The 1,153,433-nt window shown below is 40.3% G+C and overlaps 8 protein-coding genes and 1 pseudogene across 12 annotated transcripts; 5 read left to right on the forward strand and 4 right to left on the reverse strand.

Annotated features, from left to right (window-relative positions):
• The first annotated feature begins 27,836 nt into the window (after positions 1–27,836).
• LOC135363787 (phospholipid-transporting ATPase IB-like) lies at positions 27,837–232,619 on the forward strand. Its single transcript, XM_064585806.1, has 37 exons — positions 27,837–27,966; positions 46,236–46,380; positions 55,081–55,180; positions 59,249–59,347; positions 60,719–60,764; positions 61,400–61,440; positions 64,588–64,661; positions 74,292–74,361; positions 83,360–83,487; positions 84,361–84,472; positions 87,879–88,044; positions 92,618–92,745; positions 93,855–93,932; positions 99,741–99,829; positions 101,271–101,385; positions 102,394–102,499; positions 103,064–103,146; positions 104,337–104,386; positions 106,777–106,846; positions 111,422–111,506; positions 113,008–113,147; positions 124,859–124,997; positions 132,283–132,347; positions 137,536–137,708; positions 145,722–145,905; positions 160,993–161,103; positions 163,669–163,743; positions 169,254–169,376; positions 175,247–175,325; positions 189,481–189,542; positions 192,843–192,899; positions 195,676–195,783; positions 203,727–203,815; positions 219,948–220,046; positions 220,346–220,594; positions 222,974–223,056; positions 232,498–232,619. The coding sequence occupies exons 1-37, from the start codon at positions 27,837–27,839 to the stop codon at positions 232,617–232,619; spliced, it is 3,873 nt and encodes a 1,290-aa protein (XP_064441876.1).
• On the reverse strand, positions 147,955–149,826 carry LOC123839593 (ATP synthase subunit alpha, mitochondrial-like). Its single transcript, XM_045869214.3, is given in 3 exon segments — positions 147,955–149,306; positions 149,308–149,391; positions 149,393–149,826. Coding segments are annotated over 3 exon segments (1,659 nt in total). The 5' UTR covers positions 149,774–149,826; the 3' UTR covers positions 147,955–148,112.
• Positions 232,620–285,938: 53,319 nt separating the features above from the next.
• On the forward strand, positions 285,939–292,360 carry SHISA2 (shisa family member 2). Its single transcript, XM_045869213.3, has 2 exons — positions 285,939–287,278; positions 290,778–292,360. The coding sequence occupies exons 1-2, from the start codon at positions 286,945–286,947 to the stop codon at positions 291,329–291,331; spliced, it is 888 nt and encodes a 295-aa protein (XP_045725169.1). The 5' UTR covers positions 285,939–286,944; the 3' UTR covers positions 291,332–292,360.
• Positions 292,361–302,280: 9,920 nt separating this feature from the next.
• On the reverse strand, positions 302,281–906,277 carry ATP8A2 (ATPase phospholipid transporting 8A2). Its single transcript, XM_045869211.2, has 37 exons — positions 906,188–906,277; positions 823,233–823,377; positions 777,604–777,703; positions 777,035–777,133; positions 775,950–775,995; positions 775,265–775,305; positions 770,554–770,627; positions 768,424–768,493; positions 767,277–767,404; positions 765,932–766,043; positions 759,790–759,955; positions 754,865–754,992; positions 753,716–753,793; positions 750,904–750,992; positions 745,621–745,665; positions 743,885–743,960; positions 736,400–736,505; positions 735,579–735,661; positions 732,696–732,745; positions 730,403–730,472; positions 729,454–729,538; positions 728,324–728,463; positions 726,635–726,773; positions 718,372–718,436; positions 625,980–626,152; positions 549,790–549,973; positions 545,749–545,859; positions 489,799–489,873; positions 482,182–482,304; positions 479,943–480,021; positions 465,702–465,763; positions 465,217–465,273; positions 463,737–463,844; positions 355,676–355,764; positions 349,427–349,531; positions 314,264–314,355; positions 302,281–308,107 (listed from the first exon to the last, which is right to left on the reverse strand). Exons 1-37 carry the CDS (start codon positions 906,261–906,263, stop codon positions 308,010–308,012), a joined length of 3,567 nt encoding a protein of 1,188 aa, XP_045725167.1. The 5' UTR covers positions 906,264–906,277; the 3' UTR covers positions 302,281–308,009.
• LOC123839591 (guanine nucleotide-binding protein G(I)/G(S)/G(O) subunit gamma-5-like) lies at positions 369,753–370,142 on the forward strand. The gene has a single exon (XM_045869212.2). It carries the CDS (start codon positions 369,833–369,835, stop codon positions 370,037–370,039), a length of 207 nt encoding a protein of 68 aa, XP_045725168.1. The 5' UTR covers positions 369,753–369,832; the 3' UTR covers positions 370,040–370,142.
• LOC123840013 (U6 spliceosomal RNA) lies at positions 562,753–562,866 on the reverse strand (annotated as a pseudogene).
• Positions 906,278–973,979: 67,702 nt separating the features above from the next.
• On the reverse strand, positions 973,980–1,012,056 carry NUP58 (nucleoporin 58). Of its 2 annotated transcripts, XM_045869209.3 has the most exons (16): positions 1,011,810–1,012,056; positions 1,006,833–1,006,975; positions 1,005,477–1,005,512; positions 1,002,856–1,003,005; positions 1,002,078–1,002,215; positions 999,357–999,467; positions 994,540–994,564; positions 993,390–993,455; positions 992,899–993,073; positions 989,042–989,121; positions 986,908–987,026; positions 986,390–986,472; positions 983,094–983,295; positions 977,577–977,675; positions 975,868–975,963; positions 973,980–974,539 (listed from the first exon to the last, which is right to left on the reverse strand). In XM_045869209.3, the coding sequence occupies exons 1-16, from the start codon at positions 1,011,914–1,011,916 to the stop codon at positions 974,370–974,372; spliced, it is 1,800 nt and encodes a 599-aa protein (XP_045725165.1). In that variant the 5' UTR covers positions 1,011,917–1,012,056; the 3' UTR covers positions 973,980–974,369. The 2 variants fall into 2 exon arrangements, with proteins under 2 accessions (XP_045725165.1, XP_045725166.1); XM_045869210.3 differs by lacking the exon at positions 1,005,477–1,005,512.
• Positions 1,012,057–1,032,178: 20,122 nt separating this feature from the next.
• On the forward strand, positions 1,032,179–1,066,321 carry MTMR6 (myotubularin related protein 6). Of its 3 annotated transcripts, XM_045869208.3 has the most exons (15): positions 1,032,179–1,032,346; positions 1,042,066–1,042,182; positions 1,046,123–1,046,285; positions 1,047,511–1,047,668; positions 1,048,158–1,048,286; positions 1,051,116–1,051,250; positions 1,052,596–1,052,709; positions 1,054,106–1,054,238; positions 1,054,967–1,055,076; positions 1,055,485–1,055,610; positions 1,058,295–1,058,344; positions 1,058,769–1,058,969; positions 1,060,714–1,060,845; positions 1,060,931–1,061,057; positions 1,064,102–1,066,321. In XM_045869208.3, exons 1-15 carry the CDS (start codon positions 1,032,323–1,032,325, stop codon positions 1,064,360–1,064,362), a joined length of 1,980 nt encoding a protein of 659 aa, XP_045725164.1. In that variant the 5' UTR covers positions 1,032,179–1,032,322; the 3' UTR covers positions 1,064,363–1,066,321. The 3 variants fall into 3 exon arrangements, with proteins under 3 accessions (XP_045725164.1, XP_064442355.1, XP_045725163.1); XM_045869207.3 differs by lacking the exon at positions 1,052,596–1,052,709 and having other exon boundaries at positions 1,032,180–1,032,346; XM_064586285.1 differs by lacking the exons at positions 1,052,596–1,052,709; positions 1,060,931–1,061,057.
• A 72,482-nt stretch (positions 1,066,322–1,138,803) lies between these two features.
• On the forward strand, positions 1,138,804–1,148,452 carry AMER2 (APC membrane recruitment protein 2). 2 transcript variants are annotated; one of them, XM_045867516.3, is made up of 2 exons: positions 1,138,804–1,139,632; positions 1,140,011–1,148,452. In XM_045867516.3, the coding sequence occupies exons 1-2, from the start codon at positions 1,138,804–1,138,806 to the stop codon at positions 1,140,877–1,140,879; spliced, it is 1,698 nt and encodes a 565-aa protein (XP_045723472.2). In that variant the 3' UTR covers positions 1,140,880–1,148,452. The 2 variants fall into 2 exon arrangements, with proteins under 2 accessions (XP_045723472.2, XP_045723471.2); XM_045867515.3 differs by having other exon boundaries at positions 1,138,804–1,148,452.
• Positions 1,148,453–1,153,433: the final 4,981 nt, after the last annotated feature.

The raw sequence follows: 1,153,433 nt of genomic DNA on the forward strand, positions 1-1,153,433 counted from the left end.
TCTGTGTTTGTTTATGAATATCTGACACAGTTTTCCTGTGGTGTTAACTGCTTGGGCAAAATCACAAGAACAAATACCTCAAGACCAGATTCTGTGAGATTTACATGTATCTCAAGAGTTAGTTTTACTTTCTGATTAGTAACTGTATTCAATTCATCATGTAAGATGCATACACAGGACTTTTTAGGGAGTGCATTTAACACCTGGAGTGAAAAATTTTAGTAAGAGTCATGACTTTGTCTGGAGTAGGTGGTTTATATAGTTCATTTATGGGGCATGTGACTGGGCTGTTTGAAGGCTTTAAATACCAGACTAAGGAATTTTACTTTATTTACCTTACAGACTTTAGATGTCTCTTGATGAATTTTAGTGGTGAATGGTAAGCGTCTTTCATGTTTCAGGAAAATTGGTGTGGTGTAGTGTTCAGAACACAATGGAATGGGGGAGGGGAGCAAAAAAAATAATAAAGGAATTGTGGTCATTTTTATTATCAGTTATCATCATCCTCAGTTGTTCTCTAACCTAGGGTGATGGCAATGAAACTGGAAAGAAAGAGAAGGGAGTAAAAATGTTGGGGAAAAGGACATTATTTGGTTTTTTGTTCATTATGAAAAAGTGGGAGAGTGATATATTCACAGATGGAAAATCACCTGAATAGAAGAGGGAGAGGTGTTACAAGCTATGCCAGTTTAGACATTTATCTCGAATATAGCCTTATTTGTGTATCTCACTCATTTCAGTGTTACCATTTGTTCCCAGTATGACAAGAGACTAAATCCAGTATTTATTGCTCATATGGAATATTCTTCAGGAAGTTCTACCTACCCTGGGAAATGAAAAAAAAAAAAAAAGGAGGGATAAAGAAGAAAAAGTAAAAGCACATTGATTCTTTGTTTGACTTACTCCTTTGCAAGACATGGTAGGACCAGCATGCAAAGGCATCCCAAATAAGCATTTGAAATAGAACCAAATCCTACACTATATGGAAAATTCCCTGAAAGCAGCAGGAAAGCTTAATGTATTTTGTAAATTGGTATCCTAGTTGGGAACAAAGAAGTGTATTCTTTAATATTTTCATTCGTTTCCCAGTAAACGAGGCTGATGACAAATACAAAGGCTTTTTATTTATAGCCTCTATTTAGCAATGATTGTACCCCTTATGGTTCCAATATAGAAAGGAACAAATAGTTTGAAACTCTTCATTTGAATATTATGTTCCATGTCATGTCCTTAGAGCTTGTTTTTTTATAGTATGGCTGTCTTGCAAACTTCTATTTCAAAACTGTCAGCTTCCCAGCTGCTTTACATCTTGCGTCCCAGATTTGTATCATTTCAACTAGCATTGACCCGTACTTGACTATCTTCTATTCATTCTGTGGTTATTTTTCTTTCAGTATTTAAATGAATTTATCATTTAAGCCTCCCAAGATCTCCTTGAAGTATTACTGACACTTAACATAGTGGCAGAGTTTAGAGTCAATCACAGGACCATTTGCCTCCAAAGCTTCTGCTCTTCCCACTCAATTCCATTTTGGAAAAGCAGAAATGTTTTGAGAAGTTTTCAGTCTAATTTACTCCTTCCTAAAGATATTTTTCTAATTTTGTGACTTTGTGATAGCATGTCTTTGTGATTACTCTAATTTCCATGTGCAAATATATCCTTTCTGTCTCATAAATGATGAGAGGACTGCTCCTGAAAGTTATAAAGCAGAATCTGTGTTGTAAGGATGGATCCAGAAAAGAGGTGAATGAGGCATCTGTGTTAAGGAGCATAGGTAATAAAGCTGAGTTTGAGGCTTTTTCATGAATATTACTCATAGACAAGAACTTCTAATGAATTTCCAATCTTCTTGCACCTCTCCATTTGAATAATGTTTGGCCAGAGGAGCAAGAAATTGTGTAGAAATAGTGCTCCACATGAAGGGGGTAATTATTCCCTTTGCAGTGGCAGTAGGCTAATTTGGGGTCTCTTCCTCAATCCTGTGTCAAATTGGAAGTCAGAGAGCTGGTCTATCTGTTAATACAGAAGATGGTTTCCCAGCAAGCCAGAGCCATCCATCATTGAGAAGGCCAAATGTTTGATGTTCCAGAGGACATGATAGCAAGTGTCAGTGGTGACTGTTTCCTCACTCTCTACAGGCAGGTTGTGGGTTCTTTTCAGTTACTATGGAGGTATTAGAACCTGAACATATCTGCCCTTACGATAATCAGGGATCAATTACAATAATTACTCTCAGCGAGTTTTTTATTTTGAGCATTAAATCTCTGAAGACTGAGTTGGCCCATACACTTTTCTTTTTCTTTCCTCCTTTTTTTTCTTTTAAAATAACATAATCCTATATCTTCTGCAAAGTAAAAAACACTTTCAGGTGTATTTTTTCTCTATTGTATTAATGTCTCATTTGAAGACCGAGAAAGCTCTTGGTTGCCCAGTATATATGTACCCTTCCTTCTCATACATTTAACCGAAAAAAATGCCCCTACTTAACCATAATCAAACTGTCTTCTATGCAATTGCAAAACATTTTCACATTCTCCCCAGTGGGAAGTAATCCAAATTCATATATAGTTTCTGTATTGTGAAGTGGCACAATTTAGCCACTCTTATGTGTTCAGCTTCCCTGCATGGTGTCCATTCTTCCATTAGCTTGGATTTGATCAGGTTTAATTGTGATCCCTTACCATCCAGCTTATGGGATAAATGATAAATGTAGCTTCTATCTACCTGATAGAGTGAAGTGGAATAAAGATCACCCTAAAAAGCTGGGAAGACAGTGTCCTTGATTATATTGATTACTGGTAGAGAATGTACACACATCTTGCTGAACAAGCTTAGTAAGATGAGTGATAGAAATACTGAGTCTTGTAAGCATCTCTTTGTTGACTCCCTTATCAGAATGTAGAGTAGGTTGTTTGGTCAGCCAATTTGGCTGGCCCTGATGCTGAATTAGGGCCACTTTCAGAAAGACATCCAGAGAGAATTTCCCTATTGGTGCTGGGGTGAGTGTGGGTGGTGGCTCAGAGGTTTGAGGAGACACTAGTGACCAGCTTTGATCTTAGCACTTTGATGTGAGTACTTGGTTCAGGGACTGCTGTAATGTTGAACAGTCCTAAGTCTTTGTATAACAGGTTAGGGGCTTTTTAGACAACTTCCTTAGAACTTTAATCAGCTCCTTAACAATTTCATTTGGGGTCTTGTATCACATGCCAGAAATCTTGTATCTTTGATTTACTAGAGGGAATAGCCGTGGCCCTTACAGCACTTTTAGGGAATCTTACTGCTCTAATTCTTAGCAAAATAGATGTTGCTTCTGGCGTATTTGGGAGCTTTTTGTTTTCTTTTTTTTTTTAATTTTATTTTACGTTATGTTAATCTCCATACATTACATCATTAGTTTTTGATGTAGTGTTCCATGATTCATTGTTTGCATATAACACCCAGTGCTCCATTCAATACGTGCCCTCTTTAATACCCATCACCAGGCTAACCCATCTTCCCCACACCCCTCCCCTCTAGAACCCTCAGTTTGTTTCTCAGAGTCCATGGTCTCTCATGGTTCGTCTCCCCCTTCAATTTCCCCCCCTTCATTTTTCCCTTCCTACTATTTTTTTTTCAACATATAATGTATTATTTGTTTCAGAGGTACAGGTCTTTGATTCATCAGTCCTACACAATTCACAGTGCTCACCATAGCACATACCCTCCCCAATGTCTATCACCCAGCCACCCCATCCCTCCCACCTCCCATCCCCCACCAACCCAGCTACCCTCAGTTTGTTTCCTAATTTTCCCTTGAGTGTTACCTTGTCCCTTTGCTGCATTTCAGACAGTGTGCTTTACAATAGGAAGGAGACATGTTCATTTTTGTCTGTAGGATGAGGCAGAGTGACCATTCCACTCTTACCAGCTGGGGTCAGGTCACATGGCCAGTCCACTGCAAGCATGTAGCTTGGGAGGGGTTTAATTCTTTTTTGAGTCCCAGCATTGAAGTACCCAATGTTCCTGATAACTCTGTGTTGGAAGATCCCAAGACCATCCCCAGGTTAGTGGTTGGCTAGGACTCAAGGGACTCCACATATATAGTTGTGCTCACAGCTAAGATTTATGATAAGGGAAGGAGACAAATAAAAGGGAAAAGGCACATGGGATGAAGTCTGGAGGAAACCAGGCAAGCTTCCAAGAGTCCTACCCCAGTGGAATCACTCAAGACACACTTACATTCCTCCAGCACCAAATGGGACATGGGAGAAGTGTTGTCTGTGAGGGAAGCTCATTACAGACTCAGTGCCCAAGGTTTTTTGGGGGGGTTGGTCACATAGGCACTTCAGCCTGGAATGTTCCAAAATTCCAGACTCCCAGAAGGAAATGTTAAGCATAAAACATATTATTTACACAGTTTCGGCACATTGAGACACTTTTATCAGTAAGGGAATGGTAGAAACACTCCCCAAATCAAGTGCCTAGATGCCAGCCAAGAGTTAATCTTGCCTGCAGGCCTTTCTGAGGATAGCCTAAGGCTATCTTTTCTGCACACACCCACATCTCCATCCATAGCTCAGAACATTCTCCTGGATTCTAGGATCACGTTTGTGTGTTTTAATTTCTTTTAAAATCAGAAAAAAATACCCAAACTGTATTATATTTATCTTTAATAATAGTAATAGAATATAATTTTAATATTTTTTTATGGAGGAAGGGGCCCACCAAGGCAAAAGTGCTAAGAACCCATGAAGGTAATGATGTGGCCCTGCTCATCTCCCCATTATGCACTTCAGCTACACTATGTCTTCTGCAAAGAACTGTGAATTCCTTGAAGTTATCCTCAGCACCTAACATGATGCCTGGTACATACAGTAGGTCACTCAGTATATTTAATAAGTAAATGAATAAAAGTTCCATATATAGGTAAGCTCTGGCTTACAAATAGCTCTTACATTAAAAGCTGTTTGTAAGATTTTTTTTTTTTTGAAACTCAGAACACATTTACCGTAGATACAATATCGTATGTTTGTGGTTTGATGCAAGAGGGGAAAGGCTCCCAGGCAAGCCCACAAAAATCTACATTACCCAGAGTGTTTCTGAAATATGATTTAAGTGTAGCCAAAGGCAGAAAAAAACAATATTCCTGCAAGTTAACAACGAGAACAAGAATGAAATTAAAGAAATATTTTAAAAATTTATCTTGAATGGTGGTGCTTGAGACTCCATAAAGGATGCCTTTCTCTTTTTTGTCTTTTACTTTTTCTTTTTTTCTTTTTTTTTTTTTTTTATGAAAGCTCTACATCCCAAGTAGGGCTTGAACTCATGACCCCAAGATCAAGAGTCACAAGCTGTACAGACTGTGCCAGCTGAGTGTCCCAAGGATGACTTTCTCTAATTTCAAGTTGCCCTTTCCTCATTGGCCTGTTGCAGACACTCTGTTTACTTACCGCAGGGGCTAAACCAGGCCCCAATTTCTGCCTCGGGCCACCCTGCTCTGTAAATGGTGGCTTTAGTTTTGTGTGCTCTGCTTTTCTTGTCTCTCACTGCTTCCATCTTCTCTCTCTTCTGACTCCCATCCCCCAAAACCAGAAGGGGGCAAAGGGCCCTCCAGCCAAAGAGCAGGCAGACAGGCTGGGCATTTGGACTGTGGGGAGAACCACACAGCCAAGTGGAAGAGGGGCTTGGTGGTTGCCAGTGCCTTAGTAGAACAGGTTGGCCCTTTTACAGCTTAATTCTGAATGTGTCTTGCTATTTCCTGTATTCAGATTTTTTTTCCTTGCAAAGAAAAAGGTTTTAGGTTTAATCTTAAAGAGTGTTTATTCTGTGTGACTGTTTGATAGTAGAGTTGTTTGTATCTTGGGAACTGATGATAGCAAACACCTTCTTATTCAATATAACATTATCATGAAGCTCTTTAAACAGTTTGTTCAGGTAAGAACAGAGGTTTAACCTTCTCAACTCAGTATACAGAGAGGGATAATTACCACATCCTCCTAAGGGAAGTGTACTATATCCCTATGAAAAGGCATTTTCTGAAATGGCCAGTCCTCATGAGAAACAAAGAATAACCTCAACCTCTTAATAGGGGGTGAGGATTACTACTTCAGTGATTTTATAATGTTGGATCCCCAACATGCAGAATCTCTGTGTGTGTGTGTGTGAGAGAGAGAGAGAGAGAAAGAGAGAGATCTGGACAGATGAAATAATTTATCCAGGGTCACACAGGTTGTTAGAAGCAAGACATAGTAGCCTTGTAACTTTTTAAAAATGTCTTACTTAAGGGGCGCCTGGGTGGCTCAGTCGTTGGGGGTCTGCCTTCGGCTTGGGTCGTGATCCCGGGGTCCTGGGATCAAGCCCCGCACCGGGCTCCCTGCTCAGCGGGAAGCCTGCTTCTCCCTCTTCCCCTCCCCCTGCTTGTGTTCCCTCTCTCGCTGCGTCTCTCTCTGTCAAATGAATAAATAAAATCTTAAAAAAAAAAAATTAAAAAAAGAAAAGTAGGGATAGGGATGGGGTGCCTGGGTGGCTCAGTCATTAAGCGTCTGTGTTCGGCTCGGGTCATGATCCCAGGGTCCTGGGATCAAGCCCCGCATTGGGCTCCCTGCTTGGCGGGAAGCCTGCTTCTCCCTCTCCCACTCCCCCTGCTTGTGTTCCCTCTCTCGCTGTGTCTCTCTCTGTCAAATAAATAAATAAAATTTGGGGCGCCTGGGTGGCTCAGTCGTTAAGCGTCTGCCTTCGGCTCAAGTCATGATCCCAGGGTCCTGGGATCGAGCCCCGCATCGGGCTCCCTGCTCGGCGGGAAGCCTGCTTCTCCCTCTTCCCCTCCCCCTGCTTGTGTTCCCTCTCTCGCTGCGTCTCTCTCTGTCAAATGAATAAATAAAATCTTAAAAAAAAAAAATTAAAAAAAGAAAAGTAGGGATAGGGATGGGGTGCCTGGGTGGCTCAGTCATTAAGCGTCTGTGTTCGGCTCGGGTCATGATCCCAGGGTCCTGGGATCAAGCCCCGCATTGGGCTCCCTGCTTGGCGGGAAGCCTGCTTCTCCCTCTCCCACTCCCCCTGCTTGTGTTCCCTCTCTCGCTGTGTCTCTCTCTGTCAAATAAATAAATAAAATTTGGGGCGCCTGGGTGGCTCAGTCGTTAAGCGTCTGCCTTCGGCTCAAGTCATGATCCCAGGGTCCTGGGATCGAGCCCCGCATCGGGCTCCCTGCTCGGCGGGAAGCCTGCTTCTCCCTCTTCCCCTCCCCCTGCTTGTGTTCCCTCTCTCGCTGCGTCTCTCTCTGTCAAATGAATAAATAAAATCTTAAAAAAAAAAAATTAAAAAAAGAAAAGTAGGGATAGGGATGGGGTGCCTGGGTGGCTCAGTCATTAAGCGTCTGTGTTCGGCTCGGGTCATGATCCCAGGGTCCTGGGATCAAGCCCCGCATTGGGCTCCCTGCTTGGCGGGAAGCCTGCTTCTCCCTCTCCCACTCCCCCTGCTTGTGTTCCCTCTCTCGCTGTGTCTCTCTCTGTCAAATAAATAAATAAAATTTGGGGCGCCTGGGTGGCTCAGTCGTTAAGCGTCTGCCTTCGGCTCAAGTCATGATCCCAGGGTCCTGGGATCGAGCCCCGCATCGGGCTCCCTGCTCGGCGGGAAGCCTGCTTCCCCCTCTCCCACTCCCCCTGCTTGTGTTCCCTCTCTCGCTGTGTCTCTCTCTGTCAAATGAATAAATAAAATCTTAAAAAAAAACCCTCTTACTTTGTTAATCACGAAGAATTATTCAAAGCTCTAACCCCATATATTCACTGCCAAAATATGTCTAACTATGAGTCTTATAAGGCTAATGACTCAATATAGGGAATGACCTCTTCTAAGCTGGTCAGGACAAATGCTGAGCCATGGGCTATCCGACTCTCTGGGACTTGGGGGAAGTTTGAGCTGAGTCATGGTGCTCCAGGGATTCAGCCGAGTTCCAAAGCTGGTTTTTGAGGGCTCAAGCCTCAGATCTGCAGCCGTCTGTTACTAATGAGTATTGGTTTTGATTAATTTGATTAATTTTATTAATTTTAATAGCATCTGCTTGAGCAGTGCAGATTTCAGATCACAGATGGTGACAGGTGCAATGAAATGGCATTTCAGGCATTTCCCATAATCATTCAGATAATACCTTAAGGTCATAATCCTTACTTTCACAATGCAGTGAATTTTTTTTTTTTAAATAAAGCTGAGAACATTCAGCCTGTTCTATTTATGCCCCAAATACAGACTCACAGAATTTCAGGCCTAGGAGAAGATGGACCATCTTCTAAGCACATCCTCTTTGGGCCCTGGGAGACTGTACTTAAAATTTCTCAGTCACTAGTTGCCACGCTTGCTTTTAAAGACAAAGGTATTATTTCCCTTTCACTACACACTCAATATTGTATCAGTTTGGGTCTCTGAGTAGTGAACACCAACACAGGAGTATATGCAAGGGATTTACTGGGGAAACACCTGTTCAGGAGCAAGGGGAGGGAACAGGAGTAGGTGAGGAGAACCTCCAGGCTGGGATATAGGTATGCTACCTAACAAAGGAGGGGGTAGAAGGAGGCTTAGGTAGGAGAAGCTTCAGACTGCAGTGGAGTTCTGAGACTCTCAGGTGGGAAGTCCAGGCTGATAGGGGAGGAATGAGCCAGCTCTTGTACCTCTTCGGGCTCAGTCATTGGCTAGGGGCAGCCTGGGGGAAGCATGGCATGGGCCTGAATGCCAGGGCAGACCCAAAAGTGTGACACCTGGAGGCTGTCAGTCACTTATGCTCCCCACACAAGCTTCTATTGAGTGGTGCAACTTCATGACTGCCACAAATACTTAATACTCTTCACTTCTAGAAACAGTCACGATTTAATCCTGGTTTACTCTGACTCCTTCTTTGCTCTCCAAAACCACCCATACCGGTTTTCCATTCCTTGATCCCAATTGCCATCAGATAAGTTAACATTGCCCTGGATCATATCTTAGCTTTCTTTTCTCCAGATTAAATAATCTTATTCCTCTCACTGCTATCCTTTGAATCCTCATAAGGTTCGCCAAGCGCCTTTGCCAAAGCCCAGAACTGCCACCCATGTTCTAGTGTTCTGTGTGAGCAGGGTGCTCTTTGGGAGTCGATTTACAGTACTGGGATTAGGAACACAGATTTTGGTGACAGATATCAGCTCAAGGCTCAGATTTGCCACATAAGGGCTAGGAAAACTTGTGGAAATACTTTAACTTTCTGGTCATCATTTTCCTCATTCGTGAGATTGAATAACAGTCACACCTACTCAGTGGGATTAAATGCATGTATACACTAAGAGTCCCTGGCACATAAGTGCTTCATAAACATTAGGATAAAATATTAGCATTGTGTCTTGAGCTTTACTAATAAAAGGACTTGGGTTGCTGACTCATATCCAATTTGTGATCCATTTGGCTAAGCCCTGATGTACTTTTGTTCATTATTTATTCTCAGTATCTGCCAGTGTGATAATGAGGTCTCTATTTTTCCTTTCCAAATGTACCATACTATTTTTATTCTTGCTCGCTGACCCTCTCTCTCCTCCAGCTTTTCTGCAAAGTCTGTGCATCTGGGAATCAGTTAAAGGTTTTCTTTCTTTCTTTTTTTTTTTTAAGATTTTATTTATTTTTTTGACAGAGAGAGATAGCGAGAGCAGGAACACAAGCAGGGGGAGTGGGAGAGGGAGAAACAGGCTTTCCGCGGAGCAGGGAGCCCAATGTGGGGTTCGATCCCAGGACCCTGGGATTATGACCTGAGCCGAAGGCAGACGCTTAACGACTGAGCTACACAGGCGCCCCAGTTAAAGTTTTTCATTTCTGTTTTTGTTTCTGTTTTAGTGATGCTGTGAAGTAAGAAGCTGCCTTGTATCATTGTTAAAATATTCCATCTCTGAGTTTTAACAACTAATGCTTCTTCTGGATTCATAGCAGTTCCTGGGTTTTCAGGAAGCTGGCATAGCCACAGAACTCTTTGATCCTTGTTTCATGAATAGCAGCATATTGAAAGGTCATTCTCTAAATCCAAACATGATCCTTATTTGATCCTCTCCCATTGTCAATAATCAAGGGGACGATGCCAGCCCCACGCTCTAGTGCTACTAATAATAAGTAGCACATCATCTTAATTTTCTATGACATTTCATTTTCCCAAAGAGATTTCATGCTTATTATCTCATTTTGTATATGAACCAACTGGAGAATAGTTTGGGTAAGAATAACTTATGCTTCTTTGGGAAGAAACTGAAGTATTGAGAAGTGAATAATTTGCCCAAGTCAACCAAAAGGCCAGTGGCAGTGCCAAAAACAGACCTTGGTTCTCCAAACTTAAAATGGAGACCCTTCAGGGCGCCTGGGTGGCTCAGTTGGTTAAGCGACTGCCTTCGGCTCAGGTCATGATCCTGGAGTCCCGGGATCGAGTCCGACATCGGGCTCCCTGCTCCACGGAGAGTCTGCTTCTCCCTCTGACCCTCCTCCCTCTCATGCTCTCTGTCTCTCATTCTCTCTCTCTCTCAAATAAATAAATAAAATCTTTAAAAAAATAAATAAATAAAATAAAATAAACACATGGAGGCGCGCCTGGGTGGCTCAGTCGGTTAAGCGTCTGCCTTCGGCTCAGGTCATGATCCTGGAGTCCCTGGATCGAGTCCCGCATCAGGCTCCCTGCTCGACAGGGAGTCTGCTTCTCCCTCTGACCCTCCCCCATCTCATGTGCTCTCTCTCATTCTCTCTCTCTCAAATAAATAAATAAATTAAAAAAAAAAAATGGAGACCCTTCAGTTTGGGCCGGACTGCTACGCATGGCAGGATAGAGCTACACCCTCAGAATAAGGGCAGAAGGACACTCTTTCTTCCACCATGCGGGGGTCTAGTACCACACACCTCCATAGGCAGCTTGTCTTTGTCCTCCCAGTAGGGAATAAGTAGTCAGTCCCCAAAGCTTCTAGACAGGTCCCAGAGTTGGGTCACTGGTTATCAGTCAACTGGCTTTCAAGGTATGAAACCAAACTTCTGGGTAGCAACATAAAATCTCAGACACTTAATGGGCCTCATATGAATTATGAATTGCTATTTTAGGAATCTGAGCCCAAGCCTGCCTCTTAGTTACACTACTTTTAGGCACAGTCATTAATAACTCTATACTCCTAGGGACCAGTGGCCCATATGTGTTTGAATATGTTTGATCCATGTTTGGTTGCCTCAGGTGTAATTTACAAGCAATTCTTTGCAGAAACCAGTCATTTTTCTAGATAGTGTCTTAATATAGGCTTAAATCAAAGAAGGGATTGAATCAAAGCAGGAACCTGAAATTTGAGCCCTGCCATCTGTAATAGAATATTCTCGCTTCTCTCTTTATTCATTTTCTGCCTCCATTATTTTTGCTTGCTCAGCATCCCTTTCTCCATTCTTCTAGGGGAATTACTCTCCCTCCATTCTATGTGTTACTGGTAGGGCTGCCAATCATAAGATCTCACTCACTTTCTTCAGAAGGGTGCAAATGTCTTCAACTTAGCTCAGCCACTTTCTCTGTCCAGGTCATGTGGTAAATGCATGGCTGACTTTACAAAAAGTCATCAAACTGTTTTCCAAAATGGTCATACCATCTATATTTCTATCAGAAATGTATAAGCCAGAGCCAGCTGCATAATTTGCTGGATCCAGTGCAAATCAAAATATGTGGTTCACTGTTCAAGAAGCAGGAAATATAAAGCTCTTTTCTTCTGCAATCTCTCTCTTGACTTGTCATGGTGGTTTTTATTTTTTGCTCATGTTATTATTTATTAGCATAAAGTTTACTGCTATTTCATCTTTATATTATGCAGTGTCAAGGGATTTAATATATATATGGAAAATTTTCTTTGTATTAAGATGTTTGGACATCTCAAAAGCCTTTCTGGCTGGGGAAAGACTGCTCCCTCCTAGGCTAGCCAATTTATACTCTTCTGGGACCCATTAACCATAGACTATCCTCTGGGCTAGGCACCTGCCATCTGACATGGGACCCATAGGACCCTAAACTTCCACAAAAACAAAAACAAAACACAAAACCCTGTTAAGTCTTGATCTTATTATTCCTGGTCTGGGTGCTTTCACTCATTTACACTCTAGTAAACATTTGTTTCAACCAAATGTGCCAAATGCTGAGACCCACATCAACTCCAGTAAGTACCCACTTGAGAAGAATGCCCCAGTCCCACATCCCTGACCCAGGAGCTCACTGCTGGAGATGACATCACCTCAGATGACATCGTCTCTACCCAAGACTCGCCACTGGAGACGACTTCGGCCACTGTGTGTGAGAGATACTTCGCCCTGGATACTAAGATCGCCACCCAAACAATGCCCCTGGACTACCTCTCCTTAGACACAAATTGGACACAAGGCATGTTTGCTTTTCTTCCTTTGATAGTAGGAATTCTATTATGTTTCTGAGCTCACTGTCTGCTTAGCCCATGATCCTGATATATTCCTTGCTCTCTTCTCAAATGTGCATCCCTACGGGCTCCTGGGTGGCTCAGTTGGTTAAGCGACTACCTTCGGCTCAGGTCATGATCCTGGAGTCCCGGGATCAAGTCCCACATCAGGCTCCCTGCTCAGCAGGGAGTCTGCTTCTCCCTCTGACCCTCCTCCCTCTCATGCTCTCTGTCTCTCATTCTCTCTCTTGCAAATAAATAAAATCTTAAAAAAAAAAAAATGTGCATCCCTATGTTCCCATGCCTAATGCGGAATCTGGTAGAAGTTATTGCTATCTGTGCCGTCCTAAAAATTAATGGAGATTATTGTTTTCCCCAGGAGGCACTTGCCTCCTATTAGTCAACACTTTGACCCTCCCACTGCCTTCTCCTACTATCCACCTCCAGCTTCCCACCACGATCTCCTACCTTGCATCTCAGACCCTGACCACCAAACCACTGTTTTCCCTTGGTTAGAACCACAAGTCTTAATATATACCAACTTATCATTTCGTACCCTTTGACAACATTAACTGCCAGACCTGCCACCTTGACCTGAACATATTTCTAACAAACTTTATAACTCCTCCAAGATATTATTTAAAACCTTCAAAATTTCAGATCTATTTTTCTTGGCTAATGTGTTGATGGGAAATGTAGTTATGGACCAGCCTGTGGAGACTCCTTGTACTTCTACTTCTGTTCCTCCTCTCTACTCTCATAATAAAATGTTTTCTATGCTGTTTAGGGCAACTTATGCCCCTAGTCTAAAAATCTCCATTACTATCACCCCAGGCTTTCCTTAATATGATGTTAAAACATCAGAAGACCAATTGCATTGTGTGTGTGTATGTGTGTGTGTGTGTATTTTCCCCCTGTACATTATCACATTTTGACATCTTAAAAATACTTTCTGACTAGGGAGAGCATGGCCTCCTGGGCTAGCCAATTCTTCAAGGTAGCAAGGAATTCAGCCTAATAGGCATGCCGTTGATACACAAGCTGCCCAATCCAGAGCCATAGCTCCTCTTTCTGGCCCATGCACCCCCAGTAGGCTCTATTTCTCTGACTTTATCATTCCAGGTATTTGGGTAACTAGGGACCACCCCTATAGTCTAAAGCCCATAGAAATTTTTCAGATTAGTCTATCCTATGTTGTTTTCTTGCCCTGTTTTGACTTCTCCAAGGAAACACCAATAAAGACCATGGTCTAAGTGCACGGTTCCTGGCCCCACCCCTGCCAGCACATATAACCGCTCCTACTCCTGTTTTCTGCCTCTTGACCACTCTGGTGTCTTTCCCATATGGCCTTGTGTGCCTCCTGTCTCTAGGACCCGTAAGTATAATTACCATTGTTTTGTCTTGAGCCTCTCCTCTGGCTCTTCTTGTGTCTGCACCTGACTGATGGTCCCATAAAAGAATCCAAAACAGCCAGTTTTAGGTGCAAATATAAGAGCTTTTAGCTTGTATGTGGAATCACTGAAATTACACAGTTCATAGCTCATATATTTATTTAGCTCTTAGGAAAACAATAGAAATACTGCACAAAACTAACTCAACTGTGTCTATTTCTCTTCTCGACACATGTACTTTGTAGCAACGCTACCTTAGGCTTACTGATGACTAAGGAAGAGCTGAAAGGAACAGGAACTCTAGGTTGCCTGATCTTTTTTGTTCCTTTTATGTCTTAGGTCTTTATTCTCAGTGTAAGTAGTTGGCTAACACAGGGGTAACACAAGTGAAAAAGGAAATAATGGCATTCTTTGGTGTTTCTTGGAATGCTATTGCCTGCCACTTTCTTCATTCAAAGCAAGTTCTGGTTCAAATGGCAAGTGTGGCCTCTTAAGTAGGATTGCCAGTGTTAGCAAATAAAACTCTGACATGAACAGTTAAATCTAGGTCTCAGACAAACAGCAAATCATTTCTATAGTACAAGTACATCCCAAATCCTGCATGGGACATACTGGATTTTACCTGGCAACTCTGTATCTTAGGGCTATCAGTGCCCCCTGCTTCCTCGGTCATACATGTAACATAATTACTTTTTAAAAACTGGTAAAATCCATGGAACCATTAAGCATTTTCAAGTGTCCATTCAGTGACATTAAGTACACTTAAATTGTTGTGCAACTATCACCCATGGAACCCTTTTCATCTTGCAAAATGGAAACTCTGTACCATTAAACACAAACTCTGGGGCGCCTGGGTGGCTCAGTCGTTAAGCGTCTGCCTTCGGCTCAGGTCATGATCCCAGGGTCCTGGGATCGAGCCCTGCATCAGGCTCCCAGCTCCGCGGGAAGCCTGCTTCTCCCTCTCCCACTCCCCCTGCTTGTGTTCCTGCTCTCGCTGTCTCTTCTACTCCCCCTGCTTGTGTTCCCTCTCTCACTGTGTCTCTCTCTGTCAAATAAATAAATAAAATCTTTAAAACACACACACACACACACACACACACACTCTTCATTTCCCTCTTGCCGCACCCCCCCCCCCAGCCCCTTGGCACCCGCCATTCTACTTTCTGTCTCTATGAACTTAGCTGCATTAAGTACTTCAAATGAGTGGGATCATCCATGTTGTACCATGTATCAGAATTTCCTTCCTTTTTAAGGCTGAATAATATTCCATTGTACATACATGCCACATTTTGTTTATCCAGTCATCCATTGATTGATATTTGTGTTTTTTCTACATTTTAGGTATTGCAAATAATGCTGCTATGAACATGGGTGTACAAAGTCTCTGCTTTCATTTCTTTTGGGGTATATACCCAGAATGGGATTGTTAGATCATATGATAATCCTATTTTTAATTTTCTGAAGAACAACATGATTAGTTTTTATCTGCTTTGTATCTTGCTGAACACCCATGCATTGTGTTCAGCAGAATTCTGTGCTCATGGGACACTGCAAACACCATATCTATATAAGGTGGCAAGGAACAAACAGGCATATTATGAGCATCTCCTCTGCTCGCATGCATTTTCCATTGTTTCATTGGACTTCACTTAGAAAACACTAGTTCAAAGGTAAAATTGTTATCAAGAATGTCAGGACAGTGACAGCAGAGCATTAATTCAAGTGTGGAGCCCTTCTGAGCATGGTGCCCAGGAAACCAGTCTTGTATGAGAGTTCCAGTTGCTCCATATTCTCCCTCACATCACTATTGTCAGGCTCTTTGATTTTAGCCATTGTACAGTTGTGAAATGGTATCTCATTGTAGTTTTAATTTGAATTTCCATGATGATTAATGATGTTGACAATCTTTTTCTGTACTTGTTGGCTCTTTATACATCTTTTAGTTCTGTCTTTATGTAATTATATATGTTTGCCCATTCCCCCCCCCATTGGTTTATCTTGTTATTATTGAGTGGTAAGAGTCCTTTATGTATTATGAGTATCAGTCATTTGTGATCCATATCTATGTATGTGATACTAGATACATAGATACTACATGTGTATCTATGTAGTTATCTATACTATATATGTATTGACATACATACATACTATATATAGATATATACACATTATAGATGTTTTTCCTCCCACTGTCTGACTTGCCTTTTCATTTTCTTTTTTTTTTTTTTTAAAGATTTTATTTATTTATTTGAGAGAGAGAATGAGATAGAGAGAGAGCATGAGAGGGGGGAGGGTCAGAAGGAGAAGCAGACTACCTGCCGAGCAGGAAGCCCGATGCGGGACTCGATCCCGGGACTCCAGGATCATGACCTGAGCCAAAGGCAGTCGCTTAACCAACTGAGCCACCCAGGCGCCCGCCTTTTCATTTTCTTAATGGCATCTTTGAAGGAGAATGTTTTTAATTTTGATGAAGTCCAATTTATCAATGTTTGTCTTTTATCATTTATGCTTTTTTTTTTTTTTAAGATTTTATTTATTTATTTGACAGAGAGAGACACAGCGAGAGGGAACATAAGCAGGGGGAGTGGGAGAGGGAGAAGCAGGCTTCCCGCGGAGCAGGGAGCCCGATGTGGGACTCGATCCCAGGACCCTGGGATCATGACCTGAGCCGAGGGCAGACCCTTAACGACTGAGCCACCCAGGCGCCCCTATCATTTATGCTTTTTATGTCTTACCTAAGAATCTTTGCCTAATCCAAAATCACAGAGATTTCTTTCCTCCTCCTTCTCCTCTTGTAATTTGTCTTCCTCCCCCAACCCCCTTCTCTTTCTTTTGTCTTCTTTAGCTGTTATATTTATTTATTTATTTATTTATTTATTTAAAGATTTTATTTATTTATTTGAGACAGAGAGCACATGAGAGGGGGAAGGGTCAGAGGGAGAAGCAGTCTCCCCGCCGAGCAGGGAGCCCGATGCGGGGCTCGATCCGGGGACTCCAGGATCATGACCTGAGCCGAAGGCAGTCGCTTAACCAACTGAGCCACCCAGGCGCCCTAGCTGTTATATTTAAATATGATACATTTTGAGCTTATTTTTTAGTGTGGTGGAAGGTAAGAATCCAGGTTAATCTTTTGGTTTGTTTTTGAATATGGATACTCTCTTGTTTCAACACCATATGCTGAAAAGACTATCCTTCCCATTGAACTCTTTGGTGAAAATTAGTTGAATGTGTATGTGTGAGTCTACTGCAAGGTTTTCTATTCTATCGTGTTGTTCTGTATATCTATTCTTCTGCCATTATACAGTCTTTGGCTATTTTAGATCCTTTGTGATGTCATATAAATTTTATAATCAGCTTGTTAATTTCTATGTAAAAGAATGTTGTGGGATGGAGGGGCACCTGGCTGGCTCAGTCAGAAGAGTATCTGACTCTTGATCTCGGGGTCATGAATTCAAGCCCCAAGTTGGGCATAAAGATTCCTTAAATAAAAAACTTTTAAGTCCCTCTTCCCCAAGGATGTTGGCATTTTGGGAATGCATTGGGAATGCATTGACTCTATAGATTAATTTGGGGAGAAATAACATCTTAAAAAATATTGTATCTTTCAATCTATCAAATTTGTATATATCTCCATTTATTTAGTTTTTTTTTTAATATCGACAATGATTTGTATTTTTTGAGTGTATTTTGTATATTTTGTTAAATTTATGCCTAAGTATTTCAGGTTATTTGAAGTAATTGTAAATGTTATTTTTGTACAATTTTAATTTCTAGTTCCTCATTACCTGCATATAGAAATGCAATTGGTTTTGTGTATTTTGAGCTTATATTCTCTGATTTTGTTAACCTCACTTATTCTAGTAGCTTTTTAAAGATTCTTTATTCTGTGTACCAATCATTTCATATGCAAATAAATTTTTTTTTCCCTTTTCGATATGTATGCCTTTTTTTTCCCTTGCCTTGTAACACTGTCTGGGACCCCCATTACTTTTAGTTATCTGAAAATATTTTATTTCTCCCCTGTTTCTGAAAGATCCTTTCTCTGGACATAACATTCTGGATTGATAAAGTTTCCCTTTCAGCACTTTGGAGATTTTGTATCTTTGACTTCTGGCCCTACCTATATTGTTTCTCATCAGAAACAATGTATGTTTGTGCTATCTTCTTTATCTTGCTGCTTTCAAGACATTTTCTTTATCTTTGGTTCTCAGCAGTGTGACTACAATGTACCTAGGTAGTTTTATTTGAATTTATTTTATTTGGTGTTCAGTGAACTTTTTGAGTCTGTGAGCTTCAATCAAATTTTGGAAAATTTTGTTCACTACATCTTTAAATATTTTTTTATGTCTCATTCTAATTCTCTTCTTCTGGGTCTCCTAGTATATATATGTTAATCTGTTTGGTATTTTCCCCCACAGGATCCTGGGTTTATCTCATCAGGATTTGACTGAAAAGAATAACTCATACAACATGACCGAGGGAAATTAAGTTCAAATAAATAAGGTCATCTTTAGAGAAATTACAAAAGATGGTCCTGTATAGGAGTTTGTGTGTGTGTGTGTGTGTGTGTGTGTTTAACAGGGGAGATGATGGGGGTTTGCATATCACCTCACAATGGTACAGTGGTTTGGACTATTAGCTCTAGAGATAGACACACTGGTTTCAAATTCTGGTTTTGCAACTGAATAATTGTGTGACCTTGAGCAAGTTACTTAGCCTCTTGAAGCCTCAGTTTCTTCATCTATAAAATGGGGATAGTATTAATATAGGCATACCTCAGAGGGAGATATTGTGGGTTCAGTTCCAGACCACTGCAATAAAGCTAATATTGCTATAAGTATAATATTGTAATGAGTCAAATGAATTCTTTGGTTTCACAGTGCACATAAAAATTATGTTTACACTATGCTGCAGTCTATTAAGTGTGTAATAGCATTATGTCTAAAAAAACAATGTACATATCTTAATTAAAAATACTTCATTGCTAAAAAATGCTAACCATCATCTTTCAGTGAGTCATGATCACTGATCACAGATTACCATAACAAATATAATAATGAAGAAGTTTGAAATATTGCAAGAATTACCAAAATGTGACAGAGACACAAAATGAGCAAATGCTGTTGAAAAAATGATACTGCCATACTTACTTGATGCAGGATTGCCACAAACCTTCAATTTATAAAAATTGCAATATCTACAAAGTGTAATAAAATGAGATATGCATGTACCTACTTTATGGAGTTATAAGAAGGAAAAGCGGCATTTTGTTGTTTCAATTAGCATTTTTTTTAAATCAGTGAGACTAAGCATCTTTTAATGTATTTATAGGTCATATTTTTCCCTGTGAATTGCTTGCTTGTATTGTTGTGCATTTACATATTCCATTGAGTTAATATTCATTGGGTTATGAGTTTTTTCTTATTACTTTAGATATATTATGAAGTTAAAATATTAGGATGTATTATTGCAGTTATTATCTTACTCATATTACTATTTTGTTGATTATGTGTTACAAATTCTAATTCCTAGTTGAATTTTTAAAAACTTTATTAATTTTTTTCTAAAGAAATTTACAATTATTATAAAATAAAACATGACAATATTTCTCTTTATAGCTGTTGGATTGAGGGCCTCCATTCCCAGCTAGCAATTGGCCAGAGGCCACCCTCGGTGCCTTGCCACATGGGCCTCTCCAACATGGCGGCTTAGTTCATCAAAGCTTGCAAGCTAAGAAGGTAATAGAGAGTCCGCTAATAAGAAAGAAGTTACAATATTATGTAATCTCATCAGGGAAGTAACATCCCATCATCTTTGTTATCTTCTATTGATTAGAAGCAGGCCACTGGGTCCAGCCCACTCTCAAGAGGAGGGGATTACAAAAGGGCATGATTACCAGGAGGCAGGGGTACTTTTTCTTTTGCCAGCAGATCCAACCCATCCCCACAAATCCTATTAGCTCTGCCTTCCTTATATTCAGAAACAACCACTTCTCACCGCTTTTACATTTCACTGCTACCACCCTGGTCTGAGCTATTGTTCTCTTTCAGCTAGAGTATTGCAATAGCCTTCTAACAGGTCTCCCTGCCCCTGACCTTGCCTTCATTAACTCTATTTTCAAAACAAAAATTAGAGAGATTCCATTAAAATTAGATCATGCTACTTCCTATCTGACTTGAAAAAGCCAAAGTTCTTATAATGGCCATCAACCTTTAATCCCTGGCTACCTCTCTGGCCTCATTTCCTATTATTCTCCCCTGCACTCACTGCACATCAGCCATTCCTTGCTATTTCTGAAACAAGTATGCTCCCATTTTAGGGCTTTGTATTAAATGCTACCTCTGCCTGAATGTCCCCCCTCCATAACTGCATGGCAACCTTCCCACCTTATTTAAGTCTTTACCCAAATGTCATCTTTGTAGTGTTGCCTTCCCTAAACATCCTATTTGAAATTGCAAACTCCTATTCCTTATTCCCATTGCTTGCTTTGTTTTTTTGATAACACATATTCCTACTAATATGCTTACTGTCTGTCACTCCACACTAGAATGTAGCCTCCATGAGAACCAAGTTTTTTTTTTAAGATTTACTTATTTTAGAGAGAGAAAGCATGTGCATGCACACAAGTGAGGGAGGGACAGAGGGAGAGGGAAAGGGAGAATCTCAAGCAGGCTCCATGCCCAGTGCGGAGCCCATGCAGGGCTTGATCCCATGACCACGAGATCATGACCTGAGCCAAAACCAAGAGTTGGATGCTCAATTGACTGAGCCACCCAGGCACCCCAAGAACCAAGATTTTTGTCTGGTTTACTGCTGTATCTATAGCAACTTGAACATGGTAATGTCTTAATACATATTTGTTTAGTGAGGGAGTATATTTACATATTTAATCCATCTGGAATTTTTATGAATGGTTGGAGTTAAGAATGTACCTTAATCACTTACCCCCCCCCCCCCGCCAAACAGGGCCAATTATTCCGACATCTTGTATTTAATAATCTATCCCACACACCACCCCTTCCCCCTGACTTGAAATAGTCTAAATAGAGCATAATGTTCCATAGAACGTTATCTATTTCTCTACCAGCTTTTTAATATTCTAGCTTTATAGCATCCTTTAATGAGGCTTGGCCTCATGAACACTGGAGCTGGATAATGATTCTGTATTCTCAGAAAGAATTTGTAGATTTTCACTCTAGTTCTCTGACATTTTGAATGACTCAATCCCCCTTTGGATTTCTGGATTTTTCTGTTTCATGTTAAATGAACAATGAATCAAAATGTTGGTGATGATGGTGATGGTGATAATGAAGAAGAACCCATGAATCTACCAGCCATGACATCTTTTGGGTAAGAGAAGTGGTGAACAATGACAAATCAGATAAAATTGACAGTAGTAAACCATTTTATACAGCCCTTACTTTCACCAGCTAGTGCAAGATCTCCAGCTCCTCTCAAAGTCTTCCTGCTTCATTCTGTGAGACTCCTCAGAGTGTCTCACACGTGCTCACAAACAAATTCTCTCAGCTCCCACCCACTGTCTAAGGCTACAGTGTCAGTAAGGATCTGATATTGCAGGGTCATATCTTAGAGCTGTCAACCCTGGAGCTGTCCCCAAGAATCAACTTCCTGTATAAGAGTAGACTTTGAGGTTTGGAATATTTTCCATGGTATTTGTAGACATTAAGTAAGCAGAGCTTGGTTTGCTCAAATTGTCTCAAACGTGTACATCTTTAAACAGCTAAACCTCTGTACAAATAAGGAAAGAAACAGTCATAGTTGGCTGCCCCAGAGAGATTACACTTTGCCTCACAGGAATGGGAACTACTGATCTTTGCTACTAGTTGTGCCCAAGTTCCCTGGGGTGATACAGGCAGTAACAGAAGGGAGTGATCAGAGTTTTCCAGAACCTTGTCGAGAACCAAGAAAGGATAAGATGCCAGAGTCATACCACTATTCACTCAGACACTGAGTAAGGTAGCCAGCACTGTACTACCCTTTCTTATTTTTGACCCTGCCCACTTATAGTGGAATTTTTAGTTTCAAGTGAGCATACCCCCTTAGGGACCGAACAACATTTAAAAATAAGAAACACTGAGAACAAGATTATCATCACAGGATACAAATTTGGTCCCAACAAAAACAATGCCAGAAACACTTCCAGCGATCATTAAGAAGGTCTTCAGAACTATGACTGATGTCATTCGGTAGCCAAACAAAAGTCAGAATTCTTCTGAGTCTTAAAGGCAGACATGCCAAAATGAATACATGAACTTAAACAATCATTTAGCAACAAAGCATTCTAATAAGAAAGCTAAATTGAAGGAGAGACCTCAAATGTTAATTACAAAAGGCATCACTTTCCCAACAATGGAGAAGTTGTGTCATCATATAACTCAGTCCAGTGAACTTTCAATATTATCGAGTCAACAGCAGAGCCTCTGGGAAAGCCAAATTGAAAATAAAGAGATTTGGGCGCCTGGGTGGCTCAGTCGTTAAGCGTCTGCCTTCGGCTCAGGTCATGATCCCAGGGTCCTGGGATCGAGTCCCGCATCGGGCTCCCTGCTCAGCGGGGAGCCTGCTCCTCCCTCTCCCACTCCCCCTGCTTGTGTTCCTGCTCTCGCTATCTCTCTCTCTGTCAAATAAATAAATAAAATCTTTAAAAAAAAAAAAAAAGAAAAGAAAGATATATTTTTTTTCATTTTCTATGTCAGGAAATTTGAATGCAAATTGGTTAGGTTTATTTTCATTATTTCAGTTACGTCTAGAAACAGCAGCCCAGCATATGAGTAGAAATGCCGTGTTCCTATTACCAGCTCCAAGAATGCATGTGGAGAGGCTGAATTTAGACGAAGAGAGAAGAGCCAAATTTAAGTTAAATGAATAAGAACAAATGCCTTGATGACCTCACCCATTGGAGCATCCTCTAGCTTTTACTTTACAGGTTGTCACAGCCTGGAGTTCTGGCTGGAGGGAGAATCTCAAGCAGGTAAACTCAACCACTGCAAGCTAAAGGTACTTAGATCTGGATTTTGTAGCCTGTAGAGAGGGACTCAGCATGAAGTGGCTCTTGTGCTCCAAACACCTTCACATTATTTCTGAAGAGCCCATTGATAGGCCAAGTGACCGTCCTTTTGAGCACTACAGAGTCAGACTTCCCCATTCTGATGTGTTGCCGATCACGTGAGAAAATATCCTTTGACTGGGGAGTCCAACCTCCCAAGTGCCTTGCTTATCCTCCATGTCTGACTTTTGGTTCTTTCTTGCTTTACAGGATCTTTACAGATAGTACGGGGAGATGCCAGAACAGTGCTATCCCATTGCCACTGAATTCCTAGTCTTCTCTGGAAAACATCCAGATTATGCCCTATCCTCAGCCATATGCTCAAACTAAAAGGCTTATCTGCCCTGATTCTCCCTCTCATCTGGCTGCCATGGTGTCAGTACAAATCTATAGAATGTTTCCCTGCTAGTCTTTGCTTATTGAAATCTTGGAAGGTCATCTTGGAAGGCTCTACTTTTTCCAGGAAGCCATCTTTGCTAATTCTAATAGAAACTGTTCTGCCTCATTTACAATTGTTTCTCTCTCAAGGCTAGAGTAAGATCTTCAGAGGACCATGGCTCTGAAAAGGTTTTGGTATTCTTCCATTATTCAAAATGTAAACAATTCTAAAATATAAAATATGTGTACAAAGGTCTAACCAGTTCTACCCACCCCCTCCATAATTGCTTGACAGGAGATTTTTTGGGGGGGAGAGGAGCAGAAGGAGAGAGAGAGAGAATCTTAAGCAGGCTCCATGCCCAGCACAGAGCCTGATGTGGGGCTCAGTCTCACGACCCTGAGTTCATGACCTGAGCTGAAATCAAGAGTTGGACACTTAACTGACTGAGCCACCCAGGTGCCCCAACAGGTGATTTTTAAAACATATATAAAGTTCTTTCAAAAATTATTTTGGTCCCCCTGATTTGGTGGTATTCAAGGTGATGCTAAGGCTGTCTATTGGATTATCCACCTGTTTCCTTCACTAGAAGAAATGCATTATGAGACTGGGGACTTTGGCTGATTAACCACTGTATCTCTGAAGCCTAGAATAGCATCCACATACAATTGGTGTTCAATTTGTTCAACTAATGAATAAAAGGGAAATCTTCTGGCTGTCTTCAAATATATTAAGAACTTCATGTGGGGGATGTGTAGGTGGGGATACCAGTTTAGGTTTTCTCCTGTGCTTAAGACAAGGACCTATGCATGGGCACTACTGGGACTGAACATTAGAATTCTGTGACATTTAGAGTTGGTCAACATTACCCTTTTGTGGCCTTGTGAAGTAATAACCTCCCCATCAGAGGAAGTACTCAGATTAAAGGAGCATCTATCAGGGAATTCCTTCTTCTAGAAAGGAGTTGGAAGAGATGCCTGTAGAATGATGACCCCCCAGTGACGTCTATGTCCTAATCCCTAGAACCTTTGAGTGTTATCTTACAGGGTAGAAGGCATTTTATACATGTGATGAAAGTAAGGACCTTAAAATGGGGAGATTATTCTGGATTACGGGGGTGGGGGGGAACAATCTATGTGTCCTTAAAATCAGACGTTTCCTGGCTGACATCGCAGTCAAAGGATGATATGAAGAACAGTCAGAGAGGTGCAACGTTCCTGGCTTTGAAGAAGGAGGAAGTGGGCCACAAACCAAGGAATACGTTTAGCCTCTAAAAGGTAGAAAAGGCAAGAAAAGAGTCCCCTGCCCCCACCACACAGAGCCTCCAAAAAGGAACACAGCCTGGCTATCACTTTGATTTTTATGACTTGTGTTGAGCTTTTTTTTTTTTTTTTTTAAGATTTTATTTATTTGAGACAGAGAGAATGAGAGACAGAGAGCATGAGAGGGAGGAGGGTCAGAGGGAGAAGCAGACTCCCTGCCGAGCAGGGAGCCCGATGCGGGACTCGATCCAGGGACTCCAGGATCATGACCTGAGCCGAAGGCAGTCGCTTAACCAACTGAGCCACCCAGGCGCCCTTGTGTTGAGTTTTTGACTTCTGTTGGAACTCTAATGTACAGAACTGTAAAATAATAAATTTGTGTTTTAATCCATCAAGTCTGTTGGAAAACTAATACAATAACCTTTAAGGTTGTTTTCCAGATCTAAGTTTCCATAACGCTGAGTTGTTGGAGGAGGGCCTGGATTAGAACCAGGAAAACAATTCCAAAGGTGAGGGTTTTTAAGCACAGTGGTGCTTTATCAGTAGATTGTGAAATCCCTATTTCCCATGAGCTTAAAGATCAGAATGGGTGAATGTGATCTGTCTGGAGCTCCATCTAAAGTTCTATTACCCAAGAGTTCTGGGGATAAGCTAGATGAATTCCTACTCCCCGGAGTCTATAAAAGGGCTCAGAAGTGAAAAAGTAGGCTTTCTATAAGATTGGGGCAAACTGCATTCATTCATTCGCCCATTCATTCATTCATTTATTCAAATGGCCTTTAAATGGAATTTCCCTTCTGAATGCTTTGGGTTTTAGGTGAAAATGTCCGAACTGAAGCATTAAAATCTCTATTTCCTATTTGGAATGAGATATAAAATTTCACATGAACATATATACACATAAGTAACACAGCCATTGATATTATGTTCAAATGAGCCTATCATTTGATTTTGAGTGATTGAGCAAGCCTGCTTATTTCCATACAAAGGTCTGTTACAATAGGAATCATTTTGATTATATCTTAAATTTAAGAAAACTCCCTTTGGCCTCAGGGGAGTGCAAGCCTTTGAGCCTGCAAATCAATTTTCACACAACCAGAACCCTCTCCAGGAATCTGTTCTGACTTGCCAACTAAGGTCCCCACACAGAGGGAGAGAATAGCTGCAGATTCCACTTCAAACTCCCCCAGTCTGTGCTTTTCATGTGACACTGGCCTCTGGCTTCAAGGAAGTCAGCAAGCATGCCTTAAGCAGTTCCTGCTCTTTTTTGAACGGTTACATTTGTTTTGGAAAGTGCAATGTAAATTGATCTGGACTGTTGATAATTCCAGGAGGTACTCAGCCATATGTGATGTGAGGGATCTCTCTGAAACTTGTAAGTGGCATTTGGACTACAGAGTCTCCAGAGTCAGCCTCCCTTCCCCATGTGGCACAGTTAAGTTCTTGTCCATGTCTGTTTGAAGGGAGGTGGAGAGGGAGCGGATGTAGGTGGCAGCTAGTGTCATAATCACCTCCTTTGCACCCTCAACATTTCTCATCGGTCCTTGTGCACCAACCAGTTTAGTGGTACATAATCTAGTTTTGCATCAGCGATGATGAGGCCACTTCACCTAGGAGCTGCTGCATCTGGGCTTGAAAATCTGTCAGCCAGGAGACATCATTATGATGGGCTGGATGTGGCTTTCAAATGACCAGTTACACTCCCTGGAATTCCTAGACCTTGGACATAAACCCCATTTCATCCAGAGGAAACTGAAGACCAGAGAACTACAGAGTCTTGTTTCAGGCCATCTTCTGACTTCTAGTCCTAGTCCAGTGTGCTTTATGCTTCATAGCACTGTGACCCAAACTGGTTTCAAATAGGGGTGAGGCTAAACATTTCATAAAGAGATCTAGCATCTTGGTTGAGAGTACAGCCTCTGGAGACCAGGATATCTGGGTGTAAATCCTGCCACTTACTGGCAGTGTGATCTTGGGTAAGTTACTAAACGGTGAATTTATCTAGCAAGTCAGAATTTGGCCTAACCCCTGGTAAGGGGACTCTGAGAAGGACTGGGGTAATTTTTAATTTCTTTTTTTTTTTTTTAAAGGTTTTTTTTTTTTTTTTTTGAAAGAGAGAGAGTGAGAGACAGAGAGCATGAGGGTCAGAGGGAGAAGCAGACTCCCTGCCGAGCAGGGAGCCCGATGCGGGACTCGATCCCGGGACTCCAGGATCATGACCTGAGCCGAAGGCAGTCGCTTAACCAACTGAGCCACCCAGGCGCCCCGTAATTTTTAATTTCTTAACCAGCCCATCCGAGGGGAGTAGGGAAGGGTGGGTGGATGTGGTTCAGAGGAGCCAGAAATTGACTGAGACCCAGAAAAGCAAGAGGCGTGTTATTTCTTGCTCACCAGAGTTCGCGGGCTGACATTCTTACCCGCTACACCACAAAACCACAAGAATTCTCATTTCTCCGCTATCCCAAAGGTTATTAGCCCCGTCTGACCATCAAACAATCATCCTTCTTGAGCCGGCTTAAGTTTCCAGGCCTTTTCCGTCCTGTTGTCTCCTGCCAGCTTTCCAGTCCGAAGGCTGGATCTGCCACGTTGCCTGGGCCAGAAGAGCCCACGGTGGCCGGACAAGCCTTGGCTCCGCGGGCTGCAGAGACGGAAGGCACGGAGACCGCGCCGGCCCCGAACTTCACCCCAGGCGAGGCTCTGCAGCCCAAGGGCGGGCGAAAAAGGAGGGCTCAGGGGACAGAAACCCGACGCTTCCGCCTCCTCCCCGCGGTGGGCAAGCCGCGATCCTGGGATGGATCGTCAGCACACCCAGCGCGCTGCGCACGTTTGGGAGCGAGGCGCCACGACACCAGCGACAGCCGGGACCGCAGAGCGGGCGACGGCGGCCGAGGAGGCCCAAACCCAAGGCTTCGGCAGATCAGGGTCCGCACTGACGGGTGTGCGCGTGCGCGCCTCCGTGTTGTCCGGGATCCAAAGCAGCGGAGCTGTGGGCGCGTCTGTGGCATGCAGGGCGCGGCCCCGAGCCCGATGGGGGTGGCGCTGGGCGCAGTCCCTGAGCCTGCGTGCGGTGCGAAGCCAGGCTGCGGGGCCCGGGTAGCCCGCGACGGCCGTGGGCGCGCGCGGCTCTCCAGCTCTGCATCCCAACTAGCCCACTAGTTCCAACTGCGAGCGCTCTGCGGACAAACGCGGGCGCGCGAGGTAGTGGCTGGGCACTCTGGGGACCGAGCAGAGCTGGCCAGACCGCCTCAAGCCCTGTGACTGGCCAAGGCCCTTCTGGCACGCGCTTCTTCTATTAGCGGGGCATAGTGATAGCACTCCCCTCACGGGAGTGTGGCGAGGGCTGCATGAAGAGCGAGAAGCAAAGAGGATGTCTTTCTACATCACCTGCAACTGGGAAGAGCAACCCCTGCATTCTTGTGGCAGCTCGTGTTGTTGGCGCTTCATCTCCCTCTTTGGAGGGTCAGCTTCTGGAAGGTTGTGTTGGGGACAGCTTTACTTTCCCAGAGGCCATTTACGAGATGTGCTCTGTTCTTTTAAGCTACACGTTTCAAAAACATTTCTTCCTAAGGCTGTATATTCCTTATAATGTATTATTTTCACTAATTACTGTGCTAGAGGAAAGGAAGGTAATCAAAGGTATATATATATATATATATATATATATATATATATATATATGAAGACTCTTCAGGAAAGTGTCGGCCAGAAGACAACTCACCAGCCAGCCAGCATTGTTGCATGAAGAACCATGGGAGCAAACATGAGACTCTTTTAGGGATCATGGTTGGATTTTCAGGCATTTCCTGTTAAATCATGGTAAAGAATATATATTTGTGAATAGAGGGGCCCATTTTATGTCTTAAAAACAAGCCCGATGGAGTACCTGGATATCATGTTTTAGGAAGTATGAGCCCATTGTGGTAGGCTGAAAATGCACCCACCCCCAAGATACCCACATGCCTGGAACCTGTGAATGTTACCTCATTTGGAAAAAAGTTTGCAGCTGTGATTAAATAAGGCTCTCCAAATGGAGAGGTTATCTTGGATTAGCTGAGTGGGCCCTAAATGCAATCACAGGTGTCCTTAATTAGAGAGAGGCAAAGAGAGATTGGACACAGGAAAAAGAGAAGGAGGTCATGGTTAGATGAAAGCAGAGATTGGAGTTTTATGGCCACAAGCCAAGGAATGTTGGCAGCTGTCAGAAACTGGATGGGATAAGGATGGGATTCTTCCTTCGAGCCTCCAGAAGGAGCAAGGTGCTTTGTGGACACCTTGATTTTTTTCTTTTTTAAAGATTTATGCATTTATTTTAGAGAGAGTGAGAGTGAGCAAGTGGGGGCAGGGGGAGGAGCAGAGGGAGAGAGAGAATCTCAAGCAGACTCCCCGTTGAACGCAAAGCCCATGGTGAGGTGGGACTGGATCCCAGAACCCTGGGATCATGACCTGAGCCAAAATCAAGATTCGGTTGCTTAACCGACTGAGCCATTCGATTCACTAGAACTAATTTTGGATTTCTGACCTCAAGAGCTGTGGTAGACTACATTTCCAGTGTTTTAAGCCACCAAGTTTGTGATAATTTGTTACTGTAGCCACAGGAAACTAATACTCATTATTGATTCAGAGAACTAATAGATCCCCAAGTCCATATAACATATGGACTGATACTACTAACATATATCATTGATACTAGCTTTGTCCTATTTTCCCTCCGTGGAATATCTTGACTTTGTGGTTGATATAGAGAATGACTGGGTGACCTTGAGTAGGGTGGCTTTAGCCCACCTATCCAGGTGTTTTCATTTGGTGTTGGTTGCCAGGGATAGCAATATAAACCATAATGTACCTATCAAGGCCATGAGGTCAACATTAGCCTGTCAATGTCCATGTTGGCTTCAGAATGTTGAAGTTAATTGCTCACCGTGGCTCTCCATGCACTCTGAGAATTGGATAAGCCTCACAATCTCTGTGTGGTTATAAGGTGAGCCAAGTGAAAAGAAACAAAAAGGAAAAAAAAAAAAGAGAAAAACACTTGGCTGTTTATATTTAGCATTGTGAGCAAATTTATGTTGTACTAGGTTTATAAATCATAACCCATAAACAAATCCATGAAGTCAAAATTGATTCAGGAGCCCAGGCTCCAGTTCTAGCTCCCCTTTAGGCAATTTACTTACCCTTTCAAGTGAGATGAAATGGCATGAGGCACAATAACAATACATATTATTTAACAAGCACATGTATCAGAAGCTGGACTAAATGATATGCATATACAATCTTATTTCATCTTTGTAACAACCCATTGCAATAACTTATCTTCATTATATAGATGAAGAAATTGAGTTTCAGAAAAAATTAAGAAAACTTGCCCAAAGCTGCAAAATCAGTGGCTGAGCTGGGATTTGGACACAGAGATGTGTTATTCCCAAGTACATACGGTTAATCACCATTGAGTAGTTCATAAGTGTAGAGACAGTGCAAAGGTGCATCATTATGCATTATAAGTTAGAGTCTTTATTGATGTCATTATGATTTTAATTTCAGAGCATCAAATGTCCACACAAACTCTAGATTCTGTTCCTCCTAGACTCAGTGTTGGATGTCCTTACTCTTAGTGGCCCCAGTAAACCAGTGAGGAGGATTTCTGGGAGTCAGGGCCTTGATAGTATATGTATTTTGGGAAAACAATCTCAAATCCCACTTATCAGTGACGGTTTCTCTCCTCACTACTTAATGCAATGAACTCTCATGACCTGAAGATTGCTATAACCACAGCCCACAGGTTTGGAAACTAAGGAAGTTTCATTCACTATGATTATCCTAAATAGGTTATAATTTCTTATTTAATTCTTCATTTAATGCAAGTTACCCAGGAATACATTTTAAAGTTTCTGAACATTTGAATTTATTTTAAGCTGCAAATCTTAACAGAGCTCTAAATGTGGATTTCCCTCCCAAAGTTTTACAGATCCAACTGCTAAAACCATTGGGTAACAGCTCTGAAAACATGAGTGAGGGGCAGGGATGATGTGACCATGACAGTGAGGAAGAGCCAGTATAACAATGTGGTCTGAAAATCACTACTGTGGCCAGTGGGAGCTCAATTCCACTGGGAATGTTCCAGATGTTTTCTAGAACTACTTGTTTGGAGGATGGGAACCTGCTTTGTGCCAGCGGTAAAGGTTTGCCCTTAGCAGGGGTGTGGGGAGCAGAGGAAACAGCAATCATTCTCCCATATTTCTGGGCAGAACTTGAACAGGCCAGTGACCTTCCACTGCTTCAGCTTCTGAGAAGGCTCTGAGGCAGGACACCTACAGACGAAAGGATGCTCATTCCTGTATTTCACAAGTGTTGAATACCTGCAAATTTCAGGCATTGGAGATAGAATGTTGAATTAGACATGGTTCTTGTCCTTATGGGAATTAGAGTCTAGTGAGGTATCATGTGCCAGAGTTTATAGGCAAGGAAGTGAGTTGAGTGTGTAGGGACCAAAAAGTTGTTCAATATTCAATCTAACTGGAACATAGAGGGTGAGGGGCAAGACTAAATAACTAGGGGTCAGGTAACAGAACACTTGTTAAGAAGCTTGGGCTCCATTTTGAGGGCAGTCGTGTTTTTAAGCAGAGAGTGACATCATCATATTTGTATTTTGAAAAGAAACAAGCATTTTGGAGTAGGACATAACTAGAGGTAGGAGGATCTTGCAACAGTGCAGTGAGAAACAGGGGGCTCACAGTAGCCTTTTGGCAATAGTGGTGGTGGATGGGGAAGGTATTTAAGAGGAAATTGTTTATCAGTTGGATGTGGAGAGTAAGAGAGTAAGCTAAAGGGTTTTAGTTTGGTTTCTGGCAGCAGGGTAGATTGTAAAACTATTGCTCAAGTTATAGAAAATGTAAGGTGGAATAGGTTTGGGGTGATTTGAATTTGGGCCTCTCTCATGGCTATGATTATCACCTGGGTGTTGAAAAATGGATGGACTCTCACACTGAGAGGACTTAAAACAAGAAAAGAAAGGAACCCGGACAGAGTTCTGCTGCCCACTGATGTTTAGGACGTGGGCAGAGGAAGAGAATGCTGCCAGGAAGTGACACGGGGGTCTAAGAGTCTGTTGGAGCAGTTGACAAGCAGGACATTGGTGATCTTTGCGAGCAGTTTCCGTGGAGTGGTAGTAGCCAGATTTCATCAAGTTGAATGGTTAATGGGTGTTGATAAAGTAGCGTCTGCTGGTGTGGACATTGCTTCCAGGAGGTTTGTCTTTATATCAATTCCTTAGAGCTGCTCTATCCAGAAGTTTTCTGTCAGTTTCTTAGAGCAAAACAAACCAGGTGGCTTAAAACAACAGAAATATATTCTCACAGTTCTGGAGGATACAGGTCTGAGATCAAGGTATCTGTAGAGCTGGGCTCCATCTGAGGTTTTGAGTAGAATCCTTTCTTGCTTCTTCCTAGTTTTTGGCAGTGGCTGTCAATTCTTGGTGTTCCCTTGCCGGTAGACACATCACTCCAATCTCTTTGTCCATCATCATATGGCATTCTCTTGGTGTGTTTCTTTCTTTTCTTTTCTTTTCTTTTTTTAAGATTTTATTTATTTATTTGATAGAGAGAGAGAGCACAAGCAGGGGGAGCAGCAGAGGGAGAGGGAGAAGCAGGCTCTCTGCTGAGCAGGAGCTCGATTCCAGGACCTTGGGATCATGACCTAAGCCAAAGGCAGACGCTTAACTGACTGAGCCACCCAGGCGCCCCCTCTTGGTGTGTTTCTGTCTTTACATGGCACTTTCTTCTTATAAGGACACCAGTCCTATTGGATTAAGATCCACCTAGTGACATCTTCTCAACTTGGCTACATTTACAAAGACCCTATTTCAAATAAGGGCACATTCTCAGATACCAGGGATTAGGACATCAACATATCTTTTTGGGGGACACAGTCCAATCCATAGCAGTCTTTCAAGGGGAGGCTGGGAAGAGCATCCTTAAAGTAAAAGTATAGACTAGAGAATACCAGGAAATGAACTGAAGACAAATTTCCCTACATAACAATGCCAGTCTTTTTTTTTTAATTTTTAATTTTTTAAAATTTATTTTGAGAGAAGAAGAGAGAGAGGGTTGGGGGGCAGAGGGAGAGGGAGAGAGAGAATTCCAAGCAGGCTCCACACCCAGTGCATAGCCCGATGTGGGGTTCGATCTCATGACCCTGAGATCATGACCTGAGCCTAAATCAAGAGTCAGTCGTTTTACTGACTGAGCCACCCAGGCGCCCCAACAATGGCCAGTCTTGAACAGAAAGGTGGAATTTCAGTTCAGAGTTTACTAGCCAACCCTTCTTTCTGTGTCACATCAGGCCTCCCAACCCAGACAGCCATCATTGCTGGTCAGATCTTTGTTTCACTTCTAAAGAGTTGACAGACAATTTTGTGTTCTAAGACTGACAGGTTTGTCCAGAGCAAGTCCATTGCTGGCTTTCCCTAGAATATGAGAATACTGTGTTCCTACCTTTTCCTGGTCAAACACATAGACACTATGCCTTGAGAAGCATAAGTTTTAAAAAAGTGTGAGAGAACTATAAGAAATATAGCATTTTTGTTGTTTCCCATGCACATTTTCAAATTGGAAATTGCCTTGCATCTTGCTATAACTTGGAAGTGCACACTTCCATACAGGGAGGTCACTGCAAAAGTGAAGGGGTGGCGGATTAGTTTCTGGCCCACCCTCTCTGGCACCTTCTTCTGATTCTCCCACCCTCCCCAGTGTTCCTCACTTTCAGGCTGCTCATGGCCTGCAAACAAGGTACATCTGTACATACTTTATTAGGACGCCAGGAGCTGTGATGGTAATCAGGGCACCAAAGATGAATAAGCCAAGTTTTATCTTAGGGAGGGCAATGTGATAAGCCCTAAGGATATCCCACAGTTACCCACTAGGTTATCTTGGAGAAGAGGAGATGATGAGTATGCCTGGGGCCCCGGGGACTGGAGAAGGAAGCTCCTTATTCTCTGGGTCAGGGTATTCTCTTAAAATACACTTGATTCAGAAAATGAGCACCTTGGTTGGTACTGAACCCCTTAGCTGCTAAAACATCGAGAGGTACCTGATTGTGAGCAAGACCTTTTGGAAATTGTCATGGATGGAATTATGTCTCCTCAAAAATTCGTATATTGAAATCCTAATCTCTAGTGCCTCAGAATGTGACTGTATTTGGAAACAGGGCCTTTGGAGAGATAATTAAGTTTAAATGAGGCCTTTAGAGTGGGCCTTAATCCGATATGACTGGTATCCTTTTAGAAGAGATTAGAATCCACAGAGAGCCTCCAGGGATGTGTGTCTACAGAGGAAAGACCACGTGAGAACACAGCAAGAAGGTGGCCATCTGCAAGGCAAGGAGAGAGGTCTCAGAAGAAACCTAACCTGCCGACACCTTGATCTTCTAAACTCCAGAACTGTGAGAAAATATATTTATATCATGTAGTCATGTAGTTTGTGGCATTTTGTTAGGGCAGTTCTACCAAACTAATATGAGAATGGGCACTATTAAATCTCCTGGTTTCTCTATACTGTGACCCATCATCTGGTCGTAGCATCCTATGGAGAGCTGATAAGGGGCTCTAAGCTGGGTGTGGTAGGGAAAAGCAAGTAAGGTTGAGCAGACTTACCTCTTCTTCCCCAGTGTGTTTAAGGAGTTGCTTTCTGCCACCTGGGCTTATGTTACACTTCATCCAGTTAACATCTTTGCCACTTTAAAAATACAGGGTTAGGGGAGGGAGGCTAACTCCGTTTTAAGTGCTGATTTCCAAGTACAATGAACTCATGAGATGTTCCCTTTTCAGATTCATCCAGGGAAGCAAATCTTCTACATTTGAGATGATAATAGTGAATCAGAAGCAAGCTGTTTCATGGCACATGAAGCACGGACATCACTCCACCAACTGATATTCTTATCTATTTATTTATTTATTTGAGAGAGAGAGAGAGAGAACAAGCAGGGGGAGTGACAGGCAGAGGGAGAGGGAGAAGCAGACTCCCCACTGAGCAGGGAGCCCAATACAGGGCTCCATCCCAGGACCCTGAGATCATGACCTGAGCTGAAGGCAGACGTTTAACTGACTGAACCACCCAGGTGCCCCACCAACTGAAATTCTAATAACTTAAATGTGGTGGTAGGAAGAAATTAAAAGTGTATATGCACATGTGTGGAATTTACCTGGGAATGATGAGGCACAGGAAGAGAAGGATGAAAAATAAATCACCTATTTGTTTTTGTTTTATTTTGTTTCATTTTTTTTAGAAGGGGCGTAAAAATTCTCCTGTCCATCTGTGGCAGACAACCTTACGGAGTAATCCATCCTTGGATTTCTCCCTCATGAGCAGTCTTTCTTCATCTCCTGTCTGCATTTCCATACTTCTCACTCGCTCATATAGTTAATGTTTGTCCCCCACCCAAGCCTATTTTGAATATATTTCCTTGAAAAACTATATAATATTTATTTTGTATACATTTTAAAATTTTATGTAAAGGATATTGTGCTATAAATCTCATTCTGCTTTCATAAAATGTTAGGTCTTCAGGACCCATTCATGTTACTTTATATGACATGCTTCTGATCGGCGCATGTTACTCTATCGCATTCCCATACCATAGCTCATCTTTTCCTGTACTCATACTTACTTAGGTTATTCCCAACTGTTCCTGCTTCTATGAACTTTTACGTGGTTTCTTATGAATCTGCCCTGTAGTGGTGTTTTTTTGGTTTTTTGGCGGGAGGTGGTTTGGTATATATGTCCTAGAGTAGATGTCAGAGGTTTCGGGCTTATTTATTTCATTTCAGTAAGTAATGCTGGATTGTTCTCAGGAATGGTTGTACAAGTGTAATTTCTAATATGGTAAATATTAGTAGTAGATATAAGCTACATAAACGAAGTTCCTTAGGTTCTTTGATACTTTTTAAGAGTCTGAAGCGTTCCTGAGACCCTACATTTTGAGAGCCAATGATTTAGTCTACAAAAGTATTGGTAAAAATCATCAATTATCAAATCTATATTAGGTTCATGTTTCCAGGGGTGCCTGGGTGGCTCAGTTGGCTAAGCATCTGGCTTCAGCTCATGTTGTGATCTTGGGGTCCTGAGATAGAGCCCCTGCACCGGGCTTCCCTGCTCAGTGGGGAGCATGCTTCTCCCTCTGCCTCTGCGACATTCCTCCTGTTTGTGCTCTCTCTCAAATAAATAAATAAATAAATAAAATAAAATCTTAAAAAAAAAAAGTTCATGTTTCCAGTGAGGTATTGTCTTATCTTCAAGTGTTCACCTATTAGTAGGCACGTTACCTACTTTTTTTCACCATTTGGAAGAAAAGCAAATTAGCTTCCAAGTGTGAAAGGTCTCTTTTATCCTTCTAGGCTGAGTTGAAAGGAGGGAGGTACTTCAGAGGACAAGGAAAGCAGGCTCGGTGAGTGTGGAAGAACAGGAAGTGCGGCAAGCCCCATCCCAGGAGCACAGTGTGAGGGCGGTGCTGAGGCCTCAACTGTCAGAACTTCCAGAGGCAAGCTGGGGAGGTTTCTGCTCATTCCGGGCCAGGACCAGGGGCCACCGTCGGGACTAGGGCTTTTGGTGCTGAGTGAAGACATTCAGGATATTAACCATAACAGGTCGTTTTCTAGTCAAAGGTGGTGTCCCCAGCCTGACTGGTGAGTAACTAGGAAGCCCTCTGTTTCAGTGTGTGGTCCCTTTAAGCAGCTGCTGTGTAACTGTTCCAGTAACTGAACTGGGGTCCATTTTCAGATGTCCCAGGCTCACCCAGGGAACCTGTCCTTCCCTAAATGGCCAGAGAAATAATAAACCAAAACGATAGATCCATATGCAGTCACTCTGTGTGATGTGTGTCAGTGCATGTGTCTAAAATTCAACAAACACACATATGTTCACCATACAGAATAAACAACCTTTATATATATGTATATATATGTATATATATATTTTGTTATATTTGTTTTTATGGGTTTTTTTTTTAAAGATTTTATTTATTTATTTGAGAGAGAGTGAGAGAGAGCATGAGAGAGGAGAGGGTCAGAGGGAGAAGCAGACTCCCCACTGAGCGGGGACCCCGATGGGGGACTCGATCCTGGGACTCCAGGATCACGACCTGAGCTGAAGGCAGTTGCTTAACCAACTGAGCCACCCAGGCGCCCTGTTTTTATGTTTTTAAACATTTTATGTTTTTAAGTTTTTATTTAATTTTAATTTTTTTCTTTTTTTCTTTCTTTCTTTCTTTCTTTTTTTTTTTTTTAGAAATCATTGGAGATAAGGCAAAGCAAAAATCACCTTTAATATTACCTCCAGGCTCAATCCCCCTGTCTCCCTCCCTTGGGCCCTGCTCCAGGCAATTACTATTCTGAGTGTGTTGTGTATGATTTCAGTCGTTTAGTCTAGTTAACATCTGTCAGCACATAGTTACAAATTTTTTTCTTGTGATGGGAACTTTTAAGATTTACTCTTAGCAACTTTCAAGTATGCAATACAGTATTATTAACTATAGTCACCATGCTATATGTTATATTCCCAGGATTATTTATTTTGTAACCAGAAGTTTGTACATTTTGACCTTCTTTAAAATTTTGCCCACTTCCCATCCGTACCTCTGGCCATCACCAATCTGTTCTCTGGATCTATGAACTTGTTTTTTTGTTGTTGTTTGTTTATTGTGATTCCCACATTTAAGTGAGATCATAAGGTATTTGTCTTTCTCTGCATTGTTTTCTTGTTTTCTTTATTATTCATTTCTTTATTATTTCTTTATTATTTCATGTTTTCTTTATTATTCATTCACCGGTGGACACTTAGGTTGTTTCCATATATTGACTATTGTAAATAATGCTGCAGTGAAATGGCCGTATATCTTTTAAAGTTAGTGTTTTCATTTCCTGATTGGTACATAGGCCCTCATGTGGCAGTTTTTAATGTATACAAATATGTATAGTCTTTCAGGACCCTGAAGGTAAGCCCCACTGGCTACCAGAGCCAGGCAATCTAGAGGTGTCCCCTGGGCAACAGTCACAAAAATTGGGGTGCCTAGATGAGGGTGCCAGCTCCTGTCTGGGAATACCGGCAACCCAGAATGAGGTAGAGGGAGAGCACACAGCTAGCATCCACTGGCATCCAACCCTAGAGAATACTCCAGCAGCCCTTAGTGTGCCAAACCAGTAGCCTGCCCCTCAGGCTGAAGCTCCAGGACCAGCTAATAGGCCTCTTCCACAGAAAGACTGGGGGGTGTTTCAGTCTGCTGTCTGTGACATGCCCTGTGGGTGGTGCTGGCCAAGAACCAGCTCTCTGATTGTTGCAGTCCCATCCCACGAGACCCAGGAAAGTGAACCCCACTGGCCCCCAGAGCCAGGCAAGCAAGTAGCGTCCCCTGAGTGGCAGCCATAAAAACTGGGGCATCGGCCGAGTGTAAAAGCTCCCCTCTGGGAGATCCTGGTGCTCTGGTGGCAGAGTACAAAGACAGTGCCCACCTTCCAAGGTCTCTGGGGAGGATGACTGAGGGCCTTCAGATGTGTGTTTGACTAGAAGCCTGCTCCTCAAGTCACGCCTGTAAAGATAAGTTAATGGCCTTCTTCACAGAGAGCCTGGGCTCCTCAGTCTGTTGCGTCCCTGCTCTGCCCCATAGAGGGGGGTGCAAGCTGGATGAAAACTCTTTCTCCGTTGGTTAGATTCCAGTGGGACTCAGGAGCATAAGCCCTGTCAGCTGCAAAATCAGGTCACCAGATGGGGGTACAAGCTCCACTCCAGGAGTTACCAGAGGGCTGGAGGGAGGCAAAGGGGAGTGCAAAGATGGCACCCACAGGCCCTCTGTGTTTGGAGAGAATTTCCGCAGATCCCTAGATGTGCGTTAATGTAGATGCCAGGCCCTCAGGCCAGTGCTTTAACGTGAGAAAATAAGTCTCTTTCACAGAAAATCTGGGTAGATACTTTTCAGTTGGCTGCCTCTGTGCTCAGTCCTGGGGTAGGTGCATTTGCATGTGAATCCTTTAAGAACAACTTCTCAGTTCACCAGAGTCTTGTGAGTCTTGTGGCTGCAAGCCCCATTAGATATTTTGGGGGCTCATTTCTAAGATGCAGGTAAAAGGGTGCCTGCCACATGTGGGGTCAAAACCCTGCACTCCTCGGAGAGAAGCTCAGGGTTTTGAGTTTCCTCCTGATTGTGGGTTGCCACACCTCTGGTGGGGTTCACAGTGAGACAGTGTCCGCCTCTCCTACCACTCTGATGTGGGTTTTTTTCATTCACTTTATGTGGAGGAGTTGCTCAGCTAGTTTTTAGCCTCCCCTTTCCCGCCCCTGGAAATTGTTCCATATGCAGCTGTAGATTCAGTGTGTATTTGGTTTCCCTAGAGACTCCTTCTTAAATAGGTTTTTAGCCAGTTCTTTCAGCTGTACTTAATTCCCTCTTACTGTGCAGGAACCGTGTTCATGTTGTGGTAAGTGCAGGAGAGGGCAAGTGTTCTATAATCCTATGATTTGCTTTTTTTCTTCACAAGGACTTTTTAGGTTGTTTTTGTTTTTGTTTTCCTCTTAAGTGAGCCAGGAAGACTAAGACTAGAATGAGCTAAAGTTAGGCATTTCCTTTCTTCCATGTTGATGAGGCTCTGGTAAAATACTTTTCCTTCAGAGCAGGCCTTTGTTGAGGGGAACAGAATGTGATGAGCATATTTTATAATGGTCCTTTTCCCCATCTCTTGCTGGAAGCATGAGCGGCCTTTTCTCTGATCTTCACCCTGAGAAGCTGGTGGTGTTCCTTAAGGTCCCCCTCTTGGGCCATGTCCCATGGAGATTTTATCTCAAAGCTAGTGCATGGTTCAGCCTTCTGCAATTAGTCAATTACTCTCTACATGTTTCTACCAGTTGCTGGCTCCAGAGATAAATTGTGATTCTCTGTATTCACCCAACTCTTCCGTTTTTGGGGAGACAATTGGCCTTGTGACCTGAATTCTCTGATAGATCTAAGAAGAGTTGTAGATTTTCAGTTTAATCAGTTTTTTTTTCTCTTTATGAGGATGGGAGTCTTAATCTCCAATTATTTTTACGTGTTACACCAGAGCAGTTTTTAAAATAGATTCTTTGAGAGAATTTTACATAGGCCATCATGTAGTTTGTGAATAGAGTTCTATTTCTTTCTTTTCTCTTTGCTTTTTGTTTGTCTTGCCTATTGCAAGACAAAACCTCCAGTACAATATTGTATACACGTGGTGAGTAAGGACAGCCTGCATTGTTGCCAATCTTAGGAAGAAAGCATTTGGTCTTTTGCACTTAAGTCTGATATTTGCTGCAGGTTTTTCATAGATATCCTTCATCAGGTGGAAGAACTTACCCTATTTTCTTGGCTTGCTAAGAGTTTTTATCAATTGATGTTGAAATTTGTTAAATGCATCTGTATCTATTGAGATTATCATAGGGCTTTTTTTTTCCTTTAATCTTTTGAGATGACAAATTACATCATTTTATTTCCAAATGATGAATCAAACTTCCTTTCTTGGAATAAACCCACTAGATTATTATCAGTTTCCTGGGGTTATCATAGGAAAGTACCACAAACTGGGTGACTTAGAACAACAGAAATCTACTGTCTCAGAACTCTCAAGGATAGAAGTCTGAAATCAAGGTGTCAGCAGGGCCATGCTTTATTTGCAATCTGTGGGTGAAGGATCATTCTTTGCCTCCTCCAGCTTCTGGGAGCTCCAGATGTTCCTTGGTTTGTAGCAGCCATGATTCCATTCTGTACCTCCATCTTCAGGCATTTTCCCTGTCTCTTCACACTGTCTTCCCTCTATATGTGTATCTGTCTCTGTGACCGAATTTCCCTTTTTCATAAGGACTGCAGTCATATTGGATTAGGGCCCACCCTTTGACATTATCTTAATTTAGTTAACTCTGCAGGGAACTTAAGCTATGGTCTGAACGTTTGTGTCCCTCTCCCCCCAATCCATGTGTTGAAATCCTAACCACCAAAGGTGAGGGTATTAGTAGGTGGAGCCTTTGGGAGGTGCTTAAGCATGCAGGTGGAGCCCTCACAAATGGGATCAGTGCTGTATAAAAGAGAGCCCAGAGAGATCCTTAGCCCCTTCCACTATGTGAGGACATGATGAGAATGGACCACCTGTGAACCAGGAAGATGACCCTCACCAAAACCACCATGCTGGTGCCTTGATCTTGGACTTCCCAGCCTTCAAAACTGTGAGAAATAAATTTGTTGTTTATGGGCTACCTAGTCTGTGGTATTTTATTAGAGCAGCCTGAACAGACTAAGACCGCTTATTTTGAAATAAGGTCACATTCTGTGGTACTAGGGGTTAGGACATCAATGTATCTTCTTTTGTGTGAAGATGCAATTCAACCCATAAAAGTCATGATGTGTAATCATTTTAAATATTGGTAGATTTGAGTTTGAGTATTTTGCTAAGGATTTTTGTATTCATGTTTATAAAGGATTTTAATTTGTACTGTTTTTTTTTTTTCTTGTAATGACTTTGGTTTTGGTGTCATAATGTGGTTTCATAAAATATTTTGGGAAGAGTTCCTCTTTTTTTTTTCTGACTGCTTTTACGATTTCCTCTTTGTCTTTTGTTTTCTGCATATTCATTATAAATCTAAGTGTGGTTTTTTTATTTACCTTGTTTGAGATTTATTGGTTTTCTTGCCTTTGTGAAAAATTCATAGCCATCGTCTTTTCACATGTTGCTTTTGTCCTATTTCTCCCTCTCTCCCTCTCCCTCCCTCCTTCCCTCTCTCTCTCCTTCTCGCTCTCTATCTCTCTCTTGTTCTCTCTCTCGTTCTCTCTCTCCCCCTCCCTCCCTCTTTCTGTCTCTCTCCTTCTCATTCTCTCATCCTTCCTCTCCCTCTCTCCCCCTCTCCCATCAGGACTCAATTGAAATTTTGCCAGATCTTCTCACTTTGTTTACTTGATCTCTTAAGCTCTTTTATGGATATTCTGTTTTCCTGCTTCCCCATGCTGTATTTTGGGTAATTTCTATTACTATTATTTTCCCTCTCAGCAGCGTCCTATCTGCTGCCAAATTTGTCCATTGAATTTTTTTTAAAGATTTTATTTGTCAGAAAGAGAGAGTGAGCACAAGCAGGGGGAGCAGCAGGCAGAGAGAGAAGCAACAGAATGAGAAGCAGTCTTCCCACCAAACAAGGAGCCCGATGTGGGACTGGATCCTAGCACCCTGGGATCATGACGGGAGCCGAAGGCAGATGCTTAACCGACTGAGCCACCCAGGCATCCCTGCCCATTGAATTTTTGTTTCATTAGGACTTCCCCCACTTTAGAGATTTTATTTGGTTCTATTTCAAATTTCTGTGTCACTTCCCATAGTTTCTCTCCATATAGTTATTTTATTTTATTTTTTTTAAAGATTTTATTTATTTGACAGAGAAAGACACAGCGAGAGAGGGAACACAAACAGGGGGAGTGGGAAAGGGAGAAGCAGGCTCCCCGCTGAGCAGGGAGCCCGATGCGGGTCTCAATCCCAGGACCCTGGGATCATGACCTGAGCCAAAGGCAGACGCTTAACGACTGAGCCACCCAGGCGCCCTTCCATATAGTTATTTTAAAGCATGTTTTTCTTCATACATAATAAACATGTTTATTTTCTTTTAAAGAAATCTATAGTGGGTATTTTCGGTAGTCTTTTATTTGTAATGGTTCTTATAATTTTTGTTTCTTTTGTATAGTACTTCTTTCCTTTGATAAATAATTTTTGGGGGTTCCTTGAGGCCTAGGATGAAGGAATTTTTCTTTGGAGAGGATTCATATTTGCTTTTACCTGTAGCACTACCAATTCTGAACCATTTTGAACTGACAATGCTTGAGATTTCTTGGACAACTCTGGTGATGCCAATTTGGGTCATTCTGCTAGAAACCGCCCTCCTTCCCGTCATTCTGTCTCTCATTCTGTCTCTCATTCTGTCTCTCATTCTGTCTCTCATTCTGTCTCTCATTCTGTCTCTCAGTCTGTCTCTCAGTCTGTCTCTCAGTCTGTCTCTCAGTCTGTCTCTCAGTCTGTCTCCCAGTCTGTCTGTCTCCCAGTCTGTCTGTCTCCCAGTCTGTCTGTCTCTCTGTCTGTCTGTCTGTCTCTCTGTCTGTCTGTCTCTCTGTCTGTCTGTCTCTCTGTCTGTCTGTCTCTCTGTCTGTCTGTCTGTCTGTCTGTCTCTCTGTCTCTCTGTCTGTCTGTCTCTCTGTCTGTCTGTCTCTCTGTCTGTCTCTCTGTCTGTCTCTCTGTCTGTCTCTCAGTCTGTCTGTCTCTCTGTCTGTCTCTCAGTCTGTCTGTCTGTCTGTCTGTCATTCTGTCTGTCATTCTCTCTCCTCCTCTCCTTCCTCAGAATGATACCAAGGCAACTTTCTCCAAAGCCCTGTGGGAGTGGTTGAAGGATAATGGAGCAGCATTCTTTCTACTTCATTCTGGCCCTGAGATGAATCTGTTTGACTATGGGGTTTCTCAGAGTCTCCATCTTGGGCGCAACCTGAGCCTTGACTTAAATACCCCCTGTTTCCCCACAGCTAACTTTAGTATTAATTGGCAAATTTCTCCAGGAGAAAAGTGCTTTTTGAATTTTTTGCCTACTTCTCTTGATCTTTGTTTTTGATTAAAATTTGACTTGATAATAGCTACTATCTTGCCTAATGAATTTAAAAAGCTTTTTTTCCCTTAAAAGTCAGCACTTGAAGCTATTTCAACAGAGAGTTTGGTCACAATAAGATGGCCTACCATTATCTAGATCCTTATTTTTATATCCAGAGAAATCACTGCTTTCTACATCTCGTTTATCAGCTTTTCATTCATTTCTTGATAGGATATCTGGGTCTCCTGCTTCTAGCTTGAATACTTCAATGGTGGCGTCTGAGTGTGGCCCCAGTATTCCCTCTCTTCAACCTTCCAAAGTGATTTGATTTGTCTAATAATGATTTTTTTCATTATTCTTAAAGTCCAGTAAACTTTGTCAAGAAGTGTCTTGGCATTTATTTTGTGTCAGATCTTTCTTAGTTATGTTCTCATTAAAGAAAGATCTATTTTACCAATATTTTTATTTATTTTTTATTTTTTCCTCAAGGATAACAAATATACATATATTGGATATCCTTTGTCCCACATCTATACTTTTTCTCCAGTTCTTTATCTTCTGTGCTCTTTTTCATTTCATTTTCCTTAGTTTTTTTTTTTTTTTAAAGCTTTTATTTATTTGAGAGGCCTGGGTGGCTCAGTTGTTAGGCGTCTGCCTTCGGCTCAGGTCGTGATCCCAGGGTCCTGGGATCGAGACCCGCATCGGGCTCCCTGCTCCGTGGGAAGCCTGTTTCTCCCTCTCTCTCTCCCCCTGCTTGTATTCCCTCTCTCGTTGTGTCTCTGTCAAAAATAAATAAATAAAATCTTAAAAAAAAACAAAGATTTTATTTATTTGAGAGAGCGTGAGCACACAAGCAGGGGGAGCGGCAGGCAGAGGGAGTGGCAGGCAGAGGGAGAGGGAGAGGGAGAAGCAAGCTTCCTGCTGAGCAGGGATCCCGAAATGGGGAGGTGAGGGGGTGGGGTTCAATCCCAGGACCCTGGGATCCGAAGGCAGCTGCTTAACCAACTGAACCACCCAAGTGCCCCTCATTTTGCTTAGTTTTCTATAGTCTGTGCAGGACATGCCTCTTTTCAGCTGTCTGTTGTGTAGTTGCTTCTAATGTGGCTTTCCTTTCTTTTTTTTTTTTTAAAGATTTTATTTATTTTGAGAGAGAGAGAATGAGAACACATGAGAGGGGATAGGGTCAGAGGGCAAAGCAGACTCCCTACTGAGCAGGGAGCCCGATGCGGGACTCGACCCAGGGACTCCAGGATCATGACCTGAGCCGAAGGCAGTCGCTTAACCAACTGAGCCACCCAGGCGCCCGTGGCTTTCCTTTTTCTTAAGATATTTCTCTTTCATTTCTTTTCTGAGCTCTTTCAGGTCACATTAAAAATTCTTCTGCAGTTTTATTATCATGTTAAAAAATATTTTTGTATTTCTTTTTTTTGACCTCTTGTTTCATAATGGCCATATTTAATTTCTTTTACAGGAAGTGCATTTTCTCTGTGTTTTGTAACAATTCTTTTGATGTGCAAATAAGAATTTCCTTTGTCTTTTGTTCCTTATACTGTGTCATTTTTTTGGGCAGATGGCTGCATACTTTTTCATAGATTCTGTGCCGGCTCATTTTTTACTATTACTCAATTTTAGGGACCCACTCTAACAGACCAGTTATTTGCTGAAGAGACATGTTGGTGTAGTGGGAGGCACCTAGTGTGTGAGCTGGGACATTAGCTTAGGCTTTAAAACTAGGATTCTTGGTCACCAGCACTCTTCTCTCAGGTAGCTGGTTAGCAGGTAGCCTTGAAGATCACAGGTGTCTAGTCAGGCGATTTGAGCTTTATTTTCATCAGCAGCTCCTTAGTTAACTATCACTCACCTTTTGTTTCTTCACCCTCACACATGGATGGGTTGTTAGGGAAATGCTTGAAGAGAAATAGCTAAACTAAACATCAATGATGGTGGGAAAGTTCCTTTACTCCAGGATCTGAATATCCATGTCAATCCTGTGCTACAGAACTTTCGGCAAGTCTGAGGAAATCTGAGCACATGGACTGGCACAAAGATGCTGTTACTGTTGAGAGCATACTAGCCTCTGTTTCTCATCAGAAACAAATGGGACTTTCCTTGGCCCCTTGGTCAAAAACCTCATTCATTTTGGGGTTAGGAGATATCAAAGCAAACATTGCCTGGGCAAAGTTAACCATCAAGGAATACTTGATTAAAGACTATTGCAATAGGGGAGAGAAAGTGAACTCACCTCAGCTGAAATGAAAGATGGGAGAGTTTATAAGAGCTGGGGTGGGGAACATGGGGATTGTCATTGGCCACTTGTGTCTGCCAACTGGCCTTACCCAAAGAATAAGTACATTTTCTCTTATCTTCATGACAGGAGGGAGTTTTATCCTTGGAGCAAGGCACCCCCTGAAGTTAGGCTCCTACCTTACCATGGAGATCTTCTCTGATGATTACATTTCGGAGACATCCCAGATCCTTGAGAAAGGCATTCCCTGGATCTTAAAGCTGGCAAGGGGCTTTTAAGGATGTTTATATACATTTCAAAGGGAGTAGAGTAAGAATTTACAGTTAGGTATTCTAAAGTAAATGTTTTATGTTAGCAAAAAGGAAAGGGAGTTCAGGGGTTTATGGATAAGACATCTGTTTAAAATTAAGTCAAACTGAGGGGAGTGTTAAGACCATCATGGTCAGGGGCTGCTCTCTGGTCAGGGAACTATTGCTCTTCAGCCAAGACACTCTCCCCTCCCTGTCCCCCAGCCCTCTTCACCTTCTCCCCTCCCCTCTCCTCTTTCTGACCCAGCTGCTGGGTCCTATATCAATGCTTGGTTCCCAGTCTCCTCCCTGGGCAGAGTGTCAGTGCCCACCCAGAGCCTCTGGGACTGGGGAGGGGAGGGGAGGGGGCTGTGGGAGCTGTGAGAGAAGTAGAGCTGCCTCCCCCAATGCAGGGTGGCAGGGGAGGTCTAGGGGGCCCAATCCCTGGAGAAGTGGATTGGGTAGATGAGGAGCTGGGGGCTAAGAAAGCAGTCTGTCTCCAGGGGACTCACAGGCTGAAGTGCCCAACCAGAAGATGCACTGCACTTCCTACTGTCCCTGGAGCCTGACTTCATTTGCATTTCTGTGTAACATCCCTGTGCCTTCTTGATGCAGGACCTGTCGATTTCTCTTTGGGCTGTCAGAAGGTGGAGGAAAAGATGGGCTGGCAACAATCTCTGCAAGAATCAGATGTGTCCAAAGTCCGCACCATTTACCTCAATGAACCCTTTAGGAACAGTTTCTGCAAAAACTCAATCAGGTGAGAAGTGTGTGTAGCTGGGAGGAGAGGAAGGAGGAAGAAGATGTGGTCCTCACCTGCAAGAAACACTTGGTATGGATGCTTCAGGCTATAACAGTTGTCTCAGGCCTTGAGAAACTTTGAATTCTCAAGTTCACCACCAAGAATAGGCTGTGTTTTCGTCTCATCTTCAAGGTTTCTTTGAGTTGGCCTCTCCTCTCACTTGTGCCTGTTCATGGCAATACCAAGCAGCACACTGTCATTTGGGAGCTCTCTTTCGTATACCTACCTATGAGGTAAAGTGCTTTCCAGTGAAATCTCATAGATCTGCTGAGTTGTCCACCAATATCCTATATTAGGGAATTGAGCGTTTGTCTTCTTTTTTTTATTGAAGTTTAGTTAACATACAGATTTATATTAATTTCAGGACTACAATATAGTGGTTCAACAGTTCTATACATTACTCAGTGCTCATCAAGATAACTGTACTCTTAATCCCCTTTACCTATTTCACCCCCCCCACTCACCTCCCTCTGACAACCACCAGTTCATTCTCTCATTTGAGTCTGTCTCTTTTTTGTTTCTTTTTTAAATTCCCATATGACTGCAATCATATAGTATTTGTCCTTCTCTGACTGACTTATTTCACTTAGCATTATACCCTCTAGGTCCATCCATGCTGTTGGAAATGGCGAGATTTCATTCTCTTTTATGACTGAGTAATATTCTGTTGTATATATGTGTTACACCATTACCCATTGAACTATGGATGGACACTTGGGTTGCTTCTATATCTTGTAAATAATGCTGCAGTAAATATGGGTGTGCATGATCTTTGTGAATCTGGGTTTTTGTTTTCTTTGGATAAATATCCAAAGTGTATTATTAGATCATATGGTAATTATATTTTTAATTTTTCAAGGAACCTCCATAGTGTTTTCCACAGGGGCTGCACCAATTTGCATTCCTACCAACAGTGTGCAAGCGTTCCTTTTTCTCTATACCCTTGTTATTTCTTGTTTATTTTATTTTATTTTAGCCATTCTGACAGGTGTAAGGTGATATTTCATTGTGATTTTAATTTGCATTTCCCTGATGATTAGTGATGTTGAGCATCTTTTTGTGTTATCTGTTGGCCATCTGTATGTCTTCTTTGGAAAAATGTCTATTTAGGTCCTCTGCCCATTTTTAATCAGATTAATTGTGGGGAGGTCTTAAGTTGAATAAGTTTATGTATTTTGGATGTTAACCTCTAATTGGATATATCATTTGCAAATATCTTCTCCCACTCAGTAGGGTGCCTGTTTGTTTTGTTTATGGTTTCCTTCACTATGCAAAAGCTTTTTATTTTAGTGTAGTCCTGATAGTTTAATTTTGCTTTTGTTTCTCTTGCCAGAGAAGACATATCTAGAAAAATATTTCTACGTTCAATGCCAAAGAAATAACTGCTTAGGAGTTTTATTATTTCAGGTCTCACATTTAGATATTTAATCCATTTTGAGGGTTTTTGTGTGTGTGTGTGTATGTGTGTGTGTGTAGTGTAAGAAAGTGGTCCAGTTTCATTCTTTTGCATTTAGCTGTCCAGTTTTCCCAGTACCACTTCTTTTTTTTTTTTTTAAGATTTTATTTATTTGACAGAGAGAGAGAGAGATAGCGAGAGCAGGAACACAAGCAGGGGGAGTGGGAGAGGGAGAAGCAGGCTTCCCGCGGAGCAGGGAGCCCGATGTGGGACTCGATCCCAGGACCCTGGGATCATGACCTGAGCCGAAGGCAGATGCTTAACAACTGAGCCACTCAGGCGCCCTTCCCAGTACCATTTCTTAAAGAAACTCTTTTCCCCATTGTATATTCTTGCCTCCTATGTCGTAGATTAAGTGATGGTATATGTGGGTTTATTTCTAGGTTCTCTATTCTGTTCTATTAACCTATGTGTCTATTTTTGTGCCAGTACCATACTGTTTTGATTACTATAGGTTTATTGTAAATCTTGAAATCTGGGACTGTGATATGTCTAGCTTTGTTCTTCTTTCTCAAGATTGCTTTGGCTATTTGGGGTCTTTTGCAGCTTCATACAAATTTGAAGACTATTCTAGTTCTGTGAAAAATGTTGGTATTTTGATAAGTATTGCTTTGGGTAGTATGGACATTTAAAGAATATTGATTCTTCCAATCCATGAGCACAAAATATCTTGCTATTTGTTTGTGTCATCTTCAGTTTCTTTCATCACTGTTTTATAGTTTTCAGAGTACAGGTCTTTCACCTCCTTGATTAAGTTTGTTCCTAGGTATTTTACTATTTTTGGTGCAATTGTGAATGGGATTTTTTTTTCTTGATTTCTCTTTCTCTAACTTCGTAATTAGTGTATAGAAACACAGTAGATTTCTGTACATTAACTTTGAATTCTGCAACTTTACTAAATTCATTTCTCAGTCCTAATAGTCTTTTGGTGGAGCTTTAAGGGTTTTTCATATATGGTACGTCATCTGCAACTAGTGATAGCTTTTCTTCTTCCTTATCAATTTGGATCCCCCCCCCCCTTTTTTTTCCTGTTTGCTGTGGCTAGGACTTGGCGGTACTATTTTGAATAAAACTGGTGAGAGTCGACACCCTTTTCTTGTTTTTGATCTTCGAGGAAAAGCTCAGTTTTTCACTGTTGAGTGTAGTGTTAGCTGTGGGTTTTTCATATAAAACCTTTAGTATGTTGAGGTACGTTTCCTCCAAGCCTATTTTGTTGAGAGTTTTTATTAAGAATGGATGTTATATTTTGTCAACTGCTTTTTCTGCACCTATTAGGATGATCATATGTTTTTATCCTTTTTCTTGTTGATATGATATATCACACTAATTGATTTGCAAATATTGAACCACATTTGCATCTCTGGAATAAATCTTACTTGATCCTGATTCTTTTAATGTATTGTTGGATTCAGTTTGGTACTATTTTGTTGAGGATTTTTGAATCTATTCTCATCAGGGATATTGGCCTGTCATTTTCTTTTTTGCAGTGTCTTTATTTGGTTTCAGTATTAGGGTAATGCTGGCCTTGTAGAATGAATTTGGAAGTTTTCCTTCCTCCTCCTCCTCTTCTTTTTTTTTAAATAGTTTGAGAAGACTATATGGTAACTCTTTTTCAAAAGTTTGGCAGAATTCACCCGTGGAGCTATCTGGTCCTGGACTTTTGTTTGTTTGGAGTTTCTAGGTTACCAATTCAATTTCAATATTAGCAATCTGTGTGTTCAAATTTTCTATTTCTTCCTGCTTCAGTTTTGGAATATTGTATGTTTTTAGGAATTTATCCATTTCTTCTAGGTTGTCCAATTTTTGGCACATAATTTTTTCATAATATTCTCTTATAATCCTTTGTATTTCTGTGGTTTTGGTTATTTCTCCTCCTTCATTTCTGATTTTATTTGAGTCGTTTTTTCCTTGATGACTCTGGTTAGAATTTATCGATTTTTATCTTTTTTAAAGAACCATTCTTGGTTTCATTTATTTTTTCCAATGTTTTAGTCTTGTTTTATTTATTTCTACTCTAATCTTTATTGTCTCCTTCCTTCTACTAGCTTTGGACTTTATTCATTCTTTTTCTAGCTCCTTTAGGTGTAAGGTTAGGTTGTTTGAGATTTTTAAAAAATTTCTTGAAGTAGGCCCATATCACTATAAACTTCCTTCCTTAGGTTTTACTGTGTCCCAAATATTTTGGAACACTGTGTTTTCAATTTCATTTGTCTCCATGTATTTTTTTATTTCTTCATTGATTAGGTGCGTGTTATTTAGTCTCATGTGCTTGTGTTTGGGTTTTTTTTTTTTTTTAAGATTTTATTTATTTGACAGAGAGCGAGCACGAGTGGGGAGGAGGAGGAGAGGGAGAAGCAGGCTCCCTGCTGAGCAGGGAGTCAGACGAGGAGCTCAATCCCAGGACCCTGGGATCATGACCTGAGCCGAAGGCAGAAGAGTAACCAACTGAGCCACCCAGACACCCCATGTTTGTGTTTTTTAGTTTTTTTTTTTGTAATTGATTTCTAGCTTCATATCATTTTGGTCAGAAAAGATGCTTGATATTATTTTTTGTGTGTGCAAATATTAGCATTTTGCCACATTTGTCTTATTATTCCTTCTCTCTCATATATAATTTTTTTCTCTATGTAGTCTCTTTCTCATACACACACACACATACATATATATCACACATTTTTTTTCTGAACAATTTGAGATTGGATTGCAAATATGATGCCTATTTATATCAGTGTGTGTTTCCTGAAAATAAGACCATTTTCCCTTATAGACATAGTATAATTATAAAAATCAAGACAGTAACATCAATTTGATATTATCTAATTATAGACCTTATTCAAATTTTACTAATTACTAATGTCTTTTTTTATGTTATGTTAATCACCATACATTACATCATTAGTTTTTGATGTAGTGTCCCATGATTCATTGTTTGTGTATAACACCCAGTGCTCCATTCAGTATGTGCCCTCTTTAATACCCATCACCAGGCTAGCCCATCCCCCCACCCCCTCCCCTCTAGAACCCTCAGTTTGTTTCTCAGAGTCCATAGTCTCTCATGGTTTGTCTCCCCCTCCGATTTCCCCAATCTTCTAAATTACGAAGACTTGTTTTGTGGCCTAACATATGATTTACTCTAGAGAATGTTCTATGTGCACTTGAAAAGAATGTGTATTCTGCTGTTTTGGATGGAATATCCTGTTTATATCTATTATGTTGTTCTGGTCTAATCTGGTTCACAGCTACTGTTTCCTTGTTGATTTTCTCTCTGGATCATCTATCCATTGATGTAAGTGGAGTGTTGAAGTCCTTTACTATTAGCTGTATCACTGTCAGTTTCTTCCTTTATTACTGTTAATGTTCGCTTTTTGTGTTTAGGTGCTCCTAGGTTGAGTGCATAGATATTTACAATTGTTATATCTTCTTGTTGGATTAATCCTTTTATCATTAGGTAGTGTATTGTCTCTTGCTATAGTCTTTGTTTTAAGGTCTATTTAGTCTGATACTAGTATTGCTACCCCAGCTTTTTTTTTTTTTTTAAGCTCCCATTTGCTTGGTATGTTTTTTCATCTCTTCACTTTCAGGTCTTTAGGTCTGGAGTGAGTAACTTATAAGCAGCTTATGGATTATGTTTGTTTATTATTGTTTGTTTTTATCTATTCAGTACCCTATGTATTTTGATTTGAGCATTTAGTCCATTTACATTTAATTATTGATAGGTATTTACTTACTGTCATTTTGTCAATTGTTTCTGGTTGTTTTGTAGTTCTTCTCTGTTCCTTTCTTTTCTTGCTCTTTTTCTTTGTGGTTTGATGGCTTTCTTTAGTGCTATGCTTGGATTTCTTTATTTTTTGTGTAACTATTATAGGTTTTTGATCTATGGTTACCATCAGGATCATTTATATGAAATCTTATGTATTTAGCACTCTATGCTAAGTTGATAGGCACTTAAGTTCAAACACATTCTAAAAGCACTAAATTTTTACTTCCCCCTCTGTTTTATGTATATGATGTCATATTTTACATCTTTTTATTTTGACCAGTTTTTTTGGAAGGTAATTTTACTACTTTTGTCTCTTTTTAATAAATCTTTTATTTATTTGAGAGATAGAGAGGAAGCACAAGCAGGGGAAGGGGCAGAGGGAGAGAGAGAGAGAGGGAGAAGCAGACTCCCCAGAGCCTGACGTGGGGCTGAATACCAGGACCCTGAGATCATGACCTAAGTCGAAGTCCAATGCTTAACCAACTGAGCCACCCAGGCACCCCACTACTTTTGTCTTTTAACCTTCATAGTCACTTTTTAAGTGATTCATCTACTACCTTTACTATGTTTGCTTTTACCTGTGAAATTTTTTCCTTTCATACTTTTCTTTTAATTATGGCCTTTTCTTTCCACTTAAGGAATTTCCTTACACATTTCTTGTAAGACTGCCTTAGTGGAGATGAACTCCTTTAACTTTTGTCTGGGAAACTCCTTACCCTTTTCTATTCTGAATGGTAACCTTGCTGGATAGAATATTCTTAGTTGTAGGGTTTTTTTTTTTTCTTTTAGTATTCTGAACTTTTGGTCTGCAGTTTCTGCTGAAAAATCACCTTATAGCTCTTTAAGGGGTTTTCCTTGTATGTAACTCTGCTTGTCTTTTGCTTTTTAAAAAATTCTCTCTTTATCATTACTCTTTGGCATTTTAATTATTATATGTCTTGGTGTACGTATCTTTGGGTTCATCTTGTTAGGGACTCTCTCTGCTTCCTATATCTTGATGTCCCCAGATTAGAGTCATTTTCAGCTATTATTTCTTCACATAAATTTTTTGCCCCCTTCTTCCTCTTCTTTTTCTAGGATCCCTATAATGCGGATGTTATTACACTTGATGATGCCACAGAGTTCCCTTAACCTATTTTCATTTTTTTATTATTGATTTTTCTTTTTTTTTTTTAAAAAGATTTTATTTATTTAACAGAGAGAGATACAGTGAGAGAGGGAACACAAGCAGGGGGAGTGGGAGAGGGAGAAGCAAGCTTCCCACGGAGCAGGGAGCCTGATGCGGGGCTTGATCCCAGGACCCTGGGACCATGGCCTGAGCCAAAGGCAGACGCTTAACCACTGAGCCACCCAGGCGCCCCATTATTGATTTTTCTTTTTGCTGTTCAGCTTGGGTGCTTTCCATTACCCTGTCTTTGAGATTGCTAATCTGTTCTGCATCTTCTAATATGCTTGTGGTTCCCTCTAGTGTATTTTTTATTTCTGTTATTGAATTCTTCAGCTCTCACTGGTTTTTTAATTTTTTCTGTCTCTTTGTTGAAGTTCTCACTGAGTTCATCCACTCTTTTCTCAAGTCCCATGGGTATCTTTATGATCAGTACTTTGAATTTTTTTTATCAGGCATATTATTTTTGTTTCATTTTGGTCTTTTCCTGTGATTTTTGTCTTGGTCTTTCATTTGTGACATATTCTTCTGTCTCCTCATTTTGTCTAATTCTCTGTGTCTATATCTATGTATTAGGTAGGTTGCCTACATCTCCTGGACTTGAATATACTGGCCTTCTGTAGAATAGTGGTGCCCTATAGTGCAATCTCCCTTGGTCACCAGAGCCACATCCTCCAGGGGTGTCCCCTCTGTGGGCTGCTTGTACCCTCCTCTTATGGTCGGGCCTCAATTACCCTTAGTTCAGCCAGCTGCAATGACTCACCTTTCCTTCTGTTTGTGCACAGGGCAGGGTTTGCTCCCTGCACTGTGGAGAGATCTGTCTGTGGCTACTGTGGGCTTGTTGGTGGGCAGGGCCAGAAGTCAGCCTAGCTGTCTGCAAATAGCCTCTCTGACACAGCTGCAGATGCACAGTAAGGCAGGGCTTGCTTTCTGCATAGCCAGCTAAGAGGCCTGGCTGCAGAAACTGTGGGCATGTTGGTATGTGGGGTTATTTCTCTCTCTTTCCAGAGCAGGAGTCACTTTGAAGTGGTTCTGGTCCCTGTGGGAGTTGCTTGCAGGGTGTGGTGGGGCAGGAGCTGTTTTGGTAGGATGCCTGCTGAGGAATCAAGCAGGTTGGATGGGGTGGGTCCACAGGGGAATGCTGGGGTGGGGCACCCTAATGCTAGCAAGGTAGATGAAAAGTATTTCTAGCTCCCACAAACATCTGGCTATCTAGGCTGAGGAAGGGAAAGAGAAATGGCCTCTGCCAGCACTCTTGTTCCTAGAAGAATCTCATGCAGATTCCTGCTCCTCCAGCACATGTTTTAACATTAGTAAATAAATCTCCTTCCTGTATACCCCATGTGCTTTTCAAACTGCTGCTTCTGTGTCAGGTCTTGGGCTGAGTTTAGTATACTGGCTCTTTAAGGGCAGGGACTCAGCTTTCTCTCTGTCTCTGGCTCTCCCACAGTTATGCCTGCTGAGTTTTACAGCTCTTGGATTGAAGCCCTGCTGGTTTTCAAAGCCAGATTTTTGGGGATTCATCAGTGTGGGTCCCCAAGTCTGGGGGCGCCCTGTGTGGGATCAGATCCTCCTGCTTCTTGGGACTTGGCTGTCCTCCCCCCCCCCCCCCCACAACCCGCCCCGCCATTTGTTGTTAGTTGTGCCGGGAATTTGGTTCCCAACTGCAACTCTGCCCCTCCTGCCCTTTTTGGTGTGGCTTCTCTGTGATGGAGCTGTTATCTCGGTGCGTTTGTGGGACAAGTTGAACTCTGGATCCTCCTATTCTGTTGTCTTCCCAAAACTCCTGGTCTTTCTGATTTTAAAATATAGTATATTCATTAGAAAACAAGAAACACACCTGTGATGACTTTCTTTGTCCATGACCTGGCGTAGGCATTGGGGGTGGGGGGGGAGGTTGATGGATTTAAGATAACTTTTAGTGATAAAGAACCTGTGAGGGAGAGAAGGGAGAAAAATTGGTGACTCTTATTATCCTTGAACTATAAGATGAATGTTTAGAAATTTTGTTACAAGAATTACAGGGTATTAGAAAATGTGGAATACATCTTGCTTATCTACTGTATTCATAGTACTTAGTTCCTGAAATGGGGAAAATTCTTTCTTTATCCTGACATTGTTTTCAGATAATAATGAATGTTTTTAAAAATGGCAAAAAAAATCTTTAGGAAAGAGTCAGTGTTTTATAACAATATTTTATCTACTTCTGGGTTTTCCTTTGGTGTTTTTAGAGTTCACAGTGTTAACTGATAATGATATTTTTCTTTTTACCTACAGCACAGCCAAGTACAGCATGTGGTCATTCCTCCCTCGATATTTGTATCTGCAGTTTAGCAAAGCTGCTAATGCTTTCTTCCTGTTCATTACTATATTGCAGGTAATATTTCTGAACACATTATTAGTTTAAGCTTTTTAGAAAAGAAAATATAAAAAGCTCATTTAGCTGAAATAAGAATTTGATGTAGAGAATAAATTCAAACACTGTTAAGAAAATTCTCTTCTTACAATATTTAAGTTACTCAGTAAGACCCATTTTTGGGCTGAAAAACATGTTTATGCCCAATATATGATTTGGTCCACAGTTCTTCCTAATTTAGATCACTAATGAGATATTATTGGACCAACTTCTATAATTTATGCCACCTCCATGATAGGATAATTTTAATATATTTAAAGGAATAGTTTAAAGAAAGCCCAAATGCTAGTTTAAAATAGCTAATTTTCTTTTCTTTTCTTTTCTTTTTTTGTATTTCAGTAAGAACACTTAATGTGAGGTCTACCTCCTTAACAATTTTAAGTATACAATATAGCAGTGTTAACCATAGATATTTGTTGTACAGCAGATCTCTAGGACTTATTAATTTTGCATAACTGAAACTTTATGCTCATTGAATAACAACTCTTCATCTCTCCCTCTCTCTAGCTCCTGACACCATTTCACTCTGATTCCATGAATCTGACCATGTTAGATGTCTCATATAAGTGGACTTATGCAGGATTTGTCGTTCTGTGGGTAGCTCATTTCACTTAGCATAATGTCCTCAAAGTTCATCCATGTTGTTATATATGGCAGGATTTCCATCTTTTTAAAGTCTGAATAATATCCCATTGTATATATGCCACACTTTCTTTATCCAGTCATCCATCGACAGACATTGAGGTTATTCCCATATCTTGGCTATGGTGAAAAATTCTGCTATGAACATGGGAGTGCTGCTATGTCTCCAAGATCCTGATTTCAACTGGATAAATGGATTTGGATAAATACCCAGAAGTGGGATTGCTGAACCATATGGTAGTTCTATTTTTAATTTTTTGTAAAAGCTTCATATTACTTTCTATAACAGCAGCACCATTTTCTATTCCCACCAGAAGTGTACAAGGGTTCCAATCTTTTCACATCCTCACCAACACTTGTTATTTTTTTGTTTTGCTAATAGCCATCCTAACATGTGTGCGGTGATATCTCACTGTGATTTGGAATTTCATTTGCGTGATGATTAGTGTGATGTTGAGCACCTTTTCATGTCCCTCTTGGCCATTTGCATGTTGTCTTTAGAGAAATGTCTATTCAGGTCATTTGCCCATTTTGATTGGATTATTATTTTTTTTTTCCCTATTGAGTTGGAGTTCCTTATACATCCTTATCAGATCGGGGGGGATTCAAATATTTTCTCCTATTCTGTAGGTTGCTTTTTCATTTTATTGATGGTTCCCCTTGCTGTGCAGAAGCTTTTCAGTTTGTAGTCCCACTTGTCTCTTTTTGCTTTTGTTGTCTGTGCTTTTGGCGTCCTATCCAAGAAATCATTGCCAAGACCAATGTCTAGAAGCTTTCCCTCTGTTTTCTTTTAGGAATAACGTCTTCTCAAAACAGTTAAATTCAAGACTTTCCGTATTTTGGTTTATTCCTGTTTATTCAACCTTATTTTCATCATGAACCCTACAATCCAGCACAACCCAAGAGGCAAGCCTCCTCACAATTCCCCAGTTTTCTTCCTATCTCTAGACCTTGGTTCATTCTATTACCTAACCCGGAAGACACTCATCTGGCTATAATCTATCCATTCTCTTAAAGGCTCAGCTCAAATTCACCTTCCTTCAAACTTCACGAAATGCCATAGTCCATCTTCATCTTCTGTAGCAATGATCTGTGCTATATGTTATAACTGATTTTATTTTTTCTGGAAAACTGTAAATTCCTTGAATAGAAATAGTGCCTTCAAAATGGCCAAGCTTTGGGATAAGAATTTAGTGAATTTGTTGAACTGAACTTAAACAGAAGACAGGCATTAGTGAACATTTATAGAGGTCACCATAAGTGTGTACCAAAATTTGTGCATGGAATTAAGAATTCAAGGATGAATTATTAGAGCTAGCTCCTACCTTTGGAGAGCTGGTAGTCTTAACATACAAATACTTTATAAATATTTCTTAAAGTATTAGGGGAACACAGCGTCCTTTGGGCTTGAGGGTGAGTGGTTCAGGAAAATCTAGTGAAAAAGATGACCTTTGAGCCAAAGATTAGAGGAGGAGGAGTCTAACAGTAAGCAGAGGGGCAGCGGAAGAAGAGAAGGCCTTTCAGGCACAGGAGACTGTGAGCAAAGGCCCAGAAACGGAAGCACTGGTTGCCTTTTATAGGAAACAGGGACAAACGGGGGAGGGAAAGAGGTAGAATTTTCTCTGAGAACATTTTATGTATTTTGAATTGTGAAAAATTTAAAGTATTTTTTTTCTAGTGTATGAAATGTTCTAGGGAACAGCAAAAATTTTGTTTGGAGCATAAGGTGTAAAAGAAGCTAAAGATGTTAGCTGAGATCAGGTTATAAGAAGCTTAGTGTGCTACATTCAGAAGCTTGGACTGTATTCTAGGGATAAGAAAAAGGCAGTGACAGTCAGGAGCTAGAGTGAAGCGACCAGCTCTGGTTAGGCTTCACCGAGGGAGAGACAAGAGAGGCCTGCGAATGACAAGACTGGCTTGGAGGTGCCCTGCAGAGAGAGATGGAGAGGATGGGCAGATAGGAGTTATAGGAAAGACAGATTTAATCGATAGCCTAAGCAATCCTAAAATTTCTCCCCTTCCTCTTCTGGTTCTCAAATTGTATTGTATTATATTGTATGTATCTTACTTATTTTGTTTATTTTGTTTATTTTATTTATTTAATTTAATTTTCAATTTAATTTTTATTTTTTATGTATTTATTTTTTGTATTTATGTAGTTTTATCTTTTAATGTATTTGTTTATGTAATTTTTAATGTATTTATGTAATTTTATTTCTTATGTATTTATATAATTTTATTATGTATTTATGTAATTTTATTTTTTATGTATTGATGTAATTTTATTTAATTTTAATTTAATTTAATTTTTTAAAGATTGTATTTATTTACTTGAGAGAGTGAGAGAGAGAGAGAGAGAGAGAAAGAGCATGAGCAGGGGGAGGGAGAGGGAAAAACAGGCTCCCCGCTGAGCAGGGAGCCCCACTCTGGACTCATCCCAGGACCTGAGATCATGACCTGAGCCAAAGGCAGATGATTAACCAACTGAGCAGCCCAAGTCCCCCTCAGATTGCTTTTAAAGTAACTAAGAATCATCAAGAGTTTCAAAATAAACACTATTTTGCTACACAAAGAAATAATAAGCAAGCAGGAAATAAGGCAGCATAGAGAGTACACACAGGCCCAAGTCTGGAAATACAGGGCTAAGAACTGGTCTAAATCTGGAAAACTAAAGGGTCCAATCTAGGACCTCACCTACCCTTCCATCCATCAGGAAACTGCCACAGCCTGTTTATCACTTTATTTATCATTTATTTATTTATTTAGAGAGTGTGAGCAGGGGCAAGGGGGGCAAGGAGGGGCAGAGGAAGAGAGAATCTAAAGGCAGGCTCCACGCTCAGTGAGGAGCCCCAAGCAGGGCTCAATCTCACAACACTGAGATCATGGCCCGAGCTGAAATCAAGAGTCAGACACTTAACTGAGCCACCCAGGCGCCCCACTTTATTTCTCATATTTTAAACAGTGGGGGGTAGACCCAGAGTGCCTTCCACCGGAAATTATAAGAAATGTTATTCACCTGTGCCTCCAAAGAAAATTTCTCTTCTGCCTCAAAAAGAAGATTCAGTTAACTGACCTTCTGGATTTAACTATTTTGAAAGGATGCTGTTTTAGACATTTAAGTTTTGAACTATTCTTTTCAAAATGTGACAAAAGTATTGGAAAGGTGACATAATGACCGAAGTGTTAAGAAGTTGCACTTTGCCATAATGTAATGTTTAGTGTCCTACTTCAGGGAGGGTTTTGATATGCTAAGAGTCTCCCTCCTCTTTTTATTTGACACTGTGGGTTGTTCTTATGTCCCGGGTATGCCACTAATAGCCTGACTTTTAGTGTTAAGCAAAATATGAGTCATCATAAGATTCTTGGTCACTCTGATTGTTTTTGCAGCAAATTCCAGATGTATCTCCAACGGGAAAATATACAACTCTTTTGCCTTTGATGATTATTCTTATGGTTTCTGGCATCAAAGAGATTGTAGAAGATTATGTAAGTTTACTGTTAGTGAAATGTTCTCAGAACTACTCCCTTGAGTAGAAGAGGCATGGTTGTTGTTGTTGTTGTTTTCAAGCTTCTTGTTGGAACTGGTATAATTTTTTAAATCTGTAGTTGATGTGAAGAAACAAATTAAAGTTTTAAGATTTCAAATCTTAAATTATGTGTGTGTGTGTGTGTGTGTGTTTATTTAAGAAACCAGTGGGACTTAATTGTGGTCATCAGATATATTTTTGAGGCTATAATGCAACCAGAAAATCCTAACGGGCTAAAAAGTTCAGGAATTGTGCAGTGACTTCATTTCTCCTTTAACCTTATCACAGATACAATTTCTTTTTTTTTTTTTCAAGATTTTATTTATTTGTTAGAGTGAGAGCACAAGTAGGGGGAGGGGCAGAGCAGGCAGAGGGAGAAGCAGACTCCCGGCTGAGCAAGGAGCCCAACGCGGGATTCGATCCCAGGACCCTGAGATCATGATCTGAGCTGAAGGCAGACGCTTAACGGACTGAGCCACCCAGGTGACCCCACAGATACAATTTCACATGAGCCTACAGATTTTAGCAGTGAAGGAAAAGAAGAGAGATATTTAATATTGTTTTCTGTTTGTTCTGACCCTACCTACTACAGCTGAGGTCACTGTAGTAGAGATCCCTTCCTCCTCACTCACAATCCTAATGCTCATTTTCCAAAATTGCTAGCTATTGTTATTCCTATGTTTCTGCCTCGTTCCTTCATATCTTGAAAAGATAGGTCATCAGTAAAATCTATTTGGTTTCTGGTCTTTTGATTGCTTTATAATATGAAAGAATTTTTCAAACTTAATCAAAAGCCTTGAGCTAAATTGGGGCATAATTCAAGATTGCTAATTATGTGTTTAACTAGAAAGATAGTCATTGAAAGCAACGTATAATATGCTGACATTTTAAGTAGCACTTCACTATGTAGGAGGCCCTGTATTGTATGTATTTATGTGTGTGTGCGCGCGTGCGTGTGTGTATTCATTTACACTGAGGCACATACTGGTTCGTGACCTGACATGACTACATTCATAAGAGGCGGAGCTGGAATGTTAACCAAGGTAAGCTGTCTCTAGGGGCCGCACACTTAACCACTTTGCTTTACTCCCTCCCTTAGATCACATCTTAATTTAGAGAGTCGGATAAGAGCAAAACAAAATTGAAATTAGTTATAGCCAAAAAAAAAAAAAAAACACACAAAAAACAAACCCCCCAAAACAAAAAAAACCCCAAATCCTTTACAATCAGGTTTGCTGCCTCTATTCTTTCCTAAACCTACTATGACTTGTATTATGATGTGAATTATTCACTTTGAACTTTTAACATAATGGGTTTTTTTCTATAACAGAAACGACATATGGCAGACAAATTAGTTAACACAAAGACCACGATAGGTAAGATATTAGATTAAGCTTTTATTCGCTTTCACTATAAAAAATATCTAAATTGACCAAATAGATACACGTACTATGTTTCATAACGTTTCATTATTTAAAGAAATATAGAAAACAAAGAACAACCATTAGGAAACTGCTTCCTATATGTGAGAATCATCAATTATGTTAATTAGAATAAAATAAACAAAATTGGAATATTTGGGATATGAGCAATTCTTATGTCAATAAAGAAGATCTGGGTGTTACATAGTCTCTCTCAGTCATAGTTTTGATATGTGCTATCTTTGTAATTGATTAGAAATATATAATGTTGCTTTCGGGCTATCAGCCAGTATTTTAGCATGTAACAGCAAACTGTTTTCTCTTTAGGACTGGAAGTAACTTAACATAGCTTTACCTAACAGTCATCTATCTATCCTTATGTTAAGTTACATTATATTATACATACTGCTCTGTTTTGGTGCAGTGCATGTAAACACAGTTTACATATTTTTCCAGTTTATATCAAGGTTAAATTAATAAGGACAGTACTTTATAAAGAAACACATTTAGTTTTTTAGAAAAATATCTTTTATTATTTTGGACTTTACCTGATGCAATTGTTACAGTTAATATAGTTCTATGTTTTCCAGTGTTAAGAGAGAATGCATGGAAAATGATCATGTGGAAAGAGGTAAGAATGTATTTTAAGTTAGTAATAAGCACCTACCATATTTAGAGTTACAGATTTTTATGTCTGAAACATGTCTTCAAGAACTGTCAAATTATCCTATTTTGTAGATGAGGAAGGAAGTAGAGGATCAAAGGGAATAATTATTTTGCTCAAGGTCACACAGCCTGAAAGTGGTGAAAATAGGCTTTGAATTTAAGTCTGTTTGGTTGGAAGTCTACATGCTTTCTAATGTGCCTCAGTGTTAACTTTTGTGTCATTGACTGGAATATTTAAAGATGATGCTTAACAAACTGTTACTCAGGGTACAAGGCAACCTTTTTTTTTTTTTTAATTTTATTATGTTATGTTAGTCACCATACATTATATCATTAGTTTTTGATGTAGTGATCCACGATCCATTGTTTTTGTATAACACCCAGTGCTCCATGCAGTACGTGCCCTCCTTAATACCCATCACCAGGCTAACCAATCCCCCTTCCCCCCTCCCCTCTGAAACCCTGTTTGTTTCTCAGGTCCATAGTCTCTCATGGTTCATCTCTCCCTCCAATTCCCCCCCCCCCATTTTTCCCTTCCTTCTCCTAATGTCCTCCATGTTATTCCTTATGTTCCACAAATAAGTGAAACCATATGATAATTGACTTTCTCTGCTTGACTTATTTCACTTAGCATAATCTCCTCCAGTCCCATCCATGTTGATGTAAAAGTTGGGTATTCATCTTTTCTGATGGCTGAGTAATATTCCATTGTATATAGATCACATCTTCTTTATCCATTCATCTGTTGAAGGGCATCTCGGCTCTTTCCACAGTTTGGCTATTGCGAACATTGCTGCTATGAACATTGGGGTGCATATGGCCCTTCTTTTCACTACATCTGTGTCTTTGGGGTAAATACCCAGCAGTGCAATTGCTGGGTCATAGGGTAGCTCTATTTTTAAATTTTTGAGGCACCTCCACACTGTTTTCCAAAGTGGTTGTACCAACTTGCATTCCCACCAACAGTGTAAGAGGGTTCCCCTTTCTCCACAACCTCTCCATTTGTTGTTTCTTTCCCTGTCCATTTTTGCCATTCTAACTGGTGTAAGGTGGTATCTCAGTGTGGTTTTGATTTGGATTTCCCTGATGGCTAATGATGATGAACATTTTTTCATGTGTCTGTTAGCCATTTGTATGTCTTCTTCAGAGAAGTGTCTGTTCATATCTTCTGCCCACTTTTTGATTTGATTATTTGTTTTTTGGGTGTTGAGTTTGAGAAGTTCTTTTTAGATCTTGGATACCAGCACAAGGCAACCTTTATATGGAGACTACCTCAGGGCATATTTTCATGAGTATTTGCCCTTGGGATAGAGGTTAAAGGCATAGTGGGGCTAGATACTTTGTCCTCATCAATAATTCATTACTGACCAGTGTAAAATTCCTTTGAACACTAATTGTAAGAGTGTTTTGATTTCTAAGTATCATCAGTATGTCTTTCCCTGAGAGAGCTAGAGCGGGTGAGTCAACCATGATTACATTTTGCTCCTCTCATTGGGACTAAGAGAAAAAAGTCCCTGAGAGGTCTACTCCATTCCTGGTTGGCAGAGTCTCAGGGGAGAGGGTTGGTGAGAGACAAGAGGAGAGGAGTGAGGCTGCAGTGGGGGGAGGGGGGCTTTCTGTGCAGAGGTGATTGCGTGATCTGAGTTTTAATTTACCCCCAGTGTCTTCCACTGGAAGAATGAGTCAAACAGAGCCAAGGACCAGGAATTATTCCTCTGACTCATTTTACCACCTGTACAAGCAAACAGAGCACTTTACACATCAGGTGCTTACAAAAGGAAAAGGGAGTTGATTTGGGGATCCTTTGGGCAAAAGAGAAAAAGAGTTTGTAAGAGATGTGCTGGTCATAAGCACCCTTAGGGTAATGACTGCCTGCTATCACTTCCCTGGGTGCATAATCTTCTGCATCAATATTGTTTCTTGTGGGGAAATCTAGTTTTAATTACAAAGTCTCAAGCTTATCTCATTCTAGTCATTGTTAGATCTTGCTGTGAGTTAGTTGTTTATATAAGTTACAAATGCTTTATTGTTCACTGCATTGTGACCTTGATGTAAGTTGTGAATGTTTGTCAATCCTTTTTTCTCCCCTACTGTTGCACGTGTTCTCAGCATTTATAGACACTTAGAGCATTTAAGGTTCTCTCCTCACTTTTATCCAGAAGTATTTAATTAAGCTTTGTTCAATTAATGAAGATAGAAATGATTTTTATAATCATTATATATAAAAAAATAGTCTCCTTGTTCTCTTCCTCCTCAGAAATAAATTATTTTTTTCAATATAGGTCCAGAAATTGGTTTAGGAAAGAATTTTACCCACAACCTCCCCCCCACCCTGCTTTTCTAGCTGCCCAAGAAGGGCCTGCCAATTTTAAGTGTTGTGTCCTCAATACCTAGCACAGTGTAAATGCTCAAGGGGTTTGTTAAAGAAAAAGTACACAGGAAGAAAGCATCAGAAACTCATATTGCTTTCTTCAGGTATTGTTCCTAGTATTTACATATCTCTTAGTTACAAGTTAGAATTCATTCATACATTCAGTCAACAAATATTGATTGATTGATTGATTGATGGAGGGAGATGGGCATTTTTTCTGTTCTACATGGACCTCACAGAGCAGCAGAGGAATGCCCACCATTAGGCAAGTGATTACAGCGTGATAGTGTATGAACAGCACACAATTGCAAAAATAGTACTATCAATAGGTCTGTTTGGATTTCTCAGCCTTGGCACTATTTACATTTGGGGCCAGAAAATTATTTGTTGTGGGGGGCTGTCCTGTGCATTGTGGACTGTTTAGCAGCATCCCTGGCCTCCATCCACTTGATGCCAGTAGCATCATCCCCTAAAACCCCAAAGGTGTGACAACCAAAAATGTTTCCGGACATTGCCAAATGTCCCTGGTGGGAGGGGAGGGCAAAATAGCCCCCAGTTAAGATAACCATTTTAGAGGAATGACTCCCTCCAAAAATAAAATTGTTCTAATGTAGCTGAAGTTTCTTAGCATGGTTCCAGGATTTTCACATCATAATTTTTCTTAAGAATATTTGACACATTTTGACTCTATTTTTGCTTTTTAATATTGATGCTTCTGTGATTTCTCTCCTGGTTTTATAGGTAAATGTGGGCGACATTGTGAAGGCCTCAAATGGACAGTTCCTTCCTGCAGACATGGTTCTGATTTCTTCTAGGTTGGTTATGATAGTGGGCATTTAAGGAACTTTTTTTTTTTTAGATTTATTTATTTTAGAGTGTGTGGGGGAGGGTAGCAGACTGGGAGGGAGAGTCTCAAGCAGACTCTGCATGGAGCCCCACTCAGGGCTTGATCTCACGACCCTGACATCACAAGCTGAGCTGAAACCGCAAGTCAGGTGTTTAACAGACTGTGCCACCCAAGCTCGCCCACTTAAGGAACTTCTATTCTGAATTAGAAATTTTAAGAAAACCAAAGGCCTACCCATCTCACCGCTTTCTGCATCCCTCTCTATTATAGATCAGCAAAGTTTTACTGCAAAGTAAAGTTACAAAACCTGCAAAGGTTTACTGTGAAAGGACTGATAGTAAATATTTTCAGCTTTGCAGGCCATGCAGTCTCTGTTGTAGCATCAGAAGCAGCCATAGGCAACATGTAAACAAATAGGTGTGGCCGTGTTCCAATGAAACTTTAGTAAAAAGTGGATTTAGCCTGGATTTAGCCTGTGGGCCATAGTTTGCTGACTGTTATTCTATACTTTTATTATCTTTAATTTCCCTGGACATATTTTCTTCTAGCCTAATTGTTAGATTAATTCTATCCCTCCTGTAATTTCTATAGACATTCAGCAAAATTTAAAATTATGCTTATTATCATATATTAATCTCATGGCAATTCTGAGATGTTCCCATTCTATAAATAAAGTGACTCACACAGAGAGTAAGTGATCTTTTCAATACCATTAAGTGGGCTCATGTGAGGCCCAAGTTTAAAAACACAGCCTTTGTTCTTTTTGTAGAACTATATTGCTTTATTCATTGGCCATTTTAGAGGAAACTTACACAGAGACTCCCTACAATGGGTATTTCCTTTCCATTAGGTCATGTCTGACCACCTCTCCATATGCTTCTATGTTGGGCCCCCTGGGGAGCTCAGCTGTCCCCTCCTTCATGTTCTCTGTAAGGAGAACATAGTCTCGGGCGTCTGTGGGTAAGGGTGGCTATAGTCATGAACACAGCTGCATGAACACAATGACATGTTGGGTAAACTGTTTCCCTAGATCAAGTCATAATCATCTCCAAGTGATAAAAATATTCCTAGCCTTCTAGACACACATCATCTTGGAGCATGGAGAGATTTATTGGAAAGAGAGATTTGTTCTAGAGCCATTGTCTAAGCTTCTGGAAAAGCAGTAATGCCAACACTAGCTCTTATTCCTACCAGATGCACTTTGTTCTTTTGCCATCAGTGTATTAACCCACTGGGCAAAAGAACTTACTGTTGCTGATAGGTTTCTCTCTTAGGTTTGGTTAAGAGTATGGGGTTGACCACAGGAGCCGGAGATGTACCATAAAGGGCTTTGTTTTTATAACCTCTACATCATTTGTATGTGCGACTTTCTTTGCCTCTTTCTCTCAAAAAAGTACTACTTATATGGAAACCAGTCTTTTTTTTTGGGAGTAGGAGAGAAGTGTGGGGGAGGGGGAGATAAAAAAAAATCATTGTTCTTGGACTTTTTTCTGGCAGTTTTACAGATGATATTTTTCTAAGTTTTCACCCTGCCCCCACTAAACAGCTTAGATACACACACACACACACACACACATCCCAATGCTTATTTGATTGGGCATAAAAGTAAGAAAACCAAATTGAGTCCCAGGATGAAGTGAGACCCTAAGAACACTGAAAGGTAATCCTGTGTCAATATAGGCTTTTTCCCTGAGTGTTTCTGCCAAACCCCGAAGACCATAAGCTTCCATTTCATTGAGCATAGGAAGTAGGCAATTCTTGCATAAAGCTGAGAACTACACCCTTAATTAAGGGAGAATGAAGACTAAAAACCACCATGCTGTAGGGGGCAATAGAGAAATGTGCTTGTCTTGAGTTTGGCTTAGGGTGGAGGGAAAATTGTGAGATTCAAGTTGGCTCATGAAGATGTGATCTCTGAATTCACCTTGCCTGTGTGCTGAAAAAATTTTAAGCGGAGAGTTTAATGTGATCATGGAAAATAAAGAAGAAACCTCTAATTAGGAGATAAAACAGAGAATGGAAAAGGTAACAGTCCAAAAGATAATCGCTGACAGTTTCTCAGAATTTTTGAAAGTCTGTCCCTTGGATTCATTGGGTTTCCTGGATCTGAAACTAGAACTAAATAATAGGGAACATCAGAGTAATTTTGAGTGTGATAATCAGAACTATACCAAAGGTGTTCATATTGTTCAGAATGAGAGTGAAGATATCGATTGGCTAGAAACCTTAAACTCTGGATATTTGTCTAAAAATTTACTTTAATATCTAAATGATTAGGCATAGAATATATAGCTTTCAGCCATATCAAGGGGGAAAATTATTTGAGAAAAAGGAAAAGCCCTCACAAGTAACTAAAAGAATAGAAAAAAGGCAAAAAGAGGGAGAAATAGAATGCACTTAATCAGGTAGTAGAATAAATAAAAATACATCATCAATAACAAAGCAAATAGATTTCAGAAGTTAGAAGATTTATAAAATTGACCAACTATATGTTGTTTACAAGAATTTCACAAAACACAAGTGCTCAGGGAGATTGAAATGAAAAAATACATACAGAAATAGTAAAGTCCAGAAGAGATGGTATCACCATTAGATAAAATAGACTTTGAGGCAAAAAGCATTCTTTGAGATAAAGTGTCACTGGAGAAAAAGAAAAAAAGCCATTTCATAATAACAGTTTTAATTCACGGAGAAATGATATAGGTTAAACATAAAGAAAAAACTTAAACATCTATAAGAAATTTACAAACCCAACATCATACTGGGATGTTTCAGTATTTGCTTTCAGGAATTGATCAAATGGAGAAAAAAGTCAGTATGGAGGTAGAAGATTTGAAAAGCGAATGACAACCTTGAAATGGCATGTATAGAAATTCTTGGTGTATTGTACCCAAAAGCAATATATAGATACGCTTCAAGCACAATTAGGAACATTTGTCAAAATTGTTAGGACATAAGAAAGAAACAAAAGATTCTAAGGGACTGGTAGTCCACAGGCCACTTGCTCTGACCATAATGCTATTAAGTTTGAAATCAATAATAAAAAGATAACTAGGAACTTTATATGTTGGAAATAAATCATGTCTCTAAACAATTCGTGGGTCAAGGAGGCAATCATAATGGAAGTTGGAAAATACTTAGATTTTAGTGGTTATGAGAATACATCAAATCTCCTATGATACAGCTAAGTTGATAGACATTTTTAGCTTAAAATGCTTTCATTAAAAAAGAAATGCCAAAAAAATGAGCTAAGAATCTAGTCTAAGAAGTTAGCTACAGTACAAAAGAATAAACTCAAATCAGGCATAAAGAAATAATAGAGAAGTAGAAATTAATGAAAAAACAATGAAGAAGATCAAAATGGGGAAAACTTGCTTCTTAGAAAATGACTAATAAATTAAAGTTCTGGTAAGATTAATCAGGGAAGAAAAGGAAAGGCACCAGTACACAATACTACAAAATTGAAAAGTTGGTATAATTATAAGTGCATCAGAGATTAAATGAGAGGATCTTATGAAAGTTTTATAATCACATTTTAGCATTTAAATGAAGTGCATAAATCCATAATATACTTACCAGAACTTATTCTAGAAGAAATATAGAACCTGAATGGTCCTATAATCATTAAAGATACTATGTAGGTAGTAAAAAAAAATCCCACTAAGAGACTATCAGGACCAGGCATTGTAACTGTCAAATTCTATCACACACTCAATGTAGAGAAAATACCAGTCTTCCAATAAATTGCTCAAAGTAACAGAAAGAATACCCTCTGATTAATTTTCTGAGGCTGGTGTAATCTTGACACAAAAATTTAAAGACAGAATGATAAAGGAGATTTACAAGTCCATTTTGTGGTTAATTTTAGTATAAAAATGTTAAAACCTGACAATATAAAAGATGGTAATATGATCAAATGGGGTTCATCACAGGAATGTAATTTGTTTTTATAATAAGGAGTCGGACTCCATTTTTGGATGTTTGCTGACAAAATTTAAACCTCCCCTCCTCTTCCCCTCCTGCCACACATCTGGGCTGGTTGACAGGAAAGCCTCGGTGTTCCCTCCTTTGGCACCTTGTAAATAATAAACCTTCCCACTCTTTTGGTGTGTTTGTAGCATCAGTTTTGACACTCAAACCAAATCTTGGGTGGGGGGCGCTTGATCCTGCTTCTGAAGGGTGACCACAACAGTTTCATTATTAGGAAATGAAAGAATTGCACTTTAGTGCATTTTCACTTTGGTAGATTAAAAGCTAAAAAACATGATCATATCAATAGAAGCATTTCAAAATATACAACATTTGTGATAAAAGCCCCTAGAAAATGGGGCACCTGGGTGGCTCACTCGTTAAGCGTCTGCCTTCGGCTCAGGTCATGATCCCAGGGTTCTGGGATTGAGCCCCGCATCGGGCTCCCTGCTCGGCGGGAAGCCTGCTTCTCCCTCTGCCCCTACCCCTGCTTGTTTTCCCTCTCTTGCTGTGTCTTTCTCTGTCAAATAAATAAAATCTTTAAAAAAAAAAAACCTCCTAGAAAACTACCAATAAAAGGGAACTATCTTAACCCAATCAAAGGAAAAAACTGTTATCTATGGAATAAAAAAAATAAAATAAAATTCTCATTATTTGTAGATGACATTATTGTATACAACCCCCCCAATTTTTATGGATTATAAGTGACCAATATATTGCTTAGTGATACACATAAATGTAGTAATGAAATTACAAAGAGAAGGGAATGATTATCACAAATATTAATATAGTAGTTATCTCTGGGAGGAAGAGAAGAAAATGCAATTGGGGGACCTTTCAGGTACTATAGTTTCTTCTCTTGTAATATATATAGCAATAAAACAGCATTTTGTTCTCAAAATATAACATTCATTCTATAAACTCTTTTGGATATATATTTCACACAAAAAATAAAATTTTATTTTTGTTATCTTTCAAATCTGTAAGAGATACATATAAAATTTATTAAAATTCACCTTGTTTGAAAAATTAGTCTTCTATATTAAAAATAAAAGTAGGAACCACCTTTATGGCATGAATATCTCATGATCAAATTTAGAGACAAAATTTTTTTAAATAGGGGCTATTGATCTAATGGAAAAGCTTTATCATTTGGAACAGATCTTTTCTATTTGTTCTTGGTTCACACTTCTCTCAGGGAAAAAAAAAAGCTTATGATTCCCACATGGTAGTTGTAAAAATAGAAAGATAAGAAGGGTGAAAATATGCTTTGAAAGTAGAAACACCAATATAAAGTTCTAAGCCAGTCGGGGCTTGAACAAAATCATGGTAATATGATTGCTAGACTGAGTACATTTGAGTATTTCAAATTTGGGAGAGGAGTTTCACAGGCTTTTTAAAAAATTTAATTTTTTAGAATAGCTAATTCACACATGCGTTTCAAGTTTTAAAATGTGAAAAAAGACATCCAGTGACATCTCCTTCCCTCCTGTTGCCCTGCCATCAGACACTCAGTGCTATAATGTTCCCGTGTATATTTCCAGGGATTTTTTTAGGTTTATAGACAAATACATCTACCTATGCTCCCCCCTTGTATTCTGAAAACTTTAAGTTTTCATTTATAAATGTATCAAAATATCTTTTTCTAGTTTTTTTAAGGTGTAAAGTTAAGGTTATTAATTTGAGATTTTTCTTCTTAATTTTTTTAAAATATAGACATTTACAGCTATAAACTAGACCCTAAGCACTGTTTTAGTTGCATCCCATAGGTCTTGGTATGTGGTATCTTAACTCTCATCCACCTCAGAGTATTTTTTTTTTTAATATTTATTTGACAAAGAGAGACACAGCGAGAGAGGGAACACAAGCAGGGGAAGTGGGAGAGGGAGAAGCAGGCTTCCCGCCGAGCAGGGAAACCGATGCGGGGCTCCATCCCAGGGCCCTGGGATCATGACCCGAGCCGAAGGCAGACGCCCAACGACTCAGCCACTCAGGTGCCCCCACCTCAGAGTATTTTTTAACTTCCCTTTTTATTTCTTTTTGATCCATTGGTTATTGAGTAGTGTGTTCTTTAAATTCCACTTACTTGGGAGTTCCCCAAATTTATTTCCCTATTAATTTCTAACTTCATCCTATTGTGATCAAAGAACATACTTTGTATGATTTCAGTCCCTTAAATTTATTGAGGCTTGTTGTATGGTTAACATATGATCAATCCTAGAGAATGTTCAATAGGCACTTGAAAAGAATGTATTTTTTTGGGCACCTGGGTGGCTCAGTCGTTAAGCATCTGCCTTCAGCTCAGGTCATGATCCCAGGGTCCTGGGATCGAGTCCCGCCTCGGGCTCCCTGCTCAGCGGGGAGCCTGCTTCTCCCTCTCCCACTCCCCCTGCTTGTGTTCCCTCTCCCGCTGTATCTCTGTCAAATAAATAAATAAAATCTTAAAAAAAAAAAAAAGAATGTGTATTTTTCCAGTGCTTTGAATAGATCATCCTCATGCCTTCTTTCCTACGAGGTTTCTTTTTTTTTTTTTTTTAAGATTTATTTATTTGAGAGAGAGAAAAAGAGCAGGGGGAGGCAGAGAGAATATCAAGCAGACTCTGCGCTGAGCACAAAACCCAATGTGGAGCTCGATTTCATGACCCTGAGATCGTGATCTGAGCTGAAACCAAGAGGTGGACGCTTAACTGACTGCGCCAACCAGGCACCCTGATCCTCCAAGGTTTCTGCTGAGGAATGATACATAGTCTTATTTAGCATCTCTTGAAAGTGGTGAATAACTTTTTCCTCTTGCTTTCCAGGTTTTCTCTTTGGCTTTAACTTTTAACAGTTTGATTATTTGTCTAGGTGTGGTTTCTTTGAGAATATTTTACTTGAAGGCTTATTTGTTGAGCTTCTTGGATGTGTAGATTAATGCTCTTCATCAGATTTGGGAAGTTTTGGGGAATCATTTCTTTAAATATTTTTTCTGCCCCTTTCTCAATTCTCCTTTTGGGACTCCCATTATATGTATGTTGGTATGTTTGTTCATGTCCCACAGGTCTCTGAGGCTCTGTTTATTTTTCTTTATTCTTTTAAATTTTTGTTTCTCAGACTGAGTTATCCCAATTGACCTATCTTCAAGTTTGAGTCTTTCTTCTGCCTGCTCAAATTTGAGCAATGAATTTTTCATTTCAGTTATTGTACTTTTCTTTTCTTTTTTTTTTTTTTAAAGATTTTATTTATTTATTTGACAGAGAGAGCACAAATAGGGGAGCAGCAGCAGAGGGAGAGGGAGAAGCAGGCTCCCTGCTAAGCAGGGAGCCTGATGCGGGGCTCGATCCCAGGACCCTGGGATCATGACCTGAGCCGAAGGCAGATGCTTAACAACTGAGCTACCCAGGCGCCCCTCAGTTATTGTACTTTTCAACCCAGAATTTCTATTTGGCTTCTTTATCATTTCTATTTTTTCCTTGATATTCTCTATTTGATGGGACATGTTCAAATATGTTATTTCTTTCAACATAGTTTCCTTTAGCTATTTGCATATAGTTAGCACATCTGATTTACAACTTTGTCTAGTAAAGTCAATGTCTGGATTTGCTCAGGGACACTTTCTATTGAGTGCTTTTTAATCTGTGTATGGGTCATACTTGCTTCTCATGGTTTTCATGTCTCATGGTTTTTTGTTGAAAATTGAACATCTTAAGTAATATAATGTGGCATCTCTGGCAATCAGACTCTCTCCTCCTCAGGATTTATTTAAAAAAAATTTTTTTAAAGTAGGTTCCCTGCCCAGCATGGAGCCCAATGCAGGGCTTGAACTCATGACCCCGAAATGAAGACCTGAACCGAGGTCAAGATTTGGAGGCTTAGGGCACCTGGGTGGCTCAGTCGTTAGGCGACTGCCTTCGGCTCAGGTCATGATCCTGGAGTCCCGGGATTGAGTCCCGCATCGGGCTCCCTGCTCGGCAGGGAGTCTGCTTCTCCCTCTGACCCTCCTCCCTCTCATGCTCTCTGTATCTCATTCTCTCTGTCTCAAATAAATAAATAAAATCTTAAAAAAAAAAAAAAAAGATTTGGAGGCTTAACCAACTGAGCCACCCAGGCACCCCACCCAGGATTTATGTTTGTTGCTTTTCATTACAAGTTTTTCTTTTAGGCCTTTTGGTTAGTCTATTGTTTCCCCTAACTATTATACATCACCTCAGACAACTGCAATGTTAAAACACTTTCCTGTAAATGTTCTCAACAAATCCCCACCACTGTTTACCCAGGATTTTAGCACTGGGTAAGCTCTGGGTCAGGTCAAATAAAAACAAATCCTTCAAGTGGGGCCTTCCAGAGAACCATCAGGTGAAATAATGACTATGGGAACAGGCTTTGAATGAGGTCTTGTTCTTTTATGCTCCCTCCAGTATTGGGATTGTGGACTATTATTTTTTAAAGCTGTCACTGAGCCAAAAGCAGGAAGTGGGAGTAGGGCAAGTTAAAATATTACAAAGCTCATTTTTTTAAAAACCAATATTCAGCTTTTTTTTTTCTTGAATAAAATCTCCTTGGGTTGATTTAAGTATTTAGTTAATTTTCAGAGTTCTGAAAAAGTTGATTCTCATAATTTTTGCCAGTTATCTCATTGTTTTATAGAAGAGAAAGTTTTTGGAAGTTCTTACTTTGTTATATCACTGGCATCTTTAATGAAGATATATTTTTATTTTGGGGGTATATGGTCTTGGCTGGCAAGATTGATACAGATTGTTTTACTTTAAACTTGATATTCAGTAAATGAGATACAGTCAAAAGAGTAAGACAGAAATCAAGACTAAGTAAACTTTAATGACATTTTTTGTTATTCTTTGTGGCATTTCCCCCCAAACAATTAATTTTCATGAGTAAATTGCATTTGATATGGAGTAAAATCTGGCAAGGCAAATGTTCGTTAATTCAGTGTCTTGATTTCTTAATGGGTGAAGTTAGATAGAAATAGAGAAGCCCAAATGTAGTGTTTGTCTGAGAGACTCTGCTCTGTCCAGAGTTATCCTGAAGATTTGATTCTCATTATAAAGGCCATAGAGGGGTACCCGGGTGGCTCAGTTAGTTAAGCATCTGCCTTTGACTCAGGTCATGGCCCCAGGGTCCTGGGATCGAGTCCCATATTGGGCTCCCTGCTCAGTGGAGAGTCTGCTTCTCCCTCTCCCGCTGCCCCCCCACCCCCAGCTCATGCTTTCTCTCTTAAATAAATAAATAGATAAATAAAATCTTAAAAAAAAAAAAATAAAGGCCATAGAGCCTGAGCCATTGGGAACTACAATGGACCCATTTTAGAAAATAACAGAATTTTAGGTTTGACTTTAGTTGTGACACTGGTTTGTTCTGAGCTATGTAACATCTTCTATTCACCCTCAGCCATTTCTCTTTTTGGGATTAAAGAGCAAACACACAGCTTTGTGAGGGTAGTTTTCCACTACAAGATGAATTTTAGGCTGGTAGTATCAGACTGCTAATTTCTCCTGAAAAAGTATTTGTAGTTCTTTCAGTTTTGAACAGTCCTTTCAGCTGTTGATGTAGATCCCATTTCATTGTTTACATTATTGGGAAATTAATTTTTGAAGAGATATTAATTCAGTGTTATTTGCTTTATCTTCCTTAGTGAACCTCAAGTAACCTGTTACGTTGCAACCTCTAATCTGGATGGGGAGACAAATCTAAAAATACGGCAGGTAAAGACACATTTTTAAATCCTAATTTTGTGCCTAAGCTCACAATGTCAAGTTTTGTCAGGTACCAGTTATTATTTTTTTTTTCATGAAGAAAAGTATGTCACTACTGTTGTATAGATGTAATTCATCCTCACCAGTTATTTAGAGGATGCTTTAAAAAAATAAGTAGGAACTAGGTGATACGGTACTAGTGTAAGAAAAAAAATGTCCTATAAAATTCAGGTCATATAAAGGATAACATGCCTTTGTGCAATTTTTTGAGGATATTTTTGTTAGTGCTTTGGTGGTAAAACTACTGTCATGATAAATACCATAACTAGATTAAAGGGGTATAAAGGAGCTCTGAGTATATACCACTGCTTTTTATTTATTTAAAAAAAATTTTTTTTATACCACTGCTTTTTAAACATTTGAATTTCAGAGTAACTTGTGATTACGAATGGAAGGAGATAGTTTTCTAGTTAACTTCCTATTAATGGAAAAAAGATAATCTTTAAGATAATTGAGTCTTTGCTTTATCACTTTGCTTCAGTAAGGAAGTCCCTGAATTTACACTTGACTATTTACATGTCTGCTAATCTTTTTTTGCAAACTTTAATTTGATTGAAATGAAAAAAAAAACATATTTAGAATTTACTAAAGTAATATATTATCTTCATAAAAATAATATAAGTAATACAGAAACTTAATCTATTAAACCTTATCTCCACCTTCCAAATCCCACCTTTATTCCCAGTACTAATTGTTGTAATAGTTTGGTGGTACCTTCTTATTTTTAAAAATGCAATTGTAGACTTCTGCTTCAGGGGAAATGAAGTAGACATACTTTCTTCTATTTTTCCTGCTAAGTACAAGTAAAAACTTTGGTCATTATATAGGAAAACAAATATGAGAAGACACTGAAAGAGTGATAGAAGAAGGTAGATTGTGGGACCTTGGAACCCAGGGAACAACATGGTGGTGAGCTCCCTGGGTTTTCCTTTTGTCATATATACTAGGCTTGGAACTGAAGAAACCAAAAACCCAGAAAAACCAATGGACACAGATCAAAAAATGCCCCAATAAAAGCCTCCTTTCTCTAGTCAAAGGACCAGGAAAGGGGCAGCCAGCAACACAGAAAGTTTGAGACAATGGCCACTCCATCCCAGCCAAACACCAGAGTAAAAATTTGGCCCCACTCCTACCAATGCCAGCAAAGGTTGAGTGTGGAGCCTAGAATTCCACCCTTACCCAGCTGTAATGAGGCACCCAACTCCCCAACAAGGATGGTGTCAGAGAAACCAAGTAAGAAGCCAAGACTTTGATTTTTTTTTTTAAAGATTTTATTTATTTATTTGAGAGAGCGAGAATGAGAGCGAGAGCATGAGGGGGGGAGGGTCAGAGGTAGAAGCAGACTCCCTGCCGAGCAGGGAGCCCGATGCAGGACTCGATCCTGGGACTCCAGGATCATGACCTGAGCCGAAGGCAGTCGCTTAACCAACTGAGCCACCCAGGCGCCCCAAGACTTTGATTTTGTAATAAGGATGGTAATAAGGCCCTCCTCTCTTTTCACGGTGTCAGTGAAGACTACATGGACAGCAGTAATAAGGCACTCCAACCCCTTCAGTCCAGGGAGGTAATGATGGAGGCCTACAGGGGAGCCAGAACTCCCACTCCTGCCCAGCTATAACAAGGAGCTCCTCCATTTGGTTGTCAACAGAGGCCAAGTGTGCAACTTGCCTCTCTGTCCCCCATCTTGCAGTAATGAGGCCACACCTGCTTCCCTTGTCAGCGTAGTGTCAGAGGAAGCCACCTAACACAGAAAGCTTGGTGATAGCCAGATCTTATATTACCCCAAATATCCAGATTTCAATAAAAAGTCATTCATTATGCCAAAAACCAGGAGGATCTCAAACTCAGTGAAAAAAGACAATCAACTAATGCTAAGACAAAGATAATGAGGTGTTAGAATTATCTGACAGAGATTTTAAAGGCTCCATCAGGGAAAGAGTTTCACTGAGCAACTACAAACATGCTTGAAACAAATGAAAATACAAAAGTTCTCAACAAAGAAACAGAATCTCAGCAAAGCAATAGAAGACTTAAAGATGACCCAAATGGAAACTTTAGAACTTAAAAGTACAGTAAGTACTTAAGGCATCAAAAACTCTCAAGGGATGAGCTCAACAGTGGAACAGAAGGGACAGAGGAAAGAATCCATGAACTGAAAGATAAAACAATAGGAATTTCCCAACTTGAATAGCAGAGATAATAGGCTGAAAAGGAAATGGACAGAGCTTCAGAGACCTGTGGGAATATAACCAAAGATCTAACATTCATGACATGAGATGCTGGAAGGAGAAGGGAGGAGCTGAAAAACTACTAGAAGAAACGGTTGCTAAAACTTCACAAATTTGCCAGAAGACATAAACTACAAATTTAAGAAGCTGAACAAGCCAAAAAAGGTTGACCCAAAGAATCCATACCAAGACACATCATAGTAAAACTTCTGAAAACAAAGAAAAAAATATTTTAAAGCAGTGTGAGAAAAAGGACCCTACCTCTAGGGGAAAGACCCTTTGTGTAACAGCAGATCTCTCGTTAAAACCCATGGAGGTCAGAAAGAAATGGCATAACATTTTTAAAACGCTGATAGGGAAGAACTGTCAGTCCAGAATCATGTATCCAGCAAACATCTTTTTCAAGAATGGAGAGAGAATTAAAACATTCTCAATTGAAGGAAAAATAACAGAAGTTGTTGTCACAAGGCCCACTGTCAAAGAATGGCTAAAGGAAGGTCTTGAAACATAAAGGAAACCATAAAAAAGGAACGAACATAAGGAAGAAGAAAGAAGGAACATGATAAGCAAAAATAAGGTTAAATACAGTAAGCTTTTTTTCCTTTTGAGTTTCCTAAATTATGTTTGATGGTTGAAGCAAAAATCATAAGATGATCTAATATGGTTCTAAATGTGTGAGTGAAAATATTTAAGATATATAACAGGGAAGGGTAAAGAGACATAAGAGGAAGCAAGGCTTCTATATTTAAATTTGTAAAATGATGATACAAATAAACTGTGAGAAGTTGCTTATAAATAATGTAATGCCTGGAGCAACCACTACAATAGTTATACAAAGGAAGATACTAAAAACACTATCAATAAACCAAAACGGAATCCTAAAAAATGTCCAAGTAACCCAAAGGAAAGCAGGAAAAAGCAAAAAGCAAAACCAGAGAGGACAAACAAAAAAAATCAATAATTCTATTAAATGTAAATGGTATTAATACGCCATTAAGTTTTGAATTAAAGTAATATCTAATGGATTAAAAACATGATCCAACTATATGCTGTCTATTCAAAACTCATTTTAATTATATAGGCAGGTTAAAAGTAAAAAGATGGCACGTGGGTGGCTCAGTCGGTTAAGCGTCTGCCTTCTACTCAGGTCATGATCGCAGGGTCTAGGATCCAGCCCCATGTGGGGCTCCCTGCTCAGCTAGGAGCTTGCTTCTCCCTCTCCCTCTGCCTCTCTCCCCTACTCATGCTCTCTCTCTCTCTCTCTCTCAAACTCTCTCAAATAAATAAAATCTTTAAAAAAAAGTAAAAAGATGGAAAAAGATATATCATGTAAAGATTAATTAAAAGAAATCAGGAGTGGCTATATTAATATCAGATCAAGTAGACATCAGAGCAAATGAAATAGCTAGAGACAGGAACATTTTTTTCTTATCGTTATACAATGATAAGAGAGTCAATCCACCAATAAGACATAGCAATGCTAATGTGTGTATACATCAAAAAACAGAACTGCAAATATGTGAAGCTAAAAGTGATAGAACTTAGAAGATAGACAAATCCACATTTATAGTTGGAGACTTCAGCAACCCCCTCTCATTAATTGACAGAACAATTAGATCGAAAATTCTTCAAGATACAGAACTATATGCCATTAATCAATAGGATCTGTTTGATATTTATACAACATTCAACAATACCCAACAAAAGAAAAACACACATTCTTTTCAGTGTGCAAGGAACACACACCCTGTGTCATAAAACAAGCCTCATAAAATTAGAAGAATTGAAACCATGGAGAATGTGTTCTCCAACCACGGTGGAATAAAGCTAGAAATCAGTGACAAAGATAACAGAAAACCTACAAACACCTGAAAAAGGTAAACTGAATAGCTCAGTACCTACTAAGGAAGTTGAATTTATAATTTAAAAGCTCCCCCAAAAGAAATCTCAAATCTCAGGCCCAGGTGGTTTCACTGGAGATTTTTTTTTTAAAGGTTTATTTATTTATTTATTTGAGAGAGAGAGAATGAGAGAGAGCAAGCACATGAGAGGGGGGAGGGTCAGAGGGAGAAGCAGACTCCCCGCCGAGCAGGGAGCCCGATGTGGGACTCGATCCAGGGACTCCAGGATCATGACCTGAGCCGAAGGCAGTCGCTTAACCAACTGAGCCACCCAGGTACCCTCACTGGAGATTTCTAACAAACACACAAAGAAAAATTAACATCAATTATACACAGTCTCCTCCAGAAAACAGAAGAGAGGGACTGCTTCCCGACAAAGCTGTTATTACCCTGATATCCAAACCAGACAGAGACAGTGGAAAAAAACAAAACCCAACAGTCCAATATTCCTCATGGGTATAGCCACCTGAATTCTTCAAAAGTATTAGTGAGTGGAATTCAGCAATATATGAAAAGAGTTATAAAGGTTTATTCCATGTACTCAAGGCTTGTTTAATAATTGAAAATCTATCCATGTAATCCACTATTTTAGGCTAAAGAAGAAAAATCACATGATAGTATTAATAAATGCAGGAAAACATCTGACAAAATTCAGGGTCGATTCATGATAAAAACTTAGAGAAATGTAGAAATAGAGGGGAACATTCTCAACTTGGTAAAGAACATCTACAAAAAAACTTAGAGCTAATATTAAAATACATGTGGTGAAATATAAGTGGTAAAGACTAAATTCATTCCCCCTGAGACAGGAAACAGGCAAGGATATCTGCTCTCACTATTCTTGTTCACATAGCACTGGAAGAGTTAAAAAGTCCACTAAGAGGAAAACAAGACATACAGATTGGAAGGGAAGTAATAAGACTGTCTCTATTTGATTTTGACATGGTTGTATACATAGAAAAGTTGTCTACCTAGATTCCCAAGGAATCTAAAATAAACTGAAATAATGTATTTTTGGCAAGGATATAGGATACCAGATAAATATACAAAACCACTTGTTTTTTTAAAAAAGATTTTATTTATTTGATAGAAAGAGAAAGCAAGAGAGGGAACACAAGCAGGGGGAGTGGGAGAGGGAGAATCAGGCTTCCTGCTGAGCAGGAAGCCCGATGCGGGGCTTGATCCCAGGACCCTGGGATCACGACCTGAGCCGAAGGCAGACGCTTAATGACTGAGCTACCCAGGTGCCCCTACAAAACCACTTTTATCTCTGTATAGTAGCAATAAATGTGTGGACCCTGAAATTAAAAATACAGTATCGGGGCACCTGGGTGGCTCAGTCGGTTAAGTATCTGCTTTCAGCTCAGGTCATGATCCTGGGATTGAGCCCTACATTGGGCTTCCTGCTCAGCAGGGATTCTGCTTCTCCCTCTCCCTCTGCTCCTCCCCCAACTCCTGCTCCTGCACATAAAATCTTTAAAAAAAAATATGGTATAAGTACTCAAAATGTGAATTAGGGGGCACCTGGGTGGCGCCATTGATTAAGCATCTGACTCTTGGTTTCGACTCAGGTCATGATCTCAGGGTTTTCAGATCAAACCCCGCGTAGGGTTCTGCACTTGGTGCAGAGTCTGCTTGAGACTCTGTCTCCCTCTGCCCCTACACTTTCTCTCTCTCTCTCTCTCAAATAAATAAATCTTTAAAAAATATGAATTAAGTGTAAATCTAACAAGATAGACAGGATCTGTATGCTGAAAATTTCATTACAATGTTGATGAAAGAAATTAAAGAAGATCTAGATAGATGGAGAGATAAACAGTGTTCATGGATTGGAAGACTCAATACAGTAAGGATGTTAATTCTCCCCAAATTGACATACAGATTTAATGCAACTCCTATGAAAATACCAGCAAGGTCTTTTGTAGAGATAGATGAGCTTATCCTAAAATATGTACAGAATGGCAAAGAAACTGTAATAGCTAAAACAATTTTGAAAAAGCAGCATAAAATGGAAGGAATAAATCTACCTGATTTCAAGTCATTTTTTAACTACAGTAATCAAGAGTGTGTAGTTTTGGTAAGGGATAGACACACAGCTCAATGCAGCAGAATAGAAAAGCCAGAAATAGATCTACACAGATATGCCCAAATGACTTCGTCAAAGGAACAAAAGCAATTCATTGGAGAAAAGATAAACTTTTCAACAAATGGTGCTAGAGCAATTGTATGTGCATAGGCAAAAAACAAATTAAAAAACACTTGACCTAAGTCTCATACTTTATACAAAAGTTAACTAATAATTTATCATAACTTAAATGTAAAATGTAAAACTAAAAAACTTTTAGGAAAAAAAATTGGAAAAAAATCTTCAGAATTTAGAGTAGGCCAAGATTTTCAGAATCAATACTAAAAATGTGATCCCGAAAAGGAAAAATTGATAAATTGGACCTCATCAAAATGAAAAGCTTTTGCTTTTGAAGAAGATGAGAAGACAAGCTGAAAACTGGGAGAAAATATTCGCAAACCACATATCTGACAAAGGATTGGTATTTCAAATATATAAAGAACTCTCAGAACTCTACAGAAAAAAAAATAGCCAAACCAAACAATTCAATTAGAACATGGGCAAAAAAAGACATTTCATGGAACAGGATATAAAAATGGCAAATAAGCACATGCAGATATTTTCTACATCATTAACCATTAGGGAAATGCAAATTAAAATCAAAGTGAAATGTTACTACATACCTATCAGAATGGCCAAAATTAAAAATAGTTCCAACACCAAATTCAGGTAAGGATGTGGAGAAACTGGATCATTCAAACACAATGGGAATATAAAATGATACAGCCACTTGGGAAAACATTTTGGCGGTTTTGTATAAAATTAAACATGCAAATATTATATGACCCAGTAATTGTACTATCCCAGAGAGATGAAAAGCTATGTTCACAGAACAGACAACCTTTATGCAAATGTTTATAGTGGCTTTATTAGCAATAGCCAGCTATCCTCTAGCGGGTGAATGTTTAACTGTGATACAGCTATACTTATTTTTGTTTATTTATCTTAAATCCAGACACTTTACTAAACCCTCTTACACATTTTTATGATTTTTAAGTCAAGCAGATAGCATTTTTGGGGTAACAAATTCTTTCTATAAAAGTTGGTTCATTTCTGGTGTTTATTTTTCAGTAATCATACTTAATTTCTTTTTTCCCCAGTCATATGGTATTACCCAGAAACTCCTGAGCAGTTGCAAATAAATTTGGTGATAGAACCTAGTCTCTTCTTGATCCTGACTAACATGGAAATGCTTTAACATTTTATAGTTAAGTGTGGATAGTTGCTTTTTGTTTGCTTTTATCAAATTTGTGAAGTTTTGCTAAGATTTTTTTTTCTAGAATGCATGTTAAGCTTTTTACTATTTTTTCTGCCTCTATTGATAGGATAATGCTTTTTCTTTTTTAATTCATTAATATATCACTCTTGAGCATCTGTTTTTGAGTGTACTGGTAATACATATTTTCTTTTTCGGGGAAATATTTGTTCATGTTGTTTGTTCATTTTTCTATTGGGATATTTATATTTTTATTGGTTTATAGGATTTCTTTACATATTTTTCTTACTAATTATTTGTCAGTTATATGTATTATAAATGTCTAGAAGACATTTACCCAGTTGGTAACTTGGTCTTATACTTTATTTAAGGCATCTTTTGATTAACAGAAGTTCATCCCAAACTGTTTCAATGTAGGTTTCTGAGTGTCAAAACTTCCAAGATATTGTTTGCATGCCTGAAAATATTTGCATTAAACTTTCACATTCGTTTGATATTTGGGAAATTTAAAGGTCTAAATTTAAAGGTCTTTTATTTAGATAACTAAAAGTAAAAATTCACTGTCTTCTTATATCTTGTATTGTTGTTAAAAAGACTGATGACAATTTGATTCTTTTTTCTTTTTTAAAGATTTTATTTATTTATTTGAGAGAGAGAGAGAGAATGAGAGAGAGAGAGAGAGCCCGAGATGGGGGAAGATCAGAGGGAGAAGCAGACTCCCTGCTGAGCAGGGAGCCTGATGTGGGACTGGATCCTGGGACTCCAGGATCATGACCTGAGCTGAAGGCAGTTGCTTAACCAACTGAGCCACCCAGGTGCCCTGACAATTTGATTCTTGTTCTCCTGAAGATGATCCGCTTTTTCTCTCTGGAAAGTTGAGATCATCTTATTGCAATGAGACATTCTCTAGATCAGTGTTTCTCCAAGTGTGATCCCTGGACCAGCACCATCACCATTCTTTTGGAAATACAAATTCTAGCAACCCACCCCAGACAAAACAAAAAACAACAACAAAAAAACCCTCGGGGTACATCTCAGCAGTCTGTATTTAAAGACTTCCAGGTGAATCTGATGCATGCAAATCAGGTGATGCATGGAATCACTATTCTAGATCCTTGCTACTCTAAGCATGGTCCAGAGTTCAGCATCATTAGCTACATTCATAAATGTATCAAACATGACATGATGTTTGGTTATAGTGCCTGTGCTTTCAAAAATGTTATTTTCATATAGAGATGATGAAAACTTAACTTTCCTACATCTTTCAACCTTATTAAAATTATTTGCAAAATGCTGGCATGGCAAAGTTTTCTAACAAAGTTTATGTTAAAGTTTCATGTGCATAATTTGTTACCTGATAAGTGCAGTACATTTTAAACCCTGATTTTCATAATTTTCTTTTATTAACTACTCGAGACATTGAACTTTGCTATTAAAATTTAATTTTCATGTTTTTAACTTTGACTTTATTTTACAGGCTTTGTTAGAAACAGCTGAAATGCAAACAGAAAAACAATTGTCAAGTCTATCAGGAAAAATAGAATGTGAAGGACCTAATCGTCATTTCAATACGTTCATTGGAACCTTGTATCTAAATGGTAAAAGGTATCATCTTTCACTTCTCAAACCTTTTTTTTTTTTAATGGAACATTAAAAATGGCAGTTTTTATTTTCTTGGTTGGTAACATTTTAAACCTTTATACTTTTTCATTTTTTACTTGACTTTGAAATACCTGAGGCATCAATATATTGTTTTTTAAAAAAGGAATTCTTAAGTATAAGAGGAAAGTGTATGACATTTTCTTAATCAGCTTACCTGCAAATGGAAGGACTAGAGAAGTTAGGTCCAAGTTCCCATTGCAGACAAGCACTTAGCACATCCCTTGGGGTAAATTAGTGGAAAGAACAAGGTTTTGAAAGTCATCCAAGGAGAGAAGCCACTAAGGATTTAGTTTGATAACGATGAAGGATTTTTCCTAATTTCTACTCCATTTCTACTTAGCTTCTACTTTAGACTTTCACAAAAACATCTTTTATATAGTGAGTTGGGCTGTGCTGGAGGGGAGGAGGACAAGTAAATATGGCAGACTGAACTTGCTTTGTGTGCTCTGAATGACCACATATAATCTTTTCTATAGATTACCAAATTGGCACACAGGTACTTATTCCTCCACCTAATCTTCCTTGACAATAAGATTTATAGTCACCATAGGTATCAGAGGTATTTTCTCTCCAAAATTTTAGTCAACATACTTTTTTGGGTTAGTGAGAAATGGATGATAAAACATTGTTTTTCCATGCTCTTTTAGAAGGAGGTACTTTCTATGAAGACACATTTGTTTTTATTGCTATTTCCCCCCAGTGTTGAACTTGACAAAAGAAAATATATATAAGGTGAAAGCTTAGGCTTGCTTTACATTGTGAAAAGAAAAGAAAAAACTTTTCGGTTAATTTATAAATGCTCTTCTTTATTTTTAGCCCTGTTCCAATTGGGCCTGATCAGATCTTGCTAAGAGGTACACAACTTAAAAATACTCAGTGGATCCTTGGTATAGTTGTTTACACTGGATTTGAAACCAAATTCATGCAGGTAAAATAATTTCTGATGACAGATAGTATTGCCTCTAGATTTTTTCTTCTTTTAGGAGGTGAGGGATTTAGTGTTTATCTCTTAAATTTAGGAAGCTTATTTCTGGGGGCAGCTGGGTGGCTCAGTTGGTTAAGTGTCTGCCTTTGGCTCAGGTCATGATCCCAGAGTCCTGGGATCAAGTCCCACATTGGGCTCCCTGCTCAGCGGGAAGTCTGCTTCTCCTTCTGCCCCTCCTCCTGCTCATGCTCTCTCTCTTAAATAAATAAATAAAATGTTTTTTTTAAAAAGAAGCTTATTTCTGTTTATTAGCCTGAAGTTTGAAGGGAGGTCCATATTTCATTTTAGTCTATATGGCTCCCATTTATGGTAAGATTATTTTGGTCAAATGACATTAGAAGTTCTATGTAAATTCTTACCCTCATGTACCATTCCTCTCAATCATCTTGCTTTCTTTTTTTAAATTCTATAATGAACAAATATTTAATAATACGTGTACAGACACACACATAAACGTGCAGAAAACACTTTGTGTTGGCAAAAATGGTATCAATCTGTACAGACTATTATATGAATTGCTATTTAAGACTTAAAATTACATTCTATATTAACATATGGAGGGGTGCCCGGGTGGCTCAGTTGGTTGAGCATTGGACTCTTGATTTTGGCTCAGGTTATGATCTCAGGGACGTGGTGGGATTGAGCCCTATATCAGGCTCCACGCTTAGAACAGAGTCTGCTTGAGATTCTCTCTCCCTCTCCCTCCACCCTTCCTCCCACTTGTGTGCTTGCTCTGTCTTAAATAAATAAATAAATAAATAAATAAATAAATAAATAAATAAATAAATCTTTAACATGTGGAAGTAACATAGTTACATTAGAGAGTCTAGGGGAGAGAAACTATTATAAATATTGCTGCAGTGAACATGGATAGTTGCTTATTTTTTTTCACAGAAGATAGATCTCTAGCATTGAAATTGTTGAAACAAAAGGCAGCATATTTTTTTAAAGTTTTTATTTAAATTCCAGTTGGGGAGAGCTGGTTGGGGGGATGGGTTGAATAGGTGATAGGGATTAAGTGTTGTGATGAGCACCAGCTGTTGTGTAGAAGTGTTGAATCACTAAATTGTATGCCTGAAAATCAATCACGGTCTTTGTTTTGGAGTAGGAATTTTTGCATGTTTATTATTCACGAGAAGTAACTTAACAGTAAGTCTACCCATTATACCATCTGCTAAAATACAACATTTGGCTTTGACTATTCCTTCTACAAATATCTCTTTAGTACTTTTGTAATGCCAGACACTGTGCTAAGACCTTGGGGTGTAGTAGGCCTGTTGCCTGTCCTTGAGTTACTTGCAGTGTGTGAAGGAAGACAGTCAAGGTAACATAATAGCAAGAGGTCACTCAGGAGGGGTAAGTATAGGATGCTCCGTGTCTGCACAGGCACTCCATCCAACCTGATGCTGAGGCTGTTGTGGGGAAGTAGCATGTAAAGCAAGACCTGAAGGCTGAGTAGAATACATGGGAGTGTCAAGGGCATGGGGAGGTTCAGAAAGAAAGGGAGGCAGGTTGGGACAGCACTAGGCCAAGAATTGGCATGTGCCTTATTGAGCAGTGCAACACAGTGTGACTGATGGCAGAGAAAGAAGGCATGGAATGGGGACAGACTAGTCTGAGGAAAGTTGGAGGCTGTACGACTGAAGACCTGGGTACATTTTCTTGCAAAGCTATGGCTGGTCTGTGACATTCCCCTGTGTTTGCTTCCCAATTTCTTGTCTCACTTTTCTTTTTCCTCTCATTCTTCCTGCCCTGGGATTGTACCCTGCAGTAACGCATTAATGGGTAAGATTTCCTTATACTCTGTATACTAGAAACCCCAGACTAAGACAGTGATATAAACACAGTCTATCCCCAAAAAGAAGTTTGTATTTGGACAGGGAACCAAGGGCAACGTAGAACACACATAATCATGACCCGTGATTCAGTTGTAAACTGCTCCACCCTCAAACAGTACACTTCAAATGACCGCGCTGGCTTACTTAATTGTCCACCTGGTAATACAACACTGCATCTCAGATTTCACTGTCTACTGTTAATGGAAGAAGCCCACTCCATTATCCCCCCAGTATGGCTTGTCTGTGCTGCAGCTCATTGGAAAGTGCATCCTTCTCTATGATATTTTGTGGATGTAAATCATTGCAGAAGTTTATTATACATGTTGATTGTGTCATTTAAGAATAACAGAAATCTCAAAGAGGGCTTTTTCATGACTTCAGAAAAGAAAACTAGTAAATGTCAGTATTTCCTTATTGAAAGATTTTAAGTACAACACCCTTAGCTGAAAACTGTTCTGTATTGTATAACATTTGAAGACATTACTTATACAGGTTAACAAAAGAGAAGGAATGACATGATTGCTTTGGAGATATTATACATAAGTATATATACTTATATATATGTATACATATATTTATATATAGTATATAAATTATGTGCACACACACACGGACGTTCTCTAATACTAGGCTTAATGCAGTTAAACCTAGGATTTTAAAAAATCTTATTCATATGCTTTGTAAAAAAGTTGAGTAATTTAGAGTACCAACTCATATTTTCATAACTTGTAGACTTTGAGGATTTATGCTTCTACATTTAAAAAAAATGTAGAAATGGTAAACTTAATCTGGCAAAGTGTGATTGAAAAGTTAAATATTTATATCTATCTATATCTGTATATATCTATATGCTTGCCAATTATATATGTTATATATTAAAAAATTAAATACACATATATTTGCCAATATTTCAGTAGACCTCAGCAGACAATTATCAGAAATTTATGGGCAAATCTGAAATGCTAATAGAAAATTATTATTTGAAACTCTCACTGTATCCTTAACCCAGAGCTTTGGTTTCCCTAAAATATGCATGTGTCAGAGCAATTATTGTACTGGTAAAATCTTGAATATTTTCCCAACAGACTCAGATGAAAGGTATCTTTCTACGGTTTTTAAACCAGAAATAATTCAATAAGTATAAGTAGTAAAACCAACAAATTAGTATGGTCTTTTTTTGGGGGGTTCTGTACAGATCACCTAGACTGATTTACCACATTTGATTTTTTTTTTTAAACCCTAGAACTCTGGGGTGATAGATCATCTGTGTGAATATGTTCTTTGTGAATTAGTAAAAAATGCTTCAAGGACCGAAGTGGAAAAGCCATGTCATTCAACAATATGGCACGCTTTTAGTCTTGGTAGTTATTTGGCAAAAAAAAAAAAAAAGTGTGCTATTTTTCAGCTGTTAGGATTTTTGACCTCTTCTTGTCATCAGAGTATTCATGAATTATAAATTCCTTTGATTGTTTTTCATTCTTTTTGGTGTGTGTGCATGTGCTATTATGCAGAATTCTATCAGATTGCCTCTCAAGAGATCAAATGTTGAGAAGGTGACCAGTGTGCAGATCCTGGTGTTGTTCCTGCTGCTCCTGGCCATGTCCTTGGTGAGCTGTTTGGGAGCCATACTCTGGAATGACTGGTACGGAGAAGGCATTTGGTACATCAGGACGAAGGGTAAATGTCCAAGGGTGGTAAGAAGCTACCATTTTGGGAGTTGTAATGCTGTAACCCTGAGGATTAACCTGAGTTTAGAAACAATGTTTCCTTCTTAAAATTGTTCTGCCAGTTCCGCATAATCTTGGCATTCCAGAATAAAGGAGAGGGAGGAGTCAAGGCAGAGGAATGAGACTGAGCCAGACAGACAAGGCCTACATCGCTGCCTCTACCACCTAGCCACCAGAAGTTGGACAAGGCTTTTTACTTCTCTGGGCTTCTCTTTTTACTTCTTCTTCCCTCATTTGAAAATGGCAATAATACCCACCTCACTGGGTTAGTACAGTGCTCTGTGGACAATGAATGATGCCAAGAAAATGACTACAAGGGGCCCCCCCGAAGGGGATTCAGTGGTTAAATTGACCAGAAGGTCAGTAAAAGATTTAAAGGTAAACTATCCTTGGCATTAAAAGTTCAGTCTTTTTTTTTTTTTGCTTATGTCTTTCCATGTTTTCAGAATTAGCTGTCATACATCTTTCTGCCTTTTCTCATCTATCAGCTGAGGATTTTAAATTTTTCTAACTTCCTTTGAGAGGATCTGTCTGGGAGCATCTTAAAGAAGCTAAGATAAAGACTTTGTAGATTGGATTAAAAAAAAATCAAAGATTCATTCTTATGCAATCTGGATTTCTAGATGGTACCTATCCAGTTTTTATCTCAAGCTTTTAGATTTTCAATGATTTCAAAAAAGTAATCTCAATTTAAATGTGCTTGTTTAATTTGTCCGAGCCCAGAGCCGTGAATATTATCTCATTTTGAAACAGACGCAAATTCTTACAGAAGTCACTGATATTTTGTTGCAGATAAAATGTGTCAAGTTCTGCATAGCCTACAAATGACCTGTTCTTTCCTTCTTGATCAGACTTCTTGAAAGAAGAGACAACCCTCATTGTTTCTATTTTCTTGCATCCTGGTCACTCTTGGGTCCATTTCCATCTGTTGTCCACTTCAACCAGTCTACTGGAATTGTGGCTCAAGGGTAGGAATCAGTTCCCAGTTGCCAAACCCAGTGGTCATTTTTTTAAGTGGGATCTAATTGGACCCCTGCCACCCTCTTCTGATATTTTTTTTAAACCATCTCTTCCCTATTTGATTCATAGAAACTTTCATCCGCCTTTTAAATGCTGGTATTTTTCAGGATCCTAGGTTCACCAGGAATGTCTCAACTTGGGTCCATAAATCCTAAAAATTTTGTGAGAACTTCATTCATATATGTATATGTGCATGTTGTTTTCCTGCAGAAGAGCCTTCACTGGCTTCTTAGGGATTATCCTGTCCAAGAAAATCCTTCTAAGAGAGCTTACTTGCTCTAATAATTTCATCTGTCATCTATCAGTTGATGTCTTCTACCTGTTTGCCTCCAGCTCAGATCACTCTCTGAATTATTAACTCATTGTTGTCTGGACATTACTTTCCAGGTATCATGTAGAATTTTTTTTTTTAATTAATTTAATTTTATTATGTTATGTTAGTCACCATGCAGTATATCATTAGTTTTTGATGTGGTGTTCCATGATTCATTGTTTGTGTATAACACCCAGTTCTCCATGCAATATGTGCCCTCCTTAATACCCATCACTGGGCTAACCCATCCCCCCACCTCCCCTCCCCTCTAAAACCCTCAATTTGTTTCTTGGAGTCCATAATCTCTCATGGTTCGTCTCCCCCTCTGATTTCCCCCCCTTCATTTTTCCCTTCCTTCTTCTGATGTCCTCCATGCTACTCCTTATGTTCCACAAATAAGTGAAACCATATAAAAATTGACTTTCTCTGCTTGACTTCTTAATTCAGCACGTACAAAACTAAATGGATCTTCTTTCCCCAAACCATTGTCTTTTTTCAGTATTCTCCATGTAAATTGTAGGTACTCCATCCAATCATCATCCAAGCTAGAAACATAAAGGTCACTCTTACTCCTCTTTCTCAGCTTCCTCCTCTTTTCCCCACTCCTACCCCTATGGCCTTCATCATCCAATCAGTCCCAAAGTCTTGTTCATTCCACCTTTTCAATATTTTCTCTGTGTGTACTCTCTTTTTCATCCCTGGACAACTGTCACAGTTTTCCAACTGGTTGCCCAGCCCTCAGTCAAGTTCTACTCCAGTTCATTCTTCATACAGTTTCCAGAAAGATGCAGATAAAAAATAGTTATGAATACATGCAGTAGCTTCAGTGTATCCTGTTGTTTACGCTGGTATGGTAGACTACTACCTGATGGCCCACTGCTTGTTTTTGTAAATAAAATTTTATCGGAGCACTGCCATTCTTATTTATTTATGTATTATCTGTGATTATTTCAGTGCTACAATAGCAGAGTTGAGTAATTGAAACAGAGACTGTATGTCCTGCAAAACCTAACCTAAAATATTTCCCCTCTGGCTGTAGACTCCTGGCCTACAGGGTCAAGATAAATCTCCTTTAGCATGGCATATCAGGACTTTTATAATCTGGTCCTATCTTCATCACCTGATACCTCACCATTTCTTCCTGAGCACTTGGTCCCTATTCACAGAAGATTGACTTTTGATCTATTTCATGATCCTTCCATCCAGCAGTTGCTTCAGCATCCCTAGGCCTTTCATCTTGTGCTCCTTCCTTCTGCCTCAAATGCATCTCTGGTCCCTTCTTGACTGGATACCTGTCACTTCTCATTTCAGTCCAAGATGAGGTATTACCTTCTCCAGTAGCATTTCCTATATCTTATCTTCCTCTTTTAATTTAATTAGGAGCCCTCTTGGCTTCTATAATGATATCCTTAATAGATATCATTCCATTTCCATGTTTTATAATTATTGTTTGTCCCTCCCCCCCAGCTAGATTGTGAATTTTTGAAAATTGTGAATTTTTGGGAATCATTGTATCTTTAACTCCAAGAACAGTGCCATTTCATAATAGGAACTCAGTAATTTTTTGGCTAAAAGAAATAATTTTATATTTAGAAACATAACTGTATAGTTTTCTAGTCCAGCCCCTTGTTTTATGAAAGTGAAACAGATTCTGTATATTTACCAAAAAGCACAGAGGAACTTAGTGGCTTATTTGGAATGAGAATCCATAATTGGCTCTAGACTACTACACCACTCTACCGGGATATTCTAGTCCAAAAGAAGAAAAAGGTATTGGGTAATTAAAGTATAACTATATTTTTAGTAATTAATAAATATATCAAAGCACTTGATCTTGTCTCCACTTCTCTGTCCATCAAATGGCCATAATAATATCTGCCTCTAGTATTCCTAAAAGAATAATTTATGACCCCCACAAAGTAATACAGTAAGTATAAAAGTATAAATATAGCAAATAAGGGAAAGTTCGTAAACTCAGTGGTGATAAGAGTTTGAATAGATATGATAGCAAATTAAACTTGACTTTTGCTTTTATTTTTTATTTTTTTTAAAGGCTTTGTTTATTTGACAGAGAGATAGAAAGAGAACACAGGTAGGCAGAGAGGCAGGCAGAGGGAGAGGGAGAAGCAGGCTTCCCACTGAGCAGGGAGCCCGATGCAGGGCTCGATCCCAGGACCCCGGGACCACGACCTGAGCCGAAGGCAGCCGCTTAACCGACTGAGCCACCAGGCGCCCCAAACTTGACTTTTAAATTGATGGAATTTAGAAATCTAGATTTAACTACTGTTCTAAATTACAAGTGTGCGCCTTTCTTAGGAAAAATGAATATAAAATTTTAATTTAAAATTATTATTTAATTTTGTCTTTATATATACATATTTATGTTTAATTACACTTTACAAATCAATTTGTGTTTAGTTCTTTTCAGTTATAACCCCACCTCCCATAACTCAACATATAAATTTAATATTTAAGGTTGAGATGTAAGTTTTCAGAAAGACATGTATAAAGCAGCATGTATATATCCCCTGAATACCTTCTAGATATTTTTCAGTACATTTCTGTGAAATTAGATTGAATTTTTATTGCAAAATTACTCTCTCAAATGTACCTATCTCTTTAAAAAGGAGGATATCACTAGGTTTTACAAGTATCATATTCATTTTTTTTCTTTTCCTTTTGGCTTCACTTTCCTTCTTTCCCTGAGTTTTAAGAAATCATTTGTTATTTCTTTGTCTTCAAGCCATGTAGTTCCTGCTAAATAAGATGTCCTCATTCTCTTCCCCTCATCTTCTCCATTTAACAAACTCCCTTCTTCAAACTTTGCTGCACCCTCTTCCTGGGCCCTCCACTTTGTGCTGTTGTTGTTACTCTCCGTGTTCAGTGCTAGCATGGAATTCATCACGCCGTACTTCCTGACTCATCTTCCCTTCTCAAGCCACATCCAAAGCTCCCTGAGGGCGGGGTCTATCTCTTGCTAGATCTTGTACTTTGATACCTGCCATCCGCCCTATTACATGGTTGGTGCTTCACTGATCCTTTAAAAACCATTTTGATGTGTCCATTTCATTATACTTTAGAGAAGTTTCATGCAGAAGTGTTCACAATTTTAAAAAGTAATAATGCAAACAAAGATGAAGAAAGCTATTGCCTGAAGCTGTGACACGATTCCTCCGCTCTTCTTCTGCAGATTACAGCTCCCACAGCTTAGGGTTTGACTTATTGGTGTTCATCATCCTGTACCACAATCTCATCCCCATAAGCCTGCTGGTCACTCTGGAAATTGTGAAATATGTTCAGGCCATGTTTATAAACTGGGTGAGTATTGAAATCAGAAAGTTTAAAAAACAGTTCTCTCTTGATCTGTGGCTTTGGTTTTGAAAATTAGCATAGCAGTTCTCACCATGGGGCTAGTACATGGGCCAGTTGTGTTTTTGACAGGGAAGCCAAACATTGGTGTCAGCCTGACTCCAATGTGCCTGGGCCTTTCTGTGTCACTATTGAGGACACCATTGTTTCATATGTTTATTCTAAGTGAAAGGAAAGATTTAAGAGTTAGTGGCTTAGTAGCAACTGTGAAGAGATAGCCCATTAAGAGATAGCCCATTCAGTGGGAAGCCTGCTGCTTTCTCTCTCTCCCACTCCCCCTGCTTGTGTTCCCTCTCTCGCTGTGTCTCTCTCTGTCAAATAAATAAATAAAGTCTTAAGAAAAAAATGTAAGATCCTCGAGAGGAGAAGAGTCCAGTAGACTTATAATAGATTTACATACCTTGGCAAGAGTGACAGAAACAGCTATTTCAGAATCATTTCACATCAAGGAAAAGATATCTTAAGTGAAAACCATGCATTCACTTAAGTAAATACTTAATAACCTGTGACTGAATGAATTTTCCAATTTGAAAGTATGGTTGCAATTTTCAGTTCTATTTTAAAAGATTTTTCCTGGAAGTAAGATTTTTGCTAGATATCTCATTAAAATGATCTCCCTATGCCAATAAATTACCACCAGTTGAAGCATACAAAATGAGACAGAGTGCTTTTAAATGTATTCTCATTTAATTTTCATAGGAATGCTGGGCAATCCATGTTATTGCTCCCATTTTATAGATGTAGTAGCTGCAAAGCACCCTCAGGATCCCACAGAGTGAGAGCCTGAGGCAGAGCCGGGATTTGGAAGCCAGGTCTTCCAATACCAAACCAACGATACACTGACATTTGTTTCTACATAGCATTGCCTCTCCTGAATCAGCTCCGCCAACGTACGTGAGATGCTAACACCCGAGACTCTCCAAGTATTCTACACTCGCCATTTTGAATTCTTTCTCATGTTAGCCACGTCAGAAGACCAGTGGCGGTACAGTCGACCTGAAGAAATTTTGAGCCTAGTTCTGACTGTGTGTCTTGGCTATTTTGTTCATATCTTGCAGGATGAAGATATGCATTATAAAGGAAATAATGTCTATGCCATGGCCAGAACATCCAATCTTAATGAAGAGCTTGGGCAGGTGAGGGCCCCTTCAGGGACTGGGTCCATGACAGGAACTTTGAAGAAGGTGGATCTAGGGAGAGGGTGAGCAAAGTTGAAGTGCTGAATTCAGCCACAGGCTGTAGTTAATATGATACCCATATGGAACTTCAAAAGTAGGATTTGTTAAAAATATTGATAATGCATCCTGGGTTGCAACCTAATACAGGTTATTAATGTGCTTAGGAAAGAGTAGAAGAGCTGGAGAGGCAGGTAGGGAAAGCTTCAGTTAGCTCTCAAGTTTTCACTTAGCTTTCAGGGAGTCACAGGTGGCCATGCTCCTGCTTCCCTAGGGCAGATGACTCTTGGGAAAGCTTCAGGAGCTGCTGCAAAATTTTCCACCTGCCTAACCCATGTACCCTCAGGCCTTTAGTCCCTGCAATACACTACAAAGGGGCAGAAATGATGCCAGGTTACCAACAGACAGTTGGTGACCTTCTAAATGACAGCGGTGCGGTTACAAGTAGAAATTGTTTTTCAAAACTCCCACAGTTATTTGTCAGTTATATCACAGGACAGCTGGAAGAACCCAACGAACTCCCACAGTTGTGTGGTACCTGACAGGAGGAAGGCTTCTGATTGTTATTTTTCTGTAATTACTTTTTGTTCTTAATATATTTTTTCACAAGATTATAATTTCCCATCTTTCAATTAATTGGAGGCAATATGTAAATTATGGTAAAAGCAGAATTTTGGAGTTAAGCTTCCTGGGAGTGAACCCTGATTTCACCCACTTATAAGCAATGTCACCATGGGTTTCTTAGGTAACTTGCTGGCCTTCATTCCTCATCTGTAAATCAGGAGAGATGATAGCATCTACTTCAGAAAGTTGTTCGGAGGATTGAATAAGATAATGTATTTGTGGGGCGCCTGGGTGGCTCAGTCATTAAGCATCTGCCTTCCACTCGGGTCATGATCCCAGGGTCCTGGGATCGAGCCCCACATCGGGCTCCCTCCTCAGCGGGAAGTCTGCTTCTCCCTCTCCCTCTGTCTGCCGCTCTGCCTACTTGTGCTCTCTATCTCTCTGGCAAATAAATAAATAAAATCTTAAAAAAAAAAAAAAGATAATGTATTTGTGATATACTGAGCATAGTACCTAGTATGAAGAGGGGATTTAATTAATGCTAATAATTATAACCAGTAATTTGCATATATGCTTTCTAATTTAGGGTCACCTTGTATAGTATCATTTGAATAGAGAGTTCCCAGTAAATATTTATTTTAGAAGGTTTCTGGTGCCTGGAAATGCTTGATCTGAGAACATGAACAGCATTTTTACTTTGGACAAGTAAAGATGAAGGAGGATGGAATCTAGCAACTTTTCTGCTTAGGAAAATCTGATTACTTGCTAATCCTCTAAACATGTTTTCTGTTGACAGTTGGGAAACTGACAAGTTGCCTTGTCAGTTGACTCTAGCCTCTTTAGAGTGGTAATTAAATAGAATAAAACTGGCTGTGGAACTCAAGCTTTAAAAATTAATTATATTGTTTATGTAGGTAATACCTAAAGATAAGGGCAGAAATCAATGAAATTGAAAACAGAAGACAATAGAGGATTTAATATTCAGAATATATCAAAAAACTACAACTCAATCTCAAAACCACAAATAACCCAATTCAAGAATTGGCAAGGGATTTTAATAGGCATTTCTCCAAAGAATATACATAAATGGACAATAAGCACATGAAAAGTGGTCAACATTACTAATCTTTAGGGAAATGCAAATTAAGGCCTCATTGAGACACCATTTCACACCCACTAGAATGGCTACTATAAAACAATAATACCAACAGAGAACAACAAGTGTTCGTGAGGACGTGGAGAGAGTTGAACCCTTGTGCTCTACTGGTGAAAATATAAAATAATGCGGCCACTGTGGAAAACAGTATGGTGGAACCTCAAAAAATTAAACTGAGGATTACTATATATTCCAACAATCCAACTTTTGGATATTTTCATGAAATAATTGAGAGTAGGGACTCAACCAGGTATTATATGCAGATGTTTTTAGCAGCAGCATTCACAATAGCCAAATGGTGGATACAACTGAAATTTCCATCAATAGATAAATGGTTAAACAAAATGTGGTATATACATGCAATGGAATATTATTCAGCCCCGAAAATGATCGAAATTCAGAAACATGCTACAACATGGGTGGACCTTGGATCTCATACTAAATGAAACATGCCAGACACAAAAGGACAAGTAGTATATGATTCCACTTATATGAGGTACCTGGAATAGTCAGACTCATAGAGACAGAAAGCAGCATAGTGGTTACCTGGGACTATGGGAGAGGAAAGAATGGGGAGTTACTATATTGTTGATAAGAGGTTTCAGTTTGGGATGATGAAAAAGTTCTGGAGATGGATGGTGAGGATGGTTGCACAATTATGTGAATGTGCTCAATAACACTTAAAAATGGTTAAAATGGTAAATTTTATCTAAGTACATTTTACCATAATAAAAAATGCTTTAACACTGCCTCTTTCCCTTTTTTACTGAGCTATAATTGACACATATGATTATATTAGTTTCAGGAGTACAACATAATGGTTTGATATTTGTAAATATTGCAAAATGACCATCACAATACATCTAGTTAACATCTGTCACCATATATAGTTAGAGTTCTGGTGATGAGAACTTTTGGATTTGCAATACAGTATTTTTTTTTTGAAAATGCAATATAGTATTATTGACTATAATCACCATGCTCAGGATTTATTTTATAACTGGAAGTTTGTACCTTTTGACCCCCTTCGCCCATTTTGCTCACCCAACACTCCCTGCCTCTGGCAACCACCAATTTGTTCTCTGTAGCTATGAGTTTAGTTATTTTTGTTTTTCAGATCGCACATGTGAGATCATGTGGTATTTGTCTTTCTTTGTCTGACTTATTTCAGACAGCGTAATGCCCTCAAAGTCTTTTAACGTTATACAAAGGGCAAGATCTTCTTTCTTATGGCTGAATTGTGTGTGTGTGCACACGTGTGTGCATAATTATGTATCATTATATATACACCACATTTTCTTTATCCATTCATCCATTGACAGACACTCAGGTTGTTTCATCTTGGCTATTGTAGATAATGCTGCCATGAACATGGGGGTACTTATATTTTTTCAAATTAGTTTTTTCATTTTCTTCAGATAAATACCCAGAAATGGAATTGCTGGTAGTTCTATTTTTAATTTTTTGAGGAGCTTCCATGCTATTTTCCTTAGTGGTTGTCTCAATTTACTTTCCCACCAACAGTGCACCAAGGGTTCCCTTTTCTCCACATCCTCACCAACACTTGTTATTTTTTATCTTTTGGTAATCACCATTCTAACAGGTGTGAAAGTGATATCTCATTATGGTTCTGGTTTGTAGTTCCCTGATGATTAGTGATGCTGAGCATCTTTTCATGTGTCTGGTGGCCATTTGTATGTCTTCTTTGGAAAAATGTCTATTGAGATCCTCTCCTCATTTTTTTAAATTGGATTGCTATTTTGCTGTTGCATCATATAAGTTCTTTATATATTCTGGATATTAACCCCCCTCATCAAATATATGATTTGCAAACATTTTCTCCCATTCATTGTGTTACCTTTTTATTTTGTTGATGGTTTGCTTTGCTTTACAAAAACTTTTTAATTCGATGTAGTCCCACTTGTTTATTTTTGCTTTTGTTGTCTTAGTTTTTAGTGTCAAATCCAAAAAATCCTCACCAAGATTGATATCAAAGATCTTACTACCTATGTTTTCTTCTAGAGGTTTTATGGTTTCAGGTTCTTCTGTTCAAGTCTTTAGTCCATTTTGAGTTGATTTTGTAGATGGTGTAAGAAAGTGGTCCAGTTTCATTTTTTTGCACGTAGTTATCCAGTTTATTGAAGAGACTGTCATTTATTTATTGAATACCATTTTTTGAAGAGACTATCCTTTCCTTAATGTATATTTTTGGCTCCTTTGTTGTAAATTAATTGATGATAGGTGTGTTCGTTATTTCTGAGCTCTCTATTCTGTTCCATTGATCTATGTGTCTGTTCTTATGCCAATACCATACATTTGGATTGCTATAGTTTTGTAACGTAGTTTGAAATCAGGAAGCATAATGCCTCCAGCTTTGTTCTTTTTCAAGATTGCCTTGGTTATTTGGGGTCTTTTGTGGTTCCAGACACATTTTAGGATTGTTTGTTCTAAATCTGTGAAAAATGCCATGAGAATCTTGATAGGGGTTACTTTGAATCTGTAGTTTGCTTTGGGTAGCATGGACATTTTAACAATGTTAATTCCTCCAGTGCATGAATGTGGAATATCTTTCCATTTGTTTGTGTCTTTTTCACTTTTTTTTTTTTTTTAACAGTGTATAGGTCTTTCCCTTCCTTGCTTAAATTTATTCCTAGGTATTTTATTCTTTTTAATGCAATTGTAAATGAAATTGTTAATTTCTCTTTTTCTGGTAATTCATTATTAATGTATAGAAATGCAATATTACACTATATATTAACTAACTAGAATTTAAATAAAAATTTTTAAAAAATTAAAATTGAAAAGAGTGAACCATAATGTAAACTATGGACTTCAGTAATAATGATAAGGCAGTGTAGGGTTTTTGACTGTGACAGATGTACCACTCTGGGGCAGGATGGCAGGAGTGGGACAGGCTATGCATGTGTTGGAGCAGAAGATATATGAGAACTCTATACTTTCCACTCAATTTTGCTGTTAAAACTGCTCTAAAAAATAAAGTCTATTTTTAAAAAACCCAAAAATAAAAAAATAAAATTGAAAAGAAAACAAAATGCAATAGATATTTGTATGTTGACTTTATATCCTGTAACTTTACTGAATCCATTGATTCTAGCAGCTTTTTGGTGCAGTCTTTAGGGTTTTCTATATATGAAATGTCATCTGCAAATAGTGACAGTTTTACATCTTCCTTTTTAATTTGGATGCCTCTCACTTTTCTTGCCTAATTGTTCTGGCCAGGATTTCCAATGCTATGTTGAATAAAGTGGTGAGAGGAAGCACCCCTTCTTGTTTCTGATCTTAGAGGAGAAGTTTTCAGCTTTTCACCATTGACCACTGGTGTTACCAGCAGGCTTGTCACATTGACTTTATTATGGTGAGGTTTCTTCCTTTAACCCCACTTCATTGAGAGTTTTTATCATAAATGGATATTGAATTTTGTAAAATGCTTTTTCAGCCTCTATTGAGATGGTCATATGTTTTGTCCTTTATTTTGTTAATGTGGTAAATCACATTGATTTAACTATTCTTATATCCTTAGAATAAATTCCACTTGATTATGTTGTGTGATCCTTTCAATGTACTGTTGAATTCGATTTGCTAATATGTTGTTGAGTATTTTTGCATCTATGTTCATCAGGGATATTGGCCTGTAATTTTTTTTCTTGTGGTGTCTTTGGTTTTGGGGTGTGTGTGTATGTGTGTGTGTGTGTGTGTGTGTATCTATATATCTACTTAATGTTTTCTAGAGACTTTTGATGAGATTTCTTGTGGCAAAAAAATGAACTTGGACTTCTGATTTTCTTAGGTTTGATGGCTTGAAATTTACTTTGCTTATTAACCTAGAAATTTCCCTGCAGTGTAAAACAAAGAAAAGAGAATCTCTGAAAGAAGTATAAATATTAAAGGTAGAATTTTTATAGACTGAACTTCTTGTTTCCTAAAAGTTCAAAGATTTTGAGGATTTGAAGAGAAAGAACTTGATTTTGTCTTTGTTCTGTAAATATAGCTTATATTTATGTTATCATGTTTGTTTTTTCTTTGTTTAGGTAAAATACTTATTTTCTGATAAAACAGGAACCCTCACTTGCAATATTATGACATTTAAGAAGTGTACCATTGCAGGTATAATTTATGGGTAAGTGTTCTTATTGCCATACTCTGTTGAAAATTCTCATTTTTGTCTTAAATTAATTAGCCTTTATTTACTTCAAAACTTATATGAATTTCTAATAACATAGCTATATCTGAATGAAATGGCTGGGTGATAGTCATTGGGGAGGGTATGTGCTATGGTGAGTGCTGTGAATTGTGTAAGCCTGTTGAATCACAGACCTGTACCTCTGAAACAAATAATACATTATATGTTTAAAAAAAAAAAGAAGAAGATAGCAGGAAGGGAAAAATGAAGGGGGGGAAATCAGAGGGGGAGATGAACCATGAGAGACTACGGACTCTGAGAAACAAACTGACGGTTCTAGAGGGGAGGGGGGTGGGGGGATGGGTTAGCCTGGTGATGGGTATTAAAGAGGGCACGTATTGAATGGAGCACTGGGTGTTATAAGCAAACAATGAATCATGGAACACTACATCAAAAACTAATGATGTAATGTATGGTGATTAACATAACATAATAAAAAAATAAATAAAACTTAATATAACCTAAATGAAAATTGGCAGTTGTTAAAAAAATAAGGTTTATATTTGCTTTTATATGTGCTTAGAATTCCTAAAGCATTTTATATCTATAGTCTTAAAACCATTATATTTCCTCCCTCATTTTCCCTCAGAAATCAGTCAGACAGAAGTGATATCGATTTGGAAAAATTAAGGTAACTAGACAACATTCTTTTCTACTTTGCCCATGTTCCTCCCTTCCCACCCCCCTCCCATGGACTTTTTACCAGTGCTGGAGTTCTGATATATGATAACACAACTGTCCCTTGTCAAGCCCTACAAGGCAGCTCCCAGAAATCTCCCCTGGATAGATCTTTCCCATGTGATATTCAAAGAACCCAGAACCCAGAATCCAGGCTTTGATTTAATGCTTTTATAGTTACTCTGTCTTAGATTCTGTATAACTATATGGGATTCCACACAAATTTAGGCATTTTCTAATGCCATTTTGCAACTTGAGGACTGATAGGATTATAATTCGACAGAGCTTTAAATATTTACTATATAGTTTACCCTTGAACAACACAGAGGCTAGGGGTGCTGACCACCCCCCATGCAGCTGAAAATCCGTGTATAGCTTTTACTTCCCCAATTAACTACTAAGAGCCTACTGTTGGACCAGAAACCTTACAGATAATATAAACAGTTGATTAACACACATTTTGTATATGTATTATAGAGGGTGCTATAACAATAAAGCTAGAGAAAAGAAAATGATACTAAGAAAATTACAAGGAAGACAAAATACATTGACTGTATGATAAAAATCTGTGTATAAGGGGATTTGCACAGTTGATACCCATGTTACTCAAGGGTCGGTGGTAGCTCTACAGACTCGATACTGTAACTTACTGAAAACGTGTTCACTTGAGGTCCACTTGATTGCTGACTGGCCCCATCAGGAATTTTAATTACAACAAATCTTCTCTATTCTTCCTCAGTCTGTCACCCTCTGTCATCACAGAGTCCTGCGAATTTAATGACCCAAAATTACTGCAGAACTTTGAAAATGGCCACGTAAGTCTGCTATTTTCACTCAAAGCCAACAGGGGTAATGCTACCTAACTTTAAAAAATATTTATGGTTTATTAAAAGGTATAATTTTCTCAGCCAGCAAAGAGTCTTGAATTTTTTTTGATGTTAATAAACAGTGGACTTCATACTGATATTAGGAAGGTTGTGCTAAACTTGGTGTCAATGAATCCAAACATTAAGAAGGAATATTTTACTATGTAGCAATCTATGTAAGAAAATCTCTAAATGCTTCTAAGCTATTTGGTTCTATTGTATGTTACCAATATCTTCATTTACCAGTTTTAAGATACTGATCTACTTGATTTGAAATCTTGATCTTCTCAAAAATAAAAGTGATCTTTTAAAACATAAAGCTGTACATGCCCTTCCTTTGCTTAAAAACCTTCAGCGAACTAGCACCCCTTCTTAAGATAAAATCCTAATTCATTACTGTGGCTTTCTCTCCATCCTCATTCTGTGTCACTGTTCCCCTTGTTCAAGATGCTGGAGTCACACTTATCTTGACGTTCACAAACCTATGAATCTGTTTCCTGACTCAGGGCCTTTGAAAGTGCTATTCCCTTTGCCTAGTATGTACCACAGTCACATGTCAGTGAACACAGCTAACTAACCTTTCCATTTAGGTCTTAATTTAAATATTATCTCCTCGATGTATCCCCCCACCCCTGATCACCTCCCTAAAATAGGCCCCTCTATTCTCTGTAACAACCCCTATTTTTTCCTCCAGCTTTGAGAAAACCTCTTTCCCTAGTGAGACTAGAAGCTCCAGGAGAGCAGCGTCACCTTCACTGAGGTCTCCCCAGCCCTGCACTGTCTCCACCTCGGTGGCCACTCTACCAACACATTTTGAATGTGTGATATGGTTTTTAGTCAGTGCCTGGCTCTGTGTACCTGAAGTGAAACCACAGTTGATACAAATTGCAGACTATATATTAAGTCTTATGTCACTGGTCTTGGAAGAGACTCATTAGCTCTGTGCCTTTTTTATAGCCCACGAAAGATTATATAAAGGAATTTCTTACCCTGTTATGTGTGTGCCACACTGTTGTTCCTGAGAGAGATGGAAAGGATATAATCTACCAGGCTTCCTCCCCAGGTAGGTGCTGTGTGCCCCTAGAGCTCCTGGTAGGTGATGAGCCCTGAGAAGAGGCGAGATACTCCTGCTGATCCCTGGATTGCTCCTGTGTTGCTCCTTGCCTGGACTTCTCACGGGTCAGGGGTATTCATGGTACTGGGTATTTACTGGGGCTCCTCCCTACACCCCCAAAGACTGCCATAAGGAGGCTGGTCAGGAGGGCCCTCTGGGCTGGGGTTCAATAGAACATTTACTTATAACCAGTAACAAGGCAGGAGTAAGGTTAAGGCACCACACCATGTTGTGGAGATTCTATTAATGGCTTTAGAACAAAACCATAATGAGTACTAAGAAAGAACTATATCTTAACCCCACTGAAAAAGGCCTATTTAACCAAATTTCCTCTTTTATGAATGCCTTCTGCTACCTAGGTAAGTACATTTGGATCCAAAAAAAAAAAAAAAAAAGCCAAGTTTAAAAAAAAATTCATGGTGTTTTAGTACTGGAGAATGGAAATCTGTTTTAATTAAATTCGGTATTCACGTATTTGCTCCATCTCCATTAATACAGACTTTTTATTGACAGATGAAGCAGCGTTAGTGAAAGGAGTGAAGAAGCTTGGCTTTGTTTTTACTACAAGAACGCCAACCTCTGTCACTGTAGAAGCTGTGAGTAACGTCTTACATGCTTTCTCATGGTTTACACTCCCCTTCCAGAGAGACACAAGTAGAGTAGTTGAGTGGAGAAGCTCTGGAATCTCAGTGCCAGGGATTCCCACCTGGACCCACACTTTCCCAGCCATATTCTCAGGCATGTTCCTTAACTTCTGTTTTTGCCCCAATCTTCTTATGCATGTCATAGGGTTTTTGGTGAGGATTAAATGAGTTAATATATGTACAGTAATTGGAATTAGTGCTTGGAGCAGAGAGAGTGCTCAATAAAAGTGAGCTATTTAAAAAAGAATCATCAGATCTTCAAGAAATATACTATTTTTTAATGAAAAATTAAAAATTTTCAAACTTTTTTGGTGAGTTTTCTTTTTGTGTTGATTTGTTCATTATATGTAATATATATTATGTATATATTTTTCTTGTTTTGTCTTGATGACCACTTACCACAAGCCTTTGATATTATGGGGAAGAATTGAAGCAATGTGAACATGGTGCCCAACACACTCATTTTTTTCCCCACTAATAATGCAGTAGTTAGGGATGTCTACTAGACATTCAGTCCTTAGCAGAATGGACTGACTGATTCATCTTTATATCTGTGGTATGTGTCACATGGACAACTCTCAAATTATTTGAAATTCTGAATTGCCTTATTGGTGAATTGATCATGGCTACAGGAAATCAAGAGGCTGTAACTGGAAAAATTTAGAAAAGAATGCAGGTTTTATTGATATAGAATTTTATAGCATGCCATCTCTTTCCCTGGTTACCTCTTCAAATTATCTAAGGATTAAGGATTTTGTTTGATCTGTGCAATTTTATGAAAAGACTTGTTTTTCCATTTCTGCTGTTGATTGTCTCACTTACTCCGTATAACCTTGCAACATGAGAGTATCCATAAAATGTTTCTAGTAGTGCTGATTTTATATTTAAAGAGGTGTTTTAGTCTTAAATCTGCCCTATGAGAAGCATTTTTGCCAATAGTCCCCAGTTTGCAAACAATGTTCTTGCCAGAAGAGGGCACCATTATTTCATCAGGTTTGCAAGGAAATGTGTTATTTTGAAAAAGATGTGTAGTTGTAGGGTAGGTAAAACTTTTTTCTGATTGGGAGAATGAGCTCTTTTGCAGGATGAGTACTTTTTTTTTTCCCCCTCGGATAAGAAGATGTTGTCTTATCTTCCTGTAGATGGGAGAAAACTTCACATTTGAAATTCTTAATGTCCTGGAGTTTTCTAGGTAAGATATCTTTTCATTCTGTTCATGTATCCCCCGGGGCTCCTTCTGTGACTCTTCAGTTGAGATTTGGTAATGCAAATCAAAACTTTGATATAGAATCACAAAATTCTAGTTAGCTTCCATCCACTTTTTAATCTGAGCCTGGTGCTCACTTCTTTGGGCATCATTAGGCCAAATCCCTTTTTGTAGCTGAGAGGAGGTCCCACACCTCTCCTTTCTAGCACTGGTCAGAGTCAGACTTGAGGTTTACATCTGGGTTACTACTTACTGACTGTGTTGCCAACTCGACTCTCAGTTCCAGGAGGGCGGGAGTCACTTTCTGTGGAAGTAAGTGCTCAATAAATATTTGATGAATGGATGAATATTGGATATTATTTTTTCCAAGACTATTTCTTTAAAACTATTTCCTTAAAACTATTTCTTTAAAAAGAGATAGGGAATTAATTCCTTTTTGTCTCCCCCAAAGGAAACAATGTGCGTCCAAATCCTTCTCTCCCATAGACTTCAGAGGGCCTCCTGGTCCAGCCACTGTGGCCTGATCCCCAAAGCCTAGTGGGGGAATATTGGTGATGATTTTATTTTCATTGCCCTGTTTTGAAGACTCACAAAGTCTCATCTCTTAGACCATCTGAGCATTTCTAATGTGGAATCTGAAAAGTTAGAAAAGGAAATGCTAGAAATTTAGAAAAGGAATAATTCATTCTTTTTAAAGCCAGATGATTTTTTAAATCATATTTTTTTAATGCCTTGTTGGCCAATGACACACACACACAAAAAAAGCTTTGAACCTCGTAAAGTTGTTGTCAGCTTCTCTTTTCTCTAGGAAAGCTTTTTCTAAAAACTTTTTTTTATAAGAAAATGTATCTTAATGTTCATTCTAGCTTTCCCTACTACTGGAACACTCATTTCCTGTCCTTAAAATATGAGCTCTTAGCTAGGTGACACTTAAATAACTCAATTGCCTTTAGTAGTGTTCTAACAGCTAAGTAGGTAAAGCAATTGCTAGTCTCTGTCCCTTTTGACAAGTACTTTCTAGCTCAAGTGCTCGGGTGTAGGATTACTCACTGGGACCCTCCTTGGATCGTACAACACATAGGGTTGTGGGATATGACGATTATCTGAGAAGGTGCTGAGTGACAGTTTGATTTGGGTCTCTTAAAAAGTGGTTATAGGCCATGGAGAGCCATCCAAGTGTTATGGTCGGGGAATGGCAAGATGTGGAAGAAGGAAAAAAAAAAAAAGAAACCAAACCTATTTTGTCCAGTTTGCTTTGGCAATGTGTGGGATAAGGCGGAGAGGGGAGCTCTTCAAGCCTATTTGGGCTGCTAAATCAGGAATAAAAGCAATGAGTTTAAGTTCTATCTACCATCATAAAAAACAAGAGCAAAACTAAAAATCCAGAGGGCACTGAGACAGAACTATGCATAAAAATAACTATACGTAAAAATAACAAACCAGCAGTTTAACAACTCTGTGCTGCAGAATGGGACAGGAAGATCTAATTCATAGAGATGTTGTGAGGACTGAAAAATACACGACCAGGGCTGCTTTCCTCTTTCCTCATCGGTTCTTAAGAGATTACATTATATATGCTACATGTATATATAATTTATGTCTTATATGTGTAATACATGATAAATGTATGTTATGTATGTATTATATAATATATGAATGAATATAGTAATATTAATGTAAAACATATCAATATATAATATATGTGATATAATATATAAGTAATGTATATTATATATATTTTTATTCCAGTAAATTTCCATGGAAGAAAAGAAGAGTAACTGAGAAATAGTAGTAGTAGAAGGTGAACATTTGTATTAGAATCTCAGTTTAAGGGGCACCTGGGTGGCTCAGTCGGTTAAGCGTCGTCTGCCTTCAGCTCAGGTCATGATCCTGGGGTCCTGGGATCGAGCCCCGCATCGGGGGCTCCCCCTGCTTGTGCTCTCTCTCTGTCAAATAAATAAATAAAATCTTTTTAAATTTAATTTAATTTTTTTAAAGATTTTATTTATTTATTTGACGGAGAGACAGAGACAGCGAGAGAGGGGACACAAGCAGGGGGAGTGGGAGAGGGAGAAGCAGGCTTCCCGCTGAGCAGGGAGCCCGATGTGGGGCTCGATCCCAGGACCCTGGGATCATGACCTTTGCCGAAGGCAGACGCTTAATGACTGAACCACCCAGGCACCCCTCTTTTTTTTTTTTTTTTAAAGAATCTCATTTTAAGAAAGTAGGTAAATCAGAAAAGGAGACTGGCAAGAAACACATTGGCCTTTTCACTAACGGTCAGCTGAGGACTTGTAAATTTGGTTTCGTGTGTGTGCCTTAGCACCATGTACTGAGGAACATAGAAGCTAATAATAATTTTCATATTATTTTAGTAATAGAAAAAGGATGTCTGTAATTGTCCGAACTCCTACAGGAAATCTCCGGCTCTACTGCAAAGGGGCTGTGAGTATAGGGATTCATTATTCATATTAACTCCTTCCCTCTGTTTCAACAACTTGTAGGAAGCCTTTTACAACTTCACAAGATTTTAAAATGGTGTTACTTTGTGTCTGCTGTTGGGCTGGTTGTTGAGAACATTATCCAAGACTGAAACAGAGTAGCCCCAAAGCTTCCCCAACAGTCAAGCCCATTGAAATTTATGGTGGTTCACACCAGAGTGTTTATTAAGCTTTAATGTCAGTGACAAATTTGTTGTCACTCAATTGTTCTGCAGAGAACTAATGATTAGATTGTTGAGGCTAAGGGTTTGTAGCAGGAATTTTGATCCCAGTTTCCAGCCCAAAGTGTTTGGATTTGGTAAATCTCAGGAAATGGCTTAACCTCTGTACAAACCCTTTTTTTTTTAAGCACTTATATATTTGTTCACAGCCATAGGCAATTAAAAGAAAAACAGCTTTATTCAGGTAAAAGTGACATAAAATAAACTGCACATATTTAAAGTGTACATTTTGATAAGTTTTGACACCAATCTGCTTTTTGTCACTATAGATTCATTTGCATTTACTAAATTTTATATAAAGTCAGATAGGATATATGGCTTTTTGTCTGGCTTCTTTTACTCATAATTATTTTAAAATTCATTCATGTTGTAGCTCATATTAATAGTTCATTTCTTCATACTGCTGAATGGTATTCCATTGTATGGATATATCAGTTTGTTCATCCATCACCTGTTAATGGACTTTTTGTTTGCAGTTTTGTCTACTACAAACAATGCTCCTATAAACATTTGTGTACAAGTCCTTGTATGGGCACATAGTTTCATTTCTCTTTGGTAAATATCTAGCAGTAAAATGGCTAGATCAATGTAGGTGTATTTTAACTTTTTAAGAAACCACCAAACTGTGGTCACATTCCTACCAGCAATTGTCACCAGCACTTGGCATGGTTAGTCTCTTTAATTTTAGCCATTCTCATAGGTGTGTATCTCATTGTGATTTTAATTTACATTTCCATGCCATGACTGATGATAGTGAGCATCTTTTCATGTGCTTATTTGCCATCTGTGTTGGGGGTTCTCAAGATTACCCATATGTTTTTAGTGGATCTCTAAAAGGATTCATGATTATATGCATGGCTAAGATGTATTATAGTAATGTAGCAAGGATACACAACCAGATTATAAGGGAAAAAGACAGGCAGAGTCTGGAGGAATCCATGTGCAGGCTTCCCATGGGTGTTATACAGGGAAAGTTTATATCAGCTCAAAGAATTGAATACCAGCCAAGTCCCTTAGACGCCAGCCAAGAACCAACCTTGTAAGGAGGTCTTTCTAAGGATAACATTCTCTGACTTGTTATGGTAACTCTTTTCTGTGCACCATCCACTTATTTTCTTTGGTGAAATGTCTGTTTAAATATTTGTCCCTGTTTTTATAACTGTTTGTGTTTCTTTGTATTGAGTTTTGAGAGTTCTTTTTTAATTTTTGGATATAAGTCCCTTATCAGATACATGATCTGCAAATATCTGTGGCTTTTTTCATTCTCTTAACAGGTCTCTGAAGAACAGGAATTTGTAATTTTGATGAAGTCCAATTTAACAATATGTTCCTTTATGGGTCATGCTTTTAGTGTCTTAGCTAACAAATTTTTGCCTAATTCAAGGTCACAAAGATTTCCTCCTGTTTTCTCCTCCTTTTATAGTTTTAGGTTGTATACTTGCTTCTGGGATCCATCTTGAGTGATTTTGGGATATGGTATGAGACATGAGTAGGAGTTCATTTTTTACAGATGAGTATCTAATTTCACAGCACCATTTATTAAACTGTTTATTCATTCTTCACTGAATTGCCTTTGCACTTTTGTAAAAAATGAACTGTTTATATATATGTGGGTCTATTTCTGGACTTTCTGTTTTCTCTCATCGTTCTGTTGGTTATCTTTACACCAATACCACAGTGTCTTGATTATATCACTTTATAATAAGTCTTAAAATCAGATATCATGAATTCTCCAATTTTGTTCTTTTTCAAAGTTGTTTTGAATGTTCTGGAACCTTTGCATTTCCATATGAGTTTTATACTTTTTTTGAAGATGCTTTTTATCATACTAAGGAAATTTCCCCCAATTCCTAGTTGGTTGAGATTTTAAAAAATCGGTAATGGATGTTAAATTTTGTCAAATACTTTTCTTGACTTGATTGAGATACTAATATGATTTTTTCTTTTGTGCCTGTTAATATGGTAAATTACATTGAATTGATTTTTTAACGTTAAACCTATCTTGTATTCCTGAGATAAGCCCCATTTGTTCTGATATATTATCCTTTTTATGTATAGTTGGATTCACTTTCTTAAAGTTTTATTTAGAATTTTGCATCTACTTTTAAAAGGGATAGCGATCTTTAATTTTCTTTTCTTGTAATGTCTTTGTTTGATTTTTAATGCTGACCCTATAAAATTAATGGGGAGGACTCTTTCCTTTTCAGTTTTCTGGAAAAGTGTGCATGGAATTGAGATTATTTGTTCTTTAAATGTTTGTTAGAATTTACCAGAAAGCCATCTGGACCTCAGGGTAGGCTAGCTAGACAGTTATTGGTTTTATTTATTTTTTCATTTATAGGTTTTATTGATCTTCCTAAAGAAATTGCTTTCAGATTTGACTTTTCTTGAATGTTTCTCTGTTTTCTGTTTCATTAATTTCTCTTTATTATTCCCATTCTTTTGCCTACTTGTGGTTTGATTTGCTCCTCTTTTTCTAGCTTCTTAAGGCAGAACTTGATTTGAGACCTTTCTTTTTAATACAAATGTTTAGTGCTATAAATATCCTCCAAATCTTTGCTTTAGCAGCATGTCACAAATTTTGATGTGTTGCATTTTCATCTTCATTCAGTTCAAAATATTCTATATTCTAAGTTTTCTTTTGATTTCTTCTTTGACTCATGGGTTATTTTGAAGTGGGTTAGTTTTCAAATATTTAGGAATTTTCTGGAAATATTCCTTTAATTGATTTATAACATAATTCCATTTTATTAGAGAACAGACTTTATATGACGTGAGTCCTTTTAATTTAATTGGGACTTGTTTTATGGCTCACATTGTGACTTATCTAATGTTAAATGTTTTGCATGCACCTAAAAAGCCTGAATATTCTGCTGTTTTGGGGTGAAGTAGTTTATAACTATCTGTTAAGTCAAGTTGATTGATAGTGTTGTTCAAATCTTCTATATCCTTAATGATGCTTCATTTACTTGTTCTATCAATTATTGATAGATAATTGATAGGGGGATATTGAAATCCCCAACTGTCATTGTGGATTTGTGATGTTCATCTTGAAGTTCTGTTAGTTTTTACATCATTGCATTTACTTCTATTAGTTTTAGCTTCATTTTGAAACTAATTTATTAGATGCATAAGCATTCGGAATTACTAGTTCCTCTTGATGAATTGACCCTTCTGTCATTCCAAAATGATTTTCCTTATCCCTGGCAATTCTCTTTACTCTGAAATCTCTATTGTCTGGTTATAATATTGCCATTCCTGGCTACTTTTGATTAGTGTTGGGTAGGATATATCTTTTTCTTCCTCTTTAACCCATTTGTGTCTTTATATGTAAAGTCTGGTTCTTCCAGGGAGCATGTAGTTGGTTTGTGTTTTGGAAATCTCTGCCTTTTAACTGGGTGTTTAGACCATTTACATGTGTGCTTACTGATACAGCTGGGTTTACATACATCATCCTGCAATTTATTTTCTATTTGTCCCAGTTCTTTTTTCCTTTATTCCAAGAATTACTTGAGTATTATATAATTCCAATTTCTTTCCTTTAAAAAAAATTTTAGTGGTTGTTAGTAGGCACCTTCAATCTATTACTTTCTATTTTCAAGTGATAATATACTATTTCATGTGTAGTATAAGAATTACAATTCTGAACTTCCATCTCTCTCCTCCCAATCTTTGTGCTCTTGTCAGACATTTTAATTTTACAAATGTTATAAATTTCACACTACATTAAGTTTGTTCAAGCAATTATCCTTTTTTAATAAAATATATAACAAGAAAAATATTGTATATATATCCATATCCATATATATGTGTATATATACACACGCACACATACAGACTCATGTCATTACCATTTTCAATGCTCTTCAGACTCATATTTCCATTTGCTATAATTTCCTTCTGTCTGATGGATTCCCTTTACCATATCTTATAGCATGGATCTGTTGGTGATAAGTTTTTTCAGACTGTTTATGTCTGAAAAGATTTTTATTTCATCTTTATTTTCTCTGGTGTTCATTTTGAAATTTTTGCTGAATATAGGATTCTAGGTTGACAATTTTTTTTCTTTCAGTTTTTTAAAGCATGTGCTTCACTTGCATTCTCAATGAGCAATCTGTTATCTCTGTTCCTCTGTATGTAATGTATCCCTTTTGGAATTGTGCCTTCCCTGGGGCTTTTTGGGTTCCTTCACATCTATTAGATATAACAATAAAATTATAATGCAGTATTTAGAATTTGGATTGTTAGGCTTAGGTAAGATATTGGTCACAAGAACTTTTTTTTTTTTTTCCGGATAGGATACAGTGATTTATGAGAGACTTTCAGAAGATTCTCGCTTTATGAAGGAGACATTAACCCACCTGGAATATTTTGCCAAAGAAGGTAAGTGAAAATTGTTTAGAATCTTGTTTCTTTTTGAAATGCTATTCTTAAATATTAAAATTGTAACCTGAATGCATGTCACTGATGCTTGGCCCATAGGTAGGCAAGGGGAGCTCATTCCTATATGTGACTTTGTAATGCCTTCTGTTTGCTTAAAAAGTAAATGGTTCCTCAAACACACCCTGTTGAGATATTATTTTTCCTTTCTTCCTTTCCCCACCAGCAAATGTTGAAAAGTATGTTTTTACTGTGTAGTTCTTCCTTTATTCCAAAAACAGTGTCTTCAAAGACATCTATTATCTGTTTCTATTTGTTGTAGTAGGAACTTGGCCCCTAATGGAAAAAGAGAGGTTTTTCCAGTATGTGTTGTATATTTCAAAGTTAATTACTTTGTGCATATAACTCAGAAACCTGACATAGTTGATGTTTTCCTGCCATTCTCTTCTTATCCTTCTGATTTTGACTTGTTACCCACCTCGAGAAATAAAATTCCATGAGTGAGTTTTGAATAAGAACAACACTCACTAAAAAGTTTATAGAAGTTTTGAAAAATCGAGGTGTAATATCACATAAAAGTAAAGCTAATAATCCCTGGAAGCAGTATCCCACTTTGTCCTTTTAGTTTCTAAGCTGCTGGATATTTTGCAAGGTTGCACTTTGGGCCTTTTGCTGCCATCTTAAAATATAAGTGAGCTGTAGGCAGGTTACAACAGGTATAAGCATATAGGAACCGTATTGTAATGGAGCTCAAAACAGAATAACAACTTCTATAGCTTATCTGTAGAACTTTAATTTCTAGGGGATCCTCAACTATTTGAATATTTTGCAGGAGTTAGCCTATAATATTAGGATACAATATAATTTCTAAAATTTTTTCTTTGCAAAAACGGGACTTAAATTAATTTTCTGTTATTTTAATGATTATTTGGATTACTTTGAAATTGAAAAACTAAAGCCTTATTCATTCTTTCCTTCCTCCAACAAATAGTTATTGAGTATTTATTGAGTGCTGTGCACTGTTCTAAGCTTCTGGGACAGAAGTGAACAAAACATAGCTCATACCTTGAAGAAATTAGCCAATAATAGATAATGTCAGGGGGTGATAAGTGCTATGGAGAAAAATTAAACAGGATAAGGGGAACAGAGTATGATGGGGTGCTATCTCTATAGGGTGAGTTAGACAGAGACTGAAGGAAGAGAAGGAGAATACCAGCAGAAAGTATTCCAGGTCAAGGGCAGAACAAGTTCAAGTGTCCAGAAGTAAGAGGATCAGCAGGGACAGGACTGTAAGCAATGACCGGGGGGGGGGGGGGGCGGGGGGGGAGGCGGGGGGGGCAAGGGGAAATAAGGTCAGCAAGGTAGCCAGGGACAGATCAGGTAAGACCATGTGAAGGACTTCACATTCCCATGACCTCTACACTTTTGGATTTTGCTTTCAAATTCTGTACTCCTCCCTGATTGCTGATGGCTTGATCAGTTTACATTCCATTCTTTCTTACAGGGCTGAGAACTCTCTGTGTTGCCTATGCAGATTTAACTGAGGAAGAATATCAGCAGTGGTTGATGCAGTATAAAAAAGCAAGTACAATTATCCAAGACAGAATGCGGAGTTTGGAAAAATGTTATGATAATATTGAAAAGGTAACATACCCGATATGTACTCTACATGCCAAGTTAAATATGTGAAAACATACACTTACCAATGTTTTCATATCTTGATATCATTTTAAAAACTCAGTTAAAATGGGGCGCCTGGGTGGCTCTGTTGGTTAAGTGTCTGCCTTCAGCTCAGGTGATGATCCCAGGTTCCTGGGATCGAGCCCTGTTGCCCAATCGGGCTCCCAACTCAATGAGGAGTCTCCTCTCTCTCTCGCTCTCTTGCTTGCTCACTCTCAAATAAATCAAGTCTTAACAAAAAAAATCTCAGTTAAATTGTTTTTTTTTCCTTCAGAAATATAAAGCTGTCTTATACTGAAAATTCATAAAATAGATCTTAAAATATTCAAAATATTTCTTTCATTTCTGAATTATATCCTAATCACTTCAATTTTGTTACCCCTTTTTATAACTTTTCCCATCCAAAAGCAATACATGTTTATCACACAAAACTAAGCCAGAATAGTAAATAATAATCATCTGTAATGTTGGGCTAATGACTAAATTCTGGTGTATAATCCTCCAACCTCTTTTTTCATATATGTGTATTGTCTATGTAGTATTCCATTGTAGGTTTTTAATACACATACATACACTTTTTCCCATAAAAATTTAAAGTAAAAAATCCCCCCTCACCCAAAATCTCCGTCAAATTTTCCCCATAAAAATACTGCTCAAATCATGAAATTTTTCACTCTGCAATAAATTGGGAATTTTTTCCATATCACTGAATATTTTTCTGTTATTTTTTTAGATTAGTCATGGTATTTCATTACTTTTATTGTGCTATTCTCTGGTGGTTACTGTCCCAGGGGATCTCATGCACCCTGGACTATTGTCACTGGAGGATCATTGTGAATTTGTTTGTGGTGGCCTCAGGGATCTTGTGGCTCCTGGGCCAATTCTTATCTTAGTTTCTTGGCTTGTGTTCTTTTGTCATTTGCTTCCATGAGCTCTGCATTTCATTTCTGCAGGAACATGGCCAGAACAGAGTTAGACTGGAGGATTTTCTTTTCTTTTCTTTTCTTTTTTAAAGATTTTATTTATTTATTTGAGCGAGAGAGAGAGCATGAGGTAGGGAGAGAGGGAGAAGCAGACTCCTTGCTGAGCAGGGAGCCCAATGCAGGGCTCGATCCCAGGACCCTGGGACCTGAACCAAAGGCAGATGCTTAACTGAGTGAGCCACAGGTGCCCCGATAGACTGGGGGATTTTCTTGATATTAGGTTCATCTTTTTTTTCAAGGTCATTTTGTTGAGAAATTAGGAACCTAACCTAGCTTCACACCAAGTGCAGGAAGATGCTGCAGGAGCCCTCGTGGGTGATTATTCGACATCTGTTGACACAGCACAGCGAAGGGACGAACTGATTTATGTAACCCTCCTCTTCCTCATTTTCCCAGCAGGTTGTTTGTTGCTCCCACACAGGGAAAAAATCTGGGCAATTGAAAATTGGCCCCTGGGGGCACCTGGGTGGCTCATTGGGTTAAGCTTCTGACTCTTGGTTTTGGCTCAGGTCATGATCTCAGGACTCTGAGGCTGACCTCACATCAGGCTCCATACTCAGCGCGGAGCCTGATTGCGCCCTCTCCCTCTGCTCCGCCCCTCCTCCCCCACCCGACACACCTCTCTCTCTCAGAAATAAAATCTTAAAAAAAGAAAAAGAAAAGAAAAAAGCAAGAAAGAGGAACTGGCCTCTGGAACTTGAAAGATTGTATAGTTCCTTTTTAATCAAACTGATATATTTTATATTTTAGTTTTAAGTTTTAATCTGGAAGTCATAGGTGGTAAGGAAGTCAAAGAGTAAGTTTGCCTTTGCCAGGTCATGTGGGTGGGTGGCAAGGGCAGGGCGTGGCATGGCCTTAAGCTGACTGGTTCACTCATCTGCTGAATGCTAGTCTCCAGCATGTACACAGTGCCTGGCACACAGTCGGTGTTCAGCAAGTATTAATTGAATAGATGAATGAAATATTGGGGTTGAATGTTTTAAGCTCCTCTGCTTTCCAAGGAAGGTAGATAACTGTATAATTGGCAGGGCTTGATGTTGATTCTTTTTCTTCAACTTCAAAGGGCAGTAATAAATGGTAGAAGGGCTGTCATGGGCCAGTTTTTCCTATCTGGTCTTGGAGGTTTTTGACCTAGGTGAGTGCCACATTACAGATTGTCTGTATAGTCAGAGTGAGTAATGAGCAGCATACAGTGCTTGGAAGGTCTGAATGGAAATCTAATCAGTTTTAGATACTTTAACAAAGTACTATTGTACTATTTAACAAACTACTGCATTTTCTCTCCATGACTATGAGGTTAAAATTACAGGCATCAAAGTACTCAATGTCTGTGTTTAGTGTGACTAGGATATCTCTTTAGCCTGAGTCACTTATGCAAATGACAGGCTCTGTGACGTTAAAATCACACTGAAAATTGTCAAATATATTCATTTGTGTCCCTTTCCCCCACAGGATGTTTTCCAGTTCACCCAGGAGCGATGAGCTCCTGGGTATTGAATCATGTGGGCCAAACTTCTGGGGGGCTGGGGACTAGACCTTGCTATTCATTACATCTCTGTCAGGGGAGACCTATCTTGAGAACTAGTACCCCACTGAAGGGTACTTCATGAAAAATGGACACATTTAGGGGGGCAAATGATACATGAGAGGATTGTTGTACATAGGTTTTGATCAGAGGGAATTGGATTTTTTTTTAAAGCTGTATCTTTCAAGCTGTAATGGCCTAAAAGAATTTTGATTCTTCACTTTTTTTCTTTTCTTTTCCTTAAGTCTATGTCTTCAATTCTAGTTTTCTGGGCTTGGAACAACTGTATGCCACCTAGAAAAACTTGTCCTTCCAGTTGTCCTTTGACTGTTATTTTTCTTACTTTATATTAGCCACCAGAGCATCTAATCTTCTGCCTCATGACTTGTGTTGTAATTTCCACTGTTCTAGCTGATGTTGTATTAGTTATAACTGTTGTTGCAGTTAAATGGCTATTCTCTGCAGACTTTGAGGTAAGTATTGGAATCTGACACCAAAGACGTGTCAGAGTCAACTAGTTCTGTGAAATGATTCTTACTGATAATTCCATGTACGTTGTTATGATCCTACTTGTTTTCAGTTCTAGGGAGGTATTTTCTGATCATCTTCTTAGATCTTGAGGCCAGGAGTACTTCTTCACCTCTTGAATATATTTCCTTTGGACACTCATAAGATCTAAGTTTCTTTCCTGTTGGGTAAGAGTAAGAAAGACAATGTCTACATTTGTATCAATAGTTATTAAGTACATCATAACTTAGAGCATAACTGCTAAAGTAATTAACTTTCATGTTGCCAGGGTCACTCTATTGGTAAAACATAAATTTGACATATTGGCAGATTGAATTAGACTTTGAAGCATTCCTTGTTTGTTTGTTTTTTCTTAATACAATAGCTTTATTGAGATATAATTCACATACCCTACAATTCTTCCATTTAAAGTATATAAACTACAGTTTTTAGAGAATTGTGAGACCGTCACCACAATTAACACAGAATATTCTCAACATACCCTCCCCCAAATTCCATATCCATTAGTATTCACTCTTTGTTACCGTCCTATTCTCTCCCCCAGCCCTATGCAGCCACTAATTTACTTCTAGTCTCTATAGATTCACCTTCTCTGCATATTTCATATAAATAAATCATAAAATAGGTGGTCTTTAGTGACTTGCTTCTTTCACTTAGCTTAATGTTTTCAGGATTCACCCATATTGTAGTATGTACCAGTATTTCATTACTTTTCAATGCCAAATAGTATTCCATTGCGTAGATACCTGATTGTTTATCCATTCTTCTGTTGAAGGTCATTTGGATTGTTTCCACTTGGTTATTGCGAATAATGCTTCCGTAAGTAATCATACAAGTTTTCATGTGGACACATTCTTTAATTTATCTTATGAATATACCTGGGAGTGAAATTGCTGGGTCATATGGCAACTCTGTGTAACCATTTGAGAAGCTGCCAGACTATTTTCCCAAAGTGGCTGCACCATTCTACATTCCTACCACCAGTGTTTGAGGGTTCCAATTTTTTCACATCCTTGCCAACACTTGTTACTACCTGTAACTTATTATAACCATCCTAGTGGGTATGAAGCAGTATCTCATTGTGATTTTAATTTGCATTTCTTTAATGATTAATGATGTTGAACATTTTTTCATGTGTTTTTTTGATTATTTGTATATCTTCTTTTGGAGAAGTGTCTATTCAAATCCTTTGGCCATTTTTCAATTAATATATTATTTTTTTAGAGTTTTAGAGTAGTTTTAGGTTTTCAGAAAAAAAATGAGCCAAAAAAGTATAGATAGTTATATATACTTCCTCTCTTTCCCTCCCACAGTTTCTTCTATGATTAACATTTTGCCTTAGTGTGGTACATTTGTTACAATTGATGAACCAATATCGATACACTATGATTAACTAAACTCCATGGCTTACATTAAGATTCACTCTTGTTGTATAGTTCTATGGGTCTTGACAAATGCATGTCACCATCCACTACTGCAGTATCATACAGAATAGTTTCACTGCCCTAAAAATCTCCTCTGTTCACCTATTCATTCTTCCCTCTTTCCTTCTGAACCCCTGGCAACCACTGATCTTCTTTTTACTGTCTCTATAGTTTTGCCTTTATCAGCATGTCATATAGCTGTAATCATAAGTATGTAGCCTTTTCAGATTGGCTGCTTTTGCTTAGGAATATGCATTTAAATTCCTTCATGTCTTTTAATGATAACGTGATGGCTCATTTTAAAAAAGTTTGTTGTTTGTTTGTTTGTTTATTTATTTATTTTTTAACTTATTTGAGAGAGAAAGCAGAGCGAGTGAGAGGACACAAGTGGGGAGAGAGGGGCAGAAGAAGAGGGAGAAGCGGACTCCCTGTTGAGTAGGGAGCCCAACACGGGGCTTGATCCCAGGACCCTGAGATCATGACCTGAGCTGAAGGCAGACACTTAAACCAACTGAGGCACCCAGGCACCCTGATGGCTCATTTCTTTTTAAATATTTTTTAAATAATAATCTGTTGTCTGGATGTACCACAGACATTATCCATTCACCTATTGAAAGGCATCTTGGTTGCTTCTAAGTTCTGGTAATTATGAATAAAGCTGCTATAAATACTCAAGACTATATTTTTTTGTGGATAGGTCTTCAACTCATTAGGGTGAATACCAAGAAGCATGATTGCCCAATCATGTGCTAAGTCAATGTTTAGCTTTATAAGAAACTGCCACACTGTCTTCCAAAATGGCTGTACATTCCCACAAGCAATGAATAAGAGTTCTTGTTCCACCACATCCCTTGCGAGCATTTGGTGCTGTCAGTGTTTTGGATTTTGGACAATCTAATAGGTATGTAGTGGTATCTCACTGTTGTTTTCATGTGCATTTCTCTGATGACATATAATGTTTTCATATGCTTAGTGACACCTGTATATCTTCTTTGGTGAGGTGTCTGCTTAGACCTTTTGCCCCTTTTTTAATCAGATTGTTTATTTTCTTACTGTTGGGTTTTAAGTGTTCCTTGCATATTTGGTTATGTCTTTATCGGATATGTGTTTTGAAAATATTTTCTCCTTGTTTGTAGCTTGTCTTCTTGTTAGCTTCACAGTATTTTCCACAGAACATGTTTTTAATTTTAATGAAGTCTAAATACCAATTTTTTCTTTCATGGATCATGCTTTTGGTATCTAAAAAGTAATCAGTAAACCTAAGGTTACCTAGATTTTCTCCTCTTATCTTCTGGTAGTTTTATAGTTTTGCATTTTACATTTAGGTCTATGATCCATTTGGACTTAATTTTTATGAAAAGTCAAAGGTCAGTGTCTGCATTCATTTTATTTTTTAAATGTGCACGTCCAGTTGTTCCAACACTATTTGTTGAAAAAGACTATCTTTTCTCCATTGAATCGCCTTTGCTCCTTTGTCAAAGATTGGTTGACTGTATTTGTGTAGGTCTATTTCTGGGTTTTCTATTTTGTTCTAATGACCTATTTGTCTATACTTTCACCAATACTATACTATCTTGATTACTCTAGCTTTATAGTAACTCTTGAAGTTGGGTAGTGTCCGTCCCCTGATTTTGTTCTTATTCACTATTGTCTTGGCTAATCTCAATCTTTTGCCTTTCAATAAAAATTTTAGAATCAATTTGTTGATATCCACAAAATAACTTTCCATGATTAAGACTGACATCTTAGCAATACTGAGTATTCCTATCCATGAACATGATATTTCTTTCATCAGAGTTTTGTAGTTTTCCACATACATATCTTGTAAATATTTTGTTAGATTTATACTTATATATGCCTTTTTGATATTAAAGTAAATGGTATTATGTTTTTAATTTCAAATTCCAATTGTTCATTGACTTTTGTGTATTAACCTCATATCCTATAACATTGCTATAGTCACTTGTTAGTTCCATTTGTTGATTCCTTAGAATTTTCTACATAAACAGTCATGACATCTGCAAAGGCATTTTTCTTCCTTCCCAATCCTTTTAGTTTTTTTATTTCCTTATTTTATCATACTAACCAGAACTTCCAGTATGATGTTGAATAAGAGTGGGAAGAGGGACATCCTTACCTTGTTCCCTGTCTTAAGGAGGGAAAGTATCTAGGTTCTCACCATTAAGTATATTAGCTATAGGTTTTTTAGTAGATGTTCTTTATCAAGTTGGAGAAGTCTCCCCCTGTTCTAGGTTTGCTGAGGGTTTTTAAAAGACTTTGAAACTTTATGAGTGTTAGATTCTCACAAATTTTGGTTAAGTTGCATTATCATTTTATTTTAGTTCATATTTTTAAATTTCTCTTGAGTTATGTGATTTTTAGAAGTGTTTTTGCTTAATCTCCAGGTATTTGGGGACTTTTCAGGTATCTTTCTATTATTGATTTCTAGTTTAATTCCACTGTGGACTGATAGCATACTTTGATAATTTCTATTTTTCAAAAAACTTGCTAAGGTGGGCTTTATGGCCTAGAACATGGTCTATTTTTTTTTTAAAGATTTTATTTATTTATTTGACAGAGAGAGACAGCCAGAGAGAGAACACAAGCAGGACAAGTGGGAGAGAGAGAAGCAGGCTTCCCACTGAGCAGGGAGCCCAATGTGGGGCTCGATCCCAGGACCCTGGGATCATGACCTGAGCCAAAGGCAGACACTTAACGACTGAGCCACCCAGGCGCCCCGAATGTGGTCTATCTTAATGAGTGTTTCGTTGAGCTTGAGAAGAAAGTGTATTCTGCTGTTAAACGAACATTCTCTCAATGTCAGTTAGATGCAATGAATTGGTGGCTCTGTTCTGTTCAATTATATCCTTACTGATTTTCTCTCTGTTGGATCTGTTGATTACTGACAGAGAAGTATTAGAGTCTACATTCATCTATTTCTCTTTGCTGTTCCATGAGTTCTTGTCTAATATATTTTGATGCTCTGTTGTTAGGTGCACTGAAGATTGCTACGTCTTCTTAGACAATTGACTCCTTTATTATTATGCAATGCCTCTTTTTATTCCTAGTAATTTTCCTTATTCTGAAGTCAGTTTTGTCTGAAATTAATATAGCTACTCCAGTTTCTTTTATTAGTGTTAGTATGTGTATCTTTCTTCATCCTTCTATTTTTTAAATTTTTATTTATTTAAATTCAATTAGCCAACTCCATCCCCTTATTTTAATCTATTTGTGTCTTCATATTTAATATGTGTTTCTTATGACAACATAGAGTTGTCTTTTTTTTTTAAAATCCACTCGTACAGTGTCTGTCTTTTAATTGGTATATTTAGACCATACACTTTTACAGTTATTACTAGTTTAATATCTTTCATATTTGTAACTATTTTCTATTTGTACCCTTTCTTATGTTTTTTCTTTGTCTTCCACTTTTTTTCCCTGCCTTGTCTGGTTTTTAACTGATCTATTTTCTCTCCTTTCTTAGCATTTCAATTATACCTCTTTTAAAAATGTTTTTAGTGGTTGTCTTAGAGTTTGCAATTTACCTTTACAATTAAATTGTCCACTTTCATATAATACTATACCATGTCATGGGTAGGACAGGTACCTTACAACAGTATTTCCAATTCCTCTCTCCAATCTCTTATATTGCTGCCATACATTGCATTTGTCCGTAGCCCATAATCACCTAATGTATCGTTGTTATTATATTTTGAGAAAACTGTATCTGTTAAACCAATAAGAAAAATAAAAGATATCATTTTATCTTTATTTATTCCTTCTTTAATGTTATTCCTTTCTTTATGTATATCTGAGTTATTAATCTACATTATTTTACTTCTCTCTGAAGAACTTTTTTTTTTAATTTATTTTTTTTATTCTTATGTTAATCCCCATACATTACATCATTAGTTTTAGATGAAGTGTTCCATGATTCATTGTTTGTGCATAACACCCAGTGCTCCATGCAGAATGTGCCCTCCTCAATACCTACCACCAGGCTAACCCATCCTCCCACCCTCTCCCCTCTAGAACCCTGTTTGTTTTTCAGAGTCCATCGTCTCTCATGGTTCATCTACCCCTTCGATTTCCCCTGCTTCATTCTTCCCCTCCCGCTATCTTCTTCTTCTTCTTTTAATTTTTCTTAACATATATTGCATTATTTGTTTCTCTCTGAAGAACTTTTAACATTTCTTGCAAGGAAGGTGTGTGAGCAATGAATTTCCTCAATTTTCATTTGTCTGAGAAAGCATTTATTTCTCCTTTACACTTGTAGAATAATTTCACTGGATACAAAATTCTAGCTTGGTGTTTTTTCCTTTTAACACTTTATTTCACTCCACTCTGTTCTTGCTTTCATAGATTTGAAAGAGAAGTCCAATGTAGTTACTATCCTTGTTCCTGTATAGGTAAGGCTGTTCTTGTTTTTGTTTTTGTTTTTTTTATCCTCTCAGGTTTCTTTCAAGATTTTCTTTTGAAAACAGTTTGCATAGGAAATGCCTAGGTGTAGATTTTTGGGATTTATCATGATTGGTGTTTTCTGAGGTCTGGGTCTAAGTTAGATGTCTGTGATTAATATTGGAAAATTCTCACCAATAATTATTTCAAGAATTTTCTGTTCCTTCCTCTCTTCTATTTCTGGTATTCCCAATCCATGTATGTTATACCTTTTATAATTGCCCCACAGTTCTTGGTATTTTATTTTATTTTTTTCATTCTTTTATCTCTTTGTTTTTCAGTTTGGGAAGTTTTTATTGACATATCTTCATGTTCACTAGTTATTTCCTTGGGGATGTTTAGACAACTGATGAGCCCATCAGAGGCATTCCTTATTTATGTTACAGTGTTTTTTTATTGCTAACATTTCCTTTTGATTTTTTCTTAGAGTTTCTATCTCTCTGCTTCCATTATCCATCTGTAAAAAGTAAACATGTCATTTACTTTTACCACTAGAGTCTTTAGCATATTAATCATAGTTATTTCAAATTTCTAGTCTGGTAATTCCCAAATTTCTGTCATATCTGAGTCTGAGTCTAATTCTGATGCTTGCTCTGTCTGTTGAGAATGTGATTTTTGTCTTGAGCTGCCCTATAACTTTTTGTTGAAAGCCACACATGAGGTATTGGATAAAAGGAATGAGGCAAATAGGCCTTTTGGGTGAGGTTTCATGTTTCTCTGACTAGAAGTTAGGCTGTGTTTACTGTTTGCTATAGCTGTGGTATGAGAGGCTAAAATTGCATCTAGTGTCCTTGTTTTCATCCTCCTGCTATCTTCAGGTTTCCCTAGAAACTCCTTCTTAAACAGGGTCTGAACCTTACACTTCCTCCTTCGGCAATCCCTCACATTCATGTGAGAGACAGACTGATGTGGTAAGGTGAGGAAGAGGAGATCTGTGGTTTAGCCCTTGATTAGATCTCAATCTTCTGTGAGTCTGAGTTCTGTGTCTTCCCCCATGTCAAAAACTGGAAGGTGCTGGAGATGAGTATTTCCCTTCCCTCAGATTGACAGGCTCTGATAAGCCCAAGTTGATAAGCCTCTGATAAGATAGTTTCCTTTGAGTACAGGCCTTTGTGAGGAGAGCAGAATAATCTGGGAGTATTTCAGAATGTTTACTTTCCCCCTCCTCTTGCCATAATCAGGAAGGGATCCCTTTGATTCCTAGTTAGCTGTGTGTTTTCATCATGAAAATGTTTAAAGCATTCTTTTAAAAATCCATGTTTCATACCCAGAAACATAAATCATTACTGAAAATACTTTTTGCTAGCTATGGGAAATTTTACATTAAAATCCAAAGTTTTAATACAGAAATATCTTGAAAGTATTATAGTAGAAATAGCCCAAAAATAGAATCATGAAGATAAAGAATGTCTAATAGGATTGATATACTTGAATATTTAGCACTTAAAAATTCACCTGGTCATTGAGAAGGCTAAAAATTTTATGGTTATTTTAAAGTTTAATTTATAGTTTATATATGATAGTATCTCAAATTATTTCAGTTCTAATTATCAGCACAGAATCAGCTTGCTTTATATCTTAATTTCATTTTAACAACTAATAGCAATGTGAAAAACCCTGAATGTTTGGGTTGTGCTGGCTTCTGGGAAACAACTTATGCTTTATAGAAACCTTTTTATCTACCATAGAGCTTCTGCTCAGATCTCCACAGTGATAGGGAAATAATTCACAGTAGGAACAAAAACTATAAACTATCTGGTGCTATGAAATTTATGGAGAAAATATGAAATTTCTTGTAAGGACTTATATAAGTGGATAGGTGTATAGAATATATAGAAAACCCCAGTATAATAAATGTGGCAATTCTCCTCAAAGTCATTTATAAATTCAGTGTAATACAGGAAATAATAAAGGAAATGCATATAATTCCCAATAGGATTTTTATAGAACTTAAGCAGTTTGTTCTAAATTCACACAGAAGTAGGAGGAGGCTGAGAATTATCATGATACTTTTTGAAGAATAATAAAGGAAGGGGGCTTACCTCTCTAGGTTTAATTGCCTAATTATAATCTGCTAGATATTCTTTTTTTTTTTTTTAAAGATTTTATTTATTTATTAGAGAGCATGAGCAGGGTGGGGAGGGGTAGAGGGAGGGGGACAAGCAGACTCCTCGCGGAGCAGGGAGCCTGATGCAGGGCTGGATCCCAGGACCCCGGAATCATGACCTGAGCAGAAGGCAGATGCTTAACCAACTGAACCACCCAGGTGCCCCCATGAGCCTATATAACTATCATGCTACACTGCCTCATGCTGTAGCAAAATAGGGACAAATAGACGAGTGGAAGAGACTAGGAAGAAAGTGTGTGTGTGTGTGTGTGTGTGTGTGTGTGTGTGTGTGTGTGTGTGTGTGACATGTATGGGACTTCACATAATAGGTAGACTGCATAACATTTGTCAAAATTTGCCCTATTTATTCCATATTAAAATGTTTTTTTACCTTTTTTTTTTTAAGATTTTATTTATTTATTTGACAGAGAGACACAGCCAGAGAGGGAACACAAGCATGGGGAGCGGGAGAGGGAGAAGCAGGCTTCCCGCCAATCAGGGAGCCTTATGCGGGGCTCAATCCCAGGACCCTGGGATCATGACCTGAGCCGAAGGCAGACGCCTAACGACTGAGCCACCCAGGCGCCCCATATTTTTTTTTTTTTATCTTAACTAGTAATAAAAAATATCTCTTTCAAAAAAATATCTAGAAATTTCTGCTTCTCGGAGCCACAGCCATTGAAGATCGCCTTCAAGCACGTGTTCCAGAAACGATAACAACTTTACTGAAAGCAAACATAAGAATATGGGTTTTGACAGGAGATAAACAAGAAACTGCAATTAACATAGGTAACAGATATGAAGTTTTAGAAAATCTGTTTGGACAGGTATTCTAAATATATACTGGTATCAAGAATGAATGATTGAACTTACTTCAAGTAATTGTTTTATATGCCTTTGGGTAAATGGAGTGCAATGGAATCTTGCCATCACATGGCAGAAAATTTCAGCGAACTAAGCAAGGCAAAGAGTCTGTCTCCTCCACGTTGTCAAAATATAGACTGCAGAATGCTTACATGAGTAATATGTATGTTTCTTGTTCCTTTTCTTTGAAATTTGAAGTTATGGCATATTTTCCCTATAATGTATATACCTATCTTTGTATTATGTATGTTTATTCAGAAACATTTTGATTATTAGTGAGAATGTTCAATTGGTTTTTTTCTTTTTAAATTTAAATTCAGTTAGCCAACTTGTAGTACATCATTAGTTTCAGGTGTAGTGTTCAATAATTTATCAGTTGCATATAACACCCAGTGCTCATCACATCACGTGCCTTCCTTAATGCCCATCAACAAATTACCTCTTCCCTCCACCCCCTTCTCCCTCCAGCAACCCTCAGTTTGTTCCCTACAGTTAAGAGTCTCTCATGGTGGGTTGCTGGAGTGGTGGGGGGTGGGAGGGATGGGGTGGCTGGGTGATAGACATTGGGGAGGGCATGTGCTATGGTGAGCGCTGTGAATTGTGCAAGACTGTTGAATCACAGACCTGTACCTCTGAAACAAATAATACATTATATGTTAAAAAAAAAAAAAGAAGAAGATAGCAGGAGGGGAAGAATGAAGGGAGGGAAATCGGAGGGGGAGATGAACCATGAGAGACGATGGACCCTGTAAAACAAACTGAGGGTTCTAGAGGGGAGGGGGGTGGGAGGATGGGTTAGCCTGGTGATGGGTATTAAAGAGGGCGCATTCTGCATGGAGCACTGGGTGTTACACGCAAACAATGAATCATGGAATACTACATCAAAAACTAATGATGTAATATATGGTGATTAACATTACATAATTAAAAAATATATATATATATGAAGAGTCTCTCATGGAGGAAAAACTGAATGGGAAGTCATCAGACAGGGAGAAAAACAATTGTTTTTTTTTTCCAATGTCACTTTTTTTTTTTTTTTGCCTTTTTTCCCCCTTTACTGTATGATTGTATCTTAGAGTTGAGATGTGCAGAATAGGAGTTGAAAAGTCAATTGTTAGCTGGGAATATTCACATTTTGATGGTGAGAAGGAATTGAAATTATGTTTTTCATAATCATCATGGTAGTCAGCTCCAGTTAGATTAACATATATGATAAAACGAGTCTGTATGCACCAGACACCACCTTTAAATATTGTCTCCAGTCATTTGTTTATTCTACATTCATTCATTTAGTGAATATTGATCACTTGCTAGGTACCAGGAAAATCTAGAAGCTGGGAATGAAAACCTGAGTAATAGTCTCTGTCCTTATGAAACTTATATCCATGTAGAAAAGATAAAAATAATAAATCACTGTATTTTGTAATATTGCAATCAGTGCTAAGAATAAAAACACAGCAAGGCATAGCAAGAGGTAGACAAGCTAATCAAACAGAACACCTGTAAAGAAGGTGACTTTTGAAGCAGAGACCCAAATGGAAAGAGGGAGCAAGCATTGAGAGGATCTCTGGGACGAGTGTTCCAGGCAAAGATTATAATGAGCACATTGGCCCTGGTGTGGGGATGTGCATATTTGAGGAACAAATGAAAGGCCAGAGTGGTTGGAATATGGGGAGCAAAGCAGAGAAGATAGGAAATGAAAGCTTGTCAGGCCACAATAAGAAATGTGTATGGTTTTAAGCAAGAGAGTAATATGATCTAGTTTATATTTTAAAAACAATCTGTTGGCTCTTGTATGGAGACTGGGCTGAATGGAAGTTAGGAGATCAGGTAGGAAGCCTTCATAAAAGTCTAGACGAGATGCTGATGACTTGTACTAGGATGTGATGGGGCGTGTGAGAGAGGGACTAAATTTGGGGTCCATTTGGTAGGTTGATCTGTCAGCCCTCACTGATGATGGTGTAGTGAGTGCAGATGAGTCTTTCAGAATTTTGCTGTGAAGGGGAGCAGAGAAATAGGGTGTAGCTGGAAGAAAACACAGTCAGTGAAGGGTTGGCTATTTTTGAAGGATCTGCTTAACCTCTCTAAACATCAATTTTCTTGTCTGTAAAATGGGGATAATAATAGTTTTAGCCTCATAGCATTGTTGTGAGGACACCTTGAGGTAATCCCTGTGAAGAGCTTAGCTTGGTGTGAAGCACTTACAGTCCTTCATGAATGCTAGATATTAACATAATTATTAAGGACTCACCAAAGGAGTCCAACCGTGATGTAGTCACTCATTTATCCCCCTGGCAAATTTTGAGAGCATACCATGCTACTTTTGCCAGCTCTCCCCTATTTCGGCTTTAGTGTGACTTGCTATGCTTCTTGGTAATCATGAACTCAGCAACCACGGTAACTTGGTGTATATCCTGTGAAGGGGCTCAGTGGACAGAGCACCACAGAGGAGGACGATTGCTCTCTCATCACCTTCCTAAATTGCTCCCAATCCCTTTTTCCAGACCCACAAGCAGAGGATTGTTTGTTTTTCCTGAGCCTTTGTCTCCTCAGCTCAGGACTGAAACCCAACCTAGATGAGACATAGCCATTGTTGTTGGTAGGGGAATTTTTATCCTTATTGGATGAGACCTATTTTTGTTAGTAGAAGTCTATAATTCACTTGAAGGATTCTTTGCTGAGAATAACTGGATTTTTAGATAACTGCTATATCTAATTGCACTCATTTAAAAAAAATTGTTTAGTGGTGACTTGAAGGAAGAAAGGAAACAATCTCTCCAGTTTCTTAAAGCAGGGCTTGCAAACATCTGGGAGAACCAGGCAGGACAAGAGTGAAGGGCAATGTCCACAAGGGGGTGCTGGCCCCCGAAGGGGCAGCCAGTGCATCCTTGCCTTTTGGAAATGTCTGCAATTGGCACAGGGTTTTTTTTTTTTTTTTAATTTTAAAAAAATTTTTAGGAGGTGGAGGGGCAGAGAGAGAGAGGGAGAGAGAGAATCCTAAACAGGCTCCACACTGGGCATGGGCCCTGAGGCGGGGCTCAAACTCACAACCCTGAGATCATTATCTGAATGGAAATCGAAAGATGGACACTTGACTGATTGAGACCCAGGGGTCCTAGGTTTTTAGTTTTTAAGAGATAATTGGGAATTCTGTCTCCCATATGAAATATCCTGATGCACAGATGTTGACTTAAATGTATAAAACTTTGTAAGGGCAAAGCAAAACATGTCTGTTGGCTGAAAGCAGCCCACAGTCCCCTGACCTCTTTTGAGTACTGGGTCCCAGCTTAAATTTTATTATCATCCCTTAGAGGCTACGCCTGCAGAGACCAGCTAAAAGATGGAGTCCATGAACTTAGTATAAACTGAAGACCGTGCTGACATAATTTGTTTTCTTAGAAGCTCTCTGAGCTCTAGCATTTTCCAGGAAAAGCAATAGCCTTTGGTTAGAGAGCTCTTGTGTTACTGTCATGGTTCAAATGTCTAGGGAATGGATTCAGAAATAAAAAGATGGAGCTTGTCTGAGAGCCGACATCTTTATATCTTTGGAAGAGAATGTAGAGCATAGTGGTTGAAAATCAGACTTTAGAGTTACCAAGGACACAGTTGTGAGCCTGAATCTCCTGCCTCTATATTTATGAGCTTGTGCTTTTGTGGGGTTTTCTAACCCTCAATTTTCTCATTAATGAAATGGAGATAGCCATGATAACTCTGGTGGTTGTGATGATTAAGTGAGATGTGTATGTGAAGTTCTCTCTAAAGTACTGGACACAGTAAGGGCTTTGAAAATGTTGGCTGCTGCCTTATGAATGTGGTGACAGTTCTAATTACCATCAGCTCTCCTGGAGCTCAAGTTGGCTAATGTTTTTGTGGTTAAAAGACTAAACATAGTCTTGATTCTGAGTACAAACAAAATTTGACTAAGGATTTGGCAGGAGGGTGACTTTTAGCAATCAGTATGTCAAGACTGGTTTTTGACAATGGTCACAAGTGACTATATAAGGACCACTGTCACATTTTTGCCTATTTTCTTTTTTAAAAATTTTTTTGAAGATTATTTATTTATTTATTTGACAGAGAGAGACACCATGAGAGAGGGAGCACAAGCCGGGGGAGTGAGAGAGGGAGAAGCAGGCTCCCTGTGGAGCAGGGTGGCCAATGAGGGGCTCGATCCCAGCACCCTAGGATCATGACCTGAGCCGAAGGCAGATGCTTAACGACTGAGCCACCCAGGCACCCCACATTTTTGCCTATTTTCTAAGACTACCAGTTCTATTAACTTCTGAAAACTTTCTGACAGCATGATTCAACATGATCTGCTGCTTCTTGACCTCAGCAGCATTTATACCATTATATTTCGCTTACCAATATGCTGGGGTTTTTTTCTCTTTTGCATTAGCTTTGATTCCTTAGGTTTTAGAGGCTTATCATATATCTGTTGTAAATCTTCATTTGCACCCAACATAATGCTGGGTACAAGCAAGCACTCAGTGCTTGCATAGTGATTGGATTTTCATCATAATATATGGAGACCTTTGGCTTTGTCTATAGAGAGCCAGCAGCAGCAACAACAGCTTCAGGAGAAAGGAAGGTTCCTCATGGGGGCAGCACAAGAACCCACAGTGGGCTGGCTTGTCTGCATCTAGCACAAATATGTACTCTCCAATCTGGGGGCTGGTACAGAAACTGCCAGCCTTAGACAGTTAACTTTGTCATAACTTACCACAAAATGAAAGTGGACACATGAACATTGCAATAAAACATATCAGGAAATCTTTAGAATTCTTTGAAAAGTTTAGAATCTCTGGTTTTGAAAAACCACTGCAATAGGGCAAAAAAATATCCACAGGCTTTGAAATAGAAATTAAATTTAAAGACCGTTACATTCTGGTGGGGGGGGGGGATGACACTGTTTACATAGGAAGCATCAGATGAACCAATAATTGATTAAGAAGACCATTTAAAAGTGATTGTCTCGGGGTGCCTGGGTGGCTCAGTCATTAAGCGTCTGCCTTCGGCTCAGGTCATGATTCCAGGTCCTGGGATCGAGCCCTGCATCGGGCTCCCTGCTCGGCAGGAAGCCTGCTTCTCCCTCTCCCACTCCCCCTGCTTGTATTCCCTCTCTCGCTGTGTCTCTCTCTGTCAAATAAATAAATAAAATCTTAAAAAAAAAATAAAAGTGATTGTCTCCTGTAATTGGATAGGCTGCAATAGAATACATAAATAGGCATTTTGAATTATATAAAAATCATGAAGCTACTTTTGCTTTTCTGTATGATGTCCACAAGTTTCAGGAAATTTCAAAGGAAATATTAAAATGATATTGTATAAATTTACATTTAAATTAAATTCCAATTTACATGAAACTGATTTATATGAACAGTTAGTTTTAGAAAATTTGTTCCATAAGAATCATCAGTTACAAATATACAAAAATTTAATTTTCAAAATATGTCAGAAATTCATCACAAAGTCCTCACAGCCTATAAAAAAATCTTAAAAGCTCTAGTAATAGTTACATCAGAAAGATCATGCTCAAAATTAAAAATGGTCAAAAATTACTGACAATCTTACATTTTCCAAGAGTGACAAACATTGCTTTCAACTACATATATTGTTTGAAAATAAAGTTGCTAAAAGTATAAGTTTTAATGATCGAATAAATGAATTTGCAGAAGTGTAAGAGAAAAATCTTATGATCAAACAAGATATCACATTAATAAAGTTTTATTTTTATCACATTATATAAGATTATGGCACCAAAACTATATATTTTTTGCAATTTGTAAGTTTATGTTGTTTTTTGTCTATCACCATTACCCCTGTTACATTTTATAAATATAAAATATTTTTAGAGAAAACCTTTCTATTTTAGAATCTATAATGGCATTCTGTCCTCCCCTCCCCCCACCCCGTGGTTTTTGAACAAGGGACCCCATACTTCCATTTTGCTGAGAGGACAGCTGGGGTGGGAGAGGAGAAGATGAACTAGCACTCTGGAGAGCGGGAGGTCTCTTGGATTTGGACAGATGCCGAGTTAAACACCCACGCGCTATCTTCTTAGTTCAACAATTAGTTCTCAGGGACAAAAACTGAACCTATAAGAAGGAAGAAAAATACTGTCCTAACTCGCTCAACATTTGCAGGGCTCTCTTCTTACACTCAAATCACTACTTCCTATTATTTTCACAGCGGGGTTAATTCCTTTCATTTATCCAGCAGCCTTCCTACTGTGCCCCTTTGAGCCTATAGGAGGAAAAGAAAGTGACTATTTTTCGACTATTTGTTAGTGGATGTTTCCTCAGCTTCATAGAACTTTAAAATGACTGCTTTTACAAAGACTCAAACTTTTTTGATAAGGGTTCATCTATCTCAGAGATAGTTTCATTCCTGTAGATACAGATGTGATTTTGTATTTGGGCCCTCGTAGGCTAGTCCCGTATTTACAAAAATATTCTCAGTCTAAGTTCTAAAGTGAGAATGACTTAGTTTTCAAATTGGAAAATGCTCTCTGAGGTGTCTAACTTGATCATCACATTGAACGTTATTATGAGCATTGGGTGAGTTTATTTCCTTCAATCCTACCTAGGATTTTATTAGCACGTAGACATAATACTGTTGATATAGCAGCTTGATACAACAGAACTTAATACACAGGCTTCCTCAAGACTTGGAATTGTTACAAAGCATGAACTGAATCTCATATCATATAAAGATGATAAAAATAAAAATCCACAGACATTTAAAAGTACAGATTAAGCATTAGTTATATGCACCTTCCCAACTATTTCTATTTCGGTTGCCAATTAAGATTAGATGAAGCAATGTTTCAACTTTTTCAGTCTACAACCTTTTGCTCATTATTTGTGATGAGCTACTAGGCTTTGACCTAATCATAAAGCAGAGAGTATTATGAAGAAAGTATATAAATAGATTTTTTTTTAAGATTTTATTTATTTATTTGACAGAAAGAGACATAGAGAGAGAGGGAACACCAAGCAGGGGGAGTAGGAGAGGGAGATGCAGACTTCCCCGTGGAGCAGGGAGCCTGATGTGGGGCTCGATTCCAGGACGCTGGGATCACGATCTGAGCCAAAGGCAGACGCTCAATGACTGAGCCCCTAAATAGATTTCTTATTCTAAAAAATGAACTCATGGAAGGCATTGAGTCTTGAAATATGTGACATCTTTATTTCTCTCTTGGTAGCATATTCCTGTAAACTGATATCAGCTCACATGCCTCATATTCGATTGAATTCAAACTCATTTGAGGTAAGTGATTTTTAAAAATTTGATTTAATATGAGTGTAACCAATTTGTTACTTCAGTGTTCCCCCATACCTTAAAATCTACGTAAGTTGCCTTGAACTCTCACTCAAGTCCATTAGAACATTACCTCTGGTCCTCATTTCTTGCCTCATTCTTAGGCTAGTCCTTTATCACCCAAACCGACATCATACCAAATCCAACACTCAGATCTTTGATTTTAAAAATGCAAAAAAAGAAAGAAAGAAAGAAAGAGAAAATATGTGTAAATAGCAGTCTTTATCAAAAGTTTGAGTAGATAGGTGCCATATACATTGAAGGAATGAAAGGATTTTGTAATCTAATATTGAACCTCCTTGCCCTTAAAAATTAAATGGCTACAGCCATTTATTTTCTGTTAAATATTTTTTACTGTGTAATTTTCTTATCATTTAAAAAAATTTACATAAATTTCATCTATTCCTTTTCAGTCTTCTTTTTTAAAAGTAGATCTCAGTTTCTGACACATATCATAATTATTCTCCATGAAAAACTTTAAAAATATTTCTTATGGGGCAGATTAGCTGGCATTGAATTTCCTCAGTTTTTGTCTGGGAAAAATCTTTATTTCTCTTTCACATTTGAAGGATAATTACACTGGATATAGAATTCTAGGTTGGTGTCTCTTGTTCCTTCAACACTTTCTTCTCAACTGTATGGTTTCTGATGAGAAGCTTGCTATTTCTTACTTTATTTTTCCCTTTAGCTTCTTTCAACATTTCTTCTTTGCCTTTGATTTTGTGGTTTGAATATGATATGCGTAGGTGTAAATTTTTTGGTATTTATACCTTGCTTGGTGTTTTCTTTTCTTTTTTTTTTTTTAAAGATTTTTATTTATTTATTTGAGAGAGAGAGTGAGAGAGAGAAAGAGCACAAGAGGGGGGAGCGGGAGAGGGAGAAGCAGATTCCCTGCTGAGCAGGGAGCCCGATGCGGGACTCGATCCCGGGACTCCAGGATCATGACCTGAGCCAAAGGCAGTTGCTTAACCAACTGAGCCACCCAGGCGCCCCTGCTTGGTGTTTTCTAAGTTTCCTGGGTCTGTAGTTATGTGTTTGCCATTAGTTTGGGAACATTCTTAGTCATTTGTACTTAAAATTTTCTTTCTGTTCTGTTCTCTTTCTCTTCTCCTTCTGATATTCCAATTAGCTGTACGTTAGACCTTTTAAATTGTCCCACAGTTCTTGAATATTCCATTCTGTTTTTTTTTTTTTTCTAATTCTTTTTTTTCCTTTCTATTTCAGTTTGGGAAATTTCTGTTGATATATCTTTAAGCTCATTAATTTTTAGACTTTGTGCAGTTTATTGTTGGGCCCAATAAGGGCATTCTTCATTTCTGGGTTGTTTTTTTTTTCTAGCATTTTATTTTTATTCTTTCTTAAGTGTTTCTCTCTGCTTATCTTCCCCATTTGTTCTTTTATGTTATCTATTTTTCCATTAGAGTCCTTAACATGTTAATCATAGCTTATTTTAAATTCACTGATACTTCAAAAATCTGTGTTATTTTTGAATCTGGTTCAGATGCTTGCTTTAGCTCTTCAGACAGTGCTTTTTCTTGCCTTTTAGCATGTCTTGTAATTTTTGTTGAAAGCTGGACATGATGAATATGGTAAGAGAAATTGTGGTAAAGGCCTTTAATGTGAAGTTTTATGGTAATCTGGCTGTATTTAATGTTTGCTCTAGCTATACACATGAGAAGCTCCAAATTCCTCTAGTGTCCTTGTTTAGTCCCCCTTGTTGTCTTTGGGTTTCCCTAAGAACTCTTCCTTAAATAGATCCACACCTCACAGTTCTTTCATGTGTAATGCACTATTACTATACCAGGGCCCCGTTGGTGTGTGGTAAGGTGTGTGGGAAGAGAAGTGTTCTTATGATTAAATCTGTCTTTTAGTGAGCCTGTGCCCCTGTGTCTTTATAGGTGTTTCTTAGTATTTTTCTCCCCTTGGGTGAGACAGGGAGATTAGAGGGGGCTAGAATTGGGTAAACACCCTTCCCTTTAGGTGGGATAAGACTCTGGGAAAGTCTTTAACTTTGGAGACTAGGCTTTCATTATGGAGAATGCTCTGAGCATATATCAAAATGTTCACTTTCACCCTCCTCCTGCCTGAACCACAAGGGGAATTTTTCTTGGCTTTTCACCATGAGAACCTGGTGAGGTTTCTAGAAGTAAATCCACAAAAATGTGAGTCTTCACCCATCAAGATTGCAACCCAAGGAGTGTCTCATTTTCGTGGTAACCCATACTCAGCCTACGTCAATTCCTCAAAATTACCAGTTAAATGTTCCTACCAGTTTGTGACTTTAGTAGTACCTTCTGCTCCACTTAAACAGAGCTCAGCTGTGATTCTCTGTATTCCCTTGTCTCTTCAGATTTCTGGTGGAAGTTTGTCATGTGATCTCACCTATCTCTGATAGGTCCAAAGAAGGTTGGTTTTCACTTTGTTCAGCTTTTTTCTATAAGGATGACAGTGGTGAATCCAAGCTCTTTATGTGTCATTGTTGAAATTTCAGTGCCTTTGACTAACTTTTGACCTTTAATTTAAGTTTGTACAATGGACAGCACTCAAGTTTTTGAGAGGAATGAAGTTGCATATGTAATTAGATGAATGAGTTAGAATTTTCCAGAAGCTAGTCTTGTTAGTGAAGCTTACTATGGAAAACTCTGTCACTTACATATTATGATTTACATAGTGATCCTGGTACTTTGTTTCTCTAAGATTTTCTCTTATGTTTTAAATTCCTGTAAACTTTAGAGTTATGTCATTTTCAAAACTCATTCTTAAATAACCATTACTTAGTTACTGATAGACTTGTTTTACATATGAAGCATATAATGCAATTTTCCCATATAATGTGCTACAGGTTGTGCTGCAGGATTTTACATAATTAATGTTGGCAAATGACTAAGGTACTCATGTTCTAGAGTGAACCATGTTGGAAGAATTACCTTTAGCTTCTGTTAACATCGGCAGCAAAAGGACTGGTAAAGAGAACCAATTTAGGAGTAGAAGAAAAAAATAAGACATTAAACTAATAGCTTTAGTTCCAAGCATTTACTTGTTCTAAGAAGCTGTAAAATTGAAAACAATATATAACTAGAAAAGCACGAAGTTTTGTGTTCACTAACCAAATGAAATGTGAGAAGAATATTAAAGTGAGGAAAACTTCAATTTTGCCAGATTATTTTGGGGCAACAAAACAATTACAGTCACTTGAGATCATTGATGAGATATGCAGCCCACTGTGTAGAAAAAGCAGAAGTAGAAATGTTTAATACGATATATATATATCATATATTTTATACACACACACACACACACATAATACCTCATAGTGCCTACACAGCATGAATGCAAATTTAAAGTGTTTGAATTCCATCTGTTATTAGACCTTCAGGTTTATAAAGCCCTCAGTAATTCAAGGATTATTAAAATAACTTTATTTTTGGGAAAAACAGTTATTTCATTTGAGTAATGAGTATTGAGTAATGAAGATCTTCTGAGAAAAATAGGGAGGAGGATTTTTTTCATTAAAGCTTTTGGTGCTTGATGCCTGTTATGCTTTAAAATTTTTCCCCAGGTGGCACATTTTCTTAAAATTTCATTTATTAATATGTTTAGGGGAGATCATAAAAAAATCTCTGATTTCTGTAGATCATTGAATATAACTGAAAATTATAGTTAAATAAAATAATAAGCTTTAAAATATGATTTAGTATTTTATGGCATTCATTTCACATAGTCATAGAAGTAAAACAGAGTTGGTAAGAATCAAGAAATATTTTGGCAAGCTTATTATTTCACTAATGTTTCAATAGAAAGTGGTAACTGATATTTTTTTTATTTTACTTGTATTTGATGAAGGAATTTTCTTTAGCATTAATCTATATAACTTAAAATTTTATTACATATTTTCCTTAAAATTCCTGAATTTTCCACTCTGCAACTGGCATGAGGAGTCATTTCTCTAAAATTTTGAGCTTCCAACAGTTTATGTGAATTATGAAGGAAGGAAAGGTTGGGTGAGGAAAATAAGCTAAGGGAGGTGATGCTCACACATCTTAAATTGAGTGATGAGTCTCTACAGCTTCTTTATTTCTCCCTTAGAAGCCTGAGACTCAGTTTTGTAGAGTTCGCTCCATTATTTTGTTCCCACCTTTGATATTTTTCTCCAAAATTTTCTGAACTTTCTGATATGCTATTAACATCCATCTGTATTTTCCAACTGATATGAATTCACTCTTCTATACCTTTTAAAAAACAGCTTGAGATATAATCCACATCACATAAAAGTTATGTTTAATGTGTACAATTCAATCTGTTTTAATATTTTCACTTATATATGCAACTGTCACCACAGTCAACTTTTAGAACACTTTCATCACCTCTAAAAGAATCTCCCTACTCTTTAGTTATCATCTCTCTCATCCTCCTTCCCCCACCCTGAACAACCACTAATCTACTTTCTATCTCTATGGGTTTGTTTATTCTTGACTTTCATGTGAATTGAATCATAATAGCATACAGTATTTTGTGACTGGCTTCTTTTAGTTACCACATTTTCAAGGTTCGTTCATGTCGTAGCATGCATTAATACCTCATAACCTTTTTATAGCTAAAGAATATTCCATTATATGGATATACCATATTTTGTTTATCCATTTATTAGGTTGTTATAACTTTTAGGCATTTGTGAATAGTGCTGCTATAAACATACAAGTTTTGTGTAGACAATTTTCATTTGTCTTGGGTATATATACATGAATTGCTGGGTCATGGGTAAACTCCATGTTTACCCATCTGTGGAACTGTCAGACTTTTTCCAAAGTGGCTACACCATTTTACATCCCCAACAGCAGTGTATGGGAGTTTTGCATTTCTCTATATCCTGATCAACACTTATTATCTGACTTTTTGATTCTAGTCATGCTAATGGATATGAAGTATTATCTCATTGTGGTTTCAATTGGCATTTCACTGATGACCAATGATGTCAAACTTCTTCTCATGTTATTTACTTTTTAATTTCAGTGAGCTATTTGAAGGAAAGAATGAGGTAAAAATATGCCTCAGACTACCATCTTGATTCAGGAAGTCTTTTCATTTATATTTAAAATGAGAAAAATAAAGTGATTCCCTCCCCCCACCTTTGTTTTAGGCAACACAACAAGCAGTTACTCAGAACTGTGAAGCTCTCGGAACCCGGATAGGTAAAGAAAATGACCTGGCCCTTATCATTGATGGTGAAACACTGAAGTATGCCCTCCATTCTGAAATTAAGAGGAGCTTCCTCAATTTGGCCCTCTCATGTAGAGCAGTATTATGCTGTAGGTAAGGATATATTCACTGTTCTTTTTCCTTCCCTGCTTTATATAAAGAAAATGTGGACATGGAAATACAATTTTGTAGAAGCAAAGTTATTTCTTAGTAAAATATATGCTCAAATTGAAGAGAGATATATGAATTTAATTTTAATTGTCAGGCTTAAGATGTTCCTAGAAAGCAGATTATAATTTTTCAGTGATAAATTGTTTAGTGATGTATTGACCAGATGAAAGACATCTTTAGTAAGAACAAAAGCCCTGTATTTATATTGAGGGGCAAATCTGAAAAAAAAATCACCAATGTCTAGAGGAAAATGAAATTATCAGTATTAGTGCAAGTCAAAACATCAATTTAAAAAGGCAAAACACGTACCACAAAGATGGCTAGAACTAAGAAAATAACAAAACTAGGTACAGAATAGTTGTTCCTTGCTCCTGAATGAAAATATTAAATGGACCAATTATTAAAACATCTTGATGCTTTGAACTTCTAAGTATTAAAACAGATTTGCTCCTCAATCAGTTGAGCTCCTTATATGCTTCAAATGTTTCCCTTAGATGTCCTTCTGTGTTCACATTCATTCAGCATCTGCTACAAAAATTCAGCACCTTCTGTTCTTCACTCCACTTTCACTTGTCATGACTGTAGTTTAGCCTTTAGGATTCTTTGTGATTTAGTCTTCCATCAGTTAGAACTGAAAAAACCAATGGAAAACTGAATTCAAGTCCAGCTTGGGCAAAAAGGGAATTTATTAGCTCGCATAACTGAAAATTCTATAGGCAAAGCTGACTTCAGGGGAAGCAAGAAAATTCATCAATAGTCAGTTCACCAAATTTTTTGTTTCTTTTAACTATTTAGATTTAATTGACCAGTTTTTATTTTGCATCATACCAATATTTTAAGGAATGCTCACTTTTTCTCTACTCAAACTTCCTACTCATGCTGGAGGAAGCAATGAGAGGACCTAGTGAAGAAGCAGGGAGAAGGGGAGAACATTTTGCCACCAAGGATGGATATTCCAGAAGTTGGCTTGCAGTGAACTATTAGTGGTTTGTCCTAAATCTGGCTTTACTTGTGGTTTGATGTAGAGTTCAAATGGTGTCTCCCTTTTGATTCATCTGGTGCAGGCTTTATCCCCAGGCCAGATACCCTTTTGGCAGCAAGTTGGGGATTGAGAGACCCAAGCTTCACAACCTCATATGATTGCATGCAGAAGAAGATCCACATATGCTTTTTCCCAGAAATCTCAGCAAATGGGACATCATATTTGGCTCTGAAAGATACTTGCTTTCAGGAGCCCAAGATGAAAACAAAGGGATTATATACATGCTGGTAACAGTGGAAAGAGCCAATATACCCCTAGGTCCAAAGGGATCAGAGGAGGGAGGTAGTCACTGTACCTGCAAAGAGAGAGCCGTGCAGAGGGGACTGCTTCTAGAGGAGCCTTGAGCTGTGGTCTATAGACATAGCCACCTGGAGAAGACATGGCAGGGAGGAGCAGGGAAATGTCCAATTTGACCTCACTCTCCTCCCTGTCCAGCTTCTGCAGGGGTCACTCATTGGCCAACCATGACAGCAACTCTTGATGATCCAGGTTTAAGTGGTTCATTGTCTTAGTTTCTCCACTTAGTCACTTCGTCCCTTTAAGAGTGCCATTAGATGAACAGTAAACATAAATAAATACAAAACTGAAGTCTGTTGACTGAGCTATATCCTGAACTGATGAAAGCAATTTGGTATGGAACTGGCTGAAACTGTAACTTACAAAGGGAGTGGTGGTAGGGGAGGAGAGTAGAGTCTGTCTCTAACATTCTTCAGGCTTCAAAATTTTATGACTGAATTTTATTTTTATTTCTTTTTTTTTTAAGATTTTATTTATTTATTTGAGAGACGGAGAAAGAGAGAGAGAAAGGGCAAGCACGAGCTGGGAGATGGGCAGAGGGAGAGGGAGAGGGAGAAGCAGGGTCAATCCCAGGCTCAATCCCAGGATCCTGAGAACGTGACCTGAGCCAAAGGGCAGACGCTTAAACTACAGAGCCACCCAGGGGCCTATTGTTTTTATATATTCTACTAAAATTTCATTAAGAATTTTTAGTCTATACTCATGAAGGGTATTTGTGGTTTTATTTCAAGTTTTTGAATGGCTTTGGTTTCAGGATAATTCCGGCCTGATAAACTAATTTGGGAGGTGTTTCTTTGTCCTCTGTTTTCTACACTTTCTGTGGTATTGGCATTAGTTCTTCCTAAAATGTTTGATAGATTCACTGTTGATGCCATCTGGATCTGACTTTGTGGGAAGGTCTTAATGAATAATTCAATTTATTTAGCAAATATTTTCTACTACTACTTCAGTTAGGTTTGTGATTCATGTCTTTCAAGGAATTTATCCATTTGATCTAGTTGTCAAATGTGTTGGCATTAAGTTTTTCACAATATTCCTTTATTTGTTACTTTTGTGTGATATATGGTGATGTTCCTTCTTTCCTTCCTCATATGAATAATTTACTCTTCTTTCCCTTGATCAGTCTAGTTAGGCTTTACCAGTTTTGCTGCTATTTTCAAGAGGCCAATTCCATGGTTTGTTTTTATGTTCTGATATATATCATATTTATAATGTATATGTACTATTATGCATGTTATAATATATAGTAATATAATATTCTCACATATAATACATATTTATCTGTATTATTTTCTACTTTTACCTTACTTTGGGTTGAATTTATTTTTCTTTTTCACATAACTTAAGGTAGAGAATTTTATCATTGATTTAAAATTTTTTTTCTACTATAAGCATTTCAAGCCATAAATTTTCAAGCACTGATTTAACTACATTTCCCAAATTTTGATATGCTGTGTTTTCATTATCATTCAGTTCAAAGTACAGCATTTTCTCATTCCTCTTGATTTTTTTTTTTATCTCATGGGCTATTTAAAAGTGTGTTATTTAATTCTCACACATTTGGGTCTTTCCTATATCCCTTTCTCTTACCGATTTCTAAGTTAAAGCTATTTTCAAATAAAATACTAGGTTTATTTTTTTTTCCCCCTTGGTACTTTGTCATTCTGTTGTCTTCTGGCTCCCTTGTTTCTGATGAGAAGTTTGCACTGTTGTTACCCTGTATGTGATGAATCATTTTCCTCTTCCTACTTTCCAGATTCTTTCTTTGTTACTTGCTTCAGTTGTTTGGCTATGTTGGCTCTATACATGGTTCTTATTATATTTGTTCTCCTTTGGATTCAGGGGATTCCTAAATTAATGTTTTGTTTTTACTAGATTGGAAAATTTCAGTCATTATTTTTTCAAGGTGTTTTTGTTTTTTCTACTTTTGATTTCCCTTTTTTTTTTTTTAAAGATTTTATTTATTTATTTGACAGAGACACAGTGAGAGAGGGAACACAGCAGGGGGAGTGAGGGAGAGGGAGAAGCAGGCTTTCCACTGAGCAGAGAGCCCGATGCGGGGCTCGATCCCAGGACCCTGGGATCATGACCTGAGCCGAAGGCAGACGCTTAACGACTGAGCCACCCAGGTGCCCTACTTTTGATTTCCTTTACTTTTGGGACTCCGATCACATACGTGAGTGAATGCTTGATGTTGACTTGTGGCCCTGCCATTGCATTTTTCTTTAATTTCCCCTCTTCTCTTTTTGTATTGCATATTTTCTATTGATGTGACTTCAAATTCACTGATTCCTTCCACTATCTCAGATCTGATGTTAAGTTCATGAAGTACATTTTTCATTTCATCCCTAGAATTTCTATTTTTTAATATAGTTTCCATTCTTCTGTTGGGATATGCTGTTTGTTGACTCATAATTGTTACAATTTTCTTTGATTCTTCAGACATATTTTATTTCAATTCTATGAACATATTTATTTATTTATTATTTATTTATTTATTTATTTTTTAAAGATTTTTATTTATTTATTTGAGAGAGAGAATGAGAGACAGAGAGCATGAGAGGGAGAAGCAGACTCCCTGCCGAGCAGAGAGCCCGATGCGGGACTCGATCCCGGGACTCCAGGATCATGACCTGAGCCGAAGGCAGTCGCTCAACCAACTGAGCCACCCAGGCGTCCCTCTATGAACATATTTATAATGCTGCTTTGAAGTCTTTGTCTGCAGGGTTGAGTCTTCACCCAATTACTTAGACAAGTTTGTGCCTCAACAATTCAAACCCTAAACCTTAATTTAGTGGTCCTTCTGGAATATGTAGAAAGTTTATTATCTCAATGCTCCCATGATTCTTTTGTTGCAAAAATCTCCCTGTTAAATTTCTAGCTGATTTTCTGCCCTCCCTGAAATAAGAGAGCCACCCCAGTTGATAAAGATGTGGGTGATCATTATCTGCTCCAAACCATATCCACCATGTCCAGATAGTAAATCTGCAGATTCTTGCCCCACTCCCAGGTCAGGGGAATATGAACACCTCCAGGAAAGGAGGTCACAGACTTGCTGCACTTACCTGATACAGTAACATCTTTTCATGAATAAGCATGTCTCAAGTTCTTTTCCACCTTTGGTCATTTTCTGGTGAGATGAAATACTTGGCTTTTAATCATTTTTTCCAGTTCTACACTTGTTTTCTTATTGAAGGAAATTGCCCAATGTCCTTATATGCCATTAACAGGTATAGAAAGTTTTCTTAAAATTTTAACCAACAATTTGCTTACTGAATGTCATTTAGAAATAAAAAAAGTTGAGATAGTTGGAGGGTGTCATACAGTATTTGTTATAATTGCTTAATCAGTGGCACTCAGGTGAACATAATTAAAAGAGAAAAATTAATTTTTAAAAGTCAATTTATGAAGCTGTAGACTTATTTTCCCCACAATTCTTATCACTATATGCCATAATTTTTGTTTTACTTACTTGGTTTATTGTCTGTCTCCTCTCCACTGCAATGTAAACTTCATGAAGGCAGGGATATTTATATATTTTATTTTCTGCTCTATCTTCTCTATCAAGGATTGTGCCTAGCTCATAGTAGGGACATAAATATTTGTTGAATAAATAATAATTACTGAATATGAGGTTACCTTTAAGTAGCTTACTCAGCAAGCACAAATATAGCAAAAACACTTGTTTATATATCTAAGAAAACATCTGTGCCGTACAATATGTTGAACCTATTTTACAATTTTTTAAAAAGCTTTTATTTAAATTCTGGTTAGTTAACATATAGTGTAATACAGTTTCAGATGTACAATAGAGTGATTCAACACTCCCATACATCACCTGGTGCTCATCACAAGTGCACTCCTTAATCTTCATCACCTATTTAACCCAAATTTTGAGTGGAAACCATTTTATTTTTTATTCCTCACACTGATTATATTGATAAGTCAATTGTATGTGCCCATGGAAAAACCATGACATTATTCCAGCCAATTGGTTTATTTATCTCTGTATATTTTTAATCCATGAAAATAGATGATAAAAGTACTGTAATTTTTGAATTAAGTCAAATGAGACTCGAGTATTAGTTTTATAGGTTGGAATCTATTATGTGTTCTTTATAAATTATTGTTGAATTTGTTATTTGGTTCCATGTTATAGATTAAATATCAAAATGAGAGTTGACATGTAAAATACTATTTTTGGAAAATAAAGATGTCTATTCGGATGAGAAGAGTAGAAATGAACTGTTTAATGTCTGTTTTGAATTCCTAAAACTATTTTTTAGGGCTGTGTTTTCTTATCACTCTTGTGCTCTGAAACAGCATATTGACTTTTTTCCTATCCTGAGTAGATTTCTCCCCTTTCAATTTTTGTGACTAGATGGCTATGGGACTTCTATGTTGTTTCAGTCAATAGAATGACAAGATGAACTTGGCCAGACATGAATGTAAATACCATCAATTGGAAAGAACCCTAAAATTTGAGGATTAGGGGGCACCTGGGTGGCTCAGTTGTTGGGCATCTGCCTTCGGCTCCGGTCATGATCCCAGGGTCCTGGGATCGAGCCCCGCATCGGGCTCCCTGCTCGGCGGGGGGCCTGCTTCTCCCTCTCCCACTCCCCCTGCTTGTGTTCCCTCTCTTGCTGTGTCTCTTTCTGTCAAATAAATAAAATCTTTAAAAAAAAAATTTTCAGGATTAGGGAAATTTGGCTTAACGCCCATATATGGACACATGACCTAAAGTGTTTTATTAATTGGAGCTCAATTAACAGATGGTTATTTAAAGACTAATATTATTTTAGGATTTATTTTCATATATGGTTGGGGAGGACCCAAAATCAGAATAGTGATGATCCAGTTCTATTCTTAACTGGTCAGAACTGACTTGGAGCTTTGGTGAAAGGCCTAGAACCACATTACCAAAGGACTGAAGGACTCAGTGATGTTTAGCAAGGGGAGGAGAAGGTTTAGTGGGTCCCTGACAGTTCTCTTCTTATATTTTGGAGAGCTTGGTTGGCTCAGAGGTTAGAATTAAGATTTGAAAGTTTAAAGCGTGAAATTTGGGATTAATATGAGGTAGTTTTTCTTTTTTCCACAAATATCGTAGTCTGAATATAAAAGTAGTTGCCAGACTAAATGGTGAAATTATTATCATTGTCGGCATTCCGGCAAAACAACCAGGGAAACAAAACTTACAAATGGTTTCTGGAACATCCTCTACTTCGGTAACTTTTCATACTGTGCCGACAAAGTAATGTTAACTCATTATATTTTCTTCATTATGAAGCAAAAGTTTTTCCATCTGTGCTTCTGTCTTAAAATTTGGAGTGTGCACTAACCAAGGAAGCCTATCTCCTCAGTTTTTAATAATCTCACTTAAAATTTGAAAGGTTTAAATTTAGTTTTTAGGAGCTGTTTTGTGGGAAGAGGATAATCATTCAATTACTAGAAAATAAAACCTTTGTATGTCTCTTATTTTTTGGATAGAGGTGTGTATCCAATTCATTTAGTGGATGAATACATAAGTGATGAATAAGAGATAAAAATTTTGCTTCTCTTTCCTTGATATATCTGTAAGTATTTTGTGTAGACAGGGTCTGCTAGCCTGAAATATTTTAGGAATACTAAATTTGCTTTTGTAAGCTTATCTGAGGGGAGGAAAAGGATCAACAGTATTCTCATTTATTGGACACATACCATGGAAAGAACAAACATTTGCTATGTTAGGTTACTTTGCTTTTGTTTGTTGTTGTTACCACAGACTCACTTGACTGACACCTTCATGTTTTTACATCTCCTTGTATTTTTCAAGTTCACTTGCAGGTACTTTGATTTTCGTAGGCTAGTCTACAGGCTATCCTTTGGGAAAATGCCTTCAAATAGTTTCAGAAATCTTCACTTCTTACTCTCGTTTAGGTAGATGATATAAATTAGTAGAGCAGGCCAGTGTTAGGCAACAGGGAGTGATGGGGAGAAAGGCAAATTGAAGAGTTTATCTCCATGTAACCTGGGCAACTGATATTGTGTATTTCTTTTGGATGTTAAAGAAGTTACTGTGTGGTTTCTTTGCTTTCCTTTTTATTTTGGGTGAGGGTGGGAGGGAACTTTTTTAAAAAAATGAGTATAGTTGACACACAATGTTACATTAGTTTCAGGAGTAGGACATAGTGACTGGACATCTCTATATGCTCACCACAAGGAGAGCTCCTGACTGTCACCATACAACACTATTACAGTACCACTGACTATATTCCCTGTGCTGTACTTTTTATCCCCATGACTTACTTATTCCATAACTGGAAGCCTGTATCTCTAAGTCCTTTTCACCCATTTTACGCATCCCTCCATCCCCTCCCCCTCCAGCAGCCATCAGTTTGTTCTTTGTATTTATAGTTCTGATTCTGCTTTTTGTTTGTTTATTCATTTGTTTTCTGGATTGGTGGGTGGAACATATTTATATATATAAAAAGCTTAATTAATGAATTGGGAAATTTACCAGTAACTGATATTTAAAGGTGGTTCTGTGTAGATCATTGTTGACTCCTTGTTAAAGCCTTTTAGAACAAGGTGAACAAAAACAAAGCAGTAAAATTGGTGGTTTCTGTCTTCTTTTTCAGGTTATCTCCCCTCCAGAAGGCAGAAATAGTCTACTTGGTTAAGAAGCATGTAGGGGCCATCACTCTTGCCATTGGGGATGGTGCCAATGATGTTGGGATGATCCAGATGGCCCACGTGGGTGTGGGAATCAGTGGGAATGAGGGCACGCTGGCCACCAACAGCTCAGATTATTCCATTGCACAGGTCAGTAGTGTGGGCATGAGAGTATTGGAATATCTTGAGTCTATCCCCAAGGCCTACGCCACTCTTTAAGTTGCTTTTCATAGCACATTTGGGGTTTTCTTTAGTTTCGTCCTTACGCACTTTGCAGCAAAAAGAGTTTTCCTTGAGCAGTTATGGAGTTGGTCATACTGATACCACCAAGAATCTATAGCTCTGCTAATACAATCTCTAAATCCCCAGTCTCTTCAGTCTGCAATGTGTGCTTTGCTTTGTGGTGTCTCTCAGTGAAGATTTCTTAAAGACTTATAATCTCCCCATTTCTGCTTTTTTAAAAGCAGGCATTGCCTCTTGGCAGGCATTTAAAAAAATAGACTGTATTTTAGAGCAATTATAGCTTCACAACAAAATTGAGCAGAAAATATAGAGTTGCTGTATATTCCCTGCCTTCCCCTACAAACTCCCCCATCATCAACATCCCCTACCAAAGCAGTATATTTGTTATAACTGATGAACCTACACTGACACATCATTATCATTACCCAAAGTCCACAGTTTACATTAGGGCTCACTCTTGGTGTTGTATATTCTATGGGTTTGGAGAAATGTATAATGACGAGTATCCACCATCACAGTATTATACAGAGCAGTTTTACTGCCCTAAAAATCCTCTGCACTCTGCTTATTCATCATTCCCTCCATTCACGAACCCTTGGCAACCACTGATTTTTGTACTCTCTCCATGGTTTGTCTTTTCCAGAATGTCATATTCATACAGTATGGCTTCTTTCACTTAGTAATATGCATTGAAGTGTCCTCCACGTCTTTTATGGCTTGATAGCTCATTTCTATTTAGTGATGAATAACATTCCACTTTCTGGATGTACAATCCTTTATCCATTCATCTACTGAAAAATATCTTATTTCCAAGTTTGGGCAATTATTAATAAAGCTGTTACAAATATCCATGGGCAAGTTTTTTTGTGTGGACATAAGTTTTCAACTCCTTTGGATTTATACCCAGGAATGTAATTGCTAGATCATATAGTAAAAGTATAAAAGTATGTCTAGTTTTGTAAGAAACTGCCAAACTGCCTTCCACAGTAGCTGTACCATTTACTGGAAGGCATTTAAGTAGTGTGTGTGGTCTGTGATTTACAACCTCTGTATATTTATGTAAGATCCTAGGCTGTTTAACAAGAATACCTCCTCCTTCTACATATTAATATTTTGACTTTTGAAGAATATTTTAATCAATAATTTAAGATTAGCTTTTAATGGATCTAGTATTTTATCACAGTTGAGCAACTAACAATAACACTTTTCTATTTTGCTGAATTCAGGAGGCACCTGTAATTCTTGAACATTCCTTGGGAATAATCCCATACACTGAGTAGGTCATCCCTGCTGGGGCTATTCTTATGGTGGCTGTCTCTGAGGGGCTAGATGATTTAGTACCCTGTCCACAGGTAAACAGATGCCTGAAACTGGAGTGGTAACAAAATGGATTCCTAGGATTTTACAGCATAGATGAAAAGCATATTACCCCAGTGTTTGAATCAGATCCATTCTGAGACCCTTCTTACAGATTAAGTGTTCTGGTTTTATAGCAGGGAAAACTAAGGCTCCTCTGTGCTAGAATATTTGTGTTGGGGGGGAGAGTGTCAGTAAACCGTGATCAGAGCACCTGTGTCTGTAAATAAGCAAATGGCCACACCAAAGTCACCTAATCCTGTCCTAAACTGCTACATGCTATTGGGATACATACTTCCAGTGATCTCAGCAATTATATATGACATAAGCCTTGAACTACTAAACACTGAAGACACACCAAGCTGGCCAGTATCAGGAGTCCTGGGGATCCAGGGAAACATTTCTGGCTTTTTTGTTTTTTTTAGATTCCACATTATAAGTGAAATCAAATGGTATTAATCTTTTCCTGTTGGACTTATTTTACTGAGCACAATATCTGCTAGGTCCATTCATATTGTCATAAAAGGCAAGATTTCATTCTTTTTTATGGCTAATATTCCATTACACACACACACACATGCACACACACACCATATCTTCTTTTTTTTTTTTTAACCACCAACCAATATGGAACCTTTATTTTTAAGGTAATTTCTGTACATCTGGAGTATGAGAGCAATCCTTTTACAAATGGAACTGATTACTAGAATAAACGACGACAAAACCATAACTGGTATTTCATGTGAATCCACAGGAGTTTAAGCTTCAAATCCAGCCAAGAAGTTTGTCACAATCTCTTTCAGCTTAGCATCTGACTGCTCTGAGATCTTTCCATCAGTCCTTATATTGCCCAGCAGGGCCTGGTGCTGGCTGATAACATGAGCCAGGAAAGCATGCTCAAACTTTGTGATCTTGCTGGGCTCCAATTTATCAAGATACCCTCTTACACCAGCATAAATAACAGCCACTTGTTCTTCAATGGCCATGGGAGAATACTGTCCTTGCTTCAGCAGCTCAGTCAGTCGCACGCCACGACTCAAGAGTTGCTGAGTGGCAGCATCAAGGTCAGATCCGAACTGGGCAAAAGCAGCAACCTCGCGATACTGAGCCAATTCCAGCTTCATGGTCCCTGCCGCCTGCTTCATGGCCCTGGTTTGGGCAGCAGATCCAACACGAGACACAGACAAACCAATGTTAATGGCAGAGCAGATACCTTTGTAGAACAATTCTGTTTCCAAGAAGATCTGTCCATCAGTGATGGAAATGACATTTGTTGGAATGTAAGCAGACACATCACCAGCTTGTGTTTCCATGACTGGTAAAGCAGTCAAGGAGCCACCACCAAAAGAATCGTTCATTTTGGCTGCTCTCTCCAGCAGACGGGAGTGTAGGTAGAACACATCATCAGGATAGGCCTCACGACCAGGGGGCCGGCGGAGCAGCAGACACATCTGACAATAAGCAACAGCCTGTTTGGATAAGTCATCGTAGATGATCAAAGCATGTTTGCCATTATAGCTAAAATATTTTCCCATAGAACAGCCAGAGTAAGGAGCCAGGTACTGAAGGGGAGCAGCATCAGAAGCAGTAGCTGAAACCACAATGGTGTACTTCATGGTATCTGCATCTGTAAGTCTCTTCACCAACTGGGCAACAGTGGATCTCTTCTGACCAATAGCAACGTAGATACAGTATAGCTTCTTTTCATCAGTTCCATCATTGAAACGTTTCTGGTTAATGATTGTGTCAATAGCAATTGATGTTTTGCCAGTCTGTCAGTCACCAATAATCAGCTCACGCTGACCACAACCAATTGGCACCAAGCTATCCACGGCCTTAATACCAGTCTGCATTGGTTCACTCACAGAGATTCGAGGAATGATCCCAGGGGCTTTCAGGCCAACTCGCCTACGGATCTTGGAACCAATTGGACCCTTTCCATCAATGGCATTAACCAAGGGCATCTACAACACGGCCCAATAGCTTCTCGCCAACTGGAACATCCACAATGGCTCCTGTTCTCTTCACAATATCTCCCTTCCTTAATTAGTTTATCATTTCCAAACATGACAACACCAACATTGTCAGGTTCCAAATTCAAAGACATACCCTTTAAACCTGAAGAAAACTCTACCATTTCTTCTGCCTGAACATTTCTCAGCCCATGTACACGGGCAATACCATCACCAATGCTTAGGACATGCCCAGTCTCTTCAAGGTCAACAGAGGTATCAGCTCCAAGAATACGCTCTTCAAGGATAGAGGACACTTTGGCAATGCCAATCTTCTGAAGACGAGTGTTAGAGGCATGGAGGTTCCTTGCAGCAATGAAGGAGGATCCCAAAGCATTTTTGGAGACCAGCCTGGCCCGCTGAAGGAGGGCGCGGGCCACGGACGCGGCGACGCGCACGGACAGCATCTTTGCAGGTTCTCCTTGGGTGGTTTCTCTGCAGCCGCAGCCTCTGGACTGACTGGGACCCACACCATATCTTCTTTATCCATTCATCTATTGATGGACACTGAGGTTGCTTCCATATCTTGGCTATTGTCAGTAATACTTCAGTAAACATAAAGGTGCAATAATACCTTTTCAAGTTAGAGTTTTTGTTTTCTTTGGGTAAATACACAGTAGTGGAATTACAAGATTATTTGGTATTTTTAATATTTCGAGGAACCTGAATACTGTTTTCCTCAGTGGCTGTACCAGTTTGTATTCCCACCAAAAAGCATGAGGATTCCTTTTTCCCCACAGCCTCACCAACACCTGGTATTTCTTGTCTTTTTGATTCTAGCCATTCTGACAGGTGTGAGGTGATACTTCATTTTGGTTTTGATTAGCATTTCCCTGCAAATTAGGTGGTGTTTGGTGCAAATTAGGTGATTGGTGATGTTGAGAATATTTTCATGTGTTTGCCATCTGTGTATCTTCTTTGGAAAAATATCTATTCATGTCCTCTCCCCATTTTTTAAAGTTTTTATATGAATTCTGGTTAGTTAACGTACAGTGTAGTATTAGTCTCAGGTGTACAATGTAGTGATTCAACACTTCCATACAATACCCAGTGTTCATCACAAGTGCACTCCCTAATCCCCATCACCTATTAAACCCACCTCCCCCAAACCTCTGCCTTTTTAAATTGGGTTATTTACAGTTTTGGGGTGCTCAATTGAATAGCTTCATTATATATTTTTAATATTATTCCTTATCAAATATATAATTTTTTTTTAAAGATTTTATTTATTTGACAGAGAGAGACAGCAAGAGAGGGAACACAAGCAGGGGGAGTGGGAGAGGGAGAAGTCCCGATGTGGGACTCAATCCCAGGACCCTGAGATCATGACCTGAGCTGAAGGCAGACGCCCAATGACTGAGCCACCCAGTTGCCCCATCAAATATATAATTTTCAAACATCTTCTTCCACTCAGTAGGTTGCCTTTTCATTTTGTTGATGGTTTCCTTAGCTGTGTAAAAGATTTTTGTTTTGGGGCGCCTGGGTGGCTCAGTTGGTTAAGCAACTGCCTTCGGCTCAGGTCATGATCCTGGAGTCCCGGGATCGAGTCCCGCATCGGGCTCCCTGCTCGGCAGGGAGTCTGCTTCTCCCTCTGACCCTCCTCCCTCTCATGCTGTCTTTCATTCTCTCTCTCTCAAATAAATAAATAAAATCTTAAAAAAAAAAAAGATTTTTGTTTTGATGTAGTCCCCATAATTTTTTTTGCTTTTGTTTTCCTTGCCTGAGGACATATATATAGAAAAGTGTTGCTAAGGTCAATGTCCAGGGGATTGCTGCTTTTTTTTTTTTCAAGTTTTTATTTAAATACAATTAGTTGGGGTGCCTGGGTGGCTCAGTCGGTTAAGCGTCTGCCTTTGGCTCAGGTCATGATCCCAGGGTCCTGGGATCGAGCCCCGCATCGGGCTCCCTGCTCGGCGGGGAGCCTGCTTCTCCCTCTCTCTCTGCTGCTCCCCCTGCTTGTACTCTATCCCTCTCTCTCTCAAATAAATAATAAAATCTTAAAAAAATTTTTTTTAAATACAGTTAACATACAGTGTAATATTAGTTTCAGGTGTAGAATTTAGTGATTCATCACCTACAACACCCAGTGCTCATCACAAGTGCCCTGGGATTCAGGTCTCACATTTAGGTCATTAATTCATTTTGAGTTTACTTTTCTGTATTATGCATGAAAGTAGTCCAGTTTCATTCTTTTGCAAGTGGCTTTCCAATTTTCCCAACATCTTTTTGAAGAGACTGTCTTTTTCCCCATTGTATATTCTTGCCTCCTTTGCTGTAGATTAATTGGCCATATAAGTGTGGGATATTTCTCAGCTCTCTATTCTTTTTTTTTTTTTTATTATTAACATACAATGTATTATTTGTTTCAGGGGTACAGGTCTGTGATTCATCAGTCTTTTTTTTTTAATTATGTTATGTTAATCACCATACATTACATCATTAGTTTTTGATGTAGTGTTCCATGATTCATTGTCTGCGTATAACACCCAGTGCTCCATTCAATACATGCCCTCCTTAATACCCATCACCAGGCTAACCCATCCCCCCAGCCCCCTCCCCTCTAGAATCCTCAATTTGTTTCTCAGAGTCCATAGTCTCTCATGGTTCGTCTCCCCCTCCGATTTCCCCCCCTTCATTTTTCCCTTCCTGTTAGCTGCTTTTTTTTTTTTTTTTAACATATAATGTATTATTTGTTTCAGAGGTACAGGTCTGTGATTCAACAGTCTTACACAATTCACAGTGCTAACCATAGCACATCCCCTCTCCAATGTCCATCACCAGCCACCCCATCCTCCCACACCCCTTCCCCTCCAGCAACCCTCAGTTTGTTTCCTGAGATTAAGAGTTTCTTATGGTTTGTGTCCATCTCTGGTTTTGTCTTGTTTCATTTTTTTCTCTCTTCCTCTATAATCCTCTGCCTTGTTTCTTAAATTCTGCATATCAGTAAGATCATATTAAAATTGTCTTTCTCTGATTGACTTATTTCCCTTAGCATACCCTTTAGATTCATCCACATCATTGCAAATGGCAAGATTTCATTTTTTGATGGCTGCACAATATTCCATTGTGTGTGTATACATATACCCCACATCTTCTTTATCCATTCATCTGTTGATGGACATCTAGGCTCTTTCCATAGTTTGGCTATTGTGGACATTGCTGCTATAAACATTGGGGTGCATGTGCCCCTTTGGATCACTACATTTGTATCTTTGGGGTAAATACCCAGTAGTGCAATTGCTGGGTCATAGGGTAGCTCTATTTTTAACTTTTTGAGGAACCTCCATACTGTTTTCCAGAGAGGCTGCACCAGCTTGCATTCCCACCAACAGTGTAGGAGGGTTCCCCCTTCTCTGCATCCTCGCCAACATCTGTTGTTTCCTGACTTGTTAATTTTAGCCATTCTGACTGGTGTGAGGTGGTATCTCATTGAGGTTTTGATTTGGATTTCCCTGATGCCAAGTGATGTTGAGCATCTTTTCATGTGTCTGTTGGTCATTTGTGTGTCTTCTTTGGAGAAATGTCTGTTCATGTCTTCTGCCCATTTCTTGATTGGATTAGTTGTTCTTTGGGTGTTGAGTTTGATAAGTTCTTTATAGATTGTGGATACTAGCCCTTTATCTGATATGTCATTTGCAAATACCTTCTCCCATTCTGTCAGTTGTCTTTTGGTTTTGTTGATTGTTTCCTTTGCTGTGCAGAAGCTTTTTATTTAATGGATTCCCAATAGTTCATTTTTGCCCTTGCTTCCCTTGCCTTTGGAGATGTGTCTAACAAGAAGTTGCTGCAGCTGAGGTCAAAGAGGTTGCTCCCTGTGTTCTCCTCAAGGATTTTGATGGATTCCTGTCTCACATGTAGGTCTTTCATCCATTTTGAGTCTATTTTTGTGTGTGGTGTAAGGAAACGGTCCAGTTTCATTCTTCTGCATGTGGCTGTCCAATTTTCCCAATACCATTTGTTGAAGAGACTTTTTTCCATTGGACATTCTTTCCTGCTTTGTTGAAGATTAGTTGACCATAGAGTTGAGGGTCCATTTCTGAGTGTCTCTATTCTGTTCCATTGATCTGTGTGTCTGTTTTTATGCCAGTACCATACTGTCTTGATGATGACAGCTTTGTAATAGAGCTTGAAGTCCGGAATTGTGATGCCACCAGCTTTACTTTTCTTTTTTTTATTTATTCATGAGAGACAGAGAGAGAGGGAGAAGCAGGCTCCCCGCTGATCAGGGAGCCCGATGCGAGACTCGATCCCAGGTACCTGGGATCATGACCTGAGCCGAAGGCAGACGCTTACTGACTGAGCCACTCAGGTACCCCTTTGCTTTTCTTTTTCAACATTCCTTTGGCTATTAGGGGTCTTTTCTGGTTCCATACAAATTTTAGAATTATTTGTTCCAGTTCTGTGAAAAAAAGTTGATCATATTTTGACAGCTCTCTATTCTGTTCCATTGATCTATGTGTCTGTTTTTGTGCCAGTACCCACTGTTTTGATTATTATAGCTTTGTAGTATATCTTGAAATCTGGGATTGTGATACCTCTGGCATTTTTCTTCTTTCTCAAGATTGCTTTGGTTACTTGGGATCTTTCGTGGATCCATACTAATTTTAGGATTATTCTATTTCTATGAAAAATATTGATATTTTGACAGGGATTGCATTGAGCTTATAGATTACTTGGGGTAGTATGGACATTTTAACAATATTAATTTTTCCAATCCATGAGTATGGAACTTTTTCCATTTCTTTGTGTCTTCCTCAATTTCTTTCATGACTGTTCTATAGTTCTATAGTTTCCTTTGCCTCTTTGGTTAGGTTTATTCCTAGGTATCTTATGGTTTTTGGTGCAATTGTAAATGGGATCAACTCCTTAATTTCTCTTTCTTCTGTTTCATTGTTAGTGTATAAAAATGCAACTGATTTCTGTGCATTGATTTTATATCCTGCCACTTTGCTGAATTCCTATATGAGTTCTAGCAAGTTTGGGGTGGAATCTTTTCCACACAGAGTATCATATCATCTGTGAAGAATTAGAGTTTGACTTCTTCTTTGCCGATTTGGATGTCTTATTTCTTTTCATTGTCTGATTGCTGAGGCTAAGATTTCTTTCTTTTTCTTTTTTTTTTAAAAAGATTTTATTTATTTATTTGACAAAGAGAGACACAGCGAGAGAGGGAACACAAGCAGGGGGAGTGGGAGAGGGAGAAGCAGGCTCCCCGCAGAGCAGGGAGCCTGATGCAGGACTCGATCCCAGGACCCTGGGATCATGACCTGAGCTGAAGGCAGTCACTTAACCAACTGAGCCACCCAGGCGCCCCAGCTGAGGCTAAGATTTCTAATACTATGTTGAACAACAGTTGTGTTCCTGACCTTAGGGGAAAAGCTCAGTTTTTCCCCATTGAGAATGATATTCACTGTGGGCTTTTTGTGTATGGCTTTTGTGATATTGAGGTATGTTCCCTCTATCCCTATACTGTGAAGTTTTAATCAAGAAAGGATGCTGTACTTTGTCAAATGCTTTATCTCTACTGAGAGGATCATATGGTTCTTGTCCTTTCTTTTATTAATGTAGTGCATCACATTGATTGATTTGCCGATACTGAGCCATCCTTGCAGCCCAGAAATAAATCCCATTTGGTCATGGTGAATAATCCTTTTAATGTACTGTCGGATCCTATTGGCTAGTATCTTGGTGAGAATTTTTGCATCCATGTTCATCAGGGATATCGATGTGTAGTTCTCCTTTATGGTGGGGTCTTTGGTTTTGGGATCAAGGTAATGTTGGCCTCATAGAGTTTGGAAGTTTTCCTTCCATTTCTATTTTTTGAAAGAGCTTCAGAAGAATAGGTATTAATTCTTCTTTAAATGTTTGGTAGAATTCCCCTGGCAAGCCATCTGGCCCTGGACTCTTGTTTATTGGGAGATTTTTGATTACTGTTTCAATTTCCTTGCTGGTTATGGTTCTGTTCAGGTTTTATATTTTTTCCTGTTTCAGTTTTGGTAGTTTATATGTTTCTAGGAATGCATCCATTTCTTCCAGAGTGCCTAATTTGTTGGCATATAGTTGCTGATAATATGTTATAATTATTTGTATTTCTTTGGTGTTGGTTGTGATCTCTCCTCTTTTATTCATGATTTTATTTATTTGTGTCCTTTCTCTTTTCTTTTGGATAAGCCTGGCCAGGGGTTTATCAATCTTATTAAATCTTTCAAAGAACCAGCTCCTAGTTTCGTTGATCTGTTCTACTGTTCTTTTGGTTTATTTGATTGATTTCTGCTCTAATCTTCTGATTATCTGATTATCTTCTATCTGATTACTATCTATCAATCTAATTATCTTCTGATAATCTGCTCCAATATGTCTTCTATTATTTCTCTTCTCCCACTGGATTTAGGATTTATTTGCTGTTCTTTTTCTAGCTCCTTTAGGTGTAAGGTTAGGTTGTGTATTTAAGATGTTTCTTGTTTCTTGAGAAAGGCCTGTATATACTTCCCTCTTAGGACCGCCTTTGCTGCAGTCCAATGGTTTTGAACAGTTGTGTTTTCATTTTCCTTTGTTTCCATAAATTTTCTAAATTCTTCTTTAATGTCCTGGTTAACCCATTCATTCTTTAGTAGGATATTGTTTAGCCTCCACGTATTTGAGTTCTTTCCAAATTTCCTCTTGTGATTGAGTTCAAGTTTCAAAGCATTGTGGTCTGAAAATATGTAGGGAATGATCCCAATCTTTTTGTACCAGTTGAGACCTGATTTGTGGCCCAGTATGTGATCTATTCTGGAGAATGTTCCATGTGCACTTGAGAAGAATGTGTAGTCTGTTGCTTTAGGATGGAATGCTCTGAATATATCTGTGAATTCCATCTGGTCCAGTGTGTCATTCAAAGCCCTATTTTCCTTGTTGATCTAATGCTTAGGTGATCTGTCCATTGCAGTGAGTGGGGTGTTGAAGTCCCTATTATTTTATTATTATTAATGTGTTTCTTTCATTTTGTTATTGATTAGTTTATATAATTGCCTGCTCCCATGTTGGGGGCATAAACATTTGCAATTGTTATATCTTCTTGTTGTATAGACCCGTTAATTATGATATAGTGTCCTTCCTCATCTTTTATTATAATCTTTGGTTTAAAATCTAATTTGTCTGCTATAAGAATTGCTACCTCAGATTTCTTTTGATGGCCATTAGCATGATAAATGGTTTTACACCCCCTCACTTTCAATCTGGAGGTGTCTTTGGGTCTAAAATGAGTCTTCTAGACAGCATATGGACTTATTTTGTTATTGTTTTTAGGGTTTTTTTTTTTTTTTATCCAATCTGATTCCCCCTTTTGATTGGAGCATTTAATCCATTTACATTCAGAGTAATTATTGAAGATATGAATTTGGTGCCATTGTATTACCTGTGAAGTCACTGTTTCTGTATATTGTCTCTTCCTTTCTGGTCTATGTTACTTTTGGGCTTTCTCTTTGCTTAAAGGATCCCCTTTAATATTTCTTGCAGGGCTGGTTTAGTGATCACAAATTCTTTTAGTTTCTGTTTGTCCTGGAAGCTTTTTATCTCTCCTATTTTGAATGACATCCTTGCTGGATAAAGTATTCTTGGCTGCGTATTTTTCTCAATTAGTACCCTGAATATATCATGCCAGTCCTTTCTGGCCTGGCAGATCTCTGTGGATAGGTCTGCTGCCAGTCTGATGTTTCTACCCTTGTAGGTTATGGACCTCTTGTTCCAAGCTGCTTTCAGGATTTTCTCTTTGTCTCTGAGATTTGCCATTTTCACTATTATATGTCGAGGTGTTGAGCTATTTTTATTGATTTTGAAGGGGATTCTCTGTGCCTCCTGGATTTTGATGCCTGTTTCCTTTCCCAGATTAGGAAGTTCTCCACTATAATTTGCTCCAATATACCTTCTGCCCCCCTCCTTTCCTCTTCTTCTTGGATCCTAATTATTCTAACATTGTTTCTCTTTATGGTATCACTTATCTCTCAAATTCTCCCCTCATGATCCAGTAGTTATCTCTTTTTCTCAGCTTCTTTATTCTTCATTTTGTCTTCTATATCACTAATTCTTTCTTCTGCCTCATTTAGCCTAGCAGTTAGAGCCTCCATTTTTTATTGCATCTCATTAATAGCTTTTTTGATTTTGACTTGATTAGATTTTAGTTCTTTTATTTCTCCAGAAAGGGATTCTCTAGTGTCTACTATGCTTTTTTTTCAAGCCCAGCTAGTATCTTTGTAACCATTATTCTGAACTCTAGTTCTGATATCTTATTTACATCCATACTGATTAGGTCTCTGGCAGTCAGTACTGCCTCTTGTTCTCTCTTTTTTTTCCGTTCTCTTTTTTGAGGTGAGTTTTTCTGTCTTGTCATTCTTGCAGAATGTGGTAGCTTTTCTATTTGTAGAGTTTCAGCTAATCTTTTCTTATATCTCTGATTGAATTCACAGGTGTTCAGAATGATTTGATAGCTATCTATCTGAATTCCTGGGACCAGACAAAACTAAGATCTCCTACTCCTCTGTTATCTTGGACTATCTCCTTCATGTATTTTTTAATTTCTTATTTGATTTCTTCATTGACCCAGTGGCTGTTTAGTACCATATTGTTTAGCCTCCACATGTTTGTGCTTTTTCTGTTTGTTTTTTTTCCTTGTAATTGATGTCTAGCTTCATTCATACCAGTTGTAGTCAAAAAAGATGCTTGGTATGATTTTAATCTTCTTAAATTTATTTAGGCTTCTTTTGTGGCCTAACATGATATATCCTGGAGAATGTTCCATGTGCAGTTGAAAAGAATGTGTATTCTGTTGTTTTTGGATGGTATTTTCTGTATATGTCAAGTCCATCTGGTCTAATGTGTTGTTCAAAGACACTGTTTCCTTACTCATTTATTACCTGGGTGATCTATTCATTGATATGAGTGGGGTGTTACAGTTCCCTACTATTTATCATATTGCTGTCAAGTTTTCCCCTTGTGTCTATTAATATTTGCTTTATTTAGGTGCTCCAATATTGGGTACATAGATAACTACAATTATTATATCCTCTTGTTTATTGATCCCTTTATCATTATGTAGTGCCCTCTTTGTCACTTGCTACAGTCTTTAATTTCGAGTCTATTTTGTCTGATATAAGTATTGCCCCCTGGCTTTTTTTTTTTTTTTACTTCCATTTTCATGGCATATCTTTTTCCATCCCTTCACTTTCAGTCTGTATGTGCCTTTAGGTCTGAAGTGAGTCTCTTGCAGGCAGCATATAAATGAGTCTTATTTGTTTTATTCATTTTGTCACCTTATGTCTTTTTTTCAAGCATTTAGACTATTTACATTTAAAGTAATTATTGATAGATATTTACTTATTGCCATTTTATTGTTTTCTGGTTGTTCTTGTAGTTCTTCTCTATTTCCTTCATCTTCTCTTACTCTTTTTCCTTATGAGTTGTAATTTTCTTTAGTGTTTTGCTTGTCTTTATTTCTCTTTATTTTCTGTGTATCTATTATAAATTTTTGGTTTATTATGAGGTTTTATATAACATCCTAAGTATATTGCAGACTATATTAAGTTGATGGTCTCTTAAGTTTGAACTCATTTTAAAAGTACTTCATTTTTTTCTCCTCCCTTCACAATTTATGTATAAGTTTTATTTTATTTACATCTTTTTATTTTGTGAATCCCCTTAACTAATTTTTTAGAATTGATTTTACTACTTTCATCTTTTAACCTTCATAATAGTTTACAAGTGATTGCTCTATGACCTTTTTGTATGTTTGCTTTTACTTGGAACAGTTTTCCTTTCATATTTTACTTTTTTTAATTCTAGTTACCCTTTTAGACTGTGGCTTTTTTTCTGCACCCCAGGGCAGATGAATCTACTCATGGTCCTTAAGTACTGCTGTTGCTCCCCACTTCAGTTTGCAGTGTCGGGGTGGGGATTCTTTTTCTTACTGTGTCTCCAGTGATATTTTGTGGTGCAGAAGCTATTCAGTCAGCCCTCAGGAGGAATTCCTATGTAAATAGGTGTAAATTTGGTGTGTCTGTGAAGGAGGTGTGAGTTGAGAGTCTTCTTGTGTCACCGTCTTGGAATAGACCTTCCAAGTTTTCTCTTCTTCCTTCCACCCCTAAAGTGCCACACCAAGACAGCCACTAATGCAGAAGATTGATCTGATTCGTGCTTAGGCCCCCATTAAAAGGCTATTTCATGTCAATAATACTTTAAGCCACAGTTTGTTTTTTTTTTCCCCTCCCTCTTACTTCGACCCAAGAGCAGCTTTGACTGCAGAGGGGGAGAAGGTATTCTGCCAGTGATGTGTGCCATCTTATACTTTTGCAGAATGAATCTTATTCCCAGAACTGTAAGTGGAAATTTTCCCATTTCTGCCCCATCTGCCTCCAGCCTTTCATATGTATTCTGCAGCAGTGGTCAAACAAATGTCTTTTACTCTGCTCCTTCTGGGTAATGAAGAAATTTCCCTTCTCAGAGTATATCAGTATAACATTCTACTCATAACCTGGATCATTTTATTCTCTGAAAAGTGTAAATTATTCACTTCCTTCTTTCCAAATTTCTTAATATTTTTAAGTCATCCCAAGAAATGAAACTCTGACTTTAAACCACTGCAAAGCTAAACACTGAGGCAATAGGAATGTTTTCTATAGTGACTCAAGTTTAATATCAAGTTCTGGATATAAACGAACAAAAACATTTCTTTAATTCACTGAGCATCTTCTTCCCCATCCTGCTCTCTCATGATCCAAAATCGTAAGTGCTCTTTTTTTGAAAGTTTAAAATTTTTCATATGTACCACCTGGTGCTACTTTGAAGTGAGTATTTAATTCCAGGAGTCATTAAATTACTGAATTACTTCATTTTGTGGAATAACTCTCCTGTATAGTCATTCAAAAAAATGTTCACTGAGCAAATACCATATTTTGGGCATGTTTCTGGGTGTTTAGGATTCATCAGTGAAGTCAACGAGACCTACTCTCACAGAGCTTCCATTGTAGGAAACAAAAATATACAGTAGTGCCTGTCATTTGTTAGAAGGTAATAACTGCTATGAAAGTATGTATGTAGATGAGGGTAAGGAGCCTCACAACACTGCAGAGGCTGCATGTAACCTTCATTTTTAATTTTAACTTTTTATTTATTATACGAAGTGGGGAACTGATTCCTGTAAGACTTTGTTACTTATACCTGATCACACATTAAAAAAAAAAAAAAAAAGATGAGTGATTTAGCCTGAGTTCTTGTTTCTAATAGGATGTTGCTTTCATTAAATAAGTCTGTCCCATTACTATGATTAAAGTCTTAGATGTGTATCAGGTTAAAAGCCTTGCACATTCCAAGTGAAAATCCAAGCAGCATTTACTGGGCAAAAAAATATGATGTTAAGATTTGTTTTAGTGATAAAAGAGGTGAATTTTATAAAGCTTTAAAAAATTTTTCTTTATAGAGAAATGCCATGTCAGGTTGTCTGCAAAATTGGTTTCACTCTGCTTACTTCTGTGTTACATTTTCTAGAGTGGAAACTCTGAAATGTGAAATGCTGAGAAAATGATGTTTTGTGGGTTTTGTCACTAATTGGTAGGTCCCTTTGAACTTGCAAATGACTGTTGTTTCCTTCTTTTAGTTTAGCTACTTGGAGAAGCTTCTGTTGGTTCATGGAGCTTGGAATCATTTTCGAGTGACGAAATGCATATTGTATTGTTTCTACAAAAATGTAGTGTTATACATTATTGAGGTAAGAAGAGAGATACACTTTCTTTCATGGAAAAGTTAGGTCTTTGACATCAGTCTTGGTAGTTTAGGTTTTTTTTTTTCCATATTTGTATCACTTAAATTACCATTACATAATTCTGTTTTAGGTTTTCACTCTAAGTTATTCAGTAAATTTGAATCTTCTAACCACCATCCTGACTTTAAAAATACCTGTTCAACCTTTAATTTGGCTATGGAAATATATTTTGAAATATTTTGTTTTGCAATAATTATAGATTCACAGGAAGTTACAAAAATATTTTTAGGAGGTCCTGTGAAACATTCACCCAATTCTCCCTAAAGAATACCTTGAATAACTCCAGGACAATATCAAAACCAGGATATAACCAACAGAGTTTTTTCATATTTCACCAGCTTTACACACACTTGTGTGTGTGATTCTGTGTACTTTTATCCACATGCAGATTGATGTAAACACCATAGAAATAAAGGCAGAGGCCTCTTTCCCTCCCCAACCCTCCCCCAATGATATAGACCTGTTCCCTCACCACAAGGATGCCCCCATGCTATCCCTTTATAGCCACCTCCATCCCTAACCCCTGACAGTGACTAATCTGTTCCCTATCCTAATAAGTTTGTTCTTTCAAGAATGTTATAAAAGTGGAAACATGTAGTATACAACCTTTTGAGATCGGATTTTTTCAGTCTGTATAATTCCCTTGAGATTGATACAAGTTATTCCCTGTATCGTTTGTTCCCTTACCATAACATTTATCATCCACCTGTTGAAGAGCATTTGTGTGTAGGTTTTGTGCAAACACAAGTTTTCACTTATTTTTTTTTTAAAGATTTTATTTATTTATTTGAGAGAGAGAGAATCAGAGAGAGCACATGAGAGGGGGGAGGGTCAGAGGGAGAAGCAGACTCCCTGCTGAGCAGAGAGCCCGATGCGGGACTCGATCCAGGGACTCCAGGATCATGACCTGAGCCGAAGGCAGTCGCTTAACCAACTGAGCCACCCAGGCGCCCAAGTTTTCACTTATTTAGGACAAATGTCCAAGAGTACAATTGCTGGATCATATGGGAAGTGCATGTTTAGTTTTAAAAGAAACTCCCAACTAATTTCCAGAGTGACTTTACCATTTTCAGTTCCCACCAGCAAAGCATCTGTTATCTTGTTTCTCTGGATCTTTACCAGCACTTGATGTTATCACTATTTTTTTAGCCTTTCTGATAGATGGGTAGTGATATGTCATTGTGGTTTTAAATTGCATTTCTGTAGAGGCTAATGATGTTGAACATCTTCTCATGTACTTATTTGCTATCTTCATATCTTCTTCAGTGAAATGTATCTTCATATTTTTTTGTCCATTTTCTAATTGAATTGTTTTTTCACTCTTAAGTTTTGAGAGTTCACATATTTTAGATGTTAGTCCTCTGGCAGGTAAGTAGTTTGCAAATATTTTCTTCCAGTCTGTATCATGTTGTTTTGTCATCTTAATAGTCTTTCGGAGTACAAAAGTTTTTAATTTTGATGTGGTCTGATTTATATATTTTCCTTCTATGGATAATGCTTTTTGTTCTATATCAAAAAGCTCTTTGCCTAGCTCTAGATTGTAAGATTTTCCTCTATGTAGTTTTTAAAAGTGTTTTACACTTAATGTCATGATTCATTTTCAGTTAATTTTTGTGTACAGTGGAGGGTTTAGATTGTCTAGTTATTTTGCCCATGGAGATCTGATTACTTCAGTACTATTTGATGAAAAGGTTATCCTTCCATTAAATTGATTTTCCACCTTTGTCAAAAATCAGCTGGGCAAATAATGAAGAAATAGAAAATATGAACAGACTATAGTAAGGAGATGAGATCAGTAATCAAACACCTCCCTGGAAAATTATACCAATCATTCAAAGAAAAATTAACACCAATCTTCCTCAAACTCTTCCAAAAAGTAACAGAGAAAGTAACACTTAGAAACTCATGTCAAAGAGGGATATCCTCTAAATCCATCCATGCTGTTGCAAATGGTGGGATCTCATACTTTTTTTTATGGTTGAGCAATATTTCATTGGATATAAACATATACATATATATATATGTGAGTGTATATAGCCTCCTCTTTATCCATTCTTCTATTGATGAACACCTAGGTTGCTTCCACATTTATTGCTTTTGTAAATAATGCTGCAATAAACATAGAGGGGCATAGATCTTTTTGAATTAGGAGTTCTCCTTTCTTTGGCTGGGCCAGTTACAAATGTTATTAGTTGCAGATGCTACAATTTGCTGAAGCCATAGACAAAATCATTCTGAACTTTTACAACTCAATATCATTCTTTACTGAAGCAATGCATTATTGGACAATGAGATCTAAATATTTCATTGAAATTATTTTTTGATAGAGAATGAAATAAAAATTCTAAAATAAATGGACTGGCTTTCTGTTAGGCTCAAATACTCAAGTTTGATTTTATTTACATTTTGGTAAAATCCCATTTGATGACATGGAAAAAAAATGATAAAGTACTTCAGTGAATGGAAACACTTAGGTCAATATAAAACTTCTTGAACTTTCTTCTCTTTCAGCTTTGGTTTGCCTTTGTTAATGGATTTTCTGGGCAGATTATATTTGAGCATTGGTGCATAAGCTTGTACAATGTGGTAAGCATTCTCCATCTCTATCTGATAGCATGCTGTTTATGTCTGGGAACTGTATCTAAGCCAATCATCTGCACATAGCAGGCAGCACAAATACATCTTTAGAGCCTTTGTTGCTGCAACACATCTTGCAGAAGCCCATACTCTCCACACATGGTTTCAATCATAGGAGATCATTCTATAGCAACTACATTAAATTTCTATGCAATGCATTTTGATAATACATCCAAAACCTCCTTACTATATGCCTGTACAATGTTTTTAGGCTTTTAAGCCAAGTAATTATTATCAAACTTTACTTCTTTCCATTCTATTTAATACATATAATACATTTAATTAATATTTATTTATATCTGTGTATGTGGGTGTGTTTTTATAGTGTAGTTCCCCAGCCTTTTAAACCTCCTGGTAGAAAATTTGTCCTTTTGTAAATATTTTAACCCTGTGTTTGTAGGAAATGATGAATTTTGATGTGAAGTCCTATAATAAATAAACGGAATCTTCTGAAACTAACAATCCCATACCATTACTTAACTCATTTTAAATTAAGAAACTAGAAATAAACAGTATGGTTAAATGGTCTTTTAATTCACCTTTAAATTTTTGTTTTATTTTTCTTGTTTATTATTCCAGTTTAAAGATTAGAGGCCAGGGAAACCTAGCATAAAAATTAGGCTCCCAGTGAGTATATCATGACCTTTCTTTTGTACTGCATCATCATAACATATTAGAATCTGGATACTCTGTGCCTCAATCCCATTCTGTTTTCTGGGAGCTTGAATTCTGAAACAGCACAGACAAAAGTCATTGAGTGTCCAATAATACAAAAATGTCTAGTGCTATGAATAGTTAGTTGTGTACATGTCAATTCTAGACATATTTGACAAGAGCACTATATCAGTGAACCTGAGGTCATACACATATTTGTCTCTACCAAGCTTTTGGTCACAGATGACAATACTCAATTTTTTTTTTTTTAAGTTTCATTACAGACTGGGCTGGAAGAATCTTTGTGTGAGAAAATTCACTATGAATGCATAGGCCACAGATATTGGTCAATGGAATCTTTTTTTTTTTAAATAAAGGAAAGCACAGAGACTGGCTTTTTTATATATATAAATGATGGCTTTAATTGGGAAACTTAAAATTGTGGACATTTTAGGATAATATATGATGACTTATTAATATCCATTGACTTATTAAATCTTATCTCATTACATATATATTTTACAGATGGGAGAAAGATGAAGCCTAGGACATCAAATAGTGGCCATAAGAGAGTTAGATTGCTTATTTAATAACTACATTTAAAAAGGTAGTCATACTGTTTCTGGAGGTCCTATATTATTTCTGTTTCTGCCCATGCATGACTAACTGCTATAGGAATTACCCTCCTACCAGAAATAACCTACAGTGTCAGCCAAAATATATAAAACAATGGTTTTCAAACATTAAACAAAAGGCTGCTCATGGCTGTGATCATTGAGAGAAGGACTATTTCCAAGCCACAGTGCAGGACAATGGACCCAAAAGAAGGCCAGGTATCTTAATGAGTTGAAGACACAGAGGTTGGAGCTCAGTGGGCCCAGGTAGCTAGAATATCAAAGAGGGAACTGTACTGAGAGAGACAGAAAGAATGACTGAAGATCTGTAGAGAGCTCCCTTGAGTCTTTGGTTCTGGTCTGTGTATGCATGAGAAAAATCTACCCAAAGCTAGGAAAAGAACTACCAGAAAGCAGTAGGATGAATTCTTGGAGTTAATTCAGGGCTAGGAATAACTAGTTACACATGATATTGGGAAAACTTAATCAAGTTACACTTTTAAAAATAAGGATAAATTAGACCTATAATAAACACTTTTCTGGGCCCATCATAACAAAACTTAAAAGCAACCTTAAAAAAACCATCAAACTAATTTGCAAGTCACTTACCTGCAAATCAGACACAGGCAAACAATATTTAAAGAGCCGAGATGTCCTTCAACAGATGATGGATAAAGAAGATGTGGTTCATATATACAATGGAATATTACTCAGCCATCAGAAAGGATGAAAACCCATTTGCATCGACATGGATAGAACTGGAGGGGATTATGCTAAGTGAAATAAGTCAAACAGAGAAAGACAATTATCATATGGTTTCACTCATATGTGGAACATAAGGAATAGCATGGAGGACCACAGGGGAAGGGAGGGAAAACTGAATGGGAAGAAATCAGAGAGAGAGAAAAACCATGAGAGACTCTGGACTCTGGGAACCAAACTGAAGGTTACAGAAGGGAGGAGAGTGGGGGGATGGGGTAACCAGGTGATGGGTATTAAGGAGGGCACATGTGGTGATGAGCAGTGGGTGTTATATGCAACTAATGAATCATTGAACACTACATCAAAAACTAATGATGTACTATATGTTGGCTAATTGAACATAATAAAAAATAAAAATAAACTTAAAAAAGAAAAAAAAAGAAATAGAGGCTAAGGGGGCTCCAAAGCCACAGAAAATATCTAATATATACAAATAAACTAAAAATAATGAATTGAAAAAATAAAGAACTAAGTACTCAAGAACACAAAATTCATAGTTGTGCATCCAATAAAAGATATCAGTCATGCAAAGAAATAGGAAAATAAGATCCATAATGTGAAAAATAAGTCAATGAGAGCAGATATAAAAATTATAAAGTTGTTAGAAAGAGTAGATAAGAACTTAAAACAGGTATTTAAATCTTATAAACATGTGCAAGAATATAAAGGAAGAAATGAACGTAATGAGGAGAACAACAGAAGATATAGAAAAGAACCAAATAGAACCTTATGATGAAAAATACAAATAGAAAATGGACATTTTTCTGGATGGGATTAAGAGCAAATTAGAAACTTCAGAAATAGGATCAGTAAATATGAAGACATAGCAATTATAGACGCACAGAGAGAAAAATCAGAAAAACACACAAATGTTCTTCTTAACCTAATTGTTGAAAATCAGTGACCAAGAGAATAATCTTTAAATCAACCAGATAAATATTATGTATAGAAAATAAATGTAGGAGTAAAAGCAGATTTCTCACTGAAAACCATGCAGGGCAGAAGACAATGGAATATCTTTAAAGGTCTTAAAGAAAGAAAAAAAATCCATTAACCCAAAATTCTATATGCAGCAAAAATGTCTTTTGAAAATAAACCAAGAAAATAGAAAATTTATCACCAGAAGACCTATAATACTTGAAATGTTAAAGGAAGCTCTTCAAACAAAAGAAAAAGTATACCAGGATGAAATTTGGATCTATCCAAAGAAATAAAGAGGAACAGAAATGTTAATTATGTCGGAATTAATAAAAGGCTTACCCTTTTCCCCTCATTTTCAATCATGATGACAGATAACTGTTAAAGCAAAATTAATAACGTATTCTGGGATTTGTCATTAATTTAGAATAAAAATGTCTGATAACTATAGCACAAAGAATGGGGGGAGGGATTTGAGAGTGTACTATTATCTGAATTTTGTGATACATTGCATATGTATACTGTAAACCTTAAAGAACAACTAAAACCCCCAAAAGTTATGGCTAATGAACCAATAATGGAGATAAAAATCTTAATATTTCAATTACTTCAAAAGAAGTCAGTAAATAAGGTAGAGAGGAAGACTAAATGCAACAAATAGAAAAAATAGGAAGATGGGAGATTTAAATCCAACCACATTTATAATTACACTGAAATGCAAGTGGTCTAAATATTCTAATTAAAAGGCAGATATTGTCAGATTGGATTAACAAAATCAAAACCTACTTCAAATATAAAGGCACAGATAGGTAAAAAGGAAAAGGATGGGAAAAGATTTACCTTGTAAACAATAATTAAAAAAAAAAAGCCAAAGTGGCTATATTAATAACAGAAATAATAGCCTTCAGAAAAATAAATATGACTAGTGATGAAGATGAATATGTCTTAATTATAAAGTGTTAACTTATTAATAACACAGAATCCTATGTAAGAATAACATAGCTTATTAGAAACTAATTAGAAATGAAGCAGATATTGATATAATTAAATGGCAATTTAAGTAAATCAACTCTTACATTCAGAGACTTAAACTCTCTTGAATGAACAGGGTCTGGGTGTCCTAGCCAACCTATCACCTCCACGAGCCCTGGGACACCAATCTACACCAGCACCAGCCATTTGTTTCTGATGAGCACTAAATGCTTCTATGAAAAACCTACAGCTAACATCATACCTAATGGCAAAGCCTGTTCCCTTAAGATGAAGAACAGGAGAAGAATGTATGTTCTTACCACTTCTATTCAACATCATCCGTAGGTCCTAGCCAGTGTAATAAGACCAAAAAAAAAAAAAAAAAAAGGATGATTGACAAAGAATAATGCTTGCTTTAGTTGCTGTCAACATTCTGTACAAAATTCTAGAAAATATACTTAGGTCATATGTTGTGTTAGATTGTTATAATAAAGGTCCCCAAATTTGCCCATGCCCTTCTGTATCCACATCTTTTGGTGTACCCACTCACACTGACTCTGAGTTTGGTCATGTGATTGATTTAGCCAATGAGACAACAGCAGATACAAGAAGCCCAAAGATGTGAAAAATGCTTGCTCATTGAAGCTTGCACCATCTTGTTGCTCTTTGTGAAGAATCCCTGGTTAAACTGCCATAGAAACAGAAACAATATGGAGCAGAAATATGTCACTTCTATCTTCCTGCTATTTTCCTCTCATTTTCTTTCCCCTCTCCTCCTTTCCCCTTCTTTCTCCTTTTTTAACTTCTCCCTTACTTCACCATTTTTTTTCTCATATTATTATACCTGCTATTACAAGATTCCCTCCTTGACAAGGTCCAGAACTTTTTAAAGGATCATGTATTTTTCATTTAATATGGTTGCTAGCATAATGATTCTTAGTAAAATATTTGAAGAGTAAATGAGTAGGAAACATCCCTTTGTTTCTGATCATAACTATCAAGATAAAGAATTTTTGTGTATTTTTTTAAATCAAACATTCACAACACTATTTACTGAGTAATTACTACCTACCAAGACCTGGCAAGTGAACTAGCTTATAAAACCAACTGGTTCTTATGAGGGATATAGATATCATTATTGGTAGACATATTGTTCAGTATCATGCCTATTATTTAAATATCTAGATATTCAATTTATTTTTATGCTCATTAAACAGAAGAAATTTATTCATTTTATGCTCATAAAGCAACATTTACAGTTTCAAATCAATCAGAAAAATTAAGTCATGATTTGTTAAATATGTTTGAATCTATGTGACTCATTAATATCGTCTTTGTAAATAATTTTTGTTTTTAAATAGCGTATAAGACTTACCAGGAGATGCAAAAACAGTTCTGTGTACCCTTCAATCAATTTCCCCCATAATGATATCTTAATAGTTGTAATACATTATCAAAGTCAGGAAATTGACATTGCTACAATATTAACTCCATTACAGACTAAAAGTTCTTTTTACTAAATCCTTGTTTTCTATGTAGATTTTCACTTCATTACCACCTTTTACTCTGGGGATCTTTGAACAGTGTTGCAGTCAGAAGAGCCTGCTTACATATCCACAGCTCTACAGGATTTCTCAGGCAGGGAATACTTTCAACACAAAGGTAAACAGAAGATTTATTGCAGGCCTTTCATCTCAACTTAACGCCAAAGTTACCTTTGGTCTTTTCCTTTTCTGATGCTTAAAAAAATAATTCACAAACCAAGGGATGCAGCCCTGTGCAATCATTTACCTTGTAGTTTAGTTTATCCAGGAAATTGAGGTTTAAATAATAATATGTGGGGAAGAGAAGCCTTAAAGAAAAAGAAGCAAGGCACCATGTATGGTCCCACAAATTGTGCACTGAGCAGCTTCAGGAGGCATGTTGCGCAATGGGGCAGTCCTGGAAAATACTTTTCTTCGTCTTTTTAGATGAGACAAGTGATTCTTTTGGAATGATTTCTTCCTGGGATCATGGAGTTGAGATTTAACAGGGGAATTAAAGGCATTTTATAGGCCATCAAAGTAAACCTAATTGCATCTCAATCATTAGTGAAGCTTTAAAAAAATATAGACACCTGCAAGTATCTTTTCAAACTAGTGTTTTTGTTTTCTTTGGGTAAATACCCAGTAGTGCCATACTAGATCACATGATAATTATATTTTTAACTTTTTGAGGAACTTCCATACTGTTTTCCATAGTGGGTGTAGCAATTTGCATTCCTACCAGCAGTACACAAGGGTTCCTTTTTCTCTACATTCTTACCAACACTTGTTATTTCTTGTATTTTTTATTTCAGCCATTTTGACAGGTGTAAATTGATATCTCATTGCGGTTTTAATTTACATTTCCATGATGATTAGTGATGTTGAGCATCTTTTGATGTGTCAGTTAATCATCTGTTAGGTCTTCTTTGGAAAAATGTCTATTCAGGTCCTCTGCCCATTTTAAATCACATTATTTGGGGTTTTTTTTTTTGGTATTATGTATTTTGTTCTTTATATATTTTGCATATTAATCCCTATGCACTCCTATATTTATTGCATCATTATCTGCAATAGCCAAAATATGGAAGTAACCCAAGTGTCCATCAATAGATGAATGGATAAAGAAGATGTGGTATATATATATACAATGGAATATTACTCAGCCATAAAAAGAATGAAACCTTGCCATTTGCAATAACATGGATGGACCTAGAGGGTATAATGCTAAGTGAAATAAGTTAGAGAAAGACAAGTGCCATATGATTTCACTCATATGTGGAATTTAAGAAACAAACAAGTGAACAACAACAACAACAAGTAAAAAAGTAGACTCTTAAATACAGAGAACAAATTGGTGGTTGCCAGATGAGAGCTGGGTAGGAGGATGGGTGAAATAAAGAGAATCAAGAGTACGCTTATCATGATGAGCACTGAGTAATGTTTAGAATTATTAAATCATTATATTGTATACCTGAAACTAATATAACACTGAATGTTAATTTTACTTCAATAAAAAAATATAGACACCTGGAAAAAACATGGTCCTTTTAAATATATTGCTTCATGGCTCAGAATATGGTCTATCTTATAAATATTTCATCTTACCTTGTACAGAATGAATAAATTAGGTCAAATTCATAGTGTTCAAACTTCTACATTCTTATTTTCTGTCCAATTATTCTATCAATTATGGAAAGGAACTAAAATCTCCCAACTGAAAGTATAGATTCCTCTCTATCTCTTTGAAGTTCTATAAGTTTTGCTTCATGTATTTTGAAGTACTGTTATTAGGTGTATAAATGTTTAGGATTGTTACATTGTCTTGATTGATCTCTTTTTCATTAAGAAATTACCTTTTTATTTTCTTCTTTGATCTAAAATCTATTTTGTCTGATACTAGCATGACCACTTCAGCTTTTTTTACTGTTTCTGTATGTTTTTCCATCCTTATAACCTATTTGTGTCTTCATATTTAAAGTGTGTTTCTTGTAGGCAGTTTGTAGTCTTGCTTTTTTATCCAATCTGATAATATCTGCCTTTATACTGAATGTTTAAAGCATTTATATTTAATGTGTTTATTGATGTGTTTTGGTGTAAACTTACCATCTTTCTATATATTTTCCATTTTTCCTAATAAACTTTGTTTCCTTGTTTTCTGTTGTTCTGACTTCTTTTGGATTAATTTTTGTGAATTCCATTTCATCTCCTTGTTGTCTTCTTAGCTTTAATTCTTTTTTTTTTTTTTTTAAGAATTTGTTTAGGTTTTATACCATACATCTTCAGGTTAGTATAGTCTGCCTTCAAGTGATATACTAATTCACACACAGTATAAAAAACTTAATAGTATACTTCCATTTCTCTCCTTCTGACTTTTGGACTATTGTCATACATGTTACTTTTACATATGTTAAAAACCCCATACCATATTCATATTTGTGTTTGAACATTTTTAAAAGTGATTTAAATAGCAAAAGAAATACTTTTTGGGTTTGGTTTTTTTTTTTTTTTTAAAGATTTTTGTTTATTTATTTGTCAGAGAGAGACTGAGCAAGCAGGTGGAGCAGCAGGCAGAGAAAGAAGCAGGTTCCCTGATGCGGGACTCAATCCCAGAACCCTGGGATCATGACCTGAGCCAAAGGCAGACGCTTAACCAACTGAGGCACCCAGGTGTCCCAGCAAGAGAAACACTTCAATCTTTACCCATATATTTATTATTTCCAGTGATCTTCTATCCTTTGTGTAGATTCACATTATTATTTGTTGTAATTTCCTTTCTGCCTGAAGGACTTCCTTTAAAACTTCTTGTAGTGCTAATCTGCTGGTGATGAACTCTTTCAGCTTTTATATATCTCAAAAAATCTTCATTTTACCTTTACTTTTGAAAGTTATTTTTGCTTGGCATAAAATTTTAGGTTGATAGTTTATTTCTTTGAGCAATTTCCATTGTCTTCTTACTTGCATTGTTTTAATGTGGAATTACTGTTATCTTCATCTTTATGACTTTAATGTGTCTTTTTTCATCTGTCTGCTTTGAAGATCTTTTTCTTTATTACCAAGTTAGAGCAATTTGATTGTGATGTCTCATTTCTTCATGGTTCTTGTGCTTGGGGTATTTTGAGCTTCTTGGATCTGTAGGTTGATAGTAAGAAGATCAGCAAACTATGGTCTATAGGCCAAATCTAGTCCTCTGCCTGCTTTTATAAAGTTTTATTGGGAAGTAGCCATGCCCATTCACTTAAAAATTCCCTGTGATTCTTTAAAGTTATAAGAGCAGAATTGAATAGTTGCAATGGAGATCAATGTGGACCCCAAAGAATATAAAATATTTTCCATTTTGTCCTTTATAAGTTTCCTGGTTTATAGTCTATCAAATATAGAAAATTTTTAGCTATTGTTTTTTCAAATATTTTTTTCCGGACGACCTCCTCGCCTTCTGTTGCTTCCAATTATACATATATTAGATCACTTGAAGTTATCCAAAACCTCATTGAATCCATATTTTTGTTCCATACATTTTCCTCTCTGTTAAATTTTGGGTATTTTTAGAAATTATTTTGTCTTCAATTTACTACTGCAATATCTATGTCATTAATTTTTCCTTCTGCAGTGTTGAATCTGCATTACTGCGATCTAGTAAATTTATTATCTCAAAAATTGTAGCTTTTAATCCATAGAATTTCTATTTAGAAATTTTTTATATCTTCTATTTACCTACTTACCATTTGAACATAAAGAACAGAGTTATACTTTTTCAACATCCTTATCTGCAAATTCTAACATTTATGTTGGTTGGGGGTTGGATTTAATTGATTTGTTTACTTCCTTATTTTGGGTAGTATTTTTCTGCTTTTTTTGCATGCCTGGTAATTCTGGATTTGATGTCTGATATCATGAAATTTACCTAGGTGATGGATATTTTTATATATATTCATATATATTATATATATTCATATATATATGAATATTTTTTCTTTACATGTTTTTAATTTAAAAAAAATTAGTGAAGTAGTTGACACACAATGCTACATTGTTTCAAGTGTAAAACATAGTGATTCAACAAATCTATACATTATGCTATGCTCACAAGTGTAGCTACCATTAGTCACCATACAATACTATTACAGTACCATTGACTATATTCCCTATGCCTGTACCTTTTATCCCCATGATTTATTCATTCCACAAGTGGAAGCCTGTATCTCTCACACCGCTTCACCCACTTTGCCCATCCCCCTACCCCCACCCCTCTGGCAACCTTCAGTGTGTTCTCCGTATTGATGGGTCTGTTTCTGCTTTTTGTTTGTTCATCTATTTTTTAGATTCCACATATAAGTGAAATCATATGGTATTTGTCATTCTCTGCCTGACCTACATCACTTAGCATAATACCCTCTAGGTCCATCCATATTGTTGTCAATGGTTGATGACATACTTTTGTTTATAGCTGAGTAATATTTCATTGTGTGTGTGTGTATATATACACACACACACACACACACATCTTCTTTATCCATTCTTCTATGGATGGACAGTTGGGTTGCTTCCATGTCTTGGCTATTGTAAATAATGCTGCAGTAAACATAGGGGTGAATATATCTGTTTGAATTAGTGTTTTTGTTTTCTTTGGGTAAATACCCAGTAGTGGAATTACTAGATTATATGGTATTTCTATGTTTAATTTTTTGAGAAACCTCCATACTGTTTTCTACAGTGGCTGCACCACTTTGCATTGCCACCAACAGTGCACAGGGTTCCTTTTTCTTCATATCCTCTTCAACACTTGTTTGTGTGTGTGTGTTTATGACTTTAGACATTCTGATAGATATAAAATGATATTGTGATTTTGATTTGCATTTCCATGATGATTAGTGATATTGAGCATCTTTTCATGTGTTAGTTGGCCATTTGTATGTCATCCTTAGAAAAATGTCTTCCCATTTTTAATCAGATTATTTGGTTTTTTGGTGTTGAGTCGTAGAAGTTTTTAAACGTATTTTGGATATTTACTCCTTATTGGATGTATCATTTGCAAATATCTTCTCCATTCAGTAGGTTGCTTTTTTGTTTTGTTGATGGCTTCCTTTGCTGTGCATAAAAGCTTTTTATTTTGTATTACCATGTTCTTGAGTTTTGTTCTGGAACACAAGTAAGTTAACTAGAAACAATTTAATCCTTGTGGATCTGCATCTTAATATTTATTAGGAAGGACAGGAGTTGTGCTAAGTCCAAAGATAATTTTTCTCCAGTACCAAGACAAAAACTTCTATGTATTCTACCCAATATTCCATGAGTCTTGATGTTTTCCAATTTGGCATTAGCTGTGTTTTTAAACCAGTTTCTTACATTCTTTCCTAAAAACAGCTTTACTCCAGGAAATTTAGGTCACAGGACAAAATATGTTTTTTCCACATTTTTTTCTTCTCTAGTCCTTTATCTGTAAGTCTTCCTGGCAAGCATAAAAATAACTGATATATTTAGAACCAAAAGAACAAAGATTTGTTTTTGTTGTTCAACCATCTCCTAACCCCAAGGTGTACCTTTGTTTGACCCTAGGGATTTTATATTATTAAGATTTCCTCTAAGAAAATTGTATGTGGTTTATTAAAATTTATTTTGACCAGAGTCTGGGTGGAGATGTAAAGATGCAGAGTTTATCATATGAAATTATATTTAAAATACTACAACCTAAGTACTGAAAATATTTTTATTTCTTTTAAAAATTGCTTCTGGTTCTTTTTCATTGGACAATTTTGGTTTTGTAATTTTTTATAACAAATATTCTATATTTGAGTTCTACACATTTTTATTTAATGAGTTTTCTTTTCAAATAATATCCCATACTTACACAGTCATTTCTTTTAGAAGTAGAAGAAATAGAATTTTTCCATCTCCAGGAAAACATTTTGGCTTTATAACTGTTTCAAACTACAAGCATATTTCATTATGTCACATTTTTAGATTTGGAACAATGTACTATCATAACTTTCTTGCTTTGCTTTCTTTTAGGTGTTTTGGTTTCAGTGTTTAAATGCTTTGATCCATTCCTTCATTCTTTTCTGGATGCCCATGAAAATGCTGGAGCATGGTAATGGCTTCATTGTTTCATATATTCAACAAAGAGCATGTTTTTCTCACTGGGGCCAATATTTCTGTGTTTGTGTGTGTGTGTGTGTGTGTGTGTTTGTCTCCATGGAAAGAACTGAAGGCAAAAAAAAAAAAAGGAATTTAAAAATATTTACCTATATGTAATATTACAATTTGGTTGAGATTTAACAGTTGATCTTTAGAACACATTTTGTCTTGGACATATATAAATTGAAAATTAGTGCTTTTATTGTTAATTTGTAATAAATATTTGAGTCAGAAGGTCTGATAGAAAACACAACAGTTCTAATGAATTATAAATACCTTCTGTAAGTTTGAAATTTATGTCTATTTCTTGTTTCACTTCCCAAACTCCACACTTCAATTTAGATTATAACACAAGTTCAGTATACTTTATTATTAGACCAAGTCTCCTTTTCCTGATGTACAATTAAAAAAAAAACACAAACATTATGTGTGAAGTTTTTCTACAGACTGACCTGAGTCTAAAACATCTAAATGTAGGAGACATACTTATGAAGTATGCTATTGCTGTATAATGGGTTCACAGCCACAAATTAAGGTATAAAGTATAATTATTTTTCTTTAATCAGATTTAATTTTCATTGGGTATTACTAGCAATATGTCTTTTATTGTGGACATATTTTTTTAAACATTGAGTTTGAGTTGCATGTGTTTGTGTTTGTTGGTATTTAAAAGAATGGATCTGCCATTAATATAGCTAAAGCCCTTCCTTGTAAAGAAAATGGGCAAAACTTTCAAATGATGACAAATACAGCAAAATCACAAGCTTACAAAAAGTTCCTTTTGGGATCGAAGTGTGAGGGGCTCTTTGGATCTGCTCTCCAACCAAATAAGCCAAACTGGTCAAAACTATAAAAACACAACTCTGGATATTATCCTAAAGACAAATGAAGAAACATTTATAACTCAGTAAGAATGTCAAAAGTCTGTGACATTGTAGCCATGACCTACTCCTTCACTCTCTTATTCACAACCTGCCTGATGGAAGCTCCATTGCAGGCAGATGTGGTAAGGGTGTAGGACTACTAGTCTTCTCAATTATTAATCAGGGTTACCATATCTCACAGGAGGGGCAGGTTACTAGCATTTCTCATCCCCCCCCCCAACTCTGAGGTAAAGAGGCAAAATTCCTGATGAGTGTGGCCAAGAGGTTAGAGCCCCCCTTTTCCAGTCAACTTATATCCATCAGACAGAGTCTCTACCACAGGCATTACAGGCTAAGAATATTGGGTTCCTGATCACTTTCACCACAGCTTGCTTGTAAGGCAGAGAATCTCTAAGAGATTGTTGGGAAGGCAAGCCAAGAAGACCAGTGACTACAATTTCACTATCACCAAGAGTAGTGGCAGTAAGATTTTGCCTATGGTGAGAGGTACTACATAAGAAGAGATAGCTCCAAAACTCTTCCCAAAGGAAGTGACTATTTGAAACAGACTAGGGGGAGAGTTCAAGTCTAGGGATGTTCTCAAAAATAATAACTCTTCCTCATTGAGACCAATAAGCTAAATCATAGGCCTACTAATTTATCAGAATGAACCAGAGACAGAGACATAAAAATAGCTCTCCTGAGGTGAGAACAAACCTCAAAGACTTGTCTCAAAATTATCCAAGCCTGAATTTAATTGGCTCAGCCTGCTGTACAATTTATGCCCCAGAACATTGTCAAAAACCATAGACTAACCCCTGGGTAATTAGTGGACCTTAACAACTGGTATAATGCCAAATGCCAAATGAGTCAGATAGCTTAATGGAGAAATCAGCGAAAAACATAGGACAGACCAGATAACACCAAGGGGGCTTTGCTTGCCCAGCGCTGCACCTTCCAAGGTGCAGTACCAAGGTTTAACCCTGGGGAAAGAGACTTCACCAAAATAGCCAGCTGAATCACAAAACAAATAAACAAGCATCAAAGCAAATATATGCCTTAAAGGGAGGGGGGGATTAGTATCCAGAGTAGCTACAATATATTATGTAAAATTTCCAGTTTTCAACAACAACCAAAAAGTACAAGACACACAAAGAGACAGGACTGCATGAGCCACACAGCAAGAAGTAGGTAACAGAAACTACCTGTGAGAGGCCCTACATGTCAGATTTAACAAAGAGTTCAAATTAGCCAATGTAAACATGTTCAAAGTGCCAAAAGAAATGCATAAAGGTATGAAGGCATAAAGACACATCAAAGATTGCCAATTAAGAGGGAGAAATTCTAATAAAGAACCAAATGAAAATTCTGGGGTTGAAAATTTTACTAATAATAAAAAAAAGAACAATTCATTAGAGTGACTCAATGGTAGATTTGAACTGGAAGAAGAAATTATGAAACCTGATCTTACATTAATAGAAAGTATGCAATTTGAAGACCAGAGAGAAAGTAGAATGAAGAAACATGAACACAGACTCCAAAAATGTGAGAAGCCTTTAAACACACCAATCTAGGCAATATGGGAGTATAAGAACAAGAGCAGAAAAAGAATGAAGTAGAAAAATATTCAGGGAAATGGTAGCTCAAGAGCTTCAAATTAGCTTAACAACATTAATGTGTACATCCAAGGGGGCTCAGTGAACTTTAAATGAGATAATTGCAAAGAGATCTATATCCAGACACATTGTAGCAAAAATGTTGAAAGCCAGAAACAATGGGATAATATGGAAAGCAGCAAAAGCAAAATGACTCAGGTACAAAGGAGCTCCAATAAGATTTTCAGACGACTTCTCATTACACACAAAAAAACGGAGGCCAGAAGGCAGTGGGATGACAAATTCAAAGTGCTGAGAGAAAAAAATACCTGTCAACCAAGAAATTTATGCCCAACAAAATCATCTTTCAAAAATGAAGGCAAAATAAAGACATTTCCATATAAACAGAAAAATGAGAGGATTTGTTACTATAATACAAACTTCTCAAGAAATATTAAAGGAAGTTCTTCAGATTAAAAATAAGTAAACCCAGTCCACAAAGAGTCTTGGCAAAGGTTATTATATAATTATGTAAGATAGTGTAAATGCATATTTCTTCTGTCTTTTCATAACTGATTTAAAACAAATTTCATAAAATAGTATAGATGCAAAATCTTCATCAAAATATCAACATACCAAAACTAGAAATATATATAAGGTTATATATAAACACCAAATGGCATTATGCCAAGAATGCAAAATTGGTTTAACATCCAAAAATAATGTAATACATCATAACAGTAAAGGATAAAAACTACATGATCGTCTCAATAAATTCGAAGAAAGTATTTGACAAAAGCCAATACATCTTCAGGATAAAAGCAGTCAACACCGTAGGAATAGAATGGATCTTCCTCAACTGATAAAAAAAATCTACAAAAAACACAGTTAACATTTTGCTTAGTGGTGAAAGCCTGAATGCTTTCCCCTAAAATCAAGAACAGGACAAAAATATCATTTCCAACATTCGTATTCACTATTGTACTGGAAATTTTAGGCAGTGCAGTTGGGCATAAAAATGCAATAAAAATCATCCAGATTAGAAAAGTAAAAGTAAAATGATCTCTATTTGCATATGACATGATATATATAAAATGCTGAAACTATATGTTATAAAAATAAAATGCTAAAATTAAAATACTATTAGAATAAAGTTTCAGGGTACAAGATTAATATACAAAAATCCATTTTATTTCTATACAACAGAAATAAGACAGAAAATGACATTAAGAAAACAATTATACTAACTACTGAAGAAAAATGAAGAAAATACTTATAAATTTAACAAAAGTGCAAAATTTATATTTTGAAAATTGCAAAACATTGTTGGAAGACATTAAGAAGGCTTAAATGAATGTAAAGATAGCCCATGTTTGTGGATTGGATGATGTGATAATGATAAGCTGGCAATACTTCTCAAATCAATCTAGAGGCCCAATTAAATCCTTTTCAAAGTTCCAGCTGAATTTTTAGAAAGGGACAAGCTGATTCTAAAATTTGTATGAAAACATAAGTGAATAGCTAAAACAATCTTTGAAAAGAAAAAGTTGGAGAACTCACACTTTTTGATTTCAAAACTTACTCCAAACCTGCAATTAATCAAGACAATGCAATATTGTTGTGTGTGTGTGTGTGTGTATCCCAATGAATAAAATTGAGAAATAAACCCTCGTATTTATTATTAAGTGATATTTAGCAAGTACACCAGTGCAATTCAATGGAGGGTGGGAAGGAATAGTCTTTTTGAAAAACAGTTCTGAGATAAGTGGATGTTCATTTACAAAAGAATAAATCTGGATGTGTACCAGACACAAAACACAGAGTAAACTCAAAACAGATTATAGAACTAAATGTAAGAGCTAAAAGTATAAATATATCTTAGAAGAACATAAAGGGATAAATATTTTTGACTTTGGTTAGATGAAGATGCTTAGATGTATGACACCACAACATAAACAACACAAAAATAAGTAAATGGAACTTAAAACAAACAAACGAAAAAAGCTTGTGCATCAGAAGACATCATTAAGAAAGTAAAAATATAGACAAGATCAATGAAATCAAGAGCTGGTTCTTTGAAAAGATAAACAAAATGGATAAACCTTTAGCCACTCTTTAAGAAAAAAAGAAAAGAGAGCACTCAAAGTCCAAAATGAAGGAGGAGAAATACCACCACCACCACATAAATACAAAAATGTGAGAATATTATGAAATATTATATACAACAAATTGGATAACCTAGAATAAATGGATAAATTCCTAGAAATATACAATCTTCCAAAATGAATCTAGAAGAAATAGAAAATTTAAACAGACTGATTACTAGTAAAGAAATTAAATCAATAATCAAAAATCTCTCAACAAAAATAAAGTCCAGGACCAGACAGCTTCACAAGTGAATTGTACCCAATATTTAAAGAAGAGTTAATACCTATTTTTTTTTAAGATTTTATTTCTTTATTTGACAGAGAGAGAGAGCACAAGCAGGGGGAGTGGCAGGCAGAGGCAGAGAGAGAAGCAGGCTCCCCGCTGAGCAGGGAGTCCGATGTGGGGCTCGATCCCAGGACCCCAGGATCATGACCTGAGCCAAAGGCAGTCGCTTAACCAACTGAGCCACCCAGGCGCTCTAACACCTATTTTTGTACCCAATATTTAAAGAAGAGTTAATACCTATTTCTCAAAATAGCCCCCAAAAAATAGAGGAATAAAACTTCCAAATTCATTCTATGAAGCCAGTATTGCTCTGATACCAAAACCAGAAAAATACACTACAAAAAACGAAAACTACGTAACAATAGTAACCATCAACAAAAGGCAACCTAGTGAATGGGAGAAGATATTTGCAAATGATGTATCTGAAAAGTAGTTAATATCCAAAAAATATAAAGAATTTATGCAACTTAACATAAAATAAAAAGCAATCTGATTAAAAACGGGCAGAGGACCTAAATAGACATTTTTCCAAAGAAGACATACAAATGGCTGAATGACACATTAAAAGATGCTCAACATCACTAATCATCAGGGAAATGTAAATCAAAACCATAATGAGATATCACTTCATACCAATCAGAATGGCTAATTCCCCAAAGTCAAAAAATAAGTGTTGGTGAGGATATGGTGAACAGGGTGCCCTATGCACTGTTGATGGGAATGTAAATTGGTGCAGCCACTGTGGAAAGCAGTATGGAGGTTCCTCAAAAACTAAACATATAGATACGATATGACACAGTTATTCCACTACTGGGTATTTACCCAAAGAAAACAAAAACACTAATTTGAAAAGATACATGCCCCTTTATGATTATTGCAGCATTACTTATAATAGCCAAGATGTAGAAGCAACCCAAGTGTCCATTCATAGGTGACTAAAGAAGCTGTGGTACACTTACGTACACACAATGGAATATTACTCAACCATAAAAAAGAATGAGATCTTGCCATTTGTGACATCTGGATGGACATAGAGGGTGTTATGCTAAGTGAAATAAGTCAGACAGAGAAAGACAAATACTAGATGATTTCACTTACATTTGGAATCTAAAAACAAAACAACTGAACAAAGAAACAAAAAAGCAGACAAATACAGAGAATAAATTCGTGGTTGCCAGATGGAAGGAAGATGGGGGATGGGTGAAATAGATAAAGGGGATTAAAAGGTTCAAACTTCCATTTATAAAATAAGTCATAAAGGTGAAATATATAGCATAGAGAATATAGTCAATAATACTGTAATAATCTTGTATTGTGACAGATGGTGACTAACCCTTATCATAGTGAGCAGTGAATAATGGATAGAATTGTCTAATGTTTTATACCTGAAACTAATAAAACATTGTATGTTAATTATACTTCAATAAAAAAATGAAAATACAACCCACGGAATGGAACAAAGCATTTGCCCATTATATTTATAACAAAGATTTCTATCTGGGATATGTAAATAATGTTTACAACTTAACAGTAAAAAGACAAAAAGACCCAATTTTTTAAAACATACAAAAGATTTGAATAGACATTTCCCCCCAAAGGATATACAAATAACTAATAAATACATGAAAAGATGCTCAACATCATTAATCATTAAACAAATGCAAATTAAAACCACAGTGGGGTACTACTTCATGTCCATTAGGTTGGCTATAATCAAAATGACACATAGCAATAAGTACTGGCAAGGATGTGGGGACCAGAACCCTCATACACAGCTGGCAGGAACGTAACATGGTGTAGCTGCTTTGGGAAACAGTCTGGCACTTCCTGTAATGGGTAAGCATTGAGTTACCATATTATCCAGCAATTACACTGCTAGGTATATGCTCAAGAGAAATTAAAATCTACGCCCACAGAAAAATTTGTAAACATAGCAGCATTATTCATAACAGCCCAGATATTCATTAATCAATGAATGGATATACAATGGATGTGTGCTACATCCATACAATGGAATAGTGTTAATAAAAAGGAATGAAGTACTGATCATGCTACAACAGTGATGAATCTTGAAAACATTATACTGAATGAAAGAAGCCAGTCACAAGGACCACATAGTGTGTGAGTCTATTTACAGGAAATGTCCAGAATAGGCAAATACATAGAGACAGAAAATAGATTAGTGTCACCTAAGGCTGGGGGGATGGAGGGATGGCAGTGACAGCTGAGGGGTCTGGGGTTTCTTTTTTGGGGGGGGGAATGAAAGTGTTCCAAAATTGATTATGCTGATAGTTACAAGACTCTGTTAATATACTAAAAGCCATTGAACTGTACATTTTAAGTGTGTGGATTTATGGTATGTAAATTATATCTCAATAAATCTGGTAAAAAAAAAAAGTTAGTGAAGACTTAACTTCATAATATATCAAATAGTCCAGAGGAAAGAGTGCTCACTATACAATAAATAGAATATATTTGGGGGATCATAGATCATCCTCAAAATATAGAATGGGATCTGAACCACTGTAGTAATAACGAATGCAAATCCAGAACCAGAAATACCATGGTTTTACTAAATTAGTATTTTACAGAAATTGTTGTTACTGTCAAGTATTAAATGAGCTAATTCTTTTTAAAACATTCATTTTTTGGCATTTTTCTCTGAGATTCATGAAAATTTTCAATCCCATGACACTTAACATGTTCCCCAGTGCACACACACATACTCGCAACACCCCCATATTCTCTATAAGGAATAAACAATTACTAATTATTTGTGCTTTCTGGGACAGAGAACTAATTAAATAATCTTTGCCAATTTCCTTAAAAGTTAATGGGACTGAATTATTTAACTGCTCACAACAAACACCTGGTGCAGTTTTTTTGGCACTAATAGGTTTAACACATGTTCAAGTTTAAAGGTATTTTCTACACAACAGGCAAGCAAACTACATAATCACAAACTCTCACTCACCATTGTGAAGTTATGTGAAGTGACAACCAGTGTTTCCAGGTTCCTACTTTGTAAATTCAGCCTAAATGTGTCATACTAAATGTAACTGACCAGGTGTACATTATCTACATAGTGTTCTTTATGTTATAACTTGTATCACATGAAATCTGTTAATACAAGACATTAATAACGAGAGAGAGAGAGAGAGAGAGAGAAAGAGAGAGGATCCATCTTCTACTAATCCATTTTCTACTAATTACAGCAGTTCCCAAACTTGTCTGTATGTATGTTAGAATCGGTGGAAGATTTTTTTTTTTTTTTTTTTTTTAATTCCAAAGCCCAGACCATTCCCAAACCAACTGAATCACAATCTCCATGGTTAGGCCACAGGCATCAGTAGCTTATGAAGCTCACCAGAATATTCCAAAGTACAGACAAGTTTGGGAATTACTGCTCCAGTACAAGTACAAACAGGCAAGGAATGATGATTTTCCATATTTTAAAAATGTTCACATTTTTTAATGCTTTCCTATGCTTTGTATTCTATATATTAATTATATTTCTGGTGATTTGCAGCTAATGAAAATTTTGTTCTAAAAGGTCACTATAATTATTTAAAATTTAGGATGTATTTTCCATTTTTAATTTACTTATAACACTGTCACTGACCTGTTCAATATCACATTTTTTTTTTTTTTTACCCTCTGAGTTCTCAGAGATTGGGGTGGTCTTATGCAAGTTGCAGCTGGGTATCTCCAGCAGCTGTGGTAGTTTAGGCTCTTAGGGCAGGAAAGTAGGAGTGGTGATGGGGGCAGGGATCAAGACCCAGGCATGAGATCCTCACAGAAAGGTCTTGGAAAAAGGTTCTGTTGCCATAGAAGCCCATTGTATGGGGAGGCCATTTGCACCTTGGGTATATATAAATCAGGGACTGTAATTTTACTTGTATGATGGTTTCTTATCAAATAATCTTAAATTAGAAATTCAGTGTGAATAATTTTACCCCATTTTATCCTGTATCACTGATTGTTTACATCACTAAAATATTTATACACTAGCTCTTTGTGATTTTATTTTGCATTTTTCTGATGACTAATGATATAGACCCTCTCTCATGTGATTGTCATTTGTATACCTTCTCTGAAGGAGCTTTTTTTTAAAGTCCTTTGCCCCTTTTTTAATTGAATTATTTTCTTAGGGAGTTGCAAGAGTTCTTTCTAGATAAGAATCCTTTTTCATGTGTACACTGTAAGTTTTTCCCTTAATCTATGCCTTGGCTAATTAATATTATTAAAATCAGAAGTATTAAATTTTAAGCACAATTTATCGAAACATTTTTATGGTCTGTGCTTTTCTTTTTGTCCTAAGAAATCTTTGCCCAACCAAGGTTACAAAGACTTAATGCTGTTTTCTTTTAGAAGTTTTCTCTTTTTAGGTTTTATGTTTAGTTTTCTGATCTATTTTAATTCTTGTTTATGGTTTGATGTCAAAGTTGAGATTTATTTTTTGCATATTGATGTCCAATTGTTACAGTACCTTTTATTGAAAAGATTATGTTTTTCCCATGAAATTATGTTGGCATCTTTGAAACTGTATGTATGGATCTATATCTGAAATCTGTTTCACTGATTTGATGATTTCACTGATGAAATATGTCTATTTCATTGATCTACATGTCTATTCTTGGACCATATTGTCTTGATAACTACTTTATATTTAAATCCTGAACTAGGTAGTATAACTTCTCTGAAAAAAAATTGGCTATTCTAGGTCCTTTGAATTTCAATATAAATTATTAAAAATCAGCTTTTCAAATTCTAATTAAAAATATTGGGATTTAGATTGCAATTGCATTTAATCTATAGATTAACATCAGGAGAATTGGAAAATTGACATTTTAACATTACCGAGTCTTCCAGTTCATAAATATAGTATATCTCTCCAATGATTTAAGTTGTCTTTCATTTCTCTCAGGAATGTTTTGGAGTTTTTAAATGTACAGTCTTGGCACATCTTTTGTTAAGCTTATCCATCAGCATTCAAGTTTTGAATGCTACTATAAATGACATTTTTAGATCTTATTTTCCAATTTTTCAATGTTCCTATATAGAAATACCTTTTATTTCTTACAATAACTTGCATCCTGTGTCCTTGCTAAATTTGCTATTTGTTCTAGTACCTATTTTTTTGCTTTATTAGGATTTTCTATATATACAACCATGTTGTCTGTGAATAAAGAGAGGTTTACTTCCTTTCATTTATTTTTCTTGCACTGATGCAGAATCTACGACCTCCAGAAAAATGTTAAATAAAAGTAGTGAGTGTGGACATGTTTGCTTTTTTCCTCTTAGGAGGAAAAAAATTTTTTTTTACCATTAATCATGATGTTAGCTTTTTCACAGATGTCTTTTTCCTCTTCTCCTGGGACTCCAACTACACATCTGTTGGAACTCTTGGTATTTTCCCACCTCTCTGTTCATTTATACCATCTTTGTTTTCTCTTTTGGTTCATTTTTAGTTTCTTTTGCCATGTCTTTAAGTTCACTGATCTTTTATTTAACAGTCTCTCTGAAGTTAATATCAAACCAGTGACATTTTCCTTCCATATGTTAATACTCTTCATCTCTAGAAACTTCTTTACCTCTTTCCTTTCTCTCATTTTTTTTCAAATGCCTGAGTGTAATTGTGATACTTATAATAGCTATCTTAGAGATTTTTCTGCTAATTCCCACATGTCTGTTATTTCTGTGTTGGTTCTATTACGAATTTTCCCCTGCTATGGGTCAAAATTTTGCTTCTTCATATATATAATTTTATAATGGATACTGGGCATTGTGAATTTTATGCTGCTGAATGTTTTTTGTGGTATACATTTAAATATTGACTTTGTTTTGGCCGGCAGTTACATTCCCTATAAATAGTTTGATCCTTCTAAGATCTGTTTTTCTTCGAGTCTCTTAGAGTATCTTTTACTATAGAAGTAATTTAGTTCCTGTACAAAGGTTGTCTCTTCTTGGGTGTCTACTGAACGCTTCATATATTGAATGATGTGTCTTTATTTTGGCTCATGGAAATTTGAGTAAATCCTAGCTTTATATTAGATCTGGCAATTTTCAACTTGCAGTTCTGTGGTAATTTGGTTTTCCACAGTAATTGCTTGTTGGTGACCTTGTGAAGTTTCTCAGTACACATATGCAGATTGGCATTCAACCAAAGACTTATGAAGACCCCATGTGACTTTCTGGAGCTAATTCTCAGCATTGTTCTCTCATTTCCAGTGTTCACTTCTGCAAATTCCAGCCATCTTGGCCTCTCTAAAATCCAATCTCTGTCTCATCACCAGAAATTGCCTCCAAGTATGAACCAAGGGCAGTGGTAGGTCTCACCTAATTGTTTACCTTTCTCTCAGGGATCACAACCCTGTGCTGCTTTTTAGCCAGTATCTGAAAGAATTATTTCATATGTTTTGTTCAACTTTCTAATTGATTATAGAAAGAGGGAAATTACTGTTGCTTCTTCATAGGTAGAAGGAAAAGTCCTGGTCCTTCTAATTTTTTTTTTCTTTTGTCACTAGTCTGTCATGTACTGAGAAAGGTAAGGTAAAGTCTGCTACTACTACTAACATATTTGTTTCCCTTTTAATTTCTCATAATTTATAGTTTAGAAATGTATTTTATTTGTTGCACCAGTATTTCTAGTTGTTTCATATTCGTTGCAACCTATAGCATTTGGCATTACAAAGTTCTCTTCTTTGTCTTGTTTCATTCTTTTCAGCCTCAGTTTCTTCTTAATATCATTTTTGTGCTTTGAATTTGTATTTTCCATGCCTGTAATTTACTTTTCAAACTTCATGAATTACTTTTTTTAGGTCTGTTGCTTGTATACAGCATAGAATTGGGTTTTGTTTTTGAGACGCAATTAGAGAGTCATTTTTTAAAAAACGGGTTTTTGTTTGCAATATCTCATTTGACTGCATTTTCTGTTTTAATATACTTTTCTAATCTTTATGTGCCTGGCTTTCTTTGTGGGTTTTTTGTGTGTTGTCTTATGGTATCCAGGAAGGTTTGAATTTTTTTCTTATGCTTATTTTTATTATAAGTTTATATAGACAGTGCTCTGTTTCTTTGGACAAATCCATTGGTTTCCAAGTATGATAAAATTATGTTTCCAATCCTTCCATCTCCCTTCCCTTTCCTCTAGCAACCCATTATCTTGAACATGGCATACTTGTATACTTTATATAAACTTGTAATTCCATTACTTGATTGTTAGCTTTGAATATTCTTTATTGACTCCCAATTACAGATGAGAAAATCTGCAAACTTACTCTACTTCCCATCTAATTAACCTGTATCCCCGGATCTTATATAAATTGCATCATACCCACAGTGTCTGGGCACTGAATAATTATAATCAGATTGATCGTTTTAGCACCATATTTTTTGGTTTTGCTTTATTTTAATTCTATAGTTAAATATATAAAATGCGCACAATAAGTCTTTTTGCTCTGGCTTCTCCAATCATTTCTTTGTTGGCTGGTTGTAATAGGTTTTTTTTTTTTTTAATTCCTTGGTAAGTATACTTTAATAAGTTTTGGTGCTCTTCTGTTAATTTGCTTTCAAACAATTTTTCTTTTTTCAATTTAAAGATTTATTTATTTATTTATTTTTAGCATGGATGGGGGGAGGGGCAGAGGGAGAGGGAGAGAGAGAATCTCAAGCAGACTCTGTGCTGAGGGCAAAGCCCAATGTGGGGCTCCATCTCACGACCCTGAGATCATAACCTGAGCTGAAATCAAGAGTGGGATGCTAAACCGACTGGGCCACCCAGAAGCCCCTGATTTCAAACCAATTTCAAACACATACATTAGACAAATTTATAGTGTAGTGAATAGTAACCACTCAAATCACATAGAATACCCTGCCTTTTTTCCTATAGTCTGTTTTTATGGATGCTGTGCCTACTTCTTTATATTATTCCTCAAGAAATTCGATTTTTATTTCCCAGCTACTGGAGGAAGGTTCTTTCAAGGAGAGTATTTTTGCTGATATTTCTGAGGTCTGTTACCCTCGGCCAGCTTGGTATTTACTTTGCCCTGGTGCTTTTATCATCACCAAGCATAGTTTCTGCTCACCTTAGCTGCTTGGAAGCCCTCATTAGCTTTCTGAGATTGTGGATTTTTTGTCTCATAGTTTCCCTGACATAGATCCTGTGGAGGTTTTCTCTGTTTGCATCATTGATTTTGTACAATATCCGGAAGGAAAAGAATTTGTTTCACATTACCATGCGCAAACTGGAAGTTTCCCTTTTGTCCCAACAAAGCTTACAATTTCTCTCTTCCCTTTGTGAATATGCATCTGGACAACATAACTCAGTATGGCCTTTCTATGCAGTTTTCTCCCTGTTTCTAGTCAATTGCAAGATTGTTCTCATCTCTACTATCACCCTATTCCCATTAAAACTCACCAAGTTAAATCTGTACACAATCCAGACTCTTGATTGTCACTTCCCTAGCTGGTCTAACCTGGCCCACATATTTACCTCTAGTTTCTGTCAATGAGATGCCTTAATACTCCACTGCAGATAATTTTAAGAGTATGAGCCTTGTTCATTTTAGTGGGTTCTAAATCAAGAGAAAATGAAATATGTGAGCTTCTGAATTGGTATTAGGATCAGGAATTTGCACCCCCAAATTTCCATATCAACCAGGACCAGAAGCACAAGTATATATTTGAGAATTTTAAAAAGTGAAAATAAGTGAAAAAATCATCCTAATCTTTATACAGAATGAAATTCATAAGTTATAGCAGACTTAGCAATAAGAGAATATGAAATTCCATTGTAAATTTAAATTATCTGTTAGGTTGATTATTTTAGTAATCCTGGAAAAGAAAAAGAGTAAAAAGTATGATTTTAAAATGTTTAGATCCTAACCTTGTTTCCTAGCATCACTCATGAGATTGTTTGGGCTTTCAACTTGCCAGATGGTTTATATGCATGTAAAACTAGGTTTCATAATCACATTCATGCATTCCTTGTAATTTATTTACTCATTTTTTGCTTAATATGTCTTTGGAGAGAATAAGAAATAGAAAAATGTCACAATTGTGACAGGCCAAGCAAGCATTGTTGTCACTTTAGAAATTTGACCAATTATTGAGAAACATTTTTGGTGGCCAGTATGGGTTCCTTTGATAAAAATAAATTCAAGTCTATGTTTCAGACTCTATAAAGATTAAAAAAAATGACTTTTTCATTTTTCAGATATGGTCTTACAAGGGGGTCACACTACAGACTATTTGTTTCTTGGAAATTTCATTTATACGGTAAGATCACCCATATGATTCAATCACTTTTCCTAGTTTTTAATTGAAAAATTCAAGCATTATAAGAATTTCATAAATTTTAATTCTCCCTCATGCTCCAATACCTTCTCCAAGAAGGAACTATTACAATGGTTGCATATGCATGTGTGTATATGTGTGGGAGTATATATATAATTTCTAGAAATATGAAATACATTTAACAAATGTATATGTCCTCCCTTTGTACAGATAGGGAGGTGCCTTCTATATCTTGTTTTTTCACTATACAATATGCCTTGGTGATGGCTTCAAGCCAGTCCATAAATATCTACTTCATTCTTTCAGGGCTGCTTATATGCCTAACTCACCACTATTTATTTAGCCAGTCTCCTATTAGTGGACCTTAAGACTGTTTGGGGTCCTTTGCCATTGCCAACAATGCTGCAAAGATTATCCTTTATGCCCATGAGTAAGTATATCTGTAGGATAAATTTTTTTTTTTTTGAGAGAGAGAGAGAGAATGAGAGAGAGAGCACATGAGAGTGGGGAGGGTCAGAGGGAGAAGCAGACTCCCTGCCGAGCAGGGAGCCTGATGCAGGACTCGATCCCGGGCCTCCAGAATCATGACCCGAGCCGAAGGCAGTCGCTTAACCAACTGAGCCACCTAGGCGCCCTTGTAGGATAAATTTCTAGAAGTGTAATTGCTGGATCAGAGAGTACTGTGAATTTTGAAAATCATTACTAAATTATCCCCTAAAAAGGTTCTTCTTATAACATCTAGGTATAAGAATATCAGTTTCCCTAAGCCCCTATGGGTGGTAGTCTTCTCACACTTTTTGATCTAATAGGTAAGATGGTATCCTATCAGTTTTTGCCTTGAAAAAAAGCATATTTTCATGAAAAACCACTTTCATTTCTTCTTTTGTGAAGGCTTGTTGAATTACTTTAGCAGTCCTATTATTTTGTTGGTCTTTTTATTATTAGTAGTAGATATTTATATGTTAAGGATTTTTTTTCTCACATTTGTTACAAAAATATATTCTCAGTTTTACATTTTCACTTTTCATGGCATTTTTGTCACGCATATATTCTTCCGATTAGTTTTCTGTAGTTAAATTTATCGGTATTTTGCTTTATAGCTTCTGAGTTTTGTGTCTGCCACTAATTTCTTAACTCATAATCCTAAAAATTATAGATGTGTATTTAACTTTATGTTATCCCTTTTGTATGCAAGTAGAAACATATTCCTCTGCATGTTATTCCTTTTCATTTAACGACATATGTTGGAACAAGAAACTACAAACCATTTTTCCTCATGTTTTCTTCTATGTAAGAAGCAATTTATTGGCATATTGCCTCTTTTCACTTTAGCTGGTTGTCTCTATTATTTCATGATATTGGGTGTGGCTTTTAACTCTATATTATATAGTCCTAAACATCAAATGTGGTTAGATAGTAGTTTCTTATTTATTTGGACATATGCATACAGCAAATTTCCTTCTTTTCAGACCTCCTCACATACAGACATGCATGCATATATACAAATGTACAAGATAGTCCTTAAGATGCCAGAGTAAATTGATCTCATGGAATCTCTATCTCCCAAGGCAAAAAAAAAAAAAGTATAGATAATAAAACCACCACCAACAAATTATAGCAAAATAAATTTAGCATAGCAATTAAAGAAGGAAAGGGGACCTGACCAATGCTAAATATGAGATGCCAAAGGAGAGATGGTAGAGTTGGCAGGGTCAGCATGGTGAGATCATTAACTCAGCTTTCCTGATACACTGTTCCCAGTGCCAGTGGGTTTGAGGAAGTACTAGGCCCAAAGATAGTGCCTGGAGGAATACAGCAAACCTCCAGGGAGGTAGAGTCCACCCTAATGCTTTCAGAGAATTAAAGAAGGCCAATGGAACTAGAGCGCAGTGTGAACATGTGTTGGGCAAGGGAAGTTCAGGATAATGGCAAAGATGAACTTGGAGCAGTAGGTAGAGGCCAGTGCCTGGGCACCTTTAAGGTTTTGGAATAGTTTAGATGAGATGATGGAGGCTAGCTGGGATGCTGAATCTAGAGCTAGGGAGTGGACATAAAGTCTGCTTCAAAAGTAGGACTTCAAACACTCAGTGTATATCACACATCTGTGGCACAGGAACACACACTGTGACAAAATCATACTTAATGAAACACTTAGAGCTTTTTTTTTTTTTTGAGATTAAGAATAAGAAAGTTGTCAGTATTGCTGCCTCTCTCCAACACTGTGGAGGAGTTACTAACCAACACAATAAGAAGATGAGAAAAGGAGCACAAGCCTTAGAAAGGGGAAAAATTGGTTTTAAATCAGAGGTGATACAAGTGTACACAAAAAATTCTACAAATAAAATATTACAATTAATAAAAGAGGTTGGCAGTTTGCTGGATATCGGCCAATGTTTTAAAAACCAATTATATTTCAACATACCAGCAGCAAATATTTAGAAAATAAAAAAATTTATATACTATTTTACCATAGTATCCAACAAAGGAAAAACATGAACAAATTTAACAAATGATGTCCAAGACCTCTGAGGAAAATTAGAAGACTTTATTGGAGACATTAAGAACATCTAAATGGAGAAATATACCATGCTCATTAGTTGGAATACTCAATACTATGAGGAAGTCAGCTCTCCTCAAGCTGATTTATAGATTCATTATAATCCCAATCAAAAACCCAGATGCCTGATGGGCTATTTCTAAAATATGTATATATGAAATGCAAAAGGCCAAGAATAGCCAAAATGGTCTTTATGATTTCAATCTACCCTGTTCAACTGCACTTTTTATCAATAGCACTTGGATTTCTAATGAGAAAGAAATCTTCCATGCTATTTATAAAAAATGTCTATATATGATATAAACATGATTTTTGTCATATGGGTTTTTTTTTAGATTTTATTTATTTATTCATGAGAGACAGAGAGAGAGAGAGAGAGAGGCAGAGGGAGAAGCAGGCTCCCAAGGAGCAGGGAGCCCGATGCGGGACTCGATCCCAGGACCCTGGGATCATGACCTGAGCCGAAGGCAGATGCTTAACCATCTGAGCCACCCAGGCGCCCATTTTTGTCATATGTTAAAGGGCTTCTAAATACAAAACATTTATTGAAAAACTACATTCTGTCCTCAATTAAAACCTAGCAAATCCTATGACACCAGAATTCACTGGACATGGAGAACAGGGATGGGTGGGAGGAATCAGGGAGGGAGTGAGGTAACATGGATTCTAATGGAAATTTTAATACCTTTTTCCAATCTATTTCCCCTTCTCATCTCCGTGCACAGTATGTAATTGTTACTGTCTGTCTGAAAGCTGGTTTGGAGACACTATCTTGGAATAAAGTGAGTATTCTTGAGGGTATTTCCTTAATCCAGTATAGTTGTTTGCATGTTGATTTACTTTTAAGGTTTAGAAAAGTAGTAAGCATTTTTTTCCTGGTCTTCATATTTTACCTTCTTTTGTTTTGCATATTCAAGTGATGATTTAAACTGGATGGTGGCATATTAGCAATCTAATGTCTTTAAAATATTCATTTCCCTGCCTTACATCTTAGAAATAGATTCAATTTATCATGACATTAGAGATTCCTACATTATCACTACATGAGATCCTTAATTCATTATTATTATCAAGGAACAGAATTATAATGGAAAATTTAGCAAATACAGAAAAAGAAAGAAATACAAATTACCCGTACCTTTCAGTACCAGTGACATGGACATTTTGGTTTTTGTTCTATTCTTTCAGTCTTTGTTTTACATGTGCTTGGTTTGGTTTTGTTTTCTTTTCATAAAAATAGAATTTTAAGGTACCTAATATTTTGTAATTTGCTTTTTTCACTTAATACTAGATCTTTAACATTTTTCTATATCTTTAATATTTATATCTCACTTAATGACTATATAATATTTTATCACCTGGATGCTTATTTATTTTTAGAATAATTGTTTTAACTTCTTTTTTAATTGTTTTAACTTCTGTTACTATAAATAATATATAATCAGTACTGTTAATGAACACAGATATGCGTGTACTTACAGACATGAGTAATAATTTCCTTAGGATACTATTAAAAGTAGAACTTCTGATAAGTAGAATGTTTTTATGAACTGATGAATAATTTAAGTGAATCTGTATGTAAGTACATATACACACATATACCCATAAATAAGTTGTTTTCCAAGTTGTACTCAAAAGTTTATGAGACAAAATGAATTTTTATCAGCCTGTCACCTTTGGAGAGCTTAGATTACGTAGCATATCGTGTATTTCTTCTCCAATGTATAGAGTTCTCACTGTCCCTGTACCTGACGGAACATCAACACAATGTTGGGACTGAAGTGTTCTGAACAAAAATATTTTATTAGCAATACATAAGACACACCAATTGTGTGTATTATACTGCCTTAAGGTAACATAAATGATGGTTTTCTATTCCTCCTTTTAATTATTGTTAAATTCTCTTCGGCAAAAGTGTTTCTTTGGTCCAGGATCACCTACACTACCGGCATATGGTGAATCTCCTTTATGAATAAGGTAGTATTTTTAAAGCCAAAGCAGACTTAACAAAACTCTTCTGGACTATGAGCTACCAGGCTCCTGCCCTCCAGCTCACACGCTGGTTAGGAAGGAGCCTGGGAACTGGGGCAGGAAAGAAAAGGGACTGGTTTTCAATTTTGGTCATAGGCTACTCCACCCCATGGGGAAGGTCCAGGAGGGAGCCCCTGCTTCTTTACTGGGGAAGAGGATGCTGGTAGCCACTGTTTAGTTCAGAGAATGAGCCAGGGCAGAGAGAGAGAACAAAATATATCTCAGAGCAGCAATGGTGGCTTGCTACTGCCCCCACGGTGATGGTCCCGAGGGAAACCCACCTGAAAATACTATTTAAGCCGGAAAAAATGCCTTGCACTGCAGCCCATGTGTTAATGCCAACAATAAGGGAATGGTTACATGAAAACACACTGAAGTGTTTGAAAAGTTTGAAGCCCACAGTCTTGAGCCGATTCTCTTCTCCATCTTCTCCTGCATGACCACAAGAGAGCCCTCAGGAGGCCTATTTAATGAGGGTTCTATTTAATGAGAGAGAAATCCTTTGAGTAAGAGATTCTTTTTTTTTTTTTATGTTATGTTAATCACCAGACATTACATCATTAGTTTTTGATGTAGTGTTCCATGATTAAGAGATTTCTGAAGAGTGTGAAAAACTGCCTTTGAAAATGACTCATAAAGAAGTAACAATAAATACTCTGAGAAAATAGCAGATTGGGTTTTTTTCCTCCATATTTTTGTTTTTCAGATAGGATTAAGTAATGGGCAGTACCTAATAGGATGAGAGCACTTGAGCCCTTAAGAAATCATCTTGTCTCTCAAATCACTGATTTATACACAGATGGTAACTCTGAGGTGCCCAGCACAGCCGCCAGGTTTAGAACAGAGGTCTCCTATTCATTTTCCTTATGATTCCTCTGCTAACACAAATCACACAAGGCAACAGATCAGATCAACGGAAGGACCTACCTCCTGAGCATTTACCATTAAGAATTCGTCACAGTCCCCAGCCCCAGGCACAGACAGTGATCCTTCAGCCAACATCCTCAATCTGAATGACATACATACTTGATATGCACAGAAAACCTTCCAGTTTCAGTCAATCTAAGAGTCACAACTTCTGCCATTGTCCCAGAATTATTCATGCAGAACAGATATGATAGGGTCAAATTTTTAGCCCTCTTAATGATTTCTGTTCAAACTTTTTTTCCTGAAGAGATCTTTGTTTTAATAAGTAGGCAGAAGCAGAAGTCTCACTGAATAACTTATCCTTGTACCAATTCTGATTGAGAGTTGACAGTTTCACTGAAGACACTGAATATCACTTGGCTTAGGTGACAAGGTACAGTTATTTTAGATACTTTAAACAATGGCTCCTTGAATCCACAGCAAAATAATCTGAGAAGGATGTTAGAAAGGAAGTCTCAAGTATCAAGAATTCAAAAGATTATAATTTTCTTCATCTGAGAACATATGGCCTAGACAAATGATTCTGTCAGTTGATAGTGTTATTTTTTTCTTTTAAACGGAAAAGGTTGAAGTGTTTCTGTAATATTTTTCTTTCTGCAGTTTAGTCACTTGGCCATTTGGGGAAGCATACTTATATGGCTGGTGTTTTTTGCAATTTACTCTTTCGTATGGCCCACAATTCCTATTGCTCCTGAAATGAGAGGACAGGTTAGTTTTATTAATTGTCAGTGGTGAGTATACTTTACATCCCTCTTGAAAACTTATGTTTGTTAATAGTAAAAGCTTATGTTATCTACTCTCAAAGTGATTTGGAAAGAGAAGAAAAAAATCAATGCAATTAGAAATAGTTGGTGATCCAGCTAAATTCTGGTGATGTTTTAAGTATTATTTTATCTAAAATCTCATTACCTCAAACTATATATGTTTACCATGGTTTCCAAACTTTTTATCTTTTGTGCATAACTGATAAAAGCTATAATCAATTCAGGATCATCCAAAATAGCTAATATTGTAATTATATTTTTTATGTAATGTGCTATGTGCTATTTGGTACTTGGAAAGGACGCATGACAAATAAGAAAACATTTTTTTTAAGATTTTATTTATTTGTTGCCAGAGAGATAGAGAGCACAAGTAGGCAGAGCGGCAGGCAGAGGGAGAGAGAGTAGCAGGCCCCCTACTGAGCAGGGAGCCCGATGCAGGACTCAATCCCAGGACCCTGTGATAACCTGAGCCAAAGGCAGATGCTTAACTGACTGAGCCACCCAGGCACCCAAGAAAACATTTTTATTTGAAATTTTAAACCAGAATTGACATTCCTTGGAGCTCCAGAAGCTCCAGCTTCTAAATATTTTAAAGTTTCATGAAACTGTTATTTTGCTTATGTTAAACCTCAGGGGTGATATAGTTTTTAGAATTTTACAATTAGTTACATATTTCTAAATTCTACTTTGTCTATACTTATAATGGAGGATTAGGCCTATGATGCTTACAAAATGATTCACAGAATCACATGATTGTAGGACTAGAAATAGCCCTGGTCCAAGTCAGTCAGTTACTAAATAGAGAAACATAGGTCCAGAGTTGCCCAGTTCAATCCCTGTCTGTCTACCTAGCTGTCATACTGTCTTTCTCCGTGGAAATAAGAGATGATCCTTGTACCCCTGGCCTGTGTCAGCCCAATTCTCAGGAAATAAGAATTTTAAGGATTTCCTGTTTCAGCCACGACTAAGTGTCCAATATTGGAAAAGCCTGACAAAAACAACTCTAAAAACTAGAATATTTCTTCAAATAAGAAGTATTTGAAGACATTGGCTAGAAACCAACAGAGGTAATACTTGAGGACGTGATTCTTGAATGAAGGGAAGCCTTTCCCTTCCTTATCTTGGCATCTTCCCTATGAGTATTTCTCAGCTTGCAGTAGAAGAAAAGGAGCCCAAAGTTAATGCAGTGATCTTACTAGGAGGAGGAGGTAGAATTCAGACTCCCAGGCTGCTGAAACACCTGTACTTGAGGGATAAAACCCTCAAGAAGACGTAGCCACAGAGAAGTGAGAGGCATAGGCACAGAACCAGGGAAAGATTTTGATAGGGCCAAGGGTAGTTTGAAGCTTGGTTTTGCCCTTAACTATCACGGCCTTATTCCCAGGCTGTAGTACTCTCTTCTAATTTGAGGCATTTACTTCTAGGGCATGGCTTTTCTGGGATCTCAAGAAGACTCTGGATGTTTACCAAGGGCATTTCCACTTGGCAAGACTTAAACTACAATCTCTATCTCCCCAACATTGGTGGGCACCAAGTCTTGCTTGGTTTTTCAACCTGCTGTTTTCTGCTAAGTCTCTGAAAGTCTCGACATACACATGCACTGCTTAAAAGTCAGTCCAGGGGTGGCTGGGTGGTTCAGTTGGTTAAGCATCTACCTTCAGCTCAGGTTATGATCCCAGGGTCCTGGGATCGAGCCCCATGTTGGGCTCCCTGCTCAGCAGGGAGCCTGCTTCTCCCTCTTCCTCTGCCTGTTGCTCCCCCTGCTTCTGTGCTCTCTCTCTCTTTCAAATAAATAAAATCCTTTAAAAAATTTAAAAGTCAGTCCAGGAGTTAAGGGCAATTGACATACTTCATTTATGTGTCAAAGAGGAAATTGGACATTATGAACTAAATGAAAATGAAAACATGATGTGTCAAAATTTATAAGAGGCAGTTGATGTAGTACTTAGAGGGAAATTTTTAGCACTGTAGCTATAAAAAAGAATGTTTTCAAATAAACAGCTCTAGCTTCCACATTAAGAAGCTAGAAAAAAGACAAATGAAACCCAGCTGAGAAGAAGAAAGTAAATAATAAAGATAAAATGACCAAATTATACAATGGGCAAAATATTCAAATAGATACTTCACCAAAGAATATATGTGAATAACAAAGCCAATGAAAAGATGCTCAACATCATTAGTTATGAGGTAAATACAAATTAAAACCAAAATGAGATAGCAACACACAACTATTAGCATGGCTAAAATTATAAAAATGTCAACACCAAGTGTTGCTGACGATGTGGAGCAATTGCAACTCTCATATGCTGCTCATAAGAATGTAAAATGGTACAACTGCTTTGGAAAGCAGTTTGGCAGTTTCATAAAGGTGTAATGTACATATACATAAGACCCTGTCATTCCACTCCCTGTGAAAGCCTATGTGCACACAAAGACTTGAGCATGAATATTCATAGCAACTTTGTTTGCAATGGCCAAAACTAGAAACAACCCAAAAGTGCACTGACAGGTGAATGAAAAGACAAATCACCATACAATAGACTATTATTCAGCAATAAAAAGGAAACAAAAAACTATTGACCCATACAACAACATGGATGGCTCTCAAAATAATTATGTTAAGAGAAATAAACCAGGCCAAAAAGTTTGCAAACTGTATGGATCTGTTTATAAAAATTCCCAACAAAGGGGCACCTGGGTGGCTCAGTTGGTTAAGCGACTGCCTTCGGTTCAGGTCATGATCCTGGAGTCCCGGGATCGAGTCCTGCATCGGGCTCCCTACTCGGCAGGGAGCCTGCTTCTCCCTCTGGCCCTCCTCCATCTCATGCTCTATCTTTCAAATAAATAAATAAATAATCTTAAAAAAAAAAATTCCCAACAAATTTATAGTGGCAAAAAGCAGATCAATGGTTAGCTGGAGACAGGGTGGTGGGTGGGATGTGGCAGGGAAGGGCAGGAAGGAGTGTTCACATTGCAGGATAAGGAGACTCCTAGGGTGCTAGATATATTCTTGATTGTGGTAATGATCTTATTAGCATAATGTATGTCAAACGTCAAATTGTTCACTTTAAATATGTTCAGTATATTGTAAGCCAATTATGTCTTGATTAGCTTCTTTAAATAATATTTAAATGAGCCCTAATTCATAAATGTGGTGAAATAAGTACTGTAGTAAGGGAATGGTGATAAGCTCATTTTGTTCCCATTTTAGGAGAGAATATTTATATTGTCATAAGTTCTGCATTAAAATTGAGAATTTTAGTGAAAAACAGAGCTTTTTCCCTAAGATCAGGAACAAGACAAGCATATCCACTCTCACCACTTCTATTCAACATAGTACTGGAAGCCCTAGCCACAGCAATCAGACAAGAAAAAGAAATAAAAGACACACAAATTGGTAAGGAAGAAGTAAATCTGACACTATTTGCAAATGACATGATACTATATATAGAAAACCCTGAGGCCTCCACCAAAAAAACTACTAGAACAGATAAATGAATTCAGTAAGGTCACAGGATACAAAATTAATATACAGAAATCAGTTGCATTTCTATATGCTAATAATGAAGTAGCAGAAAGAGAAATTAAGAAAACAATCCATTTACAATTGCACCAAAAATAATATAATACCTAGGAATAAACTTAACCAAGGAGTGACAGGTCTGTACTCTGAAAACTATATAACATTGATGAAAGAAATTGAGGATGACAAACAAATGGGAAGATATTCCATGCTCATGGATTGGGATCACAAATACTGTTAAAATGTATTACCCAAATCAGCACATTTAATGCAATCCCTAACAAATACCAACAGTATTTTTCACAGAACTAGAACAAATAATCCTAAAATTTGTATGGAACCAGAAAATACTCTGAATAGCGAAAGCAATATTGAAAAAGAAGAACAGGGCTACCTGGGTGGCTCAGTTCGTTAAGCGTCTGACTCTTGATTTCTGCTCAGGTCATGATCTCACAGTTGTGAAATTGAGCCCCACGTCAGGCTCCACGCTTGGTCGTGGAACCTGCTTAAGATTCTCTCATTCCATCTCCCTCCCCCACCCCACGCCCAGCTCTCTCTCCCTCTCTCTCTCAAGAAAAAGAAGAACAAACCCAGAAGTATCACAATCCCAGTTTTCAAGATACTGCAAATCTATAGTAATCAAAGCAGCATGGTACTGGCACAAAAATAGACACATATATCAATGGAGCAGAATAGAGAACCCAGAAATAAACTCATGATTACATGGTCAATTAATCTTCAACAAAGGAGGCAAGAATATGCAACGGGAAAAAAGACACTCACTTCAACAAATGTTGTTGGGAAAATTGGATGGCTACATGCAAAAGAATGAAATTGGACCACTTTTTACACCACACACAAAAATAAACTAAAATTGACTTATTTATTTATTTATTTTTAAAGGTTATTTTTTCCTTTGAATGGGCCACACTTTCCTATTTCTTTGTATGTCTTATGAATTTTTTGTTGAACACTGGAAATTTAAATCTAATAATGTGGTAACTCTGGAAATAAAATTTTCCCTTCTCCCCAAGTTTTGCTGGTTTTTGTTATTTTTATTTGTTTATTGTAGGCTGCCTCTGTGCTGAGGATCAACTTGAGGCATACATTTACTGTCCTCTTAGGTCTTTTCTAGACTTCTTCCTGGGCACAAGTGGTCACTTTTTAATTTTACTTGTATATGTAGCTATTTTTGAATGCCCTAGTTTTAAATATGTCTGGCTCCTAAAAGGGGAAAAATGAAAAAAAATGGAGTGGAAAAAGAGTTCTGGTGTTTTAAGGCCCTCTGAAGTCACTTCAGCCAGAGGGGAGGGGCTTGGAACAATGCAAGGATGTACAACAACACTTGCTGTCTGCCCCTTTGCACCTCTGTGATCAGAAGCAGCAGTCAGTGATCAAAGACCTCCAATATTTGGATAACAGGTTTCTTTCCCCCAGCCAGCATCCCCTAACCTGTATGCAAGATGCTCCAGAAATATGTGACTGGGAGTGTATGATGGGTAGCTGCTACTACTGGGTAGTGCTAAGAGCTGAAATTGACCAAAGCTAAACACAATTTACCATTCAAGTCACCCCCTGGAATATGCAAGCCTTCAACCGATTTCAGAGTTCAAGAACAGACACATTCTATGAGTGCAGTTTTGTTGTCTAGGGGGAAGACAGATCCCCATTGCTGCTTATTCTGCCATCATCCTAGAATACTGTTACATTTATTTCTGCTCTGATCTTTATTATTTCCTTCTTTTTGGCTGTGGGCTTAGTTGTTCTTGTTTTTCTAGTTCATTAAGTTGTTAAGTTAGATTAAGATCTTTTTTTTCTTGATATAAACACTTATTGCTATAAACTTGTTCTTAAAATTGCTTTTATCATACCCCAGTTTTTGGTACGTTGTGTTCTCGTTTTTGTTTGTCTAAAGATACTTTCCAATTTCCTTTTCTGTGTCTCAACTATTTTTGTTGAACTTTGTTTTTTAATTAAGGTATAATTAATCTACAGTGTTATATTAATTTCAAGTATATAACATAGTGATTCAACAACTCTATATGTTATGCTATGCTCACTTCCAAGTGTAACTACCATCCATCACCATACAATGCTATTATGGTACCCTTGACTATATTCACTGTGCTATACCTTTAATACCATGACTTATTCATTCCATTAGTGGAATTACTGGATCATATAGTGTTTATTTTTAATTTTTGAAGGACCTCCATAGTGTTTTCCACAGTGGCTTGCACCAATTTACATTCCTGACAGTGCATGAGGACTCCTTTTCTCCACATCCTCACCAACATTTGTTATTTTTTGTTTTAATTCTAGCCATTCTGACAGGTATGAGGTGTGGTTTTGACTTGCATTTCTCTGACGATTAGGGATGTTGGGCATCCTTTCATGTGTCTATTGACTATCTGCAAATCTTCCTTAGAAAAATATCTATTTGGATCCTCTGCCAATTTTTAGTTGAAATATTTCTTTCTTTCTTTCTTTCTTTTTTTTTGGTGTTGACTTCTGTAAGTTCTTTATATATTTTGGATTTTAATTTCTGATTGGATATATGATTTGCAAATATCTCCCATTCAGTATGTTGTCTTTTTGCTTTGTGGCCCAAGATGTGATCTATCCTGTATAGTATTCCATGTGCACTGGAGAGGAATGTGTATTCTTGTGCTGTTGGATCAAATGTTCTGTATGTGTCTATAAGGTCCATTTTGTCTATTGTGTTATACAGGTAAGCTGTTTCCTTATTGATTTTTCCATCCAAATGATCTATCCATTGTTGAAAGTGAAGTATTGAATTCCTACTATTATTATATTGCTCTGACTTTGCCCCTTCAGTTTTGTTAGTACCTGGTTTAAATATTTAGGTGCACCAATGTTGGGTGCAAATAAATTTACATTTCTTATATCCTCTTAATGAATTGACTCTCATACTATACAGTGACCTTCTTTGTCTCTTATGACCAATTTGGCCTGAATGTCATTTTATCTAATATAAGTATAGCCACTCCTGCTCTCTTTTGGTTACCATTTACTTGTAATATATTTTTCAATACCTTTACTTTGTGCCTATGTGTCCTTAAAGCTGAAGTGAGTCTCTTAGCGCAGCATACTGTTAGATCTATTTTTGTTTTTAGATTTTATTTATTTTAGAGAGAGAGAGAGAGCATGCATAAGCTGGGGGGGCGGAGGGGCAGAGGGAGAAACAGATTCCCCACTGAGCAGGGAGCCCAATGCAGGGCTTGATCCCAGGACCCTGGATCATGACTTGAGCTGGAGGCAGATGCTTAACTGACTGAGCCACCCAGGCACACCTGGATCTTATTTTTTTATCCATTCACTCTGTGTCTTTTGATTGGAGAATTTAATCCATTTACATTTGAAGTAATTACAGATAGGTAAGGACTTACTATTGCCATTTTAACAAAATTTATTATTCTCACAGTTCCTAAAGATAAAGCACAGAATGCCACATAGGACCACAAGGAAAAGATACCAGGGTGGTCAGAAGGCAGAACACAGGAGTTGGGGAGCACTTAGGCCTTGCCTTTTTTGGGGTTTCCATAAGAAAACAAGGCAGAGCAGGGTAAACAACCCAGGAATGGCTAGTTTGAGTGATAGTTTGATTTTTGCAGGCTTTGGGCTAGAGGTGGTTTCTAGTTGCCTGGTCCCTGGTTCTGGGATGATTACAACAGAGGAATATTGCCTCCTGGGGTGTATGGGTCAGTTAGAGGAGATAGGGCTGTGGATTTAGCCCTTGAGTTTGCAGATCAAAAGCATCCTCCCAGTTGAGATCTTACTATCTCTAAGAACAGACTAGCCCTGGGAGGGGCAGTCTCCAGATAGAAAGGTTTTTTAAGATGTTGAAATATTAGAATATACAGAAAATTAAAAATATATAAACAATACAGAGCCTTACCCGGTCTCAAGTCAGTACAGTCCTTATTGAATTAAAGTGATTTGTCAGTTACCAATTTGTCAGGCAGAGAGAAGAGTGAATTTTTTCAGGGGACTATAATGGCATAATTGCCTTACACACAATGTCTGGAAGTTAAACAAAGTTGTATTGCTAGGTAATATTGCTAGGTAATACTCTTGCATTCCTGAGATACGACTTATTTGATCAAAATATTTTTTTAGTTGGTTGTTTATAGAATATACTATTAAATTAAGCTAGCTAATACTATAGTTAGGCTTTATTTACTCACATTGATTTAGTAGTTCTAGACTCTTATGACTGCATCCATACATGCATCTCCAGGTTTTTGTGGAGGAGAAGGGAAACTGAAAGTTGCACTTTCTACCCAATACTGACAAACTAAAAGATTCCTATTTAAATATTCTTTATTTGTGTTTATTTGCAGGTCAATATGGTCCTGGCTTGTCCACACTTCTGGCTGGGTTTTTTCATAGTCCCCACTGTGTGCCTGATTCTAAATTTAATATGGAAATCGTAAGTTGAAAAATGAAGTAGTAACCAAAAGATACGTTGTCATAGTTAATTGTCCTTTTCCAATTATATGGTTTTCAAGTTAAATTTAAAAATCTGCCATTTTATGAATATTAAAAGTCATGGAACTTTTAGAGGAAGTAAATGCCCTGTGCCTTTGCCACTGATTTACCAGCAATCGATTCAGGGGGAGAAAAAAAGATGGAATCAAAATTCACAAGAGGTAGAATTTGTAGTGATATTACCTAGTTTGTGATTTTTTTTCTGAACGGTCATCGATTTACTCTTTAGAAGTGGGACTTATATAACTTCTATCCACTTTAGAGGAACCAAAACCTGATATCAGAGGGTCACAGATTAAAAGCTAATAAGAAATAGGGAGATATTCACATTAGAAAGACATTCTTCACTTTTTAAAAACATTTGGAATAAGAATCTGTCAAATATAGTTCTCCCAGAATACGTAACTATTAGATTACAGAATCCTCCCACTTTTTTTTTTTTTATCCAACAGGGAAAAAAGCTTTAAACTAAGGTGCTAGAAATCCCTGAAATCCCTAATGTGGGACAAAAAATCCATGAAATTACAAGATTTTAAATCAGAAATAACTTACATATGATCATTGTACATAATCTGCAACATAAACAGAGATCTGAAACATTACAAATTTCAAACTAAGAAACAGAGAAAGGAATATTCTAGAAGGGATAATATTAATTTTGCTTTTTAATGTCCAATTCTTCCCCAATCCTTCTATGTATCAGGGCAAACACAATTATTTGAGAAAATGTGCCCTTAGATCCAAAGAGATGTACAAATGAGTATTTGGAATATAATTTGTTTAGAAATTGGGTACCACCTACATGCATTTAAATGGATTCCTCTGGAAGTGAGGGCTGAGATGCATCTGCCACTACTGTTTTCCAGGAAACTTTGCCTAGTAAATTCCATAGTTATGTAAGGATACCAAATTTTTGCTTGATAATGTGTAACTGTGAGATGGCTAAAATTTAACACTAATATCCCTGAAAATTTTTGGAAAGTGATCCATGGTATTGAAAGAAGGTCTTAACTTGGATCTTTTAAAACCTATGATCTCACTCATATGTGGAACATAAGGAATAGCACAGAAGACCATAGGGGAAGGGAGGGGAAACTGAAGGGGGAAATCAGAGAGGGAAACAAACTATGAGAGACTCTGGACTCTAGGGAAACAAACTGAGGATTTTAGAGGGGAAGGGGGGTGAAGGGATGGGATCGCCTGGTTATGAGTATTAAGGAGGGCACTTGTGGTGATGAGCACTGGGTGTTATAAGCAACTAATGAATCATTGAGCACTACATCAAAAACTAATGATGTTATTATAGCCACCACTAACTGAAGATAATAAAAATAAATAAATAAAAATAAAATCTGTGGGGGAGGAACAAGATGGTAGAGGAGTAGGAGACCTAAATTTTTTCTGGTCCCAGGAATTCAGCTAGATAGGGATCAAACCATTCTGAACACTTACGAACTCAACAGGAGATTGAAGAAAAGAATGGCAACAACTCTCTGAACAGAAAAGCGACCACTTTCTGGAAGGTAGGACGTGCGGAGAAGTGAATCTGAGGCGATATTTGGGAAGATAGCGGGGGTGGGGGCCTCCGTCAGCTGCTACCAGCAAGTGATAGAGCAGCGGAGCACAAAATCAGAACTTTTAGAAGTTGGTTCTGCTGAGGGACATTGCTCCAGTGGCTAAGTGGGGGGTGGAACCCTCCCCGGGACAGTGTAGTCTCAGGACCCTCGGGGTCACAGAAAGACCAGGGGTGCCTGAGTGCAGCAGAGCTCCCAGATACTGGAGCGGGAAAGCCGGCTGCAGAGATGGAGCCAAGGCACAGGCTCTCAGCTTGGGGTTGCCATAAACCGTGATCTGCAGCACAGTCGGGCCACTGCTCCTCCAGCAGGGACCCAACAAGTGGCAGATCTGGGGACACTCCCCTTCCTCCCCCAGGAGGAGCGGCATGGGAGTGCACTGCACGGATCTGCTGGGTTTGGAGACTCCACACGGGGTCATGTACCAGAGATAGAAACGCTCGGTCACAGGCCGGGTGAGCATGGAGTGCGGCCAGAGACCAGGGAGACGGGAGTGACTGACTGCTTTTCTCTGGGGGCTCACTGAGGAGTGGGGCCCTGAGTTCTCAGCTCCTCTGGCTCCTCCGGGGTGGAGATTGGGAGGCCGCCATTTTCACTCTTGGCCTCCAAAGCTGTACGGAAAGCTTGCAGGGAACAAAAGCTCCCGAGAGCAAACTCGAGTAGATTACTTAGCCCAGACCGGCAAGGGTGGGGCAATTCCACCTCCGGCAAAGACATTTGGAAACCACGGCAACAGGCTCCTCCCCCAGAAGATCAGCAAGAACAGCCAGCCAAGACCAAGTTTACCGATCAATGAGAACGGCAGAACTCCAGCGCTAGGGGAATACTGCATATAGAATTTATGGCTTTTTTCTCATGATTTAGTCTTTCAAAGTTAATTTTTAAATTTTTTTTTTTAATTTTTCTTTTTCCCCTTTTCTACCAACATCTTATCAATCCCTTTTTAAAAAATCTTTTTTATTTTTCATTTTTAGGGACATATTCTAGCCCTTCATCATAGTTAACCTTATTTTCGGTATATATATAAGTTGTTCTCTCTTTAAAATTTTGGGATATGGGAACAGGAGGGGGTAAAGATGGTGGAGGAGTAGGGGACCCTATTTAAACTGGTCCCCAGAATTGAGCTGGATATCTACCAGACCACTCTGAGCACCCATGAAACCAGCCTGAGATGTAAGAAGATCTAGATCTCTACAAACAGAATATTGCAGGCAGTTGGTTTCGAGATATGAAGCAGGGAGCCGTGATTCCGCAGGCAGATATTGGAGGATAAACAGCAGTGGGAGGGTGCCTGGCCACGGAGATCCTACACCTCCAGTGAGTGACAGCCTCACGCACTGGGGACCAGGAACAGACTCGCAGACTGGTAGCAGCGGGGAAAGGACTTTAGGGCAGCCCCCAGGGTGGAAACCCAGAGCTGCGGGACCATGCCTGCGAACTGCAACCCCTGGGGTGGAATCCTGGAGCGGCGGGGTCGTGCATGTGCAAACTGAGAGCAGCTGGCGGTTTTAGAAGCACAAAGGGCAGAGATGGCCCAACCTGGAGGCAGGACTAGGGGTGCTGTGGAGGGGCGCACAACCCAGGATGCTACAGTTTATAGCAGCATGGACAGGAACAGAGATGGTGTGGCCTGGAGAGCTCACTGAAGAACAGACTGTGATCTCTCTGCTCTGAGGCAGAGGGCTGGAAACCGTCTCTTCCGCTCTGACTCGCGGAAGAGACGCAGAAAGCCGCCAGAGAACAAAACCCCAAAAACTGATTCCCGCTGAGCCCATCCCCCACCAGAGGGGGGCAGGGCAACTCCGCCCAAATGGGGTTGCCTGAGTAACAGCACGGCAGGCCCCTCCCACAGGAGAGAGGCTGGGAAAACAAGAGGCCAGCAACCCTAAGGTCCCAAGAAAACAGATGCATCTTGCTTGGGTTCTGGTCAATAATTTGGACTCTATACATTCCCTCAAACACCCATCAACAGAATGACTAGGAGGAGGAGCCCCCAAAATAGAAAAGACTCAGAGATTATGACTTATGCTGCAGATTTACAAATGGATGCAGATATAACCAAGATGTCGGAGATGGAATTCAGGCTAGCAATTGTGAAGACAATGGCTAGAATGGAGAAATCAATTAATGGCAACATAGAGTCTCTAAGGGCAGAAATGAAAGCTGAATTGGGAGAACTTAAAAATGCTATCCATGAGATCCAATCCAATCTAGATAATCTAACAGCTAGGGTAAGTGAGGCAGAAGAGCGAATAAGTGACCTGGAAGACAATATAATAGATAAAAAGGGAAAAGAGGAGACCAGGGCAAAACAACTCAGAATCCATGAAAATAGAATCAGAGAAATAAGTGACACCATGAAGCGTTCCAATGTCAGAATAATTGGAATCCTGGAGGGAGTGGAGAGAGAGAGACGACTAGAAGATGTATTTGAGCAAATCGTAGCTGAGAACTTCCCTAATCTGGGGAATGAAACAAACATTCGTGTCCTAGAGGCAGAGAGGACCCCTCCCAAGATCAAGGAAAACAGGTCAACACCCCGGCATGTAATAGTAAAACTTGCAAATCTTAGAACCAAGGAAACCATCTTAAGGGCAGTTAGGGGGAAGAGATTCCTTACGTACAGAGGGAGGAACATCAGAATAATGTCAGACCTATCCACAGAGACCTGGCAAGCCAGAAAGGCCTGGCAAGACATATTCAGGGTACTAAATGAGAAGAAAATGCAGCCAAGAATACTTTATCCGGCAAAGCTTTCATTTAGAATGGATGGAGAGATGCAGAGCTTCCACGACCGGCAGAAACTGAAAGAACAGGTGACCACTAAGCCGGCCCTGCAAGAAATATTAAGGGGGGTTCTATAAAAGGAGAAAGACCTCCAAGAGTGATATACAACAGAAATTTACAGGGACAATCTATAAAAACAACGTCTTCACAGGCAACATGATGACAATTAATTCATATCTTTCAATAATCACTCTCAATGTGAATGGCCTAAATGCTCCCATAAAATGGCACAGGGTTGCAGATTGGATAAAAAGACAGGACCCATCCATATGCTGTCTACAAGAGACTCATCTTGAACCTAAAGATACATCCAGACTGAAAGTGAAGGGATGGAGATCCATCTTCCATGCCAGCGGACCTCAAAAGAAAGCTGGGGTAGCAATTCTTATATCAGACAAATTAGATTTTAAACTAGAGTCTGTAATTAGAGACACAGAACGACACTATATCATTCTTAAAGGGTCTATCCAACAAGAAGATCTAACAATTGTAAATATCTATGCCCCCAACATGGGAGCAGCCATCTACGTAAGCCAACTGTTAATCAAAATAAAGAGTCATATTGATAACAATATGTTAATTGTAGGAGACCTCAATACTCCACTCTCAGCAATGGACAGATCATCTAAGCAGAAAATCAACAAGGAAACAAGAGCTTTGAATGATACATTGGACCAGATGGACCTCATAGCTATTTACAGAACATTCCACCCTAAAACAACAATACTCGAGCGCACATGGAACTTTCTCCAGAATAGACCACATACTGGGTCACAAATCAGGTCTCAACCGGTACCAAAAGATTGGGATCATTCCTTGCATATTTTCAGACCACAATGCTTTGAAACTAAAACTCAGTCACAAGAGGAAAGTCGGAAAGAATTCAAATACATGGAGGCTAAAGAGCATCCTACTAAATGAATGGGTCAACCAGGAAATTAAAGAAGAATTTAAAAAAAATTCATGGAAACCAATGAAAATGAAAACACAACTGCTCAAAATCTTTGGCATGCAGCAAAGGCAGTCCTAAGAGGAAAGTATATAGCAATACAAGCCTTTCTCAAGAAACAAGAAAGGTCTCAAGTACACAACCTAACCCTACACCTAAAGGAGCTGGAGAAAGAACAGCAAGTAAAGCCTAAACCCAGCAGGAGAAGAGAAATCATAAAGATCAGAGCAGAAATCAATGAAATAGAAACCGAAAGACCAGTAGAACAGATGAATGAAACTAGGAGCTGGTTCTTTGAAAGAATTAATAAGATTGATAAACCCCTGCCCAGACTTATCCAAAAGAAAAGAGAAATGACCCAAATAAATAAAATCATGAATGAAAGAGGAGAGATCACAACCAAAACCAAAGAAATACAAACAATTATAAGAACATATTATGAGCAATTCTATGCCAGCAAATTAGATAATCTGGAAGAAATGGATGCATCCCTAGAGATGTATCAACTACCAAAACTGAACCAGGAAGAAATAGAAAACCTGAACAGACCTATAACCACTAAGGATATTGAAGCAGTCATCAAAAATCTCCCAAAAAACAAAAGCCCAGGGCCAGATGGCTTCCCAGGGGAATTCTACCAAACATTTAAAGAAGAATTAATACCTATTCTTCTAAAACTGTTCCAAAAACTAGAAATGGAAGGAAAACTTCCAAACTCTTCTTATGAAGCCACCATTACCTTAATCCCAAAACCAGACAAAGACCCCATCAAAAAGGAGAATTACAGACCAATATCCTTGATGAACATGGATGCAAAAATTCTCACCAAAATACTAGCCAATAGGATCCAACAGTACATTCAAAGGATTGACCAGGTGGGATTTATCCCTGGGCTGCAAGTTTGGTTCAACATCTGCAAATCAATCAATGTGATACAATCCATTAATAAAAGAAAGAACAAGAACCACATGATCCTCTCAATAGATACAGAAAAAGCATTTGACAAAGTACAGCATCCTTTCTTGATCAAAACTCTTCAGAGTATAGGGATAGAGGGTACATACCTCAATATCATAAAAGCCATCTATGAAAAACACACAGCAAATATCATTCTCAATGCGGAAAAACTGAGAGCTTTCCCCCCAAGGTCAGGAACACAGCAGGGATGTCCACTATCACCACTGCTATTCAACATAGTATTAGAAGTCCTAGCCACAGCAATCAGACAACAAAAAGAAATAAAAGGCATCCAAATCAGCAAAGAAGAAGTCAAACTCTCACTCTTTGCAGATGATATGATACTTTATGTGGAAAACCCCAAAGACTCCACCCCAAAACTGCTAGAACTCATACAGGAATTCAGTAAAGGGGCAGGATATAAAATCAATGCATAGAAATCAGTGGCATTCCTATATACCAACAACAAGACAGAAGAAAGAGAAATTAAGGAGTCAATCCCTTTTACAATTGCACCCCAAACCATAAGATACCTAGGAATAAATCTAACCAAAGAGACAAAGGATCTGTACTCAGAAAACTATAAAATACTCATGAAAGAAATTGAGGAAGACACAAAGAAATGGAAAAACGTTTCATGCTCATGGATTGGAAGAACAAATATTGTGAAGATGTCAATGCTACCTAGAGCAATCTACACATTCAATGCAATCCCCATCAAAATACCATCCACTTTTTTCAAAGAAATGGAACAAATAACCCTAAAATTTGTATGGAACCAGAAAAGACCCTGAATAGCCAGAGGAATGTAGAAAAAGAAAAGCAAAGCTGGTGGCATCACAATTCCGGACGTCAGGCTCTATTACAAAGCTGTCATCATCAAGACAGTATGTACTGGCACAAAAACAGACACATAGATCAGTGGAACTGAGTAGAGAGCCCAGAAATGGACCCTCAACTCTATGGTCAACTAATCTTTGACAAAGCAGGAAAGAATGTCCAGTGGAAAAAAGAGTCTCTTCAACAAATGGTGTTGGGAAAATTGGACAGCCACATGCAGAAGAATGAAACTGGACCGTTTCCTTACACCACACACAAAAATAGACTCCAAATGGTTGAAAGACCTCAATGTGAGACAGGAGTCCATCAAAACCCTAAAGGAGAACACAGATAGTAACTTCTCCGACCTCAGCTGCTGCAGTTTCTTCCTAGAAACATCGCCAAAGGCAAGGGAAGCAAGGGCAAAAATGAACTATTGGGATTTCATCAGGATAAAAAGCTTTTGCACAGCAAAATAAACAGTCAACAAAACCAAAAGACAACCAACAGAATGGGAGAAGATATTTTCAAATGACATGTCAGATAAAGGGCTAGTATCCAAAATCTATGAAGAACTTACCAAACTCAACACCCAAAGAACAAATGATCCAATCAAGAAATGGGCAGAAGACATGAACAGATATTTTTCCAAAGAAGACATCCAAATGGCCAACAGACACATAAAAAAGTGCTCAACATCGCTCGGCAGCAGGAAAATCCAAATCAAAACCTCAATGAGATACCACTTCACACCAGTCCGAATGGCTAAAATTAACAAGTCAGGAAACAACAGATTTTGGTGGGGATGCGGAGAAAGGGGAACCCTCCTACACTTGGTGGGAATACAAGCTGGTGCAGCCTCTCTGGAAAACAGTTCCTCAAAAAGTTGAAAATAGAGCTACCCTATGACCCAGCAATTGCACTGCTGGGTATTTACCCCAAAGATACAAACGTAGGGATCCAGAGGGGTACATGCACCCCGATGTTTATAGCAGCAAAGTCCAGAATAGCCAAACTGTGGAAAGATCCAAGATGTCCATCGACAGATGAATGGATAAAGAAGATGTGGTATATATATATATATATATATATATATATATATATATATATATATATATATATATATATATATATACAATGGAATATTATGCAGCCATCAAAAGGAATGAAATCTTGCCATTTGCAACAACGTGGATGGAACTGGAGGGTATTATGCTGAGCAAAATAAGTCAATCAGAGAAAGACATGTATCATATGACCTCACTGATATGAGGAATTCTTAATCTCAGGAAACAAACTGAGGATTGCTGGAGTGGTGGGGGTGGGAGGGATGGGGTGGCTGGGTGATAGACATTGGGGAGGGTATGTGCTATGGTGAGCGCTGTGAATTGTGTAAGACTGTTGAATCACAGACCTGTACCTCTGAAACAAATCATACATTATATGTTAAAAAAAGAAGATAGTAGGAAGGGAAAAATCAAGGGGGGGAAATCGGGGGGGAGGGGAGATGAACCATGAGAGACTATGGACTCTGAGAAACAAACTGAGGGTTCTAGAGGGGAGGGGGGTGGGGGAATTGGTTAGCCTTGTGATGAGTATTAAATAGGGCATGTATTGAATGGAGGAATCATGGAACACTACATCAAAACTAACGATGTAATGTATGGTGATTGACATAATAAAAAAAAAAAATCTGTGGCTTCTGTGAGTTGATTCCTCAGTTATCTTCATCTAGGTGTAGAGTCCAGATTTCCAAAAAGAGATAAGGGTGCACTGGGCATTGAGTGGCCTATGTTAGAATCATCCTATCAGTATGTTAGCATCTTCTATGTAACAGTATAGCCAAGGTTGTCTGCAAGTTCCCAACTGCATTTTCAAGGCAAGTAATAGTAATCTTGAATTTTTCATTGTCTTTGTAATTACTTGAGGCCTTTTTCCTGTGAGTAAAGATAATTTAGTACACCACTTTTTTTGTTTTTGTTTTGTTTTATAATATGGTAAATAGAGGTGTGAAATATCTATGTCAAGGGGGACTGTGAAATCTTTGAAATTTATACTTTAGTGTAAGTGCTATGTAGCTCAAAAGAAGTATTTCAGTAGTATGTACAGTCTTTTAAAATCCAAGTCACATGTACATTTGAATTATTTCATATTTTTTATTAAGTTCAATTAGACAACATATAGTACATCTTTAGTTTTTGATGTAGTGTTCAATGATTCATTAGTTGCGTATAACACCCAGCGCTCATTACATCACATGCCCTACTTAATACTCATCACCCAGTTATCCCATCCCCCAACCACCTCCCCTCCAGCAACCCTCAGTTTGTTTCCTATAGTTAAGAGTCTCATGGTTTTTCTCTCTGATGACTTCCCATTCAGTTTTCCCTCCCTTCCCCTATTATCCTCTGCACTAATCCTTATATTCCACATATGAGTGAAACCATTTGATTGTCTTTCTCTGACATATTTCACTGAATTATTTCACATTTTTACTTAATTTTCACTTAAGTATCTTCCTGGGATTGTACCAAGATTTTTAAATCATTCTGGATCAGAATATTTTATAAGCAGGAAGTAGATTAGTAAAGGAAACATACATTGAGGCTAAAAACAAAATAGAGTTGAAAGAACTGCCCCTAAAAGCCCAGTGGCTTTCGAGGTAGCATTTTACAGCAACTTTAACAAATGAACTTGGTTGTGCTGTGAGTATATAGCAGTTCATTCAAAAATGCCACCTCAGATAAATAATTCAACATTACTTTGGCTGTGTGGGGTCTTTTCCAGTAGTATACAAATTTTAAGATTGTTTGTTCTAGACCTGTGAAAAAATGGTGATATTTTGATAGGGATTCCATTTAATGTGTAAATTGCTTTGTAGTATAGACATTTGAACAATATTTGTTTTCCAATCCATGAGCATAGAATGTTTTTTCCGTTTCTTTGTGTCATTTTCAAGTTCTTTCATAAGTGTTCTATAGTTTTCAGAGTACAGATCTTTTTACCACTTTGGTTAGCTTTATCCTGGGTATCTTATGGTTTTTGGTGCAATTGTAAATGGGATCGATTCCTTGATTTCTCTTTCTGCTGTTTCGTTATTGGTGTATAGAAATGCAACAGATTTCTGTACATTGATTTTATATTCTATGACTTTCCTGAATTCATGTATCAGTTCCAGCAATTTGTCGGTGGAGTCTTTCAGGTTTTCCACATAGAGTATAACGTTGTTTGCAAATAGTGAACGTTTGACTTCTTCCTTGCCAATTTTAATGCCTTTTATTTATTTCTGTTATATGATTGCTGAGGCTAGGACTCCCAGTACTAGGTTAAATAACAATGGTGAGAGTGGACATCCATGTCTTGTTCCTGACTGTTGAGGAAAAGCTCTCAGTTTTTCCCCATTGAGGATGATATCTGCTGTGGTTCTTTCATACATGGCCTTTATGATGTTAAAGTATGTTCCATCTATCCCTACTTTGTTGAGGGTTTTTATCAAGAATGGCTGCTGTATTTTGTCAAATGCTTTTTCTGAATCTTTTGAGAGGATCATATAATCCTTATCCTTTCTTTTATTAATGTGGTGTATCATATTGATTGATTTGTGAATATTGAACCAGCCCTGAAGCCCAGGAATAAATCCCACTTGATTCTGGCAAATAATTCCTTTAATACACTGTTGAATTCAATGTGCTAGTATCTTGTTGAGAATTATTGTATCCATGTTCATTAGGGATATTGGCCTGTAATTCTCCTTTTTAGTGGAGTCTTTATCTGGTTTTTAAATCAAGGTAACACTCGTCTCATAAAATGAGTTTGGAAATTTTCCTTCCATTTCTATTTTTTGGAACAGTTTCAGAAGAATAGGTATTAACTCTTCTTTAGATGTCTGGAAGAATTCCCCTGGAAAGCCATCTGGCCCTGGACTCTTGTTTGTTGGGAGATTTTTGATTACTGATTCAATTTCTTTGCTGGTTATAGGTCTCTTCAAATTTTCTATTTCCTCCTGTTTCTGTTTTGGTAGTTTATATGTTTCTAGGAATTTATCTATTTCTTCCAGATTGCCTAATTTGTTGGCATATAATTATTCATAATATTCTTTTATAATTGTTTGTATTTCTCTGGTGTTGGTTGTGATCTCTCCTCTTTCATTTGTGATTTTATTTATTTGGGTCCTTTCTCTTCTCTTTTTGATAAGTCTGGGTAGGAGTTTATCAATTTTATTAATTCTTTCAAAGAACCAGCTCTTAGATTCATTGATCTGTTTTCCTGTTTTTTTTTTTTTGTTGTTGTTGTTGTTGTTGTTTTGTTTTGTTTCTATTATCATTTATTTCGGCTCTAATATTTATTATTTTCCTTCTTTTGTTGGCTTTAGGCTTTATTTGCTGTTCCTTTTCTAGTTCCTTTAGGTGTAAGGTTAGGTTGTATATTTGAGATTTTTCTTGCTTCTTGTGGTAGGCCTGTATTGCTAAGTACTTCCCTCTTATGGTCACCTTTGCTGCATCCCAAAGGTGCTGGACTATGTTTTCATTTTCATTTGCCTCCATGTATTTTTTTTTTATTTCTTCTTTACTGTCTTAGTTAACCCATTCATTATTTAGTAGGATGTTCTTTAATCTCCATGTATTAGTGGTCTTTCTAATTTTTTTCTTGTGGTTGACTTCAAGTTTCATAGTGTTGTGGTGTGAAAATATACATGGTATGATCTCAATCTTTTTGTACTTGTTGAGGCCTGATTTGTGACCCAGTATGTGATCTATTCTGGGGAATATTCCATGTGCACTCAAAAAGAATGTGTATTTGGCTGCTTTGGGATAAAATGTTCTGAACATATCTTTTAAGTCCATCTGGTCTAGTGTGTCATTCAAAGCCATTGTTTCCTTCTTGATTTTCTGCTTAGATGATCTGTCCATTGCTGTAAGTGGGGTGTTAAAGTCCCCTACTATTACTGTATTATTATCAATGAGTTTCTTTATGTTTGTTATTGATTTTATATTTGGATGTTCCCAAGTTGGGGGCATAGATATTTACAATTGTTAGATCTTCTTTTTGGATACACCCCTTTATTATGATTTATTATGATATAGTGCCCTTCTTCATCTCTTATTACAGTCTTTGGTTTAAAATCTAGTTTGCTTGATATAAGTATGGCTACATTGGCTTTCTTTTGATATCCATTAACATGATAGATGTTTCTCCATCCCCTCACTTTCTATCTGGAGGTGTCTCTAGGTCTAAAATGATTCTTTTGGGCCTCCTGGGTGGCTCAGTTGGTTAAATGTCTGCCTTCGGCTTGGGTCATGATCCCAGGGTCCTGGGATCAAGCCCTGTGTTGGGCTCCCTGCTCAGTGGGAGCCTGCTTCTCCCCCTCTCTTTCTCCCTCCCCCACCCCCCAGCTCATGCTCTCTCTCACTCACTCTGCACTCTCAAATAAATAAATAGAATCTTTTAAAAAGTAAAATAAAATGATTCTCTTGCTGGCAGCATATAGAGGGGTCTTGGTTTTTTTTATTTCTTTTGACATGATGACCTTATGTCTTTTGATTGGAGCATTTAGTCCATTTACATTTAGAGTAATTATTGATAGATAGGAATTTAGTGCCATTATATTACCTATAAAGTAATTGTTTCTGGAGATTTTCTCTGTTCCTTTCTAGTCTTTGTTGCTTTTGGTCTTTCTTTCCCACTCAAAGAGTCCCCTTTAATATTTCTTGCAGGGCTGGTTTAGTGGTCACAAACTCTTAGTTTTTGTTTGTCCAGGAAACTCTCTCCTTCTATTGTGAATGACAGCCTTGCTGGATGAAGTATTCTTGGCTGCATATTTTTCCCCTTCAGCACATTGAATAGATCATGTCACTCTCTTCTGGCCTGCCAGATTTCTATGGAGAGATCTGCTGTTAACCTGATTTGTCTTCCCTTGTAGTTTAGAGATCTCTTTTCCCTTGCTGCTTTCAGGATTCTTTCCTTATCTCTGTGTTTTGCAAATTTTACTATGATATGTCTTGGTGTTGGCTGGCTTTTGTTGATTTTGATGGGAATTTTCTGTCTCTCCTCGGCTTGGATGTCTGCTTCTTTCCCCAGATTAGGGAAGTTTTTAGCTATAATTTACTCAAATAAACCTTCTGCCCCTTTTCACTCTCTTCTTCTGAGACTCCTATGGCATGATTATTATTACACACTATGGAGTCACTGACTTCCTTAAGTCTACATTCATGATCAAATATTTTTCTTTCCATCTTCTTTTCAGCTTCATTATCTTCCATAATTTTATCTTCTCTATCACTTATTCTATCCTCTGCTTCTTGTCATCATTACATCTAGTTGGTTTTGCATCTTGGTTATAGCATTTTTCATTTCGGCCTGATTAGTTTTTAGGTGTTTTACCTCTGCAGTAAGGATCTCTCTGGTTTCTTCTATGCTTCTCTCAAGCCCAGCTAGTATCCTTATGATTGTTGTTTTAAATTCTGGTTCAGGCATATTACTTATATCTATTTTGATTAGCTCCCTGTCTGTAACTTCTTCTTGTTCTTTCTTTTGGGATTAATTCCTCCATCTTGGCATTTTTGTCTATGTCTCTTTCTTTGTGTGTTAGGAAAGCCTGTGCTTGGCTTTATTTCCCCTAGAGTTAAAGCTTTGCAGCATTCTCTGATCAGTTGACCTGGTGCATGGGGGTGGGGGTGTGGGGGTGGGGTTGCTGGCTGATCCCTGCCTTCACCTCATCTGTGTCCAAGCCATCTGCCTGCCTGGTGTTGCAGTGCTCCTGTGTTTTATCTCAGGCATGCAAATGGGTTTCAAAACTCCAAATTTTGGGGACCAGGCACAGTGTGGACCTCACTGATCCTCTGGGGGAGGCTCTTGCCAGGCTGTGGTTGGTGCTGGTAAAGCAGCCCCACTACCAAGTAGGGGCTTGGGTTTTATGATGAAGCATAGCAAAAAGCCAGCATCCAGTTAGCTGCCCTCAGCAGGTGTCTCTACTCATATGCTAATGAATAGGACAGCTCAATGATGCCTGCTGGCTCTTTTGTCCCTGAGAAGCAGTGTTACCTCTCCCAAATGCACTCCAAGAAGGGGAACTGTCTCTCCCAGCATGATCCAGGGGATCCTCAGAGCACAATATATGCTCCTGGGCCTCTGCCCTCCTTCTCCACAATAACACTGCTATGCCCACCAGGCTCAAACCTGGCGATGGCACAGACTTCTAAAACTTCAGATTTTCAGCTCTACTGCTTATAAAAACTTGTGATAATTAGCCCAATTTTCCCCATCAATGGTTTTGGGGAAGTGTTTTTCTTGTGTAATCCCCGGTGCACTGCTCTCTCTCTGTGATAGGGCTCCCTCCCCTCTACAGCACCTATGATTCTTTTCTCCCCCAAGTCACATCACCACACCTCCTACCTTCCACAATGTGGCCACTTTTCTCCCTCTAGTTGTGCAGATCGACTTTCTGGGTGTTCAGAATGATTTGATAATTATCTAGCTGTATTCAAGGGACAAGGCAAACATAAGGTCCTCCTACTACTCCACCATCTTAACTCCTCCCTGATAGCTTCCTGTTTTTAGGGAGCAATTTAGAAAATTCCTAAATTGAAGCATACCACTTAGATAAATGTGTTTTTCTTCAGGTGCATGTTAGAATTTAGGCTTATTAATTCTTTTATAATGCAATTTTGAAGTGTGTGGTATCACATTTTTTTGTACTTTTTTTGTTCTAAAATTTGACTACTGACTTCTCTAATAATTTCTGCCAATCACCCAATCTTCTTTCTTCTCATAATTTTCTGTCTCAGCCAGCCTAAAATTTATAAACCAAGTCTTACTATCATCTTAAACTCTTTTGCACTTTTTTATTGTACTTACCTGGGGGTAAAAGCAGTCATGATTAACCATAAGTCCATGAGCTGTCGTCTGTGCCACTTCTTAGCACCTGACAAATCCCTACCAAGGCCATCGATGGTATGCTCCAGTCCATCTCCCTCACCTCTCTCAGACCATGCTCACTATGCCTCCCCTCACTATAGGGCTCTCCCATAGGGGCTTTCTTCTGTCCAGAATGTTCTCCAACACCTCCCTTTACTTACTTCCTTCTCCTTTACCCCAGCTCAAACTCCACTTTCCTAGAGGAGCTTTCACTAAGACCCTTAACAAGCTCCTACCTCTGCCTCATACTGTAACGGTGCCATGTAGGGACCCTTCCTTCATACCTATTTCCTTCTCACATGGCTCATTCATTTACTTGTCTGTTGTCTGTCTCTCTATATATGTTGGAAGTTTTATGAAAGTAGAGATAATGTCTGTGTCTTTGACACCTAATTGTGTCTCAAAAAAATTTAAGGAATACATGAGTGGATGAATGATGAGTGTCTGAATATAGATAGTGATAGAGACCCCAATGAAAATAAGTTGCCACAGAAATGGAGAGCATCTGTCTGGGTTGTTTTGCATGTTTCAAGTCAAATATGCACACCTGATATATGAAGCTCTGACACATCCCCTCTGCCATTATAACTGCTATAAATGGCACAGTTAGTCCTAGATCTCTCTGACTAAAGTGAGGATTGGAGGTAGCACACAGCTGAATATTTAAGAATCAAGATTGTGGAACAGTGACCATCGTAGAAAAAGTCATAGAGAATCATGTCAGTCCTATGAATCTTTAACTGTCTAGCTGCACTCATGCAGATTGACTCTTTCAGGGTCAGGGCCCTCTGTGGCTTAGACACTCAGATCTACAGACTTGCATGGAAGTCTGTGTTTGGGGTGGATGGCTACTAATGGGCACTACCCAGCTCTGTACAGTATCCCCTCTGGTAATGCTTCATAGCTACTAGGAAAATAGAGTCTGGTTTCACACGGAGACTGGGCCTGCTGCACTGCATCCCATCATATGGCCTATAGGTAAGGGATGTCCAGAGTTATCCAAGAGGGGAGAAATTGTTGCTTAGAGTGTGTAATGCTCATGTGTTATGCTCTATCTTTCCCACATAATACAGGATTATAAATACCTACAACAGAACATTACTAGAGGAGATTCGGGAGATGGAAAGTAGCAGAACTCAAGGACTTTATCCTCCTACAATGTTTAAAAGGAGGTGAGGCTGTTCCCTTTATCCTGACTTTTGTTAAAAAGCTGTTCTCATTCTTTTTTTTTTTAAGATTTATTTATTTATTCCAGAGAAAGAGAGAGCGAGCAAGTGGGGGAGGGGCAGAGGGACAGACTCCCCAAGCACACTCCCTCCACCCACTGCCTCTGAGTGTAGAGCCTGATGCTGGGCTCCATCCCATGACCCATGAGATCATGACCTGAGCTGAAACCAAGAGTCAGATGCTTAACCGACTGAGCCCCCCAGGTGCTCCTCTTCTCCTTGTTCTTTCCACCTTTCCCTCCCAGGTACTTCCATACTTTCCATGATTTCCCCAAGCTTATTAAGCACCTGTCAAACAGGCGTCTTGAACTTCATATCCCCAGCAGCACAGGCCCCTATTCTGCCACACCAGCTTCCCCTAAGGTCCTCCTTGCAGTGGATGGCAACTTCATTCTTCCAGTTTCTCAGGCCAAAAATCTTGAGGTCACTCTCACATCCTCTTTCTGCTATCCCACACCCATCGTGTCAGAAAATCCTATTGTTCCTACCTCAAAGTAAAACTGAGAATTAGATCATTACTAACAATCTGTACCCTCTTGCCCTGGTCCAGCCCCTATCATCTTTCTTCTGGATTATTTCAGTAGCCTCTTAACAGGTATCTCTGCTTCTGGCCCTTCCCATAGCAATCAGAGGGAGGACCCTTTGGCAGTGTAAATCAGACCACATCACTCCCTGCTCTCCACCTTCCCTTTACCTCCCCTTTCACTCAGAGAAAGATAAGACCCTTTCAGTGGCTTATAGTGCCCTACACACTGTCCCTTCATACACACACACACACACACACACACAACCAGTTTGAGATATCTCCTTATTGTTTTCTTTACCAAATTTTTTCTAAATGACTCATTTTGGAAAATCATGTTTCCACTCCACCTCACATGTTTTTAAAGAAAGCTTTGTCCTTTTCACAACCTTCCTTGCTATTATTTTAACAGATGGTGCATCAAGTTTGTATATCCTAACTTTATATTAACTTCTGGTGGTTGGTGGACAGACACCCAGATATCTGTGTTGGGCCAGAGAATTTGCTAATTTCTGCCACTTTCCCCTGCAGATTCTTGCAAAAAGGTTTAGATATGCAGGGTCTGTGTCCTCCCCACTAAATGAAGCTATGGCTACTGGAGGTCAGGGGAGTGCACTGCAGGAGAAAAGGACCAGGGCTTCTTCTAGAATTGCTCCCTTTCTCCCACTGCCTTGGAAGAAGACAACAAATTACATTGTTTACTTTCACAGTTGCTGCCTTGTTCCTACTGGTCCTGATCTGATGGCCTTGAGAGAAGAACAGGCCAAATGCTAGAAATTAATGTGTGTTAATATTTTTAATCTCTATACCCAAACTATCTCCAGGGAGAGGTCAGCTCCAATTGTCTGCCATAAGCTGGGTATTCTTCTGAGTGAAAGAGCCATACTCCTTCTCAGTAACAACAGACTTCTATTTCAGACACTTATATGAAGCCTGGTATGTCCTGAAGTTTTAAGTGGGCTTTCTCTGGATCTGGACTATTTGTACAGGAATTATAAGGCAAAGAATCAGTCTTTAACTATATTGAATGCCTGCTCTATTTGGAGTACTTTGTTAACTATGAAGGAAAGGGTCAAAAGCAACTGATGGTGTGAGCTGGGTAAAGAGGCCGAAAGGTGCTTTTTTTAAATTTAAATTGGAAGCATGGGCAAATCTAAAGTAAATGAATGGAGTGATTAATTATCACCTCCATATTTGGCACCTACTGAGTACTCAGCACTGACAGTATGAAGTGTTGGTAAAGATGAAGAGAAACTATAACTCTCGAACAATCAGTCTGGGCAATTGGCCATTTCTAATCAGTTTAAAGAAATGCTTATCCTCATGACCCAACAATTCCATTTCTAGGCATTTACCCAAGAGACTTTAAAATATGTGTCCGCACATCCAGGTACATAATGCTAAAAGATTCCCAAGTCAGGTACAACCCAAAGAAGACTTCAACAAGATACATTATAATGTAACTGTCAAAAATCAAAGACAAAGAATCTTGAAAGCAAAAAAAGAAAAGCTAATCACACACAAGAGAACTCTATGAACAGATTTCTCAGAACAAACCCTGTAGGCCAAGAACGGGTAGGATGCTATATTAAAAATGCTAAAGGAAAAAACAACCACCAGCCAAGAACACTGCATCCAGCAAAGCTGGAATTGAAAGTTTTCCAGACAAACAAAAGCTAAAGAAGTTCATCACCACTGACCTGCCCTTACAAGAAATGTTAAAGGGACTTCTTTAAACTGAAATGAAAGGACGCTAATCAGTAATAGAAAAACATGAAAGTATAAATTTCATTGGTAAAGGTAAATATATAGTAAAATTCAGAATAATCTAATATTGTAAAGGTGATGGATAAATCACTTATAAAGCTAATATGAAGCTTAAAAGACAAAAGTAGTAAAAATAACTATAGTTGCAATCATTTGTTAATAGATACACAGGATAAAAAATATAAATTGTGACATCAAAAACAGAGTTGTGAGGAGGGTAAAAATTCCGACCTTTAGAATGCATTTGAACTTTAGTTGTTATCAACTTAAAATAGACTTAAAATATAAATAATTTTATGTAAGTTTCATGGTAACCACAGAGCAAAAACCTATAGTAAATACACACAAAAAATAATAAATAAGGAGAAAGGAATCTAAACATACCACTACGGAAAATCATCAAATCAAAAAGAGAACAAGAAATGAAGGAACAAAGCAATTAATTACTAAACAGCCAGGAAACAACGAACAAAATGGCAATAAGTATACACAGGCATATCTTGTTTTATTGTGCTTTTCCTTATGGTACTTCACAGATACTTCTTTCGTTTTTTCCCTTTTCTTTTCTTTCCACAAATTGAAGGTTTGTGGCATACCTTGTCCACAAATCTGTTGGTGCCATTTTTCCAACAGCATTTGCTCACTTCATGTCTCTGTCACATTTTGGTAATTTGCACAATATTGCAAACTTTTTCATTATTATTTTTTATGGTGATCTGTGAACAGTGATTGTGACATGCTGAAAGTTCAGGTGATGGCAGGCATACATTAACAATAAATTATTTTTAATTAAGGTATGTACATTGTTCTTTTTAGGCATAATGCAATAGTACACTTAAGAGACTACAGTATAGTGGAAACATAACTTTTATATGCACTGGGAAGGCAAAAAAATCCACTTGACTCAATTTATTGCAATATTAGCTATATTGTGATAGTCTGAAACCAAGCCTGCAGTATTACTGAGGTATGCCTATGCTGATGAGTAATTTCTTTAAATGTGAATAGACTAAATTATCCAATTGAAAGACACAGAGTGGCTAAATGGATTAAAAAACAAAACCCATCTATATGTTGCCTACGGGAGACTCACTTCAGATGTAAGGACATGCAGATAATGAAGGTGAAGGAATGGAAAATGATATTCCATGCAAATGGAAACCAAAAGAAATCTAGGGTAGCTATACTTATATCAGACAAAGTAGACTTTAAAATAAAAACGAGAGAAAGAAAGGCATTACATAATGATAAAGGGGTCAGTCCAATAAGAGGATATGACATTTGTAAATATTTATGCAACCAACATAAGAGCACTACATGTATAAAGCAAATACTAACAGACCCAAAAAGAGAAATAAACAGCAATATAATAACAGTAAGGGACTTTAATACCCTACTTTCATCAATGGATAGATCTTCTAGACAGAAAATCAATAAGGAATATTAAGCCTCATTAGACAATTGGCTTAACAGATACACGCAGAACATTCCATCCCAAAGCAAGAGAATATACATTCTTCTCAAGAGCACATGGAACAATCTCCAAGACAGATCATACATTAAGCCCCAAAACGAGTCTTCGTAAATTTAAGAAGATTGAAATCATATCAAGCATCTTTTCTAACCACAATGGTATGAAACTGGAAATAAATTACCAGAAGAAAACTGGAAAATTCACAATATGTGGAGATTAAACAACACACTACCGAACAACCAGTGGATCAAAAAAGAAACTGAAAAAGAAATAAAAATACATCTGGAGACAATGAAAATGGAAGGGCAACATAGGGTGCAGCAAAAGCAGCTCTATGGAGGGTCGTTCATTACAATAAATAGCAACATTAAGATACAAAAGACATCTCAAATAAAAAACCTAATGTTACACTTTAAGGAACTATGAAAAGAAGAACTAAGCCTCAAGTTAGCAGAAGGAAGGAAATAACTAAGATCAGAGCAGAAATAAATGAAATAGAGACGAAAACACATAGAAAATGTCAATTAACAGCTGTGTTTTTCAAAAAATAGACAAAGTAGACAAACTTTTGGTTAGACTCATGAAGAAGAAAAGAGGACTCAAATCAGAAACGAAAGAGGAGACATTAGAGCTGATACCACAGACATACAAAGGATCATAAAGCCTACTACAGAACCACAGCAATCCTGAAGAAGAAAGCTGGAGGCATCACACTTTCTGATTTCAAACTCTACTACAAAGCTCTTCTATTACATTTTACTATAAAGCTAATATATATTGCTGTAGCAATCAAAACTGTATGGTACTGGTATAAAAAACAGATCTGGGAGATTGATACATAGGTCAATAGCTTTGTTAAAATTCATCACACTGTACTTTTAAGATCTATGCATTTTATCACATGCAAAATGAACCTCGATAATAAGAAACCAAACCAAAAATAAACACAATATCAATTGTACAAAAAGAAAGTTCACATAACAAAGGGCTAGCCTCCCAAAAAGATAAATTGTTTCCAGAAATCAGCAAGACCAAACACCCAAGCAATAGAAAAATAGGCAAAGTATAAACACACAGTTCATAGAAAAGGAAATACTAAAGATTCTTAAACATATGAAAATACTCTCAACTTTACTCATAGTAAGAAATGAAAATGCTAAGTACACAGGTGGGATATTTTTAATCTATCATTGTTGGCCACCCTTGGTTGGTGAAAATATGGGAAAGGAAACAATTATGGTAGTTAATTCGGCAATATCTATCAGAAATACAACTGCCTATGGCCTTTGACTCAGTAATTCCATTTCTGGGAATGTACCACCCCCTCTCATCCCCCAAATACTCACATATGTCCCAGTGTTAGGGACTGCAGCAGTATTTGGAACAGCCAACGTTTAGGAACAACCTTACCTGTGTGGTACATTCACATACTACAGTACTCTCTAGCTGTGAAAAGCAGTCGGGAAGCTCTCTGTGTACTGAGTTGCAAATGATTCCAGGATGTATTAACAGAAAAAATCAGATGTTGAACCCTTTGTACAATATGCAACCTTTAGTGCAAAAGGGCAGGAATAATAATATGTGAGCACTTTTTCTTATAAAGCACCTCTGCAAAATTAGCTAAGAAACCACTATGAGTGATTACCGGTAAAGAAGAGAGGTGAGGAACAAGGAAGATGGGAAAAGAAGTAGAATGTTTATTCTCCACCTTTACATATTTTCTCTTTAAAATTTTAACCATATAAATGCTTTATCTGTGAAAAATTTAACAGAGACAGACAGAAAGAGAGGAAGAGGGAGAGAGGGAGAAAAAAGGAGGGAATGCAAATGAGTAAATGGATTCTGGAAAGCCCAGAGCCAAATGTTCTTCAGCTCCTGCATATACAAGCAAAAGTAAAATCCTAATCTGAGTCTTTCAACCACTTTGGAAATTTTCAATTTTTTTTTATGATTAACTTTTTTAAATTCTGGTTCAGAACATTATCAATGGGTCACTTTCATTCTAGAGAGCAATTGAGGAGAGGGAAGTCAGTAGTCAGTTATTCCCAAGGCCACGCCCATTGTGTAATAACCTTTGAGCCGCACCAACTCAGGAACGGCTCCTTCAGGCAGTCCTTAGAAAACTTCCTCTGAGCCACCAAAAGGGAAGCCTTCCCACAGGAGGGCATGGTATAGGGGTACAGTTGTGGTTGTTGAAAGCAACTGCAGTTTGTCACACCAGTTGTGAGCCCCTCAGATCTCTGGAAATACCAGGATACATGGCAAATCCCAAAACAGCAAAAGGCTCCTATAGCCTGGTGACATCTTAGAAGTGAGAAAACAGAGGTTAGGCTGCATGGGTTTTTGTTTTGTTTTAACCCTATTTTTCATGCTTATAGAGAGAAAAAAAGAAGAAACAACCATGGACTTCCCTAATTATGCTGCTATGTTTACCCACAATGGCCCCACACTCTTTGAAATTTAGAAAGTATTGAACTTGGGGCGTCCAGTGTGGTCCCCTTGGGGTTTAGAGAAGGTGTCTCTTGTGCTTAGAGCTGACCCTTCCTGATACACACTATTCAGGGTCTTGAACCAGGAAATTGAGACAAAGATTTTTAAAATACACACCATAAAATCTCTAAGGTGCTCTGGGAGGCCAGAGGACTGACAGGACATGCATTGTTCCATTCAACTACTGGGGAGGGACAGTTAGGAGAGCTGTATATAAGAAATGTTCACAAGCAAAACCCCTATTTTAGAAGAAGCACCTTGTTGAGTGTCTGGATAATATCAATTTTATTTTAAATATATGAACAGTCCCTAAAACATGAAGAAGACTTTTTTCTTTTACCTTGCAACTTTTTTTCCCCCCAATAAATTTCTTTGAAATCTGTTCCAATGAACTAAAGTGAGGCTATGATTGATTTATTCACAGGGTGGAGGCAACAAAACTCAGAATGTCCGTAGCCAGCACACTGCACAAGATTGTCTTCCCAAATGAATCTTTTGATCAAAGCATCCCACGTAAGTAACATGCTATAAAGTAGGCCACAAGCTGAGACTCCACCTAATGACATAAAGGATGAGTAATTGAATGTTAGGTGCTTCTTGAGGAGATTAGGCCAAGTGAGATGAGCCAGACACAAAAAGACAAGGACTCTATGATTCCACTGATATGAGGTACTTAGAGTAGTCAAATTCATAGCAACAGAAAGGAGAATGGGGGGTTCCAGGGGATGGGGGTAGGGGGTGGTGGGAGAATGGGGACTTGGTGTTTAATGGGTATGGAGTTTCAGTTTGGGAAGATGGAAAGAGGTCTGCAGATGGATGCTGGTGATGGTTCCACAGCACTGTGAATGTACTTAATGTCCCTGAATTGTACACTTAAAACACCATTAAGTGGTAAATTTTATGTTACATGTATTTTACCACAATTTTTTTAAAAGGAAACTACCTGTGGTATTTTATATATTTTTTTAAAAGGTGAGGTAGTTCTCATAGGGCAGGAAGGTTCACCTGGATCCATCAAATTAATGTTCTTGACCTAAAGCAAGTGCAGTTTCAAAGAACGCAATTCCTGGTCAACCATTCCTGAATGATAACCTCCTTAAATCTAACATCCTCACGTTTTCAAGATCCTCTTACAGACTCCCAACATGCCATTTAAGATGGAAAAATGTTATTTGGCTCCAAATAATTTTTACCCTTAGAAAACTTATGTACCCTTTTTGGGGGTATGATGTTAACATAGCCCACGTTGGACATGAAAACCTTTAAAAGTTATTTCATTTTCCTGTCCTTTAATAAGAAGTGCATCCGAGAAGTGCCTAGATAAAAGATTTAGATCCTATGTGACTCATGTCTGATAATGTGAGTGATTACTATCCTGAGAAAGGAAACGAGTCAAACATAAAGGTAGTACAAACAAAGGAACGTGGGATATTTGCATGGAATGAGAGCTAACTGTCCCTCTTTTCTGACCAAGGTGCTCACCGAAAGTTGTAGGATTTTAAAATTCTAGATTCTTTTATTGTCCTTTTTCATATCTCTGAGATTTACATGTCTCTTTCTCCTTTGCACACACACACAGTTACTTCTTCCTGTCCTGTGCCCAGCACTTTGCTTTTCCCCCTCTCCCTAGATATATTTAAGCAGAAGCAGCAGAAAGGTTACCAAAGGTAAAAAATGAACCAGGACAAGAAAATAAAAAGTACAACAGATGTCTTAAGGATTTGGGTTAACATCTCTCCGATTTTCTTTCCCAAATGATGACCTTGATTTCTACATCTCAGAGAAAAATGGGCCAAAAATGAACTTCCAGGCGCTCTCTTCACCACCTCACCTGTCAGCTACTTCCACCCACACACTCTGTCTTCCCACTTGTTTCCACAGACTGGCTTTCATGCCAGTGCGTGGCCACTGACTCCTTTTGCTCTTGTGCACCCGAGAATCTCATTCCCGTCAGTCTTTCCTTTGTCTCCTAGGTCACCACTTTTTCACTCTCCTCTACTAGATCATTCTCACCAGCACACAAAAGTAGAACTTTCTCTGGACCGCACGTTACCCATTAGAATGTGCTTCATGTCATTGAACTCCTTTGCAGCAACAGTTCTTGGTCAAATGGTCTGTATCCATTTTCTCCAAATCCCCTTCTCGCATTCTCCCTTAAACTCACTCCATCAAGCCATCACCCCTACCACCTAACTGGCATTTCTCCAGTCAAGGCCACCAATGATGTCCAAAACTGAGCCCCTGGTCTCCTCTCCCACCAAGCCTGCTCCACCTGCAGCCTTCACTTGAAGACAACTGCATGCTTTCAATTGCTCAAGCCAAAATTCTTGTAGTCCTTCTAATTCCTCTAACATATTAGATGGCTCTGCCACCATATTATATTCAAAGACTGACCACTTCTCACTCATACCCCTTTTGGCACCCTGCTTTGGACCACCACCACCACCACCTGTCTGAATTTCTGTAACAATCTCTTAACAAGTCTCCTGCTTCTACCCTTGACTCTTGTACAGCAGCCAAAGTGATGCATTTAAGATCATGTCAGCACAAGCATATCAATTTTCTGCTCAAAATCCTTCAACGGCTATCTATCACATTCAAAATAAAAGCCTTACAGTGGCCAAAAAGGACTTATCCGGACCCTGTTACTTTCCTGATGTCATCTAATCTGCTTCCTCCTTCATTCCACTCCAACCTCTGTGCTCTTCTTATATCAGGAATGCTCCTGCCCCAGGGCCTTTGCACTGGCTGACACTTCAGCCTAGAAAGCAAATCTTTCATATATCTGTGCTGCTCACTCTCTCATTTCCTTCAAGTCTTTGCCCAAAAATTACCTTCTCAATGAACCCTACCTTGACCACTCTATAGCTACACAACCCCACCCCTGATTTCATTTTTTTGTTGTTGTTGTTCATAGCTCTTTAGTATACTCTTGGGTACTATGATTAACTCTGTTATGTGCTTATTATCTTCATATGCTTACATAATTCATCTTTATTGCTAGAATGTAAGCTCTGTGAGAACAAGGATTTTTGCTTTGCTAATTTATTCCAAGAACACATGTACATAGTGGACACTCAGTACAAACCTTAAGGAATAAACTAATTGACTAATGAAGTGTCCAAGCAGAATTATGTATATTAACTAATAGCCATTTCTTCTTCCATCTGTCCAATGTCAACTATTGGAAATGGACAAAATGGAACCAATATTTATTGAGCACATACTGTGATCTTGGCCACTGTTAAACACTGGGTCTTTATTGCACTAAATATCTGAAGCCACCATGTGGAGACAGTTATTAAATACTTGTTGAACAACAAGTTAATTGAATGAATCCTCATTTTGCAGGGAAGGAAACGGTTCAGCAAATTTCGTCACTTGTCTTAGATTATATAATTAGAAACAGGTGGAAGACAGACTGAAACTTCAGTCTGTCACATTCCTAAGTGCCACATAGTACAGCTCCATGGGAATTTAGTTGACACACGGAAATCTGATGGGCAACTGCATCCCAGCTTTGCCTCTTGACTTGCTATGCGACCCTAGGCATGTCACTTACCATCTCTGAGCTGCACTCTACCTACCTTTTTGGTACTTCATGCTATTGGGGTCACTGTAGATAATACGGAGTGTTAAAGGACATATGTATCTGGATTCAAATAGAGGGATAAGTGCTTTATGCAGGGATCACATGTTCCTGAAACCACTACCAAACACTTCACAATATATGAGGATATGAATGACTTTAAAATATCACTGAATATATGAGAAATAGAAAAGTATATTTCAGTTACTTTAAAAATATTTTTTAAATATTGTATAGGAAGAAATTATTTTCATGACTCACTTTTTAAAACGTTAAAATAGAGAATACTATTGGAGGGTTAGAAATCGTATAGGATTACAAGAGATTCGAAGGTGTGTTCTCTATGACATTATCTTTTGTTGCTGGAGGTGAAGTGCCTCAGCCAGTTTGGAGGTTTTGGGGTCCTGTAGGTTTTTCTGCATTTCACCACAATATTAACTTGAATTTGTAAAGTGCTCTGAGCTCCTCAAATAAGAAATAGACAGGGAGGTTCTCTGTTAATTGCAACTAATAACTCTTTCTTGAGCCAGAAAATTCTGACTTTAAGATGTTATCAGACTCCCAAATTTATAATGAAGTGAACTAAATGAGACAATTATGCCAAAATAATGAGAAATGACATGGCTGATTCTGAAATCTGCTAAACGTTTTACCAGGTTGAAGAAAAAAAATGACTTGGAAATTCCTTCATCCTTCACCTCTACCCTCCTCCCCCTTACCTCCCTTGCCTCTGTCCCCCATCCTCCCGGATTCTGGCTGCAGCTGAGCATTTAGTAAGCAGATGCACTGGGAAACCAGCCCGGGGAAGTTCAGGAGTTGGGTCCATGGACAGCTTTCCCCAGGCCCCGTCATTACTTTGTGGCTGTCAGGACTTCCTGAAAGATGAATGAAAGTGGGAAAGGCTAAGAACTGGAAGCTTCCTCTGAGCTCCCCATTTGGATGCAAATGGCAGCTAAATGTTCATCAGGCAGAAACTGGTGACCTGATGGTGTATCTTTGTCAGGCTGAGGGGTGTAGGCTGGACGGGTGGAGGGTCATGGTCCCGGGTTGTCCCTCTTCAGCTCTCACTCCTCCCTGAGAACACTGCAGATAGGAAAACCAGCCTAGATTTCCAAAAGATACCATTTATCTCTGAGTAGCAGCAGATCCTGGTTTCCTGTGGCCAAATCTTTATACAATTTGGGGGACCTTTTTAGGAAAATTAGGTTTAAATGCAAATATTTAGATGAGTAAAAAAAAAATCACAACAAATTACTAATATACAAAAGAGAATTCTAAAACATTACCCACCCTTGAATGGGGGTAATGTGGCTGAAACTTCATCAGCTCACAAAAGAACTTCTCTGTGTACATGTCTTGTAAGAAATAAGGAGAAATATTTTTTCAGGCCATATCTGAAATATTGTTTTCAGACCTGCCTGCTCCCTGGAAGTTAAGGCAAGAATTAAAAACGGGGGGGGGGGGGGGAAGGTTTTATGTCTCCATTTGAGTGGGGAAAAGACAATTTAAAATGCTAACACATCTTCCATTTAAAAAGGTGGGGGGGCAGTAAATAAAGAGGGCAGGGATAGGTTTTATTTGTTCACTTACAGCCCTCCTTGTTTTTAGGATTAGAACATTTAATATAAAAATGAAGGGACAGCTGTTTTTCCACCTTTGGTTGGTTGTGTGGCTGACAGGAAGTGGGCCCACTCTCTAAAAGAGGCGGTCTCTGAATGCTCAGAAATCCTGCCTCTGGGTTTTCCTGCCACACCTGCAGGCCCTGTCCTGCAGTATTATGTTCTTCATAGCCACTCAGAGCATCCATGGATACACATGGGAAACACTTGGGTGGCTCTAAAAAATGCCAAAGTTTCACCTTGAGATTGTGATCAAGTTCCTCTGAGTGGGAAGGAAAGAGATTGAAGGACATCCCGAGGGGTTGGAAGTTATTGATACCAGCATCTACCCACATGTTGTGGTTCAATTGGCCTAAACAGTGGTTCTTTATGCCTTGTATTTAGGCCAACAGCAGGCGCATCAGCTGAGAAGTTATTAGAAATGTCAGTTCTTGATCCCCTATGGCAGACTTACTAAGCCAGAAATTCTGGAGGTGGGGCCAGTGGTCGCCAAGTGAATTCTGGTGCACACTGAAGTGAGAGAACCACTGGTCCAGGGTTGATACCGGATCCTGGGATTTTACCAGCTTTCAGGTGATGCTACTGAGAAGTCTGAGACCACCTGTCTTTCCTTCCACACAGAAGCATTGCAGTAAATCCAATATAATCAGTATATACCACATAGATAGAAGTTACTTTTCTTCTTTCAGTTGTGGCCCCAGAAATGGGTATGTTTAAAGGGCTCCCCTAAGTGGTTCTTTAATACAGCCAAACCTGCAAGGTGCTCCATTACCATTCTCTCAACATACCTCTCCACTTTCCCTACCTCTGTCACTGGCCTGGCTGATGTGGCCAATGCGTCTCAGTTGGGTAGGAATCTAGCTTTCAGTCAGCAGAATGCTCCCTGTACATTAGTGCTCCTAACAGATTCCCCTGTGCTTTATTTACTCTTTCAGATGGGTACGCATTTTCTCAAGTAGAACAAGCTGTGATTACTCAGGAAGAACTAGTCCGTTCTTATAACACTACTAAAAGCAAAAGCAATAAGATAAGTATGGACTCTTCTGACTCCAGATAGGAGTGAGGTTTGGACCACGACATCCTGTGTTCTCATGTCCTTCCCCAAGACTGCAGAACATACCAACACCCCCGAACACTCATTTTCTTGTGGCTCTGGGCAGACAGTTTGTTATTTATGTATCAATTGAGTCACAATCTTTGGATATAAATAATGGGGGAAGCCTATTTTCTTTTTCTTAATTGGTCTTTAATGTTTTACCTAACCTGTTTACTTTTCTGTTGTTTTGAGATAATTTATCAGTTCAGTCTAAAGTATAAAATTAACATTTTGTTTCACCAAAATTTAAGCTTTGGTACAAGTTGTTTTGGGAGAAAAGGTAAAGAAGGTCATGATGCCTAACAAGCCTGTCTTAGTTGAAAAAGAGTCACACAGAAACTTTGTATTTTGAAAACTCACATATTAAGGCAGGCATATAAAGGCAGCATATAAAATATTTTTCTAAGTAGGCTCTCCTGTCACTTTGAATCATACCTTATTTGTAGGATATTTGCACAGTATTCTTGATTTTTTAATGAATTCACATAATAGGTGTAATATACTATAATCTCAGGTTTCAAAATCAGCGTGCAAAAATCAACATATCTTATTTTCTGTACATTGATCTAATCTCCATTCTGACTCCCCCATGCATTAGAACTTAGTGGGAAATTCAGCCACAGTCATTCTTGGGACTGTGCTTCAGGCTTGTACTAACTTCCCTGGGTTTCACACAGTGCATAGCATTGGGGCACCCTCTGTTCTTCTGTCATCTTCCCACACAGGTCACCACTAAAACAAATGGTTTATTTTGGTCACTTTATGACGCTTCTGTACCAGGTAGGGGAAACTGGAACCTCTAGGGAGGTTGGAAATCCCCATGCCTATTAATGATTCTAGGTCACTAATTCTGATGTGTGGGAGGGTTTTTCCCCATACATCCAAAGAATTCTCAGACACCAGTTGGGTGCCCTACAATTCAACTCAATTCTGACACTATCTACCTGAACATCAGACCCCACAGGTTAAGGACTCGGTCCCACAAGACTGCCTCCCATCCCCACATACACACTTCAGATGCCAATCCTAGGCCCAGATTATCACCTGTGCTTCTGACCAACTGGTTATAAGTCAAAGGTTCCCATGACACCCTCCTTGGATTCAATTAATTAGCTCGAGCAGCTCACAGAACTCCGGAAACCCATTTACTCATTAAATTACCAATTTATTACAAAGGATATTAAATAATATGAAAGAATATGATTCAACAACCAGATGAAGAGATACACAGGACAAGGTCCCAAACAAAGCAGCTTCTGTCCCAGTGGAGTTTGGGCCCAGCATGGTAACACATGGAAACATTCTGGTTCACCAACACAGCTTTCTAAAACCCTTCCTTTTGGTTGTTTATGGAGGCTTCATTACATAGGCATGACTGACGAAATCTTTGGCCGTTGGTGATTGATTCAACTCCACTCCTTCACCCTCCCCAGAAAGGGGTGGGTGGGACTCAAAGTGCCAACCCTCTATTTATTGGTGGTTCCCTTGGTAACCAGGTCCCATCTTAAGTTTTTTTTTCCAAAAGTTACCTCATTAACATAAATCCAGTTGGGGTAGAAAGGGACTTAATAGGAATCAAAATATAGCATTTCACCTTTATGTGTCTGAAGCATTTTCAGGAATTGAAGACAAGAAACCAAATATTATAACAAAAGATGTTCTCATTGCTCTTATCACCCAGGGAATTCCAAGGGTTTTTGTTGCTGTAAGCCTGGAACCATGGACAAAAACCAAATATAAATGAGAAGTATTTTGGTCATTCAGATGACCTTCTTGACCAAATATTTATTATAAATCACAATATTGTACCTGTGGTCTAACATTGCCAGGAAAGCCATTCCTCTCCTGGAACACATCATCATCCCAGTGCACCCTGAGGGGATGAGGAGATAGTTTTTGAATTCTTTCTGTAGTCTGAAGTCCCCTTTCTTAGACCCATTCTACTTAGTTTTTAAAAGCAAAAGTAAGAATTCTTGAAGATGGAATCCTCTATTTTCTGTCCTTCTTTAAAAAAAGAGATTTTATTTATTTATTTGACAGAGAGAGACACAGCGAGAGAGGGAACATAAGCAGGGGGAGTGGGAGAGGGAGAGGGAGAAGCAGGCTTCCCATGAAGCAGGGAGCCTGGTGCAGGGCTTGATCCCAGGGCCCTGGGATCATGACCTGAGCCGAAGGCAGATGCTTAATGACTGAGCCACCCAGGCACCCCTATTTTCTGTCCTATCCAAATGACTCCTGAGGAAATAACCCCAAAAGCCTGATAACTATTGGAATGGAGATAAAGCAACAAGAAAAACATGGGGGAAGAAAAACCTAATCAATTAAGATACAAATGTAATGATCCAAAGGGGCACATGCACCCCAAAGTTTATAGCAGCAATGTCCACAATGGCCAAATTATGGAAAGAGTTGAAATCTCCATCGACAGATGAATGGATAAAGAAGATACGGTGTATATATATATATATAATGGAATATTACTCAGCCATCAGAAAGGATGAATACTTATCATTTATATCAATGTGGATAGAACTGGAGGGTATTATGCTGAGCAAAATAAGTCAAGCATGGGCGCCTGGGTGGCTCAGTTGGTTAAGCGACTGCCTTTGGCTCAGGTCATGATCCTGGAGTCCCGGGATCGAGTCCCGCATCGGGCTCCCTGCTCGGCAGGGAGTCTGCTTCTCCCTCTGACCCTCCTCTCTCATGTTCTCTCTCATTCTCTCTCTCTCAAATAAATAAATAAAATCTTAAAAAAAAAAAAAGTCAAGCAGAGAAAGACAATTATCATATGGTTTCATTAATAGGTGGAATGTAAGAAACAGTGCAGAGGATCATAGGGGAAGGGAGGGAAAACTGAATGGGAAGTCATCAGAGAGGGATACAAGCCATGAGAGACTCTTAGCTATAGGATACAAACTGAGGGCTGCTGGAGGGGAAGTGGGGGGAGGGTGGGGTGGGCATTAGGAGGGCACGTGATGTTATGAGCACTGGGTGTTATATGCAACTGATCAATTATTGAATACTACATCTGAAACTAATGATGTACTATGTTGGTTAATTTAATTTAAATAATTAAAAAAAAAGAATGTAAGCCTAAAAAAAAAATCCCAAAAATGTATCCATGAATGGAAAAACAAAATGTGGTATGTCCACACAATGGATTATCTGACCATAACAAGTAATTAAATACTGATACATGCACAACATGGATGAACCTTAAAAACTATGCTAAGTAAAAAAAAAAAAAAAAAAAAAAAAAAAGCCAGTCATTAAAGGCCACATATGATATGATTTCATTGGGGAAATTCATAAGCAAAACTATAGATATATAAAGGAGATTAGTAGTTGCTTAGGGTTGGTGGGAAGATGATGGGGAAAGGGTTAATATGTAAAGGGTACAGGGCTTCTTTTTGAGGTGATGAACATACTCTAAATTTGACTGTAGTAATAGTTGCACATATTTGTGAATATATTTTAAAAAAACATTGAGTCATGTACTTTAAATGCATGAATTAGTGACTTAAATCTCAATAAAGCTATTTTCAAAAATTATCCAGGTGAATTCTACCTCTAATCATAATGTATTAGTCTTGCCCTCCTGCTTAAAACTATTAGAAAACTGGAAATATATATGAAAAAAATATTTTCAGATATTGGACAAAGGGCAGCATAGAAATATAATCCCCAAGAGAAAAGAATTAAAGTAAGTCATACTATTTCCCAGGCTTTCTTCCTAGAGGCACTTTCCAGGCCATGGTGCAGAAAAGTAGTACCCAAGCAAAGCAGTCTTCTCAGTGAACTGGGGAGACTAAGCTAAAAGTTTGGGGAGGCGGAGGCAGCTGATATTTGCTGGGTATAGTACTATTGAGAAAGGAGCTGTACAAAGAGTTCTAGACATTTATTTAGGGATATTCTAGAGTAAATAGCTAGATGCTAACCTACATATATGTGGAATGAAACTCAATGAAGTTGGGCAAAGACAACTACCAGAGACATGTAAGCTGGACAATTCACAGAACTTTCACAGGATACAATATTTAACCAAATAGGGTGGAAAGGGTTTGATGAATACTTGAGATATTCCACAGAGACCCCAAAAGACCCATACCTTAATAGTGTGGCTAAGCTAGCACTGTAGCAAGAACTACCCTAGACTCATGATCTTATTTTAACAAAGCTTATTTTAGCAAAGCTTGAAAAGAAGCATCCAAAGCATCAAAGGGATCCATAGTTAATTTAGCTGCCTGTAAGAAAAAAACAAGCCCTCTAACAGAAGAAAACAAATCCAGGCACTTCAGTGTAGTAATAACAATGTCCAACATCTAGTAAAAAAATAAATAGATATTCAAAGCAGCAAAACTGAATCCATAAGCAAAATAAAAGTCAATGGAACAACCCAGAACTGACAGAGATGATGGAATTAACAGACAAGAACTTTAAAAACTTTAAAACAACTATTACAAATATGTTTAATGAGTTAAGGACAACATGAACACATTGAAGAAAAAAATGAAAACCATAAAGAAAGAAATGAAACTTCTAGACCTGAAAAAACCATGCTAAATGAAAATTTTATTGAATAAGTTTAGCATATTGGACACTGCAGAATAAAAAATAAAAACTTGAACATAGCAGTAGAAACAATCCAAACTGAAACACAAAGAAAAAGGCTGAACAAAAACTGAAAAGAGCATCAATTACCTGTGAGACAATATCAAGCAGTTTTATATGCATTCTTTCGAGTTGCAGATAGAGTAATAGAAAAAAAATCACTGAAGAAACAAAGGCAGAATATTTTCCAAGAATGGTCTGAGAAGCATAGCCAACCCATAGCAGGCTAACCACACACACACACACACACACACACACACACACACACACAGCATAATCAATTTGCTGAAAATCAAGGATCAGGAAACAAATCTTAAAATTAGCCAGAAGGTAAACACATACACACACACAAACACAATAAAGTTAAGAAAAAGCAAATTGAAAATGACCACTAATTTCTCAGAAAAGCCAAAAGGAAATTTGTTGAAAAAAATATATATATTGCCAACCTGAAGTCTATAGCTAATGAAAATATCCTCCAAGATGAAAGGGGAAGATAAGGCATTTTTCAGACAAATATTGCAACAGTTTACCACTAACAATCCTGAACTAAAAGAAGATATTTAAAGGAAGTTGTTTAGGCAGAAAGAACATGAGGAGGTGGAAAATCTGGTCTACAAAAATTTCAAAAATGGTAATTCTTGGAGAAATATAAAAGAACTTTATTTTCTAATTTAAAAATGTTTCTGGGGGCATCTGGGTGGCTCAGTTAAGTGTCTGCCTTCAGCTCAGGTCATAATCCCAGGGTCCTGGTATCGAGCCCCACATCGGGCTCCCTGCTCAGCAGAGAGCCTGCTTTCTCCTCTCCCTCTGCTGCTCCTCCTGCTTGTGCGCTCTCTGTCAAATAAATAAATAAAATCTTAAAAATAAATAAATAAAAATTAAAATGTTTCTATTAATGCAAAATTAGTAACAATGTATTGCAGGGTTTATAATATATGTAGAATAAAATATATGTCCACAGTAGCACAAAGGAAAGGAGGGAAGGAAAGAATTATACAGTTTTTACATTATATATGACTTACTATTATTTAAATGTAGTCTGTGATACATTAAAGAGGTATACTATAAATTGTACACAACCGCTAAAAACTTAAATAAAATGGTATCTCTAATAAACCAGTTTATGGGATAAAAATGGAATACCAAAAATAATTAACAGAGAGGGAGGCAAACCAAAAGAGACTCTTAAATACAGAGAATAAACTGAAGGTTGCTGAAGGGGAGGTGGGTGGATGATGGGCTGGGTGGGGGATGGGCATTAAGGAGGGCACTTGTTAGGATGAGCACTGGTGTTATATATTATAAATGATGAATCACTAAATTTTACTCCTGAAACCAATACTTCACTATATGTTAACTAATTTGAATTAAAAAAAAAAAGGCGCAAGAAAAGTGGGAAGAAATAGAAAATAAAAAGAATAAAAAATAAATAGAAAGCTGGTAGATTTAAACCCAACTATATTTATAATTACATTAAATATAAATGGTTTAAATACTCCAAATAAAAGTCAGAGATTGTCAGACTCAACCAAGAAGCAAGATCCAACAATATGGTGTTGGCAAGAAATGCACTTTGAATATAAATACATAAGATGAAAAACTTCTAGAGATTTGTTGCACAATGTGAATACACTTAACACTTCTGAACTGTACACTTAAAAATGGTAAATTTGGGGTGGCTGGGTGTTCAGTTGATTGAGTGTCTGACTCCTAATTTTTGCCTCAGGTCATGATCTCGGAGTCATGACATCGAGTTCTGCATTGGGCTCCATGCTGAACATGAAGTCTGCTTGGGATTCTCTCTCTCCCTCTCTCTCTGCACCCCCTCTCCCCCCGTTCCACTTGTACTCTTTCTCTCTCTCTCAAAAAAAAGGTAAATTTAATGTTATGTGGGATTTTTTACCACAAGAAATATGTATATTAGTAGTTTAAAAGGATAGAAACACAGCTAAACCATGGAAACACTAATAATAGAAAAGGTAGGCTGCCTACATTAACATCAGAAAATTTAGAGTTAAGGTTGATTAACAGTAATAGAGATAAGGTACATGTCATAAGGATAAAAGGGTCAATTTATCAAGAAAATTAGCAATTCTAAGTGTATATGCACATAATTACAAGTCTCCAAATACATAAAGCAAAAATTGATAAAACTGAAAGGAGAAATAGACAAATGCACAGTTATAACTGGAGACTTCAGCACTCTTCTTATTATAAAATAAGTAGAAAGTAAAGATATAGAGGATTTGAACAACACTACCAGTTAAAGTTGATCTAATTGAAATTTATAGAATACTAGTCACACCAACAAAATACAGATTCTTTTCAAGTGCGCATGGAATATTCACCAATATAAAATATACACTGAGTTGTAAAATAAGCCTCAATAAATTTAAAAGCTTGAAATTATATAGAATATCTTCTCTGGTATTAAATTACCAATCTCATTGACAGACAGATAAGCTAGCTGTAATCCCCTAGATATTTGGAGGTTAAATACACATTCATATTACTAACTCATGAGTTAAATAAGAAAAAAAAAATTTAATAGCATGATTGTGAAAAGACAACATATCAAAATTTTGTGGGATGCAGCTAAGTGGTGCTTAGAAGGAAATTTATAGCTGTAAATATAAATGATACATGAGATAAGAAGCCTAAAATCATGAATGAAGCTTCCCAGGAAAAAAAAAAAGAGCAAATTAAAGTTGATTAGAAGTTCGTTAAAATAGAAAATGGAAAAATGTAATATAAGTACCTAACACATTAAGCTTTAGATTGACAAGGCATCCATTTCAAAAGATGTTCATCTTGAGTAAACATATTGTCAGCTACTAGCAAAACAACCAGATAAAGAATTAGGTTTTCCTCATGCATGAAATTCCCTTTTTCAGAAAGCCCAGATAATCTATACAACTAACTACTTGAGTGACTCCACTTCTCACTTCCTGTGCTCTAATTCCCACTTTTATGTTTTAAATTAGCCAATAAAGATTGAACCCTCAAAACCTAGACATGCCACCCTCAACCCTAATAAAGGCAGAACCTCAGATCCTTTCTCTCTCTCTCTCTTTACACGTGACCTCAGTGTGTGGCCCTTGGTCATACTGTGTACCCTCCAGGACTTGTGAGTAATAAATCTTGTTCCTCAAAGTTCCCTGATGGTTTTTGCTGCTTTGCATCCCACAATCACAAAGAACCACAAGGGCTGATCCAACCACAACATTTGCCTGGGTTGGGGAAATGTCTGTGGGGGTTCACTGTGGGTAATACAGGCAAGTGCCTCAGCATTCCTAGCGGATAGCATCACTATCAACAGGCTGGAACTGGCACAACACAGCAATAGAAAAAATAAACAAAAAACCTAGATCATTGAAAACATCAATGAAATTAATAAATGTCTAGTTTGACTAAGAAAAAAAAGTGAAGACACTGATTATCAATATCAGAAATGAAAGAGGGGACATCAGTACAGATCCTACAAACTTTATAATGATAATAAAGAAATATTAACAATGTTAAGCTGGTAAATCCAAAAACCTAGGTAAAATTGATAAATTCCTTGAATAAAACATTACCAAAATTTGCACAAAAGAAATAAAAATCTTAATCTAAAAAATCTTTTATCTGTTAAATAACTTGAAATTGAATTTATAGTTTGAAACCTTCCCCTAGAGAGAATTCTAGGTTCAAGTAGTTTTATTGATGAAATATATAAAATATTTACGGAATAAATATCAATTCTACACAAACCCTTTCTAAAACTAAAAGAGTGGGGGTACCTGGGTGGCTCAGTTGGTTAAGCATCTGCCTTTGGCTCAGGTCATGATCTCAGGATCCTGGGATGGATCCCCATGTCAGGCTCCTTGCTCAGGGAGGAGTCTGCTTGTCCCTCTCCCTCTCTCTGCCCCTCCCCACTGCTCATGCTCTTTCTCCCTCAAACTCTCTCTCTCTCTTAAATAAATAAATAGAATCTTGTAAAAATAAAAGAGAAAGGAACACTTCCCAACTTATTTTATGAAAACAGTATTTTCCTGATGCTCAAACCAAAGACATTATAATAAAACTATAGGCTAATATCCTTCAGAATTATAAATACAAAAGTCCAGGGCACCTGGGTGGCTCAGTTGGTTAAGCCACTGCCTTCAGCTCAGGTCATGATCCTGGAGTCCCAGGATCGAGTCCCGTATTGGGCTCCCTGCTTGGCGGGGAGTCTGCTTCTCCCTCTGACCCTCCTCCTTCTCATGCTCTATCTCATTCTCTCTCTCAAATAAATAAATAAAATCTTAAAAAATAAATAAATAAATACAAAAGTCCCTGACAAAATATTAAATTCAGCAAAATATAGAAAGTAAAATACATCATGAGCAACTGAAATTTAATTCAGGAAGGCAAAGTTGAAAATCATCACTCTAGTTCATCATTTTAACAGACTCAAGGAGAAAAAGCATATGAACATCTCTAAAAATGCAGAAAAGTCTTTTCACAAAATTCAACAACATTCATGACTCCCCAAAACTTTAAAGAAACAAAGAAAAGAAAAAACTTCTCAAACTGATTTAAAAAATCTATAAAAACCCCACAGCTAACATTGAATAGAAAAAGGCTGAACTCTTTTCCCCTAGGATCAGCTACAAAACAGAAATGTCTGATCTCACAACTTCTAAGCAACATTGTTCTGGATGTTCTAGCCAGTGCAATAGGAGGGGGAAGAAAAATACAGATTGAAAGAAAAAAGTGCAATTGTCTTTATTTTCAGATAATGGTGTATTTACAAATCCCAAGAAGTATGGCAAAAAGCTACTAGACCATAAAAAGAAATGAAATACTGACAGATGTTACAAAATGGATTAACTTTTAAAACACCAGGGTAAGTGAAAGAAGCCAAACAGAAAAGGCCACACCTGTGACTTGTGATCCCACTTATATAAAATAACCAGAATAGGTGAATCTGTAAACAAACTAAAACAGTTGTTGCCTAAGGCTGGGGGAGGGGAGGTTGAAGTGTAATGAATAATAACTGCTAATGAACCGTGTTTCTTTTGAGAATGATAAAAATGTTCTAAATTTAGATAGTAGTGATGGTTGAACAACTCTGACTATAGTAAAAACCACTGATTTGCACACCTTAAAAGGGTGAATTTTATGGTATGTGAATTGTATCATCTCAATAAACCTAAGTTTTAAAAAAATCACTTAAGATATTAATAAGTGAATTCAGAAAATTTGAAGCAACACAGTCCATATACAAAAATCAATTGTATTTTTATATGCTAGCAATAAACAATTAGAAAATGAAATTTCTTTTAAGATAACATTTACAATAGCACCAAATGACAGAAAATAAGTAGAAATCTAAAAGATGTGTAAGATCTGTATGCTGAAAAATTAAACACTCATGGGAAAAAATTAGGAAGACAATAAATGAAGGGATATCATGTTCATGGATTGGAAAACTCATTATTGTTAAGATATCAGTCTCCCTCCCCCCCAACTGATCAACAGGTTCAACACAATCCTAATCAAAATCATAAATAACAATACCATTTACAATAGGGATTTACCTTTAGGAATAAATTAAAGTGCTACTGAATACTGCACATTATAAAATATTGCTGAGAGAAATTAGAGATGATCTAAATAGAGAGATATACCATGTTCATGAACTGGGTAATTCTTAAAAATCATTAAGATGTCAATTCTTTCCAAATTTATCTATAGGTTCACCATAATTCTAAATAACACTCCATCCAGTTTTTTGTGTTTTTTTGTTTTTTAGGAAAAGTTGATGGCTAATTTTAAAATTTTTATGGAATATCAAAGACCTAGAACAGTGAAAACAATTTGGGGAAAAAAGAATAAATCTGAAGAACATACATTACCTAATTTCAAGACTTACTCTAAAGCCACATACAGTAATCAAATATAGTGTATGTACTTAGACATATAGATCAATGGAACAGAAGAGTCCAAATATAGACCCACATAAAATATATATAAGGTCAATTGGTATTTGACAAATATTTTGAGGTAACCCCATACAAAAAATTAGTAACCCATTAAGGATTACCTTTAAATGCTTTCAGTAAATCTTGCTGAAACAACTGAATACCCATATATAAAAAATCTGAATTTCAAATGTGAAATTAATTTGAAAAGTAGACAGACATAAAGGCAAAAGCTAATCTATAAAATTTCTAGAAAACATTGTAAGAAGGAAGGAAGGACCCATGATTTATAATAATATTTGCAATTAACAAGGAAAATAAACCTTAAACTCATCAGGAAAATTAGATTTGAAGAGACTAGAGGAAAGCAGGGTAATGAATGAGTAAGGCTGAAGAAACTTTCCCTCCTTTTCACCCTATCCTAGAAAAGAGCAAGTTTGATCTGTTGGTTGGTTTTAATGCTAAGTAATTAATAGCCGTTGGGTCAAGCAATTTGCTGATCGTTTAGAAACATCTGTTAACACTTTTGTAGAGAAATTATAATATATTCACGGTCAACAATAAATCAACATGTGTATTTGTATGCATGTTCGAGAGCTGTATTAAACATATTTACGTGAGAAAACAAATTGTAACAAAGATCTTAAAAGTCTACTTTTGGAGATATTTTTAGCACTATATATATAAATATTTTATTTCACTTGTGGATCCAATCATTTGAAAAGTGAGCCAAAATTCAATTCTTTTTCAAACACTCAGCTATTTTCAGAACTTGATTCTGACCAAGATAAATCCATAAATCAAACTTTTTATACTCTTTACTGCAGTTCTTTTTTTCCTTCCTTATTTTTCAGGGGTTGTGCCTACCTGTTAGAGTGAGTTCCAGTACTCGCTGTGATGAAATTCCATAGTCATTGGGCCAATAAAAAGCTAAAGGCTGATTTTGTGTCGATTTTTCCTTGAAAACATTTGATTGATGTAATTTTCTTTTCTGACAAAGTCCTGTTTCCTATTAATGCAAAATGAAAACAAATTTGTGGGAGACCATAAATTAAATTAAAAGGCAAATTAAAGTTGGGTAAAAGATAAGTTATGATAAACAATTAGAAAAGCAATACCTCACTAGATAAAAGGGGGAACAAAGAACATAATTTACAGATGCAGGAAAACACAAATGACCCTTAAAAATGAAAAATTAAGAAGTTAACTTCACTTGTAATCAATGGGAAAACAAGTGAGAATGACAGTGAGCCACGACTTTTCACGTAACTGGAAATGGCTGACAAAGGAAAGCCAGTGTTTGAGTGTGATAAACCAAACAATTTTATTCACTACTCATGAAACAGTCAGCAGAGCAAAATGTCTAAGTATGTCAGAAGTTTCAAAAATGTACTTTCCCTTTTAACTAACAATTTACTGTTACATGTTTACTCTGAGCATATCATCAAATTTGCAGGTAAAAATCCAAGTACAAGGATGTTCAGTTGAAAATCGTGTAAAGAAACAGAAATTGGAGAAAGATCTAAATGTCCTGCAGTAGATCACTGATTAAATAAGTTATATAATATATAATCTTATGTTCAATACCCAGAAATCATTTAAAATCATGTTATAAAAGAATATTTACCCACATGGGAAAATGTTCCTATTTTATAAAGTAGGGGAAGAAAATGAGCTTCAAAATAGCATGTTTACTATGATCCTGTTTATGTGTATGTGAATACCTATACATCTATAGGTACATCAGACAAGACTGGAATAACATTCCCCTTACGTTAACATTGAAAGGTTAACAATATTTATCTTGGGATGGTGAAAATACAAGCAAATTTTTGTATTGTCCATATTTTCTACATGTTCAATATGATTCACATTAGTAAGACACTCGAGTATGAGCATTTCAGTATTGGTGTATAATTCTTTTATAAGTTCAAGTTCAAATTTTTGCCAACCATCAAAAGATCTTATAATGTTGGACTTTTATATTTTCTATTATCAAAGACTATTCTCAGAGGCATAATGATGCTTCCCTTGTAGTACCTCAGGGTGAACTGTCACAGGTTTATCTAAAGAATTGCCAAGATAACAGGGACATACTCTTACCCTGGCCCTAACCCTAACCCTAGATCTGAAGGGGAAAAAAGAAAAAAAAGTGCTGTGTGTGTGTGTGTGTGTAATGGAATATTAGTCAGCCATAAAAAAGAATGAGTCTTGCCATTTGCAATGTCATAGATGGAACTAGAGAGTATTAAGTGAAATAAGTCAGAGAAAGACAAATACCACATGATTTCACTCATATGTGCAATTTAAGAAACAAAATAAATGAGCAAAGGAAAGAGAGAAAGAGACAAACCAAGAAAGAGACTCTTAACTATAGAGAACAAACTGATGGTTACCAGAAGGGAAGGTGGGGGAGGAATGGGTGAAATGGGGGAGGAATGGGGGAGGAAGTTGGGAGAGGTGATGGGGATAAAGGAGTGCACTTGCTGTGATAAGCACCAAGTGTTGTATGGAAGTGTTGAATCACTATAGTGTACACCTGAAGCTAATATTACACTGCATATTAACTAACTGGAATTTAAATAAAAACTTAGGAAAAAAAAACTTATGTCTCCAGTTATTTGAACAAAATAATGGTGATCATTCTGCACTATGTATAAATATTGAGTCATTATGTTGTATACTTGAAACTAATATGTTAGGCCAATTATATCTCAGCTTGGAAAAAGGAACAGGATTAAGATGTCTCCAGTTATTTGAACATACTCTAAGAAAGAGTATAATGTGCCCAGCTGGGTTACTTTTAACTGCCAAAGAAATAATGTTTTTCAGAGTAGAGTAAATGCACCCACCCATTATAAATTATATGACATTTTGTCAAATAATACTTTTAGTGATCATTCTTAGAAAGGCAAAACTACTTGTTTGCCATCTTGAATGGCATTTTTATATAAATGGCTGCTTTATCAGTCCCTTTTATATTTCTACAACTCACTTTTGGAAAATAACATTAGTCAAAGCTTACTGAATTTTTTTAAGTGATTAAAAAAAAAGGCCAATCACATTATATAAATAAGTCCTGGGGATATAATGTACAACATGATATAGTTAATACTGTATATTTGAAAGTTGCTAAGAGAGCAGATCTTAAGAGATCTTATCAGGGGCACCTGGGTGGCTCAGTCAGTTAAGTGTTCGCCTTCAGCTCAGGTCATGATTCCAGGGTCCTGGGATGGAGCCCTCAGCGGGGAGCCTGCTTCTCTCCCTCCCTCTGCCCTCCCCACCCCATCCTCCACCCCTGCTCATGCTCCCTCTCTCTCAAATAAATAAAACCTTAAAAAAAATTCTTATCACACAAAAAATTGTAGCCATGTGTGGTGATGGATATTAACTAGACTAATAAGTCAAAATAATGGTGATCATTCTGCACTATGTATAAATATTGAGTCATTATGTTGTATACTTGAAACTAATATGTTAGGTCAATTATATCTCAGCTTGGAAAAAGGAACAGGATTAAGATGTCTCCAGTTATTTGAACATCTATAATTTTATTTTCCCATTACAGGAATGTTTATTGGACTTCCAAATTGGAATAAATAAGAGCAATCTTACTCCAACCAGTTTATGCCTCTAAAACAGAATAAAAAAACTTAAACCCAGAAAGGACATTGATAAGCCAACTTAGTCACTATTTTGTTTGTTTGCCTTAAGGTGAAACAACACCAAATCCTTCTTAGAAAAATTAATCCTTGTCCTTTTGTATGTGTCATTTGTATTTAGAAAGTTGTAATTTTCCTTGTTAAGGAGAACAAGTGGAGTGTAAACCCCCATGCTGAGCCAGGCAGGGAAGCTGTTCAAATGCTGGTCCACCTGACCTTGCCTTTCCAAATCTGTTCTGGACACGAGCAACAGGGACTCCATAAAGCCCATGCATCTGCAGTGCTTCCAGGAGGAGACCACCCCCTCAGGTATATCCGTCTTTTCTGCTGACCAGAGGTCCACATCTGTGGCCATGGCCATAGGAGGCCCCTACTCATGGACCCTGGATGATAGAAGGAGGGAGGGAGTGCCACTGTGTTTTCCATCTCACTGCTCAAGGCTATAGTCCTGGGTGCTCTCACCTCCTCCAGCTGCTCAAATCCTCCTTCCTCTGATATTCACATAAAAGTGGCAGAACTCACAGCCAACTATGGAAATCCAGCATTCCTCAATTCATCCAAGGATTCTCAGATCTTATGTTTCTCCTATTCATCTCAGCTCCAATTTCCTACCTCAAGTAGATCCTTGATTTCTTTTTCTTCCCCTTGAAGCTGTTTCCTTCTCTCTACCTTTCCTCAACTTAAACTTGGAACACAGCCTTTTTGCTTTGATTTGCTTAAACACTCCGAATACAAAACAATTATGGCTTTTTTTTTTTAACTGAGTATTTGAAATGAGTGAAGATGGGTAAAGGGGAATTATATTTGCACAAATGGTAGGATGACCAACTATCCCAGTTTACCTGGGACTGAGGGTTTTTCCTAGGATGTGGGACTTCAGGAGAGTTCTGGGTAAAGTGGGATGAAATGATCATCCTAACCAAGTTTGACTGCTAAAGAGACAGCACTCAACATGACAAAGCTTTCGCATTTACAGTTTATTGCAGGAAAAGGATGTACTCTAAAAACAGCACTAAAGTAAGGTGATGTATCACAGTCAGATGTTACCCCACAGCAACAGGGCCACAGAGGCCAGGCATCAGCTCCCAGAGTCCTCCTGCTGTGAGGGCTGGTGCAGACACCCTTTCTCTGTCTCAGCTCAGGAACCACTGACCTGTGCACGAAATACCTCAGAACCAGAGTCCAAAAAATCTCAGCTGTTTCTTATACCCTCTAGGCATTTTCTTGTTATATAACTAATCTAAATGGCAAGGCACCCTAGGGTCAAGAGGGTCTCATTGAGACAAAGTGCAGATCATCATTCTTACTGTTATCCATCAACAATGCTGATAAGCTGGTACAAACTCAGCAGACCTACAGTTACAAAGAAACACTATCACTCAGTACATTCCCCCATACATTGACCAGGGGTTAATGCCTTGCATGGATTTAGTAAAATAGTTCAGGTCAATTCCAGGTCTGCTGGAGTAAACCCTCACAGTTCATATCAAATCAGCAAAAGAAGAGACTTAAAATAGAAGGGTAGGTGCTTTTATCACTATAAGTCTTTTGGCTTTTCCTGCCAAAGGAAGCTTCCATTTGGCCTCTTCTTGGGCTCCTGCTTCCTTACTGCAAACTCAGCCCAGTTTCTGTCTTTACTTCTCATTTCCAACCCAGCCTTCCTGTTTTCCTAGCCTTTTTACTCTACTACTCAGGATGCTGCACAAACTAAAAATTCTTCATATTTTACTTTGCGAAGCAATTTGCTTCACTTTGCTGTACTCCAAGTTCTCACAAGCAGTGTCCCACCTCTTCATCCTCCTCATCATCATGATTATAATTACTACAACATCAACAGGAGTGGCAGTAGCAATGCTTAATATAGGACTTACTCTGTCCCAGGCCCTAAGCATCTTACACATACTATCATATTTAATCATCACAACAGTGTTGCTAAGTAAGGAGTATTAATACCCCCATTTTACAAATGAAGAAAGTGAAAAAAGAAGTTCAGTAATTTTCCCAAGGTCACTCAAATTGTAAATGAAGTCAGAATTCTAAGCCAGGCACTCGGGCTGCCACATCTGTGCTTTACTTCACTGTACTCTCCAGAATGGCCCATCAGGCAATTTCACAGGCATTTCTCTCCAGTAGTATCCTGCCACTTGTAATTAGTATTTTGGAAAATCAACAGCATAGAATACAAAGACAAAGTTTTTAATAAAATCACTTCTAAAAATACACCAATAACTAGCAAAAGAAAACCTTTTTTTTTTAGCAAACTGGTAATTACATATTCAGATATTTTTGAGAATACATCCATAAAACAAGGAAAGAGTGGTATGAAAAGGACAAATCAAAGAACATGAAAGAGTTCTTAACAATTAAAAATATTTCTAACATAAAATAAAATACACTCTCCAAAAGGGATTTAGAAAATAAAGTTTGGACAATGTCTTAGAATGTAGAGAAAAAGGAAGAATCAAATTATGAAAGAAGAGATAGAAGATACAGAGAATCAATCTAGAATGTCCAACATCCAACTAAGAGGAGTACAAGAAGGAAGAGACAGGACAATGAAGATGGGGAATCTAGGAAAAGCATTTGGAAGAATATCAAAGCTGGAAGAAAAGCACAATCTTCACTGAAAACAACTTACTAATAGAGATCAAGATGAAAAAGAAAAGACAGTTGTATACACTACTTCACAAATCAAAGAATAAAGAAAAGATGCTGAAAGCATCCAGAGAGGAAAAAGAGGTCATCAAGAAATAACTGTTAGAGTGGCACCACCATGTGACCTAACTAGTTAACTTAATCTCTCTGTGCCTCAGTTTCCTGATCTGTAAAAGGAGGATAAAATAGTATTTTCCTCAAAAAAGTGTTGTGAATATTAGCAAGAATTTTGGGAAGATGACAAAGTAGAAGGATCCTTACCTCATCCCACGAACATACCAAAATAACAGCTACATGTAGGTGACCACTCTGAAGACAACCTGAAGACTATCCAAACAGACCTTCCTTAGCTAATCATGGAGAGGAGGCCACATCCCAAAAGGGTGGTGGGGCAGAAACATGGTTGAGAACTAAACCACCCAGTGAGACTAACCACAAATGGGAGGGACATTACAAGCATGAAGAGGTGACAGTGCGTCTTAGCACTAGAGACCTGCGCTGGGAAGAAAAATCCCCATAATGTCTGGCTTTGAAAACCAGAAAGACTTAACTTAGGGAGTTTTTAAAATCAGCAAGGCTTAACTCTGGGTATTTTAATATCAATGGGCTTAACTCTGGGAAAGCCAGAAGGCAACAGGAAATGGAGTCCCAACCCTGAAAGAGCCAGGATACAAAATAACAGCCTGAGACATAGCACAGAAGCACTAGTTTCAAAATGCCTGGAGTATACATGAAAGAGATTTATTGAGTAATCTGAGAACATGCTCTGGAGGGGCAAGTAATCTTAGAACATCTATGGGAAATTTCTCCAGAAACAAAAGTGCTGGTGAGTGCCATTTCTCTTCCCCTCCTCCCAGCCTAGGTAGCTCGGTGTTGTGGGAGACAGCCTAGGTAGTATGGTGTTGTGGGAGACAACACCATACTCTGCATCTACCCTGCTAGGACTACATGCCTGCCAAACATTCCCCTGTGGACCTGCCCCACCAACCCCACCTGACTCTGGAGGTTTCCTTCCAAAGCAACTTCTGCCCTGCCATACCCAGCAGGAGCCACAGCCAGAACCAGTGCCACTCTAAAATGACTCCCACCTTAGGGAGGGGGAGGGATACAGCCCCACAGCTAGGCCTCTTGGCTGGCTATGCAGAGAGTGAGTTTTGCCTTTCAGTGTCACCTGTAGCTGTGGCAGAGAGGCTAATTGTAGACAGCTAGGCTGACTGCCCACTCGCCCACCAAAGAGGTGACAGTGGCTGCAGACAGGCCTCTCAACAGCATAGGAAGGAAACCCTGCCTAGTACACCCACAGCAGGAAAAATGGGACATAGCAGTCAGCTGTGCTGTAGGCAATCACAGCCCAGTCATAACAGGAGGGTGTGTGCAGCCCATACAGGGGGCACCCTGGAGCACCTGGCTCTGGTGATAGGATTGTGTTATAGGGCATCACATGACCTCTTCTACACAAGGACACTACTTTTAATACCAGGAGCTGTAGCTGACCTACCTAATACATAGAAACACAGAGTTAGACAAATTAAAAACATAGAAGAATGTGTCCCAAATAAAAGAAAATCACAGTAAAAGAGCTAAATAAAATGAAGATAGGTAATATGCCTGATAAAGAATTCAAAAGTAGCAGCCATAAAGATATTCATGGGACTTAAGAAGAGTGGATAGGGCACCTGGGTGGCTCAGTTGGTTGAGCGACTTGCCTTTGGCTCAGGTCATGATCCTGGAGTCCCGGGATCGAGTCCCGCATCGGGCTCCCTGCTCAGTGAGGAGCCTGCTTCTCCCTCTGACCCTCCCCCCTCTCATGTACTCTCTCTCATTCTCGCTCTCTCAAATGAATAAATAAATCTATAAAAAAAAAAAAGAAGAGTGGATAAATTCAGTGAAAATTTCAAGGGAAAAAAATATTAAAAAGAACCAGGCAGAGCTGAAGAATTCAAACACTGAAAAAAAACAAACACACTAGAGGAAATCAACAGCAGATTAGAGGATGCAGAAGAACATATCAGTGACCTGGAAGACAGGGTAATGGAAAGCAACCCAGCTGAACATCAAAAAGAAAAAACAATAAAAATGAGAATAGGTTAAGGGAACTCTGACATCATCAAGCATACTAATATTCATAGTTCAGGGATGCCAGAAGGAGAAAAAAAGAGAAGGGGGCAGAAGACTTATTTGAAGAAATAATAGCTGAAAACTTCCCTAATCTGGGAAAGGAAATGGACATTCAGGTCCAGGAAGCAAAGAGGGGGCCTTAACAAAATAAAACCAAGGAGGATCCACACTGAAACATATAATAAAAATGGCAAGAAGTAATGATAAAGAGAGAATTTTTTTTAAAGATTTATTTATTTGAGAGAGAGAGAGAGAGAAAGCACGCATGCATGCATACGAGCAGGGAGAGTGGTAGTGGGGAAGGAGAAGTAGAGGTAAAGTATCTCAAGTAGACTCCCTGCTGAATGTGGAGCTGATGCAGGGCTCAATCCCAGGACCCTGAGATCATGACCTAAGTTGAAATCAAGAGTCATTCAAATGACTGAGCCACCCAGGCACTCCAATAAAGAGAGAATGTTAAAAGCAGCAAAAAACAGTTATGTACAAGGAAAACCCCGTAAGGCTACCAGCTGATTTTTCAGCAAAAATTTTGCAGGCCAAAGGGGAGTGACATGATATATTCAAAATGCTGAAAGGAAAAAAAAAAAAACCCTACACCAAGAATACACTACATAAGGTTATCATTTGGAATAGAAGGAGAGATAAAGAGTTTCCCAAAGTTAAAAGAATTCAGCAAAACTAAACCAGCCTTACAAGAAATGTTAAAGAAATTCTTTAAGTGGAAATAAAAGGCCATAATTAGAAGTAAGAAAGTTATGAAAGAAAAAATTTCACAGGTAAAAGCAAACATATAGTAAAGGTACTAATCACTTATAAAGCCAGTATGGAGGTTAAAACACAAAAGTAGTAAAATCAGTTTTATCTACAAAAATCAATCAAGGGATACACAAAATATAAAGATGTAAAATATGACATCATATATATAAAATGTGGAGGGGGGAGTAAAAATTGAGTGCTTTTAGAATGTATTCAAACTTCAGTGACCATCAACTTGATATAGACTGCTATGCACATAAGATGTTATATATGAACCTCATGGTAACTACAAATCAAAAACCAATAATAGATATACACACAAAAAGAGAAAGGAATCCAAGCATAACACTAAAGGGAGCCATTAAACCACAAGGGATGAGAGCAAGAGAAGAAGAAAGGAAGAGAGAAGACCTATAAAAACAATCATAAAACAACAAAATGGAATAAGTATACACCTTTTAACAATTACTTTAAATGTAAATTGTCTAAATGCTCCACTCAAAAGACATAGTATGACAGAATGGATAAAAAACAAGACTCCTCTATATGCTGCCTAAAAGAGACTCACTTGAGACTTAAAGACACATACAGACGGAAAGAGAAAGGATGGAAAAACATATGCTATGCAAATGGAAGCAAAAAAAAAAAAAAGAGTGGGGTAGCAATACTTAGATAAAATAGACTTTAAAACAAAGACTGTAGCAAGAGACAAAGAAAGTCACTATATAATAAAGTGATTAATCCAACAAGACTGTAGCAAGAGACAAAGAAGGTCACTACATAATAATAAAGTGATTAATCCAACAAGAGGATAGAACAGTTTAGATGCCTATGCACCCAACACAGGATCACCTAAACACATAAGCAAATATTAACAGACATAATGGTAGAAATTGACAGTAATACAATAATAGTAGGGGACTTCAACATTCCATTTACATCAATGGATAGGTCATCCAGACAGAATGTCAGCAACTGTGTAGTGACTATGAATGACACATTAGACCAGAGGGATTTAACCAATATACATTCCATCCAAAAGCAGAATACACATTCTTTTCAAGTGCACATGAAACATTCTCCAGAATAGATCACATTTTGGACCATGAAACAAGTCTCAATAAATTTAAGAGGACTGAAATCATATCAAGTACTTTTCCCAACCATGATGGTATGAAACTAGAAATCAAACACAAGAACAAAACTGGAAGAAACAAACACATGCAGACTAAACAACATGCCTACTGAACTACCAGTGGCTCAATGAAGAAATCAAAGAGGAAATAAGACTCATAACTATAGAGAACAAACTGATGGTCACCAAAGAGGAGTTGGGGTGGGAGGGATGAGTAAAGTAGGTGATGGGGATTAAGGAGTGCACTGCTGTGATGAGCAGCAGGTGTTGTATGGAAGGGTTGAATCACTATGTTGTACAGCTGAAATTAATATTACACTGTATGTTAACTGAAATTTAAACAAAAACTTAAAATTAAAAAAAGATGAAATCAAAAAATACAGGGAGACACATGAAAATGAAAACAATGGTTTAAAATCTTTGGGATTCATCAAAAGCAGTTCTAAGAGGAAATTTTATAGCAATATGGGCCTACCTCAAGAGAAAAGAAAAATCTCAAATAAACAACCTTATATCTGAAGGAAATAAAAGAAATAAAGCCCAAAGCTAGTAGAAGAAATAAAAAGTATTAGAGTGGAAATAAAGGAAATAGAGACTAAAAAAAAAAAATGATAGGAAAATCAATAAAACCAGGAGGTGGGTCTTTGAAAAGGTAAACAAAATTGATAAACCTTTAGCTAGACTCATCAAGAAAAAGAGGATTCAAATAAATAAAGTCAGAAGTAAAGACAAATACCAATACCACAGAAATACAAAGGGCATACTCCTTTTGTTATTTCAATACTATTTATTTGAATCCTTATTTGAAAAATTATATGCCAGCAAACTGGACAACCTAGATGAAATTGATAATTTTCTAGAAACATACAATTTTTCAAAACTGAATCAAAGATATAGAAAATTTGACCATATTGATGACTAGTAATGAAATTAAGTCAGTAATCAAAAACCTCCCAACAAACAAAAGTCCGGGACCAGATAGCTTCACAGATGAATTCTACTAAGCATATAAAGAAAAGTTAATACCTAGTCTTCTCAAACTATTCCAAACAATAGAAGAGGAAGAAAACTTCCAAATTCATTCTACAAGGCCAGCATTACTCTGATACCAAAATGAGATAAAGATCCTACAAAAAAAGAGACAGGCCAATATCTCTGATGAACATGGATGCAAAAATCCTCAACATAATATTAGCAAACTGAATTCAACAATTCATCAAAAAAAATCATTCACCATTATCAAGTGGATTTATTCCAGGGATGCAAAGGTGGTTTAATATTTGCAAATCAATGTCGTACCTCACATTAAGAAGAGGAAGGATAAAAACTGATCATCTCAATAGATGCAGATAAAACACTGAAAAATTTAATACCCATTCATGATAAAAGCTCTCAAGAAAGTGAGGTTAAAGAGACTATATCTCAGCATAATAAAGGCCATATAGGAAAAACCCACGATTAACATCATACTCAGTGGAGAAAAACTGGAAGCTTTTCCTCTAAGATCAGGGACAAGACAAGGATGTCCACTCCTACCACTTTTATTCAACATAGTACTGGAAGTCCTAACCACAGCAACCAGACAAGGAAAAGAAATAAAAGGCATCCAAAGCAATAAGGAAAAAGTAAAGCTTTCACTAATATGCAGATAACATGATAGTACATAGAGAAAACTCCAAAGACTGCACCAAAACATGACTAGAACTGATAAATGAATTCAGTAAAGTCACAGGATACAAATTTAATATAGAGAAATCTGTTACATTTCTATACATTAAAAATGAAGTAGCAGAAAGAGAAAGTAAGAAAACAATCACATTTACAATCACACCAAAAAGAATACCTAGGACTAAATTTAACCAAGGAGGTGAAAGAACTGTACTCTGTAAACTATAAGACACTGATGAAAGTAATTGAATACAACACAAACAAAATGGAAAGCTATTTCATGCTTATGGACTGGAAGAATAAATATTGTTAAATGTCCATATTACCCAAAGCAATGTACAGATTTAATGTAATCCCTATCAAAATGCCAACAACTTTTTTACAGAACTAGAACAAATAATCCTAACATTTGTATGGAACCACAAAAGACCCTGAACAGCCAAAACAATCTTGAGAAAGAAGAACAAAGCTAGAGGTAATGTAATCCCAGATTTTGAGACATACTACAAAGCTATAGTAATCAAAACAGTATGGTAATAGCACATAGATAGGTACATAGATCAACAGAACAGAATAGACTCCCAGAAATAAATCCAAGCTTATATGGTCAATTAACCTACAACAAAGGAGGCAAGAATATACAATGGTGAAAGTAAAGTCTCTTTAACAAATGGTGCTTGGACAACTGAACAGAAACATGCAAAAGAATGAAATTAGACCACTTTCTTAAACCATACACTCAAAGTGGATTAAAGACCTAAGTGTGAGACCTGAAACCATAAAACTCTTAGAAAACATAAGCCGTAATTTCTTTAAGCAACATTTTTCTAGATATGTCTCCTAAGGCAAGGGAAACATGCAAAAATAAACTGTTGGGACTACACTAAAATAAAAGGCTTTTGCACAACAAAGGAGACCATTAACAAAACAAAAAACCTAGCGAATGGGAGATGATATTCACAAATAATATATCTAATAAGGGGTTAATATCCAAAACATATAAACATATAAACAAGAACTTATACAGCCCTATAATAATAATAATAATAATAATAATAATAATCCTATTAATAGGATAATAATAATCCTATTAAAAATGGCAGAGGTCCTGAATATACATTTTTACAAAGACAATATATAGATGGCCAGCAGACACATTAAAATATATTCAACATCACTATTCATCAGCAAAAATGCAAACCAATACCACCTGTCAGAATGAGTAAAATCAAAAACAAGAAATAACAAGTGTTGGCGATAATGTGGACAAAAAGGAACACTTGTGCACTGTTAGTGGGACTGCAAACTGGTGCAGCCACTGTGGAAAACAGTATAGAGGTTCCTCAAAAAATTAATAACATTACCATATAATCCAGTAATTCTACTACTGTGTATTTACCCAAAGAAAATAAAAACACTATTCAAAAAGACATATGCATCACTACATTTATTGCAGCATTATTTACAAAAGCCAAGATATGGAAGCAACCCAACTCTCCACTGATAGATGAACTGATAAAGAAGATGCAGTATATATGTACAGTGGGATATTACCCAGCCATAAAAAAGAATGAGATTTTGCCATTTGCGACGACATAAATGCATGTAGAGGGTATAATGTTAAGAGAAATAGAGAAAAATACATATGATTTCATTCATATGTAGAATTTAAAAAACAAAACAAAGAGAAAAAAAAATAGACTCTTAAATATAGAGAAGAAACTGTTGTTTGCCAGAGAGAAGGTGGATGGGGAATGGGTGAAATAGATAAAGAGAATTAAGAGTACACTTATCTTATTTAATAGTGTTGTATGGTGACATGTGGTGGCTACACTTGTGGGGAGCATAACATAATGTATAAACTTTGTCAAATCACTATGTTGTACACCTGAAACTAATGTAATATTGTGAATCAACAGTGCTCAAGTAAAAAATTCAATTAAAGGTAAAAAAAAGAATATACTTATCTTCATGAATACTGAATAATGTATAGAATTATTGAATCATATTGTACACCTGAAACTAATATAATGTATTTTAATTTACTTCATTGAAAAAGAAAAAGACAAAAACTAGTTAACTATATCTAAAGCAGAACAAAAATGTGAATGACAGCAAATTTGATAAATCTGAAACCATGGAGTCCTAACTGAGGCAGCACAATATTTTTCAAGGGCTGGAAGAACTCTACAATCAGTGAAAATATCCTTCAGGGATAAAGGTGAAATAAATTCCAATGTGCATGCTCTAGTCAGAGCTCTTATAGGTGGATTTTCTCTAAGCAGGGATCCAAAGATCCAGGATCCTTCCATCTTACGAGACATCTTCAACATGTGTGATCTAGTCCTGGGTATATATTCTTACTATTCAAAATATGTGGTTCATAGACAAGGAGCATTAGCCTACCTGGCAGCCTCTTAGAAATGCCTATTAGAAATCTGAGGCCCTACCCACACTTACTGAGTCCAAATTTGATTATTAACAAGATCTCCAGATCATTTTATGCACACATCATTTAGAAGCACTACTGTGTATCAGTTTATCACCTCTGCCACCATTCAATTTTGGCCAGACTGGTTATTTGGTACTACCTAAATGGTCTATGTAGGCTCTTGAAACGTAGTCCATGTCTATGGCTAGGAGGAAAACAAAACAGTTTTGTGAACACATAATACTGAACCATTTTGTTCTTTTCCCTACACAGAGAATACACTTGCTTCTCCTCAGAGGAGAGGACTCAACATTTCTTCCAATCACTGCATCCACTGATACTAGTTTTCTCCAAGTTACTACAATATGGTCACCTGTGGCCTAAGAGACCAGTTATCTACCCTCCCCACCACACACACAGAATGCAATGGTGCAGCATGGACAGGGAAACTGCAATAAAATCTCTCATTTGAAAAAAAGGAAAACTGGAAGACACACAGCTGTCACTGGTCCACATGAAGGAATCCCACAAAGTAGGTATGGTGAAAATTCCCTTACCTGGAATTGGGGAACATCCCTAACGAGGCTGTGGATTAGCTTTTAGAAGGAATCTCTTGTCCGTTTCCTTTGCTGCATCTACCTGATTTCTGAGAGGTTCTTTATGTGTTATTCTCCCTCAATGACATCTGGAGAGGGGTTGGGGAATATGCCCTTCTTAGGGGCTACACAACTTTCACAGCCTGCTTCCTGTAGGAACAAGCTTGTTTTAGATCTCCGCCAATAATCTGTGTACAAGTCTGCTTCAATGTTTCTCTGACAATATAATTCAATCAAAATTTTAGGAAGCTCCTGATATACTCGCTTCAATCAGTGTCATGTGTCATTAACCCCAATTTTTTCCTAGATACAGTCCTCAAATCTTTTTTCCCCCCCATTCTTGCCCACATGTCTCTCTTACCTTAATACTAGGGAACTTGAATTTATTAGTTTAAGTGGGAAAACCATACTATTAATTGGATCTTTGCCACAAGGCTCAGTCACTCTGTACAGCCGAAAAATCTCACTAAGTTCATGACAACTGAAGACTTTTAAATCCCATGTCTCACCACTTAAAGTTAGCTTTCCAGTCCTTTAAGATCCTTATAATCTTTGCATTCTCACTTCTCTTTCCTATCTGCTTGCAAAATGGCCAATTTACTCTGAACTCCTTGCCAAATGCATCAATGACAATATTATTCTTTCCAGTCACATCCTCTAGAGCCATTGGCTTACCAAGCCCATGACCTGCTTGCAAAGTTATTACAGGTGACACCTCTGTCAGACATGCACAACATGAGCCTCCATCTTCTCACAGCCTGGTATCTGTTTTCTTGCAGCCCACAAGTTGACCATTGAGCCACTGATGCATATGTTAGCCTGCAGTACTTCTGCAGCACCAATCTCTGAACTAGTCAGGATTGGCAGATGCTGTATCCAACAACTTCCAAAAACCATAACACTCATTTCTCAGTCACACAAAGTTCATGGTCCCAGGGTCATGAACCCAGGTAGCTTTTGTACAACTTGCTTCTCAAAGCTCAAAGATCTAGACCTCTTACATCTTGTGACACCACCTTCAACACAGGGCTCCCAAGGCTGTCATGGAAGGAGATGATCATGTGTAGGAATTCCATTTGGACTACAGGAGGAAATGGTGTATATCACATCTGCCCACGTTTACCAAAACTAGTCACACTGGTCAAAACTAGATGCAAAGAAGCTAGGTGTAAAAACAGCTTCAGGAAGTCTGGGAAATTAAAAAGCAACAGCAGCTTGGAAAATATCATCTTCCCTTGTAACAAAGATAAAACTCACACAGTTTGATGGACAAACTCACACAGTCTGTATTAGCTTTCCCAAAGCAGATACAGATTGGAACAGGAGGTCATAATGTTCTGAAAATCAAGACTTAAAGAATTAAGAGGATTTCATATAGTAGATACTATGATTGAGAAGTGGGATTACATTGAAGACATGAAAAAGGCATGCATTTCTTCTATTAAGAAAAAAGGAAAGGCAATTAGAAGCCTCCAGAAAACCCAAAAGCTATAGAAGAAAATTATGCTCTGAATGTGAAGGAAAATTAAAAGTTGTATGACCTTGAACAGTTGATGGCATATAAAAAGAGATGGAAAGAAGAATAGAGAGAATATGTTTGTCCTCAAAGCCTGTCAGTCTTGTCAAGGAAGACACAGGCCAGTGAAATTGAACACAGAGAACTGTAGAGAAGGAAAGTTAATCCTAGAATACGACTTGGTTCGGTAGGGAACAGGGAACATATAGAATAAAAAGAATTTAACTATTGTTCATTGGCTTTCAATGTATAGACTCAACTTGCAATGAAGCACACAATGCTTAGAATACAAATATTAACAGCTATGAAAATGCAAAACAAAGGTGTAGTTAATAGAAGAGGAGATAGGTACAGTGAGGTACAGGTAAAGATATAGCTAATAGAAGGAGGAAAATGCAGAAGCATTCATTTATACAGTAGAGTTGCTATGGACTGAATCGTTTCCCTAATATTCATATGTTGAAACCCTAACCCCTGGTGTGACTGTATCTGGCTAGGGTTTTTAGGGAGATAATGTTAAAGGAGTTCAGAAGGGTGGGGCCTTAATCTGATAGGGCTGGTGTCCTCATAAGAGGAAGAGACCCCACAGATCTCTGTGCACAGAGAAGAGGGCATGGGAAGACACAGTGAGGAGGTGGCCGTCTATAAGCCAGAAGAAAAAACTTCACCAGAAACCAAACCTGACAGAACCTTGATTATGGACTTCCAGGCTCTGCAACTGTGAGAAAATTAATTTCTGTTGTTTGAGCTTCCTAGTCTGTAGTATTTGGTTACAGCAGCTCGAGCAGACTAACATAGGAGTCAAGAGACTAAAGTTGATGGAAAAAGAGTAGAGGTTTAAAAAAGTTATGATGAATCCACTAAATTATACTTCTGAAACAAATATTACACTATATATTAACTAACTAGAATTTAAATAAAAATTTGGGAAAATAATAAAGTTATGAAGGTAAGTAACCAAGAGAAAAATTTTAAATAATTATAAAAAATGAGACAAAAAAGAGGGATAAGTGTCAAAATGCATGCTTATCTCAAGTAGGCAGAAGAAAATGCCTTAGGAGGGAGAAGAATAATTGGTCCTGCTCTTAGGCAAATTCCTCAGAGCTCTGCAAGGAAATGGGATCTATGCATCCTTGCCCAAGACAGACATGGTGATTGGCAGCTTCTAAGGTGTTATGCAGTTGTCCCTGCTTCCTGGTATTCATGTACTTGTGTAAATTTACCCCCTTGAGTATAGGCTGCAGCTAGCACCTTGCTTCTAATATATAGAATATGGTCAAAGGTACATGGGATGTCATGAGGTTAAGTGACAAAGACTTCAAATTTCATTTGGCCATCTTTCTGGTTCTCTTACTTGCTCTGATGAATGCCAGCTACCACGTTGTGAGCTACCCTATGGGAACAGTCAGTCAGAAGGTTGCTAAGGGGGGCCTCTAGCCAACTGCCAGCAAGGACTTGTGGCTTTAAATCTGATGGTGTATGAGGAATTGAATCCAGACAACAAGCACATGAGTGACACATCCTTCTCCGATTGAGCCTTCAGATGGGATGCAACCCTAAATGATGCTCATCTTGATTGCAACCTCATGAGAGACCTTAATCAAGCTAAAGCACACCTGAATTCTTGCCCCACAGATTCTGGTTTACATTCTTTTTATTCTATACGTTCCCTGTTCCCTGTTCCCTACCGAACCAAGTCGTATTCTAGGATTAACTTTCCTTCTCTACAGTTCTCTGTGTTCAATTTCACTGGCCTGTGTCTTCCTTGACAAGACTGACAGGCTTTGAGGACAAACATATTCTCTCTATTCTTCTTTCCATCTCTTTTTATATGCCATCAACTGTTCAAGGTCATACAACTTTTAATTTTCCTTCATATTCAGAGCATAATTTTCTTCTATAGCTTTTGGGTTTTCTGGAGGCTTCTAATTGCCTTTCTTTTTTTCTTAATAGAAGAAATGCATGCCTTTTTCATGTCTTCAATGAAATAATAATAAATGTTTGTTGGTTTTAAGTCTCTAATATTTGGAGTAAATTGTTATATGGCAATAGGTAACCAATAAAAATTTCTTTATCATTTGTAAACTTAAAATTTGATATACTTTTCTTATCCAGAGTTGTGGCCAAAGTCACTGCACCATCCTCTCACATCTGTGGCAGAGACTACCACTTGTCTACCAACAATCACTTTCCTCATGTTCCCTATTAACAGTCTGATTATATTTACATTTCCTAGCTTCCTTTGAAGATGTCTTCACAGGCTAAACAATCTAAAAGCATATTAGGGGAGGGGGCAATCCAGGAAAGACCCTTAAGAGAGGACCATACCCAACTGGCACATGTGTTTTACTGCTCGCCCTTTCTTGCTTCATTCCCACAAGGGCCTGATGTTGGAGTCACAGCAGCCATGATGTACCATGAGGCAACAAGCACATCCTATAAATGAATGAGCAGAAAGACAGGAATCCAATCTGCAATGGCATCCTGGAAATATATACCAGCCCTGATCTGAATACTATAAAGCCACTAACTTGGTTAAGCCACTGTTTGCCAGCTTTGAATTACTTGCAGACAAACTTAGCTCCTAACTCATACACAGGTTCTTGTCATGACTGCTGCTGAGATATACATAGTGCAGCCTGAGCTCACCATTTAAAAGCATTCCCTACGCCATACATAACAAATCCATGGTTATCTACTGATATCCCCTATGAAAGAGGATTTGTCTCAGAATAAACTTATTTTCTATTTTTCCCAAATTTCTGTTTACAATAAAAAACATGATTATTCTAGAGCATTCAGTATAGGGGAAAATAATAGACTCGTGGACCATCAGCATACTGTAGCACAATATAACACTCATTATGGTCCTTAGCCAATAATTAATAAAGGATTAAATTATTTCATATATATATATATATATAACCTTCGGCACAGCAACTCCACTTGCACTTTTAACCTAAGGAAATAATTTGGTAAGCGGAAAACACAGGTGCTGTCAGGGAAGTTTTCAGATAAGTCATGGGAATTCCTTTTAAACTTCTATTTGACTTAGAATAGCCTTATTCTGCTTAAAATCTTTGACGACTTCCTATTGCATTTAGGATTAAATACAAATCCCTACACTAGTTTCCAATTACAGTCATGGGGTCCAGCCCCTCCTTCTTTTCTCCCCACTTCCTTTGGTCTTTTTTCTACTCTTCCCCACTCAAAAGTTCCTATTCATTTTTTTATACACAGCAGAACCATCTCCTTGTTTATGGTCTCTTCCCACCTAAACCATCAAATCTTCACCTTCCACCACCAAGTTATTATTTACCTCTTTTTATGGGTGCCAGCTATTCATTTTTTGTCCTGTTGCATTTCCTAAGGTAACCCCGTTGGTAGATGTATCATGCCATTCTTTCTTATTCATAAATACTAAGTCCAAGCTCTTCAGGATGGCATTCAAGTTCTTTCACCAACTGACCCAACTCACCTTTCTAGGTAGGCTCATGGCTGTTGTTAAATTAACCTTAATGTAAGCAGTTTGAAGTGTTGATCTCTATGTGCTTTTTCTAGTTATAAGGAAGAAAACCACGAATATGTGGGTGTGTTGGGAAATGTGATCGCTGACTGACCCATGAGCTGGACTGGTGCACTCAGAGGCACCTCATGCCTTCCCCTGTCTTGGGAATGTGGGTTCCACTTGTCTTTCCCACTGCCAGAGGCTGCTGCAAGGACAGAGCCTTGAGATGGTGATGTGATGTTGAGAACACCTGCATGGTATACGTGGCCGAGCCCAGTTAGGGCCTGTTTATAAGCTCTCAAAATTTGGAGGGCAGGTGCAGGGATCCATTCATCTTGCTGCCGTCAGAGACAAGCCTCGTATGTTCCCTGTGCTATTATTAAAACTGCCACCGGCCAAACTGGAGTGGCCCGCCTCTTTGGTCTCTCCTGCCCTCTGTGTATGGGAGGTTTCAGATTACCCCAGGAAAGCTCCCAAGAGGGCTGTGAAGCCACAGACGCAGAACCGTCATGGGCCCACCATGCCAATGTGCCTGAGCACACAAATCATCCTCAAGTTAAGAAGAGCAAGAGTCATTCTTGCTAACTCTTCAGAGTTGTATTCACTACTAACATAGATAACAACAAATCTAACCAATATTGATCACCCCCCTCTCTATATACATATTCCTGGAAAATGCTGTAAAAAGATGTGTATGAAATGAGCCAACCAGAAACCAAGAAATGGCAGAACATATTGAAAAGGGATTCATTCACCTTTTGTCACAACCTCCTGAACTCCCTCAGTTGTTGCCATGGTTGCAACCCCACAAGCTAGAGGCTGCAAGGGTCCGGGCACATTCCAGCAATAACTATTTCAGGTTTTGCCAAAGATACACTAAGTACGAGGAGACTTTTACAACAGTCAAAAGGAGGTTTAAGGGAAGCAGCTGAGCACACAGGAGCGCTGAGAAAGGGGCTTCAGGTGGAGATCGAATCTGGTCCATGGTCTCCATGGAGATAGATGATCTTGCTTAGGGGACAGCGGAGTGAAAAGAGAAGGAAGCTGAGCCCTGCATCTCCAGGGGGATAACTTACTGTCTCAACCCCCCAAAACACACTACTACCTTACTAGTGTTTGGGGAGTCAGGTGCAAATGCCTGGGTTCTGTCTTGGGGTCAGCACACACAGAGTGACTTTAAGTGGAAAGGAAACTTGTTCAAGATCAGCAAGAACACCTCACTGAAATCTCTGAAAGGGGGTCATGCTCCAGTAGAGGGGGGGGGGGGGGGGCGGGAGGATGGGAGATGATTGAGTCATTGTGAACTAAATGCCAGCAAGTACGGAAGGTGCCCCCAACTGCCATGGGGGTTCCACGGGTCATTTTCAGGAATGCTGGACTCAATGCTTTTACATGCCTTTGTAGTAAATATTTATTATGCAGCCCCAACCGGACACCCATTTTCCTTGGCCCTAGGGTGACAGCAGGCCACCTGAAAAGCCAGTTAGCTGACATCATACAGGTCACTATCTGGTTAGGAAAAAAATATTAAATACATGATTAACTTTGACAGAGTCTTGCCTAGTCCCTAAAAACTATCTTTTCCCAGCCGCTGAGGCTCATTGAGAAAAGATTTCCCGACATACAAATTAGCCCAGCTGTGGACCACCCTATGTAAATCATTTGGGAACATTTCGTGTCCCAAAGCTCCCTGTTAAAATCTCATTTCCACTCATTACATCTTTTTTGGAGGCTTTCTCGTGGAAAGGAACTTACGAGAGACATCTGCGGTCTCTTGCCAGACTGCATCTCTCAAGGCTGATTGCTCAGACAGATAGGCGGGGGCTCTGGAGAGACACGGGACCACTGAACCTGGGGACATAGAGCCACAACCAAGAGCCCGCGCAGCACCTACCAGGGTGTGTGTGTGAGCTGGGCCGAGGGAGAAGGGAAGCTGGCCTGAGGAGGAAGGTGGTCCTCTGCGGATATAGAATCAAGGATCTTTTACTTCGTGCTGAAGCGTCCTTCAAGCTTACGCGATTTCCTCCACTTGGGCTACCTGTCAAACAGCCCGAGAAACTGAATACCACACCCAAGGGGAAGGAGCAAGCCTCCTGAAGCGCCCCCAAAGCGCAGGGCAGGTTGAGCCCACGTAAGCACTTCCTACCCCAGCTGCTGCCAGGCCACCAGAGTGCGTGGTTCCCACTCCTCCTTTTAAAGATCCTGGGTTCCTCCCCGCCCCTCAGGCCTGTGCGGGTCTGAGTGCAGGCGGGGCCGCACCAAGGGCGCTCAGAGGGGAGGGGCAGGGCAGCGCTGAGGCTGGGCTCGGGCGGAGGCGGCTGGGCGCAGGTGGGGAGGGGAGGATGGGGCGGGGCTTGGACGGGGCGCAGGCGTGGAGGGGAGGGGCAGAGCAGGGCCTGGGCGGGGCTCGGCGGGGCGCGCGTCCAGAGGGAAGGGCGGGGCTTGGGCGGGACGCAGGTGGAGAGGGGAGGGGCAGAGCAGGGCCTGGGCGGGGCTCGGCGGGGCGCGCGTCCAGAGGGAAGGGCGGGGCTTGGGCGGGACGCAGGTGGAGAGGGGAGGGGCAGAGCAGGGCCTGGGCGGGGCTCGGCGGGGCGCGCGTCCAGAGGGAAGGGCGGGGCTTGGGCGGGACGCAGGCGTGGAGGGGAGGGGCAGAGCAGGGCCTGGGCGGGGCTCGGCGGGGCGCGCGTCCGGAGGGAAGGGCGGGGCTTGGGCGGGACGCAGGTGGAGAGGGGCAGGGCGGGGGTGCCAGGTGCCGGGAGGCGCCTTCGCTCCACGCGCTCCTTGCATCTCTAGTGGGAAGGTCCACAGTGGGGCGCTGGGGGTGAGCGGAGGAGTCTGGCGCCTGCGTGGGCTTGGGTGTTTGTGCCGCGCCTGCCGGTCAATCCGCTAAAGAGAGGAAAGTGCCCGAGAACCCCGCTGCGCACCGTTTGCTCCTGGCAGCCTGGGGATGGGTCAGCTCTGTGCAGAGGGTTGCCTCGGACCTCAAAGGGAGATGAAGCGTCACGGGGAATGTTCTAGACACATCCAATCTTCTCCTTCCTCACCCATCCAACCAGCTCCTCAAGAACTGCCCCACGCAGCCGTTCTCAGGGCGGGCTCCAGCGTGGCCAGGGAACTTACTGGAAACGCAAGTTCTGGGCACCTGGGTGGCTCAGACGGTTAAGCGTCTGCCTTCGGCTCAGGTCATGATCCCAGGGTCCTGGGATGGAGCCCCGCATCGGGCTCCCTGCTCCTTGGGAGCCTGCTTCTCCCTCTGCTTCTCTCTCTCTGTCTCTCATGAATAAATAAATAAAATCTTTAAAGAAAAAAAAAAAAAAGAAACGCAAGTTCTTAGCCCCACCGCAGATCTACAGAATCGGACTCTGACGGTTGACTCTCCCACCCGATCTGTGTTTATTCAAGGTCTCCAGGTGATTCTTAGGCATGCTAGGAGTGCAAATCGGCGTCCATAGGGACCCACCTTGAGGTTTCATCGCTACATGCAGAGAGCACACGCAGGGACTTCAAACACAGACCCACAAACTGGTCACACCTTTATGTATTTCGCATTTTACCAGTTTAACCAGCTATTTAGATAGAAGTCCAGAACTTGCTGAGCTGTGAGTGTAAAGAGCCATGCCCTAGAAACCCCTTTTCCCAGAAACTTGGATAATGAAAACTCGAAAAGAGAATTCTTATGTCTCCAATCACTGTACAGGAGATTTGGCTTTCAAGGCAACAGGTAAACCAATAGAGTCACCAAGCCAAGTGTTCTATTTCCTCCTCCCGCCAAAAATCACATGCCTGAAAAATATTTTTCCAAAGCCTGTTGTCTGGTCTTTAATTTGTTCATGTTCTTTAGATATTTAAAATTTTTAAACAAATGTCTGAAGCTTCTAGTACAACTGGTAGGAGCAAATGTATATAAACCACTTTCTTCACTTGTTTGATCACATTATTTTGATTATTTCTCTGAAATGGGATTTCTTCTCCCCCCACCTCTTTTTGTTTTGATAGATGTTTATTTGATTCTCTATCTTTGATCCAAATTAGATTGGAGCAACATTCAAAATTCCAATCCGTTCATGTTTTTCTTCCTCCCATGGTCTAGTCTATGTTTGTACTTTCCACAAAATTCCTAACTCGGGTTCTTCTCCTGTAGTCTTGATTTTCTTCCTTGGCTATGGTCCCTTTGCTTACCAAACTCTACTGCTTTTTATAGCCACTCAGTCCTTGTCCCTGTCCCCTGCTAGTAATTACTTAAGACATGTGTTCAGTGTTGGCAGCCATCTGGAGGACCTCATGCTCTCAGAATTCTTATTTAGCCCCATTTTATAGCTGGAGTAAACTCAGTAACAGTCATCAGCAAACACGGGGCCCTCCTGTCTTTCATATTTAGATAGATATTTGAATTACTTTTATAGATAATAAAGTCTCACATAAATAAAAACAGGGAATCAGAATTCATTCACTGTGATGTGAATTTTTCTGTGTTAGGAGAAAATCTACAGGAAATCTTTTCTCCTGAAAATACTCAATCAAGAACTGTGGAATGCTGCAAGTCCCAGCAGAAGACACCAGGGGGCGTGAGAGACTTTTTGTTCCCCTCTGGTCAGCTCAGTCACCTAGTTTATGAAGAAAGATCACACTTCCCTCCAGAGCCATGTTTGTAGCTTTTCCACCTAGGAGACCTGTATTTGTGTTTTTTTCATAGTTTATATATTTTCCTATTATGAATCTTGCTTTCCCCCCCACACACTCTGCACTGTGTAAAAATCTATCTGGCTACATATTAACTGAAAATAAAATATCTGGGCCAATAGATTAGTATTTGTTTCACATAACTTATTCCCAAAGCAGTAGCTGAGGCCCAAGCATACATTCTCTCCTGTATCAAGCAACATCCTTCTACTTCAGAATATTAGGATGTTCAAAAGGTGCTTTAGGGGGGAAAAAAAAAGAAGGTAGTCTTACTCATGGAGTAGGAGGATTTTCCTAGAAAATACTTAATGGGAAAATAATCCCACCAGCAACTAAAACAAAATGTAAATGACAGGCATTATTTGGTTTTCAATAAATATTAGTTACTGGATGCATTTATAAGAGGTGCTTTAGGATCAATAGTATTCAACATTTTGAACCACATATACCTTAGGATTAAAAATAATTTTTCTGTTCTTTCTTGAATGATATTGGAAAATTTCAAAAGTGATGTGTTTGTTTCATTTTCCAAATTGTCAATGCTCTTATAACAATGAGTTTTTGGGGTTTTTTTAAAGATTTTATTTACTTATTTGACAGAGAGAGACAGCGAAAGAGGGAACACAAGCAGGGGGAGTGGGAGAGGGAGAAGTAGGCTTCCCGCGGAGCAGGGAGCCCAATGCGGGGCTCCATCCCAGGACCCTGGGATCATGACCTGAGCCGAAGGCAGACACTTAATGACTGAGCCACCCAGGCGCCCCAACAATGAGTTTTATACCTGCCCCCTCCAGAGACTCTGAAGTTCTGCCTGCTTTGGTTGGGGAAGTATCAGCTTAGGTAGTGAGAGCAGCTAGGATGTATCTTGTAACGAATAAGAGACAAATGACAAATGTTCCGTTCGTTTCTGTTTTCATCTCAGATCAAACTCTCTGCCCTCTTTATCCACCTGCCCAGGCAGTCTTCAGACTTCTGGTAGAGTTATCGATCATCTAACTAACCTTGGCAAACTATGGGGGTGACAGTTGAATTCCCTTGCCCCACCTGCAGAATCCATCCCACCTGAATTCTCCTCCTTGCCCCAGTCCCCAGCACCCCTCCCCATGCTCTTCCAGGCACAAGGCCTTCTCATAGGCTGTTTTCAGACAGGTTTGCCTTCTGAGTCTTGTCTTCCCGCCTGAAATATCCACTGCCTCTTCTTCGCTCGGCTGAGAAGCCTTCTCTCCAGTGTCCTCATTGGCTCTCTCTTCTGAGATCCGTTAAGCCAGATTTGTTTCAGCATTCATCACATCTTATCTGCATCCTCTAGACTGACTTTTACTCTTCTATTCCCAGTGCTTCATGCATGCCTTCCACATGGTAGAGCCTCAATAAACACTTGCTAGGTAAATGAAATGATGGCTATATTAATGGAATCGTCCATGGCTGAACTTCCCCACAGGTTTAGTATCCTTACATCCCATGAATGGTTCACAGCATTTAACTGGACCTTTACAACTCGTTCTTATGGAGAGCCATGAAATGAAAGGGAAGAATTCCAGATCTGAGTAATCACTTGAATCCGTCATGTCTATTATATAAGGTGCTTTTGATTTCTGTCCCATACTTTAGACAGTGTTCCTGAATACACGTACACACATCACTCCAGCCAAGCATTCAGCAAGGAGCACACCTTCCTAGAATCTGCACCGGCTGATTTTTCATCTTCTAATTCCACAAGCTCTCAAGTACATACAAGCTAAATTTCTTGAGACTGATTTCAGAAGTAGCTTTGCAACAATTAACTAAAAATTATTCCAACAAAAAAACTCCAATGCAGACATTAAAATTATGTTGCATTTCTTCTACTGGATGTGTCATTCCTGACCTTCAAGAGAAAAGGATATCTTAAAACTTCTTTCCTGTCCATAATACATAATCTTGTCCTCCCTCACAAACTCTTTTCTTCTGCAGTTTCAAAATAGCAACTACAGCTGCTAATAGAGATTCTTCCCTTGGGATTTTGCGGCCACTACTCAATTTCACAGCTGGAGGCAAAGCACTTGACTGGGAAATGTTTTTTGCATGACATACTAAGTGCTCTGACCTTGTGGGGCAGCCAGAGGGTTAAGCTAAAGGAGTAAGGGAAGCTGGAGCAGAGTGAGGAGGCCACAGGTGGGCTGGGCTCCTCTGTTAGTTGCCTTTCCCCTGCCTCCGTTCATTGTTCACCAACTGAGCTAGCGAGCAAGGAGACTCCAGTGCCTCCAGCAGCCTCAGGGAGCAGAGAACCGGGAGGGTCAGAGCTGCCCGGTTCCACCTCTCTGAACGATGTGCAAGACCCAAGCTTAAAGTGTGTAAGGAAGAAAAACCCTCCTTTTGAATGGCACCTTCCTCTTCCCTGGTGGTTCTTCACCTTCAGTGGGCATCAGAAGCACCTAAATGGTTTGTTGAAACCAAAGACCCGAGAATGGGCAGTTCTAACACATTCTCCAAGGATGCCGAGGCTGCTGAGCCTGGAGCCACCTTGCTCTTCTCTGTCCAAGTGATATACTGTCTTTCCCTCAAATATTTACTCACAAGAGAGTTTGCTGCTCTGTGTTTCTCCTACAAACACACTGCTTCACTCCCAACACCTTTCTTCAAATGTCAGTTTCATCCAATCAGAGGAGGGCAGTAGACTAACCAGGCATATGGTCAAATAATTGCTCTTGCCTAATTTCGGAGTAAATGTGTCAGTAGAATAACAGAAAGGACTGTAATATAAAATCATAATTTTAACAGATTTCCTTTCTTTAGGCTGCAAAGCATATTTCATTGATAAGGAAGTTTCATGAACTCAGTACACTTTTACTGAGCATCTGTGCTGGTCTGTGGTGGGTTTACGGCATTTCCTTCCATCCAGAGTCTCTTTTCCCAGAAAATCAAGTTTGTTTTCATGCACAGATATCAGTTCCCAAATGGAAGGGGACTTCTTCATTTCCTACCCAGGATAAATCGTCCATCGGGCCATAGGTTGACTTCTTGTAAGTGAACACTCCATTCTTGCTGAGCTCATCCCAGGCACTGTGTAACTCAGTGGTTAAGAACACCGTTCTGGAGGCAGATAGATCTGACTTGGACCTGAGAAATCTTCCCAACCCTCGGTTGTGTGCGTGGGGGGCTTTTAAGTTACACATTGGAGATGATAATTCTTAACTCATGGAGAAACATCAAATCCATGCTTTGGTTGAATATTCTTTATGGTCAGGTCACTGAAGCCAAATCCAAGTATTACCATCATAACATGGATTTCTAGAATAAAAGAATAAGCCTGAATCGTTCTAAAAAAGTAACACTAAGTGTGTCAGTTATGCATTCTCAGGATACTGCTGTGCAACCACAAACTTCAGCGGCAAACAATACTGAACATTCATCTTTCACCAGCATTCTGTCAGTCAGCCGGGTGGTTGTGCTGCTCTGGGTCACACCCAGGGGATCTCAGCCGGGTTCTGCTGAGTGTGAGTCTGAGTGTGAGTCTGCTCACTCACACGGCTGCAGTCGCCTGGCAGGCCAGCTGGGGGCTGACGGGTCCAGGCTGCCATCCCCTCTGACAACCAGTCTCTGTTCTAAGTGGTCTCCCCTATTCCCAGTAGACAACTGAGCCAGTTCTCAGGGCACAGCAGGGTTCAAAGAGTGAGAGCAGAAGCATGCAAACCAGTGAGGTCTCTAGAGATTAAGCTTCGGACTGGCATTATCAGTCACTTCTGCTGCGTTCTGTTGGCTAGCGTAAATCACAGAGCTGCTCAGATTCAGAGTGGGGAAATAGACTCCCCCTCTTCAAGGGAGGGTCCTCAAAGTTACATTGCAAAGGCTATGAATAAATGTTGGGGTAGAGAATTAATCTTTTTTTTTTCAGTCAAATACTACATTAACAAGTTTTATTATTTAAGATTTTATCGGTCAAATGTTATACTTTTTAAAAAAAAAAAAAGACTTTATTTATCTAGAGAAAGAGAACACACTTGACAGGGGATGGGCCAGAAGGAGAGGGAGAGAGAATCTCAAGCAGATTCTGCGCTGAGCACAGGGCCCAATGCAGAGTTTGATCTCATGACCCTAAGATCGTTATCTGAGCTGAAACCAAGAGTCAGACGCTTAAGCCACCCAGGTGCCCAAATGTTATAAATTTAACATTATGGGAAACAAATAATAATTTCTTCACTGTCAACTATTAGATTTCTGGTAGCTTCCTACATTTTTTAAAAAAGATTTTATTTATTTATCTGAGAGGAGAGAGAGAAAGCACGTACAAGCAGGGGGGAGGGGCAGGGGAGAAGGAGAAGCAGACTCCCTGCTGAGCAGGGAGCCTGACGCAGGGCTTGATCCCAGGACACTGGGATCATGACCCAAGCTGAAGGCAGACGTTTAACCGACTGAGCCACCCAGGTGCCCCTAACTACCTACATTTTTCAATACTAGATAGAACCCATTTTCACCTTTGACTGGTAGAGAAGCAAAGTATTTGAGCAGTTCATTTTTTTTGAAAAAGATTTATTTATTTATTCGAGAGAGAGAGAGAGAAAGAATGAGAGAGAGAGAGAGAGCACATGAGTGGGGGGAGGGTCAGAGAGAGAAGCAGATTCTCCACTGAGCAGGAAGCCCGATGCGGGGCTCGATGCCGGGACTCCAGGATCATGACCTGAGCCAAAGGCAGACGCTTAACCAACTGAACCACTCAGGCACCCCCGAGCAGCTCATTTTTAAGCAAATATTCTGTTCTTCTTCCTTTAGTTTTTACTACATCTAGATCAGAGATGATTTATCCTGGATGTTGCTGTAGAGTGATTTAGGAGTTTTTCCTGTGAAATTTTTAGTGGTAAGGTTAACATGCTGATTTTAAAGCATCCATAAAAAGGTTGAATTTCTAAATAGTATTTTTCCTTAAAAGGATCATGGCTTACATAGAATTTAAAAAAATGAAAAAAGAAATACAGTTCTTACTTGTCACTTTATTTAATTTTAAGAATGCTAGTACACAAAAACAATTCTACAAAATCTACAATTATGATATAATTGATAATCCTTATTATTCTGCCTCATATTATCATTTCAATTTGCGCGAACATTTGTTGATTCAAAAAAGGATGTATCTAGAAGCTAACATACTTTCTTTTACATAATCTTTATGATTTCCATACTCAGCATAGTCTTACTATAATAAACATAATTTTATACTTCGACTGACTGATAGAATTCCAAACTCTAAATGCACAAAAGTGATTTTCGGTCAAGTTTCATGTAGAAACAGTTACCTATATTTGAAAGTAAGTGCTGTATTTCAATATTAACAACTCATCCGAATGTCACACCATGTTTGCTTTTCTTTTCTTTTTTTTTTAATTTTATTTATTCATTTGAGACAAAGAGATACAGAGAGAGAGAGAGAGAGAGCATGAGCAGTGGGAGAGGCAGAGGGAGAGGGAGAAGCAGGCTCCCCGCTGAGCCAGGAGCCCGATGTGGGGCTCAATCCCAGGACGCTGGGATCATGACCTGAGCCGAAGGCAGACGCTTAACCATCTGAGCCACCCAGGCGCCCCCATGTTTGCTTTTCTACAAACATGTTATAATGATTAGATATGATGGTAGCCTATGCAAGAAGATGACCACTGATCATACAAGTTCAGGGATGCTGGAGAGACTGTCAAAGCAAGCTTCCGAAGCTGACCGCAGAGGCAAATGGTAGATTTCAGCTGGACAAGGAGGCCAAAGCTGAGCTCTGTGTGTAACTATGCTCCCAAATGGGTTTTGGGAGATTACATGAGACAACATATACAAACAATCTACGGCACACAGTAGGTCTTCAGTAAATGACAGATATTATTTTCCACTCTTTGTGTCTTTCGTTGGAACTATACTATTGTACTGTATTTTGACCCCGAGGGAAACTTGCCGGCAAGACTTCTTAAATCAAAAGCAGACACGAAGTTAAGAATGGGGGATGTTTGTGCAAAAAAGATCTGGTCCCTTGGAGATTTTGATTTAATGTTGTATAAAAGGCTGTCTCCATGTTGCCTTAGTTAACCAGCACCTCCATGTTTCACTCTGGTGTGACTGTCAGTACTATGGAATTATGACAATTATTTTGCCTGTTTTAAGGATATGTTGCAAATATGATTAAACCCAGAACAGGCTTTCAAAGGGTATGGGATCTGTAGATGGGATCTGTAGAATTATTTATGATAGTGTTTCAAACCCTAACGGATATTGATTTTGGATGTAAAGTATATACCTTTTATAGCCCATTCCAAGTCGAGAATATTAGGATTCTAAGTAGAAAATTAGTTTCTGCATATAGGTTGGATTGAAATTGAAAAAATGACTAAATAGGTGTATATAACTTTGGCTACAGAAAAGCTATTAGTTCCTAGATATTTTGCTATTGTGTACTATTCAGGTAATAATCTATTACTTGAATATTTGTATTTCAGATTAAAACTTTAACAGCATGCCTGCATGTGTTAAACAAAAGCAAAGAAATTAGTTTACCATTCTTCACTCATCTGACAAGAAAATCTACAGTCTATGGATGACACAAATGTAAATTGGACTCAGTTCTTGCCTTCAAAGGGTTTAGATTTCAGAGCAGTGACTTGGAGAAAAGTTACCTAAAATTTAAAGTAAAATCATGATGATCAGCTGATTGTTCCCCATGCCTGGTGTCCCAAACTTCATCTGAACTTCATTCTCCCCTACCTTCATCACCCACTGGGTCATCAAACCCTGGAGTGGGTTTCTGGGATTGACATTCCAGGTAAGCAGGGGTGCCATTTCAGCCAGTAGTCATCTTCTTTCTTATGTATTGCTCTTTTTCCTGTGGATTCAGTACATTTTTGCTGGCACAATATCAGTGTTTCTCTTTTGTTTTAATCTTGTGCCACAGAGGCTCTGGGTTAGGCAATTGATTGTAACGGTGTCCTCAACTCAACTGTCTCACAGGCAACTTTTAGCCAGCAGATGGAGTGCAAGAGCCAAAGACAGGAAATCCTGGACATTATGGCTGTCCTAGATTTTCCTCTGTATTGAAAGGCTTGAAATGATATTGTTCGCTGTGACACTTAGAGCCCAAAATTTAGCATCGTGATACGTGTAAAGTTAGGCAAGCTGTTAGGGGCGGGCTACCCAAATAAGTGCGTTTTAACAAGCATATCATTTAGATTTAATAATTTGTTAACAAGGGGGGAAATGGATAAATCAAAGACCAGCATCAGAGAATGCTTTTGGTTTTGTTCTAACGAGCAAGGTACAATTAGTACTGTTGGTGTTTTTGTCTACATGTCTGTAGGACAGAGAGTCCCAAATCAGAAGGAGCAGGGTTAAGCCATTTTTATGAGTCATTGTTTGGACATTAAACAGATTTCCCAAATGTTAACAATTGACAAATATTGTGAAGGGGTACCCCGGAATTCTCTATAGGAGTCTTACCCTTGCGACCCTTTCTCCAAGTTTGAAATTACTTGCAAGTCAAAAGTAAAAACGAAAACCTCCCAGATTTCATAGTTTATTCAGTCAACCAGACATGGCATGATTTTATCAGCTGGTTAAAAACAACAACTCTTACATTGCCTGATCCTACCTCTTAGGGAAAAAATAGTCAAATACTGGAGTTTGCCAACATCTACAGCCAATTGTGAAATTAAACACAATGAACATTAATTAAGGGAGTTGGAAGATTTGATGGGTCAATTATCAGAATACCAAGTTTTCATTATCCTAGGAATCTTGGAATCTCCAGTGAGCTGGAGACATCGCAAATAATGTCAAAATACCTCCATAGAGAGGGAGTGTTCACTTTCTGTGACACGTGGGAGGGGTGAGGAGACTGCTCTTGGACTTCTCTGCTTGTGTTTTAGAAAGAATCTTCGGTTTAGTGAGCTTGCTCTGTATTCATGACTCAGCCCCTGTAATTTTGGCGTGTGTCAGACAACCCTGCTCCTCGCACCGGAACTGAACAAGTGGGGGGCTGTGCTTCTTATATTTGGGAGGCTCAATCTATTCCAACACTCAGCCTTTAAAGTAAACCCAGCCCTGGTCTTCAGCATCTCCTCCAACACTACCAAAACAGGACCCACCATGATGAAGAAAACAGCAGTGAGTGCTGTTTCTTGGAACCAGTTACCCATTTTTTTTTTTTTTTTTTTTTTTTACTTGGAGGCTGGCTTAATCCTTCTCTTCCTATCAAGCAACATGTGGATTATATTTTCCCCCAAATTAGGCAGAGTTTGGCAGCCTCATAAAGATTCTGGAAATGTATGAATGAGTTTAAAAGGAAGTGTTTTTTGTTTTTTTGTTTTGTTTTTTGCTTGTTTGTTTGGTTGCATTTTTTGTTTTGTTTTGTCTTGTGTCTCAGCACTTATTATTCATTCTCCACCAAGAGGATATTGAATAGTCAAGTGCATCTGAAATAGTACTACAGAAGTTGAAAGTTCGATTTAAAGAGCTGCGTTCACCTCTCCTGTGGTTTTAACACTCAATATCATGACCACGCATTCAATCCGGTTGGCAGGATTTCTCCAAGTGGAGTGAGAGATATGGGTTTTACTGCACTCTATAAATATAACCATTTATTGGCCCCAACGTATTTATGTTCCCATTCATTCAGTGCTCACTTAAACTGTCGAATTTGCTTGACCCAGTCTATAAATGTAAATTGCCTACATCTGAAACTCACCCCGGATGGCTTTTGAGTGTGCAGGGGTTGGAACCATGTGACTTCCACAGACCAGACCAGGTCTCAAGGTAACCTCAGGCAGCAAGTCACCCCCCCCACCCCAGCCGCGGCTCTCCCTTTCCTTCTGCTCAGAAGCACTAAAATGCATATTATTCCAGAACCTTAAAATATTCTTGGAAGGGCATACCAGATACATTAATAGAGGCAATAATCTTGTCTTGTTTTAAAATATTTTATTTGCTTGAGGAAGTCAGGAAGTTTGATCAATGTCAAAAAGAGCAAATGTGAACCTTGTTTGCTGTTTCCTTTACTATAAGCCTAAAAGTTTTATGTGGCATGGTAAGATTCAAGGAAGACTAGTAAGGGATCTCAAGAACTTAACTAGTCCTGGCTGTGTCCATTGGCACAGTTATCCTGAGACACCCCTCCTCCTTCCAAGGCTCCAGTTTATTGAACAGGTTGCTAGGGAAATGGGGGTTGGGAGTTTCCATTACTTCCTTCATCATCCACATTACAGCTTCTTCATCCACACTGGTTAGAGCGTGCTCTTTAAAAATCACTTTCTGAAATGTGACTCCACCCCCCTGGTCTGTCTTCTCTGTACTGGAGGGCTAAGCGCCCTCCTGAAATAATCATTCACATTGAAGGATCTTTGAAACAACCTCCTTCACCTTATTTTCTTTAGGCATAATATCCTCATCATCTTGGACTTTCCTGTACTTTTCTACTTTCTATTTTTCTTATATTTTCTTCTCGGCCTCGTATCTCCAAAGTAAACTGACCTACTTCCAGAAATAAAATAACTAAAAATATGCGCACCTTATAAAATCAAACCATCATGCGCCAAAAAGGAAATTGGTAACAAATTAAGAATACCAGTGATTTGTGTATTTTTTCTAAGACATTTCATCTCATTTGTGTAACATTAGAAGCGGGTTCATTAAAAATAAAAGCTGGGAAAGGAATACTAACAGTGCTTGTATTAAAATTAATTGGATGACATTCTGCATAGGCTTTCTTTTTTTAACTCATTAGGAAATTTAGAAAAGTGGATGAATTTAAACCTTTTTAGCTTATTAATAACATATTCATTAGAAGAGACACTATAATGGTATCAAAGAATTCAGCACAATACCTGTGGAACATATCAGACACTCAATAAACAGTAGTTATTAACTGATTGGGCTTCAGTCTTAGAGCTATTCAAGCATATTTCCTAACATGAAAACATTTGAAAAAAACAAAAAACAAAAACCTTTCCTTTTAATTAAGTAATGAAGACTAGTAAACTGGAGACCCTCCGGAAAACTGTTATATTGTATAAGAACTTATAATTTTAAGCAAGAAGTATCTGAATGTCGTAAAGCTCTGAAGTGGCCTGAAATACTTAAACAAGTCTTAAGGTGTTATCAGGACGCTAACATTTCTAGGAGATGGAACTCATGACACATTTTTCTGCTCATTTGAATACTACACAATGCAGAACGTTCTTTCTTCTTTCAGTGGAGACGTCTTGAGGAAATGCAGATGTGAAGCACTACCCAAGGACTTTTAAACAAATATTAAGTTTAATTCAATTGTTTCCTGAGAGATTGACTTCTCGCAAAAGCCAAAGAAAATCTATTACTAATCCAAAAGGTACAAAAAGAAGGTTGAAACCATAAAAACGGGGGAGGGCTTGGTTTAGAAAAGTTAAAGGTTTTGGACGGGGATAATTACCGGGAGGCTGCGCTGTGAATTCCATCATTCCACTTCTGCTAAAATAAGCAGCACAATGGTCCTTTTATCTTTTTATGTTTTTACCAGGACACTGGTGAGGCAGCTTTGATGAAGGAAATTCCTATTTACATCAAATCTAAACACCCAGGATAAATGAGCTTCCCCCCCCCCATGACCGGGTCATAAAAACGATGATCTTAAATAATATGAAATCCCAAAGAACCTGTGATCTAAAGTGTCTTCTGAATTATTTTCATAAATAATATGAAACTAGATTCAAGGAATCTAGTTTCTTAGCCTGGATGTGAAACAATATAATTCCTCACTACGTAACAAGATTAGACATCTCTCCACCCTCTCTTGCTCTGCGGGGAGGAGCCCCACTCCACCCAGAAATTCCTCATAGTTGTGAGAATCCCCCCAGAGTGTCCTCTTCTCAGCCTCATTCTTCTGGTGCCCACGAGGCTGGTGCAATTGACTTGCGGCTCCTCTAGCTCTCAGCCGTGCTGCCTCATATGCTGGGGACAGAAGTGATACCCTCAGTGCCTGCAGAAGGTGCTGGCAATGACATTGTCCCGACCAAACCAGGCACTGAGGCAAAGTCAAGACCACCGATGGAGGCACAATGGAGCTTCTCCTGCCACTCACGGACCAAAGCTGCCGCCACAATTCTGTGCATGGCTTACGTGTTGATTTTCACATGGTGACATCCAGAAACAGCCTGTTCCTTTCTTGCATCTTCTCTCATTGCAAAACATCTCTCACCTTAAGTCTCAAATGAAGGTCTGTGCAGGTGGGGCCGGGGGAGGCTCTGACTAGGAATTCCCTCCCTCTGAACTCACTCACTGTCCAAGGATTTCTTCCTAAGCACCACGTTTTTTTTTTTTTAGCCTAATCTTACCAGATATTTTATATCCAGGCTTTGATACTCAGAATGGCTTTAATATTTAGGTAAGTTTTATAGGTTTTATTTTATTTTTAAAGATTTTATTTATTTGAGAGAGAGAGCGACTGAGAGAGCACAAGCAAGGAGAGAAGCAGAGGGAGAAGCTGAGCAGGGAGCCTGATGCGGGGCTTGATCCCAGGACCCTGGGATCATGACCTGAGCCGAAGGCAGATGCTTCATCAACTGAGGCACCCAGGTGCCCCAAGTTTTATTGGTTTTAAACTCCTTACAATTAACACTTCAATTCAATACTGAGTATTTTTGTGCCTGGCACATACACATGCTCAATAAATGTTTATTGACTGGGTAGCCTGAGCCCACTCTACGTCCCACACTGTGGGGACTCAAAGATGAGTAAGATTTGATTTCTGCCCTTAAGGATTTATTTCTAGAAAAGAAGATGGAAGGAATCATAATTCCAGTTAGATCCATAGAGAATGAATAAAATATTTGGGGGGTAAATTGAACATGGATCTGTGGGATAGGCCACTCTCAGCAATCAGTTAGCTAGTACTCCACCTTCCAATCATTTTGAATCAGCACACATTTACCATATCTTATTCTAGATGGACATGCAATTTTCTCAAACTGTTTTTAGCACGTATCCCTGTCACCTCGAGCCATCCCTCTCTGGTCCAGAGATAGAGCTCTCACCCAAGCTGCCTCGCATTTTAAGGAAGACCTCACAGTTGTCTTAGGGCATTCCTGATGTTAGTCAGTTGGAGGGAGGTGGGGGGAGCAGGGTATATTAGTATGCTCCGGCTACCACAACAACATACCACAGACTGGGAGGCTTAAACAACAGGAGTGTATTTCTCACAGTTCTGGCGGCTGGAGGCTTGAGGTCAAGTGCGGCTGGATTGAAGCCTCTCTCCCTGGCTTGCAGATAGCCGCCTTCTTGCTGTGTCTTCACATGGTCATGCCTCTGTGCACACCTGTCCCTTCCTCTTTTTACAAGGACACCAGTCCTATTGGATTAGGGCCCCCCTCTTGTGAACTTAATTATCTCCCTAAAAGCCCTATCTCTAACTACAGTCACATTGGGATTAGGGCTTCAGCCTATGAACTTGAAGGAGCGAGGATGCGTTCAGTCAGTAACAGAGGATTTGCAACATTAATTTAAGGGCTTGGAATTATACTCAGAAGTACCTGGCCGTGTCACAGGACTTCTTAACTGATAATCTTTCGGTACTGTTCATTTCTAAGAGAATAGAGACTTGACACTGATGTACCTGCTTCAGGATCTTCGTGTGACATCACGGGCAGATGACTAGTTTCACAGATGGAGGCTTTTTCTTTTAGTTCTAGATTCTTTCTTACTGTGGTAAAATACACATAACATAAATTTTACCACTAGTGACATTTGGTGCATACACAGTGTTGTGCAACTATCACTAACATCGAGTTCCAGAACGTCTTCAACCCTGGAGGAGAACTCGTACCCATTAAGCAGTCACTCTCTTCCTTCCCCGGCCCCACCCAGCCCCGGCAATCATGAATCTACTTTCCGTCTCTATGGATTTCCGTATTCTGGACATTTCCTAGATATGCAATCATACAATATGTGCCTTTTGTGTTTGGCTTCTTTGACTTAGCATAATACTTTCAAGATTCATTCAGGTTGTAGCAAGTATCAGTTTTTCATTCCTTTTTGTGGCTGAATAACATTCCAATTGCACGGATACACCACATGTTTATCTGTTCATCAGTTGATGGACATTGGATTGTTTCCACTTTTTGGCTATTATGAGTAGTGCTGACATGAGCATTTGTGTACAGATATATACAGGGACATAGGTTTTCTTTTTCTTTTTCTTTTTTAAGATTTTCTGTATTTATCTGAGAGAGAGAGAGAGAGCATGCTAGTGGGGGTAAGGGAAGAAGGAGAGGGAGAGGGAGAATCTCAAGCCAACTCCCTGCTGAGTGCAGAGGCCAACATGGGGCTCTATCCCACGACTCTGAGATCATGACCTGAGCTGAAATCAGGCGCCCCCAGGGACATATGTTTTCAATTCTTCTGGGTATATTATTTTGAGAAACTGTCAAGCTGTTTTGTACAGTGGTTGCACCATTTTATATTCCCACTAGCAATGTGCAAGGGCTCCCATATCTCCATATCCTCTCCAATCCTTATTTTCTGATTATTATTATTTTTACTATTGCCATCCTAGCAGGTGTGACATGGTAACTCATGTTGAGTATCTCTTCATGTGTTTGTTGGTTGTTGGAGAAATATTTATTCAAGCCCTTTGCCTGTTTTTTAATTGGGGGGGTTGTCTTTTTGTTGTTGATTTGTATATATACTCTGGATACTAAACTCTTATCAGTTATGTGATTTGCAGATATTTGCTGTAGGATTTTGGTGCCCAGTTGATTTTGTTTATGCCACCCTTTTAGATATTCCAGACTTACTGGAAGAAGTCCTGGCTGGCTTGTAACTCTATATTTTCAAAAAGAAAATATAACAATAGTAAACATCAAAATCAACATAAAAAATGGTTCACTAAAACTCTGAAATGAGGGGTGAGGATGGGGGAGGGAGAGAAGTATGTCAAATGTTTAAACTCAATGGTAGATGAGAAAAAAAATATTTTTAAAAGATTTATTTATTTATGTGAGAGAGAGGGAGAGCATGAGCCCGGGTGGGGCGGGCAGAGAGAGAAGGAGAAGGAGAGAAGCAGACTCCCTGCTGAGTGTAGAGCCCCATACGATGCAGGGCTGGCGGCAAGTCTCAATCTCACAACCTTGAGATCATGACCTGAGCCAAAATCAAGAGTCTGTCACTTAACCGACTGAGCCACCCAGGTGCCCCGAGAAAAAAAGAATTTAAAATACGGAAATTACTTGGCTGAAAGTCAGTATATTAGTTACAAGGAAGAAAACCAGGAGGATGAAAGATGAGAAATTTAAAAGCAACAAGAAAGATTTTTTTTTCAAAATTTTATGACCATTTTTATTTTCAGATGAGGTTAGGTAACCACGAGGCAAAATTAAAAGAAATGTAAATTAGCATCTTTGTTTGGGTTTGAGGTCTCATTTGTTAACACAAACACTTTAACTTAAAAGAACTTCTGGTAAACCAAATGTGAATTTTCAGTACTACTCTTATTTATAAAAGAGGAAGGAAAAAAATGAATGAACCCAGAGAAAGCCATTCTTCCTAAACAGACTGCTGACTGGTGTACAGATGGTAAGAACCTTCTGCTCTTGCTGAAGCTTGCAGAACAACACTGTAGATCTTGCATCGTTTAGAACTGCCAGCCAAATGAAATATGATTACCTCCATATGATTTGTGTCAACTCCAGTTAGCAAAGGTATAAGTAATCGTTTCTTTAGTTATAGGACTTTCTACTTGTACTTTTGAAGATATGTCAGCAATTTGCATTTAAATCAATTGCATTTTATTCATACACACAGGCACAGACTGAAAGACAAAATTACCTGAAGTGTACTTCTGTGGTGAATGTATATAGAATTAAGATTTTTGAAAGGGAAGAGGGCATTCTTTCATATGTGTTTAAATATGTTTTGGCAGACTGCCTGACATTTAGTTTTGATTATAATAAATTATTATTACTACTACCTATATGTTATGATTTCTAGTTACAGTTTCTCAGAAGAGACTAGTAAAATTAGTTTAGGCTGTCTGTTAAAGAGAGTGAGGGAATTTCTTTTTATTTCTTATGGGAGGAACAAGACCAATTTAATCTCTCTCAGTAGCACCTCCCATAGAGAAGCTCAATAAGTATTTGGCAACTTACTTTATAAAATTTAATACAACATACTAGAGACACAAGTTAAAAGTAAAAACAAGCCAGAAAAGAACAGAGTGATTTAAAGGATCTGAACCTTGATGACAATCAACCACCACATAAAGTAACTATGAAACTTCCTTAAATTTTTTAAAAAGATTTCACTTATTTATTTATTAGAGAGAGAACACGAGAGAGCACGAATGGGGACGGGGAGGAGCAAGGTGGAAGGGAGAGGGAAGGGGAGAAAGAATCTCAAGCAGACTCCTGGCTGAGCGCAGAGCCCAACACGGGGCTCGATCTCATGACAAGGAGATCAGGACCCAGAAGTCAGGACCTGAGCCGAAACCAGGGGTCAGAAGCTCAACCGACTGAGCCACTCAGGTGCCCCAGGCCTCTCCTTAATTTTCAAGGAATAAAGGAACACAGCAATAAAAAAGACAATGAATTTGTGATGAACTCTACACTTCTAAGTTTACTAACAGTGACTAAATTGTGAACTGTTTGGGAAGAACGGATCGTGTTGAAACTGTGGCACTACTGGGTCCACCCAGTCAATTCTAATGTGAAAACGCTCAGCTCTGCTTTCTCTTAAAGAAACGCTGGCAAATTGCCGGTGTTTTGGAGAAGAGGATAAATGGATGATGGAAAGAGTATGGTACAGGTACTGTTTGGAGGAATGTACAATTGTTTTGCATTCGTTTTTTTCCCTTTTGTATTAGCCCTCTAGACACCACCCTAATCAATTTATGGTGCCATAGAAAAATAATGATACCTAAGCATCTGGTGATTGGCATAGAGTTCACAGTTAATCCTGGGCTTCTGCAGTGGAGATTGTGGGGACTGGCAGTGTGCTGGAGTGGGCCAGAACTTGGTGCAGTCCAGGCAAATTGACAATTTCTATCTACATGAATTGGGCAAGTTATCCTCACTAGTAAAATGGAATAGTGACTATGTCTTCTTCATAGGATTGTTGAGAGGATTCCATGAGGCTGTGCATGTAAACCTCAGCACAGGGCATGATACAGAATAAGCCCTCAGTAAACTTAGCTAATAGGATTTTTGAAGAAAATGACTCAACCTGAGGGACACCTGGGTGGCTCAGTCGTTAAGCATCTGCCTTGGGCTCAGGTCATGGTCCCAGGGTCCTGGGATCGAGCCCCACATCGGGCTCCCAGCTCTGCGGGAAGCCTGCTTCTCCCTCTCCCTCTCCCACTCCCCCTGCTTGTGTTCCCTCTCTTGCTGTGTCTCTCTCTGTCTTAAATAAAATCTTAAAAAAAAGAAAGAAAAGAAAATGACCCAACCTGAAATAAATGGGTCTTCCCTCACTTTCTTCTGGTCTAATTTGATGCCATTCCTCTGATGATATTTCTGACCTCCCCACCCTCCTCACCCCCAGGTTATGTCCTTAAATTGACCCAGTACACCACCAGTCACAGCTTTTATCAGACTTAGATCATCTTTGTTTATTCAGCTCTTTGTCTCTCTGTCCAATTTGTTTTACCCCAGAGACCTTGAGCTCTGTTTGAAGGGAATGTCCATGATGTTTGGATTCTCGATGAATCCCCAGTACCCAACACAGAGTACAGTATACTTACTGTAAGACTTCAACATGTGTTTGTTGAATGAATAATTTGACATTGAAATTTTGTTAACATATTGGGTTAAGAAAAGTTGGTGGCTGGTGCATTTAAAATACATAATTTTACAAAGCTGAAAATAACCCTCCAAAAGCAATGAAATTAAGTGCAATCCTTGGAGAGAGGCTTACTGAAGAATGAGGTGTTCATTGGGGGTGGAGAAGAAGATAGATTTTTTCTTTTGATTTGATTTTGTTGGGCTGAGCAGAAGACTATCAACCACGTCTGAGTCTATGCATTTAACAGGCATACACAAGTGCCCAGTGGTTGTTTGAACAGCAGTGTCTTTGCTGGGAACGCAACTGCCTTGTGTTCTACAGTTCTACAGTCAAGGACTTGGAAGGGACCTTAGTGGTCACCACATCCCAGACTCCACTTTAAAGAGGAAGAAGAAACTGAGGCCAACAAAATGCAGTGCTTCTTTCCTGGTAGGGCTGGGCCGAGGTATCGGGTCCGCTGACTTCCAGACCGTGTCGGAAGGGTCACTAGTTCTTTTAAAAATAATCACCGATGCTTTAATAGCATCAGCACCTGTTGTTTTAGCTTCCGCAAGGGAGAAGCTATTAATTTCTCCTTCATCAAAGCCGCATTTCGGGTCTGTCTGAACCTTGTTTTCTTCCTCACTGCAGCTGTCTGCACCCGTAAGGCCAAATGTTGAACGGAGGCACCTTTCTGCTTAAACCCAGTAAATCGCCACGGCCAAATATGGAAAGAAAAAATTCGACACAGATCATTTAGACAGTGGCCAAATTTATAAGGTTTTTCCTGAAGTCTCTCCATTCATTCCACCTGGCAGAAGCCCGGAGCCCACCAGACGCAGCCCCGGGCGCGCGAACCCTTCCACAAACATCCTCATTTGTGGTCTGTGACCAGCCGTGGCCAGGGCACGAGCTGGTGGAAGCTGAAAAAGGCAGTTAATCTGAGTGGCAATTTCACTGTCTGGAAAATGGGAAGTAATTACAATCCTTCCTTGGGGAAGTTTTGAGAATCACATCGAAGGCCGAGGATCTTCCATAAGCCAGCTCAGTTTGCTTTTATTACCATTACCGCCGTTCTTGCGTTAGCAAGGCCCAGATCGTTTGAGCTCTGTTTTCTCCCGCGCCTATTCCGGCCGGCAGCTCGCTGCCCCACGGGCGTCGGAAAGTGAAGGGCTCCGGGCGTCTCCGGGCGTCCCCGGGCGTCCCGGGGAGGAGGGAAAGCCCGCGCAGCGCGCATGCGCATTCTAGGAGCCGCCGGCCCCTAATAAGAGCGCCGCGCAGCGCCCGGGCCAGCCCAGTCGGAGCTGGCTTGGTGCCGGGCACCGTGAGTGTGCGGGCGGCTGCCGCGCTCGGCTTCTTCCGCAGCCCCGAGGACTGAAACTTACGTGGGAGGCTCCCACCGGTGCGCCCCTCCCGGGGGAAAGGGCGGCCAAGGCGAGAGGGAGAGCCGGACGGAGGCTGCCCGGCGCCCGTGGGAGCGAGCTGCAGCCGGAGAGGCGGAGCAGGGGAGCCCGGGGCGAGCAGCCCGCCTGGACCCGCGCCCAGCAGCAGCCGCGGCCGCCGCCAGCCAGGCAGGCTCCCGGAGCTGCGGCGGGGGCGCGCCGGACCGTCGCTCGCGTCCCGGACGCCGGCGTGCGCTGGGAGGATTGGCTGTCAGCCCCGCGGAGGGCAGCGCTGCCCGGGCGGCGCGGCCGGAGCCATGCGGACCGAGTTCGGAGCTGGGGAGGCTGAGCACAGCCGGCCGCTGCCCTTGCTGCCCGGAGCCCTGCGCGCGCTGCCCGCCTTCGTGGCCCCTTCTCGCCGCCCGAGAGGGGAATAAAGGAGGGGAGACCCCCCCCCCCGACTCGTGCGCGGGACTCCGCGGCAGCGACCTGGCTTCAGGTCGGCAGCGGGAGTGAGCGTCCCCTCGGGGATGCGCGGGGAGGCTCCTGTCGCGGGTGAAGCCTCCAGGGGCTGCGGGCCGGCAGCTCCGGCGCCCCTCTGACTGCGCCCCGAGAGTTCCATCAGCGAGTGCCCGCTCTCCAGGCAGCCCCACCAGGGACCGGGCCGCCCGGCCGAGGGAGGGATGGCTTAGGACCCCTGCCCCGGCAGCCCGGCGTCGTCAGCTCCTGGACGTCGCGGCACAGGGCAGAGGCCGGCTCGGAGAGCGCCGCGGAAGGGACACTCGGGCGTCCGAGTTCCGGCCCCCGCACCACCGGGAGCCGGGTCGCCGGGACCCCGGCTTCCCGGAGACCGTTCTGCGCCCCCTGGAGCCGCGCCGCCCGCGCCCAGGGTGGTGCCATGTGGGGCGGACGCCGCTCGCCCGCCGCCTCCCCTCGGAACGCCGCTTCGCTCCTGCAGCTGCTGCTGGCCGCGCTGCTGGCGGCGGGGGCGCGGGCCAGCGGCGAGTACTGCCACGGCTGGCTGGACGCGCAGGGCGTCTGGCGCATCGGCTTCCAGTGCCCCGAGCGCTTCGACGGCGGCGACGCCACCATCTGCTGCGGCAGCTGCGCGCTGCGCTACTGCTGCTCCAGCGCCGAGGCGCGCCTGGACCAGGGCGGCTGCGACAACGACCGCCAGCAGGGCGCCGGCGAGCCTGGCCGGGCGGACAAAGACGGCCCCGACGGCTCGGCAGGTAGGGCAGGCGGGTCCGGGCGCGACGGGGCAGGAGGGTTGGCTTTGCCGGGGAGCCTGGAGACGGGAGAGGAATCAGGGGCACTGGAATTTCAGAAAAGGGCTTGGACCAGGAGGTGGTGTCTGCATCCTGGCCCAGCTGTTAACTTGTGCTAAGTGGAGCGCCACTTCACTGCCCCGAGCCTCAGTTCCCCCATCTGTCACCTAAAGCGTGGGTGGATTTGGATTTTCCGAAGAAAACCACATACGTAAGGCAGTGTGGGGTGCAGACAGCACAGCATTCCTCCTGGCCAGGGAACCTCTGTTTCCCCTCCCATACCTCCTGTCTCCGCGGGTCTAACTTCTAGTAAGGGTGAGTGTCTTGATGGTACCCCAGGAAGCCATGAGGCGCGACCCCAGCAAGAGGGTTGGCGGGGGGCCCTTCGGTCCATAAAGGCTCCGCAGAAGGCGGGCAGCTCCTCGGGGCCTTCCGGTGGGTGATGCACTCTTCCAGACCCCGGGGCATTCTCATCGTCTGCAACATTTGGCTGCACGGCCTCTCTGGTTTCTGGACAGTTCTCCTGACCACGTCAGAGTTAGGAGGTGTGACATTAGCGATGCCAAGCTTGCTCTTTGTGGCTTTTTTTTTTTTTTTTTTTTTTCTAAGTTGCCAAAGCCAGAGCTGGGAACATAACCAAATCCAGGAACGAATTTGATAGGTTCCACTTCCTCCATTCTTCAGAAACCTCACAGACCGCCTCCCTTGAGGGTCTGCACCAATGTGTGTATGGGAGGGAGGATGTATAAACCGGCTAGGAGTAGAGGTCAAATGGCAAACATGTCACAGAATGGATGTCTCCTCCTTCTGCAGCTGGTTGTGTTAAGGAGAGGGCTGTTTACCAGCACCCTGAGCCAGGGCTTAAGCTACCTGAGCTTTGGTACTGAGTGTTTACAGAACTGTCTCCCGGGCCTGGTAAGAGGCAGCTCTCTTCAGTGCTGTTCCCTGTGCCGGCAGGCATTTTATGAGTAAGCTACTCCTGTTGTTTCGCTGCCTGGAATCTTGAAGAATGGACAAGTGAGGGTAATAATTCCAGAAGAGGTGCCATCTTAAAGCTCGAGCTCGTGGCTGCAGGGGTGTGTGGTGGTGGACTAAAGCCTTGAGAAATGAGCCAAAGATGGAACTGCTTCCTTGATGTATCTGCTAAGTTGGGCTCATTAGTGATCTCTAAAAAGTTGGGTTGACTTTGGACAAATCAGCAGGCCGCCGACTCCTCATGAGGCCGTGTGATGTACGTGGGGGCCTTCTTCACTCTACCTTTAAATCTTTTTTCCTAAAAATTCTGTTCCCTCTCACTTCTCTTCTGCAGTCAAGAAGGACCACGTGCCTAATCAGGCAGTGCGGAGAGTTTACGGGAGCACAACATTCTTTACTTCTGTATGGTTATTTACCTTCCCAATTAAAAATCCTGGAAGGAGAACAGTTCTTTCTCCCAAAAACTCCTTCTGTGGACTTACATTGCTTTCAGCTAGTTTCTGCTATAATGCTTGGAGTATTCTTTTTTTTTTTTTTACACTTGTTTACATCCTAATAACATATTTAGGGCTTGTATCTTAATTTAGAGAATGAAGTATTTATCACCTGCATCCACTGTTCCAGTACGTTATTGCTCCCCCATTATTAGAACAGTCCCATCATCTGAAGACCCGCTGCGCTCACTGCAGGCTCTGGAACAAGTGTTCCTACCCGCTAACAGGCACCATGTAAATATAGTATTTATTCTTCAGCAGTGAAGCTTTAGGAAATCTTCAAATGTCAGCCTTTGGTGAAATGCCTATAAAGTATGTTTTACTTCACAAGGCCTGATTCTTCCAGGTCTCCACGTGGCACTGTAGTCTAACACCCCTGCCATCAGGAATATCAGAGCCATGGACAGGAGCATAATTAGAAAGGCCACTGCTCTAGCAGGTAGTCCAAGGGTTTTTCACAAATTTGACCTCAGAGGTGCGGGAGAACTGGGCTTTTCCCCCAAGTGCTGCCCTGTGCCACTGCGTTGGCCCTGGGCTTGGCCAGGACTGAGGAGCCCTAGTTCCTGTCCTTATGTATTTTCCAATCAGATAGTCAGGGCAACAGGCAGGAGCACATAAAAGAACCGGTTCTTGGTAACATGGGGTGGAAGTCCCCAGAAGTGGCTCTGAGGCATTCTGCAGCCTCCTCTCTCCCCATTCTTTGCCCCCATCAGCCAGTGTGTCTAGCTTCTGAAAGCCCTAGAGTGCCAGCCCCATGGCTTCCAGAAGCTTAAGTAACATCATGTAAAAATGGAACTCACTACCAGCTAGAGGAAAGTCGTTCTTTTCATCTTTCACGTTATTTTTCAGAATACACCTCACTTGTTGAAGATGATGCCCACTGCTTTATGGTCTGCAGGCTTTCCCTGTAGTTCTGCACACAGAACCCAGTGTTGTTAAGTCCAGGTGCAACTGCCACACCCCAGCCACCCTGGGCCCACCTGGGCGCCTTCTTGAACACTGGAGGCTGCTCTTCTTCCTGGAGCAAATGTCTGGTTGCTCCCAACATTTGTTCTTCTTGGTACCTTGCTTCATGCTGACCTGTGGCCTGGTATAGCTTCCCTCTTCATAAGTCACTTCACCTTTCCACCATCCAGTGTGTGGGGTGGGCCCGAGGTCCAGCCCTCAGCTAGGCAAGTGAGTGTAGAGGTGTTTTTTTTATTTTTTTTTCACCCTTTTTTGACCTTTGTGTCTTCTATTACAGATTTGAAAATGGTCATGGCTAGATCTAAATTTTTTTTTTCTCAAAGATTTTATCTATTTAAGAGCGAGAGAGAGAGCACACGCCAGGGGCGGGAGGGGCAGAGGGAGAGGGAGAAGCAGACTCCCAACTGAGCAGAGAGCCCGATGCGGGGCTCAGTCCCAGGACCCTGAGATCATTACCTGAGCCGAAGGCAGACGCTTAACCAACTGAGCCACCCAGGTGCCCCTCAATTTTTGATTTCTTTGCCTGTGGAAAAAAGAACAGTTCAAAAGTGGCAAAAGAGGTTGCAAAGAATATCATTTTTTGGGGAAAAAAAGACTCTTAAATCATGTAATTCACTTCTATGCAGATCCTGCAACTATCCATTAGGGCAGTCTTAAGTTCAGGCAGTTGAGTTATTATAGGAATCTTAGAAGTCTCAAAACATTAAATTCATATTTTTGCTAAATTGGACATTTGTCCCAGCCAGCATTGCAGTTGGCAAGCCTAGCTGTGAATGTTAACCGTTTTGCTTTGGGGGTGCTGATCTGCCCTGCCTATAGGGCCCGAGCACCCTTCCTAAGTGCCTGATAAAAGACAGTGCATGCTGTGGGCTGCTAATAAGCGCACAAACCTGTCCAGCAATGGGAGGCCCGAAATTGGTCCTTCAGTCTGGCCGTGGGCAGTGCTCATTTATGGATCTCCACTGCCAAGCACCGATTTTTCACTGCATTCTGAGAGTAAATCCTAATGATGTGTTTTCATCCTTTAGTCCCCATCTACGTGCCATTCCTCATCGTTGGGTCCGTCTTTGTTGCCTTCATCATTTTGGGGTCGCTCGTGGCCGCTTGTTGCTGCAGATGTCTCCGGCCCAAGCAGGAGCCCCAGCAGAGCCGCGCCCCGGGAGGGAACCGCTTGATGGAGACCATCCCCATGATCCCCAGTGCCAGCACGTCGCGAGGGTCATCCTCCCGCCAGTCCAGCACAGCGGCCAGCTCCAGCTCCAGCGCCAACTCAGGGGCCCGGGCGCCCCCCACAAGGTCCCAGACCAACTGTTGCTTGCCCGAGGGGACCATGAACAACGTGTATGTCAACATGCCCACAAATTTCTCCGTGCTGAACTGCCAGCAGGCCACCCAGATTGTGCCCCATCAGGGACAGTACCTGCACCCCCCATATGTGGGGTACACGGTGCAGCACGACTCCGTGCCTATGACTCCCGTGCCCCCTTTCCTGGACAGCCTGCAGACGGGCTACCGGCAGATCCAGGCCCCCTACCCTCACACTAACAGCGAGCAGAAGATGTACCCAGCTGTGACTGTGTAACTTGGGGCGCTGTCCGGGTCCCTTTACGAGACCCAGGAGCCCAGGGAAGCTCTGGACTTGGAAAGGATTCTCTAAGAGGAAGTCTGCCCGCCTTGCTGGTGCAGACAGCCCCGTTGTTTTGGATGGCTTCCTTTGGCCCCCAAGTATATGAAAACGTTTCTTCCCGAATTAGCCTTTCTGGGTACGTTTCATCCCAGTGCATGATTGATTTATGATTGGGAGGAAAGCATCATCTGGAGATGACTGTCTTGTTGCCCCTGGTTGTGTGACAAATGCTTGAGGCCTTAAGTGCTCTTGAGGTATGGCTGTCAGGGGGAATTTTGTAACCGGGTAGACTAAAGGTTTTTATTATATCCTTATTAAAGTGTTTCTTTTTTGTTTGTTACTGTGCAAGATCAGAATACCTATTCCCTCCCTTGGACCTGGAAGATTTTTGTAAGCATCCAAGGTTCAGGGGAAGACGTAAAGAAACAGAACTATGATGAAAGGAAATCCAGTTGGAACTCCCTGAGATTAGTCCTTGATCTCATTGTTTCCCAGGCACATCTTAATTTCATTGTAAAAAAGTATATATATTTTGTCTATTTTTGTGTTTTTTTGGTCTATTTCGTGCTTTTTTACCTTGTGTAGAGATCTTATTACAAAGTGATTTTCTACATTAAAAAGAGACTGAAAGAAATTGTATAGTTACTTAACTAATGGTATTTCAGAACTCTGGGATTATTTTAAGCTTGGAAGTAGCAGGTGGTGTAGTAATACAACCATTCATCTCATTCTCGATCATATCATCTAATTTGCTGACTTTACAGTGACATCTGAGAAGAAGCAATTAGAATGTTTTTATATTGAAATCATAAACTGTCACCTGCTACTTCTCCAGGTTACTTTGAATTTTACCGTGTGGTGTGGCTTGGCATTCGTTCTGTTCGGCTTTCGGATCCCCATGTCTATGTAGTACCGTGTGCAGGTAATTACTGTTATAAATGAAGATCAGCATTTCTACCTAGATCTGATAAAACATTTTCTTGTTTTCCTATAAAAATTCAAAAAATGCTTTACAAAGATACTTCATCTAGCTTCTCAGCCATAATCTGAGACTTGGGATGAAATTTAAACCACAAATAGAGTTTACTTCGCAAATCATAAGGCTTTTTATACTCCTGTTATCAAAATGGCTTATTTTTCAGGCAGTGGGGACTGTTGAGTCAAGAGAAAAGCTTTTCAAAGAGATATTGCCTTTCTTCCCCCACAAAGTTAGTTTTTGTTTTCCTCTTTTAGTCCTCAACAAGCACTGTATTCATTACTAATGTTCTGAATTATGAAATGCAAGTGAGCCTGTATTGTTTACTTAAAAGAAGTAAGCCTAAGTATGTGCAAGCAAATTTGCAACTGCTGACAACACCGAGGTTTGCAATTAAACATTGTAAGGTGCAGTCTTTCACACGTTTATATCTATAGTTTATTTATTCATCCATCCATTCATCATCTATCTACCCTAGTGTCCTCGCCTCTCTCTACATCTACCTGTCATCTCCCTCTCTCTCATGACTGAATGATGTAAAAGCGTTGTTGGCAAGTGATATCAACGAAGATGCTCAATCAAATTTTTAAATAGCAAAGGCAGGGGAAATTTTACTTATTAATAAATATTTTATGGTATGAATTCCAAGGGAGTTGCATCTTTTTCATTTTTGTTTTACTTGATAACTTTGCAGATGGTCTATTAAGCCTGTTAGTGTCATAAAATTGCGAAAAATGATAAATATTGCTTTCTAGAACCAAAAGCCTACCTTTAAAAGTAATCAATACCTGGGAAGCTTATATGTATATTCTAGGAGTGCGTATTATTTTACATATTCCATGGGAAGTGTTGACAACACGAAAGAGACAGTCTTTTGGGATTATTGTATTATGTGGCTAATGCATGTTCCATGCCGTCTCTTTGAGGGAGGATCCTGGGTTATCTAAAGAAGTAAAATTCCTAGAAATGTGGAGGTGAAAAGGACCTCAGAGATCACTCAGCCTAGAGATTGGCAAACTTTTTTTTGTTTTTTTTCCCCCTGGGAAGGAGCCAGAGAGTTAATAAGGTCTTGCAGGCCAGATGGTCTCCACCAGCTATGCAACCCTGCCCTTGTCACACACAAGCCGCCAGGGGGGCCCAGGTAACAAATGAGTACAGCCATATTCCAATAACACCTTACTGGTGGACACTGATGCTTGAATTTCACACGATTTTCACATGTCACAAAGTACTTGATTTTTTTTTCTCAATTTCAAAATGTAAAAACTATTCTGAACTCTTGGGCCATAAAAACCAGGCAGTGGGCCAGATTTGCCCATTGGTCTTAGCTCACCCATCCCTAATCTAGTCCATCCTTACCTGATGCAGGCGTCCCTGTGTGACATTTTTCACAGCCTTTTCTTAAACATGGAGGGATGGGGAGTGCTTGCTTCTCTACGACTAACTTTTCCTTCTTTTCCATGTGGTATTAAATAGCACGATTAAAGCAAAAGTGCACTTTAATAAATGAGTTCTTCACTTAGTGCTACCTGGTCTTTCCAAAAGTATATATAACATGACTGGAAGTACCCTCAGACCTTTTCAGTTTTGGTAAAAACTCGAGAAGTTGAGCTGTCAAAGTAAAAGGTCAGACAGCTGGTTTAAGGATACCTTCCTTACTATCACGAAATCAGAATCTGTAAGGTGTAGTTTGCACCCAGTAGGAATATTTTAAAGTCTGCTAGGAAAAAAAAAAAAAAAGCAGTTACAGATAGGAAAATAGTTTGCTGCTGTACATTTTCTTCTGTATCTAAACCTTTGGTTCATCATGGTTCTGGGGATTTCTGTATCCCTCTGTGTGGGACAGAAAGACCCTCTGATTGTAAGGAAGAAGAAATTAACCAGCTCTTTCTGTCCATTTAAGTGCCCCGGGGAAACAAAGCATCTTTCATTTCTGCTGTGGCTGGAAAAGTTACAATTACACAATAATACCAACATCCAAAGTGGCAAGAAGACCATTAAGACAAACGCACGTGGGTCTGGCCTATTTACTCTGCAATACTCCCGGTTTCAGGCTAGCATTCCACTTCTGATTATGTTCCTAGATGCTTGACTAATATTTCCTATATTAAATTTACCTCGAGCTCGTTTTTCTCAAGACCGCACAGTTTTATTTCATGAATTTTATGGCTGATCTTTTCTCCTTGTTTGGATACATATTCGGATTTCAGTTGCCTTCAGAAGTATTTTCTGAAGAAACCATGACCATCAGAACTAAGTTGGCGAGGAAAGTTAGGGCAGATGTCCGCAAATGGACTGGACACAGAGGAGAAAAGTTTCAGTGGTGCTCACAGTTGGGACAGGGAAAGGTTTGGCTCCTGTCTGGTAACAGCACTCACACTACTCTCTGTCTGCATCAGAAGCTCTGTTTCCTGCAAATTCACATTCTGTCTCACTACCACGCAAACCCTCAGTGACTCATTTAAAAGCCATTTAAATGAATGAGCTGCATGCTGGCTTTCCATTGCTTCAGCTTTTCAAATGCCTAAAAGGAATATGTTTGTTTCTGTTTAAGGGATTTCGGCAGACTTCTCACTAACTTAGCCTGGGCTCCCTCAGTCAGAACTGCCCCATTAAAATGTGTAATGTGTATTTTCCTACACTGTCCACTGCAGACCTATGTGCTTGGAGGAGCTTGGCGGAATTTGGGGAGAAGGGTTATTATGATGAGCAGACAGAGAAATCTGACTAACCCTGTCAGTCATTAGGATGGACAAGGAGTGGCCCAGGAAACTGCCCGCCCTCCTTGACCTGCTGATTTCCTGCTAAGTAAATAATGGATCAGCGGTAAGGGCTAAGGGAACTTTCTAGGATTTTAAAACCTGTGATCCCTTCCCCTTCCCGCTTCTTTCCCTTGCTTCTTGAGCAGGAGACAAATCAAAGCATCCAAGCAGGCTGTTCGATCTTGAATGGCGAAAGCTCAAGGCAGGGAGGAGGACAGTGGCTTTAACAACCCTGGTGTGCGGGCTCCCCGGGGCCTGCCCAGGAAGGGCCCGGGAGCCCGGCAGTGAGTCTGGACCTGGCCACTGGGGAAGGCACACCCTTTGTGTTCAACTTTCAGAGCCCCTTTCATTTTTAAAAGGAGCAGCCTAAATATTGCAAGGAAGAATAAATCATGCATACAAATGAGAACACCATTCCTCATCACTCAACCTTAATCCTCCTTTTCTTTTCCTTCTTAGATGCTAGAGCCTTGAGGACATTTCCACCCTGTTACCCCTCGCCCTTTCTCTCTGTTTTTTTAAGAGCCGGAGATCAGCTATTTGCATTCAGCCTATTCATTCCAAAATACTTATATAGGAAATTTCTTTGCCTTCTGAAATTTTTCTCTTAATTGAAAACATGAATGTTACTGGGCTTCAAGTGCCTAAAGGGTTGAGTGGAGAGAGATGACAAAGAGCTAGAAATTGTTAACTCTTGCCCTGAAAATGAAAGATAACGTTAGGTAAACATTGTTTAGCGCACGATTTGCATTTGCTTTTCCTTGCCCTCTGTTCTTCCGGATAGAATCCTTTATCAGTGAGAAATGGGAGGATAAACTCCTAGAGAAACAGTGACTCCTGTCCAAGAAGTTCAGTATTTTTGACTAACTATGACGCCACAGCACCATGACAGCGTGACTTTGAGATAACATGACAGTTTTACAGAGGGAGTTGGCGGTGAGCATCGTTGTGCTTTTCACAGTTACATCTTCAGAATGCCTTCAACATTTATGCCCCAAATTGAAGGAACTAGACTCAAATCAAGAATAAGAAATTTAAAATTAATGTTTTAAAAAAAAAGCTTTTAAATGAGGGATGATAAAAGGGGTAAAAAGTGTATGGTGGCAGCCTTAAGATGGATTTTATTTTATTTTTTAAAGATTTTATTTATTTATTTGACAGAAAGATACACAACGAGAGAGGGAACACAAGCAGGGGGAATGGGAGAGAGAGAAGCAGGCCTCCCGCCGAGCAGAGAGCCCAATGTGGGGCTCAATCCCAGGACCCTGGGACCACGACCCGAGCCGAAGGCAGACGCTTAACGACTGAGCCACCCAGGCGCCCCCTTAAGATGGATTTTAAACAGAAAACTTGCATCTCAGTTTCAACCATCTTGAGGTGCAGGTCTTTTCATTTAGAAAAATCATAGGTTACACAAGGCATTATTTACTCAGTAGACATAATAGCTGTAGAAGACTGATTGCCATCTTAACATGTATATAAAATTACCACGTGTGTACACATACGTGTGCCGAATGATCACAGGAAAATTTGAAACAGAAATAACTTATTACATGAGGCTATCTCATCCAAGACTCTGTTCTCAATTCTTGGCTGATTTTTTAAAACTGGAGCTGGTTTGCAGCCCTCAGCTCTCCTCGTCTCAGCTGTAACTGGTTCTAGCGAACTTCCTCTGGAGTTGGATGGGCCCAAGTGAGAAACCATCTCTACCACTGATGGTGTGGCCTTCAATGTGAACTTTCATGTCTGAACCTCAGTGTGCCCTCTGGGAAAGGACATCGTTTACACCTACCTCCTCCGGTTGGTGTGGAGATAAAAAACCTACCACAGTGCTAGTGGCATCTGATAGGTTTTTATAATACACATATAATTTCATTTCTTTTCAGATATTTTTAACCTGCCCGATACAAAGAAATACATAATTTATATTGATAAAATATGTCAAATATAGATAGATAGACCCTTAGAACTACATTAGGAGGTTCTCTTTATTGTTTCAATAACCAGTTTTACCTGGGCTTAGTCTACATTTCTAGTGTTTTTAGGTTGCCTAAGAGACTTACACAGAATTGGCTTTCTCTGACCCTCAAATCGATACCACTCTTGGTGATGCCCTAAGTGGCCTGATTTCTCTGTGCTGTTACTTTGAAAAGTCACAGGATTTCTCTCCTCCCTCTGTTGCCACTAGGTTTGGCTATCCCTACCGAGCCTTTCTAGTCTGCCAGTTGGCATCTCTCTGAACCAAGTGGGCTTCAGTCAGGAACACACACTGAATCATCTTACACACACAGGAAAGCACACAAATATTAAATGTACAGCTCAATAAACCATCATCAAGGTCAAGAGACAGAAACAATCCTGTTGATAGTTCCCTTCAAAGAGAGGGGCTCTGCTGATCTCTCTCACCATAGATTAGCTTTGCCTGGTTTTGAACTTCACACAAATGGGATTACACAACATGGACTCTTTTGTGTCCGGCTTCTCTCACTCCGTGTTGTGACTGCTATTGAAGGGAGCTGCAGGCCCTTTTCACCACTGTGTAGTATTCCATCATAGAAAAGTACCATAAATATACCGTATTTATCCACTCTACTGTTGACAGACATTTGGGTTACTCTCAGGTTGGGGCTGTTAGAACGATTCTAAACATGTGTTTTGGTGAACACAGGCACTCACTCTCTTGGGTGGAATTCCAGGAGAGGAACTGTCGTATCCGAGGATATATGGATGTTTGCCTTAGTAGATTATGGCCATTGTAACAGAGAATTTGTGAAAAGAATTGGTTGGACGGGTGTTAGGGAACTGAAACAGCAAAAGGGGAAACAGGCAATGCAGAGCTAGTGATTACCTGAGGCAGTTACTACCCCTAGGGCCAAAGGAACAAAGGTGGGTGTTAGAATCCAGATGCTTGAAGGAAAGGCCCTGTCCTGCTCAGAGAGGAGGCACCTGCTGGCCGGGACCCCAGGGGGACACAATGTGGTTGGTTCTGGGAATGCCAATTTTTTTTCAAAGCTGGAAACTGGTGCCAACTGTCACCAGGGTGAAGGCTGTGTCTGTGGACACAGGTCAGGGGGATAGCCAGACAGGACCTTGCCCTTCTACTCCCTCAGCCTCTCAGGCTCCCTCTAGCGCCCCCTGTTGGCAGAACCAGCAGGCAAAGGGTAAGGGGCTTGGCTGCCCCACCACAGCATCAGAGTGCAGGGTTGGAAGGGTGGGGTTGGAAGTCAATAACTGGCATCTTTCAAGCCGACACTGTGATTTGTGACCCGAATGGCTCTTAGGATTTTCCTCATCTTTCTGACGTGTATCTTGCAAACGTATTGATCTACTTAGGATAGCCGTGTATCAAGTCGGTGACTGAACTTGGAGTATTTCGTATGTCTCATTTCAAGGCAAAAATAAAAACTAAATGTTCCATCAGAGTTGGGTTTAAGAGCATTCCCTGGGCAGCTGCATTGGTGAGGCCTTTGCAGGCGTCTTTTGGAGACCCACTTTAGCACAGGCTTTGAGGTAAATAAAGCATGGCCTTGGGAGGAGGTGGGAGGAGTTGGATTTGAGGTCCTCTTCCAGCCCTAACAAGTGTGTGACAAGTCAAGACACCTCTCGGAGCTTCGATTGGTCAAAATGGGATTCACCATCACTTCCGCTCCCGGGGCAGTTGTGCGGCTTAAGTGACATACTATGGCAGTGATGGCTACCTCAGCTTTCTCCCAACATGGCACTGCTTTCCAGTGGCTCTGGTTTTAGGGAAGTGAGCGTTTTTTGGCTAAATGGCAAACTATCTTTAAAACCTCACCTAGCCACACTCTTTGTTGATCCTTTGTTGTTCCTCTGTTTTCATGTTATCCAATAATCCTGAGATTGGCCTAAGGGAACCAAGAGCGGTAGAGACCGGGGAAGGGGGCAGTGCTGCTCTCTGCTCCTTTCACACACACTGGGTGTGATACCTCTTTGTTCTCCACAGCACTCGCTGGCACCCTTGGTGTGCTGCTTGGTGCCATGTTGAATCGTGTACATGTCCCCTTAGACGCCGAGTTTCTCAAGGATGGAATCCAAGACTTCAGCTCTAAATGACGCCTCGGCACCTAGCACAATGCTTGCGTACAGTGCGCATGTGTGTGCGGTTGACCTTTGCGGAGGTAGAAAATGTATTTGGACAGAAAGATTTTAAGTATTTCAAAAGGAATTTAATAAGAGACTTCCTTAGGCCAAGGCAATGCCACATTTCCTGAAAAGTGGCATCCAATAAACTTTACATTATGTGGACTAGCACACAGATTTTTCTTCGCTTACAAAAATTTTCAAATAGCCATTCAGTTAACGATGCCCGAGACAGAACAGAACTTTGATCCTGTTTGCTTTGTTCTTGGACCCTTCTCCTGGTGATCTCTGTAAGAATGACATTTGCTGCTTCTGTCTAGATTTTTGTTACAGGTTGACTCCAAATATTTGGCCCAACAGAACTATGTGAGGATGGCAAAAGTCTGAAATCACTAGAGCATCTTAAAACAATTTCTCCTGATAACTAACTGGAAGACTAAGAGCGATCTGAAGTGATCACTCTTATGAAGTTTTCATTTTCTCCCTTTTTTAACCAGTCCAGTATTTCTGTATTAGTTTTAATTTTAAGAAACTTTATATCTAATGAAAGGTGTCTTGGAACAGAAAGACTCCTTTGTTGAATAGCTAAGGATCAATATTCATTCAGGAGTCCTTTATTGAGAAGTATCAGGAACTCATGCGATTCAGTGACTTCTCTTCTTCACAATGTGAAGGTAGCGTTCAATGTCAACAACTCTAATAGCAACTGCTGGGACAGACCCTGCCAATTCACGGCTCGGGCCAAGGCTGTGGCTCTCAGGGCCCCTGTGCAGCTTTCTCGAAACTTCCATCGCTCTGCAGTCTAAAGTCAAGGAGAGTGCAGTTGCCAGAAGCGGCAAATCGCTGAAGGTGGAGCTTTGGGACCCACCCTCAGGAAACGTAAGTCATTTTACTTATGTGTATGGCCTATTTCAAGTAAATGAAAACAATGTTTGTGAGCTGCACTGTGTGAGTTTGGTGCTTCTAGCCTTCATGGGTGAAGGGATTTTATTTTGTCCTCTTTCGGAAAATATAAAGTCCAGACCTCATCTGTAGTCCCAGTTACAGCAATGGCTGGCCTTTTCAACAATTGCTGGAAAGTTCCTTTGAAAGATTCATACATGGAATGGAATGTAGGCAGAAGATTAGAGGCTAGAGTGGGCTCCTGTCGTGTGCCTTGTTGCTTTGATATACATTTCAATTCTTCACATTCTATATGTCTCTTACACAAACATGTTGAAAATAAATAGTGGAATCTGAAAGATTTTTCAAAGTAGCCAGAGTCTTTGTGACAGGGAGAACTTTGCTATAGGCAGAAATGTAGGGTCTGCAAACTGTCTTCAGCTGCTAATGGCCTCTCAATGATTCAAGTTTATTCTGGTGAGCACAAGTGAAGGATGACATTTCAAAAAAATCACTGTAGCAGCAAAGGCAGAGTTGTAGACATGACCAAGGAATGGCACAGGTTTGGAATAGAACACCTTGCTCTTGACTGTATTAAATCATTTTCAGTTTTGCATGATTTAAGAAAAATAAGGCCGGGCCTATGGAGAGCAGAAGAAAGTCCTTCCCCGTTCTGCCCTAAGCTGCGGAGCTCTGCCTGGAATGAGGCCCGGCCTCCTGTCCCTGCCCGTGCCTGGGGAGGTAGCCACCAAGGTCATGACTGCGCTCTCCGGGCCAAATTCAGCTGTGGTATGACTATCTGGGAGGAATCAGAGTCGGCTCCGGGAATCCGCAGTAAATCTGAAGTGGGCCGTTAAGAGGTTCTGGGGTTCCAGACAGAGGCCTCTGCAGGGAACGATCTCTCGCAGGCTTTCTTTCCTTCCTGTCCTCCACCCCCAGAGTCAGTCCTCACTGCGCACTGCTGAAGTGTAGAGCCGCCCACACAAAGCCAGGCAAGCAGGGGATACCCCGAGCCTGAGGCTGGTTTCCAGTGAGGAGGGCCCCTGCCTCCATGCTTCCCAGGCCAACGTCTGGGCCCTGCAGCTCCCGCTTTACCCCAGGCTCAACGTGGCCTCTGCCATGTGACTCGTGCCTCCCAGGGAACCTCGAGGCAGTGGATGCTTACCTAATGTGACTTAGGGTGCCTAAAGGGAATGGGAGGGTGATTCTTACTCTCTTTAAAATAACGTAAGGGAGAAGAAACTTCCTTCTACCCTCTGAGGTTCTGTGGCTAGCCTAAGAGTTTAACTGACACAAGACAAACAGGAGAAAAGCACACAAGTTTATTTAATATTTTTACATGTATGTGGGAATCTTCAGAAGGAAGATGAAGACCCCAGGAAGCCATTAGATCCAGAAGCTTATACACCTTTTTACACAAAGAGAGATAAATTGGGAATGGTACAGGACAAAGGGGCTTGGGCTGGGGCAGTAAACTGTGGGGCAGTCCTTGGGAAAGATACAGGGGAAACGAATGGAAGGTCAGGGTTATTTCAGTAGGTTTGTTTGTACCGGTCCATTCCAGCGCCCACCCCCAGTCTCCAATGATAAGAACATTCTCTTCCTGGTACGGGGAAGGTACCTTTCTCGGTGGCAATGTTATGACCTGCTTTTAGGTAGAAGGGGGAGGTCGGAGAGCCTTCCCTGCATCTGCTGTTTCTCAATGGCCTTCAGTTCACAACAATCAATATGTCAGAGTGGCATCCTTTGGGGTGGAGTGTTCGGCACCCCTTCAATGACGGTCCTGTCATTTCATGCTTGACAATAGAATTTGAACTCAGGGAAACTGAGATAAACCAAGGGCAATACAGTAATCGACGGGGAAAGCTCTTCGATGCACAGTTCTTTCCACTGCGTGATCAATCCAAACTCAGTGTGGCCTCCTGGACTCTGCTCTCATGAAGGGGCCCTGGACTGGCGGAGCTCATGTTAATCTACAGTTCAGGTTCTCCTGTGCTCCTGCCACTGAGCAGCGTTTCCTTGGCCATCAGCTCTTGGGGCAGAGTGTATACACAGCCTGCTGACACAACCTCTGTATTACTGTCCCAAGTCCCTGTGGCAGCAACTGCTTATTAGTGCAAGAGAAAATTCCAAAATAAAACACGGTCCAATCATTTACTTTAACAAAAGATTTATTTGAAACAGGTATGTGTAGACATATACCAGTCCACAGGATTGATCAAAGCCACAAATCACTACATTTTCCAAAACCTCTAAAAATACAAGTAAATGCCCTTCATTTGTATTCACTCCAGGAGGGAACCCAGCTCCGCTATAATATGCGGCTGTAATTTAACAACCAGAGGACATTAATAGGACATGAAAATGGTAACACTTCTAGAGGGAGGGAACAAAAACCCCACACTCCATAGACGCGCTCACTACTCTGCTGGGAGCCAATTAAACGTGCCCCCACAGCCCCGCTTCCCTCTGCATAACCAGATTAAAACCTCCCTTTTGCAAACAATATTTAAGCAATCGGAGCACAGATGTGACAGCAGAAAGGAGGGCACATGGCTTTGCTGGCATGAGAAAGACACCGCAAAGACGGTGCATTCAAACAGCAATTCAGTGACCTGCAGGAAAGAGGACGCATGCAGGCTGCAGACCTAGCTGCTCCTGGCGGAGGCCCCCAGGGCCCCACCCCTGCAGCAGCGGGGCTGCAGCTGGTAGCAGGGCCCTTCAGAGGGAGGCTTCCTAGGGAAGCAGCGGGCACACTTCTGAACTCAGCAATCACCGGCAACATGGGAGAAGGAAGGCGGAGGAATGCACGTGTCAGCACACACACTGACTTTATTAATGAAAAGCCCGCCAAGTATCCACCTGTGCAGGGATCCTGTGGGGAAGGACAGAAGCCCTAGGACAGGGCAGATTTTCTTTTTCCACTTTTTAATTGGTGTTTACTGATCCACCTGTAGTTGCGTGGCGGTCTTTGGGGGTGACTGAATCCAACGCCATCGGAAGTGGGTTCACATCCTCACCTTCAGGCTGTCCCCCTCCTTCTGGCCCCTTCTCTGCCTTACGGAAGAGCTTGCCTATAAAAGGCTCTTGATAAGCTCTCTTGACCCCTCAGTTTCCTGGGCAGGGTTATTTGGATAGCGCTATTACCTCAACTTTCTTCTTCCTATTTCTGTCATAAATCAAAGCCACCTGACACTTTGTTCCTGACTTTTAAAAGGAACAGGTCTCCTTTCTTTCTTTAGCCAGGTCAGAAGAAATGCCGATGGGCTAATCTTGGGAGCATGTTTTTCTTGGTCTGGAGCCTGAGAGAAAGAGCAGAGTGGATGTCTCTAAGGCAACCAGGGCAAGAGATTGTCATTGACAATGAGCCAGCCCGGTATAAAAGAATCACTCTTTTGTCTCCCCTCAGCGAGGGGAGCAGAGGTGTTGGTCAGAGTTAACAGCTATGGATTATGCTTGGGGTGGGTTAGCAGGGTGAGTTCACCCCTCTTTTCTGCCCCCTTTTGCTTCACAGCTTCTGAACACTATGTTGGCTCAGTAGCCTTTTCTTCCCGTTAAAGACTGCATGCTGGTTGGCCACACTCAGACCCAACAAGCTAAGAGAGAACTTTCCACACAATGCTAGTGGAACCTTGGCATTCAATGAAGCTCTTGTAATGTCAAAGGAAATGTGTACTGTGGGACAATACGGGATGTTGAGAAAAACAATAAGTGAGAAGTAGAGTATTTCAGGTCTATTCCTTTCAGGGATACTTATTAATATATTCTGGGGACCTTGGACTCTCACCTCTACGACCCACTGGAAACCCTTCTCATCATCCTCATTGCCTTGAGGATGGGGAAGTGTCCAGGATGAGGCTAAACAATCTCCCCCAAGGCTACACTGAGACCAACAACGGTCTTGAGTCAGTGGAGAACCAGCAACAAAGCCAGCTGATGTAGGCTTTCCCTTTGAAGGGGAGTGGCTGTCTTTTCACTATCTCCATCATTACTAAATTCCCTAATACAAGCATTGGCATGATGAAAGTGTTTAACGAATATGATGGGGATGCCATCTTTTACCTTGACCTGATAAACTCATTTCTTTGCCAGGTTATTATTTCGGGCTCTGCTTAACCACAGTTTCCCTGTTCCCATTTTTTACGGATCCCTGGAGATGAAGTCTGCATTTCAAATGCCGAGACTGAATTGCTCCTTGAATTACCTTGGGACAACGACCCCTGGTAGTAAGCCAAACGCCAGCCGAAATGTGTGCACTTCCTTCCCATGTTCAAGACGAAAGACTACCTCATCCTCTTGCAGAATTTTGCAAACATTCTATTCAACTTATGGTCTAAGACATAAACCCCTAGGAACAGAAATAGGATTAAAAATTCTCTTCAAAAAATGAAATAAAGGGTCATTGTTACAACAAATGGAGATTACAGACTATAGCTTTCTTTAAAAAAAATTCAGTCGTAAAGCCTGTAATATATACATCTATATGCATTTTCAGACATTAGTTACTCATACCCACTTTTTTTTTTCATTATTCACTGCTTCTTGACAAGTTATCACTGATTTTCACTGCCAGCTCCCTACAGCAAGACCCGAAGCCTTGTCAAGGAAAAGAAAATGTCAACAGAGTTCCCAGCCATGCTCTGCCAAAACTCAGGTTCATGTTTTAGGATATTACTCCACGGATGTTAAAGCAACAGCATCTCCTTTCTCCAAAGGAAGGTTTTGTATGCTCTACTGATCCCCCCCAAATGATCACATATGTACTGGGAGATGGGAGAACATAACACTGGTCAAGAAGTCCTGAATATTCCGCAGAGAGGCAGGATGGACACATCGGCCACACCCCAAAATTGTTACCAAGCCCATTCTGATCAGCAATGAAGTGCTAATCTGGACAACCAGGCAGAAATGGTTGGTTTATTCTGTTCTCCTATCCCGCCTTTTTAATGGGCACTTTCCCCAGCCCCCTTGCTGGTCCGTGCTGGTGTGTAGTGGAACTCAGAGCTAATGCATGGAAGGGCTGCTCTTTGCCTTCTGCAGACTCAGCCAGAACGGAACACACACTCGTAAGTAAGAGTCGGCAGTCTGTGTACGACAGCAGACCAAGGCCGGCCCTCAGTGGATTCTGCTACTTTAGCCCAATCCAGAGGCCGGTCCTATAGCGCTGAGCAAGTATGACCTGTCAGCCTGTATGTCACTTACCATGTGGCCGAGTGACAAGTCCCATGTGGCATTTCCACTGAGCTGACAGCCAGAGTACGCAACTTACTCCAGCCCACCCTGCTCCCTGGGGAGGGGCCTGTGTGACACTCTGACCTCAATTTGAAGATAGGACAAATGACACAGCGCCTGAGTTGGCCACGGCTAAATATCATACATCACTCATAGTGACAGCTTCTCCTTCTCAAAGCCCAATTTAGTCATTTGGCCACCAGATAGCTTGATCGCATACAACAATTAATAGACTAGAAACGTTTCCTATCTAATGTTTTCTTCTGTGTGCACATTTCATTATTGCAAATACTGTTTAGTTCAGTTGTCAAAAGGATCAGAAAATATACTTAAATCTCAGAAAAATGTGAACTGTACTTTAACCTAAAACATAAAAAAAAAAAAACCTGAAAAGCCCAAAACAAAACATACACACACTGTAATTCACAAATCTAATTCGGAAGGCCTCAAGTTTAAGAAAGAGCTAAGTGTCTGACAAGGAATGAGCTTGAGTTCCCCTTTCCAGAGGCTTAGTTCCAAATGAAACCAAGGAATCAGGATGCCTAACACACATTCGATTCAAATTTTCATTTCTCCTCTATACTTAGGACATCATCTCTCTGGGTGTCCAATAAAGACCTATACCTCAGTCTGGTATGTTAATTCCAGGCACATTTGTGTGTGTTGGGGGGGTGTTGTAATTCCTGCATGACAGTCCTTTAGGGATTCACCTCGCTGGGTGCTCTAGTATTTAAAAATGGTTTTCCACCTCGGGGAGCTAGGAACAGCAATTTTCTAAGCCTCACCTGTTCACTGCATTGTTCTGCTTCCCCTTAAGCCCTCCCTGGATCCTGGTCACGTCATAAGCAAAGGATTAGTTTTCTTCGTCAATGCAAATCATACTTTAAGTTATTACAATGCCCAATTAAATGTGGATGCTCCAAAAATAAAGGATAAGGAAGCAAAGTGCACTATTGTTTTATTTCCCAATTTAGCGCAGCCAACCCCCAGAAGAACGGTGCCATTTTAAGCAGTAACAGCTGCCCAGAAGTATTTATGTTAAGCCATCCAAAAATCTGGTTTGGCAACAAAAGCCGAGAGGAGAGAACGTGCCTCCAGGCTGGCCATTTATTAAGGGCTCCAGGTGCTCATATTCATGCCCGAGGGCACGCAAGTTCCGTCCAAATTTAGAAGGTGGGACTCCGCAGTTTGGGAAGGCAGTGACGAAGCACTTCTTAGAGTCAGGACACTTCCTTTTCAGAGGTGCCTGTGTCTACCACTGACTGGATTAGGACGGAAACCTCACCCATATAGAAAAGGGCATTTCCTTAAATGTTTGGAATTCTTGCTGATAAAAACTGCATGTCAATGTCTTGTTTAGCCTCCCGCATGCATCACCACAACTGTCTGGGCTTCCAGGCTTGATTTCCGTGTCTACTGAGCAGATCTGGCTAACATGTCCTCTCTGTCCTCCTCCCCGGGTCTCTGTGTTCCTTGCCTCTCGCTATCCCCTTTGATGGTGATCTTTCTCCACTAGCCTCAGGGCCCCCCTACTCTTCCACTGGGTTCACTCATCCTGCCTGATTTTAGAGTTACAGAGTGACAGGCGTGTCCCTCCGTGGGGCGACATGCTATACATTCACTTGTTTCCCAGCAGTGAAAGTCCAAAATGGGCTCTGAACTCCTGAGAAAATACATGAGGGTCTCATTGAAGTGAATGCCCAAGGTCCCATACTCATTGGGGAATGAGCATTGAGAACCTGACCAGAGCAGGAGTGCCACAGCGTTCTACCTGGAAGCAGGCTTCCCTGTCGTCGGAAAGAGGCAGAGAAACATTTAGAAAATACGCGAACAGCTATGCTCCTTTTTTTTAGTTACAGGAGGTGAAGGGTGGTGGCAGAGGGGATTTCTTGAATCCATATCTGAATCTGTGCTAGGACAAGAAATAGTGCACGTTTGGGTTGGTTGCCCACCAGCTGCCATGTGCTGAGCACAGCGGTCAGCCATGCAGAAGGTCTGAGATGAGAGAAGCCCGGACAGCCCAGAAGGCACCTGGGAAGAGTGCAGGAGAATGCTAGAAGACCGACCCACCTGCCCTGCTGGGAGTGTGGCTAAGAGGTTAAGAGAAGCGTTCTCAGGGTCACCACCCTGATAGACATTTTTGTGATTTCACTGTAATCAAGAAGTTTATGCCCACTTCATACAAACAAGATAGGAATCAAAACAAGACATCAACCTGCCGACAATGAAGTTTACATGCTGCCTGGTGGACCTCATCTGTGAGTGAACAAAAGAGGAAGGAAGCGTGCCCCCGCTCCAATTCCACAAGATGAGTTTCTCACGCAACATAAAACTCTCTTAGCTTTCTCCCAGAACAACTAGTACTGATGTTTAAATATTGGTGAAATGTAACGTTTTTAATTTCACACCTCACAGAGCACAGTTGAATGCTTCAGAACAAGGTAAACAGAAGTTAGGCCAAGCACTGTGGATGAACTGAAAGGGAACAAAATGGCTTCCCCCGCGGCATCTACTCCAGGTTTGCGAGGGAATGTGGAACTAACAAACTGGTTGGCTAAGGCCACAGAAATGGGTTTTATGGTTTGGGCTGCTGACACCAGTCTCTTCTTACAGAGATGTGTTAACACTGGGTGCAACAAGCCGCATCTCTTTCCTGGGACCAATCAAGACGACTCACGTCTTATTTCTTCCTCGATTTCCTTTTGGTGGTGTCATAAGCACGGACGATTTCTTCCTGAGTAACAGCTCCATGCTCTTCTTGAGAGAAGGCATACCCATCTGCAAGAGGAGTACACACAGGGATTGGTGAGGAGGAGAATCGGGGGAGCACGCTGGGTTTAGAAGAAAAGGCCTTTGTGGGAGACGGCAGCTGACCTTTGCCACACTGGGCTTGCCAGCCTCGGGCAGGCAGGGCCCCCGGACGGACAGACCTGTGGCTTGGAAGGGAAACGTGGACAGAGTGTGGGGTGGGGCAGGACAGGGCCTGACTGGTCCTGGCTGCTGATGCCGAGGGTGGGATGCAAGGCACTGGGAGGGGTGGGGGGAGGGCAGCCTCCCTGCAGCTGAGCTCAGCCTGGGAAGCATAAACAGTGGGTCACTGGTCCATGTCTGCACTTTCCCAGCGCCAATCAAGAGGAAAGGCAACTTGCTCGGCTCCAGAAGTGTGCCAGACTGCCCAACGCAGCAGGCTGGCTGGGTAATTTATGAAGCTGTAAACAGGCCGGGGAACACACACACAACGCTAGTAGGCAAAACTGGCCATGTGCACATGATGCTTGCGGCATTCCTGCTCTTACAGGGGACTGATGTGGACTGGTAATCAGAAATTACAGTGGGTTCATTTTTGTGGAAATAAAGGAAAAGATCACAAGATAAAGTCAAGAGGCCACAGGAACACTGGGTCTTATCATCAGTTCCAACAACAAGAATAATGCTAGCAGCAGGCGCAACAACGATCAGATGCTATGTGTATCGGGCCTGTTCTATATACTACACACAAACAGCTCATTCATTCCTCCCAGCAGCCCCAAAGGCAGGTGATAGTATTCTTCTCGTTTCACAGATGGGGAAACTGAGGCACAGGGTGAATTTTTTTCCCCCCCATGACTTGCCCAAGGTCACAGACCTAGTGAGTAGTGTAGCTGGGAGCCCAACCCAGGCAGTGCTTCTGCAGGACCAACACTCTCCCTGCATCTCGAGTTCTAGAGAGAGCTTCAGCATTCAAAAGCCCACAGTAGGGCCCTCCTTCCTAACTGGTCCTTCCGCCGAAGGAGCATTTGTAAGACTTTCTCTCTCTCTGTTGGCTTACCTTTCTGGGTCAGGGGTATGGAAAAGTCTCACAGCTGGATTAGACATTCTGACCCAAAGACAACAACAGTGAAATGTCTGACAAGGGTGACTCCCATCCATGTGTATACGTGACTTGTCAACAGACATGTTCGTTCACTGTCACGTTCTTTAAAGGGGAAAAAGAAATCAGAAATTGTGCCCATGTACCACCTCCTGGAGTGCTAATTATTTTACTCAGACCCTTGGCTTACAAAGGAAAGTTTCTGAACTATAGAGACATAGAACAGCAACGTATCTGGTGGGGATGGTGAGGAAGGTGCTCCGCTAGAGGATGCTCAGGGTGACTTCGTACTCTGCATGTGCTCATAAACCAGAGTCTCTGCCCCTGGGCTGGCGTCCCGGCTCTCCTGGCCACTGCCTGAGGAAACTCCAGGGCTCAAGAGGGCCACCCTGGGAGGCGAGGCCTTGTCTGCACAGGTGGCCTGGGAGGCAATGAAGGCCCCGGGCTAGGTAGCAGGGGCAGGTGGGAGCTAAGGAAGGACTAGTGAAGGATGAGGACAGAAAGGAGTCTTCCCCAGGGAGCTGTCCATCTATTGGCTCACCTCCATCTCTAACAAAACCAAATCCAGCGACCAAAAAGCCCGCTGTGTGTCAGCCAGCAGCCGGGGCACAGCAGCCCCCGGGCCGGCGCGGGCCCCACCTGGCTGCCTCAGGGAGCGGGCAGTGTCCCTGGGCTGCCCTGCAGGAACAGGCCCAGGGAGGGAGGCCCTGGGGGTGCCGGGTCAGGTCACTTGAACTTCCTCGTCATGGCTTTCCACACAAGGAGCCTTCAGAGGCCTCACGGGACCTGAGGAGGAAATGCCTCTTCTCTCCTCTATGCCTCTGAGAGCTTTTAGACTTTCCCCGGATGAGCTGCTTGATCAGTGAGGCCCCCGGGATGAGGAGCCATCCTCTGTCCGGCTTCGGAGGGGCGGCTCCCTCCCTGGCTTGTGCTGTGGTGGCCCCTCTAGGACAAGGTGCTCTTTGTGCAGCTTACTGACTGCCGTCCGAGACCAGCCGCCTTTCCCTGGGATGTTTCCAAGCAGGATCTAGCAAACAACACGGTCTCCTCCAGTCACAAGGCTGTGTTCTGTGGTCGACGTGGATAATCTCTATTCTCCGGTCTTTAAAGGTAACATTTCTAGTAAACATCTGATGTTTTCCTGTGGGAGCCACACAGTGGTCGTCTGTGGCCTGCCGTGCCACCCCAGGTGGACGCTCCTCAGCCCGGCAGAGTGTGGCTCTGATCCCAAGCAGCGGGGGGCCCTTCTAAGTGCTCTCCATGAGCCGTTCTGGTGGCAGGCTGATGACTAGGGAGCTCTCCACCCTGAAGGTAGCTTTCTTCGCCTGCTCTGCTTTCATCTTGGATCTGGGGCTCAGGGCCTGAGGCAAGAAGGATGCTTCTAATCCTTGCCTGGCAGTAACTTGGCCACAGGACCATGAGTTCTTTAAGTTCTCTGGGTCTTCTTCGTTTACTGTTCCGTGAAATAAAGGGCCTGGACCAGGTGAGGTCCAAGTTCTGGCAGAGCTCCCACCCTCCCAATGGGTGCCAGGCTTTTCTGTGGCTAACCATACCCAGGCCACAGGACCTTCTCCTTCATTCAGGGCCAATTCACACTCAACACCAATGGAGGAAGCCTCCACCTCCATACCAGAGAAGAAAGGAACCTGTCGCAACAACCCATCCAAATAGAACAGGTGCTACTTGTCTTTTTTGGTGGGCTTTGTGGAGGGGGTTCTTGGGGGAGAGGAAGAAATGAAGGGGACTCATTGAGACAAAAAAAGCAAACATTGTTTGGGAGCGTCCTCTTAGGAAAGGTAGCTTAGCATCTGGAATTGTCTACTCCTTGGTCAAGTGGGAGGAACAAAAGCCTTGTCTTCCTTATTCTGTTTTTCATTCACGTCCTGCCTATGCCTACTGAGACAGAGCCAGAGCTGAGAGCTGTAAGGCATCCGTGGCTTGTATTTGACTCACTGGCATGAGGGCCTTCCGCTGGGATAACTCAGCCACTCCAGACTGGGAAGGGCTTCCGGGTGTCCACTTGAGAGGACCTTCCCAAGCAAATCTCTTCTCTCAGGGTAAGTTGAGACCCAGAGGTCATGACCAAAGGGCTTATCCAGCAGTCCCCATCATGTTTCCAGAATGTTATGCACTAAGATTTTCCTCACTAGACTTTCTTAGCGTCCGCAGAGACTTGAACTCTGCAACTCAAGAAGGAAAGGAGGATGGCTTGGTAGGGTTATCCTGGGGCAGGGGTGTCTCCCTGGTTCAGATATAATATTTTCCTCTCAGAAACCAGGCCTGGTGGGAGATAGGGCTGTAATGGGAAAAGTTTTAGTGGGGCAAAAGAGGCTATAACCACCCAACTAGCCTCTGCCTGTCCAGCTTACATCCCTCAGCCTGACAAAGATGCACCATCAGGGCACCAGCTTCTGCCTGATGAACATTTAGCCGCCATTTGCATCCAAATGCGGAGCTCAGAGGAAGGCTCCAGCTCTTAGCCCTTCCCACTTTCATTCATCTTTCAGGAAGTCCTGACAGCCACAAAGTAATGATGGGGGCCTAGGGAAAGCCATCCATGGACCCAACTCCTGAACTTCCCTGGGTTGGCTCCCGGGGAAGCATCTGCTTCCTAAATGCTCAGCTGCAGCCAGAAACTGGGGGCAGAATAGGGTAGGTGAAAAGAGATGGAAGGGGAGAGGAGTGTCGAAGCTGTTTTGTATTCTCCTGATAGAACATTTGGTGAAGTCCATAAAATCATGTCATTTTTTTTTTTTCATTATTTTGGAATAAAACTCCCCTTAAATAGCTCTGATAACATGTTCATGAGAGTAGAAGTTTCCTGTCTGGAAAAAGATTCCTAAAAGCAACAGAAGTGGGGACAACCATGAGGACGACAAGGAATTGAGACTGTAGGAAATGCTGATCTCAGTTATATATACTGTGTGTTGGTGTCCTGGTGTCCTGGTGTCCTGCAAGGGATTAAAAATGCTGCCAAGATGAGAGCTGTTCTTCTAGTTTTCTGGGAAGACAGGCCCAGGACAGTGTAAGGGCAGACCCAGGAGGGATAGCTAGGCTGGAGGTTGAGAGGAGAATGCAGAACTTCTCACAGGCCAGGACCACTTCTGGTCTCTCCATGGCCTTCTCTAGTTACTGACAGAACGTTTGGTTATCGATCGGTTTCTTACTATTAGTTGCTGGGTGTTTTTAAAATGTGGTGTGATTTTAGAGGCTTTTTTATTTCTTGTATTTGTTCATTCTAATTTTCTTTTGTTCTTCAAAATCCCAAGTCAAGAAAATTTTTTTAGTAGTTGTTTTAAGACATTTTATGACTGTCCTGTAAAAGTTCTTACTCAGTCTTTGATCTCAATATATGTATCTTATATATTCTTCCTAGGGTTATTGTGAAATATTTATTAGAGAAGCAGCAGGGCTCCATGGCATGAACCCCACTGTTTACAGAATCAGTACTCATTTTCTCCATGTCTGCTAGAAAGAAGGTGCTTTATATAAATCATCCTAAAGCCTCACAAAGACTGTGTAAGATGTGTATTATTTTTTTTCCCTTTTAGATGTATATTATTAGATTTCTTTTTTCCCTTCAGTGGAGGAAACAGAAGTTTAGAGAAATATGTACATTGCCCAAAGTTACTCAACTAGTGGCAGAAAAAACCTGGTAATACCTCACATTTTTTGGACTCCATATTGTCAGGTACTATTCCAGGCTCTTCGTATAAATGATCAAATTTAATTCTCCCCCAAAACCCAGTTCTTACATCATCTCCATTTTACAGATAAAGAAACGGAGAGGTTAACTTACCTAAGTGCACAAAAAAGTGACAGAGCTGGAACAGGACCCCCAGGCAGCCCAGCTCCAGAAGCGGGGCCCCACAGACCTCACTCCCTGGACTGCACCATCAAGCCTCCTGACTGGACCTCTCTCCTGGCTCAGAGAGACCATGGCTGACCCAGATCGTTGGGCCTTGCTGGGCCAGTTACTATACTGGCCTGAGCCTCTGCCACGTGCTCCTGGGGCTGACACCACCTACTACTCCCTGGGACAGGACATGAAGCATGTGAGGCGCCACATGGACTTGGTCTCTGCCATGTTGGTATCCCATGTGGGAAAGTGAGGAGAGGGAGTCCATCCTTTCCTTCTCTCTGTAGAAAATCTGTGAAGATCTGTTGATGGGTGGAGCTCAACCGAGCCTGACACAGACACCTCAATACCTGTATTATGGATACAAGGATTCTTCACTTCTAAACCATTCTTGTTTCCTTCTGAACACCTCAGGGAGAGAAAGGGAAGCAGGAAGCAATGTTGTTGAAGAGATGCGAAGTGCACATGCAAGAGAGGGGGTTCTGGAAAAAGAGATGGGATTTGGAGGGGCAGAAGCAGGTGACAGACGACGACATGCCAACAGGCCTCACCCTGGGGAAGGCAGAGATAACCCCCTCCTGAAGGAAACCAGTGCTAACAATGCCCCTCAGCGGGAGTCTAGTGGTTTAACTGCTGAAATAGCCCCACAACCCCCATGAGCTCTGCTACCCATCTCTCTTTCATGGCCTCCTGCCCCCTTCCCTGGGGTCTGGCACATCCTCACTGACCCTGGCTTAGGTTTGGTCCCTTCAACAGAAACCAGGCCTGGCCTCTGGTGTTGAGTGGGGCAACAGTGCTAGATGCGGGGCAGCCTTCCTGGGAAAAGTACAGAGACTTTTTCCCCAGTGAGTGTCGTTGTTTTAATTAATAAGCTAATATTAACGAAAACAGTGTATATTGCTATCTTTGTGGGCAATAAGCCAAAAGTAAGATCATTTCAGCCTTAGAACAAAATCCTATTGGGAGGGTGACAGAAGGATCTCGACCACACCAGGATTTTAAGTTTTAGGATTTTGTCATTCAGGCATTTGATTGGGTCCCAGGGAATTACCTGCACTCAAGCTACGCTCGCCTCGGGCCAAATACACAAACTCCACTTCCAAATGTGGGGCTCCGGCTTGGCAGTGGTCTCCAGACATATCAGCACCAGCATGCTTTAACAAAGCCACCGCCTTCCCCGTGCGGCTGGGGTTGGTCTGACCGGAATGTGGCCGGGGCTACTTACGGGGGACACACTGCTGGATGGAGCCTCCCCGGAAGAGAGTGGGGGGCGTCTTCCTGCTGAGCCTCTTCAGTAGGCGGTCACGTTCATTCATCCTGCAGGTAGATCAAACGCAGTCAGTCCTGGTTCATAGGAACACCTCTCAAAGGGCCTCACCCAGTGACTTGAGGTTGCAAAAATAAAACAGGGGAAAAAGGCTTCCTCACGTCAGGAAAAACGTCCAGGTTGGCAAGCAGCTCTATTATTTACAGTAGATGCTATCCCGACACCTTGAGTGCACTGCTCCCTCTTCTAAAAGGCACTCTGTTTCCAGTCTGTCCTGTACGTAACGCCTCTCAGCGCTGCCTTCCTCTTAACCGAAGCGCACTACAAGTGCCCTTTCATACCAGGCTCACCCTTGACTTTCCAGATCGCTTCTGCAGGCAGCGGTCTGTTTCTAGGGAAATGTCTTAAAGCCTCCGTTCCACCTGCAGCCGCCTCTCCCCAAGCCAATAAACTCCACCAAGGGCAAGAGCCTCCCCAGGGGCCTTGGGTCCCCAGCAAGAGACTGATTTCTTTCTGCACAACCTGATTGTTATTTTGAAACAGTGAAAATCAAGGTGAGTTTTCTTGGAAAACACAAGGATTAGGAGCTCTTCTTGCCTTCCCTGAAATGATTCCCTCCAAGTTTGGCACCTCTGTAAGGAAATATGGAGCACAGCTGTTGTTTATTCCTATAAAGCAAAAGCAGGATGCTTTAAAATTGCCCAGGTAGGCAAGAGGGCTTTGATTTCTTATCATTACAATGTCACTTTGCTTGCCCCAGGAGATTCCTGGTGTGTGGGAGTTTGCCAATGCCCTCCGATACGGGCTGAACTCTGTTCCCCGCAAACGCATATGGTGAAGTCCTAACCCCCCAGTTACCTCGGAATGGGACTGTATTTGGAGACGGGGTCTTTAAAGAGGTCATTAGGGTGGCCCTTAATCCAAGATGACTGGTGTCCTCTTGAGGAGAGGAGATTAGGACACAGACACCCACAGAAGAAAGTCCGTATGAAGACAAAGAAGACAGCCATCTACCAGGCTCAGAAGGAACCAGCACTGCCAGCACCTTGATCTTGGGCTGCCAGCCTCCAGAAGTGTGAGGAAACAAACCCTGCTAAGTCACTCAGTCTGTGGTACTTTGCGATGGCAGCGGCACAGACACATCCAGCCCGGATCTGCCGTTTGTGGGAACGTGAGGCACAGAAGCTGGGCTGCCTGCCGTCCCGAGCACCTCCCCCGCCATGTCGTGGGCCTGGAGCCCGAGGAGGATGGTCTCCTGACCGGAGTCCACTTCACAGCAACCTCAAGGGCCTCGAAAGAAGAATGGGGCCGCAGGTATTCTCAATAGTTCTCTGAGCCGAAGTTCATTTTGCCCTTGAGTTTCCAGAAGAGAATATTTTCTGATTATGTCGGTTGAAAGGACAATGTTTAATTCATCACCAATTAAAGGTGAGCCTCAGCTAGCTAAGCTTGGCAAAATGTCTGATGGCTGATCAGGAAAAACACTTTTTCTATCCCTTCACACTGGCTTTCCCTTCTCTCTCATGTCTTTTTCTTCCCGGGGCCAAATTAGTCTCACTGGGCCCTGCTGAGTGACTGCCCGGGCCAGCAGCCGACAGGAGCAGACGACCGAGGAGGAGCCCGTGGATGTGCCGGGTGCCGTCCGGCTGGGAGCTCGCTGCCCCCCTACAGTCTGCGGTTCCCTGTGCTGGCTGCTTTCAGGACAGCGGAGGGTAATGAAGGGCTGTCCTCCCCGTGTGAGCCAGCTCCGGCCAGGATGCCTCCATGGAAGGCACTGCCAGCCTCTGCTCAGGGCGTGTGTGAAGACGGGGCACCTGAGGGCTGGGCCACAGCTCCCTAGGGCAGGCTTTCCAGCCAGGTTGTGGTAAGGAAAAGGCACTCCCTCCCCAGGAACCCAGTGGACGGACTCAGCCTAGGCTCCGCGAGCACACCCGACCTCTGCCCTGGCCACCCCCGTGTCTCCACGCTCAGGTCCAGAAGCTCTGACGGCGGTGGGGCGAGTGAGAACTTCACAGGACCACACAAGCGGGAAATCCCGCCTCTTGGTCTCTCACAGGGCAGGTGAGGAGACTCGGCTGTACCAAACACAAAGGTCGCAGGATGCGTTGCTGGCGCTGTTCCTGCCCCTGCCTTTGCACCGGGCAGATGTCCCTAATTCCCTCGTGAAATGGTGTATGCTTCTCTCTTTTTTATAACGGAAACACTCCAAACGCATAGAAACTAGTACGGCGAATGTCCCCCAACCTGCTCAGCTTTAGCAAATGGTAGCTCCGCCGCTTGACCCCTTGTTTCAGAGGGACCCACTCCGTCCTGCAGCCCTTCCTTCCAGGTGGCAAGGAGACACGTCCACCCAGAGCCCACGCCTGTCCCCCAGCCCAGGTATTTGGGACGCCAGAAGTCCCTGTTGAGTGACACCTCTCCAAGCTGGCATCCAAGGCCAACCTGAGCTCCTCACTCTCTTCCTAAGAGCAGACCCTATAGCCAGTGTGCACTCTCCTAGGCCTGTGGGTGGCCAATAGGTGGTTTTTTGCAAGGGATATGTATGTGGGTATGGGGATGTCCAAAGACATGTGTGCGAACTCCCTCACAGTGTAAGACAGAGAGATGGGGTCTGCTAACTCTTCTCCATGCCACCACTTTCTGGCTCCAACCCCCAAAGAATCTTTGTGAAGGTATATTAATCAAGGTATATGGCTATTTGTTAGCTTGACTGATAACGTTCACATACCCAGACATGGTACTTGATCTCCATTTGTACTCTCACACCAAGTCCTGTCCTGGTTGTGAGAACTACTTCAAAAAAAATTTTTTTAGGGCGCCTGGGTGGCTCAGTTGGTTAAGTGACTGCCTTCGGCTCGGGTCATGATCCTGGAGTCCCGGGATCGAGTCCCACGTCGGGCTCCCTGCTCGGCGGGGAGTCTGCTTCTCCCTCTAACCCTCCCCTCTCTCATGCTCTCTATCTCATTCTCTCTCTCAAATAAATAAATAAAATCTTTAAAAAAATTTTTTAAGTGTATTTATTATTATTATTATTATTATAATCTCTACACCCAACATGTGGCTTGAACTCACAACCTTGAGATCAAGAGTCACGTGTTCCTCCGACTGAACCAACCAGCTCCCCCACTTCAATTTTAACAAAACAATAAAATCTCAAATATAAAGTCCCTTATATTCCTCCCAGATCCCATTCTTTTTCCTTCTAGTATAATAAGTTTAGAAATAATCTTCCATCTATATGTCATACTTTTGTTTTACATATATATGCAACACAATACTTAGTCATGTTCTAAAATACGTCTAAATAGTGTCATTTATTTTATCCTTCTCTTGTACCACATTTGTCTTTGCTCTTTTTCTTCTTATATTCTTTTTAATTATCTACTCATTTACAGGACTAGTTCTTCGCAGGTAATCTGTCTTTTTCCTTCTAGATACTTTTATAATTACTCTGTCTTTGGTGCTGCAGTTTTGTTACAACACTTAGTATGACTAGGTGTAGATTTGGTTTTATATCCTGCTCAGTTACTCAGGCCTGGAAAGCCACTATAACTCGAAAGTTTATCTTCGTGTATGGAAAACACTTTGAATACTGCCTGTCCCCAGTTCTCTGTTTTTTCTTATTCAGGGGCTTCTTACATATATAATTCTATCTTCCACATCCCTACATCTCCTCTACATTTTCCATTTCCTTTCTTTCTTTGGCTTTATCTACACTATTATTCAGCTGACTGGCATGCTTTAATTTCAATTAGTACCCTTTTCACGTTTATCTTCCAGACCCACCTGTTTTTACATACTGTCTTACTCTTGCTTTTTGATTTCTGTATCTTCTTTCTTCAGTACTTTATAGATTCTTTCAGATATTCTTTGCATCTCCCGTTCTTAGGGGGTTGGGGAGGCTAATAAATGTCTGCAGTATTCCATGACTCTCCTTCACTGTGGTTCATTTACTGTGTGTGCTCTAGTTATGAAATCATTCTTCAGAATGATTTTCTTTTGCCTCTGCCAGGATCCTATGGGTTACATCAATTTTTATATTAGCTTAGTTCCTATAGCATTGGGAATAGTCTAAAATTGGACCTCATACATAAGCATGGGCTTCCAGTTTCTAGTGGGCAATTCTTTCCTCTGCATTGCTGCTTTGTCAATCTAGTGAGTAAAATGTTTCTAGTTTCTGTTTCATTAAAATAGCAGCCCTACCAAATTTGCAGCCTTATGCATAGGGTTCTCTTCTATCTCACATGGGACTGAGGTTTTATCTTCTCTCCCTACATTAATCTCTGAACCAACAGTCCCTGAGCCTATTATGTGGTTTAATGTCCCTTCTTCAGCTTCATCTCCTTCTTAGCCTACTGGCTTTTGTGTCTCTCCATTTTTGGCACCTAGGTTTCTGTGTGCTTCTTTTGACTCAATTACATATTAAATCCTTTTTTTGTTCATATTTCACTGAACATATCTGTGCATCTGGAAAAGTTCTGAGTCAGCTCAGTCTACCATATTGACTTTATCTGGTTTCTGTGAATAATTTATGTTCTCCTGACCCAATTACTGGAAAACATTATGGCTACAAAACAAAGTCATAGAACTGTTCTTTCTCAAGTCTTGCCATCCTCAGAAACAACCTTTTCTGGAGACCCTTAAAATAGCAACATGTTGACAAAGCTTTGGGTAATGAAAAGGGTCCTAGAGCTTATAAAGCATTCTAGTGGAGATGTTTGAGCCACTGACTTCTCTATGTGCTCCAATGTCGAAAATGTAAAGGAATATTATATTCCCAATTTCCCTTTTTCTTCTCTGTGGAAGAAAAAAAGCGTTATGAATGAATATTATTAAAATATTTCATGAACGATAATATTGAAAAAGCTCAAGATAGAAAGTGGTGATAATAACATTTGCCCTTCATAGTATTCTGTCATCTACGTATGTCTTGGAAGCTATCTACTCACAAAGACATAGGAAAAAAAGTGAAGGAAACACAACCAAATATTTGGTTAATTTTGAAGAATGGGAAGAAGAGAAAAAAGGAGTACAAATTAGCGTAGAGGACAATTTAATCTATGAGATTTTGGTTTAAAAAAGGAGAGAGAATCCTCAAGAAAATACTGGCAAACTGAATTCAGCAGTATAATAAAAGGATTACACACCATGACCAAATGGGATTTATCCCAGCAATGCAAGGATGGTTCAACATACAGAAATCAATCAATGTAATATACCACACATTAACAGAATGAAGGAAAACATCACATGATCATCTCAATTGATGCAGAAAAAGCATTTGACAAAATCCAACACTCTTTCATGATAAAAATACTCAGCAAACAAAGGATAGAAGGGAAATTCCTCAACATAGCACAGGTCATTTATGAAAGATCCATAGCTAACATCTTACTCAGTGGTGAAAGACTGAAAGTTACATCTCTATAATCAGGAACAAGACAAAGGAAGCCTGCTTTCACCACTTCTATTCAATGAATTTGTTGGAAGTTTTAATCAAAGCAGTTAGACAAAATTCCAATAGTCTTTTTTTATAAAAATGGAAAAACTTATCCTAAGATTCATAGGGAACTTCAAGAGACCCCCAAATTGCCAAAATAATCTTGAAAAAAGAACAAAGTTATAGGACTCACATTTCCTGATTTCAAAACTTAATACAAAGCTATGGTAATAAGAACAGTGTGGCACTGGCATAAAGATAGACATATAAATCAATGTAATGTAATTAAGAGCCTAGAAATAAACTCATAAATATCTATGGTCAATTGATTTTTGGTTAGGTTACCAAAATCATACAAAAATTAACCAAATTTGGATAAAAGACTTAAATATAAGAGTTGAAACTATAGGGTGCCTGGGTGGCTCAGTTGGTTAAGCGACTGCCTTCGGCTCAGGTCATGATCCTGGAGTCCCGGGATCGAGTCCCGCATCGGGCTCCCTGCTCGGCAGGGAGTCTGCTTCTCCCTCCGACCCTCCCCCCTCTCATGTGCTCTCTCTCTCAAATAAATAAATAAAATCTTAAAAAAAAGAGTTGAAACTATATAAATCTTAGAAGAAAACAAAGGAGTTGTTTAATGTTTATAAACAACTATACATCTTTATAACCTTGGATTTGGCAGTGGTTTCAAAAATATGAAACCCAAAGCACAGGCAACAGAAGAAAAAATAAACTGGATTTCATCAAAATTAAAAACTTTCTATCATCAAAGGACATAATAAAGAAAGTAGAAAGGCAACCATGAAATGAGAGAAAGTATTTGCAAATCACATATCTGATAAGGGTCTAGTATCCAGAATATATCAATAATCCCCAAAACTTAACAAAAAAGACAAACAACCCAGTTCAAAAATGGACAAAGGACTTAAATAGACATTTATCCAAAGAATAAATATGATGGCCAACAAGTACATGAAAAGATATTCAACATCATTAGTCATTAGGGAAATACAAATAAAAACCACAAAGCGACAGCACTTAACATCTACTAGGATGGCTATAATTAAAAAACAAACAGAAAACAGAAAATAACAAGTATTAGAGAGGATGTAGAGAACTTGGAAGCCCAGCACATTACTGGTGGGATTATAAAATGGTGCAGCCACTGCTCTTCAATAAATTCCACACAGAATACTGCATCACCCAGCCATTCCACTCCAAGGTAAACTTCCAAAAACAAAAACAAAAACAAAAAAGGAAAATGGTCTCAAATAGATACTTGTACACCAGTATCTACAGCAGCATTATTCACAACAGCCAAAAGATGAAAACAATCTGGATGCCTATCAACCGATGAATGGAAATAAAATGTGTATATTCTATACAGTGGACTATTACTCAGCCATGAAAAGGAACCAAGTACTGAGATATGCTACAACATGGATAAGCCTTGAAAACATTATGGTAAGTGAAAGAAGCCAAACCCCAGAGGCCATTTATTGCATGATTATATGAAATGTCCAGAATCGACAAATATGTAAATAGAAAAAAGAGTAGTGGTTACCAGGAATATAGGGTGGGTAGATGGAGGAGAGAAATGGGAAATGACTGCTTAAAGCATATGAGGTTTCCTTTGGGGAAGTGAAAATGTTCTGGAAGTAGACAGTGGCAATGGTGGTACAATATTGTAAATGTACTAAATGCCACTGAATTGTACACTTTAAAATGGTAAGTGTGGGGTGCCTAGCTGGCTCAGTTGGTGGGGATGCAACTCTTGATACTGGGGTTGTAAGTTCGAGCCCCACATTGGGTATAGAGATTATGTAAAATAGTAAGTTTCACCCTATGTGAATTTTACCACAATTTAAATGAAAGAAAACTCAAACAGAAAGGAGAGGGAATGGGTCCTGAAGTGAAGTAAATTCCCTCCCATAGCCTGAACTGTTGCTAATGATGCCATCTTCACATTTTACTTCTCAAATGGTGGGAGATGCTGGAGCTAATGTGTTTTCTTTGATTGTGTCCTATCCTAGATGAAGTATACACGCCGACCGTGACTTACCGATACAAAAGTTGTATATAACATACATTCACCAAATGTACGTGCACTCTCAGTGCCTACCCAGTAATGACGGTGAAACCCAATGTCATGCAAGTCCATACAAGCAGGCTCTATTTAGAAGCTGACATATCTTAGAGGTGGTGGTATGCTCCTATCTCAAAAAATGAGCAGTTTAGGAAGGAGTAGTGAGCTGAGAAGCATTATGTTGGGGAATAACAAACTCATGTCCACATTTCTGTCAGGCTATTCCTGCAAAAATCACAAGAGCATAACTGCCAAAGAACAGGAACATGGAGAATATAGCAAATAATTGCAAGTCTGTTTTTAGATCTTGTCAGTAGTTACAGCTGCTAGGAATCATAGCCGACATACAAAGCCAAAAACAAATAGGTATTTTTAGAAACTTATTTTTCAATTAGTGCTGGACCATATTCAAAACATAAATCTGACAGGTTCCTCAAAAAAAAAGCTAGTCCAAAGTTCTTTTTCCTTCAGGTAAGGCTAAACATCTACCAATCTATCAGACTACTGAAATTCTAACCTATTTTTAAGGATCCCTAGAGAATGAGATTTCATAGCCTCAATTGGTAACTTATTCTACGCCTTATAATCTGAACATCAGAAACTGAGAATCTTGTAGGCTCAAGTGCATTCCAGACCTACCTAGGCCTTTGTAGGATCAAAAACCTGCCTTAGTTAAACAGACTAATGAAATGAGGGAAAATAACAAGAATAAAAACAAAATAGGTTTTCTAGACTAAGATTCCAATAAGATAGGAGTTATGACTCTGGAGCTAGGAGCCCTTCATAAATTCTATTCCATTAGATGGAGGTAAATTATTCTCCTGTTTCCTTCCTGCCAATCCATACACATCCTGCTTTTAAAACATGACTTCCTTTCATTCAGCAATTATGCTGCACCTGTTATACGTGAGATCCAGTGCTGTTCCTGCCCTTATGAAGCTCACAGTCTCTGAGGTGATCTCGCTGTGCAGACACCTATCATGGCAAAGGTGGTAAGTGCCATAATGGAGATTACATGGGCCTCCAAAGTGGTAAAACTGAGGAGTGAAAACTCGGAGAAAGCTCAGGAAGGCTTCAAGAAGAATCGCCACTGAAGCTGCATCTTGAACAACGGATAACTCCTTGTTGATCATCCAGATGTAAACACAGAAGAATAGGGTTACTGGGAAAGACAATGAGTCCAGTTTTGGATGTGAGGCTTCGTGTTGCTTCTGAGACATTCAGAAGGCCATGGGATATTGGGGTCTAGAGAGGTCCAAGCCAGAGATGCCACTTTGGATTCCTCCGCCTGTGGAAACCCACAGAGACCAGGCAGAGTGAGCAGGTACCACGAGGCGTGATTCCTCAAAGCACCAACATGTTGTCTGAGGGTTCAACCAGAGTGTCTATTCTCTCAGGGACCAAGTCATACTATCTCTGCATTCTTCATAGTACTCACCCTGGGCTGAGAACGGAGGACGTGGTTACATACATAAAATTGCATTTGTGCTCTGTATTTACTGATTTGGGATGTCTTATTCTATCTTATTCTCATGTGTCTCCACAGCCTGATTCTGCCATCATTTGTCTCTGTATCTGTCCCAATGCCTAACACTGGGCTAGGACACAGTGGGCTTTTTAATAGCAACCAAGATGAATTCCTTTGTATTATTCTTTACAGATGACAGAATAGGGACATCATCCCAATTCTCTTCCAGAGGAGGAAAACCCCCTCCAAACTCTAGAAGAGACTGTGAGAAACAAGACCTAACAAAACAACTCTGTGGCCTTTACAGAGATAGGACATTGTATTTTGTTAAGAATTCAGATTACATGGAACAGTTAAAAGACAGTCTGGCTGAGGACTCAAGGTTAACTAACTTAATACAAATTCCATTAAAAAATAAAAGGATAGATCCCTCCTGTCCTCCCTGGTCTCAAGTCTCCTCTGACCTCACAACTGGGAACTGGAGGGAAGAAAGGCTTATACTAGCAAGGTGCTTATGTTCTGTCCAAAGTTTTGGAAAGCGGACTGTTCTGGGTATTGGAAGAAATGCCATTGTCTTACAATGTGGATTAGTTGATTTCCTATCAAAAAGACAGCTTTGTCCTCCGAGGAGTTGTGATACCAAATTAAGCAGTGAATTTGCAAGAGGAAACAGCAGATTTGCTGCCTCAAGATAGATGGGATCTGTTGACAACCACCCTGGGTCAGAACACAGGTGATGCACAAAGCCAACCCTGCTGATGGGCAGAATTGCAAGCCTTTAACAAAAAGAGGGGCAGCTGACATTGAAAAGATTTAAAAGCAGAAACAGATAACATGTGATCCTTTTCTAACCTGTCTGCATGTAGGAGTGAGAACTTAAATAAACCAATGCAGTTGGAAGGAAAGTTCAAGAAGAAATAGAAACTAGCAGCTGGCAACCATATTGTCCTTTCACTTGAAAAAGCAACTTGGATGAAATTGGTAAAAATGGCTTCTCCTGAAAATTAGTACTGCATTACCATATCCCACTGACTTTTAAAAAGTAAAAAAACAAAACCCATTTAAAAGACATTTCTGTCCAGAGACTTCTGCTTTTAGAAAGATGAAATAGATGTATTTTCCCTGTTCCTTTTGCTAAGCACAGCTGACAACCCGTTATATATGAAATTAGATATATAAAACAACAATTATACATATAAAACAAATTATATATATAATTATGTATATATAATATACATGTTATACATATAAAACATTATATATAAAACAAATAGAAGAAGACACTAAAAAGTGGAGAGAAGAAGGAACCTCAGAGCATGAGAAACCTCAGTTTTCTTTTGGCCTCACAGATCCCAGACTTGGAACTGAAAAGCCTAGCAACCCAGAAATGCCACTGGGTGTGACCAAAAAGCCCAGAAAAAAGCCTGTTTTCTCTAGCCAAAGGAACAGGAAAGGGGCAGCCTAGCAAGACAGAAAACTTTTAGACCATAATCACACAACCCCACCCTGACACCACAGGAAGAAAAAAACAAGTGTGGCTCCACCCCCACTCATGCCAGTAAAGACCAAGTGGTGAGCCTAGATTTCCACCTTATGAGACTGCAAAAAGCACCTTATGGCCCTACTGAGGCGGTGACAGAGGAGGCCAAGTAGGGGCCTGGGATTTGCATCCTTGCCAGCTGATAATGAAGTCTCTGGCCCCCTGTGGTGTCCTCAGAGACAACATGGGAAGAATGATCTTCTACCCCCTACCCAGCAAAAGGAGGCATTCCTTCTCCTCCTCCTTTGCGTGATGTCAGAAGAGGCCTAATAGAGAATCAGGACTTTCATCACTGCCCAGTAGTAACAAGGGCATACCCTTGCCTCCTCCCCTGTGCCACACCTGCCTACCCTTAGCAGTGTCAGTGGAGATTGTGTGGACAGCAGGCATTCCCATCCCCACCTAGCAGGCTTCATTGGAGATCAAGTAGGGGCTCTGGATGACTTCTACTTGGCAGGATCCAGAGTCAGATAACATAACACCTAAGATGTCCACATTTCATTTGAAAGTGACTTGTCATATGAAGAACCAGGAAGATGTCCAAATGAATGAAAAAAAATCAACTGATGCCAACACCAAGATGACAGAGATGGTGGTATCATCTGACAAAGATATTAAAGCAGCCATGATTAAAAATGCTTCTATGTGCAGTTAGGAATATGTTTAAAACAAATGAAAACAAAAGAAGCAAGCCTCAAAAAAGAAATGGAAGATATAAAGAAGAACCAGTTATAAATTTTAGAACTCAAAAATACAGTAACAAATAAAAAGCTTGGTGGATGGGCTCAATAGCAGGATGGAGAGGATAGAAGAAACAATTAGTAAACAGGAAGACAGAATAGTGGCAATGACTGAATCTGAACAACAGACAAAATAGACTGAGGAAAAAACTAACAGGGTCTCAGGGACCTGTGGGAGTAAAAGAAGATATAACACTCATGTCTTCAAAGTTGCAGGAGAGAAGAAAAAGCACTCAAAGAAATAAAGGCTGAAAACTTCCCAAATTGGTGAGAAACATAAACCTATAGATTCAAGAAGCTGCACAAATTCTAAATATGCTAAGCCCAAAGAAATCCAGACCAAGATAGATTATAATTAAATTTCTGGAAACTAAAGACAAAGAAAAGATCTCAAAAGCAGCCAACGATAAATGATACTTTACCTATAGGGAAAACCAATTGGAATGACAGTGGATTTCTCATCAGAAACTACGGAGGCCAGAAGTGGCATAATATTTTTCAAGTGTTGAAAGAAAAGAACTGTCCACTTGGTGGAAATATCTTTCTGGAATGAAGAAATCAAGAGGTTTTCAAATGGAAGGAACTAAGAATTTGTCACCATCAGAAGTACCCTACAAGAATAGCTAACAGAAGTTTTAGAAACAAAAAGGAAATGATAAAAGAAAGAATCTTGGGACATCAGGAAGAAAGAACGAACATGGTAAGCAAAAATATGGGTACATACAATGGGCTTTTCTTTCCCTCTTGAAGTCCCCAAATTATGGTTGACTAAGTTGAAGCAAAAATTATACACTGTCTGATGTGGTTCTAAATGTATATAGAGAAAATATTTAAGAAAAGTATATTATAAGTGGGGGTGGGTAAAGAAATGTAAAAGGAGGTAAGTTTTCTGTACTTCACTCAGACTGGTAAAATAACAAAAGCACTATACTATGATTACTTATGTATATATAATATATAGAACAACAGTAAAGAAAGCTATACTGTGAGGCACATTCAAAAATACAATAGATAAATCAAAATGGAACTCTAAAAAATGTTCACATAACCCACAAGAAGGAAGGAAAAACAAAACAGAAATGAAAACCAGAACAAACAGAAAACAAAAGATAAAATGGAGAATTCTACTGGATTGTATTCTCACTGGAGAATTCTATCAAATATATTTAAAGAAGACTTAACACCAATTCTACACAATCTTTTCCAGAAAATCGAAGAAGAAAGGACATTTTCCAATTCATTTATGAAACTAGTATTTCTGTGACAGCAAAACCATTTAAAGACATTTAAAAAAAGAAGAAAGAAAACCATAGCCAATACTCCTTATGAATATAGATGCAGAATTTCTGAACAAAATATTAGTAAATGCAATTCAGCAATAGATAATGATAGCAACACCACACGAACAAGTGGGCTTTATTCCAGGGATGCAACACTGGTTCAATATACAAAAACCAATCAATGTAATCCACTGTATTAACAGGCTAAAGAGGGCGGAAAAAAGCACATGATCATATCAGTTGCTACAGTAAAACACTTTACAAGATTCAACACCCATTCATGATTTAAAAAACAAAGTAAAACCTAGTAAATTAGGAATAAAGGGGAACTTCCTCAACCTGACAAAGAACATCTATGAAAACCCCACAGCTAACACCATACTTTGTTATGAAAGACTGATACTTTCCCCCTAAGATAGGGAACAAGGCAAGGTTGTCGATTCCCACCACTCTTATCCAGCATAGTGGTGAAAGTTATAGCCAGTGCAATATGGCAAGAAAGGGAAATAAAAGAAATATGGATCAGAAAGGAAGTAATAAAAATGTTTCCATTTGTAGATGATGTGATGATCTAGAAAATCCCAATAACTATAAATATAAATAAGAAAGTACTAACATGGGGCGCCTGGGTAGCTCAGTCGTTAAAGTGTCTGCCTTCAGCTCGGGTCATGATCCCAGGATCCTGGGATTGAGCCCCGCGTCTGGCTCCCTGCTCAGCGGGAAGCCTGTTTCTCCCTCTCCCACTTCCCCTGCTTGTGTTCCCTCTCTTGCTGTGTCTCTCTCTGTCAAATAAATAAATAAAATTAAAAAAAAAAGGACCAACACACATATATAAATGCATATAAAATTCCCAGAACTAAGAAGTGAGCTCAGCAAGACTGCATGCTATGCATGCTATAAGACCAACATACAAAAGTCAGTTGTATTTCTATGTACTAGCAATGAACACATGAATCCTGAAATGAAAAATATGCAATTTATGATTGCTCAAAAATACGAAATAGGTGTAAATCTAGCAAAATATATACAGGACTTATACACTGAAAAGTACACAATGTTGACAAAAGAAAGATCTAAATAAATGGAGAGACATATCATTTCCATGGATTGGAAGACTCAACATAATAAAAATATTAATTCTTCCCAAATTGATATATAAGTTTAAAGCAATTCCTATCAAAATCCCAACAAGATATTTTGTAGGTATAGACAAGATTACCTAAAAAATATAGAGAGAAGCAAAGGAGCTAGAGTAGCTAAAAACAATTTTGAAAAAGAAGAATAAAATGGAACAGATCAGTCTACCTAATTTCAAGACCTAGGATATGGTAATCAAGACAATATGCCATTGGTTGAGGGAAAAGACACATAGATTAATAGACTAGATTAGAATAGAGAACCCAGGAAAAAGACCACAAAAACCTACCTAATTTTGGACGAAGGTGTAAAAGCAATTCAGTAAAAGATACTCTTTTCCACAAATGATGCAGGAGCAACTATTCATATATAGGGAAAAAGTAAACTCTCTCTATAGGTCTCCCACCTTATATAAAAATCAACTCAATATGAATCACAGACTTAAGAGCAAAATATACAACTTGTAGGAAAAAAATCAGGCAACATATTTGAGATCTAGGACTATGCAAAAAGTTCTTGGACTTAACACCAAAAGCAAAAATCCATAAAGAAAAATTCATTTGGGCTTAAAAACTTTTTTTTCCTGAGAAAGATTCTCTTCCAGAAGCTGAAAGGACATGCTACAGAGTGGGAGAAAATATTTGCCAACTATATATCTGACAAAGGACTAACAGTCTAGAGTATATAAAGAACTCTCAAAACTCAGCAGGAAAAAACCCCAAGGAATCCAATTAGAAAATGGGCAAAAGACATGAAGAGACATTTCATCAGTAAGGATATATGGATGGTAAATGAGCACATGAAAAGATGTTTAGCATCATTAGCAATTAGGGAAATGCAAATTAAAACCACAATGAGCTATGACTACACACTTACCACAATGGCCAACATAAAAAAATAGTGACAACAAATGCTGGCGAGGATGTGGAAAAATTGAATCACTCTTACGTTACTGGTGGAAATATAAAATGGTATGGCCACTCTAAAAAACAGTTTGGCATTTCCTTAAAAAACCAAACACATCACAACCTTGTGAATGCACTAAAAACCACTGAACTATATGCTTTAAAAAGGTGAAGTTTCTGTATTCGAATTATATGTAAAAAGAAAAAAAAAAAGATCAGATAAACCTGAGCTAATGTGCAGCCCAAATTATCACCCCACAGAATGGAAGCTAAAAAATGGTTCTTATTTTAAAAAACAAACAAACAAAAAACCTACCTAAATATGCAATGACCACAAACCCAGCAGTTGTACTCCTGGACATTTATAGCAGAGAAATAAGGATTTATGTTCACAGAAAAACCTGTAAACACGTGTTTACAGGAGCTTTACTCATAATAGCCCCAAGCTGAAAACCCAGATATCCTTCAACAGGTGAATGCTTTAACAAAGTGTGGTATAGCCATGCCATGAAATATTACTCAGCAAGAAAGAGAAAGAAACCATTGATGCTATGCAAGAACCTGGATGAGTCCCCAGAGAATTATGCCAAGTGAGAAAAGGTCACTACACATTGTATGACTCATGTATATGACATTCTTGAAATGACAAAATTATGGACATAGAGAACAGATTAACAGCAGCCCAGAGCTAAGGAGAGGGCAGAAGGTAGATGTGGCTATAGAAAGATATGAAGATCCTGTGGTGACAAAATGTTTCCTATCTTGACTGCATCAGTGTCGATTCCCGGGCCGTGATACTGTTCTTATAGTTTTGCAAGATGTCCCCAGAGGGGGAAACTGAGTAAAGGCTACAACGGGATCTCTCTGTATTATCTCTTACAATCACATGTGAAGCTGCCAATGATCTCAAAATAAAAAGTTTAAACAAGCCCCCCAAAATGTATGCATTTCCTTCTATTTTGTGCTCCTCTGCAGGGTGAGGAAATGCTCCCTCGCTGAGCTCCTTGCAAGGGGGTGGGAGACTCTCATCCATCTCCTGCAGCCGCCTACCCCAGGGAGAGCCGTCCAGCCTCATTAGCAGAGCAGGCGAAGTGCAATTTGAGTGACAGCCCCGGCACATATGGAAACCATTACCTCATTTCGCGACTTGTAACGAGGTAGTGAGGCTCCCCTTCTACAAGGCTGAGTTCTGTGGTCCCATCAGAAAGCCTATGTAAAGGTCAGGTCGGAGTCACGGGGCCATTAGGAACAGATAAATTAGCAGGGCACCTGGCTGACCCCGCGCGGCCTTGGTGAAATGCCATGCGGGGGGCTGAAAAGCCCCCGGCGTGCGGCAGTGAGCGAGGAGTAGTTTAGGCTCCGTGCGTTTCCTGATGGGGCATCTGGGAAAGGACAAGGCAAAAGAACTCGGGGGTGATGCACCACGCTGGCCAGGAAGAGGCAGCTTTCCGGGCATCGAGTTCTGCGAAAGTTCTATTTCTACCCACTGGCCCGTGCCATCTCTCTGCTCAAAAGCATATACTAAATGCAAGACCCTGGCTTCCTCTCAAGCCCAATCCCCTGCTCTGCTTCCCCCTGCCGCCGCCACGTGGCCTTTCTTGTTTCTTGCCATTGCTGGAACACTACCAATTTCCCACATCAGGGTCTTTGCTCTTGGCAGTCTCTCTGTCTGGGATGTTCTTCCCACGGTAGCTCTCTCCTTCAGAGCAGCCTCCCTCAGAGCAGCTTGCTGTAAAACCTCCCTGCCTCCTCACTCCCTACCCCTAAACCTTGCTTTATTTTTCTTCATCTCCCTTTTCACTCCAGAGTTTGTGTTTACTTTCAGTGCCCCCCAGAAGGTATGTTCTCGGAGGGTCGGTTCTATCCATGTCTTTCGTTCACAGAAACCAGTGCCCAGCACAAGGAAGATGCTCAAGGATTGTTTTTGGAAGGATTGGAGCGATGAAGAGATGAAGAATAAATGCAGGTGGGCCAAAGTACAAAAGCGAAGGCAAAGATGAAAAGGGCCAGGCCCCAAGGCTCTCTGGTCTTTCTCCTTCCAAAGGCCGTGCAGGCACGTCACCGTCCTGGGGGAGGGGAGGAGCTGATGTGACCAGCCAGGAGCTCGTCACAAGGAGCTTCTCTGTAAAGAAGAGCGTTTCCAGGGCCACAGGACTACCAAGTCGACATTCTCATTCTGCCAAAGAAGGGTCAACACCTCTCAGACAGACACAGACTGGCTAAGAGTTACTTGCTTGTACAATGGAAACGGTGCATTTCAGTGCAGGTCCAAAGTTCACCCTCCCGTGAAGTCTGAAAACAATGGCCTCATTTAAGGGTGTTAAATTAGTGAAACAAGGAGGCCCTTAGACTAATGTGGTTTTAATGCCATGGTGGCCTACATAGGCAAACCAAAGTCTGAGCTTGTAAATACCTCACGGTTATGAAATTGAAACCTAAGGACAACCAATCACAAACCCAACTAGGCTTTAGGTGATAGCCCATCCAGAATTTCCTTCATTTGCAGCGCCTTTTCTCTATGAAACTCTCTCCCTGAGCTCCTTCCTGTTGGTGGAGCGCTCCTAAAACCACGTCTGGTCTGTTGCTTCTAATTCAAATTGATTTTTGCTCAAATAGACTCAATTTTTAATATGCCTGAGTTTATCTTTTAACAAGGGCCAAGTGGCGAAGGAGGGAAGACACGCACTTGGGAGGGTGGAAAGAATAAATAAAGAATAAAAAGGCAATGACGATTTTTAAAGGGCTTGATGCTTATAGATAATAGCTGGAAATAGCACAGGGAGCTGGGAAGAAGCAGAGAAAAATTTAGGGCAGGTATTGAGGACAGTTTTTGAACAATGAAGCCCTACTGGGTGAGAGTATAGTTAGCAGCTTTATCACATAAAAGACTGAAAATCGGCTGTGACTTGACAGAGCATCTAATATATGAAGGGAGAGACATGGGGGTGATGACTTAACAGTATTTTAATCAATTAAATTCCTTGAATGTGAACTTGCGTTTATATGTAAAATGACACAAGTTTGCCTATTTGAGCTGAAGAAGATTTGGGTCAAGTTTGAAACCATTGAGACTGTTCATGAATGTTAGTTTCCTTTTAAAATAGCAAACTTTCTAGTAAGCCCATTAAGCTGCAAATTAATGACAGTAAAAGTAACTGTCCCCATACTTTGCTCCTCCTCTCCTAGGCCCCTTCCTAGGACACAGTGTCTGGGACTGGGCAATAAACATCTGACTTTACAAATTCAGGTAAGAATCCAAACAAACAATTCTAAGTTGGCCCCAGGATCCCCCTGACTCAATTGTCAAAGTAAGGAAAGGTAAGCTTCACTACCGATTAACCTCCTAAACACTAATTAAAGATAATGAGGGATCAAGGTACCTGGCACAGTCTGACCTCTGTGTCCTCCCAGAATTCACAAGAGTCTGATGGTCCGTGTGAGACTCGCAGAGAGGAAAAGGATAAAGTGGAAGCAGGTGCCTGCATCATACGGTCTCCTTGGGAAAAACGCACGGCCCCATCGATGGGGAATACAATAAACTCTCTTTATGAGAATTACATAGAGCAGAATGTGCAGATCTTAGCTGAGGGTATTTGTTGATAGGACTTCAGATCATGAGTGAGTCACTAAGTTTGGACCAGCCCTTGGAGAGAGCTAGAGGCCTTCAACAAATTATCTTTTAAACGAGAACACTTGATTCATGTTTTTGAGGGGCTTAAAGCCCATTCTGGAACAAGGTGGGGTGTGTGTAAGTAACACTTTATATAAAGAGGTGAATGAACTCACGATCGTGCATACTCTGGAGTCCAGCCATGCCACCACCAATATTTGGAAGTATTCTCCTCTGCCTTCTTCTACCTCATCCCACGTGGAGCAGTGTAATATTATCAATTAAGTCCTAAGTAGAGCCAGACAAAGCCATTGGAAAAAGTAATCTGTGTGTATCTGAGCTTCCTTCTCTTTTCCAGTGAACCTCTTATAACTAGGATGTAACACAGGGCCTAGCCCTTCCTACCTGTGTGTGGCTGCCATTCTCATCACTTGTGAGTCAACGCCTTTTCCCAGCTCTGCATGCAGGTGCTGGGGTCCAGTGTCTTCATTCTCATGGCAGAGATGGCAAATGAGGGACTGGCGGCCAACACAGCGCCCTGAGGCTGACACGCACGCTGAGTTAGCCAGGGCTGGACACACAGGAGGTTCAGCTGAGCTCTCCTCAGTCACTAACCTGAGTCAGGTCCCCATTAACTAGCTGGGTTGCTTTGGAGTGGGAGCTAAAATCTCATTTTCCAGAATCTTGTATGTATACTTACAATTCTGTTTCCTGGGGCCAAGTAGCTGGGCTAAGTACCTGAAAGTGTCTCTTGAAAAATGTCTGCTTCATCAAAAAAAAAAAAAAAAAAAATTAACCCACATTCTTCAGCAGAAAGTGACTGTAAACAGTGGGTTTTCAAATCAGCAATTTCAAGAGAACAAGTGTGCAATAATTGTTCAAGGGAGGCCACACCTGCTGGATAATTCTATGTGCAACAAGCAGGAACCATACCACAGCTGCCTTTTAAAATTTGTGTGTTGATTGTTAAGGTAAACAGAAAAGGAAAATTAACATTCAGTTATCTGGTGTCCTTTGAAGGCTGTCCAGATTGAGAACCTGACCTGGGCTACAGAGGGCTGGCAAATGTGACCCCCAACTCTACTTGGCTGGTGGCCACGGATGGTCTTGGCAACTCATCGAGTCCTCTCTGGGTCTCCTCTTTAAAGAAGCATCTTCAGGGTGAACATGGGGAGGGAGACAACATGACACAGACTTTGCCAAGGTCTTCTTTCATTACTTCTAAAGCAGGATTTACTGAAAACTGATAAGCACATGGATAGACAAGGCTTCAGGGGCTCTTCAGGGGGCTCTCCAGGGGTCAGGTCCTTGCCTTCTTCCAAGTAGAATAGCTGCTAAAGCTGCCTGGTATTTCTGGCAAACCATTTCTTTTCAAATTTCAAAATAAGGCAATTGTCCACATCATTGCCTCCTCATGTTTTCCAGGTTAGAGAAGAGCTCTTGTTGAAAAGGTTCACCCAGATCCCACATTGTGTGGCTGCTCTGACGGGTCTGGCCAGATTACCTTACTCTTGGTTCCTAGCAGTCTGTGGAAAGATTCATGGCAACGGATGTGGGGATAGCGTTAGAAAAGATGTGGTAGAAAATAAAACTACCTGGGGCACAGGACAGGGAAAACACGTTTTCCTTCTCTTTCCCAGTGGGAAAAAACCTTTGGATTATAAATTTCTTAAAGAATGAATTGGATGTTTGCAATGAATTATTCATATGTTATTACTTGGCCTCTCTCTGGGTCATCCATGAAAATTGTGAAATAGTGAATTAAAACCACAATTTATCTCCAGTGTTAGATGGTATACTTTCAGAATGGAGAAAGCATACAGGACAATGCTAACATCTAAGAGAACGATGCATCTCTGCTCTGGAAGCGATGCAATTTTTCTGAGATGAAGAACAACAGTCTTCAGGAGGTTAGTGAATCTCCTAAAAATCGAACGCAAAATGGACACGGGGAGGGACGGAGCATAGCTTTCATCAGATGATCAGAGGCCTGATGTGGACATGTTACCATTTCCACCAACATCCACCATGTGTTTCCTCCCCTGCTGAGGAGACACCTTGACAGAGTGACACCCTGCTACCCCGACATTCCTACCTGGACGGATTCTGCTAATCCAAACCTAAACCAAGCCTCCATGGCATTTCTCCGACTGCCAGGACTTGCACAGGATGGCCCCTTCCCCTTCCAGAAAAATAGAAACTTGTGAACTGCTGGTCATGGGCAAACTCTCCTTCCAACGGTTGTGAACATGGTTCATGTAGGGGTGACCTCCCTGGGATCATGATGGGGGGCCTGGAACAGACTTCATATCAGGTGTTGGAGCAAAGTGAAAAGGCGGAAAGACTCTGGGTCCTGGTGACATTCCTGGCCAGGGATCCATCAACCATGACTGCTCTCCAGCAGGAGGTTCAAATTATTGGATAAGCTGGGACCTCTCATGACCTGAAGCGTGGTTTGAATTGGAGCCTGTCTTATTTGCAACAGGAAGCAGCCTCTACGGATACAAGACTTCTTGTTCCAAAACAATTACGAGCCATTGGCCCAAGGACAGACTTTAAGGAACCAAGAGTGTATGCCCAGGAGAGCAACAGGGAGAGTAACCTGAGAGGGTATAGAGAGGACGACATGGGACTTGGCTATTTGTTCTTGGCCTTGTGGCCTCGAGGTATACCTTGCAGTTATTTGTTGAAGAACAGTTTTGGGATATAATTCATAACAGTAATCTAGGTTTTATCATCTTTTTCATTCTTATAACCAGCATATGTTACTTATAGCTGGTATGTTATAGGACAAATAAATCTATGTTATAGAAACAGCTGCCCATTAGGTCTTGTGTGAGAAACTGCATTCCCCACATCAGCAGTGCCAGGAAGTCCCCGGGGCTGGAGGTCAGCCCAAGGGGACATTACCCTAAATTTGCATATTTGGTTGCTTGCTGCTTATCTGCCAGGCAGTTAGTAACCTACAATTTCCTTTTCTCCTCAAAAAGGATGTGAAACCACTATAAGAATGCTTTCTTATAATGTAAATCATTCTAGAGCAGGGTATCAAATATGCACGTCCTGACACAGCCCTGGATGACAGAGGAATTCTGGGGACAGCTATGCCTTGTTTTCACCTGGACAACTGTAGAGACCTTGGTGAAGAAAGGCCAAGTGGTTCTTTTTAATATTCTCTACTTGTGAGATCTCATTCGATAGCTATTTATAATTAGTGAGGCTTTTAATGGCTCCCTGTGGCTCACAGAATAAATCCCCAGCCTCATCACGGGTCATATGATTTGGTCCTTATCTATTTGTCCAACCTAACATTTCACCACCATGCTGGACTCCCAGCCCGTCATACTGAACTTCTCATTGTGCTGGGAGAACTCTGCAGTTATTCCTACAGCCAGAATGCCCTTCCCCTGCTTCACTCCCTGTGAACAGATTCTACTTTGCACTGGGCTACCCCCCCCCATCATTCTCTTAAAGCACTTTGCACACTGTATTCCCATTCTCTATCTGCTCATCTGAAATCATCACTTTACTCTTTTCCTATTCATCACCTAGCATGATCTCTGGCAAAATGCAAGGCTCAATACATGCTCTTGCCTGGATTAGCATCACCACAAAGGATGACAGCACTGGCATCTCTGAGTGAGTGAATACGTATGAGCAACCATGTGTGGAAAATTCTCAGAAACTCCACTTTCATCCAGGCTGACCCCTGAAGCTTAGGAAGAGAATGCACCAGGGATCTGTCAGAGAAATCTACTTTTATAACGTGACCTTCAACAATAGGATATGCGGACTCACAGACATTTAAAAAAGTCATGATACTACTTGTCAGCAGGAGTTTTATACAAAATGTAAGAGTTTGGATATAAATGGGTAATGATTTATAGAAAAAAAAGAGGGGCGCTTGGGTGGCTCAGTCAGTTAAGCATCTGACTCTCGGTTTCAGCTCAGGTCATGATCTCCTGGGTCCTGGGATCAAGCCCTGTGTCAGGCTCCGTGCTCAGCGGGAGTCTGCTTGAAGATTCTCTCTCTCTCCCTCTCTGCTCCTCACCCCACTTGCTAGCACGCATGTGCGCACTCTCTCTAAGTCAAAATAAGTCTCTCTCACTAAAATAAACAAATCTTTAAAAAAACAAAACAAAAAGAAGAAAAAAAAAGAAAGTAGCATCATGTCCTGTGCTGCTCACAGACGGGTGGACACAGTTTTGGGAGAACAAATGATAAACTTCACTATAAATTCAATGATCAGGTTTTTCTTTTGCTGTTCTTGTAAATGGCAGGTGTTTCTTTGTTGTTGTAAGTGGTGGAAGCGGATGAGAAATGTGTGTGCGCGCACACACACACACACAAACACATTATATACACACATCTCAGTTGTTAGAAAGGTGAAAATATTTGCTGCAGACACTAACATGAATAGCGGCACAGAAAATCAAGATGGATAAACAGAGGTGCATCTCAGAGCCTGTACATTTCTAATGATGTCATAAGTTGGACGTGCTCCAACAGAGCTATAAAAGAACAAAAGTCAGAAAACACGAAATCTATGCATGGTTTAAGTATAAGCTGCTGTGTTCAGGAAAGAAATTAATGCAAGGAATCCAGCAGTGACAGAACAATGAAGTAAACTTGATGGAATGATGTGGTTATGTCCTTTGAGAATACTACATAAAAAGAAAGAAGAAGAAAAAGTCGCCTAAAGGGACAATAAGAACAGAGCATCTAAAGTACATAAATGAGGATGTCTGCTGGGCCTAATGGAAGAAATCCCCTGAAGATCCTCAAGAAAACTCTTTATCTGGAATCAGAAGGTGCATTTTTCCCAGAGACATTCCTCACAAAACAGCACAAATACAAATCAATTGTTTTTGAGGCTGCAAGTGTATTTTCATTTCCCGATACTGAAGAAACTAAAGGGAAAACTTTGAGGGAGAGCAGCAATGGGGTCCGCAGCCAGTTGACCTAGGACTGCACAGTTTGTGGGTATAAAGAAACAGAGGCCAGAATGGAATAGAAACACGTGGCTGCAGCATTTCTCTGGGTGATCCAACAAGAAGCTCCCTGGGCTTCTACTCTGAAAAGTCACCGTGTCTCCAGTGCTCCAGCACCCAGAGTATCTGTAGATGGCTGGCCAAAGAATACAACCAATTTGTCCAGCAACATGGTGGCAACCAGGCTTGCTCGCGATCCAGCCCCATGCCTCTTTGCTCTCCCTGAGTACCTCAGTGTCTTCGATCTTCTGCAGCCGGTGAAAGACCCTGCCTGAATGGAGAGCATGCACAAGGCTTTGTCTCCAGTCTGTGGCAACTTGGATATTTCTTCAGTTTTCAATAGATGTGTGAGTGTGGCAGAAAGATGACAGCATGGACAATGATCCCGAAGTTGCACGTGACAAAAGTGCTGTCAGCAAGTTCCTGTCCTTAGCTCTTTTCAGAAAAGCAAATGCTTTCTGAACAGGTAGGATAGAGTCAGGATGACAAAAGGTCTGGGTGACATACCAACGACATACCAACGCTTTAATAAACAAAACAACTATCATTCTAGAAATACATGGAATATCTAAAATTTTTCCCATCTGAAATCTTGACTGTTTGTGATGAACTGGAAAAAAGAAATCTATGGCAGAGTTGGAAATTTTTTATTCCATCATTGATGGAAAGTTCTATTTACCCATAAATTTAAAGAGTGAATGTAAAACTCCTAAGTTATACTTTCAAATTTAAATGCCAAAAATTATTTATTTTATATTCCTTAAATTAGATGGTAAGTGATATTAAAATAACTATATGTGGGGCGCCTGGGTGGCTCAGTCGTTAAGCGTCTGCCTTCGGCTCAGGTCATGATCCCAGGGTCCTGGGATCAAGTCCCACATCGGGCTCCCTGCTCGGCAGGAAGCCTGCTTCTCCCTCTTCCACTCCCCCTGCTTGTGTTCCTGCTCTCGCTATGTCTCTCTCTGTCAAATAAATAAATAAAGTCTTTAAAAAAAAATAACTATACGTGTTTTACTTTCTCTGAAGTGTATATTCTTACCAAAGTCTTCAAATTTTTTGATGAATGTATGCATCTGGATATTGTGACTAAATTGAAATACAGGGATAATGCATGCTTTTAAGGTTACAGCACTGTTTACTAGTTTTCAACTACAAGTTTTTAAAGATTTTACTTATTTATTTATTTGAGAGACAGCAAGTGAGTGAGTGAGGGGAGGAGCAGAGGGAGAGGGACAAGCAGATTCCCCGCTGAGAGCAGAGCCCAACATGTGGCAAGATCTCAGGACCCTGAGATCATGACCTGAGCTGAAATCAAGAGTCAGACACTTAATGACTGAGCCACCCAGGCATCCCCATGAAACACTATTAATATGGCAACTGATCTTTGTAAATCAGGGCTTTTCTCAATACAGCAAAAAGAAAACAGAAAAAATTTGGATAAGACATCTGTCCTCCATAACACTTATTTCAAATTTCTGTCATTTTAAAAATCATCTCACTGTTACTACTAATTGGCTTCAAAACAAGTGTGTTAATTTTAACTGTTATAATAAATTCATACTAAAAAATACTTTCTTTTTTACTCTTTTTTGTACTTTCACTTTTATATATATATATATATTTTTACTTAACTTTTGAAGAATGGGATTCTATGGCTTTCAATTGGCATGGCAATCACATATTTTACAATATTGGGTCATGCATTTCTCTTGCTTAAGCCCTTTCCATGGCTCCTGGTGACTGAAATCCTGACCCCCATCCTTACTGCAAATTTTCACGTGAGCTGGCCCCTCGGGTGACTTTGCCCTGTACTTCGTAGACACCAGCCAGACCACCAGCTCTTCCGGCCATCTGTGATGCATCTTCCCCAGATCTTGGTTGGGTTGGCTATGTGTTTTATTTAGGTCTCTAAGTGACATTTTGAGAGGCTTTCCTGACATGCAAACCCATTCATTCCCCCATGACAAACCTCTGTTCCATGTTCCTCACAGTGGTCATCACTGATTCTCTTGTTTATTCGCTGTTTGTTCGCTGTCTGTTACCCTCACTGGAATGTGAGCTCGAACACGGTGGGGACCTGTCTGTTTCATCCTACACCACACCCTGGCCTGGCACGTCCTCGGTTTTCAATGAATATCTGTTGCATGATGAGTAAATGACTTGTCCCGTATTAAGCCAAACACTGATTCTATTTGCTATGAAGCCAACATGTTTACTCATTAGCAAGTGTGAATTCCCAATTACCACCACCTAAGGTGCCTTGAGCCAATCCTAATTGCTAGGGCAAGAGAATAAACACTGAATAAGCATATTATCACTGCCTTGTTAGAAAGGGAAGACGTAATTGCGACTCACTGAATGGCTAAACCACCAACGCTCTAAGTAGTCCTGGCCTACAGAGGGATTTACTCTTTTGTGCACTAGAGAGACACATTCGTTTTCTTCTGCTCTTATTAGTACAGAAATCCCTCCAAAAGTTCAATAAATCTATTACTAAACGCAGCAGTTCCCATTACAATGATCATCTCTGAGCAATAACTTTTACAAAGTCTCCGAGTTCTCGACTACAAGGTCAATGATGTCATATTCACCTGTGGCCAAATGGCCCTTAACTGGCTTTCCAGGTGCCAGGTACAGAGATGGCACCCACTGCGCCTTACCACAAAGACCACACCTGGCACCTGGGTGTGTGTATGTTCAGAGTAGCGCTGGGTACAAAAACACACCAAAAATAAACAAAAAATGTCCAACACTGCCTCTCAAGTTTTTTTCCTCTAAAGTCTAACACATCCAGGGGATTCAGTAATTCTCTTAAATGCACTACAGAAGCAACTTTGCAGCTGTACTTTTGGGGTGCTAGAAGGTCTACACTGCTTTCCTCAGCCTCCCTAAGGATTTAGGAATGGCCCATTGAGAAATGAGCAGAGGAACCTGGCGGTTCCTGGATTATGTTTAATTTGTAACTCGATTTCAGAATGGATGTTCCTGGTCATCTGTTTTCTGCTCGCTGGAATGCTTTACCATCACAGTTGGAGGGAGGGAGGAAAAGGGAGTCACTGTGAAAAGCAGACACTCACTGATAATGAAGTAGAAAAGCGATTAGCCAAGATCTTCTCAAAACCTCCTGTTGGAATGTGAAATATTGCTATTTAAATGCTAAGACCTACACTGTGAAAAAAATTATTTAAAAATTTACCTCTGCATGTTTCTATTGCTGGTCAAATGGGTTAAATAAAACTGACTTTCAAAAAAAAAGGGATTAGAATATTTCATACGGCTTAACAAGGCATACGATGAGCCATCAGCACCAGTTACTGACATTAACCTCTCAAGTAAAAATGATTTTTGAAAAGGGGCCTTGTTGGCAAACAGAGAAAGCTGACATTGAACTAACCTAAGCTCTGATGGGAAAAAATAAATTTACTCAAGTCATCCCGGAAACAGAGGCTAAGGACGCGTTACCAGCACACCGAGGCCTGACACTAACCTGCCTCCATGCCCATTGGCTCACCTCCCCGCAACACAGGTCAGACCACTGTTTCTTCATCCTCTTCCAGAGATTGCATAAAGATTCTGCAATCCTTTCATTACAGCAACGGCCAGTGGCTCGGCTCCTGGAAAGTCTAGCACAGCTAAGGAGCCACTTAAAGGGGAACAAGAAGTCCTTTGCTTGCTCCGTCCGTAACAAATGACAAAAGGTATTTAAGTTTTCTTCAATTATTAAACACCCATCCATAACAACAACAACAACAATCCCAAAGGCACTCAGGATTTACCATCCGTAAAATAACAGAGAACCAATTATTTTCCGTTGACACAGGAGGCTTAGGCATTAGGTAAATGCTAATTAGGTGTTTTACTTCCTTAGGAGTTGATTTTCCTCATCCTCTCTCTTTCCTTTGCCCAGGATGCAAACAGTCACCAGAAATCCCCATTTGGGTAATCCAGTGAGCCTTTCTGTAATTTCCTGCACCGTTTACTCCCTTTGTTCTACTAATGCATTTCCTCACCTGTTCTGAGTATTTGTCAGCAAGGTGACTGACACCCTGGGCTTGCGTGGGGGTGCGGTGGACTCTCCCACGGTTCTACGAACCTCTCCCTGTGGTCTCAACCGCCACGGGTGCCGTCTTAGGTCTTGCCCTGGGTTCTTCCCTACACAGGATTAAATCCACTCAATTAGTTTCTTTCATAGACCATCCTAGTCTCCATTAAGGTGATTCTGGCTGGAAATCATCTTCCTCAATAAGGCTTTTCTTTTCTGAATCCTATCAAAGCAGCTGAGCGCCTTTGTGAACTCCTTTGTTTGTATTTGCTCTGAAGTTGACAGACTGACTGTTTGGTTTCCGTATTCCTGTAGGGGAAGGCAGAGTCTCTATGTTCTCTTTACATTTAGGGATGCATAAGGCACGAACGTGCAGCTATTATTTTCCGGTTTCCTTGGAGTTCTGCAAAGGGAAGTTATCAGACTGGCAGATTTTGACCTTTTCCCGAAGCTTCCAGTCAGATTCCTGCTCTCAGGAAGCCAGCTCTCCTGGTCTCTCTGGGGGCTCCACTGCTTTCCACGCAAGCCAACTGAGACACAATTGGAAATGGAAGCACTTGGGTAGCTCTCAATACCCTGGCTTTGTGGAAGGAAGCCTGGAGTCAAAGAGGAGGGTCTGGCCTCTGACTTTGCTTGGGTGATGCTGGGGGGAGGGGGTGACCCCACCTCCTTGAGGCTGAGCCCCCTTTTCTGCATAGGAGCACACTCATTCACAGCATGTGGTGATAATCATTTCGAGACAAAGAAAATGGGGCATAACTCCTGTTAAGCCCATGGCATTAAAAACAAGGAAGAGAGGGGGTGGAGGGTGGGGGGCACTTCTCGGGATTAAAAGAAACATAAAAACACAGCAACCAAAGGTTACACGTGGCTCTTGCCTCGATCCTCATGCAAATCTAATAAATCCCTAAAAAGAGAGGGTTGGTAGGACTCAGAAAATCTGTTTATGGACCGGGTATCAACTAATACCAAGGAATTATTAATTTTTTTTATGTGATAACAGGCATTGCAGTTACGCTGTTTATATGTAATAGCACAAACCAGTGTAACATGTATTAACAGATAATACATGTTAAAATGTACGATGCGATATTTAGAGCTACATCCTTAAGTGTGTGAGGGTGAAAAGTGAGGTCAGGGATTTGCTTTATATGCTTCAGCGAAACCCAAACGTGGCCAAAAAGGAGCTAGATGAAGCGGTTGCGGCAAAATCTTGGTAAGCGTTAAAAAATTTGGGCGGGGAGGATACGGGAGTTCTTTGTACTAAGTTGCCCTACTGTTGTGTCTGCTGAATATCTGAATAACGGACAAAAGTTTCAAAATGAATACATTAAAGGCAGCCCAGGCTGACAGTGTCCTAGTGGCGAGAAGTCAGACAACTTAGTCACGTCAGAGAGTGTGTCCTCAGGACTGCAGGTCCCTCCAGGACAAGGTCTCAACTGTCCCCGAGGACCCAGACCTCGACCCAGTACCGACACTGTTGTCTAAAAAGAGCCAAGAGCCAAGGGCCAAGGGGCAGCACCAGCCGCAGAAAAGCATGACCCAACCCAGAAAAGCCTGGGAGGGCAAAGGGAGGTGGAAGGCCAAAAGAGGGAGAGGAGGCGGAAATCACTGTGTGGCCTGAGTCTGCACTTGGCTGGACAGCTGATGGGAAAGGTTCTAGACCAGGGAGCCGCGGGAGGAGGGCTGTGTGGAGGGTGGAGCGAGGCAGGAAGGCACCACCGCAGGGAGACCAGTCAGGGGGACTGCGCAGCAGAGAAGCCACTGACCCCGGGAACGGTGCTGGCCCCGGGGGCTGCAAAGGTGGCCAATTTCGGAGTCCTGGCGCCCTGCTGCGTGCGGCAGCAAACGGGGGACAGGATGATGCTGAGAGAGCGTGAGGTACTGCAGCACTTTGTCACTGATGGGGGCGGGGTCCTCAGGGGGAGACGGCCAGCTCGGGCAGAGACGTGCTGCGCACAGTCTGGATGTGGGACGCAGCCTGGCTGGGAACACGCTCTTCTTTGCAGCATAGAGTCAGTGGAAGCAGAAATCCAAGGCTGACTTGGGCAGCTGACAGGATTGTGAACTCTCCCCCACACCCCTGACCCCAGACTCACTGTGGCTTCCTCCCGCTGCTCTGGTGTGTCTAGGGCTTGGCAGGGTCCGTGCCCTTCACCCCAGTCAGGGGCGCCTACCCTGATGACGCAAACCGGAGAGTGTGCTGGACTCACGCTCTGAGAGCTCTGGGAAAACCCACGTGCGTTAAAACGGCCAGTGAAACTTGCTATTCAGCTTCTATGTTAGGGAACAACATGCTGTCAACACTTGCCCAACGTCTCCATATGCTATAGATTTAACATGTGTTATTTCCCTTAAACCTCCAAGTCACGTGATGGTGAGAAAGCTGAAGGTCAGAGACGTAAATAACCCAGCCAAGGTCACACAGCTCAGTGAGTGGCAGGGCTTAGAGCCCCACTCAGGTCCGTCTGTCTCTACACTCAGTGCGCCTTCCTCTGCTTCATGACACAGTGATGGAAAAAATGCAGCTGGAAGTGAAATAAATCCTAACCAGGTGTTGGGAGCAGACATTTGCCACCTGGCCTGGAGAGGTCTGCTAAAATGATGCCATAATTTCCTAGCCTTTTAGCTAATAAAAAACTAATAGACACTTTAGGGAGGAAAAGTGTGGGGAGGGGAAACAAAGGGAAGACAGAGAGACGTGCTGCCAATAACCAAAACTAGGAGGAAAAACTATTCCTCCTGAAATGATTTAAAGTCTATATTGGGGAAATAATATACAATCAAGCCGGTGTATCTCCTATTTTGAGGCTTGCTTGCACTCATCTTTGACTCAGCAGTTACACAATTTTGACTTGGGAGGTGTGACACCACCAAAGAGCTTTTAAACATTATTTTAAAGACCAAAGGATCTCTCCTTAAAGCTCGAAGCATAGTGGCTATTTTTTGAGTTGAGTACTCACCTCAAAATGTATTGGGGAGTTTTTGGTTTTTAATATGATTGGTTTTTAAAAGAGCACCCAGGTGAGTGTCGCCTGGAGTGGACGAATAATCTTTGGTGTGTCTGAAAATGGTGCTGATGCGTTTCAGGCTCTGGCCTCTATGTTCCGCTGATAACACTCCATTAGGATTCCCAGATGGCTGGCTTGGAGCCGTGCCCCGCCTATCTGCACAAGGGAGCCTTGATGACATGGGCGCCGTGTGAGCCCAGGCTGTGGCACCCGGACACAGACCAAACCACATTTCCCTCCGGAATCCCCAGGAGGCGGACAGGCCGTCTAGATTACTCCGTGTGTGCCGGCTCGGCCCCGGGGTCACAGAGCCCATGTATCAGCATTCACGAGGACATAAAACCAAATAAGAGATTCGGTGATCGCTCACCATAAGGCAAAGACCAGTCAGCCGGCTACCTTTACCAAGGGCACAGAGTAAATTATACTGCAGGGAAGCACTTAAGTGAAAGAGAATCCCACCGCCTTGCTGGGGAAAGCCAAGGGTAGCAACCAGAACTCCTTGACCTTGAAACTGGAGAAAATCAGCCCAGAGCCTACCCTACCTGCCTGCCCCCGGCAACTGTGATGAACAGAAAGAAGTTCTAAAACAAAACAAGGGTCTCCTTGTGGTTTATTCAGATTAAGTATAACTGGAAAACTAGATGTTTTCATCAAATATATTCACCTTGCTTCTTGACTGCTGTAACACCCAGAACATCCGAACACCCTCTTACCTTGAACCAAGGAAGAAAAAACAATTTAAGGGGAAAAAATTTAGTTTGCTACCCATCCATGACATCTTAGGCATTTTTAAAAATTATATTTGTAAAGGTAAATGACCACCGGTAGGTTTTCTTCCACCAGAGGAAAAAAAAAATTGCATGAGTTACATTTTAGGAATAAAGAGGGAGAGGAAGAAAATATTACCAAAACATTGAAAGAAAGAATTCTTCCCTTTAGCTCATTTTTTCAGACACCCGCAAAGTACTGAGATGCGTGACAGATTCTATTCCACACACAGAAAGGTAGGGATATCTCTTGGTCAAGATTTTGGGGAAGATGGTTTGGGGAAAGGTATTCTGAACAATACAAATACTAACAAGTGTCTAGTGTTTGTGAGGTACACAACCAACCTATCAAGAAAAAATGTGTCATCAGGAAGAGACAAAATAAAAGACAAAATAAAAACATTTCTGTTAGCCACCTGAAGCATTTTATTTCCCTGTACTTTCTAGATATCTCATTTGCAGATCTCGTCTTTTTTCTTTATCAGCTTGTTTTCTCTAAGTCATGAGCACAGGCTTAATTATGCATAAATGACACACGTTCATTTTGGAAGACAAGTTTTACTAACACAAAAGTGCAGGAGCATGCTAATGAAATTTTCATGTTTACCAAAATAATGTAAGAGTTTGGGGCTTCGACAAGATCAATAAAATGGTAAGTTGAAGTGTTTTATTGAATGGATAAAGGGCGTAGAGGGACACTTAGAATTTCTAGCTACCGTTTCAAAATTGTAATTGTAAATTTGGCACGAAAGGGCTTTTTTTTAGATTAATGCATAAAATTTTTGTTCTTTTTCTTAGGAGTACATTCCTGAGAAAAACTGCCTGAACATTTGCCAGTGACTTGGACCCAGGTTTTATGACTTGGCAGAGTGTCCTGAAGGGGCCTTTAGGAAGGCTTTCAGCATTGAGCCGCGTAGCTGTCCTGTGGTTAGGGATGTTGAGGACACCTGGCGAACAGAGGCCCTGGAAGGCAGGATGGGTGGGAGGACCAGCTCCCAGCCTACTCATCTTTGCATGGGTAGGCGATGCTGACATCCCACACGTCTGTCCATCTGTGACTCTGTTAGCTCTATTCCGAAGCCATGACTTAAAAGACCCCCTCATGACAGGGCCGCCTGCATCTCTCTGAGCATCTCTCTGTGGCTACTCCCTGTGTGAGCTGACGCAACGGGCACGGATAATGCAGGTTCACCCTCCCTTCCTCACCACCAACTCACTGAGCTTTTGCAGTTCCAGTCGGTCAACAAATATTTACAGAGCTTTCACTGTGTGCCAGCCTAACAGCTAAAGAGAGATGCACAAGCCCACGGAAATATTCGGTGGGGGTGGGGAATAAGGAGCAGGGAGGTGTGAGAAGAGAGAAGTACTCAGGCTCCCTCAACGAGGGTGTCTCTAAATCCTTACAAGGAAGAACGCAGCTCAAGAAACCTCCGTCCCTCTCCCCCACCCCATCCCTGGGCTTACCCTCCCCCACCCCTCACCAGCACCAGGGGTGCACAGGAATCCAGGCAGGTGTGAAAGAAGCAAACAAAGGTGATAAACGAACAGTTGTGAGGCCAAGCAGGACAAAATCAGAGCAGCCAGTTGCCACTATCTAGTTTGCAAAGGGACCACCCAGAAAATCTGGAGCAATTAGAGGAGCGAGAAAAAAAACAAATGGTGGTGGTGGTGGCTGGGCGCTTGAGGACGAGGGGAGGAGGGGATCACACAAGTGGGGCAGGACACTGGGACTGGAGGAGACCGAGTCACGGGGTGGGGGGGGCACACACACATTCATGTGCCACAGTACAACTATGAAGTTGCAACATTTACAAAGCGATCAGAAAACAGATTTTAAAATGCAGAGGGAAGGAAACCACATTTAAATTCTAATTATCTTCTGATACTCACTGGAACATTGAAAAGTGAATTTTGAACAGGATATGTGAGTTTTAAAAATTCCATTCTTTTTATCAACATTAAGGAGGGCTCATACCCCCCTCCAGCCAAACTGAAGACCAGCAGCTGACACTCTGCATTCCGGCCACGGGTCAGGCAATACGCCGTGCTGTGCGCATTGTTTCATGAGCCCCAGCCCCCCTCCCCCCACATGTTAGTCTTCTCACTGTATGAAATAGCTTGTCCAAGGTCACATGGCTAAGCAGTAGCTGAGCCAGAATTCAAACACAGGCTCCAGATTCCTTTCGGGGATTGCACTACGGCACACAATCCCACCAGTGCCTCTCTACAGGCTGCTCCCTCTGCTGGAAACACACACTCATCATTTCCATCTACTCACCTCCTCCAAGCCCTCTTTTCCATCCTCTCTCCCACGTGAAGCCCTTCATCTCTCAAGCCAGATGGCCTCCTGGCTTGCTGCCTCCTCTGAATGCCTCCACGCTACCCACCCCATGTCCAGCCCCGTTTTAACCTCCGGGGCCAGAACCAGACCCTGACCCACATCAGATCAAACACGGTAAAGCACATTCTTATACCATGCGAGGGGCAAGGTTTTCCTGTCCAATGTTGGAGAAGAGTTTTAGAATTTGGCTTTGAAATTCTCATTTTACTTAGAAGTTACCCATGATCTCTCAGCGGTTACTGTGTGTATGTAAGCATTCTTGAGATCTAAGAGGCCTTGGGAGTTGTTTTCAAAGATGCTAAAACTCGGTGTGCTTAATAAGCCTAGCAGTTACTAAGACTGATCTGCATTTTGTAGAGTTTTAAGCCTTTATGAATTTCAATTTGCAGAGGCTTCTCCCTATTTTTAGAGCCTATGAACACTTTTTTTCCTCAGGTCTCAGAATTTTGTAAGTCCTTGAAAATCTAGTAGGTGCTAAGCACTGTGCCTAAAGAATCTAACGGATAGCGCAGGCCTTAGCCAAGAGCTGCCCTGTGTAATGGTTATATATAGCTCTTGCTTCAAGCCTCGCCGCTGTCCCCACACACTTGTGGCTTTCAGCTTATTGAAGACAGTGATTTTTGTCCTGTTGACAGATTATTCTTTAGAGCGACGAGCACAGCTGCCACGTAATGGATGCTAATGGACTCACTTGTTAAAAAATGTCATAAACAAACACAAAAACCACAGCTTCAACTATGTACTCTACCACCCCTTTCCTAAAACATCTGCAGTTATTTAAAGTTATATTCCTAATGCTTCTCAAAATTTGGATTCTCTTTCCTTAAGAAAAATGCTTTGTCTTCATTGCTTTGGACGATGGTATGAATAAACATAATACAAACAAGACACATAGTAGGAATCTCTAAAAGTATTCAACTTGTAGATTTCTGTTTCCCTGGTAGTTAGCTACATATTTCCTTCGAAGCATTTATGGGAGAGTTGTACTCATAATTTTCCAGACATGCCATGTGTCTAAGACAGAAATGCTAAACTGTTCTTGGGTCCAGGTAGACTTTCTTTGGTAGTATATGGGCTTCAACTAAATGCAATCTAATAACATTATAACAAAAATGATTAATCAAAAGCTTTTCACATGCCCAACTTTTAGGGACGGGGAAGAGGTGGCTGAGGTTCTACCACAAATAAGGGGAGGGAACGACAGCATTTGTTTCTGTGAACTAGCCCGTACGTCACATGATCGTTTTCACAACACCAGCAGAAAATCATGACTCATGAAAAGGAAAACAAAAAGGCCCAGGTATACTTGCTGTGAACCGTAACAAGATTTACATGAATAACAGGCGTTATTTGGCGCGCAAATCTTCATGGTAGATACTCATCCTTTAGTATAATAATTGGCCCTGATATCAAAAGGCCTAGCTTTTAAATACTCTTTGGTAAAATAACCAAAACAGAACTTTTCCACATCAGGATAGTGTTGCTACTATTTCCTACATGGAAATAGTATGGGTTGTTTTACCCGGATCCAATAAAAACCCCAGCTTTACCCGGGGACAGGCCAGATTTCACGCGGCCACTGAGAAACTGTAATTTAAATCTCTCTATGACAGTATTCTTAGAGAATAACCAAAATGCTTAGAACTGAGCAGTTTATGCTCGCATAGAAAACCGAGAAGAGAAAAAGAAAGCCAGGAAGGAAAGGTAGGGAGAAGGGCTGGGAGGACTGGTGCTCCCCACACACTCGGCTGGAGCTGGCCCACCTCTTTCCATTACTGTCCCGAAGCATCGCCTTCCCCATCACTCTGGACTTCATCTCCAGCTCCTGCACCTCCTCCAGCAACGTTTTTTTGCAGGTATGCTTGGCCCTGTGTCACAAGGAAAAGACAAAAAACACATGACACATGAACCTTACACAGCTATAGAGACCAGTCGCTCCCTTTGGGGCCATATCTCGATGCCCTTTGAGGCCGAGGCTGTGGGCTTTGGACATCACGGAACATTCACTGTCCCTGTGTATGGCCAGGGTTCCACTTTCATAACTTGGGAAGCATCCCAAGTCTTGTAGAACACACTTGAACCATGAACCTCCAAAGTTACCCCACATCCCCCAAAGAACACCACTTGTTGCTGAAAGCCTGGGGATCTGGCTGAGGACCCACGCCATTCAGACCAAAGACCGGGGTTCACGGATATTCATGGGTCTATCTCTAAAGCTTCTCACCGCAGGACCTAAGAACCCAGAAGACGCTTTAAATCCTTACCTAGTGGATGTATGCTGGTCCCCAGGCCCTGGCCCCTACTGTGATCCCAGAGCCCCGAGTGAGCAGTTTGTTCTCTTTTTTAGCGTGGAAAGAGCCACTATCAGAGCAGGAATGGGAATTATAATGCTGGAGTTCATGCTCTTCAAGCCAAACCCTGCACCTAAAATTTAGGGTCAACACAAATATCCAGGCACAGCTTCTCCACCCTTCTCTTGCAGAGACTTACCATTAGGGCCCATATTCATGGGCCCGCACGGAGTAAAACAACTGAGGGAGTAACAAGAACAAGCTGGCCTCTCCACCACAGCCAAAACCTCAGCCTGGTCCTGTCACTCCCCTTGAACTGTAGGAAGAGCTGCCTGCACCCTTTTTCTGGTTAACGAAAAATACCTTACAACGTTCAAATAAGCGGCTGAGCCAGGATCTTCCTAAAATTGAGGCTACACACAGAGCTACTGGTTGGAAAGGATCCAGTTGAAGAAAGGCAGTTGGCTAGACATGGGTATGAAATGGGAAAAGAAAAACTCAAGAAGAAAAAAAGGCTCCGAACTTAGCAATACAGGGCCGTTTTCCTTATTATGAAAAGCTTTTCATTTCTTTCAGTGTAAACAGACGTGAAGATCCTGCTAAGGACCAGGACTCCAAGACAGAATACGAACAAACGCGGAGCATCTCTGCAAGGAAGTGAGAACAGTGTAGCAGGAACATTCGTGAGCGGTTTCAGGGGAATCACGTACTCCCGCCCACCCTCCACCTTCAAGGGAAGAAAGTCTGTTAAGATAAAACCCAGTCATCCCCTAACACTCCAAGTTAATCTATAATGGAGTATTAGTCCTAAGACACTGTATATGTGGCTGCCATTCCTTTCCCCCAAAGTAAACACGAGAACTTAGCCGCACAGGTTTTAACACATAATACCTTAATTACATCAAGCCGAGTCCGGGGGCTCAGTAGTGATAACATACCGCAGTTCAAAGCAGAGGCCGTGGAATTTTAATTTAAACAAGAAATGAGAAAACATTTAACGTTTTGCTGGAGACAGTCAGAAAGAATGTTAAAATTTACACTGTTGTGTATTATTGAATATGTTGGGCCCCCAACTTTCATTTTCATCTCATGGGCTCATGGGGCTGGAATGGTAACAAGACAACCGAGGGGCAAGCCCCACTCCAGCAGGATTCACCCTGGATATACAGGCCCCAGGAGAACACGCGTGCCTGCCCTGAGGATGAGTGTGTGCTCTGTTTCAGACCCTCCTCCCTCTACCACTGTCCTCCCCTCCTTCCTCTCTCTTCCTCCCCACACAGAGCAAGCAGAGCTCACTAACCTCTGGAACAGCCCTCGGACTTCTCTTCTGGGCTGGGTGACAGGGGCATCATCAAGAAGCAGACGAGGAACAGGAAGGCCGGCCAGTGGGTGCAGGGCACTGGAAAGCTATACCTTAGCCCAGGGGAGAAAGAATCTGGCCCACTGCATTGAAACTGCTGGTTTGGGCTCATACATAAAATCACCTCAGAAGGAAAGGATCTGAGGATGCTGATGCCCCCAGGCACTGTGCATGTTCTCAGTGGACGAAATTCATCTGTATTCAAGAGTTACTCAGCAATTTCTTAGTATTTCCACTAGGCTAGCTCCCGTGAGCTAGCCTGGGGACTTGACCACTATTTGAGAATGCCGGGTAGCAACGCTGGGGATGATTCTGTGAGTCTTTCTGCTTGTGGCACTGAGGTAGAAGCAATGTTAGCAATGCAAAACTGCTTTCTCAACAGCCTTTACCTAATAAAGCCTTAATTAGATAAATGATTCCCCCTGCCCATCAAAGTCCACCTGTGAAAAGCCAGTCTTTAAGCATTAGCCACCGGCATGCAATTTAGGTCTCACCAGGAGCTGGGGTTTGGCTTGCTCTCAGTCACAGCTGTGACAGAGTGAACCCCATGATCCATGAGTGGCTTATCCCCAGTGGTCCGGGGCTGCTCCATCTAACCCCGCATCAAGAAACCAGATGATTGCAGAAGAGGCAACGTGGGGTTGCTTAGCCACTGTCAAGAGCGCGAGAGTCATCTGTGAGCCCCCAGGGATAGCTGTGGGTAACTCCAGGTTATGAGGAACTTCTAAAATAAATAGATTGGCTTAGATTTTCTTTTGTTTTTTTTCTGGAAACTTTTTTCCTCCACTCTTTCTTTTGCATGGAAAAGTAGCAAGTCAGAAGGATACATTAAATTCTAAATGTGAATGAAAATGTAAATACAATGTGCTTCACGTGAGTTTAGTTCAGGTAGAAAGTTTTTTTTTTTAAAAAATCAAGACTCATTTGTATACAGAAATTTCTTATTACCTTTTATTTCCATTTAACTGCCTATCTGGGATTATAATAAGGAAATGAAGTCCTCCTGGAATTGCTGAACGTATTGTGTGCTGACTGGTAAAGTATAAGAGATACAGTTAGATAAAAGGAGACTGGTTCCTGTGTTCAGTGGCCTTGAGCTTTATATTATTTTTATAAAGCAACTAATGGATTTCTCCTAAATGAGAATAAGTACATAGCAGCTTACCTAAGAATGCTGTCATGGGCAAACATTTTGGAAGTGTGTACGCTAAAGGATATTAAAATAGTTCTGGGCAATTTAAATTTCATGCTCCTAATAAAAATACTCATTAGCCAGGTATCACATATAATCAATCAATTATTTTAGTAAAAGATGTGTTAGTTTGGTCCCTCATGAAAATTATGGTTAACAGGATAACAGAGTAGGTACTTTATGGCATCCAAATCTGACTTAAGATAGTCTAGTAATGGATCTTCAAGCAGAAAGCTAACAGACTTCATGGAAAAAATGACTAAACTTATGCTGAGTTTCTTTTTTCTTGAGTTTTCTTTTTTCTTTTTTTTTTTTTTCCTGACTCTGAACAGTCAAGGTCCTAAAATGGCAGAGAGGGACTGGGCAAAGTAAGGGGTGGGGGGAAATGCAGAAAGAGAGCAGTTCACTTTGCTAAGCGCTCCTAGAAACACACATGGAAAGGTGGGCCTGCATTCTGCTGGGATTTAAAGCTCTTTCAAAATAGAGTCAACCACTAAAATTCAAAACAAAACAAGAGATCTGTAAGATTGGCCCAAGGCAAGATGAGAGAACGCAACTGCCCTGCAAACATTGCCCCACGTCCCTGTCATGGCACAGGCTCCTCGGGGACCCGGGATTCCGGTTCACTTCACTCAAAACTCTCCTTGGAAGTCCAAGGAGAGCCATAGCACATCATGTTTCAATAAAGAGTTGACAGCTGGAACCAAATGAAGGGTGGCTGTGGACAATCAGGGCTCATGTTTTTGTCCAGTGTGCAGGAAGGGAAAACAGAACACATTCTGGGAGGTAGAAGCTCAGAAGGAGAAATCACAGTCCCGTGCGGTGGCCTCACTGGAGGTGAGCAACGCATAGTCTGCTTCCACTTCCCGGAGAAACCTCTAATTTACTGGATCCAACAACATCTATTTCAGGCAGGGAGTATAACGTAAGATAAAACCCGAGCCCCGTGATCTCAGGGAAAATTCCCAAATAAGCTTGCCAAATGCTTGTCTTTGAGGAGAGAGGTGACTGTAGTTTAGACATTAAATGTGTATTACAAATTGAGCATGTACTTTGGGCAAATACTGCTGGGGGAGGGGCGGGCAGAGCCAATATACACCATTCTCCCTGGCTTCCCCGAATAAAACCAGACAAAAGTACATTTCTGTAAGTGCCTCTGGACTTCAGTAGGAGCCTTTCCGGCTCAGCCCAAAGCTGAGGTGCTGTCTGCTCCTGGGAAGGGCTGTTTTCTGGGCCTGTCCCGGGCAGGAGGCGGCGGGCACGACCATGCCCAGGGTCTGCCTGTGCTGGTCCCCCGACCAGTGCCTCCTTCGTAGTGCATGGGCCCTCCTCCTACCTGGCTGGCAAGCTTCTCGGAAACAAGGGACTTTTACTTTTTCCATATGGTGGAGCTGGAGGCAGTGCCCTTTGATTTATCCTTGCTAAAATGTAAATGGTGCTAATTTTATAGTGCCGGGGGAGAACAAACACAAGTCCTGTTTGAAGGAGTAATTTGCTTCATTGGTGACGGGTAACTTTTACTTGGAATGGATTGGAAAAGGTCCAGAAGACTGATGAGGAGGTAGAGACACTGTAATCGGCAGCCACTTTTTGAAATAGTAGAAAGATACTTCTGCTAAGGTCTCACTCGGCAAACACAGACTCGGCAAACTTTTTTTTTTTTCCATGACGTTAATCAAGATAGTTGAATTAAAATAGGCTGAGATTAATTTATAATCACATTCCTATTCTCAATCACTATAAATTGTAAAGTGATCTGATGTAGCCAGTATCATGTTGTATTTACCCAAAACTAACCTGTCATGTAAAATTGAAGAGATTTAGCAAGGTAATAGAGCGTGCCACAACTGGGCTATGTGCTGTAAGAACAAATAATAGAACTAGCATTTTGTTTCAGCGCATTTATTAGATTAAGAAAACATCTTTCCTGGCTATAATAATTTCATTTCCAAGGATTCTAATTCAGCTATTTATAGAATACAGGTTTAGCAGATAAAAGGGAAGTAGTGGAAATCAAGGCATTTAATAGAGTTATTTAATTTTTAGTAATAGTTGCAAAACTTAGTGAAGAGAAAAAAAACACCCAAAATATGTGCTATACAATTCTCTCTCTTCCTCTCTCTCTGCATTAGGCATCACCGGTTGTCAAGATAATGCCAAAATGAAGACTTCTTCAAAAGACATCCTTAACTGTCAGGCAAGAACAATTCACCTTGAATGTGGGAGGAAGGAGAGATAAAAATGAAATCTGATGTCTTCTCCTGGAAGGTATGGATTAAAGTCTCAATTCTCTACCTCAGGGCCCCAAAATAATTATGCTTTGCCCAAAGTAAAACCAATCCAGGAGTCTCAATTTTCAGGGAAGTTGGCAACTATTTGTAGGAGGAATCAACCTACCCCAAACAAAAATCAATATTATCTCTTTTGGAGTCTTCCATCTCTTTCTCATGGGTGAAATTAAAATTAACATTATCTTGGAACTTAGTTGCTTAGTTTACCTTGTGCACAAGATATTTCAGAAACAATATATTTTGAAACATGTAAGCAAAACTGCGCATGAATTATTTCCTACTTAACCTACATTATAATTTCATCTTTGTGATTAATCTTCTCATAGATTTGTACACTGACACTCTAAATAAATTACTTTTGAAGGACTCCTCCTGTGAATTATTGGAAAAATGAAGACTACTTCATTCCAGGTTATTTTCTAACTTGAAATGGCTTACATATACACAATTTTTATTTAAGTCTGGGATTTAAAGCCAGGTTATATTTGTGATCACTTAGGCATTGATTTTTTAGATATAAGGAGAAATGAGTTTTGGGTTATGCTTCCTAAACCTGATGGAATGAATCTGTACTTAGAAACCCTCCCTTAAAATAATGTAAAAGCACCATACCTACTGACCTTTACATAGCCTGTCTTGGGACTCCTTTTTGTCTATATTCTCCTATCAAGGTGAAGCACAGGTTAAAAGAAAGAAAGAAAACCACAAGAAACCAAAACCCCCAACACCCTTTATAAACATCTGTTGCTGGCAGGTAGCAGAAGACCTGTTCCTTCTGAAGTCTCATAGCATGAAATACCCTATGGCCAGCATTCATGACAGGTGACTGCAAGGACAGAAGAGCAAGACTTAGGGTGACTACATCACTTTTCACTTACGCTCTCCATGCTACATCTTCCATCAAACATGCTGTGGGCACCAGAAATAATCCCAGCCAGAAGTGTGCGGAGCTCAGGACCATTGTTGCCTGCAAGGAACAGAAGTGACAAGTGTGTTAATACTTGTTCTTTCAAAAGCAGATGTAATTGAACCAACATGAAACATTCCATGACACAAAAACAACAGAAAGCATTAAATTCAACCACAGTGAAAACATTCACCTAGGAAGGATGTCCAGGGGACCTGATGTGGTGAGCGCCTCTCTGTTGATCTCCATCAGCTCTTGCCTCCTTTTATTTTAACAAGTGTTGTTGTCTCCTTCTGTCTATAAAGTGCTTTTAAGCCCCCTTCTAGTCAGAATGTTGACCCTAAAGCCCTCCTTTAGAGAAAGCTGGAGCCAGACTCCTACCAAATAAACTTTTCTCTACTAGGCTCCTCACATCCTCTTCCCCTATCCATGAGCTCATGTTCCTTCACTGCTCATTCATTCACAGAACCAGTACCTTGGCGCAAGGCCGGGTGATTCTCAACACCCAGAAGAGGAAAAGGAATGGTTATAGACTTTGCCTTCAAGGAACCTATAATTGTAAGTACGCACGTGCACACGCACACACACACACACACACACACCATTGTGCGGTATAATCTACAGATTTTCCTTGACTTATGATGGGGTCACATCCTAATAAACCCAACATAAGTTGAAAATATCCTAAGTCAAAAATGCATTTAATAACCTAACCTACTGAACATCATACAGTTGGGCAATACCACCTATTATATCTATTATAAAATAGATATTATTATAAAAATGGAAGTTCCTCAGAAAATTAAAAAGAGGGGGGCGGAGCAAAATGGCGGAGGAGTAGGAGACCTGGATTTCATCTCCTCTCAGGAATTCAGCTGGATAGGGATCAAACCATTCTGAACACCTACAAACTCAACAGGAGATCGAAGAAAAGAAGAGCAACAACTCTCTCATCAGAAAAGCGACCACTTTCTGGAATGTAGGACATGTGGAGAAGTGAATCCGAGGCGATATTCGGGAGGATAGATGGCGGGGGAGGGGCCTCCGTTGGCCGCTTCTGGCAAGTGATAGAGCTGCGGAGCACAAAATCGGAACTTTTAGAAGTCCGCTCCGCTGAGGGATGTCACTCCGGTGGATAAGCGGGGGGTGGAACCCTCGCGGGACAGTGTGGTCTCAGGACCCTCGGGGTCACAGAAAGACCAGGGGTGCCCTGAGTGTGGCAGAACTCCCAGGTAATGGAGCAGGGAAGCTGGCTGCAGAGGCAGAGCCCAGGCACAGGCTCTCAGCTCGGGGTTGACATAAACCGTGATCCGCGGCACAGTCGGGCCCCTGCTCCTCCAGCAGGGACCCAACAAGCGGCAGACCCGGGGAGACTCACCTTCCTCCCCCAGGAGGAGTGGCGCAAGAGCGCACCGCAGGGATCTCCTGGGTTTGGAGACTCCACCCGGGGTCGGGTGCCAGAGATAGAAACGCATGGTCACAGGCCGGGTGAGCACGGAGTGCGGCCGGAGACCGGGGAGACGGGAGTGACTGACTGCTTTTCTCTGGGGGCTCACTGAGGAGCGGGGCCCGAGTTCTCGGCTCCTCCGAGGCGGAGATTAGGAGGCCGCCATTTTCACTCTCCGCCTCCAAAGCTGTATGGAAAGCTCACAGGGAACAAAAGCTCTGGAGAGCAACCCAATCAGATTACTTAGCCCGGACTGGGCAAGGGCGGGGCAATTCCGCCTCTGGCAAAGACATTTGGAAACCACGGCAACAGGCCCAGCCCCCAGAAGATCAGCGAGAACAACTAGCCAAGACCAAGTTTACCGATCAATGAGAACAGCAGAACTCCAGCGCTAGGGGAATACTACACATAGAATTCATGGCCTTTTTACCATGATTCTTTAGTCTTTCAAAGTTAAATTTTTTTTTAACTGTCTTTTTTTCTTTTTTTTTAATTTTTCTTTTTCCCTTTTTCAACCAAAATCTTATCAATCCCTTTTTTAAAAAAACATTTTTATTTTTCATTTTTAGAGTCATATTCTATCCCTTCATAGTAGTTACCCATATATTTGGCATATATATATAAGTTGTTCTCTCTTTAAAATTTTGAGATAGTTTCTTCTAACAGATCAAAATATACCCTAAATCTCTAGTATATGTTTTTTTTCTACTCCCCTGCCTGATCACATTCTCTCCCTTTTTTTTCTTTTTTCAAATCCTCTTCTTTCTTTTTTCAAACAACTTCTTATCAATTCCTTTTATAAAATTTTTTATAATTTCCATCTTTACAGTCATATTCCATCTCTTCATCATATCAACCCTTATTTTTGTACATATATAAGTTTTTCTTTCTTTAAAATTTTGGGAAGCACATTCTTCTAACAGACCAAAATACACCCCAAATCTAGTGTGTGGCACTGATCTATATACCAGCCTGATCATATTTGATCACATTCTGGTTTTTTGTTGTTGTTGTTTTGTTTTGTTCTGTTTTTGTTTGTTTTTATCTTTATCTTTATCTTTTTCTTTTTCCTTTTTCTCTCTTTCCCTTTCTTTTCCCACTGTTTCAGGTCTTTTCTAATTTGTTTAGAGTATATTTTCTGGGGATGTGGTTACTCTGCTAGCATTTTGTTCTCTCATTAATCTATTCTCCTCTGCACAAAATGACAAGACGGAAAAAATCACCTCAACAAAAAGAACAAGAGGTAGTACCGACTGCCAGGTACCTACTCGATACGGACATTAGTACGATGTCCGATCTAGAGATCAGAATCATCACTTTAAAGATACTAGCTGGGCTTGAGAAAAGCATGGAAGTTATTAGAGAAACTCTTTCTGGAGAAGTAAAAGAACTAAAATCTAACCAAGTTGAAATCAAAAAGGCTATTCATGAGGTGCAATCAAATACGGGGGCACTAACTGCTAGGATAAATGAGGCAGAAGAGAGAATCAGTGATATAGAAGACCAAATGATGGAAAATAAAGAAGCTGAGAAAAAGAGAGATAAACAACTACTGGATCACGAGGGCAGAATTCGAGAGATAAGCGATACCATAAGATGAAACAACATTAGAATAATTGGGATCCCAGAGGAAGAAGAAAGAGAGAGGGGGGCAGAAGGTATAATGGAGCAAATTATAACAGAGAACTTCCCTAATTTGGGGAAGGAAACAGGCATCAAAATCCAGGAAGCACAGAGAACCCCTCTCAAAATCAATAAAAATAGGTCAACACCCCGACATCTAATAGTAAAACTTATGAGTCTCATAGGCAAAGAGAAAATCCTGAAAGCAGCTCAGGAGAAGAGATATGTAACCTACAATGGTAGAAACATTAGATTGGGAACAGACCTATCCACAGAGACCTGGCAGGCCAGAAAGGACTGGCAGGATATATTCAGAGCACTAAATGAGAAAAATATGCAGCCAAGAATACTCTATCCAGCTAGGCTGTCATTGAAAATTAAAGGAGAGATAAAAAGCTTCCAGGACAAACAAAAACTAAAGGAATTTGCAAACACAAAACCAGCCCTACAGGAAATCTTGAAAGGGGTCCTCTAAGCAAAGAGAGAGCCTAAAAGCAACATAGACCAGAAAGGACACAGACAATATACAGTAACAGTCACCTTACAGGCAATACAATGGCACTAAATTCCTATCTTTCAATAGTTACCCTGAATGTAAATGGGCTAAATGCCCCAATCAAAAGACACTGGCTATCAGATTAGATTAAAAAACAAGACCCATCGATATGCTGTCTGCAAGAGACTCATTTTAGAGCCAAAGACACCCCCAGATTGAAAGTGAGGGGGTGGAAAACCATTTACCATGCTAATGGATACCAAAAGAAAGCTGGGGTGGCAATCCTTATATCAGAAAAATTAGATTTTAAACCAAAGACTGTAATAAGAGATGAGGAAGGACATTATATCCTACTTAAAGGGTCTATCCAACAAGAAGATCTAACAATTGTAAATATCTATGCTGCTAACATGGGAGCAGCCAATTATATAAGGCAATTAATTACAAAAGCAAAGAAACACATTGACAACAATACAATAATAGTGAGGGACTTTAACACCCCCCTCACTGAAATGGACAGATCGTCTAAGCAAAAGATCAACAAGGAAATAAAGACTTTAAATGACACACTGGACCAAATGGACTGCACCGACGTATTCAGAACATTCCATCCCAAAGCAACGGAATACACATTCTTCTCTAGTGCCCATGGAACATTCTCCAGAATAGATCACATCCTAGGTCATAAATCAGGTCTCAACCGGTACCAAAAGATTGGGATCATTCCCTGCCTATTTGCAGACCACAATGCTTTGAAACTAGAACTCAATCACGGGAGGAAAGTCGGAAAGAACTCAAATACATGGAGGCTAAAGAGCATCCTACTGAAGAATGAATGGGTCAACCAGAAAATTAAAGAAGAATTTAAAAAATTCATGGAAACCAATGAAAACGAAAACACAACTATTCAAAATCTTTGGGATGCAGCAAAGGCAGTCCTAAGAGGAAAGTAAATAGCAATACAAGCCTTTCTCAAGAAACAAGAAAGGTCTCAAGTACACAACCTAACCCTACACCTAAAGGAGCTGGAGAAAGAACAGCAAATAAAGCCTAAACCCAGCGGGAGAAGAGAAATCATAAAGATCAGAGCAGAAATCAATGAAATAGAAACTAAAAGAAGAGTAGAACAGATCAACAAAACTAGGAGCTGGTTCTTTGAAAGAATTAACAAGACTGATAAACCCCTGGCCAGACTTATCAAAAAGAAAAGAGAAATGACCCAAATCAACAAAATCATAAATGAAAGAGGAGAGATCACAACCAACACCAAAGAAATACAAACAATTATAAGAACATATTATGAACAACTCTATGCCAGCAAATTAGATAACCTGGAAGAAATGGAGGCATTCCTAGAGATGTATCAACTACCAAAACTGAACCAGGAAGAAATAGAAAACCTGAACAAACCTATAACCACTAAGGAAATTGAAGCAGTCATCAAAAATCTCCCAAAAAACAAAAGCCCAGGGCCAGATGGCTTCCCAGGGGAATTCTACCAAACATTTCAAGAAGAATTAATACCTATCCTTCTGAAACTGTTCCAAAAAATACAAATGGAAGGAAAACTTCCAAACTCATTTTATGAGGCCAGCATTACCTTGATCCCAAAACCAAACAAAGACCTCATCAAAAAGGAGAATTACAGACCAATATCCCTGATGACATGGATGCAAAAATTCTCACCAAAATACTAGCCAATAGGATCCAACAGTACATTAAAAGGATTATTCACCACGACCAAGTGGGATTTATCCCTGGGCTGCAAGGTTGGTTCAACATCCGCAAATCAATCAACGTGATACAATACATTAACAAAAGAAAGAACAAGAATCATATGATCCTCTCAATAGATGCAGAAAAAGCTTTTGACAAAGTACAGCATCCTTTCTTGATCAAAACTCTTCAGAGTATAGGCATAGAGGGTACATACCTCAGTATCATAAAAGCCATCTATGAAAAACCTACAGCGAATATCATTCTCAATGGCGAAAAACTGAGAGTTTTCCCCCTAAGGTCAGGAACACGGCAGGGATGTCCACTATCACCACTGCTATTCAACATATATTGGAAGTCCTAGCCACAGCAATCAGACAACAAAAAGAAATAAAAGGCATCCAAATCAGCAAAGAAGTCAAACTCTCACTCTTTGCAGATGATATGATACTTTATGTGGAAAACCCAAAAGACTCCACTCCAAAACTGCTAGAACTCATACAGGAATTCAGTCAAGTGGCAGGATATAAAATCAATGCACAGAAGTCAGTGGCATTCCTATACACCAACAACAAGACAGAAGAAAGAGAAATTAAGGAGTCGATCCCATTTACAATTGCACCCAAAACCATAAGATACCTAGGAATAAATCTAACCAAAGAGGCAAAGGATCTGTACTCAGAAAACTATAAAATACTCATGAAAGAAATTGAGGAAGACACAAAGAAATGGAAAAACGTTCCATGCTCATGGATTGGAAGAACAAATATTGTGAAGATGTCAATGCTACCTAGAGCAATCTACACATTCAATGCAATCCCCATCAAAATACCATCCACTTTTTTCAAAGAAATGGAACAAATAACCCTAAAATTTGTATGGAACCAGAAAAGACCCTGAATAGCCAGAGGAATGTTGAAAAAGAAAAGCAAAGCTGGTGGCATCACAATTCCGGACTTCAGGCTCTATTACAAAGCTGTCATCATCAAGACAGTATGGTACTGGCACAAAAACAGACACATAGATCAATGGAACAGAATAGAGAGCCCAGAAATGGACCCTCAACTCTATGGTCAACTCATCTTTGACAAAGCAGGAAAGAATGTCCAGTGGAAAAAAGACAGTCTCTTCAACAAATGGTGTTGGGAAAATTGGATAGCTACATGCAGAAGAATGAAACTGGACCATTTCCTTGCACCACACACAAAAATAGACTCCAAATGGTTGAAAGACCTCAATGTGAGACAGGAGTCCATCCAAATCCTAAAGGAGAACACAGGCAGCAACCTCTTTGACCTCAGCCAAAGCAACTTCTTCCTAGAAACATCGCCAAAGGCAAGGGAAGCAAGGGCAAAAATGAACTATTGGGACTTCATCAAGATAAAAAGCTTTTGCAAAGCAAAGGAAACAGTCAACAAAACCAAGACAACCGACAGAATGGGAGAAGATATTTGCAAATGACATATCAGATAAAGGGCTAGTATCCAAAATCTATAAAGAACTCATCAAACTCAACACCCAAAGAACAAAGAATCCAATCAAGAAAAGGGCAGAAGACATGAGCAGACATTTTCCAAAGAAGACATCCAAATGGCCAACAGACACATGAAAAAGTGCTCAATATCGCTTGGCATCAGGGAAATCCAAATCAAAACCTCAGTGAGATACCACCTCACACCAGTCAGAATGGCTAAAATTAACAAGTCAGGAAATGACAGATGTTGGCGGGGATGGGGAGAAAGGGGAACCCTCCTACACTGTTGGTGGGAATGCAAGCTGGTGCAGCCACTCTGGAAAACAGTATGGAGGTTCCTCAAAAAGTTGAAAATAGAGCTACCACATGATCCAGCAATTGCACTACTGGGTATTTACCCCAAAGATACAAAAGTAGGGATCCGAAAGTGTACATGCACCCCGATGTTTATAACAGCAATGTCCACAATAGCCAACTGTGGAAAGAGCCAAGATGTCCATCAACAGATGAATGGATAAAGAGGATGTGGTAATATATATACAATGGAATATTATGCAGCCACCAAAAGGAATGAGATCTTGCCATTTGCAACGACGTGGATGGAACTGGAGGGTATTATGTTGAGCGAAATAAGTCAAACAGAGAAAGACATGTATCATATGATCTCACTGATATGAGGAATTCTTAATCGCAGGAAACAAACTGAGGGTTGCTGGAGTGGGTGGTGGGGTGGGAGGGAGGGGGTGACTGGGTGATAGACACTGGGGAGGGTATGTGCTCTGGTAAGTGCTGTGAATTGTGCAAGACTGTTGAATCTCAGATCTGTACCTCTGAAACAAATAATGCAATATATGTTAAGAAAAAAAAAAAAAAGAAGAGGTAGCAGGAGGGGAAGAATGAAGGGGGGGAAATCGGAGGGGTAGACGAACCATGAGAGACGATGGACTCTGAAAAAACAAACTGAGGGTTCTAGAGGGGAGGGGGGTGGGAGGATGGGTTAGCCTGGTGGTGGGTATTGAGGAGGGCACATTCTGCGTGGAGCACTGGTTGTTATGCACAAACAATGAATCATGGAACACTACATCTAAAACTAGTGATGTAATGTATGGGGATTAACATAAGAATAAAAAAATTAAAAAAAAAAGAAAATTAAAAATAGAAATACCATATGATCCAGTAATTTCACTACTGGGTATTTACCCAAAGAAAACAAAACACTAATTTGAAAGGTATATATGCACCTTTATGTTTACTGTAACATTATTTACAACAGTCAAGAAATGGAAACAACCTAAGTGTCCATCCACAGATGAATGGACAAGGAAGATATTGTGTGTACATACACACACAATCACTCACACATAATGAAATACTGAAATATTACTTGGCCATAAAAAAGAATGAGATCTTGCCATTTCTGACAACATGGATGGACCTAGAAGATGGGCTAAGTGAAATAAGCCAGACAGAGAAAGACAAGTATCATAAGTGAAGACTAACATGTGGAATCTAAAAAAACAAATGAACAAACAAAAAAAAGCAAAAAAAAAAAAGACCCATAAATACAGAGAACAAACTGGTAGTTGCCAGAGGGGCGGGGGGGTGGGGGGATGGGCACAACAGGTAAAGGGAAGAGGGAGATACAGGCTTCCAGTGATGGAATGACTAAGTCATGGAGATGAAACGTACACCATAGGGAATACAGTCAACGGTACAATAACAGTGTTGTACACGTACATGTACACATGGTAGGTACACTATGAATAGACTTGTCAAATCACTATGTTGTACACCTGAAAACAACGTAACGGGTGTCACCCACATTTCAATTAAAAAAACAGAAAACAAGATTGAAAATATAATCAGGTGTCGAGTGTCTCATGTAATGTATCGAATACTGCCCTAGAAGACAAACGCATGGCTGTCTGGGCGCAGAATGGTTGTCAGTGTGTGGGTTATTTACCCACGTGGTGATGTGGCTGGCTGGGAGTGGCCAGTGCCCAGCATCATGAGAGAGGATTGTGCCACAAACTGCTAGCCCAGGAAGAGATCCAAATCCCAAATCCCAAATATGGTTTCTACCGAATGCGTATCACTCTCACGCCATCATAAAGTTGAAAAATCCTAAGTTGAAAGTCCATCTGACGTCAGGGACCATCTGTCCACTAGACACAGTGGAATATAATATGGATCATGATCACATTCTACGGGGGTTTCAGAAGGCTAGAAGGCTGGTAAGGCTTCTTAAAGAAGATAGAAGGTGAGATGTGTCCAGAAAGATAAACAGGATTTCCAGAGCTAAAGAGGGGCAGAGAGAGAGCAATTCCAAGGGGCAGGCTGGATGACAGGGACAGGCAGTGAGGAGTGCAGCCTTTGATGAGATTTACTTGTTCCTGGCATGCTGAGTCACAGACAGTTTTGGGCAGAGGGTTTTAAGGAATAGAGTTGCAGGGCCGAGTTAAATGTCAGGCGAGGAGCTGAAAAGAAAATTTAGGCAAAGGCAGAGGGAGGGATAAGTTCGCTCTGAACGGAAACAGGGGCTGGGGAGTCCAGGGTCCTTGGAGTTTGGTTTCCAGGGAGCATGGCTGGGAGCACGGAGCTGGCTGGCCTAGGAGGGTGGGCTACTTAGAAAAGGGACCAAAGTGACAGAACGCTTTTACATTCATCGGTTTGCTTTTTCTGGAGGCCTCACCATGCAGTTCTACCAGAATAGACAGGTTTTGCCACAACTCATTACAAAGTGGCACGAGGCTTTCCAAGGGCGGGCGGGCAGTGGGGTGGCTGAGGCACGTGTAGGGTGAGGGACACTTTGAGAATCAAGGGGGGCTCAGGGCAGCTCTCTTCAAGTGCTAGAGGGTGGGGTTCACCCTGACCCCAGTGTGGCACACAAGCCTCAACTCATTCTGTTCTGGGGGGCCGGCCACTCCCACTGAGGCCCTTCTTGCTCCATCTGACTGCTCCTGAGAAGGGCTTCTGTCTCTGTGCCTGTCCTCCCAGCTTCTCCGTCTGCACCCCGAATCTCTGGCAGCCCTGGCAAAGCCCATGCCTCACTACACCTGTCTTGCCTCTGAACTCTGGCACATCGCTCTGTGTGGTGCTAGGAACTCGACTACAATGAATCTGAGAAGCAGTGAGGTCTGGGGTAGAGCCGAACTCCACCCTGGCATTGGAGGACCTGCTTTCATTTTCTAGAACAAGAGTGCCAGCTTTCTGAAAGAATAGTTTTGAACCTCAAAACTGTGTGAGTGCATTGTGCCCCATCAAACGTATCTCTCCAAGTTCACCCTAAGGAAGTAAGAAAACATCAGAAGTAGCAAGTACAAGAATATCCACGTAGTGCTGCTACCAGAGAAAGAAAGAAATGTCCAAGAACAGGACTTGGCTCTACGGTGGGACGTACGCACAATGGGCCTCTGTACAGCAGTGAAAGTGATCGAGAATTATATTTGTTGACAAAGAGAAAGATCATGTTATCCTGCTAAGGAAAGCTCTAGGTCCTGACCCCTCTTACAACAGACCTACCATGGCAAGGGGGGTGGGGTGGGGGGTGGGAGAAACAGCACAATTAGGCCAAATCTCGAAATTGAACTTGAGATGCCATATCCTGATGCAGTCCACTGCAAGTTACCGTGTCTTTTTTTTTTTTTTTTTTTTTTTTTAAGATTTTATTTATTTATTTGACAGAGAGAGACACAGCGAGAGCAGGAACACAAGCAGGGGGAGTGGGAGAGGGAGAAGCAGGCTTCCTGCCGAGCAGGGAGCCCGATGTGGGGCTCAATCCCAGGACCCCGGGACTATGACCTGAGCCGAAGGCAGACGCTTAACGACTGAGCCACCCAGGCGCCCCTACCGTGTCTTTAAGTGTTAAGCATTATACACATATCTATATATATATCAATATAGACTCTAATTTTTGTAAGTCCTGCTTTAGGATTTCCTCACCTTTCACAGACACATTCTGGGACTTCAAAAACAGTGAGTGAGTGGTCCCAGCCTCGCTGGACTTCAGACTACCATCACCTTTCATATGTGCGTGCTTACATGTTCAGGAATAATGCATGGAATAGCAAGCAGAAGGAGTATGACTGCTGATTATTGTTTGCATATCTCTTTGGCTATCTTGATTTCCTCTTTTTTCCTACAGAAAACACGTCTTCCTCATATGAAAGAAACACTTAACTCAAGCCCACCCTCCATCCCCCGAGCGCACTTCAGGAAGGAGCAGATTAGCCAGCTCCCTCGGCAAGTCCAGCCTCCCCGCGACAGCCCTCTTGCCTCTGGGCCCGACTGTGTGGCCAGTCCAGTCCCAGTGCTGAGCTGGCTCGTTGGGGTTTGCTCTCCACTCTGCATGCTTAGGGTGGGGCATGGCCCCGGAAGGTGGACTCCTTCAAGCTATACTTACAGGGTTACGTCCTGGATCACCTGCCAGGTATATTTATCAAAGCGTAGGGTCATTTAAAACTAACATTTTACAACAAGGTACTATTTAAAACAGATTATGAAACTAAGAATTTTAGTTGCTGAGGGAAGTCAGGACAATGAACTTTGCACTGCCCTGTTGGAAATAGGAAGCCCCCTCTCAAATGAACAAAAGTTAGATAGAAATTTGCAACTATTGTTTTGTTGTTGGTTTTTAAAACTAGGAGCTGGGAAGATTTCATGTATATAACCTAAAGGTGTGTCTCCAGAAGGGTTTCTACATATTTTTACAGAATGACTGAGATCCAAAGTCCTAAAAGCTTCTCTAAGGCCACAGCTTTCGTTATTTAAATTTAATTACATTTTTCTTGTTCTCTTAGCATAGCAAAAAAAAAAAAAATGTTTATTGAGCTGGGCTGGGTGACTTAAATTACCCTCTGCCCTCACCCCTCCTAAATACTGTTGATGAGGTTTTAAAAGCATCCTTTTGATGTGCTGTCTATTGGGAAGAATGCACCCCTCAGTTAACATATCTTTACTAGCACTGACCTGAACCACTCAGGTGCCAAATACATAGGAACCCACTGCAGGTAAACTGAGGCGTAGGTGGGTGAAATGAGTTGACTCCAGTTGACTGGAGGCTTGACTGATTGTAATGAGCTGCCCAGCACAGCTGTGGAGTTAGACCAAGAGTATTAACCAGGGACACCCATGATGGGAGTGATCAGGGATTAGTACATTCATTTGCTACAGCGTGCTACTCATCACACCCCCTCCCCGCAATGAGCTCAGGTCTAGCCACCCAAGAAAGTGGTGATAGATGAGAAGTTTTTGTGTGTTGTTTTTTTTTTTTTAAGATTTTATTTATTTATTTTTGAGAGAGAGAGAGCACAGAGGGAGAGGGAGAAGCAGACTCCCCGCTAAGCAGGGAGCCCGATGCGGGACTCAATCCAAGGACTCTGAGATCATGACCTGAGCCCAAGGCAGACGCTTCACCGACTGAGCCACACAGGTGCCCAGGAAGTTTTAAAAGGGAAGCAGGAGTAACCAGAGCCAGGTAAGGGCAGTTTGTGCTCCCAGTGTGGGGCGCAGGGGAAACAATGCTGACAGTGGAGAAGGGGACAGCTTAGCTGCCCCGGAGAAGGAACTAGGATTTCTCTGTGCATCGCTAAGTGCCAGGCCTTCCCATTTAATCCTTCACAGTTCCCATTTCACAGAAGAAAATTTAAGTCTGCAACTCTCCCCCCACCTAGGACTTGCTGCCAGATTCAAACACAAGTTCCTTGGCCCCAAACCCTCCTCCCTCTCCCCAGCATGAGCAATGAGGAGCTTCCTTCTTCCCCTGCCAGCCTGTCCCAGGGCAGGAGAGAGCATTTTCACGTGTAGACAGGGTACCATGCTCCAGGCACGAGTCTGACTTTGACTTAACACCAGAAATCCAGGGCACCAAATTCAAAATGGAAGTAAAAGAAAATCTGAACAGCTTGCAATGTCACAAAAACAGAACCAAAGAAAAGCCACTCCAATCCCTGCACCCCCACCGGGCCACAACAACAACAAAATTTATCCAAACCTTAAGTCCCGTAAGCCTGGTAGAACAGTTGTCCTTGCAATCCCTAGCTCCTTTTTTGACTCTTGCTTCATTTTTTTTTCTTCCATTCAAAGGCCAAGGGAGCCCCAGTTCTGCTTGTGAGCTCTGACTTTTTGAAAACCTTGTTTTCCATGATGGCGCAGAAGTTCAATCTGCTTTTCTCCCTTCAGGAGCCCTTTTCAGAAGGGCGGCAGTGTATGGTTGAATGCTATTTGCTCTGGGCGACCGTACAACAGTGGACATGTTTGGGAGCTGCACGCCCCTCCCAAGCCTGGGCTGGGAGGCAGGTGTGCTGCACAAATCCATCCTCCACAGGGAATTCTCGGAGCATGCGGAACCCAGACAGGTGTGGACTCCGCAGCGCAGCGGGAAAGAATTTCCCGTGGCCCCATAAAGGACTGAGTGGGACCGCATTCACTTGCCACAGGAGGGAGGATGCGAATTCTGAAATAGGGTTCCTTTCCTGAAATGGTGCATGCCCACTCGTCCCCTGTATCAGATGCCAACGACCTGGTGTGAATTTTAAGCTTAGATGTACTGAAAAGGGGAAGACATCTCTCAGTTGTCTTCCATGGAACATCCCCTGAAGATTACCCTACCAAGCACTCTGTAATTGCAAATGCATTTTTAGAAAAACCACCAAGTGATCCCAGAAGTACCTCCATACCTGTGCTAACACAAACTTCCCCACATGCCTGGTGATCCTGATATTTAACCGCCAATCCAGTGGTATTTCCAGGTCCACCTGCACAAAAGGGGATTTGAAACCATAACCTCCAGCCCCAAAATCTGCTGCCTCAGCCTCCCCCTGATCTGCTCCTGATGGCAGGAGAGCATAAGCAACCACCTAAAAATATCATTCCTACAAATGTAGGGTCATTCAAAACAGAACACATAACTACCACTCTCTTTTTGACAGTGGGCTTCATTATTATTATTATAATTATTACTTTGTCACCGAAGCATAAGATTGCCTTATCAAAGGACACTACTATTTTGAAACTCTGAAAAGTTAGTGGTGGATGATTAACATAGTCATGATACGGGTTTTTCAAAAGCATCCCCTTATGCTCTTCAGAAAGTATATTCACCCTCCAGGAAGATAAAGGAATGCTTTCAGGGGGGTTATAACTTAAATACACTCAAATGCACAAATCTTAAGGATTTAGTTCAAAGAGTTTTGACAATTGTCCACATCTGTATAACTACATCTGTATGCATAAATGGACTATGCAATGCCTGCCCAGATTTGGCACTAAGTTTTGCCTGTTTTAGAATTTCATCTAGCCCACCATCTGGCCCCGTGGACCCACGAACTGACTGATCCACACACGGACAAATCTGCCCGCTCTTGAGAGCGCCATGTCCGGTTCCTCCAGCGTGGCCGCTATGAAGAAAGTGGTTCAACAGCTCAGGCTGGAAGCCGGGCTCAACCGCGTGAGGGTTTCCCAGGCAGCTGCAGATTTGAAACAATTCTGTCTGCAGAATGCCCAACACGACCCCCTGTTAACTGGTGTATCTTCAAGTACGAATCCCTTCAGACCCCAAAAAGTCTGTTCCTTTTTATAGCAAAATGAATCTTTGGATGGTTTTCTAAACCACTTTTCATGAACCAGTGAATATTCAAAGGAGAACTAAATTTGAAGCCTGTACAAAAGTTTATTGTCCCGGAGCGCCTGGGTGGCTCAGTCGTTAAGCGTCTGCCTTCGGCTCAGGTCATGATCCCAGGGTCCTGGGATCGAGCCCCGCATCAGGCTCCCTGCTCCGCGGGAAGCCTGCTTCTCCCTCTCCCATTCCCCCTGCTTGTGTTACTGCTCTCGCTATCTCTCTCTCTGTCAAATAAATAAATAAAATCTTTAAAAAAAAAAAAAGTTTATTGTCCCTATAACACATGCCATACTACATAACCTTCTACTTTTGTCAGTCCTTAACACCTACCTCTCTGAATTTTCATAAATTTCTATTTCACAAAGGTAATTATTTTATATACACTGGCAGCAGCATACAATAAAATACTTAGTGTAAAAAAAAAAAAAGAATTTCGGGGTGCCTGGGTGGCTCAGTTGTTAAGTGTCTGCCTTCGGCTCAGGTCATGATCCCAGGGTCCTGGGATCAAGCCCCGCGTCGGGCTCCCTGCTCCACGGGAAGCCTGCTTCTCCCTCTCCCACTCCCCCTGCTTGTGTTCCCTCTCTTGCTGTGTCTCTCTCTGTCAAATAAATAAATAAAATCTTTAAAAAAAAAAAAAAAAGAATTTCATCTAAATGGGAAAGTATTCATATTTTTGAATCTGGCTTCTTTCACCCAACATGATGCCTTGAGATTCATCCATGTTCTTGCATGTGCCTATAACTCGCTTTTTAAAAATTTTTTTGAGTAGTATTCTGTCATGTGAATATATTACAATTTGTTTAACCAGTCTCCTATGAATGGACATTTGGGTTCTTTCTAGTTTGGGGCTATTATTAAGAATAAGGCTGCTCCCCACATGTTTGTACAAGTCATTTTGTGTACATGTTTCTGTTTCTGTGGGGTACACACTTGGGAGTGGGGTTGCTCTGTCATATGGAAAGTGAAGGCAGACCTCAGAGATATTGTGGGTTCGGTTCCAGACCACTTCCATAAAGCAGGTATCGCAATAAAGCAAGTTAAATGAAACTGGTTTCCCAGTGTATATAAAAGTTATGTATACACTTATTGTAGTCCGTTAAGTGTACAATAGCATTATGTCTTAAAAAACAATGCACATACCTTAATTTAAAAATACTTTATTGCTAAGGGCGCCTGGGTGGCTCAGTTGGTTGAGCGACTGCCTTCGGCTCAGGTCATGATCCTGGAGTCCCTGGATCGAGTCCCACATCGGGCTCCCTGCTCGGCGAGGAGCCTGCTTCTCCCTCTAACCCTCCCCCCTCTCATGTACTTTCTTGCTCTCTCAAATAAATAAATAAATCTTTAAAAAAAAATACTTTATTGCTAAGAAATGATAACTGATCTGAGCTTCCAGCAAGTTGTAATCTTTTTGCTGGCGGAGGGGCTCGCCTCCGAGTAGGCGGCTGCTGACCGACCAGGGTGGTGGCTGCTGAAGGCTGGGGCAGCTGGAAGAGTTTCTTAGACGGCAACAGGGAAGTTTGCTGCATTGAGTGACTCTTCCTTTCCTGAGCGATTTCTCTGTAGCGTGTGATGGTGTTTGATAGCATTTCACTCACAGTGGAACTTCTTCCAAAACTGAAGTCAATCCTCTCAAACCCTGCTGCTGATTTATCAGCTAAGTTGATGTAAGATTCTAAATCCTTTGTTGTCATTTCAACAGTCTTCATGGCATCTCCACCAGGAGTAGATTCCATCGCAAGAAACCACTTTCTTTGCTCATCCACGAGAAGCAGCTCCTTAACCATTCAAGTTTGATTATGAGATTGCAGCAATGTGGTCCCATCTTCAGGTTCCACTTCTAATTCCAGTTCTCTTGCTGTTTCTACCACCTCTGCAGTGACAGCCCCCACTGATGTCCTGAACCCCTCCAAGTCCTCTGTGAGTGTGGGAACCAACCTCTCCCAAACTCCTGTGAATGCGGAGATTTTGACCTCTTCCCATGAATCATGAATGTTCTTAAAGGCATCTAAAATGGTGAATCCTTTCCAGAAGGTTTTCAATTGACTTTGCCCAGACCCATCAGAGGAATCACTTTCTATGGCAGTGAGAGCCTTTCAAAATGTATTTCTTCAATAATAAGACTTGAGAGTTGAAATTATTCTCTGATCTGTGAGCTGCCATATCAATACTGTGTCAACGGGCATGAAAACAACATTCATCTCATTGCACATCTCTATCAGAGCTCTTGGATGACCGGGTGCACTGTCAATGAGCAGCAAAATTTTGATAAGAATCTTTTTTTCTGAGCACTAGGTCTCAACAGTGGTTTTAAAATATTCAGTAAACCACGTTGTCAACAGATGCACTATCAGACGTGCTGTCCGACGGGCTTTCTTTTTCCATTTATAAAGCATGGGCACAGTGGATTGAGCATCATTCTGAAGGGCCCTAAGATTTTCAGAATGGCCAGTGAGCACTTCGCTGACTTCAAGTCACCAGCTACATTAGTCCCTAACAGGAGAGTCAGCCTGTCCTTTGGAGCTTAGAAGCCGGGCACTGACTTCTCTGTAGCTCTGAAAGTCCTCGATGGCATCTTCTTCCAGTAGAAGGCCTTCTTGTCTACACTGAAAACCTGTCATGGAGTGTAGCCACCTGCATTGCTATCACAGCTGGCCCTTCTGGAGAACTTGCTGCAGCTTCTCCACCAGCCCTCGCTGCTTTACTTTGTGCTTTCTGTTGTGGAGCTGACTTCTTTCCTTCGACCTCATGAACCAACCTCTGTTAGCTTCAAATTTGTCTTCTGCAGCTTCCTCACCTCTCTCAGCCTTCCTAAATTGAAGAGAATTAGGGGCTTGCTCTGGATCAGCCTCTGCCTTGAGAATGTTGTGGCTGGTTTCATCTTCTGCCCAGACCACTCAAAACTACTCCATATCTGCAATAAGGCCGTTTCACTTTCTTATCATTTGTGTTTTCACTGGAGTTGCACTTTTACCTCCCTTCCAGAACATTTTCTTTGCATTCATAGCTTGGCTGTTTGGTGCAAAAGGGCTACTTTTTGGCCTGGCTCAGCTTTTGGCATGCCTTCCTCACTAAGCTTAATCATAGTCTAGGTTTTGATTTAAAGGGAGAGACATGTGCCAATCTTCCTTTCACCTGAACACTTAGAGGCCATTGTAGGGTTATTCATTTGCCTAATTTCAATATTGTGTCTCGGGGAACAGGGAGACCCCCAAGGAGAGGGAGAGAGTCAGGGGAACATTTGGTTGAGAGAGCAGTCAGATTTATGGATTAAGTTCCTGGTCTTACATGGGTGTGGGTTGTGGTGCCCCCCAAAATTACAAGAGTAACAGCAAAGATCATGGACCACAGATCCCCATAACAAATGTAATCACGATGAAAAAGTTTGGAATATTGTGAGAATTACGAAAATGTGACACAAACAGACGCCAAATAAGCAAATGTTGTTGGAAAAATGGCGCCCATGGGCTTGCTCCACGCAGGGTCGCCACAGACCTTCAGTTTGTAAAAGGTGCAGTACCTGTGAAGCATCACAGAAGGTGGGCTTGTATATGATTATCCTTTAAGAGATGGCCCAAGTGTCCACTGAGGCAGTTGTATGAGTGAAGGGAATGGATGAGCATTCCTACTGTTCCATGTGTTCACCACATTTGGTATTGTCAGTAATTTCTATTTGAGCCGTTCAAGTGGCTTAGAGGCTCATTGTGGTAATGACATTGTGCCTGTGGGGTCTACTCTGACAAACATTATCATCATCACGTGAACTACTTATGACAGAAGCCACTGACTGGAGGGGCAGCTGTGACAAAGTTAAAAGCTCCAGAAAGAAAACTCGGAAGCCAACACAGACTCCCCTGACCGCACTCCACCCCCACCCAAGGGAGAGCATGCTTATTTCAGGGCATGTAGAGTGGGGTGATTTTTAAAAAACTTGTGGCAACATTTAAACTCTTATTTATTCCCCACCTGGTGAGGAAACACCATCTCCCAATTTTCCCAAACAGGCTGTTTGGGAAAGAGAGAAAGGTGAGGCTTGACATTCCTTGGATTATTAACTTATCCTTTTCCAGGTCATTTTGATTTCCTCTTTTGCTCTTTAGCACCCCATTTTATTTTATTTTTTTTAAAAAATATTTATTTATTTGTCAGAGAGAAAGACAGCAAGAGAGAGAGAGGCGCAGGCAGAGGAAGAGGCGGGGAGCTTGATGCGGGACTCGATCCCAGGACCCTGGGACCATGACCCGAGCCGAAGGCAGATGCTTAACCAACTGAGCCACCCAGGTGTCCCAGCACCCCATTTTAGAGACCATTGATTTCCTGAGTTGGTTTTTTGGATGAGAAGACAATTCTTACCACTCTTCACAGGGCCTGGTACATGAAATTAAGGCAAGGAAATCAGCTATTGCTGCTCAGAAATGTGGGACTCACATCCAAGGTAAGAAGAGGTCAGGTTTAAAACTGGTTGTGTATAATTTTTTTTTTAAAGATTTTATTTATTTTTTTTGACAGAGAGAGAGACACAGCGAGAGAGAGAACACAAGCAGGGGGAGTGGGGGAGGGAGAAGCAGGCTCCCCATGGAGCAGGGAGCCCGATGGGGGTTTCGATCCCAGGACCCAAGCCGAAGGCAGACACTTAATGACTGAGCCACCCAGGCGCCCCTGGTTGTGTATAATTTTAAAAATATGCAGTCTGTACTCTCTTCTACCTTCACGAACAAAAGAAGTGACATTCACTGAAGACATACATGTAGCCTCTGTCTTCGGTGTCTTGGGGCAGTTGTCCTGCAGGGGGTTGGGGAGGGCTGCGGGGACACCATGGTCCCAGCTCTGACTCTCCTCCCATAGAGGTGGGCCTGCTGGCTTCCAGAAATTATGCTGTGGGCCTGAGTGTCTGCGGCATGGTGTTTATTTTATGCGTGTATAAACAATTTCAAAAATTACTATTTCTAGATTGCGATTCTCGTGTGGTTGCACAGAAAGCCAAAAGGGTCACAGAAAGTTATCCATTTTCCTGAGAGAAATATTAGCCTCACAGTTGCAACAACTATGGTAATTTAGAACATTAGATTCAACGTTAAAGCGCAGTGTTTAGGACAGATACCAATAAAGATGGCCCATCTCACCAATTCACCATCTGAGGTATGAGCCCCTAGAAGAGAGATGATTATGACTAGCTGGCCCCTGACTCTAGAAGGTTCAGAGACACAGGGACTGGCTCCAGGTACAGCTAAAGCTGCCCTCCTGCCCCCACAGAGCCCAGGGCTCTGGAACAGAGAAGTGCTTCTTTCACTTCATTCATTCCTTGTCTGCTATGGTGTCAGAATACACACCCTTGTGGTGCAGCCTATTCTTCCTACGGTAGAATAAGGAGGTGTTTCACTCACTGCTCCTCCCACAGAGGTGGATGAAATCAAGGTCTTGAATCAAGAGCCTGGCAGAGGCACTGCTGAAAAAGGGCATCTGAAAGACCAAAAAGAGCGAGCAGCAGGTGTTTCTTGAAAAGCTGAAGGGCTGTGAGGGCTCCTGTGGGGGGCTGGACTGCATAGTCTTCAAGAGCACTGTCTGTCAGCTTGAGCCGCCATAACAGCATGCCAGCGACTGTGGGCCCAGACCACAGAGGTGCGTCCTCATAGTTCCGGAGGCTGGACATCTGAGACATGGGTGCCAGTGTGGCTGGTTTCTTGTGAAAGCTCTCTTCCTGGCCCATAGAAGGCTGCCTACTCGCTGTGCTCACATGACGTGTGTGTGTGTGTATGTGTGTGTGTGTACATACACACGCATGCAAGGAGGGAGGGGGAGAGAGAGGGAGCAAGCTCTCTGACGCCTCCTCTTACAAGGGCCCTGCTCCCATCACAAGAGCCCCCACCCCTGCACATGACCTCACCTAAACCTAATCACCTCTCAAAGGCCCCATCTCCAAATATCATTACATTAACGATGAGGGCTTCAATATATGTATTTTGGGGGTACACAAACATTCAGTCCATAACAAGCACAGACAGCCTGCCAAAACGCCAATCCTACCTCTGACACTTACTCTTACTTACCTACCATGCCTCAGTTTCTTCCTCTGTAAGATGGTTAAAAATAGAATACTTACCTCATTAGGGATACCCTGAGGCCTAAATGAATTCATAAATGTAAAGCACTATAAAAAGTGCCTGGCACGTGGTAAGTACTATACACATTCCTATAACTACCTAATTTTTCTGTGCTATTGATAGAAGCCCAAATCTTACTTGGATATCCCAAGAGTGGCCAGTAGTGATGCAGAGTGATTCCTGAGTCAGCTTTGAAGGAGAGCTGGGTGATGAGATTCTGCTCCAGCTATCAGGAGGTTTACCCACCACTGCTCTCTGGTGGGTGGACAGGTTGAGCTGCATAATGCAGAATTCCCAAATTCTATTGCAAATAGGTTGCTTATTGGTGACGGGTGGCAAGTGTTCACAGTGAAAACAGCTAAAGAGTGAAATAGCCAAATTCTATTCTTTCTGCTCAGCTATAAGCACTGCTCACTTGTGCTTACTGCCGATAGGGTGCCTTCTATTTTTAACTGATCAAGGTGAACTTCCCATCATTATGCCAGGCCAAGCACTGCTCTTATCTCTACAGAACACCACTCAGAGCACAGACTCAGCTGTCGCTCTATAATGATGAAAGATGTCCACTCATAACTTTGTGCCTGAGTAGAAAAAAGAATAGCTGCTAATTGTTCATGAAAAATGTTCTCCAGGTGGGTGCATGTCAGAAGGCTAACTATGGTGCCTGCCTGAGTCCTGGCCCAGGAAGCTGGGGGAAAATTCTCAACCCAGACTCTGTCAAAGAGCCTAAGCCACTTCCACAGGGCTAAGGAGTGAGTGAGGTCTCCCCACTCACACAGAATTGAACTGCTATAGAATAAGCAGCCCACAAACATCTTTATCCTTAGTGCAAATGGCAAGGAATTCAGAGCTGGAAGATCCTGGAGATCCTATTGGCCTTTAGGTTTTTCTGTAGGCTCCTTGGTGGCAGGAACCACAAACTAAAAACATAAAATCATTGTTTTGGGTGATGATAAAAACTTCTACCCTAGAAGATGGCCTTACGGGTACATAAGGCTGGCAGCCACTCACGTGACCTGACAGGAGTGACCCTAGGAAGGACTGTCTCCCCAGCTTTTGTACTTGAAATTAATGAAGAGGCAGACAATGGGAACTGCGTAATTAATAGAATGTATACACTCTCACACACATATCCTAAATATGAGACATTTTATCTCACTGAAAAGTCCTCATTAATCACTCCTTTGTGCATTTAGAATACCTTTAAAAATGCTAGTATGACCTGGAAGATTTGTGTAGTCTAAATTAGAGTAAACACCACAGGGAAAACAAGATACATCATCCTAGATCTTCAATCTCACCTAAAGATTTGAAAAATAGATCATTTCACGTTAAAACCAAGAAAAGAGGATAAGGGGAAGATGGTGGCAGAGTAGGAGGACCCTAGGTTTGTCTCATCCCACAAATACAACTAGATAACTATGAAATCATCTTAAATACCCCAGAAATTGACCTGAAGACTGGCAGGACAAACTCCACAACTAAAGGTAGAGAAGAGGCCACATTGAAGAAGCTAGGAAGTGCAGAGACGTGGCTTGGGAGAGAAACAGCTTGTGGCCAATGTGGTGGGGAGGGAAGCACAGTTGCAGAGAAGGGCAAGAGACAGACTAGCCCACAGGGGAATGAGCACATGGGGTAAAAGAATCCCCATAGCAACTGGCTTGGAAAGCTAGAGGGCTGGAATTTCATGAGTTCCTGTAACCAACAGGGCTTAAAGCTTGGGGTTTTAAAGATCAGTAGGCTTGGTTCTGGGAGAGCTCAGAGGGCATTGTGCTGCTCTTGGAGAGAAGGCAGGGCAACAGCCCACAGACATACTGGAAACAGGGATCTGAAGAGCCCCTGGGGCACACAGTGGGGAGATTATTTGCTCATCTTGGAGCACATCCCAGAGAGACAAGCATTCATGGAGAGACTGCTCAGAGAACAAAGGAACTGGCCAATGCCATTTCCTTCCCCCACCCCTCAGCATAAGCCCTGGGCCACGTGCAGGAACCAGCAGAGTGCTGACTCTCACTATACTCTGGTGGAATACCCCCTCCCAGTCATGCTTGCCTCAGTCCCAGCATGGTGGGGGGCCCTCCCCCAGAGGACTAGCCTAAAACCCAGCCAATACCACATCTCTCGACCAGGGAGTTTTGCAAGGCCTCAGTTCCAGGGACAGTGAAGACAGGTCTCATTTCCCAAGCAGACCAGAATACACCTAGTCAAAACATACCACATCAGGGCAGGGACCAAATACTGCCCACAACAGGCAAAGAGAGCCTCTGGAGATGACTAGCTTGAAGAATAAAGTGACCAGGTCGCAACAGCAGAGTGCACGCAGCACACACTGGAGACACTCCCAGAAGCACCAGGCCCTGGGGAACAAGGGACGCTACATAGCAGGGCACTACAGGACCTCTTCTTCATAAAGCCGCTACCCTCAAAAACAGGAGACTTAGCCGACTTTCCTAACACACAGAAATAGGCAGAGACTTAGACAAAATGAAAAGAGAAAGGGATTTGTCTCAAACGAAAGAACAGGAAAAGGCCATGGGTGGAGACCTAAGTGCAACAGATATAAATAACATGCCTGATGGAGAATTTAAAGCATTGGACTTGAGAAAAGAGTGGAGGACATCAGTGAGACAATTAACACAGAGATAAGGAATAACATAGCAGAGAGGATAAAGGGCTCAGTAGTGAAACGAGAAACACACTTGATGGAAGGAACAGCAGGCTGGAGGAAGCAGAACAATTAATGACCTAGAAGATGAAGTAGTGGAAAGTAAGCAAGCTGAACAAAAGAGAAAAAAAGAATTATGCAAATGAGAATAGACTTAGGGAAGTCAGTGACTCCACCAAATGTATGAACATTCATATTATAGGAGTCCCAGAAGAAGAAGAGATAAAGGGGCCAGAGAATTTATTTGAAGAAATAATAACTGAAAACTTTCCTAACCAGTGGAAAGAAACAGATATCCAGACCCAGGAGGCACAGAGAATTCCCAACAGAATCAATAAAAGCAGATCCACACCAAGACACAGTGTAATTAAAATGGCAAAATATAGTGATAAAAAATATTAAACACAGCAAAAAGACAGTTACGTACAAAGGAAACCCCATAAGGCTATCAGCAGATTTTTCAACAGAAACTTTGCAAGACAGAAGTGGCATGATCTATTCAGAGTGCTGAATAGGAAAAACTTGCAGCAAGAATACTCTATCCAGCCAGGTGATCATTCAGAATAGAAGGAGAAATAGTTTCCCAGACAAACAGAAACTAAAGGAGTTCATGACCATTAAACCAGCCCTGTGTGAAATATTAGAAGCGGTCTCTTTGAATGGAGGGAAAGGCCAAAAATGACTGTATGAAGGTAGGAAACACAAAAGCAGTACAAATGAGTATTTCTGGGTATGCCTGGGTGGCTCAGTCAGTTATGTGTCTGCCTTTGGCTTAGGTCATGATCCCAGGGTCCTGGGATCCAGTTCCACATTGGGCTCCTTGCTCGGCGGGGAGCTTGCTTCTCCCTCTGCCTGTCACTTCCCCTGCTTGTGCTCTCTCTCTGACAAATTAAGTAATAAAGGAAGGAAGGAAGAAATAAATAAATCTTTAAAAAATTAGTATTTTTGGGGCGCCTGGGTGGCTCAGTTGGTTGAGCGACTGCCTTCAGCTCAGGTCATGATCCTGGAGTCCCTGGATCGAGTCCCGCATCGGGCTTCCTGCTCGGCAGTGAGTCTGCTTCGTCCTCTGACCCTATCCCCTCTCAGGTGTTCTCTCTCTCTCTCAAATAAATAAATAAAATCTTAAAAATAAATAAATAAATAAATAAAATAAAAAATTAGTATTTTTGTAAAAAATCAGTCAAGGAATTCACAAAATAAAAGGATACAAAATATGACACAATATACCTAAAATGTAGGGAGTACAAGAGTAGAGAATGGGTTCAAACTCAAATGACCATCAACTTAATATAGACTGCTATATGCAGAAGATGCTATATACAAACCTAATGGTAACCACAAATAAAAAACCACTAATAAATATGCAAAGAATAAAGAGAAAGAAATCCAAATATATCGCTAAAGAATTTCAGCAAACCATGAAAGAGAGAAAGAAAGGATCAGAGAAAATATTCAGAAATACCTACAAAGCAAATAATAAAATGGCAATAAGTACATATCTATCAATAATTACTCTGGATGTAAATGGACTAAATACTCCAATCAAAAGACATAGGATGTCAGAATGGATATAAAAACAAGACCCATCTATATGCTGCCTCCAAGAGACTCATTTCAGACCTAAAGACACCTGCATACTGAAAGTGAGGGAATGGAGAAACATCTATCATGCAAATGAATTATCAAAAGAAATCAGCACAGCAATACTTACAGTGGACAAAATAGACTTTAGAACAAAGACTGTAACAAAAGTCAAAGAATGACACTATATAATAATAAAGGGAACAATCCAACAAGAAGATATAACAATTGTAAATATTTATGCTCCTAACATAGAAGCACCCAAATCTATAAAGCAATTAAAAACAAACATAAAAGAACTAATTGATAATCATACAATAGTAGTAGGGGACTTTAACCTCCACTTACATCAATGGACAGATCATCTAAACAGAAAATCAACAAGAAAACCGTGGCTTTGAATGACACACTGGACCAGATGGATTTAACAGATATATTCAGAACGTTCCACCCCAAAACAGCAGATTACACATTCTTTTCAAATACACATGGAACATTCTCTAGAACAGATCACATATTAGCCCACAAAACAAGTCTCAGCGAGTTTAGGAAAATCGAAGTCATACCATGCACCTTTTCTGACCACAATACTATGAAACTAGAAGTCAACAAGAAAAACTCTGGAAAGATCACAAATACATTGAGGTTAAATAACATGCTACTAAACAGTGAATGGGTCAACCAGGAAATAAAAGAAGAAATTTAAAAGTACATGGAAGCAAATAAAAATGGAAGTGAAAACATATGGTCCAAAACCTTTGGGATGCTGCAAAAGCAGTTCTAAGAGGGATGTTTATCGCAATACAGGCCTATCTCAAGAAGCAAGAAAAATCTCATATAACCTAAGTTTATGTTTAAAGGAGCTAGCGAAAGAACAACAAATGAAGACTTAAACCAGCAGAAAAAAGGAAATAATAAAGATTAGAGCAGAATTAAATGATATAGAAAATAAAACCAAGAACATTTTTACAATAAATTTGAATGACTTTTTCCCTAAAACTAGAGCCTTCAAATCAATATCATTTTTGAGATGCAATGCCACAGGATATATCCCCAGGCTTTCCTGGGGAATGCTTGCCTTCTCCTTCCTCCACTGTCAGGGGTGTCCCCTGAACAAGTTTAAGGAAAGTGTAGTGAACAGTCACAAAAACATATCTAGGTTTGCAAAGAATTTGTACATTAGATGGCCAATCAGTAGGCACAGGACATTCCCAGGAGCTGTAAGCAGGAGCTTACTGGGGGTGGGAGCAGAGGTGGGGGCGGACACAGAAAGCCCTTGAATCACCAAGATTTAACTATATCACACTTTTTTTGCTCAGATCCAGGCTTCGAGTGGCTCTTGATCTCTGCTGTGGATCGAGGTCTCTCTGCTTCCTACCCTGTTGGGGTAGTCCTTGAGCTGCTTCTCAATCTATTTCCCAGAATGGACATCCACAACCAGAAGGATTCTCAGGAGGAGAGTGACATTCCCCTGGGGATACAGACACTCTGCTCCATTGCCTCACAAAGTCACAGTGAACATTTACTGAGGCAGTGGAGTTCTAGAACCCAGTGTAGCAGCCTTGGGCTAACTCCTTACTGCTCCTGCAGGGATCTTCCCGGCCACTGAATACGGTAGTGAAGAATGAGGACTTTGGATTCAGAGGGACCTGGGATAGAACTGTGCCTCTAAGCTTCAGACCATGACACTTACACAGGGTTAGTTAACCTCTCCGTGCCTCAGTTTCCTCTGCTGTAGAACCAAGAGGGCTGCAGCACATCCCTCCCAGGGCTGTTGTGCCCAGCACCCAGTTAGCTGGGTTCATCCACAGTTCATTTCACCTAAATCCCCAAGAAGCCCTGGGCTCAGCCTTCAAAACTAACTATGGACTTCTTCCTTCCTTCCACTCTGCCTTGTTTCGCCCACCCCCAAACATGAGCACAGTGTCTTGTGCTGATCCTGAAGCAGCCCTGACTGTAAAAGTTACCCGAGGTGGAGCAAATGAGCTCAGTGGCTGGTGCGTGGCACCCGGTCGTCAGAGCCCCTGCCAGGTGGCTTCAGTCCCCGCCCCTCCCCCAGCTGGCCTTCTTACAGCACAACAATCCGGGGACCCCTCCATGAGACATTTTCTCCAGTGTTTTCTTTAACTCTGACAACTGCAACTGAAATTTAGCAGCAGCATGTAGTCCCCCAGGGACGCCTTCTGCATATTTCTCTCTTTCTCGTTCACTCTTGCTGTTACTTTTTACTGCTCCTCTACACCAAAGTTCAGATTTCCTTTTTTTTTTTAATAGAAAAAAATGTTCTTGCAGGGGAGAAAGGCCTTGATTTAATCAAGTTTCATGGTAAGCAAATGAGTATTGCAAAATACCCATCCCAAGTACCAAATGAAGAAATTAAAATAATGCTGCCTACTCTTCAAGTGGGTTTCTTTCTTTCACGAAACTACGAGCTTCACAGCAACACCCAACCTGCCTTCCTCCCTCCAGCAGTTTTTGAGCACTCATTCCATGTCAACCTCTCCGCTACCCACTAGAGATACAGAGATGAAGGGAGCGTGCTCCTCCAGGGCTACACCCACTGGCATCTACACACATGGACAGAATGCAGTGCATTTGGTTAACCTCTGTATGCATCTCTATGCATGCACTGCTGGATACCCTTACAGGCCCACAAGCACAACCTGCAATACCTCCAAACGCCCAGAGAGGGCATCCCAAACACCATCTCTAAAACCAACCCTCACTTCTTCCCAACTCTTCCCTAGCATTTTCTGTCTGCCTTAAAGACACCACTGGCCTCAGGCCCAAGTGGGAGGTGGATCTTTATTTGAGCTTTTCCTCTCTTCCATGGAACATCTCTTCCTGGGTACTCCCAAGTATATTATTTCTAAGGCCCCCAAAAACACCTGCAAGAGAGAAACTAATTGTTCCCATTTTACAGATGACACAACTAAGACTCAGTGGTAAAGCGACCAATTCCAGGTCACATGGTAAGCGTCTGAGTCGGAATTTGAACCCACGTCTCTCTGACTCTAGAGCCAGGGCCTGCCTGTCTCATGGAATGAGAGCCATATTCTTAACAGACAGTGGCTGTGCTGTTTATTCATACTTGACTAATATTTTACTATGATTTGTTCGCATTTCAATAACTTTCCTTTTAATAAATTACAAGGCTTTATGTTTGTATAATCCAGCTTCGTTTTTAGCTTAGAAATCCTAGCCTGACTTTACATAAATTCTTTCATTACATTTCTGACCCTTCCCTTTTTCTATTCTGCTTGAAATGTAACATTTTAAAATGATAAGTTTAAATAAGTAGATAATTGAATTATTTCATGGGAATGTTTTCATTTCCCGGGCACAAGGCAGTCGTGCTGAGCAAGCAGTCACGTGTCTTCACTCAATAAAGCAAAAGCTGCCATGTCTTGGTGCTCAGTAACAAACAACATGGTGCACGTCTGTTAATGGATGGCCCACAATCTACATAGGCTGCAGGAGCCTGGCTGGCTCAGTCAGCAGAGGGTGCGACTCTTGATCTCAGGGTTGTGAGTTCGAGGCCCATATTGGGTGTAGGGATTACTTAAAACAAACAAACAAGCAATAAATAGGCTGAAGGATCTGTTGGGATTCCACGGTTCCTCACTATTTCTCAGTAGGACAAGTCTTATAACATTGATACCTATGAAACAAAAATAATATCTTGGCCTTCAAAGCATCTCAGAGGGCATCAAAAGATTAGAAAATAATCATTTTTATAAAACGGAAGTAATATGAGTGAGGAGAGGAGGCCTCCAGTTGACAACCCAGCAGTTCTCCAGAGATTTCCGGCTTAACTATACCGGAGGTCTTATTACTCTGAGGCTCTCCACAGAGACAGAGTCTCCGGTGCAGGGATCGTGGAGCATCTCAGATGCTCTCTATGTTCAAACCCATTTGCACATGCTCATGTTCCTCTAAGTGTGGCTAGCAGGGTATCCCCAGACCCACTCTGTTCAGACCCTGCCCCTGAGATGAAACATGAGAGGGGCTGGACATGAAGAATCCCACATGACAGTACTAGAGACCTAGCGGTCGAGTATCCTGTGCATCAGCATGTGGGGGAGGGCTCACCAGGGTGGGGCCCTGCTTATCAAGTTGCAAAACATCCAATTGTCCCTGCTTCCCACCACAGGCACATGTCACTCCCAAGGTGACAAGCAAAACTTTAAAACTTATAGAAAATGTGGAAGAATACCCTTATGACCTTGAGTAGCCTTTAGAAAATGATACAAAACAGCAGAAACCATGAAGGAAGGAGATGAGTTTGACTGCATTACAATGGAAAACTTCGCATTAAAAGACACAAGTTTCAAGAAAAGCCAAAGGTTGAGAGATTCCCAATGTACGTTCCATTCCTGATTATATACTCCAGGGAAACTCATATGTGTCCACAAATATGGACAGGAGAAGTTTGCTATGGTATTTTCGGTAATGGCAGAAAAAAAAAGTAACTTAAATGTTTATCAATAGGAGAATAAATAAATGTTGGCATATTTATGTAACTGTAAACAGCATTAAAATGAATGAACTACAATTATATCACTATGGATAAACATCAAAAGCAGTTTTGAAAGAAACCCCAAAGCAACCCAGTGTTGAAGAGAAGGGTATATATGATAGAATCTATATAAAGTTTCAAAACCCTGCACAACCCAACACCGCATATTATTTATATTTTCTATAGGTTTATATGTACATAATACATGCATGCATGAAAATAGTAAACATTAAAGTCACGAGAGTATTTCTACCTGAAGGTGAACGAGATGGCGAGGGCCACCGGGGCACTTGACAATATGGCTAACATTTTGTTTCTTTTCAAAAAGGGATGAAGCAAGTGGTATGTCAATACTTAAGTAGGCTGGGTATTTGATTCCATGATTTGTCCCTACACAGGAAAGTTGTCACAATGTTGAGAAATTCCATTTTTAGGCCACAGTGGCAGCAGCGTAAGGCGCAGCTGTGTGTTAGATTTAAGTGCTAGAGTTAAAGGCGGGTGGGGGCGGGGTTGTCCAGGTATGAATTCACAAAGTTCATTTCCGTGTGTGATGCTGCTAGGCCCACATGGGGAGCGAGAGGGATGGGCCTGTCCTCTAGCAGGTTCTGGTTGGCAGAGGAGGAGAAGATAAGATATGTCTCAGGCAAAGTAGTCTACAAGAGGCATGCTTGTGTGGGGTTCACTGGGATTCTATTTAGTTACAAGGAGTGAGAAACCCTCCAGCCACAAGAAGAGCTGGAACAAAGACCCAAGTTGGGAGTGATGAGAGCATATTCTGCAAGAAAAAAATGTGCCTGGGTTTGGGCCATGTGTAGGGAGCCCGGCCTGAATGTTGGCCTGAGGGGTTTAGATTTAATTCCGGAGACCAGAAAAAGCCACAGAAGGTGTTTGGAAGAGGGAACATTAATCAAGGCACTAGTTTATAGGAGCCATCGAAGTGAGGGCAGAATGTGCAAGGCCAAAACGGGGCCTCTGAAGTAAACCAAGAGACAAAGGAGAGCCTCCAGCGGTAGGAGGCACAACAGAGGAGGTAGAAGCTTCTGGAGCGAGGGGAAGCCGCAGGAACCAGCAAGGAAGGGGAAGGTGGGACCCAAGGTTCTGAGGCTGACTGGCTCTCACTGGTTTTGGAGGGAGGCTGAGGAAACGAGGCTGTGCGGCTTACAGTAAGATTAACACATGGACACTGATGCAGATGACCATGACATGAGAGAAAACCTACAATTATTCTATGCTTGCCGTGTGCCCGGCAATGGCCTCAGCCCTCTCCACAAAGTGGCGCATTCCATCCTCCAGCAACCCTGCTGGGGAGGCACTATTGTCATTCCTGTCTTACAGGTGAGGTAACTCAGGCGAGAAAGGTCACGTGCCCCAGCCAGGGTCATGCAGCTGCCACGTGGTGAGCCAGGGTTTGAACCCAGCCGTCTGACCCCAGAGCCCAGGCTCTGTCGCAAGAGGGGTGGCCAAGCCTTATGTATTGAGGTGTCCCTTGTACCCCCATGATGGGCAAATGCCGTGATTTCTGGGTAGTAAGAAGACTGAAGAAACTGACAGGAAATGACCTCAATCTCTGTAAGCAGAAGGTGGAGTCGTATGTATAGAACAAAGCAGTCTGGGGCTACAGAGCAAGAAACATTAGAAAATGCTGCTTGGAGAATGGGAATTCAGATAAACAGATCTTACAATACCAATGAGAGTCAACTATTAGCATAAACAGATGAATTTGATGAGGATACAAACCATCTGACTGAGAACGCTAAGAGCACAGAAATTAAGGACAGGAATGTACAGATCACTTAAATACTTGATTTTGGAGCCCAGCTGGGAAAAAGAAAGACAAAGTCTGGGGGAATCGGTAAAAGAACATTCATGGAGTTTTCAGCTACAAGGTTGAAAGACTGATAATGAGAGTGAAGGTGGACAGCAGGGTCAGTGGGAATGAGGGCCCGGAGGCAGCAGAAAAACAAGGGCTCACTGTGAGCCCAGGAGAAGCAGATGTTAAGATCTTGGAGAAGACACAGATTTCAGGGACCAGGTCATGGAGGTGTAGCAAGGCCAAGGAAAGGGAACGTGGCCATGGAGAAGCTCCAGGCATTGAGGAGGTCAGAAGATTATGAAGACCTGATAAATAGAAGAATCACCTACGTAAGTAGAAAACTTCCCAATGATGGAGCCAAAGTCAGGAGTGAAAAATCAGGGTGTGGCTATGATGACGGTAGAAGATGCTAAAAGGAGACACACGAAGTGGAAGAGAAATGGCCTGTACAATGCTTCAGGAAAAAGTATGTAGACCCCTCCATCCTAATCCTATGTCTGAAGGGAGAGATGTATTGGAATATACAGCATATGAGTTGACTGGAACTTTTTAAAAAAGCAAACAACTAAAAAAAAAAAAAAAAAAGCAAAAGCAAACAACAACTAGATCGGTAGGTTGGATGCTTTAAAAGGAAAACACTGTATTTTAGCTCCTGTAATGAGCCCAGTAAGAGACGAGGTTTATAGAGAGGGAAAATGGATGGTAATCGGGCAAAAAAATAGGGGCACAAGGAGTATATTAGAGAGATATGGAGTAGTGTACATGAGGCAAGCAAAAGGAAAGGAGAAATCAGAGTAGAGTCGCATTAAATCCAATGTGTCATCTTGGGAATGTACTATAGACTTCCTTCCACGTACCCAGGACACTCATGACTTCTTTACAACTGTTAAGAAATGCGTGTATCTTCCCAGTGCCTTTGCTGAACAACTGGACTTTGAATCAAAGCCTGACTCCTCCTCCGCTCTACTCCAAGGCACATGACCGGCCCGGGCTTCAGTGCTCCTGGGTGACTTGTGAAAGGAGCAGGCAATCCATTACGTGTTCTGTTTGCACCTTTGTTCCCATTACAACCGTAATTCAGACGAAACACACACACGCCTGCATGCTTAGGCGTGAAAGTTAACACCATATACAGTAATATGAAATACTACATATGTGCACTGGGGTTAATTTACAGTTACTGCGGGATCCATAACTTTGTAATTTCCTGGCTTTGGTCTGTATAGTTTTTCAGACTCGACATTTTATTAACTTTTTCTTTAAACCAGCTATCTGTCTTTTGGCTGGTATTCCCCAGGGTATTAGCTTGCATATTTCCAAGCTGAATATCATGTTGTAAAAGTCTGTCTATTTCCCCTCATCTCTCTCAGTCCATCTGTATTTTTTTACATCTAACCTCCTGGGTCTTTGCCTTTTTTGGCTCTGTGAATTTAATTAATGTACTTTTGACTTTCTTTACCAGGTCACTGTTGAAAATTTACATAAAACAGATCCAATTTTTTTTTTTTATCATACCCTAATAGAAGCACTTCAGCTACATTTTCCTTTTCCATATATCTCAATTTATCTTTCCAATACAGCTTCCCTCACTTAAGAATTCTTAGATGCAATCAAACATGAACACTTTTGACTGTTCTTTCTACAGAGAGCCTGGTACATTTGTAGCATTCTCCCAAGTTAAAATCAGTTGATATGTAAAAAGCATTTGATATAATGCTCTTCATAAAATCATCCAGCCCTTCTTTTCGTCTTTGTTCTTCTTGATATTGAAGTGTCTGAGGGATTTCTTCGCTTTTATAGAATTGTTTTCTTATATTTCTCTTGATTTGGGAGAAATGAAGATGTTTTCAGAGAAACAAAATATAGGTATTAGCCTTCTTCCCCATTTTCTCAAAAACAAAACCAACAACGTTACTTTGAGTTGCTAATAAAAAACAAACAAACAAAAAGCCCTCCTATCTGACTGAATGAACAAATTCTAATGCATTTGAGATTTTGAATCTTAGAATGTTAATTGCAAGGATCCATTATGTTTTTCCTCATATTTTTGCTTGCTTGTTCACTATGGCATTTAATGCCAATGATCTACAAATTTATGTCTCTTTTTATCTCTTTTTTTCTTTAAAAACATTCACTGGTAAGCTATGATCAGTTTCTTTGTTCTCCATATTAACAATGTGCTTTCTTGCTAACAGAAACATTTTTATGTCTACACCATAGAAATCAACATTTATGCTACATTTTTGGAAAAGACAACTCAAATCAACTCTAAGGCAGTAACATCTGAGCTTCCATTTTGCCTGTAATTCTTAAAAAAAAATTTTTTTTTTTAAGATTTTATTTATTTGGCAGAGAGAGACACAGCGAGAGAGGGAACACAAGCAGGGGGAGTGGGAGAGGGAAAAGTAGGCTTCCTGGCGAGCAGGGAGCCCGATGTGGGGCCCGATCCCAGGACCCTGGGATGATGATCTGAGCTGAAGGCAGACGCTTAAACACTGACCCACCCAGGTGCCCCTAAAATTTTTTTTATTAACATATAATGTATTATTTGTTTCAGGGGTACAGGTCTGTGATTCATCAGTCTTACACAATTCACAGCGCTCAACATAGTACATACCCTCCCCAATGTCCATCACCCAGCCACCCATCCTTCCCATCCCCCCTCCACTCCAGCAACCCTCAGTTTGTTTTCTAATTCTTACTGCTGATATTCTTAACAGGTTATAAATAAGTTGGCAATGAAACCAATAAAAGTGAACATGCTGAATTCTATTCTTCTTAGAAACCCTATTTAAATACTTCACCTGATTTCCAAATTTTTCTTTGATGACCCTTACTAGTTGAAACAATTTTAATTGTATCATCACTTTCTTTTTGGCTCTTTAAACCATCTAATATTTTAACCAATAGCACACAGACTAAAATGTACCAACGAATACAGCTGGATTGCCATGAGAATGATCAAACTGAATTAAATCTATGAAATGCTGTATGGAAAGACTTAAGAAAAAAGGAGTTACCTTCTGGTTAGCTTTCTACAGAGCACTGCTCCAGTCAGAGCTGAGGATCACAGTGCTCCTGTCATAACCTACAGCCTTCTATGGTTTGGACCTCTGACTCAGAGGGTCTTGGACAGTGAGCTGAGCGTTGGACATCAGGGGGGCCAGCTAGACGAAGAAATTCCGGGACAGCCAGAAATGGCCAGGAAGAAATAGCCTTGTGTTATATGGGGGTAAATTGAGCCCAGCCTTGAAGGAATGTTCCTGGGAGGTGGGGTGGGATGGGGTTGGGAGGGCCGTCAACCTTCCAGCACTCTGCAAATGGTCTTCCAATGCTTTACTGTGGGATCCATTAGAGGATTCTACTCTGATGCTTCAGTGTCATGATCCCACTAAGTAATTCATAGATGAGAACGTAAATGAAAATTTGTGGGATTAGGTTGCCCCCCTTCTCCATTTAAAGATGATTTATTATTTTTCTTTTAATTAAAGGACCCCAGGAAAACACTTGTTTTGAGTCCTGATACTCAGGCCCACCGAGACTTATTTCATAGAACTTTTCACTGAAGGTTCAGCAGGTCCTGTCTGCGTCTCTACAATGTATTACTTCCATGGACACTCGGGCCCACAGCCTCCCCGAATCCTTCCTCATAATCCCCAACATCTGTTCTATGTCCAGTGCTGACCAATGTGGGAATCGGCAAGTATTGGCTGTCAGCGTCGACACAGATGAGCAAACATGCTCACAGAGCGTCAGCTGGCCCTGTGATTTCAGCTGAACATGCCGGACATAAGCAAGGCTCTAGTTTAAACCATTTGTGACACAGAGGAAACACCTGTTTAGAAGTCATCCAAAATAAACGGTGTTGAGTAATTTGAGGGGTTGAGGTTGATAGAGCAGTTCAGATTGCAGAGCTCTGGGTACTTGGGTGCATTATATACCCCAAATCCCTAGGGTTGAGGCTAACATGTACTTCTCCAGTGTTTGGAGTGAGGATGGTCTATTTAAAGTTGGGGTGAATCTTATTCCTTTTTGGGTGACACACAGAATTTTATGAAATCCATAGCTTCAACCTCAACCAAACGTCTTATCTTCCCTTATTTTGGACTCAAGCCTAATACCTTTCATAAAAAAAAATTAAAACATAATGTGCTGCTTTTAATAGAACGCTTGATTTATTTGGGGAGAATAATATGACCCAAAGGAAAAGCTGGATCTTTGTACAGTAGTGAATTACACTGGACTGTGAGCCATGTCTCCCTTTCTACCTAATCAATTGCCCAGCTGGGGAAAGTGACTAAATTCACTCAAGTGTGATGATCAGTAGAGGCATTCTAGAGGCATTGTGGTGTTGCGTTGTTCCAAAGGTATCCAGGGTGGAATGACAAAGAATATGAAACAAAAAGAAAAATAAGGCAACACAATTTAACATGAAATACCAAATGAGACATGTCCTTCAGATATGCAACCTGCCTCTCACTGTAAGCTAATATGGTGAGTTTAATGATTAAGTAACAATCTCCTTGAGTCCAAGTTTGCCCATCTACAAAATGGGGCTATCTTACCCTTGCAGAGTGGTTGCTGGGCATCCAATAAAAAATAAATGACCTAGGATGGTACTTGGCACTGGAATTTTTAGTACACTGCAAACTTTGGCAAAATCTAACTCTCTGGCATGGAATGTGAGGCTGTTGATGGTCCGGCTCCTGTCTATCATCAAGATCCTGCTCTTGGCCTTTCATCACCAGAACCCTGCACTCCAGCCATGCTGAACTGTCTGCATGTCTCCCAATCCTCAATATTCTTTTTTTTTTTCTTTTTCTTGGTCTTTGCCCATCTCATTCTTTGCCCAGCTGACAATGCCCCATTCTGCCATTGCTCTGACTTTTAGAATTCTTCCTCCCTCAAGATTCAGTTCAAATATCACTTCCTCAGTTTCTCCAGGCAGGATTATATACTTCCATTTTTTTTTTTTTTTTGCATGGCTACCATCTGTCAGGCACTGGACTAGCAACTTGCCTCCCTCTCATTTAGTACACACGCATGGCCCTATAAAAATCTCATCATCTTCCATCTTACAGATGCAAAAGTTTGGTTCAGAGAGGTCACATGATCTTCCTAAGGTCATGCTGCTGGCCAGAGGTCAGAACCACTGTTTGCTCCAGGTCCATCAACCCCAGAGTGCCTGCTCTTTCCACTGTACCCTGCAATCCTGCATTATGTGCAATGTTCTGCTTCTTTGTTTACCCATCTTCATTAGACTGAAAGCTTCCTAATGATAGGGATGTGTTCTATCCAACTGAGCAGCTGGTTTGTCCCAGGCAGCCACTTATTAACAGATTCACTAGAGACAACAAAGGGGAACCTATTTTCTGCACAGGCTATCCATATATACTACATATTTGATACTGCCTTCTTTGTCGGGTCTAAACATCTGGAAAGGAAGCGAAAGCCTCGCACATGAGTACCATCCAGGGAACACCTGTTTGTAAATCTTTAGCGATGGACACTAAATGTTTTTGTCTGGATTCTTAAGGGTTCTTGGATCAACATCAGGTAAACCTTCCCTCTTGGGTGGCTTTCCAGCAGTTAGATACTAGGGTTGGCTCTCAGCACATGGGTCTATTTTAAGCCAATTAGCTAGAAGCATCCACTCTATGAAGTGCAGTGTGCCCACAGTCAGGCCAGCCCGCCTCAGCCCTAGGAGATATGGCTGCCTACCTTTATTGCCACAGCCATGATCCTGGCAACAAATTCCCCTGGAGACCTGACTCTGAATGATATCTTCAGAGCAAGAGTCCCATAGTGTAATGACAAAGTGGCTCCGGTTTAACTTACTGTAGTAGTCCCTGTCACTTCCATGACTGCTGGGAAAGCTGGTCACACGACAGACACTCCACTGACCTTAGCTGTGTGTGCAGTCTCTCATGTGACCTCTGAGGCCTCTCAGACCAGGCCTGCTCATAGCATAGCGCAGGTCTAGCTACTCCCCGCCTGTGGGAGGGGTCTACGTGCACAGCGCTTCCGTCTTCCCTTGCCCACTGGCCGCAGCTAATGGAGACGTGTCTGTCTATGTCCCGGGATAGTCGTGATAATTGTTGCCATTTACTGAACACTCATCCTGAGCCAGGCATGGTGTGAAGTGCATTAACGTGAATTATTTTATCGAATTAACACAGTAAACAGTAAACACAGTGCAGTTTTTCCCACCTGGATCTCCCTTTTGTAGATGATATAAAAATGCAGGAAGGGATCAGGTGACTTGTCCAAGGCCACATGGGCAGGAAGTGGTCTAGCTGGGAGATCCTGTGCTCCGAACTGCCTCTCAGGCAACCCTGGGTCTTATTAAAGGGATCCAAGAACACGACTGCCAACCCAGGCAGGAAACTGGGCTGGCCCTGCCGTGTAATCTGGTATCAGGGGAAGAAGCTGAGTAAACAGAAGTCAGAGTGGGAGTTCATGTACAGCTCACAATAACGCACTGGTAATGGGAAACCTAAATAAGGAGATAAAAAGTGAAATTTGGGGGGCATTAAATATGGTTCTTTTCAGGTCTAAACTCCATGACTGACTTCCCCAGCAGGCTTTGAGCAATCAAAACACCCAAGACAAATCCCATAAGCATACCTAATTGAATAATCCAGATTCTGTTTGCTTGGGTTTTGAAGCATCAAAACAGTCCCTTTATATGCTGACTTTGGCTCCCCTGCAGTTTTAATTAAGCCTCCCAAAGCTCCCAAGGCTCCCAAGCATATTAAAATGAGGCAGAAAGAAAGCCTGCGGCCTTTGATGCCAATGACCACAAGGTGCAAGAATTCTGGTTTGATCTGTGCTAGAGCAGCTACGGCTGATCCTCAGAGCCAACCCAAAGGAAGAATTCTCTATTTATTTTCCTTTGTGGGGAGGGGGTGGTGATTACTCAAGTGATGAAAAGGTTTCTTTCTTGTGGGAAGCTGCAACAAAACAGGCACCAGGGAATCCCCAGGCAGACCGGCAGTTCTGTTCTGGCCAATCCCAAGAGACTGGAGATGAGCGCTCATCCGTCAAGGACCACACTAGGGCTTTTCCCTTGCTGGGCCTCTCTGAGATCCATGTTCAGCACCCCATCTGCTCAGCCAATAGATTTTAGTGCTTTTTTCCTGCTTTAGGGGAATGAAGTCATGTCATGCCCACCCCTTCTGGCTAAGTTTATTACAAAACCCTAAGCTCTCTGGCTCTACCCTATCTTGGATGCCACTCAGGACTTCTTACCAAGTATCTTCTCTGGGGCTGGCTAAGAACTTCAAGATGATTCCCCGGTTCTCCCTGAGTTAGGTTCCCGTGTTTCCAACAGATAACTCAGCTTGCTCTCCCTGCCTCGATGGTACGTGTGGCACCACTGCCCCAGCCCACCTGTTTATCCAGCAGGCCGGGCAACCAGGCCCTGTGCTCAGAAGTGTGCTGGGTGCTGAGGCCAACGGGACACATTCTTCTCTAGCATCTTACATGCTAGTTCAAGAGAGAAAAAAACACAGACCATTTCTGTCTAGCACAGATAAGCTCAGAAATGATGATATAGCAGTGTACTCTGGGAAAGCAAGGGTGGCAGAGACCACTTCTGGTTGGGGACAAATACAAAATGCATCATAAAGTGACACGTACTGAACGAGTAAAGAATGGGTAGGGATGGGTGCCTGGGTGGCTCAGTTGGTTAAGTGACTGCCTTCGGCTCAGGTCATGATCCTGGAGTCCCGGGATCGAGTCCCACATCGGGCTCCCTGCTTGGCAGGGAGTCTGCTTCTCCCTCTGACCCTCCTCCCTCTCATGCTCTCTGTCTCTCATTCTCTCTCTCTCAAATACATAAATAAAATCTTTAAAAAAAAAAAAAAAGAATGGGTAGGGTTACTATATAAAAGGTGGCAATGGGAGGGACATTCAGGTGGAGGACAAGGAGCAACAAAGAGATGCAGGCGGCAGTGAAGGGTTCAATTTGCTCAATCACACATCACGTACATGGGCGTTGTGAGGGAAGAGGTGGGAAAGGCTGGTGGAAGTCAGACTCTAGAGGCCCTAGAGCAAGAGGCTGAGGAACTGAGACTTTATTTGATAGACAGTGAGACAACCTTCATTTGTCATTCACACAAAGAGTACTTTTGAGCCCATGTTATGAGTAAGACACTAAGCTAGTTGCTGGGCACACAATGAAGAAAAAAAAAAGGATATTTCCTCAACTCAAGGTGCTGACATTCTAGGGGTGGGAGGAATAGATCATTAAACAAATAACACAACTGACGTTCCTGTCATTCACGTCAATGAAGGAAAATATTTCGATGTAATTATAAAGAATAATGAGGGGTCCTAGGGTTTCTCTTAAGAAGTACCATTTGAGCTGAGCCCAAAAGAAGGGTTAGATATTTCCAGGAGAGTTTGGGCAAGGAGTTTGGAGTACTGAACATGGAAAGAACAGCACCTGCAAAGGCCATGAGCAGGAAAGACCTTAGTCAATGTGAAGAACTGAAAGATGAGCTGTACCACTGGACGGACGGTGTTTCAGGAGGAAGCTGGCAAGACTCACAGGGCTAGCTCAGGCTGGGCCTTGTCTGCCACGTAAAAGATTTTGGCTCTACACAGAATTCTAAATCATTAAAGGGTTTGAAAGGGGGAAGAGCATAATTTCACACTGTTAAGAGAACATTCCAGTTGTGGTGCAGAAAATAGGGAGGAACAAGATGAGAAGCAAAGAGCCAAGCCAAAGGTAGTGGCCTGTGCCAGGGTGAGGGCATGAAAATGAGGGTAAAGGGACAGAATGGGAAGATATTTGGGAGGAAGAATGGACAGGACTCAGTGACGGATTAAGTGTGAGTTAGGGTGAGGGAGGTGCCAAGGAGGTGATCGGGTAAGTAGGATAGACTCACACAGAAAAACCAATGAAGATATTCCTACACTTACAGGCCGCCATCAGGAGGGCAGCACTAGAAATATAAACTGCAGGAAAGGTGTGAGAAATTTTTGCTGAGGGAAAATGGGTAAGATTTGAATAGAGTTTGTGGGAAGAGGATGAGGAAGATTCTAGGGTGACTTGGATTAAAGATCTATAATCTAGCAGTTGGAAACAGAGACTACTTCCAACACTGGGCCAAAGTGGGACAGATTTGAGACACAGTCACAGAAATAGTATACGAAGCTGGGTTTAGAGTAGAAGAGACTGGCAGGGGAGAAAGGGGAGGGAGAAGAGAAATGCAATGGAATGTTGAGGGACCTCTACATCTCAGGGAACAAAGAAAGACAGGAAACAGAGGAAGACCAGAGGGTCAGAGGAGAGCTTCAACAAGGCGGGAGAAGACAACAGTGTCAAACGTTGCAGAAAGGCTGAGGAACAGCAAGACTAAGACCCATAGTTCCAGGGACTAGAAAGACATTCATGACCTGAAGGTTAAGTGAGTGCCAGGAGTAAAGGAATGTGAGGGACACAGGAGGACACGTATAGGTTACTCTTTCACCAAGCTTGGGAGGGAAATAGTGCGCAGAGTACTTTAAGGGGGGAAAACCAAGGACAAGGAAGGTGTTTGGGGAGCTCATGTTAGGGAAATAGCCAGTGAACATAGAGAAATTAAAAATGTACAAGAAGTCCAGGATTAGGCAAAGTTTTTATATTTGCTTTGTTCTGGGGGAGAAGGAGTACCCACTAGGTTGTACTTGTCCACGGGTAACTAAAAATTCAACAAACTGCTCAATCAACAAACAGTTGCTGACCATTCTCCCAAAATAATTCCGGATATAGGTCCTTGCTCCTCCGTGCTATCAAGTCCCCAGGCTTTTCCTGTCCTGCAGCAGCACCACCCACAGTGTAGGCTTTCTGTCCCCTTGCTTCTGGCCTCACAGTCCCCGAATGGCTGTGGAGGCAAGGCATCCTATCTGTCTTCCAAGAAGGAAGAGAATGTAGCCCCATCCAGCTCCACTCTCACGAAGGTAGCCCATGGCCAAGTTTCCCTAATGCTTGCCGGCCATTTCCTGCTCATGTGGCAATGTGTCACTACAAGGGAGGCTGGGGACCCAAATGTTTGTCTTTTCAGCACCCTTCATAGGCAGTGGTAGGAAGAAAAGATTTGTTAATGGCATCTGAGTTAGCCATAGAGATGCAGACAATGATCTGGGGAAGAGGTAGTTAGGCTTAACACATGGAGAAAGTACAGTTCCTGAGAAGGGAAGAGAAGACAGGGGATACAGAGGTGTCTTGAGAAAGCAAACCGTGAAACTGGAGGTGGGTGAGATGGGTGGGTTATCAGTGTGGGATGTGGGACTGTCCTCTCAGCGAGCATGAGGGAGGGAGGAAGAGTAGGGTTACACAGTCCAGAGAGAATTGCAGGACACGGGAATCTCACCTGGGGCAACACGACAGTGAGTCAGCAGAACGGGGAACCCCCAGGGGCTGGCTGGCTCTAGCGTGGGAAGCCTAGAACAATGTTCTGTCACTGAAACACCCCTGCCAGATATCAGTTTTCTTTGCATAATTGAGAACAACCATTTTATTTTTCTTAAAAGGTTGGCTCTTAAGGTTGGTTCTAGAAGGTTGGCTATATTCCTGAAAATATTTAAGGGACTGGTTGAGCCACTTCTAGAGAAGGAAATACCAATCACTACAGGCCTAACGTAAAGTAGGGAGAGAAAACGGAGGAAAATGGGTCAATGATTTTCATTTGAACACAGAGAAATAAATGGAATAAATAATTCTTCACATTCTTCAATGACAGAAATGATGTAATTTTGAATCAATTGAAAGGATTCTAATATCTCTTATTCCGAAGGGAGTCTTTAAACATGCACATCTGCCGACTCTTTGCCTCTTCTTTAAAGCAGGTTCCCCGGCCATCTGCTCTGGGAGCCCGGAAGTGTTGGGCAGGTTGTTACTTCTGCCAAGCGGGATCTACTTTCTAACTGAGAGAAAATGTGGGCTTGTAGAACTTACCGATTGTTTTCTCTGGGGTTTGAAACCATAACATTTCCATTCAGAGGAAATAGTCTAGGATGTTTATTTTTTCAGACTTCATGAATATTAAAAGCCCCATAATTGAAGCCAAAACATAAGGAAAATGAGTGCAGTGATATCAAATGTGGGTGTTCTGCCTTCAAAGTAGTCTTCATCCATGTAAAATGTTTGAAGCAAAAGAAGATAAATGGTATACATATACAGCTACATTAAATATAGTTCTGGAGGGGTGCCTGGGTGGCTCAGTCGTTAAGCAGCTGCCTTCGGCGAATTCTCGGGGGTGGAGCAAGATGGCGGAGGAGTAGGAGACCTGGATTTCATCTCCTCTCAGGAATTCAGCTGGATAGGGATCAAACCATTCTGAACACCTACAAACTCAACAGGAGATCGAAGAAAAGAAGAGCAACAACTCTCTCATCGGAAAAGCGACCACTCTCTGGAAGGTAGGACGTGCGGAGAAGTGAATCCGAGGCCATATTCGGGAGGATAGATGGCGGGGGAGGGGCCTCCGTCGGCCACTTCTGGCAAGTGATAGAGCCACGGAGCACAAAATCGGAAATTTTAAAAGTCTGCTCCGCTGAGGGATGTCACTCTGGTGGCTAAGCAGGGGGTGGAACCCTCGCGGGACAGTGTGGTCTCAGGACCCTCGGGGTCACAGAAAGACCAGGGGTGCCTGAGTGTGGCAGAGCTCCCAGGTATCGGAGCAGGGAAGCCGGCTGCAGAGGCGGAGCCCAGGCACAGGCTCTTAGCTCGGGGTGGCCATAAACCGTGATCCGCGGCACAGTCGGGCCCCTGCTCCTCCAGCAGGGACCCAACAAGCAGCAGATCCAGGGAGACTCACCTTCCTCCCCGGGGAGGAGCCGGGCGGGAGCGCACCGCAGGGATCTGCTGGGTTTGAAGACTCTACCCGGGGTTGGGTGCCAGAGATAGAAACGCGTGGTCACAGGCCGGGTGAGCATGGAGTGCGGCCAGAGACCAGGGAGACGGGAGTGACTGACGGCTTTTCTCTGGGGGCTCATTGAGGAGCGGGGCCCCAAGTTCTCGGCTCCTCCAGGGCAGGGATTGGGAGGCCGCCATTTTCACTCTCCGCCTCCAAAGCTGTATGGAAAGCTCGCAGGGAACAAAAGCCCCGGAGAGCAAACCCGAGCAGATTACTTAGCCGGGAGGGGGCAAGGGCGGGGCACTTCCGCCTCCGGCAAAGACATTTGGAAACCACAGCAACAGGCCCCTCCCCAGAAGACCAGCGAGAACAGCCAGCCAAGACCAAGTGTACCGATCAATGAGAACGGCAGAACTCCAGGGCTAGGGGACTACTGCACATAGAATTCATGGCTTTTTTACCATGATTCTTTAGTCTTTCAAAGTTAATTTTTTTTTAGCTGTCTTTTTTTCTTTTTTTTTTCTTTTTGAATTTTTCTTTTTCCCTTTTTCAACCAACATCTTATCAATCCCTTTTTTTGAAAAACATTTTTATTTTTCATTTTTAGAGTCATATTCTCTCCCTTCATAGTAGTTACCCATATTTTTGGCATATATATATAAGTTGTTCTCTCTTTAAAATTTTGAGATAGTTTCTTCTGACAGATTAAAATATACCCTAAATCTCTACTATATGGTGTTTTCTACTCCCCTGCCTGATCACATTCTCTCCCTTTTTTTTTCTTTTTTCTTTTTTAAATCCTCTTCTTTCTTTTTTCAAACAACTTCTTATCAATTCCTTTTATAAAATTTTTTGTAATTTCCATCTTTACAGTCATATTCCATCCCTTCATCATATCAACCCTTATTTTTGTACATATATAAGTTTTTCTTTCTTTAAAATTTTGGGAGGCACTTTCTTCTAACAGAACAAAATACACCCCAAATCTAGTGTGTGGCACTGATCTATATACCAGCCTGATCATATTTGATCACATTATGTTTTTTTGTTGTTGTTGTTTTGTTTTGTTTGTTTTTATCTTTATCTTTTTCTTTTTTCTCTCTTTCCGTTTCTTTTTCCACTGCTTTAGGTCTTTTCTGATTTGTTTAGAGTATATTTTCTGGGGACGTTGTTACTCTGCTAGCATTTTGTGCTCTCATTAATCTATTTTCCTCTGCACAAAATGACAAGACGGAAAAAATCACCTCAACAAAAAGAACAAGAGGTAGTACCAACTGCCAGGGACCTACTCAATACAGACATTAGTACGATGTCAGATCTAGAGTTCAGAATCATCACTTTAAAGATACTAGCAGGGCTTGAAAAAAATATGGAAGTTATTAGAGAAACCTTTTCTGGAGAAGTAAAAACTAAAATCTAACCAAGTAGAAATCAAAAAGGCTATTAATGAGGTGCAATCAAAAATGGGGGCGCTAACTGCTAGGATAAATGAGGCAGAAGAGAGAATCAGTAATATAGAAGACCAAATGATGGAAAATAAAGAAGCTGAGAAAAAGAGAGATAAACAACTACTGGATCACGAGGGCAGAATTCAAGAGATAAGCAATACCATAAGATGAAACAACATTAGAGTAATTGGGATCCCAGAAGAAGAAGAAAGAGAGAGGGGCAGAAGGTATAATGGAGCAAATTATAGCAGAGAACTTCCCTAATTTGGGGAAGGAAACAGGCATCAAAATCCAGGAAGCACAGAGAACCCCTCTCAAAATCAATAAAAATAGGTCAACACCCCGACATCTAATAGTAAAACTTACGAGTCTCATAGACAAAGAGAAAATCCTGAAAGCAGCTCGGGAGAAGAGATCTGTAACCTACAATGGTAGAAACATTAGATTGGCAACAGACCTATCCACAGAGACCTGGCAGGCCAGAAAGGACTGGCAGGATATATTCAGGGCACTAAATGAGAAAAATATGCAGCCAAGAATACTCTATCCAGCTAGGCTGTCATTGAAAATTGAAGGAGAGATAAAAAGCTTCCAGGACAAACAAAAACTAAAGGAATTTGCAAACACGAAACCAGCCCTACAAGAAATCTTGAAAGGGGTCCTCTAAGCAAAGAGAGGGCCTAAAAGCAACATAGACCAGAAAGGAACACAATATACAGGACAATATACAGTAACAGTCACCTTACAGGCAATACAATGGCACTAAATTCCTATCTTTCAATAGTTACCCTGAATGTAAATGGGCTAAATGCCCCAATCAAAAGACACAGGCTATCAGACTGGATTAAAAAACAAGAGCCATCAATATGCTGTCTGCAAGAGACTCATTTTAGAACCAAAGACACCCCCAGATTGAAAGTGAGGGGGTGGAAAACCATTTACCATGCTAATGGATACCAAAAGAAAGCTGGGGTGGCAATCCTTATATCAGACAAATTAGATTTTAAACCAAAGACTGTAATAAGAGATGAGGAAGGACATTATATCCTACTTAAAGGGTCTATCCAACAAGAAGATCTAACAATTGTAAATATCTATGGCCCTAACATGGGAGCAGCCAATTACATAAGGCAATTAATAACAAAAGCAAAGAAACACATCGACAACAATACAATAATAGTGGGGGACTTTAACACCCCCCTCACTGAAATGGACAGATCATCTAAGCAAAAGATCAACAAGGAAATAAAGACTTTAAATGACACACTGGACCAAATGGACTTCACAGACATATTCAGAACATTCCATCCCAAAGCAATGGAATACACATTCTTCTCTAGTTCCCATGGAACATTCTCCAGAATAGATCACATCCTAGGTCATAAATCAGGTCTCAACCAGTACCAAAAGATTGGGATCATTCCCTGCCTATTTTCAGACCACAATGCTTTGAAACTAGAACTCCATCACAAGAGGAAAGTCGGAAAGAACTCAAATATGTGGAGGCTAAAGAGCATCCTACTGAAGAATGAATGGGTCAACCAGGAAATTAAAGAAGAATTAAAAAAATACATGGAAACCAATGAAAATGAAAACACAACTATTCAAAATCTTTGGGATGCAGCAAAGGCAGTCCTAAGAGGAAAGTAAATAGCAATACAAGTCTTTCTCAAGAAACAAGAAAGGTCTCAAGTACACAACCTAACCCTACACCTAAAGGAGAAAGAGAAAGAACAGCAAATAAAGCCTAAACCCAGCAGGAGAAGAGAAATCATAAAGATCAGAGCAGAAATCAATGAAATAGAAACTAAAAGAACAGTAGAACAGATCAACAAAACTAGGAGCTGGTTCTTTGAAAGAATTAACAAGATTGATAAACCCCTGGCCAGACTTATCAAAAAGAAAAGAGAAATGACCCAAATCATCAAAATCATGAATGAAAGAGGAGAGATCACAACCAACACCAAAGAAATACAAACAATTATAAGAACATATTATGAACAACTCTATGCCAGCAAATTAGATAACCTGGAAGAAATGGATGCATTCCTAGAGATGTATCAACTACCAAAACTGAACCAGGAAGAAATAGAAAACCTGAACAGACCTATAAGCACTAAGGAAATTGAAGCAGTCATCAAAGATCTCCCAAAAAACAAAAGCCCAGGGCCAGATGGCTTCCCAGGGGAATTCTACCAAACATTTCAAGAAGAATTAATACCTATCCTTCTGAAACTGTTCCAAAAAATAGAAATGGAAGGAAAACTTCCAAACTCATTTTATGAGGCCAGCATTACCTTGATCCCAAAACCAAACAAAGACCTCATCAAAAAGGAGAATTACAGACCAATATCCCTGATGAACATGGATGCAAAAATTCTCACCAAAATACTAGCCAATAGGATCCAACAGTCCATTAAAAGGATTATTCACCACGACCAAGTGGGATTTATCCCTGGGCTGCAAGGTTGGTTCAACATCCGCAAATCAATCAATGTGATACAATACATTAACAAAAGAAAGAACAAGAATCATATGATCCTCTCAATAGATGCAGAAAAAGCTTTTGACAAAGTACAGCATCCTTTCTTGATCAAAACTCTTCAGAGTATAGGCATAGAGGGTACATACCTCAATATCATAAAAGCCATCTATGAAAAACCTACAGCGAATATCATTCTCAATGGGGAAAAACTGAGAGCTTTCCCCCTAAGGTCAGGAACGCGGCAGGGATGTCCACTATCACCACTGCTATCCAACATAATATTGGAAGTCCTAGCCACAGCAATCAGACAACAAAAAGAAATCAAAGGCATCCAAATTGGCAAAGAAGAAGTCAAACTCTCACTCTTTGCAGATGATATGATACTTTATGTGGAAAACCCAAAAGACTCCACCCCAAAACTGCTAGAACTCATACAGGAATTCAGTCAAGTGGCAGGATATAAAATCAATGCACAGAAGTCAGTGGCATTCCTATACACCAACAACAAGACAGAAGAAAGAGAAATTAAGGAGTCGATCCCATTTACAATTGCACCCAAAACCATAAGATACCTAGGAATAAATCTAACCAAAGAGACAAGGATCTGTACTCAGAAAACTATAAAATACTCATGAAAGAAATTGAGGAAGACACAAAGAAATGGAAAAATGTTCCATGCTCATGGATTGGAAGAACAAATATTGTGAAGATGTCAATGCTACCTAGAGCAATGTACACATTCAATGCAATCCCCATCAAAATACCATCCACGTTTTTCAAAGAAATGGAGCAAATAACCCTAAAATTTGTATGGAACCAGAAAAGACCCCGCATAGCCAGAGGAATGTTGAAAAAGAAAAGCAAAGCCGGCAGCATCACAATTCCGGACTTCCAGCTCTATTACAAAGTTGTCATCATCAAGACAGTATGGTACTGGCACAAAAACAGACACATAGATCAATGGAACAGAATAGTGAGCCCAGAAATGGACCCTCAACTCTATGGTCAACTCATCTTTGACAAAGCAGGAAAGAATGTCCAGTGGAAAAAAGACAGTCTCTTCAACAAATGGTGTTGGGAAAATTGGACAGCTACATGCAGAAGAATGAAACTGGACCATTTCCTTACACCACACACAAAAATAGACTCCAAATGGTTGAAAGACCTCAATGTGAGACAGGAGTCCATCCAAATCCTAAAGGAGAACACAGGCAGCAACCTCTTTGACCTCAGCCAAAGCAACTTCTTCCTAGAAACATCGCCAAAGGCAAGGGAAGCAAGAGCAAAAATGAACTATTGGGACTTCATCAAGATAAAAAGCTTTTGCAAAGCAAAGGAAACAGTCAACAAAACCAAAAGACAACCGACAGAATGGGAGAAGATATTTGCAAATGACATATCAGATAAAGGGCTAGTATCCAAAATCTATAAAGAACTCATCAAACTCAACACCCAAAGAACAAAGAATCCAATCAAGAAATGGGCAGAAGACATGAACAGACATTTTTCCAAAGAAGACATCCAAATGGCCAACAGACACATGAAAAAGTGCTCAATATCGCTCGGCATCAGGGAAATCCAAATCAAAACCTCAATGAGATACCACCTCACACCAGTCAGAATGGCTAACATTAACAAGTCCGGAAACGACAGATGTTGGTGGGGATGCAGAGAAAGGAGAACCCTCCTACACTGTTGGTGGGAATGCAAGCTGGTGCAGCCACTCTGGAAAACAGTACGGAGGTTCCTCAAAAAGTTGAAAATAGAGCTACCGTATGATCTAGCAATTGCACTACTGGGTATTTACCCCAAAGATACAAAAGTAGGGATCCGAAAGGGTACGTGCACCCCGATGTTTATAGCAGCAATGTCCACAATAGCTAAACTGTGGAAAGAGCCAAGATGTCCATCGACAGATGAATGGATAAAGAAGATGTGGTATATATATACAATGGAATATTATGCAGCCAGCAAAAGGAATGAGATCTTGCCATTTGCAATGACGTGGATGGAACTGGAGGGTATTATGTTGAGTGAAATAAGTCAAAAAGAGAAAGACATGTATCATATGATTTCACTGATATGAGAAATTCTTAATTGCAGGAAACAAACTGAGGGTTGCTGGAGTGGGCGGTGGGGTGGGAGGGATGGGGTGACTGGGTGATAGACACTGGGGAGGGTATGTGCTCTGGTAAGTGCTGTGAATTGTGCAAGACTGTTGAATCTCAGATCTGTACCTCTGAAACAAATAATGCAATATATGTTAAGAAAAAAAAAAGAAGAAGGTAGCAGGAGGGTAAGAATGAAGCAGGGGAAATTGGGAGGGGTAGATGAACCATGAAAGACGATGGACTCTGAAAAACAAACTGAGGGTTCTAGAGGGGAGGGGGGTGGGAGGATGGGTTAGCCTGGTGGTGGGTATTGAGGAGGGCACATTCTGTATGGAGCACTTGGTGTTATGCACAAACAATGAATCATGGAACACTACATCTAAAACTAATGATGTAATGTAGGGGATTAACATAAGAATAAAAAAAAAAAAGTATCTGCCTTAGGCTCAGGTCATGGTCCCAGGGTCCTGGGATTGAGGTCTGCATCTGGCTCCCTGCTCCACGGGGAGCCTGCTTCTCCCTCTCCCACTCCCCCTGCTTGTGTTCCCTCTCTCGCTGTGTCCCTCTCTGTCAAATAAATAAAATCTTTAAAAAAAAAATATATATAGCTCTGGAGACGAAGTGATCACAATTTTATCTGGGCTTTTGACATACCCCATGATGGAAGGCAGCATGAGTATGAAACGCGCTGTTAATGTGAGTGCACCACAGAGAAGGAGCAGACCCCTCCTGGAAATTCAGTGTGCCATTTCTTTCTCAAAGGTTCAGATTTATTCAGCCCAGATATACCGTGAACCTCTGAGGATTTACATATCTTCAATTTAATGTGAAGAACTAATAACCAGTGAGGGGCTTAGATAAGAGACCTTATGAATATTCAAGCCTTTTGAGTATCCCAGTGCCAAGACACACATTTCTCAACATGAACCCGTGTACCACCGAATGCATCATATTATTTCTTGCCCGATGCTGCTGGTGCAAGAGCAGAGACCCACGGTTGGAGAAACACTCTGGTATTGTGACAAACACAGTTCAGGATGCTGACTTAGACAGCTACCAGCCTACTTGGGGATTGAGAATGATTCAGGTTCCGCAAAAAAAGTCAATTTTTTTTTTTTTAAGAGAAAAACCAAACACTAAATCACTTCTGAAGTGAAGGAGCCATTAAAATTCATTCAATAAAGGTGATAAAATGCAGAATTCTAACTTCTTTTTTTTTTAATTAAATGCTTTCCCCAGTGTGTTGAGTAGTACGGGAAGGCTGTAGGATTCCCCATGCAAAGACCAGCCATGCGGTTGGGGTGGAGGGAACAATACTGACCTAGGGTTTATGCACTTGCGTGAGAACCAACTGTGTGGCTGACACCCAGGAAAGGGAAGAGGGAGTGGGCAGGAGGAAAAGAAAATACCAAAGAAGCACACAGAGGAGAGACGAGGAGAAGGAAGCCCAGGAGAATATAGGGAGTGCATGTCTCCTGCTGTTCCCATGGTCCTCCATGGTTTTCTGGCCTCAAGGCAGGTGCTGACCACCTCGTTTTTCCATTCATTGGTTCATTCCTTCAAACATTTCTGAGAGTTAACTAAATACAAACTGTATTAGTTTTGCAAGAATTTAAAATTTAACTTTTCTTGTGTGACTGGTCATGAATACTTGATTTTTTATTTTCTAAATTTATGCTTATTTTTGAGACATGATCCATCAATTCCGTGTTTCTCATTCATTCATTTGGCAAAACATCCATGGAACACCTGCCGTATGCCAGATATAGCACTGTATGCTGGAGACATGGTGGACTGTAAGGGAGACACAGTTTATGCCCTCCAGGGCCTCCTGTCTACTGGAAAAGAAAGATATTCAGGGAATAAATGTCATGGAAGTAACAACGGGGACGACAGCATGCTCTGGGAGGTGACGGCAGCTGAGGCAGGAGTAGGGAGCCATCAGGAACCCCCCCCCACCCCCCGCAATAAGTCACTTTTCGGCAGAAGCTTGAAGGAGGAGGAGTAGTGGATCAGGTATCAGGGGAAGGCGTGCCGCTGGAAGGAGCAGAGGGCCCTGTTCCAGGCCTGGGCAGAGCCCCAGATGCTGGAGAGAGCTGGAACATTCCAGGGGCTAATAGAGAGGAGCAGAGAAAGTAAGGGAGAGCTGATGCAAAGAGAAATTAGATTGTGGAGGGTCTTTAAATCTTGTTAAGTATCCTGGACTACATCAAAATGTCAAGATGAAGCTATTTGGGGTTTTAAGCAGCAAAATGACACACTCCAATTTACATTTAAGAAAGATGATTTAGCCATGGAAATTCCCTGTAAAAATTGAGCACTTTAGCTTGAAATCTTCAACTCTAAATCTTTTTTATACTATTAAATGTACCTACAATCACACCCTTATTAACTATTTTCAGTTTAATCTTAGACACAAGGTGTTTCTCTTCTTGTCCAAAGCCACTGTTTTGTCCTGAACTCTTGATTCCACTTTTCTCTCTTGAGTCCATTCATTACTCTTGCCATGAGCCCCTCCCTCCTCTCCTTTATCTTCCATCCCTCTGGTCCTAGAACAGTTTGTTCCCACGGAAATGATTTCCCACTTCTTAAATGCTAGGGGGGTGGGGGTGGGGGTGGTGAATCTCTATTTTCCTTCAGGAACTTGCTGAGGGGAGTCATGATTATCCTTAAGAGTCCCCATAGTTCTTTAACCGCACCTCAATGTTGACCTTGTCCTTGTGTAGCTTGAGTTCATTACTTCCATGTACACACTTCATTCATTACACAGAACATATTGTACTATTTGTTTTCTTCACTCACTCTTTGAGGACAATAACTACACATTTTTATATTCTCAGCACCAAGTTCACAGCCTGACAGAAAGAAGACCTGCTATTTTTTTCACCTGAATACAGCAAGCATTTGAAAGTCCTTGTGACTCCCCAGACCTAGATGAGAGATGATTCTTCTGTGAAAAAGAAGGGCTACACAATTTATAAAACAAGCACAATCCCATCTTTACTTGCTTAGTTCTCAGTGAGAATTAATATATATAGGAGGAACCCGAAATACTTCAATGAAAAATCAATTTATGATAGTTTATAGGTTGAATTATCTCCCTCCCAAATTCTTAAGTTAAAGTCCTAAAACCTGGTACTTCAGAATGTGGCTTTATTTAGAAATAGGTCATTGCAGATATAATTAGTTAAGATGAGATCATTAGGGTGGGCCCTTAATCCTGTGACTGATTATAAAAAGGAGAAATGTGGACACAGACATGAACACAGGGAGGAAAGCAGGGACCAGGGTGATGCTTGGGTAGGCCAAGGAAGGTCAAAGATTGCCAGATACTGTTAGGAGACAGACACATGGAAAGATTCTCCTTCACAGCTCTCTGGACACCTTGACTGACACGCAGCCGACACCTTGACTTCAGACTCCCAGCTTCCAGCTCTGAGAGACAAATTCTGTTAAGCCACCCAGTTTGTGGTACTTTCTTACAGCAGCCCTAGGAAATGAGTGCAGACATTAGTAGGTGGTCAACTGTTCATAGCGGAATGGCCCTTGCCAAGCCTTCAGTCACTGTGCTCTGAATGGGAGAGGCCCAGCAGAGAACAGTGAAAGGGAGGGTAGAAACTGTGTTATGGGATGTACCCTTGGGACATTATCAATCCAACATCAACATTATCACCTGAGTCTTGCAAAGACAAGGGAAAGTAAGTTGAAGGGCACCTTATTGGCTAGTATTTACTTCCCCTGTCCACATCAGCTATTTGGAAAAGAATCATCCTTTGACGATGACACAAATCCACCAATTAAAAAGCCAGACACTGAAACTATACCAACAATTTCTGTAGTGTTATGCAGCCAGAGAACAACTTCATGGTAAAAGCTAAAATTACATATTTGTATCTAGATGATATTCTCAGAAAAATAAAGCTGTTGTTCAACCCTCCGTGTACAGAAAGAAATACTCCATCATGGATGCGGTTGATGCCATTAATGAGAATACAGCCCAGGACCGCCATCTCCATTAGTATGGTAACTTCCAGGGACAAGGGGACCAAGGGTCATCCCGTGAAGGAAAGTCCAGACCAGAGTTTGTGTTATTCCACCCAGGCTACCATGTCGGTAGATGGTAGGACAGGCTCTGGACCCGATCACTGGGACTTCAGTCTGAATCATTTTCCTAAAATAAATGTTATCTGGATGGACATCAACATGGAGAGTCATTTTTCTTAACGTAAAAATGGTAATGGTAAAAAGCAGAGAAGATTTCATGTGTTGTGCATTTCGTGCTCTTTAGCACTTGGACGGGCCCCCGGTGGCCGCAGACCACGGCTTATGCTCGCTGTCTGCAGGGCCCAGTGACGCGCTGGCTTGTTGTAGGCAAAGAGAATAAACGTTCACCGCGAGTGCAATCAAAGACTTTAATAAAATACCCTTTTAGAAGACTCCAGGGGCTGGCGAGAGCGCTGTTGCCTGCTCTTGGCGGGACTGTGCTGGTGGGTCTGGTTATGGGAAAAGTTACTATGCTGTTCAGCCAAATATGATAACTGCCCAACCTTTTCTGATGTGAGGAGGGCACTACTTTTCACTCTGTGTTCCTACCCAGACATGTGTTTCTAGGTTGCTCCCTTGCTTTCTAAAGTAAACAGGGTAGCTGAGTCTGGATCTGTTTAACCCCACCTGTCCTTTCCCTTCAAGTTGATAATAAAAAGAAGAGATCCCAGTTCAGATCTAGCCCAACACAGCACAGAGCCCAAGACTGGTTCCCTATAAAAGAAGGCGTTCCCCGGGCTCTGTGTACAATTATGGGAACGAGGTTACAAGGATTAGAATTAGTGCATGTCACAGTTTGAAAGTGTGGCTCGCTGGCAGTTGGCTGAGATGCGAACAGATGAGCAGCAAATGTGTGTAGCAAACCGAACCTCCCCCTTTTTGGGAAGCCACACCCCAGCGAGGGTTATTTGGACACATGCAGGCATATTAGATGTGGCGTACTAATTCTAATAGCAGACCAAAAAAAGAGTATGAGGACTTGCTAACCCTTCTGCTTAATGCTTTCTGAAGGGGCTCCAATAATTGCTTATTTATAACCTCTGAGCACTTGGTGGCCTTCCATGGATGCGGCAAGCAGCTGCCTATAGGAAACCAACTGCCCTGCCCACTGACTGGAAACATACTCTCCTGTTTGTCATCTTGGGGAATAGTTGCAATTCCATAATGTGATGGCTGTCAACTTATTTCCTTCTATTGGTGGTTCACTGAAACTTCAGGATCTAAAGGTCTCATCATCCTGTCACCAGTCCCTATGAATGCCTGAAACAATGTTGCAATAATAAGCCCAAGCAGACTTACTCTTGTAAAATCATCCCTTTATTCTAATCTCCTACAAATTCACATGGGGCCCCTGCTCAGGCTCACTCAAGATACCCAGACTCTGGGTGCTAGAATAAAATTCTGGACATTTAGAATAAAAACTCTTAATGAGCACATGAACTGACCACAGAGATTTTTTCTTTAATTGCATGTCACTGATTAGGATGATGGACCCATTAGAATTTTAGAGTGGAGGAACCTTTATTGATCATGTGGCACACTTCTACTTTCTTATTTTATATATCTGATACAGGCAATCACTGTGTCAGGATTTTCCTATTCTAGTCTACAACTCTGAAAACGCAGCTAACTCTTACTCTTCACACTTTGGAGAGCAAGTTAATTCTTACTCTCTAAAATTGACAAGACAAACTTGACAAACGCTTCTTAGATTTCAAGAGTCTTAAGAAATTAAATTGTAGAAGGAAAGATATTCTCTACCTCAATAAATTATTTAACTTATTGGGGCACCTGGGTGGCAATTCGGTTGGGTGTCCGACTCTTGGTTTTGACTCAGGTCATGATCTCAGCGTCCTGGGACCGAGCCCAGCATCAGGCTTTGTGCTCAGCGAGGAGTCGGCTTGGGGATTCTCTCCCTCCACCCCCTCCCTCCACTCATGCGCACATACTCTCTAATAAATAAATAAACCTTAAAAAAAAAACTATTTAACTTATTAACTTATTCCTAGCTTAGAAATACTGTGATATACTTTTCACTTTTACACACATTTGATCAAATAAACACCAAAAACTATACTTCAAATATAAATATTGTATTGTTTTATAATATGTAATTAATCGAAACAGCATATCTTGGCTTTTAGGCTTAAATCTTTCATGCCAGCACAAGATTTTATAGGTAAATAAATTATATGGAACACATAAATATGAATTTGCCTTCAGTTTTTCAAATATCTGATAATCTTTCACACATTTTAAAGGGGGAAAAGGCTCAAAGCATGTTTTCCTTGATACTCACACTAGCTTATTCTGTTGGAGGTGAAGTCTTTTAGCCTTGCTGTTGAAATTTTTTAGATCTTCTTCATTAGACATTGCTTTTATGGGTATGTGGAGAGGGAAAAGAGGATAGAGTTATTTCTTGGGATACAAGGGAGGGGGACAGAATTTCTGTCCTCTGGATCCTTACAGTTTTGTTCTGAGCACAAATAAGTAAAAGTAAAATAAGAAAATGTTGGGAATATTCAGGAAAAGGAGTCTGTTAAAAGGCAGAGAGAGGAAGGGCATGGCAAATCGAGAAGGTGGGGCCAATGGCCAAGCTGTAGGACAGGGCCCCCTGTGGCCACCACATTGGCCAGAGACAATGAGATGCCAATGAGGCCATGCAGAGTAGAATGCAGGGAGACTTGGCAAAGTTTCAGAGGTGGAATTACCAGACGTGGTGATTGATGAGCCTGGCAAGAGGGAGGATTCTAGCTCCTGGCTATGTGAGCTGGTAGATGGTGGTGCCATTTACAGAGGCAGAAACAGACAGCTGAAGGGGTGTTCAGGGGAACGTGAAGATGTCTTATACATGCTCAGCTCAGGATGTGTGCGTGTGTGTGCGTGTGTGCGCGCGCGTGCGCCATCCAAGTTGGGAAGTGAGGAAGGCTCTGGGTCACTGAGTCTGGCACTTAGACCAGTGATTTAACCTTTCAGAGATTTAGTCTTGGAGCTCCTAAGTACATAGGTATTAGTGGAAGTCCGATGAGTAGATGAGACCATTCAAGAAGAATGAGCCAGTGGCTAAGGACAGAACTTTGGGGAACTGCAGCATGTCAGTTACCAAGGAAGAAAGGGTGTTTAGAATGGAGAAGCAAAAGGCTGGCTGGAGTACAGACAGAGTCCCAGAGAAGACGGCTTCAAAGAAAAAAAAATAGAAGCGAGTTTTATTTTGTATCTTTTATTTTTACTTTTTTTTTTGAGAGAGAGAGAGTGCATGCACACACACATAAGCGTGGGGTGGGAGAGGGGGGTAGGCGCAGAGGTGAGGGAGAGAGAGAATCTTAAGCAGGCTCCATGCTCGGTACAAGCCTGACACCAGGGCTCAATCTCATGACCCTGGGATCATGCCCTGAGATGACATCAAGAGTCAGACACTTAACTGACTGAGCCACCCAGGCACTCCCAAAGAAGTGAGTTTTAAAAAGAAAACCCAGGGGTGCCTGGGTGGCTCAGTTGGTTAAGCATCTGCCTTTGGCTCAGGTCATGATCCCAGGACCCTGGGATTGAGCCCCACATCGGGCTCCCTGCTTGGTGGGGAGCCTGCTTCTCCCTCTGCCTGCAGCTCCCCCTGCTTGTGCTCTCTCTCTGTGTCAAATAAATAAATAAAAATCTTAATAAAATGAAAACCCAATAAACACAGAAAGGTGTGTAAGAAAGAGATACAAAATATTCTTTGGAATTGTAATTAAGAACTGGTTACAAACTGGTGAGAATAGTTTCACAGGAATGATAAGGGGAGTAGCCCGTTCTGACAGGTTAAGGGCTGAATTCAAAGTGAGAAAATGGGTTGAATAAGGACGAATTTCCTCTAACAGCATGGAGTCTCTTAGGACTGGGTGGGGGGAGAGAATCCAGAGGGCTATCCCACCTCACCACACGTCCTAACTTAGAGCTTAGAGAATGCACCTCTCTACTGGACCATTTTCCTCAGCATAGAAATATATTAATTTTTTTATATCCTAAAATAAACATAAAACCCAAATACCTCAAATCTCTGGGGCATAGTGATCAGAATATAGTTAAAAAGGAGGTGGTACACCTCAGCTAAGAATCACGCCAACCCTAAATGTTAAAAGTTGTTATTCCTGGCCAATGGTTTTACTGTAATGTGTATTATAATTATATATATTATAATGTGTATCTATAATGTGTAATATACATTTTATAACAAGTATACTTAAGTATTTGAAAGAAAAATATTTTAAAACTGAAATTCAAAATATAGTAAAAAGTCTACAATCAAATAGCAATCATAATAATAACCAAATAAAGTTTCACATTTAAAAATTAACCCCTAGTCAATTAAACTATAAGCACAGAGCTTTGCAAATAGCAGATATGCAATAAATGTTTACTGAAGTGCATTCTAGGACACCATTGTAATTGTGGGCAAAGCTCTGAGTCCTCAAGCTATTTCTAGTATCATACCAATAGGCTAGGGAGCAAGACTTCCTGGGGGGTACAGGAAGCCGATCTCACAGGGATGACTACCTTTTATGAATACCTATAAAGGCATTAATACTCCCAGGAAACAGACTAGCTCTAGCTTTCCTGTACCTTACTCAAGGGTGTGTGTATCTAATAATATGTGTGTATGTATATGTGTGTGTGTGTACAGTATTCATCAGATATAACTTTTAGAATATCTAGCAAGAGTTCGATATCATGATGTGCCTATAGTCTCCAGTCCTATAGTTTACACTTGAAAAGCATTCACAAGCTCTTTTTTCTACCTCTTAGCTCAAGGATCAAATACAGGGAATCAAAAAAAGGACGATGAGTCATTTGCCATAATGCCGAATGCCTTAGCCAAGACTTCTTGTGTGTTTTTTGCCTACATCTAAGTCCTAACCATGAGATCACCTGAACATTTCCAGTAAAAAGGACAATGTATAATTTTGGAAGAGAATACTTTAAAACACGAATGGCTTCATATCTGGAAAAAATATGCATTTCTTTAAATGTGAATTTCATTTACTTTCCAAGGAGCATTTAGTCCAGTTTTAAAAAGCAAAGTCATTATTTCTGATCTTAGCCAGCTCTGTCCTCTAATTCAGTCACTGTATAAGGTCTCAAGCAACACAGATGCCCATACTGACTTTCAGGACTCACATGTATTAATATCCCTGCCTAAGAGGAATAGTATTTTAAACCTCTTCTTCCTGCTGCTTAGCCTCCATTCCAGTGCCAAACCCTAGATAGTAATTTGCTTTCTTAAATAATTCTTTTAAGAAGAAAACAAGGGAAGTCAATTTAAAATGATCACAGTAACAAATACAGTACCCCCTAACATCAGCTTACAAGTGGGGTCCAAAATGAAATGAAATGTTTGGGGACAGGCTGCTGGGATGGATGGGAGTCAAATGCCGATCACGATACTAGAGTTCATGCTATTCTTGCTTTCACTGTGCCCAAATCTTCCGTGTACCGATTCATTAATTTTTTTGGGGGGGTACTCAAACTTTCACAAATTAGAACAAATCTTTAAAATAAGCCATTGTAATATTTTATCATGTAAACTTCTCATCCCCTTCTGATTTGAGAGTGGACTCTCCTTTCTAGGTTTCCCTTTGATGCCACAGACAACAGACATAGTTTTCACACTGTTGAACGCACTGCACCACACTGGTCTTTTCCTCCTGTGGATCTGGCTCCTTGTGCAACTATGTAGTCACCAGCAAAAAGTAACTTTATAATTGGAACATCACATAGTTGGAAGGATACATAGTCCAATCAACAAATATAACATTTTGGCTTCCTCATTTCCTGTTAACAAATTTCCCTCTCTCCTATTTTAGTGATTGATGTTCTTCCCAAGAAAACCTCCTTTCACTCATGTACCTCTAGCATCTTGAAGTATTTTGTTTTTATCAGAATGTATTGGGAAACCTATCCTTCAGGCTCTACCAGTGCCTTTTCATTTCTAGAACGTTCCTTATCTGGCAGTCAGTTCAAGTCCATTTATGTGGTTTGGTCAGGATTTCCACTTCATAAAAGATGAATTCGCTGAATCTAAAAACATATGTCCTTCTACAGATAATTATTCTCTTTAAACATCCGCCTTCTCTTACTTTCCCTCATCTTCTTTCTTCATGGTCAACAATTTTTGGAGAGGCCCCTAATACTCAAAGACTAAAAATGTATTCTGTGATATTTAAGAAATTTTAGAATTAAATAAGTTATCTTGTTCTAGTATAGCCCATTGCTATGAAATATCAACTAACATTTTACAATAATATACCCCACTGTGAAGAAATTATTTTTATACTTCCTGCGGGGAAAGGATATGTGTTTCTTTAGATATTTACCAGCAGAGTAGAAGCCATGCTATTTTTAAGCTTTGCCAAGACAAAATTTTCTAGCAAATAATTTATGTCAACATTAATTAGTGATTGTTTCTGAAATTATAGTGATTTATATGAATTCTGATTGGTATAGCCACCACTTAATCACATGTATCATAATACTATATAGTGATAACATAGTTAGTCATGAGCAGGTCTGAAATCAGTCAGACCTGGGACTGAACCACAGCTGTGCATTTAACATCTCTGTGATACTGGGTAGGTTACTTAATCTCTCTCTCTCAATTTCTTCACAAAGTACAGAAACTAAAACTGGTGCTGCAGGGTTACTGTGAGGAACAGATATAATCAATGTAAAACAACTAGTATAGTATTTGGCTTGAATTTGACATCTACTAATCTAACCTGCAGAATTAGAGTTCAAATCAGTTCTCTGCAGGGGCGCCTGGGTGGCTCAGTCGTTAAGTGTCTGCCTTTGGCTCAGGTCATGATCCCAGGGTCCTGGGATCGAGCCCCGCATCTGGCTCCCTGCTCGGCGGGAAGCCTGCTTCTCCCTCTCCCACTCGCCCTGCTTGTGTTCCTTCTCTCACTATGTCTCTCTCTGTCAAATAAATAAATAAAATCTTTAAAAAATAAATCAGTTCTCTGCAGGTATAGAAAGTCTTTCAATGGGGAGAAAGGAAAGGAAGGGAAGAAACAGGAAGGAAGTAAATGAGGGCACCATAATGTCATCATTCTAAACATGTGGGGTCAGCTCTGACGAACTGCATCCATCCCGCTGTCTGGGACAGAGGAGACCACTGCTCTGGCCAAGAGCTGAATCGGATGACGATCTCAAAGACACAGAAATTCTACCTACCCATAGAGTTGGTACCAGGTGTGGGTGGCTAGATACAACCTCTGAGCTGAGTACAATCTGTTCGTGCAGTAAGGAGTCAGAGTGAGTGTGGGACTTAAGGAGTTGGAGGTGACAGCAAATGGACTGAGGGAAGGACACAGGTGCTGGAAAAAAACAGGAAATGAGGACCCAGGACATTGTCTAGAGCCCAGCAAGTGTTCCATATATGGTCTCGGAGTCCAAAACTAAAATAAGCTAATAAAAGGGGGATACAGAAAAAACGAGTACATCTTAATTAGAAATAAGGGGAGACACAGAGAAAGTGCAAACGCAAATTAATTCACTAACATGGACAATGACAACACTGCAACATTCTGTCCAAGGGTAGGGTTTCAAACAACTCTGGAGCTTGTATGGCAAAAGAAAAACAACTATGGGCGAGGGACGGCATGAGGCACCTTCTAGGCCTCATAAGCTGCCATCAAGTTACGGGCTGTGTGCAACTGTCAAACTTTGAGCTTCAGTGTCCTCATGTGGAAACAAAGGGCTTGGGGTGTTCTCTAAGATCTCCTCTGACCCTGATGGGCCACATGCCTTGAATATTAGATCCCATGACACGTTCGAAGTCGCAAACCTGTGTCCAGCCCATCTGATCTATAGGATTTTGCAGCAGGCAGGCGTCACCAGAAGAGTAAGGCTAGAAGCTGCTTCCTAAGCAAGAGCGTGACCTCTGAAAGTGCATGCATCTGAATGCCATGACCACGGGTGCTGCTGTGGGGATGGCCTTTCTTCTTTGGAACGGCTCCTCTGAGGGAAAGCAAGACAACTTAAGAAGGGAGGCTGAGACTGGCTACCCAGCCTTCCACCTCAGACCTGCTATGCTCTGCCCATGGTGAGCGCTCTTCACTCCTGGAGCTCTGTTCTGAGGGGCGCAGGGGAGCCTAGCCACAGACCAGGGGAGGAGCCTATTCAAAGGCATATTTAGGATGAGTTATGTGAAAATTGCCCACAACAACATTTTTTTTCTTTTTTGCTCACATTGTTAGGGTTTATTAAGTCAATGTCTCCATTTCCCTTCCTGTATTTTAATCTGACTCATAGTCAGTGGAAAAGGTTTTAAAACCAACCCAGAGCTGATAAATAGCACTGGCTTCATGTTAATAAAGGAAGGGGTTGAGATTGAACTAAGGCATGGGTTTAAGTAAATAATTACACAAAATCTATGATTTTATAAAGAAAAATTTCACGGAAATGTTTCATGTTTTTGTTTCAACATTGTGATAAATGGAGGTAATGCACTGGTAGTGAAAGCATAATTTTAGTCTTGGAAGGAAACTTCAGAGTTCATTTCAATTCACTAAATACTTATTAAACCTTTCTTGGTGCTAGGCACTCTGGTTACAAAAGCAAGTCAGAAGAAGTGTCTGTTTTTAAGCAACTCTGTATATATTAAGGAGACAAGATACAACCTGTGCCCATGCTTGGTCTCTCCTGCACTCAAATCCCTTCTGCATGGCCCTGCTCTGCTCTGTGTCACAGGCCTGACCCCTGCAGCCTGCAAGTTCTGGTAGCTCCAACTGGGTTCTGCCATGGGAGCTTCTGGCAAGAGATTAGAGGGTGGGAAGAAGGGATAAGCCAGGATTCTCCCCTCTGCCTGAAGGTCTCCAGAAGTGGCCATGTTTCCCTCTGGGACTTTGCTCCAGCTAGACGGACCCATCAGGATTCCCACTCTGCAGGGTCCCCTGGCTCCTAGGCTGATACCACTGCCCCTTTCCTTTGGCCTTCCAGCCTAGGGTGGTGGGGACCTCCTGTTGTGGGTCACCTCTGGGCTCTCTCTCAGATCCTATATTACTTCTACAACCAAGTCTTTGAATTAGAATATACTATTTTTTATTTTTTAAAAAGATTTTATTTATTTGACAGAGAGAGAGAGCACAAGCATGGGGAGCAGGAGAGGGAGAAGCAGGCTCCCCGCTGAGCAGGGAGCCCTATGAGGGGTCCATCACAGACCCTGGGATCATGACCTGAGCAGAAGGCAGATGCTCAACTGACTGAACTACCCAGGTGCTCCAAAATATGCTACTTTAATTAGGCCGGCTTCTATATTCCTGGTTAGACCCTGATATACAACCCCTTAATGACAACAAAGCATAACAGACTTTCTTCCAACAGAAACACTTTAGAGCTATGAGTAGGCATGGAGAAAAAGATGAATTCTGCTGGGAGGTCTGGAAAACTCCATCCACGTAGAAATTCCTGTCATGGTGAAACACTGACAAATGATAAGGGTTTGGTCCTTGAAAGGTGAGCCAAATCTTAACAGTTGAGGGAGGAGGAAGAAGGGCATTCCATAGGGAAAATAGCATAACCCGAATTTTGGAAATGCATAGCATATTTCTACACTGGGTATAGTGAAAAAAGAGGTAGGAAACAGGGTACAGAAAGGCTCCATTATGAGGCTCCTGAAAGCCCTTCTAAGGAGTCTTAAGTCAACCCATAGGTAACTATGACCCTTAACAAGTTTCTAAGCAGTGACAAGTTTGTATTCCAGGGTAAAGCATGGAGGGAAGGAGGTTATGACATAGGGATCATGTAACATCTAGAGTTGAACAGAAGGTGAGGAGGACCACAATCATCATGATAGCAGTTGAGATTTGCAAGACATATTGGTGAAGAGAAGGATGGGATTGGGAAAAGATGGATGTGTAGGTCAGGGAGTAGCAAGAGTATAAGAAAAATCCCATGTTCCATGTTTAAGCACAGAGATGAATAATGATGTGTTAAGCACACAGGTTGTAGGCAATGAGTTTGATTTTTGAGTATGTTGAATCTTAGGTGACCATATGAACACAGAGAGGGCAATGTGAGAGGTCCTTATAAATCCAAGTCTGGTACTTATGAAGAGGTGAGGGTTAGGGATTTATATTTGCAATGTAAATATTTATATTTGGTTGGAGCACGGCAATGGAAGAGATGGCCACAGGAAGTGATAAGAAGTCATGAAGGATGCAACTAAACTCTAAGGAACACCCCACATAATGGCCAGAAAGGCAAAGAAGGCCCAGCAAATGAGGTGGAAAGACATGGATAGGACATTAGGCAAGAGAGATAATTTGAGTGTCAAGAGAGAAGAGTTTTAAGAAGTAGAAGGTGGCCATGAATATATAATAGCATAAATGTCAAGTGAGATGAGGACTGGAACGTCTTTTGGTCTGGTGCTGTGATAGTTATCTTACGGGTCAACTTGAGTTTTAGGAGGTCATCTTGTTCTATCCCTTCATTTTACAGTTGAGGGAACAGACCCTGGGGTGACTGGCTAAACTGCCCAAGGACTCAGAACTGCGGAACAGTAAAGCTGGACCAGAACTTTGGCTTTTGCTGACCAGTCAGAATGTTCCCCACCCAAGAGTCCACTCTCCATGAGAAAAACCAAGGTTTCTCATGGAGAATCTCAGAAAGAGTTGGTACTCTACATCATCTCCCTAACTCAAGTCACTTGAAGAAATTCTGGTGCTTTTGGTATTGTTGTTTTATTTGTTGGTCATTTTTTATATTTATCTCCAGAACCTAAGAGAATTTAATTCTTAAAGACTGAACCTATTCACCAGATCAAACATCCAAACAAATACAAAATCAACCTCTAATTGAGGCATTTGAAATTAAAAGATCCTTTCTATCACATTCAGGCATTAGCATGCGCTCATGCAGTCTGTTTAGAAATTGTACAGTTATCTTGAGAACCAGCAATTAATACTCTGCTTAAATGTTTTCCTTTCCCTGATAGAAACTTGTTAAATGAATTTCTAGTTCTATGAAAGGAAAAGAGTTTCCTGACCAAGATGAGAATGTACTTACAAATTTTTGGTTATATTTGACATTTTTCTCTCTTCTCCTGTTTTTAAAGATGAGAGCAAGCATTTCTATTTTATTTTTCACCATTTTCAAAGCAGTATAGTCACATTTTCTCTTAAACTCTAGGGATGGATTAACAATGGGGCATCCTGGAAAAGCAGAGGCTTTACGAGTCAGTCTGTATGGTCTGTATCTCCATCGTTCCCTGGCTTCGCAATCTTGGGGCGATAATTCTAACAGATGGCGCAGTGGTGCTACTGCTTACCTGGAGCCATATTGAATAAAATAACAGATGCGCTCATTTACTCTACCTCTGCAATTACTTTACAAGGTATGCCTTTTACTCCCTTTTTAAGGCCGAAACTTAAGTTTGGACATTTTAGGAACTTGTTTAAAGGTCGCACTGGTTGACTGTAGCTCAGTTAAGATTAGGACCCAGTTCTGACTAACCTCAAAGGTGACAGGACCCAGCTATGGCATTTCCGGGGTCTCACAAACACTCCTGCTTAGACTGAGCTGTTACAGTCACTACGCAAAAGCTCCATGTGAAGTGCCAAGCACAAGGCAGTGTCCGGAGGGTATTATAATGGGGATAAGGGGGTGCTAATTTAAAATCTAACCTTGATTAGAATTAGGACACAAACTGCAAAGTAGGATTTTCTTAGGTAGTGTATACCATGTCATGCCATCCCATCCTGATAGTTAATTTTTTAAAAAACAAATTCTCCAACGACCTCAGTGCAAAATTACTTGTAAGATAGCTAACAATTTATAGTAATAGAGAATGAGGTGACACCAAGTTTTGGGACTCATTTGACCCAACATTTGAAATCAACATGTCCCTTTCTATAAAGGGGGAGGGGGGCTGAAGTATGGGCTGGAAATGAACCTTCATGTGTAGAAGCTTTGGAATGTTTCCACCTGCACTGGGGCCCTTTGCCCCACATCTTCTCACTGACCACATGAGTCCTCAACTGCCAAGCTACTAACTAATTTCTTTCAAACTGCTAACTCATTCCTTTATGCACTCCTTTATGATTCCCAAGATAAATTCGAATGGCGCTCAGCACATGTCCTCCTGAGTAAACCCAAATTAGTCCCCTCTCTCAGACTCCCACTGGGCTCTCTTTGGTCCTTCACAGAATGCTGGCTGAGGAAATCTCTTTTCAGTCCCTGCAAATCACCCTAGTACCCGCTACTCTGACTAGGCCTGTGCCATTATTTATTACAGAATAAGCGCTGGCTGTTGAGGGTCAATTATTCCACTGACCAGGCATTACAGTAATTCCTGGTAATTAGAAGAGGTACTTAATGTGAGTCTGGGTGCATATTGAAAGAAACATTAGTCCTTTTGTCATCTTGGCAAGTCTATTGTTCTGAGCCAGGCCCAACCAATTAACATCTTTTGCCAATCCCTGTCAGCTGGAGCTTAAAAAAAGGGGGGGGGGGGTCAGTCAGATGCTAATTTAGATACAATTGTGTCAGGGCTGTTTGGAGGGGACCGGCTCTAAAGAAGCCATCAGGGTTTAATGAAGCAAACAGCTTGGGTCTCAGTGACCCTGCAGGGGTAATTTTAAAAAGACCCCTCTGTGTTCCTGTGCCAAATAACAGAGGGGCATCACAAGAAGTCCTTCCTTTAAAAAAAATGAAGAGAGGGATAATCATCCGTTTAATCTGCTCATTAAACAAATCTCTCAGGCGGACTTAACATGAATTAGCACTTCTCTAAAAAGGTAAAATGTGACATACAGCAGACAGTTCAGATAATTTGAAAGGTCACAATTTTTAATTATAAGCTCAGTTGTTGTTAATGTATTAATATTCGATGATACTGAGCAAAAGACTGCCACCTCCATTCAACCTTGGGAGCAAAATAGTTATGTTTTCCTGACTGGAAGACAACAACAAAAAACACATTCATCAGGCCCCAGTACAGATCTAAGCATAAGCTATGTACAGAAGACACTTTTGGTTCCATGTTTTTCAAACACAGGAATTAAGAGGAAAAGAAATGGGAGTCTGTTGACTCCCTCCACTAACTTTCCACCTCACTCGGGCTAGACTCACATATGTGTGCTGGAAGGTGATAGTTGGGCTTCAACGAGACACAGAACCTCAGAAGCCTATGGCACACGTTTCAGGGGCCACCTGGTCTAGAACATCCCAGCCTGGACACGGTGATTCAAGGGGCCGGGGCCCCCAGGGAGATTCATGACTGACAGTGCCTGGGAGGCAAACTTCCTGGAAAACAGGGGAATCTTTTGTCCACAAGCAAGACACCACACTGACATAAACAGCTTCTCACAAATCTCCCAGCGTTATCTGAGGGGGATAATTAGTCTTCTCTTCATATTTACTTAATCATGCCTGGGTGCCGTGAATGGCCCTGTGATCAAGTTAAGATGGTGTTTACAATGAGGCATGAAGACTCACACAGTTCTCTAGCTAGTCAACCTAAACCTTCACACAGGAAGCTTAGGCCCGCTGAATTGTTATTTCATTCGAAAAGAACAAAAAGGTCAATCCTGGACCACTTTTGGAAGAAATATTCAGTATGTCCTATCATAAGGAAAGGGTAAGGCACATTTCAAAATAAACTGACCCTAAAACAGAAACTTGCACACCAGTGTTCACAGCAGTATTATTCCCAAAGGCCAAAAAGTAGAAACAACACAAATGTTCATCAATGGATGAATTAATAAATAAAATGTGATATACAGTCACGGGGTTCAAGACATGCTGCCCGGAAAATATGGCATCGAAGCATATTAAATATTTGAAGCTGAAGGAGTTTGAGAATATGGGAGAAGAGAGGTTCTTTCTGACTTCCTCCCACCCTTCTCCCCTGAAGCAGATCATAAGACTCTCAGGTAAGAGGTGTTCTCCCTGTACTCAGAGTAAAGAATCACGGACACACTGAGAATAATCCAAACACACATGCCTTGCTAAATATCCCCCAGTTTATTCCACTTAGCTCACACTCTGTGCCCCATCATATCTTTCCGACCTTCCACTCTTCATCAAACCTAGCATAAAAACATTCAGGTTTAACCATTTCTTTGGGTCTTTATGTCCTTATGCCAGCTTCCATGTGACATCAAATTCACATAAATAAATTTGTATGCTTCTCTCCTGTTAATCTGTCCGTTTAGTTTTCAGACCCAGCCAAGGACCCTAAGAGGATCAAGGAAAACTTGTTTCCTCTTCTACAAAACAGTGGAGTAATGTTATTCAGTCTTAAAAAGGAAAGTGATTCTTGACACGTGCTACAACATGGATGAGCCTTGGAAACATCATTCCAAGTGAAATCAGCAAGACACAAAAAACCGCTATTGTAGAATTGGACTTTATATATGAGGTACCTAGTCTCAGCAAATTCTGAGGGGCACAAAGTATAATGGGATCCGGGGACAAGCGGGAATAAGGAATTATTGTTTCATACATACAGATTTTCTGATTGGGATGATGAAAAAATTCTGGAGATAGTGGTGACAGTTGTACGTTATAAATATACTTAATGTCAATGAATTGTATACTTAAGAAATGGTTAAAATGATTAGAATATAAAATAAAATATGACATGGATAGTCAGTCATAATTGTATTTTTTGTTAGCTACATTATTCTGGGAACTCACGTCATTAAGCTTCCTGGAGTGATTATTATTATCATAACATCAACATGTATTCAGAGTTTTCTTTTAAATAAACTAAGTAAACTATAAAATAAGTCAACAACTCCAATGTATATTTGCAATGCTTTCATACTCAGCTAACATGTATCTGATTTAAATAAAGATTTAATATATAGATATTACTGGTAAAAAAATATCCTCACAGCTCAAGGCAAGCCATGAATAAGATATTTAGTTTTTAAAACACTCCTTAACACCGTTTGCTCCTCTTCTCATCCAAATAATATTTTCTTCTTTATTGACTTGTTATTTAAAAGTTAACCATCACACACAAAAAATCAAAATCATTGAGTCAAATGTCCCCACTACGAAATGGCCAAGAACCTAAAATGCTGTCTAAGTAAATGGAACCAGGATCATGACTGCCTGGAAGAGCTGTTCCTCTAAAGTCAATTTCCTTGGAAGAAAGCAGCAGTCAGTTGGCATTTGAAATGTTTTCTCTCTTTGGAAATTGTTGCCTGAACAGTAAGTCATGTCAGCTTTGACTCCGTCCTCTTGAGGCCTGAACCAAGTGAAGCCTGAAGTCACCATTAAGCAACTGCCGCAGCCATGGGGCGTCTGGAATTTGTTGAGTGCACTGAGCCTTAAAACAGAACAGCTGTTGTGGAATGCTGTTACAAGACACCTATGGGGACTTGAGGCCTCGGGGACACCCTTGTCTATTCTGAATAGGGAGGCCAATCACTGCTTCATTACTTCCTAGTGAGACAAGAAGTTGCAGAGATGAAAGTGCCCAAGCACAGGCCTGGACAAGACAACTTGATGAGTGAAACTATGTTCAACAGACCTAACTCACTGTTACCACAACCCAACATGCTCAGAATAGAGTTGCACATGCTGCAAGCCCACAGCAGTTGTTGACTTTCAGAAATCATCGAAACCATGACATGAAAAGATCTGCTGTAATAGACATAGGAGCAAATATGGTGTATCTCAGTAGGAAGTCATCAGGCATGGAAGGATTACCTCTAAACGAGATTTCTAAGGTTGATCTCAAGTCATGGTATTTATATAAATTATTTCAATTATGAGAGTCTGATAGGGGACATACTAGACCATAGAGTTGATTTCTTATCACAGAACCTTAATCTGAAAAAAATCTGCCAAGGATATAGAAATAAGTCAAAGTCTTAGAACAAAAAAGCAATGCAATAGGACAGTTTAACTCCTGGAAAGAACTGGTAAGATCCTACTTCTCCATTAAGAGCTGGCTCTATCATTTCATGCTTTGGTCAATCACAGAACTCAGACAAAATCTCTGCCTCTATATTCTACTGTGCTTGTTTAAAAGCGTAGTGTGATGTATGATGGCTGAAAGCACAGGGGTCTAGCCTTGGGTTAGACATAAAGTTAGGATTTAAAAAAAGGGGGGGTGGGTGAGGTATAAAGAAAGACTGTAATGGCAAAAAGAAAATTGGAAAAAAAAATCTCTGAGGGGCCTGCTAATCAAGTGAGGTCTTTGTATTCAGAAAATGTCATTGCTATTGTACAGCTGAAAGGGCCCTTAGAAATCAACACATCCCCATCGTAGGGATTCATGAAATGATTGCTGATTGGCTGAGTCAATAAACTCTTATACTGTACAAATAAAAAAAAAAAGCAAGAGGGGCGCCTGGGTGGCTCAGTCATTAAGCGTCTGCCTTCGGCTCAGGTCATGATCCCAGGGTCCTGGGATCGAGCCCCGCGTCGGGCTCCCTGCTCCGTGGGAAGCCTGCTTCTCCCTCTCCCACTCCCCCTGCTTGTGTTCCCTCTCTCACTGTGTCTCTCTCTGTCAAATAAATAAATAAAATCTTTAAAAAAAAAAAAAAAAGCAAGAAATAGAAATCTAAGACCTCTGTCATGGAGAAACCCACTGAGGTGGCCAAGATTTCAAATGATTATTAGTAAATGGTTATCAAACTGGCAGTCTGATTGTAATTTACCTCCTTTCCAAAGTTACCATTTGTTGGAATGCAATAATACACCAGTTCCTTGAATGTTTTCTACCTGTTTAGACTGCTTGTCAATAAAACATATTTATTAAGGACCCTGGGAGAGAAATAGAGAAAGATCTGAGGCGGGGTGAGGGAAGCGCACAGGACCCCCAGGTCACAGAAGAGAGCCTATCCTAGGGCTCTCATTCTGAAATCTCGATAATGAAGCAGAAAAAGCACCAGGAAAGCAAAAACCTGCAGAGGAAGTACTCACAAAGGAACAAGAAGGACAAGAAAAGGGCAGCTAAAGGGAGGTGGGGAGAAGGAGGGAGAGGATTTTATACGGGAAGAACAAAAGCATTCATAAGGCAGAGAAGAACCCAGAGGAAGGAGACCCCACTGCTGGGGCAGCAGGGTACTGGGGAATCTCTAACATGGGACAGGCAGTGGAGAGTCTAGAACTGGGTAGAGTTACTAGAAGAAAAATAAGGGAATCACTGCAACTGAGTGACAACAGGATCTTAGAAAAGGCGGCTGTCTTTGTGTGCACCACCAAAGGAGAGAATGAAGACAGGAAGACGGAAGCAATAAAGGATATGAAGGTTACAGTGGGGGGAGGGGAGGAAAGTCAATGAGGTGTGGAGACTGATCAACTGTGAAGGGCAAATAGGGGAGGGGGCCATCGAGATGATCAAAGACTTGGGACACCAGTCAGAAGAGGAAGGACAAGAGCAGAGACATGAGGAAGGATCTATTTGGAAGGGGGCGAGGGAGAGAGAAGATATGGTTTAGACATGCAAAGCTGAAGGTTAGAACACATCAGGCATGTGGTTGGAAAGTAGAGAGAGAGAGCTGGGATAACTGTCACCTTTTGAGAGAGAGGTTTTCCTGAGGAGTGGCAACAAAGAATAAAGAGGAAAGGACTGAGCCTTGGGAACAAGACACAGGAGTGTGCTGAATACTGAGGTGGCCGCAGGCTTTCTTGCCAGGGCTGTCATCCATCGTCCAGCAGCCTGGCAGGGGTGGGAGGACTGGCAGAGGGAACGTGGTGGGAGAGGTGGGAAGGGGCCCCAGGGCAGCACAGCCTCACAGGAGCCTCTCTGGTGCCCTTCAGCAAAGCAGAAGGCAAGAGGCTGAGGCTGTGTGCCAGGGGGTGGGGAAGGACCAGGACGGCCATGGGTGCCGAGTCTGAGGCTTTGATGGCAGCTGGTGACTTCCGCATTGAGAGTTGTGAGGAAGCAGAGGCAACAAGCAGAAGCTCGGTGCTCACAGCTGATGAGGGCCAAGTGGCAGAGGGAAGAAAGAGCAGGCAGGGCTCAGCAGAGGGGATTAGGCAGGCTTTTTTTTTTTTTTTTAACTGTTCTTATTTTTTAAATGGTAGGAGAGACCAAAATATTAAAAGACAAAAGGAGAGACAGAGACAGACCCTGAGAGTGACAGAGAGATGAGAGAGAGAGAGAGAACATGAATGGGGATTAAAACAGAATCAAGGTCCACCAAGAAGTGACAGAAGACAGAATCAGAGAACAGGAAGAAAAGTTAAGTCTAGAGAGGAAGAGAAAATCTTATCTGTTTAGAAATAAGTACAGAAGAGATAACACTTAGAAAGTCTTTGTTTAAAAATTTTTTTAAGTGGGGTACCTGGGTGGCCCAGTCGGTTAAGTGTCCAACTCTTCATCTCAGCTCAGGTCTCAATCTCAGGGTCATAAGTTCAAGCCCCACATTGCGCTCCATGCTGGGTATGGAGCCTTACTTAAAAAAACTGAATGGGGCACCTGGGTGGCTCAGTTGGTTAAGCGACTGCCTTCGGCTCAGGTCATGATCCTGGAGTCCTGGGATCGAGTCCCACATTGGGCTCCCTGCTTGGCGGGGAGTCTGTTTCTCCCTCTGACCCTACCCCCTCTTGTGCTCTCTCTCTAATTAAAAAAAAAAACAAACCTGAATGAATGAATGAATGAATGAATGAACATTTTAAGTGCCTAAGGATGTCATCTGCTGAAAGAGAGTAGTTAGAGATTAAATTGGGGGCAAGAGAAGGTGGTAAACTGGCAGTAACAGAACAGGGCCAAGGGACCAGAACTGGACACACACACATCTGCTTAGATGTGTCTGTGTGTATCCGTGCAGGTATCTAGCTACTGAATACTCAAGAAAACCCAAAAAAGATATCTCAAAACATTAAGATAATTTTTGTTTAGGTACATGAAGGAATTGTATCTAATAATTTGCTAGATGTTGAGGATAAAGCAAAGGATGTCCCTGTAATCTTTTAGGAGTTTAGAGTCTCCCGAGGAGCAGTCCAGGTTTTTTCTTAAGTTTTATTCATTTAAGTAATCTCTACATCTGACATGGGACTCGAACTCATGACCCTGAGATCAAGAGTTGTGCATTCCTCCAACTGAGACAGCCAGGTGCCCCAAGAAGCAGTCCAATTCTAACAGAGTATGATATGGTAAGATAGACAATGTGCTATAAAAGTGACCTATAATTATTGGGACAGTTGTGGAGAAGTGAGGGTATAAGGGAAAATTATACTTAACCACTGACATTTGAATCAAAACATAACCATGAGCAATTCACCCAACAGAGAGTGTGAAAAAAGTACTTCAGCAGAGAAAAGATACATGAAGCATGTGAAGTAAGGTGACACGCTAGGGAAGACACAAAGGTCTCCATTTGAAAAGTCCCCCAGGGGTTGGATTGGCACAGGGTCTTGAACAGCACCTCAAGGAGTCTGGGCATGCCTCCAAAGGAAAATGGAGAGCTGTGGAGGACTTGAAGCTGGGGCCATTGGTGGTTTAAGAAATCTCTCTGGCAGCAATGGCTCCCAACCTGGGTTGGGCACTGGATCGCCTGAGGACCCTGTACAAATATTAACTTCTGGACTGCACACCCTGAGGTTCTGATTCAATAGGTCTGAAGTAGAATTTGCACAACAGTGTTTTTAAATGCTTCCTCGATGATTCTCATTCGTTTACTTTGAAACTGTCTATTTAATTTCTATTATTTTAAGCTGATAACCCAACAAGGAATAAAATAGACAAAAATTGCAGAGTCATAGGACTTGTATGTGTGGGAAGTCAAATCAAAGACATGTGTACATTGTAAGGTATACCAGAAGGTGAGCAGAGCTATGAATAAGCATGGGAAGAAGGATAGGTGGGTGTGTTGCACAACATGCCTACTGTGTTGTTGAGAAAGGCATTGGTGAGAATTCGAGTAACGACGGAAGTGGTGACAGTGCGAGGACATTCATTTCTGAGAAAGAGGGCTGTTGGCAAAGGAACCAGAAAGTTCACAAGCCTGAGGCTGGAAGATTCCTCAGATAGTTGAATGATGAGACCAGTGTGGTAGAGGAGAATGCATGAGGAGGGCAGTAGCAAAGGATGGTCATGAATGGCCTTATAGACCATGACGAGGATTTACCATGAATGAGGTGAGAAGCCACCAGAGGCTTCTGAAGAGGGGAATGGCATGAGTGATTCAGGTTCTTAAAGGACCAATTGGGTTGCTGTGTTGAGAACAGATGTAGAGGGGCCAGGATGGAAGCAGGGAGATGGAGTGGGTAGCGGCAGAGTTGGCGAGAAGCGATGGAAACTGGATACGTATGCAGGGAGGGCTGAGATGAAGGGAAGGAAGAGAGAAGCAGCCAGACCAGTCGTGAGGTCAGTTCTATGGTTGAGGAGGACACTGACAAGGGTGGTAGGAAGGGAAGACTCGTCAGAAAGCAACATCAGGGTTAACACTGCCATGCTTGATGACCACTTGCACAGAGGGTGACGGGTCAAGAATGAGTGTCGGGTTCCTAGTTTGAGTTACTTGAAACCAAGACAGGATTTACAGCAGGAGAAACAAGTTTCAGTTCTGCTGTGACACCCACCCCCACCCCAACTCTGGTGCACATGTGCATGTGTGAATGTGTGAATGCATGTTTGGGAGGTGCACAAAGTTAGTGCATAATTTGGTATGTTGATTTTTGAGAGGCCTAGAGACCAGGAGATATTTAGGAGGAAATGGCCAGTTGAAAAAGCTGAAAATTCATTCCACAAGCATGGGCCTGCAGCTTGAGAGGTCTGAGCTGGACACGGGATTGGGGTCACTATCTAAGAGCACTGGTTGACTGCATGGGAATAAGCAGAGGGACAGAAGAAATTGAAGACCAGCACCCTGGGGACATCAATATTCGAGGGAAAATGGAGGAAGAGGACCTTTTGTTAGCATGATGCAAAATGCCTATAGAAACACACACACACTTTGGAAAATCTTTTTTTTTTTTTTAATGGATACTCTATAGCTATGATGTGATAAAGCCTTTCAAACAAATGGTTATGAGTGATTATTTCAAATACTCATGATCCAAAATATAAGTATCCAGATGCATAGTATTTATTCTTTGCCCACCAGATATGGGGATTCCTATGGATAGAAGCTGGATTTCCTATTTCAAAAATGCTGGTCATTCGAACGAATAACCCAATCTGCTTGTACAGACTAATGTCCAATATCCTCCAAAGCTTTGGGGAAGGGAGTAAAGATATTATTGAAGCTTCACTGCAAGTAAAAAAAGACCAGATAGACCATTAGTATCTCACTCCACAGTCAGATGATGTCTTCTGGCTGGAATTGTGTTTGACTTTGAAATGTAGAGATGATGGTGGGAAAAATGGTTTCCTGCAGATCTGTTGAGCAATCTTTTCTTCCAGCTCAGTGAAATTTTCATCGTCCTTTTTTTAAACCCCATGCTCTTGTTTCATTTGACTGCCAAGAATTTTTTATTTTGTTATCCTTTTCCATAAATAATAGTCTAGTTACTGAATAGATCCCTAATCTACATGATTATAACTAAATTATTGTGAATTATCTTTACTTAGGAATCTTCCAATTTGGTAGATCAGCTAGTATTTATAGGCTTGTAAATATGATATTTTCATTCAAATTGTCTTTATATGCATGTTTAAAAGGAGCTGGTCCCCTGAGCACCCAGTGACGAGCTATTGTCAGCAGAGCAATGATCATTTACAAATAATCACTATATCCTGTTTGGAGATAGTTTCCCAGCTAACAGGCTACGGAGTGACTGTTGCTTAGCTAATAAGCTCAGGAGTGAAATCTAATCTAATTTTGAAACCTCAGCCCTCCGTGGCAGTTTCTTTAGCATCATGGCAATTTAAAGCACGCCTATTTACACCTCCCAGAAACTGACTTCTAAAACTACTCTGTTCCTGCTTCTAAGATTTGTATATGAAATTAATGGAAAAATAATTAAACTTTCAAATTTGTCCTTTCTAGTTGATTTAGTTTCTTCTAAAAATCACATTTTAATTTGTGTATATATCATTGAGTTTGTATTCATAGTTACGATAAATTTTTACATTAAAATATGCATCTACTGAATATGAAATTTAACTCCTTTAAAGGCATATACATGCATATAACACTTCTCAACCTCAAGTACTATGGGATTTTCTTTTTTCTTTTGCAGGTACACATATGCTGCTGGAGCTCCTTACTTAAGAAAAATTCTCTAATCCTGTGAAACTCCCAAGGCCCTTTCAGTTTGGGCCATTTTCCCTTTTCCTCCTCTTCAAACTAACTCAGCCTCCCTTACCCCAATTCTACTTACAAAATCCTTGGCCCAGTGCCATTCTTCAGCACCACCCAGGCTGGCAGAATCATGCATAAGAGTTTCTTCTCCCAGGTCTGGTGTTTTCAGTAAAGCTTAGCCTCAGTGAGTTGCCCACCTCGGATAGTTCTGTGCAATCCCAGCATTGTCTCCTCTACCATATCTCCCTTTGCTCCTCTGCTTCTCCTTCTTCGCTGCACTTGGGGCCACCTCCAAACACAATACTAACTAAACTACCCATTTGACTCTACGATGGGTCATGTCTTAGACACAGTCTTATGTCAAATGGATAGTTAGCCCTTTCTCCCACCCAGATTCAAACTCCATGAAGACTCACTGATTCTCTTGTTTCTTCTGTATACCTCCTACATTAGCAGCTAACATGGCCAGAATAGAGGAGTTGATTTCCCCCACAAACCCCCTCTTCTTGCAGTGTTTCCTGTTTTGCTAAACAGTACTGCACTGTCTCCCCCTTGCTCAGATGAAATATCTAGAGGGTATCTTGGATTCTTCCCTTTCTCTAAGCCTCTCATCCAATCCCTGTGCAAGCTCTATGTGCCTGGAATACATTTCTCTCACCACCACCCGCCACTCTACTCCAAGTTCTCACTATCGAAACTGAACTGTCTCAGAGGCCTCCCTGCCTCTTCTCTTTCCACTGAACCACCTACTTCCTACGTAGCAGCAAGCTGACCTTTTAAAATGTATGTCAGATCGTGCAATTTTCCTGCTTAAAACTCTTCAGAGACTTTCCATCCCATTTACAGTAAGATCCAAGTTTCTTATTTTGTCCTTTACAAAGGCCCCCATGGTCTGGCCACTGCTCACCCCATGCTCTCCTTTCCTGCCACCCTCCCCTATTCCCAGTCCAACCAAACTGACCACTGCTCTGTACTTAGAGCACACCACTCTCTGCACATTCTAATTGGCGCCTCTCTCCTGCCTTGGGCACCATGGGCTCCTGCTTCCTGGTCAGATCCCAACAAAGATGGCGGCCCCCCGAGACGCCTCCATTACCACCCTATCTGAAGGAAGTACACAGTCACTTGTTGTAATTCTCTGCATAACTATGATACAGTTTTTTTTCCCGTTTATACATTATCCATTAGTTTCTGCCTGACATCTCCAGAATGGAAGCTCCATGAGAACAGGGGCCCTTAGTCTTCATCCTGGTTGTATCTCCAGGACCTACAACAGTATCTGGTATATCATAGGCATAAATGAATTTGTGCTGAATGGCTACATAGTTTTTGACAAAAAAAAAAAAAATGCTCCAAAAATATTTCTGACAGGTTGATACTAGAAAGTGAGAAGAATCCCATAATAAGTGTCATTTACCAAGCAACTGTCACAGGGACTTTACCAGATACCTTCATGTGTTATCTCACAAAATCCTTAATAAATTGAGTTCTGAATCCTCCATTTGTCAGACATGCTCAGGAGGTTAAGTAAGTTGTGGAATGTCCCACAGCAAGGGGCAGCTTCCTGAGCAGGGCTGAAATGGTGGCCCCTCCTTACACAGGCTTCCAGTGGCACATCGGTGGGCCAACCCAGAGACATCTTGGCTCTATGGAGCTCCAACATTCAGATGAGGAACTGAGGAAAGTGAGCATCATGCTTACCAGTAATAAGCTTCCCCAGATCTATACGAAGGCAATATCTGATTAAGATGTCCAACATGTTTGATGGAAATAGTCCCAAACCAGGGCCTACCTAATCTTAATTACCACTTAATATTTAGTGCTTAATACTCAATGCTTTCAGCCCTGGGTAGTGTTTGAAGAATACTTTCAATTAGGAGTCACTTAATGATCTAGCCCTCATTTTTATGCCAAATACAACCAGCACACAAAACAATATCTCTGTGCTTCACACAGAAGCAACCTAGCCTGTGACCCTGTACAAGTCACCCGTGGCATTGAATGTGCCATTGCAGAGGACAGGGGAGCTTCCAGCCCTCAAGGAGAGAGGGGCAATAGCAAAGGATGCACCAAGCATGCACAGAACTTGCCTGAGTATCTCAGTAACGCAGGTGGAAGAAAGAAGAAGAGTCACTAAGGGGTGCATGTATGAAAACAAAGTTTTCAGTCGTTGTTTCCATTGCCTTTAACTTATTTTCCACAGGCATCAAGAAAATTCCATCCCTAAAGCCAAAATGAGTATCACATAACCAAGGAGATGCCACACCATGCCAAGATAGGCTCTGCATGGTAGGCCACCCAAAGCAACACAGCCTACTTATAAAAATAAGAGAAAATTTTTAAAAGGCCACACACCTGTTTTTCAAAAGGATGTGAAGCCTCACAATTGAGCAAACAACAACAAAATGCCAGATCAAAATCAATGTTAGGTTACCTTGGGATTTCTTTTTTTTTTTTTTTAATGTCTTTTTGCTTTTTTGTCCTTTTCCCCAGCATGGTACATGTTGGCTCTACCTGGAGAAATGCTCATACACTTCAATACAGAGCCAGAGACTGCAGTGTGTCCCCTCCAGTTAGAACCCACCAGAGAGAGCCCTGAATGTAAATTATGTGTATATATACGTATATATATAGTTTTTAACTCCTAGAGGTAACAGTGGGTAGTAGCAGGGATCAAATGGTTCAGATCTAAGCGGCAACCCAATTTCACTCAGTTCTGAATTCTGTAGGCTTTAACACGACCGTTCTTGAGTGACATAACTTGGCCTTAAAGAAACGTCAAATACACTTTGAAGAAAAACCACAGGTTTTCCTGAGTGAGAGCAATGTACAGGATCTATTAAGACACATTTTTCATTAAATAAAAGTAAATCTCAAAGACAACATAGCTTGCATTTTCGGCTTCACTCTTTGGCTTTACTCAGTCGACTCAGGAAGAGAAGCAGGCTACTTCTCAAGCAATGGGAGTCCATTTCCCCTTCCCCAGCCTGTTGCATAATGCGTATCGCTGCAGACCCTCAATCGGGGAGCTCTGCCTGCTGAGTTGTCAAAATGTGTTCCAGGTTGTAACTTGGCAAACATGACTTAACCTGAGAGAAATGCTTTAAAACAAATTTTCATAACATCTGCCATGTCATTTTTAAGCAATACCTTCTGTTTCCACAGAACTTAAACACAGTTTTGTTTTTAAAAGCTAAATTTCATAGGACTTTCTTCAGCTCTATGGGATATTCACTTCTGGCAATAAAAGGCTCCCACTAGGAAAAAAAAAAAGGTTCTCAAATGTTTTAGCATTTCTGCTCAATGGACTTATGTTCAAAATCAGTCTGTCCCACAAGAATGAGGGAAAAAGAAATTCTGCAAAGTGTCATCTCAATCCCCAAAATGCACTTCCACAAGAAGTTTGAAGTCTGATATGCATGTTTAACTAAAAATGCACCAGTTGTGAGGGGGGCCTGCTGATCATCACAATAGAAGCATCAGGGAGAGGAAATAACTATATTCGTTCTTCCGGTACACACCCTTGTTTGAGGGTTATTTCATTAGAATGAAATCACAAAACTGAACACAGAAATTTAGAAACTTTATGGTTGTGAGCATCCTTCTCATCCATCTAATATGTATTATGTACCAGGTGGTCCATTACGTATTTAAAGAGATACAGAAAATATAAAGATCTGTCTCCATTTTCCAAGTAAATTGAGTTGTAGACAACTATAAAGTGTTGGCCTAAAGATATATAGTTGGAAGTTGATTATTTTTAGCTGGAAATGAACCCTTTGGTGTATATGATGTAACACAGGGAGAAAGTTAAAAAAAAAAAAAAAAGGTTAGCAAAGAATCCTTGAAACCAATTACATTTAAGGGATAGGACACGGAGTAAGACAGACCAAGGAAATAGAGTAAAGTCACAGTCAGGAGAGATAGGAAAGCATTATGTTTCAGAAGCCAAAAGGGAGAATTTCTAGAAGCAATGAGTGTTGAGTGTTGCCAGGAGATCAACTACTATGAAGGTGAAGAAGAGGTTACTGAATTAGGGAGGAAGGATTTGAAGTGGTATTGATAATATCCAACAGGAAAAGAGCTAAGGTTTGCATAAAAACCCATGCTGAGCCTAAAATAATAGTTCTTCTTAAAGAATATTTTATTAATCTGCCATTGAGCTTTGAGCAAGTGTGAAGAGAGTTATGATCAGACCACATCTCAAAGACTTTTTATAAGAGAAGTGAAGTCATTTCTTAAAAGAGTCCTGTAGCCAAGACCAGGGGGTGGGGGCGGTGCGGGCTTGGTGATTTAAACAAAACTTATTCATACAATGCTTTCCCCCAGGGCATTTTCAACTTTCTGAAATCTAGAGACCTTTTATTATTTTTTAAAAAATCATTCAAGGGGCGCCTGGGTGGCTCAGATGGTTAAGCGTCTGCCTTCGGCTCAGGTCATGATCCCAGGGTCCTGGGATCGAGCCCCACATCGGGCTCCCGGCTCAGCAGGAAGCCTGCTTCTCCCTCTCCCACTGCCTCTCCCCCTGCTCATGCTCCCTCTCTCTCTGTATCTCTGTGTCTCAGATGAATAAAAAAAAATCATTCAAATTATATGTATGACGAATGATGATAAAACAAATTTAACAGCAATGAATAGACAGACACTGGTCTTGGCTGGGAAATGGGGAAGAAGATCAGAATTGAAGCAACAATAAAGCAACAACAACAACAAAACAATAAAACCATTATTGTCTGAAGATGGTATACAAATAGCACTTAATTATTTATAAAAAGGAAGTCTCTCTTATGTGGTCAACTTGAATTGTTTGCTTGCTGGCAATAGTGCTCGATAGGTCATAGAAAAAGTGCCATGTTAAAGTGGAGAAAAAGAAAGCTTCGGAAGTAGTATTTTCACATAAAATTAAACATGTGGAAAGAAATGCACCTATGACAGTAAACTTTCCATCTATAAGAAAGACCCCATGAGTCTGCACATTTTATATACCCCCTGGATGACCAGCCTGGCACCAACACTTGAATGCACTTTAGACTCCATCCTGCACACTGTGCCCATATACGGTTGCTTTCCCTTTTGTTTTTAGCTTTTTCTGAGCTCGGTAAAGAAAAAATAAAGATATTTTCCTTGTAAGTTTCAGAAAGTGCATACAAAATATCTATGGGCACATTGTAAAAATTCTTTAGTGAGGAAAACTGCAGTGGTGCTAACTTGTTAGTTTGGGTACTGGTTTGGTCCTGACCGAAAATTTCAGGACAAGGAATTTTATAGCAGCCCCAAGATATTTCACTTTTAAAAAATATATATTTTATTTATTTATTTGAAAGAGAGAGAGCGTGTGCGCGCATGAGCAGGGGGTGGGGGGGGGCAGAGGGAGAGAGAGCAGACTCCCCACTGAGCAGGGAGCCCAACCCTGGGCTTGATCCCAGGACCCTGCGATCATGACCTGAGCCAAAGTCAGATGCTTCACTGACTGAGCCCCCCAGACACCCTATTTAAAGAGAAAACGAGATTGAATCCTTCAGGCAGTCTTTATAGAGTGATCACTGTACTCCGTATAGTTCACTTATGCTACCTTTGGTGAGCAGAAAGCTGTTTACCTGCCCTGTAGATGCCAATATTCCCTGGGGGCTTGGGGCTCAGTTCCTTTTTTTTTTTTAAACTCTTTGCCCACCTACTCTGGGCAGTACCATCTACTCCCATGACTCTAACTACCATCCAAATAGTGGTAATTTCCAAGTCAGTATAGTAAATAAATGTTTTACATTTTGTACATTTTACATGTTTTACATTATACATTACTCAATGCATAAGCAGCAATAGAAATATTTATTCAAAAGCGTTTTACTGAGATTCAAAACATATTGATATAGTTACCATTATTCTGTTAAAAAAATCAAACTAAAAAAGCAAACTGGGAACCCCCAGTAGACAAATCAAAACTTTTTTAAAAAAGATTTTATATATTTATTTATTCATGAGAGACAGAGAGAGAAGAGAAGCAGGCTCCCAAGGAGCAGGGAGCCCGATGTGGGACTCGATCCCAGGACCCTGGGATCATGACCTGAGCCGAAGGCAGACGCTTAACCGTCTGAGCCACCCAGGCACCTGACAAATCAAAACTTAAGGAGAAGAGTTATTAAAAGCAAAGCCCTGCTTGGCTGACTCAGTTGGTTGGGCGTGTAACTCTTGATCTTGGGGTTGTGAATTCGAATCCCACGTTGGGTGTAAAGATTACTTAAAAATAAGATCTTAAAAAAAAAGTGAAGTCTTCACAGGGCAGATGGGAAGCAAGTTCCTATCTCAGGGGGCTGCCCATGGAAACACCCACTTTGACTTGTGGCCACCTTCTCGTTTCTTTTGACTGAATTTATTAATAATGAATGCTGGATTGAGGAAAGTTTTTCTTTATGTACTTGTCATATTTTTAAATGTAAACTTTTTATCGAAGTAAAATATATACACAACAGCAAGGTGCACACCTCATAGGTGTACATCTCAAATGACTTTTAATTTTCACACAACGAATACCTGGACAGAGCACTCAGATGAAAACCCAAACCCAAACCCAAATCAAACCACCCAGAAGATTAGCAGAAACCTCCTCACACCCTTTCCACTTCATACTCATCTTCCCTGGACTCAAGGGGAACTACTATCCTGACCTCTAATCACCATAAATTATTTTGCAAGTTTTTGAACCTCCTATAGATGCGCTCACACAATGTGGATGTTTCTAGCGACCTCTTAGACATTATGGAGAGTTGATGAGCATATGGAAAAATGTTCTGTGTCTGCTAGTTGACTAGATGTTCTCAATGTGTGTGTAAGTTGACTCTCCTTTTCTTTGTAAACTTGATTCTAGAATGAACCACCAGCAATACCACATACACAAAGTCTAGGGAACACTAAGGGGTTAGACACTGGAAGCCTCATCATATTTTTCTCATAATTTTCCACTCCCATGGCAGTAACTCTGACAGTCCCTCTGGAGAAGGTCCTGAGTCTCAGAATGTTTGTCCTACATGCCACTCAACAGCTACCAGATGGCACACAGGCTCTGGGCTGCCGCTTGGCATGGTGCTCCCTGGAGTAGTCCAAGGGGGCACTCTGCCCTCAGGGCCTTCCCCCTCTTGCTGCTGGCATTCAGCGCAGGTGGAGCGTGTAAGGCCATGTGTGGCATCAGCTGCATGTCACGCCACTGGTCTGGAGTTAGTGACCTGTTTACAAAAGGCAGACCGCACTTGCAGATGTGACAAAAAATAGGGAGGCCAAAAGGGTGGGCAACATATGACAGGCACTGTATATAAAGCAGAGGCACAGAATCCCCTTCTAATTATAAAAACACACAAAACATGTGCAGCCAAATCCAGCTCGAGCCAAATGCCACCATTTCCACACTAAGAATCTTCCAGAAAAAGAGCTGATTTAGACTTATGACCTAATCCCAGCGACAAATGCTTTACTCCACCATCACCACCCCCCACATTCCAACTTCTGTTGTGGGGGAGCGGGTCCCACACTAGGTAATTTGGAAATCTCAATGTCATTACTGATTAGTTACAGGTACATAAAAACATATCCTTTACCTAGGAGATGATATAACATCGCCAGCTAATTTCAGAACTAGCTACTATAATATTCTCAGAGGAAAAAACTTCCTTCAGACCAAGTGTGGCTTTCAAACAATGGTGAATGAGCAGAGAAGACTGCCTCTTAATTCAGTTCTTTTCCCACATCCTCTTTGGCAGGGTTTTAATTCAGAGTTTCTCTCAGGAATTTTCAACCTGCGATTCCCTTTGCTTTTCTTTGAAACAACCCTTCCTTCAACAGGCATCCTGGTTATTATAAGTTAATATTGGATTATTAGAGGGCAAGAGGGAATTGTGTGGGTTGAGGTAAATAAACATATCATTAAGGAGTAATGCATGGAAACAATCCCTGTGACTCAGTAAAAGGCCAATTTTAAAAGAGAAAAAAAAAAAATGCCTTGACTCGACAAATTGCCTGCTCCGATCGAATTCCCCTCCTATCAGGTCATGACTGCTTTACTGTAAGAGAAACCAGACTAACAGAACGAACTGGAAGAAAATGGCACCATGAGAAACAGCGGGCCACTAAGATTGTTCTGGGTCAGGACTGGTGACTCTACCACCAGCCCCCACTGTCTGTTCTGTTAATGAGCTGGAAAGGGCAAGCGATATTCCTCAGACAATTGCCCCAGACCCAGTATTGGCCTTTACATCCCCCTCCTGAAGGAGCATGGCTCTCACACGGGGTGGAAGGGTAGAAGGATGGTAGGGCAGGGTCCGGAAAAGAAATGCAGGAGAAAAGATGCAAATGAAAGGAGGCCCCGCTGTAGGTTGGGGTGAGGAAGGGAGCCCTGGGCGAAGCGAGAGCGGGAGAGCATAGCCTGCTCCAATGTCCTTGCTGCAAAGACCAGGGCCCGGGAGAGACAGAAAGGCAAAGGCCCCAGTGCCAAATCCCTTTCCTCTCCTCAGAAAGTTCTCTTGGTCTCGAGGAGTAGACAGTCAGCAGGGCAGGGAGAGGGGTATAAGCAGACATAAGAGGAGATGAAGAAGGGGCCTGGGGACTTGAGAAGGCTCAAGGGCGGAGGTCAACAGGGAAGAGAGAAGCAGGGGCATCAGGGCAATCGAGTTCTGTTCACCCAGCTGCTCTGACTTGGGCCCTGTTCCTCAAACATTGGGCTTCTCAACGCATGCTCAGGACTTCCTCAGGCCCAGGGGAGGAGCAAGAAGTTGGAAGTGAAAGTAGCCATATCACCTGAGGAAACACCCACAGAGAAGGGGCGTACCATGGTCCCAGCTCAGGTGAGCAGCGCACAAGATCCCGCTCCCTTCCCAAGGAAGCCGACTTGAAGCATGAGCCAAAGCAGACACTGGTTTAGAATCATCTTCCTGCTTCTTTCCATCGCCTGCTTTCTGAGAGCCTGCTAACGAGCAGAAAAGGCTGGAAGAGACAGGCAGGCAAAGAGAGAGTGGGCGCAGAAACAGGGGAATAGCACTTCTCCACAAATACATCAGTCCCCGAATACTGGGAAGCTGGGCGTGTGGGTGATGAGCGACAGAGAGTGAAATCCCGAGATGATATTTTTTTCCTCCATCACTGTTCAGTTGCCATCTTCAAGCCCCAAGGACGGTGTGATTCGTGGAGCTCCTTTGCAACACTGCTGTGATGGCCAAGGGAGCAGAGACCAGCCCGACTTCAACTCGGACTGTCTGCTGAAGGCCGCCCACCCTCCCAGAGGTGGCTACTCACATCAGGCAGGGGCAAGACGCCCACGGCCCTCTTCTTAACCAGTCTCCCACGATGCTGTGCAAGTTAGAATACTGAGGGTGGGCTAGACAGACTGGCCTGAAGAACTTGATTTCTCATCTTTTCTGCCTCCGCCCTCTCCCCCTCCCAAGGGAAAGGCCCGTCATGTGTACAAACCTGAGGAAATAACCAGAAATGAAAACTCCTTGCTTTGCTTCCTGTCACTCTCAGCCAGAGTTTAAATCCATCCTAAGCTAAAAGCAGTATGTCTGCCAAGACTGTCAATCAAGGCCTCAAGGACTTGGTGATATTTTTGTGTGCGTCCCCTTGACTTACACGTGCAGGCTGCGTCCATGTTAATGGGACTTCCATGTGGGTACGGCAGACCACGAGGTGGGCTCCGGTTTTACCCGCAGTGGCCTACAGGGGAGGACTTTTCTCTAGCCTTTTAAAGAAGGGATATAAAGCCAAGAGACAAGGGCTCGCCACTCTTACCCAGAACGTCATTCAGTGTTGGTAAAGCCCAGTGACCTATTAAGTCCCCTTACAGGACCAGAGCAAGGTGCAGGACTGGAGACACTGGCCTGTCAGCATTCGGGAGGAGTTAATTTCTGTTCGATGAGGGCCTAGTCTATGCCAGTCCCTTCTCTAAGGTTCCCAACAATCCAGCGGGTGAGACACTTGTGTACACATTAGTTTATAATAATAATAAAAAATGTTTTTTCATAACAAATTATGCAGAAGGCTCTAAGAGCACAGAGAAGACATGTAGCACTCAGGGGACGGCGTGCTGGGGGCAATTCAAAGAGACGGTACTGCTGCGGACTGAGGGGTGAATGGCTGCTGTGAGGAGCCCCCACGGCAGCCTGAGGTCAAATCCCGGGTCCCCTCCTGCACCCGTGACCATGGGTCGCGGTTCCTCGACTTCGCCAGGACTTGGTTTCACATCTACAAAATAGGAATTGTACTGAAGAGTAAACATACAAAGCATTCGGTAAAGCGCCCAGCACTTGGTTAGCGATTCTTATCATCAGCATCAACCTAAGCACAGAGGCATTAAGGAAAACATTTCTAGATAAAATTAAAGAATATGACTCCTCTCAGTATAGCCATTCCTTCAGTGAATAGGGACGAGGGACTCGTGGCTGATTTTTAAGCTGTAAAGCAGATGTTTCTTCGGCATAAATAACATTCAATGAGCTCCTAAAAATGACAGTACGCAAACCATCTTTTAATGGCTAGGCAAGCATCTTCACCCAGCACGCCACATGGGGTTTAGTAAATATTAACCAGAGATGATTGCTCAGTCCCCCGAAACAGTTAATGAACACGAAGTGCCAAAAATCAAACCTATGAACATTTTACAGGTTTGGGGTACACAGGATTGCTCCTACCCTAGAGAACTCGATTTTCCCTTCCCTGTTTCTCAGGGACTCAGTTTTGAAGGGGAAAGGTGGCCGTGAACAGGTTATTTATTTGGAAAGGCGGACAGGCTGTGTAGGACTGTGGCACTGTCCTTCTCATTTAACCCCTTTGGAAATCTGATCCAGACGGATTTAAAGAAAGGAGGAGGGAATAGTCAGGCATGCTTAATCTTTTCAAATAATTAAGATTTTTATCTATGCTTTGCACAGCCTCTCCTGTTCCACTAGGTTTGGCACTTAACTCCGCATTTAAAACCTCCCTAATACGATAACGATAATGCCTTCTTTTCCGTCATTATCTCGCGGCTGCAGGGCTATCTGACCGATCCCAAGTCAGGTTTTCGAAGCCACTGGCCCCTGCATTCCTGCCTGAGCCCCGCAGGAAACAGAGCCTCTGCAGCTGCCAACGTTTATTTACACACATTCCTGCCTCAAATTGAATTAATGAGCATAATTTAACTCAGGCGATGTCCTCCCCAGCTCTCCTTCCTCTTTGCCCCACTGCCCGGCCTGTTTTCTCCCTCGAACCCTCCCGTGGAGATCTTACTGGAATGGACTCAGGCAGTCTGCTGGCAAGGACAGAACTCCCGACTTCTCCCCCTTCAATGGCCTCTGAGCCACGTGAGGCTCAGGTTAAAATGCAGATTCTCGTCCAGCAGCTCCACTTTGGGGCCTGAGACTAAGCATTCGAACAAGGCCTCTCTCTGGTGATAATGAGGCTGCCTGTCTGGGGGCCACACCGGGAGTAGCCGCCTTATCCAAGGACTCACCTGCACTGAATAGAACAAGCCAGGTCCTTAATGAGTAATTGAAAGGCAAATGCTAACTTCTGATCTTCCCTAGATCCGTCTGATGGCCCAGAGGTTTACCGAAAGCATCCCCACAAGGGATGTTTACCTTCTTTCCCCTTCCCGTGTGTGCACAAAGAAAACAAAGTCAAACCACAAGTCCCATTAACTCCTAAACCCAGCCCTACACAAATTCCAAACCTAGGAGCTAAAGAAAGTGTAGAATTGGAATCTTGGGACCCTTAACTTCTAAAAAAGTTAAAAACAAAAAGCAAAAGTAACCCCACCTAAGAAACTGCAGCGTGGATGTGGTTAGATGCAGGAGGTCTGTTTATTGCATTGGGGAGACCAACGAGGAATTTCCTGCACGCTATGCCAAAGTCGGAGTGCAAGCAACTTTCTCTGAAGTCTGTGCAATGAAACCAGCAGATCTCCTGTGTATTCACACATTGTATACCTTCGCTAGTTACCCCGGGCAAAAATCCTTCTAAATTCTACCAAGTGTGGAAAAGGATTAAAAAGGGAAGGAGAAAAACATTCCCTCTACAACAAAAGAAAGTAAATGAATATATTTGAAAACTACTGTCGATGGGTTGGATTTTGTTCTTCCTGGATACGAATATATGTAATACCTCCAGCAATAAATATCCTTAACCTTGGACCCAAAACTGTTTGCCCAGGTCCACACAACTCCGTATTTGGCTGCTTCGATAGAGAAAGGCCTTCATGTCAAATTTTGCACAGAAAAGTAGATTTGGGGAATTTTTTTTTTTTTGAGGAAAAATTGAATTTATCATGAAACATTTTTCACTGGGAAACCAGTAAAATGAACCACTTTTTACCCAAACCACAAAGACTGCAAATTCCTTTGCTAGAAAACTTGGCTGCTTCTGTTGAAAAGATTAACTTATGCTGAATAGCTTCTGGGGGCATGCAGGGATAGATAAGGTTGTATTTTCCGTTTAGGGGGACATAACTTGTAATGACAAATAGTAGCTCCCGCGAGAGGAAAAATGGTAGCTTATCAATACTACTGCCTTACTGTAAACGTTCTTCCAGCAGATGTACAGATATTAATCTGAATGTATTCCAGGAATATCTTCACAATGCCTAAATTCTGCAAAAAGAAAGCTCATCTGAAACTTTTCATTACCACTTACAGCCTCACTGTCGGGATTATAAATGGGATAGCAACTTCCCTTGGTTTCAGCAACTATGTTGCTCAAGCCAAAACTGCCACAGTGTTTTAATTAATACGATGAAATAATGCTAATCACATTTTTTCTCTTGTCTCTCTCTCTTTTTTTTTTTTTTTTTTGGTTGCTCCTGACTTGACAGTAACCTGAGAAAGAAATTACACTTTTTAATCTGATGGAATGTTTAGCTATTTCACACAAAGCCAGTGTACCAAGAGGCAACCCTCTACAGATCAGCTACTGGATTTCCTTGATGCCCAAGGAAAAGGAAAATTGTTATCTGAATTGCCATAGACAATGGCAAGTTACAGGTAATTATCTGTCTGTATATCATTAACTTCTGATTTTAGGATTATCTAAGATCTGATTACCCAGCACAGCCCCTCTGCCCCAAATAGGCCACGCCATGGACTGTCCCTTGCCCCTGCAGCTTCTGTCCCGGATGCCACCTCCTCTTTACCATCTACATTTTTTTTAAAGATTTTTTTATTTATTTACTTGAGAGAGAGCTCACATGAGAGAGCACAGTGGGAGTGGGAAAAGCAGACTCCCCGCCGAGCAGGGATGCGGGACTCAATCCCAGGACCCCAGGATCATGACCTGAGCCGAAGGCAGACGCTTAACCGACTGAGCCACCCAGGTGCTCCCACCATCTACATTTTTAAGCACACGTAGCTCAGGTCTGCCTTTCCCCAAACTCTAGTCTTCTTTAAGTTTTCTTACAGGGGAGACTCTTGCTTTGTCTCTGCTCATTACTGAGTATGATATAGTGTGACTGTACTTCTCAAACGTATTCCAATTACCTGTTAAATTAGGCAAATTTATCTCTTCACTGAGAGAAGCTGTTCCAGAAAAGGTCTAGGATTCTCCTCACTCCTTCCCCATATGGAAACCTAATGGAAAAGATGTTTCTCCCTCCTGTTATCTTCAGGAGAATGTGGGCACTGCCAGGATCGTTATAAAACACATTTGGGTCAGTTGATAATGAATCTGCTAAAGAAACCATCCACAGAAAAGAAATGGCTGGTGCAAAGCAGGAGACTGGGGGCTGGTCCATCACATGCTCCTGCCCGTACTTTGGGGACCTCAAGGATTATTTACAGAAATGGAGTCCAAAGTCCATCACTAGCAGAAGCACACAGCTAATGGTCATGGTGCTGGGTTGTGTCCCGACCACACGGTCCCAGGGTAGCCTCCAGGGGTTCTACCAGCTTTCTGAGCCTGGTTCTTAAGCCTTCCCATACATCTTGTGGGCTGCATCATTTCCTTCCATATATTCCTTTTCTGTTTATCAAGTCAAAGCCAGTTTTCTTTTCCTTTGTTCACTGCAACCAATGACCCTGACTGGTATAATTAATAAAAAAAAGTTAAGCATGTTTGGGTTATAGCCCCAAACAGGCAAGGTCAAGGCTAATGGCTGACAGAACAGCCTGCTCTCCATCAGAAGACTTCATGTAGTACCACCACTGGAGATATTTTCCCGGGTGTTCAGTGAAGAATTTCTAAAAAACAGATGCCAGTAAGGAATAAGAGTTTAGGTTTTAAGATTTTTTTCCCCATGGAAATAAGCCACAACAAAAGACAATATCCAGAGTCCTGATTCTTTGAGTTTACTTAAAATCTTGTCTTCAATGCCAAATCTTCTCTCTTCTTCTGCCACTTCAACATATCCTATAGACCAAGTACGTGTACAGACTATCTGTGCTCTATTGGCGCAAATCACACAAAATATCTGCCCTGAGACTGGTGGGACAAGATCCTATAACACAAGCCCACCGGCACAAGCGAAAATTAGTGATGGGACTGAAGGGAAGGGAGCTTAAAGACTGCAGCCTGTGTGACCGTGGTGGGTGGTGAAAGCCCCAGAGAGGGGGAGCACGAGGGAACCCGTGAGAACCAGAGGAAGTCAGTGAGGACTTCAGAGGCCAAGTGTGGGAGATGACACAGAACTAAGCAAAATTGTTTAGATTCACCATTTGGTTAGTACCATCCTACTATTCGTTAGTTTTGATACAAATTGTACAACAAATAACAAGTAACCCAGCACATCTGAGGGAGCCTGATTGGCGATGACTGGGGAGGGGGCAGCTCATCTGGCTTATATTCTAGCCATCCCCTCCCACCTCAGTCATCCGTCCCCTCAACACTTGCTGAATTGTCTTCTACAGGCCAATGAGTATGCTGTCCTCAAGAAGTTTTCCATCCCAAGGGAAGAACTGAAAACCCAGTTTTCTCCATGCTGAGTGGAAGTGAGTGGTTCAACTATCAACCTTTTGCTTATAATCTATTTACCAAATTATTTTCTCAGGTGACCTTCTAAGACTGACACATATTTCAGTTCTCGAGGGCTGTCTTTCTGTGTACAGTATGGGCTCTGTTAGGAATCCATCAGAAAAGGAGCATTTCCCCTTTGATAGCAATTGCACATAATGAATAGTGTCCTCATGAGCTCTTAATGAACAAAACTACTTTCCAAGCTACAACTGAAGGGTTGAGGGACTTGTAAAAAAGCCTTCAGAATTCACGGAGATAGTGATTTGAGTAGTAAACAGCCTGAGAAGGGCTTTCTTGGCAAAACTGTGATCAATAAATGACAATGTAAACTTAAGCCATTATAGCAGCGGACAAAAACTTAGAAAAACCCTTGCTCGAGCAGGCACAGGAGAAAAGATATCCTGGAGGAAACTCATACTGAAAGGGAACTTGAGTTAAGAGACAGGGAAGAGCAGGAGGTGGAAATGACAAGAGAACATCAGAAGAAAAACAGTCAAGAACTAGCTTTAAAGAAGGCAAAATATATATAAAACTAACAAAGATAAGCAACTCTCTATGAAACTGAAAGCAAAATGACATGGAGAATTCCAAAATAATACAGCTTCAAGCACATCACTTTATTAGATGTTCAACATTTAGAGTTCTGAGTTTTGGAAGCTCATTTCACCCCACCCAGTTCAGAGGATGAAGAGGTGGGCTCTGGAGACCACCTGAACACAAACTGCAATCTTCTAGAATGACAACCACCCAGTGTTGGCAGGGACATAAACAACATGAGGAATAAAGGAGTAATTCTATTTCTTTAAAAGAAAAAAATGTTGTTCTTTGGGAGAAAGTGTCCCTAAAATGGCATCTATCACTAGTAGGTGGTGATTGATCACTAAGACTGGTGTCAGAGGACTTCAAAAAGGCTTGAACAGGATTCACGTTCGTGCCGTATAGGAGAATACTATCTTCATCAGGTTATTCCACTACATTGGAACCATCAAAAACACTGGAGAAGAGAAGGATTAGTTTTTCTTTTAACAAAATGAACAAATCCCCAAGTAGACAATTTCACTAGTTACTTAAAATTGCTTCTTGATTTTATATTTCCTGTTCAAAACAAACTATTCTGACATAATAAACTGTTTTCTAAAATCATGGCCATCTCAGATTTTAAGTCTCATTTAGAATCAACAAGTGTATATTACAGAAAACTACTATAATGCCCTAATGCAATTCTCTTTGAGTGATGGAAGAATTCAGAGTGTGTGTGTGTGTGTGTGTGTGTGTGTGTTTTACCACCCAGACAAGGGCTTTTTTTTTTTAAGTTCATTTTAAATGATTTTAGTAGTCAGATAGGTTAACACAAAATAACACTCATATGTCCTCTATTTTCTTTTGTATCTAAGAATTACTTTTCCCACATTAATCATAAAAAGGTAAGATTCTGACTTACTGTCTTACAGGACCTTTATTCATGGTCAATTTTTCTCTTTCTTGAGAAAGGAAACTTTCTCAACAACCTTACAGTTTCCTTCAGTGAAATATGAAAACCCTCTTCCTCCAGGCTCCCTTGCCCCACCTGGCCTTCTCCATCACATTAAGACTTCTGGTGCTCCCTGTTATCAATCACATTTCCCTCCCTCATTCTCTTCCTCCCCTCTGCTTCTTCTGGTTTTACTGGGTGTAGAATCACTTTACTTACTGCCTTTGTTTCCTTTAATTATGATGTTGTGCTGGAGACAGAAGAGTTTCAAATCATATGCTTTTCCTTTTCGTGTAATATCACCTTACTTGACACTAGAACTTTATGCCCCAACTTGGCTCTTGATGCCAGATCCACTCATGCTTTAAATCTCTCTTCTAAGGCAATCCAGGAGCCTGGAATGTTCCACCATCTGGCTGAGGAGCAGTCCCCCCAGAGAAGGTCTATTTCTTCCATGAAATCATCCCAGATTTATCAGAGGCCAGCTGCCACCTAAACTCTCCCTAACCTTGACTTTTTTTTTTTTTTTACCAAAATCTCCTCTTCAAATATGCATTTATATTTATTACTCCAAACACATCAGTCCCTTCAATGTAATAATGAAAATGCCATCCAATGATGCAGTGGGTTAGAGAACTTACATTTCTGCCAGATGCACTGTCTTCATCAGCTTTATCTCCCATAATAAGACCACTGGATAATGATTAGCTTAGCACTTCCTTAAATTAGGTACTCAAGAATCTATCTTTATTCCATTTTTGCCTTTCCTTTACTAGCAGTTCCAAAACAAACACCTGTCATGAAGCAATTTGACCTTACTACTAACCCTTTACAAATACCAGTATCAACAAATACTATAAACCAGATATCACCCATGTAGCTAAAGTAGCTTGACTACAATTTTAACTGGAAATGTTCTAAAAATCTTTTATCTGGAAATCATTCTTTGGGTGGGAAAAATGCATGGTTTGTGCTACTGGTTTTTAGCACACTTAAGAAAAAATCCTGAATTCATTAATCTACCCATCACTTATTATGTGCGGATCCTTGCTGGGTGATTCCCAAATGTTTGAGTATGTGGCACCTGCTTTCGTTATCAATTCAGCAAACAGATATTATGAACCTATTGCACAAAGCCAAATCTGTTCCCCAGTTCTACATGAGAGGTGCTTCTTTTAATTTTATTAATTCACTCATTTAAATATTTACCGAATGCTAGGGAAGAGGAGAGATAGGTATCAAGGATATATTGAAGATATTCACTTCCCTTTCATGGCTTCCAGTTTAGAGGAAGAAACTGATATAAATTATGAAATCACATAAATGTATTTAAAATACATTTTTAAAAACTGTGATAAAAAAACACATAACAAAATGTATCATCTTAACCATTTTTCAGTATGTAGTTGAACAGCATTAACTGTGTTCACATTGTTGGGCAATACATCCCAAACTTTGTCATCTTGCAAAACTATATAATTGCTTTATTTATTTATTTATTTTTTAAAGATTTTATTTATCTGAGACAGAGAGAATGAGAGAGACAGAGAGCACATGAGAGGGGGGAGGGTCAGAGGGAGAAGCAGGCTCCCTGCCGAGCAGGGAGCCTGATGCGGGACTCGATCCAGGGACTCCAGGATCATGACCTGAGCCGAAGGCAGTCACTTAACCAACTGAGCCACCCAGGCACCCTATAATTGCTTTATTTAAGCAATTTCTACACCCTATACCCATTAAGCACTCCTTCCTCATTTCCCCTTGCCATCCAGACTCTGGCAACCACCATTCCACCTTCTGTCTCTATAAACTTGACTTCTCTAGGTATCCCATGTAAGTGGCAGCATACTGTATTGGCCTTTTTGTATCTGGCTTATTTCACTTAGCATGATGTCAAGCCTCACCTGTATTACAGGACATGACAGGACTTCTTTCTTTTGAAAGGCTGCATAATATTCCTTCGTATGTATAGATCTCCTTTTGGTTATCCATTCACCTATCAGCGGACATTTGGGTTCTTCCTCGTTCTTGGCTGTTGTGAATACTGCTGCTATGGAACAAGGGTGTGCAAATATCTCTTCAAGAGCCTGCTTCACATTTTTGTGGGTATATGCCCAGAAGTGGAATTGCTGAGTCATACGGTAATTCTGTGTTTATTTTTTTTTAAGTTTATTTATTTAAGCAATTTCTACACCCTATGTGGGGCTCAAACTCACAATCCTGAGATCAAGAGCTGCATGGTCTACTGACGAAGCCACCCAGGCGCCGCACTGTGTTTAATTTTTTGAGGAACCTCCATACCACTTTCCACAGTGATATACCATTTTCTATTCCCACCAACAAGGATTTCATTTTTCTACATTTTCATAACATGTGTCCTTTTTGTTTTTTAAATAGTGGTCATCCTAATGGGTGTAAGGTGTTACCTTGTATTCACATGTAAATTTTTAACTGCGGAAAATGCAACAAAGGTGAGGTAAGTCATGTTAAGGGCACATGTGCTAGGAGGATTTAACCTGGTCAGGAATGCAAGGAAAGGCGCCCTCAGAAAGTAACGACTCATGTGAGGTCTGAAAACTATGTACACATTAGCTAGGTGGAAGGCGGAGACCAGGCCATTTAGGAAGTGAGGGGAGTAGGTGCAAATGCATTGTGAGAGTACAAGTGGGCATGCCAGGAAGCAAGATAAGATGAGTGTGGGTGGGGTGAGGAGTGAGGAGTGAGGAAGAGTACTACAGGAGAAGAGGTCAGGGCTTGGCAGGGCCTCAGGGACCAGGAAAGTAACCTGGAACTTTCTCCTGAGGGCAACAGGAAGCCAGGGGGACAACTACATCAGATTTGTGTTCTGAAAGACTGCTTTGACTACAGTACAGCAGTGGATCCAGACAGACTGGATGCTGAGTAGCTAGTCAAGAGGCTATTGCAACAGTCCAGGCAAAAAAAAAAATGCTATAGCACCAACTAACCAGACAGGATCAGAACTGGAGAAAGGAAGATATACGTAGGAGGTAAAAATGACAAAGGGCTTATATTAAGCATCATGATGGAGAGAAGGGGCCTGGAACTCTAGAAGGAAAAAAGGACAAAGGGTTCACATGATCTTAGAAATGACATAATAATCCTACTTAGAAATTGCCACTTACTGAACACATTAACCATTTGTTAGGAACAGATCTAATTTATTTTTGGTGCCACAGGTTATTATTGCTCAGCTGGTTGCAGCATGACATAAATGTGACCAAAGTCCTGGATCCTGACCTCTTCCCTCCCACATTCAGGAGGAAATGTCTGGGGTATTAGCCAACACTTTGGAAAAACTACTTAAAATCAGACCCACACTTTATAAATCATGGTTTATAAACTCTGCTTAAAGCAATTAATAAGCATAGATTAACAGCTCAGTTGTCCGCGATTTTATTTTTTAGGGAAAGCCTTGTGTAAGAGCCAAGACCCTTTGAAGTACGGGCGACTGAAATGAAAGTCAGGGAGGCCCCACCCTGGATGCAGGGAAGGGACCTGGAGGACCAAGCTTCTCCCAGGTCCCAATCCGATCTGAGGCTGGGCTTCCTTACCTCTTAATCTTGCTTGCACTAAATTTAGCTTTGGAGAATGAGTCCGGGTTTCCAAATCTCTGTTGGTCAGGAGCTGTGCCGTCCAGTAAAGGGGCTGCTGCCCAGAGATGGCTACTGAGCTCTTGCAGCAGGTCTGGTCTGACTTGAGATGTACCATAAATCTAACACACACACTGGATTTCAAAGATTTAGTACAAAAACACCATAAATTATCTCACTAATAATTTCTTTTTTTTTTAAAGATTTTATTTATTCATTTGAGACACAGAGATACAGAGAGAGAGAGAGAGAGAGAGAGAGCATGAGCAGGGAGAGAGGCAGAGGGAGAGGGAGAAGCAGGCTCCCTGCTGAGCCAGGAGCCCGATGTGGGGCTCGATCCCAGGACCGCGGGATCATGACCTGAGCCGAAGGCAGACGCTTAACCATCTGAGCCACCCAGGCGCCCCTCACTAATAATTTCTTTTAATGTTGATCACAAGTTGGGCTAAATAGATTAATAAAACTAATTTTTTAAACTTTCTTTAATGGAGCCACTAGAAAATTGAACGTTATCCATGTGTCTCCCATTATATTTCTATTAGACGGCACTGCTCAGGACCATTCGACGCTGACATTTTGAATTGTTGGCTGCCAAGGGAAAGAGGCCTCTCTCAGAAAAGCTTCCATTTCTTAACATCCTTGTTTCAAACAATTAGTTCTACCCAAGCCTATCTTCTTGTTCTTGGGCAGGGGGCAGGGGGGAGAAGGAGGGGAGGAAGGCTACGAAAAGTAGGCAAAGTCCCTTGGCACTCAACTTGGAGACACAGTAGGAAAAGTTCACCAGCTGCTTTTCTACAACATAACAATGACTGCCGATTTTCTAGAAGGATAGGAGAGTTCTATCTTCACTTGACCCAGTCAGTTTTACCTCTTGTGTCTGTGACTTAGCAATTTCTTCATTTTTAGAAGTAACAGAAATCCAACTTGAACGGTCTTAAGCAAAAATGGGAATATATCGATTTATGTGTATCTAAACGTTGAGAGAGCCCTAGCTTCAGGCAGAGATGGATCTAGCAGTGCACTCAATGCTTCCCGCCAACCACCCCCCCCGCCCCGCCCTGGCTCTGTTCATCCTCAGCCGGGCTCTCTCTCTCTGTGGTGGACACTGGCAGCTCCAGGCTGACACCATCCCTATATAACAGCAAGAGTGCTTCCCCCTTCCCCTATTAGTTTCTACTAAAAAAAAAAAAAAAAATCCCTGAGGGGCGCCTGGGTGGCTCAGTCGGTTAAGCGTCTGCCTTCGGCGCAGGTCATGACCCTGGGGTCCTGGGATGGAGCCTCACATCGGGCTCCCTGCTCAGTGGGGAGTCTGCTTCTCCCTCTGACTGCCGTTCCCCTGCTTGTGCTCTCTGACAAATAAATAAAATCTTTAAAAAAATCCTTGAACTGTCCCTAAGTGGCCTGACGTTGGTCACCATGCCTGTTTCTGAATCAGTCACCATGGACCACAATATGAGCATCCTGGTTGACTAGTCCTGGGAGGCAGGTCCAGACCCAGAGGTGGAGCTGAGGCAGAACCAGCACCATCTAATTATGTGTTCTGGAAGAGGGGAAGGGATTTAGGGGCTGCGACCAGAAAAATGGGAAATGGATGTAGGGCAGGTGGTTGGTGACAAGATGCTCTTGCACCCAGGATGCAAAAGGGGTGTTCACTGCTGCTGAGCCAAGTACTTCACGGCACGCCCAGAAGTCTACACATCTAAACCTGTCCGTCTTTCAGTTTCTATCCCTTGTTACAATCAGGTTGCAGTAATTAAAAGACAAAATAAAACTCATGAATCAATGTGCACTACAGGAACCGATGCAGGTAACCTACATTTCTCTTTTCCTGTCTTTAGCTGAAGGAATGCCAAACGCTTACAACAGCTGGTTAATCGTGGTTCAAAAAGCATACGATCTCCTGGATGGATTCTGATATTTTATGATGCCAATGGCCACAAGAGTCACTGAAGAAAGAGCTAACCTACTTTAAATCCTTTCACTATTTTGCTCTTCTTGGATTCTGGCAACAGCAGGTTTGCATCACTGTTTATACAAAATAGGAAAGGCCTGGCATGGGCTTAATAGCATGCTGTGATTCTGTTTAGTCTAACCTACCCTTTCTTGCCAGTTTATCTTTCCTTGCACAAATCCTTATCTGTTGGCCTTTCTCGGGCAGCTCTCCACCTCCTAAATCGAACATACCTAAAGAAAGATGTCTCTGGGCAGGAGAACAATGGTCTCCCACTGAGGTCACCAGACAAAGCCATTTTCCTCTGCAGATGTCGGGGAAAGTAAACCCCTGCATAGAATCTCTCAACCCCAGGGCCGCACATACACATTTCCACATGTTTGGAGAAAGGAAAAGTTCAAAACCACATCAAACATACTCTGTGACCACGGAGTATAAATATTACAAACAAACAAAATCAGCATGTAATGTGTACTTTAATTTGCTGACAGATATTTTAAAAAATTAACATCTGAATGAATGGCAAATGCCAACACCACAACAAAACCTTTCACTGAAGAGAAAAATAACTCACAATCAAAGCTGCCTGGCCTCTAATTAGCACACAGCATCCTTGAAATGAGAGGCCAAAATAAAATAAACTGCCAAAAGAAAGAGAACGGTGGTGGGTGGGTGGGTGGGTGTTTGGTGGTGGGGCACAGGAACTAAAAAATTAGGGCTTTCCACGATGTACTTAAAAAAAAAAAAAGACATTGTCTGAAACCTACTTTCCTGGGGTTCAAGGCCAGAAGATTGCAGCTCAAACACGAAGTACGTGTATGCTTCTGACTCTATAGTTATGTTTTAAAAATTCTTTTTTTTAAGATTTTATTTATTTATTTGACAGAGCGAGCACAGCAGGGGGGAGAGGCAAAGGGAGAGGGAGACTCCCAGCTGAGCAAGGAGCCCGATGCAGGACAGGATCCCAGGACCTTGAGATCATGACTTGAGCCAAAGGCGGAAGCTTAACCAACTGAGCCACCCAGGTGCCCTGTTTTAAAAATTCTACTACACTTCAGGGGAGGTGTCTTCAGATGAAATTTAATAAAAGCAAAATTTTAAGAAGGAGATTCGACTGACACTGACTCGACAGCTGGCTTGTACCAATCATCACCTTGGGGGCTTTTCATGGTGACCAAGTGTGGGCATCCATACCCTGGAGTCTGGCCAACTTGGAAAGTCCCAGCTACTCCACTCCGGAGCCTGACCAATGTGTTGCTTCTTTCTTCCCAAGCCTCTGTACCCTCCTATGGCTGGCAGATTATCGGGTGAGCTAATGCTTGATCCACTGTGTAACTGCAAATGTGCAGCATATTTATATGAAGGTACATTTGTCTGAGACACAGTATAAGTGCTCAATAAACAGTACTTACTATTATTTACATGCCTTCTTTTCTTCAATCTCCCTATTAACTCCAAAGATAGATACTATCTTCCCCATATACCTGACGAAACTGTCGCTCAGAATAACAGTCACAGATATGACATACGATGGACTCAACTTTATGTATTTCTTTTCTTTTTTTTTTTTTAAGATTTTATTTATTTACTTGACAGAGAGAGAGAGCACAAGCAGGGGAGCAGCAGGGAGAGGGAGAAGCAGGCTTCCCGCCGAGCAGGGAGACCAATGTGGGGCTCGATCCCAGGACCCCGGGATCATGACCTGAGCCGAAGGCAGTTGCTTAATGACTGAGCCACGCAGGCGCCCCTCAACTTTATGTATTTCTTAGGTGTTAGGTTAACTGAGTTCAAATCCCACTTTCAGCGTCAGGATTTGCACTGAAGAGGAGAGAGGTTTGATTCCGGTCACTTGAACCCAGACCGCTTCTGTGGATCCCACCAGGCCTGGCACAGAAGCAAGCAGGAGGAAGGGGTGCTGGCCCCATTCCTGCCTGTCGAAAGAATCTGAAATTGCTTTAAGGAACTCACACATTTTTAAAAATATACTTTCCCCCTTGTTTGGAAATCAGGGAAAGGCAAACAAAAACAACTTGGCATGACATGTAACAACTATGAAGGCCATATTCTGAGGGAGCTGTTATCTGATGCCTGAATTTTATGATTTTAGAGCCCAGATATTTATAGGCCTGGGAGAACTCACCTTGATATCCCTAATCAAGCAAAGGTTTGTTTTTTCTTTTCATTATCAATAAAGAATTTTTGGTTGTAATTTTAAAGCTTTTCAGTTCTAGTGATTAACTCTGACAAGGATTAGTGTGGGGTGCCTTTAAGGATGGCAAATACACACGAAGGGGGGAAACCCTGGATGTGGGTGACAAGACTTAGAAATACAGGAGAAACCAGGGAGTCCTTCTTAATGTTGCTCATACTGTTATTTATTCAGATAATAATGTCATCCAGAAACACAGCAAGTCAATCTTACTATTACACAAAACGTACAAGTTTAAAGGCCAAAATGAAAATCGGACTTCAGCAAATAATTTGGCCAAATTCAATAGACAAGAAAATTATACAAAGAAGATGCCAGAAAGTTATTTCAAGCCAAGAAGCAAGTCTCTATTGACGGGGCTTTCTACCTTATCAGGCTGACCACTTCTACCATAAGCTAGGCCACAGACTTGTGAAGTACATTTGAGGAAAATAGTACCTACTCCACTCAATATTGCTGTATTAAAGATAACTCCAATAAGCTTACAGTATTCATGTTAGGTGTTTCTGGGATGTTATTACCTAAAACACTAATAATTGTGACATTAAAGTAATTCTTTACCAAATTATTTATTTATTTATTTATTTATTTATTTATTTATTTATTTATTATTTAAATTTTACTTAGTTGACATTCAGTGCAATATTGGTTTCTGGAGAATTCAGTGATTCATCACTTACATACAACACCCAGTGCCCATCACAACAAGTGCCCTCCTTAATACCCATTGCCCATCTAGCTCATCCTCCACCCACCTCCCTCCATCAACCCTCAGTTTATATTATTAAGAGTCTCTTATGGTTTATTTCCTCTCTCCCTTCCCCCCTTCCCATTTGTTCATCTGTTTTCTTTCTTAAATTCTGCATATGAGTAAGAACATAGGGTATTTGTCTTCCTATGACTGACTTATTTCACTTAATATAATACACTCTAGCTCCATCCATGTCCCCGCAAATGGCAAGATTTCATTCTTTTTGATGGCTGAGTAATAGTTCATTGTGCACATGCGTGCATGCGTCTGTGTGTGTGTGTGTGTGTGTGTGTGTGTGTAGATATACCACCTCTTCTTTATCCATCAGTCGATGGACATTTGGGCTCTCTCCATAGTTTGGTTATTGTGGACACTGCTGCTATAAACATCGGGGTGCATGTACCCCTTTGAATCTCTATTTCTGTATCCTTTGGGTAAATATCTAGTAGTGCAATTGCTGGGTCATAGGGTAGTACTATTTTTAACTTTTGGGGGAACCTCCATACTGTTCTCCAGAGTGGCTGCACCAGTTTGCATTCCCACCAATAGTGCAAGAGGGTTCCCCTTTCTCTGCATCCTCGCCAACACCTGTTGTTTCCTGTGTTCTTAATTTTAGCCATTCTGACAGGTTTGAGGTAGTATCTCATTGTGGTTTTGATTTGTATTTCCCTAATGCTGATTGATGCTAAGCATCTTCTCATGTGTCTGTTAGCCATCTGGATGTCTTCTTTTGAAAAGTCTCTATTCATGTCTTCTGCCCATTTTTTAACTGGATTATTTGTTTTTTGGGTGTTGAGTTTGATAAGTTCTTTATAGATTTTGGATAATAATTCTCAATAGGTTGTTTGCAAAAATCTCCCATTCCACAGGCTGCCTTTTAGTTTTGTTGATTGTTTCTTTCACTGAAGCTTTTTATGTTGAGGAAGTCCCAATAGTTCATTTTTGCTTTTGATTCCCTTGCCTCCAGCAATGTGTCCGGTAAGAAATTGCTACAGCCAAGGCCGAAGAGGTTGCTGCCTGTGTTCTCCTCTAGGATTTTGATGGTTTCCTGTCTCACATTTAGGTCTTTCATCCATTTTGAATTTATTTTTGTGTATAGTGGAAGAAAGTGGTCCAGTTTCATTCTTCTGCATGTGTCTGTCCAATTTTCCCAACACCATTTGTTGAAGAGACTGTCTTTTTTCCATTAGACATTCTTTCCTGCCTTGTCGAAGATTAGTTGACCACAGAGTTGTGGGTCCATTTCTGGGTTCTCTATTCTGTTCCACTCATCTATGTGTCTGTTTTTGTGCCAGTACCATTCTGTCTTGATGATTACAGCTTTGTAATAGAGCTTGAGGTCTGGAATTGCGATGCCTCCAGTTCTGTTTCTCTTTTTCAGGATTGCTTTGGCTACTCAGGGTCTTTTGTGGTTCCATACACACTTTAGGATTGTTTGTTCTAGTTTTGTGAAGAATGCTGGTGGTATTTTGATAGGGTTTGCATTAAATGTGTAGATTGCTTTGGGTAGTATAGACATTTTAACGATGTTTGTTCTTTCAATCCATGAGCATGGAACGTTTTCCACTTCTTTGTGTCTTCTTTAATTTCTTTCATAAGTGTTCTAAAGTTTTTGGAGTACAGATCTTTTACCTCTTTAATTAGGTTTATTGCTAGATATTTTTTTTTTTTTACCAAATCTTTAAATAAATCCATAAGCACCCAACTTCGAATATAGTATAATATGCAATGTTAAGCCTTAAGCCTGTTTTTTAAAAGCACCTATTTCCTTGATTGACTATATGCTGATGACTGTAAAAGAAACATCCTAACATCTACACGTGGGTGGGTGCCTTTAGAGGACAGGCAGCACACGCATGGGGTGCTCCTTGGAAAGCTAGCATGGGTGCGGGGTGGAGGGGACTTTGAGGCTGGCTTCATTTGGTGGCTCAACAATCACACAAGAGACTCTGGTTGTTTTTGTCTTTAGATCACACCGTTCGTGGCAGCAGCAGGGTTCTCTGGCGGCCCCCCTCCCGCTGGTTGGACAGCTCTGTAGCTCAGTAGCAGTTACCTCACACACAAGAGAAGGCCATCTCTTCGATGGATTTCTTTCCGGAGCAAACATGCGTCCATCTCAGAAGCCCCCAGCAAACGTCTCCTGTGTCTCCTGCAGGGTTTCTGAATCACTTACTACAGCAGGGGCTGGGATCAAGCGCTCCCCTGGAGTCCGGGGTGGAAGTGGCTCTCCGAAGGTGCTGGGCATCTTACATGAGGTCTGGTATTTGCCTACGAAACTGGGCCCCTTCGGAAGGGGTGGTGGAGGATGGATGCTGGGGGTCAAACAACCATGTCCTACACCGGGAAAGTTAACCCGGGCACACGTCCGCTCCTGGCCCTTGGGCCAGTCTCTATCCTACAGCGATGTTCTGGAACCCCAGCTGAGTAAAGACGGCGGCCGATGGGGCCGTGACCCTCCTGCCTCGCTTATCTCCCAGAGCACATGCCACTTGGAAACAAAACCCCCTCTTTTCACATTTAGTGTGGAAAATACCTGGGCCTGAGATCTTACCGGGCTGTGAAGTCCAGGAGAAAGCAGTCACTTAGGGAAGAGGAGTAGTGGATCGCTTTGACCAAGCGGCAACCACTCCTCCTTCTGTGTACTTTTCGTCCATTGGGATCTGCACTGTGTATACACAAGTGTGGGTATAAAACTCTAATGTAAACCCATTCCTGTCTTTAGGATTAAAAAAAAAAAGCCTGTCATATGCCAGAAACTGGCTGGAGCCTGGAGCTTGGCGCTGCAGACAGAGTTAACAGTTTGTAGGCTTTGAAGTGAAAGTTTTTTCCCCCTCTTTTACTAGCAATGAAAAGAACGTTAAAAGAAAAGCACCAGAGTTGACGAGGACTATTTTTCCACGGCGAACGATGGAATGTCTTTCGGTAGAGTTGTCTACATAGAAAGCGAGTTACCTTAAAGCAGCTATACTCGCAGTACCTGCCGTGTCTTACGTAACCGCTGCCTGGGAGACATACAGCATCTGTGGATATTTTAAATACACCATCTTCTCCTGGAACACCCGGCGGGACTCAAACACTGTGAGGTCTCCCTCACAGTTTTAGGGGTTTTGGAGCAGTGGTTCTCAAACGTTTAGGGAGGAATAGCTTGGAGGTTTATTAAAATTCAGAGGCTGGGATTATGCACCCAGGGACTGTGGTTCTGTGTGTGTGTGTATGTGTGTATGTGTTGCAAGAATATATTTTCTGGGCGGGGAGGAGGTTGTTTTTTAACAAGTAACCCAGATGATTCAGATGCAGGTGGTCCCTGGGCCTTACTGAGAAATATCACATCTAGAACCTATAAAATGTTAAAATTCTTTGGCCTAAAAGAATTAGGAGTTGAAGCCACACTATTTCTATTTGTAAAAGTTCAAAAATAATTGGTTACTCCAGGAAAAAAGAGCAGGCGTGTTTTCCATTTCCCTCGGGTTTTTTTTTTTTTAATTTTTTAAATTATTTTTATTATTTATTTATTTATTTATTTGAGAGAGAGAGAATGAGAGAGAGAGAGCACATGAGAGGGAGGAGGGTCAGAGGGAGAAGCAGACTCCCTGCCAAGCAGGGAGCCCGATGTGGGACTCGATCCAGGGACTCCAGGACCATGACCTGAGCCGAAGGCAGTCGCTTAACCAACTGAGCCACCCAGGCGCCCCAACCCTCGGGTTTTCTTATTATATCTGTACCGCATTCCTCTGAGATAATGAGGGTGGGTAATATTATTCTGACTTTGCTGATAAGGAAATTAACACAGGCTAAGTGATTCACCAAAGGTGACAGAGCTAGTTGGGGCAGGTCTCTTTGGCCTTTTACACAGACATCAAATGATATGGCATCCCCTCAGATACTCCCCAAATCAAGAAGCCTTGAGAAACACGTGAAGAAAATGAAAGTACATTTCCTGATCCGGTTTTAGATAAAGTTTTCCTCATCTCTCTAATCGAAAGCTCTCCTTCAGCAGGCAACTCTGAGCTAATGAAGTTTGTAGTTTTCCACCTTCAAGCACTGGCTTTGGGGACCCATTATGGAGACTCTTGTAACCCATGGTTATGCTACTGGGAGAAAGAAAAACAGATGGTCCCCTATGGAAAAACATCAGCACATATTTTCCCTGGTAGGGGACTTCGGCTTTAACCAGGCTAGACACAACTTGAGTTTTTAATTCGCTTTAGATCTAGCTTGGTCCTAGAAAAATGGAAAAACAAGGTGTCCCTTAAAATCCCACAAATGTTGAGTATTTTCAGGAGGGAGTCCACAGATGACTTCTTTGATTTCAGAAACTTCCACTGGGACTTCCTGGCTCACTGTCTGGTTGGGTTTTGTGTATCATATCATGAAGTGCTGGAGGGAAGCTAAAGACCCTTTGACAGTGGAAAATCACTCTCATCTAGAGCCTTCTCCTCCTTTGCCCTCGAGGATAAACCTGCCTTCTCCCTCATGAGAAAAACTCCAGATATAAAGGACGAGACAAAGAAAGAAATATTTAACCAAATCCATTAGGAAACCCCAGCAGAAACAACTGCATCTTTTCAACAGTTTAAGATGTTATGCATAGACAGAATGTTTTGTGTGGGGCATCTGTCTCGGGCTCCCGAGTAAGAAATGCCATTTGCCATTAGACACTAGTTTAATTCCAAAGCTCAAAAGAACCGTGTTCATTTGCCAAAATCCTACTGCTCTGTGAACTACAAAAAATGGTTTATACAAATCACTAGAAACATCTAATAATAATAATAATAAGAGTCTTTCCCCAGAGTACCCCTCACTCCTAAGCATTCACCAACTGTCTTAGCTCAGGGTGCTATAACAAAATACCATAGACTGAGTGGCTTATCAGCCAGAGACATTTATTTCTCACGGTGCTGGAGGCTGGACGTCTGAGATCAGGGTGCCGACATGGTGGTGAGGACCCTCTTTCGGGTGCAGACATCTAACTTTTCATTGTATCGTCAACAAGGCAGAAAACGAGTGAGCTAGCTCTCCGGCCCCTTCTTATAAGGGCACCAATCCTCTTGATGACCTAATTACTTCCCAAATGCCCTACTTCCAAATACCATCACACTGGGGGCTAGGGCCTCAAAACGAGAATCTGAGGTAGGGATACAAACCCTGAGTCCGTAAGACCAACCTAGAACCAAAGGGATGACCATGGCTTGGGCATATTCTCAGTAGTAGCCCCGAGGAGACCTGTTCCTGCCTGTACCTGAGCCCAGCTCCCGTCTTTCTTCACGATAGCCTGTAATTCCTTCTGAGGCAGCAAGAAGTCTTTGGGAGACCTCCGGCTAGTTTTGGCCACTCTCCACGTAAGGGCTTCTTCAAAAGTGTTCAAAGAATGAACAAACCGCTGGGCAGCAGACACCAGGTGAAAGAGTGTTAGGTTGGCTCTGACATTGTTTTCTGACACTCTGTCCCCACTAAGAGGTCTCCCCTGGAGGAAGAAGACTAGTGATCACAAACAGCTCTTCACACACAGACAGCAGAATACCCACTCGGAAGTCCTGTGCATGAAAACTACATATTAACCATCTCATTCAATGTCTAATGAGAACCTCAGCCTCAGCCAGCTATGTTCGATTTCAAAACAACATCATTTGCCTCATGCAAACCAACCAACCAACAAAAAAGCGAGAACAACAGGGAATACATAAAAAATTTAAAAAAAAATTTATACCAGTGATTTGTGATTTGATATTACAATTTCTTTGCTTTGGGATGGTAGGACTACCTCGTTAAATGTGTTCGAAAGGTCCCCAACGACAGAAGTTTCACCATTAGGCCGAGCCCTCACACCACACAGACCAGCATGCAGCTTGGATAGTGACTATGTGGCATGTTAGTAGTGTCTGCCTGGCAGATGTGGTCTCTCTGCCCTTGGAAAGTAACTTGCTGCTTGGAGTGAGTCAGAAACCAGCCCCGCTCGTGCATCTCTGACCTGGAGTTGCTGCTGCAAATGCACACAGAGGGGGCGCACCAGAGCATCTGGTGGGGGGCTTCCAAAAGAATGGGTTTTGTTGGCTGGTCACACATGGACTGATTCCATTCTGCCAGCTTTCTCTCCTCTCACCTAAGAAACTCTCTGCATTGATCGGCTACTGTCCTGCACTGTAAAATCCCCTGAAAGAAACAGTCATGAGGCCACACCTGCTCTTGCCCAGAAGGAAGAGAACACGAAGCAGATATTCTAGGCACCACCACCTTACCAACTCATCATCGTTGTTGTGATGTCTTGGTTTGTTTTGGGGGGATGATTCACATTGCTTTAAAATATAACTGATTTCTTTAAATGCTCCACAATCTTCTTGATTCATTCAATGCGCTGTGATTTCTGCCATCACTTGTGTTTTGAAAAGAACTGCTAAGTGTGTTATGGGTTTGTCCTCAATCCTTACGGACAGTGTAGATGCATTAGGGGACATACACGCCTACTTCTGTAGCACATGTCTGTCCTGCTTAGCACCCACACTCAAGAAGGTCTGGGACACCCTGGGGTTTATGTCGGCTACTGATTCGCCAAGGGAACAAGGCACGCAGTGCCACCCCTGGGTTATCTCCCATGACACAACTGCTGCCCGTGTATTTAGAGTTGGGTAGACCCAGGAGTTTGGGCTTATTTCTGCAGAGGAAGTGAGGCTAAGATAGTAGCCAGATGTGGCATGCACAGGCCTGGCCCTAAAATATGCATTCCTGGGCAGGAACACCAGTGGAAGCCCCTGACCCATAGGCCTTCTCTTCTCATCCTTGGTTCTATTCCATAACATGAGCGTCCTCATGCAAATCGGGGTGGCTAACATTGAATGCTAACATTCAATTGGCCCAAAGCATGTGTCTTGCACTAGCTGCCTCTTGGGCCAAGGGTATTCACAAAAGCTTGGATCTGGGGAGAGGACCAGGCAGGCCTGGGAAATGGGCTTTTGTGGCTATTGGGGAAGGAAACTAAAGATCCTAGGAACCTAGGGAATGGACTAGAAGTAGGATTCTGGCTCTGTGTACCATGGGCTTCTCACCCTATGAAGAGGAACAGATCCAGACAAGGCCAGCCAGCTCAGAGGCTTCCAAAGCACAGAGCCTGGGGCAGCCACTTGCCGGGATCTTAGGGCAGTGCTGGATATGGGCAGACCCCAAAATGGGGGTCTATGGGGTGAGCCTGGAGTGTCTGGGCCTGTGCAGCTTCATCTGTAAACTGAGGTGGTTCAGAACCTGGAATTGTCAAACTCCTCTCCAGACCCAATATTATAGGGTTCAAGATCCAGCTTGTCACTGTTGATGGCTCAGTCTCAAACACTGGATAAAGATAATACAAAAGAAAAGAAAATACTAAACAAATTTAAATGAATATATAGGTCTTCAATCTCAGCCTCTCTAGTTCAAGAGATGAACAATGAGATATTCTGGTTAATCAATGATCTGGCTAATGGAGTTGTTAGATTTATCTTTCACAGGTAACTAATAATCAGAGCATAGTAGTACACTTAACCTCACGATGACCATCCACATCATCACTGGATGGTGAACGACTCAGAACATCTCCAGTTTTCCAAGGGCCATGAACTACCTGGACACATCAGGACTGTGTGTAATTAACACACAATTCATTATGGAAACGTGGACATGCTGGGTAGGCCAGCAGATTTAAGTTGACAATCTCCAATACGTAATAAAATAAAATTAAAAAAAAAATTTCAAATGCCATTTCTGTGGACAAGGCAACCTCTTCCAGGTTCTCTGATTTGGTCTGTTTCCCTCCTGATGAATGCTGATGGAAGCAGGTCGCACCAACCTCTCCTGAAGTTCATCAGTGTCATGAGACAGAGAGAGCCCACACATGGAAAGCATCATTGTCATGAGAAAGGGAAAGCCCACTCACAGTTAGGAGCACTGACCTGTCCTTTCATATCTGGAGCAATGGGAATGGTGGGCCAGATGGTTGAGTAGATGCCAAAAAACACCAGCCAGATCAGCATGCTTCCCCAGACAGCCAGATGACTGAACTGCAAAGGAAACACAGACTCAGGTGGGGCTTCTCTGCTGGCAGAGGAGAGCCACCTGAACCCCACCTGCAGCAGAACCCCTGTGTCCAGGCCAGCTTTCTTCATGGAAACGTTTCGACTAGTCATCCATCATTGGAAAGTGCCATCTTGTAATTATCTTGTCTCAGAATGTTACACAGTGAATTCAAGGAACTGGTGGCCCCAAACTACCCTGAAGATCAAGGTGCTTTCCCTGCTTCAGTGGATTTTCTCCTAGACCCATTGCACAGTTTTAGCTGGCTCCTGGCTGGTCCTCACCAGTGTTTGCTCCAACTTGGAGCTACATAGGCCAGTTCATCTTAATCCAGTAAGAAAGCACCAGATGGACAAAAAGAACAAGATGTTCTTACTTATTGTTTTGAGACTTTGATTATTCTTTACATTTTCCAAAGAATTCTTTACAAATCTGGGCTGGATATTACATCTTAACAATCCTTTAAGCATCTGCTGAGTTGTTAGCCTTTTCTCCTTTGTCTTCTTAATATGATGACCCCTGACTTCTTCCTTACTTCCACACTCCACGATATAATCCATCATCAAGGTCTGTTAGCTTTTCAAAAATAATACTTCTGGAATCTGACCATTGCTCACTACCTCCCCCTGTAAGAGCCCAGGCCAAGCCTCTTGTCTGGATTAATTACTATTGTCACTTGATGGATTCCCTACTTCCACAAGCATCTCCAATCTCCTCCCTCATTTTCCCAGCGCAGAATTAGGAGCCGATTTATATAGCAGTGATAAATAAACACGAAACATGGGTTATGTTCCTGAAATGTGGTACATCACCAAAATGTCTAAAATTGGGGAATGATTAAATGATGGGATATTGATCAAACTTAATACTCTTTAATCATGAACAAAGATTTTGTAGAAGTACACTTTAAGGTGTGGAAAATGTTCACGATCTATTTTTAACTGAAAAAAGGATCACAAAACTATATGCTCTATAATGCATTATCTTATTAAAAATATACACGTGGAACAACGTCTGTAATGTTATCCAGAAAAATGTTAACAGTAACTGTCTCCTGTTCATAAAGTTATGGAAATTAGAAATTCTCCTTTTTGTTCTTCTGTATTTTCTGTGTGCATATACATTTGAAACGAGAGGACTGTTAATAGCTTAGAGCTGTTAGTAAGTGCCAAGCAAATGAATCATCAGAAAACTTTGGATTTGCAAATTTGCCCTGATAAAGATCAAATGACAATTTTTACATGCAAAATTTAAATAAGATAGCTAGATCCTGCTGATTGGTTTCCCAAGGCTTAAAAAAAGATCCATGCCATCAAAATATCTGTAGTGGATAGTGAAACAGTTCCAGAGAGAACTTACTTTAGTCCACGCTGTGGTCTCCAAACCAGCTTTCAGACACACAGTGACAACAACATACTGTGAAAACAAACAAGAATTGAGGAAAATGTATTATCCTCGGTGACTTATTATTACTTTCCAGGAGAAATCCCAGGTCTCCCCTCGAGAGGCGGTGGGAGTCACTTTTGTGCTTTTCTTAGCTTGGAGAGATTTGGGGAAAATCACCTTCTTTGGTGCTGCCTTTTTCACAGCTGGATGTGAAACTGTCATTTGAAGAACAGGGTGACCTGGTAATACCTGTCTAGAAATCTTGACTCTGCAAAATTTCCGTTAGGAAATGAGGTAAGCCTTTCACAACCATTTTGAGCTTTAAGGAATCTACACTACAGAGTTGAAAGATTTAAAACAAATCATATGAAGAAAGGCCTTATATAAAGGGCTTCCAGAGGCAGCACCCACACGTACGCCACTTAAGAACAGTTCTGTAAACAGAGAGATAAACTTACCGTGTAAACAATATTTCCAACAAATAAATAGTCTGTGGCCTGGCCACTGGCCAGTGCAGTATCTGAAAAACAAAGAAGTTATTACTAACTTCTGGGGAAGAGCACTGCAATCTGTTTTGTTCAGAACATAAAAACAGAACTTTAGAAACATTTATCAAATTGTAGGGGAATTTCAAAAATTGCATCATCTGTGATTCTAATGCCTCCTCTTTCTGTGAATATTTTTCATCTTATATTTTCTCCAAATGAAGCAAACAAACAAAATCAGGTTTCTAATAAACTGAACCAAATACTTGATCTGTATTGAAATTTACATTTTTATAAAGATTAAAATCTGCCTTTGTGGGGTTAAACAAAGGGAAGAGTAAGAACATAATTATCTTTATTAATAGCAGCATTAGACTTTTTATGAGTGCTCTTTTACTATTTATTTTTAATTTTTGCAAATTGGAACTATGGACCAATAAAGGAAGATAACTACGTGAATACAAATCAATTCATAATTACTGAACTCAGAGAATCTTGGGGGATATTCACTACTCATGTTCTCATACACAATTGCATGAACTTCTGAAGTCTATAAATTGGGGGAATGCAAGCAATCCAGTGAGACATCTAGACAATACAACTAGAATTTTGAAGCTTTAATTTTCTTATCTTTTCCACTTTTTTCCTTTTTATGGATGGCTCTTACAATGTATAAAACAATCACTAAGGCTGAAAACTCTAATAGAATTGTCTAACTTCCATCGGCTAGCCTGCTGTGAAAAGCCTGGTTATTATCCTGAGGGGTCAAAGCCTGTTTCAACATCAGGAATGGTTTCTTTGGATGGCACTGCTAATCTCCTTTTATTCCCTTTTATACTCAAATTCAGATCTGTGGCTGACAGACCAAGTATTATAGGGATTTTTGTGTTCAAATTTCCAACCCAGTAGCTGCCATACACACATATTTGGGTTGGCTGATTTACCCATCTGCTTGTTGAGGAATCTGACTCTTATTAAATATTCAAGATCTGTTTAGTTTTCTACAACACCAAAATGACCAAGTAGCATCATAGGCAGAATCTGGTCACTGTGGGGCCATAGATCAAGCTCCAGGGCATGGCCTTTCTCCTGATTCTAGATAAGTATATTTGTGGATAGAAGGAAAGAAGAACTGCAAAGTGACATTATGGGCTGTATTAACTATACACCTAAACTAAGAGACTGCTGCTGGGGAACATAAGAATTATCCAATGAGAACAGAGAGAGATGGCCACCGACTTACAAAGGAATGATCTGGAAATTTAGAGGAGACACTTGAAACTTAGGCAGAATTTCATTAAAAGGAAAGGAAGGAAAAAGTTCAAAACACCTATTCTTCCATTATTGAGCAATAAATAGGAATGAAACACTGAAACATGCTTAACATGGGTGAACTTTGAAAATCTTGTGCTAAGTGAAAGAAGCCAGTCACAAAAGGCCATCTATTGTAGGATTCTACTTCTTGAACTGTTCAGAAGAGGCAAATCTACAGAGACAGAAAGTAGACTAGCGATTGTCAGGAGGTGGGAGTTTTTTGGGGGTGGGGCCAGAATGGGAAATAACTGCTCATGGTTATGGGGTTTCTTTTTTTTTTTTTTAATTTTTTTTTTTTAAAGATTTTATTTATTTATTTGAGAGAGAGAGAATGAGAGAGAGAAAGCACATGAAAGGGGGGAGGGTCAGAGGGAGAAGCAGACTTCCCGCCGAGCAGGGAGCCCGATGTGGGACTCGATCCCGGGACTCCAGGATCATGACCTGAGCCGAAGGCAGTGGCTTAACCAACTGAGCCACCCAGGCGCCCCGGTTATGGGGTTTCTTTTGGGGGCAATGAAAATGCTCAAACACTGATTAAGATGACAGTTGCATAATTACATGATATATACCATAGAACTGTACCCTTTAAATGAGTGGATTTTAGGGTATGTAAATTATGTATTGATAAAGTTGATATAAAAAAAATTCAGTTCCTCAGTCACAGTCACATTTCAAACACTCAATGGCCACAGGCGGCTAGTGACTACTATATAGGACAGCACGGATACAGAACATCTCCATTGTCACAGAAAGTTCTACTGGACATTGCAGGCCAGAGCAGCTATGCTGAAGGTGGAAAGAAGTATAGGAACTGGCACATATTTTGAAGATGTTAGGATTTAGGATTTGGATGTGGGGTGGAAAAGAATGTGAGGAATCAAGGGTGATTTAAGGTTTTTGCCTGAGTACCTAGGTAAACAGTGATATCATTTACCGGATTCTGGTCATACTAATACAGGAATATTGATTAAAAGAGTGACACATTAAAACCTGGTACTGAGTGGTCAGTATTTTACATTCACAACAGGAAGAACAGGTAACAAAGAAGCATGATGCTATTAAGAGAGAAACAAAAGCATACAGAGGAAAATGAGGTGCTGAGGAGTCAGGTTAGTGGGGAAAAAAAATCCCAGCAATGAGCATTAGAAGACCATATTCCAGCCCTGCTCTCTTGTTCCAGCTCTACCATTATTTAGTTCCTTAAAATGTTCAGTTCTAAGTCTCATTCCACATCTCTAAGATGGGGATTTTATACTAGATACAGACGATGATTGATGACTGAATTATCACTAAGGTTCCTCTAAGAAAATTCTAAGACGATAAGGTCTGTGTTCTTCGCTGCTACATCAGCTTCTACCAGTAATGGTAGAAACTGGAGTGTTTCAGATCTTCCTGTTCAATTTAGCTCAGGGGGGTTTTCCTAGTCTCAGCCCATGTTCCTGAAAGGAGAACAATGACATGAGTACCCTGAAGTACCCACACTAAGCCCTAATGGAGTCCAGAGTCAATGCTGACCAGATGTAAGAGTTAGAAGGGTATGAGACCAAACTGAAAGTCAAAGTTCACAGTCACGGTTTGACAACTTTTTGAATTTCCTTTTAGTACTAATAATTCAAATGTTGGCTGATGCATGTACTAAAAGAAATGAACTATACAAGGCATTTGTCTAATATGAAGGGCTTAGAATGTGTTTCAGATTTTATGGACATAAACAGAAAATTGCTAAGCCTCGTAAGAAATTCTACATTCAAAAGAGAGAGCAGGATGCCTGGGTGGCTCAGTTGGTTAAGCGACTGCCTTCAGCTCAGGTCATGATCCTGGAGTCCCTGGATCGAGTCCTGCATCAGGCTCCCTGCTCAGCAGGGAGTCTGCTTCTCCCTCTGACTCTCCTCTCTCTCATGTGTGCTCTCTCTCACTCATTCTCTCTCTCTCAAATAAATAAATAAAATCTTAAAAAAAAAATTAAAAAAAAGAGAGCATGTGATTCTATGAGCACTTTACATATATTTGTATGCTTATTCACAGATGTAATACTAGTGTATTATTTGAGTTACTAATATGTAATAATAGTATACGTAATGCTCCTTTGCTATACTAACTATATGAAACAGTATTATTATCTGCATAATCCAGATGAGAAAACTAGGGCAGCAAAGAGAAGTCAAATGACATGAGAAAGGTCATGCACTTAGTAACGAACTGTAAATAAGGGTTTGTTTTCATTACTGAGCTAGAAAAATGGATCCCAGAGAAAAAAAGAAAACTCCAAGAAGAAAAAAAAAATATATTAAAATGTACTCCTTTGAAATACCAACATCTAATGGGAAAGAACTTCCAGGAGAGAATTAAGGAGGACAGGTAATTAGGTTCCTGTGACAGAGATTCTGGGCCACATAGGAAGTAAATGCAATGCACAGACCTGGGGAGCAGCAGATACCCCCTGGAACCTGAGTTAGGTGGGCACAGCAGCAGTCCCAAGTTTCTCAACCTTGGCACTGCTGACATTTTTCCAGATAATCCTTTGTTGTGCGCGACTGTCCTGTGCATTGTCGGATGTTTGGCAGCACCCCTGCCTCCACCTGGCGGATGCCAGGAGTCCCCACTCACTAGCTGCGACAATGAAAACTTTCTCCAGACGTCGCCAAATGTGTCCTGGGGGTCAAACTGCCCCGTCTGAGAACCATAGCATTGGAGGTAAGACAAAAGAGGAACTGGAATATACAGAAGCATACGGAATATACTGACGTGAGAGTGTCTACTGTAGGAAGGGAACCCTCTTCACTCCCGTCAGACTAGGAGAGAACGCAGTGACCCCCAGTTGTCCCACGATCGATCGACAGGAGACTTTATATAAAGTGATGCAACTCACAACGCCAGATGGCCTTTAGAAGGGGGCAAACTCCGGGATTACCTGTGGGATTAAGAACTCACTTATGAGGCCAGGACCTCTATGAAGACCCTTAAGACTACTGAACGCTCTGTGGACAACTTGGTGTGGAGAGAAAATAAAATAGGGAAGACTAAAAGACGTTTTCCAACCGTAGCTTCTAGAATCTTATAATGCATTAATTTCTACCTTATCAAAAGAGTAAAATGCTCACTGGCATTAAATACAATGTTTACACTTGAGGTAATCTGAACATGCTTAAAATAACTTTTAGAGAAGACAGGATAAACCTTTTATTTCTGTTCATCATTTTGGAAGGATAACTCAGCACTGCATCTTAGTTTTCTGCTGAGGAAAGAGTATCTCCTGCCCCACTACAAACTCATACATCTGGAAAGAATTTATTCCTTGAAGGAGAAACTCCTAAACCTACTTGAGATTCTGGGACACGCCAAAAGTCTCAAAAAGATAGCATCCTTTAGACAAGTCACAAGTCATCACTCTGTACACCACGTTGGGGAAATTCCCACAGAATGGATTGTTCTCTTACGGTTATATTTCAACTGCTTTAGAAGCAAATACCTGTGGGCATCATCTTTGTTAAATCCTGCCAATAACATACTACTGAAGGAAAGATCAGAAGTCCTAAGAAATCATTTGTGAATGAATGCAGCAATATGCTACAGCTTGCTGATAATTCAAGTGTAGAAAAGCCCATTTAGACTGTCCAGTGTATTCCTGAAGCACGCTGCTGACAAATTCTTTCTTCCCACTTTACTTAAATTTAATATCACTGTTATGATTCCAGTGATCCACTCAGGAAAACATCTTTCCTGTAGTTTAGCTGTTTTTATTTTAGTCAGATATTTAAAATCACAAGTGATTTTTTTTTTTTGAAAGGGAAAAAGTAACCCCCAAACCCAGGTGAGTGGTTCGAGTTCCGCAAGCCAGCCTTCAGAACATTATTTAACCACCATCTATATAAATGAGAGTGAGAACATTACTTCACACAAAGCAGCAAGGGGCGGTAGAGATGGCTATTTGGGTGGAAGGGGGCAGTGAGAAGGGAAGGGACAATTCGGGCAAAAAGGAAATCAGCCTGCACAGAGGTATGGAGGAGAGCGCCCCTCCCCCGCTGGGTCGAGGGTTGAGCTGTGGGACCCTGGTGGTGTGTGGGTGGGGGCCAAACCGTGCAAGGCTCTCAAGAGGTCCCTCATAAGAGAAACCCATCAAAAGGGCATGTGGAGAGATGTTGATCTCATCAAACCTTTGTTGTCCTATCTTAACCAGCAGGACGCTGAGCACTTCCTAACAGAAGCCCATCATTAGCACACAAAGGCTTGACTGAGCAGGAGAGAGGTCAGGAGGATTAAGCTGCCTATTGCACCAAACAGCTGCTGTTTACCCCACTGGGACCGGTCGGCCTTTTGCAAATCAAGGATCAAATTCACCCAGATGAGAGTTGAAATGAGAGAGGAGGGCACTGCCTCTCCCAAAAGTCCATAGGAAGATTTCCATAGAGTGAAGAACTTTAAGAGTAGGAAAAATTCCCCAACTACTTCAATAAGACAGAGTCACATTTAGAATAATACTGTGGCTCCATGTGATGTAAAACCCAATATAAGGATGGTGTTTCCTACGTACATCAAAAGTGTTAAACAAAGTGACAGAGTTGGGGACATTCTCCTGGGTAGTCCGCTCATTCTCTTAGAGGCCAATATCATGCTGGGGCTTTAGGATCCACTGACCCACAGCAGTGGGTGCCACTGTTCTTCGAGACTTATATTGTTTGCAAAATCTGCTTGGATCCAGGGGCCAAAATAAAGTAGGATTAGCCAAATGTGGTTTAGAAATAGTCACTCAAACAGACTATTGTGAACAACTGGGACAAAACCACATGGACCCTCCACATTAGTAGTGACAGCCCAAAATGGTTGCATGCAAAAACCTCTCTGAAAATATTTGTGGGAAAACCCACGATTTGTAAGGAAAGTATGTCTCATTTTCTAAGCAGACAGAATGATCAAGGAACTTACTTCAGAATATTCCAAAGGGCTAGGCTGGTGACATTTTATAAAGATGCCATTTCAATTAAATGCTCATTAAAAGCATTACATCATTACCCAACTAAACCACAAGAATGCATCCAGAAAAGGCTCTGACAAAAAGCAAAATCTGAAGACAAAGTTATAGCATGGTCCTGTACGGTCAGAGAAGACAGGATTTAATAATCAAGAAAACAGATGGGGTGAATTTATATGTGCATTTTTAATGAAGTAAGAATCCACGGAACACCTGAATTACAAATCACAGGCACCTCACTCACATATGACTCAGGAGGGAGAACTGAGGTGGAGGGGCACTGTTCTCTTGACATCCAGGCACCTGCCAAGAATTCTGGCTGCAGAGCAGATGCCAAGTTTCTCCTGCTTTCCCGTTCCCACCCTTTGGCTTCAGAGCTCTCAGCAGCTCTGGTTGAGAGCAGCCCTTATTCCAGAATTGCACAGGGTGTCTCTTCCCCATCTTAAACTCCTAGCCTCTCAAGACTGCAGACGTTTGAAGGAGGTATTATGCCAACCAGGTACTACTGGATTAATATCAGGAGTGAAGAGGTATTCTAAGTTCCAAGTAACTCATTTACAAACTTTTAACAACCCACCCTGCTCAAACGCCTGGACTGCCTGGACTATAACTGAAACTATTCTTTCTGCTTCCAATGCTATGTATTCACCAAGAGAAAACTTATTTTTTCCTTTCTCTGTAAAGAGTGGTATAAAATACTGGAAAGAGTTTATAGGAGGTAGAGTTTATACAAGTGTTAGTGATTATAATTACATTCATAACCAGTGCTGGGTTAAGTTCCTGGTTATATAAGCCTTTTTTCCTGGATTTTCTCCTCTCTACTGCCATTATTGATGGATAAAGTGAAGGATACAAAACTCAAATTTCAATCTGTTTCTTTTTTCCCCCACTTTTGTTTACTAAAAATGGATTTTAAAAAGGTAGTTTTAAAAAAGGGTGGTAACAATGATGAAAAGTGAACTTGATGGCCAATGTCCCACAGCCACCTGTGTAGCCGTAGACTCATCTCTTGTTCTTGGGTGCATAGCTAAGTAACGTTCCCTAGCTCCTTGTACCCCGGTGGGGCCCTGTGACCAGTCCTTGCCAATCAGACATGAGCAGAAGTGATGGATCATTTCCCAGAGATGGTCAAGAGCAACCACTCCTTCTCCTGGTTCTGTCCCCTACTAATGTGAAGGCTGAGAGTGCACTCAGGGGTCATGCATGTATTGAAATGGACCCAGAATTCATTTTAACGAGGTATGGTAAGATACACAGACATGGAAATGATTGTCGTGAAGGACGAACTTTGTATGTAGAGATCCCTAGAAACAGGAGGCATGGATGCCATGCCAGGCCACAAGGGAAAGCACTGGGGTCAGAGGAAAAAGGAGAACATGGTCCAGAGCCTTTACTGGGGTTTTCAGGGGATGGAATGGACAAAGCAGGTAGGTATGTAGTTTAGGATTGGATGGTGTGAATAATTTCAGCAGGCTCTGGATTATAGGAGTGATCTCTAGTTGTCTGGTATCTGGCCCCAGGGTAATTTAGGGCAGGGGGAATATTACGTTGGTGCGTGACAATTCATAGAGGAGATGGTTGGGGTTGTGGCCTCCGGACTGGTTGATATGAGTATCAGAGACATTCTTGCAGGGGAGTCCTTCGCTCTCTCTAGGAATGAAGTAGCCCTGGGAGGGGCAGTCTCTCCAGGATCAAGGCCCCAATTATCAGAGCATCAAAAATGTGGGTAAAAAAATATGGAACATAAGAAAATATGCTCAATGCACTCTTCCAATTGACAGTGACATGAGTAAGAAATAAGCTTTTATTGGGATACGTTCCAAGATTTGGGGGTTGTTTGTTACAGTTTAGTCCCTCCCGGCTAATGCACCTCAATTCAACTTCCTGATAAAGTTATAAGGGTTAGTGAAATCGGGGAACTCTGGCTCACGCCTCTTAGAGCATTACACCAAACCCGACTGTTTCAAATATGGGTAACACAGGGCTTATTAAAAGAGACACTGAAACCTAAGAGATATTTAACTGAATGAAAACAATGGGCCTCCAGCCCAATTCTGTTTCCAAACACCCGCGCTATGGATTTGCCAGGCAGAACACAATGTCCGAGCTTTCTCTCAAGAGGTCATTGTGTTTATTTATTTATTTTTATTTTTATTTATTTATTTGACAGAGAGAGACACAGAGAGAGAAGGAACACAAGCGGGGGAGTGGGAGAGGGAGAAGCAGGCTTCCTGCGGAGCAAGGAGCCCAATGCGGGGCTCGATCCCAGGACCCTGGGATCAGGACCTGAGCCGAAGGCAGTCACTTAATGACTGAGCCACCCAGGTGCCCCAAGAGGTCATTGTGTTTAAAACAAGCCCAAATAAAACAAAAAATGTTCTGAATTTGGAAACTTGGGTTTATTTTAAGTATACTACAATGGGGTTAGTAATGAGGTATTTAGATTTATAAGCTGTAGTTTCATTTGTACAAAAATCTAAAAAACTTCCAAAGTATTCCATCTTTTTAGTTTTTAGTGAACAAGCCCCGTTCACTTCACCTACATGCTTTGGGGTCTTGGGAAGACCCTGCACTACCCTCTGTCTTCTCAGCAGGGGTTCCAGATGGCGGAGGCCACATGGAGTAATCACCCCCCCTTTCTGTCCCATTTACCTTTTAATGTTCATCCCTAGATTGTTTCCATGGATTTCAGGTCTTTTCAAATCTGGGCGCAGTAGGGTAGTGACTTGTAAGGGGAACGAAATGTTGGCTTACTTGAAAATACAGCATTTTGTTGGGAAACTCTGTGGCTGCAATCGCACATTCTCCTGGCAGGCCCAGGTGCTACAGCCATCAGGTAGGTTCGGGCCATATTCACTCGCGCAATATGGGCTCCCTACGGAAGGCTCAGAAGCCGATGGCGGCCCGGCACAGAGAACAGGCTCGTTTAGCTTTTCCTTTTCAATGAATAAATAACTGAGTTTAAGAAGTTGCAGTCTCAGAGAACAACGGCAGTCTTGCCCAAACTTAGCTGAATGTGAAGCAAGGCAAGTCATTAGGATTTACATGATATAAAATAGCTAAATTTTCAGTACCAGGTACAGATCAGAAGTAGTTCAAGCTCAGATGACCCAGTAATGCCACAAGCAGAGACAAGCAGGCTACGTTTCATCTTATACATGTGCACAGTTTATAAAACTGATCTTCTAGCAGCACATTTATTAAAAAGTATAAAACAGCCTTTGCCAGAAACCTCAAAAGACCTTGCTGCTTAATTAGTGCCAATAGAATAAGTATCCATATGGTAATTTTCCTTCTGAAAAGGGGTGGGAATGATTTCCAGGGTGTGGACTGTGAAGAATCCAGAAACAAATGTTTTGAGGAATTTTTCTCTGCTGCTAAGTATATTCTCTTTCTTCTCACCCCCCTCTTAAATTTCATCAAGAAAAATCTGAAAATTTCCTTTTTTTAAGTCAAAACTGATTCTACTTTCCTTTGCCAATAACCACATTCCACTTCAAGGAGGATTACTCAAATATGCAGACTTGATTCCACCAATGGAAAACCTGAGCGGCCTGATACCAAGGGTCTTGATGAATTTCGGTCCCCGCAAAGGTGACATCTCTGGTTTTAACCTAGACTCACTTTCAGATCAAAGGGTGGGAGCTGCAGACAGGCTACAGGACTGAGTGTAATGTTGTGATGGTTGGAAGAAATCTGATTTGCTGAATTGCTTGAGTGGAAAAATTTATTTTGAAACTTAAAATGAATCATCACAAACTCCATCAGCAAAGGAGTGCTTTGAAAGGTCTATCCAAAACCACGCAAAAATAAGCAAAGCAAAATTCTTGGAACCTTTCTAAGGAATGAATGACGGGCTCACACCTTCTCAAAAATACTTCTTCCCGACAATTATGCGCCCAAAGTGAACAACACTGGTATGTAAGCCTCTAAGCCTCTCTTCACAGATAGTGGAGAGAGAAGCCCCTAGTAAAATTCACCATCTTTGTGACATAATCCACAAAGTGTGGAACAATGAAATGAAGGACTCTAGGGACCTTAGCCCATTAGGCAAAACTCCTTTAGGGCCCTGGGTGTGGGGCAGAGTCTGGAGGACACCTTCAGGGGGGACTTGGGGTGGACAGAGATACTCCTCTGTTAGATCAGGGTCCCCCAGGCCTTGAAAGTGTCTTAGTTCCTCTCAAATCAGTGCCATGTTCCTGCATTTCTTTGGGGGTGGGGTGATACATCATTCTAAATGGTAAGTCAAAGTGTAGCAGGAACTCATCTATAGTTAAGACAGTAAATCAGCACATATAAACAAGTAATCCAATCAGCTGCCATATCCCTGTCTTCTCAAACTTGAAATCTTTCTTGATTTCCACCACTGACTTTCTTTCTCCCTCCCACCCCCCCAAAAAAATTCATGCTCTTCCCAAACATTATGTGTTTTTCTACACAGCAGTCTTCCTACCTCCAACCTCTCACTGAGAAAAGTCTGCTCCCGGGTTTTCCTGATATGACCCTCACCTAACCCTAACCTCCCACCCTCCTTTCCAGCCACTCCCGACTGCAGGTGCCGTTGCTGACCCAGAGGGGATATTGGGAATATGTGAAGACATGTTTTGATCTATTATAGTTGCACAGGGATGGGGAAAGAAGGAGGGAAGGTTACCAACATTTGCTGTCCAGCGTCCTGAAATGCTCATCAGGGCGCCCTACCAAGCCTGGAATCCAGGTACCCCCCAGTCCCACTTTGGGAAGTACTGCCCATGGTGTCTTCAGGTTTGTGTGCTTGCCTGGTTGGTCCAGGAATGCTCTCTCTCCCCAACTTTCCTCACATCTGTCCTGCCCCACTTGATCAGCCCCTCCTCATCTTTCAAGAACATAAATGTCACTTCCTCGGAGAAGCCTCTTCCTTGACCCACTGGACTGGGCTGTGTCCCCGCGACACACAGCACACTGGCCATGAAGCAGTGATAGACACACCTCCTGATCATCAGCTCTGACCTTCCAGAAGCTGCCAGGGGGTGGGGGGAGAGGCAGAATTTTGATGTGTGCACTCTCAGGGTCTGGCACATCGCAGATATGCTGTGATTCTGCTAAATCAAGAGGTTCTAAAAACATGCTCCCTCCTCTTCAAGCACATTCCCATTTCCTGGGTGTAACTCTCCTTACATGCTCCCTGCAATACCCGGAGACACAACTAGTGTTCTTGCCTCTAGTTCTCCTTCTACCATTCACCTTATCAGACATGATACATTCATTCCCCCAAAAGCCTCTGATCATGGTAGTCTCCTTGATCTAAAATCTAGGCTGGGGGCACCTGGGTGGCTCCGATAGTTAAGCATCTGCCTTCCGCTCAGGTCATGATCTCCAGGTCCCGGGATCAAGCCCCGCATCGGGCTCCCTGCTTGGCGGGGAGCCTGCTTCTCCCTCTCCCTCTACTGTTCTCTTCACCTAACTCTTCACCTAACATCTTAAGTCCTGACCTCTTAACCTCACATTCAAAACCCTGTGCTGTCCAGCTTTCACCCACCTTCTCAAAACTCTTCCTGTCTTCCACCCTTGCAGGGATCAACTCCTCGCAGCTTTCCACATCTGCCCTGATATTCCCCACTTTGTTTGGCTCTTCCTTCCATTCTTACACATCTCGATCCTACTTGGACTTCCAGGCTAAGCCTGGATATTACCTCTTCTATTAAGTTATTAATAATCCCAGATGAAAAGCAGTTTTCTCTCAGCTCTCTGAAATCCCACAGCACATTATCTGTATTTTACTTGAGGCAATTATTTTCTACTTTGTACTAGAAGTTTCCATGCATGAATCTAGTTTCCCTACCAGACCACAAACTCTTTGACGGTAAGACCCACATTGATTCATTCACTTTTCACCCTTAGAATCCACAGTCCCTTAGACATAAATATTACATGAATAAGGTTAATGAGCAATGATGCAATCATCTTTGCTATGCATTAATAGAATTTAGAAATTAATTCTAAAATATTCATTTGCTGGAGGAAGCCAACTAATGAACAAGCACACCAATGGCTTTCTATAATTCTCTGCCAAATATAATTAATATTTGCAATTTATTTCATCTTACACATTTTTACTCAATGGGTTAATGTTTACAACATAATTAAAAGAAAATCTCTATGCCAAAGGCTTAATACATACAATGAAATAATGGCATTGATGATGATAGTGATGATAATACAAACTGGAAAAACTCATCCTATGGGCTGGCTACTAGGCAAATTGCCAAATTTGAGGGACATGGATAACGGTGGCAGAAATGGACTTGAAATTCACTTGGTGTTATCTCTCAGGTAAATTAGTAACTTTTGGGAGTCTTTCTGCTTTTAAACGCAGGATATTTCAGGTGAATGAACAGATTTACATAGTGGCATCTAGGGAGACTGTAGCAATTCCACCATAAACAGCAAGCTGCAATTTCAAAGCGCATAATCCTAACTCAAGGATTGGAAAACCATTTCCTCTACTGCAGAATGGACCACATTAGTAGCAATTCAATGACCATCTTATAAATCTTCTGAGAGTCCAAAGGCAAGCACTTTGGATTTAGGACCAGAGTGCAATGTCTAGATAAGAAGGGTAAGGGGCCTGGAGATGGTACTTGTGGTCCAGTCCATGCTGGTCCCTGTGTCTTCCTAAGTATGGGCTCAGGGATAAGAGGACAGCTGTCCAAATTGTTCTTAAGCTCATCAGACAAATTGCTTCCCATCCCCAGTCCATCCTGCTACAGTGATGGCAGCTTATATCACCAAACTGGCGGAGCTTCTAAAACAAACCACATTCAACACTCTTCTATTTGTAGCCCCTACTCACTCGAAATAAATAAAAATCTACATTGAGCAAAGATGAATCACAGGAAAGCTTTAGAGTTCAAAGGACATGATTTTGCTAGAATGGCCCATGTTGTGGCGGGGGGGGGGGGCGCGCGGTTAGAAGCAGAACATTTTATTTCTTGATCTAGAGACTTAGGGACCCTTGAAGGAAAAGGAGGTCGGATGAAACTCAAAGAACAGGTCATAGGGTGTAATAAATTGGCTGTGCATGCATTTTCTCTGTCGGTATTTAATAGGTTAAAGAATATCAGTGAGGATGAACCATTTCTGTTTGAAGCACAAAACAGATTGACACAGAAACAAAGAGGCTTGGAAGCTTTATATTCTCTGGTTCTCTGAACAATAAAAGGCCTTGTCTAGTCAACATTTGGAGTAATTTTTCCCTAGGGGATTATTACTATTTGAGAGGGATGAAAGAGGAGCGTTCTCATGATCCATTTCCCTTTTCTGAGACGAAAAGATGCGTCTCTTTAGGAGGCAACCTTTTGGGTGTATTCAGGAGTGTGAGCAAATACGGGCAGCCATGTTTCTCACACGTCCTCTTCCAGCTGGAGGAAAGACTAAAACCAGCGGGGAGAATCAGGCCTCAAAATTTAAAAGGTTGCTTGAAAAGTGTATGTCAAGGAAAGGAGACTTTTTCAAGAAACTAGGTGTAAGGTTAGACTCTCACAAGATTTGAGTGCTTCTGCATAGAGGTATGTGAGGTTGGAAAATGAAAGCCCAAGAAATTTACAGAAAATGTCAAACTCGTGGACGAGAGGCATCGATGTTTCATTATAGTACAGTGCTTTGCTTCAAGATCCTCGACTCAAACAGTTATTAAAAATACAGTTTAGAATTTCTAGCATTTAAACTCTCCAGGCAACTGGAAAGAAAATGGGCTCTCAGAGCCAGAATGGATGAAACCTATAAGCTATAAACTGAGCCCGAGCTCTCATTAGATTTTAGGTATGTTTTTCTTCTAAAATGTGTTCTTGTGATCTCTCGGTCTGCAGAACTGGGAAAAAAAAATTGTGAACAACTGGCACCAGAGGGACTGCAGAGCTACTTGCTGGAAGTTGAGATCATGAAGCCGTTACCATGCTCCAGCGCTTTCATGGGAAACCAGAAGAGGATGAGGGAGTGGACCAAGGCGTTGATGCAGTGACCCCAGAAAACCTAAGGGAAAACAAACCAAGGGAGTCAGGAGCTGCCCACAACTCTTGACCTCTGTGCAACTCAACAAACGCCTCATTGTGAAGGATACTGGCAGTGGGCTGCGTCGCTCCAGAAGTAGCGTATTATTCTTGAAGTTAAAAAAATACCGATTTCCTCATTTTTACATACAAATGACTGGACTGTCTCCAGATAATATTACCTTGCTGCAAAGACCTAAATATATATGCACATATACATGGACCAATATACAATCTGTCCACATCCAAAAAATGAATTATAATCCTTTTTTTTTTTTTTTTTAGGATCACAAAAAGACAACAGACTTTTACAATCATCTAGAAAGAGAAAGGTATTAGGTCAAAATTGTTAACAAGAGACAGGAACTGGGGACTTTTTGAAAGCATTAAAAACACTTTAAATATAGATTCCTACGCTCTTTTGTTTTGCTTTTTAAAATCCCTCCCGAGCAACTTGTTAATTTCTAGGAATTTGGTTAATATCATGCACATTTAAAAATTCTCTTTAACACTTCAAAGGTCAAACAAAAGAACACAAAGTTTAGTTTCTTCTAAATTAAGGTTTCACAAATGCATTTCAATGATCTTTTTAACTACTGAGATGACAGAACTATTATACTAAAGCCAGCTTGAATTTATTTTAAAAATCTAGATTGTTCTGGGGATTGTCATATAGTTTGATCCTAAGTAGTGGTGGGGAAACAGAAAAATGAAAAAAATTGTAAGACAATGGGATTTTCCCATTTTTAAATGTTCATTTTTTTCTTCCTTCTCCCTAACCTCTTCACCTGTGCCTTCAAAAAACAAACAAACAAACAAACAAAAACTCCAAGGTGTCTGCAAATAAGTCTCAGAGCATTCTCAGCTCTTTTAAGTAGCTCCATTCCCAACTTACTTCCCATCTTACAGGGCCTTTGAACTCAAGCTCTATAAAAAACAGATTTATAAAAAGAATGCAGAACCAAAAGGCCCTGCTTCCCATTGATAAAATCATAGTAAACAGGGACTGATACAATTATTCATCCGAGTCTTCCTGTGTATGGAAGACACTAGGACCAATAGGATTCATTTTATTTTTTCCAGGCTTGGATGTGCCTGTTATGCTTTCCTCAAAATAAGGCAGCTCTGAAAGAAGACTATCAGTAATACCTGGCTCAAAACAAAAGCTTCAGAGATTGTTCTCTTATGGAGGACTCCCCTTGGCACCCTTACCGAGGTCCCGGGGGTACCCAAGCAAATCATGCACACAACCGGTGCCCAGTAATTTCACTGACCTCTGTTAAAAGGTTTCAATGAACCTCTGTTTCAACTTCCTAATCTCCCCTCCTGCACAAACATCTAAGACAGAAACATGGTAATACAGGCGACCTGCTCCAAGCCAGGCACATGTCTTCCCTCCTGACTGGTGGCCCTCAACCACTCTGCCAGTTAGCTATGACTGGCAGACCCCAGGATGTCCCCTTTGCCCATCCTGACTGCAGAATCCTGGCAACACCTAACCCAGCTTCTGCTTGGCCCTTCGCAGGATTATTTATACCTTTCAGGTCTAGGGGCTTTCTCTCTTCTGATTCTCCAGTCTGAAAAAAAAGATACCTATGACTGACTTGATTCCTGTGTTGACATCTGGCCAATACCTTTCAGGTCTAGGGGCTTTCTCTCTTCTGATTCTCCAGTCTGAAAAAAAAGATACCTATGACTGACTTGATTCCTGTGTTGACATCTGGCCAATTTTTCTCACTAGCTAAAGAAACATTTTCTTTTAAAGGAAAAACCAAGCCACAGTGGCAAGAAGGCTCTGTTAGGCAAGCTCCCAGCCCACCTCAATGCAGGGTTTTATGAAGGGTAAGGGGAGCCTCTGTAGCTGATCCTAAAGGCCCCGGGGCCATGGGTGCTGCTGGCCACACGTGGAAAAGAAGAAAGGAGTCAACAAACAGGAACTGAACTTGCAGCACGGAAGCTTCGTTTCCGAGCTGGCATCTTGAATTCACTGGCTTGCTACACTGGCAGAGGGCGGGGGTCTCACCTCTTCTCGAATGTTCTCTCTAATGCATTAGCTCTCTCACAGGCAGATAACTAGAGCTGGAAGACATACAGCAGTGCTTATGCCCTTCTGAGGTGACAATTCTGCAATAATACTGTGTACCTTTGTGTTGAAGCCTTCCGCATTCTGGGTGATTTTGTAGAGCTGTGGGAACCTGAGCATGCTCTCCTGGGTGCAAGACCTCTCGAAGATTCCCAGAGTGAAGGGTGGTAGTGCGGTGAAAATCTGTATGGAGAACAATGAGCCATTAAAAGAGGACATTCCGATTCACCTGGCTTAGGTGTTTCCATTCTGTGGAATGATGACTTAATTTTAAGTCAAGTCCAAACCTGAGATTCAATGATTCACAACTCCCCAGACACCCTCCAAAGAAAGTGCATGAAAGACCGTTTTTAATTGTTAATCAGCATAAAATGAATCCACTGGACATTAAAAACAACACCATAAATATCTGATTAGCTAAGAAATCATGTTAAATTAACAACTACCTTCCTTTGCCAAATGAGCAGTGATTTAGGTGGCTTTGTGAAGTGTCGTGCTTCCCGTGAGCATTGGCTGAGGCACAACTTTACAACTTCCCATCCTGATCTTATACTCAGGTTTCAGGAAGCACGATGTGCTTCATCCATTTATTCATCTGACAGACATTTATTGGGAATGAATTATGGGCCAGACACTGTGATAAGCACCAGGAATAGGTATGGAGATTTAAAGACAGAAGAAGAAGGAAAAGAAGCAGGTCCCTGACCTCCAGGAACTCTGTCTACTGCAGAGGTGGAGACGGACAGCCAGCAGCAGGCATATAAATAAACACAGAAAATACAGCACTCTGCAAAACTCATGGAGGAGAGGATGGAGAAGGAGAAGGGAGAGTCAAGAAAGGACTCTGGGACCAGAGTGCCTGACCTGTAAGGTACTGGACCTAGGGGATTTGGCAGGAGGAAACGGGATGTCGGGGAGAGGGGCACAGAAGGAACGACTCCCCTGAAACAGGCACCCATCATAAAGTTTCAGGTCTGAACACATGTGGTACGTTTGGGGGTGGGGGTTGGACTTCTAAGACATCCAGAGTGCTGGCTGGCTGAGGACAGGGCACAAGACAGGGCTGGGAAGGAGACCGCAAGCTCCCATGACAATGAGTTTCTTGGGCAGAAGGTGCCTTCTGAGACTTTTAACTTTACCTGTAATCTACAGGAGGCGGACACACTCATATTTGTGTTTTGGAAAAAGAAAGCCAGATCCTGAAGAAGAGGTTTGGAATAAAGACATCATTCCAGCCCAGAGGGCACAGCCGTCCTGCAGGCCATTCTCTTACTTGGTTCTGGGAATGGCTCACAGACTGGGTCACTCACTGCTAAGCATCAGCATTGAGCAAATCCATACCCGCAGACCCAGGAAGCCCTCAAGCCCGTGGGAACTGGACGTGTGCCTCTGAGAACACTGTGTACACCAGTTACTGGGAGCCTGAGTCCAGATAAATAAGCCTTTTCTAAATCTCTTACGATAAAGCAATCAGAGATACGGTGGAGGAAGGCCAATAAAACTTGCAGGCTCCTCTTTCACCCTGGAGCAGAAAGGAAAACAGCCCTGGGATGTCAGTGTTCTCCAGATTTCAAGGATAAAAGGCAAGAGTGGTCATACTCGTCTCTTTCACAGGAATACAAGTTGTCTGTTTAAGGGAGGCGCTCCTAACAGACATCTCAGAAGCTTTGCACACTCAGTACATCAACTCACCCTTGTGGTTTTGCTTAAATGTGCTATCATGCCACTTGATACCGCCATCTTGTTTTTTTTGTTTTTTTGTTTTTTGTTTTAACATATCAATACTTTAATTTTTTTTATTCTTATGTTAATCCCCATACATTACATCATTAGTTTTAGATGAAGTGTTCCATGATTCATTGTTTGTGCACAACACCCAGTGCTCCATGCAGAATGTGCCCTCCTCAATACCCACCACCAGGCCAACCCATCCTCCCACCCCCCTCCCCTCTAGAACCCTGTTTGTTTTTCAGAGTCCATCGTCTCTCATGGTTCGTCTACCCCTCCGATTTCCCGCTGCCATCTTTTTTTTTTTTTTCTTTTTTACTTGACTTTCTACCCACTTCAAAGCGTACTACCCTTCACCAATGGCCAACTACCCGGTAGGGCCTACGATATTTTCACCCTGCTTACAACATACCACGTACACATACATATACTGTTTGGGGATCATTCTTTGTTGTTACAGAAACCAGACATTATTACACATTTTCCTTCATCATATTTCTCTCACAAAACAACACACTATGGGATGCCCTTCAAGTCCCCTGGGCTTGACACTAATGCAATCTTTCTCATGCCTACATAGTAATTCATAGTACGAAGGCACCGTATTTTTTAAGCTATTCACCTACAGATAGGCATTCATTTCTTTCCACTTCTTTGTTCCACAAACATTATATAAAAAACATCTACAATATATTATAATATATATACTTTATCTTTTATTTCTATGGGAAAGTTTCTCAGAAACAGGGTGGTGGGGTAAAAAGATACATTTATTGTAAATTTTCTAAGATGCTGCTTGGTTGCTTTCACAAGAGGTTTACCTTTCCCTTCACAAAGGACAACAGTAATCTTGTCCCTGCTTCCCTATCAGCAATGGGTGTTATATTTAATATTCTCCAGACTAAAAATTTGGAGATATTAACTCTTACTTTAAAAAATTTACATTTCTGGGGCACCTGGGTGGTGCAGTTGGTTGATCGTCCAACTCTTGGTTTTAGTCAGTTTGTGATCTCAGGGTCCTGGGATTGAGCCCCGAGTCGGGCTCTGTGCTCAGCGTGGAGTTTGCTTAGAGTTTCTCTATTTCTCTCTCCCTCTGCCTCCCCACCCCCTGTACTTGCTTGTCCTCTCTCTCCCTCCCTCTAAAATAAATAAATAAATCTTTAAAAAATTTACATTTCCCTGACAATCGGTGCGTTTGAGTATGTTTTTATTTGTTGGACATTTGGACTTGCAACTTTGTGAATGGTCTAGTCAGGTCCTTTGTCTGTTTTCTATTTGTGGTTTATCCACTTTTCTAAAGGTTCTTGGAGTATAACAGATAACCATTCTGTCTTCATATTATAAAGTTTCATCCAAATGCACTCTGTCTCCTGACTTTATGGTTTCTCCTGCCGTATAAAAGCATTTAATTTTTATATGGTCAAGAATAGCTTTGAGAGTCCAATTATGGTTATGAAAGTTTTCAGGAGTTTCTTGCAGGAAGCTTACAGTTTCCATTTTTCACATGTAAGCCTTAACATATCTGAATTTATTTATCTATGTGGTGTAAGATAGAAGTCTAATTTTATTTTTTTCCAAATAAAGAGCCAGTTGTTAGAACACAATTAATCCAAACATTTCCCATTAACCTAAAATAGCACCTTTGACATTTATTAAATTCTTACATACTACAGATCTGGAATCCAAAACTGGAATTTACTTCTGGATTCCCTAACTTATTACTCCAGTTTCATGTCAGCATCACATTGACTTGGTTACAACAGGTTTGTAGTATAGATTGATGTTTAGTAGAGAGAAGTTGACCCTTACAATTGTTCTTTTTTGTACTTTACATCTTTATTCTCAGGTATGTGTTAATTCCATTTATACTTCAATATTATTTCATGCAACTCCCCCCCCCCACCAAACAATCACTGGGATTCTATTTGGAATACATAAATTTATATATCAATTTAGAGGAGTTTTTTTTATGATACCATCTTCTCACACAAAAGAAAGCCTTTCTATTTGTTCAACTCTATTTTGTATACTTCAATAAGATTGTGGATTTTTTTTTTCTATTTGGTACTGTAAAAATTATTCCTATGCAATGTATATGAAAGTAATTATTATACCTTTGCATTTCTAAGTGCTCATTGCTAGAGTTAAAAAAAAAAAGCTATTGATGGGTGCCTGGGTGGCTCAGTTGGTTAAGCGACTGCCTTTGGCTCAGGTCATGATCCTGGACTCCCGGGATCGAGTCCCACATCGGGCTCCCTGCTCAGCTGGGGGTCTGCTTCTCCCTCTGACCCTCTTCCCTCTCATGCTCTCTGTCTCTTACTCTCTCTCTCTCAAATAAATAAATAAAATCTTTAATTAAAAAAAAAGCTATTGATTGCTAGGATAGAAAAAAGCTATTGGTCCTTATATATTTATTATGGATCTAGTCGCCTTACAAATTCTCTTATAATTCTAGTATTTCTTTACTGGTATCTTTTGGGTTTTCTGATATACAGCCATTTATGAACACATTTAAAAGGCCACTTTTTGTGTGCATATTTGTATATGCACAGAAATCATTTTTTTCTAGTGTTTGAAATAGTTAATTTTCTTGGCAGGTGCTGAAAATTCTAAAAACAATGCTGAATTATATAGTGATTTCAGGCATCCCTGACTAATTTCTTATTTAAAATGAAATCATTTAAGAATTTTGCCATTTATGGCAATATGCTACTGTTTTTGGTTTTTTGTTTTTTTGTTTTTTTTATAAATAGTCTAGATTATAGTTAATTAGCTTCTTTCTTTCCTATTTTACTTACAGTTCTTATTTTGGGAATGGCAGCTGACTTGCCTCAAATACTTTCTCAGCAACCACTGATGAGATCAGGTTTTTCTTTTTTCCTTCATTGATATAATGATATTTAGAAATATTTAAAAAGTGTGAACATCCTATATTCCTGAAATAAGCCCTACTTGGTCAAATATTTTACTCTTTTGATACACTGTTGAACTCTATTTGCTGCTATTTTATTTAGAGTTTTTATAATACTGTTTACAAGTGAGGCTGGCTCACATTTCCTTCAAATTATTCTGACTTGATAAGATTAAAAGGGATAAATTTTTGAAACAGTTTAAAACACATTAAGAGTTATCCCTTAATAAAATGAGGATGAAATCTAACTGAAATCCATCTGATCATGGTGGTTCTAGTAACCATAAAATAAAATGATGGAGAAATTTGAATATGGATATAATGAGAATCCAATGGGATGACACTCATTCATTATTCTGAGGGATTTAAGAGTTTCAAGTCAGTTTTAATGCTATTTAATCTGCTATGAGAAATGATGACTCGCTACTTTAGCTGGCCTGGGGAATCAAATATAAATATAAAGAGTAAATACAGAAGAGGAAAAAGCGAGACAAGCAAGACAGAAATGCTGTTTGGAGAAAATGGTAAGAGGAAATCCAGCCCAGAAGAGGGGTCCCTAGTGAACATCTTAGATGTCCCAAACTGCCTCTTATACCATACTGTACTCTGTGCAGTGCGGCTGGAGTGGGAAAAACCTACTAAATAGGCATTATTGGAACAGCAATGGCAAAACTGGAATATGGACTGATATGGATCAGATAATAGTATTGTATCCATGCTTAATTTTAGACTTCAGTCATTACACTGCCGTTATATAAGTCTGTGGCCTTAGCATCTGTGCACCGAAGTAAGGGGGCCTGATGTCTTCAGTTATTTTCAAGTGGTTCAGAAATGAGTGTGTGGGTGTGTGTGTACCACGAGTGCCCGTGGGGGGTGTGCACACACATCATGTGTGCAGACAGTGCAAATGAGGACAGAATGCTAATAACTGAGGAGTCTAATACAGGAGTGCTTCGTACACTTTTTGCAGTGTTTCTCAGAGTTTCAATTTATTTCAAACAAAATTTACCAAAATAATTTCTACAGAGACAGACTTCCATGTTCTCAAAAGGTTTGGCCCTTCCAGCATGACTGACTTCTGGAGGCCAACACCTTTCTGAGACCACTTCACAGATCCTTGATTGTCCCAACGCTGCCACCACTGGTTGGTGACCCACTCTAATACCTGTATTGTGGACCTGTAGTGACATGGGCCACTTCACCTGGAAATTCACTTCTCTCCTGCAGTACTCTCTTTTCTATAGTCTGGGGGACACAAAGAGCACACCACACATTCCCAACTCTAGGGATCAAAGGTCATCATGGGTCCGAAACTTTCATATGCACAACCATTCCTAAAAAAAAATGTGTTTAACATTTTGTTTTGTTTCTCAGTATCTCTGAGAAACTCTGATGGGGCTTAGGAATCTGCATCTTCAAACGAATCCTGGTTACTCTAATGCAAGTGGCGTGTGGACCCTATTTTGACCAATGCTGTCCTGTAGCCTATCAGCATCTTACACATAGCAGGCCCTCAATACAAGTTTGTTGGATTAATTTCAATTGCCCAAGGCTGCAGAGAGCTAAGAAAAGAATCCGGCTGTCATGCCTGAGCACAAAAGTAGGGCTCACTTCCATGCCTCGTGTGACCAGGTGACTTGCATTCCAGTCCTTAGCTCTAAAGCACAGTCTCACAGGTCTCAGCTTCCTATTTATAAATACGTGTATGGGTATGGCTTTGGCCCTTTCTGGCACTAAATCATTATGGAGCAGTCAGCATAATTTTAATCTACTCAAAGCAGTTTTAAGTTCTGCAAAGGTAACAATCTGTCTGAGGGGAGGTCCTTGAGCCTCTATCCATGTGGTAAGTGAGTTAGAGTAGTTGTTAGGGTACAGGTGATGAACAGGCATTGATTCAGCCCTGCTCTCACTACGGTCACCTTTGTCTTTCGAGCCTAAGTATTAGTAACAAATGTGCTAGTGTACAGTTCCTAACTGACCAATGCTGTTTAAACTCAAGATCTGAACTCAGGCTCAGCAGTAGCTTAGTCTATCTATTTGAGCCTCTTCACTTGTCAAGCTACATAGGGCTGGGGCAACCTGTCGTATGCAGCATTCTATACCCAGCACCTAGCATGGTAGCTACTAAAAAAGAAAAAGACTGAGTGGACAGATGACTTGAACATCCAGCCACAAATGTATACACAAACTGTAAATATTTATAGCACCACGATGTATACCGTATGTCTGGTAACTGCCATCTATAACTACCTGTGATGGCTGCTTCTGACTATAAACTCCCACAGGGCAGGCGATGTCAGAGTTAGTGTCCAAAGGACATGAGAAAGTGCAACTCAAAATGTTGCATGCTGGGGTCTCTAAAGCACCAGGCTATGAGCCCCTTAGTTCTCACTGCCAAACAAAAAGCTAAGTAGCTACACTTTGTCATTTTTGGCTTGTAGTTCACATTTATTTCTAGCTTTTGAATCCACGATAGTGAAGTAACGAAAAAAGAACTCTAAAATCATGCAAAATGCAAAACAAGCTGATTACCATTCACCATGGGAGCTGGAAGTCAGCATTCATTATTTTAGCACTAGCAGTGGAAGAAAACATTCTTCTGCAAGGACAGATACTCTTTTAAGAAGGACAAAAAGGACACTAGATTACGTGCTATATATGCGTGTCTATGTTTAGGAATTCAGATATAAAATTATGAAGTGGAATAGGTTGAGATGTAGCTCAGAAATTTTTACTTGAGCTAAAAACATGGAAATGTTGTGCAGGCATTTAGTAAGGAGGTAACAAGGGTCTATTATCAAGATATATGGGTTAATAATTTCATGGGGTTATTCAAGAATGATCTGCTATGATTGAAACCATGTGTGGAGAGCTTGGGCTTCTGCAGGATGTGTCCCAGCAACAAAGGCTCTAAAGATGTATTTGTGCTGCCTGCTATGTATACAGATGATTGACTTAGATACACTTCCCAGACATAAACAGTAAAGGAATGTCACTGAAGTTCTGCATGCTATCTGATAGAGATGGAGAATGCTTACCACATTGTACAAGCCGATGCACCAACGTTCAAATAAAATCTGCCCAGAAAATCCATTAACAAAGGCGAACCAAAGCTGAAAGAGAAGAAAGTTCAAGAAGTTTTATATCAATATTGACCTAAATGTTTCCATTCACTGAAGAAGTAGCGGGGGAATGCGGACCACCAGCTGGACACAGCTGCTGAGGGAGAAAGAGCCACAGGACGTGGCAGTCATTCTTTCATAAAATATAAGGTCCCAACATCACATGTACTGATATTTTAAGGGAAATTTATACTGAACACATACATCAATTTGGTAATGTGCACATATTTACAGAAAAGCACCTTATGTTTAATTTATATCAAATATGTTTTGTGGCAATGCTTTCTCACTGACTGGAAGAGTCTCAAATTCATGCTCTTTTTCCCTATAAAGTTGATTTGGTAAATATGCTTGATCCTTGTAGGACTTTCAAACAGATAAAAACCATAAATAAAAAACAATAGAAACTCCTTTATTGGTCATTTGTGTGCTTAGCTCATAAAATATCAACCCCCCCCCCTTTAATCGGATGTCCACTTCAGCCAAGGTCAAAACACAGTAATATGGAAGGAACATGCTCAAGTCATCTGCAGGAGTAACATGGGATGTATAAATAAATAAAATGTAGATGATTATTTATGTCTTCAAGTGGACTATAATTCTAATTGATTAAGCAAGACTGACATAAAAAACAACTGTGGAGCAAAATGTCAGGGAATAAAAATATTTTAGAGAAGGAGCCATCAGGCAGGCATAATTAGAAGAAGATATGGGGCAGTAAGAGTGCATTAGAAGAGGGGCGAGCCATCACGAGGCTGGCCAAAAACCTGGTTTAGAAGGACGCGAATATGGATAAATGAAATACAAAATGCCGCTGCTTAAAAGTCATCTAAATTTATGGGACACAACAGGATTCCAGTGATTTGGAGGTAGATTTTAAAGCATCCCGTGTTAATCATAGAATCCACCTACGTGGTAAAAACCATGACAGACTGAATCTGTTACTAGAGTAGAACTACAATGGCAACACAGAACAGCTACCCCGTGATAATAAGAGTTGAGGTCAACTCTGCTATTGAAATTTTACTGAGTCAGATTTTTCCAAATCAGTTTCTTAAATCCACCAGACTAAGCTTCTTGCAAAAGGAACCGTTCCCTACACTGCACAACTGTACTGAGCACGATACCTAGTACAAAGGACTCACCGAGCCCCAGTGGGATCAAATGAAATACACCTCAATTCAATTGCCAGATGAAGTTTCCTTAAGCACAGCTTTATCTCATCCCCTGGTTCAAAAAACTACTACGGATCTCTCCTAAACCTAAGATAAGCTTGCTGACCTTCAAAAATCCTTCTACACGCCAACTCACTCTTAAATCCAACTGTCTCCTGAGAGGTCTCCATGAGGCGTGGCTGTTCACTCAGCCAAGAAATATTGATGGGGGACTAAGAATCAGAAGTTTGTGCTGTGTTCTGCACTCCAAATATTTTTTACAACACCTGTTCAAATATTAGCTGTCCCTAAAACAACATTTCCAATTGCACTGCTTTCTAACCACTGGAGGCCTTGACAATCAATACTTCAACCAAGCTTTTAGTGCAATGAGAGCCTGGATCCACATCTGACTCAAGCATATTTGTAAATTGTTTCAAGAGTTGTAACTTTATTTCCCCAAGATTGTGTTATACTTCTATATTCTCCTATTCAAACAAGTGAGCGAACACTGATAAATATCTAGTGAACACTTAACTATTTTATTGCTTAATTCAGTTAACTCATCGTCTTTTGTTGAAGGTAGAGTAGTGATATTTCTATAGCTATTCCCCCTTCCCTACTATCAAGTGAAAAAAGCAAAAATAATTGAAAATATAGAAAATAGCTATTTTCAATGAAAGTATGGGATAGCCTTTATTAAAATACAGATGACACAGAATGGAAATAATAAATACAACAAGATTAGCTCAAACAAGGGGGACTGCTGATAGCAGACAAAACCTACAGAATATAAAGTTTTCCAGGAAACAGGGGAAACAATCCAAGAAACAGCTGAACCACCTCTTATTTAAAGGGTGAAATCTAGAAGCAGGGCAAGTCATGACTGAGGTCCCTTGTCCCATTCAGCATAGCAAGCAAACTGAGGTTGAGGGGCAATGTAAATACATACACTGTTTCCCCCCAAGAAGCAATGAGGAGGATGGCAGGGTAAAGTAGTGAGCATAAATGGCCATCAACTGGGCAGACACTGATCGAGGAACCTGAAAAGAAATTAATGCAAACTCATTTAACAGAAAACCCATAACATACAGACATTCAGTGTGAGACACATGGCCCTCCAACTCCCCGAAGGAGAAGAAATGGCGGTGAGGGAGGTGCGTATTACTGCAAAGAGACAGGTGACCAGTGTGGAAGAAGCAGAACATTTGATGAGAAAGTGTTCTGAGACAATTTTGCAGCCCCTCTTCCCTAGACATCATCAGAAAATAATAAGGAAAACATAAATAAATAAATAAATAAATAAATATGTATATGAAATAATATGATAGATAAATAAATGACAATAACATGAAATAATCTCTACAGAAAGAACCAGGTCACAGAGCAGAATATCTTGAATGCTCTTAACAAGCACAGAAGAGCTCAAGAAAATGTGGCTTTTCACTGAAACAAGAGCTAAAGTAAGATGTCTAAGATATCAAAGAAGGAAACAAATAAGAAAGAGTCAATGTTGCACATAAAAGGCATATAAAGGGGGATACGGAGGGAGGGCTTGGGAAAACAAATGTCGAACAAAGCATAAAAGGTTAACATTCATTTTAAGAGAAACTGACAGCCTCTCAAAGATAACCAAAAAATTCCAAAAAGGTGTACCTTAAAATAAAAAAAAAAAAAGAACAAGTAGAATAGAGAAAAATAATGTCCAAAGATATAATAAAAGAAAAATTCTGAAATATTCTTAATACCTTACTCAGGCAATAGGGAGAGCACCATTTGTCTCCAGGAAGCAAAACCACAGAAAAAGAGAGATTAACATCTACCCGTATCCTGATATGTGAATTAATGAGTTAAAATTTTATAAGATCGCTTCTTTAATATATTCTGGCAGAAAAAGCAGCTAACCTACAACGGGAAAGATCAATCGGCTTCACATTTCTCCCCAGCAGTATACAATACTAGAGGCCAGTGGGAATGTTTACAAGTCCTTAGGGAAGTAACGCAGGACAAGAATTTCAACAAAAGATAGAAACCAAGGAAACATTAAGAGCTAAAAACATGACAGAAATAATAATGTGTCTGTTGTATTAATAATACAGAAAATTTAAAATGTTCAATGGATTAAAAAAATCAAAATATATGCTATATATAGAGAAACATGTGAAACCAACATGAAAAAGAAACACTACTTGAATAAGATCAAATTCACAACCCTGACTTACAAAGCCCTACAGAGCAGTTCCTCGCCTGCTGTCCAGACAGCACTGTGTCTCCTTCACTGAGTTATAATAGCCCTCTCTTGGTTCTTTGCAAGCACCAACTATGGATCTAGCTTTATTATTTTGCACTCAAATATGAGGCAATTTTGTCAACAGCATGATATGACATTTAGAAAAAATTGTATGGTATTTTAGTCTCACCCCATATACTCAAGTGAATTTTAGATGGCTTGAATAGTTAAACATAAAAAACCAAACTCAAAGCAATAGGAGAAAACGGGGGGAAGAAAGCATTTTTGTATGTAAAACTCTGTAGACGTCAAATTCAGAAATTGTACCGAAAGAGAGCTAAATTTGAAATAATTCATTTCATGGGGCGCCTGGGTGGCTCAGTTGGTTAAGCGACTGCCTTCGGCTCAGGTCATGAAATAATTCATTTCAACAGAGAAAAATATTAATAAAATTGAAATAAAATAAGTAGTACAAACATATTTGTAACATCTAAGATGACAGAGGACTAATCTCCTTAAAATATAAAGAGTTCCTATATACATCTAAAACTAATGATGTAATGTATGGGGATTAACATAAGAATAAAAAAAATAAAGAGTTCCTACAAATGAGAAAGAAAATGCCCAATAAGCTGTTAGGGAAATAGGCAAAGAATATACACAGTGCTATGGTGAGCGCTGTGAATTGTGCAAGACTGCTGAATCACAGATTTGTACCTCTGAAACAAATAATACATTCTATGTTAAAAAAAAAAAGAAGAAGAAGAAGATAGCAGGAGGGGAAGAATGAAGGGGGGGAAATCAGAGGGGGAGACGAACCATGAGAGACGATGGACCCTGTAAAACAAACTGAGGGTTTTAGAAGGGACAGGGTGGGGGATGGGTTAGCCTGGTGATGGGTATTAAAGAGGGCACATTCTGCATGGAGCACTGGGTGTTATGCCCAAACAATGAATCATGGAACACTACATCAAAAAGTAATGATGTAATGTATGGTGATTAACATAACATAATAACAAAAAAAGATAAAACAAATATACACAGTGTGGTCACAGGGGAAAAAAACAACTTATAAATACAGGAAATCTCACTTTTTATGAAATACACTCACACAGGGCTATCATGAGCAAAGGCTTAAAGTTTGATAACCTGGGGAAATGGCTACCCTCACACGCAGATGCTAGTGTAACACTGTCCACAAATATGTTTAATGTACTTTTCCTTTGGTCTAGTGATTCCATTTTTAGGGAATACTCTAAATGATATAGTTGTAATCACATAGTATTCAACATGAAAATACAAGGATGTTTACCATGGTATTCAGAAGGATAAAAAAAATTAGGACCCACATGTACACTGACTAGCTAAATGAATTACTAGTTCATCCATAACAATGCAACACTGTGCAGACATTAAAAAGAGTAATATGAAACTGTAAGCACCATAATACAAAAGTCTCACAGATCTATTAAAATGAGAAATATCAAAAAATTTTAAAAAAGAAGAAGAAAAAAATGAAATTATATCAAGGTATATGTTGAATGGTCATGACTGTGCAGAATAGATACCATTTTACATGGTAACTTCCTGAAGACATATAAGAAACTTAATATTCATTATCCTTAGGCAGCAGAAGTGTTCTTCAGGAGGCAATATGGAGTCTCACACCTCTTGTTCATGTTTTATTTACATAACTACTTCAAGCAGTAATTCTCCACTCGGGTTGGTTTTTCCTCTGAGGACACTGACAATGTCTGGAGACCTTTGCGAGGTTGCTATTGCGATCTCGCGCATAGAGGCCAAAGATTTGGCTACGTATCCTACAACGCCCAGGACAGCTCCCTACAACAGGGAATTATCTGGTCCAAAATATCAATCAATACTGCTACTATTGGGTGCAAAATAAATTTATTAGGTCAACCTGAAAAAACTTAGAAATCTCGGCATAACAGATGGTTATTATAAGCAAAAGAATGATATGTGACCAATTGCATGAAGGCATGCTTCTCTTTGTGTTTACAGGCTGTGGGTTAGGAAAGCCTCACTTCTTTTTGAGTACATATCCCCTGGCCCAACCTCATACATAGAACCACAGGCTCTAGTCTTTAGAGGCCATGGTGGCACCAGATATGAACCCAGAACTTCACAAATTTAGATCCTTAAACCAGAAACATAGCTTTATAAATTGTTAATGAGAAATTATTCTAAAGACTGAGTGAATTCCATGTAACTAAGACACTCACATTGTGGAAAAAAATCCTAAGAAATCAACCATTTCTTTCCCAGCATTAGCCTTTGCTCCAAGCAATCCTGAACCATGTAAAATATTTTAATCTTTACTTCAGATTAACATCCTTGATTAGCTGAATGTTGGGATATTTCCTCCAAGCAGCCAGTGCTCTGATTCTGTCCAAGTTGGCACTGGCTTGGCTACATGTCTCTTTAAAGATTTTTGGTATGTTTGTACTAATTTTTATCAATTGCAGGTGGTGCTGCAGCTTTTTGGAAAGTATAAACAAGCTCGTTCTCAACATTTCCAATTCAATTTCAATCTTCATTCAAATGATCCATCATTAGACAATCAGACCTGTTTATTTCATTGGAAATATTTGTAGAGGAGAAAAAATGAAAACCCAAATAAATGAAACAAACAAACAAACAAACAAAAAATCCATCTCCTAATTTCAAAATCCACAAGTTGGTTTTCTCTTCCATTGTAAACACTCAAACTTGATTTCATTTTGGCAAGAGTTCCATAGGTGAAATGGAAAAAGTATGAGAACACACTGTATTTTTAAAAAAATTTATACAAACGTACTTAGTTTTGTTTTATGTATTCATGAGACAGGTACACAATGGCTCCCTGACACACTATAAAATCAGACTTTTCACACTGGGTAGCCATATACAAATGTGAATTCATATACAAAAAAGAAAGCACTGCCTAATTCCGAAACACGAATGTCATTTTCGGTGGACCACAAGCTCCAAGCTGCATACACCCAACACACAGCCCTCAATGCAAACAGACGCCCTGTTCCCCACCAATGGAGTTACTTGGACCATGGCTTGCTTAGAGCCACCACATTTTACTCTTCTGGATTAATGGGGAGAAAGATTCCTCAGCCTTCACTTTCTTGTTAACTAGGAATGCTCTTAAATGAGTACAGTCAAAGCAGAGGGAGCCAAGTTCTGCCTGGCTGGCCTCAGACTTGGTGAGTTGGTGGGAAGACCTGCCAAGCACTGATGACTTGCCAAGCTCCTGGGGTTTTTGGTCCTCAAATGTAGTGCTGTTATGAGCAAACGGACTCAAACTTATTAAATGGCTTTTCCTTCTTGGAAAAAGATCCTTCTTTGCTTTAACTGCTGCTTCCCTGCCAAAAACGCAGTAACCGTCTTGGCTAATTGCACAGACTCCCGTCTAGAGGTCCTGGCCGCACTGCACAATCTCAGCGGGCTGTACCTGCTGCCACTCAGGTTCTCAACTAACAGCCAACATACTTAGATGATTGCCTCATTTGGGAAGGGGAGGATCTGTTCCTCGATCGACTCTGTGCTTCCAAGACCCAGGGTAGAGGACTGAGGTGGGAAAGTACCCCATAGGGAATAATTAAATAAATTAGCCATCTGGTTTCTTACTGAAGTGGCAATAACATCATGATCTACTGATCTGTACGTTAGGTCTGAGCTGATTAACTGGCATTACGGATACCTGTTTAAAAGTCAAAGTGCTACAGTCTTTTTGGAATTTGATCTGGCAATGTGTATTAGGATAAAAAATGAGCGTATACTGCATCTAAAAGTCCTATTTTTAGAAATACATTCTCATAAATAAAAGCACTTGTATCTAAAAAATCTACCTTGTTTTTCAATATGGGTAATAGTGGGAAAAAAAATAAAACAAAGCAAAAAGCACAGGGAAAGAAGCCCCTAAAGTTCTTTATCAAGGGGTGAAGGTAGCCAAGTCTGTAAAATAGTAAGCACTCATCTTTTGAAATGTTAAATCTATAGGCATGTAAACAAAGAAATGTATGCCAAAGAAATAGTGCTAGACTGACAGAAGACAGGCAAAATAGGTAAATCAGTAGATAGGTAGGTAGGTAGACAGGAAATCAAGGGGAAAAAAATCAGGGACACTATTCTAGAGCAAGGGTTGTCAGAAATAATAATGGTAATAATAATAATAACGGTAATAACAGCAAGGTGCTCTAAAAACTTCCCCCTCAAGTGCCTTCAGTCCAATAAATTATGGAATCAAGTCAGCATTAAATAGTAACTATTGTAATAAATGGGCAGGGCTTCAGCTCTAAAATCTTTGGAGAGTTTTCTCTGAGTTGGTCCTGGACAGGTACGATGCTCGCAGCAAACACCACATACTTATAAAACTGGTAAGGACTTTTTAAGGCAAACAAACAAAAAGAAAGTTAGGGAGTAATGTGTTTAGGATCCATTTTTAAAAATTATTTTTTTAAGTAAGCTCCACACCCAAAGTGGGGCTTAAACTCACACTGTGAGATCAAGAGTAGCATGCTCTACCAACATAAAATCCATTTTTTTGTAAAACCACAAGAAAAATGCCATACATTTATTTTATATGTATTTGTATGAGTGCAAACAGCTAGCCTGTTCCTATTGACTACCTGGACAGGAATGGAGGCAGATGAGGAGAAATTCTTTTTCTATCTCTATTATTATTATTACAATAAATCAGCATTACATTAAAGAATTACATAGAAGAAAAGGCCTTGTTGTTCTCTATCACTGCAGCAGGCTCATTTCTCTGTTAGCTTATCATATTTATAATTTTTGTTGCACTGCTTACTGCCTGTCTACCCCACTGTGTGTTAAGATGTACGTGGCCTGAGATTATAAAGATTTTGCTCACTATTACATACTCAGAATCTAGTGCAGTCCATCCTCAATAAATGAATACATACAGAATATTAGCATTTAACATTAAAAAGGAAAGGTCACTCAAATAGAGCACAGGACAGATCATGGAACTTGCCCAACACATTTCATCCTCGTCTGAGCACTTAATTGCCACATGAGCACAGGCACACTTCCTTAACCCCCTAGCTTCATTTTTTTTTTTTTTTTTTAATGAAAAAATGGAAGAGAGCCACATACTGCAGAATGGTCACCTTGGTATTTTTGATGAAGATAAAAGCTAACATACGTCCTGTGCCAAGAATCTTTACAACATTCCAAATGAGTATCTCATTTAAATCTCATAGCAATCTTAACAAGTAGGCATCGTCCGCATTACACAAATGAGGAAGTCAGGGCACAAGGAAGATCACAGATATTATGGCTGGTACCAAATAGGTAGTTGTTAACACCAGACCCTATATAACACGTGATATTTTTAAAAAATCGAAGTTCAGGCGATTCAGAATAGAATCAACATTAATGGCTACTAATTTACAACACTGATGTTTTAAGATTGTAATGTGAACAAAATATTTTACAACTATGAGCACATAAGCAGATCAAAAAACTTAAGAAAATGACCCAAATCTTAAGCCTCTAATGCCATGTAAGGAAGCTAAAGGATCCTTTTTACATTAGGGTATAAAGTATTTTTGAAAAACAGTCTGCAAAATCTTCCCCATTTTGCATAATAAAATGCAGTCACTCTGGTTTGAAGCAGTTTCCTGTAATTTTGTGAACTAAAATATTACGATCTTTTGCTAATAGAGCTGAAACCGGGCTACTAGACAATCAAAAGCAAACCTCTTGTTTTCATTATCCAAATTCTTTGAATAAAAAGACAACACAAATACTAATGTGACAATCTAAGTCTTGTTTAATGGAACTAGAATTTCAAAAATATAAGATAGAATTGTTCATGAAAATAAATGTAGCAAATGATGTGCACAAACACATTTCTTACTTTTTTTTCCATTAAAATCCTAAATGATACAAAATATTAAATCTTATAGCTCAAAAGTCACAAGAGTTTAAATAAAGGAAAGTCTAGTAAACACTTTTACAATTTTAATTATTAATTTATCAGTGCTACAAAATTCTCCCCCTTTTTATGAAATGACATGTTTATCCAATAGAACATCAGGTAAGTACAAAATCGTGTTTCCCTCCCATAAAAGACCATAATACCGACCAGATGGTCTATGCACAATTAAATTGATTTTTAATAAGGAACGCTTGGCACAATAGAATGTAATCACTCCAAATTATGTCAAGGACTACTTACATTTTTTTATAGTTCAAGGCTTAAACTCTTCAGTCTAAATTCTGTGCTACAGTGTTAGGGAACAAAACAGCTCTGGAGACCAGTAATGAAATAATGAGCCTTTCATCTGGAGGTCATTGGTTAGGATCTGGTATCGTTCATTAATGACACAGTTGTTTCCAAACTGTGGGGTTGGAACAGCGGCGGGGGGTTTATTATGGAAGGAGTAGCAGAAATATGTATTGGATCATTCATTTATAGACAAAACCTATGGCAAATATTCAAAAACATGTGTTTTATAACCAATAAAGTAATGCTCTTAACATATTGACGATAAGATTTAGTGCCTGGCTCCACAGGCCTGGGCTGTAAGAAGGCAGATTTTCGAGCTGTTTCTCCACCCCCATCAGCCACTTGATGCCTGTAGCCTGGGCAAGGTGTGACATTTTCTTATTTTCTTATTCTGGAAAGTGGGGTGAAGGCCTGCCTTCTCTCTCAGAGGAGAATTATGAGGAAATAACCATACGTATTCTTAAAAATTCAGTTATTCAACTATTTACTAAGATTCTGCTTCAAATTATGCTCTGTGCTACTATGCATTGGAGTCACAGAGATGAGGCATATACCATTCTTGCCCTTAAAGAATTCAGTCTAGTTGAGGACAGGTTTGGAATGCATCAGAGGTATGAAAGAGTTCTTTGGGAACACAATAGAGGGAGAAATGGGTTCTTTCTATAGGAGTCACACAGCTTTTCCAAAGGTGGTAGGTACTTGGAGTATCAGATTCCATTAATCAATTTGGTGGGGGGGGGGGGGAGAATGAGCATTACAGATAGAGGAACAACTTGTACATAATTATAGCAGATGTGGACTTCCAGGTGGCTAAAACAAAGAAAATGAAGTGAGGGAGAGGGCTGGGTCCAGACTGTGAAGGACACCAGACAGGTGTTCAAATACGTGAACAGCTACGCATGTATTGCCTAAATGTACCTCCAAATCTGAACAACTCTCTCAATAGATTATTTATTTTATTGTGGCAAAATATACATAACTTAAAATTTACCACTTTTACCATTTTTAAGTGTAAAATTCAGTGGTATTAAGCACATTCACCCTGCTGTAAAACCATCACCACTATCTCTAGAATTTTTTCATCATCCCAAACTAAAACTCTTCCCATAAACAGCTCTCCATTTTCCCTACCTCTTGCCTCTGGTAACCACTCTTCTACTTCTGTTTCTGTGCATGTAACTATTCTAGTCATTTTGGGTAAATGGAATCCTGCAGTATTTGTCCTTTTATGTCTGCCTTGTATCTCTCAACATAATGTTTTCAAGACTCATTCACCTTGTAGCATTCCTTTTTAAGGCCACATAATATTGCATTGCACATATAGATCACATTTTGCTTAGCTATTCATCCGTTGATGGCTACTTGGGTTGCTTCCATCTTTTGGCTACTGTAAATGATATACCTACGAACCCTGGTGTTAAAGTATTTGTTTGAGTCCTTGTTGTCAATTCTTTTGGGTATATATCCAGAGGTAGAATTGCTGGACTATAAGGCAGTTCTATGCTTAACTTTTTGAGGACCTCCATACTGTCTTCCACAGTGGCTGCACCCTTTTACTTTCCCACGCAAGGCACAAATATTCAATTTCTCTACATCCTCACCAACACTCGTTATTTTCTGTTTCTTTTTTTTTTTTCTTTAATAGTAGTGGGTATGGATTGGCATGTCATTGTGGTTCTGATTTGCATTTCCTTAATAGATAGAAATGTTGAGCATTTTTTCATGTGCTTCTTGGCCATTTGTATACCTTCTTTGGAAAAATGCCTATTCGAGTCCTTTACTGATTTTTGAATTGGGTATTCTTGTTGCTGAGTTATCAGAGTTCTTTATATATACTGGCTATTAATTCCTTATCAGATACATGATTTACAAATATTTTCTCCCGTTCTGTGGGCTGCCTTTTCACTCTATTGGTAGTATTTTTCGATGCACAAAAATTTTAATTTTAAAGAAGTCCAATTTATCTGTATTTTCTTTTGTTGCCTGTGCTTTTGGTGCTGCATTCAAGAAATCATTGCCAAATGCAACGTCATGCTTCCCCTCTATGTATTCTTTTAAGAGTTTTATAGTTTTAACTCTCATATTTAGGTTTTTGATCCACTTTGAGTTAATCTTCCTATATGGTATAAGGTAAGGGTCCAATTTTCTTTTGCATGTGGAATATCCAGCACCATTTGTTGAACAGACAATACCTTCCTCATTGAAAGGTTTTGGCAACCTTGTCAAAAATCATTTGGCCATATATGTAGGGGTTTATTTCTAGGCTCTCTATTCCATTGCTCTGTATGTCTATCTTTATGTCAGTACTACACTATTTTGATTACTGTAGCTTTGTAGCAAGGTATGAAATCAGGAAGTGTGACTCCTCCAACTTTATCCTTCCTTTTCAAGATTGTTTTGGCTATCTGAGGTCCCCTTAGATTCCATAAGAATTTTAGAATGGGTTTTTCTACTTCTGCAAAAACTGTCATTAGGATTTTTTTTTAAAGATTTTATTTTTATTTATTTGACAGAGAGAGAGAGCACAAGCAGGGAGAGTGGCAGGCAGAGGGAGAGGGAGAAGAAGACTCCCCACTGAGCAAGGAGCCTGACACGGGGCTCGATCCCAGGACCCCAGGATCATGACCTGAGCTGAAGGCAGTTGCTTAACCAACTGAGCCACCCAGGTAACCCTGTCTCTAGGATTTTGATAGAGATTGCATTGACTGCAGAGTGCTTTGGTCTCAATATATTTTTAAGGTAATGTAATTTTTTTAATGATAAGGACAAGTAGTTGCAAAGGATATAATTTCTGGCATAATGTAAATATTGACATCTTAAAATAAATTTCATCATTCTGTTAATGTATCCAATGGATTCTAAATACTACAAGTGGATGTCCATTATAACCCACTTTAAGAAAGCCATGAACAAATACCTAACAGTCAGAAAGTTTATATCAGTCTTTTTGTCTTGAACTTGTTTTCCATTACACTTGACTCAGATGTAATTTAACCCTAATTTAATGTGTTTTTGTTTGAAAGTCTTATATTGATCACCCTATCATACTGCACAAGAATAGAAATTAAAATTAATTTTCTTTTAATTTCTTATGGTTGTATAGCTCTAAGTGCTAAAAAGTTCTTCTGGATTCAGTGTTCATTACAGTTATTAGTAGTATACAATTGATTATAAATACACATTTTGGTAATCATTAAATAATAAATAAAATTTTTGTTGGAAATACATCTTTTAATGAGATAGATGGAGCTAAGTATTCCTTCTGCCCATGAGTTTATATAACTGTGGAAGAATATTACCTATTGCTAGACTGAGACAGGGTTCAGCATCATTTCTATTCTATAGATTTAAGTCCTGAGAAATCTAATTCACATAATAAATGAGAATATAAAGTTTATTAGAGCAATATCCTTCAATACTTGGGATCTCTGAGCCATTTGCCAAAAAAAAAAAATAATAATAATAATAATACAATGTTCTAATACTAAAGTTACTGGAAATAATCTACCTGCTGACATTTTGATTAGGTCCTTTTTAAAGTTTTCTGAGAGCAAAGAAACAAAGCACATTGACTTACAAAAGATTCTGTTAACTATTCACCAGAATAATTTACTTTCTTAACTTCTAGGAAGTATACCAAGAATTTTCAAGTAACTTTTAATATTCCTGCTATGTTTTCATTTAGATACACCTTTTTCACCTAATACAATCAGAAAATTGGGGGGAAAGTAAAAACATTTTTCATTTTTAATATACTATTGCTATTATATTATTGCTTCCTAACAGTTTCCTCTTATCACACAAGGCTACCTTATATTGCATTCTCTGCAATGAGGTCCTCTGAGTGTATGACACCATCACCCTTTATCACATGCTTTAAATATTCTTCCAAACCTTAGAGTTGGAGATTTAGCTGATTCAACCTTTGGAAGATTTCTGCCATAAAACCTAATTGGCAACACCTAACTTCACTCTTTAACTAATTGGTTAAATCAGAAAAAATTCTGGCTTCAATTTTCAATTAAAATATACATGTTAATATTCATATCTCCATGATGACCATGTCATTCCTGAGCTTCCATGCATAGACACAGATCAATGGGATGAATAAAGCCTTGCCGTGAATATGGTATCTACATGAAATATGGGACAGCTGCCTTCTATGTTTCTCACTGAGATTCTCTCTGGACAGTTCCTCAGGAGCCATGTGTCACCGACCATTGTGTGGGGTAGAAAAGGTAGGGTTTTATTTTTTCAATAAATGCTGTCTCCTTGGTTTGTTTCTGACATCTTTTTATACCATGGGGCATGCCCCATACTGAGATTCAGAAGAGGTGAGATGTATGCTTTTCTTTCATAAAGTAGGAAATGTTGACTATGGAGAGGGAGATGGGGAAAGAGAGTGTCCTGGAAGTGACCTCTGGGAATGGACTCCCATGGCAAGTCTTCATATGCTCCCAGGAGTACTTTCTGCTCTAAAATGTGCTTTCTCAGGGCAACTAGGAGGCTGGGCAACTGCATTTAGGCAGGAATGTGGCACAAGCCATTCACCTTTCTGGAAGTTTACCTAATAGAAAAGTATAGGAGGCAGACTTGAGAGTCATGAAGGGAAGGAATCACCACTGGGCACAGTCTTAGAGAGAGATCTTGAGAGGTCCTGTTTGTTGGAATTAATATGGAAGTGGCAGCCACAGAGGATTCTGAGAGTCCCCTGAAGGAGACTGGAGCCACAGTCATGATCATGAGTAGAGGTGAAGCTTGGTGATGAGAGGGCATGTGAAATGGGCAGTACCTGTGGGCTCTCCAGGAAGAAATTCAAAGTGCAAGGCTGATGCTCAGGGAAGTGTTTTAGATAAGAAAAATGTATTGCAACATTAGTAAACACAATAATCACATCAACGGGAATGAAGTTATCCAGTGAGTGAACTCGTGCAAGCAAGACCGAAGAAAGCAACATTTTTAGGTCAGGGGCCAAAGAAAAGGCACTTTGCATTACATTTTAAATAGTTCATTTACTTTAACCCTAAGTAAATATTTATTCATGGGCCAGGCATGTCTGGAAGTCCCACCCAGAGACTTCTACTTACACATTATGACCAGAACAAGGTCACACAGCCAACTCTGGAACGATCACCGAGAGTGGCTACAGGAAAGGTTACAGAAAATGTCAAGCTAGTCCAACAACCCTGTCTGTCCCATCAGAGCAAAACGACATGACACAATAAAAGTTAAAACCATGCCATACTTTTGTAAAAGCACTCACTCACTCGGCCCTTTTTCCTAGGAGTTACATGCAATGTTTCTGGCCATGAACTCTGGCCCTTAGAAATGGCAGATTCTTCGAAGGCCCCAGATTGAGAGCTGCTTCAGTAGGCTTAGCTGTATAATCCCTGAATGAATTAAAATGGGAGACAACGTCAGGAGCAACACTTCTTCTCCATTAGCACCACCAATCTGTCCCAGGCCTTACAAAGTTGCCAATATAAGGCAGAATGATGTTAGTCAATTAAACTTAGGGGTTCATGTGGAAAACCATCCTTGAACACTTTTTCCTTTCCCTTCCCCCTTTTATTTGCTCTCAGCTTTTATTTTCAGAATGAACAAGTAATATTTCATTAATAAATGCATAGCAATCAAGCTACTACAGTGGTCATTTTATTGCCCTATGCCCAATTATGGCATTATTAATATTTAGAATAGAACATTATTTATTTAATTTTAAGGTACTGATACAGCTAACTTGTCCATTTTAAGTGTATGTATTTATGATTTCAGAATATTAACTACCAACAGAAATATATTTTCAATCTTGCCAAAAAGCCTAGAATACTAATATAGACAGAGTACCAGCAGTTGCTGTAGGCACTAACTACTGCATGGTACATATTTTACGAGGAGTTAAATTCTCAAAATATCCTTTCTTGCAGCAGAAACTTGTCAATCTTAGACTTCCACTAAATAAGCTAATACATAATTTAACCTGAACATTATATACAACACAATTAATTATTAACATCTGGGAAAAATTCCAGAATTCATTCCAGAGAAGGTTCTCTTAGTTATCCTAGTCAGTATGAACATATATAGTATTAATGATGTGTTCTTTATACTTGGATGGTGTAAAACTCTTTTCCACAATAGAATCTGAAGCAGCAGGCACAGCGCCTGCCATTGTCTAGATGTGCTAAAAAGTTTGCTATTATTTTCATGACTTTTTTTGGAAATTCTTCCAGGAGAGGAAAAGTAAATGTGATAAACATTGGGAAAGTTGTCACTTGGCCAAATTACTATAAGCACACATTAATTTTATTAAAATCTGAAATGTATGAACTATTCAGTATTTCAATGTTTGCATTATCAGTTGAATGTTAAAACATGTAAATAAGAAATAAAAGAGCTAAATGCAGAAAGACTAAAAGTACACATTGGAGTATCTAAGAAGAACTCTCAAAAAAAGAAACCCAGATAAAATGGAGATAAATATGGGGAAAAATGAGGACTTCAAATCAATTTTATTTTATATTCTCATAGAGATCTAATAAGATATTACATCCACAGACTAAGATTAGAATGTTACCATAAAAGTAGGGAGAAAAAATAAAATAAAGGACTTGTAAATTAAAAAGAAAAGAAAACCAAAAAAACACCCCCCAAAGCCTCAATAGTGAGTGGTTAGAGATAAGTCAAGGAATCTCTCAGAGGGCATAAGAGTTAAATTACAGAAAATATAAGGAGACTGGGTGATAAATCCAGAAGGTTCAATACATGACTTAGCTGTAGAAAGACACAATGCAGAAAATAAAAAGGAGGATATTACAAAACTATAAGAAAATTTCCCAGACTAAAGAAAACCAGACTCTAGGCTGAAAAGGCACATAAAGAAAAGCACATACACACACACACACACACCCATATCTTTGCAAATTTTGGAACACTAAACAAAGACAAAAATATTCTGAAGTGTAAATACAAAGGATTAAGGATCAGAATTGCATTGAGTTTCTCTTCAGACAGTCAGAAGGAGGCTAAAGGACAGAGAGCATTCAGAGAGAAAAAAAAAAAGAATGTCAGCCTAGAATTTTATACCCAACCAATCTACGAACCAAATATAATCATAGGATAAAGATATCCAATGTCTCAAATATACTGCTCATGTAACACTTCAAGGATCCACTGATGTATAAGCTTCAGGAGCATAAGTGAAGAAGTCAAGAATAATGACAAGGAATCCAGGAGGCAAATTTCAGCATCAGGAAGAAAGCCTAGAGAAGAGGCAGTCCAGATGGGGCTGGAGGGAGAGGGGGCTTAGTAGGGGAGGGGGAGGGAAAGAGGAGGTTCAAGAAAATAATACATAACATAATAGAACTTCTGGAGAATATTAAAAGTATGTGGAATTCAGTTAGGGCAAGAGACAAAAAGGAGGCTTTCTTGAAACTACAGGAAAAATTGAAACCTATGTAAGAAAGGAAAAATAATCATACCTTTGGCTCTTCAGTGAACATTATTTACATTTTGTTAAAGAGGTTAACATAGGTCCCTGAATTAATTAAAATGATAGCTGTAACTATATTGGAAGGGAGTAGGAAAGAGGTCAGACAGTAATGTATGGGAGGGAAATCCTTACCCACCAAAACAGGAAGTTGAAAGATAATGTCTGAAATAGAGAAATCAACACATAGCACAAGGCACATTACTTAGAGATAAGCAGATAGCTTCCAGAAGAAACATCTAAAAAGGGTTTTCTTTTGGGATTATGACTAGAGATACAAGTAGGTGTAAGGATTACTATTTTTAATGGTATGAAAATATATACATACACATGAGGTATAAACATATGTGTGTGCGCACAGACACACACACACACAGACACACACACACACAATGCCTCCAGGTCCTAGGACTTTTAAATAAGCTACATATTTTGTTTTGATTAAAAAATTTAATGTAATTGGGGCGCCTGGGTGGCTCAGTTGGTTAAGCGACTGCCTTCGGCTCAGGTCATGATCCTGGAGTCCCGGGATCGAGTCCCGCATCGGGCTCCCTGCTCGGCGGGGAGCCTGCTTCTCCCTCTGACCCTCCCCCCCTCTCATGTGCTCTCTGTCTCTCTCATTCTCTCTGTCTCAAATAAATAAATAAAATCTTTAAAAAAAAATTTAATGTAATTGAATGTGTTTCCTAAAATATTTTATCAAATTATTGACTATCTGGTCCTGGTTTTATTTCTGCACTGACATTTAGATTATATTTATATTTTTCTATTGCCAAGGTTATGCCACTGATATTGCTCTATATTTCACTGCCAAATGCCTTCCACACACTAATTATCAATTTAAACTCATGTTATTACATCCCACTCAGCATAGCTTATATAATTAAGAGGGAAAAAAAAAACAGGAAAAGAGCTGCCTCTTAATTAAGATGACAGAGTCTTTTAATATAGTACGGACATTTTTTCTTTTAGGGGAGGCAAATAGCAAAAATTTTGTATAACTCTCTATTAAATTCATCCCTTAAGATCCTTAATTATAACATTGTATACAAAATTTATAAGACAAGCTGAAAACAAAATGATGAAATAAAATGTAAACATGAGCATCATTCTATCCCTTAATATTTACTTTCCAAAGATTCGGCAAAATTCATCAACAATTTAATGGTATTAATATATCATAATCACTTCAATAATTGTCTTCAAAAAATCAAATGGTCAACACCCAGGAAGCAAATGACCTGTTTGCAATTCTGCAATTGAAAGTTAAACCTGGCTTCTCCGGCAAGTGTGCATTACCCTGTTCCTCTCATTGAGCCTTTCATTCATGTCCCTGTATTTGAGGTTTCTGGAAATTTACTTAATACTAAAAAGTCACATATTATGGCTGCTGGAAAATGGATTCATGAATCAGAGATATCAGTATTTTAAAGCTGGTTAATTGATTCAACTTATTTTACTGAATGCTTCCTGGAGATACAGGTGTTTAAAAAAAAGACCATCATGTTCTCTGGCTTCCAAGAATTTTTTAGACTGGGACTGGGTCCAACTAATTTTGTTACCACTAATTTTGTTATCTGGAATGTGATAAATGCTGTTAAGGACAGTAAGGGCTGCTAAGACCCAAAACAAAGCTTCCTTGAGGAAAGACCACGTGAGCTGAGGTTTGAGAGGTAGGTGGTAGTCAGCTGTAAGAATCAATAGGGAGGGTCAGTGCTCTCCATTCAAATTGCAATTTTTAACTTGCTATCTAAAATAGAATCTTGTGTAAGTTAATTAGTAATAAGATCAAAACGGGCATAAATTCAGAAACGAGGAAGCCTCATTCAGAGAAGGTGCTTTTCCCATAATAGTCCATACTGAATGAAGGTCACAGCCTATAGGAGTGGAACGGAAGTGGTTACAATTACTTTTCTGGGGTTCAAAGCCCAGTGAAAAAACACAACCAAAGAAAACAAAAACAACTTTTTCCTTTACTGCATTCAAATGGTTGAAGATGCCATTAAGTAGACTCCCCCTTGGAAGTGAGTTTAGATAGCCCACTCTGTGGCAATATACTAATTATGGTTCTACACATATGCACATCCTCTCAGAGTCTCCAGGGTTTTGATTCTGGACACATATTTATGGGGCACCAACTGGGTACTAGGCTCTACTCCAGGTACTGGAGATTTAGGGGGAAAGATAAAAAGATCTTTGCCTCTAAAGCGATTATGGACCAGTGGGGGACACAGGTAATGCAGAAGCAAACCTACAAATTAGAACATCAGGGCTATGAAGAAAATAAGCAGGGTGATGTGAGCTGGAGGTGAGAACAACCAGCCTTTCAAAGGGGGATGGAATGGCTCAGAGAGAAAGGAAAGTTTGGTTTATTCACATAACAGTAAAGAGGGCACATGGGCTGAAGCTCAATAAGTAACCAGGAGAATGGCACAAACAGGTTGAAACATTTGTAAGGTCAGATCACAAGGGAACGGGAGAGGGGGGACAAGAATAGGTTCTGAGGAGAAAGAATCAACAGCTGTCTTTTGGACATGTCAGATTTGAGAAGGCAAAGCAATGTAGATTTTAAATAGGTGATGGGGATTAAGGAGGGCACTTGTGATGAGCACCGGGTGTTGTATGAAGTATTGGATCAACATATTGTACACCTGAAACTAATATTACACTGTATGTTAGCTAACTGGAATTTAAATAAAAACTTAAAGAAGAAAAAAAAGTATTTTTAAATAAGAAACTTCATTTTAAAAGACAGTATTCCATTGCTTAATAATTTTAAAAATTTTAATTTCAGTATAGTTAATATACAGTGTTATATTACTTTCAGGTGTACAATATAGTGATTCAACAATTCTATACATTATTCAGTGCTCATCATGATATGTGTACACTTAATCCCCTTCACCTATTTCAACCACCCCTCCTCTGGTGACCATCAGTTTGTTCTCTATAGTTAAGAGTCTGTTTTTTTTGTCTCTTTCACTGTCTAATACTTTTAAAGCTAATATAATTTCATATACAAGCCAAGTCATTGTCAAAATCTGGTAATTTAAAATGTAGCATGTGAATATTCATGGGAACCATAAATTTTTGAAATATTACATGTTTTTCATGCCTCGCTCTTACCTAGGACACAATCCTTCCTTCTGAGATTTCAATGCCTTAGATCTCTTTCAACTTTCTGGAAAATCTCTGGGCTCTCTGAAAATATGGATTCCCAGTTTGGTTCTCAAAAGATCTCTTTGTTTATAAGGTCAGAGAGGTTTCTAAAAGTTAAATCATGGGAATTAAAGTATAGATATCTGAAGAATTTTTTTAAAAAAATTTCAAGTAGAAATACGCTTCAAATAGATATTTCAGATATAAAAAAAGTCTTTGGGGAGCAAAGAAACCAGTCTGAACTTGGGTTCAAAAAAGGTTTATGTTTTGTTCAGAATGTTCTTTCCTTGCCCTTAAATTAAGGTAACTTGTGATTCAAAGTTCTCATGGAAGTATTTATAAAAGTGCACTCATATGCACAGCTGCTGTTGAGCCTCAGGACTGCACTCAGTAAATCAGTGGCTTAGAGTAGAAACAGGGACAACAAAATACAAAATATTAAAAGGAAATTTAACCTTTACCCCTTCCTCTATGCATGTGTGTAAAGTGATTTTAGGGGTCCTGCTGCTTTGCCCATTCCCTGTCTTCTGTCGTCTGCAGTATATGGGAAAAGAAATGAGCAGTGTGAGGAGAGTTTTTTTTTTTAAAGGAAAGAATAACAACTGTAAAGGAATTAAATGGTCTAAGTCTCGCTCAAGGGAAATATGGCAAAACATTTACAGTGAGAGGTAATAGATAACTTTTCCATTCTCTGTTTTCCACATGGATTTATTAATGTGACTAAGTTAATTGTCTCACTATTTGTTTTTAAAGATTTTTAGTTGAAACATATAGATCAATAGAATAGAGTCCAGAAATAAACCACCTTACGTTCAATTGGTTTTCAACAAGGGTACTAAGACATTCAATGACGGAGAGAACAGTCTTTTCAATAAATACTGCTGATGCAACTTGATATCTATATGCAAAAAAATGAAGTTGGACACCTACCTTACACCATATCCAAAAACTAATTCAAAATGGACAATAGTCCTAAATTTAAGAGCTAAACCTACAGAACACCTAGAAGAAAACATAGGAATACATTTTTGTGACCTCGGGTTAGGTAACAGTTTTTAGATAGGACACCAAAAACATAAAAGACAAAAGAAGAAAAAGCTGGACTACATGAAAATTAGAAACTAAGTTTCAAAGGATACCATCAAGAAGATGAAAAGACAACTCACAGATAGGAAGAAATATTTTAAAATAAGGGATTTGTATTCAGAATACATAAAGAATTCTTACAACTCAAGAATAAAAAAAACAAAAACAAAAACCTAAGTAATCCAATTGGCAAAGAAAAAAGGCAAAGGATCTAAATAGACATTGCTCCAAAGAAGACATACAGGTGGGCAACAAGCACATGCTCAACATTAGTCATTAGAAAAATGCACACCCAGACCACAGTGAGGTACCCCTTCACACCCACTAGGATGGCCATACAACCGAAAAGAAGGATAGTAAAGTGTTGGTGAGAGTGTGGAGAAATTGGAACCCTTGTCCATTGCTGGTAGGAATGTAAAACAGTACAGCTAATTTGGAAAACAATTTGGCAGTTCCTCAAAAAGTTAAACAGAGAGTTACTTCATATATGATTCAGCAATTCCATTCCCACATATATACCAAGAGAACTGAACACATAGCTCTACACAAAAACTTGTATATGAGTGTTCATAGCAGTATTACTCATAATATACAAAACATGGAAACATTCCAAATGGCTCTCAATGGACAAATGGATTAAAAAATGTGGTAGATCCATACAATGGAGTATTATTTTGCCATAAAAAGAAATGAAGTACTAATACATGCTACAACATGGATGAACTCTTGAAAACCTTATGCTAAGTGAAAGAAGCCAGACACAAATGCAAGATACTACATGATTCCATGTATATGAAATGTCTGGAATAGACGAGTCCATAGAGACAGAAAGTAGAGTAGAGATTGCCAGAGGCATTTGGTGGCAGTGCTGGTGGGGTTGAGGGGTGATTAGTGACTGTTAATAGGTGTGGGGTTTCTTTCTGGAGCGATAAAAGTGTTCTGGAATTATATAGTGATGATAGTTGCACAACTCTGTGGATATACTAAAACCCCTCAATTGTATACTTCTAAGGGGCAAATTTTATGATATGTCATTATATTTCAATCTACAGTTGTCTACCAGACATCTCATTGGAGCAGCTCAAATTCTGCATAGCTGCAGTGATGTAGAAGGAGAAATACAAGATTTGCCTGAGAGAAGACTCCTGATTCTGAACAGCCATGTGACTTCAGGCAATCTACAGAACCATTCTCTATGCCACTCTCCTTTGAAACAGGAATGGGTTGGGCCTGATAATTTCTATGGGGTCTTTTGAATTAAAAATGATGTCTCTATGCAGTATATTCAGATCACTTTACTGTGGGGGACTTCAAATGTAAATGCTTCAAAACTTCATCTTAACCATGCTCCATTTGGCCCAACATCTCAAACACCAAATAGTTGTTAGGTGGGTTGAACTGTTACTTTATTAAAGACATAGAGATGATATAACTTTAATCTCCCCATCTAGTTTCTTTGTAACCCCAAGTCTCTGATGGCAGGCACACTAAACCACCTTACATATTTTTCTGTTTCATCCATTTTCCAATTTCTTCCAGTTTTTGGGCTACTACTTGATAATCAAGTTCTTGGGTCCATTTCCATCTTTTTCTACCATTTCAAATGTCCAGCCCCTACCAGAATTTTGGCTCTTTAGCCTCTTCCTGTAAATACAACTTCTTCCAGAGATTGTTAATTAATCAATTAGGGTTTTTAATGACATTTATCCCTTAAACATCTTTAAAAAAATATCTAGGTAGGTTTTCCTTCTTTCTTAATACACCCAATGATTTAATATATGTTCTTTGTGCATATTTCATTGTGTTTTGGGCTTAGTATTATTATTGTAGGACTTCATATAATTGTTAGTTTTTCAAAAATTTAATTTCATTTTAATTCCAGTATAGTTACTATACAGTGTTATATTAGCTTCAAGTATACAATATAGTGACTTGATACCCATGCATCACTCAGAGATAATGGGAAGTGCACCCTTAATCCCCTTCACCTATTCACCCATACTCTTTTCCACAGCAGCTGCACCAGTTTGCATTCCCACCATACATTTTAAAAACAAGAACCGTTCCTCAACTCTCTAAAGGGAAAGCTGCTTCCTATACTTGTAGCTTCCAGATCAACTGAGTCTTAACCTCTACAACCCAAATGTAACTAGGATGCTATTAAGACTACTCTCTCTGACCAGTGCCTTGCCATCTAATCATTAGATTTTAACGGCCATTTTAAGTCCTCATTATCCTTCACCTCTTTGGAACATCAGTACGCACTTTCTGGGGTCATCTCCTTCTTGGCAGCTGTGCTGTGCTGTGATACTTGTACTCCTCTAATTTTCTTTTTTAGTGTCATTCCATTCTGGTCCTCGCTATTTCCTCATCATAAGGCAGAGCCCCACCTACATGGGAATATCGCAAGGCTGGGTGCTGGGCCTTCATGTCTTTCCTTTCATCATTCCCTGTTAGAGCTCATCTAGACCTGAAGCCCCAAAAGTCCCTCTATATTGATGTCCTTCAAACTGTGTTTCTGACGTCAATATTTCACTACCCCGAGGCTGCTGACCGTTTTCAGATATCACTGCAGTTTTAAAAAAATAATTAATAGACCTAATGGTATAGAAAAATTTAGATTACAGAAAAAAGGAGCAGAAAGCCCAGAAGTCCCATACTACCCACACATACCCAACACAGTTTCCCTTATTATCTTCTACCAGTGTGGTACATCTGTTGCAACTGATGAGCCAGTACTGATAATATAATTATCTACTAAAGTCCATGGTTTAAACTAGGGAACACTCTTTGTATTATACAGTTCTGTGGCTTTTGGCAAATCCAAGATACCACATAAAATCCCAGTATCACACAGAATACTTTCATTGCCCTGAAAAGCCCGTGTTCCACCTCTTCATTTCATCCCAGTTCCCACCCCAACACACTGCGATTTTAACACCTCTCAAGTCAACTTGTCCCTTTTTACCCAGATTTCTCTCTAGATGTCCCCACTGGAAGGCTCAAAACCTCTAGTTCAAGATGTCTCTCCTCCTTGCTTCCTTCTCATTTATTCTCTTTGTGGTGTGTCTTTTGTTTCCTCTTCCTTCAATTTTCTTTATTGTTCTATTCTAAATTGTGAGACTTAATTCAAGCAGGGAATTTGTTCCACCTGTTTGTAGAGCAGGTATCTCTAGAGTCTGAAATAAAGTCAGTCTTTAAACAAATGAAAAATGACCTCCCCTTGCATCACCAGGAGCTTGATCTTGTGATCTGTTCTCCAAAGGAGCAAGGGCCACATTACAGTTAAGTGCATATTGCCACAGTTTGTGAGGTGAAAGTGTTTACAATTTTTTCCACTTTCTTATAAGTATTAAGATATATGTGCAGTGGAATAAATAGTACAGAAAAATGAATCCCTATATTCCCAATCACTTAGTATCTATGAATGCCTTCAAATCAGTGTTAAGAACTCAAGGTTGTAAGAGCTGTAGCCTTCATCAAGACAGTAAATATTTCCACAGTTTCAAGATTAAGTGCCATATGCCATTTTATAAACATATTTTTTACTTAATTTCTGAAATGCCAGTATGGTTTTTCACTATGGAATACCTGTGGAGACTGAATCTATAGGTGTAGCTTAAGATTTGAAACATGGGAAGAAAAAAAAGGTATCAAGCATGTAGAAATTTCAAAAGCAAACTTGCTTTTGAATAAATTATACATATCACAGTTATTTTATGACCAAATAAAAGGTATTACCTCATTATCCTTAAACAAGGGTAAATAAAAAAAAATAAGCTATCTCTAACTATCTACCTCTAAAGCAAAGTCAAAATTTGCAGAAAAATGAATTCAAACAAGAAAAGATATTTTAACAAAATCCTTAGTCAAACACCTAAAACACATGGACTGAAAATTAACAATCAAGAAAACAGGGGCGCCTGGTGGTTCAGTCGTTAAGCATCTGCCTTTGGCTCTGGTCATGATTCCAGGGTCCTGGGATTGAGCCCCACATCAGGCTCCCTGCTCAGCGGGAAGCCTACTTCTCCCTCTCACACTCCCCCTGCTTGTGTTCCCTCTCTCGCGATGTCTCTCTCTGTCAAATAAATAAATAAAATCTTTAAAAAAGAAAAGAAAAGAAAAGAAAACTGAAGCTGGCAACTGAATGTTTAATGTCCATGAGTTGGATAACTGTTACATTCTGAATAATTTGGAACTATTAATCAATGCTAAAAATCTGATGGCAGTGTCTAACTGTTTAACACCTCATTTTTCTCCTAAATAAACATCTTAAACCTCCACTAGCTTCTGCTTTTTCTTTATGCTAGAAGTTCCCTTGGGTAAAGGCTATGATTTTAAGGTTGTGGAATCCATTTTTCTACACACAGAGTGAGGAAGTATTTAACAGGGCCACCAAATCCAGACTGTGGCAGCTTGGTGGTAAGGCCACATTCCGTTCAGACTATTTCTCCCTAAGAAACCCCCTTTATATATTAAAGAAAAATGCTGGCCAACGGAATTTTTGCCTTAGAGGAAAAAGCTGAAAAGTTCATTTTTAAAGATACTTTTAGATTTAGAATGTGTTTACAGAAAGTTCTTGATAGTTTTTGGGACCCAATAATAATGGAGAAGCTAGCCACATGTACTAGTCCTATAAATGGAGACACAAGGATTTCTATTTCACTGTTGGATCAATACAGTTACAAAGCCACAAAACTTACCATGTGAAATTGGCTAATAGCATTGAAGATTAAACTCAAAACACATGGAGCTTAGAGTGCAAAGTTAAAATTAGCATTCCCGAGGACGGAGCAAGATGGCGGAGGAGTAGGAGACCTGGATTTCGTCTCCTCTCAGGAATTCAGCTGGATAGGGATCAAACCATTCTGAACACCTACAAACTCAACAGGAGAGCGAAGAAAAGAAGAGCAACAACTCTCTCATCGGAAAAGCGACCACTTTCTGGAAGGTTGGACGTGTGGAGAAGTGAATCCGAGGTGATGTTCGGGAGGATAGACGGCGGGGGAGGGGCCTCCGTCGGCGCTTCTGGCAAGTGATAGAGCCGTGGAGCACAAAATCGGAACTTTTAAAAGTCTGCTCCGCTGAGGGATGTCACTCTGGTGGCTAAGCGGGGGGTGGAACCCTCCGGGACAGTGTGGTCTCAGGACCCTCGGGGTCACAGAAAGACCAGGGGTGCCTGAGTGTGGCAGAGCTCCCAGGTAACGGAGCAGGGAAGCCGGCTGCAGAGGCGGAGCCCAGGCGCGGGCTCTCAGCTCGGGGTGGCCATAAACCGTGATCCGCGGCACAGTCGGGCCCCTGCTCCTCCAGCAGGGACCCAACAAGCAGCAGATCCGGGGAGACTCACCTTCCTCCCCCGGGAGGAGCCACACGGGAGTGCACTGCAGGGATCTGCTGGGTTTGGAGACTCCACCCGGGGTCGGGTGCCAAAGATAGAAACGCACGGTCACAGGCCGGGTGAGCATGGAGTGCGGCCGGAGACCGGGGAGATGGGAGTGACTGACAGCTTTTCTCTGGGGGCTCACTGAGGAGCAGGGCCCCGAGTTCTCGGGCCTCCGGGGCGGAGATTGTGAGGCTGCCATTTTCACTCTCGGACTCCAAAGCAGTATGGAAAGCTTGCAGGGAACAGAAGCTCCCGAGAGCAAACCCGAGCAGATTACTTAGCCCGGACCGGGCAATGGTGGGGCAATTCCGCCTCCGGCAAAGACATTTGGAAACCACAGCAACAGGCCCCTCCCCCAGAAGATCAGCGAGAACAGCCGGCCAAGACCAAGTTTACCAATCAATGAGAACGGCAGAACTCCAGCGCTAGGGGAATACTGCACATAGAATTCATGGCTTTTTTACCATAATTCTTTAGTCTTTCAAAGTTAATTTTTTTTAACTCTTTTTGTTTTTTTTGAATTTTTCTTTTTCCCTTTTACAACCAACATCTTATCAATCCCTTTTTTTAAAAAACATTTTTATTTTTCATTTTTAGAGTCATATTCTATCCCTTCATAGTAGTTACCCATACTTTTGGCATATATATATAAGTTGTTCTCTCTTTAAAATTTTGAGATAGTTTCTTCTAACAGATCAAAATATACCCTAAGTCTCTAGTATATGGTTTTTTCTACTCCCCTGCCTGATCACATTCTCTCCCTTTTCTTTTTTTCTTTTTTTAATCCTCTTCTTTTTTCAAACAACTTCTTATCAATTCCTTTTATAAAATTTTTTATAATTTCCATCTTTACAGCCATATTCCACCCCTTCATCATATCAACCCTTATTTTGTAATATATAAGTTTTTCTTTCTTTAAAATTTTGGGAGGCACTTTCTTCTAACAGACCAAAATACACCGAAAATCTAGTGTGTGGCACTGATCTATATACCAGCCTGATCATATTTGATCACATTCTGGTTTTTTTTGTTGTTTTGTTTGTTTTTATCTTTATCTTTTTCTTCTTTTTCTATTTTCTCTCTTTCCCTTTCTTTTCCCACTGCTTCAGGTCTTTTCTGATTTCTTTAGAGTATATTTTCTGGGGACATTGTTACTCTGCTAGCATTCTGTTCTCTCATTAATCTATTCTCCTCTGCACAAAATGACAAACCAGAAAAAATCACCTCAACAAAAAGAACAAGAGGTAGTACCAACTGCCAGGGACCTACTCAATACGGACATTAGTATGATGTCAGATCTAGAGTTTAGAATCAGCACTTTAAAGATACTAGCTGGGGGGCGCCTGGGTGGCTCAGTTGGCTGAGCGACTGCCTTCGGCTCAGGTCATGATCCTGGAGTCCCGGGATTGAGTCCCGCATCGGACTCCCTGCTCGGCGGGGAGTCTGCTTCTCCCTCTGACCCTCCCCACTCTCATGTGCTCTCTCTCATTCTCTCTCTCAAATAAATAAATAAAATCTTTAAAAAAAATTAAAAAAAATAAAAAATAAAGATACTAGCTGGGCTTGAAAAAAATATGGAAGTTATTAGAGAAACCCTTTCTGGAGAAGTAAAAGAACTAAAATCTAACCAAGTAGAAATCAAAAAGGCTATTAATGAGATGCAATCAAATATGGGGGCGCTAACTGCTAGGATAAATGAGGCAGAAGAGAGAATCAGTGATATAGAAGACCAAATGATGGAAAATGAAGCTGAGAAAAAGAGAGATAAACAACTACTGGATCACGAGGGCAGAATTCGAGAGATAAGCGATACCATAAGACGAAACAACATTAGAATAATTGGGATCCCAGAAGAAGAAGAAAGAGAGAGAGGGGCAGAAGGTATAATGGAGCAAATTATAGCAGAGAACTTCCCTAATTTGGGGAAGGAAACAGGCATCAAAATCCAGGAAGCACAGAGAACCCCTCTCAAAATCAATAAAAATAGGTCAACACCCCGACATCTAATAGTAAAACTTACAGGTCTCAGAGACAAAGAGAAAATCCTGAAAGCAGCTCAGGAGAAGAGATATGTAACCTACAATGGTAGAAACATTAGATTGGGAACAGACCTATCCACAGAGACCTGGCAGGCCAGAAAGGACTGGCAGGATATATTCAGAGCACTAAATGAGAAAAATATGCAGCCAAGAATCCAATATCCAGCTAGGCTGTCATTGAAAATTGAAGGAGAGTTAAAAAGCTTCCAGGACAAACAGAAACTAAAGGAATTTGCAAACACAAAACCAGCCCTACAGGAAATCTTGAAAGGGGTCCTCCAAGCAAAGAGAGACCCAAAAAGCAACAAAGACCAGAAAGGAACACAGACAATATACGGTAACAGTCACCTTACAGGCAATACAATGGCACTAAATTCCTATCTTTCAATAGTTACCCTGAATGTAACTGGGCTAAATGCCCCAATCAAAAGAAACAGGCTATCAGACTGGATTAAAAAACAAGACCCATCGATATGCTGTCTGCAAGAGACTCATTTTAGAACCAAAGACACTCCCATATTGAAAGTGAGGGGGTGGAAAACCATTTACCATGCTAATGGACACCAAAAGAAAGCTGGGGTGGCAATCCTTATATCAGACAAATTAGATTTTAAACCAAAGACTGTAATAAGAGATGAGGAAGGACATTATATCCTACTTAAAGGGTCTATCCAACAAGAAGATCTAACAATTGTAAATATCTATGCCCCTAACATGGGAGCAGCCAATTATATAAGGCAATTAATAACAAAAGCAAAGAAACACATCGAAAACAATACAATAATAGTGGGGGACTTTAACACCCCCCTCACTGAAATGGACAGATCGTCTAAGCAAAAGATCAACAAGGAAATAAAGACTTTAAATGACACACTGGACCAAATGGACTTCACAGACATATTCAGAACATTCCATCCCAAAGCAACAGAATACAGATTCTTCTCTAGTGCCCATGGAACATTCTCCAGAATAGATCACATCCTAGGTCATAAATCAGGTCTCAACTGGTACCTAAAGATTGGGATCATTCCCTGCCTATTTTCAGACCACAATGCTTTGAAACTAGAACTCAATCACAAGAGGAAAGTTGGAAAGAACTCAAATACATGGAGGCTAAAGAACATCCTACTGAAGAATGAATGGGTCAACCACGAAATTAAAGAAGAATTTAAAAAATTCATGGAAACCAATGAAAATGAAAACACAACTATTCAAAATCTTTGGGATGCAGCAAAGGCAGTCCTAAGAGGAAAGTATATAGCAATACAAGTCTTTCTCAAGAAACAAGAAAGGTCTCAAGTACACAACCTAACCCTACACCTAAAGGAGCTGGAGAAAGAACAGCAAATAAAGCCTAAACCCAGCAGGAGAAGAGAAATCATGAAGATCAGAGCAGAAATCAATGAAATAGAAACTAAAAGAACAGTAGAACAGATCAACAAAACTAGGAGATGGTTCTTTGAAAGAATTAACAAGATTGATAAACCCCTGGCCAGACTTATCAAAAAGAAAAGAGAAATGACCCAAATCAACAAAATCATGAATGAAAGAGGAGAGATCACAACCAACACCAGAGAAATACAAACAATTATAAGAACATATTATGAGCAACTCTATGCCAGCAAATTAGATAATCTGGAAGAAATGGAGGCATTCCTATAGATGTATCAACTACCAAAACTGAACCAGGAAGAAATAGAAAACCTGAACAGACCTATAACCACTAAGGAAATTGAAGCAGTCATCAAAAATCTCCCAAAAAACAAAAGCCCAGGGCCAGATGGCTTCCCAGGGGAATTCTACCAAACATTTCAAGAAGAATTAACACCTATCCTTCTGAAACTGTTCCAAAAAATACAAATGGAAGGAAAACTTCCAAACTCATTTTATGAGGCCAGCATTACCTTGATCCCAAAACAAAACAAAGACCTCATCAAAAAGGAGAATTACAGACCAATATCCCTGATGAACATGGATGCAAAAATTCTCACCAAAATACTAGCCAATAGGATCCAACAGTCCATTAAAAGGATTGTTCACCACGACCAAGTGGGATTTATCCCTGGGCTGCAAGGTTGGTTCCACATCTGCAAATCAATCAGTGTGATACAATACATTAACAAAAGAAAGAACAAGAATCATATGATCCTCTCAATAGATGCAGAAAAAGCTTTTGACAAAGTACAGCCTCCTTTCATGATCAAAACTCTTTAGAGTATAGGCATGGAGGGTACATACCTCAATATCATAAAAGCCATCTATGAAAAACCTACAGCGAATATCATTCTCAATGGGGAAAAACTGAGAGCTTTCCCCCTAAGGTCAGGAACACGGCAGGGATGTCCACTATCACCACTGCTATTCAACATAGTATTGGAAGTCCGAGCCACAGCAATCACACAACAAAAAGAAATAAAAGGCATCCAAATCGGCAAAGAAGAAGTCAAATTCTCACTCTTTGCAGATGATATGATACTTTATGTGGAAAACCCCAAAGACTCCACCCCAAAACTGCTAGAACTCATACAGGAATTCAGTAAAGTGGCAGGATATAAAATAAATGCACAAAAGTCAGTGGCATTCCTATACACAAACAACAAGAGAGAAGAAAGAGAAATTAAGGAGTCAATCCCATTTACAATTGCACCCAAAACCATAAGATACTTAGGAATAAATCTAACCAAAGAGGCAAAGAATCTGTACTCAGAAAACTATAAAATACTCATGAAAGAAATTGAGGAAGACACAAAGAAATGGAAAAATGTTCCATGCTCATGGATTGGAAGAACAAATATTGTGAAGATGTCAATGCTACCTAGAGCAATCTACACATTCAATGCAATCCCCATCAAAATACCATCCACTTTTTTCAAAGAAATGGAACAAATAATCCTAAAATTTGCATGGAACCAGAAAAGACCCCGCATAGCCAGAGGAATGTTGAAAAAGAAAACAAAGCTGGCGGCATCACAATTCCGGACTTCCAGCTCTATTACAAAGCTGTCATCATCAAGACAGTGTGGTACTGGCACAAAAACGGGCACATAGATCAATGGAACAGAATAGAGAGCCCAGAAATGGACCCTCAACTCTATGGTCAACTCATCTTCGACAAAGCAGGAAAGAATGTCCAGTGGAAAAAAGACAGTCTCTTCAACAAATGGTGTTGGGAAAATTGGATAGCCACATGCAGAAGAATGAAACTGGACCATTTCCTTACATCACACACAAAAATAGACTCCAAATGGTTGAAAGACCTCAATGTGAGACAGGAGTCCATCAAAATCCTAAAAGAGAACACAGGCAGCAACCTCTTTGACCTCAGCCGAAGCAACTCCTTCCTAGAAACATCGCCAAAGGCAAGGGAAGCAAGGGCAAAAATGAACTATTGGGACTTCATCAAGATAAAAAGCTTTTGCAAAGCAAAGGAAACAGTCAACAAAACCAAAAGACAACCGACAGAATGGGAGAAGATATTTGCAAATGACATATCAGATAAAGGGCTAGTATCCAAAATCTATAAAGAACTCATCAAACTCAACACCCAAAGAACAAAGAATCCAATCAAGAAATGGGCAGAAGACATGAACAGACATTTTTCCAAAGAAGACACCCAAATGGCCAACAGACACATGAAAAAGTGCTCAATATCGCTCGGCATCAGGGAAATCCAAATCAGAACCTCAATGAGATACCACCTCACACCAGTCAGAATGGCTAAAATCAACAAGTCAGGAAATGACAGATGTTGGTGGGGATGCGTAGAAAGGGGTACCCTCCTACACTGTTGGTGGGAATGCAAGCTGGTGCAGCCACTCTGGAAAACAGTACAGAGGTTCCTCAAAAAGTTGAAAATAGAGCTACCATATGATCCAGCAATTGCACTACTGGGTATTTACCCCAAAGATACAAAAGTAGGGATCCGAAAGGGTACGTGCACCCCGATGTTTATAGCAGCAATGTCCACAATAGCCGAACTGTGGAAAGAGCCAAGATGTCCATCGACAGATGAATGGCTAAAGAAGATGTGGTATATATATACAATGGAATATTATGCAGCCATCAAAAGGAATGAGATCTTGCCATTTGCAACGACGTGGATGGAACTGAAAGGTATTATGTTGAGCAAAATAAGTCAAACAGAGAAAGACATGTATCTTATGACCTCACTGATAGCAGGAATTCTTAATCGCAGGAAACAAACTGAGGGTTGCTGGAGTGGGGGGTGGGGTGGGAGGGATGGGGTGACTGGGTGATAGACACTGGGGAGGTTATGTGCTCTGGTAAGCGCTGTGAATTGTGCAAGACTGTTGAATCTCAGATCTGTACCTCTGAAAGAATGCAATATATGTCAAGAAAAAAAAAACAAGAAGAAGAAGAAGAAGAAGGTAGCAGGAGGGGAAGAATGAAGGGGGGAAATCGGAGGGGTAGACGAACCATGAGAGACAATGGACTCTGAAAAACAAACTGAGGGTTCTAGAGGGGAGGGGGGTGGGAGGATGGGTTAGCCTGGTGATGGGTATTGAGGAGGGCACATTCTGCATGGAGCACTGGGTGTTATGCACAAATAATGAATCATGGAACACTACATCTAAAACTACTGATGTAATGTATGGGGATTAACATAAGAATAAGAAAGAAAATTAGCATTCCCATCCCTTGTTAGAGCAGGTAGCTTCTGAATTTTACAGCTTTCCCAGTAGGTACTACTTTTTTCTTTCTTTTTTAAAATTCTTTATTGTTATGTTAATTACCACACATGACGCATACATGACGTATGCTTATTTTTTTTTTTTAAAGATTTTTTTATTTATTTATCTGAGAGAGAGAATGGGAGACAGAGAGCATGAGAGGGGGAGGATCAGAGGGAGAAGCAGACTCCCCACTGAGCAGGGAGTCCGATGCGGGACTCTATCCTGGGACTCCAGGATCATGACCTGAGCTGAAGGCAGTTGCTTAACCAACTGAGCCACCCAGGCGCCCCTGACGTATGCTTATTTTTAATAATGGCAAGTGTCTCCAGCGCAAGGCAAAAGTTTCAAAAGTTCTATTATCCAAAGAATGAACCTATAATTAATGTAGGTCACCACGTGGATGGCACTTGTTAATATTTGAATAGTCAAGTAACATTTGTTTGCTACTTAATTATCTTCAAGTTTCAAAGTGGTTTTTTTTTTTTAATATCCAAGTACTCTGGCAAGGGGAAGAAAGAATATCCAGAAGCAATTCCTCTCTGATCGTTCCAGAACTCTTTGCCATCTTCACGAGAGTCCCATCCACAGACAGGGATGTGGGAGGTACATTTTAAGAGCAGCGCTGGGTAAAGTTTACCTATAGGAGCTTCCAAAAGAGTTATGTGTTTGGCCAATAGGTTAGAACAATGGAGCAATACCGAAGCCTTAAAGAATTTGGCTTGAAACTGAGAAACAAGGGGATTTTTATTCGGGTCAAAACACTAACGCATTCTAGGTGAGCATGTCTGGACAGCCTACCAGACATGGAGGACATCCTAGAGAGAGATGCCCTGGACTCCATAGCCATCCCAGAAGACAGAGCACAGATTCCATATGAACCTAGAAAAGTAGGCATTGTCCAGAGGTGGAGCATCCAGAGAGGCAAAATCCCCATCCAACAAATTGTAGTTCTCTCTCCACAAGGCAGATCCCTCGCCTGGTTGTCACTATACATACCTGATGGAGACAATAGCCCAAAGCCTCCTATAGACAGACATCAGAAAACCAAGCAAGATTAGGGCTCAGATTTAGGTTTCATGGCTAATGGGAGTATAGTTTCACCCAGAGTCAAAATCTCAGTAATTCTTGGTCCTGAAAGATGCTCTTTGCTGCATTTGCTCAGGATTAATACAGATTTGGGCAACTTATAGTTTTTACAGAAACTCTTAGAATCAGGAGTCCCTGTGGCTGCTGAAACCATGTCCTAGTAACACTCTATTGTTATTCTTGCTGTTGCTTTCTGAGAATTTTACAAAGGTTAAATTTTTCCAGCCTAGATGGAGATGGGGAGGCAGGCAAAACATGGCTTGGAGGTGAAAAAGCACAATGCAACTGTGATAGCTGGGGCACTCTTTCTTAGCACTGAGACACACACACATTCTTTGTGAAATGCTCAGCTCCTCAGCTCAGCAGTCTCCTCCTTGATGACAAGTTGTTAGGGAGAAAAATCCATATAGTGCTTCCAGGTGCTCAGAAACCTTCTCCACAACCGCTCTGAAGTCAAAATGAGTAGCTGTACCTTAAACCGTATGCAAGATTTTGGAAAATCACTGGAAAGAAGATTATATCAGACACCAGGGCCTGATTCAAGTGACTACATGGTAATTTCCAGTGTGTCTTTTGCTTGACTTCGTAGGATTGACCTGTAATCCAATTTGAGATTTTATGATCACATACCTGTGTTTGTTAACTGTCTTTATTATCCTTCCCTTTAGTAAACAGTAGACCTGAGCTTTGCTTGGACCGGGTCAGTGCAGATGCCTGGTCCTCATTCCTACTGTATTGAGAAATATTTGGTATAGATAGGAGTCAGTGCTCCAGAATCAGAATGCCTGATTTAAAATGTTGGCTTGGCCACTGTTTGACCATGAACAAGTTACTTAACCTGTGCATGCCTTGGTTTCCTCATGGGAAATGGGCATAATGGTAGTAAACATCTAACAGGGGTTGGTAAAGCACTTAAAACAGTGGATGATACACAAAAAAACTCAGTAAATGTTTGCTACTGTTGTGACTGTAATTACTATAGAATATAGTATAGTCATCAAATAATATCTCACCTTTTTAACTCCCTTTAGAGAATGTATTACATTTTCCTAAAGATCTGGAGGCTCTAATTGGAAATGTCCAGATTTTGTTTTCATGCAGAAGGGTCACTCAAAGGAGAAGAGTGGTAATTTACCTCTTTAGAACATTCTTGTGCCCTAAAATGGCTTCATCTGGCATCAGTAAGAGCAGCTGAAATCCTTGAATTGGAGAGTTTGATCGAAAGGAGTCCTTAAAAATACATTCAGAGAAAAAGTCCCTTGTTCTTCTGAATATAGTTGTGGTTGGGAGCAACTCACATGGATTCCTCTATGTGGGCTCCTCTTTGTCCACATCTACCCTCCAACGAGGCAGACTGGTTTAAAATTATTTTCAAGTGATGAATGTCCATCATACCCAATATAGTCAGCCACCAAAATGACTCTGTTTAGGAGGGGGGTGTGTTTAGGTACTTAGACTCTGGAAAGAACTCATTTGCTATTACAAGTGAATGGTCACAACTATCCTAAGAGGTTGGTTAAGTCCCATTTTTATAACTAGGACACCGAAGGGTAGAGAGATTACACAACTGGAGTTTGAGTCAGAAGTCATGCCTCCCAGCCTCTCCCTTCTAAAGACCAGCCTTTACAATACCCCTTCCAAATCCTGTCTTTAACACACAGAAATTTGATATTATTTTCTAAGCATTTAAAACTGCATGAAATACTCTTTCTCTACTGAGGATTGGACACTCAGTTTTAAAAAAATGTATAAAAAGAAACCTTTACCTTCTGTGGGCCAGGTAGACAAGAGTCACATCAAAGTGGCCTGTGACAAACATGACTGCTTCGTGGCTGTGTGCACCAAATCACCAAATGTAGATACCTCCCGCCATGTTCCTCTGCCTCACCCTGAAACATCCACAGAAAGCTGAAGAAGTTCTTAGAGAACCAGGTGATATTTTCCACAAATAATAGATGTTTCCCTGAGGGAATTTCAGAGTTACGTGAATTGCTGATCATTCTGTGATAAGTGTCTTCACAGGAGAATAACTACTATTGAAACAAACACGGTTTGAGATTAGTCTGGAAGCATGTTCCACGACACATGGTGGCCAACAGTCATGTGTATTGACTGGAGATTCTCAAGGGTGAAAGCAGCTTGTGCTGAGGGTAGCGTAGTCTTGGCAAAATTAAACAGGGAAAATAACAGGTGCTAAAGAATTCTTGAAATGACATTAACCACGGAACAAAAAAAGGGATTTGTTACTATTGGATATAGATCCAATCTGCATAAATTAAGCATCTACGGCTCATTCATCTCTACATGGGTCAGATTTACCAGGGTATCCTTCCCATGTATAACCATTCGTACTTCAACAGGATCAGTTTGTCAATGCTACACTGTTTTTCCCTTTTGAATGTACTCAAGTATCAAGACCTTTAATTTTTTACAAATGCAGCATGGAATGTTTAACAAAACCTTAACACTTCAAAAATGTGCCATTATGAGTGGCACTGAAACAGCTAACAGCCCTTGGAAATTGCACCCATAAACAGTCATGCCATCAAATAAAACTAATTTGGCCCCTCCAAAACTTAAAGATACAGTAGAAAATAGAACCTAAATTGAATAAAACCTATAGTAATAAGGCAACCTATACATCAAATTCCTAAAAAAAAAAAAAGTGCACGTGTACTTGATAGAATAGTCTATATAGTTGCAGAAGAAATAGTTTCCTTCAAGTTAGTTAATGCAAAGCTTTATTTGGATTAAAGCTTCTCTTAAACACACCAGTTATGATGATCAATTACCATTCAAGTATACATTTTTCAGTACACATTTTTAAACCCAAAAGGAACAAATCAATATAGAAAAACTCAATAAAATACAACCTGTCTGACTGCAATGGGAACTAAGCTGTTCCAGGTACGATGTCCAGGTACAATGTGCCTGAAGCTCAAAGAGTGAAATATGAAATTTGTGACTAAAACAGATTTTACCTCAGAGCTGTTTTGTTTATCCTGCATCATGGTAAGTTTCTATTATTATCTGGGTGTGTTCAGAACTCAGCTCATGCAGAGGTATAAACTACCTAGTGTCTACTAAGACTCTTGAAGAGAGAGTTCATAAAGCCCTGCTAAGCAGGGTGCCATTTTAGAAAACTACTTATTTATCTTTCAGGGAGGACTATTTGTAATAATACGTCCTATTGACAGCGAAAGGTATTTTTTTTTTTTTAAAGATTTTATTTATTTATTTGAGACAGAGAGAATGAGAGAGACAGAGAGCACATGAGAGGGGGGAGGGTCAGAGGGAGAAGCAGGCTCCCTGCTGAGCAGGGAGCCCGATGCGGGACTCGATCCAGGGACTCCAGGATCATGACCTGAGCCGAAGGCAGTCGCTTAACCAACTGAGCCACCCAGGCACCCAGACAGCGAAAGGTATTATAATAATGTGAGATTCCCTAAGTGATCCTTTTCCTATAATATCCTGATTTTTGTTGCAATGGCCTAACTTTTGTTTCTATGGGTTTTTTGGGTGATTTTGTTTTTTAATATGCATGTCAACTCTAACTTCTAGTTGTCTTTTTCCTAAGCCTGGTCATTATAGCATCTACTCACATGTGTATAAATTGACATTTTCTGCATATAAAATCAACATATCATTTTAGAACATTTAAAAATATCTATAAAACACATAGAATAAAATCATCTATACATTTACTGACTCAAATATAAGTATGAATATATCGGGTTTGTTCTTCTAGTCTGTTTTATATGCCCATATATTTGCATAGCTGAGTTTATGTGGTATAAAACATTGTCACTATTTACCTCAACAAAGCTTTCTCTTGGTCATTAAACATGTTTGGTAATCAGATTTTTAAATACAGATTTATAGTGGCCCAGTAACTGCACATCAAGTTTCAAAATGCTTTCTACCCACATTATTCTTCACCCTCAAAAGGATCTGACACAAGCTGAGACCGAGGGCACAATTTGGCCAAGGGGCACAGTTTTAGGGTCAGAAGTGAAGCTGTGAATAGGCACTTGTATCCATCCACAAGTGTGTTTTAGTAGTTTTATTTTTGTATTCTTTTTGGATTTATTATCATCATTATTTACACTACCACGCTAGCCCTTTTATCCCTATGGCTGGTTGTGGTAATAATGCCTTGGGGCCTCCTTCCATTAGGAGGAGAAAAAATACCTCCTGTTTTGACAGCCAGGTGAGGCTCAGGATGGCGTGGGACAGCTATAAGGAGACCTGAAATCTCATGGGTACAGCTCAGCCACCCAGGGTTAGAATTCTATGGAAATAGATTTGCCTTCCCACAGGACATTTGTAGATTCACCTGAAAAAACACTCCAGTAATGATCACACCAAGGAAACTGTACTGTTTGTAGGCACTTGGAAGGACTGATGGTCCCTTAGCAGTTGTTAATTATTTTCCAGAGAAAAATTAAAAGCTATTAGTTTTCTGAATACAGAGAAGCTTTCTTTTATAATAAGATTTACTTTCTTCATTAATTTTATAGTGTTTTTTTCCTCCCTGGCTCCATGTCTTTAAAGATTTCTCCTTGAAAATCTTCCCAGTTTAAAAGGAATCAAGTTAAGGCAGGCCAGGTTGTTGTGTGGTACAATGGCCATTCAAAGTGAATATGAAGAAATATATACCTTTGGGCCAGTGCTGAAGATTTAAGAGCGAGACAGTCACGTAGGAAGCCAGGCCTATTCTCCCAGTCTGAGAACAGCTCTTCCCCGCTAGGTCCTTGACTAATTTTATCCCCTGGGAACCAATGTGGGCATTCCTCATATTAAAAGTGATTTAACATGTATCCTGCTCTCTTATCTCAAGTCCTCAGGGCTCATACAGTAAAGAGATGGTCCCAAATGTTTAGAGGCAGAAAGAAACACACACCTTCTTATTGAGCGACTTCCTCCAGGTAGTAACTAGGTCATAAGCACACAAGTTAGCCTCCGATCCTAATAAAGTATTCATAAGAAACCAGGATCTCATTAACTGATCATAGTTCTTACATATGTTAGGGAAATATTGTCCTGTGAACTCCAGATTTTAGTTCAATTTCACTAGTAAATGAAGAGAAATGCCCTATCTACCAAGTTTTGATCAGTCCCTTTTCCCAAACATTATCTGAGTAATAAAACACAACAAAGAACCAGAAACAATTATAAACTATTTTAAATTATTTCTTCTCTAATCTTGGGCCAAGAAGATTGAGATAATTTCCCTTCTTATTTATTAATGTGTCTATTCTAGTAGATGTTAGAATATTTTTTAGCAAGCTCCAATTTTTCTGTTTTATAAAATACTTGTTAATAATTATGAATTAGGTTGACCACAACCAACAAGGAAAAACAATTCTATAGGTTTGACACTTGGAATAACAGTTCTTCTCCTTATTTTATCTCTTAGAAAAGCTCACCTAAAAATCATTCATTCCCACTAAAAATATACATCTAACACAATCTGTGTCAATGTGCTGACAATCTGTCATCCCAAAGCAATTCCTTCAGCTGTCATTGAGCGGATATGGGAAAGAACTTGACTAAATATATTAAATGTGGGCACAGAAGGTGTTTGCATTTTTTAATTGTGGTTTATGATTTACTCTAATATTCATATTTGAAGGTTAAGGAAATGTACAGAAACACAAGCATTTTAATTATATTCTTACAACTCAGAAATAATGAGGAATATGAGGCTCTGACAGCCCAGTGATATGTAAATAAATTCCTGCCCCCACACCTTTGAGCCATCTAACCTTGCAGGAATGAGAAAACAGAGTGGGAGAAGACTCCTTACTGCTGTTCACATATGCACACATAATGTGCATGCGTGACTTTTCCAGGCTTGAGAGTCTCAAGGGAGACTAAGTTTAGTTTTTTCAAATATTCCCCAAGTCTCTATGGTATAGAACTGATATTCTGATCACAGCCCTACTTGCTGAATCAAAACTTGGGCATAGATGTATGGACCACCTTTAGCAGGCCTCCCAAAAACTGTATTATAATACAGTAAAATTCACCCTTTTTAGTGTACAGTTCTAGGAGTTCTGACAAGTGCATGTACTTGGTGGAGCAACAGGAAAATCTGATACTTCTCTGTATTCAGAAAACTAATAGCTTTAGTATCATGGTCAGGTCCAGGGGGAAAACAACACCAGGGTAGGGAGAGTAGACTGTGTTCATCGCATTGGGCAGTGTGCTTGATGTCTCATCATTAAACCTCATGGTGACAAGGTCCTTGAAACTAGGTTTCTTTTCAATGACTTTATCATCTGTACAAAAAACTCTTCTGCATCCTCAAAAGTGACTGCCTCAAAGGAACATGACCCAAAAGATAGAGAAACTTGTTGGCCTGATGGGACATTCATTAATTTGCTTGAAATAAAAATTGGTATAAGTATTTGTGGTGGGGATTATGGTGATTTAACAAGTTACCTCCCCTACCCCCAAACTTAGTGATTAAAAACTAATGACACCATTGATTCTGCTCACAGATCTAGAACGGAGCAGGGCTCAGCAGGGATCGCGCATCTCTGCCCCACTGCCATCAGCTAGAAGACTGGGGGCTGGAGTCCTCCGAGGTTTGCACACTCACACAGCTGGCCGCTGAGATCCTGGAGAGCCTGTTGGCCACAAAGTTTCATGTGGCTTCTGCATGTGGCCTGGTTTTCCTACAACAGGTTGGCTGGGTTCCAAAGGAACCTACCTTTGGAAGTCACCCGGTGTCTACTGCTTGAGGCTGTTACAGGGGTCCATCCAGGTACAAGGGAAGGGAACACAGCCTCCACTGTTCAGTTGGAAAAGTGTCAGAAGCACTTTGTATGAAGAGCATGGGACTTAAAAGACGTATTGGTGTAGCCATCTTTGGAAGATATAATCTGTGGCTCTTTTATGAGCCACCAAGATGAACAGCAACAAGAATGATCTTTCAGAAGTGCAAGTATCATTACATCACTACTACTGTGCTTAAAATGCCATGACTCACACATATCCAAGGCTTAACTGATGTCACCCCAATTTTCTCTCCCACACTTCCCATACCCAACCTTCAACCATTCAGAGCTACTTGCAATTTCGCAGAATCACTTGTATACCCTCTTCCTAGGGAAAACTTCCTTCTTTGTTTTTGTCTACTCTCACTCATTTCTTTAGAAACCACTTCCCCTGAGCCATGACCTTCTGTAGGATGTTCTCCTTGGAAGAAGCGGCCTGCACCTGCACTATGCCAAGAACAGGGACCTGTGTTCTCACCCTGGCTTTGGCCCCTGGCCAGTTGTCTGACCTAGGGTTTCATTCATTTACCTGGGCCACTGTTTCTTTGTGCTTCCATTCCCTCCCCTTGATAGATGTTGATCTCAAGGGCACTCCTTAGCAAAATCCCTTATGTTAAACTCCAGCTGAGTCTCCTTCCCAGGGAACCCAACCTACAGTGAACAGTTTGGAAGGATCCCAAGCAAGTAAAATGCTTGCAACTCATGCCACTGACAATGGACTAATCTCCCCCAATATATAAAGAACTCCTAGAAATTAAAAAAAAAGAGGGGAAATGGCAGTACTTATCAAATTTATTAATGCATTTACCCTTTGACACGGAAGTCCCACTTCTGGGAATTTACTCAACACTGCAACAGAATTTGTTGAAGGAAAATGTTGAAGTTGGAAATAACCCAAGTGTCCATCAATAGGGGACTGGTTAAATAAACTATTTACCTAACTGAACTCTCTACAGTTGCAATAAGAATGAGGAAGCCCTCAACATTAATGTGGAAAGAACCCTGGGATATATTTTAGGGCACAAAAGGAAGGGGCAGAACAGGCATCTAGAATGCAATCTTTTGAGTAAGAAAGAAGGTCATGATGATGAATCATCACACAAGCCGGTGTCTGCATGAACAAATGCTGAAAGATGTATCAGGGAAGGGAAGGGGGCAATGATGAGGACAGACCCAGAGATAGGAGATTTTATTATGTTTAATTTTTACTGGGGTTTTAAAGTCTAGAACCATGTGAAGGCATTACCTTTTCGTTAACATGGAGGGTTTGTGATTGTTTTTCTTTTTTTTTCCTTTCTATCTTTTTTTAGAAAAGAACAACCAAATAAAAACAAACCTCAGATCCATTTGTAATTAATTTTGGTGGAAAGAGTAAAGTAATAATTACGAATCCATTGTAATATTTTTCCAAATGACCCTCTGTTTCACTTCACCATTTATGTACAGTATCTTTTACCCACTCACTTCAAATGCCACTTTAATCATAAACCAAAGATCCAGCTGTATTTAGACTGGGTTTTGTATTCGCTACTTGATTCTACTAATCTGTTCATGCACAGTCCTAGACTGTTTTTACTGTTACATCTTTGTACTTACTATGTGTAACATCTGGCATGACAAATCCTCTTAGTACTTTTATTTTTAAGATTTCCAGGCTATTTTTTCATATATTTCCTTATGATCTTCAGCATTTCCTTGTTTAAATAATCACTTTAATGCTTGTATGTGTTATATATGCATGTGTATGTCTCTGTGTGTGCAGATTTCTTCCTATCCTATCCCTGTGGGACAGGTCTTTTTATTTATTCACATTGACTTTTACAGTAGGACTTTTCTTATTATAATTATTATAACTATTATAATTATTTAAGTTCATTTTCAGTATTATGTATTTTTGATTAATATTTAAATTAAAAGTCTTTTCTGACTCATGGTAGGCAGAAAAACTTGCTTTTAATTATTACTTTAATTTTGTCTTTCAGAATTCACTCTACCAACTTAATTAGCGACAATAAAGACTTGGTTGTTTTAAGGAAAATTTAGGGTTCCCCCCCATTTATGCTTATTGTTTAGAAACTACTGATTACCATTCCTTGATATGGGCAGATATCACTTGTGAGATTAACGTTGTGACAAATGCTATAGAAGCAGGAAGAAAAGAAGAAGCGGCAGCAGCATCCATCATGACTCCTATTTGTGTGGACTCCAGCTAGAGGCAGGTGAACCGTGGCACTGGCTAGAGTTACAAGAGCAGCCAACAAGGAGAGGGAGGCCGGCAGAGGCATCCTGGGAGAGCTCCTTTGGGAGGCACCCCAGGTATTTCCACCACAGACAGATTTCTATCGAACCACACAAACAGAAAGAGGAAAGAAAAACAAAACCCCAAGAGCACGTGTACATACATGGTTCCTGTAAGTATACGGCAGGGCTGAGTCCAGGAAGCACTACTAGAAACATGAGGGTCCCAGGAGACAAGGCTAAAACAAAAGGCCATCTGCTTGGGGGTGGGGGAGAAAAGTCCATAGCTGCTATAGAACTTCCCTGTAGTGAGTATTCCACCAATCTTTTCAAATGCATTTAGAGTTAATGCAATTACGTATTAGGAATATGTAATGTGAGCTTTTAAAATTTCCAGCGAGAATGACCAAGCCAAATGCATATTTTGCATTAGCTAATGATACTATGAACAGATCAAGAACAAGAGAGAGATAACAAATAGCAAAGACATTTTTCACAGCATTACCTTTTTGGGTAATTTTCTCTGGCTAATCTCCCCCCACCAAAAAAAAGATAGCATATACAAAATGCACCCAGCTTTTATAGATTCAAAATAATCTAAGGGACAGAAACAGCAGTGAGTTCAGGAAAACTTATTTTCCATTTTCATATCAACAGATACTAGCCGCCAGGATATATTGCATTGTTATTTGTTCTTATGGTGGAGTATTCCAAAGCAGGTGAATTTCAAAGCACCCTGAAGTCCCGGTGTAATTGATAGAACTCCTGGGTCCTTGAAGGCTATAGTTGGCCCAGGTTAAAAATACCCAAGATCAGCACAGCACTTTACCTACTTGAAAGTTCTGACATTATCTTTGTGGACAGCACAATTCCCACCTGCTCTGTACACATGGAGACAGAAACTTGTGTTTTCAGGCAACCAGCAGGCACGTGGAGGGGGTGGTCTTTTTGGATTCTAACACAGGCATACGTCTTGGTCCAGCGCAGCCTGGAGGACTAGTTCCGGTCAACATGAGATGGCTTGGCTTTGAAAGAAACTAGCAAAACTCATATTCTGGGACAGAAGAAACTGTCTCACATGGATTCCTTTCAGCAAACCCCAACAGAGTGCACTGTTTAGGGGCTGGCATTTTAAAGAACAAGTAAGTCAGTTTCATTTAAATGCTCCTGATGAAACTCAGGCAAAGTGTGAGAGCGTCAAGGAGTCTGGGCTAATTTACGAAATCCGCAAATGCCACCCTGGGTCAGGGGAGAACATCAGGCCATGTGTGATGTTAGAAAAACTGTTTCTCAGTTAAAAACAGACAACCTCATTACTGGAATACAATTACTTATTAGCACCTGAATTGTTAGCAATACACAGAGAGGAGGCAAGCAAACTTCATTAATCTAGCAGATTGAATCGTGGTTATTTTGCTCTATAATGATTTTATACAGTTGCAGTGTATAAGAGGGGCTACATTTAAGGTAGAACTGCCTAAAGAAGTAGTAAAAGGGAGATCTACCTCATCCTGAAAGGTTCCCAGCAGAGGGTGGACTGGATGACTGTCTGCTATTGTAGGGCAGAATCCTATTCTGGGAGGAAGGGTGAACTGGAAAATACTCAAGCTCACAACACTACAGTCAAAAGACTGGTCAAATATTAAATACCTTAAAATAATGCTAACGGGCTAATTTGAGGACTCTATGTGGTTTGGCCCCATGCTGAAGGCTTTCCTGTGTGGTTTTACTTAGTCCTCACAAACCCTTTGATGTATGTACTTTATTATCCTTGTTTTACAGGGAAGGACACTGAGGCTGGGAGTGGCCAGGAGGCATGCCCAGATTTGCAGGGCTGGAGCTGGAAGCAAAACCCCCAAGCGGCCTGACTGCAGAGCTTCACCCCGCCCTAACACGGCCGCCGTCCGCTTGCCACCGCCCTAACCTGGCCACTGTCCGCTCGCCGCTGGCCTAATGCGGCCACAGCCAGTCAGACGGCAGATAGAAGAGTGGTTGTAAGAAGACAAGGGCTCCTGGCCCTTCTCTTCCCCAGAAAGGTTAGCAGAAAGTGTTCCCCAGGCCAACTCACCCCTCCACCACTACCATCTTGCCTTGTTATGATCAGTGTTGTTCCAGTCAAATTTTATTCACGCTTTTCCTGAAACTATGATGTTACTTGCAGTGCAGTAACTTCCTGGTCCCTAGTTCACAAGCCCCTGGGACTGGGCTTCCAGAACTCCGCAACCATGGGAAACCCTCTTTCCAGAATGGAATACTACTCAGCACTAAAAAGAATAAACCACTGATACAACAACATGGATGAATTGCAAATGCGTTATGCTGAAGACCATATTATGGTATAATTCCACCCACAGGACCTTCTCAGAAAACAGACCAGTCATTGCTAGGGACTGGGTGTAGGGCTCAGGTAGGGACTACAAAAGGGCTGAGAGAGTGTTTCTGAATGCTGGCACTGCTCTATAATGGAGCGGGGTAGCATCGATGCTATTGTATGCCTTTGTTGAGACTCAGACTGTACACGAGAAAGGGCTTATTTTATTGCATGTAAATTATACCTCACACAAAAAGAAAGTGATATACCAGTATACCATATTAATCAATACCTTCAAAGGAATAAAGAAAACCAATAAGGCAAGGCTAACAAGGAGGTGAAAGTTCCTAGTTAGTACCTAATGTTACAAAGAAGCAAGTTTCAGGTTGACAAGTGATTAACAAAAAGATTATCAAAACAACACACAGCTTAGTTAAGGAGCAATAATAAACCTCATCCTATAATCCCTGGATAAAAGAGGTCAACATTTTAATCAATATTCTTTTATTGGCATGCTCAGGAGGTACAAGCAGTACTTAATAACACTAATCTACTTTGCCTCCCCTCACTTTGAAAGATGAGGCAAGAAAGCATATGCATCACTTCTTGAGCCTTCTTTAAATAGTCCACTTGATCTGCCAGCGCATGGGAACGAAGAAATGAAGTGCACTCTGAACTCCCAGAACACCTGTTGGAAAACCAGTATAGTGGCTCAAATGAAAACCAATATACTGGCTCCAGTGAATTATCAGAAGGCAATGAAGATTATTTGCCACTTAAAAGTACAGGCATTTACTAGAGGAGAGATGAGCTTTCTGATGTGATACTTATTCACAGAAGCTATTTTAACTGAAGGCCAAATCCAAAAGACTCGTAAGTCCAAGAAAAGGAATGATGAATTTCATTTTCATAATCTCATTTTACTTGCTTGTCAAAAAGTATTTTAGAACTATGGGTCAAAATCTATTCCTCTTTCCTAAGTCAGGCTGACCAATTTAGAAAAAAGGAGAAGAGAAGGTACCCTGCTCCTGATCCTCTCAAAGCAAATGTAGGCTTGTCCAAAAACAGGCGATCATTTTCCATCATTGAAGTGCTACGTTATGAATTCCCTTTGCCTCTTCCCACTATCTTCTCCTTCATCTGCTATAGAAGGTATTCTTTCTGTTGTCACCTTATCTTTTCCACAGCCTATAACTGAAGTCTCTGTTCTCAATCTTGGACTCTCAACCACCCTTAATCAAATGTCCCTGAAATTTACTTGCTCAGAATGGTGCTACGCAGGTGTATAGAGATGAAAATGGATAGATGGGCATGATCGGGGGATTTGTTCTTAGACACTTACCCAAAATTAATTTTAAGAATTAAAGGATATTTGATTTCAAAACTCTTAGGAAAGCTGGTCTCTACTAGCAGAAAAAAGGGCAGAAAGAAATACAGGAGAGCAACACAGAGTAAAATGGCAAAAAAAACCTAATTGGTAAAGTCAGCTTCACTAGAGTGAAAATCTAAGAGTTTCAGCTGAAATAAAAGGTAGTCTAAGGTAGGAATGTGTTTAAAGAATGCAATCAAAGGGATGCCTGGGTGGCTCAGTTGGTTAAATAAGTGTCTGCCTTAGGTTCAGGACTCAATCCCAGTCCGACTTCAGGCTACTTGCTCATCAGGGAGCCTGCTTCTCCCTCTGCCCCTCCTGCCCACTCACACATTCTCTCTCTCTCTCTCTCTGACAAATAAATAAATAAATAATCTTAAAAAAAAAGAATGCAATCAAAATTATATTTTATTCTCTCTCAAAAGATGAGGTTAAACAAATTCTAAATCTGAATTAATCTTCTAATTCTTAGAGGGTATAGTTCTCTCTATGAAAATTCCACCAGGAAAGATATGTTAGACCAGAAGCATTTCTAAAAAGAAAGAAATACAATATGCTGCTTAAGTAATCTTCTCTCTCTTATATTCTAAACACACACACACACAAGTCCAATAGATTCTGACATGTCAGCCTCTACTGAAATGTGTTCAATTGATTATCTGTTTATTGAGCACGGTGCATTCAGTCCTGTCTAGGGGCAAGATCAGAAAGAAATGGTTCCTGCCCTTAGGGAAGTCAGAAGCAATTTGGTAAACAGAAATAACATTCACTGTGACAAATGCAAGTACTAAATTATGCAGGCACTATGTCTGAATGCAATAGGACCTAAAGGAAAGGAATAAGTTGGAATAAGGGAGCTTTAATGCATGCGGTGATGAGCTGACCCCTCACCTTCGCTTCTGCCATAGCACCAGGAGGGGAGGAAAGAGCGGACACCCTAGAATAAGGCCCAGCTTTGCACACAGCAGACGTCTCAAAGTTCACATTGCCCCCAGAGTCCTTTGCATTGATTTGCTTTTGGACCTGCACTTTTTCTCCCCCCTCAGGGAGGTTTTATGGAGTTAGAGACTCAATTTTTAAAACATCAATGCCTAAATATATTTTTTTAGAATGTTGGCTCTTTATAATGAGCCTTTCAGGTAAAACAGCTGCAAAAACATCATTAAAAAAGCATATATTGTCACATGTAAAAGGCAGCAAGCAAGAGTCTATTTTTATAAAGTTCAAAGAGATGGTATGTCTTGTAGGGGATCCCTCCAGACTGTGGATACTTCTCCGGCTTTATAACAACTCCTCCCTATCATCCCCCCCATCTTTTGCTGATAAACTCCCAGCTCCATAAATGGGCAGCAACCATCTAGGCTTTGAGAGAACATTCCTAAGCCCATGTGCAGCTGGTTCTGCAGCCATCTTCCTACTGAAACATAAAACCCGGCAAACTACACTTCTTCCCTGTTGTTTACTAAGGGCCTAGTGACTTCTGACATTTATCACGGAGCTGGAATAAATAGACAGGGTTAAGTGGGACAGACAGGTGTGGGCCTCTCTCTGGTACGCCAACCTAACCCTCTCCTCCAAACCCCCTCACTTGATTGGCTCCTAGTCATCCTTTAGGGCTTAGGTCAGGTCATCCTGGAAAGTTGAGGCTCCCACAGCTGTAAAGCACCACTTCTGAGAGTCCTCATTGTGCACCACACGTTGTCTTCCTGCAAGCCAGCCCCCGCAAGCTGCACTGTAACTATGCGAGTCTTATCTTCATCCCCTACTCACTTCCAAGGATGGGGGCTCAGTCTGGTTCCTTTATCTGGATCCAAGACCCCAGAGCACTTGACTTGGAGAATGCAGATGCCTGAGGCGGGGAAAGTACTCTTCAGAATGTTCCTACTTCTAGTTAATTCCTATTTGCAAACTGCCCACTGGGAAGCCATTCTTGAAATAGTTTTCCTTCCACCATATTAAAATTGTAATTATTGCTCAACAACTATCAGCCCCAAATAGGAACCACCCAGGTAATCACTAACTCAACAAGCTGGGATGTTCTTGGAAAGGGCTTGGCACCAGACTTGTGCATACAACCATCAGAACACTTCACACTGTGCCTGTCGCCAACATCCACCCCCCCCATCAAATGGGAACTTTGCAGAGCTTATCCCAGGGCCCCTGGTCCTAGCGTTCCACCTGTCACAGAGTAGGTAGGCAACACCTGCTTAAAGCTTTTACTAGAAAATGGATGGCTTCATATTTGATGAAGTCAAGGTCTCTACAGATAGGTCCATATGTTGACTATGCTTTTCAATTCACCTTCACCTATTAACAAGTTACCATTAAGCTCATGACTCCAATCTAGCCCCTCAAATAAGGACTCTTTATCAGGAAATATAAAGCTGCCTCTGACAACAAAGATGCACTGGACAGAAGAGAGAAAGAAGCTTAGCTATCAGGAATTTTGTCTTCTATCATAAAGAGATCTCTTACGTGTCAAGAATGAAATACGTTTATTTTTGAGATGTACTTCAGTTGTGCATTACAAGCAAAAAGGGGAAAAGTTATTGGATAGTATTTTAAAGTTTTAAAACATCTATTCTTCATTGATTCTAACATTTAAAGCAAAATCTACCCAAAGCCAGTGCTTTCTTTCCCTGTTTACAATGCAGTCTGGGTTACTCTCAGGAAATAGATGCCAGTTTGGAATATGGCTGAGCAAATCCACAGCATCTTTGTATATTAACATATTTAAATTAGGCCTCCACAAATAAGAAGCTAGTCAGACGGTAAATGAAAGAAGGGGCTGCCTACATGTAATTTACATATAATTATTTTCAAACAATTAATGATCTGAAAAATGGAGGGAAAAAACCCCAAAACCTGTCAGAGGTCCAACAACAAAAAACTGTGACACAACTAAAAAGATTACACATATGTTCTCAGAAAAAATAAATTCCAAGTACTTCTCTGAGAATATTTTGGATTAGAATGGCAGTTTATGCAGGAACCATAATTCATTTTACTGTTTTAGTTTTAAGACACAGGAAACGAAATGCTGGTAAACCTTATGGAGTATTCTAGAGCACAGAGTTTCATTTGTTTGTTTTAGGCTTGTCAGATATTGATAAGTCTTAAGTAGCTTTCAGTGAAATTCTGTTGTTTGGGTTGCATTTGGTCTCAAATTGCTGTGGTTTAAATCTCTGTCTCAGTCAGTGATATTTCCAGACTTCCATGCTAAATATGCTCCCCAGTTCCTGGCCAGTATCCTATACCAGTTTAATGACCCCAAGAAAACATTAGTTTTTCTTACATATGGTGCCAAAAATAAGTAGACACTCTAAGTGGTATAAAATTCCCATTTTTTCACATTAATACTTATATGTTATCATTATTCTCTAAGCTAGAAGCCACCAATGAATCGTCATCATAATTTCAAAGTCTCGTCTCTCTTTCAAAGATGATTTGGTGTCTTTTCTTTACGTTATACCAAAGTTGATAAGGGATCTGTATCATAATTTTTTGAATTGCAGGTTAAATTCAAGTAACTTCCCTATTGTTTTCCTATTTGCATTTCATTATCACTAAAAATTTTCTCCATTCCAAATAACCTTTTCCTAGGGGTTCAGAAAGTCTGTGGACAGACGCACACCTAGTAAATTCTTAACATGCTGAGACCGTTATACTTTGAAACTCTTTATTATGCTTTGTACTCTATTCAGGAAATCCTGAATAACAAATGCCTAGTTTGTTAAATAGCGTAGGAACTTTAAAGAATTTAATTGACCCTCTCTCTTTGGGCATTATCACAGAGCAGTCACATGAGGAACTCAAAAATGTGTAGGAATATTTTTCCAATCTTTACATTTAAGGTAAATTCCTCCCACTGTCAAAATCAAAGAGTTTTTGGGCGCCTGGGTGGCTCAGTTGGTTAAGTGACTGCCTTCGGCTCAGGTCATGATCCTGGAGTCCCGGGATCGAGTCCCGCATCGGGCTCCCTGCTCGGTGGGGGGTCTGCCTCTCCCTCTGACCCTCCTCCCTCTCATGCTCTCTGTCTCTCATTCTCTCTCTCTCAAATAAATAAATAAAATCTTTAAAAAAAAAATCAAAGAGTTTTTAAAAATCAGTCATTCCTTTCTGATTATAAATTATGCTGGGAAATGGTTACATAATGGTCATGATTTATGCCCCAGGTTAAAACTACAAAATTACATTAAAGTTCTATGCTTACCATCTGTCCTACATACTGACATACACATTTTCTGAAATTGCTTTTACTGTGTCACTTGCCTATTCCAGAATGAAAAAGGATTCCCAGCTTCCAATAGCAACATCTAGTTATTTAGATCCCCTTCCTTGGCCACTTACATATCCCTTCCAACCCTATCTCCTTGTCTTCACTAACTTTATTCCTTTTCCTGCCCCCCATCTCGGACACACCAGGAATGTACCCCCTCTAGCTGGCTGACTCCATCCGCCCCACAAGGCCCCACATTCTGCATGGTCTAGCCCACAAAAGAATTTTACCTTCTGAGAAATATGGTCTATCTGGTCACAGCCACAAAATGCAGCATTTAATCGCTAATACAAAACAAAACTACATGTGAAGTTTGTTTTTCAAACCTTCAGTGAGCTCTCCAAAGCATACGGTCTGGCTACACATTTTTGTTTCCCTCCACGTGACTAAAGGCCCAAAGTGCTTGTGATACTCTTTTTAAAATGTTTTTAGCATTTTTTTATTGTGGTAAAATACACACAACATAAAGTTTACCATCCTAATCATTTTTAAGTGTACATTCACACTGTTGGGCAACCATCTGTGTTATCCGTCCCCAGAAACTCTTTGTGACATTCTTGTCATCTATGGGAGGCAGGCAGAAAACTGCCAGTTAGTTTCTAATGATAAAATCCAGCTTTAATTTATAGAACTGTATGCTTAATAAAGGTGTATCTAACTGTGTATTAATTGTACTTCAATAGCACTGATTAAAAACAGAATGAGGAGGGATGCAGTGGGAGATGAGGCTGGTGACAGTCGGGATCCAGACCACGAGGGGCAGGGGCATGAAGAGGGACACAGGGATTTCATCAGGAGCCACAGGAACCTTGAAGAGTCCTAGGAGGATGGTGGCACTCACTGCCAACATTATTGAGCACCTAGTTCCAGAGCTGCCAGCCACTGGAATCACTCACATGCGTGTTCAGGAAGCTCATCCCGGTTGCATTATAGATGGTTAATGGGGCCAAAGCTAGTGGTCTCTCCTATCAAGCAGGTAAGAAGTACTAGATTAAGGTAGCAGTGGAGGGAATGGAGAGCCAAGGTTTATGTATTTTTCGTTTTGCCTATTGATAAGGTGACCACAAAATCACAGATTCCATCATTTTGTTCTAATTTTTAATCACTTGAACCAATGGCTACTTCAGCCTGAATAAATTTTATGTGACACATCAAATAGCATGAAGGTCAGTCAGCAACAGGGAACGTGAGGTACAGATAATAATACATAAATTTGATCATGTGTTATATTCAAGGCACTGGGGTAGTAATGTTTGATTTAGATCACTGTCATTTTGGTAGAATAATTATGGCTGCTTAGAGGGACAACTATTACTCCACAAGGCTCTTTGTGGGTAAAAAGGGAGATGACTTAAACATTTATCAATATAGGAATGGTTAAATAGATTGTAGGAAAACATACTGTGAAACACCAGGCAATGAACCCATATGTAGTCACGGGGATGATCCCCCAAATACACTGGTATCACATCAACTGCAGAAGATATTACAAAGTATGAGGACACTTATGTAAAAACATTGATTTGTTTGTATATGTAAACGGCTCTATGAACACAGGAAAAGGTCATAAAAGAATATACCTAAGGGGGCTTGGGGATGAGAGTGGAAGGAACTTTCAGTTAGCGTTCCATATTGCAGTGAGGACAGAGCCATGTATTCCTTCCATAGAAAACTCAAGTTTTATAGGTCAGTGTACCAAGTGAGTAGATTGTATTAGTTACAGGCTCATAGGTCTTCCATACAATCTATACTGGTTATTCAAATCATAATGATCCTCATAATAATGGCCAAGACTCTATTAGTATGTGTGTGCACATGCCCACTTGTGCATCTTTTTTTAATATGCCAAACTGCTTTTAGACTACATTTGTAAATGACTGATAGTTACCTAATCAGAGGACATTTGAGATGAGGACATACTGGCTTTTGCAAAGGGTTTCTCCTTGAGTTACAAGAAAACCATTTAAGAATACAACTTAGGGGCACCTGGGTGGCTCAGATGGTTGAGCGTCTGCCTTCAGCTCGGGTCATGATCCCAGGGTCCTGGGATCAAGCCCCACATCGGGCTCCTGGCTCAGTGGGGAACCTGCATCTCCTTCTCCCTCTGCCTCTCCCGCTGCTCATGCTCTCTCTCTCTCTCTGTCTCAAATGAATAAAAAATCTTTAAAAAAAATAAGAATACAACTTATTCTCCATTAGTTACAAGGTAACCTTTAGAATGCAAAACTATTCATTGCAAAAGAGCAAATCAAATTATAACAATCTTTGATCTTTTGGTTCAAAACACACTAAAATACCATCCAAGTAGAACTTTCCTGTTTTTAAAGTTATATTTGAAGTACATGTTGATGCCACAGAGGTTGGGCACTCACTGAGTCAATGCTCTTTCTGGGCTCAGTTGAAGATTTTGTTTTTTCTTGATTTTCAAATTAAATCTCCTTGAAATACTAAGTAGAAGACTGAGACCAGAGTGGTGGAGACTTTACTTAATTTTTTAAATTTTATCAGGAATGTTTTTAAAGGCTGTTTACAAAAGACCATGTACAGCTGTGGTTCAGCTACAATTGAAAAATTAATTTAAGGAACTCACATGGCATTTTCAGGGCCTCATTCCAAATGGAATTTTCCAGACAGACAAAAATTGTACTCTTCTCGTCCTTAGCCCTCTTGAAGTTTAAAAAAAAAAAAAAAAGGGCAAGATAGGAAGTGTAAATGATGAAGGAGGGCCCCGGAGGAAGCTCTGGGAAGCTGAAGGGTTCGGAGCTTCATGTAAAATGTCTTGATAAGAAGTCTAGACTATCTGTAATTTGCTGATTTTGAGGAAAACCAGATTATTAAGAAATCCTGTGAAGCCAACCCTACAGTAAGAGCTGAAAATGCATGTGGGACTTGGGATGGCACGTGGGCACAGGGATTCCCACACTGCTTGAGTCCACAGCATTGATTATCTATGACCTCAAGTGACATTCAGGAGTGACTGCTATCACAGAGGGAAAAAGAAAGCCACAGAAACAGAAGGACAAACATATTTAAGTGCCAAAAAAAAAGAAAAAAATTGTAAAAATGCAGACAGGAGGAAGATAGAAACTATAAAATCCGTTACATGTAACATTTAGAAGTTCTTACTTGGTGCAGACTGAGTTGAGTATCATAGCATGAGCAGACAAGGCAAGTAGGATGCCCTTTGTGCAAATTAGTACAATGTACAACTTGCAAAACCCAGGAAAACTATTCATTAGTAGTTTGGTTACAAACTCAGTGATGTGAACCTTTATGTTTCACCTGAATATTCAATAGGATAGAGTAGACAACTGGGTAGGGTAAAGAAATGTTTAGTCACGGTTACATTAGCAAACCACTTGTTAAATTCCCTGAGCTGCATATTTTAAGGGCCACATCAGATAAAATTGATCTATGTCTTGGTTCTTATTTCTGCCAAGAGTTGAGACATCAGACACAAAATAACTCATAACAGACTGAGATATTAACACCAAATGCAATTAACATTGCTTTTCTATTTCTCCACAGAGTGACCGCCTGCTTCCTCTTTTCTCAACACACTTGGAAATCTATTAGTCACGTTGGCCTTAAAAGCCACACCTTTGCAGCAGAGCTGTCCTTAAAAAGGAGGAAAGAGGCAGCTGGTCCTCCCACTGAGTTCAAAGAGAAAGTGCCCATTCTGATTTTTCCTGAGCCCACCACCCCTCTCCTGCTCTAGTCCCGCTAATAAGTAAAATAAATGTGCTTGCAATTGAATCAACATCCTGAAAACCAGCTTGACAACTCAAGAAATTCACGGAGATATTTTTAATCACCTTATTTGTTCACTCCCCACTTACTCCCACACCTTCTCCCATTTAAATAGTATCATCCAAATATGCCAGAGGCGATGAATCAATGCTTGGGTAACTTGCAGATGCCGTGAGAAATAGAACAAGAAATCAGGCTCTTTCATTCCAGGAAAGAAAAGAATGACCGGGCTGCCTGGAAACGTCCCCATGCCCACCAAGAAATGTGGGAACACCCGTTGCCCAGGCTCTGAGCCCCCTGGGAGGAGCAGGGTGTGAGTGACAACAGTCACCGGGCCTTCCCGCATTGGTTCCTCGGCATGAGGACCTCGATCTGCGAGGTGTCCCCCATATTACAGACGTTGTGTGTGTCACAGACTCCAGTCTGTCCCAGCAGGACCTTTTAATTTTACAGGAACAAAATCCTTTCTTGCAATTACCTTAAATATGTGAAGATGCCCTCTGCAAAAGCCCCCCCGCTCCCAAGGACAAAGGTGGCCTGGCTCACCTCAATAATGTAGAGGACCACGTTCTTATAGAAACAGTACAGGATGCACTTGGTCACCCGATTGTAGCTCCAGGCACCATGGACCAGCAGCAGCTTCTCCAAGTAGGAAAACTGAGGGGGAAACAATGGCAAAGTTCAGGAGTGCCCATCCTTTAGGAACAAAAGTCACAAAATGTTCTTCGGGGACAGAGAAGGTCATCGAGGAAGCCAGATTCTGCAGAGAACCTGAGAAAACCATTCACTTCTGGAAACCAAAGGCAGATCTTTCAGGTCTGGTGAGGACAACTAAACTCTCCTCTTAAATCTACATAGCTAATATTTTCCCCAAACGCCAGTTTGGACCTCTCATTGTTATTCTTGAGAATTCTGTTTACACAAATACTTTTTTAGGGTCCTAACTCTTAGGAGAAGGTGACCTCTTGAACTGGAAGAAAAGAAAAGCACAGTGGCAACCAGATGCTTCTATTCAATCAGATTTGATGGTGACAAGGAGCAAGGGACAGGAACACTCATGCACCAGTATCCTTTTTTAAAAAGGGATGCACACAGAGACACGACCTATTTCCACTGTCAGTCCGCACGCTAAAAGCAACTGCACATTCACAGAGACACAGAGACACTCAGGTGCAAACACACAGCCTTACCAGCCACATCCATTTTGTTCTCCTTTTTTGCTTCCAACTAGTACAGAGTACCTCTTGCTAGAGGGCTATGCAGTCAAGAAAAACAAAAAACCAACAAGTGGCTAACAGATACTAAGGTGACAGTGATGGAACGGGTCTTGCAGTTTGGGATACTGAGCAATATTCAATAAAATCCCTGAATCCTCTTTGGGGCAGGGGGTTCTTCGGGCACCACTTAAATCCTATCCCCTCAGCCTCCTCTTAGCCTGGCTTTGCTTTCTGTGGCCTCTTCACAAAGGTCTCCAAAAGTGTGAAGATGAGCTGGAGGTAGGGAAATGAGGGTTTTTTTTGTTGTTGTTTTGTTCTGTGGACTATGATGTGCCCTGGCATGAAGGCACCATTAGGGGAGATCCTGTTTGAATTCACAATTTCTATACATTGATTAGCCTTGTACCACACTGAAATGCCCCTTGGTTGCCTTGAACTAAAACCTTAATTCCCCTGTTCCAAGTTACAGGGCAGTCCTCGGGCTCATGCTCCCAGAAGAGATAATCGGGCTGTATTGAGAACATCCATAAACTTCAGAAATTCTTTTGCTATTGCAAACTTCCTATTAATTTCTGATTACTTCTGAAATTAAATTTAACTATCAGTAGAAAAGAAAAAACTCTGATTGGAAATGTAATTTTCTTTTAAGAAAACATTTTCTTTCAGGAGGAAGCCACGTAATAATTTCCATTAGTCCTGAAGAAGGGAGCTCAATCTGACATGACATCACATTTCATGAGAGATCTACCCAGGAGATGGGGGTAAGGCGGGTCACTCAACTGCATACTCCAAAAGCTGTATGGCCACTTCAAAATGGCAGGAGTAGGTGCATATGGAAAAATAAAACTCTCCATAAAAGCTCATTAAGGATTCCAAAGGGGAATGGGGAATCATAAAATAACTGGCTAAACAAATAAAAAGGAAGTTTGCATTTGACCCAGACCCCCTGATGTTAAACTTCAGCGGGCACACAGAGCATCTGCTGGAGTCATCCGGAATGACTCAACGTTAGTGCTACAGTGATTTGTGTTCAGGGGAAAAAAATACATATAACCTAAATCAAAACGCTATTTTCAGGAGGTCGTTCAAAAGATGTTAAGAAGCTAGGGGGCAGGAATGATCGCCTCCTGAGGAGAAGAGGCAGCTGGGGCCAGAGGCGCTGTGCCCTACGTCGCTGGTGCAGGCTGCCCACGGGCTGTGGGCAAGGTAGCAGACCAGCAGGCGGCTGGCAGTCGCAGGGGCTGTGCTGTGGGTAAAAGCACAGGCAACCAGGGAAGAAGTACAACTGGAGCTCTGCCCATTTCATCATTCTTCCCAAGGACTGGGAGCTAGTTTTTCCTCTGTATGTAAGCTTCCAGGGCATTGCCTCAAAAACCCAAGCAAAAATGTATTCATCCACATGCAATAAAGAGAAAAAGCCCAAGATATTGACTTCAACCAGAGACATTTATCATTTCACTGGGGGCAAAGGGAATACATAAAATTGCGGCCTTTCTTGCTTCTAACTAAAGTCGGGTAGAGAAGGTGTAAGGCAAAGAGCAATGCTCCCCTGAAACAACAGGACCTCTCCCCAATCGTGGGCAGGACCACGGACAGGAGAAATGAAGACCCACAGACACATGCGGCCATTCGTCACTTCCTCTGGCAGTGAACACTATTACAGCAGTGGGGCAAGAAAACCCCTAACTCTAACTCTAACTCTCCTCCTCCCTACGCTTCTTTGATGCTTTTAATTTGAAGAGAGCAATTGCTCCAGATTCCACAGCCTATTAGTATGCAGTTTTAATAAAGCAGGTCATGGAATCTCCCTTCCCCAGACATTTTAAAGAAAAAGACAGACAAATATTTGCCTGGAACTCCTAGGAAACCTCTAAAGATCCCTTCCAGCCACATGATGCTATAACTCAAGTATTTAATAATGCTGGGGTGTATAACATCTACAGCTGCTGACAGACTACAGGAAGCAAGAGTCCCACAGGCCTCGGAGTGGTTGACTCAGGAAAGTGAATGGGCAGGTGTGTGGAGCTGGTCCCCAAGGTCACGTACAGGTCTGGTGTTCTCTGACCCTGGATGCTCGGACCTGAGGCTGGTCACCCAATGTGAAGGAGCCCCAGTGTTCCCACCTGTACAATCAGAATTCCTTCCCCTACCTACTTTAGCATTTATCTTGAGGATTTAGTTGAAATCAACAGAGAAACAAGATTGATTTCATGTACTTTCTGGAGCCATGAGGATTTTGTAATTCCTCCCTGTGTTTGCAGAACCACCGGCTGGGAGGGAATCGGAGAGGTGATCTAATGCAGAAGCCCCTCTGGGGAGGTGGACCCCAAAGCTGCACAGGACCAGCCTGCAGCCCTGGGGTTGTTGGAAGCTCTTTCACAGTTCATACGCAGCCCCTGATCTCAGCTTGAAGGGATAAAAAGCCATTATTACCTGTGTTCATGTGATTAAGGTTAACACATTCTTCAAATGACTAAACACTAGAAGGACATGAGGAAACCCTAGCTAACCACCAGGCTAACCAGCAGGCATTTTATCATGACATACTGCAATCTGTAGACAGGAGGAAATGATCGGTGCCCATTATGAGGTCTAGATCTTCTGGATGATCAAGCAGGCCAAATGCTCTAGATATGTCACCTAAGGTCAGGAGGTTAGCTATTTTCCTTCACTTTTTAGCTATCTATCATTGAGGAGTCGGCAATTCTTTCATCCTCAGGCCATCTGTTCAGTAACTACAAAGTGCATCAGGAACTCCTGCATGCAACATCTGATCCAGAGAGGAATGGGCTGAACTTGGCCTAATAGCAGGAGGCTGTTTGCTACTGACCGTGGGTTATGGCTACCGCACCCTGGTTATGGCTACAGAGAGGGTAGCAGTTGTAAACCACTGCTTTCCCCTGACCTCGAATGCCTGAGGAGAGAGTGTTCTAGCACCTTCTGAAAAGAGGACAGATTCTGGGGTCAGGATGGTAAAGAAGAGATGTAATAAGCACAGCCATTCTTTAGCATGGGACAGCACAAGGAAAAGCCCATGCAGCAAATGTGGGAGTTGAGGGTGAGAGACCATCATTAACAGGATCAGAGACCTATCTGTCAGGAATGACGCCCTGCCTGGAGTACAGAAAGCTTGGCCAACCTCACAGCTAGCAAAACCAACCAAAACAACCAGCAGTACAGGGCCTTTCAACTGCACAAGATCAAGGCCACAGGGAAATCTGAATACTCTGGTGGTTTTGTCTAGACACAACCTCAAAAGGGGTGGCAGAGTTCTTAGGGCTAGACTAAAGGTCAAGCACCAATCAGACCTTCATGCCCAGTGGACACCTCTGTCAACAGGACGGGACAGCTGGTCAACCATGCCTCTGACCTGCGCGATGGCATAATCCGAATTGTTGGTCGCCTGCATGCCTTCATTCCCACTGATTCCTACACCCACGTGAGCTGTCTGGATCATCCCAACGTCGTTGGCACCATCCCCAATGGCGAGGGTGATGGCCTTTACCCGCTTCTTAACTACGTCCACTATCTCAGACTTCTGCAGAGGAGACACCCTGTAAGAGAAGAAAGAAATGATGATTATATGCATCTTTCCAGAGGAAACAGCTGTAATCTACATTTAGCTACATTGAAAGGGCAGTTATTGGACAATTTCCAAATCCAGTACATACATTTTATGCTCATGTGCAAAGAAGCTTTCAGAAAACAGTAGCTTGTGCCTTTCAAGTATTTGCCAACTTCACAGATGAAATACACAAGTCAAAATTAACTTAAAACACAGCCTGTTTGTAATCGCTCTGCCCAGTGGGGACCATACGTGCAAACTCCTCAGGGGCACATGTGCCCCCCTGAATGATAAAGGCAAGGAAGCTAGTTACAGAGGTCTTACGAAATGTCTTCCAAATAAATCAGAAAACTAGAACAGACCCCATTTTTGCTTTACTGTTCATCATATACAACCTAGGGCTGGCAAGGGAATTTTCTGTAAAATCTGCTTTCACAGAAGGGAAAGAAAATTGGCAGGGCCTTGAGAAGTGCAGAAAGAGGACCAGAGTGAGAGAGAAGAAAGCCTTCCCCTTTCCACCTCAGAAATGGAGGCAGTGTCTGAAGGGCAACCACGGCAGAAGGATTTAAGAAGGTGGCAGGGGGTGTTGTAGGGACAGAAGGTCTACCAAAGCTCAACTGTGCAGAAGCACAGCCCAAAGGCAGAAGATAAGATTATCTTTGCCAAAGGGGGGTTGTTTCTGCAAGGGAGCAAAGAATGTGGGCTATTTTTCATAAGCCCTCAAGTCATTTGGGAAGAAGACCCAATATAAACCTATGGGGTCTAAAGCACAGCCATGTTAATTATAAGGAAGTCTTTGTTCAGAGTATAAGACCAGATAATACAATGACTTGAGAAAACTACTAGTACCTCAGGACTGATTTATTTTAAATTCCGAACTGGTGAGCTGATAGTCACTTTGGGAAATTGACAGGTAAACTCCTGAATGACTAAAGCACACATGCGCATAGTAAAAGGCCTGTCCGGGTTTCCCAGAGATATACTGGCTGCACCCACACATGTACTGTACTTGTAAACTAGAATAGACACTTAAAGGCTTTCTCAGTAGAACTAGGACCTCTCATATGGCCTCTGACCTTCAAAACATCAGTTTCCAACAAAAAACTTAAAATTTACCTTACATTTAATTTTACCAACACAGAGACCTATCTGTGTTTGGGGAGACAGCAAACTGGATTTAAAGCACAGTTACTCTGAAAGCCTTTGCTCAATGAAATGAAAATTAGCAAGTTAGAAAAACAGAATCTACAGGTTGAAAGGCCGTTAGGACCCAGGTTGTATGATCTACTATCTCTTTTATCATTTTCACAGTGATTTTCAATAATGGGAATTTACTGCCTCCCAGGGCAACTGCAACCACTAAAAATTATTATTACTTTTCTGTAGTTGATAAGCTATGCATACTTCAAAGTACTAATTCTGTCCTCTGGGTTAGGTTAGAACAAGTATAACTCCTCTTTCAAATATTAGGAAGGCTGAACTACAAAGACACCTATCACATCCTTCCTCCCAAAGTTCAGTGCCTGCTAGCTAAACAGTCCCAGATTCTTCACCCATGATTTAACAGGCATGCTTCAGAATTTACAAATAACTTCCAAGTATGATCTTCTAGACAGCTACAAGCAGAGCAGAACAGAATCACTATCTCCCTGGAGCAGATTACTAGACCTACCATTATATATATATATATATTATATAAATAATATATATATCTGATATATATATATTATTTATATAATATATATATAAATATATATATATATACTAACATGAAATCACGGGAAGTTTTACTGTCTCCATCACTGACTCTCCAGGTACCTAAATGTAAGCAATTTTCATGGACAAGGATATAAGTTGTAGCTCTTCCTTCCACATTTGTGCAAGGGCTACTTGGAGCCCAGGGCTGACCTTGACATTCCTCTCTCTTTAAACTCCTGATTGGCAGACACAGCTCTCACAATTCTCATCTGCTACATAAATGTGATTTCCCGTTTCATCTCTAAGCTTAATAGAAGCAGAGATCAAATATGGTATGGAGAAAACAATGTAGGATTTGAAGTTAAATTAGTGAGCATGACCTTCTTCTGTTCCCTACACTATTTAAACAGTGGAAATAATTCTGAGTTCTTGTCTTTCCATCAGTAAAAATGGGAAAATGAGAGCCAACCACCTCATGAGAAGGTTGATATATTTATGTGAAATCATTATATTAACTTGGCAGTGTGAAACAAATGTTATCTCCTACCCCACCTGCAAAACTTTGATTGCTGGAAAAAGAAAATTGGACACATCTGAGAACTGCATACCACCTAACCCATGATTCCCTGTAAGTATTCTGGGGTGCTGCAGTGGGAAATTATTGATTTTCAAGGAAAATACAGCAACATCTCTCAGATAGTAGTACAACATACTAGCTTGAAGTAGCTCACAGTTTCAATATTAGATCACGCCACATTCCTTTTTTATAAGATTTTATTTATTTGAGAGAGTGAGTACACAAGGGGGAGGGGCAGAGGAAGACGGAGAGAGAGAATTTCAAGTAGACCCCCCGTTGAGCATGGACCACCCCCCAACAAGGGCCTCGATTTCAATGTCCGTGGGATCATGACCTGAGCCGAAATCAAGAGTCAGACGCTTAACCAACTGAGCCACCCCAGCACCCTGCTACATTCCTTTTTATGACATTATCTTTGTGAAGCTGAGTTTTCACAGCTGCTGTGATAAAAAGCAAATAGCTTGTGAAAAATCAACGTGGGACAGGAAATGAGGGACACAGCATTCACGCTTTCTCCAAGGTTTGAGAAGGTGTACAAAGTGTAACAGGTGCGCATATCATAGCACTGGCAAGTGATTATGGTTATTTAAGGATAAAAGAAAGTATTATTTCTTTCCAGCTATGTGCATTAGTGTTTCAAATGTCTGCTAAGTCGTTAGGATATAAATACTTCTTAAATTGTTTGACCCTCCCTTCCTAACAGTTAGACCTGTTTGGTGTTCTTTCTTGGCCTATGGGCTTTGCTGAGGAACTACTGAGACACTAGGGCATGGTGAATGCAGAGAATCTGGGAACCTCTGCGTTGATCATTTCCCTCCATGGTCACATCGATCACTCTTTGAGTACAATCGTTCACTCACTGAAGTAGGACTTCACCACCGTTTAATCTCAAACTCCTCTTCTGTGTACACTTAAATAGCACTGGGCTGCTTGAGACTGAGACTCCTGGAGATTCCACATGCCACCCAAGTAATCGAGAAGTTGGTCTCTTTGTCAGCTGACTTGAAGTGATGCAGAGCCAAATGAGGTCTACAGGGCAAAAGGGGAATCTGTAGGACAGAAAGCTCAACCACACAAACATGGTGCTGTGGGAGGCAGGCAGGGCTGTGGTGGGAAGCTCCTACACAAATCCATGGTTTTCTTCGAGGTTAAAGTTGATGCTTTTGTGTCAAGGAGTTTAGCAATAAGCCAGCCAACAAGCAGGTAGCAAGTCAAATATACTCACTACAATGCCACTCTGGGATTTGAATCTCCAACAAATCAAGTCATGATTGCGATGACTTTAAGCAAAATCTATGAAAGTCCAACAGCTGCCTTTTCCCAAAAAGCAAGAATAAAGAGAGAACCTGATGGGGGTATATAAACCGAGTCATACTCCAGCACTTTAGAAGCATGAAATTCTCATCAAGGATTTATTATGCCCTCGGCTGTGATGCCTTGAGAAAATATAATTCTAGCACACACGAGGGGTTCAAAACAGATGTCAAACAGCTAATTTCTACAGAACTGAATAGGCACCATTTCACTTCAGCCATACAAACTATTTTAGTATGCCAAGTTGCCACAAAGCACAAACCAGCTCTTTTTTAATCTTAATTTGTAACATGGAATCACATGCCACACTTAAGTATTCCCAGCATATAGTACATTCAACCTATAAAATAAGAATTCCAGACCACATCTGAGCTAAGCTAGGCACTTGGGACAGTCCCATAACCTATTTTAGTGCCTTATGAATAAAAATACAAAATCAAAGATCTTTAATCAACTGGAGAGATATTCTACCTACTTTTTTGGCTAACACAATAGATTCTAAAATAAAAAAAGTTTTCCTTTTGAGACTTAAAAAAATTCAGTATCCTGGAGTGTCTAATTTTATGGAATATGTGTTCCTAAAATTTTTTTAAAGATTTATTTATTTATTTGAGGGAGAGAAAGAGAGAGAGAGAAAGAGAACGTGTGGTGGGGGGAGGGACAGAGGAAGAGGGAGAGAGAATTTTAAGCAGGCTCCATGCTGAGAGTGTAGCCCCACATGGGGCTCAATCTCACGACCCTGAGATCACGATCTGAGCTGAAACCAAGAGTTGGACACTTAACCAACTGAGCCACCCAGGCACCCCTGTGTTCCTGAAATTATAGAACTTACTTTCTAAAATTGTTTCAAATATAATGCTTAAGTAGAACCTTTGGTAACTGCTTTTCTAGAATTAATGATCATGCATTAAATTTATCTGATCTACAAAAGCCCTGGTCTCAGAATGAGTTTCTAAATTCCGAATTGCAATATCATCTGAGCAAACTTAAATCCCTTCCCTTCTCAGAGCTCAGAAGTCTCATCTGTCAAAGAGAGGTAGACCTCTATTACTGACTTGTAGACTGAACTCAGTTGAGCCAAGGAAGTCACAAGACACTCCCCTCAGGGGCACCCAAGAGAACTTCAACTAAAGCTACAACACTTACTCATTAACCAGATTCACTAAATGCTTTTACTAATTGGACTCCCAAACTTCTTCATCCCATATAGAAAGTCCTTATGACAGAAAAGGAAGTTTGAAGACCACTGGCCTAGATCAATACGTCTTGAATTTTAAGTGAATATCAGAATCACCTAGAGAGCTTGTAAAAATAGAGGTTTTGATTCAGAAGTGTGCATTTAACAAGCTCCCAGGTGATGCCGAGGCTGCTTGTGTATGGACAGCACTGATGGAGTTAGCACTGACCCGGACAAGATCACAGAGCTCTCTGGTTCAAATGTTTTAATTAGCTAGGCTTACATTTCCATAGCACAAGATACATGTAAAATTTTCATAAGGTGACATTTAACAATTAGCAGGAACACTGAATCTTATCCCCTTCTTTCAAGCTTTGTATATATAGGTTCTTCTTTGCTTTGAACCCCCAACTAGTGAGTACAAAATAGGGCTGGAATTTCATTTAAAATAGTCTTCCAATCTGAATGTCTCACATAATAGGCTGAGAGAGAGGAAATACTAACCAAAAATATGGTCTACAGGACTTTGTAAGTTTTTTTTTTTAATGATGCAGAAACCAACGAGTAGGATTTAATTTATGAAAATTTCCATTTTCCCATTAACTTAAAGATAATATCCTTATGAAAGCGATTCTCTTTCCTTAAAAATTAAAATATTATACCTTATTTCTCATAGCAGCCAGTAATCCTAAATATTTCAGAAATTGCAACATCTTAAAAAAATACTCAGTTTGCAGATAAATGAACACCTAAATAGAGGTCTAAAAATCTAAAAACAATTAAACTATCCTACGTATCTGTTTAATAAGTGCTTCCGTGGCTGACCAACACCTGTTCTGACCCCTGTGTTCTTTCCTTAGATGGATTTAGTGCACTGACACAGGCACTGTCCAGGCCTCCTGGATAGTTTACCCTTCTGGAACATTCCATTCCTGTGCTCTGACCCAAAATGTGTGACTCTCTCAAATTTAATCTCATGTCTCAGTTCTTAGTGCATCTCACCATAGCCCTTAGCTCCAAAAGCAGATAATGTTGGCAGCTTGGGACAGTCCCTAGAGCAGAATGGCAGATGGGAGGCTTCAGGGGAGAGGGGGTGGCAGGAAGGAGTGTCTGGGCAAACCCAATAGGTACTTGAGGCTAGTTGATGCGTAGATACAAAGAAGTGAGATTTAAACTCCCTCACTCAGTGGTTCTCAAGTAGACTTAAGTGCCCCCTCATTATAAAAATGTACACATAGAAAAGGAGCTACCTCCTACATGAGGAAGCCATAAGAGATGGTGTCTCAATACCTCACAAAGATATAATTGAAGATGTAGTTCAGGTTTTATTTCAAAAATTCAGTGCTTATTTTTTTTTAACATATAATGTATTATTTGTTTCAGAGGTACAGGTCTGTGATTCAACAGTCTTGCACAATTCACAGCGCTCACCATAGCACATACCCTCCCCAATGTCCATCACCCAGCCACCCCATCCCTCCCACCCCCCACCACTCCAGCAAACTTCAGTTTGTTTCCTGAGATTAAGAATATAGTAGGAAGGGAAAAATGAAGGGGGGGTGGAATCGGAGGGGGAGACGAACCATGAGAGACTATGGACTCAGAAACAAACTGATGGTTCTAGAGGGGAGAGGGCTGGGGGGATGGGTTAGCCTGGTGATGGGTATTAAAGAGGGCACATATTGAATGGAGCACTGGGTGTTATACGCAAACGATGAATCATGGAACACTACATCAAAACTAATGATGTAATGTATGGTGATTAATATAACATAATAAAATAAAATTAAAAAAAAAAAAAATTCAGTGCCTGACCAAGAGGCAGCCACATAGGGTTGGGGCTGGAGCAGAACACATTCTCAAAAGCAGAATGAGTGCTTACAGGGCAAAAAGCCATCCAAGAGATAATGGGTTTGAGCACCATACACCTAGTTGTTAAATAAGCAACATACACAGACTTTCAGGGATGAGCGTCTCTGGCTTTGGTTGCTCTGGCATTGAAGGGTTCTATTCTATCACAGCATTTCCTCCAAAAATTGAGATGTCTTGGAGGCCCTCCTGTGGAAGGATTTCTCTCCATCCCTAAAAAGTTCAAACCACATTTGATTAGCAATATCAAAGGTGGGGTTTCCTACAAAATGCCATATGACTGAAGTTACTATTCTCTCCATAACCTTATAAAAAAGCTGCCTCATAAAAGAGCAGACAGGATGACAGGCCACAGGTGGGAATATCATGGACACCCATGTTTCAAGAATTGACCCTGGAATTATTTAACAGGTATATCTCTTTCAATTAACTCAATGTATGCAGTGTAATGATTATACCCATTATGGGGGATGAGTTTATCTCCCTCACCTTCCCCTTCCCCTCCTTTTCCATCCTTCCCTCTTCACACGCCACCCTAAATGCCAACCCAGTCATTTATATGGTGGATGTTCAATAGTGACTAACTACCAAAGTCATGATTCTAAGATGAATTATATCTCTAATCATAATTATGAAGAATAGGAAAAAATACAATTCTACTTAAAAATATATTAACTTTCTTTCTTTTGTTTTTAAAGATTTTATTTATTTATTTTAAAGAGAGTACAAGCAGGGGGGAGTGACAGGCAGAGGGAGGAGCAGACTCCCTGCTGAACAGAGAGCCCAACGTGGGACTCAATCCCAGGACCCTGGGATCATGACCTGACCTGAAGCCAGACGCTTAACCAACAGAGCCACCCAGGCACCCTCATTAACTTTCCTATAAATGGGAACATGCTATTGGTGTGTAATTCTGAAAGACTACTTCTACTCACAGATGGAGACAATGAAAGCAATACAAAAACAATGGTGCACCTCTGTGAGATCTAAGTTTATCACCCATGGAAAGGAGTTAGAAACAGCCCACTATTCCTGTGGTCTAGGAATGGACACTGTTTGCAAATTTTCTGACCAAATACGCCAGTAGCCTTGATTCTGATTTCTACTAATATCCTTAAAAACATTATAGGCTTATTATAGGCTTTTTGTGACACCTCTTAATGACATGTAGCAGACAACACTCCTTAGCTTCACATAGAGTTCTCCTGGGAAGGGCTACCACATAAGCCTGGGCTTCCGCCTCCCCCCACCGTCTCCTTCGATTGTCATGCTTTGACTACAATAAGCCAACAGTTAGCTCCTGAGTATCATCTTGCATAAGCACTTTGCGCGCTTAACACACACTGGCTTACCAAGTCTTTTCAAATGGTCTCAGGGATGGCGGGCAAAGCAAATCATCCAAACAAAGTCTTCATGTTTAAGCACCTCACCAGGTATTTGCTCCCTCCATGGTGATTCCAGTCTTAAATCACCTTCTATCACAGTCTCGAATACCTACATACCCTTGCCCTGTTAGTCACTTTCCAACACTTGCCTGGTAGAATAAGAATTTACGTTGCTGGCTGAGTAAAATGAGAGACCTAGATCTCATTATTGGTGATACAAATCTGCATGAAATAGCTATGAACCCTGATATGATCCAGACACCCTTGAGAAATACAGGCCAATATGCCACGCGATCTGCTAAGCAACTAATCAAAGAGTCCAGATATCCTGATGGTATTGCTGATTTGGGGAAGTTCTGACGACATTCCCCGTGTGAAGGCTGGCTCCCTTCGCTTGCACCACAGGCCCAATATAGGCGTTGGCACAATGTGACAGCTATGCCACCATCCTGCTTTACATCGTCGTCGTGGAATTCCACAGTCATTTTAGGAATTTAACACATATATTTGGGCATATATTAAATTCAAATTGTAGAAAGCTTAGAATTTCCATAGCATCCTAAAAGGGCAAAGATTATTTTCAACATGGTATAAGAATTCATTTTTTTCAAAAATACCAAGGTTCAATGTTTCCACACTCCAGAAGAGACCTCAGCTTTCAGAAACAGGAGATGAGCTCTCCTTCACACTCTATCAAAAAGGGGAGGAGAACGGAGGGGCAGCCAGGCAGGCTGGAAGCGAGAAGAGGATGTGAGAGCTTTTTAAAATTACTATTTGTACAAATGGACCACTATACTAACAATTGATAGGAATAATTTCCTTGTTGTTCAAAAGGTTCACTTGACTCACCCAATATTTAATACTATGGCCTTATGGGGTCACTGATCATCTCAGTATCACACACACTCATACACACACATACAGCACAAAATGTGGTCTTGATTCTCCTACCTTTTAGTACTGAAACTTGAAAAACAACCTTGCTAGTGTCGTAAAGTATTCTACGCTTTTACGTTGAATGCATTACCCAGGGGGGTTTAAATATGAATAACTTTATGACTAGATACTAGTCACCCAAAGTCACCCTTATATGGCCCCTAAATCTTGATTTCAAAATCCAAAAAACTTCTCAACAAACAAGAATTCTCAAGGGGGGAAACAAACCCTAATGACTGATTTGGGGATGAGGCTCTATATTTATCACTGATCTTAATTACTACTTGACTGGTGACTGCCTTCACTGTCCTGTGAGCCTTCTCTTCTATCCACCCTAGGAGGCAGAGATCAACCATCGTACAGTTGTGAGCTGTGAGGGAACCTGATATTCTTTATTCACCGAAAAAAACCCTTATAACCTGATCCTGCCTGCACTTTGGCCATAAATGCTGCCCGCGCAGCTGAGGCTTTCGGATCGGCTCTCTGGGAAAGGGAGGACACCCTGTCTGCCCAAGATCAGTTTACTCCACAACTAGAAAGGGCTCACTTTGAAATAAGTATCCCCTGCTTGGGGGTTCAGAATTTATGCATCTGTACTTGTGTCCACGACAATTTTATTGCACGTCCAGGAAACAGAACAGTTAAAGTGGCGCTCCTGCAGGAGTCTAGCTTCTGAAAACCTAACATCTCCACTAAATGATACAGAATACGATAAGATCTGGGCAACCACATTTGATGTAAAAATTTAATAGGTCGTATGTTGTGAATTACATACGGGTTTATATTCACTGAAGTCAACTGGCTGCAGTCTGTTTCTTCCTGTACTAGGCTGAAAAGAAGGGCCCAGACTAGGAAGGCTGGGATTTAAATAAAAGATATTAGATCCTTCTGTTCCCAGGCTGAAACAGGGATTAGAATAACACATTTAAATACCTTAATGTTTTTAGCACAAAAAGCATTAATTCGATACTCTGCTTCCTTGAAATCCTTTATTAAAGCCCCCCAAACTCTCTCAGGAGTGTCTGCCTTCCTTGGAGTTAACATACACTTATTGTTCTCTGCAAATTTCACTAGTATTTCAAAACAGCGTGCCTGGTCTCTGCTGTGGGGACGGTGGGAATAGGAAATAGAACCAGGAGGAAACCTGAGAAGGCTTTGAGTTTTGACATTTCAGAGCAAGCTTATGGCTCCTTCAGGACCAGGGATCATGAGCTCATGCACCACTGAAAATAAATGACGACCAAGACACTTAATAGAATGATTTTAATTAGACCTGCCCTTCACCTGTCAAAAAGGTCACCTGATTACCAATCCAATAAATAAGCCAAACTGTAACTACCTGTACTATGGAAAAAGTGGGGCAGCCTCTCTGCCTCTTGACTTTCAGCCCAGGCCTGATCCAAGCAACCCAGAGCATTAGAGAGCCACAGGAACGGCAGTGACTGACACCATGTGCACCCATTGTCTCAAAGTTGAAAATCTGAGAGTGGAATTTGTTGGGTGGAAATGCAGAGAAGTTAGACAAAGCTCTTTCTTCCAAGAATCATATACCCCTTCTCAAATCTAAAGCCTATATTTAATAAGCCACTAATTCTTGATCTCAACAGCAGGAACTGGTAATGCTTTCTGGAGGTACATTTGTCCAAACCCATAGAATATACACCAAGAGTGAACTCTAATGTAAACTATGGGCTCCGAGTGATAAGGATGTGTCAGTGTAGGTTCATCGATTGTAACAAATGTACCACTGTCGGTGTGTCTGGCGGGGGTGGATGTTGACAGTGGGGGAGGTTCTGCATGTTGTAAAAGTCTCTGTACCTTCCACTCAATTTTGCTGTGAACCTAAAACTGTTCTAAAACATGAAGTTTATCGGGGGTGGGTGGGGAAGCAGCAGCATTCTACCAGTACCAAAGCAGAACATGAAAATGACTCCTACTGGTTCGATACATCTGCTAAAATCCTGGAAAGTAACAGAAAGATCGACAGACATCAGGCTGATGGGGCAGGAGGGCCTGGGGGGGGAGTATGGGCACAGTGACCAACCATATGAAGGTCTGTGTAAAGAGAGAACATGAGCCCTGAGACACTCTGTGCCCACAGAAGAAATCAATTATAACAGCTAAGTATAAGAGCAGTCAACTTAATCTACCGCAAGCTTAATTTGCAACTTTCTCTTCTAATTGATTAAGACTTTCATAATAGCACTTCTTTGGACAAAGTCTGGTCTGAAATAGAGTTGGCTACGTATTTCTGTCTCCATATTTAGGCTATTATCTACCTGGTCTTAGGGACTTCTTTTGCTCTTCTTTAAAACCTGTAGCACCAAATACAATAGGTAACAAATGTCTGTTGAATTACCCATTTTTCAGTGATTGTTTTGGACTTTAAACACAGCTCTCCTTGTACTCCTTCTTAATTTTATTTTTCCTTTCATGCTCAAGAATATACTTATGAGTAATGATCATCTTTCAGTTTTAATCAAAGAAAAAAAAATTAAAGTATTTGTTCATTACAACGCCTGTTCAGAGAAGCCCAAATCTCAACCTTCAAGTCCACCTGGTAGCTATACTTTTCAGAGTAAATTAATACACCAACAACCACATTCATCAGGTTACGGCTTCCTGTAAGCAGCGGCCACCACCTAAAAATCAAGTTTGCCCTTTATGTGGCTTTTGGTAGGCGGGGCCAGTGCTACCAACACCTGCCCGGTTCACCTTGGCTGGCAGCTGCAGTGGACAAGTGAGCAAGATCACGCTGCTGTCAGGGCAGAGAGCCCAATGCTGAGCTTGGCAAGGAGATCAAGACCAGAGCTAGCTACACACATGCCTGCTTGCGTTAGGGCTACAACCAGAGAGGAGTTCAGAATGAAGAAATTTCCAGCCAAGAAACCTGAGAAGTCGAGGGGGTGTATCAGGAGCACTTCAGCAGAGGCTCCCAGCTTTATGCATTTTACTTCTCATCCTGTAAGAGTCTAGAAATACAATGCAAAAGGTGAGAAATGCCTAAATCTTGCAGTCATACCCACCTCACAGTTGAGAATGGGAGTCATCAACCAAACTGAGCCTCAACTAAGGGAATGTATTAAGAGAGGCTAAAGCTGTGTCATAGCAAGCAAAGTTAGAGTGAATACCCTCTTTTTCTTTTATTTCCCTCACACAAATATATAGTATCTCATTAAATTGAATTGACATATACTCTAGATAGAATCTAAAGCAGTGATACCTTTGGTGTTACAATCTTTTTGGCCACGTAACAAAATGACCTGTCACCCACTTAGAATGACCCCGTTTCCAAGGCAAAGTGACAAGTGAATGCCAAGACTTCAGGGACACACAGGTGATAAAAACATGCACTGTGCCCAAAGAAGCTTGCTTTTTTTCCCCCAATCATATAGCCTATACCAAGATTCTGTGACCTGAGGTCCAAGGTATTCCTAACCTACATGTGGGGAAAGCCTTTATGATCCTGTGGGTTGCTAAGAAAATCCTACCCCCTCTTACAAGTGACCCCGCTTCCCCATCCCTTGGAGAGTCTGTTCTCTTCCAGGTTTTGAGTGCACTCTGTGTTCAGGCTGTGGAGGAGGGAGGACATAACTCAGGTGAGGACCACGTGGGATCAGATGAACAAGGAGGGATCCTGGGGAATGCTTCACGTGAGAGGAATCCATTGATAGGCCAGAACTGGCATCCTTGCCTCCACTCATCCAGACAGACAACCTCCCTGGTTCTGTGTTCTCACCTCTGTGACCAACAACAAGGGTTTCTAATGTTTCTTAAGCTCTAAAACCTATACTGTTTTTTGTTGTTGTTTTTTTTTAATGGAATGCTTCACAAATTTGTATGTCATCCTTGTGCAGGGACCATGCTAATCTTCCCTGTATCTTCCCTGTATTTTTCCAATTTTAGTATATGTGCTGCCAAAGCAAGCATTAAAACTTATACTTTTAAGTTGAAAGCAAACATATTTTATTATTTTATGATAATAATCATAATCACAAAGGAGCAACAGCAAGTGATGATTTAACACACACTACTTATTCATCAGTAACGGAGCTAAGTGCCCTCCATACACTGGGCAATTCAATCCTCACTGCAACTCTGAGAAATCAGGAGTGTCACCCTGACCAACTTGAGGGTGAAAAAACTGGGCTCAAAGACGTTGACACAATGTGCCCAAGGTCACAGAACCTAACGAGTGGCCAAGACAGGACCTAACCACAGCTGTCTCACCTGAGGTCTGCCTGCTCAGCCACCCTGCTCCATTCCTGGCCACCGTGCAAATACCCACTTGAGAAGCTTCACCAAATTCTGCCGAACAATCGGGCAGGGCCGGGCTGGGGGACAGAGTGCAGGCAAGGGATCATCTACGCCCAGCACTCTGACAGCCCCACAAAGTTACCTGATCCCGAGTCTCCATTCTCGCTTTTGACTTGTGGCTATCTCCGCTGCCACATGCCTCCTGGAGACCGAATACATGCTAAAGGTGAGTAAGCATTTTGAAAGATGGGGGAAAAAACCCCACATCATAGCTTCTACCTGAGTCTTGGATTAAGTGCCCACCACCCTTCATCACCTCTCTGTTGAGGATGCCATCCAGGCTTCGGGCTAGTCCTGGCTAGGAAGGCCCTCCCCTAAGTTCCTGGCTTCAGGGCCTCCCAGGGTTTCTGGATGGAGGTGGGATGAGAAACAGCAGAGAAGAAAAATTTTGGCTAATGTGTCCTTATTTGAATTTATCACCCACTCGCTTAAAGTCCTGTATCTGATTGCTTTCCTGTATAACTTTACATAATTTCTTTATATACCGACCCATTAAATTGCATACTAATTCACACTAATATTCATACATGCTGAATATGAATGTATGTAAACACAGATAAGATTGTGAGTTCTTGCAGGGTAAAGATTACGTCCTCAGTTTTTAATTATCCGTACATCCAACAAAGTGCTTGGCACCCCATGGTAGCTGCCAAGTTTCCCTCCACGGATCACGTTGCAGAAATAATAGAAGCAGTCCTGCTAGACACTGTGAGGGAAATGGAGCACGTGGAGGTTTGGAGCAGTGAGCAAATGGGAACAAAGAACAAACGATGGTCAGCACACCTCTCTCAGAAGCTTTGTCCCTGGGCGAAGTTGGCAGTTAAAGTGGGGAAAGCCTGCCTCTGCAGATGGAATTGTAATAATATCAGTTTTTCTTGAATGATTAGAACTGTGTAATTAGCTCAGTCTGTCTTCATACCCTAAAATCATGTCAGCTGTTCATTAGAACACATCACAAACACAAAAAAAAGTGCAACCGCCACAAGCGTGATCTCCCCATGATCAAACATGGAAGCATGATTCTTCTTCACTCATGTACTAGATATAGTTTTTCCTCTTACTCTTGTCTCCTAAAGTGAAACGAAACAGCAAATAACCCAAAAAGGATACAATTAATAAAATGGAAGTCCATAATCCATTTTACTCTTCCCAAAGAAAAGGGACAGAAATTGATATAAAATAAATTTCAAACAAGCCTAACTATGTAAAATAACACCAGTGATAAGTCAAACACAGAACTACCCTGTCCAGGGCACCTGAATGACTCAGTTGATTAACTGACTGCCTTCGGCTCAGGTCATAATCCCAGGGTCCTGGGATCAAGTCCTGTATTAGGTTCCCTGCTCAGTGGGGAGCCTGCTTCTCCCTCTTCTGCTCCCCCTGCTTGTGCTCTGTCAAATAAAAAAATAAAATCTTAAAAAAAAAAAAAGAACTACCCCCTCCAACAGATGACCATTTCAGTTATCCTACACAATGAAATGTGTAATTCTCTTACATCACAGATGATCTGTTGTTATAATAAAAAATAAAATCTAAAAAGCACTTTATCTCTGAAATGATTAAATATTATTTAAAAAGTTAAAATATGAACTTGTTTATATTTGATCTGAACAAATTTTAAAGCTAAGACCTCTCTGCCTACTTTTGACATCAGACAATTCTCCAGGACACTTTACTTACCTGGGGCCTTATGTGAGCGCCAAACCTCTAGGTAAAGTTCTTTTAAAATTGAAGATACTAATTTTTACTCAAAGAAAAATATTTTTCAACATTATTGAAAAGATAGTTTTGGCTGGTTTTTATGAAGCTAGCTATATATAGCCCATTAAATCAGATTAGTAAAAGCTCAAAAAAAATCACATAGGGTTTCTTCCATTTGAAATGAAAGTCACTGTTTCCTGGAAAGATAACAGTCTCATGGGTCCGGGCAGTGAGCACGGCAATGAGCACGTTCTGTCTGACTTGCTCTCTGATAATCCGAGCAGTAGTAAAGCAGACACCAGGCCAGTTAGTTAATAAGCCACCAATACCCTTTGTCAGCTTTCTTTGTACATTCTGGAGCTCTTTATTGGCAGGTAATGAAGTTCAGGTCATTAACAGAACAAAGAAAAATATATTCAATGATCCAGCCACATAGACTGTAGCAAACTAGCTAACCAATATAAATGTGTCGGGCAATTAAGTTAGATTTGTAACGATAGTCTGACATTTTTGAGGTGCTACAGTGATAAGGCGGGGCTCTCAATCTCAACCGAGTCAAATGGTATCGGCAGCGTGCCTAACCGCTCTTAGAACAGGTCATACACACATGATGCTAAGTGCAAGGGGAGTAATTTCTGTTTTCAAGTCCTTGAGTGAATGAAGGAGAGAAAAGTATGCATGAAGACTGGCTTAATGCACTTTAATGGTCATTAGGAAATATGCATTCTCTATTTCTTCCAGATGCTCTGTCAACTAAGGAAACAGACTTTTCTTTAACTCTGAGGGCTGTTTTGACACACATGGTGCTTCTCTCTCTCTCTCTCTCTTTGTGTGTGTGTGTGTGTGTGTGTGTGCGCACCCACCCACCAAGCACAGTGGCAAAGGAGACCCTTCCCACAGTCAGGGAGATGCTATCTCCAGAACATTATCCCATGAGTCTCGTGGGGCTGCCAGTTCTCATGACAACACATCTCCAAGACAGAAGCTGGGAAACATCATCACAGACATGGAGAGACCATCCCTCCATGATGAGGATAATTTTTTCTCTGTGGTCCCCCCACAAAGGCCAGCACCACAATATACCCCAATGTTCACCTCAATACCTGGCCTGTGGCTGGCACTCAGAGAATATTTGTGGACACTCTTCCCCCACTAGAATGAGTCTCCAAATTTACAGCGACACACCACGGCTCTAAAAGGCAGAGCGCTGCATTCATTAAAGGGAAGGGAAGTGAATTACCACACAACCCGAATGTCTGGCCAACACTCATATGAGTCAGCACTGAGCTGGGCAGCTGAATAGGCTAATGATAGTTTTCTAAATGTGTGTGTGGGTTGAGCCAAAGGCAGCTATGGGACCAGGCCCCTGGGCATTATCATTCGGGCTGCAAGTCCCAATGTGCATCCTCCAGATCTGTTTGTGATGCCACTTCCCAGATTTACCTGCTTTTTTGCCCATACGGTGTTCTTAAACATGCTGTGGACAGCACTGGCTGTTCCAATAAGGGCGCTAAGATCTATTCATGCACCAATCCAGCCAGCTGCACTTCAGGTGAAGACTGACGGAACCCGAGCGAGCAGCCAAAGACATGGTGGAGGGCAGTGACTCCACCAAAAAAAAAATAAATAAAGTAAGTAAGATAGAAATCATAGCTGTCTTTCTCTGCGCTAGTTCTGAGAGAATGGAAGGAGATGGCAGGCCAAACCGACCAAAGAATAGTCCAGGAGAAGGGAACAGCTTGAACAGAGTTTGTCAAAAAAACTAAATACACTAAAAATACACAAGTTGATGTGTGGGTAAATAGGCACCCTAGTCTACTACAACACATATATGTAGGACTACATATAACTTCTGAAGAGGCAATTTAACTGCAAGAATGTACGCTAAGAAAGTAACCAGATCAGTAGATGAGGTGCCGGGCCTAAGACAGCCCTAAAAGCACCACCCGTAAGTACCACACTGTCAAGAACACCGTAGATCTAAAATGTGTCCCCTTGGAACCAGGAGACGTACATCCATGACATCCATGGTGTACCACTGAATGAAGACAGAGCAAGCTGCAGGAGAAAACGACTGAGAAAGTGGTTATCTCTGACAAGCATGGATTTAGGTGAATTATGCCTTCCTTTTTGTTCTCTGTGTTTCACACTGAAAATAGGTACTATTATTATCATGAAAAAGCAAGTAAGTTCTTAAAACACAAGCTGATTAAATACCCTTTGATACCTTATTCAATTGTACTCCTCTTTAAAAACTTTCGTGGCCACCTTTGCCCTTGAGCGTAGCCATTTGAGTTATATTACACTGTAGGATATTTACAGACTCACATAGATACATCTCAACATTCTAAATACCAAAACATATGAAAAAGTCTCGCAAAACAAGAGGCTGATGTTTCTTTGCACCCTGCCTCTATGCCTCCCATTCCAGGCACCATCTCTTACCTACAGTCTCAGCCTCACTAAACATCTGCTGATGAGGCTGAATTCAAAATAAGCCAAGGGTGTGGGATTAACTTAGTTCCCTTCAAATAAATAAAGAGAAGGTTGTAGAAGACTCAGGAAGCCCACCTCTCCCAAATAAATCACATGTACACAGAAGGCTACATTTCACCAGGAAAATGTGGAGTTTGTACCCTGAAGAGAGCAGTGCTGGCTGTGAGCTCACCGGCACCCCTATACACAATGCACCCGAGCCTCTCTCTGTTTTCCAGTACACTGTGACACAGTCCAAAAGCTCACTTTAATTTTAGACCCTGCACAAACAGAACAACAAATTCTCAGGCTTCAAAAACAGATACGTTGCTTCTACATTACGTTACCGAACTACCAGTGTAATCCCAGAAGGACTTCTATGTTTTTCCAGAGCAACTCTTTCAAAATAGATATTTTATCTACACGAGTAGGAGCTCTTTACACACAAAGAATTATTTTTAAAGTAAACTTAGATGTCACTGATCAGGAGACAGTATTACAGTTATCTCAAGTAATTCATTCTTCTCAATAATGATCGGAACTTCCGGTTTTAATTTCCTTTTCATTTTAAAGAAAATCTGCAGAAACCCCATGGGTTTGTTGCCCTCCACTTCTGTCCACACTGCAGCCTTGCCATACTTAAAAGGCCACTCTTCCTACTGCACTTTCTTGAATTCCTCAGGGTTCCCCCTCCAGGAACAAGCCTAAGCTTAGTAGATCACCATTCCATAAGCTTCCTGATCACATTGTAGGAGGTGATGGGTATATGTCCATTACTTTGACTGTGGTGATGGTTTCATGGGTATTTGCATTTGTCCGAACATCAAACTGTACACATTAAGTACGCACCGTTTTTGTATCTGCACTATACCTCAACAAAGCTGCTAAAAACATGTAATAGCAATGGACTCGGAGGGAAGCATTATGTCTATATCCCAAATTGTCTGTCTTCCTGTGTATGCCTAAGTTTTATTTTCTGATTTTCTGAGTCTCTTCCATATTTGGGCTGCAAATCACACTAATATTTCAAAGACATAATTTCCCCTTTATTTCTCTGAACTCAGACCACTATATTAAATGTACAATAAATCTTTTTTAAAAAAGATTTCCCGAGCACCCTGTGCCTAACGAGGCTCCTTTCCTGACATTGCCTCCCCAACAATGCCCACGCCCTATCCCCTCCCCACCCACGGTCCTGCTGCTCTGCTTTTCCTCCTGACAAATCTGCTCCTCCAACTCCCTATCTCCCCCCTCCACTAACTTCTACTCCATTTTGAAGACCGGCTTCAATGTCACCTCCTCCTTGGGAGAGGTCTCCGCCAACCCCAACAACCTAACCTAGCCAGGCTCCTCTATGTTCTGGAGCCCCTGGTGTATCCCTCAATCAGCACACTCACCTCATCACCCTGAAATGACCATTTATGTGTCTGTCTTTCTCAAGGAACTAATTGCTGGAAGGCCAAGGCTGTTTTCTTTTGTATCCTTGGTGCCTAGTTCAATGCGCGGCACAAATAGCACCAATGATAATAAGAGTGTCAACTTCTATCTCATGGAAACAAAAAACCCAACCACAATTTTCTGTTCATCAGATCTGCTCTTAGAACTTCTATCTAAATTGGCATCATCATTCCATTGTCCTTTAACGACAAACACCAGTGGCTCCACGTAGTTTAGAGTTCAAACTTCATAGAAATTTTGGCATAGGACCTAACTGGGTTTCCGTATTCTGATTTCCACATATTGGGACGGAAATGCCTATGGGATGTGTGTGCGGTGATGATGGTGGGGGTGGCTCTTCGCAAATGCTCAAAACATTAAAATAAAAAGAGGAGAAAAAACATTCCGAAAATGCTACAACCCAAACCAGAACAGCTGCTAATACAAACAGGCCCCTTCCCAAATGTAAGCAGGTCACAAGTAAAGGCTCACCTCAAAGCAGCCGCAAGCATACTGTTTACTCTCCATGTGGGGCTTAAAAGCATTTTCGTTGATGAACAGGCCCCGAAGCAGAAACATCTAAACCCATGCTAATGCCCAGCAGAGCAGTAACTTCTCTTGATTAATTTACCAGTACTGAAAGCACAAGAAAGAGATCAAACCACGTTCTGTACGAAACAATTAAACAAGCAGCCGATGCCTCCAGGATGGTGTATGTCAGGATGAAAGCCAGTTGGGGTCGAATGAAAAAGCAACAAATATCTTACATTGATTAATGCTTATAGGATTTTTTCCCCTTCAATGTCATAACATTTCACTCAATGGTCAAACCGAAGAGTTTATATAACATTGAAAACAGAAAAAAGTTCCAAAAGCTTAAGAAAATTCAGATGTGTAGTGAGGAGAAAAATCGGGTCAGTTCTTCAGAACCTTCAAAACCGTTTGGCGGAACTCTGAGCAGTCTACTCAAAAATCTTCCCCATGAAATAGCACGGGGGAAAAATCTCATCACCTCCTTTCATCGAAAAATAACTTTGCTACTGCGAGATTTTCTTAATTTACATTATCTAGTCCATCCACAATGTTCAATACTATCTATATAGACTGTTTTGAAAACAGACCCAACATATAGTACAAATGTATCTCTACTTAATTTTTTTAACTGGAATTTAAACCAAACTGATTCTCAAATCAGAATGAACAACAAATATGTTAGTAGTTAGCCCTCAGATTTTCTGAATTAGCTGAATCAATTTTTTAAAACCCAATGAATTTCTTTGTAAGAAGCAGAACTGATTTATATCCTTGTAGAAAAATAACTGAACCAGGCCAGCTAAAAATGTCATCTTGCTGAAAAGTCACAATTTTCTAATTTTAGATCCCCAAGGAACATTTCTTAGGTAATTCAATATTATCTTAATGAATTTACTGGTGTGTTTGGGGGCTACTCCCTACTTGTTTTTCCTAATCTATAAAATGGGGATGATGATGCATGCCTTGCAGGAGTTTAAGATTAAATGGTGTACTAATATATAAAGCATAAATCTTTAAACTCTATCATATTCCCTCCCTCCGCATACACTCAATACCAGTCTATGCTAGATTATTTGCAGAGCATTCCCTCTGCTTAGAATGCAACCCTTTGGAGCTAACTGCCCCCCACGTTTGGGGCTCGCCTCCTCTGTTTTCACAAAGAACTCATGTCTCAGAAGGACTCCTTCACAGGCAGCTTTCAGAGCAAAGATTGTTTGGCAAAGGTTCTCTGGTACATGGAAGACATTATGATACCATTTACTACTTCTGCCGAAAAATTAAAACTGAATCCCTTCACGTTTTCAAATTCTTATGTGGAAACACCACAAAATTTGGAGATACAAACCTGAAAGCTGACTCTTCTACTGACCTTCCCACAATTCTTTCCCTCTTACGAAGATATATGAGCCCAAAGTGCACGGACATTTAGGCATGTTTTCCTACTCACACACTCTGACTCTAATGGGCTCCGATCCCTTATTATTACTAACGGAGAGAATAAATGGGTTGTAGTTGAAGTGAATATAAGTTTCTACTGATGCCCATTTCTGATCTCTTATATGTGTATAGAAACACAAAAACTACTATTCTAAGTCTTCTCAAAGATGGTAACATCCTCCCTTGTCAAAAAATACTTGAAAAACTCCTGGGTGAGATCAGGAAACACAAGGAAGAAGAGTCTCATTTTACAGGGGAAGTAGAGGACTGTAGCACAGACTGAACATGGATTCTCAGTGGGCTCCGGGATTCCCCCAGCTGGATTTAAATGCATCCTATCTAGGGGGCGGAGCAAGATGGCGGAGGAGTAGGAGACCTGGATTTCGTCTTCTCTCAGGAATTCAGCTGGCTAGGGATCAAACCATTCTGAACACCTACAAACTCAACGTAGATCGAAGAAAAGAAGAGCAACAACTCTCTCATCAGAAAAGCGACCACTTTCTGGAAGGTAGGACGTGCGGAGAAGTGAATTCGAGGCGATATTCGGGAGGACAGACGGCGGGGGAGGGGCCTCCGTCGGCCGCTTCTGGCAAGTGATAGAACCACGGAGAACAAAATCGGAACTTTTAGAAGTCTGCTCTGCTGAGGGACGTCACTCCAGTGACTAAGTTGGGGGTGGAACCCTCCAGGACAGTGTGGTCTCAGGACCCTCAGGGTCACAGAAAGACCGGGGGTGCCTGAGTGTGGCCGAGCTCCCAGGTATCGGAGCAGGGAAGCCGGCTGCAGAGGCGGAGCCCAGGCGCGGGCTCTCAGCTCGGGGTGGCCATAAACCGTGATCCGCGGCACAGTCGGGCCCCTGCTCCTCCAGCAGGGACCCAACAAGCGGCAGATCCGGGGAGACTCACCTTCCTCCCCTGGGAGGAGCCGCGCGGGAGTGCACCGCAGGGATCTGCTGGGTTTGGAGACTCCACCCGGGGTCGGGTGCCAGACACAGAAACGCGCGGTCACAGGCCGGGTGAGCACGGAGTGCGGCCGGAGACCGCGGAGACGGGAGTGACTGACGGCTTTTCTCTGGGGGCTCACTGGGGAGCGGGGCCCCGAGTTCTCGGCTCCTCCGGGGCAGAGATTGGGAGGCCGCCATTTTCACTCTCCGCCTCCAAAGCTGTACGGAAAGCTCGCAGGGAACAAAAGCCCCAGAGAGCAAACCCGAGCCGATTACTTAGCCGGGAGGGGGCAAGGGCGGGGCACTTCCGCCTCCGGCAGAGACATTTGGAAACCACGCAACAGGCCCCTCCCCAGAAGATCAGCGAGAACAGCCAGCCAAGACCAAGTTTACTGATCAATGAGAATGGCAGAACTCCAGCGACAGGGGAATACTGCACATAGAATTCATGGCTTTTTCACCATGATTCTTTAGTCTTTCAAAGTTAATTTTTTTTTAACTTTTTTTCTTTTTGAATTTTTCTTTTTCCCTTTTTTCAACCAACATCTTATCAATCCCTTTTTTAAAAAAAAAATTTATTTTTCATTTTTAGAGTCATATTCTCTCCCTTCATAGTAGCTACCCATATTTTTGGCTTATATATATAAGTTGTTCTCTCTTTAAAATTTTGAGATAGTTTCTTCTAACAGATTAAAATATACCCTAAATCTCTAGTATAGGGTGTTTTCTATTCCCCTGCCTGATCACATCCTCTCCCTTTTTTTTTCTTTTTTTAATCCTCTTCTTTCTTTTTTCAAACAACTTATCAATTCCTTTTATAAAATTTTTTATAATTTCCATCTTTACAGTCATATTCCATCCCTTCATCATATCAACCCTTATTTTTGTACATATATAAGTTTTTCTTTCTTTAAAATTTTGGGAGGGACTTTCTTCTAAAAGACCAAAATACACCCCAAATCTAGTGTGTGGCACTGATCTATATACCAGCCTGATCATATTTGATCACATTCTGGTTTTTTGTTGTTGTTGTTGTTTTGTTTGCTTTTGTTTTTATCTTTATCTTTTTCTTTTTCTTTTTTCTCTCCTTCCCTTTCTTTTCCCACTGCTTCAGGTCTTTTCTGATTTGTTTAGAGTATATTTTCTGGGGACGTTGTTACTCTGCTAGCATTTTGATCTCTCATTAATCTATTCTCCTCTGCACAAAATGACAAGACGGAAAAAATCACCTCAACAAAAAGAACAAGAGGTAGTACCGACTGCCAGGGACCTACTGAATATGGACATTAGTACGATGTCAGATCTAGAGTTCAGAATCATCACTTTAAAGATACTAGCTGGGCTTGAAAAAAATATGGAAGTTATTAGAGAAACCCTTTCTGGAAGAGTAAAAGAACTAAAATCCAACCAAGTAGAAATCAAAAAGGCTATTAATGAGGTGCAATCAAATATGGGGGTGCTTACTGCTAGAATAAATGAGGCAGAAGAGAGAATCAGTAATATAGAAGATGAAATGATGGAAAATAAAGAAGCTGAGAAAAAGAGAGATAAACAACTACTGGATCACGAGGGCAGAATTCGAGAGATAAGCGATACCATAAGACGAAACAACATTAGAATAATTGGGATCCCAGAAGAAGAAGAGAGAGAGGGGCAGAAGGTATAATGGAGCAAATTATAGCAGAGAACTTCCCTAATTTGGGGAAGGAAACAGGCATCAAAATCCAGGAAACACAGAGAACCCCTCTCAAAATCAATAAAAATAGGTCAACACCCTGACATCTAAGAGTAAAACTTACGAGTCTCATAGACAAAGAGAAAACCTGAAAGCAGCTCGGGAGAAGAGATATGTAACCTACAAGGGTAGAAACATTAGATTGGCAACAGACCTATCCACAGAGACCTGGCAGGCCGGAAAGGACTGGCAGGATATATTCAGAGCACTAAATGAGAAAAATACGCAGCCAAGAATCCTATATCCAGCTAGGCTGTCATTGAAAATTGAAGGAGAGATAAAAAGCTTTCAGGACAAACAAAAACTAAAGGAATTTGCAAACACAAAACCAGCCCTACAGGAAATCTTGAAAGGGATCCTCTAAGCAAAGAGAGACCCTAAAAGCAACATAGACCAGAAAGGAACACAGACAATATACGGTAACAGTCACCTTACAGGCAATACAATGGCACTAAATTCCTATCTTTCAATAGTTACCCCGAATGTAAATGGGCTAAATGCCCCAATCAAAAGACACAGGCTATCAGACTGGATTAAAAAACAAGACCCATCGATATGCTGTCTGCAAGAGACTCATTTTAGAACCAAAGACACCCTCAGATTGAAAGTGAGGGGGTGGAAAACCATTTACCATGCTAATGGACACCCAAAGAAAGCTGGGGTGGCAATCCTTATATCAGACAAATTAGATTTTAAACCAAAGACTGTAATAAGAGATGAGGAAGGACATTATATCCTACTTAAAGGGTCTATCCAACAAGAAGATCTAACAATTGTAAATATCTATGCCTCTAACATGGGAGCAGCCAATTATATAAGGCAATTAATAACAAAATCAAAGAAACACATCGACAACAATACAATAATAGTGGGGGACTTTAACACCCCCCTCACTGAAATGGACAGATCGTCTAAGCAAAAGATCAACAAGGAAATAAAGACTTTAAATGACACACTGGACCAAATGGACTTCACAGACATATTCAGAACATTCCACCCCAAAGCAACGGAATACACATTCTTCTCTAGTGCCCATGGAACATTCTCCAGAATAGATCACATCCTAGGTCATAAATCAGGTCTCAACCCGTACCAAAAGATTGGGATCATTCCCTGCCTATTTTCAGACTACAATGCTTTGAAACTAGAACTCAATCACGGGAGGAAAGTCGGAAAGAACTCAAATACATGGAGGCTAAAGAGCATCCTACTGAAGAATGAATGGGTCAACCAGGAAATTAAAGAAGAATTAAAAAAATACATGGAAACCAATGAAAATGAAAACACAACTATTCAAAATCTTTGGGAAGCAGCAAAGGCAGTCCTAAGAGGAAAGTATATAGCAATACAAGCCTTTCTCAAGAAACAAGAAAGGTCTCAAGTACACAACCTAACCCTACACCTAAAGGAGCTGGAGAAAGAACAGCAAATAAAGCCTAAACCCAGCAGGAGAAGAGAAATCATAAAGATCAGAGCAGAAATCAATGAAATAGAAACTAAAAGAACAGTAGAACAGATCAACGAAACTAGGAGCTGGTACTTTGAAAGAATTAACAAGATTGATAAACCCCTGGCCAGACTTATCAAAAAGAGAAGAAAAATGACCCAAATCAACAAAATCATGAATGAAAGAGGAGAGATCACAACCAACACCAAAGAAATACAAACAATTATAAGAACATATTATGAGCAACTCTATGCCAGCAAATTAGATAACCTGGAAGAAATGGAGGCATTCCTAGAGATGTATCAACTACCAAAACTGAACCAGGAAGAAATAGAAAACCTGAACAGACCTATAACCACTAAGGAAATTGAAGCAGTCATCAAAAATCTCCCAACAAACAAAAGCCCAGGGCCAGATGGCTTCCCAGGGGAATTCTACCAAACATTTCAAGAAGAATTAATACCTATCCTTCTGAAACTGTTCCAAAAAATAGAAATGGAAGGAAAACTTCCAAACTCATTTTATGAGGCCAGCATTACCTTGATCCCAAAACCAGAAAAAGACCCCATCAAAAAGGAGAATTACAGACCAATATCCCTGATGAACATGGATGCAAAAATTCTCACCAACATATTAGCCAATAGGATCCAACAGTCCATTAAAAGGATTATTCACCACGACCAAGTGGGATTTATCCCTGGGCTGCAAGGTTGGTTCAACATCCGCAAATCAATCAACGTGATACAATACATTAACAAAAGAAAGAACAAGAATCATATGATCCTCTCAACTGATGCAAAAAAAGCTTCTGACAAAGTACAGCATCCTTTCTTGATCAAAACTCTTCAGAGTATAGGTATAGAGGGTACATACCTCAATATCATAAAAGCCATCTATGAAAAACCTACAGCGAATATCATTCTCAATGGGGAAAAACTGAGAGCTTTCCCCCTAAGGTCAGGAACGCAGCAGGGATGTCCACTATCACCACTGCTATTCAACATAGTATTGGAAGTCCTAGCCACACCAATCAGACAACAAAAAGAAATCAAAGGCATCCAAATTGGCAAAGAAGAAGTCAAACTCTCACTCTTTGCAGATGATACGATACTTTATATGGAAAACCCCAAAGACTCCACCCCAAAACTGCTAGAACTCATACAGGAATTCAGTAAAGTGGCAGGATATAAAATCAATGCACAGAAGTCAGTGGCATTCCTATACACCAACAACAAGACAGAAGAAAGAGAAATTAAGGAGTCAATCCCATTTACAATTGCACCCAAAACCATAAGATACCTAGGAATAAATCTAACCAAAGAGACAAAGGATCTGTACTCAGAAAACTATAAAATACTCATGAAAGAAATTGAGGAAGACACAAAGAAATGGAAAAACGTTCCATGCTCATGGATTGGAAGAACAAATATTGTGAAGATGTCAATGCTACCTAGAGCAATCTACACATTCAATGCAATCCCCATCAAAATACCCTCCACTTTTTTCAAAGAAATGGAACAAATAATCCTAAAATTTGTATGGAACCAGAAAAGACCCCACATAGCCAGAGGAATGTTTAAAAAGAAAAGCAAAGCTGGCAGCATCACAATTCCGGACTTCCAGCTCTATTACAAAGCTGTCATCATCAAGACAGCATGGTACTGGCACAAAAACAGACACAGATCAATGGAACAGAATAGAGAGCCCAGAAATGGACCCTCAACTCTATGGTCAACTAATCTTTGACAAAGCAGGAAAGAATGTCCAATGGAAAAAAGACAGTCTCTTCAACAAATGGTGTTGGGAAAATTGGATAGCCACATGCAGAAGAATGAAACTGGACCATTTCCTTACACCACACACAAAAATAGACTCCAAATGGTGGAAAGACCTCAATGTGAGACAGGAGTCCATCAAAGTCCTAAAGGAGAACACAGGCAGCAACCTCTTTGACCTCAGCCGAAGCAACTTCTTCCTAGAAACATCGCCAAAGGCAAGGGAAGCAAGGCAAAAATGAACTACTGGGACTTCATCAAGATAAAAAGCTTTTGCAAAGCAAAGGAAACAGTCAACAAAACCAAAAGACAACCGACAGAATGGGAGAAGATATTTGCAAATGACATATCAGATAAAGGGCTAGTATCCAAAATCTATAAAGAACTCATCAAACTCAACACCCAAAGAACAAAGAATCCAATCAAGAAATGGGCAGAAGACATGAACAGACAGTTTTCCAAAGAAGACACCCAAATGGCCAACAGACACATGAAAAAGTGCTCAATATCGCTCGGCATCAGGGAAATCCAAATCAGAACCTCAATGAGATACCACCTCACACCAGTCAGAATGGCTAAAATTAACAAGTCAGGAAACGACAGATGTTGGCAGGGATGCGGAGAAAGGGGAACCCTCCTACACTGTTGGCGGGAATGCAAGCTGGTGCAGCCACTCTGGAAAACTGTATGGAGGTTCCTCAAAAAGTTGAAAATAGAGCTACCATATGATCCAGCAATTGCACTACTGGGTATTTACCCCAAAGATACAAAAGTAGGGATCCGAAGGGGTACGTGCACCCCGATGTTTATAGCAGCAATGTCCACAATAGCCAAACTGTGGAAAGAGCCAAGATGTCCATCGACAGATGAATGGCTAAAGAAGATGTGGTATATATATACAATGGAATATTATGCAGCATCAAAAGGAATGAGATCTTGCCATTTGCAATGACGTGGATGGAACTGGAGGGTATTATGTTGAGTGAAAGAAGTCAAACAGAGAAAGACGTGTATCATATGATCTCACTGATAGGAGGAATTCTTAATCGCAGGAAACAAACTGAGGGTTGCTGGAGTGGGGGGTGGGGTGGGAGGGATGGGGTGACTGGGTGATAGACATTGGGGCGGTTATGTGCTCTGGTAAGCGCTGTGAATTGTGCAAGACTGTTGAATCTCAGATCTGTACCTCTGAAATAAATAATGCAATATATGTTAAGAAAAAAAAAAGAAGAAGAAGAAGGTGGCAGGAGGGGAAGAATGAAGCGGGGGAAATCAGAGGGGTAGACGAACCATGAGAAACAATGGACTCTGAAAAACAAACAGGGTTCTAGAGGGGAGAGGGGTGGGAGGATGGGTTAGCCTGGTGGTGGGTATTGAGGAGGGCACATTCTGTATGGAGCACTGGGTGTTATGCACAAACAGTGAATCATGGAACACTTCATCTAAAACTAATGATGTAATGTATGGGGATTAACATAAGAATAAAAAAAAATCTGAAAAAAAAATGCATCCTATCTAAGAAGCTCTGGTCACAGAGGTATTTTGAAAGCACAGGCAGAAAAGCTGGAGATGATACCACAATGTTGAGTATAGAATTAAGAAATACGTGTGAATTATTCCACAGTGATTTTGACTCTGGTTGTAAAAAAAAAAAAAAAAAAGGCTTTCACTTTGGACCTGTTTATACAGCTCAGTCTTAAATGTACTTCTCTCTAAATACTCTTCAGCTGGAATGGTCTGATTTTTAGCTATTGAGGAAACGTTTCACTGCTATTGTTATGGAGGCATATATAACATCTGTCCAGGAGAGAGAATGTGCTGATAAAGTTCCCTTTCAGTACCTGATCATCAGGATCTCCAACAAGTGAGCAGGGAACATTGTAGACTCAACCTGGGTTAATTTTTTTCTAACTATAATGAAATTTCACAAATATTTGAGCACCTATATAGTACACAAAGTGACCTCAAATACTTTAAATAATAAATACTAAAAAAGAGATCATTATGTGTACAAAAAGGGACTGTAAACAAGCCCTAGTTCAAATTCAAATTCTTTTAACAGCTTCATTACTTTATTTGCCTGTGTGCTACCCCCTTCTTATTTCCCAGGTTAAATAACCAAGAAAGATGCCCAGGCCCTGTCATCCATTCTGGGTTAAGTTTCTGTCAGTATGCAAATTCCTACAGCCTCAATGTTCTGTACAAGTCTTCCTTGTTATCACTGGAGTTGTTTTTACGGTTTTAGTCTTGAGTGGGCTTTTACCATTAGTTCATCGAGAATGTCATTAAGCATGTCAATTTCAGCTGGAAAAATGAGGAATACAAATGGCACCATCTGGATTTTAAAGTCTTTTCTGAAGAATATTTGCTGTGGAGGATCCTCTTGGGTACTGAATGGCATTTTTACAAAGGTTCATGGCAGAAGAATGAGAAGTCACCCCTAAGGAATCCAGAGTATGGTGAAAACAATATAGGGGACAAACGTAGGATTTAGTCAGCCTTATGCCTGGCATTCTGTCAAACCCAGGGACATCTATTCTTACACTATTTCTTTTTTACTAAAATATCCTTTTTGGCATGGGCACGCGTGCACACACACACACACACACACAAAATAACCCTAGGAAACAAGTAGAGGATGAAACTCAGGTATCTATTTGTTTGCTTAAAAACAATCTTATTTTTAAAAGCATAAGCAATAAAGTTCTACTGGCGTTAGAAATTAATCCTGGCACTTACTTCATTCATGTGATATTCACTTCATTCCTTAAATATGATGCCATTACCCTATCTTTGTATCAGCTATATCTTGGCTGAATTCATATTTATCTCTATGTGAAAACACCCCAGTACATCCCCAGTCACCAGGAAAATTCCACACTCAGTCACAGAGCAGAAATGGAGTTCAGAGCAGAGATGGACTTAGATGAAGCAAATGAGATATTCTAAGTCCTCGTGAGATAGTCCTGAAAATGATGTCAGATCAAATGCAAGCATCTCCTGTCTGGTTTTTAGAACCAAAACAGCATATAAATAAAGACAAGTTAATTGTACAATTTGCCTTAAATTCTAGGCTGGCTTCCCTGTCACTGAGCATGATACTTCCCATTGATATCCATCAGCTTGCAGCATAACGCACATGGCTCGTCATTAGCCTCAGAAGAATAAGTGGGGAAGTGAATTATGTACTATCAACACTCCCACCTAATCCCTACAATTCCCAAGCCAACTCAGAGCAGGTGGGTCCCTTACCCTAGTGCTGTCCTACAGATACATACTCCTCTCGAACATATAACACAACCAGAAAATCACTATAGCTTTCTCCAAAGGTGTTAATTTCCCTCCCCCCATCCAGCTTTACTGATATAATTGACACGTAACTCTGAGTAAGTTTAAGGCAGACAACAGGCAACATGTTGATTTGGTACGCTGACATACAGCAGAATGATTACCGCCAGCGTGTTCGCTAACAACTGCATCGTATCACATGACTGCTATTTCTTCTCTGTGGAGAGAACATTTAAGGTCCTCTCTCTTAGCAACTTTCAAGTATCCAAGACATTACTGTTAACTCTAAAGACCATGCTGTACATTAGAACTTACTCAACTTACAACTGCAAGTTTCTACTCTCTGACCAACACCTCCCCTTCTCCCTTCTCCCCAGCTGCTGGTCATCGTCATTTTAGTCTCTCTTTCTAGGAGTTCGGCTTTCTCAGATTCCACGTATAAGTGATATCATACAGTATTTGTCTTTCTCTGACTTCACAATTTCCCTTTGTATGGTCTGCAGGACATGAGACCATATTCTTCAAAAATATATCTAAAGTTCTTTCCTTTGAAAATGCAACCTAACAAAGATAAGAAAACTCCAGTATTCCCCTCTGGATGAACTCACTTTTGGTTTTATGGCATGCCTTGTAAGGAGCTTGTTATTGCAAATACTGCCTGGGGCAGGTTACTCTCAACCACAGTGGCTTTTGAGATTTCTAACTAAGGTCACATAACAAGGACACAGCTGAGTTGGGATCAGTAATGCCATCTGGATTCTCAGTCTAATTATCAGCCTGTTAATATCAGTGATGGAACTGATCTCATAATCTCAAAATATGGAACCATGTGTATACAAATGGAAGTTCTGCCCTTCCTCCAGCTTAGTCCTTTCAAAAGGGCCAAGGAAGTGCATTCTAAATGAAATGTCCAGAAACACATTTGTATGTCCAGCATGCACTTCCCACTAGCATCTCTGACCCCACAAACCTGCATATCTGGCTGATGCACACATCTAGGGGAGGCAGGTAAGAGCAGGTAGGAGGGTGAATGCAAGTCTCACCGTTTATTTTACTATGGATGAAAACAGATGAGAATGAAGAAAAATATTCTGCCCCCAGCTTCAGGGCTAAATCACATCTACTGCCTTCACAGCAGTTTATCAGCTGAGGAATCAGAAAGAATTGGGCAGTTGCCCAAGAAAATTCATACTTGGGGTGAATGGACTGCAGGCTTTTCCCTCTTGCGGGATCAAGGCACATATTGGAGGATGTTGGTTTACAAAAATTACTAAACCAGAGCCACAGTAGGAGATAACTAATGACTTTAAAAGTTTCTGCTATTCTAAAAGACAGTATATACTTTTTCTTTCATAAGTAATAGATGTAGTCACAGGATTAACTTACATCCTACAACATTTCAAAAACTTGCCTTATAATCTGCAATATGCTTTCCAAGGACATTCCATCAATGAATAAATCAACTGTTAACTGATGGTGTACATGTTCCTCAGAGGACATTCACCTCATTCATCCATATAGGTTTTCATAACTAATTAGCATTCTTGCTAAGGTTCAGAAAAACTCAGCAACAGGTGAAGTGGATGAAATTGATCAGCGTGCTGAAAGCCTCAGAACAAATCACTGCAGAAGTCTTTCAGTGGTGCTGCTTGACACCTCAAGACACATTTGTCTGATGTTTCTTTAAGCTTTTCCAGTCCCACATCTGTCAGAACCTGATGCAACTTCCCCCATTACAAATGAAAAATGTGACTGGTAAATTCCATATGTAAAAGTGAAGCAATGTTCCCAGATTTTGTGGCCATCCACAATGGGAGCAAGTCCTATTATCTCCTCTAAATCATCAAGCTTATTCTCTGTGCTTCCTTTATGTGACCAGACCATCCACAACTCCGCTAGAATCCTACCAGAATTTCTCCTTCGTGACACCATCTCCTTTCATTATTACTCTCCTAAGGCTGCCACCACAAAATGCCATAAACTGGTTGGCTTAAAACAGAGAAATGTATTGTCTCACAGTCCTGGAGGCTAGAAGTCTTAGGTCAAGGGCTGGGTAGGTTCCTTCTGAGCACTGTGAGGGAGAACCGTTCCATGCCTCTCTCTCGGCTCCTGGTGGTTTGGTAGCAATCTGTGGCATTCCTTGGCTTATAGAAACCTTACCCCGATTCCTCCCTTCATCTTTACATGGTGTTCTCCCTGTGTGTCTGGGTTCAAGTTTCCCCTTTATAAAAGAGGAGTCCTATTGGATGAGAGACACAATTCAATCCATAACACCCCTACATCTTCCACCTCTTTGGAAATCTACCTCCCAAAATGGAACCTGCCTCCTCCAGGAAAGCCCCCCTCCACTCTCGTGTGCACTACACCTTGTCTCACATTCCAGATCCTTGAGATTGAGAAGGACAGCAGTGGCCTTCTCTTAAACCTCCAAAGGCCATTTCCAAACCAATGCTTCTTCCACCTGCTCTAAAAATCCCGGGTTATGAGGTCCTGATGCATATTCCTCAGAGTAAATGTCTAAAAAGATACACCACCAATAAGAAAAGTCAGGGGGATTCAAATAAGTCAAAGCCTTGGTTTCTAATTAGTCCCCACCTTGTCAGGCAATTATCTGGTGATGAAACACGTGTGTGTCCCTCTTTGTTATCTGCTTTAGACACATGGTCGTTGCTGACATTAACCATGTATTTTACATAGGTACCTCATCTTATATACCTCATATGCACATCGAGGAATTTGACTCTTAGAAATACCTCTAACTAAGGTTGCTGAGATTTCTGTCGATAATTGTCTAGACCTCCTGAGTGTCTACAACAAAAAAATGAGAGGAAGGCAGGCACCTGCCCTCGGTATGGTGGACCTGGGTTCAGGCATCTCCAGAGCCTTGGCAAAACTCACAAATCCAATGGGGCAGATCCAGCCTCAGAATACAATTCTCCTGATTTCTGGGCCCAGTGCCCTTCCTGGCATAGACATGTCATGACATCGGGCCCTCATTTTGTAAAAGTTGCATTTTAGTTGAATCAATAATTAAACTTTCCTAAGCTTTTAAATTTAAGAACTAAAATTTTGCTTGAGTGTATGTTTCAGCTATCTTAGAGACACTTCTATTCTGGACACTCTGCTCATTAACTGCTAATTACTACCAAGGGAGATCATCACTCCCAATATTTTGAGACACTAAGCAACAATCTGATTTCAACTTCACACATCATCAGCATTCTTAGAATGTTAAATTTACATCCAGTACTCATCCAGATTTCCGTGATTTTCTAGAATTAGTTGATTTTTAAACTATTTTTTTCAGACAAACTAAAATATGAGAACTCATTTTATTCTTTAAAAAAGTTATTTTCTTATGTAGTTCTGAAAAACGGTATGTGTAACTGTCTGATTTTTAAAACAGATTTACAATAGCTATATTTAAGAAAGGTGAATAAGCACAGTCTTATGGACAGAAAGGAATACTTAAATACTGGCTTTCTTGTTTTGGCCAAAGTGTCTGAGAATCTCACATTTCTCAGCCTTCTAGGATAAAATCTAAAGGTCTACACGATATAATTACTTGACATTTTATATCAATCACTCACACATCAAATTAGCTTTCAGATTAATCCAGTTGGACTAAACATCTATTTGTATACTAGAAACTCCTATAGCTGAATATCTCTTTAGCCAAATCAACAAATAGGAGATTCATTGTCTTTCCTGCCAACTTGGACTTGCTTTCTATAATCCCTCTTGTGGGTATTACAATGACCACCCACTCCACCGAGCCCCACAGTGAAGCCATCTACAACTTCTCCTGCCTCCCCCTTGGATCTTCAACCTGATTTTGTCTCCTAGATTTCCCTGAGGTCCATCTATTTTGATCAACCCCACTATCATAGTATCAATTCAGACCTTCCTCACCTCTGCTGTTATATCCCCATCCTCCCTGGTGCTACATCGCTTTCCACCAATGATCTCCTCCTTCTGGTCTCCTTAGCTCTTCAACAGTGAAATTTGGAAACCAAAACAAACACTTCTGGTTATCTTTTCTGCAAAACAAACCATCTCTTTATTGAGGATGAGCAACATAGGTGGCCCCTAATGCTCTGTCCATTGTAGTATACTGCAGGGGTCCAGTGGATACTTCCAAAGATTACTATTCTTTGGCACTTTAGTACACATTTCTTCTGTTCACTTGGATTCTGCATTTCACATTATTTTTCCCCAGTTGCACTGAGTATGCATTTTCCAAGCTGTATCTCATTTTTTATTTCCTGCCCATATTTTTAATCTCCTGAAGGTATAATATTTCTGTCCTTCCAGGTTTTTGAAATCTCCTCTGATTTGGGATCATCTGCCAACTTCATTAACATGAAGTTTATTTCTCCTAAAATAAAATGGGATACAGTATACAAATCCCAATAACATCAAGCTACAAGTGGTAACCTTGCCATTTATGTTACATTTTATTTACTGTCTCTCTACTATTTTCCATCTGTGTGGCTCTCCTCCAAGCCAAGTTGGACTTGTTTTGCAGTGGAAATGGGTCAAAAAGTACTGTAAAAAAATAAGAAAAAGAAAACCTCCTTCCACACTATACAAAGGCTGTTCTCAACTAGTTTACCTAGTTATAGAGCAAGAAGGTATCAGCTGTAGGTTTCACTCTTTAAACTTTCTGTTCCCATTTTAATATAATTTGACTGAGGGAGAAAAGAATTTCTCTTGCAAGTGAGCACATAAGGTTAAGAAGCTCTATTCAGGATAAAGGAGGAGTCAGGTGGGATGGGGTGAAGGCCTCTGATGGGCAAGCAGCAGTCGCTCCCACTGCGTCCCTAACGCACCGCCAAGATGCCTGGAGACCCGTGGTAGCAAGCACCGCGGAGGAGAGGCATTCCTGCATTCAGGCTCTGACCAGGAAGGCATCATTCAGATATTTGAGAGAAACTCCAGGCGATTTCCTTCCCCTCCTTAAATGCATGACGCGACTCTCCTGCTCCAGAAGTTCAAGAGAAAAGGCAGAGTTTTTACTCACCAATTCTCTCTTTCCCTCCCGTGCTCACCAGCCAGGTAAGAAGTCTACTTACCATGATGAGTCCAATTGCCAGCTCGCTCATTTACGCTAGTTTTGGACCTCAAAAGTTTTGTGTTTTCATGCTTCTTTTTAAAAAGAAAACCAGTATTCACATATCCTGTGCTGAACAGCTGTAACAGATGCAGCCTTATCTTGCCACCTCATTAGGAGAAACAAACAACTATAAATCTTGTATCACATCCAGAAAGTTGTCAGCTTGAAACAAAAGCTGGCAGGGAGCCAAGTGGCATGCGCCCTTGATTCCAGTCTTTTTGCCTCTAGTTCTTACATATGTAAATTGAGAAACTGTTAGCAGAAGCAAGCCAGCTAAAAACAGATGTGTTTAGGGTACACAGACACATTTGAGGGGCCCTCCAGGCCCGGCCCCCTCCCCACCCTTCACCACAAATCCCTTCTCCTTCCTATTCTGTGTCCTCCCCCAACACCCACTCCCTCTGCCTCCCCACCTTCCTCCCAACACAACACATTTTTATCATTTACTCCTGGCTAAGTTCTCATGCCCCGCCATGGTGGTAGACCTCAGAATGAAAATACAGGATATAACAAAATGCCACAGCCCTACAACCTTCCTAAAGATTAAACCATCGCAACTATCAGAAAAAGAGATGGCGGAGGAGGAGCAGAAGACTGTAAGATCAGACAAGGCAATAGGGACATCACGCCTGTGTTCCAGATTTGCAGCCAGTGCCCTTTACTTGTGAGAAATCTCTGGGATATGGGAGTATAAATCCCAGCCCCCCGCTTACTCTGGGCTGGGAGGCATGGGGGTCATCTTGGACTCAACTCGGCTTTTCTCATGGATAAGATGGAAATATACTTCTGAAATCAGAGGGCTGATCCACAGATTAAATGAGCTAGCACTCCTGATGCTCTTGGCCCAGGGTAAGACACAGTCCTCAGATTCAGCAACTGGTACCACTATTTAGGGAAAGTGTTGTCTGGTCTCTGCAAGTGAATGTGATGGTCCCTAGGGGAAGAGTCTGCAGTGGGTTACTTCTAGAAAGGAGGTTCTACCTGAGCAGTGGTAGACCAACAGCTAACTCATTCTTGTTGGTCAAACCAGAAAGGATTGTCTTAACTTGGGATTTTACAAAATAACCAAGAGAACTGGCTCGGGCCCAGGTGGGTATAGTTTTTAAAAACTGCACACAAGTACAAGATGCAATTTCTTGGGTGTGAGTTTTGGCTCAGGCTTGAGTAATCTGCATTACCTTTGTGAGAGTCTGTTTCCTCATATTTCAACTTGGGGTAAAGACCCACACCCTTCCTTGCTCACCCTTTTCTCACTCTTCAAAGTGCTTCTGCCCCATCACACACCAAAACTTCCCTCCTGCCTGATGGACACCATGACATCACTACTCCAGCACTTAGGTTATCTCAGCGGACTTTGACCCACACCTCTAAACACTGAAAACCTCTCCCCACTTTGCCTTGACGGGGTATCTCATTTGCTGGTTTGTCTTCTTTACACTTGTTAGTCCACATTCCCTGGCGCTCTAGGTCAGGCGTATCTACACAGCATACACTCTGATCCACTTCTATGATCGACTACAGTCTCCATGTTGAGAACCACCTAGACAAGGGGTCAGAAGACCCAGGGGTCAAATCCAGCCCACTGCCCATTCTCATGACTAAGTCGTACTGGAACACAGCCACCTGTATGGCCCACGGAGAACTGACATGCAGAGAGACTGTGAAGTCTGGGATATTTACAATCTGGCCCTTCACGGAAAACGTTTGGCAGCCCTTAATGCAGGTTGTGTCCCCGGTCACACCTGTATTTGTGACTCCAGCTCATCATGCAGTCACCATGTCTCACAGGCCACTCTCCAAGTGTCTCCAAGTGACCATTCCACCTATAAGCATCTCACCCTCGTGTTGCACTCAGAGCTGATGGAAACAGGACCCACACCCAGAAACATGGGGTGCATCCCGAAAGGGGCCTTCTTTAACCACATCCATCTGTGACAGTTAGGCCATCCTTGCTCCTGCTGTCAAAATCCCTAGCCTGGCCCTGAGCCCACTGTTGTCCAGCCATCGCCCAGGCTACCATTCACCCCCCTTGGAAGAATGCACATATTTCCTGTTTTCCTTGCTCTCCTCACTCACCTCCTCTCATTCATCCTCCCCCTCCCATCAGTTATCTTCCTAACTTAAAAATTTCCAACTTTTATTTCTCACTCAATGTCTTCTAAGACATGGCCCCTAATTCTTCAGGGACATCTAAACTTGTGTCTCCCTTCACATCCAACACTCTAGCTAGCCACCAACCAGCAGCCTAGGATTTCCAAGAGGGAAGATCCAATACCCACCTTCTAGTGGGGGAATGAAACCACGTAACTCAGTAAATGAAATTACATTTTAGGTGTTGTGCTAGAACCCAGGTCAACCACATTTTCTTGAGGCTCCTTGACTATCAGAAAGAACTGATCACTCATTCTTTTCTGCCACCACTGCACCTTGATCTGACCTCTGTTAGAAAGCTTATCACAATGGCTCATGATGATTTGTTACGTTCTGTCCCCTCGACTGAGGGTAAGAGCTGCTTTAAGCAATCCTGAGGCTCCCATATCTCACCCATTGGTAGCATGTAGTAGGCGCTCAATAAATGTTTGTGAAGACCCCACATGCTTTGTAAACAGCAAAGTACTACATGAGTACCAGCTGGAAAAGAGACAAACCTATGCTCCTTAACGTCTTATGTTCAGTTTACTCTCAACTTCCGATCCTACAGGCACCGAAAAAAAGGGGAAAAAAGCCCTTGGCTAAGAACTTAATCGAGTTCTCACAGATACGCTTTCCAAGTGTTATTTCAGCAATGGGCCTGGTTCCAGTCCCAGCTGGACACAGAAGCCTTTCCAAGTAGTACTAACCAGGAACAGAAATGGGGACCAGGATGGGGAGAAGGGAATTAGGAAGGAAGGTGATGCTTCATGTACACAGCACCTCACAACCAATACTGAAGTTTATCCAATCAAACTTCATTTCTGAATGTGCACCACATGTTGGGCATTCTGTTTGTGGTCCTCAAAGTAAGCCTGGTAAAAGAGGACTAAAAGAAGAAATTTAACGTGAAAAGAAAGTTAGAGGGTAACTTGATCTTGTTTGTTCATTGGGAAAAGGCAATGTTACAAAAGAGGTAACCAGCTGCTCCCCATCTCCAATGGAGAAAAATCAAAAGGGAAAGGGGTTAAGCTGTGCCATAAGGTACTGAAATTAGGTAGAAGGAATAATTTGCTGACATCAAAGGGTATTAAACACTATTCGTGGTTTACAATTTTATTGTCAGGAGGTCCTTAAACAGAGAGCATCTGGGCAGTGGTAGCTGAAGAAAGGAGATGGAACAGGTAAATTCTCAAGCTACTTCTTTGGACCACAAGTGATATATATATATTTTTTTTTTAAATGGGCCCATGGACAAAATAGATTAAGTGACTCAATACCCACAACTACTATACACCATACACTTTGAAAAAAAAACTATTAAAATCCAGTAAGTGAGAGGGTTGACAAAGTATGAAGAACAGAACAAATAACTACTAAATTATCATGAATTAAAAGGTAAAGATTCCTCATGGAAAGAATATAAGTTTGGAGTCCTCCTGCCCTAGGCTTTCCAGTCTGCATTTGCCATTTATGACCTATTTAACTTTGTGAAAAATGCAATACAGAGTACATCATAAAAAATAAAACACATGCAGGCACATATAGGTACATGCAAACAATAAGTGTTATAAAGAAATAACAGTAGTTGTTTCAGAATGGTGACAACATTAGTGACTTCTATTTCCTTCTTCTTTTTTTTTTCCCCAAATTCAACAATATATACTACTTTTACAGGAGTGGGGAGAAGAAATTGCTCCCTGCCCTCCACCAAAATCTGTCTTGGTTTTCTGGGCAATATAATCTTTCATGCCATTCTTTATTATGCTATAAACTAACTTCTCTGTTAATCAAAACACCTGCTGTTAGTCTGATTATTTCCTTATTAGGCACTGAAGCCTTCCATGACACACATCTCCCACTGTCCATATATCATTGTAAAGGCATGTATAGTTTTCATAGATCCAACCCATTTAATCTTCTCACATGTGGGAAATTACACCTCTGAGATAGAAGAAAAATCATAGTCAACTATAATAATTCTACATTTGGGATGGGAACAAAGGAAGGGTGGAAGTTTTGTACTACATTTTCAATAAATTTTCAATAACTTCCAAATGTTTATGCTTTCCAGGTTTCTTCACACCTGTGGGACAAATCAGCATAATACAATAATACAGGGTATATTTTTTCAGCCATAAGTTACTCCTTTTACTGGAATAAATTATGTACTTTTTCATAATTTTCATCCCTTTGAGACCTGACTGATTGATCCATAAAACACAATATCCATTCTGTTATCATTTAGTTTGTTAGACCAACTCAGCTCCTAGACACACTGGAATCCATTGAAAGGACACAATGAAAAATAAAACATTTCAAGTAAAATACAGTCCCACAGAAAATAAAATAACATTTCTTTAAATGATTCATTTACATCAGTGAATATTCTTGGCATGAACAACATATTAAAAAATAAATTCAGGAGACATTTCATTTATTTATCTTATGTATTAAAACTTAAATAATATCTAGACTTTTGGAACAACAGCAAACAATACTTTGGAGATCATGTAGCCTATCCCTCTGATTTCATAAACAGGAAATGCGGGCCTCAAGTGTGAACAGTTTGCTCAACGTACTGTAGGTGGGCCAGTGATGGAATCACTGTGTGGCCACCACCACGTCTTCTGAGTTCCAGTACGGATGCTTTCCCATCATGCAACGCTGCTCACCTCTGCCCTGACATTGGAAGGACGTGCTGGCAAGGGACGATCAGTACTTCCATTTCCAAACACTATTTTGGGGGTAAAATTTGCTTCATTCCTCTAAGTCCAATGATTGGGAGTAGGGGTTTCTTTCCTCTTGGAAAAGCCCAGTTCTTCGGGCTTGGAAACAAAAAATTGGTTTTATCCTGACATGAGGGAGATAGAGCAGAATGTCTGAGGTGTGTGAGCAGACAAGGGAAGGGAAGGAGGCTGGGAGGTGAAAAGCCAGGAGCCCGGAGAAGTGGAACACAGAGCTGGAGACCTCCCAAGGACAGCAGAGCTGGGAGGATACGCCGCCCACCTATGAAGAAAGTCTAGTTTCCGGTTTTACGTTGTCACCCACAAATCAATCACTTTTATTTTCAGAGGCTAAGGTTTTCTCAGCCTCCGATATAACTGAAATCAAGCTTCAGATGTAGATGTTCACAGTTCTGAGGTATACTCTCCTCTGAGTAGAAAGGACGAATTGGTTGCTGTACACGTAACAATGTGTTTTCCCAGTTGTAAGTGACACCTTCGTATGAGTCACCTAATGAGCCCCATTTCTCATGTGTATGTGTGTATTATGTGAGATTCTGCCACTCATCCCTCCACTTTTTAAGAAAAACCTGATCAGAGTGTTATATGCTACCTTTTGTGAGTCTGATTACACCAACAGGGATATTCCACTAACCATCTGGGTGATGTAAATATCTTACATCGGCTCTCAAGGACTTAGTAACTTTACCCAGAAAAATGAAAATACAAAACTGGATAGAGGTCCCTCCAAATAAAAAGCACTCTGGCCAAAAAAGTCTGGGAAGAGGATGAAGAAAACCATAGGCACAAGGATCCAACTGGATAATATTTTAACTAATATGGCTTCAACCAATTAAACAATAAAAATCCAAGAACTCCTCAAATCTCACCTTACATAGTAAGCTTTTCCCAGATCAGGAAATTGAGCAGGGAGTTACAGTTGGCCTTCTTTACAGCATTCATGTTAGGTCTATTAAACCTGAAAAACTGCAAAGTAAGAATATAGAACAAAGTAAAAAAGCTCAGCCCATAAAGAAAAATCAGCACTGGGTACTATTTGCGAGTCTGCAAGGTAGCGTACCAGCCGAGGCTATAAATTCTGAGAAGGGAAGAAGCTGCTACATGAGCCCCTTTTCACACATTTACTACCTTATAAACACCAGCAGTAAAAGCAGAGACCACCAGTATAAGAGCAGGTAATCCTGACACACACTTGCAAGGCTACCTGACACTTGCAAACCACGATTCCCTTTTGTTCTTCAAAACTAAAAGCAATTTGATGGAGCTGAAGACAAATCTGCCTTAATCTTGATTTTTGCTTTCTAATAATTTAAGTTAGATGTGGGCAGACAAAAATAAGTGTGCAAAGTGCCCGTATACTGTATTCCCTTCTGATATTATGCACGTAAGCACATTAAAGAGTCAGGGGAAAAAAGCCACTGAATTTAATACTTTCTTTCTCATTGCCATTATTAGCATCCTGAACAATTGTTCCTTCATTGTAATTTATGAAGTGCAAAGTAGGATGAGTACCTAAGTCTCTTGTAGGTCTTTTATCATCAATTCTAACTTTTTCAGTTTAACAAAGTCCTCTAAAAGCAAAGGGAAAGAAACAAATCAAACAAAACAAGCCAAACAAGTGTAGGACAGGACCAACTTCATCCAAGCCTTGCTAGGGCGATGACAATAATAATAGTAATAATAATACCAAACCAGGAGAAAGATCCAGATTCAACGTAATGATACAGTAAGGTGGACTCAGACCTGAATTCTGATCCTAAACTGTCTACGTGTAAAATACCGGACAAAGTACTTACTCCAGCTCAGTGGGAATATGGAGGCCTGCGCTGAGGGTTGCTAATTGGGGTCAAATGAGAACACAAGAAAGCACCTCCACAGTGCCTGGTCTGGCCACACTGCAGGCATCTCACCCCTTCCCTTCCTAGTTTTCTATAGGACAGAGGCGCCAAGGGGCACGGGGCGAGTGAGAGAACAGAGCAGAAATCAAAGCAAGGTCACCTTGATCCTGCCTTACAAGGTAATAAATAAATATGCTTAGTTTATAGTCCTAACACAGAAAGAGAAAATGAGGAAGAGCATGGGGGAATCAAGAGAAGCAATTCAAGGGCATGGTCTTGTAAGGGGAGCTCAAACTGACTGAAATCTTGTGTAAGGTCGGCACGGAGGTTATATGAATGCAACAGGAAGAGCCCCCATGTGACAGGGCCCAAAACGAAGTGACATTTGCATTCTGAGGGTTTTCCGAGGTAGTATTAACAGCAGTCACCTCCCAGGGAGAATGCAATCACAACTAACTGAACAAGTTTCAGGCACGCGCTTCTGTGCTCACATGTATGTGCTAATCACAAATGTCCCCAACATTCACTGAGGTAGATGCAGTGGGGATGTCTACTTGAAAACTCACAGGTGTGGTGAGAGCACAAGACAGAAGACAGGACAGAAGTGACTCCATTCACACAAAGCCGGGGGACTCGGGACACAGCAGACCCCTTTTCAGACGCTCAGATGCTGCACCCACACAGTTTTCAGATGATCATCTCAGATGTGTGCTATAGCAACAGTGTGATGTAATCCTGACCACACAAAATGTCCATTTTCTCCCTTAGGAACAGACATTTTCTCTGTCCATCTCATGGATCAAAGAAATATCCTTAAGTTATCCTGGGAAGTGGGCGCCTGGGTGGCTCAGTCGTTAAGTGTCTGCCTTCGGCTCAGGTCATGATCCGAGGGTCCTGGGATCAAGTCCCACATCGGGCTCCCTGCTCGGCGGGAAGCCTGCTCTCCCTCTCCCACTCCTGCTGCTTGTGTTCCTGCTCTCGCTGTCTCTCTCTCTGTCAAATAAATAAATAAAATCTTAAAAAAAAAAAAAAAGTTATCCTGGGAAGTAATATGACTCTTAAGTATTGGTGGCTTCTACTCAGAATGGAAGCCCCAGCATAGATAAAATAGAAAAGACATTGGTGTTCCTTTTACTTCTGTTATTAAACAGGTAATGTTATTAGCCAGGTACTGCACTAAGCACCTGACATTTGCATGGATATGTCCATGAGGTAGATGTCCCCACTTCATACAGGAAAAAATGCATGATTCTAGCCAATTCCTTGATGAAGGCCCATAGATGGTAAGTGATAGAGGTCAGATTCAAAGCCAGGAGTGTTTCACTTCAAAATCTTGTTCCTTTTCATCACTATAGTTTCAAAGTTTGTTCACATCAGGAATTTAGATATTGTGAAATTCTAAATAATTATTAGTGATTAGTTTATTAATAAATAGGTTAAATAAATTAATAAATAAGAAATAGTATTCCAAGTTTTGACGTTTCATAAAGACGGTAAAAACAGGTTTTGGTCTTAACTAAATCCAGCACGTGGTTCTATTACAGCTGAGCTAAGAGCAGGAAAGAGCCTTGTGGATGACCGAGCCCTCATCATGCCCTGGGGACAGAACTGCAAGGCACGGGAAGCCATGCTTGGCGAGCAGGCCACATACTACGGGTGGGCCTCAATGCTGGGACCAGAGCACAGAGGCCTCAACTCCAGATTCAGGGTCTGGCCAATTTAAGATTTCCATCTGGGGCAGTTTCCCATACACAGACATTGCAGAGTTAATGTTCTATCCATAACTGGGGCAAATTGGTAGGAAATTACAAAGGGGAGCATATTCCCAGTGCTTTGTCATACTTGAGGAAATGAAAGGATTTAAGCATATCTGGCTTGAATAAATATTTTTTCTATAAAAGTTAATCTACAATTACATTTAATGTGAAATATTATATAGAAAAACATCCCACGTGTTTTTGCTGCTGGAGGACTCTTTATAGTTTGTGTTTTATTAGCGGTCCCCCGTGTAAGTCTGAAGAATTCCCTCTGGGGAAGTTTATTCCGGATAATGGCTGACTGTAGCCATGAGCATTTCCAATCAACCAGGACACAGGTTCTCAAGTTGTCTAAAGGCCTGTGCTATTTACTTTTCAGTGTTGCAAAGACAGCTCTTACCATGTGGTGGATGCTTTGGCTTTGACAAGAGAGAATACAAATAATGACAATGACAAAATCACTTCCTTGGTTGTCCACAGCATTGTGTAGTGACTAATGTTTCTGCAAAACTAAAGACAACCAAAAAAAAAAAAAAACCTCCAAACTTCTTCCTGTAATGTTCCAATAAACAATGTTTCTCAGACTACTGAAGTTTGTCATGTAAGGGTTAAGCTTGAATATTTTCCAAGTTTAATGGTTTATCTTGAGAATTCGGGTGACCTTTACACTCTCCACACCACAGAGTTAGGCTAAGTTAGGTATAAATGCTTTTCTCTGAGATCTGAGGGGAAGATGTGCCCCAGATTTTGTGACTTTGCTTACCCCGGGTCTGCACACATGTATTGTACGCACTGTGCCCCAGCTGGAGGAGGATGGGGGTGACATGTTAAAGATACCAGTTTACCGCACTGAAAATCAACACAAAGAGAAAGAAAATCAAGATACACACATGAAGCCATGCCACCCTCCTCCACCTCAGGGCCATTCTCCACGGCTTTTCCTTGGAGAGCCTCCCAACACTCCTGCCTGGTGGCTGGGATGTCCTCCAGACCCCCGAAGCCCTTGCTTTCCCATGAAAAGGACTCCTTGCAAGTGCTCTCAAGCTGAAGAGTAGCCTCCTAAATATGTCCACATCCAAAACCCCAGAACCTGTAAATGTTACCTTATCCGGCAAAAAGGAATTTTGCAGATATAACTAAGGATCTTGAGACAGAGAGATTTTCTGGGGTTATCTGGGTGGCTCTAAATGTCATCACAAATGTCCATAGAGGGTAATTTTACTTTAGAAGAGGAGGCAACATGATGACAGAAGCAGAGGGTGGAGTGATATATTGTGAAGGTGGAAGAAGGGGCCACAAGTCAAGGAATTTATTATTTAGAGAAATCCTTTAGAATTCAGCATCTACCGGAACCTTCAAAAGGCAAGGAAAAGGATTCTCTCTCCCCTGGAGCCTCCAGGACTGTAAGAGAATAGATTTGTGTTGTTTTCAGCTACTCGGTTTGTGGCAGTTGGCAACTGTGACCCCCACCTCCCAGGTGTTGCTCTGCCTGTCCCCCAGCCCCCAGCCCCCCAGCCCCCAAGCCCCGCCACGTTTCATACACAGAGTTACAGAGACACCCTCTGCTGTTCTCGTCTACCTTCTCAAGCATAAGGGTACTTCTGCTCATGTACACAAAACATTATAGTCTATTTTACACAAATCAGAAAATTATTCTCTTTGGAAAATAATTCTCATTGAAGGATTTAAGTAATAAACACCACTGATGACGTTGAGATAAATAAGTCTACAATATTTTACCTTAGCTTTCTAGTAAGTGTATTTCTATCTATACCCCAAGGGTAAACATATGTTCAGCAATAGTATTTGCTTGTCAAGTTATTCTTCCTGAGTTTCAGTTTTCTTACCAGAAAATTGGTGTTGCCATGTGAATGAAATAAACACCACATATAAAACTCCTAGTATAATTCCTGGTACATAATAAGTGCTCAATATGTGCACAGCAAGTGACATTTAGCCATGAGGTCCTCGGGCTGATCTTCTGTGCTCTTTATGGAGATAGGACTTAAGTCAGAAAGCAAATCAGTCTGATTTCTTTCTAGTGTTACCACATGTGGACTTATGCTCTTTTTCCCCTTGGGCTAGTTACTTCTTTGTGCCATGAGAAACAAAAAAGTCATTTATGATGCAGGGACTCAAACAGGAATGAGGACCTGTGGGTATTGTGAACATCAGGAGTAAAACCAGGGTGGAGTGAACGATAGTGAGATGAAGATAAAGCGAGGCTGGAAGCAGTGTCCAGAAGTTAACTGAGCATAAGCACAATGTACCAGTAATAAACTCAGAAAAGCATTCAGCGAGGCAGGGCCAGAATGTCCAGAGCAAGGGCCAGCTAAAGCACCAGGCCATTTGACAGTTCTGGTCAAGCCAAAGGTCACCAGACTGGTCGACCCAGATTTGTCTGCGAGTCATGCCCAGGAGGAGCCTGGCTACCTCAGTCAGACCCTCAGTTGTCTGCCCACAGCACAAAGAGACAAGAGGTGTTGAGAAGACCTGGCTCGCTTTTTCCTCCCTTTCTCACACCCATGTGAGAGAAAGTTCACTGGTGCCCTTGCCACTGGTCTTTGGTCCCTTGGGTCTGGGATTGCCCACTTCAAGCATCAGCGTCTACACAGATTGAACCTTGGGCCTAAAAAGGAGCTGAGATTCCCACCCTGGTCAACTGTCACTCTCACCCTGGTCTGTAAGATCGGCTTGTAGCTCCTCACTCAGAGTTTGCCGCATATATCTGGGTCCATCCTCTGCATCAAGGGCAGAGCCTTGCGGGATGATCTTCCAGACGCATCCAAGGACGACAAGAAGTAGAGCGCAAAATAGTTAAGAAAAATTGGAGGGTTTTAGGGAGAGGTTTTGTTCCTGTGTTTTCTCCTGTTGGCAGAAGAGGAGTGTTTCCCCAGGGGGGGCAATGGCCCTCCAAGAAGTGGCGTAACACAGAAGGCGGCACATTGCACGGCTTCTGCTAGGAACTGGTATGCATGCTGCCCAGCCTGACAGCTGTTGCGCTCGGGGGGGGGGCAGGGGAACCACCTGTGTTGGGTGACACTTCACCTCCAGGTGCTAGCACGAAAGCTGCTGGATAATTAGTACTTCCAACATTTGTTCATTCCGAGAACACCTATTTATTTAAGACACCTAGAAACCAGGACAGTCGATTATTTCCTGGGCTTGGTATAGGACGAAATTCATCTGAACTTTACATCAATGGTCCTTATGTTGGTTACCTGACTGTCCAGACCCTTTGTGTACCCACCCGCCCATCATCATCCTAGGATACCAAAGGGCACAGGTCTGGTTTTCCTACTTTTGTCCATTCTTAACATAAGACATTCCTGCCAAAGGGAGATCAATAACAGGCATTTGTTTCTCTTCCCACTCCCAGGAAATAACCTGTGGACAAGGTGGCAGTCTGTATCTGCTGTGGGACCGTAACAGACCAATGTGAATTTTTTAAATGGAGAAATGACAACAGATGAGATCACCATGTATTTCTGAAAGTGGTTAGTACATATGTGCTCAGCTCCTAAGGCCATTACAACTTACCAACAAGAGGAAGCTTACACAGGTTTTGTAACTTACATTGCTCTGAGCTCTATCTCTTCACCCATCAGACCCTCATTCACAATTCAACAGTGGGAAATGGGAGTGCTGCCCAAGGTGCTCTGTACAACCGCTCTTTACCTATTCGCTGTCTTTCCGACTGACCACATTTACCCTCACATTTCTATAGCAACAGTTGTAAATCTATCCCCAGGCTAGATCTTTCTCTCAAATACAGGTTGATTCCCAATTACCTTCTGGAAATGCCTGAACACTGTCCCGAAGCTCTCTCAAATGAAACGTGACTGTATTAGTTTTCTACTGCTGTATAACAAATCCTTACAAACTTAGCTGCTTACAAGAGCACCCGTTTAGTAACTCACAGTTGTGTAGGTCAGAAGTCCAGGTCCACCATGACTGGATTCTCTGTGCAGGGTCTCCTAAGGCTAAAATCAAGAGATCAGCCAGACTGGGTTCTCCTCTGGAGATCAGGATCTTCTTCTAAGCTCATGTGTCTGTGGCAAACTCAGTTCCTTGCAGTTGTGGGAATGAGGTCCGCATCTCCCCACTGGCTGCATCTGGGGCAACTCCCAGCTCCTGGAGGTTACCTATATTCCTTGCTAGGTTGTCCCCCTCTAACTACAAGCAACTGCCCATCAAATCCTACTCAGATTTTAAACTTCTCTGACTGCCCCATCTCTGACATTTAGAACCACATTTAAAATGCTCACATGATAGGTCGGGCCCACTCAGATAATCTCTGTCTTAAAGTTGACTGTGCCACAGCAAAAGAAACAGTCAACAAAACCAAAAGACAACCGATAGAATGGGAGAAGATATTTGCAAATGACATATCAGATAAAGGGCTAATATCCAAAATCTATAAAGAACTTATTAAACTCAACACCCAAAGAACAAATGATCCAATCAAGAAATGGGCAGAAGACATGAACAGACATTTTTCCAAAGAAGACATCCCAATGGCCAACAGACACATGAAAAAGTGCTCAGCATTGCTTGGCATCAGGGAAATCCAAATCAAAACCTCAATGAGACACCACCTCACACCAGTCAGAATGGCTAAAATTAACAAGTCAGGAAACGACAGATATTGGTGGGGATGCGGAGAAAGGGGAACCCTCCTACACTGTTGGTGGGAATGCAAGCTGGTGCAGCCACTCTGGAAAACAGTATGGAGATTCCTCAAAAAGTTGAAAATAGACTACCATACAATCCAGCAATTGCACTACTGGGTATTTACCCCCAAGATACAAATGTAGGGATCCAAAGGGGTACGTGCACCCCGATGTTTATAGCAGGAATGTCCACAATAGCCAAACTGTGGAAAGAGCCAAGATTTCCATCGACAGATGAATGGATAAAGAAGATGTGGTATATATATACAATGGAATATTATGCAGCCATCAAAAGGAATGAAATCTTGCCATTTGCAATGACGTGGATGGAACTGGAGGGTATTATGCTGAGTGAAATAAGTCAATCAGAGAAAGACATGTATCATATGACCTCACTGATATGAGGAGTTCTTAATCTCAGGAAACAAACTGAGGGTGAATGGAGTAGTGGGGGGTGGGAGGGATTGGGTGGCTGGGTGATGGACACTGGGGAGGGTATGTGCTATGGTGAGCGCTGTGAATTGTGTAAGACCGTTGAATCACAGACCTGTACTTCTGAAACAAATAATGCAATATATATTAAGGAAAAAAAAAAGAAGATAGCAGGAAGGGAAGAATGAAGGAGGGAAATCGGAGGGGGAGATGAACCATGAGAGACGATGGACTCTGAGAAACAAACTGAGGGTTCTAGAGAGGAGGGGGGTGGGGGAATGGGTTAGCCTGGTGATGGGTATTGAGGAGGGCACATTCTGCATGGAGCACTGGGTGTTAATCACAAACAATGAATCATGGAACACTACATCAAAAACTAATGATGTAATGTATGGTGATCAACATACCATAATAATAAAAAAAAAAGTAAAATAAAAAAGTTGGCTGTGCCATAAAGCATAACCGAATCATGGAAATAAAACCATTATAATTCCCAGTCTTGGGAATTATGCACTGGTGTCCACCAGAGGGTGGAGAATCCTGGGGCCATCTTGGAATGCTGCCTTGTACAATGGCCACATGCAAACTCATTTCTCCCATTATTCATGAACCCCAAACAACAATCAATCACCACAGCCTCTGTGGAAATGGGACAAAATTCTCGAGCTACACAGACCCTCCAGCTGGAGGTTAGAAACAAAAAACTAACAAAACCCAGCTAGATGATGTTTAAAAAGAATACAGAAAAGCCAAAAGTAAAAAGAAGATACACTAGGCCAATGTTAACTAAAAGAAACTCATCATAGCCAAATTAATTCAAATATGAGACTAAGGCAAAAAAGCATGATTAACAATAAAGTCCTCTCATTAGCAAGTGAGAAACTATAAAAATGAAACAAGGAGATAAGCCATTTCACACTTGCAAGATTGGTAAGATTAAAATACCTTAAAAATACAGGTCTTGGTCAAGATGTAGATCAGGGAAGACTTTTATAAACTGCTAGCAATTCACATAAGAATATAATTTTGCATCATTTAGTGAAGTTGAAAATGCACATTTCCCAGTACCAAGCAATTCTACTCCCAAGTATTACACCCTAGAAAAATATTTGCACACGTGCACAAGTAGACATTTACTATTTTCTCAGCCACGTTGTGGGTAGTAGTAAAAATCTGGCCACAAGCCAAATGCCTATTGACATGAGAATAATAAAATAAGTTGTGGTAATATTCATACAATGGAACTTCATGGAGCAGTGAGAATGAACACACTAAGGCCACATGAATTAACATGGATTAAATTTAAACAGCCTTGAACAAACTAAACAATATCGCAGGACACTTCCATTTGCTCTATATTCAAATACATGTATAGGAAAACAATATGAATCACAGATGGGTAGAAACTACGAAAGAAAACAAGCGAAAGACCAAACAAAATTAATGAGAGTAATCACCTCCGTGGGATAGAAGAGGTGAGATGATCCCAGGTAGAGAGGAGTCTTCAACGGTTTGGTTTCTCAACCAGGGAGTGAAATAGTGGCATTTATTGTGGCTGTTGTATGTGATATGCATTTTTGGTATGCACAAAAGCCCAAATAGTTAACAAATGCCAAGCAATAAATTAGTGCCACATGTATGTTGGTAATAATAAATGCTGAAGGGACCTGGAAGAAATCCATTCCATCTGGCAGAGGCAGAGAGGGTCTCATGGAAGAGAAGAGGAATTACAGGAACAAAGGTTTAGAAGTATGAACATACTTAGCACCAGCAGGTTATAATAAATACACCAGCCTATTAGTTAGACAGTCTCCACTAGGCCTAAAAGAAGAGTGGAATGCAAGGCTGAGGTCAACAATGGTGTGTTTGCAACCCCAAGGAAACGCAGACAGCACCCTGGTCCGGGAAGCTTTTAGGACCAAATGGTACTTTAGTAAGGCTCTGGGAGTGCTGGAGTGCTGGGAGGCAAAAGGGACTCCCGTGACCATCGAGGAGGAAGGGGACGTGAGCACTGCCGGGGGTTAGGAGCCCATGGCCCCCACAGGGCCGCACCGCTCATGGCCACTGGGTTGCTGTAGCGACAAAGTCAAAATGGAAGCACACGGCTGGCAGGGATGTCAAATGGCACGGCCACTGTGGAAAGCATTCTGACAGGGGCTCGAAGAGGTTAGCACACAGAGACCCCACCAGTACAATCCCAGGGAAGCGACAACAGATATCCACATAAGAGCTTGTATATGGATAGCGGCATTATCCGTCATAGCCAAAAACATGGAAGCAGCTCAAATATCCATCCACCGACGAATGGATAAACAAAACGGGGTGTATCCATCCAATGCAATATGACTGCACCATACAAAGTACACAGTGATATGTGCTCTGACATGATAAACCTTGGAAGCATTCTAGGTGAGTGGAGCCAGTCACAAAAGACCTCATGTTGTACGATTTTGTCTACACGTAATGTCTAGACCAAGCAAATCTAGAGGGACAGAGAGTAGACTAGTGGCTGCTTAGGCAGGGAGCTGGGGTTTCAAGTATACAGGATTTCTTTTTGAGGGTTTGAAAATGTTTGCAAATTGGCTGTAATGATGGTTGTACGTATCTGTAAATATACCCACTGAACGATGTGCCTACAAGGCTGAATTGTTTGGTACAGAAGTCAGAGCTGAGCTTCTGCTCCCAGCTCCAGGATCAGGGTCAGCCCTGGGACTCCACAGGGTTAGGATGAGGATTTCATAAGAGAAGGTACATACGCTTCTGAGGGGAGGCCGTGGCACAGTTTGCTGAAGTCTGAATGAATAGAGAAGAAAAGTTAGATTTAAAAGGAAAAAATTAACAAGAATCAAGAACTGCTAATCAGGAATTGTTAAGGGGGATGAGAAGAAGGAGAAACACAAAACACTGAGGACTCACATGGGGGTACAGGGAAAATGAGCCTGTTGTCAGCAACATCTTAAAATTACAACAGCTAAAATCAGTGAGGTGGTAGATGTTCCTGGAATGCTTTCCCAGGAATTATCTGTCCGTCTCTACCTATGTAACCTATCAGTTTTTTTCCAACTGAAGAGACAATGTCCATCTCACCCTCAGAGCTGCTTGGCCAGTTCCTTTCACTGACTGTCCACATAGATCCAGGCAGGCCGGGGTCCCCTAGGAAAACCCACTCCCTGGGTTTGAGAAAGTCAATCATGCCAAAAAAAAAAAAACAAAAAAAACAAAAACCAAAACCAAAACCAACCAAACAAAAAAACCCAGTTAATCTGATTTTCCTTCTCCTGCGTGAATGGACTAATTAAAATGTTTGTGGCCATCTCTGAAGGTTGTGTGTCCAACCAGCACAGGGGTGTGATGTTGCAGAACTGCTTTCTTTTGGAAGAAATGAAATGGGAAGACATTCAAAATTAAAGCTTAGAGCCAAATTATGAAGCCTTTCTCTGGCACTGAATTGGATTCACAAAATAAGTGCTTAGCTGAGGAAGTCCAGGCTGAAAAGCATTCACAGAAACTGACCTCTGAGCTTTACACACAAGTTCAAATTCAAAAAGGCAGAACAAGGTGAAAGTCTTTTATTTTATTTTATTTTATTTTATTTTTTTAAAGATTTTATTTATTTATTTGAGACAGAGAGAATGAGAGGGAGGAGGGTCAGAGGGAGAAGCAGACTCCCCGCCGAGCAGGGAGCCCGATGCGGGACTCGATCCCGGGACTCCAGGATCATGACCTGAGCCGAAGGCAGTCGCTTAACCAACTGAGCCACCCAGGCGCCCGGTGAAAGTCTTTTAAAACCCTGCAATATACAGAAAATGTCACTGGGCATTCATGTGCAGGCACGTATGTTTTATGTGCATGATGGCCCATTCCCTTGGAGTCCCACTGCCATTTTGCACCAACTTTGTCCTTCTGTTCATTTGTTCATTTGTTCATTCATTCATTCATTCCGTGAGTTCTAACCAATGCCAAAAGCGAGTTAAAACAGAAAAAACAATCCCAAATTTCATTTGTCACTAGATAAAATGGTACATATTTGCAAGCCTTTACTTCTAAACAACTTTCAGAAAGTCAATTTAAACCAATTTGCTGGTGTTTTAATCTTTCATTGTTATTCTTGGCTTTAAAAAACAAAACCAAACCTAGTTTTCTTTTTCTGATTCATATTGTCTCAGGAGGCTGAGCCTATGTATTGGTGTTCTTGGCAAATGTTTCCTAAATGGTTGCTGGACTTTTAGCAGTATCTCTCTCTCTTTCTTAGTACATATCGATTTTTGTAGCTCATTGGGCAAAGAAAAATCCATATTCTGGACATAACAGATTGGCATAAAAATAACAACATATAGGCTCTCAGTTTTGTGTACCAGCTGGCATCCATAACCACAAAAGTGATAAACAGGGGCGACTGGGTGGCTCAGTTGTTAAGCATCTGCCTTCAGCTCAGGTCATGATCCCAGGGTCCTGGGATCGAGCCCCACATCAGGCTCCCTGCTCCGCGGGAAGCCTGCTTCTCCCTCTCCCCCTCCCCCTGCTTGTGTTCCCTCTCTCACTGTGTCTCTCTCTGTCAAATAAAATCTTTTAAAAAAAGTGATAAACAGATAAGAACCACAAGATTCAGAATAATAGGTCAATAAAGAAGAAACAAAAGTTTAAAAAATTGTAAAGGAAAGACTCTTATTTATATGTCTAGTCATTTATAATTTTTCTGACCCTAGTCTCAGAGATATTAAAATGTTTCTTAATACATTTTATAATTTGAGACTAACTCCAACTCAAGGCATTACACAAATGTTAGTTTTAAAATAGATGCTGTCTTTCATTATTATGATAAAAGAGTGATCTCGATCCAACTTTCCTAATGTCATTATCCTGCTCTAAAAAATAGCACAACACCACAGAAATTAAAATCCAATGACCTAACTAGTTCCAACTTCAAGGGAGTAAAGTGATGGGACACATGTGACAAAATTTACAAATAGGCAGCATGCACCACGCCCCAGAGTCCTCCTGTTGTCTATCGCACCCAAACCCAGGTATTACCAACGATACTGTCTCCTTTTTCTCGTTACCCTGGACTTTTAAGCACTATAATAAAAAACATACACCATGTACTAAGAGAAAGGAATTAAAATGCCAAAGATAAGCAAGGTTAAGCTCAATTCTTAAATCCAACTTGTGTGTATCAGGCACTCGCCACACAGTAAGGACCTGTCCATCGAGTACATGCTACAAGACTAGGATCAGTTATACAAAGAGTAGTGTTCAGATTAGGGTTTCTCTCTCAAAAAGTATATCCACCGAAAGATAGTCATTCATGTATAGGGTCAGTGAGATTATGGGAAATTTAAGTTCTTTGATCAGTTTTCCCTCGGAATTTTCTTTGTTAAATATTTAATTAGGACTATTATATATTTTTTCATTCCAATCTTCAGATACTTTTTGAAAAGAGCTCGACAAAGTAAGAGTACACGATAGTAGTAAAAGGCACCATTATTTATCAAGTTTCATAGTTTTGTGATCCCAGGCAAGTGACTTTATTTCCCTAAACCTTGGTTTTGTCTTCCGGTGGTAGTGGTAGGTACCTACCTTGGAAGGGTTTTTTGAGCACCACATGAAACAATGCCTGGAAAGTGCTTAATAGCCAGTCCATTCTCAGCATTCAGTAGCTATCCTCACCATGAAAATACTGAATCCCTGATACCATTCTTGACAATTCCCTCTTCTTCACTCTTATCTTCCAGACTTGATTACAAAGTCCTCTCCATTTACATCTAGACCTTCCTCAGATGTGTTTGTTTCTCTTCACCTCCTTAATCCCAGCTACCCTGATCTAATATAGATGAATGAATGAATGAAAAGAGTGGTCACTCTTTCAGTCCGTCAGTCTGGCAATGCCGCCAGCAGTTGGATACACACATTAAGTAAAACTCAGAGGGGAAAGTAGCATGCAGGGCGCAATCACACTAAAGACATCTTTCTTTCCACAGGAGACTATTCACCCAGCTCCATTCTACCCAACTTGCATGACTTGGCATGTTCAACCCAAGTGTTCTGACACATCTGAAACTAACAGGAAAAAAACAAACAAGAAATTCACACTTTGTGAATTCAATAGCCACATAATTTGTGTGTACAACATCCCTGTTTCTTTTTTTTTTTTTTGACTCTTTTTTTTTTTTTTTTAAGATTATTTATTTATTTATTTGAGAGAGAGAGCACATGAGAGGGGGGAGGGTCAGAGGGAGAAGCAGACTCCCTGCAGAGCAGGGAGCCCGATGCGGGACTCGATCCAGGGACTCCGGGATCATGACCTGAGCCGAAGGCAGTCGCTTAACCAACTGAGCCACCCAGGCGCCCAACATCCCTGTTTCTTCTTTCACAATTTATCATCATCTCATTTGCTTTAGTCTTCTTCCTGTTAGATTTGCATCCTTGTCCTCAGTACTAGCACAGGCTGGCTACATCTGACCACCTTGTTTATCACCACAGTTCCAGTGCCTTGAAAGAATGTTTAACACAGGATAAGAGCTAAACAAGTACTTGTCCAGTTGATCTCCCTTCCTCTACTCTTACCCCTCCTTTAAACCACACTGCCACCATTTTGAGTGCACTTCTAAAAGTAGAAATCTGGCCCCGACCATTCAGTGGGGAACAGTCTGTCCAACATGTGGTGCTGGAAGAACTGGATAGCCACGTGAGAAAGAAAGAAACTGGACCTTACCTCACACCATATACAAAAATGAACTCAAATGGATCAAAGACTTAAATGTAACAGCTAAACTGTAGCTCTTACTAGACAACATAGGTGTAAATATTCATGACCTTGGATCAGGCCATACCTTCTCAGACATGACCAAAAGCATTCGTGACAAGAGATAAAGTTGAACAATTGGGCTTCATCAAATTTATAAATGTTTATGCTGCAAACAATGCCATCCAGAAAGTGAAAAGACAACATACAGAATGGTAGAAAATATTTGCAAATCATCTATCTCATAAGATACTTGTATCCAGACTATATATACTTACAACTCAATAATAAAAAGACAACCCAATTTAAAAGTGGGCAAAGGATTGAAATAGATATTTCTCAAGGAAGACATACAAATGGCCAGTAAGCACATGAAAAGATGTTCAACATCCCTCATCATCATGGAAATACAAAGCAAAACCACAATGAGATACCACCTCACATCTACTAGGATGGCTATAATAAAAAAGCCTGATAACAATTTTGGCAAAGATGTGGTGAAACTGAAGTCTCATACATTGCTAGTGGGAATATAAAATGATATAGTCACCTGAGAAAACAATCTGGAAGTTCCTTTATTTTTAGAAAACAGATATACCATATGACCCAGCAATTCTACTCATAGGTATATACTCAAGACTCCTGGAAACATACATTCGTACAAAAACTTGTAGATCAATGTCCACAGAAGCATTATTCATAACATAACCCAAATGTCCACCAACTAATGAATGGATAAACAACATGTGATATATCCATCCTAAGAAGTAAAATGCCACAGCACGGATGACCCTTGAAAACATTATGCTTAGTGTTAGCAGCCAGTCACAAAAGATCACATATTATATAATTCCATTTATATGGAACGTCCAGAATAGGCAAATATATAGAGACGGAAAGTAGACTAGCAGTTACGTAAGGCTAAGGGTGGAGGGGAATTGAGAGTGATGAACAGGTGATGAAAATTTTGGGGGTGGTGAAAATGTTTTAAAATGGACCCTGGTGATAGCTGCACAATTCTGAATATTCCAAAAGGATTAAATCGTATGCTTCAAATGTGTGAACTGTACTGAATGTGAATTATATCTTAGTAAAGCGGTTATTTAAAAGTACATATCAGAGCACCTGGGTGGCTCAGGCAGTTAAGTGTCCAACTCTTGATTTCGGCTCAGGTCATGATCTCAGGGTGGTGAGATTGAGCCCCACACTGGGCTCAGTGCTGGGCATGGAGCCTGCTTAAGATTTTCTCTTTGGATGTCCCTCTGCCCCTTCCCCACTCCTGCTCTAAAAACAAAAACAACAACATCAAAAAAAAAACAAACAAAACCCATATCTGACATCATTCCTTAGTTAAAAATTTTCAAGGTTGCACATTGTGCTGAGGATCAAGTACAAATCCCAACATGATTGACAGATCCATGTGACTGTGCCCCAATTTGCTTCTCCAGCCTCATCTTGCCTCACTTTTCTCAACAGTGCAGGCACCTAATAGCTGCTCAATAAACTTTAGCCTAACGAACCAATTTTATGGTAGCAGTCAGTGGTACCAGCTGTCAATGAAGCCAACTTTGCCCTTAAGTGGTGACATGAACATGAGGAAGGGAAAAATAAGGTATGTAATTTTCAAAGAAGCATTTATTCACATGTCCAGTCAATCCTTTTTTTTTCTATTTCTAGTGCCCAAGTGGAGATCCTATGAGCATGCTGAACTCAGAACTACATGCTAATTCAGATACAAAAGGCTCTTTGTTTTCTCCAAGGGCTTTTACATTCTCTTATGTTGACATCTTTTTTCTATACTCACATAGGTGGACCAGCTAAGCAGGCACCCCTGAATTGGAAAACTAATGGAAGGAGAAGAGAGTTGACTCTGACACCGTAAATATTTTCTTTTCATTGTTACATTATCAGTGCTCTCAATGTCACTTCAGCAACTGTCAGGAGGAGGGAGTCGGCTGCCTCCCAGAAAATAAAGGTTTAGGGAGGGTATCACACTGTTCATTCATTCAAAAATATTTACTGGGCACTCACTATGTGCTGGGCATCGTTTCAGGAGCTGTGGATGGAGCAGAGGGCAAAAGACCAAAAAAAAATTAAAAAAATCCCTGCTTTAAGGGAACTTACATTCTATTGGGTGGAGAGAGAGTATCGATAATTAAAGTCAGGTAGCAATAAATGCTATCTAGCAAAATAAAGCTAAGGAAAGAGGGAAGGGCACTAATTTAGCCAGGTATTCAAGAACACCCTCACAGAAAAGCCAGTATTTGGGTGGACACCTGAGTCAAGGGAGTGTGTTTGCCATGTGGCATCTGGGGTGAGGGCTTTACAAGCAAAGAGAACAGAGCCCGTAACGGTCCTGAGCCAGCAGCCTGCTCAGATTGCAGATGGACAGAAAGGAGTCCAATGTGGCTGGGCCATGGTAAGCAAGGAGGAAGCAGTATCCCATTGAGGCCTTTTATTCTCAGAGATGAGAAGCCTCTGGAAGGTTTTTGTTTGTTTTTGTTTTAGCAGGAGCAGATAGCTTTTCTTTTCACCACACTTTGGGCCAATCAAAGCTGATCATTAAGGGTAGCCACCGGGTCTACGTTGGCCTACAGCATTAGAGAAGCTGGGGTATTTAAGAATTCAATCTTCCAGGGACTCAGTCGTTAAGCGTCTGCCTTCGGCTCAGGTCATGATCCCAGGGTCCTGGGATTGAGCCCCGCATTGGGCTCCCCGCTCAGCAGAAAGTCTGCTTCTCCCTCTCCCTCTGCCTGCTGCTCTGCCTACTTGTGCTCTCTCTCTATCTCTCTGTGTGTCAAATAAAAAAAAAAAAAAAGAATTCAATCTACCTAAGATCTAAAGCGTCTCTATACTGAAATACAAGAGACAAAGTAATAAATTCAGAATTGTACAATCCGCACAGCTTTTACTGTCCAGCCCTTCTTCCTCTAGACCGTGAGTGCCACAGAGATGGGGGCTATGCTGATCTCATCCCCCACGGTATAACTATATCCCCAGGACAAACCAGGAGCTCACGGAAGTATCTGACAGGAAACATTTTTGTCACACATACCTTTAATTCATTCAGCATATATGCAGATTTCATTTTGATTTTCATTTCAAGAAACACGATGTGACCTACATTGGAAATAATCCTTAGGAGACTTTGCAATTTGCTGGGATAGCAGCAGAGAAAGCACCAAGGTCTAAACAGGAAAATTTACAAATCGCCAACAGCTACTAGGTTCAGGTTGGGCTTTTCTAGAATTGTGACTGAGAATCTCCATTTAGGGCAATGAGGACCTTTAATTTTTTCTACAGAATATCTACATGAGAGCTGTAGCCCTCACAGTAATACTGGTTAAATTCAGGATTTTCAGCAGTGGGTTAATATGAATGTGTTCTAAATCACTCTCCTTTCACACATAAAGACACGCTTAAACAGCACAATGCATGAACACTGGTAAACATTTCTAAGCCAATAAAACTTGCCTCTTCGTCCTATCTGAAGCAACAGACTTAGTGAGAATGATGAAATTTGTTACACGTAATTGTAAAAATGCCTTTCAAGTTGAAAAAAGAAGCAATGTCTGCTTTTTAAAACTTACATCGAAACTGAAATATGCAATGAACAAGGCTGGGAAGTTAATGAAAGAGAGGTAGACATCGTTCTGGAAAAAGGGAATTCTGTACAATGGTCATCGTCTATATTTTTAGGGATTAAGTTGCTAAACTTACCTTAAAACAAAATGAGGCTAATTCTATGATAGTTTTAAAGGAAGACTGGTGCAGTAAACTCAATACAATATTACATTTTTAGCTCCACGAAGATATTCCTTACTTTTGCTTTTACCATGTAAAATGACTCATCCTTTGTGGGAAGGGCATAATTTTAAATACAGAGCATTCCCAGGCTTATTTTGCGAGGAAATAGTCTTAAGCCCATCATCTCCTACTCATGCGATTCTTCCCACCTGTCACTCGCTGCCCCCCTTTCCAATCCTTTCAGATTCCAAACTCAGTATTCATTAAGACAATTCCAGCTGATTAAAAAGAAGTGAGGATTTTATTAATTAGCTTGGGCAATGTAGAAACAAACCTAAGCTTGTGTATTAGTCAGCTCAGGCAGGCATAACAAAGTAGCACAGCCTGGGGGGCTTAAATAAGAGAAATTTATTTTCTCAGCTCTGGAGGCTGGAGGTCCAAGACCAAGATGCTGGTCAATTTGGTTTCTGGTTTCTCCTTTTTGGTTTATAGATGGCTGCCTTCTTACTGTGTATTCACATGGCAGAGAGCTCTCTGGTGTTTTTTATTATAAGGACACACTGATCCTATAGGATCAGGACCCCATCATTAAGACCTCATTTTACTTTAATTACCTTCTTAAAGGCTCTATTTTTAAATACAGCTACATTGGGGGTTAGGACTTCATATAAATTTGGGAAGGACACAATTAAGTCTATAGCACTTTGTATCAGGTTTGCTTTCACTGTGTTTTTTGTCTTGGGCAAACACTAAGGGAGTCACTTACATCCTTTCTTTCAGTATCATCTAGACCCTTTGAGTCCTCAGAGCTTTAGCAAACCAACAGGATTGGCCTTGCTACGGGTAGCATATGGATCCTACCCGAGTGGATTTACTACTCAAGCAAGTCTGACCTCACCCAAAGCCCCGCCTCTCAGTCACCTTGACCGAGGGACTGAGTTAATGCAGAAACCTTCACCTTCCTCAACATTTTTTTTTTTTTTCCTGTTCTGAGTGTGTCCCTAGAAAGAGGGATTTCCTACAAGGCCAGTAGTCCTCCGGGCTCTGGAGTCCTAGAGGCCACAGCACTTAACCAATGAAGATCATCTCAACACGCTGAAGGTGAAGACCTACATGGTCTGTCCAAACCAAGAGGAGTTCAAAAATCTTGTTCTCATGGGGGAACTACTCACAAAACCCTGGCTCAGAAACCTAATATTAAACAGCAGCCTAGTCTATACATCCTACTGAAGCAAAATAAGTTGACAGAGGAGAGCATGTATTTTGAGTGGCTGCTTGTAGGTACTATTTCATACCTCATGAAAATTAACATGGAAAGGAAGTGCTTCCTCAAAATCAACTACAAAACATTCACATTTTCCTTTTGTGGTTTAGAAAAAGGGGGGTAACAAATGTGTTCTATGAATGAAGATAACCGCTTTGTCTAGTGTCCCAAAAGGACATGTTATCCAGTCTCCTAGATTGCTGCAATTGTGATAGTTACATTCCTTCTAAAGTCTTGCCCTTCTCAAAGCCTGGTTCATCTATGAGGCAAGGGTTTGCCTCGTCCCATGTTTGAAAAGTTCTATCACCATCTGCAAAAGGCAAAGAGAGCTCGCCTTCATTGGAAAATGTCCCCTGATAAGACAAATTCCAATAATAAATACTGGAACTTACAGCTTTATAGTATGTAACTTTCAATCAGTTCTTGTCTTCCGCATGTGTGGTTTTATGTATTTTCTAAAGGCATATTACTTTCTTCCACAAGAACCATAAGCTAAGGGAGGCCAAAAGGTAAGTATCTCTGACTCTTTCTCATTTTCCCCCCGTGGCAGCACAAACTATAGTGACTGATCATGGAATGGTCATTCCATAAATGCTGGCTAGAAAGCAAATAGCCAAGAAGGCATTTTCTATAGCTTTGGACAGATCAACAGACTGTCACTGCGGGAATCTGGACTCGGCGAACACCCACCTGCACTAGACCTGAACCCTCGACAGCTGCTGGAGATTATACAGCACCTTGAAATGCTGGAAATCAATTCCTCCTCTGGTATCCCCTCTAATGTGGCCTGTCTTACAGCAGGTCTTAACGTTTCCCCGTCCTTCCAGCCCCAACTACATTCACTCGCTCACTAGGAGTTACTGATTCTAATTCCTTAATGACTGTTAATATGGATCACAGTCCCTTCCAGAAAATCTGGAAATTCAGTCCCACATTTGGTTGAATGTCTACTTTGTGTCAGAGACACAGGCTACCACCACCCTGTTTGAGGTCCCCACTATCGTAAAGTTGAAGAATTGAAAGGGCCTCCTGCCTCGCATACACAGTCTCCATTGACCTTCGTATTGTTGTCTTCCCTAAACACATGCGAGCTCTGCTTGTCTGCACAAAACACTTCAGCTCCTCACCATCATCTTTAGAGTAGTTTTCCAGCATCGACTCTGGAGTTAGGTTGTCAGGGTTCAACCTCGGACCGACTGGTTATAGCTATGGGATTCAGGGTAAGGTGCTCAGCCCCCTGTGTCTGTGCTCTCCAAGCTATAAGGTAAGGATCCTAAGTCTCCTCTCTGCGGGACTGCTTTAAGGATGCTCCAAGGTAGATGTTAAATGCTTCCAGACAGTCTGGACACAGTGACAACTTGAGTGTTAGCACCAACATCATCAGTATTTCCCACCAGATACCCAGCCCTTGAGCTAATGATGCCCCCTTGTCTTCCTAGATTTGACTTTTACAGCACCTCATACTGTGATCTGTGCTACCATTTGTCCTTTACAGGCTGCCCGCCCCGCCCCCACTGAGTCCACTTGGCAGGCAGAGGTTGTGCTATTTGCGTTTACTCATCCATCTTCATCAGTAGACACATCCTCGGTCGGGCCACAGTGTGGAGCCTGGGCAGGCCAGCGAGCTGATTGGGGGCGATGCAGTTACCTGGGCCATCACCCTGAAACCAACTTATTTCCCCAAATAACAGGATCCAATACATCAAAATAGATCTTAAATTAGGCCTGGAAGATGTGGGAAAAGTCCTCTTTTTCTCCACAATTTATCTAAACACACTCAATGCTTAATCTGAAGAAATCTTTGACTTGAGACAGTCTTGAGCATAAATGGAGAAAGGCAAGATACCCAACAATGGACTCACACCCGAGACTCTTTGCAGCAGTATTCCAACAAAGGAAACACAAGCAGAACCACAGCAAACCTGTACCTTATTTCTTTCACTTCCCTGATTATAAATATTTTCAGACTTGATGAGATGTTGGTATTAGCACTAAAGCATCCATCATTTATTATTCTTTAAGTAGCCATGTTTATACTTACATGTGTTAACATACAATTACAGCCACATAGCAATATAAATTCAGATCCCAAGTGTTGTTTAAGTAAATGAACATCACTCAGCACTTATTTGTTTTCCATTTTTAAAAAAGGCTTCACTACCTTCTATGTTAATCTTATATTTGTTCCCAGATTTGATCATTCAAAATTCATAGTTTGATGTGAGCAAAGAGTCTGAAAAAACACTGAACATATCCCTATATTCAGATACTCAAATTATCTACAAGTAAGCATGGATCCCTGTTGTTATTTTCCTTTTGAGAAAAAAAATTCAATGTATATTCATCATGATTTTACAAAGAGAAAACACGAAGGTTTTCAGTTATCTGTGAACTGGCAAAATACTGTGATAACAGAGGCCTGCTAATTTCCCAAGCTCCAATATTTTCAAACAACACCTATCCACTAAAACAAATAAAAGTAAGGAAAAAAATGCACAAATAATTGACAGATGGTTTTAAGTTGGCACTTGTATATTTGAGAAGGATTATCTTAAGCTGGTATATTTACTCTGGTCTTTAAAGACTGCTATGTCCAAGTGGTGAAAGGACACTGCTATGAATACTTGCTTAGCGGGAGAAAACTGCTGGCTCTGTGTTTCTCAAGTGACCCAGGTGTCAAGATTTTGATGGAACAGTGGGGGAGGGGGTAGCTGTCTGTTTGTCCATCCGTCTGCTTGCCTCTTCTCATTTGCTGGCCTATCAGGGACGAAGCCACTGAAGCCTGTTCAGCCCCGGAACTGCGACGGAGCTCAGTTAGCTGATTAACAAGAAACAACAGAAACCACATCTTTCAGCAGAAGCTCTTAGTCTCTGCTGACCCAGCAAAGCCGTGCTGATGACAGTGGTAATAAAGCTCAGGAATCGCCAACCATAAAACTAAAATCAAGCCCAGCTTCCAAAATTTGGTAACTTCAGTTGACTCCATCAATCTGACATATCTCTTGCTGTTGACAATTTACCTGTTGCCCTAAATGGGGCTAAATATAAAATTTAAAGATTCAGAGAAACAAAAGATGGAAGCATTCCTCTCTTGTCATTTGTTTTCTCTTTAAAGTTAAACAAGTGAGAAGCTGAATCAGAGACATTTCAAGCACAGCAGCCCTCCTACCATTGTGACAGCATGGATGGACCTGGAAGACATTATGCTGAGTGAAATAAGTCAGTCATGGGAAGACAAATATTGCATGATTCCATTTATATGGCTGAAGGAATAGAAGTAGACAAATGGTGGGAGGGGAAGGGCAGGGGGGAGGGGAACTGGGGAGCTGCTGCTCAATGGGTAGAAATGTACAGTGACACCAGAGTAAGTTCCAGAGATCTGCTGTGCAATGCAGTGCCTACTGTTGATACTAGAGTGCTGTGCCCTTAAAAAGTTAAGAGGGTGGATCTCATGCTGAGTGTTCTTACCGCATCCAAACACAAAACAAAACAAAACCCAAAAACAAAAATGCAAAACACTACCCAAATCAAAGGGACACAAGGGAACTTTTGGGGGTGATGGCTATGTCATTACCTGGATTGTAGTGATGGTAACAAGAGTATATATATACGTTCAAACTCAAATTGTATATGTTAATTATATGCAATTTTTTGTATACCAATTCTAGCTCAATACAGCTGGAAAAACAAACAAACAAAAAAACCAGAGAAGGCTTCAGTCTGTGTGTAGTTGCTAACTATAATCCCGGTGCTCCCTGTTCAAAATGGAGGACAGCAAAGCTTCCGGGGTGGAGGATTCCCGATGGTCTTTAAAGTCATAGGGGGAATCCTGGTTGTCAAAATCAGGAAAGGGAAAGCATCGATAATTCAGCAGGTACTAAATGAGGGAAAGTGTCAGATGTATAGACAGGAAGCTGGAAAACGTAATTTTCTTTGGGACCAATTAACATAAGAGCTACTTTGCATACTCTCAATCAGAAAGGTGTCAATGTTGTCAGAAGAAGTGAATTTTTTTCCTAATGAAAGTTAACATGAGGAGCGCCTGGGTGGCTCAGTTGGTTAAGCGACTGCCTTCGGCTCAGGTCATGATCCCGGAGTCCGGGGATCGAGTCCCACATCGGGCTCCCTGCTCGACGGGGAGTCTGCTTCTCCCTCTAACCCTTCCCCCTCTTGCGCTCTCTCTCTCACTCTCTCTCTCTCTAATAAATAAATTAAAAAAAAAAAAAGAAAGTTAACATGACACTTGTATTAATGAAACACGTTCTGAACTACTTCACAGAAAAAAGAAAAGTACCTTAAATACAAATACTATCACAAGGCAAGACTTAGGGATATAAATATTCGTGACATATTCCATATGTTTAGTTAGGCTCTATTCTTGACTTTTTTTTTCCCCATGGTTTGTTTTTCTAGTAGGAAAGATGCCAAATATTATGAACTTCTACTTCAGAATTTTGGACCCCAGTTTGACCTAACATCACCTTGTTTCATTTGGCAAGCACTATTGTCAAAAATTACATGCACTGATGAATTAATCATTCACGAAAAGAGGAAGAGGAAGAGGCACAGGAAAAAAAACTTGAAAAGTGATGTGTCTATGAGCTCTTCTGGCATCTCATGTGGGTTCCAATGTGTTGAAAGCAGCTGAATGGATAGATGGGAGATCACGCAGACCCTATTACCGTAATTCCTAGACTACTGCCTTCCAAGGAGAAAGGGCCTCATTACTTCTGTTGTCCATTTTGTATCTGGGCTTCTGTATCCACCACACACTAGTGTGAAGGTTATCAACCCAAGGGAACTTCTACCACAGAAACCACTTCTCCGCACTGTACAGAATGATAGCTCTACTACAGGAGAAAAGTGGTATGATAACACCAATTTTATAACCAAAAAAACATTTCCTAAGAGATGTGTTCCCAATTATACAGCATATTATTATATATCAAACCATATTACGAAATGCCCCTGGTAGAGATTTCTGTCTTGTTAACATGTCACAAGTGCTAGCTTTTAACTTGGATTACTTAACAATGGATTTTCTTAAAGAAGAGCTTTCTATATTCTCAATCTTACACTAAAATATGTGCCCACATTTTATCACATGTACGGTATCCTCCGCCAAAGTATTTTGCTAGTTTGTGACACAAGCAACAAAGGTGACAGGTTAATTTATTTTTCTATTTCTCACCTGCAGGAGTTATATATAAATAGTGACAATCTGTAACTTTTAAAAGACTGGAGAAAAATCAAAAATATCAGAAATCCTTAATAGTCAAGCATTGATATTCTAGAGTGATTGGTATAAATTATTCCCTGCAAGAGTTATTTAAGATGAAAATAGTCCTCCATGTCTAAACATAAGTCATCATCAAAATTGGCTTTGATTCCAAAAAGTTTAATAAAATGTTTTTTTCTAAGCTAAAATGAATTACTTAGAAAGAGATTCCTTGTTCTACTTTATATTAATACTGCAAAGTCTCTAAATATGCCAGTCTATACAATGATTGAGTAAGCTATTTCTACACACTACAGAATCTACATCAATCTAATTTTCATTCTGAATAAATAGTGGTCGAACCTGTGGATGGATAAACATTTTTTAAACTGTGGGCTTTTGGATACTGTTTTTATTCAACACGATGCTGAGGAGCCTTTACTTCTGAGCATGTTCACCTTTAGCAGAGAAACAAGGCCAGTTAGGACCAAATAAAATTGCTGCAATCATTCAAATAATAGCATCCATTTTAGAGCTAAACGAAAAAAAAAAAAGAAAGAAAACTCTAAGACTGAATTCTACCTTAATTGCATTTAATCAACAAATGGGCAAACATGCTAAGCTGTAATCCAAATAACCCAAGGATAGGTTTACAACCTCGACAAGTTAATAATGTTCTCTGGAATGAAACGTCAACAGAGGAAACTGACTTATAACTAAACATGTATGATGCGGAGAAATCACATCATGAAAGAAACTACAGTTTTATTTTTGCAAGCGTATGATTGGACCCCTTACCAATGCAGAAGCCAACCAAAACACAATTGATGGTACAATTCTAATTAGTGTGTCTGAACTATGCTTTGATATCATTCTTGTGTGTGGTTCACAGGCTGAAAGATACCACACACAAAATGTATAATGTTCTAAGATTTCTTATTATCCATCATCCCTCATTAATATAAAAAGCTAAGCTGGAGAGGAGAACAAATCAGAAGAGCCAGTTCTTTTCTACCCTAAGTTGTCTGAAGGTAAGACTGATATACAGGTTTTTGACCTCAATGAGATACCACCTCACACCAGTCAGAATGGCTAAAATTAACAAGTCAGGAAACAACAGATGTTGGTGGGGATGCGGAGAAAGGGGAACCCTCCTACACTGTTGGTGGGAATGCAAGCTGGTGCAGCCACTCTGGAAAACTGTATGGAGGTTCGTCAAAAAGTTGAAAATAGAGCCATACGATCCAGCAATTGCACTACTAGATATTTACCCCAAAGATACAAATGTAGGGATCCGAAGGGGTACGTGCACCCCAATGTTTATAACAGCAATGTCCACAATAGCCAAACTGTGGAAAGAGCCAAGATGTCCATCAACAGATGAAGGGATAAAGAAGATGTGGTATATATATACAACGGAATATTATGCAGCCATCAAAAGGAATGAGATCTTGCCATTTGCAACGATGTGGATGGAACTGGAGGGTGTTATGCTGAGTGAAATAAGTCAATCAGAGAAAGACATGTATCATACGACCTCACTGATATGAGGAATTATTAATCTCAGGAAACAAACTGAGGGTTGCTGGAGTGGGGGTGGGGTGGGAGGGATGGGGTGACTGGGTGATAGACACTGGGGAGGGTATACGCTATGGTGAGCACTGTGAATTGTGCAAGACTGTTAAATCACAGATCTGTACCTCTGAAACAAATAATGCAATATTAGTTAAGAAAAAAAAAAGAAGAAGAAGATAGTAGAAGGGGAAGAATGAAGGGGGGGAAATCGGAGGGGTAGACGAACCATGAGAGACGATGGACTCTGAAAAACAAACTGAGGGTTCTAGAGGGGAGGGGGGTGGGAGGATGGGTTAGCCTGGTGATGGGTATTAAATAGGGCACGTTCTGCATGGAGCACTGGGTGTTATGCACAAACAATGAATCATGGAACACTACCTCAAAAACTAATGATGTAATGTATGGTGATTAACATAACAATAAAAAAGTTTTTTTTAAAAGTAAAAAAAAAAAAAAAAAACTGATGTACAGGTTTTTGGATGCAGGCTAAGTGAGTCACCAGCTTAAGAGAGTCCAGAAAATGAGTATAGGAGTGAGCAAGCTATGGAAATGATATACTGTCAGTGTATAAAAATGCTGTGCTGATTTCTTTTCAGATTCTACTCCTATATGTATCCTGTCACAAAGTAATCTCTTAACTGCTCCCCCTTCTTAGTGAGGATAATAAACCCCAGACTTTGCTGACTAAATGGAGGAGAACACATTTGTCCCTGCAGGGAGTGAGCTACTGACCACAGCTCTCTCACTCCAAATCAAGTAACTTCACTTTCTTATGTAAAGGGTACAAACACTTCTGCCAATTTCTACGTGGCTTGCTCTTGAATCCATCATTATTGTATGGAAATCATCAAATGTCTTTACAAAGATTTAGCTATAAAAATCTTATTACAGTGATATTTATTTTTTAATTTATTATGTTATGTTAATCACCATACATTACATCATTAGTTTTTGATGTAGTGTTCCATGATTCATTGTTTGTGGATAACACCCAGTGCTCCATGCAATACATGCCCTCCCCAATACTCATCACCGGGCTAGCCCATCCCCCCACCCCCTCCCCTCTAGAACCCTCAGTTTGTTTCTCAGAGTCCATAGTCTCTCATGGTTTGTCTCCCCCTTCGATTCCCCCACCTCATTTTTTACAGTGATATTTATAATAGTAAAAAAAATAACCTGTTAACCCAAATATCCAACAACTAGGAATAGATTAATCATTGTGTTTTTAAATAACAGAATACTAGCAAGCTTTTTAAAAACATTTTATATTGCTATTTGACATAGAAACTAAAACTTTATAACCTTTTTTTTCAAGATTTATTTATTTGAGAGGCGCCTGGGTGGCTCAGTTGTTAAGCGTCTGCCTTCAGCTCAGGTCATGATCCCAGGGTCCTGGGATCAAGCTCCGCATCGGGGTCCCTGCTCCACAGGAAGCCTGCTTCTCCCTCTCCCACTCTCCCTGCTTATGTTCCCTCTCTCGCTCTGTCTCTCTCTGTCAAATAAATAAATGAAATCTTAAAAAAAAAAAAGATTTATTTATTTGAGAGCAAGCAAGAGCGTGAGCTCGAGTGGAGGGGATGGCAGAGGGAGAGAGAGAATCTCAAGCAGATTCCCTGCTGAGCATGGAGCCTGATGTGGGGCTTGATCCCATGACCTTAGCCCTAAGATCATGATCTGAGCCGAAATCAAGAGTCAGATGCTTAACTGGTTTAAATACCCAGGCTCCCCTATAACCTCTTTAAAGGTTTATACCCTTTTTCATTTCACATATTGTGAATAAGCTAACCCATTTCCAATAAAAAGTATTTTAACTGAAAGAGATCTAGATTTAAATACCAATTGTTAAGTCATGAACTCTAGTTGGTGGGATTGTGAATTCTGTTTTCTTTCTTCTTGCTTATCTGAATTTTCTAATTTTTTCTACAAGACATATAAGTCACTCTTAAAGTTAGAAAAATAAACCCAAAAAGTTTTTAGAAACATTCATTGTGTCCATTCTGTTTTCTTCGCTTGACTGTATTTCTATGATATTACAGTAGGTTCACACATGTTTATCTTTGAATCTGCCCTGAAAGACAGAAGTCAAAACACATCCAAGAAAATAAATGATGTCTTCTGAAACCCTTCATTTGTACATCCAGTGGAAATCCCTGCTGTGGTGTTTTCCTCCCATTCCATCTCCTGCCCAGAGACAAACAGCCATAAATCATGTCTGCTAATATGGCGGCACTGGAGACAATGAGCATCACCTGTGTTTGCAGGGAACTGTGGCAGGGCCCTCAACCAACTTCCTCACAAGGGGAACCCTGATGATTCTTTGATGACTCTTTTCCTGACAATACACGTTAACTTTTAAAATTTCTGAACGTTCTCAAGAGGTCAAAGACAGCCCCCTCCAGCCCCCGCCATCCCAAGTCTGTGCCTATAAAATTTATCTCCATTTTGACAAAACTAAAGAACTTCAAAGAAAAAGGAAAAATGAGAAAACATGAAAGATGGTAGTTCCAAGGACACAGGGAAGAGAGAACAGAGAACCCCTTCTTGAACATAAAAATGGTTTACACATTTTCTACATGAATTCTTAGAGAAAGGCAGATCCTAGATGCTAAACAGGTTTAACCAAAATCTACAGTTTGAAAATAATTTAAAAGCAAAAACTTCATATAAAACTCAAGTACTAACAGTAATAAACACGTGACTATAAATTAGCTGCTGCAGCCTGGTACTGCTCCTATCTAGGATAAACTGATTACTAGGTGAGACAATGTAATTTTACTGAGGCCTTTGTTTCTTCATTTATAAAAACAAAGACAATATTTACCAAGGATCAACAAATTAAGAGAGTGCAATTTCTGACTCAATGTAATAATTTACTCATATGATTTAGTCTCTTATAGGCTCCTTAAATACAAAATCATGCTTATTATGCTACCAAAAGGCTCTGGCAGCTGTGTGGTGCATGGTACCATCATCTGAGACAGGAAACTAATGGAGAAGACCAGAAGGAATGAGGAGGTGCTCAGATGAGGGCACTGTGACTAATTCAGTTTATACATTTTGAATTTAAGGTGTCAAAAGAATGTCAGCGCGAAAAAGTCTCAGATGTAGGTGGGGCTACAGATCTGTGGCTCATTTAATTGTCCTGGGAATCAGAGGGTTTTTTTGTTTCTTTCCACAAAGATTTCATTCAAATGAATGAAGCTTTCATTCAACCTTTCATTTTGTTCATTCAACAAACATTTCATTTACATGGATGAACTCGTTTACTCACTTGTTTTTTGTTTTTTGTTTTTAAGATTTTATTTATGGGATACCTGGGTGGCTCAGTCGGTTAAGCATCTGCCTTCAGCTCAGGTCATGTCAGGATTAAGTCCCGCATCAGCATCAGGCTCCTTGCTCAGCGGGGAGTCTGCTTCTCCCTCTGCCTCTGCCCCCAACTCATACTCACTCTCTCTCTCACAAAAATAAATAAATAAATAAAATCTTTAAAAATTCTTTTTCATTTATTTATTTGAGAGAAAGAGAGAGCACAAGCAGGGGGAGTGGCAGAGGGAGAGGGAGAAGCAGGCTCCCCACATCACATAAAACTAGCCATTTTAAAGTATATCAGCTCAGTGGCATCTAGTATATTCACAATGTTGTGCAACCACCATCTTTATCTACTTCCAAATCATTTCCATCATCCCAGAAAGAAACCCTGTACCCATTAAACAGTCACTCCCCATTCCTCCTCCCTTAGCCCCTGGAAACCACTAATCTGCCTTCTGTCTGTATGGATTTACTTATTCTGATTATTTTATGAATGGAATAATTTAACATGTGATCTTTTGTGACAGCTTCTTTATCTACGTGTCTGAGCTTCATCCATCCAATATTGTAGCATGTGTGTCTGTGCTTTTTCCTCTTTGTGTCCAAACAATATCCCACTGTATGGATATACCACACTTTGTTTATCCATTCATCCATTAATGGACACTTGGGTTGTTTCTGCCTTTTTGCTGTTATGAATAGTGCTGCTATGAACATGAACATGCAAGTATTTGTTTGATTACCTGTTTTTAATTCTGTGGGTTATACACCTAGCAGTGGGATTGCTGGGTCATATGACAATCCCATATTTAAATTTTTGAAGAAAACAAATTGTTTAAGTTCTCTAGATGATTCAGTGTAAACCTAGAGTTGAGAATCACTAATGCAGAAGGTGAATGAAGCCATGGAGATAAATGGAATGCACCAGGGAGAAGATATGGGTGGGAATATGATAAGGCCAAAGGCAAAACCTTCGAAATATATTTCAAAGGTTGTTGAAAAGATCCCATAAGGAAGATACATATGTAGGAGGAAAAAGAAGTGTCACAGAAATAGATGAGAATCCAGTGGGGGGAGCCACTGACATCAGCTGCTGAGGAGCAATCAAGAAAGAAATTGAGAATCTGTCGCATGTGGTAAGATGGAGGTCAGTGGAGTCTGGGGATGTGCTCGCTTCACTGAAGCCCTGCTTTCAAGGAGTTGAGGCCCACATGAGACGCAAAGTAGAAAGGAGGGGAGTACTGTAATACACACTCTTATTCACTATTCCATGACACCCAGGAACATACAGGACAGATATCAAGCCTACCACAAAAATGTTATCAGGTCAATCAGTTCATACCTCAACAAATAATGTGGCGCTGTCCCTGGCAGCTCCAGCAGTAAGCCAAGTAGAGTACAGACCTGTACCTGTTTTGCTGACCTTTCTAGGATTTTAACTACATGGAAAATATTTGGGTATAATAATATATAATTAGCTAAATTGTTTGAGTCTAACGTCAGCAAAATATTTAACAAATTCTTACATTATTTCCCCCATTTTCTGCCTAAAACATTTTAGCTTGAAAGTATTTATCAGTTTTTATAAAACATTCACCAGTCTCTGAATCAATATTGATGGCCAACAGAGCTTCATGATTTCACTTAAGTCATTTTCCAAAAGAAATGATTTTCTTCTATTATTAGAGAAAAGGGTAAACTTTACAATGATTGCATTTTAAAGATGAAAAGTGAGAATTAAGGTCAACCTTATGTTTGAAGTCACATTAAATTTAACTTAGGTTTAAATTCTCAGTGAGTAGTAAGCAACATCTGAAGTACATGAGTGCTTTTATTAAAAAAAGAAAAAAGGTATGTGTTGATTTTTTTTTTTAAATCTTGAGTGTGAGACCAGCCAAGAAATGTCTCCTGGAGCAGTAAAGTAGTACACTATCCTAGATTCCTTTTTTCAATTAGTGCTTCTATTCTGTAGACAGTAACAGTATTTAATTTGAAATTTCCTCTTTCTGGGCCAATTCCAGTTTGAACTCCTTCCTGGGAAGCCTTTGAGTGTACAGCTTTATGTGACACACAAAGCCCTCTGAAAGCAGCCAAAGAAAGAAGGGGAAAAAGATGTTTTTCTTTAGTATCAAGCACCTGGCAAGCAAAGAACATGTTCCTGTAAAGCCTTGAAGGCATTCCTGCTCTCCCCGGAGAATCCAAACGGACTCGTTTGGATTTCCCTTTGAAAAACCCATGAAGTGAGAGCACGTTTGCTTTGATTTACAGTTTACCAGACTTTTCCATGTTGTTTCTTGTTGCTTGTTTCTGTTCACCAACAAGTCAGGTTGATGGCCTCTTGACCAACTCACAGTTGGCAGGGAAAGGGACTCCTTTACCATGACTTCTGGCCCTGGTCCTGGCCCACAACCTTGAATGCTGAGGACCTCACAGAAATCAGGGACCTACTCAGCAGCGTTATAACACAGACACAAAGAGGAAATTACGAGAAAAGAGCATTTCACCACAACTCCTCCCCTTATTGCCATTTGCATGTCTCTGAGCTAAACTACCCAAATGGAACCCAGGAAAGAAAGCATAGTATCAGCTACTTAAAAAAGGGAACCACTGGATAGGGCACCAAAGCACAGGATGAAAGAATAAACAGATACATTGGACTTCATCAAAATTAAAATCTTTTGTGCTGTCAACAGTACTTTCAAGAAGATGAAAAGACAGCCAATAGAATGGGAGAAAATATTTGTAAACCATATTTCTGATAAGATACTTGTATCCAGCATACATAAAGAACACTTACAATTCAATAATAAAAAGACAAACAATCCCATTTAAAAATGGACTTGAACAGACATTTCTCCAAAGAATATATACAAATGGGGGTACCTGGGTGGCTCAGTCAGTTAAGCATCTGCCTTCAGCTCAGGTCATGATCTCAGGGTTCTGGGATGGAGCCCTAAGTCGGGCTCCTTGCTCAGTGGGGAGTCTGCTTCTCCCTCTCCCTCTGTGCGCTCTCGCACTCTCTCTCGTGCGCACGCTCTTTCTCAAGTAAATAAAGTCTTTTTTAAAAAACGAATATATATAAAAGGCCAATAAGCACATGAAAGGATGTTCAACACCATTAACCATCAGGGAAATGCAATCAAAACTATGAGATACCACTTTACAACCACTAGGCTAAACAATGAAAAAGATAATAATCAATGGATGGATGCGGACAAGCTAGAACACTCACAAACTGCTGGTGGGAATATAAAAGGGTGTAGCCACTTTGGAAACCAGTCTGACAGTTCTTCAAGACATTAAACACAGACTTACCAGCTGACCCAGCATTTCTACTCCTCGGTATACACCCAAAAGAAATGAAAGCAGATGTCCATACAAAAATTTGTACATGAATCCTCACAGCAGCATTACTCATAATGGTCGAAAAGTATAAACAATCCAAATGCTAACCAAGATGGATGACTAGCAATGGTATATCCATACCATTTGAATATTATTCAGCTGGGAAAAGGAATGAGGTACTGATATATTCCACAACATGGATGAACCTTGAAAACATTATGCTGAGTGAAGGAAATCAGAAAAAGACCACATCTTATATAACTGCATTCATATGAAATGTCCCTAATAGGTAAATCTGTACAGATAAGAAAGCAGATTTGTGGCTGTTTAGTACTGAGGGAGGTTAGGGGAGGGTAAAGGAAGATGGGGATTGATTAATAATAGATAATAGGGTTTCTTTTGGGGGTGATTAAAATATTCTAAAATTGGTTGTGGTGATGGTTACAAAACTCTCTGAATATACTAAAAGCCATTGAACTATACACTCCAAATGGGTGAATTATATGATATGTGAATTATATCTCAATAAAGTTGTTTAAAAAAAAAAAAAGGATGGGAGATCATCATAAAACCAGGAAGCATGGCCTTTCATTTCCAAATGCTCTGGTCATTCCTCACTATGTCAGGTCCCTTTCAGCTGCACCAAGTTTCCTGACTTAGAGGTAACACCAAGTTCTCATTCATTGTTTCAGACACATTTGAATTTTTCCTCCCCCACCACCCCGAGATCCTTGAACATCCTACAACCACAGCACAACAGCTACATTCTCTACTACCATGGAGCCTCCACCAGCCGCCACCCCAGTTCTCCTTGGCCTTTGATGATCTGTTCCAAATTACGGAAAGGGATCAAGAGAGCAGGATAAAATGAGAGAGAACTATCATCATGTGAAGACAGTTCAGGGTTCTGAGTAGGGAGGTGTATTCATGGGGGAATGGCAACAAACTCTTTGGTCTCAGATAAGAACCACTGGGAGTGGGGAGCAAGGTTGCGGAGACAAGGGAGAGATTTTCCTAATAGCTTTCTCCCAGACTTACTGGCCATCCCAAACATGAGAGGTCTGGGTAGAGAGGACTGGCAGATGATCTCACTAGGGACTTTTAGTAAGGCAGAAACAGCAAGACCATCTTGTCAATGTGACGACCATGATCGAATCCCCAACTGGGATTCTTAAAGGATTAATGCAGTGAGGAATTTAAAAGCATCCTGATAACTGACTTCTGACAAAATACCCAAGAAAACAATGTACAAAAACTGTGTAACCATAAAATATAAGAGCAAGCATAAATGAGATTATTAATCCAATGATATGGATTATGCCTTTAACCATGTACCAGGTACTGCCTACGCACAGTGTTTTCAGAAAAGGGAAGCTCTCCTCTCACCTTTCAAGTTGTTTGCTGCACAATCATGGTGGTGCTGCTCATCTTTCTAGTAGCTTATTTTCTTTATCATTCTGACTCTCAAATCTCTATCAGAACTGGACCTCACATGGCCAGTAGTCAGTGGAATGTAGCAACGCCCACCCTCAAAAACCTTGCCAGCTTTCATGAAAAAACAACAGAGTCCTTCACCTGAAACTAATATAACATTGTATGTTAAGTAGCTGGAATTAAAAACAAACAAACAAAAAAATGAACAAAGTTATCTGGTTAGATCCTAACACAAAAATTGGTATAGCATGGACCCAACCAAAGCTCCTTACTGACTGAATAGAAATATCCACTATATATCCCACAGGTCTTAGAAGTTGAGCTCAAATATCCAGAACCAAGGACCCACGTACATAGGGCTCTTCTAACTTATTCTAGTTAATCTCCCAGGAGAGAGGCTCTGGTTCTTCTTTTATCTTCTCAGAAGACAATAAACAAACCTGTAAAAACCACTAACTGTTTTCCCCCAAATCTGTGAACGGACAGTTAAACTAGTATTTTTGTTTTGCTTGTTTTTTAAATGAAACTTTACCCCTATAATTTCTATGCACTGTCTTTTTTAATAAAAGCACAGGAGATAGCCATGTTGGAATGTGAACCACGCACAGCCTGCACATGCCTACCTGCAGCATATGACCGCTTTACAGGAGAGCGCCAAATCCAGGAAGCTTCTCCTGACTTCAAAGGAGAGCGCATACTTCAGGGTGTGGCCATCGATGATGAGGGCCACGTCATTCTCCTTGCCCAACAGATTCCCAAGGTCAGTGCAGTGCTGCGTAATGGCTGCCCTTGTTGCCTGAAACAAGATGGGGGAGGGGGGGGTGTTATGTATTTATGTGTTCAATATGTCAAAAACAGAACTTAAGAAAAAAATCAAAAGTTCCTTAAAGTGAGGACATGCCCATTCTAATGTAAAACATACAGAGTTTGATGTGAGTATATATACATGTACATTAAAATTCCATTGAACTGCCTGCTAGGTCTGTTTTATGGGTGAAAACATCCCCTTTAATGGTATTTACATTTGATATTTACAGTAACCTACTCTGGTTGCAGTCTAGGCTGAACCAGAGCATCCAAATTCTTCTCCGTTGGAACTTTAATTGTTAAGGTTCTTCTGACTGTTTTTCTCCCTCCTCCTTTATACTACATATATATTATTCTTGGTGCCTCTAGAATAGGAAACTCCATATAAATGAAAGCGTGATGTTGTATTTTTGGGTTTTCTTTTCAAAAGATAAAGTTGCTAAAACTTAAATGGCAAACATTTCTCAGTTTGCACAGATAATCTTTAAAGCTTCCAAAAGGTATTAGGGGATATACACAAAAGATTAATTTCTATCCTCTGCTGAAATCTTCAAATTAAAATTTCTCCCCATGGGTCATTAGAAGAAGACACAAACTGGTCATTTTTTCATGTTACAGAAAATATCTAATCAAATTAAACATTTTAAAACAGTACTTTTTAAGACATCACTATCAGCCGAAATAAGTGCCTTGGTGTGATGTCTTAATCAGATGCAATTAAAGCACAGCATCTTTCTTTAGATTTAAAAAAAAAAGTATGTCTGACTTCCCGGTTGAATTTATGACTATGACTAGGATATCTGGTTCAAATATAAGAATGAAATTTTTAGCTCATAATAAAAAATACGGTTTAAGTTAATGAGGGGAGCACAAAAGTCTGCTGAAATGATCTGTCTGGACAACTGTCCTTTGGCTATTAAACTACATTTACATATAATTTATCCACCTGATAACATAAATTACCATCTTAAAGAAATATGTCGAATGGACAGGAATCTTTCTACCTCTAGTTAAACTGAGGATCCGCTACCATCGCAAAGGGTGGCGCAAGTTCTATTGTCTTACTTCTCCCTTTTCATTCTTGACAAGAGACTTGAGACGACACTTATCAGAAAGATGTATTTGAGGCATAACTGTGGTCTAGAGCCCCGTTCTGTGCTCAGATGGCTCAGGGTCTGGTCCCAACTCTCTACTTACTACCTCTGTGACCCTGGGCAAGTTACTTAGCCTCTTTAAACAGCAATTCTTTAGTGTAAAACAGCTAAGAATAGGTAACCTCATAGCACTTTTGTTACAAACAAATGAGCTAATTGGTGCCACCTGCTTAGCGCTGGGCTTGGCACATAATAAGCACTCAATGAAGCCCATTCTTCCTCTGGTTACTGTTTATGCACTAAGAATTTCCTACATCCAGGAAAATACACAGTGGTACTGCTTCAGGCGGTGAATAAATGCCATCACTGACAATGCCTTCTTTGTCAAGGTAATAACAGAAGCATAATTGATAGAAGAGTGTCCTAAGAATAACAGTTGACTTTTAGTAAAAATAAAGGAAACTTCATACCTTTTCACTCTTCATTAGTTGCATAATTCTGAATCTCAAACAAAACATCTATGTTTACCCTATCTGTGCAAACAGCCTGCCCTTTAGAATCTGGGTAGAAAAACTCCCACCCACTCAGGGAAATCCCGGTGTGGCAGCCCGGGTGCGCTCACCGGGGAGCTCAGACAAGTCTGGGCAATTCCGAGGAGTGTGCTTGCCAGGGGTCGATGCGTGGTGGACAGAAAAACCTCCTGGGAAATATTTTACTCAAAGGGATGAGGCAAGCTCTGCAGATCTGGTCCGTGGCCAACATGCCAATACTGTCATGGAGGCACAGTCTAGCCCAGTGCCCTTTACTTCCATTGCCACCCCCTCCCCGTGGACTTATGGAGGAAAAGGTTGAAGAATACAAATCCCTGAGATAAGGAGACCCCTGTCTGCGGTGTTTTTGTAAGGGGGCACGTACAAATGAAGATACGCAGCGGTAGTAGTATTATAAAGGGTACTTTCTCCACGTGGGAGTGTTTCTGGCCCACTCAGGAAGACAGACTGGACCCTTCCTCAGCCCGAGTGCTGGCAGCTGACCACCTATCGGTGCGTGAGGCTCTGGGCCATGAGCAGGGAGGGTGCCCAGCAGTGGGATGGTGAATGGCAGAAAGGTGGTTACTGAGACATGTACAATCTTCCCCTTCCCCCCACAATCAGTCAATCCATTAACTGTGTAGGGAAGGACCTGAAAGGGAGCTGGAGTTTCAACAGCGACAGGCAGGGACACACAGTCACCCACGCGGCCCCTCTTCCTGAGGGCCTCCTAGGCCAGAGCCTGCAGTGGCCTGGGGAACACGGATGATACTAAGTTGAAATGTTTTCAGGTTGAACCACGCAAAGTGCTATGGACGGAATGTTTGTATCCCCTGAAAATTCAGACATTGAAACCCTAATCCCCAGTGTGATGGTATTTGAACGTGGGGGCCTTTGGGAGGTCATTAGGTCACAGGGGGGAAGCACTCACAATGAGATTAGTGCCCTTAACAAGAAGCTGCAAGGGAGTTTCTTCCTTCTCTCCCTTTCTCTCTCCCCACCGCACCGCACCCCACTCTGCCCCTTCAGCCACAGGAGGACACAGCATGAAGGCAGCCAGGCCATAAACCAGGAAGAGGGCCATTGTCAGACAGTGGATCTGCGGGCACCTTGATCTTAGACCTCCCAGCCTTCAGAACCACGAGGAATGGATTCGTGTTGTGGAAGCCAGCCAGTCTATGGTATTTTTGGTATAGCAGACTGAGCAAAGACAACTCCTTGAGCCCACTGGTGATGCATACTCTTGGCATAATGGATCTAGAGATGAGAAGGCATGGCTTGTGACCAAGACAACGCGAGGGCACACAGACCGAGCACGCAACAACTGCTCTCATGCTTACTGTCTAATAAAATGTAGTAACTGCACGACAGATACATGCGTCGTACCGAACGTGGAAGAGAAGGCTGCTGGTACATGGACGGGATGGGAGGGCAGCACCCGGTGTCCTGGAGCAGGAGATGCCCATGGGAGTGAATGACACCCCCGAGGCTGTGCTGAACTACAGACTGTTAGAAACATGGCAGCTATGCTCTCCAGTTGTGGAGAGAGCACCAAACATTACTGTTACTATGTGGGCCATTCTGCCTTCCTGGTACATTTTGCATTACATTTTCCTTTCCTTTTTTTTTTTTTCCAAGTTTTAATTTAAATTCCAGTTAGTTAACATACAGTGTAATATTAACTTCAGGCGTAGAACTGAGTGATTCATCACTTCCGTACAACAGCCGGTGCTCATCACATGCCCTCCTTAATCCCCATCACCCATTTCCCCCACCCCCCCACCTCCCCTCCAGCAGCCCTCAGTTCGTTCTCTATGAGTCTATTTTCTGGTTGATCCTTCTTTTCTTTGTATCTTACTCCTTTTGCTTGCGATGTTCTCTACTTCTCACCTCCGTTCCTACCTGAACCATCCTGTTCTCTCACTTCATCTGTGCATAATCACACGTTTGCCTGTGAGACTGAACACCTTCCTTACCACTAAAACCTCTCCAGATGCATCCTCCTAACTCCACCCTTGACTTGTCTCCAGCCTCTACTTTGGTTTTAATTCCTCAGCTTCCAGTGCCCACTCAGCAATAATCTTTGATCAAACCCAGACTAGCTGGGTTCACTGCACATGTGTGGCAGAATATAGGTCCCTTCTGTGCAGTTCTCAAGCAAGCCAATCGAAGGTATTACTATCACAAACAGTTCCTTATTCTCAAATGGACTATGATTCAAAAGTCTATTTGTAACTTAGTTATTGGGCACTTAGAATCTATTTTCCCAATGGAACAATGTTACAAATTGTGGTTGGATCCCAGGGCCTGTTAATGCCTATTTAGCCTAGTCGCTAAAATTTATACTGCAGTCTCTTATTTTAATAAAAAACCAATTACTGAAAGTTACAATGGACTTAGCTCTTATGAGGGGCATAGGGAGTTGGTACCAGGAGTTTCATTCCCAGAAAGATACAGAACATTCCAAACTCCTTCATTAGAATTTGCCTATTAGGCATTAATATAAAAAAAATCTATTTCCAGGTTTTCATATGTGTTCTACAATTTTATTTTCCTTCACAATTAAAAACACGCACGATTTACAGCCAAAGTGAGCAAGTGCAACTATAGATTGTTCGCGTAGGCACGCCAATCACTCTCCTCTCCCTTGCTTGTGCTGTACTGGGAACCCTGCATTTCTTACCAGCAAACTCAGCACTTGCCTTTGCATTCCCAGCTTTTTAAACAAAATCATGTAAATGCCATAGACAGTGCCACCCTTGAGCTCGGAAAATGGCTGTCTGTCGGCTCACAGATCAGAGGTTCGCCTGAAGTACAGTTGAAGTTCAACCTGCTCAACTTACACACAGATGGGATCCGCAAGATGGTTCTACTGTGAGTTACTCTGGATTTAACAAACTGGGAAAGATGAAGATTTCTAGAATCTGGATGCCTGTCTACCAATTTGCAGGTAGCAGGAATCTTTCCTCAAAATGAAACCATTCCAGCGACACTGAAATCTGTCAAGGCAGGTGACCCTCTCCCTCCACAAGCTTGGCAGTGTCATAAGGAATTTCTTAGACACTGAGCTAGCAGCAGCTGCCTCAGACCCCACTTTGATGTTCTACAAATTCCAACGGGCTCAGAGCTGATGATGCTGAAAGCCGGACGGTTCAAGTTTCATGAGTGGCAATTCAGCCAAATCTTACTTCTCCTTCAGGAGCAAACTCCCTTCTCCTGAATTAACCTTGAGCTAATGAGTATCTAACCATAATGCCCATCCTCTAGACCATGGGTTCAAAATGGTTTTGCTGTTCTTCCATTCCAGCCAGCCATCTATTTTTCTTGTCCCTTACCAACCATCAGATGCGCCTTCTCTCACCACTGTGTTCTACCATTCCTGTCATTCCCACTGCCCAGCCTCCCAGACCAGCCATGGCGGCATTCTCCTTATTCCGGCCACTTGATTTTTGTACTATCATTTTCCTTTCCAATACAATCACACCTGTTTCCTGACAGCATTAACACTCTCAATACTTTTGCACTTATAAACTCTAAGGGACACAAAAGTTTGTAAAGCTAAAGACAAAGCACAAATCCGGCAAACCCATTATAGGCAAATAAAGGTGAAGGCTGAAAACAAGGTAATTCCTTATGGCCCCTACTGGCAGCTGTAGGGGCTGCTCTAGACATTGCTTTGTTCTAATCTATGAATATCTCTAAACTTAAGTTCATTAGAAAGAGGAATCTGTTAAATGTGTAATGTTTCAAGGATTTCCTGTGATACTAATAATTTCAAGCGAGATGGGATGCTATCTCACAGGCACGGAGCAAACATTCTTAAGAGATAATCTGGCCTCTTGCCACCAAGCAGCCATGTACTTGTTTGGTACCTTCAGGTCACCTTTTACTGCCACCCCCATCAGGCACTCTCTACACTGGCTGTCTCCACCTCCCACAAAATGTTTCTATTTCTGATAAAAAAAATTGTTTATCTTCTCAGATTGCCAAGTTACTGAATTCTCAGTAACATCAAAGACTCTACAGAGTTATGTTTTTGTTAATTGTCTTGAGTTATAGTTATATAGTTATAGTTATATATAGTTATATATATATATATAGTTATATAGTTATATATACAATAAAGTTGAGCCATTTTAAGTGTACAATTCAATGAGTTTTGGCAAAGTTATACAGTTATAGTTATATAGTTATATATACAATAAAGTTGAGACATTTTAAGTGTACAATTCAATGAGTTTTGGCAAAGATATGCAGTCACATAACCTCCTGCATAACCAAAACACAGAACATTTCCACTGCCTGAAAACATTCCTTCCTGCCATCCGGCATGCAATCCTATCCCGCTCCCCACCCCACCCACCCCTGCCACCCAGACCTGGCCCCTGGCAATCATCGATCCACTCTGTCACTATAGTTTTGCCTTTTCTAGAATGCCATATAAATAGAATCAGACTTTACAGTCTTTTCTGTCTGGCCTATTCCCTTAGCCTAAGGCTTTGAGATCTCTCAGGTGTTTCTGTGCTTATTAATTCCTTTCTGTTCCCGACTGGTAGTCCACTGTATGAATATACCACAATTTGCTTAATTCACTCACTCATTATCACATTTCTGGGTTGTTTCCAGTTTTAGGATATTATGAATAATTCTATAAATATTTATATACTGGTCTTTGTGTGGACATATGCTCCTATCTTTCCTGGGTAGACACCTAAGATTGGAATTACTCGGTCATGCCCCCAACAGACACGCAGAGCAAGGTACGTCTAACTTTACAGAGACGGTGAGGCTGTTTCCAACAGAAAGACATGGTTGTGGCATTTCGCTTTCTTACCAGTGCTGTGTGCACGCTTTGGCTGCTCCTCATCCTTGTCAACACTGGCAAACTGTCAGTCTTTTCAATTCCAGCCATCCCACGGGTGTGCGGTGTTAGATTTGGTAGTTTGCATTTGCACTTCCCAAGTAACTAATGGTGTTGAGTATTTTCTAATGCTTACAAATTAAATTAATTTGTTTGCTGGGATTTTAAGACATACAAGTAAGCAAAATAAAATAATGCAGGTAGTATACGGGGAGGGGCATTCTTGTGCACGGTGATAACCACTGCGTACACAGGTGAGCCCCAAGAACCTCTCCTCAGGGGAGCTGTGATATCCTATTTTTCAACTTCTTTTTAACATCTCATATCTCTAAAAGATCTACGTTTTCCTGAAAAGGCATCCCAGCAGTGTGAGAAGAGTGATTCAGGAGGTGGGGGATATGGAAGAAAACTGGCAGCAGCTGTTAATGAGCAAGTATTATTTATTGGAAAAAAAGAAAAAAGAGAGAGAGAGACTATTTATTCACATAGCCTTCAGAGCCTAGAAAAAGTCTGAAAACATGCAATCACTATTATCTACTGAAAGACAATCTAACAGTTGTGCCTGAGCTCAAGTCATTAAGGTCAAAAAATTCCCTGAAAATATGTACTTTCCTTTTCATGAAGGATATTAAATAGCAAAGCTACTAGGCTTACTTTATTTTCTTTCCTAAAAAACTAGATTTTTATTGTAGCACTAGGAATCCTCTTACATGCTAAACAAATATATTCTTGAATAGCTGTATACAAGATCTCAAAAATAATTTATATGCTTTAAGAAGCATTGCTATTCCAATCTTGACTGTGAATCTTTTTTCTTTTGCAATTTTTTAAAAATGTGGAATTCTTCTTAAAGTGGATAACCCTTTTTCTATAAGAAAATGATTTTGCAGTGTGACCCTCCTGCAAGAAGAAAGCAAAATCAACATTTGTAAGTGATCAGTCGGCTGCTGTATAAAATGACCCTCTGTAATTCCATGGAACAGTTGCTGGTCACACATTTGTCCAGACTGGATCTCTGGGAGTCACCATATACTTCAGAGGCACAAGGAATCTCAGCCACAGTTGATACCACACTAACTAGGAATAATGTGACTATGAACATAACCACTTTAGCTTAATTAATTTTCTGACCTTTTAGGATTTAAATTTTTAACTTTGGACGTATCAATGAGATAGCCACTGCACTATTTTTAAAATCTGCTTGGTTCCTGGAGTTATTACCAAGTGCCCAGACCAAACACAATGGTGACCAAGTTTATAAATTTAAAAAGAAACAACAGCAGAAAATAATCTCTAGACAATTAAAATTTACAGAGTGTTTTTAACAAACTACGTGATTAGGTATGTCAGATAAACTTTAGCAAAGGAATGTAGAGTGCTACTGATCTCACACAGAAAGATAAACTACCAGCTGCAAACCAAAGATCTACATTTGGCTCACAGTGACAAATGCTGGTATCTGTTATGTCAGCATAGAAAGCATAGCATAAGTAATGCAAAGTCATTTCAATTCCTGAACTACTTATTTGCTTAATGATAAAACCAGTTTCTTAAAAAACATGCTCACTTTTTGAACAACCCCTTACAGATGCCATGTAAAAAAAAAAAATGAACATAAGAATCTTAATTAGTTAATCTCCTGCCCTTAAGAACTTAAAGTTTTAACTTTAATATTTCAATAATACAGCCACTGCACTTACTCCTAAAGTCTTCTTGACTCTTAGAGGAATTAAAACGTGCCCAGACTGTGTTTAACTTCTGCAAACAACAAATGAAAACAGTAAAAAAAAAAAAAAAAAAAAAAAAGTTCTAGGGGCACATGGGTGGCTCAGGCAGTCAAGCGTCTGCTTTTGGCTCAGGTCATGATCCAGGGTCCTGGGATCAAGCCCTGCATAGGGCTCCCTGCTCAGTGGAAAGCCTACTTCTCCCTCTCCCATTCCCCCCTGCTTGTGTTCCCTCTCTCGCTGTGTCTCTCTCTATCAAATAAATAAATAAAACCTTAAAAAAAAAAAAAGTTCTAAAAGAGACAGTGAAGGCAGATCATTAAAAAAAAAAAAAAATCCCAAATCCATGTGTGGCAGCTGCAGGCTGTGTGAGGGAGTAACAGGGCATAGGGAAGGTTGTAGCCACATGAAGAAAATGTGATCTTGGGCTCCCCACTAGTACCTACTGAAGCAAAAAGACTGCACACGAAGGGCTGAGACTGGCCACCACCCACAGCTCCCAGGCTGCAGCTGAGCCACCATAGGCAGGTTCTGGAAAGCACCTGCCAGTGGGACCTCCTCAGTTTTCCTTGAATCAGTAGGAGTTGGGGGTACAGAGAGAGTTATGTGAGAGGAAAAGAACAACTGTATACAAATCCTCTGCTATGTTAGGAAAAAACTTCATGTTTATGTGGAACACCGTTAGCACATTTAAAACTGGGAATACTTTCTAAATGACAGTCTCTAGTCAGTAAAGCCAGTGGCATACGTTATTATATAGATACAGATTTTAAAAATAAAACCAAATAAATAAGTAAAAAGTGTAGAAAAAGTTCCATTTCCACCGGAGACCACCACACTGATGGATGTGCAAGGAGGAACTCTCAGCACATACAACCAGCCAGAAGGCTCCCCCAAATGTGCAGAACCCATAACCAACTAGCGTAGGTGAGGGCAGGCTCAGGGGTCAGGCTAGAATGCACCTCACCATTCTCTTCTCTACACAGACTGGCAAGGATTCAAGGTTACGGAGATAGAGGTTTACATCAAAATATAGAGCCCCCCCCCAAAAAAAATCCTTTACTTAACCTTTAGCCATTAAGAGCCTATTATGTGCAGAGGTTTCTAGGGGTGGAGAGGCCCCCAGGGAAGGAAAGAGCAACAGGGAGGAGGGCACACAAGAGCCCGAGGCCTGGCACACAGCTGCGATACCTTAGTAGGTGCTGATGCCCCCCTGGAAGGCGTGAGGAAGACCAGGCACAGCTTGGAAGGTGCTGGGGATGGGGAGGCTGGGCAGACAGCAGACAGAACAGGAAGCATTTGCACGTCCTGCCAGAGCTCACAGGGAGCCAGCAGAAGCTTCCACGTATACAAATACCGCACTCAGATGTTCGTATGTGGAAGCTCACCCACCAACAGCAGAGATGATGAACTGGACAGGGAAACAGACCAGCAAGAAGCCTTCAGATGATGAGAGTCTACCCTTTGACTGGGACAAGAGAGACAAAACCAAGAAACGCATTTCAGAAGAAGGAGATGCAGCGCCTGGTGAGCGGTCAGAGGGTGAGGGAGGGTACGGGGGTAAGTGGTGTCGGGTCTGGGAGGTAAAGGAGGCCAGTTGCTGGGAAAGGGACAGAGGAGGACTGGGGGAGGGGCAGGAGCCTGTGTTTGGGGGGTCAGAAGAGATTTCATTTTGACTTTGTGTACAGAGAGTTGGCTCTGTGGTTCAAGAGCAACCTAACCATTCCCTGCGAGACTAGTGAGGAAGCCTGGAGGGACAGTAAGGGATTAGGGGCCCCGGACCACCCAGCACTGCTCTCTAGGGACCTGCTCCTCAGAAGTCCCTCCGCCTCCTGCACCCCCATCAACGTCTGCAGAGCTCTGAGTGAACATCCGGCAGCCATCCCTTGTCCTTTGTGGATCATATAACCTCTCAATCAATGCTGCTTAAAGAATGGAAAAAGAAACCATTTGGGTAGTTTCCTTACCACTCCCTCTGGGTGAAAAAAGCAAACAAACAAATCACTCAGCATACAGCAGGTGCTGAGAAAATGCTTGCCACCCCTTGTTTGGGGAGTATTTGCTGCTTCCTGAACTCCTGACCCTGGCCAGAACAATCGCTCACTGTCTGTGGTGAGTCATCTCTTCTCTGCTTCTGCTGGTCCCTTCTGCACATCACTGCACTCGCCTTGTGACAAGGTCTTTCTATTCATATTTTGTAAAGTGTCTGAGGCCTCAGCGTGGTGGACCACTCACACAGTAAGTAGCTGTGGGACGCCAACAGCGAGGATGCAGCCATGCACGGAATGGCAAAGGCCCTTTCTCAAGCAGCTTACGTGTTAGTGAGGAGACAGGCAGGAAGCAAACAGACACCCAACACATGCTGTGTGGTATGTGCCGTGGAGGAAAGGCAGGTAGGGTTTAGCAGGAGTCCATCAGGAACTGGACAGGACGGCTCTCAGACAGGAAGACCAAGACTGGCTTTCGGGCAGAAGTATTAACAGTTTATGCTTAAGCGGACAAAAAGGTCCCAACGGTCAATTTGAGCGGCCAGGAAATAAAATCAATAGGTTGAGTTTAGGTAATTCATCCCATATTTTTAAAAAAAACTTTTGAAGCCAAAATTGAAAAGCCAGGTGATTTCACATGAAAACTGTGATACCCAGCTTCTCTTAAAAAATTACAGTACCTGGGAACGTCAGACCCGTGTTCATGCAAAGCAACACCCAGCTACCCCTAACAAATACATGCTGGCCATAGCGACCCTATCCCCTCGCCCGTACTGGAATGCCAAGCATCACTGGTCACCGGGTATGTGCTGCTCTGTGGCCCTGACCCCCCGATCCATTAAAAGTGGGGAAAAAAATTACTAGGGCAGGCCAGAGCTTCCTGGTGAGGGGGACACAGAGCTCCGTTTGCATTCCCACCATGTCCCTGACCCTGCGGGTCTGTGCCATAGCCTCCCAGCTTGGTGAGTGCAGCGTTCCTAAATTTCTAATGGGACACAAATCGGAGTCCCATCAGGGCTCTACCCAGATTCTCATTAGGGTTGTCATGGACTGTTGCTAATACAGGCATGGTGCCAGACCCTTTATTTTACCTAGCTGATGAAGGTTCAGTCCCTAAAATTAAACTCCTAATACTGAGAAAACATACAGATGCCCAGATTTAAGACCCAAAAGCTATCCAGAGGAATGAGGATTTCCTGAAGCTTCTTAAATTGCTTTCTGTAGAGATTTCACCTTTAACGCGCGCACGCACACACACACACACACACACACACATAATTTTCCAGATGGCTAGCATTTCTATAGGGAAAAATAAGTGTCAGCTTTAGTATTGAAAATGTTGAATAAGATGGCATATTGGATGGAGTTAATAACTTCGAATGTACCTATGAGAACCTCTTTCTTCATATACACATTTTTGGGCTCCTAAGCCTAGTGCTAAATGCTTGAGGGAAGAAATGAAAAGTTATTGAGGAAAAAAATACATATATATACACACGCACCTATATATACATACACATACACACACTATATATTTGACATACTAGAGAAAAGGCATAAAATATACAAAATATTTATTATAAAATATATATTATATACTATACCAAATATGTGAATATATGTGTATACACCTATATATATAATACATATATATATATGTGCATGTGTATAATATAAAACAGAAGCCACTTTTGTGAACCTTAAGAAATGATACTCAATTCTACAAACTCTATGCTGTTATATGCAGGTGATATTCAAAGTCCTGGGGACAAAAAGATGGAGAACCCCCTTGCCTTCCACCCCAGGCACACATGAACGAAAACCAGGCTAAGTACTATTATGGAGGACTGTGAAGAAAAGAAAAATAATGTACAAGATGGAGAGCAGGGAAAACTACCAAAATGCTTAGCGGAGATTAGGGATGGACCAAAGGGCACTCTGTCAAAGAAGACAACTCTGAAAATTAAAAAAAAAAAAAAGGACAACTCTGCAAAAGAACTGCAGGTTGACAATTGTTCTCACCTGTCGGTGTATGTAAGAGGAACACCTAGAGACGCTCAGGACAGCTGGGCTGGGGCCAAGGGGGAAATCCTGCATTAAGAAAGCTGAATTTCTGAATCCTATAAGAAAAATGATTCAGGGCTCAGTCCAAGGACCTTTCCTACCTGTATCTCTGGGAATCTCAGCTGGTCTTATGTCCTTAAATATGTTAGACTCACAAATGTGTATCTCCAGGTAGAACCTCCCCTCCAAATTCCAGACCCAAATATTCACCACCTAAGTTGGTATCTCCAGTTGGTTGTCTTATAAGGCACTGGAAACATATCATCACTGGCATCTTGGTGTTACTCAAACATGCCCTCCTGCTACCTTCCAGCCCTTAATACTGGAATGCTTAGCGGAAGCAATAGATTTACAGTAGCTCCTCCCCTCTTCCCGATGAGATCCTTCTCAGTGACCCTACTTAAAATCACACTCCCCTGGGCACACACATTTCCCCCTCCTGCTTTATTTCCCTCAGGGCACTTATATGTCCCAAATCTTTCTTGAGGAGAAGGCCACAGGGAGCTGGGGGACAAGCTCAGACACCATGCCAACACCCACATCTACGGTGAGGCCTGCATTGACGAAGCGACAGGATTGAAGACTTTTCAGGGGTAGAATGTACAGGGTTCAGTAACAGCGTGAGGGCCGCGGGCGGGGGCTAGTAATATGGGCAAAGCTTGACAACCTTCATGGAGATGGACAAGGCCAGAGGGATGAGGGAAGGGGAGGTATAGGAAGGGTAGACACAGCAATTCAATTTCTGAGCATATTAATTAAATAAGGTACATTAACATATGCATTAATATATCCTTCTCGATACAGCTCAAAGCCTAATAAACTCCTCCAAAACAACTGCTAAGGTTTAAGTTACTCCTAAATTTCATAAGCCCAAAGACTCACGAGGGCTCAAAGTCACTAGGTATAAAGGTTACAGGTAACACTCCATCCTCCAGAAAAAAAAATTACAAACACCAGAAAAATGTGGGAAATGGTGATTTGCAGAAGACCAGAGTGTCCCTAGTGCTTGAAACTATGCAGAGAATAAAAAAAGAAGTGGCTCTGTTCTCCAGACTTACATTTAATAGGTTCTAAATCCAGCACAGATTTGACCTTTGCTTTAAATAGATTTTCTTGGAGAGGAGGGAAGAAAACATTGATTCATCCGAGACTCCTGAACGACCTACTGTTCACATTACTTGAAATAAAGTCTGCTTTAAATCAGAATTCTTGAGACACAGAAATAAATATACCAAAAGGTTTCTAATTCTATGCTTTCGCCAGCTGATTATTTTCATTCACAACAGTGGACGAACTTGATATGGTCTTTCCAGAAGAAGGCCCATGGCCACAGAGAGAGCACACAGAGGAATCAATCAGATCAATGCCATCCGGGCTCAGACTTCAGCTTGACTTCCGATCAACACTTGCAATAGAACAAATACGAGAAGTATGTGAAATGGAGATGAATTTTCGGGGGTTTCTAAAGCCCATGTTAATTTAGCAACATTTGAGGAGTAAGGGAAACCTAGGAGCAAAAATGTTTCCAGTGAGACTGAAAAAGGTTAAGCCAGAATCATTCAATACCAGGATTGTTCACTCAGGAAACCAGAAACATGCAAACTTTCCCACTCTGCTAAACTCAGTCATCAAGATCAATGCCACAGACTTAAGGGCTAATTAGGCAGTTAATATATAATCCTGGCCCTAAACCTTCTTAATCTATTTGTTAGCAAATTTGAGTGTTTCCTTGCTCATTTGAAACCATTGCCAGAAGACAGTTGGAGAGACAAAACACAAATCTACATCAAACAGAGGTATGCCTTACTACCTATTTGCTTCTGTTTGAGGAAGAATTTGAAAATGTGCTTTGGGTACCAGGTAGATAAATGACCTCAGGGCACCAGACAGATAATAAAGGTACATCAGCAACATTAAGGAGTGGTGGGGTCTGTAGCCAACGGGGAAGTGTCTGTCCCACCTACCAATATTCACAGTGCTATCCAAGCTCAACACTACTGTAGGCTGCATTTGGCCCACCAACTACCAATTTGACACAAAATTCAAGCATGATCAGAGACTCACAATTTAAAGAGGAAATGATGATTCATATGGCATTTTCCCAAAATGGTGACCATTTCTTTTTTTCCTCCTACGCAAGCTAGTGTCTTATTTTTTTTTAAAGTTTTAAATTTTAATTCTAGTAAAGCTAACACACAGAGCTATATTAGTTTTAGGTGTACAGTATAGTGACTCAACAATTCTACATGTTACTCAGTGCTCATCATAATAAGTGTACCCATTTTTATCTGAACAATGAACATCACAACATGCTTTCCCAGATGCCACCACTTGTAATCGCATGCATGTCACCCTCTTACCAATTATAGGAAAGGAATGTTTTCTGGGCAATTCAGTTGGGATGAGGACTCATACCTACAGTCATTTCAAAGCTCTAATGACAAGAATCAAATACAAATCTGTAGACTGAAACAATGAGTAAACACACAAACTAACACACACACGCACACACACACAAAAGTACACGCTAAATCCCAGTAGAAGTATATTATTCTCCTACCAAATCAAACATTTTGAGAATCTTATATGTAGAGGAGACTTAACCAGCAGAAGGACCAACTGTGGCCCATACACCCAGGCCTGATGTAGAGACGGAGTAGAAATCACTCACATACTCTCTCAACCAGAGCCTTACCTTGGACGTTGCAGTGCCCACAAGCTTCATGCCGAAGGGCAATGTGTTCACACAGAGCCTCCCTCCTAATCTTTTCTTTATCTACTTCACCCTACACACGTTACTAAAATAACCTCAAATTGCACTATCAGCACATCATTTTTCTGTTTGTGGTCTTTTGCTCTCAATTTATGTCCTATCAAATGAAATATTTGGAGATCAATTTAGTGTTTCCTCTTCTTGCTTGTTTTATGGCTTATAGTATTAGAGCTTCCAACCTTTTACAGGTTGGAGCATATTAATTAAATGAGGCACATTAACATATGCATTAATATATCCTTCTCGATACAGCTCAAAGCCTAATAAACTCCTCCAAAACAACTGCTAAGGTTTAAGTTACTCCTAAATTTCATAAGCCCAAAGACTCATAAGGGCTCACATACCCACAGATTCTTTCTCTCATTGCATTTAGAATTTCTCCTTTAAATCCAAGGAAAGACTATTAGGTATAAAAGAAAGTCATAAATACATGTGAAACCAGCCAGAAGGGACCCAGCCCGTACCACCAGCCAGCCCTAAGTTCCTGGCCCCGTGAGAGCACTACCTCATATTCCTTAAGTAACTTACCCATCTACTGTGGGGAGAAAGCTTTAATGTTGCTGAAAACCAATACACACATGTGAATCCTCAAAGCAGGCCTCGCAGTACAAGAACTTTCGGGAAAGATATCCTGCAGCTGAGAACCAGGTTCCACATTCCTTAGGGTGTAACTCAATCAGTCAGCCTGCACAAACTCACCAAAGGACTGCTTGCTGAAGGAAGCGAGCAGAGGAGCGTACCAGAGGGCACAGGCCTAATCACCCGCAGTGTGCCCCATGGAGAGAAAATCACCCGCAATAAAGAAGGTGGGGAAAATTACTCTTGTATGAGTTTTAAGAGTCTGCATGACAGATGGAGAGAACTGTGGCCAATTAAAGCAGCAATACAACTAAGAAAAACAACTGCTGGCCATCGTGCCAGGCTGCTCCAGTCACTCCGTTTGGAAGGTGATGAGGGTCCCAGAGCCAGACTATGGGAAAGGATTTTGTTCCTGATTACAACCTTTCAAAACTATAAGGTGTTTGGAGAAAACTATGGAAGAAGGATCCAACTGACAATAGGGGCCCACAGGAGGGTTAAGAAACAGACTTTGGAAATGGAGTGTGGCTGATACCAACTCTTCACTAAATCTTCTAGCATCTTCACTAAAGCTCCATGGCATGTCTTACTAATAGAGTTTAAGTTACAAAGAGTGGCAATCATTTTTTTTGTTTTCAAATTTCACTTTCCTTCAGCTATAGTTACACACGTATAGCTTCACACGGAAACTGAAATGTGGTAATTTTGCTTCATTTTGATGTCTTTCTTCTACAGGCTAGCCAAAGACCAGAGTGTTCTTTTGGGCCTGGATTATATCCAAACAGCCACTTGGTAAAGACCCATTCTTCTATCAGAAGGTGAACCAGATCACATCCCAAGCAGTCAGTCCAGAGTTTTCCTCCATTCCCATCTGTTTTAAAAGGTACACAAGAATGCAACCACTGAGGTTTCCTTTTTCCAACCTCTTAGATCACTGTTTTCACACATCTTCAGCAAATAAATAATTTTGAGGTGTTCTCAAAGACTTGTTTGCTTTGTTTTGATAAGGGGTAAGAAGGAGGTAAAAAGCAAAAAATTAAATACTTGTATCTAAGGAGGAGGAGGAGGAAACAAACCTGTCCACAAGTTCACATTGGCACTATTGCTCTTTTCCTCTGGGAGCCAACTGCCATTCCCATAACACCACTGGAAACTGCACGAAGGGCTCCCTGTAGGCTTCCTTCCCTGGCAAGGGGCTGAGCAACAGGAACCACTGTCCTGAACCCCACGGCAGCCAGGACTGGAGGAATACACACAGGTCATGCTGCTACCCAAAATTATGTACCTGTCAATCTCTGCAAAAATTAGGTGTGTGGAAATACCAAAGTAAACAGTAAGTGAAGGGTGCACAAACATTTCATTCTGCCTCCAATATGAGAAAAGTCTCCTAAAACATTAGCACTAATCCCAAATTCATATCTGATGCAGGAGCTCTAGGGTAACAGATTAAAGACATTCATTTTCCTCGTACCCAAACGGTTCGGAGTCTTGGGAGACAAAGGCAACCAAACCCTGCAAGGCCTTCTGCCACCCCTCTGCCCTCAATATTTGTTAAGTTTGGCACAGCTTTTTTTTTCTTTTTAAATTTTTTCCCCCAGTTTCCCAATCTCCAAAGACTCTTTTCTCCAGAAATCAGTCTAGAATTCCCAGTTTTCATGGACATCCTTGCAAAAGGAGTCAGTCACTTCAATACCAACTATTTCCCTCTCTTCAGAAATATGTACTAGGGCATACTGCTTGATTGCATTCTCTGCAATGAGAATTTAGGCAAAGAGTGGTTGGCACATTGAACCCATTCAACCTGAAGACCGCAATCCTATTTAGATGCACAGAGCCCCTTTTATAATACCTACAAAAGAAACCAAATGTCCATACCAAGTGCAGCATAAACCCAAATGGCCAGGAAATAATAGACCTAGACTGAGATGAATAAAACCTGGAATGTAGATGGTGCCTCATGATGATGGTGAAAGGCTCTTGCTTTACTTCAAAGAAACTGAGGTATAGAGAGCTCATGGTGGCATGGCCAGTTAGCTGTGGAGGCTACAGAACACCCCCCTTATCTAGAGGCTTTTAGCATTCAACACTGTTTTTTTCACTCCATCTTTCTCTACTGTTCTCCAAATCATGAGCACAGCAACCATATCTGATACCACCTTGGTTTCCATGACCTTCATTTTCACTTCCCTTTAGCCACTATCAGTCTCCCAGGGCTGCCATAACTGACCATAAATGAGGTGGCTGAGAACAACAACAATAATTGTAGAAATAACAGAAGGTCAGTTCTCAGGGCTAGAAGTCTGAATGGAAGGTGTCAGCAGGGCCATGTTCTCTGAAACCTGTAGGGAAGAATAATTCCTAGCCCAGCCCCTTCCTATTCTGGTGGGTTGCAATTCAGGCTTGCAGCTACAGTGACTTCTGTCTCTGCCACTACTCCCTCCCTTATATGCATGTATCTTGTCTCTTCTTTTAAGGATACCAGTCATTGCACAGGGCCTGCTTGATTCCAGCATGACCTCATTTTAACTAATTACATCTGCAATGAACCTGTTTACAAACAAGGTCACATTCTAAGGCCCGGGGGATTAAGACTTCAACATATCTTTTGGGGTGGACACAAACCATTAAAGCCACAAAATTAGCACAGTCATACCCAAGAAACTGTAACATGAAATTTCCCTTTTCTTCCCTCTTACTCAGTTTCTTCTACCCCCTTCAACACTGCCTGCCTTGTTTTCAAAATGAGTTTTGTTCCATAAACCACTGAGGACTCACTCTCAGGTCTTTTTTGGCTTGGCCTACCTCTCCAGCTATCCTGGATTTCACAGATATTGATGCTGTCCTGATCCCCTTGACCTTCTGTTATTTCTACATTTCCTAGTCTACCATCAACAATCTATATTCTCAACTCACATTGTCAATCTACAGAGCATCAAAGGAGAAAGACACTAGCAATATCAACTGGTCCTGTTGACTATCACTTGACCTGGAATGGGCCCAGGATGGTAACCTTGAGCCAGGCCTCTCTTGATCTTCCTTCACAATGACCTTAGTTTCAGAACATTCATTCATTCAAAAGAATATTTATAAATACTTACTGTATGCATCTAGGCATTTAAACTTCTGTTCAAGACTGATAGTGCACTAGATAAATACAATCCCCCTCCCAGAATTAAGTGTGTATCAGGAATATGAACAAGTAAACATGCAGTGCTAAGTGCCATGATACAGGCAGGTAAGAAAGCTACAGATGCATCAAGGAAGACCTAACACCAAAGGAAGTTATATCGCATTATCTCCCTGAATTATCTGGCCTTTATGATGGCATTCAATTCCAAAATTGCCAACACTGCTTTTAGTGGTCAGCACCCAACTCCAGCCTCCATTTTTCCTCTGTGCTTCCAACTAGATTTCTCCTGGCTGTTTCTAGCAGGATGTTCCAGCAGTACCTGGAATTCAGTAAGCGCGACACAAAGACCGTCCCCTCGATTGCCAGTCTTTCCCTGCACTACTGTCTCACTAGCACCATGCTCTCAGTTATCCAAACTCAGGATCCTGGTATCCTCCTTCTCTTTCATCCTGCTGCCTCACCCCAGTGCTTAACTGGCTTCCAAGTTCAAGGTGTTTTTTTTTTTTTTTTTAAGATTTTATTTATTTATTTGAGAGAGAGAGAGTGAGAGACAGAGAGCATGAGAGGGAGGAGGGTCAGAGGGAGAAGCAGACTCCCTGCCGAGCAGGGAGCCCGATGCGGGACTCGATCCCGGGACTCCAGGATCATGACCTGAGCCAAAGGCAGTCGCTTAACCAACTGAGCCATCCAGGTGCCCCCCAAGTTCAAGTTTTAAATTCTTACTATAAAATTTTACATCCGGGAACACCTGGGTGTGTCAGTTAAGTGTCTGCCTCTGGCTCAGGTCATGATCCCAGAGTCCTGGGATTGAGCTCCACATCAGGCTCCCTGCTCAGCGGGGAGCCTGCTTCTCCCTCTCCCTCTACCACTCCCCCTACTTGTGCTCTCTCTTTCTCTCTCACAAATAAATAAATTTTTTTTAAAAAAAGAAAGAAAACTTTACATCCTTTTTTTGTGTTTTTTTTACTTTTATTATTATTATTATTATTATGTTATGTTAATCACCATACATTACATCATTAGTTTTTGATGTAGTGTTCCATGATTCATTGTTTGCGTATAACACCCAGTGCTCCATGCAGAACGTGCCCTCTTTAATACTGTTTTCTTTTTCTTTCTTTCTTTCTTCCTCTCTTTTTCTCTTTCTTTCTTTCTTTTTCATTGCCATAGCCTGGGCTCATGGTCTCATTAGTTCATTGTAATTATTGTAAAGATAGCTTCACGAGGTTTCCTTTGCTCAGATCTCTACCCAGTGCAATCCAATTTACAAGTACCTTGATGTTAGAGCTTATAAAATGCTTTCACAAAACTGTTTTCATCTGCACATCAGCCTACGCTAATAGACAGCGTAAGAATGACTCTCCTCAGAAATGACCCAAGGTTAAGCAACTGGCCCAAGCACAAGCAGTGGCAATGCAACCATTCATTCAATACCGATTCCAAATGCAGAGCTCACCAGCCACAGTGCAGCCAAAGTCATTTTCCTAAAGATATTTCTGACACTCTCCATAAAACATGGGCTCAAAAGCCAGCCACCCCCTGGGAGATGTCTTCCAGAGATGGCTACAGTGGCCCTCACCTCTACTTGGTTCCACCAGTCCTGCCCTCCTGCCTCAGGAGAACCCCTTCCACTGGAGCTGCTCTCGGGCCAGAGCCAGGGCTGGGACAGAAGTGCCAATAGCTGAACCAGCAACGTTTACTTTGGTACCTTGGGTCTAGGTAATTCAATAAACCCGGCCACTCTCCAGTGGGGCCTTTTAATTCTATAAACTCAGCAGTACTGCCAGCCACATACTCCCCCTGCTGCCAGACCTCTACCTTTCTCCCCGACCTCCTTCATTGGTTGCTGAAATTACCACCCTAGGCATGGATATCTGTTTTGCACCATACTCCATGACTACTCAGTTTGGTGACACCAACCTTCCCTACACAGGCAACAAACATTTAAGAGCAATCCAGTAATCATCAAGTGCTTTGCAGGTGCTAGGGACACAAAATTGAGGGCCAAGTTCTTGACACCATGAACTACCTGTTCCTCCATTTCCCTATCCACTGCAACCTGTGGAACCTGGGCTGCTGTAGGTAATCTTCCATTCACCCAAAACTTCTTAAATCCCTGCATTATGGTCATGATTAAGATCTGACTTTCCCTCAAGGTATCACTTGCCTCATACCCCTGTATCATTTTCTGTCTCTCCTGCACGTCCTCTCTCCTTTGCAACAGATCAGCGCAGGGATCCTTTCAGAATCTTTGGATCTCTAAACTCCCATCATCATCTGTCCTTTTCAAGTACACGTTTGTCCAGTAACACCCTTGTCCCCATCTTCTTTGTAATTATTGAATCAACTCTTTCATGTTCTCTCTTTGAAGACAGAGGAAATTAAAGATCGTTAAAGATGGTTCAATTCAAACATTGGCCAAAGACCCTGTGAAGACACTTTCCTATATAAATCCCTGACAGAGGATACAGGCCACCTGTCTCTCACTTGCTTCCTTATATTCACCTTATCCTTCAGAAGACAGAGATCCTCTACACTCCCCAAATGATCTTCACATTCATATTATTTTCCCAGAACCTTCTACCACCTCTTGTCTGTTGGAGCACCATCCATTCTTCAAAAAGGAATAAAATGCCTCTCCTCTTCCACCAAGCCTCCCCTGAGCACAAGGATTTTTCTGACAACCTTCCAATCAATTATATTCAATCTGTACAGAAAAGCAAGATTTGGGGAAGCTTGGAAGCCAGGCTAAGGGGTTTATATTTAAGCCTTAAGAAAGAGGAAACTCTTAGGGGTGTTAGACCAGCACTGCCCAATAGAACTTTCTGGGATGAAGCAAATGTTCCTCTGTACTGTCCACATGTGGCTCCAGAGCACTTGAAATGTGGTTGTGCAACAAAGAAACAAAAATTTTAATTTTATTTAAATTAATTTAAATAGCCACATGTGGCTAGTGGCAACCATAGTGAGCAGATTTCTAGACTAAGTTGACACCATTATAGAAGAGTTTTTAGAAAGGTGAGTCTGATGTAGTAGGGCTGGAAGAGAGTGTGCTGGGGGCACAGCAAGGGAAACTAGCTAGCTAGGAATCCCTGGCAGCGATCTGGGTGGGAGACTTCCCTGTCAGTAAAAAGAAGAAGAAATACATGACCCTGCCCTATCACCAAAGCAGGGATCTGGGTGGGAGACTTCCCTTTCACTAGAAAAGAGAAGACACACATGACTCAGCCCTATCACCAAAGCATTAGGAAAAGAAAAGCACAAAAAAAAAAAAAAAAAAAAAAAAAGAAGAGAGGCTTTCTAAATCCCATTAAAAAAATAAAACTACAGAAGACACTTTTTTTTTGCAAGTTTTAACTTGTCAAATTGGGTTTCCTATTGAATATCTACCAATAAGAGGTTCATAGTTACATCAAGTCAAATACAAAAATAATTATTTTCTAGAGAAAAGCACATAAAATGTAAAATAATCATTTCATGTGCTATCTACTTTTTCCTTTTCACCTTGGCAAAATTCAAACTTTTTGTTCAGGAACACATAAAACAAAAGGTATCTGATGAAGCACAGTGAGGTTGGGGAGAGATGGTAGGCTGTTAAGATATGCTCACATAAAATAAACCTGTTGCCAGGGAAATGATTAGAATGTCCTAAGGTGGAATTCACGTGTGGTCTCTGAACCAGATTAGATCTCACACTTCTGAACAGAGCCCTGAAATGACTTGCTGATTTCCTTTCTATCCTCCACCTCACACAGAGGTCCGTACCTTTCCAACATAACTCAACTCAGAGAGCTACTGAGTAGAGCCAATTTAGAAGTAGCTAAGCCAGGAAAAAAAAAAAAAAAAATCTAGCTCATCCTTCCTCAGATACCTGTGAAACTTCAGGACATTTTAAGATATGTTTAATTTCTCAAGTTAGAAACATGTTCTTTAATTTGAAATTTCAATCCTCTGATCTGTACTGCCAATCAGATTATCTTGTAATTGTTACCTACTTGTCAGAATACTTATCCAAGGCATTACTGATTTTTTTAAATACATAGATAGGTTAATTAATCCTATCAATTTGATTTATATAATATAAATCAAAGGGAAAAAGCACTAATTTGGGGATTTCCACTTAAAATGTTCTTTTTTTGATGAAAGATTCAGCATAGGGAATATAGTCAATGGTATTATAATAGTGTTATATGATGACAGATGGGAGTGTAGCATAAGGTGTAGACTTGTCCAACGCTATGTTGTACACCTGAAACTAATGTAGCATTGTGTGTCAACTACACTTTAATGAAATAAAAATAAATGACAAAATAAAATAAAATGTTCTTTTTTGAAGCCTATCGATCCACTGGAAGCACCTGGCCCGCCTGCCTCCTAGAGGTTGGCTTATCCAACTCATAAACTGCAGCAGAGCCTGGGGAACTCTTTCCAATACTCTTCCAAACACCTTCACTCTCTCAAATATACTCATCAGAACAAAATTATTGCCCACATCTACAATTTGTGTGTATGATATTCTTCTTCCATAATCCTTCCCTCCTGAGAGGGGAATGATTTCACATTCTATCAAAAACACACAAGATGTTAACTAGAAAAGGTTGTGTCATCACATTTCCCAAAATATTAAAATGAGAAAGCTACTTCATAAGACACATAGCTTCCACATAGTTGCCAGCATCTGAAAGTAATTGGAGGTATTTCCCAAGGTACTGCTCCGCACCTGGTCTGATTTGTTTCTGTCTGTCCTGCTCTACAACTCTCCTATCGAGAGGCTTGATTTCAACAGTATAAATGTGTAAACACAGGATGCCCTCTGGAAAGGAAGAATGTTAGACATTTTTAAGCATTTGAGATTGACAACTGCGGTACAGTGGCCCCGGAGAAATTTAACTTGGCTCCTGCTCAGCCACCTGGCATCACAGGTCACACAGTGCAAATCCTAAGGACAAAGCCAACATGACAGACATGTACATTGTTGCCATTCCCAAAATTCTGTCCCACTAGGGCCTCCCTGTCACCTCAAGAGGACCGTGTCTCCCCTTCATACATTCACCTTTTCTTATAAAACCTGAACGCTAACAAACTGGCAAGCACACTTCAGGAGAACAATCAGAATTTAGGGACAGAGAAATGAGAAAAACAGGATTACACCATTTGGTTACAGAATACTCCCATGAAAACTGAGAACTAAGAGAAAAGAGAAAGAATAAAGCATCCTTTAAGGCTGCCTTATATTCACTTGGTGACTGCAATTTGCTTTTCAGTTACTCAGAAGAATAATTTGTGAATCTGGTATGTTCAAAGCTCACTAGTGGGGCTCCTGGGTGGTTCAGTCGGTTAAGCATCCAACTCTAGATTTTGGCTCAGGTCATGATCTCAGGGTTGTGGGATCAAGCCCCATGTCACGCTCTGAGCTCAGTACAGAGTCTGCTTGAGATTTTCTCTCGCCCTCTGCCCCTGCCCACCCCCTACTCCCTGCCGACCCCCTGCCCCCCACTCGCGTGCACACACACACACACACACACTCTCTCTCTCTCTAAAATAAATGAATGAATGAATAAATAACTTAAAAAAAAAAAAAGCTCACAAGTATGATTACCTTCTGGAGGCCAGAGGGAAACAATGTAGACATGATTTAAGCCCACAGCCAACTGTTGGCTTCACCAGGGCTCCCAGCTCAATTCTATTTGCAATTGTAGTCACATTGTAATTTTGAAAAATGATTCAAGTTTCACTTTCTTGATAGCCAATACATGGGAAGAAATGTCTTGGTGAGGACTTGGGGGTGGGGAGAACAGGTCAATCAACACTCTTTCTCATGAAGTTTCACTCTTGTTTTGCTCGCCAAGTCTGTTGGGAATTTTAAAATCTTTGGAGACAGAACAAATAAGAAACTCAAGTCTGTTGCAGGGATTGTAAAGCGACAAATACACTACCTACTCGGGGAGAAAGAAACGAGAGGACAACTGTGGCAGGCAGCCCATTCCAATCTTCACATGCTGCAAAATGTGGGCCAACAGGCATCAGAGATACTTCAAAACCAATTTGTTTCAAACAGTTCGGGACCTATTTGAGGTGGCATCATTTGTAACAATGCCAAATTTGCATGCTTTATCCCATGCATGACTAAAGACAGAAGAAAGTGCCCTAGGTCCTCATAGAACAGATAGTTTCTTGGGGGCATGAATCTGGACGCTCAGTGGGAACCCTGGCAAGACACCATGAGCAGGATGAACTTGTTCACACTAACCCAAAAAGAGACAGAGGTCTGGTGGCTTCTCTGAGTGCAGAAATATTACTTTAGGCAGAAAATGGAGATGTTCTAACAGCTGGGTTGTAACTTAAGACATCAACATCACAAAAATTTCTAAACCATTCCTAAGATCCATTCTTATGGGGGGATATAGCCACGGTGAAACCAAAGCCAAATGTGATTCCATATTGCAGTCAAGCTCCTGACTATTATCTGCTGAACTGCAGAAAAACAAGTTGTTTCAAAAACATGTTTAATGATGACACAACAGCATAAGGACTATATCATTTTCAACCAAATGTTCTGTACCATCTTTTATTTTTTCCCCTAAAATCCTTTTCATCTTTTTCTCCTGTCCCTGTGTGAAACCAAATATAACTAGGACCACACAAGCAAATAAATATACATTTTGGATTATGGGTTTTTTTTCTAAGTTAGTTCAGTAGACATTCTTCTTTTTCTAAACTCCACTGTGTGAGTCATCCTTTATCAGACTAAACCATTCTCCCTACTCACCGATAGATGTTTTGATGAGGTAGACAGAGGGGCACGATTAAATTAGTGTCTGGGGTAAGAAGTGAACTTACTAGCGGAACAAGCAGTGTGGACAGGGAGCAATAAATGCTAATTTGTAAAATATCACGAAATTAGGGTAAATTAGTAAGGTTGCAGGACTTTCGGTATCACATTTGTTGGAATATTTTTTTACTTCGAGCCCTGTAATTACATCGGTATTATGTAGGACAGGATTAGAGTAATGAGACTCGATTTCCTGTGTGGAATATGGAAACCAGAGTCACTGTTTTGCAGCTACAGCAATTGGTCTCACTGGCCACATCATGGTAATCTTGTAACCCACCCAGAATCTGTGTGAAGTTAAACAACAATTATCATGTAAAATCCCATGCAAATGTATAACTCTGCTAACAGGGCAGCCTGGAAGCCACGGGGTAGCCAGAGAGAGAGAGAGAGACAAGAATGCCTTCCGCCCCTTCTCCCTCTCCTTGCCTCTTCCATCCTGGTGGCAAAGAGGCAGGACTGGGATGGAAAGGCTGTAGTAATGCAGGAATTCTGGGCTTTTTCAATCTAAAACACTCTTCATATTTTCATTCTGAAGAAGGAACCTGCAGAAATTATTTTCAGGGAATACTGATCATAAAAACTACCAGATGAACAAATATTTTTGCTCTGCCCTGCTCCTTTCATCTTTTCCAGCAATGCCTTCTATTATCTGTGTCTCCCAGAGTCTCCCAAACCACTCAAGTCTGTCCACTCCTACTCTGTAATTGCCTCCTTCTTCCTCTGTGACCTGGGCTTTTCCGGTCTTAAATAAGCATGTTCACAGTCTTGAAATGTTTTAATAGCTATCATATGCAAGGGAAATTAGATTGAATATATTAGCTTAAAGAGGCAGAACCGAGACCTACTGGTACAGATTTTAACCCTGTCCTAGAGTCAACTTTATCTTGAATAAAACCAGTGCCTAGCACCCACTATAGGCAGCTCCAGAACTGCCACAAAACAAATTTAGAAAATGAATAAAACAAATGGGAGCCAAAGTTAAAAGTTTGGAGTGAGGAAAACAAAGGCATACATTAAAAAAATTAATTTCTTATACTTTTGGATTTAACTTCCCTTGCTAAATGTGTTAGAGAAAACCATCTTCCTACCCTCAATTTCATCCTCAAAGAGAAATGGAAAGACTTTGCTAGCACAGCAACACAAAGGCGATGCCATGAGAGGTATCCAGTACTTAAGAAAAAAGTTTATGATGCTACAGTCTGAAAAACAAAGGACCTAAGATGCCTTTTCTAGGGTATCTTTTAAGAACAGCTGAAATGGAATCAGTATTCTTGGATATCTTGTATTACCCCTCTAGGAAAAAACTAGAATCCTCAAACAAAAGCATGCAAAGAAGCAAAGAAAGAGATGACAGACAGACAGACAGGCAGACACTAGCTCCTAGTAGATGCCCATGCAAGGTGGATGCTATGGCTTACAAGGTCCCCCATTGGACAAAATTGCACCATGCTCCTTGGTACCTCTCCAGAGGCTGAAGCACAGCTAAGGCATGACATGTGATAGAATGGTGAATAAGAAATGAACTTAAAAAGAAAAAACTTTCAGTAATGAAATGGACAAGGCAACAGCACCATGATTTCACATATGGTCCAAGCCTTCAGTGTTAGGGACCCAATACAAGTTGGCAAACCATCAGGTTGTGATTCTAGGTAAAGCCTTTAGATAAAATAATGCATCTAAGCACATAGCTAGACTGTGAGGAAATCTATAAGTTTCTAATTAAAGTATCAGTAGGAACATCCCTGAAAACATTGAGAGTTGCTACCTACCAGGTTTTTCCCTCAGGAAGTCAAAGAAACCAAACTAAGAGCTCTCCCAGTCAGGCTCAGCAAATTTATTTAAATTTAAAATCACACCATTGGCTAGATTGGTTTAACAGCTGAAAAATGGTAATACAATCTGCCAAAAGTAGTTTCTTTTTATATAGCTAAACTAAAATACTCATCTATTTGTCAAATAATAGTAAACCTTTAAAACAGTAGGGCACTATGTCAAGATTTTCAGAGAATGTCAAATGAACCAATATATGCAATCTTCAAATATCTTAAAGTCTAAGAGAAGAGTCAGAATATATGCCAAAAATAACTATAACACAAGGTACTAAAGTATTAAGGGCCAAAAAGTAGTAAAGGTAAGTAATAAGGATTTTTTAAAAATAGATATTAACTTTAACAAAGTCTTCGCATCTGGGCTACATTTTAAGAGAGAGGTAGATCATGGGCACATGAAGAAAAGAAGGTGAGGAAGGGGGAAATTGGCATAAAAGAAACCACAAAATGAACACCCTCCATTTCTATACCAGGAATGGTCATTCTCTTCATTTATAGGGAATAGAGAAATATAATGGGAATTGGTGGGCAAATAAGACCAGGCTAGAATATTGGAACATCTTGAAGGTGAGCCCCAGAAGTTGAAGCTTCCTTCTGAAGCTATTAAAATGTATTTAAAAAGTCACCAGATTGAAGTAGTGCTTAAAAAATATTAGATGGGTCAAAACACTGAACAGTAGAGTTGAAGAATGGAGAAGCCAGGGGCCTGAAGCTACAGTGACAACACAGCAGAGGCTGAGGGAAGCTAAGGAACCAGCAGCAAGAGGGAAGGAAAGAGCACATTTCCTCTCCAACTCAATCCACACAGCTGTGGGGCCTTGACAGTGGGGTAAGAGGCTGCTGTGCAGAACAGCTTATTTAATAAATCCCAGGCAGGAAAAGATTCCCAGGCTCTGAAAGGCTGCTTTAATAACAGCATGTTTAGATAAAAATATTACTACTCAGATTTGTATGAAGTGGGAATATCATCCTTCAAAAAGTAATTACCTGCACTTACTAGAATGGCCAAAATCTGGAATGCTGACAACATCAACTGCTGGTGAGGATTTAGAGCAACAGGAACTCTCGTTTATTGCTGGTAGGAATACAAAATGGTGCAGCCAATTTGGAAGACAGTTTGGCAGTTTCTTACAAAACTAAACATACTTCTACATAAAATCCAACAATTGCATTCCTGGGTATTTACCCAATAGAGCTGAAAACTTATGTCCACACAGAAACCTGTACCTGGATGTTTATAGTAGCTTTATTCGCAACTGCTAAAGCAGTTATGGAAGCAACCAAGATGTCCTTCAGTAGGTAAATGGATAAACTGATACTTCCAGACAAAGGAATATTATTCGGTGATAAAAAGAAATTAGTTATTGGCCATGAAAAGACATGGAGGAACGTTAAGTGAAAGAAGCCAATCTGAGAATCCTACATACTGTGTGATTCCAACTATATGACATCCAGAAACATTGAAAACTATGGAGATAAGAAAACAAAACAACAAACAAACAACATTGTTTACCAGGGTTTGGGGAAGGCAGGGAAGAATAGGTGGAACACAAAGCACCTTTAGAGCAGCGAAACTATATGATCCTGTAAAGATGGATACCTGACATTATACATTGGTCCAAACCCATAGAATGTACACCAAGAGTGAACCCTAACATAACTATGGGCTTTGGTGACAAGGATGAATCACTGTGGATTCACTGACTGTAACAAATTCAGCACTCTGGTGGGGGATGGTGATAGTGGGGGAGACTCTGCATGGTTAGGACGAGGGGATATATAGGAAATCTGTACTTTTCCCTCAATTCACCTGTGAACCACAAACTGCTCTAAAAGAAATTAAGTATCAGTTTAAAAAAATGACCAAAGAAGAAAGTAAGTCCCAAGTTATGTACCAGAAAATCGTGGAATAGGGTGTTCAGAGAAACAGTTCCTCCACTGAAGCAATGATTAAAACGAAAATACTGACACAATCAACTTTTTGGAACTCTGGGATTTAATTTAAAAACCAACAATAAATAAGGGAGTGCTTAGTGAAGATAAAGGTGGCTGAATTTCATTAATAAAGCACTGTGGCTTTTTTGCTTACTTGCCTGCCATTCCCCAGCACCACGCTGTGGCCATGAGGATGGTGGCCCACATTCATAGTGCAGCTTATTGGTGCCAAGGGGCTGATGTGAATCTTATTCTTAAAATACTATGGTTGTGCATTTTGACTTGTCCTGCGGTTCCCTGAGGATCTAGTGCGGAGACCGACTTTGTTTCACACCACCCTGCTAGCCTTGGGCCAGAGTGGCTTTCCAGGTGGTGGTGGTACCTGTTATAAGATTTAAAGATTACTCCCCATGCCCACATGTGGTAAGGAACAGCAAAGGAGGCAAGGAACAGACAGACCCAAAAGCCTGGGAAGCAAAAAGCTAAGGAGGAAGTCTCTTGAATAAGTAAGGGCTTGGAAGGGCCACCCAGGACTGATGCACATTCAGAAAAGACCTTAGAGGGCCTAGACTTGTACTTCTAGCAGTTCTGTCAGTGCTGCACAAACAGGACGTAAAGGTTAAAGCAGAGTTGTAGATAACCTAGCTTCCACATCAAAGGAGTACCCCAGCTCATGGCTAAGCTAGAAAGACAGGGAAAATATTTATTTTCTTTTTGGCTCCAGACATCAAGGAAATCTGACAGGTTACTGGATGACCAGTGAGAAAACAGAGCAGAGACTTCAATAACCACACATCATCAGAAGAAATACTTTGGTGATGACACATGAGAAGGAATACAGTCTTTGAAAAATGGGTTGGCAAACTCACTAAACAAATGGCAGTACTCAACAGTTAACAACTAATCCCAGTTATGCAGAGAATCTGATTTCCAGGTATCTACCACATTATAATATTTAAAATAACCAGTTTTAGATAACAACAGCAACAAAAATTACAAGGCACACAAAGAAACAAGAGAGAATGTCCCATTCAGAGTGAAAAAGTAAATTGAAAGAAATCATCCCAGAGGAAGCCCAAACACTGAACTTACTAGACAAAGACTTTAATTCAACCATCTTAAATATGCTCAAAATACTAAAGGAAACATGGACAAAAAAGTAGAGGAAATCAGGAAAGAGTATGACAAATGGAGAATATCAGTAAAGAGATAGGAATCACAATAAGAAACCAAAAAGAAACTGGAGCTATAGTAGCTGAAATTAAAAATTCACTAAAAGGGTTTGACAGTAGATTTGAACAAGCAGGAAAAAGATTCAGCAATCCTGAAAATAGGCCAACTGAAATTACACGGACTGAGGAACAAAAAGAAAAAAGAATTAATAAAAATAAATAGAGCCAGAAGACATGTAGGACACCATCAAGCATAGCAGCATACACTTTTGAGAGTCTCAGGAGAAGAAGAGAGGAATAAAGAAGAAAAAAAATATTTGAAGAAAAATGACTGAAAACTCCCAATGTCCATAAACCTCAACAAACTCCAAACAGGATAAACTCAGAGATGTACATTAACACATATTATAATCAAACTGTCAAAGATTAAAAAAAAAAGAGAGAGAGAGAGACAACCTTCAAAACAGCCAAAGAGAAGCTACTCACCATGTAAAAGGCATCTTCAGTAAAACTGCCAATTGTTCATTGGAAACCATGGATGCCAAAAGGCAGTAGAATGACTGTATTTAAAGTGCTGAAAGAAAGAACCTGACAAACCAAAAATCCTATATTCGGCAAAAGTACCATTAAAAAATGCAGGGAAAGGGGTGCCTGGTGGGCTCAGTTGGTAGAGCATGCGACTGTTGATCTTGGGGTTGTGAGTTTAAGCCCCACTTTGGGCATAGAGATTACTGAAAACAAACAAACAAAACACCAGAAAAATGAAGACATGCCCAGATAAACAAAATGTGAATACATCGGGGGCGGAGCAAGATGGTGGAGGAGTGGGAGACCTGGATTTTGTCTCCTCTCAGGAATTCAGCTGGATAGGGATCAAACCATTCTGAACACCTACAAACTCAACAGGAGATCGAAGAAAAGAAGAGCAACAACTCTCTCATCAGAAAAGCGACCACTTTCTGGAAGGTAGGACGTGCGGAGAAGTGAATCCGAGGTGATATTCGGGAGGATAGATGGCGGGGGAGGGGCCTCTGTAGGCCGCTTCTGGCAAGTGATAGAACCACGGAGCACAAAGTCGGAACTTTTAAAAGTCTGCTCCGCTGAGGGACGTCACTCTGGTGGCTAAGCGGGGGGTGGAACCCTCCGGGACAGTGTGGTCTCAGGACCCTCGGGGTCACAGAAAGACCGGGGGTGCCTGAGTGTGGCAGAGCTCCCAGGTAATGGAGCAGGGAAGCCGGCTGCAGAGGCGGAGCCCAGGCGCGGGCTCTCAGCTCGGGGTGGCCATAAACCGTGATCCGCGGCACAGTCGGGCCACTGCTCCTCCAGCAGGGACCCCACAAGCGGCAGATCCGGGGAGACTCACCTTCCTCCCCCGGGAGGAGCCGCGCGGGAGCGCACCGCAGGAATCTGCTGGGTTTGGAGACTCCACCCCAGGTCGGGTGCCAGAGACAGAAACGCGCGGTCGCAGGCCGGGTGAGCGCGGAGTGCGGCTGGAGATCGGGGAGACGGGAGTGACTGACGGCTTTTCTCTGGGGGCTCACTGAGGAGCGGGGCCCCGAGTTCTCGGCTCCTCCGGGGCGGAGATTGGGAGGCCGCCATTTTCACTCTCCGCCTCCAAAGCTGTACGGAAAGCTCGCAGGGAACAAAAGCCCCAGGGAGCAAACCCGAGCAGATTACTTAGCCGGGAGGGGGCAAGGGCGGGGCCATTCCGCCTCCGGCAGAGACATTTGGAAACCACGGCAACAGGCCCCTCCCCAGAAGATCAGCGAGAACAGCCAGGCGAGACCAAGTTTACCGATCAATGAGAACGGCAGAACTCCAGCGCTAGGGGAATACTACACATAGAATTCATGGCTTTTTTACCATGATTCTTTAGTCTTTCAAAGTTAATTGTTTTTAACTGTGTTTTTTTTTCTTTTTTTTTTTGAATTTTTCTTTTTCCCTTTTTCAACCAACATCTTATCAATCCCTTTTTTTAAAAAACATTTTTATTTTTCATTTTTAGAGTCATATTCTATCCCTTCACAGTAGTTACCCATATTTTTGGCATATATATATAAGCTGTTCTCTCTTTAAAATTTTGAGATAGTTTCTTCTAACAGATTAAAATATACCCTAAATCTCTAGTATATGGTATTTTCTACTCCCCTGCCTGATCACATTCTCTCCCTTTTTTTTTCTTTTTTCTTTTTTTAAATCCTCTTCTTTCTTTTGTCAAACAATTTCTTATCAATTCCTTTTATAAAATTTTTTATAATTTCCATCTTTACAGTCATATTCCATCCCTTCATCATATCAACCCTTATTTTTGTACATATATAAGTTCTTCTTTCTTTAAAATTTTGGGAGGCACTTTCTTCTAAAAGACCAAAATACACCCCAAATCTAGTGTGTGGCACTGATCTATATACCACCAGCCTGATCATATTTGATCACATTCTGGGTTTTTTTGTTGTTGTTGTTTTGTTTTGCTTGTTTGTTTTTATCTTTATCTTTTTCTTTTTCTTTTTTTCTTTTTTCTCTCTTTCCGTTTCTTTTTCCATTGCTTCAGGTCTTTTCTGATTTCTTTAGAGTATATTTTCTGGGGACGTGGTTACTCTGCTAGCATTTTGTTCTCTCATTAATCTATTCTCCTCTGCACAAAATGACAAGATGGAAAAAATCACCTCAACAAAAAGAACAAGAGGTAGTACCAACTGCCAGGGACCTACTCAATACGGACATTAGTATGATGTCAGATCTAGAGTTCAGAATCATCACTTTAAAGACACTAGCTGGGCTTGAAAAAAATAGGAAGTTATTAGAGAAACCCTTTCTGGAAAAGTAAAAGAACTAAAATCCAAGAACTAGAAATCAAAAAGGCTATTAATAAGGTGCAATCAAAAATGGGGATCCTAACTGCTAGAATAAATGAGGCAGAAGAGAGAATCAGTAATATAGAAGACCAAATGATGGAAAATAAAGAAGCTGAGAAAAAGAGATAAACGACTACTGGATCACGAGGGCAGAATTCGAGAGATAAGCGATACCATAAAACGAAACAACATTAGAATAATTGGGATCCCAGAAGAAGAAGAAAGAGAGAGAGGGGCAGAAGGTATAATGGAGCAAATTATAGCAGAGAACTTCCCTAATTTGGGGAAGGAAACAGGCATCAAAATCCAGGAAGCACAGAGAACCCCTCTCAAAATCAATAAAAATAGGTCAACACCCCGACATCTAATAGTAAAACTTACAGGTCTCAGAGACAAAGAGAAAATCCTGAAAGCAGCTCGGGAGAAGAGATATGTAACCTACAAGGGTAGAAACATTAGATTGGCAACAGACCTATCCACAGAGACCTGGCAGGCCAGAAAGAACTGGCAGGATATATTCAGAGCACTAAATGAGAAAAATATGCAGCCAAGAATCCTATATCCAGCTAGGCTCTCATTGAAAATTGAAGGAGAGATAAAAAGCTTTCAGGACAAACAAAAACTAAAGGAATTTGCAAACACAAAACCAGCCCTACAAGAAATCTTGAAAGGGGTCCTCTAAGCAAAGAGAGACCCTAAAAGCAAGATAGACCAGAAAGGAACAAAGACAATATATGGTAACAGTCACCTTACAGGCAATACAATGGCACTAAATTCATCTCTTTCAATAGTTACCCTGAATGTAAATGGGCTAAATGCCCCAATCAAAAGACACAGGCTAACAGACTGGATTAAAAAACAAGACCCATCGATATGCTGTCTGCAAGAGACTCATTTTAGAACCAAAGACACCCCCAGATTGAAAGTGAGGGGGTGGAAAACCATTTACCATGCTAATGGACACCAAAAGAAAGCTGGGGTGGCAATCCTTATATCAGACAAATTAGATTTTAAACCAAAGACTGTAATAAGAGATGAGGAAGGACATTATATCCTACTTAAAGGGTCTATCCAACAAGAAGATCTAACAATTGTAAATATCTATGCCCCTAACATGGGAGCAGCCAATTATATAAGGCAATTAATAACAAAAGCAAAGAAACACATCGACAATAATACAATAATAGTGGGGGACTTTAACACACCCCTCACTGAAATGGACAGATCGTCTAAGCAAAAGATCAACAAGGAAATAAAGACTTTAAATGACACACTGGACCAAATGGACTTCACAGACATATTCAGAACATTCCATCTCAAAGCAATGGAATACACATTCTTCTCTAGTGCCCATGGAACATTCTCCAGAATAGATCACATCCTAGGTCATAAATCAGGTCTCAACTGGTACCAAAAGATTGGGATCATTCCCTGCCTATTTTCAGACCACAATGCTTTGAAACTAGAACTCAATCACAAGAGGAAAGTCAGAAAGAACTCAAATACATGGAGGCTAAAGAGCATCCTACTGAAGAATGAATGGGTCAACCAGGAAATTAAAGAAGAATTAAAAAAATACATGGAAACCAATGAAAATGAAAACACAACTATTCAAAATCTTTGGGATGCAGCAAAGGCAGTCCTAAGAGGAAAGTATATAGCAATACAAGCCTTTCTCAAGAAACAAGAAAGTACACAACCTAACCCTACACCTAAAGGAGCTGGAGGAAGAACAGCAAATAAAGCCTAAACCCAGCAGGAGAAGAGAAATAATAAAGATCAGAGCAGAAATCAATGAAATAGAAACCAAAAGCACAGTAGAACAGATCAAAGAAACTAGGAGCTGGTTCTTTGAAAGAATTAACAAGATCGATAACCCCCTGGCCAGACTTATCAAAAAGAGAAGAGAAATGACCCAAATCAACAAAATCAGGAATGAAAGAGGAGAGATCACAACCAACACCAAAGAAACACAAACAATTATAAGAACATATTATGAACAACTCTATGCCAGCAAATTAGATAACCTGGAAGAAATGGATGCATCCTAGAGATGTATCAACTACCAAAACTGAACCAGGAAGAAATAGAAAACCTGAACAGACCTATAACCACTAAGGAAATTGAAGCAGTCATCAAAGATCTCCCAAAAAACAAAAGCCCAGGGCCAGATGGCTTCCCAGGGGAATTCTACCAAACATTTCAAGAAGAATTAATACCTATCCTTCTGAAACTGTTCCAAAAAATAGAAATGGAAGAAAAACTTCCAAACTCATTTTATGAGGCGAGCATTACCTTGATCCCAAAACCAGACAAAGACCCCATCAAAAAGGAGAATTACAGACCAATATCCCTGATGAACATGGATGCAAAAATTCTCACCAACATATTAGCCAATAGGATCCAACAGTCCTTTAAAAGGATTATTCACCACGACCAAGTGGGATTTATCCCTGGGCTGCAAGGTTGGTTCAACATCTGCAAATCAATCAATGTGATACAATACATTAACAAAAGAAAGAACAAGAATCATATGATCCTCTCAATAGATGCAGAAAAAGCTTTTGACAAAGTACAGCATCCTTTCTTGATCAAAACTCTTCAGAGTATAGGCATAGAGGCTACATACATCAATATCATAAAAGCCATCTATGAAAAACCTACAGCGAATATCATTCTCAATGGGGAAAAACTGAGAGCTTTCCCCCTAAGGTCAGGAACGCGGCAGGGATGTCCACTATCACCACTGCTATTCAACATATATTGGAAGTCCTAGCCACAGCAATCAGACAACAAAAAGAAATAAAAGGCATCCAAATCGGCAAAGAAGAAGTCAAATTCTCACTCTTTGTAGACGATATGATACTTTATGTGGAAAACCCCAAAGACTCCACCCCAAAAATGCTAGAACTCATACAGGAATTCAGTAAAATGGCAGGATATAAAATCAATGCACAGAAATCAGTGGCATTCCTATACACCAACAACAAGACAGAAGAAAGAGAAATTAAGGAGTCGATCCCATTTACAATTGCACCCAAAACCATAAGATACCTAGGAATAAATCTAACCAAAAAGACAAAGGATCTGTACTCAGAAAACTATAAAATACTCATGAAAGAAATTGAGGAAGACACAAAGAAATGGAAAAACGTTCCATGCTCATGGATTGGAAGAACAAATATTGTGAAGATGTCAATGCTACCTAGAGCAATCTACACATTCAATGCAATCCCCATCAAAATACCATCCACTTTTTTCAAAGAAATGGCACAAATAATCCTAAAATTTGTATGGAACCAGAAAAGACCGCGAATAGCCAGAGGAATGTTGAAAAAGAAAAGCAAAGCTGGCGGCATCACAATTCCGGACTTCCAGCTCTATTACAAAGCTGTCATCATCAAGACAGTATGGTACTGGCACAAAACAGACACATAGATCAATGGAACAGAATAGAGAGCCCAGAAATGGACCCTCAACTCTATGGTCAACTAATCTTCGACAAAGCAGGAAAGAATGTCCAATGGAACAAAGACAGTCTCTTCAACAAATGGTGTTGGCAAAATTGGATAGCCACATGCAGAAGAATGAAACTGGACCATTTCCTTACACCACACACAAAAATAGACTCCAAATGGTTGAAAGACCTCAATGTGAGACAGGAGTCCATCAACATCCTAAGGGAGAACACAGGCAGCAACCTCTTTGACCTCAGCCGAAGCAACTTCTTCCTAGAAACATCGCCAGAGGCAAGGGAAGCAAGGGCAAAAATGAACTATTGGGACTTCATCAAGATAAAAAGCTTTTGCAAAGCAAAGGAAACAGTCAACAAAACCAAAAGACAACCGACAGAATGGGAGAAGATATTTGCAAATGACATATCAGGTAAAGGGCTAGTATCCAAAATCTATAAAGAACTCATCAAACTCAACACCCGAAGAACAAAGAATCCAATCAAGAAATGGGCAGAAGACATGAACAGACATTTTTCCAAAGAAGACACCCAAATGGCCAACAGACACATGAAAAAGTGCTCAATATCGCTCAGCATCAGGGAAATCCAAATCAAAACCTCAATGAGATACCACCTCACACCAGTCAGAATGGCTAAAATTAACAAGTCAGGAAACAACAGATGTTGGCGGGGATGCGGAGAAAGGGAAACCCTCCTACACTGTTGGTGGGAATGCAAGCTGGTGCAGCCACTCTGGAAAACTGTATGGAGGTTCCTCAAAAAGTTGAAAATAGAGCTACCATATGATCCAGCAATTGCACTACTGGGTATTTACCCCCAAGATACAAATGTAGGGATCCGAAAGGGTACGTGCACCCCGATGTTTATAGCAGCAATGTCCACAATAGCCAAACTGTGGAAAGAGCCAAGGTGTCCATTGACAGATGAATGGATAAAGAAGATGTGGTATATATATACAATGGAATATTATGCAGCCATCAAAAGGAATGAGATCTTGCCATTTGCAAAGACGTGGATGGAACTGGAGGGTATTATGTTGAGCGAAATAAGTCAAACAGAGAAAGACATGTATCATATGACCTCACTGATATGAGGAATTCTTAATCTCAGGAAAAAAACTGAGGGTTGCTGGAGGGAGTGGGGGGTGGGGTGGGAGGGATGGGGTGACTGGGTGATAGACACTGGGGAGGGTATGTGCTCTGGTAAGCGCTGTGAATTGTGCAAGACTGTTGAATCTCAGATCTGTACCTCTGAAACAAATAATGCAATATATGTTAAGAAAAAAGAAGAAGAAGGTAGCAGGAGGGGAAGAATGAAGCAGGGGAAATTGGAGGGGTAGAGGAACCATGAGATGCGATGGAGTCTGAAAAACAAACTGAGGGTTCTAGCGGGGAGGGGGGTGGGAGGATGGGTTAGCCTGGTGGTGGGTATTGAGGAGGGCACATTCTGCATGGAGCACTGGGTGTTGTGCACAAACAATGAATCATGGAACACTTCATCTAAAACTAATGATGTAATGTATGGGGATTAACATAAGAATAAAAAAAATGTGAATTCATCACTAGACCTGTCCCAAAATAAATACTAAAGAACAGTGCTTCAAGCTGAAATGAAAGGACACTAGACAATAACTTGAAGCTCTAGGAAGAAGAGCTCCAACAAAGGCAACTACAGAGGTAAAACATAAAATCCAATATTAGTGTATTTTTGATTTGCAGCTTTTTGTTTCCTATTAAAAGATAAATGCATAAAATAATTATCAACCTATATTAATGGGTATACAGTGTCCAGAGATGAAATGTGTGATAAGAACAATATAAATGGGAGGCAGAGCTATATAGGAACAATTTTTATATGCTATTGAATTTAAATTGCTATCAATTTAAATTGGACTGTTATAAATTTATGATGTTGGTTGTAATCCCCACAGTAGTCACTAAGTAAATAAAAAATATATGGAAAAGGAAATGAGACATGTCTTTGTCTGCTCGGGCTGTTTTAACAAAATATCATAGACTGAGCAGCTTATTAAAAAGCAGAAATTTGGGCACTTGGGTGGCTCAGTTGGTTAAGCGACTGCCTTCGGCTCAGGTCATGATCCTGGAGTCCCGGGATCGAGTCCCACATCGGGCTCCCTGCTCAGCAGGGAGTCTGCTTCTCCCTCTGACCCTCCTCCCTCTCATGCTCTCTGTCTCTCAATCTCTCTCTCACAAATAAATAAAATCTTAAAAAAAAAAATTTTTTTAATTTAAAAAGCAGAAATTTATTTCTCAGAGTTCTGGAGGCTGAAAGTCCAAGATCAGGGTGCCCACATGGTTAGCTGAAGGCCTCTGGGTCCAATGGTGAGGGTTCCACCCTCAGGACCAAATCACCTCCCAAAGGCCCACCTTTTTATACCATTACCTTGAGAATTAGGATCTCAACATATCCTATGGTGGGGAGGCCTGGGGTGGGTGGAGGAAAGGAGGACACAAACATGCAGACCAAAGCAGGGATGTGATCAAAAAGGTACACTAGAAAAAAATCAAACACAAAAGAAGGCAGCTTTGGTTACTAAGAAAAAGAGAGACAGAAAGCCAACTTACCACATGCAGGGGATGGGGGTGGTAGGAGATCCTTAATGAGCACAAGGTTTTATTTTGGGGTGATAAAAATAATCTGGATCTGGACAGAGGTGACAGTTGCACAACACTGTGAATGTACTAAATACTACTGAATTATTCACGTTAAAATGGTTAGTTTCGTGTGAATTTCACCTTAATTGGAAAAAAGTCAGCTGGAAAAAGAAAAATACCTCTAATTTTGTTTTTATTCTGCCAATAGTAAAAAGCAACCGACCAAAGTTTATCCCTTGTAAGAACAGACTGAACAAAACGGTCTCTCTAAAGAATGAGACACCAGTAGTAATTTTAGAATAATCTCAGCCTTGTCTCTACCCAGAAAACCTTAATCTAGTTGTAAATCCGTTTGGAAGTTTTACCCCTTTGCCCTCATCTCCCTGAAAACAACGTTAAAATGCATGTTCCTTTGTCATACTGAAGCTTAGTGTCATCAAAAGGCTGAGAGTTTCACATATACAACAATGGAAAGAGGGAAAATACCAAAAATACCCCCTCTTAAGCCTCCAAATTCAAATAATTACTATAATAAACCCCAATATTTCAGATAGCAAAATTTAACCTGAAGTCATTAATTTAAAAACTGTTTTTAAAGATTCGACAACTAAAATGTGCCAAGAAAAAGCTTCTTCCCGTTATGTTTAAAACCTATGTCATACCATGTCCATATCTGGAAACATAAAGGCAAAGAAGCCTTGGCCGGGATAAACATTTTATAAGTTTGGCTTGCAATCCCTTGATGCCTTTCCCATTGGCCAATAAAAAGAAAAGGACAGAAACACCCATTAATAATCTTAAAACCTCTGCCACACATTTTATGAATATATAAGGCTTAAAAACCTAGCTCTGGATTAAAGAACCTAGCCAACACTGTTATTGTATGCAACTTTAAAATCCATGATTTCTGGAATTCAAGACTGAAGCACAGGAGGTATGAACGGATTCAGATTAAGCCCTTACCTGGCATGAGCACGACTGTGCAAACACATTAGTATTATTCCCCATGAGCCCCATACCGCTGTCCACGTTTCACACATACTGCTAAGGTCAGAATCAAAGTTAAGCACCAGCGAATGAAAGTTTGCACGTGGCATCTCTATGACTGATAAAAATAATAACTTGTCCCCCCCCCCAAAAAATAATAATAATAACTTGTCCCAATTCTGACCTATGTATCCTAAAATACTCAAAAGAGTTGAATGAGCTGTCACAATTTCTAGGTATAATGACATAATCCTGAAGAGCTGAATATTAACTTGAAAAATCAATGCTTACCAGAAAACAGTTGCCCTGCCCTGAGAGGGAAAATGCTGTTTCCCATGAGGCTGTCCCTCACTGAGCACAGGGACTTCTGCCACCCAGGACTCTGCCGGAGCCAGAAACTGGGGGCAGCAACAGGAATGTGGACAAACCTTTCGCTGCTTTTTGATGGTATTTCTGGTTCTCTCTGGAGGTCTTCCTATCTCTACTTGATCAGCTGGTTCTCTCCACCCTCCCCCACGAACCCACGCAGTTTTGGCTTCACGGGACCCATCATAGCCAAACTGATCCACACTTTATTTGGCTTTCCAGCTCCACCAACCCCTGCCCCCTGGCAACTGCATTCTTTGTTTCAAACAGTTTCTCGGGGCATTCTTTTCTTTCCCTCCCAACTTTACTGAGGAATGATTGACAAATATAATTGTATACGTTTAAAGTGTAAAACATGATTTGATACACATACACATATGAAGTGATTACCAAGATCAAGATAGTGAACACATCCATCACCTCACACAGTTAACTTTTTAATTTATTTTTGTGTGTACAGAATGCTTAAGATCTCAGCAACCTTCAAGTATACAACACCATCTTAACTACAGACCCCATGCTGTACATTAGATCCTCCGGAAGTTACTCTTGTAACTGAAAAGTCGGTATCTCGGGGCATTCCTGTTGGTATAGCCCGTTCTTGAGTTGGCCCACGTCAGAACATAAGGCAGGACTCCAGACACCTCCTGACAGTGACGTCCAAGATCCCACCGGCTGTGAGGACAGAGTCATGCGACTCACTGCCACACTGGGAGAGGTGGGGGTGGGGAAGGTAGCAACAGAATCTCAAATATTACCACCATCCTAATTTCATATTCTCTCCTATTACCTAATCAGTATTTCAGGCCTTTCACTCAGCATGCAAGAAAGTAAATTCTATTTTAATCATTCATCTTGTAACTTCTACAGTTTCTAATTAAACTTCAGAATTTCCGGGGTGCCTGCGTGGCTCAGTTGTTAAGCATCTGCCTTTGGCTCAGGTCATGATCCCAGGGTCCTGGGATCGAGCCCCGCATCAGGCTCCCTGCTTGGCGGGAAGCCTGCTTCTCCCTCTCCCACTCCCCCTGCTTGTGTTCCCTCTCTGGCTGTGTCTCTGTCAAAAAAATAAATTAATTAAAATCTTAAAATAAATAAATAAATAAATAAATAAATAAATAAACAAACAAACAAACAAACTTCAGAATTTCCAACCCCCACCCACCTTCTGCTATGGTAATTCCCAAAAGTTACAGGTTTGACAAATGTTTTCAATCATCTGTGGTTAGCAAAGATTCCTATTTCAGGAGACCTCCAAAAATGTCTTCGACCTTGAGCAAGGGCTAGAATAGAGGCAAAATTCATATTAGTTCTGTACATAATGCGTTACAATAAAGTCCTATTGCCAGATACTAACCAGGTCAAACATGCTTTATCTCTTTATATTGCCAAATAATGGGTCTAGAACAAGGAGGATTCTAGTCTTGAAAAAGAAGCTTGTCTGCAATCCTTGAAATAGAGAATTTAGGACGCAACTCTGGAGATTAAGGGATAAAAGCCAGTAGCCCAATTTGTCTTCAGTGAAACATAAAAGAAAGTGGATTACAAGGCTATTTGAATATTACATCAGGTAATGAGGTTAAATTGAGACATTCTTCCTCTACTCCATTTCTATTGCAAAGGTGACTTGAAGAATACCGCTCCCTATCTACAAACTCATAAATGAGACTTGCTCAGTAATAGAAAAAAATGTTCAATCCAAATTTTATGAATATAATGAACCTGAAATAATGCATAAGAAAAAACTGAATTAATATTGACGTAAAAGTCCCATCTGCACCAAATTAACTTTTGGAGGCATTAGTCAACTATTATTAAACCCACATATTCAGGAACTTCATCAACTTTGGAGTTGAATTTGAATCCTGACTCTGCCACTTACTGCTTATTATCTTGACCAAGATACTTATCTCCTCTGAGCCTCGATTTCTTCAATAGGCCAAATGGAGACAGCACGTCCTATTTTGGCTGCTGTGCATGTTCACTGGGATGACCACCTACAGGCACCCAGCACAAAGCACAAGCCAGTGCAAGTAGTTAAATGCCTACCTGGCTCCCTGCCTATTTAAGTTCTTAGAGGATCTCTTTTCCTTTGTATTCGGTCTGCTGCCCTCTGTTCACTGACATGGTGCTTGGAAATAAGTTAATATCTGTGTCTAAGGATTTTCTTCTGTATTATAAGAGGCTGCTGCATGCAATTATTACACTGTACCAGAATACAACCTTAGCACAGACCCAGTTTCTTTAAGATTTTCAAGTGCACCTAGTTAAATCCACTAGCTAATAGTTTTAAGGGATATTTGCAGCCTAAGCCTAAACACAACTATACATAAATACTTTGATGTGTAAGGTCTATTTGTTGCCAAGGGCTCATTTTCTTTTTCTAGTGATTAATCACTAAGTCACTTTTATTTGTGAACTTGTGCTTCCCAGAATAACTGTTTCAGTCTGTAGTGGCTCACTGTTAATTTCCAGTCAGGTTTTTGTCAGTTACACAGAGCATCCCAAAACGTTCTTATTTTTATACCCAAGAACCTAAAAATTAGTAAGTCCCCTCTCTGGTTCAATAAAATTAAGAAAAAAAAATTTAGTAGGTAAAGCTAGGGAACAATGAAGTTAATCAGGGAATCAGAATCCCGTATAGAGGCGGTCAGAATTTCGGCTTACATCAATCACATGCTAGGCCTATAAATTCTTTCTTTCTAAAAAATGAGGAACCATTTTGGGGCACTTACTAAACTTTGCCAAGGATGTAGCCCCAAAATAACTTCATCTCTAATGCTGTGAGCCTCCTCTGTGTCCTAGTAAACTTTTGTTCATTAATCCTAGCAAGTGATGGTAAACAACATCTACGGTTTTTACAATATTGTATGCATTCTTTTAATGTGGGTATCTTAACTCACTTGAATCCTCACGATAATCCTATGAGGTAGATGTTATTATTAACACCATTTTATAGTCAGGAAAGCCGAGGCACAGAGTTTAAATGATTTGCCCCAGATCCTGGAGAGAGGAAGCAGAAGAACCAAGATTCAAATCCAGGCATTCAGACTTCAGAATGCTTGTGTTAACCACAACCCTGTGCTGCCTCAAGTGGCCTGGAAACAAAGATGCTCAAGGCACATAATCCTCATTGTTTGCACTCCTTGTCACCACCCATCAAAGAAATGATTCCATGCATGTAAATCACAGCTTCACACAATCACTCAGTTAATATCTGATGCCTTATTTTCTTTAAATTATCTTTATAGAGACAACAAAGTGACTTATCACCCCTAAAGAATGTGCTTACTCAAATCTCAGTGCCCATCAGGGTGTTAGAAATAGGTACTGGAGGGAGGCCCCACTGTTCACGATTTAGATATTAGCTCTCACATCTTTTAAATTTTGCTTTACACCAGATGACACAGGGAAAGATGATCTCTCCAGAGCAATGCAAATTGATTTAATCCTGCTTAAGCTCCTAATCATTTTTCCACTGTTTTCTTCAAGCAAAGCTTACTTTATTTAGTATATAATTGATAAATCACAAGCTAATGAGCAAGAGAGAAAAGATAAATCTTGGGTTCCACTCAATGATCTATATGAGTAATTATTCAAAACTAAAAATTGTGTATCTACCCAACCAGGACTAAAAGACCAATCAATGAAAATGAAACAAACAACCAAACCAAACCAACCAACCAACCAAACAAACAAAAACAGAGAGGAAGGCAAACCAAGAAATAGACTCTTAACCATAGAGAACAAACTGCTGGTTACCAGAGGGGAGGCGGGCTGGGGGATGGGGGAAACAGGTGATGGGGATTAAGGAGGGCACTTGTTGTGATGAGCACCAGGTGTTGTACTGAAGTGTTGAATCACTATACTGTACACCTGAAACTAATATGACACTGTAGGTTAGCTCACTGGAACTTAAATGATGAAATTTAAAAACACAAAAAAATATATATTAATAAAAAATGAATGCATATCATCTGAATCACAGAAGATACTGGTAAAAAAAATAATTTTTACCTTTAACGCCATGCATTCTTTTCAGCCTCTATAGCTACCTAGACTAGGTGGGGGTAGCCCTAGGCAGCAGCAGATTTTTTCACAAATAGAGTAAAACACATGGTTCCTATAGTCAATATCTGATAGGTAGGCCAGGTTATACTCCTCTGTCAGAGAACCTGAGTACCATAATATTCTTAAACTTCCAGGAACTCACATTCCAGCAAAGGAATGTAAACACTATACATATATATAAAGTTAACTCTCCCCATATCTCCCAGACCCATGTATGCACACAAATTAGCTATCACTATAAATTTCTTGTTAACATATATTCAAAAATGCAACATCGCATACATTTGCAATGAGGAAAGATAATTCTTTTTAAAAGTGCCCAGCATGCTGTAAGCACTCAACAAATCACATCCATTATTATAACAGGGTCATTACCATCAACCTGAGAAATACACAGAGTAATATACTTATTGCTGGGGTCAAAGACTTTCTATCGGTTAAAATGCATGTATAATCATGTATTATAAGTCTATTGTTTGCCCCAATTTGCTGAAAATATGCTGAAGGGATTTTTCTTTAAAAGCATCCATAACGTAATCACCCTAGCGCATTAAAAAAAAAAATTGTACATCTTCTTACACATCCACACAGGCTAGTTCATACACTGCTACTTACATTTATAGCAATCATTAACCTACCTTAGCAAATGTGTGGGCTTTTACTAAGTAGGTGTGTTAGGTGCCAGAAATCAAAAGACAACCTGATAGGCTCAGCTCTCCAAGAGGCCTTGTTACAATAAGGGAATATTTCTGGATTTGTGACTTGACTTACTGCTTCAACCTGAGCGTACTATCTTTTTATTTTCTACTATGTTTCCTACAGTTTGAGCATTTGTCATCTTTAATCTGGAGCACGCTTTTTATTTGTTTTAGGTTTATAGTGTGGGATCTAAATGTTGGCTCCAAATTGCCCTTTATCTATGCCAACATCATTCGTGAACAATTCTGGGGTCTTAGGAGTATTATTGGATAGTAAACTAGACCCACTTTGCTAGCTAGTGATTCTCCACTGCCCTCTGGGTTTCTAATATTTTACATCAGCCCCAGCACCGTATCGCCTTAAGGACTAATGTTTTAAGTTGAGTTCTAGTATTTGATGGGCTCAACCCTTTCCCCAGATCTGCGGCTACAGCATATGCTACTGGACTTCTTGGCCCACTTATTTTCTGCATGAATTTTAGAATCATGTCATTTCAATGAAGATTGTAGGTTTCATTTTAGGGAAGAAAACTCAAGCATGCGGAGGCACCCATACATAAAGGTAGTAACATAACGGATTTTCCCAGTCGACACTAAGAACATAAAGAACTGGATACCTTGCAGAAACCTTAAAATGCTAACATTTAGAAGAGTAAAATGGGGGCCACCTGGGTGGCTCAGTCGTTATGCGTCTGCCTTCGGCTCAGGTCATGGTCCCAGGGTCCTGGGATCGAGTCCCACGTCGGGCTCCCTGCTCTGCGGGAAGCCTGCTTCTCCCTCTCCCACTCCCCCTGCTTGTGTTCCTGCTCTCGCTATCTCTCTGTCAAATAAATAAATAAAATCTTAAAAAAAAAAAAGAGTAAAATGGGTCTAAAATAAAGGGCCTGATAGTAAATGCTGAGTTCCTTTCTTACTGCGTACTGTGAAACTGGCTCTGACTTGTTCTAGTTCATTAAAAATAAAAGGGAAAAAATGGCTAATAGCAAATTCAAGAGGGTAGCTTGGCTCTTGGTAATTTAATTCTAAATGTAATAACATGCTTATTAAAAATGGAAGGTCACTCTTCCAAAAATTTCCCTAAAGGCACAGCTGCCAAATTGACTTCTGATCTAGTCTTTACAACATTATTAATTCAATGACATAATCAAGCTGGCAAGGGAAAGCTTCATTTCTGCCTCACAAAGGGAGAATGCAGCGCCTGAGAGAGAACTTTGCATGTTTCCTAGAAAAGTGACCTGAAAAAATAAAAGTCAGCTTACATTGTTGTTATTGTTGTTGTTTTAACTGTCCTAATAAAGGACAGAAAATGCTTTTTCTCTCACTTTTAGGAAAAGCCTAGCAAACTGGAACCCCTACTTTTCCTGCCTTATATGCTTTGTGTTGCGTTCATGCATTAGCAGCAAAGCATTCGGTATCCAGTGGCATAGAGATAGCTTATCCCAGGGCAAGCCCCAGGGATTTGATCTAACAGTCAGCTGGCCTGGAGAAAAAGCAGAGCCTCCTTGAGGGTTCTCCACAGCTCAGGCTGAAGACTGTCGAAAGGCACCTGGCTTGGAAATCAGGCTCCAAACCATGGCTTGGCAGCAAACTCCAATTAAATGAAACTTGACCGCAAAATGCTTGTTGATCTTAAATCATCTAAAGTTCCAGACTTGGTCGGACAGCAGGTTGAAGCCTGCTAGCATCATAATCAGCACAATCTATAGCTTTTGGAAAGAGCTTATTCTACCTAGGTTTCAAAGGGCCATGTCCTCCTATCTGCAACGTGAATCACACTTTGTCTGCCCATAGATACTGGCGGGCTTTCCCACATGCCTTAGCAGTATCGTACACCCCACCTTGAAAGGGAGACAATTTGTGAAACAACTTTTATTCAAGTGGATCAGTCAGTCTTTAACATTAACCCTCCTTTATAAGCTTTCCTATGTCTTCTGCCTTTAATTTTTGTAAGTACCAAAAAGTAAATAACTGTGTAATATTATCGTGAAATCTTACATAGGTATCAATACCCTTCATCCACAGGTCACCAGGACAGACTGCAGACCCACGCTGGGTTTACTGGCTTGCTGCAATCAGGGAACCAGGCTGTGGGGGACTGTGGGGTGGCTTGTTACCAATTTGGGTTCTGTTAGGTGATCTTAAGAAAGGTTCGCCGAAGCATCATTTGCTCTGGGTTAGGAACCGTCAGAACACAGGGTAAAACCTGTGGTTGGGCGTCTTGGTAATTTTATCTGGAAGCTGGGAAGACCACACGAAACCTCAGTTGTTGATGGGTAAAGAAGCAGGAGTCATCAGATCAGCTGGGAAAGGAGGATGTCTGGTCATTTCTGTGGTTTGGACATAGGTAACTCTAGAAGTTTATCTGCCTATATGGTACACTTGCGAATTCTTAGAACTTCTGCAAGTACTACGACTTAGGGAATCTGCTACAAACACCAAAGAGTTGTCACTGAAGCAGCTGCTCAGCAGTTGGACACAGAAGACAACAGGCACATCCATCCCAGCGGGCTAGGTGCCAGGGGTCCAACAGATTCTGCTGTATCTATTAGTTCCTAAAGCTTCCTGAACTCCAGACTCTGAGCCACAAAACTAACATGGTTTAGGAGATGACTCTATCATTTGAAAATGAAAGAACAGAAGAACAAGAAGTAATGTTTCCTTTATGAAACTAACAGCCCCTAAAAGGCAAAAGATGACCATTCCAAATATTTTACGGGATGGCAACCAGCAGCTTCTGGGCCAAGTTTGACCTGCAGCAACTGTTCACTCTAAAGAACATGCTCCCTAAAGTAGGTAGGTACTCGGACAGTAGGTATGCCCTGAATAGCTGAAACCAGGCATTGTACAGCAATCTTAACTAGTCCACCAGATACCGTTTTACTCAGAGATGCCAGTAAAATTACCTGTTATCTTCAATACTGGTGTGCTACACGTATCATAAACATTTTCTTCTCATTTCAGAGATTGAAAGCTAGGGGCCGTAAGCCTGGATCTAAAGACAGGACTTATTTGGGCCACACAGAACTCTTAAAACATTGGTTTCCAACATGTCAAAATCTGAGATTTTATATAAAAATCTGGATTTCTGTCTTCTCTTGTCCCAGCCCTGCAGGCATGTACTTTGCCCATCTTGCTCTGGATGCCCTCTGAGCATGTGAACTCCCACTTTGCAGAAAGGGACACTGAGGTACAAAGTCAGTTTCTAGGATGGGAGGGAGAAGATTCTCCAGGTGTTGCAGCGTGCTCATTAAATCATGCTGCTTCTAGGACTTCCCTGTTCTCGGCACCCCACATGTCTCCAGATCAAGCATCTGGAAGAGAAGTATTTCTTCCTCCTGTGTTCACACCCTGCTTTCCTGACCTGAATGCCTAGGATCAATCCCCAATTCACTTTATATGTCTCTCTGGAGTTAAAAGCAAGTACAGCTCCTATGTCAAAGCTTTTCCCCAACTTCCTTGGACACTTGATATCCTAAATTAACGAATAAAACATACTTAAATAACAAGATTATGGATTTTAGAGATCTGAATCCACTAGAGCTTTTAAGGAAAATATAATCAAAATTTAAATAGTATAATTCACTAAGAATCACTTCATTTAAGTTAGCATTCTGGTCATTAAGTGAGAGCTACATTTTAGGAATGACTTCATAATAATGTAAGCTAACATTTCAGTGTTCATGCTTTGTCAGATACAATTCTTCACGCTTTTCCATGCATGAACCTATGTAGTCCTCATAACTTTCCTGGGGTACCATTATTATCCCCATTTTACAAAAAAAAAAAAAAAGGAAACTGAGGCACAGAACATTAAAGTAATGGGCCCCAAGTTACATAGGATGGAGTCAGGATTTCAGCCTAGGCACCGACTCTGCCTGCAATTTCCTGCTATTTGCTATTCCATTTGTCGAAAGACTCTTAGAAATTAGCAAGTGGTGTGGCACTTGGAAGAAGGGCCTGTTTATAACATTCCTTGAAATCAAGTGACCTAAACAGTAACATCTGATGAGCTGGCAAAATGGCCAGCACTTCCAATTCATCCTGCATATTTGTATATAAGTATTTCCAGAACAAAATATAAATCCTACAGGGTGCATACCACATTCACTACAATAAAGTTTAACACTTAAACTACAAAAAAAAAAAAAATGGATAGTCAAATAATTCTGTTGCAAGTTCTAATACAGTTGATTATTTCCTTTAGTGATATGTTTGGGGCCATCAAGTTGGGAAGCAACACGTTGATGCTTTGGTTTGGCTCTAAGGAATCTAAGGGGTCTTTTTCAAGTCAGAAGTATTTGACAGCTGCTCAGCCACGCCCCAGCTGTGCCCCACCTGTCTACCATTAGGGATAATTGCAGTGGGGGAGTATTTCAACTGCAGAACATCACTATCTCCCACCACCTCTAGCCCTGCTGGTATCAGCTGCAACAGTAATATTGTAATGATGTTGGGAACTCCATTGAGGAAGCAAGGAAATTAGACGCATCACTGGTGATAGCACATTTCACCAATGGAGAATAAGAAGCTTTTCCAATTCTTCCCTCACCTCAGACACCACCTATAAAACACTTAGGTTCACAGAGAGGTTAATCCTGGCCTTCTTCCAGCCATTTTCATTACTGTCAGTAAACCAGGCAATTCGTGTAACCCTGAACAAATTTTGGAGGCTTCTCTTGAACATGGTGGGGTGCCAAAAGGTACCCTAAATAGGGCAGATACCTGTTGAAAACTCCTCAGGGTCATAGGATCATCAAAACCACATCACTGATGAGGATTTCAATGAACTAGCTGCACAATGTCACTTGCAGAGAGACTTAAAAGTGAACCCCAGTGAGAAAGACAATGAAAAGAAAGAGAGACACCCTTCTATGCCTATAATCCACAGGCACAGATGAGGGGCAGAAACAAGTTCTCTCATTCAAAGATCTGCCCACCCAAAAGAAAACCATACATTAGCTGGGGTCTGAAGATAGAATTCCCACATTTTCTATTTTGTAAGGCCAAAGGACAGCCTAGTGATTCAGTACAGTGGCTTAACATCATAAGAACTATTTTCAAAACGCTGTCACAGTCTTTATTTTTTAAATTTATTTATTTGAGAAAGAGAGGATGAATGCACATGTACATGTGAGCACGGGGAGGGGCAGAGGGAGAGAGAGAGAGAATCCTCAAGCAGACTCCCCGCTGAGTGGGGAGCCCAACTTGGGACTGGACCCCTTGGCCCTAAGCTCATGACCTGAGCTGAAATCAAGAGCTGGACGCTCAACTGACTGAGTCACCCAGATGCCCAAAACACTGTCACAGTCTTTAAAAGCAGTTCACTAGAAAGCACAAATGAGCAAAACAGAACTGCTCTCTATTTGCACCTGAAAACCACTTTGTTAGATTTTGAGGCGAACAACAATTTCTAAAGTGCGCCCCTTCATGCCTGATCTTCAGCGTATATGGGGAGAAAGCAGATATCACCACCTTTCCCCCACCTTTCTCCGCATGGCCAGTTTCTCTGCAGGTACCCCAATTCACCCAGCTCTCTCTCCTATACCTGCACCTAACTGGCACTGAAATGTCAATCACACCTTTTCACTCTGAAATCTAATCCTGATTCTCCATTCCAAGTAAGTCCACCTAAAGTTCACACTCCCCTCTGTCCAGAAAACTGCAGCAGACCTTCCCGGGCTTCCTGACATTCTCCTTCCTCTTCCACCGCAGTGTCCACGTTGCCAGACAGATGCTGCTAAAACACAGATCCATGCATTAATTTAACCAACGTATCGAGTGCCCACCATATGCCATGCACAATGTATTGGGAGACAGCAGCAAAAAGACCAGATACTCCCTGGCCCTCAGGGAGCTACATTCTAGCAGGGATGAGTGACACCGGATGAGTGGTCACACGAAATAAGCCACCAGGATGGAAGATGGGCTGTGACGGAAGTATACGGCAGAGGACAGAAGCTAGTGAAAGGCTCCAAGATGACATCTAGGGGAAGTGACAGCACAGCTGAAATTTAGAGCTTGGGGAATAATTAGGAGCGAGCGTGGGGGAAGCAGTGGAGAGGACCGCATATAAAAGGAACTGCGGCACAATTCAAGGACAAGTGACACAGTTCGGGAACTGAAGGAAGTCCAACGGAGCCAAAATGCAGCGTGTGCTTTAACCACTCTGCTGAAACGGACTCGAGGGATTTCCTAGGCACCAATAATAGCCAGTTGAAATCAGGAAAATGTCATTCTTTTCACAAACTCAAAGAGAAAATGAAAGAAAATTCCATGACAATGAAAATCCACACAAAGAAGAATTAATCTTAACAAGAAAGGGATGAAAATTACACAAAAAAAGGTGATAATGTATAACAGACCCTGTTTTGAGTGACATGTTTAAATGGGAGCAAATATTACATTATTCTGAGAGCAGGAGAAATGTTTTTAAAAGTAAGAGTAAGGAAGAGGGCAGATCAGCCTCATCCGACAGGCAAACGTGTTCTAAAGCTCTCCTCCTTTCGTCTGTGATGTTGGCATAAGATCACACTGCAAACAGAGCCCCACAATGGCTCCTAGACACCCTGGAGTTTAACACACTGTCAGGGAGGAATCTTAAACCAGCAATGAAGGAAAAGTCTGCTCCGTAATTGTTGCTGGAACAACAAAATACACCTTTATCTGGAAAAATATAGTTAATCAGTCGTCTCCATCCCTGCTTGCACATCACAAACTATCTGTGATATTGTCAGGAAACAAACATTATGAGATCTCACCACCCCACCCCATCCCCAAATTTAGATTCAGTAAGTCTAGAAGAGAATTGGGTGAAGTTCTTTATAGGAAGAACTTCAGGGAATTTGATCATGAAGCTGGAACTTTGAATCATTGTTTAGTCTTATTTCACATCAAAGGTCAGATTAAAATTCAAAATAGAGTTTTATTAGAGATACCATAGAATTAAGTGAGAAGAAATTTTTAAATCTTTAATTTCTTGATAGAAGATGGTTTTCTAAGTTTAAAAACAATGAAAGACATTACAAACAAAAAATATGACTAAAATAAAAATGAAAGATAACCAGAGAAAATCATTTACAACCAAGTTGTCAGTTAGATGATGAATATCTTCCATACATAAAGACACAACTTGTAGGAAATGATAAGAAAAATACTAGCATCATAATTGACAAGAGAGAAACGGACATATACAATTTAACCCCCAAATGGCTTTTAGATAAAGCCAAAAGCTTGTTCTTTAAAAAGTCTAACAAATCGACTCATGAGGTAATACTATTATATTAAACAAGATCTCAAATAAACAAACAATAAATCAAATGAAAATGAGAGGTGCTACCATCAAAAAGCTGAGAATCATAGCTTTGAACAACTTCAAGCCAATTTTGTTGAAAATTTAATGATATAAATAAACCTGGAGGGGGCTGGGAAAGTGTAGCTTAATAACCTGACTTCCAAAGAGAAAAAAACCTGAATTAATCTTATAATGATTAAGGACATTGACTCAATAGTTTAAATCTTTCCACAAAGAAATTTCCAGGTGAGTTCTAGGAAGAAATAATCCCAGCTTTATCCAAACTAAGTCAGAGCAGACTAAAACAGGGAAGACGTTCCTAAGCCATTGTGAGTTATAGAACTCTGATGTCTTAACCCAATAAGGACAACACAGGAAAACAAAAATTATAGACAAATTATACTCAAAGATAGGTATACTATTCTAAATAAATATTTACACAAAAAAGTCAATAATGAATAAAAAAAAGTAATTCATCATGACCAAGTTGAATATTTCCGAAAATGCCAGATTGGTTCAGTATTGGAAAACAAGTAAATGTAACTCAAATATCAAAAGATTTTTAAAAATTATATAAAAAATCTACAATAAGCATCACTTCTAAAAGTAAAACATGAGAAGAATTCAGATCAGAGAAAAGCAAAAGTAGCCCCATGACTACTTCTATATGGCAGGATGCAGGAGTGTCCTAGTCCACAGAGTAAGTCAGGAAAGGGAAATAAACCACCAGGACTGGAAAGATGTACCCAAATATCATTCTAAGGTTGTATTATTATTTACTTTTAAAATTCCAAAGGAATCTACATATTAAAATTAATATTACAGTCTAGCAAGGTTCCTAGATTACAAAATAAAATACTAAAATTCTATTTAGAAATACCAGCAATGTACATGTAGAAAATAAAATTCTTGAGAAGTTATCATCTATCATAGCATACAAACACAAAGTATCCGGAAAGAAATCTAAAACTATATAGGAGCCCTTTAAGGAGAAATTATAAAATTTTATTGGAAAGACATTAAGGAAATACTAAATATTTAGATGATGTCATGGATTATATGATTTTAACATCAAAGATGTCATTTCTTCAGAAAATGACCTACAGATTAAGTGCAATTTTATGCGAAATCTCAATAGAGTACTTATATAAGAGACAAGTGTCAATGAAAAGAACAGAAATGTCAAACATATACACACATATGGGCACTTCACTGATAAGAGAGCTGGCCTTTATGATAATCAGGGAAAGAACAGATAAGCATTCAACTAATGGTATTCATACAATTTTGTAAAATTGCTTGTGCCCATAGAATAAAATCAGGCTGCATCTTCACATCCTGTACAAAAATCAATTCAATACTTAGGTGTGAAAGACAAAACCACCAAAAACAATGTATAAAACTACCTTTATGATCTCAAGGAAAGGATTTCATTTTTTTGTTGTTGTTATGTTAATCACCATACATTACATCGTTAGTTTTTGATGTAGTGCTCCATGATTCATTGTTTGCATATAACACCCAGTGCTCCATTCAGTACGTGCCCTCTTTAATACCCATCACCAGGCTAACCCATCCCCCCCACCCCCTCCCCTCTAGAACCCTCAGTTTGTTTCTCAAAGTCCATAGTCTCTCATGGTTCATCTCCCCCTCCGATTTCCCCCCCTTCATTTTGCCGTTCCTGCTATCTTCTTCTTCTTCTTCTTTTTTTTTTTAACATATAATGTTCTATTTGTTTCAGAGGTACAGGTCTGTGATTCAACAGTCTTACACAATTCACAGCGTTCACCATAGCACACCCTCCCCAGTGTTTCTTAAGACACAGAAAGAACGAGCCATAGAAGGGAAAACCACTGATTAACCTGACCGCATCAAAATTACAAACTTTCCTCCATCAAAAGAAACCACAGATAGAGTGCAAGACAAGCCACAAGGTGGGAAAAGGTATTTGCCACCTGTACAAATTAATACAATTTTAATATTCAAAATATATAAAAGAATCTCTACATACTGGTAAGAAAATTATAAACAACCCGAAAGAAAGACAGTAACAAGCACTTCACAAAGGAGGCCGCCAAATGCAGACTGGCAAAAATTAAGTCGTCTTAGGAGACCGAGGGCTGGAGAGAAGGAGCAACAGAAACTCTAACACAGGGAAGTATATAAATTGCTACCTCCACTCTGAAAAACAGCTAGCATCATCTCATGAAGTTGAATATGCTCGGACATGATGACCCAGCAATTGTACTCATGGGCTTACACAGAGAAACCTGCACACAGCAAGGGCCGCATACAAGGATGCTCAGGAAAACACTGTTCATAACAGCAAAAAACTGCAAGCACCCCAAATGTCCGTCACAGGAGAAAGGGTGAAAACATTATCCTCCAATGTAATAATAATATTCAGCAGGGAAAAGGAACTACACCTATATTAAAACATGACTACATTTTTCAGCATATCTTTGAGTGGTAATGAGGGAAGCCCGGAAGAGTACATGCAACTTATTTTGTAAAGCTCACAAACAAGCAAGACATATCTAATGTGGGTAAAACTATTACTCTTCAGCTTTTAAAAACAAACATAAAGTTGAGGCTAGGGACCGGAAGACAGGAGGAGACGGGGTGGGGAACACCACACAGACGGATTCGGAAGGAGCCCCATCTCGGTGCTGGGTTCATGGCTGCGTACACCTCACCACTTTCCATATTGACTTGTGCCCACTGATATCATAATTTAAGAAACAGTAAGATGGTATCTTCAGGAAAACGAAGAACACTGGATAAATTCAAGAGAGCCAAGAATTCACAAACCTTACATGTGGCTTGGTGGGAGCAACAAGCATACTCACCGTGCCACTCTTAGGAGGTTTGCGACAAGCATCTCAATACACTAACATTACTCATGTGAACTGAAAGTAGTCATTGATACGAGGTAGCATCAGGGCCCTGTACATTATAAAATATAATTTAATCAATCAATTCATATTTCTTGATGTCTATTCGGTGCCAGACAAGCATCTAGTGGAGACACAGGGAAGTTTAAAAAGGCCCTACTCCGAGTGAGAGTATTTGATAATAAGTTCCTCAAGACAAAAAGCTTTCAGAACTGCAAGATATTCCTTCTCTATCCTCCAAATCCACTCCCCAAATCCCTCTCCCTCTTTCCCACCAATCCTTGAGGTCTTAGCACTGGACCTCCATCATTTGGTGATCTTGGTACCACCAGTGCCCCTACCCACAACCCTCCTGCTCTGATCCTGCCTCCAGGCCTGCAAATCCAGACAGGAAGCTTCACAGAATCCCCACAGAGCACTAGGGAGTATTCTCCTTGTTTAAAGAATCATGCAAAAGCTCCATTTACAGCAAACGATCCCAGTCTCCAGATAGCTTGCATTGCAGACTCTCCATTCAGCTGAGAGTCTCTGGAGGGTATCAAGAGGCCAGCCACTTCCTTTTCTGTCTCTCCAAAGCAGAAAGCCTCTGAGTACTTACAGCATTCTGTTTCTGATAGGGGATGTGAAGACACTAACATTTTTACACAAAGGAAAAATTCAAAATTAGAGCGTGGCCTGGAAGACTTCCTATTGTCTGGCCTGGGCTGTCTTGCAGCCCCTCGTACACCAGCAGCAGATAGTGCTTCCTGAGCCACTGAACAGAAATCATTCTGTGGAGTAGCACAAGGATTCCATGCACAACTAAATTTAGAAAACGCTGTACTAAATCAGTGTAAGCTGATTTCTTGGCGAGAGGACACCTCAGAGACTTTTAAAGGGCTATGTGCTCTGAGCATCTCCAAAAGGGGAATTGGAGATGTGTCACCCTCAAGCTCACTTAGCCACAACTACCCTTTCACCCAGAACACATATTTATAGACTGCAGCAAAAATGTCTAGCAAAACATCCCCCAAATGTCTCCATATCCTTTAAGGAATGGTTTCTCGTTCCTCATTTTTCCCCATATGCTTCTCTCCAATTTATTTTGTCAGGCTTAACCTTCCCCAATTTTAGCATGCTCCTGTCCTGAATTCCCCCTGTATTCCCATAGCACTCTAAATATCTGGTTATGAGCTTTCACTTTTTAAAATGTTATGTGCGTCCTCCTCCCTTCGACTGAACTCTGTTAAGTGGGCTGATTCTGGTTTTGCACCCCAGCATGGAGCAAAGTTCCTGGCACATAGCATGAGTTGTCACAAACTAGTGACACTGAAACAGCACACACACATTAATGAAACTTCACTTTTTTTCCTAGTTTTGCTTCCGTGCTTCTTTTAAATTAGAAGGAACATTCCTCAGAGCAATTTCAGGAGACATTTTACAGCCTCTCTTAAAAAAAAAAAAAAGTGCTCACTAATGATCTGATGATGGTTTTTATGGCTTCTAAACCAATTGCTAACTATTATGGTTAAGTGTCAAGGAGATTAGCCTTCATGGTCATAACCTTCAGGGAGGCCGAAGCGTGTTCAGAGACCAGAGAGTTCCACAGGCAATTCTGAATCAACTTAAACCAACTTAGAGGAGGGAAATGGAAGAAATGTTTGGTACAGGGCTTCTTTCAGATGTCGTTCACTGACAACAAACCAACCAACCAACCGCCACCACCACAGGAGGCAAGGTCAAAACAAAGATGTGTAGACTTATTACAAAGATGTATAGATTTATTTCCATCATCACCATTTGGCACAGGAGAATTTAAAAGAAAACATCAGTTTACACTTCCTAGGGGAGTCTTAAGAGATCATCTCAGTCATAATTTAAAAGCCTTAAGGCAAACTATGACTCATTACATTTTGAATTTTTGTATAGTTTAGCTTTAGGATAAGTGTAGGGCATGCTAGAACTTTATCTGTGAACGATCACTTTCTGGGCCTGACGAACACACACACACTCTAATAGCACTTACAGAGCATAATGTCCCCATTTTAAAGGGCTAGTGATGTTGAGTTACTAGGTATTTACTTTTAAGAAATCATTAATATTCATGGGTCCAATTTATTTGATGCCTACTCCATCAGGAACACAGTTCCTGATCGTAGCAAGAGTCCCTCAAGAGAACCTGACGGCTTTTCTGACAACTCATTTTGAGATGCTGTCTTCTGAAACAACCAACTAAAAGTAGAGACAACTCATGTGTGTGTCAAGCTTGACTGAGTTAATCTACTTTAAATTCTTACATTTTCTGTTGAAATTTTCAGTAGATTTGTAGATATAGCGTTAAAGTTCATTTTTTCCCTACCTACTTTTAATATTCAGGCCGTTTTTCCATCAACAAAAAAATATTTGCAATGTACTCTGATTTCACTCTGATCTTGATTTAGGTGGCTTCATTACATCCACCTTCCCTCACACCTAAGCTCCCGGGATACAAGCTTTCCCACAGACACGCCTGTATAAAGTGGTTGTTACGTCATCATCGTCGTCGTCGTCATGGTTATTTTCTTGTGGTTGAAAGGGCATAGTAATAAATTAAGTTTGATGCCCATAGGTAAGACTTCTAAAAAGACAAAGAGTTGATCTCATGCACACTCCCTGGTGTGTTCTCTTTTTCTTTTTGAAGAAAAAAAAAAAAAAGAAAAACAAGGCTGGAGTTTAAATGAGGTATTCTGAGGCTGATGATGCATATTATCCACGCTTAGATTCTTAGAAATCATACTATAAGATGAATCCCCTTAAAAACATACTCATGAACAGTGAATATGGAATATATAATGAATCCTCCAGGAAGGAAGGAATTTCTTTACATGCCATTCTGAAAGAGCAATAATTGCTTACTTGCTGTGTATAATCTTGACTCCGTAAAACAGAGCATACTTGGCCAGATCTACATCACTCTCTGAAGGTTATTATAAAGGCTATCACCATGCTCAAGAGAAATCTAACTTCATTTTTCTTTGCTAATGGGAAGAAGTGGAGGCTTGAACAAATCATCAAGATCTTCTTCTTCAGTACTTTGGGAATCAGTGAAACATTCTTAGATACTAACTATATTCCCATGACTCAGTGCTTTCATTTAAAAGGTTGAATAATAAATAGCTTATCACTCAGGCATAACAGCATAAGCAAGCTACTGATAGTAAATAAGCTGTGTGGTTCTGAGGGTGCCTTCCAGAGCTTGAGCTTCCTCACTGGGGAAGCGACAAAACACTTGGAGGGGTGAGCAGAGCACAACCTCTTAGCTCCTGTACTTCCCAGCTGAGGTGGAGAATTAATAAGGCGCCTCATTACAGAAGACACAGGCTCCCACTCTTCCTCTGACTCTCTGCTAAATTAAATATGCTTTTCCACCAGGTACCCCACATAGCGGCTCGGGATTCTACCTTTCATATAACTCCCACCCTACCCAATGAGTTACTCCTGTGCTATGATCTTATTCACAGCCTGCAAAAGTCAACCAAGTAAAACACAGCATGGGGTGAAGGACGGGAGCTTTAGGGCAAAAACCAGGTTAGTTGATAATACTACATAAAGCTGAAAGTAGAGGAATGACTCCTATGTTGACGGTAGCAGTATTTTTAAGCTACCTTCAAAAACACTAATAATGGGGCGCCTGGGTGGCTCAGTGGGTTGAGGGTCTCTTGATTTCGGCTCAGGTCCTGGGATGGAGCCCCATATCGGGCTCTGCACTCAGTGGGGTATCTACTTGAGGATTTCTCTCCTTCTTCTTCTGTCCCTCCCCCTGCTTGTGCTTGCTCGCTCACTCTCAAATAAATAAATAAATCTTAAAAAATCACTAATAATGTCTCATGGGTCACTCTAAGGTAAATTAGCATCAACTGAGAAAGTATAATGCCTAATGCAGACATAGCATTTGTACTCTTGATCTTGTGAATGAAGCTGGAGACCACCAAATTATTTTTCACATATAAGCAACAAGCATTTTCTTTTAGGGTCAATGTAATCATCAACCAGCAATTGACAAGATGATGTTGCATCAGTACAAAGTTTAGATGACTCCCAAAACATAAGCCTTTTCTCAAATCAGCTTAAGACCACAAATACAAACATCCTGGAAGAGTTAAGTACACGAAATTTATTCTGAACCATCAGGTAGAATAGTCTTCAGTATTCAAGAAATATTCTAAATTGACACTGTCCAATATGATAGCTGCCAGCCACATGGGGCCAGTTACAATTAAATTTAAATTTAATAAAAAATGTAGTTTCTCAGTTATACTACCTACATGTGACAAGAGGTTGCCGTATTAAAGAGCACAACTGAACATTTCCATCATTGCAGAATGTCCTATCGGACAGCAGTGTTCTAAGTTCTGAAGACTAGTTTTCCACATGCAGAAAACCCGAGTAAAGTTTTCTCTTATCTAACAATTATTTGTTTGCTTGGTAAAAGTTATTCGCTTGCTTGGTCAGAAACTGAAAAGCAAATCTCTCTCAAAGTCTCAGACAACCCACAGTCAACAATTCAAGATGCAAATAATGTAATTAAGCTCTGACAACAGAGGCACCCTGGCATTTCACAGGTGAAGCCTATAGCCTCTGGCACAGCCAAAGGCCTTTGAATCAGACATAATCCCCAGAAAATACTTCAAGTCCGTCCCAGAATCAATTACTGCTCTTGTAAATTAAAATGAAGGATGAGAAATAGGACTCTAAGGACTTTTTTTTTTCAATAGATGATGCAGTTTCCTTCGGTATGTCCCGAGTATTAATAGAGAATAAACATCCTGTTCATTAGCCAATCACATTGCTCAAGATATCAGTCAACACTCCATTTATCTGATTATCATGAACATGTATTATTAAGAAGCATATTTTACATGTATCAACATAAGAGCTGTCTCAAGATTTCCTGTAGAACCATTCCCTCAAGGAAATATTTGGAAGATCTTTCTATTCATAACTGAACATAAGAGGCAGCTAGCTGCATTTAGCAAACCACAGCTCCGTCACTTAAATTGTTAGCCTGCAGCTAAGCTTCAGCAATGAGGGGATGAACACCGATGCATGTGAAATGCGGATTAGGGCTGAGCATATTGGCAGGGAAAAGTGACACTGCAAATAAGTGTCATACCAAATAAATGTTGTCATATGAACAAGGGAAAGAGCTTAGTCTCAATTGGTTAGTCATCTCTATGGAGATCTACCACTTCTCTTGGATACATGACAGCACCTGGAGTGGGCTTATTTGCCAATGGGTCTGTGTGAGTTATAAATTGTTCTATGAACACATTATTTGCCACTAATTGCAAGCAAAACTAGAAACATTTCAAGGCCACAAAATTAAATCTCTGAACCACCTTGCTTTGGGTCTATATGACCATATGGTCTCAATTCACTTAGAAATAAAACATTAGAAGCAAGCACAAAAAAATCCTAGGCCTGGTTTTCCCTCCCTGTCCCCTGCTCAGGGAAGGTTTAAAAAAAAAAAAAGTATCTTTAACAGCATGAGGGTGGTGTGCATGTCTATGATAGAATAATAAGAATCGCTTTCTTTGAAAGATGTTGCCAACACAAAGCTTTCAGTATTATAAATACGTCACCATTTCTAAAGTCATTGATTTTGCCATAAAATTAAACTGTGGCTGCCATATGAACTGCAATATTATATTACCCCATCCTCCCCACATCTTAAGTTCTCTCTCAATTATCAAAATAAAAGTGTTAATATAAAGTTGTCATGGAAAACAGACCAATTTATGCTGTGTGTTAAAGCAGCATTTATTCCTTTGAGGTCAGGGGTGTTATACTAGAAAATTGAAGCCACACCGGCCTCAGCAGAGAGAGTAGGCAGGGGGAAAGCAGGTGGGTGGGAGAGGGGTTGGGTGATCATTGAGGAGAGGCAAGAACATAGGCAGACACTTGGATGGGCCCTCTTACTAGTTTATACCATCTCATTAACACTAGAACAGTCTCCAAAACCCATTGTGGTTTTCCACATATTATATGGATCAGGTAGCCTAATACAAAATATTTGACAGCTCTTCAAATATCAGATGAAATAAGATATTTTGAACTATTATTTCAAAATGAAAGAATATTCTTAAAGAAGACTGGAAGAAAGGTATGTCTGAAGACTATGTACAAGATTAAATGACTGATTAAAGAAAATAACTTAGAAGGAAGAAGTAAAAGGATCCAAATCAAAAAGGGAGAAGTTATATTGTCACTATGTGCAGAGGACATGACACTATATACAGAGAACCCTAAAGACTCCACCAAAAAATTGTTACAATAAACAAATTCAGAAAAGTTCCAAAAAATACAAAAACATATTGTGTTTCTATGCACTAATAAAAAACTATCAAAAAGAGAAATTAAGAAAATAATTTATAATTACAATTTACAATTACATCAAAAAGAATAAAATACCTAGGAAAAAATTAACAAAGGAGGGGAAAGACCGGTACAGTGAAAACTACAAGACAGCAATAACGAAACTGAAGATGACACAAATAAAAGGAAAGATATCCATGCTCATGGATTGGAAGAATATTGTTAAAGTGTCCACAATACCAAAGCAATGCACCGATTCAATGCAATCCCTGCCAAAATTCCAATGGCATGTTTCACAGAAATAGAACAATCCTAAAATTTGTATGGAACCACAAGAGACCCCCAAAAAGCCAACATAGTATTGAGAAACAAGAACAAAGCTGGACAACAAAGCTCCCTGATTTCAAACTATACTACAAAGCTACAGTAATCAAAACAGTATGGCATGGCACAAAAATAGACACATAGATCAATAAAACAGAATAAAGAGCCTAGAAATAAACCCATGCGCATATGGTCAATTACTTCATGACAAAGGAGCCAAGAACATACAACGGGGAAGAGAGTCTCCTCAATAAATGGTGTTAAGAAGATGGGACAGCCACATGCAAAAGAACAAAACTGGACCATTTTCTCATACCATACATGAAAACTAACTCAGAATGGATTAAAGGCTTGAATATAAGACCTGAAAGCATAAAACTCCTAGAGGAAAACATAGGTGATAAGCTCCTCCACATCAATCTTGGTGATGATTTTTTTGGATCTGACACCAAAAGCAAAGGTAACAAAAGCAAAAATAAGCAAGTGGGACTACATTAAGCTGAAAAGCTGCTGCACAGCAAAGATAACCATCAACAAAATGAAAAGGCAACATACTCAATGGGAGAAAATATTTGCAAATCACATATATGATAAAGAATATCCAAAATATATTAAAAAACCCATACAATTCAATAGCAAAAAACAAACAATCTAATTTAAAAATATGCAGAGGACCTGAATAGACATTTTTCCAAAGATGACATCCAGAGGGCCAACAGACACATGAAAAGATGCTCAACATCATGCATCATCAGGGAAATGCAAATCAAAACCAAAATGAGACAGCACCTACCACCTGTTAGAGAGGCTACTATCAAAAAGATAATAACAAGTGCTCACAAGGATGCAGAGACAAAGGAACTCTCATGCACTGTTGGTGGGAATGTAAACTGGTGCAGCCACTGTGGAAAACAGTATTAACATTCCTCTAAAAGTTGAAAAAAGAACTACCACATGACCCAGCTATCCACTTCTGGGTATCTATCTAAAGAAAACAAAATCACTATCTCAAGAAGATATCTGCATCCTCATGTTCAATGCAGTGTCCACTGCATTACTATTATGTATAATAGACAAAACATGGAAGCAACCTAAATGTCCATTCATGGATGAATGACGGAAATGTGTGTGCATGTGTACATGCATGTGCTTACATGTGCACATCATGGAATATTATTCAACCATAACAAATGAAATCTTGCCATCTGCAACAACATGGATGGACCTTGAGGCTTGGAGGGCATCTTACTAAGTGAATTAAGTTGCACAGAGAAAGACAAATACTCTATGATCTCACTTATGTGTGGAAGTAAAAACAAAGAATAAAAAATATGAGCTCACAGATTCAGAGAACAGACTGGTGCTTTCTAGGTGTGGAGTAAGGGGTGGATGAGATGGGTCAAAAGGTAAAAACTTCCAGTTTCAAAATTAATAAGTCATGGAGATGTGATGTACAGAATGGTAACTATAATTAATAATACTGTATTATATATTTGAAAGTTGCTAAGAAAATAGACCTTAAAAGTTCTCATCACAAGAAAAAATATTTTTGCAACTATGTATGGTAATGCATGTTAACTAGACCAACTGCAGCAATAATTTCACGAGAAAAAATAGAACTAGGGGCGCCTGGGTGGCTCAGTTGGTTAAGCATCCAACTCTTGATTTCAGCTCAAGTCATGATCTCAGGGTCATGAGATCGAGCCCTGTGTCGGTCTCCATGCTCAGCATGGAGCCTGCTTAAGATTCTCTCTCCCTCTCCCTCTGTCCCTTTGCAGAGGTAATCACAAGGGGACCCTAATCCAAAATGACTGGTATCCTTATGAAAACGGGAAATCTAGACACAGACACAGAGGTAAAACAGTGTGATGACACAGCTAGAGAATGGCCATCTACAAGCCAAGGCGTCCCTGAGGTCACCAGAAGCTCGGAGAAAAGCTGAGAACAGATTCTCCTTCAGAATCCCCAGAAGGAACCAACCCTACTGACACCTTGATCTTGGACTTCCGGCTTCCAGAACTGTAAGACAAATTTCTATTGTTTAAGCCCCCCAGTCTGTGGTACTTTGTCACAGCAGCTGGAGCAGATTGATGCACGCAGCGTGGCTCCAACTGAGTTGGACAGAAGGAAAGGGTATTCATACACAGGGATCAGGATGAACAAAGGCAGGAAGAAATGAAAACAAGGCAGTGAATTGCAAGTGTGGACTACAGAAAAAGAGCCTTAGAATGGGGACTGGGAGGTTGGAAAGAGATTCTAGAACTTGAAAAAATGCAGTATGATTCATTAACATAAAGGATCAAAGCAAAGCTGTGTGACATTATATTAGAGAATAAACAGCTCCCAGGCAGTGGGCTTTGACAATAATTTGACTGAAGGAATTAACAATAAGGAAGAAAACAATAAGGAAGAAAACACAGAAAAATGTTGGTCTAAAGAAAAGGACTATAAAGATCATTTGAGCCCAATAGCATGGGTGCCTAATCAACAAGGTGGGGAGCACTAGGAGCATCCAGCCAGGCTTTACAGGAGTTTCACAGAGACCTAGCCACACCATGAGATGCTTTTAGACATTTAAATTTTAGAACAAGTACCCTTCTATCTGGAGTCCAAGTTCACTCAGCAACTTACTGATAGATATGGCATCTCAGATACTTTGGTCAGCACAAGCCATATACTCCATTCACTTGACAAAGAGAATGGTTTTTTAAGTTTTTATTTTAACTCCACTTAGTTAACATACAGTGTTATATTAGTTTCCAGTGAACAATATAGTGATTCAACAATTCCATACATCAGCTGGTGCTCATCACAAGTGCCCTCCTTAATCCCCATCACCTATATCACCCATCCCCTGACCCATGTCCCCTCTGGTAACCATCAGCTTTTTCTCTTTAAGAATCTGTTTGCGGAGGAGCAAGATGGCAGAGGAGTAGGAGACCTAAATTTCGTCTGGTCCCAGGAATTCAGCTGGATAGAGATAAAACCATTCTGAACACCAGGAGATTGAAGAACAGAATAGCAGCAAATCTCTGAACAGAAATGCAACCACTTTCTGGAAGGTATGACATGCAGAGAAGGGAATCCGAGGCGATATTCGGGAGGATAGATGGCGGGGGAGGGGGCCTCCGTCAGCCGCTTCCGGCAAGTGATAGAGCTGCGTAGCACAAAATCGGAACTTTTAGAAGTCTGCTCCGCCGAGGGACGTTGCTCTAGTGGCTAAGTGAGGGGTGGAACCCTTGCGGGACAGTGTGGTCTCAGGACCCTTGGGGTCACAGAAAGACTGGGGGTGCCTGAGTGTGGCAGAGCTCCCACTTATTGGAGCAGGGAAGCCGGCTGCAGAGATGGAGCCGAGGAGTGGGCTCTCAGCTCAGGGTTGCCATAACCCGTGGTCCGGGGCACAGTCGAGCCACTGCTCCTCCAGCACGGACCCAACAAGCGGAAGATCCGGGGACACTCCCTTTCTCCCCTAGGAGGAGCGGCGTGGGAGCACACCGCAGAGATCTCCTGAGTTTGGAGACTCCACACAGGGTCGTGCGCCAGAGATAGAAATGCTCCGTCACAGGCCGGGTGAGCATGGAGTGCAGCTGGAAACCGGGAAGACGGGACTGATTGATTGCTTTTCTCTGGGGGCGCACTGAGGAGCGGGCCCCGAGTTCTTGGCTCCTCCGGGTTGGAGATTGGGAGGCCGCCATTTTCACTCTCGGCCTCCAAGGCTGTAGGGAAAGCTTGCAGGGAACAAAAGCTCCCAAGAGCAAACCTGAGATTACTTATACCGGACCAGGCAAGGGCGCGGCAATTCTGCCTCCAGGAAAGACATTTGGGAACCAGGGCAACAGGCCCCTCCCCCAGAAGATCAACAAGAACAGCCAGCCAAGACCAAGTTTACGGATCAACGAGAACGGCAGAACTCCAGTGCTAGCGGAATACTGCACATAGCATTTATGGCTTTTTTCCCATGATGCTTTAGTCTTTCTCAAAGGTTAGTTTTTTTTTAAACTTTTTCTTTTTTTTTGAATTTTTCTTTTTCCCTTTTTCAACCAACATCTGATCAATCCCTTTTTTAAAAATCTTTTTTATTTTTCATGTTTATCTTCATACTCTATCCCTTCATAGTAGTTAACCTTATTTTTGGTGTATATATATATATAAGTTGTTCTCTCTTTAAAATTTTGGGATACAATTTCTTCTAAAAGACCAAAATATAACCTAAATCTCTAGTATATGCCTTTGTTCTAGTCTACTGCCTGATCACATTCTCTCCCTTTTTTTTTATAGCCTCTTCTTTCTTTTTTTAACCAACTTCTTATCAGTTCCTCTTATAAAATCATTTATAATTTTCATCTTTACAGTCATATTCCATCCCTTCATATTAACCCTTATTTTTGTACATATATAAGTTTTTCTTTCCTTAAAATTTTTGGAGGCACTTTCTTCTAACAGACCAAAATACGCCCAAAATCTAGTGTATGCCACTGATCTATGCACCCGCCTGATCATATTTGATCATATTTTGTTTTGTTTGTTTTTATCTTTTTCTTTTTCTTTTTTTTTTCTCTTTTTTCTTTCTTTCCCTTTCTTTTCCCCTGGTTTCAGATCTCTTCTGATTTGTTTAGTGTATATTTTTCTGGGGTCATTTTTACCCTGTTAGCATTTTGTTATTCATCTATTCTCCTCTGGACAAAATGACAAGACGGAAAAAATCACCTCAACAAAAAGAACGAGAGGCAGTACAGACTGCCAGGGACCTAATCAATATGGACATTAGTAAGATATCAGAACTAGAGTTCAGAATGATGATTTTAAAGATATTAGCTGGGCTTGAAAAAAGCATGGAAGATATTAGAGAAACCCTTTCTGGAGAAATAAAAGAACTAAAATCTAACCAAGTTAAAATCAAAAAAGCCATTAATGAGGTGCAATCAAAAATGGAGGCTCTAACTGCTAGGATAAATGAGGCAGAAGAGAGAATCAGTGATATAGAAGACCAAATGATGGAAAATAAAGAAGCTGAGAAAAAGAGAGATAAAGGACAGAATTTGAGAGATAAGTGATACCATAAGATGAAACAATATTAGAATAATTGGGATCCCAGAAGAAGAAGAAAGAGAGAGAGGGGCAGAAGGTATAATGGAGCAAATTATAGCAGAGAACTTCCCTAATTTGGGGAAGGAAACAGGCATCAAAGACCAGGAGGCACAGAGAACCCCCTCAAAATCAATAAATATAGGTCAACACCCCAACATCTAATAGTAAAACTTACGAGTCTCAGTGACAAAGAGAAAATCCTGAAAGCAGCTTGGGACAAGAGATCTGTAACCTACAATGGTAGAAACATTAGATTGGCAAGAGACCTATCCACAGAGACCTGGCAGGCCAAAAAGGACTGGCAGGATATATTCAGAGCACTAAATGAGAAAAATATGCAGCCAAGAATACTATATCCAGCTAGGCTGTCATTGAAAATAGAAGGAGAGATACAAAGCTTCCAGGACAAGCAAAAACTAAAGGAATTTGCAAACACGAAACCAGCCCTACAAGAAATATTGAAATGGGTCCTCTAAGCAAAGAGAGAGTCTAAAAGTAACATAGACCAGAAAGGAACACAGACAATATACAGTAACAGTCACCTTACAGGCAATACAACGGCACTAAATTCATCTCTTTCAATAGTTACCCTGAATGTTAATGGGCAAAATGCCCCAATCAAAAGACACAGGCTATCAGATTGGATAAAAAAACAAGACCCATCGATATGCTGTCTGCAAGAGACTCATTTTAGAACCAAAGACACCCCCAGATTGAAAATGAGGGGGTGGAAAACCATTTACCATGCTAATGGACACCAAAAGAAAGCTGGGGTGGCAATCCTTATATCAGACAAATTAGATTTTAAACCAAAGACTGTAATAAGGGATGAGGAAGGACACTATATCCTACTTAAAGGGTCTATCCAACAAGAAGATCTAACAATTGTAAATATCTATGCCCCTAACATGGGAGCAGCCAATTATATAAAGCAATTAATAACAAAAGCAAAGAAACACATCGACAACAATACAATAATAGTGGGGGACTTTAACACCCCCCTCACTGAAATGGACAGATCGTCTAAGCAAAAGATCAACAAGGAAATAAAGACTTTAAATGACACACTGGACCAAATGGACTTCACAGATATATTCAGAACATTCCATCCCAAAGCAACAGAAAGTACATTCTTCTCTAGTACCCATGGAACATTCTCCAGAAGAGATCACATCCTAGGTCACAAATCAGGTCTCAACTGGTACCAAGACTGGGATCATTCCCTGCATATTTTCAGACCACAGTGCTTTGAAACTAAAACTCAATCACAAGAGGAAAGTCAGAAAGAACTCAGATACATGGAAGCTAAAGAGCACCCTACTAAAGAATGCATGGGTCAACCAGGAAATTAAAGAAGAATTAAAAAAATTTCATGGAAACAAATGAAGATGAAAACACAACTGTTCAAAATCTTTGGGATGCAGCAAAGGCAGTCCTAAGAGGAAAGTATATAGCAATACAAGCCTTTCTCAAGAAACAAGAAAGGTCTCAAATACACAACCTAACCTTACACCTAAAGGAGCTGGAGAAAGAACAGCAAATAAAGCCTAAACCCAGCAGGAGAAGAGAAATAATAAAGATCAGAGCAGAAATCAATGAAATAGAAACCAAAAGCACAGTAGAACAGATCAAAGAAACTAGGAGCCAGTTCTTTGAAAGAATTAACAAGATTGATAAACCCCTGGCCAGACTTATCAAAAAGAAAAGAGAAATGACCCAAATAAATAAAATCACGAATGAAAGAGGAGAGATTACAACCAACACCAAGAAATACAAACAATTATGAGCAACTATATGCCAGCAAATTAGATAATCTGGAAGAAATGGATGCATTCCTAGAGATGTATCAACTACCAAAACTGAACCAGGAAGAAATAGAAAACCTGAACAGACCTATAACCACTAAGGAAATTGAAGCAGTCATCAAAAATATCCCAACAAAAAAGAGCCCAGGGCCAGATGGCATCCCAGGGGAATTCTACCAAACATTTAAAGAAGAATTAATACCTATTCTTCTGAAACTCTTCCAAAAAAATAGAAATGGAAGGAAAACCTCCAAACTCATTTTATGAGGCCAGCATTACCTTGATCACAAAACCAGACAAAGACCCCATCAAAAAGGAGCATTACAGACCAATATCCTTGATGAACATGGATGCAAGAATTCTCACTAAAATACTAGCCAATAGGATCCAACAGTCCATTAAAAGGATTATTCACCACGACCAAGTGGGATTTATCCCTGGGCTGCAAGGTTGGTTCAACATCCACAAATCAATCAATGTGATACAATACATTAACAAAAGAAAGAACAAGAATCATATGATCCTCTCAATAGATGCAGAAAAAGCACTTGACAAAGTACAGCATCCTTTCTTGATCAAAACTCTTCAGAGTATAGGCATAGAGGGTACATACCTCAATATCATAAAAGCCATCTATGAAAAACTCACAGCGAATATCATTCTCAATAGGGGAAAACCGAGAGCTTTCCCCCTAAGTACAGGAACATGGCAGGGATGTCCACTGTCACCACTGCTATTCAACACAGTATTAGAAGTCCTAGCCACAGCAATCAGACAACAGAAAGAAAGAAAAAGCCTCCAAATCGGCAAAGAAGTCAAACTCTCACTCTTTGCAGATGATATGGTATTTTATGTGGAAAACCCCAAAGACTCCACCCCAAAAATGCTAGAACTCATACAGGAATTCAGTAAAATGGCAGGATATAAAATCAATGCACAGAAATCAGTGGCATTCCTATACCCCAACAACAAGACAGAAGAAAGAGAAATTAAGGAGTCGATCCCATATACAATTGCACCCAAAACCATAAGATACCTAGGAATAAATCTAACCAAAGAGACAAAGGATCTGTACTCAGAAAACTATAAAATACTCATGAAAGAAATTGAGGAAGACACAAAGAAATGGAAAAACGTTCCATGCTCATGGATTGGAAGAACAAATATTGTGAAGATGTCAATGCTACCTAGAGCAATCTACACATTCAATGCAATCCCCATCAAAATACCATCCACTTTTTTCAAAGAAATGGAACAAATAATCCTAAAATTTGTATGGAACCAGAAAAGACCGCGAATAGCCAAAGGAATGTTGAAAAAGAAAAGAAAAGCTGGCGGCATCACAATTCCGGACTTCAAGCTCTATTACAAAGCTGTCATCATCAAGACAGTATGGTACTGGCATAAAAATGGACACATAGATCAATGGAACAGAATAGAGAGCCCAAAAATGGACCCTCAACTCTATGGTCAACTAATCTTTGACAAAGCAGGAAAGAATGTCCAATGGAAAAGACAGTCTTTTCAACAAATGGTGTTGGGAAAATTGGACAGCCACATGCAGAAGAATGAAACTGAACCACTTCCTTACACCACACACAAAAATAGACTCCAAATGGTTGAAAGATCTAAATGTGAGACAGGAGTCCATCCAAATCCTAAAGGAGAACACAGGCAGCAACCTCTTCAACCTCAGCCACTCCATTTTGAACTTCTTCCTAGAAACATCGCCAAAGGCAAGGGAAGCAAGGGCAAAAATGAACTATTGGGACTTCATCAAGATAAAAAGCTTTTGCTCAGCAAAAGAAACAGTCAACAAAACCAAAAGACAACCAACAGAATGGGAGAAGATATTTGCAAATGACATATCAGATAAAGGGCTAGTATCCAAAATCTATAAAGAACTTATTAAACTCAACACCCAAAGAACAAAGAATCCAATCAAGAAATGGGCAGAAGACATGAACAGACATTTTTCCAAAGAAGACATTCAAATGGCCAACAGACACATGAAAAAGTGCTCAACATCGCTTGGCATCAGAGAAATCCAAATCAAAACCTCAATGAGATACCACCTCACACCAGTCAGAATGGCTAAAATTAACAAGTCAGGAAACGACAGATATTGGCGGGGATGCGGAGAAAGGGGAACCCTCCTACACTGTTGGTGGGAATGCAAGCTGGTGCAGCCACTCTGGAAAACAGTATGGAAGTTCCTCAAAAAGTTGAAAATAGAGCTACCATATGATCCAGCAATTGCACTACTGGGTATTTACTCCAAAGATACAAATGTAGGGATCCAAAGGGGTACATGCCCCCTATGTTTATAGCAGCAATGTCCACAATAGCCAAACTATGGAAAGAGCCAAGATGTCCATCGACAGATGAAGGGATAAAGAAGATGTGGTATATATATACAATGGAATATTATGCAGCCATCAAAAGGAATGAGATCTTGCCATTTGCAATGACGTGGATGGAACTGGAGGGTATTATGCTGAGCGAAATAAGTCAATCAGAGAAAGACATGTACCATATGACCTCACTGATATGAAGAATTCTTAATCTCAGGAAACAAACAGGGTTGCTGGAGTGGTGGGGGGGTGGGAGAGATGGGGTGGCAGGGTGATAGACATTGGGGAGGGTATGTGCTATGGTGAGCACTGTGAAGTGTGTAAGACTGTTGAATCACAGACCTGTACCTCTGAAACTAATAATACATTATATGTTTAAAAATAAAATAAAAAAGTAGAAGATAGCAGGAAGGGAAAAATGAAGGGGGGGACATCAGAGAGGGAAACAAACCATGAGAGACGATGGACTCTGAGCAACAAACTGAGGGTTCTAGAGGGGAGGGGGGTGGGGGGATGGGTTAGCCTGGTGATGGGTATTAAAGAGGGCACGCACTGAATGGAGCACTGGGTATTATACACAAATAATGAATCATGGAACACTACATCAAAAACTAATGATGTAATGTATGGTGATTTACATATAATAAAAAAAAAGAATCTGTTCTTGATTTGTCTCTCTTTTTTCCCCTTTTCTTGTTTCTTAAATTCCACATGAGTGAAATCATATAGTATTTGTCTTTCTCTGACTTATTTCGCTTAGCATTATGCTCTCTAATTCCAACCATGTCCTTGCAAATGGCAAGATTTCATTCTTTTTTATGGCTGAATAATATTCTGGTGTGTGTCTGTGTGTGTATGTATATATGTAGGGGTATTTACCCCATCTTCTTTGTCCATTTATCTATTGATGGACATCTGTGTTGCTTCCATACTGTGGCTACTGTAAATAATGCTGCTATAAACATTGGGGTGCATGTATCCCTTCGAATTAGTATTTTTTTATTCTTTGGGTAAATATCCAGTAGTGCAATTGCTGTATCATAGGATAGTTCTATTTTTAACTTTTGAGGAGCCTCCATACTGTTTTCCAAAGTGGCTGCACCAGTTTGCATTCCCACCAACAGTGCAAGAGGTTTCCCCTTTCGCCACATCCTCACCAACATGTGTTGTTGATTTTAGCCATTCTGACAGGTATGAGGTGATATCTCATGGAGGTTCTGATTTGCATTTCCCTGATGATTAGTGACGAGCACCTTTTTATGTGTTTGTTGGTCTTCTATAAGTTCTCTCTAGAGAAATGTCTATTCATATCTTCTGCCCATTTTTTAATTGGATTATTTGGGTTTTGGGTGTTAAGTTTTGTAAGTTCTTTATATATTTTGGGTACTAACCCTTTATTGGATATGTCATTTGCAAGAATCTTCTCCCATTATGTAGGCTAACTTTTAGTTTTGTTGTTTCCTTCACTGTGCAGAAGCTTTTTATTTTGATGTAGTCTTAATAGTTTATTTTTTATTTTGTTTTTCTTGCCTCAGGAGACATATCTAGTAAGAAGTTGCTACAGCCCATGTCACAGAAATACTGTCTGCTCTCTTCTAGGATTTTTATGGTTTCAGGTCTCACAGTTAGGTCTTTACTCCATTTTGAATTTATTTTTGTGTATGATGTAAGAAAGTGGTCCAGTTTCTTTCTTTTGCACATTGTTTTTCAGTTTTCCCAATACCTTTTGTTGAAAAGATGGTCCTTTTCCCATTGGATATTCTTTTCTGCTTTGTCAAAGATTAACTGACCATATACTTGTGAATTCACTTCTGGGTTTACTATTCTGTTCTATTGGTCTATGTGTCTATTTTTTGTGGCATTGCCATACTGTTTTGATCACTACAGCTTTGTAATATAACTTGAAGTCCAGAATTGTTATGCCTCCAGCTTTGCTTTTCTTTTTAAGGTCTTTTGTGGTTCCATACAAATTTTAGAATTGTTTGTTCTAGCTCTGTGAAAAGTGCTGTTGGTATTTTAATAGGGATTGCATTAAATGTGTAGATTGCTTTGGGCAGTATAGACATTTTAGTGACATTTGTTCTTCCAATCCATGAGAAAGGACTGTCTTTCCATTTATGTCATCTTCAATTTCTTTCATCAGTGTTTTATGGATTTCAGAATACAGATCTTTCACCTCTTTGGTTAGGTTTATTCCTAGGTATCTTATTATTTTTGGTACAACTGTAAATGGGATTGTTTTAATTTCTCTTTCTGCTGCTTCATTACTGGGGAATAGAAATGCCACAGATTTGTTTACATTGATTTTGTATTCTGTGACTTCTGAATTTGTCAGTTTTAGCAGATTTTTGGTGGGAGTTTTCAGATTTTCTCTATATAGTACCGTGTCATCTACAAATAGTGAAAGTTTTACTTCTTCCTTACTGATTTGGATGCCTTTTACTTCCTTTTGTTGTCTGACTGCTGTGGCTGGGACTTCCAGTACTAAATTGAATAGAAATGGTGAGAGTGGACATCTTGTCTTGTTCCTGACCTTAAGGGAAAAGCTCTGCTTTTCTCCATTGAGGATGTTAGCTGTGGGTTTTTCATATATGGCCTTTATTATGTTGAGGTATGTTCCCTCTAAACCTCCTTTGTTGAGAGTTTTTATCAGGAATGGATATTGTATGTTGTCAGATGCTTTTTCTATGTCTATTGAAATGATCATATTGTTCTTTTTTTTATGTTATGTTAATCACCATACATTACATCATTAGTTTTTGATGTAGTGTTCCATGATTCATTGTTTGCGTATAACACCCAGTGCTCCATTCAACATGTGCCCTCTTTAATACCCATCACCAGGCTAACCCATCCCCCACCCCCCTCCCCTCTAGAACCCTCAGTTTGTTTCTCAGAGTCCATAGTCTCTCATGGTTCATCTCCCCCTCCGATTTCCCGCCCTTCGTTTTTCCCTTCCTATTATCTTTTTCTTTTTTTTAACATATAATGAATTATTTGTTTCAGAGGTACAGGTCTGTGATTCAACAGTTTTACACAATTTACAGCACTCTTATCCCTTCTCTTATTGATGTGACATATCACATTGTTAGACTTGCAAATATTGAACCACCCTTGCAACCCAGGAATAAGTCCCACTTGATTGTGGTGAATGATTTTTTAAATGTATTGTTGGAGGGCGCCTGGGTGGCTCAGTTGGTTAAGCGACTGCCTTCAGCTCAGGTCATGATCCTGGAGTTCCAGGATCGAGTCCCGCATCGGCCTCCCTGCTCGGCAGGGAGTCTGCTTCTCCCTCTGCCCCTCCCCCCTCTCATGTGCTCTCTCTCATTCTCTCTCTCTGAAATAAATAAATAAAATCTTTAAAAAAAAAAAAAAGACATCTGGTCCTGGACTTTTGTCTGTTGGGAGTTTGATTACTGATTCGATTTCCTTGCTGGTCATTGGTCTGTCCAAATTTTCTATTTCTTCCTGTTTCAATTTTGCTGGTTAATATGTTTCTAGGAACTCATCCATTTCTTCTAGGTTGTCCAAGTTGTTGGCTTTGTAATATAACTTGAAGTCCAGAATTGTGATGTCTTATAATTGTTCATATTTCTGTGGTGTTGGTTGTCAATTTCTCCTCTCTCATTTATGATTTTGAGTCCTTTCCCTTTTTTTCTTGATAAGTCTTGCCAGAAGTTTATCAATTTTATTGATATTTTTCAAAGAACCAGCTCCTGGTTTCATTGATCTGTTCTATCGATTTTTATTGCTACTGCAGTTTTCGTTTGACATCTATTTGCATGATAAATGTTTCTCTATCCCCTCACTTTCAATCTGCAGGTTTAGGTCTAAAATGAGTCTTTAGGTCTAAATGACTAAAGGTCTAAAATGAGTCTCTTGTGGGCAGCATATAGATGGGGCTTGATTTTTATACATTCTGTCATCCTATGTCTTTTGATTGGAGCATTTAGTCCATTTACATTCAAGGTAATTATTGAGGGTATGTATTTTATGTCATTTTACTATTTGTTTTGTGGTTGTTCCGGAAGATTTACTCTGATCCTTTCCTGTCTTTCATGTTTTGCTGATTTTCTTTAGTGATATATTTGGATTTCTTTCTCTTTATTCAACAAAGACAATTTTCACTAACAAATAATCCACCTGCATCCTGGCTCAGAGAACTTGAGAGCCACGGTCATGTCTGAACCCAACAGGACAGAGTATATATCAGTACACTGAGGTCTAAACATTCAGCCAGAGTGGCCAAAGGAGATAATGCATTACCCATCCACCCTCAGCAACTTCCCCATCTCAGTAAATGGCAGTACCTATCAATTAGAAGCCACATTGCATCTAGAATCGTCTAGCTTCCTTCCAAGTCCTATAGTACCCTGTATTATGCACTCTTCCCTCGTGTGCTTCTTGACCTCCTCCAGCATTAGGAGGTCTTGCTCACTAGGCTCTGCCTCACCACAGCCTCTGTTTTCTGCCATTGCACTATCTGAAGCAGGGAGGGTTTCACTGGCCATTTCCCTGTCCTCCCCTGCCCTGGCCCCACCTCATCACCACTGATTCTCAGGCCAAAGGTCACCTCCTTACAGAGAGTCCTTGATCACCGTATCAGAAGGCACTCTCCTTTATCCCCCAAATCACTCCTTAATACACCAGCCTGTTACTTGTCCTTCAAGGCACTTATGCTATTCTGGTTGATTCATTTTTTTTTTTATTTGTCCACGTCTCTCCAGTGAAACTGGGAGCTCCACTTAAGGGACCATCTATGTCTTTTTTAACCCCTTACTCGCAGTTGCCTATAGTTGTGCTTAGTACCCAGCAGGTGTTCAATACATTTGTTGAACCAAAGAATAAAACCTACAGTGTCCACTGTAGGTTTAATGAGTGTCCAATCTTTATTCTTGGAGCTTGGAATGACAAATCAAAATAACTTTAGATACGATTTTGACTATAAAATATCTGAAACATAAAAACTGCTCAGATACACTAAAAAAACAAACGTTCAGAGCCAGCAGAGTTAGTCTCAGCAATTCTACTAATTTTTGTGGCCTCTGATAAGTCATTTCCGAGCCCAACAGATCTATGTGTGCAACGGAGACAGAGCCAGTCATGTCATAAGCTCTGGTGAGCATTAAATAAAAATATCTGAGTTATGGACCAATGAATGTCTTCAGTTCACAAGTAATTTTATCTAATTTCTAGTTATTCGGAGATCAACACAAAACACAATACTGCTGAGTGATGCAAGAGATCTCTGCTTTTTTAAACATCCTTTGGAATAAAGCGTTAACAAAATCTCCAGTCTTAGGAAGGAGCAACAACCCATACAAGCTCTGCAGTAGCGAAGCTGTAATGAGACACCCATCACCCCTGCTTCCCTGAAGACCTTCGCCACCCACTGCTCCAACGCATTAATGGGGGTTCCCACAAGAAGGTGTAATTTAATAATCTTTGAATTGCTGAGGCCTGTGTATTTTTAAACCTGAAGGCTCAATTAGCAGCTGCAGTTCAATCACTATAGTAGCACTTGTAATTTTAGACAATTACTTCACACTGTGTAGAAAACTGCAGATGTAAAGAGCATATATTTTAAGTCCCATCTGCGCGACTGCATTTCTGCACCCTTTTCTGAACACTTGATGTTTTCAAAGACTGCATTTGTCCTTCCTCAAAAAGGGATATGATAGAGTAAAAAGTTTTCCCTTATTACATGACACTTCTCATGTCTCTTGATTCCTGGACTCCAGCTTATGTGTCCCTCCTGATGAACAGTGTCTCCAATTCTCTGCCTGCTGAAGCAAGCACCATCTTTGGATCTATAATTGATCTTTTTCCTTCCACCACTAAATGTACATTTTCTCATTGCCCACCCTTGCCTACCTAGAGTTCTTGTCCCCCGAAATGTGGTACTTATAATAGACTGCACACAATCCATTGTTGTTGTCAAGTCTCCCTTGTACCATTAAATAAAAACGTAACCTTTTCATGGTTTTACAGATGGTTCAAATGCAAAAACCTTACAAACCTCAGCTGATTTAAGTATGCCATAAGCAACACATTACTGCAAATGGAAGGGACTTCTTTTAAAATGATATAGTTGTAAAACTTCCAGGAGCTGAAAGAAGTGAAAAACTTAGCGGGGTGGTCATCAGGAAAATTGTACTAATCACTTTATTTGGGTAAACTGACTATTTCCGGAAAGCAGCTCACACTGGCAAGACCACTCCTGGGCAAGTGTAATTCACACAACTTGTACTTACCCAACTAATAGCCAATCACCAACATGATAAACGCATAATTACATACATACTTCAATTGCCTTTAGTACATATAATTTGGGGAAATATTATAATTTGTGCTTGGAAAGTACATCATTCAACTTTCATGCAATACTCCACAATACAGGTACCATTGAAAATACGTAGAAAGACTACCATTTGGTATTTTGTTAAAGTTAACTGGGTCTCCTAACAACAAAGCAAAATACAAACTGAGATGAAATTTAAAAAGGTAAAGCACTTGCATACAGTTACAAAAATCAGAGACAAGGTTATAACTCAATCAGCCCGAGGCATTCAATAATTAAGTTTCCTCCAAATTTCTCTCCTTTTCCTTTTCCATATTCTTAAACCATGAGCTGTAAGTAGGTGGTAAAGGAACTCTAGCCCTTTGGCCTGTGATCTCTTTCAAAGCCTTAAATGCCATATATCAGGGACTCACACAGACCAGCAAAGGAAAGAAACATGAAGGATATATGAATTATTCAAGAACAGAAAATTTTCCATTAGACAATGTGTTTCTTAGGGATTTCAACTTAGTGTGTGTCTTAAGCACCACTTATGTGCAAACTATTTTAAAGTTCTCTAATACCAAAAAATTATGTCTTAAACAAGCTTACAGCTCAGGGAAAGGAAAGAAGCAAGATCTCCACTCTATCATTAATAAAGGGCAGAATATACCCCCTAAGATAAATACATGGAGATCTAAATCTAGCTGAAGAGATGGGGAGAAATAGCAAAATAAGTCAGGAAGAAATGATATTTCCCATGAGCAGGATTAGGGCTAGTGTTTTAGGGGAATCAGAGAACAGAACTTACAAAGTGATAAATGCAGCTTTCAACCTATGGAGTACCTAACCATCATGTTAGGCAGTGTGCTAGATGCTGAGGATATACTATATACTATATAATATATAGTATAATATATAATATATAATATTCCCTGAAGGCCTTAATTTATAAAAATAATGCATGGCTCAATGTATGATTGAATTATATCCACAGGACAAAATTCAGGGCCCACTGTAGATTTTAAAGACATCAAACTTTGGGAATCTCAAGATTCAGTGCAAATTTGTTTTCTACCATTTCTGATTTTGACTACAACACTCAATACTCCAAAACAAACAAGCAAAAAACCAATCTTCACATTCTTAGAGGGGAATCCACTGTCACATAAGCAAACCTACCTTCCCTCTACCCCCACTGCCAATTTTCTTGGTGATATCAAGACTGGATTTGGTAAATATCAAGCTAGGATGAGGCTAGAATGAAGAAAAATGGGCTCACTCTAAAAAGGTAGGATGGTTTTGAACCTCACATACACACACAAAAAATCTATGAAAATCTATAAAGAATACCTCTGGCTGGGAAAAACACAGAGATAAGACATATAAGATATTTTGGATCATTTACTCATTGCCATTAGTCTAAAACAAACTCAGAACTAGAAATGACCTAGTAAGGTTCCTATAGGGAAGCACATAAAGCAAATATATTTTGTCCCATGAACTGAACTCATAGTTAATGAGTATTTGCCACATGCATGCAATTGAAAACAAAATCTACAAGATTAGAGAAAGAAGAATTGCCCCTTTTTGGAACTTTTAAACATAAACCTAAAACTCCAAATGCACACATGTCTTCTAATACAAGAATAAAAATGCATTATGGTAAATTTACTGTTTGTGAATTATATTTCAATAAAAAATAAGAGTACATTAAATAAAACCCAAGAAAACTATACTTAAGAGAAAGGAGCTGACCTCTCAGCTCTGTAAGGTATCTCAAAAACTTCCAAGATCAACATTTGCAGGGGCACCTGGGTGGCTCAGTTGGTTAAGTGTCTGCCTTCAGCTCAAGTCATGTTCCCAGGGTCCTGGGATCGAGCCCCGCATTGGGCTCCCTGCTCAACAGGGAGCCTACTTCTCCCTCTCCCTCTGCCTGCCACTTCCCCTGCTTGTGTGTGCACTCTCTCTCTGTCATATAAATAAATAAAATCTAAAAAAAATATTTACAGACATTATCAGCCTCAGATAATACTTTAAAAAAAGCAAGTTTAACTTTTACCATCGCAAGACGATAAGAAAACACTAAGTAGCAGAAAAGGTTGAGGAAAATAAAAATAGAGCAATGGACAGATTCAATCAAAAACAGGCCAATCTCATGGCTAATTTGTCCTCCTGTGTCTCCACCAACACTTCGCCCAGCAAGAAATCTGACATTTGACACGCTTATGTAGATTTCATACTTATTAATGCATAAAAGTTATACAAAGAACGTCTTTCCTAATTATGAAGTAAACATCCCCTGACATATCTCAAGGTACCTTGTCATGCCCTGGAGAAGAGTGCAGATGGGAGAGGACCAGGAAAAGATAACTTCCCCAGATGCTGAGTCTAATGGGGAAGACACTGGGACCAAGAATTCTAACAGCAAGAGAGATGCTACAACAGATGCCAGTCAGCAATGTCAATCACCTTCTGTTCTCATCGGCAAGCACACTGCTCAATTCTCAACTCAACCTCCCTCAAACTAATTTATGATCATAATGACCTGTTGAGGTTTTCGCTGTTAATTTTAGGTCTCTTTTCCCTCTATGGTTTCAAATAACTTTACTGAAAACAGTAAAATGTTATGATTGGTTCACTCATTTCCCTTTTTTCCTCTTGATTACAGGAATCAAGCAATACTTATTTCTAACATTTTATTCTATTATTCTATTAAAAATGGAGTAGTTTTTAGTCTTAAGATTCCTACCAACTGTAAAGCTGTTTGTGCTTGAAAACTATTTCTAAACATGAGGATTTTAAACACCTATTTCCCACTCTCCTCCACTTGTAGGCTATTGTTGTACTATACTCCAAATCGGTATCACTGCCCCCTACAGATAGTGCTGAATACATTCAATTTTAATCTAGGTTTTATCACATATTTAACACTTTCTTTGCTTTTTGTTTCTTTGCTCAACTCAGGTGTTCCACCCAGGATCATTTTCTTTCTCTGTAAAATGCAACCTTTATAATTTCCTTTAGTAAGGGTCAGCTGGTGGCATACTCTCAGCTTTGTGTTTTGATTTTAAATCATTCTTGAAAGATTTTTCTGCCTTTACAACTCTCAGTTGGCAGGTGTTTCCCTCCAGCACTGAAAATACCATTCCACTGTGTTCTAGCCCCACTGTTGCTAGTGGGACGTCACCTGTCTCTCCTAAAGAGTAATCTCTACCTTTCCCCTAACGCCCCCTCCTGCTTTCAAAATCTTGCTTTGTCCTTGGTGTCTGGAAATACCAAATGGCGTTTGGTAGTTTCACAATGATGTATCCTGGTGAGGATGTTTTCACTTCTTGTTTAGGATTTATTGGGCTTTTCAAATCTATGGAAAGATACCTTTATCGCTTCTAGAAAATTCCTAGCTATTATTTCCTCAGATACTTCCTCTGGCCTATTCTTTCTCTTCTTTCCTTCTAGGACTGATTAAGCATATGGCAAACTTTCTCCTTCTGTCCTTTATGCCTCAGCCTCTTCCGTATTTTCTCTTAGTCCTCTTCTCTCTACACTGTGTTCTAGATTGGAGCCAGGGAGGAAGGGCCTAATCCATCCCATGGCCTGTTTCTCGTATGGCTTGTAATCTAATTTTTTTTTACATTTTTAAAGACTTTTAAAAAATGAAAATAAAGAAGAACATGCAACAGAGACTATACGTGGTCCACAAAGCCTAAAATATTTACTATCTGGCCCTTTACAGAAAAAAAACTGTTGACCTATTCTAGATCACTTCTTACCTATCTTTTGCTTCACTAACTCATTCTAGAGTTTTAACTAATATACTGTTTAACCCTTAGAATTTTTCATTTTTTCACTTCCAGAAATTTTATGGTTATTCTATTTCTCCAGTTATATTTAATTCTCCAGTTGTTGTATTTTTCATTTCCAGAAATTCTATTCATTTCTCATATTTGCTATGTTATCTTTTACAGTTTACTGTTCCCTACAGATATCTTTAGGCTTACTGTCTTTTTTCTTATAAAAAAGCATGGCTGTTTCATATTCTATATCTGATTATTCTATTACCTTTAATCTTTGTAGCTTGTTTCTAGGATTTTTGTGCTAATTCCATGAGGTGCTTTATTATTTCTGACAGTTGACTCATTTTTTTGCACGAGTTAGACTATCCTCCTACTAAAAACACGTGACTTTGTTGCTGGGAGATGCATGGCTTGAGGGCCCCTGGACCATACAGGTGAGAAGAACCTGGTGTCAAATCCACAGGAAGCCAGTTTTACACGTGGGTCACTCTTATCCTGGGGCTGTGGCCCTCCAAGTCCCCCAGCACAAAGCAGCTTCATCGTTCCAGCACTCCTCATGCCTCTCTGGGTTCCCGCAATCCCTCCAGTTTTTCCTGAGATTCCCTTACTGTCTTGTCTTCTCTTCAGTGCTTTTTAAAATGTATTTTTTTTATATTTTATTCAACAGTTGTACTTGTTTTCAGTATGAGAGCTGGTTAGGGTAACCTCACCTACCATTACTGGAAAACAAACCTGAGTTCAAGTCTTTAATTACACTGCTGCCATTTAGAGAATTGGGAGTTCTTTCCATTTCAATGCTAAGAGTTAAGCAAGCTCCTTCTCATCATCCAAGAACCTAATAAAAATGCATGTTGGATGTAGTCCAGGAGAATGCTTTTCCACATGTTCCTGCAAGGTCTTAAGGCACCTACTGACTACCACCAGGCATCACTTATTTACCAGCAGCATGAAATCTCCCTGTCTCACGTAAGGAATCCTGCTGAAAAAGGAAATTTTAACTACTAACAAAAGCTTAAATCCTATAACTTCTAAAGAAGGACATGATCTCCCTTTTTGAACAAATTTTATTGTCATTAATGTAATTCTCCATTGCTCTAGAGCTTTAAACAAACAAATTTCCTAATGAAATTGTTTTCAAGAATCCTAAACAAGTATACTCCCAAGGTAAACATAAAGCCAGCCAACATATGCCAACTGCATGCCACCTTCCTGCCTGATACCCATTCCAGCACACTCTCTCCCCCAAGATGACAAATCTTTCCAGATAGCATCGAGGTGGTCTTAGAGCAGTAACAACATCTTGCATGAAGAACCACCTACGCCAGTGTCTTCTCCCAACGTTGTCCCCCCCGATTCCTCAGCTCACTATTCAGAGGACAGCTCACATGATTATGCTCACATATGTAAAAGCATATGCTCCTAACCAACCCTGGGCCAGTTACAAAAGTCACTCTCAACCCTTCCTGTTCTATTTTAACATTTAAAAGTACTGAAGTCCTAGAGTGTAGATCAGTGCCACTGATGCCCAGGTACTGAGGGACAAAATCAGAAATCTAAGTGAAATTAAATATAGGGATTTAAGCCATCAATATCTTGAGTATATTGAGAAATCTTTCAAAATCTGTAAATATCTACGCATGCTCATGTGGTCTTTCAGCTCCTGAAGAGGTTTTTATAGGGTCGGCACCTAGCCACAAATTCTAACACTGCTCTCATGAACTTAACATGCCTATTTGCTAAGGACTTGCTCATAACTTGCACATAACTTACAAGCCAATAATCCATTTCTATATGATTTAAGTTGATAATATAAACATGGCAACCCATAAATTAGCTAATATAAACAATGTGTCATGAGGAGTTGGTAGATTAAATGGATAAAAAAGGCTTGGCATATTAAATTCTAAACACACATATCACATCACCAATTGCTATCTTGCAAAAATGTAAGAAGCCCTCTCCTCTCCTTCCCTCTATGGGTCGCTCATCTGTTGTGTGTGTTTTAAGTGTAGATATTGAGACTAATGAGGGCAAGCCCAGAAGGAAGAATAAAAAAGGAAGGGTGTTTCTTAAAACATTCTCCTCAGGACTGCTCTGATCTTTCCAATTCTGCAGGAATGAAAGGAAACTGTGGAAAAATATAAGTAATTCAGTAAATTTTATAATGGAATTCTAACAAAAATAAATTCAAGAAATTCCCAAGAAAACCACCATCAAACACAAAGTCAAGGTCACAGCAAGTAAGAATTGAGTCTGCAAGGTCAGTATCTAAGTCCTCTTCTCTGCCCCTGAGTGTTTTTTGTGAGATAAATCAGAGTTTAGTTTTATTCTGCCAAACTTTTCATTTCCCACACACAAAGCTATCCTGTCAATTCTCAAAGGAGAGGACTGAAATAACAAAAACTCTAATTCATGGATTCAACAGAACAGAAAATCCCCAAATTTAAATAGAGATATAAAAAAATCAACCCCTAAAACTAAAATCTAATATCTAAGTTGTATAAATGCCCACGTGAATAACAAGATCTTCAAACTCTCTTAGACAATGATAAAGAAGTTGTATACTGCCATGACATAAAAACTTGCCATATAGTTATAATCAAAAAAATTACTCCCAGGAAATGAAACTTTCTACATTCAGCTTGGCATGACACCTTTTGTCATTTCCACATAAGTGCAGCAGGCGTTTTAGGCCGACTTGAATCTCTTTGTGGAGATTTATCAATTCAGTCTTGTCTGCTACTAAAACTATAATTAAACTGAACAGTAAGCTATTTATATGTCTGCAATGATTTCCTTTTCAAGATACCCCAGACTTCAGTTTCATTTTCAGTTACATATTTAATCTCTGTGTTATTGCTTAAATTACGGGTGCACCACCCTCCAGCTCAGATCCTGGCTGCGTTCTCTGGCAGCCACTGCCACGCATGTCAAAGGCTTATTATGCTCAATAGGAGCCACATGCGCTGGGCGGCCACAGCAGTTTGTACCCTAGGAGCTAATTCAATCTATCAGAGTTTGCTAATGCTTTGTTCAAGGAACACAGCGTGATCCCTAGTATTCATGACTCAGAAACAAAATAGATGTTCCAGAAGTGAGGCATCCTGGAAGTAGCACTTTCTCTTGAGATCCCAAAATGGGTACCTATTTAGGGACTTGGAGAATCTGACAAGATAAGCCGTACCAAATATTACTGCTCTGAAAATCTAGATTTCATGAAGTTGTCACTAAAGAACAGAAGACAAGAACAAACTGATGGTTGTCAGAGGAGAGGTCGGGGCGGGGGGGCGAGGATTGGGTGCACCAGGTGATGGGGATTAAGGAGGGCACTGTGATGAGCACCAGGTGATGTATAGAAGTGTTGATCACTAACCTGTACACCTGAAACTAATAGTACACTGTATGTTAACTAACTAGAATTTAAATTAAAAAAACAGAAAACAAAAAAAGGATTCATGTTCATGCATTTGGGGGAAAAAAAAGGTTGCTCTAGAACAATCTCACCCACAAAAAAAGAGGGGGGAAAGGCCACCAAAAAGTTACAGGGCCTACTGGGTTCAAGACCCATAAGAAGAAACAACATTTCAAACACTGACATCCATTCTTCACACAGGTGCGAGTAGACTTCTGGTAAGTCAGGGTGAAGTAACCTGCTGCAGATTTTTCTCCCAAGTAGCCAACAAGCAGGAGGAGTAAGTTTCATTAAAAACTCACCCTCAGTCAGAAGTGCTTAGACTATTAACCAAATTTTTAATTGTAACTCTTTGAGTAGTGGGATTCCAAGCAATTTAATTTTTTTTTTGGTCATTTATATCTATTTTTTTCTACACTGAATGCATTGATTCTAGAAAGGGAGTAAATGAGGTTTAAAACTATTAGATTGCCATAAAATCTGTATTATCCTCAGAACAAACGGTGATGGTGACACTCCCACTAATCAGGTGAACTTCATCAAAGGTTCTGTCTTAGATACATCTTGGAAGTCACTCCAAACAAAACATGTTCATGTCTACCTAAGTTACCTCCTACAAGAACAACAGTGCTTAGAAACCTGACACAGAATCAACTTCGTTGATGAAGGAATTTGACAGACTTAAGCCTCTGATTTTTCCTCCTAAGATACCCTGGCTGCATTGTCACAGCAAAGAAGGTTGTTCTCTCAGGCTAAGAACTGCCATCATTAAGCATTTGTCATGATATACCTTTATGATACACCATGCAATTAACCGATTATCTTCACTTAGGCAGTCAGCAGTGGTAAGAGCCACCAAGCTCCTTGACAGGTTATGCCTTCCTGTTCTCCATGCTGTTGATGCTTTCAAGGATACCATTAGCACTAGAGGTGGACAAAGCCTTCTAATTCACCCCCCACCAAGGCTGGATTCCATAGACATGGATGATCATAAATAAACCCATTGGATGGGAATGATTTTTGACATAACTACAGTAGAACAAAAGAATACTACCAGCTCTATTCTGTAAAAAAGTAGGTTTAAAATTCTGATTGATTCGATTATTTCAAGACCATCTGTGACAAATATCCACCACTTTCCCTTAAACAGAAAATGTTAAAAGAATGTTTTTTTATTGCTAGAGTTTATTTTTAAAAATCACAGTTTATGATACATTAATAGAAGAATAAATTACCCATTAATTTGCTTATCAGAATAAGGAAAGAAGTCACCACACTAACCAAAGATCTGTCAAAAGTTTCAGTAAAACTCACAGAAATCTCTATACATTTTTTCTCCCATTCTTCTCCACCCAACTCCTTGAACCCATTCCAATCAGGCATTCATCTCTGCAACATCCCCCAATCCTTGAATGGTCACTGTTGACCTCCACATTGCTGAATCCAGTAATAAATTCTCAGACCTCATCTTACTGGACCTATAAAGCAGCAACTGATACAGTTGTTTCTCCTTCTTGAAGACCTAATTCTATATTTGGTTTTCAAGATAGCAACCTCTTGTTTCTCTTCCTACTTCAATGGCCACACCCACTTGGTCTCCTTTGCTAGCTCTCATCTCCTAATCTGTTACACAATTAAGTTCCCCCAGAGCTTAATTCTTTTTTTTTTAAAGATTTTACTTATTTATTTATTTAAGAGAGAGAGAGAGAAAGTACGTGCAAGCAGGGGGGAGGGGCAGAGGGAGAGGGACAAGCAGACTCTGTGCTGAGCATGGAGCCCAATGCAAGGCTTGATCCCATGACCCTGAGATCATAATCTGAGCCAAAATCAAGAGTCAGATGCTTCATCGACTGAGCCGCCCAGGTGCCCCCCACCCCAGAGCTTAATTCTTAACCTCTTTGCCATCTCTAATCAATCCTGGGGGTCCCATCAAGTCTCACAGTTTAAAACGGTACACTGACTACTCCCAAGAATCTCTCTCCATCCTACACCTGTTCCCTGAATCCCAGACTTGTATGTTCAACTGCCTGGCAATATCTCATCGCCACCTCAACCCTAACACACCCAAAAAGACTTCTGATTCCCCCATCCACACTTGCTCCTCCCACAGTCTTCATCTCAGAAATGGCAACTCAATCTTTCTAGTTGCTCAGATTTGAAACCCAAGTCCTATCCTTCTTATATCCCACATCAATATATTAGCAAATCCTGTCAGTTTTACTGTGAAAATACTCTACACCCAGAATGTCACCACCTCCCATCACCAACACGGCCAAGACTCAGATCCAACTTTCCCCAATACCTCCTACCTGGCTTAGCACAATAGTCTGCTAACTCGGCAATCTGCTTCTGCTCTCACCTCCCTTTACGTCTTCATCCACTCCAGCAACCAGATACCATTAAAAAGTAAATCCCATAGTATCACTCTGCTGCTCAGACTCTGCCAATGACCCCCCATTTCACTCAGAATAAAAGCCAAGTCATAACAACAACCTACACAAGTACAAGGTGAAGTTCTTGCTATTTCTCTGACTCCCTCATCCACTCCACTGCAGCCGCTTGAGGCTCAACAGAGTAGGAAGGCATTATCAGTCTTGGGACTTGGCACTTGGTGAACCACCTTCTGGGACACTACTCCCCCCAGATATAGAGTGATGATGATATGACGGGACAACAGGTATACACTAAGACTATCCCAGGCAAAGTGAGATGTGCGGTCCCCTGTCCAGACAGCACCCTGGCTCCCAACCGCCACATCTGCCCAAATACCATCCTATCAGAGAGAATTTCTCCAACCAACCTATGTAACAGAGTAACCTCTGCCCTTTGTTTTTCATGTCCCCTTCATCATGCTTTATAGTCCTCAATAACACTTAACAGCCTTTCCGCCCTTTAAATGTTAAGTACCTTCAAATAATTAAAATAATTATTAAATGAACATGCCTAAAACAAATCGGGAAAAAACTTGCTCAAGCAACATTTCTAGTATACCACAAAAAGATGTCAAAGAACAAATATAGTTACAAGGTGATCATACCAAGTAGCTAAGTATTATCAGGATGGCAGGGGAAAAAAATGGTAAAGGAATTTTTTTTTTAATATCTTAACACCAGCCTTGAAAAAAAAAAAGAGTTTCACTACCTCTAAGAATTGCTAGGAAGTTTAAGAGCAAGAACTCACACTACTTCACGAAGAAGCACTCAACACACATGAGCTTTTGTTACTGGAAAAGCTATTTAGCCCACAGCTTAACAGATGCAACCCACATTTTCTGCATTGCAAGCATTTCTAAACATATCTTTCTCAAGTGTTTTCTCCATACCAAAAAAAGACCGTCAGCATATCACACATTAAAACATCACCTTCATCTTTTTTATTTATTACTGAAGTATAATTGACATACAATGCTGTGTTAACTTCAGGTATACAACACTGATTCCACAATTCTCTGCATTACTCAGAGTTCACCATGGTAAGTGTAGTCACCATCTGTCACCAAACATTATTACAATATTAACTATATCCCTTATGCTATTTCTCTGACTTTTCATCTGTGACTTATTTACAGAGGGCCAACAGGCACATGAAAAGGTGCTCAACATCACTCATCATCAGAGAAATGCACATCAAAATCACAATGAGATATCACCTCACACCTGTCAGAATAAAAAAAAACACATTTCTGTAAGATTTGGAAGACAGAAGGAAGAGAGCTATTCCTTTTCATCAGAGGAAGTATTCCACATTCTACCACCTTGTACCAGCTTCACAGGTGTAGGAAGCTGGAAGCTCAGCAATGATTTCCTCAAGTCTCCTGGGATAGCAACAACAGTGTCCTGACCTTGAGAATAAACGTATGGATGCATGAACTGGAAACCCACCAAGAATACGCAGACATCTGTCCCTTCAGCTTTTCCAGTAATTTTGCAAGCATCTATAATTTACTGTTTTAACTATCTTTATACTTGAAATTAGTTTCTGTGCCAGTTACTGAGTTCACAACTCTCAGCCTCAAGCCTACCCTTCTATATGCAGTTTGGGATCCTAGAGAAGGAACTCTACAAACCATACTCCTGATTTGCCAGAGGGCTCCATGCTAGGCTCTGCCAGTAGGTGGTGCAAGAGGAGAGAGACTGCCAATCTGGAGATGAACTTGCTCCTTCCTATGTGTCTCCTGTGTGTTTCCTGTCTGCTTGCAATGCCCTTGAGAGTTGCTTCTTCACCCTGACAAGTACAGTTCCTTCCAAGAGCAGAAGATGAATCCAGTTTTCAGATTTCGGCAACACTTAGAAAACTATCTTCATTGTCTTCTACCCCAAAAGAAGAGACGCTAGACCAGCCAGGCATCTCCCCCTCTTCAGAGATCCAAGTATCAGCTTTGAGAGACCCCTCTCTGAAGTTTAAAAGTATTAATAATTCCAATATTTTTCCCTGTGTTCCCTCAGCCCTAGGTGTGGTCGCTGCTTCCTTCAGTTTCCACTACAAGGTACCTTAGGACAGGCGAACTGCTCTAAAAAGGACAAGATAGTAAATACTCTATGATTTGTGTGCCAAAAGTCTCTAAGGTAGTCTCTAACTAATCGACTCTACCACTACAGTATAAAAGCAGCCACGGGCAATGTGGCAATGAATGGGGATGTTGGTGTTCAAGAAAACTTCATTTGCAAAAAGTGTCGGCTCTGACTTTTCCTAAAGGTTGTTACTTGCCCTAGAATTCTCTTTTTATGCTTTTTGTTATCTAATTAAGAACTCCACACTTAATTCACAGTTTTGTTTATTAAAATCACTCTGTTCAACTAACATGCAGGGTATTTATCTCCTGATCAGAACTGACTGTCACTATTTCCTGCACTGAATCTTGACTATTCCTGTATTAGGTATCAGAAGCGGTTCTAAGAAACAGTCCAAAAATGGGAAACTGGGATTAATTATTTCACCTGCTTGGGTTTCAAGGCAGTGATGATGATCTTATCACCAGTGGGCAAAAAAAATGCTAGTTGTCCATGACAAGCAGTACCAAAACATTATTTAAATTATCATCTATGATATCCTTTCTTTGATTTTCCAGCCACCCTCTTGCTTCTTCCCTGGAACCCAGAGGTCATATCAACACTCTTCTTTTCTTTTCTCCTGAACCAGCTGTTTCCCTAGAGTTCTCAAAATCAGAGACAACTGGCCAAGCTCTAGGAGCAGCAAAGAAAAATCCAAGTGGTGCAGACCTTTAAATTTGAAATTAGTATTTCTCAAAGATGACCTGACAGAAGCAGAAGTAGATTGATCAAATTCTGCTTCTAGGCATTATAAAGTAACTGAGACACCAGACTTGTAAACAACTAGAAAATTGGGAACAAAATATGAAACACTGGACAATAGGTAACTCAGGACTAGGATCCTTTTAAGAAGTGAAGTGAATGAGATGAGCTTCCACTTATATGTGAGATGAAGTAAGGGAAGCTAGACCCAACGCTTTTAATTCTGGGGCCATTTCCTTTGTTCCTCTCTTGTCTGCTTCACCCTCAGAGCTCTACAACCCAAAAAGCTCAACTTTGGAGCTCCATAGAGATCTACTATATACCTAATTTATTTCCCTAGCACTCTGCTTTTATTCCACACGTACCAAATGAAACATTTTGAGAAAGGAATGCCTTCAACCCAACTAAAGAATGAGGCAGAGGAACAAGGTGAAAGGGGAGGATGGGGAGGGGAAAGAGGAGAAGGACTCTAGTCAGAAATATAGAATGCCCCTTGGAGTATGGATCAAAAAAAAATCCATAGAAATTGCACCTCTGTTCAGCAGATACTAGTATGTAAAAGTCATTATACTAAAAGATGATGTTCAACACTGGTTAGGAAGAAGAATTCTTAACAGGTTGCCAAGGGAAGCCAGGCACATTCTGTGAAACTTGTTTGGCTTCACAAATCATTCCATGATCTAGGTCAACCAAAAGTCCCAACTTGTACTTATGGCCTTAGACTGCTATGTAGAGTCAAAGTCCATCTCTCGATTCCAGAGAACACATGGCATAAAATATAGCCTCACTTCTGAGTTACTACCACATAAGAAGCTTAGTTTAAGATTGTGGATGCCTTGGATCTAGAAGATCATCAGCAAACAAGGGAACTCTTGGCACAGACATTCTGGGCCTGTGCTCACAGGCTATGTGGATTTGTCCAAGGGTGAAGCTCCCAAGCCATGGAGCAGTATCTTGCCAATGGTGCCTTGGAGGCACACAAACTCACCCCCTGACTCCTACCTTTGGAGTCCTGAAGAGGTACAGTGTGTGTTGGCCATCATAGTTTTCAGGGCTTCCCTGATCTGCAAGTATAAACGTCTCTGTAGTATATCTCATCCTTTTTACTAACCCTGTCATCTGCTCCTATAAGAGGCTTTAAATATACTGTGTGAAGGGTGGCTTAGGTTCCAAGCAGTAATAAGCCCTTGTTACAAGTCCTGACAAATGGAATCTCATTGCTCAGCTGATATCTTCACATCAAACTACTTCTCAGGTCACTGGTTAACCTCGCATCAGTTCCTACCCATGGTCTCATCAGAGGCTTCAGGCCGAGACTGGGTGGGTACAGGTCTATAAAACGCTCAGAGAACCATGCTGTTCAATCCTCCATGAGCTGGTGGCATTGGAATGTCAAGGGAATTAAGTGCTTATGTAGCCTATTCCTATATAAATTCAAACAACTCCTGTATTATCTTTATGTTAAAGTTCATGCTAGAAAGAAAATCCTACAAGTCTCCTTAGTAATCTACTCTGGAGTGAACCATCACCACTTAGCAAATCAAAATAGGTCCCATTAACATTTAAAATGCACAATTCTAGATAAATAAAGGAAAGTATCATGAAGCAGTGTTCCAAATTTACTATTTTGGTGTTTAAAGATAGGAATTTATGACATCTGTTCATAAATAACAAAATACACAGAATAGTTTTAGAGTTATTTTTTAGGAAAAAAAACCCTCATTATCAGTTATAGTAAAAATAAATAAATGAAGAGTTTAATACAGTAATAACAAATACAACTTTTGAAAAACTACTTACATCCAAAGAATCTTCCTTCAACAGGATAAGGGCCATATTTTGTGATACCAATCGGCAGGAATATCCTAGAGTAGAGGAAAGAGCAACACAAGTGAGTTAACCATTCCTTCCATGAACTCATTGCTTTCCAATAACTATTTAAATTGTCTCCCTTCTTATGTCTTCCGTATTACCTTTTTAAGCCTTTTGGGGAAGACAGAGGAATTGGACAAGCGTGTGGGGTAGGAAAAGTAAGTTCTTTAAGCATATTTTGATTCTTGCAGACAGCCTGAATAGAACTGGTTGGGGAGGTCTTCATAACTAATGGCTAAAATAAATATTGGTCAATTTTCCATGGATTTTTCTTTATGCTTGTATAACAACAGGATAAGTCTTGGATTATCTCTAAAAAACAGCTAACACTTTAGGAAGACACATGGAATGTGACGGTGCTTCCAAATCAGCATAAACGAGCCTACCCTACTATCAAGATCCCTCATTTGCTTGTTTAAAAAGTAGGTAATTCTCACAACAGATTTCAAAGGAATACTATCATATGCCGAGAGAATCACTTTTCCTACCCAAGTTCAAAGCAATCCCCATTTCAAGAATTAAACCTGAGTTAAAAAAAAGAAAAATTTGTTTAGAACAAAAGAAATGTCTTCCAAAACCGATTCTTATCAATAATTTCCATCACATTTTAAAATAGTTATCGCTATAGACTAAGCAAGATACTCTTCTACTCTCCTCCCAGAAGGTGAACATGTTTTCTCTGAATCACTTTCCTACTCAGGCTTTGTAGTCCACGCCAAAACATCTGGAGATACTCAGTGACACCACAGAGCAGGAGGTGAGCTCTCCTCCCCGCTCAAATCCACACACTCTGGGAAAGAGCAGCTCCAGCAAATCCTAAGACCCTGGATGTCTTTCAGGGCTTTCCTTTCAAGCTACCCTCCACCCTCTGAGTGCCCCTTGAGAGAGTTAGCGCTTTCACCAACCACCAATCTCAATTTATCTCATTGAGAAAAGGTAAGAAAAGAATCCTTCCACCTAGAAAGTTGTTTCTTTTTCCTCAGCACCTGAAGATAAAAGATTAATGATCACAGAAACATGAAACAAATCATCAGCATGGAGAATTACAACCTTCAAGCAAGTACCTGGGTGACAATCTCAAGGAAGGGGCTTAACCAATACTGTTCCTAAAACGCGGAGGAGCCTGGATTCTCCTCCACAGAACAGCTAAAATATCCATTCCATTCCGGTAGATGCTACATTTAAGTGGAAAAGGAGACAGGCATTTAACTAATGGGCAAGTCTCAGAACTACTGCATTTACGTGACATATCTACTCAGCAGGGCTTCTCTCCCCCTACCCCCTCCAACCCCGTGCTGAGGAAACCCTATTAAAAGGCACCAAATAGACTTCAAGACACACAAAAATTAAGACCAAGAAAAACCTTGTTTTGTTGTGTTGTTTAGGAAGGAGAGAGACACTAAATATTTGTTTATTTTGGAATGTACAAAGTATATCCTTCATTAACTATTGTCATTTCAGAATATTTTGTAGATCACCTCAGAACACAAGCCTTCAAGCACAAACTTATGGCTTTTAATCCAAATATTTTTTTAAAGCAATATCATAAAGATATAGTCCAGACAGTTAACAACAGTGATTATTTTGCTTGCTAAAACCACTACGTATTATTTTAAAAATGAGAACAAACTGAATAATTTAAAATCATAATACTACATGGGCAAATACCTGTTTAACCTCTAAGACAAAAAACAGAAGTAGGAAACATGAAACAATTTTCTATACATTTTCAAATTTGTTCAAGTCTGTATTTTAGCAATAGTGATGAGTAAAAATAAGACTTTCCCAGAATGCCATTCAAAGTTCTGTCTGATAGGATTGACATAATTGAAGTCTTGGTTTGCCATTAAAATTTTACAAATGTATTCTTCTTTCCTATAAATTCTTAGATCAGGTCCAGAAGGGAGGTCTACACTTTATTTTCATTTATAAAAGGAGATGTTGCAACTTTAATTATTTCCCACTGTGGGAGGCTTGCTCTTTCTTTATATCCCCAGAGGCTTCCAGCAACTTCATGCAACATAGACTGTTACAAATTTAGTATAACTAATGCAAAAGGATTTGCTGGTAGTTTTTTATCTGAAAAACAGCTGCAGAAGCGAGCTATAATTTTTAAGCCCTAGCTTGCTGCTTTATTTTATATTTTTCAGTTTAAGCAAAATGCTGCTTGACAACTGAATCTACACAAAGATATTATGGAAAAACTCTTAAGTATTTTTTTAGCTGTTGCAGGCAGAGGGCAAGAAATAAAACCACGGACACTTCCATGAATTTCAGTATACAAAACTAAAGGTTTCTGGAAATAGGTTTTGTTGTTTGTTTGTTTGTTTGTTTGTTTGTTTTAATTTGGAAAATGAAGTGAGGTTCTGCTTAGAGAATTATCACACAGAACACTTGTACTATACAGAACATGGAAGTTTAACACAGTTACTTGTGACTTAGCGAATGTGGCAAATTAAATTATGTCAACCCCAGTTTGGTGTGCTTGATTTCTAATGTTTGTGGATAAAATGAGATCAACTCTTGGAGAAGAGCCAGGTATGAAATGTCAATCCACGCTTGTAAATTGAGGTCTGGTTCTTTAATCTTGCAATCTAACAAAAGGCCCATAAAATCACTGAGAAGGGAACCTCTGGGATTTCACTTTTTACATCTGAAATTAACAGCACACTACAAACGTTTAGCCTTTCTACTACCTGAATATAATCAACATACAAAGAAATCAAAATATTACAGGCTCTATGGTACTTAGAGCAGGACTTCATTTTAAGAAAATAATTATCCATGCTAGAAAGTATCACCAAACCAAATCTCTCAGATCTTGCGATCATTCTCTCTCTCTTTTGAGATACGCTCACATTGTCAAAGATACTCAAATCCAGATTTCTTTGGAGACATTTCTGGAAGGGTTAGGGACAGTTTATCCTTACTAACCATGTATCTTAGGATCAGATTAATAAAGCCACCCATCACTAGGATTTAGCATGTTTCCAAACCCTCAGTAAGTTTGTTGGTCCTAAATATTTTTCAGAGAGAGTCTGATCAATATTTGAGTATGAATGTATGAAACACACTGCCAGACATCAGGAATGGATAATGAAAGATGGTATTCTTAGTCTATTCCAAATGGGGTCAAAGTCCTTCATCATCCAGAGAACCAGGAAGCTAAGGACTCATCCACAGAAACACACACCTGGTCACCTTTCCCTCCAGATCCTGCTCAGGAAGGCTCCATCACATGTAAAAGCACATGGCCTCAGCCTTGCCTTACAAACCCCTCCCCTCCCCCAAACTGGGCTGTCCTGATCCATTCTCTGTGCAGAATTTGTTTTAAATTCAATTAGCCAACATACAGTACATCATCAGTTTCAGATGTAGAGTTAAATAATTCATCAGTTGCATATAACACCCAGTGCTCATCACCCAGTTGCATATAACACCCAGTGCTTTTTTTTCTTTTTAAACAAATTCTTAAAGGCTCAAGTTTTAAACGTATATCATCCACGAAGCTTCCCTGGTCTTTTCTAGGAAGTGAATATCAACTGTCACAGGTACATGCTCAGATTTTTGGCACTTTCACAGTCTCTGTGACCTAAGCCGAGTTGCTTGGTATTTCTGTGCCTCTGTTCTATCTTTAAAAAAGGGATGATGGCTATCTGCAAGGAATCAGATATAAAACTGACCACGACAGGATTCAGCACAGTATTTGGCATATTCTAGCTAACATTCACTCAGTAACTATTATTAACACCAGTCATACTTAATATCTCTACTGCACAACTAGTACTTTCTCATCTATGTTACTCTCGGCTTTGTCTCAGAATTAACTCATGCTCCAATTAGGGGATGTAAGTTCCCCCAGCCTAGAGTAGAGCATCTGGCAACAATGTTAGTTGCAGGTAATCAAGAAATAACATGTCTGACTTTTTTGTGAAAAACAACACTCAGATTGAGACCACCACCAATGTCCCAGCTTCACTGAAAACAGAAACTGGTCTTCCTTTCGACAGGCAAGGCAAATTATAGGCAATAATAGGAGGATCAGGCACCATATTCACTCACTTTTAAAGATTAAACTTCTAAAACTCTAAGAAGTGGTTTAAAAGTATTAAATAATGAGTCACAACAACTTAGAAATGGTTTAATGAAAGCTATTGCCCACTTAATGACTTTATTTTTTTTTAAAGATTTTATTTATTTATTTGAGAGAGAGAATGAGAGGGAGAGAGCATGAGAGGGGGGAGGGCCAGAGGGAGAAGCAGACTCCCTGCCGAGCAGGGAGCCCGATGCGGGACTCGATCCTGGGACTCCAGGATCATGACCTGAGCCGAAGGCAGTCGCCCAACCAACTGAGCCACCAAGGCGCCCTCACTTAATGACTTTAAAATGGATTTTGCTCTCACTCATCCTGCATCCATTAGAAAAAAAAATTATAGATTCTGTAGACTTTGTATCTGTTGTCTATCCATTTAATAGATGTCTTACCCAGTAGCAATAAGGAAATGACACAATTCACAAAGGCTATAACTGAAATTTCACTTTAGACTAACGGATGCCAAATCTTTAAGCTAAAAAAGAAAACTGCCAACTCCTTGAAACACAACTAGTTAGCATAAATTCAAGCCCAGCACAGTAGGATTCTGGCATTAGGCCAGTTCCAAACTACCTAAAACCCACAGGCAAGAAGACTATCTATATAGTACTCATTGGCTCCTGAGAGACACAAATACCCTGGAACTTAATTTGATTAAATGTTTGCAAGGTATGAACTAAAAGTTACATTCTACAAATGCTTCTTTTTTTTAAGATTTCATTTATTTATTTGTTGGAGAGAGGCAACACAAGCAGGGGGAGTGGGAGAGGGAGAAGCAGACCCCCCGCCGAGCAGGGACCTGATGCGGGGCTCGAGCCCAGGACCCTGGGATCATGACCTGAGCCGAAGGCAGATGCTTAACCAGCTGAGCCACCCAGGAGCCCCTTACAAACACTTCTTAAACTATGATAGAGAAACCCAATGCTGAGGAGAGCCAACAACCCCAAACACCCAACATACCAACTGTTGCCTCTAGAGGTGAACTGTTACCATAAGTATCACTAAGACAATGTGATTAAAGGGTGAGAGTCAATAGTTATAAGACATCCCAATTTCAGGGACGTTGACATAGGACAACAAGGTGCATCCTGGAATGGCTGAAACACAGGACCATTGTCCCCCAGTCTTCCAATTTCAGAGAACAGTTTTATGAAAGCTACGTGAATCTGTTTAAAGGGAGCCCCACACCAGAAGTGAAGAGCCCTGGGACCTCACACCAGAGTGGTCATGAAACAGAACATAACCTTTAGAAACACTGAACTTCCCCCCTTGAGTGGTAAGACTGTTGGTATGTAAAGACTGAAGACAGAATTCAGAAGGCACTCAGCAGGCATTCCATTCGTTTGCTCTCCTGTCCTTCCTTCACAGAGAAGTAGAATTGCTAGACACCTGCTCTTCCTCCCAAATATCTTCTGAGTGCCCAAAAATGTACACAGAATGCACTACCATATACAGAATATCCAGTACAATGGAAGATAGATCAATGATGGCTCACATTACCAGGGGGATGAGGAACACAGGATGAGTAAACAGTCCTACAATCCATACTGCATCTGGGGCACGACCTCATGCTGCATATAGCTGTCACCTGTGGTCTGGCATGGACAAGTCTGATACAATGTCTGGACGTCTACACTTTGCTGAGCCTTCTGCATCATTTGCAGGCTCGACAGATATCCTAAATCAGAAAATGACATTTAATCCCTCGACACTGCCCAGGATTACCAGTAAGTTTTGAATGCAAAGTGAAAAAGTAATTCAGACAGAGCTCTTTCAAAGAATATCAGCTTCCTGGCTGGCGGCATACTGAAAAACACCAAAGATATGTTTGAATTCTGATACACTAGAAAAAAAATGGGAGTAGAAAAAGCCTTCAGAAGACAACATTTCGCCAAAGTCATCAGCTTTTATATAAGCAGGAAGCATCAACTCATTGTGGTCTTGCAGAGTAGCTGCTAGGAAAGATCAATTTTAAAATATCTAATGGCTATGAATGCTTCTGGTATCAAAACTACAAATGTTGCTATACTCTCTTTGAAAAAACGCACAAAGTAATATAACCATTATTTTTACAAACTCTTCGGACAGGCATCAATTATATTGTAAGGCTCAGAGAAGACTCACGGCGTTCAAGTCAAGCTTTCCTTTATGAATTATAACCCATTTGTGTTTTCTGGGTTGATTTTCAAGCCTTTGCTTTCATTTGTGTTTATTCCAAACTCCTCCAGACCCTGATACGCTCAGGTATGGCGAAAGGAACAAGCCGGAAAAGGGATGAGTGTGCTGCCCAAGGGCAGAGTGATCTGGTGGAGAGGCCATGAGAGGGACAGTGGCCTTCTTCCAGCTAGCACAATGCCAGCGAAGTCACACTCGCTTCTTACAGCAAACACAAGAAAGCACTTAAGGAAGTCGTCTGGGGCTAGGAGCATAGAAATGTCAATAGTCCAGCAGGAACACTCAAGCTCTGTTTTCCAGATCTTATCGTTATCGTGCAATTTTAACTCGAGGGGTTACCCCCTTCTTTGATACTGCTCCAGGAGAGCAGAAAGCGTTCCCTAAATTTCCAGCATTTCAGGGCAGTAGCCCTGCATGAACCACAGGCCACATATCAGAAGCAGGTGTTTTAGCCCAGATTTATATGAGAAATCGTACCTGAAGGGACAACATATATAAATAGAGAGAGGGACAGTATACCAAAAGCAAGTGTTTACCTTCATTTTACAAAATATTGCTGACATCACCAAAGGGCTACACACTCTGGGTTTTTATTTTCTAGTAGTAGTGAGGGATCCACACAGAAATGTCATCCGACTTTTGTCCAGAAACATGCATTTGAAAGACAACACAAATCCACAAAGTCTGTACCTAAAGCTTCCCAGACTGTTTATGAATCACATGTCACTCACCTGTGACTTTGATTTCATTTGTGTGGGAGTCCAAATTGCAGATGACTAGCTACAACCTTGCTAAGAAATTATTAAATGACTCTTGTCTATTAAACCAAAAACAACATTCACTTCAGAGAGGAGGTATTTGTCTACTACTGAGACTCAGCTGTTACCTGAGACAGAGCTGTTTTGAAAGAGAAGGCTTACGGAAAGGGGCACCTCTGGATTCAACTGATAATATTCCAAGGAGACTGCTCCAAATAGGGCAACAGTCACTTAAATTTGGAGGTTCTAGTGTGTTCTTCCTAAAGGGAGCTGTGACATGGTCTACTTCCATAAATATATTGTAAGTCATGCAGTCCTTACACACTCATCTGATCACATATGCATCAGGGTTTCTCATGCCATAATGGTGCTAAATGCACCAGGTAACTTGAAAGTTCAATAACCAAAATTAGATCTTTTAAAATTAGTCATTTCAACTCCTTTCAAACTCAAAATGTGCCTCTTTAACATTAACGTAAGTTATCTGGACTTAAAATTCCCCTTCTTCAATTTTCATTTCTGTGATGTTTAGCAAGGAAAGAGGTTACCAACCCAGACAGGGAAGGGAAAGAAAGAGACAACACTCTTAGAAGACCCATCAGTTGGTAAAATCATTCAAGTGGTTATAACTATTTAAAATTATAATGCATATTATAGCTCAGATGGTTAAGCGTCTGCCTTCAGCTCAGGTCATGATCCCAGGACCCCGGGATCGAGCCCCGCGTCAGGCTCCCCGCTCAGCGGGAAGCCTGCTTCTCCCTCTCCCTCTGCTGCTCCCCCTGCTTGTGCTCTCTCACTCTCTCTGTCGAATAAATAAATAAGATCTTTAAAAAAATAAAATAAAATTATGATGCATATTAAACTTAGTGAAAAGATGATCTTAGCCTCAGACTACAATTTTGTGAAGGAAGCAGTAAGAAAAAGTTGTCAAATCTTGAATTTTGTATCCTGTATAAGTGTGTTTAATACAATTCAGGAGATATAATAGTTTTAATGTTTATTATAGGCAGATAAAGCTCATAAAAGCATCTTCATTTGATTTAGGTAAACTTTTCTTGGTCTTAAAACATCATCTGTCAATGCATTTGAGGAAGCCTTAGGCACGTCTACAAGATACTTTAAAAACAATACAAAACCAACATCGGGAAATTTTAAAATTAATTACCTATATTAATTGCAGTTTCTTGTTTATCTCCTGTCAACACCCAGATTTTAATTTCTGCCTTCAGTAGAGTTGCTATGGTTTCTGGAACGCCTGCCTGAAGGCGATCTTCTATGGCTGTGGCCCCGAGTAACAGTAAATTCTAGATTGAAAAAGAATTTCGATTACAGATTGGTACATTCTTAGAGCAGCATCAATGACAAAACTGACCCCAAAAGGCAGTCAAGATGTTCTGACAGTTCTCACATTAAACCTTCATTTGCAGATAATTAATGATATCTTGACGTGGGGCATTTCGGAACTATCTGCAATGTTAGAACCACTTGAAACACATAGGCAACCCAGCATCCATCATTTATTTCTTGGACCATGGCACGTTAGAATAGAAATCACCTAGCAGGAAAGCATACGGGCAGGTTATCCTGATACGGGCAGATATTCACAGGAGGTGAGCCTTCTCCTCTCACTCCACTGATGAATAACGTACATATTATATTTGGTTAACACAGGAGAAAAACTGATTCTTGACGATGCAAGACTTAGAGACAGCTGATGCTAACATTTCAACAGCCAGAGAAGAAAGTATCAAAGTATCTTAAGATTAAGGATTATCAAATGTTGCCTCTGTGAAACTTATTCCAGGCCCACAGAGCCCAGTTCACAGTGAGGATGGGTGTGGATGCATGGGGAGATAAAGACCCATCAGCAGCCCGTACCTTGCCTGCTGGCCTGGCAGATTCCAGAGCCCCAGCACACAGCACCTACCTCCCCTGAGTCCCTCCATAATAGGGCACCATAACTTGATTACCCGACTGTGGGAAAAGAGAACTACCTCTGCTTGCTGCCACATGGGCCCATCACCTATGTAATCATTTTCTGATTCTAAAAGTAATTTTGCTTTTTTCCAGTAAAACAGAGCAGCGTTGGTGGTATAGTGGTTAGCATAGCTGCCTTCCAGTAAAGCAGAGCAAATGAACACTTGAATTCTGTTTTACTCCTACCAAATTCCACTAAAGTGACAAACAAGTAAATATAAAACTCAAACAAAAATGGGAGTATTAAAAAAGCCAAGAGTAATTTTAAAAAACATGAAGAATGAGAAAAGCTAAGGACTTCAGAGTTTCAGAAACTGGAAAATGAATGGGCCAATGGATGCTGACATGAAACAGAAAAAAGTGAGATCTAGCTGCCAGATTTGAGGGAATCCAATACTAGAAATCTACCTAATGCTTTGGGATAAACTGCAAGGACCAGCAACAACAAAAAGTCAAAGTAGGCAATATGGAGTGGCAATGGCAAAGGTAGCTATTACTAGATTAAGTGTGAAAATGCTTAGAATGAGTAATGTCCAACCAGCCCACGCATTCGGAATGCTCCTATAACTCAATAGGGTGAGCAATCTCATTAAGCCTAATCTTAGGTAAACCCCAAGAATCATTGACACTGTTTTTGACCTGATACTTCTTAAGATACCATTAACGCTTAGCTAAAGGTGGTTCCACCTTTCAGGTAGCCCATAAAAACTAAGTGTTTCTTAAAGCAAAGGAAGACCTTGTTAAAAGCTAATGGTTAGGATATGTACAGGCAAAGGGAACATGGCTATACAGCAAAACGATTCCTGATCAGAGACTTTGTTCAATACTCGGTGGAGCCCCTCAGTGGGCATGCAACAACTGTCTCGCGTGTAATCACCTTCTCTATGATCTCATAGCACTCTTCCAGCCGTTGAGCTCTGTCTTTCAGTATGGTGCTGGCTTCTTGATAGACTTTCAGCCACTCCTCATACTCATGCTCAGAGAGGTCGGCATAAGCCACACAGAGAGTCCTCAAGCCTGCAAAACAGCCATAGTGTATCCAGTGACGGGAGCAAGCAGGATACCCTCCCTCCTAGGTGACATCATGGGGCTCCATTTTAAACCAGCATGCTCAAAAAAATTAAAGAAACTATCAGCTTTTTAGGTCACTCTAATTCAACTTTCACACATCTAAAAAGGGAACTGAAGAACAACACTAGTGCATTTTGCTGTAAGGCACCTCGTGTATAAATCTGAGAGTACATGGAAGCCGCAGAGTGAACTCCCCACAGCAGAGAAGTACAGGAGCTGGGCATGCCCCTTATGTGCACGTGCAGTGGGCAGGCATCAGCAAATAGAGGCAGCACTGGGTACATTTCAAGACAGCAATAAAAGCCCAACATGCCATCATGTGGAAGATCCGGGCTTTCTGGCAGACACACGTGTGCACGAACACACACATGCACACACACGCACGTGCGCGTGGCCATAGAAACGCACAAAGATGAAAACGCAGAGGTCAGCACTTCGGCCAGGCTCCAGCTTCCATCACATTCCCTTGCTGGAAACCCTGACATCAGTGCTATTTGAGGCCTTTCAGAGAACTCCTTTCCTAGTCTCTATGGGCTCAATGAATTATTGTTTCCTCAAGTGATGGATAAGCCAGTGTCATAAGGATAACAAGAGGAAGACAGGGAAATAACCTCATGAATTTTCTGAGAAGAGTAATAACAACTACAAAAGGATTCTACATGTTGTGAACTGGCCTGACTGTTCCTTCCCTACTCCTGGTGAAGAGTCAGCAGAGTCTCAGACTAGCTGAGGGTGGACCCTGGTGCACATCTTGTCACTGCCATAGGCATAGAACGTGGAGGGAGGGGGCGGGGGGGGCACTAGAAAAGTGTATCTTGTGAAGCAAGCCAAGCACCGCACAAAACACACATGTCCATCCAGAACACGACTGCTCCCCCCAAGCATCAGCCACAAACACAACTTGGATGGTTAAAAACATTTCCAAATTTCACTTACCTTCTGTGGCAAAATATTCCAGGTGGCACAGTGTTTCCTCCATGTATTTTGAATCTTTTGAGAGTCTCTCAAAAATGACATTATCCTATAAAGTAGAGAAACACTGTGACTGGCAATCCCTTCAGTAAACCTTCCAGTCAGCATTCTAAACCTAGCTCTGTTTTAATGCTTATCCAGCGTGCATGAGAATACTTGAGTGGGCAAGTAGAAATACAGTCTTGGCCAGATTCAGTCATGAGCTTTGGAAAACAAATCAGGTATAGATGTGTCCAAACAAACACTTTTTGGGAGAATTGTAAGTGTCAAGAGAATTATCAGGGACACAATGGTACCGACATTTACCCAAATTTGCAAAATACATGCCCACGTTTATAACACCTCTATGCAGAAGTGGAAAGAGTAACAGGCACGTCCTAAATTACTCAAATACCCTCTTGTTTCCTGACCCTGCAGGAGCTCCTAGACAGGGAGTGCACAGCCCACTAGACACTGAACCCAGTTCCACTAAGAAACCCTGAGGAACACAACTCAGAAAAGCTCTCTGTGACGACAAACAAACCACAACAACTGAGAATAGCTGCTAACGAACACACACACACACACACACACACACACAATCTCAGAGTACTTAAAAGATTATCACAGGTCAATATGAATTATTCTACCTTCCCAAAGTCAGAACCCACTGGTGGTGAAATGAGAATCAGAAGTCAAGCTGCAAGGATTTTGCACGACACAGAGAACTGCTGTTTCTGAAACTAACTGTTGGCCCAAAGCAAGCTTTTCATGGGCCATCATTGCCATGCTGGCCTGAACCACCGCCATCTTCAGTGGGCTTTTACCAGCAAGTCAATTTTATGGCCAACCTGAAAGAGCCCTTCAACCTTGGGCAAACTCAGGGTAGCCACCAAGGGCTCCCTACTACACAAGATACTTCGCTGGTACTTACAGCCCCCTTACAGTAGAGCCGAAGTTGGCCTGAAGGAGTTCGAACAATTACAGACATTCGTTTTCTGTCACTGTAAGGGTAAGAAAGAAAGAAAAAGTCATCATTGGTCTGTGTGATAGGACCCATGCCCTATGGTTAAGCACCCAACAAATCAAAAGATGATCTGAGAGCCCTAAAAATGGCAAAGCTCCATTTTCCTTACCTTTTCCTTCAGAGTTGGACTTTAATTGTATATCCACTACTCTATTTATTTATATATAATGGACATAAATCTATTTTTCCCTGCCATGGAAAGTCACTAGTACAACTACAGCAGGAGAACAGAAATGGAAAATCTGACCATCTGTTATGCACATTTAATTTACTTCTGATAATATTCTGTAAAAGTGTTATTTTGCAGCTCAAAATATTAGTCATCTGCCCAGTAAGCAGCAGAGTGGAAGCTTCAGTATAAATCCAGTTAGTTCAAAAGCCCCTTGTTGTGTCTTCTGTTAACTGAAGTAGAAAAAAATTAGAAACTCATAGAACAGTCCTGATTCAGCACTGAGGTGTGCCTTATTACTGCCCTCCCCACTCCAACATGGACACTTCTGCACTCTTCTTTCATCGTGACCCACGCTCACTCATGGAGCCTTCAATGGCTCCCCACCGCCTACAGATTCCAGTTCTTGCTGACCTCCACTCACCTCTACAGCCTGGCCTCATCCCCCATGAGCAACTCCCATTCACCTGCAGGCCTCCCCCACACCAGAAGACACACCACGCTCCTTCTCGACACCTTCTGTCCCATGCCTTTTGCAGACATTTCATCCTCCTGAAACATCCCAACCACAGTGGGTCCCAGACCACCCACCCCTGTAAGGAGATTCCCAATGGACTCTTAGCTCCTAAGACTGGGGGATATACTCTCTCCAGCTTTGTGTAAATTTCCACATCCTAACCCACAGCACTGGGTCTGACCTGGATTTGAATTCTCTCTCAGCTACCTAGTAGCCAGGGACTCTCAGCAAAGTTGTTTACCCAGCATCTCAGTTTCTAAATGTATAAAGCAGGGCTGCCACCAAGTCCTGCAAAGGAGTGTTGTCAGGATTTATGGCATCTGGAAAAAGAGGAGCAACTAAAATGAAATAGAATCACAGCTATAACTACAGACAACCTTTTTACTCGCTCGTATTCTCCCAGAAGTTTTTAATTCATCCTCGTGTCTCTATCCATATTCACCTGTTTTAACCGAATTCCCTTTCCTCCTTCTTGTCCCTGTAATAACTGCTGGTCCCAGTTACCACAGCCACATAACAGCACAGTTTCCAGGACATCCACAAGAGATGGGGCACAAAAGTCCGGAGCAACGTTTAGTGTGTTCCTTATCTCCACACACAGGGACTCTGGCCCCTACTCCCCTATATAAACCACTACTCTTATCAACCATCATTCTTTCCTTCTGAATGCCCATCCCCAAGGGCTCTTGACCCACCAAAGTTCAAGTTTGCAGTCCTAAAACCAAAGACTAGGGCTGGAAAGCATTTTCCACAAGAGGGTTAAAAATTGATACTTTTCAAATAGCTTATAAAGCAGACAGAGAAAATGCGTGAATCATTTAACAAAGGTTATTGAAAAAAACCCCAATTTTACTAATGGGAAAACATGCTTTTGAGGTAGCAACAGAACCTTGCTCTAGTATTGACATCAAGTTCAATGTTAAGAAGGAAGGAAACAAAACATTAAGATTTTTTTTAATGACAAGGGAAGCAAATGATCCAACAAATATTCCTGGGTCTTAAATTAAATAAACCAAGCTGGGGAAGAATGAGCTGGAATATATACAGCAGAACTGCCCGACTCAGACAAAGCCTTTGACAGGATGGACTGATCTTGTCGGCCTCCGCTCATCAGTTTCCCAGGCCTGGCATGAGAGCACTCAGGATGGAGCCTGAGGCTCGGCCTCATGGGACGTGGGAAAAACCAACAGAAATAGGGCCCTCGGCACATACTCCAAACTATGCAGACATGTCTGCAGCTGCTGATGCCAGAACAGCAGGTCTGGAAATCTAAAGAAAGAGGAGGATATGGAAGCATAAGGTTTCATTTGGAAAAAAAAGAAAAATGGCCTACTTCACTTTCTTTAATGAAAGTCACAAATTCCAGAGAGGAGACGGCTTGTGGAGATATATTTACTAAACTTAATACTTAGGTACTGTATTTAATCATATTATACAATCCTGCAAACACTGGGATGACGTTGTTAAATATATATGGAAGTATTTTATTTCAAGTGCACGAAAGAGAAACATACCTAGAAAATTCCAGGACGTTAAGGATTCCAAATGTCTGTTCCTGTCCCATCTAAAGGAAGAAAAGCAGGCTCTTACCTGAGGTGCAAAATATTAAAATCTCAAAACAACAGTCTCCCCAAACATAAACCTCTCTGTACACACATCTCCCCGTCCCTCCAGCATTTTCTCTCTCTGTATATAATACACATACACGTATGTCCCTCTCTCCCTCTCTTTGTAATGCATACACATACGTACACCTATATTCCTTCTCCCACTCTTCCTCCTCTCCACCTCATTCTCTCTTTCTATCCCCCTGCAAAGACCTTTTCAACAGCTATGGTTTTCCCACAAGCCAGTCCTGTGGGGTCATAGCTCCCCCTTCTGGTAGAAGCTTCTCATTCTTCTCCAGGCTGTCCTAACGGGCTGACAGTCCCTTCCTTCCAAGACTGGAGAACACAGGACACAAGCTACACAGGCCTGCCTGAAACCTTGGGGCAGGTCATGCTTCTGAATTCAGAATTTTACACATTTTATAAAAATGTACACATACAATTATGTGCCATAATTTCCCCAGGGGGGTCTGGGGCAACACCCTGTAATCCAACTCATTAATTTTTTACAGCAAAATGTAGGACTATTTACACCGAGATTCTTAAGACCACAAACCACCGCATGTCAGTTTTGGTTACATTTTGCTGCCATTTGCCTAAGTCCCCAAATATGGGGGCAAAACTTTTAGAATTCAAAGCTTCTTGAATTTTGGATTTGGGATTTAGAAATAAGGATTATGGATCTGTGTAAGATTTTAGGGCAATTAATTAAATGTTATTTTTCTTCAGGTTCTTCAAAGTTGGAACCTCAATATTCTCAATTTTTTCCAGAAGACTCTAGACTATGTGTGTACCATTTTCAAACTCCTTGATCAAACCTGCTCTCTATTTCCCAATACATCACAGTGGAAAGAATGTGGGCTTTGGAGTTCCTTGTGATTTTGAATCCTATGTCTGCCACTAAGTGTGTGGCTTCCTTAGGAATGGTGGTAGCACCTGTCCCTTAGGTTTGAGAGAAGTAATGAATGAAGCAACCTGCAAATTACCAAGTGCACGACTGACACACAGTGGCACCGACCCATCATTACTGCCCTGTCCACAAGTTCCCCCCCCCTTCTCCTAGCATCCTGAAATACAATCAGGGACCTACCTCATCCAGCTGTCATCGACCTTTATTCCCCTCTTTCTGCAACTACCAGCTCCTTCTCCTCAGCTTGTCCCAACTTGGTCAGATGTCCATTCAGAAATATGCCCACTGGTACCCCACAAATTGGCACGAGCGCTGTGACTGCCAGAAGCCCACCACTTTGCTATCCCATCAACCACCGTGCAACCATGTGCAGCCCACAGATTTGGCCGTTAAGATGACCGTGGGGCCACATCACGTAAATAGCTGGTAACCAACTCGAGAACGCGTGGTTTGAGGATACTCTGGTATTTATGGTTAAATAGGATTTTAAAGTTATTATTATGAACCTTAACTAGTCAGGTAGTCTTATTTACTCCCAGAAGTAAAGAGGTTAATAAAAAGATGAAGAGGTGTCAATCCACGTTTGGTCAGCATCTACCGCCATGATGACAACGCCAGTGGGCTCTCTCTCTAGCTCTCCATATTTATCCGGTACTGTGAGCAAAGCAGAGGCAGCCCGGCTCTCCTCGTCTCTCCCACTTGTGTCCCATCAGTCCACACCCACTCCCAGTCCCCATCACTGCAACACAGAGAAAACAGCAGCACCCATACGACAGAAAACTCCACAGCGAACGTTACAAGTCTCCTCAAACTGAAGGGGGTAAAGACTTCATTTATGAGAAGCTTCTATGAAGGAAATTCGATTCTCAGTTAGTTACTTTGTTCTACTTTAAAGTAAAAAATAATTATGATTTGATCTCTGTACTCCAGAAGACAAGAAACTGAAAGTGCCAAGAAATGGGTGCACTGTAGAAGGTCTGATATTTTCTAGGTTTTGCATATAAGTACAAGAAAAATAGAGTACCGCCAAGTCAGGAATAACAACTTATTATATAAATTAGAAGTGAATTTCAAATGCATTAACAAGGCCTAGAGATACAAGGATGAATGAAGGCAAAAGCTGTTACAATCCATGAATCCTCCCCAAATTGAGGGGTGGAGGAAGGCAGAGGAGAAAGAAGGCAGTAACGGCTTCCAAGCCCTCATCAACCCATCCTGCAGCCCTAGAGGGTCAGCATTAAACACACCAGTGCCTGGCCAGTCCTAACCAACAATTTCCCCCATTGCCCACCTCAAGGGTCCTTATTGGATGTTATTCTTGATTTACATTTTTTCCTATCACCGAATTTCTCTCTCAGGCTTCCTGAGCAGGGAAACTCAAAAATCAATCATAAAATAAATAAACCCCCTTGACCTTAGGGAAAAGAAAAACTACAGATGACAAAGATCTTCAGTGTCAACTCACTTCTCCCCCAGCCAGGGAGACTGAAGCCAGTGCACTGAGGGCCGGACTGTGCAAATTCTCCAGGTGCCAAGGCTGCAAAGACAGAGCCGAAGATCCTGCCCTCAAGACGAGTGGGCCATGTGGTTATTCCCCTGACTGTTGCAGAACAAAGAGCAGGCTGGCTAGCTGCTGTACTACAAATTGTATGAAACAATTGTGGAGAAGCATCTCCAAGAGAGAAAAATGCCTGCAACACAAACATGAATAAGCTGAGAGAATCACATGATACCCGCAGCTTTGCAACAGATCTAGTTTCTCACAGGAAAAAAAAAATAGAAACGTAGCTATCATGTTTCCATCAGACATGCTATTTCAAACATAGAGTAAATAAGTAGGTGATGTACAAGGTGAAGAGGTGTCCAGGCTTGACACTTACTGCTTCTATGATGACCGAGTATGGCGTTCTGGCCGTGAAGACAAAGCCCAGCTTCCTCGCTCCCTTCACCAACGCAGCTTCATCTGTGAATAGAGTTGAGGAGGCATTGACTCATCCCAGCTAATGGTAGAATTCTGTTGAGCATGTGTTATTTTTCAAACTAACCAAGCCCACAGCCGTTGGCGAGGCCTGGCCTCCATGGACGGTGGTAAGGACTCGGGGTTTAGGAGGCACTCGTTCACTCCCAGCACCAGGGTCCTGAGAACAACACTTCTGTTAGGTGGGAAGATAGGAGTTAAAACTAAGTCATCGGGACAGGAGTGACGGCATGCCTACTATTCTCGGTGGGGGTCAAGTTCCCCCTAAGGAACCTAAATAACATTCCCATGACTTTCTGACTAAACATCTTCTCTGAGTGAGGCAGTGTTTCAGTTCTAGCACGGTGGGATTCAGAGCTCCAGGAAGTGGATTCAAGAGTTAGTACCCAGCTTAGTTCCATCAGCAGTTGGAAAATCTATGAACAAAGAAGCCAGTCCTCCCTCCCCTGAGAGTTTTGTCTAGTGCAGGGTCTTCTGCTAGGAGATGCAAGATGGCCTGGCGTCTCGCCCTGCTATCACAGTGTTACAGGGTCAGGAGGGCTCAGCACCACCTTTCTGCAGCTTTATCACTTGTCACCATAACCTGTAAACCGCATGAGGTCAGAGGAAAACAGTGGGGTCTTTGTGGGGCACGCCGCCACACCACACCGCCCACAAGTAACTGCAAACACTCGAGTTTCCAGAGAAGGGGACAGCAGGGCACTCCCAGCCCGGAGCCCTCACCTGGGGAGGAGGCCTGGTAGATGATGTTATCTCCATCCTTCTCGGGGACCACGGTGTGGCACACGGCCAGGAGAGTGAGGAACTCCTGTATGCACGGAGCTGTGGGCTACAGACATAAGGGCAAGATCATCTGGTAAAACACTGCAGTTAGATTCAGCCATCCTCTGCTTAGAAGCCCCTACTGGCTGCCCACCCCCTTTAGAACAAAGTCAAGATCCTAGCAGGGACTCTGTGTCCCCCGGGATCTGGCAGCTGCTCACCATCCAGTGCCGGCCCCTCCTGCCTCTTCCCTCCTGCATGCTCCACCCACCGCTCCAGTCTGTAGTCCCTCAGACAAGGCTCCACCTGTCCCGTGGCTCATCACCACCCTCCACCCGCCTGCAGCCAATTATCACTCATCCTCCAGGATGTAATTCAACAGTTGCTCCACCTGAGAAATCCACTATCACCCGGTCTTGGAACATCATTCTTGACGGGCTAACCCTGAGGTCAGGTGAGAACAAGGAGGCATGCACCCTTCCCAGAGCTCCCCCAGCGCCTGCCCCCCTTGTTCCAACACTTCAAACACTCCTGCTGTTCACATGCTTCCCCCCACGTCCATGAGATCTAGGAGCGCTAGCAGGTCATCTGCCTTCCTCAACAGTGTTACCCCAGGCCCCACAGACAGAAGGCACTCAAATCTATGTTGGATCGAAACACTGAGAATGGACTCATCAAACGGATAAGCCTTGTTCTTTCTCTTCCATTGTCCTGGCACTTACTCTACACCATGTTTGTTCTTTAACTTAATAATTGCTTAAAATGGGGGCACCTGGGTGGCTCAGTTGGTTGGGTGTCTGCCTTCGGCTCAGGTCATGGTCCCAGGATCCTGGGATCGAGCCCCATGTCGGGCTCCCTGCTTAGTGGGGAGTCTGCTTCTCCCTCTCTCTCTGTCCCTCCCCCTACCCCACTTGTGCTCTCTCTCACTCTCTCTCTCAAATAAATAAAATATTTAAAAAAATAATAATAATTGCTTAAAACCTGTAAGGCAGTGCATCCCATGCCTCTTAAAAAAAAAAAAAATCCTGGATATCTATTTAATATATTTCTCCCATCCCACACACACACTCCTTACAGTTTTCATTAGGATTAGACTAGGACATCTTAATACTGTTTACCCATCTAAGAATACAGAATGCCTTCCTATTTATTAAAGGCTTTTAACACTTCTAAATATATGTCCTGGCATATTTTCTTCTTAATTAATTTTTTATTCATTCAAAAAATATCTACATGTCTACCATACATGAGGCACTGCACTAGACATTTTATCTACTGCTTTTTATATCATGAATAGAATCTTATTTCTATTATATTTCACAAGTGTCCATTCAGATGTAAGTAAAAACACTGAATTTGATAAATGAATTTCATGTCCAATTGTAATTAACCTTTTGCTGGTTCCCCAAGTTTCAGTGGACTCTCCTGGGTTTTAAGGCAGCCAATTATTGTATCATCCACAGATGATGACGTTTTCCTTTTCTTTTCTAACATATACACTTGAGTTCTTAATTGCCCACTTGGGCTAGCGCTTTCAGGAGGATGTTCAAAGCCAGGGGTGACATCAGGCCTCCTTGTCCTTGGGTTATTTTAATGCCAAGGTCTTTAATTTTTCACTGTTTGATAGGCAGCTGGCTATGCATTCAAGAGAGATTTGTATTTGCACATTCAGGAAACAACTCTGTGTTTTCTAATTTTTGCAGAGTTTTTGTCTTGGCTTTTTAGTCACAAATGGACAGTGACTAATATTTTAAAACATTTGTAGTTTCTCCTCTGACCTGCTAATATGATTTAAGAGCAGATGTATGGAAGAAAATAACTGTTCACATGGCTACTTCTTATCAGTCTTCAGGAAAAGGACATGCACAATTATAGTTCAGTGAAATCAAATAAGTTAGGGGATTTACAGGTTCCCCAAGGTCTATACTACAAAAATGCTAAGAAATTTTACCCAAAAGCACTGTGACGATTGGGCTTCGATTCCAGATTGCCTTCCCCACCTGCAAACCTCTCTTCATATCTCACTGGCCAAAACTGTGTCAGGCTCCACACCCCTGACCTAAGCACTGTTACTGGAACCAAGTCCCCAAACCACCTAACCACATCTCGTCCAACAGGGTGCTGGGAATCAACCACGGTGACGTCAGGTAATGGAATCTTTTGCTGAAGTGAAAAGTGACCATCTCTAGGAATATTAGTTATTAGCGTTTAGGGGATATACTTACAACATAATGTTAATTTCTTGAGAAGGCAGGATAAAAAAAATTATATACAGTATGATCTCATTATCTGCAGTGTGTTTTTATGTGAGTGTTCCCATGTATGGAAAAGAATAGATTAAAATGTTAACAGTAATTTGCAGCAAAGGACAAAAAGGAATTTAGGGGATTAAAAAAAATATTTCTCTTTATATGAGAGTTTTCTGCAGTGAAAATAAATTGCTTTTTATGGAGAGGCCACCACTCCTTCCAAGTTTCCAAGAGTCATCACAGCAGCTTAAGAGAACTGGCCCTCCAAGAGAGGCATTCTGTTGACTGCCAACAACAGAAGAGTCGCGCGTTCCAACACACTCTCCCTTGTGCCACTTTCTGTCACGCCTCGCTCTCAAGCACGCTCTCCCAGTCCTTGCTGGTGTGGATTACGAGGCCCTGCAGCCCCTTCAGTGAATAATCCCTCTTCCAAACTGGCAGGGCCATCTTTGCCCCTGTCTGCCGTGCTGAAATTGGTCCCCTGGCTTGATCTAGGGGCTAAGGTGGGAGGTGGGGACAAATCCTGAGGAAGATATGCAGTTTCTGGCAAGATAACTTCTTTAGCTGAGACCTGGTCATGGGAGCACGGGGAAGCTACCATCTTCTATGAAGGGCCTTAGACCACTTCTGCAGGCCCACATGTTCCAGAAGAATCTGGGGGTCTCAGGTGCTCAGGTGCATCTACCCAGGAGACCCCAACCCTAGTCCCAGGGTGTCCTTCCTACTAGACTTTGGTGCAGATGATTTTGTGAGGCTGCCAATTCTGCCCTTCTAAGAAGTTCTGCCAATTTTACAATTAGGTCTTGGGCCTGCTCTCTTTGGCAGTATTGGCCTCAGCGTCAGGGGTTGAAGGAAATATTGAAAGGCTGCCAAGGATGAGTCTGACTTCCATACAGGGCCTTACATTGGTAATTCACTGACCTGGGATTATTGTTCTCTCTCTCTGATGTAAATGGTGATCAGCAACAACCAGTTCCACAGACAATTCAATGAGATAGAAACACATATATAAAAATGTCATATGTGGAAAGGAAAAAAAAAGATTGCTTTCTCCTGCATCTGTGAACTATGAAGTCCAGCACATCACCTCATCCCATAGTGAAACATGAAAGAGGATCTTTGATTTCATAGCAAATAGTAAAATATTTCTGAGAGCTATAAAGAGGAGTTGCACACACTCTCAAATTAAGTTTCCACCTGGAGTGGTAGGACAGACAACATTTCTAAAGATAAAAAGAAAATCCCTAAGACAAAGCCATTCTAACTTTGGTTCTCTAGTTAACCTGACATTCTATAATAAATTAGAGAAAGGAGACGAACTCCATTTGCAGCCTGTGGATATTTGTAATCTATTTTAAACAAGTGCTCCGTGTTTGAAAATAATTTTTTTTTCTGTAACTTCTGAGAAAAGCCTTTTATAACTTCAAAGAACTGATTGTTGAAGACTGTATACATGTATGTATGCATATATATGTATATATATCTTTTTAGAAGTTAATTTTATGTGTTGAAAAATATACATACACTCTATCATTTTAACCATCTATAAGTGCATGATTCAGGGGCATTAAAAACATTCACATTGCTGTGTACCCACCAATATATCTATACCCAAAACTTCCATCTTCCCAACAAACTCTGTACCAATCAAAGAGTAACTCCCTGTTCTCACTATTCCCTAGCCCCTAATAACCTCTCTTCTGCTCTGTCTCTATGAATTTGCCTATTTTAGGTACCTCATAATCATAAAATATTTGTCTTCCATTTAACAGATTTTAATCTGCACGAAATGCTTTATATATCTAGAAATGAGTATTTTTTATTTGATAAATATAAAAATAGAAAACTAGGCATGTATAAAATTGGCACACCAAATCACAGCTATAAAGTATTTAAATGTACATATACAAACAATTTCTTCTTGAAGACTCAACTCAAAAGTTCCAGGCATAAGCATTCAAAAAAAAAAATAGTTGTATGATCTTCCTTGGTAAGTCTTTGGGAAATTATCCCACCAATAGGAAGTCATGGGTTAGCAATGTAATCAAAGGACCACATGAACCATTCCTTGAAATTTTCCATAGGTTGATTCTTTAATAGGCAAATTCCATTTTGGCTATCAGCCCACACAAAGCTTAAAACATAGTCATAAAGGACCCAGAAAATCAAAAATGATGACCCAGGAAAAACAAAAATTCTGTAGCAGATGGAAGTACTCTCTTGGGAGGAAAGTAAAGGTTTTTTTGGTCCAAATGCTTTAATTTTAGTCAATGGTCCCAAGACAATTAAGAATGTGGGATATCCATAGGCTAAAATCCTGAAATGTTTCTTCCCTTTCTTCAACCATATTTTGGCAAAATAACCAAGTGATCTAAGAAGCTCCGTATTTAAAATGTTTTAAAAATCCATTAGGTACACTTAATCCAATCTCACACTTTCTGAAAGAAAAATATTAGAGCCTATGGTCTTCATTATTTATAGTTGAGCTAGATGTTAAATGTCAATGAGATAATTCACAGAGTAGCCAAGATGAAGAACACTTCAGAAGGCTTCAAATGAACATAGTTTTAAAAAACGTTGAACTTAGGCAAGTAGGCTTTTACTAAAAAATTAGAAAATAAATTCTCCAATCCATGGCCACATTATGCATTTAATGAACTGTGAGTGTCCAGATGATTAAAATAGCCTTTAAAATCTTCATGTTTTCATTGATGCTTATGGTAACCTAAGTCAGGGCTTCCTTTTCATAAGGGCTGCATCTGCCCCTACTCTCAATGGCCTTCCCACTGGAATAAAAGGAAATCTGGCTCAGGAGAGTAGAAGGTGAGGAGGAAAAGGAAGAAAAAAGGAGCTCACTAACTTCTCTAAGAGTGGGGTTCCTTCCAAAAATGCCTGCCATTGTCCATGGGACAGGAAATGCCCATTAGAGGATCCTGATCCAAGCTCAGATGTCCACTCAAAGGTCAAGAGAGGACAGGCTAGAGAAGAGCATGTGATCAGCGGTCAAAAACCCAGCACACCCATGGGTTCAGTTTTGAAGAGAACGTCTTGTATGTGTATATAAATTAACTGAGCTCAGTATTTCAAGATTCCAAAAATAGAGATCCCAGCAGCAAATAGAGTGTGTCTCCCAATGATCTCTTCTCCAAATGAGATTTGCCCCCTGTCCACTGGTTTTCTATACCAGCCTACATGTTAGGTGAATGCAAATACCATCCAGTGTGGGTGCCCACAATGCCCACATTGCAACAATTATGTTAGCCTTAACACCCACCAAAGAGATAAGACTCCTTTATCTACACAAAACAAAATCACCTTCCCAGGGAGTGTTACGATACCTATTCCTATGATGCAAAGGTATACAATGGCGCCTAGTGATTTTACATCTGTAGAAATCCCTTGAGTGTTTTTTATTCGTCTCTTTCCCTAGTTCCTACAGAGGTGACTGATATAAACTACCAAGATGAATGAATAGATAAGTGAGTCTCTTACTTAAACAGGGATCCACTCATGTCCTGCTGTTCCTGAGCCCACACTGGGATCCCGAGGTACTCCATGCACTAGGCTCACCTCACTTCCTCTGCTGCTTTCTCACCTACTGATCTGGGCCAGGAAAACAAACTTCCTGAAAGGAGACTGACAGCAGGTTCCTAAGCCTCTAGGACACCCTTCCACCTTCTTACCCATTCACCACCCCAACCCAAACAGACACATTTAGGCAACCTAAACACTCTCTGAGTACTATTTGAGAATACCCAAGTCCTCTTTTCTGAAAGCAAGTCCTCACAGGGCCCATGTGTCCTCTGACATCCTTGATTAAAGCTCCCTCCTCTACAGAAGTTTCTTCTGAGATGCCACTCTTCTACTTGGAGAGCCTCTAGCCTAGTAGTTGGACCTACCTCTAACATCGAAATTCAAAAAAAAAGACCACATCCATGCCTGTGAGGGTGACACAGAGCATGGACTTCAGCAGCACCCACTGTGTGATCTGGGACCACTACAGCAGCATCACAGGGGGCTGAAGCAGAATGTCTGCATCCCAGCCTGTAGACATGGGTACCTTACACACTCACATTTGAGAACCATGCCTGGGAAGGTTTTAGCATCAACAAATGGGCAAGTGCAGTGAGAACAGGAAATTTCCTCACTGTGAATTCAGAGAAAGTCTTAAAAATATTTGTACCTTAACAAAACTTTGGAATGATAAAGTTTTAATTTTGTTCACGTGTACCTAACTTTGAAATTTTTTCAGAAAAAAATAATATCAGGTCTAATCTATACTGATTAAACCGGTTACAAAATGCTTCGATCATTAAATACTTTCCTAAGTTGGTATTTTTCAAAGTAGCTTTTAAAACAAATTTAGGCTATCCTATAGTTAATCCTGGTTTGTTGGAATAGTTGAGATAATGTGATGTCATAGTTAAGAATCCAACAGACTAAGGTCCTGAGTCTCATTTCTAGATTTGTTTGCTGGTAACTCTTGGCCAACTCAATATTTTCACACAGCTTCCTGTCACCTCTCTGGGGTGACTCAAGTGCTAAAGGAAATACACATCAAATGTCTGGCACACAGTAGGATGCTACAAATGCTACATGTTGTTCTGCCTTACTTTCCTTCCCTAAATTATCCTGGTCCAAGCTTATTGAGACTGCTTTTCTAAAATGCATGACCTCTTAGATTCACAACTGTGAATAGTACTACAGAATTCTTAAAAAGCAAAAGAAATCCACAATGTTAGAGAATTCCATGGTAAGACTCATCTCAATCTTGATGTGCAACTTTCTATCTTCACCACATATTTAATTCAGCTTTTTTTTTTTTTTTTAAATTTTATTTATTTATTCATGAGAGACAGAGAGAGAGAGAGGCAGAGGGAGAAGCAGGCTCCCAAGGAGCAGGGAGCCCGATGCGGGACTCGATCCCAGGACCCTGAGATCATGACCTGAGCCGAAGGCAGACGCCTAACCATCTGAGCCACCCAGGCGCCCTAATTCAGCTTTTCATTAACTTATCCAGAGTGTTAACCACATACCATTTATTTAAGATCACTTCCCTGAATACGAACCCCAGAAAAGTAAAACTGCATCTCTTCCCCAAGGTCTAAAATTGCAAATTTCAAGACACTACACATACACATAAATAGAAGTGCACCATAAGCTATGTAATGTCCGAGAAGCAAAATGGTGGCCTTACGTGATGATCTTCAATGTTCTTCAAGAGTCTGGGGTCATCAAAGTCACATGAGTCACTAGGGGGAGGAGGCATCCGGCTGTGAGAGAGACAAGAAAATATTTATTCAGTTCAGAAGTTCCTTTAAAATTAGCCCAAACCTAGTAAGAATCTGTCTTCAAGAAGAACTACACCTAAAAAGCCTATAGATTTATATTAAACTTCTAAATATCTGGAATACTGTATATTATTTCAAACCTTGAGACAGAAAAATTTAGCCCTACTATAAGCAAAATATTTTATAAGTTGCTATAAACAATGACATAGTTACAAGGGGAAGAAACAGGCAGGGGTCAACTCTTTGTCACTTTGGTTGGTCTGTTTAACTCCTACCATGGAAAACTTCAGAGTATCTGCTCAAAGTAGGTAAAATAAGAGGAATGATTGCATCACATCTGTGCAATCATTTATGGCCAGAGCTCATATGTAGGAGAGAGAAGGAGGCAAATAATTTTGAGGAAGGAAGCTTGATATGATGGCTGTGTGCAATCACACTGAAGAAAGTATGAACGGTTAAGTATGTTCCTGTATTCCCACTTCCTCCTGAATCTCCTTCTTCAGGACAAAGACAATGGAAGAAGTGGCCACAGTCAAGGTGATGTCAGTCTGAACTCTGGTTGTCAGAGTTTTAGTACAGCAGAAACCAGCAGCTTACAAGGGGAAGCGCCTAGAATGCAAGCTGATGCCCCCAGCAGAACCTTGGGAACGCTGAGGAAATGGCAGCCAGAGGTACCTGTCTGATAAGGGGAACGTGGGAAGTAGGAGGGGTTCCAAGTCCATCTGAGGAAGAGTCAGCCTGCAGGAACCCTCCCTCATCCCTTGCAGCCAGGTAACTAAACCTTTTGCACCCAGCAAGCCATGGAAGGCTTATCATTTAGAGTAAACAGTCGGTCCTGGCTGATCATCCCACAGGGAAACCAGTCAGACATCAACTACGCTGTCTCCCCTACACACACAGCCCTGCCAATCAGCTTTGTTAGTATATAAATCTTAAAATATGAGCATACATCATCACTAATCCTAAGAGAAATGCAGATCAAAACCAAAATGAGATACCACTTTACACCCACTGGGATGGCTATTATAATATAGTAAAGAAACAGAAATTAACAAGTGTCATGAGGATATGGGAAAACTGTGTGTTACCGACAGGAATGTAAATGGTACAACTGCCGTGGAAAACAGTTTGGTGGTTCCTCAAAAAGTTAAAAATTACCACACAACCCACCAATCCCACTTCTAGATATATACCCATAAAAACTGAAAGCAGAGATTCAGATACTTCTATACCAAAGTTCATAACAGCATTATTCATACTAGAAAAGGTAGAAAAAGTCCAAATTCCCATCACCAGATGAATGGATATACAAAATATGGTAAACACACACAATGAAATATTATTCAGCCTTTAATGAGAATAAAATTCTGGTCTATGCTGCAATATGTATGTTACAACTTTGAAGACATTATGCTAAGAAGTGGGGAGTGAGTTGGAAGTACTAAGCAAAGGACTTGCTATTTTTTGTTAAATCCTTGTAGTTCCACTACACTTTTAACACCATATTCATGTTTAAAATTTTAATTTGGTTCTCTCTTGGAATAACAACCATGAAATTTTATTTATAAAATATTCAGATAAAAATGTAATACAGAATTGTTCCTTCCCACTAAAGCATCAAGAAGTGCTAGAATCTACTTACCAAAAATCATCTGATGATGGTTCTCTTGTCAATTCTGGAAAATGACTGCCAGAAAGAGGGAAATAGCTGGTCACAAAACTGTAATCAAAAGAGGCACTCACACAAAAACATTCTCCAGGATAGATCATAGATAGGCCATGAAATAGTCTCCATAAATTTAAGAAAACTGAAGTCCTATCAAGCATCATTTCCACCTATAATGGTATGACTAGAAAACAATTACCAGAATGAAACTGAAAATTCACAAATATGTGGGGACTAAACAATATGCTTCTGAACAACCAGTGGGTCAAAGAAGAAATCAAAAGAGAAATCAGAAAATACGTTGAGACAAAAGAAAAATGGAAATACAACATAGTAAAACTTATGTAGCAAAATCAGTTCTAAGAAGGAAGTTCATAGTGACAAATGCCTACATCAAAAGTCAAGAAAAATCTCAACCTAATTTTACACCTCAAAAAATTAGAAAAGAAGAAAAATGAAGCCCAAAGTTAGTATAAGGAAGAAATTAGTAAAGATTAGAGCAGAAATAAATGAAATAGAGGGGGAAAAGACAATAGAAAAGATCAATGAAACTAAGAGCTGGTACTTGGAAAAGATATACAAAATTGACAAACCTTTAGCTAGACTCACCAAGAAAAAAAGAGGACTCAAAATCAGAAATAAAGGAAGAGAAATTACAACTGATAACACAGAAATACAATGGATCATAAGACACTACTATGAACAATTTATACCAACAAATTGGACAACCTATAAGAAATGGATAAATTCCTAGAAACATACAACAGACGAAGACTGAATCATGATGAAACAGAAAATCTTAGATTGATTACTGGTAAGGAGATTAAGTCGGTAATCAATAACCTCCCAACAATCAAAGGTCAGGTTCAGACAGCTTCACTGGTGATTTCTCCCAAACATTCAGAGAAGAATACCAATCCTTATCAAACTCTTCCTAACAATAGGAGAGAAACCCAAACTCATTTTACAAGGTCAGTATTACCCTGATACCAAAATCAGACAAGGGCACCACAAGAAAAGAAAATTAGAGGCCAATACATGTGATGAACATAGATGCAAAAAACCTCAGCAAAGCAATAGCAAACTGAATTCAACAATACATTTTAAAAAATCATACACCATGATCCACTGAGATTTATTCCAGGGATACAGCAATGGTTCAACATCTGCACTCAATCAATGTGACATACCACATTAACACAATGAAGGATAAAAATCATATGATCATTACACTAGCTGCAGAAAAAGCATTAGACAAAATTCAACATCCATTTATGATAAAAACTCTCAACAAGGTGGGTATAGAGGGAACATACATCAACATAATAAAGGCCATATATGACAAGCCCACAGCTAACATCATACTCATTAGTGAAAAGCTAAAAGCTTTTCCTTGAAGATCAGGAACAAAAAGATGCCCACTCTTGCCACTTTTATTCAACACAGCACTGGATGTCTTAGCCACAGCAATTAGGCAAGAAAAATGAAAGGCACCCAAACCAGACACAAGTAAAATTGTCACTATTTAGAGATAATGTGATACTATATATATATAGAAACCCCTAAAGAATACACCAAATAACTGTTAGAATAAATGAATTTAGTACAGCTGCCAGATACAAAATCAATGCAGAAAGGTCTCTTGTATTTCTATACATTAATAATGAACTATTGGAAAATTTAAAAAGCCCATTTACAATTGCATCAAAAAAAATGCCTAGGAATAAATTCAACCAAGGAGGTGAAAAACCTGTATACTGAAAACTGTAAGACATGAAAGAAATTGAAGATAAAATAAATGGATAAAGGGCTAGTATCCAAAATCTATAAAGAACTTATTAAACTCAACACCCAAAGAACAAATGATCCAATCAAGAAATGGGCAGAAGACATGAACAGACATTTCTGCAAAGAAGACATCCCAATGGCCAACAGACACATGAAAAAGTGCTCAACATCGCTTGGCATCAGGGAAATCCAAATCAAAACCTCAATGAGATACCACCTCACACCAGTCAGAATGGCTAAAATTAACAAGTCAGGAAACGACAGATGTTGGCGGGGATGTGGAGAAAGGGGAACCCTCCTACACTGTTGGTGGGAATGCAGGCTGGTGCAGCCATTCTGGAAAACAGTATGGAGGTTCCTCAAAAAGTTGAAAATAGAGCTACCCTATGATCCAGCAATTGCACTACTATTTACCCCAAAGATACAAATGTAGGGATCTGAAGGGGTATGTGCACCCCAATGTTTATAGCAGCAATGTCCACAACAGCCAAACTATGGAAAGAGCCACGATGTCCATCGACAGATGAATGGATAAAGAAGATGTGGTGTGTATATATATATATACAATGGAATATTATGCAGCCATCAAAAGGAATGAAATCTTGCCATTTGCAACAATGTGGATGGAACTGGAGGGTATTATGCTGAGCAAAATAAGTCAATCAGAGAAAGACATGTATCATATGACCTCACTGATATGAGGAATTCTTAATCTCAGGAAACAAACTGAGGTTTGCTGGAGTGGTGGGATGTGGGAGGGATGGGGTGGTTGGGTGATAGACATTGGGGAGGGTATGTGCTATGGTGAGTGCTGTGAAGTGTGTAATACTGTTGAATCACAGACCTGTACCTCTGAAACAAATAATACATTATATATTAAAAAAAAAAAAAAGATAGCAGGAAGGGAAGAATGAGGGGGGAAATCGGAGGGGGAGACAGACCATGAGAGACTATGGACTCTGAGAAACAAACTGAGGCTTCTAGAGGGGAGGGGGGTGGGGGGATGGGTTAGCCTGGTGATGGGTATTAAAGAGGGCATGTTCTGCATGGAGCACTGGGTGTTATATGCAAACAATGAATCATGGAACACTACATCAAAAACTAATGATGTAATGTATGGTGATTAACATAACATAATTAAAAAAAATAAAAAATAAATGGAAAGATACTCATGCTTGTAGACTAGAAGAATTTATATTGTTAAAATGTCCATACCACCCAAAGCAATCTACAGAGTCAATCCAATCCCTACCAAAATTCCAACAGCATTTTTCACAGAAATAGAACAAACAATTCTAATTTATATGGAACTACAAAGACCCAAATTGCCAAAGGAATCTTGAGAAACAAAAACAAAGCTAGGGGCATCACACAGTCTGATTTCAGACTATATTACAAAGCTATACTAATCAAAATGGTACAGTATTGGCATAAAAACAGACTCCTATAGATCAATGGAACAGAAAACAGAGCCCAAAATTAAGTCCACACACTTAGGGTCAGTTAATTTCTGACAAAAGTGCCAAGAATATTTAATGGGGAAGAAACAATCTCTTCAATAAATGAGAAAACTGGCCAGCTACATGCAAAATAATCAAACTGGACCACTATCTTATACCACATACAAAAATTAACTCAAGATGGACTAAAGACTTTCATGTTAGACCCGAAACTATAAGAATCCTAGAAGGAAATGTAGGTAGTAAGCTCCTTTAAACTGGTCTTGGTAATGATTTTTTTGCTCTGACACCAAAAGCAAGGCAGCAAAAGCAAAAATAAACAAGTGTGGGACTACATCAAACTAAAAAGCTTCTGCACAGCAAAAGAAATCATCAACAAAATGAAAAGGCAACCTACCTATGGGAGAAAATACTTGTAAATCCTATACCTGGGAAGGGGTTAATATCATATAGATATATATATAGATATATATATCTCCCCATACTACTCAATAGCCAAAAAAAAAAAAAAAATCTGATTAAAAATGGGCAGATCTGAGTAAACATTTTTCCAAAGAAGATATACAGATGGCCAACAGATACATGTAGATTTGTTCAACATCACTAATCATCAGGGAAATGAAAATCAAAACTATAATGAAAGATTACCTCCTACCTGTTAAAATGGTTAGAAGAAATAACAAGTGTTGCCAAAGATGTGGAACTCTTGTGTGCTATTGGTGGGAATGTAAATTGGTACAGCTGCTATGAAAAACCATACGGAGATTCCTCAAAAAATTAAAAATAGAACTACCATATGACCCAGCAATTCCAATTTGGGATATTTATCCAAAAAAATGAAAATATTAACTCAAAAGGGTATATGCACCCCATGTTCACTGCAGCATTATTTACAATAGTCAAGCTATAGAAACAACCTCAGTCTATCAATGGATGAATGGATAAAGAAAATATGGCACATATACACAATGGAATATGATTCAGCCATAAAAAGGAAATCTTGCCATTTGGGACAACATGGATGGACCTTGATGCTATTATGCTAAGTGAAATAAGTCAGACAGAGAAAGACAAATACCACATAATTTTACTTATACGTGCACTCAAAAAAAAAAAAAAAAAGGCAGCAGTAGGTCATAGATACAGAGCACAGGTTAGTGGTTGCCAGAGGCAGGAGGTAGGGAGTGGTCAAAATGGGTGAAAGGGGCAAAAGGTACAAACTTCCCTTTATAAAATAAATAAGTCATGGGAATTTAACATACAACATTAAGACTGTAGTTAATAATAAATACTATATTGCATATTTGAAAGTTGTTAAAAGATTAGACCTTAAATGCTGCATCACAAGAAAAAATAAATTTTACTAGATTTATTGTGGTGAACATTTTGCAGTATATACCAACACTGAATCATTATGTTGTACATCTGAAACTAATAATGCTACATATCAATTAAACACCAATAAAAAAGACAGGCATTCAGATCAAAATATGAGTAAGACATGTATAATTATTAGATTATAAATATAAACTTATAGAATTTAAATTTATAGAATTAGGGCGCCTGGGTGGCTCAGTTGGTTAAGCGACTGCCTTCGGCTCAGGTCATGATCCTGGAGTCCCTGGATCGAGTCCTGCATCGGGCTCCCTGCTCAGCGGGGAGTCTGCTTCTCCCTCTGACCCCCCCCCTCTCATGTGCTCTCTCTCACTTTCTCAAATAAATAAATAAAATCTTTAAAAAAAAAAATTTATAGAATTAAAGTTTTAAAATTAAACTTATAGCATTAAATCCAGGGATTTCTCATTAGGTAAATATTTGCAGAATAAATTGGTTAACTGTTCAAAGTTGGGACTCATTAAATATTAAATACATTCAGTAGTAATTACGTATCTAAATCCCTTATAAATATCCTTTGAAAATATCAAGAAGGCATTTGGCTAAGCAGCTAAAAATAAACTTATTTGTTGGAAGAATACAAATCAAATTTTTAGTAAGTGATGAACATATTTACCCATAGGTTACTCCAGCAATGCTACACTTCTTGAAGTTCATGATATTGCATGTAAGAGTTCCAGTTTTATCAGAAAATAGGTATTTCACCTAAATCAAAGAATAGAAGAAACACACATCAACATTGTAGCTAAGATGCAGAGACCAATAAATAGATCATGCCTCCCCTCCTATATTTTTCAAAATCTCTATTAATTTTATTTTTATTTTATTTTATTTTATTATGTTAGTCACCATACAATACATCATTAGTTTTTGATGTAGTGATCCACAATTCATTGTTTTCATATAACACCCAGTGCTCCATGCAGTATGTGCCCTCTTTAATACCCATCACTGGACTAACCCATCCCCCCACCCCCTCCCCTCCAGAACCCTCAGTTTGTGACTGGAGATTATGCTAAGTGAAATAAGTCAAGCAGAGAAAGTCAAAAATCTCTATTAATTTTAAATGGTAAATATCCTTACAGTAAAATACATTTTATAATTATATACAATTATATATTATTATAAAATTAATATATTTTCACACTTAGACCACTTAAAAACCTTTTCCACTAACCAAGCCTAGAATCGAATTGTGTGGAAATGTGCAAAGGAGGCTTCAGTAACAGCCTGGAGCCATGTCGACCTATAAGCCTAAGCACTAAGTTCTACCATAAGGCATCTCAAAGACACAGATCACTCTCCAACCTATTCCCACAATCTCATACACCACTCCAGTCTAGTGTTCAATATATCAAGACAACAAGCTCAAACTTTGGCAACCCTCAAATATTTTTTAATCACTCCACTCCTAGTTGAATTAGGAAGGCATATACTGAAACAACACAGAACAAACAAATCTTCCTCCATCACAGTTAACAATTAAGATTACATGAAGGCAGCATAGGACTGCTATAGATTATATATAACTTTCTGAGATACAAAATTTTACAGACTTAATACACGAAGCTTTCAATATACAAAGGTGAAAAGATAAAATTTCTAGAGGTCAACAAGCCAACCATTTTGACATAATTAACTGGATGCAAAAGAGATGAACTCAAAATGCATAGGTGCTGTGTGAATTATGTTCCCCCCGGTGGATCACGTGATGGGGAAGAAGGAAAAGAGTTCAAGATCACAAGAGGATAGTAGCCCAGTTCAGGCTCTGGATACTAACTAGTCATGTGGACTCTAGAAAAGTCACCTCATCCTTCTTAGCCCCAATTTCCACATCTATGAAACAAAGAACTTGGCCAGAAGATACGGAACATCATTTTACGTGTAACATCCTGGAAAATTATGTCATGGATTGGTTGAAGGGAGAGTAACTAGCAGAATTGTCTCCAGTAAAAATTCCAGTTTCTCAGGCCATGATTGCTGCTGGATGCTGGATGTACTCCAAGAATCACAAGGGGAAGCCATGCTTTATTGTTTTATGGAAAAGGGATTAATACTGCGAATTATTTATTCTGTACTTTTTCTTAATGATACAATATAGGCAAATACACTATGAATTATTTTTAAAGCAATCGAAGGGCTGTCAAGTAAAGGAAAATTATTAATGTTCCTAAAGAAGTCAAATATTACATAGAAACAAAAATATTAGTAAGGTATGGGTAATTCATGCTCCAACTATAAATAAGTTTTTATATAAGTTTTTTATGCAGTAAGTCTAGGGGTATAAAAAATTCAGTAGAATCAGCCTTCCAATGAAGTGTTTCCTTCTGCCCCTTTTTTAAAAAATTAAAAGATTATATGAAAATGTTAAAAAATGAAAAATTTCTAATAAGGAATTATCCAGGTTTGCTCTCATTCTCCTATTATCCTTAAGTTCCAACTCAAAACTTTTTGAGCAAGCAAACTTTTCCCATATTCCCAATTAGGATGCATTATTATCCTGGATACAACTTGAGCACTTTTAATCCTTCAATTACTAGGATCCAGTTAATGGGTCCTGAGAACAATGGGATATTGAGCACTATGCTAGACTGACCAAGGCAACCAAAGACCTCATCCCAGACACATCCACACCCTCAAATGGGCTCAAAAGGCTCAAGATGGAAACAGACACCACATCTCTAACATGTCTCTCACTTTACTGTGTTCATAATTGGAGAGACTGTTATGGGGGCATAGAAGAAAGATCAAATAACTTTACCTGAAAAACTGTAAAAGGGTTCAAAGAGGAGGCAAATTTAGTCTGACATAGATAGCACCCACCCCCTAGGGCTGTTGGAAGGTTTAAATAAGATGTATAAGATGAAATTATAATCTTTAATTGCAATGCATTCAAAAGAGGGTATTCCTTACAGTAATTTCAACATAAGATGAAGATATAATGCAAAACACAACTCATTAAAGGCAATAGGAGTTTCAAGGGTAATGGCAGAAAAGAAACTCATTCCCTGGAATGCTCCAGAAACAAAATCTAAGAAGTGTGAGAAATTTAATAGATTTATGTCCTTCAAATTAGCTGCCCCATGTTTTGTAAGATTACCCAATACCTGCATAGCTGAACCACCGTTTTCGCTATCATTTATTCCGGATAAACAATTTTAATGTCCAGAGTAATGTTGCAGTATATTTTTTGTATTATTTTTTTGCAGGCACCTTCTAGATAATAAAATATATTGATGCCTCAAAAAGCAGGTCACAGCCAACTAACATTTCTATTTCACAATACTTTCAAATGCTGTATATATAGCTCTTCAGACATCAAAACCACGTTCATAGACAACTATTTTTCTGAAATCTCTCGTGGTTCTAGCACTGGTCTCCCCTGATGCTGGAGTCACCACTACCCAAGTTCCCAAAGAGGCTCTCACCTGCCCAAGCTCTTCATTAAGGTTTGATGTCCTGGCCATTGCAGGAGTGTCATTTCCTAGATAATACATGTCTGTGTCCTGAGAGAGAAGGGGTGGAGGGCGCTTCAGAAAATATATACCATTAATCCTTCATTTAGACTAACACAGAAAAGAAGCTACAACAGATAATATTAGTGCTCATTTTTAATGTGGGGGTGAAAGTACAGTGGCTATTAGTATAGAGAAACACTGCTAGAGGAAGAAAACAAGCAATTTATATTCAGAAGGTTTGGTTTTGAGATGATCATTGCATGACCTAGACTAACCCATACTTCTGAGTTCAGCCAATACCTCCTTCATGGGACTATTGTGAAGATCAAATAAAAATGCACATGAGGGCGCCTGGGTGGCTCAGTTGGTTAAGCGACTGCCTTCGGCTCAGGTCATGATCCTGGAGTCCCTGGATCGAGTCCCGCATCGGGCTTCCTGCTCGGCAGGGAGTCTGCTTCGTCCTCTGACCCTATCCCCTCTCAGGTGTTCTCTCTCTCTCATTCTCTCTCTCTCAAATAAATAAAATCTTTAAAAAAAAAAAAATGCACATGAAAGCACCCAGTCTACAAATACTGACTGCTGAAGTCCAGTGCTTCATGGCATGGCAGTTGCTTTAAAGTTACACCTCTCCACTCTTGCACCAGAATCCAAGTTTATGGTCCCCATGACCTTTGACATGCAATGCACACTGAAATAGACACAACTACGAGACCTTTCGTGCAGCACTAATTAGACTGTAAAAGCAGGAGCAGAATTTGCAGCCATTTTGTCTCCACTCACCAGGAGGCATGCACCCGCTCTGCTCTCTGCCTCTATGATCTCCCTTAATCCTCACAAGAACCCCTGGAATAAATAGGGACCAACGTCCTCCAGTTTTGTAGACTAGGAAGCTGAGGTGTCAGGTAACCAGTCATTGCCATCACCGGCTCAGGGACAGCCTTGCCAGAGATCCCTTGCCAGTTCTCTGGCCAGTTTAAGTCCCAGACCCAATCATAAAGGAACCATATTTGTCCTTTTCTGGCAGCTCAGCTGAAGGACTGATGCTCTGAGAGAGTATGAGAAAATACTGGTTGACCTTGCTCCAGCAGCTCAGCTTTGAGACTCTGCTGTGATACTCACCCAGTTTATAAAAAGGGCTTGAGTGTATTTCACAACCTCAAGGGTCACCAACAGACTGATGGGAATAAGATTGTTGTATAAGATGATGAACGTCAACAAGTTATATCCAAAATTATCTGAGGTCGTGTCTGTGGACAAAAACCAAAGTACCTGTATCACTTTAGTTCATCTCGTTCAGTTTCCTTTTACTTTATTTTTGTGGACTTTTTCTAAAGATGTTCACCAAAAAGGTCTACAGGCTTATGTATAAATTTAGAGATCTGAGTTAAAACAGTTATGGAGCACTTAGTATATGGTATGAACTGTGAATACAAAGACTATTAATACAATCTCTTCTAGTAAAGAGCTGGCTTCTAACAGGATGTTGTAGGGGAGAGGAGTGAGCAGGAGTGGGCAGGAGTGAGCATGCCCCTTCCTGACCATGCAGCAGCATACATCTACTGAGGAGGAGTTCATAGGGCATTGCTGAAACTGGAAGAGGTTTATTTTAATGGGAAGGCATGGTCACTGAAGGCCATCCAGAAGAACAGAGGCTTTAGTAAGTTTTGGCAGAAAGAGAAGACAGCTAACTAAAAAGGATGCAGAAAAGAAGACAGGCATGTCAAATGGCTGTAAGGAATATCTACAACCTTACTAAGGTAAGAGTCCATCTGGGATACTCCAAAGAGTTTGTAAGATATAAAAAAGTGTCAACGGTAGCAGGTAAAAAGAGGGAAGCAGGAAGACTGGAGCTATTTATTGAAGATAACAGAAGAAAATCTTAACAGAAGAGGACCCCTAATGATGGATCAAGACCCCTAGGGGACAAAATCCAAAGCAGAAGTAGAGTCAGCTTAGACAAGAAGAGGAACCAGGGGAGAGAAAAGAGGTACAAGGTCTGTATCAAAGAGAAAAGTTCTTTCCTGATGACCATGACACCTTGGTTAAAGGAAAGAGTACTAAGAGCTTAACTTGGCAAGAGGTGAGGAAAGGTTGCAGTAGGCTAAAGGTTTGACTGGTATCAAAGACGCCTCTTGACGGGAACTGGTATTTCAAGATAGCAAAAGGCTAGGATTGGAGATTAGTAATTTGTAAGGACTTCAAAACACACTTGAGCTTTACCTCCAGGAAATCAGTCAAATGGTAGTGGTTTGACTCAGCCTCCAAGTTCTGGAGGGTAGCTGTGATGGCAGCATAAGAGGCTGGTAAAGGTCAACAGGGAGTAGGCACAAGCTAATCAGTAGTTTCACCTTCCTACCATCCCTTCATTTTCTTCTCTCCTACCAAGGCTTCTGTTTTTCCTGTCGATTGTTTCTTTTCTTTCTGACATGTTACTTTGCAACCTTGTTCTTTTGAACTAAGTAGTTGCTAAATAGGATCTCTAAGTACCAATAGTTAACAAATGTCTCTGAGGTATAATTTCCTTAGGAAGAAATATCTGACAATTAGAATTATGTATTAAGAAATTTCAAATGTCAGGTTTGAATACAGGCCAAAAGCAACTTTGAGTCATCATATATATTATCAATAAGCAGAGCACATTTGGGGAAGACCCTATGTATAAAAGTTCATTCAGCCAAACAAAAACAATCAAGTGGAGATGATGGAGGACAGAATCTGATAGAAATTGAAGTCAAAGCTCCAACAGTGACAATGTAACTGTGAAGTCTGATGGATTTTAATAGAGCTACTCCAACTTTTCCATAAGAGAACAAAGCAGACAGCATTATGGGTGGGACATAAAGACTATTCTTCCATCATGAATCATACAGCTAGTACTGGAGTTTGAAATTAGGCAATTTAAATGCCAGCTTCCACAAAGCCTGTATACCAAGATTATGCCAATGCTGTTTATTTACCCAGATCATGACATTTTGAAACTATATATGTACACAAAGATTCAATCTTCATATTTGAAGCTAGACATATCCAAATTTTAAGAACCAAAACCAAGAGTTTTGATTCCACCTACAACTCGAGTCCCAGTCATATTTGTAAAGTGGCAATAGTAGTTCTCCTGGGCATTCAAAAGTGTTTGATTTTTTTGCATGAGATAATTAGAAAAGGAAAAAATGTTTTTATCAGTTTAACCAAAATATATTTAAAGAATAACAAAAACTTCAAGCAAAGATTCCAAAGTTTTAAAATTCAGATTTATTTTTTAAAATATTTTGTCATTAAATTTTATTTATTTTTGGAATTGCTATGTAAGGAGATTGGCAAATCTCTCAAAAAAAGGAAGCAATAAAACTGAATAAAATTATCAAAAACAAACATTTAAAGTGCTTGGAAAGTGATCACAGTGCATACAAAAAATTCAAAAGCATGTATTCAAAAATTCTACTTAATCTAAGTGGAAACCTTAGGCATTTAAGTCAGAAGCTATTTCCCTCTCCTTTCCCCTTGAGCCATGATGTTTAAATTCTGTTCTGGGTGGGTGGTTGGGACTGACAGCTTGAATCCCCTCCACCCTGTGCCCCAGCTCCATATTGCAGAAATTCTGTCCCAGGGTGAGGCAGGCTGGTACCCTTAGAGTAAGGCAGGTTGTCAGGACAGGAACAGCCTGAGAAAGATGACATTATTTGGAACACAGCATGAAAAAAGCCACGCCGAGGGCACTGTCAAAAACAATAGAGATTCCAGTGGCTAATAATCAGGGAAGACAAATATCTCACAATACTAGTAGGAGCAAACAAACCAGAAGACTAGCCAGAAATTAAACAAAGATATCCATGGAAAGAAATGGCCAAAGAAACCTTGGTAAGATCACACTCAACCCTGGTGGTCCAGAAGGTCATGTCTATGCATAAGGCTGCACCTGCTTAGAAGAGACCAGAGAGGGTACTTGTGAGCAACTAGTCCCTGACTGAATGTGGGCAGACTTTAAATTCCCCAAACACTGAAGGCATCCTACAAGCCACACATAGGTCAAACAACCTCTGACCAATCACTGGCTAACCTCTAAGCTATGCTGACCTCTAGGAATCCAGGCTTGAAAATAAAAACAAGGAGAAGAGTGATTGCTAATGAAGATAGGGTTTCTTTCTGTGGTGATGAAAATGTTCTAAAGTTAGGTAAGAGGTAAAGGTTGTACAATCTGTGAATATACTACAAACCACTATATATCTTAAACTATACATTTGAAAAGCAATAAAAAGTCAGAACATGGAAATAAAACTGAGCAGTAACAGCAGAGGCTATACACTGCAGGAGAAAACAGACTTCACAGAATCTTTCCAGGCAAGTCACTAAACAGATAAAAAACAGCAAAAAGGAAGAGGAGGAGGAAACAGAATCCAGAACTGCCCCAACATATTATCTAAAGCACCCAGTTTTCAACAACAAAGAAATATGAAACTACAAAGAAACAGGAAAAAAAGCAATAGAAACTGCCTTTAAGGGGGGACCCAGATGATGGACCAGACTTCAAAGAAGCTGTTATAAATATATTTAAAGAACTAAAAGAAACCGTTTAAAGAATTAAAAGAAAGTATGATGACAATGATTGTTTAATCAGAGAACATTAAGAAAGAGATAAAAGAAAGAACCAAGTAGAAATTATGAAACTGAAAAAAAATCAGTTTTTTTTTCAGAAAAGTAGATGTGAGCTAGCAGAAGAGAGAAACAAACTTTAATGTAGATCAATAGAGCTTACCTAATCTCAAAAAGAGAAAGAAAACAAAATAAGGAAAAGTTAACAGAGCCTAAGGTCACATCATTTGGACCAACTGGTACATAATGGAATTACCAGAAAGAAGGGAGTGAAGATGTGGCAGAAACAATATTTGAATAAATAATAGCTGAAAACTTCCCAAATTTGATGAAAAATATTAACATACACATCCAAAAAGCTCAACAAACTCTAAACAAAATAAACTCGAAGTTATTGAAAACCAAGGACAATTTTGAAAGTAGCAATAGAAAATGACTCACATACAAGGGAAAAAGTAAGTTTAACAGCTGACTTCCCATCAGTACAATGGAGGCCAGAAGGCAGTGGGATGGCATATGCAAAGTAGTGAAAGGAAAAAGAACATAACCAAGAATTCTACAAGAATCCTGTATCAGCAAAACTGCGCTTCAAAAACAAAGGAGAAATTAACACATTCCAAGATAAAAACAGAGAATTTGTTGCTCTCCAATCTGCCTTATGAGAAATTCTCCAGGATGAAAGAAAATGACACCAGACAGGAATTAAATCCACATAAACAAAGGATATCGGTAAAGGTAATAACACAACAGGTACTTATAAAAGACAATTACATATTTTTTATCCTTTCTTTTGGACTTAAAAAAACATGGCAAAAATGATTATAAAAGTGCATCATTGGCCTTATACACAGATGTAATATATATATGACAGCCCAAAGCAATGACAGGATAAAGCTACATGAAGCAAAGAAATAACACAAGCTGGTAACTCAAATCTGTGGAAGAAATGAAGAGTATTAGAAATGGTAAATAAGTAGGTTCATGTACACTCTATAAGTGTATTTTCTTTTTGCTTAATCGACATTAAATAATATAAAGCAACAATTATAACACTGGATTACTGGGTTGATAACAGATGTAATATATATGATAATAGCACAATGCAGGGCAAGAAATGAATCTATACTGGAGTAAAATTTCTGTATTTTACTGGAATTTAGTATTAATCTGAAGCAAATGCTGATTAACTAAGACATTTATTGTAATCCCTAGAGCAACCACTAAGAAAATAACTCAAAAAATAGTTAAAAATACAATCATTTGAATATAAAACAATCCCCACATGTGTCCATCCTTCATTTCATCACGACTCCTAATCTTTCAAGAAGGCTGGCCTTTTATAGAGTAGACAAAAGAATGAAGGATGGCATGGCCACCACACATAAACCACACTTGTAAGGGTTTTCCAAAGTGGTTTCATCCTACTTCAACAAGCACTCCATCCTGACACTTACCCATCTTCTTGATGTACCAGTTCTTTCCACCTTGAGACCCATTCCAGTACAGGGCCCCCACTGAGCTCACCAAGGCCATGACCAAGAGGATGCCAAACAACACCAGGATCTGCACATTAGTCACTTTTTCAACATTCGATCTTTTGAGGGGTGCTTTTGTGGAATTCTGTACAACAGCATTGAAAAATGTATAAGAGTCACAGAACAGGCTTGGGGTTAAGGAGTGGGGAAAAAAGGAGGTAAGTTAACCAAATTCAACAAATAAAAATAAAAGACTGTATTTTTGCCAATAACCAATGAAATTAAAAAGTGTACCATACTCCTGAATCAACAGCTAGTTTTAAATAATAACACATTTTGACTCATAATTCAATCTGTACTTATGATTACATTTTAGTACAAAATTAGCTACTTTTGCAATCTTAGAAAACAAGTTCTAAATCACTTAAAATCAGTTTAAAAGAAATCAGGATGTCATTAATTCAAGAGAAACTTAAAGATTCTGTACCATAAAAATCTAGACTGAATCTTCAAGGTAATAATAGAGCTCTATAATTAATATACAAAGAACTATTTTTGCAGTATATATTTTCCCCTCAAAATTGAGGAAAAAAAGACATACACAGACACATACACATCCAAAATGCAAAATAGGTGTTGACATCAATAAGTATCAAAATAAATGGACAGAGTTCATTTGGAAAACTGAACAAGAAAAAAGCAGGAAAGTCAGGAAAGCTCTAGTGGCTGTGAGAAATCTGAGTGCAGTCTTGAGTCATAAACAGAATGTAGACAGGAAAGTAAAACAAAAGTGGAAGACAGCCTAGCCATCTATAAACATGCATGGTCTGATGTCTCACTGCAGGTGGGGAAACCATTCCAGCTCAAACAGAAGCCAGTGTTGGCAAGTGAGTTCAGAAAGATTCATTAAAGCCAGATTCAAGGACCTCTACACATAGGTGAAAAATTTGGAACTATTATTCTCTCAGCATTGGAAAAGTCAATAGACCTATTTGCACCAGACAATTATGCACCTGAAGTCATTTTACTAAAGATGTTCTGATTGTAATTGTGGTGGGAAAAATAATGGTTTCCCCAATGATGTCCATGCCCCGATACCTGGACCCTGTAAATACATTATTTTATGTGATAAAAGGGGTTTTGCTTACATGATTAAATTAAAGATATGACTGAGATATCTGGGTGGCTCAGTTGGTTGAGTGTCTGACTCTTGGTTTTGGCTCAGGTCATGATCTCGGAGTCCTGGGATCAAGCCCTGTGTCGGGCTCCACACTCAGTATGGAGTTTGCTTGTCCCTCTCCCTCTGCTCTCCTCCCCCACCCCCAACTGTCCCTCTCTCTCTCTGTCTCTCTCTCATAATTAAAAAAGCTTAAATTTTAAAAAATTAAGGATATGACTTGGGGAAATATTCTTGGATTATGCAAGTAGGTCCAGCTTAATCACGTTGGCCCTTAAAAACAGAAAATGAAGAGATCTTTTCCTGGCTACAGTCAGAGGGAAATGTGACTACACAAGAATAGCCCAAGAAATGCAATATTGCCAACTGTGACAATGGAAAAAGGGGGTCATGAGCCAAGAAATTTGGGCAGTGCTAGAAGGCAGAAAAAGGCAAGGAACAGATTCTCCTCTAGAACCCCCTAGAGTGTGCTAGAAAAGAATGCTGCCCTGCAGGCTTCGTGACATGGATGAGACCCATACCAGACTTCTGACCTACAGAACCTAACATGACAACTTTGTGTTACTTTAAGCTACTAAATTTGTATAATTTGTTATGGCAGCAATAGGAAACTAATACAGTAACCCAGAAGATGTTAATAATCCATTCCTGGAGGGGAGCAGAGCCTGGATTAGACCGGAAGCCAGGAATTAGATAGGGGCAGATGGACACAGGAGCTTCAGTCTACAGGTCTCCCTCCATGAGTCACAAGCTTGGTCTCTCTACTGGCAACCGATTTGCAAAAATCAGGTGATTTGAAAGCTTGAAAGGCATTAACTGGCCATAAAAATGGTGCGTTATGCAAAACTTAAGTCAGCACTCTTCACTGTTCTCAACTCATCTGATCATTAAAAGAGTTAGGATGAAAATGTTTCCAAAAAGAAGAATATGAATAAAACCACAACATAAAAATAAAATCAAATGAAAACAGAGAGCAATTCATCCCTAAGTTCCCTAGAGAAGTTCGTACCACAACATCACTGAAATGGTTACCTGAATTCTATCACCAAACCCACAAATACTACCATCATGGCCTGGTTTTCTGCAGGGCAGGGAGGTAGGGAATCAGTTTACTGGTCATTTTGAAATGTTTCAGTATTTAAACAGCACAGCAACAACTTCCTTTATATTCTCTTTTCTTCCTTTCACTTCAGTTCTCTGAATTGTCCTTTACAGACTTAAAAAAAAAAAGTCCTTTAAATTTCGAAATGGAAATGTATTAGTGAAGGCTGACCCATCAATTAAATCCCATCTACAGGTTGATGGGGACAACATATCACCTCTGGTCTTACAGAAGAAGCCAACAGACCAGTTCCAAGACTGTCTATCCCCATCTTTTAAAACTCATGATCTTATCATTCTGAACACTCACTGGAGCACAGGGAGAAAAAAATTTACAAAAAGCATCATTTCTATGACTCCATTAGTTTATTGGCTTCTGATCTTTTCCAATGGTTCAGTCATAGCCAGTTAACAGGGTTAGAAAAAGTTATCTTTCATCCAGTACAAGAGCCCCAAACTTCATCACACACACTTTGTGGAGAGTCAGGCTCTGCCTATTCACTCCCATTCCCTGAACATTTCAACTTAGAATGATGAGCTTGTAATGTTAAATTCTGACTAGCATTTTAAACTCTTCCATAAAATTCTTAGAAAATACTTCTGCTTTTGAGTAATGGAGTTCTTAATAGAAATAAGCATCTTTCAGCTAACATCTTTCATGAAGATGTTAGTGATTATGTGAATCTATACACATGTTAAAACACATAGAATTGTATAGCAAAAAAGTTATTTTTATGGTTTGTTAATTCAACAAAATTTTAATAGTGATAAAAAATAAAAACTTGAATTAAGTGGCTATAATTCCAGAACCATCTCTATTGTCATTTACATTTCTTAGAATGTTTTGCTATTAAAAACAACTATGAAACTAGTGCTGATAAATGTATTTAATAAAAATTTTACTTATAATAGTTAAAAAAAAAAAAAGCCAAAATGTCAGAGTTTGAAAAGTTTATAATTGACCTGAATTTTATACACTTTCTGCCCTCCTAAAAAAGTAGTCGGCAGAGTAACTAGTGAGAACATGGACTCAGGAGCCAAACTGCATAGGTTTGAATCCCAAATCTCTCTCTTACTGGGTGGGTGTGTAACTTCAGTAACTATTAGACACTGGGTCTCATTGTCCTCATCTAGAAAATGGGCTCAATAATAGTATCTTCCTCATAGGGCCATTATGAGGAATAAATGAGTTAATACATGCAAATTGCTTAGAACAATGCATGTGGGCACTAAGTATTTGCTGTAATTAATGTGATGATACCTCCTTCCCATTAAATCAACCAATAGAAACAGTAATATTGAAAATATTTCCACGTGTAACTACACTGAACTTGAAACAGGGGAACTCTGAAGAGAAGACACTGAGGCAAGAGTTTACAGAGCAAACAAAAAAGCAGAAGAACCCTAAAGTAATTGTGTTTCCCCTCTGTGGTCAAGCAGCACAAGTCCAGACAAAAAATGTTATTTCACAAACAAGATGGCTTCCAGCTATAGGTGTTATATTATATTCCTCTTGAAAGCTCATTATTTTTACTTGTTGTTGCAGTCCTAAAGGCACAGCAAGTCTAGTGCAGATGTTTCTGGGTCTTTCCATCATTCTGTACTAGAACACTCAACACATAATAAGCCTTGCACGGGCTTATCACATGTAGGTGCAAGGAGTGCCTATCTCACTCACAAGAGCAAACTTCATGAGGTAACTGTGCACACTTTGCTCACTGAAAAGATGATAGGATCATTTTTAGGTATAACTCGATGATCTCTTCTTACACCTTAGCTACAAAGCTGTACTACCAATGTCACCCTGAAAAAAACAATCTTGGAGAGTGGTTAAATTTGTAATATGCACAATCTAAAAACAGGTGTTGGGGTCCCAACTAAATTTGAGCTAAGTCTTTGTCATCTCTGTCTCTTTATCATAAAAACGGAAGTGATCTGTGGTCAGTAGAGCTCCCAGTGTTAGGTGTGGCTGCTGGCACTGGACTGGGAAGTCAGAGGATACTTAGTAGGTAGCGGAGCCCTAAACCATTCATCAAAGTAAAGTCTCCACATAACAGGCTATTCAGAACTAACAAACTTTAAACTTTCTAATCAGTTCTGAACCGGTGAGGACCTAGCAGGAAGGAGAGATAAAACGCATCTCAGATACACTGAATAATCTTGATCTATCCAAGAGAGGCCTCAGCATTCACCAACTATTTGTTCTCTCAGCCACCATGGATCCCCACCCTCACGTACACACTCCCACTGCAGCCATTCCAACACACCCTAGCATCCCAGGGCCAAAACTTTTCCATGTCCTCATCCCCTTTGGGAGCTTTTCTTACCCAGCTGAGGGCACTCCTTCCCTGAAGCTCCTCAAAGCAGAGGGTGCTCCAGTGAAGACTCACATGCCTTGGCATCTGAAGCCAATAGTACTTCTGACCCTTATGACTCGAATGCCATGTTAAAACACTCACCCGTGAAACTCATGCCATTTGGCTACACTGTCTTCTCCTCGTCCCTCAACAAATCCACCAACCTCTCAGCCACGTCCTTCACTCTCTAAAGAGGTGAGCAGTTGGCTTATGGTATCCATCTTGGCCCCAGCCCTGCCATTATCCTGTCTTCAAAATCACAGCACGGAGCACCAGATGCATTATCTCTCAGTCCTCACTACACATTGATCAGCTAGTTAAGCGGCAACTGCAACAGTCTTCAATGTCATGAGACTCTGAAGCCTTATCATGCCCACCATCTCCTCCACTCCCTGCCACCCTGTCTCCATTGCATTTCCCAGCTGGGGTAGAAATGGGGTCTATCACCTCATCCATTCTAATCAACATTTAACTTTCTCCTCCTCCATCATCTGACCTCAAACAGTCGGCCAACACAAGAGCTGCCCCCCCAACTCTCCATCTAAAATGGGTTTCTAGTATCTAGTCAACTAACAGCCCCTGGTTGCTTGGCCTTTCTGTAGACACCTAGAGCACTTTGTAATGATACATACTGCAGCGATTCTCATTCTACCTGGTAATTCTGTATTACTCCTTAGTCTGTGTGGCTCCCAGAGGGTGAGCTGGGCCTTTCACTATTGTATCCACACAGCCTAATTCAAGACTTGGTGCGTGGTGGTCACTAAATAATTTTGAACTAAGAAATACAGTCAAATACATGCTTTGGAAGTGATACAAAAGAACAGACAAGCTGAAAAGCTGATTCTCGCCAACAGCATCCATTAGCAAAATAAGATCCAAAAGATACCAAAGAAATATAAGAAATGACACATTGGGACACTGATTTATATAGAATTTCAAAAGCTGTCTGGCAAAATACACCATAATACAAATGCAGGTTGCTGTAAATTGACAAATATTTTGAAAATCATTAACAGGGAGAAAGAGCAAAATCATTTTAACTTAATTCTTTTGGTGTATGAAGAATAAATATTAGTTCAAACATAACTGATTTTAAATTGCCAAGGATTTAATTAAAAGTACAATTTACTATTAAATCCTAATTCGTGAGGTGAGGAAGAGAAGTAGAGATATAAGAAAGTTAGACTGAATCTCTGCTTAAGTCCAGAAGATAAAATAAGTTAGAACTGATCATCCCCCTAAATCTGGAAAAAACAAAGACCATCAATATTTCAAGCAAGAGGTAACAAACATCTGAGAGAATAATGGAAATCCAGGAAAAACTACCCAAGGAACCAGAAATAAAAGGTACTTCCTTTCTAAATTTAGGTTCACAAATTCGAGCCCCTAAATGCAACATTTGCATTTGCATTCTCTACTCCACAAAAATGGACAGAAAAAATAAAGACTGAAATCAGCATTGTTTTTCAGCATAGAAATGTTTTACCTGCATGAGTTTGGTGTCGTGTCCAGTATAAACAACTATGCCAAAGACCCACTGAGTATTTCTAAGCTGTGTACCTCTTAATAAGATCTGGTCAGGCCCAAGGGGAACAGGGCTAAAAATAAGAAACAACATTTATATTTAATGATAGTTTGACAAATGAGCATGAGCTTTCCCCCTTAAACATAAACCCACAATCAATCAATTAATTCGATTGTTTCTTTTATTCAAATTTGAACTATTTCACTGAGAGGAGCAATGAAAGTTACCATTGCCTTCATCTACAAAAAAAAGAAAAGAGAGATCCACAAAAAAGTTTTATCCTATCCATTCATCACTACAAGAAAAATATATATTTTTCTTATAAAATGTTAGAGGGAATTGTATTCTCTTAAAACCCAGGCATGAAACTATACACCCAAAAAGGATATTGCTAAAATAACAAGAAGCTTATTCATTGGGAAACCCAGTTTATTTTACAGACTCTAAAGCTAGAATATCAAATTTGTCAAGGATGACTTAATGGTTAAATAAAAGGCTGAGTGATAATGTAGAAATTCAAAAGGGGGAGCCGACTGAATGGCTCTGCGTGCTAAATGAAAACCAAGAAAGCAGTCACAGTTGTCATAGTTATTTTGGGTTGATTCCCACGATTAGGTCCTTCCCTCTGAGTCTGTTCAAAATACAAATGTGGGAAGCATCGGTAAGGAGCATGCAGATTAAAGATGGGCAGAAGGGAGAAACTGCACCCCAACATAATGACAAAAATGACTCTCCAACAATCAAACAAATGCCAAGAGGACAAAGACAACGAAATATAGACAACAGGGCAGTGAATATTCTAAAGGAAGAGTAATTGCTGTTCCTTCCACTCAACTTGATAAAAACAAATGCTACTTAGAAGAATGCTAGTCACACACACACAAAAAAAGGATGTTTCTCTAATAAATAGATTAGCTCTTATACACCTGATATGCTTCTCTTCTGCTCTTCTGGACAATTCTATGCAGCCCAAACCACCTCTCCTTCCTGGTAGGTAGGACACACAGAAAAACAGCCAGTACTTTTAATCTCATTTCAGACCCTGGGGCTGTTTTTCTTGACAAAAATCAGTTCTTTCCTTAAATTTAAGGGAAGGAAGATTTATACTGACTGAAATTGTGCTTCAGGAAAAGCTCAGTCTCTCATATCTAAGCTAAACATAAGAAATCTCATGATTTTAAAATATTTCAAAACCAAAAAAACAAGCTGATATTTTACCAATTCCAGTAATTCTTAGTCCCATTTAAGAACAAAAAAATAAAATAAAATAAAATAAAATAAAAACTAAGAAAAGCAAAAGTGATACCTTTTCCCATCTATGTGCAAGTTTCCAGTGAAGTCATAGAGATGGCGGTTGGGTCCTTCACATTCTATAGTTCCAGATAACTTCATCAATACTTCCCTTGTTTGCATGTCAGCAGTATGACTCAGACCCTAAAATGTTAAACCAAAAGAGGAAACTGAATACAATCTTCCAGGTTTGGGGACAACATTCAGCATCCCCATTGTTAATCCAAAGGAAATAATGAATCATCTAAAATGGAGTCACTGGGGAGGCTAACAAATCAAGCTACCAGCCCCTCAAGATAGACTTCCCAGGCAGCCTTTGCCATAGCAACCTAATGCAAAAGTTTCCAAAGAATTCAATGAAGTGCAAAGTTAAGATTCTCCCATTGTGCTGGGAAGATCCATGTTCAATTAACCACATACTCAAGCACCTTGCAGAGAGCACTCTATTAGCTCTACTTTAATACAAGTCATAAAAACAGAATAAAGCATTCTTTTAATATAATGTCTTATTAGTGTTATATCTAGTACTCAGCAACACTTCTTTAAACAGAAAAAAAATACCCTACTTAAATCAAATATCTAAGATAGAAAAGAAAGACTGGTGGACAGAATTATCAAATTCAACTTTATGCAACAGAAAATTTGGGTGTCAAATGCTTAGCATTTGTGTTACAGTAAAGGCCATTTTTCATTCTAGAATTAAAATATATGGTAAGAACAGCTTTGAGGCATAGAAATTTTGTATCTGATGTATTACTTTCTAGAATTAAAGTGTCAGTTAAAACAACTATGTAAAGTAAGGTACCCAGAGCTTGCCTACTGCATCTCTCCATATAGAAGACGCCCTTTCCACCATGTAGCTCAACCTAGCTGACAGGATCTCTTTCCACCTGCACTAACAGACATAGATCTAAGATATAAATTAAGGCAAGATACCCTTCATGATCCATACTTGGACGAAGCTCACTTTTTCTAACTCCACTGTCTCTCTCAATGGTTCCCTTCATAATAAAAGCCAAGTTCTTCCCATGGGTTCCACTAGGGTTAAGGCATAACCCTATCTAGCAGAACGTTTTTCTCTAGAAAATACACTGATTGGAATAGTGAACCAAATTTGCCATTTGGGTCTCCATAACAACACAAGTCATAAAAGATTACTTTACCTGACGTATTTTAAGGTTCGTCTCCCCATCTAGATTAGCTGTTTCAATATAACACATTGCCTGAGGTTCACTATGGAGAGAGAAATTTAAAAAGCCAAAGTTTAGTAAAATCCCCTCCACAAATTCACAGCTCATAAAGTCTCTACCATGGAAACTGTGTCTGCTGACTGGCCCTTCAACCACTTTAGTCTTAACTGACCAGAAAGACACTCCTCTTTGAGGCTCAACACCAACACAAAGTTGTTTGCCCAATGATCCACACTTATGGACCCCACATAATGCTGCTTGACCTTAAGTAGCAGAAATAACTGAAGTAGAATGAGAAGAGGACTGGTAGGTTAAGGGAAACACAATATGCTCCAGCTAAGACTCTACCACTGTGTTTGGATGACCCTTAGAGTCTGAGACTTGGCCTGCTCCTGACCAAAAGAGCCACCCTAGATGCAGCCAGTACAAACACAGCTTTTGAAGAACATTACAGGCAGAGTTCAGCAATCAAGCTTGGCAAACCTTTTCTTCCCTGTACCTTTTACTATGTCAACACGTAACTTTTTAATCAAAACATCCAATTTTAAGGACAGAACACTCAAAGAATAACAAGAAGCATGGCAGGGGCGCCTGGGTGGCTCAGCTGGTTAAGCGTCTGCCTTCAGCTCTAGTCATGATCCATGGTCCTGGGATTGAGCCCTGTGTCAGGCTTCCTGCTCAGTGGGGAAACTGCTTCTCTCTCTCCCTCTGCCCCTCCCCCTACTCATGCTCTCTCTCTCTCAAATAAATAAAATCTTAAAAAGAAAAAACAATAATCCTGGTAGATACTGTATTCCTATTTCTAATCATTGGGGTTAGCTGCATAGTTAGTGGTCAAGAGAATGGAGTCTGCAACCCACTGGCTAAGTTAAAATCTCCTACTGCTACCTTTGTGGGCTGTGGGGACTTAGAAGTTGTTTAATCTCTGTTTCTGTGTTTTTTCATGTATAAAGTAGGGATACCAAGGGTTTGGGGGAAGATTAAATGGGATAATGTACTCAGTGGACTGCTTAGCATAATGTACAGACTCAAACAGTAATGAGCATCCTATAAATATGTTGTCAGTTCAAACAAACCATCTCATATTAAAACCAGGTTTTCTGAGGGTTATGGTGAAAATTCATACCCCAAACTGTCAAGTGATCCTCATTTCCCTATTTCTCTTGTTACCAATCAATAGGGACAAATATGAGTCCTGCCCTATATATATGGTGCTCTTCCTTCTCTATGGGCCTGGGATCCTATTTTTAAACGTTTTATCTCGAGCAGTAAATTCATGCTAAGGCTTAGAATCCAATGTATGATCAAATCCAATAAAAGCAACACTGTCTGCATTCAAAGAAAATGCCAACGGTGTGAGTATCTAGGATTCCCTGCAGCACATAAAACATAGGAAGTTTCAGTCTTATCATAGAATTAAACTTGAACTCATGAAAAGGAGTTTATTTATATCCTAATTGTAGCACTCTGTCTTTGATATATACTTTTATGTATCAAGCCAAGGAAAAGTCAAGGACTGCATGGTCCATTATTCATGTCACTTAGTGACTGGTGATACCTTTGCAGCACGAAACTACCTGGAGAACATGGCAGTGGCACTTGGGCAGATAGGGGGACACAACGTGGACGAATGAAGGGGCAACACCAACCACAGGTCATGTCTATGCTGCGAACGTGGGCCGGATCTCTGAGCAGCTAGTAAAGGAGGCCCTGGCTCTATGGGAAGACTCCCTGGACCCACCAGGAGACTGGTTCTCAAGCCTCAGAGAGGCTGCAGTCTTCGTGTTATTGACGGAATCACTCCACTGCTCTGGAGCATCTCCTATGAATACGAAATAGCCCAGAACTGCTATGAGACTAAAATGAAGCAATACGTCTAAAAGAATTCTACAAAAGTACAAGGGAATGAAGGGAGAAAGAAAATTTAGGATTAAGGCAGGAACAAAAAAAGGCAAATGACAAGTAACTGAAGAAGAGGCCAGAGAGAGAAGGCTGGTGCCTCCAGGGGTGGGAGGGAAGGGTGGCTTGTGATTCCTATAGTCACCACTTAATGCTTTATTGTTCACATTTATTTCAAACAATGTGCCCACTTGCACACCTGACCTGGAGGATAGCAGGGCCATGTCTGCTGGGAGGTACTGCCCATTGATGACCTTCACAATGTCTCCCACCGCCACCTAGAAAACCAGGGACAAGGACAGAGAAGCATGAAAGACAGGAAAGCACAAACAGTCATTAAGGTGGTTAAATATTTGAAGAAAAAATTACTATATAATTATGCCATGAAGCTTAAGACAGAAGCCCAAATTATTTTCCTTGACAAGAACAAAAATTTTTCGGTACAAATGGTAATATTGCCTTTCTGCAGTGATGCCAAATGAAAAAAAAAAAAAAAAACATAAAAGGAGAGTAAGAAAAGAGAAGAGTCAGAACAACTATCAAGGTCTCATTTTCTTACGATTATTCCATCCACTTGCAAATTCCACTCTTGCACTCTGGAACAATCCCACAGCTGTACACAGTAGGGGAGAGTGGTTAAATGTACACCTCCAGAGCCAGCCAGAATGCTGGGCTCAAATCCCCCGGCTGGATTCCTTGCTAGACCTGAGTAACCCGGAGCAAGTTATGTAAACTCTGTGTGCATCAGTCTTCACATCTATATATATAATGGGGTTGAGAGCACATATATCACGGGGTTATTGCAAGGATCAATTGAGTTAATAAATTTTCTCCATTTTACAAATGGGGAAACTGAGGTTCAAAGAGAAATAACTTGATCAAGGCCACACAGACAGTGAGTGTTAGACCCAAGATTCAAAACTGAGCAACTGGCCAGTGGTCTGATTACAAAGCAATACTGATTTCACCCATGAACAGTGCATCTAAAAGGTTCCCTGGAAACATACCACTTAAAACAGAGATTTGTGTAGCCTCAAGAACTTCAACAAAAAAAAAGAGTCACAGCCAAAGTCAGAGACCACCTAGGGAAATAGACTCCACCAGACACAAGACCCCAAGCTAAAGAAAAAGGCCTTAATCTGCTGACCATGGGGCACCATGGCCAAGGGTTTGTAAATCCTTTAAATGAGGTCACAGAAGCACCCAGATGGGTAGAATATGGGCTTTCAAGTCAGGCAGGCTGAGGTTCAGATCCTAGCTTCACAGACACACTAGCCCTGGGATCTTGGCAAGTTCTTCAGCTCTGTGACCTCTAGCGTCCTCACTTATAAAATGGAGAAAGATCAACACTTACCTTGTAGGGCTGATGCAATGATTAAGGAAGTATATGCAAGTGCCTGGCCTGAAACAGGCATGTGCTAGTCTCTACCATCAGGAGTGCAACCAAATGGACACTGAGTATGAAAGTCAGACAGGCCACAATTCTCAGACAACACAAGAACAAAGGCTGTTCTCAGCACACGTGAGTAAGTTCAAAACGCAAAATGGGCACTATGCCTTACTTCTTATTCTAATGCACATTACTATTGTCTTAGAAATCAAGAATTTCAAGCCAAATACTTCTGAAATACTTATGAAACTAATATTCATGAAAGACTCCTGGATCTTGCAAGCTAGGAGAATGGCCCTGGCAGGGGCCTATATTTAACCTTTTATTAAGAAAAAGGAGGGTTTACTAAAAACATGTCCTGCTAGTGTTTTGAATCAAAGCACTATCAAAGCATGTGGGGAAGTAAGGAATCAAGCCCAATGTGTGTGGGGGGGGGGGGGGGGTGGTAAAAGTTAAATTCCAGAACCATTGTATATTTGAAGTTAGTATCAACTTAAAGCCAAAAGAAAGGCCTATATGTATATTCTATATTCCACAATAAAGAGAATATCAAAGAATAGGTGCTACTGAGCTATTTTAACAACCATCAGTACAACAGCAAGGAATGCTTATGAAAATTGAAAAGGTTTCTAAATGTAAAAGTATTTTATGTGGATAGTTTAATTACACAGAAAAAATCAGAAGAAGGTATTAGTTAAAAACTAGAAAGGAAAATTGGTCATGTTTTCAAAAGAAAAAAGGCGGTGGATTTTTTCTTAATTCAGTGGGAGGACAAGGGAAATTATGGCTTTCTCCCATCCTAGTTATTTAAATAAAGAAACATTCATATCCCAGTAACAAAGTACTAAGAAGTTCCATGCACACGGAAAACTACTTAGTTGGAAATGTGTTTGAAAATGGTTTTCTATTTGGTGTTTATGCATGGTTGTCCCTTGAGTGTGTCAAGTTTCCCAAACGAGAATTCTTAAGGTGAGAAAGAGCCCCCTCTAGATCCCTGAATCCATTCTAGCCTCAGAGGATTTCTCAAGCTTCTTAATTTTGAAGAATAAGCTCAAAGGCCTTCTCAAAGTCAACCAAAGCTATTGAGTTGCACCGAAGAGCTGCCTCCCAGCATTCTATTCTGCTACAGCCCAGGGGATTGCCAACTCAAGCTCAACATTTCAGATTAGAGTTGTATTGCTTTGGGAAGCTTAAAGAGAGCCAGGTCCACCTTGCCTGACATCTCTGGCATTTGGTACCTCTTATCACCTATCTTCTCCCATATTCTCATCATTGTTCCTTGAGCCCACTCATCCTCATCCTTGTTCTGAGCCACTCTGCAGATGTGCCTGGCTTTCCTTCCCATACAACTGAGACTTTCACCCAGTTCCCTCTGTCTTGAACAGCATTTCCCTCTTAAAATAATTACCTCTCATTCATCCTTCAAAAGAACACCAGAACATCACACGAGGGATGCCTTTGCTCATGTGAATTAATGGGTCTAGAAAGACTGATCATCCATCCCTCCCATATGTTCCAGAAGCACCTGAAGCATGCCCCTACACAGAGTTCAGCACTAACACTGCATTCTATCCAGCTGTCTGGCCCTCCCACGACACCCGTGGTTCGGGGGCCAGCAGCATCAGCCTCACCTGGGAACTTGTTACAAATGCAAATTCTAGGGCCCAGTGGAATTCCCAAAACGGGAATTCTGAGATTACAGCCAGCGCAGCACTCAGTGTTAGACCAGCCGGGCAAGCGAGCGACTGATGCCCACTGAAGGCTGAGAATCATGGTAGGCAGCTTCTTAAGGGCAGGGGCCATGCTTTATTCTTACTTGCATCCCCAATGCATAACACCATCTCTGGGACATCCTAAGAGCTCCATTTAAATAAACAAAAGCATTTTAATTGAAATAAAAATATTTGCGGCAAAGCATATAACAGAGGTGTTTGGTTTGGGATTTTTTTTTTTTTAACTTCAAATGTGTGTAGGAAATGGTAATGAACTTTAGGAGTCTGTGAGGCCATCAACTCCTGGACCCAGAATTCAGAGATCATCGCTCCATTTACTACTGTTTCAAGCACTGCAAACATCCCAAATCCAAATCATTCTTCTCTCCAGCCACTGTTCCTAGCTTTCGGGGGAGGGAGGGAGTGTCAGGAAGGACTTAGAGAAACAGAGGCCATTCCTAAGTGCAGTGGGAATCCTTGAACCCCCATAGCACTGGGAGCATTTCTAACCTCTATGAGGTCAAGAATTTCCAACCACTTGACAAAGAACTACAGACTTCCAAATAAGAGGGAGGTCAATTAGTATTGGCATTACAGGACTTCTAGATTGCTACCAAGGTTAAGGTGTTATCAAAAAACACTATAAAGAGACTTCACAGTTCTCTTATAATGAAGTAAACAAAACGCAAACTAAACTGAGGGCTAAGTTACTGTATTGCAGGCATTTTTCAGAGTTAAAGATCATAGAAGCATTTTTAAACACTGCTTACTAAATGGTTAGCAGGAGAAACTATTGTTAAGTGAACCTTCTAAAAAGTAGTTTTCTTTTGAAATGATGTTAATCATCTTCAAATCCTGAAGTCATGAAAGTCATCCCCCACAAAAACCATCTTGTGACCATTAAGAAGGTCCAGGTAAAACAGAGGTTCACTTAAAAAGCTAACTTTATCAGATACAAGATACCCAGATGGCACAGCATATTTCTTCTACATTTTCTATTCATCATTATAAACAACCAAAAAACCCTCACCATCCCCAAACCCTCCCAACCTCATGTTTCCAGGAACATGGAGGCAAACCCTCTCACTATTGTAAAGTTAAGAGCAGTGACTGCTGGTCCTGACAACCAAGTTCAGATCAAAACAGGCTGGCCTCCAACCCCCACTCCACCTCTGTTTACATTTCGCAGTAAAATCTTAAACCCAAAACTCTTCCCACCAAAAACATTAGAAGTGAGATTCTCCAAAGTTAGAAAATCTTAAAAACAAACAAACAAACAAACAAAAACTGGATTTAGGTTAGGAGAACAGAAGACCAGGGATCTCTTGGATTGGAGTTGGAAACTAGAGGATGCTTTGGTATTTCAGAAGTATCCATCAGGAGCAATGAATTTCACAACTGTGAACTGACACAGTGAGCACTTCCCAGAAGAAGCAGGAACCAAGTCAATAGGCAGCAGTTCTAAGGAAATCTCATGGGAAACTCCATGATATAAAACTTACATTAGAGATGACCGATGTCTTAACCCACACTTTATCTACTGCAATCAATACTAGCAATTAATTACAAGTCCCCAAACCAGTACTTTCTGGCATATCTTTAAAATTAGGGTTTTTAAATTTTTTTATTTAAATTCATTTAGCCAACATATAGTACATCATTAGTTTCTGATATAGTGTTCAATAATTTATCAGTTGCCTATAACACCCAGTGCTCATCACATCACTTGTCCTCCTTAATGCCCATCACCAGTTACCCCATCCCCCCTCCCATACCCCCCAGCAACCCTCAATTTGTTTCCTATAGTTTTTACCTCTTTCCACATGATGGTATGCCACATACCATTTCTTAACACTGAAAAAGAAAAAACAATGTACCAGTTAATACTGATGATAATCAAAATAAAATCAGCTTTTCAAAATCTAAAAGGTTCCTTTCAAAATTCCACTTATTAATTCCAACCTTATCTTTAGACATAAAGGCATACCACACCACTCCTCAAAATGGAGCCCCAATCCACATACCATATATATATTAATGCATACATATAAATATAAATACATACATAGAAGTTAAAACTAGCCATATTTACCCCAGAAGAAAAATATCACCCTGTTGTTATGAGATTAAACACACACACACACACACACACAAATACAGACCTAATGTTCTAGAAATCAATACAATAAAAATAGAGAGGAAGGGAGCAAGTATAAACCAAGGATGTGAATGCTTGGACTTTTTATAGACCTAACATATGTCTACCTCCTAAAAATTACCACCTTTTCTAAGCTTCTAAAATACACAAATTCTGTTCAAATCTTAATAGCCAGGACTCACATTTTATTGGATTGGTTTGTAATTTTGCTATTTCTTTTAAAATATTTTATAGATCATTTCCCTCCACTTATGTTAATACCATTAGCTACTTATTTTACATGCCTTAAATGGGGTCTGAAGTTTTCTAGCGGAAAAAGTGATTCAGCCTGGTGTCTTACCTATCGTTTTCTTTTTGTTCACTGCATTGTCTGCCTTATGCCGCTTCTGTTACCAGAAAGAAAAGAAAGTTCCTTAGATTCAAAAGTTCCAAATGCATCACTGCAACAGCAACAATAGATCAGGAGAGAAACAGGGCTCCAGGAAACGGACTGGCAGTGATGTGAATGTTGTGAAACTCAGCACAGAGGTCTATGACCCGGCAGCACTCCCTAAATTCAGCAGACAAATGTTGCAAACGTGGATGCAGTCTACTCTGATGTCAGCCACGATATTTTGGCTCCAACAAGGAACGAGCACTCTGAAGTACGAGATTTCTCATGCCTCGTTTCTTTAAGATCAGACTAAAAGAACTATTCAGTATGATAAACCCAACAACAATTGAATTCATTTTACTGGTAAAGAACTTAAGGAGCAAAGTACCTCTGATTTGTATTCCATTTGTTTGTTTACCTATTCCCAGAAAAATGTACATAATGTGTGTGAGTGTATGTGTGAGAGTGAGAAAAAAGAGACACAGAGTGGGGGAAAAAGGGAGGGAGGGGGAGAGAGAGAGAGAGAGAGAAAGAGAGAGAAAGAGAGAGAGAGAGAGGTGGAGGGAGGGAGGGGTAGAGAGGAAGAAAGACCCTGGAGGCAAGACCACAGACGGAGAAAAGGGGAGAAAGCATTAATATGGTTGTAGCCACTGAACCTGGAGACACACTGAGCGAGATAAGTCTGAGGAGAGAGAAGATTCATAAAATTACCTCAGGCACAGCCAGCCCAATGCTGCTATTCTAGGCAGCAATCCATCCTTTGGCTACCCAAATTAGGAAGCTCTAAAGCAGGATTTAAGGAACATCAGTGATAAAAATTAAAGAGAGTTCACAGAGCTAACATTAGAAAACACAGTTTGACCTACTTCTGTGTATAGGTATTTAAGACATTGTGTGTACACGTTCCTTCCCCAAAAATACCATCATGAGCCTTGAAAGGTTACTTAGGCTACTGACCAAATTCCTTTCTTCAACAAAGAAAAACAGAGCAACAAATAAATTACAAGTTATATTCAATACAAGGTTTTTATTATATGAAAGCAAAAACTTACAAAATCTTCTACAATCTCTTTGATGCCTGCAATTGTTAAAATAATGATCAATGGCACCAGGGTGGTATATCTTCCTGTTGGAGATACATCTGGAATTTGCTGGAAGACAAGAGACCAAAAGAGGGAAGTTGACAAATTAGAATTTTAAAATCAAAATCCTCTCTACAAAAAAGAAAATATGACACTCACCACTTACTCTTTTGAAGTTCTGTTCCATTTCTGTTATACCAAAGTGATTACCTTCTTTTAAAAACTAGCTATGTGTTTTACATATTTTAAAATTTTTATCTAACATTGCTATGTGTTTAGAACTGAAAGGGGGTTAAAAGTATGACTCTCGGGCCATTTTTCAATGCCTCTTTTAGTAACTACAATTATCCTTAGGCAATATCTAAAGAAGCCTGCCTTTATGCAGAGATCATGTCTGTGCATGAAAACGATGATCAGATGAGGGGACAAATTACATTCAAGTATTATGACACTTTTTCAGTTAAGTGACCTTTTAGCAAAATCTCATTTTGCATGTAATTAACATTATGAATTTTAAATCACTTTTTAAAAAGTGTTACCTGTAATAAGGCAATGAAGAGGAAGAAGGCATTAGCAGCTCTTCTAATCTGCTCATACAAGAATCGAGGTAGAAACGTCAACACGCTGTACTTGGCCGTACTAGAAGTAAAAAGAAAAATGCTCCTGTCAGCTACAGATGTAAATTCTACAAAGAAAACGAAAAGTTGCGAGAATTTTACAAGTGGTTTTAAAAATAAAATACTTCAGAATTTAGGACAAGAAAATTGCTGTGCTGGCCCTGCCCCACAAAGATTTTGTAAAAGGGCACACATGACAAGAGAATCTTCTCATGTGATCTTTGTTTTCAAACTTAGATATATTTACTATTCACACAGCATAAGCAGAGAGATTCACCCGCTTTCTAGGAGCTATAGTAAACACATCAAGAATATTTGTTGGGGCGCCTGGGTGGCTCAGTCAGTTGAGCGTCCAACTCTTGGTTTTGTCTCAGGTCATGATCTCATGGGTCGTGAGATCGAGCCCTGCGTGGAGCTCTGTGATCAGTGGGGAGTCTGCTTGAGATTCTCTCTCTCTCCCTCTCCCTCTGCCCCTCCCCCTGCTCCCACTCTCTCTTTCTCTCTCTAAAATAAATAGATAAATCTTTAACCAAAAAAAAGAGTTATTTGTTAAAGGAAGATATGTTTCAAGGGTCCCAAAACAGAAGAGGTACACATTCCAAATACAGCAAAAGACATGAACTCTGAAATAAAGAGTGAGATAGAAACACCAGTTGAGTGATCCACACAAGCGAGTAGAATTATCCCAGGATTTGTGATGCCTGACAATTCTTAATACAAAGCCACTGATTCAAGGTAGCAAGTCAACTCCATAAAGGATGCCCTGGGTCCCAGGCGTGTGCATAACACGTCAATGTGTCCCTCTGGATACCTATCACGGGTGTTTTTTTGTTCAACCACACCCAGATAAACTCCATTCCCATCATACCCTTTATTTGGCCACCTTTACTCATGCTTGTTTGGAATTTTTTTTTCCAGTTTTATTGAGGAATAATTGACATACATCACTGTATAACTTCAGGCATACAGCAGGATGTTCTGATTTACATATATTGTGAAATGGTTACCACAGCAGGTTCTGCTAGCATCCATCTTCTCATATGGGTACAAGAAGAAAGGAAAAAAAATTAACTTTCATATATATCATACAGAAGTGGCAGCTACTGCATCATGTCTTATATTACGTTCCTTGTGCGTATTTATCTTACAACTGGAGGTTGTACTTTTGCGCCACCTTCTCTCATTTCCTCCCTTCCCCACCCCCACTTCTGGGAATCACAAGTCTTATCTTTTTCTGTGAGTTTGGGTTTGTTTTGTTCTGTTTCTTTAGATTCCATGTGTGACATCACATGTCTTTCTTTTCTGATTTACTTGGCATGCCTTCAAGGTCTATCCATGTCGCAAATGATAGGATTTCCTCATTTTCTGTGGCTGAGTAATATTCCACTTTATGTATATTACCACAACCTCTTCATCCATCAGTGGACACTTAGTCTGGTCTTGGCTATTGTAAACAATGCTGCTATGAATGTGGTGGTGGAGGTATCTTTTTAAGTTAGTGTTTTCATTTCCTTTGGATATATTCCCAAAAGTTGAACTGCTGAATCATAGGGTAGTTCTATTTAATTTTTTGAGGAAACTCCATACTGGTTCTCATAGTGGCTGCACAGTCCCACCAACAGGGTTCCCTTTTCTCTCTATCAATGCCAGCATTTGTTATCTCTTATCTTTTTGATGATGACTATTTAGACTGGTGTGATGTGATAGGACCTTATGGTTTTAATTTGCATTTCTCTAATGACTAGTGATGCTGGGCATCTTTTCATGTGCCTGTTGGCTTTACATATATCTTCTTTGAAAAAATGTCTGTTCAGGTACTTTGCCCATTTTTCAATTGGGTTATTGTTTTTTGCCATTGAGCTGTATGAGTTCTTTATATATATTACATATTAGCCCCCTATCAGATATATGGTTTGCAAATATTTTTTCCCATTCCAAAGGTTCTATTTGCACTTTATTGATAATTTATTTTGCTGTGTGGGAGCTTTTTATTTTGTTGCTTGTGCTTTAGATGTCACATCCAAAAAATCATCACCAAAACCCATGTCAAGGAGCTTTGTTCCTATGTTTTCTTCTAGGAGTTTCATGGCTTCGAGTCTTATATTTTAGTCTTTAATCTATTTCAAATTAATTTTTGTAAGTGGTATAAAATAAGGGTCCAGTTTCATTCTTTTACACGTGAAAATCCAATTATCCCAGCACCATTTATTGAAGAGACTATCTTTTCTCCCTTGAGGATTCTTGGCTCCCTCTCCAAGTATCAGGGGACCATATACCATATTTCGGGGCTCTTGATTATGTTCTGTTGGCCTGTTTGTCTGTTTTTATGCCAATACCATACTGTTGTGAGGACTATGGCTTTATAGCATAGCTTGAAATCAGGAAGTGTAATACCTCCCACTTTGTTCTTCTTTCTCAGAATTTCTTTGGCTATTTGGGGTCTTTAGTGGTTCCACATAATTTTAGCAGTGTTTTTTCTACTTCCGTAAAAAAAAATTCCAGTATAATTTCAATTTAATTTGTGTTGAATCTATAGATGCTCACATTGTTGCTTCCACCTGGGACATCCTCTCTCATCCACATGGTCTCTCCATAACTAAACTGCCCTTCCCATCTTACTCTCCCATTCAAATTTGTATCTTCCATTAAGTTTGATCAAATCACAAAGACTCTTCTTCCTCCAAGCCCACAGGATGGTGTTTACACCTACATTATACAGTCTCTGCTTTGTTTTGTATTTTATTTATCTATCCCCAGAATAGATCACTTACATCAACTTTGTATGTTCCCACCACATAGCAGATAATCAATGAACAAGGAAATAATCCAAGGCATAAACTGAGAAGTTGAAGGGGCAAAATGAATCATTCCTCTTTTGGCTGCTCAAAGATTTATCCATAAAAGTACCTGCTTGACTTCTAACTTGCCTTCTAAAGACATGATTCTGAGCCAACTCTTAAATGAAATATATTGTAGCAAGATTATCTAACACGTTTTAAATACATAACAAATTAGAAGCACCAAAATAGAAAAGCAAAGGGTCTTCTTTTGCTTAAGGTATTAAATATACATATTAAAAAGTATATGAAAACCACTTTTAAGGCAGTTCAAACTTAAGGATTCTGACACTTGAAGGGATATCACTGAACTAGCTGGAAAATGTGCTTGCATGGAGCCCCTACTCACTTATGTAGCCCTTTGGGGTATAGGATGTCACTGTAAAATTTTGCCAGACAGAAGAAACTAGCTCAAATCAAGCTTATTAATGCATAGGGAAAATATATCAGACACATGCACATGATAAGCTCATGGTACAAAATTCTCTTAATTGCAGTTTAGAGGACAAATTCAAACAACACCATGCATTCCTTTATGGTGTACTGACCATTGAAATAAAGCAAACAACATTATCATAAAGGGAACATGAAAATTCACACACTCTAAGACTATAAAGCATCTTATAAGGTAGTCTGACTATCACATTTGAACCCCAGATTCCATCTGTATGAAACAGACACACATATACAGTTGGCACATGACCCTGTCTTTGTGTGAACGTTTCCCACTTGGGTAAAATACTAAGTATGCTTAAGGGGACCCACGTATCTCTGAAAAGCCATAAAGGTAGAGGATTGGAGCAGAAAAAGATCCCATTTCTGTGAGAAAATCAAAGATAAGATGGGGAAGGAAAGCAGACTTTTATTCTAGTCAAAATAGAAAAGTGAGTCTAAAATATTTTCAGACTGAAATAGAACGAGCATAATCAATAATTCAGAGAAATTGACATTCATCCAAGAGATGGATACTGTGTAGTAGTAAAATAATTATCTTGATATACAACCTGATGTGTCCTGTTACAGATTTAAACACATAAAACTACAATCAGCTAAAGGCAGCACCCATCAAAATCATTCTACCAGAAGAGTTTAGGGTAGAGTTTTTCAAACTTAGAGATGTATATAAATCACCTGGTGATCTTGTTAAAATGTATTAGGGTTCTCTAGAGAAACAGAACCAACAAGAGTGTATATAGAGAGAGATTCATTTTAAAGAACTGGTGTACACAATTGTGGAGGCTTGACAAGTCTAAAATCTGCAGGGTGGGCTGGCAGACTAGAGACCCTGCCACAAATCACAAAGCACTGCAGAAGTCTGATCTCCAGAATGCAGCACAAAGCAAGAACCCAGACATGACGCTTAAGTACAATTTTCTAGCTATGAGAATAACCCAATGGGCACCTGGGTGGCTCAGTAGGTTAAGCATCTGCCTTCCGCTCAGGTCATGATCCTAGGGTCCTGGGGTGGAGCCCTGTATTGGGCTCCTTACTCAGTAGGGAGCCTGCTTCTCCCTCTCCCTCTGCTGCTCTCCCAAATGCTTGTGCTCTCTCTCTCTGTGTCAAATACATAAATAAAATCTTAAAAAAAAAAAAAAAAACAAGTTTACAACTGTTCTCCAAAGGCAAACCTAAAATGCAGTAACTGCTCAAAGTACAACTTCCCCCTAAAACAAGCCTCCAGAAACTCAGAAATTAAACTAGCTTAACACTCATCTTTGAAATGCAAGCAGTAAATCCACCCAAGGTATCCATACAGCCAAAAGCAAGCATTGTTTTTATTCTCCTGCATTACATGGACAGTACATTCTCTTGTATGTGCCTAATGTACAGTAAGTGTTCAATATTAACTGAAAGAGAAGAGGGCCCTTTTAAATAACCCCACAGGAGGCTGATTGTGAGCTAAACCAGTGCTCCATGATCATGTTCTGGAAACCTTCCATTCCACCCAGGTCCTATAAGATGCCATTCACTTTTCTCCTCTCAAAATATACACTCAGCAAGGAGCTCCGTATTATTAGAGGTGGAAGACAAGAAAATACAGTGTCCTAAGAAAGTTGTTCATGTCTTCATAAACAGCTAAATTCATTTATCATTTAGTGTATTCAACTAATTCACAGAAAAGACCAAGAGTGAGTGGAACACTAACAATAGCCAAACTATGGAAAGAGCCAAGATGCCCATCGACAAATGAATGGATAAAGAAGATGTGGTATATATACACGATGGAATATTATGCAGCCATCAAAAGGAATGAGATCTTGCCATTTGCAATGACGTGGATGGAACTGGAGGGTATTATGCTGAGTGAAATAAGTCAATCAGAGAAAGACATGTATCATATGACCTCACTGATATGAGGAGTTCTTAATCTCAGGAAACAAACTGAGGGTGACTGGAGTAGTGGGGGGTGGGAGGGATGGGGTGGCTGGGTGATGGACACTGGGGAGGGTATGTGCTATGGTGAGTGCTGTGAATTGTGTAAGACTGTTGAATCACAGACCTGTACCTCTGAAACAAATAATACAATATATGTTAAAAAAAAAAAAAAAAAAGAAGAAGAAGAAGAAGAAGAAGAAGAAGACGATAGCAGGAGGGGAAGAATGAAGGGGGGGAAATTGGAGAGGGAGATGAACCATGAGAGACAATGGACTCTGAGAAACAAACTGAGGGTTCTAGAGGGGAGGGGGTGGGGAGATGGATTAGCCTGGTGATGAGTATTAAAGAGGGCACGTTCTGCATCGAGCACTGGGTGTTATACGCAAACAATGAATCATGGATCACTACATCAAAAACTAATGATGTGGGCACCTGGGTGGCTCAGTTGGTTAAGCGACTGCCTTCGGCTCAGGTCATGATCCTGGAGTCCCTGGATCGAGTCCCACATCGGGCTCCCTGCTTGGCAGGGAGTCTGCTTCTCCCTCTGACCCTCCCCCCTCTCATGTGCTCTCTCTCATTCTCTCTCTCTCAAATAAATAAATAAAATCTTTAAAAAAAAAAAACTAATGATGTAATGTATGGTGATTAACATAATAATAAAAAAAGAGTGAGTGGGACACTAAATGCAAAGGTCAGCGGACCCCCTGCCATCTCTGCTGACAATGGACATCAGGGCACAGCCGGGAGTCACCCAAGAGGGCGTGCCAATGGACAGCAAAGCCTACGGCCCTCCCCATGTAGCACAGACTCCTGGTGCTTTGCCAACCAACACCCCCCCTCCCCCCGCCAAATTATATTCTGGAAATCCTCTCCAATATAGAAACTCCTGCTGATAAACAGGGTTAGGACCACTTCACTAGAAATATTCACTTCATTTGCCTGAGCTACTGTGATTTAACCAGTTGCAAATAAAGGTTATTTATTTGAACTCATTTGAAAACATTGATATTTCTATTTTCAACACTTCTATTTCTTAGTCTACAGCTGGGGAAAAATACTGCCTTATCTCATAGCTTGTTCTCAGAATATAGTAACTGGACCTGGACTGGTGCTATTAGTAATATACTTCTTCATAGTACTTCATTATGGCTTACATAGACCTTTTTGCCTAATCTTTATAATACACATCCAATGAGAAAAGTGAGCTGAGCTCTAATCAATCAACTTGTAAATATACCTGTGAACATAACTGCATCAATTACAGATTCCCTTTAATTCCTACTAAACCGTGTGAGTGTCCTGTTCCTATCATATTTTCATATCTGTTCTATTATACATAATGCATTATTCAATAAATAGCTCTGAACACAAAGCATTTATTTCAATACTTCCATGGAAATGTGGACAGGAAAGAAGCAAAGAGAGAGACAATAACATTTTGAGCACAGAGCATGCTGCCAGGGGAACCTTCCACCATGGATGACTCTTAGACAAGCAGTTCTAAAATGCAAGACACATTGGGTGTTTATGGCTACTATCTTTATATGTGGCACCTCTGAAAAGCAGGTTTTGTACAAGAAAACCTGTGAACTTTAGGATATAAAATCAACTGGGGCGCCTGGGTGGCTCAGTCGCTTGAGCATCTGCCTTCGGCTCAGGTCATGATCCGGGGGTCCTGGGATCGAGCCCCGCATCGGGCTCCCTACTCTGTGGGAAGCCTGCTTCTCCCTCTCCCTCTGCCTGCCATTCCCCCTGCTTGTGCACGCTCTCTGTCTCTCTGTCAAATAAATAAAATCTTAAAAAAAAAAAAAAGGATATAAAATCACTGAAAAGGAGTATTGAGACTCCCATTCAAAGCAAAGCAAAAAGGACCATTTCCAATGAGATTCTATCTTCAATAAAAAGGAACAATCAATATTATGAGAATGCCTGACCTACAAGTACCGGAGTCACAAATGTAGCCCAATCCTGCCGCTGCCCCGGAAGAAGCAAAACAAGTCAAAGTCTATTGCATTTAATTACACCTTTGGTCTTTCATTCAGAATTCAATATATTCTTTCCGAACACAGGGAAATAAACCCAATCAAAAGGTTTAAGGCTGTCCTGGGGGCTGACAGACTGACAAGTCAAACAAGGTGTGACAGGACTCTGAAACAGAGTCATCAAAGTAGAAGCGCCTAAATCCTGCTTATGCTCCAGAGTGGCTGCTCTGAGTCAAGGAGGCAGGGGTACCACTGGTTGCAAGGGAAGATCGAAACTCGTCAAAAAACCTCATGTCCCAAGCAGGCAGAGCCAAGAACTCCATTAATGAGCCAGATCTACATGGGATGCTAGCCGAAGCAGACAAACTGGGAAACTAGCAGGAGGTGTGGAGTTTACCAGTGTGGAATGCACAAAATTTTCATTTAGATCTGGATATAAACCGAAACTCTGTGAGTCCTGTGTGCTACAAAGAGTCCAAGGAGTTTATGGATATCAAAGCCCCAGGTCAGCAGTATCATTTTTAATAATCGCACATAATTGCCAAACTTAGTCAAATGTTTAATTTTAATTCAAGTTTTTCTGCTAGGTTTCCTGCCTGGTTTTCAGTATGCATGAGGAACAAAGTATACGGCTCAACTTTTCATAAAGTGAACACACCTGTGTAGTTGTCCACTTGAAATTTCACATAGAGACATGAGGAACATAGGATTTTATCTGTGGGGCTCTGATAGCAATAAAGGCCCAATCTAAAAAGTACCTGGCGGGGCACCTGGGTGGCTCAGATGGTTAAGCGTCTGCCTTCGGCTCAGGTCATGATCCCAGGGTCCTGGGATCGAGTCCCGCATCGGGCTCCCTGCTCAGTGCAGAGCCTGCTTCTCTCCCTCTGCCTCTGCCTCTCTCTCTCTCTCTGACTTTCATGAATAAATAAATTTAAAAAAAAAATTTTTTTAAGTACCTGGCTTCTGACTCACAACTGTAAAACGGACACACACATTTATCATCTTTGTCCACTCAGGGACCATAAATTAGTAGAAAGGAATATAAAAACATACAGCCATGGTTTTAAAAATGAGGAACAGAATCATCAGCCAAGGAGATTTTTTTCCCCCTAAAATAGACTCCTTTCTGCATTTGTGCATGAGAGTTGTGCAGGTGTCTCTAAGGCACCTTCTGAATAGGAGCTACAGTGAGAGAAAATCTCCAGAGGGGACCATCACCTGGGGAAAGGCCCTGCACTGAGGGAGAAGAACAGGTTCTACTCTCAGAACTGTTTTCTGAGAAGCTAAGTCAATCCATTTTTAAGAGAGTAATTCAGCTCTAGAAAGAGGGTCACTGCATTTGTCAGGACTGTCCAGAGAAACAGAATCAACAGAATGTGGTTGTAGGAGAGAGTGAGATTATAAATTGTTCACACAATTATAGATTCTGACAAGTCCCAAGATCCGCAGTCAGTGAGCAGGAGACCCAGTGGTGTAGTTCTAGTCCAAAGGCAGGAGAAAGGACACTGTCCCAGCTCAAAGGCTGTCAGGCAGGAGGGGTTCCCTCTTACTCAGCCTTTTTGTTCTTTATAGGCCTTCGACTGACTGGAAGAAGCCCACCCACACTGGACAGGGCAATCTGCTTTACTTTAGGATTCAAATGTTAATATAACCCAAAAGCATCCTCACAGGAACACCCATTGACCAAATATCTGGGCACTCCATGGCATATACATAAAATGAATGATCGCCATCACTTATCAGGCAGGGCAGAAGCAGGCACACCCCAGTGTGTCAGAGGGAGCTAAGGACAGGAAGAGAGAGTTGTTGACCTACAAAACAGAGGTGGCTCAGGAGGAGGAGACACCAATGATGGAGAAAGGATGGAGGCAGGAGGGAAAGCAAGGAGACCAAAGCCAGGAGATCACGGTTAAGAGTTTGGAGTAATTTCAGGAGATAAACTATAAAGGACTAAAAGCAGAGGCTTAAGAAAAGCAGCACTATTCTTCTCTCACAAGCCCCCTTCTTTTGGCTACACAGAAACTTCACACAGCCAGACTTCTACTCCCTGAGCAAATGCTGAAACCCTCAAGGAAAACAGAAAAAAATCTTCCACATACTCACATTCAAATTCCTTCATCTAAAGTCAAGCTTGCTATCTGACCCATGCTCACAGAGTTCCCCTCAGTCTTCTGTGCTCTTTGGAAAATTACCAGATATGTGCAGAAAGTTCCCATTATGAAAAAGAGATTCAAAAATGAAAATGGAAAAAAAAATGACTAGAGGAAACACAATGCTGCAAACTTTAAAAAGAATAAAATGCTCACATCCTCAGAGTTATCAGAGGATAATACATTCATACAAAACCAGGATAAGATGCTATTTTAAAAATATAACAATAGAAGAGCTATTAGGAATTAGAAGTACGACAGTCTAAGATAATCCAATCATAGAAGTGAAAAATAAAAGTAAACCTCCCAAAAAGTAGAACAACAACAACAACAAAAGATGAAAAGTAGAGACCTAACAATACTGTTATAAGAGTCAATATCCCACCACTAAGAGCTCTACAAAAGTCAGAGAAAGAAAACATTTTTTAAAAATATATGAGAAAATTCCTTATAATTCTAACATAGGTTTCTGGTTGAAAGGCTTCACCAAGTACCCAAAACAAGAGACTAATACCAAAATTTAAAATTATAGAATATCAAATATTTTTTTTAAAAATGCAAGATTGTAAAAAGAACTTATTTATAAAGGGGAAAAATATCAATGTTGAACTTAACTTTAGATTTCTATACCTAGCCAAACTATCAGATCCTCAAATTTACTTTTCATGTAAGCTTTCTTATGAAACTGCTTACTGAAAGATGGGCTTCAACAATACTAGAGATTAATCAATAAATAAAACACACACACTCACACAGTATCCAAAAAACAGGGAATTCAACTTGACAAAAGAGCAAAACAATTCTAGCATGATCACTTTAGAACACCTCCACACAACAGCCACATTACCTGGGAAGAATGACGCTAGGGGAAAAACATAGAACTGAGACACTATTTTGAGATATTTCTTTTAAAATATAGAGAGAGTTTAATAATAGATAGTGATCTGATGGGAGAAATAAGGATATGTGAAAAAATGTTCTAGTAGAAAAATGAAGCAGAAAAAGCAAGTTACACTAGGAAAGAAACAAACATGATATACCATGTCAGTACTTGAAGTTAAATCTTCATCTACAAGAGAATTCAGAAAGATCATTTCTAAACCTCATTTAGAAATATGATGGAAACTACAAAAGAATTAAAAACAGAATGACTTCAATGTCAAACGCCTTTGGTAGAACAGAACCAGAATGGGAGAGATGGGGAGGGAGGCTACAGATTTTAATGGCAAACATCCACACTATTTCAACTTTTAACAACTCACATGTATTACTTTAATAATAACTTAATATTTTAAATTAAAATTAGTAGGATCCAGATGTAACTGCCAAGGGACCATCAGTTCTTTTATTTTTAGCTAATTTCAGGAATGGCATACATAAGGACCTATTTATTAGAACATAAAATTAGGCTAAAGACCTAATTTATTCTTACACTGCTTCCCACCACAAATGTTGTAGTAACCACTCATACCTGATATTAATCCCTACAGTCACTGCCTCCTGCCAGCAACAACCAGGCCCTACATTAAAGAAGGAAATTCTAAACAACCCAACTTGAATCTAACAAGAAACAAACATCAGTACGACACTCAGAGTATAACATTTTTACACAGTCATTCCTTTGGGAAGAGCACTCTGGCTTTCAGCACAAGAGTCTTTACCCTGTAACTCAGCCCACAGGAAAACTGAGAGTAAAGTTCCTCCCCCTTAAATAGAAATCACTTTACGGTGAAGAGTATTACATTTTTAAGTTCTCTTGCTTCCCTTAATCCCCTGCCAAATTCCTAAAACATCTTTCTTTCCTCCCTTCATTAAACCACATCCTTCTCCACTTTTGAGCCAACAGCCCAAGGTCATCTTCCCTAGCAAGCCTTTCCCTAATCATGTCTACCCAATGCACGGTCTGTAATACACGCATTTCAACACTCAGTCTCTCTCATGCATGAGAGAGAGAGAAAGCAGGACCAGGAGCAGGAAGAGAAAAAGCCATTTCTTCTCCTCTTACACACACACACACAGAGCTCTGGAGGGCCACATCAAATATTTATTCTCTTAACCACCTCTATAGGCCTTGTAGGCAGAGCTCACTGCACACCTAGACTGACAACATGGCGCCCCCTGCTGGCCAGGCCTCATAGTAATGTTTTCTGCAATGAAAACTTCCCTGGAAGGACACCTTGGGGCCAGAGGAAGGTAAGTTCCTCAGTAATTTTCTAAGGCAAATTGTCAGAGAAGCAATGTTTAAGGAAGAATTTTAAAGCTGTATTTCATTTTAACAATTGGTCCTTGTGGGCATTTAATATAAAAACACAATGCACATAGGGGCGCCTGGGTGGCTCAGTGGGTTGAGTGGATGGCTCTTGGTTTCTGCTCAGACCATGATCTCATGGGTCATGGGACTGAGCCCCAGAGCCAGCTTGGCGCTCAGCGGGGAGTCTGCTTGAAGATTCTCTCCCTCTGCCCCCTCCCCCCTTTCTCTCTCAAATAAATAAATCTTAAAAAAAAAAAAAAACCCACAATGTACTGTAGTTCATTCCTAAGTAATCCTAAAATGTTTTCTTGTCTTTTCATTTAGTTTACTCATTATATACCCACAGTTAGATCCAGGCTTTATGGGGCCTGGATGTAATTTGTATACAACATGCATACAGTTTGGGGATCTCACTTTAAGAAAAATACAAAATGACAAAAACAAAATAGAATACTTATTTAGAATGAGGGGAAAAATCACAACATAATTCATAAAACCTGAAATACACTATATTGCCATTTCCAGAAAACATAGGATTTTTTATTATCTATCTGATATTCTACAATACTTTCTCCCTTGTATTTCTTTTCTTTCATTTGCTTAGATCACTTCTTACAGGACAATTAATAGTTTTTATATTCATTCTTTCCTCTATGGTTGAGAAGTTATTTTTCACTGATCTTTTAATACTGTTTTTTTCCACTTCATTATTCATGAACAGCAGTAATGTCACAAAAATGTTTATCATTGTTGTCAAATTCAGAGAAACTTCTATCAAATTTCTTTTATGAATCAAACAAAATCTGAAAGATTTTTCTACAGACTAGCTTCTGGCCCCATACATTTCAAACATTGTTCCTGCAATATGACCCACACACTTTTGTGTAATTCTGATCCTTCTAACTCTACACTACCCTCCCACAACCCCAGGTGAGGTGGTGGCAGTAAGAGCATTTCTGATACTTACTCCTATGCTGGGATATTTAATAATTCATTTACAAAAGTGACTGCACACCGCATAAATCTATCTCTAAACTCACACAAAATGTTATTTCCTACTTTTCTTTCCCCAGGTCCCTACAATGCCACTCCAATGTCATCTAACAAAAGAGGAAATGTCATAAAGGGTGAAGTCCAACTGAAAAGAGACAGTGGCCTTACCTGATCAGGGTTCAAATCTATTGCTTATACAAAAACCACTGACCATGTAAACATATGGTAGGCTCCCTCCTGGGGCCTTGGGAATGAGCAGATGTCCTGAAGCTTAAGCTCCATTAGCTTCAAGTAAATCTGCCTCTCTGGATATATACATAATCCAATACAAAATGTAAGCAATCTATGCATGGTTATTTAAATAACAACCTATGTACCCTTCCATAATTTTCTCCAAGTTTATAAAATCCTACACATACATGGATACATGTCCACACATATACAGTTGCCCATGTTTCACAAAAATCGGACAATATGCCATTTTCTGAATTGTGCTTTTCTCAACACTGCAAAATCCCTGCAAGTCAAGGGTACAGCTCTAATTCATTTTTTTAAAGATTTATTTATTTGAGAGAGAGAGAGCTCATGAGCAGGGGGAGGGGCAGAGGGAGAGAGAGAGAGAATCCTAAGCTGACTCTGCATGGAGTCAGACACAGGGCTTGATCCCACAACCCTGAAACCACAACTGGAGCCAAAACCAAGAGTCGGATACTTAACTGACTGAGCCACCCAGGCGCCCCTGCTCTGATTCATTTTTAATGAATACAATATTCTTCAAATTATTTATTCATTCTATGATGAGCATTTACTTTATCTCCCAACTTTCATACCCTAAAATATATCATGGTAAATAGCCATGTTCACACACCCATGATTGCTGATGAGTTTATTGCTATGAGAAAGATTACCTTAAGCGAGATTAAGAATCTAAGGATCACATAGCTTTTAAAATTATTAACCAAAGCCCACACTTCAGATTTCCTAAGTTGCTACCTAATGTGCTTTTTCTGTTCCAAGAGGATCACAAATTTTTAATTTTAATAGATGACAAATTATTTCCCAAAAGCATTTTAAAATTCACATTTCTTCCAGCAATATACAGGAATATTCTTTATCTTCATATCCCTGCCAATAACAGGTATCAATAGTCAATTTTACAGCATTCAGACTTCTGTCAAATAACATAGCATTGTTAGATTTATGTGCACTTCCTCGATTATAACAAAGTTGAACATATTTTCATACATTTGTGGGCCACATGGCTTTGCTCCATTATCACTTCCTTAAATACTTGGCCCGTTTTCCTATTAGTTTGGTGATCTTTTCAGTGTCCACTTGTAATAATTCTTGGTATAAACTAACTCTCATTTACATAAAATAGATTTCTAGACCACTCATTTATATAGTGAGTTTTTTAAATGGTATTTCTGACGTACAAAGAGGTACCGGACAATGCAAATGTTCTCAAAAAATTTACAGCACCTTGGTTTAGTATTAAGAAATTCTTCCAGAAAAAAAAAGGAAGAGGGGCGCCTGGGTGGCTCAGTCGTTAACCGTCTGCCTTCAGCTCAGGTCATGGTCCCAGGGTCCTGGGATCGAGCCCCGCATCGGGCTCCCTGCTCTGCGGGAAGCCTGCTTCTCCCTCTCCCACTCTCCCCGCTTGTGTTCCCTCTCTCGCTATATCTCTCTCTGTCAAATAAATAAATAAAATCTTTAAAAAAAAAAATCCTTCCTCATCCTTCCATTACATACATGTAGTCTCCACGATTCTCTTTATAGGTATTTTTAATGTCAGTCTTCCATTTTTGCAATCAGAATTTATTTTTACATATGATGCAGGAAGGAGCCCAATTTTGTCTTTATCCTGACAGACAGGCATATTATTTAAGAAATGATACCAGCATGGGGGCACCTGGGTGGCTCAGATAGTTAAGCATCTGCCTTCGGCTCGGGTCATGATCCCAGGGTCCTGGAACCAAGCCCCATGTCCAGCTCCTGGCTCAGCGGGGAGCCTGCTTCTCCCTCTGCCTCTCCCCCTACTCATGCTCTCTCTCTCTCTCTGTATCTCTGTGTCTCAAATGAATAAATAAAATCTTTTTAAAAAATGATACCAGCACAATTATTTATTCCACCTAATGGAAATACCACTTTGTAATACACTGGCATGTATTTAGTTCCACACATATCTTTATCAGTTCCCATACCCTTTTGATTTACAGTAGTTTTGTATAGGTTCTGACTTTTGCGAAGGTAATTCCTCCCCTGATACTCTTCTTTTCCAAACTTGTCTTGTTCTCCATAGGAAACTAACACCACAAACAGAAATGCATTAGGAAAGATGCAAAAGGAAAAGCATTAGTTTTCCTATCTGTTTTTAAAAATGGTTATTGCAGATTTGAACATGATCACCTGATGAAATAATAAAGTGGCTCCATCTTAAGTGCCTCTAATGATTTTTTTTCAAGTCATACACATATGTGCTTTATGCTAGAGTACAAATTCCCAGATGGGGACTTGGTTTCCTGATCTGTTTAAATCATCATTTTAGGGAAATGTACCTGCATTTTTCTAGAATTTTTTGCACCATTAACAATTCCAATTAGTAGTAATATTTTGATAAATAGAACACATTTTGGGGGATGGACATTATTATGACTGAGTGGCAAGAGTCAAATTGATAGTGGTAATAAAACAAAAAGTCAATCTAAAACAGATCCACAATATTTATACAATATTACGGCCAATTTCTCAATCTTGCAAATTTTCAAGTGTAAAGCACATTATATGCCATTACTAAGAGAACCCTTTCTATTGAAAGCTAAGGAGAATGGAAGGATAACTGCCAAAAAAGAGTTTTTGAAAGGCAAACATGAATGCATGTGAATTCTCAGAAAAGGAGCAGATACTTTGGTTAGAATAAAAAATATTCTTAATTAGAAATTGAATTCTGCTCCTTATAGCAAAAATTCATCTAAAGCCACCTAAGCCACCTGAGGGAGAGGGGGTGTTTTCCTCTTAGAACAGAAATTCCAGAGGTAGGCAATCCAGTGCTGATGCAGCAGCTCCAAAAATGTCAACACCCTGGGTGTCCTCTCATATCGTGCCAACTATCATCACAAAATAGCTGCTCCCTCTTCCGGTTCATAGCTGTGCTCCACACAGGAGAAAAGCTCTGCACCTCTGTCGAGAAGTGGAACATCCCCAGATCTCCTCAGTCCATGGCTCATTGGCCAGAGCTGCATCTCACGACCATTCCTACTTCCAAGTATTCATACACACCTGGAATAAAATTGGTGGGTGGTATCATCTGAATGCCATTTTCTGAGGTAAGCAAATGTCTGAGACATTTTGTGGCCTCTTGGTTTTATAAACAGTAGGTTGGCCACATGGCACATACCCCCAGTCCATGCTCAATAAAGTAGTCAGCAGGGGCTGAGGTTTGGAATTGAACTGAGACTATTCAATTTATTGATTAGATTAGGAAAGAGTAGACATATTAGAGGTTTGTGTTTTGGGCATGACAAAAATCATATGCCCATTAAGTTATCCATACAATGAACTCAGGGGGAAAAAGAGATGTCAGATACCCTCAAATAAGCACTGAACTAGAAAATAACCAACTTTCAGTGATGAAAGCAGGAAAGGCTCTAGACATCAATATTAGGTATTATCTACAATAAACACAAAATTAGAGTTTAAAAAAAGCTAAAAGCCATTGTCCTTTATATTGAAAAGTCATCAAGCATTTGTTAGATCTAGTTTCCTCTGAATAATAAAGGAGAAAAAGGCCCAGTCAGGGAATATGGAAAGCTGGTTTCTAATACCAGCTCCAGCTAGTAGAAATCACTTGACCTTTCTGTACTTGTAAGACTACTTTTTCTCCTTTCTATGTCACAGGTCTTAGAAAGGTATGGCCAGTCTATAATTCTAAGGCAAGAAAGAACACCTGTGGAGGAGAAGAGAAAGAAAAATAAGAGTATGTCTGATATTAATAATACCTTAATATTATATGATATTATGTGGTATATATTATATAGAATAATAATATTAAGATCTGATGGAAGCTGACTGGCACCGGCTCTGAAAAGGATATAAATGGACAGTCTCTCATCATGAACAAGGTTCACGACCTAAGGAGCTAAGAGCCAGAAAAGCATATATGGCAGACAAAGTATCTCTAGATTAGATATACTGAAAGCAAAAAATATAAAGAGCTGAGAATGAACTAAAAAGGTAAAGTATTCATAGTAGGGTGTATTTTAAGAAGTCTGAGGTACAATCACACGTGTGAGAGTGTCTTTGACAGACATTACCAGCTCTACGATGCAACATGGTTTTACTACGCAGACTTTATAACTCACTCCAGACATTAAGGTTACGTGCTGGAAACCAAGCCGGCAAACAACGGTCTTATGAGGAAAAATAAATCAAGTCAGTGTATGTGGCTTTGACAAAAGAAACTGAAATAAAGAGGAAAAGGTATATGTCAATAGGTCTCTTAAAACAGAGAGAGAGAGAGATACAGACAGCCATTTCCAGTGATGAGAAAATAACTGTGACCCCAAAAAAAGGAGAAAAATTCTGGCTAATAAACCTAAAGAAAATAAGTCTTATCATCTGCAAGCTTGAGACCAGGGGCTGAAGCAGACAGTCTCAGACACATTCAATCCAATCATCCTAAAACTGACACACGCTGTTCTTGGTGAGATGACTACCGCCAGGATATTACCCCACATAGGGGAAGACAAAGAAGCTTCCTTAATAACTAACCAGCAGTCCTCATTCACAGTGTCATTCTGAGAACACACGCCAAAGTTAATAGCTTTGGATGGTTTCACAGCTGCCAACCCAAGCAAAGATTTTACAAGTAATGACAATAACTGAATTTCTGAGCATGCACTTACTAACAAGTGGCCTTTCCCATAACATTACAAAGTGAGTCTGAATATCACATATTTTAAAAAGGAAAGAAAAATAAAATTTGTTCTTAATGAATAATACCCCATAACTACAACTTAAAAAAAATATATATGGAATAGATGTCAGATGAAGAAGAATTTTTTTAAGGTTTTATTTATTTATTTATTTGACAGAGAGAGAGTGAGTACAAGCAAGGGGAGCGGCAAGCAGAGGGAGAGGGAGAAGCAGGCTCCCTGCTGAACAAGGAGCCCAAGGCAGGGCTCCATCCCAGGACCCTGGGATCATGACCTGAGCCAAAGGCAGACGCTTAACTGACTGAACCACCCAGGCGCCCCTGAAGAAGAATTCTAAAAGAATAGAGTACCAGTTCAGTTGTGCCCTTTCAAAATCCTATGCCAATCTTTGAAAAAATCTACCAAAATTGAATCGTCATACCTTTCATACACACAATACTGAATAGTGACAATATTCAGTCCGAAACCTGACTAGGAGGAAGGTGGTTAGACACACAAAAAATACCATTGAACAACATTCCATTGGCATGAAGCAGAGGAAAGTGACCACAAATACCCGTCAGATGCTTTTAACATGCTTTCCAGTATATAGGATAACTGTGTGCACTATGGAGTCATCTTCTCTTACAGCGTGACAAATTTATGATCTCAATATCTTATCTGAGAAGACTTTTTTCAAAGATCTACACACCTTATTTGGTCTTCTGTGCCCCGTATGCATATACCTGCTCATCTTCATGTAATATTTGCTGAATGCTAGCAACAGACTCATAGCTACATGGCACCCTAAACTAGTAAGTATTCAGTCTCCATCCTTGTGGCTTGATTTTTTAAACTGAGGTCTTTAATTTTCTTCAAAATTTACTGTATAACTACCCATTTCAGCCATTATAGGGTGGGTGGCAAACATTCAAATGCAGAAAGATCCACAAGAGAAGGTATCCAGAGTGTTTAATTATTTTTCTGACATCCTACTACTTCCAGGAGGAAGTTATTTCTTTCTACTGAGCAAATGAGGCCTTGTCCTGGCCCTGTGTGGAAACAGATGCTTAGTTCTTATGGAGTTGGGTCCAATTATTTAAGGATAGAAACAATACCAAGTATTTTATCTAAAAAGCCAACATCCACTTCAGCACAACTCTTAAAAACAGAAAGCGCTTTATGAATACTATTTCATAGCTCATTTTTTATCACCATGGTGACTTCCTTCTCCAACTTTACAGCTGGTAAGATTATTTCTCTTTTTATTCAGCTCCCTAGCAGGCTACCCCACTTGAATATATCACCAATTTGACCTCAACCAGTACCCAGTCCGGGAGACACTACACAGAGCAGCCAGGCGAGGTCTGGTTGAACTGTCACGCAGTCATCACACCAGTTTGGGAAATTATCTTAGTCACACAATCTCTGTTTCAACTGTACAAGGCAAGGTGGGGGTGGAGCTAGGCGGCACCTTACATCTCTCTAGCCCTGATATCAGAGAGCGGCTTCCACCCGGACAGAACACAGACCCACATGTGTTGTCCTCAACATCACAGCCCTGCCTGGATGCCTGTGTGACAGTACACCCACCTGCCAAAGCAGCCCAGCCCTCACCTCCAAATGCTCAGTCAAGTGTGCCCTGAGGGGTCTCTTCTCCAAACTAGTAAACTAAAACCTCACCATGCAGGTTCCTCAACTGTGCCTCCTTACATGGAATGGCCAAACAGCATCCATGAAACACTGTGTCTAAACTATCATCCTGAACATGACGCTGGTCTAAAGACAGTGGCCGACAGGCAATCACACAGGCAATGACAAGTACCATGGCCATGAAAACCATCCAACACAACACAGTCACACAGAGAGAGACACCTGAGCCCAGAGGACCCACAGGAGGGGGTTAGTCAGTGTTTCAGTTTTCATAACCTCTTGAGTCTGGACTGCCCTCTTCTGAATATTATAAGAGTTACTATTGGCAGCTTAAGGTTAATTTGTCCTTTATCACCACCTCCCCCCAAATGGCAGAGGTAGGATTCAAACACAGATTCACCCAGCCCCAGACTCTGAATTACTCTTGTTGGGTTCTAACCACCTTGGGGAATTGGATGATGGCAACAGAACCCCCTCAGTAGAAAATGAGCATATGCCCATTTGCAACATTTTAGACTTCAGTCTTTGACAGTAAGTTCATTTTGCCAATAACATTATGATGATATTACAATGAAACTCAAAGCCTAAGTTCTTTTCTGGATATATTAGTATAGCCAAATGTCTCCCATCATTTTCTTTTTCCCCTCTCAAGCCACGATAGCCTACTGGTAAGCCCTCATCATTTCACACCTGCTAACCAATGCCCCAGAATTTATCCCATACAAGGACACCTGACTGCTTTCTGACATACCACATGTCATATTCAAAAACACCCCAGGATCCAAATAACCACCAGTATTTGAAAACTGTTAAAGGGCTTTGCTTTTGAGCAGTAGCTTCGGGAAGCCACATCAGGGGCATGGGGTCTGGACTCACACTGCTGACAAACTCATAATGCTACCCAGCCTAGAACTAAAAAGGTCTTTCTACCACTGATCTCTCTCCAGGGCAAGCCCCTGCTTCAGACATGCTTTTCATCCCTTTCCCCTGAACTCACCATGCTCATTTCTCTTCTCTTCTCCTTTAATCATGCTTCCCTCTGAAACCCTTGGCTGTTTGTTCTACCCATCCTTCAGGACCTCTCCTCAGAGCCCAGGGGAAAAATGACCCCTTCCCTCAAGTCTGAGGAAGTTCAGCTCATCCCTTCAGCCCTGGACCTTACATTCTGTTCTATTACAAGTTATTCACGTCTGTGGGCCCTGTTTCAGTTTGGTTAGAGATAACTAAAGGCTTCCTGTTGTGTATCAGCTATATTTTCTTATTCTGTATCCCTGATGCTCTGGCATGTGGGGTATCACTGGCCATGGAGGACTTCCCCTCTCAGAGTTAACTAATTCCCAGAGACAGCAAGCTGCTTTCCCAGGACTATGTCCTGCATATACAAACCAACCAACCATATACACACCCGCCAACTACTTGCTTTACTGAACTGCCACACATCAAGATTGGCCTGGTATCCTCCCAGAGTCAGCTACCAGGCAACCAGGGGCAGTCCCCATGTCCCAGCGCCTACTGAAATCACCCCAACTATCCCATCCTATATCTGCTTACCGTGCCTTGTCTTGCCTTACCACAGTAAAAGCTGTTGCCCACACTTTCCCCTCACCCCCTCTGCCACATGAATGACACCGATGTCTCCCTGTGTGGCCCTGCATGCACACCCCGTCTCCTGCTTCTTGGGAACTGTGAGTACAAACTTCTTCCTTCTGACACCATTTCTGTGTTTGCCTGTCTCACTATACCTAATTAAAACACATAAATTGTATCGCTTTTAGGACTCCCCCTTCCTACCCAAACAACTAAAAGTGTCAGAGTGGGAGTCAGATATGTCAAAGGAATACAAACACGGATCCGAGGCAGAAAGACTTGAAGGTTTAAGTTTCCAGATGTGAAAAATACCTAAAGCATACAAATCAAAGATGGCATATGGAATGTATCTATGCCTCAAAAGAAACAAAATACAAAGATTTCAAGCCAATATTTTATAGCGGGCCTCAAGTATCATGTGTTACTCTCATGTCTATTTCCACTTTAATTCCACTTTAGTTTGCTTCTCTAGAGCTGCATGAACCCACCACAGAAACAATCTCACAGTGTAACACCAAGGACTTTTTTGAGTTTGACTAAGCCATTTAAATCTCTTTGGCATGTTTAAATGTGTTTTTTAAATGAGATAGAGCTTCTATGCATATCCTCTCATGTTACACCTGAGTATTCCAATTACACCTTCAGAAAAGCTCTATCAAAATATAATTGAGCTCACTTGGCTTCTCTATGGGAACAAGGGGCTTAGACACTCTAGTAAATTTGTAATGACTCATGTGGCATCTCAATCACTCTACTGTGCCTTCTTTTCAAGTTCAAGGAAAAGGGAATCTTATTTTTACCATACTGCAAAGTAATATAGCACTAAGCAGTACATTTTTGGAGGGCACCTTGATATCTTTAAAAGGAAGGGTTTGTAAGGAAATAATTCACTCTTCCCCACTAGGATGCATACACCTTGGTGAACTGAGGGACTGTCACGCTAGGGAGTCCCAGCTATCCTGCCCTAGGACTGTGGGGGTGAGAACATATTGCTGTGAACAGCTGGGGCAACGCTGAAGGTGACGGTGGCTCCACAGCTCCCTGCCCTTCGCCTACTCTCACCAGGTGCAGCTGCTCCACTTTCTGTTCCTATCCTCTACTCAGTATCCTCCCCACCGCTCTTCTCTAGGTGGTTGGTCCTTTCTGTTCCCCATTTATCCTCTCCCATGTGGTGCTATTATTTTATTGTCAAAAGTAAGGGATCTTGGTCTGATTTTCCTTAGGCAAAGTTTCCATGTTCTCATGTTCTAATTTGAACAAAATATCAGAATTACCTGCATGTGAATTAGCTCTGGATATAGGACTCAGTATTATTCCAGTAATGGATATGGCATGTGGCTAAAGCATGAGCTCTGGTGCCAGACAGCTGGGTTCGCTATGAAGGAAAGCAGAATACATGACCTCAAAATATGCCATTTGGGCATATAGATTATTTTGAGCTGAGGGCAATCAAGAAAAATCTTTCTCTCTCCCTTAACTACCTAAAAGAATTTAGATAGGGGGCCAAGCTCAGAGAGAGAACTATTACTAGAGATAACTTTTATCTGAATGACCTATTTGTATGGCAAGGCAAACATCGAATTACCAAAGATCTGCTCTTATTGTCCTATGGATTACCCTCCTCTCCTTTGAAGCCCCAAGCCCCTATCCCATCCCTCAGCTCAGGATGGTATATAAGCCTCAACAGGCTGACTTACACTTGAGCACCATATTTTTATGGGTCTCCCATAAGTACAAAATTAAATTTGTTTTTTTTTTCCTGTTAATCTAATTATGTCAACTTAATTAGACCAGCCAAAGAACCTAGAAGAGTAGAAGAAAAATTTTTCCTCCCCAACACGAAGAGAACCCTAAGCCAGTTATTTTATTACTCTCTGCCTCAGTTTCATGATCTATAAAGTAGCAAAGTTAAACACTGAGTCAATAGAAATTGTGTTTGGCATGCAATAAGTTCTCAACAAATGTTAGCTCTTACTACTACTACTATTCTCCAAAACCTCTACCTTCAAATTTTTACTCCAACACACCTGCAGAGAAAGAAGAAACTTTTGAAGCTAGCTTCATTCACCTAACATTATCTTCCGAACTTGGCCAAGGTATATTATTAACAAAGCCAGCATTATCCACATCAGCCAATCCTATAACCAAAAAGGAAAGTTTTATACAGAAGCTTAACTGTCAAGCACATCATCAGTACAAGAAAAAATTAGGGTCCCTGGGTGGCTCAGTTGGTTAAGCTACTGCCTTCAGCTCAGGTCATGATCCTGGAGTCCCAGGATCAAGTCCTGCATCGGGCTCCCTGCTCAGCGGGGAGTCTGCTTTTCCCTCTGACCCTCCCCCCTCTCATGTGCTCTCTCTCTTTCATTCTCTCTCTCTCAAATAAATAAATAAAATCTTAAAAAAAAATTAGAATCCTTGTCTGAGAGAGTGAATCTGTAGTTTGAGAATTTGTGATTACCAGAAACACTCATATATAGAAAAAGAACATTTTGTGAGAAGGATGATTATTGAAGGAATAGAGTCCTTTTACAAATTACAAAGCTTACTGATTTATATGATGAGAAATTTTAAAGATAAAATTTCAAACTCTATTAATGAAAGTCTGCCATCTAAAATTCCAGTCAGGCACACAAATATCACTGCTATATTTGCTGACCTCCTACTGATATTCTTCTCACAAACATCCATCACACCATAGCTGAAGCATCTGCTTCTCTCTCCTGCCATGCCAGTTCCAACCTATTGACCTCTGGATCCCCAAAACAGAACAATTTGGCCACAGTGGGCACCCAACATTCAGTGTGCATATCCACATGTGTGGGTATACAGCTTATGAGTCAGGTAAAATAGGCAACAGTTATGATGATCAAGTACCAGAAAATGAAAGTTTTATTTTTATGTCACTATCTTCAAGAGGGAAAGCAGACCAGGAAAAAACAATGGCTTAAATTATAGATATAAACTTGCGTTGGCTTAACACACCCATAAATTTTCCCATTAAAGGAAAAATATCATAAAATCAAAAATATTCCTAAGAATTTATCTGAGAAGAAAATTTTATTCTCCCCTTAAACCTGAATAAACTTTTGTCTAAACCAAATTAGGCATTATAAATTCAATTTTCATTCAGCAGTTCAAACTTATTTTCCTAGTCAGAAATTCAGTAGACAATGATTAGTCCTAAAACTAACCATTATTTTGAATGTCTAAACCAAACCTAAACAGTGGTAAGTTTAGTTACTCTATATTTAATTCAGTCTAAGTGGGTGTTACAATGAAACGTGAAGCTTGTAATCTTCACAAGAAGTAAAAGCTCATTCATTGTCTTTAATATTCCCTCCATCTTTTTCTGATATTAACGGCCTGCCTTGGACTTCAAAGAATTTCTCAAAGCAGGCGATTAATCTGTGTTGATTTATCTCTAAAATCTAAAAAAAAGCTGACCCTCCTTTTGTCTCTTCAGACTTGCCTATGTTTTTATCCATAGCTTGCTTATCCTGAATTACAATTCCTCTGCTATTCCTAAATAAACTCATTTTGCTAATAAAATAACTATTGTTATTAAAATAAATAAAATTAAATTTAAAAATGTTTTTAAGGTTGACAGAAATATTTCTCAAAAATGGAATTTTGTTCAAAGGGCTGCTAGTGGTCCTATCACATGACAATCACCAAGCTCCCATCCCCTCCCATTTTACCAATAACAACAAAGACAGTGTTGACTGAAAACCCCAAGTGTCCCAGGTGCTATTCCCTGTGCATGTTTGGCCGGAGTGGGGGGGAGCAGGGGGAGGAGGACTGTGCATCATGTATTTAGTCTTTAAAAATCCCTTCACAGGGGCGCCTGGGTGGCTCAGTCGTTAAGCATCTGCCTTCGGCTCAGGTCATGATCCCAGGGTCCTGGGATCGAGCCCCGCATCGGGCCCCGCATCGGGCTCCCTGCTCGGCAGGAAGCCTGCTTCTCCCTCTCCCACTCCCCCTGCTTGTGTTCCTGCTCTCGCTATCTCTCTCTCTGTCAAATAAATAAATAAAAATCTTTAAAAAAATAAAATAAAAAAATAAAAAAATAATAAAAATAAAAATAAAAATAAAAATCCCTTCACAGGTAAGATCAATTTCATTTTCTCTAGTGAGGAAGTTGAGGTCCATTTAGATTAAGTTGCTTTTATTTTTTTTTTTTTTCAAATTTCTTTAACGAAAAACTGTTTCTGTCAGGGGCTAACTAATGTGAGAACAAAATATTTTCTTTCATGCAGGGCTTTGAAATAAGTCAGAATCAATAGAAAAACTATCCATTCATCAAACAATCAAGGGGGAGATGGCAAAGAATTGGCAGGTCCAGAGAAACAGAGGCCAACTGGACTGCACAAATTACTCAACTGGTTCCATTTTCGAAGATGTTTTCAATCTTTTTTCCCCACACGGTCGCCTCTTCAACAACTATTCATTTGGAGGACACCATGCAACTGCATTAAGTTTTTAATTGTAGAATTAGCCTTTTACAATAAAACAAAATAGTCTAGTAAGAAAAAGCTGACACTCTTTTACTGCAGCATTATTTATAATAGCTAAGATAAGGAGAAGCTCAAGTATCCATCCATAAATGAATGGATAAAGATGTGGTATGCATGCACACACACGCACGTGTGCGCGCACACACACACACACACACACACACTGGAGTATCACCCAGCCATAAAAAGGGAAGTCCTGCCATTTGCAACAACATGGATGAACCTAGAGGGTATTATGCTACGTGAAATAAGTCAGAGAAAGACAAATACCATATGGTTTCACCTCTATACGGAATCTAAAAAAACAAAACAACAACAACAAAAAAACAAAATCAGACTCAGATACAGAGAACGAATTGGTGGTTGCCAGAGATGGGTGTGAGGGGGATTGGCAAAATAGTTGAAAAGGATCAAGAGGTACAAACTTCCAGTTATAAAGTAATTAAGTCATAGAGATGCCATGTACAGCATGGAGAATACAGACAATAATATTCCATTAACATATAAGCCCATCGGTGTTAGGTATGGGAAACAGCTCAAGAGAAATCTGAGGAAACACCTAACTCACTTTGTGAACAGGAACAGTAAACAGATAGGAGAGGTGAAGCTCTGAAAAGAAAGAAGACTGACCCCAGGGATGCTAGTTAGTGAAGACTGCTAGGGGACTGGAAGAACATGGTGGCACTTATATGCTAAACCCATAAGTCCATGTGTTTGCTGACATCACTGCTAAAATCATCAGTGTCAACCTTACTTACTGCTAGAAGGATTCAAACAGAAGATGTCCGAGAAAATAAATAGGAAGATAAAGTTAATTGTGCTTAAGAACAATTATAAAAGTATCAGAAACTTCAGATCAATTTTTAGCCTTGTTTTCAGTTTTTTAAACATAGATGAAGGTCCAGTGAGTCCCAGAACAGCTATTCTAAAAACCAGCAGATACCAAGCATTGCCCTTAAAAACAAAACAGAAAAATATAAAAACAAAACAAAACAAATATCAGCTGTGTTCCTTACATTCTCCCCCTCTTATCATAAATCCTTCCTGCATTCATCTCTGCCAAATAAGCTTTTATACCCTTTGTAGCATGGTTTTGCTCCTAGGAAACCTAGTAAAATGTTTATAAATGATTCAATATTGGCAGCAAGATTCCTCTGCAGTGGCAGAAAGGTCAAAGCTTTCACACACACCCCAATACACACAAAGCCCCCACTTGGAAATTATACTTACAATACACAAAAAAGCAACAGACTCAAACTGATTCCATGTGTATTTCCCGCCAACAAAAGATTAAAAAACTAAAGTATATTATTCAACAAAGCAAAATTAAGTGGGTCCCTTCACATAAAGTAACCTATGTGTGTTTTCCAACATCACCTACATTCTCTGTACCATGGAGCCTGGATATCTCCCTCTCCCAAGCACTACCGGCTGATCCAACCCTTCCATTTCCTCAAACTCTCTACCTTACCCCAACCCCCTCACTTTAAGGCTGTGCCCATGTCTGGGGTCCACAGAAGCTGACAATTGGATTTGACTCACCTTGCTCCCCAAAGCTCACAACCTGCCTTAGCCCCTTCCATCCTATCTTTGTTTTGTTTTATTTTTAAAGATTTTGTTTATTTGAGAGAGAGAGAGAGAACATGAGTGGGGAGGGGACAGAGGGAAAGAATCTCAAGCAGACTCCACACCAAAGGCAGAGCCTGATGTGGGGCTCGATCTCATAACCCATGAGATCATGACCTGAGCCAAAATCAAGAGTCAGACACTCAACTGACTGAGCCACCCAGGCACCTCCCATCCTATCTTTGAAAGGGAACAAGTCCACCTCTGCACCTGAGCTCAGGATCTGATATCCCAGGCCCAGTATCCATAGCCTATCCCACCTCCCTTTTCCACCACTTTCCGCAAGACAGTTCTTAAAATCCCTCCCTTTTCCCCTTCTTTCAGCCTTTCCTCATCTCCCTTCCCTGCCAACTTCATTCAAGAAGACAATTCTACCCTGCCATGCTCCCCACCTCCCATTTAGCCTTTAACCTACCACTACCTGGCCTCTGACACTCTCATTAACAGAAATTGCTCAATGAACTGACTGTCACAGTGGAGGGATTCTTGCCCACATCAGACACCATTACTTCCCTCCTTGAGGGGCCATCCTGGGCTTCTGCAGCCCTCTTTTTCTAGTGACCACCTGTACCCTGGATAACTCCTTTTCTTTCACTGCTAGATCCTTGAACAGGGATCTTCCCTAAGGTTCTGCCCTTGGCCTTATTCAACATCCCAAACCATCTTTTCCACTTCCACAGTTCAAAATACCACCACTGTGCCCATGGTCACCAAATCCACCTCCAGCCCTAACCACAGCCCTCTCTGGACACACCTGCCTGCCTATCCCACAGACTACAAGGTCAGTGTGGCCAAAATGGATGGTTCTGCCCCCAGTTTCTTCCGTTTGTTTAGTAATCCCACGTTGAATTTCATCAACCAAGCCCAAGAGTCAAGGAAAAGGTAAGCAAACAAAAATAACAAAAATTATCAAGAAGTTATAAAAATAGGTCAAGTGCCCCTCCTGAATGGAAAAAGAATCTGAGAGGATTCTGTTCTTCAACACAGAAAAATTTGTGAGTAAAACCATACAACACAAACATGAATAAAAAGCAAGCAAAGGCTATAATATTAACATAAAATCAAGTTTAAGACCAAAATAACAAACAAAGGCCAAAATACTAATTACAGCTATGTTACCACCAGTGGAACAAATCCTATGTATTAAATGATGCAGGAGGGAAAAGATGTAAAACAAAAATGATAAGCAAATTGACCAAAAACTTTGTAACGAGAGACTAATGCTATTACCAGACTAATTGGATAGACTAAGAGTATAGACTTGAAAAATGTAATTAAGAAGCCTCAACAAATGAACTTTGGATCCTATAGAGAATACATCTTCCTTCTGAGTGCAGAGGGAAACCTAGAATAACTCCCCCACTCCTAGTCTCATAGACTAAAGCAGCAGGGAATAGATGACCATGTCCAGGGACTAACTTGAACTTTTGCCAATGGGCAAGAGAAACTGAATCCCACTGCACTGGGCCCTGGGAAAAGCAGGAGTGGGAGGTCACAGCAATAACTGGCTAACAGGTCAACCCAAACACTGTTCTGCCTAGGCCAGGTCCCCAGCTTAGGTTCCATTCAACCACAGGATTTCACAACTGGAAGAGACCTTGAAAAGTCCTGGAAGAAACCAAGGCCTGGAAGATAGGGTGCTACATCTACATACATTGACAAAGGGGCAGGAGGAACTGCAGCTCCATGGTCAGGGACACTGTGAGAGTCCAGAGCCAGGTCAAGGTTGGCTCACCATGATGCCAGCTGCAGGTGGTGACCCGCTTACCCAGTGTGTCTGACACCCAGAGGCGAGTGGTTTGGTTTGGTTTTGTTTTAAGACAGTCCCCTCCTTAATTTATAAAATTACTTTCGATAACAATCATGAAATAAAAACAAAACTGACCAGGAAAAAGAGACCTGACAGCAAAACATTGTCTTTATTCAATTTTATGTAATCATGTCAATAAATTTTTATTGTAGTATCAAAAAAGCACAACTATTTATTCAAACATTTTTATACCATAACAGTTTGAACTTTAATCCTTTGGTCATAGGCTGCTAGGATATTTATGTCAGTAACTGTCAAGAAACTAGTAAGTGAAATTTAACAAAACCAAAATGTCTACAAAAGGTGTAACTTAAACAACTACTAAATAATACCACTAATGTTACATTTTATTGCCCTCATTGAGTCTTCAGTTTTAAAACCATGAAGAGGGGTGCCTGGGTGGCTCAGTGGGTTAAGCGTCCGACTCTTGATTTCGGCTCAGGTCATGATCTCAGGGTCATGAGATTGAGCCCCACCTCAGGTTCCATGCTGAGCATGGACCCTGCTTAAGATTTTCTCTCTCTCTCCCTCTGCCCCTTTGCCCCCCTCTAAAAAAATAAAACAAAACCATAAATAATTATGAAAAAATTCAATTTTAAGATTATTATTTTTTAAAGATTTTATTTGAGAGAGAGAGCACGAAGAAGGGGGCAGGGAGGGGAAGAGGGAGAAGCAGGCTTCCCACTGGGCAGGGAGCCCGATGTGGGGCTCGATCCCAGGACACTGGGATCATGACCTGAGCAGAAGGCAGATGTTTAAGCAAGTGACTGAGCCACCCAGGCGCCCCAATTTTAAGATTATTATTAATCTAGTCTATGTACACTGGGGGCCAGAGGGTTACCTGAACATGCTAAATATCTTCTATCTAGAGTACAGTACTTACTTAAAATAAAAATATGCTCATTTGAGGCATATATACGTGTATATTATATACAGACTTACAAAATCTTTCAGATTAAATAATAACCACGGCAATTGTTTAGAACTTAGTTCAACTGAAGACTTTTTGAGGGAAAGGATCTTTACTGCCAACATTGCTTGCAGTTGCTGGTGCCTACAGATAATAAAAAGCAGGCTGACTTTCAGGCGGTTTCATGGCTTGCGCCTCAGGCAGGTCACTCCTGGGTCCTGGGCAGCCTGTGGGAACTTGGGCAAGTCACATAACCTTTTCTTGTTAATTTCCTCATTTGGGAGGCGAGAGCACCAGCTGGTAGCAGTAGCTCTGCCTGCCCCACACCTCACTTCTGACCTCTCCTTAGGGGGTGCAGGTGCAGATGTGGGAGCCCTGGCTCTCTAGCCTGGGGGCTATTTGCACCCCAAAGTGAGCCTAAGAGGAAGTGTAATGGAAATGAAAGTATAATTGGGGCAACCCCTTGCGGGATGACATGCCCCACTTACGGCTGGGGAGAACACGCCTGAACACTGCTCTGACTCTCTCTCCTGGAGCTCCCCTTTATTTTTTCTTTCTCTCTCTCGCTCTTTTTTTTTTTTTTTTTTTTTTTTAGAATTTATGTATTCATTTGAGAGAGAGAGAGAGCATGCACGCAATGCAAGAGAGAGCACGAGGAGGGGGGAGCGGCAGAGGAAGAGGGAGAAGCAAGCTCCCCGCTAAGCAGGGAGCCCTTCGCAGGACTCTATCCCAGGGCCCTGGGATCATGACCAACCCGGGCCAAAGGCAGACACCCAACTGACTGAGCCACCCAGGCACCTGGTAGCTCCTCTTTTAAGAGGCTGAGGACCTGGGCCCAAAAGCAGAGGGGCTATACCTGTGTTCCCTAAGTCCTCTTTCTCAAACCTACCCAAAAAGCTAAAGAGAACTATGGGGAAAGAGGAGAAAAAAATAGTAACAAGAGAATTGGAATCATAAATGCAGTGGCCTTGTTTTCCCACCATCGCATCCCCAATACCGAGCACAATGACTGGTGTGTACTAGATACTAAAAATAAATTTGATGAATGAACAAATTTTAAACTTCAACTGATATAAATGACTAAGCATGCCAGCAATCACATTAAGTCCCAAAGGCACCTGCATTTGAGGGCAGACATCAATCTGTTAAATCTGAAGAATTGACATTAAAAGCATTTAACTCAGCAGCCCCCTTGCAAGAGTACTTCATATATAAAAGCACATCAAAACCACACATTACATCAATTTTTGAGGCTTAAGTAACTGCTTTGGGGGTTCTGCTTTGTTCAATAAGCAATTAAGTGTGAAGGCAAATCTTAGAACACATTAGGGCAAGTTCTATTTTCTGTGCAATTCTGACCTTCACCTGTTGAGCAAAGTCATTCAGCCAAGATTTTTGACTTCCTATTGGCCAGAAATGTGCTCAGTGCTGGGAGAACACAGCATAAAACAGACAGACTTTGCCATCAAGGATGATACAGCAGAGCTGTAGAGTCAGAGACGCAAAAATAGATACGATGCACCACGCTAAGTTCCACAACAGAAGGGTCTGTGCAAGGCTGTGGCGTAGGCAGGGGCAACTCAACCTGTAAAGGGTGGGGATGTAGGACAAAGGAGAACATGCTTAAGAGGTAGGAGACCTGAGCCTTAAGAGACAGAACTGACTAGAAGGAAAAGCTTCTGTAGAAAAAGAGAGCACTCTAGGGAAAGTACTGAGTCAAGGCCCGGGAGTACTCCCTTCCGCCAGAATGCAGGATGAGCAGGGATGTGGGGAGCTGGGACAGTCAACCTGGGAGAGAAGGAGAACAGCCTCATGTGTTTTACCAAGACAAAACAGAAGTAGCAACGGCCACTGAACAGGGACTAGCATAGCACCTTGACTGCTTGTGGACCAGTAACCTCCAATAATCTAGATGGGAGGGAAATGGGTGTGGAGGCCAGAGGTCATGGTTGAAGTGAAGAAGGCAGAGCCTGAAGCAGTGCCATAGAAACCACCTACTTGACAAACCAAATTCGGCTTAAAACCCCATGTCAATCCCCCCACGTTCCCTCCTCAGCCCTCTGGTTCTCCATCCTGGTCCCAGAATCTCCCACCTTTCCCAGGATCATCAGGGAAGGGTGTGGGCATGATAAAGTCAACCACACTGCAGAAGTGGGGAAGAAAAAAAATCATGTGAATTTCCTTTAAACCTTTAGATCTATTTTTTTTAATGGTGTTCACTGTGGTACACAATAAGCCAGGAGATAAATCAAACAAGAATTAAAGGATAGAAACTGACCACTTGATAGAGAACCAGAACACCCCATAGCAGAGGAGAATTGCAGTCTCAGAGAGCAATAGGACTATTGCATGAGGTACCCAGGGTATCAGGCTCATAGAGACCAAAAGGAGAATGGTGGTTGCCAGGAGCCAGGGAAGTAGAGGAACGGGGACTTGTTTCATGGACATTAAGTCTCACTGTGGGAAGATGAAGTGGGTTCTGGAGATTGGTAACACAACAATGTGAGTGTATTTAACACTACTGAGCTCTACACTCAAAAATGGTTAAGATGGTAAATTTTATGTTATGGGTTATTCACCACCATGAAAAAAAGAGCAATAAGCCTATCTGACAGGTTACAGAAGATGGGATATACAATATCCATGGTGCATTACATTCTAGACATTTTCACATTTATAACCTCACTTGGCTACATGACAAGCAGTCAAGGAAAGTATACTTTCCACCCGACAAGTGAGGAAACACAGGCTTGGGGAAATTATGGGTGAAAAGTCATTCAGCCAGTCACTGGTGGAGCCAAGACTTCTAGACCAATTTTCCTTTGCCCTTTTACATGACCTAATTACATTCCCTCTCTGGCAATTCAAAAACAAACAAACAAACAAACAAAAACATAGTTTACATTGCTAGTTTTTCCATTACCGTTTTTCCAGTAAATACTTAATAATTTAAAATTATCCATGATAACCTCAGGCAAATACTAAAGTTAATCAGTTTGCTGCAAAAAGAGAATGTTTGTGTTTGTTCCTTAAATACACTCATCCTTCTCAATTTGCACATTATTTTTTAAACCCTCTGAATGCAGTTCAAAACCTGGTTGTTTTTAACTCAAGTGATATGTAACAAGTTTGGTGGGAGAGTTACTGCCAAACATATAATCTAAAATGCAAGCGAGAGTAACATCAAAATCCATAAAGCACCCAGCCAGGCACTGTTTAAAGTGCTTTATACATACTAACTCACTTAACTAATCTTCACAATAATCCTATGAAATATGCACTGTAGGATGGGGATAACCATAAAGGAGGACCACCTTCAATCAAAATCCCTTAGAGTGTTAGTTTCAAACAGAAATCAGCCTTGCCAAGACCAAATAAACCTAGATTTTTCTTACGCAATGTAAGGTTTAGAAAAAGTGAGCCATAGATTGGGGTCTCACCAACCAAGTAACCTTCATACACATGCAACAGGAAAGGAGAAGCTCAGCACAGCCTGTGGCATGCAAACATGACAAGAATGACAAATTGAGGACAAAAGTAAATTATCAGCATGGAGAGTATTTTGCGAGGATTCCACAAAAATGCACTGGATGGCTTTTAGGTACATAAACCTTGGCAAAAAGATTTTTAGACAATTCACTTTTTAGTCAGAGACTATCTTTAGTCTCACAAACAGAATAGAAGTTACTACATAGCTACAGCACTCCTACAGAACTCAACATCAGCTCTTCTCTTATAAACATTATTCCATGGATGTATGTGGACCCATCTGTATGCTGTTCTAGTTTTTTAAATACTCAATGTATTTTTCAGAAAATAAAGAGCATAAGAGCTTCTTTAAAAAGCCTAGATACTATTTTTTTAAAGATTTTATTTTTATGTAATCTCTACACCCAACACGGGGCTTGAATTTACAAACTGGAGATTAAGAGTCACATGCTCTACTAACTGAGCCAGCCAGGTGCCCCAGTTATTATATTTTTTCTATTTGAAATATGATAATATCTCAAAATATCAAAATTCATGAGGTCCCTTAGTACAATAGTTCAAAAACCAATTTATCTTCAACTGCTACATGAGAAAACATTTGCGAAGAATGTTAAATCAATATTTTCCAACTATCTACATAAGTATTAGGATTTAAAATCAAAATCTGCTAAGTTTCTTATAAAGTAGTCTACTATTCTAAAATCCTTAAATATAATGGGTTGATTTCTATAAGACACTTTATTCTCGAGCAAATGCCAACACTGTATTAAAAACAGCTTATCTAATTAAGTGTATGACATATGATAAAGTATTTTTTGAAACATTGTGGTGTGCCCATGTGTCATCCAAAGAAAATACTAGCAAATGGACCACAAAACTAGAAATACATGGTCCCAAGATATTGGAAGAGAAACGCATGAAAATATTGTCGGTTGCTGACCGATCACCTCCACCTGTCTCAGCATCTTCTCAAAATTCATACGATACTAAAAACCTTATCTCTACAGATGAGTCTATGACTATTACACTAAACATTAAGGGAACTATTAAATGCATGACAGTTCATCACTACTAATTCAAATGTGATATCAGAATATTTTGTTATAGTGACTAAATCTATTTACGGCTGCTTATGGGCCAGTTGCTGCTTTTTCTATGTGGGAATCACAAGAAGTCTCAGTGTAAAGGAAAAACTTCCCCATTAAGTAAGCATGGCCTAGACTGGTTTACCAGGTGAATTAATGAGTTCCCAACATAGACACGTGTTCATGTGTAGGACAAATGAATTATAAGAAGTAAGAATTTCAGGGTATGCATATGTGTGAATACATTTACACAAAGTGGTGGAAGAAAACTGGTCAAGGCATCAGTAAGAATCTCCCATTAGGTTATTTTTTGCTTTGGAGCTCCACGACTTTATAATCTCTACAATGTTTGGCTTACAAATATGGCTAACCCATGCCAAGGCCTCCATGTAGAGAATACCGGTCGTATGGTACACACACACTCACTCCCTTCTGTATTTCTCTTGTAATGTCTAAGCTTATGTAGTGAACAAAACTTTATAAAAATACAAGTGGCCATGCAACCGACAACTGGTAACAGGCAAAACAGTAATACTGAGAGAAGTGAATGTTTCTGTCTGCCCTTGGCATAGTCATTATATGAAATAATTAAATTCACTGATACATCAACACTAGAATTAGATTAAGGAACTCTAATTTGTAAAAGTAACATTAAAAATTAATATGAGGCAGTTTTAACAAAGATGGAATACTAGGGAAGTAATTACGATACGACTCAGCAAATAACCTTACTGTCTCAAAATAAAGAGCTCTATTTTTAAACTGTCAGGGCTTTGGTAATACATTTCATATACTAGACAGTAATACTTTCAAGACCTCCACCCTCTCCTGGAATACAAACAAAGGAGTAATATTTTTGATTGGATAAGAATACTCCTTTATATAACTGAATCTACAATGAAGTATTCAAATTAAATACGATGCACAGTATTTCTTAGGGAGAAAAAAACAGTCCAAATGGCTGAAAAGCTGACCGTCCAGAACAAGAAAGGAAAGGAAGGAAGGGGGTAAGAAAGAGGGAGGGCGAGAAAGATACAGACTCAACATTCACAACTCGATAACATTCTAGTTCTCCATTTGGACCAAGGATAAGGTTTTCACCATTCTGTGGTCAAGAATCTTCACTGGTGTTTGGTTGCTGGGAGAGGTCTCAGTGAGTTTGGTGTGAACTTACACCTGACTGTTCTCCCCATACAGCCAAAAGCAGCTGCCCATTTCCTGATGTAACTGTGTGATATAGACACACACACTCGAACACGTCTCAGTTATGCTCTCAGTACAGCAAGCTTGCCTGTAGAAGTTGCAGACTAGAAAAAATATACAAAAGCCCCCAACACCCAAAATCTACTTTGTTATTCTTTAATCTGCATATTCATTCCTCGGGTACTCTCAGTCCCTTGCACAGGGTAGTACTCAAGGAACTTTCCTCCCCCTCCTCCCACCCCCAGTTATAGCATATCAACAAAATGTTCTAGCTCCCAAATAATTGGGTAGTGAGCAACATGAGTTGCATAAAATAACATTAGTGATTACTAGAACAGATTTTCAGCTACCCTTTGGACACAGTATAACTAATACCACACCTTGGGCTATATACATAATCTCATCAAATTCCTACCAGCCTATGAGGTACAGTACTATAGTGTCTTCTTACTGAGTCAAACATCTTGGAATCAAACATTATCTCAAGGTAGAAAAAGAGCTGTCAGAAGCTGGGGGCGCCTGGGTGGCTCAGTTGGTTAAGCGACTGCCTTCGGCTCAGGTCATGATCCTGGAGTCCCGGGATCAAGTCCCACATCGGGCTCCCTGCTCAGCAGGGAGTCTGCTTCTCCCTCTGACCCTCCCCGCTCTCATGTGCTCTCTCTCTCATTCTCTCTCAAATAAATAAAATCTTTAAAAAAAAAAAAAGAAAAAGATCTGTCAGAAGCTGGGGTGACTCTGGTAGAGCTGGTGTTGCTCCCACCTTGCTGGAAGAGGGAGACAAAAAGCTCCACGCCTTCATGACTCAGCCAACAGAGGTCACCACATTATACACCTCTGATCCCCTAAGGTGGGGTAATACTGAGGTAAAGGAAAGTTTGTGTTATTTTGAGGTCAATGACCTTGTCCTAACTCACTGTTCAATAGAGCTAGAAAAAAATCCTCAGGAATATGAGAAACAGTGTCACCCCCTTCTCTGTCCCCATGTTTTCTATTCCTCCACCCACTCACGACTTCCCATCTAACCACCCCTAGTGACTTGTGCTTCTACAATGCTACAGCCCCCACAACTCACCTCGGACAATTACAATAACTAAACTCTGCTCTAAATAGCAGAGTGTGCTGGAAGGTTCTCAAACACAAATACTGTTACTTGCGCTTTACAAAGCTTCTCCAGGCTATAGTAGCCTAGCCATCTCACAGCATAGCTTCTCCAGTAACCTAGCTCCAGTAGCCTAGCTTCTCACAGCATACCATCCATCATCCCTGCTTGCTTCCACATCCTTGTTGGAAAGACACACACTAGGCTTTTCTACTCCTTTGCACCTTCACTTGTGCCACTCCCCATGCCAAGGATGCCCTCCCCCCATGAACCACATGAACCACACCTTGTCTTTCAGGCTGACCTCTAACTCCTCTTCCAACCCAGTTCACTGATCACCCACCTGCAAGCTTTCCCCCTTTCTGGCTGCCTCACCCTGCAGCGCAGCCAAGCACGACCCCCAATTCAGCAGTCTTGATAAAAGGGGACTGAAGTGCATTTCTAGTATATATCAAATCTAGTATATATATCTAGTATATATCAAATCTAGTATATATCTAGTATATATCAAATATATATCTAGTATATATATTAGAGACGGTGCTAAGTCTCATTGCTGTGATCAGTCTCAGTGCTGCTGAGGTCTGAAGTCAAAACTGGAATGGGTCAGACCGGATAGACGCTCTTCTTTGGAGAAAACCTAAAGCTGGTGGCTCCCAAGTAGAAGGTAGGAAGAGGCCATCAGCTTATATGTATATGCACCTCAAACAAGAGAGATTTAACAACCTTTATTGAATGGATTGGCACTGGTGCACCCACATGGTCCTACATAATACGGTTTGAGGGAAAGCTCCCTAAGGAGGAGAGAAGGAGTTGGGGGTGCAATGAACTAAACTGTGTCCCCTGAAAATTGATGTGGAAGCCCTGCCCCCCAGTATGGCACTTGGAGACGGGGTTTCTGTGAGATTCTGAAGTGGAGATGAGGTCATGAGCATGGGGCCCCACAACGGGCTTCGTGCCCTTATCAGAAGGACACCAGAGAGCTAGGTCACTCACTTCTCCATGTGTGCACACAGCAAGGCAGTGGCTGTTGTAAGCGAGGGAGAGGGCATGCACCAGAGGCTGACCATGCTGTCACGAATGGTCCTGGGCTTCCAGCCTCTAGAACTACAGGAAAAATCGTGCCTATTATTGTCTAAGCCGCCTATGCTATGTATATTCGTGGTGGCCTGAGAGGACTAACGAGGGAAGGACAGCGGTACCCTCTCCCGTCTGTTCGCTCGGGTTATTACTATATATTTCCATTTCTGTGTCCAGTTAGGTGCATTTATGGAGTAATTTAGCTCATTTCAGCTCAACTAACCCTCCCAAGAACAAGTGGCTTGAGAATCATGCAACGAAACCAACCACAGATTGAAAATAAGCAAATGACAAGCAAAAAAGCTGAACTGACTCTTCTTTTCCTAACAAAAGCTCTTCAAATCCATTTTACTAGATTAAACATTAGGATAATTTCATCAAATCAAATGAAGTCACCCAAAAGTATTCAAAACAATCAAAACTATTAACATGGGTTGACCTTCAATTGTTAACTGAGAACCTTGGTAAATACATGTTGAGTCTTGAGATAATAACTAATGATAGTAATATATATACAGTTACTTAATATACATATTAAAGTTTCATGGTAAAGTGTTTTACTAATGGGACATGCGATCAAAACAGTCTGGAGACCACGGACATAAATCTAGAACTTCTATGAGGGCACTAAGCCCACTCTCAAGTGGATGTCTTCTCTCAGACTGTCCTGAAACTGAAACCAGTCAACGCTCCTTCGGAGTGACAGTTTATGTATCAAATCCCAAAGATATATAGAATAATTCTCAGAATAACCAACAACATCCCAAATTCAACCCAAAATCCTTTTCTAACTGTATCTAATATAAAACAGTACGAGTAGCTAAAAACCTATGATTCAAGTTTTGAAGAGCTGGCTTTAAGAGAAAAGGGTAGATCAGCATTTAAATGATCAAACCCAACCTCATGGATTTCAGGAAATTTCTTTGTAAAACATCCCTGCATGTCTGACCCCAACAACAGTCAGACCTCTCCCTTTGTTCTCTGTAGGCATTGTCCCTCTTGAAAGGGATGCTGATTAGCATTTCTGAGTAAGCTTTTGCCGTCTGCTGAGTGATTCAGCCATGAGTGGAATACACACTTAGATGCTACTTTCTAGAGAACTACACAAAATTTCACGTGACTAAATTCTGACCACAAAATTTTCTGCATTTACTTTGCTACCTACTTTTCAACTTCTGTACAAGTAGGTCAGATGTTATGCAGACTCTCAGTGAGGCAATGTTGCCTGACACCCAAGGAGTAAGTATTCTCCCATCTAATTAGCACAATAAACATGTCAAGAGATGGGTCCAGTCTCCTCTGACCATCATCCCTTCAAAACCACTCTGTCTCCAATAAAGGACCCAAACATTTCCCAAAGCACCAACACAAAGACAGGAGTGTACTAGACAGTTCCTATTCTCCCAGACACTTCTGGTTTTTCAAATATTTTGAGGTAAGTTTGTCCTTACAGAGGAGTTGCAAAAAATAGTACAAAGAGTTGCCATATGCCCTTCACCCAGTTTCCCCACGATGTTAATATGACCATAGCATAAGGATCAAAACTATTAACATTGGATGTCACCTACCTCAAAAAAATTACTAAAGCAAATATGAAAATAACACTGACACAATACTAATTCAGCTACATCATTTATTCAAAGTTCAGTTTTTCCACTAATGTACTTTTTCTGTTCCAAGATCTGATTCAGAACTCATACTACATTTAGTTGTCCTAGGTCCTTAGCTTCCTCTAATTCTGGTTCAATTTTAAGTTGTTTTTCACAAATCCTCATACTCAATTCTTTTTATCAGTAAGAAGGAGAAATGTCCCCAAGCTCACAGAAGACAGTAAGACTTAATAAAATTTGGGAGTAAGGGAGAAGGGAAATAAGTTACTAACTAAAATTCTCAAGCCAAATGCCTTTACCTATTTTCATCAATGAAAATGGCACAGATGTGTCTTTGATCGAATTCAAGATATGCTCCATATCCACCCATACAAGGGTCAACTTGATAAAGAAATTACCATGTGAGTCTGTTCTCCTAAATATTTGCTGTTTCCATAGAAACATCAAATACAAAACTGGCCCAAGGCGGACACGCATTTCTGTCTCTAAAAATACACTTCAGGAAAACTCATGCTTTCAATGGTTACCTGAAATACAGTGCTAAAGGTCCCTCAATTTGAATATTTTTATCTGCACCATGCCTCAAAAGCCTCACCCAAGGGTATAAACCTGATAATGTTCTAATTACAAAAATCTTCTATGGCATTAGTTGCCGCTGGTATGTACAAATTAAGGACTCCCAACATGTGTGACATTCGTGTGCAGAAAATACAGAGCCTGGTTTGGAGATTAACCAAGTGTATCTACCTCTAAACTAAATTGTGAAGAAATGAATGAGTGAATGGTCACTAAGTGAGGCGATGAGATTAGCTTGACTAATCATTTCACTATGCATACACACATCAAGTCATGTTGTACATCTTCAATATATGCAAAAATATATAAATAGATCAATAAAAGCAGCATACACAGAACATCTTGAAGTGGTTTCGAGGTAGGTAACAGGAAAGCTTTCAACAGAAATTACTCTTTATTTTTTTTAAAGATTTTATTTATTTGAGAGAGAAATAGTAAAAGAGAGCACGAGAGCATGAGTGGGGGAGGGGTTGGAGAGGGAGAAGCAGGGGGCTCGATCCCAGGACCCTGAGATCATGACCTGAGCTGAAGGCAGATGCTTAACTGACTGAGCCACCCGGGCGCCCCAGAAATTACTCTTGATGAGGATTTTTATATATATTTACCTTTGCCAAACTTGACAGGAATAGCTGTCTCAGATACGTAAACTTTGGTTTTTCAAACAATCATCTTTACATGAATTAAAGGGAAGTTATGATTCTTACCAGGACCTTGGTATTGTTTCTGTTAAGTTTTAAGCAGCTTATGTGCTACGACCAGATGCTACCTAAATTCCTCAAGCTTTGGAAGAGAATCATGCATCCTTTCAGCACTCAGTAATATTAGATCTAGAACAATATGTGTCATCTATCACTGCTATTCATGCACAAACTGCATCTGAAGATTTTGTGCCCTTCATTCCTTAAGACAAACATGCGCCCTCAGACATTAGGATCCCGGCACAATACTGTAAAACTTCCATACTGTCAAACCTACCACCCAGTGCTCAATTCCTTTTTCTAGAAAGGCAAAATTCTATTTTAAACTTAGCTTAGCACAAACAATAATAAGCAATTTTCCTTTAAGACAAACCAAGAAGAAATGCATTAATTTGACAAAGCTCAAGTTATTGCTTTAATGAAGATTTTTGTTAGTTAGAACTCCCACCTGAAATGACTCATTCAAAACAGAGTATCTGTAAACATTCCCAACTTGCTCTGAAGACCTCATTTCAAACTGCCTCACAGCTTTGAAACTCACTATTCCAAATGGCATGCTGATAATCACATAAAGATTGCATACACCTGAGCTTGATTGAATCCATTTGCTCATTCCTTTGATCAGTAAATTTCAAGGTATTTTCTGGAAAAAAAATTTTAACTTTAAACATTTTTTTAAAAAATTAAAGATTTGGGGCACCTGGGTGGCTCAGTCGTTAAGCGTCTGCCTTGGGCTCAGGTCAAGATCCCAGGTCCTGGGATCAAGCCCCGCATCAGGCTCCCTGCTCGGTGAGAAGCCTGCTTCTCCCTCTCCCCTCCCCCTGCTTGTGTTCCCTCTCTCGCTGTGTCTCTCTGTCAAATAAATAAATAAAATCTTTAAAAAAAAATTAAGGATTCACCACCAGGTTGCTCTAAATAGCAAGCTTTCCATAAGCATTTAATATTTAAGTTAAGACACTGAAGAGGAAATGATATCATTCATATGAAATGTCCAGAACAGGGAAATCTACAGAGATAGAAAGGAAATGAGTGGTTGCTCAGGGCTGGAGGAAGAGGTAGGAAGAGGGCAGCTAAAGGGTGTGGGATTTCTTCTGGAAGTAATGAGAATGTTCTAAAATTGACGTGGTGATGGCTGTACAACTCTGAATATACTAAAAAACATTAAATTGTGTACTTCAGATAGACAAATTAGATGGTATATAAAGTATATCTCAATAAAGCTATTAAAAATATTTAAGAGGAGATTGTACACCAGAAAAAAGATCCCCACCAGTTAGGTGGACATATACACAATACTACATATGTATGTATGTACATTACAATATCCCATTAATTACTTCTCATTTCTAGAGAGTGAAGAAGAGGGTGACTGTCTTCATAATTAAGGCCCTAGAAAAATCAGCGCTTAGGAGAAAAAGACCATGTCTTATTTCTTCATGATTACAATAATCCAAATTCACTGGCTTCAATAATGTTCTAAAATTGACTTACACCTACCACAGCTTCAAATTAATCACTGGTGTTATTTTCAGTGTTGAGAACAAGAACAAGGTTTAGAGAGACATCTACTGACATGGGGCAGACCCTCCCAGAATTTCAAGAAATTGCTTGGGATTTGGAGTTACCATGTCGGGCATTCCCCTAAGGGTGCCAAGGCCATAGTCAACTCCAGCAGTGACCTTACTCGTACTCAGCAGGCCCAGCCTCTTTATTGGATACATTAGTTGAAATATTAACCCTAGATTTTCAATGCCTGTCCTGAATTGTACCATTCAACCCCTCACCAACCTTCCACACTACCTGACAACCATGTCCCTCCTTGGCAAACTTTGATCCCTTTTCTGAAGTCAAAATGCCAGGTACCCACAAAGACAGTCACAGTGTAACTACCATGATCTGAGGCTCCAAGCCAGAGGGGGCCTGGAGTAGGGAAGGCCAGTGAGAACACCAGCCTCCTGAGGTGTATAAGCAGCCACAAAATCAGTACCCTTGACTCCTGGGTCTGTCCCACCTGGTCTCTTCTTTTCAAAAACTGATTTAGAAGCAAACAATCTGGGATAAATACTCCATAACCCTGCCTCCAAAAACAAAACAAAGCAAAAATTAACCCTTTCTCAAGAAAAATTAAGAAAAAAATAATTTATCAACTCCATCAAGTCCCTTTTATGAAAATATTCCTTTGAATAGTTTTATCAACTTTTAGCAAATTGTTATGGCCAAGAAAAAAGTTTTATTAAAAGAATATTTTTATAAGACTTGAGCAATATTAAAGTATGAAAATACGTGGCTCAACATTTTGTAAAATCCTTAAGCTTTAATGCCAAGAAGTTTTATAATCAGTTCCTTAATGAACAAGAATTCACATTACCACTAGTAATTCCCCTAAATATAGGGTAGAGGTGAACAAATACTCAAAAGCCATTTTATAAAATAGCAAGGTCACATTTTAATTTCTTCGACCCTATTCAGTGTATTCTGAAACTTATATTCACAGGATAAGCCATGAACTCAGAAATTGTATGAATTTTAATATTTAATATATTTCAACTAATGCAATTATATTCTTATACAAGACTTTAAATAGAATATTTGGTATCTATCTACTTTATTCCTAGCCAACCTCGCTGTATATTTCCATACTTATTCTTCCCCTGACTCCAGAAAAGTACAAGTGAAACCATACAACAGGTAGCCACTTGAAAAATCAGATAATAAAATCAGCCTCAAAATTCAGCTTTGCATCTTGATTGCAGAACGAATAGTGAAGCCACATTAACAAGGCTATTAAACATCTTCACCTTCCATATAATAGAAAATTTAAACAAAACAAAGACCCTTATTTTCCCAACTTTAAGCATGCGTAAATGGATGCCGAAGTCAAAGAAATTAAGAGGAATTAAGCAAAAATACTACTCAAAAACATCCTAAGATTTAAAAAGAAAATTCTTCAATTTTAGATCCTTATATTGTGTATGTGTGTGTATTAGCCTAACACATTTACTATCTAAAGTATGTAGTATAGTGAAATATATAGTATAGTACTATATATATGAATTTCTTGAACCCCAAAATCAAGCAAAGAAGAGACAGGATATAATCTTTTTTTAAAGTAACCTTTCCATCTTTTTAAAAGCAACTGAATAGAAACACATATAAGGTATGAAGAAATGGAACTGTATCAGCAATAAAGGATTCCAAATGGTTTTAAGTATATTCACAGAGTTGTGCAATCACCACCTCAGAATGAAACCCCACGTACATTAGCAGTCACTCCCATTTCTCAACCTCTTCCCGCTTCCCTAGCCCTAGAAGTCACTAATCTATGTCTCAATGGATTTGCCTCTTCTAGACATTTCCTGTAAGTGGAATAAGGCCTTCTGTGTCTGACTTCTTTCATTTAGCATAATGTTTAAGTCTCACCCCATTGTAGCATGTATCTATATTTTGTTCCTTTTTATGGCCAGTGGTATTCCACCATTATGGATAAACCATATTTTATTTATTCATTCACCAGTTGATAGACATTTGAGTTGTTCCACTTTGGGGCTATTGTGAATAATGCTGCTCTGATCATTTGTGTACATGTGTTTATGTGCACATAGGTTTTCTTTGATCTTGGGTGGATACACCTAGGAGGACTGGTGGGTCCCATGGTAATTTTACATTTAACCTTTTGAGGAACTGCCAAATTGTGTTCCAAAGCAGCTGCACCATTATTCATTCCCATCATCAGTGTATGGAGGGCTCCAATTTTTCCACATCCTCGCCAAGACCCAATGCCTGTTATCTTTTTGATTAGAGCCATGTGAGTGTGTGAAGTAATAACTCATTGTAGCTGATGCTCTGTATTTTAAACCAAGACCACTCATTCTTAAATGGGACCTCAACTACTCTTCTAGGCTACACTTTTAGGTGAAGAATATGCCCCAATGGTCATTCTTAAAACCCAAAATAAAGCCAGGATAATCTAAGACTCCCTTAATAAGTGAAGGTATCACCTCCATATAAAATGCACCATTATTCTACCACAAACTCTATCAAGCTATAATCATGCTCAACAGCCAAACCTTTTTCAAAAGATGTCAGGCTAAGCAGCCTATGTAAGCGCTAATGCTGTAATGGAATAATTAAACATGCAACGAAGTTTTAACCAGAGCTTTACAGAAACACTGGATTGGAATTCAAGCTTGTCAATAATCTATGTGTAACCTGATCATTTAACTTGTCTACACCTGAGCATGAGTTCCGAGACACTCACAGAACATCCTCTGAAGTCACTCACATAAAGTTGTCTGAGGCTGAAAGTTTAATGAAATTTTAAAAAGTACTAACACCCATGCTTAAAGATCTAGCTTTGCACAGTGGAAAGAATTTGAGCTACAGTAGTCAGAGAAGGTGGGTGCTATTGCAGCTCGGTCGATTAGTAGCTGTATCACCACAGGTACATTATTTAACATCTTTCTATCTCAGTTTCCTGATCTGAAGGTAATGCCTTCAAGAGGTTACAAGGATTCCTTGACCTAGTACAGCTAAAGCATCTGTCGGTAGCCAGCAAAAAAGTAGACACTTAAATGTTAGCGGAAAGATGGATGAAAGCTAACTCTGGGCAAAGTTTCCCAGCAAATAAAGACCTCATAACCAATGTTGGGGACCACTTAGGGCCAAATGCGAGTCCTTGTGACCTGTGGGATTCCTTTATAAAAAGCACTTCCCCACATTATGGTCTGCAAATTGATAAAGAGAGCTATCATATGGCTTAAAACAGGACCAGGAGGAATTCTTGGAAGGGAGCCCAGGGATGAAAAGATAAGAGACCTCATTTTTGTCAGGGACAAAAGAATAAAAACTTCCTCACAGAGAGCCTGAGCACAGAACAGATCCCACGGAGAGAAACGTAAAGGCTGTATTCACATGACTCCATTGGAAGCTCAGGTAGAGACTGCCAGGCTCTAGGGGGACGGGGGGTGGGGGGGGAGGGGGGGACGGGGGCTGGCGGAGGAGAGAGGGGTGGGGGCTGGCTAGGTGTGTGGAAAAGCTGCCAAGAGGAAGACGAACCCCATCCCAGCTGTGAATTAACTGTCCTTGCGTCTCTCAGCCGCCTTCCCCTACCTGATCTGGTTGTCACGGAATTTGTTGAGATGCGGTTGGTTGAGGTAAATGGTGCGGGCTGGTGCCTCCAGCTGGTCTCCAACAGACGTGGCCCGGGACATCTCATCCTCTGCCTTCTTGTAGCCCGAAGAAGGACGAACAGGTCCTGCAGAGACGGGGCGCGGGCAGAAAACAAAACACAAAGAAGTCACGCCAGGCTAGAGGCAGTGAACACGGGCTGCGGGCTAGCGGGCGGGGACCAGCTGGGAAGGATGCTCTGGGCGCTGCTGGGCCCGCCTATGTACCTTGGCTCCCCCTGGAGACCTGCCGCCGCAGCTGCTCACGGCTCCGCCCCGCCCCCTCCCCCGCCCCACCCCCGCCCTGGTCCCCCGGGCGCCGAGGAGGGAGCCTGTGCCGCCGCCGACTCCGCCCCGCCCCCTCCCGCGGCCGCTGCAGCGTGAGGCCCGGCTGCCAGCGGCACCGCTGCCGGCTGCAGGGGCGGGGAGGGGCCGCGGGAACAGTGGGGCCGGAGCCTCCCCCCACCTTCCCGCGGTCAGCTCCCCCTGCGGGCCCACGGACTGCGCTCCGGATCTCGGTTTTCTGGGTTGCTTTGATTGTGCTTAGGACAAAGATACCAGCAAAGGGGATGTGCCCTGCGTTCAGTCACCGCATAAAAGGATGGTGAAAGCACATCTCCATGCCCTACAAACGAAATTCCCAACCCTCCGGGTGATGGGCTTGGCTACACCGTGAGCCTGAATGCACCAGCTGCCTTTCTCCCCAGAAGTGCCCGGCAACCTGAGTGTGGTAGCTTTACCAATCCCAGCTCGCGGAGGGATGCATGATTTTTCATTTCATAGCTCCAGTTAGGTTTCTGTGGTTAAGACACAAGCAAGCCTGTCGCTTTAAGAGTTGATTTCAGTCCTATAGTCAAGCCTCTCTGTGAGCTCAACCTCCCCATAACCTTCCCGTAGGGAGGTGTCAGCATGGAGAATAATGATATGCCCACTAGTCACAGTGCTACACCTGAGCACACGCACAGCCAGTCAACCCCATCTCCAACTCATCACAAGGGGCAACCCACCTCAAGAAGGGACCTTCAGGAAGGGGTGCCTGAAGCAAAGGATCACAGAAAAATAAATGCCCTACAAATGCAGCCTTGTCTCCTTTTCCTCACATATATTTTCACTCTAGTATCTGCCATGCTTTCCACCTATCAAAGAGATGAATGATGTATCCTGTTTAGGAAATGGACATCTCATTTCAGTCAACATCTACTTCACAGCTACAACAAATATTCACTGACAGAGAAAAATCTTGAGATAGAAAGTTTCAGCTATTGAAGTACATCATTTTTTTAAGTGATTATAATCCTATTATAATCTTTATCACAAGAGGGGGACAACCAAAACGTGGAATCAGTTGAGAGCTGACATTTCCCGAAGAGTATTCATAGCTGGGTCCCTGGTCACAGCAACCTGGCTGTTCCCCATTAAGGGACTCCATCTTCAGATCCTCACTCCCTGCCTCCAGCCTCCACTCTCCCAGTTTCCTCTGGCTTGGGGGGGGGGAGAGGGATGGGGGCTACTCTGTCCTCTGCTTATGGACAAGGGGCAGCAGAGAGCAAAAGTCCCTACTTCAAGACTCACTTGCCTGAGAGCTTAGGCTCCCACACTTCAGTCAGAGAAGGCTAGGTTTTAAAGCATTTGTTGATTTAAGGCAGATAAGCTAGTTTCAAAAATATTCCCTATATAGAAATATTGCTTTTATCTTGGCCCACTTACCCCACTTTATCTCCAGCATTTATCATCATTACCTGGCATTATTCATCTATGGTCTCTCTTCCCATGGCCAAGCACAGAAGCTCCAGGACAATAGGACATGTTTTGTGCACTACAGTGATCTCAGCACCTACAACAATGCCTGGCACATAATGGGCATTCATATTTGCTAGTCGAATAAATCATTTTCTTATAAAGCGTCGCTTTGAATTCTCCAGGCAGAGATGCAGTGATATGCACAGAGGGCTCAAAGGCCATATACTCGTATGGGTCAGGATAGTTCATTGCTTAGACTGTATTAACTCAGTGGCTCTTGACCCTTGCTGCACATTATCACCACCTAGGGAGCTCCCACAATTAACTAGATCCTGGGCCCAAAGCTCACAGATTCTGACTTGTTTTACTCTGTTTTAAAGTAACTTAAGAGAGGTGGGCCTGGGTGGCTCAGTCGGTTAGGCACTGATTCTTAATCTCAACTTGGGTCTTGATCTCAGGTTTGTGAGTTCAAGCCCCACGATGGGCTCCATGCTGGGCATGGAGCCTACTTAAATAATAACAATAATAATAATAATAAAGTAACTTAAGGGATACGAGTGGGCAGCCACAGTTGAGAATCACTTGTTATATGCTGCTGGGAACACAAAAAACAAAAGATCTGGCTCCTGCTCTCAAAAAATTTAACCAGTTTAAGGTGCTAAGGTATAACCATAGTTACCAATAAGCCACAGTTTATGATAAGTGACTAAGAGTGGGCTTGAAAATGCTAAGGAGGGTCAGGAGTCAGCAGCCTGTTTGTGCTTGAGGGGAGCCGGTCAGAACAGAGTTTGAGGACAGATATAAAAGCCTTAAAGTATGGGTAAGATTTCTATTAGGAAAGAGGAGGACAAGGACATTTGGGGGAAGAACAAGAAAAAGCTTAGGCAAAGGCCCAAGTAGACAGGATGTATATGAAGCCAATTAAACCAAACAAACAAAAACCAACACTGAGGGTCCAAGTGGGAAATAGAAAGCTTGTGTGGTGGGGGGGGAGTGTGGAGGGGTGAAAGACTGGGGAGGATTTAAATGCCAGGCAAAGAAGCTTAAACTTCATCCTGAAGGTCATATGAAGCCACAGACAGTTTCCAAGCAGGGGAGAAATATAATTGGCAGTGATATACAAGTAGGAGCAGAAAAAGGGGAGAATTTGTAGATGAGGAGATCAGATAGGAAATTAATTCAACCTCTAGAAGCAAGACGTTTAAAAGCAAAAATTAAATGGAGAATGGGTAAAAAAACATGGACAGAAGAACCATCTGAAAAGAAAACCCTGCAAGACTTTTTTTGGACTTAGTGTGTGGGCCAGAAAAAAAAAGACGATTGGGTAATTGGGATTTGAAGAAGAGAAGATTGGGACAAAAAAAGCACTACTGATAGAAATGAGAGTGGAAACAGTTTTCCCAAACAAGAATGTTAAGTGTTGGATAACAAATATTGGGGTGCAAAACAATTACACCATTAGTGATAGAATTACATGAAATAATGTCTCCCAAGCACCTACCATGCATGAGGCCAGCTCACCTCTGTACACTACAACAGGGCCAGCCCTAGAATTTTATTCTAGGTAGCAATCATTATAGTTTCCCCCTACCTACGACTCTGATGACTTTCTTCTACCTCAGTGGCTTCATCTTGACCCAATGCTGCTTTGGAGAAAAACATTAATCTTTTCAAAATATCACACATCTGTTGAAAATGTATTGCCTAAAGAAAACACTATACCATATATAGTGAAGCACATTATGACTAAGGTTTCAAATTCAGACTCATGAGATGAATCCTGAGCTAATGCATTTTGAAAATACCACCATGCAAAATTAGAGTAGATGCTTACAACTCCCCCTTATAAACAAGCACAGTGTCAGCAGACAGTGGGAGTTCAATAAATATCTGTTGAGAAAGAAACCGAAGTAAAAAGGATAAAGAGAAACAAGAGTAGGCAAATGGACAAGCACCAAGCTTGCCTACTACAAAATGGAAATGCAGACAAGACAGCTGACAGCCAAGGACACGAGGGCAGGGACTTTATCTTGCTCATGGTTCTAGCGCCATCATCCTGAATGATGCCAAGCACACAGTAAGCAGTCTGTAAACACAGACAAATAATGGGCTAATGTAGCAGGTGCTTTTTGAGGATGCCTACCCAGCTGCTGAAGCCCAGACTCGCTTGCCTGGTAACTGAACCTTTCCCCTCCCACATGCAGGCCAAGCAGCCCACAGATAGGCCTATAAAATGCAATCCCCTTCATCCACCACAGCTCTCTGCCCTGGGGACAGTTACTTGGTCCAAGTTGGACCATTAGGAGTCTTCTAGAAACTGACAGGGGACCTAAGGAAGATGGTTTCTGCATGTGGCTGCTCTATGAACATATACACTCCGGGTCTCTGGTGGCCGTCTCCTACCCCTGGAGTAGGCAGGGAAGTAAAGTGTTTCTTTGGGAATGAAGATGAAGCGGTTTCATGGAGAGCAACAGAAACTGTCCCAACATCTTTCTGGATTCTGGGTAAAGTCCCCTCCTAGATGCTACCTGTATTAGGGTCTTTGGGTTCCATGACCCACCCCGAATAACCAGAAATGCCAACCCATACTGTCAGGGAGCACACAGAGAACCTATTTTTCCCTTTAAGACAGATGAGCAAGTAAGGTTAATGAGGAGGCAGAAATATCTATTCACATACAGATCACCCTGTTGGGGGGAGGCAAGGTTTTAGATGCCTCTGGCACAGGTGCCCGTAGATGCCACAACCCACACCCAGGGAAGCCAGATCTGACAGAGGAACGTCTGCATGGCAACATTTAGGTTGCCTGGTTGGATAAAGCCCAGAAATAGCTGGAAGGTGATCAGCTAAATAAAGAAGCCCCTCCTCCCTTGAGACTTTCTGCCAGGATAAGAGAAAGAATTCTAAGAAACAGAGATAGATGATAGGCACAGTCTCCTGGTGGAGAGCATTCTCTAAGAGGACAGATAAAGAATAAGAAAGGGGCAGAGGAAAACAGGCTAGTTCTAGTGCACATGCCACTGACACTCACAACCCTTCCACGGGTCCCAGCCACACTGTGGCTCTAGCTTGCCTGTGAATCTCCTCCTACTCACTTTGTCCATGTCCTGGCCCAGATTTCTCACTCCACTCATGCAACCTGTCTGTGGCAACAGGGAGGTGAAGCCACCAGCTAGGAAGCAGAGTCCCACTGGCAGGTGGGCAGACAGAAGTGAGGACAATGCCTCATGTCTCCTCATTACATAAATTAATTCCATGGAGATTCTTCTGGGAAGAGAATGAAAAATGTGAAAAGGTTTCTGAAATTTGTTCATATCTAATTAAGTATATATTATTTTATGATTATTTATATAATACACATATTAGTGTGAATGAAATTGGTCCAGGGAGTTAAGAACCTCAAAGAGTTAAACACAAAAGGGGAGATAAAGGCCAATTTTTACTAAGCATTTCATTGCCTTAAGCAACGTAGAAATAAAATCCTTCACTCTGAACTGTAGTATTTTTCTCTAACTCAGAACTCCAGAAGATGCTGGTAAATTATCTAGTCCACATCCCTTGCAAAGAAATCTTACTATCTCACAGTAGAAACTCTTGGGAAAGAAATACTCTAGTCTTCCTAAGTCAGAAACCTATTAAAGTGGTGAGCCTTTTCCCAGAACCTCTGTAACTAGCTCTGTGGGAAGTCAGAATTTGGTTGGACATTGTTGTAGGAGAGAGAATTTGGCTGGTCTCTGTCCTGGCTTTCTGGGGAAGCTTCTAACCCCTTGGAACTATCCCAGTGACTGGAGTGTATTTGTTATTCATGGTGGGGCCTTGGGACCACACCCAGTTTTATGCTAATGAGGTGACCCTGGTGGGCCCCTAGACCATTTTAGAATGGGGGTGGATCATGTCAGAAAAACCAACCATGTGATTAGAGGGTTGGGGTCTGACCTCCCAACTCAGGGAGGAAAGGGGACTGGAGACTGGAATTCAATCATGTGGCCAATGATCCGATTAATAATGCCTATGTAATGAAGCCCCAATAAAAATTACAGACACCAAAGCTCAGGTGACATGCCCTAAGGACATGGAAGCTTCATATGTGGGACCCTCCCAGACCTCTCCCTGTGTCTCTCTCCATTTGGCTGGTCCTGATTTGTATCCTTTAGGATAATACCTGTAATTCTGAGTATAGTGCTTTTCTGAGTTCTCAGTTTTTCTAGCTTTTTATTGAAACTGAAGAGGTAATGGGAATCCTTGAATTTGTAACTATTTGGTCAGAAGCACAAGTGGTCAAGGCATCCCAGAGCTTGCAGCTGCTATCTGAAGTGAGGGAGGTCTTCTAGAAAATTGTGCCCTTAACCTGTGAGGTCTGAGCTAACTCTGGGTACTTAGTATTACAACTGAACTACAGATATTACTCTGTGAACTCCAGAATGGCAGAACCAAAAGGGAGCCTTTATGAACAATCATAGAAGTATATTAGGTCAAACGCAAGATAGGATGAGAAGCCAGATCTGCAGAAACTTGAATCCAGTGCTCCTTCCATTAGGACAGGCTTCCTCTATGAGCTTAGGCAAGTCAGGACACCATCTGAGCCCTGGTTTCTTCATCCACAAAACAGAAATCAATGGTATAAATCAAGAGATGACAAACTTTCTGTAAAGGGTCAGACAGTAAATATTTTAGGCTTTGAGCTACATACAGCCTCTCTTTTTTAAACACAAAAATCTTAAAAATGTAACCACCATTCTTCACTCACAGGCCAGATTTGGCCCACAGGCCATAGTTTGCTGACCCTTCATATAAACTAAGTTCTTTCACAGTTAACAACCCAATTACATCCCAACTCCTACCTCAAGGAAATATTAAATATCTCCCATATCAACAAAACAGGACATAAAATTCCTAGTAAATAGGTTCTTCAGGCTTTTGTTCCTGGAGTTAAGTTGACTATGTATTTTCTTCTAATTTTGTATGTACTTTAAAAGTAGGTAAAAGATGGTTTTTGCCTCCAGAAAAATTTCCAGGAAAACAGTACAATCATCATAGAGCTTTATAACAAGAGGCATGTGTGTGTGTGTCTCCTCTGCTTCCCAAAAGGGTTTCAAGTTCAACTCTGGCCTCTACTCTGTATTTACAAAGATGTTTCATAATCCTTCAGAACACAGACACAAAGCAGTCCAGCAGCTGGGGAAGTACTTGAGCTGGTTATTTCTCCTAATCAAACGAACACAATGAAAATGCAGTGCAAATGTGGGATGTGATTATTCTAGCCCCGGCGGACACATTTTGGAGGCCTTTTCTAGACCCCACGTTGCACAAACCACATCTCTCCAAATATAGCATCTGTGATCCACTTCTACCCAAGAATTAAAAAGAAACACAAAGAGAGAGGACACCTTTTACTGCCAATACTTATTGGCTTCTCTTTTCTCTTTTTCAGGGATAGAGAAAGCGAGAGGGGAAGTAACTGGCCCTGGACTATTTAGGATTTGAAATATTGCTGGGTGCTGAATTTATTTAAGCACATATTGGGCCCTTCCTAGATCTAAGGCATTTTTCCAGGTAGTGGGAGGGAAAGGTGTGCAGTTTAAGCCCCGGACTGATGCTATAGTAGAAGCAACAGAAACAAATGAGACCAAGAAATAGGAGAACCCAGAGGACAAAGATGACCGCCAGTCTCAGCTAGGGCCAAAGAACTGGGCGATCTTATGGAGGAAGCATTTGAACCAGGCTTACAAAAATGAGTATTATAGTCTAACTGGGTCGTGTGGAAAAAGAGCATCCCAGGAATAATGGCGTGTGAGCAAAGGCACGTGCCTGTGATACTTTATTTACAACCTAGTTGGCTCTGGCACCATGGGTGAAAGTGGGACCATGGTAATTTGAGGCTTTGTTTCCAATAAGTACAGCAATACAAATCAGCCTTCTGTTCCTCAAAACCCATTTTTACACTTTAGATTATTTACTAATTCACAAATGATGAATTTTAATATAAGCGAAGGCAAATGTGATTTTAGGAAATATCTTTGATATATAAAAGCTAAACATTAACCAAAAAGAAATGCTAGGTTTTACAATACTCAATTCAGAGGATTTTTCTATATGGACTGGACTGACTGAGGCTTAAAATACAAGCCCAGTGGCTTCTCTGTAGCAACTCCCTGTGTTGCTAGGAGAGATATTCATTACTCCTGCGGCCAGGAAACTGGGCGCAAGTTAAGGACACCAACCCTAAAAATCATGATTCAGTAAGCATGAATGCAGTCTTTGAACAGTGAATCCTAGGAGAGGTGCAGTTTTCTCTGAAGGTGTTTTGCCTGTCCTCAGCATTTGGAAGACACACAACACCTTGGCCAGGGGTGTTTAGATTCACTGCACATTGTCTCACAGCCAGCCCACCCATCCAGTGTCATTGGCAACCAATCCTTCTCTTGCTCATGGTCATCAGCCACCTATCAGCAGCCCTGCCAGGATCAGCCCCTGAAAGACCCCAGTAGCTTTTAAATCTGCTCCCAGACCACATGAAAAGTATAGGTAGGCAATTCAGGACAATGAGACCTCGTCTGACTCCTCAGTTTTATCCTCAGGTATGTCACATGTCTCCCCTTTGATTGGGGAAACGTCCCCCAGAGAGAAAAAAATTAAGATGTTTCTTTTCAGATTGATTTCTTTTCTCTCCACTTCTCCCCCTTCCACCTCCTAAAGAGCAAAAGGACAGGCAAGCTTTTCCATGTACGCCCCTGACATCATTCTCTTTCTGGATCCCAAACAACCCTTTACAAACCCACTGAGGTAGCTCCTCTTCAACGTAGAAAATGCTGAGAGTCTGTTGTAAATACTACAAAAGGACGGAGAAAGTAATCTACAAAATCTCCTCATAAACAAAAGGCTAGCTTGCCTATCACTGCTATTTTTGAAAGGTAAAAGGTGAAGACACCTTGATATTTCTCTTGGCAGATCTTCTAAGCTTTCCCAGGGAGGGGGAGGCTCCAAGTGCATGGAAACCAAATGTCAAGTACAAGAGAAAGGCACATTCATTTGCTCCAACTATCATCCCATTTCACACGTAAATCCGCCTGTCATGTTTGCTTTTTACCACTGGTCATAGAACCTAACACCCTTTATTTCTATCAACAATCTTAATGTAACCTTCAAAATTACACGCACTCAGGAAGAGTCAACCAGGAGGCCAACTTTATTCCCGATTCCACTGATACAACACATTCTTTTCCAGTGTGATGACTTTTCCTGACTTTCTTGTTGATGTGACATTTTGTGTATCACGTTTCTTCTCAGACACAGAAGTGAGAAAGTTCCAAATATGGAAAAATCTTTAAAAAGGAGGAGCAATGCCAAAGAGATGCAGATGGAGTCCGTTAACTCCCCAGCATCCTCCACCGATTTGCATTGCCAAACCAATTAGCTGCCTTGCCATGTCACTGAGAGGTCATAGTTACGGTAAGAAGCACAACAATCTTTTGTTGAGCCTGGTCTAAGCACTCCATATGTATTAACCCATAGAATTCACAAAACAATCATGAGGAGCATGTTCATTTTGGAAATAATTAGAATGGGGTAATTTACCAGCTAGCTTAGTAACTACAAGGTGAATTTTGTTCCTTATTATATGAGTCATTTATAGGACCTACATTATAAATAATTTGGGGGAGGGGCTTCAAGGAGTTTCCTCAAATAGACAAATATTTGTTGACTGTCTTTTATCCTATTAGGTTTCGGTTTTTTTTTTTAACTAAAAGTATATCCAAAAAAAAGTATATCCCCAGAGTCTATACATAAAAAAAAAAAAAAAAAACCTCCCCCAAATGCCAGGCTCACAGGTAGCATGGTGGTGGCAACAGTGATTATGGGACTGGATGCTTAAACTAGGAAAGCCAAGTCTCTAGAGATTCAAGTGCCCCGAAGGCAGGAACATGTAGAAGAAATCAGTAAGTCAAGCAGGCAGGCAAAAAGATTGAGGCAGACAGGAAGTCATTCATACATCCAAGGTTCAGAATATTCTATGTGCACAATGCCAAAGTCAAAACTCTCTCCCTGCATTCAGAGAGCTTGTAATCTGGTGAGGAAATAAATTGGTGCAGAGTAATACAGCGCAGAATGTGCAAGGTTTCCTTTCACCTGGATTTTCTTTCTTCTAGGGTGTTCTCCGCCTGCCAACAACTCATCCTTAGGCCATAGCTCCGGTTATCTCTCCTCTGAGAAGTCTTCGCTCATCACACTTTCCCAGGTTGGGTTAGATGCCCATCCTCTACTTACAGGACCCTCAGATATTGGCCAGGCAGGGAATTCCTCCAGGGGCCATTTTTCTGAGTCTTACACAACCTACATAACCATATACAACTGTCAAGTCTGTGCATTTTCCATGTCATAATTACTGTTTATGTGTCTTTTTAATTGTGTCTCCAACTGGAAAAGTATGGACTATGCCTTGTTGATCTTACTATCCTCAGCATCTGTGGGAGGGGAAGAAGGGACAGTGAACGCTATGGGTATGTGGGGTCTAAGAGAAAGACTAGTGCTTCCAGCTGGAGTAGAAAGGGGGGTGCTTTGGTTGGGGAGATTTAGGAGATCTCTCACTGTAAAGCCAGCAACTGAGCTCTATGTGAAGGGCTCTAAAGGGTAAAGATGGGGAAGGACATCCACAGAGCAAGACAAAACCATGGACAAACATATGATGTGAACAGCTCTCATGCAGCCTTCTAGGATGTCCTCTGTCGTTCTTGTATATCTGTCTGGGTGTGGAGGGGGGTAGAGCACAAGAACGACAAAAGCTCTTAGCTTTGCTTCCCTACACAACACTGCCTCTGAAGGCCAGAGCAAAGAATAGGGAACGCAAAGACCATTTTGATCGACAAGGTAGAAGAGGCTAGATGACCGAGTGGTGAAAACATGTACAAAATTACACAGGTGTATAGTAAGAAATGCTGTGATAGAGCTACACATCAGGGAAGATGCTCACACAAAGGAAGGGTCTCTAGCTATAGGTTAGAGAGCCGTGGACACCAGAAGGAGAGCAGCTGATTTTAGAAGCAGATCAAAGGAATTAATGAACAAAGACTGGCAGTTGACTGGCTGACAGGGAGGGGGAAGACCAGAGGCTTGCCATTTTCTGATGCTCTTCCTTTACCTATGGATTTCTGATCATTTAAGCAATTAGTTCCCCCTTGAATGAAAGGATTTTCACAATGGACTAAGAAATTGTAAAGTTAATACAATCAAATACATGATCTGTGTAGTCAGATATCCTTATGACCAATAATTCTATGAAGATGAGGGTATTTGAGGCCCAAATAATAAAAGCATTACATACTATTCTCGGACAAGAGTTCAATCTACCAAAGACACTACTTAAATGGACTGAGTACTATATTTCGTAGGACATGCACCTCTAAGCTTTATCATTGCCAAGGTGTACAGACGATAAAAATACAAGTTTATGAATGTAAAAAAGAAGCCACATAATTCAAATAGGTAATGACGAGGATAATAAAAAGTAACTTTATTCTTCACTCCATGGACAATGGGGGAACACATTCATAAAAGCCAACAGCACCCACCATGCTTCCTATTTATACCTCCCCCTGGATACTTTCTCTGCCAAAACTTTCTCCTCTGTTGGCTTTAATTCTCTCCTCCTCTTAGAGAATAACTTGAACTTTCTGAAAGTCTTGCTTTTGGGTCCTTGAAGTCAAGGACTATCTCATTTCCCTAGAATTTCTGGCATTTAACATGCGCTCAAAGTGAATAAATGGATTGTCTTTATATTGTGGGAGGGCAGGGAATCCCTCCAGGAATGACTGACCTGAATTAGAAGTAGTGCAGCATCCTCCCTTGCAATTACTTCCCAAATATTTTGATTTATCTTTCCATCCCACATCCAGTCTGTCAGGAAATACCATCAGTTCTATCCCCACTCCTACCCTGAACGGATCCCGAATCAGACTGCTTCTCTCCCCATCGGCTGCTACTACCCCAGATCAGCCTGTCGCCATTCCTCACCTGGACACTGCAGAACTTCCTAACCCATCCGCCTCCTGCCTTCCACACAGGAGGCAGGGCCATATTTTTAAATGTAACCCCAGATCTGGTAGATTAGTTTTCCACTATGCTTTGAATAGAGAGCAAACTCCCCAGCAGAGGCTAACAAGGCTCTATTCCAGACACACTGGCCTTTTCTTCTGTCCCTCATATATGTCCGGCTCATGTCCACCTCAACTCCTTAGCTCTTACTATTCCTTCTGCTTAGGAGTTATCTAGAGCTGGAACTCCCTTCATTTCTCTGCTTTCTAATTGCTTGGGTCTCTGCTCAAATGTCCCATCTTCAAAGCGTTCTACTGTTACTGTGCTATCTACAGTCATTCTTCCCTTTGGGCATTTGCTCTCCAGGCTTTCTTTTCTCTAGAGCAGTGATAACTCTTATAAATAGCATTTATCCACACATCATCTCTCTACCCCTCTAGAATATAAACTGCATGAGCTGAGCTTTTCTTTGTTTTCTGCTCTCCTCCTGGTGCCCAGTACATGTGTTTGGTACTTGCCTTCTGAATGACTCCACGAATTCAATCTGCTTTAACAAGTCTTAGCAAATAATCTGTTGCTAAACCCAACTCTGTTGCTAAGGTTCATTAATCACCTGACATATATCAACATTACCTATATCATCACTTCTTTTCACTATGACCATAAGCAGACATTTTGTCCTTTGGTAGGCCAGGCTTTGAGCCTCATTTTACTAATTTCTCAAACCCACAATGCTTTACCTATAATTTAAAGCTTGATCTGTGAGATTTTCATCTGAGCAATGAAGATAATACCTACTTCGCCTAATAATTTTATAATGCTAAAACTGAGAACTTGGGTTTGAAAAAGATAAGTAAACTACAGAGTTCTATAATAAAATAAGGAGGTTATTGTAAAATCACAGTATACAGTCATTAGTGTATACTCTATGTAGTCATTAGTGACTCTATTAAACTTCCATTTCCTAAGACCTCCCCACCACTGCCAGAAGCTGTCCACACAAACTCAGATTTAATTCACAACCACCCTGTGAGAATTATCATCACCCTTTAACAGATGAGAATATTGAGGACTTGTGAGGTTAAACCAAGGTCACTTATTGGTGATAATATCCAAAGTTCAGATCTAGGTCTGTCTGGTTTCATTGATCACGCTTTGAAATTAGACAATATTGATTTTAAAGACGTTCCATGGGACGCCTGGGTGGTTCAGTCAGTTAAGCGTCTCCCTTTGGCTCAGGTCATGATCAAGTCCCGCATCAGGGTCCTTGCTCAGCGGGGACCCTGCTTCTCCCTCTGCCTGCCACTCTCTCTCTGACAAATAAATAAATAAAATCTTAAAAAAAAAAGATGTTCCATAATATTAAGAACTCATCCAAGAATCTATATAATATTATGGGCATGAGCAAATGGAAGAATTTTTTAATGTAAACACAATGACACAGTGAGAGAGTGTTCAAATCACAAAAAGCAGCCAAGGGAGTTCTTCTGGTGTTCTGAGTGGTACCGTGGTACCCACCTGCATTTCTGGAACAGGCAGAAGACCATGCATTACCTATCAAAGCCATGAAGACCATAAAATGAATACCCGTGTCCAAATGTGGTCCAAATCTAAGAATATAGGGCAACCAAAAGTTCTGGCAACATGAAAAAATATGCTGAATAAGAAAACAAGGTTTGAAAAAGCAGCCACATTGAGACAAAGCTGCACATGTGTCAAGCTACTTGGCCAGCTAGGTCAAACAACTTACCCTCAGAGATTTTAAAAACATAATATCTGAAAATAAATGTGCTAGAACAGTGCTTGTTGGCATCTTAGTTGGCCTAAGTAACTTTCAAAATGAGACCTATTTACTTGCCATTTTGAATTCTATGATCACCTTGAGAACAACTTGAAATCTGAAATTTGCAAAAACATTAAGCAAACGTTCACAAGTCAAAAGCTATAGGAAGATAAAAATTATTAAAACCAATCCCACAAAAAAGAATTCCTTGTAGGTGATATAAAATGTAACTACATGAAACATACAACGACTCAACATCACAAGGGCCTTGCTCCACATCGCGTGTTTGCCCGACTCGGTGCTCTCGCTGTCCCCACCATTGTGTGAAGAACACATCTGCCAAGTGACTGCTCCCCTAGGTTAGTAATTCAGTCTTAAAGCTACTCAACTCTACGGAAAGCCCACACACCTGACATTGACATTGTTAATACAATGATCTCATTACAACAGCCGCACCAGGTGTTACTCAAGTCTAATCCAGAGTCCTAAATCCACCTCCAACTTGACAAAACCAAAGAACAGATCTCTCCATCTTCCCAACCCCAAACACTGATACGCTCTCCTGAGAGGTGCTGGATACAGGTACCAAAGAGAATTTTGTAAGCACAAGGATTTTCATTAAAGAGTCTATTAACTGATATGGTTGTAGTCATCAAACAGAAACGTCACATGAGAACACTTGCTAAATATCTGAACATCAAACCCCGTAATGCCTCAAACAATGACTTTCTGTCAAGAGACATTATTCCCAAGAACTTCTCCATATTTACTTAGTTTATATTCCAACCAGGAATTCTTCTAAGGTGGTCCACTTAGAGTCTCTATTTTTTGTTTCAGGGCCCAAGGGCAATCCCCATGTCCACCCTTCCCTTCTAACAATATCACTCCTGTACCCTAGAATTCTAGTTAAATCCCATATTTTCCTTGACCAAAAAAATCACTTGCACATTAACCCAGTAAACTCTTCTTTTTCTACCGTGCTTTTCACAGCTTATGTTGAAAATTTTACTATGTTTAAGGTTGCCCTAAGTTTTTAACATTGAGAGGCACTGCATTGTAAAGATCCTCTGTTAATTACTCCAGCAGGTATAAACATCCTGACTAGAGTACTGATAAGTATAATTATGAATAACCAAAACACCAAAGATTATTTCATTATGGCTATCCGAAGTGCATTAAATACGGCTATTTCTGAACACTTTCCTTATACTGCAATTTGTGTGTGCATATATAAATTTTGAATAATAAGAACAATGTTGATCAGATAACAGAGACTAACACTGTGCTGTCCAATAAGGTAGCCACTAGCCCATGTGACTACTGAGTACTTGAAATATTGCTAGTCAGAACTGAGATATGCTATAAGTAGAAAATACACAGCAGATTTTGATTATTTTATATTAAAAATGGACATAAAATGTCTCAACTTTTTATATTGACTACATACTGAAATAACATTTGGGATATATGGAGTTAAATGAAATATACTGTTAAAGTATAAATATGCTCATGTTAGATTTCTTTTTTTACAGCACTGGCTTAGCAGTTATAACTTCATTATTATCTTGCCTGTCAACATATCCCACAGCCTTCCCCACCCCTCAAACTCACAACTTGTATCTAAAGGAAGAAAAGTAATTTAAATACCAGCTTAAGGAAAACTTAACAGGGAAGATAGATCTATACCCAAAATCACTGCCCCAAGCTGGGTATGAGTAGTTTACCTAGCTACAACTTAGCCTACTGGCAAACACCCCTCCAGCTGTGGTTTAGGGACGAAAATGCCTGTCCGTAGAGAAACCCACGTGATATAAGAGTTTTTCACTAAAACCAAAACAGTTTTCTTATACAAGAACTTTAGTTCTGGCTTAGAGGTAAGCACATATTTTGTTTATCCTTGTTTCTAGGAAGATTAACAACCTAGACATTCCCTTACCTCCGATTAGAGACAATTAGAGGAGAAAAAGATCGTTACAGTCAGCCACACGTCAGTCAGAAGTGACTGTTCACAGCAAGGAAGGACAGAACTGCACAGGGCCCACAAGTGTACCAAGTACAGCAACCCTGAGGCTATTTTGAGTCATTAAGAAAAGTCTGTATAACACTTTCCTAAGGGTCCTGATGCTTTGTCCAAAGTTATTTTTACTTCAAAACTTTCCTATTATGCTGTTTTTTTAACTGAGAGAGAAAGAGAGAGTGAGAGAGAGAGGGAGAGGGAGAGAGAATCTAAAGCAGACTCTGCACTGAGCACAGAGCCCGACGTGGGGCTCAGTCCCACAACCATGAGATCATGACCTGAGCTGAAACCAAGAGTCGGATGCTCAACTGACTGAGCTACCCAGGCACCCCTCCTATTACGCTTTGATAAATACTTTTCACAATAATGTTAATTTATCAAAACTGCATTTTTAAACAACTTAAGTACTTAATTTAGTATCTCAGATAAAGCTAAAGAAGATACTTGCTGTTTGAAATATTTAAGATCTTCCTATAAATACAAAATGTTTAAAACAATATACAGTAGTGTAGCTTAAAGGCATCTATGTCTATAAATACATTTATAGCCAGTGAATTACTACATACTTAATACAAACTTAAATAGCTTATCAGTCTTTAACACCCCTTATCTTTAATAATCAATAATTATTTATTTAATTATTTAATAATTGACATCTTTAATACCTCAAGCATACTATATTGATATTTGATTTATACAAAAATGTCATAGCCAAGTGGACATAAAAACTAGTCATAAGATTATAAGGGAAGAAAAGCCCCTAACTAGAATTTAGTAGGAAAAAATCAAGATGATATTCTATGGTATACAAAGAATAGAATGTAACATCCTTCTTCTGCCCTCCATGGGGAAGGTGCCAGAGGTGACTGTGCAGCAGTCCCCTACTTTTCCACACCTCATGTCATAGTAGTCACTTGACCACTTGAGCTAGGCTGCGAGCTTCCACTACATTCTCCAACTAAAACTTACGGACTTCTTAAACTCATGAAGATGTTTAGAAGAGCTCTTCCCTTTTTAAACTCTACATTGAGATTTGGAAAAGCCAGCACAATGTCTGTGGTTTTGGTGGGGTGTGACTTCCCATGCCTGTAAGAACAACCCAAGTGAGAGGATGTCCAAGCAACTGGCTCCCTCAAACTATACCATGGTAAGCCCAGGAAGTCTAAGCTAATTTAGAAGATGAAAAGTACACATCAACAGCCAAATATAAATTAAAATGAGATCTTATCTCACAAATTGATAGTTTCAAATACCCAACTGGGATTTCTGTTTCTGACCATGTGGGTTATAAGGAGGTCGAGACTAGCATCCTTCCACCAAATGATTAGAAAACTAGAGAGAAAATATAGGAAACAACTGTTTTCTGATATCAAGTGACAAACAGTATAAGTAATCCTTGAGAGAAGAAAAACAAACAAGGGGAGCCCTATGATCATACCTCTTTACCTGAAAACAATTTCTGGGCCAAAGTGTAATGAGCAGAGAACCCAGACAAAAACCTCACAGTCTCACCAAATTGAAGAGACAAAGATCTCAGTGTGAGGAGGCCAAAATGCTAAGAATTTACAGGGCAGAGAATGGAGAAGGGGAGAGCTATGCAAAACAGAAGCTCCAGAAATTTGCATTAAGTTCACCTTGAATCTTCGGCTAAATTCCAACCTGCACATACATATGGCAAAACTCATCAAGGCCAGGGAAGAATAATTACCAAGAAACTGTCAGAGGAACAATTTCCAGAGTTCACACAAAGCCAGGAAATTGTTAGAGGTGCCATGAGCCACAGTGGGGAGGCCTCATTGACTACACTGGGAGTCATGTCTGAGCTGTGAGACTAGAATACACCTATAAGAAAAGCTACTCTAGACCCACTGCATAATAGCTTAAAAACTAGCCTAAATAGGATCAAATTAATCTACAAACAACTAAGCAGAACAAAGTCCAAAACTCCTGATAGGAATTAAAATCTAGCACTCAGTTCACAATGTATGGTATTCAATAAAAAAATTACTAGACATGCAAAGAAACAGAAAACTTGAATGAAACAAATGATCCATAATCAGAAGATAATTCAGTAATGGAAACAGACCCATAAGTGAGAACAGTGTGGAATTACCACACAAAGATGTTAAAATAATGTAAGTAGATGCAATATGTTCAAGGATTTAGAGGGGGGAAAAAAGAATATAATAAGAAACAAGATATAACAAACAGAACTTCTAGAGATGAGAACTAGAATATCTGAAATGAAAATGACGCTGGGTGGGGTTAAAATCCAATCAGGCACTGCAAAGGAAAGAATTCATGAAATTTGTGAATTTGAGGACATAGCCACAGACCTCTCCCAACTGAAGCACTGAGAAAAATGTATCAACAGAGCATCGATGACATGTGAGGCAATATCAGGGGTCTACAGTATATATAGTTGGAATCCTAGGCACAAAAAGGGGCACGGGGGGGAAGGAGGGAAAAGACAGAAACAGTTAAAGACATAATTTGGAAAAATATTTCAGATTTAATGAAAACTATAAAACCAAAAGGTCCAGAAGCTCAATGAACCCCAAGCAGGATAAACAAAAACACATCAAGGCATATCACATTCAAATGACAAAACCAGAATAAAGAAAAATATATTTAGCCAAGAAAGACATAGTGCATATTGAAGAACAAACATAAGAACTTTCTCAGACTTATCATTAGAAACTATGAAAGTTTAAAGAAAATAGAATAACTTTGAGGGTTTTTTAAATGTTAGTTTTGAATTCCCTATCAATCAATAATATCTTTCAATAATGAAGGTGAAATAAAGATTTTTTTCATATAAGCAAAAGCTGATGGAACTTATATACTACAAGTTAAAGGAAGTGCTAGAGGCTAAAGAAGACTATCAGATAGAAACTGATCCCATACAAAAACAAGGAAGGCCTAAAGTTGGAAATATATAGGTAAGTGAAATATTTCCTTTACAAACTCCTAAAAATTATTTGATAGTATAATAGTGTATTGTGGGAATTATACTTAGAACTAAGATGGATAGTGCAACAGATTAAAGGGGAGTGAATAAAAACATACTATAATAAGGCTCTTACTAGATATAAAATACTATATTGTTATTTGATAGAAAGCAATAGGTGAAAAGATGCACATAGGAAATCCTGGAGCAACCCCTAAAAATATAAAACAAAGAGCTACAGTTAATAAATCTAGAGTGGAGATAAAATAGAATAGCTAAAATGAACAATTAATACCTTTTTAAAAAGCAATAGAAGAGGAAAATAAAGGGCAAAGAAGAGACTGGACAAGTAGAAAGCAAGCAGCAAGATGAGAGACTTAAATCTGACACAATGATAACTACGTTAATTATAAATGGTCCACACACTCTAATTTATTCAATTGTCAGATTGATTAAAAAAGATCCAACTATAGGCCCTCTGCAAGAAATCCACCTTAAATATAAAACACAGACAGGTTAAATGGGAAATGGAAAAAGTTATCATGCAGACCGTCAAAAGAAAGCTACAGCATCACAACATCAGACAAAACAGATTTTTAGAACAAGAGTATTACCAGGGTAAAAAGGCACATTTGATCATTATAAAAGTGGCAATTCACAAGAGGACTTAATCCTAAACATTCATGCATCGAATAACAGATCTATGAAGCAAACCATTAGACCTGCAAGTAGAAATAGACGGAGCCACAACTATACTTGGAGACTACAATACTTCTCAGTAGTTGATACAATAAAGAAAGAAAAACAATAATGAAATACAAGATGTGAACACTATAAAGCAATCTGACAACACTTCTATAACACTCCACCCAACAAATGAGAAACACAGGCCATTCAACAAGATCAACTACAATCTATACAAGTCTTAACACATTTAAAAGAGCTAAAATGATATAAAATACATTCTGACCGCAATCAGAAATAATGGAGAGCTCTTTGAAAAATATCTAAATGTTTGAAAGTGAAACACACTTCTCAACTGTAGGTAAGAGAAGATATTAAAAGAAAAATCAGGAAATATTTTAACCAGAATAAAAATAAGGCTCTAGTTTGGGGCCAGGAGGCAGGGCAGCAGTCTGAGAAGTAGACACATGAAAATATTTAAAACGACTACTTCCCTCACTTTTCTTGGAATTATTTAGGAGAAAGGTAAGTGAGATACATAAAAATACATTCTGTGTTGCATTGTGAGCACCAAGAGTTATGAAGAATGCGTTCAGCAATCATACAGCTTGGCCTTCTATGCATGGTCAGGAGAAGACGAGGCAGCCATGGACATGTGGAGAAGGGAGGAAACAGGCAGAGGAGGCAGTCCAGCAAGAAGGAAAGTGAAACCAAAGCATCAGTAACACCAACACTGACATCTGGAGCACATACTGTGCTTTATATTCATAGCCTCTCATTTATAGCAACTCCAGGAGGTAGGCATTAACTTCATCTTCTATACAGGAGTCTTGTAAGCCGGTTAACTTGTTCAAGTTCACAATAGCTATTAGAGCTGGGGAAGACGTCACAATCCAAGCGCCTCATCACTGCCTACTTGAGAACCCACAGATGGTTTTTCAGTGAGTGGACGTCTCCAGCATCCCACAGTCCTGTCCCATCAAGTCCACTAATCCACCAGCCACACTCATGCTTTTGCTCCTGCTCTGCCCAAGTGCTTCCCTCCCCCAGCCATTCGCTATGGGAGCCTTCCTCACTGAGAACAAAGGGTCCTCCTCTATAACCCTTTCATGGCCCATTGAGAATTTAAATAGTCTTTCTCTTATACAGTCTCTATTTAAGGGGCACAGTGAGCGTTTATACCAAAATGTGAAGATGTATATTTTAGGTAAAAGAAATCTTGTAAATACTTGACTAAAGTCAGCATACCTCAATTCCATCAATACAACTAGTGCCCACTTGTGCTCAGAGCAATGTGGTGCACTCAGGACAAAGAGTAAGGAGACAGACACTGCCCTTCGTGGATCCCCCAGTTCCTGGGTAAAGGAACCCTGTACACAAATAACTTCCTAAGAGAGTATCAAGTGCTACAAGGAGCTCAGGTACCAGGGCCCACGGAAGCACATCAGGTGGCCTCCTAACCAAGTCAGAGGAGGATAATACCAGAGATCGCAGAGGGCGTAAATAGCTAGGCCCATATTTAAAGGCAAACAACAGAGAGGCTGCAACGAGATATTCTGGATAAAAGCAGCAATATACGTAATTCCTCCTAGGCTATAACAAATATGCAACATTATGTTCTGGAGGCTATAACAAATATGCAACATTATGTTCTGGAGGCTATAACAAATATGCAACATTATGTTCTGGAGGCTATAACAAATATGCAACATTATGTTCTGGAGGCTATAACAAATATGCAACATTATGTTCTGGAGGCTATAACAAATATGCAACATTATGTTCTGGAGGCTATAACAAATATGCAACATTATGTTCTGGAGGCTGCGAGAAGACCCATGTGGCTTCAACACAAGGCATGTGTCGCGCGTTGAAGGAAGAGGAGAGCAGTAAGTAGAAACCCAAATCTGGGGGGCCCCGAAAGCCATGTAAGGTCATGGAGACGTCGTAAGCCAACTGAGAGGTAATCATTGGAGAGGGGGAGAAAAGATGTGATCAGGCTTGTCGGCATTGAGCAACGTCACTGTGCTCAGGTCAGAGGGGGAGAAGAGGGAAGCTGGGGAGGAGGAGGAGGGGGAGAGGTAGGTTAAATCACCACGGTGACTAACCGTGTAAGGGACAGTGGCCCAGAAGAAGGCAGTGGCAGAACTGAAAGCAGCAGAGAATGTTGGAAAATCACTAAGTCACTGGGCTCAATAAGGTGACCATTTGAGAGAGGAAAGCAAGGCCAGGCAGGACACTGGTTGGGGGCATGAGCAACTGAGGTGGAGACCATCAATCACAGTGGAGAGAATGATGTCGGGGTGTCTGGGTGAAAGGAACCCATGAGGGAGACATAAGAGGGAGCCTGTTGCCATTTTGTTGTTGTTGTTCAGACTTGCTAAGTTTGTGGTTGCTGTGAAACCTTCAAGGGAGATATCTGGGACACATTTAGGCATTTGTGAACAGAGGTTGAAGTCGATCCGGAGAGATCAAGGAATCATGAGCGTGGACAAAGGGCCCGAATGCCTGGTGGCATCAGTGGCCATAATAAAAGGAGAAGCTGCTAAATGAGGAAAACAAGGCCAGCATTGGATTCGTAGCGTGCTGTGGCTTAGAGGGAATGTAAGCTTTCAATGCTAATTATATTTAAAAAAGAAGAAAAGTCTAAAATGAGCTAAGCTTTTATCCTCAGAAGCTAGAAGGAGCAAATTAAACACAAAGTAGAGAAATAGAGAAGGGGGGAAAGCCCAACGAAATTGAAAGTAAACCGTAACAAAGACCAACAAAAGATTTTTAACACATATATCTGATCATGTGAATACAGAAAAAAATGCCTACAAAGCAATAGCAAAAAGAAAATGTTTACAAATGGGCACTTGTTTCTGAGAACAAAAACTTTGCCTATACCTGAACGTGACAAAGACAAAATTAAATATGATCTAGGAAAACAGAAAGCTCTCCCCGGTCACCCCTTCAAAAAGACATTATACCAGGTAATTCACTTGAAAATACACTCAAAGCAGAAATACAGCCTCCAGAAAGAGCAATGGCATGGCTGCAAGGTGGCTTCCCTGTCTGACTGCATTTTAAGGAAGAAGCCCAACACTAGGTAAGTTTGGGAACAATGTCAATCGAACTCCGGTGTACAGCAACCTCACATTTTACCAGCCATTAATGGTTCACGGCAGGTGCCACATTCCAACACCCTGATAGGCTCCGGCATGAAGGCCACAGTCCCTGCCTCCTTCAGCTGCTGGGTTAACACAAAATGATGAAAGCTTATAAGAAAGCTCACGAAGGAAAGGGGAGAAGCAAACAGGAGAAGTCATGCCCAAAATTTGTGAAGGAGAGAGAAGACAAAGGTTCCAAGGCCAAGTTCAACAATGTACTCGCTCCCAAATCACTGTCCCCTTACTGTGGCCAATAGGCCATATTGTCTTAGCGTTAGGCAAAACAAAGTTCAATTTTAAAAAAGTCTGTGCACGAGAAAGGCTATATAAAAAGAGGCCTTGTGTCTTAGTCTTATCCTTAAGAAAGATGTTTGCATTCTGTACTCGTATAAAATTAATTCTTCGCCCCTTTCAAATGAGTGTCTAATTTGAGCTCATTTTATTGTGGTAACTGCATTAATGGCTTTAAAATCATTCCAGATAGGCAATGTTTTTTAAACAGAACACAAACAATAATCTTTGAAGTAACCTTGGTCAATTTGACTTCATCAAAATTAAGAACTTTGATTTTTTAAAAGATATTAGGAAATGGAAGAGGGCAAGACACAGACTGGAAAAGGATATTTGCACTATGTGTATCTGACAATAGACTTATGCCCAAAATAAAGAATGCATACAAAACAAGATGTAAAGACAAAATGAACAAAAGACTTGAACAGGTATTTCACAGAGAATCCTCAAATGGCCAGTAAGCACATGAGCAGATGCTCAACCTCACTCATTAGAAGAATGAAAATTAAAACCACAGCGGATGCACTAGACACCCACAAGTGCAGCTTAAAAAGAGATGCAGGGACTTCTGGGGGGCTCAGTCAGTTAAGTGTCCGACTCTTGATTTCGGCTCAGATCATGGTCTCATGGGTCGTGAGATCCAGCCCTGAGTCAGGCTCCATGCTCAACGTGGAGTCTGCTGGAGATTCTCTCTCTCCCTCTCTCTCTCACCCTCCCCACACTCACATTCTCTCTCTCTCTCTCTTGCTCTCACTCTTTCTCTCTCTCAAACAATTTATTTGAGAGAGAGACTGAGAGAGAGAGAGATCGCAGAGGGAGAGAGAGAAGCAGGCTCCCCGCTGAGTGGAGAGCCCGATGTGGGACTCGATGCCAGGACCCTGAGATCATTACCTGAGGCGAAGGCAGGCACTTAACTGACTGAGCCACCCAGGTACCCCTAAAATCTTTATTTTTTTAAAAAAGATTTTTATTTATTTATTTGACAGAAAGAGAGAGAATGAGAGGGCACAAGCAGGGGGAGCAGCAGAAGGAGAGGGAGAAGCAGGCTCCCCACCAAGCAGGGAGCGCGATGCAGGGCTCGGTCCCAGGACCCTGGGATCATGACCTGAGCTGAATGCAGACGCTTAACCAACTGAGCCACCCATAAATAAACTATTAAAAAAAGAGAGAGAGAGGCACTGTTCACCAGAACGGGGATCAATTGCTGTGAGAATGTAAATCACTTCCACCACCCTAGAAAACCATTTGGCAGTTTCTAAAGAAAGTATACGTCTATCCTGTGAATTAATTCGACTCCTATGTATTTTATCCAAGTTATGTGCACAGAAAATACATACAAGAATCTTATTCACAATAGCAAAAACAAAAACAAAAAACCCTCAGATGTCCATCAGCAAGGGAGTGGATAAACAGTGATCTATCATACAGCAAAACACTCACATGGCTAAATCTCACAGACATGCTGGCTGAAAGAAGCCAGACAAAAGAGTATATCCTATTAAAATGCAATTTAACTTAAGTTCAAAGGCAAATAAATCTGTAGGTGATAGAAATTAAAACAGTGATTACATCTGGCAGGGACGGGACTGTCTGGAGAGGGACACAAGGGATCTTCTAAGGTGGAAATAGTCTACATTTTTATTTGGGTATTGGCCACAGGCATATGGATACATAAATACTCATTGAGTTATATACTCCAGATTTGTATGCTTTATGTTAAATCTCAAAACGACATTAAGATAAAATATCCCAAATGCATTTGTCCTTCAAGTGACTTATTTTACTTACAATATTTTATCACTCCACAGATATTTGCTGATCACCTACTATGTGCCAGGCACCCTTCTTGGCTAGACCTACAGCAAAGAACAAAACAGAAGTCTGTGCCTCGTGAAGCTTACACTCTAGAGGGAAAAGAGACAATGAAGAAAAGAAGTTGTATAGTATTCATAAAAAGGTAAGATATTAGCAGGGGAGCCTGGGTGGCTCAGCCATTAAGCGTCTGCCTTCAGCTCAGGTCATGGTCCCAGGGTCCTGGGATGGAGCCCTGCATCCGGCTCCCTGCTCAGCGGGAAGCCTGCTTCTCCCTCTCCCACTCCCCCTGCTTGCACTCTCTCTCTCGCTGTCTCTCTCTCTGTCAAATAAATAAATAAAATCGTAAAAAAAAAAGGTAAGATAGCAAAAAAAAAAGATTATATATATATATATATATATAGGTATATATACACACACATATATATATATTATATATATATATATAGGTATATATACACACACATATAAGAGGATAAGGATAGGGAACAGGGGAGCAGATTATAATCTAGGCACTGACCTCATTAAACTACTGCTTAAATCAAATCATGACGGACAGCCACATAGAATAAATTACATGTATAGTTTTTTAACTATGGTAAAACATTTATCTTAACCAGTTGTAAATGTAAATGTAAAAACATTAAGGACATTCACATTGCTGAACAGCCATCTTGCAAAACTAGATGCAAAACTTTGTCCCCATTAAAGACTAAGTCCCAGTCCCCCCCACCAGCCCCTGGCCAGCACCCTTCTACTTTGTCTCTATGACTTTGACGACTCCAGGCACCTCCTATAAACAGAATCCTACAGAACTTGTCTTTTGTGACTGCCTCTTTCACTTCATATGACATCCTCAAGGCTCATCCAGGCTACAGCCTGTCAGAATCTCCTTCCTTTTTGAGGCTGAATAACATCTCACTGCATTATTTCTATTTTTAATTTTTTGAGGAACCTCCATACCGTTTTCCATAGTAGTTACACCAAATTACCTTCCCACCAACAGTGCACGCGGGCTCCAATTTCTCCACATCCTTGTCAACACTTATTATTTTCTGTAGCTTTTTTAAAAAATATGTTACAGTAGCCATCTTAAAGGATGTGAGGGAGTTTTGTTTCTTTAATTGCATTTCCACATCATCTGTGTGAAGTACAGACTCACATTCCTGGACACGGCAGCAGTCTGTCCTCCCAAGTTAGCTTACCTGAAATTTACTAACCCTCTTGCTTTTGTGAGAGTTTCTATTGTCTGCAAAGTCCTCAAGGGGGGAAAAAAATCCAGTTAAGTTCCTATTTGCCCTTCAGTAGATCTCAATGAAATTACAGCATTTCAGCCTAAGAGACTTTTAATTTTAAAATAAATTTCCATCTGCATTTAAGATTAATCATGGTCTTTATAGCTTGAAATTCTTAATTTCTATTCAGTAGGTTTCATTTGTTACACATAATAGTATAAGAAAAATAGCTACCACAGAGTTATAAGGATAAAATAAAACTGAAAAAAGCAAATCTAGTCTAATCATTGAAAAAATTATACATAAGGACTTTTTTTTAGTGTTATTTGTTGACTATGGCAGTTTTCCCATCATCCAACACTACTTATATAAAGTAAGTAGGAGGGGCGCCTGGGTGGCTCCGTCGGTTAAGCATCTGTCTTGGGCTCAGGTCATGATCCCAGGGTCCTGGGATCAAGTCCCCCAACGGGCTCCCTGCTCAGCGGGGAGTCTGCTTCTCCCTCTGCCTCTCCCTCTCTGCTCATGCTCTCTCTCAAATAAATTTAAAAATCTTGGGGCACCTGGGTGGCTCAGTCGTTAAGCGTCTGCCTTCAGCTCAGGTCGTGATCCCAGGGTCCTGGGATCGAGCCCCACATCATCGGGCTCCCTGCTCAGTGGGAAGCCTGCTTCTCCCTCTCCCACTCCCCCTGCTTGTGTTCCTTCTCTCACTGTGTCTCTCTCTGTCAAATAAATAAATAAAATCTTAAAAAAAATTTTTTAAAAATTAAAAAAAATAAATTTAAAAATCTTTTAAAAAATAAATAAATAAAATAAAGTAAATAGGAGAGGATCATAATTTGTGTCTAAGTTGCAAAAACCTGAGTCCCACATTGTAGCAGGTTTAAAACATGAATGAAGAGACACTTCATGAGAAGACCAGACAAATGAGGCAGGAAAGCTCCCAGAATGCTTCACAGCACAGCTGCACGGACTTCCTCACCACACACACCTGGCATCAAGAGGTCATTCTGTTGTGTTGACCACTCCTGTTCCGATTATCAGGTGGGGACAAAATCAGTCAATTGCCAAAAGCAACAGGTTTTGACAAACGATGCTTTAGATTCTTCTCCTTACTACACTTTTCAGCAGTTGCAACTTTTACCAGTTAAAAGAAGTGGTCTAGAAAGTCAGAATCCAATTCGTGTTCTTTGGATTTGTATATTTTAGTAGCCATTACCTCACTGTTCTCAAGTTGCAAAAGCAAAGTAAATACCTGACAATTCGGGATGATATTTAAACTCCTAGTCCAAAACCAAATTAAGAAAAAGTAATTTTAAAATAAAGTGAATATCATGACCCCCAGTCAGGAGCTTATAGTTTTGAGCTCACGGTTTTCCTTTTTGGTGCCCACTGAGGTAAACAACCTATTCTAAGACAGAATATTATTAGACCATTTTCACATGTAATTTCTGGGTTTCTGGCTTCCTATAATATACCATCTAATTCATCTTAAGGTTTCGCCTAAATATTTTTATTGCAAAAAACTATTTTAAGGCTCTGAACATATTTAAAATATATTTGGCTAACATTTACAAAAAGAAAAAAGAATTCCTTGAGTCGCCTAGGCTGTTTTTGCTTCTTTGTAAGCTATAGGACGAATAATCCTTATCTCCAAGGCAGAGGACTGAAGAAATGCTAGCTACAGGCTAAGCGTCTGCTCACAGCATAGCTGCTCTTCTTGCGGTCCTCTGTCAGCCATGCCTTGGGTAGGCTGCACCTACATTATAACAGCTTTGTAGATGGAGTGCGTTACCTATGGCGTAACATCTCCTCCAGCCGCACGTCAGGGGCATGGTGCTCAGTCCTTCACATGGGATGGGTGAAGACAAAAGCAGCCGTAACTGTTTGTAGATGTCTAGGTATTAAAAGCTCAAAGCTAATCCCCAAGATAATCTGAGAGAATTATATTATGCCCTGAAACTGTCCTGTTCTAATTCACTGGCAGGAAGCATCGCTCTTGAGTACAAGAAATTTAGGATGGATAGCAGAAAGTTAGAGAAGTGGGAGCAATTTTTAATGGAAAAAATTTTTTTAACTTTTTACCTACCAAATAAGCAAAGGAAAATACTGAGGAATACGCATTGATATATCTTACTAGATTACAGTAAAAATTCTAGATGAATAGAAGCCTTCTTGACTTGCTTTAATTCCAAGTCACATCTGAGGATTCATCTTTGAGCCTGTGAGCAAGTTAAGAGAACCACAGCCAAGGCTCAGGCTGCCCCAGCACCACACTAGAGCTCCTTCCCTTCACTGCATCTCCACACAGAATTCAGCTACACCAAGGCAAGCACCACCATCATGCCACATAAGAAGGGGTCAAATAGGTGACACAAGCAGGCCACAGAACTTTTCCCTGGTTAACCTCCGCTCAAAAAATGGCTCTTGGATTTTAATCCTGAAACTCCAGATGGCAAAGATTTCTCAATATGATGGCTTTTGGTGGATATTTATATGGAAGAAAACGTATGTAAGACCCAAAACTCAGTACACTTAACAAAACCCTATGCAAGATATTTAAAATCCAAAAACAGGTGGGGAGAAAAAAGAGTCAAGTGACTTTATGTATGTGGTATGTATTTTAGAATCATGTGACATTTTAAAAGCCCACCAAGTAGCAGAGGATATGCAGAGGCAATGGCAAGGTTATCCTTGAATGGATTGCAAAAGAAGACTTTCTTCTATAAAATGGCCTGACGGATTCTACAGCCCCACATGGATAACATTTACGGAAATCAATAAGATGGTGAGTGGAGTTCCATTTTGTAATTTTTTTCCATTCTAAAGCACCTCCCACCTCCTCGGAAGATTTAATGCTGTCTCCCCATTAGGGAACCCTGAAGTAACACCCAGGCCTGCCAACAGTGCCTGGACCGTTTTCCAGAATTGCCCCTGCCCAGTCTGGGCACTCAGCAGTTGCTGGGAGAGCTCACAACTGACTGGTGCATCCCCAGGCAACACATCACTACATTTGCTTTAGAGATGGTGTGAAGGCTCTGGTGTCTTATTACAGCACCCTTTGGGATTCCTAAGAGAAATTCAAATCTGGACTCTGTATTGGAAATAGCTCAGTGTCTCCAGAGCAGAATTATTCCTCTAATAGACACTAATTCTCATGACTGATCATACCTCCTGTTTGTTTTGGCTACTTAAAGGATGGGAGCCAAATATACTTTGACTTCTGATTTTGTCTTTTTCTTAACTCCTATTTCCTCTTATCCCCTATTTTCACACTTAATTCCAATTGTGACATGCCATGCCATGTTGGTATGTGGGATAAATAATTCTTCCATAAAAGGGCTAATGAAATATAATTAGCAACACAGAAATAAAAGCCCAGCATAAAGGAGGCCAAGTTTGTTAACAACCTTGGTTCAAAACTGGGAGACTATATTTTCTAACTCATCTCTTATGGTCTTTGATTATTTATAAAAGATAAAAATCCCTTTCTTAGAAGTCATCCAAAAAAGTTGATAACACCTTTTTAAAAGCTCTTTTGAAAATACAATTTTTTAGGGCGCCTGGGTGGCTCAGCCGTTAAGCGTCTGCCTTCGGCTCAGGTCATGATCCCAGGGTCCTGGGATCGAGCCCCAAATCGGGCTCCCTGCTTGGTGGGAAGCCTGCTTCTCCCTCTCCCACTCCCCCTACTTGTGTTCCTTCTCTCACTATGTCTCTCTCTGTCAAATAAATAAATAAAATCTTTAAAAAAAAAAAAGAAAATACAATTTTTTAGTGATGGGCATCTTTCTTAAAGATTTACTGAACTTTGCTAGGTTGCAAATCTCCTACCCAGAACCTCCTTTATTTCTCATCTGTCCTCAGAGTTTAACTGTCCCACAGGTAAAAATCCACTAAGGATCACAGAATGCCTTAGAGACATTCATGGATCTAAGATTTTAAAAAATTGTGACTCTGAAAAATAACAAATATAACAAACGGGGAAAAGAATTAAGACTCTTCATATTTCCCAAGAGGATATACACCAAAATGTTAATAGTCGTTCTCTTCTTTGGACTTTAAGAATATAAAGGACTTGTTTCTTCTTTATTCCTATTTTGTTTTTTGTTTTTTTTTTTTAATTAGGCTTCAAGCTCAGTGTGGAGCCCAATGCAGGGCTTGAACTCACGACCCTGAGATCAAGACCTGAGTTGAGATCAGGAGTTGGATGCTTAACTGAGTGAGCCACCCAGGAGCCCCTTCTTTATTCCTGTTCTTATTCTTATTTTCTAAAATGAGAACATTTTATAATCAGAAAAAGATTAAAATAGGAAGGTTGTTTTCTTTACCATTTTCATATTTTTTAAAAGCTGCCTTCTTAACATTGGATTAATAAATTAAGGCTTCCTCATCTTATCAAAAATCGTATTCCATATCTAAATTGGAGGTTGCCCAATGGCGAAGAACCCTTTTGGGAATTATGAAGATTCCCCAAGTGTCCACTTGTTTGAAAGTTGCCTCAGTTTCCCTCTAAAGCAGAGTATACACTCCTTCAACCTCCTCTCCCCTAGCTATTCTTTTAGACCTCAAATAAAATAGAAGCTTCCCTTAAAGTATTTTCTTCAAAATCCATTTGTAATCCTGACTAAAAAATACATAGCTCTCTAATCCTGTTTAATGATGAGGTTTTTACTATCAAGAAACTGTTAGAAATGCTAGATATAAATCCCTAGCAATACCAGGAAAAGCTTTATTTTAAAAAGAGTGGTATTGATTTTATTTACACTATTTCTTGAAATACCACAGCTTCAAAAGCTTTGAAGACTAATTTTATAGGGCTTTGATCTGTTGAAAAGCCATCAGATTTCTTAGCATAAACATATCCCTGGGAAGAAAAAAAGCAAAATATGTAAACATCTGAGTTTTTAAATTAAAGTTAAAGCAGTTATTAGCAACGAGGTCTAGATGGTCAAAATATTGCTCTGAATCCAAATGACTAATTCTGATCCTAATTGGAAGGCAAAAATTTTCACAAAACCAGCTTAGCCTGTAATTTAAGATAAAATTAAGGGAAGAATAAATAAAATTCTGGCCAAATGGTAGTTCCAAAAATTAACAGTTTACATTTTATTTTCCATTTCTAATGCATGAGTATTGTGTGTGCAACTGCGGCCAAAACTCAAGAATCAAGCATGTGCACTTGACTGTCATATATTCAAGGAACACTTTAAGAACAGGCTAGAAACAGTGTGAACTGCAGGACACACCTGAAATTGTCAGGGGAAGCCCACACCACTCCTTCCTCCTCTCCCTATCCATACACACCCAAGTCGAAGAATAAACATATTATAAAATGTCTTTTCCATGAAATTGCGGAAAGGTGTAGGGCCAAAGCTTAGGAACTCAGACCTTGCAACAACTCACAGATTAAAAACAAAAGGAAAAAAGAATTAGAAGTCATTCTCCAGACTGGCTTAGATTTCTCCTGAACTGAAGAAGTACGCGAGGAGCCTCATTAAAGCTGACTACTCTCCACTCCACGTAGAGCCAAGAAAATCCAATGTTGGGGTGTACCTCTTTAGATAACATGACTGCTGGAGGACTTTGATCACAAACTGTCCCTGTCATTTACTGAGAAGGAAAATGTGTATCTTTAGGGAAAAAAATATAAAACCAAGGGTGTTAGGCTCTGTGAAAGAACAGTTACCCACCTGAGAACATGTAAATACCTAGAAGCCTACTTAGTTATGAATCTTAAAGGGATTTTTCTGGGAGTGCTCCCTTTTGAGAAATGTAAACATGGTAATGTCATCCACAGAAAAAGCGGACAGGAAGCAAATAAGCAGGCTAGACCGCTTGCATGAACCCCAGGGACATGACCTTGGTTGGCAGGAGCCTGGCTCCTAGCTGTGGTGTCCCTGGCCAGGAGGCTCCATCACACCTCTGAGAGCCCCTCCCTGATCAGCTCATATACATGTGACTGGATGCAGCCCCAAGATTTTGCTAGGAACCATCAAAGCTCCCAAACTAGTCACTATTCACACCGAGGGGGGTGGGGCAGGTCACTTCATGTTTATACAAATCTAAAGATCCCCAATGATGAAAGTCAACTGACATTTTGCGTGGGGATTCTGCTCCATCTCAGGGCCCCCAGAAACACCCTAGCCTGGGATCCACTGCAGAAAACCCACAATCCTATGGCTGTGAGCACCTAAGCGTGCAGACACACAAGGGCCTCAGGGGTCAGTCAGCAAAGGAACCTCAAGCGCCAAGTGATCTGGGCTAAGCTGATAGCACAGCTTCTGTGCGGGCTCCTATGTGGTCCTTCATGCACAGAGCAAGCCCGAAGCTTTAAAAATTAAAACATTAAAAGTCAATCACGGGCATGGGTAAACAGAATGTGGTATATCCATACAATGGAATATTATTGGACCATAAGTAAATAACAGTCTAATTCATGCTAGAACACGGATGATCCTTGAAGACATAATGCCAAGTAAAAGAAGTCAGACACAAAATACCACATATTGGATGATTCCATTTACAGGAAATTTCCACAATAGGCAAATCCATAGAGACAGAAAATCGGTTAGTGATTGCTAGGGACTCTGGAAAAGGCAGAAATGGGGAGTGACTGCTGATGAGTATGGAGGTGCTTTGGGGGCAGGGGGTAAAAATGTTCTGTTATTAGACAGTGGGGGTAGCTGCTTTGGGAAGGTATTAAAAACCCACTGAAGTGTACATTTTAAAGGAGTGAATCTGATGTATGATTGATAGCTCAGTAAAAAACAATCATGCACTTTTCAGTATGTAGGTTATACTCAGTGAAGAATTAAACTTCAAAAAATGCTACACGTTCACATTTCACTAAGAAGCACCTCATATTAAAGCAAGATGATTGCTTAATTCGAAAAAATCAAGTTAGTACTAAAAACTGGATTTCAGATAACCGTAGGTTGTTTTCTAGAGCTGGGGGGTTTGGGGGATGGAATCAATTCCCATTCCACTGTAACTACATGGGATCTCCCCACACCGAAGTAAAAAAAAGCATATAAAATTAAGTTTGAGGCTTTCCGGTCCATTCAAAGGCTTTTTTTTATCAAAATAGGAGACAGGTTATAGATATATGTATACATCATATGTGTAATTTATATGTTATGGATGTGTATATATATATATGTATTGCATATGTATTACACATACAATGAATGCCTACTTTGTAAAATACATTTTAGGAAGGAATATACACTTACACAAGGAGATACAATACCAACTATTCCATTCCTGTTAAACATGTTAAATTTTATACCATAATCTCTACCTTATTCATCTCTCAGAACGTCTCGAACAATCCTCATGTCTAACCGCCATTCCTCAACCCACTATCGTGGCTTCCTGATACCATCTTCTGGAATCACTCTTCTAAGATCAAGAGCAATTCCTTACCTACCAAATCCAGCTGTCCATGTGCTCGTTCCCACAAACCCCTCTGCAGCATTCAGCCTTATAAAGCAGTCCCCACCCCCTGCCCGCCATGTTGCAACAATCCCTGTTTGGGGTTCCAGGAATCTGTGTGCCCAGTTATCCTTACAGTTGTTGTTTTCTTCTCTTTCCACACAGGTGCCGCCCCTGACAATCCCCCACATGTGAGGTCTCCCCCAGTTCTGTGTGCAGCTCCCTCCCGTGCTGCACACTCACCCGAGGTTATGGCCTCCTCTTCCAAGCTGGCCTGGGTGCTAGACCGTTCCCACAGACATGAGCCCACATTCCCAGCTTCTCACCAGACATCTCCACCCAGAGGTCCCACATACTTCTCCAACTCTCTAAAACCAAACTGAATGAGCTTTCCTCATTAAATCTGCTGTTTATCTCAGCTCTCCAACCACAAACGTCAGAGCCATCACTGATTTCCTGTCTTGGAGGCGACTCACTGGTTTCATCTCTATAAGCCCAGCCCCTCCCCACAGTCTCCACAGCCATCCATCTCCAGGGCCTCATCCTCCCAGTCTGGACCATTGAACACCTGCTCAGACTCTTGCCTAGACCATCTCCCTCAGCCCCAACACCTGACTCATCATTCCAGGCCTGTGATAACACCTCCCGCCTCCGTGGATCCTCCTGGCCTACAGAAGGGACCTGAACACCTACATGAAACACACAAGGTAAAGTGCCTTCTGCCTCAGCCGTCATTCCACCCAAGCATGTAAGCAGTGAATGAATCCCGAATGTACCACATTCCTGCATGACCCCAGCTTTTCACACAGTATTTGGCAGTCTGTTACCTTTACCAATTTCTTGAATAATTAATACACTTAAAATGGAAACACTCAAGGAGTACAAATGGCTGTAACATAAAGAATAGCCCATCCATTCAGCTGCCTGGTTTCCCTCCTTGCCGGCGACAACCAGATCTGGAGGAATCCTTCCAAAGAATGAACATGCTTGATGTCTTCTTTAGCCTCTAACTGGAATCGAAAAAAATTACAAAGAGAAATACTATATGACCGAGTAATTCCACTTCTGGACATTTACCCAAAGAAAATGAAAGCACTAATTCGAAAAGACATATGCACCCCCATGTTTATTGCAGCATTATTTACAAGAGCTAAGACATGGAAGCAACCAAGTATCCACTGATAGATGCATGTATAGAGAAGAGGTCACACATACATACACACTGGATTATGTAGCCATGAAAAAGAAGGAAATCTTGCCATTCATGACAACATGGATGGACCTAGAAGGTTATTATGCTAAGTAAAATAAGTCACAGAAAAAGAAATACCATATGATTTTGCTTATATGGGCAATGTAATAAGAAAAAAAAACTAGACTCAAATACAGAGAACAAATGAGTGGTTGCCAATACCAACTCAAATGTCCCATTCTTTATCAAACACTTCCTTTCCAAGGAAATCTGAAGACTAAAATTCTCACTAACACATCCAACAAGAAGAGGGACCCTTGGGTGTTGGGAAAGCAACAAGTAAAAAGGAATTTTACCTATATACATAATTCTTTAGAGAGTCAAATTATATCCTCTACACACACCCCAAATTTAAGACATTCAGGAGATTTAATAGAAAAAGATTAAAAAAACAAGAGATCCATTTTATTCAGGTTCAGTAATAAAGCTCAAATAGGGTAGGTGTGGGGGTATAATAACAAAACACTATCAACTCTGACTTCAGTCCCAGGAGTCTGTCCAGCTTCTCACCCTCCATTAAACCACATCTCAACAGATCTCAGCAAGAAAGCACTCTGTGTCCTTCAGAGACTTTTTTTTTTTTTCAAGTTTCTAGCTTTAAAACAGAAAGATTGATCTTGGGCAAGAGTGGGAGGAAACGTAAATGGGAAAAATGTATATTCAAAACACAGCAGTAATGGAATACAGACACAAAAGCGCTAATGGTAGCAGAAGGAAAGAGAAGCCCATTTGCAGACTTTCCCAGAGCATGTGTTTCAGGCTGTGTGCTTTAGTCAGGCCCTTAATTTAAGAGATGTGTTGTGTTTGGAATTATCAAAAAACACCCATAGCTAGAAAACAAGATGAGGGGCAACGATCATCACTGGAATGCACCAGGTCTATGAGGAAACAACTCAGGATGCATTTTTAAACACATAAGCCACTCAATAAAATGATTTGGTTTAAGTGAACTTGTTTCCAAAAAGAGCTTTAACTGAGTATTTTACAATTAAGTTTCAAAGAAATCCTGTGAGCACGTGAATCTGTTTTGCCATACACTTTATATTAAGAGTAATAGAAACCTGAATGTATGCATATGGCTGGAACATTCTGCCCAGAAGTTCCTGCAGGAACCCAGCAACAGTGCACAGGGGACAGAAGAAAGTAATCACCAATCAAGTCCCTCCTAAATTGGAAGGTCGCTAAAATCCAAAACCACGTTGCTTGGCGATGTGGTTGTAGAGACCGTAAGATTCAACTCAGCTCTAGAAGAAATGCCACAGGGACAGGACAAGTGAATGGCAGGTGAGGCTAGTGACTCAAGACAGACTCACACAGTCAACAGAATAAAAAACCCGTCTAGGAGAACAGATTCGCTGGGCCTCCCAGAAGAGGTCTCTTCTCCCCAGCCTAGGACAGCTGACCCCCATCGCCTCCCTGCTTCACTTCCCACCCTTCCCCACTCCCGAGCTTCCCCAAGTGCCACAGGGCAAGGCGCCTTTCCAGGGCCCCACATGCTGACAATATCCTGCTGTTACCCGGCCCTGCCCAGGGCCTTGTCATTTCCCACCTGGAGAAGTCTTCACACCCGGCTAAAAGCTCACCCTCCTGACACCCCTGTCGGCACATTCCCTCCTGCCAACCTCACCCACACTCTCAAGGGAACAAAGCTCATCTTTCAGGATGATTTGGGTTCCCCTGCTGCTCACCAGTTTGTGTATTCCTTAAAGGGAGACACTTAACCATCTTAAGCTCTAAATCCCAAGCACCTACTAGTCCTTAGGACACAGATTTTCAATTATCGTGTTGAAAGCAAAGCTCCATGCCAAACAACTAATCTCCCACTAATGAACTGACCAATGAGCAGAGAGATGCTCAACAGTCATATTACACAACTGATAATCAGAATGCGTCTGACAGCCTTTAGATGGGTACAACCCAAAAAAAACTGGTTGACAGTCAGTGTTCCCAGGGCTAAATGGAAAAGTGTCCTCTCCTAATTGGTCAGAAATATAGACTCGGAAGGCCTTTAGATAAACAGCATGGACGTATACAACAAAATCCAAAACTCAATCCCACCTTTACGACTCCATAACACAAAAATATTTTAAGATGTATACAAAAAATGCATAGCACCAGGGATCGCTCACCATGCTTTGTAAAAGCTAGACATCCTAGTTTACCAATGGGGGAGGAATCATTGAGTTGTGGTGGCCCACACATACCATGGCATATAACACACCATTAAAAAATAGACTAGACATACAAATAAGGCAAGATATCAAGGATAAATTAAGTTGCAAATATGTAGAACCTCATCCGATTCATGTTAAAAAATAAAAATAAAAAAGGCTGGGTATTTGTGAAAAGGCATAGAAAAAGCCCTGAAAGCGAAGCTCAGCAAACCCAAGGCACCCCCCTCTCCCAGAACCAGAGTGCAGAAGACCCTGTGCATTAGCCCTCATGGTGGCGGCAGAGGTGAAGGAGGAAGTGTGAGGGTCAGTTTCACAATTTTGTTGATTAACAGGACTATTAATGGCACTTGTTTATGACACGTATTTAAAGATATTTTGTTATTTTTTTTAAGTGGCAAAACAGGGAAGGCAGGGGCGTTTCCCGACAGAAGTCTACAATGAAAGGATTTTGAGTCCTAGGTCTTAAGGGACAAATCTCTAGGTGGCGTGTATAGCCAACCACAACTGTGCTCTCCTGAACTTCAGCTCCACTCTCTTGTGAGGCATGAAAAACAAGTCAGTGCTTTTCAAATAAACATCTCAGTCTACAGAGCAAATGCTTTGTCAAAATATGCAGATAAAGAGTACACACCTTCAAGGAGCTGTTGTAGGTATTTATTAAGTACATAAGGAAGTCTTCATATTGCTCTTGATTCAGAAGTGTTTTGTCTATTTAATACTACGCTTAAGGAATAAGCCAGAAAAGGACAGTTACACCACTTCATCTTTCCTAAGAACCAGAAAGCAAAGTCTGAGCCCTATACCTGCGGGCCTGTTTCAATCATTTTCCAATAATTTTATAACTGGGGGGAATGTATAGGGGGATGTAACAAGAGGACTGCCACTCGGCCCAGCTGGGGCCCTGCCTGGGCTGACCCTCCTCCAGCCGATTAATTCTAATGTGGTTCTTTACAAATGGTTCTAAAAACAAAGCAAAAATAAATAAATTACACAAAGAAAGGGATGGACCTGAAAGGGAAAGGATGAGTCCCATTCGGCCCTCTCCCCACCCTGAAAATGACGTGAAATTCTGAGATGTTCCGGAAGCTTTGGTTTAAAGGCTGTTCCTGTGACTGGGTTTTCCAGAGATGCTTTAATAAAAAAGCTGAGAGCTCAGAGATGATGTAATTTACTCAGCCGATGCACCTGCGCACATGCACGCATGCACTTGTCCATGAGTAATCTAGGATAGTCCTTCTTAGAACTAGTCACACTCCTGCCTCAGTTCTTTGCTCCCATCAACTGGCGCCAGAAGCCTAGCCAAGATGGCCCATTATCTGGATTGTTAAGAAGTCTGCACAGGGAACCAGGACACTTTCCTGACCACCTACAGCATTTATCCTTTATTGACGCTCCTTCACAGCACTGGATCCTGCTTTACTCTTGTAGTATTTCCTACTTGTTAAGCTTCTATTTCCAATTAAATGTAATAAATATAAGTTCCCTAAAGCAAGAGATCATGTCTTAATAGTTCTTTAGAGGTCTGCCTGAGATCAGTGCTTATACGAAATACTCCGTAGCTGGTGGGGAAAAAACAATCTTACCAGCGGTTCCCATTACTATTCCTTATTTGAATCCCAGGACTTCCTCTATTACTACAAACTCAGGGAGCGTAGTGAAAGAGCACCCAGGGTGTTGGTTAAACCTTCTGGTAGTTTTGTGATTTGGACAATGTCAGGCCTCTCCTTTAGCCCCCACTCCTTAATGGTTGAGAATAAAATCAGTGGGCCCTTGACAAAGGGCAGCAGAATGGCAGCAAACTCACCTTTGCAGAGCACCTGCTAAGTGCCAGGTACTTTATGTGTCATTTCATTTAAACTCTGCAAGATCCTAGGAGGGAAGGATTGTTATCTCTGTTTGAAAGAGGAGACTTCTAGGGCTCAGAAAGTGCAGCAATCTGTCCAGTTTGCACACTACAAGGAAGAAGAGGTAGAAGGGTCTCACTCTAGACCTTTGTGCTGTCTGCTCTCAGTAGTGAAGGACCAAAACCAACAGCAAGGACTGGGGAATAACCCACAAAACAATGAGCAGAAGAACAGATAACACTGCATATTATCACATGTAAAATGCTTCAGTATGTGTTACCTGAGTTGATCCTCAAACAAATGTATGACAGGCACATCTTAGATGAAGGTATCTAAAGTTAAGTGATTGGTCCAAAGCCCCCAAGGGGTGCACGTAGTTCATTGGGATTAGAATTTGGGTCTCTAGGAACAGGCCACGAGTCATTGCTTTGATTGATAAGAATAAATGGGGACCTAAAGTGTCAGAGCAGTCCTGTATCTCAACGAGGGAGCACTTTTCCAAAACACACACACACATGCACATGCGTGTGCACACACACAGCCCTATAGGTGATTCTGATACAGCCCCCCCACCTGCATTCTCCTCCTTCCCCTCCCTACCACCAAGTCAACTACCTGAAGGACCCCTCCCTTCACTAGCTGCCTTGCTCCTATTTTAATACGAGGGCTTAGGTGAGAGAAATATCAGAGCAGCCCAATTTAGCATAAATTCCCTTCTGCAAATTGACTGTTCAACATAAGTGCATAAAGCCAAAGTAGGCACAATTTGTGCTTCAATAGAAAACTATGAATTGTTGAGCTCATGTCTTTCCAGGTTATTTGATTTTCCCTTTTCATGGTCTTCCAGTTATGTGAATTGTAGATAACTGAAGGCACTTCCAAGTAATTCTTGTCTGCAGACGCGGAAATGCAGCCAGGTGGCAGACAGTTCAATTTATTACTCCCCCCATTTCTGCAGAAAATGCTAATTTTGCCTCCATATGCACATACACTTCAATATCCCTGATCTATAAATGTGTCTTCTTTGGATTATCCTTTGAATGGACTGTAACGTAACATCTTCCTGGTTCTCTAACACTATCTGTATGGAGTCATGATTTAAATTAAAAACAAACAAAAATCCTTTAACAGGGTGAAGTGATAGATGAGGAGGCAGGCAGAGCAGATCTCCAGTCCCAAGGAGATCAGAGCTCCCACGTGGAGGGCTAGCAGCTGCAAGGCTGAACCCTGTTCATTAACTCCTGTATAGTTGCCGTTTCTGCAGAGGCTTTTAAAGACTGCTGCCCCTCCATGACACACAGCTTCCCTCGGTTCTATGCAAACTTTAGATATATTAATCCAGAGGGGTTGGGATCCCTTTATACAGTTCCCATTCCTCTACATTTGAGGGTCTGTATTCATATGCTGTGGGCCAGAGAGTACCTGGTTGGGGAAGGGGGCGAGTTAGGACAGCACTGCAGACTCCACTTGAATGATGCTGCCTCGGACGGGAGCCTTAGCTGTGGAGGTGGTGAGAAGTGGCTCTATTTGGGACAACATTTCTAAAGTAGAATCCACAGGACTTGAGGATGGGTTTGAAGTGGGGTGTGAGAGAGAGAAGTCAAGGATTGCTCCAAGAATTTATGCTCCATAACTAGATGAATGGTGGTGCCATATTTCAAGGAGAGCACATGCGGAAGTGGGGTGTGTTCAATTTAATATACACATGAGGCTTCCAGTGAGTTCATATTCACAGGCAAACATGACCGTGAGTAACACTCCATGCTACAGGATCTATGATGGTGGAAGTGTGAATCTAATGAAAAAGCTTATAAACTATTAAAGCTGTCATATTCTGTTTGCTTAGCGCATCAGTTTTCCCAGAAACCATCCATCTTTAGCATCTCCTTGATCTGCAAAAGCTCCACGCTCTTTGGCTTCTTCCCTGGCAAATTTCAAGTATGTGCGCCCTCCTGGTTAATTATTTACACAGTACCTGCTTGACATGACCCTGTGCCACCAGAAACTGACAAAAGAACAAAGGAAGAGATGGATGAACAGCTGGGTAGTGGCCAGGGAACAAAAGGAGGGAAGGACAAAAAGGAACCAAGAGCAATGCTCAGAACAAAATGTACATTAGGTAATTAACCACAAAGCAGGCAATGAAATTCAGCACGATGTGTGGTTCTGAGGCATGGAATTAATATTACAACTAGGGCTATTCATATGTAGGAAGCCTCAATTAGATAGATGGAAGCACTCAATTTATGGAAAAGAGGCATACAGAAGATGATCCGGGGACTGGTAAGGACGTTTCACATTATGTCCTTGGCCAAAGACCAGACAGCTTAATCTCCTAAAACGTACTCTATTTCCTCTAGAGGTTAATACAATTGATACTTCTGTAGAGCTACCCTATGACCCAGCAATTGCACTACTGGGTATTTACCCCAAAGCACAGATGTAGTGAAAAGAAGGGCCATATGCACCCCAATGTTCATAGCAGCAATGTCCGCAATAGCCAAACTGTGGAAAGAGCCAAGATGCCCTTCAGCAGATGAATGGATAAAGATGTGGTCCATATATACAATGGAATATTACTCAGCCATCAGAAAGGATGAATACCCAACTTTTACATCAACATGGATGGGACTGGAGGAGATTATGCTAAGTGAAATAAGTCAAGCAGAGAAAGTCAATTATCATATGGTTTCACTTATTTGTGGAACATAAGGAATAGCATGGAGGACATTAGGAGAAGGAAGGAAAAATGGTGGAGGGGGAATTGGAGGGAGAGATGAACCATGAGAGACTATGGACTCTGAGAAACAAACAGGGTTTTAGAGGGGAGGGGGGAGGGGGGATTGGTTAGCCGGGTGATGGGTATTAAGAAGGGCATGTACTGCATGGAGCATTGGGTGTTATACGAAAACAATGGATCATGGATCACCACATCAAAAACCAATGATGTATTGTATGGTGACTAACATAACATAATAAAATTAAAAAAAAAAAAGAAACACAGTCCTTGTGATAAAAGAGTCACAGAATCTAGAGTCTCAGCTGCCGGTCACAGCTCTGATTTTTGACAAGCTATTTGGTCTTTACAGGTCTCTGATTCCCACTGTGAAAGTGAAAGTCATGCCCAGTGATGACCAAGGCCCCTCTGGCTCTAACCATCAGTGGTTCTGCCATCCGGTCATGATCATCCCACATGGCCAACCCTGACCCGTCCTCCCACTCACATCACTGCACCGATGAACAAGAAAGAGCCACCCACTTCAGAAAGATTTTCAGTCAACCTGTGGGAAAATGATAACCCTCATCAGTAATCAAGAAATACCCATTAAAAAAGAGAGTTATTGAGGAATAAAAACAGAGCAGCCGTCTGGGAAATGAAGTCTTTATTCTGAAATGGTGACCAGTTCTTTAGACGGCCCCAGGTGAGAAGTTCTTTACTCCAGTCCTGTCAGTCTCGACACCGCTGCTGACTTTGGGCCAGTCACAGAACACCCTGGCCTCCATTTTCTCAATTTAAAAAAAGAGTGAGTTGAACTCCATGCCACATTTTAGCTTAAATCAGAATCAGAAATAGTAACCAGACTCACTTAATTTTTAACTTAGATTATCATATTACCAAATCAGGTTGTAAATCTTTTGAAAAAGAAGTCTGACTGCAGGTATAAAAGGTACACTCGCAATAACTACGTGATTGATTTCCTAGAGTACTTCACATAAAATCAAGCATAAAGTTAAAGTTTGTGTTCGCTTACTGAATTTACAAGTAGATCCATTTGGCATTATGAGGGTATGCCCACGTGTGTCCTGCCTGAACACTGTGGGCTCCAACAGAGGACAGGCTGGTGGGGGACCAGTCAGCTCTGCTGGTCCCCTGGGGGTCTACAGTCCTCATCCTCCAGGTCTCTGGCTCCTTCTTGCTGGTATAATGAGATCCACAACACCTGAAGTGGACCATCTCTGTCTCTCGCTCAAGTCCAAAGGCCTCAAGAAGCCATGAGGCCGCTCTCATAAGCCTCCAGGAGCCACCTGGCCAGCAGCGGCTAGGGACCGTAAGAAGTTAGGAACTCTGCTCCCCTTAAGTAGATTACCTTGGCACCTAATACATTTGGAGTACAGCCTGTGGCTGTGGAAGGCGGATGGTCTCTAAACAATCAAATCATGTCTCCATGGGAAATAAAGACATTGCTTGACAGGTGGATCCTTTTAGCTACCAGTCCCCAAATATTGTGGCTTAAGCTGTAGTTTTTGTAAACAATTCCTTCATTTTCAGCATAGCTTTATGCTAACTGTCCTGCAGGGGCCATCATGTAGACTACTGCCATCATGAAATGGCCCGGGAGCTCGGCCCTGAGTATTGTTGGAGTGGGGGGTGGGGTGGGAGGGATGGGGTGACTGGGTGATAGACACTGGGGAGGGTATGTGCTCTGGTAAGCACTGTGAATTGTGCAAGACTGTTGAATCTCAGATCTGTACCTCTGAAACAAATAATGCAATATATGTTAAGAAAAAAAAAAAGAAGAAGAAGAAGGTAGCGGGAAGGGAAGAATGAAGCGGGGGAAATCGGAGGGGTAGACGAACCATGAGAGACAATGGACTCTGAAAAACAAACTGAGGGTTCTAGAGGGGAGGGGGGTGGGAGGATGGGTTAGCCTGGTGGTGGGTATTGAGGAGGGCACATTCTGCATGGAGCACTGGGTGTTGTGCACAAACAATGAATCATGGAACACTTCATCTAAAACTAATGATGTAATGTATGGGGATTAACATAAGAATAAAAAAGAAAAAAAAAAAAGAAAGAAAAAAAAAAAAGAAATACTCCATACGGAGCTGTCCTTTCTCCCGGTCCAACCAGCTCCACCCGACCCGCACCTGTAGCTGCCTTGCGGACCGGCCCGTCTGTCTGTGGGAGACACACCCCCCTCACCCCACCCCAGCCTGCTAATGCGCATTTGCAGTTTCCAAAGTAGCCTATATTTTGAGCTTCCCAGCATTCCCTGCAAATTTTGCTAAAAAGAAATCTGTACAGGTATATTGGTCTAATGCAAGAAGAGAAAGAATTGTAGACAAAAAGCACATTTTATTTATATAGCATGAGGAGGACAAGAGTTTGGGTGGAAAGATTTATAGTCCTTTTTATTCATTTGTTTTAAATGCTGCAACAGAGAAGGTAGAGGTCACCCAGAATCCCAACATTTTGCAGAAATATCGATACATGAAATGATCCCAAGCCTCCGTTCTCACGCTGCAGTCACAGCTCTCCGTACCCCCTTGAAGGGCCTGCCCCATTTTCTATATGTGGGTATATACACATGTGCATGTATACAAATAGACACACACACTTCTTTTACATAAACTAGAATTACGGGGTAACTCTTTAACAACACATTCTGAGCCGCTTCTCAGAGCCAGAACTACAGAGCTACAACTTGGCACCCTATCATGTGGATACACATCATTTGTGAAACTCCTTTCTCCCCGGTCTCCTAACAATGGTAGAAGATGTTTTTGCTGACAAACAGATGACACTTTCTGAGGGAGACGAGGATGATCAGCCCCGCTTTCTGTGTAAGAAAACTAAGGCTGAAGAGGTTAAGTGACTTGTCAGAAGTCACACGGCTGCTAAGCGGGGAGCAGGACACGGACATGAGAGTTTCCCTGTTAATCCCAGCCTCCTCCTGGCTCCTCTCACTAACCACTCACCACGTGGAAACATGCGTCTGACTGTCTCCTTCCGACCGACCAGGACTCAGCGTGACCTGCAGCAGGAAAAACCTCAGTCTTTGCCAAAGCAGTCTCCCTCCTTAGAATTTAGGAGTAGTATGAAACTAATAAGAGGAGGGTTTGTTTTTTTTTTTTAATTTATAAGCTTGACAACATTTAAATAAGCCCCTGTTTTTGGCTGATACTGTCCTAATGGGCAGTGTTGAAGATGAAGGATAAGGAAAGAATCTACGTTAGAAGATGGGGAGCCCAGAACACAGGAAGACAGTCAGTAGAAGAATCAGGGATGGTAAGAAGAAAGCAGAACTGGATGAACCTAGCAGGATCAGGTAAATGAGAGTGCTAACAGCAAGAATGAAGGAAAATGACCAAAGGAGTGGTCATGAAAACTTGGAAACAGGTCCACAAGAAAGCTGAAGCCAATTCAGGGAGCTTCCCAAAGTGGAATCCCTGGGCTGACGTTAGCTCAGGGGACTGCCATGGGGAAGGGCCAGCTGCTGTGCAGCCCATCAGTGATGGAGCCCTTTCTTCTAGTCTTTACTGCGAGGCTGAGCAGAGCACATAACCCTCACACAGCGCCTAACTCACAAGAGGTATTGAAAATGCATGTGTTATTTAGGAAATACACAGGGAAGGATTTAGGAGTAAAGGAACATGATGTATGCAACCTCCTCTCAAATTGTTTAGAAAAATATGATGTGTATATATATGTACATATGCATACATCTATGCCTATAAGATATACATATATAGGCACAGAATGAGAAAGTGAATACACAAACTGTTAAAAGTTGATGAACATGAATAAAGTATTCTGAGTTTCCTGTACCATTCTTGCAAAAAAAAAAAAAACAACAACAAAAGAAAATCTATGTGTTGATTTAACATGATCTATACCTGGGTATTAATCCTTTACTTTGTTTAAAACTAACTTATTTCTCCATCAAATACTGTCTGAGGGCCCATAGGTGCCAGACACTATGTAGACCATTGAGGAAACAAGAATAAGATACAGTCTTTGACATTGGGGAGGGTATGTGCTATGGTGATGAGCATTGTGAATTGTGCAAAACTCTTGAATCACAGATCTGTACCTCTGAAACAAATAATGCAATATATGCTAAGAAAAAAAAAGAAGAAGATAGCAGGAGGGGAAGAATGAAGGGGGGGAATCGGAGGGGTAGACGAACCATGAGAGACGATGGACTCTGAAAAACAAACTGAGGGTTCTAGAGGGGAGGGAGGTGGGAGGATGGGTTAGCCTGGTGATGGGTATTAAAGAGGGCACGTTCTGCATGGAGCACTGGGTGTTATATGCAAATAATGAATCATGGATCACTACATCAAAAACTAATGAGGTAATGTACGGTGATTAACATAACAATAAAAAATTTATAAAATACCAGTCCTCTTCCCCAAGTACTAAAAAAAAAAAAAAGATATAGTCTTTGAGTTCAAGTAAGGTAAAATTCAAAGGGAGAGACAGATGTATAAATGAAAATATATGACAGTGATTTTGACTTCTACGTATAAACAGACAACAGTGCAGCAGAACTTTTAGGAGGAGTTAAATCCTTTCTGACAAGACAGAGGAAAAGCTTCACGGAGGAAACAGTATTTGACCAAGGTCCTGAATACAAACATGAATTCAATAATCAGAAACTGGAAGGAGAACATTTATCCGAAGTGAGGAAACCGTCCCTAAGCCCCGTCTGTATAAATTCACTCGCCCTTGTAAGCGCCATGGCTGATGTGAGAAGCTAATCGCATTTGTGTTGTGAACCAAAGCACTGCAGCTGGAGCCACGCAGAAGGCTGTGCCTCGTATGTCATTAATTTTGGAAAACCGCGGTGCTAATGGGGTCAGCCTCTTCAGCCATTTGGAGTCAGAAAATGCCCTAACCTCTGCGGCTTGCTGTAAACATAACCAGGTGTCAGGCGCCTGGGTGGCTCAGTCGTTAAGTGTCTGCCTTCGGCTCAGGTCATGATCCCGGGGTCCTGGGATCGAGTCCCGATCTAGCCCACTTCTCCCTCTGCCTCTGCCTCTCTGTCTCTCATGAAAAAATAAAATTAAAAAAAAATAGTAATAACCAGGTGTCAGCGCAATATGCAAATTCTATCACCTCTACTGGCAAAACTTAAGGGCCTGTAGTTTCTCCTGATGGTCAGGCAGCACATCCTGTTTCCTGGCTGTACATTAGTTCTGTTCTTTTGCTTTTTCCATCTTTTTCCCTAGTTATCCTTGCTGATTCAAAGGCAGTACCACATTTGACCTGAGCTTCATGGTATCTGGCTTAGTGTTTCCTGTCTCTTTGAAGGTCATGATGCATCCTTACGAGAACCTGAAATAAAACATGATCATTCTCTTGAATCATTTTTTCCATGTACTCTTCCAGGGTATAGATTTTACCATCTCTTTCCTATTTTGGCTTAGCTATTTGCTACGGTATTTGGGTTTTTTTAATCTTAGATTGTGAGCCCCAGATGTCTGAGATCTTATCTCTGTTTTACATTCATCATGCTTCATAAAGATCATGCTGAGAGTGATATACAAATGTCCATAGCCATCTCCTTCCTTCCCAAAAGGAAATGAAGCCCCGACAATTTCCTTTTCTGTAGATAGACACAATAGACATTATTACTAAGCCTGCAGACTTTAAGTCAATACTTCAGTAGACAGAGCGTATCATGGCAGAGGAGATGAAAGCCAGCCTGCTGGTCTAGCCGGTAGTGATGTTTCCAGAAACTGTTTACAGAAAAAGAGAGCTTTACAGGAAAATCAAAATAGAAAAGGGCATATGCCAGTAGAGGCAGGGAACAGAAAAGTAAAGAAGAAAGAGTTTTGAATAACAATTCCATGAGATGGCATATGAATTTGCAAACTATAACTGAAGATATTAAAATCAAGAATCACAACGATGCTTTATTTCTTCAAGTGTTATTATAATTCTTTGCATGTTTGCAGAAAGCCCATTATTTCTATATTTGAACTGCTCCTTTCAAACAGTCCAAGAGAATCATAGTATCGTTCTGCATCTATAATCAGAAATTAAAATTATTAGATGTAAAATTAGTTTCCTTGAACTATCCAATCAAGGAGCCATGAGGGCTGTCCCAAAGCATAAGAGATAGGAGGATTCCCTAATTAAACAGTCTTTTAAAATAAGGCCAAGATTATTTTGGGAGAGACAAGAGCTTAAGGTAATGGCTTCGTCTAGATAACCCATAAACAGAACTCATAATAAGACACTCATGGTATACTTTAAATTTTTTATTTAAATTCAATTTAGTTAACATATACTGTATTATTAGTTTCAGAGGCAGAATTTAGTGATTCATCAATTGCATACAACACCCAGTGCTCATTACATCACGTGTCCTCCTTAATGCCCATCACCCAGTTACCCCATACCCCCACCCACCTCCTCTCCTGCAACCCTCAGTTTGTTTCCTATAGTTAAGAGTCTCTTATGGTTTGCCTACCTCTCTGTTTTCATCTTATTTTATTTTTCTTTCTCTTCCCCTATGTTCATCTGCAGAGCTAAGAAACAGTCAATAAAACTGGAAGGCAACCTACAGGGTGGGAGAAGACACTTGCAAATGTCTTATCAGATAAAGGGCTAGTATCCAAAATCTATAAAGAACTTATCAAACTCAACACCCAAAACCCAAAAAAATCCAGTCAAGAAATGGGCAGAAGACATGAACAGACACTTCTCCAAACAAGACACACAAATGACCAACAGACACATGAAAAAATGCTCCACATCACTCGGCACCAGGGAAATACAGATCAAAACCACAATAAGATACCACCTCACATTGGGCAGAATGGCTAAAATAAACAACTCAAGACACTAATAGTATATTTTGAGAATTTTTACTTGGCTGTTCTACAAACCTAGTCACCGAGTATATATCCCCTGACTGCAGACTGGAAAAAAATGTCTTTTAACAAGATTAATACATCAACACCAATGTGGGGTTCCCGCCATGAGAAACAGAAGCTCCGTGGCAGGAGTCTCTACAGCCCCCTATCCTGTCCCACCAGCACCCCTGAGGGCAGGGCCAACTTATTCTGGGAACCTGATCAAACGTTTTAACACCAGAGGAAAGAGGGCCCTCTCTGACTCCAGTGGGAGTGTTATCTTTGGCCACAAGAGACCCCAGCTCCACAGCAGTCAGATTAGACAGATTACACCAACGGCGTGACAGCAAAACCAGCCTGCATCCAGGCCAGCTCATCTCCTGGAATGGAGGCCACAGAGTGGCAGTGGGGTGCCCGACAGCAGCAGCTACAACAGGAGGGCCTTAGCAGCCAACACAGAAAGCAGGGCTGGGGAGGGCGGAGTCTTCAGGGGGATGCAAGCATGGGAATGAGTTCCAGTCATTCTGCTGGTGGGCATTCAGAGCCTGAAACCAGGCAGAACTGTGCCAGGTTGCCACAAAGATAGGACGATAGGGTCCTACAGTTAACAAGGAATTCATCAATCCATTCAAATAGGATTTGAAAAATTCAAAAATTTCATAATGGGTGGAGCTTTAAAGGGATGAAGCTTCTCTCCAGGAGTGACTATCAAATTCGGGGTCCAGAAGACACTGACCCTCTAGATATCCCTGTCTCCTTTACTTCTGTCTCTGTACCTCAAGGCATCCTGAGGATGCTCAGAAATGTCTGAAAAAGAGGCTTGGATACTATTTAGCACTAAAAAGAAAGGAGCTAACAGGCCATGAAAAGACATGGAGGAACCTTCCATGCATATCACTAAATGAAAGAAGCCAATCTGACACGGCTGCACATGGGTGATTCCAACTATATGACATTCTGGAAAAGGTAAAACTGGGGAGAATAAAAAATGGGTGGGTGCCAGGGTTAGGGGGGAGGGAGTAATGAATAGGCAGCACAGAGAGGAATTTTAGGGCAGGGACACTATTCTATGTGACACCAGTATGGCAGATACATGTCACTACACATTTGTTAAAACCCACAGAATGGACACCACCAAGACAGAACCCTAATGTAACCTAGGGACTTTGGCCAATACTGAGGTGTCAGTGCTGGTTCATTGACTGCCAAAGGCATACCACTCTGGTGCAGGAGGTTGATGGTGGAGGTAGCTGGGCTGGGGCGGGGGCAAGGAACTCTAGACTTCCGACCAATTTTGTTGTGAACTTGAAAAATAAAGTCTATTGAGAGAGAAGTGGGACTGGGGCCAGATCCAGAGCCCAGAGTATGCAGAAAAGGCTAAGGAGAGAGCTGGAGGAAGGGAGACTGGTGTGGTCAATGTCACCTGGGCCAATTACAAACTGTGGAGTCAAAGTGTTCCTTGGCTGCATTGATTTTTGAAAATTGTTTTATATAAGAGTGATTCCTTCCCTCCACTGAATGGCATTGAGAGATGATGCAGCCAATGCCCCTCAACTCAAGCCATTCCATACGGTGCCCTTTTGTGGTCCCACAGGTCAGAGACCCTGTCTAGGGTCGCCCCACAGCACTGGCGTGATGCCTGCCACCAAATATATATTCCCATTAGTCGCAGAAGGAAGACTACTGTCTTTCTTGGAAACCCACCTGGAGCTCCCAGGTTAGCACAGGCAGGAAGCCTTCCCTAATGGCAAACATCCTCTTCGATTTCAATCTTTCTTCTAGGCCTTTCAGTTGTTTCCCTACTGTGAAATTTCTTAAGATCTGCTTATCATTTTCCTCTTAATGCCCTTGTCTAATTCTCCTCTAAATCAAATAATCCCCACTTTCCAATCCCACATCCCTTTCCCTAGACCTCAATATGAGGTAGAGGTGAAGGTGAAGACACCTTTTCTCTCACTCCTCAGTAACTCACTGCATATTTGGAGTATAAATTTCTGACCTAGATGACATTTCAGTATTACCATCCCTAATTCTAATTGCATTTTCCAAAACACACAAAGTTGGAAGGGTCTGGCTTCTTAAATTTGCTTCCTCATTAGGTGGATTTTAACACTTAATAATAAATAAGGGTCTTCATAGGGAGCACAAAAGTCCACTAGCCTTCTCCCTCAAATGTCCGGGTACAGGGTGGGGGAAGAAGAGAAGCCATGAGGCTCGCTTGTCTCTCTGGCCTGCCCCAGACAGCACAGCTTCCCTCCTTCCCTGCAGTCCATGTGCTATCAGCTCCTCATTCCCACACCTTCCTATCAAGTCAGTCAACCGATCTCCGCTAAATGAGGACTGACGCTTTCCAGGTATTTACATTTCACAGGGGACCTTAGATCTAAAAGAATGGTGAGATGAACCATAGTCTCTCCTCTACACACACCTACCACCTGATCATGACATCAACCTTGTCTGGACATCAGGGCTCTCCAAAGCTCCTTGGGAAGGAGAATGGTGCCTCCTTACATACGGACCAGTCCCTAAACCACCAGGGTGCAACCAGGCAAATAATGCCTGCAAGAAAGAGCTAGAATTGCATCTGGAAATGAAGAGAAAGATATGGATTTCTCACCAACAGGGTGTCCTGCAATTACTTGAGGATGTATGATTTCCAGAGAGTTCCAGGTAGCAAAAATTAATTAAGCCTCCCCATAAAGACAGATTGACCAAGTCCTAAGATGAGAAGACTTAGAAACCACCAGCAGCCTGTTTATAGTCTGTACTTCTACGGAAGTACTAACTGGAGAGGGGGTCCCCAGCCTTAATTCAAAAGCAAAAAAGTGCTATAATTACAGTAAGCCTTCAATTTTCAGGACAGTCTGACCACCACAATCAGAGGGAAACTCCATTCATTCATTCTCTCATTTACTTAACAAAGGTTTACCGTGAGCCTGCTATATCCCAGAATGTGTAGGCTTACACATTATCCTTTGCAAAATTTGGTTTCCCATCTCACTGAGACGAATTTGTCTGAAATACAGTCTAGAAACAAAACCTTAACATCGGAATTCAAAGACATTCTTCCTTTAATCTGAAAAAGACTCACAGAAAGAATGCCAAGGTTTTGTTTTCCCTGTAAATTACTCTTTAAATTATCTCACCAAGGGGCGCCTGGATGGCTCAGTCGGTTAAGTGCCTGACTCATGGTTTCGGCTCAGGTCAAGATCTCAGGGTTGGGAGATCAAGCCCTGCGTCGGGCTCCATGCTAGGTATGGAGCCTGCTTAGGATTCTCTCCCTCTGCCCCTCTACCCTGTTTGCACACTCTCTCTCTCTCCCCCTCTAAAAAAATAGAATAAAAATAATTTCACCAAAAAGCATTCTTTCTCTCTCAAAAAATAAAATTAAAATAAATAAAAAATCACACCAAAAAATATCATACAGTCAGGATTATGGGGTATCAATTTTCTTCTAAAGTTATCAACTTCCCCAGTTTAATTAGACTTAATGGTAGAAGCTTTTCTACAGCGAAACTTTGTACTGACACCGAGAACATTAGCTTTGAAACACTTCTCCGTGGTTCTGAATTCAACCCAGTCACGGTGTCTGTAAGGGCCCTTGCAGATCCCTGCTACCAGGCAAGTGGTCCCTTTTCAACAATGCCATCACTTGGCCCACAGTCTGGCAGCGGTGGCAACAGGCTGAAACCAGTCAAAGGGGGGCTCTGTCTGTGACATGACCTTCTGAGAGGCACGACTATCTGGCAGCCCGAAAACATGCCCCACGTTGAAGCCACTGCCTAGGTGGCATACACAGCATTGTTAAAATAAAAATATCTTACATTTTCTAAGAAGGGTGACAAAACGGTCTCATCAACTCCTTAGCCTAGAATCTGACCCTCCAAGGATGAGATGGGTGCAGAGCAGGGAGATGGATCTGGAAGAGGCAGAGGGGATTCCAAGTATGGGCTCAACTTGAACCACCTGGAGAAATCCAACTCTCCTCTCCGGGCTAGACTCAAATGCTGCCTCCTCCGGGAGGCCCTCCCTGCCCTTTGTATATTCCCAGGCCTTCTTTGGAGTTTCCACTGCAGTGTGTGCTTGGTCTTATTAGAGCATTTGTCAGATTCCCCTCACAGGGCAAAAAATCCCATTTTGTTCATCTTCATCTTTGAATCCTTAGGGTCAATCACAGCCAGACACATAGATCCTCAAAATATTTTTGTTGAGGGAGAGAATGAATGAATGAGTGAGTCATGATCCAATGGGCCAGGAGCCAATTGAGAGAAGCTAGGGGCAGGGGAAGCGTGGCTAAAGGGAAGGAGGGAAGACCGTGTGTCTGTGGGTAACACACCTTTTCCAGTTTCCCCAGAACCTTCCCCACCCAGAATGTGTACTTGGAAGTACAAGTAACTACCCAACCTAAACAACACAACAAAACATTGCCTGAGACACTATATCCTGAGTTTGTTTTAATACATGATGTTTAGGATTCTGTCCATTTATTCGAAACTCATGATCCCGAAGGCAGGGGCACCAGCCTTATCTGTGGGTGTGCCGGGCTCTCCAGGAGAAAGTAGCACGATGTCAAGCCTGGGCAGGGCCTCAGATCCAAAGGGGCCCAAGGGAGCAGCCCGGAAGCATGGCGTGCAAGGATGGGAAGCAGAGGCTGTGGGCTGGAGGTCTGAGCTAAGGGTGCCATCTGGAAGAAAGCTCAGAACTGGGCTGAAGAAGAGTGAATGAGGCAGATGGATTTTACTGATAAGGTCTGTGTATTCTAACTTTAACTTGGCCTACAAGGGCATGACCAGTCCTTATGTGGTAGATAGCGTTCCTCTTTAAGCCTCCATTTTCTATACTTTTACTCATCGGTCAACAGCTTCTTCCCAACCCTCCCCTGCAGATGAGTTTCCAAAAGCACTGTCTCTACTCGCCCATTGGCTTCTCCCCACTCCCTGTCCCCTCAGCGCCACTCCGCAGCTCCTATCCCGGCCCTCCACACAGCTGCTCCCTTCAGGGTCTCCACAGCCTCATGTTGCTGCAACGAAACTTTACAGCCCTTGCCTTTCTCAGGCCCTGGCAGCACTCAGCCCTGCTGACTGCTCTCTATCTGGGGCACTCCCAACCCAGTGCCTCTGGGAGACCACACTTCCCAGCTTTCCTCCAACTTCCCTACTCACTTCTCCATGGTATTCATAGCTTTCTCCTCCCCCACCTGCTCCTTCCATGCCGACGTTCAGGAACGTTCTCTTCAAGACACATTTTTGTCACCTCCCATAGGCGCCCCATCGTTTGCTGAAGCATCAGGTCCCATGAGCACCAGTCAATGACTTGCGTCTCTCATGTCCCAGGGCCATGCCCTTAGATCCAACTACCCACTAGACACCTGCTCTTGATCATTTTAAGGCCACTTCAAACCAATATGGCCAACAAATAAAAGCACTTATCTTCTCCTCCTCCCATATTCCTCATCCATCTAGTTGCTCCAGCAAGCAGCCTGAGGAGCACGCTTGCCTTTCTTTCTCCCTCAGCTCCACCTACCATCAAGTTTCTCCTGCAAGATCTGCCTCCCTACCCCCCTACTGCCACCCTCCCTGGGTTCACCCCCATTCCTCTCCTGTTGATGCTTCCTTAGCATAACCACTCTCATCTCCAAGCCACTCTCCAGTGAAACCCGAGTCAAAATTCTCTAGTGCAGATCTCACTGCAGCACTTCAAAATCCTTCAGAGGACTCTCCACCACCTTGTCCTGAAGTTCAAATTGCTTAACGAGGCCGGGCTCTCTGGCCAATTCTGTCTCCCCTCTCCAGTGCCAGCCAGACTGGAATACCCCCAGCCCTCCTCGCAGCTTCAGTCCTCCCCTGGCTTCTGCCCACATTGTCCCCTTTGCCCCAAACACTCCTGACGCCCCCAGCACCGTTCAATGCATGACTCAGTCTTCATTCGGTCTCAGACACTGCTTCCTCCAGGAAGCCTTCTCTGGCCACCAGGACTGGGTGGGCGCTTTTTGCATGTGCCTCCTCTACCTTCCCTGCTGTATCCTTTCCCACCATTCCCCAAAAGCCTGTCTACCTCTCTATGTCTTTCACTGGGCCAGAAGTTCACACTGTCTTCATCAGCACATCCCCGGCACCTAACTCAGTGCCTGGCATGCTGCAAGTAACCAATCAACACTCGAACAGATGGGTGAATGAATGGATTCTTTCAGCAGCCCCTCTGCATCCCTCGTATTTTAGGATTTGTCTTACCCGTGATGAATAAAGCACACTGATAACTTTCATGCAGATGACAGCAATCATACCACGGGATTTTCTCAGACATCTCAAGTTCAAGCTCTCCGCTCTTCTAAACCCCCAAACTTCAAAGTGTCATGGCTGCAAGTAGCAACCAAATGAATCAAATTAGTAGACCATATTCAATTAAAAAGAAATAGAGGTCAGAAAAAAATATTTCCAGACTGTGTGTTCCTATTGGGTTCTGGGAAAATGTGGTTGCCACACATACAGAGGTAGCTCCCCAATCTCCCTGTGCAGAGAAGGCTGGCTTGGAGTGAAAACTCTGGATGCAGAGGAGTTGAAAACCTATTCAAGATCACCCAGTGAGTTCCTGGCAAAGGCAGAGACAGAATGTATAAGTCAGCCTGAATTCTGTTTAGAGGGTTTTTTCCCCATATATTCTCCAGCATAGCTGGAGTTCAACCAGTGTCTTCTAAACTAAGTATTACCAGGCAAGACGGACCCCTCCACAGAACAAGAACCATCTCACCAAGGAAGCCCCTCTCCAGGCCTTTTAATTGGTACCCAGCCTGACTCAGTTACACCCTCCTGAAAGGCAAAGAAAAAATGAGATTAGACAATAAATCACATGCTTGCTGGGATGCAGACCCAGGACCCAGCACCATGGCAAACCGGCACAGAAGAAAAGCTATTTTTAAAGGGCAGCTTTAAATCAATCCTGTCCTGGCATGCCTGGCTGGCTCAGTCAGAAGAGCATGCAGCCCTTGGACTCAGGGTCATGAGTTCGAGCCCTACACTGGGTGTAGAGATTATTTAAATAAATAAAACTTTAAATATATATATATATCAATCCTGTCCTTTCGCCCATGCAGAAAGACACACTGACCCTCAAACACAGAGGACCAGGGGCCACGAAGGCAGTTTGCGTCTGATAAATGTTGGCCTCATATCCACCCCAGCCAAAAAGCACGTATCTTTGTCACTCACCATCTAGCCTAAATGTATTCGTCAATAAATAAAAAGCAGCCGGAAGCAAGAGAATAGCAATGAAAAAATGGTTATTGGGCGAGATTAAAGCTTTTGGCTGTCACTTAAAGAAAACAAGAGCTTCCGCACCCCATCCTGAGCAAGCGTTTATTAATAACATTGCTTCTAGCCCTTCTTTTCAGATTCAGTTTATAACTTGATAGATAAGAGCATTTGCTATAGGGTACCAGACTGAAACTAATTTGAGAAAATGCCACTTCTAAGACAGCATCATGCCACTGATCCGGACATCCTATTTCTAATACTTCCAGTAAAAAAAAAATAATGATCCCCTTCATTTGTATAATACTTAACCACTTCAAAGAGCTTTTGCGGGGCGCCTGGTGGCTCAGTCAGTCAAGCATCGGACTCTCCATTTCCACTCAGGTCATGATCTCTGAGTCGTGAGATCAAGCCCCAAGTCAGGCTCCATGCTCAGAGGGGAGTCTGCTTGAGATCCTCTCTCTCTCCCCACGCCCGCTGCCCCTCCCCCTGCTCATGCATTCTCTCTAAATAAATTGATCTTTAAAAAGAGAGAGAGAGAGCTTTTGCATACTTTTTCATTTTATCCTCACTACTCTGCAATATCGGAAGGGCAAGAATGCCCTCAAATTTTCCCAAGAAAATACTGAGTCTCAGGAAAGTGAAGGACCCAGAATAATTTCCAAGCTGAACAGCACACTCACTGTATGCCTGATTCATCTCTGTCTGAACCCAAAGTGCTTGGCAGTTGTTCAAAGAGTGAATCCAAGTTAACAATTAATGATGGCTAAGGACCTGCTAATAAGAAGAAAACACTAAATAATAAAACCCACCCAGTAGTGAACTGGGCAGTCACAGAACCCATATGTGTTCAGGGTTGATATGTATAGTACAACCCTACTGTTGTTAAAATATGGAAATGTTCCCATATCAACTGGTAAAATGCCACCATCCCAAGCTCCTAAGTGGCCCTCTGTGGCTGGTCTCCTCCGACCCTCTCTCAGGTGCCCCGGGCCTCCGCATGAGCCAGGGACTGCTAGGCTAGGGCCTGCCAAAATGCAGGCATCCAGGACCCCTCTCCATTGGAGGACAGGAACCTGTGCTGACCAGAATGGCCCCTGCTGTTTGGTGTTGACCGGTTCAAATATCACCCCTTTGCATGGCTACACAGAACCATGATGGATGTTCACTACGACAATCGAGCCATCAAGACAGGGTCCAAGGGTGTTCAGAAACTTCTCCTTAAGAAAGTAAAGAAATGCAGAATTCATTTTAGAAAGTGTTTCCTTCACATGATTTAAAGAAACAAAGGTCTGGCATTGGGAGAGAGAAGATTTCATTACCTGGGTAAGTCATTCATGTGGGACACCCTGTTCCTCAGAAGAGCCAAGAAATCAGGGGTGATCTATCTTATACACCAGTGATTCTCCAAGTGTGGTCACAGACCCCACCACCAGCAGCAGCACCAAGAGCAGCGCCTGGGATGTGCTAGAACTACAACCTCTCCACCCCACCCCAGACCTGCCAAATCAGAACTTCTGAGGGTGGGGGACCCAGGCGTGCACGTTTCAACTAACCTCCAAGTGACTCTGGCGCACGCTTTCAGTTTGAGAATCCCTGCTCTCAGCCTGTGGCCCCCATCCTTGGTGGTATCAACCCCCCGGGGAGCTGGTTAGAAGTGCAGATTAGATACCCAGCTTCCCTTTCCCGGGACTCAGCGAGTCCACAAATTGGCATTTGGCGATCACTTCTGTAAACTGCAGCAAACTTTTCAAACAGAGGTAAAGAGTTCTCACAGTAATGACATCTTATTATACATATTTATACAAATGCAAAAGCCCGGGGTTTGTAATGTCTATCCCCTGCCTTATTTCGTTTCACATTCATTACTTCAGTTATGTAAGGACACTTTATAATAGCATTGCTTTCTCTTGTGAAGTTTTCTTCATCTCTCCCAGCCCAGGAAGAATGCACACTCTTCCCTGTGCGCCTCTCAAAATCATGCATATCTGTTAATAAAATTTATCACACTGTATGAAAAATATTCTATAAAAATCTTTCTCTTCTCCTGAGTTCCTCAAGAACAAGAACTAAGTCCCATTCCAAGCTGTATTTCTAGGACTTGCAGCATGGGGCATTCAGTTAACAATGTTTATTGAGCATCTGCTGATACCAGGCACCAGGGACACAACAGGGAGGCAGAGGAGATGTGGGCCATCCTCATGCACCTGTGGCCTACAGTGGTGGCCAAAAGAAAACCCCACACAGGGAAGTATAATGGCTAATTATAAAGGAAAATTCCAGAAGGTTATAAAAAAGATTCCTGATTGTTATGGACTGAAATGTTTGTGTCCCCCCAATATTCAGATCTTGAAGCCCTACCCTCCATTACAATGGTATTTGGAAGTGGGACCTTTGGGGGGTGAGTAGGTTTAAGGAGGTCATAAGGATGGTGCTTTGTGATGGAATCAGTATCCTTATAAGAATGGGGGGGTAGGGTGGGGGGCTGCGAATTTAAAAAAAAAAGAAGAAGAAGAGGAAGAGAGACCAGAGCTCTCTCTCTCCATCATGTGAAGACACAGGAGAAGACAGCTGTCTGCAAGTCAGGTAGCAGGCCCTCACTGGGGAACCAAATCAGTCAGCACCTTGATCTTGGACTTCTCAGCTCCCAGAACTGAGAGAAATACAGGTCTATTGTTTAATCCACCCAATCTATGATATTTTGTTACATAAGTCCAAGTTGATGAATGAACACCAATGAAGAGAGAAACTGATTCCCAGAAGTGGGATATTGTAAGTTGCCAGTCCTAGGGGCTCCTGGGTGGTGCAGTCGGTTGAGCGTCTGACTCTTGGTTTCAGCTCAGGTCATGATCTTGGGATCTTGAGATGGAGCAGTGCATCGGCTCCACACTCAGCAGGGAGTCTGCTGGAGATTCTTTCTCTCCCTCTGCCCCTCCCCCTGCACATGCATAATCTCTCTCTCTCTCTCAAATAAATAAATAAATCTTTAAAAAAAAGTTGCCAGTCTGAAAGTGTGAAACATGAGCTGAGTCCAGGTGGACAAGGAGCAGTGAGGACCGCCCCCTGCCAATTCCCAATTAGGGAACTGCAGTCATCTTCAATGGCAGCAAAGCAAGCAGGTTGAAAGGTCCCTGTGCATCTCTGGATTTCTACCACCTGTCCATAGAGGCTGGCGCTTTAGGACTTAAAAAAAAAGTATCAGGATGTTGGTGGTGTTGGCATCCTCTAGTGGATTTCAGTAAGGTCCTATAAGAAACAGACAAGCTTTTTTCTCAGTTGCCTGGTCTGAAAGTAGAAAAGAAAGGAAATGCAGTCTTGCTAGAGAAGCAAGGCTTTCCAACTACAGCTCCAGATCAGTGTTAAAAATACCAAGATAAGGTTAGTACTGTTAGGAGTTAGTTGGATAGTTAGGTAGTCAGGGCCAGGGTCCCCAACAGGAAAATATGGTGTCAGGACAGCTAAGACAAACCAGCACTAAAATCCTGTTTTGCAGCTTAGACAGGACTGCACTAGCATTCTGTTTTGCAGCCTTTGCAGAAATGAGTCCTGCAAAACATCCTAAAATAAAACAATTAACCACAAAGCAATTGTCACTAACACGAGCTAGGGGCAGTTAAGACAGAAGCCCCCAGATGTCAGCCCAAAAAGACCATCAACACGTAACCATTAACCTAATAGGTAGACACATGCATGATCAAAGCCCTGACTGGCACGACTCAGCACACCCTGATTTCTTAAGATCATTCTGCAAACGAGCTCATAAAAACCCCTAAACTTAGAAACTCCAATGCAACCCTCTCAGGTCCCCTCCCTCTTCGGGAGCTTGTACTACACTCAGTAAACTTTGCTTTGCTGCCCACCACTCTTCATCTGGTCTACCTCTTCATTCTTCGAAGTGGTGTGACCAAGAACCACAGGCACTAAAGGAGTAGAAATCCTAGAACAGTACGAACACGAAGATATTAATGCATCCAAGAGCACTCTCATGGTCATGGGCCATCTGAGGTCAAGGACACATTAGCTCACCTTACTAGATGTCTGGGCCAAGACAGGAGCCACTGAGCCAAGGGTGAGGATGACAAGTGGAGCCCCTTGGCCTTCCTCTAAAAGGCAGACTCCCTCAGGCTGGAGACAAGATCTCTGCCTTTGACAACTAGCTTCTGGAGTGGACAGACTGTGGAGGGACCAGTGGTCTACGTCAAGGTGGCCTGAAGAAATGTCAAGCCTGAGAAGCCTAGATCTTACCTGTGTCAGCAACTTGGCCAGCAACTGGTCTCTGCAACCTCCTGCTTTCTGCTTATCGGCCTGTTCTGCCTGGGCCTCCCCTTCAGGCTGGTGGGGGGGCGGGGAGTGGGGGCAGGGGCACAGGGTAAGCTGCTCCACACTCATTCATTGGGCTTGCAGTCTTCTTTTGTCTTGATTTTTGGTTTCCTTCTTTTTTTTTTCTTTCTTCTTTTTTTTTTTTGGCTTTTGTTTTCTATTGTAACATAAAATACAGATACCAAAAACCACACAAAGCAAATAGATGGCTTAATGGCTTATCTGAAAGCAACCCCCTTGTTGATGTCTGCCTGAGGCCAACTTCCCTGCATTGCCACTAATTTCTAATGAGCTAAGAGCTCCCCTCCCCCTGGACTGTCCCCCCTCCCCAGCCTACTTGTGGCCAGATCAGGCCATGCCTGATCACATTGCAGAGGATGCGCCCACCCATCTGTGGCCCGTAAAGGAGACCCAGAAAACCAAAACCATCCACTAGAATCTTTCCAACCTGTTAAAGATGTACTTATCAGGTGATGACAACTATACTGATCACTCAACTATTTGACAACAACCAAAACAATAAAAGCAGTTATTTATGGGGTAACCACCAAAAGCCAAGTGCTGTCTATATAGTCTAGTTGCTCTCAGTGATCATGAGATAGTAGTCATATGTTTTAAGTTGATGGCCCGAGTCTGAAAAGCTTCATAGTTTTTCCAAAATCTCAGACCCAGGCTCTGGAATTTCAACCTCAGTCTGCCAGATGTGGAAGCCTAGACTCTTCCCAGTTAACACCACTGCCCTGTTAGTGAAGGGCAACAGAAAATACCACTGCAAAATATGCCCCTTTGGCATAAGGATTATTTTGAGTTGATTATTTTCAGAAACTGCAGACACAGGAAAAACTCTGAAAATAGAATAGCAGTGACCCTTTTGGAAGGGAAACTTATGTTAGAAATGGGGCCATACCAGGAAGAGAGCTATTGCCAGAAATAACTTCATTACCTGAAGGGTAGCCTTTGTTTGCCAAGTATTTCCTCTCCTCGCCTTCCTGTGAATCGCCTCCCCTCTTTGAAGCCCCAGACCTTTCCTAGTTCAGGAACTAGTCATCTGGCTGCCTTCTGAGCCTCCCATCTTTGTGGGGATCCTGTGAGTACATACACATGTAATTAAAATTCATTGTTTACTTCTGTTAATTGATCTTTTATTATCATAAGGAGAGGGGTCTCAGTCAAGAACCTAAAAGGGTAGAGGGAAAATTATTTTCTTTTAGATGATTTTTTTTAAAAGATGTATTTATTTGAGAGACAGAGAGTGAATGTGAGCCGGGGAAGCGACAGAGGGAGAGGGAGAGAAGCAGACAATCATGTCTTGAGCTGAAATGAAGAGTCAGTCACTCAACCAACAGAGCCACCCAGGCACTCCTAGATGAGATTTTCAAAAATTGTGTACTGAGCATCTATGGGAGTTAAGACCCGTACAAAATGTAATGAAACCCACATGAACCCCCTCAAGATGATGAAGTCAAATAGCAGGCTCAAAAAATATCAGAGAAACAAATACCATATGATTTCACTTACATGTGGAATCTAAAACACAAACAAACAAAAGACAAACAGAAACAGACTCATAAATGCAGAGAGCTGGTGGTTGCCAGAGGGTAGGGGTTGGGTGAAAAAGATGAAGGGGATTAAGAGGTACAAACTTCCAGTTACAAAATAAATAAGTCAGAGAGAGGAAAAGTACAGCATGAGGAATATAGACCATAGTATTGCAATAATGCTGTATGGTGACAGATGGTGACTACACTTATCGTGGTGAGCACAGAGTAATATATAGAATTGTTGAATCAGTGTTGTACACGTGAAATTAATATATGTCAACTATACTCCAATTTAAAAAACTGAATAAGAAAACAAATGACCCAATTTAAAAATGGGCAAAAGATCTAAAAAGACACCCCAGCAAATAAGATATATGGATGGCAAATAAACCTACGTAAAGATTATCAACATCATCTATCATTAGAAAAATGCAAATTAAAGTCACAAGGAGGTACCACTGCTCACCTACTGGAATGGCTAAAATCAACAACAAAACCAAATGCAACAGGGACTCTCACTGCTGGTGGAAATGCAAAATGCTGATCCCAGTCACTTCGGAAGACAGTTTGCAGTTTCTAATCATGGGAAAACACCAGACAAACCCAAATTGAAGGACATTGTATAAAATAACTGCCTAGTACTCCTCAAACCTGCTAAGTTCATAAAAAAATAAGGAAAGACAGAAATCGTCACAGATGAGAGAAGATGAAAAAGCCATGACCACTAAACACAATGTGGGATCCTGGGCAGGATCCTGGGGCAGAAAGAGGGCAGCAGGGAAAAAAACCGGTGAAATCCAAATAAAATGTGTAGTTTTGTTAATCAGTATTTTGATTAATGCATCACGGTTACGTCAGATATTAAAATAAGGGAAGCTGGGTGAAGAATACAGCTGTGAGCTCAAACCGCAGTAAGTGACTGAGGTCAGCCTCCTGTGACCCTCTCAGGTGACCTCAAGGAGAAACCAACAATAACAAGAACCAGAACACCAGTTGAGGGGAGACACACAGGCAATATTTTTGAACAATCAGATAGAGAAGAAACATAATGTGTTAAGACGACCTTCGGGTCTTTCACGCATCTACGTGGAAATCAGTAAGCCTTAATTTCTACAAGTGAGCAAACCCTGTGACATGCAACAACGCTCTGGAGAATGGCAGACAAGCACATACACCCCTTCGGCTTTTTGTAAATAATCCCCTGTAAACCGACAAGCTTTGGAGCAGGTCTTACAGAGCAATCTGAGATACCGTCTCCTGGGCTATCGTCCTAGGAAAGATAGCGTATAAAGCATTTACTAACCTACTTTGAAGTTGGCTTTTTTTTTCAGTGGACATACCAAACCCTGTATTATCTTTGCAACTTTTCTGTAATTCTGAAATTATTCCAAAGTAAATAATTTATTAAGAAAAGAAACCCCAGGGGCTCCTGGCGGGCTCAGTCAGTAGAGCATATGACTTGATCAGGGTTGTAAATTCGAGCCCCACATTAGGTGGAGAGATCACTTAAAATTTTTTTTTAAAGATCTTAAAAAAAAAAAAAAAGGAACCCCACAGTGAGAAACACACCCATGAAAGTGTCTAATAAAAAAAAGTATGTAAATAATTCTGAGAAGGTTAAAAAAAAGTATATAAGAATTTAAAAGTGGTGAGCATAAAATGCCAGGGTGGCTTAGGGAAGGAAAAGCTCATTCATCTTGATCAACCATGAAAGGCTCCATGGAGGAGGGGACATTTTGGTCTGGATGGACCTGTGCAGATGTACAAAGGAAAGGCACAGTATGTGTAAAAGCAATAGAATTTTCTTCTGACTGGAGTGTCAGACACCTGCCGGTGTGAGATTCACCATCAATCACTGGAGCCACACCAACGTCCGTCCGCCATGGCGGGGCGTAAGCCTAGCTACACCTCCCACTGCCTGGGTTCAGCACTACATGAGTGAACCCGGGGACTTCCTGGCTGCCTTTGTCCATCCACCCCCACACAATGGAATTTGATGGTTTTATTTTTTTTAATTCACGGACTTAACTATTGTAATATTATGATAGACTGGCTTATTGGCATTTTTCAAACGATCTTCTCAGCCACAAACAGGTAGCAAGTAAAATGTAACTGCAATCAGCTGTGACTTTCCTGAGCCCCACACCCGCTAAAACAGCCTGCTCAGGGTCCCCACCTTGGCCAAAGATTCTTCTGTATGGCATCCTACAAGGGCGAAAATGTAAACATCGATACAGGTAGGTTCCGTCTCTTTCCCAAAGACCAAAACTAATCTAACTGGCTTCAACTATCTCAGGATATTCAAGGCTCTAAAATGGAGGGTAAGGTGATCTTCCTGCCCAAAAGGACCCACATCGAAAGTTAACTAACAATTCAAATCATTATATGATAAGTGTCTTTGCTAATTGTTGATGTTCCTGTTATGTCCTCCACTAGACTAAGAACTTCTAGGGGGCAGGGGTTATGATTTTTAATTTGCTTAACCTGATCATAACTCAATGCCTGGCACTTTGAAGGCTGACTGATGAATGAACAGAATAAGTAAATAGATGATGGGAGAATGGATGGATAAATGATGGATGGATGGATGGACAAATAGATGGGCAAAGATGGACAGAATAATAGGAGTCCAGGGTAGGGAGAAATTACTGCTGGTTAGTTACAAAGAGGGAAGAAAGGCTTAAGCTGGATTTATCGATAATAAAAATGCAGATAAATCCTCCTATCAAGAGGTTTCCTCTCTGATTTACTGGTTCTGCCCAGACTCAGGATATAACTCAGAAACTCATTCTATTCTAACTAATGCCACTCTACCTCTGAGTTGCCCTGTCCCCTCCCCACTACCACCTCCATCTAGATCTGCCCACCCTTTGAAACCTAACTCAAGGAAATGGGTAAAAAGATAAACAAATTGCAGTACATCCATACAATAAAATGCTAGTCAGCCATACAAAGGACATGGATGAAGCTCAAAAGCAGAAACCAAAAGAAGCCAAACACAAAAGAATGCAATACATATTATTCCATTTGTTGACATTCTGGAAAAAGCAAAACTACAAGAACAGAAATCAGACCAGTGGCTGTCAGGAGCTGGGACAGGGGAGGGAACTGGCCACAAAAGGACAGGGGAGAAACTCGGGGGTGATGAAAATGGTCTGTGTCAAGATGGCACACAGCTGTATGCATTTGTCAAAATCATCAAGCCAGGCTACACACCTAAAAAGGGTGAATTTCACTGTATGGAAATCATACCTTAATTACCCTGACTTTTAACAAAGCCAAAAAATAAAAAACCTCACTCAAGTCCTGCTCTGAAAAGCATACCTTGACCAGGCTCTGCTTCAAGTGTCCATTTATCATCCTCATAACTCACTCAGTGATTAATCATGCCCTATGGGCACCTCTTCTATTATTGTCTTGAAATATTATTTTTATTACCTCCTTTTTACATGTCCAGGTCTTATCTCCCCAACCAGATGGTAAATTCCTTGGAAACAGGAACTATGTAGTATCATGCCTCCTTCAGCCACAGAGTATCCAGGTCACTGCTTGACACATTGTAAGTAAGAAAGTTTCAATAATTATTTGTTGATTTTCAGTGAAAACCAGCTAGGTGAAGTTATTTTGCGGACTTCTTCAATCCAAACTTGAGTATGATAAACAGGCTCACCAATGCCTTTCTCTGCTCATCACCACTTTTCCCACAGCCTCTCAGATTTTCTACATCATTCGCATATTTCACCCCCAGGAGCTCTCTGGTTGATTCATCACATAAGATATGAGACTGAAGATTTCCAAGTCAATCTAGATCAGGTGAAGGATGCTTCCCAGAAAGTGCTTGGGTTAGGTGCTGCTACCTCCTTTCCCATGATTACTGACCTCAATTAAGCCCAGAGTTTGTTTATGAGACACAACAAAATCACATTCCTATATTTGTAACATTACAAAATCCAACAATTTCTATTTCATTCTCCTTACATCTAAAATGCTGAGATTTCCAATTTCCAAACTTGCCTATTTTCAGTAACTGAAAATAAAACAATGGCCACTTCTCTCCCTGTATTCCCGCAAATTTCATGAAGAGCTGCTATCTTAATTAAATTGTCTTATCACACCCTTTTAAAGGGAATTAGTCTGTGACGGGAGGCAAGTAGTTTGTCCTGTGCTCATTTAACCCCATGTTAGCAGCAGAATGCTGTTCTTTCACATTGCAGAGCTTTGCCCTCACTTCTTTTTTTTTTTTTTTTAAGATTTTATTTATTTATTTGAGAGTGCACACAAACGGGGAGAGGAGCAGAGGAAGAGGGAGAAGCAGGCTCAGGACCCCGGGATCGTGACCTGAACTGAAGGCAGAGGCTTAACCGACTGAGCCACCCAGGCGCCCCTGCCCTCACTCTTAATTGGTTTCCTCTCAGATCTCTCGTGGCCACCTCGGTGAATCTATTTCCCATCAAACAGGTAGAGCGGCATTTCCTTTAAGCACACTTTCCACGCACACCTGAGTGGGCACTTTTCCTTCCACCCACCCCCGCCATGCAGCTGCTCCCGTGTCCAGGCCACCCCTCCCCCTCTCCTGCCCGTGGGCACCCTCTCCTGCCCGCGGGCACCACCTAGTCCTTGACCTGCCCTCCAGCAAGTTTTCCACCTTGTCCCTGAGGCAGGACCCTTTCTGCCTGCCTGTCTTCCTTTCTGTATTCTCACACTGAGAAAGATACCACAACAATGTCTCTACCAGAACAACTGGGACCACAAAAATATTTAATAATATTAATAAAGAGAAAAAAAATTTAATATAGGGAAACATTTACATTGTGTTTAATACATATAAATACTTTCAGGTTAAAGAAAAGAAACACCTATTATTACATTTTTCTCATTTACAAAAACTTTTTCTTTTTTTTTAATATTTTATTTATTTATCTGACAGAGAGAGAGCACAAGTACGGGGAGCGGTGGGCAGAGGGAGAGGGAGAAGTAGACACCCTGTCCCTCTCCACCCCTCCAACCGAGCAGGGAGCCCGATGCGGGGCTCAATCCCAGGACCCTGGGATCATGACCTGAGCCAAAGGCAGAGACGCTCAACCGACTGAGCCACCCAGGCGCCCTACAAAAACTCTTATAACTACAAAATTACCATTAGAGTTTTAGGAAATTATAGCTTTAAGTGCTGTTTCAGGTACTTCAGAAGTAACTTGGTGAAAAGGTTTTTATTTATACTCATTTTAGAGAACAGTGACATACCAAGGCTGTGAAGGTGTGCATAAACACCCCAATGCCCACCCACCTGAAGCATGGTGAACACCTCCAGGGCTTGGCCCAACATCTCTCTCTCCACCTGCTCAGGGCTTCACCTCCCAGAGCAGAAAAGTGCTAAAGCCAATGTACAATGTGCATGTGACCCACAGCCCACCTCAGGGTGACCTACAAAAGCAGAGGCAAGCGTTTAGAAATGAATACATATAAACAAAAAAGGGCAAAGAAAAGTTTAAGATGTGGAAACAACATGTTCATTTAGACTCTGCCACACAGAACCATCTGCACAATTTTAATTCCTGCTAAAACACACAGTTGGAGGTTCATGGCGCTCACGCCGTTCTGAGAAATTCTCAATGGCTCTCTAGGCTCTGACCACCTCGGCAATGTTTTCTTGAGTTGTTCAGTGCCTTAGTTCCAAGCACAGAATGAGCCTGTTCTCTTTATTTCCAATGCTAAAGGAATGGGAACATTTTCCCCTGAGAGTCCAGAGAAAAAGTGATTTAATGTTGTATTTACAAGATCAGCTGAGAAGCCAGAAGGTCCCTGAAAGATGTGCTCTGTGGCAGAAATCAAGGTTGAAAAAAAAAAAAAGAGAGACACCATTAAGTTATTTCAGAATCTGGAGTGTATGAGGTTGTCACACCTTCCATGTTTAGCGATGAGAGGAAATGACAATTTGGATTCCAAGAGGAAAAACATTCATCCTTATTAGTGCTCAAACTACTACTCAGCAAAGCATAGTTTCAGTTGAGAAGTACAAGTCTGCAACGGTGCCAACTCGGTGTGCCCGTATCCCTTCCAGTGGCCAATGTGGGCACAGGGAGGTTGGGTAGCAGGGCTCTGCATGGTCACTATTCCTCTAAGTTTACCAAAGCACCCTCATCAGGCAGAAAATTGGCTTGTTTCACAAGAAGAGACAAATTCTCCAATGCATTTGCTGATACGAGAATTTTGTAATGCTCTTTAAAAATTAAGCCCACTATGGGGAAGCCTGGGTGGCTCAGTTGGTTAGGCATCCGACTCTTGATTTCGGCTCAGGTCACGATCTCCCGTCAGGAGATCGAGCTCTGCATCAGGCTCCCCGCTCACAGGGAGCCTGCTTCAGATACTCTCTCTCCCTCTCCCTCTCCCTCTGCCCTTCGCCCTGCTCATGCGCTCTCGCATGCTCTCTCTAAAAGAAAAAAATTAAGCCCACTACAATTGTCATTTGACTTTCCAGACAGACTTTGGTATCCATATAGAGTTCATATTAAGTGGAGAAAAGTTAATAATCTACTTATGGACAAAATAAAATGGAGGGTCAGAGCCCTATATCCCTAGCATATTACTCTCAAAATAATTACAGTAGCGTTTTATGTCATTGTTTTTAATTATTAATTTTATAATAACTAATGAGTAACATTAAGTTTTGGGTAGTGGTAGGTGCTCCCTAGGTTATCCTGTTCAAGGCCTCAGTAATCAGCGAGGTGGGTATTATTATCACCTGCATTTTATGGACGAGGAAAGAGGGGCTGATGGAGTCAGGTAACTAACTTCCCCATGGACACCCAGTGAGGATGTGTCAGGGTGAGAACTCAGAAGCAGGTCGGACTGGAGTCATCTGGACTGCCTCGCTGCCTGAAGTCAGGACTGTGTTCAGCCTAAACTACAGCACAGACCAAATGAAAATAGAGTACTGTGGTGGCTTCCCTTCGGCAGCAAAAGAAAGAGCACGATACACAACTCACATGGCTACTGTGGTCCCGTAGGACACTGGGCGAGGGTTAAACCACAGACACGCAGGCCCTTTGGAAACTGACCAATACTTTTCCTTTGGAGAGAGCCTCCCCTGTTCATGGGACACAGAGCTGTTCATGTGTAAGGAATGAGGAGCAAAGAGGCTCAGCACACCATCCGTGGAGGCAGCCCACCTGGGGGGGTGGGGGGGCAGGGTGTGTGTGTGTGTGTGTGTGTCCTGCACTCACTGAAGACAGTGCAGACACTCCCTGCAGCTCTGTTTTGCCCCCTCCAGGGACCCTCAACTGAAAAAAAAAAAAAATGAGTTCTGGAATCACAAGGTACTTTAAGTGCATGAACAGCATAAAAAGGACAAAAAGAACTCACACTCAAATGATAAAACCATCAGAAAAAGACTTTGAAATGTGTAATTCACATCCTCCAGGAAAGGAGACTGTTCAGTATCTTATGCGATACTAGACTGTTCTGAAAAAAGAATCAGTTAGAGACCATGAAAGAAATCACATAGCTGTTGAAATAAAAAGTCAACAGATATTTAAACTAAGGAGAAAAAAGAAAAGCCAAAGCTGAAGAGTGCATTAGTGAACTGAAAGGTAACACCAAGCAATGATACCAAAATGGGGCATTAAGGGGTAAGGAGTATAAAACCAATTAAGGGAGAGACAGAAGTGCCCACAGCCAAGTGGAGGAAGTTGCAGGTAGGAAGGGGGAGGATGGGGGTGGGGGGACACAGGAGGTGACTGACAGCACCAGATGAAAATTGTCCCCCAAAAGAAAGCCAGCATTCTCAGATTAAAAGGCCCTCCAGTGCTGAGCATTTGATGGGGAGAAGAAAATACTTAGACCATCATATTGAAACTTGAGAACATCAAGGACACATATATCATTAAAATCTAATCAAAAAGGAAAACAGCTTTGCGGCAAAGGAACAAGAATCAGATGGACATAGATTCCCATCAGCAAATCTGGGTACAGGAAGATAACGAAGCGATCTCCCTAAAGTGCTGAAGGAACAGAGTTTTGAGTCTAGAACTCTGTATTCAGCAAAACTATCGCTTAATGGGCAGGATGACATAAAAGCATTTTCGGGGACAGGAAGAATCAGTTTACACTCACAGATGGTCACTGGGAGACCCTAAGGGATCTACCCCAACATGCGGAATGGCACACAAGGAAGGCTGCTGAGCAAAGAAAGCAGTGAATACCACCGGTTAACTATGCTCTGGAGCCAACACTGGGGATTTCAGAGAAGGGAGTGGGGGAGGGAGTCAAACTGCCAAGGTTTTTGTCTTCTTTTTGTCTGCCAGGCTCAGTGTGGAGAGGAATAGGATACACGTGCTGATTAATTCTCGCCTCTGTTAGGGGGAAAAATAGTATGTGTAATTCGCAATTTAATAGTAGCCTCTAGAAAAATGAGTTTACACATAAGTTTCAAAAAGCTAAGGAAAAGTATTGAGAGAAAACTTGAAACGAGCATAATCTATGAAAGTAAATATTGATAAGTTGGATTTTGTTAAAATGAAAGTGGTCTGGGAAAGACACTTAGAGAATGAAAGACAAGCCACAGACTGGGAGAAGATATTTGCAAAACATACCTGATAAAGAACTTGTATCAAAAATTTACATGGTGATTAACATAACAATAAAAAAATTTACAGAGAGCTCTTCAAACTCAACAATAAGAAAACACATAACCTGAGTTACAAATGGGCAAAAGATGTGAACAGGTGCTTCACCAAAGAAGATACACAGATAGTCAGATAAGCATATGAAAAAATGCTCCACATCATGTGTCATTAAGGATCTGCAAATTAAAACAGCTATATTAGAATGGCTAGAATCCAAAACACTGAGGACACCAAATGCTGGTGAGGATGTGGAGCAGCAGGAACTCTTACTCACTGCTGGTGAGAATGTAAAATGCTACCACCACTCTGGAACACAGTTTGGCAGTTTCTTACAAAATTAAATATACTCTCATTATGGTATGATCTAGTTTACCCAAAGAAGTTGAAAACTTATGTCCACACACAAACCTGCACACAGATGTTTACAGCAGGCTTATTCATACTGCCAAAACTTGGAAGCAACCAAGATGTCCTTCAGTAGCTTAACGGATAAATAAACTGTGGTACATCCAGACAACAGAACATTTCTCAGGGATTAAAAAAAAAAAAATTAACTATCAAGCCATGAAAAGGCATGGACGAAGCTTATATGCATATCACTAAGTGAAAGAAGCCAATCTGAGAAGGCTACATCCTATAGGATTCCAACCAAAGGATATTCTGGAAAAGGCAGAACTATGGAGACAGTAAAAAGATCAGCAGTAGCCAGGGTAGGAGTCAGGGGAGGATGAACATTGTAAGGCAGTGACAGTGCTGTGTGATACTGTGACGGTGGGGACATGTCATTATGCACTTGTTGCGGTGCAACGCTACACAGCTGACCTCACGGTGTGACGTCACAGCACCAAGTTCAGAGTTGGCAGAGCCGTCACCACATCCAAGATGTCCTCTCCTCTGCCTCAGCACCATACTGCTGGCATTGCCCTGGTATATCCTGTCAATGAAAGAGCCTGGACGGCAGCCTTGCAACTATGGACTACCTCTCCTACCCCGGGTATCTTCAGTCGTGCTCTCCAGCCATGCTCATAAAGCCAAAACCTCTACTGAAATATATCAGAGACGACAGACAACAGAGCTCTCCGTTACACAGACTCACAGACTGAGTCGAATCACACCCCTAGGCGCGCCTGGGTGGCTCAGTCGGCGAAGCGTCTGCCTTCGGCCCAGGTCATGATCCCAGGGTCCTGGCGTCGAGCCCCGCATCGGGCTCCCCGCTCAGCGGGAAGCCTGCTTCTCCCTCTCCCTCTGCTGCTCCCCCTGCTTGTGCTCTTTCTGTCAAATAAATAAATAAAAACCTTAAAAAAAAAAAAATCATACCCCTAAGGAAAAACAACCACACGCCACTGGTACAAGACAATCAGACTGCTAACATCACAAGTATCATCTCGGTTACCAAGCCTGTATTTAGTATCACCGCCCATAATCTCATCAATGTTAAAAGAAATTCCTAAAAACTCAAAGTACAGGAACAATCTCAAAAGCCCAGCTTAATCCCCTGGTAATAAAACCTACATTGTCTTCTCAACAAGACTCAGTGCCACTGATAGCCTAATGGTGTTTGAACACAGCCCTTGGATTATTTTTTCTTTTGTGTTTACTTTCTCCATTTCTGGGGGACACCCTTTTGAGAAAGTTATGAAGAAAATATACACTAAGAGGGAAACATTTTTAAAATGTGTTTCTTTAAAAAACTCAACTCCAATTACTGATTGGCCTCTGGGAAGAGGAGATCTATACCGAGACGCCCACTGGTTGTAAGGGAGGCTGTCGTCCGGGTGGGTAGGATTTGCCAGCGGATCGCTCTAGACCGCGAAGCACGTGGCCAAAAGTTCATTTAATCATAAAATGCAGGTGCGTAATATTTGAAGATCCTCTCTGCAAATATTGACTGATGATCTCAGACAACAAACACTCAAGCAAGTAGGTTTGATTAGATGTTAGGTTCAGAGAAATACAACAGAATTGTGCAGTACAGTAACCCCCCCCATCCACAAAGACATGTTCCAACACCTCCAGTGGATGCCTGAAACTGTGGATAGCACTGAGCCCTATGTATACTATGATGTTCCTACACATACATACACACTTGTGATAAGTTAAATTTATAAATTAGGCACAGTAAGAGATTAATAACTACTAATAAACAGAACAATGTAACAATAATATACTATAATAAAAGTGATGTGAATGTGACCTCTCCCTCAAAATATCTTCTTACACTGCACTCCCCCTTCTTCTTGTGATTATGTGGGATGATAAAATGCCCACGTGATGAGACAAAGTGAGGTCAGTGATAAAGGCATTGTGATGTGGGGTTAGGCTACTACTGACCCTCCATCGATTGATCATCTGTTTCCAGACGGCATTTTGACTGCTGGTGACTGAAATTACCCAAAGCAAAATTGAAGACGTGGGGGAAGGTGGGCCTACCGTCCCCCTGAGCCAGTTAATTTTCGCAATAAACTTAAGGTGGACTGCATAGATTGTGTCCAAGAGAGATTTTCACTCAGTGTAAAAGAAAGACAAAATAACCCTGAAAAGAATATTGGAAGAGTGGAAAGACACAGGCTCTGGGCTGTCACTACCCCTAGAATGCTGGGCAAGTTCCAGAATGTAACCCTCCACAGCCTTGGTTTCCTGCCCGAGGAAGGAGGGTGTTGGACTCCTAGACAATTTTATTTCTGAAAGTCTGCAATTCTATGAATAGTCAATGGATGTCCAACATCACAAATGTTTGGACAAGATCATCTATGCAGAGTCATCCAAGCTATATGCACCGTCTTACATTTTCTAGTAGCCACACTAAAAAAAGGGTAAAAAGAAACAGAAAATAATTGGAATAATATATTTTATTTAACTTGACCTATCCAAAATATTATTTCAATACATAAAAAACATAAAGCATTACTAATGAGATGGCTCAGATTCTTTTTCCTTAGTGAGTCTTCAAACTCCAGTGTGCTTTCTACACTTTCAGCATGTCTAAGTCTGACTCACTCCTCAAGTGCTCAGTAGCCATCTGGGACCGCAGAAATCTAGAAAGTCACCCTCGACTTCGATAATGTCTGACTCTGACTGTTGCTGACTCTCTGCAAAGTATCTGGGCTCTAAAGGACAAATAGTGGGCAGGCAAAGATGGACAGACTTCTCCACCCGCCTGGTTCCATCTCTGCACCTTGTCGATTCCAACTCAGCTGCGCTTCCCACAGTCAGTCCCTCTCTGGTGTTGCCCTGGCCCAGGCCCTCATTATTTCTCACACGGAATATTGTAATAGCCCCTAACTGTGCCCTGCATTTGCGATCTTTCCCTTGTGTTTACACTCAGCCCAATTTATTTTTACCTAAGTTCCCCTCAACAGCTGGCCCACACTGGTGCCTTCCCTTCTAGAAGAACACTGGCCCACACCGGAACATCTGAAAATTAGACAGCGGAAGAGTTCAATAGAGTTTAATAGATGCATTTCCAAGCATCAGGAAGGGTCAACACAAACATGAACGAGGAGAGGATCCAGAGAGCGTATTTCTAATATTCTCACCAGCGCCAGTGCACAGCGCGGGTAATCTGGGGAAGGGACTGGGGGGCAGGGGGCACAACAGAAACACCGCACAATATCTTACACCCTTAGGAATTTGGTCAAACTCAGCTGCTGAGCGAGGCTCCAGAGATTCCAGAGGACAAAAGGTCACTTCGTTTGCTAGATAAACAGTAACTACCTCTTTGGGGGTCCACAGATAAAAATTCTGTAGTCGTAAGACCAAAGTTCTGTTTCCTCAGTGCCTGAGAATAAAAGCCTTAAAGAAGGATAATCGTTATGTGGCTAAAAATAGTTCATAAGAGGCTGATCCTGTGGAGCACGAAGCCGAACAGCTCAGCAGCAATGTACGGTTTTCTCCCTCTGAATGTGAATGAGCTTCTCTGTGATATGAAGGCATCATTTAAGGCCAGTGAAGAAAGCCACGCTCCCTGAACTTAGGATCTGGAATGAGATTCCAAATGTCCGAGTAGAGAGGTCCTTCCTCCATGGAGTATTTGCTTACCCTCGTTTCCCATATGACCAGTCTCAGTAATGTACTTAAAATATTTACAGTAATCCTGGAGCCTCAGTGCTGATTGCAGCTAACACAGTATCTCCAGAGATAGAAGAGGGAGAAGCAGCCCCCAAACACTTCACCGAAATGTGTGAAATGTGACATTTGCTTATTATTTGGCATATGATTACAAAAGACTGGAAAACTTCCTTGCAAATGTAAAACCTCTGAATCAAAGTTAATCAGGATTAGATCCCTTTTTAGGGAGAAATGTGATGCTAGATCAGATCCTGATTCTTACGGACAGTGAGCAAAGAGATGAGCTGTCAGACCAAGAGACACACATAAACAGTATGTGCACACACACACAACACACACACATACACCATCTATGGTGATATGTTGACACAGTGAGCCCTCCCCAATCACTGCTGATGAATGAACAATATTATTCGTGCACTCTTATGAACACATCTTTGCAGGCAGACACGGGTATCCATGTGTGACTGTGTCCCTCTGCACTGTCAGGGTATTTTGCGTGAGCCACTAACCATCCCTGCTTCCCTGGTGCTCTATCCTGGCAAGGGCTCTCTCCCAGATCTTGTTCCTGTGTTTGCCCTTAATGATGGAGAAAAACTCCCAGGACATGGATATGAGATCACTTCTATTTTTAGTCTTTCTTAATGGTTGTTAACACTTGCCCTGAGCACCTTTGCCGGCCTAAGTGGATGTAAATAATATCTTGTATCCAGTGTTGTATTGACCAGGGGTTATATTTAGTAAATGTAAAGATCCAAGGAGGAAAGGCAGAAACTCATCTTTAAAGGTGTTCTATACACATCCTCCCATAACCATTTGAAAACGTTTTTAGAGAATAATTTTAATTTAACGCTTTGGTCTAGCCGGCACCTCTGTCAGAGAAGGGTTTAAGATGAAACACCCACTGTAAAAGGAAAATCAATTATTAAGCAAGCGAAGCCATCAACTGAGGGGCTTACTGGCCACATGTAGGGTAAAAAAGAGCCTTGAAGGCAGGACAAATGAACCAAAGGTGAGAGCCTCCAGAGACACTGGAGGATGAATTCTCTATCTATCATCCAAGCACTGGTGGGTGATCACGTACACCTGGATAATGACACGCAAAGAATGCTTTAATGCTCCAATAATGACTCCTAGTTAGGCCTCCTCATGAGATTTGAGGGGGAAATAATGACAAGTGAAGTTTTTGCCAATCCTGCTGGCTTGCAGGGTAAGTATCTGAGTGCAGGAGTTTACCGTGAATGATGATGGGCAGCGTGAGAAAGAGCTGACATACTGTCAATATAAGTTTGATTACATCAAAGTTCTCTTAATGTATCAAATAATTAATGCACGCACTCTTATACACATTACTCAGTAATCACAACCACCCCATGAAGTACAAAATTGATTTTCATCCACGTCTGTAATAGAAATAAAGGAAGCTTTCCAATGTCATACAGAATTGGATCCAATTCTCTCCGATCCCAAAGCTAGGTGTTTTAACCCTGATATATACCGCCAAAAAGAAACTTCCAAACATAATCTAGACCATTAGACCAAGTTCAAAAATGAATCCACGACAGAGCTCAGTCAGAGCTTCATTTATTGAGTACCCACAGGATAGATGGTACAGAAAACAGAAGCAGGGGAAATTAGGCCCAGCTCTTTATGTATTTCCATTTGAGGAACAGAAGACAAAAACAGGACATGTTCCCTTCAGCTTGGGTGTGATTTTGAACCAGGCGCGTTGGAGGGGGCCCAAAGCACCCTGGGCTCGGGGATTAGCTGGTCCTGCTGGAAACTAAGCAGCAAGCAAGGAATGTCTCTGAATTGTTTTTCTCCTCTGTGAAACTGGAGAATGAAGCTGTTTCTGAGATGTCATCCAGCCCTTTGTGAGGACAAACAACGTTTATGTTTCTGAGTTGCTGCCTAGGTATTTTACGGCATGACAAACCAACTCGTACCCAGGCTCTGGGCATGTAGAGATGGACTTGAGTTTAGGAGGGCACCATCAGTTCTCACTTTGCTTGTCCCAAGGTGCCTTTTAAAATAACCACTTAGAGTTAAGGTCGGGAAAAGCTAGTGCCCTCCACCCCGACCACCTTTGAAGTAATAGGTGCTTGTACCCTGTTCTCTGTCTCCTGTTCACTCATGACCTGGGATGAAGGGCTGCCCCGCCCCCAGCTCACTGCACCCCAACCCCGTTTCTGGGATTTGCAAGTAATACATCTTGTGACTACTTCCTTGTTTAAGTGTACTGAAAGTGCATCTTCAATCAAAACGACCCTGAGGGTTTTCACTTTCCCAAAGTGGGCCCTCGGGTGCTGAAGGAGCTGCCTGCCAACCTCAGGCGAGTGGCTCGTGCCTCCTCACTCAGCAGATCATGATCTGCATGTTCTGAATTCAATACACCAGCTCTGGCTTCCAACACACCTTCACGTTCTAATATTAGAGTTCTTTCTACTTTCAACTGCCCTCCTTTTCCTACTTATCCCCTTGAAGCTTGGGGCAGGTTGTTGTGGGAAACCTAAGTCTGTGTAGGAATGCTTTTTAAGCAAAACACAATGAAAAACACCTTTGCTGACCAGGAGAGGACAGAAGAGATGAATGGGCCCAACGTGGGATTTGGAGGAGGACACTAGGGGCAGTTTCTGGCAGATGTGTTCTCCTCCGGGTTCTGTATTTGGTCTATGTGCTTACTGCCCACCAGCTCTTCATTGCTAATCTTGTATCATTTAAGCCAAATCCCTAAATTTAATAAGATAGGGAGGAAGCTTCTTCCCTAGATACTGTTGACAACCATAGTCTATAAAAACAACTCCCCTTCCTTTCAGTCCTCCCTCCTTACCTCCACCCCCACACGCCCACTTCACTGTTCATCTGTGTGCACTGTTCTGGAGCATCACAATCCACGAGTGTCACTGTCCATGAGTGTCAGAGCGAGTCAGGATAAGAGAGTTGAGAGCACTAACCCGTGGGTTGTAACCCACCGCGAGACCACAGGCCCCACGAGAGTACACCTGCTCCGCTCGCCGCTCCTCCTCCAGCCCCAGGGGCACTGCCTGGCACACGGGAGGCGCTCAGCATATACAGTTAAAGTCAACAACTCCAGTTCCACTCTGCCTCCCTTACTGGACTGAAAGGCTCGATCTTGAGCCACCTGTAAGCTCTGTATGGGCAGGGGGACCAGCCCTTATTAGTCTTTGCATTCCCACCACCTGGTAAAATGTCTGAGACACTAACACAGAATATATATTTGGAGAAAGGTAGAATTTGCAAAAGTACCATTGAATATCTAGATTAAGGAAGAAGTCAAAGATATCTCATAAGCAAAAAATAATAATCCCAGAATTATTTTCCTAAATAGTATGCAGCTGAGCACATAATCTTGAAGCAGATGGTGGTCTTTGATCCTTTCACTGTGAGTTTATTTTAAAAAATGAGAATAATTTTAGGGGAGTGCACCAAGGTCTGAGTTCACCCCTGCCCCAGACCCTACCAAGATACATCAAACAGCAGCTAATGGGCCAAGCAAAAGCTCCTCAAACCCAGAGGTTCTGCCGTGTTACAGAAACAGGTGGTAAACAATTTAATTGCCCTGAGGGAACAGCCTATCAATGAAATTATAATATTATCACTCAAATGTCTTGAACTGAGAGTACGTTGCCAGACCTGAAATATGATGACTATTTTCTTTTGATAACAATTACGATGGTTTACCTTTTTTTTCACTAAACTTTTCATTTTGAGATCATTTTAGATCCACATGCAGTTGTAAGAAAAATAGATTTTGTGCACCCTTTACCCAGCTTCCCCCCCATGGAAACATCTTATAAAACCACAGCACAATATCACAACCAGGATACTGATATTGGTTAAGTCGAGATACAGAACATTTCTATCAACACAAGGATCCCTCGTGTCACCCTTTTATCCTTCCCATCCCCACACCTTCCTTCACTCCTGGCAACCACTAATTTGTTCTCCATTTCTATAATTTTGCCATTTCATGAATGTTGTATAAATAGGATAAAATGATGTGCAGCCTTTGGGATTGGACTTGGACTTTTTTTTTTACTCAGCACAACTCCCTGGAGACCCATCCAAGTTGTTGTGTATGCCAGTAGGTGGTTCCTTTTTATTTCTGAGTGGTATTCCATGGTGTGGATGTACCGCAGCTTGTTTATCCTTTCAGCTATGAAACGACACCCAAATTTTGGCTAAATGAATAGAGCTGCTACGGATATTCATGTATCCCTGATCTTCACACAAAAAGTTTTTGTGTAAAGATACGTTTCCATTTCTCCGAAATCAATGCTCAAGACTACAAATGCTATATCAAATGATAGTTGCATGTTCAGCTTTATAAGAAACTACCATACCCAAAATGTATGAAGAGTTTATACAATTCAACACCAAAAGAAGTCCAATTAAAAATGAGCAGAAGATATGAATAAACATTTTTCCAAAGAAGACATCCAGATGGCCAACAGACACATGAAAAGATGCTCAACATCACTCATCATAGGGAAATGCAAATCAAAACCACAATGAGATGTCATGTCACACCTGTCAGAATGGCTCAAATAAAAAAGACAAGAACTAACAAGTGTTGGTAAGGATATGGAAAAAAGGGAGCCCTAGTGCACTGTTGGTGGGAATGTAGATTAGGGCAGCCCCTGTGGAAAAAAATACGAACGTTCCCCCAAAAATTAAAAATAGAAATGATATATGATCCAGTAATTTCACTACTGGGTATTTACCCAAAGAAAACAAAAACACTAATTCAAAAAGCTATAAGCACCCCCAGGTTCACTGCAACATCATTTACAATGGTCAAGACATGGAAGCAACCTAATTGTCCATTGATAATTGTGCATGGATCATAGAAATGGATAAAGAAGATGTGGTCTATATACACAATGGAATATACTCAGCCATAAAATGAATGGAATCTTGCCATTCATTCTAGACATTCTAGACATTCTAGACAATATCGATCGACCTAGAGGGTATTCGACTCAGTGAAAGCAGTCAAAGACAAATACCATATTATCTTACTTAAATGTGGAATCTAAAAAACATAACAAACAAAAACAGAAGAAACAGATCCTAAATCCAGAGAACAAACTGGTGATTGCCACATGGGGGGGCGGGGGGGGAGTGGGAGATGGACAAAATGGATTAGGTACAGGCTTCCAGTTATGGAATGAATAAGTCGCAGGGACAAGAGGTACAGCATAGGGAATAGATGGGTAGCACTGAATGCTGACAGTGGGTAGCCACACTTGTGGTGAGCACAGCATAACATACAGAAATGGCCAATCACCATGTTGTACACGTGAAACTAATGGAACACTGGGTCAACATTACTTCAATTTAGAAAAAAAAGAAGAGAAAAGAAGAGAAGAAAAAAGAAAAGAGAAGAGAAGAGAAGAAAAGAAAAGAAGAAAAGAAAAACCGCCAAACCTTCCTGAGTGGCTGTGCCATTTTACATTCCCAGCAGCCATGCAGGAGCGATCCAGCTTTCTGCATCCTTGCAAGCATTTGCTGATGTCACTAGTTTTCATTATAGCCATTCTGATGCGTGGGCTGCAATTCACTTTTAATGAAAACAAAAATCCAGAGAGGAAAGGGAAAGACCTGACAACCACCCAGGTATCTTTAAGTATTTTGCTGGTCCCTTATGTTTATCTTAATATGCACAATAAATCCGCCTCTGCCCTAAATGAAGAACTGGGTAGGAAGAGCACAGTGCTTCCTTAGAGTAATACAGAGCACTACTAACTGCAACAGCAAATATCACCCTGCACATGAAATCCTGGAAGCATTCCCTTTAATGTTCTAAGAGCAAAGCAAGAACGGCACTTGGGTTAAACTTTTTATTGGCAGTACTAGCAAATATCATCAAATGAGAAAAATATTATGAGGCATAACAATTATAAAGGAAGAAATGAAAGTATTATTTGCAGATAATGAGGGTGTCTACACAAAAAAATTAAGAGAATCCTAAACTTTGAAAATTTATGACAGTTCACTTGGTTGTTGATACACAACATAAAAATTCATTAGCTTTCCTAGACATCAGCAACAACCCAACTAAAAATGTAATTTTTAATAACCCCATTCATTCTAATAACAGAAGTATCTAGGAATAAACCTTTTAAAATGCATAGAAATCTATGGAGAAAATTATACCACTTTAATAAAAGACCTAAAAGAAGACACATAGAAATGATGAGAAATAACCACATGTATGGTTAAAAGGACAACATTTTTTTAAATGTCTACTCTCTCTAGACTAATCTGTAAACTTAATGCAAATTTAACCAAAATTCTAAAAGGATGTTGTTTTGTTTCATTTTAAAACAGGTTCTTTTAAAAATACACGTGGAGGGGCGCCTGGGTGGCTCAGTCGTTGCGCATCTGCCTTTGGCTCAGGTCATGATCCCAGAGTCCTGGGATCGAGCCCCGCATTGGGCTCCCTCCTTGGCGGGAAGCCTGCTTCTCCCTCTCCCACTCCCCCTGCTTGTGTTCCCTCTTTCGCCCTCTCTCTCTGTCAAAAAATAAATAAAAAATCTAAAACACACACACACACACACGTGGAGAAGTAAAGGACCAAAAGGAGTGAAGACATTTTGCAGAATGGGTGACAAAGGTACCCAAAGCTTTGAGCGCTGTTTGTGCTGATGGCAACGTCCCACTCATGGCAACACACGTCTGTCAACTGGAAAGAAGTGGTTTCAGCACTCAGGACACTCCCAGGCCATCCCTCCAGCACCGATGAGCCCTCCCCTCGCGTATCCCCAGCCCCAGCACTTCCATCTGCCCTGGTCCTCATCCAAACTCAGCCTATCAGTCCCTTCACCCTCCTTCACAGGAGTGTCCCCACAGATCCCACACTATCCAGGCCCCCCTTCTTCCTCACACCATATGCAAATGCTTCACAGAGACTCCACCTCTTAGAACCTTCCTGTCTTCTGGAACTTGCAGCCTTTCAGCAGCAAATGCCCCATCTCCCCCATCTCTGGACTTCTTGCATTCACTGCTCTGCTTCGATGACCCTGCTCCTCGTTGTTGATCTCAGATCACTGTCCCTCCTTTCTCCCTAAAAACCCCTTACTTTGACACTCACACCATCGACTGTATGATTGTAATACTAGTTTTAAAATAGAACAGCCTCTCTGGAACTCACATCTTCCCTTCCAGCTACCACTCAATTTGCTCTTTCCCCCTTTGCTACAAAATTCACCCAAAACAGTTTCTGGACTTGCGGTTTCCAATATCCTCTTATGTCTCTCTTTCTCTGAAGCTGTTGCCCACGCTTACACAAAAACAGCTCTCTGCAAGGTCACCTGTGCCCTCCCATGAGGGACTCTTCTCAGGTCTCGCTGTTCCCGAGTTCCCCACAGCACTGGGCATGGCTGAGCCCCCCTGCCTTCTGAACAGTGGGCTCACTGAGCTTCAGGACACCGCTCTGGGCTTTTCCTCCGACCTCGCTGGCCATCCTCTCAACCCCAGAGTTGTTGCCTTAACCTCCCTGACCTTGAAATGTCCAGGTACCCAGGCCTCTGTCCAAGGATCTTTCTCTTCTGGGCCACGTCTATACACACTGGTTACATAATTGGCAGGTCCCACTGCAAAATGAAAATGCAGGCCCCTCATTCAAAAATTATTAACTGCTCTGTCACACAGCCCCCGAGCTGAGGACTCTTGAATTTATATCTCTGCTCTAGACCACTCCCCTGAACTCCAGGCTCAGAGATGTAAACATTTGCATCCGCTCTCTCACTCTCTCGCAGGCACTTCAAAACCAAATTCCTGCCCCTCCCCGCCCCGCCCCAAATGAGAGCCCTGGTCTTTCTGCAGTTTTCCCCATCTCGGTGAGCGACACGTTCTTCGACTTTCTTTTTCCTCCTAGCCGCCCCACCCCCCGCGCTTTGATTCTCCTTTCACTGAAACCTCACAACCAAATCATGAACAAATGCTATTGGGCCTACCTTCAAACATACGGAGGACATGCCCACTCCCCCCCTTCCACCCTAGCATTACCACAGGTACCATCTGGCACCTGGATTAGAGCTGTCCCCTCCCAGATGGTCTCCCTGCTCTGCCCGCACTCCCCACAGGCTAGCCTCAGCCCTCAGTCTCGCGATCCTTTCACACTGGGATTCTCCTCGGGTGGATCTGAAGGTGCCCTGACGTTACTCAGAAACACCGGTCGTCGAAATGACCTGATAGCTCTTTCCATGTCACATGACTCAACTACAGAACTAGGAAAGTCGTTTATTTTCATATGCCTATTTTCTCAAAACAACAAAAACCTCACAAACATTACAAGTGCCCCATCCCCAAATTGCAAACCCTGTCCCTTCCTCGCATCGAAGATCGACCTACAAACTGGCAGGCAGTCCCGAAATGGGAAGCGAATCATTCCTCAAGTTCCCTTTCCATGTTTCATTATCTAAGGGTCTAGGTAACCCGTCGTGGATCATAATCACAGAACATCCAGCTTAACATGAGTTGGGTTTCTAAATATGTCTGTACGAAACAAAATGCCAAGTGTCTAGACGTGAGGGGCCGCGGGGCTGCGGCTGAAGCACCGGGGTGTTTGGTTTTAGAGGTTTGGCGCCCCTACGCGCGGGCGCTTGAGTGCAGTGTGGGGTGTGCGGTGGCTGTGCGTGTGGTCGCGAGCGAGGCCCGCGGGCCCAGCTAGCGACAAACGTTCCTGTGACCCTTTGGCTCCCTAGGGCTCTGCAGCAAACACCGCGCGGGGCCAGGGCACACGCCAGACGGTCTCTGCGCCCACCGGGCGGGGGGCCGGGGCACCCCCGCGTAGGGGCGGCCGGGCATGCGCGCCGCGGCTCGCACGCACACGCACACGGAGCGCGCGCACCCGCACCCCAGCCCCGCGGGCGGACTGGGGTCTCCGACGCCCCCGCCCCCTCCCGGCGGCGCAGGTGTTGGGCCGCCCCGCCCCTCAGGTGCGGGCGGCCGCGGAGCCGCGGGGACCGGCGGCCACCGACAGGCCCCCGCGGAGGGGACGGGCGGAGGGCGGGGCGGTGGCTCCCCGCCGCGCGCCCGCGCCCGCGCCCCCGCCCCGCCGACCCTCCCCGCCGCGCGCCCCTCCCCTCTCACCAACGGACGAGCGGATCCTCGACCTTCGTGGCAGGGACATCTTAAGAGCTCTGTCCAGGCCGGAGGCGTTCGGCATCGCGCTCCAGGCGGGGGCTACGCGGCCCCCGGGCGAGCGGCGGAGGCTGTGCGCAGAGCTGGGCGCAGGAGCGACGGCCCGAGGGCCATGGGTGGGCGCGCTCCTGGACCGTAGTGCGGGGCCGCCGGGAGCGCCGGCGCCTGTGCCGCGGCCGCCGCCCGGGGAGGCTGCGCCGTCCGTGCCGCAGCCGCCGGCCAATGCGGCAGCGCCCGCGAACGCCACCGCTGCGGGCCCCGCTGGCCGGGCGGCGGCGGCGGGGGAGGGGTCCGGCCCTCCGGCGAGGAGCCGGGCGGGAGGAGGAGCGGGCTGCGGCCGCGGCTGGGAAGAGTCTGGACCGTTGAGCGGGACTGGGGGCTTTTAGGGGCGGAGAAGGCGGGGAGGGGGCATGGGTCGGTGCTCTAGGGGGCTCTCCTAGGAGACGGGCGCGCCTTGGGGTACCCTTTTCCGTCTGTGCCAGTCTGCTACCTATTTTACCTGTGACTTGTCATGCGGTGCAAGTGTCCCGTGAGAACCGTCCAGAAACTTCCCTTTCTTTTCTCGGTTTCTGTTCTGTGTCTATTTTGGTGGGATCTGTATCGGTTCTTCAAGGAACAGGTATTTCTAAGGTGTAGGGCCCGGAACGAAAAGAAATCTAGACTCCTAACCCCCAGCCCGGTTAGAATTCTAATTAGTGTTATGTTAAAACTGTAAGAAGCCCCTAGGAATACTTAGCTCGCGACACACACACACACACACACACACACACACACACCTTCCATAGGAAACAAAATCAATGAGAGGTGAGGTGACTTGTCCAAGGTCATTTGATCCTTTTTTTTATTGTTTTTACTCATCAGTGTTTAAACTGCGTTTGGTCTTTCTGGGCACAGTTCATAAAGAGAGAAGGAAAAAAAAAAGCTGAATCTGTTTAATATCTGATGAAATTCCGACCTCAGAATGAAAAAAGAAAAATTATTCAAGTAGAGTCTGACCTTACATTTATTGATGTGATCATTTCGCTAAATTTAGCATAAATATCAGGGGCTGAGGAAAAGAACAGAGTTCAGCAGGAAGAGTTGGTGCCCCATGAGGAAACACCATGCAGCCCCTCAAGCTTCTACTGGCTAGTCTCTGCTCCAGATTTTCTCAGAAAAAATACAGAAGGGATGGACAGTAGACTGGCAACTTTAGCTTCAAGTAGGATTCCCTGCCTGTTTGTTCTGGGCCCTCAAAAAAATGTTTCTAACAAGAAATGAGTTTTCAGCAGGATGTTGAGGAAAAAGAAAATTTTCAAAATTGTTGAGCTGAGCTTCAGGGTGGGCGATGTTTTCTCAGTGGGTCTTCGTAGCTGCTGAGGGTTGAACTTAAAGCCACTTTATCCTAGCAGTGAGTTTGTCAAAAACTTTGTCACTAATGGTTCAATTTTCTATCAATGACAACCCCTTGAAGGCTAAGCAGAACTGGAAAGGACTTGAGTGAAAAATATGATTTTTTCAACCCCAAATTTTAAGATGAAAAATGTTTCTACCATAACCAGATGGGAAAAGAAAGAGTAGATAGACGTTATTTTTAATTTTTAAGAAGCTGAGTATGTTAAATATAGAACATTGCCTTGCTCACCGTAGACTGACCCAGTGTGTTACCCTGATTTTATGCTTCCTTATCATGAAATGTGCGGGGAGTGGGGGATACTTCTGTTTCTGTATTCATCTTCTGATAACCAAAACTGTTCTAACAACTTGGTACAGTGTTGAGATTCAGTTGACCCACCTTGAAGATGTGCAAGGAGCAATAGATGGGTGACTCACTTGAACTTGTATTCTCTCACTGACTACCATGGCTAATTTCCCTGATCTGACTGGCTGGTATCTCTCTTGGGAAGTTAGTTAAGTATGGCCTTTGAGCACAGAATCTAGACCTAAATCCTGTCTTTGAGGTCTTCTAAAGAAACACATGCACAAAGGATAAAAGCTAGCTGATGACCATTATTTACTATTAGTCTTAGAATCCAAATGTCAATATGGATCATTCAATAACCTGTGCTTGACCTCTCAGAGAAATGCTTTCACCCTTGCCAGAGGCAACCTAGGCTAGAACCAAAGGAGACCCCAGAAGCCTGTATAAAGAAGAGCCAATGCAAAATCAGAGCAACAGGGATAGTCAGAGAAATGTATTTTGTCTCTACCCTACCCTACCCTATTTTGTCTCTACCCTATAGTACTCAAGAACTTCTCAAGAAAGAGCATTTGTCTCAATTCTCTAGAGTCACCACCCCAGGCACTCACAAGTCAGGTGACAGAAGCAGCCTGCAGAAGAAAATATCCCTCAAAAGACAGGCCAAGCAGGATACACCAAGCCCCTAGCACTGTAGGTTGATAAATATCATTGAGCTAAGTCAGAGTAGCCCTTTTTGTCCTAAGGGATGATAAAGAAGAAAAAAAGGGGGATTAGAGTTTTCTTTCCCTGAAAGCCAGCTGTCTCCATCCTCTCTATTCTGTGTGCCCCCTCCCTAAGCAGTGAGATCGGCCAAGACAGACCCAGTCTCCCAGAGAGAGAACCCACCCCCTCGTGGTGTGACTGCAGAAAGGCTGACTATGTTTTCTCCTAAGATTTCCAAGGAAGGAAAACTGCACTTCCCTCAGCAGCACACTTCAATGCTCAAGAACTAGGGTTTTCAAGCAGTTCTTCCCTATGACCATCTTAAATTCTATTTTAACTTAAGCCCATTCTTATTTAATCTTCATGGTTCTAGAGAACAACCAGTTTGCACCCTTCTCTAGAAGTTCTTTCAAACAAATGAAGACTTTGAGTCATTTCTTAAGCCCCTTTCTTCAAACTAAAACCACATTTCCTTTTAAAATGTTTATACATGAAAAAATGTTCATGCATGTATACATATATGTGTATCTCTTATATGTGTACATATATGTCTACACATAGATATTTTTGAAAAGGAAATGGCATATATACGCCATAGAAAAAGGTATAGATATGCATACAGCATTCATCTGTGGACCTGCTCCCCAGTTTAGGGGTAATACAGCCAAGAGTGGAAGCCACTGCTAATCCCAAACCCATTTCCTTTCCATTCGTCCCCAGGTCCTCTTTCCCTGTTATTTACAAACAGGCTAAAAAGCAACCCTGATAGTACTGGCCAAAGACTCCAGGAAGAAAAATGATTTCATGGAAAACTTTATTCTATGCAGTCTCATGCAGCATTCTGTAAATGCATTCTCATGACTCCAAATTCCTCTCATGTGTACATATTTTACACAGTGTCCCAAATTGGACGTAGAAGAAGAAATATTCAGTAGAACAGTCAATATCTATCTCCCTAATGACCGAAGGGGCAGGTACCCCAGACCCCTGCCCCTCAATTACTCATAAGCACTCGTGTCTAGCATGTGATGCTGGCTGCAGCTGGAATCTTAGCTGGGGCTGTCATTTGGTATACTTCATCATGTCCTCTCCAGGTGGCCTGGGCTTCCTCACAGCATGGTGGCTGGCTTCCAAGAGTTCCAGGGGACAGAGCCAGGTGGAGGCTCTGTCACCTTTTCTAACCTAGCTCAGGAATCATGCAGTATTACTCCCACCACAACCTGTTACGGTAGTCACAAAGGCCCAGTCAGTTCAAGAGGACAGGAAATAGACTCTAGCTCTTGCTAGATTCTGCTAGAACATAAGGATTGGAAACACTGTTGCAGCCATTTTTGAAACTACATCAAAGCTAGCAACAAATTTTAATTTTAATAAAACATAATTGCACCCAAGTCATAAAATATTTATGGAAAAATTAATGAAAGACATGCAAGATGTTCACATTGAAAATAAGGGACCCAAAGAACAAAATGGAAGGACATACATTACCTGATGTCAAATCTTACCATACTACCAATGCTGGTCAAGACAGTGTAGTGTAGACACATGAATAGATCAAATAGGTCCATGTATATATGGTTAAATAATTTTGACAAAGGCATCAAAACAACTCAATAGGGAGGGGCGCCTGGGTGGCTCAGATGGTTAAGCGTCTGCCTTCAGCTCAGGTCATGATCCCAGGGTCCTGGGATCAAGTCCCGCATCAGGCTCCCTGCTCCTTGGGAGCCTGCTTCTCCCTGTTTCTCTCTCTCTCTCTCTCTATCATGAATAAATAAATAAAAAATCTTAAAAAAAAAAAACTCAATAGGGAAAATATAGTCTTTTCAATAGATAGTGCTATAACAGGGGTCCCTGGGTGGCTCAGTCGGTCTCAGGTCATGATCTCAAGGTCCTGGGATGGAGCCCTGCGTTGGGCTCCCTGCTGAGCAGGGAGTCTGTTTCTCCCTCTCCTTTTGCCCCTCCCCCTGGTCATGCTCTCTCTCAAATAAAATCTTTAAAAGAAAAATAGTGCTCTAACAACTTGTTGTTCATATAGAAAAAAATTAAATAAGCCTTGACCCCTTAACCATACACAATAATTAACTCAAAATGGATCATAAGCTTAAAGTGTAAAAAAGTAACCATATAAAGCTTCTAGAAGAAAACGTAGGAGAGGGTGCCTGGGTGGCTCAGTTGTTTAAGCGACTGCCTTTGGCTCAGGTCATGATCCTGGAGTCCCGGGATCGAGTCCCGCATCGGGCTCCCTGCTCAGCAGGGAGTCTGCTTCTCCCTCTGACTCTCTCCCTCTCATGCTCTCTCTCTATCACTATCTCTCTCAATAAATAAATAAAAATCTTTAAAAAAAAAGTAGGAGAAAATATTTCTTACACAAGACATAGAAAGCACTAACCATAAAAGAAAAAAACTTATAAATTGGACATCATCAAAAAGAAAACTTCTGCTCATCAAGAAGCAAGACCAAGAGAACAAATAGGTAAGCCACAGACCAGGAGAAAACATTCACAATGCATACATCTGACAAAGGACCTGTTTCTAGAATATATATGTTAACTCCTACAACTCAATACTAAAAAGACAAATTTGTTAATGATCAGGGAAATGCAAATTAAAACACAATGACATTCCACTACACACCACGATGCTGAAATTAAGATTAACAACTCCAAATACTATAGAAGATGGTGAACAACCAGAACTCAAACTTGCTGGTGGGAGTGTAAAATGTTATGACCACTTTGAAAAAACTTGTAATTTCCGATACAGTTAAGTGTATACCTTCCTTATGACCCAGAAATTCTACCTCTAGGTATTTGCCCAAGAGAAATGTACAGACATTTACAAACAGACTTAAAAAAAGAATATTAATAGCAGCTTTATTCATAATAGCCTCAAACTGGAAACAACCCAAATACCCATCAACAGGTAAATGGATCAAGAAATTGCCATGTATTCATATAATGGACTATGACTCAGGAATAAAAAGGAATAAATTACCAATGTATACAACAATGTAGATGAATCTCAAAAACATTATGCTGAGTGAAAACAAGACACAAAAGAGTAGAGTATAATCCCATTGAAGTAACCAGATTAGGTCCAACTTGAAGTTCCTCATGCTAAGCCCCACATAAGCAAACCAAAACAAGTTTCTATGCTCTGTGCTTGGCTCCCCCAGAAAAGAAAGGCCTAGGCCAGCCAATCAGCACTCATCTGTCAAGCACAAATTACCTAACATGGTTCCAAAATGTCCCTTTGCTCCATATAAGGAAAGTAACCCTGCTTTAATCAGCAAATGCCCAGTAGAACTTCCTTGTTCCTGCTCACTTTAATTTATAAGAATGTCTTGCCAGGTGTTCAACAACACTAATGATCTGGGAAATGCAAATCAGAGCCACAGTGAGATAGCACCTCCCACCTCTTAGAACGGCTAGTATCAAAAAGACAAGGAATAACAAGTGTTGGTGAGGATGTGAAGAAAAGGGAACCCTCGTGCACTGTTGCTGGGAATGTAAATTGGTTCAGCTACTATGGAAAATGGTATGGAGGTTCCTCAAAAAATTAAAAATAGAAATACCAGGGGCACATGGATGGCTCCGTAGGCCAAGTGTCCTACTTTTGATTTCAGCTCAGGTCATGATCACAGGGTTGTGAGATGAGCCCCATGTAGGGCTCTATGCTCAGTGGGGAGTCTACTTGTCCCTTTCCCTCTGCTCCCCCCCAACTCGTGCTTGCATGCTCTCTCTCTCAAATAAATAAAAAAAATTTTTAAATAGAAATACCATAAGATCCAGCAATTCCACTTCTGGGTATTCATCTGTAAGAAACAAAAATACTTACTCAAAAAGATATCTGTGCCAAGTTTATTGCAGCATTATTTACAATAGCCAAGATATGGAAACAACCATCATATATATAATGGAATATTACCAAGCCATAAAAAAGAAGGAAATCTTGCCATTTATGACATGGATGGAACTTGATGGCATTATGCTAAGTGGAATAAGTCAGACTAGGAAGACCATATGAGCTCACTCATACAGGCATACATCAGAGATAGTGCAGATTCGGTTCCAGACCCCTGCAATAAAGCAAATATCACAGTAAAGTGAGTCAAATGAAATTTTAGGTTCCCCAGTGCATATAAAAGTTATGTTTACTCTATACTGTAGTCTGTCAAGTGCGCAATAGCATTATGTCTACAAAAATATGCATACCTTAATTAAAAAACACTTTATTGCTAAAAAATGCTAACCAAAATCTGAGCTTTTAGCAAATAGCAATCGTTGATCACAGTTTCACTGTAACAAATGTAATAATAATGAAAAAGTCTGAAACATTGCAAGAATTACCAAATGTGACCCAGAGACTGAAGGGAGCAAATGCTGTTGGGAAAATGGGGCCAATGGACTTGCTCCACTTGTAAGAAACGTGACTATCTGTGAAGGACACAGTAAAGGACAACAGAACAAGGTATACCTGTATAAGGGGGCATGGAGTGGGGAGCAGAATGGGTGAAGGTGGTCAAAAGGCACAAACTTCCAGTTATAAAATAATTAAGTCCCAGGGATGTCATGTACAACCTGGCGACTATAGTTAACAATACTATGTTGTATATTTGAAAGTTGCTAAAAGAGTAGATCTTAAAGATCTTATCAAAGAAAAAATATTTGTAACTGTGTATGGTAACAGATGTTAACTAGACTTCTTGTTATCACTTCACAATATATACAAATATTGACTCATCATGTTGTACACTTGAAACTAATTTAATGTCATCTACCAATCATACCTCAATAAAAAACAATCTCTTGCCTTGCACAACTCTTTAAAGCTGCTTTCTAATCTCCTAGACTGAACGCTCCTTGACAAAAGCCTACTTGATCTAGTAAATGGATCTGCAAATCGCCTGTGGGAAAGTTTCTCTTTTAACAATTCCCTTTAAATGAAGTTTAAGAAAAACCAAAAAAATTCTAACGGTCAGGCTGTAGAGATTCACCAAAAAGGGACTCAAGGGAACTTCCTGGGGTGATAGAAGGTTTTTGTTTTTTTGGTTTTTTGGGTTTTTTTGACAAAGGAGTGGATATTGGTTGTGTGCATTTTTCAAAACTCATCAAACTGTACAGTTAAGATCTACATGTTTCACTGTAAACTATACCTCAACTTTTGCAATACTAATACAGGAAGTTAAGTTTTTTTTATCATGTTCAGCTAGCCAGCATATAGTACATCATTAGTTTTTAAAGGAAGTGAGTTTTTAAATGCTTGCCCTAAGATACTCATAATAATGTCTTTTATAAAAGCAAAAAGTTGGAAAACAAGCCCAATGACAAAAGAATGAGGAAGTAAGTTAAAATTCTTTAAAAAAAAACTAATTCTCTTTAAAAATAAAATGTTCAAAAAATATGTAATGGCTTGAGAAATTATAATGTTAAATGAACAAAGGGGAAATGCAAAACTGTATATATGTTGTGATCTGTTTTTAATATACATATATAAAATATATTTTATACACACACACACACACACACACATATCCCTATCTAGAGAGGGAGGTGTTAAAATGTCAACCATAATCATCTCTGGATGGTGATTTTTATTTCCATCTTATACTCTTTCAAACTTTTTACAATCATTCTCCTTAAATGAAGTATAGGAATGTAGTGAGTTTATCAGCCTAAAGTTGTTGCTTTGCTACAATTCCAGTTGGCTGAACATGTGCAAAGGATGGATGTCAGAGCGATCAAAGCCAGTGCTGGTTGCCGAGCTGAACTGCGGGGGGGGGGGGGGGGGGGGGGGACAAGAGGGATGTCAGAATAACAGAGTAAAGCACCTCCTCAGGAAATGCAATACAGCTGCAGAATATTGGGGAATTCAACAGCCAACACAGAGACTTGACAAGTGAACAAGTCTAAAAGCAGATGAACTAGTTTTATAAAAATGATAAAAATAGCTAGCATTGGGGCGCCTGGGTGGCTCAGTCAGTGAAGCGTCTGCCTTCAGCTCAGGTCATGATCCCAGGGTCCTGGGATCCAGCCGGCATCCGGCTCCCTGCTGAGCAGGGAGCCTGCTTCTCCCTCTGCCTCTGCTGGCTGCTCCCTCCCCCCCGCTTGTGCTCTCTCTGTCTCTCCCTCTCTCTCTGTCAAATAAATAAATAAATAAAATCTTAAAAAAAAAAAATAGCTAGGCTTTTTAAGTGCTTACCCTGCACCAGGCAATAAGCTAAATGCTTGACTTGCACTTTCTCATGTAATTTTCAAAATAAACAAAGAGATAAGTACATGATTCTCCCCATTTTGTGGATGAGAAAACTTGGGGTTAGAAAAGTGCCATCATTTCCCCAAGATCACACAGGTTGATAGTAAGTGGAGCCAGAAGGTGAGCTGTCTAGTGGCCACATTCATAATTATGGTACCCTTCAAAGAGCTCTTTCAACAGAGTAGAAGTTAAAAAAGAAAAGAAACAAAGTGTTTCTAGACAGTCATAATAACACAAACCCAAAGCATACTTTTATATAAACAGAATGAAAGGCTTTAATGAAGTTATCTATATTTTTTTCCAACAAAGGTAATTCAGATGCCCCCTCATATACAATATGAGTAAAAACTCATATTTTACTAAATTCTGTTGTTCATCAGATGAACATCTGTTGCTTTGTCATCTTTTAGGACCTGCTGTTTCTGCACGACAAGTGATTTGGAGGGAGAGAGCTAACAACGTCACCGCCCACGCCCGCTGCCACTGCAGCGGCCGGAAGCGTCACTGCTGACCAATCAGACTAAGTCTCCCCGCAAACCAGGCTTTATCTCCGCGGGAAAAGGTGATTCCGAGTAGGAAAAACCAGAGGGCCATGCCCTTTGGCAGTCCCTTAAAAAGGTAAACGTGGGGCGCCTTGGTGGCTCAGTCGGTTGAGCCTTCCGCTAGGGTCATGATCTCAGGGTCCTGGGATCGAGTCCCGCATCGGCTCTCTGCGGGGAACCTGTTTCTCCCTCTCCCCCTGCTCTTCTCTCTCTCTCTGTCAAATAAATAAAATCTTTAGGAAAAAAAAAAAAAGGTAAACGTAAATTTACCCTATAACCCCCGCAATTTTGCCCCTAGGAATCCACCAAGAAAAATGAAAACATCCTTCCACACAAAAACTTGTACACAAATGTTTATAGCAGCATTGTTCATAATAGCCTCAAATCAGAAATAACTGAAATGTCCATCGACTGCTGAACAGATAAATGTGGTCTGTCCATACCTGGAATACTACTATTCAGCAATGAACAGGAAATAAGTATTTTTTTTTTTAAGATTTTAATTATTTGAGAGAGAGAGCATGCATGGGGGGGCGGGTGGTGGGAGAGGGAGAAGCAGACTCCCCATGTGGGGCTCCACGGAGGGCTGGATCTGAGGACCCTGAGATCAGGACCTGAGCGGAAGGCACTTAACCCCCTGAGCCACGCAGGCGCCCTAAAAAGGGAAATAAAGATTAATACATGCTACCGTATGGATGAACCTCACTGACATCATCAGAACCAAAAAACACCCTCTTGGCAAACTGGCTCCAGAATATTGGAGAATTACTTGCCTGGGCAGAACTTGAAGACAATGCTTTGAGAAGTTAACACTTAATATTTGGTTTGCTATCTGCTTTATCACCTCTATGGGCTGAAGATACTTTAGAAACATTAATGCTCTCACATCACATTAAACACTCTTTCCTCACTGTTTTCTACTTTCTTGCTCTGCATTTAACAGGAGCGGCAAAGATAGATGAACGTTTTCTGAATTATTTAACAATCAGAATGCTTTAGGTTGCCTTTTGGCAGAGTAACAAAAGCACTCAGGCCACTCCAAGCCACCGCGCCCTCAGGAAGGAGAGGAGCCGGCTCTCTGTAGGCGTGCTCCAGGTAGGAGGCAGGTGGAAAAGCTGGGACGGAGAGACCGACCCCTTGGGGCTCTGGAAGGTCGGGAGCGGCAGGTGGCCTCCGCTGGAGGTGCCTGAGGTCTCCCCGCTGCGCTGCACCCCAGCTGCGCCCCACTCCTGTGATGACTGAGGAAGGAGCACCGTTTACACCGCAGATGGAGTATTCGCCAGTGTGCGTCCTAGGACAAAGGCAAGATACACCATTTCATTCATGACTGAACTTCGAAAAACAAGTCTATCAAATAAGCCTAGCAAAGATCCCCCCAGGTGATGGAGAATGAGGTGCACGTTTTATGAGCAGAATGTAGAACCCCGCACCTAAGCACTGTGACTGCCTCGGCGCCAATGCCCCTCATGCACAGGAGGTGGTCGTCTCTGCAGGCAGCTTTGCCAGAAACAGCCCGCGGTGCTCAGGGAGGTGACCAGGCCTGGAGTCCCACGCGTGTCCTGAGCCAGGAGAGGAAATGAGCACAGACAGGGTATACGGGTTAGAGGACGGGGAGGAAAGAGAGACCTGGCAGGAGTTAGGGCAAAGGGAGCGGGTCCTTTCCCTTGCTCCCCCCTCACACACACACCCTGCCCCTGCACCCTGATGCCCCCTCCAACCCGAAGCCGGAGCGGCCGCCTCTCCCGGGAGCTCCTCCACCGCGGTGGGTCCGGGCTCTCCGTTCCCACACCCGCACGCTCTGGACGCATGCTCACCCTCCTCCTTGCGCACAGACACAAGCGCGTGGACGGACGCACGCACGCCCTCACCCGCACCGGCCATCTCTTCCCCTTGCCAGCCACTTGCCTTCCCCTACCGCCTGCATTGCCCTGGGGCTCTCCTCTTTCCTGGGACCCTTCCTTCTTGTCTGCCCCTGACCACCACCTCCGCCAGCCCCGGGCAGCTCTTACCCCTTCCTTACCCAGGGCACCCCTGCAGGGCTGGCAGTTGTTACAGAGGTGGGCCCCAAGTAAAACTCCAGATAGAGAGCTGCGATAGCAGCACCAGGTGGAGGATGTGGTTCTAGAACGTGGACTGGCCCGAGAAGTGGGAGGCCGAGATGGGGGTGGACCCTGGCAGGCTGAGCGCCCAGAGCAGATGTGCAGAGATCTCAGCTTAGCCTGGCTCCACAGCGTTCCCCACTCGAAGCCAGCCGGGCTCTTGCAGATCTCCTCTGTGGTGTGTGTCACAGCTTAGAGACCAGAGGAAGCACACAGCCAGTCAATGGACAAGGCGTTGAAAAACAGAACCAAACACCCAGAAAGGTAAGGAAATAGAGATTTGAGCTTCAGAAAAGATTTCCTTGAAAGGTATCAACTGTACTTGGAAAATACAGCCTGTGGTTTACTCTGCCACCAGAAAAACCTAATAGATGTTAAATACTTGATTTTTTTTAAGTTTGCATAGCTTTGCTTATTAGAAAGAGTAAACATCTTTTCGTGTATTTATTGGTAGTATTTTCCTTTTGTGAACTGGCCATTAATGTTCTTTATTTATAATGGCTCATTTATTCCTACTGTAAATATTTTCCCATTTTATTACTTTTTTTCAACTGGTTTAGCATGTTTTATGGGAGGAAGCGAGCAGAGTGAGGCAGGGGATGTTTTCCCCCAATCCAGATCTCAATTTGTTAGAGTCCTCTGAGTGCAAGCCATAAACACTGACTTGGGCTAACTTAAACAGAAATGGAATTCGTAAAAGGACAGGGGCCCTCACAGAACCATAGGCAAACCGGAACACCAGAGCCTTGGGAAGTGCACACCCCTGGTGATCTGAGGTGCAAGTGCTAGACGTCTCCTCAGGGAACTGCTGCCACTTTCAGACCCTGTGAACCCTGGCTCCAGATTCACAATTCTCAGACGGAGTCCGGAGTCCAAGTGGCCCAGACGTGGTCAGCAGCCGAGACGGCATGGACAAGCAATAAAAGGAATGTGGGTGGAAAGGGCTAGCCCACACAATACAGCCACAGGACCCCTGGCATCCCAAGAGGGAAGGGATCATGGGACGCAAGGCCGAGCTACCCCCAGAAACAATGTTCTTGTAGCCAACTTCCTTATCATTTTTGCCCTTCAGCTTTCTGGATTTCATGACATTTTTTAAAAGCATTCTTCATCTCCAGATTAAATTTTTTTTTTAGCAATTTTTTTTTAAGATTTTATTTATCTATTTGACAGAGAGAGTGAGAGAGGGAACACAAGCAGGGGGAGTGGGAGAGGGAGAAGCAGGCTTCCCGCAGAGCGGGGAGCCCGATGTGGGGCTTGATCCCAGGGCCCCGGGACCATGACCCGAGCCGAAGGCAGACGCCCAACCAACCGAGCCACCCAGGCGCCCCCAGATTACATTTTTTTTTAAAAATCAATTTATTTTCATATTTTTGTGTTTTCCTTTCTCATATTTGGTTCTCCATCCTACCTGAAATTTATTTTGCTTTCTGGAAAAAGGCAGGGGGTCCAGCTCTGTTGTTTTCTAAATGACAAGCAGGAATGCACACACTGCTTATTAAACTAGCCATTTCTTTCACACTCATTGGAAATGCCACCTGTAGAGTGGATCTTTATTCTATACTAGATTCCCATAGAGACTTCTGTCTGTTTCTGAACAGACAGAACTTTTTTTACACCATGGACAGAGCTCGGCAGGCTGGAAGAAGCTGCAGCCTCTGGATGGGCAGAGACAGGGACAGGGTCAAGGACAGAGCCTGGCAGAACCCAGGAAAGTTGCAGAACTCAGAGCTATGAGCACAAGGGAGGGCAGGATGAAAGAACACCAGCAAACAGAGTTAGTGGAACCCTGGGTAGTCTACACAAACATGTGCATGCATAAAAATGTATGCACACACACCTACATGCATGGAACATACTCATACAGGCACACGTGCATACATGTACCTACACACACAAGCACAGATACAAACCCTGACACACATACAGACACATCTGCTTACCTGATGCACAGAACGCCCAGCAGGTGTTTGGGGAAATAGAGAGAAAGAATAGAGAATTAGAAAATTAATCTGGTTATTAATAGAGGTTCCAGAAAATGAACACTGAGAAAATTAATAGATGGAAAATAGTTTTTTATATATATTTTAAAACAATATTTCTAGAGCTGTGTTCCACTGTTTTCTAATTTAAAAGACCAATAAAGGGGGCACATGGGTGGCTCAGTCGGTTAAGTGTCTGCCTTCGCCTCAGATCATGATCTGGGGGTCCCAGGATCAGGCCCCATGTTGGACTCCCTGCTCAGTGGGGAGTCTGTTTCTCCCTCTTCTTCTGCCTCTCCCCCAGCTTGTGCTCTCTCTCACTTGCTTGCTTGCTCTCTGTCTCTCAAATAAATAAATAAATAAATAAATAAATAAATAAATAAATAAAAATCTTTTTTGTTGTTGCTTTTGTTGATGAATTTATTATTATTTTATTTTTATTATTACATTTTTAATTAGCTCCTGATATATATTGACTTTGTATCCAGAAATCTTGCTAAATTTGTAGTAATAAATAGTTTGTATATTGGGCTTTTTTTCTTTTTTTTATTTTATTTTATTATATTATGTTAGTCACCATACAATACATCATTAGTTTTTGATGTGGTGATCCACGATCCATTGTTTTCGGATAACACCCAGTGCTCCATGCAGTACGTGCCCTTCTTAATACCCATCACCCGGCTAACCAATCCCCCTTCCCCCCTCCCCTCTAAAACCCTGTTTGTTTCTCAGAGTCCATAGTTTCTCATGGTTCATCTCTCCCTCCGATTCCCCCTCCCTTCATTTTTCCCTTCCTTCTCCTAATGTCCTCCATGCTATTTCTTATGTTCCACAAATAAGTGAAACCATATGATAATTGACTTTCTCTGCTTGACTTATTTCACTTAGCATAATCTCCTCCAGTCCCAACCATGTTGACGTAAAAGTTGGGTATTCATCCTTTCTGATGGCTGAGTAATATTCCATTGTATATATGGACCACATCGTCTTTATCCATTCATCTGTTGAAGGGCGTCTCGGCTCTTTCCACAGTTTGGTTATTGCAGACATTGCTGCTATGAACATTGGGGTGCATATGGCCCTTCTTTTCACTACATCTGTGTCTTTGGTGTAAATACCCAGGAGTGCAATTGCTGGGTCATAGGGTAGCTCTATTTTTAAATTTTTGAGGAACCTCCACACTGTTTTCCAAAGTGGCTGTACCAACTTGCATTCCCACCAACAGTGTAAGAGGGTTCCCCTTTCTCCACAACCTCTCCAACATTTATTGTTTCTTTCCTGTCCATTTTTGCCATTCCAACTGGTGTAAGGTGGTATCTCAATGTGGTTTTGATTTGGATTTCCCTGATGGCTAATGATGATGAACATTTTTTCATGTGTCTGTTAGCCATTTGTATGTCTTATTCAGAGAAGTGTCTTTTCATATCTTCTGCCCATTTTTTGACTTGATTATTTGTTTTTTGGGTGTTGAGTTTGAGAAGTTCTTTATAGATCTTGGATACCAGCCCTTTATCTGTAGTGTCATTTGCAAATATCTTCTCCCATTCTGTGGGTTTCCTCTTTGTTTTGTTGACTGTTTCCTTTGCTGTGCAGAAGCTTTTTATCTTGATGAAGTCCCAAAAGTTCATTTTTGCTTTTGTTTCACTAGCTTTTGGAGATGTATCTTGAAAGAAGTTGCTGTGGGCGATGTCAAAGAGGTACTGCCTATGTTCTTCTCTAGGATTTGGATGGATTCCTGTCTCACATTGAGGTCTTTCATCCACTTTGAGTTTATCTTTGTGAGTGGTGTTAGAGAATGGTCGAGTTTCATTCTTCTGCATGTGGCTGTCCAATTTTCCCAGCACCATTTATTGAAGAGACTATCTTTTTTCCATTGCATGTTTTTCCCTGCTTTGTCAAAGATTATTTGACCATAGAGTTGAGGGTCCATATCTGGGTTCTCTATTCTGTTCCATTGGTCTATATGTCTGTTTTTGTGCCAGTACCATGCTGTCTTGGTGATCACTGCTTTGTAATATAGCTTGAAATCGGGCAACATGATGTCCCCAGCTTTGTTTTTCTTTTTCAACGTTTCCTTGGCAATTTGGGGTCTTTTCTGATTCCATACAAATTTTAGGATTGTTTGTTCCAGGACTTTGAAAAATGTCATTGGAATTTTGATCGGGATGGCATTGAAGGTATAGATTGCTCTGGGCAGCATAGACATTTTAACAATGTTTATTCTTCTGATTCATGAGCATGGAATATTTTTCCATCTTTTTGTGTCTTCTTCAAATTCTTTCATGAGTGTTCTGTAGGTCCTAGAGTATAGATCCTTTACCTCTTTGGTTAGGTTTATTCCAAGGTATCTTATGGTTTTTGGTGCTATTGTAAATGGAATCGTTTCTCTGATTTCTCTTTCTACAGTTGTGTTGTTAGTGTATAAGAAAGGAACTGATTTCTGTGCATTGATTTTGTATCCTGCCACATTACTGAACTGCTGTATAAGTTCTAGTAATTTGGCAGTGGAGTCTTTTGGGTTTTCCACATAAAGTATCATGTCGTCTGTGAAAAGAGAGAGTTTGACTTCTTCTTTGCCAATTTGAATACCTTTTATTTCTTTTTGTTGTCTGATTGCTGTTGCTAGGACTTCTAGTACTATGTTGAACAATAGTGGCAAGAGTGGGCATCCTTGACATGTTCCCGATCTTAAGGGAAAGGCTCTCAGCTTTACCCCATTGAGGATGATACTCACTCTGCATTTTTCATAGATGGATTTTATGAACTTGAGGGATGTTCCCTCTATCCCTATACTCTGAAGAGTTTTAATCGGGAAAGGATGTTGTATTTTGTCAAATGCTTTTTCTGCATCAATTGAGAGGACCATATGGTTCTTCTCCCTCCTCTTATTAATGTGTTCTATCACATTGATTGATTTGCGAATGTTGAACCACGCTTACATCCCGGGGATAAATCCCACTTGGTCGTGGTGGATGATCCTTTTAATGTATTGTTGGATCCTATTAGCTAGGATTTTGTTGAGGATTTTGGAATCCATATTCATCAGGGATATCGGTCTGAAATTCTCCTTTTTGATGGGGTCTTTGCCTGGTTTGGGGATTAAGGTAATGCTGGCCTCATAGAATGAGTTTGGAAGTTTTCCTTCTGTTTCTATTTTTTGAAACAGCTTCAGGAGAATAGGTATTATTTCTTCTTTGAATGTTTGGTAGAATTCCCCAGGGAATCCATCAGGCCCTGGACTCTTGTTTTTTGGGAGGTTTTTGATCACTGCTTCAATCTCGTTCCTGGTTATTGGCCTATTCAGGTTGTCAATTTCTTCCTGTTTCAGCCTTGGCAGTTTATAGGTTTCCAGGAAGGCCTCCATTTCATCCAGATTGCTCAGTTTATTGGCATATAGTTGTTGATAATAATTTCTAATAATTGTTTCTATTTCTTGGTGTTAGTCGTGATCTCTCCCCTTTCATTCATAATTTTATTAATTTGGGTCCTTTCTCTTTTCTTTTGGATAAGTCTGGCCAGTGGTTTATGGATCTTATTAATTCTTTCAAAGAACCAACTTCTAGTTTTGTTCATCTGATCTACTGTGTTTCTGGTTTCTAATACATTGATCTCTGCTCTAATTTTAATTATTTCTCTTCTAATGCGTGGCTTAGGCATCGTTTGTTGCTTTTTCTCTAGTTCTTTAAGGTGTAAATTTAGTTGGTGAATTCGGGATTTTTCTGTTTTTTTGAGTGAGCCTGTGTATTTCCCCCTTAGGACCGCCTTTGCAGTATCCCATAGGTTTTGGACCAATGTGTTTTCATTCTCATTGATTTCCATGAATTGTTTAAGTTCTTCTTTGATTTCCTGGTTAACCCAAACACTCTTGAGCAGAGTGGTCTTTAGCTTCCAAGTGTTTGAATTTCTGCCAAATTTTTCTTGTGATTAAGTTCCAGTTTTAAAGCATTGTGGTCTGAGAATACCCAGGAAATAATCTCAGTCTTTTGGTATCAGTTGAGACCTGATTTGTGAGCCAGTATGTGGTCTATTCTGGAGAAAGTTCTGTGTGCACTTGAGAAGAATGAGTATTCTATTGTTTTAGGGTGGAATGTTCTGTAAATATCTATGAGGTCCATCTGGCCCAGTGTATCATTCAAAGCTCTTGTTTCCTTGTTGATTTTCTGCTTAGATGATCTGTCCATTGCTGAGAGTGGAGTATTGAGGTCTCCTACAATTAACATATTGTTATCAATATGACTCTTTATTTTGGTTAACAGTTGGCTTATGTAGATGGCTGCTCCCATGTTGGGGGCATTGATATTTATAATTGTTAGATCTTCTTGTTGGACAGACCCTTTAAGAATGATATAGTGTCCTTCTGTGGCTCTAACTACAGACTTTGGTTTAAAATCTAATTTGTCTGATATAAGAATTGCTACCCCAGCTTTCTTTTGAGGTCCTCTGGCATGGAAGATGGATCTCCATCCCTTCACTTTCAGTCTGGATATAACTTTAGGTTCAAAATGAGTCTCTTGTAGACAGCATATGGATGGGTCCTGTCTTTTTATCCAATCTGCAACCCTGTGCTGTTTTATTGGAGCATTTAGGCTGTTCACGTTGAGAGTGATTATTGAAAGATATGAATTAATTGTCATCATGTTGCCTGTGAAGATGTTGTTTTTATAGATTGTCCCTGTAAATTTCTGTTATATATCACTCTTGGGGTCATTCTCCTTTTATAGAACCCCCCTTAATATTTCTTGCAGGGCTGGCTTAGTGGTCACATATTCTTTCAGTTTCTGCTGGTCTTGAAAGCTCTGCATCTCTCCATCCATTCTAAATGACAGCCTTGCCAGATAAAGTATTCTTGGCTGCATGTTCTTCTCATTTAGTACCTGAATATGTCTTGCCAGGCCTTTCTGGCTTGCCAGGTCTCTGTGGATAGGTCTGACGTTATTCTGATGTTCCTCCCTCTGTACATAAGGAATCTCTTCCCCCTAACTGCCCTTAAGATGGTTTCCTTGGTTCTAAGATTTGTGAGTTTGCCAAGGTGTTGGCCTGTTTTCCTTGATCTTGGGAGGGGTCCTCTCTGCCTCTAGGATGTGAATGTTTGTTTCATTCCCCAGATTAGGGAAGTTCTCAGCTACAATTTGTTCAAATACATCTTCTAGTCCTCTCTCTCTCTCCACTCCCTCCGGGATTCCAATTATTCTGACATTGGAATGCTTCATGGTGTCGCTTATTTCTCTGATTCTATTTTCATGGATTCTGAGTTGTTTTTCCCTGGCCTCCTCTTTTCCCTTTTTATCTATTATACTGTCTTCCAGGTCACTTATTCGCTCTTCTGCCTCACTTACCCTAGCTATTAGATTATCTAGATTGGATTGGATCTCATGGATAGCATTTTTAAGTTCTGCCAATTCAGCTTTCATTTCTGCCCTTAGAGACTCTATGTTGTCATTAATTGATTTCTCCATTCTGGCTATTGTCTTCACAATTGCTAGCCTGAATTCCATCTCCTACATCTTGGTTATATCTGCATCCATTTGTAAATCTGTGGCATAAGTCATAATCTCTGAGTCTTTCCTATTTTGGGGGTTCCTCCTCCTAGTCATTCTGTTGATGGGTATTTGAGGGAATGTATAGAGTCCAAATTATTGACCAGAAGCCAAGCAAGATGCACCTGTTTTCTTGGGACCTTAGGGTTGCTGGCTTCTTGTTTTCCCAGGCTGTCTTCTGGGGGAGGGGCCTGCCGTGCTGTTACTCAGGCAGCCCTGTTTGGGCAGAGTTGCCCTGCCCCACTGTGGCAGGGGATGGGCTCAGTGGGAATCAGTTTTGGGGGGCTTTTGTTCTCTGGTAGCTTTCCCTGGTGGCTTTCTGCATCTCTTCCACGAGTCAGAGCAGAAGAGACCATTTCCAACCCTCTGCCTCAGAGCAGAGAGATTACAGTCTGTTCTTCAGTGAGCCCTCCAGGCCACACTGTCTCCATTTCTGTCCGTGCTCCTATAAACTGCAGCATCCTGGGTTGTGCACCCCTTCCCAGTGCCCCCAGTGCTGCCTCCAGGTCGGGGCACGTCTCTGCCCTTTGTGCTTCTAAAACTGCCAACCGCCCCCAGTTCACAGGTGTGACCCCGCCACTCCAGGTTTCCGCCCTGGGGGCTGCCCTAAAGTCCTTTCCCCGCTGCTACCAGTCTGCGAGTCTGTGCCCGGTCCCCAGTGCACGAGGCTGTTGCTCACCGGCGGTGTAGGATCCCCACGGCCAGGCACCCTCCCACTGCCGTTTATCCTCCAATATCTGCCTGTGGAATCATGGCTCCCTGCTTCGTACCTCAAAACCAACTGCCTGCGATATTCTGTTTGTAGAGATCCAGATCTTCTTACATGTCAGGCTGATTTCGTGGGTGCTCAGAGTGGTCTGGTATATATCCAGCTCAATTCCAGGGACCAGTTGAAATCGGGTCCCCTACTCCTTTGCCATCTTTTTCTCCCTTTTTTTTTTAATTATGTTATGTTGGTCACCATACATTACATCATTAGTTTTTGATGTAGTGTTCCATGATTCATTGTTTGCGTATAACACCCAGTGCTCCATGCAGTACATACCCTCTTTAATACCCATCACCAGGCTAACCCATCCCCCCACCCCCTCCCCTCTAGAACACTCAGTGTGTTTCTCAGGGTCCATAGTCTCTCATAGTTTGTCTCCCCCTCCAATTCCCCCCCCTTCGTTTTTCTCTTCCTACTGTCTTCTTTTTTTTTAACATATAATGTATTATTTGTTTCAGAGGTACAGGTCTATGATTCAACAGTCTTACACAATTCACAGTGCTCACCATAGCACATACCCTCCCCAATGTCTGTCACCCAGCCACCCCATCCCTCCCACCCCCCAGCACTCCAGCAACCCTCAGTTTGTTTGCTGAGATTAAGAATTCCTCATATCAGTGAGAGGACTTCCAAGAGAGATGGCAGAGTAGGAGGACCCTAAACTCACCTCGTCCCATGAATACAACTAGATAATACCCACATCAGTGTAAATAACCCAGAAAATAACCCAAAGACTGGCAGAGCAGACTCTCTAAAGCCAAATGTAGAGAAGAGGCCACATGGAAGAGGGTAAGAAGGGAGGAGATGTGGTCTGGAGTGAAACGGACCCATGTGACTGTCCCTGGGATGGAGGGATGCCAGGGACCATGAGAGAGGAAAGAAACAGACCCTCACACTATGCACCCCAGGCATGCAGAACCTGCACAGGGAAGACAAATCCCCATAACATTTGGCTCTGAAAACCAGAGGGGCATAATTTCATAAGTTCTTACTATCAGTAGGGCATAATACCTGGAATTGTAAACATCAGCTGGTTTGGCTGTAGGGGAGCTGGGAGGGTGAGGGAAGACTGAGTCCCCGCCCTTAAAGAGACAACACAACAAACAGCCCCATGGAGATATAGCATAGAAGCAGCATTTTGAAAAATGCCTGGAGTATATGGTAGGGACATTTGTTCACAAATCTCAGAGTGTGGCCTGGAGAGGCAGGGATCATTGGGAGACTTCTCCAAGAATAAAAGAGCTGGCAGGTGCCATTTCCCTCTGCCATCCCTCAGCCTAGACCCAGGGACATATGCGGGAACTAGTGCAGTGCCAACACCACCTAACTTGCTAACAGCATGCCCCGCCCCCATGTTCTGCCAACTGCCCCCTCCAGCCAGGCCTTGAATCCAGATCCTCTCCCACAGCAGACCTACCCAAACGTTGCTAACACTGCACACCCTTCCTCCACATTCAGCAGACCTGCCCCCTCTACAAGGCCCTTGGCAAGAGCCCACCCAAAGCAGTGCCACAAGCTTGACAGTGTGCAAGCAGCCCCAACAGGGATCAACACAACCTCAAAGTGACTCCTACCCCAGGGAGAGGGGAAGATAACCACACACACCAGTCTGACTGCAGCCCCAAGCAGTGGGCTGGGGGCAGACCTCTGGTCTGACTACAGGCCCTGCCCACAAACAAAGGCTTCTCGGGACAACACAGGGAAAGTGCCCTACGGTTCAGGGCTACCCCATCTCTAGAAAATGCCTGGTCTGACTCAACTCAAGCCCAAGACAGCCCCAGACTGACCAACTTAACAACACAGGGACCAAACTCTGTCCACAGGCAAACTCTGCCACAGGCAAAGAGAGTCACTGCAGATGACTGGACCAGAGGCAAATGCAACTCAGCTACAATAGTAGGGTGAAGGCAACAAACATAAGAGACACCCCTGAAACATGACCTCTTCTTCATAAGGCCACTGCTTTCAAGAGAAAGAAAAGTAGCTGATTTTCTTAACACACAGAATGAGACACAGAGAATTAGACAAAATGAGGAGACAGAAGAGTATGTCCTAAACAAAAAAGCAGGACAAAATCTCAGCAAGAAAACTAAATAACAGAGGTAAGTCATATGTCTGATAAAGAATTAAAGTAATGGCTATAAAGGTACTAATGGGACTTGAGAAAAGAGTGGAAGACCTCAGTGAGATCCTTAAGAAAGAGATAGAAAACATAAAAAAGAACCAATCAGAGATGAAGAACTCAATAAATGAAATTGAAATACACTAGATGGAATGAATAGTAGATTAGAGGAAGCAGAAGACTGGATCAGCAGTCTGGAAAACAGTAATGGAAAGCAGTCATGCTGAACAGGAGATTAAAAATAATAATAAATGAAAATAGACTGTAGTAACATTTATGTAGTAACATTTGCATTATAGGGATCCCAGAAGGAGAAGAGAAAGGGGGAGGGGGCAGAAAATGTATTTGAAGAAATATTAACTGAAAACATCCTGAATTGGGGGAAGGAAACAAATCCAGATCCAGGAGTCATAGAAAGCCCCCAACAAAATCAATACAAGGAGGTCCACACCTAGACACATAGCAATTAAAATGGCAAAAGTGGTGATAAAGAGAAGATTTTAAAGGCAGCAAGAGAAAAGAAAACAGTTACATACAAGGGAAACCTCATGAGGCTATCAGTGGATTTTACAGCAAAAACACTGTAAGACAGAAGGGAGTGCCATGATATATTCAAAGTACTAAAAGAAAAAAAAAAAAAAAACCTCAGCCAAGAATGCTCTATCCATCAAGGCTACCATTCAGAATAGAAGGAAAGATAGTTCCCAGACAAACAAAAGTTAAAGGAATTAATGACCCTAAACCAGCCTTACAAAGAAATGTTAAAGGGGATGTTTTGAGTGGAAAAGAAAGACCATAGCAGGAGTAAGAAAATTAGGAAGCACAAAAGCAGTAATATAAGGTACATCTATAAAAATCAGTCAAGGGATTCTGTAAAGTATGACACCAGATACTTAAAATATGGTGGGGAGAGGAGTAAAGAATGAGTTCAAACTTAAGCAACCATCAACTTAATATAGACTGCTATATGCATAACATGTCATATATAAACCTAATAGCAACCACATATCAAAAGAAAACTGGAAGGTGCCTGGGTGGCTCAGTTGGTTAAGCGACTGCCTTCGGCTCAGGTCATGATCCTGGAGTCCTGGGATCGAGTCCCACATCAGGCTCCCTGCTCAGCAGGGAGTCTGCTTCTCCCCCTGACCCTCCCCACTCTCATGCTCTCTCTATCTCATTCTCTCTCTCAAATAAATAAATAAAATCTTAAAAAAAAGAAAACTGGAAATAAATATGCAAAAAATAGTGAGGAATCCAAGTATATCACTAAGGGAAGCCAGCAAACCATGAGAAGAGAGCAAGAGAAGAAAGAAACAGAGAACTACAAAAACAACCATAAAACAAGTAACAAAATGGCAAGAAGCACATCACTATCAGTAATTACTTTGAATATAAATGTACTAAACACTCCAATCAAAAGACATAGGGTGATGGATTAAAAAAAAAAAAAGTAAGACCATGTATATGCTCCTTATTTCAAACCTAAAGACACCTACAGATTGAAAGTGAGGGGATAGAGAAAAATCTATCATGCAAATGGAAGTAAAAGGAAAGCCAGAGTAGCAATACTTGTATCAGACAAAATAGACTTTAAAACAAAGACTGTAACAAGAGACAAAGAAGGATTATATAAGGAACAATCCAACAAGAATTTATAACAATTGTAAATATTTATGCACCCAACATGGGAGCACCCAAATATGTAAAACAGTGTATAACAAACATAAAGGAAGTAATTGATAGTAAAACAGTAATAGTAGGGGACTTTAACAGCCCACTTACATCAATGGATAGATTATCCAAACAGAAAATCAACAAGGAAACAATGGTTTGAATGGCACATTGGACCCTATGGATCTAGCAGATATATTCAGAACACTCCATCCTAAAACAACAGAATACACATTCTTTTCAAGTGCACATGAAACATTCTCCAGAATAGATCACATATTAGGCCACAAAACAAGTCTCAACAAATTCAAAAAGATTAAAGTCATACCATGCATCTTTTCTCACCACAATGCCATGAAACTAGAAATAAACCACAAGAAAAAATCTGGAAAGAACACAAATACATGGAGGTTAAGTAACATGCTACTAAACAATGAATGGGTCAACTAAGAAATCAAAGAGGAAATTAAAAAATACATGGAGACAAGTGAAAATGAAAACATGACAGTCCAAAATATTTGGGGATGTAGCAAAAGCTATGCTAAGAGGGAAGTTAATAGCAATATACTCCTACCTGAAGAAGCAAAAAAAAAAAAATCTCAAATAAACAACCTAACCTTATACCTAATGGAGCTAGAAAAAGAAAAATTAAGATAACCCAAAACCAGCAGAAGGAAGAAAATAATAAGATTAGAGCAGAAATAAACAAAGTAGAAACTAAAAATACAATAGAACAGATCAATGAAGCCAGGAGCTGGATCCTTGAAAAGATCAACATAATTGTTAAACTTTTAGCCAGACTCATTGAGAGACAGAGAGAGAGAACTCAAATAAGTAAAATCAGAAATGAAAGAAGAGAAGTAACAATCAACACCACAGAAACGCAAAGGATAGTAAGAGAATGTTATGAAAAGCTATACACCAACAAATTGGATAAACTAGAAGAAATGGATAAATTCCTAGAAATATATAACTTACCAAAACTGAATCAGGAAGAAATAGAAAATTTGAACAGACTGTTTACTAGCAATAAAATTGAATCAGTAATCAAAAAACTTCCAACAAACAAAAGTCCAGGACCAGATGTTTTCACAGGTGAATCCTACCAAACATTTAAAGAGTTAATATCTAGTCTTCTCAAACTATTCCAAAAAATAGAAGAGGAAGGAAAGCCTCCAAATTCATTCTATAAGGCCATCATTACCCTGATACCAAAACCACATAAAGACACTACCAAAAAAAGAGGACTACAGGCCAGTCTGATGATATCTCTGATGAACATAGATGCAAAAATCATTAACAAAATATAAGCAAACCAAATCCAACAATACATTAAAAAGATCATTCACTATGATCAAGTGGGATTTATTCCTGGGTTGCAAGGGTAGTTCAAAATTTGCAAATCAATCAATGTGATTACACCACATAAGCAAGAGAAAGGATTAAAAACATGATCATTTCAGGGGCGCCTGGGTGGCTCAGTCGTTAAGCATCTGCCTTCGGCTCAGGTCATGATCCCAGGGTCCTGGGATCAAGCCCCACATGGGGATCCCTGCTTGGCAGGAAGCCTGCTTCTCCCTCTCCCACTCCCCCTGCTTGTGTTCCCTCTCTCACTGTGTCTCTCTCTGTCAAATACATAAATAAAATCTTTAAAAGAATTTTAAAAATTAAAAAAAAAAAACATGATCATTTCAGTAGATGCAGAAAAAGCATCTGACAAACAACAACCATACATGATAAAAACTCTCAACAAAGTAGGTTTAGAGAGAACATACCTCAACATAATAAAAGCCATATACGAAAAACCCACAGCTAACATCATACTCAATGGTGAAACACTGAGAGCTTTTCCTCTAAGATCAGGAATAAGACAAGAATGCCCAGTTTCACCACTTTTATTCAGCATAGTACTGGAAGTCCTAGCCACAGAAATCAGACAAGAAAAAGAAATAAAATGCATCCAAATTGGTAACGAAGAAGTAAAACTTTCACTATTTGCAGATGGCATGATACTATATATAGAAAATCCTAAAGACTCCATGAAAAACTACTAGAACTGACAAATTCAGTAAGGTCACAGGATATAGAAATCTGTTGCATTTCTATACACTAATAATAAAGTAACAGATAGAGAAACTAAGAAAACAATCCAGTTTATAATAGTACCAAAAAGAATAAAATACCTAGGAATAAACCAAGGAGGTGAAAATACTGACCCCCCAAAACTGTAAGACATTAATGAGAGAAACTGAAGATGACACAAATGGAAAGATATTACATGTTCATGGATTGGAAGAACAAATATTTTTAAACTGTCTATGCTACTCAAAGCAATTTACACATTTAATGCAATCCCTTCAAAATACCAAGAGCATTTCTCACAGAACTAGAACAAATAATCCTAAAATTTATAATGAACCACAAAAGACCCCAAATAGCCAAAGCAATCTTGAAAAAAAAAGAAGAAAACTGGAAGTATCCCCAGATTTCAAAATATACTACAAAGCTATAGTAATCAAAATGGTATGGTATTGGCACAAAAATAGACACAGAGATCATGGAACAGAATAGAAAGCCCAGAAATAAACCCAAGATTATATGGTCAATGAATCTTTGACAAAGCAGGAAAACATTCCTTTGGGAAAAAGTCTCTTCAACAAATGGTGCTGGGAAAACAGCAGCATGCAAAAGAATGAAACTGGACTACTTTCTTACACCATATACAAAAATAAACTCAAAATAGATTAAGGACCTAAATATGAGACCTGAAACCATAAAAATCCTAGACGAGAGCACAGGCAGTACTATTTCTCTGAGATTGGCCATAGCAACATTTTTCTAGATATTGTTTCCTGAGGAAAGGAAAACAAAAGGAAAAACTGTTGGGAATACATCAAAATAAAAAGCTTCCACACAGCAAAGGAAACAATCAACAAAACTAAAAGAAAACCTACTGAATGGGAGAAAATATTTGCAAATGACATATCTGTCTGATAATGAGTTAATATCAAAAATATATAAGGAACTTACACAACTCAACACCAGAAAAAACCACTAATCCAATTAAAAAATGGGCAAAAGACATGAACAGACATTTTTCCAAAGAAGACATACACATGGCCAGCGGGAAATGCAAATCAAAACCACAATGAGATGTCACCTCACACCTGTCAGAATAGCTAAAATCAAAAACACAAGAAACAAGTGTTGGTGAGGATATGGAGAAAAAGAACCCCTTGTGCACTGTTGGTGGGAATGTAAACTGTTGCAGCCATAGTGGAAAACAGTATGGAGGTTCCTCAAAAAATTAAAAATAGAATTACCATATGATCCAGTAACTCCACTCCTGGGTATTTACCCAAAGAATATGAAAACTCTAATTCAAAAAGATATATGCACCCCTATGATCATTGCAGCATTATTTGCCATAGCCACATTATGGAAACAACCCAAATATCCATCAATAGATGAATGGATAAAAAAGATGTGGTGTATATATACAATGGAATATTACTCAACCATAAAAAGAATGACATCTTGCCACTTACAGCATGAATGGATGCGAGAGTATAATGCTAAGTAAAATAAGTCAGTAAGAGAAAGACAAATACCATATGATTTCACTCATGTGGAATTTAAGAAACAAAACAAATTAACAAAGAAAAAAAAAGACAAACCAGAAACAGAGTCTTAACCACAGAGAAGAAACTGATGGTTATCAGAGGGGAGGTATGTGGCAGGGGATGGGTGAAATAGATGAAGGGGATTAAGAATACACTTACCAAGATGAACACTAAGTAATATACAGAATTGTTGGATCACTATATTTTAAACCTGAAACTAACGTAACACTGCTAATTATCCTGGAATTAAAAATTTTTTAGAATAATTATTTTTTAAAAAGACCAGTCAAGCGCCCAACATGGGGATTAAAAAAAAAAAAAAACAACTCTACATCTGGACAAAATACTGTGATATTTCAAGGCACCAAGAAAAAAAGAGAAGATGCTACAGGCTCCTAGAAAGAAATAAACCAATTACTCTGAAAGAAATGAGACTCAGACAGGCAGAGCTAACTTTCCTCTTCACTAACATAATGCCAGAAAACAAATGAATGAGGCCTTCAAATTTCTAAGGCAAACTATTTTTATTTTATTTTTTAAAAGATTTTATTTATTTATTTGAGAGAGAGAATGAGAGAAAGCACGAGAGGGGGGAGGGTCAGAGGGAGAAGAAGACTCCCCGCTGGGTGGGGAGCCCAATGAGGGACTTGATCCTGGGACCCCAGGATCATGACCTGAGTTGAAGGCAGTCGCTTAACCAACTGAGCCACCCAGGTACCCGGCAAACTATTTTTAACCTAAAATTTATACCCAATCAAACCTCTAAGTAAGTATGAATGAGAGTATAATAATTAAGAGTGTTTCTAATTTGTGTCCCTACTCTCTAATTTTTTCCCCTTTGCTTGTCTATTTTGTTTCTTAATTCCACATGAGTGAAATTACATGGTATTTGTCTTTCAAACTGATGGTTATGGCAGGGGTGGGGGGGAGATGGGTGAAATAGGTAATGGGGATTAAGAAGGGCACTGGTGATGAGCACCAGATGATGTATAGAAGTGTTGAATCACTATATTGTAGACTTGAAACTAATATAACACAGTGTGTTAACTAACTGGAATTACAATAAAAACTTAAATAAAAAGATGTGGAATATATACACAATAGAATATTACTCAGCCATTAAAAAGAATGAAATCTTGCCATTTGCAACGAAATGAATGGAGCTAGAATGTATAATGCTAAGCAAAATAAATCAGAAAGACCTATAGAGTATCCTGGGGAAAAAATTCTAAAGATGAAATCCAACCAACCAATAGAGGAATCAAAAGGGAGCTCACAGCACCAAAGACTGGTGAAGTTCAAATGATTATAGAATTATGGATCAATAATTATGGAAACATTGTTCAAGAAAAGTAAGTGATATAAGCCATATCAACAGAAAAATAACAGTAGGACTATTGGAATATAAAAATTGGGAATAGAAAGACAGGAAGTGAGAGAAATGATATGAAGTTACCTGCTTTCATCACTGTTCACATCAGGAAGTTAATACTTACTGTTTAAAATTATAGCATGAAGCAAAATATGTATATAAAGACTGTAGCCTCTCATTATATTTTCTTACTTATTATTTCTTCATCTTAAAGAACTTGTTTAGAAAGCAGTGGTTCCTGTGTGAAGAAATATTGATTTGAGTTTCAGTATTTCTATTAGTTTCAATTTGGTTAGATTTTTATCCCTATGAAACTTGAGGGAAAAATTGAATAGTTTTCTTTTTTTAAGTATGCATTGTATGGCCTTATTTTTATAAAACCTATTTCTTCTACCAACAATTTTTTCTACCTACCTACCTATTTATATATTAAAGTGATCTGTTTGGAATTACGTATGACCAACATTAATGATGGTTATTTATAGTAGGATTGTGAGTAAGTTTCAAGTTGTATCTTTGTAATTCCCCATATTTAAAAAAGATAATAACTACGTGTTGTTTTTATAAAACAATATTCATTAAAACAAAATGAGAATGCTAACAAAAGAGAATCATTTTCAGATGAAATTGAATTCAAGGACACACAATATTAAGTTGGACAAACAACTACTTTCTATTGATAAAAGTTTACAATCCTCTGAAAAGACAGAACAGTAAACATTATGTACATAATAGCATATGTTTTGTTTATTTTCAGCTAATGTAAGGCTGTAGGATGACCTGAATAATACATTAAAAATTTTAACTGATTTATCTGATATTCACCAAATGGGTTACCTCTAGAAAGGGGAAGGAATTAAGAACGAGAAGAGGCAGAGAGACAAAGTTTTCATTTTTATTCCACGTGTTATACTTTTCATATTAAATTGCACCCTCTAGAATGTTTTCCTATATTATTTGAATAACTTTTAAATAAGCAATATCATTTATATTTTTATCCCTTTGACTTATGAGTGTGGTAAGTTTTTTTAAATAGATTTTGTAGTAATGAATAATCCTCATCTTCTTAGAATAGCTCCATCTGGTCAAGTTGTACCATTTATTAATGTTCTACTAAATTCTATTTGCTAATATTTTACTAGAATATTTGCATTAATATCATGGTCGAGATTGTTCTGTGGTTTTCCTTTTGTGTACTGCTTTTACTAGACATTTAGATATTTTACTAGGTATTTATGTCTTTAAACAATAATTGGACAAGTTTCATCTTTCACTGTGATCTGGAATAGTTGGGGTAGCAGAGGGATGAGGTGGGATAGCATGGTGGTTGGGTGCAGCCTTTGGAGGCAGACTGCCTGGATTTGCATCCCAGATCTGTCATTTCCTAGTGGTGCGACATTGGGCAAAGTAATCATTTTGTGCCACAGTGTCCTCATCTATAAAATAGGGGTGATGATGATATGATTTCATAGTGGTATTTTTAAAAATTCATATAAAGGACATAGCAAGTTTTCGTAATTTCCTTAAGTATTTGTAAAAATTCATTCATGAAATTGTCTGAGCCAGGTCCTTTTGGGGAGTATATCTCTTTGTAACTTTTCCATTTAGACATAGTGATAATATAGATTGAACTGCTATCAAATATTACATGAAGATAGCATTACTATTTATCCACTTCTACTGATAGCCATTTAAGCTGTTTCTAGATTTCACTATTACAAAAAATGCTGCATCAACATTTCCTGTGCTTCCTTACATATATAATGAGAATTTTTCTAGGGTCTATACCTAGGAGCCAAATTGCTGTGTCTTAGTATATGTGGATCATCAACTTTAGCAAATATTTCCAAACTCTTCTCAAAGTGTTACTTCTGTTTTTTATTTTTTAATTCTCTATATATGCTTTTGCCTGTACTAAAACTTCCTTCCTGTTTTCACTGTCATTCATATTTTTGACTTCTAGAATTTAATGTTAATGATTACATTGCAAAACTCATGTTTGTTCAACATGATGATTGTTCATACTTTATATCTCAGTTGACCGGATTATGTCTACAAGTAGAGTTTTCAAGAAGAGAGCATGGGCAATATACTTCTCTCAACTCTGGAGACCCGTCTGCCACATTCCTGAGTTGAGCGGCAGCTGACTGTATCCCCCTCCGAGGTCTGAGCACCAAGTTTGTGGGTCTCCCTTTCAGATTTCTACATTTTCTATCTCTTTTATGTCCCTCAATCCAGGCATGGTAACTCCTTTCTGGAGATTTTACTGGCTTTGGTTTTTGCTCTTTTAGCCCCTAGCACCTATGTAACCAATTCCTCACATTAAATCCCTTCTGTTGATACACCTTCTGTGTTGTTATGTGTTTTCTGACTACACTGTGTGGTCATGAGCTGAAGAAACATCGGTTGGATCCACATCTTCTTCCAATATGACCAAATTACATTTTGTCTGACTTACATTCTTTGGAATTGATAGTACGAATTTGAAGACTTTTTTAAGTTTTAATATAAATATATATTTTCCTTTCTATTTATGTTTCTTTTTAAAATATATTTTAGCAAGTGAGGTTCTTTCTATAGAAAAAAGAATGAAAGAAAATATGCTGAAATTTTAAACAGTATTATCTCTGAGTGATGGGCTTTTTTGTGTGCTTTTAAATTGTTCACAATAGGCATGTATTACTTCTATAAGCAGGAACTAAGAAATGTTAAATTTTTTTGAGTAATTTTTGGTAAAAGCTATTCCCAAAAATAATGATGGGGGTGCCTGGGGGGCTCAGCTGGTTAAACAGCCTATTCTTGATTTCACCTCAGGTCATGATCTCAGAGTTGTGGGATCGAGCCCCATGTCAAGCTCCCTGCTCAGCAGGAGTCTGCTGGAGATTCTCTCTCTCCCTCTCCCTTCGTCCCTCTCCCACCCCTGTCAAATAAACAAATAAATCTTTAAAAATAAAAATAAAAATAATGATGTATATTCTGGATGGTGATCACTTAATGTACAAATTTTGTAAGTCAATTTCCTTCATGTATTCACTTAATCCATCTGCAAAAAAAAAAAAGTTGTCCCCTTCTCACATAGGTGTTGGGGGTACAAATTAAACCAAAAAAAAGATAAAACATGCCTGGAAATGTTATGAACTCTGCAAGAGAAATGTGATAGTATGTGGTTTTTTTTAAGATTTTATTTATTTATTTTAAAGAGAGAGAGTGGGCAGAGCGACAAGGGGAGAGGGAGAGAGAGAACCTCAAGCAGACTCTGGGCTAAGCATGAAGCCTGACTCCGGGCTCAGTCTCACAACCCTGAGATCATGATCTGAGCCAAAATCAAGGGTTGGATGCTCAACCAACTGAGCCACCCAGGCGCCCCTGTGATGGTTTTATAAAGTGGAAGCATAGGGGCCATTCCTGGTATTGTAAAGATTTGGTCCTTAGATAACATCTTATTTGCAGAGAGTAATTATGGAGCCATGAAATTAACATAAGGGCAGGTTTCTTCAGAATGTAAAATACTCAACCACTAAAAAGAGCTCATGGAAAAGTCAAATCTTTCTCTAAAACTTGGGAACACATCAGCCACTGACAGCCATTATCTTGTCTTTTGAAAACTGGGCTGTTTGTTTGGCATTTTCAGTGACCGATGTATCTGGCCTTCTTGGAAAACAATCTAGCACAGACGGCCCTGCTCTCTGTTTTTCAGTGTTAAAACAAGATTGAAAAGGCACCCTCGATAAGTCAGTTGCCACCACCAAGTGAATTATAGCAACACCCGCCATGTGGAAGTCTCTTTCTACACGATATGTCCTCCTCTGGTTAGAGCTCTCTCAAGCAGAGAAGGCAGGCAGCACTGATTAAATATTAGCCTGGGGGCCATATGCAGGAAAATGCACAGTGGGCAGCTACCAGTTCTGCATTTTCAGTCACCCTGTTTGTTTCTTTTCTGGGACCATCTCTACGGTACAGAATCTGATTTGTATTTTTCAAGATTCTCTCCCCTCTTCCCTCATACCGTAGAAAGGAGACTTTTGCAAATCTTCAGAGTCATTCTAAAGACACAGATCAGCCAATTTACCTTCAGTGAAAGATCTTTAGGGAAAAGCAGATTTATATAAAAAAGGACTCTCCCCCAACCCATCCAAGGCATTTCTCTAATTTTTCCAGTGTAGCCATGCAATGAGTGCAACTATTAAAGAAGTACTGTCAGAGATTTGAATGGCAGTGCTATATCCCAGCTTGTGAACTGGGACTAGTAACAAATTTCTCTCTCTCAGTACAGGACATTAATCATCCTATCTTGAAGGGAAATGGAAGGTTCAAATTATGAATATAATATTAAGTATAAAAGTTGATATAAATTATATCAACAAAAGGATAAAATTGGAAAACAAGCATGAGCTCAACCCTACATAAGATAAAATAACTCCCACTATGATTTGGAAATGGAGAGTCAGTGGTAGATAGGTAAGACTGAAAGCTTATAAATTTAACTTAGCAAAATGCCTACAATCCAAAGAACAGGCTCTTAGGACCTAGTGTGAGGCTTAAAGGAAGAATTTAAAACATCTTCCCTTATCGGTCAAAACAATAAAAGACACAATCATTGCTAGGTAGAAATTATAAATAGATGATGAGCCTGTATATTTGTCATCAACAATGTTTACTGGGAAAACAAATGAACATATTAAGGAAAACTCTTCCTTATTCCCAAATGGGATCCTGGTGTAAAAATTAAGTTTTGCTGCCACTTTCTCAGAGACATCCCATACAGGACATATTCTAGATTAATTTCCAACCCCTAGTCTGGTCTCCCTCTTGTCATGTGTAATACTCACATAAACACTCATATAGCTAAAGTCTATTACAATTGACTGTGTCTTTTTCCTACACTTCCCAATCAATTCCTTTTGCTCATCTTACCATCTTCTTGTGGCCAGGCTAGAGAAGGTGGAATTGTCTGGTGATAAAAGAAGCAATGAAAGTTAAATAATGAGAACTTTAGGACCTTCAGCTGGAAACAAGTAGACACTGCCATCATCATACCTTTTAAAGCATTACTGAGCTCACAAGGAAGCATCAAAAGCTACCAAAAAAGATGGGATTGGGGGAAGGCTAGGGAGGGAAAGAAGGATAGAGAGCTGAAATGAGAATAGTAGGCAACAAGCAAACAGACTTGTAAGGTAAGATTTGCCCTGGAAGCAACATCACCTCCTGAAGCCCACCACACAGTGGAAGAGTGAACCTTGGACTCCCCCTGTTAGCTGAGGCCTTCAAAGGGAAAAATTAAACTTGAAGCTGAAATGGCAATTTAAGATGAGAAAAGGAATTAATGAACAAATAAAAAAAATCCAGAATTACAGCATAGAGAGCAAGGAGATGGAACAAACTAAAAGAATCACAGCCAAGAGCAGACTTCCGGGGCACTGGGTTCGTGGGGGTCATCTACACTGAATGTCCCTGCACATCCTCCAAGGACATATACAGCACAAGGACAAAGTAGCTGGAATCCCATGCTGTCAGCATAACTAGAAGACAGAGATTACAAACTTTAGATCACCTGTGTGTGGAAAATAAACTATGATTTCCAGAGAGATATACCTAAAATTCCTAGCACAAGATTTTGTGGAGAGCTTTGGAGGTCCCCCAAAAGAGAAAATAAAGGAACAAAGGACTTACTATTCACCTAAAAGCTCCCAAAGACACAGAAACCCCACCTCAAGAATGACAATATTGAAAAAGCATCCTAGCACATCAGAGCATTGACTTAGGGCTTTGACAGGATTTAAAAGTACATTGAGCTCAAGGTGGCAGTCACATAAAAACATCACTTCTCTGGGAAAAACAATACTCAAAAGGATAAGCAAGGCCCCTTTGGAGATATAATGGTGAAGGAAAAAATAAACTAGAGGGGAAATTTTAGGATCTTCAAAGATAAAAGTGAACCAACGATACACACACCCCCAGCCTCCTTTGTTCTTCTCAATACATAAATAAATAAATAAATAAATAAATTTAAAAAAATAAAAAACAGTAGTTTCTTACATTTCCACTTCGCTACATAGAGAGAAGAGGGTTCTCTTGGAATTAGCAATTTTCTCTAGAGGTTATTCACAAAGATTGATGCAACAATTCCTCTTATCCATCTGCACGTGTCCTTTGCAATGGGATTTAGCACTCTATTTCCCCTGTGCCTTGAATCTGGGCTAAGCTCATGATTTGCTTTGATTAGTAGAATGCAATGGAAGTGACACTGGGTGGTGTCTGAGCCCAGGCCTCGAGAGTCCTTGCAGTTCCCATGCTTACCCTCTTAGAACACTGTCTTCAGGCCGTATGCACCCCAATGTTCATAGCAGCAATGTCTGCAATAGCCAAACTGTGGAAAGAGCCGAGATGCCCTTTAACAGATGAATGGATAAAGATGTGATCCATATATACAATGGAATATTACTCAGCCATCAGAAAGGATGAATACCCAACTTTTACATCAACATGGATGGGACTGGAGGAGATTATGCTAAGTGAAATAAGTCAAGCAGAGAAAGTCAATTATCATATGGTTTCACTTATTTGTGCTACATAAGGAATAGCATGGAGGACATTAGGAGAAGGAAAGGAAAAATGAAGGGGGGGAAATCAGAGGGGGAGATGAACCATGAGAGACTATGGACTCCGAGAAACAAACTGAAAGTTTTAGAGGGGAGGAGTGGGGGGGAGATGGGTTAGCCCAGTGATGGGTATTAAGGAGGGCATGTACTGCATGGAGCACTGGGTGTTATACGAAAACAATGAATCATGGATCACTACATCAAAAACTAATGATGTATTGTATGGTGACTAACATAACATAATAAAATAAAATTTAAAAAAAGAACACTGCCTTCAGGATGAAAGACTCAGGAACAGAGTCCCAGCAGTCCACCCCAGCTGAGCCCACCCCAGCCAGCCCATCAGCTAAATGTGACTGCATGGATGAGCCCAGGTGAGACAACTGAAGAACCATCAGCAGTCAATACACACTTACAAACCACTAAAGTTACAGTTTCAGGCCTGTAAGTTTTACAGTGCTTTGTTATACAGCAAAAGATAACTGATAACACACCATAATCAAACAACCTTGCCCCTAAAACGCATAGATATAAGCAGTCTGCCTTTATACTAATGCCAAACTGTGGAAAAAAATATCCGAAAGTAAGAATCAAAGCATTCAACTGATGAACTCAATGAACTGCTTTTCCTTGACAAAAGTGAACAGCAGAGGGAAAGTGTAACAATACTCCAAACAGAATTAAATCATCTCAAACAAGCATTTGGGAAAATGAAAAAATACCTTTAATGAGGAATTTTTATTTAAAAAAGAAGAAATGTATCCAAAAACCAAAAGAATTAAAATGAGGAAAGAAATGAAAGCAAAAGATAAAATCATATCAGAAATGAAGACTAAATTGCAAAGTTTCTGAGAGAGAATAGACTCAAATGGAAGCTTACTAAGGTGCATTGAAGAGATGCAAAAAATGGGAAAAAAAATGAGATGAGGTTTAAAAAGGAGAAAATGGTTGACACAGAATATGGGAAAAGAAGATCTAACGTGGGTATAAGTAGAGCCCCTCACTGAGGAAAATAGGGAAAATAGACACTGGATGATGAGGAGGAACAGAAAGAGGACACATGGGAGTAAACGGGACAAAGAAGAAGGGAAAGGAGTTGGTGGAGGAGGGACAAGGAAGAAGAGAAGGAGAGCACTCTAACAGACTCATCCATAAGCTGTACTCCAGGAGAACGCTCATGAAGTAGAAGAAAAGCTGAAGATACTTATTGAGAGGATCAATCAGATTTCTGGGAAAATTAAGAGAGCCTGGTAAAACTGTTAGAACTTTAAAGATAAAGAGAAAAAAAAAGTCTTCAGGGCCTCCAGGTGAAAAACTAAAGTAACTTGTAAGGGCGAGAGAATTTGACTGCTAGCTAAAAGCAATATAGATGGGGAAATGACACAGCCACAGGCAAAGAATGAAAGTGGATCACTTTCTTACAACCTACACAGAATTTAACTCAAAATGGATGAAAAACCTAAAAGTGAGACAAAACCATAAAACTCCAAAACACACACACACACACACACACACACAGGCAGTAATCTCTTGGACATTGGCCTCAGCAACATTTTTTGAGATATGTCTCCTCAGGTAAGGGAAACAAAAGCAAAAACAAACTATTAGGACCACACCAAAATAGAAAGCTTCTGCACAGCAAAGGAATGTATCAATAAAACAAAAAGGCAATTTCCTGAATGGAAGAAGATATTTGCAAATGACATATTTGATAAGAGCTAATATCCAAAAATATATAAAGAACTTAGACAACTGTGACACCAAAAAAATAAACAATCCAATTTAAAAAATGGGTAGAGGACCTGAATAGACATTTTTCTAAATAAGACATAGAAATGGCCAAAGGACACATGAAAAGATGCTCAGTATTGCTCATCATCAGGGAAATGCAAATCAAAACCACAAGGAGATACCACCTCACACCTGTCAGAGTGGCTCATATCAAACAGATAAGAAATAACAAGTTGTTGGTGAAGATGTGGAGAAAAGGAAACCCTCAAGTGAAATCATATGGTATTTGTCTTTCTCTGATTGACTTATTTTGCTTAGCATTACACCTTCAAATACATCCATCTTGTTGCAAATGACAAGATCTCATCCTTTTTTGTGGCTGAATAATATTCCATTGTATGTATGTACCACATCCTCTTTATCCATTCATCTGTCAGTGGACACTTGGGCTGCTTCCATATCATGGCTATTGTAAATAATGCTGCAGTAAACATAGGGGTGCATGTATCTTTTCAAATTAGTGTGTTCATTTTCTTTGGGTCAATGTCCAGTAGTGAAGTTACTGGATAATATGGTAATTCTATTTTTAATTTTTGTAGGAACCTCCATATTCTCTCCCACAGTGGCTGCACCAATTTGCATTTCCACCAACAGTGCATGAGGGTTCCTTTTTCTCCACAACCTCGCCAACATGTGCTGTTGCTTGTGTTTCTGATTTTAGCTATGCTGACAGGTGTGAGGTGGTAATCTCATGGGAGCAACATTTTAAAGAAATACAAAAAAACCCCACTATGAATCAAAGTATATAAAGAAAATGTGAACCAATAATGATCTAACCAAACTCTTTCAAGCTAAAGTCTTATAGAAAAACAATTTTAAACATGCAAAGTGTGGAAGATACAAGAAAAAATAGATATAAATACATTAATAATAGGAGATTTTAAGAACCACTCTTTGTACAAGTTAGGTCAAGTGGACAAAAAATAAAAATAATGAATACCTAAACAATATTGCCAATAAAGTAGGACTTCTGGGATATATATAGAACTTCATACACTAATACTAGAGAATATATCTTTTTCTCAACTGCTCATGGAACATTCACAAAAATTTATCTTATGTTAGGTAATAAAGAAATATCAATAACTTCCATAAAATACAAATAACATGAATGATGCTCTGGTCACAGCGTAATAACCATTAATTCATAATAAGCTTTTTTTTTTAGAAATATCACCATTTAATTGTGATACTAAATATGGCTATGAAAGCTAAAATATACAAACAGAATCTTTTTATTATTCAAGACACTAAATGCACAGAGGTTAAGAGCGTAGGCTTTCCCATTTATCAGCTCAGGGAGCTTAAGCAATTGCTCAATTATGATAACCTTCCTTTTCTTCATCTATAACACAGAATTAAAGGAATTAAATTAAATATATCACTGAGCTCACTGCCTGCATACTGTGAGCACTCAGTGATTGTTAGCTCTAGCCATTATTAGGGGTTGATAGTGGTCTGTAAATCTCAATAATTGAAAATTATAGATTTTAGGGGCGCCTGATTGGCTCAGTCAGTTAAGTGTCTGCCTTCGGCTCAGATCATGATCCCGGGGTCCTCCATCGGGCTCCCTGCTCAGTGGGGAGTCTGCTTCTCCCTCTCCCACTGCCATTCTTCCCTGCTCCTGCTCTCTCTCTCTCTCCCTCTCTCACTTTCTCTCTCTCTCAAGTAAATAAATAAAATCTTTAAAAAAAAGTATAGATTTGATAGAATCAGGACTTAAAAAAAATCTTTTTAAGTGTAGGGAAATTGTACTCTGAAAAACAGAACTCAGTCTAAAGTCTAGGAAGTTTAGAATTTACATTGTGGCTAGCAGAGTTCTACTTCATAGTGAAAAATGGATGTGCCCCCAGGGAAAGTCAAAACTACCATGAGATACCACCTTTCACCTGTCAGAATGGCTAAAATCAAAAACACAAGCAACAACATATGTTGGCGAGAATGTGGAGAAAAAAGGGACCCTCATGCACTGTTGGTGGGAATGCAAATTTGTGCAGCCACTGTGGAAAACAGTATGGAGGTTCCTCAAAAAAGTAAACATAGAATTACCACATGATCCAGTAATTCCACTAGTGGATATTTACCAAAAAAATACAAAAACACTAATTTGAAGGGATACATGCACCTTATGTTTACTGCAGCATTATCTCCAATAGCCAAATTATGGAAGCAGCCCAAGTGCTAAGCGAAATAAGTCAGTCAGAGAAAGACAAATATCATATGATCTCATTCATATGCAGAATTTAAGAAACAAAACAAATGAGCGAAAGAAAAAAAAGAGGGGGAGAGAGGGAGGCAAACCAAGAAACAGACTCTTAACTACAGAGAACAGAGAGTTACCACAGGGGCAGTGGGGTAGGGGTGGATAAAGGGTGGGGATTAAAGAGTACACTTATCATGATAAAAAAATTAAGTAAAATAAAATTTTAAAAAAAGAAAAGAAAATGGATGTGCCCCTAAAAGGATATTTGTGTTATTTTTGGCTAGGCTACAAATGAAGCTGAAGGTTAATTATGATTTTCCAGTGGAACTGGTGAGGTGACACTTTACAGGTCCTGGTGGAATCAACGTATACATTTTTTTTTCCCTTCTGAAAGTTTTATTGGGAGATTTGAATAAACTTAACCAAATGTAGCATACCCAATAAATTAAAGTCAGATAGTGGGCTTGAATGTGTGTCTGCATGTTTCTTCCCCTTTAAAAAAGTCCTGGCAGAACAAACATATTTTTAAAAGTCCTTCCAGTGGAAATTTAAAACTTTGTATTTAACAACTCTCAGGTGAAAGGGCAATTTTTTAAATTACAAAATCCCTACAGAAGAAAGTTATTGAAAAGCCCTAATACTTTTAAAGATAATGATAAAATTTATAGTCTTAAACACATATCCCAATAAAACTGAAAATTAAAATAAATTATTAAGCTAAATGCTATTTATAAGAGACATGCCAAAAATATAAGGACACTGAAAGTTTGGAAGCAAAAGAACACAAAGGTTACATTAGGCAGATATCAACAAAAAGAAAGCAAGAGTGACTGTTAGTAAGAGACAATAGTATAATATATAATATAATACTATAATAGTATAATAAGGACAGATAATAGTAATATTACTAGAGATAAAAGGGTTCTGCCTAATGATGAAAGATTCAATTCACCTAATATAATAGCCTTAATGTGTATAATGAAAACTTGACAGAACATCACTGTGAAGTTGACAGATACATCGGTACTGTGGGAGTTCTTGACACATAGTATAATGTAGCAATGAAGAGCATGCATTCTGCAACCAGAGTGTCATGTGTGATTCCTTACTCTGGTACTTACTAGCTGTGTGATCTTGGACAAATTACTCAATTCCTTTCAGTTTCTCATCGGTAAAATGAAGGTACTGATAGTACTCACCTTAAAAGGTAGTTAAAATAATTACCTAATAACTAATGCAAAGAGCCTGGAACATCACCTGGTGCATAGCAAGTGCTATTAATTAGTCATTATTTCATTGTCAAGGTCAAGTGTACCAAAAACAAACAAACAAAAATGTACAAAATGTAGAGGATTTAAACAACATAAATAAAAGTTTGATTAATAGGCATTGAAATCTTGCACTCAACAGAGAATATTCTTTTCAAGGACACATAAAAATGGAGCAAGTGCTATATCAAAGGCTTCAAAAAGAGTACAGACCACATTCTATGACCACAGTTCAAGTAAATTAGAAATCCATAACAAAAGTAAATATGTGTATTTTAAAGAATATGGTTGGAAATGTAGAGACTCCGTGCTAAGTAACTCATAAGGCAAAGCAGATTGCATGCTGAACAAGAAATACTTAGAACTGAACATTAATAAAAATGATCAAAATTTGTGGGATAATGCTAAATTGACACAAGGAGATAAATTTAGAAACATCATGTTTATGTTAGAAAAACAAGAAATGAAAAATAACCCCAAATTTAATTAGTCTAATGTCCAGTTTTAGAAATTAGGAAAAGAGGAACAGAGAAGATAGAAGATTCCAAGGATAGGAACTGAAATTAATGAAATAGGAAAGAAAGATATGATACAGAGTATCAACAAACTCAACAGTTTATGCCTTCAAAAAACTAATAAAATAGATAAGCCACCAGTGGGTTGGGGAGAGTAGCGGGGGGGAGAGAGAGAGACACGGAGACAGACAAGACAGAAAATAAGCAATAAGAATAAGAAATGTTAATTGTTTTCTTTAAAAAGTGAATACCATTTATAATAGCAATAAAAGTCTGTGAATAAATCTAACAAATAGTGTGCAGGTCCTAGTATGGAAAAAGGTTATAAAACGTTATTAAAAGACATTAAAAAGACCTAAATAAATGGAACCTTATACCATACCCCGTGATAGAAAAACTCAGTATTATATGATGTCATTATCCACAAATTAATCCATAGATTCAATAGAACTTAAGACAAGTTTCCAACAGGAATTTTCATGAAACTTGAGAAGCAGATTTTCATCTTCCTGGAAGAGGGCCAAGAATAAGCAAAATAGTCCAAAACAAAGAGCGAAGTAGGAGAACTTAACCTACTAGACATATTATGAAGTTATAGAAACTAAGTTTGTAATTTAGTTTCTATAACAGTTAAGTCAGTGCATAACTGATGCTGGAAGAGCTGCACAAACCAGTGAAGCAGAACAGTGAGAAAGAGGTATGCAAGTACATGAGCCATGATCTATGCCAGGGGCCGCGCTCTGGGCAGTGGGAAAATAATAGATTATTCAATAAATGGTGCTAAGTTTCCACGTGAAAAAAATAAAATTGTGTCTCTCACACCACCCCTGAGTCAGTTCCAGGTGGAAAGAGCAAAGACTGTTATGACTTCTAAGTAGGGAAAGATTTTTACAATAATCCCCCCACAAAAACCTGTAAAATCGTAAAGGAAAAAAATGAATAATTTTAACTACATTAAAACTAAGAACTTCCACGCATCAAAAGCCCTCTAGATGAAAAATACAAGCCACAAACTGTGATTAAACATTTGCAACATATGTAACCAACAAAGGATGGACAGCTAGAATTTATGAGTTAATAAGAAAAAGATAACCCAACAGAAAAAGAAATGAGCACAGGATATCACTGATACTTAATTGGAAAGAAAAATATGAATGGCCCATAAACATATGAAAATATTCTCAACCTTATTAGTCATTTAGTAACTAAATATTGAAACCACCAGGAGATACCATTTAATACTAATTAGACTGACAAAAATTAAGGGATTTCTCATTATTATTGCTAGTGAGGATGCAGAAAGAGAGATTCACAAAAACTGCTGATAGGAAGGTAAATTTATACAACTCCTGTGAAAAACTATTTGAACATTTGCATACTCAAATACTCCATAGAAGAATGGCTTTAAATCTTGTGACTATCAGCTGCAATAATATATTTTATATCCCAAACCAGCACAACAACATGCTTACAAGTGAAAATAGTGTTCTATGTGATATACTGATACTTTCTATTTTTTCATACAAAAGTCTTCATTTCTTTTAAACCAATCCTGCCATGAATTTATATAGAGTCAGTCCCAGCAGTGTAAACCTCTTACCTTGGGCCTTCATAAAGGTATTAGGTTTACATAGAGCAGCCTGGTGTCCCAGTTGAACCCCATGCCTTTCTCGGTTGACTTCCATTTTTGTCTGAGCATTTTTCTTCATATTTCAGTAAACTCCCTCATTTCATTAGAGTGCTTATAACATGCACAAGTCACACATTGCTTCTGGTAAATATCTTCTTTGATCCAACAATTTCAAAAGTGTGGTATTTGACATTCTAGATTCCTTCCAGGTTTGTCGCAGTAACGTTTGCAGCGCCTTCCTTTTAGAATAGGATCCCCTTGATGTCTGTAATATCAACTTTCTGGTGGATCCCCACTATACAGCCAAAGGAACAACTCCATGGTTTCAACAAGGCCCAGGAAACGTGTACGAAGTCCCTCCTCTTTTTCCCTGTTCACCATCCTGGTAACCACTAAAAGATAGCACTTCAGGTTGAAATCTGTAGATGCTGGTGGCATGCCAAAATTTGTTTTCATGACTTACTAATGAATTGTGACCCACTGGAAAACACTGCTCTAGAGAACTTCTTACATGGTGTGTCAGGAAATACATGCAGAAATATGCATCACAACCATTTGCTCATAGTAGAAAACAATGTAGAAACTACTAAGTGCCCACTCTCAGGAGAAGAGAGAGTTAATTTCACACAATGAATGTTTACGCAGTCAGGAACATACCTAGATATACCTAGATACAATGTGGATAAATCTTGGAAATGTGTTAAGTGAAAATAAGCAATTTGCAGACTACATATAGATACCATTTTTGTAATACTCAAAACAAGCAAAATACAATGTTTAGGGAAATGTACATACGTGATAAAAACTATTTTTCAAACACCAAAGGAAAATTCAGAATTTTTTTTTTTTAAGATTTTATGTATTTATTTGACAGAGAGAGAGAGAGAGAGCAGGAACACAAGCAGGGGGAGTGGAAAGGGAGAAGCAGGCTTCCTGCGGAGCAGAGAGCCCGAGGCGGGGCTCGATCCTCGGGATCATGACCTGAGCCGAAGGCAGCCGCTTAACTGACTAAGCCACCCAGGTGCCCCAGAAAAAAAAATTTTTTTTGAGAAAAAATGTTTTTAATTTTTTTTAAGATTTTTATTTCTTTATCGTCAGAGAGAAAGAGAGAGAGCGCAAGCAGGAGTAGCTGCAGGCAGAGGGAGAAACAGGCTCCCCGCTAAACAAGGTGCACTATGTGGGACTCGATCCCAGGACAGTGGGATCATGACCTGAGCCGAAGGCAGACGCTTAACTGACTGAGTCACCCAGGCATCCCAAAATTTAGAAATTTTAGAAAATTTAGAGTAGTGGTTAGTTCTATGGGGAGCCAGGAAGATGGGATTGGGTAAGAACACACAGGTAACTTCAACAATATTGATCATGGTCTGATTCTAAACTGGATGATGATTTCGTGAGTGTTTATCATTACTACTCACAATTTATATCTATATTATTATACTTATTTGTTAGGTTTATTATGTGGTTATTATTATATATTATATGCTTGTTATTATTAAACTTATATGATGCCTACACTTATCCCACATAACCCATACTTCCTTTTTTTATATGTATCAGATAGCATATAATGCACATTTTTAAAAAAGATTTTATTTATTTATTTGACAGAGAGAGAGCACACAAGCAGGGGGAGTGGCAGACAGAGAGAAGGAGAAGCAGGGCTCTCCGAGGAACAGGGAGCCCAATGCAGGGCTTGATCCCAGGACCCCGGGATCATGACCTGAGCCAAAGGCAGACACTTAACAACTGAGCCACCCAGGCACCCCGCATATAATGCACTTTTAAAATTAAGAAAAAACCCAAACCTGTAGGTTTGGTCCAAGTTGCCATGCACAAGAGTCAAGAGTGCATCCCATATGCTCAGAGTAAGAACAGCTTTTCCCCAAGCCCCAAAATCTCCACTAACAGTCCCTAAGAGGAGGCACTAGAACTCTGCATGCTCCAGGCAAGATTCCCAGTTCACCTAACACTCAACCCCACAGCCTTGACACCACCAGAACTAGGCTCATAATTCCCTTTACCTGCATGTCAAATCCATACAACTCCAGGATTCCCCATTTGCCTCTCAATTCCCACATTCAAACTCCATACAACTTTGCATAAAGTTGCAATCTCATCACTCACCCTTCCTTGATTCTTAGATTCTGTGTCTCTGCAAGGCAAGGTCAGTCATCAGCAAAATCCCTTATAGCCTCAAACTCTGAATACTCCTGTCATCTTCTTGCTATAATAGAAACCCACCTCTCTCCTAAGGACACTCCTTCCCTTGCAGCCTTCCCATAGTGTTGCTCTGTGTCGTCCCTCATACACCTGCCAGGAGATGGTGAAAATGCCCTTCCTTCTTCATTGCTACTTCCAGGCCATTCTCCCTCCTTCCTCAAAAAATCCCTGAGCTCTGAAACTCAGGCCATCCAACTATACCATTGGCTACCCCAGGTCATTCCTCCTTACTTCTTTCCTTGAAGACTTTAGCTCCTGATTGATTCCCACTCTTTCCAGTACTACTCTTGCTGTGATTCTTGGTGATTCCAGTGTCCATGTAGATGATCCATCCAGTACCCTGGCCTCAGGGTTCCTTAACTTCCTTTCCTCCAGTGATTTTTATCTTCACCAATATTAGCATTCACCCCCATGGTGACATGCTCAGCACTGTCCAGGACATCTGTCTGTGAAGATGGAAATGTCCTATATCTGCACAGTTCAATATGGTGGCCATCTGTCACATGTGGCTTTTCAAACTGGGCTAGTGCAACTGAAGAACTGAAATTTTTATTTTGTTTACTTTTAGTTAGTTTAAATTTAAATAGCCACTCAAAGCTAGTGGCTATCATATTGGAAAGCACAGCTCCAGATTATGTCAATATAAGCAACGGGAAAACGCCTCTCCAATTTGAATTTCAATCATCACATTTTCCTACCATCTATTTTTCCACCACATTCCCTTGAACATCATCTATAATAATCTTTTCATCACCATAGGAGCTAAAACCCACTGATTCTACAATTATTTCATTGTCCCTCAGTTAATTTCCCTCTTTACACAATTTGAATTCTGTAATCCCAAACCCCTTGGTATACCCCAGCTTCATTTTACCTGCTTGGCAAAACCTAAAACCTGATTCAATCCAAGTCTCTGCCTTCTACACACCAAAATCTTACTATCTGAATGTGGAGAAGAAAAATGCCCAACTCTACGGATTGGACTTATTGAGAGATTGCCAACCTCAAAAGGGTACTCAGTGAGTATTGCCTCACAATCTAATCTATTCACTTTCTGGCCATCATAGGATGACAATTTTAGATCTTCTTTCTTCTCAAACCTCTTCACCCGCATCAGCACACTCAGCTTTCCCAAGTTCCACCACCATATCTTCCCACAGGCCACATCTACTCTCACAAGCTCTGCATTCCCTCGGGTTACAATGGATCATTTATCTCTGCTCTTATTTGAGACAGGTCCCTTCTCCCCTAACTCAGCTAAGGACATCCTTCCAACAATTCTCTCCTCTCTCTCTTGCCTCACCAATTTTCCCCTCTCCATTGGGTCTTTTTTGTCAGCATACCAACATACAATTATTTCTTACATCTTAACTAATTCTTGATTCTAATTTTCCCTCAATCTAATATTCAACTATCTCCTCCAAAGTGTTGCCTTTACTTGCCGAAAATGCTGAATTTCTCTCTTCCCATTCTCTTGTTCACTTTTTTCTGCCTTCCGATTATCTCTCACTTTTTGAACTAAAATTGGTGTACAATAAACCACATATACTTAAAGTGTGCAGTTAGATAAAGCTTGGTGTATGTATTCACCGGGGCACAATCAAATTAACAAACATTTTCTTCAATCCCATAAGCTTTGCTCTGTTCCCCTTGTGTAGCTTCTCTTAAATATTTGAGCATATTTAGCATTCCATTTTAATTCATCTATTGGCATTGTGGCTATACCTCTTTGTATTTTTGTTGTTGGTTGGGATGGTTGCTCTAGGGATTATAATATACATAATTAAACTTTCAAATCTGTTAATTGTTGAGATCTTGCAACCATTGAGATCCTTTTATTCTTCCCCCAATGCACTTTGTGATACAGTTATCACAAGTATTATATCTACATACATTTTTCTTTCAACACTTGAGGGATGTTCTTCCACTCAATGTTGTCATGCTTGGTTTCTGATCAGAAATCCATGATTACTCAAACTGTCATTTTTCCATAGTTAAATTTTTCTTTATCTTTAATCTTATGCAGTTTGACTATGATATATGTAGGCATAGTATATTTTAATTTGTTGTGCTTGGAGTTTGGTGAGCCTTCTGAATTTGTGAATGTATGCCTTTCATCAAATTTAGAAAGTTTCTGTTATTTCTTTAAATGTTGTCTCTACTCCACCATTTATCTCCTCTCCTTCTTGGACTCATGTTAGACATATATTAAATTTTTTAAGATTATACCACATGTTCCTAGAGCTCCGTTCATCTTTTTTCAATCTTTTTTTCCCTCTGTTCTTCACATTTGATTATTTTTATTGATCTCCAAGTTCACTATCTTTCCTATATTATTTTCATTTTGCTATTAATTTCAAGAGTGAATTTTTTTATTTCAGATGTAATTTTCAGTTATAAATTTTCATTTGGTTTTTCATTATAGTTTTACTCTATTGAGGTTTCTCACCTTTTAGTCATCTCAAGTGAGTTTTCTTTTACTCTGTGGAGTATCTCGGCATTGGCTCTTCCCTTGGGAATGGGTCACATTTTTGTTGGTTCTTTGTATGTTGTGTAATTTTGTATTGTGTCCTGGACATCCCCAATATTAAGTCATATAGCCTGAGTTTTGTTTTAATGCTCTAGAGAATGTCGATGTTTTTATTCTTTACTTTATTTCTGTCCTGGTTAACCTCAGACCATAACTCCATTTTGCCTTTAGTGGTTCAAGTCTCAGTTCAGTTATCTAAGAGTTTGCAACCTTGGATTGGGTCTGCCCTGCACGCATGTGGTCCAGGGTTAATCTGAGACTTATGCAGGTACATACACAGAGTTAAGGAATCCCCTTCTCTGTTTTGTTTTGTTTTTTCTGTCATTCTCAGATCTGTCCATCCCTTCACCACGACCACACTCACCAGACTACACACACTCTCTCTTTCCAGTTCATGGGGCTTCTTTACCTGAATCCTCTGGCCAGAAAGACAGGAGTTTCTACTGGAATTTTAGCCAAGTGAAATGCACTGACAAGCTACTATGGCCTGCCCCTGGGGGCGAAGCACTGAGGGGAAAAAAAAAAGGGAAACTGGTCACTATTTGACAATCTGCCTTCTTTTGCATATTTCAACATCCTCATGTAGTGTTTTTGTGTTCTGTACAGAGTTTATATGTGTAATCAGCATGAAGAATGTGCTATCAGGGGAAAGAACATAATAACCAGACTAGGAATCTCCTCCTTCCCTTTGACCCCACTCCAGGCAGGTCTTCCTCCTCACCACTGCACCCAGTTGTGCTGCTAAAGGTGGCCAGAGATTTCCTCTTACTTGACAGTTAACTTCTTTCTCCTTCTACCTACTGGACATTCTTTTTCAGTCTCCTTGGCTGGTTCCTGCTCATCACTCTGACTTTTTTATGTTGGAAAGCCCAAGCTTGTTCCTTCTCTAACTCACTCTTTTGTTGATCACCTGGCCTGATAAAATTCCAAAATTTAGGGGCACCTGGGTGGTTCAGTTGGTTAAGTAACTGACTCTTGGTTTCGGCGCAAGTCATGATCTCAGGGTCCTGGTATGAAGCCCCACATTGGGCTCTCCACTCAGCAAGAGTCTGCTTGTCTCCCTCTCTCTCTCTGCCCCAACCCCCACTTGCATGCTCTCTCTCTAAAATAAATAAATAAGTCTTTAAAAGAAAAAAACTCCAAAATTTATATCACCCTTCAAGACTCTTTTTAACTGCAGACTTGTGTTTCCAGCTGCCTACTTACCATGTCCACTTGTATGCCTGAAGGCATGACAAAATTAAAATACCTGACTATACCCATGATTCTACCACCCCTTCCCCACCCACTCCTCCCTCAGTCTTATCCTTCCAATGAATGCCAACTCCTTTTCCCCCAAAATCCTTGAAGTCACTTTTGATTCTTCTCTTAGTCTTACCTCATATTCCATCTGTCAATTCCAACTTCAAAATATATTCGGAATCATCAAGCTTCCTTATCACCCATACTGCCCCAGCCTAATTCAAATCACTCTCATTTCTTAGATTACAGGAATAGTCTCTCAACTCACCTCCTGTTTCTTTGCACCAGTGTTTTCTAGCACACCTTTTATTGACATTTTGTACATTGCAAAATGTTTAGCACCCCTGGTCCCCAGTCATTGTGACAACTAATACCCCTTCACCCATGTGTTTGTACACAAATGCATCTCTGAACATTCTGTTAAGATGGAGGTCATAGAAAGATATTTCATACTCATGAATTGGAAAAATTAATGTTAAAATGTCCATATTTCCCAAAGCAATCTACAGATTCAATGCAACCTCTACCACAATTCCAATGGCATTTTTCACAGAAATAGAAAAAACATTTCTAAAATTTGTATGGACCCACAGAAGACCCTGAATAGCCAAAGCTACCTTGAAAAACAAGAACAAGGCTGAAGGTATCATGATTCTTGATTTCAAACTGTATTACAAAGCTATAGTAATCAAAACAGTATAGCATTGGCATAGAACAGACACAAAGCTCAATGGAACAGAGAAGAGAGTTCAGAAATAAACCTATGCATATATGGTCAATTAGTTTACAACAACAAAAAAAAGCCAAAAATATACAATAGGGAAAGGACAGTCTCTTCAATAAATGGTGTTTGGAAAATTGCAAAAAATGCAGTTTCCACATGCAATAAATGAAACTGGACCACCTTATACCACACACAAAAATTAAATCAAAGTGGATTAAAGATTGGAATGTAAGACCTGAAACCATAAAACTCCTAGAAGAAAACATAGGCAGTAAGCTCCTTGACATCAGTCTTGGTGATGAATTTTTTGAATTTGACATCAAAAGCAAGGGCAACAAAAGGCAAAAAAATAAACAAGTGAGACTACCTCAAACCAAAAAGCTTCGCACAGCAAAGGAAACCATCAACAAAATGAAATGGCAACCTACTGAATGAGAGAAAATATTTGCAAGATCATGTATCTGATAAGGGATTAATATCCAAAATGTATTTTTAAAAAAAACCTCATACTACTCAATAGCAAACAAACAAACCAATTTAAAAATGGGAAGAGATTCTGAATAGATATTTTTCAAAGAAGACATGCAGATGACCAAAAAGTACATGAAAATATGCCCCACATTACTCACCATCAGGGAAATGAAAATCAAAACCACAAGGAGATATCACTTACACCTGTTGGAATAGCTATTATCAAAAAGACAAGAAATAACAAGTGTTGGGTGTTGGTGAGGATGTGGAGAGAAAGGAACTCTTGTGCACTGTTGGTGGGAATATAAGTTGATGCAGCCACTGTAGAAAAAAGTATGGAGATTCCTCAAAAAATTAAAAGTAGAGCTACCAGATGACCTGACAATTCCATGTCTGGGTATTTATCCAAAGGAAACGAAAACACTAATTTGAAAGGATATGTGGCAACCCCATGTTCATTGCAGCATTTTTTACAATAGCCAAGACATGAAAGCAACTTGACTATCAACTGATAAAGAAAATGTGATGTATATATATACAATAGGATATTATCCAGCTACAGAAAAGAAGGAAGTTTTGCCATTTGTGACAATATGGATGTACCTTGAGGGCATTATGTTAAGTGAAATAAATCAGAGAAAGGCAAATACTATTTTCTATGTGAAATCTTAAAAAAAATAAGCAAACAAACAGAACCTGAGAGCTACAGAGAACAGATTAGTTGTTGCCAAAGGTGGGTGTGGGGAGGTAGACAAAATTAGTAAAGTTGGTCAAAAGGTACAAACTTCCAATTATAAAATAAATAAGTCATGGAGATGTAATGGGCAGCATTAATGTGGTTGCTAAGAGTAGATCTCAAAAGTTCTCATCACAAGAAACAAAAAATTGTAACTATGTGTAGTGATGGACGCTAACTTGACTTATTTTGGTGACCAATTCATAACATATACTGATACTGAATCATTAGTTGTATACCTGAAACTAATGTGTCAATTATATCTCAATTAAAAAACTATTACTCCTTGAACTTGCTAAAGTTTTCTCATAAGTAAGGTAATATCTCTCAAATATATCTTCTTCCTGGAATTTGCTAAATGTTTTACATATTTCATGCTTTATGATATGCAGCTGTATCTCATGGCCAAATTTTATGCATTCCAGGCTCTATGCTCTTCATAAAAATCTAAATCAAATCAAGTAAGTTTCAGAGTGTTATTTTGTCCCAAGACCAAAAGTATAACTATTAATCATTTCTGATCTTATTAGGGTTCTCTAAATATTATAAAATTAACATTTAAAAAAAGGTAGAAGTCAGATCATGTACTCCTCTGTACAAATCCTCCAAAGACTTCCCATCTTACCCGGACTGAAAGCCAAAGCCCACATCATTGCTTACAGGACCCTACACAATCCAATGGCATTTTACCTCTGATCTTCCCATAGGGTTCCTACTCTCCTCCCTCTCTTTATTCCTGCCATACTGATGCTCTTTGAATGAGCCACTGAATCCTCCTGCCTCTGATACATTTGTGCTATTCCCCCGGCCTGCTCTTGCCCAAGTCTCTGCATGGCTCCCTGCATCATCAGCTCTTAGCTTCACTCAGACCCCATCTTTTAGGCGAGGTCTTCTGCAGCTACTTGTTCTAGCATTGTAAGCCTCACCCCCAGCACTCTCCATCCCTCTTTCCCACTTTATTTCTTCCATGTGTTTATCACCACCTCACATTCTACATATTTACCTTATTATTTTTTATATAATCTGCATCCCCCAACTAGAATATATATTCCACAAGGGCTGGAATTTTTGTTTGATGTATTTGCTTATCTATTCTGACACTTAGAAAGGTGGCTGGCACATAATAGTTTCTCAACAAATATTTGTTAATAGAATGAACACGGGAATGGTGTATGTTTCCTAAGAATGAAGTGCATAAAACACAGATGGCCAATAAGCATATGAAAAGATGGTCAACATTTATGTCATTAGGGAAATTGAAATCAAACCCACAATGAGATACTACTTCACACCCACTAGGATGGCTATATTTTTTTAAAAAGACAATAACAAGATATGAAGAAATTGGAACCCTCATATATTGCTGGTGAGAATGTAAAATGGTGCAGCTACTTTGGAAAAGTTTGGCAATTCCTCAAAATGGTAAATAGTCATCATGTGACCCAGTAATTCCTTCTCTAGGTACATGCCCATGAGAATTGAAAACATACATCCACACAAAAATCTGTACATAAATATTCACAGCAGCATTATTCATAATAGCCAAAAAGTGGAAACAACCCAAATGTCCATTAATTGATGAATGAATAAGCCAAATGTGTTATATCCATGCAATTGAATATTATTCAGCAGTAAAAAGGAATGAAGTACTGATATATCCTACAATACGGATGATCTTTGAACACATTATGCTAAATGAAAGATGCCAGTCACACTTACATGAAATGTCCAGAATAGGCAAGCATATATATATATATATGAACAAAAGGGAGATTAAAATTTGCTTAGGACTTGGGGTGGGAGTGGTGGCGGTGAGGGAGAAGGGGGAGTGAGTAATGTCTATGGGGTTTCCTTTTGGGGGGTCAAAAATATTCCAAAACTAGGTTGTGGCATTGCATAACTTTGTGAATACACTAAAAAACACTGAATGTATACTTAAAATGGGTGCATTGTATGGCATATAAATTATTCTCAGTAAAGCTGTTTTTTTTAAAGAGGATGAGTTGCATAATTAAAGTTAACAAATATTTAATTCACTATACTTGGTCAATTGCATTTTGTATCAACTTTTCCTACTCCATCTGTAAATTTTCCACAATTCCTTATATTACATTGAATTAGTGGCCTAATTCCCAGTTTCGTAAAACACTCTCAGTAACTAGTTTATGATCCATTTGATCATCTTTAAATCAAAGGGCAAGTTTTCTTTACTGAATTCAAAACATCTTGACCAAACTCACTCTAAGCCTTATAGTTCTATTCTTAAATAGTGAGGTTCATAAAATGATAATCAGAAGTTCCTCGCAAAGTCGATATTTGTTGACTCAATGACTGCTCAGAACTGGATTTTTCTTCCTACTTCATTGGTTTCTATAACACTGGGTTTTCGAAATCCAGTTAAAACCTGTGATTTGTTGCCTGAGAGAAAAAGAAAAATAGTTTAGACTGTATTGTGACAATTATAATTGTTAATATTTATTGCATGGTTAGCTTGCACCAGACACACACTGAAGCACCTCATGTATCTTAACTCATTTTAATCCTCACAGTCAACCTGTAAGGTAGGTATTATTGTCTCTTTTTCACTAATGAGTTACTTAAAAGACAGAAATAACTTGGCCAAGGTCATATATCTACTAAGTGGTGAAGCAGAGATCCTAACCCTAGCAGCATGGTTCCAACACCTATGCAGAGAAAAGTCAGCAGTGAATCACCGAATTAACCCTTTTCCCACTGCAGCATTCACTCAGTTAATAAATCTTTATAGAGTCCAATCAAATGAAGACATAAAAACAAAACAAAATAATAATGAGCCAGGGCTCTTGTTCTGGAATTACACAATCTAACGTGGGAGACAAATACATTCTTGAGCAACAAAAATACAAGATGATAAGCCTGTATCATAAGGTCCAAAGTTCAACCAGAGTGAAAGGTGCATATTAACTTTGCAGGAGATGGGGAAGAATGAGGAAAAATGGCACTGAGAGGCTGTTTATTCCAGACAAAAAAAAGCACAGGATGCAAATGTAAAGTGGTATGAAAAGAACATAGTGTCCTGGAATGACCTTGGTGTGTGAGAGCAGCAGAAGAGGACTGGTAAAGTGGACGCCTGGCTGTGAGGGACCCCGTATATTGGGCTAATGCGTTTGGAATAAAGAGCACCAAAGAGTATGGGCTTTACATAATCCTATTTGCATTTTGAGGAGGTAACTAAGAATTCCAATCACTGACAAAGGTAGAGACAATGAAAGGGTAGAGACGGCAGACAGTAGGCTCTTGTAACAATTAATCTTCTTACACTGTTGGTGGGAATGTAAGCTGGTGCAGCCACAATGGAAAACAGTATGGAGGTTCCTCAAGACATTTGAAATAGAGCTACCGTACAACCCAGCAATTGAACTACTGGGTATTTACCCCAAAGATACAAATGTAGTGATCTGAAGGGGCACCTGCACCACAATGTGTATAGCAGCAATGTCCACAATAGCTAAACTGTGGAAAGAGCCGAGATGTCCTTCGATAGATGAATGGATAAAGATGACGTGGTCCATATATACACAATGGAATATTACTCAGTCATCAGAAAGGATGCTTACCATTTACATCAACGTAGATGCTGAGTGAAATACGTCATTCAGAGAAAGACAATTATCATATGGTTTCACTCATATGTGGAACATAACCGGGCAGAGGATCATAGGGGAAGGGAGGGAAAACAGAATGGGAAGTCATCAAAAGGGAGACAAAACATGAGAGACTCTTAACTATAGGAAACAAACTGAAGGTTGCTGGAGGGGAAGTGAGTGTGAGGATGGGATAACTGGGTGATGGGCATTAGGAAGGGCTTGTGATGTAAGGAGCACTGGGTGTTCTATGAAACTGATAAATTATTGAACACTGTATCTGAATCTAATGATGTACTCTTAAGTTGGCTAGTTGAATTTAAATTTAAAAAATGCAAAAAAAAAACAAAAAACAAAACCCACTCACAATTGACACAGATTTTTTTAAAAAAAGAAACAATTAAAAGTTAGTAATTTATTTCTCTTTTTAGGTTTATGGTAAGCCATTTGTTGTCCCAGGACCATGGTTAGTACTATCTAAAGCAGTACTGTCCAACAAATACAATGCAAGTCACATATGCAATTTAAAATTTAAATTAAATCAAATTAAAATTTAGAAGCCCCATTAAAACAAGTAAGACAAACACATGAAATTAATATTTTATTTAACCCAATGTATTAATCATCTCAATGTGAAATCAATATAAAATATTAATGAAATATTTTATTCCTTTTTTCGTGCCAAGTCTTCCAAATCCAGTGTGGGTTTTACACCTAAACGGTTCTCAAATGCTAAATTTGCTTTGGCACTACTTGATCTGCATGTAGATTTCATAAAATTTACAATCAAAAAGTAGACTCATATATCCAGGTTGTTCTAAACACAGTTAAATGTTGCCCAGTATTTAAATTGAATGTCCATTTTCAAATTTAAATTGATTCAAATGAAAATTTTTTTAAAGATTTACTTATTTATCTTTTAGAGAGAGCACAAGTGGGAAGGGGAGAGAGAGAAAGAATCCCAAGCAGGCTCCACACCCAGCACAGAGCCCTATGCGGGGCTCCATCTCACAACCCTGAAATCACAGCCTGAGCCGAAAACAAGAGCCCAAGGCTTAACTGAAGGCGCAAACCCAGGCGCCCCTCACTAGCTATATTTCAAGGGCTCAGTACCCACACATGGCAAGTGGCTACCATTTTAGACAGCGCAGATTGAAATACTAATTCTGAACCAAGGCAGAATGACTTACCACACACTCCTGCTTGGCTTATCATAGGTGTTCACTAAATACGTTTGTTACTATCAGAAAGCATAGGATTTAAAAAATAGAGACTCTGGGCTGCCTGGGTGGCTCAGTCAGTGAAGCGTCTGCCTTCAGCTCAGGTCATGATCTCAGGATCCTGGGATGGAGCCCCGCATCATCGGGCCCCCTGCTCAGTGGGCAGTCTGTTTCTCCTTCTGCCTCTGCCCTTCCCCCTGCTCATGCTCTCTCTCCCTCTCTCTCAAATAAAATAAAAAATCTTTAAAAAATAAAAATAAAAAATACAGAATCACTAATTCTAAACCAACTGCAAATAAAGCCGTGTATAAGATGGGAGGAATTCTTTTGGAAACCAAAAAGAATAAATGCTCGGCACATCATTGATTTTGGCTATTATTTAAAAGAACACTTTCCTTTAGACCAATCCTCTGTTCAGCTACATAGAAAATGCAAACTATGATTAGAAAGAATTATTCTGTGTTATTAATGTGCCTACAAAGTAGTAAAACACACACACACAAAATAAACAGTCCCAACAGGTCAGGAAACTTACACTGTGCCTTGAATAATAGTACAAGAAACTAGCCTTCCTGCAGGAGGGAAATCATCTCCCCTGCCCCCTGCTGTCGGCTGCCCTGCACTGCAAGCTCCAATTCTGGATTCACTGCATTCAGTGATGACAGATGGCCAAAGGTTTCCTACAGCACTGAGAAATTTGCCAATGGTGAATACATTTTCCTTCCTAATGATGATTTGAGTGCCATCTCTGAGTAGGGAAGGCTGGGGGCCCAGCTCCCTATGAATTGGTTTCCCCACCAGTCATGGCACTAGTAAAGGAGAATGTAGAGAGGACTCCTATGACAGTTAAAAGAGAGAAAAGTAATGGACAAGGCTGGTGTGCAACAGAGCAAATGATGATATCGGCACAGAAGGTCATTCAACAAGTGGTGTGGACGTAAGAGACGGCAGGGAGCAGCAGGGACGAGGGTAAATTGGAGGGTCAATGACAGCTCCGAAAGGGCAGCTCCCTGAGCAAGTGGAGCGGGTGCCAATCACTGCTGCTGGATCTGCCCACTGTCTGTTCACAAGAGAAAGATTTGGGATTTCATGTAAAATCTGGTTTTTAAAAATCAGCAAACATCCTGTGGGCCAAACAGGTGTCTAGTTTACAACCTCTGAACATAAAGTCACAGAAGGTCAAAATAGGGGCGCCTGGGTGGCTCAGTTGGTTGAGTGCCCAACTCTTGATTTCGGTTCAGGTCGTGATCTCATGGAATCGGTCCTGTGTGGGACTCCATGGTCAGCGGGAAGTCAGCTTCTCTCCCTCTCTCGCTGTCCCTCTCCCTGTTCATGCTCTCTCTCTCAATAAAAAATCTTAAAAAGAGAGAAAAGGTCAAAATAAAGAGCAACACCAGAAACAGAGTTAAAGTAAAAGCTATGTGAAAGATAGTTATTTTGAAGAAAGAATAATGCAAATTAGATCATAGACCAAAGAGAATAAAACCCCTGCTGGGATAGATGCAATCTAGGTCAGTTTACATCCATATCAGGTATAAGATAGATTAATAGACTATGTACCCATAACAATTAAGTAAAGGCCTTCTCTCTAGACCTATATTTGGGGGCGCTTGGGTAGTGCAGTCAGTTAAGTATCTGACTCTTGGTTTTGGCTCAGGTCATGATCTCAGGGTTATGAGATCAATCCCTGGATGGGGCTCTGTGCTCAGTGAGGTATCTGCTTGAGATTCTCTCTCCCTCTTCCTCTGCCCCTCCTGCTCATTCTCTCTCTCTCTCTCTCAAATAAATGAATAAATCTTAAAAAAAAAGAAGAAAGAACTATATTTGGATTAGGTCTCCCAAAATACACTCCCACTACATAACACCTGGAAATGTTGGGTAGAATTCTTTTTTATAAAGATTTTATCTATTTATTTGACAGAGAGAGACAGTGAGAGAGGGAACACAAGCAGGGGGAGTGGGAGAGGGAGAGGCAGGCTTCCCGACGAGCAGGGAGCCCGATGCAGGGCTCGATCCCAGGACCCTGGGACCATGACCTGAGCCGAAGGCAGACGCTTAACGACTGAGACACCCAGGCACCCCTTAAGCCCCAGTTTTGCCAAAAGTTTGGTTAAAGATGATTTTGTGAGCCTATTCTACCTGATGGGTAGAATTTTTTAAGACTTTTTTTTTTAAGTAGGCTCTATGCCCAATGTGGAGCTTAAACTCACAACCCCAAGATCAAGAGTTCCATGCTCTATTAACTGAGCCTACTAGGCACCCCTAAAAACACCTTCTAAGCTCATAGCTGAGCTAGCAAGAAAAGGTAAATTCTTAGAAGTCAAAAAATTGAAGTGAAAGCTTGAGGAAGGGGGAGCACAGAGGCTGGTAGCTGCCAATGATCTAGAGGGTTTAGCAGCTGCTTAGGGGATAGGCCAAGGCCCAGGAGCCTGTGCAGTCTACCAGTTGTCCCCCAGAAAACTGTCCCCTTCTTCTTTACCAATAGGAGCTTTAGCTCAGTGCCTGACCACCTACCAAAAGACATATCCTGACCTCATTTGTAGCTATGTGACCAGGTTCTGGCCACTGTGATGTGGGCAGAAGTGACGTATGCAACTTCCAGATCACACTCTTAAAAGGAAAAGAGGTGTTTTCTCCATGCTTTCCCTCTTCCCATGAGCTGATATGCAAATATATTCCATTGTGCAGACAAGAACATTATTCTCCAAATAGCAGAACAACACTATTAGGAGCCTGGGCCTCTCAGTCTTCTGAGCAGTCAGTCACATCAACCCTGGACTGCTGCTTGGACCATCATATGAAAGAGAAATAAACTATCTTTTTCAAGCCACTGCATTTTGAGGTCTCTTAATAAAGCAGCTTTGCCTGTATCCAAAGTAATATGAGCCATACAAAGTAAGGAGATGACAGAACCCCCCAACTCATAGAACAGGGACACCAAACGTCTACACTAGGAGCCACCCTTTTCATCTAATGGACCAGAAGACAGTGATTATTTTAGGCATTGCAGGCTGTATGGCCTCTGTCCCAACTAGTTAACTCTGCCATTGCAGACCAGAAGCAGCCACAGACAATAAGTAAACAAATGGGCATGGCCGTGTTCCAATAAAATTACTTACATAAACAGTAAGTGGGCTTGATTTGGCCCACAGGCTATCGTTTGCCAACCCCTTGTCAACATATTACTAAATAAATAAATGAATAAAGTGTCTAATAAAGAAAAGTTGCCTGTTGTAGCCTTGGCTCTCTCAAGTGAAAGAAAATTCTACTGAGAATTCATTACTCAGAACTGACTCTCAGAAGCGACTATGGTTTCAAGTCACACTATATATGTGGTCTAAGAAAATCTTCAAAGTGAGATGTTATTTTGAAGTGGACCTGGGTCAGGTGCCTAACAAAAAGCAAATGCAAATCCTCTGGAACACATCTTCAGCCTCAAAGAATTCCCAAAGATAAATTCCTGTCAAGGATGAGCTCACACATAAAAGTTGTAAAACACACAAGGAGAAAGACAATCACTTTGAACAATTCAGCAGAAGAAAAAACAACAAAACCAGATTCTATTGACTTTAGATACAGGACTTATCAGTGACAAACATAAAATGAGTACATTGAATAATGCATAAAGAAAAGAAAGTGTAAGTAAGGATAAGAGATTATCAAAAAGTGATGAGGCATAGTATTTAAAGGACTAATGAGAACTTCCACAAAGGAAAAAAAAAATTGAAGTTTAAAATTAAGTGAATTTTCAATAAAATTACCAAAATGATTAAAATTTTTAAAAGATGGTCTAAACACATGAAAAAATGGTCAACATCACTGGGCATCAGGGAAATACAAATCAAAGCCACAATGAGATACCACCTCACACCAGTCAGAATGACTAAAATTAACAAGACAGGAAATGACAGATGTTGGTGAGGATGGGGAGAAAGGGGAACCCTCTTACACTGTTGGTGGGAATGCAAGCTGGTGCAGCCACTCTGGAGAACAGTATGGAGGTTCCTCAAAAAGCTGAAAATAGAACTACCCTATGACCCAGCAATTGCACTACTAGGTATTTGCCCCAAAGATACAAATGTAGTAATTTGAAGGGGCACTTGCACCTCAATGTTTATAGCAGCAATGTCCACAATAGCCAAACTATGGAAAGAGCCAAGACGTCCATCAACAGATGAATGGATAAAGAAGATGTGGTATATATATATAACGGAATATTACTCAGCCATCAAAAAAATTTAAATCTTGCCATTTGCAACGACATGGTTGGAACTGGAGGGTATTATGCTGAATGAAATAAATCAATCAGAGAAAAACAATTATCATATGATCTCACTCATATGTGGAATTTAAGAAACAAAACAGAGGGTCATAGGGGAAGGTAGGGAAACCAAAACAAGAAGAAATCAGAGAGGGAGACAAACCATAAGAGACTCTTAATCATAGGAAACAAACTGAGGGTTGCTGGAAGGGAGGGGGGTGGGGGGATGGGATAACTGGGGGATGGACATTAAGGAGGGCATGTGATGTAATGAGCACTGGGTATTATGTAACACTGATGAATCACTGACCTCTACCTCTGAAACTAATAATACACTATATGTTAATTAATTGAATTTAAAATTTAAAAATAATGAATAAATAAAATAAAAATTAAAAAATAAAAGATAGTCTAAAATCACAAAGACAATGAGAATAGGAAAAAAGTTAATAGCAAAGGAATTTTAGGAACCATAATGGAAAAGTAACTTAGCCGATCAAGAGGAAGGGGAGGGGCAGAGGGAGAGGGAGAATCTTAAGCAGGCTCCAAGCCCAGCATGGAGCCCTGCTCCACCTCACAACCCTGAGATCATGACCTGAGCTGAAAGCAAGATTTGGATGTTTAACTGACTGAGCCACCCAAGCGCCCCAAGAAAGCTACTGATACTTCTGCAAGTAGGGGTGAAGACGGGACTGAAAACAGAATTGACTAAAAGCTTTAAGAGGTGAAAAACAGTCACTTCCAAATGGAGAAAAGGGAGACTGCTGCTTTTGTAACAAGGCTTATAGAAACAGTTGACTCTTTAAATTCTGTCATGTGATTTTGATAGAAAATAATAATTAAAAAATGAAAATAAATTCTGCTATTTTCAAGAGTAAGAAATTCACTAAACTAGTAATTCAGTTAGAAGGGCATAATATTGATAAATAAAAATATGTCTTTAAATGTTCATATATCATCAAAAATAGGGATGACTTTCAATGATACATTTTCAATCTTATTTATATACAAATGATTTTAATTGTATCTGTACACACACAGACACACACATACACACACCTCACACACAATTACAGTTTTAGGGGAAAAAAAGTACAAATAAGACCACATCCACATAGGCTCAACACTACCTACATAAGGATTCTAAAAGTGGTAGTTTTTAGAAACTTAACAGATTATTTCAAAAATAAGATAAAATCATTCCATCAAACAAGTGCTCAGTCAATAAGGTCCAATTAAAAGACAGTTTATTCCAGTTTCCACAGTGGCACCTACAGTTCGCCAAGTAAGGTAAGAATAGAATTTGTCACTCATGTTGTTTATCTAAGAGTTGGTGTCAGTGAATCAAGTTATCATGTTTATCTAGGAGAAAAATTTTTAGAAAAAAAAAAAGCATTGGCCACAGAGATTTAACTTTTCTTCTGCCTTCTCAATATGTAACTATATAGAAGGCATTAAATTTGGAAATGACACTGAGCTGAAAGTGCTATCATTTAATAATGGGTTTCTAAGACTTCACTAGAACAACACTTGGGATATTGGAGTTTGAATCTTTAGCATCATCACTTAGGACTTGTATCACTTTGAGCAAATTAGTTTCTTCTCTCATCTCTAAAAGAGAAAGGATATCACCTACCTTAATGTTACTGGAATGCTCAAAAACTTCATGACTGTCAACGCACTCTAGAAAGTGGTATCATGAAGTCTCCTTTCAGTTCTGCGATTCTCTAATTACAACCTGGCACCAGCCACCTCGCTGAGTCTTCTAAAGACAACTTCATACAATTATGAAGTTGCAATGATAAATAAATACAAGACTATAAATTGTATAACTTAAAATGTCTTAACTCTCTTTTTTTCTTCTCATTGACTTCTCACTCATTCCCAGAAGTCATTAAAAAAAAAAAAAGACTAAAAAATTTTGGCAACATAAAAAATTAAAACTTCTCCACAGCAAAAACAAAAACAACCATAAATAGGTGAAAAGGTTAACTGTGAAACATTTGCAATACAGAAGAAATTATATAAAATTTTTTTTAAAGATTTTATTTATTTATTTGAGAGAGAGAGAATGAGAGAGAGCACATGAGAGGGGGGAGGGTGAGAGGGAGAAGCAGACTCCCTTCCGAGTAGGGAGCCCGATGTGGGACTCGATCCAGGGACTCCAGGATCATGACCTGAGCCGAAGGCAGTCGCTTAACCAACTGAGCCACCCAGGCGCCCTATATAAAATATTAAGGACGCCTGGGTGGCTCAGTTGGTTAAGCGTCTGCCTTTGGCTCGGGTCTTGATCCCAGGGTCCTGGGATTGAGCCCTGCATCGGGCTCCCTGCTCAGCGGGAAGCCTGCTTCTCCCTCTCCCTCTGCCTGCTGCCCCTGCTGCTTGTGCTCTCTTGCGCTCTCTCTGACAAATAAATAAATAAAATCTTTGAAAAAAAATTATATAAAATATTAAGAAAGTTTGAGAGCAACATGAAGGGGGGATGATGACATAATTTTCATTTAAAAATGTCACACGGATCCAAGACTAAAGGTTTAAAATTGTTAGTTTTTCCAAACATCTCTATGAATAGAAAGTGAATACCTCCAAAGAGCTCTTACAAATAATTATTTAAAAGACGGCTAATACCACACAAAAATGTTCAAACTCCCTAATTAAAGAAATTAATAAAACTGGATGCCATTTTCACCTATCCTACTAGAATTATTTTTAATAGCAAAAAAAAAAAAACAAAAAACAAAAACACAATCTAAATATTCACCAAAACGAACTAGTTATTAAACAACAGTGTGGACATATATGCTATGCAGCTATGAAGAAAAGAAATGTAACTGAAACTTCCTCTGGAAAGTGGGGTATCAGTTGCCTTTTATTTTATCCCTTTGTTGTTCAAATGCAAAATTATCTTTATTAAATAAACATGTGGTTCTTTAAATTCAAATTGTTAGTAAGTCATTAAAAATAAATGATATTCTGGGGCACCTGGGTAGCTCAGACCGTTGTGTCCGACTCTTCATTTCCGCTCAGGTCATGATCTCAGGGTTGTGAGATGGAGCCCTACCTTGGGCTCCACACTCAGCATGGAGTCTGTTCAAGATTCTTTCTCCCTCTGCCCCTCCCCCTGCTCTCGTGCACTCTCTCTCTCTCAAATAAAGAAATAAAATCTTAAAAATAAATCACTCATTGCTCAAAGCCACCTACTATTACAACTTTTTTGTAGTTTCCCCAAGCCAAATTAGTATTGCCTCTCTGCTCTCAGTAATTTTCTTTGTATCTTTATCCTATCACCTTAATAAGAAGCTCGTATTGTATTATACTTATTTACATATAGTAAGAGTTAAAATCCTAGACTCTAGAAAAACAGCCTGGGCTTACTGGCCCATCTACTTACTAGTGACCATTAAAGATTACTGAACTCTGCGCCTATTTTCTCATTTGTAAAAAAGAAATAATAGTATCCACCTCCTAGGACTGAGGAATAAATGAGTTCATATATGGAAAGCTCTTAAGAGTAGGCCCTTGCCTCCACTTAGCACCGGATGTTAGCTGAATCTGAGCACAGAAAATACCCTACTCAGATTTATTTTCCTCTAAACTCCCAGCAGTGACTTGCATACAGCAAATATTAACAAATGTTTACTGAATTAAACTGACTTGCTACCAGGGGATTCAAAGGGAATGATTGAGGATGACAAAAACAAGGTCTCTGAAAGTTAAATTTACAGCCCACTCTTGAGCACTGCAACCTTTGTGAGCCTGGTAGGTTTTCTGTTGTGCTTCACTGGCAGATTAGGTAGGAGAGGAAAAGTGCATTAGATTGAGTAGGAAAAGGCAAAAAACAATTTGGACCATGACCAATTTTTCCAGTAATCACTACTCTTTCCTCTATCGCTATCTCTGAGCACCTGAGCTGCTTGCCCATTTCCATGGTCTCCTCAGGCCAGTTGAGGTTCATCTCTCTGTAAGGAGAGATCTAGTCTCACGCAGTCTGAGCATGTAGTGCTGTCTTGGGTTCCAGGAGTCAGGCAAGCCTTCCTGGAAAGGCTTTCTTGCTAAACTTCTTACTGTCCTAAGAGTCAAATAGCCCAAATTGCTCCCCCTTACCATTTTCAAGGTGAGCAGAGCATCCCTCATTGCTGGAATGACTGGCTTTTCTCTGAGCCTCTTCATAGGGAAGCAGTGGGAAAAGGTGGCTACAGGAGTGCGGCTCCTGCTTCTTCCTAACACTCTTTACACCCTCGATATGACTATTCACCAAGTCCCATAGCCCTTTGTACTTACCTTGCCTTGATCTATAGTTTATTGTATACTTGGAATTTCCCCCATCTAAATCATGTAACGTCATTACCCTCAGTGCCTTTGAGAGCTTAGGCATGGAAATCAGTGCGCTATTCCTGTTACCACAGAAAACCCCAGCTCCAAGATTTGACAGCCATGTGACCTCCAGTAAACTGCTTAAATTAAGCCTCAGTTTCCTCATCTAGAAATTGGAGTTTTTTGCTCTATAGGATAATACTGAGATTAAACAGGGTTAAGTGTATAAAAGTTGCGAGTGTGCCGCCCAGAACAGACTACACACTCAATAAATGGGGGATACCCATAAGGCAAAGGTGCCTTTGTGAATGAGATTTAAACTAGGCCCTCCGGCTCAGATTTTTCAGGACACTGACCCTGTGTTACCAAGTCCCAAGGCTGCATCCCCTAAGTAATAACTTTGTGGTGTGAGCTCCAAAAAATACAGTGCAGCCAGGTTTATACACAGTGAAACCCGAACAAGGCACAGAGGAAGGGGATGCCAAAGCGAATGTGATAAAGCATTCAAAGCCAAATATTTCACACACAAAAATCCCATTACAATATTGCCAAAAGCACTATTCAAATTCCCTTGTTGCCAAAAAACACTATTTGAGATTATTCGTTAGACGTTAACTTGGGTTTACCGTACCATTACAGAAGAACAGTTAATCTGTCTCTGTAATAATGCGAATGACCTTGTACCAACTGCAGGAAAAAATCCACCCTCAGAAATAAAATCAGGATGCTGTTAGGAAAAACAATTAACCAAGTATCTAATAAACACTGTAAAACCTTGCTGAAAGAATAAGAGACCTAATAAACGCACGTATCATGCTATCCATATTAAGATGTCAACTCTCCCCAGATCATAATGTATTTTATTTGTATAAACCCAATCAAAATCCCAATAAGATCTTTTAAAGAAAAATAATAGGTACTCAAGTTTATTTTAAAGAATAAGTGTCCTGGGGCGCCTGGGTGGCTCAGTTGGTTAAGCGACTGCCTTCGGCTCAGGTCATGATCCTGGAATCCTGGGATCGAGTCCCGCATGGGGCGCCCTGCTCAGCGGGGAGTCTGCCTCTCCTTCTGACCCTCCCCCCTCATGTTCTCTCTCTCTCTCTCATTCTCTCTCAAATAAATAAATAAAATCTTAAAAAAAAAAAAAAGTAAGTGTCCTAAAATAGCCACCCCACACACAAAAAAAGGAGTAAGATAGGGCAGCTTCCCCGCCAGGTACCGAAACAGAGCACCCAGCTCTAGTGATTACTGGCAGTGAGGTACTGGTGCGCAGCAAGAGCAGTGATGCTTGCAAAGCATCAGGGGCTCGATTCTATTACTAACACAACTACCCATCTTTACCAACCCCATTTTTCAGATGATAAAGCTTAAGGTCTAGAAAAGTGAATAACTTGCCCAAGATCACACAGGTTCAAGGCAAAGGTCTGAACCCAGCCGACTCCAGGAGTCCAAACTACCTCACAAGAAAAATACTAATGTCCATTATCTAGAGATCATTAAGAAAAAAAACCCTACTAAATAACCTGGTATAAAAATGGACAAAGGATATCAACATGCAATTACATTAACATGCAAATGGCTAAATATATATTAAAAAGCTCAACCTCACAAATACTTATTACTAAGATTGATAATATCTAGGGTTACAGAGAATACTTGGAAATGGGTACTCATACATGCTGCATTAGTGTATTACTTACACAGCAATTTTGGAAGGCAATCTGGCATTAATAAATACAATCTGTATGCCTTTTCAGTAATTCCTCTTCAAGCATCAGTCCCAAAGAAACATTAAACATAAGCACAAAGAGCCACGTACAAAGATATTCACCGCAGCTTTTTCTGTAAAACTGAAATACTGGAAAGAACTGAATTGCCCAAGCACAGAGAATATGGTATGGGATGGTACATAAAAAGCGAATTACATGGACTGACATGTAAAAACATGGTGATCTATCATTAAAGGGGGAAAAAAGCAAATCATAGCACATACAGATTTTTAACCCGTTTGTTAGGGAAAAAAAGGATCTAAGAGAGAATGATAAAATGTGAGAAAACGAGACAGAGAAAATAAAAGGGAAAAGGAAAAAATGAACATTTGTACACGTTACATGGGAACCAGCATTTTTTAAAGGGGTCCAAAAGGATAGACACCAAACTATGAACAGTATATACTCAGGGGAAGAAAGTGGGATTAGGGCCTGGGAGTTGAAGGGGACTTTCACATTCTACCCAATATTCTTCTATATAACTATGTTTTTGTAATCTTGAGAAGACAAAAAAGCAAGTGACAAAGAACTTACTATCTTGTGTTCACTCTAATTTTTTAAAGAAGCAATATATTTAACCTGGTAAAAAGAAAACACTAAAAACCAACCAAAGGGAATAAAAGAGCAATAAAGAGAAAATTACATATTAAGAACAACTACTGACACCTATAAAGATTCAAAGCAACTGACACAATAAATTTTATTGTTTACATAATGATAGGCTCTGGACAGAGTGAAGACAACGGGACAATGACAACACATTTAAACTATCACAAATTGATCTGTTACAAATTTCCAGTGCTTCAACATATTAAAATGTAAAATATATAAAGAAAAAAATAAGAAATATAAATACTCAGATTTTTGCAGCACAATGCAACGTCCTCTTAAAAAAAGGTTTGCTGTAATTGGGTATTTAATTCCGACAGTAATTCAAAACACAAAATCCCACATTTTCCTACCCTTCCCCAAAATCTGGATCTGGGGATTGCAGTATTAGAGAAGTATGCAAAAATAAAAACAACTTCAGTGCTCAGAAACAAAGCATTTTCCTTATTTTAATGCATCAAGGCGCAAAAGTTTCAATTCCAAAAAGCCAATCATTGCTATATGCGGATAAATAAAACAGATTTAACAACACTTTAATAATCAAATCCAACTAACATTATACTAAAAATATATGTGTGTGTATATATATATATATGCAATACCTATTTTAGAAAAAAAGGTGTCTTGGTGAAAATGATTCTGAAAATATTCACTTGATGCACATTATGTACAAAACCTTCTATATAAAAAATTAAACTATTTTCAATGAAATTCCATGTTCACATCCCATTTGAAAACTGTACTTGAAAGATAAGTAGGTCTACCTAATGGTTTCTGTCTGAAATCATGGCTAAGGCAGTTCTCTTTCCAAGGGCCCTCTTTTTCACCCACTCTATGTCACTAATACTAATATAGACAAATATTACACAGATGCAATCTGACATGCCTATGTGCTATTACCTGGAATTCTGTTCACTGTTAAAACGGGATAGTTTATAGTTGCTACAAAGAATACATTTTTTCTTAAAATATATTGTTTCTCTATTCCAAATTAAGCACTTACTTAAGACATTAAGAGGTTGATAAACCACTCCATTTGGTGTCAATATCAATAGCCCTATAAGAAAGAACTCTGTATTGGAATAGCTAGAAAAGTTTCCACTAAAGTAATAGTGCATCCTTCACCTGCATAGAATCAATTTGGCTTAACAGCTCTTTGCCCCCAGACACCAGTCTGGAGTTCAAATATGCTCTTGAAGGTTCATCTCAGATATGAGAAAACATCTCATATAGGCAATATGAGGGTATATGGGATAATAAAAGTTGTTAAAAGTCTGTTCAATGATTCTTACAGCACTCCTCACTCAGAGTAGCTGTTAGAGGTTAACGTGGAAACAAAAATGGAAAAGACTGGGGGGCAATGAAGCAGAGTTGGTCAAATATTTACACCAGTAATCATTTCACTAAATCTTTAAGCAAATAACTGCACTGACCTGGTACCTCTAAGCTCATCATTCTACAAGCACTGAGGATTTGAAGCTTAAAAGGTGAAAAATAGAATACCCTTAGAAAAGGGGAACAAGTCTGAGGCAAAAGTTGTAGGTCTGTAAATATATATTTTATATGAACACACAACTGTGTGTATTATTCTGTATATATTTACATATGTATTCACAAGATGCCCTGCAGTGTAGTTCAAAAGGCCTTTATCAAGGAACAAACTGATTCTAGTATAGGACTCAAGAGTTCATACCATCTGTATAAGAAACAAATGTGCATATATTCACATCATGTAAACCTTATCAACAAAAACATTGCTATGACACTAGGTTAAATAGGTTTTACTAATCAGTGATGTAATCAGAACATTTCTTACACTGACAATCAAAATAATGAAAAATACACAACTGGGTTTCAAATTCACAAGAAAAAAGATGTTTAGCATGGCAAACAAGAACAAAGTTCAGGTTCCAGAGTAGGGAAAAATATCAAAACTTTATAAATCTCCTGGGATGCAATTTAATTACTGCATCGATTTTAGAAAAATAGACTCATAGAATGAACGATGCTGCTATGAATTCTCTCAACCACATCAACCCATATGTTTATCTTTTTCCTCTTTTGTTTCCAGCTGGAGGTTTCTTCAACTGAAGGAGTTGTCCTCCTGTTCCAAAACCTGCAGAGGCAGGATTGGACACCCCAAATGTCAAACCAGCTGATGCCGTGATGCCAGGATTGCTGAAGTTAAACCCAGATGTACTTGAGCTGCCAAAGCCTTATGTTTAGGGAAGAAAATATTCATATCAGAAGTTAAATAACAAAAACAAATATAAAAAATGGGGATGAGAGGTAAATTTCTAGCTAAAAGAATATATAATCTATAAAAATAACAAGTATCTTAGAACCCTAACTTTGTAACATGGAATTTTACAGGAAAATAATTTAGCTAACAACTAAGAGGCACCTTTAAATAAGACAGAAATTTAGTGATCCAGGCCAAACGAGAAACCTTAGCACAAATAACTGAACTCTACAGAAAACTTCAAGTTGTCAGATACTTTCCTGTTAATTAAATATTCCATGGTGCCTTCCTCCTCAGCCCCTCTAGAAACATATTATCAACATGTAGAAGAGAGACTTCACAACCTTTGGGCCCACTCCTGTAATCCTAAGTCCTCCAAGAAGGCCTTAACCCACGATTTTCAGGGTAATGAACACACCAAAGAGTAGTACCAATTGTTCTGATTTTATAAGAACCTTTGCAAAACTAAGATCAAGAACTAGCACTGCCTACTTAACTAAAAGTACCATATTTAGATTATAATTCTCAAACCACTGAATTCTACTGTTATTTTACTCTTTTGGAACTGCTGATTTTAAATACCACTTAATATTAAATGGAATTTCCTTAATATTCCCTCAATTTAAACATAATTTAATAAGTATTGTCATTATTTCAGACATGCTATTTATTCCTAAGCACTGCATGTTAAAACAAGCCATTATTTACGAACATAGAGGAAATGGAGAAGAAATCTGGAATTTTCTACTCGAAGAGTCAAAAGATTATATACCTATTTCAAATGAACAAAGAATCGCGTTGGTGGTATAGTGGTGAGCATAGCTGCCTTCCAAATGAACAAAGAATCCAATTAATCATCATGTCTAAGCCTGGTGTTCTTAAAACCAAAGGGACTGATAACTAAAGAACATCTCTTTGGGAGAAAAATTATTCTCCTAAATAAATAACGATAAAAACTGGGTTAAAACCTTTATAATCATGGGTTATTTTTATAATAATGAAGAGACTTGTTTAACCACTGAAACTAGTCTTTGGGTTTAAAAGACTCTCTACTTAGTTAAAAGAGGACATAATTACTTATTATATCAAACTAGTAAGTCTGGTTAGAAATATTTCACAAACCTTTTAGTTTATGAGAGAGAGAAAACTGTATGATTCGTTAGGCTTGCATGCTTCATTCAGGGGGTAGAAACTGAATCAGGGATCATTTTTGGATACTGGAAATAACAATACTTACACTTTTAAATTAAATAATTTGCATCTTTAAATTTGCCTGAAATTCAGGCCAAAAACACACAAACCTGCACTAAGACTTCCTGAGGGTTTATTTGTTGTTCCAAATCCAAATGTGGAGGCCCCTGTGGTGCTGCATCCAAAACCAGAGCTAGTTCCAAATCCTAGTGGAAGGGTAATAGAGAAATATACAATGGTATGTAAAACATAGGTTAAAGGATACTGACAAGTAAAACCTAAAATTATCAAAGGTCTAATAAATACAGTGCTATTACAGAAACCTGTGCTTTACTCTTTTGCATAAGGCTTTTGGAAGAATCAGGTTAAATCTGAGATAAACATTTTTTATGTATTTAGACTAAATTTATGACCCATCAGTAATTTTTAAAGAACAAAGCTATAAAGAACAAGATCATATTAGTATTTTCTCTCCCAAATGGACTAGAAATGTTAGTGATCATTCAAATATGATGTCAAACAGATATAAACATAGCTACTTAGGGATATTTCATTAAAAAAAAAAAAAAGACTGACTAAATTCATAAATAAGCATGACATGCACAACAATTTAAATGCCAAGTACCATAAGGTTAACTTTACTCTGCTTTTTACCAAAACGTTTTCACTTACACACCTTTACCACTGAAAACTTGCATAATTACAACATAGTCAATCACGTTAAATCTACTCAGTAACGGTAGTCTCTTGTCACATACCAGCCGATGTTAACAATTGAGAAATTTAGAGTGGGAGCATTCATGGTTTTTCTCTTAATAATACTATTCACAATTTAAATAAAGAAATATTTTTCATTATATAAAGTTGAAGAGTTGATTCTGCTAAGTAAAGACTGTTTCCATTCCCTTAAAAGTCAAGTGCTCTAAAAATAAGATTCAAATTCTTAGGCTACTCTGCAACAGCTTATCTAAAATACTGAGTTTGACAGTATTATGGCCTATTACGCTAAGAAATATGATAGCAAATTGGATTATAGATCATAGGACATATGCTGTCTGCCAAAATTCTACTAATTCCAATAGAGACTACTATATTAAGTAACCTTGATTGCTCACTGGCTTCGCTCTTATGATGATGTATTTTAGTGGAAATAAGGGGACCTTATTCATATATAATGAATGACAATACAATTGTTACAATACACTCTACTTTCAAATACCCATACCAGAGAATTGTGAATATGTTTGTATTTAGCATGACGACTTATAGAAGACTTACCTTACTAGTTAGAATTAACTTATAAAACTATTAATTGCTACATATACAAGTATGCATAAAGGCAAATATGCCAAAAATGCTCAGGAAAAGACAGAAGCCGAGCTGTTCAATTATAAAAAAATTATTTCCCCATTCAAAGTGTCATTTACAGAAGAAGAAGATAATGATTAGTAGGATGTATGTCCAGAAGTAGTTTGGACTCCAAACCGATGTTATTAAGACTACTGATTTTTTAAAGTTAATTAAATTTATTAAAACTAAGTAATTTTCAATTTCACATTTTAGCATATTGCTTTGAAAATATGAAAATCCCTACCAATTAATTTTACTACTCTTTTGTACTTACTATTCACCAAAGATGAAACGATTTTTTTAAGTTCTAAATCTAATACTAGAAAGCACTAATTATGTTTGGAGAACTGTTTTTGTCAGATGGAAACTTCACTTCCAAAACAGCAGACCCTCTTAGAAATTTTTTACAGGCTACTATCAATTCAAATGTATAATAGTCCATTGCAATATTAGAAAAGTGAAAGTGTACCTCCAAGGTTTGAAGAACCTAAGCCACTTGATTGCAAGCCAGTGCCAATACCTGAGCCGAATGGCGTTCCAAAACTAACTCCCAGAGATGGCTGTGGCCCTGGTATAACAAAACAAAACAAAAACAGAAACAAAACAAAACAAAACAAAAAATGGGGGGGGAAAAAAAACAAATTTGCCTTACTCTTTCAAGATTAAAGTTTCTTTATGAAATTATTTTTTAAATAAACAGTGATTAATTTTGACAAATGCTATTTGCTAAAACTCAATTTTCAGGATGTCTCCCCAGCCTGATTTATCTATCCTAACTGATTTACCTATCCAAAACAAAATTGTTTTTAAGTGACTTGTTTGTGCCATACAATTAAGAGGCTTACCACACTGAACGATGAATGTTAATTTACCCTACTAAGTAATTTGAAATCTTTAATGTATTGTAAATTATAATTCTTTTAGTTTTACTTCTAGGATGGTTTTAGATCTCCCCACTTGTTTTCTGATGAAATTACTTGGTGTAATCAGTAAAGGTTTTTATTTTTTTTTCTTTTTAAAACAAGCTCCTTACCGTTAGAGTCAAGTCTCAACTGATCAGACTGACACTAACGTGGCAAAACTATCATGTTACTTCATAAGAGTAAGTACCAAAAAACTAGGCATCACTTTTTATATGAAATATGAATAATATATACAATAAATAGATAAAAAAACAAGACAATGTTTTATTTTATTAAATTTATTGTTCATTTTAAAGCAAATCAATTACACAGTAACATGACAATTCCAACTTGTTCACAAAAAGTGATAACTGAGTTCTATTATTAAGCTCTGCTACATTACACCACTTATCACCTGATTAAATAAGATAGATAATGAACATTTACAAAGGCACCGCTGTGTACCTTGACAGATTCAATACATTCAAGATTTCAATTCAGAAGTTTCTTTCCAACATTTTGGAAAATGTACTCAGGTGCAGAACAATTAGTCATCCTTTTCCCGTTTGTTACTTTAAAGATTTTGGCTGAGTTTGTTTGGCAAGAATAGCATCAAACTTACTAGCCTCTCTTTTTAACTACTTTTTTTTTCTTTAACTAAGCAGAATACAAAAATCTAAAAATCTCTCATTTGATAAATAATTTATGAAAATTATTCAATAAATTTCATAGTACAATCTTCAGTCTTGTCTTTTTCAAGCACAGTGATCAGTGCATCTCAAAGTTGAGGGAACTGCCAAAGTAATATACAGTTTGAAATTTAAACTTTTCAAAAAAATCAAAGCCTTCAAGTTGTTCAATGAAGAATGAGGTTTGTATATTCAAAAGGTAGTGTAAAATTATAAAGCATTAAAAAAAAAAAAAGAGGAAGCTGCATTTTGCTACACTGGGACAGAAACTGGACTTTTCAAATAGCTTCTACCCAGAAAATAAAGAATAAGAACTAATAGCAGCCAGAGTTCTTATACTATTATTAAAAAATAAATTAAAAAAGGATTTAAATTTTTACATCCAGTTTGAGATCAATTTGAGAATAAAATACCTGCCTAGCAGCTCTTTTGTAAAATGTTACTATAGGAAAAAGAAACTAAGCGTATTACTCTCTTATTTCTAACAAAAATAACACGTAGAAAACACACGTCCAGTTTCTTGAACACTGAGAGACCTAAGTGTCACATGTTGATAGGAGGCACTGCTGGTGGAAGACCCTAAAGAATAATGCACACCACAGCCCTCAACCCTACAAGTCGTTAAGAGTTACTCAAATAACATGCTTTTTGTTGTGTGTGGGTCTGTTTTTAAGAGTAACCCTAATCATCAATATTCAGGATATAGGTAATCAAGAACTCTGACATGACAAGACTTTCCATTGCACAACAGGTACATGATACTTTGAGTTTTGTACCTTCACACAAATTCTGAAGGCAACATCATTTATAAAACTAGTAGGCAAATGTATAACATTTTTTAATATTAAAAACTCATGATAAATATCTCCCATGCCAAAGTATTAGCATATATTACACTCTGGCCACCATATAAATTAGTTTCACTATTAGAAAGCAGAATCTAAATCCTTCAGGCAAAAGTCACGTAAACAATTCAAGAAATCTGTTTCAAAATCTGAATAGTCATTCAATGAGAGGCTTAGTTCCATAAATAAAACCAAGTTAGTAGTAATATATCCCAATAATTGCCCAAAGTGAAATCTTCATGTAGAGTAACATTTTACAAAAGTTACCATATAATATATTCACACACAACAAAATCAAGTTTAGCACTGTAATTCATATTTTCCAGAATAAATTCTACTTTCTTAAAAGTAAAACTGCATTCACAGGAAAAGGACTAAAGTGCTAAAATTTTTTAATAATTTTCAATAATACTCAAAATACCTAATGTAATTAGTATGATTATTCCTAAGTCATATTTTAAAAATAATTTTTCTTAGAAACAAAAAATGCCTTTTCCCCAATTTGAAAAATTTTACTTACTGATTTAATGGGGAATGTTCCTTTGGTTGTTAAATACAACAAAACCACAAAACTACAAGAAACTAAAATGAAATACTTAAAGTTTCCTATTTAACACTACATCTTAAATGTCCAAACCTACACTAAAAGCTAGAAATTAGGAATTCCTAACAAAATGTCTCAGCTCTCCTTAAAAATAGCAGCTAAGTCACATGAGAATAGTCTTATTATGTAAACATCAAGAACTTTTAAAAGTGTCAAAACACAACAGCAAAACTTAATCCCAATACATTAGCTTAAAACAATCTATCCTAAGTTAAAATCATACTGATAATCCTAATGTAAATGTCTTAAGCTTTTTAAGAGGCTTCAAAAGCACTGATGGACAAGTGTACTCAAGATCTACTAATATGTCATTTATCCATGTATTGATGCTTATTTCATACATAATTAGCCTGCTGGTTTTTCATCAATTCTCTTCAGTCTTCAGAAGCAATAACCATAAATCATGCAGGCCTAATCTCTATTATATTTTTTCATTAAAAAACACCAAAGAAAAGTTAAGAAGTCACTTAAATCCATACCTCCAACTCCAAGAAAGACTACGCAGAAACCACCCTCAGAAGGTAGAAGCCTAAGAAGCTATCTGCACTTTTTACATTAATGAAGTCAAGAACTCATATGCAACCAAAAGCAAAACCCCTGACAACTCAGATCTTGCACAGATCAACAGTGATGTATAAAAACAGCACACCAGCTTTACCTAACTGAATCTAGATGGTCTTTAAAATTTGTTATTGGCACTTAAAAAAAAAAAAAAGATGTCCTCAAAGTCACAAGACATAAAGAATAAGTCACTGAGTACAAAGCACAATGCAAGAATTTCTCAACAGACTGTAACTCATGAAAGCAGTACATATCTAAGAGACCTCATCCATCTCCCTGTAGTGGTGACATGACTGGAATAACTAACATTCTAAGATGCATAAATGAATGCACTATGGAGCTGGGGAGGCCTTCAAAGAAACAAAAGGAAAAAGAGAAGACATAATGCAAAACTGTTATTACTATTGTTTAGCTTCTCAGTTCTAAAAATCCACACAACTCAAAACGAAAACAATGTAAGACTGTTTAAGGTTGATAAATTACAATCCTGCCAGCCGATGAGGAAGCCCTTACGTGGGTTTCAGAACTGCAGGGAACACAGAAAGGAGTCAAGTTTCCCTGAAGCGTGGCAAAAGTCACAATAAAATTAAATGAGCAAAGGCTCCTCAAGATGATTACTGTAAATCAAGCTAACATTCTCCACCACGATGGAGAGCAAACACCATACTCAACTCATATTGTTTACCTTTGTATCCTCGGAGCCTAGCACATAGTAGGCACTCATATGTACAGAACGAACTTATATCTTCATATGTCCATGAGCCCAAAATGCATGACCTCTCAAGACTGTCTACATAAGAGAACTAAAAACAACAATGCTGACAAGTGGTTTTGCTTCAAATTTAGTTGTATACCACAGAACATAATTCATTTATACCATGACATTTCAAGTAACTGACCTTTCTCAAGTTGTATTTATTAAAATGGAAATCCTTTATATTTTAAAGAATACTTAACCAAAACCCATGCTTATCTAATCTATTGTAAGATTAATATTGGCTCTAAAAAGTAAATTGGTATTATGTTGGTTTGATTAGCTGGTTAAATAATCAGAACTGATAATCACTAATTATGGGACTGATTCCTACACTGACTTGATAGGAATCAGCCACATAATGACTTTTTTCCCTCCATAACTTGAGAATGGAATTCTACACTCCAGCCAGCTAGAGAACTACTACAGAGTGCCACCGTGAGCCACTATTCACACGGGTCCAGCCATGGAATGTGGACGATTTGGCATAAACCAATCATCAGCCATTCACTGATGGTAAGTCAATTCTGTCATCTCCAAATGTGAAGAATAATTTTTAAACTGCCGGTACTGAAAACCAGAGAATGCTTTCCTAGTAGAGGCAGCCTGAATGCAATCTAGATATGCCTGTGTTTTACTCTTTTTGTACTATAATTTACTACTGGACTATATGGAACTCTCAGAAAGACACATGCTATAGGAATAAGCATTACTCAAAAATGTATGAATGAGTAAAGTAAAAAATCAATATCCACTGAGACATTTTCTATGTCATACTTCAAGCCTGACAAAAAAAGAGACTGCAGAAGTAAAGACAATAATTTCCAAAAGACACAGGACCAAACTCCACATTGCAGAACTAGACTACAAAAATGTTTCTCTTGTTAGAAGTGGAATTAAACCAAGGACTAAAATTATCTGCTTTCCAGTATCTCACCAATTATTTTCATCATCTGCCCAGCTTCCCAGTTCATACTTCTTAATGTGTAATCCAGAACATCTCAAAACATCTTTTTCCTGCTCTTGCTACTGTTCTGTTCATTCTGAAAAGGTACAAATAATTCTAGCATGTACTTTCTTCCAAATTTGGTTAAGAGGACCTGTACTCTGTTTCCAGTCATTATGCATAAAAACAACCAAGTGATCTTCAACACACCTTCAGTCATAACAATGTACTTCATCCTAAATGTGGGTAACTCTGTAATCACTATGTATGAGGAAACGAGAATGCACCATCTATCAGTATCATATATGAAAAATGCAATGTGTGGCTGGATTATCTCTGACTTTAAAACAATAAATGATACAATCACGATTTTAGAATCTAATATTCTTAAATGTAATCCGGTAGTGAAACACCATGTTCTAAAGGGCATTTATAGCAATACAGCAAATAACATTAAGTAATTCACAATATTCAATATCCAATTGATGTATAATTATTGCTAAGACTACCCTGCATTTTTTTATCAGGTATGTTTATAATTGTGTCCATCACAATTTTTAGATTGTATTGGAACAGCTACTCATAGAAATTTCTTCAGTGCTAACACAAAAGGAAGACTTAGAAAAATGCACATCAATGTTCTGCATTTGAACAGTAAGAAGCTATAACTTGAATGCATTCAGACCTGTAGCAGGCTGTTGCTGCTGTGTAAGTGTTGCAGCCATGGCAACGGCTGCTGCATTTGGCATGCTGCTGAAAGGGGTGGGTCCAGTAGTAACTCTGGGTGCATTCTGCCACTTCTTGGTTTCTGCTCGCCTGGCTTCAAACACATCTACAGCATCTCCCAAGAACATTTTCCTATAGCCAAGGTACTGTTCTTTTAGCACCTAAACAAAAGAAAAAAGTTAATAAGTTCTTTGTTGACTTTGGAAATATATGAATAATCTAACTAGGAAATAAGTAAGCAGACAAAGACACTGCCAATATTACACATTCGCCCTTAAGTGCAAATCAAAGGGAGGCATGGTGTGGGAAGTGATGCATGCAAGCTCTGTTACTCTCTTAAGTATTTTCTTCCCTATTTTTGTCATGTCTTTACAATAAACTGCCTAAAATATTCTGGCTCCATGATGCCCTCTTTAAAACGAGTTAGCAAAGCTTTTAAACAAGCAAAGTAATATCTAAAATTCCATTTTCAATATTCCAGTTTTTCACGTTTCCCCCTCCAACACCCAACCTTTTGATAACTTTTACATTCAAAAGGCTAAAAACTAGTAAATGCCTTCTTTAAAAGGCCTGGGTGACACGGGTTAAAATAAGAGGTTACCTTAGCAGAGAGAGCTTGGAGGGTATAAAGAGAACTTTTACTTTATCAATATTATTTGACTATTTTACAGTGAGAATGACTCATGTTGAGCTTGTGTCACCACACCGGGGGGGTGGGGATAGTGAGCTTATAATTTCAGATTAAGAAAGGAAAATTACCAAGGTCATAAAGTGGACTGGTTCAAGCAGTGCAACATCTGCCCTGATTAAGGCCATTAACGGGAGCGATTCTACTTCACATCAGAATTACTAAATACTTTCATTAAAGGCTTAATCTAATTTGGATCAGTTTCAAACAACTTTTTGAAGAGATGCAGAATTTTCAGATTTCCTACCATTCTCAGCAGAAATTAGTAAGGACTAGCCTTTTTGGTCTTAACACATAGAGCATTTAGAAATCTATTATTTACAGTATTTAAAAGTTATCATCCTCTTTTGTGTGGACATCAGTATTTGATGTTCCAGTTCCAAACTTTCCTACCTCTACAATGTATTGAAGCAGGCCTGCCAAAAACTGAAAACTGCGGGAAATCCAGTCAGAAGTAGGGTATGTGATATCAGAAGAATGAATTTTATTAAAATTGATCTCCCCCTAATCCATCCTCCCTTTTCTCTGTGCAACTGTGCAATTATATGCACATGCCCATGCAATGTTTGGCATCGACGGCCCATAAATTTTAGTTCTACTTCAGGTACTAGAAAATAATGACCTGCCTTAGAGACTTGAAAGACAATTGGTTTAAGGAAAGGGAAAAAAAAAAAAAAAAAAAAAAACTGACCTCAGCCATGATTTATATAATTACTGATACAATGTCCAATTTTGTTAATGTCCGTGAAGACTGGCTGGCTCAGGTAGTTTAAGCCTGTTTCAGCAAATTATCTCATGAAAAACAATACACAAGAAACAAAAATAAAAAAAAACCCACCTCTTGTGAGATTTCTATAAGTAAGTAAATCTCGAAACTATAGTTTGCTCACTAAAAACAGCTGAAAATAAATGGCAACACAGCACATCTGCTCACAGAACATCCTTTGGTTCTTAGGAATGTGCATTACAAAAAAAAGAGCAGGTTAAATTGTCATGTCAAGTTTATCCAACATGATCAGAGGTGATTTTGTGTGAATCTGTCTCACTGTTTTATGGTCATGTTACTGAAAAGGGTAGTCTTCAAACCAGAGAGGAGAAACTGCCATTGAAAAAGCATGTATGCTTATAAATGACATGTCTGGAATTTGCTTTAAAATATTCCAGGGGGAAAAAGCATCTCTGTGTGGAAAATTGATAAAGCAAGACCAGCAGAATCTTGATAATGATTGAAGCTGAGTGGTGAGTAGCTGGGCATTCATTACAATAGTGCCCTACTTTCTGTGTGTGTATATCTGAAAACTTTCACAATAAAAATTAAGAAAAAAAAAATCTGTACAACACAGACTTCAAAATATCAACAGGCAAAGACACTGTTTTACAGGCTGAAACCAAATCACTGGGATAGAGATAGCGTGCAAAATTGCAGGGAAGGAAAGTTGCAGGAAAGGGAAGGAGACCCTGGAGAGAATGGGGACAGATGTGGGAGCTGAAGTAGAGGACAAGACGAGGGGGGTTCCAAACTATGGCAGGGGCGCCAGAATGGGGGAAAGCAGGAGGAGAATATAAACCCCAACTATTGCATAGTTTTATGAACAATGTACTGATGTGTACTGTTTCTAGCCCTCTCATCAACTTAATTCAAGGCAAAGGTCTCAAGGATGGAATGTTGGAATTATAGAACTGTGCCCAGTAAACAAGAAGTCAAAATCCATGGTTTTTCTCATTACATAAAATTGTCATATTAAAGTTACAAATGTTATCTCCAAAAAAAAAAAAAAACTAAACTAAATTATCTAAAAAATTTGGTTTGGAATTTTAAATATATTAAAGCAAAGGTCCAAAGTATGCTCATTTCAAACATGGTATAATTTAAATGGTTAACTTTTTAAAAAATCTATTACTATGCACCAGATTAAAATAAAAATGAAAATAATGGTAATCTCAAACTGTATTCTACACAGGTACTAATTTATTTAGACTCAGGTTTGGATACTTTGAATTTTAAAGGTTTTTCTGACTATATAACTCCAAAAAAGAATTTAATTATATTTGCCTAACTAGCTGGAAAAAGTATACTTACATTTAACATTTCACTTAAATTTTAAAAACTAACATTACACAAGATACAAAATATTCAGTGACAAATTATTTTATATTATTTAATAAACACAAATAGCTCCCTGTATTTAGAAGGGAAAAATGTAAGCATTTGATGACCAATAAGTATTTAAAACATACGTAAAATTAAAGCAGTGCAAAATGATTTTGCTACTAAGAATGTTTATTTTCTGTAGTACTGCTTATAGTGGTAGAGATGGAAACAACCTAAATGTCCAACAAAAGAGGCCTGGTTAAGGAAACTATGCATGTATATACAATGAAATCCTATATAACTACTAAACATGATGCTGAAGAAATATACATATTAATGCAGAAAGTTGTTTATAATATACTACTGAAAAAAGTTAAAACAGCTGATTGCATAGAATACTTGGATCTTTTTGGGAAAAAAAATAGATCACTTGGGTCTAGATATACAGATATGTGAACTGGTAATGAAAACTTACCTTTACATTTTCATGAATAGACTGAAGTTGTGCAGCTAAAGCTACAAATGTTTGATAAATTTTCTGCATAGCCATTGACAAATCTATAAAAGAAAATTATATTATCACACAAATATCTATGTAACACAATTGGTATTTCTCTACTACTTGAGTCCAATTTTTGGTACAGTTTAAAGCATAGGAGGAAAAAACTACATGAATAGTTGCACGAATAATGAGAAGACAGCACAGTGAGCACACTGAGAGCAGCGTGTCTGCATTAGTCATCGGGGGAAGGGAGGAAGCCCTGAGACTACTGTCCTGGTTAGCATAGTAAGAATTCATAATAAAGCACTTTCTACTTACAGAGAATAAAGATCTAATCAAGGCCTTAAGGAAATTTTCTTATAGCAGCTTAAGACAACTACTAGTAGTTATTCAGAATATCTATTATGTAATAACACCTTAACCTTTCTCACCAAAAAATAGTGCTATCAAAAAAAAAAAAAAAAAAAAAATCACCACAGAAAGCATGTTACCTTGAGGGGTTATATGTGAGTTATTTGCTTGAGTGGCAAGATGGTTTTCTAGTTCTTCGATCTGCTGTCTGTACTGCTGAAGCTGTACCTCAAACTGCTGAACCAAGATTCTGAAGTAGCTACACAAAAACATTTACAAAGTCAGATCAAAGTTTTAAAAATATTATTTTCCTTACACTCAAAATACCAAATAAATAAATATATGTCCCCATTTAAGTAGGCCTTGACTTAGTCTGACGACCTAATGACATAGCACAGATATTATTGAAAGAAAAACTAAATAAGTTATCAAGGTATCAAAAATAGATGCACATCCTTACTCTAATCATGAAAAATCCCAATCAAGGGATAATCTACAAAACAGCTTTATACTCTTCAAAAGAATCAGGGTCATGAAAGACAAAGACTGAATGGGAGAGAGTAAGGAGAAATAACAACTAAATGCAAAGTGAATAGGATCCTGGAATCAGAAAAGTACACTAGTACAAAACAGATCAGATCCTGGAAAATAAAAAGCACTTTAGTGGCAAAGTCAATAAAATTCAAGTAAGTTCTGTAGCTTGGTTAATAATATCGCACCTATGTTAATTTCCTATTCTTGGTGGTTAACGTTAAGGGAAGCAGGGTAAGGGATATAAGGAAATTCTTTGTACTACCATTTTTCAAATTTTCTTAAGGTCTAAAATAAGTTCAATGTAAAAAGTTTTTGTTTTTTTTTTAAAGTGCAATTGTCAGTCAGGTTTTACAAGCAAGTACTTAGGGTTCTTATATTTATAATCTAAAAACACTATAGTGTTTACAGAAAAAACATGTAATACTACTACTATTCTGATAAATTTAACTAGAGAATGCCAAAAAGATAAAAGGGACCTTGAATAGCATGCAAAGCCTGCCGAATGTTATTCTGTAAGAAATGGAGAACTATGAAAGCTTTTTGCAGTGGAAAATGACACAATGCACCATTTTAAAACCAGCTCTGATGGCAGCATGGAGAACAATACAGAGGGATAAAATACTAGAGGAAGTCCAGTGAGGAAGCACAGACCATGCTAATCTGAGTAAGATAAGAGGAGCATTACTGTCTTTGTTAATTTCCTGATTTTGATCATTGAACTGTGGCTATGTAACAGAATATTATATTTAAGGAATACACATTGAAGTACTTTAGCATAAAGGATATCATGTCTGCAAATAACTCAAACTGTTCAGGGGGGAAAATATGTATATACATATAGAGAGCAGGAAACAAAACAAATATAGTAAAAATATTAACATGTAAGGAAACTAGATAAAAGATACAATGGAATTCTTGGTTTTATTCTTGAAACTTCCCTATAAGCCTGAAATTATATCATAATAAAAAGTTAAAAGAAAAAATAAAGTGAGGGACCAGGAATCAGACGGACCTATACCACTCACAAGCTCAGGGCTTCACCTCTTCATGCCTCAGGCTCCTCATCTCTAAGAATGGAATAGTAACAGCTGTAAAGGTTTTGTGGAAAATGAGATAAAGTACGTAAAGTGCTAAGCATACCGCTTGGCATATGGTAAGCATCTGATAAATATTAGCTTATTATCTCTAGCAACAAAAAAGGATATAAAGAAAAGAAACAAGATAGAGATCACATGGCAACTACACAAATACACAACCTACATGATGAGACTGCAGGTGGATTTTTTAAATTTTAACTTATCTACATCTTAACTGCTGTTCCTGAAAACTTATTACCTATATGAATAAAACTATGCAAATAAGTAAAAGGGTTAAACTATTTCTAGAATGCCTGTTTAAGGAAGGGATGATCATAAAATTATTTTTAAATTAAAAAGTCCTTATTGATAAAAATACGTTTCTACTACCTGCAAAATTTAATATAGTGGAATAGGCCCTGTACGTAACAGGCAAATAAACTATAATTGCATAATAGTGGTTAAAAGCTCAGATCTTAGCTGTCACTTACCCTTCAATAAAATGAAGGTAAGAACTGCCTTCTTAGGGTTATTATGAGAATTAAATGGAGAAATACATGTTAAGTGCTTATTAACCCAGGTTTGCTACAGAGTAAACTAAAAATTCTTAGCCTGTGTATTGTACTGTTTTGCTTTCTTATGGTGAGAAAATCTAGTAACTTACTCAGCAGGAGCTGTGTTTTCATGTTGGAGTCCAGGTGGTGTTTTCTGGGTTCTTAAAGCTATTTCAGCATTCTTTAACTCCTAATAGATCAGGGGATTAAAGAAAAAAAACACCAGTTAAAAATACCAATTTTCTGGACTGAAACTTCAAACAATGCCACTCTTATGCTATGAGAACATGCTATGTTTAACCTGCTTTACAAGTTGCTAAAACCTCTTCCCAAAGAAGACAAAGTACACCTTTAAAAAGTTTTATGATAAATTTATAATGAGCTGCTGATCTATTTTAAGAACTATGGACTCAGGGCACCTGGGTGGCTCAGTCGGTTAAACGGCTGCCTTTGGCTCAGGTCAGGATCCCAGGGTTCTAGGATCGAGCCTCACCACAGGCTCCTTGCTCAGCAGGGAGCCTCCTTCTCTCTCTGCCTGCCAACCCCCCTGCTTGTGCTCTCTCTCTCTCTGACAAATAAATAAAATCTTAAAAAAAAAGAAAAATAACTATGGACTTCTGTAAAATTCATGAAGTTAATTCATCTACAGCAAAAAACTCTGCTATTATTTAAAAATCTTTTAATATACAAATACAGAAAATGCTATTTTAAAAAACCAAGGTGGTAGCAATAATAATGTTGAGGCTGATGCAGCAGGAGTTAACATTCTGGCAACTTACTATGTACCAAGCACTAGCTAAAGGCTTTATGTGTACATGGTCCATCCTCAATAACAACCTTATAATGTATGTGATGTCTCCCTTTATACCAATGAAGAGGGGAACTTACAAGGACACGAGGTAACTTGTCCAGACCCATGTAGCTGGGATACCTGAGACCTGCATCAAAGCAGCCCCATTTTAAAGCTTACATACCTAACCATTCTTATATTGCCTTCTACTGTTCCTCAATGCCATTTCTCTCTTTTAGCCAGTGGTTTTTCAAGACTGATACTCTGGTTCTACCCCCTTACATCCCACACTGCTATCACCTCACTGATTTTCAACCTCTATTTAAGTTCTTATTTAAAAAAAGTACCTTAACTTTATATTCCCTGCAATAACCTCTTGCATTCGTCTTACTGCCAAACTAAGTCTCTAACAGTCTCTACCTGTTCTTTCCACTTCCTTTTCATTCTTCACCTCAGTCTTCCATCCTATCCCACGTTAGGACAAATGCCCTGGAGGAATCTGGACTATTAACTCTGAACCCTGCCTACCTCTTGCCAGGCCCAGACTCATAATCAGTGCTCCTATGATACCTAACTGCTTACAGATCCTCAAACGTGCCTATTTCGTGGCTCCATGCCTCTGCTTGGTATTCTTTCTACCAGCCTGGTGAACACTCATTATGTTCAGGATTCAGCACAAAGGTATCCTACTCTGGACAGATGATAAAAGTGCCCACTTGAGTTCTTTGTGCCTCTATCATTCCTTGTACCTGGAACATGTTACCCAACTGATTTAACTCATTCTCCCTAGTATATTTTAAGTCTTTTGACCCCAAACACTTCTGTTGAAGTGCTCTGTGTATAACAGATCCTTAAAAATGCTCACTGACTGCATGTAACCTCAACAAACCATTGGCACCTGCCCTACCCAAAAAGAAGAGATTTAAATTCCTTTCTTATTTAAACTCTTGAGTTATGTAACCAAAAAATGAAGGATTTAAGAGATTTTGCTTTCATAAGATTCTGGTCAATCACAACACTGCTCCTCAGAATTGCCTGCATTTCCCAAAAAGGCTTTCTTTGAAGAAAAGGTTTAAGGGTTAAAGAAGACTAATAACTACTTCACTAAGGGAGTCAGAATATTTTCTCAACTGATAATTCACTACACTGTAGTAGAGCAATAATTCCTGAATTAGAAATAAGAATCTTAGATCAAATTTCTTTGATATCACCTAAAAAATTTTCTAAACTCGACTTAGATGACTTTTTCCTTACGGAAACTTTGACTCATCCTCTTCTTCATTTGCCACCTTTATACTCTACCCAATCTTTTATTATTTCATTTACACCACTAGTCTTTTAGTATCTTTGGGGTTGGGTCTTTATCTCTGAAAGACTATTAACAAGTCTGACATAAAAGGTATTCTATAAATATTTATGAATGGAATCATCCAGTGCTAGAGTTACAATGGATCCCATTATAGCATTCATTTCTCTTTTTCTTAACTTTGCTTCCTCTACTACTGTGCTAATGACCCTTCCCATATAATTTATATAATTTCATATATTTCACATATGAAATTTGTAATTTCATGTAATGTTTAATCGGAGTCTAAACATTCTCCACTGTCTAAAAGTGTAACTAACATTTCCTTCCTCCTAGAAAGATGATACATACATATCTGATGATGTATACAGAACGGTAAGTGGAAAAAAAACATGGGAGAATATCTTAATCATATTTAACTAAAGAGTTTGTAGGCAACCAGGAAATCTGAAAGCAGACAATAAAGGCTTTGAATTCCTTTTAAACATCATAGTTTAGAATAACTACTTTAGTAACACATTTTTATTAAAAATATCACAAAGTATTCTCTAATAGTTGACTTGAGGACACATAAGCACATACAAACTTCCAATTTTAAATCAAATAAGTCCTGGGGATTTAATGTACAGCATGGTGACTATAGTTAATAATACTGTATTGTATATTTGCAAGTTGCTAAGAGGGTAGATCATGAAAGTTCTCATCTCAAGGGGAAAAATTTTTTTAAGTATGGTGGTAGATGTTAACCAGATTTGTTGTGGTCATTTTGCAATATATACAAATATTGAATCATTACATTGCACACCTAAAACTAATATAGTTTTATATGTAAATCATATTTCAATAAAAAGGGATATATGAGCACCTTTAAAATTTTTACTTAAATTATTATCACTTTATGAAGAGCATAGCACTCTGATAAGCCCATGTTTTAAAAAGGCATATAACAGGGGCGTCTGGGTGGCACACTTATCATGAGATCAAGCCCCACATTGGGCGCCCTGCTGAGTATGGAGTCTGCTGGAGATTCTCTCCCCCTCTCCCTCTGCCCCTCCTGCTGGTAAGCGTACACCTTCTCTCTCTCGTTTGCTCTAAAATAAATAAATCTTTAAAAAGGCATATCACATAAAGTTCATTAATAGATGAGGGAAAACTCTAGGGAAAAGATTTCTAGACTGCCACAATCAGATCAAGCATATTTTATAACTGTGAAATATAAAACAAATCATCTACCATCAATCTTCCCCAACAATGTAGATAAGAACTATGTACTATATATTTTATATATATTATACCATAGAAACAAAAAACAAGTACACACGAGTGACAAAAACATGAGCCTCATTAACATTTTTAACTAAGACATAAGACTAGCAAGTCATCAGAATTATTTATAAAGCACGATATAGTTATTTTATCGCTGGCAGATTTTTAAAAACGTATTTTTCTGCCCAGCTTGTATAATATAGCAATTTAGCCAGCAGGCACTCTTAGGAAGCAAACTAGTTAAGAGTATCACCTCTAGAGTTGGATTACCAGGGTCTGAATCCAAGGTCTTCCATTTATTAACAAAGCTCTCTGCCCATTTTCTTATTTATATAGATAAGATAAGAGTGCCTACCTCATAGACCTGTCATGAAAACTAAACTGGACTAATAAATATAAACTGCTTAAAATACTGCCTCATAAATAGCAAGCACTCAATACAAACTAGTAACTACTATTATTAAAGCAGCTTAAAAGTACAGAAGCTATATGGTTTTCTTATAGTATATCTGTATCAAGTCTTATTTATAGTCTATAAAAGAATGATTTCCACTTACATAAAACAAAACAAAACCCTACAATAAAATGACTGTAATTTAGTTTACCTGAGCAGTTTCTATTTTCAACTTGTCAATATTGAGGGTGTTTCTCTGTAATCCACTGGCAGCCAGTGACAGAAGCTGCTTCAGAGCTTTAATATCTTCTTGTACTTTAAGCATGGCTTTTGAAGACATTCTACTAATTTCTTCTTGTACCTGCTTTTGTTCCTTCACAAATTTCCTAAGAAGATATATAAAACTGACTTAAAAAAATACACTTTTGGTTTCCTACAGGAAGAAAGTACATTTACAACAGGTTGGTCAGAGTCCTAGTGTTTTAAGAAGGAAATATTAAAAATTCATCTACAGTTCACATGTTTTTTTCAGAATGACAGTAAAAAAATTTTAATTCCTATTATTCTGCTTTCTCTCCGTTTATAAAAATATTAAAATTTTTACCCAAGCTAAAATGTTTAAGAGGAAGAAGAGATGTTCCCCCTAAAATTTATTCTAACATTCTTCAACATGATTTATCTAATTATATTTTACACACTTACTGGAGATTTTCAACATCCTGGCAGATGACAGGAGGTAGATTTTCATCCTTCAGTGCTTTACTATCCCTAAGAAAAATGCCACAGATGTATTAAAGCCATTGAGATTATAAAAAGCTAACAGCTGAGTTCCACTAAAGTATGTGTTAAAGCGGACGAAATATAGCAAATATTGCCCATTTATAGCTTTCATGGTTGATTTCAAATCTCTTTATAAAAAACCGTAAGTTTCCTGACCTTTAAAGTAACTTTGCCACTTCATCTGACAGGGAGATTTCTTTTCTAAAAAAACTGGCATCTATCGTTAAGTACACATAAATGCATCTGACCAAATGTTTAAGAAAAAAATTAGAAAATACAACAGATTAGATTAAATATTGAACTAAGTTCCCCTGGCTCAAAAATTCTGACTGACCTTTTATTCAGTTCAAAAATATTAAAGCATTCATTAAAGAAAGTCTACAAAACTTCTCATAATGAGATGCTCACTATATTTTAATAATTTCAATTTGTTCTTCAACAAAATAAAAACTAGGAATAGGCTAAGGGAATCATAAATACTTAATGAGGATAGGAATAGGTGAAATTTGGCATGCTGTAATGTAATTATGAGTTAAATTTCAGTCACACATCTGCTACTACTTCCTTGATATAACCCTAAGCAAACCTCAATCTCTTCCAGCTTTCTCATTTATGTAATAGGGCTAAAATATACACAAGATGTTTTGGAGGCATGAACTCGATCATTTATTTACAAATGTTTTATTTAATGTAATACAAATTAGGTGAGAAAATATAAGTAGTAGTAAAAATAGTGATCTTCAAACATATATGATGTATATGGAGGCTTTTCTCCCTCTTCATCATAAGAAAATAAATGGTACTGGTATAGTAATTTACATATAAAAGGTATATATATGTAAAATTGAGCATAAAGCATTCTAGAAAGAATTGGTTATAAATTTTCCTAATAATTAAAAATGAAAGATTTGACCTTCCAAAATCTTTGCATATGTTTATTATTTTATTTTAGACAAAAACTGATTCAAAGAATTTTTCTTCTAAATGCCTATATGGTTTCATTTACTTCCAACGATACCACTTGCCTATAAATTAACAAGTAAAATTCTTCAATTAAAAATTGCAAACTTACTCTGGTCTTGTTCCTGTTTTATCACCTAGAAAATTCAAGAAGCTTCATGTAAGAACAGGTCATTTAACAATGTATTCCAAATTCAAGTTTTAATTTAACACAAACTAGGGTATAAATAGAAACTGCTAAGCATTTTTTAGACTGCCTCTTATACATCATGTGAGGTCATGAGTTGTCATAAACTCCAAACAATACATGTTATGGAGACATGTTTGTGTACATATAAACAGACAGTTATGTAGCTGATTTGTATCTATTTCTTTAAGGGCAAGAATCTTCCTCTTTCAACTATCTTCCATGAAAAAGATTCTTGCTTAGTGCAGTTTAACTCCTGAGAGTTTTACTTGATGCTTTCTTAGGTACTAGCAGTTTAGAATACTAAAATATGTCAGATTACCTGGACGTCTCTAAATATTTCACAAAAGCAGCAATTTTTTTTAAAGATGAAGTTATTAATGTGTGCAGATATATCAACTACTTTCTCACTAACACCTATTTAGTGGTTATCATTAACAGTATATGTCTAAAAGTAGAAAAGAAAAATTTTCCGTCAGCAAAATGCAGTGACTCCCTTTCTCCTTTTCCAAAATTTATTTCACACTACAAAATAAGACCTGCTTAATTAAGAAAATACAGGAACACACAAAACTTCATCCCACCAGAGAACCTTAATGGTTCCTCTTATAACCTATTTCTGCACTTATACACACATTTTTAAAAGCAATCAAGATGATTATAAGTTATGCTAACATATTTTCTCAGCATGTTGTAATTAAGTCTTTTCCAAGTCACGTAACATGATTTTAAATGACCACAGAATACTGATGACATAGCTGTATCAGAACCTTTATGTCCAACCCTCTTCTTAACGTATGAGCATTCACTATATAAACAATGCTGCTATAGTCAATGTCTTCATCTCCAAATACTTGTGCATGACTTTATTTGTATTCCAAAAAAAGAGGAATTTATAGGTCAAAGATTACATCAGGGAACGCCTCTGACATCAAACTGATCCTTCAAAACAATTGTTCCACTTTATCTTCCCACCTACTATGAATAAGAGTACTTTTTCTACCACACCCTCAACAACAATGAACATTTTTTTAAAACAATCACTGCCAGTATATAGGTGAAAAATGCCACTTCATTATAATCTAAATTCATATTTCTGACAGTACTAAGTAAAACATTTCAAATGTTAATTAGACAAGTACATTTCTCCTTTAGTGAATGGCCTATTCAGGCTATTTGTACATCTTTGAGGTATGTTTCTCACTGACTTCTAAGAGCTATTTCAACATTATGCATATTAATTCTTTGTCTCATATATATATTTCATGTGTCTATTTCTAAAATCAGACCCTAATTTTAAGACACATCTCAATTTCAGAGGTTAAAATGTGAAAAAATAAGCATCTAGAAATCAAGTATTTTTCTTCCAATTTGTCATTTACCTTTTGCCTTTCTCCATGGGGTTTCTTTTGTTTACCTCTTTAATCTAACTATAATTATTTTTCCATATTTTGTATTTCACTGATTCTAAGATCTTTCTCTTTCATAGTTTAACATTTCTGAAATTGGTACCCATGTTCTACAGATGGGGGTCTTTGATTGGATGAGACACAGTAATATAAAGTAGGAATTTAATTTTTTTTCCAAATAGTTCAACTTTTTTATTCATTAATGTACTATTTTGCTCTTTCCTTGATATTCCATTTTTATTATATTCACAGAAGTTTATACAGACAGACCTGTGTACATAAAACTTAGGCCTGTTTTTAGTCTACTGTGGGCCCTGACTAGTCTCTCTAGCTTTGCATCTGTAATACCTGTGGACTGCTATAAAAGCTCCCTAATAGCACTCTGTAACTGTTCTTGCCCTCCTGCACATTATCTTCCACATGGCTGCCAGAATGCTCTTCTTCAAAAATGTATCTCAGAGCACCTGGGCGGCTCAGATGGTTAAGCGTCTGCCTTCGGCTCAGGTCGTGATCCCGGGGTCCTGGGATCAAGTCCTGCGTCGGGCTCCCTGCTCAGTGGGGAGCCTGTTTCTCCCTCTGCTTCTGCCACTCTGTCTCTGACTCTCATGAATAAATAAGTAAATAAATAATCTTAAAAAAATAAATAAATAAAAACGTATCTCATGTCACATTATCCACATCAAAACCCTAGCAGGTCTCAACTGTCCTCCATGTAATTACAAAACTCCTTAAAGTGGCACACACGGCCCTTCCCTTTATGACGTCTGGAATCTGATCTTTCCGTGCTGTAGCTCACTGGTCTTCCAGCAGTTCTTCAAAAGAGTAAAGATCATCCTCATCTCTAGATCTTGCTCTATGCTACCCCCACTTACAGAACATTGTTTCCTACCACTCTTCATCTATTAAACCCAATACTGTAGGTCCAGGCTAACTGATATAGCTACTAGAGAAACAGAAATCCTTCACATTAAAAAAAGAATCCCTTGACATGTATAGCAGGTTAAATGGAACTGATGTGGTACATCAGGTCATGTATATTTATTCTACATATTCCTTTTGTTCAACTCTAAGGTATAACATGAGAGGAAGACAATGGGGGAAGGCGGGGGGGAAAAGTAGGGGAGATTAACTCCTTATATTTCTCTTACTCCTTTGCCTCAATCAGCTCTTTCACATAGAACCTAAAAGCAATTACAATAAAAAGAGAAACAGTTTCATAATTAAAATCAAAGTAGTTGGAGGGTACCAAACTGCTCCAGCTGAGTAAAAAAATAAGCTGCTAAAACATCTAAGATAATTTTTCTAATTTTGAAGTTGCTACAAATAAAACTAAGTAAAAACAAGAGATAGACCCCTATGTTTAAAATTCAGTCAATTTTCATTCAAATAAAAATAATCCCAAATTTTCTAAGTTTAAAAGGATTTTAGGATAGCCAACTTTTAAAACAGTACTTCACCCTAGAATAGTATCTCTATATAATAAAAACCATGTCCAAACCAAAAAATTCTTACAGAGATATATGGACACGGCATATTTTACATCTTCATCTATTACCTCATTCTAAGTTCTTCAGAGGGGTTCAATGCAATATGCATATATATACCCTACTGAAACATGCTTTCTCCAGAGGCATAAGAGACATTGCAAGGCAAAACAAAAACTCATGCACAGGAACAACAAAACTAAAACACTTCTTTTTTTTTTTTTTTTTAAGATTTTATTTGCCAGAGAGAAAGAGCACAAGCAGGGGGAGTGGCAGAGAGAGAAGAAGCAGGCTCCCTGCTTGTGGGACTCGATTCCAGGATACTGGGATCATGACCTGAGCTAAGGGCAGACACTTAACTGACTGAGGCACCCAGGCGTCCCTAAAACACTTTTCAAAATGAATCTAGACTGGCAATTTTTAAAAAGAATATTCAGCATGGCAAGAACACAGCGAGAAGGGCATTTTCATACTGGCTGGTGGGAAATAGATTGGTAAAACCTTTCTGAAAAGTGATTTCACAATATATACCAAGGGTCTCCAAAACTGTCCCTTTCTTTAAGCCAATGATTCAGTTTCTAGGTATTTGTCCTGAAAAAATAACCAAAAATATGAATGAAAACTTATAATAAAAGCAAACACCTAGACAGCATCTACTATGTGCCTGGCTCTGCTGAAGTCTTATAAATAGTAATCCTCAGACCAACACTGTCAAGTAGGTACTATTATTTTCCCCCACTTTACATAAAGAAACTAACGCACAGAGGGATAAATAACTTGAATAAGGTCACAGAGCTTGTAAATAGCTGGAGGGATTTGAAACCAGATGATTTCAGCTCAAGTCTATACCCTTAAACTACAATACTATTTTGCCTCTTTCTTTTTTTCTTTTTTTTTTTTTTTATTCATGAGAGACAGAGCGAGAGAGAAAGGCAGAGGGAGAAGCAGGCTCCCAAGGAGCAGGGAGCCCGATGCGGGACTCGCTCCCAGGACCCTGAGATTATGACCTGAGCCGAAGGCAGACGCTCAACCATCTGAGCCACCCAGGCGCCCTATTTTGCCTCTTTCTATAAGGATGCTCAATATGTTGAGCTTCTACTTCCTAGAATAAATGAACTGAAAACAAACACTAACAATAGAATAATGGTTGATTAATGATATATCAATTCATAATGCTGATATTAAGCAACAGTAGAATACCCCTAAAAGAATTACTGAACTGACAAATACTTGTGATATAATACACGAGAAAGAACAGATTACAAAGCAATACAGTTGACCTTTGAACAATGCAGGGATTAGGGGTCCCAACCCCCCAGGCAGTTGAAAATCCGTGCATAATTTTTGATTCCCCAAAATCTTTACTAATAGCTTACTGCTGACCAGAAATTGTACTGACAACATAAAGTCAATTAACACACACTTGGTATATGTACTATATACTGCATTCTTACAATAAAATAAGATAGAGAAAAGAAAATGTTTTAGGAAAATCATAAGGAAAACACATTTATAGTACTCCACTGTTATTTATTGGAAAAAATCCACATATAAGTGGACCTAAACAGTTCAAAGCATGTTGTTCAAGGGTCAACTTGTATACCCTATATGTGTGCATGATCCCAACTTAAGAATATATATTAATACACACATTAAGATAGCTACATAAGACATAAGCACATACAAAACTGTTTTTTACAAAAATAAAATCTTAAACATACAATACACACAAAATTTGTGAAATATAAAGCAAACAAATTTAAAAGTAAAAACTTTACTACTGAATATATAACTAAAAATCTTCCTGACATAGGAATTTAAGTTACTGTTAGAATATAACATTACTTACTCTTTTTATCTGATGAGCTACTAAAATCTATACCACCAAGACCTTCATTGCCTGCAGTTGAAGTAGCTGCTGTGGTTCCCAAAGTCAAGCCTAAAGCATTCTGTCCAAGTCCTACAAATAAGCCAAATATAATTTACAAAGTTCACTGAAAGTCTTTATAATGATTTTCCCTTAATGACCAAAGCTCTTAAATGCTTTTAAGTTGGATCCCGTTTTTCTTCATACTTAAGTAAATAACAAGGAATAAGTCTGGAGTGAGGCAATGGTATATGTAGTTTGGATGATGTAATTTTAACTTCTTTACTTTTTAGGTCATTTCTTAAAGCGTAGTTGACACACAATGTCACCACACAATGTCACATTAGTGTACAACAGTGATTTGACAAGTCTACACATTATGCTATGTTCACAAGTGTCACTACCCCATCTGTCACCATACAACCTTATTATAATAACATTGATTATATTACCTAGGCTATACCTTTCATCCCAGTGACCTACTCATTCCATAACTGGAAGCCTGTACCACCCCCTTCCCCTTCACCCATTTTGCCTACCCTTTCTGGCAACCATCAGTTCTCTGTATTTATGGGTCTATCAATTTTTCTTTACTAAAAACATCAGAGCGTATCTGTTAATTCAATAAATGTGAACATACTACTTATTGTTTTTTTTTAAACCCTCCTAAAAAAGCAGTTTTAGTTTGTGTATTTTCAGGTGAATACTTCTTGTCTTCCAGTCATGCTTTGGAATTGTATACTTTTAAAATAATCTAATATTGGATGTGTTAATTAACTTGATGGGAATTTACATTGTGCATGTATATATGAAATCATCATGCTCTACACTTTAAGTATCTTACAATTTTACTTCTCAATTATATCTCAATTAAGCTGGTGACAGATAAATAAATAAATAAAATAATCTACTAATGATTTATAAGATTTCAATATAACATAAAGCAAATAGTTTTACTATTAATGAAATTTAAAGAATTGAGAGTTGGAAGCCTTACAGTTCAAACATCATCAAAATTTTATACTCCTACGTTTTCTTAACAAAACTTTAATGAAAGAAGTAGACTTCATTTATTTAAATTCTACCTCACTGACAAAAGGAACTTAAGGGACTAAACTACAGTTACTCCTAAGTCATTAATGTATGCTTGTGAATCACGTAGCAAAATTTTAAAAAGACGTGCATTGGTAAATCATCTAAGTCCATGCATTCCCAAGCTGACACAACTGTGGTTCTTTTTGGACAGACGCTATTTACTTTAGAAACAGAGGAAACAGTAGGATGTACTGGATAAGAGCATGGGGTAACTGAAAACCGGATTTAAATACTGACAATGTGCGACAAAAAATATAGCTAAATAAAGGTCCATTTTTTAAAAAAAATCAGTGGCATCTTTAGGTTAGCATAACCATAAATCAGGCACTGACGTGTGTCTAGAGCCTAGCAAAAATTAGAACAGGCCTAAAAACTCATTAGCGAGACACAAAAACAATCCTCCACCTCCCCTTTCTGCTATTTTTGTGTTTTGCTCTCATAGGAATTTTTGGGAGAGATGTTTAAATACTTATCCTGCAAAGAATGTATGTTATAGTCATCCAGTGATTTGGTTATTAGGAGACATTTTGAATACCCACAAGGTTAGACAATAGTGACAAAGATAAGTATTTGAAAGATCAACGCAAACTTAAATGCTACAAATTTTTACAGATGATCTTCACCATCTCCTTTTTTCCCCTCCCACTGACCAAGAGTTTCTTCATTAAATTTAGTATCTGAATAAAGTACATGAAAGAACTGTTTAATAGAAAACACCAGGTCATACTCCTTCATCTTTCCCACACAACCAAATATTAGACACCTATAGGTGTTCAGTAAAACTTCTGAAATTAAATAGCCATTATAAACGAACATACGTATTATTGGAAATTCTGTGATTTCAACATGTTTCAATGTTGAAAAACATGTTTTTCCTAACTCATAAATTGTTAAAGAGAAATTCTTGATGTGATATTGCTATTTGAGATAATCATACAATGTTTTCAAGTCAGAGGAAAGCTTTTCTCACTCTTACATTTTATTACATTATATATAGTATCATGTTTCCTCTATTATTCATTCCCAATATTCAAAACATCCATAGAATCCTTAACATGAGGCTAATATCAAAATAAGCATGTAATGAAAAATCAATCCAAGATAAAAATATTAAGTATTCTCTGCCAAGTGAATTGGTACTTTAGTATTTTGCCTGACTATAATAAATTTAATACTTGTGTTCTAAAATGTTGTCTTCAAAGCATGCCAACCCTTTCCTGATGTCTGTAATGGAAAGCCATGCTTAAAACCAGGGCTTAAAAGGTCAAGTTGTTTTACAATTAACTTAGATACTAAATGATCCAAAACTATGCAACTGGCATTTATTAAAAAGATAAGTTTCTCTAGAATAGTTTACAGGCTCCTTAAACAGGCCCTTCTTTGCTTCTTTATCTAGTCAGTCGATATTGAGAAACAGAAAAATTTATTTCTACAATATGGCTAAGATGTCCAATTATGTATGAAAAACAGTATTTTATAATTCAGTTTTCATACTAAACAAAAAACATACAGGTTAAAGAGACAAAGTGGTCTGTTCAAAAGGTCAAAATATAAAGTAAATTTAAATATAAATATTTACTCTTTTGGAAAATGAGTATCATCAATTACCTGATGTCGCTGTATTTGAACTCTGGAAAAGCGACCCTCCCAAACCAGCTAAGGCTCCCCCTAAGGAAAGGCTTGTTGATGCAGTGGTAGTTGTGGCTGTTGTTCCACCCAAATTATTTAGGGTAAATCCTGTAGATGCTATAAAAAGTGAAATCGTAAGGCTTCACAAGGAAACATTTCTAAGAACACCAGAGAAAATGCAAAACATTTCCAAACAAAACAAAAAAAAAAACAACAACAAAAAAACCCCCCTCATGTCCATGATAAAATTCGCTCTTAGGAAAAATTACTCACTAAAGATAAAATTATATATACTTAAGAATAAAGACAAATAGTACCTTAAAGCAAAAGCTAGTGACAGAAATAAGAGTTTTGGGTAATACTAGAATGGTATCAGGTAACTGATTCCAGACAGTAATAAAGAGTTTTCAACCCAGGACACCAACTTCGCCTTCAAAAGCCAGGCAAGGTTTAGGCAAACTCTTTATCCTTCCTTGTCACCAAAATGCTCCTTGGATATTAATAGTTTTACATTTTACCTCTCACCCTGTCCCTGCTTTGCTCTGTAAATAGAGACCAGCTTCCAGGATGGCCCCTGCTGCTTTAAAGCCCAATGATGACCTTCACAAATCAGCAATTTTATAGGTCAAAACTGCTGTGATTAAAATAAAAACTTTCCAAAACTGAAGTTATCTAATAAAGGTGGATACCTATATTCACTAGCCAAAAACAAAATAAAATTCAACCATAAAACGTGACTTTTTCCATTCTGCCTCACCTGCTGGAGTTGATGTCAGAGCAGACGAAAGAGTAAGACCACTAGCTGAGGTAGAAGTAATAGGGAGAGCAAATGGTGTGGCAGATGCGGCAGGTTTAGTGAATCCTAAACTGAAACCTGTTGTAGACGTAGATGTAGTAGCTGGCGTTCCTGTGTCAAACAAACAAACAAATCCTATTTTACCATAACTGTGTATGTATTATACCAGTTTCAGTCAGGATCCCTAAAAGTTTGTGATCCTACTTTTGTAGATAGAAAGATATTTGGATATATATGAAAAAGGAAAATATAGAAGTTGGAACCAAATCATGGTGAATACTTAAAAGAGGACCCTATGATTTAAAAAAAGCAAAAGAAAGTCCAATCAACGTGGTAATATTGAAATCCAAGTTCAGTTCTATCCCTGGATTTACCTAAAACAACATTTATCCTTCCTTTTCTTTATACTCAGCAGAAAAACATCCCTCCCCTCCAAGGCTATTTAAACCACCATTCTCTACTGCTTCCATTTCCTTCTGTGTTTCTGTCAGCTCCTGCTACGCCTTTCAATCTGCTTTTGTCCATCTCCTTCCTCTGTTCACTTCTTAAATGATACTGCCTATGGCTCCAGACCTGCTTCCATACTTCCCAACTGCAGAATTTCCACTAGGGGAATATGGGTCTAAATCTACACCTACCGGAGTCTCCCCTGGTTAGTTCCACCTGGATGTCCCTTCCCTTTGCACCTCGTCTCCCTACACAAAAACGTTCCTAAATCCCCTGCCATGGTCCACTTGGTTGCTCAAGCCAGAAACCATATTCACCCCTGACATTCCTTCTCTCTCCTGCATTCTATTAGTCACAAATCCTATTGATTCTACTGCAGAAATATCCCTGGATTACAAGCAACCTCAAAACCCTTAGCTCAGGTCATCTCCCTCTCAAGGACAATTACAATAACCTCTTAATTTGTTTCTGTGCTATCAGTCCTTCTAAACTTTAATCTATTCTTCGAATTACTTCAGTTACTTTAAAAATGAGAGAACACCACCAAAAAATAATACCCCGGTGATTCTCCCTGACTGAAGGCTCCCATTAGCTCTACACTATCTCTACAAAGGCGTGGCACCCACATGCTCCTCACACCCCCTCTCCCTACCATTCCCACTTCTGAATCCTAAACTCCAAGAACCAAGTACTTTTCCTATTTCCCTGGATCCCTTTATGATTGGGCCTTTCCACTCCTCCATCAGGAATGATGTTTTCTGCCACCCCAAATAAACTCCTACTCTTATCTTCCTCTGTTTTCCTTGGTGCCTTTCATACATCTGTTAGAGCATTTACCAGATCACACAAGAACATATTACTACACCTGCCAGTCACCTTCACCTCATAACCCACTGAATGCCTTGCTCATGCACTCAGCAGCTGACATCATCAGTACCATCCTCCCCACCAGTACCATCACCACACCAACAGCTAATACTAAATGTTCAAAGCATCATGTATACCTAAGGCCACAGAGTTAGGAAGTAATAGCTGCTCAAAAATATTAAATAAAGAAATACATAACGACCTGCATTTTGGCTTCTCCTCAAGGCACTGAGAGAAGCAGCTGCCAGAAATTAAACTTTTGGATTGCCCTTACCACAACCAGAAATTCCTGCCAGAGTACAGTGCTTTGAAATCCTATATGGGTTCTCCAATCTCAGAAAATAAGAGAATCCACTGCTTGCCCTTGAAGCCAATCCTGTCCAAAACTCTGGTAGTAAACAGATGTGTTACACCTTCTGCTGGTAACAGGTGAGTAGCATCCAAATGAAGAAAGTCCACCAATCTTTAGTTTATTTAAACTTTTTATTTAATGTCAGTTAAATTAATAAATCTAACTTTTATTGAGTTTCCTCACTGTCCTCTCATTCATTCATTTCCTTTGACATTATTAACTGCCATCCTACTTCACTCACATTCCCTTTGGCATATCATTACAGAGAACTATGATGTTTTTGAGCTGGAAGGGAATCCAAAAACGTTTTAGTCCAATACACCCCTTTTATAAGTAACTAAAAGCTGCCAGATACTCTATGACCACCTAAGACCTCACAATGATTTGGAGGTACAAGCAGGGTTTAATTCCAAGACTTCTGGCCTATAGTTTGTTGATTTTTTTCACTAAAAGGATTCAAATGACTACAAAATTCAGTGTGAAATAAATCTCCACAGAAAAACCATATCTGTTTTTGTTTTTTTTTAAGATTTTATTTATTTATTTGACAGAGAGAGACACAGTGAGAAAGGGAACACAAGCAGGGGGAGAGGGAGAAGCAGGCTCTCTGCTGAGCAGGGAGCCCGATGTGGGGCTCGATCCCAGGACCCTGGGACCATGACCTGAGCCGAAGGCAGACGCTTAATGACTGAGCCACCCAGGAGCCCCCATATCTGTATTTAAGGGTTTTTTCCTGAATTAAAAAGTCATTGACTTTTTTAAAAACTCCAATACTGAAAGGTTCTGTGATGAGTCAGTGTCTGTGATCTATATTAGGTTCCTTACATGCTTCCTTCTATACCCCAGCTCTGTGAGATATTAAGAAAGAGAAGAGTAGAAAACCACAGATCTGGGATCTTTCCTCAAAAATTCTTACCCAGAGTTAATCCTGTAGTTATAGTTGTTGCTATTCCTGAGGACAAAAAGAGAAATAAAATTCAATCATCAATGGAAGATGACATTTTTTGGAGTTTATCACAAGGGCAAGACTTGGGAGTCATCCTGAGGGTGTGATACTACAACAACCAGTATTTTCTACCATAACCACTAAAACAAACATTCTTCCTATAGCACTGGTTTTCATATTACAGGCTGTATATAATTTGATATATTAGGGAATAAGATTTATAAATGCAAACAACTAATGCTTATAACAACACTAGGCAAGAAGTAAAAAATCTACTCCAAGCAAACACTGGCACACAGTGTTGTCTCAAGAAGCTCACTGGCTGCTCTCATATTTACTCCTACAGTTCTTACATTTTCTATGTATTGCTGTGAAAAGTTGCAGTCAAAGCTGGAAGGTCAATGCAAAAAGTGGTAACAGACTAAGAGTCCCTGAGGGTGGAGAATAAAGAGTAAATAAAGAAGTAAACTTTTTAAACAGCAGCACCAGTGAAACATATTTTTAACTTAATAATAACCAAATGTCTGTAAGTATTAAAAAACAAACAGCTTTTTATTATAGAAATGTCTACCAGAAACCTTGACCTCTTGCCCTTTTCCCATCAAAACAACTGTTTTAATAATACAAAAACTTAAAACATCTCTTAGGAAGGTAAATGATAATGTTATAGTAAGATAGGATGCTGACTGTCCCACATATGTGGCTAAATTAATTAATGTCCAAATTGGTAAACCTGGCTTATCTTCACTAAGGTTAAACACTGCATTATATAATCTAATATAAAAATTAAATTAATTCATTATATTTAAAGAGATGTGTATCTTCTTTGTGTCAAGTATATTTTTAAAAAGTTATTTAAAAAAAGAGATCTTATTTCTTTAAATGTGTTTTCCTTCCCTTTTTTTAAGATTTATTTTTGAAAGACAGCTCGAGTGTGGGAGGGGGAGGGGTGCGACAGGGGGATAGGGAAAAGAGAGAATCTCAAGCAGACTCCCTGAGGAGCCTGAGGCCCAAAGAGGGGTTCATTCTGCAAACCATGAGATCATGACCTGAGAGGAAATCAAGAGCTGGACCCTTAACCAACTGAGCCACCTACCCAGGCACCCGGAAATGTGTGTTTTCCTTTACACTAAAATACATCATAACCAATGTTGGGCCTATCACTGGCCTTTAATTCCACATCCCTATATATTTTTTTCATCTTAGTATTTACCATTTTTTAGGTCTGTCACCAAAGACAATCCCTATGAAGGGAACAGATATAGAACAGAACTTGAAAAAGAATATCCCATACCTACTCCCTGAAAATGTGACAATCCTCCTTACCTGTATTTGTTCCTCCTAGAGTGAACCCAGTGGTAGGTTTCGATCCAAAGAGCCCGGTGCCAAAACCACCTGAAGGAGCAGATGTAGTTGCAGGAGTTGCAGTGCTTCCAAGAGTTCCAAAATTGAGCCCCACAGAAGGGTTGCTTGTTTATAAAAAAACACAAAACAAAGTCTACTAGAACCAGTATTTCCTTAAGAAAAATAAAAATTAACTCTTCAAGGTTAAGTACTTTCTTTCATTTAACGTATTCAATATATCACCATAGGATACAAAAGGAACTATTTTTAACAAACCAAATTCAAGTATTTTCCTGTTCTCTTTAAAAAAAAAGTCACATACAAAAGATTTCAGATCCCAAGTATCACATATTCTACTTTTATAAGTTTTATTGAAAGCTAGCATATTTTTAAATGGCCATAGAGAAATCCTATGAATGTGGATCATTTTCCTCTTGAATGACTCATGTATAGTTCACACTTCTAAATACATTTGTTCTTCCCCAACTACTAATAACATAAAGAAAAATAAAACATGCTCAGAAATAGAAAAGTTATTCTAAGTTGTCTTCACCACCTCTCTGTTGCTATATCACCATATTTATGGAGTTGGGCAGGGAGTGGGGGATGCAGTTAGTTTTCTTGCCACCAAAACAGCAATAAGAACTGGGGTCGGTGTGGGAAGGGGAAAAGGACTAAACATAACCTGGCAAGAGTAAAATACAAAGCAAAACTACTCTCTATCCAGATTATGTGTTCGTTCATCAGCAGAAATCCTCTTCAGAGTTCTTGAAAGCTTAAAAAGAACAGCTGATAATAACAAGGGATGTGAACAAAGTTCACAAATTTCAACTGTTTTCTTATCAAAACTCAGGGGCTCATATTTGCTATCTATAGGTGGGAGAGCAAATTATAAAAATAAACAAAAAATCTTTCAACTTGACACTCCAAAAATTGTGTAGGAGAGTTAAGAGAGATTATAACACATAACATAATGGGAGCTCCCATTCATCCTATATAGGTATCTTTATTCCATCTGCCTGCCCTTCCATACAGACACAATCACCATAAAAGTCAAGGTCAGTTTTAAAAAGCTTAAAAGTCTGGGACATTTCAATTTAAGGAGGCAACAGTGTTATGGCTGGGTTCTAGTACCAGCTCCCCAATGTCCTGGGACTTGTGTGACGTAACTTAGCCTTTTTGATCCTCTATTTCCTCATATGCAAAATGGGAATAACAGTGCCCACTTAACAGATTTTTTGCAAAAGATTAAGAGATTGTGCATGGTGAATTAACTTCACTTAATAAATGTTGTTACTACTGTCATCAGTAGGAACTTAATAAATTCAACTAAACACATTATATACAAGGTATTATGCCAGCCCATCACCATGAGGGGAATAGAACCTGAAATCAGACATCAACACTGAGTACGGGGGAAAAAGGGGAGTGCACCCTATGTCTTAGGTTATCACTGATTTTAAAATGATCTCTAGGAGCATAGGTGTGTGAAGTACAGAGGGTTGGCAGCACAGGGTTGCAAGGTCTCACCAACAAAGCACAAATCTTTAAACACTTAATCAACTGAAATAAAAAGGTATTTTAATAAACATTATTGGCAAATTTTGAAGACCTCAAATTAAGAAAATGGTTATTATGCTCTCCTCCCTCCCAAATAATTCAGTGATCCCATTTGGTTTTACTGCTATTCCATTAATATACAAAAGGTGTACAGTGAAATTATGTATTTTTAGACAATTAAAATATTTAAAATTTCTTGACACAATTTAAGATAACTGAAGACACAATGAAGTGTTTCATAATTAAATGTGAAAACATTACCAAAGAATTACATCAAAGTGGTATCTTCTTACTCAAGAAAGCAGAAGAGAAATTTCTCGCAGGAGAGAAATTGACTTAGTTTAACAAAAGCTACCCCAGACAGGACCAAGTTTTGCCTCAAACCACTATTATCTGCCAATGACTCATCAGGATGTGTTACAGAAAAGCCAAGTTGTCTTCAACAGGTCAGGAATATTGTTTTAACTTCTCCAGCATGACCTAATGTGGACTTAGAAAGTAACATTTATTGAGCACTTACCAAGTGCCAGATATGATGCTAAGTACTTTTACGTGCTTTACCTCATTCAACAACTCTGTGAAGTAAATATATTATACCCCTTTTCCAGATGTGGGAACTGAGGCTTGGAAAGTAACTTCACTAAAATGATTTACCTAAAGAGACCAAATCACCAGATGGCACTAGGGGAAGTCAGGTCTCCAAACCAGTACTCCACCAGAAAAATGTTAGACTGTGTCTCCTTTCGTTCATTTAGGTAAGCCCTTCTAAAGTTTATTTTATTTATCTCTACACGCAGTGTGGGGCTTTCACCATCCCGAGATCAAGAGTTTCATGCTATTCTGACCGAACCAGCCAGGTGCCCCTTATCTAAGCCCTTCTAAAGACTGTGTACATGTTTCTAGCTGATCACTAATAACTCCTTTACTCAATCAACAAATATTTATTAAAGCCCTCTTCATGTGCCAGGAACTGTCATAGGGACTGAGGATGGAGTGGTAAATAAGACTCAGATCCAGTTCAGGAAGTTTCCAGTTAAGTGAGAGAAAGAGATTACTCAATCATTCATTCATTCAGAAAAATGTGTATTGAGCTCCACTGTGTCTACTTAAAAAAAAAACCAGTATGAAAAGGTCTTCACTGTCATGGAGCTTCTATTCTATTGCTGGGATCAGAAAATAAGTCAACAGGGCGCCTGGGTGGCTCAGTTGGTTAAGCGACTGCCTTCGGCTCAGGTCATGATCCTGGAGTCCCTGGATCGAGTCCCGCATCGGGCTCCCTGCTCGGCAGGGAGTCTACTTCTCCCTCTCCCACTCCCCCTGCTTGTGTTCCCTCTCTCGCTGTGTCTTTCTCTGTCAAATAAATAAATAAAATCTTTAAAAAAAAAAAAAAAGAAAAGAAACTTTAAAAAAAAAAAAAAAAAAAAGAAAAGAAGTCAACAAAAAATACAACGAACTGATTACAACCGTGATAAGTGCTATGTTACAGGGTACTATGAAGATGGAAACCTCCTGTACACTTGCAGACCTAAGAACTGCCTCTCTGGAGATGTTAACATGTGAGTCCCAAAAGTAGACACTAGCTTGGCATATGAGGCAGGAGGTGGTAGGGGAATTCCAATCAGAGGGAACTGCTCCCAAGTGGGAAGGGGTTTGGCCAAGCCTACCTGAGGAACTGAGAAAATGCCCAAGTTGCTACAGCAGTATTTTTCAAACTAAGATTAGGAGTATAAAATCAATTTAGTAGATCACAACTGGCATTTTAAAAAATGAAATGGAACAGAACAGAAAATATCAAAGGGCATCACATAAATTAAGGGTAAATATCTTCCTTTGAAACTTTGTTTCAGTTATTTCTTTGCCTGTAATTTTTTTCATGGTAGAGTCTGAATCACTGAATTGTGGCAAACTGAAATGAGGAGTTGGGCTCAGGATGAGTCTGAAGAAGTTCCAGATTATTTGGATCTTGTGGATCATGGTAAAATTTATTTTTACTTCATTCCAAGGATAATGAAAAATCATTAAAGGAAGGCAATGGGAATTTTAAAAAATGACTCTGATTATGTGTTAAAAAAGGCTTGACATCAAAGTAGATTTTTGAAACAGCAATTACGATTCCACGGAACTAATCAAAGTAGGAGATGATGGGAATAGTTTTCATCAAATATGAGAAGGGTTACTGGTTGAAAACCTGGAAGAAATCCTAAGTATTTACATAAGAATGTAAGCTTCAGGAGAGCAGGACCCTTATTTATCTCACCACCTAAAACAGAGTCTATTATATAGGAGTGTATTCAATGAATATTTGTTCCATGAATGACAAGAGCCTGCAACAGGATGGTGGCACTGCAAGTGAAGCAAATGGAAACTGAAAATTAAAATTATCAGGCCTTGCTGATTAAAGGTGCACAGAGAAAAGGAGGTATTAAGGGAAATTCCCAGATTTTTTACTTGACTGTGTAGTCTGCCCCCCCCTTTCTAATACAAGGAAGATATTTTTGCCTTTTTAATCTACAATGACATCCCTCAACTTTAGGAGATACCTTGTAACACTTTCTATGCACACTTCTTGATTTCATTAACTCCTCCACTTTTACCTTTTTAAAAAGACTGAGTTCTAAACATTAAATCTCTCACCATGAAAATGACGTTTAACTATTTTAATTGTCTCTTTCTGGACTTCTGCTAGCTGTATTTCGTCACCGCCTGAAGTGGTGGTTTAGCAGGTTGCACAAAAACGACAAATATGCTATACCTACATTTTTCAGTGTAAGCAAAAGACCATGTGAGTCATTACAACACAACACTCACGTACACTAATTTGCACATACTGTTCAAAATTATCACCAATAAATTCTACAACACGTATTTAAAACAAGAAACTACAGTAACAAAGGATAGGGTTCCATGAGGTACAAAGATGTGAGCTCGTTTAAAATGCCACAAAGTCATTAAAGCACTGGAATGTCCCAAACCGTATATCCTGCAATTGAATCTGAATTATCAGAGATAAACTTGTAATCGTCCTCCTTAAAATTTCCTATTGTCTTTTTCTGAAACTCCAGAGTAGCCACAATGTCGTTCATTCGTTCTGTGCCTCAGACTGCCGCACTGAGAGGGCTCGGCGTGAAATCCCAGGCCCTTTCACCCAGCCAGACCCCACTCGGTAGGGACACTGTGTGAACCGCTGTGGATTCTGGGGACCTCACAACCCTGTGACCATCCTCCCCATCAGGCCGCCAAACGGCAGAACTACGAGGCTGGCGCTGCGCAAGTTTTGTTTTTTGGTTTTTTTTTCCAGGCCCACCAGAAAGGAAGCCAGCGGGAAGAGAGCGGGACGGGCCCACCCACCGGAGTCTCGCGGGGAGGACCCGGGCCGGGAAGGCGAGGAAGCGCGGTTACCTAGATGCTCCCGTCCCGAAGGAGAAACCGCCGCCTGCGCCGGTCCCGCCGGCGGCTACGGTGGTGGAGCCCAGTGTGCTGGTTCCGAAGGAGAACCCCGTGGACATGGCTGCCAGGGCTCAGCGCCGTCAGGAAGCTGCAAGGGGTCTGGGACGCTCCTCTCTCCTCAAAGCCAAGGCGGGCCGGGCAGCATCACTCTCGCCCAGCCGCGACCTGGCGGGAACCTCAAGCCCCAGGCGCTGAGAAGACAAGGCCGAAGCGGGTGGGGCAACCACCCGAGAGAACGTTCCGGCGCCCGCCGCGCGCACGTAACCCACCGGGAGCGAGCCCGCCGCGCAAGGCACTCTGGGATGGGGGTGGGTTGCGCGCCCTGCGCCGCGCGCCGTGCGCGGCGCAAAGCATCCTGGGAGGGAGGGAGCTGGGTGTGAGAGAGAGAGAGAGAGAGAGAGAGCGCGCGCGAGAGGATGAGCAGGGTTAGAGGCAGAGGCAGAGGGAGAAGCAGGCTCCCTGCTAGCCAGGAGCCCGATATGGGGCTCGATCCCAGGACCTTGGGACCATGACCCGAGCGGAAGGCAGACGCTTAACCATCTGAGCCACCCAGGCGCCCTCTTAAGGAGTAGGCGCTTAGCGTTAAAGACGAGCGAAACCGTTTCCTATAGTTCTGTATTGGCATATGCGTTGACGTAATGTGTACTTTATGGCTGTAGAATCTTAATTATTGCTTACGTGTTTCCCTACTGCTAAAAGGGATGCGCGAAATCCCAGAGTGGGGAAGGCCCTATTGAGCAATCCAAGCCCTGCTATAGAAAAGGAGGCGCGCTCAGCCTTCGGTTGGCTGCCGTCCCTTCCCGGAGAAGGACGGGGAGCTTCTTTGTTCCCAGACTGTTCGGAAATCAATCGATAATAATTCATTCATCCGCTCCACAGCGTTTGGAGCCCGTTAAGCGCAGTCATTGCGAGTTGCCACCCAGGAGGCTCAGAGAGCGTCCTTTAGTGGGGGGTGGCCGAACTTGGTGGTGGTGCTGTGCATACCCCTGGACGTCAAAGGATGTGGTCAAGTCCACGAAGTTTTGCAGCGTATCCTGCTGGGTAGGAGTTTGAGACCCCCGGCCCATCGCGGGAGGTCCCCCCGATGGCTGCGTTCTGGCTTTGGGCTTTGCATTGCTCTGACGCCCCTTTGCTACCTACCAGAGGAACTGCAAAGTGGACGGGATAAGTACAGAAACAAGCACAATATAGTGGGGAATTTAAGGGTTCCATGAGCAACCCCTAAACATAAGAAAAGTGTAGATTTAAGGAAGAGATCCCGTCTTGTAGAAAGATCAGGAAAGGCTTCGTGTCAGTGGTGCGAATGGGGTGCTGTCATCATAATGTGGGTCTTTATTCAGAGATTGTTAAATTACTCCCGCAAATGGTTTTCTTACCTGTGATTTCTTCCAGTAAAATTCATCCCATAAGCAACCACCAGATTTGCTTTCCTAAAACAGTTCTCACCATTGCACTGCCTTGATGGAACACTCAGTGGCTGTTTAGCCTAGCATTCATCCTCCATATGACAAATCTTTCTAAGCTCAGGTCTCATAACTCTTAATGCAGCACTTTCTCCTCTGTTGAGGTTGGGCATTGCTGCCTCCTGTAGACTGAATTGTGTCCCTCCAAGATTTACGTGTTAGAGCCTTACCCTCCAATGTGATGGTGTTTGAAAAGACGGCCTGTGGAACGTAATTAGGGTTAGATGAGGTCATGAGGGTGGGGTCCTCATGATGGGATTAATTCCCTTCTAAGAAGAGAAATGAGAGAACTCTTGTTTCTCCACTTCAGAGGACACAGCTAAAAGGCAGCCTTCTTAGGCAAGAAGAGAGCTGATGGGCAACTTACCTTGAACTTCTCAGCCACCAAAACTGAGGAGTAAATTTCTGTTGTTTAAGCCACCCAGTCTGTGGTATTTTGTCATGGCAGCCTGAGCACTTACACTTCACCTCTGTTTGTTTAATTAAAAAACTAGCATTTTAAATATTATGGAAGTCACCATAAGAATAATAAAAAAGGGACATATTTGAACTGTAGTATAAAGAAAAATTTCATAGTGATTCAACAGGAGAAGAAAAAATAAAATAAGGGTTTTAGAACTTCAGTGATCTAGAGAATGCTATTATCAGTGATGATTTATAAGATGGTCAATAAGAGGACTATGGGGGAAAAAATCTAGGGTACTTTTGTCTGGAAAAGAAAAAGAGATGATTTTTGGAGGAAGATAGAATATGACTCCCTACATCTTTTAATCTCATTGTGTATTCTTTCCAAAACTTTTGAAGAATATCAACCTAAAATTAGTAAGATCAAAATGCTTGGCACAGGGTCACCTGGGTGGCTCAATGGGTTTAGCCTCTGCCTTCCACTAAGGGCCCCAAGTGGGGCTCTGTGCTCAGTGGGCAGCCTGCTTTTCCCTCTCCCTCTGCCTGCCGTTCCCCCTGTTTGTGCTCTCTCTCACTCGCTCTCTCTGTCAAATAAATGAATAACATATTTTTTTAAAATGTTTGGCACATACAATTTCTATGTTAATTAACAAAACATAAGATTAGCAGGAAGGAAAGAGGATGTAAAAATGTAATAGGGACTAATATAATATTTCATAATAGGGGAAACTGATGTGGGCTATATAGGAATTATCTTTGCAATCATTTTGTAAGTCTAAAACAATTTTAAAAAGAAGTTTATAAGGGGCACCTGGCTGGCTTAGTTGGTAGAGCATGCAACTCTTGATTCTCAAGGTCATGAGTTCAAGCCCCGTGTTGGGTGTGGAGTCTACTTTTTAAAAATGAAATAAATAAAATAAGTTTATAAAAGAAAGTAGTGAGAAATATGACTTAGATAAAAGTTTGTGTATTGGGGGAGTCACTCAAATTGACAAACTATTCTTTTAACTTTATAAAAAATTTTAGTATGGCATTTTTGTCTTGTATCTGGCAGAGTAGTTTAAATTATGCAGCGGTAACCCCCAAGATGCCACAGAGAGGAACACTGCAGAGATGGAAAGTGGACTACTCAACGAACAGCAGTATTGCAATCTATTACATGCCTCTAGATACACCGAGTGTAAAACTGGATCTCAAAGACTTTTCTCATATAGCTTCTTCTGTTGTCCTATTAGCAAAAAGAAGACACTTTGCATCCTTTGTTCTACAGAAATAAAACTCCAAAGAAAGCAGTTACTATAAGCCAGTTATTTGGTTATTCAGTGGAAAGCTTGAAGTAAAATGTCAACATAAGCTTCATGCCTATTTAAGCCTAAAGCCTATGCAGCCAGGCAAAACCATGGAGCACAGGTATTTGGCTTAACCATCCTTATTTAGAGTAACACATTGTATTCCAAAGGATGTTTCAGATATTCCTCTTTGACATGGTGGGACCTGAACCCATGTATCAATTCTATGTGAATTATTGCTTTCCAAGAATGAAGCAAATGATTCAAATTCTAAATTATATAGCAAACCACTTTGCTTCCCCTTGTTTTTTATATTATGAGAATCATGCTAAGAAACCCCATCTTTCGCTGATTTACTGGCTGTATGATGACATTTTTTTTTTAAGATTTCATTTATTTATTTGAGAGAGAGAATGAGAGAGAGAGAGAGCACATGAGAGGGGGTAGGGTCAGAGGGAGAAGCAGACTCCCCGCCAAGCAGGGAGCCCGATGCAGGACTCCATCCCGGGACTCCAGGATCATGACCCGAGCCGAAGGCAGTCGCCCAACCAACTGAGCCACCCAGGCGCCCCTGTATGGTGACATTGTTAATGTCATAAACTGAATTATCTGAAAGGCAATAGCACTGTAAAAAATTTTAACTTGCATTAAAATGTCTAAAGAGGCTTGTTTCCGTGGTGTATTCAGATCAGGATAACTCTGGGAAGGAAATTGGAATCTTTAAGTCTATTTAAGAGGAGCTGCAATATGTATGGTCTGATCCTCTGAAATATCCAAGAGAGAAGTTGTAATTTAGAGCCTATATATAACCAGATGACCTCTGTCTTGAATTTATTCCTGGGAATCTATTGACTTTAAAGATTTAGATAGTGTCCTTCCTTTTTAAAAATCCTATTAAATTTTCAAAAGATCCAACAACAACAAAATTTATGGAGAGAGAGATCAATAATGAAAATGTGACAAAATGTTAATAATTGGTGACTCTACAAGAAAGATATGTGGATGTTCATTGTACTGCTCTCTCAGCTTCTCTATAGGTTTGAAATTTTTCATAATAAAAAGTTGGAGCCTAAAGCTAAAACAAAAGTTTCCAAGAATAGGTCCAGTAGTGATCTGTTTCCTGATATTCCTGATAAAGTTTTCACCCATCACCCAAGAAATGAAAAAAAATGAAAAGCAATATAGGAAGTTTTACATGAAGCTAATTTTATTTATTTATTCATTTTTAAACATTTTATTTTTTTAAGTAATCTCTACACCCAACGTGGGGTTCAAACTCACAACCCCACGGTCAAGTCACATGCTCTATTGACTGAACTAGCCAGGCATCCTGAAGCTAATTATATTTAATTTAAAGTATAGTCATTTGTTTTGAAATTGTGTCCTTCTTACTGGTGAGTGTGGGCGATGGGACATGAAAAGGTTGCTTTCATGACCTGATAACAAGAATGAATAAGAATAAGATCAGGAAAAGAAACTTGGCAATGTTGGCATAAAATAAATGAGGGAAAGCTATCTTGTTGCCATTCATTTTCATGCTTCTCTTTTTCTCTAAAAAAAAAAAAAAAAAAAATCCCGATTTTATTCAATGTGGCACACATTTACCTGTGGCCAATTAGATGTATGTGGGAGACTTGAGATGAGACTCACCTCATGTATGAATATGACTCATTTAAAGGAGTAGCTGCCGAACATCCCTTTTGCCATTCTCCTCCTCCTTTCCTGCTGCCTGGGACTTAGACACATGGCTGGGTCTCCAACAGCCATCCTGGTCTGTGAGGAACTTAAGAATGAAAGTTATATACTAAGGAGGGTGTAGCAGAAAAATAGTATCATAGAGTCGTATCAGCCATGATTTGCCTACCTTCAGACTTGTTTTACTTTATTTATTTATTTGAGAGAGAGAGCAGGGGGAGGGGCAAAGGGAGAGAGAGAAGCGACTCTACCACTGAGCAGGGAGCCTGACACGGAGCTCAATTCCAAGACCCTGGGATCACGACCGAAGCTGAAGGCAGATGTTCAACCAACTAAGCCAGCCAGGTGCCCCTTCAGACTTCTTTTAAATGAAAGAAAAAATCAACTTCTGTGTTAAGTTATCATAGTTGGGGCTCTGTTATTCATAGCTAAATTTAATATACCGGTTTAAGTAGGAACCCACACTAAAAGATAAATTTTACATGTGTTACTGAAGAAACAGGAAATATCCAAGATGAACCAAGGTCAAGATTATCTGTAGGACTGGAATATAGTGATAAAGGCAAGGACAAAATATCCTGTTATCTAATTGTTTGGAAACATGATAGCAGAGGGCGCAGTCAGGTTCTAGTCTCAAAAACATGGGAGCCAAAGAGGGAGAATGTATCTGCATTTATTGTTCTCATATTTTAAGGAAACAAGTCACTGTACCTGATGGACTCAGTATCCACTGTCATGAAGCTGAAATACATTCATAAGACTGTTCCATAGCATGCACAAAATTTCCCTCAATTCTCTTTGATCAGTTTTCCCATAGCTTGATTAGACCTCTTTTGATTACAAGGAGTAGAAATCCGCTCAAAATAGTTTAAGCACAAGTGTGTATGTATGTGGGGGAGACGTGGGAATACAAAGTTACTACTGATAGGTCTTGTTTTTGAGACATGGGAGACAGACGTGGAATACAGAGAAGTTTCAAGTGAATCTAGAAGAAAAGGAATAGCCAGGCCTCAAGTATATCAGAAAGCAACTGCTCTCTCTCTCTCTCCCTCTCTCAAATAAATAAATAAATAAATAAATAAATAAATAAATAAATAAAGTAAAAGAAGTCTGAAGGTAGGCAAATCATGGCTGATATGATGATTTTATGATACTATTTTTCTGCTACACCCTCCTTAGCATATAACTTTCATTCTTAAGTTCCTCACAGACCAGGATGGCTGTTGGAGACCCAGCCATGTGTCTAAGTCCCAGGCAGCAGGAAAGAAGGAGGAGGAGAATGGCAAGAAATGCTTTCTGATTGCTTTCTGCATCTAAGAAATGAACTGGAGAGGGTTGCACTTATTTCGGAGAACTGAGAAGATCTGGAGGTCCCAGAGGATGGGTGAAGGATTAACTAACTGATGGAGTGCCCAAGGGAGACAGAAGGGCATTCAGGCATCTGCCACACAAAAATCTGAGACCCGACTCTCAAGGAACAAAGGCTAGTAAGCAAGCGGGGAGAAAGTGAAACAAACTTGGCAAAACAGATCCCTTCCCCCACCCCATCCCCACCTCCAACCCCACTGTTAACAAACTAGGGAGGTATAGGGAAAAAGAAGCTTTGAATAGGATAAAGGGGCAAGTTTATATTTATGTTAAAAATCAGATTTTTCTAAACCCAGAGTAATCGGTACAAAGTTATCAAATGAGGTAAAGGGAGAGCCAACAAAGCAGCCTTAAAGGGTAACTGTGAAGAAAAAGCTGCTGCCTGTTTCACCCTATAAGAATCCAGTGTTCAGTGAAGGGATTACACAGAATAGAGCACGACCGACCACTGTATCAACCAATGTTAATAGCCTGTGTGAATGGACAGAAAGATCAGACATGGATACCACTTGGGTAAATCATCAAGATTTACTCACCTAAAGGATTCAGAGAGAAAGTCACACAATCAGGATACAGTGAAAAATGATGAGTAATTTTCTTTAAGACAGAATGAGGAGCAAGCCTCCAAACCCTAAAAATCCTGAGAGAATGAGAGTCATACTAGCCTTCTGGAAATACAATATTTCTCCCTCCCAGTATGAGACTGAGGCATATCCGCTAACTTGGCTATGTGCACTTTGCTGGGCCAGGTGCACGTCCTCACCTGCAGTTATAGAATACATAATGTGATCACTTGCATACAGCGTACAGTCACTCAGGTAAGAACAAATCTTTCCTCCATCACCCATCCTCCTCAAATGAATACAGCCTGATCCAAATAAATTCCTAAACTCAATGCTGAAGAGTTAGAATGAGGATCAGCAGGCATGCAGACATCTCCAAGGATTCTTGGGTGCATTCTTCTTTTTTTTTTTTTAAGGATTTATTTATTTATTTGAGAGAGCGAGAATGAGAGAGAGAGAGAGTACATGAGAGGGGGGAGGGTTAGAGGGAGAAGCAGGCTCCCCGCCGAGCAGGGAGCCTGATGCGGGACTCGATCCCGGCACTCCAGGATCATGACCTGAGCCGAAGGCAGTCGCTTAACCAACTGAGCCACCCAGGCGCCCCGAGTGCATTCTTCTTAAAATGCATGTGCACACACCTATTATTTATTGAGCATTCATTGAGGCCAGCTACTAAGCTTGAGCATTTCTCTTCATTACTTCATTTAACTGACGCAAATAATTCAATGGAGAAGATGATGGTAAGTACTACCACTTACAGATAAGTAAACCAAGAGTTAGAGAAATAATTTTACTAAACTCACACAGATAATGAACAGCAGAAATGAGATTTGAATTTAGATAACTTTGGTTCCAGAAAGAATTCTGATCATAGATTTCATCTTCTGCAAGAATATACCTAAAAATAAAAGCTAAGAAACGAGTCAAATGAAATATTCTTGTTCTTTTAATGACTTATGTTTACTTAAGAAGCACCCAAATTAAGAAGTATAATTGCTTTTACATCTCATTAGATGGCAAATAGTAAACATAATTATAATTATAAAAGCATCAACATTTACTTTTAAAATATGAAATGTTATCTCACATGACAATCATAGTATCAAACACCTCTTACACATTTTGTAGGGGAATTAAGTGGTTTTTTTTTAACAGTGTAAAAACAAACACTAAGCATTAGGGAGAAATGAATGCAGGAGATTCTGATTCCTTATTATTTCAAAACATCATGATTGTTTATTTAATGCTTTGTTGTGTATTTTTTATTTTTGATGCAAAAACCACCATCTTTAAGTGGAAGTTCAATTAAGAAAATGCTATTTAATTAAAGTCATCAATAATTAGTCACATCACTATTGTAAGTGGTTTTTGTAGGCACATATAAGGCAAATCGAGGTGTCCCCTAAAACTTGGATGAAAAAGGAAGTTATAACTATACACATCAAAACAAAACTAGTCAAGGGTGCCTGGGTGGCTCAGTCAGTTACACATCTGCCTTTGGCTCAGGTCATGATCCCAGGATCCTGGGATCAAGCCCCACATAGGGCTCCCTGCTTGGTGGGGAGTCTGCTTCTCCCTCTCCCTCTGCCTGCCGCTCCCCCAGCTTGTACTCTCTCTCTCTCTGTCAAATGCATAAATTAAAAAAAAAAAAACTAATTAAAGCACAAACATTTAAGGACTCCACAGAAAGACAGCATGGTGTCTAGACCATATCTTGATATGAACTTAGTTGGCCGAATGGCATAAAGAAACAACAGGGCCCTCAGAAGGAGGCTTTTTCAGCAATAAAGCCTAAATTAGGGTTACTTGATATATCCCTATAATAATGAAACTTCGGGGCTGCCTCCAGAGGCTTACCTGGCCCAGAAACACTACTATATTGTCCTGCAGTTGATACATCCCAAAAGGATTTACAGATGCATCAAGATTTTGACTAAGTGAGAACAGCCTATCACAACATTTTTTCCCTTGCTCTGAATTCGTCCTGACTAAGCAAACTTCTCAACAGTAAAGTGTCTGTATAGCTTTATAGGAAGAGAATATGTTGACCTCATTACTGTCTGCTTTAAACTCTATTTCTCATGGTCAATGATTAAGTTGGTATTTTGATATTCACCAGTCTAACTAACCCTAAGAAACAGATTTCTCCTTGGCTGTCTGGTCTTCCTTCAGGTTAGCCTCAGTGGACTTCTTCATTGAAAACTATAACTGTTATAAGTGCCCTATTTGCATAAGCGATGAGATGAAGATAGCAGGAAATACTTAATCTGATTAATTTTATTGTGCTCCCACTTTTTTAGGGAAAGAGAGGATTTAGGAACACTGGTGCACATTGAAGTCCTCTTAAACTGGACCATATGTTTGATGAACATTAATAAGAACAAAACACATCTAAATGAATGAAACTTTTCTCTTTTCTAGTGTCTCTTTATTTCCCTTGAGTGAACCACCCCTTTGTAGTGACAGAGGAATTGGGGCTCTTTGTTTCTTGCGGTAATTGCTGGGGGTAGAGCTACTGACAGAAAAGCAAATGGTCTAGATCCTTTGGAACCTGTGCATGGTGCCTAACTGGGGCTTCTACTCAGTTTCTGCTACTCCTGCTAACAAGACATCTGTTCCCAGACTTCCTTGTGCCCATTCAAATGCACAGTCCTTTCAAATAGTGATATGGGAGATCCCCAACAAAATGCTTACCTCATCGTTCTATAGCTTGGCTTGCCAATTGTCAAACTCTCCTACAAAGATTGTTTCTAATTAACATTTTATTTCTTGAAAGGATGGTCAAAGATCATCAGATATTAAAGAACAGTTGTGACGTGAAAGTCAGAAACCAAAACAACAAACCTAGAAGGAATCTAGAGGGAATAGAGATAATTCGGGAAGCAAAATAAATAAATAAATAAGTTTATTTTTATTGTATCTCATACCTAGAGATATGAGATCCACAAAATCAGAACCAGATGCTACCAAAAAAAAAAAATTGGAAAAAGGAAAATGTATGTAACCAAATAAACTCTTAGCCTGGAAGGAACAATATTCCAGTAGCAATAGGCACACCTAGTGCTCAGATCTTGGATTCTAATATCATTCCAGGTAAAAGGACTAGATCTCCTTGGAGAAATGGTTAATTATAAGAGCTGGGGTGGAAAAGATGCAAGATGAGCCTGGAGCGTATTATAGTGCTAGAAAGTAAGGAAGTGCTCAAAAACAAAAACAAAAACAGCCCCACCTATGTTGATGAGATATGTCAAAGGGACATAGGAGCCAAGTGAAAGATTTCTTGATGGCCAAAGATGGAACAATTCGAGTAAGAAAATAAGGAACTCCGAGATTATAACCAAAAGTATAAAATGAACATCCATGAGTTCATACTGATGTAAACAAATGATAGAATGAATGAATGAATAAATAAATAGGGAAGAATAGAAAAATATCTTGTGCTGAAGAATTCCAAATAATTTATGTAGAAACACTGCCCTACAAGAGGGGAAGAACAACTTCCTACTCTGTAAGTGTAGACTGTGAACAGTGATCTCTTTCAAAAGAGGACACTATAGGGATGCCTGGGTGGCTCAGTTGGTTAAGTGCCTTCAGCTCAGGTGACCATCCCAGGGTCCTGGGATCCAGTCCCGCATTGGGCTCCTTGCCCAGCAGGGAGCCTGCTTTTCTCTCTGCCTGCCACTCCCCCTGCTTGTGCTCTGTCTCTCTGACAAATAAATAAATAAAATTGTTAAAAAAAAAAAAGAGGACACTATAGAAATGGGGAAATAGTACCTTTATGGAGGAGAAACTTGACAAACATTACCTCAATCAGGTGATTAAGGTGAACATCAGCAGTGATTAATCATGTTGGGTGTATGTACCCTTGACATGATGTGATAAAAATGGCATTTTATCTCTGTGATCTTCCTCCTCTAAACCCTGAACCCTAGTTCAACTATGAGAAAAACATTAGGCAAATTCCAACACAAGGGCATTCTACAAAATACATGACCAGTACTCTGCAAAACTGTCAAGGTTATGAAAAATCAAAGAAAATAAAAAACTGTCATAGTTGAGGGAGACATGACTCCTAAAAGTAATGTGATATCCTGAATAGAATTCTGGCACAGAAATGGGACATTAGATAAAAACTAAAGAAATCTGCATAAAATGTGAGCTTCAGCTAATGATAATGTATCCACATTGGTTCATTAATGTAACAAATATACTAATGTAAGATACTAACAATAGAAGAGACTAGATATGAAGTATGTGGGAACTGTCTGCATTACCTTTTCAATTATTCTGTAAATATAAAACTGTCCTAAAAATAAGGTCTATTTAAAATTTAAAAAGAGCTCTTGGAAATTAAAAATATAACTGCAGCAATTAAAAAATATTAGAAACAATGGACTATAAAGTTATAAGAATTTCCCAGAAAGTATATTAGAAAGACAAAAGCCTAGAGAATAGGAATAAAAGGATAATAAAATTAGAGTCAGACCAGGAGTTTTCACATCTGATAAAAGAAAGAAAGAAGAAAGGGAGGGAAATAGGAAGAACAATGAGGAACAGAAGAAGAAAAGGAGGAATAAAGCAGAAAAAAAATAGAGAAAAAGGAAGAAAAAGTAATGATCTCAGAAATAATACAAGAAAATTTCCTAGAACCAAAGAAAATGTGTTTTTAGATTAAAAGAGTTTAGCATGTGTGTAAACACTAGATGGGAATAAAGGAGAAAACCAAGTTTCCTTATTTTAAAATTTCAGATCATGGGGGTAAAGAGATCCAAAAAGCTTCCTGAGAAAATAAAGCAGGGATACCCACAGGGAAATGAGGAAGTCATCAGATTTCTGAACAGGTACATTGGAAGTTAGGATGTGTTTCTGGGAGCTCTCATAATCCTAAGAGAATTTTTTTTTTCCCAGCACAGGATTCTAGACCCAACCAAACTATCCATCAAAGATTTGCCTTTCACCTTACTTCAGGAAGTCAATAAAGAATATACTCCACCAAAATAAAGCAGAACAAAGTAAGCAAATCAAGAAGAATAAAACATAAGATCTAGGAGTTCAACACAAAAGACTTATTAGGACATTTCCCTGGCTGATGGTGAAGGGGAGTCCCAAAGATAATATCTGTTTGGTAGGCCTAGAGAACAACTAGACCAGACTGGAACAAGAGAAGTAGAGGTTCCTAGAGATACCTAGGGACCTCTACAAAGATGTCTCAAGGAAAAACAATGGACCTGAGAAATTATCTGCCAGTGTTAGCCATGAGGAGTATTGTATCTAGTGTGAGACTAGTTAACACGAGAGTGAAAGAAGACTAAGCAAATTACTCCAAGAGGCCACTGAGCTGGAAAAAAAATTTCAATTATATAAGAAAGGAAACGTAAGTAGTGTACTTAATTTGGATTAACAGTGAGCAGTATATAAGAATAATAATGACAATATGAATAGGCATTTAATTTTTTTAAAGTGTTAAAACTCTAGGAGGACAAGAGGTGGGAGAAATGTGAGTCTGGGAGCAGGGATGTTGCAAAATAGCGAAATTCTCACCTCCAGTTAAGGAAGTAAACAGATTATCTAAAACTGAAAAAAAAATCAAGAAAGAGTCCCATAACTATGTTACTTAGACATATGTAAGTAAAAACAGAAGAAATAGACAGAAATTAAGATGAGTACTTTGGGGAAGTAGGAATAGTGATGAAGCATGGGATAACCAAATTTTGTCATAAGTTTTATACTACTCTTGAACTTTTAAAACCATTATATTATTTTGGAAAAAAGTTCAAATTTCCTACTTAATAGACTTTTCCCAATTGTGAAAATATCATACTTGCAGAAGAAGGCATAAAGTATATAAGTACTGTTTACAGACTAGACACCCTCATCTCTAAACACCACATTGTAACTACCACTCACATCAAGAAACTGAGTGCTGTAAGCAATTTAGAAGTTAGAAGCCCTTCCTCAATCACACCCCAATGGTAACCATTATCCTAGCTATTGTAAGGATATATTCTTTACTTTTCTTTATAGATTTAACACCTACATGCTCACCCCTAAACACAGTTGAGTTTTGCCTATTTTTGAACTATAATATAAATGGAATCATACCATATGCATCATTTTGTGCCTTGAATTTTTTTAAAATTATTTTTAAAGTAGGCTCCACACCCAGCATGGGGCCCAGAGCAGGGTTTGAACTCACGACCCTGAGATCAAGACCTGAGCTGAGATCAAGAATCAGATGCTTAACTGACTGAGCCACCCAGGTGCTCCTGTGCCTTGCATCTTTTGTTCAACCTTATGTTTAAATTTTCATCCTTGTTACATGTAACTGAAGATTGTTCCTTTCCATTGCTGCATAGTATTCCATTTTTTGACTACATCACCATTTATCTGTCTCTTTTACTGTTGCTATTGTTTATAGTTTTGGGCTATTAGAATGGGGCTGCTATAAACATTATTATACATGTATCCTATGCATATGCTTAAGATTCTCTAGAGTCCACATTTAGGAGTGAGCTGATGGTTCCAAGGATATGTACATGTTCCATTGGATAAGGGGATGATAAACTGTTTTTGAAAGGCTTTGTAACAAATTACACTGCTACAGCAACCATCATCTGAGAGTCCATGCTGTTACCTATCCTTGCCAAAACCTGTTACTATCAACATTTTTTAATTTTCCTGATTAATAATAATGTTAAATACTTCTACATATATTTATTAAACTTTTGGCTATCCTATTTTGTTAAGTCCTGTTCAAAGGTTTTTCCCATTTTTCTGTGGAGCCTCTGCCTTTTTCTAATTTATTTGTAGGAATTCTTTATATTTTCTGAATATGAATCCTTTGTATATTATATGTGTTAAAACTGTTTTACACTTGGGGCACCTGGGTGGCTCAGTTGGTTAAGCCTCTGACTCTTGACTTCAGGTGTGGTCATGATCTCAGGGTCCCGGGATTGAGCCCCATGTGAGGCTCTGTGCTTGGCACAGAGCCTGCTTGTCCCTCTCCCTCTGCTCCTTCCCCCTACTTGCTCTCTTTCCCTTTCTCAAATAAATAAATAAAATATTTTTTAAAACTGCCTTACACTCTATGGTTTGCCCTTGTACTGCCTTATTGTTGTCTTTTTTCTTTTTTAGGAATAGAAATGTACAATTTAAATATTGTTCAATTTATTATCTACAATGTTTTTATGGTCTGTTTTAAATACTATTCTCTATAATAAAGTCATGAGAATATTCTCACTTACCCTCCAAAAGTTTATTATGCTGCTCTTCACATTTGGGTCTTTAATCAACATGGGAATACATAGTGTGGGGTAAGGATCAAATTTCATTTTTTGACCCATATAGATAGCAAATTTTCTCAGCCCCATTTACTGAAAAGAGAGTTTCCCCACACTGATCTGCAATATCACATTTTTCATAAATCAAGTATCTACATATATGTAGTTTTATTTCTGGACTCTCATTCTATTTGCCTATTCTTGCAAGATGCCACCTTACTTATTGTAAATTTATAAAGTCTCGAAAATTCCTTTGGGAAGATCTTGTCTTCTCATTCTTCCTCAGAATTATTCTTAGTCCTTTACATTACCGTATATGTTGTAGAATCAGCTTATCATACATACATACTGACAACTCCCCTGCACCTCCAAAATATATACACACACCAATCTGTTAGGATAGTGATTGGGAATACATTGAATTTGTAGATAGATTAGTTTGGGAAGAATTGATATATTTTAAAATTGAGTTTTCTATTCCATGAACATAGTGCATCCTTCCATTTATTTAAGTGTGTGTGTGTGTGTGTGTGTGTGTGTGTGTGTGTGTGTTGGGGGGAGAGAGAGAGAGATTGAGATTGATCTATCTCAATATATCTATCCATCCATCCATTTATGGAGTTTTATAATATTCTCTATAAATATCTTACACATATTTTGTTAAATTTGTTCATTGACATCTGATACTCTTTTTGTGCTGTGGCAAATACACTTTTTAAAAATTCCATTTTCACCTTCTACTAAATTGGAACTTATATGCTGTTTCTATTATTTTAGCAGTTACCCTAGCAATTAAAACATATAAACATAACTCTTTTTTTTGAGAGGGAGAGAGAGGGATGGAGGCATGGGGGAAGGAGAAGAGGGAATGGGAGAGAGAGAGAGAGAGAGAGAATCTTAAGTAGGAGAATCACAACCCTGAAATCATAACCTGAGCCAAAATCAAGTCAGAGGCTTAACTGACTGAGCCACCCAGGTGACCCTAAGCACAACTTTTAAGACTGCATTCCTACTCTTAACCAAGATGATGCAAGGATCCTAAGATACTTTATTTCACTCCTCACTCATATATTTGAATTGTTTTTTCAACTTTACAGAACTTTATTATTATTGTTTTATGCAGTGTTTATTTACATTTACTCATTTCTTTACATTTAAAAAAATCTTCATTTCTTTTGTATCTTAGATCTTCCATCTGTGATCATTTTCCTTATTCTAACGTATAATTTAGAATTTGCTTTAATATGGGTCATGGCAAACTCAGTCTTTTGTTTTGTTTTGTTTTTTGGAAAATGAGTTTTTCCCCCTACTCTCATTTTCTGAAAGATATTTTTTTTCTGGGAAAAGTATTTTATTTATTTATTTATTTATATTAATTTTTTAAAAGATTTTTTTTTTTCTAAGTAATCTCTACACCCAACATGGGGCTCAAACTTACAACCCGGAGATCAGGTGTCACATGCTCTACCGTCTGAGCTAGCCAGGTGCCCCTGGGAAAAGTATTTGAGATTGTCAGTTGTTTCTTTCTGTATTTGGAAGATACCATTGCAATGTTACATGGCTTCTATTGCTGAGAAGAAGTCAGCTGTAAGTTTAATTGTTGATCTACTGGAGGTAATTTGTACTTCTAGTCTGGATGCTTTTAAGATCCCCATTTTTGTCTTTGGTGTTGCCATAATGAATTCATCATAGTGAATCTGTAGTTCACTATTACGTGTCTGGAGATGGATTTCTTTTTCTTTATCATACTTGGGATTTGTTGGCTGCTTTATTCTGTGAATTGATGTCTTCCATGCATTCTGAAAAAAAAAATATCAGGCATTATCTCTTCAAATATTATCTTTGCCCCAGTCGCTCTCCTTCTCTCTCTTATTGTGAAACTGTGATCAGGTTTATTATAGGTCTTTTGAGTCTATCCTTCATTTTTCTTAACCTCTTTTCATATAATCTTTTTGTCTCTCTGTATTCCTTTCCTTTGGGGATAATTTCCTTTTAGTTATTTCTGGTTTTCTAATTCTTCTTATTTGTCTAATCTATTAAACCCATCCAATGAGCTTTCCATTCCAATTTTTGTATTACATTTGTAGAAGTTACATTTGGTTCTTCTTCATATTTGCTATATCATTCAAAAATCATTTTCTCATATACTGCAAACATTTTAAATATCTTTCATTTCTTTAAACACAACAGCTGCTTTATAAACAAAGCCCGGTAATTATAAAATCTTTTATTGCCATTATGTTGTAACTGCCAATGATCTCTTGAGAATTGTCTCCTTACGTACTGGTTATTTTTTTATCGTGATGAATTATTTTCCTTTGAAAACTAATTGTGAGAATTATTTGAAACCTAATGTAGAGGGATAGTCCAACCAAAAAGGATTTGTATTTGCTATAGTAAGATTCCTAGGCACTACTAATTCCAAACACTTTCAACTATATTCACAGCTTGACATTTGGGGTAAGTTTTTTAGGTGGTAAGAATCTAGGCTGTAAATCCATCTATTAAATTTTTGTGGTTGTAATATATCCAAGACAGGCAATTTCTCAGTATCAATGCAAATTTTCTGATGTATTCTAGGGGTTGGGTTGGTTGTGTTTCCATACAGCCCTGGCTTTATGTGGGAAGAGTACCTCATTAGACTCCCCCCTGGAGTGGGCTCTAGATTTTAACTTCTGAATTTCATGTCCTGTAAGAAATGGAAATTGTCCTCTTGCCACAATTTCACTATCCTGCTTACCTCTGTGGGTATACACTTTCCCTTATAGTTTGCACTTGTACATTCTCACTAACTTGTCAGTTACCTGGTGCTTTACAGAACTTGATTTCTACTTTGTTATTTTAGTTTTTTTTTTTAAGGCAGGTTCATTTCCTAGCCAATTATATTATCATAAATGGAACTTCTATATGGATTTTGAAAAACAAATCAGTGTAGAATAGCTGTTAAGAAAACAGACTCTAGAGTCAGACTGTCTGGCTTTACATCGTGGATCTAGGCTTTATCTTCTCTGCGATATTGGGCAAGATACTTAACTTCATTGTATTCCACTTTCCTCATCTTTAAACTGAGGGAAGGAATAGTATTTTCCTCACAACACAGGTGATGTATTTGATATAATTTCTGCCTCCTGATAATCACTTATTACCTCTCTGTGAAAATTGGTGAGAGAGAAAAAAGTGAGAAAGGACAAGAGAAAAGAGTGGGAGAGGATAACCTGCTATGTGAAGGCAAACTGTAGGGGAACAGGAAGTGGGAAAAATGACAAAAATGTGGGAGAAACAGTATACAAAGAGGTTTTATTAAAAAAGTCTTGATGTATGTTATTCAATATAATTCACCCTATTTTGCTTTCTCAAAAGGTCTTCAGTAAGGACCTACATTAGTTTTCAATGTGTGTTTTTTAAAGCAGGATTTGTGGTTTTTTTGGGTGTGATACTGTACCAAGACTGCTGTCTAGGTGGCTCGACCTTATTCTTATTTCATATATACCTACAGGAGTAAGTAATTTCATCACAAAGACTGCTGTGTTAAATAAGCGCTTGCTTTGCCAATTTGTCTGAAGCAGAGCAGGCTTTAAAAAAAAAAAAAAAAATCCCAAACCAAAACGAACCAACACCAAGACAAGTTGAATTAAATAAGTGAATGAGGGGCACCTGGGTGGCTCAGATGGTTAAGCGTCTGCCTTCAGCTCGGGTCATGAACCCAGGGTCCTGGGATCGAGCCCCGCATCGGGCTCCTGGCTCAGCGAGGAGCCTGCTTCTCCCTCTGCCTCTGCCTCTCTCCCTGCTCATGCTTTCTCTCTCTCTCTCTCTCTCTCTCTCTCTCTGTATCTCTGTGTCTCAAATGAACAAATAAAATCTTAAAAAAATAAAAATAAAAAATAAATAAGTGAATGAAATGCTGGCCAATTTTTAACTAGAAAAGAAAACTTAAGATGTTAGGCCTTTGTAGCACCACACACAGCAAAGAGGTGATGTAAAAATGATGATGATGTCTTACAAAGAGCACTTTCTAGTTACAATAAGTGCAACTGCTTAGTACAGAACCCCTGGGAAACATAAAGCAGGGTTTCTCCACCGCTTCTCCACCTCTTCACAGGTGACATGTCGGTCTGGTAATTCTTCACTGGGAAGTGTGTGTCTGGTGCACTGTAGGATGTTCAGCAGAAGAGCTAGCCTCTGCCACTGGATGCCAGTAGCACTCTCCACACGTGCACCCAGCTGTGACCACCAAAAATATCTCCAGATACTGCCAAATACCCTCGGAGGGGCAAAATCACTTCAGACTGAGAACCACTGAACTAGAGGAATTACAAAAAATCATCCACAATCCTCCCACCTAGAAACGTAAACTTTTTGTTTATAGAAATAAAAATTACAAAACAGAGTCACATTGATCTTATTCTATAGCCAGCTTATTTTTCACTCGGTAAACAGCATCAACATTTTTGTTATATGACAGTCCTCTGCAGCATAATTTTTTTGGTAGTGCAAGTACTTTATAACAAAATAATCCGGATTCCTCCTTCCTCCCTCCCATCCCTTGTATCATTGCTGTCCTTCCCTTCATTTCACTTATAAACACATACACAAACACACATGCACACGTGTGTGCACACATACATAATCAGATATATTATTGCTATTATTATTTTGAACAAAATGCTTCTTATTAGATCAATAAAGAATAAGGAAATGTTTTTATTTTACTTTCACTTATTCCTTCTCCAATACTCTATGCATAGATCCAATTTTCTGATCTATATCATTTTCCTTCCCTCTAAAGGACTTCTTTTAACATTTTTTTCCCAAGGCAGCTCTACTGGCAACAAATTTGCTCAATTTTTGTTTATCTGAGAAAGGCTTTATTTCACTTTACTCTTTTCTTGTTTGTGCAGCCTCATCACATCTGAAGAGAAGTCAAATGTGATTGTTATCTTTGCTCTTCTATTGGTAGACTGTTTTTCCCCTCTGGCTTTTTCAGAATTTTTTCTTTATCTTTGACTTTGTATAGTTTGAGAATGATATGCAGTTTTTCTGACATCTATGCTGCTTGGTGTTCTCTGAGCTTACTGGGTCTGACTTTTGGTGTATGACATTAATTTGAGGGATTATCTCAGACCTTATTGTTCCAAATACTTGCTTATGTTCCTTTTTTTCTTCAGATATTCATTACATGTGTGTGTTACACTTTTTGTAGATGTCCAGCAGTTCTTGGATATTCTGCTCTGGTTTTGTTTTTGTTTTGTTTTGTTTTTCAGGCTTTGTTTCCTTTATTTTTCAGCTTTGGAGGTTTCTGTTAAGATATTTCAAGCTCTCTGTGGATAGAGATCTCTTTCCTTAGCCATGTCCAGACTATTAATAACCCCACCAGAGGCATTCTTCATTTCTTTTGCAGTGTTTTTTTTAATCTCTAGCATTTCTCTTCAGTTCTTTCTTAGGATTCCCATCTCTCTGTTTACAATGTCCATCTGTTCTAGCATGTTGTCTCCTTTATCCGGATAAATTAGAGCCTTTAGTATATTAATCTGAATTGTTTTAAATTTTCAATCTGATAATTCCAACATCCCTGTCATATCCAAGTCTTGGTTTTGGTGCTAGCTCTGTGTCTTCACATGTTTTCTGCCCTTCAGTATGCCTTGTAAGTTTTCCTGGATTGTTGGACATAATGTACTTGGTAAAAGAAACTGGCGCCCGGTAAGGCTGCTGCTTGTGGGTTTCTATTCCCTTAACGTTGTGTATTTTGCCTGCCCCTCTCTCTAATTCTGAGGGTAGCGGTTTTCCGCGTGACCTCAGGTCTCTTGCAGATCAAGGAAAAGTTGATGATTTTTCAGTTTGTTCAGCTTTTACTTGTTAGGATCTACTGCATATTATTATTATTATTATTATTATTATTATTATTATTTTGCCCATTGAACATTTATTTAAGATCTACTCCATGATTTTTAATGGAAAACTGGTGTGTATGGACATAGTACACTTTTACATAACTAATTGTGTAGTATTGGGAATTTTGATTGTTTCAAATAAGGCTACAGTAAATGTATCTGATGATCGATCCTTAGATTCTTGGAGGGGCGGGGTTGGTGGTGATGAGCCTCCACCAGCAGGCGGCGCTGTAGGACCTACGGCGGCCCGGGAAGAGCCAGACGCCGCTCTCCCTTGGAGGGCACTCTGCCCCGCCCATCTTCTCCCCTCCGCGGCCGCGGGTTTGCGGAAGTGTTTCTAGGAGACGGCGCCCGCCGGCTGCGCCTGCGCGGTTGACGCTGCCAGGGGGCGGGCTGACTGGCCGCCGCGCGGCCCGTTGGTAGTTCCTGCTGGGCCTGGGTCGTTGGGCCTCCCCGGGTTCTCTCGCTCCATGGTACGCCTGTGAGTCACGTTGCCGGCGGACGTCTCCTCGGGATGGAGCACATCCGTACGACCAAGGTAGTCGGACGCGGAGAATTGTTAGCCGCTAGCCATGGTCTGACCCGGCAGAGGTGGGGGGCGACGGTAACTCGGCTGGCCGGACCGGGGCTGAGGACCGGCCGCGCGGGGGCCTGCCCGGGCCTAGTCTGGGAGGGCAGGGGCAGTTCGGGCCAGGGTGGGTGCGGAGGCCTCCCGTACCTATGGGAGTGGGAGTCCCGCTTTCAGCCCTTGGTGTTGGGGTGTGGATGTTTCGGGCTGCTGGGGGTTGAGTCCCGTGAAATTGGTCGCCGCCCTCTCAGCGCTACACTTTCTTGGGCAAAATTGGGGCTGCTTTAGCTTCAGCTGCTTTCAGGCATTCGCCTCCCTAAAGACCGGAAAACGGGTGGGTCCTCAAATCATCATTGCAATATTGTGTAAGCTTTTCCTTGTTCACGTTGAATTGTCCCGTGTCACAGATTCTTGATGCAAGTTTTGGAGGCGCTGAGATCAGCACTCTGCCCCACCTCACTTTGTTGTCTCTGTCTCCATCCCGTTTTTTAGGTTTGGTACTCCGTCTCTCTGCTTCAAAACTTCATTGTCTTTAGTGTCAATAGTCAGTTTAACAGAGGAGTTACGGAGAAGGAAAACATGTTATCCCATATTTTAAAGTGTCTGATGGAATTCTTTTTCAGTTGATCTTATTAAATCCCATGCTTAATTTTTGCACGCGAAAGGCATTTATTTTTAGGAACGAACAAATATTCTTATAATTCCATTACAAATGTTGAAAATGAAGGCAATGGCATCAAAATATTACCAAGTTACGTTACCAAGAATTAAGTTCAGCTTCAACCTTGGGCGGGAGAAAACATAAACCAAGACAAGAAGAATTGAATCACATAATTTTAAGATCGCCTGGAGCCTAACAGAATTAGGAAGAGGACCCACTGTGAATCTTGACTCCTCTGTTTTCCTAACTCCATTGCTCCATTGCCGCGCATCCTAAAGTTACGTTCATTTAGAAAAAATTGCGACATACGTTATCTTCATTTGTTCCATGGAGAATTTGAGGTCTATGCCATTAAAATTTTTCACGAACCTTCTTAAGGTGTTATGGATTTTGTTAGAGCTTGTTTATAACATTGCACGTACTATAATATTTGAAGATGCTAAAAACTAACCCCTTTTTAAAAATCTTTTTTTTTCTTAAGGGAAGAATGGTAAAGTAACTGTATAATTCAGGTTGCTGGCTCTTAAAGTTTGAAAATAGAAGGGTGGTTAAGTAAATAACCAAACTAGTAGAAAACGCAGAGATGGAAAAGAGGACTGGAGCATGCATCAGCTCAGGTTCTTGTCCTGGTTCCAGGGTGCCAAGTGTGTATTATATAGTAGTTTTTCACAGTGGGCTATCCTGATGGTTTAGTAAGGTCCTTTTATGACTTTTTAAGGAGCAGAAGATTTCTGAATAATTTTCTATTAGAGTTACTTTTCAGGTTGTGTTCTTTTATTACTTTGAGTTATTCTTCTAGCATAGGACCACCAGTACTCTGAAATAATCATAAGTGGCTATAGGTAGACTGCAATTAAACTAATACTTACTAGGTCCCAGTTGTGTGCCAGGTACAGGACAGATACTGTCTGTAGAGCAGTGAGCACGATAGACCTGGACCTCACTGTACATTCTGACAATTGTGTGAACTGTAATATTTTCTTAAATTATGACTTAAAAGATTGTTGTGAACATAGCCTATTGCATTATTATACTACTTTGCATAACCTTCACTTGGACATGGTTAATTTACTGCAAAAATGATTGTATTTCAAAACTAAAAATGAATTGCTTTCAGTTTACTTAGCTGTTTTGAACTATGCAGTTTAGTCACCGATCAAGAATTGACTGTAGAGTAGTTCTATGTAACTATTTATTCTATGTGGAGACAGCTGTATTTGAGAAGTAATAATTACCAATTCTTGAGCAACTCTATGTCAGTGTAGCCAACTGTGCAATATTACTTTACACTATTTACAGTTTCACAAGTATGCTAATTTATACACAGTTGTCACTAATTTCTTTTTTTTTTTAAAGATTTTATATATTTATTTTGACAGAGAGTTGTCACCAATTTCTTAAATAACCCTGCCAGTTGGATACATTATCAGCATTTGCAGATGAGAAGGAAATAGGCTTGGAGAGTTGAAGTAATCTGCCCAGTTATCTCATGAGGGGTGGAGTTAAGATTTAAACCAAAGTTTGTCGTAATTTTTTTCATTACTCTCTAGTTTTAATCTGATTGTTAAAATGTATTAATATTCAGAAATGAATCCTAATGAATTCTAAGAGCTTTTTTCCTCTAAACCTCTTCTTGACATAAGTAAATAATATTTATGTGGTATTATTTTTGTATTGTTTATGGTCATTTTTTTTTATTATTGTTTACAAACCAGAGATTTATCAGGTAAAGTATTTTAGCTGAGTACTGATTAAATGGCTTTATAGCTATAAAATTCAGGAACAGATATACCATCCTGTTTTGGTCACATTTGGTTTACTTACTGCATAGCATCACTAAAGATGTCAAGTCTAGTCTGAATTTGAATTTCTGAAAGACTATTTCCAAGCTCTGCCTATCACTTTGAGCTCTAATTTCGCCATAATGAGATAGTCTTGCCAGGAAACAATGGGAAATATGCAGAGACCGTTCTTTATGCAGTCTTTCTCCTTTCCCTGCCAGGCTCCAGTGCTTTGGCTGACATCATCTGTTGATGTCGAATGATATTGTGCTGTTTGTGAATGGAACTTTACAGAATGTAATGGAAGAATGTTTTCCTAAACTATATATGGAAGACTGCTTTCTACAGTTTGTTAAGGGATGGAATGTCCCAAGAAAATCTGACCCCATTAGGGCTCAAGTTGAATTATACCAAAAGTAATGCCTAGTTTGTTCTTAGCTTGCTACCCATTTTTGTCATTAGAATGTGTGATCATAGGTGTATGTACACAAATATGTGTAATCAGTTACAAAGAGGGAAAGAGATGCAAACTAAGAATGACTAAAAATAAGAACCAATAGATTGTGGGAAGCACCTGAATGCTTTTCCTCACATAAAGGCTATTTTGACTCACTAATATTATTCCATTATACAGGTGAGAAAACTGAAATTTGCAGAAATTAAATAACTTGTCCTGACTCAAACAGCTAGTTCTAATAAGGAAGAGGTGGAGCTGGGAACTTGAATCCAGGTCTTTCTGATACTAGTCCTGTTCTCTTAATCATAGCACTCCTCTGCCTCACAGAGTAATTGTCTAATCAAGAGATTTGAGGGGCACCTGGGTGGCTCAGTTAGTTAAGTGTCTTCGGCTCAAGTCATGATCTCAGGGTCCAGGATCGAGCCCCACATCAAGCTCCCTGCTCAGGGGGAGTCTGCTTCTCCCTCTCCCTCTGCCCACCCCCACTTGTGCACCCAGACACGCTCCCTTCTCCCTCTCTCTCTCAAGTAAATAAATAAAATCTTTTAAAAATAAATTAATTAATTAATAGATTTGAATAGTGAGGTAGGTCAGTGTGAGTAGGACTGGAAGGAAGGTAGGGGATGGAGGAGAGGAACTTAGGTGGTAGGATTTTGTCTAGTAGGTAGCCTATTATGAGGGTGTAGGGTTAGGGGAAAGGTATGGTCCAGAAGAATAGATTTGGGAGTTGTCAGTGTTTAGGTAATCATTGATGTTTTCTTTTATGGATGAGTTTATGCAAGGAGTACATGTGTAGAGGCTCTTTGGAGAAGAGTGTGAAGGTTAGAGCCCTGAGAATACTTACAAAGGGGCAAGCGGAGGAAGAGGAGTCAGAGAAAGAGTATTAGGGATATAATGGGAAGAGGTGAATCACAAGAAGGGAAGTCTTCCCTATTCTAATTTCCTTCTTTGCTCCCTCTTCCTCTGCTCTCTCCTTTTCTTAGGGCCTGGTACTGTTCTATGTACTGGGGAAATGGTGGTTCCCAGACAAAAGTCCCTGCCATTCCAAAACTTATTTTCTAGTTGGGGGAGACACAACAGTGAACAAAGTTAATAAGCCAAATAATAATATAGTAGATGGTAGTAAATGCTATGGAGAGTGCCAGGGTGAGATTGGGGGAGGACAGTTGTAAATAGGGTAGTTAGGGAAGTTCTTACAGAGATAGTGACAGTTGAGTACAGACTGAAAGTGGTCAGGGAGCAAGCCATCTTCATAGGGGCAGGGGTTGGGGAGGGGTGGCTGGAAGAGTCCCAGCAGAGGGAACGGCAAGGGCGAAAGCCCTATGTTGGGCATGCCTGGTTAGTAAAAATCAGCAAGAAGACCAGTGTGGCTAGATCAGAGTGAGTGAAGGAGAGAGCACAGTAGGAAATTAAAAGTTGGGGACAGCAGCAAGGCTTGAAAAGGCTAATGTGAAATCTTTGCTTTTACTTAGTGAGACAGGAAGCCATTCATAGAAAGTCACCTGTATTCAGTGCTGCAGAAAAGCAAAGTAAGATAGGACTGAAAAGTGTCCTTGGATTTATGATCTATTTTGTTTGGTGATTTATGCAGCCAGACGCTGTTGTAGGAACTTGGGATACACGAACAAAGAAAAATGAAAACCTCTGTCCTTTTGAGGGTTACCTTCCACTTCGCAAAGGCAACTTGATGCTTTTTTTTTTTTTTTTTTTTTTAAAGATGTCAGTGCTATGGAGTGTGGAATAATGATACTAAGAGTCGCGAATGGGTGCCTGGCTATAGGGGCAGCTCACAAGTCAGAGAAGCCATGACAGTGTGTTTTCTACTTCGGTAGCCCTGTCATGTAGTTGTAAAGTACAACTGTTGGCTACAGAACATTGATTGAAGATGGCCATTGGTCCTTTCTTGTCCCAGAGACCACTTGGTGTCCGAATTTTCTGGATGTAATACTGAGTATTTGTGATACCCTCTTTTTTCATTTCCAGCTTTGTAATCAGCTGAAATTTGAACTTCCTGTTCACAGAGTACCTTTTAGTGCAGGCCCAAAGTTGGCAACAATTCAACTAAATGGCCCTCAAAGTAATGTATTGGCATTTCCCATCCTTACCATAATGACTACACCCTCCAATTCTCCTCTTCCTACTCTGTTTCTTCTTTGTTCTTTCTCTTCCCAAAACTTTGTCCTTCTTCCCCGTTCTCTTTTTGCCTGTGATAACCTATAATTAAAGGGTCCTAACACTATTTCCGTAGTGTCTCAGTGCTAGTGACCTGGAAGTCGTGATTGCTTCCTAAATACTTGACTTAAAACATTTCCAGGAAAGCATTGGGAAAAATCTGTAGCAATATCTGTAAAGTACTTTCAGTTCCTTGGTGAAAAGGGGAAATATGAGGCAGCAGTTGGTGCTTAGAAGTTGGCTAAGTCTCTGGTTTGAAATTTGTATGCTGATAATTTTAGCAAAGAAGAGGCTCTGCTTTCTTTTGTTTTTTACATTTATCTTAGGATTTGCAGCTAAGAACAGAATAATCAGTAAACTCAGAACCTAAAGTTTTTCCAGAACCTAAAGTACTAAATAAATGTTTTAGAATAATGTTCAGATTAATTTTATTATCAGTCATATCCATATAACGATTGCCATATTAAAGCAGTCATGTAATGATTTTTCTATTATATTTTCTTGATTTGAATATAATTTTCCATTTACTAAAGTAATAACCCTCAATTTATTAAAGTCCTATATAGTCTCTTTTCTCTCAGATTTACATTTCCTTTTGTACCTTATCTTAGTGAATGGCAACCAGTCTGACAAGCTTAACATCTTCAAGAAGCCTCTCTTTCTCCTTCCTTCTCACATCCGTTTTGTCATCTCAAGATGGGCTTCCTCTTTATCCTGTCTATTGCAACTTAATCTGGGCCTTTATCATATCTCTCCAGGCACCCTTAGATTACTTCGTTAGCCTTTTACCTAGTTACTCACCTCCTGTCTCTTCTCTACTCAACATTTGCTCCAAATTGCCATTGGAAAGATCTTCTTTTTTTTTTTTTTAAAGATTTTATTTATTTATTTGAGAGAGAGAGAATGAGAGACAGAGAGCATGAGAGGGAGGAGGGTCAGAGGGAGAAGCAGACTCCCCGCTGAGTGGGGAGCCCGATGCGGGACTCGATCCCGGGACTCCAGGATCATGACCTGAGCCGAAGGCAGTCGCTTAACCAACTGAGCCACCCAGGCGCCCCTGGAAAGATCTTCTTAAAAACCATATCTAGTCATGGCTACTGTGCTTAAAATCCTCTGTATCCTTTTATCTGCCACACAGATGCTCTACCTTAACAGGTGTTTCTTTTTCATCAAATATTATTGTCTCTCCCCTTTTGTGTTCTCTCTCTTCTGAGAATTCTGTATTTTCTGTTATAGTTAAGAAAATTTTGTTCAGCTTTGCTTTCAATATTATATTAGGAAAACAGTTTTTTCCAGCTGTAGGACACATTAGAATATTGAATTTGCTTTTAAAGTCCATGTGCCTCCTCCTTCCTTTCTCCATTTGAACTTGAACATTAGTTTAAGACAGAGGACTGTCAGGGCTCAACTTACCTCATCAGCTTACTAACTTACTAACAGTACTCATTTTTGCAGACATCTGAGCACTTTATTGCTTACTGTTTGTCAAGCAAACTTGGGGTCAAGTACCTACATTTATTATCCAGCCTTACTACAGCCCTCAAGGGAGAGATTGTTGTCCTTATTTTATAGATAAAGAAAATGGGACCCAGACAATTTGGCCTTTAGTTGGTGGCCAGTAAATTTCGGTGGAGTGAATCAGTAAACTCTCTTTCCCGAAAATGTCTATTTATGTGGATGTTCTTCAAAGATGTGTATGTATGTGTGTGGGGGGGTGGGGTTTGCATATACCCATAATGCAGTTGTATATTTTAAAGGACCATAGTTGTAAGAAGCGCTTTTAAAAAGTGGAAGGACTACACAAGCTGGAGCCTTAAATATTTGGGAGAAGAGCATAAAGATAGAGAAGGAACCTAGCCTAATGTGAGTTAAGAGCAAGAGGGATTAATTTGGAGTTGCATAAAAATGACCTGGTGAGCTTCCTAAAATACAGATCTTTGGGGGCACCTACGTAGCTCAGTTGGTTAAGCGTCTGATCCCGGGGTCCTGCTCCGTGAGGAGTCTGCTTCTGCCTCTGCCCCTACCCCCGTGCACACTCTCTCTCTCTCTAATAAATAAAAAACCTTTAAGAAAAATACAGATTTTTGGTCTCCATCTCCTGAGATGGCTGAGTGAAGTTGAGTGGGGCTTAGGATTTGTATTTATGCAGAATTTTGGAGATGATTCAGATGAACAGCTAGGCTTTGGGACTTGAATGTAGGTAATCAGAATTAAAGATCTAATAAATGGAATTTCAGGTAATTTTGGATTTAGAGATTGGGGGAATCAAGAAATAGGCTTGGAGTGTTAGGAAGAGTATTTTTAACTTGAATTTCCAATCTTGATAGACAACAAGCTCAAAAGAACTATGTAGTGTTATGCAGCTCTAGAGGAAGAGTGACTTTGTCTTAATTGGGTGAGTTGTATAATAAAGTTAGATTTTATTTATTTAAGGAAGAAATGGTTCTAAATAATGAAATAAATGATGATCTCCAAGAAAAGTTTTCATACAGGTTTATAAGAAGGAAGTTTTCCTATTATCTTAAAGGACAATGTGTATAATGATTTTTATATGTCAAATCAACTGTCAGACCTGAGCTATATAAATTAGATTATCTCTCTAAGTTTCCAGCAGAAAGTGTTAAAATTCAATTCATTGCCTCCCCATACAAATAAAATTTTGTATCAAAAACATGTATTTTAATTTTACATTTAAATTTTAATTTATTTGAACAGCTGCTGTTATAAGTAAAAAAAAAAAACAAACACTCTGGAATTAAATTTCTTTGGGAGGAGCTAAGTAGCTTTTTACATGGTAGTTATTATTTTGGAAATCATAATTTCATAATGAGGGGCTTTTGCTTCTTCAATTTTAGTAAGGGAAAAGAAAATATATGTGGGAGGGAAGTACAGAATTAATGAGATAATTGTTAGTAATCTGGTTTGAAGACATACAAGTTAAAGAACTATCTACGAACTGCTGTTATAGCTGTGGATTAACAATTTTAAGTTGGTAGTGGTTGTTTTACTCTTTTTCTCCTCCCCAAAAGAATGGACAGCAATAAATAATTGTGTTTTCAAAACAGTAGTCTCTTACACGGTCCTGGCCAACTCTAACCCAGCTCTCCAGTGGCAGCATTGTGTGTGTGTGTGTGTGTGTGTGTGTGTGCGCGCGTGCACGCACACACACTATTAATAAAGAAGTACTATGTACCTCACTGTCTCAGCCACTAGAGGACATAGAAACAGCATGCGATATAATCTGTGATAGGGAATTCAGAGCCAGGAGGAACGAACTACAAAGCTGAGACATTAAGTAAGTAAGTTAATTTTCTGAGAAGGATTCCAATTAGGAGACAGAGCATCAAGTGAGCCCCGAAGAATGCTTAGCACTTAGCTAAGCAGAAGAGACTATGTTAGGAAGGAAGAACAGTATGAGTAAAAGCACAGAGCTGACCACAAAACATGGTCTTGGGTGGAGTGGTGAGGAGAATATAGAGATTAAGTTGGACTTTGCAACCATTTGTTTCTTGATTTAATTTTTCTGGTAGTTTACCTCCATGATGCTAGATAATAACCTTATATATAAGAAACAACAGGTGTTGCTGAGGTTGTGGAGAAAGGGGAACCCTCTTGCACTGTTGGTAGGAATGTAAACTGGTGTAGCCACTCTGGAGAACAGTATGGAGGTTCCTCAAAAAGTTAAAAATAGAACTATCCTATGATCCAGCAATTGCACTACTAGCTATTTACCCAAAGGATACAAAAATACAGATTCGAAGGGGTGCATGCACCTCAGTGTTTACAGCAACATTATCAACAAAGCCAAACTATGGAGAGAGCCCAAATGTCCATAAACTGATGAATGGATAAAGAAGATGTGTGTGTATACACACACACACACACACACACACAGGAATAATACTCAGCCATCAAAAGAAATTTTGCCAATTGCGACAAGGTCGATGGAGCTAGAGGGTATTATACTAAGTGAAGTAAGTCAGTCAGAGAAAGAAATAGATACGATCTCACTCATATGTGGAATTTAAAGAAAACAGATGAACATATGGGAAGGGGGAAAAGAAAAATAGGAGAGAGGGAAATAAACCATAAGAGACTCTTAATGATAGAGAACAAACTCAGGGTTGATGGAGGGAGTTGGTGGGGGATGGGCTAGATGGGTGGTGGATACTTAAGGGGGTACTTGTTGTGATGAGCACTGGGTGTTGTATGTAAGTGATGAATCACTGAATTCTACTCCAGACACCAATATTGCACTGTATGTTAACTAAATAATATTTAAATTAAAAAATATATGGACTCTTGAATATGAAAACTGTTTATACCATGTGCCTCCTTCCTGTTCCCCTTAATATTTGTGTTATTTTTTTTACAGAGTACCTTTATTGGTTGTATTTCTAACTCTAAACAGTACCTGTGTAATGTGGTTTACATATTCCTCAAGATATGTGAAATTTAATGTTCAACATGAAATAAACTCATGTTTTTGAATAGAAAGAAGAAAAGCTTTGAAAATGGTACATTAAAAAAAAAAAGAAAATGGTACATTTAAATCCTAGGATAACAAAGAATTTGTATTACTTTTGAAATGAGAAATAACTTCTTCTTCTTTTTTTAGGTTGAGCAAGTAAAATTACTTGACCGATTCAGTACCAGCAACAAGTCACTAACAGGAACGCTTTATCTTACGGCCACACATCTATTATTTATAGACTCTCATCAGAAAGAAACCTGGGTAAGAAGGGCATCTCCTCTACTGCTTACCATACTTAAGTAATGGACTTGGCCTTTTGCTGTATTTCATTTTGATCATGTACAAAAAATTTAATCATTAGTTACCTGTTTCAACAAAAAATTTTTCAAAGTCACCTGATCACTTCTACCCTCCCTCCTAATAAAACATGGATACCATGTAGAATGTGGAACTCTTTTATAAGATACAGCAAGACTCTTTTTATCTGCATTAATAATTATAGAATACCTACTTGTTCCTTTTAATTTTTAAAAATGTAAGTAATATATGTACATTTTAATATTTAATATTAAATTCACATGGCATAGTCCACAGTATTTTTTTTTTAAGATTTTATTTATTTATTTGAGAGAGAGAATGAGAGGGCACCTCATCCATGGTATTTTTGTACAAAATTACAATTACAATGTTTTTTAATTGATTGATTGTAGATCAAATAATACAGTAATGGATATTTTGTATATATTACTTCCTGTATATATGCCAAAGTTTCTCAGAGGTATCTGCCTGGGAGTAAAATTACTGGATCTTATAAAAATAAGGGCATATTTTCCTTCACTGAATATGGCCCCTTTCCAAAACAGTTGTCTCAAAATATTCTCAGTAGAAAGTGATACATTGTCCACCATTGTCGGCAACATTGATATTGTTAGCTTTAAAATTTTTGCCTCTCCAGTGGATGTGCAATTGTGATTTTAATTTGCTGATTATAAGGAAATTGTCCTTTCAGATATTTTGGCCTTTAGATTTCCTTTTCTTTTTCTCTTGGGCTATTTGTCCTTTTATTGGCTTTATAAGAGTCTGGTTTTTAATGTTTTGTCAGGTATGTGTGTTGTAAATAACTTCTCCCAGTGTGTGGCTTGTCTTGTGTGTATATACATCTTTGAATTAAAGTTTAAAATTTTAGTGTATTAGATTTTTCATTTTTTTCTTTTATGGTTTATGCTGTATTCTGACTTAAGGGATTCTTAAAGGCATAAAGATTCTCCTGTATTTTTTTCTAAAAGCTTACATTTTATATTTCAAGTATAAGTTGTTAACACATACGGGAAATATTTTCTTGGATGATATAACTTAGGGATTCATTTTTGTTTTTATTCTTTTCAAATGGATACTGGCGCCATTTATTGACAGTTTCGATGCGTTAATGTGTAGTGTCAACTCTGTCATAAATAAAGTGAGGGTTTGCTTTTGACCTCGCTATTCTGTTCTTTTGATATATTGATTCCGCTGTGTAATAGCATACTGCTTTATTGACTCTAGCTTTTTAATAGTCTCTCTTTTTTTTTTTTAAAGATTTTTTATTTATTTGACAGAGAGAGACACAGCGAGAGAGGGAACACAAGCAGGGAGAGTGGGAGGGGGAGAAGCAGGCTTCCCGCACAGCAGGGAGCCCGATGCGGGGCTCGATCCCAGGACCCCGGGATCATGACCTGAGCCGAAGGCAGACGCTTAACCATCTGAGCCACCCAGGCGCCCCAATAAAGTCTCTCTTTTATTGTACTCTCTTGATTTCCCCAGGAAGGCCATCGAGTTGATAGGTGATTGCAATAAGTAAGTCAAGATACTTACCTGAGATGTTGATCTCGGGGAGTTATATTCCCTCGAGCACTAGAGTTCTTCCCCATTCAGTGTTGGCCCAGAAACTGTCAAGGGTTTTACGTAGCAGGACCTTGTTAAATCATTAGTCATGTTATCATCCACTCTGTCTACCCTGCCTTTGTCCATCTGCCTTAATATCTTCTCACTATGTTTTCCATCTCCTAAAGATAGACAGGGAAGTTTCCCATAGACCTCTTCTTGCATATGTTGGGAACGTAGTTTGGGGAGCAGTGAAAAAAGATCTATGTTATTCTCTCCTATTGTTGTTTTATCAGTATATTCCCATCTATCTCTCCTGAATGAAATCTGTTTAGTATACTCGATCCATAGAAATGAACATTTTAGATCTAGATGGGGACTAACTTTACCTTTTTTCTCATTTTACAGATAATTCTTTTTTCAAGATCACATTATTAGTGGCAGAGCCAGGTCTCTTCAACATTTTCTTCTTGCAAATGATTTTGGGTCTTAATTAGAATCATAAAAGTGATACATTATAGTAGCTTATTGTCTCTTATTCTCTACTTAGATGTTACTGTTAGATCATTTTGAGTAACTTGGCACAAGCCTGCTAATATAAATGTTACTAGTGCTAAATCTTAGCCATAAGTTGGGCCATGTGTAGTGTATACTAAATATCTGTGTTGTGTATACTTTCAATGTCTGTAGAACAAGCTCTTTTCTTATTAATCTTTTTTAAGCTTTTCTTGATGATTTTATGCATTTAACCTTGCATGTGAACTTTAGAAAATACATATAATTAATATGATTAATATCAGCATTTAATATTATAATTACATAGTATATATGTATGATATAAATAATCATCCATCTCTTACCCTGCCACAGAAAAAGACAAAAAGCAGTTTGGAATTTTTTACTGAACTTATATCAAAGTTTTAGATTAATTTGGGATGAATTGATTTCTTTCCATGATTGAGTTTTTATCGTTCAGGAACCTGCCATGACTCTTAAGATCTTTGATTTTCTAGAAAAACTTTCTATAAATATTTTAAATTCATAGGAATGGTATTGAGAAAAAGAAAACTTTTTTTTTAGTAGCAAACAATATTAGAACTGGTATGAATGATAATCATATTTAAAATGCCATCAAGTATTGAGTTTATAGTAGGACTTTCTATTCATTCAATAAACATTGTGATGGAGGTATAAGCAATGATACTTGTATTGCTGGTTTGGTCAAGTTTTAAGTTTGGATTTATAAGATACAACATTTGAAACTTTTTTTTTTTTTTTTAATTTGAGGAGGGTCATTATAATGCTCCAGATACTGGAGATAGAATGGTGCTCAACTTAGCTGTAGTATTGCTCCTTACAAAGTTCTCAACATCTGGCTGGAGAAATAGACATTCACTATACAAGGAATTACTCATGTTCTAAGTACTGTGAAGGAAAAGTATAAGCATAAGAAAATGGACAGGACCTAACTTACTTGGGAAAGGCCATGGGGGTTGTCAGGCTGTTCTTCTTGGTGATGATGTTTAAACAAAGGCCAGAAATAATACTAGGAGTTCCTAGGTGAAGAAGTAGATCTATGGGCGCCTGGGTGGCTCAGTTGGTTAAGCGACTGCCTTTGGCTTAGGTCATGATCCTGGAGTCCCGGGATCGAGTCCCGCATCGGGCTCCCTGCTCGGCGGGGGGTCTGCCTCTCCCTCTTACCCTCTTCCCTCTCGTGCTCTCTGTCTCTCATTCTCTCTCTCAAATAAATAAATAAAATCTTAAAAAAAAAAAAAAAGAAGTAGATCTACAATTTCCCAGTTAGTAAGAGCAACTCAGTGTATATAGAGGAGGTTGGTGCATTTGAGGAGCCAAAAGAGGACTGTCACTCGAACTTGATGTGGGGAGGGACTTGAAATGAGTCTAAAGCCTACAGTCTGGGAAATGACATGACATCACTTTTTTAAAAATCGCTTTTTAATGGTCACTCAGCTGCCTTGTAGAAAATGGAGTATAGGGGGTCAAGAGTAGATACGGAGAGAGCTTTCCTAAAAGGCCACTTACAGTTACCTAGGTGAGAAACAATGGGAGCATTGCAGCTAAGGGAGTGACCGGACATGGAGAGAAGTAGGCAGGCTGCAGAGATATGTCGGAGATGCAGTTCTCGGGGTTTGATGATGTATTGAGTATGTGGAGTGATGGAGGAAGTATCAGAGAGCGTAGCTCCGGCTTAGGCATTCAGTCACACATTTTGAGTACTTTGTTTGAAGAGGGCATTTCTAACATTTATGTATTCTGGAAGAGAATATGATATTTAGTGCTCTTTGATGATGATGATGATCACGTTTTTTCCATGCTGTAGATATTGCACCACCATATTGCCTTAGTAGAGAAACTAGCTTTGACTACTTCTGGATGCCCACTGGTGATTCAGTGCAAGAACTTCAGGATTGTGCATTTCATTGTTCCCAGAGAAAGAGATTGCCATGATATTTACAATTCTTTGCTACAGCTGTCAAAACAAGGTACTGTTTTTAGAGACCAAAGCTTACTTAATTTTGAGATGGATTATCTAAGATACTTAATATGCCATTGTTACTTTATACTTGAAGTTACTCTTAAGTTCTTGTGCACTCTATTCCAAAAAGTTTGACTTGGAAATAATTAGATGCTTCTGATCTGAATCGTAAGAATGGTTTCCAAAGAAGAGGTAAGAGTAAGGAAAAAGTTAAACATTTCGAGTACAGATTTTAAAAACCATAGATTTTTATTAATGTTTTTAAAATTTGTTGGTAGCCAACAGCACAGCTTTTTTTTTTAAGTGGCTATCCACAAACAAGGGGAATAACTTGGAAATTGATTGCTGAATGAAAAGTTAAGGAAGGTCAGGCTCCTCTGGTAGCAGTGGGACCAATGAATTTAATTGACCAGAGTGGAGCATAAGGGAGATGACCAGAGAGAAAAGAGAGGGTGAATCCTACTTTACTAGAGGTGGGAGTGAGAGGAGTGTAGGCCAGAAAGAGGAATCCTGTCACTAGGCCTTTGGGATCTGGAGGCTTTCTCCCCCCAACTTGACTTGAATTATGTAGATCTCTCCAAGAGACAGGGCACACTGGTTATTGAATGTTACTTTGTTGTTGAACACCTGGACTGCAGTGGTCTAGGAGCAGGGGTACACCCTTCTCTCCTAACACATGAAGCCTAAGCATTTATCCCATTGTCCCAAGTTAAGCCAGATCTTACAGTAAAGATGGTTCGGTCACTTTCGGGGGCTTAATATTATTCAGGAGTAAGTGCTCTCTGGAGCTCTCGGCAACCATTGCCAGTTTTGGTCAACACTGTCCTATAGGATTATATATGCAATTTCAAGTTCTATATGCCGCCTCTAGTTTTTTATCACAACATTAGTATTTCCATTTTATATCTCATTTGGGAAGTGTAGTGGGTAAGAAGTGTCTGTGTCATTAAAACTTTACTTTTAAGAAAAGGAAATACTACACTCGAGTATTAAATATAAAAGTTGTTTATTAGCTTTTGCTGATGATATATTGATATGTATGCCTTTAGATATGATCGTTTGAATTAAAGAACTGAGAAAATAAATTGAGTTCAAATATATTCAGATAAGAGTTATCTCTTTGAAAATTTTAAAGAAAAAATGGAGGGATAAAGCTGAAAAATTACTGTTATTTGTAGAGTTTTAAGTCCTAGAAGTTGCGTCGTAACATTTATGTATTTTGTATACTATAGCAAAATATGAAGATCTCTATGCATTCTCTTATAATCCCAAACAAAATGATTCGGAACGACTACAGGGTTGGCAGCTCATTGACCTTGCCGAGGAATATAAGAGGATGGGAGTGCCAAATTCAAACTGGCAGCTGTCTGATGCCAACCGAGAATACAAGGTAACTTTTTATTTACATTCCAGTTAACATACAGTGTGATATTAATTTCAGGTGTACAATATAGTGATTCAGCACTTCCATACAGCACCCGGTGCTCATCACAACAAGTGCGCTCCGTAATCCCCATCCCCTGTTTCCCCCATCCCCACACCCACCTCCCTTCTGGTAACCATCAGTTTGTTGTTTATGGTTAAGAGTCTGTTTCTTGGTTTACCACCCTCTCTTTTTTTTTACCCGCCTTTGCTCATTTGTTTTGTTTCTTAAATTCCACATATGAGTGAAATCACATGGTATTTGTCTTTCTCTGACTGACTTATTTCGACTTGGCAATTCTTTGGAGAAATTCAGAATTCATAGTAGCAAGTTGTCTATATATTGCTATGTACTGTTCTTGCATTTAATAAGTTTTAAAGTTTTTTAAAGGTGATTTTTAACCTCATAGTTTTTGAACTGTGAGTAGAATGGTTATGTTTTATTTGATTTTTACAGATTTGTGAAACTTATCCCAGAGAACTTTATGTTCCCCGAATAGCAAGCAAACCAATAATTGTTGGTAGTTCCAAGTTCCGGAGCAAGGGAAGATTCCCAGTTCTTTCCTATTATCATCAAAATAAAGAGGTAACAAGAGAAGATTTTCTTTTTTTATTTTACAAATGTGGTATAACCCCTTTTCAGGTTTAAGTATCCAAATGAACACTCATTTATACATAGGGAGGTCATTATTATAATGTTGCTGATAGAGAAGTGTTGGCTTTTCTCATGATTACGTTTTTGAAATTTTAAAATTACCCTGATATATAGAAACTTTCATACTTGTCATCTTTCTTTCCTCCCACACCCTCCTTCAGTCTTTCTTTTCTTCTGGTAGGGACTTAAAAATAATGAGATTAGTGAACAGATAGGTTCTTCTTTCCTGTGGTTCTCTTTTGATACTGCTTATATTTAGGAAAACACGATAGTTTTGAGAAACCAACTATTGAGAAAAAGAAGAGAGCCAAGGGTATTTCAGGCTCTCAATTTTTATAGAAAGCTCTTCCAATCAGAAGGATTTTGCAATACGAAGAGGTGGAGGAGACATCTTTATACTGAGATGCTGTAATAGGGATTGCTCATTACAGCAAAATTTTCCTTTTGTAGCTTATAACAGTAGACCACAAGGTGCTATGTGTTAGATGCTTTATATGCATGAAATCCCATGATAATTTTATAAGGTAGGCTCTGCTAATTACCTGTAACTTTCAACCTGTAAAGAGAGGGTAAATCACCTTTCCTATATCTAACAGCTAGCAAGTTGTGGAGTTCCATGCCAGTTCTGACTCCCACTGCTTTGTGACCTGATTTTTTCTCATCAGGAAGCTTTTAGAATCTTTTCTCCCCAGTGTCCTGAAATTTCACAGTGAAGCGCCTTGGCGTGTTTTTTTTAATTCTATCTGGGAACTCACTTTTGGAAAATTACTTCTCTATTTCTGTGGGAACTTCTTCTCTTCTGTTACTTTCCTTTGTACTTGTGTGTGTGTTACTTGGCAAGTGGGCTTCTCTAAGCCTCCGTTTTTCTTAATTTTGTCTCCTATTTTCCATTTCTTTCTAGTTTTTAGAAGATTTCCTCAACTTTGTTTCCAGTCCACCTCTTTATTTTTGCTATACCATTTTTAAAATCTAAGAACTCTTTCCTATTTTCTGAACTTTTTAGACACTTTTCTATTCTTGGCTGTGATGACTGGGTTCTCTGAAGACATTGAGGATTTTTTTTAAAAGAATTCTTTTGCTCCCCACATTAGTTGTCTGTTGCTCAGAGTTCCTTTTTTCTGTTTATTTTATTTCTCATGTCTTTCAAATATCTGATTCAAAGAGTGAGGTACCACAGCTTGTTTAGAAGTTTGTGTGCATGAGCTATCTCTATCTTTGGATTATTTCTGTTGTTAATTTTCATCCCAATATGTATGTTGGTTCTGTCCAGGATTCAAGTGTGCGAAGGCGGATGGGAGGATCTCACATTTTGTTTTGTAGGCTTTACTTCATCCTCTTGTTTTGGGGGGTACAGGGCTTCACTCCCACCCACATCTCTGCATATTGTCCAGAGTCTTCAGGTTAATCCTTTTCATAGAATAAACTCTGCCTTCAGGGCGAGGGAAGAGCTGGGAGCCTTAATTAGCCCCTATATGGATATTCAACCAATTCTGTTTTCAGCTATACTCCAGCTCCGGCTTTCAGAGGTACCGAATCTTGAGCCTTTCTGGGATTTTGCTGCTCAAAATGCTTGCTTATTGTTGACTCGTAACAATTTGGCAGCTTTCTTCGTTCTGGTAAATTGGTCATTACTAGCTTGTACAATCTGCTTTCATTTCCTGAAATTTTATTAACATCTCTACCCTATTTTTCTCTCCTTTTCCATTCTCTTTGATCTTTTGATTTTATGCATTTTAGATGTCTTTACTAGAACTTTAGTTGGGTTTTAGAAAGGAGCCAGAGGTAAAAAGTAAAACTTTAAACAGAAATTCCTAATCATAATTAGGAATAACAAAGTCATAGGGAGTTATGACTGGTTTTAGCCTCTGTTTGACACACCCATGTTTGTATACACTGTTGATTGGAAAGCTGGGCTCAAAATAGATATTCGTGCCTAACTTAAATCAGAAAGTACATCTGAAAAGAATTTTATAAAGCAATTCTCATTTTCTTCTATTTTATTAAATTCACATGGTTTTGTGTGTGAATTTAAAATGTGAATTTATGTATACTTTTTTTTCCTTAATGATACTATGGTTGGAATGATTGGGTAGAGTTAAGTTGGAGTTGGTATGGATGGGATTGGAGATAAAATATATGGGTCTAAATCTTCTAATCTTTTTTTAAGACTTTAAACAAAAGTAAATATCTAATCCACCATTCACTATTTCTTACAGATATTTTTACCCTCTTAGATTTATATTTTAACTCAAATTTGAATTGAAGTTCATTTTTCCCATTTTATGTCTCATTTTATATTGCTGATTTCTGGAGATCTGAAAGCTTTTGGAATATAAGAGTTCAGATGTTGCTATTTTTAAAAATCCTGTTCTATCTTTATTGATTAATCCCTTACTTGAACTTGAATTGAAAGTATCTTGTAATCTAGAGCATAGCGTGCAAGTATCTTAGTAGGTTACATGATAGAGAATTGACCAAGTGGTGCTTCTTAGGACTTAAGATTTTTTCATCAAACTAACATAAGGAGGCATTTCACTTTTTCAGAAGAGAATATTAGGAAAACTTATGTAACATCAAGATATTCACATAGTGTTTAATTCAAATAGGATTTCAAGGTTAATGTCTTCTAATTATCCTGCCAACTTTAAACAGATTACATGTTTGATTTTAACTTTTGTTTTTCTTTTAAGCATTTTTTTTTTAAAGAAATATTTTAGACATCTTTGGATAATCTGTTGTTTTCTGTCTTTTTAAAATTAGGCTGCCATTTGTCGATGTAGTCAACCACTATCAGGATTCAGTGCCAGGTGTCTGGAGGATGAACATTTGCTTCAAGCCATTAGTAAAGCCAATCCAGTCAATCGCTATATGTATGTCATGGATACCAGGCCCAAAGTATGTGTCTTGAATCTAGTACAGTCTGTTAGTTTAATTATCTTTGTTACTTTAATTAATGAGAGTTGTTCAATTTGCCCATATTTAACCTATCTGAATCCCAGTTTTAAATTAACTGAGGCTAATGATACTGAGGAAAGCAATCTTTTAAAGGATACCAACTTAAGAGACCTGTTTCCCAGATGGTGATTTCTTATTTCTGATTTATATATAAATTTAGAAAAACAGATTTTTATATTGGGAACTCTTGATGGTGTGGAAGTCTTACATTATTGTGAAGAAATGTTAAATAGTGCGTGTGTTTGAAAAATTAAAATCTTATTAATTTTTTTGGTAGACTTTTTTTTGGTAGACTTTTTAATTGTCAAAACACTGTGTGTTAAAATAATGGGCCTTAATTTGAAATATTCAAGAAAATAAGGAAAATAGTAAGTTAGAAAACATTGAACTAGAGAATTATAGTGAACTGGTACATATATACAATGGAATATAACTCAGCCATCAGAAAGGATGAATACCCACCATTTGCATCGACATGGATGGAACCGGAGAGGATTATGCTAAGTGAAGTAAGTCAAGCAGAGAAAAAACAATTATCATATGATTTCACTCATATGTGGAACATAAGCAATAATACGGAGGACCATAGGGGAAGGAAGGAAAATCTGAATGGGGAGAAATCAGAGAGAGAGATGAACCATGAGAGACTATGGACTACGGGAAACAAACTGAGGGTTTCAGAGGGGAGGAGGGTGGGAGAAGGGGTAATTGGGTGATGGGCATTAAGGAGGGCAAGTGTTGTGATGAACACTGGGTGTTATATCGAACTAATGAATTATTGAACACTACATCAAAAACTAATGTACTTATACAGTGGCTAACTGAACATAATAAAAAAAATGATTCTATAAATACTAGTTGGAGTAGAGAAAATATATCATTTTATCCTCACTACATATTTGTTATACAATAAAAAGAGATCATTTTCACCAATTCAAAACAAAAAACAAAACCACACTGGATTTTGAAGACACAGTGCAAAAAACACTAAAATATTCTATAATATTTTAATATTGATTACATGCTGAAATGGTAATATTTTTTCTATTTGGAGTTAAATAAAATATATTACTAAAATTAAAAAAAAAAAAATAGTGAACAGGACATAGTTGTCCTGTTAGGCATCTGTAATGTTAGGTTCAGTTTTTATCATTGAGACAAATGTCAGAATGCCTTTTTCTTTCTATAAACACAGTTAAGCAACTAATTCATATAGGATCCTGAAACTAAAGTAATTAAAATCCTCAATGGTAATAGCTAATATTACTTTCAATTTTTATTATAGCATCGAATGCAGAGCTGGTGGGCTACACAAAAGGACATTGGCAGAATTATAGTGAGGATTTCTTCAAAAATCTGGAATGATGAGAAAATAAGAGAAAGCGATGAGAAAAAGCGAGTGAGCGATATAGAGCACAATTTTAGGCAGCTTTGTTGAAAGGAATGGTAGCTGTTTTAGAAGTTATTCTCATCATTATGCATTCTCACAAAAGATAATGGAGGAAACAGAAGATGAGATTAATATGAGTAAATTAAGAAGTATTAAAAACTAGAAATTGATAATCTGATAATTTTTTATCTTGTTAAGAAAAGACTTTATTAGAAGTCAAGAATGTTGGTGATATCTCTTGTAAGACAAATTTTATTTTTCTTCCTTGTTTAATCTGGGTGGATTCATTGGTCAGAATTACTTCTAGGTAATATTAGGTATAAAAGATGGTTGTAATACAAGAGTGTCTGAATATGAGGCCTGAGGGTGATCTGTTTCCCAAGACTTAGTACCTCTATTTGTATAATTGACTTCTACACAGAAAATAGGCCTTTCTTTGATTGTTTTGTTTGTACTATTTAAACTTCAACTTAACTAGTAATAATGAAGCATTTTAATATCTAACTCTCACCTAAGTCATCATAAGTGCTGAATAACCAGTGAGTCAGTAGGTAGAATTGAACTGTTCTTTTTACCAACCTGGGCCATCTACTGAATGAAAAGCTACTTTTTCTTCCAATTTAGGTTTTGTTTCATCCAAATTCATAAGAATGTTTTGTAAACTGTAATAATGTGCAGTATGAAATCCTAGTCTCAAAGAATTAAACATACCAAATCTTAAATGAACCTCTGATAGCATTTGATCTAGTGACCAAAGACCATGCATGGGCCTACTGGTGGTCTGTTTTCCCCTTGGAGACCAATTTTGGCCCAATTCTTGGAGATATATCAAGCTAGTGGATTGTATGCCATGGTATATACTGTGTGGGCCTCCAGTAATCTCCAATATGGAGGACCTCAAATAATCTGACGTGTATTTCAGATCTGGTTTTTCAGGGTCCCTGTGGCTTTCTGAATGATCATGTGTTCCACAGGCTTGCTCTGAAGTGAATCTAATAGGTTCATTCTATAACAGGAAACTTCCCAGCTTGGCTCATCTCTGAATCATTTAGGATTCAGATAAGAGATACTTCTTTCTTTTTTAAATTTTGAAATATTATAAACAGATGGAAAACTGACTAAAAACATAAGTGAATTAGTTTCATAAATTATTTGTGGGGGAACTTCTTGTCTGACCTTTCCATTATGTAGCAGTCATGTTGTTACTTTATATAAAGTATCCTTCTTTACTCTTAATAACATATGTGACACTTTTACTTATTAAAAACGGTAGCATATTCAGTTTTGAAGAGTTCTTTAAACTCTGCTAAAATGTGGTTTATTTAGTATTTTCATGATGTTTTGGTAAACTAAGTTAAGAGATAAAAGCAATTTGTCTCTAAATTTCTAAAACTTTAAATTTTAGCTGAATGCAATGGCCAACAGAGCAGCTGGAAAAGGTTATGAAAATGAAGACAACTATTCTAACATTAGATTTCAGTTTGTTGGAATTGAAAATATTCATGTCATGCGGTCCAGCCTTCAGAAATTATTGGAAGGTATGATTATTTTTTGCCTTTGAGGCAACTTTGTCTAATAGAAATATAATGTCAGCACATTATAAAATTAAAGATTATGTAATTAAAAATTTTCCTATATCCACATTCAAAAAAGTAGAAGTTGAAATTAATATATTTTGCATAATGTATTAAAAACATGTTAACATGTAATCAGTATAAAAAATTAGTAATGACACATTTTAGGTTTTTTCCCTGAAGTCTTAAAAATTGACTAGTTTGTATTTTACATTGTCAAACCACATCTCAGTTTGGACCACCCACGTGTCAGGTCGGGTGGTGGCTACTGAATTGGACAGTACAGTTCTAATGGTTTTGAAAAAAAACAAAGAAAAGGTTATTATTAGGTAAATATTCTTGCTTATTCTTGAAGATTAATTGATGATAATGCTCCATTTAAGTATTAAGGTATCTTTCCAGTCGTGGTGTAGAATTTTAAAAATTAAAATACCAAACTTTTAAATTAAGCAGTTCATACACCAATTTTTTTTTTTTTTAAAGAGATTGGAGCTTTTTTTTAAGCACAAGGAATGATAGAAAAATGTACCCAAAAAATCCAGTATTGCGGTTCTGATAGCATCTTTTCATTTATAGAGTCTCATTTTTTATTTTGTCCTCTTCCTCCCAATTCACTCACTCAGAGAGAGCTTGAATAGGAGAGGTGGAGACTCTAGCTGCATTCTAATGAAATGTTTTTTTTCCCTTTTTAGTCAATGGTACCAAAGGGCTTTCTGTCAGTGATTTCTACTCTGGTTTGGAGAGCTCAGGATGGCTCCGCCATATCAAAGCTGTTATGGACGCTGCAATCTTCTTAGCCAAAGTAACTCTTCTTCTCTCATATTTTGTTTGGGGATTTATAATGATTGGGAAGGAATGCATTTATCCTGTTGGGTGCTGCTACCCTTTCCAGTCAGATAACTTTTATGTTTTACCTCTTTAATGAGGCTTACTTTAATTTGAGCTTTAAAAGATCATGTAGTACTTCATGTAGGGACTTAAAAAGAAACCCCCATACACTTGGAAACAGCAATTTTGGTTTTGTTTTTTTGTTTGCTTTGTGTTTTGTCTTGTTTTTTTGAAATTATGCTGTGACAGCATTATCATTGCAGTCCTTGCTCTTCCTTGTAATGCAATACTTGCTAGTATAGTTTGAATAAGTAGAACTTAATTTTGATGTACCTAAAATGTATTCTGCTGTAATATCTAAGTATGTGATCTTTCTTTTCAGGCAATAATGGTTGAAAATGCAAGTGTGTTGGTACATTGTTCTGATGGTTGGGATAGGACTTCCCAGGTTTGTTCCCTTGGCTCTCTTTTATTGGATTCCTACTACAGGACAATCAAAGGATTCATGGTAAGGAGTGATTTGGCTAGATCAGTGATTCTCAAATAGGAATGATTTTGTCCTCCCAGGAGACATTTGGCAATGTTAGGAGACAGTTTTGGTTGTTACAAAGAAAAGGGTGCGACTAGCACTTAGCTGATAGAGGCCCAGGATACTGCTAATATTCTGTACTGTAGAGGATAGCCCCTGCAGTAAAGACCTAACTGGCCCAAACTGTATTTAGTGCTGAGATTGAAAAACCTTGAGTTAGACTGATTTCCATTCGTGCCATCTCTTTGACAACAAGTTTTGAATATAAAAGTTTTTTTTCTAAAATGTTATAGTAGAAATATTCAGTATTTTCTCCTCCATTTTTATACGACAAATGTGAATGATGTAAAACAAGGCACAAATAGGAGTACTTAAAAATTACATTCTAGAGGAAACTTTCTATTTAAAACGCCTTCATTCATTAATTATAATTACACATTAGGAGGAAGCATGTTTTATATCTGAAGGTTAAATTTCTAGTTGAATAGATTTTCTGCTTTGTGAAGCTAAAGCCCTGGCTCCTGTTTTTTGTTTGTCTTTTAACACAAGATCAGATTAACTTATGTTTTCAAAATTTACATCTTAATTCATGGCAAGTCAAGTAAGTGAAGAGACGGTAGAAAGTTTTCACTAGTTTAGAATAATTAAATGCAGTGCCATCTTAAAGCAGGGGAAGGTTTAACATCACCACATCCCTTTCAGCACCATTATTTGGTGGCACTAACATATTGAGTCTTGGACAGGCTGAATGGAGGTACTGCTAATAAAATTATGTGCAGCTTACCTTAAGGGTGTAAGATGAGGAATACTTTCTCTGCCATGTTTGGCTTTAATTGTTTGCTAGACATTCAAATGAAATCATGTAATAAATGCCCAGGGACAATGTGAGAGCTTCCCAGGCAAAAGGAACAATGAGAACCAAAGCATAGCTCTGTAGGCTGAATGCAGGTGATGTGTAATGGCTGGAGTTGAGGGTGTTAGCGCGGGGAGCTTGGGTGCAGAAAGCTATAGTGGGATGAAGGCCTCAGGAAGAGAAGACGAATTTGGCCTTTACCCTCTTTGGGTAGTGAGAGCCATTAAAGGGCTTTAAATAGAGGAAACAGTAACTTGCTTGGATCTGCTTTGTAAAAAGATGGCTTGGTGTCTTCCAGGTGGAGGCTGGGAGACCAGTGTAGAAACTGTTAAGATAACTCAGGAGAGAAAAGAGGGCCAGGAGTAAGGCAGTACCACGCGAATGCAGAGGAGGTAATAGGTTCAACCTCCAAGGATGCTGAGAAGGTAGAACAGTAGGAATTGTTCCTGGATTGGATGTGGAGAAGAGAGGAGGCCTCTTCCAGGATGATTTCCTGTCTCTGGACTCAGTTGCTAGGATGGTGCTGTTCTCTTGCTCTCTACTGAGAAAAGCAGAAGTCTAAGTTTAGTGAGAAAGATACTGAGTTAAGTTTTAGATGTGGATGTGTAGATGACCGGCAGAGGACCTGCAGTAAAATCTGGGGCTCCAGCCTGAAGACCACTTGCCTGAGGTCACACAGGTGTGGAAGTGGCAAAGCTAGGATTTGAGCCCATGCAATATGGCTCCAGAAACTGTATCTTTCCCCGTCACATTATATGGCCTTCTGGAAAGATTTACAACAAAGAGAAGCTAAAGGTGGCTGTTTTTTTAAATCCCTGGCAGTGAGTACTACCTCCCTCCCTCCCTTCTTTCTTTTGGGGTGTGTTTCTCCATCTCGTCATTTTGTCCAGTAGGAATTTAACCTCCCTGTTCCAGAGTGTGCTCAGCTGAAAGTAAGGAACATGTTGCCTCTCGGTGCTTCTTGAGTGAGGCTTCTTCTTTCGCCTTAGTTGTGGAGTTTGTTCTGTCAGTCTTCAGGCCAATTTCTGGGGTATTCAGGATGATTTGATAATTATCTGTTTGTGTTCAACTGACAAGACCAGCCTGGGATCCTCCTACTCTGCCGCCATCTTAGCTCCTCCCCCCCCCAGGTGGCAGTTTTGACACTGAAAAGAATGTACTTGGTGCTTATATAATGAAATTATGAGATATATTAAATACTAAGAAGATAGGTTGTATAAATTAGACTGAAAAAAATTAGAAGCCTATTACTTCAGTAGAGTTGTGACAGAGAAAACAGATAAAGACAGTCCATTCAAGAGGTTAGATATCACCATCTGAATTTGAATATACACTTTTTATTGGTGTCTTTATCATTCTTTTTCTGTTAAGTACCATATAAGTAACGTACAAGTAAGCCAGAAGGTTTAAAGCATACACCCCAGTCTACCACCTACAGTTAACACTGTTAACATTTTGATTTACATTTTTGTAGCCTTTTTTCTATGCAGATATCATCATTAGATACACAGAAATGTAAATGTGTTAGCGCTTTATAACAAGTAGTTTTCACTTAAAATGTAATAAATACAACCTAAATGATTTAAGTCACAGGACTACCGTATTTCTTTTATGCGTCATTTTTACTCTTTGTTAAACCAGCCTCTAATCCAGGTTCTTGCTGTCTTTTGCCTATAATTAAACAAAAGTTTGTTTTGTTTGCAACCATAAGTTAAAAGGGTAAGTGCTGTTAAGATAATAGGATTCAATCCATTTTAAAGAAAAGAAATTGAAAGTAGTTGTAAAATGGGTTTTGCTTTTTCTCATTAAGGTTTTAATAGAAAAGGATTGGATCTCTTTTGGACATAAGTTTTCAGAGAGGTGAGTCATAGTTGTACATTTATATATTTTGTAAAATTAGTAAAACCATTTTAGAGTACCAGAATATTTCTGTTCTTCATGAACTCACATATCCAGTGGTAGGTGAGAGTACTATCAGGTTTTTTGTATGAAAACTGATTTAATTTTTTTCTGTCATTTTTTTCAATTCTCATACCGTAGTTAAATTTTCATGGCAGTTTATTGCCTTCCTTTTTGTCTGGACTGTGGTACTTAGAAAGTAAAGATCCTTTAAAGTTGTGGTTGAAAAACATAGATTTAAATTGTTTTTAATAAAAACATTATGCTTTTTTTTATGACAGTAGAATAGTGTTTTAGGTTCGTGTGTGTGTTTAAATTTGATAATATGTGAATAATTAACTTCTTTCAGAGGCATTTTTAAAAGCTTGTACTTTCTGGGGGGTAGGTGTGGCCATTTGGATGGTGACCCAAAGGAAGTCTCACCGGTGTTTACTCAGTTCTTGGAGTGTGTGTGGCATTTGACCGAACAGTTCCCACAAGACTTTGAATTCAATGAAGCATTTCTTCTTCAGATCCATGAACATATTCACTCATGCCAATTTGGAAACTTCCTTGGAAATTGTCAGAAGGAAAGAGAAGAGCTCAAGTAAGACAGTTTGCATAAAATGGGCTCTTTTTTTCCTACTTGGTTGAGGTCTAACATAAGTCATAGTGGAACATAATAAAATATCTTGACAGTATGTAATAGAATTGAATTTTGTTGTAAAGATTTTATTGTCTCTATTTCTGAAGCTAAGTGCCCTCTATCCCTCACATCCTCGGGTTAACAGTAAAAACACATTTTAAAGAATTTGTTTTGAAATGTAGCATACATATAGAAAAGTGCATATGGCATAAATGTGAAGCTCAGTAAATCTGAAACTCATCCATCTATGCAACCAGCACCCAGAACAAGAAACCTTACCAACACCCTGGAAACCGCCATTCTACTCCTTTCTAATCTGAATATATATTTAGAGCAGAAAAATACTAACTTATTTCATTTCTTAGAAAGTATTGGTCACTAAGCTTTAAAGTTTGGTTAAATATTTTTAAAAACTGTTGGTTTTAAGGTAAGATGAGGCCTTATAGTTTTCCTCACATTTCTAAACAGATATTCTCTGGGGAAAATAGATCTGTGTTAGCTGTAGTGTGTCTGTCCCTGAGTTGGGTCTCGTACCTCTTCTTTCCTAACCAATCTTTGGGAGTAGGGGTTTCTGGTTAAATTTTGATGCAAAGGAAATGTGGGGTAAGGCTGTGAGAAGTGCTTAAATATAAATTTTTTTTGGTTCAGTTTCTGAGTTTAGATTTCTTACAAGTCAATAAAGAGCAGTTATAGATTCTTGAATGTCCAAGTGACATATTAGAGAAGCTAAATCTGGTAGTAGTTTGAAGACAGCCACATACTCTCACTCTCAACAGAATTGAAGGCAGAACTGAGAGCACTTGGAAGATTCTAAAGATGTGTAAAGGGAATTACAAGTGAAATCAGAGTATGACAGAGGTGAACAAATCAAAGAGCATTCAGACTTTAGCTCTGTGCCATAGTAATTCACAGTAGTGTATCATAATTTGGAGCAGGTGACTCTTAGAGTACAGAGCTCTTTTAGGAAAAACTGTTCTTCTCAGTGCCAAACATCCTCTTACAAAGGAAGATGGTAATAAAAGCACTTATTTCCTAGTAGTCTTTCTCTAAGAACTTACTTATTGGTCATCTTAGGAGTCATAGAAAAATGAGCAGACTCTCCATTTTTCCCCTGTACCCCCAATTATTTTATGTTTATTTGGTAAATATACTATCTAAACCATTCTACCCTTTATCCACTTACTTCACTTAACTTACTCTTAGAGTTGCAATATGATTGGCATCTTTTTACTGTTGAATAATGTCCTGATTTTTCCTAACTCCCTTTTTTTGCTACTCACTCACACTTAAATTTGTCCCTGCTTTGTAATACATGTTATTATAGCCCAGATATAGGGCTAAGAGAATGAGGCCAAAGAGTGATACAAGTGTCTTACTCTGTATACATGTGTATGGTGATTTGAAATAGGTATAACAGAGACCATGTTTATGAAATTGTGTGAGTTGAAAGGAATCTCTTAACGTGTATGGTTGTGAGAGAAAATGGTAGACCTGTGTTATGTTCAGAGAAACATGGTTTTATTTATTTCATGATTATAAGTGAAAGGACAAAAGGGAGAATAGAGAATTCAGAGACAAGGTGAGGTTAGGTTACAAAGAGAAGGAAAAATTAAAACTTAAGTCTACTTGGGAAACAATTGCCTGATTTATAAAAATGAGTATTAGCATCTGTGGGAAAGATCCTTGTTTTTCTCATTACATTAAGGTTAAAGGAAAAGACTTACTCCCTGTGGCCATTTCTCCTGGATGACCAAAAGAAGTACTTAAATCCTCTCTACAGTTCCAAATCTCCGAAATTTGCAGTTTTGGAGCCAAATACAGTATCTTTCAGTTTTAAGTAAGTTGGCATCATTGAGGTATTTATACTTGATTTTTCTCAAACACAATTTATTGAGTTGTTGTTTTTTGTTTTTGTCATAAAGGTTTTGGAGAAACATGTACCACCAATTTGATCGAACATTGCATCCTAGACAGTCCGTGTTTAATATAATTATGAATATGAATGAGCAAAATAAACAGTTAGAGAAAGATATTAAAGACTTAGAATCTGTAAGTATTCTGAAGTGTCTAATGTGATATATTTGGAATATTAAATTAGTGTATTTCCTTACTTATGTTCTCAGTGTAAATTAGTATATATAGAAACCTCATAAGTACACGACTGCTTCCAAATCAGATGTCCTCTACTTTCAGTATGTTAGTTTGATTGCTTTCCCTGAATTTTAACATTGAAGTATTTGAAGTACAGTTGACCCTTGAACAACATCGGTTTGAGTTGCACAGGTCCACTTATAAGTGGATTTTTTTTGATAAAGTACAGTACTGTAAATGTATTTTCTCTTGTGATTTTCTTAGTAACACTTTTTTTCTCTAGCCTACTTTATTGTGAGAATATAGTATTAATACATACAACTTACAAAATATGTGTCAATTGACTCTTTATGCTATTGGTAAGGTTTCCAGTCACGAGTAGACTATTAGTAGTTACATTTTGGGGGGAGTCAAAAGTTATATATGGATTTTTGATTGCATGGGGGGTTGGCTCCCCCAACCCCTGTGTTGTTCAGGGGTGAACTGTATATAGAAAAGTAGAGTTATGAACATAATAAATATCAGGGAATCCACCACCTGGCTTTGTGAGATTTTAACATCATATTCGCTTCAGATCTTTCATGTTTTTGTTTTAAGAAATGAAACATGATAGATATTTGAAGAAATATACTCCTTCTTAGCCCTCCCCACCTGCTTTGGGCTGAATTTGGTGTTAATTGTTCCTGTGCATATTTTTATACTTCTACTATATGTGTTTTTATCCACTATTTATAATACTGTTTTGTGTGATTTGAAATATTTTTATTTTATATTGAAGAAATACAAAAGAATATATTTTTATAAGGCATAAAAGAGCAACAGAAACATGAAGGCACATGTACCCTTCACCCAGCTTAAGGAGCTGCATATTTTAAAGGTTGTTATACTGTCATACTTCATTTTACTCAACATTGTTTTGAAATTTATCCATGTTGATACATGTAGCTTTAATTCTTGTGTTTTATTAATAACTACTGTATAACATTCTCTTATATGCATATATCACAGTCTATCCATTCAGCTACTGCAGAACATTTAACTTGTTCTCAGTTTTGGATTTCCATGATAACAAAGGAAGTTGAATGACTTTGCATATATTTGCTGGCCATTTCGTTTTTCCTGTTCTCTGAATGGCCTATTCAAACTTCCACTCATTTTTCTGTTGGTATATTTGCCTTTTCCTTATTGATCTGTAAGAATTCTTTATACACCTGACATCAGGGGCGCCTGGGTGGCTCAGTCGTTAAGCATCTGCCTTCGGCTCAGGTCATGATCCCAGGGTCCTGGGATCGAGCCCCTCATTGGGCTCCCTGCTCTGCAGGAAACCTGCTTCTCCCTCTCCCATCCTCCCCCCGCTTGTGTTCCCTCTCTTGCTGTGTCTCTCTCTGTCAAATAAATAAATAAAAATCTTTAAAAAAAAAAAATTCTTTATACACCTGACATTAATTCTTTGTGAGGTATCTATCTATCTATCTATCTATCTATCTATCTATCTATCTATCTGTCTGTCTATCACAAGTGGCTTTGTTCAGTCTGTTCTCGTCTTTTCCATTTTATTTATGGTATGTTTTGTATAGATGTTTTGAATTTTAATGCAGTCAAATTGATCACTCTTTATGTTTTATGCCTTCTTTTGTGTCTTGTTTAAGAAGTCTCTCTCCAGTGCTTACCAGAGCACATACCCTCCCCAGTGTCTGATCTGTACCTATGAAACAAATAATGCAATATATGTTAAGAAAAAAAAAAAAGAAGATAGCAGGAGGGGAAGAATGAAGGGGGTGGAAATCGGAGGGGGAGACAAACCATGAGAGATAATGGACTCTGAAAAACAAACTGAGGGTTCTAGAGGGGAGGGGGGTAGGAGGATGGGTTAGCCTGGTGATGGGTATTAAAGAGGGCACGTTCTGCATGGAGCACTGGGTGTTGTGCACAAACAATGAATCATGGAGCACTACATCTAAAACTAATGATGTAATGTATGGGGATTAACATAACAATAAAAAAATTTTAAAAAAGTCTCTCTCCACTGTAAGACTTTCTTGTAATCTTTTCTCTGTCATCACATATAAGCAAAAAGGATCGGTGAGTCCATACTTTAAAAATCCTAGACAGTTGGTATAACTCAGACTGTCGGGTCTGCCTCTCAAGCAGGACTGTTCCTTAGTCATCTCTCAGATACGGAGGTAATTAATGGCTGCTTGAGGAAACGATAGGAGGATGTGTAAAGAGAGAGGCAAATCCAAGACATCGGTAAATATCAGCAGAGTGGCCAGAGATCAGTCCAGGGATTAGAGAGCATGACACTCTGTCACAGAATACTTTTAAAATCTTATGTTCTGTTTGGAAAAAAAATTCTGTTGGGACGTCTGGGGGTGGCTCGGTTGAGCGTCCAACTCTTGGTTTCAGTTCAGGTAATGATCTCAGGGTCGTGAGATCAAGCCAAAGCTGGGAGTCTGCTTGAGATTCTCTCTTTCCCTCTCCCTCTGCTCCTCCCCTGTTCTCCTGCTCTCTCTCTCTCAAAGATATATAAATAAATCTAAAAAATAAAAAATATTAAAAAATTCTGTTGTGTTCTAAAGCTGCTTATGTTCACCTATCAAATCATTGTAGGGAAACCATGTAAGAAATTTCTTTAGGTAAATAAGTGTGTGTTTGTTATATTATATAGTTATGATTCAGGGTGAAGTCTCATACACATTTCTTTTATTATAAAATGTTTACCTTTTATACTTCCTAAGTAATCTATGCCCTTTTCAAATATGAAAGCTTGATCTTTTACAGTCATGTGTAATAACCATTTTCCACTGTAAAAGTTGTAAACAATTAAGATTCTCAACCATGTCTTACTCTCCACTAGATTTTATTAATTTTTTGAGATCTAACTTTGTATATTGTTCATAAAGAGAACATTTACAAAAGCATGGTTTCTTCTTTCATCTAACCTGTATTGAACATGTAGTGTGTGTAATTAGTAATTTTTTTCAAATTTGGATTTGTTCTAGAAAATTAAGCAACGTAAAAATAAGCAAACAGATGAAATTCTCACCAAGGAATCGTTACATTCAGTTCATCCTGAATCACCTACCCTCAAAACTTCCTTGTGTTTTAAGGAGCAAACTCTGTTGCCTGTGAATCATGCTCTTCGAACTATAGAGGGCAGCAACCCAGCAGATAATCGTTACAGTGAATACGCTGAAGAGTTCTCCAAGTCGGAACCTGGTGTGGTCAGCTTAGAGTATGGTGTGGCCAGAATGACCTGTTAGATCCATAGAGTATTTTCTGGACTGACTGTAGTGCGAGAATTGGATTCTTGTGAGAATGATGTGCGCATGACCAAAAGGAATTTGTCAAATAATGATCTTAGAGTTTAATAGTCGAAGAAAGGATAATAACTGCTCTTGTGAGAGAAGTAAGTCCGTTTAATTGCATTTCCAGCAGGGAATGACTTTAAGTTCTTTAAGAAACGAGTGGTGTTGGCAGATTTATTCAAAACACAGTTTGTACTGTATACTAGTGAATTGACATTTCTGTATGATTTATATGTTAATTACAGCCAAACAATTCTGAATAACCTTCCTTAACTATAATTTAATTGCCAGGAAACAAAACTCGAGAAAGTTCTCCCTTAATAATTCACATGGCATGTACTTTTGATTATATAACTCTGTAACTATGGATATTTACATATTTTGCCTATTAGTGATGTTTAATGTTGAAGTGCCATGAAAAATATTAAGAAAGCCTTAAAATTTCAACTTACTCTTAAGTTTTATAGCCAAGAGCAGGTTTTTGGGTTTTTTGGTTTTTTTTCTTTGGGTCAGCCTTGTTTTTATTTGTAAAGAATTGCACCATCATCCCTGCGGGGGCTGCATGCTACAACAGTCCTGTATAAACAGATGTGTACGTTCAGCATTAAGTTCATGGTCAGCTGCTCCCACATCCATATTCAAAATTAATGAAACTGAAGGTTTTATTCTGATTACAGTTTGTACAGTGCTACATTTGATGACATTATTTACAACTTAGATTATTGACTTCTTGAATATGTGTAAACTTATTTGACTGTCTTTTATGTATGGATTACTGCATTCTTTTGATTCTTACTTTGTGCTTGGCTTTATTCCTTGAATAACTGTGTAACTTTAAAAAGCTAAGGCTCTAAAACTGTTCTTAGAAATAATGAAGAATGTGTATGTGTACACACACATACACACACATACTGTTCTCTCAACTCTCAATGAGTTGCTCTTCCTAGAACAGGCTTTCAGTTTCCCCCAAATTTGGGGGTTAAAAAAAAGGAAGTACAGATAGTTTAGATTTTGCTTGGTTGCATGAATTTTAAAGCAGCCATTTCTATGTGGAACATTTTTTCTTCTCCATTGACATAGGAATAAAAAAGGAAAATTAAGGATAGCCTAGTACAAAGTTAATGTTTAGCAGGAACAACTTAAATGCTAGGAAAAGTTTCATTTTGCCATGTTATATTAACTGTTCTGTGTGCTAGTAACATATCTTTACATGACAAAAAAAAAAAAAAAACAATTCACATGCAATTGACAGTATCACCCAGCTGGCTTTAAAATTGAAGGTTTAAGTAACATGACTGACAAGAGGTATGATTCAGGGGTAATAGGAAACCTGGATAGGATCCCTAATGCTTCTCTTTACTGTACTTAGATCTATATTAGTTTTAGGCATAAATATCTTTTTCAAATGGAAAAAAAGCTTTAATGTATGAGAACTTATCTAATCCTGTTTATTTTTCCAATGCTTTTGTGTAATGCATTATGTAATAAGAAAAATACTCCTTTTTAAACAATAACAGAAATGTACTATAAAATATAGTTTGTGATTTAGCCAAGCCTATTTCCATACTTAAGCACTGGGACAGAAAACTTAATCTTTGTGACCACAAAGGGAAACTTTTGTGCCTTGTTCCTTGGTTCCAGTTACTGATTATGGTTTTGGAATCTTCCATGGCAGACTTCTTATATTCAGGTGTTTTTTTGGTTTATTATTATCTTCAACTTCAGGCATATATATATGTGTTTATGTGCTCACACATGGACTGAGAAATCAGTTAACATCTTAAGTGACCTGCAGGGTATATGTTGGCAAAAAGCAGATTGTGTATATGTCTTACAAAATTTCAGTGTGTTTGGGAATGTATAGCATGTAAATTATTACATATTATTTAAAGGAAATTAAATGTTCATATTTTACTTTGGATGTTTTTCTTTTGGAAAAAAACAAATGGGATCAGTTGTGATTGGTTTTTTTCTTTCCTCACTTAGGCAAATGGACCTGCACATTATACTAATCATAACACTGTAAGGTTTGAGCAAGTCATTTTTCAAAAGGTTGATGTTGACAAATAATAACTTGTATATAAAAATAATTTCCAAAATATCTAAAATAGGCATAGTGGGCTAAAAGGTTCAGCAAATATAGTTGATAATGTCACTAATTTTGGTGGAAGGCAGTGTCCAGTGAGTATATACATTCAGGGTAAAATGTCTCACCAAAGGCAGATCTGGAGATAAACAGGATGATGAAAATGACTTGCAGGAAAGAGTTTATATGGGAGTGTTTGGAAAGGTTAGCTAGGCCAGAAGTAGCTCAGGGAATCTTGACTAAATAAAGATGGAGGGAAGTCCTTTTTTTTTTTTTTTTTAAGTTCTCTTTATTTGGTAGAGTAGCAGGGCAGGGGGGTAGTATCAGGAGCCCCCCCCCCTTTTTTTAAAGACTATTTTTTTAAGAGAAGTTTTAGGTTCACAGCAAAATTGAGAGAAAGGTCCAGAAATTTCTTATATACTCCACCAGAGTAGTACATTTGTTACAATTGATGAACCTGCATTGACACATCATAATCACCCCAAGTGCATAGTTTACCTTAAGGTTCATTCTTGGTGTTGTATATTCTGTGGGTTTTGGACAAATGAATAATGACCATATAGGGTATTTTTCATGGCGCAAAAAATTCGCTATGCTCTGCCTATTAATCCCTCCCTATCCCCCAACCCCTGGCAACCACTGATCTTTCTGTTGTCTCCATAGTTTTACCATTTCTAGAGTGTCACATAGTAGGGATCATATAGTGTGTGGGCTTTCAGATTGACGTCTTTCACTTAATAAATGCATTTCAGGGTCTTCTATGTGTTTTCATGTCTTGATGGCTCATTTCTTTTTTAACATTGAAGAATACTCCATTGTCTGGATGTACCACAGTTTATTCATTCACCTATTGAAGACACCTGGCTTGCTTCCAAGTTACAGCAATTGTGAATAAAGTTGGCTTTAAACACCCGTGTGCAGGTTTTTGTGTGGATGGAAGTTTTCAACTCCTTTGAGTAGATACCAAGGAGTGAATTACTGGGTTGTATATAGTAAGAGCATGTTTCATTTTGTAAGAAACTGCCAAACTGTCTTCCAAAGTGGCTGCACCATTTCCCACCATCAGTGAATGAGAGTTCCTGTTGCTCCACATCCTCACCAGCGTTCAGTGTTGCCAGTGTTCTGCATTTTGGCCATTCGAATAGCCTTTTCTGGCCTCTTTTTTTTTTTTTTCAGGTCAGCTTGAGAGTACTGAAAAATTTTCAGTTGGCATTCTAAGGTGTATGAAATTCTGTTCATTTACAAAACTATTGAGAGCAGTTGCAGACTTTTATCAGTGATATCGATCCATTTTCTTTGGCCAAGTTTTAGCTATTTTGTTGGCTTTTCCATGCAGTAATCCAAATGGTATTAACATGTTTTGGTTAAGTTAAAATGTAGAACCTATTTTTAAAAATACATGTCTGTAAGCTTTAGAAATCTGTCTCTAGAAAAAGATCAACTGTAAAATCATTAAATATCTGAAAAACAGGATATATACTATGGTACTTGTCTTCTAAGAAAATAAAACACTAATTTCTGCCATTTTTATGAACACTGTTAGTGTTGCCTTAGTTATTTCTAAGCAAGTAAAATATCCCTTTGCACAGCAACTTTTGTAAAGTAGTGGAATGTGTAACTGAAAGCAAATTTCAGAAGCGTTTGCATTTAACAATATTTTGGAGCTTCTGTTGCAGAATGATAGGAGTATCACACTCTAAACCACCTACTCCAATCAGTAAACATCTCTCTTGTTCTTAAAGGAAATGCACAATTACTCTGCTACACAACAGGGGGTAGAAACCTTTGTTTTAGGCCACTGAGAGTTTGGGCTCTTTGTTACTGTAGTTATAAAATAGAAAATTATAAAAATAATTTCCAAAATATTTAAAATAGGCATAGTGGGCTGAAAGTTCATCCTGAACGATGAAACCATTAGCACATCCAAGAAGCTAATTATCCTCTGATTTCATCTAAATTCAGTCTTTCATTGACTCCACATGGGCTTTTCTTTATTTTTGCACTCCTACCCAGTTAAGGTTCATGCATGGCATTTGCTTGTAGCTCTTTAGTCTCATCTTGAACAGTCCCCTTACCTTCCTTTGTACTGATGTCTTGAACCAGACCAGCTATAGAGTATCTTACCACTTCCTGCATTTGCCCAGTTGTTTCCTCATGGTGTAGTTTAACTTGTTCCTCTATCTGCTGTACCTCCTATAAAGTAGGCATTAAATGAGATTCAGATCAAGCATTTTAGGAAAGATGCTTTGCACTTCATATTGAATTACTCAAGAGGGTATAATATCAGGCCTTACACTATTTTGATGTAAGTTTGATCACTTGGTTGATCTCTCCTTATAAAGGAGAGGTCTCCTTTAGGTTGGTTTCTCTCCTTTGCACTTAGCAAATGCTCTGCCAGGTGTTATTTTGACATCAAAATGAATATCCCATTCCCTAACAACCTGTGCATTGATAATATTTGCCTGAATCAGTTATTTCATTAGGTGTTCCAAAATGGCGATTTTCTAATTTGTCTTTAGTTTTACATTTATTAGGTGGTATTCTTTAAAGAAGTGCTTTCAGGGGCGCCTGGGTGGCTCAGTCGGTTGAGTGTCTGCCTTAGGCTCAGGTCATGATCCTGGGGTCTTGGGATCGAGCCCCACTTCCGGATTCCTGCTCAGTAGAGAGCCTGCTTCTCCCTCTCCATCTGCCTGCCACTCTGCCTACTTGTGCTCTCTCTCTCTGTCAAATAAATAAATAAAATCTTTAAAAAAAAATCTCAAGTGATTTCATTCATCAAATCGCAAAATTCCTCTAAAAAAAGGTGTGATAAAAGCTTAAATCTTCCCCTTTAATCACTAGTTTTCAGATTAAGGAGTTGCAATGGTCACCTCCAAACACTAGTTTTCTCTCTGTAGGGATGTGTATTTTTACAATCAATTACAGTAAATGCTCTTTTTGCTCAAACTGTTCTAAGTCTGTCCAGAAGAGCTCCAAGGTCCTTTCATATCCTTTTCGTGTACCAGTTAGTTTTGAGCACATTTTCGGTTTCCAACATGAGTAGATGTCCCAGGCTCATCTTGTGCTTTCTATACTGCAGTTTTGGAATCAGCCATTTCTTGTTCCTGTTAGTGGGGAATGATATTTAAAACCAAACTCTGGACATAAGATGTGCTCATTGCTACTGGACCATCATTGCTTCCAGGCCCTTTCAATGGACAGAACTAGAAAATGTATTTTTAAAAATAATGAGTTTAAACAACATTAACCAAGTTATTATTACCACAGTGTTTTCTTCTTTGATGTGTATCTCTATTTCCCTTATACTATAAATCTTGGTTTCTTGGGGCGCCTGCGTGGCTCAGTCGGTTAAGTGTCTGACTCTTCATTTCAGCCCAGGTCATGATCGCAGGGTTGTGAGATTGAGCCCCGTGTTGGACTCTGTGCTGGGCGTGGAGTCTGCTTAAGATTCTCTTTCCCTCTCCCTCTGCCCCTCCTCCCCCTCTAAAAAAATACATAAAAAATAAAAATCTTATTTTCTAATAGCATGTGTAAATTGACATTTTTTTGCTTTATACTACAATATTCAAAATATAGTTTCAAAATTATAATTAGTACTACTAATAATAATAGGAATACTGAATAAAATACAAGATTTCTTTGCATCTTACCAAGGATGTACAAAATACTGTATTCGGGAGTCACTTGAAATAATTTCTCTGTATGCATTATAGGCATACCTCAGAGATACTGGGGTTTGATTCCAGACCACTGCAATGGAGTGAATATCTCAATAAAGTGAGTCAAATGAATTTTCTGGTTTCCAGTGCTTATAAAAGTTATTTTTACACTATATTATAGTCTATTAAGTGTGCAATAGAATTATGCCAAAAAAAACCAATGTACATACCTTAATAATACTTTTTTGCTAAAAAATGCTCACCATCATCTGAGCTTTTAGTGAGTCATAATCACTGATCACAGCTCCCATAACAAGTATAATAATAATGAAAAAGTTTGAAACATTGCAAGAATTACCAAAATGCAACACAGAGATATGAAGTGAACAAATGCTGTTGGATAAATGGTGCCAATAGACTTACTCGGTGTAGGGTTGCCACAAACCTTCAATTTGTAAAAAAATAAATTAAAAAAAAGCAGTATCTATGAAGTGCAATAAAACAAGGTATGTCTGTACTAATTTGAAATACAACTGAGATATTTTGTTTTCAAATTTCAAATTTGCTAATTTTCTTTTTGATTTAGTGGATTTTTAAATAGGCAAAACATAGTTCAAAATTCAAATTTATATTAAAAGGTATATGCAGAAGTCTTACTTTCATTACCTTCCCTTCCACCTTGTTTTTTTTCCACGACTCTTCCATCTTCCCCACCATAGGTAGCCACTTTTACTGTTTCTATTACCCTTCCAATGTTTCTTTTTGTAAATATATATGCATACTTATATTATGTATATACATATATATATTTATTCCCCTTTTTCTTGAACAAAGAATACACACTACATATACTGTTCTATATCTTATATCTTGCTTTTTTTTTTTTTTACTTAACTGAATCTTGGTGATTACTTCTATCATTACAAATAGAGCTTGCTCATTGTTTGTTTATGGTTGCATCATACTTCATTGTATAGATTTTATTAAACTAGTTAATTCAAGTCGTTCCTATTTTTTTAACTTTTTATTATGCAAATGTCCAAAAGTCAAAAAATAAGAGTAATATAATGAACCTCCTTGTATCTCTCTAGAATCAATTATTGATAGCACTTTGCTAATCACATTTGATTGATACTCTACCGTTTTTTGTGGTTGACATATATGAAAACAAATTTCAGACATGCCATTTTACCCAAATAGTTCAAAATGTGTGTGTATGTGTGCGTGTGTTAGGAAGTTCTGGTAAAGATACTGTAGGTTGATGGATAAGGCATCAATATATTTTTTCTTTTTCATATATTTAAGGCCATTTGCACTTCTCTGTGAATTGTGTGTTCATGTCTTTTGCCCATTTTTTTTTCTGAACAGGTTCTATTTTGTCTTAAGAGCTTTTTATATTTTAGGGAGACCAACTCTCTATGATATAATGTGCCAAATATAGTCTCCTTGTTTGTCATTTGCTTCTGGTCCTTTTTGCCATGCAAGAGAGTTTTATATTTTGGCAGTGGAATTCTATTAATCTTACATTGCTTCTTGTTTTGAGTTATAGTTAGACTTTCTAATTCTAGGCTATAAAAGAATTCACCCATGTTCTTTTAGTACTTACTTATAGGGGTTTTTTTGTTTGTTTGTTTTTTGTTTTGTCCCATTTGACTCTGATTGATTTGGAGTTTGTTCTGGTATATAAAAACAAATATGGATCCAAATTTATCTTTTCCCAAATGGTTATCTGGTTGTTTCAGTCATTTATTAGTAAATTCATCTTGTCAGTGATTTGAGACATTATGTTTATGTACTTCTAGATTCTCTTCCTTAGTATTGGTGTGTCTATTCATGTACCAACCCATACAGCTGTATTTATCAAGGCTATATGGTAAAGCTAATCCTGCCTTGTCACTTTTCTTTCTCAGGGTGTTCTTATTATTTTTATTTATTTTGAGACAATCTCAACTATTCAGAAAAGTCGCAAGTACAGAAGGAACTTTTTTCCTGAGCCCCTTTGATACTAAGATGCCGACATGCTGTCCTATCTCCTTTAGGCACTTAGTGTATTTTCCCTACAAAGACATTTTTATATAACCACAATGCAGCCATCAAAACCAGAAAGTTAACATAACCACTCTATAATCCTCAGACCCCCGTTCAAATTTTCCAGCTGTCCCCTATCTGAAAAGACAATCCAGCTGTTGAATCCACTTGTTGAATTTGGTTCTCCAGTCTCTTTAGCTTCTTCAATCAGGAACAGTTTCTCAGTGTTTCCTTGAATTTCATGATGAGTTATTTTGTACTATCAGGTGAAATCAGTTTATTCTGCCACTGGTGATCTTCATTTGATCCCTTGATTAAAGTGGCATGTCCCAGAGCACCTGGGTGGCTCAGTCGTTGAGGCTCTGACTGTTGGTTTCGGCTCAGGTCATAATCTCAGGGTTTTGAGATCAAGCCCTACATTGGGCTCCATTCTGGGTGTAGAGTCCACTTCAGATTCTCTCTCTCCCTCTCCCTTTGCCCTCCCCGGCTTGCTCTCTCTAAATAAATAAATAAATAAAATCTTAAAAAAATTATATCCCTCTGCTCCCCCTTTTCTCTCTCTATAAATAAATAAATAAATAAATAAATAAATAAATAAATAAATAAAAATTTTAAAGAGTGGTATGTCCCAGGTTTCTTCAGTGTAAAATTACTTTTTCCTCTTTAAAACTAATTATATTAGTATTTTGTGGAAAAGTACTTTGAGCCTATGTAAACAATTCTTTTTATCATCAAATTTTTGATTTATTCATTTATTTATAACATGGACTCATCTTTGGTGTTAGCATTGCCATAATTTATTACTTTATTGTGTGTACATTTACTGCAACTTTCTACATTTACTGTATCTTTTTACTATGTAGTCTTTTTAAAAACATTTTTAAACATTTCTTTTAGTAATTACATATTAGGACTTGTATTCAGTGGTTGCCTTTTTTAGTGATACTTTATATGATGCATCTAGTTTATTTTTTACCTTACTTAGGTTACTGATTTTTTATTGTCCTCTGTATGTAATAATCCTTGGCTCTCATCTGTTACTTACATGTCAATCAATGAGCTGATTCTACTCTTGCCTTTCTCTCTCACTTCTCCAACCTTGTTCGGCTGTGTTTTATTTCCACTTTGTCAGAGCATATAACATTACCAAAATATCCTTCCACTCTTATCCTCAGTTTTGTTGTACTCTAGAATTTTTCACTAAATATCTTAGATGCTCAACACCAGTCTTTTGCCAAAGTTTCCCCAGTGGAGCTTATCCCCTAGAAGAGTCTTCAAAAGGGCTTGCTGGTACAATCTTTCTGTAGTTCTGGTGTTTCAAATTCTTTAAGGGTAGAATGGCTGGGTATAAAATCCTTTGCTCACACTTTCCTGGAGTTTCTTGAAAATGTTGCTTATGGGGCGCCTGGGTGGCTCAGTTGGTTAAGCGACTGCCTTTGGCTCGGGTCATGATCCTGGAGTCCTGGGATCGAGTCCCACATCAGGCTCCTTGCTCGGCAGGGAGTCTGCTTCTCCCTCTCCCACTCCCTCTGCTTGTGTTCCCTCTCTCGCTGTGTCTCTCTCTGTCAAATAAATAAAATAAATTAAATAAATAAATAAATAAATAAATAAATAAATAAATAAATAAAATGTTGCTTACTTTATTTATTGTTGAGAAGTCTGATGCCAGCCAGATTTCTTTTCTTTATAAGTGACTTGGTCCTTTCCCTGGAGGTCCAGTGCATTTTTTTTTTCTTTTTAAAGTCAAGTCATTTTATAAATTTATGTCTTGTAGTTACCTCCTCTAGGTCAGTTTTTCCAGGTACACTAGGGCCCAGCTCAACATAGAGATTCAGGTCTTCTATTTCAGTAAAGTTTCTTGAATCATCTTTTAAATATTAGTTTTATTGTTTTATTTTACTTCTTCAGGGGTTCAAATTTCCTAAGTGTTGGATCTTTTTAGTTTTCTGTATCTATCGGTTTCTCTTTTTACCATTTTTGTTCATTTCTGTTTAATTTTTTACATTTTTTATTTATTTCCACTCTGCTGCTTATTGTGATTTTAGTTATTCATATTCTCCTTTTGGAAACTTAAAATTTAATCCTTGTTTCTGGAATTGTTTTCTTTTGCTTCAGTTTCTTTTTCATTGTTAATTCTTGTTTCACATCTTTTTGTCCATTTCCATTCTGAGATTTTGAATTTGTGATTAGTGGTTGTTTATCTTATCAGCACTTTCTATAACTATATTTTAATGCATGTTTTAGTATTACTGCAGTTTGCCTTTACTTGTAGCCTTTCTCTTTGGGGTTTCATCTACTGAAAAGTTTTAATTCTCATCTTTGTTTTCCTCTTATAACATGGATGCTTGTTTTTTGTTTTCATAAGTATTTGTGTAGAATTTTCTTGGAACAGTTGTAGCAGGTGATCCAATGAAGAAGAGTGGAAGAATTAGCATGTCTTACTAGGTTTCTTAGTTCAAGAACTTCCTCTTCTGTTGCTGTAATGAAGTACAGTTTCTTCAGTAAATGTAAATGTGCCTTTGTTGTCTGTCCTCTGATCTATTTATATTATGTTGTCTCAGTAGAAGGCTTATCTTTAGTTGTCTTCTTCTTTCCCAGTATCTCCACCTTTCAAAATGTTTTCTTTCCCCGAGAGGTAACATCTTCCTAAGATCACCACAACATACGTTCTAAGCCCCTTCTTTTTGACTCTATAGTTTCAGATATGCTGTCAATATTTCTTCACTTAGAGAGGGATTCTCTGTCTATGGAAAAGAACTGTAGTTGGTGTTAACTGTCCCATCACCACCGAAACCTCACTGCACTCTCTCTCATTCATTTTCCATCTGACTCTCCACTTTTGGTGTGGACTGTGGAAACTGGAACCAACGCTGCTGGTCTCAGATCTTTATTTCCCCAGTCACGTTTAAATTGAAATCTATAAAATTCTCTTAGTCATGCTGCAAGTGAGTGCCAAGAGGGACTTAATTAGTCCTCCCTGTTGATCTTTATAGTTACACGGATGGATATGTGGAAGTTCTAATGGAAGTAATTGGATCTAAGGGTGGCAGGGGTCAAGTGACTGCACTCAACTGCCAAAGGCAAGGTGGGTATGGTTACTTCAATGGACAGCAGACTCAAAACAGCAATCAGAATAGTCTGACTCATAAAGACCTATGGTATTGGCTATTGATAATGGTGTTTCTAGAAGTCAAATAGATAGGAAACCTACTAAATTCTTACTTGATCTATAAACAGGAAAGCTGATGCTCACTGGTCTTGTCATATTCCCTACCATCCTGAAACAGCTGGCTTGATAGAACAAAGGAATGGCCCTTTGAATATTCAGTTGCAGTGCCAGCCAGGTGGCAATACCTTGCAGGGCTGGGGCAAGGCTCTCCAGAAGGCTGTATATGCTCTGAATCAGAGTCCTATAGATGTTGCTTTTTCTCCCATAGCCAGCATTCATGATTCCAGGAATCAAGGGATTGAAATGGGAGTGGCACCATTCACTATTACTCCTAGTTACCCACTAGAAAAGTTTTTTCTTTCTATTCCCATGATATCATGCTCTGCTGCTCTACATAGTCTTTTTTAAAATAATATTTTATTTATTTATTTGAGAGAGAGAGAGAGAGTACACAAGCAGGGGGCGGTTGCAGAGGGAGAGGGAGAAGCAGGTAACCCACTGAGCAGAGAGCCTGATGCGGGATTCGATCCCAGGACCTGGGATCATGACTAGAGCTGAAGGCAGATGCTTAACCAACTGAGCCACCCAGGTGCTCCTGGTCTACATAGTCTTAGTTTGAGACAGAGGAGTGCTTCTACCAGGAGACACACCAATGATTTCATTGACCTGGAGGTTAAGACTGCCACCCAGCCACTTTGGGCTCCTCATGCCTCTGAATAAACAGGCAAAGAAGGGAGTTACTGTGCTGGCAGAGTGATTGATCCTGGCTACCAAGAGCAAATTGGACTGTTGTTACACAACGGAGGTAAGGAAGAGAATGTCCTCCTGAGCATCTCTTACTTTTACCATGGCCTGTGATTAAGGTCAAGAGAAAACTACAACAACCCAATCCAGTCAGAATTACTAATGGCCCAGACCCTTCAGGAATATAGGTTTGGGTCACTCCACCAGATAAATAACCATGGGGTGGGACTGGCTGAAGGCAAAGGGACTACAGAATATGTAGTGGGTATACCAGAAATGACCGTGTGATGTTATACATTGAGGACTATAATTGTCATGAGTATTTCCTTCTTATTTTCTTATGAATACATTTTTGTGTGTGTGTGTATGTGTATATGTATATATATGAAGCAAATAGCTTTGTTTTCTTTCCTGTCTTATTCTCTTATTATATAACACATAATGTATTGACTGTATCGTAGTATCTAAGTATTGTTAATTTTATATCATAGTATTTAAGTTACAGAACATCAAGGAAAAGAGGAAACATCACTCAAGGATTTTATTTCCTTTTTTGGGGAAGGGGTTAGTGCTTTTTCAGTTGTATGCAGTAGAGTTGTATCATGTTAGACATAATTATGATCCAGTTATTTCTTTATTTGGAGATTAAGTATGGTTTAAGGAGATTTGTATGGGTGCCAAGTTGACAAGGGGGTGGGCTTGTGGTGGTTAGTTTTATGTGTCAACATGACTGGGTCATGGATACCCAGATATTTGGCTGAACATTATTCTGGGTGTTCTGTGTTGGTGTTTCTGGATGAGATTAGCACTTGAATTGGTCGACTCAGTAAAGCAGGTTGCCCTCCCCAAAATGGGTGGGCATCTTCCCATCCATTAAAGGCCTGAGTAGAATGAAATGTGGAGGAAGAGAGAATTTACCTTCTTCTTCTGCTTGAGTGATTTAGCTAGGACACTGGTCTTCTCCAGCCCTAGGACTGGGGTTTATACCATTGGGTCCCCCTGATTCTCAGGCCTTCAGGCTTGGACTAAATTATATCACTGGCTTTCCTTGGGGCTCCAGTTTGCAGATGGCTGATTGTGGGGCTTCTCAGCCTCCATAATCATGTGAGCCAATTCCTCATAATAAATCTCTTTTTCTGTGTATATCTTGTTGGTTCTGTTTCTCTGTAGAACCCAACTAATAGAGGTAGCTATAGTTAGCCTGTGGGAACCCAGAAATCCCCCATTTCTTCTTTTTATGTTATTGTTGTGATAAAGTATACAGTTGTTTTTAAATGTACAACTCAGTGGATTAAGTACATTCACAATGTTGTGAAATTCATCACCCCTGTCCATTTGAAGAACTCTTTAATCATCCCAAACAGAAACTGTACGCATTAATCAATAACTCCCCAGTGCCTCTGGCAGCCATTCTTCTACTTTCTGTCTCTATAAATTTGACTCTTCTAGTTACCTCATGTAAGTATAATCATGCAGTTTATGTCCTGTTGTGTTTGGTATATTTCATTTAGCATATTTTTCATTTTTATCCATTTTGAGTGAATTTTTATATATGGTAAGATAAGCATTCAACTTAATTATTTTGCACGTGGATACCCAGTTTTCCCAGCATTGTTTGTTGAAAAAAAAAACAAAAACCTGTCCTTTCCCCATTGAAAAGTCTTGGCACTCTTATTGAAAATCTAGTGACCATATATGTGAGGATTTATTTCTTTGTTCCTGGGCTCTGTTTTATCCCAGTAGTCCACATATTTGCCTTTATTCTAGTACAACACTCTTTTGATTATTGTAGTGTTGAAGTAATTTATGAAATCAGAGAGTGTGAGTCCTCTAACTTGGTTCTTTTTTCAAGGTTGTTTGGTTATTAGGATCCTCGAAATTCCATGGGAATTTTTGGATGTGCTTTTCTATTTCTGCAAAAAATATTGTGGGATTTTTGACAGGCATTTTATTGAACCAATAGATTGGCTTTTGATAGTATTGACATTAGTAGGTCTTCTGATCCATGAACATGGGATGTCTTTCCATTTATTTGAGTTTTCTTTAATTTCTTTTTTTTCATGTTGAATATGCTTTACTATTATTTTCTTTTTTTATTAACATATATTGTATTATTTGTTTCAGGGGTACAGGTCTGTGATTCATCAGTCTTACATAATTCACAGCGCTCACCATAGCACATACCCTCCCCGGCCACCCCATCCCTCCCACCCCCCCTCCACTACAGCAACCCTCAGTTTGTTTCCTGAGATTAAGAGTCTCTTATGGTTTGTCTCCCTCTCTGGTTTCGTCTTGTTTCATTTTTCCCTCCCTTCCCCTATGATCCTCTGTCTTGTTTCTCAAAGTCCTCATATCAGTGAGATCATATGATATTTATCTTTCTCTGATTGACTTATTTCGCTTAGCATAATACCCTCTAGTTCCATCCACGGCATTGCAAATGGCAAGATTTCATTTTTTTGATGGCTGCATAATATTCCATTGTATATATATATATACCACATCTTCTTTATCCATTCATCTGTTGATGGACATCTAGGTTCTTTGGACAGTTTGGCTATTGTGGACATTGCTACTATAAACATTGGGGTGCACATGCCCCTTCGAATCACTATGTTTGTATCTTTGGGGTAAATACCCAGTAGTGCAATTGCTGGGTCATAGGGTAGCTCTATTTTCAACTTTTTGAGGAACCTTCATACTGTTTCCCGGAGTGGCTGCACCAGCTTGCATTCCCACCAACAGTGTAGGAGGGTTCCCCTTTCTCCACATCCTCACCAACATCTGTTGTTTCCTGACTGGTTAATTTTAGCCATTCTGACTGGTGTGAGGTGCTATCTCATTGAGGTTTTGATTTGGATTTCCCTGATGCCGAGTGATGTTGAGCACTTTTTCATGTGTCTGTTGGTCATTTGGATGTCTTCTTTGCAGAAATGTCTGTTCATGTCTTCTGCCCATTTCTTGATTGGATTCTTTGTTCTTTGGGTGTTGAGTTTGATGAGTTCTTTATAGATTTTGGATACTAGCCCTTAATCTGATATGTCATTGGCAAGTATCTTCCCCCATTCTGTCTGTTGTCTTTTGGTTTTGTTGACTGTTTCCTTTGCTTTGCAAAAGCTTTTTATCTTGATGAAGTCCCAATAGTTCATTTTTGCCCTTGCTTCCCTTGCCTTTGGCAGTGTTTTTAGGAAGAAATTGCTGCAGCTGAGGTCAAAGAGGTTGCTGCTTGTGATCTTCTCAAGGATTTTGATGGATTCCTGTCTCACACTTACGTCTTTCATACATTTTGAGTCTATTTTTGTGTGTGGTGTAAGGAAATGGTCCAGTTTCATTCTTCTGCATGTGGCTGTCCAATTTTCCCAACACCATTTGTAGAAGAGACTGTCTTTTTTCCACTGGACATTCTTCCTTTGTCAAAGATTACTTAACCATAGAGTTGAGGGTCCATTTCTGGGCTCTCTATTCTGTTCCATTGATCTATGTGTCTGTTTTTGTGCCAGTACCATCTGTCTTGATGATGACAGCTTTGTAATAGAGCTTGAAGTCTGGAATTGTGATGCCACCAGCTTTGCTTTTCTTTTTCAACATTCCTCTGGCTATTCAGGGTCTTTTCTTGTTCCATACAAATTTTAGGGTTATTTGTTCCATTTCTTTGAAATAAGTTGATGGTATTTTGATAGGGATTGCATTAAATGTGTAGATTGCTCTAGGTAGCATAGACATTTTCACAATATTTGTTCTTCCAATCCATGAGCATGGAACGTTTTTCTATTTCTTTGTGTCTTCCTCAATTTCTTTCATGAGTATTCTATAGTTTTCTGAGTACAGATTCTTTGCCTCTTTGGTTAGATTTATTCCTACGTATCTTATGGTTTTGGGTGCAACTGTAAATGGGATCGAATCCTTAATTTCTCTTTCTTTTTTCTTGTTGTTGGTATATAGAAATGCCACTGATTTCTGTGCATTGATTTTATATCCTGCCACTTTACTGAATTCCTGTATGAGTTCTAGCAGTTTTGGGGTGTAGACTTTTGGGTTTTCCACATAAAGTATCATATCATCTGCAAAGAGAGTTTTCTTTAGTTTCTTTCAGCAACATCTATAGTTTTCAATGTACAAGTCTTTTACCTCCTTGGCTTAAGTTTATTTCTAAGTATTTTGTTCTTTTTGATACTCTTTTGAATGGAATTGCTTTCTTTTCTTTTTTTAAAGATTTTATTTATTAACAGAGAGAGAGAGAATGAGTGGGGGGAGGGGCAGAGAGAGAAGCAGACTCCCTGCTGAGCAGGGAGCCAGATGTGGGGCTCGATCCCAGAATCCTGGGATCATGACCTGAACTGAAGGCAGACGCTCAACTGACTGAGCCACCCAGGTGCCCCAAATGGAATCGTTTTCTTAATTTCCTTTTTAGACTGTTCATTGCTAGCATATAGAAACCCAACTGATTTTTGTTTTTGCATCTTGCAACTTTGCTACATTCATTTATTAGCTCTAACACTTTTTTTGTGTGTGTAGAATCTTTAGGGTTTTATACATATAAGGTCATGTCATCTGTGAACAGAGATAATTTTACTTCTTTCTTTCCAATTTGGATATCTTTTGTTTCTTTTTCTTGCCTAATTTCTCTGGCTAGAATTTCCAGTACTATGTTGAATATAAATGGTGAAAACAGGCATCCTTGTATTGTATAGGAGAAAAGCTTTCTGTCTTTCACCCTTGAGTATGATGTTGGCTATGGGTTTTCCATATATGGCCTTTATCATATTGAGGAAATTTCCTTCTATTCCTAGTTTGTTCAGTGTTTTTATCATGAAAGGGCATTGAATTTTTCAAGTGAATTTTCTGCATCAGTTGAGATGATCATGTGGTTTTCTTCCCTTTTTGTTAATGTGGTGTATTACGTCGATTGATTTTTGTATGTTGAACCATCTTTTCATTCCAAGAATAAATCCCACCTGGTCATGGTCTATAATCTTTTTAATGTGCTGTTGAACCAGTTTGCTAGTATTTTGTTGAGGATTTTTGCATCAATGTTCATAAGGCATTTTGCTCTCTAGTTTTCTTTTCTTATGGTGTCTTTGGCTTTGGCCCAGACATTCTATAGTGTTGGCTTGGTATAGGTTGAAAAACTAGAGAAAGAGTAACCCCATGAACAGCTGACACCTCAGCAAGGAAGAAGAGAGAAAAGTACATTTCTCAGCTACATTAACTGAGCCATCATCCTTCAGCTCATCTTAAATTTTTGTTTTGATATGGTTATCAAAAATATGAAAGTTAAAATAATAAACATGGCTAAAAGGATCATGTAAAATATATGAGAAATTCTAGACTCATAACCATCTGAAAGCAAACACAGAATATTGTAAAGTAACCTGAAGTTGGAGACAAGTTGAATAGTGCACATGAGTGTGAAACTGGGTGAGTGAGAAGCTGCTATTTAAGTTACTGGATCATCCAATGTTATTATTAGAGGGTATTCTTGTGGTAAAGTCATGAATAAGAAACAGTTGTGAGGAAAGTCCAGATTAATTCTCTTCTATAGAAGGGTGCCTGGCTCAGTTTGTTAAGTATCTGACTCTTGATTTTGGCTTAGGTCATGATCTCAGGGTTGGGGGATCGAGCTCCAAGGTGAACCTTGCATCGAGCCCTGCGTGGAGCCCCAGGTTGGGCTCTGCACTCAGTGGAGTCTGCTTGAGATTCTCTTCCTCTCCCTCTTCCTCTGCCCTTCCCCTCTACTCACACTCTCTCAAATAAATAAATAAATAAATCTTTTTAAAAAATTTAAAAATACTCTTCTATTGAAATATAATGCAAGCCATCTGTGTAACTTTAAAATTTTCTAGGATCCACATTTAAAAAAGTAAAAAAAAACAGATGAAATTAATTTTAATGATATATTTTGTTTAACCCAATACATCTAAAATATTATCATTTTAACAAGTAATTGATATAAAAATTATAAATGTGATATTTAACATATTTTTTGTACTAAGTCTTCCAAATCTGATATATACATTTACAGCACATATCAACTTGGACTCACCACATTTTACAAGCTCAGTAGCCACATGTGCCTACCATATTGGGCAGTAAAAATCTAAACAGTGGGATCTCACTTGTCCAGATCTGTTCATCAGTTTAATTTTCCAGAGCTTGACAGATGAAAGTGTTAGCTTTTCTTCTCTCTGTTCTTAACATATCCAACTGTATGCTCTTCTACAAGGTGGTTCTGTAGGAAGGTATCAATCCTGAAGTCTTTATCTAATGATGTAATCTTTAGAAAAAGCCGACATTGGACAGATTGTCAAGAAACAAGTCCTTGGCAAGCAATCTTGGCATATGTGGAGGGGGAAGCGGGTCTGGTGGCTAAGTAGTTGTGGCAGGTGAGGGCCTAGGGAATTTGTTGAGGATTTTAGGCTCACTGGATCCAGCAGGAGGTAGATTTCCTGAGCAGTTGGTAGATAGGGGAACAAGACATCAGGGAGATTGGGAACAAAAGTTGAGTGGGCAGAGAAGTTGGCCTTTCTTCCCTCTTTTTGTGCCCATGTGTGAGTATGAGGGAGGTGTGTGTACATGAGAGTGCAGTCTGTAGGACCATGGGCGTCTGGATGCCACGTACATAACAGCAGCAGCTCACACAGGTCCCTGTCTTGAGCTGTTTCCCTTTCACCTCACTTATGTTCCACTCCCCAAAACATCCATTCAGTGTGTTTAATGGTGTCATTCTTGTCCTTAAAATTTGTGTGTGTTTTACATTTACGTAAATGTGTTGAGTGCTTCCTCCTGCCCGTTCTTCCTACTTTGTCTGACTTGTGCTGCCTTCTCACTGTCTTTTCCTTTGATGCTTTTCCCACTTCAGTGCTTTATCCCGTTTCTTTTATTTCAGGCATTTGGCATTAGCTGAGTGTCTAGTGCATACCAGGTAGGATGCCGGATACATCACAGACATCGTTTCATTAAAGTCTTTCAGTAACCCTGCAAGGATGCTGACAATTTCCTCATTTTGTGAAGGGACCAACTTGGAGCAGTTAGGTGACATGCCCACTATCAGACAGCTAGCGATCTGGATTCGCACTTTACCTTTCTGATTCCAAAATCCACACTCTTTCTGCTATTCCAAAACCCTTCTTATTCTTTGGGGAAAAAATGTACACATCCCTCTCTTAAATGAAGAAAAACAATACAATTTGGCTATCTCTTGGGATGTAGGGAAACTAGCTATTTGCAGAGTTGGTGATAAGAGCAGCTAACATTTATTCAGTGCTATGGAAGACGGTATAGAACAGGGGTTAATTGCACAGACTTTGGAGCCTGGCTGATCCCAGCTCTGCCCCCAAGCCCCTAAGTATTTGTAGACTTTGGGCTGGTTGTCAAGCCCTCCCTGGAGGAAGAAGCCAAATTCTATGTGGTAGAGAGAGTACATAGTAAGAAAATAGATGTTTGCCTGTTTTTCATTTATTCATCCATTTGGCAAACATTCGACAGATCTACCATGTACCAGAGATTACTCTAGGATTATTCTAGGAGCTGGGGATATAGAAGAGAACAAAGTATAAGTCCCTGCCCTTGAGAAGTTTACCTTTTAGCAGCAGCAAGCAGGAAGGCTGATACTAAAGGAGGGATGTGGACCTCAGCTGGAGGAGGAAACAGTAATAGGCAATAACTGCAATTTACTGCTGTCTGTTGTGTGCTAGAGCCTGCTTCTGACCAAATTCCATTCCCTAAGGATAAGATTTCATTGTTTACCAGCTTTATTGAGGCATAATTTACATACTCTAAAATTCAGCCATTTTAAGTGTGCAATGATTTTTAATAAGTTTATAAAGTTGTGCAATCCTCACCTTAATCCAGTTTTAGAACATCTTCATCACTCCATAAAGCTCCTTCTTACTAAGAGCAAGGTATTTCTGTTTTCTTGATAAATGAAGGGAGGCAGTCTTGTGTGTGGAAGAAGCACTGACCCAAGAGCCAGGAGAAGCAGGCCCATATCCTAGCTCTGCCACTGTGCCCCCAGGCAAGACTCTTCCCCACAGAGTCTCACTTTCTTCACGTGTAATGTAAAGGACAATGCTTACTAGTTCTTCTTACAGTTCTAAGATCTTACAATTTTATTTAAGAAAGATCTGAGGGGCACCTGGGTGGCTCAGATGGTTAAGCGTCTGCCTTCAGCTCAGGTCATGATCCCGGGGTCCTGGGATGGAGTCCCGCATCGGGCTCCCTGCTCGGCAGAGAGCCTGCTTCTCCCTCTCTCTCTCTCTGTGACTCTCATGAATAAATAAATAAAACATTTAAAAAAATAAAAAATAGATCTGAATATCTGTGGCAGTTAGAGAAGGGATTAGAGAAGAGATATAAAATATAACAGGAAAGGCAATTTCTGTAATTTATTTCTAATAAATTTCTGATCAACATCAGAAATGTATGGTTTACACATCACATGACTCTTTTTTATTGAGATATAATTAACATAGAATATTATATTTGTTTCAGGTGTACAACACAATTCACTCCATATCAGAAATATATGGTTTACACATAGTTTTCTGATCAATATCAGAAAAATTATTAGAAGGCATTCACGTGGGAGTACAGTGGGGATTAAGTGGCTCATCTTTTCTTTCAGCACTTTGTCCAGTGACATTAGAATCAACCAACCAATATTTTTGTATGCCTTAGTTTTCCAGAAATGTTCTAAAGTATCATCTACAGAGTCATTTAGTGTCTTACTTCTTATAATTGGTTAATTAGGAGATCTAATGCAGATATTTTGCATCTTTCTATAGATGGTTCATACCATGGACTATCAGTGCTCTCTTCACTACTGGAAATAGACTCATTAGCATCTTTAAACCTAATCAGATTAGAAAGCCAGTTCCCCAAGCCCAAGAACCAATTCAGAACACTCATCCCTAAAATTCTGTTCCTCTAGAGCCACTCTTGGCACCGAAATCTGTGAGTGTTAGGGTTCTCCAGAGACACAGAACCAACAGGACATACAGGCATCCCTCACTTTAGTGCACTTTGCTTTTTTGTTTTGCAGATACTGTGTTTTTTATACTGCAGGTTTGTGGCAACCCCTGTGTCAAGCAAGTCTATCGGCACCAACAGCATTTGCTCACTTTGTGTCTGTGGGTCACTTTTTGGTAATTCTTGCATTGTCTCAAGCTTTTTCATTATTATAACTGTTATGGTGATTTGTGATCAGTGATTGTTGATGTTACTATTGTAATTTGTTTGGGGGTACCACGAAACATGCCCATAGAAGACAGCAAACTTAATCTATAAATGTTAATCTATAAATCTAACTGCTCCACTGGCTGGCCCTTCCTCCATCTCTTTCCCTCTCCTTGGGCCTCCCTGTTGCCTGAGACACAACAATATTGAAATCAGGCCAGTTAGTAACCCTACAGTGGCCTCTAAGTGTTCAAGTTAAAGGAAGAGTTGCACACCTCTCACTTTAGAACAAAAGCTAGAAATGATTAAGCTTAGTGAGGAAGGCAAGTTGAAAGCCATGGCAGGCTGAAAATGAGGCCTCTTGTGCCAAACAGTAAGCCAAGTTGTGACTGCCAGGAAAAGTTCTTGCAGGAAATTAAAAGTGCTGCTCCAGTGAACACATGAGAGATAAGAAAGTGAAACAGCCTCACTGCTGAGGTGGAGAAAGTTCAAATGGTCTAGAGAGAAGAGCAAACCAGCCCCAGCATTCCCTTAAGCCGAAGCCTAATCCAGAGCTAGGCCCTAGCTAGCCCTCTGTAATTCTGAGGGCTGAGAGAGGTGAGGAGGCTGCAGAAGGAAAGTCTGAAGCTGGCAGAGGTTGGTTCACGAGGTCGAGGGAAAGAAGCCAGCTCCACAACAGAAAGCACAAGGTGAAGCCGCGAGGGCTGGTGGAGAAGCTGCAGCAAGTTCTCCAGAAGGTCCAGCTACGATAGCAATGAAGGTGGCTACACTCCACAGCAGGTTTTCAGTGTAGACAAGACAGCCTTCTACTGGAAGAAGATGCCATCGAGGACCCTCATGCCTAGACAGGAGAAGTCAATACCTGGCTTCAAAGCTTCAAAAGACAGGCTGTCTGTCTCATTAGGAGCTAACGCAGCTGGTGACTTTGAGTTGAAGCCAAACTCATCGACCATTCCCCAAACCCTAGGGCCCATAAGAATTATGCTCAATCTATTCTGTCTATGCTCTATAAATGGAATAATGAAGCCTGGAAATCAGCACATCTGCTTACAACATGGTTTACTGAATATTTTAAGCCCACTGCTGAGATCTATTGCTCAGAAAAAGAAGATTCCTTTCAAAATATTACTGCTCATTGACAATGCACCTGGTCACCCAAGAGCTCTGATGGAGATGTACAGTGAGATAAATGCTGTCTTCATGCTTGCTGACACAGTAGCCATCCTGCATTTCATAATAAAATAATAAAAATAATAAAATAATAAAATAAATTTCATAAGGCTATATGGGTGCCATAGAGAGTGATTCCTCTGATGGATGTGGGCAAAGTCAGTTGAATCCTTCCTGGAAATGGGATGCCATTACAAACAATTGGAAGAGGTCAACATCTCCACATTCATAGGAGTTTGGGAGAGGTTGGTTCCCACCCTCACAGAGAACTGGGAGGGGTTCAAGACATCAGTGGGGGCAGTCACTGCAGAGGTAGTGGAAACAGCAAGAGAACTGGAATTAGAAGTGGGGCCTGAAGATGGGACCGCATTGCTGCAATCTCATGATCAAACTTGAATGCATGAGGAGTTGCTTCTCATGGATGGGCAAAGAAAGTGGTTTCTTGAATGGTGGAGACGCCTGTTGAAATGACCACAGAGGATTTAGAATCTTCCATCAACTTAGTAGATAAAAGAACAGCAGAATTTGAGAGGATTGATTCCCATTTTGAAAGAAGTTCTACTATGGGTGAAGTGTTGTCAAATAGCATTGCAAGCTACAGAGAAATCATTCATGATAGGAAGAGCCACTCGATGCAGCAAACTCCATTGTTGTCTTATTTTAAGAGAGTGCCACAACCACCCCAGCCTTCAGAATCACCACCCTGATCAGTCAGCAGCCATCAACATCAAGGCAAGACTTTCCCCCAGCAAAAAGATTGCGATTCACTGAAAACTCAGATGATGGTTAACATTTTTTAGCAGTATATATTTTTTTAAGATTTTTTATTTATTTATTTGACAGAGAGAGACACAGCGAGAGAGGGAACACAAGCAGGGGGAGTGGGAGAGGGAGAAGCAGGCTTCCTGCGGAGCAGGGAGCCTGATGCGGGGCTCGATCCCAGGACCCTGGGATCATGACCTGAGCTGAAGGCAGATGCTTAACGACTGAGCCACCCAGGCGCCCCTAGCAATATTTTTAAATTAAGGTATGTACATTGTTTTTTCAGATAATGCTATTGTCCACTTAAAAGACTATAGGATAGTGTAAACATAACTTTTATATGCACTGAGAAACCAAAAATTCATTTGACTTACATTGTGATATTCACTTTATTACAATGGTCTAGAACTGAACTTGTAATATCTCCGAGCTATGCCTGTGTGTGTGTGTGTTTATATATATAGATATAAATTTATATGGAATATGGAAATTTTTTATGGAATCACCTCATGCAGTAGAGGAGGCCAAGAAGCCCCACAGTCTGCTGTCTTCTAGTTGTTGAACCAGGAAAGCTGGTGCTGTAATTTGTTTTGAGTCCAAAGATGTGAGAAAGGGGGAGAGGGAGGCTGATGGTGTGACTCAGTGTGAAAGCTCAAGCTGATGGAGAAGACAGATGTCTCAGGTCAAGAAAGGAGAGTAAATTCACTCTTCCTCTGCCTTTTTGTTCTATTTGGGTCCACAATGGACTGGGTGATGCCCACCCACACGGGGGAGGAACATCTGCTTTACTGGAAATACCTTCACAGACACACTCAGAAATAATGTTTTACCAGCTATCTAGGCATCTCTTAGCCCAGTCAGGTTGACACATAAAATTAACCATCACAAGGGGCAGGTTGTGGCAATCCTCTTAAAGGCCTTCAAATCCAGGTCAAGGATTTAATTCAATTGAGTGTCATGGGGACACTATTGAAACTTTTGGTTATCGCTTTCATATATCAGTGAATGATTGAAGATATGGTAACCTGGAACATGACCCAAACTTAAATCCTATCATTCGTAGCTGTGAATTTGATCAAATTAAGTTCCACAACCTTCTATTTCTTTATCTATAGATAATACCAACCTTACCAAGCTTAAGATAATTGACAGGTATGTGTGAAGCACATAATTGTGTTTGATGCCAAGTACTTGATGTTTTAAAATTATAAAAGTTACTTTATGAATATTAATTTGGTGGCAATGTATTGAGTCAACTGATGAGAAGCCAGTTCAATGTTCAATGTTTTTCAAAATATGGTTCCTAGATCAACTGTGTCAGAATCAGTTTGAGTATTTTGTTAAAAATGTAGGTTCCTGATCCCAGCCCCAAATCTGATGAATCTGCATATTGGAATGAGCTTTGGAGACCATCATTTTAACATTCCCAGGTGATTCTTATACACATTTAGATTTGAGAACCACTGTGACTGGTTTGCCCTCGGTAAATATTAGATGTTGTTTTATTTTTGCTGATGCTGTAAGTTATTACCATCATAGCATAGAGAAATCCTAGCCCAGCTTGGGGAGGGGCCATCAAAGACTTCCTTTTGAACTGCTTGCATGAATGAATAGGCTTGGTATGAATATATAGGCTTTGGCCAGGTAAAGAAAAGGAGAATGTTATCTATTTAGAATAAAGGCACAGAAATATGGGAGAACATGGCTTTTGCGGGGAACCCTAAATAGTTCAGAACATTATCATAATGAAAAGTGTTACTAGAGAGTAGTAAGAGTTGATATTGGATGTTATGTTGAAGAAGATGGAAAGGCAATTCGAAGTTTTAGTTTTACATAAGAGTGATGTAAGGTCATATTTGTGTTTTAGAAGGATTGCTCTGGACTGGAGGGGGTCAAAAGGAGGTTGCTGAGATAACCCAAGAGAGAAGTTATGGAGGCCTGAAATAAGATTTTGATAAAGGATAAGGTGGGACCTGAATAGAGAGAGAGCTAGAATAGACTGGGTTTGCTGACAAATACATTGCCGAGGGCCTGAGTGTGTGCATAAGCACAAGTCAGTGACGACTTCCAGATTTGTCTAGAAGGGTAAGTGGGATGGATGGGACTACCCTTCACCTAGGTGGGGAAAAAAAGAAGAGAATCAAGTATATGGGGAAAAGATGCTCATGGGCTTAGTTATGTTACACTGGAGATGTTAATGGGACATCTAAGTGAAGATATTTTTAAAATATGGGAATATGAGGCTGGTATTAAGAGGAAAGACCTCAGAGAAGGAAAGTCTGGAAGCCACCAGGATTAAGATATGGGTGTGCATAAAATTTATCAGGAGGTCTTAGAATAAGATAAGAGATTGGTGACTGAGACCTTGAAAAGGAAGCAGAAGAGAAGCCCAAGAAAAAAATTGCAAGACACAGAGAGAGCACTGGAAAACCAAAGTGTCAGATAGGCTCCAGGGAGGAAGAGTCTGAGAAAGTTATTTACTGTGTCAAATGCCATAGAGGTCATTTAATTTAAAGAGTAGAAATTGTATATGTCCTTGTAATTTGGCAAGAACAATTTCAATATGAGATCATGGAGACAGAAATCAGATTTCAGTGGCTTTATGGCTGAATGGGAGGTAAGCTAATAGAGACAGTGACTAGAGACTATACTTATAATTGGGAGAAAAAAATTTCTTATCTATATAACTCTTTAAAAAATCAAAGTATATTAAAGATGCCAGATTTTAAAAACCCGAATGAACATATCCTATGGAACATACATGGAAAAAGAAAAAAAAAAGTCTCATAAGGGATTTTGGTCCTGGACTACAGGTCTTCTGATAGCAGAGTGTCTTCCTCCTTTTATCCACAACCCATGAGCATCTTGCCCATGCAATTGTGCAGGAGAGCTTTATGGATTGGATGGGTGGATGGATACAAAGGCCCAGAATTAATTAATTAATTAGTTAGTTAATTAATTTTATAGGCCCAGAATTTTTAAGGTTATTTTTTTTCTAATTTCAGATGGAATTAAAAGAAAGGGAACTAAAAGAAACCATGTTAAAATATTGATACATACCAAGAATGATGCTTTTAATTTTCAAATAACCTATGTTTTGGGGTGTTTTTTTTTTGCAGTTTGCCAGGATTGCTCTCTCTCTTCTAATAAGCTCTCTCTTCCCTTCCTCATAATTCCATGTGAGTATTTAATCTAAATATTTTGGTATTGGGGCGCGTGGGTGTCTCAGTCATTAAGCGTCTGCCTTTGGCTCAGGTCATGATCCTGGGGTCCTGGGATTGAGCCCCGCATCAGGCTCCCTGCTCAGTGAGGAGTCTGCTTGTCCTGCTCCCCCTGCCCCTCCCCTGGCTCATGCCTCTCTCTCTGTCAAATAAATAAAATCTTTAAAAAAAAAAATTTTAGTATCTTCTAGAGCTTGGAAGTAAGTTAGGATATTAAAATTTGTATGTTGCTACTGGACGGTAAGAACATCGGATCCCAGCCCGGATAGAGCTAACGCCGCTCGGAGCCCTGTGCCTTCAGCGGAGATTCCACTTAGAAGGCTCGTGTGCTCTGAAGCCGGCCTCCTAGCAGGCAACGCTGGGGCCATTGCTCCAGGAGTCAGGCCAGGTGGCTCTTGGCCAAATGGTTTCTGAAAATGGGCAATATTAATAAATGTTTAATGCTCCTCCTTCCCATGCAGCTGCTACAAAGTGCTTGTGTTTGGCGCTGTTTTCCTTGATGGTTCCCACGGAATGTTTTAATGCAGTTTCTTATTCTGCATCGCCATTTTCTCCATCTGCCCTCTTCCCGTGCTGTCTCCCAAGCCTTTGGTTTGGTGTCCATTTTCAAGTTTCTGGGGACTCTGAACTAGGAACATTGACAGGAGTTCCTCTCCCAGGACCGTAGTTAAAAGTGTCAAATGTAAGGAGAAAAGAGAGCAAGCTGCTCTCTATGCAGACATGGGTAAGCGATAGAGGGATGGAATCTTCAGCTGTTTATATCTGACTTTGTTCATTTAATCCTTCTCTGACCACGTGATGGCAGGGTTTCAGGTGTATTTTATTTGGGCAAGTTTTTTATTCCTCCATGCACTTACATGATACATGCATTAAATGCTCAGCAAAGTGGCTGTGTTGTTATTCGAGAAATATTTAATGAATGACCTTTGGGTCAAACACTGTTTAAGGCACTGAAAATACAAAATTAAATAGGGCATAGTAGTTCCTTGACCTCAAGGGCCTCACAAGACAGTGGGGAAGGGAGGTAGACATGTATAACAAGAGGATAGGTGGAATTACAAAGTGTGTACATTATTCTCCCTGTAACATTTCCTTGTAATTATCTGTTATAGGAGCAAAGGAGGGGAGCTTTAGGTCTTTCTTTGTGGGCCAACCTGTGGCTACATGGTAGGCATCAGGAAGGTTCTACAAGAGAAATGTTAGTTGGGTTGGGTTTTAGATGGTAAGTAAGAATTCATCAGGTAGAGAACAACATTTAAGATGGAACGATGAGCAAACACAGAGGAGAGAGAAGAATCAGAACTAGTCCAGGGGGTACCTCTGGTGTGGCTGGAGCCCAGGGCATTGGTGGGAATGGGTAGGTGGGAGGGGAGGTCAGGAAGGCTGTGGTGGCCAGATCATGCAGGCTGTATGCTCTGTTCTAATGGGTATGGGTGCTGTGTTGTAAGCTCACTTAACTGGAGGATTTTAAGCAAGGAGGTTACATAATTTTATTCTAGAAAGACATTTTAAAGAAAGGTGGGTTCAGTAGGGCAGGTGTCAGATATTTCCGGTACCTGGCCCCACACCCCTTCACCTTGGCTCCTAGGTGTAGGAGATTTAACATGCTTGTGGTGAGGAATGGGAGCCAGTGGCTCTTCTGGTCTCTCCTCAGTGAATAATTCCGAGAGGAAATCTGCATGTGTCTGTGAATGGGATCAAGCCCCCACTACCCACAGAGGTGATCTTAGTTGTTCATCTTTATATTGGCTTTTACTCACACCACTCTCCCAGCTCCCTCATTCCTGCTGTGTTGAGCAGGTTCTAATCAAGCTCTGCATTAGGGGAGGAAGGGGGACACCCAGGCTGGGACAGAAGGTAACCAAAGAGGAAGCTCTTGCAGTAGTTCAGGTGAAGATGATAAAGGATCAAAGCAAAATATTAATTGCCAGGATGTCAAATAGGGGAAGGAGTGGAGAGGGTTGTAGGAGTGAGAATGGAAAGGTCTTGATGGCCAATTCAATGTGTGGGGTGGAGAAGAAGGGGGGATTTCTGATGCCTCTTGGATTGCTGAGGATGGTAGTATCATTAACCAAGTTGAGAAATAAAGCAGGTATATGTGGGGGAGAATATGAGTTCTACTTTCCGTGTGAAGAATTTAAGGCACTGTGGGAAACACAGGCAGAGATGGTTATTAGGAAGTTGGATTCAAGAGTCTGGAGCTCAGGAAGGAGGTCTGTGCCTGGCAGTTTTGTGAATCATGAGCATACAGTAAGAGAGGGCACCTACATAAATATTGAGGGTCTAGTATCAGTTAAATGTAGCTCTTTCCCTGGACTTTGAGAGGAAAGGGCAGGGTATGGCTGAGAGTGCCCTGAAAGTACCCTGATTTTCTGCATCCCATTGGTTTAACTTCCTGTCACGTCACTGTTTTGTTTTGTTTTACTAAGACAGTATGCATTTGTTAAAAGTTATATTATCATAGTTTTCTATTTAAATTTTGTCTTCCTAAGAAAGGGACTCATGATAAAGTCCCTTGATCACATTTGAGAGCAGTGAAGGAGAGAGAGGAGGGCAGAGAGGCAGGTTCACAGGTTAGGTGCTTGGGTTTTATTCCAGCTGTGCTGGGAAGTCACTGGAGAATGCAGCCATCCAAGGATGGTGTGTGCTGGGGAATTGAGACCTGCCTGGAATTGGGGGAGTTTATTGTCTCTGCCAGTGTAACCCTTGTCCTTACTCCCTCTTGTCATTCTTCTTGGCTAACTTCTCATCCTTCAGATCTCCTCTGAGGCCAGTGAACCCTTGAACTCATGATCAAACAGGAGTGGTTCACCTGTGACCCCCCAGCAATTCAGATAAATCCGTGTATATCTTCAGCACAGCACTGGGTAGTGAAAATGTTTACATGTCTGCCTCAAGTATATTATAAGCTCCTTGAGGACAGGGGCCAAGGCTTATTTCATTTTTGTATCCTTAATGCCCACATATCTAACATATCACAGGCACTAAATCATAGTTGGAAAGAACCAAGTATGACACCCGAGGGAATATGTAAGGTATGGGTAGGACAAGAGATACTGGAGGAGACTCAGAAGGAGCTGCTAGGGAGGAAGGAGGCAGTCAATAAACTATAACCATTGAAAGTAATTTGTAGTGTATGGTAAAAATTGGTAAGAGTTATGAAAAAAAAAATACGGCTTAGGAGGAGGGTTGCATAAGGTGATAATGGTGGGCCTCCCTGAGAAGGGGGCATGGGAGCAAAGATGGGCAGGGAATGGGGAGTTGGCCATCAGATAGAAAGGCCCCGGGGCAGGAGCTGTGTGGCAGGCCTGAGGAACAAGGGTGAGGGTGGGTGCGAGCAGACACTGGCTTCTGTGTGCCCCCAAAAGTGCCCATCCTTTTGATCCATTTGCAGCATAGCTGTCTTAAACTCTCAGGTAGCTCCCTTGAACATATCTGCTCCGTGAAGACAGGGATGTTCGTGTAGGTGACGTAACTCAGGGGCTTAGTGTAGTGTGGACACTCTGGGATTTGTCCAATGAAAGAGTGAATACAAGAAGCCAAGAGGGGTCAAAGTTTGGAAAGGAGAATGATCCGCAATGTGAAATTTGCAACAGAGTGGCAAAAGAAAATACGCCCTGAAAAGAACCTTTGACTTTGGTAACCTCTCCATGATGATAGGTTACTATAAAGAAAAAAAAACTTCTTAATATAAGGCAAATTTTCTGTGTGATTCTAAAATTAAACCTTCTTCATCCTCCTCTGGCCACTTTATTTACTTGTGAAAGGCTATCTCTTCAGGCTTCTGTCTCTTGATTTAATATGGGCCCTGTTAAAATTAAAGCTATAAAGAATTTTTTCTTATTTATTTGAATTATCTATTTTTGTCATCTTCTATTTATTTATGGTCTCAAGATCTGACCTAAGGAATGTTCCGTTGTTCTCCACAAGGGTTTTACTAGTGTGTTTGGAAAATAGATGGGAATAAGCTATTTAAAGAATTATTTTGAATAATCCTATCCCAGGGCTCAAATGCAGCATTGCAAACACCCCCACTCAATGGTGTGGCTTTGCATCCAAAATCAAATACAATAGTTCACTCTTGAAATACTGAGTTCTTGTGTCTATTTTTTCATAGTGTACAACTCACAGTTCACATTGACATGAAAATGAAAGAGGGTCAAAAGTCTTTTCATAAATAGTAATGTGGTGAAACCCCTTAATCTAGGATTCTAGTCTCTGGCATTCACTTTTTAGATTCAACTCGTAACTAGGTATCTGTCATAGAGATTTGACATTGTAGGGAATGCGCAAGAGGAAAATGTCTCACTCTTTTAAGAGTGACAGTCAGTCATCAGAAAGCCAAAGGATAAGGTTAGAGGTGATGTCCAGGGCATACAGGCTACAAAGAAGCTTTTAAGTTCTGGGATTCACTTTTGGTGGTAAAGTACAGCTGTTTTGACAGGGAGAGCTTGCTTTTAGCCATCTCAAATATTTATGTACTTGACTTCTATTCAACTCACCCATAGAATAGGAGTACATTCAAAGATAAGCATTTAAACCACAGAGAAAGGTTGAGGCCCCTGATGGGGAACACTAAAAATGTGTTCTCAGGAAGAAGAGACATGTTTTATTCAGTAAAAGCATGTTTTATTCAGTAAAAGCAAAAGCACATATGTAAAATAGCCTTCACTAGTTTTTGCAACTATAGGGATAGATGGGAGAAGAAAAATATTGGAGGTCCACATCAGTGAAATTCAAATAATTTCCAAATATATTAAGTCCAATTTCCTCATTGAAGATGAAGCCATATCTAGGAGGGTGGTTCTGCTTTGCTTAGGAATGTCAGAAGTATGGTCCCTGCTCAGTCCATCTGGCTGAGCAATCCTTTTTTCCCTCTGCAGACCCTGGGCATCTGGTAGATCATTCCAGTGACCTGGGGTTCTCTCTCAGGACCAGCTTTAGAGTGTGATGCATTTTATCCAGCTTTCATTCTTACATCCTCTGAAACAAAACACACACGTGCCATGAGGATTGGCTGCTACAAAAATTTTGAAATGTCAAGGGAGTTTTGAATGCTCAAGAACTCTCAAAACGATGCCAACCACAATAGCTGATGGTCTCCCTTTCAGTGTGGGCCCACTTGTCACCTTTCCTCAAACCTCCAACATTTCCTTGTGCCTCCTTCCTCCCAGGTGATGGCCTGCCTTCACTCACTGAGGTGCCATCAGAAAGAGTGGCCTTAGCTTCCAACTATGCCCAATCTCCCTGTTGCCACCTCCAGTGGCCAGCTTTCATTGCTCCCCTTACCTAGTTTTCTAGGAATATTGAATATGTGTAATCATCCTTCTTTCGTGAAACTCTGTCTGCTGTCGGCTTCTGTAAGTTCCTCTGTCACTATGTGGTTGTGGCCCTCAGTGCCTCATTTCAGCAGGGCTCTCACAGCCATCAGTTCTTCCTGGCACTGGCTTCTAATTTAGAGTCTAGTGTCTGTGTCTTAATGCAAAAGGAGGTGGGAAAGTATCGGGGATTTCCATTTAAAATAGGATAGACAGGTTGCGTTTCATATGGTAAGGAGTTCCTCAAACATGACAGGATTCAAAAAGAATAGCAATTGTCCATGTGGAACCTTGACCTAGTGAAATTTGGGCCATTGATGTGAGGCCATTAACACCCCAACTGACAGTGTCTGATGAAACTAAGATTTTGCGGGGTGCCTGGGTGGCTCAGTTGTTAAGTGTCTGCCTTTGGCTCAGGTCATGATCCCAGGGTCCTGGGATCAAGCCCCGCACTGGGCTCCCTGCTCAGCAGGAACCCTGTTTCCCCTCTCACACTCCCCTTGCTTGTGTTCCCTCTCTTGCTGTCTCTCTCTCTGTCAAATAGATAAATAAATAAATAAAATCTTAAAAAAAAAAAAAAGAAAGAAACTAAGATTTTGCTTCCTATCAGATTCATGGGATATACTGAAATCTTTAAATGTCTTCGATTTTAAAGAAAGCAACAAACAAATGAGCTAAGAATCAGAAAAGAGCAAAGGGACAAGAAGTAAAAGAAAAATAGAAAAAAAATCGCAGAGGTCAAAACACCACTAATGAATTATTGACAAGAGAACATCAGGAAACCCAAGAGTTGTTTCTTAGACAAAAGCAATCAAATAGGCAAACTTCCAGAATATCTACTCAAGGGGAAAAAGACAACTCACACACTGAGAAAGGGGCAACACTTTCACCTCTTGCCTGGGCAGCCACCGAACCCCCTAACTAGTCTCTCAGCTGCCAATCTTGTTTCCTGCCCTAACACTGAGTAACAGCCAAACAAATCTTCTGAAGATATACATTGGATCATGCCCAACCATGCATAAAGCCCTCTAGTATCTTCCCATTGTACGATGGCCAAGTGATTTCACCTGTGCCTGCCTCTTTGGCCTTCTTTATCATTACCTGCCTGCCTTTTCTTCCTGTCCTCTTTTTGCTCTCTACCCTGCCATGCTTATTCTGACTTTGGAAACTTGGCAATGTGGGTTCTTGGCCTTTGGAAGCCTGCTTCCCATGAAATCTCAGCTCCTCTGGCCACTGTGTTCCAAGCAGGCATGCTCGCCCATGTCCATCACATGGTCTTGTCTTATCATCTTTTTGTCAATACAATCAGTCTGTTTACTTCATCTGTGGTTTCCCCCACTAGGATGTAAGCTCTTATTGGAAAGGACTTCTCAAGGCACATTCACGACTGTGTCACCAGCAGCTAAGTCAGCACCAGGCACAGTGATTAAATACCTAAAATGTGACATCTCTGTGGCAGACATTTTATTATTAATTGAATCTATAAAGTCAGGTTCAATCATTATTTGTTGAATGAAGAAAGAAATGAATAAGTATAGAGGAGTTTTGAAAGATTATTTAAAAGCAGTAAATGCTAATAAATAAAAAAATCTTTAACTGGACAAAAATGGAAACTTGAATAGATCAATAATAAAAAATAAATTTAAAAATTTTGTTAAAAATGTATTTCCCCCAAATTCCGGAATAAAAAACTGTAGACCAGACTCAGCTTTTTTTTTTTTTTTTTTTATTTCTTTGAGAGAGAGAGAGAGTGCACATGAGTAGGGGGAGGGACAGAGGGAAAGAATCTTCAGGCAGACTCCCTGCCCAGCGAAGAACCCCATGTGGGGCTCTATCTCATGATCCATGAGATCATGATCTGAGTGGAAACCAAGAGTCGGATACTCAACCGACTGAGCCACCCAGGTGCCCCCAGAATCACCTTTTTAGATGTGAAATCCTACATAAAATACTAATAAATTAAATTTGACAGTGCATTTAAAGAACAATTGATTATGATCAGGTAGGATTTATTACAGAAATACAAGAATAACTACATTAAAATATATTAATAAACCAAATTAATAACTTAAAGAGGAAAAAGCTTATCTTGTTAGATGCTGAAGAGATATTTGTGCAATTCAAGGCTCTTCTTGTCCTATTAAGACAAGAAAAATCTCTAAAACACTAGGGATATCAAGGTGCACGTTTGGGATAGAATATATAACTCTATTGAATAACAGCTAACTTAAATATGAAATCCTAGAAGTATTTTTATTAAAATTGTAAAATAAAAAGTATTTCTATTAAAATTTTCTATTAAATTTCTATTAAAATGTGGGAACCTCAAGGATGTCTGCTGTTACTATTATTCACCATTACCTGGAAGTTCTGGGCAATACAATTAAATATCAAATATAAATAAGATATATAATTATTTAAAAGGAGGAAAAAATTGCAATCAATATTGTCTACTTAAGAAAGTGCCACACAGACAATTAAAGACCCATTTCATTTGATAAAGAATCAGCAAAGTGGCTGAATCAAGATAAATATCTAAAAATTGATAGTTTGCTTCTATACTGGCAAACTGTTGCATTCTTTACCTGGTCTGAAACAAATAGTTTGTCATAATTCCAAAGTGGAACCAGAGGTGCCTTCACTAAGAAAATATTATTATTCCCCACTGATTGTGGTTTTGTTTTTCTTCCTTACTCTAAGAAGTCTACCACATACCACTACCCTAACAGAGAAGTTTGGAGGCTAAGGAAGCAGCTCTAAATCTTAAAGGTAAGAGCCACTTAGATAAAGGAGAGGTGTGTGTGTTTGGGTGGGGGGAGGGCAGGAACATACAACACAGTGTCCTTGTGCTATGTGAAGGGTAGCTTGCAAAAAGAATTACCCAAGGAGTCAATATCAATTGGGGCAAGTTGAATAATTTAAGACCTTTAAGTGTTCCTCTTTGGAAAAAGAAATCAAGAGTTAGTTGTTCTCTGGAAATGATGAACCCTATGAGGCAGTGAAATTGAGTGGAAGAAAAAGGGTGGCACCCTCTTCTCAAGCAAAGGCATCAGGAGACTATGAGTTTAGCAGTCCTTAGCTTTTACCGTAGCAGACATTGCAAATCAGAGGCTTCGGCTTCCAAGAAAAGAGCAGCACACACACTGGGTGCAAAATTCTGTTGCTACCACAATACGCTCTCTGTCTCTCCTAGTTAAAAAGAGAGTTTCTGTCAGGAGGGTCATCTTCTGGCCCAGGGGCCCCAAACACCAGCTAGCCTGTGGGCCGCTGCTGGCTTCAGGCCACGGTAAGGTTTTCCCAGTCTTTGGCAAGATGATTGAAGGACAGCGTGGTGTGTACATACGTGTTTGGATCAGGTTGCAAACTGTCTTTTCCTGGGATGGACGATCTTTGTTTCTGAGAACATGTCATCTCTACATTTGTAGCTGTTACAATCTCTTTGTTTTGGTTTGCTCATTGCTTAATGACCTTACTTGGAGTCATGGAATGCTACTGTTCTATCTGCCTAACTCTACTTTCCCTTCTGTTCCTTCTAGTACATCTTACTGTATTATATTTATTTTTTGTTTGCTTGTGTATTCATTCCTTTTTTCAACATATATCAACCGACCATGAGATTTAGTGGATCTTAGGTTAAAACTGTAAAAAACAACTTTTCCCCTATTGAAACACATTTTGAGCTTCATCATTTCCTTGAATTTCAATGTGGGTAAGTTTTAGATTCTCTCCTGAGAGGCCGGAGTGGAAAGAGAGACAGTGAGAGAGTTTGGAATTCTAGTGGAAAGGATAAAGAAAGATGCACAGGGAGTCACCAAATTAAACTGGGTCAGTGTCCCAACTTTCCAGGCATCTGAGTGGATGGGTGTTGACTTAGGTATATTCACTAGCGTCAACCGGAAGAAGTTGTTCTTAAATCACACAAACTTTAAACATGAGTGAAGGAGGCTTTAACACATGAAAAGCTGCAGGATCTCAACACCAGAGAAAATTTGGGTATCATTCTGCAGATGTTCTAACTTGGGGTGAGTTTATAAAATGTATAAAAGCCAGATAAATTGGAAGGAGTCATTCCCAACCAGTACCCATCCCTGCCTCTCTCCAACACTAAGCTGTAGGCGTCTTAAGGGTAGGGGCTGAGTCTTGGTCATCCTTATTGCTGGTGTTCAGCACAGTGTGCACATTGCTAGTACTGAATCAGTACTTACTAACTGATAAAATGAAAAAGTGCTGCACGATGGCCCGGAGTACCAAGATCCTATTCTCGAATTAAGCCTTGATTCTGTCTTACGGTGGAATCCCATGAAAATAGCTGCTTGTAGGGTAAACCTTTCAGGAACTCAAGACTTTGGGAAATTGTTTCTTTTGACCCAACTTTCCAACGTGTCATTAAAATTTATGAGGGAGAAGACAGAGCCGATAAACTTTCCCCCAATTCCAGGCAGGTTTCTTAAGTTTGTTAGCACATGCTGTCCTTGAATGGCTGCACCTTCCAGTGACTTTCCAGTGCACTTGGAATAAAATCTAAGCCCCTCGCTGTGTATGTAGCCTTTTCCCTGCCAGTCTCCTTCTTGTGTGTTGTGCTAGAATGTGATAAAAAGAACCTTTGTCCTCGCCATGAATCCTTTCTTAGGAACACAAAATCAAATACACTGTCAAACCCATGATATTACCACTGTTAGTGTATGAATGCTTGCTCATTGAAAAAGACAGCAATGGGAAATGAAACAGTGGGATGGCAGAAAGAAGGGGCATTTTCACAGCGCCCTTGGCCTGGCCTTTCCTCTCCTCAGAAGGCCTGGGAAAAGAGCTATGTTTAAGACTGAGCCGGCCCTGAAGAGCAGGGCCTTCATTGTGCTGAGCTGGCTTCCCCACTGAGCTGCCACTCAAATGGCAGCGTGACTAGAAGTCAGCAATCCCGTTGCCATGGCCAAATGGGCGTCCGGGTACCATCTCCACTGGGAAGCCACTGTGGGAAAATGCCGCCGGTCCCACAAGCATCCCCAGTATCATCTTCACCAGCACTTTTGGAGTTAAAGCTCTAAGGCTAAATCCCCTTTTCTGCTCCCATAACCTAGGATTAGTTGCTGCCTGTGGTGAGTTGCATCAGGTAGCCTGAAGGCAGGAGAGAAGAGGAGGGACTGATTGGCCATCCTCTCCTGAATCCTAGTCATCTTCCTGCAGGAGAACATTCTGATTCACATTCCTTTGGTGTCATTGCAAATGCAATTCACAGTTCTGAGATGTATTCAATTGGGATTACCCAGAAGAGAAAGAAGCAAAATCTGCAACTCCAAATTTAAATTGAATCATAGTCTAGTTAATCTTTTATAATTAAGTACCCCGTGTACTGTCACTGATCATTTCAAAATCCTAAGTCCCAAATCTGAGGTAATTAACATCTGGTAATGTCGTTATCCTCTTTTGATTCCGTTTGTGTCATCTTCACTACTCTTGGAGGTGCAGGATCCAATGTTGTGAGGTTTAGACTTTTTCAATTTTCCATCCTAAGGAGTCTTATATAAATGACTTAATACTGCTGTAGCTTAGGCTCATCTGATTGTTTAGAAAATGTTTGATTTCAGAAGAGTTTTAGGTTGATGGAAGAGGTGCAGAGATGGCCCAGAGACTTCCATCCCCGTATCCAGCATCCCCTGTTGTTAACTTCTTACAATACTATGGCGCATCTGTGGCAACTGAGGGACTCACATTAGTGTGTTACTATTTAACCGTATACTTTCCTCAGATTTCACTAGTTTTTTCCTAATGCTCTTTTTCTGTTCCAGGATCCTATCTAGATGACTATGTTCCATTTCAGTGTCATGTCCTTGTAACCTCCTTTGGTCTGTGACAATTTCTTAGTCTTTCCTTGCTTTTCATGACCTTGATGGTTTTGAAGAGGACTGGTCAGGTATTTTGTAGAATGTCCCTCTGTTGGGATGTACAAAATCTGACTACCGTGAAACTACCCTGAGCACAGGGAGGGGGCCCTCGAGGAGGAGATGCCAGGTAGAGAGGGAGAGGCCTGGAAGCCCAGGTACTAGACAGGGGTGTGAAGAAGTGGTCTTGGAAGTGGCTCCTTCAGCTCCATCTCCCCACCTGATGCTCCGTTGACCAGAGACAGATTGCCCAGCTATGCCTTTTCTGCACTGTGAGCAAAATCAAATGGTGATTTCCAGAGAGTAAGCTTGGGGGTAGTCTTGAAACTGTTATAGAGAAATTATTCTGACATGTGAAAATGACATAAAGCGTTTATTCAAAACAACTGCAAATGGAGTGGACTATTGCAGTAGGGGAGAGAGATTGAATGCAACTGGGAAGACAATAGGAACAAGTGGGGATTTATGACCAACTGGCAGGATGAGACAGCGGATGGAAAATTACTAGAGTCGTCAGTCAAACTGGACTCCATAGACGAAGGACAGGGGCCAAGGATGAAGCCCAGCCGAAAAGAGGGCTGTGGAGCCTGATGGAAGTATGGTCGAGGAGGGCGTCCTTGTCTTGCGCAATAAAGGAGACCAGAGGGCCAGAGTGAGGATGGCTGGAAAGCATGGCAGGGGTGGTCTGAGCTCCCCCCGAACCCTCGTGGCTCCAGACTCAGGAGTGACTGGAGGAACTGGACTCCTTCCTTCTGGCCCCAGGAGGACACTTGGCTTAAAAGACAATCATAACTTCAGCACATTTCCATCTTTTAAAGAGGGACCAGGGAGAGGAAAGCTGGCGTAATCACCAGGAGAACCAGTGCCGTGGCTGAGGTTGCACTGTGTGTGGATGTGTGAGGTGTTGGGAGAATGAGCCCTGTGCTGGGGGCTGGGCAGGGGGAGCGAGCCTTCATGCTCCCGCTGGGTGGGGGACTGAGGCAGGCTTCAGGGGAGAGTTCATATCTGGGATCTTCACTTTATCTTATCTTTTCAACAGTGAGTTGCTTGCCCACCTTTCTCTGTGAGTGAAAGGGGCCCAAACTGTGACCCAGAACAGCAACCCCAACACCTTTTGCTTGTCCTCATTTGCACCACTATCCTCGACAAACCATCTGCCGTAGGATATATTGCCTATAATGACGTCAGTCTTCCCACTGCCACGGCTGGGAAACAGATGCTTTTTCTGTGAAGGGATCTTGGTAATTATTGCTGGTCTCCAGTGTGATCCCTTCTGGTATGGCATGAGGCCATGGCCCATGAGAGTGTGCCGGAGACTCACCTATGTCCTCATAGCTGATGAGAGCCCACTGACAGGTGCAAACCTACTTAGTACCAGGGGCTGTAACAAGGACCCCTGTAGAGGGTGTCGGCACATCCCCACCCCCACCCCCAATCCAGACAGGTCCTTTGATCCTCAGCAAATCTGGAATTGGTCCCTGGAAGGTGCCAGGGGAGACCAGATTCCCCAGCACCACCACACACTGTTATTAGCTACCCCCACCTCTCATTCACCATCTTGGAGAAGTGCAGGGAGAGGGGGAAATATCTGAGTGACTCAGCATTTTACTTAAGAGGCTGAACATATAGCAGAGGTGATGCTTAAGTGATTACATCAGACTGAATTTACTGAGTCCGGGGAAATGTAAACCCCTACCTTCCCTCCCTGCAGTGCAGGGGGCTCCTGAGGAAGAGCAGCTCAGGAATGGAGAAAGCTAGAGGCCAATTTTCTCTGCTTCATTTTGGAGGAGGGGTAAAGGTGAACCCTGCTATACAGGCTGTGTGTTCCCCGATAGTTTTCATCCTCTGCCATAGCTATGGGGGCGGGAACCCCAAAACCACGTTCTAACTTGCACATGCCCAGTACTTCCTTAAGTATCGGCAGCATAGATGGACTTCTGTGCTTCTGAGTTATAAATTTTATCTTTAATCATCACTCCCATGAAAGGGACTCACCAATGGTTTCGAGATAATCACTGAATAATGTGATGAATGGAGCGCAGAGCTATAGACCTGCTTTATGTGACTTGAGCACCGTGGCTTGCCTAATGAGTTAGATGATATATTTATGACCCTCATGTTTCACTTTCAACCCAAAGCCTAGAATATTTCATAAATATTATTTTATATCAAAGCTTGTGGAATCACTATTCCAGAAGTATTTTATTGGTCATATATTTTCTCTCTGAAATTGCTCTTGTGAGATCCGAGTTATGCGTGAAGCCTCACGCTACACATGCAACAGGCTAGACTGGAGGAGTGGGACTCCTTCCCTCTGGCCCCAGGAACCCTTGTACTGAGAACCGCCCCCGGAAAGGAAACAATGTACTCCACTCTGCTTCATCAGCACCAGTATTGTGTGCGGAAGAGATGAAGTTTGAAAAAGACTTTTGGGTGGGTCCAGTTCTTCCTCCTGCCCTGGGTGCACACAGCAAAGCAATTTACAGTGCCACGGAAGGGAGAACAACAGAACTGGGCTCCCCATGCCCCAGTGGGGAATAATGGCATAAGATGTTCGATAGAGTATTAGGGTTACAGAGCTCCCCCGGGGGGGGGGTGCTGACTCCCATGTTGCAAGTGAGGAAAGAGAGCCTGAGAGGTCCCGAGATTTAGATCAAGATCCTGTCCTGGGGCTGCTATGTGCTCATATTCACCATAATCCTATAGATTAGGTATAGCAGGAAGGGTTATTCTCATTTGAGTCAAAGCAGGGAAAGCTCGGAAAGACCAGTCTCCCAGTTTAAAGCTAGTGCTGAACCTTGATCCCGGCTGCGCTATGTGGGTCCATTTTCCAAGAGAGCAAAGTGCCACCTGATCGTGGCAAGGTTGGCTGATGGGCTGCTGGTTCTGGTATTTCACGTCCCACTCTGTCAATGGGGTTGTTTTCTCTTCTCTTTCCAGATCACAGCAGGGATGGAGGACAGGGCTTGGTGGACTAATCAGTCTGTGTGAGCATCCCAGTGTCACCCTGACCATCTGACGTGGTCAGGCTGACTTCATAAAAGTTGATTTTTCCCCCTCTCCCAAACCTCAGTTTCCTCCTTGGTACACTGGGGGTGTAATAAATAAATGCACTTGTGCATGCCCACACACACATCCATGCTGATGTGCTATGAGGTTGTTATAAGATGGTTTGTTGAAAATTAACACCAGTTAACTTCCACCGAGAGCTCTCCCGCGGGCTCAACATTTGACATGAATTCTGTCACTTGATCCTTACAACCCCCTGAGAGGGGTAGTATTATAATCCTCACTTTATGAAGGAGAAAGCTGGGGTCCAGCGGGGTAAGGTCCCTTCCTGAGGTCACCTGTCAGCGGAATGGAGGACAGGTGGTCAGTCCAGCCTCTCGGGCTGCCTGGCACATGGTGAGGCCCAGTAGGGACAGTAGCTCCTGGTTTTATAGCCCTCGTCTGCTACACAAAACCAGGAGATTCGGAACATGCCCCTGCCAGCCCCATGGGGGCAGGGGTGGCCTCTGAACGTAAACCTAGGAGAAAACAGTTTCCAACAGACCCCATGTTTATTCCCTCTCTTTCTTTTGAAGATTTTATTTATTTATTTGACAGAGAGAAAGAGCATGAGCAGGGGCAGAGGCAGGCAGAGGGAGAGGGAGAAGCAGGCTCCCGCTGAGCAGGGACCCGGATGTGGGGCTCCATCCCAGGACCCCAGGATCATGGCCTACACCGAAGGCAGGCACTTAATCAACTGAGCCACCCAGGCCCCCTACCCATGTTTATTCTCTTGCAGAGAATCTACATCATTATGCTCAGTTTGTGGAAATTATTTATTTTATAGAAATGGCTTATTTAAGAGACTTAACAACACAGCTGTCCACACCAGGGCATTTTTCTGGTGGAGAGCCTTAGAGAACATTCATCTTTAATGACACAGACTAATAATAAAATGTAATTAAGATGGTAAGGCCAATAGTTTTATGAGAAAAATTTCCTAAAATGACTATTTCTTTGTAGAGCACGGGATATAATGACATGAGTCACATGCTGAAGCCATCAGTTTGTTCTTGGCCCCTCCCTATTATGTCTGTAAGTCAGTGGGTAGGAGAGAGGGAGCTTCTCACCTCCTCCTCTCTCCTCCCTCCCGCCCAGTATTCACTGTGAGCCTGCTCTGGACCAGCTAGTGTGCTGGTTACTGGGTGTGAAGATGAACAGGAAAGATGAGGTTGTGCCTCACAAAACTTACAGTCTACAAGGAGAGGACCATCACACCACTGAGCACATGTTTCCAATGGAGGGACATGCTGTGAAGGTACAGGGTGCAAGCGACCTTCTTAGAGGAGGTTCTCGGGGTTGGCGAGCTGTGAGCTGAGCCTCAAACTCACCTGAAGCAGGAAGTGGGAAAGGGTGCGAGGAGCTGGTATATGGGGAGACAGAGGCAGGAGTGGGTGGGCACTCAGGGCCAGATGGCTGGAGCCTCGTGGACAAGGGGACAGTGGCAGGAAGTGGGGTAAGACAGAGAGCCAAGGGCCATGTCATCAGGGCTATAGGATGAGATTAAAGATTTCAGACTTGATGGTCCTAAGAAACCTGGGAAATGACTGGAAGGCTGTAAGCAGGAGAGGGGCTTTATTCTCAGAATCTCACCATTTAGAAGAGAAAGAGCCCCTAGTGTGGCTGTGTGGAGCTTCTGTCACCCCTCCTGGCTTTGGAAGCCCAGCCTGTCCTGCAGGACCGCCCTGCCCCCTGTACAGGTCATCTCACTTAGAGGGGCCTGGCTGCAGCTAACTGGGCTGGGACAATCATCTGTGAGGAATGGTGAGTTGTCCGTTCAACAAAACTTACTGAATCCCTCCTATGGGTAGTGACATAATGACAGTTCCAACTGGGTGAGATGTAAGAGCTCTTTTTTAAGCAACAATTGTGTTGTGGGTTGTTGGGTATTTTTTCCCCATTTGTCATTCCGATAATTGGACACCCTCCTTCTCCCATTTGGGATCTGTGTGTGTTGGGGGGGGGGGACAAAGGAGAGTTTCCGGGGGAAACCAAGGGTGACTTTTGTCCCTGCTTCTGCCTGACAGAGAGAAGTGTCTGGGGTGTCAACGTACAAAATATAAGGGAAAACAGAGCTAGACCAATTTCCCCTCATGAATCATCCCTCTCCACGTGCATAATACATTCTGGAAGGAAATGAAGCAAGGCTGAGGCCAGGTTAACTCAGAGTGATGAGGAGAATTTTGTCCTTGTGGAGAGTCAAAAAACTTCATGGAGTCTTCTTAAACTTCTTTATCTAAATGCCTTATTTTTGTGCTCTCTTTTGTTTTATTCAGATTATTAGGATAATATCTTTTAAGGCTTGTGAGTCTGAAGTCAAGGCTTTGTTTCCTGCCAGCAATTTTCCATCCTGGATCCGTGTTTCTTCATGAGTGAGTTCAAGCTGGGTAAAATTCTTCTCACTTGTACTAAGAAGGAGCTGTCGAGGGAGGTGTGGAATAAAATGTTTCACAGATGATTACAGTTGCTACTGTCTTTGGGTGGTTCACATGCAGTGTGTCACAGCCCAGGCAGTAGCGATATAAAAAAGAGTAAATATAAGCACATAATAATTCTTGGAGTATAATGTCCAAAAAGTAGGGCAAGAAGTAGGAAAAGTCAGTCCTCCTTTTGAAAGCGTGCTAAGAGCATACTTCTCATGTCAGGTGTGAAGGATTCTGATAGAACACATGAATCCACTGGACTCCGAATGATGCCACTTCTTAAAAAAAATATTTTAAGTTATGTGCACTTGAACCCAGCATCCAGTCTTTGAATTGGGCCTTGAATCTGCTAGCCAATTAGCGGCAGCCAACTCTTCTTGATTATTCAAAATATAACCAGCAAATGCTCTGGCACAATCACTCATTCTAAAAAATCCTCGCACCTTCCTAGAAGTCACATTTCCTTCACTTGGAATGCATCTGAAGCCCTGGCACACAAAAGCTCTCACATCTACGTGGCTCTTTTGGATAAATCATGTATGACAGTGTTATAGTCACACTTGGCCTTATGCACATACCTTTATTATTTTTCAATTTTAGAAGCCAAACACACAGCCACCACTGTCCAGAATGTAGGCCTTGTCCCGGCTGCCCGGGCCTTCGACACCCCCACCAGGGCCACGCAGAGCTTGGTTTGGGGTTGGCCTCCATGCATCGGAAGCCCTGGGCCTGATGGGTGCTGGCAGGAGAGTTCTGGGTTGTCCAGGGCCGGGCTGCCTATCTGGAGAAGACCAGTGGCATTGAAGACGGGTGCTGTCATCCGCCCAGGGAGGACCCACTGTGCACCCCCAGGTGATCCCTTCATTTCTCTCCCATCCCCACCAGGAGGCACATGGCCTTGTGGTCCTTTCTCCTTCCCTAAGGCCAGCGAACATCTTTATGATCTTTCTTCCTCTATAGTTCACTCGTTTTTGGCTTCAGTTTTTTTATACTATTTTCTAAGGTGTAAAATACTCCAGGTAGAACATTGACACATTCCTGCCATGCTGCTGCTCCTGAAACCTCACACCCTGGCACCTAGTGCCGATTAAATATGTGTTGGATGAGCCATGAACGAACGAATGAATGTCTATTTTGGCCGCATAGGCACACACCATCCGAACCAGAGGCCTCACAATAACAGCATTCATGTACACAGAACTGAAACTTATCTCACCGTCAGAAAAATGTTCTTATTGATGTGGGGTCAAAATCAAGAGGCAGATAAATTGAAGAAGGTTAAAGAACAGTTAAGTACTGAACAATGATAGTAATGAGCTATAAAAAGGTACTCATCTGGTTACTTTGTGTCAGGAGGGCTTATGAAAGGGAGAGGTGAGGAAATAAAGAAAGCAGGTACGTGTCACATGGCAGGGGACTCAAGAGGACAGGGTGGGAGGCAGGCTGCCTCATTCTGCAAGAAAAGCAGCTCTTAGAACAGGACAGCCTGGCCCCCCGGGGCAGCGAGAACAGGCTGAGCTTCGTTCCCCTGTCTCGGCACCCAGGTGATCAGTTCTCGGTTTCTGATACTAGCAAGCTCATCTTGATTGTGGAACAACTTCTTCCAACGATTCTGTTGGCCACTGTTCCCTCCTTGCATTGTTTTTGCAGGCTCCTGACCTGCTGGTGGTCTCTGCTGCCTGCCTTCTGTCCTGCACTTTGCTTCCTCTATCTTCTGTTAACTCCATCCCTGTATTTCCCATTCAAATTCCCCAAGAGGAGAACCGGATTAATCACTGACAGTGGTGGAAATTAAATGAACCCCAAACCCAGAGCATGGATATTCAAACTAATTAAAACAAGCCACAGGCTGACCTGCGGAAGTGTTCATCAGAAACCAGAAAGCAAGAGGAAGCAGAACTAAAAGTAAAGTCCCCAGCTCTCCCAGCACACCACCCGCCCTGGCTCTCTACCTCCTTCCTCCTTCTAGCTTCCATCTAGATAGACGGCTACAGGCTCTGCCGTGTGCCCTGTGCTGTCAGAACTCCAACACCCCTCGCTTTGCTTCTGGCTGATTTTCACAGTCTGGCCCAGCCCTCCCTGCTTCCCACTCTCTCCTGGGCCTTTGTAGCTTTGTTGGTCCTCAGCAGCGGCCCCCTCCGGCCAGGGAAGTTGGAGGGAGAGGGAAGCCAGGCTGACAAGCACTGCCCAAGGGAGGGGCCTGGGCCCACCAATGATGGATCTCCAGGTGACGGCCTGCAGCCTGGGGGCGTGGGTCTTGGTGTGGCACCCTGTAGTGGCTCCCGCTCTCTGATTCAGCCTATTCAGGGACTTCAGAGGGGCATTTAATGTAGGAACAAGCCTATTTAAACTGCAGAACTCACTTATGTGTGTGACTGTTCTGTTTCTAAAAATGACTGATGAATGCTGTCTCATGATTTTTTTTTTTAAGATTTTATTTATTTATTTGACAGAGAGATAGCGAGAGCAGGAACACAAGCAGGGGGAGTGGGAGAGGGAGAAGCAGGCTTCCCGCTGAGCAGGGAGCCCGATGCGGGGCTCGATCCCAGGACCCTGGGATCATGACCTGAGCCGAAGGCAGACGCTGAACGACTGAGCCACCCAGGCGCCCCGCTGTCTCATGATTTGCCCCTAGGCAGAGTCATGAAGTGGAAGAAGGTGGCATTTGTCTTTGGTGCTTGTGTTGACTATGTGCTGGTCTACCAACATCCAGTCATTTCTTTCCTCTGTTAATGAAGTCTCAACTTTGTTCTAGGATTGGCTGACTGAAGGAAGATGGAACCAGCTTCAGAGGATGAATCATGACTAGTCTAAGACTAGCCCTATTCCCTTTGTTAGTGATTGGGTCCGAGCAGGAGAGGAGTGGGGGCATGTGACCTTGCTCTGGCCAGTGAGATGTAAAGGAAAGTCTGTTGGAAAATTTTGGGAAATATTTCCATTCTGAAGAGAACAAAGGTACATGAAGTGAATTTATCCTTTCCTTCCTGTCTTTGTATGTTATGGTAGATGGTGTGATGTTTGGAACTATGGCAGCCATCTTGTGAGCAAGAGGATCACAAAAAAGAAATCAAGAGAATGCAGAGAAGTTGACCTAGAGCCCTGATATCATCAAACCACCAGATCAAGATGGAACTTTCTACTTCTATACTTACTATACATAATCGTAAACCCTTACTGCTCAAGCCACACTTAGTCAGATATTCTGTTACTTGCTGCCAAAAGGTCCTTGACTGGTGTATCAGTCACCAACATGCCTTTGGACCTTCTGGGAGAGGCCCACAGTGGTGGATTTAGTCTGGAGAACCTTGTTGCATACATGGCAGAGAGGACGGATGATCAGAAAAGATGGAACAGGTTCCTTTTTGATAATCATTAGCTAAGAAATAGCAGTAGCCCTCACCCCCAAGAAATGTCAGCATCCGCCGTTGTCCCCAACCATCCCAGATTATCACCTCAGTCAAATGTACCTACTTGTCTCTCTTGGGAGAATTTGGAAAGGAAACAAATGAAGAGACCCCAAAGTTAAGGAACATCCTCTATCTTGTTGCTGGGGCATTGAGCTAGAATGAGAGGTGGTCTACACAGAAGAAAGAACCAGACTGGAGTCACCTTAAAAAGAACTTCATCTGAGAAAGCCACAGGCAATGACATTGGGGCAGTAACAGAGAGTCTATATATGTGTGCATGGGGGATGCACTGCTGGAAACCCAGAAACTGTGGGGCTGGGGGAGATAACAAATGGTCAGCCTATGGGGGCATTGCCCACATTAAGGGGCCTGTGGGTGAGAGAGCCCCAACAAAGAAGAGTGTCTAAAAATTTAACATAATATTCACCCCCACACCCCCAAAAAGTCAGCTTTGAATACCTGCTAGTCCCAGAAAGCCTTTGATCCCAAAGGCCCCTGTAAGGTGAGATGGTTTTTGCAGGGCAGGTCGGCAGGCTGGACACCCAGGAAAAGGTGGAAGTTGCAGCTTCAATTGGAAGGCAGACAGAATGCAGAATTCCCTCTTCCTAATGCTACCTAGAGCAATCTACACATTCAATGCAATCCCCATCAAAATACCATCCACTTTTTTCAAAGAAATGGAACAAATAATCCTAAAATTTGTATGGAACCAGAAAAGACCCCGCATAGCCAGAGGAATGTTGAAAAAGAAAAGCAAAGCTGGCAGCATCACAATTCCGGACTTCCAGCTCTATTACAAAGCTGTCATCATCAAGACAGCATGGTACTGGCACAAAAACAGACATATAGATCAATGGAACAGAATAGAGAGCCCAGAAATGGACCCTCAACTCTATGGTCAACTCATCTTTGACAAAGCAGGAAAGAATGTCCAATGGAACAAAGACAGTCTCTTCAACAAATGGTGTTGGGAAAATTGGATAGCCACATGCAGAAGAATGAAACTGGACCATTTCCTTACACCACACACAAAAATAGACTCCAAATGGTTGAAAGACCTCAATGTGAGACAGGAGTCCATCAAAATCCTAAAGGAGAACACAGGCAGCAACCTCTTTGACCTCAGTTGAAGCAACTTCTTCCTAGAAACATCGCCAAAGGCAAGGGAAGCAAGGGCAAAAATGAACTATTGGGACTTCATCAAGATAAAAAGCTTTTGCAAAGCAAAGGAAACAGTCAACAAAACCAAAAGACAACTGACAGAATGGGGGAAGATACTTGCCAATGACATATCAGATTAAGGGCTAGTATCCAAAATCTATAAAGAACTCATCAAACTCAACACCCAAAGAACAAAAAATCCAATCAAGAAATGGGCAGAAGACATGAACAGACATTTTTCCAAAGAAGACTCCAAATGGCCAACAGACACATGAAAAAGTGCTCAATATCACTCGGCATCAGGGAAATCCAAATCAAAACCTCAATGAGATACCACCTCACACCAGTCAGAATGGCTAAAATTAACAAGTCAGGAAACGACAGATGTTGGCGGGGATGCGGAGAAAGGGGAACCCTCCTACACTGTTGGTGGGAATGCAAGCTGGTGCAGCCACTCTGGAAAACAATATGGAGGTTCCTCAAAAAGTTGAAAATAGAGCTACCATATGATCCAGCAATTGCACTACTGGGTATTTACCCCAAAGATACAAAAGTAGGGATCCGAAAGGGTACGTGCACCCCAATGTTTATAGCAGCAATGTCCACAATAGCCAAACTGTGGAAAGAGCCAAGATGTCCATCGACAGATGAATGGATAAAGAAGATGTGGTATATATATACAATGGAATATTATGCAGCCATCAAAAGGAATGAGATCTTGCCATTTGCAATGACATGGATGGAACTGGAGGGTATTATGTTGAGTGAAATAAGTCAAACAGAGAAAGACATGTATCATATGATCTCACTGATATGAGGAATTCTTAATTGCAGGAAACAAACTGAGGGTTGCTGGAGTAGGGGGTGGGGTGGGAGGGATGGGGTGACTGGGTGATAGACACTGGGGAGGGTATGTGCTCTGGTAAGCGCTGTGAATTGTGCAGGACTGTTGAATCTCAGATCTGTACCTCTGAAACAAATAATGCAATATATGTTAAGAAAAAAGAAGAAGAAGAAGGTAGCGGGAGGGGAAGAATGAAGCGGGGGAAATCGGAGGGGTAGACGAACCATGAGAGACGATGGACTCTGAAAAACAAACTGAGGGTTCTAGAGGGGAGGGGGGTGGGAGGATGGGTTAGCCTGGTGGTGGGTATTGAGGAGGGCACATTCTGCATGGAGTACTGGGTGTTATGCACAAACAATGAATCATGGAACACTTCATATAAAACTAATGATGTAATGTATGGGGATTAACATAAGAATAAAAAAAAAAAGAATTCCCTCTTCCTCAGGGAGCATCATCAGTCCTTTAACTCCTTCAACTGATTAGATGAGGCCCACCATGTCATGGAGGATAATCTACTTTACCCAAAGCCTACTGATTTAAATGTTAATCTCATCTAAAATATGTCTTCACAGAAACCTCCAGAGAGATGTTGGGCTGAATATTGGAGTACCGTGGCCAGGTGGGTGGACACATAAAATTAACCATCACAAGGCCTTACCTAGAATGAGAGAAGGTGGGGATCATCTCCACAGCAAGGGTTGACTGGACTGCCAGCTGGAAGACCTATAACAAATGCCAAGTCAAGTGGCTCTCCAGCCTGAAGACATGTTGAGCTGGAGACGAAACGACAGATGGAACTGTCAGGCACCTGAAGAAGCAGGTGGAGGCTGCCTTCCCGGCCTGGGGGAGAAGGTGGGGAGCTCACTAGTAACTACAGTGCCGCGATCTGCAAGGCCTGTGTTTAGTGAACTTCCCTCAGGGTTCCTCGCAGCTGCCACTACCTTGACCACTAGTGCAGCCCGGTGGGGTGTCTGACGAGGACATACACAGCGCTGGAGCAGCTGTCACTTGTTTGTCCTTCCCCCTGGGCAGCAAGTTTGAGGACAGGGCCACGGCCTCTTTGACGCTGCGCTCGCCGAGAAGTGGAGGCAACTCCCCCTGCCCGTGAGCCGGAGCTGGCCTTGAAGCCCACTTGGCTGATGGAATGCCGCTGAAGTGTCACTGCGTCCCTTCTGGGGGAGCCCGAGAGCCTGCCTTTTGCGCTCTTGGATCCCAGCCACCATGCTGTGAGGAAGCCCAAGCTGGCCTGCTGGAGAGGGGCCTCGCGGGTGGCGGTGGAGCACGCAGCAGCACGTGCGCGGAGAGAGGGCTTGCGGGCGGCCAGCGAACCGAGGCACTCCAGCAGACACGTGGCGCCAGCGCTGTGCCGTGCGGGGACCTCCCCGGGCCCCCCGGGGCCAGCCCACGCCCCACCCGGACACCGAAGTGTGAACCGTCCGCAGCGAGAAGAACCGCCAGGCACACCACGCAATCACGAGACATCAAGGGTTGTTTTAAGCCCCTGTGCTTTGGGGTGATTTGTTATGCAGCAATAGATCATCGAAACACTCCAGAACAGAAAATGGCCAGGGGCCAGATTAAAGAAATTTATTCAGGAAAACATTCTGCCCCTCGTAAAAAAGGAGAATAAAGATCTCATGTGAGAAAATGATTCACGCGCAACCTACTTGGATGTATGCAAAGCCTAGTCTGATCATTGGAGCAACAACTGGGCTGGTGGCCCTCACGTTCTGGGGTGCCAGAGAGAATCGCAGTCCTGCCATCACCGGCTGGGAGACCTTGGGCCATGAATTTTCTGATTTGTGGCTTGGAAACCGCCCCCCCCCCCCCGAAGTTGTAGCTTCCAGAGCTGCTAAGGGAAGGCGGTTTGTTATGCAGGAGAATGGGCTCTGACAGGAGCTCCCTCCCCCCCCACCCCCCCCCCCACCCCCCGACTCCGGCGCACAGCTCCGCAGGGGTAGCAGGGAGCTCTGAAAGATAGTGAAGAAACACAAAGACGTACTGATCGAATTTCATGCTCCTAGTAGGAGGACTTGGGGAATCAGGAGCCCAAGTATAAAGCACTGAGGAAGAAGGTAAACAGAACTCTGGTTAGGGTGGAGCCCAGACAAGGGTGTGCTTTCCCAGGGGAGCCCCGGCTTCCTGACTGGCTACTCCCTTGACATCCATAAGAAGTTAAATCCGCAGAGAGGAAGGCAGGTGGGAAGCAAGTGAAGTTATTAGCTGCCTACAATGGAAAGCTACACCTGTCTCTGTAAACCAAAATAAAAAAATGTCCAGAAGCTTGCTGACACCATAGCCAAAGGAAGTACTTTGCAAAAGACTTTTTCAGCAAAGATGGGAAAACCAGCAGGCACTCTGGCTCTGGGTGAGAAGGGGTATACTTCCTTCAGGACTGAGAGCACAACACATAGAATGTGTGTGCTGCTGAATTCCTTAGCTGCCCTCTCTATGGAGACGCAAGGACCAGCTGACAGTAGTGGCTTGGGGAAAGGTCCTTTGTGTTAGAGCAAATGCTGTGGAGGTGGGGGTACTTATGACAGAGGAGATTACATTTGGAACAGTGAAAATCAATGTTATGATGTTACAATTTTAGCATATTATGTTTCCAAATGTTTTAGTTTTTAAATGTTGAAGATGTTATAATTTTAAGATTCAATTTTCATCTCATTTATGTATGGTAATATTTACTGTCAGAAATTAGTAATTTTCATATAATCAAATCTTAATAGCTTCATTTCCTCACTATATATTTTGAATAGACTTTATTTTTTTAGAGTAGTTTTGGGTTCACAGCAAAAAAGTGAAAAATATGGAGATTTCCCACATACCTCCTGTCCCCACATGCCCATAGCCTCCCCACTATCAAAATCTTGCACCAGAATGGTGCCTTTGTTATAATTAATGAACTTGCAATGACCCATAGTTACTATCCAAAGACTACAGTTTACATTAGGGTTCACTGTTGGTGTTATGCATTCTATCGGTTTTGACAAATGCATAATGACATGTATCCTCCATTATAGCATCATACACAGTAGTTTCACTGCCCTAAAAATCCTTTGTGCTCTCCCTATACATCTGTTCCTCCCTACTGATCCCTGACAACCACTGAACTGTTTACTGTTTCCATAGTTTTGCCTTTTCCAGAATCTCATATAGTTGAAATCATACAGTATGTAGCCTTTTCGGATTGGCTTCTTTCACTTAGTAATACACATTTATATTTCCTCCATGTCTTTTCATGGCTTAATAACTCATTTCTTTTTGTTGCTAAATAATATCCCATTGTCTGGATGTAGCACAGTTTATTTATTCACCCATTAAAGGACATCTTGGTTGTTTCCAAGTTTTGGCAGTTATGAATAAAGCTGCTATAAACATACGTGGGCAGGTTTTTGTGTGGATATAATTTTTCAGTTCATTTGTGTAAATACCATGGAGAGCGATTGCTGGATCATATGGTTAGAGTATGTTTGGTCTTATAAGAAACTTCCAAACTGTCCTCCAAAGTGGTAGTACCATTTTGCACTCCCATCAGCAATGAATGAGGGCTCCTGTTGCCCTCATTCAGAAGGATGGTCAGCCCTCTGACTTTGTTCTTCTCCTTTATATTGTGTTGGCTCTTCTGGGTCTTTTGCCTCTCGATATAAACCCTTGAATCAGCTTGCTGACATCCTCAAAAAGACTTACTAGGATTCTGATTGGGATTGCACTGAATCTATAGATCAAGTTGAGAAGAAATGACATCTTGACAATATTGTATCTTCCTATCCATGCACATGGAATATCTCTCCATTAATTTAGATTTTTGATTCTTTCATCAGAGTTTTGTATTTTTCCTCATAAAGATCTTGTACATATTTTATTAGATATATACCTCATATTTAGGTGTAGATTTAGACCTCATTTGGGGGTTGCTAATATAAGTGGCATTGTCTTTTCATTTCATTTTTTTAAGTAAGCTCTAGGCCCAACATGAGGCTTGAACTCATGACCCCGAGATCAGAGGTCATAATGCTGTACTGACTGAGCCAGCCAGGCACCCCTTATTTCAAATCCCACTTGTCTATTGCTGATATATAGAACAGTGTTGACTTTGATATATTAGCCTTGTTTGCTGCAGCCTTGCTCTAACTGCTTATTAGTTCCAAGAGGTTTTGTTTGATTCCTTCAGTTTTTTACACAGATGATCATGTCATCTGTGAATGAGATAGTTTTCTTTCTTTCTTCCTGGTTGGCATACTTTTTATTTCTCTTTCTTATCTTACAGCATTAAGTAGGACTTCCAGTACAATGTTGGAAAGAAGTAGTGAGAAGGGACATACTTGCCTTGTTCCTAATCTTAGCAAGAAAGCTTCTAGTTTCTCACCATTAGGTGTGGTGTTAGCCGTAGGCATTTTGTGGATGTTCTTTATCAAGTTCAGGAAGTTCTCCTTTATTCCTAGTTCTTTGAGAGTTTTTATCATGAATAGGTATTGGTACATTTTAATTAAAATCACTTACGGTTTTTTCCTAGTACTTTTATGGTTTTTTTAAAATTTATTTTAAAAATTATTTATTTATTTCTGTATGTATTTATTCTGTATGTAATCTTTGCACCCAATGTGGGGCTCAAACTCATGACGCTGAGATCGAGAGTCACATGCTCTACTGTTTGAGCCAGCCAGGCACCCCACTTTTATGGTTTTAACTTAGAAATTTTGGCTCTTTTCTTTCTTTTCTTTTTTTGCTTTGGTATACGTTGCCTTAACAGTATTTTGTTTTGTTTTGTTTTAAAATTTTATTTTTAAGTAATCTCTACACCCAGTGTGGGGCTTGAACTCACAACCCTGAGATCAAGAGTCACGTGTTCCACTGACTGAGTGGCCAGGTGCCTGCCCCAGTCTTTTATTAACTAGAATCTGAAAGAATTTTCAGAGGAAGGAGATACAGAGGAGGAGACAAAGGAGGAGGGAGGAGAGGACCAGGGGTGGGAAGAGAAGAGAAAGAGAATTTGAGAGGAAGGATGAATCTAGGGAAATGGCAATTGGTCAGAAGGGAAGTGTGGAACAAATGGAAAAGCACCAGGTTGGCATTTTATTTCAGCAGAATGTGGCACAAAGATTTGGGTTCCAAGGTTGGAGGTGTTTGACACCCGTGGGTGGTGGGAAGGGCGCTGGCTTCCACTGCTGGAGCCAGAGCTAGGGGAGAATCTCCTGCTGACACTCTGATACACATAGACACATTTCAGGGAGATTCGTCATGGCCATTCTCCTTCCTATGTCCTTCCCCAGATGCCCGCCCTGAGGCGGAGCCATACCAGACCCGCATGACAGGGGCTGTGTGGGCCTGATGGACGGCAGGCTGGGCGCTGCTGGGCCAGGGTCCTGGAAGAAGACAGATTCAGATTGTCAGTCACAGGGACGACCCATCAAGAGTTTCCTTTTCCCCTCCAGCCTGGCCCTGCTTTGTCTTCTAGAGCTACCTCCAGAACCCCTCTTTCTACAGGAGAGAGGGTCCAACAATTGGAAGGGGTTTTCCATCTCACCCACTCCAAACCCTCTGAGCCTTCATGGCCACCTCAAGCACGCCCACCTTCCCTGGTCCTCCCTCAACCCAGGGCCAAATTGCTCCTTTCTTGGCTCTTTCTTTTAAAATGGTTCATATTAGCTTGCCCAGCATCCCGTTGCCCAGCATCCCCCTTCTCTTCCTTGGTTTCTTGATTTTTTCACGTGGTACATTTCAGATCCTGACAGATTTTATGTCTTCTTTATTTATTTGCTTTTTGCCAGTTTCCTCAACCAGAATGGAAGCTCCACACAGGTATGCAGGCCTTTTGTCTCTTTGTTTGCTATTCCATTCCCAGGACCTACCACAGTGCCTTATTCTTTATAGCTTTCAGTAAGTACCTATTGACTAAATAAATACATAAATGTGAGGTACTTCTCTTTGTCAATTAATTCAGTCAGGCTTGTGTACCTTTTTAAAATTATATTTGTTTCCTTTACCACAATTTAAAGATGGAGATCCTGCCTCATTTGAACAATGTTCGTTTATTTGATAAATATTTATTGAGTGGCTACTATATGCCCTCCGGGCACTGTGGGAAGCATAAGAGATACAGACTTGGCTCCATTCTTATGAAATTTGCAGCCCAGCCATGAACACAGATGACTAGGAAATAAAAATTAAATGGGATGATTATTTTACTAGGAGATTCACCCTTCCACAGGATTAGTGTAGCACCTGACACTAAATTTTTATTGAACCAAATACTCCTTCAGTGCAAGAGATGATACTGATGTCATATTCCTACTGAGAGATTATAGGGAAATTAATTTCATGCTTGTTTTCAACTGCTCCCATTTCAACCTCAGAATTAAAATAGAAGTAAGAAACACTAGTCTAGTGACACACTTAAACCAAGCTAATATGAATCTTAAATCGGCTTATGCATTAATATGATTTGGGCATCTGGTGTCTCCTAGAGGACCCGGTTATGTGTCCACTGCCTGACCACAAGTACATGTCCTTGGCTCAGCAAATGACTCGACAGCCGTGAAGTATTGTCTCTCTCTGAAATTGGACTAAGTTCAGCAACCCAAATTCAACTGCCTTCTCCTCTTCTCTCCCTAGAATCTTTTCTACTGAGGATTTTCCAACCTTGAGTGAAAAGCTCCCCATCTGGACTAGTGTGATGGTTGCGTGCTCAGCTGATGCCATATTCCTTTATTGTGTGGCCCCACCCAGACTCTGGCAGCACATCTGTGGTTGACAATAAGTCTGAGTTCACATTTTGGCTCCGCCATAGGCATTGTCATAGGAACTGAATGCAGGCCCAAAGGATTGTAAACAAGGAGCTATTCAGCAACAAATATCAAAAAGAAAAGAAAAAAAAAAGCTGTTTGTTTTTCTCTGTTCTTTCTAGTTCCTTAAGATTCCTTCACGGGTCTTCATGAAAACCCTCTACCATATTGGTTTCCTCCTAAATGCTCAAAGGCTTCTCTGGAGAGAGATGGCAGCTACATTAATCCTGGGGAAGGATGAATTTCCTAGTAAAATAATCATCCCATTTAATTTTTATTCCCTAGTTATCTGTGTTCACGGCTGGGCTGCAAATTGGGAGAAAATGTATTCCCTCCAGCATGTCGCCCGTTGAACTTGGTCCAGCTGCCCCAACATGAGATAGTGGAGTGTGGGGAGATAGGCCAAGACTCTAAGAACAATGCCGCTGTGGTCACCAGCAGGAGAATGGGGGGTGGGGGTGGGATCACTGGAGTGGCCAAGCAGAGCACTGGTCCCTCCTGCCTGATGATGAAGGGGTCAAGTGTCACTGGGGAGAATTATGGGCTGGTAGAGGGGCGTCTAGAGAGAGAGAAGAAGCAAATGGTGCTCCTGGGGCAATCCTGCTCTTCTCAGAGCACTCCCGTTCATGCAAGCACCTCTGCTCCATGTTTTCTTCTTCCTCCCATCCATGGGGCTTCTGGAAGGTCTCCCTCTGAGCTTCTCTTTCCCTAAGTCTGACCATATTCACTTTGGAGTCCTTAGGGACTCACAATGTTCAAGATGTGGGTCTTGAGCATACTGCTTATCAAGGTGGCTCATTCAGCCTCTGTGGCCCTGGGGTACACACAGAAAGGTGACAAAAGCCACAGTTTGTTCACATAGGGTCCACAAACAGGGGTGCATGTATTTTCTTCTCAAAATATACATGACACCGCTTACTTTTCCGTTAGTGGAGTGACCCACTCATCCTGGTCTGGCAAGGATTTTCCTGATTTTAAAATTGAAAATCACACATCTTTCCATCTCAGGCAAATGAGGATGGTTGGTTGCTGTCCCTGCAAGGGAAATTTGGAAGATTTCCATATGTTCTCTTAGGTGGGTCTGTGTTCCCATGACCTCTATATCCCCTGAATGGAGCCTCCAGCCTCACACGTGGCAGATAGGGGCTCAACGATGATTTGGGAGGAATCCCCCTCTGGTAGTGCGGATGCGGTGTGCTGACCATCATGTTGTCTCAACAGTGCTCTCAAATGGAAACCTTGCATGTAGGACATAGCTGAGCGAGAGGTAAGTCAGAGCCCATAGGACAGAGATCTTGCCTACCTGAAAGACTGAGAGGTGCCTGGAGCTCTGGAGCCCCCTGGCTCAGATCCTCCCCCACTGGCTGGCAGGACAACCTGGGCAAGAGCAGAGACAGGCAGAGCCTTGATTTCCTCATGTCCAACAGCGGGAGTCCCTACCCGTTGTGATTGCAAGAATTAAGTGGTAATATAAACAAAGAGCCTGGCATAGGGCCTGATGTACTAAACAACCACCCAACATTACCCCTTATCATTATTCGTGGTAGTAGTAACCAACCAGGCTATTTGTAAATGGGGCCTGTGTTTTCTAATACGTTTAGAACTCAAATTACGTGAAGGCAACTCTCTCCAGTCCCTCCCTCCTCGGGAGCTTTTTACTATGGCTCGTTTATATAAACTTTGCTTTGCTGCCCATCCAAAAAAAAAAAAAAAGTGCTCTCTCTTTCTCACTCTCAAATAAATAAAAATCTGTTTTGGAACCAGCAGGGGGAGGGGAAGGGGCAAAGGGAAAGGGAGAAGCAGACTCCCCACTGAGCAGGGAGCCCAACATGGGGCTCAATCCCAGGACCCTGAGATCATGACCTGAGCCGAAGGCAGGAGCTTAACCAACTGAGCCACCCAGGCGCCCCTAAATAAATAAAATCTTAAAAAAAAAAAAGAAATCAAATTACGTGGGTGAAACACAAAGCCCTCTGAAGACAGGAATAGATGATATGTGAAAATAGCCTGTATTTGGATTAATATTTAAAACATGCAGTTAATAAATAAACTCCAAAGGGGAAGAATGACTTTATCTCAATTATTTGAAAAGGTGGTGGAAATATTTCACAAAGAACAATCTTGATTGGCAGAAGATTGATGGATTAAACGGAACGGTCCCTTCAGTCTCTGGGTTTTAGAGACTTTCCCACCATTATAAAGATGTATGTGTCTCTGGGAAATAACTTGATATAGTTTAATGGTGAAGGAGTGAATTTTCCTGTTTTATAGAATACGAGGCCAAAGGAGAGAAATGGCTTGGTCTCCAGTTCACCAACCTCAGCCTGTCTCAAGAGACGTCTGTATATGGTAACGTTTATTATTCATAAAACAAGACAAATTTGAGCCTCATTTGGGATCTCTCAGGACTAAGGGGCAATTTGGACACAACCTATTTATAGTAGTGAGTAAAAGATTGTGAAATGGGAGCATGACTGATTTATTTTAAAGGCATTGCAGATTTGTCTCATCTGAAACATTCAGTTTGGCTAAGGAACATCAGTTCCTTTCCTAAAGCTTTGACAAAAATCATAGAAAGATGTTGCCTGGCTCATCTATCACAAAATAGGGCACGTATGCCCCCACAAAGTCACAATTACCTATTTATTCTGGGATTAGACATAGGGCTAGACCAAGAACAGATTAAAATGATCTGACTTCATTAGCTTAATTAGGGAGTCCCAAATTAGATTTTTGCGGCTAAATTCTTCAGTCACTCAGGGCGAGCAGCTGTTGCCAGGCGCCGGCCTCAAAGGTAGAGCTCCCAGCGTGGTCTGGCGAGCCCCTGGCCCTCCCAAAGCTGACCTCAATGAGGACCGCGGGAAGCCCATGGGGCCACATCCTTGCGGCCCTGCGTTGCTTTGACCTGAAGAGCCATTTCAAGCATTGTTTCCAGCAGAGGCCCCACTGACCTTTTCCATCATTACTGAGACATGTGTTTAGTTCTGCAGCAGGACTGGCTGCATAATCTGTGGGGCCCAGTGCGAAATAAAAATGCAGGGCTCCCTGTTCAAAAAGCGCTTGCCATTTCAAGACACAGCAGCAGGCCATGAGCCCAGCGCGGGCCCTGTGCTGCGGGCCATGCCCAGAAGCTGGCCCTGCCTTGCAGTCTGAACCATTCACAAACTCACCATCTAGGATGTGGTCCCTTCTCTCATGTTCTCACATACCCTCTACAGATAGGTCCCTACTTGCAGTGGTTCAACTTACGATTTTTGACTTTACGATGCAGTGAAAGCAATAGGCATTTAGTAGAAACCGGACTTTGGATTTTGAACTTCAGTCTTTTCCTGGGCTGGTGATATGCAGTGAGATCCTTTCTCCCGATGCTGGCAGCGGCTGCAACCCCTTGTCCAGGCATGCCATCACTAGAGTAAACAACCAATACGCGGACAACCATTCTGAACCCGGACGACCATGCTATTTGTCACTTTCAGCACAGAACTCCAACATGACAGGAGATATTCATACTTTGTTATAAAATAGGCTTTGTGTTAGATGATTTTGCCCAACTGGAGGCTAGTGTAAAGGTTCTGAGCACCTTTATGGTAGACTAGGCAAAGCTACGATGTTCGATAGTTTAGGTGTATTAAATGCATTTTCAATTTATGATATTTTCAATTTATGATGGGTTTATTGGGACTTAATCCCATCATAAGTGAATAAAGATCTGAACTCAGGAAGTGATGGCTGAGGTCCATAGTAAGTGCATTTTGTACATAACGGGTACACGATTGGATTATTTACCAGGTGGGCACGATTTTTTTAATCTTGATATACATAAATACAGCATGATACAATCCCTAGAAGTAGTATTCACGAAAGGAAATGCACTATCACAAACCAAAAAATACCAAAAGGTACACCAGCCTAGGGGTTGATTATCATTGAATGACTTCGAGATAGCCTGGAAAACATAAATACCATTTATAGAGTTCTGGAAGCCTAAAAATTCAGAGCTATCATCTGATTAAAAAACAACAACAACAACAAACCTTGAGGCTTAGCAAGCTCATGGACCAAATTCTACAACAGAAATTTTGTCAAAGATCTTTCTCAGCAACAGTAAATTCTATTCCTTGGGCATCATAGTGTCCAATGCAGTAGAGACAGAATCCCCAGACAAGCAAGCCAGAGAGTCATTTGGAACGTTATCAAGCCAGCTATGTGCCAGGGGTGGCATCCAGTGCCAAGCAAGTTAAAGATCAGTCGAGCAAAGTATCAAGCAACTATCTTGATAACCTGTCTCCTTATAGCTCCTTACCCGCAGCCTTTCTCTGTCCCTCCTCTCTGCTTCTACATTATCCTTTCTTGGCCATTTCATGCACCCCCGTGCTTTGAGTCTTATCTCCAAGAAGAAGACTCAGGCTGGGATCCCAGCCCTGGTGTCCCTGGGTGTTAGCTGTGCACCTGCATGTACCTGAGAGGTACCTCCACCCTTGGGTGCCAGGTGCACCTGAAATTCAGTTAGAAACCAATAGCAGCTCCCCACTCTCCTAGTCATGAAACCTCAGCACGCTTTAGTTCCCTTTCCTCTTTTCCTCTCTTTTTCGCATTCAACCAGAAAATGACAATCATGGCTCCACACCCAGAGGATTTCTCGAATCTAGTTCCTTTTCCCATCTAGAGACAGACCTGTGACCGACCTCCAAGTCCCGGCTTTGCCTCCTTCAGCCGCCTGCAATAGACAGCAGTAAACTGTCTTCAGCTCCAACACCCTCCTGCTCAAAAACCCTCAGCCCACAGAGTAAATTCTTGCACTTGGCACTTATAGCTTCCTGAAACTGATCTTAATCTACCTTCAGATTTTCTCTTCCAGCAAGGACTCCTTTGTGTGCATCTTACCCTCCAGCCCAAACCACCACTCGTGACTTTTGAAAACACTTGATGCTTTCCTGTCCCCGTGGTATTCCTATCCCATTTGCCAGCACTTTTCCTAGAAAGACTTCCTCCCCTTGTATGCTCACCAAGACCCTCATCCTTCACAGTTCAACACATCTGGGCCTGCTCCATGGAAGCACTCCTAGATTGCCCCAGGCAGTGATTGTTTTCCCCGTTGGAAAGTTTTAATTCCTCTGTGTTGTACTTCTCAAGGCACTCGTCACATCTGGTCAGATGCAGAATCTTCCGTTTTAGCTTTTACAAGCAGCTTTGAGGATAGGCCTTTTGTCTTACTTTCCTTTACTGAGCTCAGTAAATTACTGACTCAATAGTAGTGATTAAATGTAGCGGTGGTCATCATAGATGTCACATCCAGCTTTGCAATGGTTACTGTTTAACTTAGGAGGGCTGAGAACTCAGTCTGTTAGCACACGATGCCTCCTCCCACTCCTCTCAGTTGCCCCCACCTTAGTCCAAACCACCAGCAGCCCTCCTTGGATTGCTGAACAACCCCTAACTGGCCTCCCCATGTCCTCCTTGTCCTCCAAATCTAACCTCCACATGTTGGCCAGGAGGTATTCTGAAAATGTCAGTTCTTATCACCCCCTTATTTAGAACCTTCCAGACTTTCTACGGAGGAAGGGCTTAGATCATAATCTGGTTAGAAAGGAAGACTAGGAGAATTGTCTTGATGCCGTATTTGCGCCCCAAGAACAGGGTATAAAAAGTTGAGGCTTCCCCAAACCACCTGGCTGCTGGGACCTGGTTCCCCGCTGGAATGTGCCAAGTGAGAAGAACCAGAAAGGAGGCAGAGACCAGGTCCTGCCTTGGTTTGGAATCTACCAGAGGGTTCTCCCTCTTGCTCCCCTCTCCTTCTTTCTTTTGTGACGGTTCCCTTCCTGACTCTCAGCTGCGCTGGCTCTTCCTTCCTGGGGGCTGCACATGCAGCCGTGGTCCCTTTCTTTTCCAGTACCTCCCTCCGTCTGTACAAGAACAGAGAAGTCTTGCCTGGCTTCTCAGGCAGGCGTTGCTCCTGCCTGCGAGGGGGTAGTGGGGAGAAACAGAAGCAAGCTCAGGAGATCTACTGTATGAAGTGAGAGGAGCCGTACTCTGGAAACACAACGTTTCACACATGAATGAGGGCAATCCCCCTCAGTGGGAGTGACAGAGCACTGTCATGCTCACAGGTGCAAGAAGAAACTCTTCTCAGCTTATGCAGAGAACCAACCTCTTGTAATGATTTAAAGACATGAAAGAACAGTGTCTGCTCGCACCACCTACAAGCAATTTCGTGCACATCATTAATGGGGGAAACGTTTTCTTCCAGTGCTTTGTGTAGCTGGAGGGAGGAAGAGAAGAGAGAAAGGAATCGGGGTGCCGCCCACCGATAAGCTCTGTGTCTATCCTCGGACGAGCTGTGAATAGCTGTTGTCCTCCCCACACATCCACGACAGTAAGGTTGTGTGTGGCTGCGAGGTATTTCCGTGAAAATTCCGAGAAATGGCTTCAGACGGAAATACCCGTGGCCCTTCCCTGTGCTCACGGATCCTCACGTTTCCCCAGGAAACCGGCCCGTGAGCTGCACAGAGGCTCCTTGTTTACATCTGGGGGGATGGTGGTAGGTTAGTCGGAAGCTAAATGTTGAGCAGAGGTAAAAAAAACAAAACAAAACAAAACAAAACCAAAAAACCAAAAAAACAAAGGGAGTTTGCCCAGGTTAACTCCCTTAGTCTTGCTAGGCTTACAAAAGAAGGTAAGGGCGTACATTATACAGCGCCCCTGGCGGTCAAGCCCGAGGGGAGGTAAGCTGCCGCCTGAGCGCTGGGAGGAGACCAGCAGGTGCATCCTGCGCGTCGCAGGCACAGGTGTCCAACCGGCGGAAGCCCTGTCCTCCCGGAAATCCTGCGCAGGCGCCAGGTGTCACGGAGGCAGTCTGCCAACAGGACGAGAAGTCAGATCACTAGTCAAGCTTTCACTTGCAGGCTGGAGCTCATCCACGCAAAGCAAGGGGGGCCGGGCACCATTTAGGAGCGCACCCGCCGCATAGGGCAGGGGTGGTAGCCCGCCTTTCCTGTGCCACGCTGGCTTTTCTTCACTTCTTGACTTTCCAAATTATATTACTCTCCCAAGAACTTGGACTCCAAATACTTTCATTATCTTTAAAGACTCGGAAAATGTAGCCATGTATATAAAGAAGAACGAAAATCTCAGACCCCCATTACCAAGATGGCCACTGTTTCTGTTTGATTAAACTTGCTCCTTGATGCATATTGTTTTACATAGTTGAGATGATACTGGGTAGAATTTTAAGATTGTATCTTGCTTTTTTCCTGCTTAGCTTGTGTTATCATAAGCATTTTCTCATGTCATAAAAAATTCTTCCTACAGTAATGTGAGGGGGAAATGTATATTATTAGCAACTGACACAAGAATTCCTTTTAGGGAAAAATTCGCCTTTATTGAGAAGAAAGCTCTGGGGAGGAGTGGGGGGCATACTTTGTCAGTTACTCCAGGGAGCAAGTGTGTGAGAGTGAGGGGGAGCTGGCTTGCGCAATCTGAGCCCCCTTGATGGCTCCTCACGACAGTAAATCACCCAAATCACGAAATGCTTGTGGGGAGAGTGGAAGCTGAATTAGGCAGCCCCGGACAGAGCATTGGCAGGAAAAAGGCACTTGGAAGGAAGGAAGCTCTTGGTAATCTACACAATTAGTGGGAAAGAATTGCCTTGTCGCAAACTGTGGAGCGGAGAACCAGGCCATGTTCATCAGATATCTGCAAGACAAGGGGAGGACCTCTCGGTCCCAGAGCTGATATCAGGTTGACGCTCACAGTCTTTTGATGGTTGTCTAGTGTTCCATTAAATGGCACTGTCATTTAAGTAACATTGTGAATAACTTTGTATTTAGGTTAATTCCTCGGGCACACAAAGCACTAGGTCAGATAGTATAAGCATCTTAAAGGAATCCGTTACACCACCACCTGGTTGTTTTCAAGAATGTCCGCAAACAGGGAGCGTGGCAGCCATTTCTCTGTGTCCTCGCTAGCACTCACCTGCTATTTAGAATCCGCTCTACCAGCCACCGCCTCCAAGAACCTTTTTTTTTTTATTCTGCCCAAGTAGAAATAATTTGTCTTATAGAGCTTGTAATGCCTCGCTTTCATCCCCTAAAGGCAGGGGTTCTATTACTGTCATTAGCATACACACGTCCCCCTTGCGCTATACCGTAAGCCGTCTGAAGGTAGACTCTGCCTTTCTTACCCTGCCGTGCCATCAGTATTGCAGGACAGCAGGAGCCCACATTGCCCGAGCACGGGGGGCAGCACCTGCCACTCTCACGTTGTGTCTCCTGCCCCAGATTCGTAAGGGGATCAGGTTCTAAGAGCCGTTGTGATTCAATTCCGTGACTGCGCCCCTGAGACGATCTCTGGGGAGGTCTGGCAAACAGACAAGCGCCAGGAGGCTGCCAATGGGTGAACAGTCTGCTGGTGTTCAGGAGCAGGCCAAAGGTGGGGGCGGTGGGGCAGAGTCCAGTGCGGCGCCCTGGCAGAATGACTCGGGGAGGGGAGGCTGTGATCACCAGGAGCCGGCCGGGGCTCGCTGAGAGCCTTCGGACCGACCTAGTTTCCTTTGCTGCCCGTACTCTGGTTGTGGCACACGCCAGAGAAATGCGAAGAGCGGGACGTCTCCGGAACCTGGTGAACGTGCTCACAGTGGTTCTTCTGACCCTCCTGAGACCAGGTGTGACAAGGTGGGTTGGATGCAAAGCAAGACCAGTTAGTGAATCCACAAGTGCCTGAACAAATCTGCCCTACTGGTTTGCAAACGTGCAGATCAACGGCCAGATATTAGCATGGAAAGAGGTTTTTTTAAAGTGACGTTCCTCGGAGCTCTCTGTTTATCTCTGAAGGGTGGACCCGTAGTCTTGTCAGGGGCTTGGAAAAAGATGTGGAAGGAAGAGGTAAGTCATGAGCCAAACGTAGGTTTGGCTGAAAGCTGCAGAGGAGCAGGAAATTAGTGGAACACAAAATCAGGATCTAGAAAGGCCGGATGAATCAGAGCATCAGGCCAAATTCCATAAAATGAAATTTAACTTGGGTCCCTCAAAATAATTGCACAGGGATGGAGTGAGAGGTAACACGTTTCAGGTGACAGAATTTCTATGTGATGCCGTGTGGCAGTCAAATTGCCCTTTGATTCAATATCCATATCTAGAAGACCAGAGGTGATGGTCAGTCTGTTCTGTGTGCCTTGGCACACCCTGGAATAGGACACCGAATTCTCGGGTCTGTCACGGGAAAATGATAGAATGATAAGGAACAGTTCAAGAACAAAGAAGGCTACCCTGAAAAACCAAAGTCTCAGAGATACTTGAAAGGTAGTTTCTGGAAGAGGTGTCATTTGGAAGTATGTATGAACTTATTTTCTAGGAAAAAAAAAAAGAAGTTGCAGCAGTTTTGGTAGATGGTATTCTCTCTGATGGCCATAATAAGCTTTCTCATCTCCCATGTTCTTTTATGCTATGGTCTTGCCACTCTCCAATAAAGACGCTGAGTTTAGTTATCCTGCCCTTGAATCTAGGCCACCCTGGGACTTATTTTGACCAATAGAATTTGGTGGATATGGTGATATATAACTTCTGAAGCTGGCCCTTACCAGTTAGGCAGCTTTCACCTTTGCTGATTGAAATGCTCCATTATTTTGGCTAGATATTACATCTTGAGCAAATCATTTATCTGTGTAAAAAACTGAAGGAATCAAACAAAACCTCTTGGAACTAATAAGCAGTTAGAGCAAGGCTGCAGCAAACAAGGCTAATATATAAAATAATATCTGATCCACAAAACTGTGAGCAAATAAGACGGTCATTGTTTGAAAACTATCTCATTCACAGATGACATGATCATCATCTTCTTTGCCCCAGTTTCCTTTTCTGTAAAATAGGGAGGGTAAACCTCACGATTACTGTGAGGATTAAATAAGGCATGAGAATCCCTTGGAATAATACCTGGCCCATAAAAACTGGTCTGTACTAGCATAGTAATAGGACTAAGGGGTGTAAGCTGTGAAGATACAAAATAATTCAACTCTATTTTTAAAAAATTCTCTAGTGGAATTGTCCAAACATGGAGTAAGCTGCTTCTGGATGTGGTGAAGCCCCCTTCCCTGGAGATTTCCAATCATGAATGGGTGGCTGTTTGTAGAGTCTGGGGATTGATGACCCCGCCAACCTTAAGATTGTATGTCCTGTCATGTTGGGGCCAAGTTTTTGATGGAGGAGGCACTCAATGTGTTCAATATGCTTTTCTTGAATTGACTTGAGCTAGATATAGAAGAAAAATGTACTCATCTGGCTAGATCATTACAATTTTGAGATTACCAACATATTTTACTTGGCATAATGTTTTCTCATCAACCATTAATGTTCCTGTACACATCCTTATGAGGTCAGCATCACCATTCCTGTAAGATGAAAGAGTTAAAGCAGAAAAGCTAAGTGGCTTATTAATTATTGAACGAACTGCTTAGAGCACCTTTCTGCTTGTGAATTCAGGGCTGGAACACGAGGCCCAAGCCACTCAGCTTCCTTGCGCAGCAAGGTGGTACAGAGACCGTCCCGAGCTCCCCGAATACAGGGGCGAAAAGGCACAAAGACACAGGACAGATCTTACTTCTCTCCAGCTTCTGAGCTCAAGAAGCAGCCCCATGTAACTCCCGAATTACAGAAGTTCAAGAAAGGAGGGGCTGCCCATTCAGAAGTTAACGAAGGAAAAGGAGGTCTGGCATGGGAATTGTCCTATCTGTTATGAACTAATAAAATGTCCCAGACCTGCTCCCAAGGGCCCTGAGAAATAACAACTCCAAAATCACTTGCCATTCAGCTGACTGTTTCTTGCCAGGTCATTCTAGGGCAGGGCACAAGACAGGGAGAGAGAAACAGGAGGGCAGAAGTTCTGGGCGAGCGGGGGCGGGGCCCCAGCTTGCTTCCTGTGCTATTCAGTTTCTCCACACATTGGCATCAAAGACGGCGATCCTGGGGCTCTAAATGAGGACAGACTGACCCAAGAAACAGGGACAGGTGGTCACTTTGCTACTTACTCTGAAACCCCACATGGGGTATTTTAATAGTGCTCTCCATCTGTCCAACCTCGGGGGCTAATCCCTTCCTAATCTGAGCTGTAATATAATAATTGGGTAATCAGACAAGACACTGCAAAAAGCTCAGGCCATAGTTTTGCTGTGCTTTTTGGCTAGACTCTCCCCCTAGTAGAGCAAAGTATAGCTGACCTAGAAATTTCCCATTTGAGCTTCAGTCTTCGCTAAACAAAAACAGACACTCTGAAGAAGTATGCATGTTTAGGAAGCACAACCCTCCTTCTTGAGGGTAATTTCAGTCCCTGCTCCCTGCACATACAGGAATCAGCTGCTAGGGGACCACATGATCTTGCTCTGTGTTACAAACTGAAAAAAAAAAAAAAAAAAAAAAAGGAGAAGAAAAGAGGGGGAGAAAAGCCTCATGGTTAGCTTGGGCTAATGAGCTCACTGGTGTGTGTCCAGGAAACATCCCGGAATGAATACATCTGCCGAGATTTCTCTTTTGAAAGAAGTAACCTTGTTGTGGTGGATGGAAATGAAACATAAATGTAAGCTGCATGAAGCCGGATCAGGGACTGAACCTAAAGCACATGCAGAAAACCCAGTAGGTGGTTAGGCGCTGGGACCAAAGTAAGCCTGGCTATTTGGGGATTAACCCATCATGGAGGAAAACATAGATTTTTTTTCTTTTCCCAAAGGAGAAAAAACAAACACTTACACTGCTGAGGCCTGATCCCACTGGCCTAGCACCTGAGAGGAAACAAAGGTGCTGTCAGTCCAGTCGGCTGGAGGTTTCTCACACTGGGGAGTCTCCTGGTTGCCATCAAGGACAGAGTCACAGCTTATTCATGACAGCCCCCAGCATAAAGTAGGCACACAATAAATGCTAATGGATGCAGCTAAGGCAACACGAAGGCCCTTTCTAAAATAGTCCAGAGGTGGCAGTGGCTGCAGTCAGGTAGGTGTTCATTCACTTGAGTCTATTTCAAACATTTGCTAAACATATTTGTTTTGACCAAAAAATATTCTCTCCAAAGGAGAAGGCTAAAGGAAATGGAGCAAGCCGGGAGCGAGTGACAGAGACTGGAACGTGAGGGCCTGGAGATCGAATGAACGGTCTTGTGGCAGGAGGAAGCATGGAGGAAAGTGAGCCCACTGGGGGATGTGGGGTGTTTCCTTTCCCCAGAACAGCTGCAGAGTGGGCTGATTTGCTAGCAAATTCTGCTAGCTGTCTGCTCTAATCTATTCTCTCCTTCCATAGTAATAGGGATGTGGCCAGGCACATGGTTAGACCATATTTCCCACGCTTTCTTGTAGCTAGGTGTAGCCATATGACTAGCTGTCACCGTTGGAATATGAGAGGAAGTGATATGCACCACTTCTGAGTCGCAGCTTCTTCCAGGATCCCTTTCCCAACAACCGACTAGATGCGGATGGTGACAGGACCCCCGGGGAGATATGAGGCGTGAAGCCTGAGACCCTGGGTGATCACATGGAAGAAACCCCCGCTCTATTGACTTGGATACCTACCTAGAACTGGTAAGTGAGCAAGAAATCGACTTCTGTTAGTTGAGTCATTATTTTGGAGGACCTGTTACAGAAGCTAACACCATCCTAAGTTACTGTTTAGAATATCAAGAGAAGTAACCTCCCCCCCATATCATGTAACTCAAAAACGGGAGATGATGGCCCCAGAAAGTGAGTTATCAGCCTCTGACTAAGATGACTGAGCTACTCCCTTGCAGCTCTGCTGGTCACAGAGGACAGAACTACACTCTTCCCTGTCAACACAACGCTCAGTCCCTCCAAGTCAGAGTCAGTTTATGGTAGGCAAAGATGCAGAAAAAAGAAAACAAAAACAAGATAAGACTCTTTTTCAAGTTCAAAATAGCTTTTAAAGCCCATGGCAGTATCTTTGGGTATAAGGTTTTTTTTTTACTTACATGAGACAGGGTCATTTAAACTTTAAGAGCCAAGGTTCCAACCTCAGGGATCAATTTAAAAGGACATGCATGTGTTTTGCTGGCCCAGACTACTTTAGACCCCAAAGCTTTGGGGATGGGAGAAAAGAAGTTGGAGAGGAAGAGAGGGTGCTAGGGTCTTTAATAAGAAGGGGCTCTGCATGGTCCGTCCAGGTTAGCTCCAAAGGAATTTCCCCATGTTGCCATGAGCTTAGGAGCTGAGACTAGGAAGGACCCTGCTACTATCTGTCTGGAGCACTTATGTATGTTCCCTGTGCCATCATGGCAGGGACAGGGGAGTAGATGTTATGACGTGGGGCAGGGGCAGAACCAGAGTGGCATGGGAAAGCAAAGGAACTCTTTGTGTTTCTGAGAGTGAGGTTGAAGTAGCTGAGAAAGGGAGCCAGCGATCCAGAAGGTGTCATGGCTGCAGTGAGGAGATGCTGTGGCAGAGAGCGGGTTGCTCGTGTGACAGGAAACCAGGTGGGAAGGACAAACCTGGGCAGAGGGCCTCCCGTACCTGCATGGGCTGGTTCGTGCTTACTGTCTATCTGCTGAGAGGGCTGGACCAACCCCGTGTGTGATGCTGCTGTGTGTCAAGAAGCAGAGACACAGTAGAACGTCTTTAAGATGAGAGAGAGTACACCCAAGGGAGCAGGTGCTTGGGCTTGAATTCATTTCTTGCAGCCCCTCTAGGCTCTCGATCTTGAATTCCTGTGCCTTGCGTCCTCATTAACACCTGTGGGCCACCTCTTGGACTCTGGCTGTAGTTTGCACCCTCTCTGGAATCAGATGATTCCCACTGCTGAGTTTGGCCTCTCCCTAACGTGCATTCATCCATGCCCAAAGCCCTGGCATCCCGTCCACATGGCCTCTGCTGTCCGACCTCATTTTGCCTGGTTTTGGCTTCTTTGCACCCACCTTGGCACTGACAGCTGGAAAGGGCCGCACCCCACTCTGCAATCTGAGACGGAATATTTTCTAAGAGTAGCTCTGGCCAAAGAGTGGGCCAGGAGAAAAGGGAATTATGGGAAGGAGAAGCCCAACGGTTATGGTGTCACCCCTTTGCCAGGCCACCCTGGCTTACATGCAGGAAACTGGAGAACAACAATAGCCATAGTGTTTCTCTTATTCTTTCCCAGCCGGACAGCCCTCAAGGCTCCTCCTGGTTAGTCCCGGCGGACCCAGGGGCTCTCACATGTGTGTGCCAACGTCCAGTCTGGGCTGACGTCATTTTCTTTCTTGTGTGCTCTGGCTGGCTCTGGTGCTGTCCCCTCGCTGCTGGCCAGCCCTGGAGTGCCATCCCCAACCTTGCAATCTGCCAAGAGCCCACACTTGCTGGAGCAGCCCTTGCCCAAGCTGAACCCACCGAAGCGAGTCCAAGCACATTACTGTCTGTGCAAGGGCACTGGTGGCTGTGCTGAAGGATAAAGGTGACATGGATGCTGTCACCACCGCTGGCCGTGCTGCTTGTTATGGGTTGAACTGTGGCCCCCAAAGCTACGTTGATGTCCTAACCCCTGGATACCCGAGAATGTGACCTTATTTGGAAATAGGATCTTTGCCACTGTGACAAAGATATAAAATTAAGATGAAGTGATGCTGGAGTGGGGTGGGCCCATGGTGCCGTGTGACTGGTGCTCTCATAAAAGGAGGGGAGACACAGACAGACACCGGAGGGAGAACATCATGTGAAGATGGAGGCAGCTGACCTCATTCTGCCTCGTTTTGCCTTCCTGGCACCCACCTTGGCACTGACAGCTGGAAGGGGCCCCAAGGGACGCCAGTGATGGCCAGAAAGAACCAGAAGCTAAGAGAGAGGCACGGGAGCTACCCCGATACCAGCATTGGCAGCTTCCGCATGGCCTGTGCCCCCCGAGAACTTCCAACATTAGAGACAAGTGCTCATTTTGCTTTTGTTTGGTCTTTTCTTCACACCCTCTTGCTCTACAATCCAGGTACAAACCGGCGGGGGCTGGGCCAGGGTGACACCTTATGAGTGGTGACCTGCGGAACCCAGAACACCTCCGTCCTTGAGCTTCCTGGCCATTCCAGAGCCCAGGGGGGCTTCTGTCTCCTCTTGAAAGGAGCTCTTTCCCCTCAGCCGCCTCAGCTGTGCTCAAGGGTTGATGTGGAAAATGACGAATTGGGGGTGCTTTTGACATTGCATGTTACTAATTAGAAAAGAATTTCTCCTCTGTGTAAGCATATACCCAGAACAGTTATTATGCCACACTGAAAGACATGTTCAGGACAGATCAGGAATCAAAATATGCAAATAAGAACATAAGAACTTCAGTCTAGCCTCAGCAGGTGCTCAGACCTCTCTAGTCCTCTTCTGTCAAACGCTTGCCTAGAGCTCTCTTCACAGAAAGGAGGGTACAGCAAAATGCCGGTAGCATGGACACCTGGGTCGGGCTCCCTGGCAAGGGGCATTCACACATCTCTCCCCTGGCAACTGTGCACTTCATCTTGTTGTCTCAGCTTGTGTGTGAGGCCCTTGGAGGGCAAGGATAGACCTTGGCCACATGGACAGAGTCAACTGCAGGATGAGGTCAAGGTTGGCAAAGCTGGAGCGCCTCCTGATGGTCCTCATAACAAAGACATTTGAGGGTCTTCACTCAGCTCGCCCTAGAGGCTAATCATGGTGGGGTGGGGTGGGGGTGGAGATGGACGAGAGTGGGAAGGCAACATGGCCAATTGGGCTGGGGTCCAGAACAGGCTAAGTGGTCTGGAGACAGAAGGTGTTGGTCCCAGTTCAAGTATCATTTCCAAATGTCATTGGCTAAGCATTATCCCTTTAAAGACCGTAGGCAAATGTAAGGTAAAGCCAGCAGCCTTCTTAATGGGAATGCTGTGACAAGGGGAGGTCCAGAGTAGCAGCTGCTCCCTGGCTTGAAGGGTAGCTCCTCCCCCAGCTTTCTCTGTAGAATATTCTGGGTGGTTCCTCTCAGATAGAAAATTCCACCCAATAAGCTTAGGACACAGACTGGAGCTAGGCTGGTCAGAAGACACCCTGAAAAGGGAATTGATGATGATGATGATGATAATGACGATGAAGATGATGGTAAGCTCTCAAATGATTCCTCCTGTGTTTCTCTTATCTTTTCTTCTTGTTTTGATTATCCTCCTCCAAAGATGCTCGCTACCCGGAGAGAAAAGCCCTGACTGAATAATAAACACTCCCTTGTGCCAAAAAAGAAAAGCATGCACATGTCTCCAGCAAAACCCGCTTGCTGTTCACATTTGCAAACCATCCTATCATTCTGAAACAGCGTTTTTCTGAAACATTTATCCTCAGCTCCTTTCTACTCTAATTTTCTGTTTGCTCTCTCAAATGGTAGATTTGGAAAGTGGTTGGGGGCCATGGTGGAGTAGGGGAGAAAGAATGAAAGAGGAAACTATAACCCCAAACAGGGATAAAATTATCCTCACTGGTAAAATTATCTTCACTGTCATGATCTATCTTTCAGGGACAAAAGTCACCATTTTGTGCAAATACAGATTTTGCTTCCCTGACTCTTGACTGTGAAGAGCGATTTAAGGTGTGAGTAAACCCTTGAGATGGTTCATAACATGGCCTTTGGTTTCAATCTGCCACCCAGCAGTTGGGCTAGAACTAACCATCCGCCTCCCTCGCTGGCTCCTGGGCCCTGGGAAAGAGGTGCTCTCCCACCATGTGTCTGATTTTTCTGGTAAGATCCCTGTAGGCTGGCTGCACTCTCCTTTTTCTGATAGTCCCCAAAACAAGGATCTTGGATCTGAGAATATTTGAAGGTCCCCATTCACACCATGGCTTCTAAAGCTCCCCTTGCCCGGGGCCCTCGGATGAGGATGATTTGGATTGTCCTTGTTTTCTTCTGCCTCAGGGCCAGGGACTCACCATCACAGCATCTTCCCCAGACTGAAGACTGCTTTGTCCCTTTCTCTTTGTTTGAGGTCTGTATCTCAAAGGAATGATACCCATCCCAAATTCCTGGCCACAGGTTTCCACGAGTGGGGTGGGGGGGGCAAGGACTGTCATGTAAATGAGACTCACACTGGCCTGTCCTGATAGGCCAGCGCTCTGCCAAATAAGCGGTCCAGGGGTGCCTGGGTGGCTCAGTCGTTGCGCATCTGCCTTCTGCTCAAGTCATGATCCCAGGGTCCTGGGATAGAGCCCCGCATTGGGCCTCCTGCTCGGCGGGATGTCTGCTTCTCCCTCTCCCACTCCCCCTGCTTGTGTTCCCTCTCTTGCTGTGTCTCTGTCAAATAAATAAATAAAAATCTTAAAAAAAAAAAAAAAAGAATAAGCAGTCCACCTTCTCCCAACGTCAGGCTCAGGTATGGAGAAGGGGAGACTTTTCACAGGCTACTTCATTTTTTCCTGATTCCCGTCATAAACTCTTTCAGACTGACACAGTTAGGTAGTAACCCACCAATCAGAGCAATTGTATGTGTGTGTAAAAGAACTAAAAAAGATTTTCGACTGCCTTCAAAAGCTTGTGAAGAAATAACAAATGCATTTCTCTTTATAGTTCTTCATAACCTCTTCCCTCCCCACGGCAATGAGGACCTTGATTCATCATGGCAAGTGGTCAGTTAGCCCTGGCAAAAGCCTCTCTGGTCTCAGTTTTACACCCTGTCCTTGGGGACATGTGTGCCGATAGTGGGAGAGACTTGGTCAGATTCAAATGCTGAGAATGGGGGTGCCTGGGTGGCTCAGTTGGTTGAGTGTCCAACTCTTGGTTTCGGCTCAGGTCATGGTCTCTGGGTCATGGTCTCAGGTCGTGGGATCAAGCCCCGAGTTGGACTGCAAGCTCAGCAGGGAGTCTGCTCAAGATTCTGTTCCTTTTCCCTTCCGCCCCTCTTCCCACTCATATGCTATCTGTCTCTCTCTCTCTAAAATAAATAAATAAATAAATCTTAAAAAAAAAATGCTGAGAATGAAAACCTCTCCTGAATCCAAACTCCTTATTTTTTAAATTTTATAAAACAATGTTCTTGATAAAAATCAACAGAGAACGGCAAGTATACAGCTAACAACCCCCAGGCCTAAATTCAAACCAACTGTGTTCCATGCTATAGGACCTGCCTTGGCCAACATGTTATTAGTAAAACTCCGACTTCAACCCAGAGAGAATGGAGTTTCTGGGTATAATGCAAGTAGCTCATAAAAAATGAAGCTGGAGATGATTAGGGAAAAGATGGATATTCACATATATGTCAATATCACATATTGCTAAATAATATTTATGAATAAAATAAATGATATGTTAATATTACATCTTTATCACATATTATTAAGTATTAAACATATATAAATTATATATATACATATGTATGTGCTTCTCCAAATTTCTTCTTTTATTGTTAATAAGCCTTCAGTTAGGATCAGGAAATTAGGTGTCAGGGTTACAATATTAGCAGTCACCTTCGAAGTCAGAATACAGAAAAGATCCCCAGATTGGGCTGTTCCTTGGGACAAGGTTTCCATTTTCCCCAGATTATGTGGGTCAGAGAAGCTGCAGAGACTCCTGGGCACTCAGCATCCTGCCAGGCTTTTCCATGTCCCATAGGGGAAAGGGGCCACAGGAAGCCCTGGGGGGATAGTGAAGGAGGTAGAGGGTGGCAGCAGTGGGGGGGCAGGAGTAAAGCCCATGTCCCGCATAATGGAAAAGAAGAAGAAGGCAGACCCTGGAGGCCTGTGGAGATTCTCAAACTGTGTCCTCCATCCTCCACTCATCCATTGTGACAAAATGCAGGCTAGGCAGTGGCTTCTGTGACCTGAGCCCCAGGAGCTGGGGCCTGGGATAAAAGCCAGGGTTGTCCCTAAGGACCAGTCAACTCCCACCTTACAGAACTGTTGCACTTTCCTTGCAGAGTTGCTAATTGGTATTCTACTGATGGCTGGTGTTTTTGCAGCAAGAATCAGAACCGCATTAGTAAGGATTCAACATCCACCCGGAGACTGTGCTCAGCGGTGGACAAGACACAGATGTAAACAGGCACAGTCCATGCCTGCTGGGCTTGGTGCCCAAATGATAAGGACAGACATGAAAGGCTCGCGAAAGACATAAAGACTCATGAAGTCCAGATAGGCGCTCAGAGGAATAGCCATCGTGTACTGGGTTGAATTTCTTTGTCCATTTTGGGGGTATCTTGTGATCCACGACTGGGCTTCTGGAAAGAGCCTATCTAGAGGAGGAATCTGAAGGTGGGTAAGATTGGATGGAATCTGAATTCCATACAGACGACTCTGATTTCTGCAATCGACTCGAGGCTCTGTTGCCTGCTCTTGCCACACACACACACACACACACACACACACACACACACACAACTATGCAGCACAAAGCCAAGTCGGATCCGAAGTGGGTTAGGGTATTATATAAGCCCTTGGCGGGAGGGGAGATGGTCTTTCCTGTGTGTTTCTTCGGCTGCAGCGGCGGCGGTGGCCGCGGTAGCAGCGAGAGTGGCTCAGGTTGATTTAGAATACGGATGACAGTGGCCTGGCGCGAGCCCACGGCTGACGAAAGCTGCTTAGCCCGCTCGGTTTCCATGGAGACAAGCAGGAGCAGCGGCGGCGGCGGCGGCCGCGAGGCTGTCAGCGAGCGCGGCGGCGGCGGCGGCGGCGGCGGCGGCGGCGATCGCGCGTCCGCGGGGGTCTGCAGGAGGAAGGAGGAGGCCGGGGCCCGGACCCTCGCGGCAGACATGGACTTGCATTGTGATTGTGCTGCCGAAACGCCGGCCGCCGAGCAGCCGTCGGGGAAGATTAATAAAGCTGCTTTCAAATTATTCAAGAAGAGGAAATCGGGTGGCACCATGCCCAGCATTTTTGGGGTCAAAAACAAAGGGGATGGGAAAGGCTCGGGTCCGACGGGCATGGTGAGGAGCCGGACCCACGACGGCTTAGCGGAGGTGGTGGTGCTGGAGAGCAGCAAGAAGGAGGAGCCGCGCGGCGGGGGCGACAGCGGGGGCGGCGGCGGCGGGGGTGGCCGCAGCGGGGGGCGGCCGAACCCGGGTCCCCCCAGGGCGGCCGGGACCGGCGTGGGCTCCCTGGCCAACAGCTCGGTGGCGAAGTCGCACAGCTTCTTCTCCCTGTTGAAGAAGAACGGGCGATCGGAGAACGGCAAGGGCGAGCCGGCGGACGCGAGCAAGGCTGGCGGCAAACAAAAGAGAGGGCTGAAGGGGCTCTTCAGCAGCATGCGCTGGCACAAGAAGGACAAGCGGGCCAAGGCGGAGGCGAAGGGCGAGCGCGCGGCGGCCCCGGGCGGCCTCATCCTGCCGGGCTCGCTCACCGCCAGCCTGGAGTGCGTCAAGGAGGAAACGCCCGGACCCGCCGGCGAGCCGGAGAAGCCCCGCAGGGACGCGCCGCGAGACCCAGCAGGTGAGCTCGGAGGGGGAGAGCCGGGGCCGGCCTCCGCCGATAGCGCCCACGTGCCGGACCGCCGAGAGGCCCACAGCCCCGGGGTCCCTAAGGCCGAAAGCGCCCGGGGAGAGGACGCCGCGGGGCATCGGCGCGCCGAGAAGCCCCGGGCACCCCCCGAGCTGGGCGCTGGGGCGGTCCAGACGGCCGAGGATGCCTCCAGGACAGGTGACGTTCCGGTAGAGACCGTCCCCCTTGTCGACTCGGAATGCGGCAGCGGCCGAGCGGCGGCCGTCCCTGACCCTTCCTCTGTTGATCCACCCTCAGACCCATCGGCCGATCGTATTTGTTTGATGTTTTCTGACGTGACTTCACTGAAAAGCTTTGACTCTCTTACAGGCTGTGGAGATATTATTGCAGACCAAGAGGACGAGGCAGGTCCCAGCTGTGACAAGCATGCCCCCGGGCCAGGCAAACCAGTTCTCTCTAAAAAGAACCCCGGCGTGGTGGCCTACCAAGGAGGAGGGGAGGAGATGGCGAGCCCGGAGGAGCTGGACGACACCTATCTCCAGGAATTCTGGGACATGCTCTCCCAGACTGAGGACCAAGGACCAGGGCCCCAAGAGGGAGCGGCCAAGGCGGCGGCAGCCCTGGAAACCAAGGTGGTGGCCGAGACGTCCAAAGACGCCAGGTGTGCGGAAGGGGCCAAGGACGTGTCCCTGGGCAAGCACAAGAGGCTCAACCGGATTCCCATCGAGCTCCATCCCAAGGAGGAGCCTAAACAGCCCGAGAAGGAGCAGCAGGAAGGCATCCCCAATAGTGACGAGGGCTACTGGGATTCCACCACTCCGGGCCCGGAGGAAGACAGCGCGGGCAGCGGCAAAAAGGCGGGCATCCCCCGGGATAGCTACAGCGGAGACGCGCTCTACGATCTCTACGCAGATCCGGATGGAAGCCCGGCCGTCGTTGCCGCCAACGAGGAGACATCCTGCTTGTCCCGCTTAAAGCCTGTGTCTCCAGTCACCATCACCTGTCCACTGCGAACACCAGGCAGTTTGCTGAAGGACTCTAAAATCCCTATCAGCATCAAGCACCTCGCGAACCTTCCATCCAGCCATCCCGTAGCGCACCAGCAACCAGTCAGGAGTGAGATGCCCAGAACAAAAATCCCAGTTTCCAAAGTGCTGGTCCGCAGGGTCAGCAACCGGGGTTTGGCCGGGACCACCCTCCGGGCAGCGGCGTGCCATGACAGTGCCAAAAAGTTGTGAGGTCTCCAAAGCCAAGGTGGACAGACCCCATGTCAAGGAATACAACTTTCCCCGGAAACCACTCAAAAAGTTTTGCTTCTCCTAAAGGAAGGCTTTTAGGACCATCCCAGCTCCAGAGCCTAGACCGAGGAGGTCTCTGTGCCGCCAGCAGGGGCAGGATACACCAGAGAGGGGGTGCTACACATGGGATTCTCCTCTCCAGATAAGTTCCCTGAGAATTATTTTCAAGCACTTTTAGTTTTTTACCTTTAAAAAAAATCACTTTTTTCTTTTTTCCTTTGATGCACTGAACACTTGGAAGTCACCTTTACTTGCCTTTGCAGAAAACAGGACTTAACCAAACCTATGTAAGCATCATGCCATGATATTTGGCGGGGCCAGGGCCCAGAGAGGGCCTAGAGGAACGACTGCCAACACCAGAGGAGCCCTTCCTCTTCCATGACACTTTCCTTCCTTCCTTCCTTCCTTCCTTCCTTCCTTCCTTCCTTCCTTCCTTCCTTCCTTCCTTCCTTCTTTTCCTTTTTCTTTCCAGGAAAAAAAGAGAGAGAGAGAGAAAGAAAAGAAAAAAGACCTTTTGCTGTATCACTGTGTGGGAAACACCTGCAAAGCTGAAAGAGCCAGGTATTTACCTGATGAGCAGAGGGGATCCCTGATTGGCCAAAAACTTGCCTACTTTCAGTTGCTGGGTATGCAAATAGGTCAATATCTACCACTAGGACAATAAAGGAGCATTTTGGTTTGGTTGGTTTAGATCCTCTGGGGAGAAATAAGAAGCTCAGCAGAGCAGGTTTTTTCTTTTTCTTTTTCTTTTTCTTTCCCACCCAGTGAAGAAATGAGGATCAGGGAAAGATTTCACTAAAATGCCAATAGACACAGTATTTTAGCATTTATAAACTGTAACATTTTCATGTGTAGATAATGCATATTTTACAGTTTATCCAGCTGTTAACATTTTATAATCTGTCAGTAACCTCGAATTTAAAATCTGGTTTTATAACTAGTTATGATAACTGTCCCGGACCACTGATGTTCTTTTATGTACTGTAACCGAAAGCAATTCTGTTTTTGTTTTATATGGGATCTCTGACTCTCAATGCAGGAAAAAAAAAAAAAAAAGTCTATTGTGTTGATGTCCCAGAGGAATGATTCTGTCTTGTCTTGGGTAAAAGACTATTTGCTTCTCAGTCTCAATCCTGGTTTTCAGAGATTTTTACCTTGGTTATAAAAATTTTGGATTCAACCATTCTACAATATGGGGAGTCCCAAATGAGGAACATATTTTAAAAAAAAAAACAATAGAAAAATACAGTTTTTCATGTTATTTGACTTTTGCTTTATAGATTCATGATTGAGACAGGTGTGTTCAGAATATGACACTGGCAAGTGTATATCATAAACACTTTACGTCAAGATTTTTTTTTGAAAAGTGGTTTCCTTATATGTATATTTTCTATTATTTTAGATGAGACTGATTTCAGGACGGGTTACCATATGCCTGGATAGTTTGAGTGATTAACTGAAGCAGTTCCTGGAATGTTATTAGCATCTAATGATTATATAATATCCTCTTTGAAATGCACTTGAGTGTGTTTAATCAAAAGACCGGAGCTTCTACTAGGAATGGATTCGTGGTATCAGGAAGATTAGACATTTTCAAGCAAAACTACATGCATACGAATGGCACAAACACTTCTATCTAGCTCCCATTTTCCAGAGAGATTGCCTAAGTAATGAACTGATATTATATGCTTTCTAAGCTTGTTTTCTATTTTATAAAGGAAGGAAAGAGGCAAGTTAAGTATATGGAAACCTGTTTTAATAGTATGAAAGGAACAAAATAAATGGACATCAAAGGCAAACAAATTTGAGCCAGTAGCATAAAGTAAATCGTTCCCCATTTTAAATTTGCAATGATTCAATGAGAAGAGGTGGTAGAGATTTGTTGAATTTCTTTAGTAGTCAGATTACTGGCTTTTATTGCATTGTGTCAGATCCTTAATGTTATTTCAAAGTACTGTTTTAATATTTAATTTCCTTATACAGATGAGGTCCTATAATCAGACATAGCCTTAAGCACTCTGAACCCACCAACAGGAATTCATCAAGCCACTCACACTCACACGTGCTTATGCCCTCAACTGTGCACAAACTAACAGACGAAGGCATGTACTGTACACAAGGAAATATTTTACAAATTATTTCTGTCTTGAGAAAGGGATTTAAATTTGATTTAGACTCCAAATGCATTCATCTTCCCCCAGTGAATGTAAAGAACATAAATTTTATTCCTAGCCGTAAAACAGAGGATGTTTATTTTCTTCTTGTGCATTTTCTTGTGAGGGTTATCTTCTCCTCTGTGTGAATCCATGGCAGAGTTATATTTGTTCATTCGTTCAATTGTACAGGAAAGTTAGGAGCACCTGAAGTACGGATGAGAATATTCTAACAGTAAAGGCAATCTATTGATAAATCTATTTTGTTAGCACTGGGACAAACTGGTTTTGCTTTCATAATTTTGGGGGCTTATTTCTGCCATTATACCACTATGCTGTGTCTTCTTGTTATAAGTAAAGGAAAATGTCAGCAAAGCTTACCTTCATTTCCCCCTGCCTATTAACCAGTTATACAAGATGTAAAATATTTTCTCTTTTCCATATGTTTTCCACTTTTAAAAAACTCTCATCTTTAAGAATTCCACCCACACCAGTCAAATGAAGGATGAAGGCAATTAATTAAATGGCCTCGGTAGCTAGATGGGAAATCAGGACCAATGCAGGAAGCCTGCATCTTAACCTTTTCCACCCACAGTTGCTTGCTTTGTGTGTGTGCGTGTGTGGGGGGGGGGGGGGGCGCGTGCCCCAAGGGCTACTTTCTCTCATTCATGTTCCTGGAGATTGCTTTTTTTCCCTCCAGCATTTTAATAGATTTATATTCCAATTATTATTAATACATTTCCTAATTTGGCCATATTTGCTGATTTTTTTTAATGGAAGATTAAATATGGGCTGATGATACCTTTGCTGTGTGTGTGTGATTCTGAGATGCTTAGTTGATTAGGTCTCTTTAGTCAGAGAGCTGGACAAATTAGAGAGGAAAATGTCAAATCAGTTGTTGGCCCTGAATTTATCAGTGAGTTTAATAGCTCTGCACAAAGACAGCCTGACTTTAATAACTACATTACACAGACAATGCTACTTGAACTACTCTAGCATCAGTACTAATGGCAGTTGGATGCTTTTATTCTCCCATTAGCACCGACTGGGAGAAATTTTACTACAGCGTTTTCAACAATTGCTAGAGGAAAAAGATTTTTATTATTTCACCTAATGACAACAATGACAGATGGGACATTAAGAACTTCCTTTAGATACGTTTTCCACAAATTATCTGCCTATTTAAATACAAAGTGTTTAACATCTATGAGAGTGATGACTTACTAGGTCTAAAGCCTTTCTTCCTTAATCTCAGAAGTAGTTTTGAAGTATTTGCACTTAAATGAATATTCAAATAACCCTTTGCACAGTTACCAAGGTAAAAAAAACTATATGAGGTATCAAGATTTCTTCGACTGATCTGAGTTTTTGTTATTTATGTCTTTGTCAGATCAGTTCTCAGAGGCTTTTGACTGTTAACTTTGTATGAAGAGATTGATTAAAGTAGCTTTCTGTCCTCTCCCTTTGTACTCACCATGTTTGATGTTTGCTTGGTGCCCTCAGATAGCCATAAGGGGACACTTGTCATGATGGTGGCATCTTTGACTCTTGCATAGCGGAACACATTTCCTGATTATAGTCATTCCAGATTTCTCTCCTGAATGATGACAATCTGGCCTTGGTCACGTGTGCTGGGTTTCTACGAAGGCATGTTCCAATACCTTCACAGATACTTTGCTCCCCTTATCATTCTTAAGAAATTAATTCAAGAATTTTATACTCTTAAACAAAAGGAGAACACATCACAATTGCCTCTTATCACCACTGGGAATGACCAATTCAAAGTACCTACATGAAATAAGAGGAGAAACCCTAATACCTTGGCCTACCCATTTCCCCTCCCTCTTCGTCAGACAGACCAAGGGATGAACAACACCGTTCTTATTTGTGGAAACTCGGCCTTAGGAATTTTTGATTGCTTATGCACAAATATTCATGACAGTTTGGGACCCAAAGCTAGCATGGCAGACCGGTGGCTTGTATATCTGTGTGGGAAAGCAAGAGGCCAGCATTTACTTTATAAAAGGACTTGTGTGTAACGTTGTCAGGTGGGAAGTGCAGTTCCCCCTCAAGGTCAGTCGCCCGTCTGCCTCTGAGGATTTTGCAAAGGCCATCATAAATTGCTTCTCAAAGCCTTTGCACTGTGCTAATGCTTTAAAGGAGATGCTTTGTTGCAACTATAGCCACTTATAAAGAATGTTATTATCTCACTCCAGATAGTGCTTTTAAGGAGTGATTCAGAGTGATAGTTTTCATGATTATGGAAAAGTGTTCTTTCCCAAACTGAAAAAGGAAAGATTAAAATAGTCACAAAGCCTCCAGAACAGAAACTGGGCATATTTTATGACCGACGTTTAATTCAATGCAACCTGTGTTCTTGGGGTATATACTGTGCTAATACTTCATAAAAACCCCTTCAGTCTAGGCTCTCACATAGCTGTACTGTGATTGGATTTTCTTAACAGTCATGAAAAACATCTTTATTTTATATTACCTATTTTTTTTTCCATTTGTTGCTTATGGTTTGTGGGGTGGAGCAGAATGGGGCGAACTTGAACAGGAGTGGTATGGATTAAGCCACACAAATTCCTCTCAAAATAATAATAGCAATTATAACAATCATGAACATTTGTTGAGTCCTTGCTAAGTGCCAGTGACCACTAAGAGCTTTACAAATATTGACATGGTCCTCCTAGCAGCCACGTGGGTTAGGCAATATTATTTCCCTAATGTGCCATCTTTAATTCATTCTTTTTGTTTGTTTCCATCCCATCTCATCTCCCCCCCACCTCCCCTCTTTCTTTTTCTCTCTCTTTTCCCCTAGCCTCTGGGATGGGAACATAAACTCTTCTGTAACTTAGAGTAACACAAGAGCTAAGAACTACTTAATGTCATGACAGTTCACTTCCAATAGAAACAAAGCTAACCCATGCCATGAAGCTGAAAATTGGTTTTTTTGTCCAAGACGATGGTGCTCATATCACTGACAGAGAAGCCAGGCACAGTTAATAGGCAAACACTCTGCTTTCTTTTGGCAGTATCCTGTCCTTCTTGAGATTAACACCAAAAATATAGGCAGAAATCTCTCCTGTTGTCATGGTAACACTTCTTCCCTGTAGGATGTCGTCATTCCAAGCACGTTGCCCTTGTTTTTCCACCATGAGCCCACTCTAGGCTTGCTCTGACTGTTCCATGTTGTTTGTTTAAATAGCGACTAGCTGATGATCCCTTGCCTGGATACAATTCTGAACTTCAGAGATAAGCTCCTGGCTCTTTCCAAAGTAGCGCATCTTACATTCTGTCAACGGCCATTGAATCCTGGCTCATATTTTCCAATTCATTCATTCACTCAACTAATATTATTGAAGACCTAGAAGTCAGTCATCGTGAATTTGAATATTTTATATTGAAGGAGAAAAACTAACATATACTGTGTGTTTGCTCTGTGCCAGGATGCTGCTTGGTGCTTTCTTTCACGTTCTTATCACGACTGTTCACAAGGACCATGCAGGGTGGGTATTGGCTCCATCCCGCAGAGGAAAAAAATGATGCTCGCAAAGGTGAAATACCTTGTCCCAAGTCACCCATTTCCTAAGTAATGGACAGAATTTGAATCAGAAACCTAACTCTATAGCTTCTGCTTTAATTATACATTTTTTAAGCCATATGATTCAATTTCTATAAAACTTGTTTTAAGTAAGAAACTGATCAAAGTTCTGAACTGCAAGAGCCACCCCAGATTTGTATAATTGTGGGTACCATCCGACTGACAGCTGTTTTAGTTAAAAGTGAACTTGTATTTTTATTTTTAATTCTTTGATGGCTTTTATACATGCAAGCCTAAAAGGGAGAGCTCAGAGACTAGCAGGTTTTTTTTCTCACCTGGGCCAGTCAAAATTGTGGACTATATTCATCAATTACTTTAGAGTTCCATACAAGCAGACCTAAGTACAGATTTTGTGATCTGATGTCTGTTTTGCCAATAATAAAACCAAAAGCAATTTCAGTAGTGAATCCAGCAGCGTGCAACCTCTGTTTTATCCCACTCTGATTCTGTTAATACCTCCAGTATTTAGGGAAAATCCATTTGAAATTGCATCATGGTCATAATTAAGGAGGTTATTTTCCTAATGTATGGCCTGCCTACATTAGGTAAAGTGCTTTTAAAATGAATTTTAGGCCTCATTTTAATGAGACACAGTGGAAGATTTTAATAACAGGTGGTCATTCTATTAAAATATAAACTGGGGTAATTTGTGGTAATAATAATCGGTAAAGTAAATTTCTGCTTTGTGTGAGAAGATAACATTTTTAATAAAATATAGCCAAGGTGACTGGTTATTGGAGACATATTTAACTTTCTCAGATACCTACCTGGATCATCTAATAAGCTAAAGCAGAGATACTAAAAATACCTGGTTAGATTTCATAGGGGCACAGAGTGGACACACAGTAAATACTTGTAACCTAAGTATTGAAATGGTCCTAGGTAGCCTGAAGCAATTAGTGAACTTTCTAAATATCTACATTGCAACCATTTATCCCCCACTACACAGTTATTTCTAAAGAAAAGAAGAGAAACTCTCATAAAGTAATACAATAACATTCTTATTGCTTCCAGGACAAATTTAACTGAACATGAAGGATCTGAGAGTGGTCGTTTTATCAAGAACATCAGGGAAAATGGTTCTGATGTTATAGGCAAAGTAAATTTTTGTCACTTTTACTTGACGCCAGCTATCTACCAGGCTCATTGCTAACTTCAGGTTTTTGACCAAGTTATTTATATGGGATATCTCAGTGTAATATAAGGAATTGCAGGTTATTTGAAAATAATGACAAAGAAGACCCAAATGAGAAACTCCATTTCTATAATTAGTTTTCCTGAAAGTCAGGCATGTCTTTGAGGACAAGCTTTTGGCTGTATTATTTTTGTGCACAGGAGGAAAATTGTTAGTAGGTTTATAGATATTATTTTTATAATAGAATGTTAAATTCCCCCCAAACATCAAAAATCACCTCCTAGAACTACTCTATGTTTTTAAAACTTGTTTTAAAAAAGGATTCTAAATAGCAATAGGATCTTTTCTCCTTTCTCCACTCCAATGATTTAATGGGATAAATGAACCAATGTTTATATTTTTAAACCTGTAAATATTTTATTTTGGGTATTTTATATATTTGTTGATATAATTCCATTTTGTGCATATGTATCATTGTGCATGTTGCTGTTTTTGATAGTCACTCTTTTAATGAATGTAAGAAGCTTGGACTAATAGCACTTTTCTTGTTTCATTCAAACATCTTAAAATGAAAATACAACACTGCCATTTTAACTGTTGTGTTTAATTCAGTCAATAAATTTTGTTGCTCCTTTACATTTAAAGTGAAATCTGTTGGTTGTTATTTTTCCAGGAAGAATTTTATTTCCAGTCTCTTCAATTTTTAGAACTGATACTAATGATGGTGATAATGGCAAGGTGATGTGTGTGTATGAAATTGGTGGAAAAACCGATGGGGTGGCTGTATTTCTTTCCACACTTTGTAAACAAGTGAAAAGTTATTGTTTGGTTTGGGTGGTCGCCTTTCAAAACGCTTGTTGTCCTCACATGGATCTGATTTCTGAACCTTTTACTCAGAAAATCTCCATTCCTCATAAGCGCAGGAACGTGAGGCCAGTTATTCTGCTGCGATTATTAGGAGCGGCTAACTGGAGTCTTTTTTTAAAGAGTTGTTTTCTGGCTTTTATTGCTTTGTTTGGGGGTGGGCAGAGTTGTTAAAAAGCAAAATTCAACCAAGTAAATTTAAAAATCCAGTTGGCTTCGTCAACAATTCATGAATTGGGCAGCATCCCTTCCGGCAAGTAGAGAGATGCTCTGAGGAGTTGTACAAAATAGAGGGTTTTTATAGGAAGGAGGGTGGGGCAAAGAGCTATTAGTAAAAGAAATAAAAAGGATTATTTCAGGCAAGGTCACCTTCCCTGAAGGGGAAAGGCAATGGCTTTAATTAGGTGGTTGACCTCATCTTCCTTTGCAGGTTGGAGAGGGCCCCAGTCGCAGATTACCTCTGATGCTGATCAGAAAATTCCTTACTGACCAGTTAAAACTTACAATTTCTGGGGGAGGCACAGGTTAGGTACTAAGTCCTGGTTTGGTGACTTGGCCTGAGTGCTGCCATTTTGGACTGTGGTTTTATTTTCAACAGGGGTATGTTTTCACTTTGTATGTCCAGTGGCTTAAATTCATAGTAGTTTGAAACTCAATGTAAAGACTAAGGAGGTTGTGCCTTTTTATATTTGAAAAATAACAATCGATGACTGCATAAATTGTTTTGAAGTATGCCTCCCTTAAAATAGGCTTGTTCACACTACACTTGCTTGTATTTCTCTTAAATGACAAGAAAAATTCATATTTGTCCTTAGAACATGATGAGGGTAAACTTCCAAAGGGAGATCTGATTAGTTACAGAAAGCAGAGTAAATATACATCAATAGAACCAGAAATAGGGAGATAAGAAACTCGCAAAGCCTCTACTCCCTTTGTGCTGCCCCTCCCCCTTTCTCCCAGCCCCTTTGACTTGCCCCTCTCTTCTTCCCTTGTCCTAGAATTAGCATGGAAGCACCTCAAAATAACTGAACTTAATTTCCCTTTAATGAGGCGTTGAGGAGGCTAAAGCTCATAGAGGCTGGGAGACTCACCCTAAAGTCTTTGAAGCAGAAAGTTGTGGTAAAAAGAGACCAAGTTTGGAAACCAAACAGAATCTGGGTTTGAATTCTGGCTTGGGCACTTATCTGCTCTCCAGGCAATTTCCTTAACTTCTGTGAGCCACAGTTTCCTCCTCTATAAAATGAGGATAACAAGATTTAATTTAGAGGCTACTTGTACCATTATTAACTTTCAGAAAGAAAGGTGTCTAAGACATAGTATGTTTTTTGCATACGTTCATATAGTTCTTCTTGTTTAAAAAAAAAAGAAAAGCATTTGTAAAAATTAAAACCTCAAGGGCTGGCGTTGAAACAGTCTTGAACAGAGAACTTGCTTTGATGTACCTAGAGATAAATATGAACCTCTTGGATTGGGGTGGAGGTGTAGAGTGGTGAAGTATGCTTATATGCAAACAAGGAAAAAATGGGAGTCAAGGTGGTCTTAAGTGTCTTATTCTGAGACACATTATTCTGAAATGAAGAGCCTACATACAATTAGGAGAGAGTAGGAGGGCAAAGCTAGTCTTTGTAGAAGAGGTCAAGAACAGTAGCTGAGCTGGTTGGAGAGTTGGCAGCTAAAACAACAATGACCAGACACAATGGCACTGAAATCAGAAAGGAACTTACTCCCCCAGACATCAACCAACGGGTTGTAATAGCACCACCATAACTGAGGTACTGGGCACCTCACTTAGTGGAGGTTTAGTGCACCCACTTAGTGGAAAGAGACCATTGATGTGTTTAACCTGAAAAAAAAGAAGTAGCTATATGGGTTTGAGAGATAGAAAGTAATTTAAGCAAGAAGGCAATTGCCTCTACCATTTCAAGTCACGGACGAGCAAGGCCTATGTTCTGAATCAGTCTCAGTTCCTGAACACTTTTCACAGAGTAAGCATCGCCCTGCCCTGAGTGGGATGTGGGATTCTGGGATTTAATGATAACACCATTTTCATATGACATAGCAGCCAAACTCAGTCAGAGAAACCCGTCTATTCTGACACGGAGGGAGTAGTTGGCCACACTGAACATACTGAGATATGTCAGCCCTCCATTGTGAGCCTGCACAGGAGAGTTTTAAGGGCATACACAATTTTCTCCTTTTATGCTGTTTTCACTGTGTGGAGTAATTTAGGCTGAAAGTTTAGAATCCTGAGGAAGCAACTGTGAATGAAAGGGGAGTGAAAGCATGTGTCTCAGAAGGAAGAGGCTAATACCATAAATCTAAACCGAGAGAACAAAGCAATGGAAAACTGCCCTTGAATTTTCCTATCCACCTAGGCCTTTTACTCACAGACTCCTGCCCACTCCAGGTTATGTCAGGTGCTCATGAACCAGCAGTGAGATGAAGAAAGGGATATTCCCAAGAAAAAGTAGGAATCTGGGCAAAGACCAGGACCCGGGGGGATAGACACATCCCTTTGTCTTTGTCATTCTAAGTATATACTTTGAAGCAGCAAAGTATATACTTGTGTTCCATCAAGGAGGGGCTCCCCATTTAAGATCATTTAAGATTTTATGCTTTTCTGGCTTCTAGGTGTACGACTTGAGAGTTTAATTTCCTTCTCAGCCCCCGAGATTTCTATATTCCCCATGCCCTGCATAAAAGTGGCCTTTTAGAAGTAATTGAGAGTCCTTGACGGTTGTTCTCGGTGCCTCCATGTTGGCTTTGTTGCCCAGGGGATGTAGGAACTTTCTAGAGGATTCTGGTTCTCTTGGGCAGCTCAGGGACAACTCTTGCCAGGTGCTCCAGTGGTCCCACGTCTTATGTCACACTCTAGCTGCAGCTTTCCATCTTATGAAAAGGTTACATCCATTGTATATGATGGAAAATAGATTCATGCCATTTGGGTTAGCTCAATAACCATCGACTCTTTAATGTGTTAAGTTCATGCTCAGCTTGGTGGGTATGAGTGAATGAGATATAACACTCTCTGCTAAGGCCACTTAAACTTCCCAACAAATTCCCGGAGTACAGATCTCTGCCCTGGCGTCATTTCCTGAGGACCCTTAACCTCAGATATTATTATTTCCATTTTCCAATGAAAAAATGAGGTTTAGAGATCGTACATGTTTCTGGCAATACAAAGTTTAGATAGAGTTTTAAAAAATCCTTGTACGTAACACTTAAAAATGCCAGACAAAGTTCATTTTCATTTCTCTATATGCATTGTTGAGCTATCACAGGAGGGAGGCCGAAAATCCCTGGATGTTATTACTGATTCCTGAAGGCCTAGAACTTTCATTTCCATGGTTCAAGAATGGGCTGGGGACCAAACAGGAGACAGTTAAATCCACAATCAGAGCAGAAGAGCTGTTTTGTAGACCTTTTTGGTATTGAAAGATCAAGCAGGCACAAAATCAGTAAGGATAAAGATTTGAGAAACATGTATATAGTTAGATACATATATAATCCTGGATCAAACAATTAGAGAATCCACATTCTTTTCAAGCACAAATAAAACATTTATGAAACTTGGCTACATCCTAAGCCATGAAGTAAGTCTTAAGCTTTTCAAAAAAATCAGTTACATGCAGAACATGTTCTTTTACTACAAGTATGCTAGAAATTTGTAGAAACAAGATAACTAAAACCACTCCATACATCTGGAAAAATTTTAAATGCACTTTTCAATAACTTATGGATCAAAGAATAAATGAAAATGGATACTAGGAAACAATTGGAAGTATGTAATTATGAAAACATATATTAAAACATGGAATATAGCTAAAGGTTACTTAGAAGGAATTTTACAGCCTAAAATGCTTAAAACAGAAAAGATAAGAGGCTACAAATTAATGAGCTAAGAATCCATTTTAATCAAATGTAAGAAGTTAGAAAAAGAATAACAGAATAAGCACATAGAAAGTATAAGTAAGAAGTAATATAAATTAGCCGAAAGTAATGAGACTGGAAACAAAGATACTCTAAAGTGGATCAACAAAGACAAAAATCGATTCTTTTGAAAAACATCTAATAATATTTATTAAGAAAAAGAAAATAGTAAGATTCAGAATGGGAAGATGGGCACCATGTCTGTGTGCCAAAGATAAAAAGATAAAGAATGCTATAAAGCTATGCCAATAACTTTAAAATTTAGACAAATATGCGAATTCCAAAAATATATAAATTGCCAAAAGTGACTTGAGAAGAAATAGATAATGTAGAAAGTCCTAAAACTATTATAAAGACGTGACATTGGTAGTGAAAACTCTCTCTCCCCCTCCAAACAAGACAGTAAAACCAGATGGCAGAACCAATGTTTTACCAAACAACTAATGATCAGTTAATTCCAATGTAACAAAATCTCTTTAAGAGAAAGAAGAACCGTTCCTTGTTGCATATACCTGAGGAAAATTAAAGCCATAGCTCTATTATGGAATTCAACATTTCCATATAAGCTATTTGAAAATTGAATCTAGCAGTCTATAAAACCAACATTCATCATATCAAGTTGGGTTTATTCCAGGAATGCAAATATGGTTCAACTTAAAAAAAATCTATTACTATAATTATCACATTAAGAGGTTAAAGGAGAGCAAATGATGTCTTAAAGCTGTAGATTCACATGCCTGAAGACACTTTTTAAAGTTCTTTAACAATTCTAGAATTTGGACACTTAATCCCTGTCATGTTCTTA

The sequence above is a fragment of the Mirounga angustirostris genome, unplaced genomic scaffold, assembly GCF_029215605.1.
Source record: "Mirounga angustirostris isolate CCGP_5_RB_7025 unplaced genomic scaffold, mMirAng1.0.hap1 SCAF_3, whole genome shotgun sequence".
Classification (NCBI taxonomy): Eukaryota; Metazoa; Chordata; class Mammalia; order Carnivora; family Phocidae; genus Mirounga; species Mirounga angustirostris.

Coding starts and splice junctions, on each gene's coding strand:
- AMER2 (XM_045867515.3), top strand. CDS start 1,138,804: ATGGAGACAAGCAGGAGCAGCGGCGGCGGCGGCGGCCGCGAGGCTGTC.
- NUP58 (XM_045869209.3), bottom strand. CDS start 1,011,916: ATGTCCACGGGGTTCTCCTTCGGAACCAGCACACTGGGCTCCACCACC. Junction 1,003,006..1,005,476: donor AACTACAGGATTAACTCTGG/GTAAGAATTTTT, acceptor TGTTTGACACAG/GAACGCCAGCTACTACATCT. Junction 994,565..999,356: donor TAGCTCATCAGATAAAAAGA/GTAAGTAATGTT, acceptor TGAATTTTCTAG/GTGATAAAACAGGAACAAGA.
- SHISA2 (XM_045869213.3), top strand. CDS start 286,945: ATGTGGGGCGGACGCCGCTCGCCCGCCGCCTCCCCTCGGAACGCCGCT. Junction 287,279..290,777: donor CGGCCCCGACGGCTCGGCAG/GTAGGGCAGGCG, acceptor TTCATCCTTTAG/TCCCCATCTACGTGCCATTC.
- LOC123839591 (XM_045869212.2), top strand. CDS start 369,833: ATGTCCGGTTCCTCCAGCGTGGCCGCTATGAAGAAAGTGGTTCAACAG.
- LOC135363787 (XM_064585806.1), top strand. CDS start 27,837: ATGAAGAGCGAGAAGCAAAGAGGATGTCTTTCTACATCACCTGCAACT. Junction 101,386..102,393: donor AGAACTTTGAAAATGGCCAC/GTAAGTCTGCTA, acceptor CCTTTTTTATAG/CCCACGAAAGATTATATAAA. Junction 161,104..163,668: donor TAGTGTTATACATTATTGAG/GTAAGAAGAGAG, acceptor CTTCTCTTTCAG/CTTTGGTTTGCCTTTGTTAA.
- ATP8A2 (XM_045869211.2), bottom strand. CDS start 906,263: ATGCCGAACGCCTCCGGCCTGGACAGAGCTCTTAAGATGTCCCTGCCA. Junction 743,961..745,620: donor CCATCATCAGATGATTTTTG/GTAAGTAGATTC, acceptor TCTCTCTCACAG/CCGGATGCCTCCTCCCCCTA. Junction 736,506..743,884: donor AGAACATTGAAGATCATCAC/GTAAGGCCACCA, acceptor TTATGTCTGTAG/CCCACAGCTCCGTGCATACA.
- MTMR6 (XM_045869208.3), top strand. CDS start 1,032,323: ATGGAGCACATCCGTACGACCAAG. Junction 1,047,669..1,048,157: donor ATGCCAACCGAGAATACAAG/GTAACTTTTTAT, acceptor TGATTTTTACAG/ATTTGTGAAACTTATCCCAG. Junction 1,060,846..1,060,930: donor ACAGTATCTTTCAGTTTTAA/GTAAGTTGGCAT, acceptor TTTGTCATAAAG/GTTTTGGAGAAACATGTACC.